The 989,356-nt window shown below is 37.6% G+C and overlaps 26 protein-coding genes and 3 long non-coding RNA genes across 92 annotated transcripts; 13 read left to right on the top strand and 16 right to left on the bottom strand.

The window, feature by feature from the left end:
* The first annotated feature begins 77,820 nt into the window (after positions 1–77,820).
* On the top strand, positions 77,821–79,741 carry LOC147873043 (uncharacterized). The gene is made up of 2 exons (XM_087353489.1): positions 77,821–77,973; positions 79,423–79,741. The coding sequence occupies exons 1-2, from the start codon at positions 77,962–77,964 to the stop codon at positions 79,630–79,632; spliced, it is 222 nt and encodes a 73-aa protein (XP_087209615.1). The 5' UTR covers positions 77,821–77,961; the 3' UTR covers positions 79,633–79,741.
* A 48,266-nt stretch (positions 79,742–128,007) lies between these two features.
* LOC110834289 (uncharacterized) lies at positions 128,008–161,863 on the bottom strand. Its single transcript, XR_002544549.2, has 2 exons — positions 161,654–161,863; positions 128,008–128,686 (listed from the first exon to the last, which is right to left on the bottom strand). It is a non-coding gene; the product is annotated as an uncharacterized LOC110834289 (long non-coding RNA).
* A 2,835-nt stretch (positions 161,864–164,698) lies between these two features.
* Positions 164,699–356,382, bottom strand: LOC110834283 (protein O-mannosyl-transferase TMTC1-like). 7 transcript variants are annotated; one of them, XM_087354164.1, is made up of 17 exons: positions 327,594–327,741; positions 300,824–300,913; positions 295,869–296,256; positions 263,406–263,583; positions 230,856–230,929; positions 224,397–224,540; positions 222,466–222,538; positions 217,043–217,146; positions 210,019–210,208; positions 204,246–204,367; positions 203,833–203,997; positions 203,612–203,725; positions 185,023–185,166; positions 173,957–174,171; positions 173,217–173,352; positions 169,948–170,340; positions 164,699–164,929 (listed from the first exon to the last, which is right to left on the bottom strand). In XM_087354164.1, the coding sequence occupies exons 2-16, from the start codon at positions 300,858–300,860 to the stop codon at positions 169,974–169,976; spliced, it is 2,451 nt and encodes an 816-aa protein (XP_087210290.1). In that variant the 5' UTR covers positions 300,861–300,913; positions 327,594–327,741; the 3' UTR covers positions 164,699–164,929; positions 169,948–169,973. The 7 variants fall into 7 exon arrangements, with proteins under 7 accessions (XP_087210290.1, XP_087210288.1, XP_087210289.1 ...); XM_087354162.1 differs by lacking the exon at positions 164,699–164,929 and adding an exon at positions 165,051–168,983; XM_087354163.1 differs by lacking the exon at positions 164,699–164,929 and adding an exon at positions 165,051–168,892.
* A 739-nt stretch (positions 356,383–357,121) lies between these two features.
* LOC110834268 (beta-1,4-glucuronyltransferase 1) lies at positions 357,122–389,472 on the bottom strand. The gene is made up of 4 exons (XM_087354176.1): positions 389,138–389,472; positions 366,957–367,957; positions 365,429–365,585; positions 357,122–361,227 (listed from the first exon to the last, which is right to left on the bottom strand). The coding sequence occupies exons 1-4, from the start codon at positions 389,144–389,146 to the stop codon at positions 361,006–361,008; spliced, it is 1,389 nt and encodes a 462-aa protein (XP_087210302.1). The 5' UTR covers positions 389,147–389,472; the 3' UTR covers positions 357,122–361,005.
* An 8,620-nt stretch (positions 389,473–398,092) lies between these two features.
* LOC110834269 (uncharacterized) lies at positions 398,093–404,538 on the top strand. 6 transcript variants are annotated; one of them, XM_022073233.2, is made up of 6 exons: positions 398,803–399,023; positions 399,211–399,399; positions 399,661–400,406; positions 401,219–401,380; positions 402,178–402,414; positions 402,667–404,538. In XM_022073233.2, exons 3-6 carry the CDS (start codon positions 399,760–399,762, stop codon positions 402,881–402,883), a joined length of 1,263 nt encoding a protein of 420 aa, XP_021928925.1. In that variant the 5' UTR covers positions 398,803–399,023; positions 399,211–399,399; positions 399,661–399,759; the 3' UTR covers positions 402,884–404,538. The 6 variants fall into 6 exon arrangements, with proteins under 6 accessions (XP_087210299.1, XP_021928925.1, XP_021928923.1 ...); XM_087354173.1 differs by lacking the exons at positions 398,803–399,023; positions 399,211–399,399 and adding an exon at positions 398,093–398,374; XM_022073231.2 differs by lacking the exon at positions 399,211–399,399.
* LOC110834267 (mediator of RNA polymerase II transcription subunit 25) lies at positions 404,176–436,916 on the bottom strand. Of its 5 annotated transcripts, XM_087354148.1 has the most exons (18): positions 436,782–436,916; positions 434,481–434,636; positions 419,029–419,170; positions 418,359–418,404; positions 416,339–416,463; positions 416,034–416,253; positions 415,783–415,928; positions 414,991–415,210; positions 413,996–414,278; positions 412,220–412,500; positions 411,626–411,789; positions 411,002–411,164; positions 409,656–409,853; positions 408,666–409,106; positions 408,029–408,250; positions 407,482–407,568; positions 406,613–406,795; positions 404,176–405,731 (listed from the first exon to the last, which is right to left on the bottom strand). In XM_087354148.1, exons 3-18 carry the CDS (start codon positions 419,148–419,150, stop codon positions 405,600–405,602), a joined length of 3,033 nt encoding a protein of 1,010 aa, XP_087210274.1. In that variant the 5' UTR covers positions 419,151–419,170; positions 434,481–434,636; positions 436,782–436,916; the 3' UTR covers positions 404,176–405,599. The 5 variants fall into 5 exon arrangements, with proteins under 5 accessions (XP_087210274.1, XP_087210275.1, XP_087210273.1 ...); XM_087354149.1 differs by lacking the exons at positions 434,481–434,636; positions 436,782–436,916 and adding an exon at positions 426,001–426,236; XM_087354147.1 differs by lacking the exons at positions 434,481–434,636; positions 436,782–436,916 and adding an exon at positions 419,601–419,770.
* Positions 417,238–426,516, top strand: LOC110834271 (beta-1,4-glucuronyltransferase 1). Of its 9 annotated transcripts, none has more exons than XM_022073241.2 (7): positions 417,238–417,381; positions 419,962–420,214; positions 421,152–421,452; positions 421,897–422,119; positions 423,532–423,688; positions 424,292–424,468; positions 426,267–426,516. In XM_022073241.2, the coding sequence occupies exons 2-7, from the start codon at positions 420,206–420,208 to the stop codon at positions 426,375–426,377; spliced, it is 978 nt and encodes a 325-aa protein (XP_021928933.1). In that variant the 5' UTR covers positions 417,238–417,381; positions 419,962–420,205; the 3' UTR covers positions 426,378–426,516. The 9 variants fall into 9 exon arrangements, with proteins under 9 accessions (XP_021928933.1, XP_021928932.1, XP_021928931.1 ...); XM_022073240.2 differs by having other exon boundaries at positions 421,768–422,119; XM_022073239.2 differs by having other exon boundaries at positions 421,152–421,587.
* On the top strand, positions 426,540–435,547 carry LOC110834274 (beta-1,3-galactosyltransferase 1). Of its 3 annotated transcripts, none has more exons than XM_022073247.2 (3): positions 426,540–427,100; positions 432,462–432,814; positions 433,221–435,547. In XM_022073247.2, exons 1-3 carry the CDS (start codon positions 427,025–427,027, stop codon positions 433,908–433,910), a joined length of 1,119 nt encoding a protein of 372 aa, XP_021928939.1. In that variant the 5' UTR covers positions 426,540–427,024; the 3' UTR covers positions 433,911–435,547. The 3 variants fall into 3 exon arrangements, with proteins under 3 accessions (XP_021928939.1, XP_021928940.1, XP_087210305.1); XM_022073248.2 differs by lacking the exon at positions 426,540–427,100 and adding an exon at positions 428,513–428,735; XM_087354179.1 differs by lacking the exon at positions 426,540–427,100 and adding an exon at positions 429,781–430,176.
* A 1,005-nt stretch (positions 436,917–437,921) lies between the features above and the next one.
* LOC147873042 (uncharacterized) lies at positions 437,922–446,452 on the top strand. Its single transcript, XR_015536611.1, has 2 exons — positions 437,922–438,052; positions 442,185–446,452. It is a non-coding gene; the product is annotated as an uncharacterized LOC147873042 (long non-coding RNA).
* Positions 438,010–510,530, bottom strand: Gyc88E (Guanylyl cyclase at 88E). Of its 9 annotated transcripts, none has more exons than XM_087354154.1 (15): positions 510,356–510,530; positions 474,825–474,972; positions 455,287–455,462; positions 452,706–452,832; positions 451,952–452,106; positions 450,680–450,885; positions 449,847–449,970; positions 449,206–449,350; positions 448,431–448,557; positions 447,377–447,581; positions 446,569–446,715; positions 445,002–445,182; positions 444,008–444,235; positions 443,186–443,410; positions 438,010–442,612 (listed from the first exon to the last, which is right to left on the bottom strand). In XM_087354154.1, the coding sequence occupies exons 3-15, from the start codon at positions 455,452–455,454 to the stop codon at positions 441,912–441,914; spliced, it is 2,739 nt and encodes a 912-aa protein (XP_087210280.1). In that variant the 5' UTR covers positions 455,455–455,462; positions 474,825–474,972; positions 510,356–510,530; the 3' UTR covers positions 438,010–441,911. The 9 variants fall into 9 exon arrangements, with proteins under 9 accessions (XP_087210280.1, XP_087210278.1, XP_087210284.1 ...); XM_087354152.1 differs by lacking the exon at positions 510,356–510,530 and adding an exon at positions 501,758–502,755; XM_087354158.1 differs by lacking the exon at positions 510,356–510,530 and adding an exon at positions 501,758–502,755 and having other exon boundaries at positions 445,002–445,134.
* A 1,639-nt stretch (positions 510,531–512,169) lies between these two features.
* Positions 512,170–525,807, bottom strand: LOC110834275 (putative divalent cation/proton antiporter TMEM165). 3 transcript variants are annotated; one of them, XR_015536610.1, is made up of 8 exons: positions 525,707–525,807; positions 524,684–524,739; positions 523,489–523,714; positions 522,463–522,638; positions 522,190–522,378; positions 521,167–521,272; positions 516,665–519,769; positions 512,170–516,353 (listed from the first exon to the last, which is right to left on the bottom strand). XR_015536610.1 is itself a non-coding variant. In XM_022073249.2 (6 exons), exons 1-6 carry the CDS (start codon positions 524,834–524,836, stop codon positions 519,696–519,698), a joined length of 924 nt encoding a protein of 307 aa, XP_021928941.1. In that variant the 5' UTR covers positions 524,837–525,187; the 3' UTR covers positions 512,170–519,695. The 3 variants fall into 3 exon arrangements, 1 of the variants encoding a protein (XP_021928941.1); XR_015536609.1 differs by lacking the exon at positions 525,707–525,807 and having other exon boundaries at positions 524,684–525,187; XM_022073249.2 differs by lacking the exon at positions 525,707–525,807 and having other exon boundaries at positions 512,170–519,769; positions 524,684–525,187.
* A 458-nt stretch (positions 525,808–526,265) lies between these two features.
* Positions 526,266–580,372, top strand: LOC110834272 (uncharacterized). Of its 3 annotated transcripts, XM_087354178.1 has the most exons (8): positions 526,266–526,792; positions 528,208–528,559; positions 529,183–529,342; positions 530,587–530,758; positions 530,903–531,080; positions 531,332–531,460; positions 531,909–531,995; positions 580,335–580,372. In XM_087354178.1, exons 1-7 carry the CDS (start codon positions 526,628–526,630, stop codon positions 531,950–531,952), a joined length of 1,200 nt encoding a protein of 399 aa, XP_087210304.1. In that variant the 5' UTR covers positions 526,266–526,627; the 3' UTR covers positions 531,953–531,995; positions 580,335–580,372. The 3 variants fall into 3 exon arrangements, with proteins under 3 accessions (XP_087210304.1, XP_021928935.1, XP_087210303.1); XM_022073243.2 differs by lacking the exons at positions 531,909–531,995; positions 580,335–580,372 and adding an exon at positions 532,209–533,244; XM_087354177.1 differs by lacking the exon at positions 580,335–580,372 and having other exon boundaries at positions 531,909–532,349.
* gol (ring finger protein goliath) lies at positions 533,677–570,765 on the bottom strand. Of its 2 annotated transcripts, XM_022073245.2 has the most exons (10): positions 569,427–570,764; positions 550,256–550,388; positions 544,169–544,286; positions 542,735–542,806; positions 542,014–542,096; positions 540,663–540,759; positions 539,031–539,078; positions 538,272–538,403; positions 537,637–537,808; positions 533,677–537,421 (listed from the first exon to the last, which is right to left on the bottom strand). In XM_022073245.2, the coding sequence occupies exons 1-10, from the start codon at positions 569,923–569,925 to the stop codon at positions 537,231–537,233; spliced, it is 1,545 nt and encodes a 514-aa protein (XP_021928937.2). In that variant the 5' UTR covers positions 569,926–570,764; the 3' UTR covers positions 533,677–537,230. The 2 variants fall into 2 exon arrangements, with proteins under 2 accessions (XP_021928937.2, XP_021928938.2); XM_022073246.2 differs by lacking the exon at positions 539,031–539,078 and having other exon boundaries at positions 569,427–570,765.
* On the top strand, positions 574,032–575,355 carry MED7 (mediator complex subunit 7). Its single transcript, XM_022073256.2, has 3 exons — positions 574,032–574,444; positions 574,705–574,995; positions 575,140–575,355. The coding sequence occupies exons 1-3, from the start codon at positions 574,253–574,255 to the stop codon at positions 575,317–575,319; spliced, it is 663 nt and encodes a 220-aa protein (XP_021928948.1). The 5' UTR covers positions 574,032–574,252; the 3' UTR covers positions 575,320–575,355.
* Positions 575,962–587,052, bottom strand: cass (apoptosis inhibitor cassowary). Its single transcript, XM_022073255.2, has 10 exons — positions 586,823–587,052; positions 585,278–585,439; positions 584,555–584,720; positions 583,808–583,968; positions 582,836–583,039; positions 582,027–582,221; positions 581,016–581,185; positions 579,847–580,069; positions 579,248–579,398; positions 575,962–579,079 (listed from the first exon to the last, which is right to left on the bottom strand). The coding sequence occupies exons 1-10, from the start codon at positions 586,892–586,894 to the stop codon at positions 579,000–579,002; spliced, it is 1,584 nt and encodes a 527-aa protein (XP_021928947.2). The 5' UTR covers positions 586,895–587,052; the 3' UTR covers positions 575,962–578,999.
* Positions 587,053–587,253: 201 nt separating this feature from the next.
* Positions 587,254–605,097, top strand: Nup58 (nuclear pore complex protein Nup58). 4 transcript variants are annotated; one of them, XM_022073252.2, is made up of 9 exons: positions 587,254–587,768; positions 588,681–589,630; positions 590,265–590,349; positions 591,020–591,194; positions 591,758–591,956; positions 596,096–596,326; positions 597,500–597,583; positions 602,205–602,366; positions 604,044–605,097. In XM_022073252.2, exons 1-9 carry the CDS (start codon positions 587,698–587,700, stop codon positions 604,064–604,066), a joined length of 1,980 nt encoding a protein of 659 aa, XP_021928944.1. In that variant the 5' UTR covers positions 587,254–587,697; the 3' UTR covers positions 604,067–605,097. The 4 variants fall into 4 exon arrangements, with proteins under 4 accessions (XP_021928944.1, XP_021928945.1, XP_087210294.1 ...); XM_022073253.2 differs by having other exon boundaries at positions 587,255–587,768; positions 602,205–602,386; XM_087354168.1 differs by lacking the exon at positions 604,044–605,097 and having other exon boundaries at positions 587,255–587,768; positions 602,205–602,677.
* Positions 605,098–608,009: 2,912 nt separating this feature from the next.
* On the bottom strand, positions 608,010–661,591 carry kibra (WW and C2 domain containing protein kibra). Of its 2 annotated transcripts, none has more exons than XM_022073275.2 (19): positions 661,309–661,591; positions 647,510–647,619; positions 640,647–640,741; positions 623,450–623,558; positions 623,027–623,186; positions 622,118–622,376; positions 621,884–622,032; positions 621,357–621,521; positions 620,451–621,276; positions 619,628–619,824; positions 619,125–619,211; positions 618,028–618,220; positions 616,962–617,292; positions 616,094–616,266; positions 615,210–615,398; positions 614,412–614,572; positions 613,921–614,128; positions 613,546–613,679; positions 608,010–612,995 (listed from the first exon to the last, which is right to left on the bottom strand). In XM_022073275.2, exons 1-19 carry the CDS (start codon positions 661,434–661,436, stop codon positions 612,617–612,619), a joined length of 4,053 nt encoding a protein of 1,350 aa, XP_021928967.1. In that variant the 5' UTR covers positions 661,437–661,591; the 3' UTR covers positions 608,010–612,616. The 2 variants fall into 2 exon arrangements, with proteins under 2 accessions (XP_021928967.1, XP_021928968.1); XM_022073276.2 differs by having other exon boundaries at positions 616,094–616,260; positions 661,309–661,590.
* A 1,413-nt stretch (positions 661,592–663,004) lies between these two features.
* Positions 663,005–679,968, bottom strand: LOC110834295 (gamma-tubulin complex component 2). 2 transcript variants are annotated; one of them, XM_022073277.2, is made up of 16 exons: positions 679,715–679,968; positions 678,977–679,141; positions 678,342–678,546; positions 678,033–678,234; positions 677,804–677,947; positions 676,394–676,677; positions 675,956–676,132; positions 674,347–674,521; positions 673,110–673,260; positions 671,367–671,620; positions 670,645–670,816; positions 669,184–669,358; positions 668,168–668,311; positions 666,450–666,539; positions 665,031–665,209; positions 663,005–664,004 (listed from the first exon to the last, which is right to left on the bottom strand). In XM_022073277.2, the coding sequence occupies exons 1-16, from the start codon at positions 679,765–679,767 to the stop codon at positions 663,911–663,913; spliced, it is 2,664 nt and encodes an 887-aa protein (XP_021928969.1). In that variant the 5' UTR covers positions 679,768–679,968; the 3' UTR covers positions 663,005–663,910. The 2 variants fall into 2 exon arrangements, with proteins under 2 accessions (XP_021928969.1, XP_021928970.1); XM_022073278.2 differs by lacking the exon at positions 666,450–666,539.
* An 88-nt stretch (positions 679,969–680,056) lies between these two features.
* Positions 680,057–682,905, top strand: mtSSB (mitochondrial single stranded DNA-binding protein). Its single transcript, XM_022073286.2, has 4 exons — positions 680,057–680,191; positions 681,142–681,241; positions 681,397–681,516; positions 682,282–682,905. The coding sequence occupies exons 1-4, from the start codon at positions 680,177–680,179 to the stop codon at positions 682,488–682,490; spliced, it is 444 nt and encodes a 147-aa protein (XP_021928978.1). The 5' UTR covers positions 680,057–680,176; the 3' UTR covers positions 682,491–682,905.
* aop (ETS variant transcription factor anterior open) lies at positions 682,869–825,432 on the bottom strand. 6 transcript variants are annotated; one of them, XM_022073283.2, is made up of 8 exons: positions 825,291–825,432; positions 750,424–750,457; positions 690,132–690,375; positions 689,024–689,131; positions 687,680–688,018; positions 687,177–687,530; positions 686,296–686,545; positions 682,869–685,287 (listed from the first exon to the last, which is right to left on the bottom strand). In XM_022073283.2, exons 3-8 carry the CDS (start codon positions 690,310–690,312, stop codon positions 684,921–684,923), a joined length of 1,599 nt encoding a protein of 532 aa, XP_021928975.1. In that variant the 5' UTR covers positions 690,313–690,375; positions 750,424–750,457; positions 825,291–825,432; the 3' UTR covers positions 682,869–684,920. The 6 variants fall into 6 exon arrangements, with proteins under 6 accessions (XP_021928975.1, XP_021928974.1, XP_021928972.1 ...); XM_022073282.2 differs by lacking the exon at positions 825,291–825,432 and adding an exon at positions 804,122–804,238; XM_022073280.2 differs by lacking the exons at positions 750,424–750,457; positions 825,291–825,432 and adding an exon at positions 741,908–742,518.
* A 794-nt stretch (positions 825,433–826,226) lies between these two features.
* On the bottom strand, positions 826,227–831,408 carry LOC110834291 (uncharacterized). Its single transcript, XM_022073272.2, has 4 exons — positions 830,066–831,408; positions 828,125–828,224; positions 827,660–827,740; positions 826,227–827,018 (listed from the first exon to the last, which is right to left on the bottom strand). Exons 1-4 carry the CDS (start codon positions 830,716–830,718, stop codon positions 826,947–826,949), a joined length of 906 nt encoding a protein of 301 aa, XP_021928964.1. The 5' UTR covers positions 830,719–831,408; the 3' UTR covers positions 826,227–826,946.
* Positions 831,409–835,521: 4,113 nt separating this feature from the next.
* Positions 835,522–849,266, bottom strand: LOC110834287 (T-complex protein 11-like protein 1). Of its 6 annotated transcripts, none has more exons than XM_087353223.1 (12): positions 849,116–849,266; positions 847,625–847,814; positions 845,629–845,802; positions 844,320–844,440; positions 843,494–843,607; positions 843,041–843,160; positions 841,894–842,017; positions 841,379–841,548; positions 840,383–840,564; positions 838,852–839,018; positions 838,458–838,717; positions 835,522–837,891 (listed from the first exon to the last, which is right to left on the bottom strand). In XM_087353223.1, exons 2-11 carry the CDS (start codon positions 847,810–847,812, stop codon positions 838,491–838,493), a joined length of 1,587 nt encoding a protein of 528 aa, XP_087209349.1. In that variant the 5' UTR covers positions 847,813–847,814; positions 849,116–849,266; the 3' UTR covers positions 835,522–837,891; positions 838,458–838,490. The 6 variants fall into 6 exon arrangements, with proteins under 6 accessions (XP_087209349.1, XP_087209348.1, XP_087209351.1 ...); XM_087353222.1 differs by having other exon boundaries at positions 847,625–847,828; positions 849,116–849,255; XM_087353225.1 differs by lacking the exon at positions 849,116–849,266 and adding an exon at positions 848,658–849,091 and having other exon boundaries at positions 847,625–847,828.
* Positions 849,267–851,025: 1,759 nt separating this feature from the next.
* LOC110834288 (uncharacterized) lies at positions 851,026–854,515 on the bottom strand. Its single transcript, XM_022073270.2, has 4 exons — positions 854,390–854,515; positions 853,059–853,208; positions 852,267–852,416; positions 851,026–851,805 (listed from the first exon to the last, which is right to left on the bottom strand). Exons 1-4 carry the CDS (start codon positions 854,486–854,488, stop codon positions 851,647–851,649), a joined length of 558 nt encoding a protein of 185 aa, XP_021928962.2. The 5' UTR covers positions 854,489–854,515; the 3' UTR covers positions 851,026–851,646.
* A 2,283-nt stretch (positions 854,516–856,798) lies between these two features.
* On the bottom strand, positions 856,799–860,758 carry LOC110834292 (uncharacterized). Its single transcript, XM_022073273.2, has 4 exons — positions 860,607–860,758; positions 858,880–859,023; positions 858,221–858,370; positions 856,799–857,274 (listed from the first exon to the last, which is right to left on the bottom strand). The coding sequence occupies exons 1-4, from the start codon at positions 860,703–860,705 to the stop codon at positions 857,116–857,118; spliced, it is 552 nt and encodes a 183-aa protein (XP_021928965.1). The 5' UTR covers positions 860,706–860,758; the 3' UTR covers positions 856,799–857,115.
* Positions 860,759–884,655: 23,897 nt separating this feature from the next.
* On the top strand, positions 884,656–923,461 carry LOC110834298 (vascular endothelial growth factor receptor 2). The gene is given in 28 exon segments (XM_022073289.2): positions 884,656–884,792; positions 896,247–896,401; positions 897,102–897,294; positions 897,799–897,929; positions 899,681–899,828; positions 902,848–902,996; positions 903,669–903,852; positions 904,416–904,724; positions 905,487–905,656; positions 905,795–905,933; positions 906,436–906,606; positions 907,433–907,585; positions 909,041–909,165; positions 910,008–910,167; positions 910,553–910,653; positions 911,266–911,416; positions 912,425–912,649; positions 913,096–913,264; positions 914,066–914,229; positions 914,801–914,964; positions 915,743–915,865; positions 916,102–916,231; positions 916,952–917,033; positions 917,254–917,359; positions 918,269–918,420; positions 918,960–919,228; positions 920,417–920,821; positions 920,824–923,461. Coding segments are annotated over 28 exon segments (4,653 nt in total). The 5' UTR covers positions 884,656–884,731; the 3' UTR covers positions 920,988–923,461.
* A 649-nt stretch (positions 923,462–924,110) lies between these two features.
* Pomp (proteasome maturation protein) lies at positions 924,111–927,472 on the top strand. The gene is made up of 4 exons (XM_022073306.2): positions 924,111–924,298; positions 925,804–925,901; positions 926,946–927,006; positions 927,133–927,472. Exons 1-4 carry the CDS (start codon positions 924,296–924,298, stop codon positions 927,394–927,396), a joined length of 426 nt encoding a protein of 141 aa, XP_021928998.1. The 5' UTR covers positions 924,111–924,295; the 3' UTR covers positions 927,397–927,472.
* A 251-nt stretch (positions 927,473–927,723) lies between these two features.
* Positions 927,724–932,411, bottom strand: LOC110834303 (uncharacterized). Its single transcript, XR_002544551.2, has 2 exons — positions 931,749–932,411; positions 927,724–929,024 (listed from the first exon to the last, which is right to left on the bottom strand). It is a non-coding gene; the product is annotated as an uncharacterized LOC110834303 (long non-coding RNA).
* Positions 932,412–933,988: 1,577 nt separating this feature from the next.
* On the top strand, positions 933,989–936,771 carry LOC110834301 (uncharacterized). Of its 4 annotated transcripts, none has more exons than XM_022073302.2 (4): positions 933,989–934,436; positions 934,946–935,173; positions 935,710–935,837; positions 936,442–936,771. In XM_022073302.2, the coding sequence occupies exons 1-3, from the start codon at positions 934,275–934,277 to the stop codon at positions 935,833–935,835; spliced, it is 516 nt and encodes a 171-aa protein (XP_021928994.1). In that variant the 5' UTR covers positions 933,989–934,274; the 3' UTR covers positions 935,836–935,837; positions 936,442–936,771. The 4 variants fall into 4 exon arrangements, with proteins under 4 accessions (XP_021928994.1, XP_021928997.1, XP_021928996.1 ...); XM_022073305.2 differs by having other exon boundaries at positions 933,990–934,436; positions 936,497–936,771; XM_022073304.2 differs by having other exon boundaries at positions 933,990–934,436; positions 936,489–936,771.
* A 10,313-nt stretch (positions 936,772–947,084) lies between these two features.
* Positions 947,085–987,681, top strand: LOC110834299 (ETS homologous factor). 8 transcript variants are annotated; one of them, XM_022073297.2, is made up of 9 exons: positions 947,085–947,255; positions 955,639–955,749; positions 978,686–978,762; positions 980,351–980,483; positions 982,026–982,301; positions 983,040–983,144; positions 984,023–984,121; positions 984,736–984,931; positions 986,147–987,681. In XM_022073297.2, exons 1-9 carry the CDS (start codon positions 947,207–947,209, stop codon positions 986,256–986,258), a joined length of 1,158 nt encoding a protein of 385 aa, XP_021928989.1. In that variant the 5' UTR covers positions 947,085–947,206; the 3' UTR covers positions 986,259–987,681. The 8 variants fall into 8 exon arrangements, with proteins under 8 accessions (XP_021928989.1, XP_087209765.1, XP_087209766.1 ...); XM_087353639.1 differs by having other exon boundaries at positions 947,086–947,255; positions 955,639–955,745; XM_087353640.1 differs by lacking the exon at positions 947,085–947,255 and adding an exon at positions 954,493–954,580 and having other exon boundaries at positions 955,639–955,745.
* The last annotated feature ends 1,675 nt before the right edge of the window (positions 987,682–989,356 follow it).

Raw genomic sequence — 989,356 nt, 5'->3', positions numbered from 1 at the left:
AATTAATAAAATAGTGTGCCTTACAGACCGATCATTTCTGCTTTTGGCATTATCCCCATATAGAGAAAGATTTCTTAACACTACAACTATAATGTGTCTTCTTACAAGCAGTACTTATAAGCTCATTAAATCACATATACTCAACAATATTTACCGTAGGTTAATTATATAAAATGTGGTAAAAGTAAACCAATACAATGGTTAAGACATTTGTTCGAGGAATATCCACCTCTCATTCCAAAAACGTAGTTTACGTGTCGAGAATTTTCTCGTTGTGCAAACGAGTTTGAAGAAAAACATTAACGTTTGATTGTAACGGCTTAAAACTTTCATACAATAAACGATTAATTTCCTCATAAGTTCTAGTAAATTACGACCACGCAGCGTTATATCAGATGACACAAACTTCTGAGGTGACGCAGGAGTTTTCATATTTGTTTCACGTCACCGCCATTAACAGACCAAGGCAATTCAAACTCAGACTTTCGAGACAGGTTTTCGAGCACATATCCTTTAGTAAGTGTAGTCGAAATGGGACTATATGTTTCGTATTGTCAGGTTGGTATGACAGATGAAAGACTATAAACTCTTCATGGAAATAAATAATCAATAAATGACTTCTCAAAAAAAAATTCACTGTTTCTACAAACACCAGCTCCCGAGATTAAAACAGTGTGCGTCACGTTGTAACTCTTTAAGAACCTATTTTTGCTCGATTTCTTGTACATAAACCTTCCTGTTCTCCATTTCCACATATGTTGCCAAAAAACCTTCAAAAGGCACTCAATAACCTAGTTACCTTGTGCAGAGATCCGCGGTGTGTGAAACTGGTCCTTAATCCTGAAACAACAGAAAAAATGTTTTAATTTAAAAGAAGGTACTGGCATCAATATCACCACATAAACAAAGGCAAACAAGGTTGTGAATATGTAAGGTAAATCCACTCTCGCGTAACAAAACCCACCCTGCTCCAAACTTGCAATTCCTTCATACAAATACTTTTACAAAAGATGTTGAATAAAATTTAAAAGTCGGCTGTGATCATATGGACTTCGACGTTTCAGAGACAAGTATTAGATTCACTACATTTCTCGTCCCTGAAGATGGAGGCGTTAATTGTCTTGGAAACAACGGTAACCCCCTAATGCTGTTTAAGGAAATAATCGCTATTTGTTATACGAATCACACAAAACACATTCACTCTGTGGATAAAATACGTGATTGTTGAATCAGGTGGTCTACACAGCGAACACTATGCTCAAAAGAGTTACCTCAGCTGTGGTAAAGAGGCGAGCGTGTTGTGTGAGTCCTGTTAGCAGGTAGCTGTTCCTTCTTTTACATACGACGTATTCCTTACTGTGAGTGGGGTCCTGATACAGCTGTTTTATCTTTTCCTTCAACTTTTCGCCCTTAACGGCCTGTTGACCTATCGTTCCCGAATTTTTATTACCTTCCTGCCACAAATTGTTCCTTTCACTCCTTGTTCCTTGAGTGAAAGGAAAAGAACTTCGCTTACAAAGAACACGGCATATAAAATAACTCTGCAGCTTCGAAAAAACACTTTCAGCTCAATTTCCTGTCCTAAGAAGAGCGTTTCAAAACTTTTTTCTTCATCCCCAAACTCACGCCTCATCGTGTTCAGAATCTCACAAAACCTTCCGGATAAAAGTGCAAACAAAGTAGGTCTGTAATTTGCATGATGCAACAGTAATGATTAAAGTCGATTTGATCCAGTTGCTAAACATGCTCTTCCTTTGTTCCTGTGCAATGAGTGCCATTATGAAGATTTCTGTCTTCTGGGTTGTTGCGCCGTGTTGTCTAGTAGATGCCCACCAACGTTTCAGAGGTCCATGCTGCCTCCATCATCAGGGCGATAAATTCATCGATTCACCGATTCACTATCCTATAAAATTAATACCATGGACCCTGCTTCGACGGTAGTGAAGCGGCCAGAGCTTAAAAGTGGTCATCAACTTCGTGTGACCCACGTCACAAAGCATATCAGATCCTTAATAAATATATGGGAATCACTTGCTACCAGACATTCTTTAAACTGATTTCTAACGACCAGTGGTTTCTCTTTGATTGTACGCACAACAAAATTGTAGTGGAATTTGTTACTCTGACAGAATAAATCTATATATTTCATTATGACAGTTTAGTCGTTTATTTAGAATGGTCGATACCATAATATTTCGGTGCGCTATACATGTAATGATAACGTATAATTGCTGATATTTTGTTTTCTCTCGTACATTTCCTATAACTGAGAGCATGTTCAGTGTATCTGCAGTGAATGAAAAGAGAAACTGCTATTTACGTTACCCTGAGGCAACTTGTGTTCTGCCACAACAGCTGATACTGTCTCCAACAGACAGGCTGATTTCAACCAATTACATTTCAAACTCCAGCAAATAAATCTTTACGATGTTTACTTTATTTCATTGTAAGTGATCAAATTAGAATTCACACAACGTAAAAAGTTTCTCATCTGACTTAAAACAATTAACCCTAATAGTTCCTTGAAACCAGTGAACTTACTGGAATTGAGATGTTAATTTACATACGTAATAACTTATCGTATGTATTGCTGAATGTAACTATATAAATGTGAATAATTATTAAATATGCGGCCAGAAATTAAGAAATAAACAATTAGAAGATTATTAATCTATACTCTGCACCAAATGTTATTTATAATATTAATAACACATCAGTATCCTAACGTTAAATAAATTTTTCAAAAAGAATCTATATAACCTTTGAATACGACAAGATGAAAAAGTATTTAAAGACCGAAGTCGTTGTCTTTGGAAAGTAACGTATGATATGCCTATTACTTAGATACTATAACAAACTCTGAAAACGTCTCTCACAGAACCATTAGTAGGCCTCTAAGATTTTAGTCCCAAAGCGTTTCCTTGTTATTTAACACAATTCACTCCCAGTCCTATGTCTTGTGTGTGTTCGTACACGAGCTACGATCTCATCCTTGCTACTGGCTTTAGATGGAACTTCCCATTCTCTTTGGGACAGGACTATGTGATAAAGTTTTCCTCCTACTGTCATAACAATGTGTTTTCAGCTGTTGCACTGAAACATAAGCATATTACAGATATTCTCGAAACACATGTTATCAACTCGTCACAAATATCAAAGTTTGCGTCTAAATTCAAATATAAATACACTACGTTCATGCCTAATTTGTTCTCCTCGGTTTCGTCAGATAGATCTGATCCTCTACCTACTGACAAAATTGGGACGGACTTCCTTGGTGTAGCGTACCAGGCTTAATTGGAAGCGAGTATGAAGTTAAATGTCTTGTGGGATGTTGTGCCGTGTAGTATCGTAGAAATTGATTGACGTTCTAGGGGCAATTATTGCCTACATTATCATGGCGATGCACCTCTCTACTATCTGTTTATATGTAATCTGTCCAATCCGGTATCGTTGTATGAAAACAGCTCAATGCAAAAACCACCTCTATGTGGCGCCACAGGGGTAAATAATGGTAAATTAGTTACTAGGCATTCCCCGTATACCCATATCCATCGTAAGTGATATAATTTAATTTAATTTGCTTATGTTACAAACAAAAACACAGGACTTAAGAACTATTTTCGTATCATTATTTTAAATTTCAACCACCCCTCCATATCAGCTGCCCCTTAAGTAACCTACAGTACGTCTAATCACAGACTCGCAAGGTAACACGTTTACAGTCAAAGTAGGACCTTTCAAATCTGCACCACTCGCCTTGAATCCTTCCGGTATTGAATCTTTACTTTTGGTCTTCAATAGAAAAGAAAGGAAAACCCAATTCTCTGTTCTGGGTTGGCAGTTTCGTCATGGGGAGCAAAGGGATCCAAGGTTTGGTATAAAGATACGTTATTGCCTCTAGAGAGAAAACAGTCCCCCATTTTCTGCATCCTAACCTACTTTTCCTCTTTTCCAACCCTAAGTCCATTGTGACGATTCATTCTGTAAAGGGTTACAAGAATCCAAGTAAAATGTTGTAGTTGAGGAGGAGGCATCTCTCTTGACCCAACGACGGCTGTCTGCTTTCCAACCTCGAAAATCCTATATTCCATCCACTTTCCGTCCTCTAGATTGGTCTCTCTTTTCTCCTTAGTGAATTTGGCTTCCGTCCACCAGATCTTTTATCTACTTCTACCCCTTAGATTGCTATATAGTGAAAGGAATGCAGTAAAGCAGCCTACATTGAACATTGAAGAATAGAAAGGCTAGAAGATCGTCTTCTCCTTTAATATTTATTTCGGTTGTATGACACTTAAGAAGGGAATTGTAATAAACTGTATAGCATCATTATTGGCTTCATGCATTATTTCTTGTTTGACGACAATCGAACCTCGTGGTCATGTTAAGACTAGTGCATCGTATCGTTGTGTTCACGACGTCTCTGGTTCTGTTCTACGACTGGCAGACGGCTAGTATGAACTTACATTTACATTAAATTAGGTCCACTTATTCTCCGGCGCATCAACCACACTAATTGTCCAGTTCAGAAACTGTGGGGGTTTTTGGCTTTGCTAACACGTGGTTTTACACAAATAAATATAATATTTGTTGCCTAATGAAATCATACCGTTCGGATGCGCGCTTCTCTGCAGAGGGCATATCATTCTGAAACATCTGCCACAGAAATAGTCCTATTTCCACCAGTAGTCTAAAGGTATTATTTTATATTTCTCTTATTTCATTTTAAACGTGGCCGCACAGAAAGTACACTAATCCTTATTAGCGAGTCAGACATTAAAATTGGAGTGCGGACAGATGTTCTCGTTCAGTACGTGTTCGTTGCTGATAAAACAACGCTTCTCCTACTTTCTACACGCACGTTTATTCTCTCTTCTACTCATTTTCTGTTTACCGTCCTTTCTCATACTATATTCCATGTTTTACTAATTTCCGTTTAGTTAATTAGTTAATCAGATTATATGAATATGTATTCTTTAAATTCATTAAATATTTTAAATTATATTAAATTACACAGGCTTCTATGAATCTATCAGTCCAGGTTTAAATCTTGAAATCATCCCAAAGGTTTAGTTAACTTTACGCTATCGAGCGCAAGATCTATCGCAAGTGGGACGTGCAGGTTTACATGAACTATAAAATGGTGAAGAATCCTTCATGCTTCTATTTCTCATCCCAAATTCAATTAACTCATTTCATCTTTCACAATTCTTGAATCAACAGTTTCTTCTCATAATATTCACCACGTAATTTACTATCAATCCCTTCACATTCATTTATAAATTGTAATTCTGAAACTTGGCATTCCCTTCGAAATTTCTCTTCTCGCATAGACGCACTCATAAATTCTCTTTCATTTGCTATGGAAACGGTCCATGTTCGTGTGCTATACACAGGAGACAGGACTTCATCTCTCTCCCGCCCTCCAATATTACAACAGCACTAATCTCATTCTTCTGTCTGATGACAGCCTCCCCGTAGTGGATTACAGTACCCATCGCTTTTGATTCAGTACGGATTCCACGTCCATGGAATTGTAACACAAATGCTGCTCCCGATGATAACGGCACAACTGCTATTTTCCTACTCCCAACCGTCGTCATTTATAAGGCTCCAGAATCCTTCACTTACTTCAACCGCACCTCCTCCTGTACCTTCCCTCGACAATTTACAGGTTTCTGTACGGAGAGATGATCCGGTCCCTTCCATTCATCCTGAATACAAAGTCGTTACGCACGCTAACTGAATGCGTTTCGTTCTCCCTTCTGTGTACCGCTCATGTACTGATATTGACATTTCATTTCGTCTATTCATTCCACATAATTCGGTAGTCTGCGTATTCACAGAATCTTTAATAATGAAAGCTGTTCTGTTGCGTGAAACATTTCAAGTAACATGGCAGGTTTAAACTTATTACAACATTGTTAATAACGAACGTTTTTAATATACATTTGTTAAATCTCTGGCCCATTAGCAAGAATTACCTTGAAAATGTCCTACCATTTTGACAGAATAACTGCAAAATGTAGAATGCTTTTAGGTTTATTACGTTGAAAGATGTAAAGCTAAAAACGTAATCCCAGTGGGAATCGATGGTATGGCCATTTATGCAGGAGCCCAGAACACAAATTCATATGAGCTATGATGAATTTCATTTTTAGGTTACATACATACATACTAGTATCGACATGTAAATGTAACATCAGACCCGGATGACTCAAAATCTGCGCAAAGCTTTCATGCCCTCACTCTACTCACTTTTTACAAGGTATGGATAAAAATATATCTGTGCATAACAACAATATCATCGTTAAGGTTTTACGAATTCTTAACCTCGGCATAGGGTAACAATTTTACAAAGTGCTGCTTCCATTGGGAAGGTTGTAGAAATACTTATCAAGGAGAAAGACGTGTGAAATTCAATAAAGTATCGAAATGTCTTACTGCAATGTAGCTGTAGTGGCTTCAATAAACTTCATACTCAAAATTTCGGAAAGTAACTATCGTTAAGGAAGAATGTAAAATTATTATTATTTTTCTATCTTCACCTGTCAAGGTTTGGTCCCAGTGGCCTGATCCGTCTTAGAATTAATCCTGAAACATTAATCCTTCAGACCCCTTAGACGTAGGATAGACCTTTTCCAAGGCAATTAACGACACAAAACAGCTCAACACATTAAACTTTCTGGCTGACTTCATACAGCATAGTCCTCACTGAAAAGCTGATACTGGTCGAGTTAGTTCGAGAAGTGTTGTCTCATTTATAAACCGGAAAAAAAACCCTTATCGGTCTCTAACCTCAATACGGGAAAAAAGGATTATTTCTCCGTGTTCAGAGCGCGATTCGAACCCACGATCACAATGTTTAAAAAAATCACAAATATGCGCACTTAAAACTATTGACAACTGTTTCAGCGCTATTGCAATTTAAAATCAATTTTCACATAACTCGTAAACTTTTATTGAGTTTGCTTCTGTACAAAACCGACAAAGGTTCAACTTTGAAGCTGTATATATGCAATTTAAATCCACATGCTGCTGACTTTTATAAATGTTCGAATACACTGCACGGGTTTTTAGTTCTAAAAATAACATTCCATATTTGTTTTCATTCTCGTACGTCATCTGCACAAAAATTATGTAAGCCTAATCATGTTTACATTACTCTCTCGACTGTTAATTTTATTTTTTAAAAATGCATTCCCATTAATATGCGACAGAAGTGTTCACTGATGACAAAATGAATCGAAAATGAAATAACTGTAATTTAATTGCAACATGGCCGATAATTTTTGCAATTCATACATTGAGTACATAATAAACCACAGGAAGTTTTTCAGTGGACAGCTTATCCCAGACAGTAGCAATACTATAAAGACTGGTATGGACGGTATGACAACAGTTTATAAGCTTAAAATGGAGTCGCATTAAACTATCACAAAATGCAGACACTGCCCTACATATTTCATCAGAATTTTTTAAATGTCTGAATTTCACAGCTTTACAAACGAGATGTTACGGAGTTCGATAATTTATATTCATTTAATTTTCAGAATTCAGAAACAACCACGTTCTGCTGCAATTCATTACATGTGCCCAATAACTGTAAAGCACGTATTGGCAAGCAAAGTAATATTTTTGATGCCAGGTCTGAATTTTGACCGAAATATAAATCAGACTCAATATATTCAACCGCAATGACCATTTAATGAAAAGCACCTTTTTCATTTTTGCTGTAAAAATCCAATTAATTTCCTGTATAATTCTGCATATCAAACGACTTACCTAAAATTTTGTTAAATGTTCTGACAGCAAATAAACTTCTTTTTTTAAGTTCTTACCTATAGATCACTGTTAAGACCACACGCACATAGTCAAACACAAAATATTCTAATATTTGTTTATCTTTCAAGAAAGAACTTCGTTGTTTTTAGTAATTTTCTCCATATCTCCTTTTATAAGCACATACGTTTTACTATTATTTCATAAATATTGCTATGTATAAATATTATTTACTACAACTAATTTTAAGGCTCTGTTTGAGAAATTAATAGGCCAAGCAGCCAACCCACTAAAACCTGAAGCGGATAACTTTCAATCACACAGGATCGAGGGTAAAAATTTCTGGTAACTGGATGACTTCTATACACATTTGTTGCATGGTTGTTGCGCGCAAGCAGGATGTCATATTTTTGTACTTCGCACAGTGGGCGTAAATTGAACACACGATTGAAAAGATGTGTCGGCCAGTCTGTACGTTCAATTATCGAAACTACTGAAAGAATATAGACGAAATCGGACACTATTTGACCTACATTAAAAGCTGCAAGCAAAGATAATCCTGGCTAGTATCAACAAAACACAAAACCTTATTTTAAACACACCAAAATAGGATGGGAAGAATACCATAAGTGAGCAGTTAAAATCTAACAATTTGGAAGGAGACAGTATGGATTTTTTCAAAATAATCGGCTGATATTGGCCTGGTGGAATTATAAAAAATTCATAAAATATTTAATATAATTAAATACCTGGTAACCGGCCGAGATCTGAAGTACGTGCCTCCCAAACCTGGGTCTGCTGCCTGGTTAGAGTTAGGAAGATACGCGTCTCGAAACATATTATTAGCTCCAGTGGACAGATACACATCTTCTCCCCAAACTTGCAATGGACCGTGTAAAGTTCACTTATGCTGAACGAAAAGTATTAAATAGTGACTTTTATAAAACCTCACGAGTATAAAGTTTGTAGCGGGATATGAAAATTACATTTTCCGGGCCAATGTTTCGTTACACTTTTACTAAGTCGTGTTAAATTCCTATTCTGTTTATTTTAGTATTAACACCAAAATACGTTTGCTTGAAAACAGGAACACACCAAAAGAACACATTCCAGGCATTTATACACTACCTTTTATTTATTTATGGTTTATTTAGCTCTGCTGAATGTAGCCTGGATACTGGATCAAAAAGGAAGTGTAAGGAATCGCTAGTGACTTTATTTAAGCTGCTCTCTCGGAATATGCCTGGAGCAACTGAGGAAAACTATCAAAATCCTTAGTAAGGATATCCGGTCTTCGGGCATTGTAACTTTTTGAAATTCCCTTAAGTATTCCAAGATGCTTTATAGCCTACTCTATGATGGTAAACATCAGCTTTCTTTTCAGACTCTTCACATAACCTGTCCATATTCCTCTACTTTTTCTCTACTGCTCCCTTGATTATGTATTCGAAAATTGCTAATAATTTTCGATATTTCATTCCACGTTCCTTTTTCTACGTAATCAACTCACATGGTTCAGAGTGTTTAACTGTTTGTATAAGAGAGGCATTACAATCAATTAAACAGATCTTATGTTATTTTTTGATACATTATTGACTAACAAACATCATGAAGCAGAATCAGAAGGTTCAATACCTCACTTTCACAACTGACCTTTTGGAAAACAACTTTTCCAGTATTTAAGGTAATACTAGAATCAACAGTTGTCCCACACGACATCTACTTTCATCAAAATCCAATATAATTGTCCTGATTTTTACTTTCATAAAATCCTGTAAAATGATCTGTATTTGCGTGTAAAATCATTATTCCTATGAAAAGGGCGGAATTATTTCGACAGGCCTTGTGACGTGCAGACTAAATTTCAACCAATAACATCTTCCTAGTAATCCAGTAACGTAGGCAATACTGCGTGTATTGGTAATTTCGGCTCCTGTTACCAGGGTAACTGACACCGTAGATTGGAAATCGAAGAGGTAGAAGGTTTGTAGTGGTTAAGCCTAAACAAAACCGCCAGTAATTCCATGGGCCAATCTCTGTTGTTAATGGCGTGGACGGCAAATTCTGTTTAACGTATAAAAGTTCTTACATCAAATGCACCACTAAAATTCAAAGTATTATCTCAACATATTCGTATGTTTTAGAAAATAGATCTAGTTCGTACGCACTTGCATAAATACAGCGAGAAAATTCCTTCTAGCCTCTAAGATTAAAATACGCCATCAGATTAAGAATTGTACGTTGTTGTTCAACAAGCAGTAGACAAATCTCTGTCTGTGGGTGTAACAAGTAGCTTGCTCCGTTTAAGTCTTGTTGCTTTCACAAAGCGACAGCTTTTCTGCTAATACCAAAACACCAGCGCACACAAAGGAATTTAATTTCACTATCTGCTTAAAGGGGAAACGTAAAATAACTGTCCCTCCTTCTTACCGCTGATCCCATGAGAAATAAATAACATTGGCTTTTACGTACGGTATTAAAATGAAGATGGGTTAGATGGATAAAGGTGGGCAAAATGATACCAAGAACAAATAATAACAAGGCAATAATTTAACGTACAGACAATCGTGAGGTATAATTGGCGAAATTTAGAAGAAAATACATCTTCTTTACGCAATATTTTATTTACAAATCAGCGTTTTAATTGCTTATTAGTGTGCAGAAATTTCAAAGTTACTATCCGGTACAATGAGTCTGCGTTCTAAAGACAAAATTTTGCCAGGACATCTTAGAGAAAATTTTTAATTCGTCGATTACATGTATTATGCGCAATAGTTAGATGATGAGGGAGGATTTTATTAATCCGATTGGTTAGGATGGGTTACGTCATATTCGGTTAAATTAGGCTAGAGTAAGTTAGGTTAGTTAAGGGTATGCTTATTGATTACATGATAACAGGTGAATATTATAATCAAGTTGGGTTATGTTATGTTAAATTACGCTGTGTTAGGTTCGTGATGTGCATTATTTAAAGAGATATAATCAATTCAGAAATTTGTCTTGTATACGACTGTACAAAGCGATTCCATGTACTGTCCACATGAAATTACCTTCCTTAATAATAGAATACTACATCCCCGATTTTAGAATACCTGCACGAAACGGAAATGAGGTAGCTGTAATCTAAACAGGTAGGTCGGAAATGGGGAAAATTGATTCATGTTCGAGTTTCCACTGTAAATTTTTTATTTGTTCTATGAGGAGACATTTTATAACTGCTAGTTCAATAATAGATTCCTGTAATTGGAATCAGTACAAAGTTTCACATGGCACAGCATAAAATGTATGGAAACGGCTGGTAAAATTACGTACCTAATTTATTTAGTGTTGTGAGAAGTAATTCTAATTAATAAATGGAAGTTTCCTACACTCTAACATTCTATGGGTTAATAACATCTTATTAAAATATAAATTACTTTTTATGGCTATCTACTGGGTTGTTGCATCGAATACGATTATCACGTTTACCATACTCCACGGCACAACAACCCAGAAGATAACCAACCAACTTCATACTAGCGGCCGCGAGAATCTAAAAATCTCACTGAAATAATCAAAATTGCCCAAAAATTAAAATAAACAACGTTAGTGGAAACAGTAAAATGCATGTTCGGAAAGAAGCCTCCTTTCTCATACCTTATTCGAATGAAAACTCCATTAACTTTTACTCTTCTCCAGATATTAGTATCATCAGATCGCGAAAACACTACATGGGTGGTGCATGTAACGAGCATTAGAAAGTGAGAAATACGTACACAATTTTGTTTGGAACGCTTAATATTAGGAGAGTACTCGGAAGACCTAGGAGTATATAAGAGGATAATATTAAAATTGATAGTAAGATGGGAGTGTAACCTGGATCTATCTTTCTCGGGATAAGGGCGGACGGGATGGTGTTTTGAAGACGGTAATGTATTTTCTGTATCTATATAAGGCAGGGAATTTCTTGATTAGTTAAATATAGACTACTACAATCTTCTAGCACGTCATGAAAACTCTGCTCAATAAATTTGTTACATGGCAGACTGAGAATTCCTGTTTGTAATTGTAGAAGGTGCATATGGAGTAAATAAAATATTTGTTTAATGCATTCACCTGCCGGTGACATTCAATTTCAAGCATACAGTTTGATAGTTTCAAGAACATATACCGGAAATGAAATGCTCGTAATAGTTCATGTATTTCGTTCCTCGTTAGAACCGTGATTTAATGTATACGTGTGGTTAATTAAAATGAGGAGAAAACGTATAGATTAAATTGTGTGGACAAAATTGGACGAAACAACAAACACGTTTTTGAGAGAGGATTAAATGTCCTGAGTGCCAAGACTAAGTTCTCTTCTGCCAGAATGTTGCATTAAAAATTTGTGTTTATTTCTATTAATATAAAATTAAATTGGCGAATTTTAAAAGTTCATAAAAATTGGGGTTCACATAATATTTAAAATTCACACACAAGAATCCTTCAGGAGAAGCAAAATTTTGCTCAGATAGTAAAACACACCAGGTTTACCAATTAGCAATACAATTCGAAGCCCGAACCAAGAAGTCAGTTCAAACTTTGGTATCTATTAATCTGCAGCTTTGCTGAATTTGACTCGTTGAACATGAGGCGAATTAATTACATTTAACTACTTGCAAAACTCCTATCAAGCTCATGGTCTATAGGAGAGTTCTCGAGGGACAAAGGGGTTTCTGAAATAAGTGCATTATTTCTAGGAGTGGCGGTGACAGACTACGTCAGCAACTATTTAACAAACCACTGTACGAAAATATTTCTTTAAGGTGATATCATCATCATCTCTGGATCTACAACCCAGTGTGGGTCTTGGACGCCTCTTCTGGAGGTTACTTAATCTAGGATTTGAGACTTTCGCGGCGAGTACAATCAATAAAATCTTCTCGGGCCATCAGCCGCGTCAACTAGTTACCGTAGTACACCGACGTTTCGGGAACCAACTTCCGAGGTATCCAGTCATATCGTAACCCTGATAATGGGGACAGAGTTGGTTCCCGAAACGTCGGTTTACTACGGTAACCAGTTGACGCGGCTGATTGCCCGAGAATATTTTATTGGTTACTTAATCTATTTTGACATTTTGGTAGGATGACTCCTTGGACGAGTGACAGGCCAGTCGCAAGACTTTAAGGAGATATGCCCATTTAATTTTCCAATGACCCGAAATAATAAACGCGTGGATTAAAAAATGGTTTCTATATCTATCTTCAAGGAAATCACAGTGCTATTCTAAGCACGGATGCATGCACAAGACTGACGTAAACACAAATTTTCCAATACTCATACATACGAAAAATGTAACGAATATCATCCTATCGTATCATGCACACGACAACACAGTACCTATGAGTTATCAACAGTGGCTGATGGATTTGTTCATGTAGTCAGCCCTACGGGTAGACCACGGAAAAGGTTTCTACTTTCTTCCTTATAGATGGCATTAAATATAATGAAATTATTTAATTAACGCTCATCATCACACCCCTTGTTGTAAACATTATACAATCAGATACTTTTGATTCAGTGACAAAGAATAAAGCACGTAATTTACCTCAGACTTTCAGGTTTTGTGAAACGTTCCCATGACAATCTGTGAAAGTACATATTTAAGAAACACCCTGCATACTGAAGGTAAACACGTGGTTCCACTTGCTAACTGTACATTCATTTCTGCTTCTATTACCTCCCAGAGGCAACATAAAGGTGCTATGATTAGATGATGACAGCGGTACATTAAACAGACCTACGCATAGGCACCTCAGAGCTATGAGCTGTAAAGTTATGTAGTGTAATAATTTCAAATAGTCATGTAATTAAAACAAGCATACACCAAGAATACACGAATAACTATGGCCTTTAATCAACAATTTCTTCTCAGGCGGTTTAATTAGTGTAACTATTTTAAAACTTACATTAAATAATTATTCTAGAGTGAGTCTATCAACGGAGACATGACCTATAAATTCTTCTTATGAGTTTTTTTTAAAGGTGTAATTATTTTAGAAACTATGAGCCTTATGAATTTACGGAATCCTCAATTTTAAACCAAAATTCATTAAAATATTATTTCAAATTTAGTTATTTCCTGAGATGATAAAGTTGCGTCATATTGTGATAAATATATATTTGTTTAAATCTTGTCAGTCTAATCACAATAAAATTCCTATTAAATATTAAAATATTACAATAATTAACATTTAAATATTAGTTATTTCCGTAAGAAAGCTATACTTCTCCATTACAAAGCTCGGTGTTCGATGGTGTCTAAGGGAAATCGCTGTTTGTTCTGAGAATCATGAAACAAACATAAATACACTCTGTACGCAAAATACAAGTAGTTATAACTGTTCAAGCACGTGACATAAAGTTTCCATCTGTCTGTCTGTCTGTCTGTCTGTCTGTCTTCCTGTAATAATTCGACAACATTCGAAAGCATTTTGAGGAACATTTTTGTTGGGATACCTTATTAAAATCTGTCGACAGATTCCAAGTTCAATTAAAATGTAAAAATTGTAATTGGAATCCGCAAACCAGAAGGTTCCTATCGGAAATCTCCCGTGAAACCTCCGTGAGTAAATCTTCATCCAGTCAGCAGGCAACCATGTGGGGAATCAACTCAGACCCCACTTGTTCCACTTTCAAATGTCAAAGTGCCACAATTGTTACGCGATGCTTACACTTCCTAAATTGTTCTCATCTCCAAGACTTAGAAAATGGCTCAGAGGCTCATCGAGTTCTTTCCCAACTACTTGGGGTTGGAGATAAATTTACCTACGACCACATTTAGGTCTTCATGGCTAAGGTAATTTTTTTACAAAGCTAAATACGTACATGAACACAAAAGACAGCAATTATAACGTTTCATCCCTCGCTGTCAGTTCACCATTAAGCATAACTCAGATATCTGTCGAACGATCAACACACAACCGTGTCACGTACAATAGATCAGCACTTCAATACGCTCATATTGATTTCTATGTGCTGTTTCAACAAGCATTCATGCGACTCCTTTATCTGTTCTAACATGAAACAGAAAGACAATACAGACAAGCATTGATTTTGAAATCATGAAAAGGTCACCACGTGTAACATTAAAGTTTCCTACTTCATTTGTTAAAAGCAGAGGCTTGGTAAGTTCCGAACTTGTATTTAATTTTATGTTTGAAAAATGTACAGGACTGACGTACAGACAAATTAGCAGAGCGAAATAATTTCTGTTTGTTGAATCGACGTCTGGATTAATGTTTCCTAAAAATGGGCACTGACCTGCTGTTACAATGACCAAATACCATTCTCCAAATTTTAGAATTATATAACCACCACAGTTGAGAACCTGCGTTTACAATTCCTTGCTATGTGGTTACGTTCTTGCGTCTACATTATAAGGTAAAGATAATTCCGTCTCTCAGAATAAAGTGTATGTGTAAACAAATTAGCCTAATCACACGGCTTCAGAATGTTATGACATAAAAGTAGACAAATTCGGCATTTTGTTTTTACATTAGTGTTTTAACGAAAGATAATTGAACTACTCTTTCTTAATGCACTCAGCAAAAGAAACTTCATTTTCTGTTATAAAATCTGTTTTAATAGCTAAATAATGCCACCTGCAACATTTTACGTATTTAAGCAACCTCCTTGATTTTATTTGTCTGACGACAATATAGAAATATAAAAATAACAAAGTTCCTCTTAACATAATGCCATCCATTTTGTAGTCAAGTAATTTCTTAGAATCCTTCGTAAACTGCTAAAACATTTTTCATTTCATGCAATTTCTTAACAAATGTAAGGTAAAAAAATGTTTACTGATTTATTCATGGTGTGTTTAACGTCTTCTGCAAATGAATACGTTATGCCACTTGTTTCCTCTAATGGTAGACGTATTACGAATCGGAAACAATATGGATGGAAATATGAGTGGAATATTTTCCTGTGGGGACTAGGGAATATTTACAGTGATTATAGGCCTATACTCAATTACAGGAAATGTTTATGCATGGTTTCCTTTCAATAAGTAATTTCAGTAGGTGAGTAAGCCTATACAAGTTGATAGAGCATTATTTATATTAAAAACTTCAACTTCAATAAAAATTTCAGCTTAAATCGATATTTTAATATTATTAAAATACAAATGTTTTTCGTATAAATCAATAATATTGGCATACACTAGCACAACCATACCTACGTAATTATAAGAACGTACATACATACATATTAATTTGTGTTCCTGTTACTTGTGACATTAATTTCAGTTTTGTTATTCGCGTTTCTCCCCTATACATACGCACATACGCACATACGCAGTACATTATTTCCAGTGTCATGTTGTTTAACGAACACCATAACATAATTTACCTGCTGGAATAAAAAGGAAAGCAATGTTTTCCTGTCTGCTCCAGCCCATTCTATGAGTCACACATAAAGATATATGATTCACTATACTCAACGTACGAAGCGAGTTAACTGACTCCCCAACGCATCACGAAAACTCAAAAAATAAACAAGGGATTCCTTAATTTCTGCATTAATATACCGAAAAACACGATCCATGACTTTAAGGTTTTAACGTTCAAAATTTAACGTAATGTGAATCTAAGCCAGTAGATATTATTCGCATGCCTAAGTATATAATTGATTTTATTACTAACAAATTTTAATTAATTTAAGATAATATAATGAATATAAAGTACATTGCACTTTTTACAAAGTACTGTTTAAGTGCTTGGGTCAATTAGTTATATATACTTCTTTATTTGATGTACACAGTTTATGCGAACTGGTTTAATGCTGTAGACCATATGGTCTTAAATTTTCAGTATTGTTTCTTTCGTTATGAAGGTAAACCTCGTAAGATTTGAGGTTTTCACAGCGGTGAGTATGAAGATTTCTGTCTTCTGGGTTGTTGGGCTTTGTAGTCTGGTAGATATTTATCAACGTTTCAGAGGTCATACTGCCTCCGTCATCAGGGCGATTCATGACCTCTGAAACGTTGGTAAACATCGACCAGACTACACAGCGCAACAACCCAGAAGACAGAAATCTTCAAGGTAAACCTCGTACATCAACACTAAGCTGATCCAACAATATTTCGCTTAACCTTGTGAAGAATTAATTCTAAATTATATTTAAACGTTCAGTCTCTACCTCGATTAAATCATAACCCTTTCCCGATACAAACATAATTTGCTTAATACTGTTTAGGGAGATAATCACTGTTTATTCCGAGAATCTTATGAAAAATAAATACACCCTGTGGACTGAGTGGTACAGCAGGTGGTCCATACAGTTATCACCGTGATTTAGAGGGTTAAATAAATTTTTCCAGTGCTCTGGGGTTGCGCTATTACGTGACATTCTCCACGTATGATACAAAGCCTTACAAAGTTTCCATGAACTTTGCAGTGCACAACCATCTATACACTTTGTATCATTAACTATGCGACGTAATTACATTTCGTCAGTCTTGTAGACTCGTCTCTTTAATTTTCTTTTTCAGAAATACATATTTCATGATCGCGAAAACACAAACGTGACAGATTTTAAATTCTGGAAACACTCGTTTGAGAATGCATGTCCGCACACAGAACAGAATGTGTCGGTGTGTGTGTGAATATTATATGAAGGGTGGAGATGTGAAAAACGTTATGTACAGAAGAGTAGTTAAAGAGAGGAGAAAGCTCGTATTGTAGTTGATTTAAATGAGTTCTGGAAATTTTCTATTGTCCCAAGTGCCTTTACTCTCTTAACCAGGCCTTTTTACATGAAGGCTGTTATAGGTGGAATGTGTTTGGGGGACTAATCCCAGCCAATTTACACGTTCACTCTTGCGTACCTAACTCCTTTCGTGAAACCCACAAAGGCATGGTCAAGCTTTCCATGTACGCGTGTGTTTTTATGCCCGTATGGTATGTCGCCTTAAAGGAAGCAGATTAAAGCGTTGTGACCCTAAAAAAGGGAGGAGTCCCTCATGAAGAAGAAAGTAGTGTGGAATTTTCAACTATGAATGAGAAATTAAGCATATCCAGAGCAATGACTTAAATCTCAGACAAACATCACAATGAGGTTTATGTACACTGATTTACCCAAAATTTGTAGTTTATTTATTTAAAGACGTTTTTCTGTAGCCCAGACCATATAGCGTCGAATAAGAGGGTGATAGTGAATTGGAAAGGATGTGGAAGGAAGCGTTCGTCGCCTAATTTGAGGTACTATCCAGGCATTTGCCTGGAAGGACTGAGAAAAACCACGAAAAAATCCAGGCAGGATCGCCGGTCACCGGGCCGGATTTATTACGAAAAAAAACTATTTTTATTATAAAAGTTCGAATAATAAAGTATAATATCCCTTACTAAATTTATATAGAAGAAAAATTTAAAAAGCTATTACTCAAATTCTATCAATAGAAGAAGATATGTTTTGTGAAAGTTTTGTTACGTTCACTAAGTAAAAATAACATGAAATTTCGTACATCAATAAAGAACTTGATAAGGAAGAGGATACAAACAAGGTGTTTTAGACTCCTGTATTTACTAAGCTAATCCGGCTCTCATATTAGGGTCCAGGGTAGATCTCACGGCATACATATCATAAACTCCCCGAAGCCTTCAATCCTGTAAACCCATTCAATAGCTATGGATCCCGGCAATGTTCACGACCAGACCACGTAGCCACTGATTCAATCCATCTTACATATAATGCAGCTCTGTGCTTTGCCAGAACCAGAAATAGACGAGAATTCATTTTAAATCACAAAGCTATACTCAACTGAGATACAGCAGGACAGGACACTCCATAACACGTGTTTCATATAAAATAACAAGTCACTATGATGAAATAATAAGTCTGTCAAAGACACGTGTATAATTGCAATAAAGTCAACGAGCACTTTAATCGCATTGACTGTACTGAAATAGTAGACATAATTTAAAATTTTCAGTGCTATACTCGTTTCAGTCACAACTGCCATGAGCGCTTAATAATTATTTTATTATTTATTTAGTGTTCTGTCTGACGACAGGTCCATATGAACAGGATCCTTCCATCCTTTTCTCGGACTGGGACCTGTTCATATACGTTCTTGGCAGATGATCCAGAAGTGGTTTGCCATTGCCTTCTTCTGTGTAATTGTTGGGATGCCACGGAGAAACCGGGGAAACCCCCGGGAGGAAAACTTCATGTTCCCTAGACCACGGCCTTCCCCAACATAAGTTATAAATTCGGGCACCGCCGGGAATCGAACCCGAGACCCCAGGATTACAAGGCCAGCGCAATCACTAGTTACAGAAATAAATTTTGACTTATTGCTGAAATGTGTACAATTGAAATGCTCCGAAGATGGCTCAAAACACGACGAAGACGCTGAAATTTAGAATCATCACAGACTAATCTCAATCATAAAAATTCTTACTAGTTTCAAACATCGTGTTCTTTCATTCCACGTAACCTATTTATAGAATGAAGTGTGATGCAAATGTAATTATGTAAATGAACTGACAATCAAATATGCTGGCTGTATATTCATACCAAAACCAGAATTTCAGAAAATCAGAACATAGACTACAGCTTTATTCTATGGAAACCGTAAAATAGACAGCAACTCTTGCTGGAAGTTTAATAATCCCCTGCCTTCGTCTGGATTCTCTGAGGATCTTGTCTAGGGATTTTGATACACTTTGTCAAAGCCGCGTCCCCTCGTAACTTCAAATCCTGGCAACATTCTGATCCTTCACGACTACGCACGAAGTAATATGAAGCAAAGTTAAGAGTAAGGGATTAAGTCAAAGTTTGGTGAAGGTATTCAAAAGTCTCAGTCTGTTCATTAACGTCAGTCGTACTTCCCGTTTCCAGTAATCTTCTGTCAGTAACGCACGCAGCTGATTTTAAATTACGTTTTTGTAATATTACAAAGTTCGTATTTCTTAATGTTTCATGCGCTTGGTGGTCGTGACTTTGACTTGTCTCTTTTCAAACAGAAGCCTTTCAAAAAATGAAAAATTATGTACAATTAAAGGACATGCTACCTTCATCTGTCAAGGCTTTTAACCTGTGCAATTGTTGATGAATCTTTTCAAATTTAGTATGGAAATTTATTTTCCATATCAGGCAATCAAGCACGTGTCTGTTTATCGTATTACATACACACGCATGCATAAACCTACAGAAATATAGGAATTCTTACAGTTATGTTCAAGAAGAACTTTCAAAATATCGAGTTCACGTTATTTTATTAAAAATAAATGTTTAATTTACGTGTAAAATGATGCTGTCTTCTGGGTTGTAGCTCAGTGTAATGTGGCAGAAGTAGACCAAAGATTTGGAGGTCCTTAATGACTCATTGCCTTTTTTTTAGTGTTCTGTCTGACGACAGGTCCATATGAACAGGATCCTTCAATCCTTTTCTCGGACTGGGACCTGTTCATATACGTTCTTGGCAGATGATCCAGAAGTGGTTTGCCATTGCCTTCTTCTGTGTGTGAATGGGATGCCACGGAGAAACCGGGGAAGCCCCCGGAGGAAAACTCCGTGTTGCCTAGACCACGGCCTTGCCCAACACAAGTTATAAATTCGGGCACCGCCGGGAATCGAACCCGAGACCCCAGGATTACAAGGCCAGCGTTCTAACCGCTAGACCACCGTGGCGTCTTCATTGCCCTGCTAGTTTAAAAATATTTTTATTGCAAAAAAAAAAAAAAACAGACGCTGGCCGCACAAAATATATTGGCAGGCTTTGGGCTTAGAATCCCAGACTAAGACAACAACCTAAGAATTTCAGAATAATTTTGTATCGCTAACGATATTTTAAGCAACTATACACGTAACTCGGTGTTTCACTTTGTTTTATTCAAAGTTGTTGCAAGAAAGTGTTTCGCTGTACCTGATACGCTGGTAGTCGTTGTGATCGCACAGGTTTACAGCCAATTTGTAAAACGCTCTTGCGTCAAAGTGGCCAAACGCTGGAAAGTGGAGGCAGTTCAAACGGGAAATTAGCATGTGTGCAAGTTAACTTCGTAATTACATTTGCCGCGGGCTTCCCCGCAAATCTAACCGTGTCAACCAATGCATCGACCAAAATCCACTGCCATTCCATTGTATCAGTAATATTTAGCATCTTTCAGCTTTAATTATCCTTTCCTCTAAATATATACTATTATTCTACGACGTTATATCTTCGACAGATAATTATGTCGTTTACATATGAAAATTACAGTTTATAATTTCACATGTACTTTTTCAGCGTGTTATTTCATTCATCTTCATAAAGAAATATCCTCGAATGCCTCTCCTCTGCATAACTACGTATATTAGGATAGGGTGGAGCGTGATTATAGTCGTGCACAAATCTGTATATTACATATCATAAATGCATTGCACCAGTAATAGTTACTAGAGTACGTGAAGTTTAATAGCCTGCGAAATTAAAGACTGCAGTTGAAACTAATTCCACCCAAACTCTTTCACTGCATATATTTTCCATTACCCCTTCGCTCAAAACTACGCAGGTAGTTAAATATATTTACTCCTAATCCCTGGAAATATGCCTAACAAATTTATATAAAACGTCTTCACCATCCAAAATAGTGTCGTTAATTAACCTAAGAGTTGATCTGTGAAATAAATTTCTTTCAATAGTTTATAACAATTTAACAGATACATTCCCCGACATATTTATGAAATCCCATATTTTAACCTTATTTAAAGCTAGCTTAATCATATCATTAAATCAATTTGTCTTATTTTCTAAAAATATCTGTTATATACGCAAAAGTCTCTCAACGTCTTATTTCTGCTAGGGTTTCTAACCTTGAACTTTCGTCGCAAGGGAATAATGCCTCGTTCATCTCATTATTCTCGATTTAACTAACTGCAAGTTTTTTTAAAGTAATTTTTATTTTAAAGTGAATATCTCGAAAACATTTATCTTCAGAAATATCACGTATGTATAAATTTAACCAAGAAAATAAATAGCGAAATCCACAACAATGTCCGTTTAAGATTTGAAATGTAGCCTTCAGCATACACAACAGCTTACAAGTTCAAATGAACTTCAGTAGTTTCAGAATTATGTTTACAGCAATTGCATTACAAGTGTCTGTGTTGTCACATCCATGTAGAAGTCGAAAATTACCCGCACATCGAAAGTTCAACAAACAGAGAACAGTGATACACCCATAAACCCAGAAGTTATATATAAATAATGTTAGTTTGTACACGTAATTATTCACGCACAGTGTTCAACAGTATCCACACAATATAGTTATGAAGCTTCATAAATATTAACTCAAAATCCGCAAAAAAAAACTCAGTTGTTACAGACACGCTAGGATATGAAGGTACAAGCGCGTAAGTTTTTGGTAGTCTGAAGAGAGAAAAAATTACGTTACCATCATGTAAACGAGAATATCAGAACGGATTGCAAAATAACATATCCTAGTTATGACGTACGCTGAGGAAAATAATTGTTTATTACACATTATTTCTGGTGTAACAGAACTAGTTTTGTTTTAGAACACGCGTTTCTGTTCTGACACCACGTAGAAGTTGGCTTACTGAACATCCAGGTTAGAAAATAACCCTGGCATATTACAAACTCACGTTCAAAATCAGGCTCAGCGTTAACAGTAAATCACGCAAAAGATTAAAATCAATATCCACTTTTACTCACCATAATGTGAAGAAACGAACGCCAGTTTTGTATTCCTTCTCATAAACGTTCTTTTTATACTGTTTTCACATTACTACGCTTACACACGAAACACTAAAACACAATTAACGCACTCAAACTTGATTAAATAAATCATCACTTACAATTTGTCACTTCCTAGCTTGCCGCCACCGAAATAAAAACGATACAGATTCTATTAAAATATCCGATTTGGCGCATTGGATTATCGGCCTCATTTACGCGGGAGACAAACAAAGACTACTCGCTTCGTGCTCGTCTTGCAACTAGCAACTGGAGCATCGATGTGACCTTGGCGATGCAGGTGGACAGTCCAACGCACGTGATTAAGCAACAAGCTCTTTCTTTATAAGCCTGGAAGACTGCAAACGTGTTACGGACCCGCCAGGCGTAACCAGTGTTCCTAATTCAGTTGTTTTAATGAAGGGGCTACTAGCCCTTCGCACGACACCAAATTTTGAGGACCTGCGTTTGTTTTCTTGTTCTTTTAATATATATATATATATATATATATATATATACTTGTGCATATAGCGTCGAAATCACGACAAATGTTCCAATCTAGACCTTTCCCTGGTATAACTGCGCCAGTGCTTACCTCCTGTGCATCATTATCTGTCATCTATACCAGTGGTATTCAACCTGGGGTACGCGTACAACCAGGGGTACGTGAAATTTTAAAAAAATATATATTATTTTATGATAAACACTGAATAATCAGTAACTTAATTTATTTTAGATGTAGATTATATACTATGTAGAACTTGAATTATACACCAACAACTTTGAGGGTACGAAATTGAAGAGAAATTATATCTGGGGGTACGCGAACAAAAAAGGTTTAATTCCACTGATCTAGACGAGTTTATTTTGAGATGGATTCATCCATTAAAGCACAGTAGTACCTATATTGACCCAAGTTCTAACATTCAACAATATACAAGCTTAAGTTAGGAAATTGTAACATTTTGGGTTCTCATGGCTGTCTGCTGGGTTGTCACGACGTGTAGTCTTGTAGGAGCGCGCCGACGTTTCAGAAGTGCTTCTTGCCTCCATTATCGCCCGAATGATGAAGGCAGGAGCACCTCTGAAACGTCGTTAAACTTCTACCATACTTCAGTACAATATATTAATTATACTTCAGCAATAGACTTCAGTACCTGGATTGCCCCTGGAAAATGAGTATGTTACAACACAGATTTCACTGGTAAAATAACAAAAAATTATTCTTAAATGTTAAGATCTAGTATTCAAAAGAATAGATTCTACCAATGCAACATTACGGCATAACACTCAAGTCAATTGAAGTGATTATAAGTAGGATTGTACCAATGGAGCACATCGGACGTCCGTGCGGAGACGAATTTCGTATTCAGGTCTCGTTGCGATGGACCTGCATGCATAATATTGTTTTCCTAACGAACTAGTAGGTAGGCCCGTGCAAGGAGGCCGACATACTGCTTCTCCGTGTTATCCTGCCAGGTTACCTACGTGCAAACCTAATGAAAGTAAAAGTGAATTAAGCCTGTGATGAGAAATGCATACAATATTATACTCGGAACACCTAAAGGGAAGGGACCATATGAGACATTTAGGCGTAGATATGAGTTTAATATTAAAATAAATCTTAAATATATAATTTTAACGTGTGCAATGAGATTATGATTTACGACAGGGTCCAGATATCGTAAGAAATCGGAAATGAGAGATGACTGTTCTGGGATGCTGTACCGTTTAGTCTGGTAGGAACTGACAGACAATTCAGAGAAGTTTCAAGATTTCTATCTTCTGGGTTGTTGCGCTCTGTAGTCTGGTCGATGTTAACCAACGTTTCAGAGGTCATACTGCCTCCGTCATCAGGGCGATTCTTTCTAAGTATTCTACGCTATGAAGATTTCAGTCTTCTGGGTTGTTGCGCTGTGTAGTCTGGTCGATGTTAACCAACGTTTCAGAGGTCATACTGACTCCGTCATCAGGGCGATGAGTATGAAGATTTCTGTCTTCTGGGTTGTTGCGCTGTGTAGTCTGGTCGATGTTTACCAACGTTTCAGAGGTCATACTGCCTCCGTCATCAGGGCGGTGAGTATGAAGATTTCTGTCATCTGGGTTGTTGCGCTGTGTAGACTGGTCGATGTTTACCAACGTTTCAGAGGTCATACTGCCTCCATCATCAGGGCAATGAGTATGAAGATTTCTGTCTTCTGGGTTGTTGCGCTGTGTAGACTGGTAGATGTTAACCAACGTTTCAGAGGTCATACTGCCTCCGTCATCAGAGTATGAAGATTTCTGTCTTCTGGGTTGTTGCGCTGTGTAGTCTGGTCGATGTTTGCCAACGTTTCAGAGGTCATACTGCCTCCGTCATCAGAGTATGAATATTTCTGTCTTCTGGGTTGTTGCACTGTGTAGTCTGATCGATGTTAACCAACGTTTCAGAGATCATACTGCCTACGTCATCAGAGTATGAAGATTTCTGACTTCTGAGTTATTGCGCTGTGTAGTCTGGTCGATGTTAACCAACGTTTCAGAGGTCATACTGCCTCTGTCATCAGGGCGATGAAACGTTGGTTAACATCGACCAGACTACACAGCGCAACAACCCAGAAGACAGAAATCTTCATACTCACCGCTGTGAAAACCTCAAATCTTACAGAGAAGCTTACTTCCTCCATCACCAGGGCGATGATTGAGGCAGTGCGTTCCTCTGAAACACTGGTCAATATCTACCAGGCTACACGACGTAACATACAAAAAGACAACCATATTCATACTCGTCGCATTCAGAACTTAAAATCTAACTTGGTAATGAATGTTCGGATTACATAACAGACGGGGAACCCTTGAATATCTGAGCGACTATTAGCTTATCAAAAAGAATTATGTTCCGTGGAGTTAGTAAGCTACTTTCGTAATGAGGTAACACATTATTTTAGACGATGTGGTCAAGAACAAATATTTGAGCTCGTTCCTAGCTCTAATATTTTTCTTCCTCTCTCCCTCTCTCAGTTTCCTCCAGAGGGCTCTGATTTAAAGCGATCTTCCTACGCCTAAATATCACTGTCGCGGTCCGCCTTCAAGATTTTGCTTATTAATCACACAGAATGAAGACAAATAGATAACTGGTACAAAATGACACGAAGAGATTCTAGAAACGCGAAGAAAATGAATGGGACCAACTGAATTTGGAGTGAGTTTAGAAGACGCAAATACGACTGAGCACGCAGACCTCACTATGTTCTACTAATCACTACACATTAGCCTATGTAGTAAAGAAATTAAACTATATTTTCTAAATACACAGTAAGAAGAGTGAGTAATTTATTATCAGTGGAATTTTACGAAGTTAAGTGCAATTATAATATACATTTTATTAATTTATACGGACATCTGCAAGACGGAGGGAATAATTAATTATAATAGAGGAATGTGCTTTTCCAAATGTCGTATTATGAGAAACTAATATCAACTAGTCTCTCGTAGAGGACGAAATTTAATTCTCATCTGAATTACATTGTCCATTCTGAAATGCTAAATCACACATGTGCCCTTAGCTTTGATTTATTTGTCCTTACCAGTACGTCCGTAGAGACTGTAATTGGGAGGTTGTGGTAGTGGAAACATTTTGGTGAATTATTTTGCATGAAAAGACCGTGCAGTTTTTGTATACACTAATACTGGAAGCACTTTTGCACCATAAATACGTTTGATATTTACCTTTATCTGGTATATAATTGATATTCACGTACACCTCAGGAAATATATTATATCCAACATAATTGTGATCACAAGAGACCGTTACTGGACCTTAACCCAAGCCAAATCAATCCAGTCTGCATTCTCTAACCCCATTTCTTTACAATTTATTTATATATTATTATTCTGTCTGTGCCTGATATTCCAAAGTGTATCACCCCTAGAGATTTAGTAACTAAAACTGTGTGTACATTAGTCATTTTCTCTTGCATCTCATGAAAGATCTAAAATTTTCGCTTTAAACATTTTTCGGTGCGGTGAATAAACAAGATACATTTTTCATTTTCTTGCATTTGTGAACTAAAGTTTACTATATTTTACGAATTTTATAGCTAGTTTCTTCTTCTCTCAGTTGCTTGTTTGAATAAATTCCATTAAAGTGACAGTGTTCCTCGTATTGGGACAATGTGCCGGGGGGTTCTTGGTACACTTGTCAACGAAGTATGGTTCTCGGCATCACAGCAGAACCCGCGTCATATCCGATTTCTCTACCGAAAATGTTCCCCCGAGGTCATTCAACTTCCATCCCAAATCAGTTTAATTTGTATTTCAGCTCTCATGTTTTTCTATAACACAAGTAGTCATGTCTGTTGAACCACTACAGCATCTGAAGTAACATATAAGGTACGTTTTGATTCGTTAGTGATTGGAGTTTATTTGAAATGTAGATGTAGGAAGGCCACGGGAGTGCAAGTATTTCCTAAATTAAATCTTCTCAGTTGTACATGCTTTATTAATGTGTTCATGCATGCGCTACAAATAAAAATATTTTTTTTCAAAAATGATGAGACTTCAGACAACACTGTATATAAACCAAACACATTCCGTTTTACAAATATGTTTCCAAATTAAAGTCTGAGCTTTGAAATATGTCATATAAAATTGTTTATAAAATAGGTAGCTTTAAAAAATGTATAGTTAAATTTATTCTTCTTAGAAGCATGTATTAGAGAGATATGCACCGAAATCAATTTTTTCTTGACAATATTTAGTTTGTAACACAAATATAAAATTACACTGAAAACAATTTCAAAGTACAATGACCCCCTTGAACTGAATCCTTGATTAACTTGTATCTAGCATATACCATTATATTCTGTCTATTTAAGTTGTATTTTAACATAGTTATTTTGCCCAATTTTAGACTTAAGTTGTATATTCCCTTCAGATTCTCCCGAATAAAATTTCGTATACAGTTCATACTTCATTCATCCGTTCCAACAAGATTATTAATCCAGTCCTTAATTGTCTATTGCGAACAAGCGAAAGGAACAGGAAAGAATTAATATCCGTTGGGTGCAGTGCAATTTCTATTTGCATCTCTTGAAAGCCCGGCGGTACCTCCATGTACCACCTGCTCCAACTCTCAATAACTCAACATTTTGTGTTTAAGTAATTTCGGCATAAGATTATTTCCTTAACAGGATTAACAAGCTGAGCTTTGTAGTGGAGAAGTGTTGTGTTTTCTTTGAGGTAAGGGTTGTATGTTTATTATTTGATGAGCTTCGGCTTTAAAGGATTAAAATTCCTATGCCTTATCTCTTTTGGTCTTCAAATCAGTCTTCATTTGCTTTTATTCAAAGATGGCTGATTAGTAATTAGTGTTGAAAAGCGGCCTATATCGAGCCGGATCTTCGGGTCTTCCTACAAATTACGTCTGAAAGCTTCTGTGGTAAAACCAGTAATAACAACTCTTCACTGCCTACTGAATACATACCACAAATTATATTTTGCATGTTCAAAAGCGGAAAAGTCTATTGAAAACTATAAGCCTGTGTTTAAAATGGCTGGTTCCTACATGATTTAATAACTCTAACGGCGACAGAAACTGTTCAACGTCGGAAAAAAAGCAGACTGCTGAATTTCAGATACGTTCAGTGACTTATTTGCTGGGCCTATAGGAGCAAGAGAAAACGTATTTTTCACTTGACGCTTTTAAGAAATAAAGAGTTAAAATACAATCATCTATTCGTCAAATTTTATTAAATCCACAGTAATAGAGAAGCGGAGATAAATACGAATTATACAAAAATTACGTTAACTTTTTGAATACCTCTGACAGGTATGAAAAAAACTTTACGTTCATAACAGAATAAGAAATTTAACAATTATTACAGCGTTTATTTCTGTAATTTACAGCAATCACACAAAAACAAGGAAATTTAATTTGAAACAGGCAAATTTCACACGACTTATTTCTGTTTCATTTATATACATCGCGAAATAGTTTAATTATAATACATACAATCCGATAAGAAAAAAAAAGATCACACTGAGTTACAAACACATAATTTAATAGAAAAAACACATTTAATGTCTGTCAGTAATTTTTTCTGACATTGATAAATCCCTTTTAAGTCATTTTTATAGGTCGTAGGCTTCGGTTTGTTCACAAAAAAGGGGAGCCTGGGGCTGGCTATAAGTTTGTTTTGACTCAGCTTTCAACCGAAATAGAATACAGGACTTAAGCATAACTTTTCAACACGGATGTGCAGATTAATATGATCACAAGAGATTATCGGATATGAATAAATTCCCACCTTTATCTATAGCTCGTTCAGCTTTTCATTACATGTAAAAAGACCGCATCAAAGTATCTGTTAGGCATATACAAATTTATAAACAAATTACCAATCCTAAAAGTTCAAACACTAATAAAATAATCATGTAATGGATCGATGGATTAATTACGTGGATAATCGACTACATTTTTGAAGGGATAAAACCTTTGTATTCAAAATTAATACTACAGCATTTACCACAACAAATACAAAAGCATAGGCAGATCTTAACATGTGGCTTTCATGTAAACTTGGTGAATAATTAACAAACTACTCATAACATCCTCACGTGTCAAATAGAATTGCTGTAGAAAGTTATGTTTTCAATTAATAAAACAGCAAATTATTCACAGTAACAAAATAAATTGGTAATGCAACTGAGTTGTAATTAAGCAAGAAGCCATGTCTGCATGGCTAGTATACCCTCTGTAATTAATTTGCTGTAACCGTACAATGCTTGATTTTGAACATGCCATTTTTCTCCCAGAGGCCCTTTAGTTTCGGTCGTTGTGTATATTATGTGACAATGTCCAAAACAGAATTGCACTGGGGATCTGGGAGCGAAATTATGTCATAAATGGCCACAGAGTGCAGTTATTAAAGTGCTGATGATATTAAAACGCGAAACTTAAAAATGGACTTACTCTGACATTATTGTTTTCAGGATTTGTATTTCAGAAGAAATTTTACTCATGTACGTTATGTCCACAGACAGAATAAAACTAGTTTCGAAAGGTGTTTTCTATAAGTACATAAAATTTCCAAATATAATCTTTATGCCACACAATCTTTATCTCCAGCACAAACATAAAAACAGCTCAACCTTCAATTTGCTACGTTTACAATTTTAATGTACTCACATACTTGTCGCATTTATGTTTTAGGAGTGGTAAGTCTGCAGACTCGGTTCACATTGGAAGAGGGACTGAATATGATACAGATTGCCCGCTGAGAATCAAACCCAAGTCTTCCAACTCATAAACAGTTCCTTTACCAACTGAGCTATGAATATTGTGATATATTGTGCACCTTGCAATTATTATACTGACGAAGACACTACGTAGAATTGATTAGCATTTCATGGCACGAAATTTGCCACGAGGGAGTTGTAACTAGGAGGTAAAGTGTTGTAGGAGGTACTGACGAGAAGTTTATGCTTCTGTTGAACTATGATGAAGTTTAGCTTTGAGGAAGAAATGCATTTCCATGCTTATAACTTCCCTGTATGATGTACCTATTATATCAATTTAGATACACATATTAGAATAGTCTACATCACAGAGGTGACGCCATGAAGCAAAATACTTCTTGATAGGTTAGTCTTTCAAGAAATTTCCCTCCATTAATGTTTCAATACTGTTTTCACAGACGCACGATAATATAGTCCACATCCTTACACCCTATTCCTTTAATGAAGTAATTTCCACAAATCACTTAAAAAGGATGATATTTCACCTGAAGCAGGTAAATGTCATGAATTTCGTCAGATCCCCCAGAAATGTTTTTGGATATTACCGCTTCCTTCCTTGTAATTTCCAATTCACTATTTATTAACTATTCTATCATCGATGATGTGTAGTCTGAGTCGCTGATAACGTCGTTAAATAATCTAGAAATAAATCGACGAATCACGGAATATTTAAATCGAGAGACCTTGATACTGAATAAGAGGTTTAGAAATTCCCAAGGCGACGCAACGTCACTGTATAAACACAAAAATACCGATGTTCTTAATTCATGTATACTTTTGCAGTGGCGTTCTAACTTATTCAGTTGACTAAAACGAAGTAATTACCTAATTAAGTCGCTCACAGGAATTGCTGACTTCACAGATTATCTTGAAAATCACTCCACGCTTTACAACAGTAGCATTTTAGTCGTCTACTAAACTTGTGATTATTATGAGAGTGTAGAAGTCCTGTTACTACCGACGTTGTAATACTTTATTTGTGATTAAATCCTTAGTTCAGAAATATTCCTAAACTCCCATAACAACAATTTTTTAGATAGGCGATAAGCCCTATAAATATCCTACATAAAAGTAACACACATGTTGAACACCTTCTCCGAGACAAATTTGTTTTAAACTTGCCTTGTTTTAATAATATATTCTGTGTAAATTGGTATTTTATATCAGTGGAGCAATGTATGTATCTGCGAAGTTGAAAACATTATAAAATCATTTTCATAATGTAATAGCTAAAGCACCCGTTATTTTGAAGCAAAGGACTTGTTTATTACATTACATATATTTAGCAAACTCTTGTTAAATTTCTGTAAAAGGACGTGTACTTTACCTATGGAGTAAATATATCTCTTTCTTGTTTTGGTAAATCTGAAGTGGAAAACCAGTTCCAATCCACGCTGAAGCACTACACACAGAGTCATCTACTGTTCTCACAGCACATAACTTATGAACACAATAGAGGTTGTATTTTTTCTATATAAGGCCTAGACATTTATATAAACTGCCGTCAGAAACACAAGCGACTGAGTTTGTTGATGGTTATATACTGAACCCATTCCCACACTTTCCATGTTATTATAATCTATTTTGAGAGGATTCTTTCTTTAAGTTCCACACACACTCACCCCTTCATTATAACAGCCCTTGTGAATATTGGCGGAGAGCGATAAAATATGTGAATAACTCTGCAAACACAGATACAGAGTATGAAGAGTTGCTTCGTAGTCCAGGGTGTTTAAAGTTTCCTGGAAACGGAGCCAAATTCACACACGCTTCAGAACAATATCTTGTCTTCCATTGCAATGATTAATTCTTTAAATCCTAGTCCGAGTTACAAGCGGACCAGCTACTTTAACAGTTAGAAACTGTGCATTTTATATTTATGGGTTTCGTATAATCGATTCTCGCTGTAAGCAGGGATTATTTCCTTAAACAGCACTAATCAGCTTATATTTGTTATGGAGGAAAAGTGTAGCGTTTCCTTTGAGGTACGGACTGAATTCTTGAATATTTTTCTTATAACCTTTGGCTTCAGAAGGTTAATATTCTATTTACAAAGTTCCCTTCCTGTGCTTCGAGATGTTTTCTACGGCTTAACTAAAATCTGTTTACTTTCTCGGGATCGTGAATGCGAGATGGAACAAGAGTGCTCTGAACGCTCAGTGGTCCAGTAAATCGTCACGTTTTTATCTGTGCTACGTTTAATCGAAAATCATTCACACATTTTAAGTGTTTTAAATTAACACGAAAATATAAACATGAAAGCGCTACCACAGAAATTTTAAGTGACTCAGACACTCCAACAGTCACTTCTGTTTTACAATTGGAGTCTCTTAGCTACAGCAGTCCCATTTTGTTCCGGAAATATTCGGTTCAAATCTCGAACATGGAACCGCCCATTATGACATTATTTATTTCCGTTTTGTCGGCTGTATACGCGAATAAGAGAATGTTATTTTCAGGTTTTCCATACTCTGAAACGCATTTTAATTATCACCTTCTACTTTATTTATATTTCTGTGTTTTATATATATATAATTCGTAACAATATCGATAAATACTCATCTGTCACAATTAACATAACACTGTTAAGCTTCAAATAAACACAATATTTATTAAATACATAATAAAAACTCGTTTTAATTTAATTGATATGTCTCATTCAACCCATTTCATTTATGGAGTCGCGTGTTACCTCCACAATGTACTTATATATTCACATGCATAATACATAAAACAACAAACATTCACAGAGCGATCTGCTAAGAAAACACCTCTGTTTTATTAGCTTATTGGTAAAGAAACACAACGGTAGGTCTATTTTGTTCTACCTGATGCGTCTGTGTTACGTTTCTAGCACCCATAAAGGAACACCGATGATTGCGGTGTTCGTGATATTTGCCATTCAACTTAATTTCTGTAAAAGTAACGTTACCTCATGCTCTGACCATTTCATGCCAAGTTCTTATCACTTCAAAATTATATATAAACTTTGTGATGAAGGCATTGCTAATGATTGGCATAAGACGAAAACAATTCCTCACCACATTTAAACTTTTAAACAAACTTTTGAAACGCGTTAACCTGTGCTTAAATACGACCCCCAGCACCGTAATCACATAATACAATCCACGTTTACGTACAATCGATAGTCTTAAATCAAAGTATAGTTAATACCAGGGTAATGTATTTACCTCACAATTCCCTCAACCAATTAATTGGCATACAAATTTCTGTAGTTCTTCATCGTAATTACTATGTATTTTCTAAATCCAACACTTTTGTCCGTAGTGGTTTCCGTATAAGCTCAGAGCGATTATGATTAATCGTATTTACTCACAGAGGTAGCTCAGTTGATACAATCACTAGACTGCACTACCTGGATTCGATTTCTGTGGGCGCCAATAGATTGTTATTAGCTGTAGCGTACAGACAGGTTCTAAGGCTCACCCATCCAATGTACACTGTGGCTGTCTCTATTAGGAAGGGGATAAGCGGACGGAGAATTAAGATGACGTCTCACCTTGTGCCGCCATCATCAACGCCCTGATGATGGAGGCAGCAAGTATCTCCGAAACGTTGGTAAACTGCTACCAGACTTCACGGCGATACATCACAGAAGACAACCATCTTCGAACTCACGGCCCTGAAGACCTCATATCAAACTTAATATTAACATCGATCACAGGAAAATAATGTGAGAAATTGTGAGCTGAATTCAACTAACTTTAAATAAAGTCAGGGGCGGATTACTTTGAACACGGTAATGACTCTTGGGGTTTCATAAAACACAGTAAATTCTTAAACAGATAAGCGACTGTTAGCTTCTTAATTGGGAATTTATTCATTGGAATTCGTTACGAAAAATTGTGAAGTAAAAAACTTTAGGGCTGGCACATCTGTAGCCAATATTATTTCGCTGTTTGAAGGACACCTTGATGAAAGGAGACAGAGAAAAATTGTCACGAAATAAAATGGAAAATTGATATGTGCCGTTATAATTATATCACTGCTTCTTGAATTACGCTCAATTGAAAGTAGACAGGACAGTGGAAAGGGGGGGTGTCTCATCAGGGATTCACAATCTCATATTTCCAAGAATTTTTATAATAAAAATTGAAAGAAAAATTGATTTAGATGAACATCAAACACAGTACGTTATACAGAAGATTTATAATTACATTTTAAATAACACAGGCTTTCAGTTATGACAGTAAAATGATTGAATGCTCACTTTATGTGAAATTGAATTATGTTAGAAGAAATGTCGTAGCTGGTATATTAAAGAGAACAAAGAGAATTTTGAAGAGACAGGTAACCATATTTTACACTGAGTGCCTAGTGAAAATATGTATTCTTTTCTGAAAATACCAGCAGCATTTCTCTTTCAATAACAATAAACTTTGATTTAAATAAAGGGATAAGAGAGATGATGCTATTCAGTGAAGCATAGTTCAAGAACAAAGTTCGACTGATAACTTGCCACGAATGAGATCGATATTTGCAATTCCACACTGAGCATACTTTTGAAATATGCATGAAACGAAAGCATGGCGGTACTCGAAATACACCACGCTGTTATACAAAGAAGCGTTTTATGAATAAAGGACATGACGTTGGACTAATTAAATTTAATATATTTAATCTTCCGATTTCCAGGTATCAAAATGTTGGAATATTATTTCATCTGAACGTACCTACAACTTTTACATAACAATTTCACCTATATATTGTATTTTGCATGACGTCAGGTAATATTTGCTTACTCTTGTCGCGTTAGTCAATAAACTGAACACCTCTGCTTAGCGCAAGTATCTAGGTTTGTGATCGGAATGTACAGCGTTCAAATTTTAACAAGATCACTAAGGATTTACGTATCGACTTTCTCTTCACGCGAAAACAAAAATATCACATTCAAGTATGCCAGTACTGTCTGCTTTCAAATGTTTCCCAATACACCATTCCTAGTACTTTTCTGTTCAATTCTACGTTACAAAAGCATAGCTTCGATAGTTCGAACAGCAGCAAACATTTCTCCTGTAATCGAACTGACTGATAAATGGATGTAACGGTTGACGGAAACTCCTTCCCCGTCCGTATGGCAGCCGAAAATTACGACAAACCATTTCCATTAAATGCATAATTTAACAATTTGTATCCACTTCATCAATATACCCTAGGGGTGTGGCACTTGGGCAGTAAGACATATTTGTCAAACTGTATGCATATTTATTTCTCTAGAATAACTAGTACACTCTATTATTTACTCGTGAGTAATATATAATTCCTGCAACAAGCTTCAGATCTCAACCTATCCTCACGGTTATTTAACCTTGCATGAAGACGAAGAATGTATTTATTTGGAAAATGTTAAGTTCCAGTTGCCGTCTCTTGTAAACAGAGTAATGAGGGCTCCATAAAAGCCGTGGTGAGCTGAGCGTACTGTTAGCTTCTCAAGAACTCTGCTCCACGGAGTTAGTTCAGTTGCCACTACAATTAAACGCTACGAATACACCTCATGACAGCCCAAAGTGCTTCCCCACGTCAAGCGTCCGTCCAGAGGCAGAGCGGTACAGCCTGACACGCCAGGATTACCGCACTTCAGGGACAGTGATGGATGAGTACGGAGAATTAGTAATTGTCTCCGCAAAACCGAAGATCGTCCGACTGTCACACTGCACACCACAAGTCCCAAAACGCATCGTCCTCACCAGTAAATCTACCTCAAATAATATTTTTCCAGATGGTTCATTTACGTTACGTTACTGGCTGTGATTTACTTTGTCACGCTATTACGTATCCTAGGACAGAACCTTGACATAAAACACGACTATCTCCTTCCAAATCCTTACCTAGTCACCAGTCGTTTTTACACTTCCATCACATTCGGTGCTTGGTCTATTCTTTAATTGGAACAACAACTTTAAATAATAAAAATCAGATTGCGGGCCTACTAGTCGCCAAATATTGTTATAGCGATGAAATCAAAGATAATGAGGTGGGCGGGGAATGTAACATGCGTGAGGGAATGTGATAAACGCATGTGACTTTTTGGAACATAAAAATTCAACATCATGTTTACAGAAACAGGTAATTGCTTCAGCTCAGTCACGTACATGTCTCATACTCTTATAAGACTTCATTTTGGTCTGATTGTGATGTGTAGATGATTACCAACGTTTCGAAGGATCTTATCGCCCCCATCTTCAGAAGTGGAAGGCTACAGGGTATCATTACAAACAAAATCACAATGAACCTCAAAGCCGTGAGAATATCAGACTTTCTGAGTTGTATTTAATTTATTGTTTTATGTCCATGCTATTTAGTTTAAAATAAAATAAATCTTAATTCAAAATACTGCACTGTGTACGATATTAAGGAATGATTGTTTATAGACTAGCTGTGCACTGCATATGATAATCGCTCAACTCTCATGAGCGGTAAAATTCGGTTATAGACTTACTTACTCCCTTGAAACGACGTTGTCCAAGTTAACTTAAATCTTTATTAATGTAAAGAAAACCTCTGGCACATTTGCACATGTATTTCTGGGCTGAGAACTTTAGCTGCAAGAGATTTCTCTCGTAACCAAATCAGGTTTCACAAATACTGAGAAGGGAAACCCTTCTGATGGCCACACGAAGCGGGCGGAAGGTTGCAAGGATTTGTTCCTGTGTGAACATTTGACTCAGTCGTGAGTTGCATGTTCTCTCATAAGACATTCCGTATTGTGTTAAAACCTGACTTGAATAAGAAAGAATATATTCTAAGTGTTCCTTGTTAAGGGAGGGTAAATGAGGCTGTATTTTCATACATACCAGACACACAAACTTCTTTGCTTCCCTTTTTGTGGAAAGCAAAAACGAGGATTTTCGTCTGTTTTATCTTATTCTGAATAAACCTTTTTGAAGTAGACGTGTCTCTTATTTGCTCTTTGCATAAAAATCATAAAATAATGCGTAATAAGAAGGTAATATTTATCTGTCCGTAAATCTAATTTTACATACTTCTAACTTCTTTTGAATTGTATTTGGCATTCGAAACTTGCACTTAAAGCTGTTCGTTTTTGTCAATATCTTTTAGATGTAAATCGACTTTTGAAGACAAATTGAATTTATCGATTTATAAAAAATGCTCATCGTTTGTGAACTGTTACAGCATTATATAAAACTCTGACTTAGTAAAATATTATAAATGTTATTTGGCAACATTTTTCTGTATGCTGAATATTTAATGAAATTAAAAAAAGTTTGACTTTATCGTCAAGGCGATAAAATATTCACAAGCGGTTTTCAATAGTTTTGCGCCTGTAATAAATGATTATCAAGCCCCTCACGAGCCAGAACTCTGTAACCCGTAGATTTAGTGCTTTCAATAGTGAACTGCTTATATCGAAGTGATTCGATGGCTCGGGTCACTGAACACGTTAATTTCTTGACTCGACTAAGCTGAATCATTCTGTATGTTTTGAGGTTTTCACAGCGATGAGTATGAAGATTTCTGTCTTCTGTGTTGTTGCGCTGTGTAGTCTGGTCGATGTCAACCAACGTTTCAGAGGTCATACTGCCTCCATCATCAGGGCGATGAGTATGAAGATTTCTGTATTCTGTGTTGTTGCGCTGTGTAGTCTGGTAGATATTTACCAAAGTTTCAGAGGTCATACTGCCTCCGTCATCAGGGCGATTCTTTCTAAGTTATCTACGCTATGAATATTTCTGTCTTCTGGGTTGTTGCGCTGTGTAGTCTGGTCGATGTTTACCAACGTTTCAGAGGTCATACTGCCTCCGTCATCAGGGCGATTCTTTCTAAGTTATCTACGCTATGAATATTTCTGTCTTCTGGGTTGTTGCGCTGTGTAGTCTGGTCGATGTTTACCAACGTTTCAGAGGTCATACTGCCTCCGTCATCAGGGCGATTCATCTACCAGACTACACTGCGCAACAACCCAGAAGGCAGAAATCTGAATCATTCTGTCCATGTAATTTTAACGTTGAAATGAACCACAGTGTTCAGCATCTTGTAACCGAAATGCAAACGAGGAACAATTGTAGAGTGTTGCCGCTATGGTAACCTACCCGGCTTCCTGCTACTCCACCTCATCCAAACCTCTTAACAACCCTTTTCTTAACTGATTCCAACATGGCGATAATTAAATGGAGTAAAGAAAACAATACTCAGGCCATTTAGTATTACTCTCTAATTAATTTAATCCTGAAAGCAATTTATGTCCTAACGAACTGCCCTTTCAGCCGTTCTTCTAGTCAAAGAAATTATCTCACTTTTATGGAACCCGAAAATTCATTACACAAGAACTCTGCAGCAGTCCCCACCCTGAGCCAGATAACTCCAAACCACTACTTCCCACTCTATTTCCAGAAGATAAATTGTCATATAATCTTACCATCTACTTCTAGATCTTCCAAATGATCTTTTCACGTCAGGCTTCCTACCCAAAATCATGTACCTATTACTCAACACCCGTGCTTTTAATAAGGTAATCATAATTCAGAAATATCAATGAGCAGATAATAAAAAGTCTAACAATACCTTGAATTTAAATGAACGACCTACGGCTGTGCCCCAGTTTAAAGTGTGTGCGTCTCATATCTTACTGGGCTAGTAATGTATCACATGGAACTGATTGCATGACTAGTCAGGACCGAATGCTAAAGATACCAACACACTCACCAGTTACGTCAGGTTTGTATTGCATGCGAAATCTAGTTTAGTAGGTTATTTTGTAGGTGCAGGTCATATATATATAACGTCTGATATATTCAGTAACTGATTTACAACAGGTTGTAAAATTGTATGTGCCTAATCTCTGCCGTCTCCTTATCAAAATTATTATAACATAAAAAAAGTACAAACAAATTTGACTAATTTATGGCGATCTTGGTTGATTCCCTTAACCCATTACGTGCAGAAAATTGAAGAAACTTGTTATTTCGTAACTTTAGCTAAGGCTTCTATTGCACTCAAATAGTCACTGATCTCAATCATAAATGTAGGCTCCTCTGTGCAAAGTTAAGTATAACCATGGCAAACCAGATATATGAACTATTTAACACACTGCCGCGTAACATAAGTTACGTTTTACAATTATTACAACTCAATGTATTTAATAGATTACCTGAAAATCTGTTAGCTGCTCAGCCAATAAAGAAATTATTTTAATTTTATGGAATTCTAAGATTCATAACCGTGTTCTCTAGAATCAACAACTGGTCCCTATCGTGAACGAAATTAATCCAATCCACGTCCAACTTTTGTTTTGTTTAAGACAAATTTAATAGAATTTGCTTATACAAGCCTTGGTCTCGTGATTGATGTCGTCCCTACAGCATTTTCGACATTTATAGGCAGTTTTGTCATTGCGTGCTACATACCACACCCATGGCTTAGTCCTTGATATAATTACCCTAATAATATTAAGACTATTTTAATAATAATTGGATTATGAGTTGTTTTCAAACTATAATTAATTATTTTGTAAGAAACGAAGAAATACGTAGAACGTAGACTAACGTGTTGATCTAATGTACGTGGATCGAATCTCGACCAGACTACCAGCTGTACTGACTGAGTTTTCTCGTGGTTCTTCTTACTCTCTCCAGGTAAATCTTAAGTGAATCAAAACCGTTGTGTTCCATATTCTTAATGACAGTATTCATGAGAATATTTACATGTCATTTAACATTGCATTGCAGCTTCAGTTGAAACTAAATCTTGAAATAATCATAATAAAAATTAACTACAACTTTGTCCATGGTAGAATATAACACTATTAGCTGGACAGACTGGATTTCAGCGTTTTCGGATTCATTAATTCAATGATTACTTAAAAGCGTAATCCATAATTTCTTCAGATTGAATAGAAATAGATTTTAATCTCCTTTTTACTTCTTTGAAAACGTCCTTTAGATTTGTAACTGTCGTTTTCAGTTTCTTTTCAGCAATGAAACATTTTGAAATACTTCATTGCCTGTCTTTTGTATTATGATTTTTTTCCTGCGTTCTGGTGACGAGACATGAACGTGAGTTTATTTTATTTGCGTTCGTGACCCCAGAACATAAATGAAACGTAGCATGTCGTAAATAATGTGTAGAATTTCATGTCCATTTCATTGAATCCGTTCCACCTAAAAATCTTGTTATTCTATCTCTCACCCTCACGCAACGACACATTTGTGCTCTTACCTTAATCCTTACCGTGCCGTATCAAAGTTTTTCATAACCGGGTAAAATCTTACGCATATCTGTATATGTAACATCAGGAAATACTTAGCCATAATAACTGTTGGAATAAATAAACTTTATTTAAGCGAGAACGACATTAAACTGTTTTATAAATGCCCATAAAATTACTCTACGCATTATAAATAGAGAATTTTATGGAAAAAATACACACTTCAATAAACAAACAATATTAGAAATATGTACTGCAGTTTTGTCGCATATAATTAATTTGTAAATGATTTCTTTGATGCTTGCAACATATCATTTGCATATTTTATTCTTTTATATAAGTTACAATTATACATTTCATTTAATTGCGACTAGACCGATTTTCCCCTATTTTCTGCTTTTCTTTAAGAGAACTGAAAATAATCAACCTGATTTTCACATAAGTAGAGACTATATTTAAGGACAATTACATTTTTCTCTACAAATATGAGACCAAGTGGTGGTCCGAAAAACCAAATTTAAGAAAAATCCGTCAGGATTCAGTCATGTATACGGACAAGCATAATCTGCTCATCTCGTTTCAATTTGCGTGATTTGTTCAATTGACGCGTAGAAAGAATTTAGTAATTCACGTATTTACTATAGGCACATTTGATACGAAAAGGCAATAGCGCGTGTCACGCGATTACATATTTCATGTACTATCGTGTAAATGCAAGCAACACTACAGCCGATCCGTCCTGAACTACCTTCTGTGAATCGAAGTCACAGAGCTGTCACCGTGAAATTTGTGATGGATTCTTGGAAATTTATTGAGACTCTGTTGGACAAAATGAGAATCTCTCTCTATACCTTACTTTGCACATACTAAGTTCTGTCATTTATACTACAATTTTAAAATAAATTTAGTGGTTTGAAGAAGATTAAAGCAAGCCATCTTAGAAATCGGAGATGCTTAACAACTAATTTATCTGAATTACTAAAGTACGAGTATTTCTAATGCAATAAAGTGTATGTACGTTTTTAAACTCACTGTATATTTATTCCACTATTCATCTACCACTGGATCCACTCCAGATTCTGAATAATTCATTGCTGTGATGTTCAAGAATTTGACTTTTCTCTTAAATGACCTTCTTTCTTCTTCATTCATTAACATTCACGAAACTTACAGAATTTCACAGAGCTGTCGACATTAAAGGCAAACCTTTGTGGTATTAAATGTCCTAAGCCATTTATTGTGCACACAAATTGTCTTCTACGAATAGTTCCAGTTCGTATGTATACCGACATAAAAATTCTTCGTATAATAGTTCCAGTTCCAATCTGAATGTATTGTAATGTATTATTATAGATATAAGACACTGCCCCTGTCTGGTATTTCCAGCTTATGTTGCTACGAAAAGTGTCGTTGAAAAACAAATACGTAACCTTACAGAGATATTCACTACGTCTAGTTCAAGCAGTCAAAATCCATCATTAATAGTTATGCTTCCGCCGATAATCTTATATAAAAATGCGGTTTTATTAAAACATGGCGTTTTTTCTTATTTTTTTTTACTATTACAGCATCTGATTCTCATTTACACTTTGTTACAATGCAGATTATCCAACATAAACCCATGTGACAATACGTCATTCATTCACATTTAATCGCATTTCATTTTCTGTTGAACTGTGCCAAAAGTTTTTGATTACACTGTATCATCCTGTTATTCCCTCTCATTTAGCTATTCATTTGGATTCTATTTCCATAACTTTCATTCTGCTATTCATTTTGTGTCGATTACTCACCATGATTTGAGCAAGTATTTTCATCAGCTGTTCAATTGTCCACTCTGATTGCACAATATCCTATTTACTTTCAATCAACTGCTGATACCTGAGTACCTAATGAACCAACTCCATGCCTCACCGAATAACTAAATAAATTGTCAGCTAACTCGCAATCTGAAAGAAGCGCTGAATTGAAACGCCAACCTTTGTAACACGGGCCTCTATCATTCGGTATCTGAACGCATTCAATACAAAAACATAAAATTTCACAAAAGTAATTTTATTATTGTGTTACAATCTTGATCTTCAGAGTTTTCTCTGACCAACAAACACGGTCCTTTGGGTTATGTAGGATTAGTCTGAAGATGACTGTCCCCTGGGTTGTTGCACCGTGTAGTCTGTTAGATGTTTACCGACGTTTCAGAGGTCCTTGCTGCCTCTGAAACGTCGGTAAACCTCTACCAGACTACACGGCGCAACAACCCAGAAGACAGCCATCTTCGTCCTCTGGGTTGTTCTGCTACATAGCACCGTGGCTGTCGGTCTGTATCATTTCCCATGGGAGACCATGGCTCTTATTGGCCAGCTTCTCTTAGGAACGTATATCCACCATCTTCATGGTGAAAACAGGACATAGAACACAAAAAGGAGAAAGTGAACCAACATAACATCAAAATATATTATAACTTACAGTACTAGAAGAAAGAGTAATTTAAGAAAATGTGTAAGAAATGGAACTGCAAAATGATGAGCTTAAAAATCTGTACTCCTCCCCCAATATTGTCAGGGTGATTACGTCGAGAAGAATGAGATGGGCTGGGCATGTAGCGCGCATTGATGGGACAAGAGGTGTGCACCGGGTACTGGTTGGGAAACCTGAAGGGAAGAGATCGCTGGGGAGACCTAGACGGAGATGGGAGAATATTCTCAGGCGGGATCTATGGGAGATAGGAGTTGAAGGAAACTGGATTTTGTTGGCCCAGGACAGGGTCCGGTGGAGGGCTTTGGTTAATTCGATGAAGAACCTTCGGGTTCGGTAAGCCATCTAGTTAGTTAGTTTAAGAAATGACATAAAACCGTAGCAGGTGACATGAATCAATACATGACAGGATTAATAATAATTATTAAATCTATAGTTTATCAGTTAGGTTACGTTAGGTTAGGTTAGGTTAGTCTGACGCATCTTGTAACAGAAGCACATGGCAGCGCGCATTGCCTTCATGAAACACGTTTTCTAGAAAGCATTCGTGTTACAGAACTGGTATTCATTCTCGCTTTACTTTAATTTCTAGTTCGGATCGACATTTGCATGTGTCCTTTTGCGTTATTTGGAGCCATATTGCTTGTCTATCTGGCCACGAAGGAACACAAACCTCACCCTCCGATTGGCGTGTGTGCCGGATGGCCTGACACCATGTACAAGTAACAACTCTACACGGTACCATGCAACAGCTGTTCCTGTCGTCATCTCCATGCCCGACCCTAAAATATCCTTCCCCTCCTAGGCTACCCGATTAACATATAAATCAAATTGACGTTGCACCATTTTCTCCAAATATCTTTTTTGTTATTTCAGGAATTGTTAAAAATGTCTGTTCCTTTAACTGCTACCGTTAAGTTTCAACAGGCGTATGCATTATGTATTTCTCTAATATCGGGTGTCCCACTTGTTCTGTCAAAATTTGTGTTGTTAAAGTACGCTACATTGCAGAGACGTTCTTATCGATGCTTATACCTCCGAAATATCGGTCTCCGTGTGAATAGTCATACACCTTAACGCCAGTACAAAAATGTTTAATTAAAACTACATCATTGTATTTATTTTATTTATTTAGTGTTCTGTCTGACGACAGGTCCATATGAACAAGATCCTTCCATCCTTTTCTCGGACTGGGACCTGTTCATATACGTTCTTGGCAGATGATCCAGAAGTGGTTTGCCATTGCCTTCTTCTGTGTGTAGGATGCCACGGAGAAACCGGGGAAGCCCCCGGAGGAAAACTCCGTGTTGCCTAGACCACGGCCTTGCCCAACATAAGTTATAAATTCGGGCACCGCTGGGAATCGAACCCGAGACCCCAGGATTACAAGGTCAGCGTTCTAACCGCTAGACCACCTCATCTTATTATTTATTTTGTGTTCTGTCTGACGACAGGTCCATATGAACAGGATCCTTCCATCCTTTTCTCGGACTGGGACCTGTTCATATACGTTCTTGGCAGATGATCCAGAAGTGGTTTGCCATTGCCTTCTTCTGTGTGTGTGAATGGAGTAATTGTTGGGATGCCACGGAGAAACCGGGGAATCCCCCGGAGGAAAACTCCGTGTTGCCTAGACCACGGCCTTGCCCAACACAAGTTATAAATCCGGGCACCGCCGGGAATCGAACCCGAGACCCCAGGATTACAAGGCCAGCGTTCTAACCGCTAGACCACCCTGGCTACAAATCATTGTATTCGAAAACATAAATCATCAAAAGCGTATAGTGACAACAAATTCCTCAAGCGTTGTTAATGTTATTTTGGGGCACTTCTTTGAACATTTAACCGAGGAGGAAATAATTGTATATCTAGTTACCGAATCTAAAAGTAAGTTGATCGATCAACCAGACAGTAAAGAAATACCTTATATATGATTAAACATGAGACAGAAACTAACAGGAAATAGTTATCCAGATACTCGTTAAGCAGAATATTTATATTAATCGGCCAGACACCTCCTTCACCCCACTTTAACATCCATAAAGACAGCTTAATTTACTCTCATCGGTGTCACGCTCAGAATATTTTTTTTAAATCGGCCAGGAACCGCTAGACCTTCCGGAGTGGAGATTTGAGTGTGACCAGCAATTACTCTAAAAGCACTGGAGTGCTGATGGATAACGGCGGGTCCGTCACCACGCAGTCTGCAGCAAACTGATTAACCCGGCGGAAGCAGTTTGGCTATGTCAGACGTGTAATTCTGTCAACAAGATACTAAGCTACAACATTTTCACTGGTAGCTTTTATTGACGTGAGCTTGCGTTACAAATTGCTCTTGTGTTCTTCAGCAGTACCGGATGTGTATAAATGAAAAAAACACGCGTCAACTAGATTCATCATGAAGATTGCTGTCTTCTGGGCTACTGCGCCGTGTAGTCTGGTAGATTTCCAACATTTCAGAGGTCGTACTGCCTCCGCCATCAGGGCGATGAAACACTGTATGCCTAAGGTAATTTCCATTTGAAGCAGAAAATGTTTTTTTGTGTGTTTATGCTCGGTACAATAGAAACAAGTTGTTGCATGGTAAGTTCCGGATGTTGTATGACGTCACGCTTTTACTGTGCTGGTTGTTTGTTCTGAGGGATGGGCGTCACGTGTCATCAGAGGAAATTAGAAAAGTCAGAAGCAAAAGACTTGCTTGCTCTAAGGCTACTGCACACTAAAAACTGTACTGCAGCAGATAAAGGCGTGCGTGTGTTTGTCGGTGGAAGAAGGCGTGGTTTCATATTGCATATCAGCTGTTGAAAACAGTTAATCTAAGTGCTGGAATTACTGAGACCTACATTCTTGCGATAATTTTGCAGGCGTCTCACATTAATGTACAACTTACGCTTTCAATGAAAAGCGGCTTCAACGATTCAGCATATACTAAAGTTTCCATCTTCAGGGTGAATTTGGAAAAGGTCATGGGTCTTGGTACGTTGAGAGTGGACGAACAAGTGAGCGGGGTTCTGCACAAAAGAAAGCGACCGCGTGACTGAGTATAATAGATGATGAATAAACTGTATTTACTTTTTATAAAACCGGCTTCAGTATTTTAGTACTTATAACCGTCAACCTGAAAACAATATTTAAATGCGTCTTGTCGTATTGTGGTGTTCTGTGTTAAGAGATTTTTTGCAATGGTTCGACCCCCCCCCCCCCCCTCCAAAGAGTACTATCATATCCCTATAAAAGAATAGTTAATTTTAAAACACAATAGGCCAGAAGACCTAAATCATAAAAGCCAAAGAATAAGTTTCATACAGGGCCAATGAGACTGGTCGGTAGCTTCCATATTGTAGAATTATTTCTTCCTGGAAAGTTCGAATATCACCCTGGCATTAGGGATTATAAACAATGAATAATAGTCATAATTACGATAATGGAAATGCACGGATGTTTGTGACGGTGATCAGATTAAAATATGTAACCTAAGTAGCAGAAATCAAATGCAACTTTTTGTAACAGCCGGTCAGTTTATTGCTGTTTAAGCCTACAATATTCAAAGTATTTTAAAATATAAAATTAATATTATCCAAACACATTCTTATTTTATAGGCTTATTTCTTTAGTCTCAATTAAATTTAATGTAGATAAAGATTGTTATTGCAAAGGTAATTTAAATGAAGGTACAACAGATCAAGCAGGCATGAAATGTTTCCTTATTTTCTTATGTTACACATTCACCGTAGCAAAATATGTTTGAATCATATTTTACATCATGTATTAACACTTGGTACGATAAGACGCCACTGAATATATCGTCAATTCCTATTTGTGTGAAACTGGTGCTACATTGAGCTGATACAAAATGCAATAAAACTTATCTAACTTTCAGTGTAGGCCACAAAATTACAAAATTTCATCAAAATTCTTCCCATAGTTTCGGACATCGTGTTCCTTGCATACGCTTACTTCGCGTACTCATACAATGACAGCATAATAAGTGAACGACAGGCCTATACTATACATTTACCCAAGAAAACATTAGATTTCACCCGACAAGGAAAAACGTGATTTGCTGTAACAGTGAGCTCACTCTGCACCCAGAGAACCATTCCTCCACTATAACATCTGAGGCCTTATTTCTCCGACATTTCTTAAGAAGGATGATAGGAGAGTCACGTGACGAGCACAATTATTGGATCAGGGTACAAAAAGCTCCGTGACCGACTCTGATATCACGTGTAACTGAGACACGCCCCCTCTGACAACTTTTTCAAACAAATTACAGCTGAGTGTAAGGGGTACGACGGATATTTGGCGCAAGTAAAGCATTTATTTTATTAGATGCCCAGTTAATAAAAGGAAGACTCAGAAAATAGAGATTTGCATTTGAGATCCAAATATCTTATACCTAGATTTCACAATCGGTGTAACAAAACATTTTGAATCCAAGTGTGTACAACATTGGGAAGCAAAGCTGTCCGTGAGAGGCTAACAGTCGCTTAGCCAGATAAGGAATTCCCATCCTTCTATGGGATCCAAATGCTTATTACCGTGTTCGAAAGAACCAGCCACTTGTCTCTGTTCTGAGCCAGATCAATTCAGTCATCACCCACTCGATTTCTTATAATCGAAGTTAGTTTTCTCTTCCCACCGACACTTACGCCGTCAAAAAGTCTCTTCCTTTGCGTTTTCCAGCCAAGCCTTTCGATGATTCATTCAGTTGTCTCTCTCGTGTGTGAATAATGTTGATAACAGCAAGATACTTTACAACCAACACTTTTACGTCTATTTTGTCTGCGCTGTTATTTCTTTGTTAACTTTGCAGCGTAAATTTCTATATTATTTTTTAACATTTTAGTAACTATTGTGTGTATAATAGCCACTTACAATCTCAATATTTTTGCCTGTGATTACACACATTGATTGTTCGTTCCTAAAACTTTGTTAACCTGTGAATATATTACGAAAAGTTGCTCATACTAAACAAAACGAATTAAACGAAAAGTTCTTGTAGATTGTGACACTACGCAGACTCGTAGGTAGATATCAATGTTTTGAAGTAACATTTCTCCATCTTTTTTGGCTAAAGATGAACAGCCCTGAAGATGGAGACAATTTCGTCATGTTTACCGCACTGAGACACTCAAACATAGCTTATGGAGAACATCGTTTTTGCACAGAAACGCGATGATTGAAAATATACTTCAAAAGCCGAGGTTTAAAAATTGAAGAAGTATGTTATAAATATGTTTGGTTAAATTCGACCGGAAATATGGAAATTTTTGATACGGCAACTAAATTTGTGCCCCATGAAATAAAGGGCAGATATTATGTACTCTTAGCCAGTCCACAATGCGAACACCTGAAAATGTAATTCTACAGACTGTACAATCTCAGAGTTATCTATAATTTAAATTGCACGTACTTTTGTATGCTTCATTATGAAAAGCCCCGCTGTGTTAAAACGCAATAAATCCACGTCTTTTGCCAATCAAAAAGGGGATACCGAATTCCACTCAGTGTCAATTCCTGAAAAGGGCTCGGCACATTTAATTTACATTGCAGCTATCTGAACCATGGAACGCAAAATTTTCAAACGACGTCTCTGCGCTTTTAGTCGTTATATGATCGATTAAAATGGAGACACGTGACACATCGACAGCATACGCATCAACTTCCTAGTGACGTAACTGTCATGTCAGTCGCTATTCATTTGTTCGAAGACTACTTCTGGCGTCAGTTCGGCGAGCCACTCATTATCAGATATTTAAAACCGCTGAAGCAGTTCATTTTAGGGCTTCGATGAATCATAATTTATAATAAAATTCTTATTCTATGTTACAGAATTTACGCAGAAAAATTTGTTGTTACATAAATAAGTAACCAAACTGTATACATTAAATTATTAGTTGCCATCATTAAATAAACAAATGCTACTTGTACAACACAGATTATTATTCAACATAAGACTTACTAACTTAACTGCCTGTCTTCTTGTTAAGAAAGCAGGAGAACAAATTAAAATCTAATGTACGACGTACTTTCCATAATTCTCACTGAAATACATGAACATGTTTCAAGCGTTCTTTTCTCTCTTTTCTACCGACTGAATTGTTTACCGGGAACTAACCGTTGAGATGAAAACATGGACTCAGAGGACAAACAGTTCGTACTCTGAGGAAATGTGGATCTTCTCAAGACAGAAAGGGGTCCATTCATAATCCTCTTTAACTACTAATAAAAATTTTAAATTTTATGCTACTTTTATATCTGAATATTGATATCGTATTAATAGAATATTTTTACTGCTAACTTTATCCATGACTGTTTAAATATAACTTAAACCTTACAGCGTGGAATATAGGTCTAGTGGAAAATTAGATTTTAAGACTTAAATCTGTCTGCGAGAGTTTATACGGTAGTACTCATAATTAATTCGAGAACACGTCTCGGGCCTGTATTAAATTGAATTTCATAGAACTAAATTTTGTTTGTTTAGAGATTTCTATGCACTGGAGAGGGATTCTGCATGGATTTAGATGGAAAATGAGCTTCCAAACCAAACAAAAGCTGGCGCCATGACTGCTGGCTTGTTGCGATTTTTTCCCATAGAAAAAAGGGACATTTTAAATTATTTTTAAAATTGGAAACAGGATAAAAGAACAAATACCAAACACCGTGTTAAAATAAATGATTTAATACTATTCGCTGCCCGTTGTTTTTCTGATTATATACACAAAGCAAAAGCTATTTTTAAACCCTGAAATAAATAATATGAGGACATGCATTTTACGTTTTATTATTTTTATATTTCAATTTGTAAAACAGAACGGGAATAAAAATGAATTAAAATTAATTCCCTAAATACAAAAAGAATAGAAAGTATACATTTCAAAACAAATAATGTGCAATCCTTTGTAAAAAGCAAGAAAAATTCAGATTGGCTGGAAATAATTTTTAGGTGGAAAACCTGAAGACACTACATGTTAAACCTATAGATGGGAGAGCAATTTTGAAATGAGTCATAGAGAAATACTATGACAGAATTTGGGCTGGATTTATTTGACTCAGAATATGTTTCAGTGCCGGGAACTAGTCAACACGAAAGTTAATGTCGGTGGTTCAACATAAGGCAGGTAAATTCCTGACCTAGTCGGCGACTACCAGCTTCTCAACAAGGAATTATTGTGCTCCATTGAGTTAGCTATTTCCTACAGAAACTAGATTGTACTCATTCACAGACTCATTTCATCACAGTCATTATCTATTCTAGCTGCCCTGCACAGTGGCAGTACACTAGTTATTAATATCTGATTAATCTGAAATGGCATGTACGCGCGTATTTCGTGTATGAAATAGGTTCATACTAAGCCATTAGATTAAACAGTGTGCACATAATCACTGTCACACAAAAGTAATCATTCGAATTAACATTGTAAATTGCTCTCGGATGAAAACACTGTCTGATATTCAACAGCAGCTAATATACTTACAACTTGGAATTTTTACTACACAAATCACAAATGCTCAAATATTTTTTCGGACAACTATTTACAGTTTTAACGACAGTTCTCGGTTACAATTCAATGCCAAATTCTCATAGACTCCCTGAGGAATTATAAGGCAATATTTCGAAAGGTAAATATTTATCATTCGCTGGGCAGGTCGTTGTAGTAGCAGCACTCTCATATTGTATTCGAAAGGCAACCGATTGAATCCCTGCGAGGTTGTCGGCTATAGTGACTGAGAATTTTCGTATTTTCCTATGTCTCCCTAGTAGATTGCACGAAAGTTATTCCATCACAAAACTTATCATTCAAAATCCTTAAATAATTTTCATTCAAGATTTCATCTCATTCGACTGTAACTTCCTATGTTAAAAAGTTGTAAAACATTTAAGCACCAAATAAGAATTATTTACTAACTTCACAGGTGCTTATATTAAATTATACTCAAGTATCTTTGCTGGATCGTAGTTAAAGCCCACACTAGTTTATTTATGTACTTTTAATTCTACATTTACTAATTCCATGCAGCAGGGTCCTTTCTTGGGAACTATTAGTCGCTTAGCTAGTCAAATTCCACATTTTATATAACCCTGACAATTTTTTATCTCTTTAACAAGAAGCCGCCACAAGTCCATATTGTAATTAAGAATAATGCAGTCCACATCCTAAAATCCTTTTTTCATTTAAAATACATTTTAATATCTTGCTACCATCAACGCTTAGGTCTAGAAAGTAGATTATTTGTTTCATGATTCTTAACCGCAGTTTTGTTGAATATCAACTTCCTCCCCATGCCTTCTATAAGTCGCGCCAATCAAATGTTCCTTCATTTCATTACTCTAAGAGGGATTGACCTCACTTATACTGTGATTTAATTAGTGACGTTATCGGAATTAGTGTTATCTTGGCACCAACATCTCACGATGATAAGATTTAACGAGCCAGTCAAAGGATTATATTATCCAAAAGCAGCCATCGAATTATACACGTTAGGACGTCTAAAGTAATTACTGATCGACTTTCACTTAAAGGCATTTTGAATGCAATTAAACTTCTTGGTAATAGTATAATAAACTAACTTGCCACCTGGAAACAATACAATTATGTAATGCGCTGAGTTAAATTACGCAAGAAAGCATTCTCTTTGGGGTTTCTATGATAATTGTCATTCATAGGTGTAATGTAACCTCTAAAGTGCTTAAAGTGTTTGTAATAAGATATAAAATTAAACCAGTGCTTGCTACACAAACTTGCACTTTGGGAATTGTTAGAAGCGCTGTGAGTGAACTTCCTAACTTGTAACAGAGGGTCTAGGAGAAGGGACATACAGAGTGTACGTAGGGGTCTAAATTGTAGACGCATGAAACTTTAAAACAACAAAGTATAATTTACTTCTCCATGCGGAATCACAAAGGCCATGACACACACACAACTTTTTCTACTTTTCTTGGTCTGAGAGACACATCTCACTTTAGATTCACGTGAAAAAAATTAATCTGATAAAATCATTTCATAACTATGACGCTTATTTTGAATAGATGCAAATTCATCTTTAAAGACCTAAAAAATTAAAAACAGTCAATAAACTAAAAGAAATCACACTTAGACGTAATTCATGATAAAAAAAGAGATAAAGCTGTCCCTGGCGCTTACCCAAGCTCTAAATGTCGTCGTCTCAGTTCCTATGTCGTTAAAGCCTTTGGTGTTCGTGGTATATGCATTTGTATTCATTCATATCAGACGTTAGTGACGTAGGCAAAGATTACGTTTTGTCCTAGCCAGCATAACTTGATAACGGTTCACTTGCCTTATAGTGTCTTCATGCGAATTAATTTTGCGAGGATTTTTATTATGCAAGATCACTTTATAAATTTTTTGAGTCCTGTTTCCCTATATATTTAAAATGGGAAGATTTCTTTCTTTCTGCGTATATATTCTTATTTGTACGAAGTATGATATTTTTAAACTATTTCATTCTTTTAATTGTATTACAGGCACATCAACATTAATAAGATTTTTACAATAACGTTAAATTACAAATTTGGCGGAGTTTTGTACTCTACTCCCCAGTAATTACCATCAAAGGAGAGTCTGGCTAGATTTAAACCAGTGTTCACAAAGGACTAACAGTGAGATTAATATCTTCTTCACTTTTCTAGTGGGTCCACTGCTACCACTACAAGTCGATGCAGGTCATTTCCTGAACATTTGTAATCCTCTCAGTATGAAGAGGGGAAAAATGTAAGAGATGGAAAAATGTATATAAAAGATATCGACCATACAATCCGGATAAGCCAGCCTTGTCACATCAAAATGAATTCTCAAGTAGAGCTGGGCATAGAAGCACAGGGAATTTCATACGTCAATTTTGTAAGCACTGTAAGTTGAACTTAGGAAATTAGGATTTAGAATAAGAACTGGATTCAGGGGACTCGTGTCCAATGACTGGCGCTTATGAGTACAGAAAATGAAGTGTGGCTTCCAAAGGCAGATTATTGGTAGAGTTATTTAGGAACTGCGTGGATAACAACTCTTCTTCGAAATCGCCTTTCTTCGCCGTCTACTGTGGAATTAGCTTCTCTGCCGTTTTGACAAGTATGTCACCTCCCTATTTTAAAATAGATAAACGCAGTCACATCTACACCCATTATTTCTTTAAAATCTATTTCAGTTATCTTCCCATCAAAGCTGAGATAACCCAAGAGGCCTTCTCAAATTTTCAAATTAAAATTTTGTGCACAATTTCAATTTTACATATACGATGTGTAATATCACATACTTCTGTGTAGTACCAATTATACAGGCGCGGATACTTTTCTATAATAATAGCTTTGACTTTTTACTTAGAAATTAAATACTGATAAACAGTATGAACGCATGAAACAATTTCAGTATGTTATTAAATTGTGTAATTCACAGTGTGGTATAAATTATGACGACATGAGCTGTAGTGGGGTTTATGTTTAAAATTATTAAATTGCAGAATAACAGTTAAATATAACCTACAAGATATATGTCAGTTAAGTAATTGAAGTACTTTATTATTTTAACAATGTTTGTGAAGCTTATGTAAAATTTGTATTAATATTTTTGATAAATATTCCCCGTTCCTCTAAATTCTTACATTTAGCACTAAACTTCTGTGGAAATCGTTTAATCTGTTACAGACTAAAACGTATGATTGATGCCAATAAAGGTAATTAGAAGAATAGAATGTAAGCACATTTCCCGAAATACGCCTAAAAACAAAAATATGTTTCAAATAAATTATGTAAATATTAATGAGACTTATGTTATAATGGTACCTCTTTTTTCGCTCAATCTGTTTTCCATCATACAGCGCGATGATACAAGAAATAATTACAACTCACGTGATAATTTCAGAAATGAAAATGTATATTTACTGTTTGCCGTAAATAGAAAACAACAATTTCTGGCTTGTTTTCTGCGTACTAATCTCAGAGTTCACTTCAGTGTTAATTGCAATGGCTTTGTGTTCTACTCCAATACGCTACAAATGAAAATGGGCAACAATTAAATGGATTGTAGTAATTATAAATCTCTCATGTTTTGGAAATTCAGTCAATTAGTAACAACAGTTTATTACTTGGAAACAAAATATCATTTTTGTTATGTACGCTTGAGTGTTACCACACAATGTATCCACAATTCACCACCGCCCCCTCTCTTAACCACTGCATGCTTTGTGTGGTAAATTACCATTTTAATAAATAGTAGTAAAAGATTTAAAAGTGATCCACACTAGAAAATCAGGTACATATTTGTTTTGATTACATACGCATTCAATTTGTATGAACATACATTTTCACTGATTACAAGTGGCATCATTGGTTTTGTACCGACCCACGAGGGGAGAAAACACTGCTTTGAGTGATCAGTTTTTGATCGCGGGTAATGAAATACTGAAGCAATGAGTGTTATCTGAAAAAAATTGCCAACAATTTTAAAAACTGTCAACATAAGAGCTATAACTCGCTCTTTACGTGAACATTTAAAATGTGTTGAGATATGTATAATCTAGCGTGATTCGATTACATACAGGTCAAATTATCTCATAGATCTAATGTGAAGCTACAAAGTAAAAGTTTGAGTGCATCCTGAAGATGAATATGTATGGTATAAACATGTTGCTATATTGCTTATATTAACTATAATATAAATGCATCGTTATTCATTTGCTTCAATTTGTTGCGGTTGACGGAAAAATTGTCCTGGAAAAGTAAATAGTTTTTTAATAATATACTCTATCAAAATGTTGATACTGATGTTCATCTATGAACAACACGCTCGGAAAGTATATTACCATACCGGAATATACGTAGTTTCTTTATACGTTCTTTGCAACGTGCAGTTAGAGATATAATTTCGCATCGTTCGATAGTTCCCACATTGACCACCAGATCATAACACCTCAATGACTACCTTTCGAATTTACTCATCTGTCATTTTGTTATCACCGCTCGTAGGATATTTAAAGTATGATTTTTAGGTCGTGCAGAATAACACAACCTCCACATCAAATTTCATTCAAATCCGTTCAGTGATTCTCTAGTTGAATCCACTAGACAAACGGTGGGACGGACAGATACGGTTAGCCCATAATGCGTTCTCGCTATGCACTTCATGCAAAGAACGCATAATAATTCAGTCCGTTCTTCAAATAAAGTCCGTCACAATGTAGAAGCGATTAACGCCGTTTAAGGATAAAGTCTCTGTTTACAGCGAGAATCATATGAATCCGATAAATACAAAATACAGTTGGTAATTATATGTATCACTGAGTTATAAAGAATTAAAAGTATAATTAAACTGACGAAAGCCACGGAATCAGAAAATACATTTCAAAATAATTTTTTTCATAACATAATTTTATTCTTCGGCGTATCTCACCATTAAATTATATTTACATTACAAAACTAATTTTAAGTACTAGGGACCTGACCGGGACAATTTAAAATTCCATACCGACCCTAGATTTTGAAATCCTTAGATGCACCTCTGAACATGTTATAAAAAATCATGTAAGTGAAAATTAGTAAAAAAAAAAAGAGAGAAAATCGTGATTAATTATAAATTAAATGTCGTATTCTAAGTAAAAAGCAGAATAAAACTATTGCATTGACCCAAGAGACGAAGGAACAAATGTGGCACCTTACGCACATAAAATCAGCCCAAAACCGAATAAGGATAATATTTTGGAAAGGCAGATTTTATACCAGCAACGAAAAGTTGATCAGTTCTACCAGACCCACTCGAATTTAACGGGAAAAAAAAGTGTACATTAACTCGGTGTAAGCTTGCTACTGTTTCGCCGTAACCATTGGAAAAATCCGGTGTTTATATACTCTACTCACTGCCCATAAAGTGTCGTTTATGGACTCTGAAAACAATTACATCAGCCCTTTGGAATATTCAACAACTCATTCGAAGTCCGGCTTTCGTGATAATGTTTGGAGTTGAATCCTACAGATTATTGATTACTCTAGCATTTACAGTTTCCGGTAAGCCGTTTCCTGAATAATGAGGATGTTTACTTATTAGGTTTAGTTCCACTACATATTCTGTCAATTCCTTGTTCTCTTAAAGCTGCAATTACACAGCTGTGTCCTCTTATAACTTCCGGCTCATTGAGTCTACAGGATAACAAATACATTCCAAAACTCACACAGAAACTATGAATGATTTATAAGGGTACATTATGCGAGATCCCAAGATCGGGAAGACCATTAGTAGGGAAGGCCATTAGATACTTTCTTAAGATATTTAAACACAAACGCAGACAAGAACAAAATACTAATTCTGTGTAAACTTTGAACAAATTAAAGAGAGATTCAAATGTGATGATTAATATGGCACACGGAACAATAAAACAGAACCACGGTAAGAACAGAGAGAAGATAAAACATTATGACGACGGCTAAAATGCAAGATCGTGATAGGTTTAGACATTTTAGAGGTTTAAACCTTCACACTGCATACTCCGTCATCTTTAATACAGGTATTATTTTCTTCAAGCAGTGACATTTTCTCATCCGTAATGTTTTAGGCAACTGAAATTCGATTCCACGCAGGAGCGAAGGATATTTCTCTCACCTTCCGCTCCCAGACTTGGTCTGTGGCCCTCTCTGCCTCCTGTCCAAAGGGTACCGGGGGGACTTTTCCCTGGGAGTAAAGCGGCCGGACCGCAAAGCTGACAATTCACTTTTATCTAATACCAAGCTCAAGAAAGACAGACTTTACATCTCCAGTACCACATGCTTCATAGCGCGCTGCTTAAGGAGTAGGAGACGTGTCTTCCCTTCAGATTCTCTGATAGATATTTTGTATGTATTTCTAACCTCTCCCATTCATAAGGTATTGTAGATGCGTCATATTGTGAATTAATAGTATTAAAATATTTAAAATAACCGTCAATCACAATAAAATTAAAAGATTAATTCAGTGAAAAGTTTATATATAAAACACCAGATGATGGCTATATATAGCCGAAACATGTTGTGTAAGTTCCATATGTAAATCGAGTACTCGATAGGGAACATAATATGATATTTTAATCTTTTACTCTTTTAATTTTATTGTGATTGACGGTTATTTTAAATATTTTAATAATCTCCCATTCAAGTTATGTATCCCATTCATGTCAGTCTATTTGCTGTGAACATACTAAAAATAGTCTGTTGGGAAGTAAAAACAATCATTCTTCTCATTTAGAAATTTCCTCAAACCTCTTATTATTCCATTCCGCTTAGGACGAAATATTTTCTTTACGTTCTATTTTTCAAAAATCTTTAATCTACGTACTCAAGTGTAAGAGCTGAGGTTTCATACTCGTACAAAACTACAACAAAACTGACAATTTTACAGATTTTAATATTTACGTTCCAATTACCATAAACAATACTATGTTATATATGGATCTTGATATTTAGCCAAATGCACGGTATAAAAATTCACTGTCTTATGGAGATATTTACGTACCATAAATGAAAAGGATAGGAACTCGTGTTGCAAACCTGGCTGTAAATCTCGAAGATGCTCCTGGGAAATTTCGAATGTAGTCATCATAGTTATAGGTCACGTGTCACAGTCCAAAACTAATTAAGTGTACTTTGAATGGGTAATAACTTGGCAGGAATAAGATTTTGATGACCACAGAGACCTTGGTGGGCAAAGACTGATTTATGAAGATGATGAGAGACGAAGTGTGGATGCGTCCGGACCACAAGCAGAAGTAATACGGATGGATCAGAAATCTGTCCTTTTATGTGTTAGAAAATTATGACTTTGATATTAATACGTAGGCTGAAATTAACATGGACAGTACGCTGCTCTTTATGCTGTTTTTCCCGAAATGATAAAATGTATGTATTATATGGAGATTATGGTCCTACCCCTCCATTAACATATTTTATTTTCCAAAACTATCTCCATCGTCAAGAGTGATGAGTCAACAGCCTGATGATGGAGGCAGCAAGGACTTCTGAAAAGTTGGTAAAGTTATATCATAACCTAACCAAACAACGCAATGCAACCTAACCTAACATAACCCTTGATCATGCGAGACTATACGCTCCTCAAGAAGGACTCTGCTTCATGCCGTTAGTTACAATAATATGGTACGCAAACAAAGGCAGGCTTGAGAGTTAAGAATTAGCGATCTTACGGTGCTTAAGTCACGAGTAAGCACAGGTGTGCATCGTGCATAAAGGTGAAACAAAAGATAAATTAAATATTTGTTAATAAACCTCACGAAAACGATTGGAAAAGGAGATATAGCAGAAATACGGTTTGAGAAAACGAATTTTAAAAAAAGTAAATGAATAAATGATATAAAGTTAAAATGTTTGAGAGTATTGTCCAGTTATTATAAAAAATTCAATTTGTTGTCAAAATCAAATGGGGTGGGGAAATTTTTTTATGAGCTGAATAACAGCAGTTAATTACTCCACAAAGAATCTGAACTTGGTGTCAGTCAGTCATTTACTTAAGTAGTACCTACTACATCATCATCTCGCTTTGAATACCAAAACTTGAGAGTGAGTCCTTTAAAAAAAATAGTCCTGAAATCATGTCTTCGTTTCGGGATACATAAAAATGTATTATCATATTTAATACTACTAGTATTTTGTATCGTCTTCCATGAGTTTGGAATAACTTATTATAAAAACAAAATGTTGTGTTAACACTGCTTTATTTTTTTATGTTTTTAAATATTTGAACTCTGTCCTAATGTTGTTTTTCAAAAACGAATTTTCATTACTACGAAAATAAAAATTTATAGCGATACATTAATAAATAAACAAAAAACTATTAACGAGTTTTATCATTAGGAAGACCGTAGTCATTGCAACCCATCCCCCAGTGCTCGTGTAGAAACATGGTTTTATTTTATGACTGAACCACATGGCCATAGAGATAATGGCCAACACTCTCACATTTACCATCATAATACCACGCTGCGTGTTGCTAATCCCTTACTAGAGGTAGCGTGGGTTTTGAAACAAATATGTTACGAATACTGAACCACAGGAACCAATAATAGGCTGAGACCAATGTTTTCTGGATTTTCTCAGGCATAAAACTACATCGTTAAAAGAAACATTAATGCACATGTAGAAGACACATGAGAGCTATTGTAGAGTAATTAACAACTTCGTTCTCCAATATAATTTAATTATAATACAACGCACGCATAATATTGTTCATGCAACCCATAAATAATGTTGTTTCTTTCCGTAGTGATGGTTATTTCTAGTAACTTTCCTTACGTTCAGATAAGATTAAGCAACTTGTATTTTACACAAAGCAAATTCTATATATAAATCTCAATTATGGCCTCTGAAGCAAACGGTGTTCTAACAACATTCAGACTATGTACTTTATGGATTCTGAGAAACCGGATATAAGGTTTAAGAATCATAAATTGTTACAACATTATGAAATACACAACGAACCTGAGAACATGAAAAACATTTTGATGTTCTGTAAAAATGCTTCTCTTTTCCAGTCTTCAAGTTGACCGGTATCACAAAATATGTATGTATTAAACAAGAGGTTGTTTCGTTTTGGTAGTATGGCTTGTCATCAACAATAGACCCATGGCTCACTGCACATGTCGGCTGACGTCATGTCGTACTTCGCCGCACAAAACGAGAAAGCAATGTTGGATTTTGACATTGAGATTTTTCTTTCGAGTCCTATATTTTTTCCTCTCTTTCCATTTATTTATATTGGATTTCTTTTCCTCAACAGTTGTCCACAGTGTAAGGAAATTCAAAACAGAGAAACAGCTGCAAAGTCACCTTTGTTTTCGAAGAATAAAAATGTGTGATAATTTTTAGACCGGTTAAAGGAGGAAAGGAGTTACGTTTAATTTCTAAAAGAGTTTCTCCTATTTATGTCGCCTTTTTTAAACGTCCCATACACAAGTTTTACAATGTAAAAGTTTGCTTTGACTTGTTTGAAATTTATTGGTAAACTAATTTGGTGCATGTCATTAAATACATAAAGGTACAAATATTCAGCAAGAAAATATGAATAAAAGATACCACATGGAGGACCAACTTATGGATGTGTGGACAATATTAAAACAGATGTAAAAATCGGTTTTGATGATGTAAATTTGATTCATGTGGCTCAGGATATTGACCAATGACAAGCTGTTACGACATCAATAGAAGTTGGGCTTCTAAAAAGGAGGGAAAATTCATATGTAGCTGAGCGACCATTATCATTTCAATAAAGAGACTGTTAAATACAGTTGTTTACTTAGTTATATAGATATGTATAAAATTGGGAATAAATAAATACATTACCGACCATAATTCTAGTATAACCAACAAACCTATGAACTAACGTTCACCAAATACTGTGCCCTTTCACATTCGTAATTCATATAATTTTTTTGTCATCTCCCTTCTCTCCGAGCAACGCGTGCGTATTTGTTAAGAGAACAGGACAGACACAGAATTCATGTTTGAGGAAAGCAAAACCCCGTCAACAATTATAAACTGTTAAATGTACAGTGTTACCAGCTCTCGAAAATTGATTCCAATAAATCCATTTCATCACGTACGCATATATCACCTCTTCAGCCCTCTCTTTCCAATTTTATATGCACCCCTCACTCTCATCATAGTGTGTGTGAATCTGGGCACAAAGTATGATCAAACACACACAAAATATTCACATTCATTTTAATATTAATGAAGGTAAACTAATGTCCTAATACAGTTTTTATTTTTGGGTTATTAAATGTAGCCGGCAGCAGCTATTTCAATAAAATGTTGAATGATAATGATGATGATTAATGATTAACAATTGAAAATATGGAAGGTGGGTACCTTAACCTAATAAAAGATAGTACAGAGCATTTTCCTGGAGGGACTGAATAAAATCACTTGAAATCTCTGTCAGAAAAACTGGTTTTTGTACCGAGACTTGAACCCATGGGATCCGGAATATGAAGAACTAAGCTTTCGGTCTAAAAGTTCGGCACTTGTATTTGGGAAACCTGTGTCTTAATCTTCTTGCTGGAGTTACAGTACCAATAATAGATGAAGAAACATTATGAATCTCCTAATTATGCATCTCTTCGTCAGCACTTCTAGGTTCACAAACTTCCTCATAATGTATCCTTCATACAGAAAGCGTTTAAAACTAAAAAATAATAAGTAAAATCATAATTTAAGTGTTTAAGGCACTGGAAGACAAAATATACTGAAATAACTTGCATTCCATGAATTTGACGCAAAAAATGAAAATGTCCTCTAAAGACAGAAAGAGACCCGAGTTCTAGAATAATGCTCAATACATCAATAATAAATTAATTATATTACTTTATTAATTTCAATAACCTTATTAGATAAAATGCGTCGAGCTATTAAGACCTGCGTTCACTCACGCATACGTTTTCATGGCGCAGAGCTTAAAAGCCAGTAAAAAAATGTATTTTTTCCTGTTTGAATTCTTGAAGGATTATGACTAATGTATGTTTATACGAATTATGAGTGTTTTATTTAAAAAGCTTCTTGTCAAATAGACGTAGTTCGTGCTCTACCTCTGTTTATCTCTCTCGGAAGTTCGTGACTTCTCGTACCACAGGACCAATTCCAGGTCTTCTGTAAAAGTTGGCTGCAAGTGCTTTCATTTACATAAGAATAAGCCCAAATCTCATTTTAGAATAATGGAAGAAACATAAATTGAAGTTCCATATACTAGTCGTAAGAGCTGTAATAATATACAGAGTGTTGCAGTTCTTCCCAAAGTAGACATCGCGTGACAATTCTTTGTAATTATAATATTCGACTCTTTCTTGTTGTATTTACTTATTTATTATTAACTGCAAATGGGTTTTTACCCGGTGGCAGTGGTCTTACAATAAGACACAACAAAACCAATAAGACACAACAAAACAATAACACACAACAGAACAATGTGACACAACAAAACAATGGGACAGAACAAAACAATAAGACACAAATAAACATAAGACACAACAAAACAATAACACACAACAGAACAATGTGACACAACAAAACAATGGGACAGAACAAAACAATAAGACAAAGAAACATAAGACACAACAAAAACAATAAGACACAACAAAACAATGGGACAGAACAAAACAATAAGACACAAAGAAACATAAGACACAACAAAACAATAAGACACAACAAAACAATGAGATACACTCATGCAATAAGATATTCTCTCTACAGTTATACAGTTGTTTAGACCACGGAATAATATTGAAACCGAATATGAGTTAATTCATAGGCTGACACATAAATCGTTTTACGAAACTCTGTCTTACTTACTGTGTGTTTCCAACCTTCCTCTGATCCAATCCCATGTCCCTAGAATTCTCATACGTTTAAATGTTGCCGATTTTCTGATTTAGATTTTTAACAACCGCGAGACTTTAATGTCTGACATGTCAGTCAATACAGTAGCTAGGTCACTGACTGGAAGATCAGGGTTTAATTCTCGATAATGATATACGTTCTCCTCTTTGCTACCGAGTCCAGATCGGTTCTGGGGCTCACTCACCTACCCAATGGCTATCGGGTTCGCTTTCCCGGGAGTAAACCGACCGAAACACGAAACTGTCCCATCACATACAGCTAGTGCCAAATTTAAGACCGTGTGGAACTATACCTCCACTGCTATGAACATTTTTATGACATTGTGTCTCATTAAGCACAGGGATTTTACCTATATTTCATTTCGTATAATTGAATTAAGACGATAGTAAATTACTTTATTTAATAAAGTACTTGGCAAGTTACATTTTTCGTGCAATGGTAACATTAAGATCAGATTTTAATTTGACGAGAGTGTGCTAATTCTGTAAGCAAATTCGTATTTTACTGCTCAGGAATAAGGGAGAAAGCTTCTTCTAGGTGTAGAACATTGATCACGTGGGTGGATTATTTATCTGCTGTCGTGTGGTACAACGCTTTATCACTTTCTGAAAGCTTCTGCTACACTGTACGAACACAATTACCTCCTTGATACACAGCGCCTGATATCAAAACGCAGGGAGGAGTAAGTGTTCTGGCAAAGGAAGGAAACTCTTGGTTACGTAATTTTGCTATTCAAATACAGAATGCTCAATAAAAGTCATTTATATAACAATCCCTTAGATATTTCGCATATTTCTAATAATAACTTAAAATCCTCAGAACACAGGAAAAATTATGATATAAAGGTAGGTAACTAAACCTTTAAAATTTTAGTCTTTCGCCCTGATGACGGAGGCAGTATGACCTCCGAAACGTTGGTAAACATCGACCAGACTACACAGCGCAACAACCCAGAAGACAGAAATCTTCATACTCATCGCCCTGATGACGGAGGCAGTATGACCTCTGAAACGTTGGTTAACATCGACCAGACTACACAGCGCAATAACCCAGAAGACAGAAATCTTCATACTCACAGCTGTGAAAACCTTAAATTATATATAATCCTTTAAAATTTTCGACCATTTAATTTATTTGGAAACCAAAATAACAAATGAGAATTTCATTCAAAAATTTATTCACAAATTAAATTCAGAGAATGCATGACGTCATTCAGTTTAGGATCTTCTTGTCTTCCTTACTGTTAGTGAAAACGTAAATATAATAATGATCGTCAACTAAGACATAAAAATCTTACGTGAATTTATTTCAGATATGTATCATAACAGAACCACATCATGAGAATACTCTCCGAACTGAAAATGAACCGAATATTTATTTCAAACGATTCAAAGCCCTCGTTCATTTCTGCATTTACTTCTAGTGAAACGTTCTTACCAGCATCTAACAATCTTCCTTGTTTTTCCTTCATATACGAACCACTAGAAACCTAAACGTAGATAAGTCTGCTTTTGGATAGTGAGCGAGCAGACTGGTGTGGTCTAAGTTGACTTCGCAGTCCGTAGTCGCTGCTAATGCATTTTCGAAGGGGACGTCTGTGCATTGTGGTGCAGTTGTCGAGACCAACCTGTGCCTTCCACGTCTGTTATAAGAAAAAGACGAGTGGATCATAGGATTTGAGAAGGATACCAGACAGGACAGCAAAAACTGTCCATTCTTTAAACTTCACTTCCCAGGGGCAGTACTTTGTTGTACTTTGTCTCAGTTCCTATGTTGGTAATATATTTAGTTTACATAGTACATGCGTTTGTTTTCCTTCTACACACAAGCTAGTGACGTAGGCGAAGTGCATACTTTGGTTCCGGATACTGTAATATAATATTTTTTCCATATATTTCTCTAGAGAGATTAAACGAAAACAATAGAAGTCTTCAATCAAGAGTGATGGAGAAAATAGCGATTCTACGCTTTTATACCATTAACACTGTAGAGAGAATTCCCAATTGAAAATAAAATACACGTGTTAGGAATCCATAAACAACCAGACTACCATTAAATATTGAAGGTTTGCTCTCATCAGTCGACAAATATGGAACTCCTATTTTTATATTAACGCGTATTTCCTTCTCAATGCAGGAGTAATGAAAGCAATAAAATACTGACAATTCTCTATACAATGCAGCGAATAGGATGAAGATTGTCATCTGGGGTTTTGTCTTATAGACGTTTACCGACGTTTCAGTGGTGTGCTTACTCCCTCGCTTTGTTTATGAAGGCAATAAGCACATGTGTCACGTCAGTAAACTTTTTAACCGGACTTCTAGGAACACAATTCCAGAAGACGGTAATCATAAAATATAGTGGCACTGGTAGTACCATTCTTTTGTTTCTTAGTAGCCTATATTTAAAGACGATTTCAGATTATCTTATTTTATATAGCTTCGAAAGTAAACACAATTTTGAATCATGAGTTTAAAAAAACTAAAAAGCAATCATGGTTTATGTTAGGACATTGTTCCAATATTTCTCCAGAGCAGCCTTTCTCCGCCTATGGTAAGCGTACCACTGGTGGTACGAGAGCCAATGTTCAGTAGTACACAAACTAAGTGAGAAAATCAAAATATAATATTAAAATAAATGAGTTTTCACTGAACGCATTTGGTTAGTGGTACATTTAATGTGCTAAATTAGAATTTGTGGTACGCCAACAAAAAATGTCGAGACCCCTGCTCTAGTGAGAACAAAACCAAGACAGCCAGCAATCAAGTCATTAATCGAACTAGTAACCTATCAAATATGAAGCTATACGAAACCTGAAAATATGATTCTAGGGTATTATTCGGTTATCATCCTTGTTACATCTACTATCTTAATTCAAATATTATCCTCAGTAGCCTGTTCTCAGACATAATCAATTCATCTGCTTCCTGTAGAGCCAGAAACCAAATTTCGCACCCTTACAAAACCACTGAAAGCGTTATAATGTTACATATTTTAGACTTCAGACTTCTAGATATCACCCGGTACGATGATAATTTCTGAACAGAGCGCTAATAAGCACGTTTATAAGTAGTAGTCTAACCTTAAATATACACTAACCAAATTACGGTAGAACATTTCCTCTAAACGGCGTGGAATTCCGGTCTCTACAGACGTAACGTCTGCATCGGCACGTCTCGGTAGCTAGAATCACATCTGTAGAAACGGGGTGACCCAAATTGAGGTAAGGAAATCATTGCCGTCACCAGTAATGCGGAAAGAACTTACATATCAGCGACGTTCACAGACTGAGCTATTTTGGGCATTCTGAGGCACATCGTTATCAAAAGCAGATGACACTAAGGAGACCAGAACATGCGAGAGGTTGCTAAACCCAGACTGCCTGAAGATGTGTACGTGATTCAATTACAGATAAGTTTAATGTAAGAGGGCACGTGTGTCAAGACTCGGGATATTTATGGCGTAAAATTATGATAATTCAAGATATGATACGCCAAGACACTGACCAAATCTTTTTCTTTCCTTTGTTAATCTGAGACAATTTACTAAACACATATCGTGTCTCCCAGATATTCAATTCGCCATTCTTTTAACGTGCTTAGCTTCCGAGGTACGGATAACGCCCTCAGCTGGAATCGAAATCAAGACACTTTCTCTGGAGTTCTGACACTCATGTTATCTCTCTCCCTAGTCTCAATACATAAGAATACATTGTTTGGTGCAAATCGGTACATCCGTTCTCGATTTATAAGGGAATAAACACAATTCTGAGTTAATATGTAAGGTTGTATAGGAGAGCTTCGGCTTTAAAACATTGACATAATCGCTGTTCACCCCCAGAATCACATTGAACATAAAAAATTGCATATTTAAGGACTGCCAAGAAGGTGGGACAGATATGCACTACTAGGCTTTGAAGGGTTAATATAAATATAAATAATATGGGCTTGAATATAGGGATCTGTGGCGGACTCTTGTGAACATTTTAATGAACTTTCGGGTTCCATTAAAAGCGGGAAATTTCTTAATTTCTTCTTCCATTTGTAGTCAAAATCGGGCAATATTAACGGAGAAATTGTCGTCAATCATGAGTTTTCTGTCGTAATAAAATATAACATCTTAAAAATATGCCTGTTAAATAAACGTATTTGTTGTTATTATATAATGTTTAAGCTTAATTTAAAAAGAAATCTGCATTAAAATCAAATGGAATTCAGACAATACTTTTTATCAAGTGCTGTTTATCGCAGCTCCCGTAGAATTCAACGGATTGAGGCAGTGATATATTGGCACTTCACTCTGCACAAAAGACGGAAGATATGGAGTTTGATTCTTCTCTGACGCAGACGGGGTCTCATTTTGAAGTTTTCGTGGCTAATATCGGCAAAGGGATGCACTCTGTGGCGAGTGTTAACACTCCAAGGCGGGATTGGAAAGGATGAGGAATGAGAACTGTTTGTAAACCGTTCTTGCTTCTCGCCTGTGTTCACTAGCTGGCATCATTCATAATCGCTACATACCGCACTGCTTTTGCATTTTTCATTCATACTTCTACCTACAACCTCCCCTCTCCCACCCCGACACTCAAGAATACAGAAAAAATAAGGTATCAGATCCAAGGGCGAGAATAAAGAACATGACACTGTAGGGATGTAAGCAGTTGTGGCCAAGCTAATAAACGCGGTTTTTCAATTTTTCGTTGCCAACAAACCAGAAACTGTAGTTTATTTATTTACAGTCTATTTAACGACGTTTTCCAGTAGCTCAGACTATATAGCGTCGAATGATTAGATGACGGTGAATAATGAATTAGAAAGAATATTGAAGGAAGCGGTAGTGGCCTAATTTAAGGCCATTTCTGGCATTTGACTTGAGGGATTGAGAAAATCCACAAAAAATTTACTGATGTCATATGCAGATCTAATAATTTCTGCCACATAAAACGCTATATTCTATCGACTATGACACTAGTAGAATATAAAGTTAAGAGGTTAATATAATAAAATAACATAATGTTTATGCGCTAATTGAAATACAAATATCACATTATATCCAATTAATTTTACTTTTATATTGAGGCTAAAGCTGCTTATTCAACCTCAGTAAGCCTCAAAGAGTTCATTGTAGAAACGTCTGGATTCAAAATCGACAGAATTCATCCCAGTATTATGAGCAATACGGCAGTTAACTTCGAACGCAATGCGCTTTCGAAAGTAATGTCTCCTGCAGGTGACTTCATTGTTATTATTTTTTTTATTATTATTATGTAGGCTCTACTGACAATTTCATTCATTCATCCATTGCTTAAGTCTGAGACTAAGGAAAGGTTTAAAAGACGAATCTACAACTTTGCAGTAGTTAGAAACAGCATGGATTCTAACCGAGCAAGTATATCTATTCTGAAAGGAGTTAAAACTCTTACTTTAAGATGTAAGCGAAAACAGAAGGGGCATCTTCCTTCGAAGTGTAATTGTGACACGTGGTTAAGTGTAATTTAACCCTTTTTGTTATAATTTTTATTCAATAGACTGCTCTCCTTCTGTAAATAGTGTCCGTTCTATGTACTTTATGTACGTCATCCAAGTGTTTAAAACCACGACGTTTTCGAAATTGGTTCTACTTCCATATTCAAGTGGGGAAAATAACTCTACTGTCTTCTCCCTGGGCGAAATGGTCTCAACCTTGGACAATGACAACATTATAAATACTCATTTCCTGGATTGAGACTTGCTAGACAATGGGGCTCAACAGAGACAGCAGGGCCTTGTCCTTCCGCTGATCATCTGAAGACGTCGAAAGCAGAAAAACTTTTGAAACGCTGGAGCCTCAATTACAAACACTTAACTGATAGATAATTATTAGCAGAATAACTCTATATATATATATATATATATATATATATATATATATATATATACAGATTTTGATGTGTCCGTGATTTTTAAATCCGGTGTAAGAAAATGTACCCTCATTTTAACTAGAGTATATGCAACACCTCTCCCAATGCAAGAAACTTTCCTTAAAAGGCTGTTTCAGTACTTATAATTACATCATTTAATATTTATTAAAATATTCTCAGAAGCACGGAGTTATATTTAAAACGTATTCTAGTAGTCTTAAATAATGTCCTCTGAGACTGCATTAATCTAGTCAAAATTATAATTCGATTTATCTTTAAATTACATGCAGATTATTTGTAGCTACTAAGAGAAAAAACTTTATACGAGTTTATGGCAAATGTATTTTAAGAAGTAATGCTCCTTAATCCAAATTTGTAAAGACATTTGACATAATTTCAGGATATTAAATTATTCAAAACATCGGCCAAACGAAACGATATTACAGCATGGTAAACATTATTTTATAAAGTTCAGTGTATACAGAATATATGCAAAATATTTTTATTACTACAAATATTAGATACACGGCTTCCACTGCTCACTGCTGCTTTTCTGAAGTATAGGGCAACTATAGTCCATTTTCTCTTATAAAGCCAGTCCCAAAACAGCGAATTACACGCCAACTTTTATGATACACTGAATGATATGGCGCCTGTAGCCTATTATTTGGGTTCACGCATTCTTGGGTTTATTACCCGGAATTCATTTCTTTCCACCTCCCTCCTTTCTAAATCTTCTAGTAGAACTGGAAGCCTCTCAAGCCATTTCAGATAGAGGCGGATCTCTGAGGCAATTGTGTATTACAGCCCAAACTTAAACCGCAAGTTCCTGTTCTTCCCTCCACCCGAAAAGTGATTTATTGTAATTTCACTATTTTATGCGGTGTACAAACTCGTGTCTATAGAAGAAGAATAAAGACAATGTTAAAATCTTTATTTAAAACGCCATTTCAATAAAACGGCATATAATTTTGGTGAGGTTATTGCTTATTAAAACTTATTTGAATTATTTAAGTCCTATTGCTGTGGTTTATTTTATTATTCTATTGGTTATAAATGTTAGATAGTAAATATTAGTGCAGTGTGAACAAGTGTTTAAACATTCTTTCCACATTAGTAATCAAATTCTGAAGTAAGCTTCTGTTTAAGCAACATTTAAAAATATTTTACCTTTCAATAAGTATTGATTTAACGAGTTCAAAGTCAACATTTGCAAGTATTAAATAATAACCCAAATACGCGATGTATAACACAAATACGTGTCAAAATCCATGAAGATTGCATGGTATAAATCATTGGTATTCAACCTTTCTTGTTCGCGTACCCCCAGATATAATTTCTCTTCAACTTTGTACCCCCAAAGTTGTTGGTGTATAATTCGAGTTATACATAGTATATAATCTACATCTAAAATAAATTAAATAAATTACATTACTGATTATTCAGTGTTTATCATAAAATAATATGTATATATATATATATATATATGTTTTTAAATTTCACGTACCCCCGGGGGTACGCGTACCCCAGGTTGAATACCACTGGTATAAATTATATGTTATGATGTGACCAGACATAATTCCCATACACACAAACATGCTTAGGTTTGTTTTATTGACCTGATAAGGTTAATAACAATATAAATTATTCGCAGAAAAGAATAGAATAGAAAAGAAAGATAAGAAGCAGGATTGCCCCAAATGGTAGTGACGTAGACCCTATCTCCTGTTATTCTACCTCTTAGCATATCACTTTACTGGAACATGAGAATATATTACAATTCTACACTGAACTATTATCATTTTTGCATAGTAAAAAGTAAAGAAAAAACCCTCAGACAACGAAGAGGTGTAAAGTCGAAACAGAGGAACACGATTACATGGAGAACGAGAAACTCTTCGACATCCTTTCATCTGTCTTTCTCTTACTCTCAACTACATTTCTTCCATCTCAAGACGCCACTTGAACACACACCCAGACGTGGGATAATAAAATAAAACTTCTCTTCCCTACTTTCCTTCTAGCTGCAGAAGAGGAGAAACCAAATTTACCGTCTTCCCCTGTTGAGTAAATTTCAATCAAATTTTCTATGGCTGCTGCTACTACAACTTAGGAACGGTGTCGAATACGTTTAAAACTTTACCTTCCTCTTAGTGTTGCCGTTTTCTTGGTGCCTAGGATTGCTTATGGCATCTGTCTCCCTAACATTACCATGGACATTAAACACTTAGTATGTTCTACACACAACAATTGCAAGTTTCCTCTTTCGTATTTACACTCCTATCCTACTAAATTTCATCCACAAACACCAAATATTGCATACTTCGTGAATTTATAATTTAAATAAATTCTAACAGTTATTATTTAATATATCGTAAAATTATACATCCCACGTTGCATATTGTATATTTTATATATATATTTGTCTTCCCCTACATAAATACGTACACTTTTTATATAATATTTAGTGTTAGCTTCAGAAGTACCAAAAAATTTAAACAAAGATTCGATATTTAATGTATTGATAGTCTTGCATGGTAGATGCTTGGATATTACCTCAAACTGGGTCGAGATCTATCCCGTTCATAAGCCTACATTTTCGTGTTCGTTGTCCATTATTTATCCTATCATTCGAGCTGTCAGAAGCTCTGACCATAGTCGTATAAACTAAAAATAAATAAAAAGTCCATAAATTTAAGAACACCTTGAAAATATATGTAGTCTACACTCCACAACGATATTATCAAGTACAGGCATCCATCTTGTTTTCTAAATTAGCATTATTATGATACTTCAGTATGTGATTCTATGTATGAGAGGCTTTTGCACTACGGTCGAACTCGGAAAGTTTCACATTTCGATAGTGGTCTGTTTGCATTGCCATTATAGTTATATTTAATCTCTTTTTAATTACTGTAACTCACCACATTTTGTGTCGAACATAATATTATAAAATTAAAGGAAATGCATTTATGTAAATTCGCAGAATGGATTCTGTTCATATTGAAATCACCACAGATTTTAACTATTTGGAAACCACACGTTGGACAATGCTTTCTGTAAACTGTATTACAAAACATTCGACCATGCATTCAGTCTTTAATAGTTACTTCAGAACGTGAGAGAAGAGATGTACTACAATGGATATTGTCCAAATACATTCATTGCGATTTTGAATTTTACATCTGGCATAGAGTTCATTTAATACAAATATAAACAGGCTATTACTGCATAAATAACAATTCTATTCAACCTATACTGAACAGACTCAAAACATTTGTTTAACTTGAATTCAGTCAAATATTCAATTTTTTTAAATATGAGTTTTATATATTTTACTTCGTAACAATGTTTTATGCAATAAAACCTGTGTACAAAACTGATGAAAAGTCTGATTTGAAGTTCATGTAACTCTGGATTCATAAAGGCTAACTTCAGGGATAAAAGTAGTTCCTGGGAAGACGAAGTTAATTATTACGCAAACATATAAATGTTACGTTTATTTTCATTGAATAAATTATGATAATAAATTAGAAATAATTACAAAATAATATGTTCACGTGAACTACAGCCCTATTCTTCCATTTAAAATCGCACGTTTTGAACAATTGTAAATTTTAAACAGAGTAAATGTTATTCCTGTCCTACGTACTGAGCTTATGTCGATGCAATTCTAGAAAGCTTTCCTACTAAATGCATAGATTAAGAAACATTCCATCTCTTAAATTGATCATGAGAATCCTAATTGAGATCTAAATATAATTTCTCGGTGGAATCTGATAGCCAATTTCCCGTCGCTAACGTAAAACCAAGTTCTGTCCTCGAAACAAACAGCGTCCCGTGTATCGGATCGTACTATTACGCTGGGAAATTACTAAAGAGATGGTTGGCGTGGTGTTGGATTAGAACAGAATTAGACCATTTAAGTTTAAATACCACTTACACCTCCAGTAGTTTTACTCGAGAAATGCAACGTCACAATCTCGTAATGTAACATCCTGTTATGTTAACCATACAACAGTTATTCAAAACCGTCGCTTCTTGCTTGCACAACAACATCAGTGTCTATTTGATCATTACGAACTGTATCACTGCAGTGTGTCAATGATGTCACTTCAAAACGCCAAAGAGGTGCATCACTACTCTACGTACTACAAGACAGAGTATTCATTGTCCATGTAATATCTCATAAAGCCCATCATCACCGTTCCATAACGAATGTTTAGGTGATATTAATATCGAAATATGACGCACAGCAGATGGATGGCTTTAAACGTACAACCAATATCACACTGCATAGTTTCATATCGGATGCACACACAGTCCTTTTCAATGAAGTTGCTTTTGATGAAGTACTGATGAGAAAATGGTATATTTTTCTTTATGGTGTGTGGGTGGAGAGTCTGGATTGGATTATTAACTTCACAAGAATTCTTGTCCGTGATATTAACATAAATGAAGAACTTTACTGGGTTATAATTTTACTTTATTTAATGACTACCTTTATTCTTCATATATTATGCATGGTATTAGTAGAATTGTTGTAAATAATGAACAAGAAAGGATGTTGGGGGAAGCGGTCGTGATGTATTTTTAAAGTGCAGTATTTATTAAGCAGTTTCCTGGAGGGAGTGAGGTTAATCAGTGAAATGTGAATGATCTGTCTCTGACCCGAGCCTGGGACTTGCCAAATACGGAATACAAGTGATATCCGCTGAATATATTGCGACATTTCCTGTGATTTATACTTTAAAAATAGTGGTAGCCATTAGTAACTGTATAACATTGCATCTAAAGAATGACTGTGCAGTGGAATAACATATGAAACTAACCAATAGGTGCGTATTTTCGTATTGTAGCTATTAAGTTGAGTGAAACCTGAAGTGTTCTGCTTATATAGACGTTTCATTGCCCTAAAGTAAATCCTTCATGAACTGTTCACGGTGAAATCGTACTGCATTACAACAAATTAAGTGGAACGTTTGTTTTAATGTGCAATCCAAACGACCGCAAATATACGAGTCGATTATACGTTTCTCTCTCCTATTTGCTACACATTTTGCGATTCTGATAGGTTTAGAGCGTTATAACACCTGGGTTTACGTTACTGATGATCGACATTAATTTATTTGTGTATTATTATTATTATTATTATTATTATTATTATTATTGTTATTATTAAATAAATGAATTGAATTATTTGCTTTCAGAAATTAAGCATCATTTTTGTATGACTGGAAAATATATAAAAGGAAAAATGGATCGTTGTGGTGGTAATATAAATTATATTCATGAGGTTTCCTAAATACTCACTGGGTGATTAATTAAGACGAGATATGGATCATCTTCGCAATAGGGACTCAGCTCCACGGATTTATTCAGTGAAAATAGACAAATAATGGTAACAAATGTAAAGAATATTTCACGTACAAATTGGCGTAATGAGACAGTACGGGTCTATTATGAAGAACGTATTTTGTAGTCAGTGCTTGATATAGCTCAATACACCCACTGAGTCCTGATAACGATTCAGCTAGAAGAGAGGAAAATAAATTTCCCTCCAGCTATTGGACTCACTCTGAGAATACAGAGTAGTGGGTCTTCAAGAATCAGAGCTCGCATCCTACACCGACTTCCCTTTCCTACACCTTTGGAAAATTGCAACAGTTTCTTGAAGGATGAACGGAAAAATGAACGCTTCGTGAAGTGTTCCACCGAGTACATTCAGCTTCCGCCAGAGCCTAAAGGGAGGCCAATCGATCCTTTAGGGACAGAAAGGAAAAGAAAAGCTAATACGGTTGAAAGAATGGCATCTGTTTAGGCTGATTCATCGCTAGGGAAGCATTTTTGGAAGCAGGAGGCTGGGAAAAAAAAGAGAGAGAGAGAAAGAAAGAAGGAAAAGAAATGACAAATAGCACGTTGATTGGAGGACTAGGTCAGAGTCACAGAATGAGGATAATAACGGCTCGGATGGTAATTTCTCCATCACGCAGTCCCTCTGTTAAACGGGGATGCACAAGTTTAAAACTGGGAGAGAATTTGTGCCATCGGCTGGTTTAGAGCGAGCTGACTTAAGAAAGGAGGAGTGGGACACTGACATCTATCTGGTCGCTCTCCACCAGCGAAAGAGGATCTTCATCTGGTATAATTAAAGTAGAACTTCAAGACGTTTGGGAAAGATTCGTGTCAAGTTTCGTTAGTCTGAATAATTGTCTTAAAACGACTAAACAGGTTTTCTAATGACAGTAACTAACCAACTTAGTACCTACGAGTAGTTCTGCGTTGTTGCATGAGGATTTGAAGGTTCGACGCCGCTAATATTACATCTCGTCGATGGACACAATTTTTAGCCACTTTCATCCACACAATCTTAATAATTAGAAGACTTAAATTTGAAATCCTCTTTATGCTAGTTATCCTCGAATCCCTTTCGGGGTTTTGCAACTGGCTATTTTCCAAGTAATTCTATATGCATCGCATGCCGCCTTCATCCTAGCATCCTGGGTGTCCTGCCTGTGTGCCTTATGTAGACTAATGTCCTCCACTGTTCACTTCGTCGACCTTAGGTCAAATAGAGCAACCCATGTTATTTCCGTGGTTAAAATAACATAGCATATTCTTAAACTTTCAAATATATTGAAAACATATAAATAGACCTACCGTAATCTTGAGATTAATAATTATGTCAGTGTATATATAATTACTTATATAAAATGAGATTTCAGCTTCTCTATTCGACGAGTGTGAAACTGGCTGTCGTGTGGTATTTTGCACGCACAGAATGATCATCACCCTTATGACGACAATAGTAAGATCTGCTAGACTACTCGATGCAACACGCTTAAAGACATTCATCGACATACTTATACAAAGCCCAATCATAACAATAAAATACCGTGAAACCACAGTGACAGTGTCAATAATAATGATAAATAACATCTACGAAAGTTCTAAACTAATTCGTGATTACTGACATAGGTACATGCCGGCTGTATTTTCCAGAAGCTATTCACATTCACGCCTTTTATTTATTGACATAACACGTGATGGAGACTACAGGGATATTACAGGACTCCATCACGACGATAAAGCTGTCAGAAACTTCAGCGAATGTGAACAAAGACTAGCTAGTAAATGGCTCTGTGCCGACGAAACGTTAGCCGTTCTGAGAAACACGCAGTAACAGTGTCTTATTTGAGTTTCTGTCATTAATAACTTATTGGTAGTAGAACACAAGTAGCACATATTTTATTTATTAATTATAGTACATTGGGACAAGTGTGTGAATTAAGAACAAATATATGTCTCGTAGGTAGACGATAAGTCCACATTGTATAACGTAGCTTCTATTAAATATGGCGGCATACTCGAAAGCCTACGATTAGTCACCGAAATCCACAAACTTACTTTATTTGACAGAAAGGAAGTCACAAAATGTTTAATCTTTCACTGAGGTTGTCTAAAAAGTAGTTGCTAAAGGCAATAAGACTTTATACTTATATGAAGTTTATTAAATAAGCGTATAAGAATAATATATTATAATGCAGTCGCATTGCTAAAGTGAGATTTTTAAAAATTTAAAATGTAATGTTCACGTTCCGTTTTAGATCTTTCCAAAAAAAAAAGACCGTCAAATTCCGAGGTCCCATGTAACACAGCATGCTGAATTTTATGGGGCAGTGTTCTTATTCCCCCCCCACCCAAAGTCCAAGATGTAGAACGATCCCTTATCGGCTGTCCGCGACTCTTTATTCAGTATTAATGTACGCGATAAAATACTAGCAATTGGAACTTACTGTGTAGAAATAAACTATAGATGCCTGGAATGATTTCAATTCAATCTAAAAATTTACTCGTTTTATATAAATTCACGTGTTTCCACTTTACACTGGACAGAAGCAAGTACAATGTTGCTTCACACCAGCTCTTTGTGAACCAGAGTACGTAGGCAAACCGTGCTCCTAGAAACAACAAAATAAAACTAATTTACGACGTATTTCGCTTTTACAAAGGGCTTGTGTAAACTAAATAGGTGTTCTGACACTGTGTACCTACTTTAATGTTCTTTGTACAACAGTCTGATTAATAAATATCGTTACAAAAATGCTGAAACCGAATGATATTATTTTAATATAAATGTAACAACATTATAGTTACGTGACAGGAATACATTATCAACAGACGGTGCTTTTGTTCACTTTCGCTGTCAGATTAAAGTTGCACAATAGCTTGTATACAGTGCTCAATTATTTATGTTACTAAATTAGCAAATATGAGAAGAAAATTCTGCAACTGTAATGGGTGTCGCAATTAGAACAGCTGTGATTAAATTTTTACGTAATCTCTGTCTGCAATTCAAAGAAATTTGCATCCCTAATGCTACACGCAGACAAAAAATGTAGGCTTGAGTGTTGCCTGTATGCGACTAAACACTTAAAAATTCGTGTATAGCCAAATTTAATTCAGTTTTGTAATTTTTATTGCTTAAATACTGGTCACGGCTATCAGAGAAGCACTATGGAGCGGGCCTGCATTCATGCATAAGAATAATGAGCCAAGAAGGCTGGAGCAGAAGACACACGATGAAAGCGAATAGAATAATGTTCTGTTCATTACGCAAGATGGCCTTTGTTTCCTGCACAAATAAGGCAGTGTGTGTGTGTGAAAGGAAAGTGAATAATTGTGTTCTGTGCCAGTCAGCAAATACGAGCGTTAATTTAAGGCGATGAATAAATCTGATGTAGAACTCAGCCAAAATATATGTACTTATCCTAGTAAGGTTAAGACATTCATCCTAAAACATATACAAAACTACGAGTACATGCAGACTAAAATACTAAATTATATTTTCTATAAGACCAGCCATGTAAAGCCTCTAACTGTGAACCGAGGTGGGTGTGATAATGTGCTGCTTGGACAGAGCTATCGCGCACCTCCTGGGGCCGTGATATATGAGTAAGAGGAAATGGTCATTAACACGGGGAAACCTTGGAACTCAGAGAGAAGCCTGATTCAGTATTACTTTGTCCACCACGCATCTCGCTGGTTTTAAATAGACTAAAAGCCGAACATTTTTAGATGTGCTTTTATAGCCAATGATTCGAACTCCGAGATTATGCAACGCGAAATGAAGAAACAATGATTGTGTGTAACGAATTTTAAACGACACGAAAGGAAGCCGCTGTAAAATTATATTAGTTGTTGTCGGTGTATGAATTGTACATAAATCGTCACATAAAACATAAAGTTTATTATTACATCTTAGTTCGTTTCCGTGTACTTTTATTCTGTTAATTTTAGTAATTTTCTTATCATTCTCCGGACGATTACGTTGGACTACATTCTATAGTTTAAGCGACAGTTTTCTTCCAAATCATTAACTACTCACCATCTATGACCACGTCTCCGTCTTATTCAACGCTCTATAACCGAGGTACGTGGGAGTTCAATATGAAACATCCATCGGTGTTTGTTACAGAAGTATATATTGCAGTATCTATTATGAGGTCTTCAGTTGTTTTACCGCGCATTGTTCTGGCTATATAACGATTCAGAAGAATATACTGCTTCCATCTTCAAAGTAGCCTATCCAAAACACATCACTCAAAACTCACTAGCGACCTGTATCCTGGTATATATAAGGCCTCCTATCCCCCAAATATACATTTACACTGATGATGGCAACTCCAACATTTGCTGAAACGGAGAACATTCAGAATTCTACGTGGTTGATCCCCAAAAGCAAATATTACGCATCTGAAAGAGATGTACAAAAGATGGTTTCACAGCCAGTATACATGTGTATTACTTTTAGTACAAGTATTATTATTAGTATTAATATTATTATTAAATTTGTAAGTTTGTTTGAATCATTGTTTTAATGGAATTAACAAACTTTCTCCACGCTCATATCAAATGGCAACAAACTTGCGTATCCAGACCACGAACTTTGGCAGGTGTACAATTTATTATGCGTATTGCATTCATAAATAATGCAATATGTTCCTCCTCCACTAATCCGTGTCAGAAGACGGAATTTTGGCACGGGTGTAGAGAATGTGATGACACCATCACTGTGAGTGAAGGAGAGAGTGTAGGAATAAGCTACCGGTTGGCTGCTGTGTGGATATGATTTGGACACCACAGTGTAGCCACCAGAAACAGGGGCCGGCCCCCACATTCACTGGGTATATAAGCGCCTGTCGATTGACTAGAAAACATTGTGCATCCATCAGGAAACATAAGATATCATCATGTTCAAGCTGGTAAGTGAGACAATGCTTTGTAAACTGTTAAAAACTACAGGTATCAGTTCGTAGAAGCAAGAGAGAAGAAAATAATTTTTTTTTTTTCAATTTCAGTCAAGCTCAAACACAGTATTAACAGTTAGTATAACGTTATAAAATTGTTAATCATTCATAAAGTGTGCAAGAAAGTAATATACGTCTTTGAAACCAAATAAATGCGTCCTCTAAATCGAAACACGAATACACATAAACATGAAAAAATTATACTATAAATATTGAACATATTTATTCGACTTTAATTGATCATTCTATGAAAAAGACAAAGGAGTAGAAAGTGTACTGCTAATATATTACTAATTTTAAAATTATGAGAAAAAGAGACACACACTCACATATCGTGAAATTTGTACTGAAAATGATTACGAGACCTCAGTCACTCACAATTTTGACAAGGGTAGAAAACAAGTAAAGATATTAGGCTGGTAAGGGATATTAGCATGGCAAAGAAAGTGAGATTTTTGTTCCGTAATCAGTTTATGGTAATACTGATAATTTGGAAAGACGAGTTATTTGTTGATCCCTTTAGCAACGTGGTAAATTTTATGAATTTTAATAAAAACCGTTATATGGGAAGTATGCAGGAGCAAATTCCATGTAAACTATATCAAATTATGTTCGTACATCAGAGCAAATAAAATGTGCTTCTGTTAAGATGATCAGTTACTTAATGTTGTTGAAGGAAATAATTTCATTTATTCTGAGAATAATACGAAACCCATAAATATCCTCCGCGGGCAATATATATATTTAATTAATATTAAAAATGGTGTAACACATAGCTAAAAAATTCAGTGTCGAACTTCTTAAGCTGGATTGAAATAAAGACATTATTAAACTCGTAGATACACAACCAACATTTTCAATTCCGGAGAATCTACTTCGAATATTCTTATTATACGGGGCAAGGCGTACTTTATATTGAAGGTCTCAGGTCGAGACAGTCCGGCTCAAGGCCCATGTACACGTTTCTGCGTATTCTTTGGTCCTACCTTAAGTATGTCATATTCATATACTTAATTTGATGTTTACCAGTAGTAAATGCGAATATCATCATACGAAAAAATTCTAGGCTCGTCTCTGCCAAGTGGCTTAAGCGGGCAATGCGCTGTATTCCGCTCAGACAATCTTTACTTTCGAATCGATCGGTTCCAGTGCGAGTCCTTCCTCAGACCCAGTGTTTGTTAGTTGTCCGCCAATACCCCTTGTCATCTGTCCGCTATTACTAATTTAACAAATATTCAGCTATTCTCCATACGTGAAGGCCATGTCCTCCACCCACAACCCGAATACGGAGCGACGCCATATTGACAAAGCGCACTACTTCATAACCCTATGAGCTATGTAACTTTTCCTATGGTTGTTGACACTGTGTTTATGCTTCAAATTATTTATTTTATTTTCCTTCAGGTTGTCTTTCTCGCCATCTTGGCTGTAGCCCTGGCTGCCCCTGGACTTGTGGGAGCTCCTTTGGCCGCTCCATTTACTGCTCCATTTGCCGCCCCTTACGCTTATGCAGCCCATCCTGCATATTCTGCACCACTGGCTGCATACACCGCAGGAATAGGCTACCCTGCTGCTTACAGCGCACCTCTCGTCAATGCTGCTTACTTCGGCTAATTCCAACAAATCACATGACAGTTATTTCTTATCCTCGTTGCGTTACTGTTGACCCTTGTTTCTTTAGAATTAAATAAACAGATTGAAATAAATTCTCTATAACCGCATATTTCTGTGTGACATTCTTACTGACTCCCTTTCATCCTAATCATACACAAAACAAAGGTAAGGTCCCTCCAGTATTATTTATTGTTACGATGAGGTACAAATATGTCCCTGTGGAGATGGGCCTTAAAGGGCTCACTGCCCAGTGCAGCAGTGGAATAATATTGGCAAAGAAAATCCAAATAACTCGTAGAAAAAATCCAGTAGCATTACCATCCCAGTACCACTTTATTCACCACCGTGAATCGCACATTTACTGCTATGACTGCTAACCCAGTGCTCCGTGGGCGACTAGCCGCCTGAGATATACATCCTTCAGTCCCGTCTCACTTCAATTCTTCAATCTGCGTGGTGGAGCGTGTAACTAAATTCCACAATTCTTAAACAGTGGCTCTTCATGAATGTGAGTTATGAAGATGAAAAATACCTTCAAATTTATTATTTATTTATTATAACACTTGGAAAGACTGAATAAATCGGCGAAAATATGTTCGCATAATCAGCAGGAATGACAATTTTAAATAACAATATGCGAATTTCAAACTCCCCATTTAAAAAAATAAACATTCCTATTCTATAAATTACATCTGACTTCGAAAGATACGCCATTATTCTTAAAATAAGAAGTAGTAGTATACCTGCATACTCGTCTGATTATTCCAACAGGATTCATAACGTCAAAAATAATTACGAACTGGGAAAGGCTTTTAGTTCTAATTCGTAAAATGTGCCACATAAGGACAAATCTGTCAGTATAATGATAATAAGCAAACTCCTGCAAACTTATATGTAACAAATTCCAAACACTTTACACAATTTCAAACACAGTATAATGAATCACTCACTGTCCAAACCTTTTAAAGCGTCATTAAAAATATGTTTTCAATAAATCTGAAGCAGTTTCTATTTTGAGAACAAAATTATTATGATTAAAATACACGGTATCAGCTCTTGACTTTCGACCGGCGAAAGGTCCCGTTAATTAATTTAGACCGTGAACTAATTATCAAGCTGTAGGCTAATTACATAGCGCATTTAACATCAGCAACAACTGAACTAACACAGGAATTTCCGATCGCAAAGCAGCAAGTGACGCTGACAGTAGGTCTGCACTTTCCTGTTGACAACGCAGAGGCCAGAGTGATTGATACATTATACCCTCTGGTAAAAATAACAGTGCGGCACGTCCTTCCACCAGTGACCATGAAATTAAACATGCATTAGACATGACATTGAGTAATGAGACAGGTAGTTACAAGGCAGATTGTAGTTATGACAATTTTCACTAGCTGTTCCCTTGTTTGTTTCTGATTCCGGTTGTAATTAAAACACCGTGGCGTGAGGCTGTTTGTAAGTATTGCAATGTCTCATATTGTGTTTGATTTCCATACCTAATTTAATAGAAAAGACGTGGAGAAGTAGTTTTTAATAAACTGAACGGGGTTCAGAAAGAAATAATAGTTATTGGTTAAACCACCATTTCTTCAGCGTAACAGTGGAGTTAATGGCACCACAAGAACAAAGTCTGAATTTCTCTTCAGAGGACATGGGTTATAGAGAAACACATAAACATATACAGGTGTCGGGGCCAAACTGTGTTTTTCGCCTACGTCACTAGCTTACGGGTATAAGAAACAAACGCATGTATTATGTAAACCAAAGACATTACCGACGTAAGAAATGAGACAGCGAGATACAAAGTACCGCCGCTGGGATATTATGTTTTTGTGTAGACGGTACACACTTTATTATCTGCTACCACTCCCATCCTTCTGATTACCTTGCCTTTTAATTTTAATGAAGCTAGAACGAACAGATTCGTTACGATCACTGTACTAGTAACGCGATGAACTTCTTAGAATTTTAATTATCATTTTTACCGAAAACAGGTTTAGGCTGTAGTTTCGTTCTTCAGAAAAGGACAAATTTAAAGTAAAACATAAATCGAAGATGTTTCCTCAACATACTTTATGTTAAACCTAATAATTGCGTTCCTAACCATATATTCTTCAATGTAAACATTGCCACTGTGATAAATGTTTCACGAAAAAAAAACCCACAGGAAAATCATTTAACATGAAAGCACTTCATTAAAAAGTAATGCAACAAAATAAATATAGGTCTTCCGCGTAGTAGATCTAACGTTGTGTGATGTCGTAAACAATCAGAGTTTCGGAGGAAAATGTTGCCTCCATCTGCACCGACATTTTCTCCGGAGATAAGTCCCGTCGGTTTATAAAAAATTCAAGTTTCCGACACTGTTTTCATTTCCACCGCCAGGGACTTCACAAAATGTCGTGTGTTTCGTTCCGTGTCTACTTCATTGCTTGTACTCATCAGGAAGATTTAGGCCTACTTAAGATGTTATTTTAAAATATTAGAATACGAATTTATATTTATCAAAAGAGTTTCTGAAAATCATTTGGTAAACGCAAATTAAGAAAGTTTGATTCGATGCAAAAGAACATATTGAGGATTATTTATTGATACAGCGTGTATCCACCTTAAAACGTAAACACCTTGTAACTCTGCTAACTGCTATAGACATATTTAAAATACTATTCGAATTGCAAAAAAGAACGTCATATTAGAAGCAAATAATATTTCTAAATCGTCAGTATTCATGGTCTACCGAATGTTGACAGATGATGAAATGAAATTCTTAGCGTTGGAGGAATAAGTGGCAAAAACTGTATTTCTCCACGCGAAGATCCATTTATTATGACGCCATATACGTATAGGTGTGTGTGTGTTCCAAGTCACATTTCCGATCACGCTTTCACTTCATGATCATCATCAGAACTCGATGACTCGTGAAACATTTTAGAGGCCGCAATAAAAGTGACGTTACCGCACAAGGATTTCACATTTCCAAAACTGAACTGCATTTACTGGTTGGTGGGTGTTTGGTGGTTGTAGGAGGGGATTGAAGCCGACCCCAGTAGTGTTCATCACCCAACCCAATATTCCTCTCTGCTCTCTTTCACCCCCACACCCACGTCCCCTTTTCACAACTTGAGTTCCGTTACTAAGTTCTTCAAGTCTGTATATTTTTCTCCGCCCTTTTGTTAAAGACAAACTCAAGGGAAATAACAGAAAATGATTGGGACCGCTACTGCTACATACCCTAAAGACAAGGTTTTTTTATAAAGAATATTCGACAAAGTTTCGTGATAAAGAAGTTGTGGTTGAGTGGTGATGTCACAATTGACGCTGCTTCTGAAACAATGCAGAGGAACATCTCATTCTAGAAAACCTTCTTACTTTAAAAATATAAATTCTCTGAAGGAAGGCGGAGGTAAATAATAATTGGTAACCATTTTACGGATCTCTTTAAAGAATTTACGTTCGATTATTATCGACATGAACAACGAATCTAGAGCTGTGTTACAGAGTTGCATGTTTAGTTAATGGAAAATTCTCATCAATAAAGTTAAAAAATCAGTACGATGTTTTAGGGCGATGCATTAGCTGGAGCATATTGTAAATTCTCGTAAATACGGAAGGAAGTTTAAAAAGTTTATAATTGCGTTTTAATCTTCATTAATACTTAATCTTGAAAATTCAATGTAGCAATAAGCTAGATTTAATAAATTATAGGATATTAGTAATTCACTATTTTATACAAATAGTATAATCAACAGAATGTTGCTGTTAAAATTTTACCACTAAAATTTTGCTTACATTTTTAAGTAGTTAATTAACAACTTTGTTTGATTGACAAAGCATTACGCAAAGTATATCGGTCGTTTTGTGTTAAAATTTTCACTTCACTCAATTTCATAAGTGTAGCTGTCCTTATTATTTAAATAGTTTATGTTTGTACCAAAAAAAATTCCGAACGTTAACACCTTGTCTAAACAGCTAACGTACTGCAGGTAGCAGAGTACTCTTTAAGAAGAAAATACTCCCTCACATTACCGAATAACATTTTCTTAAGATTCATCAAATTACCTTAAGATATTCACATCTATGTTTCGGTTTTCCAAGAGTTCGTTTTCTCCTAAGATCGTTAATTGTATTAATGTAATTGTTACTTCCACCAGAATTATAATGTCAGCATTCAGTAACTTGCCCAACAGTGCTGGTACAGGAGTATAATCATCACCTTGTTCTCTTTCAGTCCTGGTCTCGACAACCGAATATTTCCCTTCGTTTCAAATTAAAGTACTTTCCATTTGATAAGAAACGATGTCTCACAGCCATACTAAACAGTTGGCAAAATAATCTTTTGTGTGTCTTAATTTATCGTGTCTTTAAAACAATTTCTGAACTCAATGATAAAAACAAATATTTCTATATTTAAACTAAGTAGCAATATACATGCTAAAATTACGTGTCACACACCAGGTAACTAAAAACTTATAACATCTTACCTTCAGGAACGGCGTCTCTTAGGAGAGTATACTTCTCGAAATGTCACGACCAATTTTCCTTTTGATATTAAAATGTATTTTCTGTTATCCCTGCGAGCTCTACTTTCGGAGCTCATATTCGTCCTATGTAATCACCCAATCATATGCATAGAGTAAACAATTTAAAATTGTACTGTATAGTTACTAATAAGTTTCGGCAATACATACTTTACTAGACAAGCAATGGTTCAGTTGTATTCTATGCGCATCTAAACAATTTCAGTTCCTTAAACTTGACAGTTTCTACTTGCAAACCTTTAAAACAGTTGGTATAACAAATTTAGCTAGTCAAACGTCTATTTGAAATGGAACTGTGAAGTACGTGTATTACTGATGAAATTCTGTTACACTACCTCGAATTACGACGTGTAAGCAAAAGATACTAATATGTTCATTTTAAAACTACCAGGGCACTGTGACCGATAAGAATTACAGAAGAAGAATTTTCGTTTGTAGAGGATTTTTCCAGTACCAGGTGTGCCAATAAACCATGGTCACCTTGCAGGGATTTCCAGCGTAAACTAAACTAACCTAACTTGACCTGACCCAGTCTTAGTCTAACCAAGTGATTCCCTTGTGTACATCCAATATAACTTCAGTTCTATGTCGGTGCCATGAGATAGAAAGAAGGAAGCAAGCAGATCCTGAGGGAATTGACCCAAAGTTGCAGCTCCGCTGACTGAGTTTATCGAGAGAACAGAGAAATAACAGGAAAACTCTGGAAGAAGAAATTTCCTAGGGCAACAAATACTGTAAAGTACACTCTCATTGATGTTACTGACATCCACCTTTATTTCTCGGTTATAATTAGTGATTTCCGACGAAGATTTTACTCGTAAGTCCATTTTATAATGGAGGAGATTTCAAATGAACCCAAGATAATTTTAAAATTCACATATAAAGTTTTATGACAGTCAGTGGTTCAAACATTCATCATGGTAAGCAAAGCAGACAGTACACATTTTATTTAATATAAGTTTCATCAAGTAAAATATACAAAAAAACACGTTAGGTACAGAATTACAATTCTGGTGCTCTGGGTGTTTATCGACTCTTCACTTCATGAATGCCCTCTTGTAACTAGATAAGTGCTTCCAGGAAGCTAATTTTTCCAATAAAGTATGACCTTTCCCTTTAAAGAATGCCGCCAATGACATCAGAGTTGTTTGGAATCAATGACCTTTGCTGGTGCCCAACTTAGGGTCCCCATTTCGTACTTCAGCAAGCAGAAAGGCATCCACGTTCATGCAAAGTGTCCTTCGTTATTATTTGAGTTCAACCAAAATTCCCACTATCAAATTTCATTAAAATCCCTGTAGCGGTTCACGAGATGTTACACGCGAACTGATCCTGGAACAAACAGATATGACGATACTAACCGGCGCAATATTCAACGTTTAGATGCAAATGCATCTAAAAATCATTCGGACTTTCGTGGTATTTTCTTAAGAAATTTATTATACGTGTTCGACTATGTAAATACATCTAAGAACCAATGTGGAGTTTGAAACACGAAGGAGGGCTTGTACGAATGTACTGAACATTCAGGTTCTAATAACAGAGAAATGATGAGTGTGATGCCTATTCGACTGAAGCTCAAATGTTAAACAAATCAAAACTTCGTAACTTATTTCAAAACACAACTAAAATAAATTTTAGGTGTGGTATTTTAGGACAACAGAGTAGTAGAGCCTGGTATTTATATCACAATGCACATTGTCATTCCCCATTCGAAAATAGGTAGGCCTGTCATCACGTTTAAACTGCAACATGATGATGACAGGATATTACTGCATAAAATAATAATTTTGCCAGTTCTGTATGGATGGTACATGTGTACTCTTACGCTGAATGAAGAACATATACGTATACATGCTTAGAGGAAATATTTATTTATTTGTTGGTGTTTAGGCAGTTTTTCAGTGTGTTGCTGGCATTCTGCATTTCCTAACTCCAACAGAAAAGCAGCTTGCAAGGGAATTCCCTTGACCAGAGTTACATTTGACCCTCTCTGCAGCCCTCCCGCTGGACGTGTAAACAGGAGTACTGGTAACCCTAATGGAATCTCAATTCTTTTTTCTTCTTTTTTCACACGGGAATGCGCGATTCCGATCCACACATGCACCTGGGCAAGGTTTGTGGTAACATGAGCAGTTTTTATACTGTTTTTCGAACGGACAACGGCATACTAGAATTTTTGTATTCAAACGTGAATTCAGTTCAAAGAATATCATTATAACATAGCGAAATTACAAATCGAAGTGTCTTTCAGAGCTTTAGTTAAAGTATAATAAATGTATAAGATTTTAAGTTTTTACGGTGGTGAAGATGTGAATGTTGATGTGGACTCGTAAGTAGATAACAATGATTTGGAGGAACATACTACCTCTATATTCGGAGCGCTAAAATCCAGAAAAATAATTCAATTCAATTCAATTCTTTATTATTTGTGTGCTGTATCAACAGCCTGATGGTCAATTACAGATACAGCACAGAGATAAACTCACAAACACAATAAAACATAAAACAAGAAATATATAAAATACATTGATACGGAGAATGTAAATACACAAGAAAATTGCTACTAAATATATTAGAATATTTGTAAAAATAATTTGAATCAATTAAGTAAATTATACTATTATATAATGTGAAGAAGTGTGACAATTTTCGTCTCGAATATGTCCAAATCCCTGCAGACGACATTAGCAGCTGATGCGCATCTAGCAGAAGGACTGTTTTTGATCAAAGGGCTAAAACTGAACATAGAAAAATCTCTCAGATTCCGAGCAGGGATGCGGAGACCGACAGCTTCCAGAAGGGAAGGACAGTGTTTAAAACCGCGGTAAACCTGTGCAAGGAACAGTGCATCACTAGAATGCCTTCTCTTACGCAGAGTCTGGAGTTTTAAATACTCTAAAGCATCAGCGTAGCTGTAATGCACTTCGGGGAGGAAACGATAGTAGCAAAGAGCTGCAAACTTCTGCTGGATACGTTCCAGTTTGTTGGCATCAGTAGTCGTAATAGAATTCCAAACGACCGAGGCGTACTCGAGCTTGGATCTAACTAACGTTACATATAACATATACAGGCAATCGAGAGAAGAGAGCGAAAAGGTTAATGTGCGAACAAGACCCAGCAACTTAATACAATGTGAAAATATGTGGTCAACATGGTTGTGAAATCGGAGCTTGGAGTCGATAAATATTCCCAGGTCTTTAATGGTATCGGTACGTGTTATGGAGGACTGAAAAAGTTTGTAATCAAAGATCAAAGTAATGGTTTTCCTGGAGAAGGAAATTACTGTAGTTTTACTAATATTGAGTTTTACGAAGTTAGCAGTGCACCAACCTTGTACCGAGTCAATGTCAGTTTGAAGTTCATTGCAGTCGTTGGGAGATTTAATGGCACGAAAAATTTTGATGTCATCAGCGAAAAGAAGGCATTTAGAATGATTAATTACTTGACATATGTCATCAATAAACAAGTTGAAAAGTAGAGGACCCAAAACAGATCCCTATGGAACTCCAGAGAGGACTACAAAAGCAGACGAAATAGTTCCAGAAACACAAACGTGGGATTGTCTGTTGGTTAAGTAACTACGAAACCAGTGTACATAACCATCAGTTAAACATAAGATACTATGACCAGAGGACCAGACGCTATCGTAAAATTCGAGTTGCTTGGTTCTGAGACCTCTGACGTTTTGGTAATAAATGTCTAAAGAATTTAAATTCTGTTTTCTAGTAAACATGGAAAAAACACCCGTGTTGACATCACCGGTGCGAGGCATTTAACTGAGTGAAGTAGCCTCGTTCTCCAGAAGTTCCTCAGAAATGGCATTTGCACCTAATTGATCTGAAGTTGCGACCCCTAAGGCTGAAACCTCTGCACCAGGGGAGGACGGACGAGATGAAAGAGTCGGGGGGGAGGGGGATAAATTTGGTCAGGATTAAGACGACCAAAATACGGAGCAATTAAACACCCACTAGGCCAAACACCGGTATTTACATAATTATAACAAAGATGTATATTAATCAGATACTATAAAACAGACTAACAGAATAATAAAGAATAAATACAATTATATAACATAGAAAGTGTCCACATTTGAAATATGCGACTTAGAAAACACTCCTGTCCATTTCAGTCTTCCATACTGTACAAACTCGTGTATCACGTATGTTCAACACGTATATATATTTTACGGAAATTCATAGAAAGAATCATTTGGCCTTTCAACGTATAGGCTTGTTCGTGAATTATTCCTACGCGAAGTCTGTGTTATTGTTAGTGCGGTTATATAATTCAATTTTCTCTCCCGAATATATTCCCTCGTTTATATTCTGACTTCTCTCGCGACATTTATATATAGTAGCTGCCAGAATGGGAGGTAAGAAAATATGACCAGAATGTTACTGAACGTCTCGAGTAGAATTTGGCTTTCATATTCATCACCAACAATCGACACATAACAATTCTTTGGCCTGATGTCACTTCACTTCAGCTTGGGACCTAGAATTCTCAAGCAAGCTATCTTGATAACATAAACACATTCCTGTCTTGCATTATATTCAGAGAGCCTAACCTCTATAGGAAAGTTACATGGCTGAAGCATTGAGTTATCTGAATAGCTCTAAGTAATTCCAGAATAAAGGATATCAAAAGTATGAGGTTTTCTTCAGTCTTTACTCAGAAATTTTTGGATAGCACATTATAATAACGCCCCCTTCTGTCAAGATTAGACATTAGTAATGCCAAACACATAAAGGTAAATTTACAAAATGCTTACTACAATTAATTTCCTTTCTTTTTCTTCTAGTCTGAAAATTTTTAAATATTAAAACTATTATAAAGACGAAAAATCTAAGAGGGTTTGAAGATAGAAATATGTAACACGACTCAGAGATGAAAAATATATACAGAATTTTATATAAAAAAACTACAGAAAATATACTATGCGGCAGACCTAGACGAAGACGGAATATAATATAAAAATATATCTTAATATATAATATATAAAATATATCTTAAAGAAATATTATGTAATAATGCGGACTGGATTAACCTGGCTCAGAAGTGTTAAGATGCTTATTTTTATAAGTACGGCAATGGACCTTCGGGTTACATAAAAGGTAAGGTATTTCTTTACTATCTAAACGACTGTTAGTTATTCAAGAAAGGCTTCTGCTCCATGGAGCTACTTAGTTTTCATTTGGTCTCTTTTGTCATTCTTTCGGCACTGTTTCTGCTCTGGATGGTGATATCTTCATTACTACTGCATCACATTTCTCGATTCATTTGCAATTCCTTTGTTCTTACAAATTAAATTTTTAAGGCTCTTTATTTGCCTTCCCTTTCATCTTTCTCTGCCTTGTTATCGTCTCTCTCCTGTTGCGTTGTCTTTTGAACCCCTTGGTAAATCCGTCGAGACGCTGCAAATAAATTCGTGGGTTGGGATCTCCTTGTCTTCGCCGCTGTTATGAATCTGAATGATTTATGTAGACAAGTGCAAGCAGGATGTTGTCTGAAGTAATATTTTTATGGCGCACTGCTTTACTGTACTTCATCGCAAGTTGTTACAATATCCCTTCATAACTTATTATTTTACAGAAATTTTACACTTTTTATCGTTAAATTAACTTTACTCGCAGTATGTAAAATTAAAATAACTTGTAATAGTTAGACAACAGTTAACTTAAGCAATTTATCAACGATATCAGTTAACGTTTTGTTATTTTAAATTTAAAAAAAATTGTTCTTTAACCTACGGGATATTTAGATGTTGCTTGGAGCGGGTGGTCATAAGTGGAGTACTGTGGTTTACATGGGTGAGCGCTGATGATAGTCTGTAATTCTTTACCATCATCTTTGACTTGCAATGTTGCGGTTCTAAGCTATTATTTCAACAGTAAAATAAACCAGAAGTTAAGCCATACTGTTTTGTAACTGGACCACAAGGAAAATACAATCCATAAAGGGGTAAGTTTCAAGTGCAGTTACAATGAACGTAAAATGAGATGTGAAACAAAATGAGATGGATACGGAAGGAAGCGTATGTGACGTACTTAAAGTCTTTATCCCGAATTAGGCGATTAGGAAAAGATAAACAGCAGAAATCGTCAGCTGGTAAGTATTCAGTTTGAGAACCGAACCACGCACATCCATGAGCCATTTACAAAACATTATCACAGAGATTAGAGAGATAAGAATGCCATAGGCACGACACGTTATTATTGAATAAGTAATAAATCAGCACAAAATGGTCGTAAGAAAGAGTAAAATAATGGAGTGGATAATTCAGGGTAATGTGTGAAATAGTTCAGGGCAGGTTCGAAAGGGAAGCTTTTGTAAACTCTATTATGAACAGGTCCTTTACAACACATTCAGTTAACTCACCAGTATTATGCAGACGTGACACCAGTAAGTCACCTGTCAATCGATATAAAGTTATGTATCGATATCTGAAATGTTTGCTTTATATTGAACTGGATATTTTTATCCTTACGTAGCTAAGTAATTAAATCCAGTTTTAAAAACTTGCATTGCCTTTATCTGTGTTCCAAATTGTCGTATTTCAATATAAATGTGGCTTCCTGCTACAAGTTGCACGTTTAATTTAGCGTTTTGAAACTACAAACGCTGGCCTGAGATCGCAAAACGCCACTGGGCTCAAGAGATAGAAAGCTGATGGTGAGGGCTAATTTTAAAATTCTTTTGTTAATATGACCGAATCCTAATGTTAATTATTTATTTCATTAAAATTACACAAACAACACGATTATTCGTATATTTCTTTCTTTCTTTCTTATAACCAACTGGAACTCGTTAAATATTTTAGATAAGGGCAGAAGTTCGTTTTTCTGTATTTCCTAACAAATAAAAGTCTTTTTGTGCAACAAATCTGTGCCTCTTATATATACGCTGCATATCTGTTATTGAACACGACTCCCAATATGATAACTTATCGATTTATCGAATACAACCCTGACCTGTTTTGTTCTGTAACTTGTAAATCGTGTTGAGTAGTCTTCGACTGTTCGGTCGTGTGATTCGACACTCAGACTAGCCGGCTTCATGCTTTAGCTTCCTTCCAAACGAATTAAAGTGGGATGAGATGTTACAAACGCCAATGTACCAGGACCACGTTCTAGGTAGATTTATTGCCGTGAGGAATGACTTCGCTTCTGAATCGGACACGGGAGGAGAGAGGCGGACAAATTAGAAGTTGGAACCAAAGAGGCTGCCCATCTACTAAAATCTTCGCTCTCTTTCAAATTTCCCGATGCCCTGTTTCTCTCACGTTTATCTGTTGCTTTCCCTTCACTTTCGCTCATGTTCGTCACGTATTTACCTTGCCATATCCTTTTCCTTTCCTCGTAATGTGGCGACTTGAAACTTCTTGGAACTGCAGAAGGAGAAATTTCTGCCGTGGTTTATGTTGACTGATCTGGGATGTTCTCCCTAATTCCTGTTCGGCTTCAGCCACTTTGAGGGATGATTGGAATCAAACCAGGGGCCTTCTGAATAGAAAGCCACTGTGCCAACAATAAACTACACGGACGATGAAATTGGCCTTTCTGTACTTTCATTTGTTCCCACTGTTTGGGTCATATGTTAAACAACGCTTTAAGATCGCTATTTAATGGGAGAACGCTGTTATGGGACCATTGCATAAGAGCGTAAGTTAGTCAGCACAGAGCTACGTTACAGTGGCAATGGGAATTATCCGTAATGTATCCCAGAGACACAATTCGGCGATTACGAATCAGGGTCGTGTGTGGCGGTCAGAATCCGCAACGCAATGTCACACCATTAAGGATTTAGTTACGTGACAACAGAGGACGCTAGTTGACGTTATTAGCCATACTGAGATGGAAAATTGGGACTGCATTATTTATAGCGTACGCTGTAATGAATATGGTCGGTGATAAGGCTAAAAGCCTCGTACAAAACATCAGACACAGGGATCAAGCACTTCGCATTCTCGGTCAGTTCTGACTGAAGTATTTCTCTGATTTTCCCTCAGTTCCCCCATAAAAATACTGTGATAGTGTCTCAAAAATAGATTTTGACTGATTCCTTCTGCATCCTTGAACATTCATCACTCACAAAACATATTAATAGTCGACGGTGCATAATCTGTGTAAATGACAAAGGCGTCGTTAAATAAACCATCAATCAGTCAGCCTCGTACTAAGCAGCATATACTTTTGAATCTATTTTTAGTAGAACCCTAACAATTTTTGGGCTCCTCATCACATTATTTTACCGAATTCCCCTTCTATAGCTTGCAACACGTTTCGCTGCTTACAAGCCGCCACTGCACCTTCAACTCTCTCTCTCTCTCCTTTGGAAAGAAGAAGAAAAAATTTAACGTACAAGCACACGAACGAAAAGGGATTTCTAGACGCACAGATTTTGCCGCGTCGAAGTATCTGTTCATCCTTCTCTTAACATCACCGTTTTCCTACTACTCCTTAGACCATGTCTTCCAAAATCGTTACCATGATAGTGGTTTCAGAAAGGGGATTGCATTGTGCAGTGGACATGCGGGAACAGTCAGCAGTATTGAAACAAAGACACCTACAGAGAATTCGGTTTCCTTAACAGCGTGCAAGAGTGTGAGAATCACCTCTTTAATTTGCCCATCCACACTTCAATAGAACGCTACGTTCTTAGCACCAACCCGACCGGTTTGATTTATTACACAGAAGGGGTGAAACTCAGGAACTAAAATACGTTAATTTCAGATGGGAGAACAGAATATTAGGGGCATGTCCGGATGTGTCTATAGCAAAGTTTACATTGGAAAGGGTGCTCTAAAATTTTCAACCCAAACATGTTTATTTAATCAAATCAGACATTCTAGCCATCTTCCTTTACTTGTATTAATAAACTTAGTTCTAAAATTTGACGAGATAAATACAAATGAATGTGGGATACTGAAAACGATATGTTGGAAGATATTTTCTATAAATGTCAAGCAATATTCTGTTGTAAATACAACAAAGTGAATATGCAACTCTAAAATTTTAAATCTGTAGAATAAAATAAAATACTATAATATTTATCAAAACACACATAGAACTTCTGTCAAAACTGGGCTCTCCTCATTTTAGTACGAATCATCCAATTTGTAGTCTGCCTCTGAAAAGGACAGGCAGGATGAAAGAGAGATTATTATCTTGCGAAGGAAATATTAGAAACATTAAATTATAGTTAAAAATAGAAGGTCAGAACCCATACAGTTTACATCTTCAGACTCACCGCCGTGAAAACCTCAAATCCTACTTAAAATATACTTTAATATATTCAAGTACATATTTTATTTTATTTACTACATAGGCCTATATGAGCCGGGATAGCTCAGTCAGTATAGTGACTAGCTACGGGCTGGACGACCGGGGTTCTATCCCCGACGGGGGGGGCAGAGGATTTTTTCCTCTAGTCTCTGCGTCCAGACCGGCTCTGGGGCCCACCCACCCTCCTCTACAATGGGTACCGGGGTCCTTTCCCGGGGGTAAAGCCGGCCGGGGCGTGATGCTGACCACTCACCCCCATCTAGTGCCGAGGTCAAGGAAGAGAGGAGCTATACCTCCACTCACCCCAAACGCCTACATGGCGTATAGTGGGACAAACTTTACTTTTACATAGGCCTATATCAAGCTTATCGGTATTATTATAGAATGGTCATGGCATAAGATACAATAATGTAGCTTGAAAGTAATTACTTCTGAATATGATATATTCTTTAAATTTATATATATTTTATGACTTCCTTTCTTTGACAGACACGAAACAATCAACCTCGCAAAAAGGTCACTATTTTTGCCCTACAACGTTCTTGGTTGCAGATGTCAATAAAAAAGGAGCTAATAGGGAACATATATCAAAGTAGAAAGACGGTTGGGGGTGGAACAATAAAAAATAAAACAGATTAAAGTGGTTAGTTTCGGACAAGAAGAAACCATCAAACCGAGATGCCAGTCCGTGTAGCACTAACATAAGCGCAGGAATTGGAGGAAATGAAGTTCGATTTCCGTAGATCAAGAAACGACCAGTATCTGATGACCAGTGCCTGTTACTTCTGAATTTTTCTTCCTGACATTAAAAGGGACTTTGAGGACAAGTTTCTTGTGCTCAGAGTTTCAGTGAAACAGACAGGTTCGGCGTCGATCCGGAAGCTCGTATTTAATTTTTACCAGAAGAAACTGAACAATGACAATTCAAACGAGTACGTTTGTTTAGCGAGAGACAACTACAAACTCCTCTTTTTCAGAAATTCAGAACACGGCATTTTCTTATGCTTTATTTGTACTTTTCTCTGGAATGTATAGGTCTAAAGCAGTGGTATTCAACCGTTTTTGTTCGCGTACCCCCAAATATAATCTCTCTTCAACTTTGTACCCCCAAAGTTGTTGGTGTATAATTCAAGTTATACATTGTATATAATCTACATCAAAAATAAATTAAGTAAATTACATTACTGATTATTCAGTGTTTATCATAAAATAATATTTTTTTAAATTTCATTACCTCCTAAGATGTCTTTGCGTACCCCCAGGGGTACGCGTACCCCAGGTTGAATATTACTGGTCTAAAGGACGCTAGTATCCTTCTTCTGTCTGTCACAAAGTACAAATACAAGCACAGGACCTTGCAACTATTCTCGCGGGGTTTAAGTAAATAGTAAGTGTCATAAATCAAAGACTTAAAATAAGCTCGGTGATAAAAGCAGAATTAAGTTTAGTGTTTAAGCAAGATGTTTATTCTTTTTTTACTAAAAGTAAAATAACACAGAATAACATAAAAATGTTCTTCAGTCTTGAGTTGTCATAAGTATCCATTTCTTGTATTAACGTGAAAAAATCTGGAAAGGTAATTAAAATCTTACTATATGGAAAATAATAATTGTCTAGGATCCAACTCACTCATTTTTTTAAGGAATTTTAGTCGGTGTCTGCAGTGGAATATTTGGATGGCGTCTTAAAATAAACAGTGAGTTTTTCCCCCCCAAAGCCTAGTCTACTGAAACCCATATTTGCATTCATTCATCTGACGCTATATGCATTAAGTAACTGAAAAAAACATCGCAAATAATTTAAGAACTAGTCCAATAAAAGTTTCAAAAGCGTACCCTATTACCAACAAGTCCATTCACTAGACTGTGATTTGTGTTGTCATGCCTACATTAATAAGGATAAATCTTAACATAGAGAAAAAATAAACAATATATTCGATTATAAATTTTCTACATTTCAATTTTATTCCAATGGGACTTAATCCATTATATTCTATAACAAATTACCTCCATCATAGTATAGCGTGCTAAGCATATCTGTAGTTAACATATTAACACAAACGGAATTATGAAAATTCAGCGCTTTTTATGCTAGGGGGCTTAAAAATAACTACTGCACAAGCATTAGTGGCAGTAATGCATTTGGCACATTCATACATACATAGGCATACAGACAGATCCTCTACGTTCTGCGTTCCCGTTCACCCACAATGCCCACATAAAATTACTAAAATACTACTGATATAGGCCTACATAGGATCTTTTCCATTTCTCCAATCCATTCAGCCAACCCACTATCGTGTATTCACACCACATTAATTCCTCGCATATCATGTGATGATTTTATAAATGGTTTCATGCATTTGCAAAGTGCACTGAACCATTAGAGGGCAAGGATTCTAGATCCTTCCACAAACACCCACACACAATCAGACCCATTTCATTTTTGAAATTTTACAGTAGACTCGTCCATACCATTGCTCTTATAATAAACATGTTATATTTAATTAATTCGCTAAAGTACAAAAAATATATATCCTATTTTAGTGTAAGAATATTTGGATAGGCAAATAATAATTTAAAATGCATACTCTTCAAACATATAGGCCTATTTCTTTTATCTCGTTTTCCTACTTTATTCATTTAAATGGTCAAAAGTGGAATTATGAAGTCAGACAGGGCTAATGAATGGGAAGGGGATAAGAAATGTTTAATAAATTCTACTCGGGCTACCAGCCGTGTAAGGTGACTTAATGAAGAAAACACCGACGTTTCGAGAACCATCTAAGTCCTCGTTCTGTAGTTGATAAGAAATGGTCTTTACATTTCTTGGTTTTTCTTCACAACACCTACACACACTCTGTTCACATCAAATGTTTTCTCTCAGCCATTACAAATACTGATCACTAGTAAAGAATCCCACCAACTGAAAGCCTGCGACATAAACTCACGCTTCTATGTCTTCACCTATTTTCAATTACTAAAACACAAAATAATGCTTCCTTCAGAATTCGTAGTATTATTTATTGTCTGCATACAGAATTTTATATTCGTCGTTGCAAGGTTTCGTTGCCACCGTCAACCAAACGAAGAAAGAAAGCAGCCAACAAGATATTTTACTTTTAATGATATTTTTATAACAGAAATTGCATGTTATTCTATCTTACAAAATACACGAAAATTCCACGAAACTGCTATAATAGAAGTATCACTAAGGAGTTGCCTGTCTTTTTGGTGGTTGCACCGTTTATTCCGGTTAAAGTTCACCGAAGTTTCTCAGGTATTTGCTGCCTCAGTAAACTGGGTGATCGCCAGAATACGAGATTCATCACCCAGAAGACAGTCATCATTATACTCGCGGCCGGAATAACCTCAGATATCGCCACGTGTCACTTTCTGAAATGTTAACATGAACGTCGTGATCATAAGAAACGTGTCGCCCATTTTAAATTTTACTAAATTCTATCAAATTACACAAGCTTGTTTAGAAACTAACATAAACAAAGCATAAGAATAAAAAAGCCTACTTCTTTATTTCAAGGTTAACTTGGTTAAAAATTACATACTGGATTACCTCAGAAGGACACCTTCGTTCCGACGTGTGATAAATTGGAGGACAAAAACAAATAAAAAGTATCTGATTCAAAGCAGTTACCTTCAGTAAGCCAGCCTTAAAATTGTTTTATGACCTTCAGTTATGGCACGAAATTATTCAGCTGTTCTTCCTGTAGCCCTAGTACCTTCCAAAATAGTAAATATTACATTATTTTCCTTTGCTCGTCACTGAAGCTCCTATCAACACAATTAATTCAATAAACGCGAATACAGACGACTGGACAATCGAAATTGATTTCTTCGTGACGAGGAACATGGAACTCACAGCCAGAGCACAACATCAATTAAATATGTATTACCTTACCAGTTCTACTTATGTATGTGACCTTTCGAAGGTAATTGTTCCCTTCACAATAAACAGTAATACATAATGAAGAATAGTTCAGTCAGGAAAGTAACTAAGCTAGGGTTGGACCAATCCAGGAAGGGGCATGAATTTCTCGCTTCACCACAACTCTTAACGGGCTCTAAGGCCCGAAACCCTTTTAGCTACGCACGTACAAGTCCATACTTGAGTTACCATGCAGAAGACCTACATCGACACGTTCAATACAGTGACAACCTCAATCCAGAAGACAGCCATCCTCGGACACACCGCCGCCAGAACCTCTAATCCTACATCTCTCTCTCTCTCTCTCTTCTTTATTCTTGTCGACTGAAATTATTATTTAACTAACTCCGTAAAGAATAGTTCTTCTTCAGGAGCAAATTGTTCAGCCAATGTCTTGTGGAATCCTTCCAAACCTTCATTACGGATTTCGCAACCACTTGCGTTCCACCCCGGTCCCTTTCTGGGCCACGTGATTCCATTTCACATCCTATTTCGCTAAGATCTGTTTTAATAATATTCTCACATATGCACCTATGTCTTCAGCATGCTGTCTCCCTGTCAGGATATCAATCAAAACTTTTGTACGATAATTTTATCTTTCCTCATGCACACTAAATATCCCGCCTCCTTATGCTCAATTTATGTTTAAATTTCCAAAATATAAATGTATCATGACATCAGAATAAAACGACCTATTAACACATTAGAATGTTTGCATTTGATATAAATATTACCGCCGCGTTATACCGATTTAGGCTTTGAGTTTGCACACGCAGTAATCTGGGAGGAGAAATCAGGCAATGTCCCGTTATATTTGTAGATTATTCCTCCTTGTGTATCCCTCCAGCCACCCCAAGATGCTGCTGGCTGGGTAGAGGTATGTATGATCCTCCGAATATCCTTTATCCTAGAAGCATTTTTCTTCGTTCTACGTTTCTTGCTGCCGGCTGCAGTGTGGCCCAGTTTCCGTTTCGGTGGCCTGTAGCACCGCCATATTTCACCACTAGAGGAGCGCCCACCCGCTCGTATCTTATTAATGTTGAACTGTGTAACGCCGAAGAATATCTATACGCTCAATTCGACGAGGTAATCAAGAAACTTAAAATGTCCAATACGTGTAAAATAAATCGAAATTTAATTAGTAATTCTGAAACCTGAGAATAAAGAGCTGATTATAAAGCTACATAAAACAATTGTTCGGACACCTTTCACCCTATGTACGTAACGAAATGTGTTTGAGATTAGAATGTTGAGGAAAATACTCTGAATTATAAAAGAGTGTGAAGAAAATTGCATTATGAAGATCTCAGTATTCTGTGTTCGTCAACAAATTTTATACCGATGATCAAATGAAGGATTATATGATAATCGGGGCATTTATAATTCAAGAATAAGATGAAATGCATAAAGAATTTCAGTCAGAAAACCCAAACGGAAGCAACTACTTTAAGACCTAGGCGTAGTTTGAAAGATAATATTAAATATACAGGGAGGATCAGTGTGGACTAGCTTTATGTAGCTCAGGTTAGAAACCAGTGAAGGTCTTTTGTGAAAACAATAATGAACATTTTGGGTGTCACAAATCCCGGTTAGTTTCCTGACTACCTCAGGTACAATTACGTAGCTCCACGTTAAAGACTCCATTCTGTAAAATTAGATACTTTAAGGCATGAAGGCGTTGAATCAGACTGGCAAAATTATCTAATCTGTTGACTAAACTGTGTTCGTCGAATCCCGGATGTTACATTTATCGATTAAATGCATATAGGTACACAGTTGAAATAATAAATGCGTTTTATTTTCATTTCATGTTAAGCTTACAATCCCAATTTAAATTGTAACGTGTCTGGTATAAACGTTTAGAAATCTATCAAGAACTGTAGGAGAATTTCAATCCATCATGCTCGGTTGCTACAAATGAAGACTCGGATGTCGGTAATCAAATCTAGATTGAAACCTGTAGAATGACACAGAGGGCCAGAACTTCAGCAGAATACCAAATATCATATAACGATGAGGACAATTAACATTCTTCTAGTCGATTAATGTATTTTTAGTGTAAATGCTTAATTTTTCTGTTACTTTACAAAAGCTCTTTGAAGTGACGAGATTATATGACACAGAGTGAGTTAAAATTCCCATATATTATGAACACGACAGAATATTGGTGAAAGCGGTGAAGGACCATTTCTAAATAATATCCCGATATTTGATGGCAGAAACTTGGGCTAACCAACAAAAGCTTCATTTATGACAATCGGCGGAGATTCCAATAGGTAACCTCCTGAATGCAAGGCTTGGGCCTTACTACTGTACAAACCTGTTATGTGTATAATGAACAAAAATCTTACTAAAGGCTTGGAGTAGATTGAAATTCCAAATACGTTCTTCGTGCGTGGGTGTTGAAGGCGGCATACAGCTTTGTTGATAACCACTGCTCAAGGGAATTCTGACTCGAATAAAACAATAAATGCAACAAAGGCACTATGGTGTCGAAATTTATTGCTGAGATAATGTTATCTGAGGAAACTGTTGTTGTCCAACAAAGATATCGTCTCACATTGTTGCTACAATGTGTTCCTGCATTGACAACGATTCATCCGGGATGCCTGGTTACTAAGGAAAATACAGCCAGACATACATGAATAATGTATAAGGTAAAGCTTTCGCGTAAAATGTCCTTCGCTAACGCTAGAACATGAAGAACATTCAACAAATTAGATCTAGGGAATTTCAAGGGCGAGTAATAATAGATTTTCTCTCTTCCGATGTGTAATTTATTCTACCCTCTGTACTCGCTATGATGTTCTTTGTATTTATAAGTAGCTACCAAACTACGTTCTGAGCACAGCCAAATCCGTAAATGATTCATGCAATGTAACGTTCCACAAATTCGTGTCACTACAGAAAAATACAGTCGAGATATTTTTCGAAACCATTAGTGGCATTGTTCCTAAAATTTCACTCTTTTGCAAACACTATCGTCCTGATTAATACAGAATACGACAAATATTTTTAAAAAGTACTTACAGGCAATGTCCAGGTGTTCTTCCTTTCCTGACAAATAAGGCAGCACTTTATCTGTGCATCTTTGTTTATAATCCGGCTTGTAAAATTCAAGATCACGAATCAATTTTCTCTGGAATCAAGTCGAATTAAACATCACGATCCACAGTTTTAAAATAATAACTGTTCAATCAAGATCTCATTGCATGAAATTTTAACCTTCCTCATTGTACTATTCTGCACTATAAGATTGTCAGCGGAGGGCACCCAGTATCCGCCATCAGTCTTCATCCGCCGGGCTCGTCTTCACTGGAGCGGACACAGATTCCGCGCGCCTATTGTTTGCTGCTGCTGGATCTCTGAGAATTCTTCCTCTACTCTCATATTCTTTTGCGTCTTTCTTCTTCTGCTTTTATTTGTGAAGATACTAAACCTCACTTGACCTGCACCTTCCTTCACGATTCCAAGGTCAAAAGTTTCCGTTCAACATTGATTGGCGGGATAGGAAATTACAAGCTCTGCAACACAGCTGCAGTCCTCCAATCCAATGCCGACGTCTTACAATGACTTTTCATTGTGGATTTCCCATACGACTTACGTGTACTCCACTCGTCCTCCATCCAGGACTCCAAGATCCTGGAAATACGTTTGATCTCCTTTTCCTTTTTTAGTTATTACCTAATGAATTACCTATTTTAGCCCTACATTTCCTCCCATTCTTTCTACAAGTACACACACACACATTATATATATATATATATATACTCTCAAAAATGTTCGTTCATCGTCCCAATATTCTATTTCACAAAAAAATTCACGTATGAATTCAGATAACCAATCAATCACTAACGAAATAACCCTGTGCAACAGAGACCTGCTTTTCAAGACAGTAGTCGCTCAGCTAGCCAAGAAATGCCCTGCTATTCTCGAAGCCCGAATACCGTGGTCAAAAGAGCCTCCTGTTGATCAATATCTTAAGACGCATTAATCCAGTCTACGCCCTCCCACCTCATTTTCCTGTAGTCCCGTAGGCATCCCAAACATAATCTCGCACCATCCCAAAAACAGAGAAGAACCAAAGGAGATATATATATGTTTCTTACGGGTGCTACTGTGGACCACAGACTTTCCTATTATTTAAACACAGACATTTTAGGAGAGAAATATTTAAATGCCATTATATTATAGAAATTTTAAAGGAAGCCAGCGACATGTTACAGTTCCGAGAAAAGCTAAGACTACACGCAGAAATTAGCTTCATTCACTGCATTATAAAGCTCTGCGTCAGTGGGAGGAATACACAAAGGTCTCAAGATTAAGATAATTACGGGCACAAACCACACTAAATAACCTATTTTACAGCCGCACGAACTTCAAATTTCGTATTAATACAATTATCTTCCATGTTATTTTGCGAACGCTTTACTCCAGCACTGAGAGAACAATATAAAATTTCAAGTAATTTACTGGAAAACAAAGAGCCTAGAATATAAATTAGATAAAAGATAATTAAAAAAGTTTAATGTAGGGGAAACTGAAGCTATGAAGGTGATGACCTTCCGAATTATTGGATGTACACCTGAGAAATGTCCTTTTATTCTAATTTCTTTCAAGTTGCTTTCATCTTTGACTTCTAGTTTTTATCTTTCGTTGTCCTGAACCAGGTGGTAGCTATTTTACACTCCTTGGTTTGACCATTCTAGTAATATTTTGTAGATGAAAGAAACGAATATCCTCATTATTAAATTTTCCCCCCCATCTATTTTTACTTCTTACGTTTTTGGTTTAAATATTTTTCTTCAGCACACTGTTCTCAAACGTGCGCCATCATGATCCATCTCTCAAGCTAATAGGCCAAGTCATACACCCATACAAAACTGTTGGATAATTTTAGTTTTTTTATTGGAATCTTTACGCTTTTCCGTAGCAGACTTGAAGGTTAAGGACTCTGAACAGGGTGGTAGAAACCATTTCCCTAATTTAATCTCTTCTTAATTTCATTTTGTGTGTTATTTCAGAATAAAAGTAGGGAAAATTTAGGCATTTATCTCGCTTTCCAAAGTACGGTGAAGAGGTAATGTATTTCGGAACCTTCATTACAGATACATATCTTTCGAAAACCGTTCCCAGTGACGTCTGTACTGTTTGACAGACACGTTACTCAGCAGACGACCTACTTCTGTTACGCGGAAAAGAAACTTGTGATTCGAAAGATGCGCATATTCCAATGGAAATACGAAAGAGAAATATAAAGCAACGAATACAGAACATTAAAAGGAAGGGACCTAAAAAATGAAGACAAGATGGTTGAGATATGTCTGATGAGAAGACAGAGATGACAGAAGGACACGAAAATAGGGCGAAGTCAATTTTGGGCGCTGAAGGCAGCTCATCTTCGCCAGTAGGAGAGGAGATGCACTTGGAGCAGGTGGTGCTCCGGAATAGAGGCAAGATTAAGTTTCGTAATGGAAGATTCCTTCTCGGCAACATAATCTTGAAGACGGTTGCATGGATGATTCATTGCCCGTCAAATACTCGTCACACAAAGACCCCTTGCTAGCTTGGTGGCACACAGACGCCTTCCTATCGTATTATATTGTTTGGAGATGGCTACTAGACAAACTCATTTTTCCGTCGAACATTACACAGTTACAAGAGATATTGACAAGCCAACTGACGAATTATTGAGTGTTCTGAAATGAAACAAAAGTGAGTGTATATACCCGACCTCGTTTCTGGAAGCAATAAAATTAAGACAGCCATTTTTTATTCCCCTGTACCAATATGTAACGTTCTGAAATATCGAGAGTGTAATGCGGTAACTGCACTTGTGGAGGAGACTGAGACAACTTCAATGCCTGTATCAAGTTTCATGTTTAAGTTTCATTAAAAAGATCTATCAACTGACCACGTCATACAATGTCTACTGGCAGACATGTTTGAGGCGCTTAGTAGGCTATTTTCTTAGGCGAGCAGAGAGAATACGACATATCGCCTCTGTAAAGACGGTTGGATTACACCGACAATCGAAGTACACATTCCGTAATACGAAGCAGGAATGCCAACCATTCAAATGCGGTGTTTTGAGCTTGATTTCGTGAGGACTTGAACGTGGATACCAGCGTTTCTGAAGTAAAATACCACTTCCATGTTCAGTGCTGATGGCGGAGGCGATATGTTCTTCCAGAATGTTAGTTAGTATCTACCTACAAATCCACGCGGTGTTAAAACAATGTAAACCAACACCGACATGTATTTGTTTATGCGTTGTAAAATGTAAATTATTGAAACTGTTTCTCTAACACCAAATTACAGTGAATGTGTCCTATTCTGTGATGTGTGAAATACATTAATATAAAGATTAAGAACGAGAAAGCCCTAATTTAATCAAATGTAGTTCAAAGAAGACGACATCGAAACATTTTCTAAGCATTTATTTTATCATTTACGTTACATGTTTCTATTTTATTCGTCTCCTTATAAACGACAAATACACCTATGACATTTGAAATACTTACTGCAATTATTCTAAGTAGTACATATAAGTAGCGGAACATAAAACTGTCATAAAAATAGATTCCCTAACCAATTTTCCCCAAAACGACTAACATCATATAACTAATTACCGTCATTAGCCTTATGACGGTTAAGTAATGAAACAATTATACCCACTGTATAACTATTGGTAAACACACTGATTGCCATTCCCTGGAAGAGATATATTCATTGTAACAGAGCTGTCTTGTAATTCGCTTTATCAGACATCCATGTAGTTTCACAGAATTAACCAATGAAAACTTTATAATGAAATAAGGTAAGAATGTCGAGATTAGTTAAAAGACATAACAGTTGAGATAGATAATTAACGTAAAAACAGACAGAGCTATTTGCCAAAGTAACAAACTTCCCACACAAAAAACTCGATTAGCTTCCATCTTGAGCTGACTTGCTAGTATTCCTCGTAACACTGTTTGCATAGAGTTACACCACAACAAACACAAACATAATAGCACAGTGTGAATAAAAAGAAACTTGTTTATTAACAAAGGTAGTCGCCATGTAACTGAATTTATTTTTAAAGCCTGAAAAAAGTAGGAGTTGAACTTGCTTCATTTATTAAGTAAAAGGAAATGGATGAAGGAAAGATTTTCTCTGAAATGTTTACAATCCACGTACAGAATTTCTCCCTCTACTGCGCTGAACTAATCATAATTATCTCGTTCTTCTCGTTGTGACTTAAATTACAACAGAGGGAAAAGTTTGCGCTTGAAATAAATTTGACCTTCCACCGAACCGAAACAACAATAAACTATGTCCATGCAATCTGTGTTGTAATGTTGCTTGCGAATTTGTGGTAAGAAAGTACTTCTCCCCATTTCACTTCACTCTGTTGATTCAAAGGAGACTTCATACAGCATTTACCCTGTTCGTCACTCATTTTACTCTTTGCGAAAAACAAACTACATTAAAAAATGGCTATATACCTAAATTTAGTTGTTCACAGCTGAAAAGAATTTAAGCAATGTAGTTAGTGATAAGACTATTTAAAAAGGCTAAATTAATTAACAATGCAAACAAAGAGATCTTTACATTCACAGAAAGGATAAACCATATAAAGTTGCATTATTTAAGCTGTAAATTTTATAACTCTCCTAATTGGATACACCAAGTAATAAAAATATCATATTTCTTGCTTACATCCATTAAAAAGTCAAAATAAAAATTAGAATTTACCTCCTACCACTGTTAAATTTGTCGACATTGGTCTTGGGGGTTGTAACGCACGTCGAGTGGTCTTGTACGTTGATAGCTACAAATAATCTTCATCGACTTCAACAATAGGAACCGATGCTATTGTTCTAACACAGTGTTAAGTGTTGATAAAAACGAGACGCTTGTACCTACAAAAGATCAATACCCCAGTTCATACCAGCAAAATATCGCCTACTGTTTCCCCCTTTTATGGGATTAACACATCAGTTGGAGCTGTGTTGAATATATTGTAAAAACAAGTTCCAATTCACAGCTACTTCCGCTTTGAAGCCAATATTGTCGGTATTCAAAGTGTGACATTTGGCTGTATTTCACGCGTTAATATGTGTGTAAGAAGAAATTAACCTCTTTAAAGACTGTGAAAATAATACCTAATACAGTTCATACCACATATAATAATTTTTGCTGATTAACGTAAAGTCGCAGGTGTTCCAGAAATGTGTTGCTACAAGACATTTGCGCATAGCCACATTAAATTATGCATAAAGTATGCTTTACAATCCACGTTACTTAATAGATTGAGATTAAATTCAGTACTGGTAAATCTGTACACTGAAAGCTACCAGAAGGATATACGAAATATTGGTTACTATCGGTCCAAGTGTAATTCCAGCTTGCATGAAAAACAAATCATTTCACAAGAAATACACTTAATTTATCATTCAGAGTTACCAACTTCTATTTCAAATATTCTTCGTTTTGTTTTAGCTCTTGACGAAGGACAAAAGAATAATTTTCGCTCAGTATATTTATCTTTGTTAAAAAACTTCAGTTAGGTCCAAAACACCGCAAAGAATGCATCTAGGATATGACTGAACAATAACACACTCTTGATGTCATGTAAGAATAATGCGTTCCGATGTCGCCTGCCACTAGAAGAATTCAGTGAAACACAATTTATATTCCGAGAATTGAGGCTTTCATTACAGTTAAAATGTGGTTTCTGGTCCTCTATATAGTGAAGGCATGAAGTCATGTACCTTGAAAATGGAGGTAGAACGTTCCTCCGAAGCATTGGTAAGAACCACAGCACAAAATGATTGGTTTTTGTGTACACGATAATAAGCCTCCGGTTACATAAAAGCTAGTCAATTCCTTGAATAACTGAGTGACTATAAGGTTCTTTGGAAGGACTATAAACCACGCAGTTAATTATGACATTCATTAGTACCTTAACTGAGATACAATTAATCACTGGCCTGCGTGACACTTTGGAACTTCTGTGACGTGTATTTCACACTATCGTTGCCTCGCCAGCTTCGGAGTTATTTGGCAGATATCAAGTGTTCCTTCGGCTACAATTCCTGCCCGGTTAAGAGACGCTGTGTTTTTTTTTTTATTTAGACAAAATAAATTTGTGTACTGGAACACGAAATGGTTTCGAGGGTACGAATTCTTTCCTTGTGTCACTTTTTCTTTACTGCGCCATCTGAATATTTTAACCACATAGCGATCTTGCAGGGCTATCAAGTGTCCACCCAATTCCCATGTCGAGCTTTTTCTGCTTTCCTCCAGAGCGGTAGCAGTAACTACGATCCACGTTTACTTCTGCACCAACTGCAAATATCACATATGTGACTCCAAAACCTATTTAATTCAGGAGATTTTTTTTTCTCGGTTACAAATATTGCGTTTAAGTTTTAAACGTGGTCAAAGTAGTGATGCTGTACTTTCAGCGATAACGGTAGTTACAAGTAGGCCTACCAAAGATTAAAAGTTTTTCTTAATACATTCTAAATTTTTCTAACTGTATTAGGTTTTTTGCAACTATATTATTATTTAAATTCTAGACTTTGTCCATAGCATCCTTCTCTAAAAGATAACTGCGTTTTGGAAATTTAATCTTTTCGGTCCTACGTTTAATTGAGCAAATAATTCCCACCCCTTCAACTAAAAACAAAACAAATCTTAGTCCCGAAAATTTATGCTATTTTAATAAAACTAGAAGAATAAAATGCCAACAAATAAATAGTAATAGTAATTCCTTTCAGTCCTTTAAAGCCCAAAACTCATCTAAATGATACTTAGATATTCTGTTCCTACCTCAAAGAGAACGCACCGTGTTTTCATTAAAAAATTCAGGTGATTAAAGCTATTTAGGGTAACAATAGCTGTTTTTATATGAAACCCATAAAATCCTCTGAGAACATATTTAAAGTTACTAAGTGCTAAAGTAGGTGGTACATATAGTTACCACTGCGCTTTAAAGTGTTAATTCAGTCAACGCTTAAATACGCCTCTGTCTTCTGATCTGCTACAAAACGATATACGATTCTGCACAGTAAATGCTTTAACCTACTTTTTCGTGTCTGCTGTAAGTACGACATAAAACAATAATACTTTCGTCACTCTGCCGTGGTAAACAAGAACTTTCCTCGTAGCTGTCAATCGGCCAGGTACGACTCAGATGTCGAACAAAGAGAGATCTATAGCCATCATTTCGTAACACATTCTGCCGCAATACTTCATTTCACTTATCATGGCTTATTTACCAATTTATTATCCGGTTATTTACCGACACTGTTTCAATTGCAATATGATTATGTTTATTCCTTATTTTATTTTAATAATATCTCTTAGTAAATATCACACGTAGCGTCAAAACCAGGGTTATTTTGAGTGATACATTTGGAAAGACGTGCGTGGAAGCATCCTTGGCATATTTGAAAGTTACGACCTAGTATTTTCCTGGAAGAAATTGAGGGTGTTCATGAAAAATTCAGTCCTAATATCCGTTCTCCAGACCAAAAATAGAACCCGGAACTCTCCAAATACTCATAAGATGTGCCAATGACCAATTCATAAAATTACGTAACGTGAGATAAGCCTATTGTGCAGAGTAAACATGAAATATTCAGTAGCATTTGAGGTTTCTATGGCGGTGAGTACGAAGATGGCTGTCTTCTGGGTTATAGCGCAGTGTAGTCTGGTAGAAGTTTACCAGCGTTTCATATGTCCTTGCTGTCTCCATCATCAGGGTGATGATAACCAAGGACCTCCGAAAAGTTGGTAAACTTTTACCAGACTACACTGCGCTACATACATATTTCCCTGTGAAATAATTAAACAAAAGTTTAATTTACATAATATTGGCCACAATCTAGGGGAAGGGTCGGAAACCGGAGGCTCGCGAGCAACATGTACCTCTTTAAGTGCATACACGTGACTTCTTACTAGCAGGCTAAACAAACGGACGAGTCTTTACACGTGTGTTGACCCATCAGACCAATGCTCGAGTACATATACTATTGAAATGTTTTTAATTAATTAATAAACACCTAATGCATATGTAATCAGCCGCATTAAATTCTTGCTTATTTATGATACGATTAACAATTATTTCTTCATTATGTTTAACACTTCACAGTTCAGCGCAATGTTTCTTGTCGTTAAATATTTTATTTACTGTTTATTTCAGTTGTTCTGTTTTTCATGCAAAACATAAATAAACAGAACTTTTTATTTTGACGTTATAACCCTCTTGCATTGTATTAAATTTTCTAAACTGTATAAAATAAGAATAAACACACCAATACAGATGAGCCTGATGAAAAATGTCTCTCAATTATCTAGTAAAAACAGATGAGTGTTTATAGGTATTTACAAGAGCACTCTTAAAATTTATTTTTAAAAGATATTACGAAAAAATGCATTGCTCCTTTACAAGCTTCCCGACCGTCGCTTCAAGATACTGAGGTTATTCTAAGTTATCTGTAACATAACTGTAACAACTATAATCATAGGAATGAAGTAGGTATTACACTTGGATCAGTGTCATGTATTGGACACTCAGGACAGAATCATTTAACTGGTATTTCTGCAACTTCATTCAAACATTTATTCTCGGCGTAAACTGTTAGAGAGGGGCCTGTACTTGTTGAAAATTTGAAAGGAAGTTGGACGTAAAGGATTGGTTGGCAAGGCATAGGTCTACCACCCTATCAATACTGTATTGAACCCCCTCCATCCATTACACTCCAGCAGTTTCTCCTAGTCATGAACATAAACGAAGTTCAAGGTTGGAAATGGTACAGTCAATACCAAAAGGAACCACACAGGATTACAGCAGGCCATGCACTTGGCTGAATGCACAGTTCTGCTGCACTTAAGACAAAATATAGGGCTGCTTCGAGTTACTTAAATACATCCGCGTATCTATCAAATGTCAGAATGAGATGGCTAATAAAGTTCAATCTAATATGGAAATCCATAATTTATTAGAAAAAAATCTTATTTATAAAGGGCTTACTGGTGGATTAAATTCGGGAAATGCTTGCTACTACCCATCTGAAGCATAAAGAATGAAATGTACAAGAAATTTATTGTCTTACGTGTTGTCTGGTAATGAGCGACAAACCTCTCCCCTCTTCCTAAGCGAAGATTACAAACTGAGGGTGAGACTGTTTGCTAAAGAGACTGATTGGACCTAGAAGTGACGAAGTAACAGAAGACTATAGATAAAACTGCAGAACGAGAAGCTTTACTAGTTGTTACTAAGACAATCGAATCAAAGGGATGAGACTGGCAGGACATATAGCACGCGTAGGCGACATTAGAAATATATTCAAAATTCCAGTAGAAATATGAATGGAAAATTCCACTTGAAAGGCCAAGGAGTAGACCTGAGCGTGGACCTACTATTATACTTGTCTTTATGGGAATAAGCTGAAAGAATGTGGACTGGATTAATCTGGCTCAAGATATAAACCAGGGAGTATATTTGAGCAAACGGTAATGAAACTTCGGGTTAAATAAAATCAGGGGAATTTCTTGATTAGCTTATCGACTATCAACTTTTCAAGGCCTGCTTCATGAGGTCAGTAATAATTATATTTTTACAGGGTGATTAAATTGATATGTATGATATGGGCGAAGCATGTAGCAAGTATGAACATTTTAGTCGAACAAAATCTCAAGGGAAAGTATCATTTGGAGATTTGCCTCTAAATGAAAGGATAATATTATAATGTATCTTGAATAAAAATAAATGTTTAGAACAGACTGAACTAACTTTTATGAATATTGTAATGAGTCGTCGGGTTCCATAAAACAGGGAAATTATTTGAACAGTTGAGCAAATATAAAGTTTTCAAGGAAGAAAGGCTTGTTTGTCAGTCAGTTAGTCCAATCCCAGTCCTCCAGTAGTTTGTTAGTTACTGGTGGAGTTATTCTACTTCTTTATATCGTTACTGAGACTGCTTTGAATCCAGTGACCGCATCCCCACTGATCCCAAATAAATGAACCAGACGATTGCATCTGTATTGAAATAACGTCAAACAACGCCCACACTTGCTGGCAGCTAGGGTGGTTACAAAATATCGCCAACGACAGAAATGTAAATAAATGCCAATATTCCGCGGAGAATCAAATGGGAAAAGCCTTTAGGTAACAACAAAGTCAATACTGCAATTTTTTTAACAAGCGAGGTTTATAAAAGAAAGAATTTAAAAAAGTGTTTAATTTCCGAGCTAACATGAAAATCTCGCAACTGTATATTCTATTCAGTATATTTCTTTCATACGTGGCGTATTTAGTGATACTATACCAAAGACGGAAGTACGTAAATTAAATGAAATACTGAGACAATTATGGGAGAACTGAGAGGGCTATGATTGGAAAATTCTTTAAAGGCACATACCTAAAATTTGACGGATATTCTTCAAGAAATATGTTGCTCAAATCAAGATTCGAACCGAGTACCTCTGGGACTTAAGTCGGATATTTTATTCCTTTGCTATAACTTCAAGGTCCTTTCCTGTGTCAATTTTAACGTTCGATCATCTAGTGGACGAGTGGGCACACAAAATCGCATAGCTATTTTTATTTGAAACTCAGGTACTCAAGAAATTTTCTAAATTTTATGGAATCCTAGGATTCCAGATGAATCTACAACTGAACCAAAGATAATCAGTCCACAGCTTTACACCCTATTTACTTAAAATCCATTTTAATATTATCCAGTCCCATAAGACATATTTCTTTTAGGCACTGCATTCAGAACGGCTCTGGGGGCCACACGACCTCATATTCAGTGGGCACCGATATTTTTTTCTAAGGGGATAAAACGACCGGGGCGTGAAGCTAACCACTCACCTCCTCTAATGTCGATGTCAAGAATGAGTGACCTCTAATCCGGAGAACATCTGTACGGTTTGGTACTTAATAAACACCAGGAAATTTACCATACGTTAATCAGTTTTTATAAATGTACGTAGTTCTGCGAGATATCCCATTTTGTTTTCAATAAAAGAGGCGCTTGATATTAAAGGCAGTAGGCACTATAGACTCAGAGATTAAAATGTATAACACTGAGGCTACATTCACGTGTGCTGCAGTGAAGAATAGAGCAGAAAGGGGATTAATGAATCACAAAAGCATATTTCGGACCCACGCTGTACTTAATTTTAGTGCAAAAAGTGTTAACTTCATACCCAAACTGTAATCGCAAGCTTTATGCTATAAGAAGATTAATAATAATGCGAAAAGATAAAATGTATAGAACGACAGGGAAAAACAAAACTACTGACGATGTAGTCAGTTACGAGCACAAAGAGAGAGAATGAAATAAAATACAAAGCTTGAGAACAAGTAACACTAGTAATGAGCTAGTTGGTAGTCGTATGCCTTTCGTGAAGAAGGAAAAAGATGCAGAAAGCAAATTTTATTGGTCTAAAACCTGGTCTTATTTTGAATATTTAAACACTAAAGTAAGTGCATGTGATATTTTAAAGTATTTCTTATTCCTAAGAAATCATATAAACATCTGATATCAAGAAGTTTACAGAATAACTTAAGTTTATTATGATAACTTTATTACACACACAAATTCACTCTGTTCGGGAAATATCGAGTTAAACTTGTAAACATTTAATATACAATTCTGTTAGTTTAACAGATACGCTGTCAGTTGCTAGTTAGTGATGATGTATATAGAATAACAGAGATTTTGACTTGCTAGTACATAAAAACCTTGCATTCCGAGTGAAACATATTTTTATTCCGATAATTAGTGCCGCTCTATCATCTGCTAAAATTTTGTAGCATAGAAAGAAGTCTAACAGCACAATTATGAATGATAAACTCGAAGGAATATAAGAATAATCTATATAGAACACTTTTAAGGCGGGCTTATCTTTTAGCAACCTGTTAAGAAGCAAAACAGAGCCCATTTGGAATTCGAACCGCGCACCTCCGGAATGTAAAACGTGCTACGGCCATGTAAATTACATTAGTAATAACGCAACATAGCTCATGGCGCAGCGCCTTCATTCATCAGCTAAAACTGACTGAACTATCAATATTAACAAATTTTATATTATTTTGGAGTTCATAAGTTCATTATTGTGCTCGCATTAGCCTGGCACTAAACTCAAATCTGAATGAATTTAATCGTTGGCCGATTCATATACCATAAAATAAGCTGTCATAACTGTGTCCCTTTATCAGTAAACTCTCATGAGAACTATTTCAGAGAAACTGATTGAATACTAAACAGAGACAGAATTGTTATTTTTCATTACAATTTCTGATAACCGAAAGTACCTAAAATCATGCCTATTGGTAAAATTTCAGTCGAACAAAACACTGCTTTTATTCCATGGGGTACTGGTGATGCGGATACTGAAGATTGCGAGGAAATTGGTTTTCTTCGTTCGTCGTCCGCGTGATAGGGTCTGTACGGTACATGTCGTCCCCTACTGAAACATCACACACATACGCCAGCTAGATGAAAAACTACCAAACACTTTGCATTCATTCCATTTCCATGTAATTTCCCCGCAGAGAATGTCGAAAAGTAGAAATGACTTTACAACAATGAATTATTTACCAACATGGCAGACCTATAATAAATGTCTAACAGATTGGGATAGCTAGAAAATTTCCTGTAAATACTTATTTATATTTAAATCTTTGTAATACGTTATGTAAATTGTATATAGGCATGTACCCACTAAATATATGTGATATGTTTAACAATTTTTTAAATAACATCAGCGGGAAAAAGAGTAGTTTCTGAAGCTTACATTTGATTTAGAACAAATCTATAAGGCGTAGCCATCTTTTGGTAGAAACTTAAAATATCGACGTCTCATTAAAATATCCCCATACAGTTTCTTGGATTATTGTCCATAACTTTCCAGTACCACAAAAATATAGGCATTCATAATAGTGTCGTAACTTGAAGCATTTCTAAGGTAAGATTAGCATAAAAATAAATATGTGAACAGAGTGTTTTTTCATCACCCCCTTAACGTTTTCAAAACACTAGAAACTAAACTATCAATATGCAGTATCATGTCAGTTGTCGATTTATAATAAAGTACTTTACTTTGCGGCAGGATCATATATATGCCTATGTTCTTAAACAAAAGTAATTGTCACTACCACGTACTAAGCTCCTCGAACGTTACGATTAACAACTTTCCTCCAACTTCTGCCCGTCGTATTACATGATATAGCAACTTCGTGGATTATATTTCTGTCGTTTTGTTCCATACTCTCTTTAACTGCCGTATTGATTCCTGTAGTTCTCTAATATCTTATGACGTATCCCACGTAACACAGAACTACCTAACTGTGTTAAGGTTCATACGAACGTCATTGTCTCACTGACGGACCCATACTGCTGTCTATATGGTCGAATTTTCTCACGTGTTAACCCTTTAAAACCCAATTCTACCCACGTGTACCACATGATATAACAATAATGATTCTTAGGCTAAGCAGCGACTATTTCTTTAAACAGCTTTAGCCAACAGATCTTCGTACCGGAGACGTTTTGTTTGAGGAAAGAACAGAGTTTTAAACATTACTTAAATGAGCTTCGGATTTCAAAGAAGTAAAAAATTTAGGTATCAATTTTGTACGAAGGTTTTTGTAGAAAGATACTGAATTAATGTCGAGGCCAGTGACTTGTAGAAAACAGATGAGAGATCGCATGACTTTAGATTTTCCACTCTATTTCAACTTGTAACACTAACCTTAGACAGAAAGTCATACGGACAGTTTAAGAGACACGAAACGAATTTTAATATTCTCGAGATAAAGATTAGTGTTTTATAAACGAGAACAAAATAAATTAAACCTCAAAAAGAAGGAAATTATTCCCAATTCTAGATGTTAATTTTTAGATGTATTTAATGTGCGTTGTGGTTTGGCAATGTTCTTAAATCTTTTCGTAAAATAAATTTTGCGTAACTTTCGAAATATCCGGCGTTAGGAAACGAGACGTAAGGGAACAGAGGAAAAAAGTTAATTGTGTGGCTAATGAATAAATTGCACTCAACTGTTAATACACACTTGAGACTTTCTTCAGCCAACAAGCAGACTACAGTTCGTTATACGAAACCGCCAATTAAAAACACAATAAACTTAAAACAAAGTTTCGGAACAGAAAAAAGAGTCTACTTAAACAATGAAAGTTCATAATTTAACTCCCGACCACTTTACTAATAAAAAACATTTATAGTTCAGTACCCGATTCTTTAATGCAAAGTTGCAAATATTCACGTTAAATTTCTTGAGGTGAAATTTTGTTCTAAGTTTAAATTCTGGTTCATATATGAGTAAAGCCAATATCAGACTTGTGCCAAGTGCATAAGAATACACAGGGAACAGCCATTAACACCGGAGCCCGAAGGGTGTAGTTTTCATCTTGAAATATATTTCCAATATTTCGCTAGACAACTGTCTTCAAACAACTGCACCAAGCACTACCCGATAAATTAATTAGGAGTGCTACGATTTGTGCTTTTGTAAAAAAAATTCCTAGAAAAATTCTACACTGAATCAAAGTACGTGTATCTATTTTACTAGAACAGAAAAGTTGCGTCATTACGAACTGGACAACCATTAAAAGTACCATTAGAATGGTACAATGTTGAGGCCCTAACAGTTCGATGTATTCTCTTAACTTCGTGACCAGAAAAAGACAACAAATTATTAAACTCCTCAGTATACACCGTAGATACCTCAAGGCCTGTACCAATTCAATTCATTTGTCTCAAACTTGCCTAGTCTACCATTCCGTAGACTTATTACCCTTCACATGTGTGTTGTCTTTGTCAATTTATTAAATTTCTCAAAACCAGTAGGAACTTGTGTAGTCTTGATAAATACGATAAATTATAAATTACAAAGCCTTCAAGTACAGACAATGCATGGACTTACAGTAATGTAATAGAGACAGAGATTAGTACAAACATGCAAGACAATTAAGAAACTAAGCATTACTGCAGGCGATAATTAATAACAATAATTTTCGAGTCCACTTCCTGCAACACCACAAACGTTCAAGCCCTAGACTACATAGTCATACTAACGGAGCAATTCTTGTTTCACACTAGTGCACATAGTGGGAGGATGATGGATTATATACACGCCGCACACGTGTGTGCGACGGTCCCGTCTATGGGGAATACCGCCATATATAGGCATGAAATTGGAAACGTTATACAAATATACAGTCAGATTCAAAACACAGGCTACAACACCTACACATATCTGCGTGTCCGTTACTAAATTTCATAAATCTATGAACCTTTTGTGGTTTATATCGAATTAAATTAGGACATTATATTGTTCTGATTAAACTTATAAATAATGGAATTTTATTTTTTTTGGCATGTTAACTATAAAGTATTTAAGGACGCACTTTAAATTCATGATGGCTAGTCACAAATCTTTAAACGTCTCAGCCGTAGTCACAGCTGTCCTATGTTCATCTCTAAATTTTGGATCATTATAATTAAATTTGGGAACAAATATATTTTATATCGTTCACAAATTTTCGGAATATACTATTTCCTTGCATATACTTTAAATTTACTTGTGATTGCGTAGTTCACATTCAGTTATTCATCTCAAAAATACATTTGCAGTGCTTCTATAGGACTTACCATTAAAAAAGCAAACAAAAAAGAATCAAGTCCGAGATACAAGAATGAAATCAGAAGCAGGTCCACTCCCGTGTAATCGACTCTCTCAATCACAGCTGTGGCCCCAGGAAGATTTTGCGACAGGAAACGTCTAGAATGGAGACCAAGGACGTAAAAAGGCCCACAAGTCGAAAACGGGGATTATGGGGTGAGGGGGTAAGTCTGTTTTGTTTCCATTGAGATAAAAAATAAAAAAAATTAACTTACGGCTATAGAGCAACTCAGTCAGACATCTCAGCATTTTACATCACTGTGACTTCGTGCAGGGCTGCAATATTGAAATATTCATGATAATTAATAGGTAAAGACATAATTTCAAATGCCAAAAGCCGCACCACAGGATATGCAGAAAGAGTGGAACAACGTCCAAATTGCGTCACTTTGAGGAAAAGGGCCACCGTACATATCAACTACGTAGGAGGTTAGGTGGGTGTTTTCATTCATTATTAAAAGTAAGATAAGCCAAAGCATGACAGATATTAAATTATTACTAAAGCCTTTCAGAGTAGAATATCATGTTTAATATTAATTCAATGCCTTCAGATCAACTTATAAAAGAAATAAGATTTTACACATTTATGAAAGAAACCATATTTTATTCTGCTTTCTAGCTTTGCTGTCCAAAGTGTAAACTGACGCAGACATTCGAGAGTTCTAAAATATTAAAATAGTCGGATTTTGCTATCAGGTCTTCCTCCTGTTTTGTGACATCCGCCATTCCATTCTACCGACACTAACAGCTTTAAATTATGTACGTTACTTGCACTTTCAGCTTCTGTATAAGAGATTCTATTAGTTATATTATATACTGTGGCAGTAAGAGAAGTGTATTTTTCCTTTAAAATAGATAATAGTTTTCACTATAAGCATAAATACATACTTCACACATACATACATACACACACACATTTACATACGTATGCATGCATACACAGAATATTGTTTCTAGCCCCCAATTTAGTCATGAAAACTGTCTACGAAAAAAATAAATTATATTGAAGTTATTACTTCATAATTACTCAAGATACCGATATGCAGAACAAATAAGTAAGACATCAGGTTCTCATTGAGACACGTAGAAAGATGGCTGTCTTATCAAAGGTGCTTACTGCCTCAATCATCAGGGCAAGGCTGATGATGGATGCAGTAAGCACCTCTGAAACGTCGGTCAATATCTTCAGGTCTGCAAAACTTAAGTTAGTCTTTCCCTACCCCAGTGACCAGCGCTGCCAGCCCCACCAAACAGAAATTATTTAAAGTACGAAATTCGTCAACATTGTATTTGAAAATTATGTTCCTACCTCAAGAGAGAAAACAACACGTGTCCATTAGAAAGAAAAGTTTTAATTACTCTTAGAGAAAATATCGCAGTTTATTGTGAGAATCATACTAAAAGGTCCAAAAATGCACTGCATGGGCACAATACAGAATAATCTAATCCTTGCATATTCACTGATCACAATCTCATTTCTTGATGATGATGATGTGTCAGTTGAACTAGTGCCCTTCGGACCCTGATCGCAGAGTTGTGCGTATTTGGGCACTGAAGAAGATGAGTAGAAAACGTAGGACAAGGACGAAAAGAAGCATAGTTATGCGGCCATGAGGCAGAATGCTTGAGTAGCTACTAGTCGCTCAGCTACTCAAAAAGTAGCAAAACGTTTATGAAACCCGAAGGTTCACCACAGTGTTTACAAAATCTCGCTAACGATCAATGTCCTCAACTAGTCTAATTCAACCCACACACAACTTCCCTGTAATCCCTTTCCACTTTAGAATGAATATTAATTTCTACACAACACCCGACGCAAAATAACCTATATAGTTGATACGTCAAGATACGACTTTACAAGACAACCATCTACACGGATGATCACAGATCCGTGGATCAGTTATAGCTTCCTAACTGAATAATTGCTGGTGGTAAGTTATGTTTCTGTTATTATCCAGTAGTTAGAAGAGTTATTAAGTCGGAATATCGCCTGTCGAGTGTTTTAATGCCTGCTCTTAATTTTCTTTATAGAATGTGACCTCCAAAACACTGAAGCTGTCCTGCAGATAAAAGGAAATTGCTCGCTTATGTTGTCACAGAGTATTACAAGGCTGAAATTACACCTCTTTGTAGAGCAGAGTCAAAGCGATCTTCGTGGCTTAGAAAGGACATCAAATATGTATTCATGAGTCAGTACAAAGGTTTTCGTTGATCACCTGATAGGATGTTATGGTCTTCTGTGAATGCTCAAAAGACCAATGACGTAAACGACATAGGATATTTGTCACTGATACTGACGTCTAATTTAGAAACATACAACATTATCCACATTTATATATATCAACCGACAAATAGGCTGTTTAATTTGTTAGATTTATAATATACAACGCTACATATTTTTCATAAACCCGAAAATGTATGTCTGCAAATATTAATTGTAATAAAGCAGACTGTATTTCGAAGTTTAAGATATAAAATACGTACAGATTTAATAAACGTTCAATTCATAAAACGTTAATTAACCCTGATGATGGAGGAAGCACGCGGCTCTGAAACGTTAATAAACTTCTAGTAGACTGCACGGCACTACGACACAGAAGGCAGCCATCTTTATTACGAAACGTTAGTTAATATGTCTATGTTATTTTTTAAGTTCTAATGCCGTGTACCAACATTTTGGACCGCCTACATATTCAGACACGAATTACGTCTCTTAATCTACTCAGACTCCAAACTTTTACAACTGATATTTTCCTCTCTGTAGAGATCTTCCTAAATCCAATCTCAATTTAGTTTGTTTCGTGTTGTTTTATGTAATATTTTTTATCTTCAGTTTATTGGTCATAATCCGTCTAGTCTTTTATGTTCTTATTCAGTTCAAAATACTTGGTTCCTCTTAGGAGCCTGTAACGTTCTTCCTATGGGGGTACACAACCTGCATGTCTGGAGTTAATTGTTGGATCACATTATTACTGCAACAATGTGTTCCATAAATTAACTCGGACAATGATGAAAGACTTACTTAAGGTGTAGAAATAACATCGGATCTCACCAGTGAATCAATGAACAATACATTTGGAATGTTACTTTACTCCAAACAGAACATTTTTCAAATCTCGTATAGTTTTCCTGTTGTTATATTTAAATTAGTTGTTCAACTACAATGGTGGGTTTGTACGAAGGGAGATGAAGCGTCATATTTATTACGTGTGCTTACTGCAATTTTCCTACAAGACTTTCTAACACACCCTGCTCTTCGCCAGATGACAAAGAAACTTTTGCGACTTCGTTATTTAGCGATGGTGTCTTGGGTTAACCCCTTACTGCGTAATTACACACAACTTCTGTGTTGATATTGTGTTTAATTTTTGAGCAAAAGTGTAACAGGCTACCACTTGAGAAGAATCGGGTTCTTTTCAGTAAATTTTAATTTGACTTAAGCCCTGCAAAAGTAATTTTGCTTCATCTCTCCTTTCATGTCACTGGAGACTAATATTTCCTTCGTATGCGTCATGGAATAAAGTTTCTGTTCTGTTTGTCCAATAATCTAAAATTTACTCTCAAAGAATTTCTGATGAGATACATCATTAATCACAATTTTTATCAGACTCTTACCAATAATTTAAATGTCGAAAGATAAGAAAGACAATGAATATTAAATGATCTTTGAAACACACTCATTGGCTTACTGAATGTCCTACAGACTGACCTACGTACTGAGAGGCTATCTGCACTGCGCGCCTATAACATGGTCCTAATTTTACATATATGAATATATAATGATGAAGAAGGAACATGTTCTGACAAAATATGTTAAGTCCATGGTTTTAAAAAATCCCAGCTTAACATGAAATTTTACAGATATTTATGATATTTAATAAGCACAGATGACGAGTTCTGGAACCAGTGGCAAAACACAATAGTGTCCCAGAACAATAAATATTTCTGTAAACGTAATTAATCAAGTGCTCATCTTAAGGGAGAAGCATTATGAGTTCCTTGAGGTAGGAACTGAATTTATAAAATATGTAGAAAGGTTCCTGCTTCATGAGGTTAATAAAACTATACGCGAGAAATTTAAGATCTGTAATACGACTGATGCTGGCCAAGAGAAGACTGAAAAGATTTTGAGGCTGTTAGAGACATTATTTTGTCCGAACCAAGAAGAAAGGAGACAGAAACAGAAGTTAAACATACGTACTGAGGCTAATATATAATTAACTTGGGTAACTCTTTAATGGTCATGCACGAATAATTGCAAAAATACAGTGAAAATGGGAACAGTATTAAACTCTAAAGTTAGCAAGCAAACTATACACGACATACTTCATGCAAAACTGTGATCGTCTCTTATGACACTATTGCTCCAACATTAGACCTTCTCGGTGACGCTGCGAGTGACAAAGACAGACGACCCTTGATGACTGCTCGCCCCACAAAACTAACAGCCACAAGAAACTTGACTACGTCAGTGATTTGCATCCAATTAGAAAACAGCATCACACGTCTTGACTGAGCATTATAGTACATCAGTGATGTGAATCCAGCACACACACGTCGTCTGTATCGGACATATTATTTTTCCTTCGTTTAGTCATCATAGGGCAGGTTGCATTGCACATCATGACGTCACTGAGCAACAAATCTTTTCTTCAACGTCCAAGATTTACGTTTTGAGTACCGTGTCAACATAAATTAAAAACTGGTCCTTAACTGAAAATAGATGAATTCAATTCACATAATTACGTCCTATCTTTCTAACATCCATTTTAATATTACACTATCCTCTACTATAAAACGTTTTTATGCATTTCTCATCACTCCCATGCGTGCTATATATATATATATCACATCCTCCTGGTTTGGTAATCTTAATAATATTTAGTGAGGAGAACAAATAATTAAGCCTCTCAATGTGTAATTTTCTCCAGTTTACCTTTACTTCCTTCCTCTCAGGCTCAAACATGTTCTGACATCACAAAGATATGAACACTTAGCAGTAACCTAATTATTCTGTGGTTAATAACTTTCTACTACAATAAATTCGTAATTTATTTTTCTTCTAAAGTTGAAAGTACTAATATTAGTACGAATATCTACAAACAGAAGAAGTCCCAACCCCTCTGAAGCTACTCGTGAAATATGGGGGTTTGTTCAACCCCCCGGTTGAGTTAGCAAAGTAATAAACCTGTGATTAAGTTTCCCCCATCTCATACATCGGTCGTTGGTTCTAATTTCACTAATTGATCACCCATTCACGAAACGATACTCTGTGTCATTTCTGGAAAGTGCTATAACCGATAAGTAATCAAAGAACAAATTTCCGTCGGGTTTCACTGTATTTTAATTAACAATATTGCTTCGCCCTGATTCAGAGTGGAATCACTCATGACTTGTAGCTTCACAAGTCAGTTTGGTGTAAGCATTTCGATCAGTGAAATTTGCTTACAATCATTACAGATTATGAATGGTTTATGCTAGACTGACTTCCGAGTTCTGTTGGCATGAGAGAACAAAAGAAAGTTAACGGTAACATCAGGATGTTGTCGTCTCGAAACTAAGTTCTGTTACGATAGCCCTTCTGCTGTAAGTTGAAGTGGACAGCACAGTCATGCAGAATATGTCTTCAGTCACACGTGTTGAACATTTACTGCAATAAAACAATCTACTCATTAATTATTTATACAGAATTTATTCTAGTCAGAGGAGTGGAGAAGGCCTTATGACGTACTCGTCACAAAATATTATTTGGGAGAGACAAAAATGAATACAGAATTTTAGTATACATTTTTTCGGTTTTACGATATCTTGGCATAGTTACATTCTACATTTGGCAGATTATGTAGATGTAGGCCTATTATCTGAGTAAAAATAAAAACCCTTATATTTAACATTTATTCAAAAGACCTAAGAACGACTGTAGTTTAGGATATGTTACATTAGCTTCCTTTTTGTGTATTAGGTGTAGTGAGTTTAAATAAAACACAAAATTTGCTACAAGTTCTATTCGAGATATCATGTAATGCGTGCTTAACAGGCTCAAGTATATACCGCAGTACCTCGAACAAGAAATCATGGACTTCCTGCACTGCTCTCTTCCGTTACAAAGCAGACTCTCGGAAGTTTTACGGGTCAATTTTCAAATGTGACTTCTATAAATTAATTAATTTACGACGACGAGATGACAACATGACAAAGAATGACTCATTTTGAGGTTTATGAATCTGAGCAGTTAATGAAACGCCACACTCTGGTTGTGAAATCAAGGAGGCAACGTTGAAGTGCTGGGGTGGGAAGAAAAAGCTGTTACTGATGCAACCTCTTGGAAAACGGTCAGTGTAAGATGAAGAAGAATAAGGGAAGACATTATTCAGGTATATTCTAGGAAGAAGGTTTTAAGGATGGGATATAAACAGATGTTCCTATTCAATTCTAAAGGATTTTGACGACGGTAGTTTACACTTAAAATTATTCGTTGTCAGGACTTTTCAATCGTCTGTTCTTTAAAATCACGACGTTTCGGAGGCTGGTTATGTCACTGGAGCGGTTCAGTGACAGAGACTAGCTCTATCTAAGGGACCCAACAGAGTAGGTACCTCTCATCTGAAGACGAAGACAGAACCAGCTTCCGAAACGTCGTGATTTTAAAGAACAGACGATGGAAAAAGTCTTGACAACGAATAATTTTAAGATGTTCCTATGTTCCTCAGTATCTCGTTAGATGTCGGGATTCGGTTTCTACCAGTTTCTTTTTTGCCGGCATTGGCAACTTTGGTCCACACACACACACACACACCGGTCTTGACATGAATCACTTTGCGGTTTCCAGGAAACTCATCTATCAAAATAACGCTTCATCCTAACATATGATTCCATGCACATTTTCTATGTAACAGAACACGCTGCTTTTAATATGTTCCTTCTCACCCCCTCCCCTTAGTTCTGTTGTTGATTAGCTGGTACTCACCCTCCAGCTCGTTCTATATCATCAATCCCTTTGTTATAATTTAAATCACGATATGTCAAAATTGCTTAAACATAGCAAACAAGAAGGGCAATTAGCTGCAGATTAATTACTATATAAATGGTTATATAAAGGTTTATGGAGAAACTATTAGATAGTGGGGGGCTGAGAGGAGAGGGGGGGGAACGAGTGTAGTGGATTCGCTACAATTGATTAAAAACAGTTGGGCAAAACGAAACATTGCAAACTTGGTTTTTTTTTTTTACTTTGTTGAACTTGCTGGATTTTATACTTAAAAGCTTCGCCTAATAAATGTTCGCCATATGTTTCTCTGTAAGTGAATATTTTTCAGAAACTTATCGACAATGATACGACGCACTTTAAAGTACCAGAAGGATCGGAACTTAAAAATTTCTTACTAATTACGTCTTACATTTCCCAAATTCGTTTGCCTTAGTTTTAAACCGTTCTGTATGTTCTTTTTCAACCAATATATGAAGTTTTAAATGTCAAATCATTGTTCAGGGCTTAATTCTTAATACATGCAATTAACTTAATTCGAAATCCGTTTACAATCTGCTGTCCATTAGGCTCTGATGTGTCATTATGATTTTAGTCTCATAACGCTGAACTAATTTGTTAATATCCGTACACCCGTACAACATATTTCACATTCAGACGTTACTGGAGAGCTGCCATGTGCACAGAACAACAAAAGACGCAGAAATATGTCATAATGTTTATTACTTCTGGTGTTACTAGTAATAACAGGTTAATTTTTAACCGTTGTCATGCCAGTATTGTGTCTACGTGACGCATAACACGAATTATTTCCGAAAATTTGTATCCAGTCTGTTTAATTATTTCTTAAATAGACTGTCCGTGTTTGCACGCACTAAGTGTGTATCATCAGTGCGTGAATATACTGGTGTAAAGTCTGTATGTCTCTACAAAGTTCGTTTTATTACTGCAAAGTTCTAGGAATTTAATGGCGTTCCTTATCCTGAAAGCAGGCACTGAATGTCACGCAAAAACCAAATTAAATTATATTCTATTTTTAAAAGTCATTAACTCGATGTAAAGAAAAGAAATGAAATAATGTTGTCGTTTCTATGACAATGAAAGTTAATAGTTTGTGTGAACCTACTTACTACAATACATACAGAATTTATATCGTGCATTCACAAAATGTGTCAGAATTCTTAGTTCAAAAGAAGCCGCAGGTGGATTTTTGACAGTAGCTTCACAGCCAAAACCTTGCGTGCTTTATGGTTCTTACATTCTGTGAAATTGTTTTCATAGTCCAGCCATTTGTAACAAATACTAGTCAGCCGTCATCTACAAATAAGTCACAAACTTAACGTGTAAGTTCGTAACTGAAAGCATGATTATTATTAAAATGTAAAGAGAATTTTTATTTAAGAGAATTAGGGTTAATATTCATTTTAACGTTCTTTTTGTGTCGATGCCATCTGCTAAAAAAAGAAATCTTGTATGGGATATAAGAATCAAAATTTAATAAAACTTTTTCACAGAAATCACTATCAGTTCTCCAAAAGGGACTTCAAATTGCATTGTTGGTCTCACAGCTTTCAGGTATAAAATCATCCAACCAAAGGCGAAGTGGTTCTGCTGGTGGTAATATCGGTCAATATGACATCCGAAAAATAAAACAACACTTATTGTAGACTAGTTCGGTTTGTTAGGCTGACTGAAGAAAGAATCTGCCCTCCAGAAATCTCACAAGTTGAATGGAAATTAAATTCTGCACTCAGTCTTCTCAAGGTAGAAAAGTCTCAAGTGTCCCCATATTATCCAATAAAGACAGCATTGAAAACGAAATAAAGGTGAAATTAGACAATAGATATTGTCACAAAGGAATTATTTGGACGATTCTTAAATCTGTCTGTAGCTTCTTGCTGAAAAGTAATACAATACATACTTATTAATATACACTCCATCGACCCAAAAGTTGGTCCGAATGACAATACTATGTGGAATAAATAATAGAATTCTTCCGCGGTTAAATTCAATGCAGTCTTCACAGGCATTAAGCCGCTTCAGGAGGTTGTAAAAAAACCGACGTTTCGAGAGTCGTCTCCGGCATTATCAGGAAACTGATCTTATTAGATTCCACTCAGAACGTTGGTTTTTACGACCACCGGACGCAGCTGACTTCCTTCGACGGTTTTTTTAATAAATAAGACAATTTCTGAAATTATAATTAAGTCAATTAAGTAGCAGCTTAGTTTCTTAATTAATTAGTATACATCTTAATCAATAATTCAGTTAGTCGGCTGCTGAGTTTGGAACAAAATGCAAAACGCAACACCGTTATCAAATCTGATTTTCTCAAGGTGATTAAGACATCGGTCAGGTCTGCTGGTTAGGTAACGACTGCTATAGGAATGTATGGAATCACAACCCAGAAGTCGACCATCGACACCTTTCACTGTGACAGTCTCAAATCTCAAGATCGTCCTCAGTTTTAAATTTATATTTTTTTTTGTAATCCCGTATCCGTTTGCAGTAGTGAGAGAACTTGTAGGAACCTTTTACGAGAATTGCAGATTGTCTACAAACAAAGGAGACGCTGGCTGAACTCGTAACACGAGCGGTTACCATAGTAATGAAATATGGTGAAGTGCACCATGTCTCTCGTTGCGACACGAGCAACGTCTCCCGAACAAGAAGCTTAACCAGGGTTTAATATCCAATTTCAGATAAGATCCCTATATAACTTTCGTATCCACGTTTCAGTCTATTCTCTCAATTGCTCTACCAACCCCTTCATTCCTCTGTTTCCGCCCCCTCTCACTTTCTATCAGTGTTACTCCTTCTCTCCCCCTTTGATAAATATCTCTCCCTGCATTTGACTTGGAATCTAATTTATACTAATCTCCCTTTTATCCTTCCATTCATTTCTAACGATACCTATATATTTTCTTTCTTTCATCCTTTTTGATAAATACACTTCTCCTCTCATATTCTTTGAATTTTAATTTTTATTAATCTATTCCATGCACAACCCTCGTCCCTTCAAGATCTATTTTCTTCGTCCTCCTCACATCCTGCATATTAGTTTTATTTCCGCTTTAAACTTCCTCTTTCCTTTACAACTGATATTATCCCTCTGTTCTTTCCCCCTCATTTATTATATATTGTCTTAGATTCTGATACTATAAGCGCTTCCGGTCATATCATGTTCCCCTTCCTTTATTATTATTCCGCTTTAATTAAAATCATCGTACTCTTTCTCTCTCATCTCTTTTAGCTAACATTTAAAGTGATTAACATTAGTGTTCTCTTTCCTTTGAGAGGTTGTTGTACTTACACCCCTTTCATGTTCAACATTTCTTATCCATAAGCCTGATATTTATGCTGTCAGCTAAATCCACCCCTGTTAGACATGCGGGGGAGTGGAAAATGATGGCAGGGATGACTTTCGTCCCCAAAGTTGAGAAACAAACTTCAAACACGCCACTGATATTTTTTTAGGTATCTCATAGCCAGCGTCTTACTTCACTGTCACCATTATCATACAGCGTTTATTCAAACCCTCGCCAGTAACAAGGTGCAGTTTCGGGTTTTCCGAAATGTTGATATTGGATTTAAATAGTGACAATAATTATAATAATCGCAACGTTTGTCATTGGACTACTTATTAATACCTAATCAAAGCGCGCTGTTAACAAACACTAAGAAACAATAAAATAAACAAATTAACAGGGTAGAGAGATAATGTTCAAGGAGATTCTTTCAAAGATCCTGCTAAACTCTGAAAAAACTCATGCACAGCATCGAAAAAATAGGCTCAATTTCGATTAAATTACATTCTCTCAGGCTCAATCTGTTAATAATCTAAGTACGTTGCATTTTAATTCTACAGTTAGCACTCATTCCTTTAAGATAATTCCGGATTCGCGTTTCTATAGTTCGAAAGAACACAGCTCATTTTTCAGTCTGAGATATATTTATTGGTTTAATTAAAGATACTCTTTTAATTGCATACATTATATATGGAGCGTAACTACAAAATAATGAAATGCGAATAATGTCGAGGTCTGTCTTAAGGTAGTGCTCCACTCTCTGCTCAAAGCAACTGAGGAAGAACACATGAAAAATATAGTCTGTCACCCAGTCGTGACCTGAATCACGGAGCCTCCCCCCTAAGTTAAGAATCATGTATGCAGGCGTCTGTACAGAAATATAAGTTAGCCGTTTGGATATAGTTCGATTTAATTTGCGAACTCATAAAGACTATTTATGTTCACACCCCAAAATTAATTCTTTAATTCTGTATTATACTAAATCCATGGAACAGGCTACCTCTTGAGAAACTCGTATTCGCTCAGCTGGTCACGAAATTCCCCTCATTTAATAGAATTTACAGGTATGTTTCCATTTTATATTCACATTTCGTTCTGGTGACGTGTGAATGAAGAATATCGACATTTATTCGGTAAATGAGCACGTGAGAAGAAACTCATCGCACTGTATGATACAGAACCTCCAAATGCATGTTCTGTCTAATGAGGTTAAGGGGCACAATCATATCAGGGCCCCTAACCGTCTAGGGCCTCCATTGTATTTCGAGAACACTTAGCAGCCGGATAAAGCTGTGGCTTGCTATTCAAGTGAATTCTGGAAACAACAAAAGCACGGCCTGAAAAGGGACCATCAGCTTATCAAGATGCGGTGTCAGTGCTGCTGTTGATTCTCTAATTAATTCCATTAACTGACCCTCTCAAGCACAGTATACAGCCGGCCTTTGATGCTTAACGGGTACAATTAACGTGATTAAACACCTCAAAAGTATTTCATGATGTATATTTAGGTAGAACAAAAGTATTTTGGAGGAAAGGAATGGTGTCGATATTCTACACATACCATATTGTACACCGTACAGTGGTACATATAAAATATATTTTATTCCTTGTAATTGTATAATTCACCTTCAAGATACAGGCTTAAGGTATATTCAGTCTTCTTGAAAACTGTTATATTATTATCACTAATTATTACATACAATACACAGGACATAGGATTCCTTAGACTAAACCATAAAATTAACAGTCTGCATTACTCAGTAGAACTAAAGTTTAGCAGGTCTATTAATAAGTTTTCAAAAAATATAAATAACTTAATTCATATCACAGCAATCAGCTTAAAATTAACATTCATAGATGAGACTTCAGTGTCACTTAACGTATACACGAGGTTCTTGAACATGTTTTCCTAGTATCGACACATGTGACATACATATACACCCCGCGGGGAATAATTTAGCCACTACATAATTATGTTTTCCCTTCTTCATTTTTACATCGATTTTTACTCTAATTTCTTGACATCTGAAGTTTCCATGTTTAGAGCAATGTTTCTCGTGACACTCCCCACAGCTGTACGTCAATATCTGTTCTGGGTCCCTGTTTTTATCACGATCAATATGCGGAACAGATGGGCAAGGACCCACGTGTGTGCTTTCTACCAAATCAGGGTATATGTTTTTCACCATCTTAGTGTTAAGGTGACATCCCACGGAGTTCCAAACGTACTTCAACATTTCCTCCACATTCGATAAACCATATTTATGCATATCAGAACTTTTCTGTAAATTTTAAACAAAAGAGAGTGATGAGTCAATGTGTATTTGACAATCACAACACAAGCATGTAAAAATTGTTCTTTTGCATTCTGTGCATCTAAACTATCGACTCTACGGGGCCAACTACCTGCTACCCAATAAGTACAAATGGGGACAGACAACTTTGTAATATTCTACGGTGAACGAAAAAATTACAAGCCCGTTTTCGATATTAATCGTAAGAAGTAATTTCTCCCTATCACAAATATGGCAATTCGTTACATCTCTGCCCCATCGCTTGGTCAGGCTTGTTCATCTAATCCCCTGACCTGAAGCTGGTTTGTGCATAAAAGGCAAACACACATTTGGAAGTAACAAAATACGCAGTTGGGTGCACTCAGTAATTCAATTCGCAATGCAGTTCGGTGAAGCTGCTTGAGGCGATTTTGAGATACTGGATCAGCCGATAAGAATCTTCCTACATATTTTATAGCACATTTTCTTTGTTAGTATACATAGTCAATACAATTGAAAATAACACGGATAATTTCTGATCAAGCTCCCTTGTAAACACAAGCTGTTTTATGGTTTGTTTGTATTTTATAATGATAAGCAAACTCTACCTGCGAAGTCAATATGCGTACACTTGTCCGTTACTGCATTTAATCAGAAAGATCAAGATTAGAACACAACTGCCCAGATAACGAGATGAATTCATTCACTGTTCTTATCTACACATTACGACCTTCAGTTCAACATAACCTTTAGCGGGTCTATTGTTTTGTTCCACTTAGAAGGGCTTATTATTCAAGTGTGCAAGATTAATCTATAGATATAAAACACGTTATTACATCCGGCTAACAAGTGTCAATGAAATAATAGTACAGAGATCGTTATGACATCCTGGCATTCAACAATAACAAGACACTTTCAAGAATATGACTGTCTTCTGTGCTGTAGCGCCGTGTAGTCTGGAAGAAGTTTTCCGACGTTTTAGAGGCCCAAGCTGCCTCCATCATCACCCCGATCAGTCAGCAAGAACCTCTGAAATTCTGGTATACTGCTAACAGACTATATGGCGCTACACCACTGAAGACAGCTATCTTCGTACTCGCCCCCATGAGAACTTCATATCCTACAAGACACCCGTTCGCAGGGTAATCAACTAACGAAAACAGGCTCTGCACAAAGTTCGGAGACATATGCTCTTCTCTCCTTGCCCATAAGGCGTATCAATATTACACCTAATTGAAGCATACAATATAAAATTTATGATATAAAACAAAAAATTCGTAAGAAGATGTCTGTCTTCTGCGTTGTTCCGCCGTGTAGTCTGGTAGAAGATTACCGACGTTTCAGAGGTCCTTACAGGTAGCAATTACCCCTGAAATGTCGGTAAACTTCTATCAGACTACACGGCGGAACAACTGAGAAGACAGCCATCTTCAAACTCACCTCCGTGAAAACCTCAAATACTACAAAAAAGCCATATTTAATATTTTCTTACCTTTATAACTCTAGCATCACACACTGTATATAAGAGTAATGATGCCAGAAAATATAATCCTATCTTTACAGAATCCATAAGTTATGCTTGCCGTATGCAGAGATTATAATATTACAGATACAGTAAACTATAAGCTGATAACTATGCTTATTGATTAGTGGCTACGACTGAAGTATCAGGTTAGCTGACGCTTTGTATTTATATGCATTCAGAAGGACGAATGTTTCCTTAATTCTTGAAGTATATTTCTTAAGAGGCTTATAGAATGCGCTTAAAGGATTAATACAAGAGGGAACACCGATCAATTCAGTTCAATGATCCTGATGTGTACATTATACGTCATCTGGCTTTTATCGACAGCAGAGATAAAAACTCCGCTCCGAGAGACGTATTGTAAGATAGTCAAGATGGTATTTTCTACGTAGTTTCATTGACAGTTGTGCAAAAACACCTTAATCTAGAGCCATTTCTTTTTTGTATAATTCATAAAAGCAGAAAATACATTCTGAATGTGTTTTGTAAGCAATGTCTTGCCAAAAGTAAAATATTTGTGTTATTACTTTAGCCCAAACGTATACAAAAGTTGTTGTTAGAAATAATAAAGTTGCCTCTTTTTAAGATATTTAGTTTAGTAGTCTTTTGCTGTTGCGCGGACGTAGAGGTCATTTTACCGACACTGCCAGTAGTCCAGGAGAACCTAAAGATTAAAATATGCAAAATAATTCTTCCTGTTGTTTTGTATGGGTTTGAAACATGGCCTCTCACTCTGAGGGAGGAACATAGATTGAGAAGACGATGAGGTGAGGAGAAAACTGCATAATGATGAGTTTGTTAAATAAGCAAGAATGACATAGAAATAGGGGCCTATTATAGATGATAAAACTTGTACATATCCACACCAGTTGTTTGATCTCATCTCATCACGTACAGAGGAGGCTGAAACTTGTGCGTGCACAAAGTGCGTATGCTTGCACTTTACAAAAACGTTTATCTGCCATGACTCTGGATATTAATTAAAAACGCGTAATTTGAGGAGGAAAAGCGTGCTCTATCCACGTGTTTGTATAATATACAGTTTTTTAACACAGTAAAATTAACTGCGTTTTAAAATACTCTTATAGCCTTGCCTGTACCTTTTAAAACAAATATGTATCTCAAATATTTGCCATATATGCAAAGTTTCTGCTTTAATGTCGTAAAGTTTTATTTTAGTTTGTGATTCATTAATTTAAACTCTAGACAATATTTCAGAAACTGTTAAACATAAGTTTTCGGAACATCCAGATACATGAAGCGCGGATCCTAATCCAGCAATAACTTAACGCGGATGAGAATAAAGAAGCAATGCTTTTTACAATAAGCGCATTTTGTCAATTTGTTCAAATCAAGGATATAAAAATGAGTTGGTTTTGAGCCGGAAACTGATGCTTTGACTACATGAGCGACTACTAGCTTCTTCAGAAACACCTGCTCCCCACACTTAACAATAATATGCAGTGCCTCTTTAACGTATTGTTATTATGAGTATCCGTTCGGAAACGTAACTCTCATTTTTAGCACTAATCGAGGTATGGTTTAAGAACTTCGATTTACGTGCTCTCGCGTTTCTATTGTCATCGATAAAATCTGAGAAAACCTCAAATACAAATTTTTACGATTCCATCATTTTACCTGTGAAAAAATAACGTGTCGCTAACATTTGACTGTCATGTTAGTTACTGTATGTACTAATTTTGGAAAGAACTAACTGATGTAAACTGATCTACCACCTTGGCTGGGTTACTGGATTGAACACGAAGCTGGGATTTGCATCAACATAGTATCACAGACCCCAAGCAACACCGTCTCAGCACTCATCCATTAACACGTACTAAGAAGATGAAATCACTACGAAACTGTTGCACGTACTGGGGCATTTGTTCCTTAAGATTAAGCACATTTTAATTAGTTTCAGTGTTCAAATGCAAATACATAACTTATAATGTAGTTTATGCTTTACTGTAATTGAGTGTGTGGGGATACAATTAGCCAACTAGAGGCAAGACAAGTTAGGAGACGTATGCAGAGGGTACAACATCGCTGTCGCTTTCGACAGAATTAAATACTTGCACTTCGTGAATGTTGCCAGTGACTATTAGCGTACAGAAGGAGAGTCCGATTTTAAAAGAATATTCACAGAATCGCAAACGCTCCCGAAATGACTGGCAAAAGTAGGATCTTCTTCAGTTCAGACCAACGTACCTTCTAAGTACGTTCTGACAACTCTTCACACCCCCAGGAACTTGATAAGTGAAGAGATAAAGTTCACTATTGATCACGCGACCCTCAGAATAATTCGATATGATAATACAGTCTCCAGCTGTCTGAATTCATTGAAGTCTAGTTTACTAAAATATGAACTGTTCAAGCCTTTGACTTTCCTCCTTTCACTTGATTGCAATTCCATTGATTCAAGTCGAGTGCGGGAATTTCCAACAGCTTGTCCAATGCAAGATTGATGACCTTATGAAGGAATATGATCTAACAGATAAATCTGCTTATCTGATAAGTTGGACCTATGATCCAAATAAATAGGAGGGGCGATGTGAAAGTGCAGAAGCTATATAACGGTCCAAGGGGTATACGATACCAACGTTTCAAAATTTGTTCACTTGCTGTGTTATGAACAGCACAACAGAATTCAAAGCTTCAATACCAACAGACCAGCTCGAACCTTAGAAACTTTAGTTTTATTTAATGCACTTCCAACATAGTTATTCTAAAGTGCATTTATCTATTATATTTAATACTACACATATATATGTTTAGTTAACTTGTTTGTGAAATATTTTTCATTATTATTTCATTATTATTGTATGTATTATCAGTGTTTGCTTGTTATTGGTTTCTTGCTATTGGCAAACACTTAAATAAATAAAATGAATTGAATTTTAAAAACATTACACAAATTTTCAGTTTTGTTCAAGAAATGCAAAGTTTTGTAACCGAAGTGTATTTAGCAGGATAATGATAAATGATTCGTGAAGAAATACTTTAAGAGCGTATGAAATGGATTAATTTATCTCAGGTTAAGAACAAGTAGTCGGTTCTTGTTAACACGGCAGCGAGCTTTAGGGCTACATATAAGAAGAAAATTTCTTCTTGACTAAATGTAGCAAAGGGGCCCTGTTTCTTGTGGTTGTCTTTCCAAACTCTATACGCGTTTGTTTCCCCACCCACAACTTAATAAGTGCGTACGAAGGATCAAAGAGAAAACGGCAATGAAACATTCATGTTTTGTTCGGGAATTTAACTGGGATAACTGATGAAAACAACAACCCCTTTATCACGACACTGTTTTTGGTCCGAAATTTAAAACGGGTGACTTCCGAATACATGTCACTTACATCTATTGCATATGGATCGATAAAACATCAATCATATTTCAGAATCGTATAAAACTTATATTTAGACTTGCTTAAAATCCTCGCTGATTGGTTACTACACCTTCATTTTTGTGACGTAGAGGCTCACTAAAGAATGAATGAATTATATTTGCTCAATATAAGGACACATGTCATCGTCAAATCTTATCAGCTCTTCTGAACTGGTTGACATGATATGTCGTACTGCGAGTAATGTATGTGCACGTCATATTAAATAAAGCCGCCGACGTATGTCAACATGTCAGTCTAACACGTTTCAATCTTTGTTTGGAGCAGAGCCATTTGCTCACAGGAAGTAACATGATGAAATACTCAATTCGTTCCTCACCAACGATTACTGACAAAGTAAAGGAGAGTATTCTTTTGAATTATTCATTCTGACTTAACATCCTGTCGGTACAAACTACTACTAGTTAAGTATCAAATTTTTCGCATAAAATCATGAATGTTAGTACAATATTCACAATACACTATTCTAGTTTGTTAATTCTCATATCACAGTACTTGCGGAGTCTAAAGTCGAGGAAATGGATGATAACATACGCCATGTACGGTAGAAAATAATTTCAGCTCCATAAATGTATTTTTCATGCCAATCCATGAGTCTAATCGTCTAAGAGCACTTTATTCAAAATATATAGCAATCATGAAGATGGCTGTCGTTTGAAGATGGAGGCAACAAGTACCTCTCAAACGTCGATAAAATTCTGTCAGATTACACGTCGCTATAAACCAGTATACTGCCATTTTCATAATCGTCGCTGTGAAGAACTGAAATTTTACATATAGAAATATTTCTTATTTGCAGAAAATAATAGTTATTTTAATATGTATACACCGTACTGAAACTTCAGTCGGAACGGAAAAATAATTAATACAAAACTAATATTTGTTCGGTGTTGTAATTATTGAAGTCTTGAAAATCTTTAAATATATTTTATTGCGATTATCCATACTAAAAATTCATAGATATTTTAAGATATTCTAAAACCTTAAAACGTAAACTCAGTTGGCATTGAGAACACAAGGAGCAAAAGTTTGTTTCGAATACATGACGAGGACAGATGCTCGGAATATTTATGGTTTGTTGTGAGAATAATACAGAAATTAATATTAGAGAAATATGGAAACTGTGGGGTGGAGTGGGGGTTTTATCGATTCGGTTATGTTACTCTAATTTAAGTTAGTTTATTTAAGGTTATTTCGATAGGTTACGTTCGGAGCATTTAGATTACAGTTCGATTCGCTTAGGTCCGTGCAAGCCATTATCAGGATTAATGATGTTATATAAGATTGCGTTCTGTTGGAAAAGATTCGGTTGTATCAGGAATGTTTCTTTTTTTCGGTTAGTTAGAATTTTAATTTATGTCTGATTATTCTGGAAGATATGTTGCGGCTCTATTTTGTCAAATGATGTTACATGTTATTATCAGTCTTTGCACAACAAAATATAACTTAATATCTTTGAATTCAGAAGATGACTGTCTACTGGGTTGTTTCGCTGTGTAGTCTGGTAGAAGGTTATCATCGTTTCAGAGGTCTTTGTTACCTCCATCATCAGGTCGATGAGTATTCATCTACCAGACTACACGGTGCAACAACCCAGAAGACAGCGATCTTCAGACTCATCGCCGTGAAAACCTCAAATCCAATATTTTTGATTCAGTGTAATACAGACATATTAAGAGACTGCATTATGGGAGGGTAATAACTGAGTGTTTATATATTGCATTTATGTTACGTTAGCTTATGTTAGGTTGTGTTGTTTGCTTTAGTTCTTTTCAGTTTCTCTTTGCTGTGAAAGCTTAAATTTTTTTCTATCGATGCGTAGTATCATAATAATATTATTTTACATTCAGAGTAAGAAAATTTAGGCCAGAATTTTCAACGGTCATAAAACTGTCCACGGTTGTCCTACACAATTTTGATGCCGTGTAGACTTGTGTATATATACGTGATGGTCTCCACATAAACGTCAAATGCTATAATGTGTAAACACTGGGGGCTAGTATTTGTAACGCAAACGTAATGTACTCATACCACATTCTACGGTTTATAAATTCTCAGAGAATAATATATGTGGACACCGTAAAACATGAGAACAGCCCTTCAGAAATAAGGTACCTACAACTTACAGTGGATGAAGTGGTCGATTATGAACAAACTTTACCGTACATTTTGTCAGTTCTTCTTTTCAATGTCAAAAACAATCTTAAAGAAACAAGGCAGTGTTCTTTTAACTACCTTCAAGTTATGTACCACAAATATTATAAATGAAAAAAACAAAATATTTAATAAGCTCGACAAAACGTCGGAATATAAATTATTATAAACCAAATATATGGCTTTAATATGTTCCTATTCATATGTAAAATTACTACAGTACCCTCTTTTATTAGCTATCACCTTCAAAATAAATATGGTACGTGCAAAAGATCTGTACGGAATATAATTCATAATTTAATGTAAACATCGGCACAATCCTACTCAATTATATATACTTCAGCCTACGTAGCGTTTAGATATCAGCAAGGAGGCATCTTACCATGACGATAACGTGGGACACTCCTTCATAACAAGCATTCTTAAAGCTGTTTGAGTAACGATATCATTTAATATGGCAGTACTTATCAGTGACATGTGTAGAATAACAAATTATATAATTGCCTGAGAAGGCCTGAAAACAGCGTAAATGAACATTTTATTTCCGTCTATTATGTACGTTTTTATCTGAAACAGGATGTCAAACGTCATCTGAACGGAAGTATCTTATGTAGGCTTGAAATGTCAAATAGTTGCAATACTTTGGGTTGCATAATTACCCAACGTTAAAATAAGAGATTTTAATATGTCGGGGACGGAAGGCAGCAATTGACTTTTGATAAAATCAAATTTATAAATGTTGCTTAAAAGGAATTAATACTTCGAGGACAATTTAATTATGAAATAATTACAAAACATCTATCTCTAAAAAATATAATTATGACAAGTTGAAAAGAGTATTATATTTTAATTTATCACGACTATGAGAATATGAATTGTGAACCTGTGGTTATGAATCATACAAAAGAGTCCAATGCCTCCATCTCAAGTAAGATATGTACAAGAATACACGGTGTCATAATCCAAATCAGAATTTAAAGAAATCACAACAACATAACCATATCCTTAACTAAATTTTACATTAACTGTTATTCATAGCATTATATTAATACACCTTGCTCTTCGCTATGACAATTCTTAGCCACCTTTTTACTGAAACGTTCACAACGTATACTCCCGCTACAATTATATTACTCCATCCCAATTGCAGCTCGGCCACACTATTTTCTGTGCCCGTAACGTTTTCTTACGAAAACTCACGTTTTTGTTGCTTTCCACCAATAAATTTAAACTTTGTCGAAAATAACTTGGGCACAACCCTAACTTACACAAGCCTAAAGTGAGTGTTTGTATGCAGTACTTATAAATACACTGCATATCTCGTAATACACTTTCACTGCGTTAAATATCTAAATCCTTTATTTCGTATTACGGTTTGAAATTGCAGTGTTCAATCCCACTTACAAATTTTTCCTATCAATTTCCGTCTTCTCAATAACAGAGGATCTTAAACATATTATTCACTGAACAAAAGAACAAGATAATGTCACGTGAATTCATTTATATTGTATATAATATTGGCATAATCTTAAACCAGAGATTTGCCGATATCAACTGAGCAATTCGTTATTTTCTTCACTTGTTCCGTGTAAATTCTAAAATATATTTTACCTTGAATAATTTGAGGTTTTCACAGCAGTGAGTATGAATATTTCTGTCTTCTGGGTTGTTGCATCGTGTAGTATGGTAGATGTTTACCAACGTTTCGGAGGTTATTCTGCCACCGTCATCAGGGCGTCATCGCCTTGGAGCAACATACCCAGAAGACAGAAATATTTATATTTGGCAATGTTAAAAGAGTTTAGAATGACGAAAACACAAACAAACTTTTATACAAAGAAATTCAAATGAAAATAGATTTTGGGAAACCTTTCTAACACACAGATCAGAAACTTTTGTCTTTTCTTCTCCTGTTTAAGAAACTGACATTTTGAATTTACATCTAAAATGTTTAGTTTTTATAAAATATAATTAGGATAACCAAATCAAGGAAGATGAAATTTCCGGCACTTCTGCTGCGCGTGGAAGTAATAAGAAATGCGTTCAAAATTTTGGTTGGAAAACTGAAGGGAAGAGACCACTCGGAAGATACAGACGGAGATGTGAAAATAATACAAAAATGGCCTTAAGAAATGCGAGTTATAGGGCGTGGATTGGTTTAGTCTGGCGGCTTCTTGTGACCACTACAATAAATCTTCAGGTTTCAAAAAGGACTACGATTTTTTTGAGTAGTTCATCAGCTGTGAACTTTTTAAGGAGGACTCTGTTTCAAGAGTTAGCTAACTTTACAGTTAATTATTTAAATGTATAAGTGAAGAGCAACATTTACGAATGTACACTTTAAATAATTTCTTCTTCTTTAGGTCTAAGTCTTCCCTTCTGCATTTCGTGCTCAGACACCCCAAATTATGACCCTCCCTCATGCATAGCAGACACCAGTATCATATTAGAAATAAAATTATAGTTCTGTAAATATATTTAGATGACTTTCTACAAAACTTTCACTACTCGATTACATATCTGAAGACCTTCACCTTGAAATGAGCGACGCGTAATCAGCACTGAACTGACATTTCCCAAGGAAATCGAGCTACAAATATGTGACGTCATACAAAATCACTGAACTAAATCAACAAAATATATCTCCTGGCGAGGCAGAAATCGATATGAACATTTCTCAAAATCGTAACCATATTAGAAGAATTGTCTTCCGTTCAGAAGCACTTAGGAGGTGTATGTAACTTCCTCCAATAAAACGGAAATCCCTTATCACTTCCTACACAGAGGATATAGGTATTTATTTCTGTATAAATACCTTCAGCCTATTATATGTTCATCATATATTTCCTTCGAGAAGACCATACAGAAGACTACATTGCCTTACGGAATCAAACGAAAAGAATTATGGCATTATTACCTACAAAAGTTCTAGTTGTATTAATAATTTTACTATCAGCGTTTTTAGACCAGACGTCAACTGAAGAGGTGAGTGAAGTTTAGCCATATAATCATACTTTATTTCTGTTAGTAATAATCTTTCATCTTACGGCAAAAACACGGGTTGAGGTGTTTGAGGACAGCATGTTGAAGGGATCATTTTGATCTAAGAGGGATGAAGTTAACAGGAGAGTGCAGACAATTAAACATTTAGCAATATTATACAAATTCTATTGTTTGTAAAATATTATTAAAATGATCGATTATTACCAATACCGACAAATATGGAAAGCATCCAGCAGAAGTTTGCATCACCTTGATTTGATTTCTTCCTAACCCAATATACAATACAGCTATGCAAACGCTTCACAGCATTTTAAAACTCAAAACCTTACGTAATAGGAGGTATTTCATTGATGCACTATTCCTGATCCACGTTTCCCGTGGTTGAAATTGCCCTCCCCTTCTGGAAGCTATCGGTGTTTGAATTCCTACTCGGTATCTGAGAGATATTTCTACGTTCAATTACATCCCTACAATTAAAACAGTACTTCTGCTAGATGCTCATCAGCTGCTAATGTTGTCTTCAGGGACTTCGATACATTTGACACAAATGTTTCCCTTAGCCATGTTCCATAATAATTTTGTTACTATTCATATATTAGATAATTACATTAAATATAAATAAATATTCATGCATATAATTTTTTTCCTTTCTCCTCTCCTAAACTTAACATCGATTAACTGTCACCTTTCTAATTATATAAATTCCCTGATTTATTACCTTGCATGTTTTGCATATTTTCTTATCCTTTTAAACTAATTAAATTAAAACAACTGAATTATTATTACAAAGACATTTACTTATTCAGAAGCAGTTTGCCTTTGTGTATTAACGTCCTCCACACTCTTTCAATTTTATGACGTCTTTGTTGTTGCCGTTCTATATTTATTATTGTGTTCTCGTATCCCTTTATTGTGCTATATCCGTAATTAGCCTTCTGGCTGTTGATGCAGCACACTAATTATAAATAACTAAACTAATTAAGGGCAATAAGACGGTGTGACATGCAGTATAAAAAGCCGAGATAAAAAACATTTATAATGCTGCAGCTGAAACCACTGAACGAGTACAAGCAGATAGCCTAACCTCCTAATTAAATCTACATTTAATTAAAATCATTCCTTTTCACTAATCATTAACATTATCGCAATTTTTTAGCTGATACTAATCGCTGTATAATATAAAACTGAATAAAGCGACCAGGTATGCGTTTCGAATGCCGGTAGAAGTAGGTATTTTCTCTCGGACACCACATAACACCGGCTGAGGGCCTTACCCGGCTTTCCTTTTAATGATTACAAGGGGGGGAAGGCCAGGATGCGAAGCGGAACCTCCTACTTCCACCTAATTCCGAGTTTAAGAATGTATGAGCTATTACCTCGCAATCGCTGGTCCTCATCACGTAGTGTTTCGGCAAAGTAACATTTTTTTCTTTATCTTATATGTGCATTTTTATGATTATTACCAGATCCGGATAACAGAAAACGCTGTTTCCTTGCTGAACAAGCTGTTGAACTCACACAACCTGTGTCCTGAGAACGTCATGCTCGTGAAAAGTATACACGATAAGAGACTGAAAAGTGAGAAAGTTGGTCTCTGTCCATTCGAACTGACTATTGATTACAACGCCGAAAGAAAACCTGCAGTGATTATTGAAGCGAAGTGCGCAAAATGTGAAAATATGTCGTGTTCAAAAACGCAGAATTCCAAATGTACGAACCTGAAAAAGCAGATTGGCGTCGAATACTTGAAGGAAAATAAGAGAGGGACAAAGTTCATATCTGTTGGCTGTTTCTGCGCATCACCGTCATCGAAAGAAGCAAAAGAACTGGCGAAACCATTTCCATATAGAAATAAGAGAACTTAGGATTTACGCTTCGGGAACGATTTCTATTTTTCGTTCAAAAAAATCTAGTCATCCTCTCACTAAGAGGCCCCAGACTTTCAGCAATAAAACCGCAATTTATGTACCAATAGATATCAAATGTTACAGGCACATACATCACTCCTTGCGAAACTGCACCCAGCCACGTAAGGTACTGATGGCCCATTCACAACTAGAAAAGATGCACCAAACTGGCAAAATCTCGTAACATGTATGCAGCAACAACTCATGTTCTCTGAAAAATATTTTTGTTGAAGTCATCAACTGTAACAGACTTGTTCGTGTAGACCTCTCCCCTTCGGGGGTGGGGGGTGGGGTAAATCGGGTTAAAAGTAAGAAACGTTTCAGCAAGTTTCACCGAGTTATGTATATACAACATTTGACTATTACCGGTGCATAAATAGTTGTTTTATTTCTGAAAGACCGGGGCATTTTAGTAAGAAGATCACACACACACATACAAAAGCGGATCTCATGGAAAAGTCAACAAATAAAAGTAACTGGAAAACATAGTTAAAATGATGTTATTAGAAAACAAGATAAATACGCCTATATACTTTGGCGAATATCAGCATCATCATAATATTCTTTGGAAGTATCCACAGCATCTGCTTATTTATGCATCATATTAAGAGATCCTTTCCGTTTATGGCAATGAGTGGAAATACTTAAGAAACTTGAATTCCCAAAATTCGATGAGCACATCTGATACCACACAGGATTGTAGCAAACTGGCTTTGCTATAGCATTACTTGAAAGAGCTAAATCTCGGTAAAACACGGATACTGACGTGAATCCGACTTCTTGATTATGAAGTTGTGTAGAAGAAGGCTATTTTCCCGACATTTCCGAGTGATCCCTGCCGATTATCTAACACAGATTTACGAGTCAATGGTTGCCCTTGATTCTTCGAATGACAGCCAATAAAATGTGATACAGAATACAGACCTTAAATGAGTCTATTTTATACAAGAAAGGGGTCAATTGATCTATTGTTATGTCTCACTGGCTATAAATCTACAAAAAACGGAGTACTTTATTATTCCGTCAAATTTTATAAAATGCCTAAGTATCGGAAGGAGTAATTGGGTAGTCACTTAGTACTGAAGACGACGACTGCAAGAATTTCCAAAACGTCGGCAAAGTAGCCTACTTCACTACGGTGCCATTATCCTAAAACAGGATCCACATCAGCATTAAACTGCAGTGAGAGCCTAAAGATTCTGTGTGGATATTTTCTGAAGCTGCTAACATTTCCAGATACGTACTGCAGATTAGACCAACCGCATTACGCTTAGACGTAGGCTACACGATTTCATGCTGTGCTTTGAGATTATTTTCATGTAGAGTTTGGAATTATGTACGAACATGATCCCATACCACTATCATATTGAACGAAATTTGTTTTTCGATGAGAGTCCTGCTTGAGAAACTGGTATTCACTAAGCTAATCAAAATATTTCCCGTCCTTCATAGAAACCTATGGTTAATTATAATACAGTTTATTGCATTGCATTACATTACGTTAAAAATATAATTTAAGATAAATTAGATTTTATACCTCATAATTTATTTAAGTAATTGACTTTAATTTTCTTTAGAATAATGTATTCAATCCCTGTTTTGTTTTGTATATAATATGTGTAATCAAGGTTATTAACGTTGGAGTTTTGTAAAATCTGTCATAGAGTTGTATAATTTACATGAACAAAAATAAATATCTACTCAGATTCACTTACATTTTCAATTCCTTATATTACTGCTTGATTAGAATAAATTGCATCAGACTGTATGAATATTCAAGTTACAGATCACTAACATGTCTTACTGATGTAAAAGGCCAGTTGAAATTCAACGGGGATTTCTACTTTCGCATCTATATATGTTACCCCTTCCTTAGTGTTTTTTAAAAGTCCCTTTTGTGCAATGAAATTCATGCCAACTGTAAGACGCTTAGAAATGAAAGAAAACATGACAATTAATTATGGAACTAATTATGAAATTATCAGACAATATTCACATTTTGTTCAGATTTAAATATTTAACCCTGACAAAATTTCCCTTTTATATTTCATAACAAGGGCAACAAAACAATTCATGTATGATCTGAGGTCTTCACGGCGGGATGTTACACTTCCAGATTGTAAAGCCGTGTAAACGTATTTCGGGAAACATAATGTCACCATCTTCAGGGCTTAGGTTATTAATGCACACACCTTAAAAGTTCAAACCAAGGAAATCTCTCACTATTCGTGTCTATATTCAACACAGACGTTTTACAATATTTGTTTTACACGCTTAATAAAAATTAATTTTTGTCGCCGTGACTTTATTATCTTCACCTATCAACTGATGCTGTCCAAGTTGGGGCTAAAAATGTCGAAGGGACGAATTCTTTTGCCAGCTGCAACTTTAAAGGTGTGTGAGGGAGTGTTTCCATGCATCTATACAACATTAGGCTTACACCTTAAGTCATTTTTTTTTTATCAGTACTAGATAAATGCAGTCGATACGAACAACCTTCATCCAGATATCATGTTATATCATGGTTACGTCACTACACATATGAGGGCTCACAAGATCACTGAACTTAAAACGACAATCTAGATATTGGCGTAATAGCAATCAGGTATTAGAAGAGATTAACTCACTAACATACGGCTGATTTTTGTCTACTCAAAATTACCACAAATCTCAGCTTGACAATATCTTTCACTGATATTTCGCAGCAGTCTTGCTGCCACCGTGTTAAACAGAACCAACATCTATTGACATTCCAAGTTCTAACTGTAAGCATTCAGTAGAACAGATGGAAACACTAGAGCCAAAAACAGACGACTGAAGCACTGGCCTTCCAACAGTATAAATCTAAAACCTACTCTTTTTCAAAGTTCCGTCTCAATGTTCTTGTACCGTCTGCTTCACAGTCATACAAATTTCCCTCTCCAATAGTATTCCTCACCAAAACTCTACACCAGTTTAATGTTTCACCCATTACAGGTACAATCCCAGTCCGTAGAAAACCCCAGTACAAACACAAAGTCTCCATTAAATTGTAAACATAAATTTACTTTCGCGATTCATTTTCAAAATGATTGTAAAACATTCCTTGTCTCAGACCAAGATGCAATGACTCACAGCCATGTAAAAGAAATATAAATATTACATAACGTCACGAGCTAAGTACGTCTTCATTGTCTGACAGTCAATCCTAGTCACGAAATTCCTTGCCTTACATGAGACCCGGCCACGTCGTATAGCTCCACAGTGTCACGGAAAGTAATTGCAATAACAATACTTTAACTTTATCATGATATTAATGTATGCATGTAAATGGGACAGGCACCTAACCGAATAATGAACTACAAATATTAAGTTTATACGACCCACATCAGTACACCAAACCAGTCTATGAACTGACATTCACCTGATCAGACCTGACCAGCCGAGGACACACGACACATCAAACTCCTGGTATGTTATTGTGTTTCTATGTTTATAGTGAATTTTTATAACAATATCCAAACTCATTTACATATAAATAATATTAATAATGTTAATTATATTGTTGATAATTTCACAGAAATAATGAACAAATAACATAATACGCCACATAATATGCAAAAGAATCAGAAGAAAAAAGGAACATCCACAACTACAACCTACAATCTACAATTACTGAAAAGCGTGCATTAAAAACATAGAATAGTTTTAAAAATAAAACCTGAAGATGATGCTGAGACATCGAAACATGTTGTAATATATAGCGCAAATTGTAACATCGAGGAAACGATGAATAGCGCGAAATATTTATATCAATTTTAATTTTTAACATCAATATTAATATAGTTTGTGTATAGACTTGAAGAATAAATATATGTATGAGTACAAATATTAAATAATGATGAAAAGTAACGAGTTTCTTAATTTATTTTTCTCATTACTTTATCATAGCTCTCAACAATACTTGTCATCCTTGTTTCACGAAATTTCTTTTTTACATATTTTCAAAGAGCTTTACATACAGTCATATTATGAATTGGTTGTAGAGAAAAAAATTATCCCTTTGGTCCATAAAAGAAGGAGCTTTTATGTAACTCAACTATAATGGGATAAGTTTTATTTTATTTGTAATCGAGAAAATAAATCTTACAAATCTACTTGTTTCTATTAATAACCAGAGTCCAGTAGCCTCACAGAGCAGATTCCTTATTGAAAAATTAATAGAGGCAAGAAGTACCGTACTTTTCATTGAAGATGAAGGGACATTAAAGTGTTCACAAAAAACGCCAGGGGCAGCTCAATACAGATCAATCTAGTCCACACACTCGTGATCCTGTTTTATTTCTTTACATTTTTACTACATCATTCAACTGGACCTATCTCTTCTAAGCGGTCTCCTCATTTCCGGTTAGCCTACAGAATTTCTTTTTGTACCTACGTATTATTCATTCTGTATGCCTTGCCAATATAACCCTCCAGCTCATCATCCCAATAATAATTAATATAAAATATAAATTATATATCTCCCGATTGTGCTATTTTCTCCAGCCTCCTTTCACTTCATACCTCTTTTATTCAGGTATTCTCCTAAGCATCCAGTTCCTAAACATCCTCATTCTGCGTCCTCCATGTTTTTTGAAGGGCCACGTTTCACTCCCATAACAAAAGAAGTACAATTACAATTTTGTATAGTTCAATATTTACGGTTTTAGATACCAGAAACATAGGCACATGATTCTGATGGTAGCAACGGCTCTCCGAATTTGTAATATCTTAGTAAATATGATTCTGATTTGCTGCAGTCGTTTCAAATACATAAAATTCTCCACATTTTCAAAGGATTTATTAGCTACCTTTAAATCATTCACGCTTTGTGGTCTGGTGTCGAGACATGAACGTATGAGTAACTTCTAGATTATCTCGCCTAATAGAATCTAAGACAGCGTCTATGCTTCTAATGATATTTACTTTCTTACCCAATAAACTAAAAGATTCAGCATAAATAAGACGCCGATGTGTCCCATTAAATTAAAACTTCTCTTTGTTTTCATAGTAATTCTTGATGACGTATTCGGCAACCAAACTTAAACGCAGTGATAATAAAACATATCCTTGTTTAAAACCATTCCAAGTAGGAAAACTTTACTATACGAATTTCAGGAATTTGTTTTAATACAATTTAATTAGATTTCCGTCTTCTGGGTTGTTGCGCTGTGTAGTCTGATCGATGTTAACCAACGTTTCGGAGGTCATACTGCCTCTGTCATCAGGACGATGAATATTCATAATAACAACGACCATACTACATAGCGCAACAACCCAGAAGACAGAAATCTTCATACTCATCGCCCTGATGACGGAGGCAGTATGACCTCTGAAACGTTGGTTAACATCGACCAGACTACACAGCGCAACAACCCAGAAGACAGAAATCTTCATACTCATCGCCCTGATGACGGAGTCAGTATGACCTCTGAAACTTTGGTTAACATCGACCGGACTGCACAGCGCAACAACCCAGAAGACGGAAATCTTCATACTCACCGCTGTGAGAACCTCAAGTCTTACACAACTTAATTAGCCTGACTAATTCCAAAAAAAACACCAAATTAAAATTACTATTCAGTTGCTTAAAATGTTCAGTAATTTTCTAGATATTATTTAGTGAGCAAGACAGCAATTGGTGATATGCTAGATGAACTTTGGTTTGGTGGACAAACGGAAGAAGAAATAACAGGAATATACAACTTTATTAAGATGTAGAAGGTACACGATTATCCAATCCACATTCTCCCATGATTACTTGATACTGGTAACACATTCCTTGCTTACACTGTCGCACAGTTACTTCTATGATGAATGATTTTTATAACAGGCCTATGTTTCGATATAGAAACAACTGGGCTTTAAAAAGTTAATAAAGGAACTAAGAAGAAAGAAAAATTGTTAATGCTTAATACTGAGCCGAGGCTTGTATTCTAAGAGAATCCAAATCAAATTTCAGCTTTTTTGTGGTTATCCTCAGTATCTGTAGACGAGAGCCAAGAGAGTAATTTGTAACAAATTACGGTAGGAATATTTCCTTATAAAACCTTGTCTTTTCACCAAATTTTATTTAACAGTATACATCCTATTCTGCTCAAACAGAGTCGTTAAATAACTAATGATCCAATCAACTATTAATTGCTACCGCTAACTTAGTCTTTAAATGTCACTGTTTTAATAATTATCTAAATGAGTGTTTCGTCTACAGAAATTATCACGGATTTCATCCATAAAAGTAAAGTGAAACTGTTCACTAACATTCACCTGTGCGTAAGAAGAGTAATTTAGGTTTTACTGTCTTGTCACCTAAACACCTTCATGACGTAGTTCTTTCGTTCAGGACATTACTACCTTTTTTATACTCTGTTAGATAATACGACATTGAAATCTGTGATGCATTATCACTCACAGATAAGTGAATTGGACGCGCGAAGCTAAATTCAGTTATCAGTCTACGTCATATACACAAAGAAGGAAATTACTGGAAAAGCGGAACTAACCTATCTGCACAGAAGCCGAAGAAGGACTGATAATAATAATTTATAATTAATTGACTACCAAATTCGCAGAAATCCCTAGCATTGAGGAAAACGTTTTTCAAATATTTTTGTATAAATAACTTAAGATTGGGATTCAAATGCCACTCTTTGTCTACAAGAGGAAGTGCACAGACTGACCATTCTTCCACAGAGGAAACAAGTGTCTGAATTATGGCTGTAGTGAAGATGTTGTCCATTCTGATACTCATTGTATCAGCGTCACTGCGCCCAAATTTGAATTACGAGGTAATTATATATATTTATATACATTCATTCATATTTGTTAATTAAGATATTGTTCACTACAAAGAATTAGCTTCAGAGTTTTTGCAGGATAAGTTAATATAAGGGGATAATCAAGCACGATTAAATTTGATAGGACGGAGGCTGTGAGTGGGCCTATTTTAAGGTTTAATTCCGAAATGCGCTTAGAGAAAATGAGGCAATTCTTTAACTTTCACCATGGATTTAAATACCGACATCCGTTTAGTAGTTTTTGAGTTATATATCAAGCATATAACAGGACGCAAATGATCCTCCGTGCGTTTTATATGAAGGCCGCATCTCGTACCCAGTCTTTTAACAAACATGTGTTTAGTTGTATTTCTTTATTGGTCGAAAACATAAGCTGGCCTTGACTTGTCTCCAACACAGAAATGTGCAAATTCACAGCATAATATAGGCTTACCTGAACTTCAGATTGTTAAAAAGGTTAAAACGTTATTTAAAACAGGTCATGGCAGACTACAGTAAATTAAATTGTATAGAATCTCCGTAAAAGTACAAAATGTCTGTTTTAAATGTATAGACTATAAAATCCTTATTTCATAAATTATATGGACTCATTGACTGCCTGGCTGTTTGGATGTTTTACTATTTGAGCGAGACGAACTGGATTATTGATTAGCTGTGTGACAGATTGATAACCGACTGTCTATCTGGTAGACTGAGTGATTGGCTAATTCGCTGTCTACCTGTCTACCTGTCTGTCTTTCTGTCAGACTGAAATTATCCAACGAATTATTTCACAGGCCTATGCTAAAAGATCTTCACGAATACGTAAGAGTTACTCAGCGGGTGGAAATACTTGCTGTTGTTACGGAAATTTTATTACTGATCTCGTAAAATATCGCCATTCTACGCTACCATAAAGTTAGTTCAAATCAGTTGACATGTTTGACTTCAATCTGTCTGATATTTATGTTAGATCTCTCGATAATTCACTATTTGTGTCTTCCTCTTATTTATTAAAGTCAGAGTATCGTTTCTAAACAGATTGCACTGTTATGTGATTCTTGTCGTTAGGTTGAAGCAGTGGATTCGGCAATCACTCTTATGGATAACTTGATGACGTTCATCAATAACTGCAGAGACAACGTGACTATTAAAAACAACAGAGCATTGAGTACTGCGGACAAGGGCAGAAGACATCTTGTCCTCAGCATCGGGAAAGACAGATGTCCTGCAGTGTTAATCGATACAGAATGGTCTTCAGGAGCGCTGCCTTCAACATGTACAGAAGGTGAAATATTAGTCGACCCTTCATGTCTGAACATGAAGAAGCAAGTGAAGGAGATATGCGTAAACTATCCTTGTACCAAGAAATCTAAACAAGGGAGACGAGTGCCACTTCCTTACGTAGATTAGAAATGAATTTAGTTAAGAAAGATATTCCGTCGAAATGTAGAAATGTTCTCACGGCTGTGAACACGTCTGTATTGGTGTTTGAAACTGTAATGCCGTGTTTAATTGCAGATAGATGCCACTTTCCTGGTATAAAATATGAACTACATCCTTAGGACTCCTGACAATGGAGGCAGAATGTTCCTCTGAAACGTGTAGTGGTTGTGATTTTTATTTTATAAACTGCTCATGCGCAAGCTCTCACATTCGTCACATAATTGTGAATCATTCGTGTATGTGTGTAGATATGTTGTATTTGGTTTAGTTGATTAATAAAAATGTTAACAGATATTTCGAGACATTTGGCAATAAATGTGATTTCAACGAAGTCTTGCATGAGCATGGTAGCATTTTACAATGTTACACAGACCGCCTCTGTCTCTTACATTACTGGATGGTCATATCAGAAGTAATCTCCAGCACACCGGAAAGTAATTCGACGCTCACACAGCTGATGGCCCGTGAAGAACTATTGCTTATAGTCGCCGATAAAGAATCAAGTCTCAGGGACGCGCTACTGTTTAAATTAAATTGAAAAACTTATGTTTACTTTACTCCTAAAATCGCCAGTCGCCAGTTTGTTTTTCATAGTGAATGTTTATCCATGCTCTTATGTGTGTTCCGTATTATTTATAACGGTATGTACAACGCGTGTGACAGTATAAATAGTCCTTAATATTATCAGTCCTAGAAACTGACGAACGCCCATGAGGCTAAAATCCCCCCCCCCCAAAAAAAATTAACTTAATCAGCAAGGTCCAACATTTGACTATTCTGTAGTCTCAAACCCTGCTTCATTAAGATAAGTTTTGGGAAGATCTATCTCGTACACCCAGGTCTCCGAAATAATCTCTTCCATTAAGGTTTATCTACAAAAATTACTCACGACTTCATCTTCTTGTTCGATTAGAATATTACACTGATTTACATCTACTTTATCGGATTTAAACAGGCTAAAATTGAATGGGCCGTCTTCCCAACTTTTCTTATAGCACATTCTTAGAATATTAAATTATTGCATTAGCATTAAAATCTCCAGTCGACGTATTAAAATCGTGTTAATTATAAGGTGGGTTGTAGTATTTAGTAACCAAAATATATACTTTAAAAATTTTAGAAAAAATGTCGTTATTATATTCCACAGTGTAATTTACACAATGTGTATTGTCAAAGTGATGCGTACTATTGATGCAACTGAAGTTCCTAACATGTCTCATGAACTGACTGCCCTTGTGAATTTTAGATTGCTTTTCAGTCTGATTTCATGCATGTAATCCTCGACATAAATGTCAACGTGTGCCCCCTCGGTCGCTAATTACAGCCTCCGTTGTCAACTGAGGCATTATTCCGGTACATTGCCTGCTTTGAATCCCATTTTGCATAATTAGCATTAAATTTAACGAACGGATTAAGAATATACAACACGCTTATCAAATCCTAGAATGCAATATTAGCACTTAACGAGAACTGATTCTAATGTTAGCTCCAGAAAAGCGCAAATATCTCGTTTTGCTTAGTACTAGGAACGTTCATCAGAAACCCACCCGAGAGCGACTACTGAAAACCTATTCGACCTAGTGGCAAAAATCCACCCTAAGCACTGAGAATGCATCTCTTTTAATCATCCACCACTAAATGCCCTTATAAGAAAATTGAGTACATTTTTGGTAAACCATTCTGTCAAAGACGCTTGTAACGTGTCTTCCAACTGCAATCTGGTTCAATGAATGCTTTTAATAAGGGTAAGAACATCCAAAGGTAACGCGATGAAACATCTCCTAACTCTAGCCACGACGTTTTTGTTCGCATGTGAACTGTGCCGTTTCTGGCCAGGATTGAGGCCGTTTACATCGCAGCGCGGCTTTACTCGTGCCCGGTTCACTATTTTGACTCAACTTTTCTCCACCGGCCATCAAATATGCTGTATTCATCGGGCTCTGACTCGCTGTAGTTGCAAGTTATATTATACCTCCGTCCATTAAATAGCGAAATTCACATACTATTAAAGTGTACGGAAACCGGGAGGTGGAGGGAACAGCTCCTGAGGAACAAGTGGTTCACCGTTTGTGAAGAGTTGGTCTTCAAGAAAATTTTAAGCACTACGAATGACACGGAGGTCAGGGATGTAGGGAAATTTCTGTACAAAGTAAGATGTAAAAGACAGGTCAAAATTATGAATTTAGAACTGCCACTGGGGTAGAAGGCACGAGAACAATACGAAAGAGTTATGTAAATAGTATTAGGGATTAAGGAATAGTCATGTAGAGTAGCATTAGTGAATAGTTGTAGTAAGCAGTAGTGCGAATAGTGCTACGTATGTAAGGACTGTGGCCGTGAAAACCTGGTGTTAGGCGGCCACAGATCTCTGTATATAGTTCTAAATCAAATATATTATTATTATTATTATTATTATTATTATTATTATTATTAATTGGATTGATATATACTGTAACCTACAGCAGTTATGTATGAAATAAAAATTTGATATACTTCGAAATAAATAGTCCATGTTTTACAACTAATCTAAAAAGGACTAATTGTAAACATTCACAAAAAGTTATGAAAAAATAAACATTTTAAAATAGGCCGGATACTAAATGAACAGATTTCAACATGTCATAATGTTCTTTTCGACATACTAATCAGAGAACAACACAGATAAAGAAATAACTGAAGAGAACAGCTTTAGATATTAAAGTGTACGTATAGGACTGGATTATATCACCATTAGTCATACTTTCTGTGTGCCATAATGTTTGGATAAATACCTTAAGCATCTATTCATTGAAAGGTTTGTGCCTGGAAGTGTAGCGGGGACAAGGTTCTGTATCAACACTTCAACACCAAAATCCTTAAGAAAGAAGGTGAGTGAAAGCATTATACCTCTTAGCTCCTTGTCAAGGCTTTGCATATGTAGTGCATATGAAGGGCTGAAAAGAATGAGTGAGAAGGAGTGGAAGGGAGTTTGGACGATGGAGGAAATCTGCAATAACGAGAGATGAAGCACCACTTAGCGAGACATAACTCAACGGATACCGTCAAACAGGGACGGAAACGCTCCATCGGCACGTAGTGGCCAGAGAGCGCTTCCCAGAATCTTAAATTAAAGAAGGCGGGTGCTTAGACACTCACTTGCTGAGAGTGTTGGACGTGAGACTAAAGAAAAGAGAACAGAAGAAAATGCAGGAATGAGAAACTTTGAGAGAATGTGCATGACCCCAATATTCTGATAATACCTGATAAAACCTTAAGTCTTCCTTTTTCTTACGCCTTTCCTGAATCGAAATTGTAGTGTTAAGCCACATTTTACTCAAACTTTAAAGATACGGGTTAATATAAATTGGTTATTAAGCCACTTCTCTTGGTACTACACACGTTCGTGTATAAGAATTAAAAATATCGCATTCTCTTCTAATATAAATTATAAGCCAATTTAACGCAAGTGCTTTCTGATTTACGCCACAGGCACGTCAAAATTAATCTTTTATATATCTGTGGTTTGTAAATAAAAGCCATATTTAATTTTAGTAAAATACATTTCAGTGGACTTGAAAAGAAACAAAAACATTGAAAGAGCTAATACTGTAAGAGCAAGGCATAGCACAGATATAATAAGTAAACTTTCATATTTAAAAGCTTCACTATTAATTCGTATCTTTAAATACTATTATTAGGATTATAGTATTAAGAGAATAGATAATAATTAAATGTAACAAGCATTCGGAAAATTAAAATTTTGTACTGAATTCTGGCTGGAAAACGTAATGAGAAGACACGAGTTAGTATATTCAAGCGTAGATGGGGAAATATAATTTGAACTGCTTTTAAAAAATTAGAGTGTGAGGGTGTGGTCTGGACTCTTCTGGGTCCGATTAAGTATCTCCATGAAGACAACAATCAGATAATATTAGTTCCAAGCCTTTTATGAAACCCGAACTTCCACTACCGTGTTTGTAAGTCTCGATAAATTACTTACTGATCGCCCTGATGATGGAGGCATTAAGTACCTCACACTTCGGTAAACTTCCACCAGTCTACACGGAGAGATATTGCAGAAGACATTTTCAGATAATCTTTATCCACACATTCACGTCGTATATCTTCAAGGACAGTCTTCCTTGCAGCAGAATGAAACGTTACTACTAACTTCAAATCAAATGCAGTAACACAGAAAACTGATCTATGTGACCCTTGTCCAACACTTCACTTACATGCTCTCTGTAGAAAAATACAGCGTTTATCTGGCCATAAAAACACTAAAATCATTATCTGAAGTTCACAGCATGTAATTTGAATACTACCAGAACACATACAGCATTACACAAACTGAATGTTGATTTTCTTGATCTGATGAATATTGTAATTCGTCTAAAAATATAAGCAAATGCTCAGAAGCTTTAGCCGATTTGTCTACATTCTGGTTAAGAACATGAAAAATTCAAGTAGGGCGCAACAATTATAAAGAGAAAGGGAAAGTTCCCGACGAGATTATCTAATAAACGAGCAAGATGACGCGTATAGTTGGGAAATTTGATGAGAAGCGGAGGGAATTATAAAGTTACTGCAATCGTGGATGAAGAAAAATGAATTGCCACTTACAGAGCATTATTATGAAAAAGGAAAAACTTCATCTGAAGTGACAGATTGGAGCATGAGTAATGAGAATTTCGAAAATCCGGGGTTAAAAGGGCTTACTTCCTGCATGTCACTTTCTGTCAGTATTAGTCAAATGGAATGGATTTACTCCCGTTACCTCCTGAAATGACTTTGTGGACCAAATGCTCTTGAGAGCGCCGATCGTATACCTACAGTTCTACATGCAAAGTTTTGAAACCAGTATCTGTATTCATTCTGCTGTTATTGTCCAGCACCAAGAAAGATACAGCACAAATCTAAGATTCGAAATTACTTTTAATAATTTCTGCACAGTTTCGAAAGAACAAAATGTTCGCTAAATTTCATCTAAAAGTACTCTAACGCGATAGAGCAGAGACTTTCTTGAGAATCTTCCGAATTTATAATGTAGACGTAGTGTTTTTTTTTTCTAATGTAAGAATTGAAATTTTGAAGTATTATTTAGATGAATTTCGGGCATCAAAGTATTTAGTCAGTCTATTTCAAGTATATAAATGGACTTCATATGATTCACATTTATATGGGTGATTGAACAATAATATTCGGTTATCCTTAACAGTAAATGCGATTCCAATAAGAACAAAAGAAACAGAGATGATCTCGGATTAGACGAGCAGAGAAGAGGAATGTATGTATTACCTAGAACCTTTGAAAGAAGCACCCATCAGAGTCCGTAAACACCGACTGTCCGATTATTAATGTAATTTGGTTAAATTTCCATATATAAATCGTTTCATACTGCAAACTGTACAAAATATCCGATAAAATCTATTTTATTTTAATTGCATATATTTTCTATTAAGAGTACAAGTATTAAAAAAAGTTTAGAATGCAACAAAAAACAAATATGCCAAAACAATTAATCAAATACTAAACAAAGGAAACCATTATCATTTTGCCATTCCAAATATGATTGATAGCAAAACAATCAGATTATAGCCATTGAATTACTTTCTGTATCTGCGTTGTATGTAAATCGATAATATCGTATAATTATATTACAAAAAGTTGTGGAATGTTAAAAAGAGTTACATATATTATTGTGAGCTTAGGGCATATATGATCCGTTAACATTATCAGTAGTAGAATTCCTTTGATATCAGACTGCTAAGATTAACTGGCAGTTTCTCAGAAGGGCAATCTATGCTACTATAGTCGCCTTGAAAGTAATGAAAGTCACAAAGGACGTTTACATATGCCTTTACTTTAGATGGGATGACAACACTAAAATGTATTTCAAATAAAGTTTCATAAAAGGCTGGAAATTTATTGACCATCTGAGCGGCTATCAATTTCTTAAAAACGACTATACTTCGTGGCATTTATTGTCTTATTCAGTTCTTTTTTAATAAAATAAAATCCACGCACGTTGTATAGTTATATGTGGATGGTATCCACGTGCTCGATATTTTACATAATTTTAGCATATTCCATAAAATTATGCTCTTGCGGGAATATAACCTGTAAATCTGCGCCTATTAACTCCGTCCGTCTGTATGCAACAATTCAATATAAAATGAACTGGTTTTCCCGAGAGCATAGGTAGACGAGTTTTGCTCAAATTTGTCGATACGTTCCAATTTTGGTTAAGATTGGGCAAACAATAACTGGCACTTTATATGAATATCTACATACGTATCTTCGCTTACAAGTGGTGAGGAATTCTAAGGCCATTCTCAAACGTGATGGGTCAAAAACTATGGCGAATACGTTATGCATGCATTTCCTAACTTGCTTTAGCTCTTTTAAATTTTATCCGACGCGAAGTACACGGGGGTGACAAAAGACAAACTGCAATTTACAGTACGTCTCCTTGACACGTTCGATAAGCTGCAGAGCTTTAAACAAATTGTTAATTTCTTTGTGTTCAAACTATTATAATCGCCATTAGACTAATTTTTAACAAGATGAATCCATAAGATAGTGTAATTGCGTCATATTGTGAATATTATAACAATTATTTATTTTAATCCGTCTTATCACAATATTTAAAATTTCTTATAATTAAGATAATAAAATATCATTGATGTTCCATATCGATTGATCGATTTACATTTTGGAACATTTACACAACATGTTTCAGTTTTTAAAAAACCATCATTAGGTGTAAAATATCTACGAACTTAAAACTCAAATATGATTCCATTTGGTGATGTTTTCATTGCGTTTGTTTTTCATTTTTGGGCGGAGATGTTGTTTTTTCTTAAATTTTTTGGATGTACATATCGGTCTGTAAGTTTGTTGTGTAAATGTTCCAAAATGTAAATCGATCAATCGATATGGAACATCAATGATATTTTATTATCTTAATTATAAGAAATTTTAAATATTGTGATAAGACGAATTAAAATAAATAATAATTAAGATGAATCCAGTTCGCAACCTCGTCACTTATTTCTTTTTGTTAGATTATTCTTATTCACATGTGTATTGTAATCTATCTTAAGTACAAATATCTAGGATTGCATTTTTAAAATATATTTACGTTTTATTTATTTATAATGAAAACGAGTAATAATCACACGCAACTGTTTTATAGTGATTTAAATTGGCCCATAACAAAACGTTTCAGAAATGTAAAGACCTTTGTAAAGAAGCGGTCCGTAATTTTAAATAGAATATTGTAGATATTCCATGAAATACATCATTTTCATACTTATTTTGCAACTAATTGCACTTGGGTGACAGGACATCCATTTCGTACTTTAATGAGCACCACTCATAACAAAATTGTAAAATTAATTGTGTTCTATAATTGGGTGTGCAATTTGTGTTTTAGAGGGCTAAAATTTATACCTTCTAAGAGCAGCTTCTAGTCATGATTCGTTGTTACATAATACTTGTCAACTTCAGTCCGCGTCTCCTCTTTATCTTATCTTTTCAGTTAAAAACATGTCCTATTATGTATAAAATTAATGGATGTATTAAATTTCATCCTGTGCCCAAAAATTCGTGGATCAGAAAGGCAAAAGTGCCTTCAGTTCACTGAATACTGAACTACAGCATGAAGTTTGCGCAATTTATAGGTACACTGTGTTATGCACCTAAAATGGTTGTGCAAGGAACTCATATCGTTGACAGAATTATAACTCGGTTTCATAAAATGCCTAGACACACTTATAACGTATTACTACGATTTAGGAGAACCCAATGCTTCAACACCGTTAATATCAATGAAATCTTCTCGGGCAATCAGCCGCGTTAACTGGTTACCGTAGTAAACCGACGTTTCGGGAATAAACTCTGTCCCCATCTCAGGGTTCTGATGTGACTGGATCCTCGGAAGTCGCCTCTGTAACTGCAGTTACACGAGAATATTTCATTGATTGTACTCGCCGCGAAAGTCTCAAGTCCTATACCGTTAATACCATAGCCCGCCGCTGAAAAAGATCCTGAGGTGGTTCTGTCCTCCTAAAACCCTCACAATCTAGCGAATTTTAACTCATCTCTTTCTCGGTCTTCCAAGTGGTTGTTTTCTAAGACAATTTTTCATCAAGTTATTCGGGCGTTACTTGTCTGTCCTGCTGTAAAAATAACCTCAAAATTCACAAGACAAACATTTTTACATGATTCTTTTAAAGTTTGAAGAAAGTAGTTGGTCCATTGTTCGAACATTATTATGTACTATTCTATTGTCTGGGATGTATTTGACATACAAATTGTTTTACGGTTTGGTTATTTAACATTCGTGAGAATTCTAAGGTAACTGATGTATAAATAAGGTACATGAGACTCCAGATAGCTTACTTTTATAAATGCGAGTATAAACACGAAAGTTTCTTGATTCAGGGAAATTCTTGAAAAAGTGATCTACGTTGCTATGTCTCAACATCTGCGTCCACACAAGACCAGCTTATAAGCATATTCTTTTATTTAATGACCTCGAGTGTAAATTTGTTCCTATTAAATTTTTCAATTATGTATTTATTTTTAGCCCAAGAAAATCACATGCCTGAGCCCATCATTTTAATACGCTTAATAATATTTACGTTGTTTTAGTTTAACTAAATTTTCAGAATACCTGCTACAACTACTCTTTCCAATAAAAGTAAATTACAATTTTTTGTAGACAGAAGAGCGTAGAGCTGTATATTATAGCGCGTATTTAATTTTTTAACAGACCAAATGTGACATTATTTTAATTCGTAAAGAAATTTCTAGCAAATTTATTTCTAAAAATATATATATATATATATATAATTTTAGATTAATTTTAAATGATCACTGCAAGAAAATACGATCAAACCGGAAATTATATATAATTATGTGTCGTACTATTTTCATATTCCCCTTTTTACCACCATCATCACGATCAAACCTTCAAGCCACACCTTCTGCCCCTCCCTCGCAAGTTCACCTCCATTACATTAGCCATTATCGGTCACGCAGGAGCCATCCATCCAGTAGTCATCGACCATGAACCAATATCGACACCCTGGGGCCAACTTCCGCTCTGATGGATGCTTTGCCCGTGCGCATCATTGTCTGGTCCCTCGGTTGTCCCACGCCTACATGTCGGTTATAACCACCAGCGCCAGCTACCGACGGACGGACGGACGCCTGTGCTGCTATGTTTGTCACGCGTTTGTAATGACACTGTAATTAGTTCTACTCATCATGTGTATAGGCTCAAAAACTTATTACTACATATTACTTTTTATATCTTAATTGCATCATGCTTGTGTTCCTCAATACAATACTTTTATTTCCGTCGTTACACATCGTGTGTAACGACGGAAATAAAAGTATTGTACATATTACTTGTTTACTCAAATGTGTTTAGGTCTTGTTCCCACCTAGTCAACATTTGGAAGCAGCAGCACGGCACGTTTCAAGCCAGTTTGAACAGAATTAAGCTTAATTTTATTAACATTTTGTCAGACTAACAGGTCACTTCTGAAAAGCTGAGATTCGATTTCTGGAGGAACCCATACAGAGTCACTTTGTCGGAGAAAAATTACAATTTGTATCATTGACTTCAATCGAGGGCGGAATTGAAGTTTAGGTCTATTTCTTCACGGTTGCATTTTCTGGAAAAAACTTCAATATTGTGTTTGTTTTCTTAATTAAAAATATTTTTATGATTGCTGTCTTCTGGGTTGTTGTGCCGTGTAGTATGGTAGAATTACACCTACGATAAGTCGCCCTGATGATGGATGCATCAAGGGCCTCTGAAACGTAGATATACTTCTACCAGACTACACAGCGCAACAACCCAGAATACAGCAATCTTCAGACTCACCAAATTGAAAACCTCAAATCCTATATATATTTTTACACAAGACTGATTTTGTTTAATTATTTTCAACCCTTTCTTAAAATTTCCGATAATTTTTAACTTCGAAATGAAATGATAAGCTTATATAAATTACAAAAGAACCATGTCGGTTTCCTCTGAAACATGGAAACAGCCGTGAATTATGTTTTGCGTATTAAAATGTGGTTGTTAAATAAACAATTTGTGATTACGTACAGAATAAGAAACAATAGCAAATTGATGTAATGCATTATCAGTAAAATGTACCGCTGTGGATACTTCAACTATCTGCATGTAGGTCATTTATCAATGTCGGCAGAACTGCAATTGTTCATTCATAAATGCGATTATACAGAATATAAAAAAATGTTTATTTAAATACAAGCAAGTTTCTGAGTATAAGATAAAAATAGTTGTGTCTATTATTTATGACATTTCCCTGTTTGTATGCATTAACACCTGCCCATTTGTCATTCTACTGTCATCGCACCAAACATGTATGTACGTGCGTGTGTACATTGGGGGTGGGGAAAGGATAAATCACATCCTCTTCTGGGAATCAAACCCCAGTCGTCGAGACCATTATTGTTATTGTTGTGATGGGGTGAGAATATGTCTCTGTGGCCTCTAACAAGCCCTTCTGCAACCCCCAGATTATACAGCGTGTTTCGCAAAAAGTCCATAGTTCAAGGGCGTGATTTTTGTGAGTCGGAAATACTCAACATACATATGTCAAAACGCAAATGGTTCGGATAATGCGAGAATTTTAAAAAAATCAAATTTTTGACGGCATAATTGTGCAAATAATTTACATTTTATTAATTTATTCAATTTAACTTTATTAAATTTACATTTAATACTTATAAAATCTAACTTAAACCTATAAATTACACAACAAATTTTTAGGAATCAGGTAATTACTCATGCTTGTGTCTGTGCTAGTGACCTCCGTAATTATATACGTAAATTACAGCTGTTTGTAAAAATGGAAGTAACAGACCTCGGAAGAGAGGACTGGTTGTTTCTTGTGCGGGGGGGGGGGGGGGGGGGGGGGGGAAAGCATCGAACACACCATTCAACAGCTCGATTCTAGTACTGGTCTTCATACGCCCCCAAAGAAGAGTTGGGTAAAATTACCTGTGTGGGTTAGCAACAGAACATGGCCCAATCTAACGCTCTTGAAAATGTTGACTGAGACATGCAGCTACCTGCCTCACAAAATGAGGGGGTGACATTACTGTTTCAAACAATAGATTCTGCGATTTCTTCAGCAGTCTTAAAATGTCAGCATCCTCTTGTCGACTGAATTTCGGAAACACGTTTTTTTTTGGGCAGCTTCGAATCGAAATGAACACCATAACACGTCCCTGAGCCACGGCCATCCCACTAAGTGACACTCGTCAAATGAGTAAATGTTGAACAGATGTGGAATGATAATGACGGGAACTCTGAGATGAGCCACAATTCCCACTCTGACTGACCTCGGAGCGGACATGGGTTTTCACGGTGAGAAGCCGGCGAGTAATCTCGAGTAATTTGAGATATGGCACAGTCCAGTTGAGACCGTAACCTTCGTTATAAAGCAGAAATTCCGGCTCATTGTTTTTCTAATCGAAGCAGCCGTGAATCGAATTTATGAGGGTCGGCCCGAATTGACGAGAATTCAGCCGAAAGAATTAATGTATAATATAGAATCAAACTTAGCTGGCTTAGGAAAACCGAAGGTTCATCACCGAATTAACCAAAGCCCTCCACCGGACCCTGTCCTGGGCCACCAACATCCAGTCTCCTTCAACTCCTACCTCACATAGATCTCGCCTTATATTATCCTCCCATCTACGTCTAGGTCTCCCCAGCGGTCTCTTCCCTTCAGGCTTCCCAACCAATACTCGGTGCATATCTCTTGCCCCATACATGCGCGCTACATGCCCCGCCCATCTCATTCTTCTTGACTTAATCACCCTGACAATATTAGGGGAAGAGTATAAAGTTTAAAGTTTTTCACCAGACCCCATCGTCTTTTCTCCTAGGCCCAAATATCCTCCTCAATACCCTATTTTCAAAATCCTGAAATCTATGTTCCTCCTCCAGAGTGAGAGACCATGTTTCACACCCATACAAAACAACAGGCAGAATTATTGTTTTGCACACTTTAATCTTCAGGTTCTTAGAAGTCAGACGCGACGACAAAATATTTTGAACTGAAAACTATCAAGTATTTAGAAAATTTAGTCCCCTCCTAACTTCCTCATGAATATCATTTTGGTTCGTTAATGTTGTTCCCAAATATTTTAACTTTGTCACACTTTCAAAGGATCTATTAGCCACCCTGATATTTTTTCCGCCTGTATGCTGACGAGATACTAACATGTATTTAGTTTTTCCTCAGTTTATTTCTAGGCCAATCTTTCTACTAGCTTCTAGTAAAGCTTCAGTGTTCCTCTTAATTGTATTTATATCGTCATCCAATACATTAACAGCTTCAACATATACCAAAAGCTGATGTATCCCATTCAGTTGCTAATCTCCTGCTTATCTTGGAATTTCCTGATATACTACAGTATCCCATTTCATACATATGAAAGACAGCAATGCATACTACTACCATTACTACTACTGCTGTTTCTACCACTCATAAGCACTACGCTATGAGCCTTGGATTTTTCTGGAAACATTTTCTGCCAGAATTTCGAAATGGGAGATCAGTTCGTCATGAGGCTTATACATATAAAGGGAAGATATCACAGAAACACACTCATATCACGAGTTAGAATAGAATCCACGACCCCAGTGCATGAGCGGTCAAGATCCATATTGCACAAAGAATGAAAGAAACGTTGTAACTCACCTCGATGAAAGCGTCCAGTTGCTACGTGCACTTTCACAACACACGTGTTCACTCTGCAAAGGGTTGCAGAAGACTAGCTGATTGGCCGACACGCTCATAAAAACGAACAAGTGAAGGTCGCCAATGCAGTGCAGCTGGGAAGGTAATGGAGTTCCAGGACACTTGAGAACGGAAAGACAAGGTTTAAATGAGGAAATTTTCCAATCTGTGTAAGTGCAATACCAGTAAGAATTATTTGGCTCTGTTTTAAGCTAAAAACATGTCGAAAGCTCTGGGATCAATCCCTCTCGGATAACAGATGTTTGTCCGCGTCTTAATTTGTCACACTGTATTTTAGCTAATTGGTACGTGCCTTGCGATCTGCTTATAATTTGATTATCAAATTTTGCGTTTCATTTTTCCTTTTGTTGTAACCATTACTATTCAATCAATTTGTCAGCATTGACCAATTACACATAAGACAAAATCTGGCACATGAGACTTTTTGGATCTAGTAGAGAAAGAAATACAATCAACTCAGTAACATTCTATGCAGCTCATCAAAAATTAAATAAATACTTTAATGTAATGCATGTCTAAGATGGCTGTCTTCTTGCGTTGTAGCGCCGTGTAGTCTGGTACAGGACATCATCGCCCTGATGATGGAGACAGGAACAACCTCTGAAACGTTCGTAAATTTTACCAGACTATATGGCTCTACAACCCACAAGATATTCATCTTCGTTCTCACCGTGAAATCCCTAGTTTAATAAATGGTAGTATGGGTTCGGAATTAGTTTCTCCCTACAAAAAATATGTTGTTCAGTTCACGTTTAAAGACAAATTCTTAAGTATTCCAATTCTAATTTCTTTAAAATCTCGCTCAGCTAAAAAAAAAATTCGTGGGCTTTTATGGAAACTAAGTCCTATTCAGGTAATATCTTTGTAGTCTGATATTTTCTGTCGTGAAAATATATTCTTTTAACATGTCCATCATCTGGAACTTCCGGAGTTCATTACATATCCGCCTTCTTGTGGGTAGATACCGTTAGATAAATATGGTATTTATAACCAAGTCTGGTGATGAACAGTTTTATGTAATCTTAAGACGTAGTACAGATAAAATTGGTCTTTATCACTGTGTCTAATGATAAAGCAGGTTTTATCTAACTGGTCCTACACATGAATAAACTTTACTTTTACCTGTAGCCGGTGACAGAATCTATATTTTACAGCGACAACGTCGAATGCTCAAAGAAAACATTCCCATAATGTATTAGGTTTCCCGTTAGTGCCTTCAAGTCCACGTGTAATTTCTCATTTGTACGTAACACACTAAATTTGTACTCTCAAATCACATTTATGAACAACGGCCATACGAAAAGTGCTTCTCCAACTCGCCCTACCTTGAAATTACATGGGCAATACTATAACCAAGACACATTGGCCGGTGTCAAAATCCACTACGGAGTTCCTCAGACCCCGTTGGCTTATACTTCACTCAGCCAGAGGAATTAATTACACATGATTAGTTCCTGCTTCCTTAAGACAGGCTTAAAGTTATCCTACCATCTAAACCACACTTCCCACCGTTCCTATTAAAAAGCTATTCGCATTTCAGCTCCATTACATAAACGAGAAATATTTAATAATATTTTGCAATGAAGTGTCTCGTGAACTCATATAAAACCATGGGACATTAAAATTGTACATATCAGCGTTTATGTACTACCAAGTAAGGAAATAACTACTGAAAACGAATATAGGAAAAGTTTTTTAACCTTTTCAAGCACGAAATTCACACCAGTGATATTTAAAAACTCAGTTCTTACCACAAAGTAAATACGTCTCCATTACAGAGATCAGTTGGTTAATAATGTTTTAAGTATGTATTTATTATTCCAGTCTATACACAAACGTTATTTTAAAATGTTGTTGTTAAAATAACTCTATAACATTTGTAATATAAATATCACAATAAGTTATATTAAGTTATAATTGTAATTATAGCGCGTTTCATCGTGTGTATAGACTGGAATAATAAATACATACTTAGTTCAACACAAACATGACGCATCTAAGCAACAAATTTAATAATGTTTTGTAAAATCGCTGGGTATTCTCAGAATCATTCGAAACCCATAAATACACTGTTTGGGCAAAATGTAGACTAATTTAAAGCCAAAGCATTCGATGTGCTCCAAAAGGTTAATGACGTAAGAAACTCATTATTATGTTTCAGATACTAGCTACTTGATATATCAAACTGCATATATCTGGCGAGTAAACGTATCTCTATGCAAAAAGCTCTTTTAGCTTGAAATGTATGTTCATGCTTAACATCATACAAGTAAAGCACTTAAACGTCATGAAAGAGAACTATTACAAATTTTTCTATCCCCTTTCACACCTAATGTTGTTTACCTGGGAAACTGTTCTCGTCGTCTTCATTCGCAATTTTCGCTTACGTAATTGTGCTTTCAAAAGGCACTGTCTGTGCTTTGTAATTTGCATTTACATGCAGAATGCATTAAACCCTGTGTTATATTGTATCGCGTAATATATGTCGACTTTCCCACAATGTTTTGAGTGTACAAATATTGTTCAAGGTGGTCGAATAAGTATGTAATCCTATTTAACTAGTCTGTCGTCGTCAAGAACGTCGCTCGGAGGATAAAAGAGATGTGTTGAGTATGGATGATGATTGTGAGTGGCACTTCCAGTCATGGGGATGTTTGTTTTGATATTAAACCTCTCACTCCGTTTCCTTATTAAGCCTAAAGAAAGTGAGGGTACAGTGCGAATTTTCAACGCCTCTCTGTTGTTATTAAACCAGAGATGACATTGTGTTTGACGCTAAATAAGATGACAGTGCATGAAGTACCATCTTGTTTGCATACACGTACATGCATTAAAGACGTTTACGTCAAAATACAAATGCCTCATCCAATTTGAGGTCTAATCTATCTGTTTGCTTCCTTCACAATCACTTTCAGCAAACCTCAATTTATGTTTTCTTCAACGTCATTGTCAGCCCTTAACAACGTGTGACCTATTTCTAAAACATAAAGTGTGCGAAATTTAATGTATGTCAAATCATGTCAATAACGTTTTCAGGGTATGAATACAATTTAATACACGAACCGAATAAAGGGGTTGATAAAGTGATGACGTGGCTGTCTGGTTTATATATTCTTGATGCAAATGGTTTAAATTCCCGCTTTTGAATGATTAAAATACGTTGTTTTCTTCGTTGTCTTCAGATCGAGATGAAGATCCAGTTACAGCTGTAACTACCTGTTGACATCCAACAAAAAGTTCGAAACAGTTTGTGATATGTAAAGCGATTAATTCATTCACGTAAATAATTATTACGAACGAAGCAAACATTAAGGATGGAAACAATTATATAGTAAAATACTGGAAAAGAATACATGTTTATTTATTTAAGGATCTTCGCATTAATACAACAGTGTTTGCGAAGTAAATTCAAACTGCAATTTGCTTCATATTACAGAAATTCTGTAACAATTACAGTGTACAACAATTACCAGGGGCTTTCTTTACACGGAAGCAGTGGTTTCAAAGGGCTAATTAACTTGATTGACTCGCTGACATATTTATTTTTGTTACATGTTTATATTCATTATTGTTCTTCTTGTGATCATTAATACGATTAATTTATATTACAAATTTACGATTCGTACTACTAATATGTTTCACACTATCCACTCTCTGCGGCATATTTTACATACACGACGTTTCGGGAGTTGTCTCTTCTCTCGTCTGCATATGATGATTGTCACTATACTGAGAGATATGTGTTAGAACTTGGATGGAATCCGGAACATGACCTTTAGTGATTACCGTACTACCATCTTTAAAGGTCCCGGATTGATCTACACCGTCGCTTTGTTATAAAAATTTAAAGAACTGTCAGTGCAATGACAGCCTACTATCTGCAGAGCGTAGGGTAAACTCCTGAAACTTCATGTATATCAAATACATGAGATCTGGGGTTCTCATGGCGGTGACGATGTTGATTTTGGTCATAGATATTAACACCATTTGGACTCGTAGGTAGATAACAACGATTCGGCGACTATACTGCCTCCATCTTTAGGAATGAAGATGGAGGCAGTATGTGCTTCCGAAAAGTTAGTATCTACCTACGGGTCCAAACGGCGTTACAACTCAAAACAGCAACATCAGCATTTTTCAAATATACCTCAGAAAATAGACAAAAGCAATATAATATTTATATAATTAATCATTGTGACAAAAACTTTAGAAAATCATTTGCAAATTGCAACAATTTCTGAGCTCCTTATTTAAAACTATGGTTACAAATATTTTTTATAATATGGTCCAAGAAAAAGTCATGTTGCCGAACATTCTAGAACACCCTGTAATATTGACCCATGCTATTACGTAAAGCATACTGTTATTCTACAGTAAATTTTATAAATACTGTATCAAATGACAGCCATAACAACAAGACCTTGATTTAGGAAGAATGTAGTATTTACGCTCTGTAGAGATTAAACTCCGTCTGTGCACGCATAGAAAGAATTCCTCCAAGTCCGAGGCCGTGTGTAACGTAGTTACAAGAATATCAGTCTTCTTAACAACTGTTCGTGTGCTACTTCATTGTCAGGTCTGCATTTTTATAAAAACAATGCAGAAACATATAATGACAGTACAAAAAATACAGAAAGAAATACGTAGTACATAACGAATTGTAGTTTATCACTGCGAAATTAGTTTAAATGGTTCGTATAGGAAACACATGTGAAGGAAACATTTCCTTACATCCATACCAGACAACCCATTAAAGTTTCTGCGACTTACACAACGAAGACTGCAGCCATTAAATAAAAGCAATAAATTGTCTCCAATTTTGGTGACTATATATCTTTTTTCTCTATTTTCCGTACACGATATAGTCAAAGACGTAAAATAGCACAATTCTACGTCAGAAAAGACAAACGACTAGCGCTGAGCCCTGTGTAACCTTCACCGGTTCTCATGCTTGAATAGGGAATTCTTATTATCATTCGAAGGAATTTTCTTTAATTTTGTGTAACGCAATTTCAAAGTTATAGGGAGTTCGTGACAACTCGTTTTCAATAATCATTTATAACACTACTAGCAGTAACTTATATTCCCCCATCCTTCCTTAAACAGTGATTACTATGGCTGGCATTACAGAAATCAGACATTAGCTATCTACTTTAAATGGGTCTTGAACATTTTATTAAAAGACTGCACACGTTTCTTAAAATCTGATTCAGCCAAGCTAAGAAATTTTACACACTTATGAGTATATACCATAATATTTAGACACCACACACTTATTAATGTTTGGTTCTTTAAGAAAAGGCCCCTTCTCGTTGTTCAGTCTTCAGATTGTGTGTAAGGCGGTTGGATCTGCATTCTAAAGTACTGCATATTCTAGAGAGGGAATTATAATAGGCCTATGGGCGCAGCTGTTAACTGATTCCGTCACTGTTTAATGTTGAAGAAGCATAAGCAAGATGGGAAATGCTAGGAGTATAATTTTATGGCCCTCGATACGTTGCATTACATGAGAAACATTATGGCGACAGCATGTTTGAATATGTGCCATCTACTGTAAAGTAATGTGTCGAGAAAACTTGTAGGGCCGGTGGGACCAAGTTCCGCTCTGTTTAACGCGGCACTTACAAAAGAGCCTCTGGTTTCAGTTGGCTAGAAACTGTGTGGGCCCAAAACAGGTCCAGTTGGAGGTGAAAATAAAAGTCCTTGCCTCTATCGGGAATAGAAGCCTGGCTATCCAGTCTTAGCCAGTCACTGTATCACTTAATCGTTATGAAAATGCGCAAGTTTTTTAAAACAGGAGTTTAAAATAAAAATGTAATTTAAAAAGTTCCCAATTAGGTTTAATTTATTATATCACTATTAATATTTTGTTTTTATAACTGTTGTTTTTGTATCATGTTACAGGGCATCTGTCCTTGAGTCAGGGTCAAACCTCATGACCTAGTATTTAAAAATTATACAAAATGAATTAAGTGCTATGTGGAAACCTAAAGATGTCTGTTGTTTCTGAGATGGACGTCTTTTGTAGCTCCATGCTGGAATATTTATGAGGAATGCCATCTAAATTCGTTTGAAATGATCGTAATAAGCTTCAGTTGTACCAATATTTGTCTATTGTACGTATCACCTTTGCCTTCACATTCCACTCGCGATGTATATCAACCAATAGGTATTCGTAGTTGTTGTTAATATTATTATCACCATCATCATTACTTCATTTATTATTTATTATAAAACTACCAACTTCAGTCCTGGAGATGAAAGCAGAATGTTCCTCCAAAACGTTGTACCCACCTACAAGCCTGCACAGTGTGACGACCCAGAAGAAACTCATCGACATTTTCACCGTGAGAACCTCAAATCTCATTTTCTCTGGAAACTTAGCCAATATTTTGCTTGTGGTTTGATTAACCTTACCTGTGACATAAGTAAAACTTTTCATAAATTTAAAAAACGTACGTCCATGTTACACCCAACAAGTGTTCGTCAGATTACTTCAGTTCCGTATATTTATTTCTTTTAGATCTTGCTGTCATTTCATTTAAAGTTTAAATTGGCTCGGTAAACAAACGCTGGATGGTTTCTCCATCTATAAATCATCAGACACGTCCGTAATAAACAGGAAATAGCTATGCCATTACGTGCATTTGTATGCAGATAACACAAAACCCCCTTTTGTTCCCTTCTCTCTGGACAGCACACAGTAATCACGATGGCATAATCCCCTTGAGAGCACGATTTAGAGAGAATGCTTAAATGCAAGAAAACAGAGATTTGACTTCATCTACAAAATACTGTGATGCAAGTTACTTTGAATAAATGACTCGAAGTTTCAAGGTGTTCAATATCCACTGTAGAATTCTTTGTACAATGCACGATGTCGACTGGTAAAAGGTATCGATAGGTATGGATATTCCATGCCATTCTATCAATCCGTTTACAGAAAGGTCTTCCAAATTGTCTCTTCCCTTCAGATTTTGCGACCATCTCATCTTTCCAAGCGTGCCACATGCTTAACCCATCTAGTCTTCCTTGATTTGACAATCCCAATATTATTTGATGAAGATTAAGTCTCTTGTCGCTTCATCCAAAACACGTATAATAGTGACGGGCGTATGGAAGATGATAGAGCCTCCATTTTCCGTTATAGACATAAACAAACATTTCTCTTTCGAATGCCTGAAACGTCGACATTAATTTAATAAAAATTAGATATACAAAAATAATCCAGTTTATTATACACTGATCCTCTCCCACGGGGGGCGAGCTCCTGAAAGCCAAAAAGAGAAAATACACCAGCAGCTAACGCGAGAACAATAAAAACAGTGCACATTTTACAACTTTTTTTCCAACAATTATGAAGCAAAATTTCATGTTACACGTCACCTTTTCAAAAAACGAAGTACTTCTGTTTTTATTCGGGTGCTGCTTGGTGAATTTGAGTGGATTCTATGACTTAAGTGAACCTTATTTTACACGCCATCTCGTTTATTCAGCCCAGCTCTCCACGTCATTAACAAGGTTAATCAACATTTTGTTATAATTGATTTTATGCCATAAAATATCTAGTACTGTATTATTAGTAAAATTATTTTCTTCTCCTTTTAATCTAATCAGCTTTACTTATTAGAATTATTATTACAAAGACATTAACGTATTCAGTAACAACTTTCCTTTTTGTATCAATGTCGTCTACACTTACGTAATGTTCCGATAATCTCCTTGTTGTTACGGTTCTAAATTTTTTATTGTGTTCCTCCTATGCTGTATCTGTAATTAGCCTTCTGGCACTTAATGCAGAACACTAATAATAAAGAATTGAACTAAATGACTATCTGTGGTTCTACATCCCTTAATTGGCCGTGGCCTCACCCCACATGGTAGGTCACTTGATCTGTTCTACACATTTCGTGGGTCTTCTTGGACGAGTGATCAGCCCGTCGGAAGGAAATTGTACTTTACTACACACAATTCATCCAATCGTTATCACAGATAATAATAATTTTACCTTCCACTTTTATCAACTAAAACAAAATTAAAAAGTACAAATTAAATTAGAAAATAAACCTATTAGAATAACGGAAATTTTTTATAATATTACACATGGACAGTGCGTTTTCATAAATCACGTAGTTTCACTCTCAGAAAGACAATTAGTATATTTAGTACAAATAAGAAACTTCTTAGCACAGTAATCACTCTGTACGATTATTGAGCGGAATCATTTAACTTACCGTTAAAGTTTCATTGACCACATTAGCTACTTCAGAGTCTCAAGCAGATTTTGAACTAGAAGAGGAGGAGGTCGAGGTTCTACTTTTATATTTCTTGTTGCGGTCTGAGATTTGGGACTCCTGGAGGAAGACCTTCGACCTCTGCTCCTGCTATTGTCAACAGTTCCTCCGCACCTTGTCTGACGAGACTTGTTCGAGTCCTGTTCCCTGTGACCAGCCATACTGGGCACCCCTGGACCACTGATTGACACTCCCCGTAACTCGTTCTTGTTCTGACACAAAAGCTTCTTCTGATGCTGTGACATCGGTTCCGACCCCAGGTTCAAACTGGCGTAGTAATTGCTTCCAATGTTTGTCATGATCCCGCCAAACGGAATATTTGCATAACGATTTCTGTAAGAAACAGCGAGAACATTATCAGGTGGACTAATAAGCGTTTATAGTAAGAGCTCCTTGTATACACGTCGTTTAACAGAGTTCTCAATATCCAAAAATTGTAATATTGCTAACTCGCCTATTAACTCGTTAATATCATATTAAAGAAATTTAAGTTCTTGTAATCAGAGTTGGAAATATTAAAATGTACACTATTTATATTTTGTAAACTTCTACCAGATGCCAACAGGTACACACTTCTTTGTACATTTCTGATTATCACTTTATATTATTTTTAATTAACTCTATACGTTCATTCAACTGTTACGAAATACGCAACCATCAAGTGTATGAAAGTAGTGGTTAGAACTAAGACCTCATTCTTGGCCTAGAAAATAAATAACATTTTAGATTTTTACGATTTATTCAGCACCTTTTTGGAAAATTCTGTAACAGTATATTAAAATAACTTAAGTCATCTTATTCCATTTCCTTTACAATGTATATAATATTCCCGTCTTTCGACGCCATTTGATGAATGCGGTTGTTAGAGAACATTTGGTTATGTAACAACTTTCTTTCGTGCCTATGTGCTGATATTAATAAAAACAGAAGAAGCCTCGACCTGCGTAGACTCAATACGGCAGAATTTCGAACCGAATTCTTACTGCATATAAGTCTACTGTATTACTGGTGTTGGGAGAATTGCTGGTGGTTTCGCTGTAAAATCACCTTCAGTGGACGTTTTTGTATTGTTTGTCATAAATCACCATGTACAGTACTTAATACAGCCCAATTCCTTAACTTAACTAAACCTTTAAAGTGCCAAGGCGACCGACAAACTGGTTTTTGACAAGAAGAAAGTGGTCCCGATGTGCGAGTTCACATTTAATCCATTTCAAGTACAAACAAGAACACTGACAATTGCACGGTGCGTGGGATGGTTTGCGGGGCGTCCGGCGTGACGTTCCGAGTTGCCAATTTAAACCAATTTTCCGAGCTTTAAAAACGATAGCACTACACGCTACGACCATTATATCTGCATCAATAATTGACAACATTTAGCAGTCCATCGAATGAGCTCGATGTCTGACCCTCTTCACTCAAAATACGATACGGTTTTTAACGAACAGCTGAATAAAAGAGAAAGCAGATGGGTTTTGTCACGAACAGTTGAAGAAAAGAGAAAGCAGATGGGTTTTTTCACGAACAAATCGTGATAACAGAAGGTCAGTCTTCGTTCACCGCTCATTATCAACGTTGTCCTAATACGCTTCGATTTTTAGTCTAAAGCGCTAATTTCAAATTACAAAAACAGCTACGCGTGAACAGGAATTACACGATATAGAGTTATCAGCCGGTTTCTGGGTAAAACATCTACTGGCATGACGTACCAAGAAAACGTAGCCCATTCCGGACAGCACCACAGCGAGACGTAACACCTGTCACCGTCGAATATTTGTGGCGCCGAAAAAGGTAAGCCCATTGCTGAATGTAACCTGCAGAGCAGTTAATGACGATCACGAACAGAGTCCAGCATACCTTCGTTCTAAACACTATGGCACGGCTACAATAAATGAAACGATGGGAATCAATCTTGGGATTCTCGTCTCGTTTAGCTTTCAGGATTGTGGCCTATAAAATGTTGCAGTTCAGCATTATTTGAGTCAAATTATTAACCTTCGTTGTCCTTAAATCTCGTCTTGCGCGCAATCCAGCTTGTAATGCGTCACACCAGCATATTGTTAGCAGTCACCCACGGACTGTGCTGAAGCGTCGTGTGAAAATTAACTGATATGTTACTGTTTCCGTCTTTATACACGAGGTTAACCGCGGAATTAAAATCCAACCAACGACCGGGTAGTACGGAGATTCAAATCGCCTTTTCCTGTACGACCCAGGTTAAAGTTTACAAAACCAAAAACTGAGTAACATTACATTTTAATGTTTTGTCTTAATCTTTTCAAAAACTTCCAATCAAGCTAAAAGGAACTCGGGCCAGTGAGGTAATTTTAATTAAATATACCTTTACTCTTAGGCAGAAGATCATGACATTTTTCTTACTTACTTATGGACGAGTAATTGTTATCATTCATAATTAAAACAAAAGAGCGAATGAAACAGGAAACATAATCAAAGTAATTAAATAAAGAGGAAATAATTCATGGGAGAACGACAGACAGACAGATAGGAGGGCTAGAGGAGAGCTATAAGAGAAATTTTAAGCTAAATTAACAAAAATTGCAAAGGAAATTTGATCAAAGATAAAAGAACATCTTAAGTATTGACTTATAATAAAATATGAACTGTAACAGGATAGAGCTTCTCATACTAACGACGTTTCATAAAGGTACTCTTTCATTACAGGCAGCCTGTGTGAATGCAGTTTGAGCAAACAGATGTTTCTCTCGACACCTGAACATATATAACATACCTCGCAGTACTGTGTAAATATTTCGGGTGCAACGAGGACATGCAATTTGATAAATGTCATGCGTCACATATCAAACACATTAAAATACGAGAAATATGCAACGCCGAATATTTCAATGCAAGCAATTCCTTTAAAATGCGATATTATTGTCATACAAACACGCGATTCTACAATACAATACAAGTCTTTTGTATCTTAATATCTTATCTAAAGTATCGTTTATATTATATTTACTCCAAAAGCAGCCAAGTGCCAGTTCAGAGATGGAGCCCCTGTCTTAGGACGGAGGGTATGATATTGTGCTGCTTCGTCAGGGCTATAGCACAGCTTGTGGAGCGGTTCATGGACGAGAATGTAAATCATTCTGCGACAAAGTATTTGTTATGTTTTTTATCCTGAAGGAAAGAAAACGAAGGACTATTGTCATCATAACGAATAATATGGGCTATAATTTTCCTACCTGGATATTAACTGGTGAATTCTAGTATATTGTCCCTTTGCTCGAAGGACTTTAGCAGCCCCAAGCAAGGATTCCGTATGAGTTGGGGTTATCCGCAGCGCTTTGTTATAATAGAATGATGCCTCCCATTTATTACCTGCAAAACAAACATTTATTTTTATACAAAATTCGCCAAAAGTTTCAGGTCTCAGAGATTAAATAACTCAGTACAAAATACGTCTCAAAACTTAAAAACAAGTTATCGTAAACATCTCAATATCCTATCATTGTATTTGGATTTCCTCCAGCCTGGAAGCAACGCCTTCTAGCGAGTCTAGGCCTAAGAAACACTCAGAGATGGCAGTGTGTTCACTAAATTACGACGATGGGATACCTGTCATTCAATTACATTTAAAAAGTAAAAACAGGCCTGATTAATTGTCCGTCCGTCAACTCTTCAATCAAAAGGAAAAACAGTTTTCCGAAAATGGCTGTCTGCTGGGACGTTGCGCCATGTAGTCTGGTAGAAATTTACCAGCATTTCAGAGGTCCTCACTGCTTCCTCAACGTCCTGATGATGGAGGCAGTAAGGACCTCTGAGACGCAGGGAAATTTCTATCAGAGTGCAGGGGTCAACATCCCAGAAGACAGAACCTGAAATCTCACAAAATAGTTTTCCACTCTCATTTCACTAAATACTAGTAGGAATTGCCTACACTTCTTTAGGTTATGTGGTGCCGAAGAGGTGTATCGGGGCTTACCTTGGCGGTGCAACCAGGCGGCTAGCTCAGCCAGGTGGTCCGGGCTGTTGGGTTGCAGGCGCGCCACGTGACGCAAGAGACGCCCCACGGCGGAGCCACGTCCCTCCTGACCCTGGTACAGCCGCGCTAACAGCAGGTAGGCCGGGACGTAAGCGGCGTCCAGACGCACACAGCGCTCCAGCATGCGGGCGGCATCCTCGGTGCGGTTCACTTTACTGTAGGACAAGACACTCGCGGTCACTCCTCGTACTTTGGACACTGGGGTAATCACGATACAGACGTTCAAATCTCGTCTTACTCTGCAGAGACGCTGTCACTTCTAAGTCATTTGAAGAGAATCACTTACCATGCACAATTCGTAACAACCATGCTCCACATAAGGAAGCAACTCGGCATTACTTAAGGACGGCCATACTCATTCTCGAGACACACAAACAGCCACGTAATAAGAACAACACTGGATTCAAAAAATCCTCATGCTGTAGACATTTGTGTCTTCTCCCTACGGTCACTCAGCCGTTTATCCTCATAAGTCCAGTGTCTATTCTGCTCGTGCAGGTATTTTTCTGTACTAGTCGCTCATCCAACTTATCGCGTCATAAAATTCTACTACATCATCGCGCTAATGGTAGAGGCAGAAAGGACCTCTGAAACGTCGGTAAGCTTCTACCAGAGTACACGGCTCAACATCCGAGAAGATAGCCATCTTCGTAATTCGTGTTCTTTCCTTGAACTGAGAGTGTTTTTGAGATGTTTTCTTTAAATTTAAAAAAAAAAAATACAATTTCAAGAACGGAACAGAATAAGCTGAAATATTTAAAACATGTGTCATGGCACGAAGTATTCCTATAACATTCTTTACGCTATATATTTTGTACCAATGCAATTAAAGTCAGTAGTTTTATAAATATATCACAAACCATGCGAAAGTAATTTTAAAAAAAGGGGTTAAATTGCGGTCTTCAAATTTATTTTTGTTTCAGTAAACAACACTGTATTTTTTCAATTCTAAAACATTACATCCTATTCATTGTCAGGAATTAAATTTGTTTTCGTACGCTTTCCTGTTAAGCACTAACATTTATTACCCTAATACTTTATCAGTTTTTGTATTCAAGAATATGTACGGAAAGCAAAAATCAAGTTAAACTGACTGCCGTTTTAGGCTTGCAAACAAAAACATTCAGTGCATCATCGTGAAACACTGCACGTTATACGTCAAATTATCACTGGCCTACTTTATACTTCAAATTATACACACCCATCAGTGAGAAAAGGGTTACTTCGGCTCATTTAGTGTTTACATCAAGTAGGTATTTGTTCAAAATTACGCTTTATTACCCCAAATGGTCGTTGGTTATTAACCGACCACTAGCGTCGGGGACTTCACACTAGGTGGTGCAGATATAAACAGTTTTTGCATTCCGTCTATTCAAATGGAATATTCTAGTATAGAGAATGAATGAATTAAGAGACGATTTAGTCACATAATAAAACATGGAAGATGATTGGCAGCACATACTAATATACCTATTCTTCCTACACCTATTTAGCGAAAGTTGTCAACGTAAAATATAATAAAAATTCTTCGCCTCTAACAGGCTACATCTCATTCTGCGTTATAAACTGACAGACGGACTCTAATCTCCATATAAGGCGTTCCGGTTTAGACGTAAGCCAATGACTATAATATTATTAGCTTTGTACTGCAACACGTTACAATTACAAAGGATTCTGTGTGTACGAAGCTCGTTATTTCCACTTGCTGCACTGAATACGCTAATTATTCAGAGTCCATTGTATGCAATGCAGGCCTACCAGTTAGCTGTAACACGCACAGGAAATACAAAGCATATCTATTGGTTATTTTACTATTCTAATTCATAACGTTAAGGACACTATTTATATAATCCGGTTTCATAATACAGGTCAGATGGCAATGTCACGTGACATGGTGTTTAGGTTCTTCACGCCAGCTTCGGCTTTAGAGGGTCTCTTGTATCACAAATTTTTCTTATAATTTCTGCCACAAAAGTTCAACATAAGATGAACAGACAAAACAAATAAAAGCATATATCTGTAACTAAAACAAATGAATGCAAGGACCATACAGACGATTGAAGATTCGAAAAGAACGCACACTATTTGATTTCACTCCTTTATTCCTTCATTGATAAAGCATTCTTGAGGCCCAAACATGAGGGAAATATTTGTATTTAATGACTGAAGAATATTAATTTAAAAACTTACAAACAACGGCATTTAGAATTATCTAGGTAAACATAATTTAACACAGACTGGCATTCTAATTACAACGTTGTCACATTGTCTAATCCGACACAAAGTGTTCACTCAATGTTTATTAATTTCAACAACAGCACAGATGATGTCAGAAGTACAGTCGTACTGTTTGTTGTTCACAGATTCTCAGCTGTTTTGTTAAGTGAAAGACTACTTCCTAAACTACTACCTTGCTAGTGCATGAATTATCGTAATATAATATATTGTGATGACGAGAGCTGGGCTCTGACAATGCGAAACATCGCCTTGGAAGTCAGCACAAGGCACATCTGAGCGGCTCTAAATGGGACAGTCAACCGTGGGCAATCCAAAGCTACACACAATATATCCCTCGGCAGTTTAGACGCAGCTGCGTACTGCCCGTTTTCCCTTTGTGTCACTACCAAGTTGTAAAGGCGTGTACCAAAGTCATTCTGCAGATCTGTGCAGCCACCGTCGATACGAGACTTTGCTCTGCCTTCCTGCTGACAGAAACGCAAACTGTCCGCGACTTAAAGTTATAGAAATAACTAATTCTTATTGACGGTTCTGGCGTAGGATATGTCTGCCCGCGTGTGTTGCGCTGTGCTGTGTTAGAAGCCTGACATTGATCGTGGTCTACGATATAATGTTGTTCAGCCCAACCCAAGGTTTCCGACAGAATTTTTCATGTTCGATTTGTGTATTATATGAAGTTAAAATGCGAAATAAAAATAAACGTTTTAGATTGTGTTCTAGGCTTCGACGCACTGCGATCTTGCAGGTGTTAACTAACGCTTCCGAGGAACATACCTCCTCCATCTTCAGGATTGTAAATGTAGGAAATGTGCACCTGACCGAAGAAATCGCAGGTGTCACAGTCCTGCCAATACTAGGTTACGTAATCAAATAATTATTTCGTCTCTGTGTCCTATCCTACTCACGTATATGCTTCGTTTTTTTATGACCAAAAATTTGCTAGACAACTTTGCTCAAAATCTTCAATGTAAGAACACCTGGTTCCAATTCTCATTCAACAGATATTTCATACAGCACAACTCTTCTCGAGAAGCTAATAATCGCTCAGCCAATTAAAAATTCACTACCTTCTATGAAACCCGCAGAATCATTGTCTGTCATGCTACAGTCCCCATCCATCTTACATATCTCTGATTTGTTCACATAGTAATACTTACTGGACAGTACATATTATGAATGTACTTGCCATGTAATTTTCTCTATCCTCATTTTACAGCCTTAACTTACGAGTAATTAATACAATTATTATTGACCAAAACTACGCATAACGACACATAAGCCATTTTTGCTCGAAATCTACGTGGTTCATAAAAAGTAAACTGAATTTCCATTTCATGACCGGCTGTAGTGGCATCCCGTTTCGTTACACAGTGTAATAAAACAGACCCCCTCCAACATTTCCCTGGGCCCTTGTATCAAAGCACCACCTCCTGTCCCCTAACCCCCAGTTCTTTTAATAACCAGCGTCCCGCTTTAGCCTGCCTGTGATGATAATGGTGGTGGTGAAAATCATCACTAGGCTGACAAAAGCGTTGATGTTAGGGATTGCTCTGTACTAAAACACTTCAAAATATTTGTGTGGATATTTATGAAAAATAATAAATCTTCACCCCGTCTCTATGTACTCAAACATTTTGCAAAGCAAATAAAAAAAACGCCCACTGCATTGTGCAGTCTGAAATACTTACAGAAGATACATTTTGATAAGAGTTTTTAACTGAGGAAAATAGGTGTTTCGTCGATGTAACGCGGGTATAATCGTGGCCTACACGAATTTCTGAAAGCATGTTTCAGTATCAGTAACATACACGACTATGTACCGACCTTCTTTTGTTTCATATTCCGAGCGATCAGAAGACATCCGAAAAAGGAATAAGAAGTAATCATAATCCACTGACAACTAACTCTTCCGCTTTAAATGTTTTCTCAACTGTTAGCTATTTCTGTGATTCTTTTATTCTAAAGAAACAACGTTCTATCTTCTGCTTGTGTAACAATTCTACAGAACAACCAAAAAGTATGTGAATTGTGACGAAAAACAAAGAGTTGTTATAAACGCTATCGTAAAAGATATAATTGGAATAAATCCGCCATATTCATAGACAAATCGCATCTTTCTTAAAAGGGCAGGTCATCGGAACAGTTCTCGATAGCCCACCGTAAATACACACGGATTATCCAACTCCAAGACACGGTATCTTTGTTGATAAATGAACAGTTACTTAACTGTTTAAGAAATGTCTCCACCCGAAGGTTCATAAAACCTCAGCACTGACCCTATCTTAGAACAGTTGAATCAGATCCACAATTTCAGGTACTATGTTTTTAGATCCATACTTACATATTTCGTCCTCTAAACCTAGGACACATAAATCACGAAGTTCGTCAATATGTAATTTACACAGTTCTTTGTGGCTTCATCCCTCTTAGTCAAAATTATCTTCACCAGGACATTGTTCTCACAAACCATTTAATATTATTTCCTTAGTGTGGTGGGAAAACTTTCAAAATATACAAAATCACAGATGCAAATTTAACTAGTATACGTTTTATGTAATTTCAATTTTTAGAAAGTTTTCAAGGATCACGGACCATAAAATAGACAAAACATGATGTTCTTTCTTGTTGGGAAATACATCTACTCTCTCGCTTAGTGGTAATGCTGCCTTTACATCTCTAAAGCAGGGACAATTACATTTATGTGCTTCTATCCCATTTCACCCCAAAATTCATGATGTGGTAACACTGCTGATTGTCACCGTGACGCCATTCCATCACAGAGTACGTGAACACAAAGCCGCAAAACGAGAATTTGATAGAGAATATTATTACAGGTATATCACGGTTTCGGAATGGCAAAGCAAGAATGAACCTCTGCATTGTGTGGATCGTTTCAGCTACTATGAACTTGGTAGATTGTGCAGCTGTGGCCGACGGCATTAAATGAGAGTTGGGATTCCCCCACCTACCCCCCTCCCCTTTCACACTTTCACCAACCTACCGCCGAGACGCCTACTCTCCTTGTAATGTTCGTGGCAAGGGAATAAATGTATAGTATCTGGAGTAATTAATGTAGAGATGTACCCAATAAACACAGGGTTTCCTTTCCTCTAGCACAGAATAAGGCACTTTCTCACGAAATTATTATCACTTGTTCAGGTGTTAATTTCACAACCGAACTGAATTTGTGCAGTGTCACTAAAACTCGATATTATCCAGTGGTGTAAGTTTGGAATCAAGATCAGGTGTTTCGGTAATATCTTCAACAGCAGAATATAAGTCCTCGTTGAAGGCACTACTTCACTGGTCACTGTATTTAGTTAATTAGTCAGTTAATTACGCTATTATTTACCCAACTACACGGTTGTATTGTTATTTACTTATTATAACTTATAACAGAGGTTATCAACCCGAGGTCCACCGATCTTTTTGTGTGGCCAACTTACACTTTTGTAATACTGCATCACACTATACAATAAAAATACTAGTGAGCCTTAAATGAAATATTTAATTTTATTTAATTCGTAACATAATAAATTAACTAATCTGTTAAAGAAAACTATTAGTGTGACCCAGCTATCAATAATAAATAGTTGAAGTAAATTTTTAATACACTGCCAAAAATTATTAACAAATTATTGTCATGGAAGTGGTCCTGGGTCTTCAAAAGGGTGACAGCAAATATCCTCCTACAAGGAACGTGTTTTAAATTATTCAGTACTCTTCAACAAAGCCATGACTCAATGATTCTTGACACCCGGTTCCATTTCTACAATCGGAAGAGATCCTCTCGACTACAAATTCAAAATAAATTTGAATAACACTCACTTGTTTCGTATGACTGTAAATTGTGTAGATCGTACGCCAGTCTACAATTCAATAACAATTACAGATGTCTCTCAAGCTTCCAATTACAAAATTAAATTGATGATCACTTCTGCTATTATCCCTTACACCCTCAATACGTCTAATTCGCAGATTGGTTAGTAAAGCATAATTCTACTGCATGAAGTTAATGGTCGGACCGCTCTTCTGTTGCGAACCCCTGGTTACGTTCTTGTGAGAAAGCAATTTGTTGTTTCTCTGGAGTCTACGAACCCAACGTGTGTGTGTTCGTGGACACGAAACAGAAAGAAATCCGAGGTTAGATTTCTGGAACTTGAGTAAGATGGAAAAGATATAAGATGGCTTAAATAAACACAGAAAGGCGCTGAACTGAATGGTTTGTATTTCTCAAACAATATAAACCTATTTGACAGATAGCAAATTGTGACGTATTTTCATATTCATTATTTTCCACCAGAGATAGAATTTATTATTTGCCCCACATTACTGTACAATTCAGTAATTATAATTAATTATGCATCGCAGATTTCTCCTTAAAAATAATCAACTTAGTCTCCGTAAAATTTTTAAAAGATATTAGCAACAGATACTGCAGAGATACATTACATTTTTAATAAAACCAATTAGAAAAGTCATTAATTAAAAATTCTCTTATTCTCTCAGATCAATGTACTGAATTGCTAACTAGCTTAGTTTAAAAATGTACATAACATCAGAAACTCCATTACAATTATAATTGAGGAACAGGTCTATGTACTAACAAGATAAAAACATACGAAAAGCTGATTCGTGCATTTGTGAATCTAATGCTTTCGCAGACATGAAATCTTTGTCACAAAATTTAACAGGTGATTTATAATCGTTGATATTCCGGCATGGCACAATCCAAACATATCCTTAATAAGCAACGACGTATTCTCGGAAGATCAGCGGCGTTTTAATCCAACGTTCGGAAGACCGTTTCTGCCTCTACCGTCAGGGCAGATATTAAGGCTTATCGCATTCATTCGGTGTGAAAGATTCGACTCTAAAGATATCCAGAGAATTATAGCAATGCTAAATTAATGGATCCATTGACTCATCACTTTTTTACCTATCGATTTAATCCAATAGTTATCCTCCCATATATTGACATCAACATATTCTGATGTTTATATCACATTCACGTCTAGAACAGCTGCACTACTAATTTAATTCTTAACTGATTCCATTTCGCGGAAAGTTGTTTTAGCATTATTCTCAGAAAATTCTGTGTTCCAGGTTTTCCACTGAATTCGGGTATTATTACAAAAGCCAGATTTTGTTACAGAATCGCCCACGCGTGTTACATTACCCCGCCCATCGCGTCTTCCTTGATTTTAACATCCTAACAATGTTCGATGAACATCTTTACCGTCGCACCACTTAAAATCATTCTGCAATCTAATCAAACTACGCGTTCTGTAACTTTCGCTTTGTGAAACAAACCACTGGACAATCCACGGCTCTCTGTGCACAGCTCAACGTTACAGACTCCAGTTTCTACCTCCCTTTCTCTAGCCATCCATCCAGCTAGCAATTTACGTCCACCTTTCTCTCCGAATGTCTGTCTGTCTCTCTCGGTGTTGTTTCCAGTATCGCTGTTCAGTGGACACATCAGTTGCGTTAATCACATCAGTGACCAGCTAATTTTGTAGCCAGTTCAGCTGTGAAACAAAACTATAGTAATTTGGGAAGTCCTTAATCAACCTGAGTATAGTCAGAACGTTTATCATTTATTTGTACTCTCAGGTTAAGTATTGGCAGTACAAATATATTGCTGCAAATTAACTGATTATATTTACGTATTTATTATAAATTCGAGTGTTAGTTAAACATATACAGGCCTAAATAAATATTTTTATAATGCTACATTTAATTCGTGGTTTATATTAATTTGTGTCATGCTCAGAGTATAAATTATTTTATTTATAATCGCATTTAAGTGAATGACTACGCTTTGAAACAAGCTTGGATATATTTACTTGGAGGTTAAAATAAAATATAAATACGTCTTTAGAAGATAATTTCTCCGTCTTCAAATTTAAGAAGACGTTCGGTTCATTGTAGGCGTTCGAGTAAATAAAACATTTATTCATATGTCTCAGGATAGTGACCAGCGGCGGGCCCTTGCGAACAGAATAATAAGCCTTCAGGTTCAATAGAAGAGACAATAGTCTTACTTTTTTCTTGTTCGTCCCTTCACACAGTTCACTGTCAATTCACTAGAACAGCATGTTTCGGTCCAGTGTGGCCATCATCAGGTTCAATTCCCTGACATTGCCATTGCACTGCTACACTACAGACTAGCAGCTGACCAGCTGAGCTACTGTTAACTTCTCAGAAAGGATTCTGCTCTATAGCGATAATAGCTAGAGATGGCATTGATTAGTTTGGAGAGAACACGTGACAGGACAATGATGACGCCACGCTAATGAAACACCAGGCAACTTCATGTTTAAAGGCAATTAAAAGACCTAATTAAGAATGAGATTCAGTTATACTCTACAACAGTACGATAGCTTGCGCAGGAAAACGAGGTGTCGTCAGTATAATAAACTGTCCAGTGCACAAACTAGCAATTTAACCAGCCAACCAGTAGGTATTCTTCACTGGTATCATTACTTCCGCTACCCATGCGATTAGTTTATGACTTTGCCTTTTCGTAGGCAACTGCTCGTGCTTCTAGCTGGTCATGCTGATGGCCAAAAGCGATGCTTTGTACTCCGCCTTCCACTTCACAATAACGAAGTGTGTGTAATCAAACTTTGCAGTTGTGCCTGCTACAGCGCTCGCTTTGATGTGGTAATGTATCAGCAGCCATGCGCAAGGCCAAGGAGCAAATAGCATATACACGTTACATATTTTTGTGTTTTTTTTTCATAGTCTCTGGACTAGAGGTGATATCCTTTGGTCAAAACAGGCTTTAGGAGGGGAGGGAACATCATTATGTGGAGTACAGACCTTTATGTGAATGTAACAGTCGTTACCGTGTTCACAAGAGTCCGCCACCAGTCTCTTACCTCTGCCAGAGCCAAGTCCAGACCCCCACTCTGTTAAAGATCCATATTAACATTACTCTCACATGTACGTTTAGTTTTTATTCGCGAATGGTCTCCTCCCATCAGGCTTTCAAATCACAATTTTCTTCTCATTTCTTATCTCCCCCATGCATACTAACGCACCGCTCAGCACATTCCTCTTGATTTGAATATCTTAATTATGAATAATTCACATGTAATTTTTTACCATAATGAATGTGTATCAATGATTTAAAATTTGGAGCAGAGAAATACAAAGTTGTAGATTGATAACGTGAAGGAGGTAGACCACTTGAGAGATAGAGTGGTTGAGGGAAGAATAATATTAAAATTAATATTAAAGGCGTAATGTGTAAGGGAGTGAACTCCCCCTAACTCAGGATATGGTCCATAGGCAGGAACTTATGAACACGAAAATAAAAATCAGGGATCCATAAAATTGTTAAAAACGTCAAGTGAACGATCCAGCTGTTCCTGCCTCACAATTGGTATATAATATCGACGATAAACACACACGGACTCGGCAATAGGATTTCGAAGATGGTCATCCAACCTTTAGAAAACATGTCATGCAGAAAGTGGGTTTTGCAATGGAACTTGCCTTCAAAATCAAAAATGCTTAAATAAATTATAGTCTGCATATTCATAAGAGCGCATGAGGGTTCTCAGCGAAAAGGTGTTGTCTATTGCTTTCACACTCCATGATTACAAATCACTTATGCTTAAAGTGGATTTATGTTTACAGATAGGGAGAAGAAATCCATTTATAATCAATTAAAACAGTAAATATCTTACATACAATATCATATAACTTCAGTAATGGCTTCCCATTTAATATTTTGTCTGTTAAATATAAATTTCATACGGAAAGTCTGTGCAGGCCTATTATTCATTCTTTGCTTATTGAAACAATTTGAAACGCCCTAGTTGTGTTACCAGGTACTTCTGAAACGACAAGTAACGTAAGAGGACTAATACTGATACAAGGTAATCATGCAGTGAAGATAGACCAATTAGCTATAGTTTCACTAATTGATAGATGAAACCTCAGCAAACTCGCGAGGGCCAGATATTAAACACGATACGACTTAAAGCCTCGCTTCAATTAGTGACCGGCAAGTTAGCTCAGCGTTATCCACAATTTGGAGGCACGTATAAGTGAATATGTAAGTCAATTGTTCTCAGTTGGGATTTTATATTATTCTAAAGACGGTGGCTTCATTACTCATAACTTATCGTCGTATGTCTAGAACACATACGAAAAAAAAACAGCTCAGTATGACAATAACACAGGAACCCGAGGTATGTTTACGGATCGGTCGAAACATTGAAACAATGACGACCGTGTGTTACTGATGATGCACGTTTTGTGTGGACATGGACTGTAACAATTGCTGAAGTTTTGGTGTAGACTAATAATCATATCCGGGATAACCAAAGAATCAGTTCTGATAAAACTGCATATAAAATAAAAATCACATATGGAAAGAAATGGTAAATACATGACTTACGGCGCAACCAAAAATTGTTTGTTCCTGTTAAATCAATAAACGTGTGCCGATAACGCAGAAGAATAAGATAGAGTCATGTCTAACTGATGTGGTTATTTTGTCAGAATTATAAAGTATAGTATATATATTATTTTTAATTACATTTTGAACTCCACCGTTTGAAATAGCTTAGTGAATACAGGCTCCTAAACTATTGTAATCATAACAGACTGTTGCCCAAACCTGCGCACACTGAAATACTACTAAGTTTAACCATTACACTGACGAAATTTAATATTAGCTACACACATCAATGGATATACTGTGTTAGGAAGTTGTACACAAACCCTTGAAGAATGAAACAGTCACTCACCGGTACACTTGCCCCAGGTTGTAGTGCGCGTTAACGTGGTTGGGGGAGTATCGGATGGCGGCCAGGAAGTGGCTCTCAGCCTCCTCAGTTCCCGTCATGAGTGTGCCCAGGTTGTTGTGGGCACTTGCGTAAGTTGGCCACAGTCTGCCGAATAATCACAAAGAACACATTTAACTATAAGATATTTTTGAGGTTCTCACGGAGGTGAAGATGTAGGTTGGTGGTGGTCTTCTTGGATTGTAACGAAATGCAGACTTATTGGTGGTTACCAACTTTCAGAGAATGGTTGTCTTCTGTATTGTAGTACCTCGTACTGTAAAAGAGGTTTACTAACGTTTCAGATGTCCTTCTTGCCTCCAACATCAGGACGATGACGTACTCATCGCCCTGATGATGGAGTCAGGAAGGACGTCTGAAACGTTGGTAAACGTTTACCAGATTACACGGCGCTACAACCCAGAAGAAAGCCATACTATTCGCACTCAACGCTGTGTAAACCCAAAATCCTACCAACTGCATACAAATTACACGAAGTCACAAAGCGGAACACCATGCACGACAAAACAATAGAGCGGGTTAAAAGTTTGGTTTAATATGTGTTATTTCATTACTCGGTTGTTAAACAACCGTGAATCAGCGTCTTACGACACTACACTTCTACCTTGGAAATTTCACAGAGTGAAGAATGACTTCACGTATCTGTCACAAACTTAAGGCAGGAACGAAAATAAGAACAGGAAAGGAAAAATAATATTAGAAGAAATATATTTTACGGCACGACAGGCTGTTAAAGTGAAGAGGTCGTGGCCTATTTCAAGGTATAACACTGATATGAGCCTGTGGGGACGGCTGAAGACATTCTCAGTCAGTTTGATCAGTAACAACTACAGTAGAAAACGGATCATTTGTTCTGATTTTCCGAAAAAGGTTCGTAAAAACTGGAACAATATGTAGAAGACTGCATTACATTGACGAACTACTAAACAATCTCCCACTGGACCAATTCAATAGACTAAACCACACTCTGTCGATGCCAAATTAAATATCCTATTATTCGGATTGGTTCATTTTTAAAAGTCCCTAAAGCAAATCGCTTTAGAACAATGCGGAGTTAAGTACTCCATTGTTTAAACTGTTTGATCTATTCGTCAGTAAATCCTCATGCATGAGAATACACGCAGCCTCCAATTGGACCTACAAAACGGGAGACTACTCCTGAAAAATGTGACCAAACCAAAGAGGAAGGGATAGCTGGCTTCTAAAATCCGCAGAGGAACACAGAAATGTACACATAGCTTTAGAAGGAAAACTACTAGGGAGAATTAGAATTAGATGGAAGGATTACAAAATAAAATCCACAGAACTGATAGCTTGTTTGGAAATTAATGATACGGTAGCTAGCCACTGGACCCTATCCTTAACCAAATAAATCCAATATACACACTGCAACCCTAATTAGAGATCCACTTTAATATTATCCAACAATCTACGCCTAAGTAGGATTTGAGATTTTTACGGCAGTGATTCCACGTGCGCGGATTCTTTATCGTCCTGAATTACATTTTTGTCAGATTAAATGCAATTTCTGTGTAGCCTGTAATTCTGGACTTTCGCATAGCGTGTCTTCTCGAACAATGATTGTCTGCTGTATTTAGCACTCGCTGTACTAAAATAGTGGTAAAGGCTACCCTGAGGAAGGGGAGGGGAAGTTACTAGCACGAGAAGAAAAGATTTGCACAGCTAGTTATATGGCGAATAATATCGCAGATCGACACGATACGGACAGTTTTCATGGAGCACTAATGATCTCTTGTGGGTGTTTAATTTCACTTCATTTTGTGCAGGACGAGCGACCGGTCAGAGAAAAATTGTCTGTGATAACTTCTATAGAATATAATGTACTTAAAACTGCAAATACGTATGAAAAAAATATAAGCCAGCTGATGCTAACTTAAGAAAATATGCGAACTATAAGTAAAGATTCCAATTACACCACTTCTTTGAGTTTAAATTTCTTCTTTTTTTGCTAAGCCTCGTGTCGCGGCCGCTTTGGTATTAGCGGACTCGAATCATCTGTTTTGCTAGTGGAGAGTTTATTAAAACATAGTAAAACACTAGTCTTTGTTAGTTCTTAAGGGTTAGATCCCTCAGTCTTTACTGTAACTATTGCCTAATACGAATACAAGTATTATTATTATTATTATTATTATTGACTGCAAATGGGTTTTCACCCGGTGGCAGTGGTCCTACAGTAAGACACAAAACAATAAGACACAACAGAACAATGAGACAGAACAAAATTGAAGTTCATGGTAATAAAGTTATGTAAATAGATATTTGTCGGAAAATTTGTGGTTTTCGCATTCACTTGTTTAAGAGATTCATTCCTGCAGCGCAATACATTCGAAATTTTCCCGCTCGCACGTGCTTTACAAACCATCTGGTAACTGTAGATGTCACTAGTTACAAACTGTCAGTGCTACCAATATAATCGGTAAAATGAATGTTCCATCGTGGAATACAAATATTCTTTGACCTCCAAGTTCACTTGTATCAAAATATCACAAAAATTCCTTTGTAACAAAGGCAAGATATGCATTTCAGAAAAGAGAACATTGCATTCTTTAATCTGAAAAAAATTGGCAGTGGAACCAAGTTTCCGGAGAATCTGAAGTAAATACGCAAACGCAGCAATAGCATGAAGTGCGATCCGCCTTTGTCCGTTAACTCAAACTTTGTTCAATTGTAACAGACCACGATGTCCACCCGCAATGACCAATTTAATCAAAACTAAAATGGAGAGAGTGGAGGGCAGTATCACAGATTTCTTAATAATTCTTATATAAGATAAGTAATTGTGATATTCTACAACGTTTTTAACAATATTATCTACTCTACGACGTACTTCTACAAGCGATTCACAGCTCAGCTCTTTCCGCAATAACGAAAGCGGATTGTTGACGGCAGTACGTGTTACCATACAAATATCACACATTACGTTCCTGAAATCAAAAATTTTCCAGTTTATTTTCCAGTTTACTAAAAACACGTGTTGCACACTGAATGATTCCAGTGTTGCTTCAAACTCAAAAGTTTATACGGACGCTATGTTAGTATTATTGATTGCAGGTAGTTATGAGTTGTTTAAATGGGAAAGTGTCCATTGCCACTATCTTTGAAATGGTTTCAAGAAAATCAAATCAGTTGTCTATGCATAATAGGATTCGGTTTATACGAAAGGGAGGTAGGTTGTTAGATGGTGAACAGGTTGGGGGGGACCACTCCATGGACGGCGACCTTGGCGTGGTTAAGAGGGCTTGCGTGTCTCTTTGATCCTAAGGGAAGCACAGACGATGGGCTTTACGATCAGAAGGGCCAGACTAATGGCAGTCCACTGAGAACTAAATCGCCTGTTTCACTGGACAGACGACTTTGGTCAGAATAACACACGATCAATACACATTTAAACGAACATGATATTCTGCTCCGAAAATAGACAGAGAATCTTGTTAAGTACATACTTATTTAAAAAGAGATTATATAAAACTATTTAAATTCATAAGTGGCGGAGACCTACATAGCAGAAGATTATTAGCTTCAATATCCAGTTGTAGATGAAAATGGGCGTTATTCGAAATGTTTTAAAGTGAATTTATGTGAAAACTGCTTCCGTTGCAAATGTAATCCAATATTAACCACACGTAATTAACTGTCGCCGAGAGGAACGTGCTTGGTCCTACAAATTTGTTTAGTATTGTGTGTTTGGAGTGCGGGATTAAGAAATGAATTAATTATACAAAATTATTTCGAAAACAAATTTATTTAGAGATCTGTATCGCGTTTCCGAGAAAAGTAAATAACATGTTATTTAAAGGAATCATTTACTTTATTGAATTCTGAATAGGAAGATGGAACAGAATATTTAGACTGTCTCGGACATTAAGAAGCTGATTAAATGTTGTACTGGAACAAAAAATAAAACTGCTGTCCAACAGATCCCAGCAAACATATGAACCCACGTACCGAAAGAGAAGATGTATTTAGTTTCAACATGATGTAGTCTCATTGCTGATTTTGTAGCAGACCTATTCTTACGGCACAAGTGATTTTGATATAAACGTACTCCATGTGTATTATTTACCTTCCGCAGAGCACATTCGACAATTCTAAAAACGTATTATTTCAATTCCGTCTTACGCCATATATTTGTTTAGACTAAATCCTTTCTGAGATGCAAAAACAATTGGATACATCTTTTTCAACTAAAAAAATAATATTGCAGAACTGAAACGGCAGTGTAGAGATACATAAAGCCGAGACTTGCACTGAGCCAAGAGAATTTGTAACCAAATCGGGCATTACCATTGCGTTCTGCTGAAGTTACTAACGCCATAAGCGATCTTCGGAGAAGTGCTTGTTTCGTACGCCAAACATCTGTACAGTCGGAGGTTACAATAAGACCTTGTTTCCACTGTGACAAAGCTCGTTTAAAATTCATGAGATAAAATTGCTGGAGTATAGGGACAGAATGGAAGAAACTGCAGAAAATGTGGGTTGGGGTGTAGTAAGTAAAAGAAATACAAAATGAAAGAAAAACAGAGAAATACGTATTTATATAAGCCACCAGAGAGTATGTTTCTGACGGAGACAAAAAAGGGCGAATAAAGACGAATACAGACTGGTACAAGTAGACTCGCGTGTGACCCCTATCTCAAAGAGGGGTAGAACTTTTCGATTGTTACTCATGCAACGGAACTGAACGTAGATGCATCACAATACTGTGAATTTTTTTATCCTATTTATTTAATCAAAAATACTTAAAAACATGATCATACAAACTAGATTTTATCGAAGAATTTTAAGAACAGTACTAGCTACTAAAATCCATTGAGCAGAGTTCTTCTGCAGAAGCTGACAGTCGCTCAGGTAGCCAAGAAATTGTCGGCTTCTTGTGAAATCCTAAATTCATTGCATGTTCTTTATCCTGAGGCAAACTAATCCAGTCCACACCCTCATACTACCCAAATTAAATATCCCTTTGTACGTTAGTGGTAACTATGTATACCATCTGAATGTAGGTTACAGCTATAATGTATATTTGGGCTAAAGAACAAACATTTTCCTAAAGTAATTAATGTACTTACATGAGTAACAGTTATGTGTTGTACATCCCTGGAGACAAGAACTACGTTTCTAAATTCAACGTGAGTATTATCTTTTAAGTTAAGTCAGCAGAGACATAACTAAAGTCTGTAATAAGAGAGATGTTAGTGGAATAAGTGTGTTGACAGACAGTCTCTGTGGACGACACAGAAGGAAGACGTAGCTATGTCGATAGTTATTACAGCTTAATGCTAATGCGAGTTTGAAGTAGGTCAGATATGTAGAGAAGTTGTAGGTTACAGATAAAAGTAAGATAGTGAGACAGAAACGTCTGGAAAGTCTAAGTTTATTATAGATTTTGGTGGTTCTAGTGTGCCAGACAGAATTGGGTCACCAGATTTTGTGCATTTTGTAGACGATCTAGATATCTATGTTCAACCAGCCACCAAAACACAAGGGTCATAAATACTGCTGACAAAAAGAGTCCTGCACAGAAGGTCTCAGATTATAAGACTGTTCGGGTGTTTTGAATAATGCGTATAGCTGAATAAAAATATAATAACTTCGTATCAGCATCCTGGAAAACACCTCAATGCCACATATGTACAAAAAAATGTAGCCTCAATCACAATCATTAAATACACTGTACAAAGGACAACACTGATTCGATATTATGGGAACAATTAAGCCTTCTAAATGATTTTACAAAAGCATTAATGCGCTTTATAATCTCTCCTTGTCGCTTAATGGCCAAGGTGTTGATATATCTAGGCGGATATGGGTGATATAAGTGATTTGTTATTAATTAAGTTGTTACCAAAATCGAATTACTTTAGTTATAACCACCCTCTGGAAACAATCCGTTTAACCACTCACAAAAAACACTATCACGAAATGTTTTAGAATATTTAACTGTAGCGTCAATCCACTATGTAAAATGATTACCTGTACCACAATTGAATTTAAGGATGGAATTTCGCCAACTTAATGTTTCTAGATTCCATAGTTAGCTATTTGTAATATGTGAGTGCTAAAGCTGTTTTATTTAATTAATCTTTTATGATCAGGGCCTTCACCGGGAGACGTGTAGTAAAATTATGCAAAGTATGTCTGTAGAAAGAAATATTATCTTTTTTAAAGTGCGGTGATAAGCTATAAAGTCACGTGGATAAATAAAAACGCCACCTAATAAAAGAATATGTCTGGAACTTCTATTCTTCAGGGAGTAGCGTACCAAACGGGAACACGACGAAGCAGTAATCCAGAATAGCGTACAGTCACCAGGTATATTGAACGTCATTACAAGCGAAACTTTAATATAGGGTCTGTGTAATATAATTTCTCTCTTCTTTAGGTTTAAGAGTTCTTTAATTGCAATTGCCAAGGCACTGTAAATATGTGACTGTTCTTTCACTACTAAAATCTTTACAGTGCTAGTAAAAACTGAATAATTATGTTTTGGAAAAAAGACTGATTGGGACTGGTATTTCATATTAAACAATACAATCATGTTTAAGTATGTTACGTAAGCTATTCACATACAAAACCTTTTAAGAAATGTTCACATAAAAGAGACAGATCATATATGTTTAACTACTTTCCTGATAGTATACGGATTTTTATATTAATTTAATTTATAGAAACTTCTTATGTCTACTTCGTTGTAATAATATGACAATTTTATGAATAATTCAAATACCTTTCTGGCAAGTGATCCTACAATTCATTTTCACAGAAACAAATCTACTGACATTACTCATTGCCTAGTAACTTTAACTGGATTACCATGAGTTTGTTTCGCGGAAACTCACCCTCTGATCCAAAATATAAGAAACCCATTAGGAAAATTGGATTGGTAATTCTGAAGAGCTGCCATAAAATCGATCGTTATCTTGTTTTAAACTTTGAAATTAACTGACATAAACTTTCAAGACTCTGGACACCAGATTCCTTTAAAAACAAACTCTGTAGAGTGTAATTTATAACCGATTAAATTCTTATCATTGGAATGTCTCTATTCATCTTCTCATTTGATCTTTATTTTATTAAATTTCGGGATATCATTTCGGTAGGAAACAAAGAGTGTTGTGACAAGAAAGTTCACAAACTTTATTTCTCTCATGGCACTGGAAGTCATTCGGTTCCAGTAAATTCAATTTATTGTTCTCTCACGACGTATTTCCTCAGCGCTAATGTTCCTATGACTTACTTAAAAAACTAAACTTTGGACCTCGTAAGCAATACGGTGTTCCTCGGTTTCGTGTACAGAAGTAATGACCAGGATATAACTTGAACGGCCTTTCAAACTAGTACTATTTATAGAGTTCCTCTTTCGAAAACAACATTAAATCTTTATCATGCATTGTTGATACAACCGAGGAATTAAAGAATGTCGTCCAGTTATTTATGGATAGGTTAAATTCGGTGAATAAAGTCACTTCTATTTATCATTGTGATTCACAGAAACGCGCGTTTAATACCTTGAAGGCACATGTCAACATTATTCTCTGCTTATCAACCGAAAAGTTTGAATCAGTCCACTGCTACGTACATTTAAGGGGCTAAATATTCCACAACACTGCATGTTAAGTCTAATATTATGTATGTATTTACAGATTTCCGTCTTCTGGGTTGTTGCGCTGTGTAGTCTGGTCGATGTTAACCAACGTTTCAGAGGTCATACTGCCTCCGTCATCAGGGCGATTCTTAGTACGAAGATTTCTGTCTTCTGGGTTGTTCTGAAACGTTGGTTGACATCTACCAGACTACACGGCGCAACAACCCAGAAGACAGAAATCTTCGTACTAAGAATCGCCCTGATGACGGAGGCAGTATGACCTCTGAAACGTTGGTTGACATCTACCAGACTACACAGCGCAACAACCCAGAAGACAGAAATCTTCATACTAAGAATCGCCCTGATGACGGAGGCAGTATGACCTCTGAAGCGTTGGTTAAAATCGACCAGACTACACAGCGCAACAACCCAGAAGACGGAAATCTTCATACTAAGAATCGCCCTGATGACGGAGGCAGTATGACCTCTGAAGCGTTGGTTAAAATCGACCAGACTACACAGCGCAACAACCCAGAAGACGGAAATCTTCATACTCACCGCTGTGAGAACCTCAAGTCTTACATATGTATTTACACTTAGGCGTAGTTTCATCAGAGTCAGTGAACTTAGAATTTTGGTCTCTGTAATAATTCAATACAAATTATTAGCTAAATTGATATCTTCAGACACGAAAATTGTCTGGAATAAACGATATCTTGTCTGCTGACATCGCCACTTCGTGTTCGGCGTGGTTTACTTAAATATTCATATATAAAACAGTCCTTTTTACTATGAAAATTTTTAAATAGGTGTAATAAAACTGTTTCTCATCCAATAAATTATTCAGTGTCAAATTTTCTCACGCATGTGTCATAAAATGTCCCTCTCGGAACTCAGATAAAGAACTGAACAAAACAAAAAATAAATCAGAACAAAATGAAATGCACTCCAATTGATCAATTTCGGATTACCAGTGGCGGATGCATCACGGCAATACAGTATTTCTAGTAGAACTTTAAGAGATTGGTTCTTACGAAAAGACAAGACTCCTGAAAGAAAGCGTGAAAAAAGTATCATCCGAAGTTCAACTGTAGAATAACTTTAAGAAAGGGCATTACGCCTACAGCAGGTAGGGTTTGGTTTGACTAGGAAGCAAGTTCGTTCGTTTGTTAGCATTTAAAATCTGCGAAACTTAACATACGCCGCATCAAATTAAGAACGTAACAGCCTGCGAGGATGGGTGCTATGTTTTCTTCAGGAAGTTCCTGTTACTGTTATATTGACGCCATCAAAGCTTACAAGTACTGTTGACGCTTGAGACCCGTTTCAAATGCAACACCCAGCATATTCACTGATTTTAGGGGGGGGGGGGGGGAAGAAAAAACCTCCGTAATGACACTTGACAATTTTAAATCTTGCTGTTAAATTTGTAAAGTAGCTCAAATTGAGCACAAAAATATATTGCAAGGATTCCATAGCATTAATTAGTTACGATCTACGAACGTCTTGTATTCATGCTTTTTTTTAAAGAATTCTCCCTTAGCATGTGCAATTATGTTATACAAGTTGGCACTTGTTTCATAACATATACAGAAAAGCATTCTGATACTAGCACTGATACGGCCCAACTGTGCCAACACGAACTACACTAGAAATGTAATACAAGTTGATTTCTCTCCCAGTTTGTCTCCCGTAATCTCTCTTGACCTTTGCCTCATTCTCTTACGTCTCGCTTTTTATTCCTTCTTCCCAAGAGTTCTTTTATGTTTTCTGTTGGATAAAATACATCTCTCCCCTTGGCCTTCCTCTAGCATTCGCGGTCCAGCGCCTTTGCCATCACCACGTTCGCACAGAAGCTCTAATGGAGTCGTATCTCTTCTCCCAGATCAGCACTTCACAGCGCGGCCGCGTTTCCCCAGACAACTGCCTAACACTTCACCATTCCGCTTCCGGAGGTCTAAATTAGGGGGGTTGTTTTAATTGACCTTGAATAGTTTCATTGAACACCAATAAACTAAAGCAGAATCATGAAATAATCTCAGATTTACGAGTATTAATCATTTGGAGTGCGAAGTTAATCGAAATAAGCAAACAATTAAAAACACAATTTAGACCTGAGAAATAATCCGTTTTATTACATTAATGAATCTATTAATCTTATTTAGGAAAATAAGGGCTGTTTATTCTGAAAATCATACGAATTCTACAAACACACTCAGTAGGCAAAACTGAATGCTAAAGCAGGCGGTACACACAGTTACCACCGTGTTTAGATTAAAACAAACTGTTTAACTACGTCTGTATATACTAAGGCACGAGTGATAATCGTTTGAAGCGGGAAATTAAAGTAAATAATATTTTAAATTGCAAATCTTACCTCAAAGAGAGCACAAAGAGTTTCCATTACGAAGATCAAATGGGCAATACTGTTTAGGGTGAACATCGCTGTTTATTTTCTGAATTTCACAAGACCCATGAATTCATTGTGTGGATAAAATACAGAGTGGATTGATGTTGAAGCTTTTGGTACAAGGTTACATAGTCATTACATCTAGTACCGAGTTTAAAAATTAGCGGAGCTTGAATCCAGCATTGCATACAAGTTCGTGACGTCAACTAGAAAGAAGGATCCATTATGCCATACATTGTGAAAGTATCTGTAACTGCCACATTTAAATGTAACAAATAAATTCGGACTTGCATAACTTTGCCTCAAACTATATATCTCGTTTCTAGCATCAGCATTCGTGTCCTCATTTTTAGATAGCATTTCTGCTGTTCTTTTGACGACCTCTTTGACTGACGAATGAAAGTCCCTTCCCGTATCTACCTGACACCAGTCATGACTTAACTTCCTCTCCTTCTGCATGTGTCATTAAAGAGAGTTTTAATTGTTAAGCCCCTGTAATCGACAGTCACTGCTTTGCCTTTCGTGATACTTCTGTGGACCATTATAACAGAAAACGGGAACATTTTCCAATCTTCTTCTTGCATTCTGCACATACTTTAACAAAAAAGAAAACTCCATCGTACACTGGCTTAAGCGTAGACACAGTCCTACAGCCAAGACGTTGAAAACAGAGCCAGTGCAGCGATGGCAAGACCTCGCCTGACATCGAAAGGAATCAAATGGACAGTATGGAAACATCGCGTCACAGCTGACACCAAATAAAATACGCTTACTTTCAGGTTCTTTCGATCAGGTGATAATAATAATTAAATGTAAGCAGTAATGAATTCCCTGCAGAAAAGTACTGCAAACATTTCCTTCGAATATCTGAAAGATAAATTAAGGATTTATCTCGAATTACGTTACTATACGATTAATTCTTTCCTTTTATATTTGTGTCCTCACTTTATATGTTTTCCGTTCTGGTTCTCCACATTTGTCAATTTCCCCACATCCCTAACTTCAAAAACTTTTTCTTCCTTGTATGGAATTATTCCATCATGTTCTTGGTCTCGTTCCAAAATTCAAGCCACGCCAATTTTCCTTATTTCGCATGCAGATATACACACAAGCTTTCATAACACCAACAAGTTTCCTTGCCCCTCTTAAAGTGTGAACAAATCGACTGATAATCATTGTATATCTCAGTACAGAATATTTTGTCTTCTGTACGCTTTTCTGAAAACGTAAAGCGAAAGAATACATATAGGAAACAACAATTTTGAATACTGTTGTGTGCAGGTTAAATACTTGGTCTCTCATAATAATGTAGGAACGTGGATAGAGGCTGTTTGAGATCATGAACCTAAGAGACAAGAAATAACATGAGACTAGAATAAACGCAAATCAGGAACTTCATAAAATATTCTCTTCACCAGATATAAGATAGGTGGATTTTATGTTTCGAGCACGTAGGATGCATGAAACAGATGAAAAATCAATACAAAATCTTAGTCTGAAGACCTGAAAGGAAGGGACCCTATAAGTGACCTAGTCGTAGATGGGAGGATAAAGATGAATCTTAAAGGTTTGGGCTACAGGATGGGGACTAGTGGCGAAATCATCCGGAGTTCGGGTTCCATAAAAAGGGGAAATATCTTGAGCAGTTTAATCAGTTTGAAGATTTCTGTCTTCTGAGTTGTTGCGCTGTGTAGATGAATCGCCCTGATGACGGAGGCAGTATGACCTCTGAAACGTTGGTTGACATCTACCAGACTACACGGCGCAACAACCCAGAAGACAGAAATCTTCATACTCTGATGACGGAGGCAGTATGACCTCTGAAACGTTGGTTGACATCTACCAGACTACACGGCGCAACAACCCAGAAGACAGAAATCTTCATACTCTGATGACGGAGGCAGTATGACCTCTGAAACGTTGGTTGACATCTACCAGACTACACGGCGCAACAACCCAGAAGACAGAAATCTTCATACTCTGATGACGGAGGCAGTATGACCTCTGAAACGTTGGTTGACATCTACCAGACTACACGGCGCAACAACCCAGAAGACAGAAATCTTCGTACTCTGATGACGGAGGCAGTATGACCTCTGAAACGTTGGTTAACATCGACCAGACTGCACAGCTCAACAACCCAGAAGACAGAAATCTTCGTACTCACCGCTGTGAAAACCTCAAATCTTACCGATTATCAGTTTCTTAAGAAGTAGTCTGCTACACGGAGTTAAACATCTGTTATTATTTACTACATACCACCACAATATTTTATTTCTACGCCATAAAAATTAAGTTTTAGTTATAGTAACAAGTGTAGTTGTATTTTTGATCAGAATTAGATTGGCCATATTTTGAGTGGTTAGTTACACGCTTCGGCAGCCTTATACACCCACAAAAATATCTCAGTTACCAGTAAATAAGAGGCCAAGTTGACCAGGGCTTTGCTGAACGTGAAGAACCTGACTTAGTGAGGAATCGAACCCCTGTTCTCTTTCCCGTAGCTAGTAACGTAACCCAACATCGTCTTCTATGCGTAATTACCTAATACCTCTCACGCCCAAGAATTTACCACACATAACAGTTTACTCATCCATGATCTGTCTACGTTAATGTTCTTTATGACGTGTAACATAGATAAATTGTTGTAGGTATAAGATAATATCCCTTGTTTTATTATTAATTCGAGGACAACGTAGGAAGTGTTTGCGAGAAAATACACAACAACAACAAAACACAGAACTTCATTCCATAAAGTAAAATAACAAATTATCCTGTAATTTATCAGGACATGTCTTCTTTCCTGTTTGCCTCTTTTTAGAGGGAACACGTCATCCGTATTTCTAACGGCTGGTGCCTGCGTATTTTAGGTGAGCTACACGTGTTCTCGGCGAGTCTGCACGGCTGTGCTCCCGAGAGCCATGTTAATTGAATGGGAGTGTTGTGCCTGTCAGAGACGGCCAGGAAGACACTGGCGGTACTCGAAATGAAAACCCACTTCAAACTAAATCTCCTCTGCGTTCTGCCCCCATATATACAGTGTTTAAAGATGAAACGTTGTTCGGTACCAGAAAGCATACCATTTAGAAATGTACACACAGTTAAATAACGTTAATTTTGGGGGGCAAACAAAATAAGTTTGTGAAGGTCAAAATATTTCAAATGTGAATAAACACAAATAATAAACCAATATGGGGTTACATCGTCCACTCACACGGTCTTATCAAAATATTTTCCTCGACGATCTAATGCAAGGTGCTTGCAAATTGTGATCTTTAGTTAAAATAAGAGACTGCACTCCATAAAGCAAAACCAAACTTGGTGGTTCGTGTGGTCACAGGAATAAGATAAAACCCAACTAAAATTCTATTGCCGACTCTCATACTTACATATATGATTATCATTAACTGTTACAAATGCAGACTTTCTTTGGAGGGATAATCGACAGAGTTACACGAAATTGTCGCACATTCGCAACAGTTATCGACTGTCTTGAAACCTTGCAGCGCGATAATCTTTAAATTACTTAATTTTTAAACAATATTAAAAAATACGCTATTTTACTAATCCTGCGTTATCAAGTTTCGTCTAAATTTTCTTCTTCCTTGTATATTATTATTGTGACTATACAAGACTAGAATAATAATAATAAAATGGATCTTACAGAAGTATAGTGCGATGAGGTCGAATCGATTTAAATGAATTTTGTTAACACTTAAAGAAAATCTTAATTGTATGGAAGCTTGGGATCTGTTGGCCAAATGTGTAACTAAAAAATTTCGAAACGTAACGTTGCAACAGGACTACAGTCAGTTTGTCGGTAACCCAGTTCGTCAGTTACTAGTCAGTATGACGTCGGATTGTAAGATGAGGTAAACACCAAATGAGACACAGAGGTAGACAGACGCTCCTTTGTGTTCATCTCATTTTATATTTAGTAACTATTTAAGTAAAATTCAATTCCTTCAAACTACTTCGTAAGTTTGTGTTTTATCTCTGATCTAAGAAATTGATTACAGACATGTTTTAAGCTTGGCAAGCAGAGACTTTACAACTGAGCGGAAATTAACTTTATTCCAATTTTGCTGCAAAATAAAGCCTTTTGTTTTCCTTACTTGATCCTGTGATTGATACCGAAACTCTAAGACGAAAGACTGAATGAGAGAAAGAAAGAGAGAGGGAGAGAAAGTAAGACAAAATTTACTGCCTGCGCTGGAAATCATGTTACCACCGGAGCTCCTCTCGCTCTGTATGAGGAATTCAGCAGTGCTACCTAGCTTACAACTCAGGACTCAGCGAATCCCTCACAAAGCACGTATATAACTTTGCCTTATAAGTTTATATTGCAACAGAAACATAGCGGGATTGAAGCTTTGCGGTATGAAATTAGTTACCTTAACAAGAAGAGACATTGTGTACAGAGTATCGGAGAACCATTCTTAATTTTGTAAAGAGAATTCTGCTTGTGGGCAGTACCATAAGACACCAATTTCTTTCATTACTGTATTATTCTTTGTAGGAAGAATATTCTGTTTCATTCATTTATTTATTCACGGTCTATTTAATGACGCTATTGATAACTGTAAATACGGAAGAAGTCGTGGCCGAATATAAGTAGCATCATACCACTTGTAAGTCCCCCAATAAAATCATAAAATTCACAACCATCAAACTATGACATAAAAAACTAACGAAAAACTCTACCGGTATTCGATCGTAAATAATCAGGAAAACGATGACAAACCTGTCAGGATTGCCGTTGTGAGGTCCGAAATTTGAACCCGGGACCTCCCGAATATGGATATGGACTTCTAAGCACTCGGAAGCGACTTTCGTTCGAAGCTATTCCAAACCAAGTAGTATGAAGCCTTGTAAATACCCTCAAAGTAGCTTCTCCTACCCGGACCTTGAGTTTGTGTCATGCCTTCATAACAAGGACAACTTAACGTACGCAATGGTATTCAAGAATAAGGTTATTAAACTGTATAGAACAAAATATTGTATTATTAACTAAACTAATCGCTAATATTTTAAACATTTTATAGGGGAATATAATGTAATCACTGAAGTGGGCTTTGTGGGCACCGTCGAATGGATATGACCTATAAGCAGCGACAAAAGATTTCCCAACTTCAGCGAGGCTCTTGCTAACTGAAGGAGAATACAGGCCTCTGCGTGCTATTGATGCAGTTCGTCAGTGAGCCTAAGTGGTCTCGCAACACAAGCTGGCAGAAGGCTTAGCAACACTATTAAAAATCAGTTCTTCAGCGCAAAGTGGAAATGGTTGTAGTTTGTATGCGCACAGCCATTTTATACGTCCTGAGATAGGTTCTTCGGAAACGTGTTATTATAATGCCTTCAGTACTTCCCTCACCAAGAAAATATATTTCTTATTCCTGCACATTTGCTTATGCTCTGTCTGCCTGGAGGTAAGAGACGATGGATATAGTATAGCCTAATGCATTAAGCAATCTATGTATTAATATATCTCATAATATTTCTGAAGTTTATTCTCACTGTCAGTGTTACTGATATTTATTGTGCGTGTGCATTTTAAAGTTTCATCCTTAGTGTCACAGCTAGGTTCCATTTTTCCAGCCTGGCATCTTTCAGAAACTTTTAGGACAGAGTCCTTAACTATTTTTTCTTGTTTTATTACTCAAGCTCACAATAAACATTTACAGTCTGCCAGGTAATGTATTTACACAATTTAATTTAATACGGGCCCAAACAACCCTAGACACTGACGTCTTTCTAAACCCACACACACGCTGTGTACTAGGAACATGTACTGCCAACAAAACGTGTTTCTGGTAGCAGGAATCTTTTTTTCTGTAAAGCAGAATGGCACAGTACTAGTAAAGATGTAAGTGGACCACAAGTTTCACACTCCCTGTGTAAAATGTCAATAAAGTTTTAAATCGAAACTCACTGATTCAGAAGGTAAGTGTAAGCACGGACAGGCAGACATGGCCTTCCATAAACTTCTTTATGCTCTACAGATATAAATAACAGTTTCCATGAAATACCTCCTCAGCGAACAATGGCTGCTATCGTGTCTATGATATTCGAAACAATGTCGAATTAATCTGTCGGACAACAACAACGATAGCAAAATATTTCATCACAATTTCTGTTAGATTAAAAATTACTTCATTATCTTTTTTATGGTATTTTAATTATGAATTTGTAATTATTCGGAGAATTTCTGTATACCGTTCTCAATTTCTTCTTTCACGTGAATATAATTACAACCTTTTCACTTGGATAATTTCCAATTCACATATTATTTTATGTAAATTAAAGTAAATATATTTTTAATTTTGTTTCAAACTGAAATACCGGTTAAATTTCTATAAAGCCCATATGTCATTAAGGAAAATTTGTATTTTGCATGGGGTAAAATGTTTTTGAAAACATCTAGTTGCTTGCATTCACAGAAACTCGTTAATTATGACCTGGAAAAGTGGTGTGAGAGCTTGCTTTACAACCAGACGCTCTTATACGTTTTCATTAAGAGGCTGGCCTTTGTATTTAAATACATAAATACTAGAAGTAAACGTTTAACGGAAACTAGCATTTAGAAATCGTGTTTTGGTTCAAGTAATGCTAATATTCGGAACATTGGTACAGGTGTCGAACTTTCACTTCCAAGGGCAACTCATGCTTTCTCGAAAACCAAAACGAATCATAATTAAAAACAACTTGAAAGTCAGTAAGAACTTGGATTAGCTATATGAACCGCAGGTAATTTCAACACCAGCGAAGTGCTAACCTATAATTGCGGAAGTTTGCAACACAAGTGTTAGAAAAAATTATAAGGCAATTATTTTCCCGAAGTTTGAGTTCATTTCCTAAAACTGATTTCTCTATTCACCGCAAACATTTATAAACCGCCCCACTTCGTAATTCTTCACACCAGAGTGGGCATTTGCTCCTAATAAGCAAGCCAGACAAGGGCTGAACTAAAGAGACAGCACACTCGGCACTCCCATGAGGAAAACTGCATACAATAGCGTACCAATTATCCGATCTAAACGGGACCGAAGGATGGTCGGATAATCGAAAATTCTGGATAATACGAAAGACCAATGAAAAAGGAGATTCTAAATATCAACTTAATTCATTAAATGAAATTGTAAAGAAAACACAATACAGCATCAGATAAAAGAATTCACAAACTAAAATAGCCTTAACCTCAATAAGGGCATTATTCTCGGAAACAATGATTCGACAATCATATGGCATTCGAAATTGATATCAATTATCCATAGATATAAATACAAAACCATCAAAACAAGGCCAATTTTTTTAAACTGCTAATTAAAGCTGTCAGTAAGAAGCACGCGTCCGATACTTGGCGGATCTCGGTCGCTTTATGTGTCCGGAAGCGTTGCTCATTTTATAAATGCGCGAGTAATTGACAATTTTAACAACTAATACGACAGATCTGCCATAAAATAAACCACAACCAAGGTATCTGATATTCTAATAACAAACATTTCCAGGCGTTAATTAGAGAAAATGTGTTTATTTAATTCAAATACAAGGTAATTAAATTCTATAATTATTAATAATTGCTGGTAATTACTTTTTTATAAATTCGACCTTTATATCAGCGATTCTGTTACAAAATTATGATAACAGCTAATTTTTTGCTGTTGTTTCTTTTCAATATTAACACGATGTTACATCGATTAACCACAAATAATTATTATCACTTGCGTAACGAAATTTTAAACTTGCCCTTTGACCTTGGTTTGACATTTACCTAAAACGCGGCGCATAATTTAATTACCCATATAACGTACAGCGTTACACCTGCAACAAACCATTTTATCCACAATTGTTCCTGAATGATCTAAGAAAATGTCTGCTTCAGGAGACTGTATCTATAACAAAAGTGTATTTTGCATATTACAATTATTTATCGCTCGGAGCATTGACGTATGTCTGAGTTTTTCTGTGTCCTGTATCAGAAGATACCTTACAAAGAGACGAATGTAAGACAATATTTCTCGAAGTCTGAACATGACCAGAAGTACACCTATTTGTAGTGCACCAACAGAAATTAAACTTTATGCTGTATCTGTCACTTAATTACAGCTCAACCAGAGCAGCGGAATGAAGATACGAACGAGTCTGCTAATTAAAGACGTAGTTGTAGATTCTGCTGAACAGACAAGGAAGTCGATACGATATTGAACTCTTGCAGCAAGTAATTCTAGAAGCAGATGGAACGTAAACTTAACTGTCTGAACACGTTATGCACAGCCCACAGGCTTAATCCGAATTTGCTGTGTAGAAAATTGAATAGATACAGAGACTTGGGAAAGAAGTAAGTTGTATAACGTGTACGAAATGACTAAGTCAAGATCACGAACTTCAGAAGAAGCAAGCTCCCATTAAGGTTCTTTCAACCGAGATTCAGGTGTTGCAGAATTTTAGTCCAGCTTGGATCCGATAAAATAGTCCAACTAGAAAGAAGTAGAAAGTTTCCTAGCGAAATTTGCACTCACCGAAGCGCCTCTCTGTAATGTTTAGTAGCCAGATCCAACTGTCCTGTGTCCCTCAGGAAGTTGGCGAAGTTGTAGTGGAGCTTGGCGTTGTGTGGTAGCGCATTCAGACCCGCCCTGGAACACACACACACACTGCAATCAGCTCACCACTGCTCGCCCTGTCCAAGTGCCGTGGAGATGAAACACCATTCTTTGACGAAATGCGATGAAGATGATCTCACCTGATGAGCGCCTGTCGGGATGCCCAGTCCTTGTTTCTGGCCACAGTTCGTCCGCAGAACACGACGAGCAGTACGACCCCCGCACACAGCAGCAGAGGTCTCTGGCGCAGAAACGCGCCCCAAAGCAACTGGGCGCCATACACAAGCAGCAGCACCATCCCGAGGCTGGGCAGAGAAACAACGCCTCTGAACTCATTTAAAGGCGAAACGTAATCCTTGTTTTCTGAATAAGTGAAAATTACGACAGTTTTACGTTCGTCCCAATCGAATGTTCCAAGGTAAATACAAACAAGCTTGGCACTCACGGGAAGGCACGAAAGTTTCTCGAGGAACCAGAAGCTCCACAGATAATTACGATACACCAAATAAATCTTTCACGAAAGCAACGAGCCGGCTGTGTAATGTGTATTCACCTGGGGATATAGAGCACTCTCTCCGCCACCACGAAGCCCACAGTGACCACGAGGTTGGCTGCTGGTAGAAAAGGCAGCACCAGGAACAGGCCTCCGAGCAGCAAGGGCGGATGCCTCTGTTGCTGCAAATAAGCCAAATTATGTAGGAAATTAAATTTTAGACGTTTCAGAGGAGGTGAATTGAACTAGCAAATTCCCTCTCTCATTATAGTTATGATGGTATGGGCAGATAGTCATTGACCCTTCGGTATTAGCACTGTTACTGAATGCCACAGAGACAGGCGGATTAGTATTACACAATAGCAGATAATTCTAGTCGTCAGTGAAGTTAACCCACAGAACCCAGGTCGCTAATACCCGGCATTGAAACTTCACTTTGGTACCAACTAGCTACTGCAGCCCTAGGAACGATAGCGTAATTTTGTAGCGTAATGCATTTGACGTCATCGCAGACAAGCACTAAAGACAGTTGGAGAGAGAGAGAGAGAGAGAGAGAGAGAGAGAGAGAGAGAGAGAGAAAGAAATAAACCCTAACATGTAATTAACTGTTCTACGTACTTTGTACTTCGCTTCAGAAATGATCCATTTCTTGTAAGCACATCACGCAGTAAAATGTACAGTCTGTATACGTGGGAGGTTCATTAAAAATTCACCCGATATAAAGATTCAATACCATCGGTTCGTGAGAAAATGTATGCCCTCCTGCATACATCGCGTCGAACGCTTGGGATGTTTTTGAAAATCATGCGTAAAACTTCACTCTCAGGACGCTAGTATTAAAATAAGAAAACTGTTGTTTTGTTTGAATGTTTAGGTTTTAGTCTACTTTATTTAATTAACAACAACAATCAGGCTTATTACATAACTATACTGATATTGTGAAAGCAGCAAACTTCGAAGCTTCACAACCTGACCGTGTTTCATCGTGCAGATTTTATACCACTGGAGACCGCCCGAAACTAGGTACTTTTTAAATTCATAGAATTATTAGACCTTACAACAACCTGGGTGACGCACGTGAAAGCGATATTAATGCCACTTAATTAATATTGGGACCTGAAATGACATATAATAATAGAACTTGGAATATGCAAATTTTATTACAGATATTTTTTAAATGTAAAAACAACATGCAACAGTGTTAAATCTTCATGTAGCTCGCAGTTTGACATCGACAGCTAATGAATATTAAATAATATCTGGCGACAGATTATAAACATTCCTACTGTATACTCGTATATAAATTATTGTTTACATGTCTACACCTCCAAATGTTGCTACTATTCAAAGTTTTGAGTTTATATTCGACAAATGTGACGTAACAAAATCTCTACTTCAGTAATAAGTTACATAAAAATAATAATAATAATCTGCAGCATTTTTATAATTAAATTATTCGATCCTACGACCATCTACATCATATAATCAGACTGGCACACGACAGATGTCGCATTATACTATTTGATTATTAACTTATATTAACTAAACATGAAATTGAGACCTTGTAGTACTGTTATGTATAGGCATGTTGGCTTGTAAGTTCTATTCTAGAACTCCTCTTCATTATTTTTAACACATTATTGATCCTAACATCGTTCATTCTGCATGCACTATATTATAGCTTATAATGGCTTAAGTGGGATAATGTGTGCTCGATTAGGAACGTAACCACCATTAATAAAATTCTGTGTATGGAAAATCGAGTTCCGAAAAAAAAACACTTGTGAACGAACTTTTGAAAAGCAGCTGGTTCGTAACGCGGAGTCGTCATGAAAAGTATGCACTATTCTTCAAAATCCTTTAGAGAATTCGTATCGAGTTCAGTCTTCGAACAATACACGAACATTCCACATACATAACTGATAGAGCTACGTAATTGCCATTATAAATTTCATTTCGGAAGAGACAAATCACCTATTCAACTGATAGGCTTGTATGTGCTACAGTAAATATTCAATAACGCTACAATAGATGGCTTGTTATATTGTCACTGGCATACCGAGAAGACCATAATGGGCACAGCGTGTTTTATTAAACAGCTGGGAAAATAATGTATATTGGAGGGCTGTTATGCTTTAAGCATGATCAATTATGCAACAAACTAATAACGTTGTTAAGGGATATACAAAACACACTTTTAGTGCCTAAATGCATATAGGGACAAACAGACACGAATTCGAGAAAAATAATTTTAGATTCTGTACCATTTAGGAAAACGATGGGGTTAAGAAATAATTAAAGATTTTCAATAAACTGAAATTAAACGCCATTTGTGAAGCTTCTCTTTAAGTCAAATCATATAACAGTAGGCTTCTCTTGTAAGTTTAATTATATCAGACGTCAGGATGGTATTATATTTAATTTCTACATTAACATTCACTCAGGGCAATTCAAAGCAACATTTTAAATAATATACAGTGATAGATTCAATGGAGGTTGTGGGGTTATTGGCTCGATCTTGTGAACACGGTAATAAATTTCGGGGTCCCATAATGCACGGGGATATGTTAACATCACAGCTGATATCACCTTAAGACTTTATCAAAAAGAATTAACTCTCATTTTCATCCTCGACCAAACCGGCCAATGAAATTCTATTGTTATCAGTTCCGTGAAATAAAACGTGATAGGTGTTCATGTACTCAATAAATTTAATCTACAGAGTGCCCCGTAAGTCTAAATCCATGAGCGGGAAAAGAGTTCGGAAACAATTGTCACAAAGTTTAAGTTTTGCAATTTCTCGATGACGCACGCACAATCACTTCCGTGAGTTCGTCTCTTCTCTATTTTACACCTAAAAAATGCGAAAGCGAGTACTATGCGAGATGCGTGTATGTAATCATGCAAAGTGTGCGAAATTTGTATCCGATTTTAAACAAATTGTAATTTTAAGAAAATGTTTAATGAAAGATTTGAGGTTTTCACAGCGGTGAGTATGAAGATTTCTGTCTTCTGGGTTGTTGCGCTGTGTAGTCTGGTCGATGTTAACCAACGTTTCAGAGGTCATACTGCCTCCGTCATCAGGGCGATGAGTATGAAGATTTCTGTCTTCTGGGTTGTTGCGCTGTGTAGTCTGGTCGATGTTTACCAACGTTTCAGAGGGCATACTGCCTCAATCATCAGGGCGATGACGCCCTGATGACGGAGACAGTATGACCTCAGAAACGTTGGCAAACATCGACCAGACTACACAGCGCAACACACCAGAAGATAGAAATCTTCATGTTCAATGAAATTCCTCAATATCAAATTTAATTAAATTTATGTCAACAGTTCTCTGTGTAAGAATTGTACAGTTCACTTAACGATTCTGTCCTACTTTCAATTATAGACATCGTTTTGAATGATAGAGTGATTAATGAATGACGTTTTGGAAAGTTTCTCACGTTGTCGCATTCCGATAAAGAGACAGATACAGAGAACAGACGAGGCTTTGCAACTTCGATGCTAACATGCCCAAAACGTTTACAAAGCGAACTGCGTTTCATCTAACTGTTCATTACGTTATTTATTTCAGTCACTGTTCAGACTGGTCAGTCCTGTCACGGGGCTAGAACACTTGAAGCGCGATATTCTCATACGCCGGGGTTCATAGGCATACCCGCACTACCAACAGAATGAGCGCATAATTCATGTCTAGAATATGTGCTATATACATACAGAATTTGCTAACGATCCTCTTAATCTGGCATCGTATATCATGTTATAATTTCATTCCACAGGTGCCTAATATTCAGCTTAATCCTGGTCCAATGTATCACCGAGTTGTGTTTACGTATAGAGGGCTGTGCAAGTTATGAAGAGGGATATTATCCTTGACAATTCACCGCCTGCTTTCTTTGAACATGACTAATGGTGGTAGATCCGAGAATCTTTAGGATTTTAGATAATTCTGGACTTGAATCTTATTCGCAGTTAACACGCGTGCAACATATAAATTAGTAGTAAGCCTAGACCTAGCACCTGCGGAATACAAAAAGTAGAGTAATTAAAGATGCTAGTCTCTTGGGATGTTTCGCCGAATAGTCTTGTACAACCTGACCGACGTTTCAAAGGTGCTTATTTCCTCCATCATCAGGGCAACGAAGAAGCCACGCGCGGAAAAATTTGTTTACATATCGGAAAAAATCTCTAACAAGACAGACACTTGGGTGGACCAATGACCCTTCCTTTATTAAACACATATTTTACGGGTGATACAATTAAATTATTTTATTCTAAAACTTTATCTTGGTTAATATTCATTAACAACTCAATAAAACTATTGAAATTACAAATAAATTCCAGCACTTTGCCACATTATTTAAAATCACTACGTTTCAAATCCTTATCAGTACTGTTAGCTTGAATTGCATTAGTTACTAGGCAAGCATATGATATCTCATTTTACTACGTTCACTCTAATACGTAATGTGTATCGGTGTTAAAAGTCGAAACATTCATGAAATCTATGATAATCGCAGTGTATACGCTTTCACCAGATATAATCTGGATTCTGATATTGAAGGTGTATAGATCCAGTGTTCATAATTAAATTCAATGCACATAGAATATTTCGCTACTAGCGTTAGTCGATATTTACTCAGAGCAGCGGCATGGAAACGGTTTCGAAAGTGGCTCAAAACAATTTATAACTTTATCACTTAGAAACAGGCACTGCTTTGGTTGTACCATTCAGGAAATTTACCGGCAATGCGACTTCATATTTGGTAAGAAGAGAAAGAACAATGACATTAAAGCAACATCTCCATAAAGAAACGGAATGTAACCACATCTAGAAGGGGATTAATATCATGTCTGATCCTAACATCGTTTATAAGCAATAGCATTGCTTTCCTGATTAACGGTACTTGATTAAATTATATAAAAAGGAAATGAAAAGCAATTTAAAAAGTTCAAAATTATTAGGCCCTTTTTCTAACTTTATCATAAAGATCAATAAGACATAAATGGGTGGAGCCTAATTTCTGGGATTTAATGGAACACGAACATTCATTGCCATGTTCACAAGAGACCACCAGAGAACCCTATCTAAAAAAAAAATCCGAAGACCACAAGGATGTGTTTTAATCGGTTTGGGTTCGTATTTCAGGACATTATTAAGCATTTCTCGTATGTCACACAAAGGCTTTACCATTAAACAGTTCATCCTCAGCCCTTTCTCTCTCTTGCGTCTATACATTCTCAGTTCAAAAACATCCTCGTATAAAGGTGTATATAATGTAATAGCTAGAGCACTCATTTTAGCTCGAAATTTTCTTAAGACAAGCAGTTATGAAGTAATTCAACTGCTTATTCATTGGGGAAATCTTATGTGCGTCTAAGAGTAGGCCTTCTATCCGTCGAACAACGTTCTAAAATTTACCACCGTGGCCCAGCGCTGTAACGTCTTAAAACACCAAACCGTTGCCAGGCAACAAAACAGCTATGGGAATAGAAAACATCATGTACTGTAGAAAACTGGTTATGACCCCACAGCAACCAAGCAGAAGCACAGGAGACCACTAAACGAATGATTCTAGTTGTGTCCCAGAAGTCCAAAAACACAGGTAATATTGGAGCGTTGAAACAGCTAATATGAAATGCGCTCAATATGTCAACTAAACTTAGCAACCCCTCAGTGACTGTAACTTCCAAACCCACAATTACTTCCACACGTTCTTTACTGAATTTCAATGCTCGCAACTGAGACAAAGAGAAGACGTAGATTATATTTCCTGCGGATTTAAACTCATAGGACACTCTGTATATAATAGACATGCGTTATCCTTACCTCGAAGTCGGCGATGCCCCTGTAAGCGACTAGGATGCAGCATCCGAAGAAGAGACAAGTGGCGATGTTCCTGGAGTCTGCGAGAGAGGTGACGAGCGACACGGAGCCCATCTGCCAGTCGTGACTGAGCGTGGCCGGGCACAACAGCAACCAGCAGTTGAACGCCGCAAGGTAGCAGAACGTCAGGAATCTGCAAGACCGACAGTGATACTGTGAGGATAAAGATCATTACGAGAAAAAGTGGGGGAATACACACAGACATTTGTCAGGATAATATTGCGAAGTATGAGTATTCTTGTCATTAGCTATTCTTGGCTGGAGTTCAGTGTATAACTTCGGGTCTCACGTGTTAAACGTGTCAAATATTATGAAGACCAACATAAAAGAAATTAATTGAAGTGTCACGCGCAAGACTTAAAGCACATTATTGCATACGAATGGTTTGGACACTCAGCCACTACGTTGTTCTGAAGCAACCATCTTCTCAATCACACAAAAAGTGACAACATACTTTAAACGTTAGAAAATTTTGAAAACACAAATATCTATAACGGATAACTTTTATTTAGATTATTAAATTAATAAGAGTATGAATGAGTCAGACAAAATATCTTTATAATAAGCTAATATTAAAAATCTTAATAAACTATCCTGAGAGTCTTTATACTTATCTAGTGTAATTCTTACAAACTGTAACATGTCTCTTTTGTTAGGAGTTGTACAATGCACAACCCTGTTTTTGAAACGACAATTATGTTCGTAATTGTCTATTTTATATAAAGTATTTGTTTATTCCGAAAAAAATTTCGATTATCTTTCATGGAATTATTATCAATACTGTGTTCTGAACACATCATTTTATGAGCCGTCATTCTAACAGCGGGGGCAACAGACTACAATCGAGCTATTGGAGGCTAAAAATTTCCGTTATTTTTCTGTTCATCAAAATAATATGTCGTTAAAATTCTCGCAGCCCTATAGAACATCAATTTTCACAACAGAACGAAACTCTGGTTAAGTGCCGACAACTATTGGAGTTTTATGACCAAACGTGACGAGAATATTGCCAAAAAAATGGGGGAAGAGAATGAGAACAATTCTATAAAAAATAGTTCCATACAAAAGCTTTGGATTATTATGAAATATTTCATTCGAAAAGCAGACAAGGAACGAAAATAAACGGAGAAAGACTGGCGTCAAAAAATACAATATAACTGGCATTCCTCCTATTGTTACATTATAGCACCATAAATCCTTCGGCGAATTGGGAAGTGGAGAAAGTGAAGGGGACAGAATATACGAAATAGTGGCAACCTTGTTTCAGAGTAAAAATATCCGAGTCACCGTCTGTTTGTTCTTGATAACGAGATTATATTCTTCCCTTCGCTTGTTCCAGTAGTTTGTATCCTACAAATATGCATCATTACGACACATTGCTATGATATATGCACTTACAGAGTAGCTAACAGAGTTCTGCAAGCATATACAATCCAACTTTTTATTACGTGGGCAGGTCGCAGACGTATGTGAACCGTTTTATTAAAAGAGAAAATCTGTCTTGACCTTTTAAAGTTCTGATATATTTCAGTATGCAACAAAATGACAAGAATAACGCGAGGAATAAGTAAATAATGAATTCAATTCATGGAAGAATTCATAAAGCCTTCTTCTCGTGCATATATTTCTCTTCATGCAAATCTTGTGATGCAATTGGTATATTTATTTATTAAGTTTATAATCTAATAATGGAATGTAATTGTAACTAATATGAACGTTCTCGGCTCGATCCCGGTTCACTGTACCCGCTTTGCTGTCTGCCCTATCAGCACTATGAGATAAACATGATCCGAAGTTCCAACTTTTGAAATTTCATTATCATTTTATTGCATATCGTTATAAGAAACAAATTTACCAATAATTGCTAATTTAAGAGCGCCTATATCTCTTCCTTAATTAACTAACCGATGTACTAACCTAACCTAACCTAACCTAACCTAACCTAACCTAACCTAATCTATAGTTTACTTTTGTTAGGTTAACCATAGACACACAATGAGCTATCACTAACAACATTGTTAAGTTACTAGCATAAGTGCACACACGCGTGCGCGTAAAAGCGTGCATGAGCTACGTCATAGTTACCAAAAAAACACGGAGACCACCAGGCTTATTTACTGTCATTTCCAGTTATTTCAAATGTCTAGTTTTAGCTTATATCCTTGAATAAGTATCACATTTTAAACCAGAATTTCAATTCACACGAAATTACATTTTATAAGCCACATCCACATTAACAAAAATCTTCCTGGCGGTTTTTTATCCAACTGTCCGCGTTGCCAACAGCAACACAAGCCAGAAACCACGCTAGAACACAACTGTTCGTTGCTGCCCGAGTCGTTCTGTGTTCCACTGTGAAATGGACAAGCAGAATTAACCTAGTTTGCAATTACTATAAAAATGTGGCAGTGGTGGACGTTATAGCCATGTGAGAATGCAGATATGATACAGGCCGAGGTAGGGGGACGCAATAATGTGCGTGTATAGTGTTGAAACAAGCGAAGTAAAACTGCGTTTGTTATATCGTAAAGGGCCGGATTCTGACAGTTCTGACGTTACACATAAATTCCTGGCACGTTCTGGAGTTAGGCAGAGCCACTACGGAAGCTGAGGTGTGTCTCACGATGGCTTCAAATCAACAGTGGCATATGTGTGTAAAACGGCTATTCCTTAATAATGACGTCTATATAATTAAAAACTGATTCTTTTATATCAGCGTTTACTTGTCTGAAGCAATCGAAAAACGCGAGGTTCGAAATCTAGCCAAGACCCGAAAACAATTGATGAAGACTGATTCCTGACAGTCACTCTTGGCAAGTAGTAGTGCATGAACATTAAGCCGAAACTTTTCTCCGGATTATTTTTTTTTATAATTACACTAACATATTTCATTCGATGCAATACAGTCTCCGCAGTTGATACAGTCTATATAATGAGCAACTATTGGTTCTTCTGCTTCAATGGACTTCGGAAAAGAATAGTTGTGTGACTGTATAACAATTATTTACATATTGACATTAATATTCTAATTTGAACGACTATTATATTGGCCTTCCACACAACTTTTGAAACATTCTAGAGCAGACTTCCTGAATCATACAAGTATACATTATTAAAAAATATTACGTATTTTAATACATAACAAATTTCATTACCAAACATAGAATGCAGTATAAGTGGATTCTCAGCTATAGGTCGAAGACATGAGTATCGTAAAACGAATATTTTAAATTTTTGTGTTCACGGATTTTATAATTCTTCTCGATTCTCTTAAAAATTTAAGATTCGGTCACATAAATGACCGAAAGTAAAGAACTAAGAAGCCAGTTACATTTATTAGCAAATTCTCTCAAAAGCGATTATGAAAATCGCATTGCTCGTTGTAATGTTCTGCTCATTTCGTAATAGCGAAGTTGCAAAACAGAAGAGCGCCGTGCTCTTGCGGCAACTTCTGCAGCACACGCGTGAGACACGTAATCTAACACACAGGCTCTATAACTTTCTGCAAATGCCTGGCTGACTTCTACTAACCTTTCCAGCGTGAACCTGAAGAAGTGATACATAATTATGTAAAAGCTTTATTTGACATGTTGTGAACATTTTTAATTTGTTTTTAATTTTAATTCTGCTAACATACTTGTTGGTATCTACCTGCAAGAGGACACTTGCATGCAGAAAATTAAAAAAAGGCAGTCACTTCTAAAAACGAGGACTGAGACTGACGCTGGAACGTTCTGTCTTGTTTGATCATAAATCTAGTCGATTTTTGGACTAAAATGATTAATGCAAATTATCCGTTGCAAACAATGAATAGTATTTTATATTCACCGTGACATATGCCCTTTGTGCACTATTTTGGGCAGTTCTGGATAGGGAAGCGGCAGGTGCTGTTGAAATGAAGACGCACAGGAGGATGCGAAAACGGGTGTTGATGGTCAGAACAGAGACAGAGCGAAACGGAAACACGTCATTGCAACAGCCCAGTTATACCGACTCTACCTTTCATTCACAAAACTAAGAGACATGAAAACTGATATTTTACTGCACACCCAAACTCCGAATACAATTTTGTTCTGCTGTTATCCTTCAGACATATCCAAATTCAAAGTAATGAAAGGGGATACGTTTTAGCTCTAAAGAGTATCATCTACAAGTTTTCTCTGTACGTCTTGCTATAAGGAGACAAGGGATAAAATGTGAACTCAAAACTCAAATTTAGAGTAGCAGTACGTAATATGAAAACGCGTCCTTTTTTGCATTTTTCTTTTCATCAATGCCCGTTAAATCAACTTGTTTCAGGTAAATTACAGGATGTTTCTGAAATAAACAACATCGCTTAAGGGGTCTCCTACCAATAAAACATGATTTGGGAATTAAAAGATAAAACTCTAGAAGGCGATGTATAAGTTGGTTCAGATCCGATGCCACTCCTGAGGGAAAGTAATCAAGATGTCCTTCGCATAGGACCTGGATGGGTTCCAGAGATGGTTTAGACGTGCTGATAGAAAGATAAATCCTGCCTCCATCGAGAATCGAGTTCCAGTCATCCAGTTCACGCTCAGTCACTTCCTTTAGTGAGTTATTCTGCTCATGCACGTCTGGATATAAGCAAGTAAAAACAGGCAACGTTTGAAATATCGCAGCAGTGTTAAAACATGCCACAGTTGTTGTTTTTTAAGAGAAGGACTTAGTTGCTTTATGCACTGTTAGGTTTTGTAACTTCAGAACACCGCAGGCATAGATCGATACGTAAAGACAAGATAAAGCACGGCCCTTCAGAGGAATTAATGAGGAAAAGAAACAGTCGAAGTTCCTTAAAACCTTCGTGTCAGTGGTTTTACCAGATCTGTAACCAGGTAAGGCAAGCTTATTGTAAGCCAGACTGGACAACTGAAATGACTATTATCATCATCATCATTATTATTACAGCGTTGTGAACATTTAATAACGTTTTACTTGAAATATAAGTTTTCAGTTTGCCAAATAACTGCATTAAATGAACCACAAACGATGTACTCAAATTCAAAAACAAAACATTTAAAAAAATGTGCTTAATCCAGTCCAAGGGTATTTTTTTATACTATTGCGTACTTCTTGATATTATCGGCAACCGGATTGATTCACTTAAGTAGGGTTGTGTTATTGCAATGATTTATAAATTTGAAAGGATAACAGAACAAAGTTCGTTCAACAGTATAGATTTTACGCAGAATTCAACGGCGGCATCTCTCACACATTTTCTGTTTAATTTTGCCATTCCATTGGGACGCACATTTTTTCCAAAAATCGCCAAGCGACGTCATTCCTCTCTCCTCCTAACCCCTCGATCCTATCATAACGTCTCCAATAATCTAATAGGTTCTGACTTCAGTTTCTAACACCAAACCGCACACAACTTCACCGTCCAACCTTCACCTCCAAACGAATAAAAAACTTTTCTGCCTTTCTTTTCTGTCTGAGGAAGAACACTGTCACATGATTTCAGATACAGAAATAGTTAACCACTGCCTCTCGCCCAGTACATGTACGAAGGGGCTAAACTTTCCTTCTGGCCAATCTGTTCTGAGAAATGTCCCAGCAGTTTGACTGGGCGGGTCATGTGTTCGCTCGAAAGAAACTCCAATTAGAGTCAGACTCCGTTCAGCAGACTCGTAGGTAGACACAGAAACAAGATTTATACTTTAGCCTCATGTGGGGGGTTTCATATAGCAGTATTCCCTCTGCAAGTGAAAATGTAAAAATAGATTTCATGCCATTAAGAGACTCTAAATAGAATCGCGTCTTCTACAAACGCCTTTCAAGTGTTAATCTTTAATTTCTTACCCAAGTTTTAGACCATATAAATAATCAGCTCTTTTGCATACGAAATTGGATATTCAACACAACTAATAACATAGCCAGGTTTTACGCAGTACTTTGAGCAAGTTCAGTCCATTTCCTGGGAGCGGTATCATATAATATTCGATGGGGTTATTTATTTATTGTATATTTGGAAAAGTTCCAGAGACTAACATCATATCACAGGAGCTAAATGGCACATTAACAGTGTGCATATGTGGCATACAATTTCAAAGTATACGTTTCATATTAATGTTCGTTACATCGAAACCATCCCGCATTTATTTAGCTTTATTTTTCTGTCAAACAGCTTTTAACTGAAAGCAGAAAGCTGCATTACCGAAAATTATGCGAACCTCCTAATTTAAAACACACATTATATCGTGCGACATACCAATTATCGTTAAAATTAATTACACGTACTATTTAAAATTTTGAAATTGCATTTGTCCAAAGCATTTATCACTTACGAACGTACACACAGAGTTAACACTTAAAGTTGCAAAACAGAGTTTGCGTAGACCTGTGTCTATCTGGCAGTAATTCCAACTCAATGTAAACGTTAATCATTACCTCCGTAGTAAACTACAGAGTTCAGTATCAGTTATAGTCGCAGGGCTTTAATTTAATACAGGGGTAATTGAATATAAAATAGTTACTGAATTTAAGAACGTAGAGGGGACAGAGATAAAAATCAATATTTGTGATCAGGAAATTTGGGACCGGAAAGAAATGGAAACAGCTGCAGATTTGACAACTGTTTCTCATTAGCAGGTGTACATAATTAACACCATGAAGCAGAGTTCTTCTTGAGAAGGCAACAACCACTCAGCTTGTGACGCAATTCCTCGCCTATTACGAAACCCGAAGGCCGGTTGCCGTGTTCACTAAACCCCGTCGCTGACCCTAAGTCAGATGAATCCAGTCTGCACATTCAAACTCCATTTCTTTACTACACACAGAACACTTCATTTAACATCGCTCGGTCTTACTTCCAGAAAGTTTTCTTAACTAATATATCTTCTTTGAGCGCATGTTTTGGTCGCTAAGAGAAGCATCGTGCATCGAAATGCGCAATTATTATTGCACAAACGGTTTTCAATATTGATTAAGAAGACAGGGTACTGACCTGACATGTCGGCAGGGGTGAAATGCCGCTGGGTTGTCCTGGTTCGAGAATTTGGGCATTGAACCCTGGTGTAGTGCAAGTCGTATCACGAGTAGGAAGCTCAGCTGAAAACAAAGAATTTCTTGTGGTATAATTCTGTTTGGTAATAGCGCGACTGACGTGAGCAGTGGTATATAAACAACGGTGACCTTGACTCGAGTTGTCACGGGGGAGATCGGGAGAAATTATCGTACGAGGATGGACCTGCTTCTGATTTAACTCTGTTTGTAGTACGTACAGTTCCATTCTTACTAATTCAACAGCTTCGAAAGGAGGGAAGTTAATGATGGAACGGAAGCGTTGGTGGTATATTCTAAGAATCTGTCATAACATACGCTTAGGGGGTCAAAAGAATCTTTCACAAACCTCAGTCACGATGCACGGCCTTCGAACTAGTAATCGAACTTTTGACCTCTTGAATACAAATTAGTATTATTAGCCAATAAAACGTCAAGTTCGGCGTGCACTATAAGACGAGTTTAACGAACTCCACACCTCCTGCGTGTTCTGACTGAGAAGTAATAATGTGATAATTAAGTTCCCCTTTTTCCTTACATCTTCCTTCCTCCTTTATTTGTTTCCTGCGTTTCTTTCCTTATTTCTTGACAAGCAGTACGACCTCCCGCGCAACACTTCGTAGAATCTCTCAGTCGTTACAAGAAAACACAGCAAACACCGACGAACATTCACGAGCCGACACAGATTGAAATCTAAAACACAAATGTGTTACCAAGCGCGCCACAAATTGAGTGGACACTAAATTATTAAAACACACCAATGTCATCTAAGGGTTATCTTGAAAATAAATATGGATCCTGTCAATGTTTTGTGTCTAAACACATGGTTCTGAATTAGTAACGTTGAATACATAATTACCGTATGTTTGAAAATCTACTGTGAACACGGGCCACAGACACGTGTTGATAGACCACACGCCACGTCTGTCTCTTTACATATGAGGCATGTCACTACGATGTGACGTCATTGACACCAATGACTGCACTTGTGGTAAGTTCGAACTTTCCATATCGTGAGAAAATGGTATAAATATTTCAGACAGACACGGGACTGGCTAACTAAGCCCTATCAATAGTCAAATTCATGCTCAGCATTCGGTATAAATGCACAGAATAATATATTTTTCATTTTAATCGTAGTCTCTTTCTGTCGTCTGTATCTCTACTGTGCTTTCCGTTCTGCAAGACAAACAAAATACGCGCTTATTCCTATCTGTAGTGAAACTATTTCACTTGCCTGTTAGTTACGTAGAGAAAAGTTTATTATGAAACAGCGGTAATACGAAATAACGCCTGAAAAGGCCAATAAAATTAATGTTTCATGTCGCTGGTGTCTGGCAAGCCTGAGTAAATGTTGCAGACAAATATTTTTGGCGCCGTTCTACATTAAGGTCTTCCTCAAGACGTAGGCCGTTCTCAGAATGGCGGTCCTGTGTAGTTCCACGCTAGTGTTTACCAGTGACGTCTTCTAAATGTGCTTGAAATGATCGTGGTAAGCTGTAATTTTCATCAATAATTATAAGTATACCTTTTTTCTTCACATTCCAAAGCGACGTCCTTATATTTTAATATTTTCTTGCTTCTTAATTATATTTCTATTGGTTTGTATATAAACATACATGTCCATTTCTATATAAAAATCATGAAGTCGCTTTCGTTACACGGTATGGTTCTATCTGTAATATTTTATTGGTTCCATGGCATAGTAATTTAGTTATATTCGTATTTCTAAGCTTTCTTTGGCATTACATTCTTATCACGAATTCATATTCTAATCGTAGTTGCGTACTCAACCTATAATGACGTTTCATAAATTCTTCCTTAGCTAGATCTTTCCATCACGCTAATAAGTGTTCTACCAACCCGTAAAATTGCTGACATATTCTACACCTACTGCCTTCTACAGTTTCAGTACCAACATCTTCGTCCCATGGGTATTCAGTTCTTAATCTTGCATAGCAATTATCTCCCTTCCAGGTCATTCTTTAAATTCCTACGAAAAATAATCATATTTCACATAATTATTATTTGTACTGATTGTAACTTTTTCTTGCAGGTGATCTGAGAGCATTTTAAAGTGCAGAACCGAATATTATGATTATAGAGAGAGAATGCTGATAATTTGTAAACCTTGACTTAGAAGATGGCAAGCGGTTTCTCTTTCCCTTACCAAACACAAGAAATTTTACGGAGTCGTACAACTATGTCCTATACAGTTCATTATTTAAGATCAAATGTCACTTTCCGCGGCTATGCAAATTACGCCACTTCAAAACTCCAGGCGTTGTAACAGAGTTTAATTAACACTTTTTTCAAAGAAAGAGCGTAAACTTGAAATTCCCTGAGCTAATTCACGCAAATTATATATTTATCAAAAGGTCACTCGAGAATTACTTACGAACATAAGTTTCTAAGCACAGCTTCGCCTTAATTAAAAAATATAGGGTTTACTTGTTACTTATAAAAGAAAATAATAGCGTTTTTAATTGCTATAACTTCTTATCAAGAAATAAACTTCATCCAGCACAATTCACTTTCTTATTCCCTTTTTTGTAGATTAACGGTATGGAGTTGTGAAATATTTTGATCGAAATAAAATGATACTTCTTCATAGCTGAGTTAATTTTTCGAAGCCATAGACTGCCTAAATACCATTAAATTCAGTTCCTAAATCAAAGAAGCCAAACACGTCTCGAAAACAATGAACAGTTGGTTTACGTTGTTTCGATTAATAATCTGTGCAGAGTTACTGATGGTTGAAACAGGCGGTACATATAGTTACCCTGATTCTTAAATGGTTAGATGTTCTAGAATTTCAGTGTCGTATCACACTGACATGACTTCAAATTAGGTTTACTGAGCGTGATAACGCAAAAGATACTTGGAATCCAGAATACTGATATTTCTCCCTTTGGGTCTAATTGATCAGATTTTGAACACTGTATTCAGATCGTATTCTGATTTACAATTTATCGCCGTCCTTAGTATAGAAGTTAAGCATAGAAGCGATAACTGAACCACGGCTCTTTACTCGTACGATCAGGAGAACGTATCTTACTACAGAAAGTCCTAAAACAGGATCTGTCAACACGAGTTAATTAACCTGTACACAGGACGCGCCTCAGGCTACGTTTTCATACAATACACCACGTCACAGAACGTACCTCCAGAGTGTCTCATACCACAGACGACGGCACAGAGACTAATCAGCACGAGCACAGTCTGTAATTATACGACGGTCGCGGTTTGAAATTGGGAATCACTGCTCGTCCTTTACCCCCTATCCCCCTGCTTTACTTGTTCTCCTAGTGCACAATTCCAAAACCTTAAATACCCGGCCATCTATAATTTTCTAGTAACAACTTTCTTCGATGTTCCTATATGTATGTTTAAAACAGTGTAAAATTGTATCCGGCAGATCACATAACCATACATTAGAAAACTAAATAAAATTAACGCGTTTGGTGCAACCGATAGATCTGTTTCTTATTAATGTTACCACCAACGTCTCAGGAAAAAAGTTGGCTTCCGTTACCCCACAACGAAGCCCGTACGGAGTTCGGAGATGTAGTTGCTTCTGTTAGTCTTTTCTTATTTCAGAGCGGTAAATTTCAAGGGTTAATAACCTTCTCTGGTAGCAGGCCCTCTCTCTCTCTCTAAAACGAATTTCACGGCTGGATTCTTCATTGATTTCCTCAGTTCTGCAGATGAATCTGATACAGAACCATAAAATACACTTCGAAGTCCTTTTTCTCCGTTCCTCCATTCCACTTTTCGCGTAATCCAGCAACAATTCTTCATTAAAGCGTTAATCGAATTTAATCCCTTTCTTATACTTTTATTTTCTTCATCAGCATAATCATCATCGTCTTATCTTCTCAAACCTTTGGTGCTAATTGGCACATTCATCGCCCTGATGACGGAGGCAGTATGACCTCTGAAACATTGGTTAACATCGACCAGACTACACAGCGCAACAACCCAGAAGACAGAAATCTTCATACTCATCGTCCTGATGACGGAGGCAGTATGACCTCTGAAACGTTGGTTAACATCGACCAGACTACACAGCGCAACAACCCAGAAGACAGAAATCTTCATACTCATCGCCCTGATGTCGGAGGCAGTATGACCTCTGAAACGTTGGCTAACATCGACCAGACTACACAGCGCAACAACCCAGAAGACAGAAATCTTCTTATGGGCATATTTTCAGAAGCCACGGGGACAAAGTTTCACTCCGGCTTATAAGCCGATGCCATGTAAAATTGTACAAATCAATTCAGTTCACTGATGATGATGATGACGACGACGATGAATAATAATAATAATAATAACTTAATAATGACAATAATGCCAACCAGGGAGCTGATGGCATTGCCGGCGATTATGGTAATGACGAAAATGACGATCATAAATGACATGTAATCTGTCTGGTTTCTACGTGCTACATGACGCGTTTTCCTTTATTCTGTCACTCGCAGAGTCCTGCACTGAAAAGCAGCAAGATTACACAGCGTCTAGTTTTGCTAGTTGGATATACTTAACCATGAATGTTACCATTCCTTATAAACTGTATGAAATGGACGTTTCTATTCATTGTACATGAGCTTCAGTATCGACAAGCTGCCTGTCATATCAGTGAATGGACTGATTGACTAATAATACAGGATATATGCGCTGTAAGAGGCATAAACGAGAAAGAGATATTTTTTTTCTGGAAACTGGAGAGGAAGCTTCAAGAAATCTTGCCACATAAAGAAGGTGTGATGTTGTGAAAGCCTCTTGCAGAAAGTAAAGTTTCTTTTCAGGATATTCTGACACTATGTGATGAGATACTTTAAACCATGAGAGATTCGTAACAGCCTGAGTGGCATATTCATAGATTAGTGGGAACTTTAAAAGTGTGTATACGAATTCATTTCTACTCGCTTTAAGGGGAAGATACAAATATTAAAAAATATGTTATAATAATCAATGTTCACTTCATAAAATTATAATGCGTTACTGAAGGTTCAGACCCATAAACTCAGTGCGTGAATACTGGCTGACTGGGTCACTGATTTAGTGACTAACTGACCGGCTATCTGGCAGTCTGACCGACCGACAAACTGCCTAAATGACACTGTAGTTGTAACACTGTTGTACAATGCTTTAATAGTAAAACCCGTTGAAAAGCAAATAACTGGAAGTGAGAAAAGGGCATTTTTGATAAATTTAGACAGATTTTAGAGGAACGTGTTTCGAGAATGAAGGACTTATGGAAATGGTTCTTTCACGGTCGAAGCCTACATTGGGGTTTGGTGTTACCGGAATTGATATTTTAGGTTTTACTATCAGTTTGCTGACAGTGCAATGAATACTCACCGACATTAGAACTTTTGCTGCCCGTCGGGAGAAGTGGACAGTCTCTTCATTCCATCTGACCTCAACTACAGTCCTGAAAGAAATGACGCTCATTAGTGACTTGTATGCTTAGCGCCTACTGCCCGCCAAACACTCGATATTTATGAGATACATTAGCCCTTACGAAAGTTCGACTGTGATCTTTTGGGCTGTGACGTCGTGCTGCCCGAGACGTTTGTAACCGCTCGTAACCACAAGACCAAGGTCGGAAAATTCATCGCCGTAAGAACCTCAGATCTCTCATCTTTTAACAGCATTTCTCCGGGATCTGACATTGAACTCAAAACAAGCTTCAACCTTTCTCTACATCTCTGTGCTTCTCGCCGTTTGAGCTCACATTTGAACCAAATCATGAAGAAAATAACAAACTCGGCGACAACTTTTCCATGTATGCATACATTTAGTACTGGTCTATTACACATTTCAGTCGATAAATATCCCCGTATTTTAAACATGCAACTGAATCATGCCGTGTGAAGCGCGTGGCAAGGCTTGTCCTCAGATTGAGGATGAAGGACAAATCCTCCAGGTATGGAGGGTAACCGCGAATAAGCAGTTGCGGGCAGCTTACAAGGGTAGTTCTCCAGCTTTGTGAGGTTGGGCGGGGGTATAACGTCCCCCACTGTAACTAAACAGTATGTTACGAAATACTACACAGGACCTCAGATTTGGGCAGGCTATTTGGAACGTCATAAACAACGGAAAAGGCTGAAATCATGAGCGTTTAACTTGTTAATTGTCAGTGAGGTAACATTACACATTACCACAACTTCTACTACTGTTTTATTAATTGACCACTGCAAAGTACCTGAGACTATAGACAAACCTTATTAAAATGAGTCACTTAATGACTATGAATAATAACAAATATAAACACAATATTGAAAAATCTGTCAAAACAAAGGCCTGCAGATTTGGGGGCGATTTCCGAAGGCACTGTATAAATTTAAACCGAATGTTGGACTATACCCGGGACGTTCGAAAAGAACACAATGAATAGTTTTAATCAGTGACGATGTTGATAAATCCTTAAGTTAGACACCTTACTTAAAACTAAATTAGAATCAATACTATTAAGCTATTTCAGCCATAATTACTAGTGGCATTAGAATTAACTTTTTTTATACCGTTTTTAATCGTATCAACACGATTTTTAAATTATCAAGCGCTAAGAAATACGCTATGATGAACACGTATAATGCATTAGTTTTACAGAGACTTTTATTTTGGAACTCAAACTTGACAACGAATGCGTGGACAAAACCCGTTAACTGCCGCTGAGATGAAATTCATGACAGTGTTGTACACTTAGATGAAGTATAAAAGAAACGAAATCTTATTAACAGAAGTAGAAACAAAATATAGTCCTTTACTGCAACATAAAACCAAATTTATTCAATGTGTTGACAGAATGACTTCCTGACCATTAGCAAATTGCAAACCACACTTACTAATAAACAGAGGACGACCTTCCAAAGCAACTAATAGAAAATTATTGCAAATTCTCCTAACGACATTAGAAAGCAGGTCCACACGTTCAAACAGAGGAGTAAATGGTAAGGGTGTGTGGTAAGAACTTTGGCTAGAAACAGTGGTGACTGTAATTAATAAAGGTTGGAGTGCGTTTGTGATGTGACTACGCGCTGTAAATACGCATTTGCTGTGTTGAAATGTGTGCATTAGTAAACGACATTCCTCCACCCAATAACAACGAAGAATTTCTCGAGCGGGACCACTTGTGCGCAACACTCGATTCAACTTAGCAACAGCGACCGAAGGAGAATTACGGGTTCAGAAGGGATGACAAAACCAAACAACAAATACATTCAGTTGAAAAGTTCTATCTTCTACATTAAATGCACACATGCGAAGAAATCTTAAAATATACTTGCCGCTTGATGAAATGCCAAGATCTATACAGATCGTAAGCGAGATTGACCAGCAATACGGTGATACCCGTCTCCTTCGCCAGCATGGATAGGCCGCCCAGCAGCGCACTCAGCCAGACAGATAAAGACCCGGGTCCTCCGTTGTTTCTGAAACAATCACCAATTAGAACACATTCAAATTTGTTTCAAGATACAGAAGAAAACACAAGCGAATTTTGTGTCTGCTACAACAGCAATTTATACATATATTGTTGGATATGGCATACAACGAAGAGCAGAATTCGTCTTGAATAGTTAGTAATTGCTCATCTCTTTAAGAAATTCCCGAAGGTTAATTAAAGTGATCTATAAAACCCGTCACTGGTCCACATCCCTAACCAGTTAACTCCTATGCACAGTTTCACGCCAGATTATTCAAGAAGAAGTTTGAATTTATCAGTTCAATGGCAAAGTACCAGCAGTGGTACTGCAGCGTAATTTCAAAATTTTCAGAATTTTCAATATTTTCAAAAATTCTAATAATTTGAATTTTTTAATTTTCGGTATTAGGTTACGTTATGTTAATTTAGATTATTCTAGGTTAATGAATAATTACTGCCAGAGAACTATAGTGCGTGCAGTGTGACCTAATATCTTCAGCTGATCCTCTATAATTCTTTTACTCGTTAGTGGAAGAAATTAAAGACAGTAATAATTACAGATATAAGACTCAGTATGCTATACTTGCATTCAGATATGTGTTCAATACGTAACACGTTTAGCTTACGACTTATTAAAACCGATGACTTCAGGCAATTTGTGATCTTCACGTCTTCAACCATGAAATCAATATACTTACTACATCCTTCAAGAAACAATCATTGCCACTTTATCTGATTATAATATTTCCTGGTGGCGTAAATAAATAACATTACTCATAATTATTCAATTAACTTCTTTACGAAACTCACATATATCATTTCTGATGATAATAAATCTGACAGAATGGAAGAAGTAACCCATCTGCAATGTTCTAATTCTAATTGCATATAAACGTATTTAACTCGCTAAACTGGAAAACTTTCTCACGTCAAGACCGAGGAATATCAGCAGAGTTATGTCTCGCCAGAATATGTAGAGCTCATCTTACGTGCAGTTAATCATGCTTGAATACTTCCCTCAGTTTATCCATTAGCCTTTGCATAATCGTATTAGAAACAAACTTTCAACTTTACCAGTCTCATTAGTCGTTAATCTTCGAAGTTTGACTTCATATTTTTCTCTTCGGAAGAAGTTCATAATGTAGCAAAAATGCCAATTATTTCAGTTATTCCTACTCGTAACATGACATCCAAAAATTCGACCCTTCACGGTCTATTTTACCAAAGAATTTAACAATTAGTAAAATCCCGTTTGTTTCAAACTGTAACCTAGTTACCCTTAGAACATTTTGCGTAACAGCAATAAGAAGCATAGTAAGGAAATGAGCACGTATCAGAAATGAACCCTGGTGCCTTTTCAAGCCATATTAAATTTCGTCTTTAACGAAGTTGCGAAACGTACACTTCAACGTATTTAATAGACAAGATGACAGCTTCTACGTCTGCATTGCCTTTTACTAACAGAGGGGTAATTTACCCTTAGATGCGCACGCCTACCGAGGAAATAAAAATTATACCTAAGGTCACTTCAGTGAATGCGATGCATTAATTTACAACGTCTGTGAGTGTATGTAAGTATGTGAATATAGTATTTATACACAATTAAAGCTCATTGATATTCATTAAGACTTCGTTAACTTAAGTTATTCTGACGTCATACCTAGTACCACAGTCAATTTACATCCCTCTAAGGGCTTTATAACAAGAGAGAAGCTGAAGGCCACGGGTCGTGTTTCATAGTGGAAGTTACCTAACCTGTAAAATTAAATTTAAATACAAGTAATTACTGGTACAGTGTTTCACATGGTTATCAGAAAATTGTGTGTAAATATTAAATAAAAGGGTTGAAGATAGGTTCCAGCTACAGTTACAGGCAGCGTATTGAGTGACGTCACAATATGATTCCACGTAAGAGCATCCAGCATCACACACAGCTACACATTTGGCCAGTAAACTGTCAGTCGAGTTTCATAATTTTAATTTTTTGTTAAAAATAGAAACAACGAATGAAATCTCGCATTTGTTTTAATTACGTTAAGATGTCAAAGTGTTGTACAGCGAAGTCTTTTTCTCTTTGTGAGTGCTGACTCAGATGTTAAGTGTCAAGACATTCCTTGCATCAAGACTTTATCCATAACGCGAAGTCAGCTTCATTTTTGCGCTCTCCAGAAAATTGTGTATATAGTGAGATGGCTGTCTCCTAATTAAACGTTCTATTCGAATTTTCCCTTAACAAACTGAGGAATTCTACGAGAAACCTTATCTTATATCTTGTATAACTTATTACATTGAAACAGCGTAGTCAGGTAACCTAAGAATCTTAAGATGGCTGTCTTCTGACTCACCGCCGTTAAAACCGCAAATCCTAACCTAAGAATCTATTAACACTAGTTATGACCTAGTTTCACTCAGATAATTTTCTAGTAACATTAGAATATGGAAGAAGAAGGGCATATTTCAGACACATTTGGATACTGATGCCTTTTTAAACCGTATCAAATTTGAAGATTTTTGTATTCTGGTTTGTTGAGCTGTGTAGTCTGGTCGATGTTTACCAACGTTTCAGGGATCATACTGTCTCCGTCATCAAGGCGGAATCGCTGTGAAAACCTCAAATCATACGTATCAAATTTCTTCTTCAATCAAGTTCTAAAAAAACTGCATTTAATTTCCTAAACAGAAAACACAAAGAAAATAAAAACAGCCCTGCATGAGTTTTCCACCACCCAACGTTGAAGTGCGTCATCAGTTGGCCAACCTTACGGAAAAGACGTTTGAATTTTCCGCCTGAACCCGAGCTCAATAAATGCTTAGACAGGAATAACGATTTCCAAGTTTATATCCGACCGACTGTAAAGAAAATGGTCGCAGTGACACACCAATAATGGAAGAATGTTTATGAATGAGGCACGGAGAAATAATCGCTAGTGACCTATTTTAATGGATTATCCCAGCATCTGGCTGTAGAGATAGACGAAAACTGCGATACATCTCAGTCACATAGTCAGTCCTAATCGGAATCAGAGAGCATACTTCCCGAATTACACACTCATTGCCGTTTTAACAACCCCCTTATGCACCAATTCGACGATACTTAGTGAAGATGTGCAACATAACCACAGATACTAATTTGCGAACGAAAACATCATTCTTCAAGAACAGTGTATTTGGACTCTGGCTACGTAATTATGTACTTATTCAGTCAGAGTCTCATTTAGGTGACAATTTGTTCCTTCAAACACCTGAAATTTACAGAATGATGCAGTAATTCTCTAAAAGACAGAAGTTAGTTATAAGGTAAAATTTACTTTACAGGTTTCCAGCTAATGGAACACGTTCTTTGCAGTCTTAGAACTTCCCCCCACTTCCTAGAGAGCCTCATTCTAAGATTAAATCTCCATTGGAACACTGGCGGAGGTATATATGTTCTGTACTTAATTCAATTTTATCGTGGTCTCCAGGTGGAGGAACGTGTCCTATTCTATTACCAGAATTGGAAGAACTAACAGAAGTAAAACCAATCGTCCCCTGATGGTGATTGATAACATCTTACAGCGACCCCTCTTTCTCTTTGGAGGAATTAGGTTAAAAAGACATTTGATCGAGAGCAATAATAATATTCATTTCAAAGATCGATTTCATTCGCAACACGTGAGTGACAAAATTTTAACTTATGCTTTCGCGTACGCCCACACATTAATGCAGATTAAAAGTTGTAAAACACTCCTCTCTTAATTTCTTGGTTAACGATAAAACCATCTAGAAGCTTTCTAGGGTACGCGTTCGCACTTGTGAAGATGTATTCTAGGCTGAGACACCATGCAATCTTGCGGGTGCTTAACATTTGTTCGGAAGCACTTACTGTCTACATCTGTATGGTAGATATAACTAAGTTAAGATAGAGAAAGACTCGTTTATAATAATAATAACAATAATAATAATAATTTATTACATTCCATGGATCCATAAGATAGTCAGATGACAATAGGATGTGGAAAAAGTTACGTAGGCAGGACGAGACAACCCCAATCAACGATATTTAGATTCTTCACCATAGGTTTTTAGTGTATCATGTTGAACACGACGATAAATAGTATTTGAGGTTTTCACGGTGGTGAGTCCAAAGATGAGTAAGCTGACTTACTCATCGCCCTAATGATGGAGTCAGCGATGATCTCTGAAACGTTGCGAAACTTCTACCAGACTATACGTCGCTACAACCCAGAAGACAGCCATCTTAAACAAGAAATGAAGGTGACGGCCTTCTGGGTTATCATGTAGTCTCGTAGAATTTCACCGATGTTTCAGCGGTGCATACTGTCTCCATCATCAGGGCGATAAGTGCAGTAGGCGCCTCGGCAGCGTCAGTGGACAACGAGAATACATAGTACGATAACCCAGAAGGCTATCACGTTCATACTCTCCTCCCTGAGAACCTGAAATCTCACTAAGACGAAAAGTGCTAGGTCCATAATTCAAATTGTGGGTGCATACGGCACAGCGGTCCAAACAATCGAGAAGCAAGAAGCTGGAAACATAAATTCCTGTCGGCGTTGTAAGTCCTGATGAACGTTTAAATCCAGCACGGAATTCACATGTTTGCAGGGGATGATAATCTAAGCTTTAATGCTGATGTGCTTGCGGGGGAAAGGGGTGATGTTAGTTTGGTGTTCAAGTTCCGGGGATTTACCCCCGTGAAATATTGCTGACTATGGCGGTATGGTGTAGTGAGAAACACTGTAGTAGAAGTATGAGCTGGTGGAAGTAAAGATGGTGGCGGTAGTCATATATGAACTGCATAGACCACAGTCAGGTCAGGTTGTTTATTTACGAGTGAGGGTGTGAGGGGGGGGAACATTGGGGATGCGTTTAGAATGCATAACCTCCCACCGTCCCCAAGTACATACTACAGCATTCTCATGGAATAACAGGGTGGTTGTTCATGGCTACAGCACTGAATGATTAAGTATAACTGCGTGGTAAAAGTTATTAAAAGCTTCTACGTCAGCCACTTCCCTACCTCAAATAAACTTCTCTCTACCTCTTCTTTCTATAATCTTGCTTTCTCTCTCGGGTAGGCAGTGTTCTCGTTTTCAAACAGAAAAATTATCTTCGTGGTTACGCAAACTTTCATTCATAAACCACGTGACCATACCTGCAAATGAAAATACCACTCTTACTCCCGCGTTTGAGGCATTGTAACTCGGTTCCTGTTTTACCTTCCGGAATTACACACAAGATTTCTGTTTTTCAATAAATGTTAAGAAATGCGATATCACCGAAATAGACGCCACAAGTGCCTCTTAAAATAAATATTTTCTCTCGTATTTCTCCCCAATGACGACTTCTACTAGCGTAAAACGTTTAAGAAGAAAGGTAAAATGAATTTTAACCGCATCTATCAAAATAATATTATGGTATAAACTGAATTTGTGTAATATAATCTCGTAAAAACAACAAGGAAACTTGTTCGGTAATGTATTGTTTCTAAAATTATTCGTATCTGACATCACGTTTACCGCAGCACGATTAAATAACTTTAAATTACAGAGGGTTACAGTATATTAAAAGAAACAAACTATACCTTGTCGTTCATTTCATTACTGCGATGTACAAAGTAGTCACAATTCAGCACACTTGCTTTGTTAGTAATCAACACTACGAAAAACCACATTCTTCACTGTGGGTAAAGAGTATACCAATGAAAGTAATAAATATCGTTCTTGCACCATATCCAAGAAGGTTCATACTCATAGGCCTAACGCCTAAACCAACTATTACGCCTGATCGGGAGTCAGTCCTATGCACCTCCGACGAACAATCATCGATCTATAACTCGATCTTTTAAACAAGCTGAAGATATCACTGGTCCTTATTACGCACAGCGCCATGAAGACATATCGGGAGTCGAGGCAGAGCTCCAATCATTTGTTACCTCGGCACTGGATGGAGGGGATGATCATCGACAAAAGAACAGGTAATCTTTGGATAGGAGACTGGAAGGATGAGTAGTGGGGGGGGGGGGGGGGGGGTCCACACAACCTGGTTGCACGCGGTAGCTGACCGAAATTGATAGGTATATTACAGATCTGAAGCATAAAACCGCCATTTTGCGTCTCAGTAACATATTAGGTTCTCACTGCAGGGATTGTGATGACAACCTTCTGGGATTCTAAACACTTAGAACCGGCGCTATTCATAATTGCAAATAGTAAGTAGTAAGTGTAATTAAATATTCAAATAAATAACATCTCATATTGCAAAAGAAGAAGAAAATGTCAATATTGCCTTTGGTCTGTTAGTATAAACAATATTAACTCACCCGTGATACACCAGGAAAGATAGAAGAAACAGCACACAAGCCAAAACGTCGGCCCTGCCTACAATCCCGGTAACCTGGAACAAAGCAAGTTGACATTTTAATTTGCATAGAACACTTTAACTGCTAGGACTTCTTTGTTTGTGTGAAAATATTTTAACAATTGTGCAGGTTATATGGTATCCCATGACGGGATTCTTGTCAATAACACGCGTGGAACAACGTGACAGAACTGCGTAGTGGCATTATTATTAATACCGCCTTTCGTCTTAAAACTGATAACATTACTAAATCAAGGCTGCGTCTTAAAATCTAGGAAATAGTTGCGAGAATGTGGAGAGGATGCTGAGGTGAACACTTCTACCTATGAGGTAATATCATAACTGTTTCTTAAAGAAATGGGTTGTGAGAGTGATGGACTAATCTGGCTCAAGATATCAAATGAGTTGCGGACTCTTGTGAAAAGTCATAAACCTTCGAGATCCATAAGAAGCGGGTGTTTGTCTGTCCACTTTTCTCCACGCAGTTACAGAGCTTGTTGAAGGAAATTATAAAATATAACTTTTGACAACGCTGTTTCAACTGCAGAGATTAGTTAGAAAGTGACGAATGAGATTAAGAACGTAAACAATGATCAGGAGGCCGTTGTCTGTCTGAAGATTTTATTCCGAAAAATTTCCCTTGCCTACTGTCCCGTAAACTTCTTTCGAGCGCGACACGCCTTCATTTATCAGAGACATTTGACTGCTCACCACAAAAATTTCGCATCACGAATTGGGGATAAGAAACTATATTTGACCAAAAAGTGTTTCTACATATAAATCCTTGCCCTATAATTGTAGGCATCTGAAAACAAAGCATAACACATTGTGAACTGTGTCCCGCGCGGTCTGAGGCATCATGCTTCGGACCGGCGATACGGAATGCGCGCTGGTTCGAGTCTCGGGGAAAGAAATTTCTCATGAGATTTTCACCGAGCATCGTGAGGAAATTGGGGAGCTAGAATGGGTAGTGTAATCCGGTCATGAAAACTAGCAATGGCTGGGGGTTCGTCGTGCTGACCACACGTCACTCTATATCTGGTAGGATGATCGTTCACCTCTGTTTAGGCATGTGAACGTGAGGCCAGCAGCCAGCTAGTCGGCTTTGGCTCCCAGAGGGCTCTTACGCCACGGATTATTATTAATTACAAAAGATAAGGTGCTACTTTTTCTCAGTACAGTGTGCAAACGTACAATTTCTTATAAAAATTCGCGGTACAGCAGCGTGCAGTGGCACACGGACAGCTTGGGCATGAAGAACGATAACCCTGCCCAAAAAAAGAGGATGCCCAAACTACAAAGTAAAGTACTCAAAATCCACACATAAATCCGTACAGCTGTTATCTGTTTCTGAAATAATATTCCGAATAACTTTAAAGAGATTTAATACATTTCTTATGTGAAATTTCATTATATCTTATGGCCCTTTCGAAGTCAACCATAAATCTACTTAGGAACAACGGTGATAGTTCCACGTGTATACAATTAATATCCCAACTTCCAGGACTCCACTCCACTCGGCAGCGCTTACTTTGCGTTACAATTAAAACAGTATGCGGTTTCTAGTCTCGGCCATAATTGCTCAGTTCTCTCTGACCATGCCCACTTTCCAATACAGCGAAGTGCGAATAAAGGAGATCCTCTGCCCCCCCCCCCCCCCCACAAAAGCGGAAGCAGCAGGATTGTTCCTTCCCTTTCAATAACTGAATTCACTAAAGCAGAGATCCCATCTGCTGTTCAACAGTACACTCCGTGCTGCGAAGAATGAGACACTGCAAGCTGAGCGCAATTCGTTTATAAGTCGGATACACGACACAATGATTCTCTAAATATCTGCGACAATAGTTGGTCCTTTTAAAAACAAATTACTTTAGACATTATTCGTTGTCTAATGGATCTTAAAGAAATGGTAGGGTAGGATGGTGTAGAGTAGATTCATCTGGCTTAGGTTAGAGTAGTGGTACGAGTACCCCCGGGGGTACGCGAAGATATCTTAGGGGGTACGTGAAATTTAAAAAAAATATATATTATTTTATGATAAACATTGAATAATCAGTGATGTAATTTATTTAATTTATTTTAGATGTAGATTGTATACTATGTATAACTTGAATTATACACCAACAACTTTGGGGGTATAAAGTTGAAGAGAAATTATATCTGGGGGTACGCGAACAAAAAAGGTTGAATACCACTGGGTTAGAGAATGCTAGTAGTGATTTCTTGTGAACACTATAACGAACTTTTGGTTTCTATAAAAGGCGAGGAATACTTTTGCTCTGCGAACCTCCGCGTTTCTCGAGACGGGTTCTGCTTCTCGGGGGGTCATGGTCTGAGATGTATTCAGGGTGCACATGTCCAAAATAGGGCGTGTTAGAGGAAAAATAACAGTGACTCACTAAACGTCGCTTCTACACGACAACGCTTTGCTTTGTGTCCATGGCATGAATCTTTCTATGTTCATTCCCAAATAATTGAAGGTTAAGTTCAAGTGAATTTACATGTTAATTGAAATATATACATAATATTGAAATTAATTTATTTTTAAAACAATACATAAGATTAGGTGATTATATCAAGAATAAAAATACTTTAGAAAATTAAAAATCAATCAAATACTGTACTCGTATATAAGTGATTGTATAAGCTTGATTACTCATGACATGACATGGTTTATTACATAGATCTGTTTCGTGGTTATTTATTTACGTAGCCACTCAATTAATTTATTTTAGTTGAACATTAGTCTGTTTGTAAGTTAGTGAGTTTAGTAATTTACCGAGTAAGGCAGTCAGTCTGTTTAGTTATTTACGACTCAAATAATTAAATGATTATTTATCCAGGCAATGACAGCGTTCATACTTCCCTCCTCGCAAACTTTGTCTTCCGACCGTGATGTACTTCAGGTTCATTTCTCTGCTGTAAAGAGACCTGAACTGGCCCACACACAACTTCCAACGCGCATATTGTCCAAAGGTTTGTTCGCCACGCTCTATATACGAATTCATTTCATAGAGGAAACATTAGCCTACCGTAACCTTTGCAGTGGCTTGATTATAAGTAACGGTAGAGCAGAATGCCCATTAGCTGTACGACGGGTTCCTGGAATTTGTTGTCACAGGGCTGAAGGTTGGCTTGCGTCTTTAATATAACAATTATGGACAGTCAATCAGTTCCATTTAGCAGCCCAGAGACTCCACCTAACATTCAAGAATCGCCTACTCATGTAACATCTGATACCACAGGAAGTAAATCTCCATTCTCAAGAATTCTAAAAAATGTATGTGCTGTAGGCGAAATAGCATGAAACGTCTAATTGAAGTTGCTGTCTCATAAAAAAAATGTTGAGAGATTGTCAAGAGCTTGTAACTGGCATAAGTGGCATACCCTTGCAGCTAGAAAGGAAGTTCCTACGCGTTATCAGGTTAGCCGACACACGAAAACAGTGACACTTGCAGTAGAGCCTACAAAACCATACAAGTACTTCAGCTACGAGGTAAAATACTTCACATAAAATTAAAAAAGTTATTCTGTAAACATATGATCAATGGACCGATTTTCACCAAATCGTACGGTTTCTTCTCATGAAGTGTCCAAAATGAACGCGTTTTGAAATTATTTTTTTTCTCAATTTTCATGTTCCTTCTCCAAAAATACTTGGCGGGTTAGACGACTGGGATTCGATTCCCGACAGAGCCAGAGATTCCGTCTTCAGCGTAGCGCCTGTATCTCCTCCGGGGCCTTCCCATCCAGTGGAAACAGAACACGCCTGGGCGTAACCTCAGTATCCTCGTACGTCTTTCAGACGTGGTACTTAATTAAGCACAGAGACAATTGTACATTCAGCCTGGTACTTCGGGGTCTGAGCTAAAAGTAGAGAGGTAAATTTAATTTAGGGTTTGTACTGATTGAATATACACCGTGACATAGCTTAGGTAGTTATCTGCTGCCTTTCCATCGTGGAGACCCGGGTTCAGTGCCAAATAATTTTAAGTGAGACTCAATGTGAAAAGGAGACACTGGGGAAGGTTTTCCTCCGAGTTCTTCTCGTTTCCCATGCTAAATCATTATTCCACCATTGTTCTATTATCATCCATAACCACCCCATGAGGTGTTCTAAGTTGATATTTCAGGTTCTCGCGGAGGCGAATATGAAGATGTCTTCTTGGTTATTGCGCCGCAGAGACTGGTACAAGTTTACCGACGTTTCAGACATGCTTGCTACCTCCATCATCGCATTCAGATGGAGGATGAAAACTCCTCTAAAACGTATGTAAACTTGTATGATTTGAGGTTCTCACAACGGTGAATATAAAGATTTCTGTCTTCTGGGTTGTTGCGCTGTGTAGTCTGGTCGATGTTAACCAACGTTTCAGAGGTCATACTGCCTCCGTCATCAGGGCGATGAATCGCCCTGAAGACTGCACATACCTCACAGCGCAACAAGCCAGAAGACAGAAATCTTCGTCTGTAAACTTCTACCAGATTAGACGACGCGACATACAAGACGACATTTATCTTCAGTCCTAAGTTTGAGGTTCCATCTTTCGGTACTCTTCAGGTCTTGGAATGAAGGTAGTTTACGCAGTTGATCAATCCAGTGTAATCTGCACATTAAGTGAAGATCATACTAAGTTTTACTGATTTTCCCAAAGACAGTTTGTAGTAAAAAAAAAAGTTTGATACAACTTTTATAACAGGTTTAAGCACTTTTTTCTGCACTAAAAACTTATCGAAATACAAGGAAGAAAATTTGTGCCCTTTTGCGTATGATCGACATTCCTATTATGCTTTGTGAAATATGATCAACCCAAATACAGCAAGAGAGTCTGACATTTTGTGGTTCTCGTCTTCCTGAATGAATGTAATTTTGCAATATATCACTGTGCTGTAACAAGTTCCTGCAGTTAATAATCCATATCACATCCCAACTTTCGAATAGGAACAATATTACAATATTTCTTTATTGGAATCACGGAAGCAATTCTTTTGTGTCATTCTTCCCTCAGATACTCAACAGACCATATAAATTATACGTTACAGAGAGTGGACAATGATATAGATTCCCAATTTGTGAAATGAAACAAAAGTTTTCATTTTCAGAATGCATGATGGTCCTGATCGATTACACAGAAAAATAACCCATTCATTCTGACAGGCATATCTTATAGACAAGTGCATGAATTCGCTTTGAATTAGATGTTAAAATTAATACTAAGACTCCTTATGCGTTTTTTGCACAAATTGTATGAAATAAACGCATATAGGGCTGATCCTATCTGTCCGTTCATCTATCCGCACGATTCAGAGTGAGAACCGCTTGACGGATTTGGATGAAATCTGGTATGGACGTTATGCCACTGGGATCCATTCTAAAATCGTACTCGTCACATTCACAAGTGGGACGAACCTTCTTCGTATGCAGTTTTTAAGTGTTTTTTTTTTTTTACAATCTGTCTCACGTTCTGCTTTTCCGATGGCCACCATATAACGGACGGAAATATAAATTTAGGAAAACGACGCGTGTTATAAAATTATCGCCCTTGAAATCGTTCCTCAGTTAAGCCAGCAATCGTCACGAATTCGACGTTAGTAATGTTGAACAAGAATCTTTCTTTGTGTCTGAAGAAGAAAACATAATCACTCCATTTCTAACAAGATAAAACAGTGGATCCCTGAAAGAACTCAATTTATGTCTTTGGTCTAACACGACCTTGCACTCCGATCCCTTCCCCCTCCACCACCATTGTGTCATTCTTCTCCTTCTACCTTCTTTCTTTAATAGCCCATGGCCTCCTGCTATCACACGCAAGCATGGAACAAATCACCTAACGTATATTCCCCTTTCCTGTGCCCTCTCTCAAGGCGAACGAGAGAAAGAGACTGGTGGCAGTGATGGAGCGGTTGGCAGGCGTGGCAAGCTTTTCAACACACGTCTTGCATTGTGAGGGACACGTCGAGGGGAATCCCCCATCGACTGTAATCCGATATCATGTGGTGGCAGAAACGTTCGACCACGAGCTTGTACAAGCTTACAGGTATTTATAGACTCATAGCACAAACTAACGCGCGTAATCAGAAAACACTGTTTCCACTCCTTTTGTCATCGTGTGAAACAATACACAATCTGTTGTATTGTTCTGTTCTGGTTTTAGCTTCGCGGCCCCGTTAAAGTCCAAATACGAGGAGAAAAGTGCACAAGTTAAACAGCCCCTCGCACATCAGTGAATGTGATGATCAATTTTGTTCAAAATATACACTTGTCGGTTCGGGATGTGTAATTTGTGCTTTGTTTCACTCGAATTATTTCTTATTCAGCTCACGTAATAACCAATGACATTCATAAAAATATCACAGATAGTGAAGAGTTAATGGAGCAAGCACTTAAAAACGGTTGATTGATTTCTAAATTCCGACTCCAAAGCATACTAGACAAAAAATATTTAATTTAAAAGTATGACAAGAGATCAGAAGTTGAAAACAATAAATTTAAACATTTAGAGACATATTACTGATTATCGAGTACGCTATTTTATCACAGTGGATCAAGAATTAAAAATGAACAGAGAAATGTATTTTATAAACAATTAAAAAGCCACTTTAATCCTTTAAAACGTATTGGACTATAATTACCACCTGCTTTAACAATCAATAAATAATTCTGAAATCTTGTATTTATGGGTTTCACATAATTCTCAGAGTAACAGGAAATTTAAACTTTGTCATGGCGAAGAGCTAAGTTTAATTTGCGGTGTGGACTGAATTCTTCAAGATTATGTAGGACCTTCGGCATCAAAGGGTAGACAAATATTTCCTTTTTTCAGAAAGTTGTCGAAAATTAAACTAATGTTTTGCTGTGTTCAAATAAGTAACATCAGAGCGTGCGTTATACTCCTATTTATTAATTCCACATGCAAATTCCTCGAGATTTTTAAACATTACTGACAATAAATTTAGTTTATTGCAAATATTACAATCATAGATTCGCCATATTAAAATAATTCATACCTTAGGAGCTTCTGAGTGAGTCTCATACTGAAAATGTAACTGATAAGAGAACTTTGTTTTGCCGTCAGTCTACGTCAAGAAATTGTGGTAACTTTATCTTGCCTTAACCTCACTTTGTGACATAAACAAGAAAGCATAGCACCGTACGCATTGTTCCACAGAATGAGTTCATCCGAACTCCATATACCTCTGTTATGTTACGTACATTTGGAGTTTTGAGTGCCTGAGGAACATACGCTTCCATTCTCACGTTTCTGCTGCTTTTGTGGAATTGTATAGAAACATCTTCAAACTTTGAAGAATATACCTAGGTTGTAATGCGAAGGTTGTATGACTAAGGAATATTCGACGGCACGGAATTTTCATTCAGAAGACACTCAACTGAGAAATAAATTTGCTGCTTTATGAAACCACTAGATTTATTGTCGTATTCAAAGGCAACTATGAAGTCCCGTTCAATCCTGTGTTTATTTTCATATCCTGTTACCATGATATCTTATTTAGTATTATCTTCTGATATACGCCTAAATCTATGTCTAGTGGTCAGTGTCTTTCAAGTTTTCAAATCAAAATGTCGCCTAGGTCTATGCATTTCTTCCAAACTATATGTCTCCTGGTACAAAAACAGTCACAATATCATGGTGAAGAACACTTGTTATGAAACTACTCATTAAAACTTTCATATCAACTTATTGCCTTACCTTAACCCTAGAGACAGGGGTTTAGGAACTTTTGAAGCATAAGCCTCATTTAAAATTCATTTCTTACCTCAAAGAAAACAAGACGAGTCTCGATTCTAAAGGCCAATTGTTTAATGCTGGTTTACGGAAATAATTAGTTTCTTCTGAGATTCAAACAAAAAACCATAAATATATTATGCGAGCAGAATGGAGAGCTAATAAATATTAAAGCAAATGGTACACGTGGTTACTATTGTACTTCAAAGAGTAAAGTCTGAGTATTTACTTCACACGTTGTAAACATCCCCAGTCTTTGTTCTGCTTAAAGTGTGGAACTAAGTTCCACACCCACAAAAAAAACATGACAATCAATCAATTAAATAAAATATAAAATAAAGAGAAATCCACTTGAGAATATAGTAGTTTCTCAGCTTCTATATAACACATCGTCTTTTCGTGGACCCCAAACGTTTATTACCGTGTTCACAATATCCCGCCACTGGAACCTAACCTAGGCTACATTAATCCACTCCACACTTTCACATTGTTATTTCAAGATTAAATCGTAGGTAGATTTTAAGTAAAGTTTAAAAATGCGCCCATCAAATCAGCCATGTCTGCCTGTCTGCCTGTCCGTCATCATAAAAAAATACAGACCCGCTGGACAAATTTTCATTAAATGTGATATTTGGGATAATTGTCGACACATCCCAGTTTTGGTTAAAATCGAGCAACACTGACAGACATTTTACACGCGCTTCTGCGGACATCTACAGAACATCCCGCTAAATAGGAATATTTATCCGGGTAAAAAATATATCCAGCAAAAGCTATACAGAAATATGACACATATTTTATGTACCACACGATTTATTTTACAAATTGAATGGTTTTCGACATAATTAAACCAAAAGGATTTTCGTACTTCCATAATTCCAGAACCTTTGGACTGATTTTGGTCAAATTACACATCAGATGTACTTTCTCATTCGTCTGCTATCTATAAAATGACATCGACCTTAGTATTCACAAACTAAAAATCTACAGGCAGTAACACAGCGAAAGTGTCATACGTATTACTTAACGTATACACTTTATAGCTTTTTAATATCGTCCTTCCAGCTACGCCCAGCTCTCCTCCAAAAAATTGACATCAATTTAAGTTTTCCCAACTATAATTTTGTACGCATTTCTTATTTCTCTCATGCGTGCTATGTATCCCATTCAACTCATCCTCCATCACGTAATTCAATCAAACGAAGTCTATACACAGCAACCACTACACTCCGGGAAAGTTGCTGGAACTTCCTGTGCCGGAATGGGATAGATAATATCTCGTGGTGTTAAACTCTCGACTCAACCAACGTTTAATCGATTCCAGGCAAGCAAAATTCTATCACAACGGAGAGAAACAGCTCCACACGAATTTATGTTGCGGGTCTCCAACGACGTTATATATAAGTGTTTATTTTGTGGAATTTATTCAACATTTCAAAATTTAAACAACGCAATAATCTAAAATAAACACATTTATGCGTACGTAGAAAGAACTATCGAGGATGAGACCGGGTGATCGACCACTCGACACTAACCAACAAAGTTCAAATATGAAGATGCATTTTCTTCGAAACGTTGATAACAGGCAGAAGACCACACAAAACCTCAGTGAAAACATCAAATCATGCATAATTATTACTACGTATTTCAATTCACAAATATATTAAATACACCACGTTTTCGATGGGTTTATTAGCTACTGCTATATTAAGATTTTGCCCTGCATTCTACTAAAGCGATATGAACGTCTCCCTTTAATTCTACACAAACCACCTTACGAGCATCTAAATCAATTTCTGTCCCCTGGGTTTGAAAATTTTATTAACACGTTATTTTCAAACGTACGTAAAATCCACAGTAATAAAACCTCATACTTTAATAGCCGCACTGTACAACTGTACTCTTATCCTTATTAACAGAAGGGGCGGCTTATTTCAAATTATAGTCCCATACTTTAATCTGTGAAACGTTTAGGAGGATTATAAACAGAGTTACGAATGAAACACGCATAAATAAAGAATTTAATCTCATTAACTCCACCAGAATCATATAAAATCAGCATGCATAACACAAAGCATGTATGGAATACATTCACACTATATGGTTCGTACTGGGAGACAAAAAATACATATATTTAATAAATGTGCAACTTTCATTTATTGAATTGTCAATATTCTGGTCATGACAGGATTTCGGAGAACTTAAATGGAAACGAATAACAAGCCGACCAAAATATCCGGGTATTTTTTACAAGTCACATTGGTAGCTACATCTGGAGTGAATAGACTTCTTGGAAGACCTAGACTTAGACTTGAAGATAATATTAAACTGGATCCTAAACAGAGACAAATGATGTGGAATGAAGTCACTTGGGTTAGAAGTGGGGAAACTGGAAGGTCCTTCTGAACACGGCAGCGAATCTTCGCATTCAATTTCCTGGGTGGTTAATCGATTATCGGCTTCTCCACAAAGACTGTGTTCCATTAAAGTAATTAGTGTATGAATAAACGAGCGAGTAACTTCTGCTTACGTATTTAATTTCTTATGGAAAGGAAACAACCCAACCCGTGAGGGCTGGGATTAATATTTTATTCGTAGTTTGCTGCTAAATACATATCCGTAATAATATGTGTCCCTCTGCTAATTTTAATTTATGATTCTTGGACATTTGTGTTTACAGTCTCCACTTCCAGCATTACTACGCTGTTGACACATGATATTTCATACTGAAGCAACCTCACCACCACCAAATGCAAGATAATGAATAAAAATTTTCTTGGATATTATCCATCGTCTAGTAAATATAAAACGTAAAACGACGTTTCGGAGATGGGACTCTATCTCCGTCTTCAGGTTCCTACTCAGTTGGGCCCACTAGATAGAGCTAGTCCGGAGATAGGGATTAGCTCTATCTAGTGGGCCCAACTGTGTAGGAACCTGAAGACGGAGATAGAGTCCCATCTCCGAAACGTATTTTTACGTTTTATATTTACTAGACGATGGATAATATCCAAGAAAATTTTTATTCAATTGACTCTTCACCATCGTCAAGAAGTTTTAGATTTGATATGCAAGATAATGAGTTTAAAGCTGACCAATCACCTGCATATAAAGCCGAGTTTAATAATGTGTGGAGCTGTACTTTCACTCCCCCATACGTCTGCATGGCGTGGATGCTTAATTAAACACAAGACACAGCTTTACTTATCCTTACCAAATCTGAGATCACAACAAATCAGGCAAAAGTGAAATGACTACAGTTCAGCAGTCGATAGTGTATCAAACTCTAAGCCACCGTAAGGTAAGAGTGAGACAGTCTCGCCTACCTCTTACCTGGTTTCCTTCAATCCAGTTAAAGAAGTAACCATCGGTTCTAAAACTGTCTAAAGGAAGCAGCAGTGAGGGAGAACTCGTTACCTACAGCCATACTTAACCCATGAGAGTGACGTATAAAAAATTCAGCATTGCACTTTCCTTGTAATACTCTTGCTGTCTTTACTTTTGTCAGGGAATATTCTAAGGAAAGATCTCGTAACTCAGATATTCCTACGGCTGCTTCAGAAGAGAAATATATGTGAACATCAAAAGGAAACATCTGGCGCCAGATATGATATTCTAAGTGAATGATGAGTTAGTGTTACCATTTCCTACGCATTAGAGCTCTTTAACTGAATAATCCACATTCATAATCATTCTCTGAAACGGCAGCCAACAGTACGTTTATGAATGATACAGCGTTCTGAATAAAGCTTATTTTAGGCAGGGTATACATAATTTAGAACTGAGCTTTCATGTGCTTCTGAGTGTATACGTATATGTATAAAGCACGCAATAAAATTCTGAAATTCACATTAGAGACTACAAAAGATTTTTCTTTTAAATTACAAAAACTGTTTGCGACCCTGAAGTGGCCTACAAGTTTTACACACGTAGAAAATTAATATGGAAAACTATGAACTTGAATATGCGGCACATTTAAATAATGGGAATAACAGAGACAAATACCAGTAATTAAACGTTGTATCACATTTCTTACTCTACGTTTTACAGAAGCTTTTATTCGATATTTCGAATACCATATCCGCATGAAGTTTATTTATTGAGTCATTCATTTTTCCATCACCACAAAGTCAAGTCTCTGACCCAGATGTGCTTCTGCTACTAACATAATCTGTAGGAGCCGAGACATTTTCAACAAATATTGTATTTTCCTCTCTCTCATTTGTCACTCTTAATAGTTGATTAGTTTTAAGTTTATTTTACGATGTGTTTTTAGCTTCATTCTTCACGTTTATATATTGTTCTTGTAACAGCCTATCTGTAGTTTGTACTACATGTATTGATTTAATATTTGTAAATTTTCATATATATTATGTGGTATCTAGCAGCTTCTCTTAGATTCCTTTTCAGTGTTCGACATTTGTTATTTTTATTGCTATAGTTAAGCACTTCAATAAATGTATTGTTTCCCCATTATTATTTAATTTATATTAATTTTACGGAAGGTATCAGGAACATCCGACAAACAGAAGGAACATTTTAAATGCTGCAGGATTTGACGTTGTCGTGGCGAAATTCTGGGATGTTACACGTTTCGGAGGGGTATGTTACCTCTATCTTCAGAATACCGCAATATAAAGTTTTATCCTTGGCACCAGACCAGATCTGGAGCTCGATCCATATTGTTGGTTGTGATTGTTGTAATTAGACAAACATGGCTAGAGGGAATATTGTTCCTGCAGATTTGGTTTCAATGAGATCAGGACTGGTTTAATTTCAAACACTTAAATTGTTTTTAAATGTAAAACTTTTGAGAACCCGCAATAATAAAACATTTCTGTATCGCGGCTCTCGTAAGTCCAAATGAAGTGTCACTTGAATATGCTGACATCTCCTTGCGGAACACAAATGTCATCGGTGTCCTCCGTATAATGCAATATCTCCTGAATGAAACTACAGTTTCTCATTCTCTCGCTGCGTTGACGTGAGGAAGCAGCAAACGTAGCTTTGCACCGGCCACTACGAACATCAACTTTACCATTGTGGTTCTGGGAATTGCTTTATTATGCGCCACCCACACACACAGCATTTACACGATGAGAAGGACGAACACCAAGCCACGTCGCCGTCAATTCCCAACTCTGCCGTCTGCGATGGCGACAATAGCTAGGCAACCAGCCTTAAAGGCGCTCCTACACCCTGTCAGTGGCACTGAAGCAGTGCTAGACACCTTGTAAATTATTTCGAACTCGCAGCTCGTCAGAACATAGCATTAGTCCAAGAATCGATACCCCGGTGACGAAGCATGCTACTCGCTCCTGCTCCCCAAGGAGGTCCAGATGGTGTTTGGATCGAAAATACTTGTACTACACAAAATGACACTCATTCTGACCTTCTCGTTTATAGTTATGTAAGATCTTACACCGAGTTTTACGGGCCGGCTTAAAGATGGTGCCAAAAGTCAGCACAGAGGCACTTCAACTCCTGTACGTATTCGCGCCTAAAGTTCATGTGCCTTGGGCTTACATCTGACAGCGATAACTGCATACCTGCATCATGCACAGTATTCAAGATATTTAACACGTCCGACTTGTTTAAGAAATTTTCCGTCTTTTATGGAATCCGAACTACGTAGAACAGGGTCCTCCTAGCGAAGGTGATATTCCATCAGCGTGTCAAGAAAGTTCTTGCCATTTATGGATCCCGGGGTCTGATAACCATATTCACAACAGACCCCCCTCAAACGGTTCCTGTCCTAAGCCAAATCAATCCATTCCACCCCCCCAGCTGATCTTCTTTAGATCCATTTTAATAATGTGTTTCCATTTTCGTCCAGATCATTCCAGAGCACTCTTCACGTATTTTCATCTCCCCATGCGTGTTACATGTTCTGCCCATCTCATTCTCCTTGATTTGATCTTTCTAATAATGTACTGCAGAGAGCTTCCTTCCGTCTCCTGCTACTTCATCCCTCTTAGGTTGAAATATCTTCTCAACACCCTCCATGATGGGATCCGAAGCGACCATCAACTTACCAAGATTCCTGCTCTATGAAATTATGTACAGAGCTACGCAGTTATAAATTTTGCTTTCAGACACAGAGAAAACTTGAGTTTCCCCTTTGCATTTCTCCAAAGTGTGTTGCTACGTTACTCTTCGACTTGCATTGGAATTGAGTGTCCTTGAATTACGTCTGGTAATAACATATTCCAAGCAGTCAAGACACACGAAATCCTTGAAGAGAGGAATTTCAGTACGGCACAGCCCCTATTTCCAGGGACACAACTGCTTTAGTACGCGGTTTGTGTCGGTTGTTTGGGGTTCGAGTTATGGCACAAGAGTCCCGCCTCAGTAACAAAACCCACACAAGCTTACCCATCTCATCGGTGTTATAAGTCGCTCTCCTGAACTACGTAGTCAGAGGTGCAGCGCCTGCCTAAAATGAAACTACCCTAAACAAAACAGTGTTCCCGGAGAACACAAGTAATAAACTAATGTAAGTGAAGCTATAATGATAAATAGAAGACGTTTCTGTTCATATAATTTTGAGAAGGAACGTTCCTATCACAAATGGAAAAGAATTAATCTTGGACATCAACACAATATGTTCAAAATGTTTTGATAAATTACTGTAAAGATCAAGACAGAAAGAAAGAAAGAAGGAAAGAAAAGAAAGGAAAAAACCCCTTTAAGTTGTAGTGCAATACAGAAGCATGAACTTCTGACTTGCAGTTTCAATCAACTCTGCTCCAAAGATTAACATTGCAATGAATTTTAACTCGTAACAATTTATTTACTTTATTTTACAGCATTGTAACAATTATTAAAGGTATTCCAAAAGTAGTTTAAGGAAACAAAATAGTATTTCGTTTGCATCCATTAATAGATTCTTGCTACGTCAGCTTGCATATAGATTTAATGAAAATTATTTTATGAATATTTTAAAGATTTTCTTTAAATGGAAGTCTAAGAGATGTCAATGAAAACCACTTCTTATTGAAAACTAAACATGTGTTACTGCTATCACAAAACATTAACACGCACGACATCTTGAAACTAGGCATCTATTAACATCAAAAACGTAGGCTAAACACGCAATTAATATAGGCGATCACTAACTCACTTCAATTTCAAGTTAAGTATGTTACCAAAATACCTAAATGTCGTATTATGGATAAAACAATAGACTACATATTTATCAATGTTAATGTTCAGTTTGTGTTACATGTCACAGTAGTTGCACAAATCGATTCCCGCAGCAAGATGTAAACGCCACTGGAGCGGATGAAATCCAATATTTGTAAGTGCTTAGATGAACATTGTACCAGGCGGTTTCAAAATTCTGTTCTAACTTTCTGAAAGACCACTGTTATACTCGGTAATTGGAAAACGATAATAAGCCAGCTGCTGCTGTCATGCCACGCTAAAGTATTTGAAAATTGCCTCTCTTCATGCCTTTTTAACGTTCTTCAAGCAATTAATTGGAATCAATGAACAGATGAGGATGAACAGTAGGTTCAATGATGCATGCTTCAATTGTCTCTCGTTTGATAATTAAAAATATATAACGAAACCAGAGCCCTGAAATTGTATAAGAAATTCCGTGTGACGGAAAAGAGAGAGAAAGTATGCCATTCACTGTTACAAAGGGAGTTTACTGCTTTAATTGAATGTGTGAATTTTCCATCCAAACCAAGAAGGAAGATGTCTTGAGATGGCTTATTTCACAGATGTCGTTTTGTGCAACTAACTCTAAGAAGTAGATAAACCAATAGTCGCTCAAATTATTAAAAACTTCCTTCTTTTATATAACGCAGAGGTAAGTTACTGTGTTTACAAAAACATGTCACTGATTTCTATACAAAATCAAATAATTTATACCTAGCCAGTATACAGACTCCTGTTTTTGTAAAATGATTCGACCTTCTACATTTAGGTCTTCCAGGGGGCACTTCCCTTCATGTATTCAGACTAAAATTCCGTATGTGTTACTCCTCCTTTAGGTCCGAATACCTCCCTCGGCACTTTATTCTCAATCAGTTTCAATGTAGATCGTGGTCTTATGGGTTATAACGCCGTGCAACCACATTAAGGGTTACAAACGTTCTGGAGGAACTCACGACTGACCTCCAACTTCAGTGACCCGCCCACATCCCAACTTGGCTCACTAACACCGACAGGCCGACCGACTGATTGAAGTTTTAGTAAAGTTACGCGCAACATAAAGTCACCACAACAAAGCACAAGGCAACAGCCAACACAGGTGATATTTTTTATGATTGTCAACATTATAGGAAGTTCCTTCGAAAATTTCTTGTCGCATATCAAGATTAAACGGCTCTAAGATCACAATCCGCATTTTCACCGCCATACAAACCTCACACCATCCTCAGTCTATATTCTTACCCCAGGATGAGAAGACAGATTTCACACCAATACAAAACACATGTAAAATCAGTCTTTTGTGTTCTTTTTTAAACTTCGCGATTTAGACAGGAAACGGGAACAGAAATATTTCGAACTACTTTGCAAGACACTGAAAAACGCCTATCATAGACACTTTAAGTTGGTCTATCTACAGTTAGCCGTTCCCCTTTAAAGACGTCAAGTCTTCAGCCGTTGAAAATCTCATTAGCACGTGACACATATAACAAGAATGTGACGCTAAGATAATTAGAGTTCTGTGTAGATTCTATGTGGGACCACTCAACCGAATTATGGCGACATTGCGGCCTATTTCGGTGAGGCGGTGCTAGAAATTATACGATATCATACATAGCGTAATGTTCTCATTCTTCTCCGTGTCTTGTTGTTTTCCAATTGATTTGTTCGGGTAACGGTAAGCCACTGCCAATGTTGTGTGCTCCAAATCTATGCAATACACACATCACATTCCCTTCAAGAATTAGAAAATTAAATAATATTCGTTTCTTGTATATAAAGGTCACTACCCTTTAACTTCCATACCCAAGTACTGTCAAGTGATAAATCCTTCGACTAACACTAGCTGAGCTTATCAAGAATCTCTCGACCTCTTGTCAAACTCAGAAGATCAATATTATTTTCACAAAAGCCTGCCATTACTCCATATCCAGAATCATACAAATCCATTTCAACAATCTCATTCCGAACCTTTTAAGTTTCATTTTACTATTACATATATGGAAATTTGTATATCTAAAAAATACGAGGCGCGTCCACAAAGTAAGTTTCCCACTCGTCCCACAGCTAGCAAACCTTATATTGCGCGAAGCGACTGTGCGTACGTGATAGAGCAATGACGTAGCATGACGCATGCACTAACGGTACTTCCCGCGTTCTCACAGTAGCATCGTTGCAGCCGTTGAAGATGGAGGTTCTTATTCCAGCTCCCGCCGACTGTGAAGTGCGGTCAGTGATAACGCTAGGCCGCACACGGCTCGACGGACAGCAAGTCTCCTGCAGGAGTTCAGCTGGGAGGTGTTTAATCATTCACCCTACAGCCCGGACCTCGCTCCCAGTGATTTCCGTCTTTTCCTACACCTCAAGAAATTCCTGTCCGGTCAGCGTCAGCGTTTTGAGAATGACAGAGAGGCGGAGATGGTTGTCACACAGTGGTTCCAATCCCAGGCGGCAGACTTCTATGACACAGGTATTCAAAAGTTGGTCCCACGGTATGACAAATGTCTCAATTCCGGTGGCGAATATGTTGAAAAATAGCTGGACACTTGCTGTATCTGTTGCAATAAATATTTCCATGAAATTGTGTTTTGTTTCTGTAAACGGCCCCAGGGAAACTTACTTTATGGACGAGCCTCGTACATGTGTCAGGATTTCTCTGCATTCACGAAGTGTCGGGATTTATACGTAGTTGACAAACAGGTATTAATCATTTATTCACTTAAAAACGTATTTATTTATTACATTTTATTCAATGACGTTGCCTTTCCAATGGACGATGAACGGGGTAAGACAGTCGAAACAGCGTATAAAACTAACTAATGTTACGCCAAGGTCTATTTGAGAACAAAGGAATATCCGGCATGCATTCGCCACCGTTTCTTCATTTTAAACTATGAACGACTGAGCCAAAAAGTTTTCCGGTTCAGTTAACGTTCGTTTCCAAGTCGTTTAGAGTGAAACTGCGCAAAAGCATTAGCACCGAATCAATAATTCATTTATAGGTAAATTAAAGGCAGTGTTTAATTAAAGCGTTGCTTAGCCTGATCCAATTCTGTTATATCTATCCGGCATAAATCAGAAATATTTTTATATATTGCTTGTTTAATTACTCTGTCACCAATGTCAAATTATAGGATGAATAATAATTAGGAAAGAATGTGAAATGAAGAGGTCGTGGCTAATTTTATGGCACGAACCACTGATGGAACATCGGCCACCTTCAATACTTTCCGGTTTTTCTCAGTTTACCTATTTCGAATCCTACTGCATACACTGCCAGAAGCGTGTAAACGTCGGTAAGAGTAGTCAGTAACTCGACCGACATACAAACCGCTATATTAACCTGTCCAATGCCTCAGAAGTAAAAATATGTGAATTACGGTAATGCTATTAAAATTTATGTAAAAAATATTTTGAGCCTAATATTGTGACTAAAATATGTTTCTTCTTCAAAACAAAAATTAACTACAACGCATTATCCGTCCGTCCGTACATTTTTCCTCACACAGACTCAATCACAAACGTGATTATTTCATGCAGCAATTAACAGATTCTTATAGAACCCGGTATGATCATCATACAAATAAAGACGTGACCGTCTTTTAGAAGGTGATAAAATATTTTAATTAGGCTTAAATCAATAACACAAGCTTGTAATACGAGATTAAATCTAATGTACAAATTATGTAAATATTTAAGCCACAGCGTGAAGGGTGTGGTGAAACGTAGCGATTTCATTAGCACATAAAAAATAACAGCACACCTGATAATGACAGCAATCAGTCAAGCAAACTCGCTAGACTGCAATTTTACAAAACTGTAAAACATGCAAAACTGGGTTTACACCGCTTAAAATTTCTACACACTTAAAACAGGTGTGTAGAGTCACGATTACTTTTAAGACGAAGTTCCATAAGACGTTTAGACCAATAATGTTATAATCAGTATATAGCAACAACTGAACAATCGCTTGCATTGAAAATCAATATATCACTTCGTCTTAAGAGTAAACAGAATGGTAACTTTACCCAGGATTATGATTATAGCTCTGGTAGATGGGTGGCGTTAAAAATGCTATGAAATATTCAATTCGACAGTTCCCTCCAAATAATGTATGGAAGATATTAAATAAAGAATACGAGGTTAAGAAATGAAGACACAAACGAAACCAAACCCGATGATTTTCAACGGGCCTCCTCCTCTAGTGTCTATAAATACATAAATAAATAAATAAATAAGTGTGTAGTAAGTGTATACACTTGCAACTGAATCCATTACATTCAGTAGGGACGAAGTTCCATGCTATTTTCAGGTTTATAAAATAGTTTTAAAAATACCCCTAATAAAATTTCTTGATTAGTAAAATTACAGTAAAAGTAGCGATGTGGTTTGCAAACACGTTTCCGATGAGTGGGTCGTTGATCTGAAAAGTGTCAGAAAAGTGCCCCTTAAATTTGTTAATGTACAAAACCACATAGGAATTTTAAGGTGTGACACATACCTTAAAATACAGGTGTAAAAATATAATAAAGAATAACTATGACCCTAGTGCTTAGCTAAGCACGACGACATGAAGACGTATAGGGGTTAGAGGTGTAGCTCAATGCGGAACTGATAAATTTTGTTCTTATTATTATTAATGTTTTTTTTCATTAAGAGTGAACGCAATTTTAAATCGTTTCGAACAAAGACGTAGAACTGAAATAAGGAAACTTTACTATCTTTGAAACAACTACAAATTTGCAATTTTGCTAAAATGTGATAATATTGTCATTTTAATATATTCCTGATAAAAATTTCTCTTTATCTCCATATCGACCAATCAGAGATTCAAATTAGAAAATAATTTATCTCCTGTAAGATCTCTGGCGTTGTACGGGGAGATGAAATCAGGGTGGGGTAGACAGGGCTACATTGGTTGCTGTACGAGGGAGGAGAGGCATGGTTCAGAGCGGGTATTTGGAAGCTGAGAGGGATGAGGGGGGGCATGGATGGGAAAATATGCTCTTTATGTGGGGCGACAGAAAGCGAGATTCACATACTATTAAAGTGTACGGAAACCGGGAGGTGGAGGGAACAGCTCCTGAGGAACAAGTGGTTCACCGTTGGCGAAGAGTTGGCCTTCAAGAAAATTTTAAGCACTACGAATGACACGGAGGTCAGGGATGTAGGGAAATTTCTGTACAAAGTAAGATGTAAAAGACAGGTCAAAATTAGGAATTTAGAACTGCCACTGGGGTAGAAGGCACGAGAACAATACGGAAGAGTTATGTAAATAGTATTAGGGATTAAGGAATAGTCATGTAGAGTAGCATTAGGGAATAGTTGTAGTAAGCAGTAGTGCTAATAGTGCTACGTATGTAAGGACTGTGGCCGTGAAAACCTGGTGTTAGGCGGCCACAGATCTCTGTATATAGTCTAAACCAAATATATTATATTATTATTATTATTATTATTATTATCTCCTGTACGAAGTATGAAAATTGGCATATCGTATATTCTGAAATATATCACTATGAACGGTTAGAGTGTAAATATATGTTTTATATATTCATAGAATTTCAATCACAATGTCTACGTGTTTAAAAGTTAAAATATTCTATGAATATGTATAAACACATCTGTTTACTCTTTAACACATTTGTCGTGCTATAGTTCAAAATATTCGATTACTCGCTTTGTGTGCTCATACGCGTGTATGGAATATATTTTCAGAGTCATTTCAAGCAATATGGACCTGAATTCAAACAAAAACGTAATTGTGTATTCGATTTTGGGTGTGGACATAAAATAACAAGATAACTGCTTTAACCTTCGAATTCAATGCAAAGGTCATTCCACTAATAAACAACTTACGTATTTAACAATACAGGTAGAAACAAGCTCCCTATCTTCACCCTGATTTATATCAACAACGTATGGTCCTCTATCATTGAAAATTGTCAGTTATAGTAGAAATAAAATTTAACACTTATTATTTCCAACTAAAGAATCGCTCGTTGAAGTCAACTTGTTATGCAAAGTATCGATATTGTTTAATTGTTCAATACAGTTTAATCATAATACTAGACAAATAAGTACAAAGGAAAAACCACAATAAAACACTCACACCTAAAGCGGAAAAAATAGGCCTTCAAATTTTTTAGCATTTACGCTGGTTAAGCCAACCAGACAAACTTACGTTAGGTTTGACAAATAAACGAAATCTTTTCAACACATGACTGCATCAGAGCATTTCCTTATTTGCAGTGATTAAGTAAATAAATCGATTATGCACTGTGCAAACATTAGCATGCCACTTATAAGATTTAACATTTTTTTAAATTTATTATAGATGCCTATGATGTGGGGTTATAAACAACACCTTCGGAATTTCAGTGTACACCAAAGAGCACACATTTCCGACAACTCTTGTTATTAAAGTAATAAAATACACCTTCAATTTTTGCCAGGACTGAAATGCAATAAACGAAAATATTTACTGGTGCATGAATTTATATTTCACTGCTCCAAACTTTTACAATATTACAGGAGTTTGTTAAGACTTTAAGTACAGTCATGTATAAAACACATGTTCATGCCCATACAGCAAATCACCGTACACTTATGTTCAAGTAAAAAGAAAGGATCAGAAACCAATACTGAAGTTGTCGAATCCAATCAACTATTACAGATATTACTACAGGATGAAAGTAGCTCGAAATGGTGGCAGTAGTTGGAGTGTCTAAACCAGGATATCAAAGTAGAGTTGATGGAGTAGTGAGGTTGGGAGAAATGTAAGGAAGAAAGTAATGTCGGAAAGGAATTACGCTAGAGGGAAGAAGAAAGTTAGACACAGAGAAAAGGCACAAGATTGAAATGGATTCGTGTCTCAAGAAGTTTATCAAATAGAAGGGAATTGGAGAACTCCTCCACAGAATGGCACGAAGTGAAATTACGACGTCCCTCAAGATTGTCGTACAACAGAAGAGGTTTGTTAGGGGATACGAAAGCACAGACGGGAAAAGTGTCAGAGAGTGAGCGTGTGTGTGAAAATATGATAGAAATTCTAGGGGCCAAGGTAATAATTAAAAATTCAAACATCGCCTTTGAGTTGTTAGCTTTTCTGCTTTAAATTTTGGACAGGAGACGGGCTTCCTGAAAAAAAAAGCTTTCTGTGTTGAACGTCTAAACAGGAAGTTAAATTTGGCCACAACCGCTTCCTTTAATATCCTTTCCAATTCATTCACATTAATATTGTCATTCGACGCTATAGTCTAGTTAACTTCCAATGCCATTATACAAACATCGAACAAAGAAGCTACGAAAAATTATAAAAATATAAAAAAAAACTGGGTGCTCTGTTTGTACTTGCAAAAGTCAGGGTGTGCATGTTTGTTTGTTTGTTAAGCTCAATTGCCCATGCCTTAATTGTGAGTTTTAGAAGTGGATTCATTTACCTCAGAAATTGCATTCCTTGTACAAAAAGAATCATATTTCAGCAGAAAACTAAATTTAATATTGGCACAACCTGTATATTTTACCTCTAAAATCTCCATGATGATAAAGCATAGAAATATTTTCAATAGTGTTACTTTGGACGTGTTATAAATATGCAAAATACCGCAAAAGCAAATACAGGTAACCCTCGATTTGCGCAGGTTCAATTTGCGCCGCTTTTGAAACCAGCAAGTCAAACAGTGAAAAAAATTTACTATTATTTATAATGTTTTACAATGTTTCTCGTCTACTAAATCGTAATTCTTACATTGCTGATTTTGAATAAAAATTATAAATACAATCACCTCTGCAATTACGTATGTTTAACGCGAATTTGCTCCGATGAGGTCGATGAAACGGTGAAAGCTGTTTGTGAAATGCAAACTTTTGCATATGCGAGTTTGCTCTTATGCAATTTAATTCCTGGCGTTTTAAACTTTCAAAGGACTAATTTAATATCTGCGGAGGCACCGGGATTATTTTTACTTCGCGATTTTCTATAGGTCAGCGTCTTACATGAATGAAACTATCGCATAACAGCAGAGATGACTGTACACATCAATCACATGAAAGAATCGCAGTCAATCGCGGGGACCAACAAATTGCCGATTGTAAGTGTATAAAATATATTTTCTTAAATTCCCTTTATTTTATTTACGTTATTTCAGAGCTTTAAATGTAATGCCATTATATTACTCGTCAAGGTTTGTGTGCCGGGAACGCATGTCATTGACTTACCATTGATTTATATTATAGAAGAGTTTCAATTTACGCCGGTTCCGTTTACGCCGGTTCGTCCAGGAACGCATCCCCGGCGTAAATCGAGGGTTACCTGTAGTTGCATATCTAGCTGGTTGACAGAGTAATGAACACCTGTGTAGAAGTACGTTAATCAATGAAGAATCTAAACGTTTTTGGAAATGTTTGAAATTAAGTTATATATAGTAGCTATAGGTCCGACACATACTGCATGCAATTTATAAAAAATGCTCGCAACATTCATGAATAACAAACGCTATAATGATTACCAATCAACAAAATTAACGTTAAAAGTAATAGTTTTGTATGGGAAGAAAGAGTGCATGGGTGTGAAACGTGGGGTCTCGTGCTAAGGGAAGACCACAGATTAAAGGTGTTTCAGAAAAGGGTGCTGAAGAGAAATTTTCAACCCAAAAGGGACTCAGTAAAAGATGGTGGAGACAACTTCATAATGAAGAGCTCTATAATTTGCACTCATCACAAAAAATATTATTGTAGTAATCAAATCAAGAAGAATGATATTGGCGGGGCATGCAGAACACACGGAGGAGATGAAAAATGTGTACAAAATTTTGGTTGGAAACTCTGAATGAAAAAGAGCGGTTGGAAGAACTAGAGGCAAGATAATACTAACATGGATCTTAGGAAAATAGGGTTGGATGGGTTGGACTCGAGTCATCTAAATCATTATAGGGCTCAGAAGAGAGGACTGTGCTATAAGGAGCAGTTATTAATTATCAGTAAGTGCCTTTCATGCAGCCGTCGCTGCTGGAACATCATGACGATCTTATATAAACAGACGTACATGCACGCCCACGTTTTAACCACCAAGTATAAACACAGCATCATAGTAAAATGGTACAAACTGCAGACGCAGTCTCTCAAAGAAAGTGAATTTCTTGGTGGAGGATATCCACGAATTTGTGCACAGAGAACTTTGCACGGGAGTGAGAGGAAACGACAGACAAAGATGGAGGATAAGAAAGACGAGAGGAGATCAAAGAGGAGCGAATTTGTATGTGAAGAAGTTTTAAAAGTGAAACAAGAAGAAAAACTTTATAAAGTACGAAAGAAAATAAAGAGTGATAAGAAGATAAAGGAACTGCAAAATGCGAAGTTTTCGGATTGTGGCGGTTCGTATCTAACAATTAAGTCTTGATCTCCGACACTCGCTACTAGAAAGCTGATGAAATGAGTCAAGATTTTACGACGGAGGATAGAAGAATTGACGAGAAGAAGAACTGAACTTAAGATTCTTCAGGAATGCAGTTTGGAATGTCATATCCAAGGGGAGAAAAGAGCAAAAAGTTTATATCAAAAGTAGGTTCTAGGTATAACTCCACAAAGCCTAGTGGTTAACGATACACACCATCTGCTACATCAGTCAGTTACTCTGCATTCTGTCCAAACTGTATGAATGTATTTTGTATGATTCTCAGAATAAGTAGCGATGCTTCCCTTGAACAGAATTTTTAATCAATTTATCTTTGTATTGAAGACCTGTGTTTCCTTTGAGTTAAGAAATTAACTAAAGACTCAGACTGTAGCGGTCAGTCCTATGACTCAAAAACTTGTTAAGAGATCCAAAAGGGGCCCGACGCCAAGAAACGCTGTCTGACTTAAACCCGGACTTCGACGTCAAAGATTTACGAGCTCTGTCCTTCCAGTCGCTCCAACGCAATGTACATACGCTATATTAAACCCAGAGGAACGCAACAAAAATAGATGACAAAATTCGGACGATAGTCTGTGTCTCCCCCCCCCCCCTTGATGACAATAACTCCCCCTCCCCCACACCCGTGGTACTGTTGAAGGTCTGAAGGCGATGTTCCTACAGTCAAGTCACGCTTCACTCTTGGTACCCGAGCATCAGCCCATCCATTCTTCTCCTACGGCCGAGAATTTCTCTGTTTCTCAAGTTTTATTTCATCCAGGCAACGTCTTACCATGTTGAAGCTTGCGTGCCCTCGTGTCTCTTCTTCATTCTATCTACACATTCCGCTTTCTACATTCGTCTTGTATCCTGTGGCACTGTCACTTTTTAAGAGTAAATGGAGAAAGAAAGGGAGGAAAGAATTTCCTACCCCACTCGTCGAGAGATAAAAAAATAAAAACAAAAAAGCTTTTCTTGCACATGCAGCGGAATACAAGATAAGATTTTTTCTGCAGAAATAAATTTCGCTTCTTCGATACAGAACTGTCTGTTATTCGCGTGTACGTCATTTTCATTTTTTTGTAATTTACGAGTACATTTCGTGAAACAAAAAATACCCGGGAAAGCTAGGCATTCGGTGTGGAGAATCCTAATTCAAATTCCATCACTATTCAGGAATTTTTGCTGTTCTGCTTTACGAAATGAAACGCCAGACAGGAAGTGACTTCTAATCCAAGTCTTACTAATATATCCTGTTAAGATTTCTGTCCTGTTTCCTGCAAAAAAAAGAAGCCCTTAAAACATTCGTTTTTCCGCTTTTTGCAAAATAAAAAAGCCGGGCAAGGATCAGCGCAATTCTGATTAGAACAGCGAACAACAGACTCCTTAATAGTCAGTCGCGGACAGGTAACAATGAATGGTCCCATGGCTTTGGGTCGGGCTGGAGGTGAGACCTCTTCACCGTTAGGAAAGCTAACTAACTAGATGGCTTACCGAACCCGAAGGTTCATCACCGAATTAACCAAAGCCCTCCACCGGACCCTGTCCTGGGCCAGCAAAATCCATTCTTCTTCAACTCCTATCTCCCATAGATCCCGCCTGAGATTATCCTCCCATCTACGTCTAGGTCTCCCCAGCGTTAGGAAAGCGTGTCACAAAATGGTACAGAGGACGAGGAGATCTTAAGGAAATGCAATATACTGACTGGAGTCAGGTGGCTCAGGATAGCGATCGGTGGAGGTTTCTTCTGAACGCGGCAATGAGCTTCTGGGTTCCATAAAAACCGGGGGTTTCTTGACTGTTTAAGCGACTATCGGCTTCTCAAGAAATATTCTATCGGAGTCATGCAGTTACATAACAAGAACAGAAGAGCCCGTGTACTCTAAAGGGGATATATTAAAGTTCCTGCTTACACATCATCCTTCACATCTCATTTACTTCTGCTTTTCGGTATACACGTTGCTAAATCTTGAAGTATCACTGCCAGCAAAATAAGAAACAAGGTTTCCTCGTTAGGCTGACAGTGCAGCTCCTTACACCGACACGTGACAATGTACATTCATCTATATAGTGTTTAGTATGTCAAGACTTTAGATACAGGAGTCTCGCCCAATTATTAGCAGGCAAATGTAGTGGGCACATAGTACTCCAGTCTGACTACAATAAACCTCCTCACCATAGACCGTTATTCACACAAAATGCTTTCATAGCTCATTGTAAAATCTGCTGACTACAGCGTTATGTTATAACAGCGTGTTTATTTTGTGTGCATTGCTTTATTATCTCCTGTTAGATATGGTTTAATCCAGTAGGAGAAATTGTATAAATTGGTTTCGCACTTTTAATGTTATGGACTTGAATAGAATTAGTCATTACTTACGCCTTACTCTGTCGAACACGGACAGGAACAAAGAATATAAATTTTTGTTTTATTCGGGAAAATCCGACAGTTGTAGTGCCAATGCGCTTATTGTGAAATAATATTTTGAGTTACTGTTGTGTTTCGCTTATAATTTTAACGCTAAAAACAGATCTGGCCACTTCACAAAATTCGACTCAACTCCCGAACTGAGTTAATTTCAGTGCGGTGTGCAAAGAACATATTTCGAAGATATGTGAGCTTACTGAAGTTATATTAAGGATAATTCTCTCTGTCTGTTTAAAATTCCCGCATCTGCAAAAAAAAACATTTCCTCCCTGGGTACTTACATATTACTAATATCTATTCAGCGCATAAGTCACATAATTCAAGTGATCTACTTCTTTTATAGCTATAAACTTCGCACAGGCAGCAAAAGAGAGAGACTGCTTTTAAAAATGTGCCTGAAGAACATCTAAGTTCCTATTCACCATTTCCCATTTAGAAATACTTTATGAAATATTTATCCCCTGCATACTTTACTGTAGGAGCGTTTTCATTATATGCCCTATTAACCTTCTCATCGTGTTAGAGGTTCCTTTGTGGTGGAGGAAGATTACAAAGCGCTTAGAAGCTTATGAATCTAAATTATTTCTTCCGTCGGAGAAGAACTCGCAAACATTTCTTTATCTCGCGCTCCCGTACGATCTTAAAAAAATTTATCTTCCGTCCATTTGCTTATTTTGTTAGTTCGCTTGCCATTGAAAACGCCTGGGACAAAAACGTCTATATACTCAAAAACATTCCATTCCACTCAACGACATGGCATGGCATACGGAGTCGAGAAATCGTTGATAATAAAATAAGAAATAGGCTGAAGATTTCTGTCTTCTGGGATGTTGCGCTCTGTAGTCTGGTCGATGTTAACCAACGTTTCGAAGGTCATACTGCCTCTGTCATCAGGGCGATGAAGATTTCTGTCTTCTGGGTTGTTGCGCTGTGTAGTCTGGTCGATGTTAACCAACGTTTCGGAGGTCATACTGCCTCTGTCATCAGGCCGATGAAGATTTCTGTCTTCTGAGTTGTTGCGCTGTGTAGTCTGGTCGATGTTTACCAACGTTTCAGAGGTCATACTGCCTCCGTTATCAGGGCGATGAGTATGAAGATTTCTGTCTTCTGGGTTCTTGCGCTGTGTAGTCTGGTCGATGTTAACCAACGTTTCGGAGGTCATACTGCCTCTGTCATCAGCGCGATGAAGATTTCTGTCTTCTGAGTTGTTGCGCTGTGTAGTCTGGTCGATGTTAACCAACGTTTCTGAGGCCACACTGCCTCCGTCATCAGGGCGAAACCTCAAATCATAAAAGAAATCGGTTACTGAGGTCTTCTGGTGGTGATGATGGAGTAACCTTGTAGGTCATTACTAACATTTTGAAGGAACGTATCGTATAGTTTCTATCTTCACGGTAGACGAGTGAAGAGACGCCGATAGGATGATAAAGGGGCGAAGGTGAACTGGAGGTCATGAGAGAGGCAATATATTTGCAATTATTTCTCTAAATAGCATTAACAATCTGATCTTCGTAATGGAAGTGATATCTTCTTTGTGGTAAAACTGGATTTTAAATGTTATTTGGAAGAACATCACGCTTCAAGTCAGTGACCTCCACAGCAGTGAGTGGGGGGGAGGGGGAATTTTGATTAATTTAAATCGGGAATACTGATTGAGAAGCATGCAGCAGCAACTTGGAACCTGGGAACCACCTCATCATTTGCTTTAAGACGGAGGAAAACCACAAAAATCCTGTGATAAGATGCCCGGTCGTAGGACCTTCCTTAGTCAGCATTCCAGCAAACTAAAAATGTAATTTCCAAATGATCATCTCAAAATTCACAAAAAATTAAAATCCCGCCGTCTCTGTCTGAAACTTCACTACTTACGACCATAACGTCTTCACTCTCATTACCAGAAGGACGAGAGGACATCGTCCGTGGACCTCTTAATAACAAGATGCTATTTTTGCCCCAAGGGTTAGTTCGTAGTTGTTTTCACTATAAATGACAGTACCATCTTAGTAGTGTCACTCGTATGCAATCGTATAAGTGTCGAAATAACATAGGCCGATGAGGACCACTTTTAAAATTCATTATTTCGTGTAGAGAATGAAAAGATACTGAACTGCATACAGTTAATTGGTTGGAATGTAATGAGCAGAGCCAAGTACAGATAGGATTTCCCTCTTCATTCAGTTGCTCCAATTAGCTTTTTAACTTTTTTTAAATGTTCTGTCTGACGACAGGTCCATATGAACAGGATCCTTCCATCCTTTTCTCGGACTGGGACCTGTTCATATACTTTCTTGGCAGATGATCTAGAAGTGGTTTGCCATTGCCTTCTTCTGTGTGTGAATGGAGTAATTGTTGGGATGCCACGGAGAAATCGGGGAAGACCCCGGAGGAAAACTCCGTGTTGCCTAGGCCACGGCCTTGCCCAACACAAGTTATAAATTCGGGTACCGTCGGGAATCGAACCCGAGAAAATCACGGTACACTCAAAGGAAACTGTAAGATGTAAGGTAACGCTGGTGTGCAACTTCTTCAAACGCCAATAACTCGAGACCTATGTAAGATAGAGAATATAAACCTAAATGTAAATTAAAGAGTAAATAAAGGGTTTTTTCTACATGATGTTTGCTTTATTCTATAATGCATATTGAAATAATTACCCAAAACATGTAATACCTATACCCTCGTTCCTTAACTTCAACCGCTTGCCACGTCTAAAGCGTAAGAGTTAGATCGGGACATATTGTAAGTGAAATACGTAAATAAACACGATCTTTTCAAATTTGCAAACAGATTTCAGCTAACTCTTACGGTTTAGGAGTTTTGGCCATTTATTTGGTAACAGAGAACGGTTCTAGAGTGAGTGTGTTGAGTACATGACGCAACACATAGATAAGCTGTCCGTGGATGACGTCACGTATAGATAAGATGTAAAGGTATACATTAATGTGTAAATAAAATTTTATTTCTGTACAAATATACTTCTACAGTTAAACGTTATTCAACGTTAATTAGGGAACCGTGGTTCCACTGTCAATTTTTATTATTATTATGAGAAAGAGCGAGAAATGGGAGTAACAGATGATAATGTAGACGTGAGGCATGTAAAAATGATAAATTAGTAAGTGGGTGGATTTAGGTTGACGCAGGCCTGCCTTGATGAGAAAAAAATAGCAGCTACATTCGGGGTTGGATTTGATGCATTGCACACGTATCTGTACTCCAGCTACGGTCTTCGTCATGCACACTGCGCACTTGCGTGAAACAAGGCCCCATCTACAATTATATACCCAAAATCGAGAGTTAACGACAGAAGGAAACAGAAATGATGGCAGTCGGAGCGAGTTCAGTCCACTATATACAGATCACAATTAGCGGGGTTTATCTTCAGTCACTACTGACTGAAGCCCAGGACACACACACATAGACATAAATTTAAATTATTTACTGGGCTGTAAATGTACAAATGCAACGAAATAATAATATAGATAAATAATTATATATTTTTTCTACACAAAATGTTGGCCGTCAAACTTGAAATAAAGCGACAAGGTATATACATCCCAGAGCGGCGTCCATGCTTCCTTAAAAATTTTCATTTATACTCTAATTTGAACACAGCCTGATGAAGAATTTAACAGCTTACTAACAAGTAACAAAAAAATTGAGTACCAGATAAAAGTATTTATTAATATTAACGATAGATATGCTATAATGGCATAATGTGTATGCATAAGAAAATACAAACAACACTAGGGCAACAAAAATTTAATAAATAAATGTAAATTTAAGTATATAAGATAGCGAACAGTGTTGAAAAAAGTGTCACGTTGAAATTTCCACATTTGTGCATTAATTGTATCTTTCAACGTGCAAAATCTGTTTTATTTCATGAGTCTATTCTAACCACAAGTTCCGACGTACCTAAAAATACACCATGGGACTCGACAATAGTAAAAAAATTATGAAATGGAAACCGGAAGAGCTCAGTTAGTATAATGAGTAGGTTAATGGCCGAACGCCCGGAATTCTATTCCCGGCAGGGCATGGGTTCATGTCTTCGACAGCGCGTCCAACCCGGACCAACTCAACCTCGTATCGAATGATTATACGTACAGCTAGACCTCCACAAGCCCTTACATCCTCATGGTCTGGTGATTTAATAGCCAAAGGGACGACTTTGCCTTTTTTACCTTCCAGAAAACACTTCAGTCACTGCCTTACTGCACCAGAATTTATATTGTGGTCTTCAGTGTTGAAAATGGAGACAGCATATTCTTCACAGCGTAATAACCCAGAAGAATACAACATAAACTCTTATCGCCGTGAAAAAATCTAATACGTACTGGTAGCATCATTCAATTATCATTTTCTTTGCCACTGAGCGTGTAAACACTTTGCAAGTATTTGATATATCTGTCCCAATTGCAGGATAAGTTTAGATAGGGGGGAGAGTTCCACAGTACATAAGTAAAGCTTGTAATTGGGAATGTGATTGGTTTTCTATGTGTTTACTCAGTGGCTCTACTCTTCTCTCGGTTGTGTGTTTGTATAGTTGAGACCAGAGATTTGCCAACAAATAGTCTAACGCAGGGACGCTATACATAAATTCATTCCTCCATCACCATCAGTCTACTGTGATGTGGTGACATCTTCAGTAAGAAGGGCCTAAGTGAATATATTATAAAAAAAACCGCTCAGAGACACTGTATATGAAGTAAATAAATCCGTCAGCCAATCTAAACGTTTCACCAGACAATTAACTGCACAACGACAAATTTATTTAATGATACTTACGTCCTTCTTCAATTCAAAAACTGTTCCCCTTTACTAGAAACTATTTACATTAAACCAAAAACACAGATAACAGAATTCTAAATAAACGTTCCTAGGACCTAAATATTTATACTTCTTCAGCCTAAAAACATAAATATTGATAAAATAAATATTAACACTCCCTTCCCTAATTCAACTATTTTTGACTGTGTGATGCAATTCTTTCAGTACATTTCATAGACGGCTTATATTATACAGCTCTGAGATCTAAAGCCTCTGACAACAAGGCTTATTTGTTTGTTTGTTCCAGTCACAGAGATTGGTGCTAGTGGAATGTGGAATGCAAAGCACGCACAATAATATTACATTATCACTTTGATCAATACGAACATTCTAATAGAATTCCACGAGAAACAGTATTAAAAAACACCATTTAGATGTCAAATTTGTAAATTACAACAGGCACAAAATAAGAACAGTAATGCGTAGCCCAAAATGGATAGTTACGGTTCATCATTCGAATTTGCATGCGAAACTTAATATCTCACTCTGAAAAACGTACAGGAGGTTTAGGGCGACTGAGAACAAGGTACTGACCCAAGGGGGGACAAAGTGAAAGGATACTGGAGACAACTGTATCAATACGAGCTCCATAACTGTTATTTTTCCCAAGAATTGTTGGGATGTGAAATCAATGAGGAGAATGTGCTGGGTGGAAGAGACGAGAGAACGAACATTTAATCACTGAGTCCATGGTCCCAATATGTGAGATACAAACACTAGTAAAGTTTCGGAAAAATTATCTCTTTTATAACGTAGTAAATCAATTAAAACAAAATTTCACTAAATTTTGTGTATATTCGTGTGTTTTGTTAATTTTTATTCATCAATTTCAGAGCAGGATGAGGGTAAATGACACACAATAGCTAAACCACCTGATCCTAAATGATGCCACGGTAGAAGATCGGACCTGTCACACTCTCCAGTAGTAACAATAAAGTGTTCTAGTGTACTCACCGCCTCAGTATGTATGGGGTGCGCAGCGAAGAGGACTCCCGCAGCCCCGGCGAAGTTTGGCTGAAGTCCGGCGACAGCAAGGGTCACGCGTGTGAACAGCAAAGAGGCAGCAGCGTGCAGGAATACGTTGCACACGTGAAACCAAAGAGGCTGCAGCCCCGACACCTGGTAGTTGACTCTGCAAACGACAAAGTGTCCACCTTTAACTTTTAAGAATGTCGCTCTTTTATTTACATAAAGTTTAGTGTTCGGTCATGAGACATGTGTATAATTTCTTTCTGTAAGGACTTCGTTTTTAAAAATACTCCGAAACCTCGAAAACACATCTAATTCGTCTTTCATGTTCTGTATATGTCAGTTTATGTTGTTTTTTTGGTATTTTATATAACGACGTTTTGTCATCTTCGTAGGCATTCTATCTAAGAAAGTAAATAATTAAGTAAATGTATCTGCTGTTTCACATTTGTGTGTAAGTAGGTCTGTCACCCTTGCGAAAGGATAAAGTTGTAGGACATTTAGAAAGAAAATGGCGAAAAGAATATTTGCAACGTATAAAAATCTGGCATCATTTTAATAATATATCAGTACAATGACAACCAGTCATCTTCAGGCGGTAATAGCAGCCGACTACATACAATGGGTAACATGCAAAATTATTTCAGTGTAAGAATGTATACGGTTCATTATTCATGGGAACTTTAAGTTAAACCTTCTCTTAGTTACGGCCATAATTCCCTAAGTCTCTGACTTTCTAACTTGATATTACCACGGGACGGATCTGAATGGAGTCGTGTGGCTTCTTAACCTCTTCCTCATCAATATTCCCATTGCTCTTCCCTTGTGGCGCCCCATCAAGAGAGTCGAGTGAGTTCGTTGGCGTGACGTGGCGAGGGACGAGGGTTCAGAAAGTGGGGGTGGGATTAGCGCCACACAATTCCGCTCTCCCTCCAGATGTAGGTCAACTAACAGACAGTATTAATTAGGATTTCAGATGGGAAATGTACATACACACAAATGGAATTGTGGATTGTAGCATTCAGCCTTCCCTGCAGAGTCATGTCCGTTGAATGCTTCTGGGAGATTCAGGGCATCACTCCAGAAATTAGGTGGCATCTTATTCAGCTGTAATGTTTATACTGTATAGGCACTTAAACAAAGGGACGATTATTCTAAACTAAATAACCTTAACGTGCTGTCTTGAAAGTCAATTATCAGAATACGGGCCATATCATTTGACGTAATATTAAGAGCCTGCATTCGTCACATTCCTCAGATACTTTTTTATTTCTCAAAAAAGTCTGTCCATCGCGAAATTATAGGTTGTGAAGCCATGTAGTGTTGTTGCCGTTGTTTCGGAGGATTTTTTCACTTCCATCTTCAGAGTATCTGCCATCCGAGACATGGAAGTGGTACGCTACACGGCGTCACAAACCACAGACAAAAATCTTAATCTTTATCACCTTGAAAACCTGAAACTTCAGATCGCAGAACCCTACTTACGTGGAAAGTCGTCCAATTTATGTTATGTAGGACGAAACCACACAAACGTGGGATGATAACGACGAAGCAATACTAATTTTGACAGAATTCGCAACAAATGGCGCTAAAATTGAATGTCTCATTGTTTCTTGAATTTCAACTATCCGATTTACCCGTCTAATAACGTTTTGAGGAAACGTTCTTTCTTAATCCCAAAAATGGAAATATCAAAAGCCAAACACTCGAGATACTCTTTTACAATTACGATGGCCTTTGGTAGAACTAAAACGACCATGTACTTTAAGTACGATGAGACACTGTACGGTCCCCATCATTTCTCAAAAAAGATTATGAGATTGGCGAGCTGAAACTAAAATGTTTGCTGCTGAAGATTAATTTTGCTCAGATGAACCGGCTTTTAGTATTTCTACTCAACTTATCAAGTAATTCCTTTGCATGCAACTCAAACGTTCATGAAAGTGAAAACAAAATGCCGGCACAGAAGCTGTGAACAGCCGCTACATTCCAACCCACATTTTCATTTGTTTCTTTAAGACACGTCTTGTCTGTACCTGCGTCTTCCAACTTAAACATTCCATGAGGTTTCCAAACCAAAATTCTACGTGAATTTCATGTTTCTTCCGTGTGTTACATGCTTGCCAATTTCATCGTTACTGATTCAGTCGATATAGTGTGCACAGTTTAAAGAAGTAAATTAATCCTTTAAAACAATAAATTAATTTAAATAACAGAATATAAAAATGTAGTCCTACGTCAATAAAGAAAACATAACACATCACCATTACAAATATAAATTAATCCGTACTGTTTCGATAAATAATCGCTGTTTATTCTGAGAACAGACCCATAAGAACAATCTGTGTGGAAAATGGCAAAGGAAAGACTGTTTAAGCAGGTGGCACTTAGTCTGTAGACACCGCTAGGCTTTAAAGGGTTAAGTAACTTCCTCTTTACACTGTGATTTCTCTCTCCTGAGCGCTTTGTCCACGAACGAGAGTAAAACAACAGAAAGATAAGAACGAAACTAATCTGTGAAGTGATATCTTTAGTTCCTTTTGGGAAATAGGATTAGGCTAAAATTAGAAAAGTGGATAAACCACTAACGCGTGCTCATTAAGTCAATCATTCTACTTTGCGTGAGCGGCAGTCAGGTAATGTCAGGTGGGGATCCCTCACAGTCATTAGGTGGTAAGCAGGTTAACATCAAAAAAGCAGCATTTGCTGGTTAAAGACCATATTGTAATGTCATCCAAATTACTTAGAAACAGTAACCGAGTGATGTTAAAATGCAATTTTTTTTTAAAAAAAATCCGCTATCTTGGCGTTAAGGGAAGCACCGCGGATGCTACACAGGCTCTCAAGATACGCACATCAGCCGTGAATAAAACATGAGCATCACACACTAACTTGTCAGGAAACAAAAGAGTTATGGTAAGAACTTATGACACCTAAATCCACGGAGCAAAGTCCTTCTTGAAATGTACAGTAGCTCAGCTAGTCAAGAAATTTCTCGTATTATAAGGAGCCAAAATGTTTGTTATCGTGTCCAGAAGAGACCACCACGTGTTCCTCGCTTCAGTCAGATGAATGAAGTCTGACACCCCTCCCCCTAACACACACAAACTGTATTTCTTCAATATGTGTTTGAGGCTACAAAGCAACCTATCTTGAAGTAACAATTGCATAATTTTAATTTTTGTTTATAGGCCTAATTGTTCACAGTAAGTTACAGATTACGAAAACTTTACAATTTCCAGGTATGACTAACCTGTTTAAAATTGTTAAAGTGTGAAAACCAATAAACCTTTCTCTGAGCGATTTCAGTGCAGACCGCACACAAACAAAGTTATAAATTTCCTCCTTAACTATGTAAATTGTAATTAGGCAATAAATATTAATATTACGTTGTGCTTCTGGCAGACTACTATTTTCTATCAAAGCATTAAACTCTTTCCTTGGCCATTTCAGTCCATGCCACATAAAATCCATCCATTGAGTCTTTCCACAGCAACTTCAATCGAAACAACACAACAGGCAAGCACAGGACCATTCTCTAGCCACTTCAGTTCATACCACACACAAGTCAGCTACTTCACCTTTTCCTCAACCTGTTCAAACCAGACCACCACACCCACATTGTCTCACCCCATTTTCCTAGATTTCATTTTAATACCATCACCACCTTTAAGTCTAGATATCACTAGTGGTGTTTATTCTGAATTGTTTGCATGTATTTTTCGTTTCCCCAATCGCGTTACATGCACAGCCAATCACATTATCTTTAAATCACAGTAACATCGTCGTATTAAAACATTATATTTTCATCAATTTGCACAAGGTTAATGACAGCATGCAGAGTGTCTCAGGCAAAGCGATTAACAGTGTCAACATTAGTCACGGCCCGTACCACAAAATTGCCTTGGTGGAGTGCGTATCCTTAGAATTAACAACAACCGGGCATCATCGACTTTCGTACTAGCCGGTCTGTCTTCTAGACCCAAATCGCCCTGACACCGCCGTCATTATATTGGTCTACCGAGGCTACATCTGGAGGGATGGGTAATGACATGGAAGTGGTCACAACTAGAAGCGGTGATGAGTACGGGTAGAAGGCCACGGAACCGTTAACGAGAGGACATAAAGCGACTCGCTGTGGTTCGCAGAGTCGCTTTTTCTTCCCACATACATCTTCACAGAACAGAAATCCTGCAATAAGACACTTCTTCAGAGCGTTAGTCGAGTTGATTACGTCAAAAAACCACAAGTAACGAGCCTCGGCTTAGATGACGCTCCAGTCGCTTGTGTGTGTAGGACAACGCTCCCTGTAGGTTTAGAGACATGGCCTGATGGTTAGGTTAAGATTAGGTGGCAGAATCTTATGACTACATGGAATATAACTGGTATAGTTAGGTTTGCATCTTATACGTAACTGTTGTAATGTTGGAATTTTTTGAGTTTTGTGTTTATATAGTCTTAACCAAATATTATTAAGAGGTGCTGATTGGCAGGTTTCGTCAATACTTTGATTTATTTCTGATATCAATACATTCTTTGGGTGCAGGAAATAGTAATATTTCTTACCGGACGTGTTGTTAACATTGTCTGAACATCGCCAAGGCCTTAATTTGTTTCTTTCTCGGCCCCAGTCTATAATTTCCCCATTTCGTAAATGGTCTGATTCTCACCGCGGAGACCGGAGTTCAGTCCTAGAAGAGGTTTTGTTTACTGTGTAATCAACTGCGGTACTATTACAGGCTTTACTTACAATTCCTAATTTCACCATTTCTCCATACTCGTTTTTGTCACAGCACCTGAGATTTGGGACAGCCCTGATCAATCAGCATTACATCACGCTCCGAAGTGGTTCTTATTACATACCACTGGGTCGAGTGCGTGTTACTTTCAGTCTAAGTATGTTCAAAATTCACTTCAGTTTAATTCTAAGATGACGAAGACCACCGGGAATTATTGGAGACAGACGACACATTAATAAGAAATATTAAATTTCATAACGTCCCACTCAGTTATCATCTTTGTCTTACAAAGAATAATAATTCTAGAATTTAAAATTGTCATGAACCTGATATTAAATTCCTCCTGCACTTTCGTCACCCAAAACTGATGAAAGTTTTATCACCATACACCCGTCCAAATTCTTTCCTGAACCGTGACGAAATAAAACTTACGCATTAAGCCCTAGTACCATTCGTAATATACCAAAGCGTTTATGAATTATTAGTGTGCAATATCAAACGTACAAAATCTATAGTAATGAGTTTCTTAACGATTAAACAACTTTCGTGCTATCGTAAATGACCTTCGTCATTTTACTCAGTATCTTTGGGCGAATATAGAGACAGTATCTTAAACTTCCTCCCACACGTTTAGTATTTATTATCATATGCAAATCTCATTCGACACTACATAATTTTTCCAAACGAAACAGCGTCGTCAAATGACCTTAGAATCAATCAACAGGAGCCGAAAGTTTAGTACTGCTAATATCAAAGTCCGCCATTGTAAAGAATCAAGAATGCTGATGCTGATTCCGACGTTTCAGAGGACCATTTTTATCTTGAATCAGGGCTGAAGCCAGAACCCAAAAAGCGGAATCAAGGTCAATATTTAACATTACATAGACTTCCAACATATCGACATGTTGGAAAGATGGAAAATAAAAATTTTATCTGGGCGAGAAAACAAGAGTATAGAGGAATATCTGAGGACCAACTAGGAAGACGGATTAGCCCGAGGAGATTTTGATGGGGATAAAACAGCTCATTTGGCCAAATTCTTAACGTTGTAGTTTATGATGATGACGACTGTGATGTACTGGCTGTCAACATATCAGGAAATTACGAACGAAATTTATGGGACTACTTAAATAAGTGCAACACATAAAGACACCCTTATTGGAGGGAGGAAATCGGCGAAGCGTGGGTATCCTGGAAGCAAGAAGAGCCCTTATGTAACGAGCGATTGTAAGACGATAGGCCCTATCCTCAGACTACGCGGCACATAGTTCGCGTTACAGCAAGCCTGTAGTGTGAGACGACAAATCTTCATTTATTACAACGTGAAGGCAGGAGAAAGTGGAACTGATCACGTCATCAGCACAAACATGGCAAATGAAGCTTTGGGGACAAGGAAAACATAAAATAACAAGGAGTCCAGCCATAAATATCTTGTCAACGAGTTAAGACAGGTGGAATAAATTCAGTTCTAAAGGGTTCTGGCGATGGTGGATTACACTTGAAATTATTCTAGCTGGAATAAAGTTTAAAAAAGTTTAGAACAAGAAATGCTAAGTTACGTTCTAGAGGATGAACACGCCATCCATGAAACTACAGTTTATTACGTCATGAGATGGAAAATTTGGGATAAAGCAAAAATAATGTTCTCTGCTTGGCCTTCTCCCCCGCACTTCACTCTCATTCGTATCTCCTCTTCACTCGCCACCTAACCCACTTTGACACACGGAGGTTGGGGGCCCACACTTGCAGCTCTCTAAGGATAATACTACGTTCTGCAGGTGCTGTGGAGCGAGGGTGTGCAACCACTACATGACCCTACATCCGGATTATCAGAGGGATGTGGGAGGATTGAATCAAGGGAAGCACTAGAGATAAACTGCGCAAGCCATAGGCTATGGGTCTGATGACGTAACGCAAACACTCTGGGTGTGGTTAAGAAGAGCTTAAGTTTTATCATACAATCTTCCCTGTCGTTTTGAAAAGCACACTGTCTACTTTCTGTTCCTTAACTTGTGTGTGGGGGGGGGGGGGGGAGGTAGACAGAATTCCAAGACCTAATGCCACTCTATGGCGTTCCTGCATCCTTTCAATAGTCAGTTTCTTGTGACATTAATAAACGACTTCTTTTGTCTGTTATATTTTCACGGTAACTCACTTTTACAAAATGTGACACAAAACAATGACAACGTTGAAGCTCTTAAGTAGTAGAATAACTTACTACTGCAGATGCACTAGTAAGTTATTTAGTCGCTAGAGGTCTTTCTACGTAAGTGTGCACCATCTGAAATGTAAGGGCAATAAAGTCATGTTGCCTGTCCCACGTGACAATGACTACAGATTTTATAAAAAATAATTCTTGGAACTTATACACCAGAATAACTGAACTGATGTGAACTGCAGCTCTGCAAAGAGTAATTAAACGGAATATAACAAACACAATTATTACAGATACAATAAAATCACTATAAAAATCAACAAATTTAAGGTAGATGCTGATATGAAGGAGAATTTTTATTATTTTACCATTCTAGATGGAAGATATCTTTGTGTAGAAAGGACCACATTGATTAGTGGCAAAAATCCAAATGGCCATTGAAGTTCTCCAATCACGTGACAGCTCAGAGCGAAAAGTTGGCAAGAAAGCAAGTAGACTACTGAAATGTGCCAACGACTGCAGCAGGTTTGAATTACATCACATGGGCCGCGGGCCGCGGGCGTATTGTAAGTGTCCATAAGGTTATGGGGGCCAGTATAACCGGTAGGCGCTCAGGCTCGAATAAGGCGGCTTAGCTGTTTTATAATTCAAGGTGATATAGCGATCAAGGAGCAGGGGGAAAAGGAGACAAATATGAGAAGAAAAACTGAGAGGTTTGAGGACAAGCACAACAGAGGGATAGACAAAAATGAAAGGAGAGGGTGCAGAATACAAATAATGTGATAAGGGAAGAAAGGTTGTCAGAGAGGAACATGAGATAAATAAAGTGTCTCAAGACCGAAATTTGTTTTTTCACTGCATAATAATTCAGAAGCATGTCATATTATTTTCATTTCAAACATTATTGAAAATCTTCTCAAGCACGTCACTTCAGGCTTGCTTTCTCTTTCCACCTCATACTGCGCGCAATGCGAAAGATGTGTACAAAATACCTGCTGCAGTACATAACAAAGTACGATGGTAGCCAAACTCGAAGGTTCGGGATCTCTAAGCGAGTTTTGTCCACTTGCTACGTTCACAATCTTTCTACGAATAAAAAATATAATACAAGTGTTCTTCTTTTCAGTATTACAGGTGGGAGTCATGCCCACTGCAGACATTAGTCGTCTGCTCCTTTCATGTACCATGCCCAGACAGTTGTAGGCCCCCCCCCCCCAAATTTTATAATCCTAACAATCTTCCATTAACTATAACATTAACCAAATAGCCTATGTTTTCTGAACTGTAAATAACTATTTATTTGCATAGTATTAATCAGTTAGTAAAGCAGAAGTAATTCGAATATTTCTGTCTTCTGGGTTGTTGCGCTGTGTAGTCTGGTCGAAGTTTACCAACGTTTCAGAGGTCGTACTGCCTCCATCATTAGGGCGATTCTTAGTATGAAGATTTCTGTCTTCTGGGTTGTTGCGCTGTGTAGTGTGGTAGATGTTTACCAACGGAGGCAGTATGACCTCTGAAACGTTGGTAAACATCAACCAAACTACACAGCGCAACAAACCAGAAGACAGAAATCTTCATACTCATCGCCCTGATGATGGAGGCAGTATGACCTCTGAAACGTTGGTTAACATCAACCAGACTACACACCGCAACAACCCAGAAGACAGAAATCTTCATACTCATCGCCCTGATGATGGAGGCAGTATGACCTCTGAAACGTTGGCTAACATCGACCAGACTACACAGCGCAACAAACCAGAAGACAGAAATCTTCATACTAAGAATCGCCCTGATGACGGAGGCAGTATGACCTCTGAAACGTTGGTAAACATCGACCAGACTACACGGAGCAACAACCCAGAAGACAGAAATCTTCATACTCACCGCTGTGAAAACCTCAAATCTTACAGAAGTAATTCGTCAGAGTATGTGGTGTGAAAGACACGTAAGCAATAAATCCTGATAGATCTGCTGAAACGTCTGTTAAGATTTAACAAATAATAAAACTAAATTAATGAAGTGAGAGTCAAACTTAACTGCGTTCCATGCTTTAACGACAGTGTTCATTGCCAACGTCACCGGCGCATCTACTTAATGCTCGTTAGTGGCCACTGCCTTCCCTCAGAATGCATTCAAAACGTCGTTAACCCTGCAAAGCACGAAGCTCATCTAAATGACATTTAGAACGCTGCACCGACTTTCCCGTTGCCTTCTCTACCCCCGCACTAACAACGTTCATCCACACACATAATCATTCTTTCATTGTCTTGTTTCTCTTTCGTAAAAAGGCACTCTTAAAAATATTTATTTCTGCCCGTACCGGCTACATTGTGGCCCTATTTCCATGTAATACAGACGCCCTGGTAACAAAAATGTCTCGTTCATTAATTTCCGTCTCTCTTGTATGACCTCTCTCCCGTTCATAAAAAAACATTTTCTTGTCCTGTTGCTCAATCTGTTCCGGTAATCAACACTTCCCAAAGCAGCTCTTCAGTATCCTTTCCGGAAACTGATTTATTTTCATTCGCGTCCTCAAAGGTTTAATCTAATACAGCAGCCAAAGAGTTGATATACAATTACCACGAACAAACAAGAGAGCTGTAACAATAAAATTAATTTACAGCGCCATCATACAAGCATGCCCATAGAAAAACACAGTCATGCGTGCACAAAACCCGGGTTTAAAAATTAAAAAAAGTTGTTTAAAATAATGTAATGATACTGTTTCTTCCAAAGAGAAATTCACTGCATAGAGACGTTGTAAATTCCATCGTTACATTTACTTTTAATGTGAATCACAGATTTGTAATATACACTGAAGCATTTATTTCAAGTGTCAAAGAAAGATACGTAATAAATAACTGTCAGTATACGTGATTGTAACAGCTCTTCAGCTAAGTAAAAACACGTTTCATGTGTTATAAATACGTCTGTTTAAAACAACTCACTTATAAATATAAAATTTAAAGATATAAGAAGTGGTAATTTTCTAAATTTAATGTCAGAATCGGTCTCAATAATATAAAAAATGCATTTCGTACCTAAAAGAATACATAATGAGCCTCCATTAGAAGGATCAGTTGATTAACACTGTTACAAAGACTTTGACAGTTCTATTTCCACACGCATATCTGTAATTAAAGCTGAAAGCAGAAATTACGAAGTTTATGACATACAGCGGACAGTCATCTGCATATCAGCCTCCGCGAATACATGAAAAAACACCCTAACAGCAGACAATCTGTTCATAAATATATAATAACGATAAAAGAAAATGAATTATGACATTTATACTACCCCAAAGGTCAGTACTATGTTCAAAAGAGCCCGCTACCAGACCCTATCCTGAGGAGTCATCATACTGTCATTGTAATTACTAACACCAGTCTCCCAAGCCTTTTCTCTCCATTCGGAACTGATACATTTTCCACCCATATTCTCATATCGTATTATCTCTCGTTCGTCCAATCATGCATATCCAGCTAGGAGTCTCTAAGTCCCAAGAGCTACAATCCGAAAAGCTTTTGACCACTAGTGTTCCGAAAGCATCGTTTGCTGTTATGTGGGTAGGAAGATACGCTAGTGGATAGAGGCGTCTCGCTTGTACGTCATCTACTCCTCTGTAATCCTTGTAATGTAGTCGTTGTGATACTTAGATGAAGCAATTCACATTGAATACTTGTATGCTTATTATGAGCAAACCAAATACCAAGCATAGCTCACGTAACACTGTTTCCTTGTGAAATTAGCGAGCCAGAAATCTCAGCAGTGCAATGCGTCACACAAAGAGGACGACACATCCTGGTGGCAGACAACTTGTCACGCGAAATTAATTTCGTCGGGATCGACCGTGAATAACTTGCAAGTTTCCTTGTTTGTTCGCATAATTAAACAAAATCCCAGGAAACAAGACTTGGTGTAACTACTCACAGTCCTCACTTTGATTCTCGTGAATTGCATTATCTTGTGACAAATGCTTCTTATTTAACTCCCTGTCGATCTCTATAATCGACTATTCACACGTAACAGATCAATATTTTCTTATGTAGACTACATATTTAATAACATTTTACATGCGTTCTCCTTCTTCCTTTCGCAAAAATGGATAGGCTATAAACGTGTTCCGCACACTTGGTCTTTTACACACTCAACACCGATCCAGAGAACTTTCGTGTTCTGTTATTAAATCAATTTATATTTTGATAAAGGTATCTCCTATTACAGACGTCACTATTTTAGAACGTTTGCAGCAAGTGGCTTTTAAGACCATTGTTTTTGTAAGCTAAATTATTTTCAAGACCGTTCACGTTGCTGTGGAACTCCTACTAAAATACTAGAGAACAGCTAAATGAATTTAATAAATTTAAGAAAAACTGTAGAATTATTTCAATTTTTTTCGAAATCGACCAATAATAACGAGCATTGTTCACAAGGTCGAGATCAAATACCGACAAACTGGTCATACTGCCACGCTATGCGCACATTTACTAACTTGTTTAACATAAGGATACTTATTTAATTGGTAAAATAATTAATGTCTTGGCACTCCAGTAAACCCTGGAAATTTTAAATGCATTCGGAATGATTGTCAGTATATATAAAGTGAAGACATCACTTGGAAAACCCAAGCGTTCATGGCAGCGAGGGTGTGGACTGGATTTGTCCAGATCAGAATAGGAATCACTGGCAGGAAAATGTGAACACGGTACTAAATGTTTTGTTTCCATAAAAGCTGGTAAATTTCCTGGCCAGCTGAGCGACTAAAAGTTTTTTAAAAATAAATCTGTTCTATGGAGTGATATTAATAAAGGCTGAGATCACCCTGACGACCTCTGAAACGCCAGTCTATTTTTAAAAGACTCACCAGAGCAACATCCCAGAAGACAGTCATCCTCATACTCCCCGCCATGAGAACCTAAAATCTCATAAAATCAATTACGTTGCGTAGAAACAACTTTAGGTCTATACCTACGATATGAAATTTCACGAAACTCCTCTAATTAGTTTCGGAGATAAAACCTTTAGACAGATTGACACTACTCCCATTCTGCGTTCATTTTATATAATTTGTGCGAAGAAGGCATACATTTTAAACAGGGCCATTTATTATTTAAACTGATACCCCCTTGTAATAATCTGACTTCACGGAAAAATATCTGGTTACCTTGTGACAACTCAATAGAGTCTGAAGTTTCACAACTAACGAACCAAGACAAAAGACGATTCATTTAAAAGAAGAATAAAACTGCAGCCACTTTCCAAAGTATATAACGATGAGAAATTTTTGCCAACTTCGGAAGACGTCACATTAACTTGGCAATAATCTGAAAGTGAAATGTGAAGAGCGTTGTAGCCGGAACTAAGTTTAGAAGAAATTAGGTGAGAATGAGGTTCCCACAGCCGGGCGGAAGTCTAATATGCTAATTTCATTAAGGCTCTCCCTGTGGACAACGGAGGTAGTATAATTCGATAACTGAAGAATATCAGAAGACTATAAAAAAAGGGGAGGATAAATAGCTTCGAAGTTACAGAAAAGATAGGCAACGAATAAAAATCTTACTGAAATAAAATCAATCTCAGATTTTGTCCATTGGTAAAGATTTTAGCGCCCTAGATTTTTATCCAATCTGTATGCTTTACTGGAATTTAAAATTTTCTTTGAAGTTCTGTTCTTCAGAGTCGCCAAAGACATAACGTGTCATTCAAATATACATAAAATATTTTGTTGTCATGGTATATGAGGTTGAATGTGTCTGAAAGAGGATGCTGAGAAAAACATCCGAACCTAAGAAAGCTATAAAAATCTGCATAATGATAAATTCATTAATGTTTATTCTTCACCAAATATTATTAGGGTAATTAAATTAGCGATTCTGAGATGGGAAGGACATGTAGCCTGCATTTAAGATGTCACAGATGCATATAAATATTAGGTGGAAAATATAAATGGGAAAGATCACTTTGCAGACCTAGACGCCGATGAGATAATAATATTAAAATGGATCTTAAAAATAATAGGGGTTTGGACTGAATTTGCGTAATTCAGGACAGAGACTAATAAACACGATAACGAGCTATCGGATTCAACAAAATGCTATGAATTTCCTGACAAGGTTAGCGACTATTAGCTTCTCAAGAAAGACTCTAATTCATCGAGTTACTACCGTGTTTGTAGGGCACAGACATGAACACAATGAAACCTTTGGCGTATTTCGAAATTCTTTTCGAAACGCACCAAAAATTCGATATTAAAAGTAAATATTCAATGTGGTTTCTAAAGTGTTAGATTAAGTCTAAATATTTGCGATTTCACCTGGTGACTGTAGCTTGAAGTACAATAGGGTATTAAAAATTGCAGTCAGGACTACACTGCCGAAAACAGACGTTGCATTAACGGGTTTACCGTTTTCGCGTCAGTCGAGTCTGAAGTTAGTTCGGATAAAGCTAGACAAAAGAAGAGCGCATAGCGGCAGAAGACTAAGAAAATTACTTAGTGTCTTTTCCTGTGATGTTTTCCCGTCTTTCCCGCCTGTTAGATCCAGTATCAACCCTCTTCAACTAAGATTCTCTGAGCGAAGTTTCGTGTTCTGACGTCACTCTTACATCAGAGAGCTCGATGCTGTTCTACATGTACCCTGAAGTTGAGTAAACACCAGGCCTTTGCCAATTAGTTTTTAAAGCTGAAGTTTAAATTAGACATTTAACAGGCGGAAGAAATCAAATAAGCTACAGAGTGTGATGAAGAGAAATAATTGGCTATCTAACAGGATACGAAGGTGTAGCTTTTTACAACAATCTGTTCGCTACTTCGTGACGATGGATATCAATGTGATTTTCCAACTCCAAGGAACATAGTTCTTGTTGGGAAGTGAACAGTTTCTCAGCTAGTCAAGATGTTTCTCGCCTTAAGACACACGAAACTTGAACATTGCATTCACAACAGATGATCATTGGTCCCTATCCTGAGCCACATTAATCCAGTCATAATTTTCAAAGCCAATTTCTCTAATATCCACGTACAGGGTATTTTTCCATCAGGCCCTAGGATTTTCTCCATTACTATATTATTTCCTACCTATGTGTCCTTCCCTTATTTCTCCCTCATTCCTCTCATTTTATCTAAATTTCTCTTCAGCTTTCTTCTTTCATTCTTTCTTTATTGATTTATTTCTTTGCTGTACAATTTCGTACTCTCTCCACCTTCCATCCTTTCTTTCTTATTTATTTTCTGTGTTTAAATATGACACGAACACACGTATTTAAGCATACTTCGTTCAAATCAACATAAATCTAAAAAAGTTTTAGGTAAAAAGTCGCTAAGAGCACATAGTTACAAGAATAGAGCCACGAGAAATATCAGCCGTGATTACGTGCCACATAATTCCGTTTTCCCCGAAGTCGGAGCCCATTTAGACCTAAATACCCCGGCAAACGATCATTGAACTAGCTTCTATAATATAACACAGATAATGTACCACTACGTTTTTCTTTCTGTATTTCAAACTCTTTGTGTGTAATAGATTTAAGCAGGAAGTGACATTACCTTGTCTCAAAACTCCTATTAATTCCGGCCACCCGAAATATCAGGGCCAGTAATGAAAATTTCTCGTTTTGGGAACGCACGGCTTCACATGGCGCTGTTTTGAACAGCGAATACCTCCACTCCTCTCGCGCTCTTGCGTCCATGTTAGCAAGTGCTCATCCAGTTTCCGAGCGATCGGACATAGCAATTTACTCTATAATCTGTGCTCGAGAGGAAACTAAGTGTTTAAACATCAGTTTGTTCTGTACATAGCATACAAAATCCTCTGCACATCTAGCACACAGACAGCCTGATCAAGAAACAAGTCAACTAACTCCATGGGATAGTCACTATTGAGAAGCTAATAGCTGTTCAGCTAGCCAAGAAATTATTTGTCCATATCCTGAGATATAATCCAACCCACATCCTCAAATCCTATTTCTATAATAAATATTAATAATTTTATTTCTTCACATCAAAGCGCAGAAGAAATCAACCGTTTCTACGTCCAAATTAAACAATTTCAATTCCACATTCGGTATTTTACATTAAATATGTCCAAACCACTTTACAGAATGTTTATGTCCCAGATGGTTTGAAAAATGTAAAGCACGAATAGCTTTAAGAATCAGTCCGTACCTCAAAGAAAACAACAGGTCTGCATTACAAACATCAGCAGGTTGATGCTGTTTAGAAAAATAATATTTTTTTTTACCCCGAGTCATTCAAAACCATACAGTTGGCAAAACGGGAAGTTATTGAGTGTTAAAGCGAATGGTACATAGTTATATATAGTTGCTACTGTGCTTTAAAGAGTCTTGCTGTGATGTACATTTTCTGTATCTCTGTGCAGAAGGTTCGCCTATAAATTGATCACGCATACAATACTCATACTTTCTGTCACATTCCCTATTCGCTTTGTTTCACACTATATACAATATATTTCGATGAAAAGGAATTTCCATGCATGTGCGTTTGGAATCCTTTAATTGGATTTGAATTGGAGTCAGGATGAGCGAGGAATGAGGTAGCTGTGTTAATAGAGGGGTGATTTCACGAGAGTACAAACACACTGGATTGTGATGGAACACACGTGCATGACAGATTCCATGGTTCAAACATACGACGGGGCAGAGTACTGCCCTCTTCACAAGTCAATTAATTCTACTTAAGTCTGTAGTGACTCGGTAAGGCGCTCAACGTTTGGTTTGCGTACCAAATACGAATTGATTTACGTGAGTTAATTATTTAAGCTAGCACATCGGTTTGAGAGCGCCAGTCAACCGATTATCTAAAACGTAATGTCTTGAGAAACAAAAATGGAACAGGTAACAAATTAAATAAGCCCGTACAAACAGTATACATGAGTTTCAAATGCGCTACCTAAAATACGTAAAATCTTGTACGAAATCGTACAGAGAAGTAACAGAAATCATAAAACGGAAGACACAAAACAAAATTATACAGTGATCTGTATCCTTTAACGTTATTTTCTGAACTATATAGTTTCTCATGGGAGAGATATTGTGAATAATGAATCTTTAAGGGTGCGAAAATAATTGCCCATAGCGTGTTTAAATGTACTTATTCACCATTTGTCAGTAAAGACTTAGAAAATCCACTATGATCAACCGGAACAGTACAGTTTGAGGGAAAAACCAGTGTCATCCAGTGACTGATTCTTGATTTAAAAGAAAATCTGGCAGCCCTGACGTTTGATGTTTTACTGAAATGTGACTTTATTAGTAGGTAAGATCTGCACACATAAAGGTTCATATAATTGCCACAGTCATTGTGCAGTAAAAAGAAGAATGTAAGAAGCAGTACTCGACTAGACAAAACCAGCAAACGTTGAAGACAAAAAGAATAACATTGCGAGCAATCTGTAAAGCGACTGGAAGAATTTGAAAGTGGCGAAGTGGAACGATCGACATTTATGGAATGTGTGAACAAGAAAAGAGGAATAATAAGCATTCTTACTCGCTGTGTGACAACAGAATGTGGCGGACCACGATTTTTCCAGAGATGATCTCACAGTTGAACATAACTGGTTCATATTTCGGGCAAGCTAAATTAAATGCAAATTTTCGTAATGCAAGTATCTGTTTTGTACACTGGAGCAGACTGTGCAGCAAAGAAAACATCTGACTCAAAACAAATTAATTGCATGTGCTTCGGTATATAAATTACAGTGATGTAAAAATTGGTAGGATGCGTGTGATAAGAAAATCTGTTCATAAGGTAGTATATTTGCGTCATATTGTGAATTAGGTTAATATTTTAATGTTTTCCGTCAAATCACAATTTTAATAAGATAATAAAATATAAAATATTTAAAATATCATTTCACGTTCCGCATCGAATGATCGATTTACAAATTGGAACGTCTCTTACGACATGTTTCGACCCGACATAGTAATACTTCTAGATGTCTTCCGCTATACACGTCATGTCTCTATCAACTCATCACCGGTATGTTTTATTAAATTCATTTTAATTTCATTTTACTTGTACACTCTACTATTTATTTACTTCCATCATTTTGTTTTCTATATTACTCCATATTTATTAATGTTTTATTTAAATCATTGTTTTACAGACTAATATTGAACATCAGATAAACCACGCCATATAAAAAAACAATACTTTCGTTCTAATATATAAGCGTAATCTGATAAGAACATTTCAATAAACTGCATAACATTGTAAATGATTGTAATTCGAGTTTTAAATTTACCAATCTAATTTATACCTGAGGACGGTTAAATATAACCGAAACATGTCGTAAGAGACGTTCCAATTTGTAAATCGATCATTCGATGCGGAACGTGAAATGATATTTTGAATATTTTATATTTTATTATCTTATTAAAATTGTGATTTGACGGAAAACATTAAAATATTAAAAAAATCTGTGTAGCTTTGGACAGAAACGTACTACCAGGAAGAAGGCTCTCGTGAACACGACAATAAACCTTCGAGTTCTACACCGGACGGCAAATTTATGTAATGGTGATCTATCAGATTCTCAAGAATTACTCTTGTCTGTGTAGATATTTAGTGCAATTCGTTGTGCGCAGAATTTGGTTTAGTCTACGAAATTGACATCATCAGCGTAGACGAGTAGGTGATGGATTAATAAATTAATTAATTCAATATTATTTAGGCCTATACGCCAATGCAAAAACAAATTAATTTATATAATTCAACACATAAGTAAGTTGCACGCTGCAGTTCACTGCAAGCAAGAAGAATGGTATATGAATCTGGTTCCGCCCTATCTGCAAGCAGAATTACCGAAGATTCGGTTTTTCAACTTTTGGGTTTGTCTTTACTAAAATATGCGTACTCCTGTCCATTTGAGGAAAAATAAAATAGCAACAACCCCTTTGTTGAAGAAACAATACGCGGTACGAATATACGAATATGTTTTCAGAAGGATTCTGACAGTACTCCCCCAAGGTTTTATAATCTTCAATGGATGAGCGAGAGGTCCGGTAAGCGTCCATACCTGTTCCAGTATAATCCAGTACACACACACACACAAATTCATCCAGACTGAGCACGAAATCCCAGATACAAAACCACGCTTATTTTGTAATCCCCCACGAGTAAGAAGAATTAAAATACCTTGTGCATTGTGCACGAGCCAGATGTTCGGGCGGGGGGGGGGGGCACATGGCACTGGGATTCTGTCATGTCCACATAAATCAGAAATGTCCACTGCGATCTTTAACTGAATGCGCAGTGAAAAACGAGCTACACGACGATCCGTGTTATTCTTCAACAGTTAACAGCTGAAAAATGTATTGCTTTTTTAACTCGAAGCTTCATGATCATGTCCACAACAGTCTGCCTTTATAGCCCGTGTTTAAATCATTAATTCACGCCCCGTTTCTCTAACTATAAGTCAAAAAATATCTTCTGACATACAATGGCCTACAACGTGGTTTCTACCGTTGACTTTTCCCTGAAAGAAAATTATACCTGCATTTGTTACTTCGCACATACCTACAGCGTGTTCCACTCATCCCATTTCTTATGTTTCAGCCCTAAAAGTATAAAGATCGGTGTCTTCTGGGTTGTAGCGCCGTGCAGCCTGGTACAAGATTACCAACGTTTCAGAGTCATCAGTGCAATAACTCATCGTTCTGACGATGGAGGCAGCAAGGACCTCTGAAAAGTTGGTAAACTATCAGAATACATGGCATTACAACCCAGAAGACAGCCACCATTTTAGTATAATCTTTATCCACCAGTTTCCAGGGCACAGGTAGAACTGATGGACATCCCCTTATCCGGAAAACTGATTAAAAAGAAGGGATGTATGGCTTACTTAAGACTTCTTTTGCAGTAGGCCTGAACAGTGTTCCCATCATCTTTGGTTAGGTAGAGGCACGTGAGTGCAGTTGCACTATGAGAGGCGCAAGGGTGGATTTGACTAGCTTAGCTGTGGCTTCCAGAACTTGTTACAGGGGTATTCAGACATCAATCGAGCTGTTCCGACAGTTACAGAATAGGAAGTAGATTGGACACAGCCCGTCTTAGAATTCAATATCAAATTCTGATCATTCAAGTCGCTTCTAGAACGACTTCCGGCCGGACAATCTCGGGTTTTCAATTTCTGATTCTCAACCAGAATTTCCTTTTCGATGTGACGCTCGCGTCGAAATTAAGAGAGAAATATCTTAATAAAAAAGAATTTTTCTTCGAATAGGTTTCAGGCTGTATTTTCTGTCGTTAGTGTTGTTGGACTTCGGTCATCGCCTAGCATTGATCTTCTTTTATGAATACAACGTATCGAAACAGTTGCAGTTTACGAAAAATGTCTTTTCAGAATCGCAGCCGACAGACAATGTTCAGGTATTCAATAACAGTAGCTGTAAAGTACCAACGTCAGGAACGTTTATAGTGACCTCTATATTGTAGTGCGTTAAATATCTAATAGAACAAAGGAATGGAAAGGTGTACTCGAGGTTCGAGTGCAAATATTTCACAAATTTCTCATTTTAGATGCATACATAATGTTACAAAACTGACTGACAACACAGTGCATAACCACATTATTTTTGTTTGTATTTAGTTAAATACGATTGGCTTATGGCCGAATATTGTTGGATGATATGGGTTGGGCATGTAGTACGTAAGCAAGAATAAGTACTGTGTATACAATTTTAGTCGTAAACCTAAAGGGAAGAGTCTATTTGGAAGAGAAATGCAAAAAAAGAAGGGTAATATTAAAATACATATTTTTATGAAACAGGACAAGGCTCAGCGGCGGGATCTATTGAACATGGTAATGAGTACTGGTATTACATTAAAGGTGGGAAATTTATTGACCAGCTGAACAATTACTAGCTTCTAAAAGTAACTCAAGTCAGCTCCATGGTTGGTTGGTCGGTCGGATAGGCATGGACTTCCATACTTGTATTCATCAGACACAATATCCTGTTACATGACTTCAACATGATGGATTGTCATTTTGCTAATGGGTTTATATAACTTAGTATGATATGTTTTCTTATGACCAAGCTAGTTAATTCGGTCAAGAGGTTAAACGTTGTTCCAGGATGTTTATAGACACAAGAAAACCGACACAGCTCTGTGGTTCCAGAACGCTTATATCAACATTGAATCCCTTCGCCATGAAGCAGTCCATAGGCTTCATTGCGATGTTATTATTCAACGCCGTATCATATGAAGCGACGCAATAAACCTTTAGGGTAATTACACTGGAAATAAAAGATTCTTTATTACATCACGTCATATTTTTTTATATTGATTCGGGGCATCGTGAATTTCAACGGCGAGATGCCAACAATTCAAGTCAGGAAGGGATTTCGGTTTGAATTCATTCGGCACGAACCGGAACTGCTTGGTTAGGTTAAGTCGAATGGGGCTGTGGTGATGTTGGTGGCATAGGGATTCGTGTAAAGGGTGGGTTCTTGGGGAGGCTTGAAGGGGGGGGGGGAGAAAGGAGCCTGCTGGAAGTGGGAAGACTCGAGCATAAACGGTCCTGTGTGTGTGACAGAGAGAATTGTGGTGAGTAACGACAAAGTTGTTAAAAAGTTTCTGGACTAAAGCCACGAAATTTGCTGACCATGACTGGAGGAATTTCTGTACCGCGGTCTGTTCCTTTCTCTTGGCCGTCGCCTACAAACTCCATCCTATTCTCCCGTCTTATCTTCCTTCCTTTCAACAATTCCTTCCCTTCTCACAACAACTATTGCAATAAGGGCCTTGGATTCCATTGTAGCCCATTATATACACTGGTAGAGTAGGAGATGTTTTGAACGTTTTCCATATGTAGACAAACTACATCTTCATTCTTGAGATAGAACAATGGAAGACAAAGAAATCTTGTTCTTGGGTACAATTCATCTGGATTTAAAAATACGCGAAACAGCTTCAATTTAACTTGAAGCAGAAATAGTTTTGACATTGTTTCCTGCTCTTTAAAAATTATTTTTCGGATGAATTGCTGTACTATTCCTTCCCTCCAGATTCCTTCTAAGTCACCGGTTTTTAAGCCCAAATCTTAACCGCTTGTCTGTAATTTCTCACTGAGGATTTTGACATGCACGTTATAATATTTCTGGGAGAAAACTTCTTCACAAATAAATTCATGTCACACTTCTTAAAAATTCTTCCCCCCTTCTCATTTTGTTGCTTCAGTTGATGTGAATAATCGGGGGGGGGGAAGGGGGGAGGTTCGAAAATGCAAAACTTGACTGATTATATTCTTCCTCATCCCCATCAAAAATGAAAAAGTTCCGGACGAAGTGAAGGGAGACAGAAGGAGTAGGAGTAGGGTGAAAATTTTTAAGTTTCCGCCTTTTAATTAAGATCAGAGCTGCTGGTACAAGATGTTTGCTGGCAAGAGTACACTTTTACCCCCTGTTGATTTCCCATCTCCAAACCCATCGCCTACTATAACCACGTCCGTCTCTCACCCAGATGAGCTCTGCTATAAGAATGGATCCACTCTACTTCTTCTCCTTACTCTCGCTTCAAGTCAATTAATTAATTGAAGAGGGTGGGTTAATTAGGTGGAAGACGGCTGTGGCGGTTTGCTCCTGTCGCCGCGCTTTGCATGGACTTCTGAGAAATGGAATTACTCCGGAGCCCGCAGTTTCATATCATCATAAAAGAGAATTACGGCTTCGAAACGAAGACTATTAGAAAACTGTACGGTCGATATTCCATTGATATATTCAGTGTTTTTCCTTAAACCTTTGAAGCCCGTGAAATCGTGCTGTTATCATGGCGATGTTAAGTTGCGTTCTAGTTATTAATCTCTTATGCTGACGTCAGTTGTGTGTATCGATGTGAACACTTTTCAATTTTAGAATCGATACATCTACTAGCCTGCGTGATATTAAAAAGTAAATAATGTTATGTAAATGAGTTGGTAGTTTTATTTACATAAAAGCGAAAGAGTAATTTGATAGACAAGTCGTTGGAAAAAAAAGAAAAGGAAAAGGAGAGGAAATTGGAGACTTTAAATGTCATCACGCCATTACGTTCTTTTTCCGCCCAATTCTGTAAACATTTCCAAGTAAAAATTTGTTACAAAACAACATTTAATTATACCTATAAGTACCTTCAGAAGGAAAGAAATGCAAAGTAATTTTCGATTGTGTTCACAGTGTCAAAAGCTTTCGTAATAGCGTTGCTTTATATTTGACACAAGACGTTTGCTTTGAAATAAGTTCACAAACTTCCCTCTCGTAAGAGATGTTAAGATTTATAAGAGAGGGCAAATGGAAAAATTAAAAAAGTAACAAATGTAAAGTATAAATACATAATAAAAATAAATATGTGAATGACCCAAATACGAGTTCTATAACATACACTTAGTTACTGGGGTTTTTAGAAGCAAATATGTGATGATTTATACTACGAAGTCAAAGTGAAAACAATTATATGTACTCACGTATTATAAGAACGTCTTCATATATAGTTTAAGTTAAGATTAGATGTTCGGATGTAATAACAATTTCCTTGCATAAAATACAAAAGTCTTCCATTCCATCACCAATAAAAAACTAATCTTAAAAACTGTAAAAATTGTAACAGATATATATGAAATCGGAATATTTTCAGATTTGCGTTTATTAGAAACACGATCCCTTGCTAACGCTGTTATTAATTATCCATAAGATTAATCTTAATTAATCAAAATTTGTTTATCCAGTTGGATCACTTGCCCAAAGTGTCAAATGATCACCGCTGGTTTGTTGCTTGGCAACCACTTAACGTGTCAAGGGACCAAAATGTGGCGTAACGAAGATATGTATAACAACAACATCATCATCACCATCATCATGTAGCTCTCAAGAGGTTGGCGGCTTGTTGGCTGGTTCCTGCCTCATGTATGAAAATACGTGCGTACATATTTAAGCATGCATGCCTAGCTCTTGATCTATCCACAGATAGATCTTTATCTACAATTGTTTTTTTTACTAATTCATTTCTCCTGCTGAGATAACATTCCCTGCCCTTAAACATATACCGAAACCTAACCATACAGCCAGTGGCTATTCAATTTACCGATTGAGATCTCCCACGAAACCAAAATTCCTATTATTATTTTCTTTAATTCACAATAAAAAACATATAATTGAGGAGATAAGCTCAGTGACCAAAGCGTTGACTTGGTCCACGTATTGTCCAGCAGCTGCCTTTAGGAGAAAATTCAGGGTAGAGAGATTTATTTACAAGACCCTGGAAATTGTGAACCCAATATTTTCATCACCTCTATCGACCGACACCAAACAACGGATGCTGTCATATCAATTTGGCTCTAGGATGTGGATTTATATCGGCACTCTAGTGAATTTTGCAACATTGTGAGAAAGCGCGAGAGAGAAGTCTCGTGTGTGAGTAAAGTCTCACTCACAGAGAGATCCGGAAATATGGAAGGCCATGTCAGATCTATTTCAGCTCTGGGGTTCAATAACTCGAGTTGACACAATTCTTGGAGCGGAAATGACAACCGAAAACGAAATGGGTAAGGCCATACAGGGAGCTGTTATTTCGATACAGTCTGGATGCTATAACGCCATCTTCTGACGAGATTTATTGAGTAGGTCTAAAGATACATTAAACTTTCGAATCTTAAGGTTTTCTATTCTGTAGAAATCTATAAAATTGTACACATTCTGGTTGAAGACTTCTTATAAAGACTGAATCTTTAGAATCGACGAACTTATGATCCTATCATCGAGGCACACATGAAAGTTGTCATAGACAGATACAGTTCAAACTTCGAAAATCTGTAGAGAAGAGTTCCTCTTTAAAAGCTGATAGCCATATTAGGATTTTAGGTTTTCACGGCGGAGAGTCCAAAGATTTTTATAAACGTAGTTTTTCGAAACACCCTATCAAACAGAACAAATATGGTACTGGAGTTTGCTGCGTTCATACAGACAACAAAGCCTACCGGCTAGAACGTTTGCCGTATTTAGAAAGCCGAATTAACCGTCGTTTTTATTCCACTACACCAATATCATGAAGGAAACGTCCACTGCCTGAGTTGTACTTCACATGCACGACGTTTCGGGAGAAGTGTCTTGTTTTTATTTTGGATAATGCTCATTATCTGACGTAAATTTGTGTCAACGTCCGTGCAATAAATCAGCCTTTAAGAAAATCACGACTTACCTCATGGGCGAACAAAGGACGTGTATGTGATCTACGGACAAATATAAGCAGTTTCATTTTATTGAATATACGAGATCGTTTTGGTACAATATGGCCTTAAACAACTTTATGGCGTATTTTTAGGAAGATGTCACATAGGGGAGTTTGTGTCCGTGGTCTCTATAGCTGATTATGGCCAAATGTCTCACTTTGTGGACGACTTTATGTACTTTATATTGCAAAAGAAAACTGATACCGGCCGTTTTGTTCCTGATCCGCTTAAGTTAAGCAATGAAACACAATCCAGCAGATTTACGAGGCAAATAATCATAATATTATGAAGCATAAATCTGAACTAAGCTCGGTTAAACACTAATACTATTTGGCTACTTACGTTTTACAACATTACATCTACTACAAACTTCTACCGACCAGTCCACACGACCCCCGAACCCAGAAGAACATCTTAATCAACTACTCATTTCGTTTCTTCATTAACACCAATTTAACAGCTACAAAGGTTCTGTGACTGTAAATGATAATTGGGTAAGACGCGGGAGGAATCCGTGGTAACTAAATGTACCACCCGCTTTAACTTTCAATAATCCTGCATTTCGGTAAGTATTTGATCATAAATCATGTAAACCGTTTTAAAATAGATCGTATACCAAGTCGTGAATCGTTCAGTGCTTTCTGAAACAGAGTGTAATAAACAGATGTTAAGTTTCTCCAGTCAACAATGTCCGTATTGTGACAAACAAAATTAAATACTTAACACTGAGACAGTTAATCTAAATTTGATTCAACGCTCATTTTTTTTTCTTTTTGTAGTAACTTTACAACATTTGAACTGGTCTTTCGACCTCGCCATTTCGAAACAATGGGACCAACGAATGTTATTCACCCACACCACCGACAAGCGGATTTGCCCCACATTTTTTGGCAGTGGCGCCTGAATCAATAACAGACACAGACCAACTCCAATGCTCGGTATCACATTGTACTCTGTACGTCCTCCCAGTACTTGGAATGGGTAGACAGAACATTCGATCACCTATGATTTTTTTTTATTTCTGATTTACAACCCGGGAAACAGCATGACTGTCTGCAAACCATGGGCTGGATTAATAACAAATTACGAGACAGACGGTGAATTATAGACTTTTTCCAAAATTCCTAATCAAATTTCGGATGTATTTTATAGAGTCGGCATAAGTATTTCGCTTGATTATTATTTTCACTTAAAACACCTTAAGGGCCTTATGAGAATTATAATCTACAACATAAAAATGGCTATTGTAATTCAACAGAAAATGGTTTCTTTCTTCCTTTCCTTTATCCGTTTCGTGACTCTATCTCCTTTAACAATTATGCTAAACGCTGCCTAAAGATGACAGCACTTTTAAAAATACATTTTTGCCAAGTAGCGTCCTTACTGATAATACAGCCAGTAATCCATTAGACACACACACGTAGTCAATCACAAACCATACCCGTAACACAGATACATTACACGTGTTACTTTTTTAGGTTAAGGAAGGCTGGATCATGAACCTGGGCATTCAACACAACACAAAAATCGACGGCAATCAGACTCCATTCACTTGTAGGTTTTCATGGAGTGGTGATTATGGATTATCACTTTCATAAATGTATCCAACTATAATTACGTAATGTAATTATTTCCAACCGTTCATACAAAAACTTTCCTAACAAATAATTATTAGCAGATTAATTTCCGGGAAACACTTGCTAGCACTCATTTCAGAATTCTGACTCCCCATCCAACGTCTAAGACATAAATAACTGCATTTTACCTGTTGTTTTGTTATCTCTCATGATAAGAGAGGGACACAGGTATAATGAGAGTTTTACAAAGCAGGGAACAGATAATATTTGGACTTGAAGACAAATGAAGGAACAGGAGGCTGGAGAAAACTATACGATGTGAAGTTTCTTAATTTGCACTCCATTTTCTTTCTCCGGTCGCCAATAACAGAATTCAAAATAATGTTAATTTACGCGGTATATTACCTAACCTCATTAAGCATGAAGCTCATATAAATATTATGTAAGATTTCAGTTCTTACCTCAAAGAAAACACAATGCTTCTCCATTACAAATATTGATTGGATAACGATATTCAGGGAAGCAATTGCTATTTAATCTGAGAATCATTCGAAGCCCATAAACTTACTCTACGGGTAAAAATGCAGAGATAACTTAAAGCTAGTGGGAAACCTACGTACAGATGCCACTGTGCTTTCAACAGCTGAGAACATGTTAATTTTTAGTGTTAGAATTCATAATCCCGAGGATCTTAATTAATATAACTTTACTTATGCCACTTTTATTCGCATGTTTTGTGTCAATACGAGGTTATGAAGTTGGATGGAGTAAATTTGCTATATATCACCAGGTGACAGAGTCGTGATACGGACAGGCGACCTTTTAACCTATTGTTACACGTGTCACACTTAGTTGTAGCACCACATGCTGATACTTAGAGTTTAAATTAACCTGTCGCATCTATTTATACACGTATAAACAGTACTCAAAAGAGTGACATATGTAGCTACAAGGGCACAGTAGTTTACACTTTCTTTAGAATTTGTTACTTTACGAATAAGATAAAATCTCTTGCAGTGTGTAAAACTCGAATATCCTTCCGACTACCTACTCTTTACTGAATACAGATATATCATACTGTCAAGATACTGTACTTATGTAATGTTACAACTAATAACCGGATACATTCCACATAGTAATCCTTTGTAAGTATTCGGTGAGTGCATTTCTTGGGTAATAATCCTTTGTGTTCAGAGACACGACGCTATGACGCAAAGCCCGCTTGTCCGGGTAAAGATTTGGGCGTTTATAACTCCGTCATAAACATTAATAATTGTTAAAGCAGTTTAACTACCCGCCACTATAATTTTGGAATAACAAATTCATTAAGTATAATTCTTTTAATATAAAAAAATTAGATCAGTTGAAAATCCCCGATGGTTAGACATCAGTTTGGGGCCTTACGCGTTTATGGCAATTAAATATAATATCAGTTTTAAATAAATTATATATTAAGGTATATAATGGATTAATTTGCCTCAAGATATGTACTACTGGCGGGTCGTTATGAACCTTCACGTTTCAGAAAAGGCAGCGAATTCTTGACTACTCAAGATGTTAATAGATTCTCAAAAATAAACATGTTCCTAGAAGTTACATGTGAAGAAACTTGAATTGAAAATAGAATTATCTCACTTTCTCCTTGAAAACGCATAGAATATCCATTCTATCCTTTTAGAAAGCAAACACGCCATCAGCTTTCCTAATCGATTGTGATACGACAACACAAGAAGTTATGAGTGGTTACTGGTTGCGCGTGTAATGTTTAAATATAAAATAATACTTCATATACAATTTTCAGGTATATTTATAATCTGTCTCTATACAGTATTTCACTTGCCTAAATCCAACGGTTCTTTAGTCATTTCAACAATCAAAAATAAATGTAGCTGCACAGTTTGAGCAGTCAGCACCTAGTTATTCTACATAAAATGGAGAAAATAAAGAAAAAATTTAATCTATATTATCCAACATCTACTACCGCGTAACTTCGCAGAATTTTATACTTAAATGGTGCTTCCAACACTTTGCACGACTTACAAGGCTGTTTCAGTGTGAATCAGTTTTATGAGAATCCATCACCTACTTTTAACGGTTTTCGCCAGAAGCCCTCAGCTTATCTGTCTTTATATATTTAGAAAGAAAGGATAAATTGGCAGAATGCTTCAGTAACCAACCGATTCTTCGCTAGTACCACTTGACATTCTATAAAGTGGGCAACTGTTAGACAAACTATACACAATGTAGAAATCAATCACTTCTACCATTAATGTTGATTAGATTGGAAATGGTAATGTTGATGAATTCAGTTATGTTGGCAGCCTTGATAGATGTTGTGATTCTATACACAAACAGAATTTCCAATCACATAATAATACAATACATAAAACATCAGAGGAGAATTGCATAAACACTGTTATTGTAGTTCTGTTCTACATACATACTGTTCAGTCCAAATAAATGACTACAAGGTAAAGTGAATTGTCCACATAAAATAAAAATGTCATTGAAGAAATATATTTGGAGAGCGACCGATTACGGACACAAAAGAAATGTTGAGTCTGAGATATAAATTTGTACCATCGCTTTTCTTGTCAGGGTTCGACACAGTTGCCGGATTGGGATTCGAGTTTGTTTTCGGGTTAGAGGTATGGCTGAGAAAAGTAATTCTGAGAAGTGATTTCATTAACAGAAATCATACTGTGATTATCACAATACTGACAGCCACAATTTATTCTCCTTACACACATTTCATTCTACCTCCGTGGAACAAGTTACGAAAAGCCGATTTTTGAAACAATTTCCAATCTTTTATGAAAATCTAATGTTCGCTTTCATGCTTAGAAGTGCCAGCTATTTGACACTACTCTGAGCCAATTTGTAACCTAGTCAATACCCTTACATTTCATTTCTTTTAATCTTTTACAATATTATCCTCTCATTTACGCTTACATCTCCTAATCGGCCTCTTAACGTCAGGTTTTCCCATCTGTATATATTCATTCCACAGTATTTCACTTCAATTAATGTGACAGACGCCTCTTATTCAAATTCAGCTTTAATCTCTTACTCATCTAACTGTCTGCTTTCATTCCGCTCCTCAATGGACATTGAGATCAGTTCCAAAATTCAACACTGGTCATTTACGAATTTGCAGTAAGTAGTAATAAGCACACGTAAAACGTCTTGACCGTTTGAAGCCCGACGTTCATTTAAATACCGTTTTAAAATTCAGCTCTCTCTCCTCAAAAACACAATGCATCTCCATCATAAGATCCAATTAGTAACTGCTGTTTAAGGAGACAGCCTAACGCTATTTATCTTAGGAATTGTATGAATCCCCCGTGTGTGGGAAAACGCAGGGCTACTGTTTGTTAAAGTTTGTGGTACATTTAAGTACAACTGTCCTTTAAGCAGTTAAGAGACTTTCCTGCCCAATTCATCGAAGAATATTGAAAACTATATAGCCCTATTATGTCCCCACACAACTTTAAAATAACACATCTTAATAAGGGATGTGAGCTGCAGAAGGACTACCTTGTTTAAAAACTTCGAAACTTCGATTTTTAACTTTTATTAATACCAGCTTGAATACAGAGGCATCAACCAATGCATGTGTTCTCATAAGATATGAGATTTATTATTGCTTGTTTGGCGGAATTTAAAATTCCGCAACAGATGTGCCACTATAAGTTTTAGCGTCTTGTATATGTACACACATATACCATAAATTTTATAAAAATCAACATTTGTAAATATATTAATACGTAATGTGGACTAAACTCTTGTCTCAGCGCTTTTTTAATATGCCTTCCTAATAACGTATTTAAAGCTGTTCAAACATCGAAACACATTCCGCCTCATAAAAATCAGATACAATTCAAGAAATGATTTTCAGAACAACAAAAAAACGCTACTGAGGACAAACTGAAAATGGGTGCATACATTAACAACGAAAAGCTAAAAAAAAACATTTAATCACAGTTTCCTATACCATATTAGCAAACACAGTAACAAAACTTCGGTTTTCAAATACAGCAGAGATTTTCCGACGTAGAAGAGAAATTATTCAATTCCCAAGAACATACGCTCTATGAAATTCTTACGTGTGAGATTTAAGTTCTCACGGAAATAAAATGTCAATGTTGGTCTTTCTGGGTTACAACATCGTGTAAACTTGTAGGCAGAGATTTCAAAGTTTCCGGAGTTAACAAAATCCCCCCATCTTCAGGGCTGAAGATAAGAGAACATAGGCAGATAGGACGTTTCGGGGGAGCATACTGCTTCATCTTCAGCCCCAAATATGGAGGGAGTTTACGTTTATATCCAAATGTACGTCAACAAGGAGTCAGAATTCAGAATAATTAATTTATTTCCATTGTTTTGTATTATAAAGGACACAGCTACGCCAATTACAAGAGAATGCAAACGGATTTCTTTTATTTTTAATGCTAAATTACTCAAATGGAAATTAAGCCAGTCGGCGCCTTCCTGTTTCTGCACGACTGAGAAAAATGTTAGTTAAGGTTTCCGTACCCATTTGTTTGAAACGGACTTCGCGGCTTCCTGTCGTGAGAAACTCAATTACACACACCTCTTGACACCGTGACATACTTTGTTTTTAGTGCAAAACCTAGTTTCGGTGTGGAGAGAAGTGAAGTCCAGCTCCAACTTGATTGATTACTGAGAGAAAGAGGGCCAATAGGGCCACCCTCGCCCTTTTGTGCTCAAACCTGGCGGTTACAAAGACACGTGATCTAGGATGGGACTGACAGCAAGAACATCAAGTTTTAAAACCCTTTACCCTTTAGAAAGAAAAAATATTACCATCACGTCTAAGAGCTGATGGATGGTAGTTCAATATCTGTCGGTTATCCCCGTGCCATGAAACTCCACAGTACAGATTTGTCAATGTTTCATTTCCGCTTTGATAACTACTGAAACGCTGATGTAGAAAATACTTTGGTCTATAAGTCAACAGCCACGTCCTTTTTTAAAACTGAATGTTTACTGCCGTGTTCAGAAGAGTATATTACTGGTTCATATCTTTAGCCAGATTAATATATACAAAACCTCTTAACCTATTTCTTCCATGTCAATTTTAATAAAAAAAAATACTCAAATTTTCTCCTGCGTGTCACAAGGTGTCTCTTTTATTCGGGTTTTAGGACCACACTTTTTTTTACGTGCTTCTAATCTTATGCGTGCTACACGACCCGCCTTGATATAAATCTTAAACTCAATGCTTCTGTAAAGCAAAAAGTTGCGTATTAAAAATTACATATAGTCGTTTTATCTTCATGTTATCTCTAAAAGTCCTCTTAAAATCTCTCAAAATCCTTTTAACACATCCTCCTTCATCTTCCTCTTATATTTCGCACTGTACATCTCCCCATGGTTTTCTGAAAGGAACACACTTCAAATATATTAACTCCATGGAGCAGACGCTGTCCAAATCAACTTTCCTTATTTTGTGAATTCTAAGTTTATTTGGCGTGTTCACACGACCCAGCTATTGGATACCACACTGAGTCAGATGAATACACCTTATTAAAATATATTTATACCCTCTCATTTGCTTCTACGAATTCCGTTAGGTTTTCCGACAAAAATCTTCTACACATTTCTCAGCCTACGCCATGCGTACTTCATCTTCCGCCGATCTCATCCTCCTAGACTTCGTTTTCCTATTTTTCCTTAGGCTCACCTTCCCTCTAACTTCTCCCTTAAAGATGAGAGACCATGCTGTATACAACTTTACGCAGGATGTCAATGCCAGTCGTTCTAAAACAGACACCAATTCTTCATAAACCCTAAATTGCGTTCTGCCAGCAACGACTAAGCTTACTTCTAACATTTCCGGTCGTGGCTTAATCTGATATCCCGGCTTTTGGCTCAGGAGACTGAGGTAAACCACGCGGGCAACAATCAGGATATCCGTTTTCCAGGTCAAAATTTGAACCCGGTATGTCATAAATACGAAGCAGAATTGCTAATTACTCGACGACCAACGTCGATCACGATGCTATATAACTCAAAACATCTCAAATAGTCACCTAGAATAACATTATTAATGAAATAATTATCACGATTAATAGATTAATACGCCTTATCACGGCTCATTCTTTAAATACGCTACATTCAGTTTTCATTTGAGAAGTTGTTTCTAATTGTAAACTATACGAATAATGGATCAATTAGTATTACGAATAGACAGCAATGCGCGTCAATGTTACATTCGCCACTATAAATACCAAATACACTGATCAAGAATTGAAAGCCTGTTCGTATTTATAGCCGATTCACAACCAATGGGTTTTCTGAACTTAGATCTTGACACAGTGTCTCCTAAATCACCATCCAGTATTTTCATTACCCACCCTAAAGGCAACAAAATAGTACCAGTTTTTAGTTACTAATTGCAAAAAATCAATCAAACTACAGTTATTTAATCTACAGCAATTCCGGTAGATCACATGAAAAGCTGAATTCCAAAGATTTTGATACATGTTGTTTTGCATGTGTATTAAACGTGATTTACAATTTTGAGTGCTGCAATTATTAAATGTCTATATGACTAACTAACTACACCGAGTAGAGTTCTTGAGGAATTGATAGTCGACAGTAGACGAAATTTTTCGTCTTTTATGGAACAAGAATTTTCATTACTTTGCTTACAAAATCAGGAATGCAACAGGGTTATCCATACACACTTCCAACAAGACTGTAACTGTGTGCCTGTACACAGAAGTTCGTACCTGAAGGTGAGAGTGGTGAGTGGCCTGTAGGACTTGTGGCTGTTAACGTCGCTCATCGCAGTGCCCCAGAAGTCATTGCGGAACACGTGGCTCAGGGGGCTGAGTCCCAGCACGTCCTTGTTCTGCGTGACCGCGGGAATGTCATCGTGGACGAAGTCCCCGGTCAGGCCGTTGAGGTAGCAACTGAGCGCCACGACGCCCACGACGCCGTATACCCTCCCATTACTACTGTTGCTGCTGGTCTTAGAATCTCGGGGCCGCGCCGCCCGGGCGAGGGGAGCCCTTGAGGGCCCACGTGGTGACCGACTATAGCGGGAGCTACCAGGTGAAGATACTGACTCCCCGGCGAGCCTCATGGTGACAACACAAGGCGCTGCTGGACTGAATCCTCATCAGCACACACGCGATAGCGAATAAAACCCACAATTCATCAGTCTTTAAAATTAATGTAAAAGGTCTCGCGAGAGACGGAAATATGTGTTCTCTGTATGGAAGACAATACAAGTTTTCTGGGCACAACTAAAAGCAAATGCACGTAAAATGACAGAAGCTTTTTAAATGACTTTTACTTTAAAGAAGCCTGTGCAAGATTTACGTTTTGCTTCAGATGAAGAACTTCTTAACCTCTAATAAAGTTTCGCTCTGCTTGAATAACGAAACGCAAAGATTAGGCACGGAAAATTACAAACAGTGACATTTCTACCCTACCTATTTTACCGCTTCTACTATTAACGTTCGCAGATATCCAACCTTAATCGCCTTATTTCTGAAATAAGCTATTTCCTTAGCGTCCATACAATGATGTAACTATTTTGAATTACGTTACTTATATCATACATCCCGTACTTTAAACTCTATTATGTCTATACTGTAGTGATGCGAAATATACTATTTGTAAACAAATATTAAAAAGTAGGTTTGGTCTGATCATGTTTACCTTCACTAATTACGATTTAAAGTACAATTACGATACAAACAATAAATAACATGAACACACCCACTCAGTCAGCGATAATAATGACAATAACGAGACAAGGTCGTTTTAGCATAGCTCAGCGGCACTTCACTGACATACCAGTATCATCACCTAAAACAACACAGTGACGTCTACCACTTGAAATTGCCCAGGTAATGCGCCCCTATGGGCAGCCCGGTTCTCACTGGTTTGCAGATGAATACTGGCGCTTGGCTTATAGAGTGTCGTAGAGCCAGGTCGCGCAAGCGTAGAGCGCGGAGATGCCCTCTAGTATCAGAAAGAGAACAACAGAGCGTCCAGCGGGGTGGTGTTCAAATACAGAGCCACTTAGGGGTGGTCAGCTTGCGCGAGTCACTTGTTCTGAAACGCCACAGTGAAAAAACACACGAGAATGTAATCTGTTCAAAAACTGAGAATTTGTGACGTGTTTTTTAAGCATTAAAATGCTGTTCGGAACACGTTAAAATAAATAATTTACTTTTCCCTTCGATGCTAATTTCTAAAGTATGAGGTATGAAGTCATCAATGCGGTGAAAATGTCGATGTTTGTCTTCCTGGCAGCAACGTTGTGTAGACTTTTATTTCATACCAAAGTTTCGCCCGTGAAAATGAGAGCAGTATGTTCCTACAAAATGTTGGTATCTAACTACAAGTCCGAATAGCGTTAATATCCAGAAGACAAACATCGTCTTAATTTTTACAACTTCCATTCGGTTAACAAATTTATTCTTATTTGTCCCCTTTTTCTGACTGGTTTCTTAAACGTTATTCAGTCTAACATGACAAAAATTAAATTAATTTCAGACAAACAGTGTGTCTGTGTCTGTGCAGACTTACGGGACAGCTCCAATTATAAGTGTGATTTTGTATCTGTGTGCATAGTTCTCACAACATAAGCTCCAAATTAATTAATCGGTATGAAATTTGTGCCAATTCCAGATCAAACGCTAACCTAAGTCAATCAAATAATGTGCATACAAGTACTGTGATACAAGAGGAGAGACAGTGCCACAAACAATCCTGACATGTTATGGCAAATAATTTACAAAAACACTCGTATTACTGTCAAAATGGCCGCAGTGAAATCAGGTGACAAGAAACCAAAGATGGATTTCAGTCTCGCTGTGTACCTTTGGCACTTCGTACACGGGAAACGTTACAGCTTCTGTTCTTGTATTACACCTCTTCAATTCGCTCTCAGATTTGCCTGGCATTATTCTAATAACTGTTGAAATTCTAACATCTATCGACACTACTTGCATACAGCGTTTAATTTCGCAAAATATAACTGCCTATCTAGAAAAATTATCTCATTCAGTCGCTAAGCAACTGAGCTACAAACTGTAGTTCCACAAGTGCCGTACCAACAACATGCAGATGTGTTCCCCTTTCCAGATTATACACGTGTTTTAACAGGACGATGCCATCTGAACAAAAATTATACAGCTTGAATGTGTATTAAATAAGAGAATATTAATTCAACAGACATGACGAAATCTCTCAACAGTCGAATATAAAATACTGTTAAATTACGTAAAATCAGTATCTTTCGCGGCGACTAAATTCAACGCGTCAGGTAGTCGCAAAATACCGACGTTTCGAAAACGTTTAAATCCTGTTAAATTAATTTCACTGCAACGATTAACAAAATTAACTATGAAATTCATACAATTTTATAACAATTTTAAGTTTTATAATCTAAGGTAGCTTACGAACCTTTGAAAATAATTTAGGTGCTTTAAAGAACTCGTGTTATTAAAAATAAATAATCTATGATGTATTGGGTGGTTCCTTCATATAGATAAATTTAACTGACAAAAAATATGTTACATAAATCCTCATTAGTGTTCGACACGAATATAATTTATCATGCGCCACTTATTGCAGAGTGCGTGTTTGTCATTTTAAAACTCAACCGCCACCAAGCACAAATATTCAGTTTTCAATACGTTATTACATTCCATCAGACAGAAGTGTTTAGTTTTGAAATTACTGACTTGTCAATCAGTTCACATATTAATCACCATGCATTTCTCCTGCCATTCAATAAAAACTTTAAATAAACTCACATACGTCACTCAGTCATACCTTAAAATATCATTCGCCACTGACAACAGAGTTCTATATAGCAAGCCACGATTAAAATACCCTAGCTGAGTACGATACGTTCCCTATAACACAATCAAAACGTGCTTTAAAATTACTGAAATTTATCTACCTCAGCTAATTCTGCTCATCTTTAAAATGACAATACATTTAGGATCACTTGGATCTTCTTATGACCGAATTTAATTTTTACTGAAAACCGAATAACATAACCATTCGGTTCTATAAAGACTGGAGAATGTCTTCACCATATGAAATACTATGAGAAATATCTAGCTTCTCGAAGAAGACTTTTCTCCTTGGACGTAGTTTAGTAAGATATCAGCCATTTAATGTTCTCATGGCGGGAGATATATTGATGTAAACTTTTAGGCTGTGACGCCTTACGACCGTTGGCAATCACCCACAAGATCAGGGCTGTGGAGTCGATACTAAAATCTCCGACTCCTTCATAAAAGCTCAATATGCATTAATAATGGTAAACCTACTAAAATGGTAAATGGCACCATAAGAGATTTCATCATCACCACGTGAATCATCAGCCCACTTTTTAGACTTATAACCTATATTTAAATATACGTACGTGTAATGGTTATTGCAGAAATCGGTTGATTTGTATATAGTCTGTATTCTTAAAGTAACGGAGCCAAAGTTACAAAGCATTTTTCCCACACCGTGTGGCTCAACGCGTCGTTGAATCTCCCTAATCGTGAGGCCGCCGGCAGCTCACACGGTATAGAAATTGTTCTTAAATTTTTATATCGGGGTCAGAGTCGGATTCGGTATATTTTTACCGACTTCGACTCCACAGCCATGCACAGGACTACAAGTCAACCCAGAAGACCATAATCTAAAACGTCATTAGTTACTAAACACGAAATAAGTTGTAATTTCAGTTTCGTACGCCTTAATATAATGTGTTAATGCTACACTCTTGCAAGTATATTTTCGATGTCGGTAAAATTTGCTGTGAACCCCGTTATGATAACCAACTATCGAAAAAACTTGTAAAAACATGCCTTCTACACCTGTATTTGCATTCCTAATAGTTACCTTGAAGAACATTATAATTATTGCTGTTTTATTCATACAAATATTTATACTATAACCTTTCTCTGTTTTGAGCCATGCATTTTTCCGATGATATCATGCCATCTACCACATATAATAATAAATTACACCCCATTTTGAACAACCTCTATTATCTTAACAGCTGATTTTCAGCTTCAATTATGTACAACAAAAAGAAGTCCCCAAGTGACGATTAGCATTACTTTTCCACAGTAAAAACAAAATTATAATTTCACCGCCACCTAACCTCGTGTTCTGGCACTTTCAACTCTCTTGCTATCAATTTCAACACGCCTTGTTTTTATACTGTTCTGGTATTACGAGTCCCACGCTAATAAACAGACGCGCATCTAGTCACGAATTTCACCACCTTTTATGAGACCCTAAATTTCATTACTGTTTTCACAATAACCCGCCAACAATTCTTATAAGCAGGTAAACTAATTCAAGCCACATCCTTTTGCCGTACTTTCGGAAGTTCGATTTTTTCCACCATCTACATCTAGGTATTCCAAGTACTCTTTTACCTTCAAACTTCCAATGAAAATGTTGTATACATTTATCATCTCACTCATACGTGCTAGTTCGAAAGAAATTGATGTGTTTCATTGATATATCCTGGCAGTTTATGAAACTGATATGGTCTCGGAAAATGTAGATACTAATTTGTCAGACATACCTTTTATTATTTATTTATCTGACTCTCGAATACGAAGCAGGGGTGCTAACCACTCGACCAGGACAATGGGTGTCAGACACGATACCTCTATGTTAATAACAATTATTACGATCATGTACTTACCTGCGGGCACGTTCTTTGGTGGTCTGTGACGAATCATTTAAACGTTGGTCGCCTGGCTAGTGTATTCGATCATCGAGAAACGACGATCAGCTGAAATGAAACCACCAAATTTATACGCCTTGCATGTTTAGGCTAATCTATAAGCCCCTGTATATTATTTAGTTATAAAGGACTTGTACGGATTATTAAATAAATTTGTCTCTTTATTCAGACCAAGGCCAGGTGTGATCTACGACTGTGAGCGACGATGTTATTGGATAATATTTAAAAAGTTTTAAAATAGCAACCGTAAAATACGAAAAGTTAAATACAATTAGAGCATGGTGCAAGTCACTTTTCATATCATGGCAATTTTTTTTCTCCCTTTAACCTATGAAGCATCCAGTGTTAAGAAAATACTACACATCTTATGGGCAGCTCCTTTTAATATTATCAATTGCTGAATTCAGAAACATCCAGTGATAAGACCTGTTTTGCCTTCTCCTACACACAAACTCGAAGCAACCAGACATGCTACGGTTCAACCAATACTTGTATTTTTCTTCTTTCCTTCCTCCATCTTTATTTATCAATCTTTCTGTATCTCACTGTACCACACAAACCGCTGTAAGCAGCAATCGTCCTGAAGTCCCATAAAACACGGTGAAATGGAATGGAACGATGCCCGGGGTTCAAACCAATGGCTTTAGACTACAACTCCGCTCGCGTTATCTCCCAGTTTCCACGTACGTAACCGCAGAACATAACTTTTTTCTTGTGAAATTTTACGTGAGTGTGCAGTTGTGAGGGGACTTTGAGGGCAGAAGCAGCCCCAGTCACGCGAAGATTTGCAAGAACGTGAAGTCCACTGGCACGCGGACATTCCCTTAGAAAGCAGGACACAAAATAAATCAAAGTAAATATTTCTTCCCGTAAATATTCTATGGTTTATAGGTCCTTATTTCGTGAAGTAGCGCAACTTTCAAGTCTATTATAAAACAGACTATAAATAGAGGAATATATCATTCTTGTCTCAGTTTATTAAATAACTGGCACTAAAAATTTCACAAATAACTGCATTCTGGTTTATTTTGTTGTTATTACTATTTTCGCACCATATTACAGGGCATGCCCATGAGCCACGAGTCAAACCTTGACCCCTAGGCTAATTACATACAGATTTTCCTCGAGATGTCTGCTGCTCCCAGAATGTCACACTTTCGTAGTTCCACGCTAGAGTCAAAAATATCATCTAAATCGTTTTTAAGTCATCGGGATAAGCTTTCAGCTATGTTAGTTACTATCAGCATCGCTTTCACTTCTACATTCCACAAGCGATGTATTTATTAATCAGTTGCAAGGTTTAAACCTTTTCACCAGTTCCAATCTCCAAGTTAGTCGAATTGATCCTTCCAACTGTACAATGGTCGACCTTCTTCCATTAGGGTGGTAGTCAGGTTCCGAGGAAAAATATTAATATTATCACACGGCCTATTATTGTTGTAATTATTAAAAGTTTATAGATTTCTTGCAATACACGACACCACAACGCAGAAGTCGCAAAGTTTTAGTTTTATACATTGAATTTGTAATCTAAACAGAAATGTGATTATTTATATGTAATAAATTATTCTGAATCACAAAATTCAAGAGTCCAGTCCATTACAACTGAAGATGAATAAGACTTATAAATAATGGGTCTGTCGCAGTGGATCCAACTGTGATTTGAAAAACATTTTTACCTCTAAAATACGCATTTTCTATGTTGCAAAGTAACATGATCGATCCTGTACAGTCCACAGTACATCAACTGTTCGTAACTGACCGCTCAGTCAAACTCTGTTTAATTAAAGCGCGCTGTACAGACAAAATACACTGTGAAAACGTGTGTAAAGTTGTTACATACTTCAATTCATACAGAACAACACAGTTCCCTGAACATAAAGAGAATAACAGGACGGTCTTTCAAGAAATTTAATTTAAAGCGCCATACTTATTGCATTCATACAGAGAATGGTTTTGTTATTTCTATTTGTTACGTCAGTGGAAATATTAGTTCGCCTCACCGTCACCACTGGTGATGACATAATTTCCCATTTTCCTCTCTCTCGCGTCAGACAGACGTGGGAATCCCAAGACTGCATTTTCTCGTATGAAATACGAAGCGAACTGGTTCAGGTTTGTTACATTGTTATATTAAAATTGGGGCTTTTGTTATTTGAGGAGACGAAAGAACATAGAACGGGGGTTGTTCCTATTTGCAAGAAGGCACAAGGGAAACTATACGTGATGACAAAAGGGAACAGACAAGATGATGGAAATAAAAGAAGTGGAAGTGTATGTCCACTGCAGCATTTTACAGAATGAAATCTTCTGCTGTAAATTGTTCTCGTTTATACAGCTTAAATACTGTTTCGACCTCATTTTAAACGCAAGACAGCGAAACACATCTCGGGCAGGGTTACAAAAGTTCGTTGCATAACTCAATAAGGGCGAGTTAATGGAGGCCGGTGGGAAGAGTACAAATAGCCCGTTTGTACCAATCATACTGCGACATTTGAGAGCAAATTCTGCTATAGAACCAGTAGACATGAGCAGCACTGAACAGATATATCGATTAACGCGCTAGGTGCAATCCTGAAGAAAAAACCGCGTAAACTGAAATCTCATAAATCGTAACCTTATTCAGTTTGCAAAATGCGGGTGGATATTTCATTGCTAAATTATGACAGTAATTTTTTGGGGTTCTTAAATCGAAATAATATTGTAAAGCGTGACACGTCTCTGAACTTGTATGATACCAAATAAGTTTTCATTAAGATATTTCTTTGCTGCAACACTTGTTATAGAACATACACTGCAGATCTAATTGCAGTGATCAATTATTATAAGAACTGGGTGTTAACGATTCCTTAATAATGATATTAACAAGTTATTAGGAAGCGCCCATTGATAAAGACGCTGGTCGTCCTTAACTGCACATCTGAGAATTACGTATTTCCCAGATGCGTTCTCCACACATTCTTAAGTCTGAGAGTCTATTTATTTATAATATAGAACTTTAATTATTTTGACGACAAAAGTCAACATGGCAGTCGTGGATTTATTGTTCTATCCCCCTCGGGGCCCTTGTCTTTCTGGGGTTTTACTTCTCCTGCACTAGAATCGCAGAACACGTCAATCTAGAAATATGCAGGCTACATGGGCTTGCAGCTGAAATGGCAGCAGATAAATTTAGTTATTCTGCATTATAAAACGGACAGTTTAGTTGCCTCAGAGTTGTCCTTCGTTGGAAAATAAATTTCCACATGAGCGGAGTGGAGAGGAACATTATTAAAGCTACATTTCCTATTCCTTCCTATTCTTTCGAATATAATTCTAGTCCCTATGTTACGCTCACTGTTCCTTTCTTTACGGTATTATTTTATAGTGCAGTGGTAAAACTCGCTTCCGAACTCTCACAGTCCTTATCATTCAGAAGTGGATTTATGTTCTGGAAAACGACTGGGTTGCTTATTTAAAATTTCATTCCAAATAAGACCCTGAATTAGGCCTATATATTACTATTATACTTCTTGAAAGTATAATTTCTACAATTGATGACCTCGTGCAAAGACAGAAACTCAGAATAGAAAAAGTTATCAGATATGAATGGAATATAAAAACAGATGTGATATTTTTTTCATCATACAAGAAAATAAAAATCACCAAAAATAGATTTATAATGCTTGGCCTTTCCAAGAGGACACTTATTAAAAATAAATAACACCATATAGCTTAGAACAGAAAAAAAACCTTTCACAAAAATAACACATTCATCTCCCTTAAATTTTTCATTATAAATACAATCAAGATATTTCGGAGAGACACAAAAGGAGAATATCATATGACTTAAACTGCACTAGCCATAAGAAGTAGGTGTATAGTTAACACAGGAAAAGATAGTTAGATTTACACGACGACGTTAAGCAGGATCTTAAACCAAATTATTGCTAGAAGGAGATGAGAAATAAGGACGACAGTCTAGCATGATGCGTGATTTTTAATGACTGAAATCAGTGATAAATTCTGTGTGAAGTATTCTGTGTGGCACATATAAAGATGTACCAAAAATATGTACACAAAATGCTACGTATGTAATGGATGTGTGCATGCATCTCCTTCGTGGCAAACTGTGAGTTTAATCTTGTTTCTTACTGATATTACGAATGAGTTCAAGACCTTAGTGAAGACGAGAGCATTAGTGATTTACGTGGAATAACACAGATGAATAAGACTGGTAAAAACATAATGACAATAATTAAAGAAACCGAACCGATATTATTGTTCTACATAAAGTAACTTAACGTGCAGCGGTTACTTCCTCAACCATAGGCAGAAACTGACAGTTTTACAGCCCGCCGTAAAAATAATCATAAAACCTGACACTCACCTAACTCTGGAAACGATGCCACACATTCACTAAAAATTACGACTGCCAACATAAACAGATATTGGCTCGTATTTCGTCAAACGCGCTTCGTGTATTTCACAAGTGTCGTTACAAAACCAAAACAGCAGCTTCTGAAAACCGGAGAACAGATCACTCTCTACAGCTTTCCATGTGACAGTCCAAACTCCGTAAGGAAAGTTTAAAACACACGTGTATAACTGTTCAGAAGTTATTTCCTAACCTCAGAGGCTACGTTGCTGAAAAGGCAAACGCGGAAAATTGAGGGTAACGGAAAACACAGCTACTATCACTCATAAAAGAATGAATTCCCTGTTCACTCACAAGAATAAGAAACACGTAATTGCACGTATGTAAGATTTGAGGTTTTCACAGCGGTGAGTATGAAGATTTCTGTCTTCTGGGTTGTTACCCGGATGACGGAGGCAGTATGACCTCATAAACGTTGGTTAACATCGACCATACTACACAGCGCAACAACCCCGAAGACAGAAATCTTCATACTCATCGCCCTGATGATGGAGACAGTATGACCTCTGAAACGTTGGTTAACATCGACCAGACTACACAGCGCAACAACCCAGAAGACAGAAATCTTCATACTCATCGCCCTGATGATGGAGGCAGTATGACCTCTGAAACGTTGGTTAACATCGACCAGACTACACAGCGCAACAACCCAGAAGACAGAAATCTTCATACTCATCGCCCTGATGACGGAGGCAGTATGACCTCTGAAACGTTGGCAAACATCTACCAGACTACACAGCGCAACAACCCAGAAGACAGAAATCTTCATACTCATCGCCCTGATGATGGAGACAGTATGACCTCTGAAACGTTGGTTAACATCGACCAGACTACACAGCGCAACAACCCAGAAGACAGAAATCTTCATACTCATCGCCCTGATGATGGAGGCAGTATGACCTCTGAAACGTTGGTTAACATCGACCAGACTACACAGCGCAACAACCCAGAAGACAGAAATCTTCATACTCATCGCCCTGATGACGGAGGCAGTATGACCTCTGAAACGTTGGCAAACATCTACCAGACTACACAGCGCAACAACCCAGAAGACAGAAATCTTCATACTCATCGCCCTGATGATGGAGGCAGTATGACCTCTGAAACGTTGGTTAACATCGACCAGACTACACAGCGCAACAACCCAGAAGACAGAAATCTTCATACTCATCGCCCTGATGACGGAGGCAGTATGACCTCTGAAACGTTGGTTAACATCGACCAGACTACACAGCGCAACAACCCCGACGACAGAAATCTTCGCGTAATTACACGTTTAAAATTGATTAGATACATGAAAGTCGCTACACACTGATAATTTTTGAGTTAGAAAACTGTGTGAGTGTGGCATTACAGTTCACTGATATTCTTGTGTGGAAGCCACCGATATTTACCGCGTGTACACAGACTAAAGGAACCGGGTACATAGGATCAAAAGTCCTGGTAGTAAAAAGTGGATACAAATTGCACTGCTGATACTGAAATCCGCTGTTGTCAAGAAACAGCGTTGTTGGATCCTATCTCAGTGACTCGTCGCCTTCTGCGAAGTTGCCTAAACTGTGCGAAAACACTAAAAGGAAAATTTTAATTTAAACCCTTTAAAGTTTAGTTTAAACACTTCAGGTCTAACAGAACATAAACCAGATGTTATTAAATAATACCGACAAGGCAGTCGTCCGAATCCAGAGATGCAAACGACACTAGAGCGATTCAAAAAAAAAAAGACTCCAGATATTTTGTGTGCTCATACGTCTTAATTTAAAACATACAAAATGATAATTACACGAAAACTGTACTCAGATTTCTGCTTATTTACGATAAGTAATTGCAGGAATTTGTATATTAAAATGTTTACAAAGTCAAAATCTGCATTCAAGGAAGCTGAATGCGTAAGCAAATCACTATATCTTGTAAAAGTTTATGTTCTTCATTTCGCCTTACAAAGATAAACTGAAGCAAATGAATGGCAATAGTAACTATAGGTTCTTCATTAAATTTTAATAACATGAAATTAATTTTGACTCCCAAAATAATTCGTCAAAGAAGATGTTGATGATCTCCCTCGTAATTTTCAAACTGTCCTGATGTTACCTTATACTGTAATTTTTACGTCAGCGTGCTTACAATAGACAAACTCACTAGTTATAAATAAAGCCTTTCTTTTCCGAGTACTGTTATCTGGTAACTGTGGTTTATTTGAAACTCCGGCCTTTGTGTCTGTTCATTAATTACCCCTCCAACAGTCAGTCTTACTACAGTTTCTCGTGTAGTCACGTGACATGTACAACACGACAGCAGTCAACCTTAAGGTCCTAGTTTGACACTAGCAGGTCTTATCGCAAATTGCACAAGGCAATGCTCAAGTACTGTGCTAACAGGTAGCGTGCTCAAAAGCTTATTGTTAGCTATAAAGCATTGTGAGTTCATAAATGCACGTATGTTTCAGGATCAGAAATGGGGAGTAACAGATTATTTGCTCCAAGTTCTTGATGCAGTAATGGCATATGTACTGCTCCTCCGAGTCATCTTCTATTTTTCCAATATGCCTTCCGTATAACCCATTCATGGAACAGTCTTCTTGAGAAGCCAATAGTATTCTCATCTATTCAAGAAATTCTCCACATTCTATGAACCTCGAAGGTTCATTACTGTGTTCACAAAAGCCCGTAAACTGTCATTATTCTCAGGCAGATAAATCCAATCCACACCTTCCACCGCTATGTCCCCAGCATAAATTCTAATATTATTTAACATCTATCTATTTTTCACCTCCTAAATGCGCGCTACGTGCCCAACCCATCTCATCCTCCTGGACTTGGCAACCTAATAATATTTGGTGAAGAGTAAAAATTATGGAGATCCTCATAGTACAGTTTCCTCTAGCCTCCTGTCACTTCATTCCTCTTTGGCCCGAATATTCTCCTCACTACCCTGCTCTCAAACACCCTCATTCGATGTTCTTCCCTTAATGTGAAAGACCACATTTCAAATGCATATAAAACACAGTCAAAATTATAGCTCCATATATTCTGATCTTTACATTTTTAGATAGCAGACAGAAGACAACAGATTTCAGAAATACGCTGTAGCAAAGTATTCTCAGAATTTCATCTGTCCGGTTTGTTATCGTCATTCCAAGGATTTGTTGACCACATTGCTTCAGCACTCGTCTGACATCTCCCCGAAACACGTGTCTTTAAGACCGTATATCCAACTGGTTTATTCATGATGACAGTTATTTCATTTGATCCTTCAAACACTCTCATGAGGAACACACATTCAGAATGAGAAAGCCCTAGTACAAGATGAGCTTGTTTATAGAGAGATTCCTGGAAGTCTTGTGTTCGCATTCCAATATTCCTCTAGTGACATATGCACTACCCTTCTTCATTCTTTGTCATGCAGAACACACAATTTTCCCATTTCAACGCCAATAATGGACAGACAAAATGTAGGGGCCTCTTTCAGAATCGATAATTTACTTCACGAGTTGTATATTGACATTCAAACGGGTGTCTCGCTTCACAGTTCCGTTTAAAGTTTTCGGCTAACCCTTTAAAACAGTCGTAACTATGAAAGTTACTGCATCAAGTACAGCTCCGTGTCTGACCCCATGGTCACAGTCCTTCAGCTGGATAAAAACATCCTCGCTATTTATAGAGACTAAAGTCCATTACTGAGTTCGTGAGAGCCAGCCACTATACTCCATCCTGAGCCATTACACACCTTGTAAAGCTCATGTAACCAGAATATTCAGAGCCTCAATAGCGTTTGGTATGACAGACTCATAGACGGCATCAGATATGAAGCCCCATTAATGAAAATTGTATGAGGGTTAAGTCAGGCGACACTGGAGGCCATGCGATTTCATCCCTACGACTAATCCATTTTTCTGATACACGTTTGTAAAAGTATTTTGATTACTAACCCATCGTTTTGAAAAGCATCAAACGCAAGAAGTGCTTAATGCATGTAACAACAGTTTTTTGCGTTCATAATTTTAATAAACGCTACGTAAGAGTAGTTGGATGCGATAGGTAAGTTCACAGTTGTCATGTTTTGCACATTCCGGTCTTCAGCGCTGGGCACCTGAACGGCATTCCTTGGAAATCGAATTCTTCCAGATCCTGCTCCTCACCCGTCACTGTCTCTCCCTTCAGTTGTCCTTTCTATGTCTTCCCGCAGAAAATTGTTTTTCATTTGTTTCCTTCCCCAGTGCAAGCGCCTCCTCTGACGCTGTTTTCCAGCGCGCGTTGTCTCTTGAGTAACTGTTCTTAGTTTTCTGTTTACATCGATTTTATATCGCCTTTAACACACAACATTTGTTCACTCTTCTCCGTGATATTCATGATATTTAATAACTCCCCACACTAGTTGACTACTCAGCTAATTCAGGTGGGGGAGGGCAGCTGACACATCACATTTTACTGGTGTCCTATCACCAGCTGCAGAGCGGGCGACCCTCTCACGTGGTGTTTGCATTGTGTTCTCATGAAAGGCGAACAGAAGAGCCATCTGCACCTAACAACGAGCCTCCATGAAACAGGAGAGGAATACCCGATTTCAGCAAAATGTGGCAATAAAGCCTGTGTTAATCACGATTATACTAAATGCGAGGGCTGCTCCTTTGTGCATTATTTCCGTCCTCGTTAATTCCAAAATTCCTTCCAGTGGCGGCTTGTAATTTCACTTGCAAAACCTGGGCATAGATGGTAGATAACACTAAAAGTATCGTTCTCCGTGTTCCAGGGTCAGTGAGCCCGTCAATGTCTGTCTGTCTATCTATCGCAGTTTTCCTACGAGGCACGCAACCCAAATAACCAGATTCATTGTTGTGTAACAACTGTGGCCATGGGTTCCTTGCCGGAACACACGGTTACCCGACAATTGGAACCGAGGCCTTTATTGAAACACATTTTTGGGCAACAATGTCCTCGGATGACGGCAATGCAACAGTGACATAAGCGATGTGGCGTTAAGAAGACCTTTATAAAGCCAGTGTACTCCAAAGCGTGCACCTTCCTAACCCTGTCTTAAAAAGGCTGAGTCTACGATTATCTGTTATTTCCGTCATTCCTAATTCTGTTCACAACATTTTAAGCAAAAGTGCATTCGCACCTTACGGGTTTTCCCTGTTATTTAAGTAAGCACCACGCTATGCAGACGAATGGGCGAATGGAGATAGAGACCCACGCATTCTTAACCTTGCCACTACATACAGGTGAGTGTTAATCCTGTATCCACTGTTAAATGGGCCCCAGAGGAGTCTGGGCACAGTGGCAAAGAGGATATGAAGGAACACGAGTCCACCAGCTGATCACTTTGGTCTACACACGGCCGCCACATAGAAACATGCTGATGCAAACCCGCGTATGTAAGACGCAGGGCAAGCAATGCATTGCCCAGCTAGTAGAAACGTGTACTGACAGTGACTACTATCTTCAGCACACAAAATAATGGCTTATGAAACCATCTACTCCATGCACTTCAATTTTATTTTGATAGCATCAGAGAATTGAATGGAAGATCCAATTTCCATTTCGGACGTTCATTTTGCTACTCCTGTGTTATACACGTGCCTGTGATGGAAATGAATGTTGATATTGGTCTCAGTATTGCATCGTTCCACGAGACTGTGAAATCTGTTATCTCAGAATTCGCTTACAGGTAATTTTATAACCTCTTGAGTAGGGTGAGTAACTCACTCTCCTATGTGGATAAATTCAAATAAAAGACCCATCACCGACTCTTCCATATTCACCCTTCCGTATTTAATGACGATGCGGGTGACTGGTTCCTGTCACCGAGTCTTCGTCAGCGCATGCAGTAACAGCCGCTCAACTGCTACAGAAATTCACCGACTTCATGGAATCCGAAGGTCCACTGCCGTTTGCACGAGGACCTGTCACTAGTCCCTAAACTGAACCGGGTGAATCCAACACGCAATCCTACCATCTACTTCTAGGTCGTCAGAGCGGTGTCTTCCTGAAGTTTGTATGCATTCCTCCTATGCGTGCTACATACCCCTCATGTCGTTCTGTAGACGTCCAGAAGGTCCCTAGCTGTCTAGCCCTTGTCGACTGTCCGCGTCCTAGTTATTCCACAACCTGAGAAAGCATCGCTCCATGGCGACATGACAAGCGAAAGCAATGAATACGAAACCAGTTAATTAAATTAATCTCTGTTTATTCTGAAGAATCAAACGGAGCATAAACACTGTCGAAAATATTCCCGGCAAGTAACTCGTCTACTCATAGTGCCCACTGTTCTATAAAGTTAAACATCCTGGTTTATCTACTGATAGGTAAGCAAATATCAGCTTCTCAACGAGGAGTTCCGTTTGAGCTGGCAATGGAGGAGTACTAGTGGTAGAGTTATTTTGGTAGCACAGAAATTGTTTAAAATGTTTTGTTTAGAAGTGTTTCTAATTTATGTTCTCACGGTATCTGAAAAACTGAATTGTGGTTAAGAATATGTATTTTTTCTTGAATCGGTTTTATTGATAACTTGTTCGTAAACATATATACGTCACTGCCATGTGTCTCGACAATCGAGCACAACTGTGTGGAACATCACGCATGATACAGTGTAGGGAGATTTGTTTCCGTGTTACGAACCCAGGACCGTAACATGGAGTTGCGGCTGATAAACCGAACCAGCTTAACATTCTAAAGCTCTTCAGTGTGATTTTTTACACTCTGGACGATACTGTTATTATTACTAGGTGTAATGTAGCAAATAGTTTTAGTGCAATTAGAGACCGTAACACAGGCATTAGCATGCAGTTAGCAAACAAGCGGTTTCTGGCTCAACAGGGCGTCCAAACCAAACATGGTGTGCAGATTATCATTCAATCAGCAAACAATAATTGTAACTGATCAGAAAATAGTCACACAAGCGTATTAATTATTGCTACCATTCTGTTCAGAATCAGTACTCCCCATCTCCCACATATAAAGGTAAGGATTAAATGTACAGAACAATTTGTTGCTTCTTGTTTTGAATGGGTGTCTCGCCCCAAGGAATAAAATATCGATTGCGGATTCTTTGTATTAAATTCAGGTTGTATGAGAACAGATTCTAGGGACAAACACTTTCAGTACCTGGATGTGAGGGTGACAACTCACAAGACCTGAGGTACGTAACTACATCTCATGGCCTTCGATGCACAAATAATGGTTTTGTTGCTGAAAGTCTGGGGTCCCTAGAAAGAGGACCACTCTACATACATTCATTCTGAAACACCACCATGAACAAGTTGGGATTTAAGGTTCTCACGGCGAAGAATATGAATATGGCTGTCTTCTGGTAAACTGAGTCTTGTAGCCTGGGTAGATATTAGCCGACATTTAAAAGGAGTTTATACAAGCCTTCAACTATCTCACTAAAGATAAATCCAGTAGGCACCTTTGAAAGTCGGTCAATATCTATCAGATTACAGAATATCCCAGATAATTCCTGTCTTCACCGTAGACAACTTGAATAGACGTAATATTATCAAGCATGAATTTATACATTTGCCCCCGTTTAGTAATGTAACAAACTCTGTGAATTTCAGACTCCAAATAAAGGGATAAACTATAACGAAGGCAGAAAACCAAATACACATTGCGTTAGAACGTTTTAAAATATATCGATAGTGACAAGTCACTTCAATTTGCCCCATCAGCCTAACACAGATCAGCACTTCAGTCTAAAGCCACATCACAGTTGTATTCCGGGTTACTACCGATAAAACATATGTATTTTTTTGTGGATGTGAATAAATTTTACCCCCTTCGTGGAATTTAGCACTGCTAACATCAACGTGAGCTACACTTGATGCAATTTTATTGGCTTCATAACTGTCACAAGGCAACATTTTCTCGTTTAAATAATGGGACACATATTCAGTGACAGATTACGTACATTGGTACACGGAGTTGCTTATGCCTGACGCGGTGCAGCGCTGTATTTTGGCCAGTGTTTGTATTTACGTGCCCCAATCATTAATCTAATAATGACAGATACATTGAGCTGGAGTGTGGTCTGCCTTTGCCACCTAGCAGCCACTGAACGCCGCAGTCGAGTATCAGACCCTTCTACTTCGTATTCGAGAGATCCCGGGTTCAAAACTCGGTCCTAAACTTCGGGATTTTATTTAGAAACACGCCAATCCTTTAAAACCTAAGAACTTAAAAATAATATTTTTTTAGAAAAATTTAGTTACGTACTTAAAAGAAACACAACGTCTCCGTTAGAAAAATTAATTGGTTAACTCTGTTTAAGGAAATAATCGCTGTTTATTCTGAGAATTACGCGAAACCCATAATGCAATGTGTGTGCAAAATGTGGAATTGCTGATAAAGCAGGTGCTCTGAAGAGTTAAGTTGTGACATACTGCACAGAGAGAAATTTCATTTATCAGTGACAAGGAAATAGCGACACTGCATAGGGCAGAGTTGAGGAGCGTAATACAGGACACAATTTGTTAACTCAAGACAGCAATTCAATGTCCATCGAGCTGTTAATTCAGACAAATTGACGTTTATGAACTTTATTATGTTACAACTCTCCCCCTTCGTATAATCTCCGTGTACGAAACAGATGCACTCCTAAACCATCATCGGTAGCTCTATAGAATGGTTACTCAAAGAACTCGCTTGTGGCTTAATACTCAACCCATAGACAAATACTGCAAGTGTGAAAATTTCTACCAAGGAAAGAGATTTAGTCTGCTGTATTGTCGATTATACCCATTATTATCCCGGATTTCTCTTCATCCTTTGAAACCGGAACTTCTCTAAATAATATTTTAAAAATTCACTCCGTACCGCAAAGAAAACACAACACTTTACCATTACGAAGATCAACTTGTTAACGTTGTTTAAGGAAATAATTCCTGTCTACACTGAAAATCATACGAAACACATAAGTACAAAGTTCAGAGGTAATGATTGTTAAAGTGTGTGGGTCATATAGTTACCACGGATTTAAATTGTTAAAGTGTTCCGAAATATTAGTATTCTTATGTACTGCATGTAAATACCGGTTATCCATTAATCTTCTACATACAGCTTTACTCTCATAAGCTGTACAAACAATAACAGATACTTTTTTACCAATTAAGTGAAATGTTAATGTTAGTGCACTAAATAACTAATATCACAAATCATGGTCCTTCTTGGAAATCTTATATACGCTCATCTAGTGAAGAAATGTAAATGAGTTTAAGGGTTAACACAACATCGGATATGCATCGGCCATTGACAGTAAGATATAAAACAAGGTTCTCGATTTTCTTTGTTCATGCTGAAATATATTCTGTTGAAACCGGATGAAAGAAACAAGAGATACACAGATATGTTTCCTCCCCAGTTTGACTTCTGTCTGCATCTTCATTCCATACATTACCCACAATACTTTAGTTCCTCTTTTCTCTTTCAAATTCGCCCTAGCTTCAGGCTATATTGTATGCAGTTATGTAAGCAATACGTGGAAGAATGGCATAAGGGTAAAACTACAGACTACGCAAACGCTAGGTTCAAAAACATTGTCGTAGGACAACCGAAGAATCGAGATTTGAAGTTCACGCTGCTGTGAAGATATAGATGACAGTCTTCTGGGTTATGGCGCCATCTGTACTTGTAGGTAGATACCAACATTTCGGAGGACCATACCACCTCTATTTTCAGAGCTAAAAATTAAGGCAGTTAGTTCATTCGCAACGCTGGTACTAACCTAGAAGTTCATACGGCGTCACAACTCTGACGACCATCGACAAGTTAATAATAATTTATAAACATTTTTAACAAGTAAGGATGCGTGTTCCAGACCTGGAACTGTAAATCGAGGTATAGCCTATTTAACATGAAGTATAACTCGGCGAAAACACTGTATTATATCCTTTTTGCATTGAGCACTGTTACTGTGAAATTCTTTGTATACATGACTGAACCTTGCCGCTGGATCTGAAGTGAAACAAAAAGATTCTTTCGTCTCTTTGTATGTTTCTACCATTCCGGTATTTCTTTTTTCGAAACACTGCGAATGGGGTTGTTACTAACATGAATCGTCTCTTGAGGACAGCCAGAAGTGGGTTTCATGTAAAGCATCGAAAAGAACTTGTCACACCTACATCCCTTATTCTACTTCGACAAGGACAGTACATAAATAATTAGTCTAACTTGACAACTAATGTTATTAAAATTTGCTGGTACACCTAAACAATTTAGTGATCCATTACTGCACATAACATGCACGATACTAAGCCCAACTAGTTGTTCACAAGACCCCGCCACTGACCATATCCTGCGCATTTTCATATTGTAATTCTATCTACGGCTACATCTCCGAAATGGTTTCTTCCTTCAGGGCACTCAACTGCATTTCGTATTTAAATATCACCCACATCATACGAGCTACATATCACATCCACTTTATCTTCATTGATTTTATTATACTAATAGTATTGTAAAAGTACAAATCAGGAAGTTCATTAATAATTTTCTCCAACCTACTATCACATTCTCTCTCTCTCTCTTAGGTTCAAATATCCTCCTTAACACAACGTTCTCAAACACCTTTAGTCAAATTTCGCGCTCATATAAAACATGTAAAATTATAAATATAATATATTTAGTTCTTTAGATATCAGACGGGTAGATAAATTATTCTTAAGTTTCCGAATTACATGTTTTTAAATTAAATTAAATCTGTTATTTTAATATATGTATATCTAACACACGTACTGAATATAATGCGAAGTTTCAGGCTGATGTATTGTTGTGTTTTGTGCTGTTAAGTCGTGAAGAAGTTACGTTGTTAAGAAGTGTCTGATGTCATTGAAGTTCTTTCCTTCTTCAAAAGGCAATTAGCTCAGCTAATCAAGGTATTCCCTGCCTTTTAAGGAAACCTCTTTTCGTCCCTTTCCTGAGCCAGATCAGTCCAAACCACGTACTACATTCCCATTTCCTTAAGGTCACATGTCCAACAGATAGCGGAGCGGTAGATCTCTGGTCCTGTGATCAATAGGAAACTGGTTTGAACCTCGGCTAGACCAATTTATATCGCATTTATATTTTTTCCGTGGATCTCGTCAAACTTCCCAAACAAATCCAGTAATAGCACCCTTGAATTTTAAACGTTTTAAAACAAAGAATGTTCTGGGCCGAACCAAACTTATCACTGCACACACAAACCTGACCAGTCACCTCCATGCAGAATGAGGTTTAAGAATAAAGGGAGATTTGCCTCCACTCATTCACAGGTCCCCAAGGCGTCTTGCTTAGGACAATTTTAAAATCGCGTGCCATAGCCCCATTCTAAAAATCAGTTTGACCTGGCTAGAATTCCAACATCAAACAATTAAGTGGTTTGCATCAGTTTCGCCGCGAAACTGCAGACAGAGAAGGGAATTATGAGATTCTCAAAGGATCCATCTGCAAATATGCCAAAGTCCTCGAATTTCCTGCACTTTCAAGTCCACCTTTTCTTTCCGTACCGTATTTCTGCACTTTGTTTTAATCGTTTGCTTAATGCATGTTATTCCTTGACGTTTTTTATAAACTTATTCCCTTATTCAAGAAGAAAGTTACTATAGAACTTCGCCAGATGTCCTCTTGGTCTTTGTTCTAATGAAATGCGGGCCCATCGTTCACAATACTTTCTCCACACCCTGCCCCCTTGCACCATCAGCAAACTTCAATTCCGCTTTCTTTTGAACATCTCTTTTCTATTTATTTTCTCTTCTCTCACTTGGTTTACACATCGTGTTTTACCTTTTAGATGAATGTTTAGAATCGGTTCCAAAATTGCGTTCAAACGAAGTAGAAGGAAACAGATAAACAGAGAAGAAAGACATATAAAAGGAATCTGTGGCGAAGTAGGAGAAACAGAAACCGGGAAAAAATGGAAATGTCTTTTCTGTTTTCTGAACCACTCGAATTTTCTTTCTTCCTCTCGTCAGCGTATCTATCCCATTATTCCTACCTTTACATCTCCATGTTTATTTTTCCGCATGAATTACTTTCCAGAAGGAAAAGTAGAGTTTCGCTTGCGGTATAATTTCTGTATTGATGTTAACATATACCCACATAGTATTATTTCTATTCGAGTACGTATTGTCGCCAGCCTGATAAAGAATGCATTTCTTCGCCTACTACTACTATTTTCTCTATCAAACTCCATACCCAAAACTTCAAACAAGACAAACCATGTTCGAGACATTCACATGCAAAAGTCTTATGTGTCTTAAACAAAATCTGTATCTGATGACAAATTTTGGATCCAGCAATTTTTGTATTATCCATGGAGTGGAGTTCTTTTTCAGAACCTAAGAGTTACTCAGCCTCATCTTAAGGTTCATTACCATGTTCAAAAAAGCTTGTCATTTCTCTTTGCTTTGAAACAAATTCAGTCCACATCCTCACACTGTATTTTTAAGCAACCATTTTAATAATATCCCCAAAACTACCAAATTCTATAACATGTTGGTATAAGGACAACTAAGATGAGAATTAGTTTGATACCTGATTTCCAAGTCATTCTTAAACTATAAAGTACAGAATAACAAATCTAATGACACTTGTCTAGTATTCAGTCATGTTACGAAATATTTCTTTTCGACCTTGATTAATATCACAGTCCATATAAATGAAAATGGTCTAAATAAAAAGGAAACAAGGGAATTTCTTGTCAATAAAAATAATGGTATAATTCTCTTTCATATTAATATTATACTGGTTTATTTCGTATCTGAACACATAAAATTGCTTTAGTGCTAACTCTAACGGATTCAGAATCTTCAGAAAGTCAAATCAACCCCTAACATAAAAGGACGGAACGGCATAACAAAAACAAAAAGGAAGTGATGAGAAAACAAAAACAAAATATGACTGACAACAACACAATAACGTTTACACAAAATATGTTTATCAAACACTCTGGGAATTTCACGGGTCGCTTACTGTTACACGCCACTTTATACATCTCGGTGACAGAGTTTCTTTCGTTCCAGGAATACAGGAAACGTCTCATTAAAATGTCATCATTTAAAGCATTAAATAAACTAATAAATTACAGTCAAGCTTACAGTTGTCCAACACCCGATTAAACACGTTAAGAATGTTTAATCAAGCGAAACGCATACTGACTTAGTACTGTGAAATTATTCTTGCAGACATATTTCAAGCAACATTGACTGTTTCTTAAATAATTGCCGAAGAGTCTGTGGTAACAGCGTTGCGTCTCTATTATGATAGATACTTCTCATTTTCTGAATTTTATTCCATGCGAAGGGCATTTCGCCATTTTTTTACACTGCCTTTAAGGAACTTCCCTTTTCTTCAGGATGGTCAAGCTTAGTGTTCGAAGATTCCCGGGGTCAATAAATCGCTACCACTGATATCAAAAATAAAGGACAATTTATAATCTATAAATGATAAAGTAGAAGCGAATAATCCAGTTGTTATGAATAATAACCAAAGCATACGCCGGATTTATAAGTAATAGCCAGTTATTAACTGCCAGGGCGGTAATTAAACATATTCGCTGGTAACTACTCGTAATTACAAAATAGTCGTTATTACTTTAACAAAGCGCGAAGTGTGATTGTTCGTGTCACGCTGTCCTTGAAGCTTAAAAGCTATAATTAACTATGGTAAAGAAAAAATTCTTCTACTCTGTGAGCGCTACTACCATTAGGCAGCCTTTAGAAGTATTTCTGATATACGAGGGTCGCTCATTAAGTAATGCCCCACATTTTTTTTCTCAGCCAATAATGAAGATAGAAAAGTGCACTTTTACATGCTTGAGATTTGATGTTTCCCGCGTTCGTGTACGGAGTTTCAAATGATTCCAACCGATAGCGGAGCTGTAGTGAACTGTTAAAATGGCGTCTGTGAACGACTCTCGTTACAAACAACGAGCTGTAATTGAATTCTTTGTTGCTGAAAAAGAAACGGTGGTGAACATTCATAAACGTTTGTGTGCTGTGTATGGAAGCTGTGCAGTCGATAGGAGCACCGTTGGTCGCTGGGCTAAGAGAGTTAAAGCTTCAGGAAGTGAAGAAACCGAGCTCCGTGATCTGCTGCGCTCTGGGCGTCCTGCCACAGCCACCACTCCAGACATGTTGAACCGCGCGGATGCCATTATTCGTGAGGATCGGCGCATCACAACTCGACAATTGGCCCAACAGCTTTCAGTCAGCAATGGAAGTGTAATTGCAATTATCCGGGCTCTTGCATATTCGAAGGTGTGCGCAAGATGGGTTCCACGAAGTCTCACAGCAGACCACAGGATTCAAAGGAAAACGATTTCTTCTGAATTGTTGGAGCGTTTTGATGCTGAGGGAGAGATCTTTCTGTCCCGGATCATTACAGGTGACGAAACCTGGATACACCACTTTGAGCCGGAGACAAAAAGGCAGTCAATGGAGTGGCATCATCCTCTATCACCGAGAAAGAAGAAATTCAAGTCAACTCCCTCCGCCGGAAAAGTCATGATGACTGTCTTTTGGGACAGTGATGGGGGTCATTCTTGTGGATGTGATGCCAAGATGTGCGACCATCAATTCAGACGCGTACATTATGACCCTGGAAACCCTCAAGAAGCCTCACAAGCATCCAGCAGAAATTTTGCTCCTGCATGACAATGCACGCCCTCACACAAGTCCGAGAACCCGGGAAGAAATCACGAAATTTGGTTGAACGGTGCTGCCCCATCCACCCTCCGACTCCATCTCTTTGGGCCACTTAAAGATACTATCCGCGGAACAAGGTTTGAAGATGACGAGAGCGTTATTCAAGCAGTGAGGACATGGCTACGTGCACAGGACAAGAGCTGGTACCGGCAAGGCATGCATACACTTGTTCCACGCTGGCGTAAAACCGTGCAAGTTGATGGGGACTATGTGGAAAAATAGTATGTTTAAAGGAAACATTGATTTATATTGTCACTAAATTTGAGCCATCTTGAATAAATATGTTCTGAGGAAAAAAATGTGGGGCATTACTTAATGAGCGACCCTCGTAGATGATACGAACGGCGAAATAACATGGATGGGAAAGGAATACGGAAAAAACACGGGATAAAACGGAAGTAACAGAGATTCAGGAAATGAATAACGAACGAAAACAGCGTTCACATTAGCCCGCCACTAGCTAAAGAAGAAGTCAGCTGAATTTAGTCCATATACTCACAAAATTCATTTAATACATATTTTAATATTATCCTCCAAATACATCTAGGTCTCATCCTTTCCGGGTTTTTAAATAAAACTGTTAATGCATTACTTATCTCCTCAACGTTCCGTAACCCCCCCCCCCCCCTCAAACCCAATCTCCTCGAAATGTCTCCTCTTAAACTAATAATGAATTCGTAATTCTTAGTTGCGAATGTAATCTTATTTTCGAACAATCTGCAGTCGCGTCTAACAGAATGAAGACGTTGGGAAAGCAAACTTCTATTTGCGTGTGTAGCGTTGCCCAGAGACAGTGTTCTGGCAGAGAACACCAGAAGCCCGATACATACCCACCCTGACTTGCAAGCCTGGAATAACATCGGAGTACAAAGGGACCTCAAAGACACGAGGGTACAACCTGTATTCTCGACTTGAACCTACGCGTAAAAGATTGGGAACCTTAAGGCGTTGAAGCCAGATACCAGAACTGCGAAGAATGTAAAGTGCGTTGAAGGATTTATGTATCCTTAAGGACCCTTTAGAATGAGCAGTATGAAGAAACAAAAAGAGATAACAATAGGTCAACACTTGAAGACATAAAACACAATTTCAATAACAGATTCTAAAACTTTAGAAAGTATCAAGATATTTAATATTTAAATAATTGATTGACTGACTGATCATGGAGAAAAGTCCTCTTAGGAAAGCTTATAATCTTTCAGATAGTCAAGATATTTTACAAAGATATCTCGGCACTTGCATGAAGAGACTGAACAAAACCACGAAAGCCCTACCGGTAACCGATCTTCAGCAACCATTCAAACTCTTCACAAATACGAATCAGGAGTGAAAAGAACGTAGTTGTTCCTGCAGTCTACCTAAGCACCACCTCACGAAACTGGCGGTGGTAAATGTCGACGTTATCTGTGCCACGAGGTAGTGTGGTCAACTTCACGTCCAGGCTTCCATACTCTGCAAATGCCATGGGACTTGGACAATATATTTATTACTTTGATTTCCCATAAACACGCCTTTTGGCCTGCCCGTAGGTGCAATAGTTTCCCTACATCTTATTCAGCCATCATGTGATTACTGTCCATTTATCTCTCCAAAGTAGCAGACAAGAAAAATTTGAAATCTCTGAACGTGAGAAATGGTATCTTTAGAGACTCCGTGTGTTTCTGATGCTGAGTCTGCCCAATCGATTCCTTAACTTACAGCAGTCATGATCCTGGATTTCCTGCCTATTTATTTCCTTCCCTATATACCCCCACGGATAAGGAAGAGGGAAAAACTGCTGTCTTCTTGTCCTTTATTCCTTTCTCACGTTGCATATCAACGACGACACCCTTCCCCTCCTATTCCTTCAGTTCTCCCTCGCGCTCTCTCTGTTTCCATCCCTTAGAATTACCTTTTCTCTGTCGATACATCACCAAAGTAATCTACATGTGTTTCCTCTCGGTTGAACCGAATTTCGCAGCGTCGTACTGGCGGGGTTAAGCTTAAATTAAGTTTCTATTACTGTAACCACAACCACTAATAGCACATTCTTACAGAAAACCTCCGTGATAAGCCGCTTTAACACGTGGTAATCCGTGTGGTAACTATATGTACCACCTCTTTTAATAATGAACAACTTTGCATTTTGTGCACAGACTGTATTAATAGGTTTAGTATAATTTTATCGGAGTAAATAGCTATTATTTCCTTAAACAGAGTTGAGCAACTAGTCTTTGTAATGGACAAGCGTTGTGTTTTTATCTTGGACAAATTATCATATTTTCATATTTTATTCAAAGTAAAGTGCATGTTCTATCTTTAGAACATGCATTTACTTTTAAAAACCCGAATGGGTAACACAGAACACAGTGCACTACAAAATAGAGACCATTTTAGCGCCGAAGTTGAGGCAGTATTTTCCTCCGGATCGACCATTGGACTGTCCACAAATCCACATGACATTACAGCCCAGAAACCAACATCCAAGTCTTCTCCAATCAGGAAACACATGGATCTCAACCCTTAATGAAGGCGCCACAGTGTAATTTTCAGGTTCTACAAATTTTAATATGATCTCCGAATTTGCTCCGGGTTCGATTCCCGGCGGTGCCCGAATTTATAACTTGTGTTGGGCAAGGCCGTGGTCTAGGCAACACGGAGTTTTCCTCCGGGGGCTTCCCCGGTTTCTCCGTGGCATCCCAACAATTACTCCATTCACACACAGAAGAAGACAATGGCAAACCACTTCTGGATCATCTGCCAAGAACGTATATGAACAGGTCCCAGTCCGAGAAAAGGATGGAAGGATCCTGTTCATATGGACCTGTCGTCAGACAGAACACTAAATAAAAAAATAAAATCTAATTCAATCACTTCACGATGGAAAATCTACCTTTACCTTCTACAGCAAGTGTTTTAATACAAGGCTCTTCTTCAGAACCCGGTGAACACAGCCAGTCGGAAACTGGCCAGAAAGAAATTCCTTGCAATATATCTACATTCTGACACATGCACAAGTTTTATGACACTAGAAGGCCTCGCTTTTAGCTCTACTTTGTGTTACTGCACCGCCTGCTGGCGTCATTTCATATGCCACGGAGCGACAGTTGCTGCAGTCCCAAGTCGTGTTCATTCTGCCTTACACACCCGATTAACATATAAATCAAATCGACAATGTACCGATCTTCCCAGTTTGGTAACCATCTACCGTCTAGACTAACACTCAGAAGTCTCGCTACCTTCCTTCCGGTATCAGCACCACCGCCACAGGCGTCACGACGTTATCCTGCCACCAAGACATTCTGTGGAACGTTTCACGATAAGCATGAGGGCATGTGTTTCATAGTAAGTGCTGCAAGTTCTGCACAGTAACTTCACCACAACAAAACTAATTAATCTGACATTATCTATTTTAGTATTTTGTTAAAAATGTTAATGAGTAAGACGAGAACCATTTATAACCCGACGGCCAAGATTCAGATTAAACAGCATGAAATCTATCCCAGGTCTTAGCATGTTGAGAATAGCTGCATTAAAGAAATAAAATCCTGAATGTCACTTTAGAAGAGCAGCTAAATATACATAAATTGTTTCTGTCTAGATTTATAACAGAATGCACAAAACTATAACGTATGGATGTGAAACCTGGTCTCTTTCTTTGAAGGAAAAATTTAAATTAGAAATTTAAAGAAACAAACAAAGGTCAACCGAACGCGGAATTCGGTTTGTTGGCGCTCACGTTTAGTTTTTGGAGGTCCTGGCTAGAAACATCGGCCTGGAAACAAGATAACTTGATATTTTCGTAGTTTTTCCTTCAGAAAATGGGTGGATAGTAGTTCAAATTAAGTCACTATCGATTCCCTTCACATAGCTTTCAATTCATTATTTACTGACAGACACTATTAATTATAAATAAATAATATAAAGTCTTCAGTAGAATATCTGGACCTAAGAAGGGCGAAATAATGAACAACTTGGGACACTACACAGTGAGGAACTTGGATTATAAATGCATAATGTTGCTAGAATACTGAATTCCAGGACACTTAGCGTGCGACTAAGATGTTACAGAAAAAACTGTATAAAAGATTTTGGTGGAAAGACCAGTTGGTAAATGTACACTTGATACACCGAAACGGAGATTAGAAACTTAGATTAGTGTGGATATTATCAAGACAAACTATGCGGATATGCGAATCAGGGGTAGATTAAACTGGCTCAGGATTATGTCCTATGACGAGTTCCTGTATTATCGGCGTTGATCTCGCGGGTTCGTCAACTGTACTGTGAAAACTACGGAAATTCAGTGGAAAATTGCACAGTTTAGCATCTCACGTGCAACTTTGTGAAACTGAGCTGTCTCCAACTGATGGAAGTACGTTAATCACGGCTGTATGGGAAAACAGTTTGGAAACTTTAAATTGCTACCAATTTACCAACATCACATCATGAGTATAATTAACTGAACTGCATAAGTAGCAACACCGCATTCAACAATCTATGAAATAAAATTTGGTACAAAGTTAAGGTATTTCATTTCTACAGCAGTAATTAAATCACTTCGTTAACAAAGCATACAATTAGGATTAAAATTTAAACCATTTCAGACAACGACAGGCTAGAACGCAATAAGCAATTAGCAAAAGAGGGTATGCCATATTGAAATACTTGCCCATAACTTTTATTTGCAAGCTGAAAATCACGCCTCGTAGGTAAAAAGTGCAATATTAAATAAGTGTATACTGAGAATCACATAGCCTACACGACTTGCATAGTTTATTAATTCACTCACGATGACTAGCCAGCTGCTTAGGTTACCTGACTTAAAATAGGTCGGCGATGACCCAAATATTTGGACAAAAGACGTCGCAGCTTACTTTAAACGACTATCCTGGTATTTACGATACACCGTGAAGAAACCGAACAGTCACGAATGCTGACGTACTGTCGTAAAATAGAAGCCACGACCTCCTGACCACAAATCATGAGTTCTGAACAGTACACAGCTGTAATGGTGACATATTTTTATGACAAACTATAATCTAAATGAAAAATAAATTGCCCTCTTTTATGAGTGAGTACAATACGTATGGTAAATACGTACACAGCAATCTAGCCTCTAAAATTATGCAGTTCAAGTAAGTGGACATTCGGTCCCTTTTCCTGATAAGGGTTAAATAATTGTGAGATTAGTATTTATAGTAGAAGTAGAATTGCTAGCAGAGCTCCAGTATAAATACGAGGCTTCCAGGAAACATTTTAACCACCGCTATCTTAGTGGCTGTTTGCCCTAAAGACCCACTGGAATAATATGGCTGGCTTTAAAGCGCCCTCACAGATAACGACTTTTGAATCATTTTTTAACTTCGTTGTCTTGTTTTTAGAAATAGGCTTTAATCGATAGTACGCTTGCAGTAATATAAAACGTCTTGCATGCAGAGTTGGTGGTTGGAATCTACTATCAGCTGTGAGTTCATTTAATGTTTCCTCTCTGCTGATGTTGTCTGCCACAGCAATCTTGTTTAGTATGTTTCTTAAGTGCCAAATGGTGAAGCATGAAGATGACAAATGAGACTGCAGAATGAATGAAACATGCAACTGGGCACAGAATACTGTGTTATTCAACTGACAGTAAATTATGATAAGGCATAAAATACCTGCTTAACGATAACCTTTATAATCTAAAATGATTATGACATACGACTGAACATACAGGAGCAAAGGTTGATTTTTAAAACCGCTAGTAAGTTAAAAGTTAATTTTAATACTCCGCTACTTCAGCGTTCTTTTGTCAAGTTGGGGTCAACACATGTTTTAAAAAACAAATACCAAGTTTTCTGTTACATTTATATTCCGAGTCATCGCACACTCCCCGTCGATTTTCCGTTGGTTTGACAGCATCATGCCATATCGCTTCGCGAGATTTTTCTTGGCTTGGCATTGATATTTTGCATCGGCAACGTGTCGATACGCGTCGCGACCTAATCGTCGGTCCTAGGCTCATCTACGCGAAAGACGTCATCTTGTGTCGACGCCATAACGCCTACCGTCGGATCTTTGGTCGTAGGTTCAAATGAGTCATGTATGTCATCCCGAGGCAGTTCTGTATCATTAAATACTTTAGAAAAATTATTCCTAACCCCAAAATCTTCACCGATATTCGAACCCAGGGCAGTTTTCGGGTGTGTAATTTTAGTTCCAGCAATATCCTCTCATAAACAAACAAATTCCGCCTTGGCGACGTTCTTCTCTTGTGCTTAGTTTTGGAGCTACATAAAACTTCCTTGCCAGGACTCGAACCCAGGACAGAACTCGTTGTTGTGGTGCCTGTTTCTTTAACTCTTCTTCAAATCAAACAACTTTGGTCTTTGCGCCGTTCTTCTGTCGTGCATAGTAACCGAGTCACAGCTAAAATCTTCACTGGGAATCGAACCTAGGAAAATTGTTCGGAATTCTGGTGTGTGTTTCTATAATCTTCTCTTCGAAACAAATAACTTTGGTCTTAACGTTATTCCTCTATCGTGTTTAGTTTCCGAGCTAAAGGAATAAACATCAGCGGAAATCAACTCAAGACAACTTTTCCGGAGTTTTTATGTCTCCGTGATCTCTTTCTAGTATAAAAAAATAAGAATGTAAATTTTGGTGCAAATCGGTATATTCCTTCCCGAGCTATAAGCAAACAAACACATAAACACAAAATTTTAAGATATATGCGAGGTTGTTTGGCGAGCTTCGGGCTTAAAAGAGTTAATGACCACGTGTTTAAAAAGGGTAATAAAACTCAGTAAAGATTAATGAGCCAAAGAAAACAAATAAAACATGAGTGCACCCATACATTAAGAGAATGAATGATAAAATGATGATGTGTCATGTCTCCAGGTATGTGTAGTCCTTGACCATACTTTGACGGCTACATGAACCATAACTCATTTTTGATGTATTTTCATAGTTACTGCCGATTATTCGACTTCATTGTAACGACCCTTTTATAATAAACTGAAGATAATTTAGCTGTTCATGAATTACGGTGTTGATACTGAAACTGAATATTCATCACGGTGATGAAAATACCTGTGATTGTACCATACACAAAGCAGCAGAGTTGGAGTTCACAATTCAGTAACCTGTTTCTCCAAGGTATGGACTAGTTTCATCTGGCTCAAAATGAACAGCAGTGACAGGCTTTTTTGGATACGGTAATGAACACCATGGTTCCACAAAAGGTGCGGAATTTGACTAATGATCTGTGCACTCCAGTAACACAATCTTCCTTGCTTATAACGAAAAGCTCACAGAGCGAAAATTATAATTAATGGACGAATGGTGGAACAAATCATTACATGTAATCATTAGGGCTGCAATACGTTATAATTCATCCAATGATGTCGAAATTAAATTCTACAAATGCGTACACATCACCCTTCCCTTCATTCGAACCTACATAACCTGCGTGGCTGACGTGGCATCCCTAAATTAACCAATCACCAGCTACACATTTATCACAGTCCACAACAAATTCATTTGTTACTTTCGCTGAAGTCGTAACCTGTGATTAAATGTTAAAACTTTCGAGAATTTTATTCTCAAATAAACATGCGAATGAAACAATTCAACTGTAATACAAGTCAGAAACTATGATGTTAAACAATTACCTTAGTTTAAGTACTGATGGGTGTGCGTAGCTCCAATGTCAGCATTCACGTTGCTAGAACAGAGCAGTACCTCTACACACCCGTCATTGAAGCACACGAAAGCAATCACGTGAAGCACATCAGCTGATGACGCAATGCCATCAAACCTGGCAGGTGCTCCGTGTAGCATAGCCTCAGTCTAATGCCTCAACCGCGTCAGAGCAAGAATCAGTTGTCAAGATATTTGTTACGCTTCACGCCATGAATTAAGTTAATTATTCAACCTTCGTAGCCAATATTCAGTAATCACAACATAGACATAGGACAATTTTCGAAAATTTTAACGTCAAATATTTTTATACGTGTTTTAAAAATATGAAATCTTTTTTTTTTCAACGGTCTCACATTATAAGAGAACTGTTATCAAACATCTTTACTTTTATTGAAATAAAAGGACGTCTTATGATATAGTAAATCTCCCCTAAATAATTCTTGAGCAAACTGATTTGTAATCTGTGTTGTACTTAACCAAATGACGTATTTTAAATAAACTCGGTAAAACATTATGTCACCAAAAACAGCTCCAAGTACAACATTAACGATGGCTTTGCTCGCTTTGACAAATCAGCTGGTTAAGAAATTTCTTTGATTTAATGAGATCCATACATTGATTACCTTACTCAAAATATCCTACAATCTGACTTTTATCCTTAGCCAAAATAATCCACCCTATAGATTAATATCCTATTTATCTAACACAAGTATCATGTAACAGTAATATTATCCTATTACATACGCCTAGAAGTCTAATGTGGCTTCTTTTCCGGAGGATTACCGATCAAAATATTGTACACATTTTACTTTTCCCCCATGCGTGCTACATGCCCAAAAGATATATTTATTTTTCTTGACGTCGTCGAATAACGATTGTCAGGGCATAGTCCATGGAGGTTTCCAAGTGATATATGACTCTACTGTCTATGAAAATAAAGTTTTAAGATTAATTCTCAACATAATAATAAAGTCATATCGACGGAAAAAATGTTACGAGTTTTGCACCCACACAGATACATAATATTACATTGTATGCAAGCACTCTTAAAAACAAAACTTAATTTCAAAGCCCTAACAGACCGTAAAAGACATAACAGCATTTGTAACAAATTACAATGCGGTTATTTGAAGAAAGTTACCTCACTTTATAAACTACTTTAATTGTCTTGTATAATTGTCGAACTAAACTTTCAGTTCTCATTTCCTTCCATGAAATAAATGGAGTCAGAAATGTTAAACGTGTAACCATAATTAAATCAGTCTTTTGCTTTTATCCAAAGTAAAATTAACCTTTAATTTTATCCCTTGCCATTAGCTGTGTATTTCAATGGAATCAAAAACTTTTTCTTCATCCAACCTCTCCTGCCTTTCTCTTTTCCGACATAAACTTTTCTATAATACAACGCAACATTCATTAGTAAAACTGTAATCAAAGAAAATGTTAACTACAAACTAACTAGTTAAAACGTGTAATAAACAAGCATAACGAGATTGAAATTCGAATTTTAGGCTTTGTGACGGAGGTAGGACTCGGTTTAATACGGCTTTATTCCTAAAAAAAGAAAGCGTACACGCAAAGTGGAAGACGTATTACAAATGGGATTGGTTGTACGGAAATGCAAAGTACAAGCCGATAATGGTGATGTTAGAGTGAAGATAACAGGGTCGATTGTGGAACAATTTTCTCTCTTTTCCTTTCTTTTAATTTCACCCTCCATTTGATACGTTCATTACTTTGCGCAAAGCTGGGTGTTGAAGATAAAACAGCGTTGTTTTCTGGCAATCGCTCGATCTAGCTACGTGCATTTTAAAGTTTCGGCCCATTTGCTTCATGCAAGGCCACACTGGTGTTTCTCGTCACAGTGATCGGACCTTCAGCACAGAATTACACACTGGACTTCCGAATCGATTATTTCCAAATGTGTTTTGGTTCGTGTCTTCGGTTACTTAATGGTCATGGAGAAAATGTTGAACTGGCCTGGTCAGTCTTCAGAATGCGTGTAGAAGAGACGTCCACCAGACATGTTGAATAAGCGTCAGCAAATAGCTGACAGTGATCATCCGGTTTGGAACCTCCACATGGATAACAGCCCCCCGTAAAAGCGTAGTGAGTTACGAATTATCAACAAGGAACTAATCCTGGACACATCTGACTGGAGCCAAGCAAAACACATAAACATGCGCGAAATTTGAACTATGAGTCCACTTCACTGGAATGAGCTGAAATAATTTACATTATAAATTGCAGTTCAACGTATCTTTACAAACACTGTTGCTGTTGTTGTTGGTAACTTACGACTGCGTATCATGCAGTGACGAAATGGGAGTAAGGAGATACATCTCCGGCAGTAGATGGAAATGAGTAGTCAGTTTCACGCTCTGGGCGAATCAAACACGACAAAATTGTCCCTGATTTCCGTTGGATAGGATGTTCATATGATGACATTATTGACATTGTAGACATTACAGTCTCGGAGTGACTGTCACTTCTGGTAATCGAACAGAGGCCCTTAAACCCCAAACCACTTGACGATATTAAAACCATGAAGCACTCACACGCGAGAAGAAACAATCTCGCAGCTTGTCAATAAATTCCAACCGAAATGCAGAGGATCAAACCCATCACCGCTTAAGGACTTCCAAATAACCTTCCAAGACTTCTCCAGGATTTCTCCAGCAATACACCATGACAAAATATTACGTTTAACGTTTCAGGATTTCTCCGACACTACACTAGGGCTCTTCCAGGATTTCTCCACGAATTTTTCTGGAATTCTACCAGGATTCTCCAGCACTTCTCCAGGACATCCCTACGACCACACGACGAACACGACAGAAAAACTCCAGGAAAAAACAAACCAATATAAAACATTTTAACCCACCCTTATCTTACCACACTTAACTAAACCGAACCTAACCTAACTTAACCTAACCTAACCTAAATTAAGCTAATACAACCTAACCAAAGTAACTTATACCAATCAACCTTAAACGAATTTAAAATAGCCGACCCGCATCGGATCAAACCCACCACCGCTTAAGGATTTCCAAATAACCTTCCAGGACTTCTCCAGGATTTCTACTGGAATTCTCCAGGATTTCTCCAGCAATATTCCATGACAAAAAAATTCCGAATTACGTCTCCAGGACTTGTCCAAAATTCCTCTAGGACTTTTCCAGGATTTATCCAGAAATCTCCCTATAATTCTCCACCATTCTCCAGCACTTCTCCAGGACATTCCCACGACCACCCGATGAACACGATTCATGTTCTCCAGGACAACACAACAAATCCTAATCCTAAGTAACTTATACCAATCAAACTTAAATGAATTCAAAATAGCCGACCCGCATAGCATCAAACCCACCACCGCTTAAGAATTTCCAAATAACCTTCCAGGATTTCTCCTGGAATTCTCCAGGATTTCTCCAGCAATGCTCCATGACAAAATATTTCCGAATTACGTCTCCAGGACTTGTCCAACACTACACCAGGACTTTTCCAGGATTTCTCCAGAAGTGATCCTGGAATTCTCCAGCACTTCTCCAGGACATTCTCACGACCACCCATTGAACACGATTCATGTTTTCCAGGACAACACAACCCATCGTAAAACAACATTATATAACCTACCCTTAACTAAACCGAACCTAACCTAACCTAACCCAACCTAACCTAACCTAACTCAACCTAACACAAAACGCAAATTAACCAAAGCACCTTATACCAATCAAACTTAAATGAATTCAAAATAGCCGACCCGCATAGCATCAAACCCACCACCGCTTAAGAATATACAAATAACCTTCCAGGACGTCTCCAGGATAACTCCAGGAATTCTCCAGCAATACTCCATGACAAAAATTTCCGAATTACGTATCCAGGACTTCCCCAACACTTCTCTAGGACTTTTCCAGGATTTCAAAAAAAAAATCCTGGAATTCTCCATGATTCTCCAGCACTTCTCTAGGACATTCCCACGACCACCCGATGAACTCGATTCAAATTCTCCAGGACAACACAACAAATCCTAAAACAACATTATATAACCTAGCCTTACCTAAACCGAACCGAACCTAACCTAACCTAAGCTAACCCAACCTAACACAAAACTCAATCTATCCAAAGTAACTTATACCAATCAAACTTAAATGAATTCAAAATAGCCGACCCGCATAGGATCAAACCCACCACCGCTTAAGGATTTCCAAATAACCTTCCAGGACTTCTCCAGGATTTCTCTAGTACTTCTCCCCCCCCCCCCCCCGGGTTAAACATAGTCCCCCACTGCTCTTCCTTACGTTTCTTTGACAACATTATTTAACAAGTTCATGCACACGCGGAAACAAGAACTGACGTAAAATCATTGAAATAATATTTCTTAAATCACAATTAGTCATAACTAATTCCCTGCAGTTTATTCTGTTGGCATGAATCCACATGTGGAGAAGAACGAAGGACGAACAAACGAGCTTGTATCACGATGGATTTCTCTAATTTTATTCGCCTTCGTAATCTACGCGCAGAGAATGCAGCGCCTCTTGCAAGAAAGTGTATATCGACAGTCTCCCTTCTGCATATTCACGCTTCATTTCCGTTTTTGTGATGCCCTGCCTGCCTCTGGGATCCGAATTCACCGACTATTGTAGCAGGTGACACGATTCCCACACGATGTAACCGGAAGACCACTGCACACGATTAGAAATTAACAAGCCCGTACGATCAAGACGTTCCTTTAAATTTTGCCGGAAAGTACACTTGTTTCATTTATTATGTATCTTACTGATCTATCTTCGAACGTGGGATATGCTGCGTAATGTTAAAACGTGTATATCGAAGGCTTTTTTTTTAATTCAGTGTCACAAATAGGGGTAGTTTTCAGCGGTAAACCTACTGGCTGCCGCATTTATTTCATTTAAAAGTGAAAATTAATCATAGAGAAAGGGATTTAAACACAAAATTACTTACACAATTAATTATTGAATTTAATTTTGATTTACTATATAGGTGCTAAACAAAATTTTGTCTGAAGAATACTTAGCGGAACGGGCTTATATTAAGGAGGTCAGAGATTTATTGCTATTCGTTGGAGAGTCTGTAGAAGTAGGGCCATAAACATATACGTAATTACTCTAATTCCCAGCCAACAACTGTCAACGTTTGAAGGTGAAGTGCCGTTTCACATCACCAGAACGAATGCAACTCCGTACAAGACCAGAAGCCACGAGTGACATTTAGTCTCTCATTCTTGATTATCTTCCGGCGAAGGCGCACATATGAAAACGATGCTTGCAAACAGGTGCACCTACAGGCAACATAAGTGTACCCGGAAGAGAAAAGTTCTGCCACAGCAGTAACTCATACCTCACAAGTATACTAATCGCGTTTAGAGGCTCCGCGGTGTAGCATATGGAATCTTTTCACCGCATCATCACACTTCAGGCCATGGTACAATCTCTCAGCGGTTTACACAGAATTGAAGGAGGGTGTGTGGTAGTTTTGCCCATTCTACAAGAAGCTCCATCCTTTTCCAGTCAAAACAAACGACTTATAGAGACACTCACCCCACCCACTCACCACCAGCCACCACCGTTGCGTCATAACAGTGGATTAACACACCAGTGCACATTGCTTTGGAAATTTCGCTTCCATTGTACATCTCCTAGATTCCACTATTATTCACAGGAGTTCCCTTCTTGCAGAATGATTAGTTATTATAGGATTCAAATAGCAAAAATTGCTGAAGCTGCACTGATATAACTTCCTTTCAGTAATGAAGTAAAAGTAGGTTTAAATTTAAAGTTGTCTCTGGCTCTTGTTAAGCACTATATCACAACGACATGGAAGTGAGTGGTTAATTTCACATCCAAGAGCTGGTGTTGACGTGGTGTCGAAGAGAAATGCCATCTGCCCTTGCCTGGAATCGAACCCGGGTCATACAGCCTGTAACTTACGCCTATGAGAAAACTGTCAGGCTGCTTTAGTCTAGTACTCTGGAAAATATGCGTTTATTTATATGAATGAATTTGTTGTACGCTTCTTAGCGTCATATCAAACGTCGCTGTTAACACACGCATTTCGATTTGTGGTCTTCAGTTCGACTCTCAATCCAGAGAAAGGATAAATGGGGTATAAATGTATGAAATAAATTATATTCAACTGACGGGCTTTTGTGGACAAAAACATTAATCTCCCGATTTCATAAAAGCGAGGAAATTTCTTGAACACTATAGTTATCATACTTTTAATGAACATCCAGTACCATGGAGTCAATCGACTACTTAGTGAGCAAAACACATTTCATTCTACTGAACCGTCAAAGAAAAGCAGTTTTTCAGGCTTAAGACGGGGATATTCTGTCATTTCGCAGTTTGTTCTCTACTTAATTTCGAGCCATCTCCCACTGCAGCTGAAAATTCCTCCACTCCACTCAGTACAAATGTCGTGTTTCCGATTTTTTCGGTTATGAAAGTACTAAGTTCAGAGTCTCAAGTTGTCTAATGACTCTCCATTGAAAAAGTGCGGGAAGTGGAAAGAAGGTTGGCATTCTGAAAAGATGATGTTGAAAAATAACGTTTTTATTACGATGACTTTCATATGCTGAAAGGAAAAGAAGTCCTAATGATTTGTCTTCTTCCTGTGCGTGTCTGTATGTCTGTCCTGCCCTGTTAACTCCTGAATCCCAAAGAGAGTTCCGTAATACACTTACGAAAGATGTTCAGCCGGCGAAATCCCAGAGCCACAATTTTAAAATCTTTCATCTCAGTTGTTCCTAGTGGTAAGTATACGTACCAAGTGTTCTAAAAATCAGTACCTTTGCCTGTTACCCGTAGGGTGTACTTAGGTTTTTCGTAAGGAACTCAAGAAACACATATCTTCAGTTGCCTGAAGACGAAGGTAGTTCTCGGAACCCTGGTGTTTTCGCCTTTCAGCCCCTTGACATATCTGGTAGCCCGAGAAAAAATCATTATAAATCTCCTTCGTTAACCAATTTCTGCAATGGTGTTTACAAATCTTGCTATTTTACACCTTCATACATTATTGCCTTAAGATAATAATAATAATCCGTGGCGTAAGAGCCCTCTGAGAGCCAAAGCCGACTAGCTGGCTGCTGGCCTCACGTTCACATGCCTAAACAGAGGTGAACGATCATCCAACCAGATATAGAGTGACGTGTGGTCAGCACGACGAACCCCCAGCCATTGCTAGTTTTCATGACCGGATTACACTACCCATTCTAGCTCCCCAATTTCCTCACGATGCTGGGTTGGAACCGGTCCCATACACCAGTCGAAAATCTCATGAGAAATTTCTTTCCCCGAGACTCGAACCAGCGCGCATTCCGTATCACCGGCGTTCCGAGAACTATCTTCGTCCCATCCACGCCTAAGTGTTTCTCATTTTTGGTATCCAACCAGAAATTTGCATGGATTTCCCACAGGTGTGCTACATTCATCGCCCATCATATGCCTGTGGATCCCAAGGGAATCCTCGAGCAGGTATACCGGTTACTCAAAATTAATTGATTGTGATCAGTGACAAATGTAGGATTTCGTAGGGCAGACATCATATGGCAGAGTAACTAGAAACTGCTTTAAGACATTGTTAGAAGTCTTAGGATACTTGGTAATTAGAGAAAGTATTTCAATTCCAGGTCGTATATTCATTACATTCGGTTCTTAGCATGTGTCTGAGGGATCGAAAAATCTAACAAGAACTGAGTGGTCGGCCCAGCTTATAACATGTACTAATTCTCAAAGTTTCAATGTTCGAAATCTCAGTATACAAACAAAAGTACCAGGGAAATTAACTTTCCAAAACCTAGCAATAATTCTCCTGTGCTCATTTCAAAGTTGTAAACCGCACGGAGTACTTTATTTATTACCCATCTCTAAATGTAGGACCCATAAGCCAACTGTCCCATACATTAACTAAATTATTAAAGGTGATAACCCTGTAATCTCTTTCCTCGTTTGTTCAACTTCTGTTGATATACTGGCCCCAATACGTCAAACAAGTGTATACAGGAGTGTCCGCCATTACTGCAGCTTGTTGCTACAACTTTACAACTGAGGATCAATTTATAATCTTCCTAGAGGTTAAAACTTCATCTTCGTATTCGGGAGGTCCCGAGAAAATACTGGACCGGAGTCTGGCTATCCCAAGATTCGAGATTCTCTAGGCAATGACGACGACGAAGATAGTATTCTGAGTAGTAACGCCCTGTGAACTTCTACATATTTTCAAACGTTTTGGAGAAACATAACGCGTCCATCTTCAGGACTGGAGACCGAAGATGAAGTTAGTCCTCCGAAACGTCGGTATCTATCTAAGAGTCTACACTGCAACACATCTCAGGAGACCAACCTTAATTAGAAAAGGCCACAAACTTCAACTAAATTTCATATATCTAAAATACCAAGAGCAACGTGAGTGATTAACAACTTAACAAACTTAAATTGATCTTACTATCACCTAGTAACTTCAGTGTTGTACGTGTGTGTGTGAATAAATAGTAGCGATTTCTTCTAAATCAATCAAGTATTAATCATTAGCTGCTACGAACAGACCGTTTACACCACTTGTGATCCGGAGTCCATTTACTGGCTAGCTAGGTCCTAACAACCCATTTACCCTGTGATACCCAACCTCAATCACCTGCTCCCAAATTAAAACATTATCCGTGAAACAAACACCCACATCGCCCCGGGAGCAGAGGCAACTCAACGTCCACCCGGAGACGGCTACAGCTCCGCGGTGAAGAACCAATGGCACTCTGGGAAGCTACGCAGTGGACGGTTACACAAGATACTGCCATATTTTGAAATCTTTAAAAAACGATGTGAATTTTTAAGATGGCTGTCTTATGGGTTGTAACGCCGTGTAGTTGCCCTGATGATGGAGACAGCAAGTACCCCTGTAATTTTGATAATACCGTACCAGAATACAGGGCGCTACAACCCAGAAGATAGCCATCTTTATACATGCCGTCGTGAGAACTTTTGAATTTTATAGCCTCTGACAAAATAATACAGTCATGTATGCACTTCAGTCTTTGTTCCTACGTCTCATACAGTTGGCCTCTAGACCCACAGAAAATGTGTCGAGGTCTCACGCTCCTGTCACAGAATCGGTCAATGGGCGCTGTACTCTCCTTCCTACAGCATCAGCTGCGTTGCATAGCTTTAGTATTTCTGTGGCCATCACAGACAAATCGCATTCATGACAGCGGTTTCAATTCCTGCGATGTTAGCTGCAATTTGTGGTGATACCTGTCATTCCATCACCATAATATCATTGTCATGAAGACGGAATTTTCACAATGATCGTCATGACGTTACGCTTTGTGGCATTCTCCGTCGTAGTCAGCATACCAAGGCTGGGTCCCATATCGATCACAGTGAATGAGAAGCTTTTGTGGTCTTCCTTTGTAGCTCCTGGGAATTCTAAGAATTTTAGCTCAAACAAAGGAAGGCTGAGTCCGTCCCATTACGTTGTAATTCAAAAACTAAAACAGTGATATGCAACCCGGAGTTCGCGACATGCAAATTACTCGCGTACGAACTAATTTCAAGAACAGGAATTGTAAGGAAGGCGGAACAATTATAACGCGTTTACCAGGATTTCGCCTTTCACCCTTGTAAATGCCGTCAGTGACGTCACAGATTTCTGAAGGCAATGACCATTTCCTGGGCAGTGTGTCCGGTACCAGTACGGTCCTCAATAATTTCCCAGTTTTACACCCGTATAAAACACAACCAGCCGAATTTTAGTAAACCTGTGTTAAATTAACAGCGTCCGCATAAACTGAATGTCGCGGTCGGCACTCCTGTCTGATGTTTTTTTGAGACTCTCGTTATTCCTTGCAAGAAAATTTCTATACAATACCTTAAATGAGCCAACAACCACATCCTAGCGCAACCTTTCCGATTAATTATTCACTTACCGTCTTATTATTCGAGACTAAACAATTTAATCTATTCGAGGCTTCATTTAAAAGCCACAAATAAATCAAATTAAATTAATCCGGATAGTGAAAGAAGTATTTCCTGTTGTGTGAAAATACAAATGTGTCTCCTTTGTTACTCAACAAACCACACAGAGCTTGAACTGTTTTGCTTTGTCTGTATTCCGCACCATGTCTCGCTCCATGCGCAGTCTCTAAGTCTTTCCTTTGTTTCTTCGGCGGTAGATATCGGATTCTGCACAGAGTAATCTTTAGAGTTGATTAAGAGCCAAGACTTGCATCTTAACAACACTCAAATTTGGTTCGTTCATGTTCACAGTCGGAACGACGAATTCTTGGTAAATCTAGGAATCTGATTTACGTAGTTAGAAAGAAAGGACGAGACGAAGGTTGGCTGAAAGGGTGAAAGGATAACGCGTGCTAATGGTGGACTGTGCGGAGGTGTTTGCATGTGCCCCTGCTGCCAAATTCAAATTACGGCCCTAACTTCTTAATGCTTGTACAGATTTCATATTCATAAGAGCATTAAAGTTTATAAGCTGCTGGGACGAGGGATTTAGTCGGAGAAACAGAAACATAAGCGCGACTTCTTTAGCTGACTGGCTGCCTTTGTGACTGACTAACAGGTTGACTGAAAGACAGACAAACAAACTCACTCACTCACTCACATTGTTTGTTTTTTTCCAGAAATTAAGACTGGCATCCAATATCGTCTTAGGAAAAAGTCGTGTTACTTCGTATTCGGGATGTCCTAGGTTCAAATCTCTAGCCGGAGACCGACCATACTGACTGAGATTTTTCGTTTTCCTCATTCGCTCCAGACAAATCAATTCACGATCACTTCCTTCTGTATCCTTTCCAATTCCTTATTCACTGATCGTCTTACAATTCCACGCTACATTGCATGAACTACTAACAACGCCGACAAATAAACCCGAAATAAATCAAAATAACTAAGACTCTTCTAACAGTGTAGAAAGTGCCTTAATTTAGCTCCTTAACCGTATAATAATAGCATCATTGCTGACATGAAATTGTGGGCAGTCCTGTGCCATAGGACACAGCACAAGTTTGAGTACTTAGCAGCCAATCAAAATGTTATACAATCAAATTCAATTCGAAAGTAAATCTGTACAGCGGATACGCACAGGTGTTCAGCAAATATCAATCAGTTTCCCAGCTTGGAAAATATTGGAAACAGTGATTGATAAACTTGATACATGTCTGATTTATTGACAAAATAACAATGCGTGCAGATTCTAGTTGGCTTGTTCTGCTTTCTAAATTATTGATTGGCTTAATGATTGACCGACGGCCAATCAATAATTAAAATCTCCTGAATTTCAGGGAACAGAGTAACACGGCTCTAGTTTTGGCTGACTGACGGGGAACAGAACCTCATTTCTGCATTTCAAAAGTGGGTTACTGTGCGTGCGTGTACGAGTCAGCGGGTAGCTAAGTCTGTGATTAAATAGCTTGGTGGGTCAGAGGGTGATATTGTAAACGATAATGGGTGGGTTTGTTTTGAATGTAAGTGAATGAATGGATGGACGGGTGATTGATCCTATGAGGGTGGTTAGAATCGTACATGATCCCTGTACTACTCACAATGATGAAGTCGAAGTTTGTCTTTGCATTGCAACGCCATTTGTACTTACAGGTATTCATTTATATGGGAATTTTAACATTATTCTCCCATCTGAGCCTAGGTTTCCAAAGTTGTCTCTTCGATTCAGATATTCCGCCTAAAACTTTGTATGTATTTCAAGTACTTCCCATATGTGCTCTATATGTCCTGTGTCGATCATCATCCTTTATTCGATCACCGTTATAATATTTGGTGAAGAGTTTAAATGATTAAAATCCTCGTTACGTGATTTTCTTCAGCCGCTCGTTATTTCCTCCCTTTTAGAACCAAATATTCTTCTCAGCGCTTTGTAAAATATATTTCAATTCGAAACTTAAAATAAAATCGCTATGTTTCTTGAAATAAATATACCTATACTAAGATAATGGTTAGTTGGTGTTGGCTGGGAGGGGGTATAACTTTACAGGAGGGCAACAATTCAGACGCGTGAGGCTCCAACGGAATTATGAAGTTTGAAAGTCTTGCCACACATAACAAAACAGAGGAGTTCGGTGCACTAGGATTAAGAATCAGGGAGTACCTTGTTGGCAGAGAAGTGAAGTAAGCTGTAACAAGCTTGCAGTACGTGTAGAGAGAGACGTGTCTGCAGGCTTACGCTCAAGCTAAAGTGTCAAGACGCTAATAGGCTTGTGTGTTATGAAGACCATTATTCAAGTAAATCTTAGTGCAGCTCCTTGTATTCAGTGATACCGAAATAGGCTGTGTAAAAATATTCGTTTTCAAAATAAACCAAATAATTGGTGACAATTACTTTGAGGTCGAAACAGCAAACGTAGATCTACGCCTCTTTTTAAAATAACTGTCAATTTGTTAACCAAACTGTCCCCGAGACATATTATTGGGCTGTGTTTTCACACAGGAGCACAGTACTACAGCTGGAAACCCGAAGGGAAGGCATAACCTCAAAGACCTATGGACTGCATATAAAAGGATCACGGTAAGGAATAATCCTATTATTATTTTAGAAGTATTTTTAATGTTTTCTTCTTGGAGGTTAACCAATCAAAGATAATTATTGAATCACTTATTCCACAAATTAATACTTTATTTAACTAATTAGGTGACAAAAATAATAAAAATATAACACAAACCTTTAAAATAAATTTTGTAGATAAGATAATATTAAAATGTGTCATAAGAAAATATGGTGGAATCTTTGGAACTAGATTTGTGGTTCATGATAGGATCCAATAGCGAGCTCTTATTACACTTATACATTTCCATGTCTCTCTTGTAAAACCTATTTATGTTCTTAAATTTGTAATCTGCATACTGTATTTTAGTCGAAGGAAAGAAACATTGCAGAGAGCGAGAAGAATATATCCAGGTCATATTCGCAAACCTACAGCACACAAAAGTTCGGTAGAGGGATTCAGAATGCAATTCGGTTCAATCAATATCCCTTCGGCGTTCATATTCGAGTCCCACTGTAAATATTGAATATTTTCATTACGGGGAGCCCAGTCAGCGTAGGCTACGGAGATGACGTCACATTCCATTAGTTACTGCTGCCCTGCAATTCAATATGACGAAGTGTTTCTTGCGCCAACGAGTTTGTCATTATTAGAAGAAAGGAACTGGTCACGGAAGTGTTGTTCAGTTTTCAAGAGTTCATATGTTTCACGCAGCGTTCCTTTTACTAAACCCGACATTATTAGTAGGGTCGAGAAAGGGAGACCGCACACCATAAAACAGCGAGTGTCCGCTTTATAGAGCGTCTGTCGATTATAACACATACCACTTCTGCTGTACGAACATGTTTAAGTAGCACCTTAGTCGTGACTTTACCAAAGTCTGTCACAAATGTTAAATACTCGTATGCTTATAAAATAAACAAATAATGTCAACAGTAATATCTCAAAGGAATGGATTTCTTATCGAGAAGCTAATAGTCAGTCACTCGACTGGTTAAGAAATTCTCTCCTTTCGTTGAATACGAATGTCAATTACCGTCTAACTTGTCCACCCCGAGTCCCTGTACTGAGATGATACTCTGAATCAAGGCTGAGACTAGCCTAGACTAGGATGTCATGCACAGTAGGGTCGCCTGAAGACGGAAACAGAACTAAAATCCGAAACACTTAAACGATGAGCGAAGTCCAACGGATTAAGTGTACACATTGTGTCATACAGTCTAAAGAAAAATGTAATCTTTGCTAGCAGTCAAGAATTGAAAAATTAAGAGACATGAACTCCAGAATAATTACACCGTCTAAATTTCCTAATTTTTTGCAATCCAAGTTCTATCTAGATCTCCTATATACAAATATGAATGAAGTAATTATATTAATCCAATAAAATCTTATCGGGCGATCATTCGCCTCAAATGGTTACACGAATAAACCAACTTTTCTGGAACCATGTCTGTCGCCATCATCAGGATTCTGATCACATATCATTATATTAATGTTTACTGTTTCATTTCCTGCGTTTTCATTTACTTCTATATTAATTCAACCGTTTTAAACGCAATTATTTGTACCGTATTTATTTAATATATCTGCTAAATTTTTCTTCATATTTATTGCTACATAACAATGTAAATAAATGTCTGTTACAAATTGAGAGAGCAGAAGAGCGCCATAATGTATCTTTCAGCTGCAGCCAGCCTACAAACATGACAAAGTATCCACTTACCAAACACCACATTGCATAACCTTCATTTCAAATCAGTAAATCAAAACTTTCAAAAAGAAGCTTCGAGTTATATTTGTTTACTTCTCTACATCAGGCTACATAATTTATCTTGTCTGTACCCGTGTGTATTTGTAGTCACTTGTCACCGTTCTATAATCCTCTCCCATAACCACTCTTCTCATCACTCTTTTCGTTTCTGCTGTTTCCGTCTGATTCCTATATTATCTTCTCTTTTTATCATTTTTCCCCCTTAAACGTTTCAGTTTTATATAAGGACGAGGGGAGAAGGCTGTAATAAATTAAGACAACAGCACTTGTCCGGTTTTTGCCTTTTCTTACAAAAATAATATTTCATATGAACAATAGAAATGTTATATTCCAACCAGCTTCATGGTTATAGTGTCTCTTTCATTTCGGTAAATAAACTCCAGATCGCAGGTCAAAATTCATACCGGCTTCTTAGATACAGTTGATTCCGGTTAATTGGGCCATCATTTAATCGGGGCAGCCCTTTATTTGGGACAAATCTTAAAGAACAAACCTTTTTAACTCTTGGCGTGGAACTTCGCATAATCGTGGCAGCTACTTCATTAGGCCAAAGTGTTCTAGTCCCAATGCATCCCAATTAACCGGAATCCACTGTATTGATAACTCAATCCTTTAGTAACTGCCTCATATACGTCGATGTCTTCTTCTGGTTTGTGACGCAGTGTGGACTCCCAGGAAGATACCAATGTTTCTGTGGAACATGCTGCCTCCATGAAGTCCACACGGCGTCACCACGTATACGACCAGCATACATGAGATGCATGAGATACACCCCTGTTTATTGATTACAACAAACGGTTACATTTTACTATTTTTTAAAATAATTTTATTCTGAGTTATATCCTTTTTTACTTTTAAAATAAAACGTTTCTTTATCTGGAATTACTCACAAATATGTAATTTCACGTTGATTTCAATACGTCGTTTCACAGTAAATATTTACTACAAAATCGCATAATAAGTTTGAAAACGCATAGAAACCATGTAGGTCGATAACAAATAGAATAAAGATTCATTCCTAAGTCAGGAGTCGAAATGTTCAAACTTTTATGACTGAGAACTGTTTACATTTTTATATGGTCAACAAATGTGTTCTTAAGATCGCTTACGTTCCCTGGAGCCATTAGAACCCTCTAATGCAAGAAGGTTTCCAGAACTAAGACACTTTAACATTTACGACACAGATAAATCAGGGTATAAAGAACCGCTTGGAGTACGTATTACACTGTTGTGTGTATAAACATTTCTTTCTTGTTTGTTGAGAGGAATATTAGATACATAAGTTCCATTCTCTTTCCACTGCGTGGGGAGAAACTCGTAAGACACACGTTAAAGCTCTAATTTATGGTATCTTCCACAGCGTATTTATAACACTGGAAGTACCTTTTCAATGTCCAATATTTCAGATTGTTTTTCTCTCTTAATGGAACCATTAGCGGCGCTACATAAATGTTTTACGGCAGCGAGATTTCTTTCCGTGTTTCGACGCGATTGTCGTGTGTTTGTACTTCTTTTCGCTGGTTTTATACCCATCTGGCAGATGGCGATATACCTGTTGTCCATTAGCTGATGGATTTAAACAAGAGGGTGGAGATGGAAGGCAGAAAGACGTAAAGTAAAGTTTGTCCCACTATACGCCATGTAGGCGCTTGGGGTGAGTGGCGGTATAGCTCCTCTCCTCCTTGACCTCGGCACTAGATGGGGGTGAGTGGTCAGCATCACGCCCCGGCCGGCTTTACCCCCGGGAAAGGACCCCGGTACCCATTGTAGAGGAGGCTGGGTGGGCCCCAGAGCCGGTCTGGACGCAGAGGCTAGAGGAAAAATCCTCTGCCCCCGTCGGGGATCTAACCCCGGTCGTCCAGCCCGTAGCTAGTCACTATACTGACTGAGCTATCCCGGCTCATGGCAGAAAGACGTAATAAAAGAAAACAGTGTCAAAAATTCCTAGAAAGTTCCATGTCGGAAATAAGGGAAATAAATAGCTTCCTCACACTTTGTCACAAAATGACGTCACTTTCAAATAAATGTTCGGAATCTGACGTAGCCCATTACTGCAGAGCAAATGGCTTCGTCGTTAGGGACTATCCTCTCTTTCCCCTGCACGAGACATTCACATAAGTTACACTTCCCTCGATAGTTATCGATTCTTTGAGCAACACACCTTTCAGAAGAGCAGTGCTATAAAACGAGATTGAAATAACGAAATTATTTTTCCTTCTGCTGATACTCTCCCTGCAATTTGCATCAGGCACGCCATGGATATAACACAAACTTCGTATGACTTTGACATTCAAGGACCGAACTTCATGTCGTAATGGATATCACTGCTACTCTGTATTCGAGAGATCCAAGCTTCGAATCTCACCCCGAAGACCGACTATCATCACTGATATTGCGGACTATATTCCTCCAAGCAAAACCAGGGATATTATGTACAAACAGACCGTTGTAATTCCTTCCCAATTAATCTTCAATTCGGATAATCGACCAACATACCTGGCAAGAGCGAAGTGGAAATTGGCCAAACTCATAATAGATTTGAAGCTATAAATAGTACCAGAACATGTGAAAATGTTTCAAAATTTAATAATCTGAATAATACTAAGAAATAAAAAATAGATGCATGGAAATAAAGAAAATGTCAATTTGTGTATATTCTATTCTTCCCAAAATTTGATTCACTTTCAGTGACATTCCAGGTTCTCGTGACGACAAATGCGAAAATGAGCGTCTTCTAGAATTCGTGTCTTGTAGTCTCGCAGGCCGATCGCCCCGATGATGGAGGCAGCAGGCACCTCTGAAACGCTGGTCACTTTCTACGAGACTACACGACACAAAATTTCAGAAGACAGTCAGCTCACCTTGTTTCCGTTTGTTGTTCCCAGATACTTACATTTTGAAATATTTTAAAATAACTTATTAGACCCACACGTAATTATATTACCACTTTTCTGCTTATTTCGTTTGTGCTTTGTCCATATACAGTGGATTCCGGTTAATTGGGTCACATCGGATCTAGAACACTCTGGCCCAATTAAGCGGTTGCCCCGATTACATGATAGTCCAATTAACCGGAGTCTACTGTGTATAGTTTTATACGCATTTAATTCTAGCTTAGTCATATTAATAAGGCATATCTTCTTCTGGGTCAACTGTGACTGTACTTTTATAGCTAATAGCTGCTCGGTCAATTAGTCATGATCCATCACGTCGTCATAGCTCATGCAGACGCTTCAAATCTGATTAAATGCACATTAATTTAACTTGCAAGACACGTATGTGATTTGTATATCTTACTTCCGAAAAAAAAATTCTTCTACCAACTGCTTACGGTAAATTTAAAAAATTGAGGTAATTTTTCTGCATATGACGAACGCTTTATACAATGACGCATTTTGAAAGAAAAAAAAAGTAACCGTCATTTAGCGTGTAAGGTGAACATTAAAGAAATCAGATTTCTAAAGGTTAATAAATCTGTGGCTAGCACGAAATAAACAATCAACGTAATGTTTTTATGAGTCTCCTTATATTCATTATAAACGCTTTTGAGAAATAGTGTGGCTCCTACTTGACATCTCATAGTCGTAAAACGGGAATAATCTTTGCAGTGAATTAATATTTTGAAGTTAATCTTGTTGTTTACTTCAAAAATTATAATAATAATTTACTACAGATTCTGCCATAATGTAAATGTATGTTTACTTTTTATACAACAAAAAAGAATTCTGTTTCCTACTTGCTTTTCAGTGTTGCTTCTTTTCCTTCTAGTTATAATGCAAATGAGAATCTGAATATAGGATTATATTTCACTTCCGAGTCCTCTTGTTATATTTATATTACTTGCAATGAAATATTTTTGTTAGAAGAAAGTAAACGCAACTGAATTCTTGTACAGCAAAACTCCCAACATTTTCTAGCCACCAGACATGTACTTTTAAGCACTGCTGTTCGATTCTTAGCTGGCTTAAGCAATTTGCATCCGAATTATCTAATCCAGGAGTGGGGAACCTTTTCATGTTGGAAGGCCGCACTAATTTAGCTGTAATCAAATAAGGCCGCATTCAAGTGACTTCAATTAGATATACTTAAAAATGTACATTATTTTGTAAAAATCTAACTACTATGTACTAAATAATTTCAAAAAATGAAAACTATTTGTTAATTTTAAAGTTGACTGATCTTTTAATGACTTTGTTGTGTCTGCTTTTTGTTGGAAAGCATTTGAATATTTGGTTGCTGCATGGAGGTCAGCAGTTTCAGTTGATCCTCTAAATGGGTATCCGTCATTTGTGACTTTAAGGGCGTCTTGAAAAATGTAGTAATAAATATAAAATCATTTGTTATGTAAAATTTGGATTCAGTCAAAAGGCCGCACTTAAGGACCTAGAAGGCCACATGTGGCCTTAAGGCCGCAGGTTCCCCACCCCTGATCTAATCGATACTCTCATTATCCCGCTCAACTGTGTAACTACACAAAAACAAATATATTTATATGGGTAACATAACAATCTAAATTTAACACACTAACATTTAACTTTAATCTGTTTTCATAAAAGACAGTGTTTTTCCTGACTAGATGAGCGACTATTAGTTTCACGAGGACTGTGCAACACAGAGTTGGTTAGGTGTTTGAACGCAAAAGTGGTTTAAATACAGGAAACAAGGCCAGCGTAATGTTACATAAACCTAATTCATAGTCAAGTTCGGAATAATGAAAGTTCCTGAAATGAGATACATCAATAAAACAGCTCCGTCGCTTGTAATGCTAACCCTTATGAGCTGGACTGTGTGTCCGCGGGGTTCTCGCTCAGTTACGCCAACGAACATCGGTTAACCACTCACTGCTTCACCACCTGCAATACGTGACTTCTGTTGCAATTCATGGAACATTAACAACCTGAATTCATAGATTCGGAGACTACTTCGTTACATGATTGGACCTAGCTTTGACATGCAAATCTGTTGAAAGTTGGAACTTTGCTACCAAATAATTTTTGTTAAAATATATTATCATCGGAAAGACAGCTGGCTACGTTAATTTAAAGACACATTCTCAATTTGATCTGTTATGCAGCATCAACTGAAATGATAACTGTCATAAATTGGAAAGTGAGATGAAGATGTGGCCGTGGTCTATTCTAAAATGTTATCCCAGCTTAGAGTGACCAAATATAACCACGAACTGAGTGTCCTAGAACTTAAATGAGAGAAGCAACACACATTAATCACTTAGTTATGACCATCGGTGATTACTTTTTTCGCGTAAAGTTTTCGAATATTGAATATACTTTTTACCATTTTCGTTCACAACAGTTTAATATCACTCGAAGATCAATCCCGTACGACACTTCAGTATCGCACCCACCTCACATTTTCGCACTTCGCCGTACTGTCATCATTGATAGTAGGAAATTGACAGCTTTAAAGACGGCATTGCGTTCCGTCCAAGTGCGTGAAACCTCACCAAGTTGTTGGAGAAGCATTTGTAAGTTATTTATCAAATGCTTAAAATAATAAAGATATAACCAGACTTCAGTGCCTCGTTTCCGAAGACCGAAGCTAAAAGTGTCCAGAAACACAGTATACTTTTGTGGGCAAGTGTAAAACTATTTCCTAGATTCCACTTTATGTTAAGGAAAGAGCACAGTTCCCCATAAGTTCTGCTATATTCTCATTTGATATGTTATAGGGGCCCCAAGTTAAGCAGTGTAAATGAGCCGAAAAGTTTTGTTCAGTTATTCAGTATGACTTAACGTGTTATACAGGGAAAATTTACTGGCTCATAAATTCTTATATGTTCGTACGATCTAGTAGGAAGTTCTGGCCATGACATAGCAATTTCCTTTTATCATTTAGAGACAAAGGATCTCCCTCACTATGCTGTCCGTTGCCTGTCATCAACTTAAAAAATCATTCATTCACCTTCTCCTCATACACTTTTTTTTTACTTGATTCTATCCTTTCATCGTGCGTGCGTGTGCATTGTCAAACCCACACGGACAGATGGCTTATATTACGGCTTAAAATTATAATGTAATTCCACTGCTGCCAACCTTATTTTAATCACAAAATTTTCAATTCATTTGATACGTTACATTTATATGCATTTTCAATCCCTACCACGCGTGCTACATGCCTCGCCCATCCCGTCCTAATTACTTCAGTCATGATAAAATTTCGTACAAAAAAGTACAATGAAACATTGGAAATGGCAAGACCGGAACAAAGTGAATTTTAGAGAAACATTTGCCATAACTTGAATTAAACAAACGAATCCATTAATAAGCAAATAAGAGGACGGAATAACTAATTAATTACCATTCAACATAACAATATCAGAAATTAAATCATCTCGTGAAAATTTAAAAATATTTTGATTCTATTACGTATAAAGTAATGTAGGCTGCAGAACACAAAGGCGTAACTTTTCTTTACATGCAGCAGTTCATCTTAATGACGGTTCAGATTCTGTGGCCAAGGCCTATTAAGCATCGTTGTAATTCTCTGTGCGTAGAATTGACAGCTTAAAGGCCGTAGCGAGGAAGTTAACTGGGCGGAAACTTGCGTTGTCTTCTTCCTCTTTTTCGTTTAAACTTTAAACCAAACGTGAATTTCTCTCGCTGGCTGTTCTCCCCCCCCCCCCCCCCCGGCCCAAAGCCACACCCTCACAAACGGTTGGCAGAAATTGTGTCATTCCTCCCTCGGATGAGAATAAAAAATGAAATTTTTTATCCTTTAAATTTTTTTTAAAGCGAACTAAGAAAAGTTCCGTAAAAGTAATTTTAGTAATACTTTCGGAATCAGAATATCGTATGTATACAGTAAAGTTTTTCTTTGCACGTTTGGAAAAGCTTCATCAAGTGCCAGTCTCTAAAGGAATAAACAGCCCAGGTATGACTTAGGTCATCGGATTTCCTGGTCCTTCGGAAATAAAATCTGTCCATATTTACCATTTGCGATTCCACTAGAAAGGATAAACCTACAAAAATTAATTGATTTTTTCGAGGATTAAAGAATGAGAAAAACTGTCATTCCGTAATGTGCCTATTATCTTGCCTACTATACATACATCCATTCACACCCACCTGATCTGACTACGACAATCGCAGGAGTATATCGTGCCCTTTCATATGTATATTTTGAACTTTCTTCAATATAATGTGTTTGCCCAAAAAACATTAGTTTCCATGACTTTTGAAGTAACCCTCGTAGCTGCTATAAAAAACATGCGAAGTATGCATAAGGCTGACAAAATTCTGTGTCCTTGCTTTTTAAAATATTCATTACGATTAAATCAAACACTGCACTTTACGACGAAACAAAATACAGCACTGTTAAGTAGACGGAACAAACACCACATATAAGCATAATATGAAGTGGGATAGAAGTCACATATTAGATAAATAAGCGTGGATATCAGCATAATATTAATAACGATAATATTACAGAACTAGAGCTCGGAATGTTGACTGCATTCAAGTGGCTCAGGAGAGGTTCCAATGTCAGATATTTGCGAACACCAGGGTGAACTTTAAAGGTCCATAAATAGAGGACTTTTCTTAAGTAGCTGAATGGATATCAAACTGCTGAGTATCATGGAATAGATGTCTCAGGTGCTTAATTACGCACAGCGCCACGCCAAGACATACGCGAACAGGGAATGAAGGTTTATCTCCACGCATTATTAACCTCGGCATTAGATGGTGGTAAAGTACACAGCTATTCTGCGTTACTAACTTCCGAGTCGTTCATGTATTCAACGCAATAAAATTTCATAACCCCGCAACCGTCTTAACAATGTCAATAAGGGTGATCGTTTGTATGTATACATAAAGCACAAATGGTAATGAAAATGTAATATGCCATAAAGCTGTTGATGGTATATCTGTGTAATAATGGTTATCGATTATACTAAAGAGTACCATTTCTCTTATCCTTCACCAATACACCTAATACGTCCTTAATTTCATTTCATAACAAAACACAAAATCGGCCTCCATTTACATTTCAAAACTGATGCCTTGGGATATGCGCTTTCCTACAGTAAAAATACATTTCCAAAATTTAGTATAAATAATGTAGTAAGCAAAGCTGAAACATCTTTTAAGTTCTATCAGATTAAACGACATTGCAGAAGGTAGTCATCCTCAGACTGTTTTAATCTTAGAACCCCTTTAAATTTAATTCTCAAAACTTAAAAAATATATTGATAACTACTTCATTGTAAACATTCATGCAGACATCTAAAGTGAGTTTCTGTTTGCCAGCGAGGACTCAAATGGACACTGTAAAGTCGGGCCGACCCATGACACGACAGTGAGATTTAGTAAACTCACCGCTTCGTGTCAACTGTGTCTAAGTACAAAACGATATACTCAGTTCGGAGTTTCATTCAAATCCCCCAAGCCTTTAATTTTTACCGGTCTTTTTAAAAAGGCAGTTCCTTTGAGCCACTTTCGCTTAAATCGTGAATATATCACAAGTAGATCGACAGATACTCCGAGAGAAGATTAATGCGATAACTATTATCTTTGTAATTATAATAGTGTTTTAGCTATTTTATATGTAACTGTTTATTATCTGCGTCTTCTGTCTTCTACGGCTAAGGTTCTTAAAAATTTGCATTACAATCATTGACCACTTGGCACAGAAAATTTACCTTTGACTGTAGGGCGTCACAGTATTGTCATAGACCCGATAACATAAAGGGTCTAATTAGGAAACTAAGCCCACATAGGATACGCAGGTATTGAACTAGCACAGAGAGAATTTGGCTCTGAAAATCGTACACATAGTCCCTAACACAATTAATGGAAAATTAATAATGAAGGACACAAAACAAACGGGAAATTGCATAGTACTTTTATGTGTTATTGTTGGCTGCATCTGTTATATAAATATTTAATCTATTTTCTATCTGAAATGAGAACATGCAATTGGCTTTCATTAATACCTGCAGCTCACAGGAAAAGTTTTTTTAAACAATAAATTAAATTGAATAGGTCTGGAATTTAATTTTCCTATTCAATTAACATTCGGCACCTAAACAGAAGCTTATCATATCTATGTTTAGTTAATGCCATGAAAATACGAACTGCTCAAAGAACCGGATCCACGGACACGAAATAAATGACAGGAACTGTGGATAACAAATACCGAGGGCTGTAACCTATCACGCCGTCAAAAAGAATATTAAATAAGACAGGGACACCGGATCTCAAAACCGGGTGGAGCAAAATATGTATTTCGATCAGTAAAACCTACACAAAATTAAAAATTAAATTTTAAAAACAAGTATCAGTATTAAAATATATAATATACTTCAGGTCTATACACAAACTTTATTTACAGATGTTAAAATTTAAAATTTAAAATTTGCGCTATTCATCGTTACTACGAACATCTGTAAATAAAGTTTGTGTATAGACCTGAAGTATATTATATATTTTAATTATAAAACACAAACATGACGCATTTAAACTTTAAATTTAAGTATCAGTATCTCCTCTCGTGAGATCAGATGTACGTTGAACGAATCCTTATTCAGATTTAGCAGAATTACTTTAACGCGGAATCGGGACTTAACTCGGCCCAAAAATAAATCTACAGCCGTGTGGTATTTGTACCCACGATGCAAGTTTTCGAGCTGTCTGAAAATTACGACATTAATTTTTTTTCAAAAAATAAAAATACCCTGGGTCTACTCCCATTCTATGCCCAGGTTTCCATAGTGGTCTCTTCCCATCACGTTTCTTATCTTCCCATGAGTGTCTCATTCTCCTTCATTTAATTATCCTAACATTAAGTGATGAAGAATATAATGCGTGAAAATCATCCTCTTGCCATTTTTTTTGTTCCAAATGTTCCATTACATATGTATTAAATAAATACATGATAAGGAACTCAAGAACGATATATCTTCCCCACAGATTTTAGCAGCGAAAACCCAATTAAACAGTCTGGAGTCGACATTAACAGTCATTACGTTAAACTAATGTAAAAGCTAGTAAAAATTAAACTTCTTTAATGTATTCATTCTTCACTGTGCCGTTCCATCCTTTATCCGTTTCGTACCTTTATCACTTTCCGTCAAAAACGCGCTGTTATAAAAGAACGGCAATAAAGAATAAGCCCTGCTACGTATTACGTCATTTGAAAATTTTCCTCCATCTCCCGTCACGAAGAGCACAAACAAGCATGAAAGTACGGAACTGGGTTTTATATAATTCAGGTGGTTACGTGTCCCTTGAAGAAACAAAATAAATTTGCTATGAGGTATCGATACTAATCGAAGTTGAAATTCGGTGTGCCACTAGCATTCCCTGCACGGATCGTATGCCTGAACTGTAATATTCATTGGAATTTGTCCGTGTCCAGTTGAATTTTTAAACTTGTACCGTCATCTCGGAGTTTCGGTAACGCTGTATCTTGTCCCCAATTGTCATATTATCCAGCAATGTTTTAAAACTACCAGGGTCAGTTAATTGCTTTTCCCCGCACCCCCTCCAACCTCAGTTGTATGGTCCCTCACCGATTCCCTTTAGCTCTTCGAACGAGCAGGGCGGAATTTTCAATACCGGTTTAATTAAGGGAGATAATTAAATTTTGTACTAGTAGACAATGAGAAAAAACAACAATGCGAAAAATCGTTTAAAATTAAACGTGGTAACGGTTTCCCCCTCATTATGCTGTATACAATTTGTTAAAATGCTTCACTGTTCCGTCAAAATACCCACCGTTTGATTCAATGCTTGTAAATCATACGAATGTTTCCTGACCATGTAAATTTTTGTTGAAAAACGTCTGTCTCCGTATAGAAATTCGGATTAACATCCTTATCAACGTTCCAGGGTTTTAAGTTTTCAAAACAAAAGCTATTTCGGGATAAGGAAATAAATAAATTCAAAAGTAATTAACTCATACACGGAAAATTAATAAAAGCAATAAACACCCCGAGAAGCTGTTCGATTGTCATTAATTGTTACTATATTATGCACTCACATAATGCAATACTAATTTTTAAATTCAATGGAGAATGATTCCTCCCGTATCGTCACGTCTCACTTTCCTTTATTCCTTCCGTGTCTTTATATCCTTTCCTCATTCATCCACAATTGCGTTCCCATTTAATTCATACGCCTACCCACTGCTACCTTTCCATTAACTCGTTTCGTCTAAAACACGTCACTACAGAAGAATAATGTTAAAAAAATAAACCGCGTCGCTTTCTTTAAAGTTATTTTAACGTTGTACGCGACGTCCGCGCCCAAGCAGGCATGAAAGCATGAAACAGTTTTTTTACAGGCTTATAGTAATTCAGTGCACAAAAGCGTTTCTCAACACCTGAGCTAACCTGCTCGGCGGTTATTGTCAGAAATTTTACAAATTTAACAAACAGCACCAACACTTTTAAACTTTCCTTCCTTTCTAATTTCATATTAACAATTATTTGTGAAGCAAAACTTCTCAAGTTTATACGAATAATGAAAGCAACCCAAAGTTTCTCTTTGAAACGTTATCGTTATAAATTAAAAGTCCTTACAAGATCCTTCTTGTCTGTTATACAAGATGATATGCGGAGTACAAATGGAATGGGAAATGAATAGAGGAAAAGAGAAAGCGAGAAGATATGCAATCAGAGCAGGAAAGTATTATAGACGCATTACGAAATGGGTGCGCACACGCCATGTCAAGTCATGTGTTCCGGGGACGCCGTGTGCTTCTGACAGCTGCCTCGTCTTACTTCCAGTCCAGAGACGGAAGGAATTAGAAAAATGTGACAAGTGACACAGGAGCTCAGGGATAAAATGAGTTACAGGCACAAATTTACCGAAGAATAACCAGAGATAACCTCAGTCCATAATGTGGCTGGATATAGGCTGGATGTGTAGGGTTCGATTTCCTTCAGAAGAAGAGACCACAATCAGACCGGACGCACGATCCATCCAACCTCTAATCCACTGGATACCCGAGGTCATTTCCCCGTCTAGTTCCCAAGACCTAGAATACGCAAAGCGATACCACTACGCCCCTTACACAGCTGCAAGAGGTGATGCAAAGCACAAGGGAAAATTTACTTCTTAACCTAAGCTTTAACCGAGTATCCAAATTGTATTAGTCTGAAACCTGGTCTCTCACGTGAAGGTAAGAACACAGTTTTAATGTAACTGAGAATATTTGGACCTAAGACAGATGAAATGACAGGATACTGAAGAAAACTGTACAATTAGGGTCTCCATAAGTTTTATTCTTTGCCAAATATAATTATGATGACCACGTCAAGGAGGATTAGATGGATTGTGCATCCAGAACATACGAGGAAATGATAAATACTCGTACGTATAAAATTTTGGTTGAAAATCCTGAGGAAGAAAACACTCGAAACGCCTGGGTATTGATGAGAGGGTAAGTTCAAAATTGATTTAAGGGAAAAAGAATTGCTAGTGTGGATTGGATTCATCTGGCACGGAGTAGGAACCGGTCGCGGGCTCATATTAACGCAGTAACGGACACTGAAGTTCTCGACAAGAAGTCTGCTCGATGGAAGTAATTTTCCGAGTATCCGAAAGAAGAAATGCAGTTCTGATATGAAATACATTAATTGCCTTTAATTAATCATTCTTTAAGCTGCAGAGATCACAAACTTCACATTTGATATACGGTAATCAGTTTGTCAAATTTTGTCTTTTCTTACAGTGAATGTTTTTTTCTACAATTAGCTGCATTTTCAGAATTTTTTAAATAAATAAGTTAAATAACGAACGAATGAAAAAAAAGAAAAATAATAATAATTTGGCTTTATCATCCAATCACAGCATTAATGTTTATGATGAGGATTGCAGTTGGGCAGAAAATGAAATTCTAACTTGTTCATTTTTCACTTATTTTCCTTCACGTCATCTTCCTTTATTTCTCTTATTTTTTCATATTTTCCTTCCCCGTGGTTTTCTCCTTAGTTCACAATTTTAAGATGCAAAACTAAAAATTCTCTCAGATTCTCCTTCTGTCACTCAATACTGCAAGCTTTCAGCGACTTATTCTGAAGAAATACTTTGTTATTCCATACCGCCAACCTTCCATTGTACGAGAATTTTTATATACACAAAGATTGTTACTTTTTTGAAAATTACAAAAGTTCTCTCTGTATACGGAAGAAGGAATAAAAGTGTAAAAACCTGTAAGTACGTTCTACATTGATACATAGCCTTCTTTTATACGCACACCACAAGGTAACGCGGGGATTTATATCGCACACGCTCTACAACTCGATTCCAGGCAGGCATTTGCAGGCGTCGACAACGGTGGAACGGTCTGAAGCGCTAACAAAGGTTCACGGGCTACATTAAAAGACTGCTTAGACCCAAATACGGTTGCAGTCTGTAAGCAGTCTTACCCAGTTTATCATAAAAATGTAAACTAACGAATACATATTCTTGAAACACTTCTTCGTCTATTACTTTAAAAAATACACAACGTTTCGGAATCTGAAACCGCGTAAAGTAATCGAGTAATTTCCAAGGATCAAACTGATTACGTTTCACAGTTTTACACGATGACACAGCCAGTTTCCGAAACGTTGTTTAATAACACACCTACGACAAAGACCATTAGGAAAATCAGTAACTGTTCCCGGCTCCTAAATTTTCATTCGTCATTCAATGTGCGTAGTCTCTGAACTCATTCTGAGAAAACGAATATATAAGCATTCTGTTCATATTCTTGAATGAGAGATTCACTCAACGCAAGTTTTCAATTGCCTCATAATACAGTGTGGTGAAGGTAACCTACCCCCTCAGCGCCGAAGATATTCAACTGGCCAATACATGTCCTGCTTTTATAAACCCGAAGATGTATCGACACATTAAAAATGACACTGTAAAAATTGTTACTTTTAACACATCTACACTGATATCTTAAAGGCTGGAGAACAGATGCAAAACATGGACAAAACGAAATTATGTCTAATTAATACGATGGTCACCTGTGCCAATAATATTCTACTCTGCCTCTATAAATCACTTAGTTCATGGCGAAGATGACATGCTAAGGAAAAGCTAAAATTGTTCTTAAGCGTATGAACTAGGCTATACTGGAAATTCATTTCAAATAATAATGGCACAGGTTATCGCCCGAAAATACATCGCTGTACCCGGCGTATTACTGGAACTTCCAACTTTAGAATGAAATTTGGCAGGTGTCTGTTCATATTTTGTTAGAATTAAAAGACCTTCATATCCGAAACAGTGCAGAGACTTAGCTAAGAACATTTCAGCAAAATGATATGATTGTGAACTGCAAGGGAATGGTTAATTTCAAATGAACTTACCTTGAAAGTATCATAAATCCTGTTCCGGTAACACGCAGTTTCTTAGGGTTGAATTAAGATCCTATAGTCCTCTTCCAATAACAACATGCAAAAACGTTGTTTCTTCCTATATCTGCCTCTAACATTCTCCATTTCTCCTGAACTGCGCGTCTGATAAAAAAACGTGAAAGGTAAAAAAATATTAATCTGGCGCGAAACATTCACAAAATAAGAAAAAATAAGTCTCTCATCCAAATGGGGAGATGGTCGGGTAGATCACGTCTGAAAGAAAATTAACAGTAACAACAAAAATTCCTTACTTAGCAAGAACAGTGTCCGAAAATACACATGAAATAGTCAGCGGAAAGAAACGTTTTGCGACAAATTGTCACCTAAATAATGACAGATAACAATGCAGCCGTGATACGGTTATAAAACATTCGACTTAAATTCTGTAAATGAAATAATTACAGAAAGAACAAAGGAAACAAAACATATTATACTAATAAACCACAAATATACCAGGCTTCATGCAAGTGTCTGCATAATATTGTATCGAGCAACTGATTGATGTAATTTTTAATGTGATCATAAGCGGGCCTGTGCAAATTTAATACGCATTTTGGAGTCACTTCCAAAATTAGAAGCCTGAATATATAGGTGGTGTGTTCATGTTGGTAAACTTCGTATACATACCAAGTTTACCAGCGTTTCAGAGGTCCTTGCTGCAGCCATCATCAGGACGATGAGTCGCACTGATAATGGAGGCAGCAAGGGCCTGTTAAACGCTAATAAACGTCTACCAGACTACACGGAACAACATCCCAGAAGACAGCCGTGAAAATCTACAATCGAATTTAGATACATGAATGTGAATAATAAACACAGATTGACAATTATTAATTTATTAGAATCACATAAAATACACGTATAAAACAATTATATGGCAACTACAGACATACTTCTCTTAACCTCGAACCCATATACTTGTATAAAAGTAAAGTAAAGTTTTTCCCACTATACGCCATGTAGGCGTTTGGGGTGAGTGGAGGTATAGCTCCTCTCTTCCTTGACCTCGGCACTAGATGGGGGTGAGTGGTCAGCATCACGTCCTGGCCGGCTTTACTCCCGGGAAAGGACCCCGGTACCCATTGTAGAGGAGGCTGGGTGGGCCCCAGAGCCGGTCTGGACGCAGAGGCTAGAGGAAAAATCCTCTGCCCCCGTCGGGGATCTAACCCCGGTCGTCCAGCCCGTAGCTAGTCACTATACTGACTGAGCTATCCCGGGTCATCATATACTTGTATACAGATCATAATAGTGACAAAATTTGGTAATCTAAATCGCCACACGCCCTACAACTATAAAAATGAAATTTAAATTCACCTCTGTGTCGTATTTACTTAATAAATTCAAAACAGGAAATACAAGGCCTCCTGTCCATTTAGAGTTTTCTTTATGTTGAAAATAGGGTCGTCTTGTAAGATTTCAAGATTTAAATCCATCTGTCACGTAACTTTGATAATAAAACACGAGACATAATTACGTAATGCCCGCACGCAGAACCGCTTGTGGTGGCAGTTAACATTAGTATGTTGCCACCTTGAGTACTGTCCGGCCCTTGTAGGGTCCCTTTGTGTTGTTCCTCCATTCGTTTCCAATATTCTTTTCGTTGCTTACACGTTAGAATATAGGCCACAAATTATAAATAATCTTCATTCGTGACAATGAGTTATTATATAAAAAATTTAATGTTTCGGTCAGTATTCAAATATTTTGCCAATATTAACCTGAATGTTTTACGTTGCGAAACTAATATATATATATATATATATATATATATATATATACATACATATATCCTACATTGTACAACGTGTGTTCTATTGTGTTTAGACAGGAAGTTCCATCGCAATCTCATTTCGAATTCTTGAAGGTTTTCTCTTTTTAACAACACTAACATGACGGAAGACTTTTCCTCGTAAAAATTAAACAATAAATCCTATAACATGTAGTTGATTTCATTATGTTCCATGATATGACTGCCACGCGTAAAACTGCATTGAACACAGATATGCTGTCTGACGTTTCGGAATAACGATACATCAAATTCACAAGATAACTGATATCATTACGTCGATTATATTAAACAGATACCGAGACAATATTACAGGGAGAGGTGAGGCCTTTTTCGTGCTGCTTTTAGTCACACAGATTGATAATCTTTTTTTTTTCAAATCGCCCTGATGATGTAGGCAGCAATAACCTCTAAAACTTCGGTAGACTTCTGCCTGACTACAAAGCGCAACATCCTGGAATAGAGCAGTCTTCATATTCGCCGAAGTGATAACCTCAAATCTCAACTCTAGTATTTCTTGATTGATTCATTGAAATTACTGTTGTATTATCTTGCTATATCACAATGTCAGACGTATTTTATTCCGTAAAATGGTTTCTACAAATAACGTAAAAGTATGTAATAAATCATAGTAAATTAAGTATTTTACGCTGGTTATCTAAGTGAGAAAAACTAGAAGCACAGGCCTAGTAAAAATCTGATGGCACAGAAGCAGTTTTAAAGTTCTGACTGACAATCTTGCAAGCATACAATTAAAAATTGAGGTCATAAAATTATGTACAAAATTTTCACAGTAATGATTCTTAGAAAGTTAATTAAAAATATGCATGAGAAAACTTTTTAGTGTCTTTCCCATAGGGATAATGACGAAAGTAAGCCAGAAAAAGATCTTAAGAACACGCAATGTTACATCGTTGTCACGACAGAATTGGCGGGAAAGACATCGTGTGTGCTGCGTCTAAACAGAACTAAATACGTCCCTTGAGTCTTCAGGACCAACAATCTCATGAAACCGGTTTCCAGGTTATGAGACAATCTGATGACACGTTCACTGAAACCATATTAGCTTTATCATTAGGGGAACAAAGCTAACCAATAAATGTAATGTCTTGTTTTTACGCGATGTTAGGTCAAACTTATCGCTGCCATCAATATGAATAAAATTAGTGTTTTTCTATTAAAAATTAACTTGGTTTGTTGCAGGTTCTTTCATCGTTATGACTTCATCGAATTTTGTTAATTTAGTTTCATATATAGGTCACACGAAATTTCACGTTCTACTAACAGAAAGTAGACGTTCCTGTTCTCTGCGTGTTACCTATTAACTTGCTGTCAGCAACACCCAAGGATTAACAGCGCTGAAATTGAAACCCTCCATTTCCCACTACTTTTGGTCACTTCCTTCAACCTTCCATCCTATGGCAAGAAACTGCTAAAATAATTTCATGCAATAAAGTGTCAAACAGTATAACTGTTCGCTTATTCTCAATATTTTAATAATGACAAATCACCTCGAACTACCGTTTCCCGCAGGTACTCTTCAGTACACTTTATCCTTTCTTCTAGAAATAAAGGAAACACTGCTCCCTCTGAAGACAGTAGGCCTAATTAAAGAACTTTCGTAAAATATCTGTAACAATATTCGATGCATTTATTAAATGAGCAAAATGTATAATTACCCCTCTGAATAAGCGTAAAGTATTATCAACCTAAGTACTAGATGGAAGTCACTGATTAGTTATGCTTTCCGTCTGTCTTTGCCCCTTGCGGTGTCCCTAGCAACCACTGGACAGATGGGTTCGCAGTTTCAAAGATGTTATGAACATGCTGAAAATTAATTATACGCAAAACCTGTAACTGAGACCAGTGCTTGCGTCCGTATTCCGTTATTTTTAATGTTATCGTGTTTTTGTTTTAACTGAGCAGTGGACTGAAAATAAACAGACCAATGGACCTTTAAATTACTAATTAATAATATGTCACATACAATTACTGGCGTAGATGGAGTGTGATATTAAATACGATAATAGAGGACCAGGATGTGGAGGTATGAGCGGGATTCAACTGGCTTTACATATGATCCAATGCGAGTTTTTGTAAGCGGTCCATGAATTTGGGAATTTCTTGAGAAGTTCAATATTTATCAGATGTTTACGGAACATCCTAGGAAGTTTGGTCCATTTTTCAATTAGTTATACACATTTGCAGGAAAGGAGAAATAACATTAAATGTCATAAACCATCATATACTTATGACATGAATAAAATATGCCACAAGTAAATAAAAATATTTCTAGTTTCTGAACTTGTTTGTAAGTCAGAATTAGAATACAAATCTCAACGTCTGAATTACATTTAATCACCACGAAATAAACACGTGCTTTAAAGAAATTATTTTTAAAATTTTATGTTTCGTTACGTAATATCACAACACTTCTGAAATGAGCACGTTAATTTATGAACACAGCAGACACCTGGGTAACGTTTTCCTTTGTTATTCGAGGTCCTTGTGTTATTCAACAACGTTACTTGAGTGAAATGGAACAGAAGAAATTATTGTGAAAGCGGGATGATTTGGAAGGAAACGGTAATGGCCTAGGTTTTATTTTGAAACTCGCCTGGAAAATATCAGGTCACATCTAGAAAGTTCAGTCGGAATTAAAAGTGTCTTACACCTTACGGTTACTTACTTAGGATACTTAGACGACCCGTTCTTCAGTGCCTTTGAGCAGAACCTTACGGTTACGCGCATCAATTGCGTTATGGCTATTCTAACCTTCTCTGTCCCTGTCGCCAGTCATAAACAATATTACGCATACTGGTACATAATATTACCAGTCAAATTCACGTGTCTTGAGAGTCGAAAAACATTTTCTTAACCTCATTAATATTCATTAATCGCAACAAACTATGATATTATTACCGTTTCTGTCCTGTTTTCTTAGAACCCAACATCTTCAAAGGATCTTTGCGGTAACGTGCAAACACTTCGCTCTTGAAAGTTTCGAAATGGCGACGATTCATACTGTTTTGTCTTTCCCTCCAGGAAGGGCGTCCCTTCTTGTTCTGAAGCCCCCAGTGACAGGTGAAGATCGGAGACAACACTTGGAACTGATATCCAGCAACAAACATCTCGTACACCTGTAAACAGACAGAGTTTGTTTGGCTACTCGATCCCTCTTCAACTTCTAGAAAAATTACGATTGGTAAAAACACAGCTTTTGCTAATAGGTCTCCTCATCAAAGCCCAAAATTGTGTGGATCTTACATCATTAGACGTAAAATAATAAAGTGTCACACCCCAGTAATTTGAAAGTTACGATGCCATTACAACAAACGTCTAACAAATGGTGGGAATGTCACTGATATGTTTCGGTGCATAGACAAATAAAACCTTGAATTCATAAAACTAATTTAATCAGTAGCTTGTCGATAATATGGAGCGCTGAATTCCCACAGACACGTGGATGTGCGATAATGTGTCGATAGGATCCGTTGAGAAGCTGTGGGGAGGTGAATCAATATTACCGGAGGGTTGGATGTAAAATTAGAGGGAGCCTAGCATCACAGAGTGTCGGTGGTATTTAATGACCAGTATGCTACGCTACTACAAGGGGTGTCTATTAGTAATATCATAGCTGCCCGCCCTCAGGCTTTCCCTTTGTCTGGCCAATCCTTCACTTATACAGTAAAGCCCACTGCAAGAAGGGTCTAAAGCATTTCTAGATGCACATCTGAAGGATCCGCATTAAGTTGTAATGTTAACCGTAACAATTAAGAGAAGATTAAATTTTGGGAATGTCTGCTACCATGCAGATTAGAATCTTTTACTTCCTGCTAAAGATTGAAATGTACAAAACTATAGTTTTACCTGCTGTTTTTTTATGGGTGATACTCGGTCATCTCACATTAAGGGAGAAAACATAAACGGAAGGTGTCTGATAACTGGGTACTCAGGATAATTTCTGGCCCAGAAGACGGAGTTTCATACTTTATATTCGTCATCAAATACTACGATTGTATTGGACCGATAACGGCCAAAATTAAACTAATTACATTACAAAATCGAACACCAAATCTTATCTAAATTCGTTAATTTGTTATGAAGATTAAATATTTATATGAAACAAAGAGCAGACATGTATTTCATAGTTATGTTTCTTTGTGTTTTTACGGTTAAAGTGAACATTAGAGCAAATACAGGGGCGTGAAGGTAGGACTCCAGTTACTATTGGTTTCTACGTCATATTAAACACACTGGTGAGTCATGTTCCGGCCGCTTTGATCCGTATGCAAGAATATTCGGTATATACTGGATAAGACGGTAGAAATAAAACAGGGAAATTATTAAGTTGTCATCGAGAGAAAATCTTGTGTTGACTGGAATTGAGCTCACACACGTGTAGTGACACTTATTAATTACGATCATGTTACGGTCGACCTGACATAAATTAAGTAATTTCATGGTCTATTCCTTGTTTCACGTAACATTTAACAGGTAAATATAATAAGTTTAATTATAAAAGGAGCTTTGTGGGCTACTATATCGAAATTTCTGATTATTTTCGATCTCTATGAAACTCCGTCGCCCTCGACACAGCCAGTACAGCAATTTCTTAATGTAAATTTGTTCTCTGTGGTCTTTGCCACAACTTGAACCAGAACAGTCCAAAATAAAAACGTAACCATAATGTGTGGAGTGCAGAATTAAGAAGGGATGTGAGATAGATCTAGAAGACTGTGTGATGGCAGCACGGCTATCTAATTTCTAGTTCGCTCGTTTGTGATACATTCGAACAGGCAAGTGTGCATAGAACGGGCCGTTCCTGATCCTATATCCATGCAACCTACAGTGGGTTTTCGTGACTGACGCTGTGTGAAATTGGACGATAATGTTCAACTTCTCTGCCCTCTGTGTGGTTTCCTATAAAAAAAAATCTTTACGTAGTCTTCCCACTCCACGACACTCATGATGGAATATTTTATAAAAACCTCTCAGTTTCACTTAACCCCAGAACAAGTTTTGAATGACGAAATACGTAGTCCTATTGGTACTTAACTTCAATAATTAAACCTGCTTATGCCCACATTGCGCTTTCTAAGTTTAATGCCTTTGAAACACTTGTAAGTTATAATTATATTAACAACTTTAATATTTCAAACAGCTGACGCTTCTTGTGGAAGTATGAGAATTTCATGAAAACACACAACGGTCTTGGCAATATGATGCAAATGAATACTTAGAAAGCGCTGCTTCACATGGCGTAAAGGTTTTATTTCAAAGGAATATCAGAGTCGTAACAATCTTCAACATATGCTTTCCAGCTTAGTATCTCGTCATAGGTAGGCTATTAAATGAATATTAACTTCATACAAAAGTTTGTTCGGAAACTCCCAACGGAAGGGAGCACCTCTAAGACTTGGGCGTAAACAGGAGAATAAAATTAAAAGGCGATTCAGTGAAACACTATGAGGATGTCGACTGGATTAAATTCAAGTTTTTTTGGTCTTCTGGCTTCTCAGGCCGTGTTAACTCGCAAGAAGGCACCAACTTTTCGGAGAAACATACTGCCTCCATCTTCAGGGCTGAAGTTCAAAACACAGAACAACAACATCGACATCTTCACCGCTGCAAGAACATCAAATTTTACATCGATTAAACTGGTTTAGATTTCAGGTACAACAGCGGTATTTTGTTAACGGGGAATTGAATCTTCGGATTCCGTAAAAGACGATGAATTTTTTTAGAAATCAGTATCTTATACTCTTCATGCGTAACGATTTTCGCAATTTAAATTTATTAAGTTACTATAACGTGACAACACTCAGCATAGCGGAATATACACGGTACTGTGCCCCACATAAATTCATACTGCCGGATCCAACATAATAGGTGTCACGTTCTTTAACCTGAAGACGGAAGAAGATTCATACTTCGAAACGTAGAGATTTTTAAGGCCTTTTAAAAAAAGAGATTGATAAAGTGCGAAACAAAGAAAGTAGTAAAGGTTGTATTACATGATATAAGTTGATGGAACTATGTTTCTTAAATAAATACGTCATTTTGGCCTTCAGCACAAAACCCTTCTTTTATGAGATACTTAATAAAAATGACACTTGATTTATATATATCTGAATATATTCGACGAGACTGAAATATTTTAATTTCTAAAAAAGTGCACAATTACTAACCTAATCTGAATATTCAAAACCAGATTGTTGGAAATACAAACATGAGATAGCAATCCCTTCAGAAATTACTGACTTTGGAATGGGAAACCAACACACAAAACCGTGTGATTTATGATCTTTAATTATAAACGTTGCTGCAGTTTGCGTGCTGACGCGGGCGATAGTAGGATTTGCGACATGCTGTTGTCTGAACACTGAAACATCGTGTTTAGTGGGTCAACTATACATTGTGTATCAACGAGATAAGAAGCTTAATCTTTCTAGTCATTCGTTACTAATTGTGCTGCAAAGCCAACAGAACCGGTCTAAGGTGCTGTCAGGAAGGGAAAGACAAACCCAAAGTCGCAGTTTGAAATCCAGTCTGTGTTATATCAGGGATTAATTTATAAAAGCAGTGGATGTGTTGACAACAAAAACTTTGTGACAGTATCACCTATCCTCCGTATTTAATTGTCAGTTAATCCACATCATTTGCGATAAAATGATGTGCAGAACAAATAATAAGTTATTGCATGTCCGTGTAGAATATATACAAATTTAAATAAAATTTAACTTTGGTTCCGGCTATAAAAAATAATTCATCGGGGCAGAAACCGTTCGAGAAGCCGAAAGTCCCACACCTAATCAATACATTCCCGCCTTTTATGTAAACCCTCATCCAAATTTTAGAGCGTTATTTAAAACCTTCATACATACAAAAAAAATAGTTAATTTCAAAAGTGTATCCATATTTCTGGATCGTTTCACATTCTTCGTATTCTAAGAACTTCATCACTCTGCTTTCCACGCAACTACTTCTTTGTTTTCTCAGGTAGTTGCAGCACCGAGCTCAAAACTTTTCTCTCCCAGAAATCTTCTTTCATTTTTCCACCTGTCCGTTGCATTTCACAGTTTCTCCAACTCCCATCAATTCCCAAACGCTTGTTTCTTGGGCTTCAGTGCACCAGCTGATGAACGCTTTCATAAACACGCGTCTTCCGTGGCGCCCTAAGAGAAATCTTTAATTCTTGGCTTATTTAACGACGGGTTTCAGCTGTACAGTACAGATTAAGATTGTAGAGTGACTGTGAATGAATGAATAATTTGAATAACTGTTACCATTTACAGAAGGACTCTGGTCCATTGGAACTCGTTAGGCGAAGAGCCTTACCTGTGTGTTTCTCGTGTATCCATAGCCGATGAAGCGCTCATCGTGGGCTGGAACTGTGTCGGGCGCAACATAGAATGGCTCATACAAGAACTCGAAGTTGGTCACGTTATGATTCACGTGAACGGCCTCCCCTTCTCTACCTGCAGTCGCCTGCCACCTGAGATGCAGATCACAGTATAGAGTCGCATTACAAGGACGACGTTTTGAACCAAGCCGACACAGGATACAGTAAAACAGGCTTAAGATCCTTTGTCCCGTGTACACACCAACGAGCCTCCGAAAACATTTAGGGTTTAAATACACAGACGTTGCGGGAATTTCGTTCCAATGGCGTCACTCACATGAATCAAGATTTCAGGTGGGCGGGGTAAGGAAAATAGAAGCCTATATCGGACAATATACTTGTTCCATACTGTAGCTGTGTTAAAACTTGGTTTACTTCGTTTCATTATATTTCATACTGCATGCTGGATAAATATAAATTATTGTTTGCCATCCCTTGGCATCTTATATATCTAATTTAATTTTCATAGCTCAAGTTTGAAGCTTGTCAGTGCTGTGATATTTCTGTGCAAAAAACAAAAAAACAAATATAATTAAACTGTGTAAGATTTGAGGTTTTGACAGCGGTGAGTATGAATATTTCTGTCTTCTGGGTTGTTGCACCCTGATGACGGAGGCAGTATGACCTCTGAAACGTTGGTTAACATCGACCAGACTACACAGCGCAACAACCCAGAAGACAGAAATCTTCATAATTAAACTGTATTCGCATTTAGTTTCCTCTGGAGACAACGCTACGCCTGGCAACTCCGATTCACGTATGGCTTCCGTTCCTGTCGTTCGTTTGTGACGCCCGTCGACTGCTGATGCGTCACCCTTGTTGTCAAGGCTACGTAGAGCCATAGTAGCATGCCACATAACCGCAATCACTGGCTTTATCTCGATTAACGTGGCCTGACCCGCAACAGGTCATGATAATTTGAATTTTATTTAATATTTCAAAACAGAAAACAAACCATTAATGAAATTATATATATATATATATATATATATATATAAAATCCACTCAAATGGAAAATAAAATGTATAGTAATTTAATCATATTTTTCATTGCAGTCTTTTTCAGTTTCCATTGGATGGATTTGTATTTAACGCTTTATAGATCAAATGGAAAATAATGTCGCATCACGTCAAAAGAAATATGCACTCTGTATAAAAGTGCATTCCAAACAGAAATTTGATGTAAATATACGCTTCATATCCTACACATGTTAAAATTTTTAAATTAAAAAGTGTTCTATTGCTGAAACAGAATTTTCTTATGGCGTCAGTTAAAGAATGACTGTGCGGCTTTTCGTTTCAAGAAAGCGCGTTTTTCGAACGGCTAATTAATCTGTATCGTACTGAACTGCAATGACTTGCACAGCATTACACAGTTTAATTACATTAAAGTGTATCGTATCAGATTATATTCATTTTACACAGCAGATCACACATTGTCTCTATAAAGGATTTTCACACATGCCTAGAGAAATTGGTCGCAAATTGATTGTAGATGAACACCCTGTGGTGGAAAGGTCTGGCCAGCCCTTTCCTTGCCAGACGGATGAGATCAGTTTTATTGCGAGGAAACAACACCCTCTCGTCCAGCTCGTACGTCGGAATGACGTAGGCGCACAAACTTTTACACTTCGCATTCTTAAGAAACACGTCAAGTCCATCGGTCAGTTTTGCACTCGGAATTATATCAACGTCAGTGAGGAAGACATACGAACTCTGACAATTTCGTCGAGCTAGATTCCGCAAATGATTTTGCGGATAAGCAGCCTTTATTCTCCACTTTACCGTTTCCGGTTTTCGAAGTCGTACTAGTCCTGATAAGGCGGCTTCAGGTCTACGACAGTCCAATTTAGGTCTCGATGGGAAATCTGGACGAATCTGTGAAGGTGGACGATCTTTGGGATATGCCAAATGGAAGCTAACTCGATCACGCACCACAGGATAACAACGTCTCAAGAAAGCAACGTACAGCTGTACCAGAGAGTACTCGTCACCCGCGGCGAACACCGCTGCAGATATGGGGCCTGTCCAATGATGAGCCACTTGCACCAAAGACTGGAGCTTCTCTAAAGAACTCTGAGTTGCAAGGCACACCGAATACTTCTCCGACAATTCGGCATACCGATCTCCAGGAAGTGCAAAGTCATAAAGTTTGTAGAGATGTCTTGAGTCCCAGCGTCCTAGGCGCAGGTCAACACGGAAGACAGTGCCGTTTGTGACAGTGGCTGTTGGTCCAGTGGTCGAGTTCGCTACTTTGCAGTGTGGTGGTGTCGGCGACGACTCGTGGCTCTGCCCTGGAGTTCGACTGTCTTTGAACTGCTGCTGCTGCAGACGCAATGGTTCGGACGGAGGAGCCTCTTGCCGAGAACAATCCGTCGAGTGTAACAGTCGCACAGTCAGGAGGATGTTTGAGAACGTCAGGATGAGCACGCTCACAATGCTCAAGTTCCACAGTCTGCACCCGATCTGGAAACAGAACATCCTCATTATCTACGACAACGGCTTCCAACGACAGCGAAAAGCTGTAATCACAAATCAAATATGACACTCTTTAAAGCTCGGAGTTTACAAGCTCCATTAAGCAGAGACATTCTTGAAGATCTAATGGCCGCTCATTAGTCAAGAAATTCCCTTTATTATGTAAAATATGAAGATTCATTACCATGATTGAAAGATCCCGCCACTGGTACGTTTCTTCAACCACATGCATACAATTCACAAACTCCCACCCCATTGCCTCAAAATCAATTGTAATATTTTCCTACCATCTATGCTTAGATCTTCTGAGTGGTCTCTTCCCTTCAGACTTCTGAACCAAAATGTTGTATTCATTCAACATCGATACCATGAGTACTACATGCTCTACCCACCCCTCAGATTTCATTATCCTAATAATGTTAGGTGAAAAGTACAAGTGTGCAGTTCCTCATACTTATTTCTCCATCCTTCTGTTAATTTCTATCTCTTAAGTAACATTACTGTCCTCAGCACCCTGTTCTCAAACACTCTCGACTTGGGATTTCCTCGAAATAAGAGAGATCATGTTTGACGCGCAAAAAACAACTTACAGGAAAGAAAATTCACATTAGGCCTATAATATTTCATTTTAAATTACTCCGAAATATTAAAGATTCAGATATTTATTTTGTCATCAAGCCACATACATTCTTATACTGCTTATTTGGTCCGCTTTCATACTTTTGCACAGTGGAGTCAGCCACGTGCTGGCCCATAACCACTGCAAGCAAGCCCTTTTTCTCAACATTCTCTCCTCTTCAGTAAACACGCCAATTTGTAGCTCCTCATATTCAAACTTAGAAATTATCTCTTTAAGTACACAGAAGGGAATATTATTCTGTGTGAACGAAGTTTCGTGGATCATTCCAGTCAAATTTGATGGACTCAAAAGCTAAGATCTTAATAGCACACAGAGAAGAGAGTAGGTCATCGTTTGAAATACAGCGCAATAGGAACTTTCCAGACATAAGAGTATGCAGACAGAATGGGTTACCTCCTGGTTTAGCTTTAATCTACTTGAACTTTTAATAATGTATGTTCTTGTAACTTGGGTTTATTTTGAGATTGCACGACGATAACCTCAAAACACACTAGATCCGTGTGACAACTCGTTACTCCACGACTGCATGTATAACACAGGAAACCTTAAGCAAGTAAAAGGAAACCAAGGGACCATACGAAATCCTACGTCCCCGACGGCTTCCTTGTATAAACTACGGAAAGTGTTCATGCGACATTAAACATACCGCTGTGCATTACATGCACAGTAATCTCTTAAGTGTTAGCATTATCTATTCTGAAATTAATTAAACTCCTTATTCTAGCTGCTAGAACCTTAATGCTCATATTTTTCCTACCCTAATCTTCTCCTTCCATATTACTGAAGTATTAGCGTTTCCAACAGCAGCACTATTCACTTAGCAACAAAGTACATCTGCAATCAAAGACTGCAACGGTCTATAAATAAATTTTTGAAACGCGTTCGTTTCTATTTTGAATACATCATTTCCCTCGGTGTTAAGTTACTACAGGTAAAATCCATTAATGTGTAGCTAATCACAAAATATATCATATTGTACAGAGAAGGAGCCTTCCCCCAAGCCCAACCATATCGATTGTAATGTTTCTTCTATTCGTCACAATGCGTCGATTTGGAATCTACCCAATCCTGTCTAAAAGTTACTGGGGGTTATTTACCTGCACGTAAAGTGGTCAGGGTGTGAAGATGGCCATTCATCTTCATCTAGTGCCCAGGTTAAGAATGCGTGGAGCTGTACCTCCGTTTTCATGGTACATTACTTTCGAGCAGTAGGGCTGATACTAAATACGTATAACAAAGTTGTCTCCACAGTTCTCGTCATAACCCATCCCCTCCCGCCAACTTCGTCCAGAATGTGGACCACATGGCGTCACAAACCATAAGACCACAATCCACATTTCAACGCCACGAAAGCTTCCTACATGACAAGCGGACTTGATCAAATGTCCGAAACGGGCCAAAGGCCCAACCCTTGAAGTTGAAGCTTCCTAAAATCACATGTAATCCTATCATAAATTTAGGAGATAAAACGTGGATGAACGATCTTTGCACTACGCTTTTATAGTATGCATTTTGTATACATAACGCATAAAACATGATTTTAAAGCAGCCTTCGGTATTCTGGCTTGCTTCACATATTCGTCACAGTCACACACAAGCCGTCAGCTAATTGGTTGTACTTCAAATTGTAAACACATTACGCATCTCATATGCAGTCCAACACAGCTAACACGCTGATTATGTTTGCTTAGTACACTGATGGCGTTTATACATAAACACAAGCGATTCATTGAGTGCAACAATGTTTTAACGACAAATGTTTTTGTTGTAATATATAGTGTGGTAGCGTAATGCAAAGTTACATCACCGCTAACACCGAGGTTCGCGATTCGATATGATCACACGCCACACACAAAATCTATCTCTTACAATAGCTATCTTAGTCTCAACTGCCATCTCTTCGGTCTTCCAAATGTGTTTTTCTAAACAAATTTACCCACACATTCTGCACTTATTTGTTGTGCCCCCATAATAGACAATATGCCAAGTCTACAGAAGTTTCATACACTTTATTACATTAGTAGCAGGCTTGCTGTATAATGTGTAGACTATTTATGGTACAAAAATTTATCTGTTGATTGTCATCTAACGTATCTTCAAGACATCTTATTGAATTTTGGAAATTATTACATTAAAAATTAAGGTTTAAAGCCTCAAAAATAAAGGGTAATATTAGGAATTAAATTTGGCGCTCCTACCCACCTGCTTTGAAAAGTGACAAGTTTCGCAAGGAACTTACAATTACGTTAAAGGATCTGAAGATCAGGACATTTGGTAGTATAAATGTTTAGGAAATTTATATTGTGGCATGTTACAAAGACATGTACGCCCTGCACATTTTTAAGAATATTAAAAAATTCAGTACCTGGTCCTTCAGAAATCCCGAAATTCATGCCACTGATACAGAGTGAATCCTAATTTGGTTCGTACTGATGGCGTTGAGGCATAACGTCACAGTTTTTGTCAAAATCGTTTACTGCACAAAATATTAATATACACACAGGGCATGACATCGAAAACTCATTCTGCCAGACGAACAGAATTTATAGGCTTGTAATGGAATGACAGTATGTTCCACCTTTTACAAATGCATTTTCCATTTATCTCTATATTGTGTTTTTTTAAATAAAGAGAAAATATCCAACTCTCTTCGTATGTCCTCATTTCTTAACTGATCTGTCCTAATGCAATCTTTGACAGTTCTTAGGTACGTCATTTCCGCTGCTTGAATTATAAGGACAGTAGGATTAGCTTTGAAACAACATACACTGATGTGCCGTAAATTAACACAGATTACAATTTGATATGATATAATTTAGAAAATACTAGCAAAGACCTTGGTCTTCTCCAAGTCTTTTCATAAAATATACTGTAGTAAAATAATATAATTATAAATATTATAAATCTTATGAATAGACTAGACTATATGTTCGCTTACTCCAATTCCTATTATGTTCATTTTTCACCGTATGCCGCGTAGTAGCCGCTTTATGAATTAAACAGTTGCCATGCAACGAAACACTATTACTTTCACGTATAAGAAACTCGTCCTATGAAGCATTATATTCAAGAATACGTATGTAAAATTATATTTACACAAGCACATGTCTATTATAACCCCATACTTAGCGGTCTTGTAACAACACAGCAATAACAAGCATAGAGCTGGCCATTATGGAAGAAATTTAATGGTAATGGCAACCTTAAAATTCTTTTCTAGTTAGCTATAAAAAATATAACTGAGCGCAACTGTTATTTTTAATGTTTTCCTTAGTTTTAAAAAGCACCTTGGAAAATGACTATTACAGGATAATACCACACATGATCTCATTCGGTGCTCGTATTTAGTATGACATCCATTTAACTGAGGACAAGCGTAAAGAAAACTCCCAAAAGTCGTGTATGTAGGTACACGTAAAACAATGGAGAATCCATCAACGTAACTACAGTGCACGGCATGGAATACATTTAAAAGAACCTTTACTCCGAGACCAGCCACGTGCAGCGTCAGAGACAAAGCCCTCAACTTACGACCGAGAGTGTGATAATGAGCTGCTTGGTCAGGGCTACGTACACCTCATGGAGCGGTGACAGATGAGTGGGGGATCATAATGACTGTCAAGGGGAAAGCAAAGAATTCGGAGAAAATCCTGCTCCAGCGAGACTTCTTCCCAACTAATCCCACTTGCATTCACCCGGTACTAAAGCCAGGTCTCGGCGGTGAGAAGCCAGCATCTAGCTGTCTCAGGTAGAGCACAACAGAATAAAATTCAAATTCCAGTAAAACTCAGTTCTCCCGTACCACATGTGAAAGCCTCAAAGTTCTTGTTTAAATGTTACAATACCAAGCGTGCAATTCTTGGCTTTAAAGTAAAGTAAGTAAAGTTAGTCCCACTATACGCCATGTAGGCGTTTGGGGTGAGAGGAGGTATAGCTCCTCTCTTCCTTGACCTCGGCACTAGATGGGGGTGAGTGGTCAGCATCACGCCCCGGCCGGCTTTACCCCCGGGAAAGGACCCCGGTACCCATTGTAGAGGAGGCTGGGTGGGCCCCAGAGCCGGTCTGGACGCAGAGGCTAGAGGAAAAATCCTCTGCCCTCGTCGGGGATCGAACCCCGGTCGTCCAGCCCGTAGCTAGACACTATACTGACTGAGCTATCCCGGCTCATATTCTTGGCTTTATGAAATCTCATTCTTGGTACGAAGAAATTGGAAGCGTTGCAGTGTGGATTCCTTGATGCACGTGAAAGGTTCTTATATGTCTTCTTGTAATAGCAAGACTTTTCTATTAATATTTAATTGAAGCAGTATTCCACATAAAGATGCAAATATTATTAGTCAGACAAAAGAGTACAAGAAAGTGCAGCACGTAATAAAGGACTAAAACCCATTTTTGATATAACGAAACGGTGTTTTTCTACAGAACAGAGCCGTTCACAAATGTATATAGGCCTTATTATAATTCATATTATACTATGCCTTTTCATTAATATTTAAGATGAAACAGTTTTCCAAATAGAGATGAAAATAATATTATTGTCAGTCAAGTGCCCTGTAGATGAAGACAGTATGTTCCTCCGAAACGGTGATCAATAGGCCTACCAACTTTCTAACACGATAATCGATTGGACTACTACCACTACTACTACTACTGGTGATGATAGGCCATTACAAGCGCGCTTACTGCCAGACAATTACATGTTCAGAGTAACGAGGGACTCATTTCAGACTGTCTATCTGGTATTACGGCAGCCCACACCGATTTAACTCAGTCCTCTTGAGTTCTGGCTCAAGTCTAATCCGCTTATTGGTTGTGAGGGCCCTACATCTGATCTCATCGCGGGTACAACAAAGAGCTTTATTGGTCGCGTTCTAATGAAGTCCTGTTCCCCAGAATTTAACGTTTCTTAAAGTCATGAGTGCGTTAATATCTAAAGGAATCAGTTCTTTTATAACAGATAAATGACTGCAAGAATATAGTTGAGGTGATGGTACTATCATTCGTATGTTATAACTGTCTATAACTATCTGTGGCTGCAACAAACGAGGCTGTCTTCTGGGTTGTTCCGCCGTGAAGTCTGATGAAAGTTAGCCGACGTTTCAGAGCGATCACAGCGATCGCCCTGGTTCTTCTGTTCCTTTAAATTATTCTTTCAGATTTCATCCTGAATAGCCCTCATGTGAATGAAGCCGAGGGATGTTTCACAGTTTTATTTCGGCACAGTTTAAATTATGGATTTACGAAATATGGCGGCTAGATTATCGATAAAAAGACATGAATATACAACAATCTTCGTTAACTGATATAAGCCAACAGCCTCAAAATTACTTAAAAAAGAACAGAGAACTGCTGTTACTGCGTCTACACCTCTGAAACGTCGGTCAACTTTTATGTAATTATACGTCATCTCAATTACCAAGCTGTTTTTTCAACTATATTTGTTAATACTGCACTGTGACCACCACAGAGTTCGGTTCAGTAACATCAGATCACGCGCAACATAGCACGAAACTTCGTTCAACTAGAAGCTGGATCATCATTAACCATAAGACAGACTATATTTAGATTCCACGGCTCAATAGGAAAGCATGGTATATGTGCCTTTTGTACGTAAGTACATTAAATGCAGTCTCTCTCTGTTTCCAGTCCGTCTGAATAATTAACCGGGGTTCGCATCCTTTAATGTGACGCTTATAGCATGTTGCCGTTCCTATCGATTAGGTTTCAGAGCGCACGGATAATCCTGAATGATACATAAGGGACACTGCTAGCAGCACACGCCAATTCACTACGAACGACCACAGAAGTCACAGATTGTGAAATTCTGTGTTGTGACTCCGTATAGTCTTGTAGGTCGTTAACCAGCATTTCTGGGGGGAAAAACGTATGCGATAAGGCTTCACAAACCGGAAGACCACACTCGACATTTTCAACGCCGTGATAACCTTCAATTTCAAACAAAATGATAAGTTTTCAGTGGAATTCCACGACGCTTGAATGGTTGTGATCATTTACGAGGCTTGTGCAAAGGTAAAAGACCTTCGGGTTCAAAAGACAGTCAGACAGTCAGGATTCAACACTCAGGCACGCATACGAGGTACGATCGGAAAGTTTCAAGACTGTGTCAATAGAGGGCGAACCGGATGTAGTACGAGCTTCTGCCTTTAGGGCGTGCGGCCTACATTCATAATGAATCAGTGTGCCAGCCGGCATCATCGAATTAGCATTTGTTTCTTAGTTACGGGTGTTTTGGTAGTGCATTACACCGACCCTCCTGCGATTTCGGAATGGCGTGTGCATCAAATTTTGCCAAAGACTCGCCAAAACGGCTACGGAAACCTATGAAATGCTAAAGCAAGCATTTGGGGAGTCCGCAATGGGTCGTGCACAAACTTTTGTGTGGCATTCACGTTTTAAAAATGGCCGAACCTCTGTCGATGATGACGAGCGTTCTGGACGACCATCTTCGAGCACAACGCCCGAAAATGTTACGAAGATTCGGCACGCCATTCACGAAGATCGACGTCGTACCATCAACGACTTGTGCGACATTGTTGGGATAGGCTAAGGGACCTGTCAGCTGATTCTAAAGGAAGAACTCCACATGCGACGCATCGCAGCCAAGTTTGTGCCAAGGCTCCTGTCTGAGGACCAGAAGCAGAATCGACTTCTCGTTTGTCAGGAGCTCAAAGATCTTGCCGGATCGCCTGATTTAGCTCCGCGTGACTTCTTCCTCTTCCCAAAGATGAAAATTCAGCTAAAGGGAAGGAGATTTGAGACGATAGAAGAGATTCAGGCAGAATCGCAGATGGTGCTTGACAGGCTGACAAAGAAAGATTTCCAGGGATGCTTCCAGGCTTGGCAGCGGCGCTGGGATCGTTGTGTTCACTCCCAGGGGCACTACTTCGAGGGTGATGGATGAATTTAATACCTGAGATAAGTGTACGGGTTTTTTTAAATTATAGGCGCAGTCTGGAAACTTTCCGATCGCACCTCGTATGCCTATTCAGAGTGGGCCCCTTGTCACAATAGTATGCAGGGTCCACAATTTTCGGATGGAAGATACGGATGACATCTGAGAATAATCTAAATAAACAGTAGCGGGCAGCCGACGAGAGGTGATTCTAAAACTTCTTTAGCCCAGTAGCGGTCCGTTCTAAACACGGTATTAAACCTACGAGCTTCATAGCGTGTGAGAACTTCCATAATTAGCTGAGCAACTATTAGCATGTAAATAATAAATATTTCACAGCTTTAGTTCATCCTATAAGACAATGATACCTGTTAATGTAACATTCATATTATAAATGCGCTCTTTGTGATATAATATATTTCACTTAATATTATATAAGTTTATTGCATTTACAAATAGGTCGCTGCAAAGGCCAGAGAACAGCATATTAGTCTACCTTTTAATTAGTTATAAATATAAAAAACCGAGGTGAAATGGCTTCAATAAAGATTCCAGAAGAGAATTATAAAAAAATGTTGGCGGTATTACTCTAGAAGTATTCTGCCGATACTGATTAAAATCAGAAGAAATTTAAGCGTAAGTGGTAACCCGACCTGAATTCAAATCTGTATACTGGTTGGTTATATTTGATTAAGTGTAAATCATGCCTTATAAATTAACCGCTTAAAGTCATCTCTTCAGTATATTGAGTTACCGCAGTATTATTTTCTACTGGCGAATGAAACGCAAAGTTATTTGATATCGCCAGATAAGCAACTGCACAAGAATGCGTCATATTATTACTTTAACGAATTACTACTCCCATGAACACTCGCAGATCAGACTGCATCAGACACACTGTGCTTTTCAGTAACTCAGACAAGGAAAATCGAAGAGATCGTAATCTTTCAGAAGCTTGTTTCTGTTTTCGATCTGGAACTACTTGTGGCTAGTCGATATATCCCCCGTCGTTTATCGGACGGTGTCCATTAACAACCAATCATTCGGTCCTAGCATGATAATCAGAATAATGTCCATGTTCCCACAATTTCTACAGAAAAAATAAAGAAATTTTGTTTGTAAAAACAGGAAAGAATTCAGTCTTTATCCTTAATGTATTGATGATCGTATCAGTTATGTATATTGAAACTATTTTATATACGAATACAGCGACAGATTCATAAACATAAATTTTGCTCATGACAGAGCCTCGCCATTTTTAAAATAGTTGCTTTAATTAAACTCTGGTATAGAACCTTAGATATTTTCTTGCGAATTGCATTGCATTGTCAAAAGCGGCTGAATTTCGTATCTGTTTCAGTTTGCGAGACATTAATGAAGGGAATTAAGAGACACGCCTTATTCTGCAAATGTTGAACTACAAGACAGCATCTCCCTTGTAAGCCGATTTTGATTATCCGATTAAAACATACTTGTGACGCAAAAAATATGTACGTTGGCGTTGTAAAGACTAAGGAGACAATTCCTTGGAATTATATCTTGGAGATTACCATGTTCCCAGTATTAATTTACCCTGCCCTTTTCGCTTTGATGTTGGTAGATTTACTTCTTCAGCAGATGTTCTGTGATATCGCATTTGCATTGCTAATTTCAGCCACTAAAATGTGATAACTTTAATTAAATGTCTGTTTAGAGTTGTCATATTTTTCGGGAAAAATAAAACGTAAAGTGACAATAACAATAACAATATTATGCTGCTAACTGACCCTGAGGAAGAACAAATTTCTTAATTCAGGAAATCACTCAAATAAATACATCATCCCCCCCCCACTAATTAGTGCTCATTCAATAGCATGCAGAGGGACATGAGAAATACATTCAATGTTTTGGCGGAAAAATTGAATATGGGGACCATTTTAAAGACCTACACATGGACGTGAGGATAATATAAAACTATCTCAAAGAAATTAAATGAGTGCGCGTGAGCTTGACACATCTGATTCAAGATTGCGACCAGTGTCAATTGTTTACACGGTAATGAACCTTCTGGTTCCACAGAAGACAAGACATTTATCTATATGCGCAACTATCAGATTCTCAGGAGGACACTGGCCAATGTACTTAGTTATGTTCTCAATGACACAAGCACCCATCCAGACCCTCCTAGAGACGAAGGGACGAATACATACCCTGGCCGTCTGGCCCGCGGCCAATCACTTTACTAACGAGAGAGGAGGTTAAAGAAATATCATTCCACCAACTAGCAATTCAGTTTCAAACCCAGTATCTCCGAGTTACAAAAATTATAATTACTTGGTTCAGGAAATTAATAAGACATAATATCCTCTCGGTTTCAGTTTATATAAATAATAAACAAAATAATAAGAAGGCTCATCTCATGACTGCACAATTATAGTCGGAATAATACCAAATTCGGGATCTAAGATCAGGTGAGGAATGTATGTACCTAACCATGTAGACCAAGGAAGGAAACGAGATAACATATATTCTCGGCAGGTAGACACGCATCCAGTTAGGAATGAGGATGGATTTCAGCGGGTGGGAAATCGGAAACAAATGGGTAGACAAGGTAAAGTAAACATTAAAGCTAAGCTTGAGTAGCGTTTGTCTACATACTAACTCGGCGCGAAACCAGACTAGTAATATATGTAGAGAGGGAGAGGAGCTAGCTAGATCTGGATCTTGATCCATATGCATTAATAATTTTCCAAAACGTCGTTATTAATGTTCGCCGGATCTCGTAGCAATTTCCGGGAGTGTGAGTTATGCAAGCTCTTTAGTCCCAAGGCAGACCGGAAGTTCGTTAGTGGCTCTCTTGGAGTGCAGAAGCAGGCGCTAAGCACATGGGCCGTATTCAGCAGGGGGTTGTTTCGTGGAACTCCAACGCCACTCTGCGAATTCTTAGTGAATTTCCCACCTGATTAGTCTCAACGTCAATCACCAAATCCCCCCGCCTCCACACTCAGCTGTTCAATGCTTGCAGCTAATGTTCATACAGCTGTAAACTATAAAATACAAGCATACTGTCATGCTATAAGACGTGTTTCTCTGTCCACCTTCATATTTAGTTGTGTTTCTTCTAGAATATTTGTATCCTGACAGTGGGTGGTCCTTCGCCTTAAAAGCCTTGCTTGTTTTCGAACATTATACATCGTACTGGCACGGAAAACAACATACAGGTTCCCTAAAATATAGCGAATTTATTGACTAGCTAAGCGACTATTAGCTTACAAAAAGGAGTTTTCTGTATGGAATACGTGAATAAATAGTCAACGTACAAGGAATACCGTGCATGAATGTCCGGGTTTCGACTATCGATAGGAGCACTTAATCTTTGGTAATACTTCCAGTAGGTTCTTCACACGAGGATAAAGCGGCCGGAGCGTGATTTGACTACACAGGCCTAAGGTTAAAAATGTGCTTTATACCTACTCCGTGTTCACGTCTTTACGATGTTTTGCTGGGGCACAGATGCTACCTGCCCTTTTAACGCAGTTACCAAGTTCATGGATGTAACACGCACGGCAGCATCGACGTGCCCTTTAGCACAAGTTCATATCGAGATTCTTGCGTCGAAGGGGGGGGGGGGCGTTTATGACTGAAGAACAGGCTAATGCAGGTCTCACGAGTGTCGAAGTCGTTTGAAAAGAAAACTCCCGATCCTGCAAAACAGGTACTTTATATTAAAGGATTTACGGTTTTCGGGACTCTGAACGTTTAGACTGTGGTCTTCTAGGGTGATGAGGCGTTGTCCTATTGGTTCTTACAAACACTTCGGAGGAATCTGTTGCCTCCATCACCAGGATACAAATGTTCGTAACCACATATAAGACTGTGAAAGAACAGTGTTTATGAGATCGATCACAGCAAAGATTTATGTTTGTGGATATCTTAAAAATAACCTCAATACAACCTTAAGATAGTGTAATTGCGTCATATTGTGAATATTATATCAATTATTTATTTTAATCCGTCTGATCACAATATAATTTTATTTAAAATTTCTTATAATTAAGATAATAAAATATCATTCATGTTCCATATCGATTGATTGATTTACATTTCGGAACATTTACACAACATGTTTCGGTTTTTATAAAACCATCATCAGGTGTAAAATATATCTAAGAACTTAAAACTCAATTATGATTTCTGTAGTTTTTTGGTGATGTTTCATTACGTTTGTTTTTCCATTTTTGGGCGAAGGTGTTGTTTTTCTTAAATTTAAAAACAAACGTAATGAAACATCACCAAAAAACTACAGAAATCATAATTGAGTTTTAAGTTCTTAGATATATTTTACACCTGATGATGGTTTTATAAAAACCGAAACATGTTGTGTAAATGTTCCGAAATGTAAATCGATCAATCGATATGGAGCATGAATGATATTTTATTATCTTAATTATAAGAAATTTTATATAAAATTATATTGTGATCAGACGGAATAAAATAAATAATTGACAACCTTAAGACTTAGTATTGAGGTTATTTTTAAGATATCCACAAACATAAATCTTTGCTGTGATCAATTCCATAAACACTGTTCCTTCCTATGGGTACATAAATTACTAACATTTAAATTTTAACATATTAATGACACGCTAATTTCACTTGCGTTCTTATTCCCACGCGTCATACATCGGATCTCAAAATATTTCCTCATGGCCGACCGATTCCTTAGACGCCATACTATATAAACCATATTCAGGTTGCTTACTAAGCCTTCGTGCAGAACCCAATCGTTTTCGCTTATCGGTATCGGAGAATGGTAATGTTAAAGCCTTGCTTTCAGCTCGACAACTGAAACAGTGCAATTAATTCCAATAAGCATTAAGAGGATACAGCCTACCTCGTAATCCTAACACTGCCATTATTACCTCCATTCACACAGCAGTGGTTGTAAGGTTCATTAACCGTACCAACACGTTCTCTGATGAGATAAATTCGGATACCACTGTGTGTGCGCGAGAACGTTGACAAGGGTTCGGGTTCTCCTACTGATATTCGTAGCGAATATTAAGTTAAAATTTAAGTGGATTTATTAACAGACAACTACACGGAGCAGAGTCCTTCTTAGAAAGCCAATGTCACTCAGATGTTCAGGAAATTCCTCTCCTTGTTGCAACCCAAATTTTAAATTTGTTATCTGAGTAGTAACGCTGTGTGAACTTGAAGATACATCCCAATGTTTCATATGAATATACTGCGTCCAACTTAAGGCTTTGTTACATTAACAATATATTTCATTTAAATGGGCATATTCAGCTACTACTATTCTAGTCCGTTATTTCATCAAAAGAGACTAACAATTTCTGTTTTACTATTTCAAGTAACGAGTAAATAAAATTAGCTCGAAACATTTTTTACTGAAATGATTTGTCAAGATTCTTCTGGACTAAATTTAATTCAAATCCTACATGAGTTGAGTCATAAGACACTACTTGAGTTAATAATAATAAATTTTACGTAATTCTACAAAACAAAACAATAAACGTAAACGAATTTGTAAACTAATAATTTGAAAAGACAGCCATATTTCGTTTCTGATATACATGCAACTCATAAAGATTCAAGAGTCTCTTAATTACTGTATTGCACGTGCAATGCAATGGATCACCACTCGAAATCATATTTCATATAGAGCGAGGAAATAATGACCACCCGTCAATTATCATGGACCTATCAACGAGATTAGCATTCAGAATAGCAATTCTGAACGGAAACTTCTCTTATGAATGCAAATTAGGTTCGTCCAACAGTTGATCAAACTGGGACGTGTTATGAGAGAGGAACGTGTTCATGCTGTCGTAATCAGATTTAAATTCGCGGACATTGTCACTTTGTCACGTGCAGCAGGCTATACGTTACTTATGGTTTATTTAACGACACAGTCAATGTCTCAGAATACACAGTGTCTAATAACGTGATAATTAATGGATAATGAATTGGGAAAGGCATAGCTGTCGTGGCCTAATTTAAGGTATTGTCCGGTATTTTCATGAAGGAATTGAGGGAAACTACAAACCATCTCAATCAAAATAGCCGATCAACGGGTCTAACTCTGAACCAGGGACCTCCAGAATAAGAAGCAGTAACTTCTAGGCCGCAAAGTTCTGTAAAATAATTTATCAGACTTAACCAAGGCATGCTAAGCTTTCACTACGTTAATTTTTGTCCTTATCTTCTACAGAAAGCGAACCTGTAGGAGATAAGATTCTCTAAAACTTTGGTTGAACGCCTACAAGGCGTCAGGACACCACAATCGACAGCTGAGCCACCGAAAATAAACTCAATTTTCAATCGAAAACTTTGTTATTTATTTCAGTGAAATCGTTTTTATGGTTACTTTCTAAAATTTAATTGCACTAAATCATTTATTATACGTTACGTTATCTTAAAACCCCAAACACGTGTTACAGAATTCTTTCCGGAAGCTAACATTTTGATTATTTGTTCATTGTGACGGTCTAACAAAGTGTTAATAAGAGGTATTGTCAGACTGGAACGGTAAACACAGCTTGTTGCTCAATTGAACTGCCCATCTGTAGATCTGACGTTTCTCTAAACGTTTATGACACTCGATGATTCATTACATCCCGATTTACGTTCGATAGTGAGCACTAAATTCATTTAATATACATGTAGATTCGGACGTTCTTGTGTTCTGACGCACGGTCGTCAACTGTAAATGCATATTTTCTCTTCCTTAGATGTTTGTCTGAACCCGAAAGAGTCCTATGTTAATAACATAGAAAGTGTTTTAGAAGCAGATGGAACATCATCAAGTGTAGGAAAATTCCCTTCAGCACACAATTTTGTTTGATTTAAATTCAAATGTAAATAATTACTAAAAATTAATGATAGGCTGAAATAAATTAGGCTGTTCTTTGCAGTTTAGTTACCAATATTTCGTAATATAATTCTGCGATCTACCCTAAGAATAGCGTACACGGACCGCTACAATGCATGTAATAAAGTGCCGTGTAATAAAGCTTTTATGGCCTTATGCTAATGTAATAACACGTCACGGAATGTAAACAGTAAGGAAATTTTATTTCCACCTTCAGGGCAGAACATTAATCTGTGCCCCTTGGTACAATTTTAAATGTAGGTGTAAAATCAGTAATTCAAATGTGAGAAAACATAAGCCGAGTGGGTATATTATTCACTTCGTCCAGAAGAGTCCTACTTGAGAAAACATAAAAAAAACAGGCGCTCGGCTCCGATGTTTTATGGAAATATAAAGTATTCTATTGTGCTTACAGAAGCTAGTCATCAGTCCCAATTCTAAGACAGAATAATCCACTCTGCAACGTCCTGTAAACATTCAAGATTATCCTTCCATGTGCCCTCATCCGTTCGTGTTTCCGACTCAAATTCTGCATGCATGTCGCTCTCTCTCTCATACGTACTACATGCTCCGTCCATCTCAACATCACTGATTTCATCATCCTAGTAACACCTGGTGAACAGTACAAATTATAAATCTCCTCATTTTGCAGTTTTCCCCAGACTCCTATTACTTTCTCTTGGGTCCAAATGTTCTCATGACCTTGTTCTTAAACCTTATACCTCGTAGTGCTGGGGAAAACTGTGACGATCATTAATTTAAATAAACCGTAGAACAGTAACCATGTAATATTTAAATCGGCCTAGCGTTTGCCAACTTCGAGCATATACAACAAGCCTTGTATATGCGTTATTAATCGGATAATTAAAATTCCACGGATAAGGAAGCAGCGATTACGAAGAATAGAATCCTTTGTTAAGCTCGTAGTTGGCTGCGGGGAAATAACATGATTGAGCACCAAAGTTTTTTTTAAAATAAGCACAAAAATTTAGTCAATTTTAATAACAATTTATTAAATATGCATATTTTGTAGACACAAATAAGAACAGAATTAAATTCATCAAAAATATTAAACATTTTAATAACTGTATTAAAGAAACTTACAACGCGGAAACTGAGGGCTGTGAATCATCCGTCTTATTTAAACACGAATTATATTTCTGTTTATCGGCTGCAATTCTTCTCACTCTTTTCGGTGGTATTCCCAGTTCGCGCCCAAATGACCTCGTTTTTCGCTTAAAAATCACCAAAAAATTTAAATTTCACTTCCAAAGTTATGATCATTCTTTGCCTGTTGGCTTTCTTGACTGACTACGCAGAAATGGCCACTGATTTTATAGTAAAAATAAATCAATTTGGGGGGAAATCATCAGTATATTGTACTATTGGACTGCCAAAGAAATAGTGGTATTAAAAAAACGACTGATTCAGAGCCGATAGTTGACAAGGCTTACTGTATTCGAAATGTTACTTAGTTGCATAAAGCACGCGAAGTGGAAGCTAATCACATAGGGAAAAACACACCCATCCTAACGTTCATCAGCACGGTGTATAACTGCGAAAAATTCTAAACGGGTTCCAATTAAATCTATTATTGGCTGCCTACACTCGACACCAACAGACTCTAATATTTGTACAATTATAAACGCTACTTTACACGATGGTATGAGACAGTGACCACGGCAAACTAAATCAAAAATACTGGGGACCAAGTGTTCTTGGCATGTTGAAAGACATTATATCCTTCGTGGGCTAAAGTCATTAAAATACTTCACTCAGGATGCTGGCAGACATTTCAACCGGGCATGGCTTAAGCCAGTTTGTGCATGCATGTATGTAGGTGTGTAGAAATATTTTAAATGCGAAGTGAGTTCATATAATAAGTCACTCGTACAAGCTGTAATTTATGTAAACGTACGAAAGAAATGAACCCTAACCACGCTTTATTTCCTATGCGCATTCTACAAGTGAAAATCATAAATACACCGTATAACTTCAGCAGATATTTCGTTACGATTCTCCAACGTCGGTGACCTTAACCCGGAGGCACAGTTAGTATTCCCAGGCACACAAATTCATTATTTCAGAAGTCTCTAGCTCGCACGCTACAAATTACAGACGTTATAGTAATTTTATTGGTTTATTACAAAAGCATTAAGCACACTCTTATTTCTTTTTATATATTCTTGGATAAATTACCAAATCAAAATTCTAAAGATTTGTTAGGTATATTAACCTATAAACCACAGTCAGTAGAATCTGACTGGCTATGAGCTTGGCCAACTGAGTTCGAATCCCGTAACAGTAAAGAATGTTACATTTGTCACCAAATCCAGGTCGGCTCTGGGTTCCAGCACCGTGAGCCCTTTCCCAGTGAGTTAAATGGCTAGAGGATTTGTAACGTACATGAGGATTTAAACAAACTGATAGCAGTTAATTGCGTTGTAGTATAAACTGTTACGTGGTTAGAGCAAATCATACGGTGTCGGTCTTTGTTGACGGCACTCTCCGATTTCACGATCATTATGAAACCTTTCTCATCTTCGTGTACATGTTGTGAAAAACGTATTTTGGGTACCACAGGTACTTCATTTCACTGACATTTAACTGAATTTTAAAAATATAAACCAATTGTCAAGTAATACAGAGGCAAGCAATAATCTCAGTTTCAAAGATGTTTATTCCAAGCAACAGACGAAAAATATGTGATGCGTTTCACTGTTACAAAATAAAAAAAATTCATCTCGATATTCATCATTTCAATGTATAACAGTGAAAGCGTGACAGTCAAAGTAGGAAACATCTCAGCACCATAACCCAATAGCATCACTCTATTTGTGACAAACCGTCACTCATTATCATGACGAGTACTGTGATAATCAATGGAAGATGCCAAATATATTTGCAGTGGAGTGGACAAATTTGATTTATTATTAAAATGCAAATGAACATAACTCCGCTAGAGTTCATGAATAAATTAATGTTTAGGAACGCCTGTCGTAAACCAATTCAAGTAAATACGGCCTGATTCCGAAGTTCTAACACATAAGTTACAAGATTAACGTCAATTGCAGGGCTTAATTCAAAACTTCTTACACGGGATAACACAAAATGGCTTTTTATGGATTTGTGTTCTGTAATTGTGCCATTTAATATTTATCCTATTTCCTTTTGCTACACTTTATTTAACCCTTTGAAAAGCTGAAGCTCCTCTAAATAATATTTAAGAATTTAGTCCGTACCGCAAAGAAAACAACACTTCACCATGACAAAAATCAATTTGTTAACGCTGTTCAAGAAAACAATCCAAGTTTACGCTAAGAACTTTACAAACCCCATAAACACAAAATTAATAGTTGCCAGTTGTTAAAAACAGCTGGCTGGTACATATAGTTACCATTCAACTTTAAAGGAATAATAGCGTCCATGACAAAAAACCTTCAGTATCAGAAAGCTCGTTTCACTAAACATTATTAACCATTCGATGTTAGTGACAGGAATGCGGTGTAATTTCTTAAAAGCACCTAATATTTAAACACTATTTAAATTAATAATATCACTACCAACAATAGATTGTCATTTCGATAATCCCATCTAGATAACGAAACAAAATAAAATTTATTTTTGACTGTCAATCAACGCAGATCCCCTTTCCATCAAAACAATAAATTGAACCTTTTTCTAGTTCACTCCAAACAGATCTATTAATTCAAAAAGTGGACTCCTGTAAAGCGATTTTAGAGCTTCGATATTGGTCTTCTGGATTTTTCAGCCGTGCAGACTTGTAGATAGATCAACGTTTCAAAGGAAATGCTGCCTCTTCAGCTCTGTAGATGAAGCAATATGTTCCTCCGAAATATTGGTATTTACCTCAAAGTCCACAAAGAGTTACAACGTATAAAACCATCGACATCATCACCCCCTTGAGAACCTCAAATCTCATACAATTTTAAAGTACATACATAAAGGAGTCAACAGTTCCCGTTGAGTAATTAAAAACATTCCATTCAAAATTAGAAGCTAATGGGCCATGACAAAGAACTTCTGAAAGTTATTAAATTCTATGGTTAAGTCGTGCGACAATTCCAATCCGGAAATGAGGAAGGAAAACGCCTTTTTATTCACAATATCAAACAATCATCCTTTTCAGAAGTTAAAATTAAAACACATCTGACAAAACATTTCTAATATACAGCAGGAGACAAAGTTCGTCTGTGTCAACATCGCCATTTTATGTGCATTTCATATAACAATAACTCGAACTTCATATCTCTTTCTATTGCAGAATAAGTGGTTTTCATGATAATGTATTATTTTGTTAATTCCTGGAATAGAGATGGGAAATTGGGTCAATCCTACACACTGACAGAGTTTCAAAATGGTTTAAGTGATTCACAGAGTTTGGATGGAATCTAAGCCCTGCTCCATGAGTAATTACTATGAATCGAAATTTATTAACAAGAGTTTTCACTTCCAAACTGGCCAATGGTACAGCACTGGACAGAGCATCTTTAACTATTCACACTGAAGTTTCCGCAACCCTAAGACCGGTGTAACCGTTCTGGGATCACGATGTGTTATCAGTTTTTCCTCAGTCATGTCAGGAATGCCTCATACTGGGTTGGCTTTTTTATCTATCTAAGGTTTAATGACCCTGTAAGTATCTCAGACTACATAGCCTCTCGAATGATACGATGATTAATGATTTGGAAAGTATATAAAAGGAAGCGGTCGTGGCCTAATTACTGCCCCAGCACGTACCTGGAATGACAGAGTAAAACCATTAAGTCTGCTTCCAAATTCTTCCCTAATCATCGTTTGCAATTCTCTTCTAATTTGAATCGATAAAACGTTTGCAGTCAAATATCATAAAAATTGAACAACAGTATTCTAGCGTCGTCCTGGAAATGTATGCCGTTGTTTCTGTTTACTAACAACTTCGTAATTTTGGTCTAACACGCCTATGTATCCACCTGACTAAGCGGTGCTACATCCATCTTCATACTCGTCGCCATGACAACATCAAATCTCAACAACAGAATATTTATTCGAAAATATCAAGAAACAAGTTTTTAAATGTTATTTTAAACCGACCCATTGTATTTATAGGCGCTATTTCTGAATAAAAATATAAAGTAATCACGACCCCATTTAACATAGATCGTAAACGACCATACTGCTGTTTCAATTCGACAGTCACAGTCATACTGTGCTGTTCGGTAAGGTCTTAAGCAGTACAAATTACGAATTTTACTACGCACAACAAGAACAGACATGATATATTTTAATATAAAATGTTTCGTTTAAAATGCAATCCTCCTACAACAGCATTCCTAAGCTTTGGTGTCAACAAACTAGTTGTATTTTAGTTTGCATTTCTTAGGATAACTCACAGAACAGATTTGCAGCAGATGCTGAAAATTCCCTTCACCTTCTAGAAGCAGAGCATCCTTCCTTTTCAGTGATACTTCGTAAAGTGTTTGGCTACAGTGCGTTTAATATTATGTTTCACATCTTCCAAGTTTCGTGGGTTGTTCGACCAAATTCTTTCTTTGAAAAACACCCCACAAAACAAGTGTTCGCATTTGCAAATGGAGTGAGCAGCGGCCTATAATCCCGACTGACCGTGACTCACGTGTCAAGGGAGAGTCCATTACACGAGGGTGGACCTGCTTCTGATTAAATTTGTGTATTGCAATACGCGATTCGTGCAGCGTTGCATTTGAAATGGAACACGCTGTACTGTAAATTCATATGAAGATAAGTTTTTCAATTCGTTCTGTCCCCACAGCATCCAGGTGCGTTCTTTGCTTAAATAAATACGAGACACACCCAGCGCTGATAAAAAAGACTGACAATCCTAATCTACAAATAAATAGATTTCCGTCTTCTGGGTTGTTGAGCTGTGTAGTCTGGTCGATGTTAACCAACGTTTCAGAGGTCATACTGTCTCCGTCATCAGGGCGATGAATATGCAATGATACTATAACACTATAATTAAAAACTCAAAACAATCAGTTGCCAGTGGCAACACGTTTCGATACGAAAATGTCATTTTTAAGCGAACTTCATCTGTAATGAGCTAACTACAACTTTAAATCTATTAAATTAGAGTTTAATTTAATATTAAATCAAATGGGGATATTTATACGGCAAATAGGCAAATCGTTGCATACATTTCCTTTTACAATGTGGTAGTCTTAGGTACAGTATTTATTTAGTGCTGACTACCTATGCTGTAATATTTGAACAAATTCTGTAAAACGTTTAGGTGGACTGTGTGTGGGTACTTCATTTGAGGCTGTCTGAAGATAAAGTGTAAAATATTTTGGTGGTCTAAGACACTTTGGGCCACAGAAGGTTGTATCTGTAATTACAGTCTAAATTATGAGGGTGTTCGTTTTAATGTAACTGGGGGGAAGCTAAAACAGTGAATTAAGCTCTTATATATGAGTGTGGTCTAACAGTTTAAAAAGTTGTAAACCTTCAAACAGGGCAAGGACCCTAGAAGATACAGGTCTAAGTACTTTGAAGAAGAAACGGCTTAAAACTTCCTTCCTTCAAATCTGTTACACTTCTTTAAGCATTCATAGTTAAGCAGACATGTTTTAAAAACAGTAGAAGTTTGTGTAGTTTTTTCAGACTTGCTCCGAAAACCTTTTTTTTTTACAACACATAGTCTAATATGCGGTCATACTGTTTACACACTCATGCGTCTATATATAATGCACATAGCTATACCTGAATCATTGACGTTCGTTGTGTTTTTCTTCTTACGTCAGAGTATCCTCACTGCCCTCGTTGAAACGAATTAACAACATAAGTTGGTGCACAAGTGTGTATGATATTGGTCTCATCCCAGTTCATGGTTCTATCAGACACCGATGCGATTCGATGAAAAACAATTCTTTAGTTGCCACAGTAACTCTACGTTACAACATGACTGCCACTGTTTCCTTCAGAAATTACCAATCACTTTACAATAGCAAAAACGAACATTGTCAAAACACCATGGGATATTAAAAAGTGATCATACTTTCAGCTGTTTTCTTACACCGCTGTTTCGCTTAGATATCGCAACGAGTCGCTAGTGTGCTGCTTGGCAATCGATAAGTGGGGCGACTCCGTTCCGCGCCTGCGTAGAGTCAGGGATGGATCTGAATGTGATATTAAATAGGTTACCCTCATCTCAACAGCCCAGCCTGCTTCGTCTTGAACAGATGGATGGCATGGAATGAATTACGCTGAAACTAATGTATCCAGAGAATCTGATTTCCTACAGTCCCATGTGTCTCTTATTAACAGACAGAATGTTCAAACATACTCTGCACACAGATACGTAATTGCAAAGTCTACAACTTTCCTTGGTTGATACCGTGATATTAAAGTTGGTAGCAATGTATGACAGTCGTTTACTGTTGAGAAGTGTTTACTAGAAAGACTATATTATTCACAGTAATGGACCTGTCGTAAGACAGAACACTTAACAATAATAATAATAATTATGTAAGTATGTTTTGTTCTCAAATGTTCGGTAACTCTTTGAATATTCTGCACACACCAATGTTACAAGCGTTAGTTACTTGTTGTCTTCAAGTTCTTACAGTAATTTATAGAGATGACAAAAAAATTTTGACCCTAAAATACCAAATTGTAACTATATGTGCCACATTCTTGAACAAAATATAACTCTTAATTTTGCCCACAGAGTGTTTGTGGGCCTTGTATGATTCTCAGATAAAACAACTATTATTTCCTTAAACTCCACTAACCACACAGCAAACAATGCCTCTTGTTTCTTGATCTGTAAATGCCTGTGGTGCCATACCGTTGCACAAACCAAACCAAAATCACTAATACAGAGTTCCGACCGCCAAGTAACCTGACGCGGACAATGCCCACTGCTACAGAACTGAATTATATTCGTTTGTGCGTCTTCATGTCCAACAATTCTACTGCTAAGTTCTCCATTGCTTTAATGTTACGTAACTTGTGCGTGAAATTAGTACTTCCGACCACTTCTCAGGCGTCTTACGTTTTGCTCTGTGATACTTCTCAGTTTGCTGCAAACAGCACCACAGCGTCAACTTAAAATTACTGAATATTCAAAGTTCTTAACCAACTACATCATTAATGGTCTTCACAGACCACTTCATTGTTATTCAATGATGTTCACTGAAATTCCCTTATCCCAAACTAGTTCAATCCAATTAACGCTTACATCCTGTTCCTCTAAGATCCATTTTAATGTTAATTTTCAATAGTGGTATAAACGTAACGAATTCATTACACTGTCTTTTAAATATTCTAGTTATTTGAGAGTTTGCAAACAAACGAACTGTAACAAAAAGTTCGATTGTGAACATCTCTATGAGTAACGGCGTTAAGACACAAGCAATGCCAATCGGACAACCACAGACTTTGTCGTTTGCAAAATAATAAAGTCATGCACTTAAGCTACTGTCTGTTCTGCTGTGTAAAATACCATAGGACAAATGTGTGTACTACTGAAATGAATGATGATAACGCGGAACAGAACATTCAGTCCAGAACTTAGGATATAAAATGCCTTTCGGCTCCTTTCCAATAACCACTCCCACACGCAACACTCACATCGTAACATTATCTAAAATAAGTTAATGCCAATTAATCTAAACTTACAAAAACATAAAACTTAATGTAATTTCACAAGTAATTCATACGTTTAATTAGTGGGACAATCATACTTTCATTAAAAATCAAACTTCTTAACAGACAATTTGTTGTAAACGTTAAGAAATTCATTGCAAAAATGTTAGCTCGCGAACACTTCTTTATTAAAACCAATAAACTGGTGAAATCCAAAGAGTAAGACAAACATTTTACAAGTGCGTTCTTTACAATTGGTCTCTAAATTAATCTACTTTAGACAAAAGTCTGTTGTTACAAATCCAAATAACATTACAGACTCTAGCCTTGTATTTTGTAAAAAAAATTAACGACACTTCTGTGTGTCGAGGCATTTTGATTGAATCGGTAAAGATTGTTTTCGCGTTAACCGAATTAAATTTGCCTCTCAAAACATGCATCACCAAGTTTAATCGATATCCATTCGGTACCTTGCAAGACCAAGCATGCAGACGAACGAATCTCCTCATTGTGTGCGCATATAAACGCAAAGAGCGCATAATCGTGCCACTAATCGATCGGCATGCGAGATAATTCACGGAATCTGACACAATGTCACTGCAAGTTATTCGTCCTAATAAAGCCATTCTGTGACCGAGTTTCAGAATGTTGTCTGTAGTCGGAAACACGATACTCAATATAAAATATGGTGGGGAAGTAAACATCAATCAGCCGGAATTGCGCAAACATGTCTGATAAGACCGAGGTATAAATAAGAAATTACCATACACGAAATCTCAATCAACGAACGTAATAAATCAGGACGCAAGTGGGCAGGAAGATCATACATTACGTCACCCGCACGTATTCAGTTAAGTTCAAGAATGGTTTACAGTACATTTCAACCCATGTCAATGTCCAGTGAATCGAGTTGCATATAGTTTAGGGCGGTATCGCACTAGGATGCCAACGGGAGGCCATGGCGCAGCTGCCAGCATCTCGGCCAAACTCAATGCATTAATTTCGTAGTCATACGTATATCGCACCTGGCATCCGTCTGGCAGCGCTTCCAACTTGGCATCGCTGCCAACCAAGATGCCAAGTTCAAATGCTACTGGCATCGCTGCCACGGTCAAGGCCAAATCAACATCACATGACAGTCTGGCCAGTCCATTGACGTCCATGCGTGAATGTGCTTGTGTGTATTTCTGTTTCTTCCAAACATGGATAATTTCGACACCGAAAGATTGATAATTTAAATTCAGTCCCGACTATGGGATTCATCTGCTATTGAATACGCAAACCGGGACTTGAAAAAAAGAAACTGGGTAGAACTTGTGGAAATATTTGGAGGAGATTTATTTACAGTAGAAAAGAAAGAATTAGCTAAGAAGTGTTTCTATGGCTTTATTTGTGGGGCCGCTTTCCAATATGGCAACTTGATTTATAAGTTTTTTTGTTTAGCAATCTATATATCACAAATAATGTGAATTAAGAAGAAACCTGCTTTTATAATGTTTTATTAAATAAAGTTTGTTCATGTAATATTACATGTGATTTGAAATAACTGAAATATTTCAAATTCAATAATGGTATGGACGTGCAAAGTGTGTGTATGAAGAATTTTTCTTACTTATTTCTTTGTTACAGAATTGAAATTCACTCCAGGTATGTAGTTTTGATAAAGGTAAATCTCAATTTATCAAAAGTGATAAAAGTGGACATTTCTCCTTGCTAATAGCCCTTCATTTCGTGATCTCATAACGTTGATCCATCTGTTCGCTCGACTGGCGTCGAAAGCTGGCAGCTTGTCTGGCGTCTTTTTGTGGCAGCTGGACGCCATGGCATCGCTGTTGGTGTCGCTGCCATGGCATCCTAGTGCGATACCGCCCTTAGTGTACAGAATCTGCAGCCAGTGTTCGAGACATCCAAGAATATAATCCCAACATGAATCAGCTACGCTAATAGGTTGTCGTTTTTTGTAACAGTTTAAACACTAAAATGCGAAATGTCTGTACAAACAAATACTTTGAGCGTAAACTCATGTCATAATTAAACTTTTTTAACATATTAACTTGGCTCGGCTCATGGAGGATGATGTAACGACACCTGAGTAAACACGAAACATTACATAGTCACTCAAGGAAATGTTGTTAACTATGCATTTAATTAAACCGCCACAAAATCCACTTCACATCATCCCATCTCTTCCAGTTCTCAAAAATAATTTCCTCCTTTTAGATTTTCTCGCCTAAAATGGAACACGCATTTTTCGTACTTCCTATGCTAGTTACTTGGCCCACTCATCTCATCTTCCTTGATTTGATCACTTTGTTAATATTTTGTGAAGAATACAAATTATGAATATCAAATCTAAAACTTCTTGACTAATCCCTATCTCCGGAGATAGGGATTAGCTCTATCTAGTGGGCCCAACTGAGTAGGAACCTGAAGACGGAGATAGAGCCCCATCTCCGAAACGTCGTTTTACGTTTTATATTTTATTTACTAGACGATGGATAATATCCAAGAAATTTTTTATTCAAATGACAAATTATGAAGCTCCTCGTTATGCAATTTTATCCGCCCTCCTGCTACATACTCCTCTTAGGTTCACCCTTTTCTCAAACACCACACGTCAGTTTTATTGGCTTAGGATGACAGATCAAGTGCCAAAATCAATTGGCCAAACTGTAGACTTATTTTACTTTTTATAATAGACTGAAAGACAAAAGATTCTTATGCAAATCGCAGCAAGCACTCTCCGAATTTAATGTGCACTTAATTTCTTCCTGAATGTAGTTTTGATAGATTAATATCGTTAGAAATGTTTCAGCTTTGTCACAACTTCGTAAGATTTGTTACCTATATTTAGTCCTATATTATGATTCTGCCCTGTATTCTGATGACGAGGCACGAACATACAGGCACCTAAATCATTGCAAAGAATTTTCATACTCAATTCGGAACTAATTCCGACTTAATTTTTATCTGTGTATACAAACAGCACATGCAGACTTCGCCACTTCAATCTCTATCTGATGCCGTAGGAGTGATCTTTCTGCACCAAAGCAGCTTCCTGTTTCCTGTCTATTCGGTCCCTTTTTGTACCGTCCCCTGCGGAGCCATGTTCCTTCTTTCTGTGCTTCTCTTGTTTTATTTGAGATTTCCGACAGAGTTCAGTGATTCCTTTACCTTCTTCTTCCTAGGCGGTCACTGTTCTCTCAGAGACAACCGCCCATGGCTTTTGAACTGTCGTTAGCAAATTGTTTCCGTTACTATCAAAAATGGGATTTTCACGAACAAACAGGAGAATAATATTTAAGAATTACAGGAAATGGGGTGTGGATTCAACCGGCTCTGGGTGGGCAATGAACTTCCGGGTTCTATAAACGGCGGGTAATTATATACCAGTGAGCGACTATCGCCAAATCAAGAACTCTGCTCCACGGAGTGAGTCAGTTACTCGGAAAATCTTCAAGATTTGCAACAGATATAATTTCTAACTGGTATCGTAGCGTTATAAAGCTCACCAGTCAATTTAAAGAGTAACTGATTACACTCCAACGTTTCGAAGGCTATTTCTGCCTCAGTCATCAGAGTATCTATGATGAGTGACACGTTGGACTGTATCTCCATATTAACACAGCTGATGGCTCTGGAATATTTCACTACATTTAGTCATCGTGAAAGCTTAAAATCTTATTTGACACTTATGGGTTATTTATGAGAGTCAGTAACCTTTTTCACCTTATCAAGAGATTTCTTGAGAAAACAGATGTATGACTGTATACATTATTTGTAGTAGTGTATTCATACTTGCACAAAATAAAACGCAGAAACCATAAAACTGTAACAGCTGCGTGATATTGGAGGTAGTTGAATTTAAATCGGGCGATGGAGGAACGGGTTCTGCTCGACTGGAAGCCAATGCTCCTTGACATCCGAATGTGAAGACTCACGCATGGATGTGCAAAGACCGTGATATCTTCATACGACAGACAGCTCAATACCGTCCCCGATTTGCCGCCATTTCTTCGCCAAGTTAAGACGGAAAAGTGAAGACGAGATGGCGAGTCGTAACAGTTCTGCTCTTTCCAGCAGTCACTTCTTCACTTTCACTTCAATTGCATTTAAAACAGCTATTATCTTTCTCTCATTTCAGGACTTTGACTGATTGATCCATTGATTTATTATAAAACACATTGTCAAATCAACAATTACGAACATGTCATTATTTGAAAAATTTAACGTATACGGAAAACATATGCATAAATACAATCTTCCGTAAAAACATAATAATATTTAACACATTTGCAGCCACAAACTTTACAATTTCTGATTCGAGTAACAACGAATAGTACGACCATCTATACACAGACCCAACATGCTAACCTGTGTACTTATCTGTTGGATTATAATTTAAATTATGCCTAGCAAATTATTGTAACACTGACATAAATTTTGGAAAAATGGAATCCAGTGTAATATAAAGTACGCGTTATTATTATTATTGTTGTTGTTGTTGCTGTCGGAACTCTTGACTTCTCACACAAAACGCAGTAAATAACTGGCGGACATATTTGTCTCAGTCCGCAACAGACGGGTTACCAGGAATGTCATTTAATTTCTAAGTACGGAAACCCTAACTGAATTCTAGATAACCGCACGCATAATCCACGGTTAAAGCAAACTTTAGCCCGCCAGACGAGAGGAAGATCAGGACTGCATCTCCAGCAAGTCTGTTCATAGTACAGATGGAGATGATGGGGCTCTTTGTGCGTGTAATTGGATTTACCCCTGGTCAGTCACTATGCTGAATCTGTGTAGCCTACTGCTAGGGGATTTCTGCGTTTCTATTCATGGCTGGAAAAGAGGATTGACTCCACAGCAATAGGAAGAGGGAAGGGTGTATCTGACGTGCGCCAAATGACGTCTTGCTCTGGCTTCTTAAACCATAATCAGTCAGTACTTCGTTCTGATTGCAGTTAAGCCCAGGCTATAGTCACAGTTCAGAAGAACGAACAGGTACAAGTAATCTTAGGTAGTCATTCTTTCGTCGTCGTTTTTTTTTGTTATTAATGTTGTTATTATTATTATTATTATCATCATCTTTTTTCTTTGTGTATAAATTTGTTTCTTTTTTGGGCTTCCCTGTAATTGGCTGTTATATTTAATACTGTATAAATTTAATTAATCTCTTTTTGTAATATTTTTCTTTATTATCTCATTATAATTGTATATTTATCAGTGTTTGCCTGTTATTGGCTTCTTGCTGTTGGCAAACACGTAAATAAATTAATTGAATTGAATTGAATTGAATCATCACCATCACCATTATCTTCAACTCCCAATGGTCCCTATTCTAAGCCGGTTAAATCTACTCAACACCCTTAGAATCTATTTATTTAAGAGCCATTTCAATATTTTCTTTCCATCTCCATCTTGTATGGCACGTAATATTTATTCGAAGAGCGCTGTGGAGTGACAGGGAGGGAATTAATTACGTTGACACGAAGCAGTAATTTCAAGGTGGACGAGTCCTTCCTGCAACCATGTAAATCACATCAAGGTAAGCGTCTTGAAACATGCAAGAGGCCTTCGTGCGATAAAAGGCAAAACTTTATGTCTTCTGGTTTGCGGAAACTACCTTCAAACAACGCTGAAGTGTCATAACTTTTCGGCAAGGAGATATAATTGAAACTTGTTTAATTAATGTTCAAAATGTTATATACCTTTCAAGATGAGAGTGTGCCGGGCAAACATTCGCCAAGAGTTTCGTTAAGGCAACAAGCTTTGCGATAAGCATTAAGGTAGCTCGAGTCAGAGTTAAATAATTTGCCAAAGTCAGACCATTAGTTTTCCTTCGAACCTACTAAGTTTTCACTGAGTCTTCTGGTTTGTATTACCGTGTAGTGTGGTAGAAGTTCATCAGTTTCAGAGGTCCTTGCTGCCCTGATAATAGAGGCAGCAAGGACATCTAAACTGCTGATAAACTTCTACCAGACTACAGGGCAGAAGACGCCATCTTCGAAAGATATCTCAGCCCACTTTCCTTGTTTATATGAAAGTAGGCCTTAAGGTATAAACACGCCCCTACACGCCCCTGGGTATGTGTGTCTCCTCTAGTATGTTTTTAACCAACTTTGAGCGTCATAGTAGTCCCTCATTTTCAACAACACCAATGCAGCGAAATTCCGAATTTCTGCGATGGGAGCAAAATTTAATTTAATATAGGCCACGACCTTGACATTTTGGGCGACAATGGATCTTGCAAAAATATACAGATCCACACTTTTTATAAAGGTAACAGCAGATAAACGACTAGATTTTTATTCTCTTATGGTCATAAACAACAAATTTATTTTCATATTTTGTACGAAACATTGTATATTAAGACTTAACGTATTTATATGGACACTGCATAAATCGTTGCAGTTACGTCCGACATCTTTCTGGCAATGGGAGTCTATAACATAAATTATGAACGAAAACAGTGCTGTAATGTGCTCAAATTATAACACCACCGATGCTATGAAAGACTTTACAAATTTAAACTAAACGAAAGAAGTGCTCCTGTCAATGTCGTTTGTAAACAGACTGAAATATAAACTTTTCGTAGACTGGTTCTTGAATTCTTCTTGGCGATCACGTCTCAACTGCACAGCGTTGGCAAAGATGGAATGATCATGATTATAAACGGCGTGATGGCAGCAGACAAGAATTTGGAAGAAATGATTATATTAACTCAGAATTTGCTTGAAGAGACACAGGACCCTCCGAAATTATATTAAAATGAAGTACTTAGAGACTCACCTTTGAAACGTCTTGCACACCGCACCGCTAGCAGAGTTGCTGTAGAGGACAGTCTGCTGTATGTTCAATAAATTCACTTTTACGCATGTAGTTTGCAATCGTTTCCACGTAGTGACCACAACAATAATAATCACCATGACCATGTGCAGTAGCACAGAGTATTATCAAGGTCGCTGTTATTCAGACAAAGGGCAGTGTCGTTATAGAACGCAGAACACGATGAACCTATTGGAAATGCTGGCCGGTTTAGCCTGAACATGGACCTAATCTTCTTGTAGAGCATTCTGTCTGACTCATAGTCTTCAACAAACCACGGAGATTTCCATTCGACTTCAACTTGATAACCTCTATTCTTTGTGGAATCCAGTGCCTATTTGCTTGTATTAACCTACGACGTAGGAAGCATTCTCCCCCTTACCATCTGACTTCGTTGGAGGTTACCTTCTTTGGAGGTAATCTTTACAAGTCATTCAGTTTGCTTTGTCGTTCGATCCAACTTATTCCTTGTTCCTTCGGCTTTACTGTCGTTTTGTCGGAGACTGAATATGAGCTAAGGTTAGTTCTTTATAAAAAGGAATTGTGGTTATTATGACATTCCTTGAGTGAGTCTTCTTTCCTCTTTCCCCTCCTCTACACTTCATCTTATGACATGTTTCTCTGGTGTTAACGATCTTCCTTCTTGGTCTTCATTTTCATTCTTTATTCCAAAAAATCCACAGAAAAACTCCCTTCCAAGAAATCATACAACTATGATTTGAACGGTGCGTTTGGCTGTTTATTAAAGTCTAAAAAACTTAGGTAACACAACCTTAATATATCAGTTCGTAAAAATACATAACAATTTTCAATTAATACAATCACCAAAAATGTCAAATTTGCATAGGTATTTTCTTGAAAGAAAAAGTTCATAAAAACATTGCCGTTAGACTTTCACACACAAACACAAATATTCCACTACAAACATATATGAAGATACACAATTACTGTATACGGTGCTTCCCTCTAGTGGTTCGGTCAATGGTGGTAACAGGTATCGATCGAACTGTGTCGATATATGTTGGCATAGTCTGTGATCGATAGTAACACAACAGTAACTTCGTGTTGTATATGAAACAAGTGTTTTAAGTGTATTGTTATGTTCCAAACTCCGAAGTGGGATTTTGATGCTTTTTCCGAAAATTTGCATTCACATTTGTTCAAAACTGTACGTTGACATAATATGTCCAATACACAGTTTACAATTGTGGTGTGTTTACTTTAAATGTTAGGTTAGGGTTGGCTTTATCCGCATTAACAAACACTGATAACCTAAAGGCATATTTCCATTAGGTTTAGATTAAAAATTTTCCAGAATTGTTACACTATGCACGGATTTTTTAACTTGTTTCCAGGAACTTCAATTTAATATTCAAGTAACGTAGGCATTAATTTAACAATATGGACAATGGAATGAACCTGACCCTTTCATTTCCCACGTTGTAGTAGTTGGTAAATGTTTTCATTCTGTTCAGTAAAAATATTAAAATATTAACACTCGGTGCCTTTCCAAGGTTGTAAGAAATAAGTTTCCTTTACAGACAGTAAGCTATTTGTCATTACTTTTAAGTTATGATTTGTGCTTTACTTTGTACACTTATTTGTATTTGACTTTATAATATCCTTGCTTATTGCCTTTATATTCACAATGTCAGTGGCCTTTAGTCAAAACATGCTACATCTGAAATAAAACAAAAATAAATACTTTTGCCTTTGCACAATAAATCTATTAACTAATAAGTACTTGACAGTATATAGTTTCTTATTATAGGCTGTCTTCTAAAACGATTCTGTTATTATTGCAGCACTCTTCAAATGTAAAAAAGATACAAAAGAAAAGCAGGAAAAATGTTAAAACTAAAATAAAATACAGAGAGTTCTTTCCAACAAAAATTAATCAGGATATGCACATGCCTGTTCTCAAGGCTGCAAGAAGCAAAACAAAAGATGTTAAAACAAACTGTATGCCCTTACCAAATTCTGCAAACAATATGCAAAACTTCAAAAGGAAAAAGATTAAGAATAAAGGAAGGGATATGAAAAATTTGTCATATGGCAAATGCAAGTATCATTCCTTTGATAATGAAACAAGGACATGTAATTCTGAACTTTCCGAGGCAAATCTGACATCGAAGCAGAAAAGAAAACGGTCGCTTTCATTTGACACTGAGCCAGTACACTGTAGAAATAAAAGAAAGAAGGTGAACACGACTTGTTCTCAGGATGACCCATTGTCACTTGTAAGTAACATTTCAGACAAGCCTACAGAATCTGAAAAGAAAGAACTCACAAAAATAAATGGGAAAAAACAAAGTAAGAAGAAACAAAAAAATGTTATTAATAGTAGAATGGAAAATGTATCAGAAAATTTTGAAAAACTTGGGTCAGCAAGTAAATCACCATACAGTATAAACAAACTAAAACAAATTCTTGCAGCTTCAAATGCTAACAAAGAATTGAGCAAGGAAAGTATTTCTGAGAAGAAACAGGTTAAGGAAACTGGATCATTACGTGAAAGAATGATGAAGAGACTGCAAGCATCTCGTTTTAGGTAAATAAGGTTCTATGAGAAACTGAGTAAAAACTAAGTTTCAGCTTTCTAAAAGATATAAGTTCATGACAGGTTTCATCATGAACAGATTCACGTCTGTGTAATTTGTTGCCTCTCTATCTGTACCAGACAGCCACTTTTTCAAAATCATATATTACAGTGTATATTCTTTAAATTAATGTAATATGTATATAGAAGGTAATCACAAAACAACAATCTCTTGTTATGGTTGGTTTTAAAACTTAAACATTAGGTACAGACCTTACAAGTTCTAACTTTTCTTTTCACTTTGTACTGCATTTCTGTATCAGAAAGGAGACCTGTCGTAATCGCTAATATGAAATGACATATAAGTTTACTGCTGGTAAAACTAATAAAATATGTAGGGTTGAATTAATTTCCCCCTTTATTTCTTTAATCTTTATCAGCCATGCATCACAGCTTATGTAGGGTCCATGTGGCCATATGTCGCAGTAGTGTACTGTTAAACCATTAAATCCTGGACTCCAGTTAGTGGCACCATAGTATGGAGATTTAAATCTCCTATTCCCATATGAGAAAGGTTAAACATTTCCAAACTGAGACATGAGAAATATTTATAAGAGAAAATCTAGTTTGTAATTTATAAATGACAAAAGTATTTAAATGTCTTACCTTTCTTCCACACTGTGCGCTTCATTTGTGGTTGAAATGTTCACTAATACCTGCTACAAACACTAGACACACTCAGTGACTTAACATTTATCTTACTAGACATTTTCAACCATAATTGTCACGACGGTGTTTCTGTCATTACCGAGTATGTGTTTCAGGTATCTCAATGAACAGCTGTACACATCAAATGGCAAGAATGCAAAGAAGTACTTTGAAGCTGAACCAGAAGCATTTGAGGCCTACCACAAAGGTTACCAACAGCAAGTGCAACAGTGGCCCATCAACCCACTTGATATCATTATAACAGCTCTGAAAAAGAAGTAAATCAGCCAATTACTACCACCAGTATTACAAAATGTTGTTTATTCATGTTTCATTATTTTCTCCCCAGTAGTTATGAGTCCACCCATACTCCTTTTTGAAGAATGTTGCATAATGATAATGGAATAATTCACAGGCTTTCTCATTATATAATTTTTTCCATTTTGCATCTATATTTTTGTCTTAAGCAGCCCATCCACGTATGAGTCTGGCTCGGCGAGCTTGACTCGTGAGCCGGGCTCGGATATATTTCACCACACATAGCAGACTCGGCTCATGACACCCCACCCACAAACGAGTTTGGCTCAATGGAACCCGAGCCGAGCCGGACTCATACATGGATGGGCTGCTTTAGTATGTTTACTGGAACTACAAAATGCTCAATGAAATGAGCAGTATTACAGGTAAAAATTACAGAATTTAATGAGATGAGTACATATTTTGTATTATACATGCTTTTTGATAAGACAGAAATTGTAAGAAATTTCTTTATATATATCAGTTTACGGAACAGTCCCAGTTACCATGGTTGTATGAAAAATAATAGAACAGTCCATGTTGCCAGATAATCACTTACACAAGCATTTTAATTCAAGTTATATAAAATCACATTAGAGTAATTTGCAGTGTACCGTACATTTCTAATACTGTATCTAGTATTTGATTTTACATTAAAGAATACAGATATAATTTGTCTTTCTGCCCTTTTGCACATAACCAAGAACCCATAAGATCACAGTGTGAGTTCTTGTGCCATCACATATAAGAATGATATATTATGTCAAATATCGTGCAGGTCATCAAAGCTACTGGTTGCAGACTTTGGATGTGGTGATGCACACTTGGCTCATTCTATACCAAACAAGGTGTATTCATTTGACCTTGTGGCTACTGCGAAGGAAGTGACAGCTTGCAACATGGCTCGCACACCCCTCTCTACTGCCAGTGTGGATGTTGTTGTCTTCTGCCTTTCACTCATGGGTACTGACCTGAGTGCCTATCTTACTGAAGCAAATCGAGTACTTAAAGAAGGGTGTGTATTCATGTTAATGAAACATTTATGAGATTTCTTACTATAACACTAAAATTTATACAAAATTCCAGCATTGTCTTTATAATGATATGTCCAATTTAATTTAAATGGTAACATGTCACCTTCAGTTAAGCTTTCTTTAAGTTTCTTCAATCATACAAGTTCATGGAATCTTCATTGTTATGACAATTAAATTGCACTGACTGTGATATTGAGATATGTGTATTAAATGTGTTGCATTCTTCACTACAGGGGTCTGCTGAAGATAGCAGAAGTGGAAAGTCGTTTTGAAGATGTTCAAACATTTATCCAAAAGTTGAAGAAATTTGGATTTGTAAACACTTGGAAAGACTTGTCTCATAACCTGTTTTATTTCATGGATTTCAAGAAGGAAAAGTGCATCAGCAAGAAAATGAAAAAGAAGCTGCCAGAATTAATATTGAAGCCATGTTTATACAAGAAAAGATAAAAAAGAAAGTAACTTAAAATATTAATCCCAGATACTATGTTTTTAATGTTTCTATGGAAGGGCTAGAAGCATTAATGTGTCCTAGTGGAAACAAAGTACATCTTATGATGACGCATCTGCAACACTCCAGCTGGCCAACACAAATCTGACCAAGTATGCTTGATGCGAATTACAGAATCCAATGAATTATTGAAGCTGATGATAAACCTGGTCATGGTATCCATTTATCTATCAAGTACTGGTCTGAAAGTTGAACCATTGAAGGTCAGCTTCTGTAACTTCTCCAACAAATAATTATATATTTGTTTCTCCCATGCATGCTGCATGCCCAGCCCTTCAGTCTCCTTGATGACATTATCAGAACTATTTAAGCGTGAATTAAATGGCCACACAAAACTGTGAAGTTCCTTTACAAGCTGCTGCTTTAACTTTTTCTGTCATATTTCCCCACTTTCATTTACAGTGACCAGGTCTGTATGGTTAAAGAAGTTTCCTTGCCTACCTCTAGGTCATTCTGATTGGGTACTGTATCTCGTTACCACTTTACCTTGTGGGTACTGTAGTCTTCAGTGACCAGACATGTCAAGGTATTTACAGATATGTGTCTGAAGTTTCCTTCATGTAAGATTCGAGGTTTTTACAGCGGTGAGTATGAAGATTTCTGTCTTCTGAGTTGTTGCGCTGTGTAGTCTGGTCGATGTTAACCAACGTTTCAGAGGTCATACTGCCTCTGTCATCAGGGCGACATCTCAAACGTTGGTAAACATCGACCAGACTACACAGCGCAACAACCCAGAAGACAGAAATCTTCAAGTTTCCTTCAGCTGGTAGAGAGTGAATGCTGATCAGGACATGTCTGTCATTTGTCTTTCAAACAAACAGCCCTCACATTTTGGCATGTGATAGTATATTATGCTTCATCTTTAAGGAATTTCTCACAAAACAGGATAGCACATTCTTCCTATTATGGAAGACTAAACCTCAACATTTTGAATGTGATGAGAGGGAGGCACAGCAGTAATCCTTTTCTAAGTCTCTTGACAAAGCATACTGTAAATGTATATTCAGTTAAAGACATCAGGATATAAAGCTAAAATAAAAGTTGATCAATATGTAACTTTCATTAATCCCTACTTATGCTTATATTTTTTAAATCTTTTGTTTCATTTCTAAGACATGAAGGTGCTGGTATAGGTTCTGTTGTATACAACCATGAAAAGGATGCCGCTATTGGATATACCTCAATGTTCGTCATGCTTACAGTACAGTGCAAAGATGAGCAAGCAAGAAAATTATGATATATGAATTTTAATATTACTGTATTACAAGTTTGGTTTGATCTCAGTAGGATTCAGCAGAACTGTCAATATGTAACATAATAAATACCATATTGTTTCTAAAATACCAGAATGAACTGCAGATGGAACTACACATCCAATAATCCAACTGCCCACACCTAATTAACATATACTGTAATGTATACTTTAAGATTAACCTTTTCTCCCAATCTGCAATGTAAGTAATGATTAAGTGATCATGTACCATTCAGATGTATGTACTTTCAAATGACAGTTGATCCAGGTACACACAAAAATCTGTATGAAGAAATTAATGGATATAATTACATAACAATATTAAATAAGGTTTTCTACAAATTCAGCATATACTGATTTCCAACCGTGATTATAATATAAAACATTACACTGATATAAAATTTCATATTTTCATCAAATAAGATAGTCCCCTTGAGTATATGGAAAAAATATTCCATACACTTTATTAAATAACAGATTCTGAACAACAAAAATATCAACATTTCCAATTGTTCACATTAATTTAATTTGAATCTTGTATAAGAAACCTGGTAAATTAAAAACAGAAAGCTGTGAACAATAGCTCTGTTCATTCTTATTCTTTTAAAGACAATAAATTAAAAATCTGACACAAAAAGAATAAATTCAGTGTTAATCCAAAAGTTTGATTTGCTACCTAATTTTTAAATAAATAATACAGAAAAATTATTCATGGAATAAAACATTCATAAAATTATAATATTACTATTTAGCTATGATAAGCATTAAAAATCTCTTAACTACTGAGTAGGTTCATATTTACTATCCAAAAACATGATTATGGTTCCTTAAACCGTCATTAAATGGAAAAAAGTTTAAATTATTCTCAGACTAATTTTTCAAGCCTTGCAACAATTTTATTATCCTAAAACAAATCCATTATGTTTTGATTTTCAATCAGAAGTCAAAGTGCATCTTCTTTACTGGAAATAATTTATAGTAGGTGAAAGACTCTCGGGCAACAAGCCGCGCCAGTTGGCTAAACGGTGACTGAACCATTTCTTCCGCAATAATAGTGTAAAAATCTCAGGACAGCACCTCTCAAGAACATGAAGAAAAAACTAAATTCTACAAGATACGAGGATCATTGGACTGCACTGCTCACATTTTCTCCAATTTAAATATGGTATTAATTTTTGCTGAAGGAATTTTCATTAAAGAATGCAACAGAAGCATTTGATCATCAGTGAAGATTACAAGTAATACATGTATCTGAGCAACAAGTGTTCACAGATTTTAAGTTACAATCTTTTCTAACGGAACCCAATATGGAAATTAGTATAACCTTACTTCACTGCTGCCAATGTATTATATGTACATGAAGCTTTGCTACTCAGATTGTTGAAATTAATTTCATTCATACCCTAGTTGAGGAAGTCAAATGTGGCAACTTCATCAAATTGTTGCTGTTGAGGCTGTCCACCAGGGTTTTGCTGCTGCCCTCGGAGACCTCCCAGCTGCTGCATGTTCAGTACCTGTTGGCGATACTGCGGCTGCTGCTAGACGAAACATTCTCATAAGTTTTTAGTAGAAAGTACCAAAATATTCAACATAGACATTTCTGGGGAAATACAAAGATCAGTTCTCACCATGAAAGAAATTTCTTTTTCATGTTTAGGTGTTCTTCAAACTCTCACGAGCAAATAACACCTTAGGGGCATGTCCATTTCTTGGCCTAGGAAATTGGTAACCCCCGGCGCTACCCATGGTATGAGGCAGACACAGGAGGTTGCAGTTCCCCCTCTCCTGAATTCCACCCTAGGTTCTGCCACAGCAGGCTTTCTCATCCCCCCTGCATCTTATGCCATTGTCCCCTTGAACTTGCCTCAATCTCAGGAGGGGGGGAAACACCAAAGCCCCAGGAAGGAAGATGAGAGCCCTTGGTCTGCAACCCCCTATGTCTGCACTGAGAGCTGCCTAGTTCCCAGGCTTAAGAACGTGACTGACAGACATGGACAGGTGTATAAGGTGTTCTTCACTCAAACGGCTCAAGATAGTGCCCTGTTATGGACTACTGTGAACAAAGTAATGAGCTCCTGGTTTCCACAGCTGAATGATCATCACCCATCTCGATGGCATACCCAGGTCCCTATCTAAAGCGGACTTGACATGCAGGCGGGATAGGAGATGTTGGGTGTTGGAAAGGCCAACGAACAATGGGTCCCTTACAAGCAGAGGAATGCAAAATGACTGGATCAGATTATGACCATCTTATATAGAGAACTGTAGGGCTGAAATCTACTCTCACTTTCTCCAAAACAGCTCTCCCAAGGAAAACTCAATTAATTAGTACTTAGTATTAAATAAATCTCATTTTGGTGTGCAAATTTTCACTGTGTTTGGTGTACAGACATAATTATGTACGTGAAACTTTTACCTGCTGAAGGAGATGTCTGAGCCCAGGATTGTTGGCCAGCACCGGTCTTACCATCCTCTGCTGCTGGTTTGGCTGCTGTGCCTGGGACTGCTGCATACCTTGAGGAGCCATCTGGCGCTGCTGTTGTTGCTGCTGTTGTGTCAGCTGCTGCAGCTGTACACGCAGCTGTTTCTGTTGCTCTTGCTAGAAATCATACCAACTATATATATCCCTTCTACACCAATGTTGACATAAAATCATGGTAGAAACGATTACGAGTTCGGAAATTAAGTAATGACAAAGTGTAAAACCTTACATACACAAAAGCAACTGATTTACATAAGTGTACTTTAGGTTTAACTTTTGGCACTTCATGGCTTAAAACATAAACCCTAGGGATGATAAATTACAGAGGCCATGGTGTAATCCTGGCTGCTACATGTGATTTGTGACGGCATTAATTAAGTACTTCATTAACGCTGAGGAAATATTGGTCTGTACTCACAGGTTATCCCATAATTGGACTTGTTCCCATGATTGAAAAATGCAAATAGAATGATACGACTTACACATCCATCATGTACCGAATTCTGTGTCATATACAGAGCAAGTAATAACTGCCCGCACACAGACATACAGAGTTCTAAAATGCTGTAGAAAGTGCTTTCTTTCTTTTACAGTGAAAGCACCAATACTAAAATATGAAACAGTGAAAGTGTCTTTGCCAGATAAAAAACATTTGAAATACTGAATAAATGGTAGAAAAAACTGAGTATAATCAATAAAGAACACTGCTTTGAACAACTCTGTGTATTTTATGAAAAGCAGTACCTGCGCAATATCCCGTTATGTACCAAAAGAAAGAAAGAAAGCTCTGGTTGTAGCCTTACCTCCATCTGAGCCTTGAACTGTATTTCCTGCTGCTGAGCCATTTCCAAATTCTGCTGAAGCTGCTGAATCTTGATGTGACTGATAATCTGCATAACGAAACAATTATGATAATAAGTGGTTGAAGTGGGTGGGCAAAATTCCGGAAGTACCTTATAATAGTGTTTAGGCTGTACAAATACCAAATACAGTGAAAGCCGTATCTACTGGAAAATGTCTCTCATATGAAGACCAGAAAATGTAACACGTAAAAACATGTTTAACACACACATGGAGAAAAAATAAAAGGATTTAAAAGAAAATAAAAGGAATACACTTACAAGGTCAGAGTTAAATCATCTGAACATTTTGTAAAAACAGAATATGGTCTACTATCACTAAATTTTAGTGAATGTGATCATACATGTATTCGATGTCTTTGCCATGCCTGGAAAAATTTCTGAATCTCATCATTAACGTTACCAGACAGGTTATGTATTAAATATTAACTGTGACCAATGAAAGACACAGACTGTTTATTAACTGAAAGTATGAACTTCTTTGGCTTACTTCAAGTTGTGACTTGTATTGAAGCTCCTGTTGCTGGGCTGCTTCAAGAGTCTGCCTCAAATGCTGGATCTTTGCCAGGTTCTGCTGACGTGCAGCTTCAATGTTATCGAAAGGTGGGCGCTGAGGGGCCCCTGCCATCATCCCCTGACCACCTCTTATGGGCCCTCCTGCACCAGGCTGTTGTTGGTTGCCACCTGGACCTCCCAAGTGTCTCTCTGCATTCTGAGAAAGTGAATCAAACATAAGACACGCTTTGTTGATAATGTTTTACTAATATTTCCTGAAAGATAAAGTTGGGTTGCGCTGTATAGTCCTACAGCTCTATACCAACATTTTGGAGGAATACAATACCGAATTCTCAGGCAGCCAAAATATTACATGACACAACAAACCGTAAGACCACCATCTACACTCAAAATTACTATAAAAACCTAAAATTCTGCTTCTTGAAAGTTACGTAACACAAAGAGTACACAACCGTATCAAAAAAATACCTCTGTGTCCAATGGGAATAGCATGCATATTACCATTTTTAAAGAGGATCTGCGATCAAAATTCTGTTATCTTTGGCTGTAGTAGCTTGAAAGGCTTGACAAGTAAACTGCTAAGAACATATCAGACAACCGATGGCATTTACCTGCAGAGCCGACAACTGTGCAGGAGAAGCTTGATTATTTCCAGCACCTGGACCACCTGCCCCTTGTTGTCCCAAAGAAACAACCTGCTGTTGCATCTGCTGGGCTGCTGATGTCACTACATTCTGAGTGATCTGGCCACCGCCCATGGTCATTGGGTTAGTTTGAGACATCATGATTCCCCCCTGTGGGCCTTGCTGCGAGTTAGTTTGCTGTTGACCTGGTTGTGGCCCACCTCCCGGAGCCCCCATAGATCCAGACAGCTGCTGCTGCTGTTGTTGCTGCTGTTGTTGTTGTTGTTGCTGCTGTTGTTGTTGCTGCTGCTGCTGCTGCTGTTGCTGCTGCTGCTGTTGCTGCTGCTGCTGTTGCTGCTGCTGCTGTTGCTGCTGCTGTTGAGTCATGCTCACCCCAGCTGTTGGAGCTTGAAGGGCTCCAGCATTGGCCTGAGCAAACACATTCGACAAACATCTACATTTCACATTTTTACTGTTAACTGGATCATTAAACACTTGTTTAAACCATAAACATACTATCATACAATTTATGTTAGTAATCTAACATCACAAACGTACAAAAAATTGTATTTCATACCCAATGTCAAAAGAGAAGGAAACCCACCTAAACCTGTTAAGCTGGTCCACGGACAAATTTAACTTTAAATTGGGAACCTTAAATATAAAAGACAGGTACAAATTGTCTGATGAAGAAATATATGTGGTGGTCTCGCAGACTAATGACTTCTTGCCAGGTGATATGTTGCCTTCTTGTCTCCCTTTGACAGCCAAAATATCAATGAGAACAAACACAATCTAGGAAATGTGTTTTGCCTGGTCACACAGACGACATGTTTCTGCTGCCAAGTTAATGTACTCAATATAAAATTACTTCAAAACTCAACACAGTATGCATAAATCTTCTAGCAAATGAATTGACTTTAAAACTATGAAGGAAAGAATGGAAAGTTTGCCCCTAAGAAACTCATGTATAATAACCTGGCCGCCTTGTTGCCTGATTAGGGCCTGGGTAGTCTTCTGATGCTGGATCACCTTACGAAGTCTATCAACAAATGCTGCTTGATCATTGGGAATGAACCCAAGAAATGCACGTTTCTCTGATGTGTACAGAAGTATCAAAACTTTGATGTCACATGTTTGCGGTGAAGGAACACTTGTGAAGTGAACACACCCAGCCTGTAACAAATGTTTTATAATTACAGATACTTCCACATTAATGGACAACATGTACGTACAAATATGGATACGTGTACTCCAAAAACTATGCATATTTTCCAGCTGTGTTTTTTGTGATGTATCTTCACTGGCCTTGTGTCCTTGTTTCAAAAGTACAATGCATAGAGTCAGAAATTATTTTCCTGTCTCATTAAATACTCACCATATCCAAAAATGTTACAAATACAAACAGTAGATCGTTATCTAATAAGACATAAATTCTGTCATATACCAGTTATTTTCAATGATGAAGTTTTTGAGAAAATTTAAAAATCCAATTTCAGCTTTGTATAATGTATGAATAATACAAACCAAAATTAAATTCACCTAACATATCCAAGATTCAGTACTTTGCTAAAATCTATTCAGGAGTTTTGGAACAAAAGCATGCAGACAAACAAATGAACAGATAAAAATAACCTCCCACCACGTACTTTGCACAACGAATATATGAAAAGGAAAAGAAAACATGATTTTGATAGCATACTAAAGACACTACAGTTTAAAAAAATGTTACTATGTTTATGACCTTTTTGAACTTCCCAACTCAGCCCCCATGCAAATGAGAAATATACTTCTGAAGTGTGAGTGCCCATAAGTAAAAATACCACATACTTAATGATGATGGGATGAATAAAAATAAATAAATAAATAAATCCATGGCATAACAGCTCCAGAGAGCCAAAGCCGACTAGCTTGACTTCTGGCCTCACGTTCACATGCCTAAGCAGAGGTGAACGATCATCCAACCAGATATAGGGTGACATGTGGTCAGCACGACAAACCCCCAGCCATTGCTAGCTTTCCTGACCATATTACGCTACTCATTGTAGCTCCCCAATTTCCTCACGATGCTGGGTTGGCACCAGTCCCATAAACTGGTCGAAAGCTCATGAGAAAATTTCTTTTCCCCCCCCCCCAAGACTCGAACCAGCGTGCATTCCGTATCGCCAGTCCGAAGCATGATGCCTCAGACCACACAGCTACGGCGCAGGACTAAGATGGGATGAATATCATAACCAAAAACCACCAAGTAACCCCATATGCAAACATATTATATCACTTTTGCAATATATTAAGTGGAATACTGTAAACAGGTAGAGACTTACAAAACCTGAACTCATAACTTTGGTGAGAGACTCGAGTGCTTCACAATTTTGAGGATGGAACAGAACAGACTTAGAGTTCTTCAAATATGCACCACCAATGTTCCCAATCAGTTGCTTTGGCATCAGTTGCATTATAAGCTTCTGAGGCCATGAGTCAGCTTTCCTGAAAATATGCAACAAATGTTACTCAATATCAATCATACCTCATAGCGCACTTCAAGACAGATGTTATTTTCAGTAATACTAGATCAGAATCCATAAACTGCTGTGCTTTTACATAAAATCTAGAGATAAACTTAACTTTCACCTTTACTTAGAGTGAAGTGGGATTTGGACTATGACAGTTATATAAATGAAACAAAGAACTTCATATGTCAAAATTAGAAATATTTTTTTGGAAAATTCCTTATAGTTTCAAATCACTCGAAGTCATACTCATGCCACACAATAAAATTTTGAATTAATTAAGTCCTATAAATCATCCTTTTCAATCTTTAATGTTGTAACAGTAAAAAACAGCAAAGATTTTGAACTGAAAAGTGTAAGAAATGTAAGGAAAATTTCTGAATCTATTCAACCCCTAATTCTGATAAACTTTCTGTACACCTGGATGTGAATACTTACAGGTCTGGTTCACCGTCTCTTGGGTTAGCAGATACTTGACAGGGAACATGCCGTGTAAGTTTCTGAGTATCATTGGGGTTCTTGGCTTTTTCAATCCATTCCAAAACACCCTGCCATATTGTCTGCCGCTGTTGGTTTCCACCTGCAGTCTGTTGCCCTGGTTGCTGTCATAAATAATATCAACAACACCCAGTTAGGTATTAAGCCATATGACCTGTTACATTTCATGTCACCTCTTCCATGGTTTTCCTACCTCTTTGTACAGGACAAAATGTAAGAAAAATGGAAAACAACCCACTGCTACGATAAAATCAAATCTAAGTTAATATCTTACATTATGTAGCATAGTTTTAAGGGATGTATCCTATTGTGTGTTGTTCATTAGGTTGGCAGTCCATCTAATTAAGGTCAAACCATGTAGTGGATCTTAATAAACACTTGAGACTATAATCAAAAACTGTGTAGACAGACTGCCAACTTAACTGTGTAGCATGCTGAATGGTTATACATGTCTTCGCCACTTGGAATCTTGCAATTATTAAAGTCATAACCTCATTAAACAAACTGTAACATTCATTCTTCATGCTCACATACTTGTTGTGCTGATGGCTGCCCAGGACCACCTGGAGGTGTACCCTGTTGCGGAGCTGCAACAGTCTGTTGTTGGCCTATAGTTTGTGGTTGCTGACCTGAAGGGGTGCCAGACTGGTTCGATTGTGGCGGCGGTGGTGCCGACTGCCCTGGACCTGGTTGCTGCCCTGGTCCAGGACCAACCATAGATGGTAAGTTCATTGAACCACCTTGTCCAGGTTGCTGAGGTACCCTTGACATATTGTGCATCTGCTGCTGCTGGCTCATCACTGGCGTAGGATTGTCTGGAACAAAAACAATAAATTTAAAATTAACATGTTTGCTCTTGCAAGTGTGCGGTCATTTACCAGTGCTTTGTACAAACTACAACACATACATGGATTTAAGGACAGAATGACACACACACACACACACACACACACACACATCCACTTATTGGCTTAGTGCAGAAGCTCCTTTTTTACAGTCTGCTTTTCATTTGTTTACATTGTAGCCTCTCTGATAAAATTACTACCAATAATAATCTAAACATTCATATAATGTAAGTTTTTATTGTATGTTAAGCATTCAGAACAAGCACAATTAAAAATCAAAAATCAATTGTTTGTAACTTTTATTCTACAATGAACCTTACTATTATTTTTTTAATGGGTAATTTAATTAGTGTTTTGTCTGACGACAGGTCCATATGAACAGGATCCTTCCATCCTTTTCTCGGACTGGGACCTGTTCATATACGTTCTTGGCAGATGATCCAGAAGTGGTTTGCCATTGCCTTCTTCTGTGTGTGAATGGAGTAATTGTTGGGATGCCACGGAGGAAAACTCCGTGTTTCCTAGACCACGGCCTTGCCCAACACAACACTCCTCAGTCCATTCACTTGCACTCACAGTACGTTCAGTCACATTCCTGCTGCTCTGATTCAGTCTCTGTACACTGCGGTCCACTTAGCAGCTGATAACAGGCACATTGTCTGTCCCCCAAATGAACATAAAGCAGCAGTGGAATGATAATGAAAGGGGAAAACCAAAGGACTTGAACCAAGACCTGTCCCAGGGCCAATATGTCCACCACAAATCCCACATAAACTGCCCCAGGAGCATCCACAGTGAGAAGTTGGCCACTAACTGGTACAGCATAGTTCCAGTTCAAATATAAGAAAAGAATTAAGAAGTGATCAGTTACGTATATTTTAGCACAGGGCAGCAAGGTTACACTGAAATGCAGTACCTCAAACCACACCTCTAATATCCGTTCAGATAACATCATATCACACAGGTTTGTTGACAATGTGGTGATCAGCCCTAACGATGGAGGTAGAAAGCACCTCTGAAATATTGGTAAATTTCTACCAGACTGTGCCCCGCACTGTAGCCGCGCGGCCTGAGGCATCATGCTTCGGGCCGGCGATACAGAATGCGTGTTGGTTTGAGTCTCGGGGAAAGAAATTTTTCATGAGTTTTCGACCAGTGTGTGGGACTGGTGCCAACCCAGCATCGTGAGGAAATTGGGGAGCTACAATGAGTAGCGTAATCCGGTCAGGAAAGCTAGCAATGGCTGGGGGTTCGTCGTGCTGACCACACGTCACCCTATATCTGGTTGGATGATCGTTCACCTCTGCTTAGGCATGTGAACGTGAGGCCAGCAGCCAGCTAGTCGGCTTTGGCTCTCAGAGGGCTGTTACACCACGGATTTGATTTCTACCAGACTGCACGGTAGTATATCCCAGAAGACAGTCATCTTCAGAAAGGAGATAATTCAGAAAATGTAAACACTTACTTTGATTGAATTGCCCAGTCACGGCCAAGGCTGTAGGATTTACTGCAGTACCCATTGTTGGTTGTGTCAGCTGGGCAATGAGGGCACTTTGGTTTGGAAACTGGCGTGACTGCTGCTGAGGTTGCATCATGGGCAGAGGCCACCTTGGGGGACGATTCTGCACCATTATACCTTGGGAAGAATAGGACTGTGGAGGTTGTTGGGGAAATAATATGGTGTTTCTGGGGTTTGGATGCATGACACCCTGTGGCGGGTGCTGCTGTTGAGGAGGCATCACTAGTCCCTGTAATGAGAAACAGAAAAACACATATATCACATTGGAAACAAAATATGTATCAATCATATTATATAACCAAACAACCAAATAACAGCATCCAAAACAGTTCTCCTCATGAAGCTAGTAGTTGCTCCACTCAAAAAAATTAACATATTTTATGAAACCTGAAAGTTCATTACTCAGGCACAAATAACAGGACCAACATTTTAAAATATTTAAAAATTATTTTACACACACAGCAAACTGCCTAATCTTACAAATCCTTTGATAATGAAGAACTCTCACCATGAAAAACTTCAACAGTTCAAACGTATTCTGAGTGAATAAAACATTAATAACCAGTAACTAAGATAGAATGTATATGAATTTTTGGAAGAGTCATGATGTATGAGGCTGTACTGGTGCTGTAAACTTCAAATATCTGTAAGCATGAACCTCATTAAAATAGTCATCACCATATAATGGAAAATGGATCTTAAAGACACATGTGGATGTGGACTGGATTCATTTAGGACAGGATAGGAACACTGATGGCCTCTAGTGAACATTGTCAATGAAGAATCTTCAGGTTCTATTAAGGATGATGAATTTCTTGGCCAGCTAAGTAGTTACTAGCTTCTCAACACAAACTCTCCTCCATGTATTTAGTTAATGTTACAGTCATAAAAACCAACAAAGCAAACAAACTTAACAAGTTTAATTTTTATGTAAAACGTACCTGTGTCTGAGTGGGTCTGAACACGGTAGGCTGCACCCCTTGTGAATTCATCATTGGAGTCTGCTGTTGTGGCATACCTGTTGCTCCACCAGGGCAGGGTGCCAAGGTACCCATGGGACTTCCATTGTTTTGATTCGGGCTAGATGACGGCATCGAAGAAATATTTCCTGTGGGGTGACCAATGGGTCCTGGTGTGGGGCTGATAGGTCGCTCCTTTAAACTATAACATGTACAGTTCAACTGTGTTAACTCACTCTCATTTTACTGAGCAGGTTCACACAGCAATAAAGTGTAAAGGACATCAAATCGAATGTGACAGCCTAACTCTGGAAGATTCCAAACGAAGCCTTCTGCCGGTGCTTCCAGCAATGGTAGGATCGATGGAGCAAGTGTGTGTACGCAAGGGTCCTACTTTGAAGGTGATTAGGTAAGCGTTGCCATATGTCCTACCATAACAGTGCTATACCACAATTCCGGGAACTTTTTGACTGCCCCTCGTATTTGATTGCTTTGTTACTCTTTGGTAGAAAATTATGAATTATGTAATTTTTTACAGGCCCCTCTCAATTCCCCCCTTTAAAGTGCAAATATACTGGGTTTCTTTCATTACTCTAAGTACACTGAAACAGGAGCAATTACAGCGACTTAAAAATTATAGAAGAATCCTGCATTTATTCTTAGCAATTTAAATAGTAGCCAGAGTCCAAATTGTAGGTGGGTACTTGCAGAGAAACTGCAACGAGCAGACCAGTAAACGTCCAAACACCAATGAGAGGATTATTAAGATATTACCTGTATCCTTTAAGTAGAACTAGGTGGCGAGGATCCTTCGCGTAGTTCTTTGTCTGTGACGTCTGCAAATCACCTCCAGCTTTCTCATACAACTTGAAAAGTGCCGGTATCTTACGAGGCGATAGGACCGATAAATGGATACCCCTCTGTTAAAACGCGATAAAATCATGTGTCACAAATGCTAAATAAAGATGCACGTTTCAGTATGAAACTGACTACGCTACACAGTTACTGCCATTCAATTGCGTCACCTCTTGTAGAAGAACTGCTAACTGCTCCACGGTGTGTCCGGCAAAGGTGGGAGACTCCATAACAGGCAAAAGATAAGGAGGAGAGTTGCAAACCAGTATACAGTGCTTCTGCGGTAATATGTTTGGCTCCCTCCTCTGTTGCAGATCTTCGAAGCACTGCAATGCTGTAGCAAGTCCTTCGGCAATATTGGCATGTGATTCTCCCTTGCCACCCACCAACCTAGATGAAGAAAGCGTCAGAGTATAATAAATTAGTATTTTCTCTTATTCTACAAAACTTCTCTTTTTATGCAGTTTTTACTCACTCAATCTTATCAAGGATGTTCAGCAACTTCTGTGGGTTAGAATAAGGCCCAAAGCAATCGCTACTGGGGTTAGGAAGACAGTCAGCTGCTTGATAAATGACCAGACCATACTGAGTACTTGTGCTCTGCAAGATAAAACAAGTAAACAGATCAGCTGCCTACCCTAAAATGTGACAACAAAAGTACAATTATAAAATATAACCTTAACTTCATGATACTCAGTTTGCTTTGAAAGTTTGTCGCGCAGAAAGACGGGAAATACCGTGCTCTCAAGAAACTGAAATTCACAAACGCCTGCCTCTTGACCCTATCCTAAGCCATTTAATCATTCCACTATTCACACTGTTTTCTTTACAATCCATTTCAATATGATCCACCACCCACACTCAAACCTCTTCATTTGAGATTTACAGACGTAAATTTTACATATTTTCTCGTTATCTCCATGTATCCTACATGTCCTACATTAAACTGGCGGTGGACGAATCTCAATCAAAATTTTGTCTAATGGCAAGCTTAAGTACCAATAATATTGAACCCTTAAGTTTAGTTACACATATTTTGACGTAAATACGTCTATACGAAAGGGTCATTCGGCAAAAAAGTGTAATGAAAAAGTGACAGGAAAATGTGTAATGAAAAAGTGTAAGATCCGTATCAACAAATCGACAACAATAGTTAGCTTGCATGCATTGTTATGTTACCTAGGAAACGTCATCTGTTTACTCGGCATTGTTGTGTTATATTACTGTCTACTATAAAAATTTCTGATTCCCCGTCGTCGTAGTCAAAAAATGACATCATCAACAATGTGAACAGATATTTGTTTACTCTGCATTATTGTGTTGGTATAACAACACAACAATGCCGAGTAAACATAATAAATAAACAACTACCAAGCCAGTCACATTATTACTGCTCCAGAAGCAGCACATTGCCTCCAAACAGTGACAAAACTATTTAAGAAAACGAAGAAAAGTGAAAGAAGACATTATCAAGTATTTGAAACGTTATCAACTATCTGACGTACCAACTCCAACAAGGTAAACTGATACTCATTCGATATATTACGATTACGAAAACTATTATGAAACCTGACTTTATGATAGATTTTAAGATGAAGATTTGCAAGGGTGGGGCCGGACGTAAAAAGTTGACTGAACAAGAACTGTTGGCGTTTCAAACACTTGGTTGGTCAAGTGTTTTAACCCCCATTCGGGGGGGGGGGGGAGTTTAGTTTCTTACTCAAGGGTTAAAACACTTGAATGAGACACTAAACTAACCCCCTCGAAGAGGGGGTTAGTTTTTTGTGGTACTTAAGATTTTATAACGCAACCAACCCCACAGACCCGAAGGGGGTTTGGTCAGGTGTTTTAATCCAAATTTGGGGGGTAGTTTAGTTTCTTACTCAAGGTTTAAACTAAACTAACCCTCCTGAAGGGGGGGTTAGTTTAGTGTCTTACTCAAGAATTTAAAATGCAACCAATTGGTTGGTCAATTATTTTAAGCCTCCATTCAGGGGGCGCTCCGAAAGGAGCGTTCTGCTCTAGTGTAACAAAAATGTGTAATGAATATGTCATCTGTTTACTCAGCATTGTTGTTACCTAGGAAACGTTACATTACATTACTTTACGTTACATTACATTATATTACTTTACATTACATTCATCTACCACAGACCCATCTTCAGCGTAACTAATTCAAGTTAAATAAGCAATGTCTTAATCAAACTTTACGCAAGTGTAAAGCATGTATAAAGGAAATATTTAGAATAAAGCCAATATATAAACTTCCTTTCTGTATAGACGTATTTACGTCAAATTCTCTGGAACCGTGGTTCCACCGTCACTTTTTAGTTTCTCTTAAAGACTTTATATCATATAATATTTTTGCCACTTGAATTTTAAGTTTTCACAGTGGTGAAAATGAGGATTGTTATCCTTTGTGATAAGTATAGTGTTGTAAGAATACATTCCTGAAAATAAGATAAAATGTATCAAATATTAAATACAAGACATACCTCAGCTACATAATCTCGTTCTTCAATGGTCCCCTGACTAAAGTACCTGTAAATTAATAAGTACATGTTAATGTATTTAGTACTCTTGCTTTATAAACATAAAGTTCCAGGTTGTATGTTGGCCAAATGAACAATATTTCTGACACAGATTTTGTATTATTATTACTATCTTTATGAAAATGCTGTAATATCTCAAAACAAACCACAACAATTTCCTTTTAATTTATAATCTTCTTGACATATCTTATTTAATGCCATAAGCCCTCTTCTGCTGAAACAGAACTGTTAAATATTCTATAAAAGAGAATTATATAGAAATTTTGTGTTTGAGTTCTCAAAATACAAGACTAAATGTTGAACAAAGTAACAATACTCTTATCAACTGCCTTACAATTAACTAGAAAACACAGAAGAGCAAACAACTTGCAAACTTCTGGGAGTATTAGTAAGCAAACCCACCTTTAAAGTGGGCAGTTTCATTATAATTGAATCTCTAACAGTATAATAAAGACAAATCTCTTCTTGCAAATATATATAGCTTTTAATATATAAATAAATAAATATAAACATAAATCATGAAAAAATAATTTCGCTTCAGACATATAAAAGATAAAATTCATCCATCCTTCAACAAGTTCCCTGAGAGTCATAGAGTTACTGTTATACTTACTCCAGTGTTGGTACAACATAATGTGATTTGAGATCATTTAAATAAGCTCCATTAATTGCTGTTCCTTCAATGACAAAAATAATGTCTGCCTGGAGTCCATGGTCACCTGGTCCCACCACCATGACTCAAATTCACATAAAACCTGTTCAAATGTACAAAGCAAGTCTAAATTAAACCAACTTACAAACTACTATGTTATAAATTATTACTCAATTCAAACACCTATGTCTTCTACCTTCAGATGCTAATGTGTATCAGTAGCTTCTAAATTTTATGTGCAGGATGCCTTATTCAAGCAGAATTATGAGTCAAGAAAAATGCTTTTGAACTTGTCATAATGTTATGTCACAGCCATTAATTATAAACTGTAATCAATATAATGTACACATATCTTGTACTTGATCAATCACATACATCTGGTGAGCCAAAACCATCTCTGAGGTTAGATAACGTACAGCAGATTTGCCGTCCCTGAAGAACTTACGTTCAATTGATTTCGTCCAAAAGAATTGAGAACAAAAGTGGTTAGCAATCACCTTATACACTATAACAAAGGAACTTCCATCACTCACCTATTACACAATCCCAATTATTATACAAACACATCTGACACAGGCTTTTCTTTCTTCTTCACATTTTCTTATGTTTCAATCTAATACAATTGCACATTAATCGATGTAGAACCTTGTCTTGACCACATAGAACATTGACCAACATCAACACAGTGTTTTTCCCTGCACAGATACCAACATCAGTTGTACCTCTTCTGCCACCTATGTATCTCAATAATAAAACTTTTAAAGTTCTACGTCCGGTGTCAATAGCTCAGTCAATAATAGATGCGTCACGACCATTGGTCTTTATCGTCAAACGAAGATAAGATTTCGTATCTCAAGTTGTGGTCATTGTCTGCTATTCTTATTAAATTTGCAGAGACCTAAGGGAGATAATTTCGAAAGCAAAGTGCAGGAGATAAGTTACGTACAGATCGTGTGAAGTCATCGGTTCGTCTGCCAAGAATACAAAAAATCTCCTCTATCCATGGTTATAATATAGTTACTTTCGAGAGTCAGTTTCTACGTATGTATGTGATTTCTTGTCAGTAAAGCAACGGACAAAACAGGTCAACAAATCAAGATTACGAGAAATTGTAGCCACAACTTTGCAAACACCAATAATGTTGAAGGTAAAGCTCGAAAGTCTATTTATTCATAAACATGTATCAAAAACAAACACACATGCACGCAAACATTTAAACATATATAAAAGCACAAACGCACACTCACAACACGTGAGTGCGTGCACGCAAACATTTAAACAAAAGCTCACACTTAAAAATATTTGGAGCCTACGATATGATTCTTTTTTTACGATAAGCTTTCCCTTTCCTCTTTTTTTTTTATTATATACAATGAATACATTCCAATCTGCGCTTCATACGAAGTAGAATAGGCATGACATTACGAACAACAAAAAATCTCGACAAACGTCACTGTGTATAGACCATATTCAATACCAACTTTCATCGAGGTCTGTTTAGTAGTTTCGAAGTCCAAACATGCGGATCAACTAATATGACAACCACAATAAGGGTTAATTTTATATTTTGTTGAAAGAAAGTCATGAAATAATATATGGATTTTCAAATATCAGTGTGATGATGATGTGCAGAATGATAACTTCACTTGAATACATTCTACTGAATATACTGACCTAGAAAGGAACGTTATCAGCAAATCGTCTTCTGCTCACAATATCCTCTCAAGTTTACTTATCTACTGTGTAATGCTGAAATCGATCGCTATAGATAAGCGATATACGGCAGATATACGTATTTCCTCCGAACTGCAATGACTTGAATGTTACATTTTCTCAGATGGTAATGAGTGTCTGCCTATGGCTGACCCGGGTTTTACACTGATTTAGGTTCCTTTTAATCACCATGTCTATAATGGTTTTGGATGCCGTAATATTTATCTTTAACTCTCCGTTTATTTTCTTCCTTCTTATCTTCTGCAAGTGGCCACTTGACATTAATCTTGCACTTCCGTAAGTGTTACATACAAGTATAAAAGTACTTGAATAAGAAAAATTATGCTACATAAATCTTGTTTAATTTTCAGAAGAAATGCAAACTAGGCCGTTACAGATTTGGATACATGTCAATACTGGTGATCTTGAGCACTGTAACTATGATTTACCAAATGAACAAGTTCGAACTAGTAACGTCACTGATCAGCCAGCTAAACTACAAAACTGAACTACAAGACATCCAGAGAAAGGAATTCTCCTCACATGCATTAAATCCTGTGAAGACAGCAGGCAGACAACTGAAAAATAAACCCAATATATTCAATGCCAACTTGACGCTGAGTCAGTGGGATTCTAGACATTTGTTCAAATTCTTGGATTCTGTTTTGTCAGGTGATAAATTTGTGGAACTCTCAAATAAGTACGATGTGTGCTTAGCTACTCAAGGCTCATTAGAGAAACTACATTCTCTCGTGTCGGTGACAGAAAACTGGAGTGGTCCGGTATCGGTTTCCGTTTTCACAGCAGGTGAAGAATTTATATTAACTGAACTGTACATAGCTTACATGAGGCAATGTTTTCCTCAGATACGAGATCGCATCAGCTTTCATTTAGCATATTCACCAGATTATCCACCGATTAAGGATCATCATAACCTTACATTTAATTATGAACAAAGTTGCAATAATCCTGAGGCTGTACTTTCAGATCTTTTGGAACATCGGAATCCAAAAACGGTAGAATTGATAAGTAATAAGCTGTTGTATCCACAAAACCATCTTCGAAATCACGCTCGAAGAAACTGTCAGACAAAATATGTTTACCTCACCGACATAGATATAATCCCGAGTACTGGAATGGCTGACAATTTACAAGAATTCCTAAGACAATCGCGGTGTGAGAAATTGTGTGCTTACGTCATACCAGTTTATGAAATCGACAAGAACGTCAGCTTCCCGCAGAACAAATATCAAATTACAAACTTCGCAAAGGAAGGCCTGGCAAGACCATTTCATCAGATGATATATGTCAACGGTCATTATTCAACAAATTACAAAATGTGAGTGAGTTAATAACACGCAGTTACTCAACGTTACTTTACAATGTAAAAATTCTTGTGCTCATCGCAGACAAGCAGAGTGTTCTATTAAACGATAACTCAATGTACCTTGATGCCAAAAACCAAAGTAGTTCTGATTCCCCCCCCCCCCCCCCCCCCCGTAAAAATATGCACATCTGTAAGGTTGTGAGAGAAATCAGATTTCAAAGAGAACATGGGTTGTAGCGCCGTCTAATGTCGTAAACGTTTATCGAAGTTTCAGAGGTCCTTGCTGCCTCCATCATTACTCATCGCCCTGATGATGGAGGCAGCAGGGATCTCTTCTACCAGAATACAGGATACTACAACCCAAAAGACAACCACCTTCGTACTCACTGCCATGAGAACCTCAAATCCCACTTAGTTTATAATATTTATATTTAAGAACAGTTAAGAGCATACTGCTTACCTACAAAAGGGCATTACGTATATTAAGCACTACTATATTTGAACATTTTAATAAATTCGATATTTTTACTGAACTCAGAGATAAATCACTGCTAGTGAGGAAACGGCCGAATTCTTGGCCTTTCCATTCACCCGAACACTTTCGATTACGTCCCACTATACGCCATGTAGGCGCTTGGGGGGAATGGCTGAGCTACCTCGTTTATCATTACATTATAAAATGTATTTACCAAGTGACGTCGCTACAGCTGCATTTACCCAAAATAAATTGGAGCACACATGGCAACGACTGGGTGATAGGTTTGATGTGCAGAGACCTGTAAATCGATCTCATATGGAAACAATACCCACAAAAGAATATTTATACTGCCACGTGTAAGTTACAATTCGCATCGTTGTGAACTTCACAAATCTGCTCCTCTCTACACACGTCATCTTATAAGAATAGTTTTTCACAGGCACATAAATATCATCCTAAGGCTTGGGATGAAACTAAGAAATATATTTTGGACAAAACTATACTTAATTTCCATTTACGCCCTCACAATCACTTCAGGGCATAGGGAATCTTCCTAACTAGCTTTAGTTCCTGGCATTTCTTTTGCAGTCGATACTTTCTTTACTTTTGGTGCATAATGAAAGGTGTGCTTACAACAACACAATAATAATTGAATTCTTTATTATTAGTGTGTTGTATCAAAAGTCAGGCCAATTACAGATACAGCATAAGAGATGAGCACACAAACACAGTAATAAACATAGAAGGTAATAACAAACATAATATAAAATACATTAGTACAGAGGATGATAATACAAAAAAAATGCTACTAAATACATTAGTATATTTGTAATAATAATCCTCATCGATATATATATAATGTGGTAAGTTATAATCCATATTTTAACAAATTAGTGGATTTAAGAACACGATGTTGATAAAATTATTTATGTATGTTCGTTTACAGGTGGGAGGATAATACACGAGACGTACAAGATGCGGTCCATGTGAACCACAATGTGACTAAATGCGCAGGGTGGTATGAACCATTTTATGTGGCACATGCTGCTACGCCTGATTTTGACGAACGTTTTATTGGCTACGGTTTCACTCGCAACACTCAGGTAGGCCTGTTGTAACATGGTGTCAGAAAATCATGAGGCAACGTGAATGCCAAATTTCGCGAAAATCTGTTAAAAGATTCAAAAGTTGAAAGATATATTGGTGATATCATGCGCCAACTCTTTCCCCTCAACCCTTTATAATGTAATGGTAACTATGTGTACCACCTGCTTTAACGTTCAGCAGATTTAAATTTGTTCTCAGAATAATTATCAAGATCATTACAAAAACTACATTTTGTAAGAGCAATGTGCTGTGCTTTCGTGCAGGTATGAATCGCATTATTAAACATTATTTAGACGATAATTGTCACCTGAAGGTAAGTATACCGAAAAACGTTTATGTATAAACCCCAAATAACAATGCGGTATGAATAATGACATAATAATTATCTACAGAAACAAACTAGGATAAGTTTCCTTCGATAACTATAATTAATTGATAACTCTTTCGTAAACCTCTTTAAACCGATCGATACTGATAATGAAGAAGTGATAAGCTCACTCACATGTATGAACCGAAATACTGAATATTATAAAACACTTCACCAAGAAATAGTTTCGTTTATTGAAGAATATATTAAATAACAATTCTCTGTATTTCAGGTATATGAAATGATTGCTGCTGGTTACCAGTTCCAAGTTCTATCGCCTATATTTTCCTGTCACTGGGGTCTTCAGAATATTACAGAAGTCTATAACCCATGGCGGAAGAAGCAAGTTTTCATGAACTCTAGACTGATTACGACATTTAAATCCGAGATAGATGCCCGACATCGTAATGTAAAGAGAACTTGTTAAGGATAGATATATTTATTGCATATAAACTGAGACGTAGACACAAGAGAAATTGTTACTAACCTGCTTCATAAAACAGTTTGTCTTATACCAGAGTCGAGTCGTTCATATTTATTTATTGTGGTTTATTTAACTACACTTTTTCAGTAGCTCAGACTATATATAGAATGAGAGGAAAATAGTGAATAATTAATTGGAATTGATGTAGAAGGAATCGGTCGTGGCCTAGTTTAAGGTACTATCCTGGCATTTTCCTGGAAGAACCGAGGAAAACCACGAAAAAAACCCAGTCAGGATAACCGGTCTCCGGGCAGAGATGAGAGTCGTTCAGACACGATTAGGACTCGCCTGGTATAAAGGCTTAGAGACTATGACAGTCACACAATCGCACTTCAGCACTCCCCACTGAGATCAACTCATAGCTGCCATCTTTCTGGTGACTTCCTAATGGATGCAGCGAATCAGTCTTCCGGGATCAATAGCAACGACACGTGGACACCGCTCTGCGTAGTTCTACAATTGTTGGGCAGCCCAGCGCTTAATTATCGGAAACAGAAATATCAACGTAAATTCTGAAGTGTTCCTTTCATTTCCTGACAGACTTCGCAAGTGAAACATTCAAAACTGCGTTACGTCGCACATAGTATGTCCAATCAATGTTACAGTTCAGTGTAACTCCTTCATAAATAGAAGGACCCCACCCTCCTGAGAACGCAGATAATTGGCATATTGCGTGCTGTCGGATATCATGTTCAGCCCAGTGCATATGGGGAACACGAAAATAAGCGTTGTTCATTTCTATTCATTTATTTCTGGTGTTATTCTACCGTCAATAAGGGATAAAATATACCAGGTTGACTCATTACTATTTTCCTTCGATTCGCAACCAAAAGCTGCCTAAACCGTTCAATAACAGTATTTCATTGATCAACTAACTTTCTGCCAGTTGGTACAGTAGGTACACAATATCTGTAAACACGGGTGATGACACAGTGAGATGCTGCCTGTAGCATACTTATGGGCGCAGCTAAAAATATTTACCACTTGCCTAAAGCCCCTTTCATAATACGACGGAGTACGAATAACCAAATCGCGAAGCACTTCCAACAAATATGAATCCACATAAAACAAGAACATACTATTTACAGAATTTCAACTGATAATACATCAGAGCTTTGAATAGTTCAAAACTATCACAGAAAATTAAATGTAATTACTCTCCTGTTACGTCTGTCAGAAAGACATAATCTTTTGTGTTGTCATCACTAGCTCAAGTTTAATTAATATTATCCCTGCCAAACCCCACAAGTATTCGAAATATTAGATTGTGCTTAATTTTAGGGAAATTAGGTTACCACTGAAAACTAATGACAACATAATTATCAGTATTCTTCCTGGTATTAATTTTAAACAAAATATAATCTCATAAAAAGAATTCGTATTTTACCAGTATCATCTATTTGATCGAATTTTATGTTTCGGGCCATAATTAGAATGCAAAATAATAAGTCGGGTACCTTGTCACCACAGGTTGTTGACGTATCTTGATGTTCCGGATGGGGTTAGGAGAAGTGCGGGGAATAGCACCACCTAATGTAATGCCGCCACATGGCAAAATTACCCCGTATATTGCGGAGGAAGTCCGCCAAATGTGCTTTGCAAAACTTTGTCACAAAATCACACGTAGAGCAGAAATAAATACAAAAGTGTACGCGTGTTATCTTCATGATAAATTACTCTCTGAGATTCAGTTTTTGAGAAGAAATTTTAACTTTCCTTTAAGGTGGCGCAATTCCCCGCACTTCCCCTACATGCTGACAGCCGTCAAACGAGGTCGGACTGGAGGACACAAATACCTGCTACACAGACCCTCGAACTTGGACGCATTCCTTGACAAATAAACGGTAACACAAAGTTGAAAAACGAGAAATTACGCCGCCTTGTGTATGCGGCAACCACTCTGCCACACCTGTGTGGCGGACCAACCTCCACAAGAGACTGGTGTCCGGTACTCTAGAACCCGCAGATACGAGCCCAACCTTTTCACACTGTACGCACAATGGTCGAGATCGGCACAGACGCTCTCGATTTACTAGCGCTCGGGCGCATACAGAACAAATACTCCAACGTGAGATTCATCTAAAACCAATGGATTATGATAAGACGATCCACCTGATGTTTGGTTCTGCTATCTGGAGGCGAAGTCAGTTTATGTAATGGGTGATAACAGCAACCGACTGATAGAGGCTATTTCGCCACCTATTATAGACAGCAGAAGAAGCGATTGTGGCGAGCTAAAAGACAATCAGTGAGGTTACAGCTCTTAAACTGACCAGAGTGCTACAGTAAAGGAGAAAAGAGCTGAAAGGCGAAATAATTACAAACTATAACGCCAAAGTGACATACGTGATCGAATTAACCTACATACAAACCAACAATTTCATTAATATTCATAATGTTCTTCGGGTAATAATCGTAACATGCAGAATATGAAGATAACTGACCGGTTTATTTGATGCACTGGCAAAATATTTTCAATCCATGCAATCGACAAGGAATCTAAACTACTTCTGCTGTAGAGTGAGAAATATTCGTCAGTCTTCAGTCACCAAGCACGGTAAGAACTTTTCTTTGAATAGAATTGAAAGAAGCTGCTTTGTTGGTGGTGTGGTGTATTGTTATCAATTAAAATGTTACTGACGTCAATTCCTCTTCGTATTATAGCTTAGAGACAATTATTTTTGTAACTAGTGTGGCTATGAATGTCATCTTTAACAGAACTAGTATCTATCTAAGATGCCTAAAGATTCTGTCTACTTGTAACAACCACAGAGTCTGAAAACAACGATAGACTTCACGAAATTCTATAATTTTATTTTATACTCGCACAATTTCTTCCACATAGTAATTAAATACAATTTTAATCAAGATATTTATTTCGCATTACATCACTGTCAAACACACGTCTGTATTATCAGTTTTTTAATCTTCTCACCGAAAGTCGCGGCCTTTGATGATTCTTGGTACACCTATGTTTAATGAAGCATTTTCAAATTAATTCGTTATTTACTCTGAATGTTATGACTGTGAATTATAACTTCGAAAACTACGCGTGCTTTGACCTATTTAAGATATTTCGCCTGATTTTTTCTTGGTGAAAATAAGAAAACCCACGAAAAACCTGTAAGTCTCAGCGCCGAGATACGAACTCTGGACCTCCCAAATACGAAGCAAAAGTAATAAACATTCGATCTTTTATCTTCTACTTTTGCACGAGCCAGTGAGCTCTTGGCTCTCAAGCAAAAATATGCACACATTTCTGGCAGTGTTTAGCCTGCTTGCTATTCTGCGCAACAGTTGAACTTAATTACATAGACAATAACGCATACACACACAATTGCCAATGTCAGATGCAGAATTATAATCCGAGGCCTATGTTGCCAAACATCCCAGAGGAACGGCTTGTTGAAATATCCGGCCGATTTCCGACAAGGCTGTCCTCAAGCCTTGATATCTTAATTGTTCCTGATATAACTGAAGAATTAACCACAAGATTTAATTTCAGCTACACGGTCTACATATTGTTGGTAAACTTAAAACTTTTATCAAGCATTAATTTAAAATAGAATTCCAAGACATTTTCTTTTTCGAAAACTATACCAAAAGTGAATACTGACCTTCTGAATCCGAAGAAGAGCTAGGAAAAACAACAGTTGTAAAACAGAAGAGAAGATATGGAGCAGAAGCGAGACAATTTTCTTCTGAAAGACAGAAAAAGCATCTGATTGTTAAAAAGTCCCCATGCAATGCCCGTTCGTCCTTGTGATAAGGACAGAGTGATAGTGAAGACTTTAGGGTGATAAGTAGTAAAAGTTTGAGACAGAGAGAGAGGAATTTTAATTTTATTTCAACTGAATAATATTTAAAGAATGTATGTTTTGAGGTTTTCACAGCGGTGAGTATGAAGATTTCTGTCTTGTGGGTTGTTGCGTTGTAAACTTCTACCAGACTACACAGCGCAACAACCCAGAAGACAGAAATCTTAATATATAAAGAGTTAGAGAAAATGTATTCCCACACATCTTAAACAAATGTCACCAAATGTTAAAGTGATTCCAGTGAGAACAAAAAATAAATTGTCGATATATTATACCGCATGATTGGGCATGCGCGTAGGTACTCCGTTGGCATTGTATCGAGCACCGTAGCACAACCATCGCACACGGCTCGGACATGAAGACTATAAAACACGGTAAGTTTAACTAATTTTACTAAAGAGCACAATGCATCAAACATATTACAATGAGTTCCATGCTGCACAAACCTGTGCTACAGAACTTGTGTTATTACAATTGCACTGACGTAAATTAATTTTATAATCTAGCAATCAAATGGGATGAAGCTATGAGTTTGTGTTATGTGCTCGTGCGCAGACGGCCACACGATCGAATTACATTCAGGTCACTATTTATTTATTACTACTTGCAACGTTAAATATATACAGAATATTATCACTATTAATATTAATAATTCTTATATTTGTGAGAATTATTAGGCAACACGGAGTTTTCCTCCGGGGGCTTCCCCTGTTTCTCCGTGGCATCCCAACAATTACTCCATTCACACACAGAAGAAGGCAATGGCAAACCACTTCTGGATCATCTGCCAAGAACGTATATGAACAGGTCCCAGTCCGAGAAAAGGATGGAAGGATCCTGTTCATATGGACCTGTCGTCAGACAGAACACTAAATAAATAAAAAATTGTTTATGGCAGATCATAATAATCCTGTGGCTATATACAGTCGCCTGTTATTATTCATAATTGTCAATTAATCACACGGGTCTTGTGTTAAATTTGTCGTATATAACCTAACAGTTTCGCGTGGTTATTAACACTCAAATAGTATTTCACGAGCAATATTGTATGCTCATGATCTATTTTGATATTACATTTCACAGGCCTACCTCTAACAGGTAATTATTTATCGTTGTCGAAATGTTCAAACGTTAAAAAATAAGTTTGAAACAGTTGCCATGTTGTAATTTTTGCGTTCTAGAAATAAGTTACACTAACAAAAGTTGCATCGGCGTATTTTGACGTAAATACGTCTATACGGAAGGGTCATTCGGCAAAAACAGCGTTAGGAAAATGATTTTATATGAACTCTTACGTGCATAACAATGCTTTACTCCTTTACCTAAGAAACTAATTGTTATGTCATCTGTTTACTCGGCATTGTTGTGTTTCATTACTGCCGTCAACAATCCGCTTTCGTTATTGCGGAAACAGCTCTGCTGTGAATCGCTTGTAGAAGAAGTGCGTCGTAGAGTAGATAATATTGTGCTGTTAAAAACGTTTTATAATATCACAATTACTTATCTTATATAAGAATTATTAAGAAATCTGTGATACAGCCCTCCACTCTCTCCATTTTAATTTTGATTAAATTGGGCATTGCGGATGGACATCGTGGTCTCTTACAATTGAACAAAGATTCCTATTTATTATTATTGTTCATCACATTTAATTTTTTCATCTGCATTTGTGAACTCGTGAAAGAGAATTAGGCTTGTCTTATTTTGGCGTAAATACGTCTATACGGAAGGGTCATTCGGCAAACACAGCGTTAGTTACGAAGATGTGTAAGATCCAGCGCCTAGTCACCTTTAAACGTTCATTCTTCAGGATTGGTAAGAGTAAGGGTAATGTAACCTATATGTAAAATTATAAGGACCTTTAAGAATCTGTAATGTATTTTATTGTAATTATAATGAACCAATGTGTACAATTTTCAATGCATCTGGCGCGTTAAGCGCCCGCCTCTCGAAAGCCGTAAGAGATGGATCTGGACATATTGCGTACGAAATACGTATTACGTCTTGAGCTTTCCATATAAGATTTTACATATCACAAATGGTTTGGGTTCTACAAACATTTATTTATACAAATAACTTAAGTTGGGTAATGCAGCCTAGAAATTACGTTCAACACAATTTGAAGAAAAAAAGCCAACGGTTCTCAAGATAGGAAAAAATGCATGTGCATAAACTGTCTGTCTGTTATATTCTCTACAAGCTTTGTCCGGAACACCTTTCCCTTACACAAATATGTATATGGGGGCGTGTGTGTGTGTTCGCGCGAGTTACGCTCTCAAGATGGAGGCAAAAACGCGCCTGGACTTCATGCAATCTCTTATTGCTGTCCGATTTTAACCAAAATTGGTATGTGTCAACAAAATAAATTACATCAAATTTAAATAAAGAAACAGTCAAAGGTTACAGCTGTTTCATGCGTTGAGACGGGCGGACATAACCTAACAAAGTTTTCCAACTTGCACAATAAAGACTGCTCGGCATGGTCTAACAAATTCAAGTGTTTCCTGCTTTCCCTCGGGCTTTACTTAACGACCGCAGACTTAAAAATCTTTTTTCGGTGCTCAACTAATGAAGTGTGAAGGATCTTAAAAAATTATGTCCTTGGTTTTTTTTTTTATTTTACGAATCGTGTTCTGTAAGAGTGTCTGCTTGAAATCGTATGAACTAAGTATTCATCGCACAACCAGCCAAGCAATTGAGACTAACCTTGAGATCATGGCAGTTTATAGTCTAGGAGATAATAACTAGCAGTCCTCTTGATTGTAGTAAATTGGCCAGTAACATTATAATCCACGAACCGTGATGACTGCGGATAGATTTAGAGCTCTCTGTATTGTGGAGAGGGTTTAAACTTACCATGCGTTGTTTTAAAGCTGTGGAAGAAAAATGCATCATGGAGATGTCATGTTTGTTAGTTTTAAAGTTTCGACTCCTAACAGATTTGACGAGGTTTTGTTTCATTTTGCTAGGAGGGGGCTTACACTAATTTATCGGGCAATTTTATTTCACATCATGCTGGGCAAATAAAAAAGGTATAAAGTAAAGTTGTATCTGGTTCTTAAATATGTACCAGCCATGCACACGCATGGGGGAGTGGAGATATAGCTCCACGGATTAGCCTCGGCACTAGATGGAGGTGAGTGGTGAAGTTCACGCAACGACTGTTAATACGAATTAAGTCCAAATAGAAATTGATCGAAGTTATCACAGCCCAACCATTTCTAATGATATTAAAATAAAAAAGTATAAGCAGGCTGGGGCAGTGGTGACATTCTGCTTACTAACGGAAAGCGATTAGCGTCTTATAGCCTCACTGTCCCCTGCCAACTTTGTTTGGCAATGTCAGTACTGTTTCTGCTTTCTGAAGAATCGACAACACAGTAGAATGTTTTGAATGACCAACTGATTAGCCAGCTGAGTTTTTGTCATCTTATCTGTCGCCAGATCAGTTTAAGGTCAGAGTCGAGAAATAGTTAGGGCTAACGTATGGAGAAGCAGACAAACGGGAGAGAAGAAACTGAAATAAATGCGCGTATTCTATTTGACTGCGCTCAAGAAGTAGCCAGTCGAATTGAAGCATACGAAGACGAGACTTATATCCACAATAATCGTATCAACCTCGTAAAATAACTGGACTGACGAAAGTTGTTCATGATCAGACAAGGAAAGAAAGATGAATGTGTGGCATGTGGAAACAGATGAAAACACAAACTATAAAAAATAGTGCATGACTGAACAAACATAGAACGAAAAAGTGATGACCACTCTTATAGCATTACATTGTTACGCCTATTGCATTGCAAATGGTTACCAACGTTTCGGAGGGACATATTACCTCCATCTTCAAGACAGAAAAGGGCTTAGGAACATGTAATTAGGCATAATCATGAATATAGTCGTCTTCTGGGTCATTGCACAATGTAGTTTTCTGGCCTTATACAAATGCCTTGGAGGGAGGGGAAAACTATTTCCACCTTCAGGGCTGAAGCGATATCACCTAAAACCTACATGGAGCATCAACAATTGACAAGACCAGCATCTATACTCACACCGCCATAAATTCTCTAATCTCACAAGATGATGACTGTTTTAAATTTCAGGAATTGGAGTCTGCATTATCGCTCTGTGTCTTTGTCTGAGCCTCCAGCTACGGTGGACTGTTAGCAGAGCACCAGACACTGGACAACCTCAAGTGGACGAAAAATTTGAATGGCTACAAGAAAATCGAGATGTGAGACAGTATGTACTGCCTGATGTTGGAACAACGCTCCTGGGTCCAGAAATATCATGCAGTGACAGACTGCGCCTTCTGATTCTTGTGACCTCAGCTCCAGGCAACAGAGAACAAAGACAGGCTGTCAGGGATACGTGGGGCTATGTTGCACCTGTACCTGACACCAGATTGCTCTTCTTTCTCGGGCACGATGGTGATGGGTGGCCTCCACAAACAATGGTGAGAGACCACACTGTGTCAATAAACCAACTTTTCTTATGACTCTCAGAATAGGCAATTACTATTTCCCTAAACACCATTAACCAAATATATTTTGTAGAGGAGACACGTCAAGTTTTCTCTGAGGCAGGAACTGAATTTTTAAATATTATTTAGACACTTGTCATATACTTTCCCCATATTTGCACCTACTCTGCTACTATCCTTTCTAATTCTCTCTCTGACAAAGGATTAAAAATTTCATATGCCTGTTTGTCTTTGAAGAACTCTCAGAAATAACCACCAATTCTGTCACTACGTATTTTCGAAATTATAAAACAGAAGTAATAAAGCAGAGACTTCATAACCCCCAACATAATTATTTATATTAATCTAAAATGCAGTAATCCTAAATATTTTGTTACAGAAATTAGTGTTGTCAGAAGTTGAAAAATATGGTGACATCGTTGTGGAGGATTTCATCGACAGTTATCACAACCTGACACTCAAGAGCGTATTCATGTTGAAGTGGGCTATGAACCACTGCAGATCAGTGCCATTTGTGTTGAAGACAGATGATGATATGCTCATAAACATCCAGGCACTTCTACACGAGTTAAAAGACGACAGGTACAAGCCTTACGAGCCACTAATCATAGGAAGAATACAAGAAGGGTCCATACCATATCGAGACAGATCATCTAAATGGTATATACCATACTGGTTATATGAAGCAACAAGTTTCCCTACCTTTGCCTCTGGTACAGGATATGTTATGACACAGAAAGCTGTGTCAGAAGTATATTATAAAGCTTTAGACACCCCTCTTCTACCATTAGAAGATGTTTTCCTCACAGGTTTAGTTGCTACTAAAAGCCTTGGAATTCCTCTGATAAATATACCGAGATTCCATAATGATCGACCCCGATTTGTCGAACATCCATGTCTGTATCACCATCTCATCACAGTCCATGAACTGACACCAACACAGCTCAAGAGACTATGGACAGCTCTATCAACACTTAAACCAGCAAAATGCAATTCACTTTATGCAAGATTCCTGGCATATTTTTTTGGTACTGGTCATTATGAAGTAATTTCTGATGTAGTCTGGTAAATTAGGGAAAATACAGAATCGATAGTTAATATAAATTGGAATACTTCTTATTTGACATGAGCTTTCTTTGAAAATCTGCATGCCTTGTTGGTCTTGATTTGTTCCAAATATAAACATGTCGGTGCAAAGACAATCACACTACAAATTATCGCAGCATAAAATAAAAAATTTTATTCGTCATATTCTATTAAATACTTACCAGACTGAAACATGTTTAAATAAAAGTTGCCTGCCTTAATAACATCTATTTTGTATGGCATTTAGGAATACCAATATATTTTTAATGCAAATAACTTTTGAGAAAAATTATAAAGTGCATCTTCAAAGTAGGACTTATGCTAGACCAATATGAACTGAAAAGTAAATTCATCTGACAACCAAACTTAATCAAAAATTTTTTCAGGAATTTCTGAGATAAAATGTGTAGACAGATAAACTTCCCATTATTAATTTATTTTATACAACTTGTGCAAGTAATACATAATAAACATTTATGGTTGCCTTTTGAGCTGTAATAATGTGCGGACAAGTAGGAAGGTACCCACATTCCTCCAAAATTCTGATTCCTACCTAGAAATCCATATGGTGTCAGAAACCAGACAATCGCCATCAACATCTTCACTGCTGTGAGAACCTCAACTCCCCAACAACATAAATTGTTGTGCTGATGTGGATCTCGGCTTATATGGGTAAACACTGATGATGCCACAAGGCAGGGAAAGGCTTCTGTATAAATAAAAGTAAATACTGTGATAAGTGCAGTTTTTTTATTATTGTGATAACATAAACTTCACAAAGTGCCAGTTTGTAACTTCACATTTCACTCATTAACTTCAATATTACTTTGCAATCAGTGTTATTTAATACAGTCTCAAATTAAAAGCTTTATTTGAAAGTTTAAACTATAAGATGCAACTGGAATTTTACTTTATAAAAATGTTACAAAGTAAAAGCATTTCAGAATCACTAATAAAGTAAATGAACATATATATATATATATATATATATATATATATATATATATATATATGCTACATCATTCTTGTGCAATTATTTCTGCAGTAATTCTGTAGTTAGGATTTGAGGTTTTCACGATTGTTAGTCTGAAGACGGCTGTCTTCTAGGTTGTTGTGCCATGTAGTCTGATAGAAGTTTACAGACGTTTCAGAGGTCCTGCTGCCTCAATCATCAGGCACTAACTGCTGTTGGTAAACTTCTACCAGACTGCATGGCACAACAACCCAGAAGACAGCCATCTTAGTACTGTAGCTGCCTGTAATCATAACTATGTAATTTATATTTGTGTTAAAAATTAGTATTATATTTGTGCTATGACATGTTCTACATCATTGGCTTAGGCCTATGAATGATCTATGGAGTGTAAATAAATTCTATTTTAATCTATCCATCTCTATACAACATGTCCTGGCCAGACATGCATAAACAGGTCCATTCATGCACAAATTTACAAGACCTGCTGCTGTGTAGAGATAATTATTTAATTATATATCCTACTCAATTGTATCTATTTATATTATTCCTGCCTTAACCCCTTTGATGCTACGTAATATGTAACTGAAGAAAATGTACATGTACATATTTATTTTTAATAAAAGTTGTGCTTTATATAAGACACATTTATTTATATTCTTAATATACTAGTTCCTATCAATGTTCACCCAACATATGCTGGACTACTTCCAAAATCAGAGTAACACTTCACTTTACAATAGTATACCACTACCCTATATATATATATATATATATATATATATATAAATACATACACATGCGTGCGCGCGCATAGCATACATCCTTTTGTAATCAAAAACAGTACGTGAGTGAGGTTACTGAATAACAAAGCAAAATAAACAAATAAAATGTCTTATACAGTAAATAAAGTATCCAAGTCTACATATGATTTTGGGACCTACCCACAGTCCTCTTCAGTTGATACCAAGGGTACACTCAGTATAAATTGCTGCTAATGGGAATTAAAGTATTTAATTCAGACTACTGCTCCTTTCTTTGAAGCAAGAACATCTATGTGATTTTCATTTCCTTCTTAGATAGATTACAGAGTGGCAGCAACATATACCAGTTCAACCATTCCTGATGTGATGAAGAATTTTGGTAGGATGTCTCTGGCCACTGTGACTTGGGGGAAATCACTTCAGTAGAAAGGCCTCCATGGCTGGTGAGGGTGAGCCTTGCCCCTTTTGAATTATACCATGGCATTTGCCTTACAACTGAGGAAAATCATGTAAGCTCAGTCAGGGTACATGAAACAAGTTCTGGAAGCTTTTTATAGGGCAAGCCATACGTAGCGAGTTAGAGTTGATGGTGCTGATTGGTGGAACACAGGAATGGGCCACTATCCAATGGGAGATGAGTAAGTGAGAAATTCTTTTATGAATATGGTATTGAAAAGAGGTGTTCATAAAAGAAATTTCCACATGGTCCTTGCTCATTGAATAGCAGACCACTCCTCCACTCCACCAACCAAAACCATTAAATCTTACACACCACCTATGGCCTGCCCTATATAAAGCTTCCAGAACTTGCCCACCTACACATCCACCTTGAAGATGGCAACTGCAATGTTTGCGAAACATTAATACTCAACATTGACGCCCAAAGCCGAAGTTACACACTGAACTCCAGCCGCAAAAACCTTCAGATAACAACGATTTCCTGTTCGTAATTAAAATCTCTCAATCACACCCGCTGGCAATGATATAATTTTCTTCTGTTGATAACTTTTACAATACGGTGACCACTTATCCGTCATTTGCTGGTAGATGTTCTGACACCATTGCTGCAGTTTCATTAGGGAACTCAAAACAAATATTTTATTTATATTTACCTTACCTGTTGTGGAAAGATTCTATTTCTTCTACTCTATCAGTAGCACTTAAGACGCCCGTATTAGTCTTGCATCCATCCCGTCTTGGTCACTGCATCAGTTCCATTCGTAATTCACGAACATCGTCCAAAGAATATTTCAATTAATTCTGAAAGCACCTTCTTCTCGCAAGACCGACGACAAAATTACCTTCTGTGTTCAAGAGAAAAGCGAAAAATATACCAGTAGCTGGCACAAGAAATTAATTTGTGGTTATTTGTTTCTTAGGTTATGTAGGCCTATTGATCTTATACTTGGTATTGTGTCGTTTTGCTCCTTGTGTAGGAATGTTTGAAACCAACAAACCACCTTACCTGCCAAGTCTCATGGAGCTCAGATTAAAGCTAAAGTGAAAACAGCTGCCTGATATTATGCCAAATATTATATCCCCATCACCCCACTGTCTTACAGATAGGAACTGCAACACAAAGTAGTAAACACAAATTCTCTTCAACATTTTTCTTTTTCTGGACTAAATCCATATTTTGTATATTAAAATGAAGCCGCAATGTTTCAGAGGCTACTCTGCCCCCATATTCAGGTGATAAAACCTACTCTGTTGGGTCTGCTAGGAGATACCCAATAGAGTAGGCATACTAAACAATGAATTTTTCCAGGAAAACAATATTTAATATGCCACACCACCATTAGAATATTTTAGAGTTATAAATTCTCTGTTCCATGGCACATTCATGTGCAACGTCCGATTCTATAATCCACAATTATGGCAGTAAACTTTTCAGGAGGAAAGGCTTAGGTACTTTATGCATTAACTGCTGTATTAAAAATTAAAGGTGTTAGGAATCATGTTCTGGTTGGGATCTCAGGTTCTCAGAGTGGTGAATATTAAGACAGCTGCCTCGTAGGTTGTTGCACTGTATAGTCTACCTAATTACATGGCATGCAACAACACTGAAGACAGCCATACTCATGTACTGGTTCTTGTTCTTTTCATCCATTTTATGGATATTCTTATATGTCAATGTTTACATTGCAGTTGCAGTTTGGAAAATAATCTAGGCTACATAGCAAACTTTCAGAATTCTAAAGTCCTGTGTTCCCATTACCTAGAAATCACGCCTTTATCTTCAGATGCAGACTGGCAGGAAATTGCTTATAAACATTCTGGCTATCTGAAACAGAAGCAGTAAAATCAACCATAAAAGGAACAGAAAAGGATATAAACAACCTATGGACAGTATAGATAACTTTATGCTCAATAACAACACTACAGAATGTGAGTATTTGAAAATAGAATTATTGGCCATTATCTAACCACTAACGTAGATACTACACAGTTGTAAGGTGTACAACACAGTCAAGAATATCATGTCACTGGTAATAAAATAAATACCTAACAACATTTATAGCATATTGTCTCTGTACAAATAATCAAAATACTGAACATTTAAAACATAATATATAAAATTCCACATGAAACATATACACATGTGAACTGTCCAAATAACTAGAACTAGATAGTACTCTATTAATCCTACATGCTGGTTTGTCATGTTGAGATGTGTGTACCACCTTAATAGAGATTTATTTCTTCCATTTGAATGTCATAAAACTGAAGTTCAAATTTACTCCAGAATATATTTTTATACCATATCTGCACCAGGGGTAGGGCAGAGTAAACATTATTCCCCACAATCATTTTTATAATAGCCACCAAAAACTGTTCTGATGCTGGGAGAAATTCTTAGATTTTTATGTATTTTTGTGGATTAACTAATAATAATAACATTACAAAATGTAGACTAATATGTAATAATACAACATGAAAAACTATATAAGATTTTAAGTTTCCATTGTGAATGAACACAATGAAGCTTCTCTTGTGACCAGTAATGTGAGAATAGAATTAATATCCAGTACACCAGAGGGTCTCTTTAGTTACTTTATGTATCTTTACTAATACTTTATCAATTTTACATCTTTATAGTTCCTTACATTTCAAAGCTATAAATAAATTAAAACATTAGAAAATGTTAATATCAAAGGTCATACACACATTCTCTATGTAGAACAACATCATGCATGTATAAATGTGCATAACTTAAAGGGATTAAATATACCTATTGCTAAATGTGTGCATTTTTTATAAAAATTAGAACATTCTTTAGCAGCAATCGTGGTCAGTATTTCTAAATCAATGCAAATGCCAGCATTACATACCCTAATTTTGGAGAGAAAAAAAGAATTAGTACAAAAATTTGATTTGAAGATATGTGATATCCTTCTTTTGACAGGGCAGATCTCAGTTTTGTTAATGAGTGAATCACTGTGTGTTCCATGTGGAATTTAACATTCACAATTCAATACACCATTTAAAGTATTGCCAGCAATACTTCTGCATTGAATTAATGATTAAAGCGTACAAGGCAATATATTATACACTAGGAAAATGTTTCTTATTGAAATATTCTGAAGAAGAAATATACTGATAGGAGCCTTAAGATACCATTCAATTTTGGAATGCTACTAATTTTGTATTATAATTTTATCAAAATTAAACTGTATTTTGTCTAGTGTATCATATTTTAAAATGTTTCACCATATGCTTTTACATTTTTAAAATGGATACAGATATTTACTTATTTTTGGAGTGTTTTCTTTTGGATTATGACATATTACAGGTGTAAAAAACATCCATTAAGTACAGTACCATTCAAATAGCCAACTTGAAAGTTGTATTTAAATCAGTGCTAAAGACAGACATTTCCAGAGTTTATGAGTTTCAGAATATTGCACAATAACTGTTCTCTTAAAAATAATTAGCAACAAAGAGTGATATAATGAGTGATCCTAAAGATCATGTCAGTAATGAAATGTTTCTGAAGACACTCTTAGTTGCATTTATATTACTTGTTTCATAGTACACTGATGAGACATGCCGGCAAGATAATATCACCATGACAATTTTCTCACTATACACCAAAACCAATATGAAAGGCAAACATGTATTAAAGTACTAGTAGGCCTAATGCTTCCATAGTTTTATAGTTCCAAGATGTAATCTTTTAGTTCTGTATTATATAAGATAACTTAATTTCATGAAATAAATTACAGGAAAAAATTAAAGTATGGGAAGATTATTTTCTCTATATAGTAAGCCCTTGTTTTCTGTCAACCCTGAATTTATTGCTTCTCATATTGCCTGGTTACTCTTTAACATCATTGTTTCCATAGCTGTCACCAGTGTCAACTTTTTAATCATCTAGCATTCATTAGTTGCACTGCAGACATCGGTCTAGCAACAGGACCTTCATATTTTGCAAATGCTAATGATTTTTTCCTCATTTGTTTATTTTACAATATAATCAGTGCCCATATCTGTGCAATCAATTAAGAAAGCCAAGAGGCCATCAATATTTACAACTTTGGAAATAAAAAATTATTGCTGATTTTGAAGCTGGAAAATAAGCAGTCATCAGAATTGTGGTAGCTGATCTTCATTGCTACAAGGACATCTTCCCTGAAATGAAGAAGGCTGGAATCAAACTAACACTAGAATCCTATTTCAGGATGATGAGTAATTCACATCCATCAACTTCTGCACTTTAAGTTTCTTCAATAAATTTATTAAATAGTAATTATTTTCTTAAAATTTAATTTCATGCATATTGGAATATATAAAATATGCAATTAATAAATTATTAAACTATTCCAAATTTGTGTGCTTATTTACCCATAATATTAGTCTGATGGTCAATTATTTGATTTCCCCAGGAACAAATTATCATTTCAACACACGATTCAATACTTCTGAAATTTACATTTCCTTATTCAACTAATTTATAAGGGACTAATTACTGACAGATACAGAGGACTTACTGTAACAGATTAGAACATCATGCGACATTCAATTCATTTGACTCAGTGTATGACCTCAAATTTAAAACAACAGCTTTTTTCAATATAACCATAGTTTCCAATTTTACGAAACCAATTTCATGAAAATAGTTTCCTCTGAGTACAACCCTCTTAAGAGTCATAAAACCATAAATGAATCTGTTCATACTAGTGGGTGACTGTGAACTCAATATCTTACAGAACTTATTAACAATTTCCTTACATGAAATCACCAAAACCACAGATATATTTAAAATGTTATTTTAACAGAAGCAACACCAAAATTTTTAACTGAAATAACACAAAAATTTTGAACATACACCCCAAAATCAACATAATATAAAATATTTAAAATGTGAATTTCCTTTATGAAACACTGAAGAGCCAGACATAAATAATGTGAACATTTCTAATAGTATCCATAAAATTAAATAAGTCTTCTTGAAAATTACGTGTAACTTGAGAACAAGGTTTTGGATTGCTTAACATTATGTAATTAAATTTCAAATGTGTTTCAATGTAATTCAAATAAAACAAATGGGAAACATATACACATGAGCCCATTATAACATTCACAGAAATAACACCAGATATTTCAGCCATATTATGAAGAGATTTAAAGATGGAAGACAGGCAAAAGTCTTTGTAAGATGGTTTATGGGCACTAGATCTCTGTTCCTCAATTGTTCCATTCACATCCTTCAAGAATATTATTGCATGATATTTTAAAATTATTATTCTCCTGCATAAAATAGACTGAGATGTCATCCTAATTCTTTTCCAGATAATTTAAAAATATTCATACTACTTTTCAAATGCACAATATTCAGCCCACCATATTACAACTCCACTACAACTTCACTGAAACAAGATCTGGCATACAAATAACTGCAGTGATACAAATGCAGCCCAGATTAACAACGAACAAAATTGTTTAGCTGTCTTGTTAGTAACAGAATTTTCCAATTGAACCTACAGAAGAATATCTGTTACCAACAGCACACCCACAAATTATTACAGAAGTTGAATATAATTGAATGCCTTTGTCAATTACAAGTATAGTAGAAGGAAAATGCTATATAAAAGCTCAACAAATTATTTCATTAAGTTTCATTGGTACATTATTGCATTTTGAACATTATATTCTGGAAAGGGTTACTTTGGAAACTGCCTTCTTGTCATGGAAATAAATCCAATTTTGGTTAAGTTATGAATGTATGGTGAATGCTTGCACATGTTCACACTAGAACACAAGAGTTGCTGTGTAGACGATGTTTGCTACTGCCACTGTCACCACTTCCAAACCTTGCACAACAGTGCTGTTGCTGTTGTCCATGGTAACTGTGATTATGACGATGGTGATGGTGGTGACGATGTTGACTGTGATCCTGCTGCTGCTGCTGTTGTTCCTCATCTAAAAGGACTACTCGTCTTGCCCGCACACAAAGATTCCCATCTGACTGTGATGTGGATGGTAGCCCCACTGACCCCCTTGGTATATTTGTTCCTAGAACTTCATCTTCATCACTCCCCTCAGCAACATTCCTAGGCAATGGATTCATCTCACTGTCTGCCAGGCTGCCTCTCTGACTGGAAAGTTGCATTGACACTTCTGTCGTGGTGTCAGTGACTGAGACAGGAGCAGGAGTTGGAGTTGTTGGAAAGATGGGGATGGATGGTGGAGAGGGACAGGGTATTGGGGGTAAGGGTAATATTAATGGTTCATTTGGATTATTAAGTGAAGAAGGAGATTTGCATAATAATGTTCCTGTTCTTGAAGAAGTAGCAGTAACAGTAGTTGTAGTTCTTATGAGAGAGGGTGCTGTCAAAGTCCTAGAACGAGGCGCTTTGAGAGAGACTTGGTCATTGGTTTCATGTTCACTGATGACAGAATGGCCACACGTCATGAACACTGCACCCATAGAATTCGATCGGGACTCTGTAGAAAGTAAGGTGGCAAATATGTTTATGGAAAGAATATGAAATCATAAGTAAGAAGTGTTTCCACCAATTCATGCGAATTCTGTAAGTGAATTACTATTTAATTTCAATTAACATCTACAATTAAGACTTTAAAGTTGTGACAAACCATGTATCCAAATTATCTTTTATTAACCTTAAATTTAAAATTAGGCACAATACATAAAGTAGCTGGTATAAGGGTAAAAGGATAAGCCCAAAAACTTAAACGAACATATGACTGCTGTCAAACGGTCAAAATGGCCTGTAATTTAGAAAAATTAGCACTTCAGCCTTAAATTCATTTATATTATATATTTTTTAAAAAAAAATTGATACACCTGATTTGCAAGGACTTATTCTTTGATTCCTTAACTTTTAGGGCTCATATTTACAAGTTTACTTATGTCTTAAAACATTTCAGCATTCTAAAACTAGATGATAATATTCTTGAAATGAGAGTGCAGTTTGTTGCTTTCTTGAATACTAAAGATATTGAATATTATATAATTCAAAACATTTTCACATCAAGTGCTGTAGCCAGATAACCTACCTCTTTGTTTGTTTATCTTGACTGGAGAGTTTGCAATGGACCGCCTCGCTATATCCTGGAAGGTAACAGGAGAATAAACTCGACGCTCTTCACCAATGCTTGTCAGCCCTAACATAGATCCTTTTTCAGGTTTTTCATATTCTGATTTTGTACCGACAGATGATGGTCGCCGAGCTAGTGGCATACGAAATTCACGGCGATCAAGCCAGTATGTCTTCATACTACCTGAAATTAAATAGTTACAAGTATATCATGAGATACATTTTACGTTACAGTTTTGAAATGCTTCTGTAAATAAATATTTAAATAATCTGTATATGGATGGATATTTTCACAGATACGCAACACTGTGTCTCAGTAAATTTACATTAAAACTTTATTCTCTACTAACCATTTGAATCCAGTGCTAATTAAAATAATATTTAGATTAAGTTTTTATCTGTGGCTGTGGTTCAAAGGTAAACAAGGTGAGTGGCTGCTACAGATGATCAAGGAAGATGGAAAAAAATATTATATGGCAATGATATGATCAGAAAGACAGGGTGGAATGGGAATTAGAAATGAAGAACCAGTTATAAAGTGAAAAGCTGTAACAAGGGTATGTACCACTGACATAAAAATAGGTAATTTTATGGAGCATCTATTTATAAATAAATAAAACAAAAATACAATATTTACAACTACCATCAACAAAACAAAAGAGTGTTTAAAAGGATTTTAAGAAAACGTTTATTATAATTGCTTGTCAGATTTTGGTCATATCTACCTTTCATCTTGCTTTTATTACCATTACACCTCCTCATTATGCTTTTTTTTACATACCTTTCCCTTTAACTTGAATCTCTCCACGTTCAGTGACCATGTATATTGGAGACAGCAAATCACGGGTTGACTGAGAGATATGAATCTTCATTGCCTCACTTGTCGACTCCATGCGTGAGGCTGTATTGACAGAATCGCCAAACAGACAATAACGAGGCATCTTGAGTCCTACTATGCCAGCTACTACTGCACCAGAATGCACACCCACTCGGATCTGCAGATGAGAACCTATAGAGGAAGACACTAATCAGACCATAATATGATTCCAATAACTTTATAATAAGGAAAAACCTACCATTGTCATCCACACCATCCTGATTTATCATTCAGATATCTAAACTCAGACCTTTTTGTATACTCAGCTGAAATATTTAAGGTGCAATTAATTCCAAAGATTTACATTTAGATGGTTTGACATATACAACTTTGATTATTTCCAATGAGATGTCTTAGATTACCATCTAAGGCTGGGGCCACACGACCGTACAAAGTATGTCCGTTGTAACGCACATCGTGACGTCCATCATAGAATTATGAAGGGGCATATAGGGTACAACACACGAAGCCTAAACCCTTATCAGCTATGCATCACGGCTTATGTACAGTCCAGCTAAAAATGTGGTTAAAGCAGCATATCACTAAACCATTAACCTGTACAAAGTGCGGCTGACAGCTCAGTTGTATAGGCATTTAAAACCCATATCCCTTATGTTTTATCTCTTCAAAAGTACAGTGTGATGAATTAAATTGTGTGGTCAAGCAAGAAAACTTAATCCAATGTCACCAGCACCTACCTTTTTTTCAGGTATGCATTTCCATTCTCAACTTTAATTTTAATATCACTTATTTTCAGATCTACTGCTTTCCTCATTAACATAGTTAATATACTTACCTTACAAGATATCTTTCTTGAATAATATATACATGTAAAACTACTCTGCAATTGTGAGAGAACCGTAAGCTACATATTAGTTTTACTGGAATTTGATACTACCTGTAGAAGGATCCTTTAGATCAGTGATGGCTTCCACCATATCAAGGGCCATGTCACACACCTTCTCAGCATGACTGATTTCCTTTTCTGGTGCACCTGATACTACCATGTATGCATCACCTATTGTCTCCACCTGGCGGCGACATAAAATACCCTGTTGAGGCCTACGATGCGCGAATGCCTAATGTGCCATCAGGAGAGTCAGGAAGATGAAAGTAAGGACAACATACAAGTACAGAAAGAAGAGAGAAAAAGGAGAAAAAGAAAGGAAAAAAACTGTTACTAATCTGGGAATGCAAATTAAAATAATATAATTACATTACTGAATCTTAGAGTAGTGTATCCAAAAGAAACTTAGTATTAAACATTTATATATAACCAAGCTACAGTTTGGCCTTTAGAAATTTGAAGAGTTATCAATCATAGTGCAGTCAATGATCACTCTACAGTATCAATAAAGAAATAAGAGTTAAATAATTCCAGTGAATACAGAAACATATGACAGAAAATAAATTTAACACAAAAAAGTAATAGCAGGCGTGCAGAAGCTGGGAATAATGAAATTGTGATATGTATACAATGTGCCAAAAACATATTCAGGATTTCAAAATTGTTCTCTTTTTAAATAACAACAACTTATTACACATATTCACAAACAGACTATGCTACTGGTGTAGACAATGTCCTTTTATCACAAATTATTTCATTTAAAATTAACTTTTGACACACAAAAAGCATTCTTCTTATATTGTTACCCATATTTTGAGCATGGTGTGAACCAATAAATTGTATGTAGTGCAGAAAATTGTTTCAGAAAATGTTAGAAACTTTATATTACAACAAGAATTTACCAAAATGAAAACTGGTGCAAATTTTATAAATTTTCTGTCATTATACTATCACATACAACAAACTAAATGATCCAGAAGTTACTGAATTAAAAAAACATCTGAGACATGAATTATAAAAATAAATGTATTAATTCCTTCAAAGTGTCTTCTTCTAAATCAGTATCCCTTTGTCAATGGTGTGTAGTAACTGAAAAGAATATGTGAAATTTACCTTTTATATCCCTCTATTGTGACCAATGTATTCAATTTAATGTTTTCAACTAACTCAAATTGGAGTTATGCCAAGAAAATAAAGAAGTTGATCCAGTTTGATGTGTAAATTTGGTAGTACATGACTCTACTGATTGAAAACTGTCCATAAGTATACTTTTTTATAAATAATCTGCAAATAAAAATGTGTTTCAGATGTAACTTATAGTCAGTACTGAGAAGAGAATTCTGTGTTGTGTGTACAATTTATATGTACTGTTTTAAATAACACTACCCTGTTCAAATACTAAATTGATCTTCAGGAATATAAGTATATGAATTGGACTTACATATGGTGTACTGTAAAATCTTCTTCAGAATAAATGGCAAAAAATAAAACTTTGAAAACATTATGACTAGTTTTCTTTATGATTTGTTACAAGTAACTTCAATATCGTTACCAGTCTCTAATTAAATCTTTAACGGGTTATAAATAATCAGTAAGACAGAAATAAATTATGGCATACCTTGTAGACACCATTTCGTTCAGTAAGCGTGTCAAATATGGAATACATCGCATTGAGCATTGAGACAACTTCCATAGGTGTGATACGGCTGCATATTTCTGTGAATGTCACCACATCAGAGAACAGGATAGATACACTGTCAAACATCTGCCACAATAGAAACAAAGGTTGCCATATAGTCACTGTCAATATGCATTTTGTTTTACAAATTATTAATAGGTACTACTGCAACAAATATATAACATTCTCAAACACCCTCTAGCCTAATCCTCTCAATAAGCACATTTTATGTTTGGACAATATAAATCTATATTCATCAGAGTTACATCATATTTCCTTTGAGTGTCAGTAAAATACCTCTCAGTAATTCAATATTTTTCTCTGACTTCAGAAGTAATTACCTCTAAATTACAATAGTTTTATTAAGATTGTTTATAAGCCAATCTAGTTTTGTATATACGTTGTAAATTTACTTTTATATTTATTCTATACTAAATTTTCCCCAACCTCCTTTCTTTATTTCTATGTTATTAATATTACTCTATTTAATGATTTCTACTTTGAATGGTGTGTATTTGGATACGAAATAAATAAATAAATAAATAAGTCAATCACAGCTTCATAATTCCAGAAGAAAAAGAGCAAAACATCGAACTACTGAAATGAAAAAACAGCATTATATTGTAGAATATCATGGATATTTCAGTCTCAAAGCAATTAAATCCACACAACTGCAACATATTTCAGAACTTACAGAAAACCTATGGTATGTAGTGCTGTAACTGCTACAATTAATTCTTATTCATACCTCACATGTATCAATGGGGTTTTCGCCAGTGCGAAGTCGGTCTGCCACCTGTTTTGGGATCATCTGATACAGTAACTCATCAGTTCGCCGCATTTCCTCATCAAGTTTCCTCATTGACTCTTCCAACTTCTTTGATTTCTGCTGTTCTTGATCCAAAGCTAGTTTCAGTTCCACTGACTGCTGGGTTCCAGCCAACATCAGATCCCTACCAATAAGAATTTTTATGATACAGATACATTTATGGGAAAGGCTTAGGGGACTCCAATTGACATTTCCTTCATCTCTCTGAACACATGCCACATACTGTTCTGTAACATTAATAACTCAGTAAGAAAACTAACTAACTAACTAGACGGCTTACCGAACCCAAAGGTCCATCACCGAATTAACCAAAGCCCTCCACCGGACCTTGTCCTGGGTGAACAAAATTAAGTCTCCTTCAACTCCTATCTCCCATAGATCCCACCTGACATTATCCTCCCATCTACGTCTAGGTCTCCCCAGTGGTCTCTTCCCCTCAGGCTTCCCAACCAATACCCGGTGCACACCTCTTGTCTCATCCGTGCGCGCTACATGCCCAAGAAAACTAACAGTGGCTCTATATCCTTGATTAACAGAAAGTACCTGTTATTCGTTACAGATATAAGAAAACTAAGTTCATTGTGTGGTCTTGTTTTATATTGAAATGAAATGTAGCAAATATTTTAACCTGCTCCTCAGCATCCTGTTACCAAAAAGTCTAAATCTATGTTCTTCCCTGAATGTGAGAGACCAAATTTCACAACAATATGAAACAGAGGTAAAATTATAATTTTATAGTTCTGTCAATTTGCAAAATATTAACCCCTTCTGTCCTGACGATGGCTGTCTTCTGGGTTGTTGCACTATGTAGTCTCGTTGAAGTTTACCGACATTTCAGAGGTCCTTGCTGCCTCCACCATCGCTCTGATGATGGAGGCAGCACTAATATACTATAATAACTAATATACTATTTTTTGAGATATCAGATTTTGAAGTCAAAAAGGCATCTTAATACAAAGAAACTACCACTTACCTGCTGAAATCATGCATGGAGAGATCATTGATGTATAGACCTGTGGTGATAAGTGAATTGAGGTCTGGCATTACAGGAGTTCCTAAATACATCATCATCCTCCAGTTGTCCATGTATATCATTTGTCCTGATGACAAGAAAAGATCTTATGATTCTCTAAATAATTGAGGCACTATCATAATAGGATGTGGGCATAAATGAAGACAGAATGTTTTAAACATGAAAGCAAAAGTAAAATTCACAAAAAAAAGAAGACTAAGATTGAGATGGAAACATGTTAGGAAACATGTCACACAGAAAGAAGGAAGAATGTGGGAAGACAGAGAGAGATGGAGAGACATGTTTATCAGGCAGTCCACATGAAGTGGAAACATCTTAGGAAGAAGAAGAGATGTTTCAAGTGTTGGCTTTTCTTCTGTCTTTGGTTGACTGGTTGTCATCATACTAATAAAACTTTTTATTTTCACTTACAGTTTTCAAAACAGTAGCCTGGTTGAGTTTTGATAACAAATCTCAAATTTAACCACTAGATCATGCATGTGTGAAATGGATTCTGAGTAAGCATGGTAATGTAAAGAAGTGGTGCAAGAATGGCTTAATACCCAACCAAAAATATTTTATTCTGATGGAATCAAGGATACCTTTGGGCCACTGCACTCAATACACTGAAAAGCATAAGATGAATATGTAGAAAAATACAATATAACTATGTATTCTATGATTACTTTGTTGAAAGACTCCTGAAATTTCACCTGTTCACATTTGTGTGGTATACCTTTAAGCCTGAGCTTCTTGTCGTCTGGTAGACTATCAGACTCATCACTAAGAAGGACAATGTCCCTCTTTCGGTCAGAAGGACGTTCAGTTAGAACAGGTTCAACTGTCACCAGCTCAAAGATGTTGTTGGTTCGATACAGAATCTGGATCAAGAAAACCAAATAGTAAAGTAAACTTTCCTAATTTAAAACTCTTTTATTGACGTGGACTTTACATCAACTTTCAGCTAATAATAGTAGGCCCAATAGCAGACTGTACCATTTCCCTCCACTGCACAACTCACATACATAAAAAAACTCACTCATTTACACAACAGTAATAAAACATATATTTAAGTCAATTTTATAATAGGTTGAAATACAGAAATAAAAGCTTGCATATTGCATATATCAAGCAAGCACTTCCTACATTCACTTCCTGCACCATACATAAAGAACACTTGAATGCACATCCAAAAGTAAGATGAAAGTATTTATATCACTGACAAATTAATGCTTCTGGCAGTCAAATGTGGGCAGATAAACAGATTTTAAAACAACTGGACTTATCTTATTTTAATAAAGTTATAATAAAAAACCTTTACACAATTTTATGATATTATTTTCTCAATTAATGCATAACCCAATAACATTTTCTTACCGACTGAAACTTGAAAGCAATCAGTGGACGTACAAGATCAAACCAATTCGTGATTTTCTTCCCAATGAGATCAGGTAATATTACCATGAGTGAATTTCCTATACTGCGTACCACCATATCAGATCTGAAACAAGTGATTAAGTATGATTTAAATAACACTGATTGTTCATTTATTCTTTTGTTACCAATTCAATAAAATACACTGCATTATGCTTTATTAAAGTCAAAATCCTTCAGGTTCAGTACACCACTATAAAGAAAATGGCATTCATAGAATTAACTGTTCTGTTTTCAAAATATTTAAATTCCTAAACATAAATTTGTAGTAATACAGTATCATACAAAAGTACTGCACTTCATATAGGTCGAGGGGGAGAGGTCAGCCTAAGACAAGTACCCTGGTCCTCCAGGTTGGGGGTTGGTCGCAAGGCACCTTGCACCGTAAAAAGGAAGATGTCTCGAAACCTCGATCATAGCCTCGGATAGACGGACCTAACAGAGGACCGAATGGAAGAGGAGAACTGAGGAGACCATGGACAGAATACAGACCAGAGAGCCATAGAAAAAAATAAAATAAAATAAAAAATAAAATATTTCTGAAGCATTATTTAAAAATGTATTTCATCATAACAAATTCTGGATAAGACCTCAAAAATATTGTAAACAATTTGGGTTTTGCATTAAACTGGTACCATATCAGCAGACCAATATGATTATAATTATGGATAACTAACCAATTCCATGGAGCACAGTCCTTTTTGAGTCACTGAGTCATTCAGCTATTCAAAAGACCCAAGTTTCACAAGACGCCACTTGAAAATTGTTATGCTCACCCAAACACAACGCTGAATGGAAATATCTCAAACAACATAGAAGCACTAATGGGCAAATGTTTCTCTTCTCGAGTCATGGTAAGCGACGCTAATGTGAATGCTCGGTTGTCAAATGTCAGCTGGAAGGTAACATGAACGGTGTCAAACAACAGCTCCTCTCTCACCAGCTCAATTAGCATCTCCTTATGGTAGAAATGTCTTGCTACCTGAGTTCAGAAAACATATCATATTAAAGATGTTTGTTCAAACAAATTAACTACCCGAAGATTTATTTTCAAATGGATGTGCACAACAGCCAATATGATGTTAGTAATTTCCTGCTAGTTGTGTCTGCCAACTCAGTCAAACCAAAATATGAATATCACAAATATTTGGTACATTGTCAGACATAGAACAACTTGTTATTAATTAATGTACATTGCATGGATAATTAATTCAAAGGAATTTTTTTTTCTGTATCCAGTACACACCATTCAGCATGGTGTGCATTGGTGGTTAGCAGGATTCGCGACCCAATAGTACATGAGTTCGATCGGGACCGCGACATTTAACGCTCCTGCTGTGACCCCCTATTCAAAGGAATGCCATTCAGTCACTTTAATAAAATGTTTAATAAGCGATTATAACTACGCCAAACCTAAAATCTGTCTCTTTAGAAAATTACCTCAAAAAAGAAACATTTACATGTGCACAACAACTGAAGGGTCTAGTAAGAAACAGTGTGCATTAAGTTTTGGCCAAAAATTAGTTTGCATTTTTCATATATGAAAAAAGCTTCTCAATGTATCAGTCAAAGAATGGCATGTTACACTGTTAGTGAAAATGGAGCAATTGTACTGTAGTTTTTAGCAAGAATTAGCTGTCTCATTTTTGCAGGACATAATTCAACCTGAACACCAGCATTTTCAGAAATTGCACTATATGTAATGTAATCATATATATAAGAATTAAGTAAACAGATCTGAAAAAAACATGTTACCTTAACTGACAGCATATGTAATTGTCATAGTGTTATAAAAAGCATCTTCAAAACATGAAAATGCTAGGGGTGTAATTTCTTATTCCTACGTAATAAAAACTCTTTGACATTTCCAGAAAATGCTGATATTAAATTGTATCGCAAGCCTAGTGGAGAATGATATGATGCACTGTGATGAAAAGTCCATACAAGTGCAGGCCTAGATGACTTATTTAATACCATAACCTCAAAAACAAAGACTGCCAAAACACAGTTCACAAATAATCTTAAATATCAGACTCGCATCTTGTTACCTCTCTTATTTGGCCCATGGTATAGTAAACAAAGCCTCGTCGTTTACTCCTATAATGAAGTGTAAGACCTTCACGCGTTTCATTTTCACAGATGAAAGATGGTGCTCGCATGCGGGGATATGAAAATTTGAGGTATTCGTGTAGGTTGTCCAATCCTAACAGAAAAAAAACAAGGATATTAGTGCAAGTGCAATGAAATACAAAACGCAATACAAGAATTGTTGACTTCATTACAAAAATCGTAACTTTATTTGAGCAGTTATGGAATGTGAATGTGTGACAATTAGGAAGAAAATTATTCACATGTAAGTTTATAATAATTTGACATGTGATTTTCTTAAGGTACTGATTCACAGATTATATTACATGAGTTCTGCAGATTTCATTTGAATGATTAATCTGAGAGCATATTTTGGTTGTGACATGAAAATGCTCTGTTGCACCTCCTGATAGAACTTTGATAAGGTCGAACAGAATAACTACACACACTGTGTCACAACGCCATAGGAAACATTTAAACTTCGTTTTCTTTAAGTTTATCTATACTTGGAGCTGATTCCGTTTTGTTTTCCTGTGATGTAATATACCACAGTCAAAGGAATACGGGGAAATCTCATACAAGGAGAAACAAGAAATCATTTCTACAAGATTTAAAGAATGAAATAATCAATACGTCTGAATACCTGAAACAAAAATTATAACAAAATGTACTGAAACGATGGTATATCAATCATTTCCAGAGCACCATACCCACCATTGAGGAAATCCCTCATGTGCCGTCCCAGCACGGATAGAACGCGATCATAACCATATTGGCTCACAAAGCCCACAAAGTGAACTCCCATTTGGTCAAAGAATTCCCTTTCAGTAACTCCCAGCACCTAGAAACAGCAACATTAAATTTTGTTAATATTACCTTTCTCCTTGGTAGGAATACTGCCATTTCTTTCGTCATTTCGTCATTTGCAGCATGCAGTGCAGTCCGGTTTAATTCACAGCAAATCAGCATCAAATAAACAAATTAACATCAATGACAATGAGTGCAAAACAGAAATAAAAACAGCGTCTAGAAAAGATTTGAGTTCTTCACAAAAAGGAAGTCTCTTAGGCATGATGACCGAACTCTGTTTCTGATTTCATGCTTCGAAGCATTTTGGTAATTGACGACTTCAAACACACTACTGATGTAACCAATTTTCTCTATTCCATTTAGTTTCCCCCCACTGTTTCTAGTCAGTGTAGTAAATGTAGTAGCTCCCGCGACTTTTATAGCCCACATGAATCACCTCAGAATGTACGAGAAAGAATAACCTTTGGGGAGTTCACTGTCAGTGAATTCATCTCCGAAGTCACATAAAACCTTTGCTCCATTTGTTTATTTATTTTTATTTCTTTCGGAAGGAGAAGGCAGGAAGCTGCCATGTGATTAGCTTTAGTATTCGTGAGGTCTCGGGTTCAAATCTCGACCCGCAGACCGGCTAACCTTACTGAGGTTTCTCGCTGCGTTCTTAGTCCCTTGAGGAAAATGTCGTACCTTAATTTGGACCTCGATCGCTCCATTCCACATCCTTAACAATTCAATGTTCTTTAGCCGCCCTATCATTCGTCGCTATACGAGGTGCGATCGAAAGGTTTCCAGACTGCGCGTATAAAAACCCGTACACTTACCTCAGGTATTAAATTCATCCATCCGTCGGTTCTTGCAAGATCTTTGAGCTCCTGACAAACGAGAAGTCGATTCTGCTTCTGGTCCTCAGACAGGAGCCTTGGCACAAACTTGGCTGCGATGCGTCGCATGTGGAGTTCTTCCTTTAGAATCAGCTGACAGGTCCCATAGCCTATCCCAACAATGTCGCACAAGTCGTTGATGGTAGGACGTCGATCTTCGTGAATGGCCTGCCGAATCTTCGTAACATTTTCGGGCGTTGTGCTCGAAGATGGTCGTCCAAAACGCTCGTCATCATCGACAGAAGTTCGGCCATTTTTAAAACGTGAATGCCACACAAAAGTTTGTGCACGACCCATTGCGGACTCCCCAAATGCTTGCTTTAGCATTTCATAGGTTTCCGTAGCCGTTTTGGCGAGTCTTTGGCAAAATTTGATGCACACGCCATTCCGAAATCGCAGGAGGGTCGGTGTAATGCACTACCAAAACACCCGTAACTAAGAAACAAATGCTAATTCGATAATGCCGGCTGGCACACTGATTCACTATGAATGTAGGCCGCACCCCCTAGCGACAGAAGCTCGTACTACATCCGGTTCGCCCTCTATTGACACAGTCTGAAAACTTTCCGATCGCACCTCGTATAATCTCAGCTAACAGCATCGTTAAATATATGAACGTAATTCAACTGAATTCCCCAGATCTATGTCATTACACTCAAAAATTTACTTCGCTGCAATATGAGATGTGCTGTGTTATTACGCATTTGACATTCTTTCAGCGTTAGCTAAAGCCGTTCAATGATTCACGAAATAAAGTTTCCACGAAATTGAATTTCGGTACGTAAAGTTTAATATTGATGAATGACGGTAGCATTGAATTAAACGTTCTCTTTATAATGTGGTCTTTCATTTTGTATCGTGCCAGCTACGTCATTTAATGCGTAACTGTTTATAATTTTATAACATTGACAACTTTATATAAATTATTCGTGGGAACTGCATTTACAGAAAACGCCTGCCTCCAAGCCAAATTAAATTTTGCCTTTTCAAAAGCGTAATGGCTTACATTTGAAGTAATCCCAACAAAAACAGCACCTCCCTATTCTTATCCTTATTATGTAAATGAAATGCGTGAATACGGGTCTTTCTGACAAACTAAATGTTCTCATTCGGAAGGTTATAAACGAAATGACAGAAACATGATGAAAATCGCATGGAATGACTGAAAGTCGGAACAATTAAACTCTGATGCGGAAGACTCCAAGAAGCAGAATCCTTTCTCATACGCTGACATCGCCAATATGATCAACAAAATCTCCATCTTTACGAAACCCAAAGGTTCGTTATCGTGTTCACAAAAACCAGCAACTGAGCCACGCTCTCTTCTATTATGGCTTATTTTCATACTACCCGCCCATCTACGCTTACGTCTTCCAAATGTCCTTTATCCTTCAGACCAAGACTTGGAATACATTTCGTTTTTCTTAACATGTCTACGTTCAACTTCAAGGCGATTGGTTCAGTCCACAGCAGCACCTATATTCGCTGTGGCTCCAAACTACAGTTACTGTCGTCTCTTCGCAGACTTCCAAATCACTGACAGGTAAATGCATGAGATACATCATTTTTATGTCAACCTGTTGAACTACCGAAGATTGTCAACTGACCTGGATGGCCTTCTTAGCTAGCCGTGGTATGAGGTTCTCTGGGTACACCTGGTGTACGCTAAAACTGGGCTGTTCGACGGCTGCCTGGCGTCGGATTTCCTCCCACTTGTCCTCGCCATACACCTGCTTGATGTACTCCGCCATGTTTTCCAGTAGCAACCCATACATCGTGCCGCCTGCAAACACAAGTCATCAGCTGTTCAAATTAACTCCACAGAGCAAATGCCTACTTGGAAAGCTGACCGCCGGTCAACAAATTCTCAGCATCTTTTCAGACCCGAAGATTCACTGTCTTGTTTACTACAGCCGCCTCTGGACCCTATACCGAGACAGTTAACGCCAGTCCATCATTAATCCCAATTGTTTTACATTAACTTCAATGTTATCTTCCTATCTACGCCTATGTATCCCCAATGGTCTCTTACTTTCAGAATTTCAGCACTACACTACAGCACACTCAAAATACGAGAGTCGAAACGCAATTTTCATGATGCCGCTGCTACACGTGACTTGAATGTTATAGGCTGTATATTTTACCCTTGCAGCCTCGTTGCAACTCATGAACAACAAAAAAATGCCCACGCTTTTAGGAAGCTCCTTTTTCCTCTATCGTTTGCTCAGAATTTTTTAGGGGGGTGAGGCACTTTTATCTCTTTCTTTTCGCGGAAAATGAATGCCCAGTCTTATGATAAGAGTGATTTATTACTCAAAATATTCATGACGTAAGCAAGATTCAATGTTTATGTGTCAGAGGTTTAAAAACATAATCCCCTTATACAGCCTTATAATAATAATAATATGATTTTCAGATGACACATCAAAATAGTAAAGTAAAAAATAATTTTTCATAAACAAGTATAGGAATAGTTGTTATAAGCCAATAAAACTAATGATATATGAATGTGAATTGAATAACTATTCTCTCTTCAGAACAGTGAGTAGTGAGTTGGGCTCCATAACAGTCTGGGGATTTCTTAATTGCCTAAGCGACTACCAGGTTCTCAATGACCATGGTACTTTTAATTGGTTGCTTAAACACATTTGTATTTTCTTGTCACTTCTTATTGTGAAAAATATACAGCAACTAGGTTCTGATATTTTCCGCTGAAAAGGCCCCTAATCCTGCAGGTCAGAATTTTGGTGATTTTTTTTCTTCTTCTGAAAGCAAGAGAAATGCGAAGCTGGCTCTATTACCATACCGTTCAGTTGAAAATAACTGCTCGCCGTAATATATTTTCACTTCGTCTGGGTACGAAATCCCCTCGTTATCGGCGGCTACCATACCCTCTGTGGCAGCGAGCACGAGAGCTATGAATCATGACATCCACTAACGAGACGCCTTTGGAAGATGATCCAGCTAGCGTCATCATACGGTTTCCTATCTGAAGATCTCCAATTCAACCCATTTATTCTGAGCACGATTTCCCGAAATATATAGAATACAGATCGTGCTATATCATAAATTAGTGACAAATGCATCACTAATTTTTTTTCGGATTTGCATCAAAAGGAGTATCTCATTAACATCGATTAATAAACACACATGTATAATGACAACAAATGCCATGAAGACGGGAACACTGCGCTCCATGTCCAACCCATGGCAATATTTTTGTTTTTATAATCCTAATATTATTTTGTAAAGTGCTAACAAAACGTGACGTATGAAAATAGGCCGAAAGTGAGAACAAAATCAGATAATTCTGAAGATTGGGTTAAATTACTCTGAATTCTCACATCCGCTCTGCGTCCACCCTTTAGGTAAAAACAAAAACACGATCATCACAGAAACAGCTGTGCTGCTGACGAGGTTGCATTTATTCATGGGCATCTAATACATTCTCGTGTTTCTTTTTGACGTAAATACGTCTATATTTTAGGGTCAGTGTCATTCCGCAAAAAAGTGTGACGAAAAAGTGTGACGAAAATGTGTAAGATGGTTACCTAATAAACTTCATCTGTTTATCAACAAATCGACAATAATGGTTACCTAAGAAACATCTATTTACTCGGCATTTTTGTTACCTAGGAAACGTCATCTGTTTACTCGGCATTGTTGTTACCTATAAAACATTTCATTACATTACATTACTTTAAATTACATTCACCTACCACAGACCCATCTTAAGCGTAACTAATTCAGGTTAAATAAGCACTGTCTTAATCAAACTTTAAGCAATTGTAAAGCATGTATAAAGGAAATATTTAGAATAAAGCCAATATATAAACTTTCTTTCCGTATAGACGTATTTACGTCAAATTCTCCGGAACCGTGGTTCCACTGACAACTTTTTTCTTCTTCTTCTTTTTCTTATTGAAGAGGACGAATGTGGCTGCGTTGATATTCACTGTCTTCTAACATCCCATTTTATATGACTGCCGCTTTTATCTCTCTCCTGTCGCATGATGCATGGATCCGTCTGACTGACAGGTTCCATATCTCCCATGAAGAAACCGTCGATGAATAAAAACATGGACTGAGCTACAAATATTTTCCATGTTCATTTCGGATTCTAACACCGTCGGCTTCCGTAGTCCAACTCAGTAAATTATTATGATATTTCATTTGCTATGCATTTTATACTACACGCGTTTCCTTTATCATGTTTTCAGTTTTCCTGTATCTTCGCAAAATGTGGGAAAGGCGATAAAATTAAGTAGGAGATGGGCGTAGAGCGTCAAACAAACGCAAATGGGAGGATAATATTAAAACAGATATTAAAGAGGCAGGGTGTGAGCATATGGTTTGGATTCACCTGGCTCAATACAGGAGCCAATGGCGGGTCGTTGCTGACAATGTATGAATCTCCGAATTCCATAAAAGTCAGAGAATACAATATATCACATTAGGAATAATTTGTTTCAATTTAGTATTAATTAGTTTCACAGGAACTCTGCTTAATGGAGTTCATTTTTATTCAGTTAAAAATTATTCTCTGTCTACTGGCTAACCAACATCAGACGGTTAGACAACGGCTTCCCACACACAATACTCGGATTCGATAGAAAGGGAATCCGTGTGGAATGGTACAGCGAGGATCTTTGACTTTTTCATGCTAATCATCATTGCACCTGTGCCCCACTGTCATCTATCACCGTCTCCGATACACGTGACACTGTGACAAGCCGACACATTATCATTCGCTCCTTAATTAAGACTTAATTTCCGTTCCATCTCTTGGTTGAAGACCAGGGTTACCACGTACTGAGCTCCTGAACTATCACGATGTACTATTCTTGGGCTACCAGTCGTGTTAGGTGCTTGAATGCAGAATGAGAGCTTCGGATCACACATCCTAAACTATCAGTTTTTCAATTACTCTGCTCAAGTGAGTTCAGAAATAGACCAATATACATTTATGTTCCTTTATAAGTAACACGATTTATTTACAAATTAAAATAGTCCGTATTCCGTGCCGATCTTGTGTAACAAATAGTCTTGTGCAAATGTGCCTCAAACCGTCCACGAGTACATAACATAAGTATTTAATGACACAGTCAATAGTTCAGATTGTGTAGCTCCGAATTATCATTAATAATGAATTAGAAGGTATGTGAATGGAAGGGGTGGAATTGATCGTGGGCTAATTTAAAATAGACTAGTTTCCAGGTCTTACCCTGGAAGGAGAGAGGAAGCCCACAAAAATCCTGTCAAGATAGCCCATCATCGGTCCGGGTTTTCAACTCGGAACCTACTGAATAAGAAGCAGACTGATAAACACTCGAGTGTGACGTTCGGTAAAAAGCTAGCAGTTCCTTAAAAGATGCATTTCGCCGGCAGTCTGTCTTTGCAAGCTTATAAATAACACAAGTTGGTTTTTATATTCTCTAATTGTGGTCGCTTAGCAACCTTTAGGCTGAGAAATGTCTATCGATCGTGGACAAATAATTACCATCCTCTACAGATCACGTCCACCGGACAAAAAACAGAGAACTTTTTACAGTAGCCTATCTGCTCATATTTGTATCATAAAATAGGACGGTGACAAGTGAAATTTAAACTTCATTGTTTTCCAAGTTATACCAGTTTCTGGTCAAAACATCTGATTTTTCTGTTATGTTGTCACAGTGTCTTCAAGGTAATTAATAACATGTCATTGTCCTCATATGTTTTTACTGCCTAGCCTTCGTAACTCCTCGCAACAACATGAGGACAGTGAATATTTCTGACGTAAAAGAAACATTTTAAACAATTAGTTGTAGGGTCATGACATTTTTCATTGTGACGGATCCCCCAAAAATATTCCACTAAAATCTTTATTAAGGTAATTGTATAAGAAATTACAAACAACAACATATCGACCAATAGGAAATATTTGTGTGTTTTGGCCATAAATTGACTCGGCTTAATTTTAAACACGCACTGCGGAATGTTACACAGTACAGTAACCAGTAGGTTTATGAATAATATATTAGAATTGATTTGGAAGGAAGAGGTCGTGGCTGATTTCAGTTAATCTTACGCCATTTGCCTGGAAGGACTGAAAAACACCAGGATAAACGTCAGTGAAGATAGCCGGTCTCCGGGGTAAGAATTGAACTCCGGATCCCCCAAATAGAAGACAGGAATATCAACCACTGGACCGTGCCTTTCGGTAAATTATTGTTGCCAGGCAGCAGATTCGTAACAGAGAAGTGTAAGTAACAATAAAATAAAGTAACTAACAAACAAATCTTTGAAAAATATAAATTGATAGATGTCAAGGCGAATGGTTTTTGCAAAATTACTCAAATAGTCCTAAATATTCTATTGCAATACATCATTCTACCCTCACTGTGAGCTACTATTACTCTCAGATACAAAACTTTTAAAACATTTTTAAGTTTTAATTGCCTATACTTGGTTATAACATTATTTTACAACAACGAAAAGCAAAATTAATTTGTAACATTTTTGTTGTAAATTCCAACTCAATAATTAAGTTTCTAAGATGCCTGTCTTCAGCGAAGTAGTTCCGTGTTGTCTGGCAGAAGTTTATCAACGTTTCAAAGGTATTTGCTGCCTCCATCATCAAGGCGATGAGTCGTACTCATTGTCTGAGAACCTCAAATTCTAATTTAATTACTAGTCCATTATCTGCATAAGGGTTTCATTTATGCCCGGGAGACATAGAACACTCCGTTGTACACGGTTCAGTTCACATTAACACATACAGTAGACTGTCACCTCGTGCGAAGGAATGCTATTAATACGTTATTAACAGAGCTTCTAATAAGCGCAGAGGAAAAGGCATGATCCTACGACTCAGTTTAGAGAAAGCCCTAGAATTGGATGTATTAAACTCTCTTAGAAACACTGACATTTACGCTATGACATCAGCTGTTTCTGAGATAGCAGGCAGAAATACATTCCGCGGTGATTTTTCACTTTTAAACTTGCCATTTTCGGGGTCATACCTTTGTCTAACACGGCTCAGTTTTACCTCTACGGCCTTCGCATCGGAGTACTTTGTATTCTATTTTAAATGAGAAACCTCGTCAGAGAAATTTCACTTTAATCTAGAAATACCAGACACTCCGGTACTTAGAGACTCATATTTTAACTCCCACACAAATTCTTAATTCTCTTTAGATTCATTCACAGACGAAAAAGGGTGGAGATGTGATTACGAAATCACTGTTTGTTAATCAGGAGAAGACCTCTGATCTTGGGAATGCGGACTTAGGCCGAAGTCCGACGACGGTGGTATGTCCAAGTTGAAAAAACGTTATGAAGAATTAAAGCCTTATATTCCTGGCACGACTTATGCCCGCACTGACAAAATTAAAACGTTTCTTCAAAATTACAGGCAGTAGTATGCCCTACACATTTTCCCAAATCCGCTCTTTGCCATTTTCATATGTCGTTGGTCAGGATGTTCGTATATTGCTAATGAAACCCCACCATTGCAAAGCTAGTCGCACTATATGTAGACATTTTACAATAATCAAACATATTTTCCCATGTATTTCATTAAGTAATAACCACATCAGAGAACGTCGTTTCAAATAAAAGATCTTGGTGACAACATATTCTACGTTCGTATGAATGCTTGCATAGAGAGTTATTTCTTGAGAGAAAAAAATCCATTTTATTTAAACTTAGCGTAAAGTGCATATTATAAAGACCCATTACGGACGAAAATAAAATTACACTGACCAACTGCAGTGTGAACACTAAAACACATAATTTCATCGGAACTCGTCGATAATTTCGTACACCAAACAAGAATTGACACGAACATTCTCCAAAAAAAAAACATATTAACACGAGAGAATAATCACCAATTTAACTCTTTTTTGTAACTTGCTTCAGAAACACGTGGTTCCTGTTGCAAGAGGCCAGTAATGGATCATGTACGTACGTGTGCTGTCTTTCAAGTGTTCCATCATGACTTCTCTCTGTCGTAACGTTAGCCCAGTTCGAACAATTAGTAGCCAAATAGAACATGGAAATGTGATTAGTTACACTAAACCAACAAACCGCATGACTATCATTCTCCCTACTAGGAATTATTAACAAGCGTAATTTTGATTGATTGATTGATTGATTCCACGTCATTTATCGGCGGTATTTTAAATGTAAAGTGTTGGTCCGATAAGAATATGAGAAAAGGCGTCTGTTGCTTATTTAAAGTTGCTATACGTGAAGAGACTAAGAATAAACACGGAACACTTCAGCATGACCGTGTTCGTATTAAATATAATTTTAAAATTTCATCGCTAAACAAATGGATATGCCCACTGATGGGCTCTTGCAAACACAGAAATGACCTCCGGGTTCCATAAAAAGCAGACAATCTGAACAGCTGAACAATTATGAGCTTGAGGAAAACTACCCCATTCAGCTATTTCGTTAGTGAAATTATTATCTCCCCAGTATGGCCAAAGGCCATACTGGGTAGTTTGGTGAACCACAAACAGAGAGTCTGCTAACCACTGTACTATACCACACTGTAAATTATGCAGTTCAGTACTGTACAAACTGAAAATAGGCAGTGAAATTCAATATCCGTTTGCACCAACCCACATTTCAACAAGTGAAATCCCTGCCGATTCTGTGCGTACTGAACATCGTGTGTCGGTCTGGAATTAACAAAGAACTAAACACGAGATTGAAAGCTTAATGTCACTTGAGCACTGACGACTCAATAACAGCGAACACTATCAGCCCTTTTAAGTCGGAAGATTGGGTAATCATGCTTTAAAGTTCCACATATGTCACTGTATGTAAATACACTCGTGTGTTATGTAAGTTATGCATCATAATATATAAGTAAGCGTTATACCAACTTAGAATGAACTGTCTACTTTAATTTATAGGCCATTATTAATAGGATATGCCGCGAATAATTAATTACACTTACGGAAGACCTACTAATAAAATTAATTTATTATACAACTACTAAGTAGAAAAGATCACAAGTTCTAGAAGAATGTATTGGGACTAATTATGAATAAGTGATGAATCGAAGACCATGCATTTTAGAAGAACTAAATAAGAACACTTATGAAGACCAGCAGGACAGATAATATCATAAATTAATGACATAAATGAAGATTTCACCCTGATGACGGAGGCAGTATGACCTCTGAAACGTTGGTTAACATCTACCAGACTACACAGCGCAACAATCCAGAAGACAGAAATCTTCATATTCATCGCCCTGATGAAGGAGGCAGTATGACCTCTGAAACGTTGGTAAACATCGACCAGACTACACAGCGCAACAACCCAGAAGACAGAAATCTTCATATTCACCGCTGCGAAAACCTCAAATCTTACGACATAAATGAAGTTTCGGTTAGTAAATCTACGATCATGACAGACTAACGTCCGAAAGCAGCAGTTGAGTGATCAGCACTCCTCTTTCACATCCATGAAGTACTGGGTTCAAATCTCGGTCGGGAGACTGGCCATCCCGATTGAACGTACTCCTTAAATGAGGCCAAGACCGCTTCCTTTCCTCAAACTTTCCGATTCACTACTCACTAACCAACCTATCACTCGGCGCTAAATATATTACTTACGCTAAGCAACTGACAGCGTCGTTAGAGAGAACCAAGGATCGATCTAAACAAAAAAGGAATTTAAGAACTGAGGATCTGAAGATCAACAACATGTTCGTTTAAATTTTCCATTATCACAAAAAGGATTTATTTCCATGGTCCTTGAAATTGAGTTCCTAAATAGACATGAGTTACATTTTCATCCACAGGATATTAGCATTTTATGTACGTAACATTCTTTCGACAAGCAGCATTTTATTTACATTTCTAAACTGAAGTATTCCATTTGTATAAATTTTGTTCCTTATATTTATCGAGATTCTTTCTGTGGCACGGACGGTAACAAGATTATGCAGAGACAACGAAATCCAATTGAACTCCTGAGGAAAAATGTTTATGCCAGTAATACATTTCGTCAATTGGTTCTACTACAGTATTCAGGTGACTGGTTGTCATTATAGCCTAGTGCCCAATTTGTATTACATTAATTTTTGTATTACTGACGATCGTTGGGATTGAAATAATTATAGGTAACACAAAAAATGTTAATGTTTGCCTACCTCAGACAATGTTCAATACAGTATTAAAATAATGAGGTATGAATGATCAGTTGAGTGATTTTTAGTTTCCCATCAAGGATTAAGGACTGTAAGATTTGAGGTTTTCACAGAGGTGAGTATGAAGATTCCTGGAATGTTCGATTAAGGACTGTGTTATGTGGAGTCGGTAAAATAGCAATGTGTCGGCCACGCGAAACCTATTCGAAACAGAGGAAGTGCAAATGTTTTATTTGAGCGTTATTTAAAATGGAATAAACTGGAATTTTTAATTTAATTTTATTTTAAACCAAATTCAATCTGAATCCGTTGGGTATTTTCAGAAACTAAACTAATGGATGGACAGACAGATACGATCTCATCATTAGGTTTTAAATTTTATATTCTCAATTAACAAGAGTAATGATAATAAGTCAGTTAATAATATTATTTTTAAAAATGTGAAGTAGCTCCACTAGCCAATTGCAAATGGACTTGTAAGTTACTGAGATGTTGCGTTCATTTTCATAATGGCCAGCAAAATAGCATGCCAAGTTACTTCAGAGCCTAGCATGAGAATCATATTCATCCTGTTCATGAACGTATTATCAAAGTTCACAGAACTTCCGCTTGCTACACGATTTAATTTCCAGAATGACCATATGCTTCTCTTTAAACCCTTGAGCCGTTATTAAACAGTCTATATTACATGCACTTAGTGTTTATATTTCTATCCCCAGGGACTTCACTTCAAGCGGTCTACTTGCGCAGAAACTCATTCCATCCACTAATGAGAAGAGGTTTAATTTAATCACGAAACGGAATTCATCAGAACTTCAGATAGTACTATTATGGACATCGTCGTCAAAATGTTAAGAGTGAGGGCTGAGCTACATTCGTTGATTGTTTTTCTTTATTTAACGACGCTTTTACACTACCTATGCTCATGCAGCAGTGAATTGTAGGGTAGAATGGAAAGGTTCTGGACGAAAAACAGTAGTGGCCTATTTTAAAGTATCCAGGAATGTACATGGAGGGACTAAGAAAAACCATGAAACTATGTTAGGCTTTTAGGGTGCACCGTTTCGATTCCGACCAGGACAAAGTAACGCGTCCCGAAATTTCTGTATCACTTTCCTATTTTATGGCCGTTACCTCATTAGCCAAAAGACTGTAGAAAACAATGAAAGAAATTAGCAGACCTGTTACACTGTTCATTACTGTCTTCGTCAATTAGCTACGCCGATGAAACGAAACGAAAAGCGAATTTCCAACACCCTCGACGTTTTCACGGCGATGAGGAAGTTGGTTATCTTCTTTTGGGTTATCACGCTGTATAGTCTTGTAGGTATTACTAACGTTTCGGAGAAATATTTCGATTCCATCTTCAGGGTAGGAATAAAATGGAGGCTATACGTTCTTTCAAAACCTACGGGGCGCCGTAACCCATAATACTGTAGCCCACAACTTCAACCTCATTGTCTAGTAAGCGAGTTGGCAGCCCATCCCTTTTTCCTTCCATTTTTCAATAATTTCTTGGGAATTACCGACAATCTCTGGGGAAATACCTTCCAGCTCCCTCGTTATATATTTAAGCCGTTTTCTCTTACGTTCGACGCGTCTGTCGTATTTCTCTATTTCCCGTCGCCTTCAGCTTCACATTGCTTTATTTTTATCGCATTCTTCTCCTCTGATCTTACCCACACAAACTGCCTCATACTTTGGCATCTTTCTGACGCACAGCTGTTCTCACTGGCTTTCATCAGGTAGCGCTCTGCTCCCTAATCTGAAGTAGCCCACTTGCTTAGAATCTCGGTTGGAAGACAGGCTGTATTTCTTTCTGAACCTCCGAGAAAACTCCAGGTTAGTGCGTTGAAGTGTGCAGGTCACGGTCACATCAAATTGTTTCTAACTAGATGGTCATTTCACTTTTCACCTTACGCTACATTACACTAAAATTCACAGTATATTACGTTTAAACTTCTCATAATCAAAGCAAAATAAGACGCAAAGATAAGTTATTTCGTGGCACACCTAGTTTATATTGCGGAAAGGACAATAATGAATTTGGTGGACTGGTTACAGATATGTCGGGTTTCGAACAGAAGACCACCTATTGACACGACTGTGCAAAGCTAGTATAAATCAGGCTCTTAGCATTCATTACTGACAGCGTAAATAGAAATCGAAAATTATAAATGACGAATAAAGTAAAGCGAACATTCTGAGAACTTGTGCAGGCCTTTAAGAATTATACACTATAAATAGAAGATGAAGTTCCAAGAATTAAAACGAGAAGCTGAGAATAGGGAAAACTGGAGAGCTCTGTTTGGGTAGAGCAATGGAAATGTCGTAAGACAGAACACTGAATAATATATTATTTGTATTTGTAGTGTTCTGTCTGCCGACAGGTCCATATGAACATGATCCTTCCATCCTTCTCTCGGACTGGGACCTGTTAATATACGTTCTTGGCAGATGATCCAGAAGTGGTTTGCCATTGCCTTCTTCTGTGTGTGAATGGAGTAATTGTTGGGATGCCACGGAGGAAAACTCCGTGATGCCTAGACCACGGCCTTGCCCAACACAAGTTATAAATTCGGGCACCGCCGGGAATCGAACCCGAGACCCCAGGATTAAAAGGCCAGCCTTCTAACCGCTAGACCACCGTGGCACATTTGAATAATATAATAACACTATAAATCGACAGAAGTAAAGGAAATGCAACATTCTGTCCAAGTGGAAAATTGTTAACATATTTATAAGCTGAAAGATAGAAGTAATTTACGGTGAGAATCTTAAAAACGTTACCGAAGAAAAGAAAAACTAAGTTTTCTAATCAGAACTGTGCTGCAAGTCTTTAAAAATGTCAAGCGCTGATACAAGAGACTTGAACCAACTTCCTAATACCGACCTACTGCAATATCATCTCCATGGTTACAGTCTGCAGTTCGGTCTGCATTGAAAACTTCCGTTTGCATTCTTAAAAGTGTCAGGCTTCGAACATTCACACATCGTAAAATATACCATTGTTTCTGACAGAAGTAAAAATACTGTAAAGGTGTCCCTGTACTTGAGGCTGTAAAGGCATGTGGGGAAATGGGAGTAAAGGTCCACGCACCATTAACCTTGGTTCTCGATGGATGATACGTTCCAGCTGCTGTCTTCTGGGCTTAACGCAGCACGCACTGCAGGAGAGAAAATCTCAACTCCCTTCATGGCAAAGGGCTGAAGTACAGAATCAACTTTACACCGTCTTGTTTCACGACACAACAGGAGTCAGAGGGCAACTGGTCCTTTTCCAAAGTTTCTTAAACACTCTGTACCCACAAATGCGATATCAGGTAATCTGGTCAGAAGATGGCTGACCCACCAGCGAAATGTGGAGAAGGATAGAGAAGCCAAACCACCATAGTAATGAATCATAATCAGCGAAGTAAAGGGGGAAACGAGACAAAGGACTGTCGGTTAGGTCGGATTCACAGGGGATTAAGTTATCAGCTAGGGGCTGCAGCAGAGAACAACCACCTGTCGAAATGAGACGATCACTACAGATTGCCTGGGTTGAAATCACCAAGTGGAGGAAAGTGAATCCAATACACAAACATATACAGAATGTCCATATAGGAGTGCCGATATTTCAAATATAAACCCTAACCGAATGCAGCAAAACAGGAAATGAATTCTGACTTAGAAATAACAGCATGTTTCATTTTGTTTATGTTATTTAATATGAGCTCCCTTTTCAGCTCGGGCACACACATGCAACCTATCATCAAGCTGGTGATAAGTGCGCTGTGTCTTTCGTAATTGTAGCCGTAGCTTCCGATGGTCTTCTCTCGAAATGAAAAATATAATGGACTTACGCTGGGTAAGCTGGAAGGCCAAGAAATCGCCCCACGTGATAAGACAGTGGTTGGGAAATGTGACAACTGCAATGCTAAATAACCATGCAAATGAAGATTTCTGTCTTCAGAAATCTTCATACTCACAGCTGTGAAAACCTCAAATCATACAACCATGCAAATGTTTAACCGGAGTGTTCTGAAAATTCTTCCGAAAATAAGCATTCCGTACGGCAGACTTTTATACATGGTTGTTTGCACATGGGACATAGTGAAAAAAGCAGCAGCATACTCCTGCTAAGGTCACCGAGCAGTGGGTAAAACCCATCAAATCGTCCGTGAAGTGTATATATAACATCTCAACAAAACCAACCCTGAAAAACGGTAATGAGGTCTGGGAATTTAACAAAATGGGCACCAGAAGCCCGGAATAACAGTCCTTCCCGACCTCTGATTGGCTGTAAGTATCCGAAACATGAAGGAGGAACACTATGTAACAAATATATTTTATAGTTCTAACACTCTGAATATTGAACATGTAATAGAGTGATAACAAGTGTTAATGTTAACATGTTTCTTACTTTGCATTGCATTCTAGCCATTTTGAAAACACTTTCATACAATTGGGCCTCTGTTGCCCGAACTTTATCCACACAGTGACCAGAAGAGCCCCTTAACAGGGATCCGAACTTCGTTCAACACGGACGAGATAGCATTCGTTATGACCTAATTTCTGAGAACATTATCTACATTCTGTTAAAGAAACTGCCCAAGCAGTGCCACTGTTTGGAGACTCACTTCAAGGCAGTGGCATTTACTGTCTACGAAGCCAATTAAAACCTTCGTTTCTCAAAGATGAGATCAGCTGGCGTCTTGACATCTCAGCCTCATGAGCCCTCAGGGGCATCGGAAACAGATGTTCGAACGAATCAATAAATCAATATCCTAAAGTGATACTGAACATGTAAGAACATTACAAGGTGTATAACTCACATAATTTAGGTTGCAAAAGTTTGTAATTATGCGGATTATCCATCAAGTAATGAAACACTTGAACAGTTGGAATGGCGGAAATGGCTGTTAGTATTACCGAATTTACTTAAGATTACATCCAGTAATGGATCTGTTTGCTCAAAGTGTTGATCCTCCGAATTATAACATCAGAAATTCATTTATTTATTTATGTATTAACGTAAGTAACTCAATACAGCACAGTTCCCCTCTATTATTTTTATTTAGTGTTCTGTCTGACGACAGGTCCATATGAACAGGATCCTTCCATCCTTTTCTCGGACTGGGACCTGTTCATATACGTTCTTGGCAGATGATCCAGAAGTGGTTTGCCATTGCCTTCTTCTGTGTGTGAATGGGATGCCACGGAGAAACCGGGGAAGCCCCCGGAGGAAAACTCCGTGTTGTTGCCTAGACCACGGCCTTGCCCAACACAAGTTATAAATTCGGGCACCGCCGGGAATCGAACCCGAGACCCCAGGATTACAAGGCCAGCGTTCTAACCGCTAGACCACCGTGGCTAATCAGTTCCCCTCTAGAGGAAGTAAAATCACTCAGCTGTTCACTTCCTAAATTTTATGGAATCCAAAGTTTCTTTACCGTTTTCACAACATTCTGCCACTGGTTGAGTCAAATAAAATAATCCACACCCTCACATACTATTTACTTCAGACCTATTTTAATATTATACCCCGTCTATGCTTAGGTCTCCGAAGCGGCCTTTTCCCTTCAGTTTTTTCAACTAAAATTGTGTACGGATTTCTGGTCTCTGCCATGCATTCTACACGTTCTACAGTTTATCATCAGCTGCCTTTAACCAAATTTCTGACTAGAAATAATAATGTGCCCAAGACTACTGACAATATATCACCCAGTATTTTGGTACACACACGTGTGTTGTTGAGGAAAGGAAGATTAAAATTGGTGAAAATTATGTACGAACTTCGCAAAATTCTCCTTTTCTAAAGGACCAAGAAAAAATGTATCGTTATAAAACACAATACTTTCCGTTCAGCGCAAAATGTGAGTTAAGTACATTAACACACACAGACATCTAAGTCATTCATTTTTCTTCTGAATAGTGATCTTTACAATTATTACAGAGATTTAACCCTCTTTTAATCTACAGATATTAACTCCTAAATTCTTCCCTTTGGAATACTCTTCGTGTGCAATTCTGGTCCAGTTAGTTACATGTTACGTGGTATCTGACCAAGCACTGATATGTGCAGTGATCTGCCGGCTTTATATCACGTCAAGAGGCATTCTACCGTCCCTAGAAACCCCAGAGTATAAATTCAATACACTGCAGTGACCACACTGTGCGCACTATCAACCCCTACTCATCCACACAGTCTAACCTTGTTTAGTTGATCATTGATCAACGGAGGGAATCAGCAAACCGCTGGTAAACTCGCTTCCTAACTTCAGCAAGTTTCTGTTCAGGAACTGCAAAGTACAGCGAACGTGAGATAATTTCTTGTAATGAACATGAAACTTCTTAATCATTCAATTCACTTTACTTGCCAACTCCAATACCAGTAAGTTTCTATTATGTCATTAAATCTAGCAAATGGGTCTCTGACGAAATTTAAAAACAAATGTAACCTTGATAAACACGCCTTTCGTCTCTGAACTCTTCAACAACACGTGGTGAAAATTACAATTCGGCGTAGTTAAATTGGTTCAGACATACGAGTAGTCTAATTATTTGGCATTAGGCATTATAAAGCTTAAATCATGATTTATTGCCGATAAGGCAAAAGCTTCTTGTATGCCCTATCCGGAGTCATCGTAATCCAATTTACAATTTTAAAAATTATTTCAAATTGTAACCAAACATAGGGGGTTCTGATTGTGATACGTGTGTAATGTATTTATAAGACCGGCACAAAAAACTGAGTAAAGAATTACACGAAACAGGAGTGGGATGTATGTGGGAAGATATAAAGGAGAACAGCAACATGGTAACATGTAACATGATTTTAAAATGCAGTAACATAGAAAGACAGCATTTGTTTGGAATTATCAGAGAAAATTCCATCAATATTTTATTGGGGTACGAGATTGGAGTGGGTTAGGGAGGAATACGCAGTTTTCTCTATAAGAAACTAAAGAAGTTGGTTAACTAGCTAACTAACTGACTAGATGGCTTACCGAACCGGAAGGTTCATCACCGAATTAACCAAAGCCCTCCACCAGACCCTGCCCTTGGCCAACAAAATCCAGTCTCCTTCGACTCCTCTCTCCCATAGATCCCGCCTGACATTATCCTCCCATCTAAGTCTAGGTCTCCCCAGCGGTCTCTTCCCAGCCAGTATCCGGTGCACACCTCTTGTCCCATCCATGCGCGCTATATGCCCAGCCCATCTCATTCTTCTCCACTTAATCACCCTGACAATACTGGGGGAGGAGTACAGATTTTTAAGTTCGTCATTAAAGAAGTGTGTTAGAATGGTTTAAGATTAGTACCTGGAAACTGGAAGGATCAAACAATGATTTTAAAAAGGACGATGCCCTCTATGTAGGAAGGAAGAAGACGCTGTACATATATTATTAAAATGTTCTGAAACCAGGAACTGGAGGGGAAAACTTCCGAGTAGAAAATTTCTTGTTTTTAATGACGATGTATCTTACAAAAGTATAAGAAATTGTATTAATGTTGCAGAATTAAGAAATGTTTGTATTGAAAAATATTTGTATAAAATTACGTGTAAATGAAGATTATGAAGGGAAACCGAATTATAGGAAAGAAAAAGTGTTATATAATAAAAAGAACAGCGCTATTAGAAACAGTTATATGAGAGTTGTGGACTGCGAACATTCGGTGTTCGGCAGACACAGCCTTCTGTGTAGAAAACTCAATAATAAATAAATGACTGGTTGATAAGTATGAATTGTAGTGTCTTCAGATTTTGAAGTTACACTGCACTGACAGTAAAGTATTATTCTAAATTTTAACCAATGAAAATTCCATCATCATGTTCAGCTGGAGGAATTGAGGCAAACCAGGACCACCTCCCATCATGCACGAAGACCTAGTTTCTCAGCAGAAATTCTATCCAAGCAGGTCTTTAATGGGTCTTGAGTACAATATGCCACGCTACAGCTGTATGTTACACTCCGTGCGTATATGAAAAGTAAAATTCATCAAAGAAAGAACAAGAACATGGTAGCAACAAAGTTTAGTTATGTTGGCTTCAACATATAAGAAAACTTTGAACAAAAGTTCAGACTTTCTTACAACATCCATATGACTTTTATTGCACTTTGTATTGAACGCCGAACAAATAATTGCATTTTCTTTCTCCTCAAACAACACACAGTGCCGGACGTTGGACCCAGCTCGACTTTATGAACGGATAAATCTTTCTTACGCAGTACAAACAACGAACACCTAGAAAAAAGCCTATGTCACATCCAGTTTATCCTCGGTGTAACTTCATTAAACGAAGAACAAGCTTAACGGCTATGTCTGCATAATTTCTGTCTAATACAGTACAACTTACATCGAAACTATTCCGTTTTATAATGCTTTTGCAGTAGTTTGGGCAAAATATGGCATTTTTATACACTCTGTAGGTAGCTATAAAATACCGAGTTGACGGCTAATAAAGTACATTCAGAATGGTCTTGTCTTGAGTGTAAAAACATTGAATTTATATAGATTTATATACTACAGTACTATGACTATTTTACGGTTGTACTACGAAATTTACGAATCATAAGAATAAAGAGGGGTTTCTTCCTCTGTAGAAAGTCTCTCTCTCTCTCTCTCTCGAGTAATTTTAGACAGAAATAAATTTCAGAATAGCTTCAAACCCTAGAAACGTTATAATCGCAAACGTTTATGTAAAAAAGCAGGCGCTGATAAAATAGAATGAAAAGTCTGGCATCAAATACGTAATATTTACAAGGACAATTTAAAGTAACCTTGGATTCAAAAACACGTTATTTAATATTTTAGAAACTTAACATAACGTTACAGCTGAACTGTTAGTGCCAGAACCTAGCTCAGATGAAGTTAAACTAGCCATTGGGAAGTTGAAAAGTTATAAATTTCCAGGTATTGATCAGATTCCAGCCGAATTAATTAAAGCAGGTGGCAAAGAGTTGCATATGAGGATCCATAAGCTTATTCAGTTAATTTGGGATAAGGAAGAGATGCCACAACAATGGAAGGAATCCATAATTATTCATATTCATAAGAAGGGGGACAAGACTGAGTGTGGTAATTACCTAGGAATTTCTCTGCTATCAACCTCATACAAAATTCTATCAAACATTCTTTTGGCAAGATTAACCCCATATGCGAACGAAATTATTGGGAATCATCAGTGTTGGTTCAGACGAAACAGATCAACGATTGATCAGATCTTTTGCATTTGTCAGATACTAGAGAAAAAATGGGAGTTCAGTGGGACCGTACATCAATTATTTATAGATTTCAAAAAAGCCTATGACTGTGTGAAGAGAAAAGTGCTATATAATATTCTTATTGAATTTGGTATACCAAAGAAGCTAGTGAGTCTAATCAAAATGTGCTTAAATGAAACCTGTAGCAAAATTGGAGTAGGTAAATATGTATCTGAGACATTCTTCATCAAGAACGGTCTAAAACAAGGAGATGCTTTGTCTCCCTTGCTCTTTAACTTTGCGCTAGAATATGCTATCAGGAAAGTCCAAGATAGGCAGGAGGGTTTGCAATTGAATGGGAGAAGAATGAGATGGGCTGGGCATGTAGCGCGCATGGATGGAACAAGAGGTGTGCACCGGGTACTGGTTGGGAAACCTGAGGGGAAGAGACCGCTGGGGAGACCTAGACGTAAATGGGAGGATAATGTCAGGCGGGATCTATGGGAGATAGGAGTTGAAGGAGACTGGATTTTGTTGGCCCAGGACAGGGTCCGGTGGAGGGCTTTCGTTAATTCGGATTCGGTAACCCATCTAGTTAGTTAGTTAACATAACGTTATTATTAAAAGAAAATATAAAAAATTAAAGTGTGGTATTTGAGGTTCTCACGGCGGTGAGTACGAAGATGGCTGTCGTCTGGGTTGTAGCTCTCTGAGCGACTCATCGCCCTGATGATGGAGGCAGCAAGTACCTCTGAAACGTTGGTAAAATTCTACCAGACTATGCGGCGCTACAACCCAGAAGACGGTCATTTTATAAGTAAAAGTGCGTTCGAGTCCCTTCTAGAGCACTAATACCTAATATAAAAATAATTTATTTGATTACACATTTTCATCTGCAGAAATTAAGGTAGTCAACAGAGAAACGATGCGACTACGGATTTGGAAACATACGTCGTAGCGCATTTGATAAAGCACTGTCCCTACATTCCCCTGGGAAGGCTAAAGGAAACCGCGAAACTTCGGTCCGGATAACCAGTAACTAGGTCGAAATTGAAACGAATAGAAGTCTAGAGGGTTACTGCCGCACATAACAGCCCAGTGATAGTGCAAACTTGTAGATGTTTTGGTGTTTTAAAAACACTTCAAATTCAATTCGGTCACTAACTGGTTAAATGGTCTAAACAGAAAGCTCAGTGTATAAAAAGCGCCTGATATACTAGGTCGCTTAATTTAAACTCATTTAAAATGAATACGGGAACATTAGTTTTCTCGTTATTTTGGCAGTACATTAAGTAACAACATAAATTAATCTCACTATAAAGTGACTGCATTGTTAACACGCCTTTCGCGTTATACCACCAGCGTTTATGATTACACTTGGTTGCCCTGATTTTCCGCTCTTTATTCGAAAAGCGATTCTGATTCTGATTTATCTATAGCGATTTTGGCCAATATTTCTACATTCACACCACACCATTTCATCCCCAACCAAATTTGGCCACGTTAGATTGAAGTACATCAAATTTTATGATAAATATTTGAAAGCAGGCTTCAATAATTTTGTGTAGTAAAAGTTCCTTATGGCGAAATCGTATATTTCAAAATATATTATTGTGCATGTACAGATTTATGGTCACAAATTCACGCAAAGTACGGTCGCTCCAGAATTACTGAGCAATGCACTGTTTCAGCTTTCTTTCTCTTTTACCATATAAATGGGCATCAGTGTGAACGTATGGACTCGCAGACGGCAATTTTCGTTATGAGTTTGGGACATTAATCCTTATAAGATTAAACTAACCTGTCAGATTACTGTGTTGCGTCGGATAGATCGATTATAAATGGTGCTTCCCGTCTGTCCTTCCACTGTCGGAGCACATGGCAGTTAAACAATCTGTCCAGTTTGATTCTTTCCAAACGTGGCCAAAGGTACAAGCAAAACCAGCAATCTAAAATGAAAAACAACACATACATTTTGCATTAAGGAATCAGAAAACAGAACTGCGCGTTTCATAGCACAGATTTAATATAGTACGTAATTTTTTTTAAATTAGTGACCATTCCGGTTTTAATATACATTATATAAATTAATTTAATTAATTTATTATCATTATAAATTTAAAGTTTACTGTCTTGGGAATTTCGGTAATATAAATCATACATTACCATATAAATATTACAATAAAACGTTTTAAAATACGAAATCGGTGTGGAAACGTTTAAACACAGCTTCACTACAATGTGAAATTCGTTTTAGCTTAAAGCCATCTAAACGGAATAAGGCCTAAGATAATACAGTCGTAATACTCGAGATATGCAGTCTGAGAGAAACCGATGCGAATCTCAGAAGGGTTGCCCACTATCTTCACGGACATATTCGAGTGGTTTATCTCGTCATCTTCACGCGAATTACAGGACAACAATCTGAAACAGTCCACGACTGTTTCGTTCCAATTAGAAATTCAGCAACATTCATCACCTTATTCGGCACTATATAAACAGTTGTTAACGTGAGAATGAATCTAGATTTAAGTAAATCATAACATTCACGACAGTATTGATCATGCGCACAATTTTTCATACTTTCCTCTCGGCTCCCCTTCTTTAAAATAAAATAAAATGACACGGAGAAATATCAACGCAGGAACGAGTGCCTGCAGCAGACAGCTTAGACTGACCCGTCTATCAAATGTGCCAGAGAAGTGGTCGAAGAACACGGCGATGCACCATTCTTCTCTCCTTTCTTTAAGACATACAAAAAGTAACTGCCGTAATTCTGTCAACTGTCACAATTTTCTGCAGTATTCTGAATAAACAGTCAGCGTTTTCGATTTATTATTCAGTCTTTCAAACACAGAGGTTATTATGTAGTGTTAACTAAAATTGGAAGATGCTCATGAACAGTAAATAAATATGTTTCAAGATGCTATCATAATACCAATGTGAAAATACTAAGAAAAACAAAAAAAATCCTCAAGATTGGTACTGACGCAACTAAAATTCGAACGTGGTATAGCCCAAACGACACAGCATCGTTTAATAAACTGTAATGAATCAAGTTCCCTGTTTTGTGTTAAATATGATGAGAATGAAGATTTCTGTCTTCTGGGACGTTTCGCCGTGAAAAATTGACCGACGTTTTATAGGAGCTTGCTGCCTCCATCATCGCCCTGATTACATAGTCATAAGCTCTTCTGAAACGTCGGTTATTATCTACCAAACTACGCGATTAAACATCCCAGAAGACAGCCATCTTTAACCGTTTTAAACCATGCACAAACGATGAGTCATTTCTGAGAAAATCAGTACTTCGACTTGAGCTTCATGTAAAATAGGAATTTTACTGTACCATTAGGAGACACAAATTAACCCCACACTTTGACGTGTATACGCTGCATACCAAGTTTTGTCGAAATCCTGCTATTACTTTTGGAGTTAAGTCACACAGATTTATAGGCGTATTTACTTCCTGCACTATGTGGAAGAAACAAGCAACACATAATTGATTTTCATTATTTTTATTTAAATTTCGAATTAGAAACGATGAATTGTGAAGTATCTGAGAAAAATCGGTCGTGATATAAAACAAAGTACCTTCACATCACTTGACTTGAGGACTGCAGAAAACAGTAAATAACCTCGGTTAGTACAGTCAGTTTGTGAGAAAACTTGAAACTCTGCACCAAATAAATACGAAGTACGTTCGTTCACACTCTATGAAATATTTCCGCCTTCTTCATGCTAACTCCAAAAACTAAGACGCAATCCAAAACACAAACTAACTACTCGTGAGCTACGTTCGGGCTTTGGGCCGTATTTTTAGCAACACTGCCTAGGAACAGGAATAAATAAGAAGACAATATTGACTTTATCGTGTGGCGGCCAGTTTCGAAATTAAGTTTTGAAGCTAATTGATATGGACATGAATGCGTGGCTTGAAGTGCCAGCATTATTGTTCTCTTGATCCGTGTTGGGGTTGCAGTACATACCAGTACTCCTGCATGTCAAACTGTGACGTCAGGTAACTTATTATAAATACGGTCACGTGTGTGTCTCTCTATCTCGCACTACGCTATATGTGAGGACTGAGAACCACGTGCACAATTATCACAATTTGCTTCGAAGGAAAGGAAGTTCTTCTCAAACACCACATGCAGAGATCATTTGCCTGTCATAGTGTCTCGCTATTTATACGTTGATACAGGAAGATTATATAAAAGTTTACTTTCTAGCTAGTACACAACTGATACATTCGTATAGACATCACAATAACACGTCAAAAATAAATATAATATATATTCTTCAAATTTATTTATTTATTGCAAGTCGCTATTTGTTGTTGTTTCGGCCTATAGAGTTAATTTAAATATTTCAATTTGTAAAACGGGCATTCTTTTATGGGAACCCTGTAAATGCCTAGTTGTGGAATGTTGTCAATGAAACAATAAGGCAATAGACCACATGTAACGTAACATTACAGCTATAAAACGAAAGGGGAGAAACAGCTTTATGAAATTCGGCCTTTCTGTAACGCTTCTGAGAATATCCTGAACAAAGAAACAGAATTCACTTAGATGTCTAAACATCGTACGGCAGCGCACACAGATTTCTTTCAATCTCTGTGCTTGAAAGTTTGGTCTGAACATTTATGAGCCTACAGAAAACATACCAGTTCTCAGAAAGGTACTGGTATATTATTTAACATCAGTTCCCATAAGCGTGTAATAAAGCTTATTATCCATAACGTCACGTAAATATTACGGTAATTTTAAAATGGACCGATTCATAATAATCCCTACCTTACAAACGCAAGTTTCTTTCTAATACACGATTACCACCATAGCTTTGAAACCCAATGAGGAATTATGCTCCCTTAAATAACAAGTCGTGCTCTAATATAAGACGGGAAGTTTGCGAAAATATATGTGATCATTTCGTAATCCGAAATATAGTACTTTTAATCTGTGATCACCATCAACACATTAAATTTTAAGTAAGTGGAAGTACGTTAAATGGAACCTTACTTCCAGGTCTCCTAATGTTCACCCGCCACCACTTCACAGTGAACACTGATCAGACAAACAGACTTCAATTTGCCACATGCACTTATCCCCTTGGTGCAATGTGTTTTAACTAACCTGGACATCAAGCACTTTGCTTACGGCAACGAGCTCTATCGTGAATATGTCGTTGAGTGAATGTAGTGGTGCGTGAATCACGTGAAAGAAATCATAATGAGGTCTTTTGATTCTTGAATGAATTCGAGATTACATCTTTATATTCAGCACCGACTGAAGCCGACACTTCAGTTCACAAGAGCAAGTAGCTTATAAGTAAGTAGACAGATTAACCCTTAAATTAGATTTATGACTCCAAGGAGCAGAGCTATCCTTTGAGCAGATAATATTCATTCAACCAATAAAGAAACTGCCCGCCTCTTCTGTAACAGGAAGGTTCAATATTTTACTAGATATGAGGTTTTAACGGAGGTGAAATATGGTTTGTGTGGTCCCGAGTTATTTCCGTGTAGTCTTGTAGGTGGTTACTAACATTTCGGAGAACATCCACCCTTCCACGCTGAAGATGGAAGATATACTTTCCTCCGACAAGTTGATAACCTCCTACAAGACCGCACGGCGGCACAACCCACATGACCACGATCCACGTTCATTACCGTGTTCACAGCAGCCCGTCACTGGTCCCTAATCCTAGAAAAAACTAAATGAGTCCTCAACTTTGTATACAATTTCTTTATTAATAACCCTAATATTTTCCTCCTAAGTCTAGGTCTCCCAAATGATACCATCCTGTCAGGTTTCCGACGAATTTTACCTGCTGTTTGTATGGGTTTTACACTCAAGTTTCTTCATTCTAACAGAATAATGCAGATTTAGAGTTGAAATTTCAGGTTCTCAAGGAAGCGACTATGGATATGACTGTTTCCTGACCTTTCACTGTGTAGTTTAGTAGAATTTTGCCGACGTTTCAGAGGTCCATCATCAGGGCGATAGCTCTAATATGATTTTGTAAAAAGTATAACCTACAGAGCTCCTAATTATGCAACTTCCTTCAGCTTCCAGTTACTTAGCCCCTCTTACGTCCAAAATATTCTCAGAAATTTTTATTCAAACGCTCTCAATTATTCTTTTGTACAGGCGCCATTTCATCCCTTAAGAGAACTTCAGTCGGATAAGACGGCAGTGGCTATTTGCACGACTCGCAGAATAAAAAAATACCAATATGGGGAAAAACATCTTTTCGCGATAGAGTTGATGAATTTATTTTGACGGGGATGAAAAGAAGTAAAGTTATAAGCATGGTCTACACCATAGAACGTTTACGCTTTGACTAGACTAAACAACCCACGGTCCAAAAGTAAATCAGCATTTGGACAAACGGCACGTGACCAATGGATCCGCAGAGGAAGAGCAGTCATATGCCCTCGTCTCCACGTCCGATAATTTGGCGTTTCATGGGGCGACGTTACAGAGTTTGCTCAGACGAGATTCAAGGCTGTGAAGAAAACAGACATCATACAGGCCTATGATAAGTGATAGTCAGAATCATTGAAGACACGCGGCACATAAAAGAACTTGGCAGAAACAGAAATGGCTAAAGAATTCTATGCGAGGTGAGCTTTACATTAAAGATAATGTCATCGGGTTCGCAGGGGATGGAGAGAAATTACGTCCCCATTAAGGATCATCTCCCTCCCCAACTTATAAGCATGAGCGTCCGTCGACGTAGGTATTAACAACTGTATGTAATTTAAAATATGGCATTGTAGTATCTTCCAATGGCATAACGTGTATGCCAAATTTAATTAAAATCTCTTCAGCAGTTCTCGAATCGTTGTATGCGTACAGACAAACAAAACGAACTTCAAAGGCCAGCATCCTGTAATACTACCTAAAATTCAGTTCCTACCCCAAAGTAAGCACAGTGTTTCCTCCGTTACAAAAATCAATAGGTTTATGCTGTTTAGGAAATAGTAGCTGTTTATTCTGAGAATAGTAGGAGACCCACAAATACTCTATGTGGACAAAATTCTAAATGTTAAAGCAGGTAGTATATACAGTGTCCACTGTTAACAAACACGCGTGTCCTCGACACAAAAAACCTCCTACCATCAATTTGCAAGGACGATAGAAATATTTGAAGTTCTGTTAATTCATCACATAATGTAATGATATTTAAATCCAGATTAATTAAAATGACACAAAACCCGTAACAATTCAAATAACTTACAAAAGCACAATTTATTCCATAAATTAAAATATTGAACAAGTAATTCTGTTGTTTGTAACTGATCTTTCAACGGTCCCCTTCAAGCACATACAAATGTTGAGGGAGATGAGAATGTTTAAAGTAACAACAAGATGAATAAAGACACATAATACGGAGAATCATAGTTTATACTTTTCACTAGGTATTATGATAATGAAATCAAAGTGGATGATATGGGAAGGGCATGAAGAACGGTGTAAATCAATGATGCATACAAAACTGTAGCTAGAAACCTGAAGTAAAGAGACCACTTGGAAGACATAGGCTTAGATGGGTTAACAATATGTAAATGGATCTTAAAGGAATAGGATATGAGGGTATGGACTGGATTTATGCAGCTCGGGACACTGTGCACTGGCGGAGCTTTGTGAACACGGTAATGAACTTACGAGTTCCATAAAATGCGGTATTTTTTTGACAAGCGTTTCTAAATAAGGACGCTGCTCCACGGAATTACTTATGAGCTTCAGACATCACTTCTGGTTAACGAACCCAGACGATGAGGTGAACGATACAAGTGTAGACGAGGTTGTAGATTATTTCGCTGTATTTCTGATTTTTGATCCATAAGACTGAAAAAACTCACGATAAATGCCAGACAATGTAGGCAGTAACCCTCCCCCCCCCCCCCCCCCTTCGAGAACTAAACTGGGGACTTCCCGAATATAAATCAGGTGTCTCATTGTCTGCACCAGCGCGTCTATTCGTAACTGCACTATCTCAACTTTCCAGCCATAAAATCTTCCCTTGTCACTCATCATTCTCATGAAGTTGGTCAGACCAACGACATCTTGGTATTTATTTAACCTTTACCAAGTTATTCTCAAATACATCGTTCTTCTAGGCAGTCTTTGTTGTTTCATTTCATGAATCTGTTTCCAGCATATTTCCAGCTATTATTCCTATTCAATTTAACCTACCGTTGATATCTATCTCATAATTCCCATTTCTACGTCTCCTTGAGTTTTCCTCCATGCAAGATAAAATCAAATCAAAAATATGAAATCTAAGTTAATCAAGTCTGAGTATTTCCTGTTGATTCACCATCCTTCTGCATCATAACATTGGCAGACGGAAGAAATATGTACGCGCGATAAATATAGAATGCACCATCAACAAAATCTAACAGTCACAGCAAAAATATAAAATATCGTAACTTTGATGTCAGGATTTCACAGCCAGACTCATCGGTGTTTATACAGGCTTTAAATGTTTGGCTTCGTCATACTGATTACACTTTTAAAGCCTCGGCGAAATTCGTGGTAAAATTAAGAGCAGGGTAGGTAGACTTCTGAAAACCAGACTATCATAGGCTTCCATAGTACACTGTAACTGATGTTAAAAATCCAGAACAAAACCGCAATTGAGCCTTTAGATCCTAAGATCTGCGTTTTTCACATGTTCTCATTTACCACAGACCTTTTTTCTTGGACTCTGAGTATGTTTCTGCTTTGAAATTCTGTTTCAATTCCAAAAACATGCCTTACAGCCGCTACAATAAATTTAAATTGGTTATTCCTTTACTTTTCGTTACATCTTTCACCTGATTCCAAATAATAAGCATTAATGTTATTAATTGTATTTAGTACTGATTTGTACGCCTAAAAAAACTTAAATGAGGCACTACAAATACGTATCAATAATTGTACAATTCCTAGCCGGAAAATTTCCTTGACGACTGAAGTTCTCCCCCGAAAAGTTTGTCGTTTTTAAAAGAGAAGTATAAGAACAAATGTTTCAGACATCTGGAACCAAAATGTACCAGTGGCCACTACCCCCATTTCTTCTGATCCTAACCTCTTCGCCGCCATCCCAGTTGGTGTGACTTAAATAAATTCTCAAAATTCATACGCCATAAAGAAAGTTACCTATCTACATGCATACCGTATCAATGCTATGAACAAAAGGAATTTGCAGATTTAACATGCAACTGATGCATCTGAGGGCAATGTAAAAGTCAACAGTAATTCACATGTTGAAGTCATTGTCCTTTATATTATGTTCCTTTAGCATGAATTAATATTCACACCTGACGTTGGTGAATTCTGACCACGGAGCTTTACCAGTGAAATATGCGATGCCCATAACTAATAAAGTCAATGGACACATAGCGTTGCGACCCACATAGCAAATTGTTCAGGACGCCTTGTATGTTTCGACATAACGTATTGTTGAATTCATACATTTTTACCAACTTTTATTACCTTAACATTCATTTATTTTGTAATACTTCAATCAACCCGTTACAATTTAGACACGAATTCGATTACTTTCATTCCTTTAATAGCCTAAGTTCTATCACTGTTATTGACGAACTGAAGACAAGAACGAATATATGCATAACGTTGCAAGACCTGAATGGACTCGATCTGTCTCACTCTAAAAGAATAAAAATTAGAATTTCAAAATAAAGCACACAAATATTAGGGCACAGAGTATAAGGAAATTATATCATGAGAAAAACTTGTATTCTAACTCATTAAATGATGGGCTGAAGTAAGCTACGTTTGTAAGGTATATCAAGGATACAAGAAATTTAAAAAGTGATGGAAATTCTTTAATTAAATTACCAAAACTGAGGAATGAGTGTTAAAATAATCGTCATATTATCTGTTATGGTGATAGTCTACATTTTCCGGAATAATGTAGAAAGATAATGCACAGAACAAAATAGTACTTTTCTTTTCTTAAGATAATTAATGAACAGGCTGTACTTCAACACATCAACACCTGGAAGATTTAGTTTTGTGGTCAAAACGTCACTGACCGCCATGTTTAAGCAGAGAAATAAAAATAATAAATATTAAAATTTAAATCTTGTGTACAACGTCCTTACAATTTTTACCAGTTTTATAGATATAATGTTAGCAAAACAACTGCAGGTTAGCTCACAGAAAGTTACAAAATCACAATTACAAAAACAGAAACCCTAAAACCGACATCGGTTTAAGAAAACTTTAACTAGTCTCTCTCGGCTCATAACATCAAAATTGTTTAGGTTCGTCTGATTTTGTAATATTAATGCAAACTGGATTCGATATAACATTCAATGACTTACTTTCATTGTTGTAATAACGAGCCTTCACGTTCCAGAAATCAAAGAGCTAATTGATAAGCATCTGACTTTATAATGAATGGAAAGCTCTACTAAAACTGGACCGTAACACGTGCAAAATATCAAAGCCAAATTTGCACGAGCCTTCCAATATTCAAGAGCGTAATGTGATTCATGCGGCCTTCCTCCCTAAGCCGGCGTCAAGCACGGTCGTTGTGCGTCTCCTCTGGAAACTCAAACTGCAGGTGCCACAAAGCCGCCATCAAGCAGCCAGCAATGTTTTATTGTCATGTACACTGCTCCATCACAAGGAACCTAACTAGCTGCTATAGATTTGATCAAGTTTAGACAACGAAGTTCTCAACGCGCCATCAGAATTAAAATTAGTACTCCCTCATCGCAGCGCGTAAAACGCTAAGAGAAGTTATTTCATTATCTTTGCTTAATTTATTAATACTCCCTCAATACTATATACCAACTCCCCTATTGTCACTGCCGAATCATTAGTACTCCAGATTTGTAATCAAAAGTCCGGGGTTCAAATCTCGTCCCTGAGACGGGTTATTCCGACTGGGATTTTGTGGGTTTTTTCATTTCCTAGGGGTAAATACCAGTATAGAACAATGTCACGACTGTTTCATTACACACACATTCCAATTCATCATTGATAATCATCCTACAGAATCTGAGCTACTACCAGCATCGTTAAATAAATCATAATGAAATAAATACTATATAATATATTACAGTGGGACTGAAATGTTCATCCTTATCACATCGTATGAAATTAGTCGTTAACACATGTAAAATGTAAAATGTTTTGCAATCACAACATTTTTGAAAATATTAAATTATACCAACACGTTCCTGACAAGAAGCACATAATTCCGTCACAGAACGCTACGAACACAAGAAAGAGGGCAAGTGACGTCTGTCTTCCTACAGCTGCATGTAGAACTGTTCTGTACACACCGCTATACTTACTTTTAAGCATCCCAGGCTTCTCCCGTGGAAGAACTGACCTTTCCCTCAATGTCGCGGTCGGCTATTGATCGATATGTATCAGCTGGAAGGAAGTGGGTCTACTATATGAACTTCTACTTACTTTAATTTCGTTTGCCATAATTACATGCCAAAAATTCTTATTTCTCTTTATAACGATCTTGCCTACTAAGTTTCACTGTTTTACAGATAGATCAGAGCACAAAATGCATCATATTAGCACACAATTGGGGAGACTGGGATTGTCTCCGAAATTACCCTAGGGAATTTTATGAAAATCTTGTCGATCGAATTTAAGTTTGCTTCATATGTATTCAGTATTGCCCCTGCTTCAAATAAAGCTCAAAATGAACTTGGTTTTTCGATGTTTTTTTAAAGACGACTCGAAGACCACCAAAACTGGAAAGTCCTACTCTTTGTAATACAATGACTTTTCAAAGGTGTTCTTCACACCACATCACGTAGGTCATTTTTGCACAATTTATCCGAAGTCATCCTTGTCCCTTAGGTTATTCTTGCACTGTGATCCGAGATCATTTGGTCATTCATTCATCCCAATAAACCAGTTTTTACTTAATTCGTTTAGCTACAATCAGCAAAACTGCATCTAATTTAGTTACAAGCTGATATCTGAAACTCTCTCGTGTGAAGGAAAGGCCCTTTGCAATAAAAGCACGCTATAAATTAAGACAACACGCCTGGGTGCCACTTCTTCACTGGCTCTCGCCGAAGACTTTTTTGTACTATATTGATTGTGTGCTTAGAATATTTACAGGTTCACTCGGGCAAATCCCTTAACCACGTTAATAATACGAAGACCCCGTACCCCAAAAACTTTAGGTCTACTCTTTATTTACCATGGACATACTCGGTTAAACTAGAGTTGACCCTCACTGTCCCAACTACATCTATTTCTTCCAAGTGTTCTTTCCCTTCAGCGTTGCGACCAAAAACGTGTTTCTTATTTCTCACTACTCTATCACTTTATTAATCAATTTCACGAACGTGGGTAATTTACAAAGGTCGCTTTCTGCGTAACGTTTGCAGTGAAACACTTTACAGCACAAGACAGACGACTGTAGATTTCACGGTCCTCTTTTAAAACGAGGAAACGTCTCCCTCCTATTAGAACTAACAGAAATTCGTGTTGTGCTTATTTTATTACGACCACGGATAGCGAGAACTCTTCTCGAATTGAAAATACTAATACTCTTCCTTTCATAGCGGAGTAAAATTTAGTATGGTTGGGCTATAAAACTTCCTGCACATTTCAGTTACGTCCGGCATTCTCTTTACAAACGGCAGTCTCCTAAACTCACTTGTTTGTATATAACACTTAAATGTAAAGATTACAATAACAATCCAGGGAAATAATTCCAGTATCTGAATATTCGACAGTGTAGCTTGACTTTTCAGACACTGCTGACTGCGAAATATACAGTTCAAAGAACGCGGGTTATAGTTGTCTGTTGACAGGACTGAGTTCATATCTTGAATGATAAAATCTGTGTGCACTCAAAGAAAAGATACCACACAGGAAGTGAGCTGAACGATAGAAATTGTGCAGTACAGCTGACCTGGAAATAATTCAGAGTAAGTTACATATCCATATAAGCATCCGTGTGTTTACCCCCTCAGTAACTGGATCAATTTTATGACACTTTGCATAAACATCATCTCAGTATAGGTCGCTCTACTAATATATATAAAAACCTGCGACAAATAGTACTGAAATTATGGTCGTGAGAACTTTAAAGGTAGAAGCAACACTCATTCACTAGCGTAGATTTCTGATGTTTTGTGCAGTAATGGCATTGTCTTCAAAAATTATTATAAGCTTTGAAAATAAAAGTTATTTTGTGGAATACAATACAACACGAGAGTCGACCAAAATTATCGTTTAGCTGTCGGCCTGACGGCAATAACTAATGAAATACTAAGGAAGGCATAGATATTTTGGAGTGTAGGTGTATCAAGAGTACACCTAAACATTCTTTACGAATTACTATTTACATGGGAAGACAATAAACACGGCGCCAATATGAATCTAAAGAGGTTAGGCCTACATAAGGTAATCAAATACCTTTACTCAGAGACCCGCGAAGTGCGGGGGTAAGGGTTGATAACGTGGTGCTTGGCAAAGGCTGTGTCGCACACCTCGAGGGGACGTAAGAAATTGGTATGGAGTGGTGGTGGGACAATGACTAGTGGAGCAAAACCTCTCCAATGTCAATTCCCCCAGACGCCGGGTCTCCGAGGTGAGAAGCCATTGTATAAGTCACATTATACCTAACAAATGCAATGTAGTCTGAATCAGGAGCAACTCATTTTACCTGTAAACACCATTTCACCTATTCGAACTCAGTATCCAGCGTTAAAAGAATGCTTTGTGGGTCGTTCCTTTCATTGAGAAAACCCATATGAAATAATAACTACAGCAGGAAGAATAAAGAATGCAGTGTACCTTACCGGACAACATACATGGGTAACGAATAATATACACACAAATGGATTACTATACTGGATATTATAGCATCCTCTTAATATTCATCAATATTTGACAAAGCTTAAAGTTTAAGGAACGAACAAAGCTCTATATTTTATTCATGTATTCGTGGAATAACAAAAGCTGGCTTTGGAAACAAAGCGTCAATTAGCATAGTTGATTCGGTTACAGATGCAAATAAACTGACAAAACTCCAGATAATGTCGATCGCTGATACAGAATTGGAAATCAACTGTTCTACTCTTCTGTAATAATTCCACATTCAGGTTGACAAAACACAAAGTGCTGGGTAGCAACTCGACGGGAGATGCTCGATTTATTTTAAAGTGGCTGAGTCAACGTATTTTGAACAAATGCAAAGATAAATAGATATTTTCAAATTGCGATTTTGTACAGGTTAGACACAACATGAAAAATTTGTTCAGAAATAGTTATAGAAGTTAATTTTAACCGGCAATACTATGTGATTAATCCTAATGCGTCGTGAGCGTAGAATGAAAGAAAATTTTACACGAATAATGTGCGAGTGTAAGAACTGGATTCATTTGGCTCAGGGTAGGTCCAGTGAGAAGATTCACTGGACACAGTTGCGAATCCTGGGGTTCCATAGAAGACAGAAAATTTCTTCCTTGGACTTAGAAGTGGCTCTTAAGATATGTGAAATATTTAATGGTTAAATACCATCAACTTCAGTTACTTAAACGCTTTGGATATCCGCCATTTTAAAATAAACGTATGAAGAACTAGGATCAACATACATGAAACTGTAATCACGATTTTAAATATGGAGTCTATTCAAAGAGACATACAAGTTAATACTCTTTCCGTAACAAACTAAATCAGATTCTGTATTTTATCTGAAGATGCAGAGTAACTTCATAAATTGAATTACCTCATTCGCGTCTTCGCTACACCGAACACGGTATAAGCAATTACAAGGGCGAATGACGTATACGAAAGGCAGTGAATAAAATGGAAGAATGATAATAAAAGTAGACTAGACACACCATGTACATGTCATTGCACCTAATTTCTCCATACTAGTAATACCCATTATAAATTGTTAAAAAATTACGATTTATAAAATTCCCTTAGCATTTCATAATCACGAACCCGTCTCGGTGGATTTGTATTGCCTTCTGCGGTACATGAGCATGCAAGATACAGAGTATATCGTTTTTTTGCTATGCAAGTAAGCAAAGGCTTTCCCATCAAAATGCTCACAATCTTGTAAGCGGGAGGACTTGGTCCGAAGGGAATCAGCGAAAAACACGAATATGTCGAAACCTGTCAGACTTCTGGCAAAGGCAGCCGAGGGGTTGGAGAAGCATCGATTGTAAGAAAGGCACGCCACGTATTTAGCTGAAGTGAAGGACGAGAAATATCATAAACCTTCAGTATAATGTCAGCATAAAATAATATTGCTATCTCAAAGTCACAGACGTCTATCTGGAATTACCAAAGATATCCGTTTAAAACTTTTCGATACTAACATCTAATTTATTCAGTAATTTTCCAACTGCGCGTTATAATTCCAATTGTTTACTGCAATGAAACTTTTATGTTGTAATCATAATTATTTGAAACTTTAAGCGTCATTATTGCTACAATGAACACCGACTAAGTTACGCGAAACTAGACGAGTTCGCAGGAGACGAACCTATTATAAAGGTCACACAGACTTGTCTAATAATGAATAATGTTATAAAGTCAATCCTCTTTCCCCTTCCATTCGATTCACTGGTAAATTCAAGGATTTTAAGCTAAAAGGGCATCTCTCCAGTTTTATTAATTTGTGGGAATCAAATACTTAATTTATTAAATCGTATCTTATAATCAGGTTCGTAGACATTTTGAAAGAAGAAATATTTTTTTAAAGAATATCTGGATGCCTTTGCTAAATAAAATTCTAAGACAATATTTTCGAGTCTATCCTTGATTTACTTTCATATTCTGGGCTAGTTCTGCTGCGTGTATAAGGATTTCTTATTTAGAATTAATCGTTAACGTATTTTTCTTCTTGTTTTCTTGTGAAAACAAAAACAAAAATACGCGTTTATTTTATGGGCGGTATAGGAAGTTGGGGTTCGGAAGAAATGAGAACACTTTCAGAATGTGTGTCCCATGTGCAATGGATGTGACGAGAATTGTGCATGGTGGTCGGTCGGTGTTGATCGGAACATACTGAATGGGGACCTGTGGGGCAACAGAAATCCCTGTTCCTGAGGGCTTTAAAATATTGAGTTGCCCATAGATACGTTTAGAAGCCTTTCGGGGAATTCCGTAGGTAGACCCTAGCATCGACACTGGGTACTTTATTGGCTCAAAAGTTTCTGCGTAAATACGCATACAATAGGGCCACTCTAAACAATCTCTTGTAGTGTAGGATTCGAGGTTTTCACGGCGGTGAGTACCAGACCACCCGGTGCAGAAACCCATAAGACAACCATCTTCATCTCCTGTAGTGGTTGGTAGAATTCAAACAAGACATACCGAATACCAAATCAAAAAAATAAAACAAGAGCTCCTATATACTAAGTCCAAGAGAAAATAACAGGTTGATGAACCTAAACCCCTGGAAGCAGATGGTGTACTAGAGAGACTCTACAACTGTTTCTTATGACTGCTGTCAATGGCGATATGTAATGTCACATGTTTGCAGTTTCTATTCTCCATTTATCGTTACACGATTTTTAAAACGGTCGCCGTGTTAGCTCAGTCACTGAAGAGACTGTCCATGGTCTGAACGACCGTGTTTTGACTCCCGGCAAGGGCAATTTGTTTTTCTTCGCTATCACCCTTCCGTTGGGAACCGGAATTTCTCCTTGTGCAGGTAAAACTGACCACTCACCTCCATCCAGCGGCTGTTTAAAGAATAAGTGAAATTTTACCTCATATCTTCATTTAAAATATCAAATCGAGGGAAGGATGCCTTCTTCCACCCATGTTTCATCCTAATGGATGCGGCTGGAATACTATATCCTATTTAACTTCCCGCATGCTTATAAAGCCTACGATGGATCTGTGCGACAGTTAATTGAAGTCAATTAAGTGAGGTTATTTCGAGAACAAGCTTTCAAACACGCGTGTACGTACTTGCTGGCTAAGTCTAGAATATGTTTATTCAGGGAAATAAATGGACATATTATTCAGAGAAGTTAATTAACGGTCTCATTAAGCTAACAGGCGATGTTCTGCATTCTTGTGGGCAATCGTTGACAGACCCCAGTCGCCTCGGTTGTATCAACTACTGAGAAGCTAATATCTCTCAGCTCGAACTTCCTCGTCTTTATAGAACGTGAATGCTCATTGCAGTTGTCGCTCTCGTGAGCCAGATTAATCCAGTTAACATCCTCAAAATCCCTCTTAACATTATCCTCCTCTTCATCTCGATGTCCAAAATGGGCTTTTATTTTCAGATTCTCAGACAAAATTTGTGAATCCGATTCATATCTATCCTATGCTGGACGTCTGTATATAGATAAATTTTAGCAAATAAATTAATTTATAGTTATCCGTGTCCAGCCTACCTGTATGATACCTCCCCTTTCTATGTTAAGTTGCGCAGTGCTCTATAAACTACTGATTCCTAGGTAATGTAATAAAACTGCCTGGTTGAAGCTTAGAAATCAACCCTTTGAGGCCGAGGATCATATAAATAGCATTTATTAATTCAGTCTGTACCTCAAAGAAAGCATTTCATCATTACAGAAATGAATTATATAATGATGTTTGAGGAAATAATAGCTGTTTATTTAAGAACCATAAGAAACCACAAAAAACTTAAGAGTTACTGATTGTTAAAGCAGGTGGTACACACATTTACCGCCGGATTATAAAGGGTTAATAAAACACTATGAGATGACAATTGTTAATAAACAGGACAAGAAATTGTTGATAGTGACATTCAGAAATAACTATCCCATTAATTATCAGGGCGGACTGAAGAAATGTATGACAATCTCATTCTAGACAGCTAGTTCTGTGACAGAGATTCAAATCTAGTATCTGCCGAATACAAGTGAATCGCGTTATCAGAGTGTAAATCTGTTTGACGTGACAAGCAGTGCAGTGCGTAGACACATCTGTCACGTATACGGATTAGTTTATGCCAACCACAGATAAGTGCAATGTTCAATGCCTGTCCTCTAAAGCGAGTCCCAGCGTCGCGGGCCTACCAATGCGACGTCGACTAAATCTGTTAGGGTGATTAAGTCAAGAAGACCAAAAGGAGAGGAAAATTATCAAGCATGATGTCTAGTCTGAACTTGCAGGGGCAACCCGGTGAGGGCAAGGGCACTGGATAATAACAATATAATAATAATCTTCCGCTTTCTTATTTTCGTCAAAAGAGCGTTTGCCATAACAAATGGCAGCACGTTCTCTAATTGAGGAGAATAGACGGTGAAGAGACAAGAGTACACGAAGCACTTATATGTTCTGTGTTTTCCATTAAAAATGGTTCTTTCCATTTAGTTAGTTAGTTAGTTAGTTACCTGTACCTACATTAATTACACAAGTGAACTAATAGTTATTAAACTCGTTATTTAATCAAGTCGTATTGCATGACTACAAATGACAGACAATTAAGCGAGTTTCTCATCTATCTCAATTATAACGTGCAGTTTTAATTTTCATACTCATTACACTATACAGTGTAAAAAAAACTGTATCAAATGCAATTAATTTAGCCTTATGATACCATGGGTAGTCACACAGATAAGACTCGTATATTTTGGAGTGATCCATTGAATTTTCTATATGAACAGAACGACACTATACGACTAGAAATCGGCCCGTTCTACACAGTCCGATGAAGACGAACCTAACCGTAAAATTCTGTCTCTCGTCTGTTAAGTTAGCGCCTTCTAACATTTCACTGTTTCGCCCGCTTTAAATTTGTTACCTTGCTGCATCTGTTTCCAGCCCTGAAGAAATATTCCGTGAAGAACAAACAAATTATGAAGATCCCTATTCTACAACTTCTCTCTGTCTCTCTCAGGTCTAAATATCCACCCCAGGGATTTGTTCTCAAACACGAACCAGGTTTCATTTCCTTAAGCTGAGAGGCACAACCATAACCACTTTTTGTTCAATACCAAACAAAAACATGTCAGATCGCCATGCGATATAAGGCATTGCCGGTCTTCCAGATCCGAACACTGGGTTTGTTAATTCGATTTCCGCTCAAGTAGTCGATGTGTGTCCTCGATTTACTTTCTTATCTTGCAGGGACCGGCTGCAATGGGTCGATTACCCATGCAAGGAATCTTACCGAACGTCTGATACAAGATAGCTGTTTTATGAGTTGCTGTGACGTGTAATCTGGCAGACGTTTCAGAGATGCCTGCTCGCCCCAAAGAATGGCGGAAGCAAGCACCTCTGTAACTTCGGTGAACTTCGACCAGACTACACGGCGCAACAAACCACAAGACAGCCATTTCCATACTCGCCGCCGTGAGAATCTAAATCTCACGAATGACTTTAAATTAAAGACATTACTTTAAATCGTTAATTATATATAACGTAAGACGAGACAATATTAATTAAAAAGTACAAGGAATTTATTTGAGCCTGACATAAACGTGTCTGAAAAATCGGGCAGCATTAACAACATTTTCTCCACTCATCCCATCTCTCTGAGGTTCTCTCTTTGATACAGATCGTCGTAAAGGGTGAGGAAGTTGGTTCAAGTTCTCTCTGCCTTAAGGGTCAAAGGAAACTGCAAGAAACCTGAGGAAAAAAATTAAACCACTTTTGCGCTTCGCTTCTTTGTAGTCTGAATATGTGACGTCTATTTCTATGATAGTAAAATCAGCTACACATAAGAAGCGTAAGGTTTCTTGTACAGAATTACCTAACTAGAAACTCCTTCGTAATAGTCTTCCTGAATACTTCATCAATAAAGCACCACTACCACGTAACCCTAAACCCGGTACGATCGCAATCCTATTTAGTTGGTACCAGCGATGAAGAACATTATTTTAGAGCAGAGGAATTTGTGTCAACTTGTACAGTACGTATTTTCGTTCAGTCTGTATTGTTTCCATAAATGTGATTTACTTCTTATATAACTACAAAATAATTTTTATTACGCAAGTAATTTAGTATTACACAGAAAAAAAATATTTTGTCAGAGGTAACGGACCGAATCAGCATTCCGTGTGGTAAACCTGGTCACGCAATCCTGTCAATATTTAAAGTTTTCATTACCCAAATGAATTTTTCGACCAACTAAATTTGGCAATGGACATTTATGTAAGAAGATGAATGATCTAGGAACTGGCTTTCGACTTCCGCTCTCTCGGTTTGGGCGAAGTTGCGACGTAATTGAGCCACCTGTACCGCAGACTATGCACATATTTAGAGCCTATTAATGTATGACTTTCATTACAATATAATTAAATATAATTTTTAATAAAAATTAAAAATTTTAAGCTAATAGTTGCTTAGTTCGGCATGAAACTCCCAGGCTTTTACATAACCCATATGTTCATAACCGTGTTCGGAAAAGCCACAACTAGTCCTTGTCATAAGACAGGTAATTCAGTCTATAATCTCATATCGTATTTCATTTAGATTAATTTTAATATTACCTCCCATCTACTCCGATCACTTGATTTCATAATGCTGATAATACTTTCTAAAGAGTACAAACTGTTTCGTTGTCAGTGAACAATTTAATATTTATAATTTGTCTACGTCCGTGCTCCTTCTCTGGCTTTTTCTTTTTGGCAATCGTTAAGTGATTCAAGAGATCATTATGCAGGCCACAGCAGTAAATACGCATAAGACTGATAAATGGGGAATGCATAGCCTATTGGCAAACAGTTTGATTATTTCAGTAGAACTAACATTTTATTTTAAAAAGGGCGAAAAACTGGAGATTTATCCAACTTTTTATAGACAATAAAATCCCCTTTTTGGAAAACAAAAGTCCGTTGTACAATCACCGTGATTCAGCTAAAATGAAAAGGAATAAAGGTGTCTGTAAATATCTCCTGCAGAGGGCAGAAGGGAGACGTAGACTATTCATTTCCACAGGCCACATTATCTTGTCCCGCACGCAGGACGCTAATGTGGTAATAATTACCAAGATCCAAATGTGGATATCTGATGACGTCTAGAGTCCATTTATGTATGCAAATTTTTGCTTTTATGAATTAAGTTGTCTACAATTATACTATACGTCTCCCAGGGATCGTAGGATGAAACAACGAAACGTGCAATGTTGCAACTTTCACCAAAGAATCATTTGATACTACATGAGCCAAAAAATATGTTTGCATTCATGAATAACTCCAGACAACAGAGTCATTTTTAAGAAAACCATAAGTCACTTATCTGGACAAGAAATTCCCAGGCTTGTACAGTAAAAATGTTTACTGTGGTGCTCACAAGAGCCAGCCACTGGACCTCACCTACTGTATATACAAATATTGCACCTAAATTAACTCCTAGCTTCCCGATAAAATAAATAGGTTTCGTCGGCTATGACATTTGAAAATTATTTCATTTCAGCACTGACACATGAAGGTGAACATCCTTTCGGTTCGACATCTGTGACGCATGGGATCAAAATAATATTTAGAGCATATAAAGTTACACAATTACAGAACTTTGTAAAAACATATCCATATAATCATTACCCAGGTCAACACACTGAATAAAATGGATAAACTTTTAATGACAATCCCGTTCACCAAACTCTGTACCAATTGGACATCTTACGGCCATTAATTAATTTTAACACCACGGATCAGAGTCGTCCCTGAGAAACAGTCCCTCAGCTACTAAAAAAATCATTATAAAGTTCACATAGAACATGTTCCAGCCTTAGATATATGAACGAGTTATGTAACACAATTACTGTATAATAAATTCTTCTCGGGCTACCAACCATCTTCATCCTCGTCCTCGGGGTAAGTTGAGGACAAGGACAAAGATTGTTATCAAAACGGTGTTTTCTTCATTCAACCACGTAACACGGCTGGTAGCCCGAGAAGAATTCATTATACTTAGTCGCCGTGAAAGCTTACGATCATACACAATTATTGTAGTTCTTACAGACGTCAGCCCTGAAAGATCACGTGGCGCTTGGACACAGACTCTAAATCACATTCAGCCACCTTTAAACATCCTTGTACCCACTGTCTGGGCCGTATTACACCGGTTTGTTATTAATTCTACATAATGTTATTCGATATTTACAGATTATGATACTTACAAATCTACTTTGTGCTCACAAGTGCCTTGGTTTTCTGCTCTATAATGTTGTACAACCGAGCTACAAGCGCATTTCATTTTAAATTTAAATTAACTATCTTACAAACAAAATGGCATTAACCGCCCAGATTTTAACCCAATCACAAGCCCGTCAAATGAAGTTCAAATCCTTACAACCGATTTCATATTTTTCTCTCAAAAGGCCTCTTTCCGCGTAAATGTAAAACAGAACTACGTAGGCATGACGCCGTTCGCATGACGTCATTTACATTTGGAAGACTGAGCGGCGACGATAGGCGTCGCGTCGATTTTCTAACTTTGTGTCCAGTGGCACACTGGGGCCCTCCTAATACAAACACGGCGTCTTTGGTAGCGTCACGATTGGCATAGCAGCATTTTTCGTTGGTTTTCAAGGTCGTGTCAAAGACTTTCCGACGCATACCTGCGCCAAATATAACGTATTTCGTCGTCTCGACGCTTGACGTCGGTTTTCCGACCCCGTGTTCATAGGAATCTCGAGTCTAATCTATACCAAGTATGATGTTTCTTGGCGACGAAGCGACGCAAAGAGTCGGTATTCAAAATTATAGCTCAATGACACCCCTGAAACACGTGTGGTAAAAATGGCGTGTTTTATGTCGTCGCGACGGTCGGTGTAGGTGTTCCAGTGGTGTCCTATGTCTTTCCTAGGATCATTTGCGCTTTAAATGGCGTCTTTTGGAGGCATCGCGACGATCTGCGTCCTTACCCTCGGCGTCAGTTCGTCACAGTCGTTTCACATCGCGTCTTGAGGCTTCTGTTGGCCTCATTTACGTTTCGGAGTCGGTGTCGCAACAACAGACATCGCGACGCGTGGGTTCTGTTTTCCAAGTCCTTATCAAATTGAATCCCGTCTCTTTGCGGTGTCGCAACAGTTGGCATCGCGACGCCCTGGTGTCGGTTTGTGAGCATCGTGCCCAATGACATCCCGAGGCCTTTCCGATTCGGACTCAAAATTCTAGCGTCGTGTCTTTTGGCTTCTTAGATGGCATCTTCAGTCGACGTCACGTCTGTCTCCATCATCAGAGACACATTCCCTGATTACGGAGACAGAGAATGTCTCTGAAGCGTTGGACTAAGATTCCATTTTGACGCGGTTTGTCGCCCGAGAACATTTTATTGCATTTAGTCGCTGCGAAAGCCTCAAGTCTTATAGAAAAGAGTCTTATTAATTCTGTCAAAGATTTACACCGGATATTCTTGTTGGATGTTAATCAATAAAAACGGAAAGCACGATTTAAAACTCTTATCGTATTAAAGGACATCTGATAAAACTGAGCTCAGTATTTGGCACTCTACAGACATGTTCACTTTACAGTCCTAGCTTTAATTAAAACCATTTCTGGTACTGTGCTGTGAAAGTAATCAATGAGCTACAGTGCTCTAACAAATAATCGCATCCAGTGTTTCAGAGTTTAATTTAAAGGTTTAGTTTTGTATCCACATAATTCTGTGGCTAGTAACGTAATCAAAAGAGAACTTAATCTGCTGCATTCTGTATTAAATGGTTTAATGTCTGCTGGGTAGACAAAAAGATATTCTTTGTACAATGCGACCATGTGAAGTCTGTATAGTGAGCATGGTTGCGGTCTGTGTGTTTTCATCTTTAAAAAACGAGATATCCAAAAATAAATACGTATATCATTGCAGTGGGGTTCATCATTTCATACAATGATGTGTTTGAAAGCGACGCTTCAAGAACACAACCCTGTCACAGGATATGCACTGCACAGCAAAAGTTATTTTTCAGTGTGTCAAATTACCATATAGGCCTAATATAATATATAATACATTTGGCACTTCAAATAACATTTTTTTTAAGAAACCTCAGCCACACAGATTCTTTTTAACTTGTGTTAACCATACAAAGCAGAATTCAGATGTCTAATAAACAATTTTGTTTCTACATCGCTGACTGCAGACGTAGGCTATAAAATGTCAATTAGACTATACTGTAATAGATTTACCGTTACCTATCACTTTATAAATTATTCCATTCAATGTTGTGAATTATGAATAAAATTAATAAATATTTGTCTTTGGAGTTCAATTAAGATGATTTATGAACATATCTGACAAATACGAGGGTACAATCTTTTACCAAATTCTGCTTATACATAACAAGTTCCAGTTTTGAAGATTATCCGCTGATAGTGTCATTATGAATGACAATTCCGTGTACCTTTACACTTTCACTTCTCGTTTGAAGTCTCAGCGTCTCATAGAATTGATTCGTAATTTCCACTTTGTACGTCAAAATCTTACGTTGATAAACATTTAATACTATATTCCGTTAAAACTTATTTACAAAATCTAACTCACCACATAAAATAAGTTGAATTGTGAAAGATAAACATAGTGATGTAAAGAAAGAATCTTACATTGCTAACATCTCCCTCCGCGATATAAATAAACACTAAACAATTACCACTATAAAAATATATACTTAGTGTGTCTGTATGTTTGGATTAAACTATTAGTGATAACTCTTATGATTTCACAGCTTTACTTTTCTCTCGAAAGCATTGGCTTAAATGCCAATTTGATTTCTTTTGTACGTCAGAATCTTACATAGCAACACATTTAATGCTAAATTTCATTAAGATGAAATTACAAAATCCAGTTAACTAACCTGTACCAAAAACAAAGTGTATAAAAAAGGGGAAACTCGCCACTTGTGTAGGCCCCGCCTGGAGCAGGTCGTACACACGCGGTCCTACGGTCCGCACCTCACATCCCAGGCAGAACGAGTATATACGACACACTGTCTCGCTCGCCTAGCACAGACAAAGTCACATCGCCACTAACACGAATTGGCCACAAAACAGTTTCACACTCCTTTACGGTGCGCAGGCGCACAAGTTTTCCCCCACCACCACTCGCTTCAGAAGCAGATGTAAAAAAAAAAAAGCTCCCAGTTACCCCCTCGACATTGATGTGCTTTTGTTAACGCTTTCCATTTGGGCAGCGTCAGATTTAATCCGCAGTTTTATAGGAAAAAGTATGCCGTGGCCACATTTCAGCTTTTTATTTGATTTTCGTGTTTCAAACGACAAAATCTAAAGGTAAAGTCATCCATGACGGTGTATAAGAAAAGTGGAGGTAAAGCTTGACATATTCTTAACCTAGGCATTAAAAAAAGTAAAGCAGTTCCGCTACACGCACTCTAGGCCGCTTGGGGGGAGAGGAGGTAAAGCTCCAACCTCGGCAATTTTATATTTCGGCATCTAAGTTATGTCTACGATATATCTAGAATTAAATTTTAGTGGAATACACAGTCATCACAAGTTTTTATTATTGTTTTCCTATTTAGCGACATGTTTCAATGAGCATTCTTCATAAAAAATCTAATTTTACATACGTGAATCTCGATTTACTTCAATCGATGACTTTATGTTCAGTTATTATGGCACAAATAACATAAACTGAAGTAGTCACCACAGTTCAGGACATCTTAAAACAACTCAGTAAAAAGATATTCATCGGAGTAATTCGATAAACATAGAAAGCAAAGGATCTCAAGAAGTTGCTCACCTTTTATGAAATCCGAAGGCTCATTACCGTGTTCACAAGAGCCCGATATTGGACCCTATACCGAGTCATACGAATAAGATCAGTTTCAATATTATATTCTCATCTACGCGGAGGTCATTATGTAGCGGTCTCAGATATTCTGTTGCTTTCCCTTTCTGGAGTCTGGATGTTCTCAGCGTCTTGTTTCCAAACACTCCAAATCTGTATTCTTCCCTTAACGCGAGGGATCAAATTTCACACCCATACAAAACAACAGGCAGTATCTTACAGCAAAATTTGTTTAAAAGACGCATAAACCACAAAGCATCTGGAGAGGACTGTGCTGGCTTGTTGACCGGCAGGCAGGAACTGAATTGAGGCTGTAAAGGCCGCTGCTGCCTGCATTTTATTGACTTTTGCTTCAAAGCCCTCAACTGAAGAGTTGGGTATTTTTGCAACCACTCAGGCCTTATTCGCTTCATAAAATCCTCCGAAGAGGTAACACGCTTGTAGGCTAATTCACAGACGTCAAGCCCCAATGACTTTCATCAATATACAACAAATTATGAATCTCCTGATTAAAATATTTCTCATACATCCTTAATCTATTTTCTTACTTTGATACGAAAACCCATACAAAGGGAAATTGTAGTCTTGTACATTTCAATATTTACGTTCTAAGACATCAGGTGGGGAATATCTCACTGTCGTTCATTAATGTTTCGGTCCCCAAATTAATTTCGTAGATTAATGGAACATGCTTTCCCTTTCCTGGACACGTAGTTTCCACATATGCGTAACTGGCAATAAGCAGTATTAGCAGCAGACAATTTTCTAAGTGTAAAGCTGACATTTACGACATTAAATACAGCCTCGGCAACAGCAAAGCTCATTTACAAGTTCCGGTCTGTAACGTGCCGTTTCCAATTTGCGAATAGCTTCTTGCACAGATGTCGGCTCGAAGCTACAAGTCCGCTATCATGGAAGGAGTTTTCCAAATTTTTCTGATCAGAGGACCAAAGACATTATCACAAAAGTTACTAAAATCAACGAATGAGATTCGTCTATCTTGACAGGCGTTAGGAGACTTTTCAGATCGGAGGATCGAAGAGAAAACGAAATTTACCAAAAACCGCGCACAGAAACTAGCCATTAAATGGTGTTCATTATTAGCCCACTGTTCTCAAATTATTTGGCTATATTTTGTTTTAAAACTCTTCTTAATATTCAAATTGTTGTAAAATCAATGTTTAAAATAACAGCGAATGCATGGAAAAGACAGTACACCATAAAAACCAGGGCATCTGTCGTATACTGAGTTGTAGGCCTATTTGTAAATTAAATCAGCTCAAATAATATTAATTAATCTAAATATAAAATCAAATTACATTCTATGCTTTGGTTCCAGCCAAGAACCAGGTCAGAAATGAAGCCGTAGCTAAAGATAGGTCATGAAAATATCTAACGCACCAGCAGGTTGCGTGACGGATGAGTAAGGAGAATTTATTAGATTACATCTGACAGGTCAAAACGGAAGTAATCGGGAAAATACATACTCCAGTGCAACTGCACAATATAAATCTCCACATGAATTGCATTAGGATTAAACCCACGCCTTCACGGTTGGAAGGCAGTGTCTAATCGCCTGAGGTACTGAACAGCACCAAAATAATAAAGCTATTCGTAGAAATATTTTCACTTTGTCACTTCCTATGGTAGCCTGAAAACACGACAAATAAAATCTGTCGTAGTACGATTATAGATTTCTTTACTGCGCTGTTAAAAATTTCGGTGTTAATTTCAAAATTTGAACACATTAAACGAAACGTCATGGCCGAGTGATCAGCATTCCTGTTTCTACAACTAGATCTCCCAGTTAAAGCAGGTGGTATATACCAGTGGTATTCAACCTTTTTTGTTCGCGTACCCCCAAATAAAATTTCTCTTCAACTTTGTACCCCCAAAGTTGTTGGTGTATAATTCAAGTTATACATAGCATATAATCTACATCTAAAATAAATTAAATAAATTACATTACTGATTATTCAGTGTTTATCATAAAAAAAAATTAAATTTCACGTACCCCTTAAGATGTCTTCGCGTACCCCCGGGGGTACGCGTACCCCAGGTTTAATACCACTGGGCGTTAAAAGGTTAACTGAAATCTCGTTCATTTTATATTCTTCGTACAACGAACGTATAAAGTTTAGTAACAGCTTCGCCTGAAATCACCAAATATCGCTAATGTAAATATGTATATTTCAATGTAACCGAGAATTATAAATTATGAGTATAATACACGTATGTATCATGCAACTTTTTTTTCAATTTGCTAGAAAGTTTAGAAAGCTTCTATGACTAACACTGGTCTAAAACTCAGCAAAGTTTCAAACTTTGTAACTTCAAAACTGAACTTCAGCTGATATAATCTCGTTCCAAGCGTACGAATAAAGAAAGGAAACCACAATTTAGAACGGCAGACAACAAATGTGACAGCTTCAGTGGACAGCGTTTGTCCGAAGTTGGTATCTGGATAAGCTGAATCTCTTGAGAATAGAGCGCGCTCAGCAGAAACTAGAAAGGAGATTACAGGGTGATTCAACCGTATTGAGTGTGCTTCACGAGATCTACGGCAATAAATAAAATAATAACTTTAAATTGCGCCTACCATAACCACGTGGGCTCGGTCACCTCTGAATTTTCCTTGCCTTCCGTTTAACTTTTAAACCATTTCCCCATAACACTTTTAATCGGCATTTGGGCCTAAATATTTTTATTGTTTATATTTGTCCATTAACGCTTCCTGCCTCTGTATTTTGATACGTAGTAAAACCAGTTTAGTCAAATTTGTTTTTGCTACGGAGATTCAGCTCAAGTAGAAAATCCGGTAACTCCACTGAGGTTCGAATCGGGAACATACAAGTACACTCGGTAGCGAGTGTTATATTTGTAAAAGTTTTAAGTACGCTTCGCCTTTGTTGTGTAATTACCTGTTCATGTCCCTGTAGTTATAACAAAACAGCAATTTATAGGAAGCCTCTTGTAAACTGTTGAGCTATGATAATATTAATCCGTATTATAACGTAAAATTTTAGTTCAGACTAACCGTTTCAACAGTTTATCCCACGGAATTAGTGCTATAGTTGAACTCTGCGAACATCACTTGCAGCCAAAGATTCGGCAGGTACAGGACACCCTGATTCACAATTCACTTCCCTTATCAAAAGAATTACTCCACCTTTCTACTTTATCCTAATAACACCATAATAATTTATAATGCGAAATGGTATTCAAGTTTACCTCACAAGTTTCCCGTTCTCCTATTTTATGACGGAAGAGAGGTTATGGCATTAAGCCCATGTAATGTCACATCGCTCCCAGCAATAACGTTTGAACGAACTAATGGATTTTCATTAAACTTTGTATAAATATTATATAGCCATGAACCGCCCCAACTTTTTATATCTAAATTTCGTAATATAATAATACGGAAGCTGTACGAACTTCTGAGATGAAAGCGACATTAGCTCCGTAAAGTCTGTGGTAAAAAACCTCTAAAATACTCAGCGCCCCTCAAGAAATTTTCTGCGTAATTTAAATAAACAACATGACAGCCGTGCGAAACATATATTTAGCTTTAGGAATATAGCGATACCAAATTAAATCTTGGCGCTGGGCATAGGAAATGCATGGAGAGACAGATACTCCTACAAACATGAAATGAGACTTCTTCCATACGTTAACAATTACAAATATAGCAACGATGTGACATTTCGATACACGCATGTGTATATTTGTCCTGATTCAGTTAACAACCTCCCACCTAGTTATTGTATTATGGTCTTATCTCAACCGCTTCTAAAGTTCAGTCTTTAAACATGTTCCCCACCAAATTTTGTAGGCATTTCTTGTCTCCCACGTCCGATTCCAGCTCACTGTAGCCTCACTGTCACTGTCACTGTCCTAATACAAACGACGTTCAACAAAATTCAGTATTCACAGTGTTTCTCTTCCTTGTCTTGAAGCAGAAGTGTGTATTAGCAAACCACTGACTTATTGTGCTGTACCTAGTACAAGCGCTCAGGTATTAATATGTGTCTAGAAATAAACAATATTCTAACGCCTGCGTTCTGAAACTGAAAGTCATATAGACTGTCGGCGCCGCCCCGAGTCCCAGTTCAGACCCACAAATATCTGCTGTTGACTTCAAAATAGAACACTTACTCGTTTATTATATAAGCATGACAAGAGCCACTGTATGCATACACTTTACATAAGCATACAATCATGTGGTTTATAATTCCCGCAGATATTTTCGACACATAAAATCCTATTACGATTCATTTGTAACTTCTAGACCTCTTCATTCATTTCTGCTCCGTCGACACTCTATTCTATCGGATACAGCGTCAATCTCTCTCCACATGACCAGTGCCACATGTGTGTGTCAGCCGTGTTTCTCATAAATACATTTTAATCAAGTTTCATAAAAAAAATATTACAGAAATTAAATTCTAAAGGTGTACTGTGTAAAGTCACGTCATTTGGAGAAGTGTGCCAAATGTTTAAATAGACCTACTTCATTGTATAATTATGTTTGTTGCTACTCTGCGAGAAGCATACGTCTTCCACAATGTGTCACTAACAGAGAACATTCTAGGGCCAACGTTTTCAAATATTTTTCTATATTTTTTAATCTCATCTGTTCTGTTTTAAAACCATTTATCTTCATAAATACGTACACATATGCATACTTCACAAAACCCTGTAAATGGTTTCCTGATAAATACTTTCGCCTCTCATATTTACTTTGTGCATTTAATAATGGTGATTCAATAATATAACACGTGTTCCTTAAATACTCCATACGACAGGCCTACATACTGCATAACAGAAGAATACTAAGTTGTTATAAATTATTGCCTGGTATACAAAATTCATTTTCGCTAGAAAACCTGCCGAAATGAGACCACTTGGAAGACTAGCCACAGTTGGAAAGAAGATGTTAAAATTAATCTTAATGGAAAAGTGTGGACTAGATTCAGGCGACTCAGAATAGAGATAGGTGACGGGCCCTTGTTAACACGGTAATCGGGTTTCATAAAAAATTATTCTCTTGACTAGCTACACTACTATTAGCTTTCAAGAAGGATTCTGTTCCATGGAGTTAGTTTAGTTAGTAATGATAAAATTAACATTTTTCTCGTTATAAACTATTGGGTAATGTTCCACTTTCTCTTTGAGACATAATTTGCATCTACTGAATTGTCTTTAGTGAAAACATCTCCACATATGATACCGACTGTTACCACAGATTTATATTTTACCTATTACTTTAGCAGGTTTTACAAAATCACTTCTTTTAGCCAGTAGACTACATAACTAAGAAATTCCGTCATATGTAAAGGGATACTATGAAATTGTACACATGGAATTTTAAGTAGCTTTTATAAGTCTTTCACTTCAACATATGGCATATATTTCCCCCTTAGAGCGAGAGACAAGATCAAGGTACACACACATAAGAAATGTGTAAAATTATAGTTCGTTTTAATACATTTCTTTAAGATTTTAATATTGTCCTTCCATCAACGCCCAGGTGTCCCAAGGAGTATTTTCCCTAAGAGTCTAATTATGTCATAAAACAACCCGCATCTGCAGAACCTCTGCTATTACTAAGAGTCCAGATTGTTCTGCATGTAATTCATTCAAGTCAGATAATCACAAATAGCAAAATAGCACGTGCTTAGAGCCTCATTAACAACGCCGCTTAACTTCTTTTCTGGTATTTACGAGTTTATTAGTCAGGCATCTAACAGCAGGTACAGGATTACCGAAGACAAATCTATAGAACCTGCACTGGACCTCGAAGTTTGAAAACTGGCACGTGGCCTCCGACAGCGGTAAATCTCTCATGTACGCGAAGTCTGCTGGCGCAACAGTTGGACATCAGATCAAAGTGACTCAGAGCCGAGAAGGAAACTTGGCAAAAAAAGAGGGACAGACACACAGTCTTCATGAAAGTATTATATGGATCTGCATGTTATCAGCTCCATGTTGACTTTACGAGACCAAAGGAAAGCTTCTGTGTCAATATTTACGGTAGGTTAAAGCGTGGAAAGAAGGATCAATTACTCAGTTCTCGTTCCATTAATTTCGTACGTTGCTTTTTATACCCGATGGTTCATTCAAATTGCAGTTAATACATAATATTTATAGAAACCGGTGCATTAGCTCAAATGTGACCACGGAAAGAGACAGTTGAAATGTATCTGTATTTTGAAGGTATCAGATTCGAATTTCGGATAAGTTTACGGGTATCTTGAGTATTTAATGAATTATACGAAAGCCTAGGCGCAGATGGTAGGATAATATTAAAATGTAACTCCAAGAAACACAGTTTGAGAGTGTGGATTAGGTTCAATTGGCACAGACAAGGTCCAGTGGCGGGATCTTGTGAACATGGCAATAAACCATGGGGTTTCAAAGCTGACTAGCTGAGCAACTACCAGCTACTCAGCGCCTACATGGCGTATAGTGGGACAAACTTTACTTTACTATATACATGTGCATCATTCAGTTCAATAATACATAATTAATCATAAAGTAAAGTAAAGTTTGTCCCACTATACGCCATGTAGGCGCTTGGGGAGAGTGGAGGTATAGCTCCTCTCTTTCTTGACCTTGGGGGTGAGTGGTCAGAATCACGCCCCGGCCGGCTTTACCCCCGGGAAAGGACCCCGGTACCCATTGTAGAGGAGGCTGGGTGGGCCCCAGAGCCGGTCTGGTCGCAGAGGCTAGAGGAAAAATCCTCTGCCCCCGCCGGGGATCGAACCCCGGTCGTCCTGCCCGTTGAACATCATTGTAGCGAAAATTCATTACATATATCGAGAAAGGGGCATTAATGTTTTTCAAATACATTAAATCAAATGCTAATCAATTGTACGATCATAAAGTAGGGCTTACGGTACTTAAAATGTTCTAAACTGCTAAGTACAAAACTGAAAACAGATAAACCACTTAGAACATTCACCCTTAAAGAGCTTCCGTCACACACAACTCGTTTCACGGAGCAGAAATCTTGGCTCAAGCTAAGAATAGACGCGCCGAATGTCGCATATATTTAGAAGTACCTATTGTTCTTCAGCTCAAATGCTTTAGGCACGCATATTTTATTTTTATAGCGAATTAAAATGCACAACATGCTTACAATACATATGTGTTAAAAAGACCCCGCAAACCCCGAATTTGGATAAGTAAGCGGTGTCACAACGCGAAGGATAGCTGAGTCCTTCATTGTGCATTGTTTGTTCAACCAGCCATTGCATGCCCAAAACTGTTTCCTTCGTCAAGGTGACATGTGAACATTAAGATCTGAGATTCTCAGGTCGCTGAAGATATCAATGTCGGGATCTTCATTGGTTCTGATGCCCTGTGGTAGATACTGACGTTTCGGAAGCAGGAGGTTACGTTCCTCCAAAACGCCGGTATCTACGAGTACCTACTAGCCCACAGGGCATTACAACTCAGAAGACCAACATCGATTTCTGTAAGCACTGGCTTTGAAGTGTATGTTTTTTGCGTTTGTTTTATGAAAGGACATAATGAGCCGTAATTTATATATAGACTCATGTAGAACCATTTTCGTGTGTGGGTGTATCTCCGGCATTCTTAAACAACTGACGGCTCTTTATCAAACTTGGTGTAGGCCTGACTCAGTGCAAACTCCTATGGAAGTTCCTTATATATCCATTCCCTACTCTGCATCCCTATAACAATGCTGTGATAACATTTCTTGTAAACGATCGGATGTCATTTAAGAAACTTACTTCTTTTTCGCTGTGCTACACAAACACTTTCAACTTTTCCTCCCATGTCCTGTTCTGTTTAGTGCAACATGCAGTTGGCAATATGGAAACACCAATTTCGCGGTCCTTGCAACTTGTTTATTGAAATTGCAAACGTCAATATTACTAGAAATTGCCTTCGTTGTAACGCAAACTGTAAACTTGTCTTGCTTGGTGTGGAGTCTACACTACATATAAGCACTTTATCTCATCCATTGCTAAAGATCAGAGACAAAAATCCTAACTTAGGTCTGTCTGTTAAAATTCAACAATCTTTTTAACTGGTTAATTTCCTTTTTGGCAGCATGACGTTCCAGTTTTAAAATCTGTGAATGAACTGGCACCACTTTACTCGCGAACTCCACAGAAGAGTTTCTGAGAAGCTGATAGTCGCTCACCTGGTCAATAAATTCCACTCATTTTACGGATTTCGGTGGTTCATTACCTATCTCAGAAGACCAGCAACATTAATCTCATGAGTTCGAAAATGAGAAAATTCACGATAGTGGCATCTGTCTTATTCGAACAAAGCACACCCCATTTTCTAGAACAGATACAGCCAATATTTCATTCCTCAATAAAAATGACATATCAGCACTGTACAAGGCAGTTCGCTCGAGTGTAAATGACCATCTTAAAGCGTTTTACAAGTTTAGAAATCCCATTTGTTGGAAATTTCCTATTGAAACAGATCAGGCAGTTTTTAAGAAATGCATGCAACTACGAATCTTGATAACAACGAGATACGCGAACACGTAAAAGGTCTTCTCCTTAATTTAACGACTGTTTATCAACTGAATATATTTACAACGTCGAATGTGATAATGATTAAGAAAGATGTGAAGGAAAGCAGTCGTGTGCTAATTTTAAGGTACTATCCCAGCATCTGCGTGGAGATTTTGAGGAAAACCACAAAATCACCATCATCCATATATTCGATCTCCGGACTAAGAATCGAAACCGAAACTTCTAGAGTAACAGTCACAAGACTTTCGGTACCACAGCTTTCAGAAGTAGAGTGAGATGATGATGATGACGACGAATCTGTAATAAGTTATTGATCTTATTTAAGATCTGCGTCTCATTCACGAATTCAATCTCAAGTGTATCTAACTGAACAGGAAACGCTAGCCTCGCTCTGACGTCACAAAGTAAGTAATGGCATCTCGATCGGGTTGAGCATTTCCATAAGTAGGAGCGTGAGACATTAATAGTTGTCCCTGATTAGAATACGCAATGCGTTCCTTGCAAACATATAGCTACGAGATCTTCGCAAGAACCAGATTAACAGGAGGTGTTCCGTGAAAACACCACCACCTAATTAAGTTACCATAGTACGTACGTATCTCCATTTCTTACGAAGAAGCCAAGATGGATTTCCTCCGTCGAATATAAAAACGTGAGCGCTTCTACTAATTCCATCTGAGCGTTACACACATTAATGGCTTTTTAAAGTCCGCTATATTGGAAAATCTTAGGCCTGCCCCAGAAAGACGGGCAAACGTCTGGAATATTAAAATATTTTCTGCCACGAAAATTGTGTCCGTTGTCAGTGACTCGCATTCGGCAAAACTTGGGATGTAAAATGTTTATGACATTTCTGTCTTCCGGTTATATTTCCTTACAGGTTGTACACAACTAAAAATATAAACTCCGGTTACATAAACCATTTATATCAACATTATGTTGTTGTTTTTTTCCTTAGTTGACTCATAAAGTAAACGTGTAATGGGGAAACCGAATCTGTCTGTCCGTAACACTCATCACTAAAACTAATAATCTGATTTCAATTAACTATGGCTTCAGTATTCTACATTAAAAGTTGTCGGACAAACTTAATTTTCGCCCAAATCGTCCCAATATACTCCCTATTTCACAAGAAACAAAAATCTTACTATTTGACATTAAACATTATTCGTGGTGGTATATATTTAGCGAAGCACAAGGACAGATAATTTATAAAGTGAGTTTTTAGTGTGATTAGATTTGCTACAAAAGATCTATATCTGCAATAAATTCATATCAAGACAAACGCAGAATCAAAAGCAAAGAAAGCATTTAAAAAAAGTGTACTCGTAACTGGAACAGACTACGAATTTCATTAACGAAAGTTAAATGTGTGAAGTCTAAAATTTGATTAGTCTATTAATTACACACAGGAATTTCGTAATATTTCTCTGATGGGGGATCAGCCGCTCTTGTTTTCCGGTAACGGCTTGCCCTGGGGGGGGGGGGGGGGAGATACAGCAATCGGGAAGGAATAAAGAGTTATGAAGAAAGGAGAGAGTACGAAAGGAATAAAGAAAAGGAAGAATGGAGAGATGAATGACGACAAGGGCAAATAAGAGGAATATGGGAGAAATGAAAAACGATAAAGTGATATAAAATAGAAGAAAGCATTAAAGGTTAGATTATGGCGAACGCGTCAGAATTGTTAAAATATTTTCGTACATTTCCTAGGTTGTTGTTTGTTTTTCGCCATGTAGAATCCGTGGTCAAAACCTCAATGTATATAAAATGTAATTATTTGTAATTTTATTCAAGTATGTCCGTCTGTCGCTCATAATATAGGCCTATACTTCAATTATTTATTCGTGTTTTCTTGATGTTTAGAATTGTTCTCATGTACTCGTATACCATGCTCATGTCATGACATTTCCACTTCCTAGTCTGTACACGTCACATTTCAGTAACCAAAATATAAAGACAATTCCATGACGCAAATTCTACCCACATGTAGCTTCAAATGTTATGAGGTATCCAGATGAGATGCATACGAGCATGATAGTCAACCGATGTCACATCCGTAGGTCACCTTTACTAACGTTTGAACCAACCGAATTCTCATGAAACAGAGCATGAAGATTGTATCATTACAGACAAACTCAAGTTTAACCGCTCACCTTTCAATTACTTACCAACAAAAATACCAAAATAGTGACCATATGTATGAAGCGACGCTAAGGCCACTCAATCGATTTGTTTTAATCTGCAGATTATTTAACAACTCTGTCAACACTTAATAAAACCGACAGCTTCGCGGGCTAATATAAGATGGTATACCGGCATTTTCTTGGAGGGACTGAGAAAAACCACTAAAACCATCAGTCAGGATAGCCGGTTTCCTGGACAATATTTGAATAGGGATTTCCTGACGAAGGAGTGATAACCACTCGACCGTGACATTCGACGGGCCTTCGAGAAATATGTAACATTTGTTCACGCAAATTCTCCTTCTAAAATAAGGAAACATTCTGCAAAGTAGTAACGTATCGTAAGGTTGGCAGCAGAACTGTAGAAACAACAGGGGCATACCCGAAGGTTGGTTACTACAGGTGGACAATGAACGACACTATCACACGCTGTATACTAAACTCTTTAACAACAGCAGAAGAATTAATTGATGTATGCAAGCAGTTAATGTCAGCCTTGCTTGTAGGACCATGCCCAAAACCGAAATGTCATCAGAGATATGCCCTCTTGCAACCATAACACGAGTATAGCTTTAAAATAAAGCAGCAATTAGGTAACGTCAACTGAAAATGGCAATGGATGTGTACGAAGTGTCCTTACCGTACAAAAAAAATTAATTTAAATTAATATCCTCAAACAAATCGGGGATAAAAAGCGAACATCTTAAAACAGAGACCTTGTGTAAGATGTTTGATTCTTTATCCTCAAACCCACTGTCGAACCATATTTATCTTTGTGTGCACATAAAAACTGCCGCTCAAAAACATACATTTACATTAGCTCTTATAATCAGAAACATATCGGCCACACGATCAGGAAACATGATTCAACAAATTTCTACGGAAATTAATTCTTAATATAATTATTTTTTCTGTAGTTCTCACCTGACAGGCTGCTTCCACTGGGTCTTGTTCGAAATTCGCCTTCCGCCATACTTCTGTATGCGTAAGCAGTCAGCGTGGTTACATTATTTCGTTATGTTGGTCTACGAAATTGTTGTACTGGACAACTTACTTCTTTTCTTTTCGGAATTGGCACAAGTGAGGAATGTCTGAATAGCGGTTCTTGGTATTCGAACCGCGGATGGCCTGCAAGCGAAACAGACACATTAAATTCTGAACGTGTTTGTGTTAATAAGGTTGCCTGATTCTAATCGGATTTTCCAGAACAGCACCACCACCGCATTAAATTGCCTTCCAGCACCGGACCATACCAGAAAATAAAAGTAGAAACACGCAAAATGATTTGGGTACACGTATTTTCCAAGTACCTTCTTTGTAATTTCGTACAATTATCCTACTACCCTTCATGTTTATTTAGGACCGATGCACATACAAATATACTGTTGCTAAGCTGTTCGTGCTACAATTCAGTATAACACCGTGCAGTCATAAATACATATTACAGGAATTTCGTTAAGCATTCGCCATGTCGAAAAATGTTATAAATAACATTTTATCTACCAAGATCTATGTTTTCTCATGTATAAAATGTTCATATCAAGAACCATTTCTGAGAAAAATTAAGATCGATCAGAGCTATATAAAAAGAATGGGTTACTTTGAACAGATACGGGCCGAACTAAATTCAGTCTGAAGTTTCTTGAAAATCTGCTGGGTAGTTTCAGGGATAAAACGCGCGAACAAGAAGTAACAGAATAATTATGTTAAGCAGCAAGAAGCTTCTTTGTGGTCTCTTCCCTTCAGATATTCTGAAAAAAATTGTCAGAGCATTCTAATTTTCCCCAAACGTTAAGTGCCGTCGTCCATCTCAAATAATATCATCATCTTATTTCAAAAACACCCTCAATCCATGTTTATTCTCCGTCGTAGACAGCATGAACCATTCTTTATTTTCATACGTTTTCCGTATAAAAGTTTAAGATTGTTGCAATAGAATAAAATGTTCCGTGTTTGAGCACCGCGACATGGAGACTATTTCTTAATATTGGAACCAGAGACGTCTCTTCCGCCATAGGGAAAATCCCAGACACTCACTGCATAGGCAACACCTGACTCAAACCCAAATCGTCTACCTCGAGATACTACACCAAAATCCATTTTAGACAAAACAATTTGGCCTTGTAGGGGTTAAATAATTACTTGTCCATTTCCTGTTGTACATAATCAATTCGCAGTCCATTCAGCTCTTGGTGTAGTCACATGCCGAACAGATACGCAGTTTTGATAAACCGGAAGCTACCACACCAAGATAATCTTGCCTCAAAATCAGGAGAGGCGATGACTATCAGTGGGCGGGAAACACGTGCCACTTTACCGGACAGGCTACGCACTGCAACTAGACAGAATTTCAAAAAGTTTTTATCACCTTTAAACACAAACTTAAAATATCTGAGAACGGTGGGAACAAATCTAAATTGCATTCAAGACGAAATTAAGATTACAATAATTCGGTAAATGTTTCCTACCAGCCACTTAAGAATAGTTTGACTTCCTGTCTACTTTTAAAATATACAACACTATTATCTCACCCTAACGGAAATATTCAGATTGAGAGTGTTTCAGAATTAAGTGCTGAGGGGAACATCTGGACCCAAGACAGATGGAGTAACGAGAGGATGGGAAAAACTGCATTATGTTCATGATTTGTACTCTTCACAAAATAAAAATTAGGGGTGATAAAATCAAGGAGGATAAGATATGCAGGACATATATCATATATATAGAGAAAAGGCCACTTGAGATTCATCTGCAGATGTTACTACAGTATTTTATAATTTCTAGACATTCCAGCAATTCCTGTACAACTATAGACATTATTCACTGAAATATATTTAAATAATGTTTGTATTTTGATCAGTATATAACAACTGTTGTCACCAGTAATATTTGTGTGGACGACATTACACATATTCTCATAATGAAACAGGTAATAAAATGAAAATAATATTTTCAGAATATAAATAGGTTCTGAAATGCAAATATTTTGACGTAAATACGTCTATATGGAAGGGTCAGTGTCATCCAACGAAAAAATGTTACGAAAAAGTGACAGGAAAATGTGTAAGATCCGATATGGAACGTCGTGTTTACTCGGCATTCTTGTTACCTAGGAAACGTGATCTGTTTAATCGGCATTATTGTTATGTAGGAAACGTCATGTTTACTCGGCATTACAGAGACGTCAACTTTTATATGGACTCCTGCGTGCATTGTTATGTTACCTAAGAAACCAATTGTTTCATCATCTGTTTACTTGGAATTGTTGTGTTACATTACTTTCTTTATTGCGGCAAGAGCAGAGCTGTGATTCGTTTGTAGAAGAAGTGCGTCGTAGACTAGATAATTTTGTGCTGGTAAAAACGTTTTACAATATCACAAGTACTTATCTTATATAAGAATTATTACGTAATCTGTTGTTGCGTTAGTTTGTTGCGTCATACTATGTACAAGATGGATGACATTGAAGCTAAAAGACTCCATAAAGCAGAATATATGAGACAGTACAGAAAACGTAAAAAAATAGAAGTATTAAATAATGAACGTAAAGTTCCCAAAAGAAATACCAAAAACTAGTGCCGATACCGATATCCTGGCGCTCACCGAAACGTGGATGCACAACACTGAAACTGTATATTTGGAAGGTTAAAAATGCATCACGCAATTTATGCGTGAGGAACAAAGAGCAGGAGGAGTGGCTATGTACGAGAAACATGGAGCAACTACCACGGCTATCTGTTGATGAAGCTACCTAAGGAGGATGGAGCAGATTACAGAATAACTGCAGCTGAAAAGAGAGGTGATATCTGTGCGGCAGAGTGTATGGTCAATGGTGAAAAAGTTTTAATTGTAATCATGTATATTTGTAAGCACACACCTATTGATGATTGTAAGAGATTTATTTTGAGTCATTTGAGAAATTATACAAAGATGTTTTCAGTTATGGCCACAGAAGATCCTAATACAATGCCGATAATATTGACAGATTTTAACATTGATTTAAAGAAGGAGGAAAATCAAAGCTTTGTCACATTTATGGAGGAAACGTTTGGCTTAATGTTGATGTCAAATCCTCAATGTAGTACTACTAGATCAAAATCCTGTATAGATATGGTGTTTACACGAAATGTTGATACTCTAAAGTGCACAAATTTTATAACATATTTCAGCTACCACAGACCCATCTTAAGCGTAACTAATTCAAGTTAAATAAGCAATGTCTTAATCAAAATTTACTCAATTGTAAAGCATGTATAAAGGAAATATTTAGAATAAAGCCAATACATAAACTTCCTTTCCGTATAGACGTATTTACGTCAAATTCTCCAGAACCGTGGTTCAACTGACACTTTTTAGTAAATTTAAATGGTATTTACCATTTAAGAATCAGTAAAATAGCATGCAGTTGGTTAATCTATTGTTTTATTATGTATAATACCTGAAAGCCAAATGAACTTAAGGCGTTCAATTACAGAACAAGAACATATCTCTAACAGCAATAACATATATGTAAGATTTGAGGTTTTCACAGCGATGAGTATGAAGATTTCTGTCTTCTGGGTTGTTGCGCTGTGTAGTATGACCTCTGAAACGTTGGTTAACATCTATCAGACTACACAGCGCAACAACCCAGAAGACAGAAATCTTCAGTAATAACATACAGAGTGATTCAAAAAGGACTTTACAACTTTGAAAGTGTATAGAAATTTATTCAGAAGGCTTACAGAATCGGTTGAGGTGTCATTTTGTAGCAAAACAAATCATGTTTTACCTCAAACAGTCATTTTGGTTCGATGTGATTGCCATTGGTGATACTACAGACATCCAACCTGAAATCAATTTCTTGCCAAACACGATCCAGCATATCCGGTGTCATTTCTGCAACTGCGGCGGTGATTCGAGCTTTGAGCTCAGTGAGATTGGCAGGTAAGGGTGGAACAAACACACGATCTTTAATGAACCCCCATAAGAAAGAATCGAGAGGTGTCAAATCTGGAGAACGAGGTGGCCATGCTATCGACCCTGTTCGACCAATCCACCGACCTGGGAAACGGTTATTGAGGAAATCCCGGACTTCTGTGAGGTAGTGAGGTGGTGCGCCGTCTTGCTGGAAGTGAATGCGTCCTTTTTGGTCATCTTCGTCTAACTGTGGTATGAGAAAATGTTCGAGCATATCCAGATACACGATACCGTTGATGGTTCTCTCATGGAAAAAGAACGGGCCGTACACTTTAACTTTGCTAATGGCACAAAACACATTCACCTTTGGGCTGTCACGAACGTGTTCCACAACAGCACTAGAAACACGCGGGCGACCTGGAGATTTGTCATGGCGAACAGAACAACCAGTCTCAACAAAATTCTTGTGCCAAGAGTAAATTGTAGGTCTACTGGGAGGATCCTTTGCCATACTGGGTGCGAAAATTTCGTTGTACCATTGTCGCAGATTTCGTTTCTTCAAACCACAGCACACAGCGAGCACGCTCCGCACCTGTGAAAGTGGCCATTTCTCGGTGACGGAATTCGGTACTACAGCACAACGTGAGTCAAACTTGATTTGTGTTGCTACAAAATGACACCTCAACCGATTCTGTAAGCTTTCTGATTAAATTTCTATACACTTTCAAAGTTGTAAAGTCCTTTTTGAATCACCTAGTATATTATTTCACATTTATACATGCCCAACCTCTGTGACCATCAGAAAGAGATTTGAGGTTCACAAGGCAGGAAGAAGATTGCTGTGTACAAGATTACACAGAGTCAGAACGCAGAAGACCACGAACATAGCATTATGACCCAGAAAACCTAGTCAGTCGAACAACATACATATAATAAAACATTGATTACATATAGGGCATAATTTCATTGGTTGTAACACAGATTTTTCAATTCTAACACAAACAAAAATTAACTTAAAATAAATAAAATAAAAAATAAAACAATGGTAGATTTTACCCACGACCTCTTAAATACGAAGGAAGCCAACCTCTTGGCCGTTATGTTTGATAGACATGTTTCTTACTTAAATTTTTCCTTCCTTAATACATACGGGCAGATAATCCACATAAAGTTGAAACAGGTTTAAAAGAAGACAAATACACATTACATATTTCTTATCTTAAATATGCCTAAAATATTTTAGAACAATTGAATACAAAAATGTGTTGCTAGTTTCCACTTATCTTGAAGACAGCAAAATTATAAACGATGATGTAATGGTCATTTTCATTACAACCACGATAATGATAATTATCTTATAAATTAACAAATTAAACAACAGATTTTTGTAATTAGAGGGATGGGTATATTTTTTGGTTCATAGTGTCACATACTGTAGAAATTGTTTTAGAACACAGCTAATACACATCAAATATATAAACTAACATTTCCACGACGTTTGTGTTTTACCAGGGAACAGAAGTCTCAGCTTATACAAAACAACAAGCAAGTAATAAGGAAATCAAAATTAAGAAGTCAGTAGAATATTATTCAGTCACTTACTTCAGAGTATCCTAGAATACACTCTGAAATTAATATGCTCCAGGTAGGAAAAATAATTTACTTATATTTTGCTTGGATGAAGAGGTTTATGATTTCTTGCATTAAGCACAATGAAAAAAATATTGTCTCAAATTCTGCTGAACAAGGAGACGTCCATTAGATGCAAACAGCCAAGATCTTCGAAAAATTGGCAAACCAGTCCACCACAAAACAATAACATAACTCAGGACCATAAACAACTTTAGCTACAAACTTTCACAAACACCCATGAATGTTACATTATTTAAGTTTTTTTAACGTTGAATAACGTTTAAAAAATCACAGTACACTCAACGGAAACTGTACGATGTAAGGTAACGCTGGTGTGCAACTTTTTCAAACGCCAATAACTCGAGACCTATGTAAGATAGAGAATATAAACCTACATGTAAAGTAAAGTAAAGTTTGTCCCACTATACGCCATGTAGGCGTTTGGGGTGAGTGGAGGTATAGCTCCTCTCTTCCTTGACCCCGGCACTAGATTGGGGTGAGTGGTCAGCATCACGCCCCGGCCGGCTTTACCCCCGGGAAAGGACCCCGGTACCCATTGTATAGGAGGCTGGGTGGGCCCCAGAGCCAGTCCGGACGCAAAGGCTGGAGGAAAAATCCTCTGCCCCCATCGGGGATCGAACCCCGGTGGTCCAGCCCATAGCTAGTCACTATACTGACTGAGCTATCCCGGCTCATATAAACCTACATGTAAATTAAAGAGTAAATAAAGGGTTTTTTCTACATGATGTTTGCTTTATTCTATAATGCATATTGAAATAATTACCCAAAACATGTAATAACTATAACCTCGTTCCTTAACTTCAACCGCTTGCCACGTCTAAAGCGTAAGAGTTAGATCTGGACATATTGCAAGTGAAATACGTAAATAAACACGAGTTTTTCAAATTTGCAAACATATTTCAGCTAACTCTTACGGTTTAGGAGTTTTGGCCATTTATTTGGTAACAGAGAAGGGTTCTAGAGTGAGTGTGTTGAGTACATGACGCAACACATAGATAAGCCGTCCGTGGATGACGTCACGTATAGATAAGATGTAAATGTATACATTAATGTGTAAATAAAATTTTATTTCTGTACAAATATACTTCTACAGTTAAACGTTATTCAACATTAACTAGGGAACTGTGGTTCCACTGTCAATTTTTATTTATTTATTATAAAGTTTCAACCTCTATTGAAGACTAAATGTTTCTGTTCCAGTCCTTCTAGTTATGGTCTACTGATCTTCCTGCCCTCTACCCTCATCTAATAAGGGTAAAGGAACCTACTTCTGAGATGAGTAAGGATTCTATTATTATGATCTGAAGCTTTCACAACGACTAAGTATAATGAATTCTTCTCAGGCTACCAGCCATGTCAGGTGGTTTAATGGAGGAAACATCAACATTTCAAGAACCAGCTTTGTTTTCAACCTCAGTGTCCTGAAGATCAGTACCCTGAGGACAAGAACATAGATGGTTCCATTAAACCACCTTACACAGTTGGTAGCCCAAGAAGGATTCTATTTATTCTTGATAAAACTATGAAGAAGGAAATGGCACACCTGCAACTTAAATCTGAGCTGTAGCAGGGACCAGATATTCCCCATGTTCACAAAGTTTCATCTCTTTCAGATATGTCAGAAGAAATATGCATGAGTTCAAATCCCCACTGGAGTTGCCTGGTGTAAATGCAAGACTTCTGGCAGAGGAGCGCAACACCTTAACCCTAGATCGATTCCATCAGCATCATCAAAATGATTACACACACCATTACCTGACAATGACCAATACATAACTGGCTAATACTAAAATAAATAACTTTCTGACTGCACTTTTTACATGCAGTAACATTTTCACCGAAATATAGACCTGGCTAATTGATGCTTACTTTTTAACAAATAAATGTGTGTTTCTAACACTACTGAAATTCAATATATCTCAACATTAAAAATATGTAAACATGAGCGTGTCTAAAAAGGTTAACAAAAGTGGTTAAGGTATTAATAAACACTTTGGCACATTTTAATTTTATGCAAAAAAGACTGACATCCAACTATAGAAAGCTCACCTACTTCCTCATTTATAGGATTAGATTCTAATGAAAAATACAGAAGAAATATTATGCCTCATGTGAAACAAAACATTAAAATGTAGTCCTACAGTATGAGCATGCCATACCGCAGCAAAATGATCAAAATTACACGTGTGTATAACTTGTTCACTGTTTGTTCACTATGAAATGAAATTGTAGGATTTGAGGTTCTCATGGTGGAAGTATGAAGACGGCTGTCTTGCTGCCTCCATCAGTCCTGATGATGGAAGCAGATCTCTGAAACACTGGTAAACTTCTAAAAAACTACATGGTGCTTCAAGCCAGAAGACAGCCATCTTCATGAAATTAAATGGTTTGCTCACTTCTCAACAAAAAACAAGTGATGTGAAGTGATGTAACTGCTTCCACACATGCGGCTTATTCTTCACCCTGATGATGGAGACAGCACAGACCTCTGAAACGTCAGTAAACTTCTACCAGACTACACAGCGCAACAACCCAGGGGCCAGCCATCTTCAGACTCACCGCAGTGAAAATCTCAAATCCTACTTAAAAGATTTATTGTAAGTGAAACAAATGAGAGAGGATATTCATTATGGTGATGGTATGTGCACAGGGTCTTTTGAAAGAAAAGAAAGAAATTGCTGGAAGCAGGGGAGAGAGGGATGTCATGTGATGCACTGTGGCTGGTATTTCCAGGTTAGCGAGGGATTTTCCTTTTATGGGATGCTACTAAAACATGTTTTACATAACAATTACAATCACTTTCTTTTATGTTTGAATGTGGTCTTTGGAGGACATGAGTCCATTCATCAACAAGAAGCATCTATTTGTAAGTTTGCTGGCTCATGAAAATGATTGAAGTGGCCAAAGATACATCAAAATAAGAGTGAACTTTGCCTTGCACTTTAATAAAGAACTTCCAAGGCTTTGATCACCCATATTCTGACAATGGTTCACTTGCTCTGACTGTCTTCACCTCAATCCTTCTCCCCCTTACCTACTGGTCAAGCCTGCTCCTATTCTACCACCTGCTTCTCCACATGCAGCTTATTCATCACTCTGATGATGAAAGCAGTAAGGCTGGGGCCACACGACCATACGAAGTACGTCCGTTGCAACAGACGTACTTTTGTACGGACGTAGGTGAGGACACCACACGAGCGCCAATAACCGTGGCAGCTTGAAAGGATTTAGAAAAAAAAATAATAGTATTGTATTTACTTACAAATCATAATTCTATGACGGACGTCACGATGTGCATTACAACGGACATACTTTGTACGGTCGTGTGGCCCCAGCCTTAACACCTCTGAAACCCTAACCAACTTCAAGAGACTACATGCAATATCCCAGAAGTCTGCCATCTCCATAACATGTAAATTGATATCAGTGTCATGCTCCCTTATAAATAAAATGTTCATGTGTTCGGCCACCTATATCATCTGATCATAACTTGAGGCCATCCATGTATAATTTATAATATAATAACTTAATACCTTATATATTCATCCATCATAAAGGGAGTAAATCTGGGCTTCTTGCACAGACTGTGAAAATCATTACAAATCGATCACAATTAGTTGTGAATAATCAAACTGCCCATTAAGCAAATTTGTAACTATACTGCTGGGCTGAGTTTCATGCTTTATGTGACAGGTGCTGCTAGAAGTACTCTTTATTCTGCATTTGGATCAAAAAATAATGCTGTAAGAGCAAATAACAGGAACACTAGTCCACCAATTAAGGTCACTGAAAAAGAAAAAGAAAAAATAGAATTAATATTAAACCTAGACAAGAAGATTAAACAGCACACTTAAAAACAGGGTGCTGAGGGGAATATGTTTACCTAAAAGAAAGGAAGTAACAGCATAATACAGAAAATTACATAATGAGCAAATAGGTGGAACATGTAGCATGTATAAAAGGGACATGAAATATATGCAAAATTCAAGTCTGAAAAATTAAATGGAAGAGACCACTTTGTAAATAAGCCTAGACTGGAGGATAAAAATAAAAATAATCTCTAGAAAATAAAGTCTGAAGACGGATTTAATTCATCTGGCTCAGAATAGTATCCAGTGCCGGGCTCTTATGGACACGGTGATGAACCATTTGGTTTCATAAAATGTGGGAAATTTCTTGGCATGCAGAGTGACCATTAGCTTCTCAAGAAGGACTTTGCTCTACAGAGTCAGTTAACATATTGCTGCAGTCTAGAGGTTAGTATTCCTGTTTTTCTTTTCAAACATGCTAAGTTTGAACCTCAGAACGAATGCCAGATACCTTGATATGTTTCTTAGGCCCGTCACATAAATGCTGGGATATCTCTAGAAATCATGTCACAAACACTTCCATCCTTAACCTTTGCAGTTCATTCCATTTCCTCTCATTTAACACTATATAATCTATACAGTTAATAAAGTATCAACACACCAACAAATTCACAAAAACAAAAATTAATCTCATAGAACTCAGAAATCCCTACAAATGACACTAGCATCGTTCCTACATTAGAATTTACACGGCCACCATCTCTGTATCTCTGCCAATAGATATGAGTTTAAAAGCAGAAATCATCTGTCTCATTCAAGAGATACTTAGATTGAATTCCAGTTATGGACAGATATCCTGACAGGTTTCCTTCAGTGTCTCTAGACGAAAGCTGAATCAGTACCCTAAATAGACAAGCCCACTCTCTCCTCCATCCCTCACAATTCACTAATCACAATGTTCACATAAATTTTTCAAAAATAAAAGACTAGTTCAAAAGTTATTTAGGGGCATAGATACACATACACACACACAAATTTGATGATACAGTTGTATCAACATTTATGTACAGACTAATTTCTTAAAACTGTACAATAGTAAATTTAATGTCCATAAAATGTAATTAAGTTCCTACATAACAAGGAAATTATGCTAAAAGTAAGTTATATATAACAAACAAAACTAATTAACTTACAGGACAAATATATGTACACAATCACTTATTTACTTTTTCTGTGAAAATACTGATTGAGTGGGAGAAAGATGCGTCATTTAGTGCTAATGATAGCTATTAATAGCAACATTCAATAAACCATATATAAAGAAAATATGCAAATGTTTACTGACTGAAGAGAAGAACCAAAGATATGCCTTACCCGTTCTGACTGATATCTTCTGAGCTATCATTCGACCTCCCATAACTGCCAGCCCTGTACAAAGGGCATGGCCAAGAATTCCTCCAATTGTGACGCCTACCACATCCTACAATAAAAAGACAACCTGAAACATTATGCCACACCAGGGACTTTACAACTACCAGCAAAATGACAGTGTAACGGGCAAAATCAAAAGATTAAAATGGCAAATGGGTGAACACAGATGATATAGGATTATGCACAAATATCCAGTGATTGTCTATGCTCTGTGCAACTACAAAAAACAAGAATAATCCCTAAGATACACAGTAAAACTCTGTTAATGTTGTTGTGCAGAACTGGCAGGATAACATAATATGTACCAATGTTCATATGCTACAACTAAATATATTGTATAATTGTGTAGGTTGCTCTGTGTTACTGCATATGACTTATAGCTAAGGGCTACAATGTCTTTCTGTATTTTTAAGCATGTTCATGGTCCATCATCTGCAATTAAACAATGGTTGCAACGATCTACAGCAGTAGTTGTACATGTTTATTAGTGCAGCACTTCATTTGCCAAACACATTAGTTATAAATCTTGCAAATAATAAATCAACATTAAATTCTTGATGAAAATTGAAGTAATGCCATTGAAATTTAAAAAAAATTTACATCAAATCTATCAACAAAAAGAAATAGTAGAATACATTTCTTTTGTGTTTGTGTGTGTGTGTGTGGCGGGGGGGGGGGGGGGGGGGGGGGGGGGGAAGGAGTAAAACCCATACTTATGTCTTTGACTACTCAAATAAAGGGATAACAACTGCTTTTAAATCTCATTCAGGGTAGATATGGATGTATGTTTCTGTGTTGTCCTGTCCTGTATGTGTATGGGGCTGCACTGAACCAAACCTAACCAGCAGTCCCATCAGATATCAGAAAAGTCACAATTTCAACATTAATTCTGAATGGAACATGTCAGGGCCTAATCTGTGAAAGATGAAGTTGTTATTTTACCATAAACAGATAATCACAACTTACCTCTCTGGCTGCAAGAATAATTGTAGTTAACTGTGAACGATCACCCCACTCAGCTAAAAATGTAAGTGTGAAGGCTTGAATAAAGATTCTAGATATTAAGGATAATATAGTTTTTCCAGGTTTTACAGATTTTCTAATAATCCCAGACTCTGAATCTTGAATCAAGGATGAAGATGCTTCCTTCTCATACTGTAAATAAAAAAAACATTATTTGTCAGTTTTAAGACAAATATTAGCATCCAGCAGTGGGTGTTACATGAAGCAAATTAATACCTCATCCTCTCTCTTCCGCAAATCCAACTGAACCTCTTCAAACTCCTCTTGTGCTTCATTTGGAGACATATAATAGCCTTCTTTTAACATCTTTAGCCCAAAAATGGCAAAAAGGGCAGTGGATATATAATAAGTGTAGGCATGAGGAATTATAGTTGCTGCCCATCCAAACACAACTGTAAAGGGGAACATATAACAGTTACAAATAAACACAAAGGGAACCATCTACAAGACTACAATGTCAACCCAGAATATAATCACCTCATTACTTCTGAGCACCTCAAATCTCATAACCCTTTTGGTAGCTGCACAGCAAATTCATAATCAGCAAGCAAAGCCATAAATATTCTGATAAACTAAGGGCCACTTCATTCAACAACAATACAGCTTTCAGCTTCAGAAACAGAATCCTGGATTAACCCTCAGCCACACCTAACAAAGTGTAATGCCCTCACCATGTTCAAAATATAAAACATAATGCAGAAAGGGAAAACTTTTATACAAATGTAACAGCTGTCACCAGATTGCATGCTTCAAGGCCAAATTATTTTTACCCTTTTTACCCTCCAAAAAAACTCTGCTGCTCTAAGTCAATAGACCAGTGCTGCTAGCTTTGCTATGCTGCAAGTTAAGCTGTCTTCACTCACATGAGCTTTAATGTTCATGTTGCACCATTGTATGATTTAGTTATGAACTTGAAGCATACAATATGGTGATGAAGATTGCTGTCTTCTTGGTTATTGCACCATGCAGTCTGGTAGATTTCCACCACTGTTTCAGAGGTCATACTGCCTCTGTCATCAGGGTGATAACATTCATCGCCCTGACACGCAATAACCCAGAAGACAGCAATCTTCAGACTCACCGCTATGAAAACCTCAAATACTACAATTTGGTGATGGCTAATACAGCAAAAACCAACACAATAAATGTAGATTTGGGAACTTCTTGGCAACTTATAAACAGTGTGGATATCTTTACAATATTCTTAATAAACACACCTAACAATGTCATATAGAAACTTACCTGAGAGAATCGTCATAAGCCCCAAGGCAAAAATAGCTCCTAGAAATACAGTAAGACGGGGATGTCGCATTGCCATAATGGCTGCAATGAAAAAGGTTTTATCTCCCAACTCTGACACAATAATAACTGATATAGATGCAATAAATGCATGAATGAAGCCAACGTTGCTTTTACTTCCATTTTCATTCTCACTATTTACATCAGCAGCTTCTGAAATATGTCCTTTCTGTAAAAGGACAAACAATGCTCGTTATTGTAAGCTGACAACATGAAACAAATTTTTAACAGTAACAAATTAAACTTCCTATCCTAGTAGCAAGCCTCAGGCCTCAAACTGTGCGCATTTTCAATTGCTGACAAAAATCTGAATCAGTAGGCCTACCTAGTTATATATGTACACAGACGCAAGAACAACACTGGTGCCATAACACCCGAGTTAAAAGCAAATGGTCACTTATTATTAATACTCAAGTATAACACATTAAATGCAAATGAGTAGCAACATGTACATAGCACACTGACACATAGTTTTTATTGAGAGGCTTAACTTATTGGTAATATGTCTGATGTTTATTCCTTATATACAAGAAATTTACAATATCTGTCAAATAACTTTTGCTAACTTAACAAATGAACTGAAGTAAAGTATTATTTGAGGAACCGGGTTCAGCTGCACATTATCAAATTAAAATGTGTTATACGCACTCAATGAAAAGAATATGGATATATGGAATATACAATATTGTACAAGTGCAAATTTTCTGCCATGTAGAATTATTCTTTATTTACTATCAAGAAAGGTATGTTTAGGTGCAGACCTGATCACAGAATATGCATGAACAGAGGACAAGAATGTGATCGTTATTCTACTGTGTAATGTTGTCATAACAACCACCTTCTTGAATTATTTTGTCCTTCACATAATAGAAGTCTAACAGAAAAAGTAAATTCTTAATAATTCTTACAACAGGGTTATGTTACAATACTGTGGTATAGTTAAAGTTAAAAAAGCCTTACATGTGGGTAAAGTGGGGCAAAATACTACACTCAATTCCAGAATTCTATACTACTACAGAATATACTACATTCTATTCTAGAATTCTATAGATTACTACTGCAGAATACTATATTCCATCCTCACTGAATTAAAGCTACACAATACAATAGCATATGGTACTTGTAAAAATATACATACTACTGAAGGCGGATTATCTGATTTTGGACCATCGACTTCAACTGGTTCCTTCTCAGCTTGAACAAACGAAGAAGATAATACAAGCACCACAAATAAAAGAATATGTCTCTTAGGAATGTATCTCCACTGTATTCCCAATATATTCACTGTCATCTTATTATTCTATCACAAAGACGCATGGATAATAAAAACACCTCAGAACTATAAAACGCAGTATATGCAAAAATGAGGAGCAGATTATTAAGAACAGCTACGAAAAATATAATTCCAAAATATTTGCTCAGATGATAATACGTCTCACTAATTTGCAACCAGCCTTGCCTTAACTTGAATTATAAAAACTGGCAACAATTATTCCAATTTGATGGCATGCTGATTAAAAATTAAACAATCTTGCCATCGTAACTTAATCCCTATCTAATTCTTTTCATTTCATGACTGTATGACAATACGCATGTCAACGCGTCGTTGTAAACATTGTACCGTTGGCATTTATGTTGTAGCGACAGTGGTACCAATACAATACAAGGCACTAGAATTTAGCTTACTAGAGACTATATGCGGGGCTATTGCTGGACATTTAGTACTTACAAAGCACAGAACTGTTATTTTTGACGTAAATACGTCTATATGGAAGGGTCATTTCGCAAAAAAGTGACAGAAAAATGTGTAAGATCCGTATCAACAAATCGACAACAATGTGTAAATATGGACCGACAACAATGGTCAGCTTGCGTGCATTGTTTTGTTACCTAGAAAACGTCATCTGTTTACTCGGCATTGTTGTGTTACATTACTGCCGTTAACAATCCGCTTTCGTAACAAGATGGATGACATTGAAGATAACATTACATTACATTACTTTACTTTACATTACATTACAGAGACGTAAATATAATTTAAATACAGAGACGTATTTACGTCAAATTCTCCGGAACCGTGCTTCCACTGTAACTTTTTAACTTAAAATCGCATATCATAATTTATTAAATAAAGTTACGCAGTTATAGTTTTGCATCTTACACAGTGGCACTGATTTCCTCAATAAAATGGTACCCAAACTATTCATGATCCATGATTGGCAAGCCTGATAAGTTGCGATGTCAATAAATTCCAGTGTCAACAATCACAGATAACTAGCACACACTCTTTTGACAATTGGAACTGTAATCTATTGCATCACACTTCCGAACTTTGTAACCTTTTAACGAATGGGTCTGCTAACGAGGTCGGGTCAATAAATCAATGTAAACCGGAATAGCTGAATAAACTGAATGCGGATTGAGTTCAGTTCGACCAGAAGGAGATATTTAGCTCTACGCATCACAAGTCCTGAAGTTAATAATGCATGTCCCCTGTAAACCTTCAAGGCCCAGTAGCTTGAAACGTCGTCAGTTTTATAATTATTTTTAATTTATAATATTTTTTACACAATGTATGAGAGGACTAGGTCTTTTGTAATTCGCAAAAATGAATACCATTTTTTTTAGGAAATGTTGACAAGCCATTACATCACAATAATGGTGACAGGTAGTTGGTTATAAAATTGTACCCATTGCCAACCAAGGTAAATGCCTCCTTGTAAATAAGGTTTTCTCCCTATATTGGATATAAAATAGCATTCGGTTTCGTGATATTCATATGTCAGAATGAGACACAAGTGTTTTAATTCTGATAAGATAATAGACAAATGGGCCATCAGCTGTGCAAAGTCTGTGAAACAGACGAGCACATCAGACACATTGTAATACTTATAATCTTGCTCTTTTCGAAAGCATCATGTATATAATTACCTTGAAAACTCGCATATTCGACGAGTAATGTCACAATAGCAGTATAAAAATTAATACGAGTTGGATTCTGGCACGTTCCGTTTACAGTCTGATGTCTGACTGGGGCCGTGACACTGGTTGTTAGTGGTGGTTGTTGGAGTGTTGTGCAGAAATGTATGCAGGGCAGGAACAAAGAAAGAACATGAATGACAAGATGATTCCATATCTAAATACACAGGTTACGGAAGTAATTCTTTCATATGTAGACGGAAAATGTCTTGCACGCTGTGAACAAGTGTGCAAGTTGTGGAAGGACTTGGTGCGAAGTTTGTCGCAGGTACAGTAATCATTAAGTTAAAATCCTGTCTAAAAGAAAAGTGTAAATTATCACATGGGCATTATGTATCACAGTGACTTGTATTTATAATGAGAGATGGACGATGAATGGTAGTAACTTTATCTAATTCTGTGAGTCTAGGTTAGAGAACAATATTGTGAGGTTAAGTCAGGAAGCCTACATTTTTACTTTGAATTTGTAGCAATAACAGTTTTCTGATGCTTTATTTACGTTTTTTTAAACATTGTTTTCTAAATGAAAATGCAAGTTTTGAGTGCTGCTATTATGTTAACTCACAAGAGTTTACAAATTATAAACTTGAAGGTGGGTGCCTACTGGGTTGTAGCATCCTGCAGTCTGGCAGAAGTTTACCGAAGTTTCAGAGGTACCTGCTACCTCCATCATCAGAGTGATTACTTATCATCCTAATGATGGAGGCAGCAAGGACCTCTGAAACATTGATAACATTTTACCAGAATACACAGTGTTACAACTTAGAAGACATTCGACTTTGTGCTTACTGCCATAAGAACCTCAAATCCTACTCTGATTAATTTCTTGTGTTGGACATGATGGTGAAGAGAAAAATTCCCAGTACCTCTATCAGGAATTTATTTCCAGCTGTCTGGCCCCACAGCCAATGATTTTGTTTTTCTGAGCTACCAGAACTGTATAATATTACTAGAAATTATTTATAAAATATATTTTTTATTTAGTGCTGAGATCTAGCCATGTCTGCCCATCCCCTATTTAGCTTCATGATATAATGCTTAGAATACAGGAATAATTGGCCATTATGAAATATACTTGCTGTTTTGGTTTGATTAGACACCCAGACAAAAGCAGCAGGCTGAGCTTCAGCTTATAGTTTGATACTAGTGCAGAAATTATAAATGATGGCCAGGTCTCAGATTGTAGCAAAACAACACTGGACATTTAAATGCAAGTGATGAACATGTTAGTAACTGTTTATCCTATGGTTCTCATGATATCATTACTTCACAGGATAGGATACTTTTTAATAATTTATCATAACTTTAATTGGAACAGAAGTTTCCAGTTAGTAAACATTTCCAAATTCAAGCATTATGTTATAGTTCTGCAAAGGTTTAATTAAATATTGTAGCCTAAATAGCATAGACTCCAATTATACTTCGAAACTAATTAATAAATTATATACAAGTGGTTGCCTGGCTAATGCTATGTACACATTTATAGTTTTACTTGGTTTAGAGATTTGTGAAAATCTTTGAATTAAAGTTTAAGAAGCACTGCTCCATACTGTAGAAAAATTACAAAATATTGTTATGTCATACTGTTGTATTCTGCCATTTACATGTGTATGAATAATGTGTTATAAATCTTCATGATCTTTGATTAAAAGTCAATTAATAATTTGTAATTTTCTTTATTAGCGAACTCATATATGGAAAACCTGCTGTGTGAAGGAGATTAGTAGAGATGTAAGAATAGACCTGTTGAACAACTGTTATCCAGGGTGGCATGATTTGTCTCTCAGAGATTCTGAATGGAAAATAGTCTACAAAACATGGTGCCAGTGGCATCATGTTGGAAAATGGGCATTTATCACAAAAACTTTGTTTGAAGACACCAGCTTAAGGCCAGTGACATGTATGAAGACTTCAGGAACATGTGTTACAACAGGTCATAATAATGGTGATGTTCTTTTGTGGTGTTACAGCAATTATGTTAAGGTAACATCACATAAGAAATGTGTTACAGATCTTGGTGTTATGGTTTATGGTGGTGAGTAGAGTTCACTATTGACTTATGCATTTTTGCAGTTTACCCATAGGTTTAATGTTTTAAAATATTAAAGCATGTTGATTAAATTTTGTGTTAGGAAAATATATACTGCAAGTTACTGTATGAAATTAATTTTGGTACATGTCAGTCCATTATCAGTTTTATTTTACATGAAGATCCATCAGAAACTTTATAGATTTCCTCAAAAACAGCTCATTACAAAAAGAAATAAACTTGTGAAGATGAAGTTGGCCCTTGTGTTTAACTAAGCATAACACCATGCAGACATACAGGGGATTGGCGTATCACTCCACAAATTCTTAATGTCAGCACGAGGAGGAGGCAAGCATTCAGCTTTGTGCCTCAGCCACTTTACCCTCAAGGAATCAAACCCTGGTCATCCAGCCCATAGCCTGTTCACTGTACTATCTGAACTGTCCTGACTTCTGAAAAGAAACAGGGACACAACATGAAATATCAGTCTGATTAAGATCTACAGCCTTTTTATTGAAACATTTTCAGTGTGGTAGATACTGCTAGTAGAATTAGTTTTGTGGCATGATAAGGATAAAATTCTTGTTTATTTTTGTACACAAAATGTACTACTGCTTCTCTGTTGACAGGAGAATGTAAAAATTATTCCGATCAACTGAAACATAACCTAGTAGTGTCTACATCAGAAGACCACACTGTGCATATAAACCCATTAATGTTTCAAAATGAGAAGCCATATGGCTTTCCTGTTGTTATTCGAGAGCACTTTTTGTGTGTGGCAATGGTCAGGTATGAACTTGTAGCTACAATCATGTTAATTGTTAGTGGTTTTATAAGTATGTAATTTTTAGACATTAATATTTGAGGATTTAAGACAAGACAATTATAAAATGGTTTAGGTCAGTGAATGTGTTTTGACTGAATTAACTTATAATGAATAATAGATGATTTCAGGCTTTAACAGCAGTTAAGTGCTGATGCTAATTGTGATCCTGTTTTTAGGTGATGGCATCATGTAGACATGAGCTGTGCTGTCAGCATTTCAGAGATCTTGCTGTCTCTCTCTTCAGAAGTAATAAATTTTAGCTTGTGGAAAATTTCTTTAGTTGTGGTCTTGCTAACCTTACTGGTCCCCGTCTGTCGGGCAGTATGAAATCTGGAATTATTCTGTGCTTCCAAAGCATATTTAGCAGAGGAAAAAGCTGTGATCTATATGCAGAAATATCTGAAAGGGATAATACTGAGTACCATGAGGTCCCACACTTGTTTTTACATCATAATACCTATCAGTGTTTTTACACCACACAGGTTTAGATATATTTGTAATTTACTGTTCCAGTTTTCAATACAGTTTATCAGTACTTGTTATGAAATTGATAAACGTATTTAGTTTGTAACCCATATAATTTCTTTTCATTTAATTTGCAGAAATTTCCTTGAAACACTGTATTTATAAAATCTCTCATCAAACAAACTTTAGGGAGTTTCTCCCTGTCAGAAGTTCAAGTTGTGATACTGTTCAAGGCAGAGTTTGTAAATGTGTGACAAAGTAATTTTCTGACAGTAAAATTTTGTGTTTGTATCAAGGATGAGAATAAAAGAAATATTTCATACAACTGAAACTTCAATTACATTGATGTATTTTGCATTAACTTTATATTTTATATCGAAAAAGGAAGAGAAAATATTGAAATCCAGAAATTGGAGATCCTGCATGGATGGATTACAGATGAAATCATAAAGCAAATTTATATTGTCACAGAACTGTAGATTTTAAAAAGTGAAAATAGATATGAAGTGGATTGTGAATTTATATAAATAATAAATCTTGCTGTGAGTTTGGTTTTGGGCTATAACATTATGATATTTTTATTTTGTGTTTGTATGTTTTACGTGGTAGTAAACTGTAACTTTGGTTGCTGTATGCAGCACATTGAAGTTTATCTTCATTGATCTTTAAATCTGAGTGACAGGCACCAATATTTAATTGGTTATCAACACTCTTGTTTCAAATTGAAATTATTATATTTCAGAACTTTTGGGAGCATGTTTGCTGTTCTTTCTCATGATGGGAGAATTTCAATATGGCAATTGAATACTCCTACTTACAACAAGAAGGTTCCTGAAGTAATAAAATTGCATACACTCCGAATTAGTAGTGATCTTTTCCGAGCCGTCAGCATTTGGGGCAGCAAAGATATACAGGTAATAAACATTACCTAGTGTTCTGGTGAAACTGTGTATGAATTTTACTCTTTGCAGCTAATTTTTTATGTATTCTTATTCTCTTTTCTCTAATTTAATTTATCATCACCCATGTCGCTGTTATTAATCTCCTTTTTATTTCAGGTGTCTGCAATGACATCTAATGGACTGTGCATTCCTATTTTTCGTGGAGGTCATTCTTGCCCCTACAAACTTCTTCAAGAAGAAGCACATTTCTTACCATCAAATATGTGGGAAGAAATACATGGTAGAATTTTGAAAATCTTTCTTTGGAGATATGGGATCAGCATTGTGCTGACTGGTATGGTACATGGTTCTAATCTTAATAAAATTACTGATTGATGTAGGAATAGTAAATACCCCAGAAATAAACTGGTACTTTTTCATCATATCTAATGATGTCTTCTCACTTAACCAACTGGCATTTATATTTTGCCCATTTCCCTTGGAGAACTGTTTTAAAATGCACTTTTTTAATATTTCATTCTTTGTTGTCTTATATGGGCAATTCCTCATAAAAATGAATGAATTTTACATTGTTCTGTATTGCAGATCACCACTACATGCATATCAGTGTAAATGGTTGTAAACAGAGACAATACAATACTATGCCATATTTTAATTCACATCCTGTCACAATTCTACTGTATGGAGAAATACTATTACTGGGTATGGAATCAGGTGAGCTGTAGGATCTGTTAATTATGTATGCCTTGCCTGTATTTTGTTCTTGACGTGTAAAATATTGTGTTTTGGTTTCTGTAGCAGCATTATTTTATAAATCATTTCAATAGGACACTGGTTGGTGTAGCAGAGTACAGTAGACCAATATCAGTCTATATATTAAGTACATAAAAGGAATTCTCATAATGAGAGCTTATAATGTTTTTCATTCCCCCTTGTTTGTTTACAACCTTACATTTTATTTTCATGAAGACATGAGAGAAACATGTTCACAGTCATTTTTAAAACCACATCATCTCTTAGTCATTTCTGTACTGCATTTAGCCCGAAAGTACATACTACTACTATTCCCAAATAATGTCTTTTTAAGCTACTGGTAGGGCCTCCCTAGCCAGATTGGTCGAGGGGGAGAGGTCAGACTAAGACAGGTACCCTGGTCCTCCAGGTTGGGGGTTGGTCGCAAGGCTAACAACCTTGCACCGTAAATAGGAAGATGTTTCGAAACCTCAATCAAAGCCTCGGACAGACGGACCTAACAGAGGACCGAATGGAAGAGGAGAATTGAGGAGGCCATGGACCGAATACAGACCGGAGAGCCATAGAAGAAGTTTTATATGGGTTGATAGCTGAAAACATATTACGTGTAGAATTTTGTGGTGAAGTAATCAGAAGACTCTTGATTATAAAATCTCAGAAGTAAAATGATATATGTATTATTGATAAAACAGAATATATTATGTTCCAGGAACGTTGTACATGTACCTACTGTCTCAAATAACAGACCTGTTAACCTTGGATCTGGGAGCAGTGTACTGGCAGCACTCTCTGTGTTCAGACCCAGTTATAGCTCTCGACATAGCTGAAACGAGTAATGGTCCTGTCATAGCTGCTGCAACAAACAACAAAGTCTTTTGCATACCTTTCATCTTACCACAATTGCGCTAAGTAAACTTATTTTAATAATAATATGCTATCCTGCATTAGGGGTTTCTGAGTGTAATATTCAAACAGATAAAAGATTTAATTTACAAACCTATATAATAAAACTTAATTTTATGTTATATTGTACTATCAGAGGCTTGCAGTAGTTACACTACCTCCTTGTCTCATGAAAATTAAATTACATTTCTGTTACTGTAAAACACAAAAAGCAATATGTATGTTTTCAGTCCTGCCTACCATCCTACCAGCTCTCATACAGCTAGTCACCATTTGTACCACTTTATTTGTTGCTTGCTGTGCTGAAAGAATTACACTTTTTCCCCCTCTCTCAAAATATGGCCTCTTTCATCCTTAATAGTGCAACTTTACCATCATCATTCCTTCACAATATATCTTCCAAACCTTAATTACTATTCATTATAATAAATAAGTAAATATGTATATCATACATTTATCTTGATTTGTCTTATATATATAAAACAGTAATTCAATTTTAGTATAGTAGGAACTTTAAAGAAAAAGAACACACAACAATGGAAGAGTGAGTAGTCATATCCATAGAATACTTTAGTACTCCATGCACTGTCCAGTTCCTATAAACCTAGCCCCCCCCCCCCCTTTCCATCCAATTGACACATTCATCACCCTGATGATGGAAGCAGTATGACCTCTGAAACGTTGGTAAACATCGACCAGACTACACAGCGCAACAACCCAGAAGACAGAAATCTTCTCTCTGCACTTGTTTTCATCAAGCAAGTGAACAAAATTCTAGTGCTAAAACTTTTTCTGTCAGTGTATCTATTTTCCCAGCATTATAAATTTTGTATTTAAACTTACCATGATATCTTTGCCTCTTCTTTTGTGGACGTTTTCTATGAACATGCATAAGAAATTGATTTCTTTCCATATGATAACTGCTCTGGATGAATGGTATTTCAAGTACTTACTATAAATTTATCAACAAATTTAAGTTGGTCAAAATGGGACAATTCCCCACTTTAAATTAAAGTCTTGATATAACTGTAGGTATATTTTAGTGCTTTCTAGTGCCAACAATGGCTTGCTGGCCCTTGCTTGTCTCTTCCCTAACACATGTGACTTAATAGAAACAAACTCTTCACAGATGTTTCAAGAAATCAAAATGTAGATAATATACACATATTTGAAAGAAGTGTTTGTTTCCGAATTTAAGTCGCTTGTGTTAGTCAGACTGCAGATACTTTGACCATAGTTTTAAACTATCATTCAAGTATCCATGAGTGAGTATGTTAAGACAGCACATACAGGTTTTAATGTTCATCATTGCAAATCAAAGCCAAAATGTTTCACTTTTTTTTTTCAAATCGTACAAAACTTGATCAGTTCAGACACTTTATAATGTATTAAACTTGCATGTTTTGATTTCAATGCCATTTACATTAAAGTATTTACTACTGTACATGTGTAGCAGGAAAGCTGTCACACCAAAAGACTTGGGCAGAGTTAATACAAACATTGGTTTGGAGATGACTGTCTTCTGAGATGTTGCACAATTATTGTTGTACCAGACTATATGGTGCAACATCCCAGAAGACATATGTACTGCCGTGAGAACCTGAAACCTCACCATAACATTGATTTAGTGAATTAATAATTGTTTTGTTGTCTCTACATGTCAGAAACAAAATATGTTAGACACATTCCATTTGTCTTCACAAGTAAACAGTGCTTTTACTTTTTCATACACATTAAAAATGCATTATAAAATGTAGTATATCCATGTAGACAAGGACTAAATTCTGTTATGGAACATTACTTTCCATGCATATATCAAGCAATAACAACATGGAACATATGTAAAGATAGACTGTATTCAATATGTAGCCACCACAAAAGCATGAAGAATGTTTGGGTATTGCTTCTTTACCCATGGGCACTGGTCCATCAATAATAACTAGCCTACATCACATTTAAAACATTTCAGAAAGTATCACAGCCTTACATGTTGGTACCAGCTTGAGTTTTCAGTATGCTCCAGTCCTTTCATTAATCACATAATACATTTCCCTGTACATTGCCCATAACATCACTTGCGATGCAATTTTAAGTTCATACTTGATTTATACATTGTGTAAAATGTAATTAGAGCAAAAGTGACCTTGGTTTAATATTACAAAAATAATAAATGAAATTTTAACCAAGATAAGATTATGATACATTACTTCACTCATGCATTTTATTTTAAAGGATACAGAAGTCACTACATCACCTGATGCAGCCAAATTATGAAAATCTCTCATGTTGTTAACTATTAGGTAGAAATTATGTCAGAGAATTTGGTGATTTTACAACAAACTACATACAATGTATTTTTTGGGCTGTGGAGCCCAGAAGATGGAGTAGGTTCCTCTGAAGTATCAGATGCTGCTAATACTACACAGTTTTATAACTGAGGAGACGCTACACTGGAAATTAAAATATTTCAAGAATTTTCCAAAGTGGGTTGTAATAGGTAACAGTGTAAAAACATTTTTGATCTATGGTTTTCAGTTGCTAGATGTATTGAAAAATTACTTCAAATTAAAGTTTGTTAGGACTAGCCTGTCAATGATGATGTGAGATTGTTACTCTTTCAACAATTTCATTTAGATTTAATCACTTCTTAGTAATTCCAAAATATATATCTAAACAGTTAAGCAACTTTTATACGTACAGCTACACGGTTAAATCCATATAAAGAAAAGAACTATATAAAAGCCCTTAGTATGCTATTCTTTCCTTCTTTATTACTTCCTTGCATACTAACTAGTTTTTGTCTTGAGAGTGGATTATAAACAAATTTATCTGTGTTTTTACTGCACATTTTACAATATGTGATGCTGCTACAAACGTCACTTATGTGACATGGAAGTAAAAGAAGATTCTGACATGCACTAAACCTGTATATTTCCACACATAGTTTCTTCTAAATGAAGTATAGTACTGAATTTTATAAATATTCTCATTAAATAAATCTTTAGAAGCAAAAAGAAAACTCATTACTTTTAAGTAAGCTGAATAACTGATTATTAAACAGTATTTTTGTTTCACAAACACTAGATGCTTGCACTTTCTATTGTCAAAATATCTTCAGTTTTGTGTTGTAATGCCAAATTCCTCATCAGTGGCCATGTGATGAATGTCACAAAGTCATAATAAATAACATGTTACTCATTGTTTATAAAAAAAAGATACTACCCAAGGTTTGAATACCAGTTTCACCTATCTTGGTTGTACTACAGAAACATATTACGTATTCCTCGGTTCATTAAACTATGCTGCTAGTGGAAAAACCGAAATAATTTTAATATGTATCTCCTTTTGCAGTTCCAGCAATATATATGAACATCATTAATGATGAAGGAGCAAGATGAATAAGAATGTCATCATCATGGCACTGTGTCAGAACTTCATAAATCATCATTTTATAACATTAACCTATATCATATGAGAATAGGGAGGTTTGAAACCACGTGCTATGAAATTTAACCAAAGAAGTAGCAATTTAGTGGTTTGCCATGTGTGAGCCATGAGGCCCAGCTGATAAAGGGTGTTCTGCACTGCAGAGGAACACGTGCATATAATACAATTATAATAGTTGTAAATTAATATTGGTGAATTCTTGCAGAATCAGAAAAATCCTGGGATCTTGTCATCATTGAATCTGGACATAAAAGAGCATGATCTGCATTTTTGCCAGAAATCAAAATACATTTGAATCCTTATTTATATCACGCACATTGCAATCTAGTGTAATAGTCTGCTGTTATGTCTGTCACAGAAGATGGCACTGTCATCTTGACACCAATGTCAGTCGTTTCACACAGTAATAGATTTAACAATAATAAAGTTGCAGACATTACTAACAAATGTTTCTGTCAGTCTTGTTCTGAATAATGTGATATATCACAGGTTAACAGGTTCCTTTATCCTTATACATCTAAAATACTGGAAAGAGACTAATCCTTTGTAGTTAAAAAGTGTCATAACAAATATCAACTGCAGTATGCCCTGAAACTTACCCACACAGATCAGCATTGTCAAGATTATTAATTTCTTAACCTTATATGGGAATAAGGGATTTAAAACCTCATATTATGTGGCTGCCAGCCAGAATTTACCAGTTTAGAAATTCACTACTGAAATGCAGGCCAGCTGGACTATGCATGTTTTTTTTTCTCTCTCTCAGCATGGTGAGCATTGGTGGTTAGCAGGATTCACGACCCACCAGTAAATGGGTTCGATCGGGACAGTGACATTTAACGCTCCTGCTGTGACCCCCTTTTCGCGAAATGATGAAAGTGGAGTAACTGTTGGGATGCCACAGAGAAACCGGGGAAACCCCGGAGGAAAACTCCGTGATGCCTGGACCACGGCCTTGCCCAACACAAGTTGTAAATCTGAGCACTGACAGGAATCGAACCTGGAACCCCAGTATTACAAGCCCAGCGTTCTGACCGCTGGTGGTGCATATGCTGTGAAACATGACCAACAAACATTAAGTAATTCTGTTAAATAGCTGTTCTTTCTTTGTAACAATTTAACCTATGATATTTCCTGTGGATGACAAGTAGCGTAGTTATAGAAAACTCCTTCCTGCAACATGCTGCAGTATAATATTACATTAAGTATGCTTGTTGCATCCATTAAGACTAGGATAAAAGTAAAATATTTGTGTCCAGATCTTAGAGCGGTCAAGCACGTAGATATATGTAGAGGATAACTTTCGACACAGCAATGCACGATCAACATTACATTGCTGCTGCTGCTAACTGAAGAAATTCAGTTTCTGCACAACCGTCCTTTATTCTCCTGTACCTGCCTTGCTGACCTGTTCTGTTTTCTTGTGAGATGAGCTAGTGCTGATACTTGTGCTTGAGCTCTGACTACTTTCCTCTTCTTCATCGCATTCACATTTATGGGCAGTACGACAGCTGTTATTGGCAGTAGTCTCCATGAACTTCTTGCTGCACATCTCTGGTTTGTGGTGAGCACCTGAGATGTGTATGGATATAAAAGTTCAGTTCACTTGTATTAATGACATTCCTAAACAAGTTAAAGCTCATGTAGAAAATGAATAAAAATTTGAGCATTCTGAGGATGAAATTTCACAATGCAGAGGAGAAACCAAATGTGACTTTATATTATTCTATGCCAATTTATTTTAGGATAAATACTTTTGAACATTTAAGACTTATAATTCCAAATACCTGCAGTTGCTGTACTGTAGTTTGTTGATGTGTCCATCGTGCCAGGAGATTCTACTGGCTGAGGTATAACACCCACATAACACTGATCTGAACATAAAGTTGGTGTGAGTTCATCAGGAGTTGACGCGCGGCTGCTTCGGCTCTGAACCTCAGGGGAAGCAGAGCCAGATATCTTGCACAACAGAATTATAAATGAGATTTTACGAAAGTACACTAATGTACATGACTAAATGTTGAATTTATAAGCTTCCTTTCCAAACCATAAAAATATAAGCACAAGTATTTCAACGCAGCTCATATTACCAAAGGTATTTACTTCATCAACAGTAAAGCAATTTACTGCTGTCACTACTTCACATTTAATACTGGCTCCTTACTTTCTATAAAAGGAAAGACACTGCTTTTACCATAAACAAACAAGCAAAATATAAGATTTGAGGTTTTCACAGTGATACGTATAAAGATTTCTGTCTTCTGGGTTGTTGTCGACCAGACTGCACAGCGCAAGAACCCAGAATACAGAAATCTTCAAATATGCAATACTATGGAAGTATACACTAAAAATAACAGTCTTAACTGTGTACATGAGCACCTAGCCACAGATTATGTCAGTCCAAATTTCTGTAGTGGCATACCTGGTGTTCCACGGGTCGAATCTGTGATACAGTCCTGAGATTTCTCCGCTGCAGTCTGTCAGTATCATTATTTATACCAGATCCTACATCCTCAATGTCCATGTGCAAAATGCTTTCTTGGCTACCAGTAAACTGCAACCAAAGGAACATAATAAGCTTTAATTCCACTACAGTTAAGATGTCGCTTTCATCAGATATCATAACAGTTGATTGTATGAAAAGGGTAAGGTCCACCCCTTCACTGTTAATAAAAAATTATCAGAGATATGTACATCAGTGAGTATACTTGCCTAGTCTTCATGTGTCAGCCAGCAATGTAATATTTCATTCATGCATAAATGTTTGTTTTACAAATGTGGCAGATGGGCAGATTCATAACGTGGGGTGAATTCATGTGCATCTTAGCAGAAACCAGTGCGGAGCTCTGCTAAACATGACAATGAACCCTGGCATACATGAGATACATGCTGTCTCACAAACCTTAAGGTTTACATGCACGAGATATTTACAAGGTGGTGAAATCCAAATGGGCAACTGGACATAACGTTCAGAGATCTTAACTCCATGTTCTTTCCTTTGCCTGAGAACTGACAACCTGACAAAATGAAATAGCCCTGCAAGTTACAATAATTGCACATGGAAAAAGGTAAACAACTTCTCGTGCTTTATAGTGCCCTTTTAGGCATATGTTCTCTAGTTTCCTGTCTTCCGGTCACAAAACACCCCATTCTGTAACTCTATGAATACAAGCATACATACCACTCTAGCAGCTGTTGCAGACAGTCTGGATCGTGGCAGCAATGTGGCCTGTAAACATCATGTTCTCATGTAGGGGATAGTTAATAATTTTGGATAATATTTTGAAAAACTTTAATAGCTCTAGAAATATTGTTCACCAATTAAATTTAAAATCAGGTAGGGGTACGAGAGAACACTGTTCCAGTAAATAAGCGTAACAAATATTTAACTTTGGCATTGGATGGAGATGGTCATCAGTGTCACACTCTATTTTAGTGGTCCCCAACTTTTTTGTGCCTATGGGCACATTTGAGAGTTTATGAAATCGTGGCGGGCACCAACCAATTAACAAAGGCAAATTTTCTTTTCTCTGGACAAATAAGATATGGACACCAAATAACACACAAAACAACACGACGTTTAATGATACAAGAAACCATGCAATCAAAAACACGTACTTTTATAAGTACAATTATTATTACTCAAGTGGGAAGTTAGTGTGATGTTTGGCACTGCATTTCATCGGCCAGTTTTTCAAATTTGGGAGTGTAGGATGATGTTGCTGCTCTCAAACAATCGTGAAGATGGGCGTCAGCAAGTCGAGGTCTGTGCTTTGATTTTATGATGTTCATGGTTGTATGGCCTTCATTATTCAGCATAATCTCTATCAGTAACAATGTGGGCATCCAAAAAAAGGCTTGTCGGGCGCCATGGCGCCCACGGGCACCGCGTTGGGGACCACTGCTCTAGTGACTTACTCCTGAGCAAGTGCCCAGTACCCACGAAACAGGAGGCTGGGTGAGCCTCAGAGATGGTCTGGATATGAAGGCAAAGAGAAATATTCCACCTCCAGAATGAAATGAACTCTGGTAATGCGGAACGCAGTCACTTTACTGGCAATCATAGTTTACCAAATTTAAAACCAGCATAAACAAGACAATTCATTTAGATAAAGGAATGTACTATAGTACAGAGCTATAGCATAAACATAATTTTATAATGTTAATGTCCCAAAAAAGTATTAGTTTGTCAACCATTATTCTAGATTCATGCTATCATTTCAGCTGTCTTCCCCTAGGCTCGAATATTATGATGTTTTGTTATTTTTGTTGTTTTCCATTTCTACATATTGTTTCCAGTCATGTTGGTAATTCTGTATAAATCTAATTGACTGAAATTTTTAATTGTGTTGGTATAATCATTCCCAAAAGGACGAGGGAAATAACATTTAAAAACCTATCTGCAGGCTAACTAAAAATAGCATCTCCACCACTAGATTCGTCATTTCTTGTCTAGAAATCAGCAGGACAAGATATTCCTTTGCATTTCACAAAAATCCAGGCAGATGCAGTAAGCAGCAGGAAAGCTGAGATCAGAAGAAAATTTAGTGTCCTATTAAGTCAGTTAATGCGAATTTATCATTCCGCTGCCATTTTGTTTCACCATCTTGTATGTTAGTGCAGGAAAAGCAATAAGAAAAATTCTGCATGCATATAGAAATGCTATGAATTGCATGCACATTACTGAAAACGAATCTATAATATTTAAGCACAGGAACGTAAGCATACAAAATAATAACAGGAAATAATTATAACAATAGGGAAAAGATGCACCATAAGTAAAACAACTACAAATTTCATGTACATTACTTACAACAAATCCATAATGTCTAAGTATATCCATTTTACACATTGGGCAAGTTCTATGTTCCAACAGCCATGGATCAATACAGAATTTGTGAAATTCATGTCTGAAAATAAACAAACAAGTTTTATCTAAATGTGTTGAAGATTTATTTGAAGACGATTAGTCTACAGGACACTTTAGGTTTAACAATTAACTGCTATTCCCATATTTATATTTCAGTCTTATGTTTTCAACTTTATATAGTCTGACAGGATATGATGTAAAAGTGATTTTACACTGGTGAAAAATATTAATGTGTATATATGCTGGGTGTTGAAATATTGCTTTTTTATTACATTTGAACTGCATTATGTGATTACAGGTGCCATTTGGCCTTGAAATTTAAACATGTACGCTTCCTGTTTCATATTCACCATATAAAATTTTCTTTTCAGGAAGTCCTATGACTCTTTGATTCTTATGTTACTTGGATGAATGTTAGTTATGTAAGTTATCTAATGATGCTTCATCAACTGCAGTGGTTATTTAGCATCAAATAGTACAGAGCAGTTCATAAATAGGAAAGAGGTAGGAATTTGAAAGGAGGCAGTTGTAGCCAATTTTAAAGCAATATTCCAGAATTCAATCGGAGAGACTGCAAAAATCAGGATAACCAATAACCTGATTAAGAGTCAGACTACCTCTCAAACATAATTCAATTCTTTATTATTAGTGCACTGTATCAAGAGCCATAAAGCTACAACATTAACGTTACGCCAGCGTCCTCAATTTTAAGAAAGTATGCATTGCTATATTAATTAATAGTACAGAATACATCCTTATTTTATAATAACACAAGCCTTTTATTATGACTCGACAGTACTCTAAAGGCTTTCGTGATATTTTTGAAGAATTTTTTGCCTCAATCTTCAGGGTAGCAATCAAGATAACTAGGATAAACAGTATGAATAAATAAATATAAATTGTGTTGTTAAGTATTAACTTCTTTCAAAATGAAGATTTCTGTCTTCTGGGTTATTGCGCTGTGTAGTCTGGTCGATGTTAACCAACGTTTCAGAGGTCATACTGCCTCCGTCATCAGGGCGATGAATATTCATCGCCCTGATGACGGAGGCAGTATGACCTCTGAAACGTTGGTTAACATCGACCAGACTACACAGCGCAATAACCCAGAAGACAGAAATCTTCATATTCACCGCTGTGAGAACCTCAAGTTCTTTCAAAATGTTAAAATTTTGATCCAAACTAACATATCTTCTGTATTTTAATTTTCAGTCTTGCATATTATGTTTTTTATATCAATTAAAAAACAAACAAGAAAATGGATCACGACCAATTTTAAGTCTCGTGTTTTTACCTGCACGGCAAGATGCGAAGAACATCGGAGATCTTATACGGTTCAATGCATACAGCACAACATTCACCATCCCCTTGTATTTCCTGTAAATAAAGCTAAAGAATCTTAAACAATTTAAATATTAGTGTTTTCACTTTATAAGAAAACTCTTGAAAATGTAAGTAAAAAAAGTTATCCTACATGCAGAAGTATACAACGGAATATTATTTAAAGATTCGTTATGTCCACTTTCTGTTTATGCCTCCACCTTACAAAGAAGACATCAGGGTTAAAATTCTCTCCCTCGATGATAAATATTTCAAAATAATTTTGTTTTCTGAACAGACTATTGGTATTTCAAATCATCATCTCATGAACTTAATGACATGATTTCTTTTGCAATGTTCGTAATTTTTAGTATGAAGAAAATTTAACGAAATTGTTATAGATATGTTTAAAACTTGTGGCCCTACCAAACTGCATGTTTATCAACAAAGTTTAGTTTCGCAAAATGAGTTTTATACAAATAAATTATCAAAAAATTATTGGTTCTTGTACAAGCATATGCAAATATGTATGAGACTTACACTGAAATAACTGAAGAAATGTTAATAAAGAAACCACAGATCTTCTTTTGCTAAAATGCGGAACAAATGTTCAGAGATGAAGAAAATAACAAAATTTAAACTAAGAAATGATAATGTCTTTTGTAATATTACTTGTGTAACATCTTTCAACACACCTTGTCTTCAGACTTTATATTCTTTGTTGGAATTTTTGACAATGCCTTTTTAGCAGCACTGCATAACCGTCTCTGCAAGGAAAATAAAACACTTTTGTCAGTAAAATTTAAACTGGACATTTACCTTTACCAACTTACCAGATAATGACAAGAACAATCATGATTCTGCAATGCTGTTTGTCTGGACTTGAATACAATGCACAGTTTCACCTGAATACGTAGTGGCTTCGTTTTTAATACAACGAACGATGGATCAAATCCACAGAAACAACAATACATAATGAACGCACCATCTTTAAAACCATTTAGAGTTATATAAACAATGATGACGTCATATTGCATCGAATGGAAGGGAAATATCGCGTTGAATGACCAGGAGTGATGAGTTTGAAAGTAATGGTCGTAAGTTATTTAAATGTATTATCTGAGCATTTTACCGCAAACACGATTAGAGCTAATCTTTTGTCCCCTTGCCCCTTTCTCGTCAGTTCAGCCTTTTATGCATCTTATAGCTTCACAACAGAAGCTGGTGTGTTGTGCACTGCCCCCTATATCCACAGGAGACAGCTGTAAATAGTCCGTTATAATCTGCGTGTCTAAAATGCCAAAAATCTATTTTAAGCCACTCTATTGGGAATCCTGCCATTGAATTGCGTTAGTGACTCAAGGTAAAATAAAAAAAGAATTGCTAAAACATTTCTGTAGATTTTGTGTGACAGCCGTCAATTGGAAGCTGAAAGTGATACTGAAAGAATAAACTTGAATCATCAGAACTTTGGACGAAGGCGTCGCGGTAAATTTACTGACTTTATTTTTATTCTTTAGACAGAATGTTTGTCTTAAAATCGCAAAGCCTTGGACTGAGTATTCTGCGCAACTAATGCGTCTCACGTTAAAGTTTACATTCAGAAGTAAGGACTTTCGGCCTTGGTATCAGATGAAGCATTACAATAAGGTCAGAAAAGGCACGGGGTTTAACTTAATACTATAAATGACAGACAACATTACATGACAAGGCTTGTCTGAACTTTAAAATCACTTTGCTACAGAGCCTATACACCTTTGTTAAACTAGTTTTATTTTTAGGCGGTTTCTTAAACTTTAAACAAAGTATTCTAAGACATGAGAAAATTTTTCTACTTTCTTAACACATTGACTAGATAAATAAATGTTTTTATGGGATCTGAGAAGCTCAGGGCGGTAAAGATGTCGATGTTGGTCTTCAGGGTTGTTATGCCGTGTGGATTTGTAGAACGTTACGTATGTACTGTATCCATATTCAGGTATCACGATGGAGGAAGTAGGCTATGACCCTCTGAAACGTCAGTGTGAGTCTACACACCCACCCGGTATTACAAGTCAGAAGGCCAACATCGGCAGATGAATGTTTATATATGAATCCGCTGCAGATGAGTGGTAATCACGTTTACTTACCGAAAGTCTGTCCTTTGCGTGGACATAACGAAACCTTTGGACGTAATAGAAAGCTAGCCAGGCCAGAGATATGATCATCAACACAATAAACGAGAAGGAGACGAACAAAACTGAGGTCCTGCAAACAAAGAAAAAGCAGACGGAATTTCTTGAATGATATTCTATTTAAAGACTCTGTAGGTAGTAGTTAAGTAACAACTCTAAATGGTGCCGAGGGAATGGTTCATCGCATTCCAAGACTTATAACTTGCTAATTTGAACACTTGTACTATAGTATTCAAAGACGAACGTGGGTTAGTGACGTAATGCATCTACGTTCCGAGAGGAAAAAGACATCAGGAAACACTAGGAGTAGATGGAAACACCAATTTAACATCTAAACGTTTGAACGAGTTTCAAGCACATATTCGTCACTAGTCGTCACTGCTGGTGTTTGGTCACAATGAAAATGTGACCATCATCGCATTTCGAATGTAGAACGTACCAACCTAATTACAAGACATTCTGTCATAACCACAATTTTGGACTTGGTTTCTCGCCTACCTCACCAGTACTTGGACACTTAGAAGACATGCTTGAACAGGTGCCTGTCCATCTCTCGGCCTGGAACATTAAACATAAAATCCGCTGTTTCGCGGGGGGGGGGGGGGGGGGGGGTAAGCTTCTGATTCATTGCGCTCACCTTGGTTTTAGTTATGGTCATTAGTATTCAATCCAAGGTTACCAAATACGACTAATCGCATCAACAGAAACGGCACTTTGCACTGAATTTATTTGCCTACAGATATTATTAACGCGTTTCTTACGAAAGCATAATTAATAAACACCGCTTATTTAGTACGATACTAAAAAGTGGTACTTCAAAACAGGTTATTACAAAGATTGGATTACAAAAAAAAAACATTTGCAAACTAAGAGAAATTTGTTATATTTACACTTAAGTAGCATTAACTTATGAAATGATTGCATGTAATTAAGAGCGTCTGATGACGCTCTAGAATGAGGTTGGGTTTCTCTTCAGTCACTGAGTCACTGTAGCTGCTCAATGCAGGATGTTTCTTCATCTGTTGCTTGCTTACACACTTTTCGAGACATTCCTTGCTTTTACAGAACCCAAATGTTAATCATCGTGGCCAATGAAGCCTGCTAATGGGCCTCATCCAAAGCCAGTTGAATCCAGTATACACCTTCACGTCTATTTATCCAAGATCAATTTTATAGGGCCTACTATATTCCCGATCTACGCTCATTTTTTCATTGAAGAAACCCGAAACTGTACACACTGTACCAGGTGATTCAAAAAGGACTTTACAACTTTGAAAGTGTATAGAAATTTATTCAGAAGGCTTGCAGAATCGGCTGAGGTGTCATTTTGTAGCAAAACAAATCAAGTTTGACTCACGTTGTGCTGTAGTACCAAATTCCGTCACCGCGAGCGCAAGCGGCAGTGCATTTGAAAATGGCTCGAAAATTTTCTTATACCACAGTTAGATGAAGATGACCAAAAAGGACGCATTCACTTCCAGCAAGACGGCGTACCACCTCACTACCTCACAGAAGTCCGGGATTTCCCCAATAACCGTTTCCCAGGTCGGTGGATTGGTTGAACAGGGTCGATATCATGGCCACCTCGTTCTCCAGATTTGACACCTCTCGATTTTTTCTTATGGGGGTTCATTAAAGATCGTGTGTATGTTCCACTCTTACCTGCCAATCTCACTGAGCTCAAAGCTCGAATCACCACCGCAGTTGCAGAAGTGACACCTGATATGCTGGATCGTGTTTGACAAGAAATTGATTTCAGGTGGGATGTCTGCAGTATCACCAATGGCAATCACATCGAACCAAAATGACTGTTTGAGGTAAGACCTGATTTATTTTGCTACAAAATGACACCTCAACCGATTCTGTAAGCCTTCTGAATAAATTTCTATACACTTTCAAAGTTGTAAAGTCCTTTTTGAATCATCCTGTATATATAGACCTATAAATTATATACTGCCTGTTCTTTAGAATTTTACACAATTCAATATGTAGTTTACACATCCGTTTCTGGGCAGTTTTAAATATGTTCATTTGTAGGTCGGAAATATAAATAACACGGGGGAAAGACGAGAATTTCAACAGTCGCAACTGAGTAGGTTGGTCTAGCAGAAAGAACAAAAAGAACTGAGTGCATGTTGATACCCTGCAGCCATAATGCAAGTATAGAATCAAAATGTAAAGACAGATGATGATGATGATGATGATAATGACGACAACAACAAACATTTCGGAAAGACGGCAACAAATCACAATTAAGATGGCGATCTTCTGGGTTGTTGCGGCGTATAGTCTGGTATTTTCCGACGTTTCAGAAGTGCTTGCTGCCTCCATCATCAGGGCAATGATGATGCAGCACCTCTGAAACACCGGTAAACTAATATAAGAGAAAACATCAGACATCTTTGGTTAAGTCGTCAGAGTCATTTATGTAAGTTACATGAGATTACAGACTGCAGGTTAGTGGCCAAAACGTAGTAATGATCTCATTACAGTGATTCCAAGTACTTCCGCGAAACAACGGTACATATTTTGCGGTTATTACAGGAACATGATGCAATTCCCCAAACAACAGACAGATTAAGCTACATAAGTCATGCAACAGCTTCTAGACGATTTGCTGCTATTGTTTCGTCAGTGGCAGGGACTTTGTTTTGTAAAGTTCTGTGCTCGTAAAAACATACACTTACACTTTTTTTTATAAATAAAAATAATAAGATTGGCTTATTTTATGTTGTAGATTTTATTTTAATTTCTAACGTTAAACCAATATTTTTATTAAAATAATCAGTAAAATTCTTGTATTTATAACGCAGAATAATAGTTTTAAACTTTTGAGAGAACGAGCCCAGCGTATAGAAACACCGTGTTCGCAAAAGCCCGCCATTGGTCTCTGTTCTGAGCCAGATGAATGCAATCCATATCACCACATCCTATTTATCTAAAAACCCATTTTAATATTAACCTCCCATTTACGTCTAAGTCTTCCTAGTGGTATGTTTCCTTCTAGTTTGCACACCACAACTCTATATACATGCCTCTTCTCTCCCATACGGGTTACCTGCCCTTCCCATCTCCTCGACTTGATCATTCTAATATTTGGCAAGGTGTGCAACTTGCCAAACTCTTCATTACGCAACTTTCTCTAGCCTCCAAGTACTTCGTTCCAAATATTATTCTATATGTTTTCCCTTGTTAATCACGTAACCTATTTCTTTCAGTCGTATTCTTCTGAACTTGCAATCTTTCATTTATATATTCATCCCTTTTGTGACCCAATTTCCTAAATCCTAGCAGCAGCTTTAAAACGTCATCTGTACTACTCATAAGTTGATGATTTTCTTCCACTTTCGTTTATATAGCATAGCCAGCGTCAGTGGGTTTCGCACCTATAAAAAGCAATACAAATAACAGCCGCGCGCGACAACACTCGACACGCCGCACGCGGCTAGTCGCGCCAGTGGGTCCCTAGCTACTGGACAATATGGCGCACTGCAGCGGCGGGACAATTGATCGCTTTAGGTGTTACAGCAGACAGAACAGCGCAACACGCGCATGCGCGCTCGAAGAATGAATTATGGGTGTTTTTTTGTTGTTGTAATCCACTGTGACAGGCCGAGACCAGGAAATTGTGATCGATACTCAGAGTCGAAAGGAGTATTCCAATGCAACACTCTTTTTTGTTTTTCAGATGCCTTCTTTCTTTTGTTTATCTCGTTAGCCTTGTTATTTATTTTGGTCAGTTTATTTTGTTTTCCTGGAGAAAGGTGGTATTCACCGTTAGCGACCCCTGTCCTCGTAGATAATATCATCACCCTTATACTTCCTGTTCACCTTCATTTTTCATACATCGAAGCACCAGGAAGCACGAAAAATTTGTATTCACACAGTATGCAAAGTGTCTTTGAACTTGTTTAAGAGAGAGAATGCTTCGCGACACAATAGATCAGTTTAGGCTGCGGAAACAGAGCCCTGAACTACTGAGAGGAATCAACAAAGTATGGATGTAGGAAGTGAGTCGAAGGAACGGCGTTGTGACGTAATTAAGCAGTAACCGCTTTCGTAAGGCTGCTCTGCGCATCCGTTACTTTATTTCCCTGTGGCGTAAAGCTGTGTTCAGTATCAGGATCTATAGAACGTCTTATGTGGGTCACAAAGTTAAAGCAAATCATTAATTTGAGTGTGCTGCATTTTGTAAAATTAGCTTCCTAAAAAATCACGTCTGTTTAGGGCAAAAATCGATGACTGTTTCAGTTGCATTTTGCTTGTTGTAAAAGCAGAAGACAAACTTGGTAGTTAAACACGGCTTCCATAAATGTTGGGAATTTCTTGAGTGACTGTTGGCTTCTTATGAAGCGTAGAGTAAGTAGAGAAATAGGTTACCGAAGTTGGTAATTTATGGAATATTCCTAACATTGTGTTATCGTTTAAAAAATCACATTATATTATTAGCGTGGTGAAGTTAAGACAGATAAGAAAGACATGGCATACTAACACTTGTTAAGTAATGAGTAATTCATACATTTTATAGACAATTTGGAAAATTCTCGAAAAATTGTAATATATAGAGATATTTGCGAATTTTTGAAATATACGAAACCCGGCACCCAATGGTTTAAATCTTACCTAAATAATGGAAGGCAGAAAGTAGAAATTAAGTCCCCCCCATAACACCTATTCAGAGTATGATGAAAAGGAAAGAGTGTGGAAGGAAGATGTTGTCGGTGTTGAACCTGGGGGTTCTGCTATCAGGGAGTTATTTATAACACCTATTCAGAATGGCGCACTGTAAATCATGGAGTGCCAAAAAGTTTGGTACTTGGCACCTTCCTTTTCCTCATATATCAATGATTTGCCTGCAACTATAAACAATCAATCCAAACCTATTATTTTGCTGATGATATAAGTATCATTACAGCACATCCAGAATTGGTCTATCTTCAAATTATAGTGAATGATATCTTTCCCAACCTAAATAAATTGTTTAAAGTTAGCAAACTGGCAATAAATTTTGATAAAAACAAACTACATAAAATTTGTCCTTCTTGAAATATAGGTTTTGACAGTAAATTAAATCAGAAAAATAACACATTGCATATAATATTCCAGAACTAAGCTCTGCATCCAAAATAAAATAATTAGAATAATGGCAGGTGTTAAAAGCAGAGTCGTAGAAAATTATTTCGGAAATTTATTATGCTTCCACTTACAAGTAAATTCATATTCTGTCTACAATCATTTGCGGTGGAAAACTTGGGAAAATTTCGAGGAAATATAGATGTACACAATTTAAAAACAAGACATAAATATGACCTTAATATGTCAAATACTAACCTCATTAGTTATCACAAAGGATTATACCGGGTCTACAATTTATGAGGTTACGGTCGTGCTTACATTGCGGTATCGGCCGGTGCTGTTGACGTAGGCGGGACTTGTACGCGTGAGTCACGGGCGAATCAGTTTCGGTGCTGTTAGTAACAGCGAACTACATTCATACATGTTATTACATTAATTGTTCTTCCCTTAAATCACAAAAGATGTTCAAAGTGACTTCCTTGTGCTTGCAAGCAGTTTCACATCTCGTTAACATGTTTCGAAATACTCGACGAAGCTCTTCTTGGGAAATTGTCGAATATTTTCTTTTTGTGATTTAAGGTAAAAACAATTAATGTAATAACATGTATTAGTGACGAGAAATATTCGTAGTTCGCTGTTACTAACAGCACCGAAACTGACTCGCCCGTGACTCACGCGTACAAGTCCCGCCTTCGTCAACAGCACCGGCCGATAACGCAATGTAAGCTCATAAACTGTAGACCCGGTACTATACGGATATCAAGTTATTCAATAATTTTCCACCCACAATTGAAAGTTTAAATCATTATGTAAGTATTCAAGTTTGCATGAAAAGATTACGTTAAATCACTCCTACTCTGTAGATTATTTTGCCTCTGTTGAAAGTTCTTAAGCTTCATGCATATTTGAAACAAGTTTTGTACTTGTACTGAAAATTGTTAAGTTTAGAGCTGGCACCTCACTCACCTGTTGATATTGGAGCTTTCCTTGGGACAGGGGTTGCCCACTGTGATGTATGTCATTACCCTAACGTCTCCATCCACAAGACTAGCCAAACCTTCGCCTTTCCTCTTATACGTTAACACGGCACTAATATTTCCTGTGGATACAAGAAAAAACTTACATTAGCATCCAAAGTAAGTAAATGTTCTCCAATGCAGTGTTTCTCAACTGGACCTCTGTCGGCCTGACAATTTATGCAGGTTCACACAGCGTTTTTATTACAGCTGGAAACACTGCCGTATATTAAAACCTAACACACTTATTTTCCTTTTAGCTGCCTGGACAGTCATCTACGTGCTTTTCCGTTGGGCGCATCCACCTGAAACAATAACAGCCACTAATACCATCAGCTGTAGATTTTCCCTAAAGCGTTTATCTTCGCCCCCCTTTGTAGGCGCGGGATTTAACTTTACCTTCAGGCATCACCTGAATTCGTGTGTAGGCTAACGCAATCAATGGACAGAAGCAATTTGACATTTACTGCTAATTTGTTTATGACACATAACGGCACACTAAAAGATTTTGCCTCACGAAATGGGGATACAAAATTTAAGTCCGGCCATAAACATGTACGTATTTACATGCACATCCTTGCACTATACGAATGCAGGCATATTAAACAAAAAATAACGCATGTTAAATAAAAATATCGGTGATGAAAGAATTATAATTACTGCCTTTTTCTATCTATAACGCAGAAATATAACATCTCTTATAAAATTCGCGACACACTGGTTGTGGACCTCTGGTCTAAATGACGGGTGAATTTGAAATAGTATGAGGATAAATGGTCGTGGCATATTTTAACGGAAACTCTCAGTTTTCCGTCGAGATTCTGAGGAAATATAAATATCAGTAGTGACCTCAATTGTCCGTTAAGTCGCCAAAACAATTTAACACATGTGATTTACAGTCATTGATAATTTCCAAACAGTTATCACCAAAATCTTCCCATTTTGAGCAAATTCATAATTCCTACAAAGAAGCCCTTAATCAGTTTACCAGCTCTTTAAATGCAGTCAGTGCACAGGTTTTAAGAATAATGAATGGAACTACGTTTAGATTTACGCAAGGATTTATCAGTCCATTGAACCTTTAAAATTGTGATTATGTCTAGCGCTTGACATTAACCAATGCTTGGAGAGCGGAGTGTTGCAAGCACCAACTTAAACGTTCGAAATGGACTCTGGCAATGCCAGGAATAAAATTTCAGATAATCAGATAACGTGAAGGCGAGACCACTGTTCCAACAAGAAGATTCGAAATGCTTTATCATGTTACGCTTCACTTATAACAGGGCTAGACAACCTTTCCTGCATCTTAAAAAACTAAAAATTCTATGAGGGCTGCAAAGTTAAAACACAGTATGATTACCAAATTTGTGTTGCTTTTAGTCAATGACAAAAAATAATAGCATTTATATAATAAATATTTAGTAATCTTAAAAAAAATAATTCGCTCATATAAAACTGAACGGAAGACAACTTTATGAGATGTACGCGTAAATGAGAAGGTAATATTAAAACTGATCTTAATAAATAAGTTGTATCTGGACAGAATGAAACTGGCACAAGATAGTGTCCAATAGCGGACTATAGTACACATGGTATGTTTATTTCCATCGGCTCGCAATGAATGACAGCTTAATTGAAAGAGTTAACACTCATACGTTTATCCTGTTAAATAAAGGTTTTCCAAAGCTGGAAATCTTTACATAAACATTACAGATAAAACAACTCATTTGTTGTTACGCAGATATTTTCTATACTATGACCCACTTTCTAGACTTTAATTAGAATACAATCTCATATCAAACAACTCGTATGGACACTTTGCTGTTTTAGCAGTCTCCCGTCCAAATTTCAGAGGAATCTCGCACACTGGCCTACACAGAGTCATTCGAAAATTAGACTCCAACTGTACGTCTGAGAACTGAAAGACGGTCAACTTGAATTTATTGCAAGGAATAGATTACTCTGGAACTCTTCAAATATCCCACACATTCTATCGATTGTACCATTTACATTTAAACAAAGCTAAAGTGCAATTTCCTGCACGACTCTTTTTCCGATGGTACTTTTCCGTTTAGGTCTACGTGAGTGAATATGTCACACACAAATTTTGTTTCCTGGAAATTATATTTACACCCACTTAAGTGTTGTGCAAACATTTGTAGTAATTTCGTACTGACGCCAGGTAAATCCAATGCACAATTTTTTCTCTCTCTAAGATCCGTTCTGATATCACCTCATCTGCGTCTAGATCCCTCCTAAGTGGTCTTCTTCTACCTCCATGATTTCCGATTAAAATCTTGTGTGAATTTTTTGTCTTACACTTCTGTGATACCTGTCAGCTGGTAACGTTACATATGATAATAAGTGTTTATGTTTGTTTCTTCTTCAAATACAACATGGTTATCAGCAGATAATGGAAGCCAAGAGCTAGTCACCGTGTAGGTACTCAATGACTCATGGAGCGACCCACATTAAAGTCACATTTCGCTTGCTACGTGAGGTGCAATGAATTGTGGCGAAAATTAATCGACACTGATACATCAAAATTATGTTTATGAGGAAATCGAGAGAGCGTTAAATTCGAGAAATGCTTACTGCCACTCATTTACTCAGTTCGGAATATTTTGTTTTCCCATCTTCAATCCAAAAGCGTAAACAATTAAATACAAAAAGTATCTCACATTTTGTGCGGGTGTATATGGAAGGGACTTAATTTTTAGATCCTAGAAACATATACAAAATATTAATCGAAAAACTAGAAGCTAAGGTAGCACTAGGCAAGCATAGACGTAGGTAAGAGGCAAATATTAAAATGGATCGGTGTATGAGGATGGGAACTGGATTCATCTGGCTGAGGAGGCGTGCTCTTGTGAACACGGAAATGAATCTTATGCTCCTATGAAAGGTGGGTAAGTTCTTGGCCGACTGTACTACAATAAACATTTCATGGAGTTAATTCTGTGTTCTCCATGAGAATCATTACAGTGAGATATCAACGTCACCTATAACAATTCTTCTATTGATGCTAATGTCCCACAAAGGCATACGCTGTGCATATGAACAAGCACGGCATTCAAGTGGAAAGACGCCAGCCGCTACACATTAAAAATAGCAACACTTTGCATGCATTGTATAGCAGAGTACAGGGTTTCTCCACCGGCGGTTCGCGGGCCACTAATTAGTATTACACACTACGTAATTTATTAAAAAATGGAAAGTACTACTATTTTACAACCAGTTACCGGTTTTATCTTTTCATTAGAGATGAAATAATGTTTTGAACAAAACTAGGTATATTTTTCGCAGTCTCATATGTAAGTCAGTTATTATTACTCTTTTTTTTACATAACGACACTACGTAGCGCTTATGTTCTTTTCGTAATTTTACTATTCTTTATCAACTGCAGAGTCTCTGTCTGCAACGTCAAATTAAATTAGGGATTTTATGGGTGATGTATCTGGAACGATGTAGAAAAAATGAATTTTGGCTTACATTAACCTTTCGAAGAGCGAAGCGTGTGTAAATAAAAATCAAACACAACGCCTCTCCATTATAAAGATCATTTGGTTAATATTGTTTAGGAAAATAATTGCTGTTTATTCCATGAATCGTAAATACACTATGTGGGTAAAATACGGAGTTACTGAATGTTACAGTTGGCAGTACAAAAAGTTACCACTGGGCTTTAAATGGTTAAGGCAAAGTCCCCGTATTGTCCTAACGGGGCAGTGGAACCACCAAACAGTCTTATTCAGGATTCTAACAACATATTTATGATATAGGATTTGAGACTTTCGCGGCGAGTACAATCAATAAAATCTTCTCGGGCAATCAGCCGCGTTAACTGGTTACCGTAGTAAACCGACGTTTCGGGAACAAACTCTGTCCCCATCTTCAGGGTTCTGATGTGACCGGATCCTCGGAAGGCGACTGGTTGCCGGAGAAGATTTTATTGGACATATTTATGAGACGGAGTGTGCTGCAATGCAAACCGACTGGGCCGTGTGGTAGAACAGCACATGAGTGTGTAAACTGGAATTGACCGAGCTATGAAGTACGAAAGTTTGCACGTAATTAAAACCAAGGATGTCTGCATAACTAAGTTTCTTTCGTACATCAATAATCTCAACGGCCAATGTTGTACTTGGTGATCATTAACTCACGACTCAGAGCCTTTAATAAGCATCGACACAACAGCACCGCTGAGGGCTAAGAACCCAATACGGAAATATAACAGCAAGTCCTTTCCCCAGTGAAGCACGGAACATGTTTTTTCAACATGCGTTCATTATGATTTTCCACACCTCGTTAGCCTTAGCGTTAATTTACTGCACATACAAGTCTACTGTTGCAAGGCTAATTGGGACGCGCCTAGGAGTCGGAAATTAATTTTCCTCGTATCTTGTTAAATATTCAAGGTATTGGAGTATGTTCCAAATGAAAAATGAAGTCTTTAAAAAGATCTACATTTCACATCGCTTACCAGCTTATTTCTTTTTACTGGTAAAGTTTCATTTGCGTTTCGTGTAGGCTACAGAAGGCCTCAAACAAGAATGTTACGGACCACAAGTAATTCTTCGAAGTAGAAGCTCGTCTAAGTAACACACAACATTCAGTTCTTACAGCAAATAAAACACAGCGAGTTTCCATCATAAGATAAATAAATTGATGTTGCTTAAAGTAATAATTGCCGTTTATTATGAGAACCATACGAGTTATTGAACGTTAAAGCTGGCGGTACATATACGTACCACGGGTTTCAAGGCCCAAAACTCTGAACGTAAATCAACTCTGAACGTTCATTAAGTGGGACTAATTAAAATATGGCGCATACAGGATCCGGGAGAAAGCAATTTTGTTCCTCGAAGTGAATGCTTTCTTCACAGTGCCCACCAATTCATATTACATTACCAAGAACAATGCACCGCAAGAATTTTCCAGGGGTTTGTGAGAGCATATTATTCAAATAATCCACTATTAACGTCGGGTTAAAGAAAACAGTTTATATTGCGTGTCTACAACTACGCTGTAATCTATTTTTATCGCAAGTATTGCTGTAATGCCTTGAGTGACCTAAATGTGTGCTGTAGATCTACAGGATCTGAAGTAGTTAAAAAGCCGAAATCCGTATTAACATCCAAACTCCGTAAAATGACTACCGATGTTCGACAGATTTGCAGTAAGAACAAGATTGGGAAGGTGTTCTTTACGCCACGTGACGTAGGTCACTGTTGTACTAATGCCATACGTGGCCTCTTTTTTTTTTTTTTTTTTTTTTTTGGGGGGGGGGAACCTTGGGTCATTCTGTAATCTGAATTCATTATTGCTGCTGCAGCAATTCTTGCACAAATGTGACGCCAGACGACTGATGCACAACAATTTCGACAGACAGACATAGACGGGTCCATAAAGTCTCCTTCGATCCCGACTTTGAATTATCAGTACTACAACGAAGCATTCGTGTTATGTTTTCATGTAACAGCTAGCATCATACAACTCTGTATTTGATCTGATTACTTTGTTTCATGCGTCCGATACCATTCTCTTAATTAACACCTTCAATAATTCCCTTTTTAAACACTAATTTCTCTTCGCCAGAAAGAAACCAGAAAGCCTGACAATGGACGAAGATTTTCGAACAAGAGGAACTTCGATTATATATTCGTGAACATACATTTTTATCCAAACAGGAATACAAAGACTTATAAATGATTTGGGCAAACCCAAGCATAAACGTCTAGATTATGTCAAAGTGGTTTACGTAGCGGAAAACCTGATTATGTAGAAGGCACTAACAAACACTGAATGGACAACAGATTAAGGTCCTGGTTGGGAAGATTGTTAGAAATACTTAGTCAAATAGCAAAGTGGAATTTACCGTTGTAACAACAAAGAAAGAATAAGGTGTGGTTTGATGAAGACTGGACGTCTAAAACATGAAAGAGGGCCAAAGGACACTGACGTGGAATGATTTTTATTAATCCGGTTTATATTTTGGAATACATTTTTACTTATCACTGTGTACTATAAGCTACTCTCCACCAGTCGAATGAACGACAGAGCAAAACGGAAAGGAAACTGGATGCATAAAGGAGATAAATAAGATGGCTGTCTTCTGGGATGTTGCGTCATGTAGTTTCGTGGATATTTCCCGACGTTTCAGCAAAGCTGGGTGATGAGTACGATCCTCTAAAACGCCAGTCAATATCTACCAGACTCCACAGCGCAAAGGCCCAGAAGACAGCTGTCTTCGTACTGTTGTCATGAGGATCTGAAATCTCACAAAGAAAAGAAAAACAAAATAGGAATAAGAAAGCATAATGACAGAAAGAAAAAAACATAACAGGAGAAAAGCATAAATACATAGGAACTCTCAGAGCGTAGAATATCCAGGGAAAGAAAGACTGTAAAACAGCCAATCATGGAGGCAGAGATAGAAAACTTTGCGACCGGAGTCTGAAGAATGCCACGTAGTATACAGGACGAAGAACTATAAAGCAGTTTAAAATATGTTCGTCCTATCAGGACGTTCAGCACACTGAAGTTGGTGACCTCCTAATGTTATAAAGAACATCAGCAGCACATTAATGTAAACAGATTCACTGTCGCTATTCTTAATCATGAAAACATACTCAAATACTCATACTTCCAGGAATAAAGGACATTCTTAAGGCCAACTAAATAAGTCTTTCCGCTTTAACGGGAAACGCACTCTGAGGCAAAGCTCATCCAAGCAGTATTAAAAGATCAGGTCCTATCGCAAAAGAAATTGATACAGCATTGTTAAATAACCCACGAACCAATCAAGCTAATGAGAATGGCAACTCTACTAGAAAACTATGTCATTTATTATAAGTGTTAGTCTGAACGACTGTCCCACGAGAACTAAGTAGCTACTTAATTATGTTAAGTTTCTGAGAGGTGCTTATGGGAGAACTTCAAGAGGAGATTCATAATGCGTAGTCTATTTCTACTGCTCGTAGGTTACCAAGAAGCCATCCAGTAAGTTGCGAATTATATTGATGAACGAGAATTCACCGCAGAGTAAATAAGGCAATGAACGGGCTGATGCACGGACTTGAACAAGGCAATTATCACCCCCACACAACGAACTGCTGGCTTACGCTGCCCATATAACAAGATACTCACGAGTACTTCAGTGCGTCATGTGCACTCAGGCATTATTAACTGCACGAATACCATTTGGGTTTACGAGGTAAAGCTGAAAAGGTAAAACGACCCTAGCGTTGAAGTAAAATGTTCTCAAACTTGAGATACGAAAAAAGAGTTTACATTAACACAGCTGTAAGACACTTATGATGAACATTGCAAATAACCAGGAAAATAAATCGTTGACGAAATTACGAGATTTTTTTAAATGCGACGAGAAAAGAATGAGGGCAACAAATACGCTTCAAAAGTAATAATTAATTAATTAATTAACGCAGATTCTGTAATGCATATAAGTGATTAATATATGATTACAATGTACACTCAGTGTATTTTGGTTGCTAACACCAGGGGTCGAAATTAGCGGCCATTTTTATACATCAAACAACGAGCAAGTGTATCATAGGCCTATCAGTTCAAGACTTCCGCCAAGACGTTTCATAGCAGACATCAGTTCCCCCCATCCTGCCGGTGGCTGGGATTGATCATACCATAGTCAGGAAAGACAAAATGAATTTGTATTGGGAAGTTTCAAGAAAATATCTGTGGCCTATTTTAAGACGATATCCAACCATTTGTCCAGTGGGGGGAGAGATAAACACAAGGAGAATCAAATGGTCAAATGGGCTGAGCGTGTAACATATTGGGGGGGGGGGGGGTCATGGGACATACACACACACCTTTTGCGGCAAAACCTAGAAGGAAGAGACCAGATCATGTGAGAGATGGCCTATACGGAAGGATATTAATATGGATCGTAAATAAACAGCATATGACGGTGTGAACCGGATTCCTCTGGCACACGATAAAGACGTGAAAACGTAATAAGCCTTCGGGTACAATAAGAGACTTAAAACTTCTCTACTAGATGAAATACTTTTTATCTTCATAGAAATGACTATTCCACGGAGTTGGTTTAAATTTTATTGAGTAACCAAGGCGTTGTTCGTAGGACACTTACTACAATTGTTCTCAAAGGAGGAATAATACTGACTAACGTTACGCAGTATTATGTTGAGAAAGAGTGCTTTTGTCATTGCGATAAGCTGTTACAGCCAAATTTCACATCAGTGATTACAAAGCCTGCAACACTTTCTTAAATCGTGAGAACGTAAGAAAAAAAACGAGAAGTATGCGTCTGTGTACCAACCAGCTCAAGCAGAATTCAATAAATATTTGAACTAGAAAGCGTGAGACTCCATGCAAGCAACAGCATTGCACTGTGATGAATTCTTCATTTACTTGCCAACGACTCTGAAATTAAACTATTTAGAATGTAAAATGGCAAGAAGTGGAACGAAGAGGTCAAATCCTATTAAAGTTACTGTCCTAGAGATAATGAGGAAAACCACGAAAATCATCAACCAGGACAGTTGGTTTCGAAAACAGGGTCTCCGGAATACGAAGCATGAGTGCTAATCCCTCGACCGTGACGTCCGGTAGTGTGCTATATATACTTTCTTACGACATAAAACGATTCAGAACACGTTGTAAACAACGGGAAGGAACGAACAAACGAAACACGTGTGAAATTCCAGAGATTACAAGGAGTACATGTAGGGCACAATAAATCGGGGGTCTGGGTCTTTTACAATTTTTATATTGGCTCAGACCTGAACAGTTCCACCATTTTTACATTCTTTGGCACAGACTCAAGTCTGAAAATTTGTATTGACTGTATCGAGATACACAGCCAATTATGTGTATATATTTTTATGGCTTATTTAATAACTCAGATTATATATGATTAACACATAAAGAATTCAAACGGATGTGGAAGGAAGCGGTCGTGGTCTATTGAACGATACTATCTCAGCATTTGCCTAGAGCGACTAAAGAATACTTGGAAAAATCTCAGTCAGGACAGCCTGTCTCCGGACCGAGATTTTAACCCAGGACTTCCAGTGCTAATCAATTTGTCCACGACATTCGATAACCAATTACCTAAGTTCTTGTTCATTTATACCAATTCCATACATTACAGAACATGAAGAGTAAAACTGGGAAGTATCCGTTCTCTATGGAAAGGGGCAACTGACTACAATTTTTCAATTCACTTCCCAGATTTCATACAACAACTGTCAATATTCTTAAATTTACATTACACGAGGTCACACATGCCGTTTGGCTCGTAACAACATCCAGAATTGCCAGCCTGTTTGAACCAGTTTTTACTGTTCTTCGCACGAACTTCACACATAACGGAGGTCATTACTTCAAGGCTAACATGAGGTTACAGTACGGATGTCCGAAACGTCGTCAAAGCATCTCACACATACTCACTACCTTCACCTAAAGCATAGACCAATATTAGTACACTCCACTGTTACTGAGCAGCGCAAATTTTAAAATTTCTTCCTTTTTCTAAGCAGAACGTCTACATTTGTAACATCCTGCAAATTTGTTGTCGACGAAAGACCTAAATATTGTGCACTTCGTAAAATAAACAGTATTTCTGATATAAGGCACAACTTTGATTTAAGATAAAGACAAAACAATAAATGTTCAATCAAACCATTCTCCTTTAATCACTTGTTCCCTTACTACAAGTAATTTACATCACTTTTAACCTGTATTTTCGATGTACAGAACTGTTCCAATAAAGGCGTTTCTGTTTAATTCAGATTCCGTTTCAAAATAATTTTCTTTATTTTGTTTATTTTCTAATTTGTAGTCGATCCTCTTCCACCATTTTAGTTAGCAACGTGAAGATTTCTGCTTCATTAAACCTGTTCTACATTCGACAGAACTCCTTGTAGTCTGCAGTGGGTCAGACCGTCTCTGTGCATCTACTTACGAGTACAGGACAACACACGTCTATGACTGGAGAGTTGGATTGACCTAAACTGCTATGAAACTATGACGGAGCACATTTTATATTCAAAAAGTATCCACACATATTTCATTATAGCACAATAATTACATTACCTATTACATTTTGTTTCGCTATATAGGCACAAATAATTACAGCCATAAATAATGAGGCTCGTATAAACACGAAATTGCATCCAATAAGAAACGTTGTTTTGAACTGATAACATCGAAAAGCATATCAGATTTTTTAACAGGTGCCAGACAGTAATGGCAAGCAGGAAGAGAGAATTGAAGCCACGCGATAACATACTTCAATTCTCGCATGCCTCTAAAAGTTCCATTCGCAATAGAGTAGCCTATCGGGACGACAATAAGTATTACATGAAAACAAAGCTTGATTACGCATCAAAGCATGTATCAGTTTTGTATTCAAGTCAGTAGGCCGAGTGAAATGAAAAAAATACAACAATGCATAGTCTCTCTTCGTGTACGTTCTGCCATGTAACATGCGCAACAAAGTTTCATACAGATCTATAAACATTTATCTACCTACATTTGCTCGATTACTGCCAACAGGAGTACATACAAATTTAATTTTATAAAATGGTACAAATAAATGAAATTCCCAACATTTTATGGAACCCAAAGGTTCATTACCGTGTTAACAAGAGCCCGCCACTGGTCCCTGTCCTCAGTCAGAACAATCCAGTTCGTGACACCCCAACCTGTTTCTCCCAGATTCATTTTAATTTAATCCGCCTATCTACTTTTAGGTTTTCCTAGAGGTTTCTTTCCTTCTGGCTTGCCCACCAAAACCCTGTACGCATTCTTCTCTTCTCCCACGCGAGCTATATGCCCTACCGATCTCATCCTCCTTTATTTGATCAGTCTAATTATATTTGGCGAGGAGAACAACTTATAAAGCTCCTCATTACGCAGATTTCTCCAGCCTCCTAGTAATTCATCTCTCTTAGGTCCAAATATTCTCCTCAGCACCCTGTGCTCAGACAACCTGAGTATACGTTCTTCCCTAAATGTCAGAGATCAAGTTTCACTTCCACACAAAACTACACGCAGAATTATACTTTTGTCTATTTCAGTCTTTGTGTTTTCAGACAGCAGACGAGAATACAAAAGAAAAGATTCCGGACTTTTCAGCATTTTCAAAGAATCCATTAGCTGTCCTTATGTTATTATTTTGCCCTGCATTCTGGTGACGAGACATCAACGTAACGTTAACATCGACCAGACTACACAGCGCAACAACCCAGAAGACAGAAATCTTCATACTCATCCCCCTGATGAAGGAGGCAGTACGACCTCTGAAACGTTGGTTAACATCGACCAGTCTACACAGCGCAACAACCCAGAAGACAGAAATCTTCATACTCATCGCCCTTATGACGGAAGCATTATGACCTCTGAAACGTTGGTAAACATCGACCAGACTACACAGCGCAACAACCCAGAAGACAGAAATCTTCATACTCATCGCCCTGATGATGGAGGCAGTATGACCTCTGAAACGTTGGTTAACATCGACCATACTACACAGCGCAACAACCCAGAAGGCAGAAATCTTCATACTCATCGCCCTGATGACGGAGGCAGCATGACCTCATAAACGTTGGTTAACATCGACCAGACTACACAGCGCAACAACCCAGAAGACAGAAATCTTCATCGCCCTGATGATGGAGGTAGTATGACCTCTGAAACGTCGGTAAACATCGACCAGACTACACAGCGCAACAACCCAGAAGACAGAAATCTTCATACTCATCGCCCTGATGACGGAGGCAGTATGACCTCTGAAACGTTGGTAAACATCGACCAGACTACACAGCGCAACAACCCAGAAGACAGAAATCTTCATCGCCCTGATGATGGAGGTAGGATGACCTCTGAAACGTCGGTAAACATCGACCAGACTACACAGCGCAACAACCCAGAAGACAGAAATCTTCATACTCATCGCCCTGATGACGGAGGCAGTATGACCTCTGAAACGTTGGTAAACATCGACCAGACTACACAGCGCAACAACCCAGAAGACAGAAATCTTCATTGCCCTGATGATGGAGGTAGTATGACCTCTGAAACGTCGGTAAACATCGACCAGACTACACAGCTCAACAACCCAGAAGACAGAAATCTTCATACTCACCGCTGTGAAAACCTCAAATTATACAACGTATACTTAGTTTCCTTTGTGTTTACTTTTAGACCGACCTTCTTACTAGTATCAAATAGAGCTTCTGTGTTTTTCTTTATGGTATTTATGTTATCCTCCAGTAGATTTACATCATCAGCATAGACCAAAAGCTGATGTGTCCCATTCAATTTCAGTCCCACTTGGTTTTCATGGACTTCCCAATTGCGTATTCTAAGTCATACGATTATTTACCCTGATGCTAATTATATCTTAAGATAAGACAGGCAGTGAAGCGCAAACAGAACTTCTAAAATACATTAGGCTGTTGTCAGTCAGTTCCTTTAAGTGTTTGATAAGAAACATAAGTGTTAATTACGCGTTCTTCTACAAAAATGTCCTTAGTTCTGTAAGGATAATAAAGGACGACCGGTAAACATTACCGTAGGAGAATCGCTTTGACCATACTGAAGTTACTAAGCCACTTTTTAGGTATTAGTTCCTTCATGCAACATCCAACGGTTTTGTAGAGATGTTTCTTTGGATCCACCTTATATTTTGTATTAAATATACAGAACGTTAAAAAAGATGTATACACACAAGGTTAATATTCTGTATTATATGTATACATCTTTTTGAAATATCCTTTACATCACACAATAAGTAACTTCCTGTACCATATTTAAGTTTCTGAGTAACCAGACACTTGATCAAATACAGATGTTATAAAGCGACCAGCAACTTGTAGCTGGATTATGATATTTTAGTTGAGAACGATGAGGGCCGTGGCCAACATTACTATTCTGGTCTCTAACATGGGATATTGATTTGTCACGCGTAACGTCTGTCAAGATACGCTGTGAATTGAATGGAGAACCTCCTGACTATGACGCAGCAGTACCATAGTTTGATCTGCATAATACTGAGTTGTTCCAATATCTCGTAATATTTTTCTCATATCATCAGTTATTCATGAACGCTAATCAAACAATTCGATTAGATATTTTGGTATAATTCAAATAAGAAATTAGGACAACCTTGTAGTGCGGAGAGACACTGGATCTACCCGACTAGCCACGTAATGGATCAATACATACAGAGGCATCTCAATGGCATTCAGACTTGTCCAACACTTCCTTATTTTGTAACTTTACGGTTCGTTAGTATTACGGTAAAAGATTCATGTCAATTTGTACTCAATTAAGTTCATTTTTAATTTGGAACGAAAGACCGAGATTCGAATACGTTCAAAACAATGGGTGGAACTTCAGATTTGTCGTTATCTGTAAACAACGTAATAAAATTAAAACTGCATTATAAAAAAAGCTCGTCGTAATTTATTCCTAATTAAAGATTATAATTTGATGAATTTTGTCCTACTTATATACAATTATTTTGTGTTGGGCAAGACCGTGGTCTAGGAAAGTGGTATTCAACCTTTCTTGTCGCGTACCCCCAGATATAATTTCTCTTCAACTTTGTACCCCCAAAGTTGTTGGTGTATAATTCAAGTTATATATAGTATATAATCTACATCTAAAATAAATTAAATAAATTACATTACTGATTATTCAGTGTTTATCATAAAATAATATATATTTTTTTAAATTTCACGTACCCCCTAAGATGTCTTCGCGTACCCCAGGTTGCATACCACTGTTCTAGGCAACACGGAGTTTTCCTCCGGGGCTTCCCCGGTTTCTCCGTGGCATCCCAACAATTACTCCATTCACACACAGAAGAAGGCAATGGCAAACCACTTCTGGATCATCTGCCAAGAACGTATATGAACAGGTCCCAGTCCGAGAAAAGGATGGAAGGATCCTGTTCATAATATGTCGCCAACCTCCTCTAAAGGAGACAGCGTAATAAAGAAAAAGAGATATACAATTCTACACGTTTTCAAAACGCACAAAACGTTGCCATCGAGTGATTGATACTACGGGATCGAAATTCAGCCCGGAGATTAACTATCCTGACAGTTTTGGTGCTGTTCCCAACTTTCTCCCGACAAATACTGGGATATTAACTTAAAACAGCAGCAAACTCGCCTATTTCCACATCTCTCCCAATTTACTGCTACTCCTATTCAAATATATATAAAAATCATCGTTAAATAGACATCAGAAGATACATAATCAGTTGATATAGGTGAATTAACAGTCAGGTTTGACAAGTGAGCATAATCGTATACTTATTATGGACCCCACGGCACATCACAAAGGCCACACACTAATACACTTCCGTAAACAAATAGCGAAGGCATTTCAAGGTTATGTATGATAAGTTTTTATCCTGTGTACGAGACATCCACGCTAAGAATGTGTTCAAAGTAGTACAGACGTTTCTCCCATCACTAAAATGACAATCAGAGCGATGTTGATGAAAGAAGCAAGCGGAAACCAAAGGTAGTTCAACTTCACGGACATGCAATTTATAAAATAACGTAAAAACTCCATTTTTCAATTGAACATGAACGCATACCATCTGCGGAGGCAGCTACAGGTGGAGTATTTATATATAAAATTACAGTTTTCACAAAAATAAATTAATATAACTGCACACAGAAATTGATCAGCTAGTCAAGAAAATAAATTTTAAACGGAAAAAGTTACAAGGAAGTCTATTCAGAGATCTAGGCGTAGATGAGAAGAATAAATAATCGAAATGGAACTAAAATAATAGCAGGGAGGGTTTAGACTGGATTCATATGGCTCAGAATATGGCCCATTGGAGGGCTCTTGTGAACGCGGTAATAAACCTTAGTGTTCCATAGAAAACTGGGAATGTCTTAGCGAAATTGAGTAGCTAAACGACCATTGTCTTCTCGAAAACGTCTCTGCTCCTCAGAGTTAGATGGTCAACACGTGTTCGGATATTTACGCCAACACGTTCAGTTTACTCTTTTCCAACTGGCCTCCGTTGGAGACAAACCGTCAACATTATTTGTCCTGCTATACTGGCTTTCTGCATTGACCTCCGCTGTTCCTATTTTTTATTTGCGAAAACCACAGTGGCGGTTGCATATCATAAACACCTGTACCTGAGCCAACTACAAGCAAGACCGAGAAGATGTAAGTTAAAAAAACAAAAAGGAAATACAATGTACTTGTGGCAATGACCGTGTTGTTGCCTGCAGCAACACTCGGGAAACGAAAGGAAAATCTTGCTGGCTGTGAGGTGATGGTCAAGACGGGTCGCTTCAGTTCACAGCAGCTATTTCAAAACGGGGGTCTGGACACACCGAAGACCATGGAGAGCAGGCTGAATTATTAGACTGTAGAATCTCACTTAGAGTCCCCCGGCTCTCATTAGACAACAGGCAGGGAGGGCTCCATATCCCAGAATGGGTCACAGTGGCAAAGAGAAGAAGCCCTGTCTTTGCAGGGAGTAGAACCCTGGTTATTCAGCCCGTAGTCCATTCGCGATATTGACTTTGCTAACCGGCTTCTCGTTATCGAATAAAGAAGCGAAATTTTTCTGTAGGTATCCTTGAGCTTTCTATCGTGGTTTTATGAAACTACGTTAAAGTGTTATCACACCAAACAGTCTGCATATTTACCACACAGGCGTGTGACATTTGCATTGTCCATAAAAGCAAAGAAGACGCATAGCAGTAGGTTTGTCCTCTAGGGCAATGGTATTCAACCTGGGGTACGAGTACCCCCGGGGGTACGCGAAGACATCTTAGGGGGTACGTGAAATTTAAAAAATATATATTATTTTATGACAAACACTGAATAATCAGTATTGTAATTTATTTAATTTATTTCAGATGTAGATTATATACTATGTATAACTTGAATTATACACCAACAACTTTGGGGGTACAAAGTTGAAGAGAAATTATATCTGGGGGTACGCGAACAAGAAAGGTTGAATATCACTGGTATAGGGTGTCCTCCATTCTGTAAGCAGATAGGAAATCGCCGACAAATATGTCTCAATTTCGGTTCTTGAGCCCCTCTAAAACAGAATATTTGGAAGTGAAACTTTCTTGCTTCTGTCGGGAATGGAATTCTGTTTGTCCAAATCGTATCCAGTCCTCTACAGCGATACCTCTGCCTCCTTGAAGTCAAGATGTTTATTAACGGGATTCTTTCCCCAGCTGAACTGAACGAGTCGAACGCACATACTCGCTCTATTACTGGTTCCAAATTCGTGTACGTTGTTTCTTATGTTTAACGACTATCAGCTACAGAGGTCATGTGCCAAACAGATATGCGAGAATAATTATAATTTACACTGGAATTCTAATCCAAATGTCTTGGGTTCGATCCCCACAAGGGTGGAAGGGAGATGTCGTGGACAACTATTGTCCCAACATTCGCTAAGACAGGCCGGGAGAGAGAAAAAAACCTTCAGTCACGATATCTGTGTCCCAGAAGTTAGCGCCCGAACTTCCAAGGCCTGCTTGATAACGTCATAGTTCCAGACATGATGTATCAGTCAGTGCATATCCAAAATTATCTCTACTGATGCGCCCTTCGCTTGGCCTTGGATAACAAATAGCGAAAGTTTACTTGTCCAGCATTGACGAACAGCCACTAAGCAACCAAACAAATTCAACAGTCCCTACATACAGGAACGTAAGTGAAGAGAACACCATAAAAATTGTGTCTGACATTAATTATCATTAAATTATTTATCTGGGTCATCACGTTATATTCTCTTTTGGATAAATTCGGTTTCAACAAAGTTGTATCAGTTAAACATATCTCCTGTCACACAATTCTTAATAACGTAGCTTAAAAACCGATTGATTGAGCGAAATCTCAGGTTACTTAACGACTCTTTTTGACGCCATAACTTACAGAGTTTGGAATGGTATTGAAATTTTTTAAGAATGGTGAGCGGGTAAGGATTTAGAAGGAAGCGATCGTGATCTGTTTCAGAGCAATACACCGAAATTCTAATAGAGATAGTAAGAAAAACTATGACAGAATCTCTGTCAAGACAGTCAGCATTACGAAATTCAAGGAGACTACTTCCAGACATCACGTTGTTTGGTGCCAAATAGAAAAACGAGCTGTTGGCTTTCTTCTTTTTTTCTTTCATGGCCGTCTATAAACAGCGTGTTGAGGAAATACAGTTTGCTTAACATTCCTAAAGTTGCCTATTTACGGTCGATAATGTAGAAAAGCTGAAAAATAAATTAGAGATATTTGGGGCCATAAAAGAAGAAGAATCATTGGGGAAAGTGTTATTCAAAGTGACTTTGTCCATGAAAACCGAAGTAAAGTAACGGGTCATGGCTCAAGATCAGTGAAATAAAGCGTATGTACTCAGTTCAGAAATAAAAACTCCCGAGACACTTTTATACCACAACACACGGAAGTTGTTTCTGGAGAAGTTTTGTTTTCCTTTGCGAGGCACATTATGGCACTGCCCTTTGCGTTTTCGATACGTCAGACCTTCAAGCTCGGTCGTCAATAAGGCTAGCTCTGAGCATAATAGCAATCAGAGACCTTAGGTGTACAGCGGTTAGCATTTTAGCCTTGAGGTCGGTTCCCTTAGTTCCTCCATGAAAACGTTGGGACAAAGCTTGTAACTTTCTGAGTGAGAGAGAGAGAGAGAGAGGAAATTGGTGGGGGGAGAAGTGAGAGACACTTCGATATCTGGGGGGGAGAAAGAGCATCTTATAGCTAGAAGGTCCCCAGGCAATGCCCGCTCGTCCTTCTGTTAAGGATAAAGTAAGAGTGAAGACGTTAGTGTGATAGTTGGCATAAAAGACGGAATTTTGAAATTTTGTATCAGAAAGCTGAGGCTATTAATTTGGAACTTTAGTACATAATTTAGAAGTTCCTACTGAGAGGGGTTGGGGGTAAATTTTGAAGGCGTTAAGGGGTGGTAAATTTTGATTAATTTAAATCGGGAGGGCTACACGAGAAGCATGCAGTAGCAACTTGGAACTTGGGAACCATCTCAGCATTTGCTTGAAGACAGAGGAAAACCAAGGAAAACCTGTGCCGAGATGGCAGTAACTTTCTGAAACACAATGTTGACCTAAAAAACATTCAGTCCGAACCGCAAAGAAAACAACTCGTGCCCATTAAAACATCGATCGTCTAATGCTGCTTAGAGACATGATCGCTGTTTATTCTGACAATCATACGAAACACTTGCACACACTCTGTGGTTACTACTCCGCTCTTAAATGGTCAAATTGGGCACAACGACTTCCTTGGATATCCTAACTCGCCATTTTTGTTTTAATTCTAGACACTTCTCCAGCTGCATGGGTCAGAGAGCCTAAAGACAGGGCAGCGGTCGTGACTTATGTTAAGGTATTACAGCATTTACCCAGAGGAACTAAGGAAAACCTGGAAATGTAGGCATGGTAACATTTCTGGCATTTTATCAAGAATAGCATCAGGGACATCAGAATTTTGGGGTTAGTTATCTGTGCGTTTCTGGTGCCTGTATGGCTGGGTGACGAAGTCATCGTGGAGGCTTCCCCACGTGGGAATTCCTCAAGCGCAAATTCCGTAACTTTGGATTCCTTACCCAGTCACAGCCGCGTACAGAACCGCTTGTAGGTCCTTATGTAAAGGGCTCGTTATTGTTTTCAGACTTGAACAAAACCTTGAATGTGTATATAAATTTTATCAAAACCCTCTAGTATCATACTAAATTAAAATTCGTTCAGCGGTCATCGAGTTCTAACATTCGGACAGATTGACATGGAGAAACTGATGATCGCATTTTTGCAACTTTTTAATTTGCGAAAAGCGTGTAAAAACCTGTCTCACATGCTGATAACGTAAACCGGGAAACCCAGACAAACAGAAGTGTTTAACCACTCTACATCGACGCCTGACTGATTCCATGTAACGTATGCAACATGCATAAACTTAATCAAAGAAGATTTCAGAGTTTATTCTGTTTCGATCTCGGAAATAGTTTAGCAGAAACTCCTGCTTGTTCTGAAGTGTTCAAATTAATGCATAGAGAAGCAAGTTCCTTTCAAATTCGGATACTCACCGAGTTCAGGTGGAATTCTCATTTTGTCAAGGACGTGCGTTTCTTTGTCGTTGTACACAAGGACAGCTGATGCGTTGTTACGTAGAGCGTTCATCACTTTCACAGCAAACTCACACTGCCCCCTCTTGATGAGGGCAATCCATGGCTCAGATACCGGTAGTCTACCGTCTGGAGTACTATAGGTCATAAGGGGCAGAGTGCATGCCGTTGGTTCAGCAGTGCCAGCAGATCTAACATGGATTAACACTCCGTACGCTGCCCCCACGTAACTTTCGCCGTATTTACCGGACTCCATATTATCAGAATGAAGCATCCCATTACTCATATTATAAGTTGTATTGATGTATGCGTACATGCAGGAGCCGATTCCCATATTATGTTCTTCTAAAGGGGATGGCACAGGAAGATCTCCTGTAGGAGACAATGCCAGAGATGTGGACGACGTGAGAACTAAACTGAGAAATACAACAGCACAAGCGATGCCAGTAAACCGATGCATCGTGGAAACTGAAAACAGAAATTCTTTAAAGCCGGGTTGCGATTTCTGATAATTTATATCTGCCTCTAATGCGAAGTTCTTGTTCACACTCTAAAATACTACGCTTTCTTGTACAAACAGTTTATAACACACAATAACATAAATCTTTTAAAATGATGATTCACAAGTAAACGTTGCAAGACTGGAATAAACCCTAGCTCGCAAATTGCATAGCAGTCATTTCACAGAAATTTGCGAATAGTTATAAGTCAGTTAGCATTAGGAATAACATCTCGCACATTCTTCGGAGCACTTTCGTAGTTCAGACACTGGCCTCACTTTGTAATCTTCTTCCGTCGCAAGGCAATATCTTACATCCACTGCACTGTACATTTTCTGTGAGGGTAGAAAGTCTACAACATCAATTTCATAACGAGGACATATTTTCGTTGCAGTTACAAGGTATTCTCAACAACGACGACGACCTCCGTTTATAGTAAAGGCCTTCTAGCCGGCGCCTAGAAGTCAAATAACGCAAACACCCTACCTCCAAGATGACGAGAAATGGTATGACCCGTGGCCACAAAATCGAGGAAGAATTGCAACTGTTGTGCATCACCACTGAAGGGAACAACGTTAACAATAAAAATGTCGCAGTGTCTCTATTCAACTCCTTAAAAATCAGTTTAAAAAGAAGGAACACAAAGGAGCTTGCACAAATTTCATTTCATCCTTTCACGTACCATCTCATACACCCGGATAACCCTACGTGCCAATGCCTGAACTAGACTGCGTTGGTCGCAAACGGCAGCTCCGCACGTAACTCGTACTGTACTGTACTCCTGCGATCAATTCTCCCCCACTCCACAAACGCTACTACCGGGAATATAGATAACTACCTGCGATGTGACGTCACGACACGCCTTCAGAAACAGGAACACAGCAGTCAGCTGTTTCCTTTGAATCTAAAATAATGAGATGATAACTACACGCGGATGTCAATGCAGATAGGCAAACAAAATAAATTTGTTGTTCCATTTGTCGCAACAAAAGGCCTATTATTTCATTTCATTCAGTTCAATGAATAGGCTGGACGACCAGGATTAGATTTCCGGAGGAGCAGGATTTTTCTCTTTGTCACACCGTCCAGATCAGCTCTGCGGCCCACCCAGCCTCCGATCCAATGGGTACGAGTGCTTCTTTCAACTGAGGTAAAGCGGTCGGGACGTGAAGCTAACCATTCACCGCCATCTAATGCTGAAGTTAATAATGTGTGGAGGTATATAATCCACTTCCCCATACATCTGCATGGCACGGGGGACAATCTCCACATCCCACATCTCAGCTATTTTATTTTTTGGGTATTCAAGACGCTGCAACACGTGTACACGTAGGCAGTGTTGAATGGAGTTAAGTGTACACCGTAAATTATAAAGAATGGGGAATGAAAGCCGTGGCCTGTTTTTTGTTCATGTGTTAACCTTTATGAACGGCGCTGTATCAGCTGATTGTGTGGTAGCGATCAGTTTAAAGTACCATTCCGGTTTCTGTCTGCACCGAATGAGGAAAACTACGAGGGTGGAAGTGGTCTCCAATGGCATAGCATTCGTACTAAATTTAGTGAAAATCGATCGACCGGTTCAAAAAAATTTAAAGAAGGCTTTCAGAGCGTAATACTAAACCTCTATCTATCCTTAAAGAAAAGGAATGGGCCTAAATGTATTTACATAGTCTTGTTCCTCCGTATTTTTCCTATAATGTCTCAATTATTAAAATATAGTGCCGTTAACGGCCCTATTCATTACGCTTAAAGCAATAAGTGGGCAAAATATGGCCAGCTTTTAATATTCATCCTATTAATAATACGGTCTTTCAGCGCTAATTCTGAACAAATAATAATCATCGAGATTTTGCCAAAGTTGGAGGTTTTGGAACAAACCAGTATTGTGACGTCACAAATATTTTTACGCTATTTTATTTATTTATTTAGTGTTCTGTCTGACGACAGGTCCATATGAACAGGATCCTTCCATCCTTTTCTCGGACTGGGACCTGTTCATATACGTTCTTGGCAGATGATCCAGAAGTGGTTTGCCATTGCCTTCTTCTGTGTGTGAATGGAGTAATTGTTGGGATGCCACGGAGAAACCGGGGAAGCCCCCGGAGGAAAACTCCGTGTCGCCTAGACCACGGCCTTGCCCAACACAAGTTATAAATTCAGGCACCGCCGGGAATCGGAATCGAACCCGAGACCCCAGGATTACAAGGCCAGCGTTCTAACCGCTAAGCCACCGCTACATTTCCAAAAATAAACTCAAGCTTGTGTTAACAAGGGGCACGTTATTGTGAGTGGCAATGGTGTCGCGCTTGCATAAACCAATGCACTGTGACGTAATGCCAGTAAATTGTATTACAACAGTGCTTTAATGCCTTCAGGAAGCCTTACAGCGTTCGACAGATAAAATGTAAATGAGATTGACTTAAGAATTTCGAAACGTCTCTCACTCTTACAACTTCCGTGCTGAAAAAAGAATCCAAAATTAAATCCGCGGGACACTTCGTTTCTTGAAACCGATTGTATGAACGAGAGTGATGTCTAAATCGTGTTATCAGATTTACATTGACAGATTATATGAGAACAGATCATTTTAACACTCAGTAAATTCAGGACAGCTGAAAATTCCGCAATCTGCCCACAAGACGGTCTTCGCTTAAGCTAAAGCTTAAGAACACATAACAGCCACTAACAACCGCGCAAGCTTAAAGAAGACTGCGAAATTCTAAATACAATTGTATGTATACTCCTACACAACATTTGATATGCTGTGCGCTCCGCAAGCATTGTTCATGATTTAAAAGACGGACTTACTATCTACAGAAAATTCTGAACATTAAATTCCTTGACCAAGTATTATTAAGTGTTCAGATTCCAAATTGAATTTTACAAATGTAAATTAATTAAAATACTACAGTATTTTCAAAAGTATACAAATTATTTAAATATAGCAGAAGGTTTCTTTACTGTCTTTAACACACGTGCTTTGGAGAACTTTTCCAACAAATGGCATACTTTTCGAAAAATATGTATATGATTGGTGCGATGTTTATAGTCATAAGACAAAATATATTTCAAGATAGATACACTTATATAGGAAAACCCGTTGAAAGTAGATTCCTAAGAGAAGCTAAAATTATTATTATTATTATTATTATTATTATTGACTGCAAATGGGTTTTCACCCGGTGGCAGTGGTCCTACAGTAAGACACAAAACAATAAGACACAACAGAACAATGAGACAGAACAAAATTGAAGTTCATGGTAATAAAGTTATGTGAATAGATATTTGTCGGAAAATTTGTGGTTTTCGCATTCACTTGTTTAAGAGATTCATTCCTGCAGCGCAATACATTCGAAATTTTCCCGCTCGCACGTGCTTTACAAACCATCTGGTAACTGTAGATGTCACTAGTTACAAACTGTCAGTGCTACCAATATAATCGGTAAAATGAATGTTCCATCGTGGAATACAAATATTCTTTGACCTCCAAGTTCACTTGTATCAAAATATCACAAAAATTCCTTTGTAACAAAGGCAAGATATGCATTTCAGAAAAGAGAACATTGCATTCTTTAATCTGAAAAAAATTGGCAGTGGAACCAAGTTTCCGGAGAATCTGAAGTAAATACGCAAACGCAGCAATAGCATGAAGTGCGATCCGCCTTTGTCCGTTAACTCAAACTTTGTTCAATTGTAACAGACCACGATGTCCACCCGCAATGACCAATTTAATCAAAACTAAAATGGAGAGAGTGGAGGGCAGTATCACAGATTTCTTAATAATTCTTATATAAGATAAGTAATTGTGATATTCTACAACGTTTTTAACAATATTATCTACTCTACGACGTACTTCTACAAGCGATTCACAGCTCAGCTCTTTCCGCAATAACGAAAGCGGATTGTTGACGGCAGTAATGAAACACAACAATGCCGAATAAAGAGATGACATAACAATTAGTTTCTTAGGTAAAGGAGTAAAGCATTGTTATGTAGACTATAACATGTGATAATAATTCATGACCAACTTCAGAACAAAAATCACCAATCGGAACACATAGTCAATAGTTGGTATTTCTGTCATGTAAGCACGATAGTAATTTGTAGAGTCTGTGGTTCTTGTCAGTCTCCGTGTTTGTCACTATATAATGTTACATTATTGGACGTGTGGTTATTTCGGAATGAATGTTCTTTGCTCTTGAAATGACAATGATTTCACACTGACAGCGTACACAGTGGATATTTAAAAATAGTAAACACTTTGCATTTATAAAGGACGCTATAAAGATGGCATCATCAGAAACGGCCCAAGTCAGTTCTTTGCCACTGCCTCCAGTGCAGTATATTAACCACTACACCGACGAGAATATTAGAAGAGGTCGGGCGCCAAGACCTCCACCAGTAATTCATGATACATATAATATGTTCGGAAATACATTTAATGCTGATGACACAATAATAAGGCCACTTGAAAGCCAGGTATGATAACTAAAGTACTAAATCAAGGCTACTCTGTGATATGTTAGGAATAATTTTAACATTAGCAAGGAAAATATTTAGAATATTTATACAAGGTAAACCCTGAACTGTATTCTAAGCGCATTAAGACAATGGGGAGATGGTAAAAAGTAAAAATTCAATGAATACTATAATGCTAACATTATTTTGTGATTGCACAAATCATGAGCATATGAGTAATACAGTTTTAACGTTCTCCTCTTATTATGTTTAACTTTCAGGGCATAAAGCGCTTGTATCCACAGCATTTTGATCGTCGTCGTGAGCTCCGAAAGTTGAATCACTCTTTGCTCATCAACTTTCTTGATTTGCTAGACTTACTTGTTAGGAGTCCTGACACTGCTTGTCGTGCTGAGAAGGTTGAGGACCTCAGTCTCTTGTTCATTCACATTCATCATCTTCTCAATGAATTTCGACCACACCAAGCCAGGGAAACTCTAAGAGTTATGATGGAACTTCAGCGTAGACAAAGGATGGAAACAGCTCAGCGTTTCCAGAAGCATTTGGACAAGGTGAGGGTAATCTTCGGTATGTTATTCTGATCCTAGCATATACACAGTTCATATTCAGTGTTAATTATATAAATATATGAAATGAAAAACTTAGTGGTAGCAACACCTTATGAAATCAAAAATAATTAAGGTATTTTTTTTCAGGTAATGGAGATTTTACAGCAAGCTTTACAAATGCTGCCAGATCCTTGTGAAACTGATTCAAAACTCCTGATTCCAACAGAGCTATTTGACTGCATGGACACTGCTAACCAAGATGAATCGGCTAGTGAATCTTGTAATGCTCTGGATCGGCTAATGTGTGAAATAGTAGATGCATTGTAATATGAAGTTCTGAAATAAATGTTCATTTTTGGTTAATGATTGTAACCTAACTCCATGGAGCATAGTTCTTGAGAATTGCATGCTCATTTAATCAAGACTCTCCCCATTTTTTATGGATTGTATAGCTGAAATGGAAGCACATTTAAAAGAAATTCCAGATATACAGGCTGTGCTAGAACTGATTCGTAGTTCCCTTTGTGCCATAGAACCGACCTTGGCCAGAATAACATTTTATTAAAATAAGAGTTAGCTTCCTTTTATCCCTTTTAGATTGCACCAAAATGAATCTGAAAACAATAACAACATTTACCAGCTGAGAATTAAATTTTGCACAGATACATTAATAAATACCTGATTTGGAAATAACATTTTGTAAAGCAGGTTATACATTTCATTAGTGCCACATTGTTGCTTTTTTAGTGTATAACAAGATTGAACTCTTAATCCAGTCTACATATTTTATTATATTCTACTATCAAACTACAACAAATAAACAGCACTTCAGTAGCATCCAAACTGAAACCATCTTTCAGCCTGGTCAATTTACCATAGAAACCATGTCTCCCCAGCTACCTCCTTAAAAGATGCAAGGTGTTATTACAGGATTGTGTAGAAGGAATGACAGACATTACAAGCAGCAACTAAAGTTACTTTCATCTGTAGAATGAATTCTTTTATTTAATACTTTGAAACACAAATGTCACAATGTTTAACATACATCAACTTCCATTTTACATACGTGTTGTTTCCTGGGCAATGAAAACTGCAGGAGAGGACAGGAAAATGGGGGTAACCAACATCAACTCACCTTAAAAATAAGCAGTTCTGCTGCAAATCATGCAACTGCATGATCGATCTAGAAATTCAGATTTAATTTGTATGGAAAGAATAGTTTAGTGCAGCTGTCACCTCTGTTGATATGGTATTATGGCCTGAAATAAACGTGTATATAAGTATTATGAAGTATCTGATGTAATTCAACACCTGGAAACTTGATGTCCTGAAATTAAAAATAAAATTACATATTCTTCCAAAACACAGTAAGGCAAGAAGTCCCACTAAAGGTCAGTACATATCGATGCACATCACCTACCATCCAAGCAATTCTGAAAAGTAATACAGAGAACACCCATTCAGCAGTCAACTGCGTCATCCTGGAAACAGAAGGAAGACTATTAATCCAAATGTAGAACATTCAGGTAAAATTACAGATCACAAAAAAGACAAGATTCCTCTCACAATATAAGCACAGACATTACACAAACAAAACAAATTTCTACAAACATGATGCACTGAAACTTTCTGTGTGTATGACTCTTGTATAAACCATCAACACAACTGTTGCACCCTATATTAATGTTTTTAAAGAAAATGAACTGTATGCATGTGCACAATGTGGTTTTAAATGTTGTAACTTTTAATAATTTAAAGAAATGCAAGAAAGAGCAGCTAATCAATCAAACTACATATTTGTATTTAAAGTCATTTTATACAGTGTCTCTTTGTGATCTTGGTGCAACACAACCATAACCAGTTTTCAGTGAAAAATTTTGTGCCCACTGTTGTTTCATTGCTTGCCAACCACTTAATTCATGCAGAAATTGTGTAGTGTCAGGGTGGAACATAGAACAAAACAACATGAATGTATATTCTTTACAAGGGTTATAACAAATAAGCAATTTCAGTAATTTTTAAAGAAAAATATGACTGAAGAATGTGATTTAATTCCAAAACATGCAATGACCATAAATTAATGTGTGTATTGATGATTTATATAGGATTACATAACTCCGTACACCACAGAATGACCATCTGCAAATATCAAAATTCTACCAACACTGCATTCACGCTTCCAACTATATGCACCTTGTATACTTGAGACATCTCTGAAATGGCCAGAAAAATATTTAAATCCCACAAAAATTTGTTTTTTAACGCATCTTGAATAATATCAGTATTCTTATACTTCTCCACTTGAAAGCCTTCATAAGTTTGGTCAGTTAGTTTCAATAATTTTTAATATAATATTTCCATGATTTTATAAAAACCTAATGCTGATCTGTAATAAAAGATAGTTATTACTGATTTAAACTTTCTAAATGACTTACAATAAATACTCCAAGTAGGGTGGCCATTGTGAAAATATGATAACAGGACACTATAAGAGACTGTCATGATATACTGTATGTCTTAGGCCTATATCATAGCAAACTGTAATGTCTTTCACTAACGGAGACCCATTTATCTAGAGTTTTAAATTATGAAGAAAGTCATCAAAATCTTGGACTCTCTATAACTTAACCCAATTTGTAGAAGAGAAATTACTTTGACATTTTAGGTGCAGCCACTACTACATAATTCTAAAGCATCATATGTTCCATTCTCTACAACAAAAAATAATATTTTAGTCACTGAACTAACATTACAGCCAGATGAAGTTATTCATATGAAATTGCCATTCAAAGCCATTAATAAACACTGAATATGGTCACATGCTGAGATAATGCACTGTATAGTCTGCTAGAAACTGACTAACATTTCAGAAGATCTTACCGTCTCCATAAACAGGGCATAATGATGGAGGCAGTAAACTCCTCTGGAATGCTGGTCAGTATCTATCAGACTACAGGGTTCAACATCCGTAAGGACAACCATCTTCATCCCAGTTGCCAAGAGAACCTGAAATCTCACATAATAAACACATCATTTCAAAACATAAAGCCAAACCAGCAGTCCTCCAAATCATAGATAAATATAGTCTTGCAAAAGCCCAGATACTTTGGGCTACAAGATAAATGGTCATCAGAGAGAAATCATCTGCTAAAATAAAATAAAAAATCCCACCACAACATATTGCACAGTTAATGCAGTAATATGCAAATCACTTTCAATTGTGAAGCATGAAACCAGGACTCATGACGCCAATTATAAAAAAAAAGTTTATCTGAAAGAAAATACATTTCTGTACGTAATGACCGATATTATTGTAGTGTCGAATTCATGTAAGGAAAGATGTATAAATGATGAAAAGGATTGTTGGAACAGGTCTATGCTCACACAAAGACACACACACACACACACACTCAAATGAAATCACACGGTGGTTAGTTCAATAAAGATATCTTCAGAAGTCACTTCTGATGCAAAACTCTTGTCCATTTTGCTGGGCACGAAACATCATCTCTGTGTGTAATTTTCTTCATGGAGCTTCAGGTGATAAATTTCTTGTAGTACAATTTATAAGTGTAAGATATTCTTAGTAGAAAACACAACCAGGACTCATCTGATGCAAGGTCTTTTCCGCTAAACAAACCACTACGTTGGAGACTTATGACATCATTTTGGTACGATACGAAGCACATCGATATAAAAATATCAGCAGATTAGGAATGAAGAATAATTTTTAATATATTGAATGTCAGAAACCAGTACTTCATCTGTTTATGGGTTTAATTTGTTGAGTTCATACGACTATTAAAGCTGTTATTGAATCTTGTGTATCTGCACATACTATTATAATGAAGTTCCATGCAACAGAAAAATGACTATATATAAAGTTGCTTCTATTTCCAGGAAATGCAGAGCAAGTAATAATTCTAATTAAATACCATTATGATACTGAAGCACTTAAAAAAGAAGTAACTCTCTGAGGATGTTGTGTATAAGACAGGAATATGTATTCAGTAATTACGTCTCCAGCCTCTCACACCTCGAAAACTTCTTCCTCTTCCTCGACCTCTTCCACGCTGCTGCGGTGGAACTGTTAAAGGAGAAAATGCATAAAACAACATTTGCAATCACTCATTTGTTTCGCTGACAAATTTTAGTAAACTACCCAATACCAATCTTGAGTTGTTACAAACACAGCAAAACCAACAGGGAACAGGGACATTTTTGAAATTTTGTTGTGAACATGCCTAAAACTTACCATAACTGGAGACTTTGTTGCTGTATTTGCCACTAGGAGGTTGATAGATCTCTCTTTGTGATTTGTCAGTTTTAGGATGTTTGTTAGCGGCTGAATCTGAGCTGTACGTAATGGGCGTGTGTCGCTTATGTCCAGCAGATGGGCCATCCTTCTACAAATTAAAATTAAAAAAAATCAAACAAAGATCACAATATTCATGAAAAGATCATTCTTTTATGTTCCATACCTATATAAATGAAGAAACTGCTGATGAAAGAATCCTAATACCCAATGAATAGGAAGCTGATTGGCCTGAAACCTGCAGGAAATTGAATGAACTGATGTCCAGTCCACAGTCGTCCCTATTCATACTGAGCAATACCAGCTTGAGTGCAAAAATTGACATTAAGAATATCTTATTTGATATTCATTGCAGTTCAAAATGATTATGGCATTCTGTGTTAATACGCAATTTTATATGCTCAATGGATAAGCAGAACATCATAAATCTGGGTCCACTAAGGCAAATAAGCATAACTTGAAAACCAGACATCCACATGGCTATAAAACGCTTTCTTGTTAAGGTAGTATACCAGGTGGATGAGATACATTTTACTTACAGCACTTCCAGCCGTTGGTTTCCAAGATAAACTTATGATGCTCTTATAGCTTGGTGGACTGTGAAACAGATCTTTGATCAAAGTGTTGATATTAGATGTTGTTTTAAGAGCAACAACTTTTATCTTGTTCTCTTCAGTCTTCAGTTCATCCGCAGTCTTCCCTTGCAGAGCTTCTCTCAGCTTTTTGATGTAACCTTGGATGCCACGTGCAAAGTACTGCAACCTAGAAATGAAGCAAAACTTCTAAATAATAAAGTATTATGATCCACCATCGTGGTGGTGGGGCTTGAGTACCTCAGTGATCCCAAGCATAGCTACTGGTAGGGCCTCCCTAGCCAGATAGGTCGAGGGGGAGAGGTCAGACTAAGACAGGTACCCTGGTCCTCCAGGTTGGGGGTTGGTCGCAAGGCCAACAACCTTGCACCGTAAAAAGGAAGATGTTTCGAAACCTCAATCAAAGCCTCGGACAGACAGACCTAACAGAGGACCGAATGGAAGAGGAGAATTGAGGAGGCCATGGACCGAATACGGACCGGAGAGCCATAGAAGAAGAAGAAGATATCTCACTGGACCTGGAGTCCATTTACTGCAGATACAAAACTATTATTTAATCATACTACAGGTACTTTTCATTAATACTTATCGTGTCTAAAAATGTTTGAAGATTAAGTTGCAGATCTTGAAATCTATGTTATATATGCACTGCCAAAAAAATTTTGTGCACAGGTTTGAGTTCCAACTGACTAGTGGTTGAAAGAGTTCGTCTATATACCCATAATGTCCCTATTATTATATAAATCAAAGTAATAAAATAAACATAAATCCCAAACAAAATGGGATAGTTGCACAAGACCATATGGTAACATTCTCATGAATTCAATGAAGTCTCCTCTAGCAATCAACTGTGTCAGGTGGTTGCAAAAAACCAACACTTTGAGAACAACCTCAGTCATCATCAGTGAACTGACGTCTGCAGAGACGAGAATGTCCTGTATACACACCCTGCCTGAACTGGTTACCGACAATGGTAGATGATATTCTGGGCTCCACAGATATCAGCTCCCTGATTATAAGGATCAATACGCTTCTCGGTTTTCTGTGACCACTTGACGTGGCTAATTGCCCAAGAAGACTTTACGGAATCTTTATCATATATGTTTTCAACTGACCTGAATCGGAAATCCTTCATTCTGTCTGCATCTTTTGTTAAGAAATCAGGACACTGCCTTCCCAGTCGATGGAATGCATACATCAGGCATTCTACATATGAAAACTCAAGTCGAGGTTCATCTTGATTAGTTTTCTCTGAATCACTATCAGGTGGCAGAGGCATGTACTCCTTCAAAAATGAATGCAAAATAAATAACAAATGTTAACGAATAATCATCCAATGGAGTGACTCAAACAATAATACATCCTCAGAACTGTACAATAATCATATTCTTTTTCCTATAGCATTGTTTGTTTTACACAGATGGATGAAAAGTCTCCAGTATCTTTGATTTTCTCTTCAATTTATTGCCAGCTCTTCCCCCTCTTCTTGATATCTTCTAGTACATGGCCAAACCATCTTCTTCTGGATCATCCAATTCTAATTCAATTGTAATTCTAATGCTCGTTTTATCTATTCTCTTTATATGATTAAACCACTTCTCCTCTAATTCTACTCATAAGGTCCCAATATCTGACCCCAATGTCAAAGCTACAGGAAGAGGTAAATAGAGAACTGCTTGTTGGAGTGATGCTGAGAAGGCCCAACAAGCATCATAAAAACAATGGCTAATGGTTGTCCCCTCACTTAATGGTACCTGCCCCTTGTCATGGTGGTGGGGCTTGAGTACCTCAGTGATCCCAAGAGCTATGCTGGTGGTAGCATAGCTACTGGTAGAGTCTCCCTAGCCAGATTGGTTGAGGGGGAGAGGTCAGACTAAGACAGGTACCCTGGTCCTCCAGGTTGGGGGCTGGTCACAAGGCTAACAACCTTGCACCGTAAAAAGGAAGAGATTTCGAGACCTCGATCAAAGCCTCGGACAGACAGACCTAACAGAGGACCAAATGGAAGAGGAGAATTGAGGAGGCCGTGGACTGAATACGGACCGGACAGCCATAGAAGAAGAAGAAGAATCACAAAGTGTTAATTGTATAAGACCTCTGCCTATCAAAAATACAACTTGACTTACAATTAGCCTGTCAAAAACCTTCTCTACTTTGGACTCGGCATTCTCCAGACTGCCGCAATGAGTGCACAATTCAGCAAACAACTTCAATATCTCAAGCTGAGGATCAGCTCCATCTTCATTAGAAGAGATTTCATCAAACTGTGGCAGCACCTGCTCACACATGTATGCCACAAAACGTGCCGAGTCAACTTGTGACTGAAAATTAAATTGGGAAATGAATACTCTTATTAATAGCACATAAGTTTGGAAAATAATGAAGAAATATGCTTAAAATTCTGATTGAAAAATCACACAGGACGATATCAATTATGATTTCATTTTTACACTCAGGTTCTTGTACATGTTATTACATATATTCAAAATGAATAACTAAAAGAACATGAAGCATGAAATAATCATAATTAGTATGCAAATATTTCAATTTATGTGTAAATAAATGTGCTCATTTGTCAAGTCCTGAATATAGTAAATTGAAAATTTACTAGCAAGACTACACAGAATAATACATTTTGATACGCTCAGGCCCTGCAAAATATATAAACTATAATCCTACATATAACAGCAACATTTCAAGTTACAATGCTACATAACCTCTGCAGTTAAAATAGCACTGTTAAATAACATATGAATCATAATTTTCATGGAAATAGAACAGAACTCTGCTTCTTATGAAAATTAATCCTATGCAACATATTTACATTTTCAGTTTAAAAGCATCTTCAGTATATTTTTCAAAGCATTCCAAAATGCACACATCTTTCTATTACTTTACGTCCCTTAAAATAAATACAAAAAGGATATATAATTACCGAAAAATACGGCAATGCATGTTTGACACACTGAATTAATCTGTCCACATTATCGTTTTCAACATCTTTTGGATCAAAATTCTGGTTAATCTCAGCTTGCTCTGCTACGATATCAACCAGTTCCTGCTGCCCAGTAACAGAATGACCAAGTCTGGTCCAACCCAGCAACTCCATTATATTATGAAATTCATCAGCAGTTACATCCTGCAAGGAGTAAAAGAAATAATGCACATGCCTACCAAAATATTTCAGTGCTCTATATTTACAACGCAGTGAGCACAACATTTTACAAAATCATCCATGCTAAAAGAATAAATAAAGGAGTTCCAAGTACTGGTAGGGCCTCCCTAGCCAGATTGGTCGAGGGGGAGAGTTCAGACTAAGACAGGTACCCTGGTCCTCCAGGTTGGGGGTTGGTCGCAAGGCTAACAACCTTGCACCGTAAAAAGGAAGATGTTTCAACCTCAACCTTGGACAGGCGGACCTAACAAAGAGGACTGAATGGAAGAGGAGAACTGAGGAGGCCATGGACCGAATACGGACTGGAGAGCCATAGAAAAAAAATGTATGATCTTAATGGATGCCACTAACAATAAAAATATAAGAATTTAAGCCTCCATGATAACTGCATGCGATGAAGTCTTCTCAGGCAATCAGGTGAGTAAGAATGGAATTAGTTTCAACATTCTGAAAACTGTCTTTGCTTCCATCATCAAGGATTGATATTCAAATAATTTCATACGCTGAAGCTTGAATGCATGACAATAATGAATCACCAGTAGATGGGAAATTACTGAAATGTATGTTAATGCATGTCAAACAATGGTCAACCCCCATAACCTTGAACATAAAACATTCAGAATTAAAATAGCCACGTATGTTAAACTGAAATCCTTGCTATGGTTTAGACTTGCAAAAGTAATGCATACATACAGACACTTGTACTTATTTATAGAAACAAAAGTAATTTACCTGTAAAACTTTTTTGCATTCACTAATTAGGTGTTCTTCAGCATCTTTCGTAATTACATCATGCCCAAGAGCTTTGATTTTAACTGTGAGGAATTTAATGCACCTTTCTCTAATCAAGTCATCTCCACTCAAAATTTGTGAGAAAATACCACCAAGAGTGCCTGAAAAGAGAGAAATACCATTCATACATCCAAACAACAAAAGTTTAGGAAGCTGGACAGCCCAGTCAGTACACACTGGATAACAACGGTTCAATTCCCAGCAGAAGCAGGGACTGCACACAATGGGTACTGGAGAGGGGGGAAGGCTCTTTTGACAGGGGTAAAGCACCACAGGCATGAAGCTGATCACTCAACCTCCTTCTAGTGCCAAGATTAAAAAACATGGAGCTATATATATATATACCACAACTCTCCAATGTGGTGCTTAATTTAGAAAGATCATTTCTATGTGATATGGAGCTTATATAAGCAAAGGCACAATTTATCTTTAAGTAACAAGAATGTTGCTGTACTGAGCATAAAAAATATGGCAAGATAACCAAACACACAAGTTTTAAAAAAGTGCAATAAGAATGTCTTTGTATAAAATTCTGGGATTGAGCGTCTATATTAATGAAAGCCAAAAATTTATTTTTCTCCCATTCTTCCAGTTAAAGGATAGAATAATCCCCTTAAAGGATGAGTAGGTAAACACTTTTCTGATATCACTGTATGAGACAATACCAATGTACTTCATATAACCTACCTTTAGCATCACTCTTGAAGAGAGTCATCAGGGAATTATGAACAACACTTAACTCAGCATTATCTTCAGCTTGTAACAGTTGTGCCAGAATATCTGCAATCTTCTGTGTGTGTTCCTTATTGTCCTTACATAAACTTGGCAGGTCTTTAATGGCCTGCTTTCTAATCTGTTAACAAAAATTTGTGGTTCAAATTAACATGTGCATTTTCATCATTAACATTTCATTCTTTTTATATAATATAATAACCCCTTCAGTGTTACAGTTGAAACAATTGTGAAATGCACTAAATCCACATCATGATATGAACAAAATTATCTTTTTCAGAGCAGTACCAATTCTGGGATAAAGGAAGAGAAAAGATAATGCAGTCTCTAGAAGTACAAACCTGGCAGGTCCACTTAAAACTTTGCATACCATGTAGTATATTAGAATTTAAAAATAAGCATATTGTATTGCTGTATGTAGCAACTAAAGCTTAATGTATCTGTATATATTACAATGCTGTATATCACAACATTCAATTTTTTATATGCCTTGAAAGTTGTAAAGCTACAATATCACTCTGCACAGCTATGAAAAAAATTACCAGCCACCATATGTTAAATTTATTCCTTAGAAAATAATACAATTCTTAATATATATTAATAATGGTTTAAGTTAGCAGAATGTAATCTTCAACTCAAACAGAATAAAAAAAATGTTCACATGAACAACAAACTTACAGCAACATCTTCATCCTCACAGAGATCCAGCTGTGCCTCAATGGCTTGATCTGCTAGTGTTGGAAAATGCTTAAAGAAACGTGCTATAAACTGTGATGCTAATCTCTTTTCTTTTGATGACCCCTTTACTGCTGTGAGAATTTCTAAGTACTCTGCCTCATGCTAAAAAATACAATAGAAAATGCTTTTCAAATTATGAGGAATGATAGTAAAGTAACTGGAGCATTAAAGTGACAGTCACCTCCATCTCGTGCTGAGGAAAGTAGTTTATGGAACTTTACATTCACTCCTCCACACATCCTCACAGCACTTAAGTACAAGGACAACTTTACCATCTACATTTGTCTTTACTATTTGTAAAAAAATGTACAATGTGGTAATTGTGCACTATCCTTTACTGACAAACAAATCACAACAATAGCCATAGGGGCAAAACATAAATGAAGGATGACAAATTGTAGACTGAAAATGATGTGAAATAACACATCATTCACACAAAATATAATTTTCTGTACATATTTACTGCTAGTTTATCCAAAAACATTTCAACTAAACCATCCAAAACTAATACTTACTGATAAATGTGTGAAATAAAACATAACAACTTGACAATATTAACCAGGATTAGAGGTTTTCATGGTGGTAAGTTTGAAGATGGCTGTCTTCTAGGTTGTTGCACCATGTAGTATGGTAGAAGTTTACCAATGTTTCAGAGGTCCTTGCTGCCTCCATCATCAGGGACTTATCACCCTGATGATGGAGGCAACAAGGACCTCTGAAACGTCACTAAACATCAAGCAGACTACATGTTGAAACAACCCAGGAGACAGCCATCTTCACAATATTATTTAACTCATGTTACCAGAAGTTCAATGCCATTAATATTAAACCCTGTAAATGAGAACTATCCTTGTCCCAATGTCCAGTGAGGGGTTCCATAAGTATGGTTTTGTGAAGCACATACCTTTTATGCTCTGTAGAAAACCATAATCTTTTTTTATTTGTATCATATGAATTAATTTGTTTTTGCCATTGGCATTAGTGTCCTTCAAAGTGTAAACAGTTTTGTTTGTATGCGTGATTTATATTAACTTTTAATGGTTAAGTATTTTTGCTGTCTATTGTATTTCTCATCTGATTATTCCATAAGACATATTGGAGTTGAAATAAAGTAAACTAATTCTACAGTACCTATATTCATAAGCGATTTTCTAGATTTTACATATTTTAAAATACAAAATACACTGATGATTCTTACAGTTACGTGTAACCGGCTTTAATGTCTGGCATCAATATGACTTAATATCTAAATCCGCACGTCGTGCAAATTTAATTCAGGTTAGTAATGATACAAACCAAAGGACGCTTATCGTAATTCAAAATTTCTCGCATTTGACTAGTAATCCAGAACCGACGAAGCAAAAGTCACTAATCTGAATGTTGTACACAATGATTTTTTCTCTCCATACGATAGGCTTTACAATTAGCAGCAATTATTTTCGCGAGACCTGAATATGTGGCTATTAAAGTAACATGGAGACTCACCTCGCTTTTATCTTTAGAATCGGCCAAAATTCCAAAATTCTTATACAATTTCTCTATTCTGTCTGTGCTCATAATGCTTAATCGGATTCGAAAAATGTAGTATATAATGTTTCTGCACTTAAATAGCCTTGTAAAATATGTTTAATTCAAAAACCACAAACACTTTACTTCTCTCACACCTACAACTTCAGTTTCTCTACTAGATGTGCTAGCGCCAAGTATCACAGAACATGAAATATCACACGTTCGACCCATATATACATTACACTAATTACCACAAGTGACCACCAGGCGTAACAAAAAGCAAATGGCATAAAAATGCATAATAGAAGGCTAACAAATTCGCAAGTCATGGGTATATAGAAAGAAAGGGTTATTAAATCTCATGAGAACATTAACTTACAATTGTCGAGGTTTGGAAAACATTTGTGAACACAGTAGTAACTATAACAAGTTTTATACTCAGTAGAAGACGGTCTGAGGGTTTGATTTATAGACATTGAGAATAAATTTCGAGATATCTTTTACTGTTTGATAACTTATATGTTGAAGTATAGCATGTTTTTATTATTTAATTAAACAAGTTCTAGTGTTATACACCAGCACCATCTAGCAACTTAACGTGAGGAAAGCTATGGATACAAAATGCGGTTTACATCTTGGGCCCTGTATGCACTGATCGTACATTATTGATAATCTATGCTGTGTCACAGTGCATAACCTCTTGGCGTGGTGTTTGTGTTTCAGGCTAGTACGGTTACTATATGTATTAAACTTGGGTAACTCCGGTAGTGGCCATCACTTTTATCCGGTTACATTAAAATCTGGCTATGATTTAATTACATCTGTTCCAGTATTTAGTACACACAGTTACTATGTCTGGATTTGGTTTCGGAAGTACTGGTTCCACAACTCCGGGTACTGCATTCAACCTTGGATCCAACAAGTATGGGCAAAATTACTGTTTTTACTTATAATAGTGGAGTAGTATATATCTCAAGTTCTTTTTATTTATAAGACCTATTCGACAGTTACTTGTGATTAGTTGGCATGATATTCAGACTTATACATTTTCTCCGTTGTATTATTTTCTGACTTGGTTTAAACCCTGAAGATGACTGTTTTGTGGGTTGTTGCGCCATTTAGTCTGGTGAAGTTTACCGATGTTACAGAGGTGCATGCTGCTTCGTGATGATAGAGGTAGCAAGCATCACAAAAATGGCTTATCTTGTACCAGACTATACAGTGCAACAATCTTCATAGTTGGGGTCACGAGAACTGAAATGTGACTGTTGTAAGCCCTACTTCCTTCCATTTTATTGCTGTGTCTACATGTATCTGAACTGTTGACTTTTTGGTCGATGGTGTGCTGTAAGTACACATCAGTACACCCCATGATTATTCGGTTGCAACCTGCCTGTGCTATAAGTAGAATCCAAATGTAGTTGTAATAGCCAATGACATTCATGTATTTATTACAAATGAATTATGAACAGTGCTCATTAAATACAAACCACTGAAATAAAAGTCATCAAAACAAGTACAAAAATGGAACCTATAACAATATATGGATTAGAGAAGGCTTTGCAACTTGCCTTGGTAATACTGGCACTTCTTTGCTGGAGAAAGGTGAGAGAGAGATTCCCAAAGCTGCATAAATTAATACAGAGCTCTTACCTCTACCACTGGTGTTGGGTTTTTTTGTTCTGTAGTACCTTTATGTATCTTCTAGCAAATAGAGCTTTAACATTTGTATAGTGTTTTAACAGGACAGCTGTGTAGTGAGATGGCAGTTTTGACATCACAGTGCCAGAGATGTATATTTTGTAGAATAGTTACTCAGTTTTGTCTATTCCAGAACCACCACATCTGGATTTACACTTGGTACAACTACAGCACCATTATCTTCAGGAAGTTTATTTGGTACTACATCTACATTTGGAACACCCACAACATTATCTTCTGGTTTGTCATTTGGAGCTGCTGCCACTTCACAACCAGCTACTGGGTTGTTTGGAAGCCCTGCTGGCCAGACCACTGGCTTGTCATTTGGAATATCTGTTCCTTCAGCAGCCCCTACAGGACTGACTTTCAGTAATATATCCACTCCAACTGGACTTTCATTTGGAACACCTACCGTGGGACAGACAGGAGGTATTTCATTTGGTAATGCTGCAACCCCTGCAGGACAGACAGGTCTGTCATTTGGACCTCCAGCTACAACTGCAACAGGATTAACCTTTGGAACCCCAGCTACAACTATTGCACAGTCTGGGCTGTCATTTGGCACATCTACTGGACTGGCATTTGGAACCCCTACTACTTCTGTGGCGCCATCAACAGGGCTAATATTTGGAACTCCAAATGTCACGACAACACAAACAGGCTTGACATTTGCAGCTCCAGCTACAACTTTAGGAATCTCTGGGTCACTTTCTTTTGGCAATCCTGCTCCTACAAGTGCTGCTCCTTTGAGTTTTCCAGGATTATCAACTGCAGTTACCACAGCAGCTAAACCTCTTGGAGGTTTGCCATTTGGTACATCAACTGCTGTCACATCAGCTACTGGTTTCAGTCTTCCTACACCAGCAACGACAAGTCAGGGTACAGGATTTACCTTGGGTGGCACCACTACATCAATATCTGGGGGTGGATTATTTGGGTTAGGGTCAACAAAGCCTCTGTTATTTTCACCATCAACTAGTACAACCACTTCTGTAGGCCATGCTGGAACTTCAGTACCTATGACCACCACATTAGTAGGACTTGGAGGTGTTGATGCTTCACAGGCTAAATCAGGACTTACAGGTGAGAAATTTTGTTAAATTTTTAACAGCTCCAGTGACCGCTATATATTATTAGTATATTATGTGACAAATAAATGGTATACACTTTGAACAGTTCATTTCAAACACATGGTTTTCTAATAATAGAATCACTGGGTGGAAGGAGGAAGTCCTTCCAGTTTTTTATAGTATTAAAGTGAAATACTATTTTCCTATAGGTAATCCTTGTATTTTAATCAGAAGGGAATAATTCCAGCATTTAATATAATTTAAACTGAATTTTCAATTGCTTAGCTGAGTGGAATAAAGGAATTAATAGTTCCTGGGTGTGATAAATGCGGAGGCCAAGGCCTTACAAAAGGGTTATAGTACCACGGTGTAGTAGTAGGATGTGATAAATATTTCTCTATAAAAGGTCACATTTACTTGCCTTGCAACATGGTGCATTGAAATGATCACCAGTGCAGATAAAATTTGAATTTGAAAATTTGAAAAAGGCAAGAGCTGTAAACATTTTTTTGTTATTTTATTAAAGTAGGGGAATTCAGAATTATTTTCTTTGCAATCATTAATTCAAATAAGTGTTCAGAATTTTATAGACTGTTATTAAGTTATAAGTTGTGTCAGCCAAATTAGAAGCTGAGTTCTTATTTCAGGAACAAGCCCAAGACGATCAGATGTTAAAGCTGTTAAAGAAAACCAGATACCAAATGAAATACTTCAAACAATTGAAACTTTCAAGTAAGTCATTATAATACAGATGAGCATGCACACATATTCATTTACCAGTGTATGATAGCCCATTTTAATGCTGTATTGTATCATGGCTGACTTCTTCAAAAGAAAAAGCTATACTTGCTGTGGTCTTTTTCTGTCTCACATTCAGAGATAATGCTGCAGGGAAAAAAATTAAAAAGTGGTAAAATTATCTCTACAGATTTGAATGAAACTCATATTAGTTGTATAGGACATGCCTCTTAAGGGTGTGTACAGAAGTATTTATTCAGTTCAGTCGATTCATTGCATAGAAAAATATTTTCCATTTTTAAAATTAAAAATAGGATCCCATTTTCCTGGATTATGGCTTGAACCTGTCTCCTCCATTGGTCAGTAGCTGCTCGAGTTATTGCAGCAAAGAATTGAAAATGGAATCATAAAACTGCTTAATCATGTAGTTATTTGATTCAATACATTACCAACTTACCAGCACTGGAAGTTTCAACACAAAAACATAGGTTGCTCATTTGTCAGACCTCACAGAAAATTAACAGGAAAAACAACCAAAAGTAAATGGAAAATCTTTTAAGACATAAACTACTATTACAAATACAGCCAGATTTAGCCAATTTTCTTCCAATTGCGTGGTAATGAAACTAGTAACTTTTTTGGTGTTCTTCTTTTGACTTTCTAGAAATATTGTTAAAACCCAGAAAGGCCTGAGTTCAGACATAGCAAGAGGTTCAGTAAAGCCTCTCCATAAAGTCCAGGAAGACACTGAATCTTTAAAGCAGATGTTGGCAGGGCTGACCAGTGGATTGCAAAGGAATGGGGCATTGGCAGACAAACTCAAAGCAGATACAGCAAAGGTAATGAGAGGTTTTGCATTGTTATGCACATGGGAGAAATTTGGGTGGCTCTACGTATTACTTCCTGCATTGTATTTATGTATGTGACATTTTAAATTTTTGCTGTGTTCTCTCCACATTATTCTAATTGCATCTAGCTCATTGTTGCAAAACATTCTAGTTTATCACTTATTTGGTTCCTCATATCTATATTTGTACTTTAATGATTCCATTTTGTATTTATTATGACAATTGTAAATACAAATTCCCATTGAACTGTGTTGTATTATTTACCACCACGGCACTACATAGCTATCACTTGATATAGAACTAGTTGCATTAGCCAAGCAAGATGGAGAAACAACATTGTTTAAGAGGATCTGATATACAAGGTGAAATTTGCTTGATAAAATACAGTCTTTGCTTATTGTTAGTTGCTTGTAAATAATGAGTGACTTTATAGTTGCCTCTGTTACTGAGATTGTTTATGATATTTACAAATCCCATATTCATTATTTGTCTGAGGTCTTTGTTCTGGCTTTTCCATTAACATCTCATGTACTTGGTTGAATACTATGTTATAGTGTTTGCATCAAGCTGAGATGGCACAGCGGACACACGAAACTCCTCCCGGCCTACAGTATGATAATGTGGCTCCTATAGAATATTTTACAGAACTAGTTGCTGGTTTTGAACGTGATATGCAAGTGTTCAGGCAAGAAATTGAGAATACAGAAAAACATATTCTGTCATTAAGTCATCCAATGGCTCTTACTCCTCAAGGTAAGCCATGTTGTTAATGATCTTTTGCCCTACATGTTATATCCTGTACTAAACAGAACAGTTATCTCCTTATAAAAATTTGTGATTAGTCGTTGTCGTCAATAAATTACGTCATCAACAATGTCAACTATAAACAAACTCGGCATTGTTGTGGAACACAACAATGCCGAGTACAACACAACAATGCCGAGTAAACAAATAACGCTTCACTACCGAGCCAGTCGCATTATCACTGTTCCAGAAGAAGCACGTGGAATCGCATTATTGATAATTTTCTGATAGTTGTCCTAAAACATCAGGAAAGTGAAAGAAGACGTTATCAAGTATTTGAAGTACCTACTCCAACAAGGTAAACTGATACTCATTCGATATATTATGATTATGATCGATTTTGAGACGAAGATTTGCAAGGGTGGGGCTGGACGTAAAAAGTTGACTGAACAAGAACAGTTGGCCTCTGAACTGCGACGTAAAGAACTAAAACATCAGACCTATTTAAGAAATAAAGAAGAGCGAAGTAAAACTTACATTGATAGACAAGATCATATTAACGACACACGTAGAAAGACTTATTCGGTAAGAACAGAGGAGAAAATAAAACAAGACGCTGAAAAGAAAATTATTAGATATCAAAGTAAATTAGTAATGAAGAACCGAGGAAGACTGCTAATAGCAGCACATTTTATGAACGACGAACATCAACAACATTATCTCGGACCTATGAACTATGAATGTATTCATTGCAAAGCGCTTCACTGGCTCGATGAATCGACTCAGCGTTCCAGTAAATCGTTTTATGATTGTTGTGCACATGGAAAGGTTGTGCTTGATTCGTTGCCTGAATATCCTGATGAACTTAGAAAACTCTTTTCTCTTTGACATTTTCGCAACAAATGTCGTGTTTACAACAACATGCTTGCATTCGCATCATTTCAAGCGAATCTCATGGACTTCGGAATTAATCGACCAGGGCCATATTGTTTTAAATTGCATGGCCAAATTTATTATAACATGAATGCGGCATCTTTTCCGAAAGATAATGAGAATGCAACTTTTGGTCAACTGTTTATGATCGACGAAGAAGAAGCCGTCAAACAAAGAATCGAAAATGCACGTCAGAATTCGAAAGGCGACACCAAAGATGACATCAAAGAAGAAATTGTCACGAAATTAACTAATATAATTTCGCGCATTAACGTCCACGCAGAATCCTATCGCATGATGAACTACCAATACAAGCTTGAAAAAGAAAACGCTGAGCGTAACAACGAGTCTGAACCGGAGCTAAACTTGGTTATGTCGATGCTTCCTGGAGACGACAAAAACAGGTACAATCCGAAATGGAGCAATGACGTCGCTGTTGTGTGTCCTAAAACCGACGACGGTGACATTCCTGGTTCGTATGTTGTTGTTTACAGTACCAAGGAGCAAAGACTCAGACGTCTTTCGACAATGAATCCATTCGTTGAACCCTTCGTCTATCCCCTTCTGTTTCCTTACCGCACAATGCAATGGCATAAAGACCTGAAACTGAAAGATGCTAAAGTTCGTGATCGTCTAACACGAGGAATGTTCGCTCGCTATAGAATCGCTACTCGCGAAAAGGAATCTTCTCCTCTCCTTATAAAAATTTGTGATTAGTCGTTGTCGTCAATAAATTACGTCATCAACAATGTCAACTATAAACAAACTCGGCATTGTTGTGGAACACAACAATGCCGAGTAAACAAATAACGCTTCACAACAAAGAAATCAAAAACTATCAAGCCAGTCGCATTATCACTGCTCCAGAAGCAGCACATCGCCTCCGAACAGCGACATAAAACTATTTAAGAAATGAAGGAAAGTGAAAGAAGACGTTGCCAACACCAAAAAGGTAATCTGATTCTAATAATAATATTCAACCAAAAAGAAACTAAACTAACCCCCCGAAGGGGGTTACTTTAGTGCCTTACTCAAGATTTTAAAACGCAACCAACCCTCCCCAAAACGTGGGTTGTTCAAGTGTTTAACCCGCATTCGGGGGACTTAGTTTAGAGTCTTACTCAAGATTTTAAAACGTCTGACTGACCTAGAAAAGTTGTCCTCTGTACTACGACGTAAAAACTAAACCATCAGACATATTTAAGAAATAAAGAGAAGCGAAGGAAGTCTTACATTGATAAATGTAGAAAAAACGTATTCAATAAGAACAGAGGGGGAAAAAAGCAGACGAAGATTTGTAAGGGTGGGGTTGGACGTAGAAAGTTGAGTGACCAAGATCAATTGGCCTCTGAACAGCGACGTAAAGAACTACAACATCTGACATATTTAAGAAATAAAGAAAAGTGAAGGAAGTCTTAAATTGATAAACGTAGAAAAACGTATTCAATAAGAACAGAAGGGGAAAAAAGCAGACGAAGATTTGTAAGGGTGGGGTTGGACGTAGAAAGTTGAGTGACCAAGAACAGTTGGCCTCTGAACAGCGACGTAAAGAACTACAACATCTCACATATTTAAGAAATAAAGAAAAGTGAAGGAAGTCTTACATTGATAAACGTAGAAAAACGTATTCAATAAGAACAGAAGGGAAAAAAGCAGAAGAAGATTTGTAAGGGTGTGGTTGGACGTAGAAAGTTGAGTGACCAAGAACAATTGGCCTCTGAACAGCGACGTAAAGAACTACAACATCTGACATATTTAAGAAATAAAGAAAAGTGAAGGAAGTCTTACATCGATAAACGTAGAAAAACGTATTCAATAAGAACAGAGGGGGAAAAAGGCAGACAAAGATTTGTAAGGGTGGGGTTGGACGTAGAAAGTTGAGTGACCAAGAACAGTTGGCCTCTGAACAGCGACGTAAAGAACTACAACATCTGATATATTTAAGAAATAAAGAAAAGCGAAAGAAGAATTACATCGATAAACGAGACCATATTAACGACATATGTAGAAAAACAGACGAAGATTTGCAAGGGTGGGGTTGGACGTAGAAAGTTGAGTGACTTGGTTGCGTTTTACAAACTTGACCAACCCCCCCTAGGAGCTCCGAAAGGAGCGCCCTGCTCTAGTTTATAAAAATACTTCAAGAGTTGCCAGAAAACATTCCTAATAACAGCGACAGTAATAGTAACCCTTTGGCTCATCTGAATAATAATTAAGAATTCCATCTGTACCACAAAGAAAACAAAGCTTTTCCATTATGAAGATCATTGGTTAATGCTGCTTAAGTAAATAATCCCTGTTTAGAGTGAGAATTGTATGAAATCCATAAATACAAAATCAGTGGTACCAGTTACAGATGTGCAGTTACTGGTCTTTGATACTAAATAGAAGTACAGTTACCAGACCTCATCCAGGAAGGTTGAAACAACTGAACACTCAGAAGGACAGCCTAAAACTGCAGAGGGCAAAGTGCCCAGCCATCTAACTGTTCAGTAATTGCCACGGTGGTCTAGCGGTTAGAACGCTGGGTTTGTAATACTGGGGTCCCGGGTTCGATTCCCGGCGGTGCTCAGATTTACAACTTGTCTTGGGCAAGGCCGTGGTCCAGGCATCTCAGAGTTTTCCTCCGGGGTTTCCCCAGTTTCTCTGTGACATTCCAACAATTACTCCACTTTCATCATCATCTTGCAAAAAGGGGGTCACAGCAGGAGCATTAAATGTCGCAGTCCCTATCGAACCCATGTACTGATGGGTCGTGAATCCTGCTAACCACCAATGCACACCATGCTGAATGGTGTGTACTGGATACGAAAAAAATACTGTTCAGTCATTGCTGCCAACTTGTTTAAAAAATAGATTTCTGGTCCTCCCAAATGTATGGCATGAGGTAAGAGGTTCAGTACCTATAGTAATAGAATGAATGATGGTGAACTAGGTGATGAATTTGAATCCTGGCAGGGGTATGATTTTTCTCTGTGCACCACATTCAGGCTGTATCTGGGGCCCGCCCAGTCTGTCTGTGGGTACCCTGGTTACTACCAATAGGTAAAGCAGTCAGACTGTGAACCTGACATTGCTCATCACCATCTAGGTTTGAGGTTAAAAATTTACAGAGATTTACCAGCATATTGTGTTTGGGACAGAGACAACTTTTTACTATTAAATACATTTAAATTGTTTTTACTGTAATTCAACACTACTGTATTCTGTTTCAGAACTGGCATTAGCAATGAGGAGGCTTCATGACAGCTTTGTTGCGTTAGCTGGACGACTACAGACTGTTCATAATTCAGTTGAAATGCAAAAGGAGCAATATTTGAACCTTCGGAAATACTTCTTGAAAGATTCCACTAATGTGTTTGAGGAACAGGCCAAGAAATCAGCTGCTGGTGGCATTAAGCCTAGCAATGGTGTAAAAATTTCCCCTGGTCCAACACCTTTTTCAGGTAACTACATTCTCTGTATTGATGTGCAATGTAGTGTAAGTTGTGTCAAGTTCATTGTAATCACTTCTATATTTTCTGATGGTAAAATAGTTAAGATCCAGGCACCTCACCCTTAAGACAAAATGCACGCTATACAAGACACTTCTACGACCTGTGTTGCTCTATGGGAGTGAAAGCTGGGCCCTGACGAAGGGACATGAGAACAAATTAAGAGTATTCGAAAGGAAAATATATGGTCCAAAGAATGAAGATGGAAATTGGCGAATCAGATATAATGATGAATTATACCATTTATGCCGTCTCAGTGGCCGCGCAGTCTAAGGCGTGGGCCTTGTGCCGCTCGGTCGCTGGGATCGTGGGTTCGAATCCCACTCGAGGCATATATGTTTGTCCGCGTTTTTCTGTGTTATGCTGTCCTGTGTACAGGTAGAGGCCTTGCGACGGGCCAATCCCCCGTCCAAGGAGTCCTACCAAATGTCTATAAATCAAAGTAAAGTAAGTATACCATTTATATAATGGGCCTGATGTAATTAAAGTAATAAAGACAGGAAGATGATAGCTGGGACATCTGTATAGAGCCAGTGAAGCACACCCAAGCAAGAAAGTAACATTTACCAATATAGAAGGAACAAGAGAGGGAGACTCCCCATTAGGTCTGCGGAAGATATGTAGCGAATGTCGTTATTGGCACACACTTTGCTGACTGCCGTGGTGACTTATTCCTTCTTGATACAGTAAACCACTTCTCTATCGCTGTAATTTTCGATAACGCCATGAAACGTTTGTGATGTTACAAGACCATATTGTGCGACAATCTAAGAAGATTTTCATTTGAGACCTTGAAAATGCACATCATTATATATTATAATGCTGCCAAGAAAGGAGAATAAAGAAAGGTACTTCATAGTTTGAATTTTGTTTATTTATTTATTTGTAGAATTTGAAGTGCATGAAAGGCTCTTTTTTAAAATTTAATTTATTTTATAGGAGCATGTATTCTCAACATCTGATGCTGATCCAAAACAAGGCATTTACAACTTAAAGCGACAGTTTTTTCATTAAAATTGCTAGGAAATCAAGAAATGTAATAGTTGTACATGCATATGTAAATAAATAGCATTATTGAAATACATATTATTCAACAGACATTTACATGTGTATTATTATTTTCAGTGTTAGGCAACCAGCATGGATTTGGATTGCTGCCAGCAAATTCCGCAGAACCAAAACATTCTTTTCCACCAGGGAACCCACTAGGTAAATAGTGGTAAGACTAAAGTTTGATATCCCTTCAACTAAAAGACACTAAAAGGTAGTATTTAACGATGACCTTCCTGACTAATAGCACTAAACATTAATACACACAAAGACTTGATAATTTTGAAATGGTTTGTATTAACTAGTTGACTTCTTTTCCAAGGTCTTACATGGACTTGAATGAAATGTTACATAACTTTACAAGAGGTCTGTAATTACACATTTCTTTTCTATAAGCATAATGAAGGGAAGTGATGGTGTTTTATAGTGGCTTTGTTGATTTGTTAGAGCATAAGCATATGATAAACTCCAGATTACAATTATTTTTTCTTCATGTTGTTTCATTATTTTCTTCTCTTTTAACTTCTGCTTTCAGCTCTAAACTTAACGTGATACAGAAGGGTGCAGATGATTAAATTTCAGATCTTGGCTGAATTTCAGATAATGAACTGAACTTGTATTTATACTGTCTTACATGTTTATAATGGCATTATATTTTTACTAAGCACTGTGAATAAAAGCTTATTAAAATAGTAATTTTGGATTTGAATTGTGTGTTTCATCTTGTGAGTTCCCATTAGAGATGAGAAATTTCATTCACATTTATTTAGTATAAAATTTATCCCTGGTCTTACATGATGCTTGACATTTATGGGATCAGCAGTGATGTTAAAATTGTTGCTGAAGAAAGTGATAATTGCTGATGGTTAAATATTACACCGTATAAATGGAATTTGTTAATACTTTGCAAAATCCAGTAGTGTTTATTAGCTTCAGAGAATTCATTTGATAAACACTTCTGAAAAAAGTTTTACAGAATTCTGTAAAAATTTACGACCAAATTCAGTTTTGATAGCCATTGGACCTTTGTGTATAGTATTCACTTAAAGATGGAAGGTAATTACATCTTATGGAAATGAGTTGTGTGAGAAGTGTGTTCAGTAGTAGTCTTTCATTATTGAGTTCACAGGTTAGCTCAGTAAGTGGATAACCGGGGTTCAATCCCCAACAGGGGCAGAGGATTTTTCTCTAGCCTCTGTGTCCAGGGGCCCACTCAGCCTCCTATCGAATGAGTTCAGGGTCCATATCTCGGGTAAAGCACGGCCGGGGGCATGATGCTAACCACTCTCCCCCATCTATAGCCGACGGTACAAATGAGTAGGAGCTATACACCTCTCCCCCCCCCCCCCCCCCCAAAGCACCTGCATGGCGTATAGTGACAACTTTACTTCTTTTACTTTTATTTACAAATATATTAATTTAATATTTTAATTTCTTAGTAAAGTCTATGCCAAAATGTGTATGTTTGGACCATGTTGGTCACTCAGGTGTGACAATTTAACAAACTCCAAAGTCAGTTGTAGGAATAGCCCCATTTTACAATCATCAGACCAGAAAGTCCTTTTAAAATATATAGAATTGTACAAATATTGAGTGTTCCTACCTGGTTTGTTTATAGTCAAATTTTGTGCCAAAGTAGAATTGTATTATCTGTATTTCTGCAGTATAATTGACTACATTACAGCCAGGGTACAGTGAGCTGTTACAGCGAACATGCCTTTTACACCTGAATTGTGAACTATATTTAGAGTTGTGCTTGGTGACTATATCACACTGATCAACTTATTGGAATCATGTGATTAAAATATTTGCTCCATTGTTTTGTATATGATTACATATATATAAATAAATACACTGAATTTTGTGGTATACAGGTAAACCTCGATTTTCGCCGATTCAGAATAACGCCACTTTTGAAACCAGCAAGTCAAAAAGTGAAAAAAATATATTTTACTATTATTTATAACGTTTTACAATGTTTCTCGTACTGATTCTTATACTAAATTGTAATTCTTACATCTCTGATTTTGAATAAAAATTACAAATACAGTCACCTCTGCACTCATTGCTAAGTAGTTGCGAGATAATCTCCTAAAAATCTGCCAACATTGCTCAACAGTCACGTGAGCATTGGTCACTCTTCACGGTGAGTCATTTGCGTTCAGCCTGATAAGGGAGTAAGGAAAAATGCACTCAGCTCGATTCTTGTTGACACATTGAATGTGCTGTGTGCTAAACGTGTTTGTGGTGTTGTTCGACCACTATTCTGCAGTAGCAACTGTTTTATATTTATAAATTGTAAAAGAGCCACCATGTCTGGTAAGAGAAGTGAATGTGTTGCTAAAAAGTTGCGTAGGTCTATTGCGTTAGAAGATAAGATGGACGTAATTCATAGAAAGAAGGTGGTGATACCCGTCGTAATGTGTGCAGAAGTATGAAGTTGCCTCCTTCCACTGTGACTACCATAATGAAAAATTCATATAAAATAAAACAGTCAATGCAACAGGTTAAGAGAGTAAGTGCAACGCAAGTGAGTTATAGCAGAAGTAAACTTTTAGAAAGAATGAAAAAATTACTGTTGCAATGGGTGGATGACATGAATCGAAAAAACATTCCCTTGACTGAAATTGCTATCACGGATAAGGTGAAGTCAATTTTTGAGGAACTTAAGTCGTCATTGTTTGGGTGCCGGGAACGCATGTCATTGACTTCCCATTGATTTATATTATAAAAGGAGTTTCAATTTACGCCAATTCCATTTATGCCGGTTCGTCCAGGAACGCATCCCCGGCATAAATCGAGGTTTACCTGTATTTTATTAGCAGTGAATGTTGGCATTCCTTTTTGTATTCATTGTTGTTTTTTCTCTCTGTCTGACTTTTGTGTTATAAGTGAATGATTAATTTTGTTTATTGAGCAAGATTAGGATGGTAGATTGCAAGCATGTTTGGGTTTGTAGTGAACGTCCTGTACTTCCCTGATTATGTTACAGCATCTTACTCTTATGCACAGACTTGTTTATTTGAATCCAGTTTTTAATGTTTTTGAAATTCTCAAATGATAATGAAATTATGTCTTTTGCAAATCTTGAGTAAAATTAACCAAATGGCATTTTAAATTGAAATTTTAGCTCACAACCCCAAATATGTTTTCTTTGCGTAACTGTACATGTAACATTTTATGTCTTACTTAATGTGTTGATAATAGAATAAAATTTTCCTTTTGCTAACTGCTAGTATGCATTGTAATTTGCTAATTCAGCATAGAACAGCAAAAGGAGTGTAGTACATGTTTATGTGTGTTTCATTGATTTCATAACAGGAAACCAATATTTAATTAAATTAAGTACAAAAATGTTTATATACATTTCTTTACTCGTCCAATATTTGACACAAATTTCTTGGCATCTTGGGGATCAAGTGAAGTATGAAGTTTAATGACAATAACATTGGCATCAATGAAGATACACTAATAAATCACAGATGTAGATGGAATTAATTTTTATATATCACTTTAATCCAAATCCATGTGTATAGTGACTATGTTAGTATCGTTAGTGCAGTAATGCCTTAATTAAACTGCTTTTCGTGGTTGCTTACCGCAACAGATGTTCTTTTCAGCAGTGGATATTAGTATGAAATACTACATATGCTCATTTCACTTTATGCCTAGGTTGTTTCTTAGTCTTTGTTCAGCACACATTATTTTACCTGTCTTCCATTTTCACTCACTTTTTAGCAAAAACTGCAAGAGTTTTATTGCCATGCCCATAAACTCTGTTTTAAAAAATTAAATGAAGAGCATATCAGTATTGTTTTCAAATCCTGTAATCAACTTAATTTCAAGACACATAACCTTACACTGCTTATCCCAACAGACTTGACTAGCCAGAGATTTTGGGGGCTGAAAGCTACTAATGACCTCCATAATTTTCAGATTTGGGAGGAGGTGAGTAAAGGCTGTGGTTTCGAGCATTTACGAAGTAGTTGAAACAAAGATCAAATGAAAAAGTTAACCAACCATCTGCTAATAGTAATGATGTTTGGGCTGACAAAATAGTAGAAGATAATCCACCGTCTGGCAGCTGAACTATATTTTCTCTTAAGCTAAATTTTACATTTTAAAATTTAAAAATGAATGATGTAAGCCCCAAGATTAATACATTAATTGCCTGAGTAATTACAATTGTGCAAGGCCACCACCATATGAATGAAAAAAACACTTGTAGGCAGAGACAAAAGAAGTAAGGTTCTATCTCACTGAGATCTGCCAACTGAAATAAGTTGATGCATGTGAAAATGGGTATAAAAATATATGGTAAATGAAAAATTAATGGTATTACTGATAATGTAATGCAATATGGCATAGTATGTTTTTTGATATTTTTTTTAAATTATGCTAATGGTATTCACCTGGATGCAGTCAATAATTAAAATACACTGAAACAGAAAAAATATAGAAACATTAAAAGCGTTTACTTTGTTCTTTTTGGACCTATTGTACAGTTTTTATCATTCCCTGCTGAGTAGTTTGCCCCCTGTATTGATATGTAAATTCAAATAATATCCATCATTGTCATATTTCATGATGTATAAATAATTTACCATAATTATAGAAAGCAATTTGAGAAACAATACTGTTAAAAACTATTTATCTGAAAGAAACTTGTTTTAAAATTAAACTGGAACAACAGAATAGGTATCTGTTGGAGGACCAGAGAGTACTCCAAAGAACTCTTGATTCAAAATCACCATTAATGTGGTGAATATTTTTATTTCAGGATGGTGTGGAGGGCAGCAACCATCCCAGCTTCCAGCAAATCTGTGCGGGAATTTATTTTCATCTGGAGGCTTATCGAGCAGTCTGAATACACTTCCTACACCTCAGCCTGTTGATAATCAGAGCTTCCAACTTCAGAAACCCCCTCCAGGAAGCAAAAGAGGCAAGCGATAAAATCGCACTGTAGGTAGTCCCATTAGTGGGTTCACGTGCATTGTATTGACCTTGTCCAGAATGCTGCATCCTAGCTCTTGAATTTTGAGATTATGTAACAGGAATCTTGTGTGAATCATCAGACATCCTCTTAAATGATGGTATAATTATTAATACGTTTGGAGTGAAGTGTGTTGTATAATTTTGCTGTACATGTTTGGAAACTGTGGAGGACTGTATGAATCAGTGAAGTTTGTGTCTCAGTAACTGTTTTGTGAATGAATATGTCAGATAATAAATTAATTTTTGCATTTTACATAATTTATTTCATGTGCCCGCTCACATGTTTTCATGTTCAGATTTAGAATAGTTTCATAAAGCTATATGAAAATGTAACCTGCATAAAAATGCCTTCAATAGAAACTAAAATAATACAGCAATGCAGTGCAATTAATCATGATATCTCACATCCCCATATAATGGTCTTGAGCAATACCAGAAACAAGATAGAAACAGTAACTTATCTGCTTATTCAAGAGATAACCATAATTTTGCATGTAAGTCTTGTCCTTACTTTATCCCCCTGCATCCACCTGTTCAGTATATTCAATTATGTGCAGGCTGCATCCTTTTCTTGTGGCCATTTCATTATATTATGTGTGTCACTAAATATTAGGATGATAAATCATTGAATATGGGCAGGGCATGTAGCACGTGTGGGAGGTGAGAAATATGTCCAAAATTTTGTTAGAAAACCTTGGGAAGGCTTAGGCAAAAATGGGAGGGTAATACGAACATGGATCTTTAGGAAACAGGGTGGGAGGGTGTGGACTGAATTCATCCAGTTCACCATGGATTGCTGGTAGGATCCTGTGAACATAGTAACAAAATTTTAGGTTTAAAATGATGGGGAATTTCTCGACTAGCCGAGTGACTTTTTGCCTCTCAATTATTCTGCTCCATGGAATTGGCAGAATAGTTATATGAATTTGCTGTTCGTAATTTCAAATTATGTATAAATTATAAGAAAATACGCTGCTTGTTAATGGCAAAAGTATAGTATGATGAAGTCTGGGAATTCAATATCTTTTCATCCTTGGATGGGATGGCTTTACAGCTTTTGAGTTCATGTTGTTGTTGAGGGGGTGCTATCACCAATATCAACCAAAAGTTCCTGTGAACATCAATAGGGAAACTGCCCTGATGATGAAGGTAGCAAATGACCTCTGAAATGTCAGTGTGCTTTAATCATACTACAAGGTGCAACACCTTAGAAGCTAGTCATTTTTATATTCACTGCTGTGAGCATGGGGAATCTCACCTTCACAAAATTAACCATTTTATTCACGCTTATTAAATCCAAAAGAAACCTAACCCAACATGAATTTTGAATTTCAGCTTGTAGAAATATAAAATACATCAAACACAAGCAAAAATATTTTAAAAGTTTTAACTTCACTTCCATTTGTATATACTGTAATGTCTAAAACCATAACCTAACTTTTCATCATTTATAATGATACAGCCATAATTTTCAGTCGTTCCAATACAAGGACCGTTATATGTGGCCAGATTTAGACACCCTGGGGCCCTAAGTTATGTTATACTTCAGAGGCCAATATAATGTTGCATCTAGTACCCACTGTGACCTCTGTAAGATTACAATAGTTGGTTTCCATTGTTACAGGCCGGGAAAGATGGTCACCATGAAGAAAATGCAGTAGCCATGTGACCTTTCAACTAGCAATCAGGTAAAGGGCTCTCTCTCATCTTGCTCACTTGTGGCTTAAGGGTCAAAGCCTTATTTTCTTTTATTCTTAGAATGCAATATTTCCAGACTTCATATAGCTAGATCTCCCACATTAAATAAAATAATTATCATTGCCATTCTCCACTATTCATATTTGACTATTTATGAGAACAGAGTTATAAAATCATATTCCTGATAACATGATATAAAATTATATTAGTGATATAATAATATCTTTAATGATGTTACCTCCATAACAGTAAGAAAGAAAATGTTCATTCTCACAAGCCAAAATATTATAAGTAGAAACCAGATATTAGAAAATTCCTACATATTAAGTTTGGTAAGTTTAAGAAGATGAAAATCCGTGATGTTATCAACAGACCGAGTTTGTATACATTCAGATTTATTAGGAGTTTATAGATGGTCGTCTTCTGTGTTGTGCCGTGTGGTCTGGTAGAAGTTGACCAATGTTTCATAGGTCCTTGCTGCCTCCATCATCAGGACGATGACCTCTGAAACTTCTACCAGACCGCATGGCACAACAACCCAGAAGATGACCACCTTTAGACTCATTGCCATGAGAACGTTCGTAAGCAGATTTTTAACGCTTTAAAGTTCAGTGGTAACTATTTGTAACACTTGCTTAAACATTCAGTAACTGCATTTTGCCCACAGAGTGAGTGTACTTATAGGTTTCACATGATTCTTAGAAAAAAATAGTACTAACCAGTTTATCATCATGCAGACACATTGTGTTTTCTTTGAGGTAGGGACTAATATGCTTATGTAATTATATTTGTGATAATACTGTACTCGACTGTAAATTACTGTCATAACTATAATAATTTATATATGTGTTAGAAATAGGTATTGTAGTTGTGCTATGACATGTTCTGCATCCTTGGCTTGGGCCTGTGAAGGATCTACGGAATGTAAATAAATTATATTCTACCCTATTGATAAGATTAAAAATCCATGTTTACAACAATTTTATTCATTCATTATGTTTCATGTATTTGAGAGTCTGCCTGTTGTATTGTTATGTTAGAGCAACTGAAACAAAACTAGTACATGCAGCAGAAGAGTTCCTTAAATTAGGTCATGACCATTTCCCTCCACATCCCAATTTATTAATCATCAAATCATTTCCATTATATAGTTAGATCTACTAACAGCATTGTTAAACAAACCACAAATAAATAAATAGTCATACTGTATTGAAATAGCCTTTTATAGCATTTCAGTGTTGTCACTACAGACCTGAAGACACTTATTGAAGCCTGGTTAGAGTGGGTGTAGTTTCAGCTTCAGTTGTCCTGCAACTGTTAGTCTTTGGTTCACTTACTGACAACGTCCTTCAATTTATATGCTTCAACATTATCATACAGGAATAGGAAACTTAAAACACCTGTAATCTTGTAATTCAACAGAGGTTAATGATGAAAACAACAATCAATGGGTTGTAGCGCTGTGTAGCCTAGTAAAAGTTTACCAGTGTTTTAGAGGCTGCAGGCAGCAAGTGCCTGTGAAATGTTTGTAAACTTCTACCACGCTAAAAACTATTTAAATTCAACATACAGTGCTGGAAGTCATAGGGCAGCTTTAATGCCGGTTTAAAATTTCAAATGAATTTATAGACTTTGTTAATTAGAAATCATGATGCATGTTCTGAAATTAATAAAATGTTAACTAGCATTATTTCGAGAGAGAAAAAATATAGTACTTACGGCCCTGATTCTATCCCACGGTGAGTTGGCTTAGATGTTTACGTTTGTAAAAGTAGAACCATTGAAGATGCACTTCCTGTCTTCGTAGGCTGTTTATAACACTGGCATTCCGAAGCACAGTTTCATTTTCGGCGAGGACACTCGACTCTGCTGCAAAGCGCCTCAATTGACGTTGCGTTATACCGTGCACAAAGACTACTTTCGAACTTCCTTCCCAGTCACCGATTTTGAAGAAACTCACTACTTGCTCACTTACAGTTCTTAGCTACAACGCTGCTACAAACACAACCTAATGTTGGCCAATTCTTCTATGTATGGAGTATTTTTTTATTAATTAATTTTCAGTCACACATTGCACATTTGCCACAGAAATAGTGGGTTTCCTAGACGTTGCGTACCTGGTTAACTGTTAGTTTAAAAATTTGCATCACATAAAGGTTGGGTTACAACCGGTGGCCCTCGCATTTTTAGGAAATGCCCTGCTTCGAAAGTATGAAATACAGTATGTCGGTTTGCACGGGTTGACGTGGGGACCACATATGCCCTTTCATATTGACTCGCGGTCGCTGGCTTATAAATGAGGGCAATTTATTGAAAAACACGGCAGTTTCTTACTATCGCAAACACGTTCGCGTTAACAAATGTCTTCGTAAGTTCGTTTACTACTTACTTAAAATAAAAGTAATTTTTTATATCGAATTGTGATACAAAATGTTATTGTGGCGTTTTTTTTATCCAATTCGCTAACAGTTTTCTATGTGTAAGCGTGGTATGAGTCAATTTACGGTCACTAACGTTACCTAAAATAATAATCACTAAATACTGCCTATCCTACGTGAAACCCACATGACTTGATACATGTTCTACAGTATACTGTACGCGATTATACATGCGCAATACTTCGATGTTCCACACGAGTCGTGACAGCGTCCGCAAAGGTTAACCGCCCCTCCACTACTATCAAGCAACTACAGGACAGAGTACTTCGATACTTCCACGTCCATTGAGTATAAAACATTTCCGAAGCCAATATTCCTCTTCAGATAGCATTCTCTTTGGTTGAGGACACAAAAATAGTAAACAAATACACACCCCTTCAACTCGCGGCCGCCCATGTGTTCTATGCTGCCTGCTTGCATTTTTTTATAAGGTCTGACACTGCATGGTGAAAATTACTTTGTACCAGAAAATACGTTTTGTTAAAGTTGCCTGAATTTGGCAACATCTGCCTCTATGAACTGTTTAGCTTCGTCCACTGGTTGAGCTGAAGTTCATTTCATTATAGTTTTATCAAGATATAAACATGAACACATTACAACGAATGTACCCTTCCACCCAGGCCATTATTAGATACACTCAATTAAGATGACTGCAAACATTTGGTGTAACTTGCACGTGCTTGTACCTCCGCGACTGTCTACTGCTACAGACATAGAAGCAACTTCTGGAATTCCATAATTTTATAACACCTAGAGCAGAGGTCCCCAACGCGGTGCCCGCGTTGTTACGGAAAGAGGTTATACTGAATAATGAAGGCCGTTCAACCACGAAAGCGCATATCTCGACGCCCATCTTGACGATCGTGTGCGTGCAGCAACATCATCCTACACTCCCAAATTTGAAAAACTGGCCGATGAAATGCAACGCCAATCTTCACACTAACTTCCCACTCGAGTAATAATAATTGTACTTATAAAACTACGTATTTTTGATCGCATGGTTTCTTGTATCATTAAACGTCGTGTTGTTTTGTGTATTATTTGGTGTCCATATCTTATTTGACCAGAGAAAAGAAAATTTGCCTTTGTTAATTGGTTGGTGCCAACCACAATCTCATAAACTCTCAAATGTGCCTGCAGGCACAAAAAGATTGGGGACCACTGACCTAGACAGCAAAGTTCAAGAACAAATTAACACACAGATAAAATAATTCTAAAAAAAAACACAGACATGTTTTACCATACAGTATAAAACCGAGACCCGGAATGCACTTGTACGAACACTGGCCACAGTTTGCTTACATAATGTTCTTGATATAAAGCTTGTCAGCAACCTGTTTAAGAGTACTTAGTAAAATTTGTACGCAATTTCAGCTAAAAAGTATTATGCAAGAAAACTGCCATCAACATTGAGACAGGAGTTAAACTTCATTCCTTACATTAACAAGTCTTGATACCATAAATAAGAATGTCTTCATTTACTTCAGCAATTATACTTACAGAGCTGGATCAACATGTAATCAGTTTTCTTACACAGAAACATTATTTTCATTATAGCTATAATAAGCATATTAACAAGTGTTTTTTAAAAAATGCATAAAGAAACCTGTACATATATTACAAAGCGAAGACAATTTCACAGCGCCTTCTATGTGATATAAGTGACAATTATTGCTTAGTATACCCATACTGCCACCACACTTAATGGCAATGCTCCATACAAGAGGTTAACCAAAATAAAACAATTTTCATTCTTCTTTGTATTAGTATGATCCTCTGATCTTTTAAAAATATAAAGTCTGTACACTGAACAAATAAAAGTCCATTAGAAGCCATTCCCAGAGCACTGCACTAGAATTTAACACGCTACAGCAATTTTACTTACGTACAAATTCAAAGTCTTTCACTGACCAACTGGAACATGAACAAAACAAATATTAAATATGATTACAGCCTTCATTACTGGAGATTTGTATACCGGCGATTAACTCAGTTTCAAACCAATGCATAAAGTACTCAGAACACACCCACTGGCCAAATCTACGCTCCCACCCCAACGCAAAACAATTGTACTTCCAATTCAAATATAATTCTAATACACTGAAGAAATTATTCAGATACAAAAACAATTTACTGTGTAATGACCTATCTATTCATATCAGATAAGAATAGGATATTAAAACATATTGAGCAACTTAAAACCTTTATCGATAAGGCGTCTTCGAGTAGATTATATTACTGTTATAATGAAAATAAACATAAATACATACACTCATATTAACATTTGGCAGATGAACCATCTCAAAGATGTGTAGCATTACATAATATATACATATGATACAGGGCAATTAATCATTGGCCATCAGATCTGTTGGTACGGAGAATTCATGCGTGGAATGGGAGTTTACTTACACTTGCTTAGGATTTATCTAACCACCAGCCAACAATATTAGGCTGACATTCAGAATGGCTTGCAAAAAATGCTTTAAAGAGTTTAAAGATAAAAAAAATACATACATATATAACAAATATGAAGAAATAACAAGGCATTAGTCCCCACTTAATGGTACCTGCACCTTGTCGTGGTGGTGGGGCTTGAATACCTCAGTGACCCCAAGAGTTATGCTGGCGGTAGCATAGCTACTGGTGGGGCCTCCCTAGCCAGATTGGTCGAGGGGAGAGGTCAGACTAAGACAGGTACCCTGGTCCTCCAGGTTGGGGGTTGGTCGCAAGGCTAACGACCTTGCACTGTAAAAAGGAAGATGTTTCAAAACCTCAATCAAAGCCTCGGACAGACGGACCTAACAGAGGACTGAATGGAAGAGGAGAATTGAGGAGGCCATGGACCGGAGAGCCATAGAAGAAGAAGAAGAAGAAGGCATTAATAACCTGCTTACTGTCTTTCATTTTAACAAGAAAATACAGAATGTAAGTCTGCTCAAAACATGGAGACCTGGTGGTCTGAAGACACGTCACTCACTCAGAGGTCTATGGGTTCAATCCCGTCAGATCTGTGTGCCGACTTTTCCTACTCACAGACGTAAGTCTTCATCTCTGCCAAATATAAAATTCTGAGAAAGTGTAGTACAGCAGCTCCCCCCACAGTTCTTAGTCCACAATAAACTGTAGTCCCTCTGTGCAGACCATTATCTTCATAAACTCTCTATCACTGGGGGTACCAGAATCTTCCCTGTGTGTGCCCCCACCTCAGTCAGATATGTAATCTATGATCCCTGCCGGCATTACACACCAGCCAGCCGATCAGTTGACCCAATACATGAATTTGCCATATTGTGTCCTTTCATAAACAATACTTGGAAGTGTAAAATCACCTCTTTAATTGTTACAAAGACTAATCAAGGCACTACTAAGACTTGCATCAGCATCACCACATTAGAAAATATTTTCCCATATTTTCAGATAAGTAAAAATTCATGGCAGCAAATCAGATACGTGGAAAACATTCAATCATAACACCCCATCAATAATCTGCATAAATTTTAAGGCCCTGGTTTGTTTGAGCACTTTCAATAACCAACGCCCACATTTCTGTCTTCTATTTTCATTATGATCATTTCTGCACTTTACCACCTGGAACATTTAATAATATTTCTTTGGTTATATGTACAAAAATTACTGTATTTACCCAAATCTAAGATATTCTTCACTATTTATTAACAAAGAGTGGAAAGGTATACTCTGGAGAGTACACAGAATTTCCAAAGGCATTCTTTTCTTCACATCTGATGGGAGTAACTGGAAATGGACAGTTAACAGTGTTGTTGTTGTTGTTGTTATGATGATGATGATGATATTGTTCAATCCCAAGCATTGCACAAAGTTATAAACAAGGCAGGGAATGATCTTTCTGTATGTGGGAGAGTATGATAAATGTGGCTGGGTGATAATTTCACAAAGGAAAAGTGTGATGGCTGGACAGGACATGCCCACAAAATGTTCTTTGCTTATGCTAAAATGTAAGGAGTGTATAAAAACCAAGGCCCATCTTCAACTTAGTGTACTGTCAATTCTTTTTAATAAGAATAACAACAATTTGTACATTCTGCCAAACAGTATTATGGTGAGATATATGGGGCATATATCACATACGGGAAAGATAAGAAATGCATACAAAATTTTGGTCAGAAAACTTGAAAGAAAGAGATTACTTGGGAGACTTAGGAGTATGCAGGTGGATAATATTGAAATGGACCTTCAAGAAACGGTGTGAGGATGTGGATTGAATTCATCTGGCTCAGGATAGGGTCCAGTGGTGGGTTACTGTGAACGCTATAGTGAGTTTCATAAAAGGTGGGGTGGCAAAGAGTAGTCTGTCCGAAGACGTGGTCAGAATATTCAGACTTGGTTCATATGATATTGTTTGAAGTATAAATGTTTATAATGGTAGTCAAGGAAGATTATGACCTCTCTTAACATTTTAAGTCCTGTTAATATTATCGGTTTTCAAGTTTTATTATGATGATTATAACTTTTTAAATAGGCAATTTTTCTGTAATTTTCTTTTTCTCATTTTCAATTTTAGTATGTCATCTTTGACTCAGGTAAATGCAGTCCAAACCCGCACAAAGTTTGTTATGGTATTCTATACAAATATTTTAACTGCATACTGCTGTATCACTTTAGCTAAATAGAACAATTCCATTTTTAAAAATATCAACAATATAAGATAGGATTATCTTATGTGGTAAGGCCGCTTCTTTTTCCTCATGAATTATCATGTAATATAATATCATTTTCCCAATTAATGCGGAAAGAACAACAAGGCACTAGAATCAATCCTATGGTAACAGAAGAGTTTACAGTAGATTACATTCCAACACTCAAAAACATTTCCCACATTTTCATGAAAATACCTTTATCTATAATTACTTACCTATAAGAAACCTTTCAATAACACTCTATACACTTTTCCCATTGGAGGACAGAAATGCTCAAGCAACTTGCAGTAATTTACAATGTGATACTGCATAAAAATACATGCACACAAGAACATGGCCTCTAATATGGGGAAAGAACAATGCATTAATGGAATTTGTTTCATCCTATATATCTACCACACGTTACTTCGAAATTACATCACATGTAATAAAATCTGTATTCACACTACACATGTATTTTTATATAGTATTACAAACTGAATGTCACCTACATCTTTGTTTCATAAAAAGGTGGGAACCTTCAAAAGAGTGACATAATCCTCAAATTTTAGGGCTACCCTTAAATGATTTCCATTTATATAAGATGAGGCACTAAAATTCCTGCACCAGTTTTAGTAACCAATTCAGTTTCATTTCTTAAATTTCTCTCAAGGATTTAAAAAGATCCATGTCATCTGGATTACTTCACGATACTGAGTACCTTGAATCCGAGCGCTGGATGGAAGAAATATTTGAAGACAACATTTAAGGATTAGCTTTAATGGTTTATCACACGTAAAATAATTCCCAAAATTCCACAAACAAAGAACGTGCTCTGCCGATTCTCGTACATGAAAAATCAGTGCAGGTCAGCTGCTTTTAAGTGAAACATTCGGTGGGGTTTAATTTCTCTCCAAACTAGCACCTTCCCTTCCATTTTTCGTACATCATTTTCTCAAAACAATTCAGAAAGCCAGTGCCAAACACTTCTTTGATACCCAGTTCAATGCAGCCCTTCCAGAATAATATTAACACACTATTAAAACCTGCACCATTCATGGCACATAAACACTAAACTAAAATGACAAGAACATCTCTGCCACATTGATATATGAGTTCTTCCTCCACCTAAAATTTGCTCATGCTGCAACAAATTCTGAGCAACAGATACAAATAAACCACCCCATTAACCAGAGGATGGATTTCTGGCAAAGACTAAAGTCCTTTGCCATCAAAATTAACAATATCATTCCCGACACGCATCATGCACATTCCTGCACGCGCACACACGTGTCTATACATACATACATACACACACACACACATATATATAAAACACTTCCTTTGCTGCTACACACAACTGCGTAGTATCCTACCAATGCAGTAGAGTACTTCCTTCTACCTCACACTTCAACTCCTAGTACCCTATCTATGACGTAGTGGTACCTCTGCGTTGCTTCACTGTTCCTGTCAATGCAATCCCGTCCCTCTACCTCTCTACTGTCCGATCCCGTGTTTTCTTGTTTGTCTGCCACATCTCTATTTACCCTGACGACACTGCAGCACTCTCCAGTGTCTGTAGCAACCGAGAGGTACGATGCTTGACAAGGGGTAAGCCCCTCATCATCTTTATTCTCTTCCACATCCTCCTCGTCATCACAATGCAGACTCTCACCGCGTTTCAATGTACTGCACTCTGAACTCGCTCCATCCTCTATCGCCGGAGTTGATGGTAAAACTGGCACCATTATGTTCACTCGAGTGAAGAAAGCCATTTTCTCTCTAAAGTAAGCACATGCATATATAAAATATTTTGTTGGTTGATTAAAAACTTATGCACATTCAGAATTGAACTTGTGTTTGCCCCTTAAGGCAATGTCCTACGTAAGCGATAACAAGCGAGCTACCCGAGCTGCATAAGCAGCATGGGGTGTCATATGAAGCGGGGAATCGCTTGTTGTGTCCTACGCGAGAGACCACAATAGAAGCACACAGCCTTCTTGCGCATGCACCTTCCCTGTACTGCACAGTCAGAGCTTTCTTGCGCATGCGCCTTACTGGCCAGCGCAGCGACTCGCACGAAAATATCAAAATATTTGATCTTGGACTTTGGCCGCTTCCCTCTCCTGACGGCTTCACTAGAACCTAGGACAGCGCCACACAGACAGCCAGTTTGATATTTCCGCTTCACTCACGCAACTCGCACCGCTCGCATTTAATCGCTCACGTAGGACAGCGGGTAAGACAATACAACCAAGTACCCAAACTCAATTTACACAACAATGTCTTTATGAAAGTAAAGGAAATATTGAATGATAAACTAAAAACTTACTTAAATGATATAATATCTGGCTTTCCTTTCCCAGCTTTGCTCTTGCGCAATTTATAAATTTCTTTTGATGTTTTCTTTAGCATTTTCTCTACCTTCCGGTCATCAGGACTCTTCCCATTCCTTCCATTTTCAGCCTGGTAATGAAGGAGACAAATGAAACTGATCAAGCAAAGATATCTGTAAGATTAGTAGACCAGAAAAAACAAGGTCACAAAAATAAAGATTGGTACAAAATATCGTTCACCTTAATCTGTGTGGACCCACATGCCTCCGAATTATTTGACATTAGACTGAATGACAGACGATGACACCATCACCATCACAAGGCTGGTTTGAATGTGGTGATGATTTCTGTGATCTAGATTCAAGACTCACCTGGGCAACAAGATTCTGGAATTGCTGGTCTTCAAGTACCCAGGCTGCTAGCTCTTGATCACCCTGGGCTCGTGCAGTTTCCAATCGAGATTTCAACTCTCGAAGCCTAGCTAGTTCATCCTGGAGTGTCTGAAGGCGTGTGTGCTGTGCTCGCAAATCCAACTCCAGATCCAATGATGTTCGAGCTGTACAACTTGTGTGATGATGACTGAAATAAGAGTACTTCAATATGTCCTCTGCATACGAACAGAAAAATGAACAGCATGTGTGAAATTCTTCTTCTTAATTCTCAACAAAAGTTGAAACACCCCTTTTCAGTCCTATCAGCAAATTTAATACAAGGATTCAATAATAATCATGATCAACAGATGTGTACTGAGTGTGTATGTGGGTAAAACAAGGGTCACTACCATCATTTCATACAAGTGTAAATGAATTATGCAACAAAATTGCACTACTTGTTATCAGTACTGTTGACAGTGGGAGCTCACCTGCATGCTGCTCCACTGCTTGCACTACGATGATGTTTTGTTATCAGAACTGTACCAGGAGGACGTCGCCATCTCAGGGACCTCCGTTCGACAGAGTTCCGCTGAAATGGCCCACCACGTCGATACAAGGGCATGGAGCTGTCACTGTCACTCCGGTTTAACTGAAAACAGATGTTCATACAATGTTTATAATTGGGATATGGTGGTCATTTTTCATGCAGCAAGCAGGTAATTGGGTGTTTATAAACTTTGTCCACTAACACAGTGCATTTATTATTATTATCCCATCTATTCACCACTTTATGGGGTATGTACTTCCATGTACCCGAGACAGACCTTGTCCCTAAGGTACATAGGGCAGCAGCTATTTCCGGGATACATATTGTTTTTAGCAAGTGCCACATGTATTATATAATTTTATTTTATGCCAGCGTCTTTCGGATGATGTATGAAGATCCCAAAATGGCGGTCTTCTGCAGTTGCCTGATGTCGTGTTCGCCCGGGATGTTATGATGATGATTATTATTATTATTATTATTATTATTAAACATGCATTGCAGCTTATGTTAAAGTCTGGCCACCAAACCTGTAATATGGCGATTTTAAATCCCCTATTCTAGTATGATGACGGATAATAACCATTTCTCTAACTAGGAAAATAAATGAGACAGACTGTGCTAAGCCTGCAGGGATCAAGTCTTGCTCATTGTAACTAAACAGTGATTACCTCAAAGATTAAAGTGATTTATAAGAGGTTGCAGTCATTTAACAGTATCATAACACATGGTGATAACTTACCCTGCAGATGTACTGATTCTTGCTAACAGCAGCACTGGGACTGAATGTCTGAGAGCGTTTAATGACAATGCCACTGCCACGCTTCCTTGCACCTTTCTCTGGAATGAACACACACTCTGTGTTTGTCTCCTTATCCAGAGTATCCACTGGGAAATCTACCAGGGAGTCAATCATCACAGCAGTGTCCTCCTGTAAGATAAAATTAAACTTATTGACATGTTAAACATTCTTTGCACAACATGAAATAATTCACTTCTAAAGGGTTCTGATGATGGTCATTTATACTTAAAATTATTCATTGTCAGGACTTTTTTCCAAAGTCTTTTCTTTAAAGACCCACGACGTTTCAGAGGCTGGTTCTGTCTTCATCTTCAGGTGAGAGGTACCTACTCTGGTGGGTCCCTTAGAGCTAGTCTCTACCACAACATGAAATGTTTGAGAACAAGCCCTAAAAATGTGCAAGACAAAATACATTGAACATTTATCTCATTGGGCGACATACATGTCTGAAATGGTATTCAATCAGGTCAAACTGAATTAAATTCCTTCAAAAATTAATTTTAATCATGGAGTCTATGAGTGTCAATTAATTTAATTTAAATCTGTATGAAAATATATGGTACATAAAACATAATTTTAGATACTGAATTTCTGGCAGAGTGGTAGTCACAATTGCTCAGTTTGGATCAGAATTCAATTTTTCAGAAACTTTTTAATACAGATGGCTACCACCTGTTGCGCCACAGCAAAGAACGTGTGACACTGACATATTAATTCAGACTACATTTACACGTTCCCAAATCTAAATTCTACATTCTACTGAAGTTAATAAGGTAGCACAGAAGTGCATTCCAATCTTAACAGCTATCAAACTGTTTACTTACAGCATGCTCCAAGACTTCTTCCAGAATATCCTCTTGGCAAAATTCGACAATGATTCCTTCTTCATCCTCATCCTCCTCATCCTCATCTTCTTCTTCTACTTCCTCCTCATCTTCCTCTTCCTGGCTGTCCAATTCCTCCAATCGCACTGTGACAGTTGACTGTAGACCTAAAACTGAAATATGTCAGTTACACATTTCCACACATTCCTGTAACAAAATGCTGAACCTACCTTTAAAACTCTCATTTGTCAGTGAAAACGGAGTGATAATAATTTTTAATTTTTTTAATGAACCATACCAGACAGTTTGGTATAAAAATAACGTTAATTCAGCCACTCACAGCATTTTTAATGGCTCCTGCTGTAAATTACCCATATCCCAATCTTTACCCACTTTCCCAGATGCAGTGTTACAGTCCTTCAAAAAACATTCTTAACCTCTAATAAGACTACACAGCATCACAACTGACATTTTTGATGCCATGAAAACCTTAAATCTTACTACTTACGAACAAATTTGAATAATAGTTCTTTTTTACACAATTTTGTAAAAATACACTACCCTTCTTGTATCAATCTTTCAGTTCTAACAACACATTCCAATACTACACAAACACAGCCAAACCTCTGCATATGTATGACTGGTTGAAATAAATTTTCAATTTAATCTGAGCACAAAGCCATGGATGGAGGCCTATTCCCACACATTCACAAAGTTTTGTCCTTGCTACAGGTAAAGAACCTAGAAGATATGACAAAAAGTGTCACTAGAATTTGGCAGTCTCAATCTCATGGCCTTTGGCACAGATTTCTCATAAACAAAGTTAAAACTAGACAGGAAGACTTAACAGGAACCTCATATTTCCTACCTTGGTTGCACGTAAGAGTCGATGTCTGAGATGAGATGATGGTCGAGTCATCTGAACTTTCTTCCTTAACAGATGCCACTTGCTTGATAAAGACAGATATCTCACTCTCCTGCTTGTCCTGACTTTCTCCCTCATCTCGACTGTTCACTGCGGGATAGGGTTCTTTTGCTGCGTCAGTGTTGCCATTTGACAACTGTGTGAGTGGTGGTGCAACTGAGTTTGTACTTGTTATGTCAGAAGATGGCTGCATGAACCGGAAGCTCAAAATATTATACCACTTGACAGATACATTCTCAGGTATAAAGTCTGCTAAACTTACTTGAGCACAACCCTGAAAAAAACAAAACAAACCTAAATGAATATTAATATTTTCATTATATATCACCTGACTGAACTTTTTTGGGGAGTAAGTTTCAGACATACAAAAACTTCAAAATGTGCAATCCACAGTGCTAGACAAGCCATTAGATGCTGGGATGGAACATGTAATCTCTGATCACATGGCTGCAATAAACCCAATATAGTGTTCGCTTCCAGTTCTAATTATTCTGACACACTGACTAATTCGATCTTCATTAAATGGTGTTGATATACCTTGTCTTTCTGATCAAATCAGTTAACCAAAAAACTAGGACTTGGGAAGGGGTGTTAAGTTATATTAAACTTCTTAATTTGTGTAACAAGCATACTTCCCTGCTGTTAGTTTATAAAAATAGGTGAAAAGATTAAAGTCCAAGTTAAAACAATTTGGGAGTTTGCACATCCATTCATCTCTCTTACTGATGTCACAAGACAGAGAAAACAGAAATTTACTATTCCATATCCATTCTGGACAATTTTGGTGTTTCAAAGCCATTAGTATTGGAGCCTAAAATTCACTCTTCTACCAATTAATATATCCCACGCAAACTTTGCAGCTTCCTTAGAAACAGAATAAAATATTTACAACAACTGGTGCAAAATAAATACCAAATGTAAAAATCAGATCAGGTCATCATGAAAGGATAACACAATGAGACACTTGATGTTCAGCCTGCAAGTTTTGACAATTGATGCTATAGCTCACCACACAATCTTCCCGCTGGCTTGTATCAATACACCAAACATTGACTTGTAGAGTTTTGGTGTACAATTTGCTAAGGGGGACAGCTAGAGGGAAGTTTTCACCAAACGTTGGCTTTCGGAGGTCCTCGACAGGTTTGGTACAGCATGCCATGTTGATAGGTGGAAGACTGGGCAACAAAGCTGTCTTGATATACCTAAATACAGTATGAATCACAATCAGTCTATTATACTCATTCAGGGAACACTGGAAATGATGACAAAGTATTCAATTATACATGCTCTCCTAGGCAGGATCAAACACACAACCCCAGTACAAGTAGCCCTCGATTTGCGCCAGTTTAGAATAACGCTGATTTTGAAAGCAGCAAGTCAAAATGTGAAAAAATTACTATTATTTATAACGTTTTACAACGTATCTCGTACTGCTTCTTATACTAAATCGTAATTCTTACATCACTGATTTCGAATAAAAGTTATAAATACAGTCATCTCTGCAATTATGTATGTTTCGTTAACGCAAATTTGCTCCAATGAGATCGATTAATCGGTAAAAGCTGTTTGTGAAATGCAAACTTTTGCATATGCAATATCATTCCTGCCACTTTAAACTTTCAAAGGACTAATTTAATCTCTGCGGAGGTACTACGCGATTTTCTATAGGTAAGCGTCTTACATGAATGAAACTATCACATAACAGCAGAGATGACTGTACACTTTACGCCGGTTCGTCCAGGAACACATCTCGAGGGCTACCTGTATTTGTTCAGTTCATAACCATGCACATTTTAAATCATGCAGCCACATCTGCATTCCCTATTTTATGGAAAAATTATTTCACCATAAAATGTTTTTGTTTTGCTATTTTTAAATAAATCATAAATGATGATAGTGGATCTTCCATTATTACAAACATTGTTCAGGAACAATGTAAGATGACCTGAGGAATTTAACAGATGAAGTATTTTAAATAAATGTTTTATACATGCAAACATTACAAACACTATTAACACTGAGAAACCCAAATTTAGTTTATAGAAGTGAACAGAAAAATCACTTAATACACACTATTCTACAAGGCAGGTTATAACCCATACTCACACTTTGCAATTGTCTGGGATGAATAATGCTCCCAGGTTACGTGCTCTTTCAATCCCAATATGAAGCAGACTGTCACTAACAGAGTACCTGCAATAACAAACATATAGTTATCAAATATAATGAATTTCCTTCCAACTACAACTCTACACAGCAGAACAACTGATAATCAAATGCTACATCGATTGGGGGCAACTCATACCTGTTTTATAACCATACAACCACAGCGCAAAGCCTCAAAACAAAATCTCAAGTTCCAGAATATACATTAATTTAAAAGTTTAATGTGTTCATATAAATCTCATTAAATTAATTGTTCTGCAAATTGAAGTCTCTTGTAATCCTCCATTCTCATAAAAGGGTTAATTTATTTCCTTCGATCAATAATGCATACTAATAGAGAGACAGCTGTAAATGGTTAATAGTAACACAAAATATACATAATGTGAAGAGTTTCAGGCTCTAACGTGCACTTATACAACACAGCAACACAAACAGGAGCATACCTTAGCTTGATCTGAACTTGTGCTGTTTCCAGATTCATTTCCTCAAGTTCAGCCGCATTATCACTTGCTAGTGATGACCGCTTTTTATTGGACGCCTCAAACACTCCAGAATCTCCGGCCACTGATTCATCACTTACAGCTGCAGACACTGATCTTGTATTTGTTCCTGATGATGATGGTGTGGATAATGCTGCTACCTGTAATAATTACTTCCCTTTCAACACCTACCATTTCACATTTTAATGAAGTGAGCATTTTTGGGCTAGAAAAAGCAGTAGTGCAGACTGTTTCCCTGTGACTGCTCAGTTTTAGTAATTTCAAGGTAAATGCTGTATCAGGCATAAAACGTAGTCAGAGAGACAGCGTGAATGAAATATCATTGAGTTTGGCCTTTTTAGTGACATGTATTGTTTCATGAAATTAGTGAACATGTTAATGTCACAAGAAAACGTTCTGTTCAGAACACGGGATACACACAATTGTGCTTAAAACATTAATTAAAGAATGAAAAGTGTAAACCTTTTATAATGCCTCAGTGTTTATACTGCAAATAGGATAGCATATTACGCATTACATGGCAATCAAACATAGGATTAACAAACAGTTTGTGCATTGGTATGTAAAACCAACTAATCGTAAGGTCTCTCACACACAGAATACTTAATGCAACATGAGTTCATAAAGATTTAGAAATGGCTGCAGCTGACAATTATTATCAGTGCATTTGCCTGAAAGAAACGAGAAAAACCACAGAAAACCTTGGCTAAGATAGTTTGTTAACAGGACCAAAATCTGAACTTACAGTACATCTCATCAGACCAACCTGAAGAAGTTCTACTGTATCATCCAGAACTGGAGGCGGGGTTTCCGAAATAGGAGAGAGAGGAGGATCTCCTGCTGTTGGCCTGCCAAGACCTGATCCTTGTGACATGTTGCCTCCTCTCGTGAGCTCCAAGTAATCAGCCAGTGCTCGCTGACTTCTCAAGCTGCCCACTGCACTAACACCTCCTGACACTATATAGTCATGCTGCTGTAACTGAGCAGCAATGTGTTGCTGATTTAACCTCAATTCAGCCAATCGGTCCTCTAACTGTATCCTGTCTAAGCACTGCTGGTGTGTCGTATTTGAAACTACTGAAGCTACTAAATGCTGTTGTCTTCTCTGTCTTTCAACTTGTTCATACGCAGGTGGTGGTCCAGCTATTCCTGAGGATGTTGCCAACAATGCTGGGTCATACAAGGGAGATACTGGGGGTGAAACGGAAGACAGTGATGACCGAGGGGAAAGCGATGGCAGGGAACGACCAGAGGATGGAGAGGGAAGAAGATTCGAAGATTCACTACTGCCAGCTCGTAGCAAGCGTTCAACGCGGCGATGCAGATCCACCATATCGACAGGTTTCTCTGCGGTGACGGAGATATTGCTAAGCCCAAGACACTGTGGTCCGCCGTAGATGTCGGTGAAACTTAGCCCTGAGCTAAGTGATCCTTTGCTGCTTGCAGTAGACAAAGACCCCAAGCTTGAACTTGAGCTCACTGACAGCGTACTTGCTGATAAAGTCTTCAGTTGAGACTCCAACTGTGTCATCGAGCGGAGAGCATCACGCAACTGCTGAAGTAACAACTGCTTCTCTTCATGAAGCCGTAGTCTGCAAGACATAAATACACGATTGGTATCCCTAATTGTCATATTTTTCTTTGCAATTATCAAAACAAAAACTGAACTCACCTATCAGTGATAGCTCGGTTAGACATTTCAAGAGCATTGTTGAGATCTTGTTCCAACCTTCTGATCTCCTGTTGAATGTCTTGCATTTCCTGTTGACTGCGCGTTCTTGGAGTGATACTACGAAGCTCTCGCAATAACTGTTCCTTTTCTTGGAACAGCAGGAGCCTGGATATACAGAGGCAAGATACACATATAGCCGCAGAATAACAAGTTTTTGTAAATACTATGACACTGAAGATCTGGATACTATGTGGAGTATCATAATTTCCAATATACATAATTTATTTTACAGTAAATTAGCTATCTCTGCTTAACAATGTAAGAATTTTATTTCTGCTGATACACACTGAATCTTATGGGGGAAAAACATATTTTGCGTGCCTTCCAAAATTGTAAATTGTATTCTGCACATATCAACTTACCTTTTCCGATATGTTCAGAAGAGACTGCATCTATTATAAGAGTGAGAGCATTGTATCATCCTACATTATCCTGACTTTACACACCAACAATAAACATCAACTTGCCTGTCTTTATCCGACTCAGCTTGTCCAGGCGTAACTTTTTCTTCTAAGTCTGCCAACTGCTGTTGGATCATCTGAATTCGTTTCCTTGCTTCGTCATACTGAAGCCTCATCCGAGCCATTTCTGCTAGTCGTGTGCCAATTGGAACCAGCTAAACAAAATATTTTAGTTGATATTCAGTAAAGAAAACTGTAAGCTTTCAAACAGCAGATATCTACCTGATAACAAAAGCATACCTCTCCTGAAAGATCAGTCTGTGATGCTGTGCTCAGCTTCTCCTGCGGAAGACTAAGTGTGGAGACATCAGGTGAGCTCTCACACAGCTGCAACCTCGTTAGGTCATCTTTGAGTTTCGCTAGGGACTGCATTAGTTCTGCCTTTTCCTTTTCTCCAGACGACAGGGACTTCTGAATGTTACGAAGCTCGGTCATGATTGCCTGGGCTTCTGTGATGTTGTAGCACCCACCCTGGTGTGTGCTCAACTTCTGTTCCACTCTGTATACAGTTTGTGATATTAAAAGTTGTACACAGGAATTATATGAGAAAGAATAAACATTTTTTCACTCTTACTGTTTTACGTTGCCTAAGATCCCCACTTAATGGTACCTACACCTTGTCATGGTGGTGGGGCTTGAGTACCTCAGTGACCCCAAGAGCTATGCTGGCGGTAGCATAGCTACTGGTAGGGCCTCCCTAGCCAGATTGGTCGAGGGGGAGAGGTCAGACTAAGACAGGTACCCTGGTCCTCCAGGTTGGTTGTTGGTCGCAAGGCTAACAACCTTGCACAGTAAAAAGGAAGATGTTTCGAAACCTCAATCAAAGCCTTGGACAGACGGACCTAACGGAGGACCGAATGGAAGAGGAAAATTGAGGAGGCCATGGACCGAATACGGACCGGAGAGCCATAGAAGAAGAAGAAGAGTCCAATTCCCCCCCTCCCCTAGCAAACACATAACAACCATGTCCCCACAGACAAAATAAATGACTTACGTGAGTTCCAGTGCAACTTAACTATCTGAATCTAGAGCTCACACCATGTAGTAGCATAACATGAACAGCTGAGCACTCAAACTTTGTCCCCTCATAGGAAACTGCATAAACTTCGCATAAATAAAATAAATATTAAAAAGCCCAACAATACTTACGAAGTTAGCGTATCGACACCACGTTGCGTGCAGCTCATCTCGGCCCGAATCTGCTCCAGCTCTCGTTTAAGCCGAGACACCCGATTCCGAGCCAGAGCCACGTCTGACTTGAGCAGATCTGGATCATACTTGGTGCTCACACTGCTTGAGCTCGAACACACTGAAATGCATAAGAAACCAAATTTAATTTCTTACTAAAAAATCATAAACATACATTTAACTAGCTCATTCTTACAAAGCCATTTTCATTTCCAGACCTAATGAGCAAGAAATACAGTTAAATAAATTGAATGTGACTAACAATCGACACTAGGAAATCATATTGGGCGTATTTTACAAAATTCCATTTTCATATTGTGGAAACCGATTCAAAATGTTATCCATTTCCGTGAAGATTTCAGATTTCACTTATGATGAACTTACAACTTGTTCTAGAAGTGTTGAGTGTGGTTAGTACATTGTGGAGATGATTGTATTCATCCTGGGCCAAGTACAGTCTCTGCTGCTTAACATCATATATTTCTTTCTTTGCCTGTAACAAAGAAAATATTTTACTGCAACCGGAGAAAATCAATTATATACAATGTATACTGCAGTTATATGATGAAAACAATTTTGGTTGAAGAGTTGCTGCGGAGATCCGAAACGCAGTGCTCTCACATTGAGACACTCGGCTCACCTGAAAGTTCATTAATTTCTTCGCAAGGGCCTGCCACTCAACCTTATCTTAAGTCACAAGAATCCAGTCAATAAACCTCCACCTTACCGCCATAAGATGTTTTAACATTATCCTCTCACATATGATGTATTCCCTTCAGGTCTTCCGACAAAAATGTTGTAGGCATGTACCATGTTCCCATACGTGGTACATGCCATGCCCGTCTCATTTTCCTTCATTTGATCACCCTAATATTATTAAGTGAAGAGTATAAATTATGAAACCCCTTAATATGCAGTATTCTAGAGCAGTGGTATTCAACCTTTTTTGTTCGCGTGCCCCAGATATAATCTCTCTTCAACTTTGTACCCCCAAAGTTGTTGGTGTATAATTCAAGTTATACATAGTATATAATCTACATCTAAAATAAATTAAATAATTACATTACTGATTATTCAGTGTTTATTTATTTATTTAGTGTTCTGTCTGACGACAGGTCCATATGAACAGGATTCTTCCATCCTTTTCTCGGACTGGGACCTGCTCATATACGTTCTTGGCAGATGATCCAGAAGTGGTTTGCCATTGCCTTCTTCTGTGTGTGAATGGAGTAATTGTTGGGATGCCACGGAGAAACCGGGGAAGCCCCCGGAGGAAAACTCCATGTTGCCTAGACCACGGCCTTGTCTAACACAAGTTATAAATTCGGGCACCGCCGGGAATCAAACCCGAGACCCCAGGATTACAAGGCCAGCGTTCTAACCGCTAGACCACCGTGGCGTCATTCAGTGTTTATCACAAAATAATTGTTTTTAGTTTTCACGTACCCCCTAATATGTCTTCGCGTACCCCAGGTTGAATACCACTGTTCTAGAGCATCTTTGTACTCGCTGCCGTGAGAATCTCAAATCCTACTGCGTGGTAGCAAAACTTACCCGAATTTAATATGTTCTCATATATACATATTACCACACTGAAATAGTTACTAATATAATTATATACAGCACACCTCAAAGACTAAGAAACCTCCAAAAGGAGGCAGCCAAGACTCACAGCTGAAATACTGACATCACAGAAATCAAGAACGTAATCTACAATCCCATCATTAAATAATTAGACTTAAAGCATTTCATTATGCTACATGATACAATATAATTAAATAAACGTCATCAATACACCTCTAAAGAATAAGATGTCTGATGCACATACCACGTCAACAATAAGCTGCCATTATTAAGCTGTACAATTTTCTTTTCCACTCAACAAAAGATACGAATGCATAAAATATCAAAACATTAAAATTACTGTTATATACATATTATCTTGCGCTCTAATGTCACAAGAATTATTCAGTTGTGTTGATGCCATACGATTGATAATTATATTATTTAAGGAACCTACTGCTACTCATCAAAAATAACACATATTACAGTGCAGACAAATTAAACAGTGCTGTTGATATAGACTGAGATTTTAAGAGAATGCCTCATGCAGTTAACTGGTGATCACATGGTTACATAATATACTGTTTATTTGAAATTATTTAAAAATACGTAATATCTAAAAATATTATATATGTGGATCTCATATGATACAACAGCCGAACCGGTGTTTACTGTCCAAAATTTCAGGCATTAGGATTTGATCTATAAATGAGCTATCACATTCAAGAAGTAAATAAACTTCTTGAGAAGCTAATGTCACTCAGCTAGTCAAGAAATTACCTGCCATTTATGGAACCGGAAGGATTACCGTCTTCACAAGAGGCCGCCTGGTGGCAGACCAGTGTCCCTAACCTGAGCCAGATGGCTCCAATCCACAACTATCCATTTTAATATACCCTCCCAGCTTTGCCCTACCTTATATTATTTCCTCCCTTCACGCTTTCTGACTAAAATGTTGTAAAGTTATAATGTATGCTACATATCGCATAAATGACAAAACTGGTAAGGATTCTTGCAGTTACCGACAGTGCTTTCAATTAAATTTGGAGGGAAAAAACAACAAAAAAGGAGCTCACAATTTCAAGATTCAACAACAGTTCACTGCTGTGACATGTTCTCGTTCCAAACTGCCAATGTTCCGACGAGGAAGACCCAAAGCCGGGCGAAGACAACACGGTTCTGTCGGCGTTGTCTTCTGGCTGGTAACCACGTTGCGGATACGTAGAGTAATACACAGAATGACATGGCGACTGAATTTCGTATGTAGGGATGCCATGGAAATACTTGGACAGTCGTCCAGGAGAAATGCCGCGTACGGCAGGATCCATCTCCACCGGTCCTGACACTACATCGCTCGCGTCTCTCACCAGTCAGCTACAGTCTCAAACTGTATGCAGGCTGCTTGCTTCGCTTGCTGGATCTTCGGTCCCCCTTCGGGGGGTTGGACCTACGTAATGGGTTGCCGCCTCTGGTTCCTCACTGAAGTTGGATGGAATTTGGAAGGTACACACTGGCCGAAGAGATTGGAGGGGGGCCGCTGTTCATAATACTATATCGTACTATATCGGCCTTGCTAGAGGAGGGACCAGGAATTTCATGGGGGGGGGGGGGGCATGAGGAAGGGAAGAAAGGACCAAACTATATAATTTCAGGAATTTCAGAAGAGAATAAAGGTACAGACAATATGGATGTCTGAAGAAACGGTGCTGCCCTATCCAATTTACAGAGTACAAAGAAAAGGTAGAAATTTGGATACAAGCAGCGTTGATTTAAAAGGTTCCACTAACATAGCCTGGCATAAAAGTTCAGGCCCCGCTGATTTCTTTAATTCCTTTTCACGAATTCGAAGTTATATCTGCACGCAAAACTGCCAGAAGCTGGCTGCCTTCTGGGTTGTTGCGCCATGTAAACTGGAAGAAGTTTACCAGCATTCTAGAGATGCTTACTGCCTCCATCATCAGGGCTACAGGTTTAATTTCATTCTCATCAGCCATCTACATCTTTGTAATGGAAATGCGCTCTCTTTCAGATAGGAACTGAATCTTTAATGAACACTCTTCAGATTAACTACGTAATTCAAACGGTTAATGCAACTAACGACGACCATCATTACTTCATATTCAAGAATACAAATGGCCTAAACCGAAGCACACCATTATGGAGCAGACTATAGGCGAGCGTGAAGATTATAGCATTCCCGACCTGAGCTCCAGACAGCCATATCTTCACGCTCCGGCCACTATAAACCGAGCGGAAAGTCTGCCTGTACCACTTGACAAATATGTATAGATGTAACAATGAAGAACAATTTCCAACGCCACCGTCGGGAACAGAATCATGGCCGTATCGTCCGTAGGCGCTGTAAAAGATCAGCTAATTACATTTCCCATGGGCAAATAGCCTGCTTCTGTCACAGCATTCAATTATTATTTCTTCGAACAAAGTGAAAGCACATAGGGTCCATTGCCATGGTCCATAGTTCATACTTTCGTATTGTTCCCATCTTTTATACGTTAACGTGTCATGTGACCGAAATCGATTAAATTTCGTACTGGGGTGTACACTGAAAGTTGACAACCAATGTAACTCTAATTTTAATAAACTGTATGAATTTAATTTTGGTCCATACCGATCCAACCTAACCGAACTTAAAAAAATACTTTATTCGCAGATACATCAAACTTCATTAATTGTCTCAAACAAGGCTTATTGTAAAAGAAGTAGGAATATTACTTAATATACAGATCTCACCAAGATCTATAATTTTCATTGTAAACATTTTTCTATATGTACTCTATCCTTGACCACTTGTATCCATTCCACACCCTCCTTTAAGATAAATTTTAATATTATCCTCCCAACTATGCTCGGATCTTCCAAAATGGCTTCTCTCTCATATTTTCAGGTTACATTTTTGCTCGCATTTCTAATGTTCTTCATACATCCTTCATGTCCCACTCGTCTCATCTTCCTTGATTTCATCACACTAATACTATATTCCGAAAGAAGCCAGTGGTCACCTGAATGAGAGTACTCATGTCAGTATCAGGATAATAAGCTGAATGGCCAGTTCCAATTTCTCGCCACATAACCGTTCGTCTCAGTTAGGACACACTAAAAACTCCTAGGCTAAAGAAATAATTGGCATTGTTCACATCTAACAATGATCCAAAATCCAATTACGGCATTCATCGGTGTACTCCGTGATAACAATGACGTTTATACGAAACTGGACTCATTTTCCACAAATGAAGAACGTTGAGGTGGTCTGACCGAACTGGAGTCAGCTAGGACCACAACCCAAACTAGCACCAAATTCCTGCAAGGTCGTTCTCTCAAGGTCGACTGACCCAGAGTCCAGTGTTGCTGCAACAGCCAACCATCAGTTCAAATGCCTGCAGTCCGTGTACACATTAAAACCTGCTATTATTCACCGAGACCGACAAAAATATGGAATTCTCTGCGAGGCCCCACAAAGCTTTTGGTACACTTGGCTTTAGACCCATGTTACGACCTCAACCGAAATTACTGACTACGTCTTCGTTCGGCAACTTTCATTTCTCGATGTAACTGTGTGGTTCTTGTTCCTTTTAACTGTGGCAGAACCCCGGATTTAAGTAAGACATACATCAGGAGTATGACAGATTTCACAGGTTGCAGCAGACAAATTTACTAACTCTATGTAAGTGTTTTTGACAAATTTATAGTCAGTCAACAAATTCCCCGCGGCCCGGGCCCTATCCTGAGCCAAACGAATCCAATCCACGCCTCCAAACCCTACTCCCTTAAGATCCATTTTAACAGTATCCTTCCATCTATGCCGAAGTGGCCTGTGTAACATTTCATTAACAAGGTGGGTTTTAATCTTGAAGCTGGATGACCACCCCTTGTCGGTTATCCGCTACTGCTTATTCAAACAACTGCAGCTTCCGTCCATACCGCTATCAGCAGCAACCTAAGGACGCATCATGCCGTGGTTATAAGGGACCCACTCGGTACTTTTAATATCACAATTATGCTGGGAAGTAATAATAAAAGTACAGCGTTATGCTTTCTCACACTCCAAACACAATCTCAAAAGTAACACCAATATTACTGCATCAAATGAATGCCTAAGGCTTAAATATAATTCGCATGCGTGATGCTGACAAGCATTTTAAGGTTGCAAGACTCAATAAAACTGCCAACAAATATATGCAGTTTCAAACACTTTTTATTCATATAATTACGTCCGTTGACGTCTGACATTGTCGAACGCAAAAAGAGAAATAGGCAACATTTAACTTCTGGGCACTTTCATTAAGAATTCTGCATACGTAACGTCTTCTCCCATTTATATTACTAGAAACCTGTTATTAATAATTTTCCCTCTGTCTGACAGAAATTACCAAGGCGTTGCGTTTCATTGTAGTCCTGGGGCAAATAAAATTTTCCCAACATCACGTTATCTAATGTCAGGATGAAAATAACCCTACCCATTAAACCCTGCCCACTGAATAACCAATGGATCGAGAGGTCGGGTAAAGATTTGTTGGATACCAAGTGCCATGAATATACGATGTTTGCCTTCCCAAAACACTCTGTATCACTTTTCACCAAATGTAGGAGCCGATACAGCCCTGTGCCTCAGTCTCCACCGGCTGTAGCAATCAGACAACTGCTCGCCGATCCTTTCCGAGGTTAAGAACGAGCGGAGGTGTCCTTCTTGAGACGCTTCAGATGATCAAGTAAGTTAGATTCTGTTACTGAGAAGCGATTTTCACAACTGGTTTCGTATGTTTCTTATCTTGGGGTGGGACACATTTCCATAGGTCAAACAGACACGTGTACACCCTCGGCATCGGATTTCAATGGAAATGTACTCCACCTACAGAAGATGACAGCGGGGAGAAGGGGACAAGCAGAAAGAGAAAAGATGCTACAACAGCATCACGAAATATCTGAATGTGTTTTTTATACCGACTGGAAGCGTTGTTTCTTCCATCCTCCATTCTACGACAACGCGAATCAGATGCTTCTACAACGCCAGAGAGCGCCGTAGGGCAACTAAGAGAAGGGGAAGTTCTCTCAAAAACGGGAGCAACCAGCTGTCCAAACCCGACCTATTATTGATTGCACTATCATTACAGCACTACCGTGAAGACCTCCACAGGAAAGAAGGAAAACTGATGGGACTGAGCTTGGTAACGTGTGGTTTCTTATGTTAACACTTTGAAGCCAAAAGGATCTTCTGAGTAGTATCAAGAAACACAGACCATACCCCACATCTCACCACAAAGATCAATTTGTTAATGCCGCCTAAGGAAATAATCGATGTCTGAGAACCATAAGAAACACATAAATATAATCTGTGGTCAAAATTTAATTATACATTATTAATGCTTATGGTGCATAGTTACCACTGCACTTTTTCAAGGAACTGAGGAAACAACATAAATTACAAGTGTTTGAAAGTACGGGCTCACAAGAATATTTGGACCTAACTCCATGGTGCATAGTCCTTAAAAATCACACATTTACTCAGTCAAGAAATTCGCCTTTTACGAAACCCGCCTTTAATGTCACAGCTTTCACAACAGCCCGCCACAGGTCTATATCCTGAGCCAGATTAATCCAGTCCACGCCCTCACATGAGGAATTTAAGATATTGCAAGACAGTGACATTAAGGAAGCTTAAACAAGCTGGGCACGTGGTAAGGATGGGGTAGACAATGAATGCATAGCTACAGAATTTTGATGAAGAAACCTCTTTGAAAAGATCCTGTTGTAAGATCCAGAATGACATGGAAGAACAAAATTAGGGCTGCTGTTAAGCAGGTGGGTTGCAAAACCTTACATGGCTTAGGTTGCAAACAAAACAAAAAAAAACACGAAGAGTTCTTACATGCATTGAACACGTGGAACTACAGTAAATATAATACTAGTAACTGTTGTAATTTGAGTGGTTTCCGCTTTATTAAACTAATTTTTCTGTCCAGTGGTCAGCCGTAGTATAAATAAAATGGGCACTCGTATCACTCATCACATCAACCCTCATGATGGAGGCAGGGAATAACTCTGAAATATTGGATTCCAACTCCATATTTGCACGGCTGACAGCCTGAAGAGACTTCAATGCATGTGACGACAAACATAAATGAACAGAAGCGGCAAAAATGAAGTTTAAGACCCTCGGCTTGAAATAGACTACGCAATTACAAACAAAGATAACATGCCTGCTAAAACACGTTAAAAACTTAATATTGATAATACACTCCATCAGATATGAAGAGATGGGAAAGTCGCGTAGATAGAATGGGACCAGGATAGCACAGATTTATAATCCCAAAGGACAAAATGTAGAAGGCCATAAAGACGCTGGAAAGAAAATTCTGAGGATGGTAGAGACAGTTACCTAAATATTAAACGTAAGAAGAAGGCGGTTTGCTAATCTAAAGTGCCAATACCCATGTCAGCAGAATGAGTACAGACCTCATGAAATGAAGTTTTCGTTAAGTGAATATCAAAAACCTTATTCTCCGAATACAATGTTGAACAACTACTTAACTAACTAACTAGCTGTTTCGTCTCTCTGGGACGAAGATCGAATGAACAAGATGGGGTCAAAGTAAGACACGCGTGTGTATTGTTTATGTATAAGAATGCAGCACCAGAGTTATCATCAATGCTTCTTGCTGATTGTACTTCCGTTCTCACGCGGTCACCTAACGCCAAACTAGGCCTACTGTATACTGTATGTATCTCACTGCAAGCCGCTCTAACAACACCGAGTGCTTTGCACATCTTCACACATGTCAGCATGAAGCTCCTACAGCAACGCGCACATAGAACTGGGGTCCAGTACCTGTAGACCATTGTTTACACACTTTTAATGAAAATTAAAGACATGGGGATCACAAGATCATATGTACATTGCCCATGGCCCACAACAGCCACGAAGCGACCCTGACTGTATGGCATTACGAGCAACGAGTTTTAAGTTTCTGGAAATTTCTAGGACTACGTAGCATCCACGTGCTAAGTGTTCGGGAAGGCCACAGTTCCAGACAGCAATCCTGATTGTGTAGTTTTCATCTGCTTTCGCAGTCCTTCAAGACGACACCGTACAACAGTTCACACAATCCTACCATTTCACCGAACATCGCGGTCAACTGGCCAGTATTCAGGAGGTCCGAATACCGGCTATTCTGATTAAGGAGTTCGTGGCTATCCTCGACCCCTCCGGGCAAATACTAGGACAGTACCTTAATCATTCGACGTTATGCTGTTCATAAAATGTCGTAAAACCAACCCTGCAATCGGTAAACAGCATAAGCTGAGTAGAGCACCAGCCTCGGACTGAAAAGTAACCGGATCCAAACCGACCCATGCCTACTAACTTCACCTGTTGTTGGAAAAACGCCAACTCCCGAAACGTCGTGCATAATAAATACACTCAGACCACTGGGCAATGCTCAGCACAACTGAGGGTCACTTGTCTTTTGTCAAAGAGTGAAACGGAAGGAAAACACTGCTACCTGGGTGATGACATTTTCCTTCACTTGGTGATGGCAATGTTGGGTCATCTATCCTCTACATTTATCTTCATATATTCGGAAGTATTCGGACATTTCCGTGTGTTCGCTATGTTGTGTCGCCAGGTTCGCGTAACACAGGTAGCGGAGCTGTGTTATGGGTTCACACAGAGCGCGAAAGAGACGGAAAGCCCATGGCACGAGGATAAACCGATGCTATGCCGGAGCTACGCAGCGTCGTTGCCACATTCAAAAACTTGTTACTACAACCGACATTCGAGGGACAATAAAAATGAAACCCATCGATCCATGTACATCTGAACTAATGTTTCTTCTGCGCCACCAGTGCGGTTGCTCTCTACAACGGTCTTTTCGTCGTCTCTTGTAATGACGTCGCCGGCAAGATGGCTGTCAACAGGATTGCAGCGACGTGTAGTCTGGTAGAAGTTTACCAACGTCTTAGAGGTCCAAGCTGCCTGCATCATCATCGCCCTGATGATGGAGGCAGCAAGCGCTACAACCCATCACCAACGCTCCTGGATTCTACTATACCTCTTTTTAATACACTTTAATAATATCCCCTCACTTACGCCAAAATCTCCAAAGTGGTCACATTCTACGACTGAAGTTTTGTAAGCATTCCACCCATCTTATCTCAATTTGATCGCCCTAATAACTACATTTAGTTGGCTATAACTCCTCGTCTTTTACAGAAAAAGAAGTTTCCTTTCTCTGCTCACAATAACCCCTGAGCTAGACGAATCTACTCACAATCCACATCTTCACGGTCGATTTCGTTAACACCCATTTTAATATTATCCTCCCGTCTACGCATGTATCCCAAATGGTCTCTTCGAGTTTCGCAACTAAAACTGCATAAATTTCGTATCTCTTCCATGCGTGCTACATATTCCGTTCATTTTATCCCCCTTCATTTGCTTTCCCTATTTGTTCAGAGAACTGGCATTCTACAGCACGCACCATTTAAAAGGCAACAAAACAACCATCACATACTACGGTCCACTCGAGTCAAGGTCGCCATGTTCGCTAGACCGCTGTTCACGCCAGTTGCGCAAAGACCTATGGAATGGCAAACATGGCGCATTCACAAGCAAAACGTGTGTTCACTCTCGAACATTACATCACTCTGATATCGTTTAATGCTGTTCGTGAAACATTTAGAAATGCTTATCCCGACAAGGAAGTACCGACTGGTAACAATTTCAGGCCAGCAGCAAGTATTTGTACAGTGGTTAGGACTGCGTTTTAATTGGAACACTGTGTATTATGTATTTTGCCATAAACTATACAGCACTATCCTTTGGAGCCTTACCCACTAATTAACGTGTAATAATTTTGGCATACTGCTCTGGGGCGGTCACGCATGCACGAGTCCCACAAACAACTCCGCAGCTGAATATTGGAGATGACATTAGCCGCTGCCCCTCTGTGCAGACGTCTTTATTTTTACGGTTAATTTAACGACGATGTCAGGATCTCGGACTACATATCGTCGAATGATCATCAACTACTACAAGGATTGGGCCTATTGACCTGTTCAGCGACAGTTTCTCAAAAGCAACTTGACCTTATTAGTCCTATAGGGTGCATTTGAGTAGGGACTGGAAAGGATGTGGAAGGAAGCGGCCGTAGCAATAATTTAAATTTCTATTTCCGCATTTACTGAGGGAAACTAAAAAAACCCTCAGGGTATATGGTTTCATAGTCTGAGCTTAATCCCGGCACCTCCCGAATACCAAGCAGGTGTGCAAACTACAGGGACGCAAAGTTCGGTCTAATTCATGTATGTTTCAGCACTGTATCCCAAATCCGGTGCCGTGGCTCGGTCAGACAAAGGAAAGAATTGTCTGATATAATACTGAAATTTATTACGTCATACTTCTTACTCGTATATAGCTTAAATTTAAAACAAATGCTTCTAGTTTAGAATGCTGAAGTCTTGGGTTCGATATTAAAAATAGAAAATACAAAGTATGTTATGATACTGATAATCAATCACTTAAAATCTCGTCGGTATATTAAAATATATCTCAGAGTACACACTGCATAATATTGATCTGTCGGCTACTTGTCCTGGGCAAACTAAAATACAAATTACAATTCTCGACTCTACAGACCGCAGCAGTATAATACTAACACAATGGAAATCATTTTGTAACGGGTTACAGGAGGCTTGGTGAAGTTAAATTTAAATTTCGTAGCAGGCTGCTATACCGTCCCGCATCACACACCTGTCGGAGAAGTTGCCGATACAGCATGGCGAAGTAAGAGTGATTTCTCAGCGACTTGTTAAATGTGAAGTTATTTTGGATTATGACCAGGATGTCAATTAAATCAGCGTGAATACCAGAACGCAAACGGTGATACGGCAATTCTTGTCAACAAAAATATAATGAAATTCATAATGCAGCAATCATTTATACACATCCCACTTCATTAAAAAGAAAAAGGGTGCAAGATCAACGTAACACTGAACCTGCACTTCATATGATCTACACAAATGCAGAGAGTAATCTGACAGACGAAGATACGAAACTCCCCTAAACTGCGCCAACAGATCAGATATATTCCCATGAATGAATGAATCATGCATTTACAACGACACTCTCACCAGCTGACAACAGGTGAAATGTCATTAACTTTGAACCAGGAAAGTTTCGTTTGTTTATTTACTGGTTACAAGAGTCAAGAAAGTGGCACTTAAGGTAATGTGACACAACAGCAACTATGAATACAACGAACAGGTTAGCATAGTGGTATCTTAATTTGGAAAGTACGAGGGCCAAAATTCGTTCCCAACGGTTTGCATGCTTTCTTTTTGTGGCTAAAGGAAATGTCGTGACAGTAATCTGCCTTCGATGTACAACGTTAACCATTCTCCCATAACCATAAATACGGGTTCGAATCCCGACTCAGCCACCCTGAGGTAGGTCGTTTGTGTTTTTCCTTAGTCCTTCCACGCAAATATTAAGATTCTACTTTAAAACAGCCAGTGACTATGCCTTCCACATAGTTTGTAAATGATTATCCACAATCCTTTTATGAAACGTTTGGCGGTTCAAAAGCTTGTGAGAATATGCCAGGAACATTGGTATTTTTCCTGTCTGCGGAGTGTTATGTATTACTAGAACAGCTTATGCCAATGAAGGTTACCAAGAAACATTTTTTTTATTAGTGTTCTGTCTGACGACAGGTCCATATGAACAGGATCCTTCCATCCTTTTCTCGGACTGGGACCTGTTCATATACGTTCTTGGCAGATGATCCAGAAGTGGTTTGCCATAGCCTTCTTCTGTGTGTGAATGGAGTAATTGTTGGGATGCCACGGAGAAACCGGAGAAGCCCCCGGAGGAAAACTCCGTGTTGCCTAGACCACGGCCTTGCCCAACACAAGTTATAAATTCGGGCACCGCCGGGAATCGAACTCGGGACCCCAGGATTACAAGGCCAGCGTTCTAACCGCTAGACCACCGTGGCAAGGAACATTACTGACAAGAAATTTCAGGTTCCCACGGCGGTAAATATGTCGATGTTGGTCTACAGCCCCGAATATGGATTTAGTAAATGACTTCGTAACGTTCGTATCTATGTATCTGCAAATCCAACAATGCGTTACAATCCAAAAGACCAACATAGATTTAATGTTTCATAAAATAATTGTTGCGTTCACCTTTGTTGTTAATTTCAAAAGGCCAAATTTACGAAAACCTTTTGTTTCTTTGTAACAAGCGTAATGAATTTCACACACCGATTTCTCAAGTCCATATACCGTTAAATATACCAGCTCGTAAACACGAAACTTACATAAGTTTATAAATCGGACAACAAACCTCATCCGCAACTTCAAATCACAAATTCTTATGAAGTGTGCAAATATAGCCTTAAGAAGAGATGTCGAGCCAGAATGCGAACAGATAATGGAAACAAGAGAAGATGAAAACCCGCTGATGTCACCTGCTCACGGCATCTGCTGAGGCTTGATAATTACCTAAGCAACTGCAATGTGTCGAGTGGTTTCGAAGACGCAACCAGACAACGATGAGCAACATTCGAGGCTGGGGGTTCATTTTGTACGCTGCATTCAGCTTTCAGAGAAAGTAGCCGATTTCTGACTAAACAACGGGGAGATAAATTTAAATACGACATAAATCACACTTAGTTCATTTTAAAAGGTCCTTTTCACCAGGTTTGCATGGAAAAACGCGTTTTTCGCTTCTTTAAGGAAGAAGCCCCCTAGAATGATCAAGGTTTTCGCAAAAACGTAATCGCTAAAATCCTTCCATTCGGTCCTCTCCTAACCACGTGGTTGATATAGCTTTTTCGACGCCTCTTTTTTTAACCATGTGATCGCTCGCTATTGGATATATCTTCTCTGTATGTAAAATCACTTCCTAATTCTTGCAACGACATTCACTCTGATGATGGCAACTGCAATTTTTGCCAAAATGGACAAACAACTTTCGACACGGCTTATCCCCAAAAGCCGAAGTCATACACATGCAAATATTGCGAATATTCGAAAAATGTCAATACAGATTGTGTACATTTGTGTCGCTATTTCCACTCTTCGCCTTCCACGGAGTGTGCGCTAATTTCAGCTTTGCCAGCAGTGACAATTCTCTATTTCAATGAAGAGTGTCAATCTCTATTTCCAATAGTGCAGAGAGTGTACAGTTTTAAAGGCTCCGCTGTGGTTTAGCCTTCAACATTCCTAAGCGCGCGGAGCTGACGGCAACATCGCAATGGAGGCACATTCCCGAGCGAGTTTCTCTCCCTGGGACTATCACACTCTGGCCCGGCCCACGTCTGTGCTCTTACGAGACTTCTGCCCGCATGCATGGACCGACGCATGGTTTGTTTTCCGACGCATTTGCATTAAATACCGCACAATACATATTCTGTTGACGGCAGACAGACATCTGCGTTGTGACCCTGTGTGACATGTAGTTTGGTGCCAACAACCCGATGCCTCCAACTTCGGACCTGAAGATGTAGGCAGTGTGTTCCACAGAACCGTTGGCCCTCACCGCTCCACCGTCGACGAATCTCATAATATTAATACGTACGCGTGGATGACCAGGGTAAATGCGGGTTTGATTCCTAGTAGGGGTAGCGATTATTTTCATCACCACGTCCAGACCGGGTCTAGGGCCGACCCATGCTACAGCGATCTTTCCCTGAGGCTAAAGTGGCCGAATTTCCATCTCTTGCCGACATAAATCTGTAACTTCGTAACTCCAATTCAGACCCTTTTCTAGTAATTGTTATCCTTGCGTCTCAGAATGAAATGTGCACGTGGTTCAACGTAATAAAACCTGTCAACGAAGTCAGAAACTTCGTTACATGCCTTCAGGTATAAAGTGATATGAAATGAAGGTCGGTCTAATTATGCAAACGTAGGAAATTCCTATCTACGGTTGTTTACCCCTGGGATAAGTTATGATGCATACCTAAAGCGACCGTGAAGAGTCACAGGAAACCTTAGTCAGCACGACCAAGATCCGAACAGGGTACCTTCCAAATACGGGGAATGAAACACATAACAAAGCATATACGCATGATTAGCCGGTAATAACTGGACTTCTACGAAGAGGAAATAATGAAACCCCGGAAAAATCTCAAGTTGGCATGCCTGGTCCCTGTCCTGGATTCATACCCAGGATCTCCCGAATCCCAGCCATATGCGTTTGAATTTCACCGACTTGTTAGTTCCCACAACACGTAACTGTAAAGGACTGATTCTTGGTTTCCGTTGTTGGCACAATCGAGCGTCGAAATCAACTTGGTTAGCATAACTGTTTCGTATTCGGAAAGTCCCGGATTCAAATCCTGGCTTCTTTCGAGATTTTACACTGTCCCTCCAAGCAAGTAACGGGCCAGTCCCTTGAAATAGGCCACGACAACTTATTAACCGTCTGGTCTTTGTAATGGAAAATTTGTTTTCTTTGATGCAGGAACTGCAAAATGATTTTTACGGAAATCGATTCCAGTACTCTGAATCGCATTAATTGGTTACGTATCGGCTGAAGTGTTCACGTTGCTGAAGGCATCCACATTCTAATTACGAGCAGCTATGTTTCCAATTTACTTACGCACCCAAAACTTATCAACTGGATTACATTGCCTCTAACGGCAGCTGCGTGTCTTTCAACCGCCCTACCATAATCGGTATGTGTGATGAATACGTAGCAGTCTGGCGAAATAACGAAACCACCGCACGCACTATCGCGACAACTTCTTGCAAAACTTCGTATAAATATTCTCCGCGTATACGTCAGCTCTTGAGTGAAGAAGAAATGACCTAGAAAGACTCGTGGTTACTAGCACGAGCAATTGGCCAGGTCATACAGGAATCTTGAATGTAATGTGCTCTTAGCGGGGAAAGCGTTTTCTTGCCTTTCCCACGGTGATCACCCCCACCACCACCCTGCTAACCTCATACAGCTTCCGGTTTCAGAACGGCAGAGCGGACTAGTGCTTGGCAACCACAACGCTCGTATGCAAATCTGAAGAAGATACACAGAAATTTGCAACAGGCACTTCAGGGTTCAAGAATTTGCCCAACTTTCTTAGGAACAATCTTGTGTGGTGTGTGAGTCAATTCGTCCGTCACCTAATTAAAATGCAACACAGAAGGAAACTACAAGCCAGCAGTCTAAGACACAAATTTGGTTGAGTAACACCATTACCACCACCGAGTACATCCCTTGTTCGGCATAATAAAACTATATCGTGAGGGAGTTCTTCTTGGGAAGCTAACAGTCGCTCAGATAGTTTAAAATTTCAGCTCTTTAAATGCCGCTGGAATGTTAATTACCGTGTTCAAATTAACCCGCCACTCGTCTCCACTTCCGCCTAGATCTTTCAAGTTGTCTCTTCCCTTCAGGTTTTCCAATTAAAATTCTGTACGGATTTTTTATCTCCCCAATATATGCTACATGCTCCGCCCTTCTCATCCTCCTACAACTTTTGTTTGGTTCAGCTCATCTAAATAAAATCGATTTTTATTTCGGTACGTTTTAGAAAAATGGAAAATAAACTTTTTAAACAAGTGTCTCGGTTATCTAATCTACTCGTTGGTGTACGCAAAATAAGAAAACCCCTTGAATGTTTAGTCGGTTCCCTTCAGAGTGTATATAAACCGCAAAAGCTCCACAAGAAAATCAAACAAATTCATTTCACCAGTGACGGGGTGGGGGAGGGGGGAACGACATGCACAGAAATTACAACCACCATCTTCTTCGCCACATGTTCACAGATACAAGCGTCTGTACAAGCAAACAATCTGTTACTTTCTAGCTGACAACTAACGTAAATTGCAAATAATATACATGGCCTATGCATGCAGAAGTGCAAGGACTAAGGCGACTGATGAACCACAAAAATGCACTTATAGTCGGCGCAGTAGTTTTTGGCCGGTGGAGAAGCTGGCGGACGGGCCTACTCCGTGTACCAGAGGTGGCACGGTCAGTGTATTTCTTTTGTTTGGGCGTTCAGTCCGATAATCTCCTCGGTGCAGTCAGCATTATACCATCGCACAAATGACTCGCTCCTAGCCTTCCCCTTCAATATTCCACCGGCCATAAACTACTGCGCCGACTATACTAAGTGAATGAATAACGTTGCTTTTCGTACCTACGCAAATTGCTTAATCTACGTGCAGTATCCATCCAAGTATCATTCCTGACTACACAAAGCCTTTGTGGAATTTGTAATTTAAACTTTTAAATTAGGTACATCAAGAGACAAATAGCAAGAGCTTCCGTACAGTACACTCCCATCAGCAACAGAGAAACGAAAATCGATGCAATCTGAATTCCATTCAGTCACGAACTGCACCAATCACGCCAATAATCTGGTAAATTTCTCACGTTTCCCTGCCGTTTATCAGGCCTTCAATTGGCCATGTTAGGTGTACGAACACTATAACACTCTGATGGCTACTGTGGTCCTGCATTTAATTACCCAGTCAGACAGCTTGCCAGTTCATTGCAACCAGCTAGCTCCCTGGCTTGGTCTCGCTAACAGAAGTTGTTCTTCCGTCCACAACGCAAACCCAAATATAACAAATAACTCACAAGAAGTCTCAGCTGGTCACGGTATTCCCCGCTTTAATGGAACACAAAGGCAATTCACTGTGTTCCTCAAAAGTCCGCCATCGGACCCGATCTTGAGCTCGCATGAAGTATTCAGTTCTTCATGCCGTTTCCTAGTGTCGGAGGGCATCTCATCTACGCATAAAGGTACGTCCAGACTACTCGGGCACGTCTGCCTCCGTGAATGTGAACGCTTTCACGAGCCCGAACCCAATCAGAACGATCAACCGGAATAATGGGCTCTAGAAGTTCGCTGTAGTGTCCGATACAGCCATCTGTACACACCGGCCCGAGCACAAGCGAGCCCAAACATGAGTAATCTGGACGTACCATTCGTCTAATATGATAATTCTCCCCGCATGATCAAAAGCCAATGATCGTACTCACCTCCAAAACGTCTTGAGCAGTCTGCAAGTACTCCCGCAACATTGCTTCTTGGATTGCCCGCCATTCCAGACGAGGGTCCTCCAACTGAGTACACTCTGCGGAAGTAAATGGGGCGAATTACATCTAACAATAACATTTACAGTAAAATTGAGAAGGAAGAATAACAAAGAGGAACTTCACATGTATCGTAAGTAAGAACACAATTCCACTGGCTACAACAGAGGTTTTCAACCCGTGGCCCGCCGATGTTTTGTGTGGCCGGCGTGACTTTTTGTAACACTGAATCAATCTGTATGATGAAACAGCTGCTGAATACGTAACGAACAAATTTATCAAGGGGAAATTACTAATAATATGCTAATCTGTTCGTGACATTAAGTTACTGGCATTAAACTGATAAGTTTCAATAAATTGACGATTTGAATATAACTGTGCGGCCCGCAAGTCGGCAAGAGATGAAAAACTAACATAATCTGCGCACAAGTAACAAGGAATTAGAAAACTAGAATGTACTTTGCCGTTGAAAACATGGTAAACACGAATGATTATGACATTATCTACATAATCCAAACATAAACCACTGTACTGTATAGGTCTAGGGGGCACAACTTCAGTCGCCACAGACAAAATGACAATTGCTGGGTCCACTGTGCGCCCCTGGTCTTGTTATGGTCCCTCAAAAAGCCCTGGTCACACTGCTAGAGCCAGAAGTGACCCTAAGACTGCTTTCAAACGTGGCTCACGCGAGCTGAAGCGACTGCTGAGGACAGACATCCCAGCAAAATGCATTGGACCCTTTCACACGAGGCTCAGTGGGCTGCAGATCAAGCCAGTCTAGCCAACGCCTTTATACGCGAGAGGCACATTGTGGAGGAAAAACTCCAGTAAGCTGTTTGTAATAGGTACTATTTATTAATAATTTATAATATTTACGCTATAAAATTTTCCCGGGGGTAAAGCCGGCCGGGGCGTGATGCTGACCACTCACCCCCATCTAGTGCCGAGGTCAAGGAAGAGAGGAGCTATACCTCCACTCACCCCAAACGCCTATATGGCGTATAGTGGGACAAACTTTACTTTATCTTACGCTATAAAATATTACTGTTACTGCTTCAAGTTCTAACATAATTTGTTGAACGCTGCTAATACACTGAAAATGTGGTGCTGGAGGGACTGAGTGAAGTTGGTAACTCTAACGGAGGGTCACGAGAGCCGAACTCTGAATTGCTTATCGCCTCCGTATGAGCTGCATACCGGCTCAGCGAGCCCCTCAGGTGAGCGGCTCACGGGCTCACGTGTGAAAGCAGTCCAATATTTATCGGCTCTAGCCACGCACAGGCAATAATCTCTAATCTGTATCTTGTCAGCACTGTGCTTTGACACAGTTTCTGGTAGATGATCCCCCTCCTGTCAGCATTTCCTGCACTTGTCCACTTGTCGCTGTCTGACATGCCCATGATTAACACAGCCATACAAGGCTAATGTCCAAAACAAGGATAATTACTAGTAAACCCATGAATTTAAAGGTTCGCTGAGGACAGGATAGTTTAGAGAGGAAATTGCGCACATTGTCCTACTGGTTGACGTCAAAATTAGTCAAAGGACACGTTTTTACTGACATAAACCACACTACTTGGGTTACTGTCCGGCCAATCTCAGAATGTCGGAATTCGGCGTTCAGACTTAATATCACGCAGATGTTTAATCATCTAACAGCCTCTCTGGACAATAATAGGCATGTCATTTTGATAATTCATCCAAGGATAAAATTGTTTCCACTTACATGAACAGTTGTTCTAGGTTTGCACTCGGTAAGTAAAAGAATGCGTCATTTCCTAATAACATAGGAGTGTCCATTTTTCAGTAAGTTCTACAGCAATGTCTTGTAGGACTTCCACATTTTAAACGTTTATCTCAAGGCACAGAAAACTACCAAATTTGGCAAACACGTGTTAAACTAGCAGAAATAAATCTGGATGATGATGTTACGTCTATGTCTACATGGATTTTAAACAAGTACAGCCTATGAGCGTATAGTCCATCACATTAGTGCACTTTGCATGAAAGAACTGAAACTATTCTTAAGTTCTGTGTGATCGCACATTTCCTTGAAAGAAAAAAAATAATTCACGTAGCAGGTGATTACTGGGTACAGTGGTCTTATGCCACGTCTAATATTATATCACATTTCGTAAAAAAATCCCAATGTCTTACTGCATATTTATGACTTCGCCATTGCAGTTAATGAAAAGTTTTGTTGTGACGCTGTCTTTACAGGCTCTCTGTGATTCATCACTCAACAACGTCAAGGTAATCGTCACACACTGTAACAAAATTCCGCGTAACACACGAACACTACGAGCTGCCACCTTCTGTTTGCGTTGTCCTTATGCAAATATAATCTCCTGCGCCAAACGAATTAAAAACACACTTAGGGTAGCTGTCTTCTGGGTCGTAGTGTCGTGTAGTCTGGTAGAAGTTTACCGACGTTTGAGAGGTCCTTGCTGTCTTCATCATCAGGGCGGTGATAAACGTCTGCCAGACTACACGGCGCTACAACCCAGAAGACAGCCAGCCATCTTGGTACTCACCGCGGTTGAGAACCTCAAATACAACTTAAGAACATAATTGTTACCATTAACTAACTGTAGGTGTGTATGCAAATATGATACGAAACAGCATGCTAACTGCCAGTAGCTATTTTCCGTTTACTATGCGTGCTACATGTTAATCTCGCCCCTCTCAATTTGATGACTAATAGTATTTCAACATGCAAGTTTATCCTTTCTCCTGTCATTTTCTTCCTCTTAAATCCAAAGATTCTCTTCAACAATTTTATACCGTGTGAATTATAAACAGTCTGCAACACTGAAATTGGACAGCAAGTAGCTATATGCATACAGCCACGACAAGCAAGCAGTGTTGTGATATAAAAGCATTCTTTCACGTTCTATCAGCAGCCTGGTATGGTTGGAATGTTACAATTTGCTTACAGACAACCGCACTCGGTGTATGCATGTAATCTATCACCGTACCCTTCCCCTTCTCGCTACAACTACTACTACTACTGCTGATGTATCCTTGGGCAAATTCCCCATCCAACACCCAGTGTTAGATGATTCGAGGACTGTCAACTGCACACATATCTGACGCAGAAGCCCACAATGTGTTCATAACCATTTCCTTACCAACATAAAGACTATTCCATGTTTTCAGAACTGCGCGGTCCCTTATTTGCCTCACACCTAGAGACTAGGTAATACCGACATAAGCCATTCATGTTTCAAACTGCAGATATCAAGAAAGGAAACGATATTATTAAGTCATCAAATTCTTTGTCCCGTGTTTCACTTCTACCATAACGTTGCAGCCCTCGTACACACACGGCAGATATGATTTTCTGCAATCATACACGAAAATGTTTAACTGAATTCACACAGGCATAATTCTCTAGTAGAAGGTGATGATCACGTAAGATAAGCATGTTCCAATGAGTCATATTAGCACGTTGAAATAAACGACCAAATCACACCAGTCGCTCAAAGATGGTGACAGAATGATCAGAACTCATTTAGCAAACCGTCTGTTTTTATTGACATCGAACACATCCAAATGAAATAACAGCGGCCAGCAATGAAGGGGTTACAGAGAACATGCCCCCGTCTTCTTCACACTGTATCTGTATGTACAGTCCACACCAGGCGGCGTACGAACATTTGTATCTTTGATACAAATCGGCCTGGAACTTTACATGACCGTTAAAACACAAAACGGCTGTTTAGATGCCATCATAAATAACAATGAACACATTACAATTTCGTAAAGTAACTGCAAGACGACCAGGAATTCCATCTATATACAAATTTAATCGAAACCGTTCATCCAGAGACCAACGCGGACTGCCTATGGCCACACTGACAAAGCACAGGAAGTTAAGACTCAAAACCGCAAAAGAAAACAGACATAATTCCGTGTGGTTAATCATCCAGTTGACGTATTCAGATTCAACAAGTCTGGAAATGCACGCATAGCGTAACAGTTCTTGAGGCTTGGCTGTTTTTGCTTACAGAGATTCAATTCCTCAATGGAAATATTTGATTCCGTCTTACACAAGTAGCGTAAAACGGGGAGTCAAGCAGACAGACCCAAGTACTGAAGGGCAAACATTCTCCTTTATTTAAGACAGGTGGTACAATCAATTATTACAAAAACCCGGGAGATTACGGGGCGTAAAACGTGTTTCATTTGTCTCTGCAACTTCTTCGAAACAATTTTCGCTCCGATAAATACTTTGAGAGTTACGCTAGAAATGCACAAAAAACCGACGTAATCATGTAAATTGTCTCGTTACTTTCATTTTGTTAGCCAAAACTGTAATGTTGACACATGTAAGTGTAACTCTTCAATCTGTTCAGCGGTTCTGTTATTACATGCAGACAGACAGGCATGGCAAAGCCAATAGGCACACTTTTGTAAGTTCTCCGCGAACGCCTAGAAACCCCAAAGAAAGCAGAAATACAATCCGCCTGGGAAATCGTTCATCTGTCCCTACATGCGGTTTGAAAATGCTGAAGAAAACAGAAATACATACTGAGAAATCATTCATCTGATCCCTTCACAGAATCAAAACCGCTGAAGGAAATTAGACATGCATTCCATCCGCAAAATCATCCAGCTAACCCCGAAGTTAGTCATGCAGCAATGGCAGCCGCCTAGTAGTTAGGTGATTGTACAAGCACTGAGGAATGCACTGTGAATACTATACGACGGAAAGTAAGCAAGAACGAGAGGGGGAAAAACACGTGACATTACTGATAACTGATTGACAATAATAACAGCATTTAGGAGAGTGAAATACTCTCTTTATCTGAAGTATGTCTGCTACTCTTGAAAGGCCGGCCCGCATTCCTTAGATACAACAGACAGTTTCAACGGTTGCGACCCGCGTACGAGCGGTTTTCTACCGCAGCGGTAAAACTACCGCACGTGCACTCACTTCCTAGTGAAACAGTGCGTTCCATCAATGCCGCAGGAAAACCGCTCGTGCTATATTCTTCAAGAGAAGTTCAAATAATTAACCAAGAATTTCAGTTCGGTTTCCTTTGTACGTCCTATACGTAATAACTTGAAATCACTTGAAATATCTCTATAGTGGGTAACTGTTACGCCTATGTGGGCAATGCGTAACGTTTGTCTATGAATATGGGATTACGACAGTCATCTGGTCTTAGACGACGTTAGATTCGCAGAAAGATACCAAAGTTTCGATGGCACGTACTGTCTCCTTCTGCAGAGCGAGCAATGATACCTTCGCCACAGGAACCTCAATCCTCACAACCACGTGTTTCCTTTCAACTCAATCCTAAGGGATTTATAACATTTTATACGTTATTTATCGAATTGGAAACGTAAACTGTCGACAACACTTATCAGATTCTCTCAGCTTAATTAAACGTCTAACCAAGTTTCGAATACCTCGTCCATACCTGGTCTGAGGGTAAACAAGGTTTTTTAGGACAAGTTTTTATTTACAGTCTGAATAAAGATTTGACTAATTTGTTGAAAGGTGACACAAACATGCCAATGTCTAAGCACGTGTGGCAACACAACCGAGTGTTTGTTAATTTTAATCCAAAACCGCTTGCTAAATCATATTTTAAGCCTATTTCATGTACTGGAACCGTTCATAAACCATGTAACTGGATAAAAACGTTAAAAGGGGTATAAATCGTTCCACTTTCCACTGAAGTTCAAGTTTTCCTACTACAGTGTCGCTGATATATGTAATCCACTTTATTGCACTTTGTAATACAGAGTAAATAGTTTTACTCCTATCATTACTCCCACTGCTAATCTCAAGGCTACGTTCAGACCTTCGCATGGCTAAAAGATCTGTCTGCAATCTTAGCGACTATGCACTCGTTCCATATCGCGTTCTTAAACTGTGGGTCAACCCGAGACAAAAATGTGAAACAATAATTCAGAAAAATTACGTACATATGCAAGTTTCTCTACTCTGACGCTATTACGTCTACTATTATGTACTCCTTTCGGAGCGCTTTCTCTAATCTGATATTTTAATTCTTTACGTCGCTGTTCAGAGGCCAACTGTTCTTGGTCAGTCAACTTTCTACGTCCAACCCCTGCAAATCTTCGTATGCTTTTTTCTTTCCTTTCTGTTCTTGTTGAATAAGTTTTTCTGTGTTTACCAATGTAAGTCTTACTTCGCTTTCATTCATTTGTTAAACAGTTCTGATGTTTTAGTTCTTTACCTCGCTGTTCAGAGGCCAACTGTTCTTGGTCAGCCAACTTTCTACGTCCAACCAGCCACTATTATTGTTATATTAACTTCGTAGCACTAAACCTTGTCCAGCTGATTCCACTAACATCCATTCAGAATAAAAAAAATGGAGGAAATGTAGTTCTACTAAAAAAAACTAGACTATAAATTATACTACACGTACTGATTCACCCAACTGTCGCACATAATACGCGGGGGTGGTGCTAACTTAACAAGAAACTCTCCATGAAGATAACACCTATTCGTGGACGCCACGGTACGGCAATTAATATTAGACGTGCGAACCATTGGCTGGCTTCTTTCTTGTCCCTTCTAACACGGAGTCTAAAAAGTGAGAATAAGATTAATCTTACTCAGGACAGAGGCCAGTGAACTAGGTAATGAAACTTTGGGTACCATAAAAGGCGGGTAATTTATTGACAAGCTGCTAGACTATCTTCTGCATCTAAGCTCTGAGTCAGGAAATCGCTCATTACATTGAAACTAATGGTCTGCATTTAAAATGGAATAGATTTAATGCAATACTAACGTGAATTGACCAACAAGGTTACAGCGTACTCACGGTTGACATGGTTGATGTAGTAAGAGCCTATCTGAGGGTCGTATGCCTCTTCCCAGCCCAGGGGAAGTTCGTTTCCGATGCAGTCTGCAAACGTCTGTGGTTTCGTAAACCTGCAAACCACAAATACACATTTATAAAATAAACCCAATAAAGTTCTATAAAACATGAAAACGATGGGAATCATATACATAGACAAACACACCAATAAATTACTCTCAGCATGGCTGTAAAAATACCAAGTGCTCCCACAAATCTGTCGTTTTACGATGCGCTTCGAAGACCACTACACTACAGCTGTGATATTCTTTGTGTAACAAACAAATGAGTACACTACAGCCAGCACAATGAACACTTGCCAAAAGCACACAAAAACGTTCGTATAACCATTTTAAGTTAACCTCAACAAATTCGCCTTCGGAACCCATTCACCAAAATTAATTTATCTTGCTTACCTATAAATATTTAATGTTATCAGCACTCACTAGACACAATAATCTATTATTTGACATGTTTATTTCAGTGGACGCCATCCGTTATGATCCTATTTAACGATTGCAGAGATGTACTTCCAGTTCGGAGGCTAGGAACCCGTGGAGCGTTTCAACCACTACACAATACGATTAAATGGCGCGATGCTAAGCACAAATACAACTTTTCATGTGTCTGTCAGTCATAAAATGGCCAAATTTATCAACTGCATAATAACACACAATTTGCATATGTTTTGTGAAGGAATAAGGCACCACGCTATGGTGACGGAAGGAGGAATGGTGGAATAGCTACTCGTATGCTTAACCTCGACAGCAGGCAAAGGTGAGTGGTCACCACCTTCCGTGTAGAAGGAACGACTCTCCACTGTCCGGCGATCCGTGAATTTAAGGAAGGGAGCTGCCAAATTGTGTGCCCATGGTCAATCAAGCTCCCACGTATTCTTGTGTATTTTCCCGCTTCCTTGATGATAATAAATTCGTGTAGTTTCGCTTTGTACAATCCACTTTTAAAATCGACAGTCACAGAAACTAACGCTGTTGTAGCACGACCCAAAAATTTAACATCGTTGATACCATCGCCATTTCCATCCAATTATAATTTTCGTAAAAGTCACTCCCACAATTAAAAATTACTTTCACTGGAAAAAATTTCAAAAACACAACACACATTTTCCGCATGCTGCTAACTGCACGACCTTAAAATGGCTTTTAAAGAGTGTCGGCTGGTTTCAGCTGGATCAGGGCAGGGTCCATTTGCGACATCGTATGAACACGGCGGTGAACGTTGGGGTTTTATAAAAAACGGGGATTTCTTGACCATCTGACGACTGTCAGTTTGTCAAGGAGGACTCTTTCATGGAGTTAGAGGCAGAGAATGTAATTCTTTAAATTCTTTCTTTAAAAACCTGGGACCATCGTCAAGAGTTGTACTACAGTTACAGTCTTTTGTGTTTTGTTTTGTAATGTTAAATAGCTTAGTTTGTGAAATAAGTCCATTTCAAGACGAACATTCTTTTGATTATGTGTAGCCTCAGATGTGTTGTACCTCAAAGGGTACAAGGCTTTGCCGGCTTTTGGAGCAGTCGGCGTGGCTGCCAGGTAGGCGGGGGAGGCTGAGGAATGCTGGCAATGTGTCCCTACAGCTTCCGCCCCTCACATTTGTACGCCTGCTGGCAGGCCCCCGGAAGGATGAGACAAAAGCGAGGGGCGGCTGTCTAACCACCCCACCACATTCCATTCCTCCCCTCCCCATTCCTCATTCAGCAATCTTGCATACGTGGGTCTGTGGATCTCTTGTGGTATGTAGCTCTCTGCAGTAATATATGCCTCAAAATAAAAATATTCCGTCATGTGTTCCGTGTGGACAGTGGACGGTCGTGCCACATCTCTTGCTTGTAGATGCAGCATCACAACATGAAGAATCGGGTTCAATCCCGGGTGACTTCATCTGAGATTATTGGTGGACGAAGTAGCACTGGGGCAGGTTTTTTTCCCGACTTATTCAACTTTCCCTCATAATTTCATTTAGTTAATCCACCGCCCCACAAGGTGTGCTATAGCCCTGACGAAGCAACACAATATCATACCCTCGGTCCTAAGACACTTGGCTGGTCTCAGAATAAAGGTAGTTAGGTTTTGGTTCTGTGGATGACGGAGATGAGCAGCTGTGTTTTATATCTTTGCGTGGTTCTGCACATGGTGTGTATTTTGATTACAATGTAATACACATTTTTTGTTACCAGACCCAAAAGTTCAACACAAGATCCCTCCACGGAACATAGTACACTCGTTGGATGACATTCATGTCCGTGAGATCCGGGGTTCTAATCTTTCCTGTCTCCTTCAGTTCATAATGTATAACCACCATCCCATCACATCATCGGGGAGGAGGATTCTACCGAAATTTTAAATCGTCACTTTCGCTGAGAACAAGGTGACAAATACAGAATGTGGCGCCTTTTATGAACCTGAATGCTCATTACCACGTTTAAAAAAGCCGCCAACATTCCAAGCCCAGAACAAGAAGAATCCAGTCCATACCCTCATAGATTAATATCCATTTTCATTTTGTAACAGTTCTTTAAAGCTGTCCATTTCCTTCAGGTTTTCTGACCAAAAATGTTGCGCTCATTTGATTGAGTTGACGTTGTCTGACTTGCATGCTACATTCCCCACCCGTCTCATTGATTTTATTTTCCTATTAATATTTGAAACTCCTTATTTTTCAGTTTTCTCCTGCCTTCAGTTACTTATTCCTTTTTGGGTCCTAATATTCTCCTACGCGCTCTGTTCTCAAACACCCTTAATATGTGCTTTTCCCTTAATGTGAGAGACCGTTCTTTCACATCAGAGCAGATGCCGGTAAGTCTGTGTTTTGCTTTTCTAGATGGAAGGCGGGAAGACAACTCTGAACTGTGTGGTTAACCGTATTTGATGTGCTTCATTTCTTCATTTCTTGATCCAGAGTGTGGTATATCCCATTCAGTTTCAATTCACTGAACGTCACTATTATATAAACGCGCGCGCGACTTACTCATTGCCCTGACGATGGAAGCGCCTCTGAAACGTCGGTAAACTTCTAACATTCTGCACTACATAACATCCAAGAGGATAGTCATCTTTGTGGTAAATTGCTATTTTCTTCTTGGTGAAGTGGGTTTTCATTCAGTGAACAGTCGAACACACATCCGTGGACTCAGTGTTCATTTCATATGCAGGAAGGTTTTTAAGAACCAGTAGGTATGACAAACTAATGGTCAAGAGGGAGTACTATTCTTATGATGCAAAGAATGTGGCGTAGTTTAGAATGTTTTCTTCCTTTTTTTTCCCTTCTGTTTCAAATGCGGATGTCTGCAGAATTCGAGGAATGCTAAGCGAATAGAATTCCTTTTCTTTCAGCCTCCCGTCTTTGGTTTGCTGGAACCCGAACTTCCCGCGGGCGCAATAAGTAAGTCGGCGAGGGGAACTTGCAGACACAAACCATTTCGCGCAGTGGCAGCTGTTTACATTGCTTGCTGATCCAGCAACATTTCTTTTTGCGAGAAATAGGTTACCAGTGATTGGAAATAAATTCACTCCAGGCTTGCGTTCCTAGGAGTTATGTCTCCCGTTTCTGATGTCTAATTTAAACACCTGCCTCACATTTGTGTGGAAACGAAACTTTCGCCAACGATAGTCGTTTTAGCCCGTGGGATTATGTTAAGCAGTGTTGTTTTCCAGCAACTATTCTTTGTATTCAGGCCTATTCCGTGTCAAATTCCAAGACTATTTGTTGCCGAATGAGATGGTAGGTTCATTACGTATGATGGATTGGAAACTGTTTGGAAGGCAACGGTCATAGCGTAGAGCAAGGTGCTCTGCAGGCTCTAGAATGACTGCGGAAAACCACGAAATACCATTTAGCGTGCCCGGTGTTCCTGGAACCGGATATGTGCCGAATGCAAGCCACTTGTTACCGATACACCATTCTAGCCTTGTTTTCCTTTTTTCAGAATGAGCTGTCACCATTATCACTTTCTGTCCGAGATAACATTGTTCAGCGGCCAGAAAGTATTAATACTACCTTCCCATCTACTCCTAAGTCTCCCACGTAATCGCTTGCCTTCTGGGGTTCCGATTAAAAATGTGTATGCATTTTCCACCCTACTACGATCTACATGTCCTGCCAATTTCATCTGCCTTAATTTGATCTTCCCAATATGTGGAGATGAGTAATTGTCTCCATCCTCCTATACTACGAAATACAGGACTATCTAGCATATATATGTAAAGACAATCCACATACACATACTTCTAATTGGGTGTAATAATGATTAGTCTTGAAAAGCAGTGAATGATGCAACTGCTTTAGATAAAAACCAAAAAGGCTTTGAAATAAACTGTTAAAGAAAAGCACATAATGCAACTTTTAAATCTTAACATCGCCAATAAAACTAAAAAAGGTCGGAATCGACCAACGGTTCACTGCACAGTCCGATGTCCGAGGACTGAACTTCGGACATTGGAACTGGACCTTAAAATCAAACTCCTTGCAGGAGTTCGTGTTAGATCAGTATTACAATTAACTGCAGGTGTTTTAACACAAGGTACATACGATTAATTTGTATGCGACAGTGGATGATCAATGGAAACTTGACGGAAATAAGTTGTAAGGATATTATCTGAACCTTGACAAAACTGATTCAAAACAGGATCCAACAGTGAGGTCCAGAGACTACAGCGATGCATCTTAGGTTCCACACAGTGAATATGGGACTGCTACACTATCGTGAAATCGCAGATACTGCTTAATTCCTTTTTCAGAAAATTTGTGCACACAGACGCATACAAATTTTTGGTTGGAAAATCTGAACTGAAGAGACTTTAGGCACCGATGGGAAAATAGTATTAAAATTGACTCGTCTAGCTCAGGATAGAGTCCGGTGGCAGGGGCTTCTGAACAAGAAAATGAACCAAGGAGTGTTACAAATGACGTGGAATTGCTTGACTAACTGGTCGACTACTAGCTTCTCAAGGAGTTAGTCAGTTACGGCTTTGGGATGAAATCCAGTGGCATGGCCCTCATGAAGTCTTGTTAATCACACAGCAAACAGTAGCAATTCGTATCATCATTCATACTGTCACGCTATAAATAAACAGGCAGTAGCAGTTTTGTTTTGATAATTTCGTAACATCCTCTGTATTAAGACTGATAATAAGTGCGATTGGTTTTATATGCAAATATATAGTCTTGAGGTTGAGAGGTCGTGTGCGTAGCTGAATATCATTCCATATTAATGCAACTTATCACATTTCATGACGCACGTGTTAGGAAATGACGTGCGGTATTACCAAGTCACGTAAGATAACCCCATTCTGTAATTATTCATGCTATCAGTTCATTGGCTGACATTTCTCTCTCAGGGAATTCAAGCCGTACCTACGTTTACCGCATGCAACAAATATTGAAGATATCTCATTCACATCCTTAGTCGGGATTAGTGCTTCCAAGTCACGATCGGTAAAGTATACAGATGACATCGCCGATGTATCCGTAGCCAACAAGCACATGCAAAATTCAGTCTGTCTAACGAAATCTCCAGCAACAAGGGTTAAGAAATAAGGGATTTGCCTATGTATCAACTGCTTTTTCGATTGTGGTCTACTTGTTGTTATGCCGTGTGGTCTTGTCGGTAAAGTAAAGCAAAGTTTGTCCCACTATACGCCATGTAGGCGTTTGGGGTGAGTGGAGGTATAGCTCCTCTCTTCCTTGACCTCGGCACTAGATGGGGGTGAGTGGTCAGCATCACGCCCCGGCCGGCTTTACCCCCGGGAAAGGACCCCGGTACCCATTGTAGAGGAGGCTGGGTGGGCCCCAGAGCCGGTCTGGACGCAGGGGCTAGATGAATCGGGGATCGAACCCCGGTCGTCCAGCCCGTAGCTAGTCACTATACTGACTGAGCTATCCCGGCTCATGTGGTCTTGTCGGTGGTCACCAAAATTAAGAGGAAAGTGCTGCCTCCACATAACCTGAATTGTTGAGAAGACAACAATCGACATCTTCACCGTCTCGCCTTAATGACACTCTCACCTTTGCGCGGTTCATCTACTTTTCTGAAGACGGGTCACGGGAGAAACAAGAAATGTAGCTGTTGTGATGTTGAAAACCATAAGTCGCTTGTGCCTTCACAGCACCCTGTCATGCGGTGAGCGGGCTTTCAAGTATGACTTATTAACAAGACGGCACCACAGCTAAACGAGGAAATATTTCACTTCCACGTCAAGTACAAATCAGAGAACGATATACGATTTTACCACCCTCGAAGCCAGGACGGCTCAAAAGAGTTATATTATTTGTGCTGACGATGCGCAGAAGCCCAGACGGTCGCTCCACTGTGGACAGCTCTGGCGATGCAGTGGGGTGTCAACCCCAATTTCCACCCCTTCGGTTACACCACTGTCAGAAATTGTAATTTTTCCAGGAAGTACCCTGAAAAATGAAACAATCGCAGTTTTCCCCTTCCCTTCCCTTCCAAATCAATCGATAACTGCAGGCGACACAGCGTCGTTAAAGAACCTACAAGCCTACTTCCACAGTCATCTCCTGCTGGTGACTGCCATATTCTGTGAGAGGCAGGGCAATTTGCTATGTGCATTATAAATATACGGTGTACAACGTGTAGTCCAAGCAGGTGATCTTTATGCTTAGCTTTGCATTGTGGGTCAAGGCAGTGACCGGCCTTGTCAAGAGTCACTCATCAAGAGACGCAATCTTAAGCTGTTGTGTTGGATGTGTGACCTCCATCAACTGCTTTCTGCCTTGGGTTGGATCTCTAACAAGGAACAAGCGAAGGTTTGGTGCATTACATTCTTCAGAGGATCCTTTTGAAAGTTTAATAGTCGGTAAACACTTCACAGCGTACCACAACAGTGAAAACACTGTATATTCAAAATTGATTGAGCACTGAAAGATTTGGAAAATGCTGCTACACAAGGAACACATTTTTTCCGGGATCCAATTTTGTTGCGACGGGAATACAAGGGTACGTTACAGCGATCAAATCAAAGAATCGGAACGTATAGCACACACAGGAGAGATCACGAACTTGAGTCACAAAACGGAAGGTAGGAGACTTAGGCAAAGACTACATTCTGATTCCATACGCCAAGGGTTCTCAACCCGCCTTCGATCTTAATGTTAGCAGCAGCATTTTAATAAATTATGATTATGTTACAATAATTTGTCATTTATAACCCAGCTGCTTGCCAAAGGGTAACAAACGTTGACTATGGACCCAAATTTTAAAATATTGAGAAATAACCCGTCAAATGTCTAAAGGCTGGGAATTTATTGACCGCCTGAGCGAACATCGAGGGACAGTCTGCTGTGTAGTAAGACGCATAGCACCAGTTCAGAACATACTGGCCACTAGTAAGTATGCTTGTGTAGTACCACTGTAGAGTAAATAGTAAATGTTTTTGCTTAGGTAATAGTTACTGATCTTTCTTCCCTTCCAACTTCCTGCATACCTTGCAAGTGTCAAAATTACAGTCGCAAACTGTAATTAGTTATTTATCTACATATTTTATATGAGTAAAATACACAATGAAATACAGTCAAAATAATTCTGAATTAAACATTTGTTCTGGTACACATTTAACGAAATGAAACGAAAATGTAGTATGCTCTAGTAGGTAAACCCGAACCAAAATTAAATTCTAACCACAACTCTCATTTCTCGTGTGCAACATCAATCCTACTTCTCAAAACACACAGCATTCTCACGGCCAGACGTCAATATATACAGAATGCGACATCCAGAGCAGAATTTCCCCAGACTTTGTTCTATTCGTAATGAAAGGTGTCAGAGTATGTTCTTCATGCACGTTGTACGACATAATACACTGTCACATTCCATTTAGAATGCTAACCTATCATTAAGCTAATTTAGACTGGCAATGTGACTTAGAAGTCTACACCGGTCTTCGGCGTAATCATGAATTCCTACGCATTCCATGCCATTTCCCGTTACGAACTACACAAGGCTAAGTAACTTGTAACGACTCGACACTACTGTAGTACCAACATGAAAGCTCACTCAATGAGGCAGTCTTTCTTGCGAATCTAATAGTACCCTCAGCTAGCCAAGAAATTTTCCAGCTTTTATGGAATCCCACCGTAATAGCTGGCTGATGGACCCTTTTCTGATTGACTGGCCCAGTCGATACCTCACATCCTACGTTTTTAACGTCACTTTTAAATATTATCCTTTAATCAACGTCTTGGTCTCCCAAGTTCGGAAATTGCTGCCAAATTGTTACCAGAGGTCTTAAGGCAGAAAGCTGTATTTTATTTTTCGCTTTTAATCTTTAAGTACCCAGACAGATAATTCACCAAGAAAATAAAATGTAAGCGTGGGACATATATTCATCCCGGCTCAAATTTTTAGAAATGAGACCTAAAATTGGCTTTCTTCCAACTGATCTCTCTACCCACGAATAGTGAAAATGTTTCCTTCACCATACCCTCCAACGTGTCCTTGCCGAAAGGGGTGATGTAGCCGAAGCGGGAACCTAACAATCCACTTACCAAGCAGATTTTCTCGTTGACGCCTCCTATGAAGATAACTTCTTGCGCACGCTGAAGGCACAGGGATTATTTATCTGTCTTTAGAAAGGGGCTGATAATATCAAAAAACAGTTTTCAATTCACTGAACAACAGCCAACAACAAACCTCATAAAAATAAGTATTTACTACGCGTGTCTTGATATCAAACATCAGACACATGAATAAAAATGGTAAAACACTGCCCAAGGCCGGGTGCGGTCTTCGGAAAGAACTTGACCGACCCACGAGGAAATTTTGTGTGGCAAGAAACTGTGATGTAAAGTCCACTTAGGGCGCATGTTAGCTTCTTGCTACTGTAAACCGAATAATAAAAAGAGACTCGCGAAAAATGCAAACCCACCCCGAGTTTATTCAAACATTGCTATGGTAATACACGATTCTGCTATTATAAGCAACATAAAAGTGACTCGTGACAAACGCCAACTCGTTCCGAGTTCATTCAAAACAATACAGTAACAATAGGCCCACAGGAATCAGCTTACAAAATCGATTATAACTTGTAAGCCGGTGTGTGACTGAAGGAAACTTTAGAGTGGCATCTCTTGAGATCGGTGTCGGCTTCTTTCAGACCAATCAATAAAGTACAAATGTAATTTATCTTTAATATAAGAATGTTCATCATCATTTTTTACGGTCAGGCCCTCTAACCAGTTCCAAATCCCAGTGTTCAAGCAGCTGAACACCGTGCACAATTCAATACGAGCGGCCACTGCGTGTGTCCTTGATAAACTAACAGTCGCTCAGCTAGTCAGATTCCCCGCCTTTAGTTTAACAGGAAAAGTTAATTGCCGTGTACACCCGAGGCCCTGCGTACAATTTCATAACATGCTGGTGTCTGACGGTGAGGAGTTGTTAGCTCCCGCCCAAACCTCGAGTTGTGGGATCACCCCTTGTCAGCTGTCCACGACTACTTATTTAGTATATTCGCGGCTACCATCCATATCCGGAGACCGTCTATCCCAAACCTATGGTCGCGTCATGTCCTGGTGACAACGGACACACTTAACACGGCTAATAGTATATGTAGCAGCAAATTTCCACTGCAATTACTGGGTGCAGGCCTGTTCATAAAAAGTGAATCACGTATGTTTTGACAATGATGAAATCTATCCAAAGAAGCCTACAATTTTTCCTTACTGCAGTTGAAATATCCCTCACTCGGGGTACGCTCTTCGCTGAACAGAATTCCTCCCGTGCATTATAGTTCCTGTTGTCCCAATGTTCATAACCGCTGCCACATAAGTAACCACCTTAACCTATCCCGTGTCAGTTCAGGCTTGCACAATGTATTCTATCAAAACAAGTTCAATGTTGAGATCTGCGGTTTACTCGGCGGTGAAAATATGGACTATGCTCGGGTTTATGAAGCCGTGTAGCCTTGTAGGTGGTTACCAACCTTTCGGAACACATCGCCTACATCTCCTGAGTAGAAAAGGGGTTCTCTAAAGCTGGAGGCGATGAACGACAGTTCATAAGTTTAATGTTATCCACCCATGCCGAAGTATCCCAACCGCAATGCAAGAAGTTTCTCGTATCTATTTCTTCTACTCCATGCATGCTACATACCCAGCCCACGCCTTGACTCTAGACTTAATCGCGCCAGAACTCTAAACGATGAGCACAATTTTCTCATGGCTCTTCAAGGTCCGAATGATCTCCTAAGCACCTTGATCTCAGGTCAATCCTCAATCTCATCTCTCCCCAACCTGTGGCCCTACGAGGAGTTCGGACATTGAAGCAGCCACGTGGTAACCCCGCTCGCCCACACCGCAACAGCCCAGGCCTGCCCACGTAACTTGGGTAGCTTCGGACAATCGCCGAACACCTCCGGGCTTGTGGACTGGTGGAGTGAGTGTCTGTATGTATCTATTATGGGCCGACACGACTTTATCTCCCTGATCAGTGTTAAAACACGCACGCAGCAAAATTCGATATAATTTATTCGTTTGTTTAACGACACTGTCAGTAACTCACACTATGAGATGGGAAGAAATGTTATAATAAACAATGAATTGGGAAGGACGTGCAAGAAAATAGTCGTGGCCTAATTTAGGATACTATGACGGCATTTTCCTGGAGGGACTGAGGAAAACCACAAAAATATTGTCAGGACAACCTCTCTCAGCACGGGGATTTGAAGCCGGGGCCTTCCGAATAAGAAGCAGGCGTGCCAGAAGCATCGTCCGGGGTCCACAGTAATTACGTCAATCTGACTTGTTCTTGTCAATCACTTCAGGCTTCTTTCCGTCTATAAGAAAGTTCTATTTACCTAAAATCTTGTGTATGTAACACCGGACGAGTAGTTATTCGCGGTATCATCCACAGCACAGATCTGTGGTGTCAACGCACCAATCACAACATTTTAGGAAAGAAAACAACTGTCAGCAAGGAACTACACTTGCTTACGTCACTGAACGGAAATCACTGTCCTTTAGAGTGACATAATTCGGTTGTAATATTATCCTCTTAATGTGGACAATTTCGGAATGCACTTTTTGATCAATTAAAGACTAAACCCTCTTTTCAAACACTAAAGACATGGATTATTATCATTGTCACTTCAAATGCCCTACAGTATGACGAGGTATTCATTCAATTCGTGACCTGCCAACGTGTTATGTCCGCCCCGCGTGCGTTTTTAATTACGTATCAACCTGCGTCACAAAAAAAAAGCTGCCACCTAAATTAAATTTCTGAGCGAATACAAACAACTATTCATTACATTTGAGAACATACTGAGCAATACACGAACCTGCTTGCGATAATAACATTTTCATTAACTGCCAAGAAGTTACAAAAAAAATGTCGACATTTGTAATTCAGCGGCTCGCGATTCATTACTAATTATTAAAAACACTAGTCCTAAAAATAAACATGGTTTCTCACTCAGAGAGGGAGGAACACAGATTGCAGGTGTTTGAGAACAGGGTGTTGAGGAGGATATTTGGGCCTAAGAGGGAAGACGATGGGGCGTGGAGAAAACTGCACAATGATGAGCTTAAAAATCTGTTCTCCTCCCCCAATATTGTCAGGGTAATTAAGTCGAGAAGATGAGATGGGCGGGACATGTAGCGCGCATGGATGGGACAAGAGATGTGCACCGGGTATTGGTTGGTAAACCTGAGTGGAAGAGACCGCTGGGGAAACCTAGACGTAGATGGGAGGATAATGTCAGGCGGGATCTATGGGAGGTAGGAGTTGAAGGAGACTGGATGTTGGTGGCCCAGGACAGGGTCCGGTGGAGGGCTTTGGTTAAGTCGGTGATAAACCTTCGGGTTCGGTAAGCCATCTAGTTAGTTAGTTAGTTAGTCCTAAAAATATGTTGTTACTAAACTTTAAAAAAAAGCTTACATGCCTAGGGTAACAAATTCTCCAGGTCAATTGAGTGCGGCATTAACAATTAATAGATTTCGCTCGTAATGTTAACAAATTATAAAAGATACATTAGAGCCAGCTGACATCAGCTGAGCCACAATCAAGTTGCGAAAGACATTTTTCTGCAGTACAGTAAAAGGAGGTTGTACCATACAACTAATTACATTACACGTTATGCTAACATACGCCGAATGGCGCATACCATAAATGAGTTCAAGGCGGATATTAAAGCATTCGTAAGGGAATGGGTAAATTATTTATACTGTTGTCACTACGAAATACCATGTTGCCAAGCATCAGAGTGAAAGTCAACAAACGTTTGCCGTATGGCTGGAAAACATGAATGGATGATGCAGGTAACTTCCATGTTAGCGGCTAGTCCTTCCATTGCGGAATTCCACGGACAACACAAGGCCAAAAGTACCGCATGAAAGGGGTAGAACTGTTTGTTTTAAAGAATCGTCTTCATATCGGTTGCTGCCGATCTGTAAAGTTATAGATGAACGACTATTTATTTTCCACAATAAACAATTTGTACGGGCACGTACAGGTTTTGGACTTCGGGCAGTCTTGCTGTTCCTACGAAATGAATTATATATACAGCGAATCGACATGCGCAACACGTGCGTTCATACATCGCTGCCAACTTCAGTAAATAAGGAACCATGTTCCGAAAATAACATTTCTGGAAACTCAGAAGACGCCAAGCTGTCTCAGACACCTTCAGACACAGCTCAAGCGACAAAATACTACAGAATGGAGAAATGATACAATAAAAACAAACACTGTAAAAACATTACGAACGTTCAACCACACAATTTCACTCGTTTGTAAATATTACAGTCTTATTCAATGGTTTACTTGTACGTACCAGTCTTTCAAAGTATTTCTGGGAAACAACTTATCAGATCTACAATTTAATGCCATCCTACGTCAAATTTACGTTAATCTGCAGCATAAATATTAATACCATCAGCAATAACAAAACACCAAAGTTATAACAATAATAATGACAGCTCTTCAAAACGTCTCCCGGACTTACAAGGGTACGACAATCGGTCGACTTTCAATAACCTTGCAATAGAATCAAGAGTGCCGAGGTGGCTGGAAAATCATAACTTCTCAACCAATTTTATTGTTTATAGTCTAAGCAGTTTATTAAGAATGCCAGCAATGCATATTTCATAATTCTGCGCCATCCCACATTTGTATTTAAGTTGTCCTGCAATGAAGTACTTTCGTTAATCATATCAACGAAATAGTAATCATGCACCATGTCATAAATCCTAACACACAATAAAATACTTCACAATATGCCGCCAGACCAACATCTTTGCTGTTAACCTTAAATATCCTAAATTTAATCCGATAAACCAAAACATAATATTCATACAGTACTAGAAGTGATCTGTTAAGCGTACCGTTTTGAAATAACATACACAGCATGAGATTCTACCATCTAACATATTACCGAATTCTTTCCCAAAAATGTTTACACTAAACTGCCACGAAATATCACTTAAACGCCTCGCACGTACTGTACAATACTCATGTAATAATCTGCAACTAAATCTCGCGTTTTTTCAGGGAGATGGCAGCACACGCATTCACCGTCCAAACCAAAATTAATGCAATTTTATAATAAAATACACAACCTGGGAGATATTGTACGCAATGTGTACATTGAACCTTTTAAACTAGTCACTAACAAGACATTCATAACACTTCTCACGCTGTTAGAAACGAATTTTACAACATCAATTCAAGAAACATCTCAGGAATTTAGGGTTTTGACGTGGGGCCCCGCAGGGTGAAGTCTCCTTACCTGTCCCGTGGGTCAATCCACGTTGTTTTCTTGCTATTGTGATCGATGAAATATATTTTCCCGTCGTAATCCCTTGCAAAATCCCATCCGTCGGGTAGAGGTATCTCTCCATTTCGTCTCCTTGGCATATTTCACCACTTAAATCCATGCAAAAGTATAGCAACTGGCAACACAACTTTAGCTACTCGCCATATTGAATTCCTCATAATGTGTGTATGTGTGTGTATCTGTGTGAGACATCTGACGTCACCTTTACTAGCCAATCGGCAACCAGATGCCTTGAGAAAGGAATGCGCGTATTAACATAACCATGAAGTAACTTGAATGACTTCTATTTGGTCCTCAAGCCCTTGCATGGCACACTGTGAGAGAGAAAGATAATATTCGAGTTTTACATTGCGTCGGAAACGAAAGCCATTGCGAGATTTGGCCGGAATGAAATGCCGCGGTTCTATCCAGTTTTTTACCAAACAGGAAGAAAATGTATTTACTGCATGACGTGATTTTTATTGAAAACATTAAACAATCTACGAGTCAAATGCAGCTATAATAAAACTAATATATCAACCCCTCATCCTAAGCAAACGTATATCACTTGCTTAGCAACGCAATATTACAGCTTATCTCCAAGTAAAACAGCGGGAACGAATTTTTTTTCGTTATGTACACAAAGTTTTGCATGAGGCTGAGACCTTGAGGTCATAGCCGCAAAGTTGGTCAAGAAATTCCTTTTATGGAAGCCGAAGGTTCATTACCGCGATGACAGCCCACCACTCGACCACTTCCTGTCAATTTCATCCAGTTCACACCATATTAGTTTTCTTTCCATGTTTTAATCTATACGTCTCACGTGGCAGACGAGAAGCCTATTAGCTGTGGTCTTCAAGTAATGGGTTATCTCCAAAGTATTCGATAAATTTAAGTTTTATACATATTTGTATTAAATGATGTACACAGTTACGACCATAACGTAAGTGGTCCCCACACGTGGCACTTCTTCTCACATGAAACGATTTTTTAATTAAGATTTGAAAGACTCCATTCTTGGGCCCAAAACTTCATCAAAACATCAACCACAAATCTTTATTATAAAAGAAAATATTAAACACTGACTTAGATATGGCATAACAAAAACCTAAATCTCAAATAATTTAGGTATACAAATACTTTCTAGGTCACATAGGGGTTGGGGGTAACTTGTGGCATATTTCAAACTACTTTATGCTCCCAGATTCCAAATGGATGTATTGACAAAAATCAGACAGCATGATGAGCTATATCCCACACAAATTAAAGAATGTTCCTTCAGTTACAACTCTGTACCACTTTAAAATAAAATATTGAATATATGCATGTTACACACTAATGTACCTTTGACTTTTGACACGTAAACAAGGAAAAGACATGTCACAGGCAGTGACTCAAATCAGGCCTTCAATACAGTACCCAGGAATTCTACGCAATGCTAAAAATATAAGGCCAAGATTTGAATCTGGAACCTCCTAAAAATGAAAATAAACAGCACATTTGGCCACAACATTCAATGTCAATCTATAATCTCTGTAGAATGCCAAGGTACTGTTTATATAATAAATAATGGAAAACAACCATCTTCACCAACTTACCTTGACCCATTTGTCAGGAAGCAGAGGCAAAAGTGGTTTGATATTATTTGAAAAATGTATATTAGTATCAGTAGTTTTGCAAGCCCACGTTTTATAGCTCCTAAATACCACACTACAGACATGAAATTCATAGATGAGACAAAGATGTGTATAAAATCATGTAGAATCATTAAAAAATATACAATTATCAGGTTTTATAGCTCACACTGAATTTCAGGTATAAGTGGTGCCATGAGACATTTATGATATTGTCTTCTCAAACTTGATTAATGTGAAAAATGTATAGAAATTGGAGTTTAACATAGACACAATTTTATTTTTTTAAAATTGTGTTATATCATGTATTGTTCAATATGCCTCCAGCACATTCGTTTCTCATTATATTTTTATACTGTCATACCTGGATAGCTTGATGCCTCCCTGTCTGCACTAGTTGGTAAAGTTGGTCACTCTGTGTGGTCCAAACTGCAATGCATGTATTACACTCCATGCAACCTACTTCAAAATTTTTTTGTTCATCTTGTGAACATGTAAAAATACCAAAATGCAGAATATTGTGGAACAATGTCCGCCAATTTAAATGCCCTTTCTGTTTACCTTACTTAACTTACTCCACTTCAGAATTTATATAAGGTACCACAAAAAATAAATATGAAAAACCTGGTTCAAAAAGTAGTTTATAGTAAATTTATCATTAGTATTAATCATGACTGAAACTTGAAACAACCCTTTTGAAGTAATGCATCTGGAAAATATTAAAATCTTACTGACTGATGAAATGTGGTATTTGATGCACATAAATAATTTATGACAAACATTCTAACAGGAGATTTGACTGTCTCATATAACATTACAAACACAACTTCTGCCATATATTTACTACAAATTTTCACTAGTAGCTCCATATATAGCCTTTTATACATTCTTAAGGTCAGCCAATAATTTTCATTACATAAGCAATTTATTACTTTCTGCACTTAACCTGACGTCTCTTCCTTTCCGCCACCCACCATAGATCTGTCATCACACAATCTTTCCAGTTGCTCTGTGTAAAACGTATTGAAATCCAATCTAGAAACAAGAAATGGTACATGAAATAAAATAAATTCCAAACTCAAAAGACATACGAGATCTGGTCTTCTGGGTTGTGATGCTGGTGGGCTTGTAGACAGATACCAACATTTCAGGCAGACATATTTCCTCCGTCTCCAAGTCTCATTATGGAGACTGGTACTTACCTACATGTACACGTGGCACCACAACTCTGAAGACCAAACCGACATCAAAGAAGACATATATTTTCACACTGAAGTTAAGTTCTTATCACAGGCCTCAATATTTTCTGACCCTCTTGTGTACCCTCCTCCTTCTTCTTCTTCTTCTATGGCTCTCCTGTCCGTATTGGTCCATGGCCTCCTCAATTCTCCTCTTCCATTCGGTCCTCTGTTAGGTCCATCTGTCCGAGGCTTTGATCGAGGTTTCGAAACATCTTCCTTTTTACGGTGCAAGGTTGTTAGCCTTGATACCAACCCCCAACCTGGAGGACCAGGGTACCTGTCTTAGTCTGAACTCTCCCCCTCGACCAATCTGGCTAGGGAGGCCCTACCAGTAGCTATGCTACCGCCAGCATAACTCTTGGGATCACTGAAGTACTCAAGTCCCACCACCACGACAAGGTGCAGGTACCATTAAGTGGTGCCTCTTGTGTACCAATCAGATCCAAAAATATCTATCACCACATGAAGTGCCACAGTCTTTTATTACTTAAAGTGTTGTTACTCTCACCTTGAAAGTCTGCACAGCCACCATGGTAGTCTTAAAGACAACAATAGATTAAACAGAAACACAGGTGGATGGCCTTCAATGGCATACTGGTTCATACCAAGTTTCAAAAACTCTGTCCAATGGTTCATATGTTATTAGTGAGGATATAAACACATGACATGTTACAATAAGCTTACTGTTCCTCGTAAACTAAGGAAAATAGCTGAAAGTGCATTAATTATTCATCATCACACTTTGCATACTTAACAGAAATCTTCCCCGATGACGGGAGTTACGAGCGTATTACACGCCCATTTCAGAAAATGTCCTTACCTGTATAAAATATTGAGAACTTTCTCGTTGTTGTTTTCACGGCCAAGTTCTGAGATTTTGTCCAGAAGGCCAACAAGAACTGCAGTAAATTGCAAGTTAAACTTGGAAATGCTTTGTTCAAAGCTATCACTCTCGCCAGCCACGTTGCCCATAAGTTCTGGCGATGGGGGCGGTGTTTCCTTCAAAAATAATACTACTGTTAATAATACAAATCACAACACATCCAGCACATCCATGAAAACACCACAACACAAAAAGTGGAAAAAATAATGATGATGTGGTCTTAAAAGTCACATAAGCTAAAGTAACTCATCATGTATGACTTTAAAATCTTGGAGCTGCAATACCACCAGATAAAATCTCCTGAGCCAGTTCTTTTCAAAACTGGGGCATACACACACTGCACATGTCTTATTCCACACTAATGAGCTAATACGAGTATGTAGACTTATTACTGGGAAACAAATAATATGGAATAAATTACATGAATGAGGCAAAGAAAGTACAGTATTTAATCTTTAGCCAGAGCATGAACCCAACATTTCTAAAGAAATATACCATGGTCCTCCCAGCTTCTGTGCAGTCAAATATTCTCATATAAGACAGACTAATATTCTACGAGGGACAACAAAACACCAAATTACATTAACCAAAACACCTATTTAGCTACTCATACATGAAAAATATGCAATGATGATGAAAGAATCTGAGAAGTTCAATGCCAGCAATCTGATACACGTAAGATTTGAGGTGTTCACAGCGGTGAGTATGAAGATTTCTGTCTTCTGGGTTGTTGCGCTGTGTAGTCTGATCGATGTTAACCAACGTTTCAGAGGTCATACTGCCTCCGTCGTCCTGATGACAGAGGCAGTATGACCTCTGAAACGTTGGTTAACATTGATCAGACTACACAGCGCATCAACCCAGAAGACAGAAATCTTCAATCTGATAACACAGGGTAATTATAAATAAAAATAAATACTCTTTTAAGTTTAGATAGTAAAACTGTTCTGAGACACTGTTAAAGCAGATGTGGATGATAACGAGACAGGATCAACAGATGACATTTAACACTGCTGATATTCACAAATACAGAAGAGAAACGGAAGAGCTTTAAGAAAATAGCAGGATCTACAATGCAGGACAAAACCGTAACAAGTTTTCTATACTAAGATCGCAAAATTCTTTCTTCAACATGTTCACTGCATAATTGAGAAACAGGCTGAAACTGAAAAATTTAGTAATGACAAAGACTACTAAAAAGGGCACTAATAAAAAATCAGCATTCTAACAAAACATAAGATCATAAAACTCATAAATGTATCAATACTACTCAACATTAATAAAAGAATTGCTAGCATATTTTTTAACCCTGCTTCCATGCTCAATTTCTGAGAATAAAGCGTGAATGACTGATACCTCAGCATAAGCATCAGAGCCTTCATAGCCCTCATAAGTTGGTCCTAGCATGGACGTAAGTTCAGCGTCCAAATAGTACCTCCTCATATGCTGAATGAAAATGCAGCGTTAACAGACAACATCAAGTGAATATACAATTGGCTAAATCTTTCACTGAACGTTAGAGAGGAACCTGCTTTCATCTAATATTGATAAAAGAACAACTAATAGCATAATTTAACACAAATTTGCAGTACTGAGTATCAGTAAAGAAGAAATCAGAATGGTTTCAGGCACTACACTGCTTAACACTCACCAGTCCAACATCAAGGTGGTCATAATAACACATTTTATTCCACTACGTGCAAAGTCAAAGTCAGTATAGTGACTGGCTATGGACTGGGCGACCAGGGTTCGATCCCCGACGAGGGCAGAGGATTTTTCCTCTAGCCTCTGCGTCCAGACCGGCCCTTGGGCCCACCCAGCCACCTATCCAATGGGTACCAGGGTCCTTCCCTGGGGGTAAAGCACGGCCAGGACGTGATGCTGACCACTCACCCCCATCTAGTGCCGAGGTCAAGAATGAGTAGGAGCTATACTTCCACTCCCCCCAAGCACCTGCATGGCATATAGTGGGACAAACTTTGCTTTACTTTACGTGCAAAGCGGAGGTAAACTCAATTTTTGCTTTTACACGAATATTCCTGCATTTATCACTTGCAATATGATTTTATGTTTGCTATTGAAGAACTGGCATTCATCAATGGAAATCACTGTGGTTTCCTATCAGAAATTGCCTCCAAATGAAACAACTGCATGTCAGTATTCAATCAACAGCATCGCCAGCTAGCAGTCTGATCCTTCTCGTGTACAGCATTTGCAAGCCAATGCAATTGTCATATTGAAATAGGCTAAGTGTGGCCGACTGATATCAAGTAAAACAAAGGTACTAGGATCACACAAACCTTAGATATATATCAGTTATATTCATTGAATTAATATAATAATGATGAGGATATAGCTATGTTAACAATGTGTTGTGTTAAACATGAAGTACACACACACCCCAAATTCATCTACTTTCCAAAATGTTTAATCAGAAGACAAAACATCTTCTTCTTTTTCCGGTTTAACAATCTTTATACATTTTCCGGTATCCTTTTACGGGTCCCCAACTTTTTAGTTGGCTTGATCTATGGACATTCGGTAGGACTCCTTGGACGAGGGATCGGCCCGTCGCAAGGCCTCTACCTGCACACAGGAGAGCACAACACAGAAAAACATCCATGGCTTGAGTGGGATTCGAACCGATGGTCCCCGCAACCAAGCGGCCCAAGGCCCACACCTCAGACCACGCGGCCAATGCGGACTCCCAAAAGACAAACATGAAAACAGATTTCTCATTAATGTTAACTGCATGCAAAGTTAGAATTAGGGATCACATGTAAGATATGGAAGAAGCACACACACACAGTATTAACCTATTAAAAGTAAAGTGAACGTATCTTCTGTGAAAAGGCACGCTACTGATATCAGATCATAAGCAAACTAACAGTGATCATTTTAATTATTTCTTAGCCATATTTTACTATAATCTGAATATTTTTCTTTTTGGTTTTATGCAAATATAACTGTATTAACAAAAATTAATAGCTATACATATAAGAATGTCTTTAAGATCCCTGTAAGATGACCAAGTAAATCAGTAAGAAAATTCTTGGTTAAATATTGTGTATTACCTGTATGAAGTGGCAGAAGTGAACGCAGATGGCCATGAGTTTGTTCACGGTACGCAGTAAAGAAGGATTCGTAAGCATGCAGTCCTTAAGGCAATTGTCCAGGAAGTCTGAATGGCACACAAGTACATCATCCACATTGTTCACCTAAATACAGTATAATTCAGAAACATAAGCTTCATTTAATATGGTACTCCATTCTACACAGAACTATAGTACATTTATTAGCAAATTGTAACTCTCAGAAGTGTAGGTCTACGAACATTACAACTGACCATAAGAACAGCCCAATGTTAGATTCCAATAGATTCAGAGGATTCTGTCTTGAGTAAGTCATTCAAATGATTTTAAAGTCATACTGGTGTTAATTATGAGCCGGGATAGCTCAGTCAGTACAGTGACTAGCTACGGGCTGGACGACTGGGGTTCGATCCCCGACGAGGGCAGAGGATGTTACCTCTAGTCTCTGTGTCCAGACCAGCTCTGGGGCCCACCCAGCCTCCTCTACAATGGGTACCGGGGTCCTTTCCCGGGGGTAAAGCTGTCCGGGGCGTGATGCAGACCACTCACCCCCATCTAGTGCTGAGGTCAAGAAAGAGAGGAGCTATACCTCTACTCATCCCAAGCGCCTTTACAGCACATAGCTGGACAAACTTTTTACTGGTGTTAATTAAAATGTGCACAGAACAATAAAATTTAGTATTAAAAGGGGTATATGGTTAGACACACAACTGATCTGAACAGGTCTGTCTCATCACAAATTGTTAGTAGTCTAATAATTAAATCATAAACTGAAATGGGCAATGGATGTGTAAATTTTGGTTGGAGAACGTAGTGATAAGAGACCATCTGTAATACTGCTATCCCAACAACAGAATATTAGTAATACCATGGAAACAACAGTTCATGAGGAATCAAATTGATAGTTTGTGGTCTGGCATAGGACAGTTAAATTCCCCCCCCCCCCCCCCCCCCCCCCCCCCCCCCCGGTTTTGAAGAAAGAGTGCTACATGGTTTACCTTGTTGATGCTGGCAAGAAATGTAACCCAGTTGGGTTCAATTACTTCCACCATCATGTAATACTCAAGATTTTGCACACAGTTGAGCATACGTTGACGGAGGGCAAACGCCGATGCGTACGTCTTTGCAGCTCGAAGGGCAAATGACTTGGCCACCTTGTTACATATCCATACCCTAAAATTATCCAAAATCAAAGAGGAATATAAATAAATCAAAATAATTACACAGTGCTTAAGTAATAATCTCTTTCTGTAACAAAGGAATGCCATTCATAATGTAATTTCTTAATTCAGGCATATATTTAATTAAATTAATCAATTTACATGTATTGAAAACATATTAGGATAATAACCTTCACATGATATTTCACTTCAATTAAAAAATTCACAAGTAATTTCAGTGATGTCCAAGATAATTTCATAACATATTCACAGTATATGGAATATGGTAATAGGGGTATCTCATTAGACCACTGTAGCATATGGCAATCATTACCTTGTAAATAACGTATTAGTTAAAATAAGTAACAAAATACTCATCTTTTTACAGGCTACAGATACTACCCTGAAAACTATTTAATCTACTCAGTATTTTTCCAAATATATCTAAAACTGTATTTAGACCTCAAGTTCAGTGTAAAACATTATTCAATTTGGACCAGTTACATTTGAGATTTAGTTACAACGGTGGCAAAAGTTCAGACTGTCGTCTTTTGGGTTGTAACACTGTATAGTCTTGTCCATGGTAACCAACATTCCACAGGAAAATATTTCCTCCACCTCTACCCTGAAAACTGCAACTGCAATGTTTGCCTAAATTTTGGATAATTGAAGAAAACAGAAATCTTCATCGCCCTGATGACGGAGGAAGTATGACCTCTGAAACGTTGGTTAACATCAACCAGACTACACAGCGCAACAACCCAGAAGACAGAAATCTTCATACTCACCGCTGTGAAAACCTCAAATCTTACTATTGGATAATTGTTAACATTCAACATGACTCGCCCCCAAAAGCTGAAGTTACACAACATATATATTCAGTTTGCAGAAATTATGTTGTAAAAATGTTTATTCATTGCTTAGTAATTTACCTGCATTAATTGCTAAGCATTCCAATGAAGGGTTAAAGTGAAGGTTTATGTATTGAGATTATAATTTTTCCGCTTCTTGCAATTTACACTTTCCCACAATTCACATCATTTCTCATCAATGCCAAGAAAAGCGTAAATAAGGAGTTCCACTGTATTACGCAATACAGGTTCATTGGGCAGTCTCTATTCAGGCTGAAGTGCAATGGGTTAAGAACTAATATCAATTAAATTAAATTCAGTTTAATAAGGTGCATCAATTATTCATGCTTAAGTATATTGCTCCATATCTGTACTTTGAGATAAGACAACAAGTTTTGCAAAAAAATTTGTAACAATCACAATTTAGTAGTGATAAAATTCTTGTTACCTGCATAAAAGACGTTCTACATGTTTACAGTAGAAAAGATGTCTGAAGATCATCTGATAACAAGCTATAGCTCTACGGTTCAGAACAAGTGAAACTGGCCACTTTACTTCATAACCAAAACAGAATGATTCCAAACCAAGCAGATGTAGTTTGTCTGATGGTAAACGATATTCTGAAAACCAAACCAATGCAGAAGTCTCATTACAAAGTCAGGAAGTATGAAAAGGGCACAAACTGTGCGAGTAAATACGGCATTTGACTTTTTACCATTTGGCAAGTCTTCTGTATCTGCAATTAATTTCATTAACACTTTTTATGAAACTAAGAATCATAATTGTGTTAACAAAGAAAGTCAGCAAACAAAATTGTACAAATTCATAACTGTTTCCCAAAATAAGACAAGAAAAGTATGCACCAATGAAGTTCCAATAGAAACATTGCTTTTGCAACCATTAATTTTATTTCCTTGAATAAGCAGTAGCAGCGAGCTAACAAGGGGTAGTCTTCCAACTTGGAGGTTTGATGGTGGACAAACAACTCGTCACAAAACATTAGCATGGTTCAAAATAATAGGCAGGACCTCAGACATTGCAAGCTGCTATAAACATGGAAATGAATCTTCACATTTCATAAAAGGCAGGTAATTTCTTTACTAGCTCATTGACTTCTCAATAAACACTTTGCTCCACCGAGTCACATAATAGACATTAGTATACACTAACCTTTCTCTTCATGAGTTTCTATGCTAAGAATTTTGAACATCTGGAACAGGAGATCATATGGAAGAAGTTCTGTCCGCATGTCATCTTTATAAGGATCTCCATTTGCTGCTGATGTTCGAAGTGCCAACTCCAACAGAGATTCAAGGCGTGTCGGAACAATATCATCGATGTTCTTGCTCAATTCTGCCTCACAAGAATCCATGAACTGAACTATAAAATCCCCTTGGTCCAGCAAGAAGTAATGCTTAACTGACCTAAAACAATTAATTAATAAATTTTCACTTCCTGAAAAGTCCATCTTATGTAACAGGAACTAATTCATATGTCTAAGCACATGAAACATAAAGTACTGTAGCATTTATCTCATCAATTAAACAAGACAAAATCTGCTTCAATATACTTCTTTCTAAACATGCACAGTCCAATGGAGGCCACACATGCTCCGGCTTGCCGGAAGGCCAGCCTTCCAAGTTAAAGCCGGAAGGTAAGCCTCAAACCTCTGAGAGTCCACATACATACAGACTTTGTGGCAGGTTTGTGATCAGTCTTTTTATTCTTCAGTCGATGCTACAACATGTTCAGTGAAGACGACGCAATTTTAATCGGTCTTGCTGTTACTTTAATATTGAAAAAGAAAAGAAAGTTGAAACGTTCTAAGTGCGTCAGAAGTTGGATAGATGGGTCAAAATATTCTCACATAAATTTGTTGAATGAAATTCGATTAGAGCCGACAGACTGGCAAAACTACCTGCGAATGGATGAGGACACATATTTTGAACTGTTAAACTTAGTTTAACTTAGTTAAACTACAAGGATTTGAAGTTCTCGGCGGCTGGTTGAGATGACTAAATGCTACAAGCCTTGCCTTTACCCTCGTCTCTGCCCATACACGTTACGACTTGTAAACATTCAGTAAGCCTCGAAGCAAGAAATCAAGCAAATGCAGATTTATCGGAGGCTCGGTTTCCGGCCAAATTCACCACACACGCTCCAGTTTGCCTTCAGGGATGTAAGCCTTCCGGCAAGCCGGAGCATGTGGGGCCACTCTAATACACCAACTTTCCACATCCCTCTTGCACAACTTTAAAAAGAGTTGTGAAATGCTCAGTATCTCCTCACTAGATTTTATGATAGATACTGCCTTAAGATTATTTTAACACCCAGCATTTAACATTTCAGATAACAGAATGTAATTCAAGCTTGAATGTTTCACATGCAAGAACAAGAAGAGACCATTATCTCATAATTATGGCAAATCCAGTCCACAGAAAATCACTTTACTAACTGATCTGTATTTGAAGGCTTGCAATTTGGAAGTGAAAGTATAAAGAAAATTCAATGTTGACATTACAATAATTTATGGGTAGGAATAATACTGTAATTACTATCTACCACCTGTATCTTCAAAATAAGAAAATGACAATTGGCCTCCTTTAAATAGTTTTCTGTTCTCCTACCACTACAAACAACTTGGAAAAATTCCTCACTCCAGGTTCTTAATAGTCGAATGACGACTTTCTGAGATTTGAGACTCTCACAACCGTGAAGAAGTCGATGGTCTTCTGGGTTGTGACATCATGTGTCTTGCAGATGGTCACCACATGGTGTCACTACCCATAAGATCACATATGACTAACGATGCCTCTGACGGCATATGTTCATCAGAAAGCAAATCTGCAAAAATACTTGAATATAATTCTTATTATGTTTTAAACATACTGAGCCATATACTGCATTACATACCGCAATCGGCCCATCAGATCATTCTCTTGCATTAAAAGCTCTAGAAGAGTTTTGCTTGCAAAGCGGTAAGCTTTTTCAATTGCTTCCACATATTGTCGTTCCTTAATTGTGTACACAATTTCCTCTGCCTGTGGTGATTTTACATTCTTGCCTGTGAACAAAAATGTTAAAAGAACAATGATGAAAGTTCAAGTTATGTATTTCAATTATGGTGAATTCTGATGAACTGCACATCATAAAGAGGCATTCTGCACTAGTGACATTAACAGTGAATCCAAGTATATAAGTGACTCTACATGAAGTGAATGTGAAACAACTGCTGAAAAGTATCAATACCTGGTAGCCACCCTAGAACTTATTAACACAGTTGTGAAACACTGATATGCTGATATAAGCCTTCAAGAAGAAGACTTGTGAAGATTTGAGGCTTTCACAGCAGTGAGTATGAAGATATCTGTCTTCTGGGTTGTTGCGCTGTGTAGTCTGGTCGATGTTTGCCAACGTTTCTGAGGTCATACTGCCTCCGTCATCAGGCCCTGATGACGGAGGCAGTATGACCTCTGAAACATTGGTTAACATCGACCAGACTACACAGCGCAACAACCCAGAAGACAGAAACCTTCAAGATTTGTGAAGGTGCCTAAAACAAGAGTCATGACAAGTAAACAAATACAATTACAACTGAATTCCAGTTACTCAGACCAAAGTTATTACAAAGATTCAAAGAAGCCTTCCCAGTCACCATTAACATATCCAATTTTTAGGTTACTGAAAAAATTAATATCTGATTAAAGTCATGTTTAAACACTGAGTAAAATTAATGGAAATTTAATAATGTGATGTAGCTTCAACAATATACAGTTGGTCTGGAATGTATATAATACATTTGCACATCATTAAACTGAGACAGTGCAATATTCAGCAATATTTCCAATTAACTCTGACCACTTAGTCTCCATATAAACACAAGTTTGTAAAATACCAATCACATAAATCTTTTCCATTCTGAAAGAACTGAGCCTACTCAGTCATAAAACAGAAGTGACAAAAGAAATCCTCCCTCCCTTAGAAACTTCTATTTATGTTTAAGAAATATAAAACAATCTAATTTCTCTTTACTACCATATACTATCTATTATCAATGGTGAAAAATCGACTTGTGGTCCACAGTCTTTTCCAATTATGTGTGACAATAAACAGATAATTATTAAAATATCTGTCTGACATGTCAACTTACCACACTGACGTATGACATTCAGATATTTTCCTGTGAGTAAAATTACGTCAGCCACTCTCTCCAGGAAAACAGGAATCTTCTCACGTCTGATAACGTAACGCTTCTCCCAGTAATCAGATGAATAGTCAAAAGGCAATTCCTCCTTCTCAATTACTTCATTATCTTCAACCAAAAACTGTACAAAGCAAATGTTAAAAGCAGATTATTTTATGGAAATATTTAAAATGTCCCATAAGAATAGAAGATGATTATGTACAGTGGGGGTCCGCAGTGGCTGCACGGTCTGAGGCATGGGCCTTGTGCTGCTTGGTCGATGGGACCGTGGGTTCGAATCCCACTCAAACCATGGATGTTTGTCTGCGTTTTTCTGCGTCGTGCTGTCCTGTGTACAGGTAGAGGCCTTGCGACGGGCTGATCCCTCATCCAAGGAGTCCTACCGAATGTCGATAGATCAAGCAAACAAAACGTTGGGACCAGCAGTGCTTAGGCACTTGAAGAACGGGTTGTTCCAAGTATCCCAGTATGTATAATGGACATGATGGTCTAGGTAAGAGTTTTATCCCATCACTCTTTCAAAGAACAGCACAAAGAAAAAACTGTCCCACTACACACCATGTATGTATGCGTTTAAGAGAGGAGGTATAACTCTTACTCATTCTTAACTCTGGCACTAGATGGGGATCAGTGGTCAGGGCCATACCCCAGGCATGGTTTAAGAAGTGAGGATAATCACAAACATTACTCATGTTAAATCTGTGGTTAAACAAACAAGAAAATTATTTTCTTTATGCAAAATGAGTGGAGGTGGTTTACTTTGCGGGAAAGAAAATTGTAATTTTTTCTTCTCCTGCTTTCCACAGATTATACACAATCTTGTCTGAAGTTTGCAGGTATAAATAAAATAAAATAAAAGATAATATTAACAGTAATATGGTGGAAGATGGTGAGGTTGATGCTAAAGTAATACAGAAGTCTTCCATTATAGCTTTTTTTGTTGAAGGACACACTATCAACTGTATTCAAATATAATACAGCACATCTGGAAACTTTCTAGATTAATACCTATTCTTCCCACATAATATATCCACACTGCTTGTTTCATCTACAACTAAGAGATAAAATAAAAACAAGTAAGATTTGAGGTTTTCACAGCGGTGAGTATGAAGATTTCTGTCTTCTGAGTTATTGCGTTGTGTAGTCTGGTCGATGTTAACCAACGTTTCAGAGGTCATACTGCCTCCGTCATCAGGGGGATGAATCACCCCAGTGAGTATGAATATTTGTCTTCTGGGTTGTTGCGCTGTGTAGTCTGGTCGATGTTAACCAACATTTCAGAGGTGATACTGCCTCCGTCATCAGGGCAATGAATATTCATTCTGAAACGTTGGTTAACATTGACCAGACTACACAGCGCAACAACCCAGAAGACAGAAATCTTCAAAATAAAATCATATAAAACCAATGGTATACAATTTTACTTACTGAACAAACACATATTAAATGTTTAGGTGGCTCTAACAGAGACAGAAAGAACGCTGCTTGAAAAATAAAAACAGACACTATTACTATGTATTGTCATATCAACTTCAGCGATGGAATTGCAACTCACCTCTTCATATGGATCAGAGATTACTCCTTTGTACACCCACTTTTCTAATATTTCCATGTAAGGTACACATGCATTTTGTGTTAGATACAAACACAGTTCTTGACCTGCAGGATCTCCAATATAGTTTGAGGTCCGTTCATGTAGCAGGCTTAACACTTTACCACCTTTGGCTCCAGACTAGAAAAATGTATAAATGTCAGCTTAACATATTTATTGCTTTTGCTTTCATATTATTTATCCATAATAATATCATGGTACAGTCTTCCTTGAGTGATGATCAGTTAATACTTACAGTACACTGTATTTTTATTGTTCGAAGCCAAAAACATAAGAACCTGAATTTTCTTCTATAGGACTGGTAAGGAGGCTGAAATATTTACTTTAAATACATGATAGTTTGTTCCAGAAATAAGGTACAGTTTCCTGGAGATTACTCACTTTGCTAATAGTACTTGCTATATTTGCCAGAATTTCCATTGTGTGAAGGGTAGGCTGAATAAAGAACCAGAGTTTGTGTATGGAAAAATTGCCTTTGCGATTTGCAGTCTCCAACTGAGCCACCAGCACCATATAATCCTTAATAAGGGTATTCATGGCAGCTGTGAGCGCATGATTCACTTGTCCACACTCAAACTGGCTCTTCTCTTGGATGAATCGCATCACCATAGAATAATGTGATGCAAGGGGTAAAATCTGTTTCACCATCTCATGCAGGGAAGGATCTGAAATAAAAAACTTAAAGACATGTCTGAAATACATTAACATTTATTGTATCTTTATTTTTAAATATTACCAGAAAGAACAGAGATACAGTTTACGTACAACATTCAGATTAGGGAGAAAAAGATCACTTTCTTTTTTATATCAACTGTATGGTGTATTAAGCTTTCTGTCTTGGGTAGCAAATATTTACTGATGTTATAGTCACTTAATTTAGGACTCTTGTTGGAACAGAGTGATAAATGTTAGGGCATAAGTTAAAGTAATTCAGTGGTAAGACATCTTCAGATGACTGCTAAATACTGGTGTAGACCAGTGGTCCCCAACCTTTTTGTGCCTACGGGCACATTTGAGAGTTTATGAGATCATGGCGGGCACCAACCAATTAACAAAGCCAAATTTTCTTTTCTCTGGACAAATAAGATATGGACACCAAATAATACACAAAACAACACAATGTTTAATGATACAAGAAACCATGCAATCAAAAATACGTAGTTTATAAGTACAATTATTATTACTCAAGTGGGAAGTTATTGTGATGTCTGGCGCTGCATTTCAACGGCCAGTTTTTTAAATTTAGGAGTGTAGGATGATGTTGCTGCTCACAAACAATCATCAAGATGGGCGTCGGTAAGTCGAGATCTGCGCTTTGATTTTAAAATGTTCATGGCTGAATGGCCTTCATTATTCAGTATAACCTCTTTCTGTAACAACGCGGGCACCCTAAAAGCGGGGGACCACTGATGTAGAGTGCCTCTGTAATATTTGTAACTGTCATCAACAACTTCACCACCATGAAATATCATATCAAAAACTGTTCTGAATTCAGTGTAATAAAGGTATGTAGTAGAGTACTACTTATCCCAAAAAAAGAAGCTCATAGTCACATAAAACATAAAAAAGTATGATTCAACATAATGAAAAAACATGACAGATTGCTTCTTTACTCAGAGCTTTGTATGTGTCATCTAACCAAAATCTTTGTCACATAAACCTCAATGAACAATATAAACAATAAGTTCACAATGTCAAGGCTTAACAACACTGAAGGGATTAGGGTTAATATGCCTCATTACAGAATCAGACAGATATATATGATTATTCTGGAATTCATTTTACACTTACCAATACTTTCACTAATGCTGAATACTCTTGTTTCATACAGACCCCGAAGAGGATTTGGAACAATATAATCACTTTCAGCTCCTTCAAGACAAAACAGTATTTCTTCTATCACCATACTTTCTTGAGAACATACTGGAATTGCTCCTACAAGATTCAAAATAAAGTTATTTCACACACACCAAAAATCACACACCCAAAAATCTCTAAATTCAGGCCTGGCTTCTCTTACCTAAAGGAGCAGCAAATGGTACTGGTCCACTATGATGTGTGACAAAATCCAGATTCATGTTAGGTCTCACAGAATTCCAGTTTGGCATCACTGGTGACTGGTAATTGGGATGCCGTGCCTTTTCTTGTGTCTCTACTTTATTTAAAGGTAAACTTCTTTTTTCTTCAGCTATTTCCACTTCCTTGTGCAGGCGACTACGAATCTGAGTTTGGCAAACACGAACAAACATAATTATTACAAAATCTTATGTATCATCTACAAAGATGACAATCTTAACATTGGTTTGCAATTTTGTTTCTAGAAACTTACCACAGGCAGATCCTCTGTAGTTACCTTCTCTACAATTTCAGAATCTCTTAAAGGATCACTAATGCTCCCTACTGATGCTTGAGAGGTCTGAGAATTCTGTAAATTTGTGGATGCAGTCTTGGCATTTTTCTCCAGATATTCTTTCAATTTCCTGTCTTCTGAGATTACTGATAGTAACTGAATAAAAGGGCGAAGACAATCAGTGCTGTAATTGAAAATTCAATTATTAACAATTTCTTTAAAACATGACATTCACATTAGTGCATTAAATAATACAAGTAAATCTGTTATATTAAATTGGTGTAAAATATTATATACATGCCATAGTAAAGATCAACAACCAGTTAACATCAATGTTAAAGACCTGGTGACATTCTCTTCCTTAGATGGCAAACAAAGAAAAGAAGACACAAAATAGTGTATATAATGTTTACTCCTTCTGGACCAACTTCACAGTACAGTGACCATATATACCTGTCACTGAATTTAGGTGTTACTAGTCTTAACTATTAAACTAATCTAACATTAACTGACACAAGTGGTCACAATAATATTAAGATATATAATCCCTTTCATATATTCATCATAAATGTCCCACAAACTAATTTTAATAAAATCTGTAGAGTACATCTTACTTTTTAGCTTTTAATTCTTCATACTTCTCAATGAAGCTCTCACGATTTGGGCTATTTTGTGCAAGTTGCCTAACACAGTTTTGTGTTGCATGGTTGTATGAAGACACTGTGGTTGTACCAGCTCTTTGAAGGTTCTCAACATATGATTCAGGTGAAGCATTTGAGCTGGAATTATAATTTGTTTAGATTTCACAAATCCATCATAGTACAAGCCAATGATGTAGAACATGTCATATTACATTAAACATACAAATACACTTAATTTCAAATAATCTGACATATCCAAGACCAATAATATTGTAAATGAAGCACTTGTTCACATCTAGCAAATATGTATACTAATGAAACTTACAAACAGTGAAATGACAAGCATCAGATTTTAAAAATATATATGAAAAAAGTATTCTTAAACAAACAAGAAGGTTCCCTACTGAATACTACACAATGCTAACACTGAATGTCACAGCCCATCATACTACAAAAAATTTGGAAAACTTAGTTGAGGGCAGCAACCTAATTACAGAGGTCAACCCCCCAAAAGTCCCAGGGAATACATTAATTAATTAGTTTCAGATTTATACTCAGAGTTAAAAATTCGACGCTTCATATGGAGCACTGAAATACACTAGAACTAAAGAATGATACACAAAAGTGAACCTGCAATTGGCATGAAAAGCTATTAGTATGACATATCAGATAAAATTACAGATCAAAATAAAAAAGGTTTACTTTAGTTACCCTAAATGTTCTATTAACTCTGTCACCAGGTGATGAACTTTAAATTCACTCATTGCTACGTTGAATAACTATAATAAAATTACAGAAATAACCGCCTAAGGAATATTATCATCCATGTTATTTAGAGCACCAACGCATTGCGCACGGCTTAAAATCAGGGAGCCCAACGTATAAAATCTCAATGATACCTATGGGGAATATAATAAACTCAAATTATCAATGTTAATTTACAAAACTGTTTAAAAAATATTTCATGAGTAATGTCAACAACGAATTTGTGACAACACTGTACGTTTCACTATTGAAATTTGAAGAAAGTCCATAATATGGTAGCATTGATAATGCCTGTCTCGTGTGACGCCTGCGCAGTACGCTTACTAGATGGAAATAATGGCGCCTTAGTTGTTTGGTTAGTGTTGTTAGTTTATGTAAAGTTCTGTATGCTGTTTGCATTGATTCAACATGATAAGGCCATCGGTAAGAAGTTAATAATTACAAGCATGTGCCCATACTTTTCTAGCTTAAACAGATGCATTAAATTTTGAAAAAACAAATTTCATTTAATTTTGTACTGCCAAGAAAAATTGTGTTGATCTAGGTACAGAGTACTTGGTTGGTGCTTGAACGTGGGGAGGTGGCATAGCTCCTACTCATTCTTAACCTCTGCACTAGGTGGGGGTCACTGGTTAGCGTCACACTCCGGCCGCGCTTTACCCCCGGAAAAGGATCCCGGTACTCATTACGTAGTAGGCTGAGTGGGCCCAGAGCCGGTCTGGGCGCAGAGGCTAGAGGAAAAATCCTGTTCCCCCGTCGGGGATCGAACCCCGGTCGTCCAGTCTGTAGTCAGCCATTATACTGACAGCTACCCCTGCACCCTTAAGGTGTAGAGTATGAGGATAAAACAATTGAAAAATTGGAAACAATTTAATTTTTTGGCCTACAAATTCATACTACCTTTAATTGGAAAACACATATTGAATATATTGTTCCTAAGCTGTGCTCAGCATACTTTGTTATGAAGACTGTCATCACTCATGGAAACAAACTTTAAAATTAATCTACTTTACTTACTTCCATTTGATCATGTTTTATGGAGTTCTTTTCTGTGGAAACTCAAAAGACAGAAAGAAAGTATACTAATTCTTAGAATAATGACAGGCACTAAAAGGAGAGCCTTGTGTAGGGAATTGTTAAATATTCTTCCACTAGCCAGCAAATTCTTGCCCCTATTATTATTGTTTGTAGCAGACAACGTAGAAATATTTCAAACAAACTCAGATATCCACGATATAAGTACAAGATACAGATATAACCTTAATATGCCAAACACAACACAACAAAATGTGATATACGCTACATCTCATGAAGCACGTTCTATATGCTGAATGCTAAAATTTAAAGTAAATTGTTCATATATGGTGTTGCAGCTACTGAAACTCATTACTAAAACCCCACTGACTGGAAGTGTCACAGGTCAAGCAGCGAGATTCGCCACACAGCAAGTTGAACCTTCAAGAATGGAGAAAAGTATGTGGTGATATGAGAGTGTAAAAATCTGTATATAAGTAGTGATTTAATTACATCACTACTTATATACAGATTTTAAAGGAACAGTTGTATTACATTTTGTTTTTTATGCAGTTCATAATACTCTTGTTTATGAATAATTAAAATTATTTCAGCATTAAATGAAGTCAAACTGTTGGGTCGTGTTGGTGGGGAACCTCAGAAACGGGGAACAGAAGAGCATCCTGTTGTTATTTTCTCTCTTGCAACACATACAAATTACAAATATGACACAGGTAAGGAATTCTGTGATAAATTATTTTTCTCTGATGTTCTGCATGCTCCTTCCTAGGATGTATGGGTTGCATCTATATCTGTCTGCAAGATACTCACCTTATATGAAAACAGACATTTGGTAGTGTATATTTACATCTAGAAATAATGCAACTGATTTAATTTCTTATGTGTTAGCAATACTCATGAAGTTCTGTGTTCCTGCCACCTCTTATAAGCAATTTAAGGCACATTGACTTTTCACCTAAAACAGGGTGGATCTTCCTTGTATATGATATTTAAACTGAGTTACACATGTATATTGTCTAGATCATCTGTCCGAGTAACAACATTGAACACTAGTGAACTTGTACACAGAAGTGATGAATTGAGATTGAATGGAATAGGTGGGATGGGGATTAATTGTATTGTAGGCAGGATATGGAAAAGTTCATAAAATTTTTCATGTCATAATGACCATACTTGGGGCCAGGGCTCCAGAAATACAATGAAAATCTGCTAACCATTCAACAAACTCCAATCAGCCGTATTTTACGGTATGCTTCATGGCTGTGCAGTAGCTCAGGTGGTTAGTAACCAGGTTTTTCTCCAAGCCTTTCAGTTTTCCCATCAGTATCGTTACACTATTGCTAGGGTTATGTTTATGTAGGAGGAAAAATGTATTCAGTCTTCAGGGATTGAGAATAGAATTAACTACCTTAGCATGCGCAGATAGTTGTTGGCTAAGGATCGGGTTGGTTCACGGGTTTGTGTGTGTCGTGTTTCAGGTGAGTTTGTTCAAAGGACAGATTGGCATCGGATATGCGTATTCAAGCCTTCGCTTCGTGACACAGTTTACACTTACCTCAAGAAGGGACAGAGAATTTATGTCTCAGGAAGGCTTACATATGGTGAAATTAAGGATGAAGAGGGTAATCCCCGTACCACCACATCAATTGTAGCAGATGATGTTATATTCTTCCAGACAAGTGATTAACTCACATTAAAATAATTATGGGAGTTCTAAGTTGCTGCATCTGAAAAAAATATATACAATAAGGATTTCTTTCATTTGAACATGTAAATTGAAGTACATAATTCATAGAGTTACATGATCTAAAATTTGATTTGTTACTGAATTAAAATGAAGGCATACATGTAATTATCTGGAATTGGAGTTTGAAGTGGCATTAGGTAAGGCATTTGGGCATTTGTTGACTTTGGTTTGATATGATGGACAGGTTAATATCTCTTTACTGCAAAGAGTGGAATCGTTCATTAGTCTAATTCCAGTGTTATTATATCCATATTCTTGTATTGCATTTGTATGTGGATATTTGTAAGGGTTAAAATGTATTAAAACATTTTATATCACTCATAATAAAGTACTCTTTACTCTTGTTTTTACCATACCAAGCTGTTTGTCGTATTTACAGCCTTTACAGGAAAATAATGATTTTAAGTTTCTATAATTTGTACAATTTTTTATTTTTTCTGTTCACAAGTATGAGATCTTTCTTCATTGCCCTGTTCTGCAGTAACCAAGATATGTTTTAATCTGGTTTCCCATATTATGATCAAATTCACCCTAAACCCAGCTGCCTGATTATCCCAACTATTCCCCCAATGTCATGGGTAATTCTTTTAAGGATTGCAAAGCAGATGCATCGCCTATCTACAGTTTCCATTCCATTTTCTAGCAAGCTGCAAAGCATCCCAGCATTTGATACACTGTATTCATATATATTCACACCCACATTCATTAGACAGCCTTCTTTAATATTTATAAAAAATTTGAGTTCAAAAGGTGAAATGAACCCTCAAACTTTTAACTGTACAATACAATGCTATATAACCTTTCAGTAAAACTTCTTTTAAACTTTAATATTAAGGCAAACTTGTATTATTAATACAAGGCTTGCTAAATAGCATATATTTAATCATTTTTAAGCTATCTTATATGTACAAAGCTCTACATCACCTGTGAGAATTTGCAGGCAGTTTTTTAAATTATATACAACAAAACAATATTAAAAATAACTCATATTGCAGCAGATAATAATACAGCAAGAGATCACATCACAGAGTGAAAAAATACAATTAAATAAAATTTTAAATTTTTCAAAACACTAGAGTAATCATATTTATATAATGCCAGTTTCAAACATGAGCAAAATTATTTGTGTAATGTAATAATTTAAAAAAAGATTCCCATTAACACCCAATGCACCAAGAGTCAATTAAAACAATTCCCCCACTTTCAAACCCAAAACCATGATTCAGTAAAAATAATTGAAGAAACTGTTACCACAATCATAACAGATACTATTTTCTGTTGGTGGAATGTTTCTGTTGTTGTTTCATACGTATTTATATCCTACCAATTTACCAACACTTCAAATTTTCTTTTTTCACATTACAGATTTGAGCATCCTACTAGGACGAATAACACTTGATCCATATTATTTTAGCTGCCCCTTTAATGTTTTTCAATTAGATTAAATCAAACTTGAGACAACACTGACAAGTCCCCTCTGTAGTAACATTGACGACGATTCATATTAGTTTTTACCTTCTCGGGCAGTAGCAGAATGACTCATTTATCTCTAACACGATATATTTTATGCTATATCAGAACAGGAAACAGCTTTGTTTCTAGTAGTGGTAAACCACAACTGGTTTGAAGGGAAAGTATTTGGTGGTTCTACTCACCAACTTTCCTGTGGATCTTGCATTAATAATCTTGGCACTATTTTACAGCTGTCTTTCTAATAAAACAACCGTTCTTTTAACAGCAACAATTCTGCATTGCTGTCAACCTACACATAACGACCCAATGAACAAGGAGTACATAACAAGACTGCAGCCGCACTACACAACGTACGCTATATATAGTACATCCAGTACAGTAAAAGTGTGCAGATGATCGTAGCTGTAGCTAAATTTCCAGACATCTTACGCATTTCACTCAGTAATTACTTACATTAATATTCTGTAATTCGGCAACAATTTTAAAAATAGACGCATTTCAAGTTACACCTTATTTTCTTCAGAAGATATTTCCTGAGGAAGTTAAATGAAACTCCCTTAGGAAGTTAATATTTCTTGTATAACATTCTACGGACACTGCTTGTTGCAATCGAGCAAACTTTCTGGCACACAAAAAGATTTCACACCGTAACCATATTATTTCAATACACTTTTATAAATATTCATGGTCCAATGTGGCAGTTCCTTTTCTTATATACAACAGAAGTCATCCATCAAAGCTTCTTCAGTGTGGATCTTCCTTCATAATATTTTACACAGAATAGTTAGTGTTACGGAACATCCACATTTCATATCTTGGACTACATTCATATTCAGATTTTAGTTCACTCGCAAATCCCTGATTACTTCCACAAGAACAGTGGAAACTCGCAGATAATCACTTGTTCTCGTCTGTACTCTCAGAATCTGATTTGATCTTGATGCCATTGAACTGAGTAGACGAGTCTCTGCTCGCGGAAATATTGACCTCCGACTGACAGTGTATGACCCGATGTTCAGACGTGTGACGACTCGGGCTAAGGTCTGTGGGGTGCTCCATACTCAGGTCTGTTGGGAGCAAGTCCTCGTCTATCGGAGAATCGCCTTCCTCTAGGTCAGGTTCAACTTTGATACTGACTGCCACAGGGGGCATCACCTGATGCTGATGCTGTTGCAGGGAAGCTGGTGGTCTGGTAGGGCTCATCTGCTGACGAAGAAGTGACATATTCTTGATACTCTTCAATTCACTTGGGTTACGAAGGAATCTGCAACAAAACAACATAATGAAGCATAATTTTAAAAGGGTATAATCATCGCAACAACAAATTAATATTCCTGGCATATGCGTTGCTATTAGGAGAAAAAAGAAAATGTTTTAGAAGCTAACTTTGCCTTCAACAAGAATAACAAATGCAAAGGACTGGTTGCTAACCAACTAGATGGCTCGAGGAACCTGAAACTTCATCACCGAATTAACCAAAGCCCTCCACCGGACCCTGTCCCGGGCCAACAAAATCCAGGATCCTTCGACTCCTATCTCCCACAGATCCCGCCTGAGATTATCCTTCCGTCTAGGTCTCCCAAGTAGTCTCTTCCCCTCAGGTTTCCCAACCAATACCCGGTGCACGCTACATGTCCCGCCCATCTCATTCTTCTCGACTTAATCACCCTGACAATACTGGGGGAGGAGTACAGATTTTTAAGTTTGTCATTATGCAGTTTTCTCCATGCCCCATTATCTTCTCTCCTAGGCCCAAATATCCTCCTCAACTCCCTATTCTCAAAAACCTGCAATCTATGTTCCTCCCTCTGAGTGAGAGACCATGTTCCGCACCCATATAAAAACAACAGGCAAAATTATTGTTTTGTATATTTTAATCTTCAGGTTCTTAGAAGTCAGACGGGAAGACAAAATATTTTGAACTGAGAAGTAGCAAGCACTTCCGGAATTTAGTCTCCTCCTAACCTCCTCATGAGTATAAGGACTGGTTGCTACAAAAAGAAATGCAAGAGAAACTAACTATACGAGCACAATGTAAAAGAAGCGCAAGTATATTTTAATGATGTAATTCACATAAGTTCTGAGTTTAAGTAAAGTTATTACTTTTTTCCCAAGTTTCTGTTCCTGTACCCCTGAAACATGCCATTTCTTTAACATGTGTTTACTCATGGCTCATTACAGATTATGTACCAACCCATCCCTCACTTATCACACACCAAGTCATGAAATGAAAATTCTTTAAGCAGAGAACAGTAAAAACAAAGTAACTCACTGATAACAGTGCCGTTCCCCTTGCACTTTGCGCAGGATGTTAACCCGGTAGTAATAACGGAGAGCTCTTGACATTTTATCGTAATTCATAGAAAGGTGATTCTTTTGAATGCCCCACAATTTGGCCAGTCCTGCCGGATCTACGATCTTGAACACTCCGGTATCACGGTTCTTCCACGCTATGTAGTTGGTGTAACGCTGAGTGGGATCATTCAGCAGCTGCTGGAGGAAATCCCACAGTAATCTTCCATCTGTAAAAGAACCACAGTGCTTTTCTTTAGCTGTATTGATAAGTAGAGTATTAAAACCATTCCCCATTTAATGGTACCTGCACCTTGTCGTGGTGGTGGGGCTTGAGTGCCTCAGTGACCCCAAGAGTTATGCTGGCGGTAGCATAGCTACTGGTAGGGCCTCCCTAGCCAGATTGGTCGAGGGGGAGAGGTCAGACTAAGACAGGTACCCTGGTCCTCCAGGGTGGGGTTGGTTGCAAGGCTAACAACCTTGCACAGTAAAAAGGAAGATGTTTCGAAACCTCAATCAAAGCCTCGGACAGACGGACCTAACAGAGGACCGAATGGAAGAGGAGAATTGAGGAGGCCATGGACCGAGTACGGACCGGAGAGCCATAGAAGAAGAAGAAGATTAAAACCATTTCTCTTCAACTTAACAAGCACCTGATATATTTATTAAAAGAACCTCCCCATTATGTAAATGAATTCCATGGTATATAATGAATGAAACTGAAAATGCGCCGTTAAATAACACAGTTTTCATACAATTAAATATTTTGTTTGGGTCAGTAAAGTGGTAAATCCAGATACATCTGTTTCTGTTAGAAGACTGTATTCCAAATATAAATATTTGTGCAATGTTGTGACATACTTGTGTTGGGTTCTGGTGTCTCTGTGGGGAAGAACTCCCTTGTTACAGCTCTGAAGCCACCTCCATTTAAATTAGCACCAGGACTCGTTTGCTCCTTGGCGGGCGAATGTGGCGACTGATGAGGAATTGATGGAACTGCGGCATTAATTCCAGGTGTTGATGGGGGACTGTTACTGCTGCTACTGCCACCTGGGTGTAACCCATGCTGTGTTCCGCCTCCACCATTTGCTAGTGGCAAGCTACCGCTGTTGCTATCCTGGTAACTATCTTCATCTGAATCAGATGATTGATTGCTTCCATTGCTACCTCCATGATATGAAGACGCTGCATTGTGGTCTGCGTGCTGTGGGCTCCCTGCTCAAAAAACAAATATTATTTAATTTAACGGTGCTCTTTATTAGCATAGAATATAAATATAACAATTTAAAATTGTGATTAATCAAAATTATCTTACATAAGCAACATTATGATGCTCTATACTACAAATTAATTTTCATGAATACCTGACTGGCTGTCAACAGATGGCGCAGGGCTGAGTGTGACAGAGTTTCCCTGATGAACGAGATGAGCAAGGCTCGGGGTCTGGAAGTCCGACGCTGCCACAGCTGTTGACGTCAGCAAGTTGTTCCAGGTTGGGGTGGAGGGATGTGATGTCGTTCCTGTTATGTGGTGCGGCGAGAGCATGTAATGACGTGACGTGGGTGTCACAGGACTACTGGGCAGACAGCGCTGCAATGTCTGCGCATCTCTCATTAGGAGTTGCAGAACATTGTGCAGAACATCGCCTGACCCTGGAGAACGCTCTGCTAAGTCACTTTTTGTGAGAAGGCATATTGCCTTACCTGCACAAAATAAAATAAGTTGTTGTTGTTATCATCCTTCATTACAAATAGGTTCGACTGGACACTGGATGCAATAAGCACATCACAACTGCTTAGTCATCATCACCCCCACCCCCCAGAACCATGTTTCACAGCATTTGTCCATAAGCCAGGGTAAAACCTTGTCCCTCAGGCTCATTATATAGTACTGGGATATTGGGATCGACCAGTTCTTCAAGTGCCTGAGCACTGTGGGTCCCAACTTTTCGTTGTTTCGATCTATAGACATTCTGTAGGACTCTTTGGACGAGGGATCGGCCGTCGCAAGGCCTCTACCTGTACACAGGACAGCACAACACAGAAAAACGCGGACAAACATGCATGGCTAGAGTGGGATTCGAACCCACGGTCCCAGCGACCGAAAGGCCCACGCCTCAGACCTCGCGGCAACTGCTTCTGGTAGTAGCTTCTGGAAAATGTATTTGAAATCAATGATGTTCTACATTAAGATCTTCCATGAAACATGTGCCCTTCCCACATTGGCCATCATTTTTAGTTGCAAAAATCAGTGTTTACCAGGAATTGCAAATGCTTTTGAAACAATAAGCTTCCAGTCGCACCAATAATTATGAAGATACTGCCTTTCACTTACCATAATTCCCATAACTGGCTCAGATAATTCTTGTATACTGTGTCTAGTTTTTACTATGAGTATAGAAAGACCCTGATCATGGCCGGTGAAGGGCTTTCATGTTGGTTGGACCTGCAGGTTCTGCTACCAGGGAGTTAGTTTATAGAAAGGCCATGACAACGTGACATGTACCAGTCATTACAGATTTTAGTTTAATATTATCAATATTTTTAAATGTTCTCTGACTGGGTACATATAATTTTGGTGGTTTATAAAATAACCGGTGGTCTAAATTTTGTTGTCTTTTATCAGGGAAGAAAACCCACCTAATTACATTGCTGATTATTAGAAAATATGAGTTACCAGAACAAAATTACACTGCAATCTATTATTACCATTCATCTGGAACATCTCCATGTCAAAATGAGGCAAGTCAAATTCCCTCTCACACCACCTGAGGAATGTGGCCACATCCTCACGTGACCAGACTCTTGGATCAGATGCTGTAACAGAAGACAGCAAACATTCACTGTTAACATCCTGCCACCATTATCGACACAGACAGATTACAACTCCATATGCCATAGGGGCAGTAGAGAAGTGAAAAATAACCAAATACAAGCTGAATTTCAGATATAACTTTCTGTGTGAATTATGACATAGCATCTGAATGACTAGTATCCTGCAACTCCAGGGGAAAAATAAATTCATAAAAGATTTACCAACATTAAAACTTTCCAAGTGTGGAAAATAAAACTTTCCTTTCCCAACTTTAAATAAGAGGAGTTAATGTTGTGTCTTTACCTTTTGATGCAGTAAAACATGCAACTGAAATTGATGTTTTGAAAGAATAGTTACAGGTTCCAAGATTTTAAGAAACATGATCTTTTCACATATTTTTGGCTCCCTTCACAGTAGATGTAGCACAGTGTTCAAGAGATACCGTATGGATTTCATGGAATTACACAGCATATGACGAAAATAAGAAAAATAAAAACACTTTTTACGTGACGCAAAGGCGTATTAATTACACAGATTGTATATTGATAGGTTTGGCCTTGGATTCAGTCTCCTCCCATTCTTCCTGTTTTTCCAAGGATAACAAGGACAAAGAATAATCTCACAAGTCTCGGAAGTGACGTCACATCAACTTTTCATTAATTTTATCTAGTGTCTGAAAATATTGTTGTAATTAGAGACAATATCTCAAAACAATTTTATTTAAGCGTACAGTTAGTTATAAGTCACGCTGGCTATGTAACAAAGTCTGAGAAGGCCTGGTTTAAAACTGAAATATCCCGAGACTTGTTGCTTTGTCCCGCAAAATGGTAAGAAGAACACTGCTTCTTTTTTCTTTTTCACAGTTGCACGACTGAAGCGCATTCCTTTTATTCATAATGTTTTCATGTATCAAAGTCCGATATATCGCAAGAATCACAAGTGAGGCACGAAACAGCGTCACGTTTACAGCACTGAAAACCCGTCAAAGAGGAAATGGCCTACCTAAACTAGTTGGAAGGTGTGTCTTGAAGTCTAGGAGCGGAGACATTGGAGGCGGCTGACTGGTGGCTGCAGGGAATCCCAAGGGATATCTCCACAGCAAATCCGTAGGGCTGAAGGGCAGCGACAGCGGCAGACGATCCATCGCCGTGACGGGGGGCAGAGAAAGGGGCAGCAGTTTCATAATACAATCTGCCGGATGACACGGTCACTTTGTGTTGTTCGGCACGGATCTCGACCACTCAACCTGTAAGATACGAACGAACATGGTCTTCATTATCGTACGTCTGGAAAATAATGATATAAGCGTGAATAATTAAATATTTCTATGTATATTCAAATCAAATAGTTGGATATTTTTCAACAATCGGCTCATCCCCGAAAGCCGAAAGTACACAGTCCGTTGTAACAATTCCTTATCTTCATGTTGTCATTAAATTTTCATTCTTTATTGCATTACATTTGGAAAACGAATATTTCACGACTGTCACGAACGAACGTTGTTGAATATACCTAACCTATATGTCTAAATGAAATATTACACATATGGGAAATGAAGGAAACAAACAACAGAAATATCAAGAAATAAAAGTTTAAACACACTCCTCTTTGTAGACGACCGAGCGATAATGTCAAATTCAGTTGGTGAATTCAATCAATCATCAATTACTGCGTTCTCTTTCAGTAGAGTGCGTTCACCTGACACCGGGTTTTCTGAGGATAAATTACACATATCAGTTCATAATCGGAATAAATTAATATGTAAATATGGGATGACAATTTCAACAGAAAAATAAAAGAACAGTGGTATTACGTGTGCGAGAATCCACAGAAAGGAGAATAGTAACAAAGAACAAAATAATAAAAGTCAATACTTTCAGTTGCCTCGAATACTCAATGTCATATGAAGGGTAAAAAAAGTTTCAGAAGATACATAATTATACAGACAACGTTCCGTAAAGTATTAACCTTCCATAAAAATATGGAATTCCCTACTTACATGACGAAACTACACAACTCTGTAAACGCAGTAAGTCAGTACGAACACTTCCGGACCTTCCAGCAATGACATTTGCAATCATTTAGGTAAGTGACTGTAACTTCCTTCGCGTGTCACTCAAGGCCCCTCCATAAAACTTCCTGCACACAGAGCATAACTACCAGTCCTTGCAACTGCAGAAAAAGAACGTTTCTGAGTCTAGAGCAAGTTGTTACGCGTACGTAGCTAAACACCATGGAGCCTAGCTGTTTGTCGCACGAGATGGGAGAGAACCAAGGATTGTCTCCTAAGACAGTCCGACCGACGACTGAAAGTACTGTTTACCCGAAGGGTTTTAAAGAGGGCGCGATCCCTAAACAGTAAATTCGTACAAGCTATAAATTTCTTGAGTGATCCAGAAAACAAATTTCGTTTTGCTTTCACAGGCATTTATGATTTTCGGATGCCAAGAATCCAACGAAGGAAGAAATCGATACAGGCGTTCTGACAAGAGTACTAACATTACATTATAACGTGTTAACATTACATGTTAAATATCTTTATTTTGAAGGGCCCCTCTTTAATAGTTACGTGTAAATCTTCAGAATATGATAGCATACATCTTAAACCAGCGCTTTAAGAAATATTACTCTGGTCCTGAGATTTCATGCCAGTGGCGGGCTCTTGTTAACTCGGCAATGAACCACAAAAGACGGGGCATTTGTCGACTACTTGTGCAACTACTAGCTTCAAGAAACATGTAAAAACGCCGTTCGCATTGAGCCAACTCAGCACAGCGTCCAGAACCAAACTTATATACACCTTGAAATAGGCTACGACCTTCAGATTCCAGCAATATCATCCAGTTAGTATTATATTACACACGCATAAACAGCGCACACGTATGCTGTGTGGGATACGTGATGTGTTACAACTGAAACTTGCTCAGATTTTCATTAGTCATCGATTTCAGTGCAAGCGGACAAGTGACGTCTGGACATTCAAAGATAAATGCAAGATAAATTTGTATTTTACAGTGCGGCGTCCAAAACATGTGAGGAACAATGAGTGAGTGTCTTCAACAAATCCGATCTCACACTTTTATCATTTGCATTGATAGTTACATTACAACTTCTTAAAAACAAGGAAATGGCGACGCAGTATGTCCGGGTCAGATGGCCACACACGGCAGTCACCGGCATTTCAGTACAGGGGCTGGCTGGCTTCAGGGTGGAAGGCCGCGGGCGATTCCCGGCAGAGCAGAGTTTCTTCGCCACCGGATGTCGAGCTCATCCATTTCCTATCCAGTGGGTAGGGGGGGATAAAGATGCTGGAGCTTCAATTCTACTCGCAGACGAGCTTAAGAATGCCCCACTGAAGACCTCTCACCTCTGTGTTTCACGTTAGACCGATCCCCTGTACATCTGTCCATCAAAACCCGAGACGCTTAGCCCAGACGATAACGTGCGATCCTTATCCAGATACACTCGGTTCGTATCTCTCTCTGTTCGGGCATCTGCATCGTGCCTGACATGCCCCTTCTCTCCACGCGAATGCCAGGCCAGTGCCTTGAAACAGGACATGCTTGCCACCCTACAACATAATAATTATCTCACTCCTTTCAAACATAAATAACGCCTAGGCTTCAGATTGCATCGCTAAGTAACGCAATAATTAGGTATTAAACCAAAATTTTGAAATATTAATTACACCATCACCCTTTTTTACATATTTACTACCACTGTATGTTGCAATTGTATTTCTGCACTCTTCAACTTCGGTCACCTTTGTACATTTTTCGACTATCACCTGGTTAACTTAAGATTGGCTTCACATCGTTTCGCCTATTTACGCCGTTGCATTATCTTGTGGTGGATTTACAACAGGAAACACACGATACATACATTAATACCTGTTAAAATATTCACAGATATTTACCTCCGTTGTTATTCTTCCTGGCTGCCATGTGGTCTGACTGTTTATCGTGTCTTGTTCTGGCCTGTCCTCGTGTCTTTTTTTATTATGTTGTTGGTTTTGAATTTTGGTTAGATGATTCTACAGGGTATGTTCAAAGCAACAGGATGCTACAATAAACGATTTTAAAATGTTATCTTTCACTAAGCAGTTTAGATCTGATGCGGAAAAAAAATTGCGCAGATAATTTTTGTGAAGAAATTTTGAAAACTGCCATCCGAAGGCCGGGATGGGGAAAACAATACTAAAATGTATCTCAGAGAAACAGGATGCAAACTTGGCTTACGTGCGTTACACAAGAGCATGTACAATAGCGGGCTTTGGTACAAAAACGTCAAGTTCCTAGTGGGACCCGCAGGTAAACACCGCGAGTGTCTGTATGATTCCGTTTTTCCCCTGAACAAGAACTTCCACGTATGCCAATAATAACCATCAAGAAACACACACACAATGAAATACAGTGGGTCATGACAACTGAAAGACAGACGTAGGACGCAGTGGTGTAACGGTCAACAATTCAAATCATAAGGCTGCCAATTCACTAACATGACAACAGTTACAGTTATAATATATGCATAACAGACATATGATCACATAAACATCCCACAAGCCCGAAAATTCCTTAACAGCGTTGCCACGACAACAATTACAATAATTTGTACATAAAAGATGCAAACAGTCATACATATTCTTCTATTAAAATAATATTACCGAAGAGTTACTTTAGCTTCACTGTTCCGCAGACGGTTGTGAATATTTGTGCAGAACTTGCAAGACAAGAGAGCGGAAACATGAGCCAACAATAGTTTCATTGTTGTTCCCCGAGACACGAGACAGTTACGAGGTGTTGGGTACCACCCGGACAGTGAAGCATAGCCACTAGGTTGCTGTGTCACCGCGGACACAGCAGCAAGGCAGCGCGACGGACTTATACCGCTAGAAGACCCGAACCGGCCTCAGGAAGCGTGGCCACGCGCTGATTTTTGTATGAAACTAACAGCAGTTTGTCGTGATGACAACGGAATAGGCAGGCTCGACTTCCAGCCATCCCGTTTTAACGGGAAAGCAATTTTTTTTATGTCCCGATGTTCTGATATATTATGTTTCAAAGGAAAACACCGATCTGCAACAGGCGATCCAGCAAGTCTACACACTACCTTACAAAACATGGGTTTCTGAAATTAACTTCTTAAAACACAGTGTTTACTATGTATACCACCTCTTAATATTCAGTAACTCTGCATTGTGTCTTTAAGAGTGTATTTATAGATGTCCAAAGATTCACAGCAATTATTATCACAGAATAGCATTTACCAATTACTGATCTTTGTAACAGAGACCCTCTTTGTCTCTGAGTACCTGCTAAGTTCTGCCCTTCCACAATGTTCGCTCAACAACCAACAGTTTATCTCTTCCACAAGAGTCCTGTACTCACAGTTGTGTTCTATTTTGTACATTGGAGAGGAGATGAATTACTATTATTGCTATTGTCGCGCAGTCCTTCAGAAGCTGAGAGTACGCTCACCTTTTACAGTCAAGATATTCTCCGCTTTTCACAGAACCGGAAGGTTAGTCACCGCGTTCACAACGGCCCCGCTACAGGTCCCTACCCTGAGCCAAAAAAATCCAATCCACACTCTCCCACCCTGTTAACCAAAGACCCAGTTTAATATTAACATCCGATCTACGCCTACATCTTCTGAGTTGCCGCATTTCTTCGGGCTTTCCAACAATAATTTTGTACGCACCTCTTATCTCCCAACGCGTGCTACATGTCCATCCTTGGTTTTGTCATCCTTAAAATATTTGGTGAAGAGTACAAAATGTGAATCTCCTCCTGCCACTTTATCCCTCTTGTCTAAACAGTCTCCTCAGCCACCCTTTTCTCCAACAACTGCAGTCTTTGTTCCCGTTATGTGAAAAGCGAAATTTCTCTCTCATGAACAACGTAACGCCATTTTAATTTTATAACTTCAGACATTCCTTTCAGTTTTAATTTATGTGATAACATTTTTATAACCAACAATAAATCAGTAACACTAAAACATACTGCTGAGTCAACTAACGAAGTTCGATTTTTTATTATAGATAAACCTTTACTTCCCTTTGTTCCTTGGTCTATTTCTTTTATTCAGCTATGAAAATTCAGCATCGGAAAAAAACAAACCACATTATAATCACGATAATACTTAAAATACCACATGAACCACAAACACTACAGCAAAACGGGTAAAGTCAGAATAAATAAGCAAGCCCCTGCAAGGCACCATTAATTTGAAACGTGTGAAATGCTAACCACTTGTTTGCTTCAAGTCCGATGATTTCCTCGGGCAGGGTATGAAGTGGCGACACGTCGGATCTCCTACCTGGTTCTCAGACCTAACCGTGCAGATGCGCTGCGAACAGCTGAGCTTATGGACTATTGTGTGTTAGTCACGTTCCGAACTCATTACCGTTTTCGCAATGATGAAGAAGCAGGAAAGGAATTTTGCTGACCATACGGCTTCCGCGTTAGAAACCTATTTTAGCAACGTAGGGTGTTTGAAGGGATGACAACTTCATGTAAAATTTACCATAAATTTAGTTCCGGGTTTACCGATCGTCACCTAACCACTTTATAATATGCATTCCTTGTACCCATTCCACAGTACAAATCCATCTTGAGAAGATAATATCAGATGAAATGGACGATAAACTCCGATCATATCGTTAATGTATTCACAAAAGCCCGCCAGATGGATCAAATCCACACATTCACACCCCGTTTCTGCAATTTTAGTATTAGCCTCTTCGGTTTCCCAAATGGCCTCGTCCCTTCCGATTTTCCGACAAAGTTTTCGTATTAATTTCTTATATCTTGTTAACGATAAATGCATAACCAGTTTTCTAACTCCCTTTCTTGTTCGTATACTCTCAGTTCTGTTAAACCAGTGTTCCGCAACGTTCTTTTGCCCGCGGTACACCCTGATTTGTCAGACACAAGATGTCACACCACAAAATGTTGTCTCACGAAAAGGGTGTACGAAATTATATACATGGCCATAATATAATGCAGGCATATGAAACTAAGACATTGAATCTATCGACGATGAAAGATAAGATCTTCTTCCTATGCCGTGCGAATGTGAAATTTCTTATAGAAATTTGCGTTACACCTGAAAACTTGTGACGGCACACCAGTTAGACAACCAACGCGAAGGCAGAGTCCAAAAACTTTGACGAATACGATCGTCTCATATAGAACTATGTAGTGGGCGAGCAGCCACTCCTTGCATTGCAGAGATACACATGCCTGAGTGTCGGATCAGGAAATGGCAGTGCCTAGTTTGAAACCTGCCCGGAATATTTTGTTCTACCTGCATCAACACACAAAGAACTCGTGATCGACCTGGGAATAAAGAAGAAATGTCTCCTATAGTAGATTAATGTTTCAACTGGCGGAGCAAGGCAAAAAGAATTAGATGTTCAATACACAAATGTTATTAGTTTGGATGTACAACTACCGAACAGCACTTTCATTCGGAAGAGATTCAGTTCGATTCTAGACCCAGTTACCAGATGTACTGAGGTTCTCGTAATTTCTCTCAACCTCCGCACACCCTCTATTGTTTCAACCTCGTCATTGAATGGCCCAATCACCTGAGAGAACGTTCATTGGATGATCCGCGTCATACAGTGTCCCAAAAAGATGTATACATGCATTCAATTAATGAAATAAAGACATCTGAATAAACTATACCATCACATACGTCAGCAATGCCACTAAATTGTGCTGTGTGTTCATCTTTTTAGGACATTCTGCAGTTCTCAAATCTGGCTACTTATTCAGTTATTGGGTTTCCCATATGAGATTTTCCTGTGGCTCTGTGAAACAATGAAATTACATGATCCAGTCTGGTTTAAACAGGGCTTAATCGTAGTACAAATCAACGCTGAATCACTAACAGTTTATTACCGTCGATACTATGATGCAAGATATCGCGGTTCCATCATCAAATCAAAAGATACACAAGAGCTCTTAAAACAGAATGTCGGAAATAAATGTTAAAACTGAGATTTCTGGTTCTCACGGCTGAAAAGATGTCCATGGTGGTCTTCTGGTCTATGACGCCGCGTGGACAGCAACGTTTCTGATGAACATACAGCCTCCATCTTCAGGGTTGAAATATGGGGCCAGGTAGAGGCTTTGCATTAAGACATTTTCTTTATTCACACTGTACTTCGGTAATTGCAGACTTGTAATAGGCCCTAGTAGTAGTGGTAGCAGTAATAGTTGTTGTGAATCTCACATCATAGTAATGGTGTAGGCTGGTGATAAATTTCCACAATGGGAGTCATGATTTGTGAAGAGCAACGCACGCCCAATCCGGGCCAAGACATGTAACCCATGTGGAATATTTCAAAATGCAAGAGCGGTATATGTATGTCGGAACGTTACTTCCCCAATTTACGAATATTTCAAACAGCAAAGAACATCATGGGATCGGTGCACTGTAAAAGAGGTCCTTGGCTCGTTGCTTCTTGTTCTTGATGCCAAACACGTGCCAGAAATTCTTTTCCCCGGCTGCCTCTAACTATGATGTAGGTATCGTGTAGGTAGGTGCTTCTTTTCTGTATCTGGTCGCTTGGCCGAGTATTCTGAGATTTGTTTAGCGTTATGCCTTGTAGTTACGACCGGCCTTCGCCTACACAAACAAGTCTTTACAACAAGTAAGAAAATTTGTTTACAATCAGAGCCACGACGTTAATGAGTTCGAAACCTGGACTTCCACAGTGACAACCGCCAGAAAACTAAGTGATCAGTTGCGATTTCAGATTCCAGTACGACGGTAACCGTTGTGTGGTTTAGTACTTTAAAAAGTACAAAAGTGAAGAAGTGGAGGTATAGCTCCATGCATTCTTAACATTGGGTACCCATAGGACATGCATATACGTATATCCCCCAAATTCATAATTTTAAGACTCCAAGCCTCAAACTATGAGAGAGAGGGGGGAGTACGGAGTGAGAAAGAGAGGAACCTAGTGGAAGTTGTGATTTTAACAAAATGGGTGTGCGAGAATGCAGCATAACTCCAATAAAACATTTTGCAATTCAAAATCCCTGCCAAGGTCTCAGTGTGAAAAGAACCTGTAGCAGCTCCTTAAGAGCATTTCTCGTAAGCCAAAAAATGTTCGCTACGCCACTGTAAGCTGGATATTAACCCCGCTCCGCTGCTGATGAGACAAAATTACCCTTAGCTCTTGTTTTGCTTATTTTGAGCTAAAAATTCTGAAACACTGTTTCACTTACCTACGATGGTACCATGGCATTTCAAAGTGAGGGGTGTCTAGTGCTTAGAATACGAGCCCAGAATCCATATAAAATATGCCGATTTAGATCCTAACCGTCGTCACTAACCTTAAAAATCTATTAATATAATGCCAACCAATAGTCTAATAGCAGCTGTAGAACGCCCACAGCCAAAATGGTTTATATCAGACACTGCAAAGTGCCCAATAAGATATTGGTATGAAGACACCACAAATGTCAGAAAAGAATATTAAAGACCACAATGCGAAATGAACTTCATTCTCTGATGCTCACGGCTTACTGCTAGGCCACGCACATACCAGACACTCGCACAAAATAACAACTACAAATACAACAATCTAAACGTGACGTAATGACTTAAAGAAGGGGGGTCAATCACCTCAACAAGGTCATCTGCAAGAGACCTTCTATACTCAAGTAGCATTCAATCTGTACCACACCCTCTGCACCACGAACATGTTTCAACGACTGCAAACCAACAAAGGAAATCAATGAATATTTAACAAACTCGTGCGTAACAAACAATGGTTAATTCGTCTAACAGTCAACGTGTATTTTTTAAATCCCTTTCACTTTAAACCAGCGTCCAAAGCGTGATATACTAGTGTTGTTTTATGGACAAGAATTCCATGGAGCAGAGACGTGCTTGGGAATTTAAGAGTTGCTCTGATCATCGAAAAATGTTCTGCTTTTATGGAACCCAAAGTTAATAAAAGTTTGCCACTGTACCTTACCCTGAGCCAGTGAGTCTTATTTCTTTAACATCCATTTGAACTGCTGTTTATCCCGTCTCCAAAGTGCTCTTGCATACTCGGGCATTACCATTAAAACTCTCATGCGTGGTCTCTGTCCCTCCCCCCACATTTTTTCCTCCGTCATTTGATAACCCTAACAATATCTGTCGAAGAGTACAAATTATGAATATTGTCACAATGAAGGTTTCTCCAGCCTCGTCACTTCCTCGTTTGGTCCAAACATCAAGCATTCCCCTCATCACCCTGTTTTCAAACGTCCACTTAACAAATCATATAAAAATGAAGCAATATGACAAGTAGATAAAATGTGTGTTTGATATTGCAGAATACATCAAGTAACGAAGTGGCGAACGATGATAGCTTTGATGATAAGAGCAAGTGAACTTCCTCACGAACCAGACTGACGTTGAGACGGAAATGCTAAAACGTTGGTGCCACAACTTCACTTCAAATCCTCAGATACCACTATCTGCCAACGTACGTCATTCTCCTTGCATTACACGTGCCGAGCCACACAAACACGCGGATTTTTAAAATGTGATCAAGTGTTACCGAGGTCCAGAACAGAATCGAAATGAATTACGTTTGCTTCATGAACGGAATAAATTCCTTTGATGCCAATGACCTCAGTAATATAAAGCTAGATGGGAATTGCATTGTGCGGAACACACAAGATGTTACATCCGCGTTTACTTTAAATAATGAGGAAAAGCAAGACACATCACAATAACTTCTAACCACTCTGCTAGACAATCTCAAACACATACACAGCTGTTGCTCTGTAACAAATCGCTCTACAGACACAGTTTATTGTATTGTACAGTTTCCTTGTATTTTGTTAAATTTAAGCCCTATCAAAGAACATTTCATACAAAATTTATAGATTTCAAAGATACACAGGTCTACACTTTATACAATGTGCCAGTTCTTAGTACGACGAAGCGCCTTTTGAGAAACATGATGAAGCTTAGTTGACGTTTGTCAATCTAACGTATGAGTTATACCGACTGAGGCAAACAACAATGAAATTCGCTCAACAACATTTAGCGTGGAATTTCAGTGCCAAATTTAATCGAAATCCATTTAATATTCTCGGATGCAGATGTACAGCATTGCCCATTACGAATTAACTTTAATTTCTACACTCAAAGTACACATAAAACACATGGCATAACATATTTTTATGAATTCTTTATGGAATCTTTCGCTTGGAACACTTCTTGATTCGAAAAACAATAAATGAGTAAGACGGACGAGCAGATCTGATTTTTGTCGAACAGTAATGGACGTATTTTGGCAGAGTCATGACTATTGGCGTGACGACGCTCTGCGTCCATGTCACAATTGTTGCACAAGGTGTTCTGAGGCTTATATTGGCTTCATTTTCGTTTCGGAGTCGGCGTCGCAACGCTCGGCGTCTGTTTTTTGCGGCTTCGTGTCAAATGTCATCCAGAGGTTCTTTTGTGCTGCTTCGCACCTTTCTGCGGCGTCGTGCCGCTTGCGTCGGTTTTCCGTCGCAGTGTCGGAACGCATCACTAGGTTAGGCTATGTTAAGTATGGTGTCTAATGTTGGCGTCGGGACAATTAGTGACATGACGCTGCTCGTCAGTTTACCAACGTCGTGTCATCGCTTCCAGAGGCGTTTCTTGGTTAGTTTGGTGTTCAGCGTCGTGTATTGTGCCTTTTCCTGGGCTCATGTTTGCAAAAATGGAATCTTGAGTCAGCGTCTCGTCCATACAAGTTGCGACAATGCGTCGGTTTGCCAGTGTCATGTCTTGTGCCTCCACTAAGCTCATGCACGTTCACTGTGAAATATTCTGTCGACGTCTCGACGCTCTGTGTTGATTTGTATGTATCCTCTCGTGTGGCGTCTCGATGCTTCTGTTGGCTGGATTTGGAATTGAAATAGGCGTTGCGACGCGAAGTGTCGGTTCGACGATGTCGTGTCTTAGGGCATCCAGAGGCTCATCTGCTATACACACTTTAATTCACACAAGAAATGTCCAGTCACAGGCAAACATTCCGCATTCGCTTAAATCTGAAACACGCCCGGCGGAATGAGCTGAAATACCATGTAAAAAACAGTAATTTCTACAGAATTCTACATCTGCCAGTTAACTACTGGATTCACACTCTTCGTAATGCGCACGGCCAGAACATATCTCTGCTTGTGGGAATGGGTAAAAATCATTAGACCTACTTTTAGCGACCAGTCTTCAGTACGAATAATTTTATTAGTAATTTGTGATAAGGTTTCAGATTCAAAGACAGAAGAAGAAAAAACTCTTCATTATGGATCTATGAGATCGTTTTAGGCTCTAAGACTTTTATGCATTTCCTACCCGTCTAAATCACGAGGGTAGCTCACTCACTACCTACATCTTGGGTCCAAATGTCGTCCTGAACATTTAGATTTCATACATTTGCAAATAATGGTCTTGAACATAACAATATCTTCCAAAAGTTGTTCTTATTTGTATGCTTACAAGTTGACACATTATCAAATGATTTAATATATGTTGTTAGTTTCTGACTTTGTTTCAAATCTTTTTTTTCGTGTCGTGTTCACATATTTATTTACCTCTGAACACTGACGTACTTAACAGCGACATTCCAGTAACACATACAACTAAGTTTCACCTGATTTATCCAGCGAACATTTATGACACATTATCCTAGAACAGTTTCTTCTCCAAATATGAGGCTTCCTGAACAGTTAAGATATTTTACTTATTTATTTTTGTACTGCAAGATGACATCTCAACCCTTCCTTCTGAGTAATTTGACAACCTTCACGGCGTATGACATCATCAAACATACTCTTTCCCTGTACAACCCGTACACTTCATTTATGAACGTTTACCAACCCTGAGAGCACTTCAGCACCCACACGGCCACAGATCAGACACGAGTGCATTCTGCAACAAAGTTAACGTTGATGGCTCTGCGACGAAGAAGAAAAGACCTGCGATGAAGGAGGAGCTACATCTTGCCCAGCAACCAACACGACGAACCATGAACCCAACACTCCCTCTTGGATATTATTTTCTCTTTTTTCGTCATTCTTCTTACAGTTGCGTGGTGCAACATATACTCCAAAGAAGGAAATGCCAGGCATACAACCAGGAGAAAGGTGGAGATAAATGTGCAAGTTTCCAGCAACACAGAGTCATCACTGGAAGCGCGATGGAAGATGGGGTGTATCGAGTATCTTGAAGATGTTTCCAACTTCCTTTAAATATTTTTTATTTCATTTTCTTGTACTGCCTGTCCTTTTTTGTCTTCATCTCTCTCTTTCTTCTGTTTAAGTTCTTTTCTGTATATGTCGACGAATAAGAAAAAATGGAAATCTGCTTGGATTCTCCTCAGTGTTCCTCCTCTCAGCAGCATTAACAACAGCGGAAGACAAGACACGCTGGAGGCTGTACAGAGGCACTCGTGGAGGTAGCAGAAGAACCGGTCCTGATGCTGACAGCAACAGCAGCTCAGAACACTTCTTCACAAGTTCGCTGGGCGATACCGCGTACCGACGGACGGACGGATGCACACAGCTAACCGAAGACAATAAACTCTCTCTGGGCTTACAAACAAATGCAAGGGGAGTTTTAGTAACGCCCCACGTACTCTTAAAATCGGCAACCAATGTGGACGCGCTTTGCAGGAAACCGAACCCCGGTCGTATAGCCCTGACTTTCAAAATGTTCCTCGCTCGGTCAGTTGTGAGTACAGAAGAGATTTTGAAGATTTATATTCATCGCCCTGATGACGGAGGCAGTATGACCTCTGAAACGTTGGTTAGCATCGTCCATACTACACAGCGCAACAACCCAGAAGACAGAAATCTTCATACTCATCGCCCTGATGACGGAGGCAGTATGACCTCTGAAACGTTGGTTAACATCGACCATACTACACAGCGCAACAACCCAGAAGACAGAAATCTTCATACTCACCACTGTGAAAACCTCAAATATTACACAGAAGATATTTTGCTCATTTCTTACTTTGTTTAAAGATACTGTATCAACTGTGATATATTTTCTAACATGAAACGAGAAACAACGATATAATTATAAACTACGCCATTGAGTTGAACGTGAGACTATTGTGATGTATCTTAAGCATTTGCCTGTACGGATAAACGCACAGATCATTAGGAAAACATCCCTAACACAGACCTAGGTCTCAATTGGGGATTTTCTGAACACGGGCCAGGCGTGGCAGTCACTGTACAAAGGCCAATGTAGTACAAAGAGCGATATTAAGGAGGCATTCTGTCACTACACAACTATTCACTTCTTCCATTTGATGGTTGTTACTGTTATTCGTTTAATTTATCAGATATTAACGCATTTTTCTCCATAAATATGGACAACACCACAAGTAGAGTTACAACACAACCTAAACTCACATTGTGTTTAAAAAGACCTGCACATTTTCCTGTTGTACTTGGTTTAACTGGATTAACGACTAGACCTGTGTATCTATCTGTTACAGGCATCATCGTGGGACAAAACAGTTTGGGGGGGGGGGGGGGGGGCGCTGTTACTCAAAACGCATAAAGAAAAAGAAAATCCTAACAAGGACTTAACGTAAACCTATCTTCATCTGAAAAAATCTCCGGCCCTGTGAATACAGGAAGAAAACCAACGCAAAACTATCTTTATAAATCGGAAAACGGTTAAAGACGAAATGGAGAAGAAACTCACCTAGTTTGACGTAGTTCACAGGACACAGAGACTTTCCGCTTGAAGATTAACCATAAAATTATAAAGCAACCAGCAATATATAAATTTCAACGAAAGAAAGAACCATCAAGACAACCGTCTGACGACAACGTATTCAACACTACTCTCATGATGGATGGTACACTAAAAATAGAATATTTACATTCTGGATTCCCCATGCAAAAGCAACGAAGTCTGACATTTTCTTTGCAAGGCACGAGTATTCAGATATCGTTGACCAAAGTTTGACCTAAGTTATTAATAAAAATTCGTCACATAAAAAATACGGACATTGCTAGCATCCTGTAATAGGTTTATGACTTTCCTGTTCAAACAGGCATCCTGTTGAAATAACTCAAAGAAAAGCCGCAGACAGAACAGAAAATCATTACAACATCCGGTGGAAGGAATTCTTGTTTTTTATCTCTTCATAAACACAAACGGGTCCAAGGATGCTGATGGTTAAAACAACAGCGTTTTAAAGACGGACGACTGACCATACTAATTAATTTTGAGGGTTGGATTGGCCAGCCTTGAACAAGCAGTTTTATTTTTATTTTGTATCTAGTAAGAAGTTGCGGACTAATTCTGCATAAAAAGATCATACCATGAAACTCGCGTGTGTTACTTGAAAGAGTGCTGTTAAATAATGCGTGTAAAGCCAGCACGTAAAAGTCGCTTTTTCGAATAACATTCTGACTCCTAGCTAACGGACTTTGCTGAGCGTTGTTTCTGCAATGCAACTGATCTTGCTCTAAAATTGCGTAAACGTTCCCAACACGATATCTAGCTCCGAACGAGGTGAAGGGAGCGTGCTATGTTTCGTTACGTAACACGAACGAGACATATTACAAACTAATACACGGCGCTATTCAAACCGTGAACCGCAAGACAATATCGGAATATTATATTTCACTCTGCCTTAATTATAGGTGTAACTCCTTAACTGTGATCCACAAGGCATATTTTACGTATCCTAAAATAGAATTTCCCCAGCAATTTTCCAGAATATATATATATATACACATCCACAAGATCAACATAATAGGAATTCTCCAGGAAACTACTGAACTAATTCTAAAACCACAAATTTAACGAAACTAATCTAACACAACCTGGCCTAACCTAACCCAAAACAACAAACCAAATCCAATGTAACATAAACCATTCCAACATAACCGAAACATATCAGAACCGCATTCGATCAAACCCATCAACGATTAAGGACTTGCATAAAACCTTTCCAGGACTTCTCCAGCCATTCTCCAGCAGTTCTCCAGGATTTCTCTAACTCTTCTCAAGGACTTGTACAGAACATCTACATGACTTTCAATATATTTCTCTAGGATTTCCCCAGGACTTCTCCAGAACGGCTCAAGGACTTCTAAAGAAATTCTGCATACCTTTCCAACACCTATCTAGGATTTCTCCAGTTTTCCAGCACTTCTACGCGATTTCTCAAATTCTTCTCAAGGACTTTTACAGAACATCTACAAGAATTTTAATATATTTCTCTAGGATTTCTCCAGGACTTCTCCAGAATTTCTCCAGCAAATTTCCAGGATACCCACACGTCCACCAGATCAACACGATAGGAATTCTCCATGAAACTACTGAACCAATTCTAAATCCACAACTTTAACTAACCTAACGTAACACAACCTGAGCTAACCTAACACAATATAACCTAACCTAACTAAACTTAACTTAACCTAACCCAAAACAACGCAAACTAAACTAATGTAACCTAAACCATTCCAACATAACCGAAAATAACATATAAAAATACGATTAAAGACGTACAAGTCATGAGAATTTACAAGTGCGTAAGAGTGGTTCCATGACACGGAAAATGTTTTGATACAGGGGTTGAGATTGATGAATCCATTTGTGTTATGCATAATTTAATGTAGATTTAATCGATTTTGACACTACGAGTGTTAACAAGTTGAAGTCCAAACATAATACAAATGATGATAAACATTTCCGAGATGAGTTATCGTCGTTTCTCTACAGCATGATAAAAGTTCACGATGTCTTTGCGAAGGACTGCAAAACCGCGACCATAGTATCTTACACTGATCTTGCATTGAACAGCTTGATGAGATGAGTGACAATGACGTCACTGAGGCAGAGACCAGCAAACCGGACATGCCAAGTGACTCAAGAATGCTGCTGCTGCTGCTGGAGCCGATTACGACACAAGCCAAAGTCTTTTTCCTTGTCGCCATCCGAATGGCCGGTCCCATTAAACTCTGCACAAGTGAAGTCTGTAACTGAGCTTGGAGAGGCACTAAAAATCATCCTGTCATACTACATTAGCCGACGAAATTATCATCACATCCTGTTGATGGAGGCAGCAAGTTCTTCTGGAACGTTGGTCTACCAGAGAACACTGCAACATCCCAGAGGGCAGTCATGTTCATACTCAGGCGTAAAAATCCGAAATCTCACCGAACAGTCAAGAAATTTCCCGCATTTTATACAATCCGTTGGTTCATTGCTGTATTTGGCTCTACCCCGCAAGATGAACCCACTCCGCACCCTCCAACCGCTTCCCAAAGATTCATTTTAATATAATCCACCCATCTACGCATAGGTCTTCCGAAGAATCTCGCCACTTCAGGTTTCCAACAAAAATTCTGTGTAAATTTCTTATCTCCCTCACGAGAGCTACATGCCCCGCCCATGACATCCACGATTTGATCATCCTAATATCTGGCGGAGAGTACAAATGATGGCGCTCCTCATTAAGCAAATTTCTCCACCCTCTTGTCACTTCATCCCTCTTAAATCCAAACAGAGAAACATAACAAGAAGTACGAAGAGACAATACCGACTCCGGACATTTTTATTAACGTCACACACTCTCGCACTGCAGACTGGAAAGCAGAACACCATGAACAAGACGGCAGTGTCCAAAATTTTCAAACAATTTCAACTTGTACGCTTGATGTATGAGCCATCTACATCCAAAAAACGAATTCAATACGTGGAAACTACAGAATAAATAGAGCCCAAAACATTCAGGGAATTCGTTCCATAAGCTGAATGCTGCTTTGATCAAAATTCAGTTAATATATTCTACAGTCAGCTCGAATGGAATGTAAATTCAGGCCCTAGCGACACTTGATTTCATATTACCATGTTATTCATATTCCAACCGCGTCCATGGAACCTTGCCTGAGAAAAATCAAACACAATATGGTATGAAGTAAATTAAAGATTGTGTATGCTTTAAATAAATAACTTGCAGTAGTGAAACTTTTTGGCAATGACAAGAATAAATCACTTGCCCTTTCTTTTCAATACTGTTGGTATTACGTTTTAAATGCAGCTGTAAAAAATATGTACATTTCTAATTATTTTGCGTTCTTCACGCTCTAGGGTGAGATAAGAACACCATCCATATTTGTGTATCGCGATTTTTGCAACCCATTTTCCGAAACAATTGTTGCGCAACAATGGGATCCAAGGGTTCCTGCGATTACATTTATGCGAGAATTATATATATTTCCGGTTTAACAATGTTTATACATTTTTCCGGTACCAAAGGTTATCTTTTTAATCTCTTGGGTTTTTTTTTGGCCCATTGCATCAACCTGGAAGACGGGGTAATTTTTTTTCAAGGTTTTCTTCCTTTGGCCTTTGATAATCCAATATCTCACTACAAGGCAGTAGTTGCTACTTTTGGTCCGCCCCGGGTAATTTATTTCCCCGGTACTCACCATATCTGGTGAGCGTTCCCCTATCCGCTATCTGGGGAGGCGCCCGATGGGAAAGTAGCAACTCCACACTCCAATTGTTGGTCGACATTAAAAGCAACAATGACCTCGGATCACATCAGCGCAACAACGATCTACGTGATATGCCGTTACAATCTCCGTGTACTCCAAGGAGTACAATCTTGTTCTTTTTATTTTCTTTCTTGTATGGCATCCATTACATCCATTCTGGTCACATGATAGGCTATAGCCCCAGAAACATTCTTCAACCTGCAACTGTTCACAGTTTTTATTAATTGTATAGACTAATGTCAGCAAGTTCGGACGAATCTGTGCGTTCACGTCCGTTGGCAGTAAAAGTCAAGAGGATCAGAGGAACTAGAAGGCGTAGCAGATAAGAACGCATACACTTTCCATTCTATAAACATCATTTGCCAGCGGCAGTTCTTCGTCGGAATGTTTACAATAGTATACGCATAACGTTCCTTCTACTCACAAGCTAGTGACGTAGGTTGAACGCACAGTCTCGTCCCGGGTACTGGACCCAAGCGTATTCAAGTGGTCGAAGACTTCAACCGCTGTTAACAGCAGAAACGAGTGTCCTTTGGAAGAACTAATTACAGAATCATGTCGGAAGTATTGACAAATCGCGTACTTCCCCCACTCCTCCATCTATTGCCATATTAAATTCTAGCAGTTGTTCACGGACAACAAGAATGACCACGCGGAAGACCTTCGTCTCCGTGTGTCTGTCTAAACTGTTTTCCTTTCAGCGTTTCAAGGAGTTAACCCCGTCGCGCGGCGATGGTGGGGAGGTGTTACGAAACTCATTCCTACTGATAACGTTTCACAGTCCTGTCTTCAGTCTGATTTACACAGCAGCGGACTTCCCCTTGCAGTCACTCAAAAGCTTCCCGTTGGTCATTTTTTTTTAGCGGATACGTCGTTTCAATATTAACAGTTCTCACACACATCCTGTTTGTGTCTATGTTGGAAACGTCCTGTTGAAATCATTTGTTTATTATGCGGACTTCGGTGCTGCAGGGAATGAACCTTGTTTTGCGTTGAACAGTGAAACCATTTACTGCAGGGCCATCTTTGCAGAACGCAATGAAAGTATAAAATTTGCCAAATGTCTTCATAAACTAAATTCAACAGGAAAACAACTTCACGGCGGCTGAAGCCAGATTCCTGCCAAACGCACCTTAAAAAACCGACTGTCTGACTCCGCTACAGCCTCGTTTGCATTTCTTGCTACCAGAGTCGGCACCGTTAGAACTAATTCTAATTTTTTCCGTATCGCACAGTCAAGTGTGACGGACAGTGGCGACTGCATTAGGAGTAGATTCTACAATCTCCGATCGTTATTTTGGCCATTTCGAGGACGAGGGCCTCAAACAAAGGATGAACAGAAGAAACTGTTTTCTAACAACTCTGTTCCTGCACATAAAATCCCCTACGTTTCTGGCCTTAAATCAGAAAACATTTTAAGTTTTACATAAAATACAGCACGAATTCAAGAGTTTATCAAATATGCACCGATATCAAAAGGGAGATTGAGTAATGGATATGACTTACATGGTTTGACGGCAGTGTTCAATGTGTCATTTTTGCTTTCAAGGACCTTTGGAATCTACACATCGGAAAAGGCATGGCGGCATGTGTTTCCATAACATTTCTTTCTGCTATTCCTTGCCTTGCCACTCCCTCCCGGATCTTCCTGGTTGATGACGTATATGAATGTGTGGACTATCTTAATGCATTATGTACACTCACATCTCCGTCACGAGCTGCTTGAGGAAAGACAGAATTCAAACGCATGTCTCAGAACCGCGGTGTATTTTCCGTTTCACCACTGCCAGCAGCTCAAAATCTTTTCTCATCTTTCGCCATGAAGCAAAGTTCTTCAGAAGTGAATATCAGCTCAGCCACCAAAAAAATTACCCGCCTTATACGGGACCCGAGAGTTAGTTACCATGTTCACAAGATTCCGCGTATTAGTCCCTATCCTGAGCCAGATGAATCCAGTCTACATATCCACATTTTAAATGTCTCATCAGGTCAATACCATCTACGCCTAGGGTCGAATTTTGATTTAATGGCAATAAAACAGTGGCTGGTTTTTCGAGGACCAATACTCGACATGTCTGTCTTTTTACAGTTCATGTACTAAGCCTTGTTTAATTCTTACTAGCACGTTTAAATAGGCTATACATAAAATATATACATTTACATGGTATTAAAATCAAAGCAGCGCCAGTAACTGCTCACACCGAAAGTTCTCAACAGAAATTGTCCCACAGGCTCATATGAAAGAATTTAATTTGTTAGAATATCCCATTCTGTCAGGTCGTTGCATAACGGAAAGAAAATGAGCGAAATTGATTTTCCTAGCGAAACCACAAGGCAAGGAAATAAAGACAGAACGCAGTAACAATTAAAAAAAACTACTCAGTCACTAAACAGAAACGAAAAATGTCACAAATTGTAATCTTTACAGTAGGAATAAAATGTACGGGCAATACATGGTGGCCACTGGTAGCCACCAATGGACAACCGATTGGAAAACACTGTGGACAGAGTAGCCACGTCACAGACATTTATCTTAACCACCAATCAGAAGAAATATTGTTCACAACCCCTCTACAACTTTACGTTGTGTAATTGGCCTAAATTACGTTGCTTGCTGACCATTGTTATCGCCATGGCCACAGGAAGTGATAGGACTCCCCGCGGCAAAAGCGTTCGAGTTCGAAGTTAATTATTACAATTTAATAATGTTACTGACGTTGCTATGGTAACACAGAGTAAACAAACGAACTCGTGACAGTTTGTGGTTTTGGCCATTCATAATTATATATTATGCGTAGGTCCAAACTTTATAATCCGGAGTTTCACAAACATTTTCGAGCCATTTTAGTTTTTGGCCAAGCTTTTTCCCCTAAACATGTAATTACGAACCGATCGCAATGACTTCAAAGTTTTGTATTACTCAAACACTAGTAGTATCAGAGGTTCGATACTAGTTCCTTCATGAATGGATGTTCGAAATTTTTGTACTTCCACGTTTAAGGAACATACCAGTTGCCTCACCAAGAGTCATACCCTATGCCCAACATAAACATAAAAAAACCTTGGATTCTTGACTGAAGACTGCAGAAGAGAGAATTTTAACAAGGGTAACAAGAAGTAAATAGTGAAATGCACTCCCTACATTCTAAAGAACAAATCTTCGTCAGGGGAAACAAACTTTAGCTGATTTTATCACGTTCATATAGAACTCAACATAACTGTCCTACTGCAGTCCAAGCTGACGCCCAGTTTAATAATTACGCAAGATACAAACTTCTATTAAAAAAGTTTCAGATTTTTAATTTATTACATAAAAGCATATGCTTAATATAAATCCCGAACAGCTGTATAATCAGTTACAAGTTCGTTTAACGACATAACAGATACCAATTATCTTCGAAACTATACGAATTAGTGGCTCTCCGATCTAAAGAGCGTGCGATCGTTGACTGCGGGTTCAAATCCCGCTAAAGGCATCGACATTATGTCCACGCGCGTGTCGAGAAACCTTACCTACGAAATATGTTGTTTCTGAATCAGAACAAGCTAGAGAGTTTAATCTATTACGGATTGAGACATTCTTAAGTAATATCCTGCCGTGTGTTCAAGAAAGTAATGGCTAGTTTATTACGTAACTAATAACTGTTTCCTATACGTTACCGATGTAAAACTCCTGTATGACCAACGTTCTATTCCGATAACAGGTTGAAAAAATGTCACACGAATGATTAATAGAATATAATTAATGACGCAATATACATGGCACAAACTTTCTCACATACGTTTCAAGGGTTATAAAACGTTCCAAGACACCAAACACAATCTAAGACATACATACTATATAAAATTATTTCTATGAACATTTATTATAAGTGGGTGATGTTTGTTACAAGATATTGGAACCCACCTCTAAAAAAATTGCCGTATTGTGTTTAAACTTTCACGTAACGTTTTTAGGTGAATACATTCGTGCGAATAAGAAGCCGTGTAGGATGCAAACACTAACGAAAGGAACCTAAAATACAGTTATCCGCACTCATCATTAAGAATAATTAAAATATGTTTAAATAGGTCACAATAAAACCCTGGCTCTAAAACACGTACGGCCAGTTCTACTGCAGTTTTTTTTTTAATTTCCACACCGAAAACAAGAAAGGGGCAAGGCAATTACATCACAACAGCAATGAGAGAAATTTATGTAACAGAACCAGAATCAACGGAGAATAAATTCATCGCGTTACTGGGTTAATACGTTCTGTGTGAATATGTAGAACACGTGTGGTACAATTCTTAAAGCGAAGGCCTTACATTGAAACTCACAAAATAAAATTTAATTAGGTTTAAATATAAATATTATAACTAAAAGCAGAAGATCCTTTAATAAAATGCTAGTAATGAGGTTGGTCTGTAAACACACTCAGAGGCAATTAAAATACATGATTATATCCCGTCACCAGAATGAAGACAAAATCACAGTATTAAAGTAGCTAATAAATTCTTCGAAAATTCGGCGAAGTAAAAATTGTTCACAACGACAGTAACAAATCATGTGGGCCAATATAAAATTTTACAAAAAAGCTATAATTTAATGTAAACCCATTCATGTTACCCCATGTTTTCTCGTGAATACTAAAAACACAGTAATCTGGTACACGAAGAGTTCCTTATCACTTACACTGTTTTGTTTAAATATTAACACGGGACATGCCTGGAGTCATGATTGCGTTATTTAATTACGTTTGTACTGAAATATTTACTGTAGAACACGACATATAGGATGACGACACAAAATGGATATTACACAAACAGGGTGGAAAGTGTGGACTTGATTCAGCTGGCTCAAGATACGGACTGGTGACAAGTTCTTGTGGACATCATGGGTATGATACCTTTCGGTTCCATTAGAGGAGATCTTTCCTGTACAGCTGAACGATAATTATCACAATAAGAACTCTGTCCCATGAAGCTATACATAGAACACGCATTGGCTGAGAGGCATTTGGATTCTTTGTAAATAAATATCCATGATGAACATACAAGAAAGAATTCGCAATGGTCCCAGAGGCGGGTTCATATGTCTGCGGCTGGTTTATTTTCGATTTGGTGTTGAGACAGTAACCTAACATTCGCCCCAGTGCCAGAAATCATCAAAGATTTCGTGTTGCGGGAGAAGAGATAAGGTGTGACAAGGTTCGCTCGCCAATACACTCATGACAGACTGTCCGTAAATCAGCTCTATTCCTTTAACAGTACGAAGCTGAAACTCGTCAAAGTAATATTTACAAATTCAGTCCTTACCTACAAATAAATAAATCACCATTACAAAGATCAAATGGCTGATGCTATTTGAGGAAATAATCCCGGCTTACATTGAGAGAAAGACAAAACCCATAAATACAAAATGCTAAATTACTCACTGTTAAAACGGGTAGTACATTTTGTTACCGCTGGGCTTAAAGGAGTTAAACCACGATCTCTCAACCATTTCCAAGTGGTGACAAACTAAAACATAATTAAATATCTGGCATAATACCAGAACACGCATTACTGTACAGTTGTGTCCGTGTTTAGTATCCATAAACTGCAAACTATTCACACCATTCTTCATATTATGTTATGCTTCTTCGTTGCGCTGGTCAGAGGGACCGGGCGATTTAAGGCGGCTACGGTATTGGACAGTTTGAGCTCTGATGTCACGAGTTTAAATTTCGCGTTCTTCCGTGTTGTGTGGGTAGAGACCTTGCGGTTGGCCGACCCGCCGTAATCCCACCAAATACCAAAGGGTTCCTTATTTCGGAATTGATTATAAAGAATTTTAGAAAGGAGTACCAAAAGCGGCAGGAAAATGAAATATTAAGATTAAGGACGAGATGTTCTGCAATGTTGTTCCTTGGCTCTACAACGCAGTTGTGGGTCCTCGCCGCCTCCTTCTTCGGAGGTTTCCTAGTCTTTGAAGTGTGCATCTGTGAGTAGTGAGTGACCAGCCCACTGTCTCTACACAATTTCTACTCAATCCCGATTTGACTGCCAGAGCCATCTAGCAGTGAATAAGGAGAGACTTAGGTGAGAAATGGACGCTGAATTTTGCTTACGAAACATCTCGTATCATGCTCGTAAGGTTCTTTTACGTGCAGCAAATCTACGACAAGGGACCGCCGGCTTTACCCCCCTCCCGCTCCCCCCAGAAGGAAGTTGTGCTACGGATTTTTATCACCCTTAAAAATCCATCGACCTCGGCCGCGAAAGTATGGAATTAATATGTTAACGCAATCTGCAAACTGTAAGAACCCAAACGCTTACTTAAGAGATGTTTCTGATGGACCAAAACGAAAATAAAGGTTGTCACACATCCGTGGTATAAATATTAACATCAAAACATTATTAAACACAGCAGCAACAGTTAGGGAAGGAAATAGCACAACAGACCGAAAAGATGACAAAACAGATCAGAACAAGATGTCAATAATGTTATTTGAATTCAAAAGCAGATGCATAACTCCATTTGAAACCCCAGGCCTACAGAATTTTACGCTCGTTCCAAACCACACGGGAGTTCAACATACAGCATGTAATTATTTTACACAGTGTACTCTGAAAATATCGCGATAAATGGTACTTGTTTATAAACCTTTCACAAGGGCAGACACAAAATTTCTATTTGTATTCTTTTCGCGGGGTATTTGGTTCACACTGACTGACGAAAAAAAAAGGCTGGTTACTTTTCAGTTTTGAACTTCGGAAGTGTAAAGCTGTGAGGTTGGCAACGTAGAACGCAGCAAAAATAACGTGTTTCGAAAATTTCAAACCCTTTGCTTTTGTACCTTGCATAGGCTTGCCTTATCGCCTTGCTGGAATTTCCATGTATTCTTCTGAGAATAAATTTTAAAAGAAATTTCCGGTCCACTTCCAAGCAACTGTCTTGTGAGAAGCAATCTGTATTTTCGTGTATGATATAATCCAAAACTATTAAAATAATACTCATGCACTTCCTGCTAGGCGTTGTCATACTTACACACCAATAAACTGCGCACTTCCTTTTATAGGGAATCATGAATCATCACAAGCGGATATGCTTAACACAAACAAGAGCAAAGACTTGTAAAAACACCTTACGAAACAAATCTTTACTTACAATAAGAGTAATTGGTCATGAAGTATCATCATCATACCAATGTGCGTGAGTGTTTGCTCCTATACCTGAGCCGCTATTTAATGAGTCATAGCCCCACCGGCATATAACGTAGGAAGTCCCAGTCCAGGCGTAAGAATGTTAGCCCTTCATTTGAACTGCAAACGTCGACGCATGTAGGCACAAGCTGCGATTAGAGCACACACGACTGTTTCCAATTGTGGTGTCTTGGGCAGGTGTTTTGCCCGCAAACTGACAACGCGCCTGGAAAACACGTAGGCCTCTGTTGTTTAGAGGTGGACAGCGAGAACCGCTGTTACGAAACACAATTAAATCGCACCGAGATCATAATATTTTGAAGCAAATAATCGATATTCTCATAAAACGCAGAACGAACAACGTGACACTGACGTTGGCCCTTAGAGTTCTCTATCATGAACTTCGTGGCAGTTCCAGTTTCTGAAATGGAAGCTACACTAGCGCCACAATTTAGGGTTCTCAAATGCCTACAATGTTAAATAACAACATGATCGCGAGAAATGTATATTTACTCTACAGTTTAGGAGTGATAACTGCGGATCAACGTGGATGGGAATGTGGAACTTGTAGATCTATTTTTAAGTTTATTTCACTTATAGGAAACAAAGACCTTCGTGGAGTGCTACTTTCAAAGCACCAGGTATTACGTAGGTTTGTAAGTCCTACTTCCACGATAACATGAGATGTTGAGACATTTTCAGCTGATGATGTGGGTGGAGGGAGACGAGACGGTACGGGTCAGGAATCAAAGTGAAGTAAGTCGACGGGATTTAACAAAACAACTTTCACTTTTTCTTCCCAGTTAATTATCCTTCCGCTTGCACATCATGGCAAACCAACCGACCAACCGCTGGTCGTGGATTACAAAACGAAAATGATTATATTCGATTACGTGAGCCTCACTCTTTCTTGCAACTCTGGTGGGGACGGTTTGTGCAATACCGACCGTAAGAAGGGTCCAAAGGCAGGCGGAAGCTGACCCAAAACATTTGACTCTCGCGCACATAAAACAGGGTGTTACTTAACACTTGTGTCTGGGAACACATTGCAGTCTCCCCTCCCCTCCCCGAACAGACACGATGATGCAGCAACACCCGATTCCAGACACCGTTGAAATGTTGCCCATGTGGAAAGAATGCGAGCTATAGGAACGCCTGTCTTTTAACATAATAGTCGGCACAAGTACGATGCTGTAATCCTGCTATTGCAAACTTGTTCATGCACGAACTGATATATGCGTTACCATCAATGGATATCAAGAAAATCCTATGAATCAGACGGTCTCAACGCTGAATCTTATACACTCGTAGAAACTAAAAAAAAAATGCGCCAAGTCCACTGTCAAAAGTTTAATTTGATTTGCTTAACAACTTATCATCTACAAAGTTTATAGGCCTAATCGTCGGTGTGAGGATAATTTGGGAATGATGAACTGGAAATGACATGGGCGCAAGTGGTACTAGTCCGCTCAAGGAATTATTCCGTCATTCACCTGGTGTGTCTGAGGAAAACAATAAAGACCTTCGAATGACCTGAATCCTAACCGAGATTCAAATTCACATGACGTCAAATCACACGCGCCAGGTGCAGGAACTGAAATCCACTCCAAGATACCCAAAGTGGAAGCTAGGATTAAATCGACTGGGTCCTACTGATCGTTAAACTACAGCGTTAAAGCTATACTGTATCTAATGAAATGAGATGAGATCAGATGAAACTATGAAGAAGCGTATGTACAGAGAAACAGAAAACAATGACGAACGAAGAGGTGACACATTCCAAGAAAATCCAGGGCAGGTTTTGCCGCGGAATCTAAGCGAAAAATTATTGTAGCCACCGTCTACACCCGCGGTTTGAGTCGTCTCTTCCCTTTAAACCTTCCGCCTAACAGTTTACTTAACCAGGAAAACAGTTGACTCGTTTTATTTATTTAGTATAGTCACCGCACGTTATCCATAAGAACCTTACCAGGTAAACCAGTGTTGATAAAAGGAATGGCCAAAGGAAAAGACAGCAATAAATTATCAGAGCATGCAGGAAGTTTCGAACTTGAAGGTCAGGCCTTCACCACTAATACTCCTCGTGGGATTTCATAACTGGATATTCTTGGTTCCAGTGGAAGTGCAGCATGTATTATAGACAATCATATGTTGACATGAATGATACAGGAATTCCCCACCTCTTTTCTTTGACATCCACTGCAAAACGGAGAAAACTTGAACTGCTAATGGCTGGTTTCACGTCGACATGCTGAATGTCTTGCAGTTCAGCAGATATCAAAGGGTAGATACTGTCAGCCGGAGAGAGGCACTGTTAAGTCACGTGGGAGAATGGGATAAACTACTAGAGAAATCCTTTAATGGCATGGATTAACCTCGCCACACAATTTCTTTTACACGAAGCTAAACCACCTAGGATTACGTATGAAGAGTTTATACGGTATGGTAGCTTTTCCGTGCTCTGGGATGAACATAAAAAAGCTACATTTTCCATTACGGTCAGTAGATGTCAAATTACTTAATGCCACTAAGTAATTACTGCTGTATCAGTCCGTGTTGATGATGATATGTGAAGAGCCTCGGTGGGATGATAATCAGCAGATAAAACTGAAGAACTCGAAAGAAACTGTTTCAGTGCCACTCTTTCACTAGATATTCGTCACGGGAGCGAACCGGGGCCTCCAAATGAAAAAGCAGATTACTATATATAGCACGGCCTGCCCTACGAAGTAACTATTTTACGTGGTCACTGGTACACGGCCCTTCTTATTTACACGGAACACACACACACAAACGTTTATCACCGTCATTAAAAGTCCCGCCTTCTGGTCCTCGCTGTGCATTTTCAGTGCCTGCCACAAATCACAATTTACTTCTCTGATTATCGTATTCCTACTTAAAGGCCTGGGAGACCACTTCTGCCTCTGCGCCAAAATTCTGTATGTACGTCTTGGTTCCTGTATGTACAGCACTTTTTTGTCTGTAAAATTTAGCGTGCTAACAGACATTTTTTTTCCTTTAAACTACAAACACAGGAACAACGACATTCTGAGGTCATGACCGACAACTCCCAGCCACTGGTAATCAGTGGAAAACATAAAATTCATTACTCAATAGGAACTGTTAATTTCGTACTCTCTGTCCAGATGGTAATATTTACAAGATAACAGACGTCATATCTTCCCGGAACTTCATCGTGTGCAAGTTCAAAGAGTAATTCGCAATACTTGCATGCCTTATCGTCTCTTCTCTTCTCTTCTCTTCTCTTCTCTTCTCTTCTCTTCTCTTCTCTTCTCTTCTCTTCTCTTAGTAATAACTGCGGTCTTGTCGTTAATCTCCCTCAGACAGCCTTTCATCCACATCGTGGCGTACTTTGCACGCACGCACGCACGCAATAATAATAAGCGATAATACCACCATTTTATATGGGCCTATTGTCAGTATACGTGTTATCAGCTGTTTCAGCCCGGATGTCCTCTTGAACCAGAAGCGTGTGCTATGTACACAGGGTTATCAACATCTCCCACAGTAAAAGTTACAGGCTGGCTATCATCACACGCTGCGAGAGAACATGCACGCGCTTGGAATGTTACAGCTTCATGCAAAACGAAAACAGTTCCTCTTCCGTGTGGTGACTCGGTTCCATTTTCCACGAATCACGACAGCTGTAAAATTCCATCAGCTGTTTTCATATAACTTACTGCATAGCTCTGTTTCCAGTCCTACCATGTGTGATAACGCTGATAGGAAAACTGGAAGGGACGCACATGGAATTAAAACTGTTTTCAGTATTGAATTCCGTGAATACGTCATTCAGGTTACTTCCTGTTTCCTACTGCAACTGCAGGACCCAATTTTCAAGTGGATTTCATTGTTTTAATCCGCTTTTAGTTTATGTGGGGATAAATTAAGCGTACCATTTCATTAGTATATCAGGGATGCTTGGACTTAAAATCCACCCACCTCTTCCATACATTCTTTAACATGCAGATAATCAGTAAGAAAACAGCCCTTCTCATCCAGCCGAAGTTGTTCACTTCTTATCACACATGTGAATTATGTTTCTGCATCTGACGAGGAGATGCTGTAAGACGTCATTTAGAAACCTAAAAGATCGTTAACATCTGTAGATGTTCGCATTGACACTCTAACGTTGCTACTTTTACAAATGGGATGTTCATTAGTTTGAATGTGTGAATCTGAGAGAGTGCAGAGAATTATCAAGTAGGCCTGCAGAATGTTTACATAACTTTCCAAACATGGTGGTGTAACAAGTAAAATGTAAGGCCCCTGCATTAACATATTTAAATTATCACTTAATACACATACCATATGGCCAAATAACGATTAGTCGGTCCTTTTGAAATCGGTGGAATAAATTATGTTTTGAAAGTTTACGTATTCACCGAACACCTACTGAGACATTTTGCACTTCCTCGCTGCAGATTAATTCCCCACCTCCAGAGCTACCTGTCTGTACCAGTCCACTGGCTTGTATCACTAAAAGATACGAGCACCTGTTGAACAAGACACAGTATAATAAAGCATAACACTTTTGTAGCCACCTCCATAGAGCAGTTATATTCGTATCTCCATCGCTCCTGTATACATTTCGGCATGAAGACAAAACACTACACGACGCAACCCAGAAGACGGTCATTTCCTTACTCCATACGCCTTCATGATGTCGTGCATAGGCACACAGACAATTGATTTTTACAAGTTTTCATTATTTTTGTTTTATCTTGATACTGGATGAAGCCCGAGTCTGTTCTGAGCAGCAAACTGGACAATACTCTCGTGCATTAACATAATTAGCATCCGGCAGTAAATAAGTCTCATTAAAAATTAACAGAATACTGTACATTTTGAAACCTTTAAAGAGTTGGCTCTACAGCTCTGAATGCACTTCTGTACAAGCCACAGCGGTTTCATACCTCAGGTCGCACCCCGAGAAGGATCGTACAAATGTTATTTAAAACTGAAATATGCAACAAGTTACAGGCTGTATAACTGGGGTTCGATTCCCGACAAGGTCCGGATTTATTCTCTTCGCCGCCGTTTCCCAGGGTGAAGAAGCCGGGGGAGGGGGTTGATCTGACCACGCACCTTCGCGTAGTTCCGAGGTTAAGAATGCGTAGAGCTATACGTCTACTTCCCCGTACGTCTCCATGGCGTGGTCATTAATTAAGAGACACTGGTTAAAATACACAAAATGTGGAACACGAAGGTCAAGGAACCGTCGATGGTTATTTTTGGGTCACAGCAGAAAAATGTTGGGACTTAATCACGGGAGAGTCGCCTTGATGTCATTTGTGGATCGCTATCTTAACGTAAATAAATGACCTGCCTGGAGGGAAAATCAATGTGTTTAGAATAAAAATAAAACAGCTGTTTGCACTATATTTTTCTGAAGCATAGCAGAAGGAAAGCGTTTAATTTTAAATAGGGCTGGCATTCGTATTCAGCTCTGTCTGCTGTAGCTGCTTCAGGCTACATACAGTCTTTCGTAAAAATGGATCGTATACTCGAAGGTTAAAAATCCGGATCTATATAAGTGAATAACAAATGGCAGAGAGAACGTGGGACCTTCCAGGTCGTAATCATTTTAATTTTTGTTAATTTTAACTGCCATTTCACTAAAATACATAGGCTAGATTAAATTTTACGGGGGTTGGTTCGAGTGGCCTCCACGCGGTGCCCCTTAGAAACAGTCTTACTGGCTAAACAACTCGAGTTTTCGCCGGATGCAAAAAATTAATGGCCGAAAGGCAACTTAAAACCGGCGTCGTCGTATAAACAATGATTAAATTTTACGTTAGGGTTCAAAATACTTCTGTTATACGATGAGTTTAATTCATTTCAATTTGTTCTAAGGCCCATATTACTTAAGAACCTAAATACAGTTTTGGTCGAATCTCGCTACACATTATTCTAAGAAGAGAATGTTTTGACGACAAGTTTATAGGATCCGTAACTTACAGTCTTACGTTTTCCTATAGTATTTCCAAACACATTGCTAACTTAGAGAAAAGTCATTGGTGTAACTACTTGACATATTAATAATGATGTGCTACTGAAATCGCTCTCCGACCTTGTAATCGTACTATCACGTGATCTCATGTGCGCTCCATTTACAACGCAATGCATACTTAAAACACCAGACAGGTCTGGTGCGTAAACTCAAAACACCTTTTTAATGCTTCCCGAAGTGTTCATTTGCCAGTTATGTTTCAGAGACACGAGCAACGAACTGTTTTGCCCTCTTCACAGAATCTCCTTCTCCGACTAACTAGCCTAAGCTCAGAGATGTCACAGCACCTATATATTTCAGAGCAGTGTATTACTGTATGCAACAGGCGTTATTTTTTGTAAATCTTGTGTTTTTCACCACCGACTGATGTTTTCTGAATATACACACGTTCTTCCCGCACTTGTTCAGCTACAGTCCACTAGGTAGTAAGAGTTTATTACCCTTCGGGCACACTGCCAGCGAAAACCTCATGGCTTCAGGATTTTTACTATGAAAACCTCAAGAAAACAATATTTCAGGCCTTCGAATATTGTTTCTGATCTAATTTCACTGTCCAGTAACATTTCGATTACGCGAATACAATCACAAAAAAGAACATATCTTCAGTTTTCCAATTTATTTTCACAAAGTAGGCTAAGAGGTTATCACAGCGGTAAGAAGATTGCTGTCTTCTGGGTTGTAGTGTTGTGTAGTTTGCCAAATTTCCAGAGGTCCTTACTGCCTTCCATCATCAGCGTTGGTAAACTTCCACCAGACTACAAGGCGCTATAACCCAGAAGACGGCCATATTCTTATTTTCACTATTCTTGTGTATTAGGGTAACAATTTGAGATTAAAACCAACTGATGTAGATGATGTAAGACTTGAAGCTTTCACGGGGAATGGTCGTTAATGATGATGAGAACCAAAGATGGAGGCGGAAGTGGTCACCGAAACGTTAGTTTGGCTTTTGTCCACAACTAACACGACTTGTTGCCCGAGAAGATATATCGGATTCATTTAGATAATATTTAAATCCCGGCTGTTCCACGCAATCATTCAGTACAATAACATGTCTCCAAAAATGTTAAGGAACTTGGGTCGCGATTAATCTGATCGACTATAGGCCTACTACATATTCTAGTTTCATCGCAATTCATTGTCACACACATTTAAATCGGTCCGTAAAGGATCAGCACTTGTAGCCCAGTTGAAAAACGTTATATTTTATTTTAAATTGACCTGACTTCGAAGTTTAAATTTATTGAAAAAGTTGTTTGTACAGGGTTCTTTAATTGAGTTGATCATTATCTTAACAGATTCACCCTAATGCAGAGCCTTTCGTCTGATCGGGAGTATGTACAGCCTGATGAGACGTCAAGCTTAAAAAGACAGAAACAAATCTCAAAAGATACCCTGCACATTAATGCTTATAAAGAGAAGCAAGGTCTTGATTTCGGTGACTACAGCTGAAAATATTAAAGCAGTGGAGGCAAGAAATCGGACTAATTTTTTTTTTAAGTCGAAAACCTGTCGAGAGCGTCCGTTTTCAGCGGTAGTTAACACTAAAGTGAAATAAGGGAGGAAAGATACAAAAGTCGTTGGTTTACAGTTGTGTCGAGACGTTTCAGGAAGAGGAAATGCCATGGAAGTTATTCGCAGGCAGCCAACAGTCAGCCATCTTCGTCCTGTCTGTCGGCCGGCTAGCATAGAGCACGATTATCTCTCTCTGCACTAAAACACGTGACACGAGGCGAAGAAATCTGTTATTTTTAGATTAGATAGAATTGTTTTCATTTCCTCATATTTGTCGCCTGTCTTTAATGCGGAAGAGCTTAAGAATTTACATCTCAAGAAGTTAGATTAACGGAAGGATGCTCATTTTTGTACTTAAATTGCGGGATGTTACTTATATTGTAGTAGCCGAGGTTGCTTAAATTGAAGATGTCAATTCCTAAAGTGATATCGGTTATTACAGACATCGAAACTGTCATAAAAACACAAGTCGCGTTTGATTCTTCAAAGTAAACACCAAATAACAAAATGTCTTAACGGTCATTGGATCGAGGCACGATCCTTTGTTAACGACTCACTTTCAGTTGTAAATGTTACGTCGTATAATTTGAGTTATGGGAGGCAAACTATTTAGAATTTAACTTGAGTCCTTTAAACGGCAATAAAATACAAAAAAAAAACACAATTACTGTGTCCCGAGTCATTATTTTTTACCCGTAAATCCAACACAAACACTTAATTTGCGTTCACAACATCTCAAATATCTGGAATGCGGCGTGATTCAAACACACGTCTTACAAGGTCCGATACCGCGTGTAACATTTCATTGTTCTTCCCTCAATATGAGAAACAGCCTGTCTAAAGCTTCACACCACCTACAGGCCTACAAAATTAGGCCTTATCCAACCCTCCGACCATGTATGTCACACAACACAGTCTCTATTAACTCATAGCAAAACAGTTTAATTACCGTTTCCAGGAATATTTTGTTTCAAGTTTCCATATTGTTCGCTACTGTTATTCACAGAACAAATGGCATATAAACACTACTAAAGCCATCGCACAGCTCCAGTATACGTCATATCACAAGAGCCGTGTGTTAAAAACGAAGAAGGTACAGATTACTAGGAAAAGAGGAAAAGAAAATCTGGCAGGTAGAAAGAACAAGCCCGGAGATAGGCTACGTAATGTACAGATGATTAGAGTTAGCGGTCAAACGAGCTGCAAGGCGCAAGCAGACCTCAGAGCAAGCATCAGGAAGTATCGGCAATACGAGGAAGCTGACCGAGCGACCAGGAGATGGAGGATGGATCCGTTATCTCACCTGTCGTGTCCTCACAGAAGAATAAGAAGAAGACGACAACACGCTGAGCCGGGCGGGCGAACCGTGTCTTGTAGCCCGGGGTGGGTTGCTTGCCACTTCCTCCCACCTTCCCGGGTCGATGGGTAACGATACCGCTATTTCATTATTCAACCGCAATTGACAACTCGTAAAATGGGTTATACAATACTACACTTTTTACAATTTGTTTCATAATGTGTGAAACTTGTTCACACGAGAACATAACAGAACATAGGTGAGGGTAACTGACAAAACAAACGCTAAGAAGACTTAAGTTACAGGAAGATGAAAATTACATAGCGAAGAGCTTTATAATTTGTACTCTCACAGATTATGTTGGGGCGGTCGAATTAAGTAGCATAATATTCACGGAACAAGTACGTTAATCGCATGGGACGATAAATTAACACAGTAGTTTCGTCGAAAAGCCGGAAAGGGAAAAATACCCCTTGGAAAGCTTAAATGTAGATTTTAAGATAGAAAAATACATCTTAAAGGAAACAGATCCAAGAATGTAGACTGGATCGCGTCCGATGACGGGATTTTGTGAAAACGGCAATGAAACTCTGGGTCCAATAAGAGACGGTAAGTAACCACAGCTGAATGAAGAACCATTAAATTAATAAATAATTTTAATTTACTTACACAGAGAGTATTTTATTCGGTATAATTACCTGCAGGTGATTATTAATACTGTACATTCTGCAAACTTTCTCACCTATAGCAGATTTCGGAAGTAATTTCTCGAACATGTTCGAATTATTTGTTCAGTAAGAGTTCTATATTCACATAATTCAGTAGTATTCTTTGATAAAAAAAATCCACATAAATTCATTTATCATATTAAACAGTTTCATTTCACGAATTCGCCATAAATTATAGAATATCCCATGAAGCAAAATTATCGCAGACAACTGCAAAGAAATACGGACCAAATGCCATCCATAATCCTGCACGTCATAGCCAAACACTTGCAAGAGGGGGGGGGGGGGGGGGGGGTTGTTTCTGGCACCCGACTGACGATAAATCGGGAGGAAACTGGGACGTGGTATGTGACCATACGCCAGATGTATAGAGACTACATACTACGGCAGCAATGTCACCCACCCCGGTGAGTGGACACAAGCACTGTCCCAGCAGAAGCTTCCGTAAACACATACGGTGTATGCCCTCGCTAAATTTAAGTGCCACGAACCTCCTCACTCCTGTTGCTTCTGGGTCTACTGCCTCCCCTCCTCTCGTCCCGTCGACGTATCGTTCTGGAACCTCTAATACTCTCTACACCGAAAACTATTTCTAGCTTCTAGGATTGGCCTATATTTTCACGTTCAAACCCGGTAAAAATTCCTCGCGTTCGCCTTCTTTTTGCGTCTTTGCGCTGTCCCCAAACCTAACTGCTGTGATGAGTAAAGCGCTTAATAAAACCCATCCTGTCACCACGTCATGGCTCATCCTCACGTCACGGATAAGGCGGCGGCCTCGATACGTTGAGGGTAGCTGCAAATATAATAAGTAAACAGTCGCGGACAGCCGACAAAGGGTAGTCCTGTTTGGTTGTCGAGTGGGAGACTGATACGAAGACATCTTGGTGAGGCCTTTCATGTGTGCCTACCGCTACAACCCAGACGACAGCTTCAAAAGAACAAGCCATACTATTATAAAAGCTCCAAATAATTGCCCACAGGCCAAATAATTCTGTGTTTTTCTTGAACCTGTAGATCACGTAGTTTGGTTACAAAAACGGAAGCCGTCTAGATAAGTACCCGTACAATAATATAACCTCCCGCTTCGTATTCGGGATGTCCTGGGTTCAAATCTCGGCCCGGAGACCGGCTTTTCTGACTGACGGTTCTGTGGTTTTCCTCGGTCCCTCCCGGCAAATGCTGAGATAGCACATTAAATTAGGCCACGACCGCTTTCTTCCATATCCTTTCCAATTAATTATTAACTATAAACCTCTAATTCGAGCTATATGGTCTAAGCTACTGAAAGCGTCATTGAATAAATACATACTGTAACAGTAGGTGATAATTATTTTAGAGACTATAAGACCCGCTGAGAGGTAGTGCGAAGGGGTTAGCATTCATGCTTCAAACACAGGAAGTGGGTCTGCTCTAGACTGGAATCTACACCGGCCATTTTTTCTGAAGATACCCCTAATTTTCCTCAGTACTTCAGAAAAATGATTGTATAAAGCGCTTCCTTTCTCACTCTTCCGTGTTCCATTATTCATAATTATCACATCATTTTATGTCTTGCTGCCAATACAGTTAATAAATAATCGTTAAAAAACAGAATTCAAGCAGGAACAGACGTGCTTATTACTAAGGTGTCCTTCCAATTTCGCGTGCTGGACTACCTTGCAGGAGACAATGTGTTTCGCTTCCGGATATTTACTTCATTACAAGGATATCTGTGTCTACTTTTCTCTACTACTGCATACCAAAATGGCCTTCACCACCAGACATTCTCCAGAGCTGCCGATACTTTCCTCAGATGGCAAAGGAAATTTACAAAACTAAACTCGTATCATTTTACGACAATCACTGTAATTACCACCCTCCAACTTCAACTGGTCCCTCGGAACCAAAGCCCTGTTACGAACCTGGGTTTCTCCCCGATTCAACTGCACACATCAACAGACAGTGAGACAAATTTCCATATGAAGAGGAACGCACACATTTCCATCAAAGCACTCCCTATCTTTTACTGCACGATGATTTTTCTAAGCAGCGCGGCCTTCATGAGAACTTACACGTCGGCCCAACTTGTCGAGAGGAGTCAAGATATTTTCACTGCGACATATTTGAAAAATATGATATTTTATTAGGGTGCTCATCTTTTTGAGTAAATTAAAAGTAACGTCAAGACGATCGAGCTAAGAGTTTGTTACAGTTATGATAACTAAAGAAATATTGTAACCTGGAGTGTTATAATACATTCATTAATCCTTCAGAAGTCTAAAGCACGCCAAGTCAACTAAAAGTGTTTTAAGAACATGTTACTATATAAATTACTTTTAATTCCTTAATAATTGTGAGGCATACAAGTTCGTATTCTTTACGATGATTAATTTTGCGGAAATACACTGTAACACTGGATGACAAGTTGGGTACAAATATGGTGATCCCCTTTTGTTTTCTAGACCCTCTGATCTGATAAATTCACGGGTTATTGTTTCTGAGAAAATCTCACATTTACATACTCATCATTATTCATACGCTATGAAGTGATTCTGATAAATAATTGATTAAGCACCCGATACTTTAAAATTCAACACTGTAATTCAAACCCTGGGATGTTAGTCTCCTGGGATTTATCATTTTTGGTTCGAAAACAATACAATAAAATGAGCTACAGAATTACTCATTCTCAGACCTCGGAAACTAACGGACACCGATGTGACATAGGAGAGATAGAAAACTGATGCAAAATTTTAAGTCGGAAAACCTGAGATCCAAACGTAGATAGGAGGATACTAAACTGGAACAAAATAGTCTGAAGATATAGACTGGATTTGTCTGGCTCAGCATTGGGTCTAGCGGCATGCTTATGTCCTATAAAAGGTAGAGAATTTCATGACCACCTGAACGACTATTAGCTTCTCAAGAAGGACTCTCATCCATGTAATCAGTTCACACTCAGCCCGTTTTCAACGGCTAAGAAAGAACAGATGCATCTGAGAACAGTTGCGACGTGCCAATGAAGATAAATTCTGAATACCTCTGATGAGAATCGAAACACTGATGTCCAATTGCTCGAATATGTGCTGCTGCAAGGAATAGGGTAAAATCGCTTTTGTGATAATGCGCTGTGATCACCCGCAGGGGTATCGTGATGAAAGAACGGCGACCTCCCTGAATATATTCCTTCTTTGGACGGGGAGAAAGTTTACGTGGTCTTCGCACAATGTACACCAGTCCCTGAAAGGTCGTAGTTCTTATGCACACATTAATTGCTATGAAGTAATACAACACAAGTACCGACGACAATGTAGTTGCTTTGCAGAACGTAAATATGCTTCGACGATCCCGGATGCTGACAAATCGTGTTCTGTGCATCAATGCACTTCTTTTAAGTTTAAAAGCCAATTACTTTGACTTCTTGTCATTGTTTGTTGGTACAAAAGCTGTAATTGTATAAAATATTTTTCGTGTCGTTCTTTTCTTTGAGTCTCTTATTTGTTACGCATAGGATAATAGTAACAGTAGTATTATTATATAGACAAAATTTAGTTACAAAAGGCAGCTTTGGTAACGGACACACATTTAAGTATAAAGTCATGTTGTTGCATTTCCCTAATTTCGCAAAAAGGCTACATTATTTATTAAATTATACGTCAAAATAACCACCTCACCCAATAATGTCTTAACTTCCACGTTTTTGATTCATAAATATACTTGAATTATCTATACACTGCCTCCAGCAAAACGTACTTCATATTAACATCCATCTTGGCAAATAGCTTACATTCCCGCAATCTGCACTTCGAAATTAGAAAATATTGCTCAACAGCGAGTTACGTAACTGTGACAGAGAAACAGATGAACGAACTGTTGGTGTAACACGGATATTAAACTGCAATAATGAAATTCTTAATTGTCCAAACACAACAAAATGCAAGAAGAAACCGTCCTTGGAAGCGGACTTGAAGGTAGACATCAACGTTTCGGAGGAACATACTGCCTTCATTTTCCGACCCTGGTTCCTTCAAATATGTAGGCCCTTAAGTGGCCCGTAATTCCTATGTTGTGCACGTCCAACACAGGATATTAAATACTACATTTACTCACTGACCACGATACTTACTCATCATGGGCGCGTTTTTAGGAACCAGGCAGCCCGCATGACCTGTGGTCATTGTTAGAACACATTTCTGCGACAATATGAACCGAGATCATTGTGATAATACATAGTTGCAACAATGGAAACCGAGGTAATTACTGGAGAACACTCCAATGGTAAACAAGGCCACTGTTGACTCACAAGAATGATTTTGGGTCATATTTTTGCAACAATTATCGAGGAAACCACTGTTAACTTTGTTATCAATTCCGAGTAACAGTGAGACCATGTTCCTTTGTTCCGTGGATGTCAACAATGGAACGTGCTGGCATCAGCCCGTCACGTGGCGTGAAGGACAACTTTGGAATTTCCGTGTACTCCATAGAGTACGCTTTTACTCCGACATTTAATGTTCTTCGAGGGACAGAGTTTGAACCCAGAGTCTTCCGGGAGACACCTCGACTCTTTTTATGGATTATTTATTTATAACATTCCTTTTACTTCAAATGGATGAAAAACAGTGTTGCGAAACATACATCTGTTTTTGTAAGCTGTTTTTTAACACTCGATATCCATCGATATCCACGTGTCCATTTGGCAACCGTGTGCAGATCACGGTCTTCCTGAAATGAACGGACCAATGAGAAGCTCGCCGTCGCTATTTCCTGGTTCTCTCTCTTCCTCCTCATCAAACCCCACCCCCGCCCCCCCTTCTGAAAGTCGTGCCATTAGCACAAACACCCACTTGACGTTCCGACATTTAACAGCGGCATATGAGACTAAAATCAAATGGAATCAGATGGAACCGAACGTAAACTCAAGTCTGCTACGACCATCGCCAGTGAAGACAGACCACATCCAACTGGAGTGGATATTCTCTCAAATATCTCTTTGCACAACAGACTATCCGTCTACACTACAACACAAAGCATCCCACTAATCAACATTGGTGTACGGTCTTCTTGAAAAGTTTATAGTCCCTCAGCTGGGCAAGAAATTTCCTAAATTTCTTAACCGCTCTCAAAAAGTCCCATTAATGTTACACGGCCCAAAAAAAATTTATGCATTTCTAACTCACTTGTCAATAGATAAAAAAACATCACATTATGGCAGGAGAAATTTGAACAGCTGAACAATAGCCTACAGACTACGTCTAGTGTCCAAACAGCGAGCAATTCAGGAAATTATACAGACACTAGTTCGCAGTAGACAGTGACGTAACAAGAAGGGGAAATTAAATGGTTTCGTAACGTTTTATGCCCACAAGCAAGCGAACAATAGTTTGTAACTAGTCGCGTTAACCAGACCTAACCCTCTGACGTATTCATGCATTTTACGTTTGAGGAATTTCAAAGAAATTGTAATCATATCTCCTACTACCCTGACATCAAATGACTACACCTATTTCTTTGTCTGTTTAACAACATTATATCAGCTGGCGAAACTGTGGTGCAGAACAAGAGGACGATTAATCAGAAGGTAAAGTCTGTGCCCCGGAGACAGGGCCCCAAACAAAATTCAATATTTTTTCCTCCGGAATACATGATGCAACCGAAGGGTTGCCGAATATTGTCAGTGAATCGAAAAGTTGCAATGCAATCTGAACCACTTCATCAAACATGGTTCATTATTTAAATAAATGTATACGGAACATGAAATATTTAATATACCAAGGTCAACATATTGCCGAGGCATTGTTTCTCAATGTGGTAAATATTCAACATCACATTAAAAAACGTTATCAGGCGCTTCCGGAAAGCAGTGATCGTAATTACCTAATTATGTAAGAACATCGTTTCAGACTCAGATTTTCAAATGTTACAAAGACACTTCATTTCCGTAGTAAAATTCTGGCCAGGGTAAAGTGTAGTGACAAGTTCTCAGCATCTTAATATTTGATCATTCTGAAAACTTCACGTTTGCGTGTGAAGACTTGTAGCATGTCGAGAAAATTTCAATGGCGACAGACAAAGGAAGACATACACTGCTATAGACATATCGTTCTCCATACCTCTGCGAAACAGGGTTATGCCCTACACCGTCTCCAAAGAACATTGATTGGTTTGATGTTTGGTTTCGTGTCTCATTACAGGATTCTAGCTTCGTAATTTGTATGATTAGGGTGATCAAATCAAAGAGAATTGGATAACGGGGCATATAGCACACATGGGACAGATGAGACATGTATGGAAAGTGTTAATCCGACATCCTGAAGAAAGGGACCAATTTGAAGACGAAGAGGAGGCTATGATGATGATATGAAACCGAATTTTAAAAGAAATTAGATGTGAGCTTGTGGTCCAGGTAGTTCAGATAGAGACCAGTTTCGTGTTATTGTGAACATGGTAATAAAATCTGGAGTTTCATACACGGCGGGAAATTTTCTGGCACGCTGTGCTACTGTCAACTACTCAATAAGGCCTCTGCTCCATTGAGTCCGTTCAAGGCTTGTGAAACACGAATGTATAAAATCATAATCAATAATATGAGGAATATTTTAATTCAGTACGTCCGAATTAACAAAAAGCTGCAGAACTATATATTGAAATTAATTACTACAATATATTTTGAAAGGACAGTAAACCTAAGCTTGTAGAATCTGAGGTGTCCACGGCGGTGAGTCTGAAGACAGCCATCTTCAAAATTAAGTTTGTTTCATTAGTACTCAATACCACTGGTAAGATCATCAAGCGACGAAGACTGGATTGGTTTATATTTTAACAGCGGTTGTGTTTAAATATGGATCCTTGCTCGTGCAGACTCATTCTAGTTGATGTCCTGAGAGACATAAAGTTGGGGATGATATTTATGTATGTGCCATTGTTTGCAGTCAAGAATTCTATTAGAAGGCTGGAGTGTGTGTTATTTGTGACAACGGCAATTTTCGTATTTACAAGAACTACATGGTTCTTGTTGCGTAATGCTATAATATTGGTCTACTATCAATAGAACACACACGTGATGATGTACTTTTGTTACTTCTGATCTCAGCCACATAGAGCTGCTGGCGGTGGTAGTGTCTGGAGCGAGCTGCATGCGTAATTTCCCAACAGGTACGTAGGTTCTCAGAATTTCCCCGAGTGGCAGAAACAGTGACGTGTTATTTACGTTCCACGTACCGCGTAACGCAAGGAACACAGGAAGAATGAGATGAAGTTGAGAAAAAAAGCATAACAGAAGGGAAAAGAAGAAAATGAAGGAATGGTGGGAGAATGAAGGAATGAAAAGGAACGAACGGAGAAGGAAAAAACAAAAGAAAAAGGAAAGAAAGAAAAAAGGTGGAGAGGAATAACGGATAAGAGACAAAAGGCAGAAGGGAAGGGCGAAACGAAAGAACGAAAAGGAAAAGAAATGGAAGAAGGGAATACCAAAAGAATAGGATGTGGTCTTCTCGGTTGTGACTCCGTCATTCTACCCTGAAGATGGATGCGATACGTTCCTCCAAAACGATAGCATCTGGCTACAAGACGACATCACAGCCCATATGATCACAATTCACATTTTCACTTCAAATCCCAGAAAACAAAGAAAACACATGTTAATTATATCAAGATTGAAACGGCCCTTGTTAGAGTGATGAGGGGATATGCGTATTGGAATCAGCTATATCATATCAGAATTAAAGCTGCAATGCACTGCTTCTGTTAATAAAGCGACTTCAGTAGCGACATTCCATTCAGTTAAATTTTAAAAATGTCCGTTACCTTGAAACATTCAATACCGTCTTTAGTGGGCTGCAACCTGAAGGCCTGAACACGTAGCCATGTTCAAATACATCTTGTCCGTGTATAATCCGTGATGGACCAGACAGGTCTGAATCATTTTACCTCCTTCATTGTTCGCCTCTATCTGGCTCCCAGCTGTAAAGACGCCGTCCAAGAACTGGACGATGACATCACTGCTAAGGCGAAGTAGCTTTGTGAGACGATCTTCGAAGTTGGAAGATGTGCTTCGGTACACATCGGCTCGATGTCAGGAAAGGTCTGAACGCTGATCAAATATTTAGAAATGGGCACTAAAACTCCCCAGATTGCAAAACACTTTATTCGAGTGACTGATTACGGCGGTACATTCTTTGATAAAAGTATAAACCATGACGAAGGTTGGTTCTACTGTCCAAATACAAGAATTTTAAGCAAAGTAAAAAATAAATGTCTTAAAGTACTCCTACGCCACAATAACAAGGTGTGTGGAAGTAAGCTACCTGAACCACGTAAGCAACTGCTCCACACAGTCGTATATTACATTTATTATTTGTCGCAAAACAGAGTTACGGCAAAGAACAGACTTCCAAACCAACTACCTATTTCGTCTTCACGTAATGCCAACGTAAACCACTTTTGCTTCCAGCATGCTATTAAATCCTGTCTGCTGACCGGCCAGCCGCGCGAGGACAATCAGCTTGTCACCACAATGGACCATCCCCATATTCATTACTCATAACCATTACCCACAGTGCTTGTCATTGGAACAGTTTTCAGTACTCCACAAGTGATTCTGGCACTTTGCATGTGTTCATTCGAACGACGTCAAACGTCGATGTATCAAACGTAAAAGTTTCCATTGCGTCGAGTGTAGAGGCAGAATGTCCTGCAGTGAGCATGAGCCAATATTTGTATCCTCGAGCTATAAGGTTCAATTTGTAGAGTGGGGAGCCTACAAATTACTGACTTCAGTTCTTGTGCCTTTTCTCAGTCATTCAACATTCATTTAGAGATAACGCCCTTCACCCATCCCTTTCACAAGCGTCTCAATAGCCTCGACTCGACGTTACAAACCTCGGTATGTGACAAAGCGTCTTAAGTCCAAGAAAGTTTATTTAGCTGAGTCCTGAAGATATAGCGTGGAGTAAAACTACTCTGAAAATGCGTTTGAACTGAACGTTTCCTCTCCGATTCATCACTGTAGTCTACTCCAGAATATTATTTTTTATTAGTAGTAAAACCAGTTACATTTAATCTAACCTACTCCAACATCTGCTATTTCAGACTTCTCCACATTTCACTGCTTTCTTCCAGGGTTCTCTGTCGTCGTCTTTCTTAACATATTTAACAACGCTTTCTCGTCTGCACAGGTTATTGACAGACTGCACAATAAATTAGGAAGAACAGAGGAAAATCGATTGTGGCCTATTTTAACGTCTTATTAAATAAGCAACTGTCAGGAAAGACTGAGTCAAAACCACAAAATTTCACACTTTCTTCCGAATAGTCGATCTCAAGATCTCTCGAGAACAAAACACTAGCGCGCGCGCAGTCCGCCTGTCCTATTTACTTTCATGTCTTCCCCGTCCTGAAGAAGTAGCCCCCAACAGTCACTGTCGGTCTTGATTTGAATAGTTGTTCGCTCATTATACGAAGCTGTTTCAAATGCGAGGTTATGCAGCGTCCAATGGGATATTATTATTATTATATCCCATCTCTTCACCACTTTATGGGGTTTTTACTCCCATGTACCCGAGACAGACCTTGTCCCTAAGGTGCATAGGGCAGCAGCTATTTCCGGGATCCATGTTGTTTTTAGCAACTGCCACATGTATTATAAAATGTTTTACAATACATGTGACACCAAACTACTTCCTTCATTTCTTCTCTTGTCCAAGCCAATCTTGTTTTTCTTGATTGATTTTCTTGTGAGTCTTGGGCTTGTTGGCTGTGCGTGTCCATGGTTGGCCTGCGTTGAGTTGCCTCGTTGCCGTAACCAACCTCAGCCCTTGGAGTACCTAGGCGACATGTACTCTAGATCTTTGTCTTTCCATTCTTCGGTAGTAGCTGCACGGTTGTCCACACTTTGAACTAAGGGATTATTTATCGAGGTTTACTCCTCTAGATCCGCCGTGTTCTGTTATATAACAGGGTCACCTCTAGTCGGATGTGGCTCTTCACCACGCACGGACGGTCTTGAGCAAGGAGAGGCTCTTGGATGCCTAGCATCTGTATTGCGCTTCACTTACTCCTGGGTGGGTGAGGGCCAATGTCCAGCATAGTCAGGCACATACTTCTTCCTTGACATCGAGAACTCTCTCTGAAATTATTCTCATAACTCCGATGGCATCTCTGGTTCCTCTTCCTCTCCTGAATCCAAATTGGTCATCTCCCATCACTTCCTCTATCTTCTTTTCTAGTCTTTTAGTCAGTATTCTAGTCATTATCTTCGCCGCATGTGAGATTAGGCTGATGGTCCTGTAATCGCCGCACTTCTTGGAATTCTTTTTCTTCTGTAATGCGATCATTGTTACTTCCAGAAAGTCCTTGGGCCACTCACCGGAGACGTATATCTTCTTAACGAGTCTAGTAAGAACCTTCACTCCTTTCTCTCCAAGTTCTTTCAATAAGTCCGATGGGATTTCATCATCTCCCGTAGCTTTTCTTCTTCTCATATTCTTTATGGCCCTCTCTACCTCGCTCTTCAGTATCTCTGGACCTTTGTCGACCTCCTCTACTTCTTCTTCCGGTTCCAATTCCATCTCCATCTCATCCGGTCGATTGGCCTTGTCATAGAGCTCTTCAATATAATTTTCCCATACAGTTTTAACTAAATTCTGGTCACTGACTATCTTTCCTGTTGGGTCTTCTATTTCCTGTGTTCGAATTCCGTTGTTCTCTTTCCATCCTTGTTGTTTCGCCTTTGCATACATCATATCGTATCTACCAATTCTCTGGAGTGGCATTATCTCATCACATACTCCGTTGATGTAATCTTCTCTTGCCTTGTCTGTTTCTCTTCTCAGTTCGTTGTTCAATCTTCGATATTTCTGTCTTCCCTCTTCACTGTTGATATTCTTCCATCTCCTCCTCTCATCCATCTTATCGAGCATAGCCTGTGTAATCCATGTCTTCCTTGGTATCCTTTTCACGCTACCAACCTTTTCTTCTAGTGCCACTGTTAGGCACTTCTTGATATTCGTCCATTCCTCTTCAACACTTTCGCCTTCACTTTCACTTAATTTTCCTTCCAATAATGGGAAGGATACAAATCTGGTCATGGCCTACTTAAACGTACTATCCAGCAAGTCTCCTGGAGGACTGAAAATACCTACCAATAAAACCCAGTCAGTATTCACATCCAGGATTCAAACCGCGAATCTCCACGATCAATGTCTGAATCATAACCATTACGCCAGCCCGCTGGGTTATAGAGTCTTTACATGTCTTTTTTCGATCAACAGGTCCACTACCACAATCCCCCCCCCCCCAACCTCCTGCAACCCCAGGTGGAAGCTAACAATATTATTAATGGCTTCCGTGGTCCAGTTGGGAAATATCACGGGTCCCATGTTTAGGTAAATTTACATCGACAGTGTGACTCCAGATGCCTTCAGCGTTCAAGCACTTAGCTCTTTTGGATTAGACTTACAAGATGACAAGAAGAATCAGCTTTTAAATACAGTTTAAAAAAGGGGCGCTGACACCAGTTGGTCACGTTTCAGTGAGCGGAGTTGATGGTCAAAGAGCTACACATCCAAATGAAATTATGCTCTTCGAAACGCCACATCTCTGCCCGATAAGAAAGAACTTCCAACACCGTAAAAAATCAGGAAGTAAAAATGGGATATAAATTCACAAAGAACATTACTAAAGTTCAAAATGCTCCGTACTTTATAGACCTCGAAGTAAACTCAACTTCTCTCTCCAGTTAAAAGTTGCAGAACTAAGTACTCTTCACCACATATTATTAGGAAGATCAAGTCAAGGACGATGAGACGGGCGCACGCATGGGGAGAAAGAAATGTGTATAATATTTTGGGTGAGAAGTCTGAATGGAAGACATAATTCGATGACCTTGGCGTAGAGGGGAGGAAAATGTTAACATTTTTTTTTCGGGAATAAGGCTGGAGGGTAAGGACTGAATTCATCTGATTCCGGATAAGAAACAGTAGCGGGCTCTTCTGGACATGGCAACGAACTTTCGGGTTCCACAAATGAATAAGAATTTATTGACTAGCTGATCGTACTTTTAGCTTCTCAAGAAAGCCTCTGCTCCATGGGGTCAGTTAGAACATTGCATATGAAATTAAAAAAATATATATAACCAAAGCAAGCGTAGGCGAAAACCGGTGCTTAATTACACGTATAAAGTTGTGGAGGTACAGTCTCTCGCATTTACCTCGCCACTGTTCTTTCAAATGCTATGTGCAGCCTACATCACACGTACTTTTGGTCGAAAACTACGAAATAACATCGTCCTACTGAAATTCATTCTGAGCTGGAAGGAATACGAAACATTTCGGCTTTCACGGATTAAGACCTCTGGTCTGCTGCAATTCATAAATTAATTCTGAAGCTATAATATGACTACGGAACATTTAGTAGGTCTCCTGTGCGAGTATAACGAATCGCAAGGCCTCTGCACACACATAACAGCCCAACACAGAATGCAGACATCCCATCAATGCTCTGGCAAGGATTCAAACCCATGACAGGTCCTAAACCAAACGGGCTTCAGTCCCCGTGACCACATAAATTAAATAACTGAAGCAAATGGTATATAATCATCCACCCTCCACTACTAGGTCCAGGCCTGTTACATCATAGTTAACTACTTAATAGTCTTCCTACACTGAGTTCAATCTAGCTGTGCAGGTGGATGACGTCATATGTTCGGAGAAGTTAACAGAATGGGTAAGATGCTATGTAAAGTAGCATCTTTCTAAGCTTTATGTACTGTATCGGGAAAATGCTGTGTTACACACATTGACGAACTAACGACACCGTTTTAAAGTTGCAACGAAATTAAATTCATCGTTAGGCCATTAAGAATGCACATGGCGGTTTGTTTATAAACTTGCAACAGTCGCAAGACGCACAACTAGTGTGAGACGGGTGTACGACTCTCTCAAATTGTGAGAGTCTGTTATCGATTCTCTTACGGTGAGTTAATCGATCTTTCCTTTGTAAATTCTTCCATTTACAAACAAATATTTGATGCCTTCCGTGTTTCTTAATTTTACAATCGGTAAAATGGTTGGATACTGCTGGAGCTCAGGCGTTCGATTCCTTGCATAGACAGTTGCCTCCACGTTCAAAACCCCTTGAGTACCACCCAGTTTCCTAACCAGTGGGTAACGAGAGGGTCCTTACCAGCTGGGGAGAGAAGTTGACTACTCCCATACGTCTTAACGGTATGATATTTAAGCATAGGGATGGAAAATTTTACCTTATATTCTTATTAAAACACAAGTTCTGCAGACTGTGATATGACATACAGTTTGCTAATTGCCCCGACTTAAATCACAAATAATAAATACGTAACACGGAGAAGAGAACCTAAAAGTCAGAATTCCCATGAATGCGGAACAGCGCCATCAATACAGACACGCAGTGCAATGATCATCTTACGTAACTCTTGGTGCAGCAGTAACTGGAGCCTGAACCCAGGACTCCGGAACGCAATATCACTTCGCTCTCCCACGCTACAAAAAAAAAGGTCTCATAGATACAAGAAAAGTTGCTGGAAAGAGAGAACATTATGAGCAGCTTCGTAATTTGTACTCTGCACAAAACAGTTTAGGGTGCTCAAACATAGAATGAGATGGGTGGGGTACGTGAACGCATTGGACAACTACATATGAAGAAATGGACTACCGTATTTCTCTTCACCGCGTACACCGAGCATGAAGACCTGGTCCACACAGCCTCCTTCCTAACCAGTGGGCTTTTCCTATCGACAGTCAAAGCAGTCGGAGAGTACGCTGACCCATTCACCATCATATACTACAGAGGTCAAGAATGAGTGGAGCCTTTCTCCTCCCCTCCGTTTTAAAGTCGTGATGCCTTGGTTACGGTGGTAATTCTGTATTTTATAATGATGAAACAACAGCAAATCAAATACGAACTTGTGCGTGGGATTCATTATAAGCTCATTCACCCTTCATAACCCACTGGTAACTATATGTACCACCTGGTATAACAAACAGTAACTCTTAATTAAGTATTCACGGGTTCCGTATTACTCTAAATGTAAACAGGAATTATTTCCTTAAATAACACTGACCTCTTAATCTTTCTAATGGAGACGCGCCGAATTTTCTTAGAGGTGCGGGCTGCATTCATAATTAAACGATTTTCACAACTCCAAGAATGTCGAGTCTCTACGCCTGTCAATCTTTGAAACTACATGTTAATTTATTTCCTCATTTATTTTACTGCAACAGGAAGTGATACAAGTCTTGTTCAACTTTTAAAAGACAGAAGTTTCTTACCCTATGTATCCGCAGAACTGGGAATATGATATAACTTTCCCATTGCACCAACGATTAGGTCTTCTCCAGTGGTATTCGACCTTTTTTGTTCGCGTACCCCCAGATATAATTTCTCTTCAACTTTGTACCCCCAAAGTTGTTGGTGTATAATTCAAGTTATACATAGTATATAATCTACATCTAAAATAAATTAAATTAATTACATCACTGATTATTCAGTGTTTATCATATAAAAAAATTAAATTTCACGTACCCCTTAAGATGTCTTCGCGTACCCCCGGGGGTTCGCGTACCCCAGGTTGAATACCACTGTTCTAGACGGTTTGAGGAAAATCAAGAAAATCCTGAGTCATGATAGCCGGTCTCCAAGCCGAGATTCGAAGGCGGAACCCGTCGAGTACAGAGCAGGCGTGCTAACCGCTGAATCGCGAAGTGCGAACGAAATCTAAAATAGAAGCAGGCTGTGTGAACCGGAGTGACGCAAGATCGGATCCCTGACGGGGTTTAACTTCCGGGTTCTACCAGCACAGAGTTATTTTGTTAAATAAATAACTTTATATATGAAGCATGACATGTTTTCTCGCACAGAGTCGAACGACAGGTGGCAGGAAGGTACAGCATTCTGGACGAGAATGTTTCTTCCCTTTCCTTTCTACCTGCTTCAAAGAGATTCTTTTCCTGCGACTGATAAGTAATAGGGTCTATAGCATTCAAAGGAAGACGGGGAATACCACAAAGGAACAGATCAGACCAAAGGTACTTATCGAAATGTCAGAAAGTTTACCTATAGTTGTATACGGGTGTGAAACTTGGTCTCTTCAATAAAGAGAATGTACACATTCAGGATCTGACAGAACAAAGAAATGAGAATATGGAGATATGCGACAGGGTGGTTGAAGAAAAGAGCACAATGATGAGCTTTGTAATTTCAACTCTTCACCAACATTATAACGATGATCAATGCTAGGAGAGCAACACGAATACGGCATAAGTGAAAAGCAATTTTAACCAAGGAACCAAACGGAGTGCGTAGATGGGATGGTAGCCAAACACGAAAATGGATAAAAAGGAAATGGAATATAAATGCGTGGACTCAACTGGCTACGTGATAGCCCCTTGGTAGACACAGAGTATGCCACCTGTAGACCTACGTATATGGAACATATACTCCCGCGCCTTAACACTTCGGCAATATGTGCAGCATTCATACAAAGCTGTTAACTCGACACACAAGAACGTGTTTCTTGTTGGAAATTCTTCGTGGGCTCCTGAGAAGGGGTTTCACAGCTTCGGTCAACAGATCGGCTGCAGTAGGATATCCATGCGAGGGGTTACTATATCATAACATCCTCTACCTGACAGCACAGTATTTTCGGGGGTTGTTACATCGGGGTCAAGGTAATTGGTTATCATCGCCCACTCTAGCCGGGCGTCTCGCGAACATTGCAAGTTTATAAAGAAATGCACCTAGGTGAAAACACTCGTGCCGATGTAAAAACTAAAAAGCATAAAGCAATTAAATTATTCGTTGCAGAATTCAAAGCATGTTGTTCGTTCCTGTTAGCATGCTGCAATGTTTTTACACGGTACGCACATCACGGAAATAAAGTACTTAAGTGATACGTGGCAAAATACATTTCTGATTATGATCCACAACTTTCATTTAAAGCATTTTTAAAGTAATTTGCACACAATGAAATACATTGAAAAATAAGTTTTTGTTCGTGCGTGTATTCATTCGATTTGTCAAAAACAAAATTAATGACTCCATGCCTATGCAATGTATAGCTAGGGTAAATAAAGGCTGTGCAGCCAGAACGTCTTCACCGTTTTTTGTCATAAACATTATCTTTTAAACAACAGATTCATACCAACATTAAATTAATATCACGCCCCATAAGGCATGCAAACTGATTTGGAACTGCGTGTACTCTATTAAAATATGAGGAACATCTTTCCAAGTCGTCTTTATCAACGACGTATTCATATTATCGATTCACGAAATGGGGAATCCCACAGCCCAGTCGCGTCAACACGAGTCGTGACCAACGTTGTTGATAAAACAAACAAAACTGAGATTAAGTGAATTCGTGTCAAGAGAAACACGCGTTAATGTGACTGGGTGCACGCACAAACTGCATACAAGAGCCTCGTGCTAGTTATATATTGCCTGAAAAACGCCACTCAGCAAGTGTAATACAACATGACAATGTCAACTGCATTGTCCTGTTACTTTTGTCAGGATGTGCTTGAAAGACCACAGCTTCTCACGGTAACAAGAATAAAGTCGGGCCCTGATGACTGAGGCAGCAAGTACCTCTCAGTCGCTCAATGTCTAGCTGACTACATAGCTCAACATCCCAGAAATCAACAGTGTACTTTGATCATCGGCAATAAACACGTCTCAATACAGGTTCTGTACGTGCTTCATAAAGACGCAACGCGTGAGAATAATTTCATGGTGCAATTTAAATTCATACCACTGACCGGCAGCGTCTTACAGCACATTACTTTCAAGACACGTAGGCCTTGTGGAAAAAGTTTGGACATCCCTGACAATTCCATCGATGCAAAGCTGATGTGCATGTTTTGTGTATGTAATATTCAGACAAACTAGTTTCTTCTCATTTTTACGAACACGTGTCGCGTTTGACATTATCCTCCAAGTGCGAAGCGGTCGGTGGATGCAAGTTCCTTAATGCTTACGTCACCGGAATATACGTTTGTTGCTGGTTACGTTAAGAAACGAATGAGAAACCTTTGAATCTCCTAACCCTTTTAAACACAGTGTAAATATATGTACCACCTGCTTTTGGAATGAACAATCTGCATGTTTATGTTGTCTGTATTTCTTTTGAAGTTTTCGATAATTTTTAATCAGTTACGGTAATTTAACTAGAAGTCCTAAAACAGTGTTTTCCTGAATTCGATTACTCCCGCAAATTTAAGCGCTCCGCTTGTTCTGATTGCCAAGCCATGTCAGGTTCAGCCCACACAAATTATAAAATTACCAGAAATGTACTTTCAATACTTATATCAACTTTAGAACAATCCCCTGCTCGGGCTTTATTACCCTTAATGACTATGTTGCAATTAAAACTGTCCAGCAACGGTAACAGCTGCAAACAGTTTGTGCAAATCAATACACGATTCGTATAAATGTAACCAATGTACATCACACTAACAAAAAATACACTGACGTATGACTCTTACCTTTACAAGACTATGTTATCCAATTGAAGACAATTTTTAACTTTCAGAAACCAGAAATTATCCATGGAATATTGTCACGTTGAAATGTGCAATCACCGGTAAACAAAAAATCACTTTCAAGTTTCAATTTGAATACGAAAGTTTACTTCCAAAGGCTTGTTCTCAAAAACCACCTGGCACTTCATCGATGAATACAATGTATCCACACACTGCACTACTATAATACCCGTGTAGCAAGTTCAGTGAAACTGAAAATCCAACTGCAGGTGATTGTCACAATTCAATAACTTATGATTCGCAGATGCTAGAATATTTTCGTATATCATGCACGGATATCTGGCTCGATCCCTCACACCGACCCTCTGTATCGTGGCCCGCGTAATAATGGCAGGTAATCACCATACCAACATAACCGCATGTGCGACTCTAGGTAACAGCAGAAAAAGCGTAACAAACCAGAAACGTCCTGCAACACAACCACATAAACACACACACCTTCTCACACACCGCTAATATCCGACGCCTGTTATACAGCACTCGCATCTACCGAACATTCGGTACGAATGTGCGAAGGAAATGTTGTGTGATAACACAAACAGCTGAGACAGCACAAAGTTACCGATAGTTCACAAATCCGCCGCTACACAGTGGCACCTTGCTAACATTCGGCGCTAGTATAGTTATCTCCTACAACCGTAGCGGCAGCTTCCCCCCCCCTCCCTGTCTGCTGCCCCTCTTTCCCCACCACCCTCATCACGACTTTTTATTCCACTCCCCTCCCCACCTCTCTCTCTTTCCACCTCATCCCGCTTTTTGACGGATATCCGTCTCCCCTCTCGCCCCTCAGCCATCACCATTCCAAACCCCCCGCGGCCGCTTCCAAGCAGGAAGCTACGCTCCTACATAATAGCACCGTACAGTCCTTGACAAAACTAATTAACCTCACTGTTGTCAATATCACGATCAATACGTCAGAAGAGAAGGGATTTAGTGTTGCATAGTGAATGTCCACATGCTCCTCGCTTACACACCCCCGACAGCAGAAGGTGCTCGTTGAACACGTAATTTCTGAACCAGGAGGTAAACTTAATCGCAAAAGGACGTTTCTGCCCCGACTTTGGAACTTTGGTTGTGAGCGGGGCAAAAAATTTGTTACAATTCAGAATTCCTACAGAGCTTCCCTGAGGCCTGTACAGGCGTTTGGATCCAAGATCCGTAAATACCAGTGGAAGAAGAATACGAAGAAGCTGTCATTCTTTATCCACCCCCACCCTGGGGATGGCTGAGATGGTAGGGAAACGTTTTTAAACAAGACTCAGTAATAAAAGAAAAATTAGCACTCAAGAAGGGCAACATTTGTTGTCAGCATCATCAGTATAGAAAGGCTGGCCTACTTTCATTTTCGTACTAAATTAATTTTTATTATAAATTGTTATGATATCCTCCTCACAGTGAAACGAAATCTTAGATACAACACTGCTCTTAAAGTAAAGTTTCTAAATCTTTTTCAATGTATTCCTAGATCTCAGAGTTACACTTCATGCAGGTACACCCTTTCAATGGGGTCTTATTCATCTCAAATTACGCGTAATCTTTTGTTGCATAAACGACAAAATAGACTTACAAAGTTTAACACCACCAGCAACAAATTCATACTTCTGAAACGTCGGTAAACTTCTGCCAGCACGGTGCTACTCGTCGCTGTGAGAAACTCAAATCTTGGAAAGTCTTTTACTGCTCTTGATCTTAAATCAGTTCAATATTAACTGACCCCAGTTAAAAATATTAAAGTCCGTCTCCATCCTGATCTTGCAAGTGGCTAATTACCAAAAGGGGTGCAATACAAAATAAACTTGGTAAACTAAAATGTAAAAAAAAAAGTTTGTGTTCAAAATTACGTAAAAGTGACAGTGGAACCACGGTTCCGGAGAATTTGACGTAAATACGTCTATACGGAAAGGAAGTTTATATATTGGCTTTATTCTAAATATTTCCTTTATACCCGCTTTACAATTGAGATAAATTTGTTTAAGACTTTGCTTTTTTAACTTGAATTAATTACGCTTAAGATGGGTCTGTGGTAGCTGAATGTAATGTAATGTAAGGTAAGGTTATGTAAGGTAATGTAGTGTATTATTATTATTAATGTTTAGTGTTCTGTCTGACGACAGGTCCATATGAACAGGATCCTTCCATCCTTTTCTCGGACTGGGACCTGTTCATATACGTTCTTGGCAGATGATCCAGAAGTGGTTTGCCATTGCCTTCTTCTGTGTGTGAATGGAGTAATTGTTGGGATGCCACGGAGAAACCGGGGAAGCCCCCGGAGGAAAACTCGGTAATGCCTATACCACGGCCTTGCCCAACATAAGTTATAAATTCGGGCACCGCCGGGAATCGAACCCGAGACCCCAGGATTACAAGGCCAGCGTTCTAACCGCTAGACCACCGTGGCGGTAAGGTAAGGTAAGGTAAGGTAAGGTAAGGTAAGGTAAGGTAAGGTAAGGTAAGGTAATGAAATGTTTTATAGGTAACAACAATGCCGAGTAAACAGATGACGTTTCCAAGGTAACATAACAATGCAGTTACACTTTCTGCCGAATGACACTGACCCTAAAATATAGACGTATTTACGTCAAAACATTAAAAGCAGAGTGATGCAAGAGTCCGTATACACTCACACGCCCTAAATGTGACGTAGGTGACTTGTGCGTGTGATGTGACTTATCGTCTTGGCCTTACTGCCTTACCTGAAGTAGTTGTGCCGTATCCCTAAACATGTTCACCAACGGAAATATATTTGAGTTCTTACATGTGCACAGGGCGTTTCAACCACCCCCTTCCTTATTTATAGTTCATGCCATAAAGCGTATTTTATTTCTCGCAGACAACGCAACATCCTAACGAAAGACAGTGCTAGTCACCTTTCAATATAAAATACTGTTCTGAATTTCTGTTCGCCACCAATCAAGCTCTTCTCTCCTCACGTAAGCAGGTGACCGCATCCTCCAAGACGTTATATTTTAATCAAGCTGCCAACTAGGTACATCTATTACCGCAAGCGTTAAGATCAGTTATTTGACTGTGTTCAAGTATGCAGCTGACTCGTACTTTTTTTTTCAATATTCCTATCTGTGCAGAGGCTATATTAGCATGGAATTGAACGGTGAGTCCGGAGGATCTGGAAGGAAACCGTTATGACCTATTCAAAGGGACTATCTGCGTAGGTCTATCTAGATTCCTCGTTTTATACTTTCCTTATTTTCCTATCGCCGTAAAATGTTTTTTCAAATAGAAACACAGATAAGAAAAAGAATTAAGAAATTTCAAGGCAATTTTCCTCCTTACAGAGCACTGCGGCCTTTTAAATCGTAATGTCTGCCGCTTCTTACGTAGCTCAGTATTTTCATAGCAATATACAAAATTCTCTTATACGATCTATTCATAACCTATTAATTCTCCCTACCTAGTGCAGGACATACTCATTAGATAGGCCTACTATAAATATTTAGGCCACCGATATTCCTTACCCGACGCCTCGCTTTTCTGTCCTTTTCATTTTTTCGTACCAGTAAGAAAATATAGAAATCTCATGTTGACACCTTGCAATCTCTGCGCGCTTATCTTTTGTTATCTTAATCCACGTCTGGCTACCAAATTCCACGTCAATTCGGTATTATTGTTTGTGTTTTATAAAATTGCACTGTGCCACTTGCATATTTAATTTTTTTTCCAACTAAATGCTCTATCCTCTGGAAATTACGCACGCCAACTAGATAATTACCAACACCGTAACAATAAGAACACGCCCATGTGACCAAGATATTTCGCTCCGGCAGTTCTAAGACATAAATAATTACATTTTGTTACACATTTCAATTCAGCTTCACAAGGGCTCTGTTCAATGAAATTAGTTACCCAGTTTGATTAGTTTGGTATTAAGATTAAAATTTCATTGCATGAGGAAGTACAATGTGGATTTAGAGAATGTATGGCTTTCATAAATCCGTGAAATGAGATAAAGTACAGTTCGAAAACAGTTGCTTCTAATCCGTTAACTACACGGTAAAACATACAGTCCATAAGTAGCAAATCACATGGCGCTTAGTTCTGAGAAGCTGCAGAGAACGTAGAGGAATTGCTTACGAACGCCACTATTTGCATGTCGAGCGTTAATTTTAATTGCATGTGTAATATTGGAGTTGCTGCACCAGAATGCAAGGTGCCTAAGAAGCGAGAAAAGCTTTGTGTCATTGTAATTTGTCTCACGATCCAAAGCTCACACCAAGATAAAAGGCAACTACTACTACCATGTTACTCAGACGTTTCGGAAGGCGGACACTTAGGAGACTAAGTAGAAAATGGATGGATAATTTGTTATAATAACAATGTCTCAGAGCAGACCCCTTCAAAAGTTAATATTTGCGCAGATGGGGTATTACAGTGTTCACTGCAGCCTGACACTAAATGAATCCATTCGACATTTATACGTTCGATTTCTTTACGATCAAATTTTAATATCATCCTTCCCTCTATAAGCTTACCTAGACATACGTCTCCCAATTTGTGTCTTCCCTTCAACTGTTCCGACTAGAATTCTGTGCCGGTAATTTTTCAATTTACTATGTCCTCAAATATGCTACAAGGCCCACCCATCTCATATCAGTTGATTTTTTCGCTCAAATATTATGCGGTAAAGAGTATAAATTATGAATTTTCTCATTTGCAATTTCTTCCATTCTACTTTTACTTCCAATCAGGTACAATTAATTAGGGCCTTTCCTCAAAACCCTGTTCTAAAACATTTTATATTTATGTTGTTCCCTTGTAGTGAGAGCTTACGTTTCACATCTATACAGAACAATTATTTTTTATATTTTAGTATCTGGAATGTGAAATGAAAGCAGGAATACTGAACTTAATGTTAGGCCTAGTAAGCATTTCCCGAATTTAACCTGATCTTACTCTTTTCTTTAACGTAATTATAATATTAACTTATAATTACAATATTCATTTCTTTACCTTTTCATTCTATTATAGTACAGTAAGCTCAGTTAGTCAAGAAATGCACGCCTTTTACGGAAACCGAAAGTTTATTACCATGTTCACAAAAGGAACGACAAAAAATATGAGTAGGGATTTTTCGTTAGTTCTCTTTCTCACATCAAAATGTTTCAGATTTATTTTCATCTTTACATGCTAAAAGAATGTCTCCTCCCTCTTGGTTTAAACTGAGAGTGTGTTTTGGAATATGTGTCCCGAAATCTGTCCGGTGTCCAATCAATCGTTTCTTGCAGTTCGACGTTTTTAACTGAAAATATCTGTAATTCGTTTCCAATGTATTCATGAATTATCTTGTCAAGATTGGAACAAAGACGTAGTACGTCATGAAACAGAATCACATCACTTTTCTATCCCAAAAAGTGGAAGGGGGGCTTCTCGTCCGCTAGCAAGACAATATTTTTAGACTTATACCCTTTCTTTCATCCACAAAATATTGGAAGTTCTTAAATAATGGTTCTGTCTTCTACGAACAACTTTCGGCCCACGTTAAGGAACTGTAATTCCCGGGTCGCTGGCCGCTGTTGCTGGTAAGAAAGGTGATAACTGTCATCAAGACCAGGGATTTATGCTCGAGGTACTTGGTAACTGAGAATACGATATTACTGCAAAGTTTCTTGTGAGGAAGTCAATACGATGGACTGTCGCTTGCTGCTGGGAAACTTGCATTATCTTGTGTGTACTGTACCAGCATTACCTCCGCCATCATCACATCGGAAGTGAGCAGTGAGCTATTTATGAAGATGACGCACAGCATATCAAAAGAAAAAGAAGAGGAAGAGGTGGGGAAATATGCGAGGAGAGAGAGAGGAAGCGAATATCCTATTATTACATTTCGTACAAGTGAAGAAAACAAGCTGAAACCCATTTCACAGAAACAACCGGATACTTTAGTCAGCATCTGGAAATTTTGCTTTAGTTTGTCAGAGATCAAAGGAGAAAAAACGCTGTATGACATTTCTAACGGACGAATCGACGTATCCATACCAACAACATCGACAACAACAACATCAATAATAATAATAATAATAATAACAATAACGGGCGAACACGACATCAGGGAACTGCAGAAGACCGCCATTTTGGGATCTTCATACATCATCCGAAAGACGCTGGCATAAAATAAAATTATATAATAAATGTGGCACTTGCTAAAAACAATATGGATCCCGGAAATAGCTGCTGCCCTATGTACCTTAGGGACAAGGTCTGTCTCGGGTACATGGGAGTACGTACCCCATAAAATGGTGAATAGATGGGATATAATAATAGTTCATATGGGTAGTGAAGATAGAAATTTTTGGAGGGATCGCATATTTTATACATCAATGCCCATAACATCCCAACGAATTAGCTGTCTCTATGGACGAGAACGACGGCTCATCACCGTATTCTCGAAAAGTCCAACAAGTCTTATGTCCTGTTTAATTTTACGGCGAGAGCTTATTAGCCCAAGTCCTTGCAGCGTGCCTACGACTGCTTGCTTATTCGATATATTCACAGCTACCCTCCAAATACCCCTGCATTCGCATACAACCTGGGAACTCGCCATGGGCCATGCAATGGTAAAGCATTGAAACCTTAGCAAACAATTAACTTAGCTTGAATTTGTGATAATGCATCAGGAACAGCAGCATCAACGGTCTAAATTCAACTAGCAATAACCCGAGCTATCCTGACTCAATTTCGAACTTTTTCTCCCAAATCTAATCTGAAAGTTTTTTTACCATCAGCATCTTTTTCTTCTGTCTGTGCACCGCGTATGACGAACTAATAAGAAGGCGATTGTCTTATGCATTGTGACGCCGTGCACTGTTGTAGGTGGTTATCAACGTTCCGGAGGAAATGAATTGCTTTATATTGCGATCTTTGAAGATTAACAAAGAAAATTATATCTATCAATACTTTTGGGACTGTAGATTCCAAACACAAACAATTCTTCCGCAGAAGAAAACTCTCATTTACATATATTACAAGTGGCTACTGTCTTTAAGATTCAATTGTTGTTGTCCCTGAAGCCCGGAGGATAACGGAAATATAATTATTGAAAACAGCGAAATAAAAATGTTCTTCCTTCAATAACATTATTATATTTAATATATTATAAATATATTAAAAGTTTAAACACAACAAAGAATAAAGAGTGGAAAGTACCCTACATAAGAAATCAAAAACAAAAAAGACAACAAAACATAAAAAATGTCTCAGCAAACTTCATCCGAAACGTTGATATCTACCCAGAAGTCCATACGGCGGTTCAACCCAAAAGACCAACATCAACGTCTTCATTCTTATTGACCTCTATACTAGATACAGGTGAATGGTCAGCTTCGCCCTGTATGCACTGTGTAGGAAGCCGGGTTCCCCTTCTCTAGTGGCTCTGGGCTTGGTGGTAAGTAAAACGTTCGAACATTTGTATCTGGAATCGAACCCCCGTCGTCTAGTTGGTCTAGTCAACAGACCATTATTTACTAATCTTCTATTCGGGAACCATAAAAATAAAAATTTGACGCAAGAATATCTCAATGAAAAACCATTCAGCTAACGAATACTTGTTGAAGATTAGTTATACACATATCTTTTATCCCCCTGTTACCTGCTTTATGAAACTTTCAAAAGAGAGTTAAGGCATTGGAAACAAAAGCAGCTCAAGACGGAGTAGTTTTAAAAGAAGAACTTGCAGTTTAACTAGCTCACGACACTGCATTAATAATTTACACACAAAATCTAGCAGGTTTCGTCTTGAGGGTAAGAAAACTCTCTCCAGTTTTAGTAACGTCATATCGTCTATTATGATCTTAAACACGAGGTGCAGTCCAAATAGACTTCAAGAACATCTTTATCATAAGACGACAGATAAGACAACAGATAAGTTAGTTACTTTGCTTTGCAAATGATGAAATGCCGCAAAACAGAGAGATAAGGATAAGCAGTGGTGACAAAGTCAGTACAGTCAGACCTAACGGACCGGAAGCCTGCAATTCGATTCCCGGAACGGGTGTGGATTTCTCTTTCTACCACTTCCAGAAGGGCTCTGAGGACCACTCAGCTATCAGGAGAGTGACGTGAATGAGTCGTTGTACTTACATGCTGAAATATTTCCTGCATTGTATGGAGGATAGGATTTCTCATTTTCTAGGAACAAATTGTTTTATTATTTCAGTCCCAATGGAGTAAGAATGTACAACTCCGTTACACATGTTCATAGTTACTTTGGATACAGTAAATCAGAGTCAGTATAATCCTTAAATTAAGTCTGCATATAACAGGTATAATATAAGCCGTGTATGAGTCTGTGCCTGTGATCAAACTGAACTGATTTATATCAATTTTAGCACCAACAACAACTATGTTTCTTTCTCGAATATAAGAAACATGAAGAAGTACACAAATATGAAACGTGCTTAGTCTTACGTAATAAATAAAGTTGATGTTATGACGTGGTTTCAACTCACCAAAGGTTTTACCAATTCCTCTCATCGACAAGACCTGAAACAAAACACAAATTAAATGAAACTTCGAGGAACATTTCGAGTCTGAAATATACATACATGCATGCATGTACACAGTATTATTATTATTATTATTATTATTATTATTATTATTTATTATTTAGTGTTCTGTCTGACGACAGGTCCATATGAACAGGATCCTTCCATCCTTTCCTCGGACTGGACCTGTTCATATACGTTCTTGGCAGATGATCCAGAAGTGGTTTGCCATTGCCTTCTTCTGTGTGTGAATGGGATGCCACGGAGAAACCGGGGAAGCCCCCGGAGGAAAACTCCGTGTTGCCTAGACCACGGCCTTGCCCAACACAAGTTATAAATTCGGGCACCGCTAGACCACCGTGGCTCTATGTACACATTAAGAATCATAAACAAACAATGTTCGCGATACATTTGCAGTAATTATAAACACGTGCTCAAATACACTATACTGCCTGATAGAACCTTATAAATAATTTTAAGTTTTAAGTTCCACTATCACGTTCATGCTGGCAGGATTTCATTTCCTGACAACACACATTAGCTTGTTATACGCGCTTCGTGTGTCTGTATGTCGATTTTTATAAGTGAGGTGTGAGGATGTGAATCAAATTCAACTCGTTCGGAACAGGGCTCAGCGGCGGATTCTTTGTAAACACAGGCTTCTGGGTTCCATGAAATGTTGAGCAACCATAAGCTTTTCAAAGTTTCTATTACACCGACTTACTGATAGTAGAACAGGCATGTTTCCATGTGCAACACGGAATGACTTAATCAACATCTCAATTTCAAAATAAGTTGACTGTTTTGTTTACCGACGTTCAATTTTATAATGTGTTTTGCCCTATCGGAAATCGAACCTCAATCGCCCAGCCAGCAGCTTAGTTCTGCGGTTTTAAAACATCCGCATATTACGTATAATAAAAAATTGGTTGATCTTCGGTTTACGAACTTCAGTTTACTCTCTGTATTGATATAAATAGTTTTATAATATCGCTGCTTTGTTTAGGCAGTGAACCTCTAGGAACTGAAAGCGTTAACAATGATGCAACAGTGTAATTATAAATTTCGGGAAGTTACTTTAACCTCACATTCAGCTAGGAGTTCATATTTACAGGCATTCAAACGATATTTTTGATGGCGACAATTGGAACGATTTTTGAACAATTAGTCTTTCTTTTCAGCAGGATTCAATCAACATATTGAACTTTCTAAATGTGGTGGCGAGGCCTGGGTATTAATCAAAAGAGACAATGACAGTCTGGACGCAGCACAAATGAGGTTTCTTCGAAAATTACTTGGTGTCGCAACACTAGATCAGAAACTAAATACAAATGAAACATCAGACAAATATTTCAAATATTATCCACGAAACTGAAGACTGTCAAAATATCAGCTACAACACGTCCTACAGAATGAAGGAGGCAATGGAATGTAAAACACTGGGACGAGGAGATTCGCGAAGCAGGAAGAAAGGCTGGGGAGGACGACTACACCATGAATATTTAAGTACAGACAACAATTAAGCCTAATCCTACTCAGATGATGTCACGCGGGAATCTGTTGCATGAAGTAATAGGCTGGAAAATGCTTTAAAATAGGAAGTCCAAAGAAACGAACGTCAACAGTACCCTCAAGTCTTCAGTTGATCCCAAATAAACCAATGTGGGGGGGGGGGGGAGAGAGAGAGAAGAGACCTCTTTTTTAGGTAGGTTGCAAGTGGAGAAGGGTGCATCGAAGCAAGCCAGGGTGGGTGGAAAAGAATCAGGTTCCAGCCCCCCTTCCAACTCTGGTACAGCAGAGACTGGATGGCTGCTCCCAACCTTGGCCTCGCTCGGGGTCACATGAGGGGATAACACACATGGTTGCCATATCAACAGTCATGACAGCCACCTTACTTCGGAATAAGAGCAGAAAAGTTGTCTTGCATATCATCTACTGAGAGTTCTTGGGGAACTTTCGATATTCCAGTATTCTGATGTGTAGCGACATGTGGTCTGATTGAGGTTTGCCTCCATTATCAGACCCTGGTATTGGTAAACTTATGTTCTGATGATGGTGGCAGTAACGACCTCTGAAAAGTTGGTAAACTTCGATCAGACTACACGGCGCTGCAACCCAGAAGACATCTTCGCACACATTGTCGTGACAACCTCAAATCGTACATGTCAATCGATGTTTTCATCTGGGTTGTACCGCCGTGCGAACTGAATTTGAGGATTGTATTCCAATATCAAATATAATACATAAAATATGTAGCAGCACAATTTAAACTTTTAAAGCCCACTGGTAACCACATGCATCAACACGTTTAATAATATTTACTATGGATTTTGTATGTTTCTGAGAGTAAACCGCGATCATTTCATTAAACAGCACTAAGAAACTCATCTTTGTAATGGAAAGGCGTTGAAATTAATCTTTAAACATTACTTAAATAAGCTTCGTCTTCAAAAGGTCCATCAGCATATGATAGTACAACGCAGAACTAACTATCTGCGTGTCTCTGTACCACGAAAAGTCTACCCGATCTCCACAGGATATACGGAGTTCGACTACATGTGCCACCTTCTTAGCATTCCAGGAACGGATGTTAAAACATCCTTGCTTGTTCGGGTCCGAAATATTAAGCGGACTTGAAACATGATTGGGCCTAATAAAAGTGACTTAAGTGAGATGCTTTCTTTGAATTATTCATAAACGTAAGCTTAGTTTCTTTTAATTCTTTATTTGACACTGCGATTAGTCACCGTTTTTATTAGAACTTTTAATATCACTCCAGCCCTCGGAAAGGAACGATTCATTGCTTAGTGACGTAACATCTGAATCATATTTGATGAGCTGCTTTGAGTGGAGACCCTCTGTTGTCATTTTCAGTTCAGCGGTTTGGCCTGTCAGGCATAAATTGATCCAGTTCGTCCAGTTACTTCAAAACGAATCAAACAAACATATCCTCATGCTACTGCTTCTGCTAGACCAGACGCCTTTCGAAACAGAGAAAGTTTCCTCAATTCTATATGTAGATTTTTAGAACTTCATGAACAGCCTACAAATTGTTTTTATTTACATTACTTTCATAAACTAATGTTTTCAGATACATTTAGCTCTACCACAATAAGGACGGGTCAAAATCAAGACAGATGGTAACATTTCTGTACTGGGCGTTTCACATGTCTGACATCACGTCGACCTGAGGTTCATAAAGAAACGAGACACTAAACAGTATTATGACGTCAGTCAGTTAATTATTTAAAATGGTCCAGAAATATGGAATAACTTACAGTGCTGCATATGTAGGATGAACATAAAACCAATTGAAGATTTTCTTTAATTTCTCATTCTTTTATCCAAATGAACTGTAACAAAGTTGAGAAACAACCTGCGTATGTATCTAAAAGCCATTGATATCAATGGTCTGAAACCTGATCTTTTAAAGGTCTTCGGAAAATAACATTTACTCTCGTAGGCTTAACGCGGCCCGACAGCCACAGTTCTCCCATCTATGGTCTGAAGCAGCGGTTCTCAATTTGTGGTACCGGTACCCCTTTTGGTACCAGAGATGCTAAAAAAGGAATGTTCGTTTTATCCCTGTCTATTGCATTAAATATTGTGTCGTCAGGGAAATTAGCTGAAAATTTAACTGGCAACAAGTTTTTCGAAGCTCATTCCGTACCCCATGACCAAAGCCATCGTTTTTGGCTGGTGACGCAACTTTTGTCGATGGTGGTCAGGGATTTCCTTGTAGTGTAGTTATTTCAATTTTTTTTCAATATCATCTTGTTTATTATTGTAGACTACGTGTAGATTATTCATGTTTAAATTGTGGGATCTGGTTTGTATCGTATGACCTGAAGCTGCAAAAATGACTGTAACGATGCGAGGATATTTGTCAGCTGTGCCGCTAGGGTTAGAAAACGCGACAACCAATTCAGTAATCCCATACAGAGAAAAAGCCTTGTCACGTCGCCTGCGTAGCTGCCAAATATCCTCACTGTAATTATGCGGATATTGAAGTCCATGGCTCCGTAAACTAAGATGCAGAATTAAACGTAAATTTGTGTTGAACTAAACATAAAATGGGAGTCGCTTAATAGTCGCACAAACTGTACTAACGTTTGTCAGAAATTCGTATATAACATATACAGATATATCTGTAAACAAAAATCAAAAATCAAAAATGTGCTAGGGAAGAACCTTCAACAAAGTGAACTTCCATCCGTTTCTAAAACCCAAAGAAGTCCTCTTTAAGAACTTGAATTATTGTAATATGGAGAATGCAGTTTCTGTAACATAACACAATTTCCAGAAAATTCAGTTATACCGCTCTTAAAATACGGTGAGATGATTTGGCATCTGTGACGGAGACGCAGGGATGAAAATTACGAGATGATGAGTGCAGTGGGTGGGAAGGAAGGGGCCATGTGTGTAACTCAACACTTGCTCCACTCATCACACCAGACTTGCAGTCCATAAAGAAGCAACCGGTTGAGGAACAAGAATGCGAGAGAAAAAGCCCCAGGCCATTAGGGGGGACAGTTCTCGCCTGGGGCCGGATGACAAGAGCAAAGATACCCTTCCTCTGCACATGACCCAATCCGAGAAGCAGTGGAAGTTCCTTTCCTGCACTAACATAACATAACATAACAACTACATGTTGCTGCTATTAGCTTGTAAGCCGCCACGTGAAGGCAATGCACCGAAATACTACAGACTACTCGATGACCAGATGTCCCGCAGCAACAAATGTCAGAAATGTATTTCTTATTTTCAAGAATGGATTAAGTTGTCTGAAACGTCTATATTTGTCTTTAAGTTGAAACAGACTCATGTATAACCTGTCTGCTTCTTGTCATTTGCAAAATCTCCCTTAACACTGAATAGATACGAGATTTTGAAAAGTGTGAAAAATTTTACCCTCAGGCAGATCATAACAGCACTGATTTACAGTTTATTCAATATTTTTTTCCAACTAATTAACTCCTTTTAGCAGAGTCATTGCTCGACGAATTTTTAACTTTTTATTGAACCATAGTTTCATTATCGTGTTTTCAAGAGCCCACCAATTGTTCCTAATCTTGAATCAGACTAATCTAATCCACATTCTCATATACTACTTCTTCAGGATCCATTTTAATATTATTTTCCCATCGAAGCCTAGATATCGTTAGTGGTCTCCCGACTGAAACGCTAAAAGCATTCCTCATCTCTGCCATACGTGCTTCATGTCCCACCCATCTCACCTCCAATAATTTTAATTGAAGCTTCTCGTTATGCAATTATCACCATTCCGCTTTTCACTTGATCTCTCTCAGGTCCAGTGCCTTCCTTGTAGTGAGAGACAAAATTCGATCACACTCACACAATTCAGGGGGAAAAAAACCCCTGCTGATATGGTTCCGTATGTAGAATCTTCTTCGTTATCTGTTTACGCCTTTCCACCTCCGGATTTCGATATGAAACACACAAATTGATTGTTTTTCGCAAAACTTTGTTGAACAGTAGGACAAACTATTACGGTCCCTGCCATCAGGGACATCAACATACAGGCATTGCGATACTGTTAATTGGGGACACTGTTCAGTACCCGATCCATTTACGTGGGGTCTTGAAGTTATGTAAGATGACATCTTTAGAAAAAAAATGTGATTAATATCCTTTTCCACGAAGTTGAGAAATGACAACGTAGCAACAGCTGGAAATATTTTGTTCTGTTGACTGTAGCTGATGAATCGCGGCTCCGGTAACCTGACATGTTAAATTATTTGGTGACAAGTTACAAACACGCATTACCAGTAGCACAAACAATATTAGGACCTACGAGGTCTAATCCACTGGGATCCCAAAATGCATGACACCAACGATGAGCACTGTTGATACGTATAATACACTATATGTACAACGTAAAATAAACACACACATACATGTATAATTCAAACCATAAACGCAATACGGCCTACATAAATCATATATGAAAAAAACGTTATTTCGACAAAAGCAAATACACCAATTCACCCTGCACCCCTTCACACTATGACACCCTTCAATCATGAACCTTTTTTCTTTCAGTACTTTGGGTAGACAGCAATGATGAGAAAACCGGGAGTGAGAGAGCATAAGGGATGCATCCCTGAGACCCTGTGGGAGTCGAGACAGGTCTGCGAGTGTGCACGTGGTGCTAGAGGGAATGGAGAAAGGCTTCTACACTTGTGTGTGTTTTCTGTGCTCTCTTTTAAGTTCGTATTAGTGTAGTAACAAAAAGTATTTCCTTGGGGATCTTAGAGCAAATAACGATACTTATGACAATAAACATGTCATTACTAAATACTGAAGAAAACGATATGTTGCCATCTGAGAGGGGAGAACATGTATTAGGATTATATGAGAATAAGGCGCTGATGAAAGAATTTGAACTTACAACAGAGGAAGTAAATGAAAAATGAAAGACAAATAATATGTTCTTAGCAGGACAGTTTGAGCGTTCATTACATCAAAACGACCAAACAGCCACCTTCTGAGAGTAGTGAAGACTCTATAGGTTCATACGGCCATGAACATGAAGTTGAGTTGAGTACTCTCACCTAGCACCGACATTATAGCGTTATAATTAAGCATTGGAACAAATTTACCTTTGTAACCAGTGTGGGTAACTCAAGAACCTCCAGTCTGACACCAAATACTAGGAACTGTAAATGCGGGGGCCTATCTTACCACAGACACCCGTACTTTCAATAATAGCAATGTGGTCATCCCCAGATTTGATCTCGGAACGTAACTGAAGAGTCATCTGCATAATGCCGAAGAAGGTAATGCAGAACTGATGTCTGTTCTACAAGTCCTCTTTCCCCTGTATCCACTTTTAACAATATGAGATACAGAGAGGCGGCATCCTCTATGATCCATATCGTTAAATCTTCAGTCATGGCATTAAAGGAAAACAAAATGAATTATTTATATGCACTGTTACATCACAAGAAGATATAGTTTCCCAAGTATTCTGACACCTACGTGGTTAAAGAACGTATCTAAATCAATTCTAAAGAGTTCTGACGGTGGTAGATTAGTGAATAATTTTAAACGTATCTAATCTTCAGACTGAAACAAGATAAAGGAACCAACGCGCAACGCCTGTATTTTGTATTTGTCCGGTTCGAATCTCGGCCGGTACAGACTATTCTGAGGCTTTACATGCTTTTCCTCAGTGTTTTAAAGAGAATTCCGGGATAGTACGCTGAAATCAACCAGCGACAGCTTCCTTCTCAATCGCTGTAAGTTCGCCTGTCATTCGTAGTTAAATAACCACTTTAGTAGATATTATGTCGTTAAATGACATATGATCGAACTGTTCAAGACAAAGAATTGGCTAAATTCGGAAGCACTATTTAGGCTCACCTCCGAAACGTTGACACACAGCCAAAAATTCTATAGGCGGAATAACCCAGAAGACCACCTGATATAGTGACACCGCCCTGAAAACCTCAAATTCTATTGCTCATGACTGTAGGGACTGAGAACAACGTTAGACAGGACAACTTAGCTAACCACGACATTCGGAAGTAAATTTAAATTATCGAAAATCCCATGAATGGGTTTTGAAAGGCACTGCAATAAGTATTTAGATTATGGGACTCCAGAATTTACAGACACATAGTGGTCCATCAGAAATATAGCCTACTGTAATGGCGATCCACCTGTTGAACCTGAAACGCCTTATCAGAGATACAAGAGGCACGTGATGAAAACTTTTGATGCTGATAAGATTTTGCAAGAAAGGAAACAGCCATGGTCATCATCCTCTCTACGGCCAACACGTAATTCGCAATGTAGGTTTATCTGGTGATAATTAAGTGAGCATTTGCAAAGAATGATCTTTCGAGTGTTCAAAGAAAACTTACGACGGGAAGAGAATGTTAATCTGGCGACTGACTGTGTGAGACAGGCGCATTAAAAGAACACGTCGGCGTTATATAAGGCAAGGCTTCAAGTGTTGACTACTACGCTATTCTGTACCTGCAATTTGGCTGATAACACTAATTCGCATTGATAAGTGTAATTGTACACAAAGACAAACGTGCAGTCAAGGTTGAATAGTTTTACAATTTCGGTCCTGAAGAAAATGAAAAAAGTAACTTAAGAGTGTTTGAAAAAAATACCTGTTTGTATGCGCATCAAAGGTACATTTTCTTGCATGTAAGTGACAAGCCCCGAGGATGTATGGCTACTAAATGCTAGTGAGTCGCCAGTCTCTCACTCAGGCAGATTTGACCCTGGGGAAAAGACCACGTTAACCGCTTGTCAGACGGCTTGGAGGGCCACACAGCCTTCCGGACACGGTGGCGTCAGCGGTACGAACAGTACCTATATGATAGACACCCTTCACCTGACCTAAGGGTTCGAGCTAGTTGGGTTGCCGATAAAAGTACGATTGCAAAATGAGTAACACTGGATGGCTCATTGCACTGATGAGAATAATCCCCACCTCCGCTCGCTAAGGATCTGAGCCCGGTTGCCGTCTTTGTACCCCGTGAACTACACTCTCTTTCCACTCTCGCACTTCCGCGTATTTCGAAACCAAAACGTTTTACTTAGACGATGCAACCTCCAACTTGAACCAGTTCTGTTATATAACAAGCTCATGAGCAAGTAAGTAAAAAGGGTTTTTTATTCAAGTGGAGAAGTCCTGTTATTATGAAGGCATCGGTTGAGATACAGGGCTTAATTTCTCGTTAAAAGGACACTCACTAGTCACGGCAAGAGAAGATGCACTAAAACCTGATAAGAGACATCACGTCATCACGGCAAGTTAGCTCAGCGGTAACGCGCATTGGTTAAATGACTAAGGCACCCTTCGGACAAGGAAACAACTGTTCTCAGTTTTCGTGATTTTCTTCATCCTCTCCACGCGAATCCCTCAAGATCGCTTCCTCGTTATTTTTTCAGTTCATCGCACTTATTAAACCTCTAAAAAATGTTAAGTTGATATGAAATCGGTAAACAACACAAAACAAACCATGAAAATGTGTTGGGAGTACGGAGGTAAGAAACCACGAATCCTCGAAATTGGCACTGAATTCGAGTAAGTGGTCTGGATTTCAATTAAATAGAGCGTCAAGGTGTGGGAAGAATTTGTCTGGCTCAGTTTAGGGTCCAGAGGTTGGTTCCGAACAAGGCAATTAATCGCGAAGAACTCTGCACCATGGAATTAGGATGCCACGCCACTTTCACAGTGCCTCTTCTATATTTGATTAATGACCAAAATCTCAAAGACAGTCTGGATAAGAACATGGGAAGATATCGGCCATCGTTCATGATAGGAAGCTGACAGGGTGAAATGTGTGTAGTCACGGAGACATGTAATGCTGACTATCATTTTACACGTCAAAAGACAATAACAGAAATTACTCGAATGACGTCATCACGCAGTGGATTACCGTAACCATGGATCATACTCCAATAAGGCTTACGCCTTACATAAATAAATTACACAACGCAGAAACCCAAAAATGATAAAGCTATGCAAAAAAACTATTACCACTTACTACTGCCTACGTCGTTTCTGGTCAACCAGAAACAAAAGTGCCTGTTCGGTTTGTCATGACTGTCCGTCCGTCCGTAACAAAACTCCAGAACCGTTGAAAGCATCTCCAAACAAGTTCAGTACTAGGGATAAAATTCACCACAAATTTCAATTTTCATTAAAATCGGACAACAAGAAAAAAAATTTTAAACGAAAATCTAAGCGCGTTTCTGAACGTATCGATAGTAACTAGCTAAATACTATTTATGGAGGCGAAAACTGTTTCGATCAAAACGTGCAGAGGAAAATAAAACGCATTAAGTTGTACCATCACACTTTCTCCGTAATTCTTAGGGTTTTCTATTTAATTAAGCAAAAGAAATTTTATGCTGTGTCATCTCAACGCCAAAATCATTAGACTGATTTTAATCAAATGCTGTATTGGAGTACCTTGTACATATCTGTCGAGCATTCTAGCATTCCCTAATTAAATATATGGAGGCAATGTGACAGCAAAATTTATGATTACATTTCCTAACTTGTTAATAATTGTAAGAGCAATGTTTGTAACCCGAAACAACGGTTATTGATAACTGTTCAGAGTAAATTACCTATTTTTATGGCTGAGATATTTGCGGCTTGATTATTGGCATTTGTTTCAAGATGTTTTCCTGAAGATATTTCGTCTAATTTAATTTACATATTTCTCTCATGTGTTCAAATCGAGTATGAGTGCAAAAGTACGAAGGAAGGTGTTTTATGTTACGTTAGGCAAGAAACACAAGGATGTAAGTGGTTACAAATTATGAACAGGTAGTTCTATACCTTTCAATTTTCTCTCCGTATCACACAGACTGTACACGTATCAGCAGAGTTCCATGGCAGATACGGCCCAATATTTTCTGTGGCCTCGAAGATGTTACGAGAGAACGCCACTGGTGAGGTTGTCGGAAATGCAATTAACGATACGGTTATGGGTTTTTACATCGAACACTGCCCTAATTAAGCTGAGCTCTTAGTAAGAAAATACGTGAATACATTTTTTGTCAACTTTAGAAAGCTCCATGGTCGTCGGATGATTACAAGCAACCTGGAAGTCACGAATCGTTCTTCAACATGTCAAAGGATACTTTCTGGTACTAACATCTTTCTGCATCGGAATGTTTTTGTCATTGCTAACAAGAAAAAAAACTGAGATATAAAAGTGCTAAAGACATTATTGAATAAAATTATATATGTAAAACATATACACATCAGTTAAGTTGTGTTGGAATCCGTTGCGTGTGGTCGAGCTTTGATAAGCTTGGTTGGGCTCAGTTCGGTTGTGTTAATAATTTCCATAATTGTTAGTTTATAATTTCTGCCTGCCGAAGTAGGGTGGAAGGGTCTGAGCTGGTCTGTTTCAGCGACTGTCAGCTTTTAAAGAAAGACTTTACTCCACGGGGTTAGTCAATTTCTGCCAGTTTCTATAACACATTGAAGCGCTACTATATTCTTGCCAAGACTTTTTGTTTAGTAAGTGGGAAGCAGGAAATACAAGGTTACCTCACACACACAAAAAAAAACAGCAGTGTCTCCGTTCAGACAGGTATAGGCTGATGTTCTCGTGGACGATGACACAGCTGAACATTACTGCGTCTATCCTGGTATCGTTTCAGGTCGCTTCGAGGACCAGCGGGCCGTGAAACATGAGGCGAACAGATAGCAGCTGAAGTTTGTCGAAAGGTCTCCAAAGGAATTTTGGTGTCTTTTGACGTCTGGAAAACACGTCTAAATCCTCATTACTCATGCATAACTTTGGCTTTCGTGGAAAGTAGCGTCGATTTTCTGAAAATCTTCCACCATTTCGGTAAAAACTGCAGTTTCCATCTTCAGGGTGAATGTTTGGGGGTGGGGAGATTGAAAAGCGCTTGTAGAGATCTGGCAGTGGAAGTTGAGTGGGAGATGACTGATGTGATTGGGCGAACAGAAGAACATAGAATCTCATTACATACATATATGTATATATGCACATAAATACGTACGTTGGAAATGGTTCCGAAAATAAATATCCGATTTAAGAACTCGTCATATACCTAAACACAACTGCAAACAAAACCTATAACCATATTTCTCTGCTAACAGGAAGTAGGATTATGATGGGCTGGGAATGTAGCTCGAATGAGTACAGAATTGTGGTATGAAGAGTTCTGTAAAGCTAACACTTGAATATGAGACAGAGAGGTCAAATTAAAATGTAAGTTAAACTATGCTCAATTAAGTACTACGCAAAAAAACACGTATGGGGAGTGAAGGTGTAACTACACATACTCAATCTTTGCGTTAGACTAAGATGGGTGATCAGAGTGAGAATATAAAATTTCACGAGATTATGTAAATCCCTAAATGCTTGAATTCTGGAACATACCCAATTTCAGAATATGATGAGTTCTTTGTTCGTTTCGATTACATTACACAGCTATTTGGTCTGAGGCTGGACAATAATCATCAGGCACAAAAATGTTTTCCAAAAGTCCTACTTAGTTTGTCATGCAAACAACATTGTATTTTGAGTTGTAAAAGTACAAAATTTGAAGATAAGAAGGTCTACATCACATACATCGTGTGTAGCTGAGTACAGGAGAAGACTCTTGAATGCAGGTAATTATATGGGATGCTGTGAGTCGGGACGAACGTGGGCGGAGTACGGATTTTTTTGTGTGTGTGTGTGAAAAAGAGAGATGGTCCTACACGGCTGGAGGGAGGCATCTTATTGTATTCCTGAAGAAGGTGGCTGACTATGAGTAAGGTTAAGACGAGGAACCTGACCAAAAGACGCCAAGAAAACGAGAAAAGATGCCTCAGTTGAATAGGCACCACACAATGGAGGTGGAACAAGCAGCAACGGTTTAGGAGGCCCAAGAAAATAGAACATGTAAGACGAGTCGGTAAAGTGGGAGGAAACATTTAAGAAAAGGGGGGAAAAACTTGCCAAAGTAAGTAACGCGTAACGGACTGTTGGCCTGGAGGGAGGGCGCTTGTGAAGAAAAGAATTTTTAAGCTGTAGAAAGAGAAAGAGCCATATGAAAAGAAATACATACAAGAAAACCGATCTCGCGCGCATTTCAAAGAAAGTATTACAGAAAGGTCGAAGGTACGTTCGAAAAAAATCTATAAGAGCAGTCAAGACGTCTTCCTCAACAGCTGTGATAGGAACAGACCTAATTCAGATTCATCTGCCGGTGTTAACATTCTCTGCAGTAAGGTTGTTCAGGAACACCTCAAGGACGGCATGCAAGCATTACTTGAGTCTACCTACACGTATCGGACAGTTTACAGAACATACAGCCTTAAATTTAACATAATGGATCGCGTCTAACGCATTCGATTCCGACTTGGATATGGGAATTTATTTATTTATTTATTTATTAATGACGCTGTACCACAGACGACGTTTTGTTTTATGCAAGAAATAACCACTCCAAGAGCTATAAAATACTGTCGCTAATTGATTACTGCCCTAAATGTGTTGTTCCAAAACATTTTTTGAATACAGTTTTTGTTACAATAAAGTATACGAGACAATTGAAACAGCAATAACAACAAAAATGTAAAAGGTTAATAAATATGTAAAATTAGAGTAAGCAATTAAAGTTATTTTGAGTTTAGAAGACGTTATAGAAAGTCAACTGTGATAACAGCAAACAAGAATAAACCAAAGTTTATTTGCACAGCATATTTAAGAAATACAATTCGAAGAAAGTGCTTCCTATCAGACAGGTCTAGAAATCTGTACTGCAGGATTCACAAAATGGTTTTATCTAGCAAGTAATCTAACAGTCAACCAATGTTCTAGCCAGAGTTACTACATATATATATATATATAAACACAGGCACACACATACGACAATTCAGCGTAAAACCGATGACGGTTATAGAACTGGCATTTGCGGACGTTGGTGACAATACGAAGCAAATACACTAAACAGATTCAACAGCGTCGAAATTTAAGCGTCGAACATTTATCGTTCTAGTTCTGCACCATCACGTGTAAGATCATGAATGCCATGGTCTATAAATCATTTGAATCAGGGTGCGGGCAGTCTACAGAGTCAGCAAAAGAGAAAAACGATAGGACAAATTCCTCTTTCACTTCCGTCCTTCAACCGGTTCAAATCCTGCAAGAAGATCCGCGAGGTTCATTTCAACTGGCAGCAAGGGACTGGAAGAACCACTTGCCATTTCTCCATTCAAGTGGAAAATCTAGCAACAGCGAGGCAGTAAATGTAGAAGATCCATCGAATCATGCAACAAACTGCTGCTCCTAGAATGATGTACAATACCTCGTTTTACTAACATCAAATTAGGATACACAAATTTTTGAGTTAATACATTTAACAGTTAATATACACCTTTTTCGCTGCCTTGAAAGCATGTCAAGCCGATCCCAAACCACGAACTTCTAGCAGTAACAAAATGGTCATGCTCACTCCATCCTGAGCAAGTCGAATCCATTTCATGTACTCACACAACATTTCTGTAAGTTCCATTTTTGTACAATCCAACTTGTACAGGAAAATCTTCCGGTGCAAAGCGGAGGGAACGCGAGGTCTCGACAACTCACCTGCATCGAGTGACAAACAAGTACGAACGCGTGGAGCTTTACCTCCACTCCATTTATACTTTTCCATGGTGCTACTCTCAAGCAGACTGGTGGCGTCTTCAGTTTTAAAAGCGTTAATTTGTCAGGCGCTGAGGCGTGGCTAACAGTCGCGTTTCCAGGTTACAATCTTGGTTATGTTCTCACTTTGTTCACTTACAGGATTTATCCTGCATGAAAATTCCTGCAAAATGAAACTGCACTTTCTGCTTTATACACGCAATTCGAACGCATTTTCCAGGGTCAAACGAGCCGTGAGACATGCTCCAGTTGCCATTGTCGCATGCGACGATCTGGCTCAGCCGACTCCGCAAGAGTGTCCACAGGCCCACAGTAACAATTGCCGTTCTAGACTTTTTTGTTGCTTAACAATCATCTTCACTGCACGTGTCTCGGAGTGGAAAATGAATGTTAATGGCTTCTATTATACACAGACACTGATCGACAAACAGGCTACAACAGACAGTTTAGGAGCATTCTCGAGAGTTAAAAAAACTAGGCCTGTCAGCTTCGCCATGTATGTCTTTCCTCATGTAAAATCTCGAGAAACTCTAAACGGACTTTCACGAAATGTTATACTGGGGAGTTTTACTAAAATTTGAGGATATGTTCCAATTTTGGATAACACCGGACAATGTACACGTTATGTAGACGTACACGCACGCGAAGTGACCTCTTTGCCGGCCTCTAACAATTTTGTTCTATTAGTTATAAACATTCTTGGTCTTGTAAAAACATTTTGATGTTTAGAGTTCTAGAGGAACACTTTCTGTTTCAGACCCCATTATCGAGCAACGGGCTTTTGTTCGTATATCAACAAATTCAGTTATCACCAATACTTGTAAGATAAGCACCGGTCTGTTATGTATTTGGGAGGTATTCAGTTCGAAATTTGGTCGTGAATGATTTTTCTCAGCCCTTGCAAATGTCAAGGTAAAGCCGCGCAAATCCAGATCCTTCCCTGTTCTCCATTTGTAATCAACAATCCCTCTCACAAGTTGCTACATAACATCAGAATTTAAAACAGCGTCGTCAATGTGTTCTTCGTCAGAGACGCGTGTTCCATATGGAACTCCGAGAATGCACTGCGAGTGACACAGAACTACAAGGGTGGATAACCTAGATAAATGTCTTTGTTTTGGCTGTGCGCAAGTTTCCGGGGTCTCTTTGTCTCCAGTTCTCCTATTCTCCCTCTCTCTCCCCCGATTTCTGGCAACAGGTGGAATGGACCTTCGATTCGGATGTTTTAGGAATCCTTCCATAAAGGGTTGAAGCATGAAGCTAATCTAAATATTCTTCTACTTCACTTCATAAATGCATGACTTTTTCACTGAGCCCGTCACACGAAGTCGGTATTAGAAATGGTGGTTATATTAATGAATGGACAGTTATCGGTGGAAAAGTTAAAGATCCTAATATATTTCTGTTATTCAAAAGTTGAGTATAATTAATAATACGAAAAAATACATTGCGTGAAGAACTAAATGTTGAGTTACAAAACAAAAATTCATTTATTACAATATCCATATTCTGAAGACCAATTAACAGGCTTAAATGAAGAAAGCTAGAGGCATATGGAGGTTAATTGGAGGAAATTCACAAATAGTGTCATCAACAGACGTTTCCTCTTATTCTTGGTTAAAAACTGCAATTTCTGAGGTTGATGCTGTTTTTTTTAAATATAACTTACTAGCTTGTTTCTCTTCAGCGTTCCAATGAGTGAATAGCGTATTGGTGAACGCGGTGAAGTTAACAGAGAACGTTTCTGAGAACGAAAGCCATACATACATGAAAATGAGCAAACCGAAGACGCGGGAATACACCCGTACAGAGTTTCGAAAATGACTACGACAAAAATTCCACACAAAAGGAAAAGGCAAAAAGTCGATCCTGAGCTTCAGCACAGCGCCACGAAGACGTATGGGGAAATGGAGGTACAGCTTGAGGCATTCTGTAGCTCGGCAGTAAACGAAGATGAGTGGACATCTTCACACCCGGGGAAGGAGTCGGTAGCAATGTGTACCCAGGAGAAGGTGAATACGATAATAAACCATCCGGTTCTATAAAAGGCGAGGCATTCTTTTGCTGGTTGAACGACTGCTTGCTTCTCAAAAAAGACTTCTTGTCCACGGAGATAGTTTATTGATTATCAGATACGTTAATTCTCGGTTTACATTTCCCGTCTTTGCTGTGGAAGTACACTCAAGCAAGCTACTGGTACTTAAAACCACTTTCTTTCAGCAAGAATAAATGTGATGTTTCGCTTCGGTCGCTTGTCACTACTGAAACAAAATACACGCCTTCGGCTTCAAATAAGACACAGAACAGCAATACTGGATTCTACACCATTCGGAGGAAATTTGCAGGTAAAAATTACGATTTCTTACAACTGACAAGAGATGCTTATGAAAATATAGAGTGGCAAGTAGACTTGTGTATTATTTTAGATTTCCACTGAGAACACTTTACAGCACAGTGGTAACTATATGTAACACATACTTTAACGTTCAGTAACGATTCATTCTGTCTTCACAGTGTTTTATAGGTTTCCAATGACGCTCCGAATTAACAGAGTTTAATTCCCCAGACTGCATTAACCAACCGACTTTTGTAATGGAGACGATATATGTACATTTCCCAACTTGTTACAAAACATAACCACTCACCTTAAATTTAATTAACATATAACTTCTGTTTTCTTCGTCTTCCTTTAGTGAGCCATTTTAGTTTTTAATTATGTGTTTTATTAAAAGTAGACAGTACGATCTGCTCAATTTGTGGTGTGAAATAAATATAGACGTCCTCAATTTATTTACCAACAACGCCATCAGTGCCTGGAAACGAATTTCTCTTGACTCTGCTCATATAAAAGTTAAAATACCGAATAAAGGAAGAGAAGAACGTTTCCTCGAAGGCACATCCGTTGAGGTGAATTCAGGCGTTCTTAAAAACCGGCGATAAAGCGTAAAACAGCACCAACAAAATACGTACTAAGGACGTCACGGTTTAATGACTTTTAGCTTTTGAGGCCCGAAGCTTATCTAAATTACATTTAAACACACGAAACCAACAGATAGACACACTCTGTGGGTAAAATACAGTGTTGTCGAATAATAAAATAGGTGGTAAATAATCTTACCACTAGGATTTAAGGGGTTTTAGATGTACGTCGCACGCAGAAAACATAGGTCTACGAGCACAGAAATATGAAGGGTGTGCCTCATGTTTCAATGAGTGAGTTGTGGTAGCAGGACCACAGTCGAAATCGACATGGTTTAATGCTGTGAGACGTGAGCATTCTATAGAAATATTCAAGCCAAAATTAGAACCAGCTTATATGTATATTATTTTGGATGGTTGGATAACTATCCGATAGAGAAGTGAAACAAGAATTACATTTTCCACTCTCCCTCCTGTGAAGGTGAATGTCAACTTTCTTCATTTCGCAGCCGGCCTGGTCATGCCACCTCACACTTCAAATGGAAACAAGACAGAATGTGTTACGGTAGCACTCGGTACGCAGTCACTAGTGCAAATGGTCCTCACCGGAGACTGGAATGTTGACGACGACAGTAACTAGAGCACAAACATAACTGTCATGGCCATATATGGGGATCAGCACAAATACGTAGTACAGGAAAGGAGCTTTTTAGTATACAAGAAGATGAAACGTAGTATTTCATCTGCTCCATGAAGCATCGCACAGAAAGACGTGTTTTCTTCTTAATACCGGTATGAAAATCTTACTTCGTCAGAAGACCGTTTTTTCTGCATGATGACCAACGCAGAATGTCTAATAAGTGCATATATGGGGCGGAACAGAAAGTACTCGTACGATACCGTTCCATTGTAGTCATAGTAATGACAATACGGTATGAGCCGTCAACATGCATTGTTAATCTTCCGTTTCAACCGTGTTTGAAGAAAATGGAAATAACGTTAAATATACAGCTGATCGTCATAACGGAAATTGGTGTTATTTCAGTCATTTACGACAAAGAAAACTGGTCAATTTTGCTATGAATATTGAAGAATAAACGGTCTACATGTTCAGGAGAATGTCATGGTTAAGCCGACAGCCACATTAAGGTATTTACTAGCCATAGTCATGCCCTGTAGGCAATACCAATGGTCGTGCGTTATATGAAATGGGATCGCGGACTGAAGTCCTTGTGTCCTGTGATAGCAAGAACCTTGAGGTGTTCTCGTCCAAGCAAAGTACTCATATAATGGATCCAGAAAATATGAGCCAAACACAAATTTGTATCTAAATTCTGAACACATTTCCCAGTGCCTACTGCATATCGGGCACTATAAATAATAATCGACTCCAGAAAACAATGGGCAGAGAATTAATCAATTATATATGACAGTTATGACATTTTACGTTCTTCTGCACTTTTTCATATTTGAGTTCGAAATTTTTATAAAAAACATTTTATAATGTGCCTGAATAAAATATCGCCTATTAATGAAAATTCTGAAAAGTGAATAGTAAGAATTAACGGCTTTGATAAAATTATGTGGTTGATATTAAGATAGGCTAGGCTGACACACAACTAGGATGGTAGACACAAGAAATACATACAGAAATTTGGAGAGGACATTACTCAGTTTATAATCAACATAGCTGAAACAAACCTTAGAGAAATGGGCGTAAGAAAGTGATGTAGATCGTTGTTTTATTTCTTCGTATTCCTTAATATCGGTCCTTTTGACATGCACATACTTTGTAGGCCAAATGTCGTTACAGTGGAACTTCGAATTCTTGATTAAAATTACCTTAACGATTGAGCACTTGGGTACAGTAAAGTGCACTGACGAAACGTGTCTTGATTGGTAACACACTACGCTTTTCCGAGTTTGTGATGATGATGATGACTCTGTCCCCCTTTACCGAATGTCCCTTCAACACTGTGTAATAATATATTAAGTACTGGCACCGCCAATTTGTGTCAACTGGCCGGTTACAAAACGTATAAAAGGAAGCCCAATAGGAAATAACGCTCCTCGTTCGTTTGCTTACTTAACGATAACGGTCACATGTCAGAAGTTTCTTGAAGCATTGTAGAATTTCCGGTTTCAGCTGTGCATTTTCCAGGGTCAGAACCAAAAGCAGATACAAATCTTAACTGTATTTAGCCTGTGTAATACAGGCGCCTATAATTACGTGAAATGCATTAAGATGTAAGAATTTACAATACGGACTATAAATAAAGAAAATGAAAAGTAAGGAAACATGCGGGTACTCGTAGACCGAAAGGCTTTCCAACAAATACGTATTTGATATAATACATTTCTCGTCGGCTATTATTATTAGGATGATCAAACAAAGGAAGTTGTGATGTGTGGGACAAATAGCACGCATGGAAGATATGAGCTATGCATAAAAAGTTTTGGATGAAAATCATGAACGAAAGAGACCTCTCGGAAGATCTAGCCACACATGCGGGAGGAACGATCTCACCCAGCCCCCAACACAACCCTGCCCAATGTGTCAGGTACAGAGCATTCCATAGTATACCGCAGGAGGTAAGTTACTGAAAATTCGCCGAGCCTAGCAAGACCAAGGCTTTGAGGGAAATAATGGATTAAGGGAACAGCGGACGCTGTTATTACTTCTAAAATCTAATTAAGTCGCATATTACTTCACTGAACACAATTAAATACGAAACAAGGTACAAAAAGTAACACGTATGGATAACAGTGTAAAAGTACCACAAAAAGACGCAACATAATTATAACCTGGAAGCTAGAAAACGTTATGGATGCCGTTAGAGTCTGGTCCATCAAAAGAGGATATCGTGGCGCGAAGCCATCGATGTTTATATAAAATAAAGTCCGCGGTATTTAAAACGTACGCACATGGAAATAAACGTCCGTGGCACAGGAAAATGTGAGCACAGTCATCGTCATTAATACCACGATCACCATCACTGATTAAAACTGTCAGAAGGGGATAAAATATAATTTCTTGTGAGCAATAAATAAAACTGATTAATTCACAGTTTTACTTAATACCGGTGCATCACATATGGATACAACATTGTTCTTAAACATGGTATTACGTTTATTTTGTGTTTAGTGAACGGACAGGTTGACTAAGCTTAGGCGTTAGCTGCGTGTCCCCTAACCCTCTATCTTCCATTAGGCCTTCGTCTTGCTAACCACGGTACATGTTTTTAGGGCACGTTAAAATCCGCGGTTGGCGAGTAGTTTATTTGTGGTTTAGTCGCTAAGTTAGTTACGAAATTCCTCGCCGAAACCCAAGGCTCATTTCCTTGTTCACAAGAATTCGCCACTGGTCCTCATCCTGAACCAGACGGATCCAGTCCACACCCTCCTCCCGCCTTACTTCCCCAGGATCAATGTTGCCGTTATTTCTTTAATCTACGCCTAGATCGTGTAAGAGGTCTCTTTTGTTCAGGTTTTTCCAGTAACAACGGTACACCAAATTAGCTTGCGTAAACGGAGAAACTGAAATAAAACTGTGCTTTATAAATTTTATAACAATAATATAATATTGTCTAAAGATGGCTGTCTTCTGGATTGTTGCACCGTGTAGTCTGGTAGAAGTTTACCGACGTTTCAGAGGTCCTTGCTGCCTCCATCATCAGGTTGCCCTGATGATGGAGGAAAAATCATATTAGGGTGGCTAATAAATCCTTTGAAAGTGAGACAAAGTTAAAATATTTGGGAACAACAATAACAAATCCAAATGACACTCACGAGGAAGTTAGGAGAAGACTAAATGCCGGAAATGTTTGCTTCTTCTCAGTTCAAAATATCTTGAATTCCCGTCTGACTTCTAAGAATCTGAAGATTAAGTATACAAAACAATAATTTGCCTGTTGTTTTGTATGGGTGTGAAACATGGTCTCTCACTCTGAGGGAGGAACATAGATTTCAGATTTTTGAAAATAGGGTATTGAGGAGGATATTTGGGCCTAGGAGAAAAGACGATGGGGTCTGGAGAAAACTGCATAATGATGAGCTTAAAAAGTTGTACTCCTCCCCTAATATTGTCAGGGTGATTAAGTCAAGAAGAATGAGATGGGCGGGACATGTAGCGCGCATGGATGGGGCAAGAGATGTGCACCGGGTATTGGTTGGGAAGCCTGAGGATAATATCAGGCGAGATCTATGTGAGGTAGGAGTTGAAGCAGACTGGATTTTTCTGGTCCAGGACAGACACCGGTGGAGGGCTTTGGTTAGTTCGGTGATGAACTTTCAGGTTCCTCGAGCCATCTTAGTTAGCCAGTTAAGGGACAGGCGAAGAATGGCGAAAAAATATACAAGATATTGTGAAGTCACATTAAAGCACTGCTGAACATGAGATATCGGACTCAGGACAGTCAAGTTCAAAGCGCAATATCGCAACATCGCAACCTAGTATTCTGTCTCGGTGCAACAGTAGCTCATCTGCCGTTATATTTGAATTCTAGTTTTCCATTGGACGGTTATTCTCAACAGTGTACAAAACTGGGATACTTGGTTACGCCATTTCAGTCAAATCCCATTTATTCATTTACTTGTTGGACATCACTGAACACGGGCCAATCCAAAACCAATGTGTTCCGGGAGGAGAATGACATGGCAGGTCATTCGAAGAAGACGAGGAAGGAGTTTGAAACCGGTCTTGTGTGGAAGGTTGCGTTGCAGCGTCTCTCACTCACTGCCTGTCTCGTCGATTATTACACCATTTAGGAAGAATAATTATTTGGTACACAGAGGAATGCATGCTGTTCCTGTCACGACAAAGCAAATGTGAAATCTCCTCGGATGATACGCCACGTAGCCTGGTGGTTATTGACCGACATTTCAGATACGGTCCTCCGAAACGTCGGACAATATCTTCCAGACTGCATGGTGCAACATCCCGGAAGACATTCATCTTGATACTCATCTCCGTGAGAACTTGAAGTCTCACAATGGTAATGGTAATGTCTTTCGTGTCGTCTATCGTTGATTCACAATTTTCCTAGCAAACAAACATTATATCATCACTTGCGTCCAGTGTGTTTGTGAGTATTTATAATGCAAATGTGAGGTATATTGGATTATGAAACGTGCTTATTCCTCCAGTGGGGGAGTCAAACAGACACACTTATTTCAAGTCAAAAGGAAACCACTTCCATGCAGAAACAGCCGTCTTAGTCTTAACAAGATTTCGCCAGAACAATGAGCACTGTTCTAAAAGAATATTATCAATAGGAGTAGTGAAAACGTGATGAATTTACACTGTAGAATAGAGCTATGCAGACAGGCTACCTGCAAAACGTGTAACAAATTCAAGGTTTCAGAAACACTGAAGAAAAATCTTCTATAGAAAGAAACAGACTGGAAAAGAGTGAGAAACTGTGTAAAGCAAATTGCAAAGAGTGACACAAATAATATCTAGTTCTGCTCGAAAAAGGAATATTATGTTATATAACTGTGGATGTCTAATTTAAATAAAAATTAAGTTTAAGATCCAAGTTCTGACTTCCACTTTTTTGTGATTGCGTCTTGATTTTTCTAAGCGTTATGTTTCTGTCTACCTATGTGTCGTATGCATTGTTCTTTTTTTATAAGCGCTGCAGAACTAATCAAGACACACTGTAAGTTTTGAGCACGTTTTGTTTTGATTCACTCCCTAGGCCGTATTGAAACTTACCCAGGAAAGTAAGTTATTTGTGACATATTCAGAATCTTTGAATCACTTCAATTTAAATACTTATCCCCACCACACCTAGCCAAGCCTATATAGCCTATTGTGTTGAGTACTTGCAGTATGTTCGTATAAATGTTTGGTTTATGCCATTAAAACAATTTTATTAACCTCTTGTTGTTGAAATGGCCATTTTTACGCTGTGAACTGTTTTACGATGTTATGTCACTGTGTAAGACTTTTATTGGATGTTGTTTTTGTGTGCTACTAAATTTATTTAAAAGCTCTTATTGTGATGAATAAAAGGGACCTATTATTTACAAGTTACTCCATACGGTTAAAGTTTTTTGTTCGATATACTGACTAGAAACGTAGGCCCACGTGAGACCGGTCAATTACTGTGCGTGATGTGGTTCAGGGCATGAATACAGGTAAACCTATGTGCCTAGTATACTTGTCATTTTAGAAAACATGTACCAATATTTTGGGCTCTTTCACTAGTAACAATTCAAAATACGCAGCCTGGTATCCAAAAGTATTTCACCTCCATATTCGATGCGAGATTGATTGGGCCCTGGGCTCATTGTGGACCTTTGCGGGGAAGGGAAAAATCTCTTCTCCTGCCGAGAATCGAACCTCGAGCGTATAGCACGTAGCCACTCATCTCATTGACAGGACTATTAGGACCTGAGGAGCTAAAAAAAATCTTAATTATTTTAGAACAGTGTTCAGCACGCATTAAATTTAATCGGCATTTTTGTTTTTACCGCCATTAAGACAAATACGCATTAGTTAAAATATACAAATTGTTTTCCTTAAATGATGACTACATTTACTTGTGTTTATTTCCCTTTTGAATATAATTTTTTAGTTGAATGTGTCGTAAGCTTTGTCACAACTGTAAATTTTCCAAAAGCGACGCAAAACTTGAGAAGCTTTACAGCCTCGAGCTCTGGTTGGTTGGCATAATTTCCGCCTTGTATTGATTGGGCGGGCGTGCTCTGACGTCAGCACCAGCAGCAGCACAGCCGGAACCGGAAGTGCTCGGGGCCGGAGCTGGAGGAGGAAGCGATGGGGAAAGGCAACTCTATTTCCGGGAGGAAGAACGGAAAAGCGAGCGCCTGGCGCCTAGCTCGTATCTGCAGCCCACGTAGCACAACGTACTAGGCCAGGAGAGGACAGAACATACCAAAATGTTCTACAACCAAGTACTCCATAACACTACACCACATGAAGGGTTTGCCTTCATCATCAGGACAGCAAGAACCTCTGAAATGCTGGGAAACTTCTATCAGACTACACGGCGCAACAACCCAGAAGACAGCCGTCTTCAAACCTTAAAGAAGTCACAAACTAAAGTTCCTTAAATTTGTACTGTAGCGGTCAAAAACTTTAGATTGAAGTGTGTTCAGAAGCACGGAGTCCTTGGAGGTTGGACATATAAACGTTTTTAAAAGACCTAAGCAATGGGAAATGGGCATTAGATTTATATAAAACTTGAAATATCAGAAGTATCCGTAGCTCATGCTCACTGACAGATATTATCTTTTAGAAATAATACATGATGGTGTAAAATGAATTTGTGTGTCTCAGGATGGATGGCGGGCTTATTGTAAACTTGTTAATAAACGTTCAGGGTTTTCTTGATCAGCTAAGCGACGATTAGCTTCGTAAAAACGATTTTTCTTAATGCATATTACATAGCATTGAATGATGAGATTACAGATGATAAATTAGGAAGGTGGAAGAAGGAAGCGATGCAACCCATTCTAAAGTACTATCCTAGCATTTGACCGATGGAACTGAGGAAAACAATGAAAGTAGAAATCTAGTGACTTAACAGAACTTCATGATTGTCAGTAAAGACGAAATCGCTAATTTCAGTAACTTAAATCGTATCCACTACAATAAATTATTATAACATTTTTTATACTTTTACTCAGATGACGTTCATGAGACATAATGCTGAGTTATTGCTAACATATTCTTACATAATTAATCACGCTCTTGTAATAGTATGCACATAAAATGTGACGTTTTTAGGCGGCAATGAATCGTGTGAAGGAAGGCTATACGTATGGGAGCGAGTTCCAACTGGCATGACTTATTTTTCACTTCCTCACCGAGTGTTTTAAAATACACGATAACAGATTTGAATGCTAAATTACAACGTCTCTCCCATAACATTAGGTTTACTTATTTTTGCTGTCGGTGAATATTCATCATATTCCCGCGTGTGTGAACGGAAGGTGTATCAAACACCGGAAAACGATGTTATAAAATAATAGAAAAGGAAGAATTGAATGAGAAATGGTGAGAGAGAAAGATGGCGGAAGTTGCGACATAAGCAACAGCGGAAGCCGGTCAAGAAGGAAAAGGTGACCCGGCCTTTCATTGTGTATTACGATGTGCATCCTTCTTTCAGCCAATTCCTCTTGGTAGTCGGCCTTGGTCATTTCCGGAATTACGCCTTGCGCGCTGATCACCCAACCCGATGGATACACGGGTCACAACAATACGCGTACAGTGCTTCATCTGTAATTCTCACACTTTGCTGCAGATATTAATACTATCCTCCCACCTGCGACTTTGAGCCCCAAGTGGTCTCGTCACTTCAAGTTTTCGAAATAATATTTCGTACGCAATTTTCATCATTCCCACACACTCTACATGCCCCCCGGCCGAATTATAAACCTCTGATACAACAGATGTTTGAGAACAACGTGAACGGAATATTTGGATGACAGATTAAATTAAATCTGAAGCGTATCTTTCCCCTTTGTAATCCCATACCACCACCCACTACTGTCATTTATTTACCTGATACGGTTAGCGGATTTTTCATGCAGCTCTGACGCTAAAGGTTGAAGACCAGAAAATATTCAATGTTTTTAAGGAAGTCACATTGTAAATATCTGGTGTTCAACTGCATAAAATTCACCCCTCTAAGAACATTTTAATCCTACCCAGAGTTAGAAGAAATAGCTGAAGTGGAAGGCGGAAATTTCCAAATAAATTCATAATTCGCACTGGAAAAGTCCGACACGAACGTAACGTCTACTTTCCTTTCAGTCCCACTGCTGTGACAGCATGGGGATGGCCTAATGTAGAGCGTGCTGACAGAAGATAACGAAAGATAAGTGGTAACGTGATACACTTTCAGTCGGCTATGGAGGACTTCGCCTGCATACCAACGTTTAGTCAGCACGCACAACACATGCGGTGCTGTCCAACTGTCTATTCGTGTACAAACACAAACTAATTGTGGATGCCACGGTTAAAAGTTAACGTCTAAATCATATAATAATATATTTTAAGTGTTATTGAAAAATCGAATAAACTCCATTCGTGAAAAAATTTTGAAAATTATTTTTCGTTTTTCGGAAATTTGCCTTTTGGGATTTATCCCCCTTCGCTCTAGCGCCGGAGAACTGCTGTAAAAGTTAATAGATGTAATAATAATAATAATAACAACAATAACCGAGACAGCCTTCATATAAATGTTCATTTTATTTAATAACAGAATTCTATTGTTCTATTATTTTTTGAAACATGTCTTATTTTTGGAGCCAGATCTCATTATTCCAATCAGATCTGTCTTTGAAAGCTCAAAATACCACGTTCTTCGTAATAATTCTATTGTATCATTATCTTTAGGTGTATACATTTTATAATTGTCCCCGATATGTTCTGTTTTTAAGCTGCCAGTCTAATACCAACATTAGAATTCTATGAAAGGATCTTCATTAATGTTCAGAACTAGGTAAGAAAAACACTGGACTAAGAGAGGTAGCTTGTGTAATCCTTCAAACACCAGTGGTAAATATTTTTCTTCCTAGTCACAGAGTGTACTTATGGGTTTCGTATGATTCTCAGAATAAACTTGGATTATTTCTTTAAACAGCATTAATCATCTGATCCTTGTAATGAAGACGTACTGTAGTATCTTTGCGGTACGGACGGAATTCTTATTTCTGTTCCAGATGGTATGTGCAGTCAAACGAGAAACTCAAGCACAAAACATTCTAAAACATTAACTGCAAAGCTCTTAGCAAAGAGATAGACTCGGTAATAACTTACATCAGAAGCACTGACAAGATTATCTAATTTATAATGTGTTTTATTCATATTGGAGATGTATCCACAGATGGCTTATACCTCTTACAGTTTTTCATAACTTTTTCTTATTCCCTGCAGCTAAGAAGTTAAGACAGAAATAAACTTCCATCCGAAGTTTTATTTCAGATAATTAAGCAGACTTCACTAACATTACGGCAAGTGGTGAAATAGGAAGAATTTTTTCAGTTATTGTCAGATTATGCATTTCTTTAGTTGCAACTTGCATCTAACCTTCGTATTTATTGTATTCAATAACGGCTAAGACGGCAATGCATTGAGAATGTCATTAAGCGAACATCTGCGTGCATGCGCTTGAGAACTTCGTAGTTACTAAAACTGTCAAGACTGCTGTGAAACAGCAGTCCACTGCGCACACAATGATTCCACCGAGGAACCAGTCTGGCAGTATCTTTACCAAATGATGTAGATTCTCGCTTTCGTGAATGCTGAGGGAACACTGAGTATAGCCTTTACATTGCAAGAAAGTTCTGACCTTTGACATATTTGCAGCCTCACGATATTGGTTTGTTTATTTATGTGTACAAGGGATAATTTCATGAACTGTGTGCATTCGATCGACCGTTTGTATGAAAAAATGCAACAAATGTCAAAGGACGTCCTCTAACAGTCATTTGGTAACCTAAGGCTTATTGTTTGGCGGCACTTATTAATTACGATAATTCTTATTTACTAGATGTCTGTTAGATTGTTGCTTGTAATTATTTAAATTATATTCACATGAACAAGATTGGAAAGGACATCTTTAGAATTGTAGAGCATTCTAAAGGGTACACTACAATTCCAAAGGTGTTCTAAAAGCCACATCACGAACGATGACGTGGAAATGGCAACCAAGAAGAAATATCAGATACAACAATAGCATAAAATCGACAATGACACCTAAGGACATTGTTGTAACAATGTGATGAAGGGTCTATATAGCGTTCATCACTTACACCAAATTGTAAAGAACGCCTAATAATCGCACAGATAACAAATTTTACTTTTTCAACAGCAGTTATAATTTAGCTTAGTGAATTGGTTGGTACATTTGAATAATTTCCGTTGAAAACTCAATTCTAAAGGGTTCTGACGATGGTGGATTACATTTAAAATTATTTTCTATCCGGACTTCATCCATCGTATTACTGTTAAACAAAGACGATGCGGAAAGTCCGGATAGAAAATAATTTCTGTTGAAAACGCTGAATAAAAAAACCTTATCTTTAGTTTAAACAGTTGTTTCCTAATTCGGTGAATTTTCGACGAAAATCTATATTCACAGAACAACCGATCCATATTTTATAAACACTATTTATGGAATATCGGTATTTCATAAACGACACATGAATGAACAGATTTACCGACAAGTATCATTAATTCGCAGGAGCAATAAACAATAAATACCCTGTGGCTGTTGTGACTACATAAATGCCATAAGAGAAGACATGGACACCTTTTGCACTTAACGTCCAGCGACTCCCTAAGCATACTTCCGGGAACACTAAGTATGTGAACTCCTAGACAATAAAAAAAGTGCAATACACGTAGGTTACGCGGCGCTGTGCGCCCGGGGCGACGCGGGAGGCTGCCATACACGGACAGACTATTGTCCGAAGGTATTTGTGAGTACACAGTATACATCGAAAGATGATTTTTCTCTTGTTCAGAGCTCTTCTTTCCTATCTTGACATTTAGCAGTCACGCCATTGAACTAATAGAACCGAACGTCTGGCCGAATTGTTTGCTGCTTCGTATTTGGAAGGTACCAAGTTGAATCTCGGCCGAGAGATCAACCATCCTGTCACTCGCGGTTTTCCTTGATCTCTCCGAAAATAAGGTCAGATATAAACTATAGGAAACTGGGTCGGAGTAATGTACTGAACACGTGCTCAAAAGTAGCTTCAGAAATGTGTCAGTGACAGTGTCCTTCCGACAAAGGTCAGTGGTTATGTGAGGTCGCCACACAACGGATATAAGACTTTTCTTCGTGTATGGCCTACCTCAGACGGTGGCCGGTCGCATGGCATTGAAATCTGAATGACGTATGCCAGAAACTTTTCACCCATATCACTGTTCGTCCAACTTCCTTATTTAAACAGTCTTTCCGCGGTTTACTTAAGGCGTTTTAAAAAACTCGATAATGCCAACTTAGAGCATATACAGACATTTCTTTTGCCAATAGGTGAACAGAAGTATCTTTATTTCAAACCTGCAGACAAAATATGTATTGTATTATGACACACCTGTTCTCAGATTATGTAAAGTACCCCACAAGCACAGCGTACACGGAATTAAAAGTTAAAATGGCCTCTGCACCTGGCTACTGTAGCTCACACATCCACTGCCTGGTGTGTTATATTTAAATTGGACAAGTTTATTGAATCATTCAATTATTAATTACCCTGTGTCGAAATCATGTAGTAGCAAATGAGATATACCGTTCACAAATCGGCCATGCGGCCCTGTAAGTAATTTGAGCTACGCAATGCTTTGCATAATAACACGCCCACTCTCTATAGGCAGTTAGTTATGCATATTGATAAAAATACAGAAAGGGACCGTCTGAACAGCACGCATCTGAACGCAGATCCGAGCTCGGGACCTTAAGGAAACTAAGGGGTGCAAACCAGTGCCAGTAATTTCAAAAGGCTTCAGATAATTCGAGAAGCAGCAGCTGAAAGGAAAAACTCAGCAATCACATATTAATTCCACTCCACTTATATGTATATGAAGCCTTGGTGTTGCAGAATTTATGTAGATCTGCAGACCTGAACTATATGTACAGAAATGTGACTCGTGTTTGTTTGACTCAGTTACTACAAAACAATCATGCACCGACTTTTAACTGAGAGTTAAAAAAACAACAAAGGAACACGAACCGTGTATCTCATTTGTGGAATCACAGTGAACAACCAAAAGACCGATTCACTACGGACATTGTAGCAACCATAGTCACCGTTTTTGTGGAAGGTTCCAAGGATATGGCCGACCGGAAAACTCGCTAGTTGGTTCCGATTGAATAGTCTTGTCTTCATCTCGGTTCGGTAGCCATTGAGGTCAACCAACGACACTCGACAACGCCACTTAGCACCCACCCAGCCAGCGGTCGGTCATTACTTGCCGAGTGACCCGTCACTACGGTCATCAGTCGATACAAAGACTTAATCTCAGGACTGAACGATCAACAGATCAGGGCATAATTTCTGTGAGGAGGTAAACTGGATTAATCTGGCTCAGGACAGGTCCAGTGGCAGATTGTAGGTCGGTTGCCTGGAAAATCCACGCGTGATGGAATTTCTAGTCATCCATGCTTCCACGTGGGGAATCCTCCGTGATTACGTCATTGTCCTGCCACATATCCTACACATGTAAAAATTATCGACACGAGACAACACTGACCTTACTGGCGCCATTAGCAAAAGTCAAATGTTAAAAATCTGTTGAACGGGCGAGAATTGTTACGCCGTGCGTCGCACGTTTCCTTATTTGTTCTCCCGTCAACTTGTTGGATCCTCCTCCACTCATTAGCAATACCACAAGCAATCAAGTGTCCACTTGGACTTGTAATGCTGTCTGGTATGTTGTGGGGTTGTGTTGTTCTGCCTTTGTGCTACTGGCGCTGATTGTAAACCCGTCAGAGTGATGCTGTTTGCTTGCCGTGGGTGGGTGGGAACTGCTACTTGTCGGGTGTTACAGCTGCAGAAGAAACGAAAGAACGGTCGGTCGTGAGCTGTTGGCTAATGCAATAATGCAGCAGCCACACACACCCGCGAGGCATCAGTGTCTGGGAGGATGCTTCCGAATGATCATTATTGTTGCCGGTCCACTGATTCACAGGCAACAGGTGGTTGGTCGGAATTTCCTTTCTTTAGCCTACTTTCCTTTCTGGAAAAAGAGTACGCTCATGAGTTCACCATGATGTCTCTGTGTGTGCCCCTCCTTTCTAGTCTATTTCGGATGACCTGTTGTCACGAAATTTGATATGAACCTTACGAGATCAGAGTCACAACACAACCTCAACCTTTTTAATTTATAGACTCAAAACAAGTATCCCGGTACCCATTGAACGGGAGGCTGGGTGAGCTCCAGAGCCGGTCTGGACGCAGAGGGTAGAGGAAAAATCCTCTGCCCCTGTCGGGGATCGAGCCCCGGTCTAGTCTGCAGTCAGTCTCTAAACTGATACAGACTTTTAATCAGTAATAACAAGATCGTGAACGCACAAACATTTGTGGTGGAAACGCAACATGGCGGGTGCACAAAAACTTCCCGGTTCGATGGCTATAACCAATGAAGAGATGATAGATCACATGAAGTTGATCATAATCATGTTTACAAATACTGAATAAAATAGGCCATTCTTTACTGCTGAAATTAAAACCAAGGCAGCTGCCCGAAACGTTGGGGATATGCTCGAGAAATTTAACGTAGATTAAGTCTGTAACCAAAAATGCACGGTAAATATATTTTTTTGAGCTTCACAACAAAGTATAATTAACAAAACAGTTTCTTTCAGGGGTGTCACAAAAGTAACACCGAAAGTTAAGGCACATGGTGCTTAGCTTTCCTGCTTTATATTCGAGAGGTCCTCAGTCCAAATCTCGGCTCACAGAACAGCCATCTTGACTAAGATTTTAGTGGTTTCGCTGAGCCCCTCCATGCAAATGCTAGGATAGTGCCTCAAATGAGACAGCGACCGCTTCCTTACATATTCTACAAACTCATTATTAATTAACCATACTATGATTTGAAGGTAGCTTATATTGTGTGAGCTAGTGTTAGTATTATTAAACAAATCATAAATAAAAATAAAATCCCAAATATAACTATTTGTTTCCAACATTTGTATAATGTCCAGAAATCCAAGAGATTTATAACAATTTCAAAAACTGATCTGAGACATAACCTACAAAATGGCAGGTGTGATCAATGGCTATCACTTCCCTTTTCTTGAAACAGTCTCTGGGTAAGAAGGGAGGAAGTCCTCACCGGTAATTATGGTTATGTTTGCTTTTAACAATTTTAAACCCAGTGCTAACTATGGGTTTCCTACGATTCTCAGTGTAAACAGCGATAATTTTCGTAAACACCATTGACCAACTGGTTTTGTAATGAAGATGTGTTTTGTTTTCTTTGACGTACGGACTGAATTTTTAAAAGACAATCTTCTGCTTCAAAAGGTTAAAGATGGAAATAATCCACAGTTGCAGTTAGATTCTGATGATGAACAGTGATAAAACTGACAACCCAACCCCTAACATCAAAACCTTCTTCACTCTCTCCGCTCCCTCCATACGCCTCGATGGCGATTAGAAGTAGCTTAGCATTTACTCAAATTGAGCTCCATCACTTCTTTCAGTCATACGAATTGTTTCTGAAGTGTACCTTATATACACACTTGTTGGACACAATCTATTCATATGCTCTGCTTTATACCTCATTATTCTTGGTAATCCGAACGAAGCACAGCTGGCACAAGGTTTGTGAACTGATACGGACAATGAGTGATTTAAAAAGCTTTTATTACTCAGCACATGATTCCCACACGCTTTATTCCTTTTGTTACAGTTAAAACTGGTGTTCTGTAAAGCAGGCCTGACTGATGTACTGCGTAATGACATGTTCCTATCTTTATTTATCGAAATTGATAGTAACTGGTTCCACAGTGCACAGACATTCATAATTCAGTAGTCGCTACGCTGGTCAAGAAATTTACAACAGCCTGTCACCGATCACTATCTTGAGCCAGATAAATCCAATCAACTTCCTCCTGCGTCTTCCGAGTGGTCGCGTCCATCCAGGTTTCCCAACCAACATTTTGTACGTATTTCTCATCTCACCATGCGCGGTCTCCCATCTACGCATGTCTCCTACTTCGTGCTATTGCTGGTAACTTACTTTCGAGAACCACTTACAGCCGTGACTGTACGGGCGTTTCTCCAACATCCATCGTTGTAAGACGTAGCTCTTAATCTCTTTTGTGGATGAGATGAACGAGGAATGTAGCATGTGTGAAGGAAATGAGAAATGGATTTTAAATTTTTATCGCGAAACTTGCAGGGAAGATACACTTGAGAGAATGGGAGGACAATATGAAGAAATATGGACTGGATTCATCTGAATCACTGACGGGATCTTGTGAATCCAGTAATAAGCCTGCAGACTCAACAAATGGCGGGAAACGTCTTGATCCGCTGGGCGATTTTCGTAAGGACTCAGCTACATTGAATTAGAATGCTTAAGTGCAAAGACGGGAAAATCCTGACTGCATTATGTCGGGTTTCGAATCCCAGGTCTTTGACATGGGATGCCAGTGCGATGTCTGTAGACACCAGTAAACACATTCTTGTGGCCGGGAATTCTCATTGAAAAACAGATCATAATGACTTCCCATCACCTCATTAGTCATAAACCACCGCCTAGCTGCAACAACCAAGTGGGTTGTTAATTTATGCAAAGTTTAGGTTCCGGGGCATTGACACTTCTTTCGGGAACATGTAGCGTTCCAACGAAACAGTGAATATCCGAATGTAGCACTTGGATGTACCTATGCAAGTCTTATAATAAGTTGTAGCATTGGAACTCAGCCTAAAACAAGCTTAGGACCAGCCAGCCGTCCGTCGTGCAAGCTTTCGAACTGGACCCACGGTCTCAGTACATTGTCCTCTGCTGCCGAGTGAGCAGGAGATGTTTGAAGGAAGACTGCAGTCGGAGGAGGAGAAATAACATAGGGGAGCGGCATTCCTCAGTAACTCCACGACCACCACGTTTCTTGCTGCTGCTGAAACGACTGTGTGGAGTTGGATGGGCGGACGAACAGACAGGAACAAAACGCGTGGGACCAGTGAGGGAGAGAGACAGCGACGAAAGAATCAACTGGTAGAGAGAAACAAGACGCATCTTATGGACACACGAAGCTAAATTGAAACACGTGTGTGCATGAGAGAGCTTTGTGCATATCACTGGGTTAAAAACAGTCAAATATGAAACAAAAATTACAAGAGACTGTGCAAAAAAATATTATTTTTTTACTGAATTGTCGGAAAACGAAGATGGAAAGAATTGGGGTTCTTGTCAACTGCAAACATGGACTGGAAAGACTTGGTGACAGTAACTGAAGAATACAAAACAGGAAAAACGACATAGTAAGACGGTTTGGAAACTAGTATCTCCTCCGCCTGTGTCGAATCTAATGCCGATATCAGGTTCTGATACGCGGAATACCCGAATTCCAGGGGCGGCGAAAAAAAAAGAGTAGAATGTTCGAGGTATGATTCCAGGGAGCAAAGTCCTTTTCGAGAAGCTACCATTGTCTCAGCTTGTCAATAAATTACCTGTCTTTATGAAACCCAATGGTTCACTGTGCTTACGGGAGACTTGATTGCTGTTCTGAGCCAGATAAGTCCATTTTCTCCCACACCATCTCTTTTAGACTGGTCTTAATATTTTCCTCCCATCTACGTCTAGGCCTTCCAAGTGGCGTCTTTGCGTAGGAGTTTCAAATCAGAATTATTAATTTTAATTCTTCCTAAGCGTATTAATGCACCTTCCGTCTCTTTCTCGATCTGAATTATCCTGTAACTGTTTGGCGAAGGGTAGATAGTAAGAAGATCCCCAGGGAGCACTTTCCTCCAGCTTCCTGTCGCAGAATCTGCCTCATTGTCGCCAATCCACTCTGTCAAATATTTCACATGTGATTGCACTGGGATTAAACCTGATCTTGCACGACGAAAAGCAACCTCGACTCTGGCACAGGTAGAAAGTGCAGATCGATTCAGTATGTAGCATAAAGGCCAAAGCAAAATCTCATACGACGACTGACAAGACGAACAACACGAATGCTGAAATGAAATCTGCAACTTTGTTGATCTGAATTCCTTATTAGGCCAATTTCAGGGTTGAAGTTTTCACGGGATATGATGTTGGGATGCAACTCCGTATGAACCTATAAGGACATACCAACGTTTCGGAGGAATATAATGCCTCCATTTTCAGGACTGACATTCTAGAGATGGAAAAAGTATGCTCCTGCAAAACGCCGGTATCAATCAAGTCTACATGGCGACATAACCTCGAAACGTGTTATGTTCTGAATAATACAATATAGAAAGCAACAAGCCAAAAATATACGTATTATGAAAAGAAACTGAATGTACACTGCAGACCACAGACAGATAAAGAAGACTCATACAAACAGGAGGAACAGCGCAGAGTAAATGTGACATAGAGAGAAGACATCTCAAGTGACCGCATATTGCCGCGAGAGAGACAGATGAACACTAGGTGATTATCTCGTTTCCTGGCAAGGTCAGCGACTGATCGCCTGCTCTTGGTGGCGAGCGTGGACTCTTCGGGGTTTCTTCCTTCCTTCCTCTCAGACAAGTGCGAGGTCCAGCCAGCCACACGGTTTACCTGTCAGTCCATGATGCTGCGAGGTTGCCTTTCCAACAGCAACATTCCACAATAAGAATGCTCTTTTTTTATCAGATCAAGAATGGAGCAACGCTCGATTTCAAGCGAGGTACAAGGCTACTGGGGAAATTCATCCACAATGACTTAGGATATTCCAGTTTTCCATGTTGTGTAAAGAGGGTTATCATTTTAAACTTGTGAACACTTACTTACTTGCACCCACACAGTGGCACTAACACAAAACCTTACGCCTCGATGGGTGGCTTCCGGGTTGTAGCGCCGTTTAACCTGGTAGAAGTTTACCGACGTTTCAGAGGTCTCTGTTGCCTCATCGCCCTGATGATGGAGGCAGCAAAGGCTTCTAAAATGTCGGTAAACTTCTATTAGACTACAACCTCAAATCCAACCTAACGCCTAGCACCTTAACAACTTCCTAAACCGGATCCTGGTTTAAACAAAAAGTCTACATTTATCGGAACTCTTGTCATGTCAATGTAAACACGAGCAATAAACTATAAGAGTTCAACATGAAAACAATTTAAAAACGACTTCTTAATTCTTAGCATTCTTCGTAAAGGTTTATGTTGCGTCACGAGAGTATCCTTCGCCACGTTCGGCGTCGGTTTGTCAGCGTCGGGTCTTGTAGAATTCATAGGCTCATTTGAACTAAAGACTACATCTTGTGTCAGCGTCGCAACGCCTGTCGTCAGGGCTCTCATCAGAATTCGAACAACCTAGGATATATTTCGGTTTTATGGCGGAAATTTCTATAATCTCTTTTTCGAAACAAACAACTTTGGTCTTGGCGCCGTTATTCTATCGTGCTTAGTTTAAAAACTACAGGAAACGCCCTTAACGGGAATCGAACTCAGGACATATTTTCCTGAGTTCTCACCCTCTTATAATCTCTTCACAGTCTCAATAAATAAGTATGCCAAGTTTAGTGCAAACCCATACTTCCGTTACCAAGCTATAAGCGAAGAAATCGATGAACATACAATTTCTACTTTATATGTAAGGTTTTATAGGAGAGCTTCTGTTCTAAGGTTAAAGTATGGAAATGGTAAGAAATTAAATGTGAAAAAAATCTAAGACATTCACAGGGCGTTTAGTTTATTTGCTGCAGGAGGCCACAGATTTTTCGGTACGAGCCTGCTGAAAAGGCATAACATTTCGAGCAATACGATATGAAGAAACAACGCGTGGGCACGCAGAACTTTCTTGGAGAAAGGGAAGTGGGAGCCCACGTGTATAAAATGTAGATTACCTGGACAGACTCCTGTAATTTTGAATGATGTAACATGACACACTGTCTCCAACCAATAGATCGCAATCTGTTTCTTACTCTCGCAGGTTTCGAAAGTCGATCGAAACTTTTTGCTCACGTTTCATTTCCTTATGTACAGCTCTGAATATCAAACTTCAATTATAGGTACAATTTTCTGCAAGTGGTCACGAGAGAAGAAACAATACACCACATAAATATTTCTTACGTGGAATGAAAATAGTTACATAAATTTGGAATACAATAATTTTTCAGGTACAAAAAGGAATTCTTGATGCTACTGCAAAGATAAGAACTTCAGTTCAGTTTTAAAATAGTTATTTGTTGTATATACGATGAAACAATGTTTTACTACGTTTTAAGAATTTGCTGTAAGACTAGGGCTACAGACGTATAATTGCAACATCTCAGACATTTTCGTAGTACGAAGGCTAACGTAATTCTTTTACACTACAAAATATAAAGTGTATTTTTTTATTATTTTCTTTCATTTTTGGGGCTTAGTTATGACCCATTTTGAGAGGACGCAGATAAATTACGAAGTGCCAAATAAATATCCGTGATTTTTTTCGGGTTTTCTCCAAACGCATACGGGCAATCACCAAACAACGCTCCACATATATAAAATTGCTGCTTTCTGAATGTTCAACCTGTGAAACCAAAAAAGGGTTACTTGAGAAAGGGTGCAATTTACTCTTTTAAACTTCTGCTCCTTACAGAATGGAAAAAGAAAACTGAAGGAGAGCTTCTGTGGATGTTTTGCAGTAGTTTCCAACCTTGAGAATAATATTCCAAATTCATAGCCCGGAACAGTTTTGCTTGCTTCGTCCCTCAATGCAACTCTAGCAACAGACCTGTAAGTCTGTCATCCTGTAACTTAGGTCTCTTAATATAGACTGCAGTAATGTTTATGATGGCAATGCTTATACGTCTAATTGAAACTCACAGAATTGGCAGCTTGAAACAAACATTCTTTTTCTTTTCCAATTCCTTTTCCAACTAGCTACTGAGATGATGGGTGAGTAATATCAAAATAACAGTCCCGGGATTCGAACCCATACCACATTTCTGAGGCAGCGAATTTTTTTCTGGACAATAGCTAATGATCTTGTACCCTCAAATAGTTTCATGGTGTGGCATACATTTACTGATTATTAGAGTGGCGAAAACTCACGAGCGCTGGCACACATACACATGGAACGAATCATTTCAGTCAATCAAAATGTCTTGCTTGTTGTCGCAGGTAGCATAACCCAATTTGGATCCATTAAAGGACGCATAAAAATGGAACAAGCAAAAACCGGCAGACGCAGGGAGAAAGAAAAGGAGTATCTAGTATTTACGGTTTCAAGACACACGAAACAATTATCTGCAGAATGTCTGACATGACACACATTTTCCAAATAATATATAATTAAACAATTTTCTACCCTATTTATGACTGCATAATATTAGAGAAAAATTTGTCGATCAAGAGAACATTAATAAAGATAATGATAAAAATAATGTGCAAACAATATATAATAACCGCCAAACAGAGTCGTACAATCACAGATACAAATATTTCCTGAACTGTGATTTATTGAGCGGCAGAACTGAATACTAAGCCCTACTACTATTCAATATACGAGGTTTACACTAATACACTAATAAAAAGTGATAGTGGAACCACGGTTCCGGAGAATTTGACGTAAATACGTCTATACGGAAAGGAAGTTTATATATTGGCTTTATTCTAAATATTTACTTTATACATGCTTTAAAATTGAGTAAATTTTGATTAAGACATTGCTTATTTAACCTGAATTAGTTACGCTTAAGATGGGTCTGTGGTAGCTGAAATATGTTATAAAATTTGTGCAATTTAGAGTATCAACATTTCGTGTAAACACCATTTCTATACAGGATTTTGATCTAGTAGTACTACATTGAGGATTTGACATCAACATTAAGCCAAACGTTTCCTCCATAAATGTGACAAAGCTTTGATTTTCCTCCTTCTTTAAATCAATATTAAAATCTCCTGTCAATATTATCGGCATTGTATCAGGATCTTCTGTGGCCATAACTGAAAACATCTTTGTATAATTTCTCAAATGACTCAAAATAAATCTCTTACAATCATCAATAGGTGTGTGCTTACAAATATACATGATTACAATTAAAACTTTTTCACCATTGACCATACACTCTGCCGCACAGATATCACCTCTGTTTTCAGCTGCAGTTATTCTGCAATCTGCTCCATCCTCCTTAGGTAGCTTTATCAACAGATGTGGGGTAGCCATGGTAGTTGCTCCATGTTTCTCGTACATAGCCACTCCGCCTGCTCTTTGTTCCTCACGCATAAATTGCTTATGAAAATATTCTGTTGCATTGTCATACCTTGGTTGTGCGATTCTTGTAGGAACGCTTGTACTTGCTAATGATGTGGAAGCATTAACTTGCACTAATTGCTTATTGCGATTTCTATATTCCCTTATACGTTCAGCATTAGTTTTTGGTATTTCTTTTGGGAACTTTAGGTTCATTATTTGATAATAATTGCTTCTTGCAATTTTTGTATTCCCTTATACGTTCAACATTAGTTTTTGGTATTTCTTTTGGGAACTTTAGGTTCATTATTTAATACTTCTATTTTTTTACGTTTTCTATACTGTCTCATATATTCTGCGTTATGGAGTCTTATAGCTTCAATGTCATCCATCTTGTACAATAGTATGACGCAACAAACTAATGCAACAACAGATTACTTAATAATTCTTATATAAGATAAATACTTGTGATATTGTAAAACGTTTTTACCAGCACAAAATTATCTACTCCACGACGCACTTCTTCTACAAGCGAATCACAGCTCAGCTCTTGCCCGCAATAACGAAAGTAATGTAACACAACAATTCCAAGTAAACTGATGACGTATCTTAGGTAACAATAATGTTGAGTAAACAGATGACGTTTCGTAGGTAACAATAATGCCGAGTAAACAGACGATGTTCCCTAGGTAACCATTGTTATCGGATCTTTTTCGTTACACTTTTTCGTTTCCCTTTTTCATTACACTTTTTTGCCGAATGACCCTTCCTTATAGACGTATTTACGTCAAAACATTTGTGCTAAGTCTGGTGCGTCGGTGTTTCCGTTCTTGAGTTATAAGCGAACAAACACAGACAAAATTTTAACACCATATATATGATAATGTTTTGGCGTCGGTTTATCACCTTCGTGTCGTGGCGTCCTGTTCAGTAAATTCAGATTTATGTGCCGGCGTCGAGGCAATGGGCGTCGAGTCTGATTTATGGGGGCCATTTTTGGGACACAAACACACAGGATATTTGACGACTGTGCCGCTACGAGTAGGAAATGCGGCAACCAATGCAATGATCACATAGCGGAAAAGCCGAACCATGTGCACAGCCGCCAAATATCTTCACTATAACTCAAGAGTCTCAGCACGTCTAAATGTGGCCCTGAGGCGCACAAAAGTGTTTTTGTGGTAATCTTCCTTCTATGACAGGTTGAAAGTCGATATCTTTGTTGGTGTTATCTCCATTATATTTCCTTCGCCTTAAGAAGAACATTTTCTTACTTCTTTCTTCATTAGGTATTCTCTTTCCCCGTTGCTGCCAGAGCAAGGAACTGACTAGCCTCCGACCTTCGCAAGAAAGACATACATCAACAGTGGTCCATGTCTCTTTTACAACTCCGAGTAACGCAGATGTGCTACAACAGGGGTTCTCAACATGTGGCACGCCGATGTGCTACATCGCTGTGATACAACACTGACTCTTACCGTTTCTGACATTCGCGAATCAAAGCTTTAGGCACAACACAGTTCTCTGGACTGTCGTCGGCACAGACAACTCATGAAGGTACCAGGCCATCTCAGCGCCTAGTAGCCTATTTGCCTGTGCTTTTTTAAAACTGTCACTGCTGTTTCTGTTATGATAATTAAAATTATAGACATATAATACTACGCTTCAACTGCTTTTATACCGACGTACTACATTAATGCAAGGTCATATTCATTCGTACAAACTTTGCATGTTAGACTAGTCTATGAAAGGGATAATTTTTTTACAAGACACGCTATAAGTGGTATCAGAAGTCTTTCCCTGCCCACAGGATTAAAACATGCTGAATATTAATCGGATATGCAGAACAGTCGATTAGATTTGCCTTGTTAATACTGGAATATATAATGATCGGATGAAAATCATGGAACTTGCAGAGCTACAAGTTATTAAATTAACAAAGTAAGAAACATGATATATAATGTTAATGCAAAATGATGTAACAAACTCCACAGAGCAGCTTCCATCTTAAGAAGTCATTGAACTGGTCCAGAAGTTGCCCGCCCTTCATAGAACCCGAAGGTTCAATGCCGTGTTCACAAGAGCCCACCACTGGTCTCTATCCAGATGAATCCAGTCCACACTCATATATCCTGTTTTAAAAGCCATTATAATATTGCAGTTCCATCTTCGTCAAGGTCTTCCAACTGGTTCGTCCCTTAAAGTTCTAATATTAAAATTTTGAACCAGGCATATTTTATATCTCCCATGCGTACTATATGTCAAACCCGCACCATTCTTCTTGAAGACTTATGTCCTAAGAAGAGCAGTTTTCTTTTGTTTGAAACATTCTTTCAATTAAAACATTAGTAATACATTAATTAAGATTTTAAATTTATGTAATTGGATGAACAAAACATAGTGTGTCGTACAGAAAATAATATAACGTCAATGTAGAGACGGTCTAATAAACAGCACAACTCATTTTACCTTTAATTTATCATTCACATGTCACTCAATATCACCCAAACCTATTAGCTTATAAGCTTCCATTAATAACTCAGTCGTAACAAATATGAAAAGATTGAAACCAACAGAATACCCGGAAAGGATGTTGATGTAATATAGGGAAAGTTCTATGAAAGTTTCATGGAAGATTGTGTCATTACTACTGTAATGACAGTTCGTGTAGCTCTCTCTTATAATAGCCTATATGTAACACAAGGTCAGGGTTACTAAGACGACTAGACTGAGCAATGAGCAAAGTTTAATAACAGAATTCCTTTCAGTCTTAGCAAATCATTGTTTCGTCAATGCAAGATAAAATTTCTATCTGAAAATTTTATTGTATGCGATTTATTGCTATCCAGACCTTAAAGCGAAACAACTGTGAATGGAATTCTTATAAATATTTTTATGTACAATACTCAGGACTCAATTTTCTTCGAACTATTTTTTAAGCGTTCATTACGCGAAGCGGAAGAAGAAACTCTTTCGGTTCCTGAAATCTTTGTTAGAACTTCTATTATTTTTGCGTAGAAGGTTTATATTTATAATTTATCATCCAGGGATAAATTTACTGTACTCGAATTGAAAACCAATATAATTATATATTAATTATTCAAATCAGCACATACCTCAGATGAAATGTTACAGATCTCATAAAGACAAAGAGGCTTAATTTTCACGGGAAATAGGAAGGGAAGATAAGAGACTCACAACGTTAATTGCTTCAAGCAAACCCCTAAGTTCGTAAATGGTTTTAATTTCCTCCATAATGCAGACATAATTTCTTACATTGTCGTTCCCACATATTCCAACTTCGCAACATTTTTGAAGGATTAATTTCTATGACGTTGATTATAAATCTTTTATTACAAATGTAACACATAAGTTTGTTATAAAACTTTTGCTAGAACCGGTCTAGCTTCCTGTATGTAGTGTAAGTTTGTAAGCATGTGGCATGTGAAGGAAGGTGTCACGCATTAAGGTCGGACCCGGAACAAAAGCATATCAAGTTCATATGACAAGCCCCATAAGTCACTTTCTTTTGCGGGAGATTCGATTGTACTTTAAAATACAACCGCATTCCATTCTGTTCCAACAGGGATCAGAGGACAATGCGATTCTAGAAGCCGAGTCACAAACACTGTTTATATCTTGGAGAAAGATCTGTTTTAAATCTCTACCTACGAAACTTCGCCACTCCCTATGACTTTAATTACAAGGTGCCCGGAGCTCAGCTGGAATTATAAAGTGCAAGAAAAGAAAGCAAACCGTTTACTTGCACTCACAGAAGAACAAAGCAGGGCGTGAAAATTGAAACTGTTCCTTCACGGCTCTGCAAGAACTTCTTATTCACTAAACCACTAAAGCACTTTCTTTGCACACAATACCTCTCCCCTTTCCATTAAATTATCGTTGTTATAATTAATTTCACAGTTAAGGCACGAATAAAATTAAATGCTCTGTAATTATGACGAGAAGGACGTCTGATGAAATGCATTCCACACGAGCTTGGATCGCCTAATGAGTCGTTTGCTCAAGGCAGACAGCTTGCAGGTAGCATGCACATCAAGATGAAAGAGATAAAGCGAAGAGGAACAGTAGTTAACTGTTACAAAGAGACTTAAGGGTGCTTTGACACGTGTGTAGAAACAGTATTCATTTCATTTCCTTTTATTTCAATTTCACAATATCGTCGCGGGTTTGTGCCTGACCAGCAACTGCTCATACGTTGTATCTTACGTTACAAATTTTGACCATATAAGAACGCCACACCTGGGTCAGGTGAGCGAGTGCCAGCTTATCAAGAAGAACTCTGCTCCACGGAGTTTGTTAGTGGCTACAATTTTTCACGCCGAGGTGTCTGACGGTCTTGGAACGTACGTGTTAAACGAACTATGGCTCCTGATAGTACGCACGCCTGTACAACTGTATTCTGGACAGAGTAGGCTTGTCTGTTCCACGTGAATGCGTGATAAGTTGCCTAACAGTCTCGGCAAAGTGCCAACACGTTTGAGAAAAGTACGTTGTTTTGAACCGAATCATTGATTAGAACTAGGCCAATAGTCAGTGCATAGACCCACATAACAAGCACCAGCTGTACATTTATTTATTATATAATTATTTACCGTAACAACAGTCATGACGACCTCGTATCTATCGAATGTTAAATACTGCAGTAGGGTCGACATAACATCTAATTTGCCACGTGGTATAAGTTGTCTCGGAAGGTCTTATTACCGTATCATTGAAGGTTGTTACGGTCCAAAAACTAACAATAAAGTAATTATTTATAATGCTGCCAAGATATATATACGGTATAACATAAAGCTGGCTTTAATTTAAACTTTCAGTTTTACTCTTCCACACGTTACTAAAATTTTTAGACCTACTTGGGAGAATGATAGTGTACACTGACTTCAAGAACCAGTTAAGGGCCATTTTAAGTACAAATTACTTGCATCTTCTTATAAATAATACAAAATTTCCCACTTATGAGCACCAGTGGAAAAGACAAGTTGAAACTTAGTAGAAAATATTTCACATCTTCACCGCTCACCAATTTCTTCCCCTTATTCAAATATTCCGTACCATTATCTACACCAGAAGTATTTCTATAAGATGCCTAATAGTAGAAACACTTGTGAAGTATAACATTCTGCCAGCTAGCGGCAATATTAAGAATGTGGTCAGTTGTACATAACACACACATAGTCATAAATAGTATCCTATTATTTGTGCACATATATACTTGTATACAGATAATAAGATAGTATTATAAAGCAATGACTAAACAGCCTAGTTTAAATATCTGCGCCGTAAGACCAAATATAAAACCTTTTCTATAAAACTTGATACGAATATTAATTTCCTCCCTGTCGAAGAATTAACAAAGATTCAACGTGTATGTAAATAGTTTGTTAGTTTTTAATAAAAATTATTACATTCATCCCTGTCGTTTTGTCTGTAAAGTGAAAGAATTTCTGGACACAAGCTCCGCCTGTCTCATCCAGAGTTCAGATAATGAACCTCCTCTCCATATAATTTTCTCCAGCCATATGTCACTTTTTGATCAAAATATTCTCCTCACCACGTTTCTTTTACACACTCTTGGCCTATGTTATTCCTTTAATGTCATGTCCCCAGGCATAGAACTACTGAATTCAGTCTTTGTAATTATTGAACAGTGCAGTGTTCCGCAGCCGCTGTGCCGCGAATTTTTATAAGAAATTGCATGTACATTCCCACGTTTTAGTTAGAAAAAGGGCAATTCCTAATTTTTCGTAGTCAGAATAAACACACATATTCAATGTGGTTCATCATCGATGGTTTTATCCGACATGTGCCATGTTTTGTTTTCATGTGGTGTGCCATCATGTATCAGAAAAAATAGGACGTACTGTGGGTGAAAATAGGTTGAGGAATACTGGTATAGTGGAACGTTAACGCTATCAGATTAATGAGAATTTCATGCTGTATACGACATATTAATAGCGACGTGTCGCACCTGTTGAAAACTAAAGTGAAATTACAGATTAGGGCCCCACGTACAATGTGTTCAATCTAACTGTGCCATTGCAAGTTTATAAACAAACTGCCCGTGTGCCATTATACTCGTGCACACGAAGAGTCGAGTGTCGCAGCATAAAAGACGAATCCATGAAACACAGACAAATAACCTATTACAATATTTCATTTTCCCTTATATGTGACGTCACTCACCGGCACAGCTAGATTGAACGCATTGTAGAGGAAAATGTAGAAAAATGTATGAGATAAAACGCACAGCGTTTTTTCTAACTACAAAATGAGTAACTATCCAAACCGAATTATCATGGTACTTTAATGACGTAAATGAAATAATCTCACACAGACTAAAAGGCACATTCTCTCTCTACTCTTCATTTTCAAGGACGGTGCCAATATCCCGAGTTTAACTTTCCAGTAGGCTATTCTGGAACTCCCTATTATCTATATCAACTGCGATGTTTTACAGCTCCATCAATCAACCCACTCAACACGTGCGATAGTTACCATGGTATCACACGTTACATCTTCTCCACCGGTGTTCGTAACGTGAGCTATTCTTTAACGTGTTTGTTTAATCAATTGTTATATCCTAACTAAGATGCACGGCTATGCGACCTCGTCATTCTTCTGTTTACTAGCCAAAAATTTCAGAGCTCTGACGGTCTGGACAACCACTGGCCTTTGCCGGAATACAGGAGGATCAACGGCGAACAACCATTATAACCCTTAGATTTAAATTTAATTCACGGACTTACAAGATACATTACAATACATTACTTTATTAATTGAATTTCCGCATTTACTGATTTTAATAGTATTCACCAAGATCTCCCAACAAAATTATCTAAATACTACAAGTTACAGGCATCATTAATCAAATGTTTAGACCCTCTAAAACCCCAACACAAACTAGATTGAAAACACATAAAACCTTGACCATATCTACACTTCTTTATGGATGTGAAACATGGATAATGAAACAAATCAAGAATTGCAGCAGCAGAGATGGAGTTTTTAAGAAAAACAGCCAAATGCACATGGAGAGATCATAAAAGAAATGACGTCATCCACAAAGAACTACAAACAGAGCCAATATTGGAAAAAATCCACAGATACAGAAGTAACTGGATCCAACATATACGAAGAATGGACAAGAACAGATTGCCACAGCAAATTTTGAAACATAAACCAATAGGAAGAAGAAACAAAGGACTTCCTTTAAAAAGATTCCTGGATGACTGTGGCCAGAACGGGTCACAAGGCCCAAAATCCTTAACAGCTAGATGGTGATGACCAATCTCTGTTTCAGTCCATTAATTGTTTCTATATAATTTCACATGATTCTTTCCAGCGACACATTTTAATATTAACGTTTCATGCATATAGCCTATGATAATTTTCCTGGTTAAGTATTGTCACTGTAGATACAAAATTCTCGTTAACTGGACTTTTCCCAAGTTACAAATATTCCCATCGGCACTTTACTTCAAAGTAAATCTCTAATTGTATTTCACCTTCACCTTCAACGGCCATATTTGATAAAGAAAACAACTAAGCGTATTGCTGAAAGACAATAATAGACTTAACAGCTCATGTGTGCGCCTTGGACAATGCCGATTGGTTTCACACACGCGCGAATTCTTCACACGTTACAAATTCCATTGTTACATTAAAATCACACACACAGTATTACATTTGTATTAATTTACAGTCCACGTATAGAATAACGGTGGGGAACGAAACAAGTGAGTTAATATAGCCGAACATGTGCCACAGAGCTTCTCCAAGTGAGAACCGTCAGTATTCAAGGTCAACTTTTGACAGGAAAATCTGCAACAAAGTTAACTGGCTGAGTGTTACATGAAGCAAAGTTCCCGAGAAGCCAATATTCTTTCGGCCAGTCAAGAAACTTAACATTTTTTTTAAAAAATTGAAGGTATTATATTCACAAGAAATACACACTAGATTCTATTCTGAGCCAGCTGTACTCTGTCCACACGCTCATATTCTATTACTTTAATACAAATTTTAATATATTGGTCCTATCTATGTTCAGGTCTCCCATATAGTCTCTTTCCTACAGATTTTCCGACTAAAATTGTAAATACATTTATCATCTTCCCCATGCTCTGCTATACCCCTGCCCAACTCATTCTCCTCAATTTAATCTCTGAAGTTCATTCAACCTTTTAAGCCAATGGTAACTTCAACAGTCAATTACATAATTTTTTACTCCTGGGTTTTGTATGATTATCACTTTAAACACGGAAAATTTCCTTAAAGAGCACTGATTTTTATAATGATGTAATTGGCTTTGTAATTTGTATTCAATGCTGAAGTATTGTTTTCTTTTAGGTGCGGACCAAAAGCTTCGTCTTCGAAGGGTTCGTGTAAACAGCGCAGTTCTATCGGACCAGAGATTTGTATTCGCGTAAGGAATATGATCATCCATACAAACAAATAATGATTCTATGATCCGAACAGCTGTCTTCATGCGGGTATAGGTTACATCGATCCCCAGAACCTTACAATTGAAAGATCCTTGACCCTTGCAGTCTGCCAGTTGTAAGGTTCCCCAGTACTCTCAGTGGATATAGCTACTGAGGTTTGTTTATTTTCATTCAGAATATCATGTGCCAAGTTTACGTAATGTGGAATGGAATATGATCACACTATTGCAGCGAATCTCTAGTCCAAGTGGTAGCTTTACAACAGATTTCGAATTTAAAAATTCTACATGCATGAAACTTCCTTCTTTCGTCTAAGAACACGTAGCCAAAAAGTATATGGATCTGAGTGACCAGCTTCACGCTCCGATCGCCTTACACCGAAGAAGAAGCCCATGGTAACCATTACACAGACGCTGGAAGCCCCCAGAGCCTATCTGGGCCTGGTGCTCAAGAGAAAAATCCCTACTCCTGAAATCGATCACCGGCCGTTCATATCACAGCCAATCACTAAATTTCGGTGAGTAACCTCTTCTGACTCACGGTGAAAATAATTATGACGACAGTTTTAATTATAATTATGTGTAACTCTGGTTTCTGGGAATACGCGGCGTAAAACTTTAAAGGTTTTCCGACGTTTCGGCAAACACTGCAGTTGCCATCTTCAGGATTAACATCTTCGGCGGAATTCGGAAGCCCTGAAGGTTCCGCTTCTATGTTCGTCCAAGTACGACTTCACCTCCCACTTACTGCCCATTGTAGAATCCCCCCCAGATATATTCACCCTGATAATAGCAACTACGTTTGACAAAACCTTGGAAAACATTCAACATTTTTCTCGGGTTTTCCTAGAAAGCCAAAGACGTACATTTAATTCCAGCCGTGAAATCAATCACGGAATCTGTATAATGCATGTAACACATTAAAGAACAAACTGTATTTCAGAAATAGCTGCTTTTCTCAGGTACATAGAAGTAAATACCCTGTGAAATGGTGAATAAATGGAATACAAATAATATTGTAGGTAAAACTAGCATTATTAATAAGCTTTTATAGTCTAATTGGTTTGCATTACTTGTAGCTTACGTGATATTTTGCAAGTTTTTACCGTATGTACATTTTCTCGTCCATCTACGTCCGAGATAAGTAGAAGACTGATAAGTCAAGAACCATGATAATGTTAACTGAGGGATTAATGTCCGTGTTACTGTTATTGATGACGTTATTAATGCCTCTGATCACACTGTAGGCTCAAGTCAACTAATTGTCAGTATGATATATTAGTTAAGGCAGAATGAAATTACTTGGGAGTACACACCATTAGAAAGAAACAGAACAAAACTGACAGAAACAAAATCAATATACGTTTTAGAAGTTTGTATTTTGATGATGGTGTTTACAGTAATTTGTTGGTGAATGTACTCTTGGTGGTTTGCCAAGAGTCTTTTCTGCTTATAATCACGTTGACTCTTCCTGATTGGCTGAGTTATTCAAGACTCTTGTTGGGTTTAATCACGAGGTTTTTCCTGTTTCGTTAGATTAATAAAGATAATACAAATGACATCAACCAGTTGGCTGTCTTAACGTCTGAAATTATGGTTCGCAGAACATGTCGAGAGTCATCTCAGTACAGAGTGTGGAAAATACATTAAACCCAGCAAAGATACTTCTCATGACAGAAGACTGTGTACATTTCTGGTCTATTTTAACATTTTATACAGGTCAGCCAGGAGAACGGCTGACACAACCACTTCCTTCCCAGCACAAACAAATTAATTGTCTATATTCACCAACCAGGACAAAAATCAATTGCTTCCACACATTTATGGTAATGTGCATCCATTGTCAAGATTTTTACTGCCCGCCATGATTTTCTTATGCTTACGATGATATCTGTGAATCAGCTCAACCGCTAATTCCAAACAATACACGAATTATCAACGAACCGCCCACAGACACAAACAGAGGCCATATGACTTTAATTCCTTCAACAAGCAACACATAGATGGCGACTGTAGAAAATAATCAGGATAAAGTAATGTACACGCCACTTAATGTACTGAAACTGGTACCGGTATCAATTCTTCGTAAAATATGACTTTTGTTAGAAAGCAAAAGACCAACATGGCTGCCGCGCAAAATATTTTTTTAGGTTTCAGTTTTACAGCAATAACTGATAAACCGTTGTAGATGGACAAGTTGAGTTCTGTATGGAGACAGAAGGAATCATATCTTTTGTATATCAGGAAATATAAATGTCGATTATGCAAATATTTCTATAAGAGGACAAGGCGTAAATGGGAAAATAATATTAAAGAGGATTTTGAAAAAAATAGGTTATGAGTGTGTGGACTGGATTCAACTGACTCAGTATAGCGTCCAACGGTAAGTTATTGTATACACGGTAATGAACGTTCAAATTCAATAAAAGGCTGGTAATTTCTCGATTAGCTGGGTGACTATTAGTTTTTCAAGTTGAACTCGGTTCTAATTATTTATTTCACATAGCAACATCTTTTACACGAGGCTTGTTTGAGAAAATCGGTAAGTTTGGTTTGAATTTCACGTAAAAAGTACGGGGGGGCTCTGAGTTGCACATTGGCACTTTCTTAAATCTTATTAATGATCTGAATGTGTACAAGGTAAGACTTCCGCAACAGTTGCCACTACTTCTTGTAGCTTTCCTTGACGGCAACCTCATTTCGTGCATTTATTTCTAATTTAATTCTCAATTCCTTAAATTTTATTATGTAGTTACATGTAATATAAATACAAAAAGTAAATATTAAGCAGACCAAATAGTTACTTCGTAACTGATCCAAAGATAATCCCAGCTGCTGCACGATTTAAAGTGCGCACATTCGGCTCGTACAGCTTAAGGCATGGGCGTTTGACCTCATTTTCTGTATTGTGTAACGGAAGAGATCCTGCTGAGGGTTGACTTCCCTTCCAGGGAGTCCTACCGCGACTCATGTACAGAATGGTCGAAAATTAACCTACGATGTAAACATGCTTTATTTCACCCGAACAATGAAGCATAAAAATCTAATTTAAATACCATTAAGACCAGCATCTCAAGCAGTTTCTATTACGATGTCTTCTATGTGTTTGTCCTCGAACGTTTTTAATATTGGATTCAGCCCTTTGTGTTGAAGGCTTGGGCTTTAAGAGTAATAGTCCAAAACTGATCCCGTATAGCGAAATTTCTTGACAAGGTTTGAAATTGAGCGCCTGCCCGGTTCAACTTTGATGTCGAACTTTACCTGGAACGCTCTTTTGACCTTTCCTGGGTCTTCAGATAATCGAATGTACTGCTGCTCCGTGCTGTACAAGATGGAACGAAAACAAATGATAAATAAATTACTTGAAAACTACAGTACGTCAGCAAAGTTTCTTAAAATTATAAGCACTCGTTGCGGAGAAAATTTAGTATGAACTTGGGAGCAGAGCCTCGCCGCCTTATGGGTGCAACGGTTGTATCGCACCCGGGCGTCAGCGTATGGGGGGCGGCAACTTGCATTGGGGGCACAGAATTTTAAAGTACCGCATTTGAGTGCCGAAAATCAGGGGTGGCGCCAGAGGGTAGCAAAATATGCAATTGCCTATGGGTGCCATGGATGAAGGGGCGCTAAGAAGAACTGAAATCCATTCATCTAAACTAAAAATATAAAAATTTAGTACTTATACATAGAGGCGGCAGATATGTTCGGCGCGGGCCTGCTTGGGATGTATATTTTGGACCACTTTGTAGATTATCTCAGGGTAGTTCTGAATTGAAACATGACAGAATGCCTAATACATGATAAATGTAGTATTGTAAAATGAGAATGAGAATTTGGGGGGGGGGGGGGGAGTTGAAGAAGAAGAAAGAAAGAACACTCATCTAGCAACAGAAAGCAGGAAAAGATACTAGTCGAATACTGAACTTCAAAGAGAACACTTGATTTGCAGACATGTATTTTGTTAAGTTATCTCTGAATCTTGGAAATATTTTGTGCTCTTAGTGTGTTAATTTAGCGATCTTATCCACGCTTCTATTTATGTAAATCAGTATACTCTACGTCATTTCGCATCAAAATAAATGATGTATTAAACTCCGAAGTTCGACGACTAAGGCTCAAGAACAATCAGCAATGACAATGCATTACAAGACTTTGAAGTTAATCATCTCTGCATGATAACTGATTGGACTTGCAGATTGTCTTTGTCGGAAACTCATTACGTATCACTTTTGTTATCATGTTGCTATAGAACAAGGCAGTTTATTTCACTTATTATTTGCCAAGTTTTTGAACAAGTACCAACTTTCAAATCTCAGATTTTTCGTCGGCCACCAAGTAACACCAAATATTCCTTTGACACTTCAAAGCACGAAGTTCATCTAAATAAAGCTTAAATTTCAGTTTCTACTCCAAAGAAAACACAAAGCATCTCCATTACAAAGATTCAGGTAATAATCGCTGTTAACTATGAGAATCGTATGAAACCCATAAATACACTCCGTGTGCAAAATGCAGTCACTGAATGTTAAATCAGGCGGTACATGCAGTAACGTCTATGCTTTAACGCAACGGTTCTCAGCCTCTTTCACACCCGAGGCCACATCAACTGTTACTTGTCGACTCGCGGCCCGCAAGGTTCTAAATGAGGGCAATTTGTTGAAGAGCCACGGCAAATTATCAAACATGATACTAAATCAGGCTTAGTGCTGCAATAACATTCAATTTACTCGATAATTTTATTTAACAAATTCAGTCATACGTGAATTATATATTATATATATTAAATTAAATTAAATCCGTGGCGTAACAGCTACAGAGAGCCAAAGCCGACTAGCTGGCTGCTGGCCTCATGTTCACATGCCTAAGCAGAGGTGAACGATCATCCAACCAGATATAGAGTGACGTGTGGTCAGCACGACGAACCCCCAGCCATTGCTAGCTTTCCTGACCGGATTACGCTACCCATTGTAGCTCCCCAATTTCCTCACGATGCTGGGTTGGCACCGGTCCCTTACACTGGTCGAAAGCTCATGAGAAAATTTCTTTCCCCTAGACTCGAACCAGCGCGCATTCCGTATCGCCGGTCCGAAGCATGATGCCTCAGACCGCGCGGCTACGGCGCAGGACATATTATTTATATTTACATATATATGTGTATATATATGTATATATATATAAACATAGTCTTAAAACGTGCGTGTACAGAAGAAGAAACATCTACTTGAATGTGCATTTACCTATCTCTTAGACACAACGCCATTCTGAATTTAACGTTAGGTCAAAAACAAACAACTTTAAAAAATCCGTGCTACCAACATAGACAAGAATAACAATGTTGCCAATCTCTGTATGTTGTACGCTTGCGCAACTATGTATCTACTGTACGGAAACTTTCTGAACAACCTGTTTATATTATATATGACACTGCTTTTGCTTCAGTAAAATTACGCTATCAGGTTTAAATTATGTTATTCCGATTCGCATGCACCAGCTCTACTTCTTGATTTGAGAGTTTCTTCCAAATACTGACGACACTTTTTAAAGTGTGTTTACTGGCGTCAATTGACTAATTTTCATAATTCAAGTGACAAAATATTACAAAAAATGTATGACATCTGAACAAAACACAGAGCTTAGAGGTAAAAGAAACCAAATCGAAAATGTTTAAATTAAGAAAAACATTACAGCCTACCTTGCAATCTGAACGACTCATAACGAATACCAGACACATAACTTAATAATTATATTTCAATAATTAATTACATTATTTATTGCATTCAATTTATACTTATGGGGATATATTTTGCGGGCGCTCGATTTCGAGATGTCGATATTTATATTACAAAAAGGCAATACGAAAACTGAAGCAATTTCTGTACACATTTTTAAATGGCTACCAGTTCCATAAAACATGGCCCTCATCTACAATAAGAAATTCTACGGCCCCTGTCAGTTTCCATCCTGCCGCTTTGTCTAGTCTGGTTATTAAGATCCTGTGTCGGGACAAACTCGTAATACAAACAGTTCATTGCTGAAGTACAGAAAAGATTTCCCACCCCCGACAAACACTGCAGTAAATAAGGGCACAATTTTAAACAAAAAAATAAAAGGAACGAAGGTCAATACCGAACTAATTCATGCAATAGTTTAGCAAAAGAAGCCTGTTAATAAGCACTGTTCGTACGACAAAGTTAAATTAACCTACCTTAAATTTGTAGAAATCTGAAAAGGAAATATAATCCAAAGTTCCTGAATTGGCAACGTTACCTCAAAACTATCACGTGGACATTCCTTTAAAAATCTTCCATTGACACTTATGGAGCAGCGCCATCGCAGAGAAAACAAACACAAAATGAAAAACAATAGAGTGAAAATCAAATAACTGCTCACTGGGATGTGGTAAAGACAGACAGCTCTGTTTCTTGTTGTTCTCCGCCTGCAACTGTTCTAAATGTGCCCCTACTACAGCAAGACCCCTCTTCTTCAAAGGGGCCAAGACAACTAGATTGCCCGTCCACTCTGACACTTTCACTACTGCAACATTAGCTACAGCTCTACGTACACGGTGTTCTGATCGCTCCAAAACTTTATGTCGCAGGCTTTGTTTTCAAGCTTTCATTTCTTAAATTTACTAACTCCATGGAGCAGAGCCCTTCTTCGGAAACTAATAGTTTGTCAGCAAGTCAAGAGAATCTTACCCTATTATGGAACCAGAAAGTTAATTAATTGTAATGTTCTCAAACACGCTCTTAGTCACTAGCCAGCTGAATCCAGTCCACACCCTAACACTCTACGCCTGTATCTTCAAGATTAACGTTAATACTATCTTCCTACCTATACCTAGGTCTGCTACGTGTCTCTTCCCTTCAGGTTTTCCGTCTAAAGTTTTGTATGAATTTCTCATTTCTATCATGTGTGCTACATGCCCTACCAACACCATTCTCCTTAATTTGATCGCCCTAATAATATTTGGTCAAGAGAACATATTACGAATAATTCATAATAATAACCGTCATTACGAACAGTTATAAATATCTATTTAAATAGGGTACAACGTTTCGCCATTTAGGCTACAGTATCACCACAGGGTTTTCTTTTTAAATTTTCACTTCTGTTATTGGATGAAGTTTACAACAATTATGCGTTATTAAACAGTTCCATTTTTACAAATGTACTTTCAAACATTAACTATTATTAATATTTGCTTCGCATTTAAAATTCTAAAATTGCCATCGACGAAATACAATTCATCTCTATTCGTACCAATACTGAAGAAGGTACTGAGTAAGGCAAAGTAGTTTTGGACATGACATAAAATATATCAGTGTTCCTGTCGGTGTTAGGTCCCCGAATATCTTATTTATCCAAAGCTAGAAAAAATACGTAAATCGTGAAGAAGTTCCCCCACACAGAACAACTTCGACCTAGATCATGTTAGAGTAATACATTTTAACAATAATTCTGTTTATAAAATATTCTCCAAATCCTTTTACCGACAGTGGTGTTAAACACGGACGGAGACTTCAAAGATAATATACGTCAAATCATTATTGCAAAACGCGCTTAAAATCATCTCACCCGATAGAGACCCCCATGATAACGGAATATCTTTGGCGTCCACAAAAGAGTTTTTAATATTCCCTCTGGACGAGCCTCGTGTTCTTTACAAAGTATTTTTAAGCTTCTGTCGGAAAATAAATAAGATAATATAAACTGTGGGTCTGTAAGAACTTAGAAAGAAACAACTATGGCTCTAACCAACCGATCCCTGGTTGAATTTGAACCAGGTACCTTCAGATTACTATTCACCCACGTTACGGCTGAGTTAACCTGTTCCGTTACCATTGGATTAGTTTAATTAAACACGCAAAAACAGTCATGATGTGTAGGTCTAGGCTTAATCACTGCAGTCATTTTGCAATGTCGTCTCAAGTAAACGGTACCTAACAGTTGAAAGTTACAGCACTGAGCAACGCGGTTTGCAGTTTGCTGGCAGGCAGGTACGTTCGGCTGTGTCATCTTCATACGTAACCTACATTTGTTATGCAAGCAGCAGACTGAATCGCCCGAGGAAGTGACATTCACTTCTTCCTTAATTCATTAGTGGTGGTTTGAGGCGAAAAAGTAATTAGCCTCTTCACACGAAAGTAAGTCTTATCTTTATTATTTCTATCACTACTTTTGTACCAAACCTAACTTCAGCAGAGACCTTGAAATATTTCACAGTCTATCCACAGTTTTCCTCCATGTTCTCATTTGAAATAAAAAAAATTCTGGAAAGCAAATAGACCAGATTCAAAACCGAATATATGGATATATGGACATCATTCTGAATAAGTAGTCAATTTATTAACACAAAATAAAACTTATTGAGACTCTCAAAATTTTAATTTAAAGTCTACGGTTGGATTTGCAACCAACTTCACAGAGCAGGCATAAATAAAATTTTGTAGGAACTTTATGCCATGTTCAAAACGCAACAAGTAAAACTTAAATTTCTTAAAAGAAATATTTTTGCAAATGTTAACTGCTTTGAACATTGCAATATTTTAATACACAAAAATGTAAATATTTTGGACTTTATCGTATTCATCAAAATTTCAATTTTTGAAAAAAAATTTTGGAACTGCAAAACGAAGAAAGCTATAAATCATGAGTTTGCATTTGTTGTATATTTTTCACAACGTCCATTCCAAATTTCATTAATGTCCGTCTAACCATTTTATGATTACGAAATGCATGGAAACCAACATCACCTGTGAAGCCGTTAGCCTACTCTAGGTTTCGCTAAGTTTGTGCAGATGATAATAGTCAGTAGCGCCATAATCATTCCACCTCACAACTTAAATTACTGTTTTGTTCGTTAGCTTACGTTATATTGGATGCGCAGACAATCATACGTAATAGCACCACAATTTCAAACTCCTGTCTTGTTGGTATTACAGAACGCAAAAGTGAAAAGCTTTAAACATTTTTTCGATATTTTAAAAACAATTTTAATTTTTTTTTAAATGCTTCGTAATTTCAAACTCTTTCAGAAATTTTAAAAACTTTAAAACTGTTCTGATTTTTTAAAATGTTCAAAGCGTTAAAAAAATGTTCAAATTTTTCGAAAAATTTCTGCATTTTTAAAAAATTTAAGAATTTCCAAAAATGTTAAAAGTGTTCAATATTTAAAAAAAAATCAAAATTTTCAAAAACTTAAAAATTTAAAATTTTAAAAAAATGTTGATTTAATTATTTTTAAAACTGTCGAAATTTTCAATGTCTTAAAAATTTAAGAAGTTCGAATCTAAATTAAAATTTTAAGACATACGGTATTTTAAAAAAATTCAAAATTTTAAGAACCTGGCATTTGGATTTTTGCGTGTGGTATAATGTCCGTTCCATATTTCATTAAGTTCGACCCGGACATTTTTCCATGCGTTCAAATAAGCATCACGTGTGAAGGGATTGTATTCAGCGTGGTCAATTTACGTTATGTCAGGTTACTCATGTGCATGCATAGAAGATCATGCAAGAAAAGCAAGCGCGTAGTATAAAAACCACCTTGAGTCCAGTCGATGTTCTAAGAACGAAGTTATTTACGGGTATGACAAGCGACAAGCAGTAAGCCTCGTTCGTATCCCAAGCATTTCCGTACCGGAAGGTGGAATTCGTTAGCGTGACTCCCATTGGTCGAAGGACAAGAATATATAATTGGCTTGGTCACAGCAACAAAGTGGGCAAGTAAGACCAGGAAAGAAGACAGAACACCAAAACAGCAAAGCGGAATCTTATCTTTTTTTGAACACAATTTCTTGCCAGTACTGAATCAATTGTGGTTCACAGCTTGAACGCGCGCCAGTACTGGAAAAAACACGAGATCGAGTGTACAATTGACCTTGAAATATGAACAAATGATAAATTATTTGTATTAGATTTGAGGCTTACGTGGTGGTGAAAATGTGACTGTCGTGTTCTGGGCTGTAGCAGTCTGTATGAGCCACCTGCTTTAACAGTAACTTCCTCCACATTTTTCCGTAAACATTGTATTTATATTTCTTACGCAGACAGTGATCAATTACTTAAACAGCATTAACCAGTTGATTTTAAACTTCAAACCTCAAACGGACATAAATATGGTCACTCAGATTCCTACAGATCGGCAGAAATATGCGTTTGAATAAAAATGACTCCAACTAATATTCCTTCCGACTCCGACTCCACGGCCCTGCATACAACAATTACCTTGACTCCCATTGTAGCGGATCGATGCGCTCCAACATTGTAACCATGGTTGCTTACCATCTAGTAATTTTTATTTAGTGTTCTGTCTGACGACAGGTCCATATGAACAGGATCCTTCCATCCTTTTCTCGGACTGGGACCTGTTCATATCGTTCTTGGCAGATGATCCAGAAGTGGTTTGCCATTGCCTTCTTCTGTGTGTGAATGGAGTAATTGTTGGGATGCCACGGAGAAACCGGGGAAGAAGCCCCCGGAGGAAAACTCCGTGTTGCCTAGACCACGGCCTTGCCCAACACAAGTTATAAATTCGGGCACCGCCGGGAATCGAACCCGAGACCCCAGGATTACAAGGCCAGCGTTCTAACCGCTAGATCACCGTGGCTATTACCATCTAGTAAGAACGCGTACAAACAGATATAAAGGGGGCCATAAGGTTTTCTTCTTTCTAACTATAAAAGCTTGAAAAACAAGGAAGAAAGTATGCCTTACATTTAGAAATTGATAAACAACAACTTCAAAAGCAGCACAAATCGATAAGGGCAAGGGAACAGGCAAATAATGCTGCTGCATTATGTGTTTGTTCTTCGTTAATCAGTTTCAAACATGATTAGCCATAGTGCATCCGTTTTCAAATTTCAACTATATCTTATCAGCATTTCCTTACTTATTTAGCCTCGAAAGAACACTCGATGTTCAAATATGAACCGACTTTTAAAGGCTATCAAATGCGATATGATTGATAGTATATTTTTAGACAAGGAGATAAGCAGCACGCGTTGTCAGCTGCCTGCACTAATCATCTACAGGAGCAAATAAGTGTGTGGGGTATCGTTGCGGCCTTAATCTACTTCTTTCGTTTTCACTTTAATGTAAACATGCAAAATATAGGCTGCCGGTATTTAAAGTTTGATAACAAGTTACGCAACAGAGGAATTGCACAATATTTCACACTAGGATTAGTAGGGGATTGGAAAAAAGGGACATGCCCCCTATGCAGGCTCATCCAAGATGTTAAGCACATTTTAGTCAGCTGCCCACAAACATAAAACAATGGAGGCTTGTTACACGTAAATGACGAGCTAGAGTACAAGAAAACAACAAACTGTTCAAATAAAGATCATATAATTAATTAGGAATTATAAAATAAGTGGGAAATTTAGAATATTACGTCACGAGGAACTGTGTGAATTGCACAAGTCACCTAGCATAGTGAAGATAGTGAACTATGATAAGCTCCGATTGGCTGGACATGTAGTACGCATGGGGTTGTTAGGCAAGGTTTGCATTCAGAATTTTGTTGGGAAATCCTTCCGGAAAACAACCACTGGTGAGACCAAGGAGATGGGAGAATAATATCAAGATGGTCCTTAGGGAGGTGGGCTGTGAGGATGGAAAATGGAGTTTGCACAGGATCGTTTCCGGTGGCGGGCTTTGGTGTTCTTGTTGTTGGACCTGTGGGTTCTGCTGCCAGGGAGTTAGATAATTCATTCAGAATATTTGGACAAAATTAAACATAACATTTTGATAGTAGGCATTAGACAGTCCGTCAATGGTACCTATCCTCAACCAGTTAAACCCAGTCCATTCATTTGCACCATATTTCTTTATTATCTATTTTAATATCATTCTCCCATCTACGCTTAGGTCTTCCGAGTGGTCTCTTCCGTGCAGGGTTTCCGACCAAAATATACTCGCATTACTCACGTACTCCAGTCCTTAACAGTCTCACCCTCCGTCATTTAATCAACCTAAAAATATTTGGCAAAAGTAAAATTCATTAAGCTCATTACACAGTTCTGCTCGTACTGCACTTTACTTCCTCTCACAGAGGTCATTAATATGTCACTGTGATGTAAAACTGGAGTGGATTAAGGTAGCATGTACAGATTACTGTACAAGGAATGAGATAAATGAGTTAGCAAGGTTTAAGACGGATATTTGGAAACAGAGATAATTTTAGAAAGGAAGATATCTTCTACATAGAGAGGAAGAAGATGTTATACATATATTATTAAAATGTTCTGAAACCAGAAGTGGAGGAAACAATTTTCGAGTAGAAAATGACTATTGTTAACGAAGATGTAGCTTAGAAGAGGATAATAAATTGTACTAATGCTGTAGAATTAAGAAATATAAGAAAATACTTATACGAAATTATATGTAAGTTGGATAATAAAATTGCTAATATGTAATTATAAATGGGTGTAAGGGAGTGGAATTATAGTAAGCGAACAGAGGACAGTTATCGGCCATAGGCCATAAAACCCATGTGCTAGGCAGACACAGTTCTTTGTAGAGAGAACTCGAGTTAAAAAACGATTGATTGACTTCGTTTGTCTTTGGTCCTAATATTTTCCTCAGCACTTTGCTTCCTTGGGGTCAGAGATCAAGCTTCATATCCATATAAATATATATATACAGTTTTACAAGCGTATACTAGTTTCTAACTACGAGACGGTTAGATAAAATATCCTGAACTATTCAGAAACAAACCTTCCCGGATTTAAATAACACAATTTCAGTAGAGCATAATATTGTACTAAATTATTCTCGATATTTAACTGGAGAGAAGACAATTCGTTGATGATTCTTTTTTAGGAATGTGGCTATCAAATTCACAGTACGAGCACACATGACAGAGATTCGCCATCTCTAATTTTGGTTATCAGCTTATTCAATTAGGGGTATAGTCCCATTTATCAGCAAGAAATTAAAAAGGTTCAAAAAATCTCACACTAAAACCAGGACCATTGGTTTATTCTAATTTTTTTTAGACTTCAAACGTGGACTGTGAGATGGGAAATATACAGAACTGGCTCAGGATCGAAACAAATGTGTGAAATTCAGTGTTACAGGTGTTCAACCTTAGAATTCTTTTACCAGTACATGAGTGAGATAACTGATAGACAAGTCAGTCGGTTAGTTATGAATGCAGTTAGTTAGCTTTTTTGTTTCTGCACTAACTTCGAGATAGTCTAGCACAGAGATGTGACTGAGACCCTAGGAGTCAAATCTATACTGTTTCTTCATGTGTGATCATCTCGAAATAACAATCCCTAGGCAAGGCATCTGAGCTGTTTTTCCTACTTAATGGGACCGTCAACATGTTTACTAAAGTGACATCACAAAGATAACTTTTTTAAATGAAAATCGAACGTCTTCCTGTTGATAGCAATTGCAGATTTCCTGTGTGTTCAGCCCGTTTCCTGACGTCGGGAGAACAGCAATTCTTCTGACTTCCATGGCTAACTCCACGGATAAGAGTCCATAAGAATATGAATTTTCCTTATCTGGTCAAGAATCCTCCCCTATTTAATGGAACCCAAAATTCTCAACTCGAGCTCTGATCCATCTGTTGCTACCACAACGAATTCAAGACTGTAATTAAAGCGTGGCATGATTAAACATGAACATTTATGCCATTCCGTATCTTAGTCTGTAGGTTAAGCAAAACGGTAAACGACGATGAGATTTCAGGATCTCGCTACGGCGAGAGTGAAAATGATGTTGCACCATGTAGTCCAGTAGAAGTTTGCTTGAGTACACATCGCCCTGATCATGGAGGCAGGAAGTATCCCTGAAATGTGAGTAAACTTCTACCAGACTACACGGAGTAACATCCCAGGAGACAGTCATCTTCAAATTTTAAATTTCTAGCTGTCTTAACAGCTGCATTCCAACTAAAAATTCAGTTCCTACCTCAGATAAAAAGAAATGTCTTCATTACAAAGGTCAATTTGTTAATGCTGCTTAGTGAAATAATGGCTGATTGCTCTGAGAATCACACGAAATCCATAAATACATTTTTGGGCAAAATTCAGAGTTAAAGAACATTAAAGAATATGGTACACATAGTTATGGTAGATATTGTTGTGCAACAGAACAACGAAATATATAAAACAGGATTATTACAATGCAGAGATGACGTTCTTATGAGCAGAGAATAGATTAAAATAAAAAAGAATAATTATAAAATAATTAAAAAGTAATACGATAGATAAAAACAGGTGAACACAATGAAAAGTGGAACAATGCTTCGAAAAGAATGAAACAAAGGGACTGCCGAAAGAAGCCCTGAATCATCAACAGAAGGAAAGCAGCGACCAAGACAGAACAGGCGATAGCCTAATCCTTGACAGAAGGTGATGAGACGCACAACGTCGCAACAACGCTAGCTCTTTCGTGCTTTCTTCAAAACGCAGGCCTAGTCTTCTAGCCAAGTTACCCAATGTGATGCTTAAGCCATTTATGCTTGTAACATTGAAGCTAATGTATGACTGGGCAGGTAGGAATGGGAGTTCCAAAGTATTGTTAGATGAACCGGTATTTCGTGAGATGAAGTTTCTAGTGATGTAATAGCTAAGTTAGGCCAGAGCCCGGTTACTTTTCAGCAAAACATCGACTTGAAGACCTTTTCCACATTTCTGCGGACGGTTACCACTTCCTGATGCCACAAATCGCATATAAAACAAGCATGCCGGAACATCAACGTCATTGTATTCGATCAACTCACCAGATATCACAAAAATAGACTACATCCCTGAAAACACAGAGAAGGCCTAAAATAAGTTTACTCAAAAGACATCAAAAGGACGGAAAATCATTCTGAAATAAATGACCCTCTATTAAAAAAAATGCTTTCCATTTCCTAATACGCAGGTACAGACTATAGCAGTGTCATAGGTCGCTCTTGTTTGCAGAATGTATGGCAGGGATAAACAACAACAAAGAGACTGGTATTTGGGTACCTTTGCTAGAATGGTTTCGAAAAATGGCTTTGAAAATGGGTAAGATAGGAGAAAAAAAGATTTATTTGAAGTTATTCATCCGTAAAAAGGGTGTAAGGTGCGACGATAAGGAGGGAGGAATCTACGCAACTATTTGCCGTACTCAGAGGAGTCAAGGTGCAAACAGGTTGGCAGAAACTTTCAGAGGCTACACTTATGCTATACCTGGATGGCTACCACCTCGGCAGGGGCTTGAATACCGCATTCTGAGGGGTTAAAAGCAACGGAGCTTAAATAAAATTGAGACTCAGACCTATGTAAGCAATGAGAATTCGTAAATACTTGCAGATCCCCCCTAGGTTAATGCCTAATAGAGATATATTATACGGATGAATGAAAAGCAAGACCTTCTCCTCTCTAGACTGGATACACGGCATCCCATTCCAGAATCGAATCCCAATACGAAGAAGGAATGCAAGCTAACCACCACAACGCAACGTTCGTTGTAGGAGCCATATGCAATATATACAAGATTCCACATACTGACTCGATAGGATGTTTCTGCATAGGTTATAACGTGTGCTTTGAAATATCCGAGGACTGACGGACTGTCAACACGCAACAGGATGAATTCCTTAAAATACATAAAAATATTTTTGCGTTCCATACTCCGGCTGGCAACGCTGTCTAACGCGCCAGCTCTTCTTCCTTACTGACTAATTATTTCGTTTATAATGGATGAACAATATACAAAGTGCAAAAACTGCAGACTCTGGCAAGTCACTTCGTGTCTACCCACTCGATGCCCAGAAACTAGCAATTGTCTCCATGGCTCCTCTATTCAAAGCCAATGCACCGGAACGATTCGAATTTAAACGATGGCGGCAGATACGAACAAAAAATACAAATGGCCGGAAGTAGCTTTAATTAGGAGTAGGATTTCGGTACAAGAAGAAAAAGAAGACGAAAAAGAGAGAGACGGAACTAGACATAGGCAAGACTGGCGAAGCGAGACCCCAATCGCAAAGCCATTTCTCCGGTCTTTGAACACGTGTCCAACATCCACTTGTTGCATCGTCGGACTCGCAGTTCGAAACACTTGGCGCGCAACCAGAAACAAGTTTTGTTCTTGCACGAAGTGCATAAAACGAAAGCATAATGGACGGTCGTATGAAAACTGTGTTTTAGCTTTAGTTTGACAGCGGTAGCCAATAAGACAAAGGACCTATGATGTTATTTCTTAATTTATTTGTTGTTCATTTAACAACGCTGCCGTCAGTAGCTTAAAATAGCTAGGCGTAAAGCGTGTGTGATGTAATGATTATGAATGATGTAAAGTATGTGAAAGGAACCGGTTGTGGCGTAACTGAAGTTACTGTCCAAGTCTGGAAGAATTGAGGAAGACCACGGAAGATACCAATCAGGATAGCCGGTCTCCGAAAACGAAGCAGGAGTACTAACCACTCAGATGCGACGTTAGGTTTGACGATAGATTATTAATATTGCTACAAATAATGTATGAAATACTGGTGATTATTTAACAATTATGACCGACGTTCAACTGGAGACAGCAGCAGCCAAGATTCCCTTCACCACCACACCCTGACTAGTTATAGGACCCACGAAGCAACGGACGACATGAAAAGTGGTGATGCGTCACAATCATGTCTTCCTAGTGCAGAGTTCTAAAATGTCTTACGACGTGCTGCTTGGAGACAGAGGGCATTTAACATTGTGATAAAGCACCTGTAATTTAAATTCACTAAAATTATTTGTTGCTCCACGTGGCCGCTTGGTCAAAAATGTTCTCGGTCTCAGGTCGTCTAAGCATTGATCCCGAGGGAAGACGTTACAGGAGACACAATGAGAGGCTTCATAATTTGTACTCTTCACCACACAGTATTATGTTATTAAAGCGGTCAAATTAAGACGGATAGGCATGTACCACACATGGATAATTTGGAAAATGTATGGTCTATAAAATTTCGTTCTGAAAATCTGGAACGATGTATATAACCAGAAAACGTGTGACGATAAAATATACTTGAAAAGTGCATAATGTTTTCCTTATTTTTTTGGTTTTTGTTTGTCGTTATACCTTATTGATTACTGCTCTTTTAACGGCTACCTGTAGGTCAGTCGGTGACAATATGAACGGGAACAATGCAGAGGGGCGTGATGGGAACTATGATCAATGAAGCAAGTCATATGACAGAAGTTACCTAGCTCCCGGAAGACCTATACCAGAGACAAGAAGTGAGAAATAAATATGAATCCTGGCCACTTGCCGTCCCCGCCACCGCAGCATAAGACATTTCCACTTTCCCTTTCTTTTACGTAATGTTACGTCACCCGAACAACCTACTTCAGTCTACTATATACACATATTACATAATGAACCACATGGGCTGGCGGTAAAGCCGGGTTTCCTGCGAGGCAATGCTACACGAGGTACGTATTTATTTTGTCAGTACACAATCTTACAAAAATTTACGTTACATGACTGTATAACTCATTCATTCTTTGCCCAGGACACAAAATAAATTTGGCTGTAACGCAACTTGAAAAATATCGGTAATAAATCATCGAGGATTCCGGTACGTGTTAACAATAATTTTTTTGTATATGAATGAACTTTCTTGATCATTTTCTCTGATACTTGCTGAAGAGTACTCATTCTTCCTTACTCAGCACTTTGTTGTAAAACATATTCAATCTATGTTTAACGTCTAGAAAGACGAATTTTGCGATCATAAAATACAGCAGGTAAAGTTAGTTTTATATTTAAATCGTTACACTTTTACAATGCAATGAATATTGCAATAACACTATGCTCACACTTGAATGACAACTGGAATTTTTATCCAGACATTAGTTAGTTTAGTTCCTGTAACTCCTAAGTGGAGCATAGGGCCTCCTTTCGGAGGTTTCATAGCCTTCAAAGCGTGCAATTAAGAGTAGTGAGTGACTATCCAGACATTGACCAATTTAAAAAGTTTTCCATCTTATTGCGCCTATCTGGCGACATAAGTTGTAGTTTTACCTTGCGTATTCATTCTTCATTTAAAGATAAGACCAGATATGAAGAAATGCAACCTCATGCGTAGGCCTAATGTTTCTGCAGTTACTTAAAAAGCTCTTGAAGCCGTACTTCAGTGTCTTAGCAACATTTCCGAAGGCCCTTAAACTGTCCTAGGACTCTCATCACAGACTTGTAAGTGTCACTCGCGCGTTCTTGCACGAAGTGCGTTAACACAAACGCACAGAGGCCAGTCGTGTCTGTCCGCATGTTTAATCTCGGACTGTATTTGACGGACTTGGACGAAATTTATTTTTGTGGTCTAATTTGAGGAGTTTCCGAGCGACTTTTATATTGCTTTTGACGCAGTTTAGACTGAAGACCAAACGGACATTTTTATTGTTATCATTATAAAAAGTAGTAATTGATAAAAAGAATGAACATAATAAAGAATTTTCACTCTGGCAGAAAAACTCGAAGGAAAGATACCACTCGAGAGACCTGGGTGTAGATGATCGGATAACATTAAACGGAATCTTAAATAACATGAAGTAAAAGTGTGGACTGGATTTATCTGGCTCAGGCTATAATCCAGTGGTCGGCTTTTGTGAACACCGTTATCAAACCTGGGTTATACAAAATACGGGAAACTTCTTCATCAGATGAGTGACTATCAGCTTCTCAAAAAGGACGTCGCTCCATGGAGTTCGTAGGTTATTTCTGGAGTGTTTTTTAAATACAGAATTTGCCTATATACACAAAAAAGTTGTTAAAAGATGAAGAAGACTCTCTTCTGGGATGTTACGTCGTGTAGTCTGGTCGGGCAATGAGTGATCGTCCGAATGATGTTTGTAGTAAGCACGTCTGAAACGTCGCTGAAATTCTACCAGACTACACAGCGCAACATCCCAAAAGACAATCATACCCGCCACCGTGTGAACCTAAAATCGCACACTGTTCAAAGATGTGTGTGCAGTCCCTCCAAACAGCAGTGCACTGTCCTGCGAAGAGTGAAAGTTACATCGAGTAACTTGGACGTTTAATATATGGCGCGGGTGTGAGTTTGTCCGGAAAACCCACTTTACTTTTCTATAAATTGAGTCTGGGATATTTCTAAACAGATGTGTTATACAAACAGCCAAATGTTGTTCGTAAGCCTTCAACGCATACGCATGTAATATGATTACGTTACTCTGTCGCACACTAGGAAATGTATATATGTGTGTGTGTGCGTGCGTGTTTTATAACTGACCGGGCAGAAAAATGGTAAAGTTCACTTAGCAGCCATTGCAGATGATGCAAAAAAGTAAGTCTCCATATAAGAGCAGGCAGAAGATTGCAACAAACGAAGTTTCGTGAGTGATCGGTGAAGCGGTAGCCCTGAAATTTCTAGCTTTCCTACAGGTCCCCTCCCACTTACCTGGATTCGAACATCTCGGTATCATACCTATTATACTACACTTCAGTTTCTGTTGTGTAAAGGTGACGAAACATTTATGTACATTTTAGTTTCGTCCCATCTGTCACGTTTCCTTTCAATGAGACTCCATACTATTCCACCCGAGGCTGACAAACGAAAGGTTTTCGCCATTTCCACAGTTCTTAATGGTGCAGCTAGGGGTTTATACTATGACCTCACATTTCCCACTACTCGCAATTTTGAGCTTCAATATCACCAAATGATACAGTGGAGTGCTTCTTAACTGCGTGGGGCCAGTGGACCCAGTACCAGATGGGTGAATACTGATTCCGGTGTAAATATATTATATATAAATTTATGGACAACGTTTTTCCGTCCATCTTGATACCAGCGGGATAAAACAATATTTTTGTGCATCGTCTACTTGAAAAGTTCCAATATGCAAACAACCTGCTGCAAATAACGGGACATTACATTTCGATACTGATATTGGTCCAATGCAATTTACGTCTCATTACAAAGAAAATCACCAATTCCTCGAAATCGGATAAATGTAACTCGGCATCATACAGTCCAGGGGTTTTGCGGCCTGCTAATTTTTTGTGCGGCACACGCGATTCTGTGATATATCACCCTGTTACGATGTAATAATTCACATTTGTTGGAGAAAATAAATGAGAAACATGTAAACCCGTTTGCGTAACATCTTTAATAAATTCTCATGAACATTAAAATAAAAGATCATTCGCGCGTCCAAAGCCTAATGTGACATATACTTGTATACAACGCTGGAAAACAGAGTTTTACGTGCTGATACTCAAAATGGTAACCACAAACAGAGTAATTTTGTAGTTTTCATAAGCCTGATCGGAACAACTTTATTCTTCCTGATATCCATTTGCTCAAAATTTCTATTTATTTAAACATTTCTATATAGAGATTATGATATTAAGTCCCCAAGGATTTCTGTTTTGTCATAAATAATTATTCCATTACGTATTAGCGCCTATTAATGATAGATCCACATGAGTCCCATGTCATGCGAATTCTATTACAATTCGTCCTCGGGTCTCCTACAGTAAAAGGCATGCAAAACTACAGTTACCACTCTAGTATCAGAACCCGAAGTTTCAACATGACTGACAGGAAAACCCTCTACTCTTGTGGACACGGTACTTTCGGATTCGGGTTCGTTTAAAAAGCCTGAGTTTTATCGATAAGATGAGCGACTATTAGTTTCTGAAGGAGGACTCTGTTCCATGCAGTTCGTTACTTGTGTCGTGGTGTGCTAAAAATATCGACAACGTACTATACTCGAGTACTTCAAATCCATATCGACTGATATCTGAAGGCTCCACATTATACATGTTTGCTGACTTTCCAGCTGAACTAGGAACGACTTCAGGCTTTTGCTTTTCCAGGTATTCTAACCCTAAGTTACCCAATCTCAAGAAAATTTGGCCTAGATTCAGTGCCACCTCTTCATCGCCAATACTATCTGCTTCCTTTGAAGATGGTGGGTAATTGTATCCTTGTTACTTCACGAGTCAGAGTAAGTGGGGGAAGTTGGAGGCGACTACATCACATTACGAACACTCCTTACAGGGGCGGCCAACAACAGCTTTAATCGTCATAATGGAAGCAAGAACAGCCAACAGGTAATGCGACAATTGTTTAAGGAAATGAATTCGGATGAGTGACTGGTTGATGACTGATCGATTATTTAGTGACCCACTTAGTCAGTAAAACGGCAGGCCACGGACTCAAAGACAGCGTTCGATTCTTGTCAGGAACGTTACCAACGTTACAACCACATGCAAAATGACTCTGGGGATCACCTACCAGCCTTACAATGCCTATTGGGACCTTATTCGATTTAATGCCACAAAAGATGATGCTATAACGAAATGTGACCTTTACACGAAGTCAAAATTTTACATCAAAGAATGCCTTATAAAGGCACTGCGTGTAAGTTAGACGGATGAAACAACTTAACTTGTGGATTTTGAAAATGTCTCTGACCATAAGACGTACAATTTGGCCAGAAAGCGTTAATGATTGTTTCTGAAGCTGGTGCCTGTACCCGATGTCGACATGGTAAGCAAGAATGAAAATTTTGGTAACTGTGGTCATGGTAACCAGAAACGATTATGCGCAGCAGTGGCGAAAACGCGTCACTACAGGTCAGGTGACAGAAAGTGAAGACACGCTATCTTGAAGAGTTGGAAGGTGAAATCATGGATTTCCAAATTTATTTTCTATTGTGTTATTAGTAGAAGTACATAACAGGTTACTTAGAAATATTAAAATAACAATAAAATATGATTATCATAGTAAAATAGCAACACAGTCTATGAGATGCAGATGAGTCCTTCTTGAGAAGCTAACAGTCGTTCAACTAGTCATGAGATTTCGTACATCCACACAGCCTATTATTATTTAAGATTCGTTTTAATATTGCCCTCACATCTACTGTTCGGTCTCTCAACGAAGTGGTGTTCAGTTGCTGAACAGTCCTCATTTTAATAAAGTTTTAACTAAACAGTGTTGCTGACACCCCTGATATTAACACATGTATTTGGGGTAGCTCCTCGCTTTCACTAATACGCAAGACCTTAATTGACTAGTCATCTGCAGGAACACAGAGCTGCCGACTGACACACTTCCAGCCGTCGATTGAGTCTGTTCCCTCCTGCACTGTCCCTCTCTCATGCTCGTTCACACAATAATCACGTTACATAAATCATACTACCCCTTTGCGGTTCATCTGACGACACTGCCACTAGCTCAGAGAGGGATAAATAATGTATTTGAAAGGATAATGAAGGAAGCGGTCGTGGCCTAATTTAAGACAGGTCCATGAAATTTGTCTGGAGGAAATGAGGAAAACTCAGTCAGGACAGCCGATCCCCGGACTGAGATTTAAATCCGGGAACTCCCAAATACGAAGCAGGAGTGCTAACAACTTGGCAGCGACGTTTGGTCTCTTTCTGTCATTCATGAGGTATTCTACAGTTACACATTGCACTAACTGCTGCCATAATTAAAACAAGTAGGCCTACTGTTCATCATTAAGCATCACATCATGAAGACGTATGGAGAAGTGGAATTATAGCTCCACATATTCTTAACCTCAGAACCAGATAAAGGTGCATTAAAATTCCTCGCGCATATAATTCTGAAGCGTACACAGATCGTTACGTAACAGCACATCTAAAAGTCTCATGAGTGAAACAAGCGGCTCTGGCTGGATCGCGATTAACCACGGGCATTAAACGATCTCTTCTCCTTAATTACTTGTAATCACCGTGTCGTTTCAAACGCAAATACTTTTCATTTAATCTTATCTAAAGTAGTGCGTTTGTTAATAAAGAACTTCACGATAAGATTGGTATCAAAAATGTCAATTTTTTTACACAGACTTACTAACAACTTAATTATTTGAAGATGGCTGTCTTCTGGGTTGTTGTGCCGTGTAGTCTGGTAGAAGTTTACCGACATCGAACTGATGGTGGAGGCACCATGGAATGTGAAAAGTCGGTAAAGTTCTACCAGACTACACGGCACAACAACCCAGAAGACAGCCATCTTGAAACTCACAGCCGTGAAAACCCCAAATCCTGCAACATAATTATTTAACATTCCACGTCAAGCAACTGAAACATTTGCGGCAACCCACAATGGAGAAAAAATGAGTCCAAGTGCGCAAATACTTAACCTCAGAGCCACAAAATGGCAATATTTTAGATATTATAATGATTTGTTCTGTGAGTATAACTCTCAAGACAACATAGTCCTAAACTGTTATGTTATTTATATTTGTAAGGAGCAGGTCTGTTCATTACATCGTGTATTTGTGTGCGTGTGTCTCTTCATAATGTTTTAACGAACTGACAGATTTTGATTAAACTTGGCGTGAAAGTCAAACCACTGGAAGAGACCCCACATTTGTAGTTTCTTATTCCCCATCATTGTACCCAAGTTTATAGATTCAAAATAACACCATCATGGCTGCATGTAAACTTCTCAGTTGTGAGTTGGGATTACCAGTTGATACAGAGTCATAGCATTCTGTTTTGTAAATGATTTCGAGTGGGTCCACAGATACATGCATCCTCTGTTCAAGATCCCTTCTTAGAGCGTATAGTAAGAACATGACGGCGCCTGAAGCCATGGACTGATTTTAACTGTTGCTTCACTGATTCGGTGGCTACAGTATAATTGGGTTGGAATGTAGGTGTGTGGTATGGATTCGTGCATTGGAATCTCATTGGTACTCAAATGTTTCTCAGTGATATTTCGTCTTACGATGGTAGATAAAACCAGCTAACTAGATGGCTTACCGAACCCGAAGGTTCATCAACGAATTAACTAAAGCCCTCCACCGGACCCTGTCCTGGGCCAACAAATTAACTAAGACAAAACGAGCGTGTCTGAAGAATTCAGTATTTTAATCCAGAGCCCGAAGAGATCGAAAGGTCAAATGTTCAAAATAAGAAAAATATTCACTTTTTAAATGCCCCCGTATAACAATGCAAATCTTGCTATCAGAGTACCAACAAAGTACATGTATTATAAAACAGTAATGTTATTTTTTTCGTATTATTATTTGTGGTCTGCGTGTTGTTTTCAGTGTCGATATGAGTAGGGGAAGTGGGTAACTTCGTTCTGAAATCATTTTCCGGTATGTTACTTTAGGACACATTCTTCACATTACGGAATCAGTTTGATGTTATTGAAGGCAAAAAATGAGAGGGTCATCTGGCATACATGGGAGATGTACGTACAAAATTGTGTTCGGAAAACTTGCTGGAAAGCGACCACGCAGAAAAAAAGGTGTAGATAGGAGGATAATATTAACATTAATATTAAAGAAAATGGCCTGTAATGTGAGGATACGGATTGGATGTAATTGGCTCAGTGCAGGTTCCTGTAATGGGCTTTAATGAATATGGTAAAGAATTTTGTTGTTCCATAATAGAAGGTTAATTTTTTTTTGAAGGTATGGCCGTTGGAAATCCCACTACAGAAGTTCTGGGGATTTATCGGCTATGGCCACCTTGACTGTTTTGTCCTCTGGCAAATTTGTAAATCTTAATATTATCAGGATTATGTAATGAGATAATGAACAGCAGACGTGGCATTTCGTATTTAAAGAGAATTCTTGTATTTAAGTGAGATCAGAGGTTCCGACGGGATGAACATGTCGATGTTTGTCTTGTGAGCAGTAATGCCATATACACCTGTCAGTAGGTGGTTACCAGCGTTTCGGAGGAACGTACCACCCCAATTTTCACACTGCAACGCTGGTAACCACCAATCACACGTCATCTCAACCTATAAGACCATGATCGATAAAATGAAAAAAGTTTCAAAAAGCTGGATTTTCACAGTTAAAAGGAAACTTCATCAAATATATCTGGAAACTCACAACTTCCAGTTCTTGACTTTTTCCATCTCTGTCTACCGGTGTTTGAAGCTGTTTTTGTTATCGGAGGATGTGAACTGACTTGTAATAAAAATGGATGTTCCTCTTCCGTCTAAACTCATGTTTTTTTAATTAATTGATTTTTAGAGCTTGTATTTGAGACTCACGATGCTGAAAGGAAATTATTATCCAAGCTAACAAGTGTAACCAAGATCGCTACCGGACGACTGCTATTATTTTTAAAGAAAGCTAAACAACGATAGGTAAATGAATAAAAAGTGTAAGGAAGTTACGTTAGAGATGAAGTATGACGTACTGAAGTATAAGAAGCAAGTTTTTTACAGCTAAAAGCCCGAGGGCCATATATTAGTCGTGAGATTCTTTCCAACAACGAACATACAAGACAGAAATTCACGTCGAGACAACGATGTGCGTTGAAGTAGCACAGCGATAATATTACTTTATAACTCCTCACACAGCAATAAATCTTAAATCCTTTCATTGATGCTTTAATTACTGCACTTAATGGTTGCTTATCTGAATATTTCACAGAGGGAAGGTCTAGAATCTTGGTGGGGAGAAGATTTTGGCCGAAGAGAGAGAAAATAAGCTACATAACTTGTACTCTTCAAATCAAGGAAGATGAGAACGACCCAGAATGTAACTCGCATGAGGAGATGTGACAATGCCGTCATGACAACAAAACACGTTTACTTCGATATATCTGGATTTTCTTTTGTTGAACTAAGGATTGCACTGTTTCGACCTCGTGTAACATATTCTATAAATTTCAAAATTACTTTATGTGAATTAACTGAAGTTGGTATTTCAAAGTACTCGTATGATTCGAAGTTTGTGTTCGATGTCACTCATGCAGACATACGTAGTTTTTCATTTAACTACAATTCATCAACTGCAAAGCATAAGTTTGGCTGGCAGGAGGATGGGTTGTGATTGATGGTAGAATGAATGAGAGACAGAATGGGTTTAGGGGTCAGTGGTTGAGTGGATGGGAAAATTAGTGAATAAATGGGGGTGGATAGGTGGATGAGTGAGTAGATGGGTGGACAGAATCTCAATTTCGTAAATAAGCTAAGATCGTCTTTATCCAACAAGGATTATGATCTCGTGCAGTCATGATTTTAGTTAAAAGAAGTATACGTCTGAAGAAACTGAAGAAAACCAAGACGTGGGTACCATCTTAAGGAGCCCAATTCATTTCCGTGACGGACACACTAGCTCGCTCACTCAATATCGCAGTGATGGATGGCGAGCAACCAACTGATGTAATTCCTACAGTCGATACTTCGTGCTCAGACCAAATTCTGCATCACGAAAGTATACGTGCAGCCTATTTCCTACTTTCACGAGGTTCCGACACCAATGACCGATTTTACGAATAATCACGATCAGAATTCTATACATGGTATTATGTAAAATATGATATAATATGTAAAAACTATTTCACGCTTCTTAATTAACCGTGCAGTGGGTATAGTATCCACACCAAATTTTAAAATATGATTTTAAAGAGATTTGCCATTATAGGCAACACTAAACTCTTGTTTTTTAAGTCTATAATCGGTAGTAACAACATGGCGGATGAGAAAACTTGTGAGATGCGAGCTGCATTAACGCCACTTAGCACAGGGTCCTGAAAACATGCATGGCAAGAGCTTTTCGAATAATATGCAACCTTCATTAAGACATATATGGTGGGTAGTTGCGTTTTGTAGCACTTTGGTTGCATGCCATCTTAAGTTCCCTTTAGGTTTAGGACTAAAATTCATTTTTCCCTTGATTTGATCACCATAACACATGGTAAACTTTTTTTTCTTCTCCAGAGCGGGATACAAAGATTCACATCAATACAAATCAAGAAGTTCCTATATACTTTTGTTTATACTCTGACCCTGCTTTAATTCCTCCCTTGTGTGGCGAGAGCTTGAATCCATGTACATAATGTAACAGACGTGCAAAAATGAAAGGAAGAGCTGACATTGAAACATGAACATACAGAATGAAAACTGATAAAAATGTATGGGAAAAAATAATAAAAACCTGGAGTCAACGACACAACGAGCGTAAAGTACATCGAGTTTCCTTTATGTACTGTCAGGAACAGAACGTATATATAAACGAACACGATTTCCCCCACATCCTTACCAATCCAGCATTCCTAAACACACGATAAGAGTTCACACATCCGTTATCAATAATGAAAATTGCAAAAACTTTAGATAACCTTGTGGTCACCTTATTACAGTTTTTACCCTTCTGTTATTTTACAAGCGTTTATCTTTATGACAGAGATTACGTCATGTTGACAAATTTTATCACATTTCCTTAAATATGGATTGTTTGAAGGCAGAAGGAAACCATTTGGTTCTGCAAGTTCAAGTTATCGACAGATTTTAAAAGCGGGGGAAGAACGAAGACTCACTACTTCGCCATTCTAAACACTTCCCTTTGAAGAATGTAATGTAAACTACTGCTTCTACACTCAAGTGCAACAGAAGAAACTAAACGAGAAATAACTAAAGAATGTGACAAGAAAGGTTATGTTATCTCAAAACGTAACGAAACCACGTGGCTGATGTTGGTAAACTTACGTTTTTTACTTGAAATGCTTGTATCACCACTGCTACACCAACGGATGCACTTTTATTAATAATGTCAGAACGAAGAGATCACAGGCATAAAGGAAAACTTCGCAGAAATATAAAAATTTTGATAAACAAGACACCAATCACGAACTGACACTCGAAACAACAGACAAGAGTCATCTAGGAGAAGGAATTGTGGGAAAGTAGAGACATGAACGACATCTGATAAGTAGAATTGAAATTACGTTCTAAACATGGCGTTTCATACCTACATGCAGAACAGGCGTAAGATTCAGTCTCCTGTTCTGAATGTAGTGTGTTAAAAATAGATTGTAAACAAAATGATGACGTGAAAATAACAACTTTAACGCAATTACAATGTGAGAAATTATATGGCTAATACTGCTCTGAGGTAAACTGTACGAGCCATGCTAATTTCGAATGACTGCCTTGACACAAGCATTTAAAGAAATCGTATACAAGGGCACTGAACGCTCAATAAAATGAACCTAAACATAAATCAATTACATATATTCCACACAAAAACAATTAAATGTGAATTCGTTTTCCAAGAGGACTTGTTATTCAGTAATTCAGTTCCAGAACGTGTACTCTCCTCCATGCGATCTACACTCTCAATCAATCTTAACAGAGTTGCGTAAGAAGTCATCATCTTATAATTATCCCACTGCTGTTACTTTGCCGCTAACGTAAAAACATTCTCATTAGAAATAAGTTTGCACCACAATGACACATAAGTTCATATGACCTGAGGCAGGAATATAGCTTATCAAAACGGTGCTAAGTCATGGGGACTGGCCAATAGGCCTAGACCTATTATATTATTTTTTTTAGCAGGTGCACTGAATATACGTATGCAATCCACTTCGCAGAAAAATCATTCTTTTATTTGTATTTCTTTATGCATCATTCCTTATTTATTTGTGTATTATATATTCATTTACTCACCTGTTTATTTACTTATTTCTTCATTGACTCATTTGTTCAGTAATTTACTTATTTAGTAAATTACTTGCGTATTTATTGATTTATTAATTCGTTTTCCTTCCCGGAAAAATTCTAGGTTGCTGACCTTGTGTGCGGCATAACTATCTTACTATTCAAGACTGGTGCCTTTCCCCGTGACATTTGGTCAGGGTGCCCTCATTGCTGACAGCACTTTGTGATTACGAGCTCAGGGCTTGCCTTATCAGCCATGTTCTTATGGAAGCTTCGTTAGGCAAATACGATGTAACTTCATTCACAACGGAAGCAATAAGCTGCAGATGCAAAGCGTTCGTGTAGGCCTATACATCCGAAAAAAAGGCTATCCCAATCATAAAATTAATTATTTTTTATTTATTTTTAGATTCATCTGCTATAAAGTGTTCTTTGTGAACAGGGCTCTGAATAAAACATTTTGGCCTAAGTGACAGAGTGACAGATTGATGTCATGTCAAAGTTTAGCTTCTTGTACTAAGAAAATGGTGTTATTCTTATAGTTGCACTTCGCAATGGAACGTAATTATGTACTGTAACAACGAATATAAGTGGAACAATACAGTTATAAGTTATATTACATGTAGCGCTACATAACTGACTAGATTTCTTTTTTAGTATAGTCTGTTGAATGAATAAATCCCTACTTAAGTGGAGGAATTACTAGATGTCATCTTCAAAATCTTCTAGAAAATCCTCCAAGGTATCATCGTGGCTTCCTCCAGTCCTAAAACCCTGAAAACATAAAGTGACAACGTTTATGTGGTGTTCGCTCTTTCATTACGAGTACTATTGAAATACATAAATATACCTAAAGATTTGGTTATGAACTCCATGATTTCTCATTAGAGATATTCATTGTCATTTCAATGAAATATGTTTAACTGCAGTGTTTCGTTTTTAGAAGAATCCACTTTCGGAAAACTACCTCAATAGACTTGTAAAATTCGTTGAATTTATTTATGTATTTGTGGTTATTTAACGACACTGTCAGTAATTGAAATTATATAGCACTGAATGATACGATGACTAATAAATAATGAATTTGAAAGGATGCGGAAGGAAGCGGTCACAACATTATTAAAGTTACTATTCCGGAATTTGCCTACAGATACTGAGAAAAATCAGGAAAATCCTCAGCCTGGATAGTCGGCCTCCTAGCCGAGATTTAAACCCGAAACCTCCTGAAACAAATGTCAACATTTTCCACCTTTAATTTTCACACCTTTATTTATCTATTTATTTTCTGATATGTGAAGAATTTATTTCTTAAAATTTCAACGTGGCGATTGTATTTATGTACAGGAATGGGATCTCTTAAATATTGATAATATAAGTTTATAATTACGTTTAAACATGATTAGAATTATACTAACTGAGTCGAATGTGTTACCATGACGCCAACGGTTGTTTGATTGCCCTGCATTCTCCTTGTTCGGATCCTTACTGTTTGGCATCTGCGTATAGAATAATTAATTAATTAGTTAATTAATATTGTTTCTTTCTTCCCATAACCCTACAAAGTAATTAAATATTCATATTAGTATTGGTATTCTACAGAGAGTCTTATGTCCACACTGTCTAGATATACAAGGGTGAGTATGTAAGAGAGGCAGATTAAATTTGTTCTGGTGATGATAAAAGCATACACAATTTATCTATCCCACCAACTAAAGCACAGACTAATGATGTTTTAATAAGAAATGTTGCATAGCGTATCTACGTGTTCACACGTGTGATATTTTTCTATAACATACTACATTCCGAAACATGTTTTGAAACCACTATTACCCCCATCCCACCTCAGAAATCGAAGGATCGACTGTAGTAGCACAGCTTACCAGCGTCTGCGTCGGATCACATTGGATCAGAAGATCCTGCAAATGGTTGATGTACTCAATGGCTTTGTGCAAAGTCTTCACTTTGCTTACACGCTTCCCTCTGTAACAAAACAACGTGAAATAGAAACAAATGTTAAAAACATAAATTACGAGATGCCGAATATCGACAGTATGGTTAATTAAGCCTCTAGACTGCTGAAACAGTTATAATTAAATCTTATGTTGTGATATTTCACGTTCTCGCTGAGATACGTATGATGATGACAGTGTTCTGAGATGTTGCGACATTTAGTCTGGCAGAAACTTATTCAGCGCCTTGATGAGGGAAGTAGAACACCCATCTGACATGTCTGTCAATTTCTATCAAACTACACGGCGCAACATAGAATCTTATTTGTCCCAAGTCCTAAAGATGCAAGCACATGCTTCTGTGAAAACACATCTCTCTGTCAGATGACTCTGATATTCGTTATTGTTGTATTTATCAGTGTACTTCACTTGAATGTTTCTCCTGTCAGTAGCTCAGACTATGCAGCATTGAACGATAGCTCTCCGGGACGAGATTCGAGCCTAGGACCTCCCGAATACTCAGCAGGATTGCTAAGTTCTTCGCTGCGATGTTCAATGATTTCCTTACAGTAGCCTCATAGTACATATAAGCTAACTGTTTCATCATTTAGAATACTTTTCTTATTTACGTAAATTCAATATAGTTTCAACGTCAGTAGAAATCAAAGTCTAAAAACTCAGCGACGCCTTTCGAACTACGCTATTCGGCCAACTTCAGGTATTGTCATCGCTTAATCCGTCACACGGTGTGCAGTGCTTCAGATAAAATTATCTTCGTAATACCAACTGGACATTTTAATGTTTTTCTTTGACCGATTACATAGAGCAGAGTATTTCAGAAACTAGTAGTCGCTTAGACGGTCAAAAGCTTCATTTTAATTTTACCCTGTAATCTACGCATCGGTATCTTAAGTGTTATTTTCCCTCCAGGTTTTCCGACTAAAATTCTTTACTTATTCATCATTTCGTTACAGTCACTGTTATTATTTAACTTCTTGAAAATGTAAAACCACTTTATTTGTGTTAAAATTCGTTCTTAAGTTGTTGAAGCTACGACTTTCGTGAACTTGCTGAAACGGTAGGCCGTGGTTTTTGTTCTATATTCAATCATGCAAACGAGTAAAAGTTCGGATAAACTTGGTGCGCATTCCTATTTACCGCCTGTTTGTGTAGATTCACACCCACACACCATGGGCAGAAGCCAGGAACATGTATTAATGACCTCCGACAGTGCAGCCCGCATTGCCTGGATGTTCAGGGGTATCCTGCCTTTTAATTCAGCATAGATGCAAAGAAAAGCGGGTGTTTTAATATTTAGGTTACACATTTCAGCGGGAGATGCTGACCGGAGCTGAGACATTATACACACATTCACTGAGATATTTTGCCGCGAACATTGTCATATAGAACCTCCCATGTGTCAACGATACAGATTACGTGGAAGAACCTACGGGCTAACATAAGACTTGTTACCAAGACGTTGGGCTTCATACTTTGTACTCTCTGCCTTTTTTTAAGTTAATAAAGGATGTGATTGGTGGGGAATGTAACACACATGAGGACAATTAGAAATGCGCACATAATTTTGGCTAGAAAACCTCTGGGAAGTTGATTTCTTGGGAGAACTAGGTGTAGATCGACATTTGCTATCTTGGAGGGAAAGGTTGATAAGGTGTGGATTGGATCAGGTGTTTCATCAGTATTGGGAATTAGCCCATGGAAACAATCCTAATTAGCGGGGTATAACAATGAAAACGATAATTGGAATTTAAGTTTCCTTCCTGCAAACATTCAAGTACTGGTCGAATCCGCTGGGATCGGTTACTGCCCTAGTCGTTAAAGATACTTTGTAGAACAGTCGTGGAAAAGTACCTGTTGTTCTCGATGGGCACGACTTTACGCAGACGACTGAAAGCAGAGTTGACAGCTTGTACTCGGCGCCGCTCGCGAGCGTTTCGACGTGCTACCAGCTGCGGGGGCTTGTCGCGGTGCGGTACGTGCTTGTACGTGGCCGTAGAGACCTTCGTCGTCTTCGCCCGAGATGTGCTCCTCCTTTCTGGACATGTGCCCCTGCTGTCGTCCGGGTGTGCAAACAAAACATCGCTCCACTGGCTCGACTCCTCTACACTCACATCTGTTGTGTCTTCATCGTCCAGTAACAAGTCACTGTTCCAACAAGTTATATTCGTTTCTCCAGATATTTTTGAGATATTTTCACCGCAACAGTTAGTAGTAATGTCATCAGCCACTGATTCTCTTTCGTGAAAATTTGAAGACTTCCAAAAGTACTTTTCTGTTGTTGAAGCGTGTAATGGTGGTGGTTCACTTGTTGATACTGAAGGACTCGACCATGCCACAATGTCAGTTTTGATATTCGAGGTCGTCTTACCATTATGGCACCAGGTACAAGATGCAGGCGCTTCTTGGGAGTGCCTGATATCAACAGAACTGTTTTCATTCGCGAACATACATGGAGACAGCAGTGCCAAGTTATGGTCAAGATTTGTCATAGTTCCTAGAAGCATTAGTAGTCAACACAAAATATCAAGTCTTCTGTAAGTAACAGTACATGCATTTTAATACCACATATTAATTAAAACACGTGTATTTTACCACTGGTTCTTTAACATAACATGATCTGATCATAACCGCACATTCACAAAATATTTCTTCAATACACCATAGTACTACAGTTGTCCTTATGCACCACACGATGAAGACTTTTAAGAATGTGGAGGTACAGCTCTATGCATTCTTAATCTATACACCAGATAGAAGTGAAAACAGCTTCGCGCTTCGGCCTCTTTACCACAAGTAAAACTTCTCACACTTTCCGTTGAAGACGAGGCTGGTTTGGTGTAGAGCCGGTCTGGATGTGGTAGCAAAGAGAAGAATTTCTGCCTCTGTCGGGAATAGAAATCTAATCGTCCAGTCATTAGCCATTTACCTTTCGGGCTCTCAGCAGCACACTAAAATCCCCTGAACTGGTTAAGAATTGACAAAAGTACAAGATATTAAAGCAGTTCGTAATTTCCCTTGAAGACACAACATCACAAATACGCCTCTATGAGCTTTTGTACATCCGTTCATTTGGTACAAACCTGGGCTTAAAGGTAACCCCATAAATAGAGACGCCCTTAAAAACACGTCCGTCTGAAGTCAACGTGAGGATAGCAATGAGTTTTGAACTTGGTGCACGATGATATAGTTCACTGTTTTCGTACGTATTATGACAGACAGCTCGTGAGGCCAATTGTATCATCACGACCTCAAATTTAATCATATTGTAGGCCCGCATGCGTTTCCAACACCTGGCCAGGTGAGGAGAGAGGGTGTGAGGGGACAGAACACTTCGCTTACGTTAACCAATAATTTACAATAATCAGCTGTTCCCTAGCAGAATAGTCTCGAACTAGCGAGTGTGGTAAGTAGATGAATGAAAGGGAAATTTAGTGTTTGCTGTAGGACAGATTCATTTAAGAAGTTCGGATCTTAGCCCTATTACCAGCAAGCTTTAAACTTGCGTGTTGAAGCCAAAGTTCGTCTAAATAATTAAAAATTCAGTTCCTACTTCAGAGAAAACACTACACCACAACACATTCTCCATGATAACAATCAACTGGTTAATACTGTTTAAGGAATTATAGTTTTTTATTATGAGATTAATATAAAACCCATAAACACCCTCTTGTGTGCAAAATGCAATTACTGAATGTTGAATCAGGTGGTACATATATCAACCACTACGCTTTAGAGTTACGCGATAATTCATAATTAGATCTGGCGTCTATTCTTACAATTCCTTACGTGGGAAGGGGTGCAGAGGAGATAGGTTACTTGAGTATCACCTAAATTTCTTGATAATCTCCTAAATTTCTTGTTGAACTTTACAACAGATGTGAGTTAACATGGCACGCGACAAGCCTTCTCATAATAATGATCTGAGCTCGCTTGTTTTTAACATTCACTAGCCTTACTTTACATCTGAAATGAGATTAAAATCCAGCTGCAACCTTGAATTGCATCTGTTTTTCTCTGATGCCAGCCGCTTCATAATTTTCGTTTCTACCCCCTTGATCCATTATGTTTGAAGTTTCAATTTTTAATATCATTTGGCATTTAACTTATAATGGGCGTAAGGCTCCTTAAAACAACAAACAAAATGCAAACTATTTTTAAAAAGAGGAAAAAACGTGAATTAAATTCGTATATGACGATGATACTATTGTTGAAGTACACAACCACGTTACACATCTCTGTGTAAATAATTCAATTTATTTCTGCCAGTTAAGCGTATGTGGTTTAATGCCATTAGCGTACTAATACACATAATGCAAGACAAGGCTTGCATTCATAAATGCTGGAAGTATCCCACCACAGAACGAATGTCATAACAGTTAGATAATTGTGAATAAAAATGGTGTGCATTTTCATACAGTAATTCATTCAGTTTAATATTTGATGGCAAATACCTCGAAAACTATACGTAAAAAAATATAGGACATTTATAAACTTAGATGTTAACCGTACACAGGTTACAAACTGTATCAGCTGCATATGACCCATAATGTAAAGCTGATTATGAACAACGGATTGGAAATAAAACAGTTATGATTTATTTTGGAACTATCAGTGAAAAAGTCAGTCTGGATTATAGCCTATTTGGAAAATTATACTTGCACTTATACCCATAATGTTCGTAATAACTCAAGGTGTTATTGGATGTTCATTGTAACAGCTGGTCCAGACTGTGATTGGGGTGAATACAGCCCAGCAGGGTGTCGGCTGGACACGTGTTTCAATCTGAAGAAGGTTTGATCTTATGGCGCCGGCCAAAAAGTTAAATGCAATGCCAAACTACTACAGGCAGGCTATGCTGCAGTTTACGTGATATTTGTGTTCCCGAAAACTCCGCGTAATGCGTAAAGAGAACGTGTTTTCCACAGAAACAATGTTAAAAATTGATTAGATTTCTGAACTGATTTTAATTGTCAATTTCTTGTAACCTTCTCTGGCAATTTAAAAGTTAAATTTTAGTGCAATAATATATAAAAATCATTTACACATATACGGGTAACTCGAACAAGTTCACATCAAAATATTTTAATTTATTAAAAACATTTTCCTACTGAAGCGCGCATACGCGGAAACGTCCGCGTAGAAGATGAAAACGTTCGACTTCCGTAACGTCAGTGGATAGTCCAACTACATTCTGCAGCCCTTATTTAAAAGCTAATGGTCTCTCAGCTACTCACGAAATTGCCTATCTTTTATGGAACCGGAAATTTCATTGCAGTCACTGGACCCTGTCACAAACCACATGGTTCCAGAGCACACCACATTAAGATAATTTAAGATCCGATGTTATGTCGATTGTGGTCTTCCGGGTTATGACGCCGTGTAATCTTGTAGGTGGCTGGTTACTAACATTACGAAGCAACATATTGCTTTCATTTTTATTTCTGTCATTCGTTCTTCCGAAATGTTGCTACTACCTACAAGACTGCTTGGTGTCACAAGCCAGAACACCACAGTCAAAATCTACACCAGCGTGAAAACCTAATCTCTCGGGCATTTTAATAATATCCTACCATCTTCACCCTGGTCATCCAAGTGGTCTTTTATTTTCATGTTTTTCGACCAAAGGATTGTATGCAGGTATCAGACTACTTAATCTTAATTATACCACGGCAATTAAAAAAATCAAACCACGCATCGTATTGTACCGAGTGTTTCTGTTTCCATAAATATTTTGTTAAATACGTTGGTCCTATTCCAGTTGTTTACGAGTAAATATTTTATTCGTGACAATATATTTATTAACTCAGAATTTTTAAGTTCTCAGTAAATGCTACAATTTGGACCAGTCAACTTTCTTTCTTCAGACGTTTCGGTACATTTGTACACTTCTCCACGACTTAATGATTCTTAGGTTATTCAACGACACTTCACCAATCGCAGAAGTTGCATAGAACAGAATGAGACGGCAAGATAAATGCTAAGTAGATAAAACATTAGTAAGAGGTGATGGTGGTTTATTTTAAGATGCATTTCAACATTCCCCTGGGGAGATTTCGGGAAATCATGGAAAAAGCTTCACTTAGGACAGGCTGATTATAATCTGGTCGAGAGCCGAACTAGGTATCTACCAAATACAATTCTAGAGCAATAAAGTGACACAAACCTGTTAACGCAATTTCCTGAAAAGGCGTAACTCGAGTTGAGACAGCAATTCCAGATTTTTAATGACATCATTGTGCCTAGAAATTTACTTCTCACGTGTATATATAAATGTTATCTTTTAATTAATCTGTTCATAAAATATTAACGTTTAAAAGCGAACAGTAGAACAACATTCGTTATATTTCTGCTTTCGTGAAATACGACTTGATAAACGGAAGTCTTGCACTGGTAGCTTATGATGTGTACAGATAACTGAGACACGTATATTAACGAAGTAACGAATACATTAATTTAGTGGAATGTTTGTTGTAGTTCACTTCAAAATCGTTTGTCTTCCAGCCACGTATTTAAACATGCAAACATTTGAATAAGTTACTTTACAAAACTACAATTTATCGCAGCGTCACCACCAAGACTGTTAAAAATTTCATCATTCACATAGACAGGAAAATTATTTTGTTGGATTAAAACTGCTTTATTAATGTAATGTACAGAATAAATTACAAACGAACTCTCTTCAGACATTTCCTTAATTAGTGAGGAAATTTCCGTAAGTTATTCTGGATATCGGTGATCACCTGAATTTATAAAATTTAAATCAATCTTTGTAATAAATATCTACAGTTTATTTATCTAAATAACATCATTCTGAGCTATATTCAAATCTTTTGCATATAAAGTTATTTATCTGGAATTTGATACAAGCACTGCTACTGACAAACATGAAACACAATTCCCTTTATTTAAATAATAATGTGACGGACAGTTATTCGAGTCCCATTCCAGTTAATAAGAAGACAAATAAATCCCCACTTAATGGTACCTGCACCTTGTCGTGGTGGTGGGGCTTGAGTACCTCAGTGACCCCAAGAGCTATGCTGGCGGTAGCATAGCTACTGGTAGGGCCTCCCTAGCCAGATTGGTTGAGGGGGAGAGGTCAGACTAAGACAGGTACCCTGGTCCTCCAGGTTGGGGGTTGGTCGCAAGGCTAACGACCTTGCACTGTAAAAAGGAAGATGTTTCGAAACCTCAATCAAAGCCTCGGACAGACGGACCTAACGGAGGACCGAATGGAAGAGGAGAATTGAGGAGGCCATGGACCGAATACGGACCGGAGAGCCATAGAAGAAGAAGAAAAACACAAATTATATGTGCAAGTACAACTGCTTTATTGTTACTAAAACAAAAGAATAAGAAAACCTTTCAATAAAAATTAAATTAGTTTAATCTTTATAAAGATTATGAAGAGTTCTGTAACACAACTGATCCACAGCATGTTCATAAACACTTTAAAAATATACTTCACAGCTTTTTTAAAAATATCTCATTGATTTAAGCAAGGTGGTATATCAGTTTTTATAGTATAAAAACTCAACAGGGTTATGTTTAAAAGAAGAATTTACAAGTTTCAAAATTTCCATGTACAATCTTCTGATACGCAGTTTGCCAGAAGGACTTTGTCCACGAACACCCTATTGCTGACTTTTCACATATTCACCTACATTTCATAACAAATATCACATTTAAGAAACTATCTTTCATGTACAATATTAGATTTAAATTATATAAACATATATTATTAAATTAATATTTAGTGATGGAAGAGAAGAAAATATTCCCTGCTTCCATCAGTCGTAATCATTTCAAAAATAGCTCATATTTTCATAAGCAATGGGGAAACAAAATTTATCCACGTGCAACTTAACTGAGACAAAATATGAAAAATAAAGACTTTCTTCTGCCTGCCTCATTTTACTTTTCTTTCTTGAATTATTATTTGTTCCGCACTGAATTAACTGTATAAAAATGTATAAACTCATTCAGTAAACAGGAAACGGGACGATAACATCCGTGGTCGCAAAATCTCCATTACATACGTTTAAATGTCACGTTCGTTTTTCTTCGAGGATATTCAGCCAGGATTCTCATTCTACATATAAAAACACAACGAATCAAATGTTTGAGATGTTCTAGAAGAAACCTGAATATACAAACATAAAAATTATTTATTTCATTGTATACTTTAATTTTTATAAAAACTTAAAAAAAATGTTTTGGTTCAAGTGACTTAAACGGTTTTACATAATTCTCTGACGCGAACCACTCATTATTTTTGCAGGAGCATTTTCTCTGCCCATTTGGTATCCCCCCTCAATCTACGGCTTTTCTAGCAAACTAAATGCAAGTTAAAGAATAGAATTACTTTTACTCTGTATAATAAAAATAATATGACACAGACGCTGCGAAGACCTTATTTGCCAAACACATAACAAATTCTGGCTGTATTAGAAGCACAGTAACAATTACCTAACAGATTATAAGAGAAGCTAACTTTCAGTGTACGTGGATACATTACAATACGTTATGTATGTTCTGTTACAATGGTTTAATTAATGCTTCTTGTTAGAAGAAATTATCACATTTATTTTTCTATCCAAGAGTTTATGTTGTTTCATTTTTACAAGTAGTGCATAATTAAAGTTTTTATTTCATACGAGGGGTGTATACAAATGATTTAGACTAACATGAATTATGTGATCCTTGATGGTGGTGGCTCCCAGGTTACACTTCGGCCTGTTCCACATATTCTCCCTGGAGGTCGAAGCACCATTGCCATCTCTCTGGCAATTTCCGTATTGCCTCATTAAACCATTGTTTGGGGGTGTCTCGTACCCACTCCCTGACAGCATCATGTAAGGCGTCACTATCGGGGAATCGGTGACCACGCAGGGGATTCTTCATCTTACGGAAGAGGGCAGGTCGGGGGAATAGGGCGGGTGTGGGAACAGGGTGAACCCCAGTGACTGCACATGCAACTGTTTTCAATTGGGTGACAGGCTTCACATGTGACGATGAAACAGTGGAAAAGTGATCCAGCAGTGGTCTTCCAAGAACATTAAGAACTCCGCAAATGATTCAAAGAGTGTCGGAACTGATCCCCTGCATGGTCACAGATTCCCCGATAGTGACGCCTTACATGATGCTGACAGGGAGTGGGTACGAGACACGCCCAAACAATGGTTTTGTGACATCAACCTCCAGGGAGAATATGTGGAACGGGCCGAAGTGTAATCTGGGAGCCACCACCATCAAGGATCACATAATTCAGGTTAGTCTAAATCATTTGTATACGCCCCTCGTAATTTATATTTATTAATCATATTACTTCACACCATCTGACAAAATGGCTTTGATGAATAATGATGACAATTCGTCTCAAGATCAGAACTGTTCATGAGAATGGATAATATCCAAGTCATTTATGCTACATAAGTAAGATATTTAAATTAGGGCCAATTCTAAGACATGAACCAATCACAAGGACTCATTGATAGGTTATTACTGATTCCTTTCATTACTTCTGACTCTTCTATAAGCATGTGTTGTTTGTACACGAGGATTTTAAGTGACAGTCATCCTAAAACAGGATTATCCCAATGCAGCTTTATCCTGCAGATCTGCCTGCCATCTTCATAACACTGCTTGCTGAAGAACTGCTATGCCTGCAGGAGAATCTACAATGCAAAAATTGTAACATACACAATTCAATATTATACAATATGGCAGCAGCACCCAAATATACAACACCACTAACACCAACTGGACACAATCTTAAGCCACTTTCATCCACCTCCAATCCTCATAATTTATCTCCTCCAGATCCATATTAATGTTATCCTCCTGTTTCTTGTTCAGTCTTCCAAGCAAATATTTTCCAAGATGTTTCCCCACCATAACTGCCTCTGCTACCTTAGTATTAAGCCTGACCCACTGTAGTCTATTAGATTTCACAATTTTCATAATACTACATCCATCCATCTGGATCACAAAGTTGGTAATATCCTAAACTACTCACTTCATATTTGTTCGATCCGAATTTTCTCCAGATCATTCTATTTCCAAACACCTATAATTTATGTTCTTCCTTCAAAGGAAGCAATCATGTTTAAAATTATTTTACAGAGTACCCATATTACTGTATAGACAGCTGTAATAACACAGGAGATAAAACAACAACAATAATTTAATCAATTTAATTACCCATTTAGGAAAATGCAAATTTTCCTTTCACATTTCTTACCTTACATTAAACTCGACAGTCAGCAATTACTATTCATTCATTTACAGATGCTGATGCTGATGCTGATGCCGAGACACCATTTGCAATAATGTCAGCGTAATATTCACCAAACACAGCACGGTTGTGGGAGACAAGGCGAAGAAACTGCCCTGAAACAGCTGCCAACTCTGTCTGAAGTGACGACAGTCCAGGTGGAACGCGCAAGGGGACTGCTCTTGATAATGAGATAGTCTGCTGAATAAATTCTCGTACTCTCACACCTACGCAAGTAAATTTCAGATTTGGGAGGGGAGGGAGAGAAAGAGATAGAGTGAGAGATATAATCACTGAAAGCAAATAAAAGTGTACTATAGCAGCCAGCAAGAGGAAGAAAATTTCAATCAAGTTAACTTACGAACAAGCTCTCTTATCTTATGATCATCCTTGACAATTTCCACAATTTGCCCCTTGAGCAGCTTTTCTGATGTAGAATCAAGTGGCTTGAATCCATACGTCTCCAAACCTTCAGCTACCTCCATGATAACTTGTTCAGCAATGTTGGGCATTATTTTTTCTAGGTCCCTGAAAGTACAACAGATAACTAACTCCACAAGCAGAGTTTTTCTTAAAGAAGCTAGCAGTTACTTGGCTAGTCCAGAAATTCCCAGCCTTTCATAGAACCCAAAGGTGCATTATTGTGCTCAGAAGAGTCTGTCACCATTTCCTATCCTGAGTTATACATGAATCTACTCGACACCCTCACCTTCTGTTCCTTTAAGACCAATTTAACTCACAGGAAAGAAATATGTCTGCAACTGGTTTACATTCTTCTTCCTCATCCACCTCCTCCTAAGACTCTTCATCTGTGTTATCCCACAGCTGCTGCTGCTGCACAATTTATTCTTCCTCCATGAGACATCTTTACTAACACAATGTTCCCATCTTGATCTTGGTCTCCCACTTGGGTATTTTCCTTTTACTTTACTGTTACAAACCTTCTTCTAATACATTCTTTGTTCATCCATACTATCTTACTGCTGTCACTTATTAACCTGCCTTCCAAGGCACTTATATAATTTTTTCATTTCTTATTGTGTTTCAGATTTTCCTCTCTGCTCCTTAAAAATCTCACCTCTGCTGCCATTAATCTGCTAGTCTGCCTTGGTCCATGTCCAAGTTCCTGCTCTATGTATTAATACTGACATGCAGCACCCTCCAAATAGGCATATTTTACACTTCTTTGGGCATTTACAGAGTATGTCTCTCACTACCTGATAAAATTTTGTCTGCATTCTTTAATCTTTCTGTAATTTATTCTATAACACTTCTGCAAGCCACTATATGACTACCTAAGTACTTAAAGCTATCAACTTACATACCAGAGGATACTTCTGTGCAACAAAGGAACGATAAAATATGTATGCAGAACCTTGTTCTGACATGTCTCCTTAATTTTCCTTTGATATTCTTTAAATTGAATATTATAATAATCTCTAGAGGTCTCGCCATATTTACAGCAGATAACACTGGTATTTATGTCAGCAGACTATTTCTTGCACAGTAAATATTATTTAACCGCACTTAATGGTACCTGCACCTTGTCGTGGTGGTGGGGCTTGAGTGCCTCAGTGACCCCAAGAGCTATGCTGGCGGTAGCATAGCTACTGGTAGGGCCTCCCTAGCCAGATTGGTCGAGGAGGAGAGGTCAGACTAAGACAGGTACCCTGGTCCTCCAGGTTGGGGTTGGTCGCAGGGCTAACAACCTTGCACCGTAAAAAGGAAGATGTTTCGAAACCTCAACCTCAGACAGACGGACCTAACGGAGGACCGAATGGAAGAGGAGAATTGTGGAGGCCATGGACCGAATACGGACTGGAGAGCCATAGAAGAAGAAGAAATATTATGTAAAGGGAAAAAACATTCCAGTAATGTGTAATGTTACTCACTTGTTTGTATAAATGTTCTCCAATAGTACAGTTATATGTTGTTTGAGTTTATTTTTGAAAGCAGCAACTCCTTGGAGAGACTGTGCTGTACCAGCAGTAACCAGCAGGACTGATCCTATGACAACCAAATGATAAAACCTGTTCCCTAAGTCAGTGAAACGGGCCTGATCCATCATAAGAGTCTGGAAAGAATTATTTATTGCACATAAACATACAAAATTCAAACTTGGACTAAAAATAATTTATGCAATAAAATCTCTTGCCTTATGTATCAGATGGGTGAGACATGTAACATACTTATGGAAAGTGAAAAATGCATACACAATTTTGGTCAAGAAACCTCAAAAGAAGAAACCACTTAGGAGAAGACCTAGGTATATATGGAAGAATAATACTGAAGGTCTCAGAGAAACAGGGTTAGGTGGGAAAGGACCAAACTGGTTCAATATAGGATCCAGTGACAAAACTTTGTAAACACAATAAAGAACCTATCGATTCCTTAAAAGAAGCTAATTTCTTGACCTTATAAACCTCAACACAACAAGGGTGCCAGAGCATACTCATGTTTATGTAGTTTACTAACCCAGATGATTCTGGATGAAGATGGAATGAAGAATGTTATAACAATGAAACTTCTACAACTGTATGGCCATGTAAAATAATGGATAGAATAAGGGAGAATAAGGGTACTGGAAAGTGCATTAGGATTAAGATTTAAAGGAAGGAAACCCATGGGATGACCCTGAACAAGATGGTTCAGCCAAACACTAAAAGATATCAAGAACAGAAAGAAACAGCTGGTAAGAAACAGAAAAGAAGAGAAGATTACAGACTTTCATTCATCAACCTGTATAAAATTAAAACAATGCTCAAATAAGAAGATACATGATATTGCCAATTATATTTCTCATTTTGTAGTTTTGTGTCTTCTTCAGTCCAAATATTACACTCTGCAGAAACTGACAAATATTCTAAAGTCAATGCTACTTGTGGTACCTCAGGATATGGATTCAAGTCATCCCATTCTAGCAGTTCCAGATAAGCTTCTTCCAATATACATGCTGTGAGATTATGAATTGCAATCTTGTCCTCACTGACTATTACATCATAATTTCTTGCATTCATCAGATGCTGCAGTAACCACTTTCGAGTATACTGCAAACCATCTACAAACATAAATATTAACTAATTATAAAAACCTAAATATAATTTCAGATTTTTTGTATCCCCAGAAAGAATTCACATTTTATATATATGGATATGCGAAAACTAACATTTTTAAGCATATCATTTAATTTTATTCATGAAACCCCAAGAAAATGTACTTACATTACAAGAACAAATCAGGAGTTTTATATTACTGCAAACAGAAGACTCAAGAAAGGTGTTTTCAATAACGGAACTTTTCCCATAAATGCTAAAAAGTGCAGAATAAACATTTTAAAAATTTCATAAATTCTCATTGTTCTCTATTAACAATTATGCCAGAGTCTGAGAAAAGCAAAACTGACCTGTCTGAATTTTAAGAAACTCTGCAAATTTATTCTTCTCATAATCCACACTTATCGCTATGATGTCTGGCCGAAGCACGTTGATGGTGAAATTTGCCATATCCAACTTCATAATATCCAATGTCTATGAGGAACGGAAAAGATTTTTGTTCAGTATAAACAAATTACAAAAACGCTGAAACAGATTAATACAGTATACCAATTTAGCTAAATCTGAAATTACATATCAAAAGTACAAAACAGTAATTGTATGAATTCCAATTACAAACTGCACACAGACAGTATCAGTTCAGTGATGTGGCACCACTAACCTGTGGGACTCGACTAACATTCAAGTGGCAAGTGTCTCATCTGTGCAGTAGTGAATGCTTACAGTACTGACCTTTGTGGATTGTGGTCTTCTGAGTTGTGACACTGTGTTGTCATGCAGGTGGTTATCAGTGATATATTCTACTGAAACACCGGTAACCACCTACAAGGCTATATGGCACCACAATCCACATTTCTGGTGCCATGAAAATGTTCAACTCTTGTATACACAAACCCCTTGCCTCACTATATCAATTTACTGCAACCTAATGCTATCAGACCTGTTGATATAAATGTTCCAAATACAACTGTATGATATAAATTCATAAATTTTAATTTTATAAAGAAACAAGTACATAGCATTGACAACAAGCTTCATAGGACTCGGAGATTTCTGTCTTCTGAGTTGTTGCGCTGTGTAGTCTGGTTAACATCGACCAGACTACACAGCGCAACCCATAAAACAGAAATCTTCATACTCACCGCTGTGAAAACCTCAAATCTTACATTCATAAGACTTATTTTACCAGGAGGCATCCAGCACCTGTTGGCTAAATGAGGTCATGCCTCAAACATTGCGTTACTTTACATGATTTGAAGTTTTCACATTGATTGAATGCAATGACGTCTTCTTGGGTGATCAGTCATGTGTGAATGGAATTCATTTACAATGTTTTGGAGATATTCTCATGCGGCTGATCACCTGATAAAATGTCAGTGCTTGTGTTAATTTGTGTGACTGGGTCAAATACATATCCTTGGGCTGATTTCTACTGAAGTTCCTCTGTGTGTACTTATATATCAAGTTTTTCATGAGTTTCTTTTGCATGTAACTTACTTCCAGTATTCCTTTAAACATTGGCACAACTCCTTGAATCTGAGTGAGTTCGCTGACTTTCTCATCTCTAATTGGAGCACACAACTTCCCCATTAAAGATATCACATACTGAGCATAGTGCTGGAATCAAATAAAATGTAGAGGTAGCTTGCACACAGAACATCTTTACATACCGGCACCAAAACAAAACAAGTGATGTGCGAACAGGGTTTTTTAAGGCGACTCAAGTTCGAACCAAACAATATTAAAATTCTCGAGTTGAGTTTAAGTAAAAAAAATCACCTATTTTGTTAGACACCAAACAATAAACTTCACTAAATACACACTATTTAGCAATGAAAATCAACAAAACTTTATAAAAATAAGCACATGACATGACAAGAGATAAATATCACAGAAAATGGATGGGTAGCAGTTTCAGATAAATAATAATAACCAAGTCTCATCACATACCTGGAAGTCAAGAATCCCCTTTTCAGCTTGCTGTCTGATAAGATCTGCATCCAGTATCTCCAAAATATGTTCTTTTAATTTTGTCTGGTAGGGCAAAAGCAGTAACATGAAGTTCTGGAAACAAATAAGTATATGATGTATAAAGTGAAGATTTCGCGGCAACAGAAGTTTATGAAAGACTCCTTGGTTACAAGTCGTATCAGATGGCTAAATGGTGAATAAACCGTATCTTCTGCCAATGTTTCGAGAACAATATCTGCTCTTATTAGCAGGGATGCCTGGTAACTAGTCTGATCCTTTGTTCCGCGCTCGCTGCTGGGAATAAGTATATGGTAAGACTAACAGCAGCAGAGATGAGATTTTTAAGTGTTGCTGGGAAAATCAACAGAGAGATAATAAGAAATGAACAAATAGAGGTATAAACACCTTGGAAGGCAAATTAACAGAAAATGGAACAAGATAGCACTGGCACATTTTAAGAATAACCGAAGACAGAATCCCCAAAGAAGGTATTGAACACAAAAATAAAAGAAAATGCCCCAGAGGATGACAAAGATCGAGATGGGAACAACAGGTTAAGAGATATCACATGGAAGGAATATCATTGAAAGCAACTGAGATGGTGAAAAAGTTATGGGAAGAGACAGAGGCATGGTTGTCAGACAGCCCACATAAAGCAGTTTTGTAACTCTTTATGTTATTCCTCTGCTTAGTAAGTACTTCACCAAACACTGCAAACTAATAGAATAACTGAACCAATGCAGTGTAAAAGGGGATAAAAAGATATGAATACCAAATTTACATAAACATTTTGGACAAACATTACCTCTTTTACATCTTCCAATAAAACCATTGCTTGTGTAAAATTTGGAGGCACTTCCTTCAGTTCTGCATCCAGTTTCTCCCAAAAAGCTCTATGCAATGTCTCCTTAACCAGTTTGTGAATGCTGTTGAGCAAAATTACATTAATAAAATTACTTGAGAGATTCTTCTTTGTTGACTCAATTACAGTTTCAATATTTGTACCATAAGTATGGTTTACTGGGCAGTACCCTGAAACACATCCCACCAAATATCAACAAACCTAAGACTAAATACAGTGACACATTTTCCACAGTGTTTTCACGGGGACCAAGACTTCTGAATATTAGAGGGAAAACAATTCAGCATATATCATTGTCTGAAATTACAAAATATATTTGTCCTTAGGTTCTAATAGCTAGAGCAGTGGTCTCCAACGCAGTGCCCGCGGTGCCATGGCGCCCAACAAGGCTTTTTTTGGGTGCCCGCGTTGTTACGGAAAGAGGTTATACTGAATAATGAAGGCCGTTCAACCACGAACATTATAAAATCAAAGCACAGATCTTGACGATTGTTTGCGAGCAGCAACATCATCCTACACTCCCAAATTTGAAAAACTGGCCAATGAAATGCAGCGCCAAGCATCACACTAACTTCCCACTTGAGTAATAATAATTATAGTTATAAAACTACGTATTTTTGATCGCATGGTTTCTTGTATCATTAAACGTCGTGTTGTTTTGCATATTATTTGGTGTCCATATCTTATTTGTCCAGAGAAAAGAAAATTTGCCTTTGTTAATTGGTTGGTGCCTGCCACGATCTCATAAACTCTCAAATGTGCCCGTAGGCACAAAAAGGTTGGGGACCACTGGGCTAGAGTTTAATGTGTAACTTTAATTTTCATGGACAATCTGCATCAAGTATTAAAAAAGTTCCAACATTTCAAAAAAACACTGCAGATGCCATCTTCAGGACAAACATCTGTGAAACTTCAGTGGGAGGTGAGTGATGTGATTGACTAAATAGGTGATTGCAGCGCTATCCAGTTTCTTATTGGGTGCACTGGGGCTCCAGAATAAAAACAAAATTCAGAATAGAACTGAATTCTTTTAGAATGAATCCTTGACATGATGATACAAAATTCAAGTCTGTATGACAGTATATCCAGAAAAGTTTAATAATAGACCAAGTCTTTGTGTATTCTTCTGAATTTTATTATTATCAAACATAGATTCACACTTAAATTAATATACAAAAATAATGTATAAATCATAAATGATTTATAAATAAGACCCATACAAATCCCATCCCCTTACAGAATTATACCATACCTGTTATCTGGAGGATCAACTTTCTGTAATTTGAAATCCTTCTCAACAGCAATCTCATGAGCAAGTGCCATGTTATTCATACCATTGGCTGCTGTCATAATTTCTTCCAAAGTCACAAACTTTGGTGGTGAAGCTGCTATGCCTGGGATAACAAACCCTTGTGCAGTTTTCTGTCTACAGGATATAAAGAAAGACACAGTAGAGGTTTCTCTGCATTATCTTGGCAGACATCCACTGCATTCAGCTTTCTTAGCTCTTATTTCTGCAGTAATAAACTCCAACTAAACTAACAAACAAACTCCAAGGAGCAGAGTCAATTTTGCAGAACTAATAATGACTTATGAAGATTTTTGTCTTCTGGGTTGTTGCGCTGTGTAGTCTGGTCGATGTTAACCAACGTTTCAGAGGTCACACTGCCTCTGTCATCGCCCTGATGAAACGTTGGTTAACATCGACCAGACTACACAGCGCAACAACCCAGAAGACAATAATCTTCATACTCACCACTGTAAAAACCTTAAATCTTACATAATAATGACTTAGTTATCCAAGAAAGTCCAACCTTTTATGGGAAACAAAGGTTCATTACCATGTTAAATAGCCTGCTACTGGTCCCTGTCCTGGGTCAGATGAATCTAGTCCACACTCTCACCTTATTTCATTGATACATGTTAATACTGTTCTCCCATCTATATCTATGTCTTCTACATGGTATTTTCTAAATTGAAAGTAAATATAAATAATAAAGTGTGGCATACCCATCAGACTAATTTTAAACTGTAAACTGCCACCTGTGTACAAAACATGGAAGAGTAACATAATTTCGTTTTTGATCAGATTCAGTTCTTCGAACGTGTTTTGTTTCATCAATATCAATGAGGCAACTGAATTTAAAACTTAAACAGACACTTGAAATGTATCTAGATTACAAATCTTTTGTAGTTATAATGATTATCCAAGAATTAAATTTTTTCCTTCAATTTTTAACTCTTCTTATTGTTTTTCTTCATTCTCTTCATATCCATTCATTTTCTTCTTCAACAAATAAAAATGTCTGTAAATTCCATCCATAACCTCCCCCTCTTTACACCTTAATGCCACCACTTTCATCATTCTTTGAAATCTGGTAATTAAACACATCAGAAATACAGCAGCCCTTCACACCAACACCAGGGCTAAGGCCAGTGGGAAAATGGGGAGGGTGTGGGGAGCAGTTCTTCAGAGATATACATAAAGTTCCATGATGTAGATTTCCAGGTGAAAAATAAGTATGATGTATGAAGATGGCTGTATTCTGCACTGTGCAGTCTAGTAGATATTGATGTTTCAGAGGAATTGCCATGATGGAGGTCATAACCTCCTCTGAAACATAAGTAAATATCTACTAGACTACAGGGTGCAACATCCCAGAAAACAGTCACCTTGATATTCATCTCCATGAGAATCTGGAATATCACCTAGTATGTTGTACTTTTATTGTATAAAAATGCAAAGAACTATACATGAATAATATATTGGTGGATGAGTGAAAATGACAATAGTGGAGTCTCAGGTTGTACTGCAGATGACTTAAATGACGTAAACAGAGATCTATGGCAGAATTAGGTGAAAACCGTTATGAAAGCACTGAATATTCATGATTAGATACTCCTGTTCGTTTAACAGTATACATATTATTAATGATGAACACTCAAATTATGGCTGTCAAGGAATTACTGTTTTATCTTCTTCCCTTGTCTCATCTGACTTTTGACTTCAGGCTCACTGCTGTGAAAACCTCAAATCCTACTGACTTCCCACAGTTTATGCTGAAAATACCATCTGGTGTGTTTCACCACTTGCCAGAAAATTTTCACTGTTGCTCTCAGTGCACCAAAATACAATCTTCAGATCGGGATTCAAATTAACTGAACTGACACTATCATAATACAATGTATTTACTAATATTTCCAAGGTCCACACCATAACCATTATTAATGAACAAAGGTAACTATACCTCTTTCCCTGGTCAGATTTTTCTTCATTGCTGGCTGCATCCTCACTATCATAGCGTTGTCTTGAGCCACCTCCACCTGCTGCACCACCCCTAACATCCATGGCATATTCAAAACCCTTTGGTGTTATGCCAGGGGTTGGAGATTTATCTTTTGATGAGTCCCCTTCACCTTTCCCTTTTCTGTCCATACCTGATGTTTGAGGACTATAATGTGATTTTAATAACATAAAATGAAACTCATTAAATGTACATGAAAAAAAGTGTCAAACACTGAACTGCAGAATCAATATATGCATCAGTTATTTCTTAGGCCATCACAGGTTCATGCACAGCAGAAAGGATGTGCCCCAGTGTAGCAGCTAAAAAAGTTATTATGTTAGTACAATAGCTTTAAGAGATTCCTTAGCAATTCACATACAAACCAAACCCTAACAGTACAATTGGGGAAGAAGAAGAAGAAAAAGTTGACAGTGGAACCACGGTTCCGGAGAATATGACGTAAATACGTCTCTAATGAAATGTAATGTAATAATTCTTATATAAGAAAAGTACTTGTGATATTCTAAAACGTTTTTACCAGCACAAAATTATATAGTCTACGAGGCACTTCTTCTACAAGCGATTCACAGCTCAGCTCTTTCAGGAATAACGAAAGCGGATTGTTGACGGCAGTAATGCAACACAACACTGCCGAGTAAACAGATGACGTTTCTTAGATAACAACAATGCACGCAAGCTGACCATTGTTGTCGGTCAATATTTACACATTCTTGATATGGATCTTACACGGGTTCGTTTCACGTTTTTGCCGAATGGCCCTTCCGTATAGACGTATTTACGTCAAAAAAAATCCAAATTCAGTGACAACAAGGGACTGTGCAAATCAATAGAGTTTATGTTACTTAACTGTAATTAAACCTTATAAATGATAAGCTACTTGTAAAGTTGTTTTGTGTGTATTCAGTACTTATGTAACTAACAGTCAGTTATAATTTACAATCAGCGTGACTCTAAGGCTTGATATTTTACTTACAGTAAGGAATTTACATACAGTATGTATGACTACGTAACAAGCAGTTCTTTAATAGATCTTACTGATCTGGCACTGTTATAAATTCAATAACTGGTTCAACACACACACAATAATGTTGCACTTTTAGAACACTGTAGCAGTGACACAATGCCCTATGCGAGTCTTGCTGATACTGACGGTAACTAAATGCTGAATAAACTGCAGTGAAACTACTGGATTGCCATGAGAATAAGGTCGAGCTGGCTGCTTCTAAAATAAAACTTCGTTAAGTATGAGGAACTACAATACACACTTCCTAGCCAGTGGCCTCAAGTAAGGGGAAAGTTTCACCAATAAAGTTGCTTGGAAAACAATAAAGGCATTAAACCCCGGTGTCCAAATTCACACATATAACCTTCTAACTACGGTCAATACTTTCCTCTTTTCATTATTATAAGCACAAAAGCAATCATGCTTACCACAACGAACTAATTTTCAAACTCTTCTCGTTTGTTGTTCACAACCCAACTTGCACCACAACACAATGGATCAGCTGTGTTCTAGGATGCTTATGTGAATGACGCCATCGTTTGGCGGCCTTCCAAATTAGAACTCATGGCCAGCGCACTTTCAGAGAAATGTCCCACGTTCAGGGACAATACAACAAAAATCATTACCACCACGGTACGTATTTTTTGAGCAGATGTTCGTCATTCAACCCTTCTAGTAGTCACCGTGCTCAGACAAGCCCGCCAATCGCTTTGGTCAATGCCGTATATATGATATGACAAATGCTACTGCTGTCCATGTATTTTTGCTATTTAGTAGCCATTATGAACTGAAATCAATTAGTAGATGCAATAAATTTTGTAAAACAGTGACATATATGACTGGTGCTTGCATGTGTCTTGGAGAATTTGATTTTATGTGTTCATAGGATTGCGACGTTTCTGTATCAATTACGAGTTTGCGCTTTTGAATGTTTGTCTGAAATGGTATAGGACTGTTAACTACCAATCAAATGCATTGAGAACGCTTTCCATTTGTGCTGAAGAATAGATGCAAAGCTGAAAACCACAGAGTAAATAAGTGATAAGTGCAATTTAGGATTTCACAGGAATATGCCACTCTTGCCATCTGGTGTAGCTAGGAGACACTTGTTTGTGCAGGTGTTCTAAAAGGATAAAAACACAGCAGCAGTTCACCACTGCCATCTGCCATCATTTTGAACACCTACACCAGATTCGCAAATTTGCCAAGTGCCAATGCTGATTGATGCAATTAAATGTCTTTATTTCCTTCATAAAAAATGTGTATATATATTTTTTTGGGATATTGTTTATATACCACTGGTATATTATGCCCTTTGTAGTTTTTAGGTGTTCGGTTAAGGTTTTGCATAGACCAAGAATAACTTATGGGCTGTTTGACATTTTATGTCGTTTTGTAATCCAAGTGGTCGTCCTGACAAATTCTCATGGCCTTATTAATTGCAGTTTCGAGAACGGATGGATTGATTTTCATGTAATTTAACATGGAGCATATGATATTAGAGCCTTGTCCATAACAGTACTTTAAATTTCCTACGGCTGATAACGCCAGTGTGGTGGATGCTCAAAGATGTTTATGCATAAAATGTGACGCAAAGAATGTTTTTTTTAATTACTGTGTGCTCCAAAGATGACATTTCCAGTCTTGCTTTAAAAGTTCTCAAATGTGGTGTTCAGTGCGCAGAACCGATTCTCGGGAGTTGCTAAGTCCAGCCCGTTGACAGACTTTTCAAAACCTTGGCTGTACTGTTGTCACTGTAACCGATATTAACAAAATCCTGTACATTTCAAGTTGTTTTTGTTGGATAATACCTGAACAAAGCAGTAAACTTTAGCCACGTTATAGTATGCGAAGGATGGAGATTTATTTCACTCAAAACTCAACACTCAACATGGGCTATTACGTAGTCTTTTGAATGGCGTTTCCTCTAGATTGAGATCTATAAATCAGTGATAAAACATACCATGCAACGGATGTGCAATTATACTTTACATATTTATTTTACTTCTATTATTATTTGAAGAAGAACAGGAAATACATTGTGCCAAAATGTCGCCAAATTTCTTTATAGGTATTGTTAGTTACTTTTTCCAATCTGATATCAGTTTTATGACAAGGGCATTGTCAGTTATGTGACAGTGTCCTTCCGGCAAACAATAGACACGATTTTTGTAATGGCCGTAATCTGTGCACGTAAAAAAGTGAATAAATAGACTTGAATGGTGGTGAAAAAGATGTCTTCACTTCATGGTCTCACAATTGTTTGAAGTATCGTTTTGTGAGGTGCACGTTCTTTTGAGATCTACCTGTACTCTCGTGTTAACATCACTGATATTCGTTATGCTGAAATATAGTCCTTTATTCCTTTTTATTTTTGATACGTGTAGTAGATTCATGAATACAATATTTGTATACTCCGGTGGTGTAGTTATTGGTTATCAGTGGTACAGATGATTCATTTTCCACCGGATATGAAATTAACACTTGTTAAAATTCAGTTCCTACCTCAAAGAAAACAACATGTCTCAATTACAAAAGATCAGTTGGTTAATGCTGTTTATGGAAATAATCGCTACTTATTTTGAGAACCTCATGATCCCTATAATTACATTCTGTGGTCAAAACTCAGTGTTATTGAATGTTAAATAAGTTAACACATATAATTCCCAAAGAGATTATAAGTATTAAATACTCGATTATTATTAAGGTAATGCAACAAAAGTAAACTTTATTGTAAATATATATTTGAAGTTAATCTTAGGAATGGATATACAGATGATCAAGATTTTTCCTTTACGTTGTGTTGCGTTATACGCAATGCATACAGAGTATACAAAATGGGGGGGGGGGGGTTCTTGTTTTTCAGAATAGTTTTTGACTTCTTCAGTAATTATCTGACCATAGGAAGAAGAGAGTTTCTGATGTAGGGCGATCGAAGTATATATATATATATATTTTTTTATTTTCCACGTTTGAATTCCACGTTGAAACTGTAGCAGCTTTTGCCCGAATTGCAATCCATTGTGACTGTTCCTGTGTACTGTCCAGCAGCCAATCGGAATTTGCTCTTGTGACTACTCACATCTATCTTCTGACCCTGAGGAGCACAGATTTTGTTCTGCAACAAAGACAAAATATTGTAGAAATTGAGTGTAGTAACGCGCAGTCTGGTAGAAGTTTACCAACGTTTCTGGGTCCTTACTGCCACCATCATCAGGACGATGAGTTAACTTCTACCAGACTATACGGCACTGAAGCCAGAAGACAGCCACGACCTTAAGACAAAACACAATGGGACTACACCACACATAATGCCAATAATAAAGCAGGATTCTCAATGTTGGTACCACACATCATCATTTTTCATAGAAATGGAACCAACAGAAAGTCAGTTAGTCGTTTGATATTTGTATCGCTTTGGTATTGACATAGGAAAAATAAAATAATTGACGGAATACGTCAATAAAAGAAGATTGAAGCTGGTAAAGATGAATGTTGTGTTGTATGCACTTTAACTAACTCTTGTACACTTCATTACTTTGTCCTAATCCCCACTTACTCCCACACATTTCCACTTACTTCCTTAACTGGACAGGTTGGGCCAACGTTGTACTTTTTCAAATTGGTTGCTACGGTTGGATCTTTGGATGCTTTTGATAATTCTTGACAAATATCCTTTTCTCCTTTAAATGGTACCATCATTCCCCTCTTTTTGACGTCATATATCAACTGAAAATAAACAAATATACTAAATAAATAAATAAAGGCAAAATTGTCCTTATACTTTATTATGTCTCACTTTCTTTAACAATCAATAGAAATCTTAATGCTTTTCTTGTAATCTCAATGCAAACAAGGATTATTTCCAAAAGAATCTTCGTAATATTAAAGTGCAGTGTCTTCTTTGAGGTACGGAATGAAATATTAAATAATATATCAGCCAGCTTTCGATTTAAAGGGCTAAACTATAGCAGGGATATGAATCCAGGCATGATTACATTCAGTACCAGATAGAAATGGGGTATCAGATTCACTTTCCGAACGAGATAGAATTCCTGACACCTTCTAGAGTGGAGGTTGCATTGAAACGTAAACCAGTTGCACAGAATCCGGAAACAATTTATAGTGATACTTTCCAAGAGTGATTACCTCAATAAATTTACTCCAAATTATCAGTCTCCTACAGCGACATGTCGGTGCTCGTCTGTAAAGACGTACAACCTTGCAATTTTCACTAAATATCGGTGAAAGTGCACACCGATGTAGATAGTTTTATCGGATCGGGGCCTGTGAAAGGTATCAGTTCAGTGTGTCAATATTGGCAACAATAATATCGGACAGTGTAAAAAAAATAGCATTCTTGGAACATACCTTGCAGCTTGAAAATTCTTTTGTAACTTCCACGCATCCGTCTGTAGAAATAAAACAATCTTTCGTCAGCTCGATTTTTGGGTTCATAAGCTTGATTGGACCAGGACTGTCGCAAGGTTGCAGCTTATTTACTTTTATCGTGTAGCCATCCTGAAAGTGAGATTAGTACTATATATACATTTTACATTCAGATTTATAGGAGTCCGCTAACTCTCATCCCGCTATTGGGTGAAACGAAATAAGCGAGGCTTCTTAATTTATATTTCTGGGTACACAATCGAAACCCTTTAAAGTACCGTGTAAGGTTGTTTTTGATACTCATTTTAAACCCTAACAAGTTTTAACGTCTCATTTATCCGAAATGCCTCTTGCTGTATTATTCTTTATACATCTGTATTTTAATTTATTAGCAAGTTTAACAACGACTTGGGAATAAAATTAATGCTACTTATAAATAACTGTGTATTAATTATTAATTACGATTTAATACAAATGATAGTTTATATATGTATTCTAGGCCTTTACAAATATTCGTGTAAAAAATTGTTTTTTTTCACGTTCGACAATTCTATCTGTTTCTCTCTATATGAAATGCAAACATTTAGCATTTTTTATGTAATAAATACTAATTTAATTAATTTTTCGAATTTGGTCTGTCTGTCTTAAATTCTAAATTACGTGCTAGCAACATCTGTAGTTTATATATTTTGATATTAAGATCGTTTATATTTTATGTTGCTTAACAGTCGTTGAATGATCTTTGAATTTAAAATAAGTATTTTAATTTTCAAACCATTGCAGAATCAGGGAGACAAGACAACCGTATTTTAACAAATCTACACTGTGGGTGAAAGTCTTCTTTCCACAGGACACCATCCTGAGCCACGTGAGACGGACAATAAAGTAATTCTTAACGCTGTGGCGGGCTGTTAAGAACACAGTAATGCACCACTGGGAATTTATTGGCTAGCTCAGCGACAATCAGTCGTTAATTAGTTGAACAAAGAGTATTTTTTATTTGTTGGGAACAGTAGAAACGGATAATACGGTTTAAAGACAACGAAGAAACGGTCTAAAGACTCCATCAAGGTTGGGCTGTTAGTAAGAACGAAATGGTCCTTGAGTGAGTAGGTGTTTTACATAATTTGCTAAGAGCAAATATATGACATAGTCTGAAAGTTGGAAAGGAAATGTTGGGACAAAATAATTTAGGCTTAATAAATGCCACCTTCTTGCATTTCAAAATAATTTTCCTGAAAGTGCGAAAATAATGTTTTGTAGCTGTGTTGTACTTAGCAGCGCTATCGGCTCTAAAAAGATGAAATACTCACACAAGCTTCTGCTGCGGTGAAAAGCACACCAAATGCATATAATGCGATACAAATCGACTCCAGAAATGTAACAGAACGCATATTGGAGGACCTCACCATAGAGCTAAGATGTTTTCAGTCACGACTTGAATCTGCACTTACAACAATACAGTGACAGTCTTATTATATACTCGAATGAATGAATGGATGGATGAATGACGCTAGATAAAAGAATAAATTTTATTCACTGTGGCTGTGATGTGGTAGTGTAGATCGCGTATGATAGCAGTGCATTCTTAAAAAAAGATCCACACCCTTACTACTTAATATCGACATTTTTTCGATTAAACTTATACAAAATTTACATCCGATCAGCTGAAGTGATTCACGGCATATCTCATGTTCATCTGTTTGTAACAATACCATCACGCTATTTTATGAATGTGCCGGAATACAATCGCTTACAAAACTCCAGCTCACTTAGCTTATCGCCGAATAGAAACTGCCTATTATATAGAATTGCTAAGGCAGTTTCAATGCTACCAGAGATGTTTTGTTTGTAGCTACATCACGCTATTTTATGAATGTGTTGGAATACAATTGCTTACAAAACTCAACTCACATCAATTTGATGCTGATTGGGATCTGCCTACCGAGATTATTGTTCTGGGTTGTGACGCCGTGTGGATTCGTAGGTAGTTACCAACATTTCGGAGAACCATACTGTCTTCGTTTTCAGGGCTGCAGATAGAGTCAGTATCGAACATTACATAGTACTGTTTAGGATTTCTTTTTCAAATACCCATTGACTGCAAATGGATGGTTTTTAGACACAGTAAACGCTGTGTTACGCGCCTAAGAATCTCGCTATAAAGGGAAACAACTTGGAGGTAAAGATCTCTTTGTTTGTAAACTTTGACACTTAGCTGACTTAAATTCTAACTGCACTTTTTAATGTGTTTTTTCTTATTTTTTTTAGGGAAGTGAGAGTTAAGGCATGATTAAGTCCGCTTTGTAACTGATCGCGTGAAACTTCGTACTAACGTCATGTTCCTGTCATCCAGGCCTAATTTATTGGTTGGGAGGATGAGTTCGTCATTTCTTATTTAATTACTGTAGCAGCTCTGTGAACTTCTGCTATAGGGATCGCCAATATTTTCTGGGTAACAGGCAAGTAAGAAGAACTTATAAGGTTATTATATTAATATACCAACATGAAATATGCGAATTAAAGTAATTAGATTACAATTGTATTCTGGAGTCTGCTTCCCCAATTGGCCCAAGACGAAATATCGTGACAGTTCGACAATCGCGCAGTTTTTGATTCTCTGAAGGGACAGGAATTTTTGTCTTCTTTAGCACGTCCAAACCGACTCTGGGGTCAATCCACCTCCTATCCAATGAATACCAGGGGATGAAGCAACCGGAGCGTGAAGCTAATCACGTCTAGTTTCGGGGTTAAGAACGCGTGGGTCTTTACAGCCACTGCGTCACACGTCTTAATGGCGTTGTGCTTACGGCTAAAAAGCTTAGGTTTGTGGGGTAATCACACTGCTTGTACTCCGTGTTTTCTACTCACTTTCAACTTTTTAATCATCTGACCGATTATCACGAAATTTTTAGGAACGTTGTGCCACTGGACACCATCCCAGACTCGTAGGTTTTGAATTCTTACAACTAATAATAACAAATGGTGGATGCAGGAACGTGTGAGAAATAAAAGGAATCTGAATGGAACAGGATTCTGTCCTGCAGTCATCTACGCAAGAAATCAGTGAGCTAATTCTTGGTCTAAATTGAATTTTATTACAAGATTGCATATTTACATTACCTAATAACATGAACACAGAATTTCTAGGACTAGAGGCTTTTAAGAGGAAAGCAGGTTTTGTGCGTCCTATCAGAAACCCCCTATTTTATATGCGTGCTTTTTTGTCAAAAGCTTACTGTCGGAACTCACTGCGGTATAATGTTGATAACTCGCCAGCTCATGTTTTAAGCTATTAGTAATTATTACGTGTGTGTGTTAAATGAGAATTTGTTCAGTTTTTCAAATAAAATCCTGAATGAAGTAATTAAACATAGTTGCATTGTTAATCAAGAGAACCTACTTCACAACCCACAGACAGTTCAAGGATTTCCTGGATCAAATCGAGAGTGAGACACTAATGATCATTTTATTTGTTAGGATATAAGGATATAATGGAATGGAATTAAATATGACGTATCTTATATTGGGCATAATAGGACAAATAACGGTGACTAAATTTAAATTTCACAGTTTTATTTTCAGAAATCGTGAAATGAGGACGTAGGATTTTTAACTTGTGTGTTGTAATCTGATTTATTTTTAAGAACGACTCAGTAATTTGTAATATGCATTTATGAAATAATCATATTAAAATGCAAATATCCTCAAAGAAACAGTAATAAATGTCGTAGAAGATATATTTAATCTTACTTTTTTACAGTAAATTAATACATTTTGTATGTAATATAACACATTTAACAATAAATCAAATTTTGGATAAAGGAGATCTTTTTCATGCGACAATTTTTTCTGAAGTTTCGTTCGAAGAAATAGCTTTGTCTCTGTATTGTGAGCAAACGTTTCTGGAGATTCGTGCACAAAATTCTAGCTACAACAGGCAGTCTATAGCATTCAATTGCTTTAACTAAAACTAACAATTGCATGTTAAAAAAGAGACGATGTTTTGTGGAGGAGACTGTTTCATTAGACTACTGGTCTATTTGCCACGTTTAAATTCCACGTCGAACTTGAAGCAGCTCTTACCGCTGTCACAGTCAAATCCGATGGTGCCCGTGTACTGACCGGCAGCAAGCCGAAACTTGTCCTTATAAGGGCTTAAATCCAGCGACTCACCTTCTTTAGAACATGCATTGACCTGAAAGAAAGACACGATATAATACAGAAGATGACACCTAAGAATAAAATCCATATATGAATAGACAGATATTTGGATGGTGCGCCTTTCCTACTCGGGATGGACCCAAAAAACAGATGCTTTGTCGCCATTGCTTTACAACTTTTACGCCATCAGAAGGGTGCAAGAAAATCAGGAAGCATTTCGGATATAAAAGCATAGCTTAAAAATTCTGACGTGTTCGCAATGTTGTTGCCTGTACATTTTTAATCCGTTGATGCTGAGTTTTGAAGTTTTCTTGCATAATAACATGAAGTAGACAGGTCAGATCAACAATATAAAGTGTGACCAAAATTAATTATAAAATCAAATATTTCTCGAGTTACGAGACAACATAGCACAAAATAATTTTTGTTTAATTGTATCGAAAACAGCTAAGACTTATGGAAAAAATGTTTTTGACAGAAGAAAGCGTGTTTTATTTTATCTTCAGCATTTGTTCGAAACATTTTTTGCTCTGATAAATATTTAACAAATTACATGCGAGTTGGGATAGCACTCGAAATGCGCGCATGTAGATTTTTACGCAGTGTTTATTATTTTTATTCGATCTTGATCAAAATTTTAATATATGTTATCAGAATTCCCTAATATAAAATTCCATAAAAATCCATTCAGCGAGTTACGAGTAACACGCGAACGGAGAGACGGGGGTGCATTTTTGCAACTTTTAATTGCAAACGCAACAAAACACACGAAAACGTTGTTAGACTATAGTAAGTAGGTTTACAAGACCTGCCACAAGAAATAATCCAGAGATCCAGGTAACTGTCATATCTCAGTAAGTGAAGTAACATCAATAAAACTACTAATGCGACATGTCCCACATCTTACTACGAAAACCTGTTCTTGCAGCTTTCTATAATTACTGTCCAATTGGTATGAAGTATTTGGCAAACATTCTTACACTCTTAATTGGACAATTTGGAGAAATATTGTACTTCTTCAACCTTGAAGCTGTATCTGATTCTTTGGTTGCTTTTGCAATTTCTTCGCAAGCATCTTTTTCGCCTTTAAATGGGACCATCATTCCTTTCTTCTTAATGTCATATGTAACCTGAAAACAATTATAAATTATGAGTTATAAGCATAATAAGTGAATATCAACCATTGAAAGCAACATACCGTAAGTTGAGAATTGAGGTGTTCACGGAAGTGAGATTTTGGTCTTCTGGGTCAAATACGCTGTGCATTCGTGTAGTTGGTTATCTAAACAATTCCTACACACCCATTTCTTAAGATATAAGACTGTATCACATAAGAAAATAATAGAAAAATACTCGAATTTAAACAGTAGTAAATCTAATAATCCCTGATGATGATAACGATTTGGAAAATAAATGGCACACATTATGCACAAGGAATAATTGTCAGATATTTTAGGTGCTTTAAAATTATATAAAAATCTTAGCTAAACATATAACAAGTGCGGTAGTAGGACACGGAAATGTGTAATATTGATAAAAGAAGAGAAGTGACAGAAAGGAAAATTTATAATATAATTACTTTATATGACTTCTTATAGGATGAGAGGAATGAATTAGCATTATACATATTTTGACGTACCTTGCAGCTTGAAAACCCTTTCACATCCATGCACCCAGTTATAACGGCGCGGCAGGCTTTCGTTAGATCGACTTTTGGGTTTGTAAGCTTAAATATATTACCAGCGCAAGGTTCCAATTTGTTAATTTTTATTTTGTATCCATCCTGAAAAAAAAAGATCACATAGCGGCAAATATCCATTTTACATTAAACTTCTAAACACTGCATTACACGTTATTTGAATACAGAACTGATTTATTTATCTATCTGGGATCAGAATCCAGAGTTCTTACACTGCCAAAATAACTCTCACCAACAGGTTAGTGCAACGGTCACTACACATCTGTGTACGAGGAGTATACTATTTGAATATATCGTTTCTCCAGTTTCTATGGGCTATTTTTACGTTAAAATGGGGTCTTTAGGACATAGCTCGTGAGGATGTTGCCTGGATTTATGTGGCCACTGGATCACGACAAGAAAACTTCGTGTTTCATAAAAGGCATAGTATTTTTTGATCAACTGTGTGACTTTTAGCTCCTGAAGAAAGACTCTGCTCAGTGAAGTTAAGGTACAACTTCTATGAGTCACAAAATTACCACGTTTGTCATTTTAAATTTCAAATTACGTGGATGTGTTCATGACCAGTCTCCAGACCGAATTTCACAAACCCATCTGCAATCATTCTTTAGTTATCGCTGTAAAACAGAAGGATAAAAACTATTGAAATATTGATACACTTATGTGCGTGTAGTTGGTTAGACTGTTTAATGATGCTATTTCACTAAAGAGTTTATATATTTTCAGATGAGATGATAATGTGCTTATAACCTGTAAATTTTAAAGGATTTGAAAGAAGTGATCAAGGCCTGTTTAAATATAAAGTATAATAAACATCACACGTTTCTTTTGCCCTTTAAATTTTGTATGCTATGTACATCTGCTATATATATAGTAACTTATTTTAATTGTAAGTAAAGTAGCTACAGAAGACAAGCGGTCTATCATTTGTCAGTGGCAACAATAGTATGAGGTTTGATTAAAAAGGCCTTGCATATAGCAGGTTAATGTAGCTGTATCACTTATATTCGCAGGTTAACCGATTCAAATGTCGGTCGTGTTACCGGCCATAGTGAGTAATGTTTTTCTATGATTTTCCTTAGTTACTTCTGGTGAAATCCGTGTTAATATCTTGTCATAGAAACCAACGCCTCCTTCCAAACCCTTGTCGACTATGTAATAATCATAATCCACCCTCAGTTGACTTTATGTTTAACCTCTGAAGATGAAACAGGTAATTAAATAACCAACGTGTGAATGATGTAAATGTAAAGCTAAATTAAAGTTGTTTTGTCCTTTGACGAAGCACCACGCCATTAGGATAAATGAGGAGTGAAGCTTTAGTGTCACACATTACTACACTTGGCACTAGAAGGTATGTGGTTAGTTTCACACTCCAGCCGTTTTAACCCCAAGGAAAGAGCCCCAGTATCAATTGGACAAGAGGCTGGATGGGCACTGTCTGGACGAGGTGACGAAGAGAAAAGCAGGAGTCCAAAACGGGAATCGAACTACAGTTATATAGCCCGTAGTCAGTCACTAATTTATCCCGGGTTGTGGTCGTTTTAGTGTAGTGGCAAATTAGATTAGCATTACAACTGATAATAAAATAATTGAACGAGAATATTCGGTCGTAACTATTTTGCACTTGAAAATTTCCAGTAACTGTGAAGAGATAAAATACTCACACAAGCTTCCGTTGAAGTGAATAGCACACCATACGTGTACAATAAAACGAATACTGTTTTAATAATTATTAGAGGACGAATACTTGAGGATCTCGCCATAGCGCTAAGATATTTCAACCACAACTTGATTGCCACTTTAACGAAATTAAGTGGCAACGTGCTTATATACCTGCAAGTTTGAATATCATTAATGCCCTATTGTGAGTAGGCCTATGGGGCAATGATGTAGATCGCATACGATAAGCAAATTCATAGCCTGTGACGACTGTTGTCAGTATGGTATATCCTCCGCTCTGGGATGCTTTGAAATAGTCAAAGGTTGTATTATATTGAAGTTTATCTGACGTCATATTCTGTAGTGCATGGGCCGGAAATAATATGTAAGACTGTAGTTAATAGAATGTGTTTGTGTTCTGTTTCATGTTTTATTTTGATTGGGAGATGATAAAATGTGTAAATATTCTATTATAAAGGGCAGGAAATGAAATTTAGGCATATAATTAATGAGAATGATATTAAAACAGATGTTTCAGAAATAACTTGTAAGGATTTAAACTGACTTCTGTTGACAGAGGACAGATGGGGGTTTCAGAATGCGATGGGTTTAATTACGACAGGGACTTTCTTGAATAGTCGGTAACTAGAAACGGCTCAAGCTAAAAGTCGTACCACTGTGATATTTAATTAAAATGTGAAGAGGAACTTCATTATGCAGCCTTTGAATGGTACCTAAATATATTCTCAAAATACTTATGCTTATGTCTAGAGAATAAACTTTCAGAATTTTAATAAGGCTCTTTAGGTGTATAACTAAAGATTTTCGAAATTTTCGAAAAAAAATTTGAATTCAGAATTTTTCAAAATTTTTTGGTTTTGTGAGCTTTTTGGACGATTTCCCACGTTTTTCGATTTTTCGAAAATTTTCGAAAAAATTGAAATTTTAAAAAATTGTCGAAATTTTCAAAAAATTAAAAGTGGCTGCAAATGGCATGAAACAAGAAGAAAACTAAAGATTTTCGAAATTTTCGAAAAAAGTTTTGAATTCAGAATTTTTAAAAATTTTTGGTTTTGTGCGCTTTTTGGACGATTTCCAACGTTTTTCGATTTTTCGAAAATTTTCGAAAAAATTGAAATTTAAAAAAATTCACCTAACCTAACCTAACCTAACCTAACCTAGCCTAAACTAACCTAACCTAACCTAAAATAACCTAACCTAACCTAACCTAACCTAACCTAACTTAACCTAACCTAACCTAACCTAACCTAACCTAACTTAACCTAACCTAACCTAACCTAACTTAACCTAACTTAACCTAACCTAACCTAACTTTTTGGACGATTTCCCACGTTTTTCGATTTTTCGAAAATTTTCGAAAAATTGAAATTTTCAAAAATTGTCGAAATTTTCAAAAAATTAAAAGTGGCTGCAAATGGCATGAAACAAGAAGAAAACTAAAGATTTTCGAAATTTTCGAAAAAAAATTTGAATTCAGAATTTTTAAAAAAATTTTGGTTTTGTGCGCTTTTTGGACGATTTCCCACGTTTTTCGATTTTTCGAAAATTTTCGAAAAAAATGAAATTTTCAAAAATTGTCGAAATTTTCAAAAAATTCAAAGTGGCTGCAAATGGCATGAAACGCGAAGAAAACAAGATTTTCGAAATTTTCGAAAAAAAATTTGAAATCAGAATTTTTCAAATTTTTTTGGTTTTCTGCACTTTTTGGACCATTTCCCAAGTTTTTCGATTTTCCGAAAATTTTCGAAAAAATTGAAATTTAAAAAAAATAACCTAACCTAACCTAACCTAGCCTAGCCTAACCTAACCTAACCTAACCTAACCTAACCTAACCTAACCTAACCTAACCTAACCTAACCTAACCTAACCCAACTTAACCTAACCTAACCTAACCTAACCTAACCTAACTTAACCTAACAAAACTTAACCTAACCTAACCTAACCAAACCTAACCTAACCTAACCTAACTTTTTGGACGAATTCCCACGTTTTTCGATTTTTCGAAAATTTTCGAAAAATTTAAATTTTCAAAAATTGTCGAAATTTTCAAAAAATTAAAAGTGGCTGCAAATGGCATGAAACGCGAAGAAAACTAAAGATTTTCGAAATTTTCGAAAAAATTTTGAATTCAGAATTTTTCCAAAAATTTTGGTTTTGTGCGCTTTTTGGACGATTTCCCACGTTTTTCGATTTTTCTCAAATTTTCGAAAAAATTGAAATTTTTAAAAATTGTCGAAATTTTCAAAAGATTAAGTGGCTGCAAATGGCATGAAACGCGAAGAAAACTAAAGATTTTCGAAATTTTCGAAAAAAATTTGAATTCAGAATTTTTCAAAAATTTTTGGTTTTGTGCGCTTTTTGGACGATTTCCCACGTTTTTCGATTTTTAGAAAATTTTCGAAAAAATTGAAATTTTCAAAAATTGTCGAAATTTTCAAAAAATTAAAGGTGGCTGCAAATGGCATGAAACGCGAAGAAAACTAAAGATTTTCGAAATTTTCGAAAAAAAATTTGAAATCAGAATTTTTCAAAAATTTTTGGTTTTCTGCGCTTTTTGGACCATTTCCCACGTTTTTCGATTTTTCGAAAATTTTCGAAAAAAATGAAATTTAAAAAAAAATTAAACTAAAAAAACCTAACCTAACCTAACCTAGCCTAACCTAACCTAACCTAACGTAACCTAACCTAACCTAACCTAACTTAAATTAACCTAACTTAACCTAACCTAACCTAACATAACCTAACTTTTTGGACGATTTCCAACGTTTTTCGATTTTTCGAAAATTTTCGAAAAAATTGAAATTTTCAAAAATTGTCAAAATTTTCAAAAAATTAAAAGTGGCTGCAAATGGCATGAAACGCGAAGAAAACAGAAGATTTTTGAAATTTTCGAAAAAAATTTGAATTCAGAATTTTTCAAAATTTTAGGGTTTTGTGCGCTTTTTGGACCATTTCCCACGTTTTTCGATTTTTCGAAAATTTTCGAAAAAATTGAAATTTAAAAAAAAATTAACCTAACCTAACCTAACCTAACCTAACCTAACCTAAACTAACCTAACCTAACCTAACCTAACCTAACCTAACCTAACCTAACCTAACCTAACCTAACCTAACGTAACCTAACCTAACCTAACCTAACTTTTTGGACGATTTCCCACGTTTTTCGATTTTTCGAAAATTTTCGAAAAATTGAAATTTTCAAAAATTGTCGAAATTTTCAAAAAATTAAAAGTGGCTGCAAATGGCATGAAACGCGAAGAAAACTGAAGATTTTCGAAATTTTCGAAAAAAAATTTGAAATCAGAATTTTTCAAAAAATTTTGGTGTTCTGCGCTTTTTGGACCATTTCCCACGTTTTTCGATTTTTCGAAAATTTTCGAAAAAATTGAAATTAAAAAAAAAATAACCTAACCTAACCTAACCTAACCTAGACTAACCTAACCTAACCTAACATAACCTAGACTAACCTAACCTAACCTAACCTAACCTAACCTAACCAAACCTAACTTAACCTAACCTAACCTAACCTAACCTAACCTAACCTAAGCTAACCTAACCTAACCTAACCTAACCTAACCTAACCTAACCTAACCAAACCTAACTTAACCTAACCTAACCTAACCTAACCTAAGCTAACCTAACTTAACCTAACCTAACCTAACCTAACCTAACCTAACTTTTTGGACGATTTCCCACGTTTTTCGATTTTTCGAAAATCTTCGAAAAATTGAAGTTTTCAAAAATTGTCGTAATTTTCAAAAAATTAAAAGTGGCTGCAAATGGCATGAAACGCGAAGAAAACTGAAGAGTTTTAAAATTTTCGAAAAAAATTTGAATTCAGAATTTTTCAAAAAATTTTGTTTTTGTGCGCTTTTTAGACCATTTCCCACGTTTTTCGATTTTTCGAAAATTTTCGAAAAAATTGAAATTTAAAAAATAATTAACCTAACCTAACCTAACCTAACCTAACCTAACCTAGACTAACCTAACCTAACCTAACCTAACCTAACCTAACCTAACCTAACCTAACCTAACTTAACCTAACCTAACTTAACCTAACCTAACCTAACCTAACCTAACTTTTTGGACCATTTCCCACGTTTTTCGATTTTTCGAAAATTTTCGAAAAAATTGAAATTTAAAAAAAATTAACCTAACCTAACCTAACCTAACCTAACCTAACCTAACCAAACCTAACTTAACCTAACTTAACCTAACCTAACCTAACCTAACCTAACCTAACCTAACCTAACCAAACCTAACTTAACCTAACCTAACCTAACCTAACCTAACCTAACCTAACCTAACTTAACCTAAAATAACCTAACTTTTTGGACGATTTCCCACGTTTTTCGATTTTTCGAAAATCTTCGAAAAATTGAAATTTTCAAAAATTGTCGTAATTTTCAAAAAATTAAAAGTGGCTGCAAATGGCATGAAACGCGAAGAAAACTGAAGATTTTTGAAATTTTCGAAAAAAATTTGAATTCACAATTTTTCAAAATTTTTTGGTTTTGTGCGCTTTTTGGACGATTTCCCACGTTTTTCGATTTTTCGAAAATTTTCGAAAAAATTGAAATTTTCAAAAATTGTCGAAATTTTCAAAAAATTAAAAGTGGCTGCAAATGGCATGAAACGCGAAGAAAACAGGATTTTCGAAATTTTCGAAAAGAAATTTGAAATCAGAATTTTTCAAAATTTTTTGGTTTTCTGCGCTTTTTGGACCATTTCCCAAGTTTTTCGATTTTCCGAAAATTTTCGAAGAAATTGAAATTTAAAAAAAAATAACCTAACCTAACCTAACCTAGCCTAGCCTAACCTAACCTAACCTAACCTAACCTAACCTAACCTAACCTAACCTAACCCAACTTAACCTAACCTAACCTAACCTAACCTAACCTAACCTAACTTAACCTAACCTAACTTAACCTAACCTAACCTAACCAAACCAAACCTAACCTAACCTAACTTTTTGGACGAATTCCCACGTTTTTCGATTTTTCGAAAATTTTCGAAAAATTGAAATTTTCAAAAATTGTCGAAATTTTCAAAAAATTAAAAGTGGCTGCAAATGGCATGAAACGCGAAGAAAACTAAAGATTTTCGAAATTTTCGAAAAAAAATTTGAATTCAGAATTTTTGAAAAAATTTTGGTTTTGTTCGCTTTTTGGAACATTTCAAACGTTTTTCGATTTTTCGAAAATTTTCGAAAAAATTAAAATTTTCAAAAATTGTCGAAATTTTCAAAAAATTAAAGGTGGCTGCAAATGGCATGAAACGCAAAGAAAACTAAAGATTTTCGAAATTTTCGAAAAAAAATTTGAAATCAGAATTTTTCAAAAAATTTTGGTTTTCAGCGCTTTTTGTACCATTTCCCACGTTTTTCGATTTTTCGAAAATTTTCGAAAAAATTGAAATTTTAAAAAAAATAACCTAACCTAACCTAACCTAACCTAACCTAACCTAGCCTAACCTAACCTAACCTAACGTAACCTAACCTAACCTAACCTAACTTAACCTACCCTAACCTAACCTAACCTAACCTAACCTAACCTAACCTAACCTAACCTAACCTAGACTAACCTAACGTAACCTAACCTAACCTAACCTAACGTAACCTAACCTAACCTAACCTAACCTAACTTTTTGGACGATTTCCCACGTTTTTCGATTTTTCGAAAATTTTCGAAAAAATTGAAATTTAAAAAAAATTAACCTAACCTAACCTAACTTAACCTAGACTAACCTAACCTAACCTAACCTAACCTAGACTAACCTAACCTAACCTAACCTAACCTAACCTAACCATACCTAACTTAACCTAACCTAACCTAACCTAACCTAACCTAACCTAACCTAACCTAACCTAACCTAACCTAACCTAGACTAACCTAACCTAACCTAACCTAACCTAACCTAACCTAACCTAACGTAACCTAACCTAACCTAACCTAACTTTTTGGACGATTTCCCACGTTTTTCGATTTTTCGAAAATTTTCGAAAAATTGAAATTTTCAAAAATTGTCGAAATTTTCAAAAAATTAAAAGTGGCTGCAAATGGCATGAAACGCGAAGAAAACTGAAGATTTTCGAAATTTTCGAAAAAAAATTTGAAATCAGAATTTTTCAAAAAATTTTGGTGTTCTGCGCTTTTTGGACCATTTCCCACGTTTTTCGATTTTTCGAAAATTTTCGAAAAAATTGAAATTAAAAAAAAAATAACCTAACCTAACCTAACCTAACCTAACCTAGACTAACCTAACCTAACCTAACATAACCTAGACTAACCTAACCTAACCTAACCTAACCTAACCTAACCTAACCAAACCTAACTTAACCTAACCTAACCTAACCTAACCTAACCTAACCTAAGCTAACCTAACCTAACCTAACCTAACCTAACCTAACCTAACCTAACCTAACCAAACCTAACTTAACCTAACCTAACCTAACCTAACCTAAGCTAACCTAACTTAACCTAACCTAACCTAACCTAACCTAACCTAACTTTTTGGACGATTTCCCACGTTTTTCGATTTTTCGAAAATCTTCGAAAAATTGAAGTTTTCAAAAATTGTCGTAATTTTCAAAAAATTAAAAGTGGCTGCAAATGGCATGAAACGCGAAGAAAACTGAAGAGTTTTAAAATTTTCGAAAAAAATTTGAATTCAGAATTTTTCAAAAAATTTTGTTTTTGTGCGCTTTTTAGACCATTTCCCACGTTTTTCGATTTTTGAAAATTTTCGAAAAAATTGAAATTTTCAAAAATTGTCAAAATTTTCAAAAAATTAAAAGTGGCTGCAAATGGCATGAAACGCGAAGAAAACTAAAGATTTTCGAAATTTTCGAAAAAAAATTTGAAATCAGAATTTTTCAAAAATTTTTGGTTTTGTGCGCTTTTTGGACCATTTCCCACGTTTTTCGAAAATTTTCGAAAAAATTGAAATTTAAAAAAAATTAACCTAACCTAACCTAACCTAACCTAACCTAACCTAACCTAACCTAACCTAACCTAACCTAACTTAACCTAACCTAACTTAACCTAACCTAACCTAACCTAACCTAACTTTTTGGACCATTTCCCACGTTTTTCGATTTTTCGAAAATTTTCGAAAAAATTGAAATTTAAAAAAAATTAACCTAACCTAACCTAACCTAACCTAACCTAACCTAACCAAACCTAACTTAACCTAACTTAACCTAACCTAACCTAACCTAACCTAACCTAACCTAACCTAACCAAACCTAACTTAACCTAACCTAACCTAACCTAACCTAACCTAACCTAACCTAACTTAACCTAAAATAACCTAACTTTTTGGACGATTTCCCACGTTTTTCGATTTTTCGAAAATCTTCGAAAAATTGAAATTTTCAAAAATTGTCGTAATTTTCAAAAAATTAAAAGTGGCTGCAAATGGCATGAAACGCGAAGAAAACTGAAGATTTTTGAAATTTTCGAAAAAAATTTGACTTCAGAATTTTTCAAAATTTTTTGGTTTTATGCGCTTTTTGGACAATTTCCCACGTTTTTCGATTTTTCGATAATTTTCGAAAAAATTGAAATTTAAAAAAAAAATTAACCTAACCTAACCTAACCTAACCTAACCTAACCTAGACTAACCTAACCTAACCTAACCTAACCTAACCTAACCTAACCTAACCTAACCAAACCTAACTTAATCTAACCTAACCTAACCTAACCTAACCTAACCAAACCTAACCTAACCTAACCCAACCTAACCTAACCTAACCTAACCTAACCTAACCTAACCTAACTTTTTGGACGATTTCCCACGTTTTTCGATTTTTCGAAAATCTTCGAAAAATTGAAATTTTCAAAAATTGTCGTAATTTTCTAAAAATTAAAAGTGGCTGCAAATGGCATGAAACGCGAGGAAAACTGAAGATTTTTGAAATTTTCGAAAAAAATTTGAATTCACAATTTTTCAAAATTTTTTGGTTTTGTGCGCTTTTTGGACGATTTCCCACGTTTTTCGATTTTTCGAAAATTTTCGAAAAAATTGAAATTTTCAAAAATTGTCGAAATTTTCAAAAAATTAAAAGTGGCTGCAAATGGCATGAAACGCGAAGAAAACAGGATTTTCGAAATTTTCGAAAAAAAATTTGAAATCAGAATTTTTCAAAATTTTTTGGTTTTCTGCGCTTTTTGGACAATTTCCCAAGTTTTTCGATTTTCCGAAAATTTTCGAAAAAATCGAAATTTAAAAAAAAATAACCTAACCTAACCTAACCTAGCCTAGCCTAACCTAACCTAACCTAACCTAACCTAACCTAACCTAACCTAACCTAACCCAACTTAACCTAACCTAACCTAACCTAACCTAACCTAACCTAACCTAACTTAACCTAACCTAACTTAACCTAACCTAACCTAACCAAACCAAACCTAACCTAACCTAACTTTTTGGACGAATTCCCACGTTTTTCGATTTTTCGAAAATTTTCGAAAAATTGAAATTTTCAAAAATTGTCGAAATTTTCAAAAATTAAAAGTGGCTGCAAATGGCATGAAACGCGAAGAAAACTAAAGATTTTCGAAATTTTCGAAAAAAAATTTGAATTCAGAATTTTTGAAAAAATTTTGGTTTTGTTCGCTTTTTGGAACATTTCAAACGTTTTTCGATTTTTCGAAAATTTTCGAAAAAATTAAAATTTTCAAAAATTGTCGAAATTTTCAAAAAATTAAAGGTGGCTGCAAATGGCATGAAACGCGAAGAAAACTAAAGATTTTCGAAATTTTCGAAAAAAATTTGAAATCAGAATTTTTCAAAAAATTTTGGTTTTCAGCGCTTTTTGTACCATTTCCCACGTTTTTCGATTTTTCGAAAATTTTCGAAAAAATTGAAATTTTAAAAAAAATAACCTAACCTAACCTAACCTAACCTAACCTAACCTAGCCTAACCTAACCTAACCTAACGTAACCTAACCTAACCTAACCTAACCTAACTTAACCTAACCTAACCTAACCTAACCTAACCTAACCTAACCTAACCTAACCTAACCTAACCTAACCTAGACTAACCTAACGTAACCTAACCTAACCTAACCTAACCTAACGTAACCTAACCTAACCTAACCTAACCTAACTTTTTGGACGATTTCCCACGTTTTTCGATTTTTCGAAAATTTTTGAAAAAATTGAAATTTTCAAAAATTGTCGAAATTTTCAAAAAATTAAAAGTGGCTGCAAATGGCATGAAACAAGAAGAAAACAGAAGATTTTCGAAATATTCGAAAAAAAATTTGAATTCAGAATTTTTCAAAAATTTTAGGTTTTGTGCGCTTTTTGGACGAATTCCCACTTTTTTCGATTTTTCGAAAATTTTCGAAAAAATTGAAATTTTCAAAAATTGTCGAAATTTTCAAAAAATTAAAAGTGGCTGCAAATGGCATGAAACGCGAAGAAAACTAAAGATTTTCAAAATTTTCGAAAAAAAATTTGAAATCAGAATTTTTCAAAAAATTTTGGTTTTGTGCGCTTTTTGGACCATTTCCCACGTTTTTCGATTTTTCGAAAATTGTCGAAAAAATCGAAATTTAAAAAAAATTAACCTAACCTAACCTAACCTAACCTAACCTAACCTAACCAAACCTAACTTAACCTAACCTAACCTAACCTAACCTAACCTAAAGTAACCTAAACTAACCTAACCAAACCTAACTTAACCTAACCTAACCTAACCTAACCTAACCTAACCTAACCTAACCTAACCTAACTTAACCTAACCTAATCTAACCTAACTTTTTGGACGATTTCCCACGTTTTTCGATTTTTCGAAAATCTTCGAAAAATTGAAATTTTCAAAAATTGTCGTAATTTTCAAAAAATTAAAAGTGGCTGCAAATGGCATGAAACGCGAAGAAAACTGAAGATCTTTGAAATTTTCGAAAAAAATTTGACTTCAGAATTTTTCAAATTTTTTTTGGTTTTATGCGCTTTTTGGAACATTTCCCACGTTTTTCGATTTTTCGAAAATTTTCGAAAAAATTGAAATTTAAAAAAAAATTAACCTAACCTAACCTAACCTAACCTAACCTAGACTAACCTAACCTAACCTAACCTAACCTAACCTAACCTGACCTAACCAAACCTAACTTAATCTAACCTAACTTAACCTAACCTAACCTAACCAAACCTAACTAACCTAACCTAACCTAACCTAACCTAACCTAACCTAACCTAACCTAACCTAGACTAACCTAACCTAACCTAACCTAACCTAACCTAACCTAACCTAACCTAACCTAACCTAACCTAACCTAACTTTTTGGACGATTTCCCACGTTTTTCGATTTTTGAAAATTTTCGAAAAAATTGAAATTTTCAAAAATTGTCAAAATTTTCAAAAAATTAAAAGTGGCTGCAAATGGCATGAAACGCGAAGAAAACTAAAGATTTTCGAAATTTTCGAAAAAAAATTTGAAATCAGAATTTTTCAAAAATTTTTGGTTTTGTGCGCTTTTTGGACCATTTCCCACGTTTTTCGAAAATTTTCGAAAAAATTGAAATTTAAAAAAAATTAACCTAACCTAACCTAACCTAACCTAACCTAACCTAACCTAACCTAACCTAACCAAACCTAACTTAACCTAACCTAACCTAACCTAACCTAACCTAACCTAACTTAACCTAAAATAACCTAACTTTTTGGACGATTTCCCACGTTTTTCGATTTTTCGAAAATCTTCGAAAAATTGAAATTTTCAAAAATTGTCGTAATTTTCAAAAAATTAAAAGTGGCTGCAAATGGCATGAAACGCGAAGAAAACTGAAGATTTTTGAAATTTTCGAAAAAAATTTGACTTCAGAATTTTTCAAAATTTTTTGGTTTTATGCGCTTTTTGGACAATTTCCCACGTTTTTCGAAAATTTTCGAAAAAATTGAAATTTAAAAAAAAAATTAACCTAACCTAACCTAACCTAACCTAACCTAACCTAGACTAACCTAACCTAACCTAACCTAACCTAACCTAACCTAACCTAACCTAACCAAACCTAACTTAATCTAACCTAACCTAACCTAACCTAACCTAACCAAACCTAACCTAACCTAACCCAACCTAACCTAACCTAACCTAACCTAACCTAACCTAACCTAACCTAACTTTTTGGACGATTTCCCACGTTTTTCGATTTTTCGAAAATCTTCGAAAAATTGAAATTTTCAAAAATTGTCGTAATTTTCTAAAAATTAAAAGTGGCTGCAAATGGCATGAAACGCGAAGAAAACTGAAGATTTTTGAAATTTTCGAAAAAAATTTGAATTCACAATTTTTCAAAATTTTTTGGTTTTGTGCGCTTTTTGGACGATTTCCCACGTTTTTCGATTTTTCGAAAATTTTCGAAAAAATTGAAATTTTCAAAAATTGTCGAAATTTTCAAAAAATTAAAAGTGGCTGCAAATGGCATGAAACGCGAAGAAAACAGGATTTTCGAAATTTTCAAAAAAAATTTGAAATCAGAATTTTTCAAAATTTTTTGGTTTTCTGCGCTTTTTGGACCATTTCCCAAGTTTTTCGATTTTCCGAAAATTTTCGAAGAAATTGAAATTTAAAAAAAAATAACCTAACCTAACCTAACCTAGCCTAGCCTAACCTAACCTAACCTAACCTAACCTAACCTAACCTAACCTAACCTAACCCAACTTAACCTAACCTAACCTAACCTAACCTAACCTAACCTAACCTAACCTAACCTAACTTAACCTAACCTAACTTAACCTAACCTAACCTAACCAAACCAAACCTAACCTAACCTAACTTTTTGGACGAATTCCCACGTTTTTCGATTTTTCGAAAATTTTCGAAAAATTGAAATTTTCAAAAATTGTCGAAATTTTCAAAAAATTAAAAGTGGCTGCAAATGGCATGAAACGCGAAGAAAACTAAAGATTTTCGAAATTTTCGAAAAAAAATTTGAATTCAGAATTTTTGAAAAATTTTTGGTTTTGTTCGCTTTTTGGAACATTTCAAACGTTTTTCGATTTTTCGAAAATTTTCGAAAAAATTAAAATTTTCAAAAATTGTCGAAATTTTCAAAAAATTAAAGGTGGCTGCAAATGGCATGAAACGCGAAGAAAACTAAAGATTTTCGAAATTTTCGAAAAAAAATTTGAAATCAGAATTTTTCAAAAAATTTTGGTTTTCAGCGCTTTTTGTACCATTTCCCACGTTTTTCGATTTTTCGAAAATTTTCGAAAAAATTGAAATTTTAAAAAAAATAACCTAACCTAACCTAACCTAACCTAACCTAACCTAGCCTAACCTAACCTAACCTAACGTAACCTAACCTAACCTAACCTAACTTAATCTAACCTAACCTAACCTAACCTAACCTAACCTAACCTAACCTAACCTAACCTAACCTAGACTAACCTAACGTAACCTAACCTAACCTAACCTAACCTAACGTAACCTAACCTAACCTAACCTAACCTAACTTTTTGGACGATTTCCCACGTTTTTCGATTTTTCGAAAATTTTCGAAAAAATTGAAATTTTCAAAAATTGTCGAAATTTTCAAAAAATTAAAAGTGGCTGCAAATGGCATGAAACAAGAAGAAAACAGAAGATTTTCGAAATTTTCGAAAAAAAATTTGAATTCAGAATTTTTCAAAAATTTTAGGTTTTGTGCGCTTTTTGGACGAATTCCCACTTTTTTCGATTTTTCGAAAATTTTCGAAAAAATTGAAATTTTCAAAAATTGTCGAAATTTTCAAAAAATTAAAAGTGGCTGCAAATGGCATGAAACGCGAAGAAAACTAAAGATTTTCAAAATTTTCGAAAAAAAATTTGAAATCAGAATTTTTCAAAAAATTTTAGTTTTGTGCGCTTTTTGGACCATTTCCCACGTTTTTCGATTTTTCGAAAATTGTCGAAAAAATCGAAATTTAAAAAAAATTAACCTAACCTAACCTAACCTAACCTAACCTAACCTAACCTAACCAAACCTAACTTAACCTAACCTAACCTAACCTAACCTAACCTAACCTAAAGTAACCTAAACTAACCTAACCAAACCTAACTTAACCTAACCTAACCTAACCTAACCTAACCTAACCTAACCTAACCTAACTTAACCTAACCTAATCTAACCTAACTTTTTGGACGATTTCCCACGTTTTTCGATTTTTCGAAAATCTTCGAAAAATTGAAATTTTCAAAAATTGTCGTAATTTTCAAAAAATTAAAAGTGGCTGCAAATGGCATGAAACGCGAAGAAAACTGAAGATCTTTGAAATTTTCGAAAAAAATTTGACTTCAGAATTTTTCAAAATTTTTTTGGTTTTATGCGCTTTTTGGACCATTTCCCACGTTTTTCGATTTTTCGAAAATTTTCGAAAAAATTGAAATTTAAAAAAAAATTAACCTAACCTAACCTAACCTAACCTAACCTAGACTAACCTAACCTAACCTAACCTAACCTAACCTAACCTGACCTAACCAAACCTAACTTAATCTAACCTAACTTAACCTAACCTAACCTAACCAAACCTAACTAACCTAACCTAACCTAACCTAACCTAACCTAACCTAACCTAACCTAACCTAGACTAACCTAACCTAACCTAACCTAACCTAACCTAACCAAACCTAACTTAATCTAACCTAACCTAACCTAACCTAACCTAACCTAACCTAACCAAACCTATCTTAACCTAACCTAACCTAACCTAACCTAACCTAACCTAACCTAACTTAACCTAACCTAACCTAACCTAACCTAACCTAACTTTTTGGACGATTTCCCACGTTTTTCGATTTTTGAAAATTTTCGAAAAAATTGAAATTTTCAAAAATTGTCAAAATTTTCAAAAAATTAAAAGTGGCTGCAAATGGCATGAAACGCGAAGAAAACTAAAGATTTTCGAAATTTTCGAAAAAAAATTTGAAATCAGAATTTTTCAAAAATTTTTGGTTTTGTGCGCTTTTTGGACCATTTCCCACGTTTTTCGAAAATTTTCGAAAAAATTGAAATTTAAAAAAAATTAACCTAACCTAACCTAACCTAACCTAACCTAACCTAACCTAACCTAACCTAACCAAACCTAACTTAACCTAACCTAACCTAACCTAACCTAACCTAACCTAACCTAACTTAACCTAAAATAACCTAACTTTTTGGACGATTTCCCACGTTTTTCGATTTTTCGAAAATCTTCGAAAAATTGAAATTTTCAAAAATTGTCGTAATTTTCAAAAAATTAAAAGTGGCTGCAAATGGCATGAAACGCGAAGAAAACTGAAGATTTTTGAAATTTTCGAAAAAAATTTGACTTCAGAATTTTTCAAAATTTTTTGGTTTTATGCGCTTTTTGGACAATTTCCCACGTTTTTCGAAAATTTTCGAAAAAATTGAAATTTAAAAAAAAAATTAACCTAACCTAACCTAACCTAACCTAACCTAACCTAGACTAACCTAACCTAACCAAACCTAACTTAATCTAACCTAACCTAACCTAACCTAACCTAACCAAACCTAACCTAACCTAACCCAACCTAACCTAACCTAACCTAACCTAACCTAACCTAACCTAACTTTTTGGACGATTTCCCACGTTTTTCGATTTTTCGAAAATCTTCGAAAAATTGAAATTTTCAAAAATTGTCGTAATTTTCTAAAAATTAAAAGTGGCTGCAAATGGCATGAAACGCGAAGAAAACTGAAGATTTTTGAAATTTTCGAAAAAAATTTGAATTCACAATTTTTCAAAATTTTTTGGTTTTGTGCGCTTTTTGGACGATTTCCCACGTTTTTCGATTTTTCGAAAATTTTCGAAAAAATTGAAATTTTCAAAAATTGTCGAAATTTTCAAAAAATTAAAAGTGGCTGCAAATGGCATGAAACGCGAAGAAAACAGGATTTTCGAAATTTTCGAAAAAAATTTGAAATCAGAATTTTTCAAAATTTTTTGGTTTTCTGCGCTTTTTGGACCATTTCCCAAGTTTTTCGATTTTCCGAAAATTTTCGAAGAAATTGAAATTTAAAAAAAAATAACCTAACCTAACCTAACCTAGCCTAGCCTAACCTAACCTAACCTAACCTAACCTAACCTAACCTAACCTAACCTAACCCAACTTAACCTAACCTAACCTAACCTAACCTAACCTAACCTAACCTAACCTAACCTAACTTAACCTAACCTAACTTAACCTAACCTAACCTAACCAAACCAAACCTAACCTAACCTAACTTTTTGGACGAATTCCCACGTTTTTCGATTTTTCGAAAATTTTCGAAAAATTGAAATTTTCAAAAATTGTCGAAATTTTCAAAAAATTAAAAGTGGCTGCAAATGGCATGAAACGCGAAGAAAACTAAAGATTTTCGAAATTTTCGAAAAAAAATTTGAATTCAGAATTTTTGAAAAATTTTTGGTTTTGTTCGCTTTTTGGAACATTTCAAACGTTTTTCGATTTTTCGAAAATTTTCGAAAAAATTAAAATTTTCAAAAATTGTCGAAATTTTCAAAAAATTAAAGGTGGCTGCAAATGGCATGAAACGCGAAGAAAACTAAAGATTTTCGAAATTTTCGAAAAAAAATTTGAAATCAGAATTTTTCAAAAAATTTTGGTTTTCAGCGCTTTTTGTACCATTTCCCACGTTTTTCGATTTTTCGAAAATTTTCGAAAAAATTGAAATTTTAAAAAAAATAACCTAACCTAACCTAACCTAACCTAACCTAACCTAGCCTAACCTAACCTAACCTAACGTAACCTAACCTAACCTAACCTAACTTAACCTAACCTAACCTAACCTAACCTAACCTAACCTAACCTAACCTAACCTAACCTAACCTAGACTAACCTAACGTAACCTAACCTAACCTAACCTAACCTAACGTAACCTAACCTAACCTAACCTAGCCTAACTTTTTGGACGATTTCCCACGTTTTTCGATTTTTCGAAAATTTTCGAAAAAATTGAAATTTTCAAAAATTGTCGAAATTTTCAAAAAATTAAAAGTGGCTGCAAATGGCATGAAACAAGAAGAAAACAGAAGATTTTCGAAATTTTCGAAAAAAAATTTGAATTCAGAATTTTTCAAAAATTTTAGGTTTTGTGCGCTTTTTGGACGAATTCCCACTTTTTTCGATTTTTCGAAAATTTTCGAAAAAATTGAAATTTTCAAAAATTGTCGAAATTTTCAAAAAATTAAAAGTGGCTGCAAATGGCATGAAACGCGAAGAAAACTAAAGATTTTCAAAATTTTCGAAAGAAAATTTGAAATCAGAATTTTTCAAAAAATTTTGGTTTTGTGCGCTTTTTGGACCATTTCCCACGTTTTTCGATTTTTCGAAAATTGTCGAAAAAATCGAAATTTAAAAAAAATTAACCTAACCTAACCTAACCTAACCTAACCTAACCTAACCAAACCTAACTTAACCTAACCTAACCTAACCTAACCTAACCTAACCTAAAGTAACCTAAACTAACCTAACCAAACCTAACTTAACCTAACCTAACCTAACCTAACCTAACCTAACCTAACCTAACTTAACCTAACCTAATCTAACCTAACTTTTTGGACGATTTCCCACGTTTTTCGATTTTTCGAAAATCTTCGAAAAATTGAAATTTTCAAAAATTGTCGTAATTTTCAAAAAATTAAAAGTGGCTGCAAATGGCATGAAACGCGAAGAAAACTGAAGATCTTTGAAATTTTCGAAAAAAATTTGACTTCAGAATTTTTCAAAATTTTTTTGGTTTTATGCGCTTTTTGGACCATTTCCCACGTTTTTCGATTTTTCGAAAATTTTCGAAAAAATTGAAATTTAAAAAAAAATTAACCTAACCTAACCTAACCTAACCTAACCTAGACTAACCTAACCTAACCTAACCTAACCTAACCTAACCTGACCTAACCAAACCTAACTTAATCTAACCTAACTTAACCTAACCTAACCTAACCAAACCTAACTAACCTAACCTAACCTAACCTAACCTAACCTAACCTAACCTAACCTAACCTAGACTAACCTAACCTAACCTAACCTAACCTAACCTAACCAAACCTAACTTAATCTAACCTAACCTAACCTAACCTAACCTAACCTAACCTAACCAAACCTATCTTAACCTAACCTAACCTAACCTAACCTAACCTAACCTAACCTAACTTAACCTAACCTAACCTAACCTAACCTAACCTAACTTTTTGGACGATTTCCCACGTTTTTCGATTTTTCGAAAATCTTCGTAAAATTGAAATTTTTAAAAATTGTCGTAATTTTCAAAAAATTAAAAGTGGCTGCAAATGGCATGAAACGCGAAGAAAACTGAAGATTTTTGAAATTTTCGAAAAAAAATTGAATTCAGAATTTTTCAAAAATTTTTGGTTTTGTGCGCTTTTTGGACCATTTCCCACGTTTTTCGATTTTTCGAAAATTTTCGAAAAAATTGAAATTTAAAAAAAATTAACCTAACCTAACCTAACCTAACCTAACCAAACCTAACTTAACCTAACCTAACCTAACCTAACATAACCTAACCTAACCTAACCAAACCTAACTTAACCTAACCTAACCTAACCTAACCTAACGTAACTTAACCTAACCTAACCTAACCTAACCTAACTTTTTGGACGATTTCCCACGTTTTTCGATTTTTTGAAAATCTTCGAAAAATTGAAATTTTTAAAAATTGTCGTATTTTTCAAAAAATTAAAAGTGGCTGCAAATGGCATGAAACGCGAAGAAAACTGAAGATTTTTGAAATTTTCGAAAAAAATTTGATTTCAGAATTTTTCAAAATTTTTTGGTTTTGTGCGCTTTTTGGACCTTTTCCCACGTTTTTCGATTTTTCGAAAATTTTCGAAAAATTGAAATTTAAAAAAAATTAACCTAACCTAACCTAACCTAGATTAACCTAACCTAACCTAACCTAACCTAACCTAACCTAACCAAACCTAACTTAATCTAACCTAACCTAACCTAACCTAACCAAACCTAACTTAACCTAACCTAACCAAACCTAACCTAACCTAACTTAACCTAACTTAACCTAACCTAACCTAACCTAACCCAACTTTTTGTACGATTTCCTACGTTTTTCGATTTTTCGAAAATCTTCGAAAAATTGAAATTTTCAAAAATTGTCGTAATTTGAAAAAAATTAAAAGTGGCTGCAAATGGCATGAAACGCGAAGAAAACTGAAGATTTTTGAAATTTTCGAAAAAAATTTGATTTTTAGAATTTTTCAAAATTTTTTGGTTTTGTGCGCTTTTTGGACCATTTCCCACGTTTTTAGATTTTTCGAAAATTTTCGAAAAAATTGAAATTTAAAAAAAAATTAACCCAACCTAACCTAACCTAACCTAGACTAACCTAACCTAACCTAACCTAACCTAACCTAACCTAACCTAACCTAACTTTTTGGACGATTTCCCACGTTTTTCGATTTTTCGAAAATTTTCAAAAAATTAAAATCTACAAAAATTGTCGAAATTTTCAAAAAATTAAAAGTGGCTGCAAATGGCATGAAACAAGAAGAAAACTGAAGATTTTCGAAATTGTCGAAAAAAAAATTGAATTCAGAATTTTTCAAAATTTTTTGGTTTTGTGCGCTTTTTGGACGATTTCCCACGTTTTTCGATTTTTCGAAAATTTTCGAAAATTTTCGAAAAAATTGAAATTTTCAAAAATTGTCGAAATTTTCAAAAAATTAAAAGTGGCTGCAAATGGCATGAAACGCGAAGAAAACTAAAGATTTTCGAAATTTTCGAAAAAAAATTGAAATCAGAATTTTTCAAAAATTTTTGGTTTTCTGCGCTTTTTGGACAATTTCCCACGTTTTTCGATTTTTCGAAAATTTTCGAGAAAATTTAAATTTAAAAAAAATAACCTAACCTAACCTAACCTAACCTAGCCTAACCTAACCTAACCTAACCTAACCTAACCTAACCTAACCTAAACTAAAACTAACTAGATGGCTTACCGAACCCGAAGGTTCATCACCGAATTAACCAAAGCCCTCCACCGGACCCTGTCCTGGGCCAACAAAATCCAGTTTCCTTCAACTCCTATCTCCCATAGATCCCGCCTGAGATTATCCTCCCATCTACGTCTAGGTCTCCCCAGCGGTCTCTTCCCTTCAGGTTTCCCAACCAGTACCCGGTGCACACCTCTTGTCCCATCCATGCGCGCTACATGTCCCGCCCATCTCACTCTTCTCGACTTAATCACCCTCACAATACTGGGGGAGCAGTACAGATTTTTAAGCTCGTCATTGTGCAGTTTTCTCCACGCCCCATCGTCTTCCCTCTTAGGCCCAAATATCCTCCTCAACACCCGATTCTCAAACACCTGCAATCTGTGTTCCTCCCTCTGAGTGAGAGACCATGTTTCGCACCCATACAAAACAACAGGCAAGATTATTGTTTTGTATACTTTAATTTTCAGGTTCTTAGAAATCAGACGGGAAGACAAAATATTTTGGACTGAGAAGTAGCAAGCATTTCCGGAATTTAGTCTCCTCCTAACTTCCTCACAAGTATCATTTTGATTTGTTATTGTTGTTCCCAAATATTTGAACTTTGTAACCCTTTCAAAGGATTTATTAGCTACCCTAAGATAATTTTGCCCGCCTGTCTTCTGATGACGAGATACTAACATGTACTTAGTTTTTTCTGAATTTACTTCCAGCCCCACTTGTCTACCAGCCTCTAGTAAAACTTCTGCGTTCCTCTTTATTGTATTTATATCGTCCCCCAATAAATTAACATCATCAGCATATGCCAATAGCTGATGTGTCCCGTTCAATTGCAAACCCTCCTGCCTACCTTGGACCTTCCTGATGGCGTATTCTAGCGCAAAGTTAAAGAGCAAGGGAGACAAAGCATCTCCTTGTTTTAGACCGTTCTTGATGAGGAATGTCTCAGATACATATTTACCTACTCGAATTTTGCTGCAGGTTTCATTTAAGCACATTTTTATTAGACCCACTAGCTTCTTTGGTATACCAAATTCAATAAGAATATTATATAGCACTTCTCTCTTCACAGAGTCATAGGCTTTTTTGAAATCTATAAATAACTGATGTACAGTCCCACCGAACTCCCATTTTTTCTCTAGTATCTGACGAATGCAAAAGATCTGATCAATCGTTGATCTGTTTCGTCTGAACCCACACTGATGATCCCCAATAGTTTCATTCGCATATGGGGTTAATCTTGCCAAAAGAATGTTGGATAGAATTTTGTATGAGGTTGATAGCAGCGATATTCCTCGGTAATTACCACACTCAGTCTTGTCCCCCTTCTTATAAATAGGAATAATTATGGATTCCTTCCATTGATGTGGCATCTCTTCCTTATCCCAAATTAACTGAATAAGCTTATGGATCCTCATATGCAACCCTTTGCCACCTGCTTTAATTAATTCGGCCGGAATCTGATCAATTCCTGGAGATTTATAACTTTTCAACTTCCCAATGGCTAGTTCCACTTCATCTAAGCTAGGTTCTGGCACCAACAGTTCAGCTGTATGCATTTTAATCTGTCTAATATCACCAGTATTATGAACATTTAAGAGCTCGCTAAAGAAATTTTTCCACCTATTCACAATTTTTATTGGATCTGCAAGCAAATTGCCACTATCATCCTTTACCAAATTAGTCTGGGGTTGATATCCTTTCTTAAAGTTATTAATGCCTCTGTACAGGTCTCTGATGTTTTTTTCCTTATTATTTGTCTCAAGTTCAGCAATTTTGCCCTTCAGGTATTCCCTTTTCTTAGTCCTAAAGGTTCTACTAGCCTCACGTCTCACGTTACATAGATTATCCGCATTTGTTTTGTTTGGGTTCTGCAACCATTGAAATTTTGTTTGCTTCCTTCGATCTATTAATTTTGAACATTCTTCATCAAACCACGGTTTATTTTGCTTTCTCCTGTAGTATCCTAGTTTCTCTTTTGCTGAAATTTTGATGCAGTTTCTGACATTTTCCCACTCCCTGTTGATGTCCACACTTTCATTATCCTCATTTGTCTCTAAAATTTGAAACCTATTCGAAATTTCAACTTGATATTTTTCCTTTGCCTCTCCCTCACTTAATTTTTTCAAATCAAATCTTTCTGTGTCAAAATTTTGTTTAGTTCGTCTACTTACTGAAAGCCGCTCCCTCACTTTTGCTACCACCAGATAATGATCAGTGTCGCAATCTGCTCCTCTGAATGATCTCACATCAATTACATTTGTCTGCCTTCTCTTATCTACTAAAACATGATCTATTTGATTGTGTGTTCTGCCATCTGGGGAAGTCCAAGTGTATTTATGAACATCACGGTGTGGAAATTTTGTACTTTTTACAATTAAATCTTTTGACGTAGCGAAGGTCACTGCTCTGACGCCATTATCATTACTAAGTGCATGGAGACTCTCGCTGCCTATTGTGGGTTTGAAGACATCCTCCCTCCCAATTTTTGCATTGAAATCTCCTAGCAGAATTTTCATGTGATACTTGCCAAATGTATCAAATACTGATTCCAATTCTTCATAAAAGCTATCCTTGATATCATCGCTTTTGTCTTCAGTTGGGGCATGAACATTAAGGACAATGATGTCGCACCAACGTCCTTCCAAAATTACGTAAGACAACCTGTCACTAACAAATTCTACTCTCTTAACTGCTGCCCTAATTCTGCTATGAACAAAAAAACCCGTCCCTAGCTGATGATTGTCATTCCCCTTTCCATAGAAAAATGTAAAATTGTCCACTGGGATCGTGCCCTCCCCCTCCCATCGCACTTCCTGCACTGCCACTAAGTCTAACTTATAATTCCCTAATTCCCTACACACTGATTTCAGTGCCCCAGCCCTATAGAGGCTCCTAATGTTCCAGGTACCACTTAACCTAACCTAACCTTACCTAACTTAACCTAACCTAACCTAACTTAACCTAACCTAACTTAACCTAACCTAACCTAACCTAACCTAACTTTTTGGACGATTTCCCACGTTTTTCGATTTTTCGAAAAATTGAAATTTTCAAAAATTGTCTAAATTTTCAAAAATTTAAAAGTTGCTGCAAATGGCATGAAACGCGAAGAAAACTGAAGATTTTTTAAATTTTCGAAATTAAATTTGAACTAGGAGTAACGTGAAAAAATAATAGTAATATATGTATATATATATATATATATTTCATAATTTGATCTCCCGATCTTGATTGGGTCGGGTGCAAAAACTTACGAGCCTTTAATATATATTAATATTTCTCACGATTTATATAATTACATCGCATTTTATTATTGACACCACTGGATAGACGGACAGCAGACAATCTTTTGAGGATTCACAGTAGAGTGAATCTGCAAAACAGTTCTGTGTATGAAAAAGGATGGTCTCATTATCAATAAAATCATTTAAAAGTAGTCTATGTACTGCAGTTGGGTAAATCTCTTGCTGTCTATAAGGTTGAGTTTGTTTAGACATCCGGGCAAAATCCACCGATAATAGGGATAATATTCCGCTGGTTTTACGTGTTATCGGCATTTCCCTAAATGGTATGTTACGTCACAAATGGGGGCAGGTGATGGGAGAGAATTTGGTTTTAATACTGAAGAAACTGAGAGTTAATAAATGCTCGCAGTTCACGCAATTTCGTGCAGACCGGACGATCTGATAAAGTAAATAGTACAGTACTAATTAAAGCTAATGCACTACATCAGTATCATATGTGTTTATAAAACCCCACAACAACATTATTTTTTAATAAAATTATAGTGCATGTTAGCGTGGACTAGATGAGACAACCTACTGAGGAAATAGAAATAAGAAATGGGTACAAAATTTTTGTTGTAAACTCTGAAGGGAAGAGACCACTCAGAACACCTAGGAGTAGATTATATTTAAATGGATCTTTAGGAAATAGGATGATAGAAAATTGACTGGGTTTTTCTGGCTGATACAGGGGCGGTTTCAAGCTCTTGTGAACACGGTAATGAACCTTCGGATATTATCACAGATGAGGATTTTCTTGTCTAGCTGAACGTATTATCAGTTTTTCGAGGACTCTGATCCACAGAGTTAGTTATAGAGAAACGAAGTCAAGAAACACTGCAGAAATGACAATCATGTTTACTTCATCTTTTAATATAGGCCCAAAATTTATGGTAGGCATACTGAAATTTATTACGCACTCTTTATTCGCGACTGAAATAAACCGATGAATAAGGAATTACCATGCCCAGCTCTAAGCACAGTAAATTCTTCGATGAGGTAAAGATGGTTGTCTCTTGGGTTGTAACACTGTATATTCTGGCAAAAGTTTACAAACATTTCAGAGGTATTTGCTGCCTCCATCATCAGGGCGTCGTTGCAAACTAGAAGACAGCCATATTTGTACTCGCCGCTGTGAGAACCTAAAATTCTACGATGAGACGTCTTTCCGTTAAATATCTGTCATCTGGCAGAATTTCTAACCAACGAATTTATGGTTTTCTTCTGTCCCTCCACCAAATACCGCGTCCACTTCCGTCCGAGTCTTTTATTCACTAAAATCCAAGAATAAATAAAATGTGCCATTTCCCACAGCTTTGGTTCAATTTAAAAAAAATCAGTCTGGAATCTGAGGTAAAAAATTTGTTCTTTCCAAAATATTTCGGTTTCCTTCTGCCATTGTTTGATCCTTCAGCAACTTCTGGTTGCGTGATGTATCGGACCAGCTGGATAGGTACCTCCGAAGCGACACATGGCAGGAGCCAATGGAGAAATTGGTGTATCGGTAACGAAGAGGTTTAGAATAGGTATTGCAAACAGTTATGTTACCGACTCAGTAGAAGCTAGTGATACATGCTTCTCCTGGGCTACTGCAACATGCCAAACTAATTCCTGAATTATGATAATCGTAAGGGCAAAGGCTTGGATGAAGCGAAGGAGAAACAGATATTTAATAACGAGAAGGCGTTCATAAAGAGGTTAGCAATGAGGTTATTAAACTGGTTAGCTATTAGGAGTAGTAGTGGAAGGGGGGGGTGTATGCTGTAGGTTGAGCGCTTCGCGTGAAAGCGTCAGTTGACTTGAAGAGTCCGTCAGAAGAAGGTGCGTGATGCTCTAAGGCTTTGTGCAGATGTGGTGAACTACAATGACCGCCATGCTCCATGTGATTCTATTAATGTTTTTCGTGTTTTCGACACTGAGAACAGGTAAATGCTTGTTTTGCTTTATATTTATATTAGAATATATATATGTACTTTTATTTGTCTCGGTTGCGCATGTTAGAAGCTCCTGGCCTTCGAGTGATGGAAGCCCCGCCTCTTTTAAGAAAATAAATGTGAGTCAACAAGTATGGTAGTATGCGGAAACTAGGAGCGGCGAGATGTGACGTGATGTCATTTTAAACGTACAGGACATTTAATTTGTATTCGTATGTTATTATGAAGGTTCAAAATTTTAGGAACAACTGGAATTGATTGAAATGCTCATGGACGCTGCTCTGTGGAGTTACGTATTATTTTAGAAAGTATATTATTATTATTATTATTATTAATTTAATTTAATTATTATCCCATCTATTCACCACTTTATGGGGTATGTACTTCTATGTACCAGAGATAAACCTTGCCTCTGAGGTACATAGTGCAGCAGCTATTTCCGAAATACATTTTGTTTTTAATGTGTTTTTCATATATTATATAGTTTTATTGTGAGTGATGACTATATATTTTACAACAGCGTTTTTCGAATGATGTATGAAGATCATAAAATGACAGTTTTCTGCAGTTCCCTGATGTAGTGTTCGCCCGGGATGTTGGCCAAATATTTTCTGAGTCACCTGGAGACAGTTCCTGTTGCCCCTATAATTATTGGGATTACTTTTGCGTTCACTTTCCACATTCGCTGTATTTCAAGATCTTCTCCGCTTCCTTCTTAATTACATCTCTGTCAGTTGGTATTGCTATATCAATTAAGAGGCAAGTTCCATCAACATTTTTTGTCCGTATCTGTTTTTAATATTCAGATAAAGTGCATCGTTAGCCAGCCTCAGCCAGAAAGAATATCGCGGCGAGCTTAAGCCATAATTAGTTGGCTAACAGCGCCTGGCTGACGGGATCTGGCTAATGCTGCAATAAATATATCTGATGGGTTCTCCTGTGTTCCAGTGTGTGGAATGCCACTGACCACGAAATTAAGACAGAAGACTTTTTATTCTTCGTTTTTCAAAGTGTCAACCCGGCCAACACGGTTAACATGAACGCTCTGCACCTGCGATTTGTACAATACTTATCTTACAGTTTGTTCTAATCGCATTTGTTTGTTCTCCGCGTCAGAATGACATGCGATTCCCAGTGGATTTTCCGTTTCGCAGTTACAGTGCTAAGGATGCTAGACCTTGTATTTATTTTCACAAGAGGCTGTGAATGTAATTATTATAAGAGCAAATCATTTTAAAGCTTGTCATACCCGATTCGTTGCCAAACTTAAGGACTATTAAGAATCCAAGTTTTCCTGGTTCATCACTTTTTCTCTCAGAGTGTATTTCTCTAGTTCCAACTTTCTGATAAATGAAAAGTTTTATCTGCAGCCAAGTAGCACTCCATGAGACTAAATTAGGCAAGTGAAGGCTCGGCTCCAAGAAATTTTAACCTCGGAATATCATTCAGACTACACGGCGCTACAACACAGAAGACAGTCTTCTTCGTACTCACCGCCGTGAACACCTCAAGTCCTACACATTTCTTTTTGTTCAGCCCCTTCCTTGTTGGACAACTGTTATGTACTATAATCGCTCTTTAAGGTGAAGTACAGCTTCTTAATTATTCAGTAGTTTATCAGCAGACTTATAAGAAGACCGGTTTGATCATTGGCTTGTGTTGCGTTCCTCTAGTTGACAAACCGTGAGTGGTTCGTCACATTCACACTTCAGGTATGCGACTTACTTCACCTATGAATCTTACGTGGTATGACTACAAGGAAGGAGGGGGGACTTCTGTTCTCAGTACAGAAACATCAAGGAAGACTTTCATAGTCCTGCTGAGTCATACATCGGCACACTTTACTTTTTAATCTGACAATGAAATACCGTGAACAAGGCTGAAATTTATACGTTAGACTTAAAAAGTAACAAGTGATTCAGTTCTGTGCACTGATCTGTCACCAATAATTAGGTCCTTTGTTACCTGCGTCTTCTGGTTGGGGATAGAAATGACGATTCCAGGTAGCCCGTAAGGGAGTTGATTTCCAGCTTTGGGGCTGGGAAGGCGGTAATGACGTTTCGCAGTAAAGAAGCAGCGTGATGCGAAATGTTGGGACTACGTCGTTCCTTCCTCAACTTAACCAGAGTGAATCTTCCTTGTAGCGAATGGTACATTTCATTGGTTAGTTCCAGCGCAAGCAGGAAGATAACACCGTTGTTTCTTCAAATGAACATCGAAGTACGCAAACTGAAACCCTTCATAGCAGCCAGTAGCAAACAAAAAGGCAATCATCTAATTTTGACAACAACAAAAATTGATGGTCCCTACAGTGCCGATGGAAAGTGAGAGCGATGATTTTAAAAATTGACCTGTTGACCGATAAAATTATTCACGTAAATGTGATAGTTCGACCTTGTTTTTGTTCTCTGCAGATGCGACTGAATTGTTTTCTACAGCACCAAGTCGACAACGGCTACACACGCAGTCTCTTGTTTACCAGATATTGTCTATTTTCCCCCGGGGTTAAAGTCAGTCGCATTATGAAAAGACCTCTCACTATTTGTAGGGTGGAAATCCTTTGGGTTTTGTCTCTACGTCTCTTACACACGTCCACTGATGTCGTTTTATGGTTATCTTAGCTTCATACGTTATTTGCAATTAAAAAGTATATCCCGGTCAAGGCGAATGGTTGTATGGCGAGAAATGGAACTTTTCATTGAACAAAAGTTACTGTTGTACGATCTTACCATTCTGTTTATTAGTAGGACACTTTAGCGTCCTTACTGGCTAGATAACAGAATGTTACTCTAAAAGCCCAAGGTAAGAGCCACTTGTGAGATTAAGCTCAGGTTGGAGAATAATATTAAAATGAATAGGATTTGAGTTTCTCACGACGAGGAGTACGGTGTTGGCCGTCTTCCGGATTGTAGCGCCGTGTAGTCTGGTAAAAGGTTTATTAACGTTTCAGAGTTCCTTACTGCCTCCATTATCAGGACGACGCCTGTATGACAGAACTCAGACGACAGCTATCATCTTAACATGAAAATGGAATTAGGATGTGAAGGTATGGACGGTATTCACCTGGGTTGGAATGCGATTCACTGGCGGGCTCTTGTGAACATGTAATGGTCTAGTCTAGTCTAATAGAGATATTTCTTAGCCAGGTGAACAACCGTCATCTAATTCGTACTTACTGCTTGTACTGGGTTCTGATTGCGGTGGTAGATACGAGAGTTTGTAAGAACTGATGTGGAGCTTCGTTAGTGTGGTTAGAGTATTCGTGCCTGAGCGATGTGATCTAGGAGGTAATGCACAGTGTTATTTCATAGTAAGAACTTTTGTATTCTTCTACTTTTGTTAGAATGATTAAACTAAGGAATTTGAAAAGGATTGGACACGTAGTGCAAGAAGAGAGAAATCCAAGCGTGAGGCTTGAAGAAAAGTGTTGATGAGACGAAAATATGTTAAGAGAATGTGAATTCGGGATTTCCATTTCCGTCTTTGACATCTAGCGAGCTTTTACAAACGCGCTGGTTCTTTCGGATGCTGGAATCTAGGGTTGGGGATGTCCCAATAGGTGACATTGTATGAGGGTGTTGAATTCAGTTCATTATAACCATTGATACCCGCATCTTCGTAATGAACTAAGCAATGATATTTTGATTCTGAGGTAGTGTAGTGAATGCTGGTAGAATTTCAGCACAGTTGCGCCTACTGCAATACATCTTATATCCTCGAGTTTAGTTTACAAGATATAAATATTATGTAATATCAGCGGAATATACCTTGGCAAACACCGACGATTCATGAAGACGGTATTTGTAAATATCGTATAAGCTACAGAGATGCGTTATCTCATTTCAAGAACGCGTTTTCAGAGAGACAGCATTCAACTTGTTTGTCTTTAGCAACGGAGTCTTATGTGGATCGCATCTAAGCGTTGATGATGAGAACTGAACTAAGTCTGAAGATGATTTACACGTGCATCCTCTATCTTGGTTTTTATTCTATATTCTTGTATGAGAAATAAATATCTGCATTTATATCGCCCTACCGAGCGTCGATGTCTAGTGGACTCGGGTTAAATTATCTGCCTCTAGGTCCTAAGGAGTTATTTTGTGTCTTTCGTTATTCCTTCCCGAAGAATTCCAGGTAATCTCTTAAATTTACTATAAACAATTTCCTTCCAGATGTTTTCCAATTTGTTATTCGCACTCATTCTACCAATCGATGCTAATAATTTATATAGTTGGGAAAACGCCATGGAGTAAAGTAGGAAACATACAGCATGTGGATTTAAACTACATGAGAATAATTGTTAATCATGCCTAATGACTTATGTAATTGCTGTAGCAGCCGTCTTTGAAATAAATGTTTCATTAATTTAATAATAAAATTAAATCATATAGGCCAGTGGTTTACCGTTGAGCATTACGGTACTTCACGCTATTTGTAAATTTGTTAAGCATTTTATAAAATAAATAGTAGATTCAATAAGAAGGCTTAAAATGGCATAGAGTGATCAAATCAAGGAGGATGAGCTTGACCAGGTATGTAGTGCAGGGGAGGACAATATTAAAAAGGATGTTAAATACAATTTGAGGACGTGGGTTCAGGATTGAGACCAGTCGCGGTAAAAAGCTTTCTGGCTCCTTAAAAGGCCAAGAAATTCTTGACTAGCTGAATGGCTATTCATTTCTAAAGAAGGGTTCTGCTTTATTCAATTAATTAGCTTTTCAAAACAGCACGCAGTAGCAATTTGTGCTTCTCAGTCACTTGAAGGAAGGCGTTACTAAAGAATTAAGGAAGTGTAACTTTCAAGATATTGTTTTTTCTGGTGGCATTTATATGCAAAATTAAAGACTGCCATAAATATTTTTGTGAAAAGCTTAAAAATGCATGCAAATGTCGGCTCATTTATAAAATAAATAAAAAATAGAAAAGTCGTGTGCTTCCAGGATATGAGTTGTTTGTTTAGATTCATCGCAGCTAAGTTTTTAAATTACTTCTTAATATTATGTTCTTCTTGTGGAAGGAGATGCCAGCGTCGTAACCTCGTACTCGTTTCCTCAAATACGGGATATGGTGATAGACTTGTGCCATGTCTGCGACCCTACAGAGAACGGCCTCTTGTCCGGATCTCATCTCCCTGGTCCCGGTCAACTTCCTGTCTTCTAATCAGTCCAGGCTCGTTAGAAATGAACACTACAGAAACGGTTTATAGTTCACAGGCAACATTCAGCAAACCAATAGAATAATTAGAGGGAAGTGAGGCAGAAAAGTGAGAATGTCGAAAGAAATCAATTAAAGTAGATTATAAAGAAGTAGGATGTAAAGTTGTAGATTGAATCCATCTGGCTGAAGGCAGCGTTCAGTGGCGGGCTCTTGTGAACACGGCGAAGAACCTTCTGGTTCTGTAAAAGGCGACAAATTTGACAAACTAGTACGATCTTTTGAAGTTTGAAATTAGATTCCTCTGGATCCCCCTTTGGACCGTCTTACCTTAGACTGCTTAACTCAGAATTCAGTCCTATCATACATAACATATAAAATATGTAAAATACTTAGTTTTTATTGTTTACTTATTGCGATTATCATCTGCTGAAGTTGGATGATTATGATATATGCTGCTTTAATCCTTTAGAGCACACTTATAACTATTAAAATTAGCATTTAACAGCCTTAACATTCGGTAACTCTACCTAAACCTTTGAGCATTTATTTACTCAACAACATAATCAAGAAAATTCCAAACAAGTTCACCAAAATAACTAACGTAAAATTAAACCAATTAACTGAGATTAAAACTATCATAAACTGATTTGTTGTAATCATTTTCTCTGCATTGGTATAGAGCATCTAGTTGTTTCGAACCAAATTTAAAAAAATAAAAATAAATCGAAGTCTTAAATTAATTGTCGCATATAATTACTGTTAGAAGACAAAGATTGCGTACGTTTCTCCGTCTTTACCAATTCAGAATGATTTCTACTGTTACTACCACACCGCCAATTAGTATTACAGAATGCAAACACGATAAGCTACTATGGAAAAATGTAGATATGAGATTGCCACTGTCGTGCTTTGCTAAGAGGAAGGTCGGGAACAGACAAAAGCAAAGGGTTGTCTGTCCTCTTGTTATGAACCCAGTGAACCCCAGTTTCTGTCAAAAGCCGTTATCAGCCGCATTTTAGAGCAGGAAGGATGCAGGGAAGGGCCTGGTTAGGTTCCGGTTATTTGTAGTATTATCAACAAGAAATACAACACAGTGTTTCTAATATAGACTACAATTTGCTTTCTAGCCATTGACTACCTGAATAATTTCTTCGGGAATAAAGCGGCCGGGGCATGAAGCTGATCATTTACCTTCATCTAGTTACGAGGTCAAGCATGCGTGGTGCTATACCTCCAGTTCGTTTATGTTTTCATGGTTTGATATTTAATTAAGCTCAGAGATTTCCCTCATATGTGCTACAAGCCCTGAGCGTCTCAGTACGCATGTCACTTATTTTAACATTGAGTGTTCTGAATTTTATCCACAGATTACATTGATGGGTTTTGTGTGATTTTCAGAATGAACAGCAATTATTTCCTAAACATTATCAACCAACTGAAACACTGTGTATACATTTCCAATACAATTAAGCCTGTGAAGCCGACGGTCGTCTAGATATTTTTAAGCATTCAGAACTTACCTCAAACAAAAATCAACAGCATTACAACATTACCCAACGTTTTAGAGATAAGTTGTTTGATGATATTTAGGGAAATAATCACTGTTTATTCTGAAAATCTTACGAAACCCATAAATACGCAATGTGGAAAAATGCTGTTATTAATTGTTAATAATGCAGGTGGTACATGTAGTTACGACTGAACTTCAAAGGGCTAAGTAGAGGAAGTGCTTAAATTCGAACCGCTTACTCTGTGAATAAAATAGCAGATTATCAGATTTTCAAAATCTTGTAAATTCGGACTGCTATAGTTTACCATGCTGTGAATCTAAAACAAGGGCGTGTATGATTTCAAATGAATTAAATTATGTAAACAGTTCCTATTAAAACGTGCCCTGTCTTGACTTGTCAACAAAATACAGTATCTTCTATCCTTTCTGCTGTTATTTAAATAATAATTTGGTTTGAAGTAGATGAGAAATACTTTCGTGTTATCTATTCGTGGAACACTGTAGAGTTCCCTATCAAGCCGGATGCTTAATTTGTGTAGCTCGTCTGAAAATAGCAAACCAATCTGGTTTGAATTAATTACAGATGCCTTTCATCTATGATGCTGATGGAAATAAGTACAGAAATGAGACCTTGCAGAATTCTTGGACAAAGGGATAGGTATTCCGCACAGGAAGCCTTCTCCAACACAGTTATGTGTAGTACGTATCTCGTGTGGTCTCATACGAAGTATTGCGGAACAATTATTGCACTCCTTCTTAATATTCATGAGGTCCACAGTCGAATCTAGGGCACGAGACCGCCTATCCTCATTGAAGAATGTTTTAAGGACTGAGGTGTCTGGCTGAAATTCGAACCGGGTAGCGTTTTGGTTTCAACCATGCTGTCTGAACCTTCTTAAGCCCAGCGGTAATTTTTAGCTACCTCGATACCACCCATTGGGGGTACACGGTGACGTCATAGCCCGACAGTCATGACCCGTCTGTATCGCTTTGCATTCCTCAGTAAACCAGTCAGTCAACAAGGTTCCTGTAACGAGATGACGTCATTTCGTTCTTCATTGCCAAGTGTTTCATGGCAATTGTCATGGGGGTCCCAGAACGTAATTTGAATGGTACATGCATTAATGGAATGCATACAGAAACGATTAGGTGGAGAATCCGAACGGAAAACACCACTTGGAAGATCTAGGCGTTGACGAGAAGATAATATTAGAGTGGATGTTCAAATCGTATGGCGTGAGGATGTGGCTTGCAGTCAGGTGGCTTTGTACAGGGTCCAGTTGGGGTCTTTTGTGAACACGATATTGAACCTTTGGTTTCCATGAAAGGCGGGGGGGGGGGGGGAATCTTTTGACCAGCTTCTCAAGAAGCAATCTGCTTCGTGAAGTTAAGTGCAGACGTTATGAGCCTGTCGAATTGGTAAGGACTTGGAAGCAACCAGTTTCAAGGTACCGGCATTCACCTCCTGAGACTGAAAAAGAAATAACGAAAATATCCAGTTGGTAACTCGGTATCTCCGGAATAAAGTCTAGAACGTTACCACATCTCCAGAGTGCTCGATAAACCGCTCTTCGTATCCGTGTGGATTCTGGTTTTTATTTGAGGTCGACACTCTTTAGAGCTCCATCCACCCCCCCCCCCCCAAAAAAAAAGTTTTGTAATACATTTTAGGATAAATACTTCTTGAGTACTTGCACATACATTATGAATGCCCACTGCCTGCCTGCGGTGAAATTGATACTGAAGTCAGCTACAAAACGACCCGGCCATCATCAACATTTGGGAACGTGACAGTTACCGTTGTAGAGGGAGCTTCACGTTCTAACCGCTTTATTACCGTGAAAAAAATCCTTAAGAGGCAATGTATAAAAGAATTTTCTCTGCTCCATGCCGTGATGATGTGTGGAATGGAGGTAAATTTTTCTCGTATTCTTAGCCTCACCACTAAGAGAAAGTGAATGGTTAGCTTCAGGCTCCAGTCGCTTGAAAGCCATTGAAATTCTCCGTGCACATTTGATGGCCGCCAGAGCCAGTCTGGTTGTGGAGGCGAAGAGAAATATCCCTGTCCCTGCCCGGAATCGAACCCCAGTCGTTCAGCCCGTAGGTATTGAGTACAGCAAATAATAATTATTGACGGATTTTTAAATTTATATCCGATTGAAGCGAAGGAATATGGTGACAGTAACAGTAAGTAAACACTTCTAGGAAGAAGCATACTGCGTTTTGAAGATTGTCAAAGCCGGAAATAAGTCAGTATCTAGTTTATTTACGTCAGTATAGGCCTGCCACATACTTCCTTCCGACTGTGGAGTTGTTTACTCTTTATCTTTTTAGGAATGGTGGTGCGAAAAATTTCATGCTGTAAAATATTTTGATTCTCCAGCATACGATTGATTGGCGAATCAAAACGTAACAGCAGGAGTAGTGACGTTCATTCGGTAGCAAACGTCACGACGTAGGGCCACTGTTTCTGCTTTGTAATTGGGAGGTCCCGGGTTCGAATGTTGATCCGAAAACTTCAGCTGTTCTTCAAAATCGATTATGACTGCTTGTTTAGAATCATCCTATTATTCAATGCTGTATAGCCAATGCAGTTGATAAAGCACTTCTTTCGTTCTTGTTATGTTGAACATGGATACAAACTTTTGTCATATTCTGTACCTCTCTTTGATGTATCTTGCAGCAATGTATCTACAGTATGAATGAAAATGAAATTGTTTCAAGGAGTAATGAAAATAAATGTCCTCTGAACATTCTCTACGATATATGACCAATCCAATTGCTGTGGCTTATAATTTTTATTGTCACGGTATATGCCAATGTAATATTGGACCGAGAAATAGAGAATTTCATCGAGTTAGAGTTGATGATGAGAAAATTTACTCTGAAGAGCCAGAGACCCACTGTAGAGATGTCAAAAGGAAAGAAATCATTTAATTTACCACTTATTGCAGTTGCATTATTTGTTCATCTTGTTGAACATATTAGTTTATGTACATTTATACATACAAACACATATAGGGTGATTCAAGAATAGTATATTGACAAAGTGTACAGTTCTTGACCTGAATTGATAGATGTGTCCATGTCTATCCTTTGATAGACGTTTGAAGGCCAGGCTAGTTCAGACTAAATTAAAATATGTTAAGATTTCTGTCTTCGAGGTTGTTGTGCTGTGTAGCCTGGTTGATGTTAACCAACATTTCGCCCTGATGATGGAGGCAGTATGACCTCTGAAACGTTGGTTAACATCGACCAGACCACACAGCACAACAAACTCGAAGACAGAAATCTTCATACTCACTGCTGTGAAAACCTCAAATCTTACGAAAATATATTGGTTTAATTGTAAGGCTGTGAAATATGACAAAAAGACAAGACAGAAATCAAAAGCTGAAAAGTAATGAAAGGTGCATTACTGGGTATGACTGGTGCTGTGTTTTTGAATTTGGTATATTGTATGAAGAGGTTAGCATTCATACTTAATATTCAGGAGGTCCTGGGTTTAATTCTCAACCTGATGGCCATTTATCATGACTCAGGTTTTTTGTGGTGCTCTTCTGCCTTGGGGCAAATGCTAAAATAGACCATGGCTGCTTCCTTTCACATAATCCATATTCAGCATTCACAGTTGTTCAGATGATACATTACTTTCAAATAAAGGCAGAAATTTGTAGGTGTAACTGGTCCAAAGAGAGCAGAAAGAAATACCTACTAGTTTATGGCATGTTCTTATCTTCTGAGATTATTTAACAATGAGGTAGATACTGTGGAATAATCATGAATCTTGAATCAGGAGGGATGTGGCATGAAGCATTTTTAATATATTTTAAAGTACTATACCAGCACTTTCCTGAAAGAAAACCATAAGAAGTCTCAGTCAAGGTAGCTGGATACTGGCCAAGATTCACACTGGTTTTCGCCAAAGTTTGAGCCAGATGCGTACGTCCAGTGTCAGCTTGTCCGGTGCCAACTCTCAACTGTTCCAACCATGCAAATTCACATCTCTTGTCCACAACATAACATTATTATTGCAGATAATTCTTCATAAAATATTATTAGTATGTTCAAATCAAGAAGGATGAGATGAGCAAGGCATGTAGTGTGCATGGGGAGAGGAGATATGCATACATCTTGGTTGGAAATCTGGAACGGAAGAGACCACTTGGAATACCTGGACATAGATGGGAGGATAATATTAAAATTAATCTTAGGGAAATGGGCTGGGAGGGTGGTGAATTTCTTGACTAGATAAGCACAATTTTAAAAGAAAAGCAGAATATTGTCTATTGTTATGAGTCTTATTGGTCATGTATGACTGTCATTTTACTTCAAGGATAAAAGGAACCGCTGTATAAACACTTTCATCTGTAATATCTCTTATACAGAAAATATGAAAAACATTACAGTTTAAAAAATAATAAGACCTCCATTTTATTAGTACAGACAACCATTTTGGATATATATTAGTCATGTGCAATTTACAAGCATCTACTGTGAACTTCGCTGGCGCAGTGGCCATGTGGTCTGAGGCTTGGTTCTCATGTGCCTGGCCGCTGCGACCGTGGGTTTGAGTCCCACTCAAGGCATGACTGTTTGTCCTCATCTCCTCTTCCAGTCTGGTGGGTAAAGACTGGCCACGGAAGGCAAGGCAAAACCACCATGGTACTTTCGCAAGAAAACCCCGACGGATCACAATGGTCAAGCTGACCATAGATGATAAAAAAAACTATGAACTTCACAAACGTAATTAATTAATTACTCTTATATGTTCACAGGTTTTCAGTCTGTGGTTGAAATCAAGCCACCCCGGTTGATTTCAGAATTCTCAGGCTCCAAAGAAGTCAATTCTGGTAAAGATTTTGAGTTGGTTTGTGAATGTGATAAACCTGTGCATTGGTTTTATCCTCAGCTTACCATGGATACTGAAGAGGTATAGTGTGAATTGCTAAGTTAGATACTTCTGCAATTACAAACATAGAACTTGCATTGCAATGCAATATTTTCAAATTTGGTATCTACATATTTGTTTGAGGAGAAAGGTGTACATGTTTATAAAATGGGTCCTTTGTAAACATTTATTCTTTTATTGTCTTTAAGTTAATTTAGTGCAGATACAAATCATGGCATTCTTATTTCATATCATATTACTCTTGTGGCAAAGATGAGTGTTCATAACCTAAAGTAACCTACAAATTTTTTGGTAATCAAATACAGATGGAGACACTGTGTTCTTTATATTACACTAAACATTGTAGGCCCAAGGAAGGAAGAAGTAAATATGTTTGAAGCAATGGTTTTGCAAATTTTAAAGTTTTTCAGGTAAGAGCTGTAGATTTCAGTTAAATTTATATTTTATATTATACACAAATTCTTTGTATTGTAAACCTTGATGGAAGTTTGATTTAATCTTAGTGTAATGTAAGGTTACATTAAGCCAGTGTGAATGAACCCAAATTCATCAGAGAAATCTTTTCATTTAATCTCAGTATTTTATTTGTTTGAAATCTTTTCAGTAGCTAGATATGTGCATGACTGATAGACATAACCTCCCTGTTAAGACACATTCGAAATATACAAGGTAGGTACTATTAACATCTTGACAATAACTTGAAATTATTTTTTGTTTGTAGGATGAATCTTATGGCCTCATGTCAATGATCAACATTACCAACACCATAACAAATACTGGAGAATACCGCTCTGTGTTGAAAGTGACAAATTCCTATTTCTTAGATACTGGATACTACTACTGTATTGTAAATGGAACCACAGACTTCCATAATGCTCTGGAAAATGTAACACGTGTATATGTATATATCAAAGGTAAGCAAAGATTAACATTTCACATTTTTCCCAATTATGGGTAGAAAAATGTTAGAAAGTGTTATGTTTTATGATCTGCAATAACCATTTACTGTTTAATAATATTCATGGTGATAAAAGCGATACTACAGTATAGACTATTCAAATCAGTATACTGTTTTATCACACTTACATTTGTATATCTTATACTGTAACAGTTATATAGATAGGCCTAGATAGTGCTTTTACTCCCAAGGATTGTTGGATTGGGTTACTTGTCAAAATCTGTTCATTATACATTTTAGCATGTATCACAATATACAACATACACGGCAGAGATTGGTGGACAAAACGTTACCTGCCTCGAATATAAGATGGTAAAATCTAAATTTCTTGTATGATTTTACAGTGAGGTTTTACTTGAAAGGAAAGTAACAATATGATTACATCAATGATTGTAACAGAATGTGTTGTTTTAGCCATCAGGCTTAGAGACAGCTGTAAATTTATGTTGCTATTTTTCAGATTTGATAAATTTGTTGGTGAGAAATGAGAGTTTCATAATACAGGCTGTTCAGCAACACCAACCGGCAGTTATCCCATGCCGACCCACATCCTTAGATGTAAATGTCACCTTGTGGAAGGACAATACTCAGGTTTGTTTATGCGCATCACAGTAAATTCAGAATACATTGTAGTGGTTAACACTCCTGCTTCTTATTCAGGAGATTCTGTGTTACATTCTTGACACAGGGAATTGGCTGTTATGACTGAAGTTTCTTGTGGCTTTTCTTTATCCCTTCAGGCAAAGGTGAGGTAATACATTAAAACAGACCACTGCTGTTTCCACATCTTTACAAATTCATCATCCTGTCATTTGGAATTTGCATACAGTTGACACAGAGTAGTTAAAATGACACACACATGGTATGAATGTCACTTATATTTAACTTTACCCACGTGTAAAATTGGCTTTATTGTGAAAATTCATCAGCACCAGGATAAAGGAATACAAGTTCAAAAATTATAACTGAAATATGATAGTTACTTTAAGGCCTATATTTCATATTACTCACAATTTAGCAAAACTACAGTTCAACCTAAAGTTCATGTCTAAATTATATAATCATACTTATATAAATCTTTTAAAAAATCAGTAATTCTGCAGATGGATCTCTACTGGGTTCTTGCGTCACGTTGTCTGGTAGAAGTTTATGGCGCAACAACCTTAGAAGACAGCCATTTTCAGACTCAATGCTGCGAAAACCTCAAATCCAACTTAATCAATAATCCTGATTTGTGAGGACTCTGAAAATTTATTTGAAGACTTCTTTGGTTTTGGGATGATGACATCACTGCACTTAGTGTCAGTCTGCCACTGTCATAGTATGTGGCATAAGTTAAGTCTGGTTGTTTTAGATTCAGGTTCTTGTGTCAGCATTGGAGCAGTAGTCATGGCTATGACAAGTGTCAGGTACTGACATCATGTTGAATCGTGTCCTGAGTCTTAAGTTCACTTGATATGGAATCATGTGTTGATGTGAGGATGATTGGCCTTTGATACTCAGTGCCATGTCAGTTTGCCAGCATCATGTCATGTATGGCATCCTGATGCTTGTCTTTGCTTTCTTCAGTATAATGTATCGTATGTCACTATATAGAATAAAAATCAGAAATAAAAACTGGGTTCAAATATTATTATAATTTGTTATGTTGATGGTTTATTAATGTTAATTTGTTTGACATGGCTGTGTTAGGTTAGTGGGGGCTATGGCATGCAGGAACTTGCTCCATACACAAAATTTGCAGGGATATTAAAAATATTGTCTCATAAAACTTGCTGGAGTCCAAAACAATATGATTCAGAAGTATTTTATGATTAGTGTATATGTGTGTATGTGTGTTTTCTTATGAAGAAAGGTTAATTATGCATGTCCATATCTCAAGATTCATTTAGGTATCCATGAAGAAGGTGTTATGAATGTGACATATGATCCTACTGTTGGTTTCACTCTGGACCCGATCAACATCATGCACATTGGTATCTATGAGTGTAGAGGCAAACTGTGGGAGGAACATCAGGAACTACATTGTCACTTAGATATTTTGAGTATGTATAATTATGTTTAATAGAATGAAGGCTTGCAATTTAGATTTGGCATTTGGTCTTGAGAAGGATTATTTGTCCTTTGTTCAAGAATTTGGTAAAGTCACATATGCAGTGTTTTGAAGAAAAATTCATTTCTAAACACTAGTATACATTTTCAAACATATTTACTTATACTGGTAACAAACAAATTTTGCCATAAATACCTTTCCATTTAACTTAATGCCAAATTTAAATTGAGGATAAATAGTGTAATTAGATTCTTAAAATAATGCATGTGACTATGTGTTGTTATTTCAGATCACAGAAGTGAATCATGATGTTAATTTTGATCCCAGTGTTGGTTTCACTATTACTCTGCATAAAATAACTGATAGTGGTGATTTTATTTGCAAAGCTGTTCAAGGTACCATAGAACAGGAGGTGATTTATTATATCATCGTAAATCGTAAGTCTAAGACTCGTCAAGAGTGTAAATTTTCTGCTCAGCAGTAACTTGGTGGCTTGGATCATCTGTTTTGTGCAGCTGGCTCTGGGGTGGTTGAAATATTCATAAGACTTTCCAGCAAAATATAACATACCAGAGGCAATTCAGAAGACAAAGGAAAAGAAAACATTTCAAAATTAAATTAGCACACATGTTCCAACATATGTTATGGCAATACACTGATCTCTTCATTGTTAAATCTAAATACTACATAATGTGATAACATTGTGACTACATCACCGTCAGTTGGTTAAATCTGATAACATATTATATGAGTTTACTGACTTGAAGATGCTTATTTATATACTGTATTTTTATGCTTCTGATGTGAAGTTTCTGCTTCTTTTGATACAGGAGCAGATTTTTTTTGCTTTTATAATATCCTGGCTAAAAAATAATTCATCTTAAATTGGACCATTTTGCTACAGAGCCTACTTCTTTGAATATCCATTCATGTGTATCATTCATTAATGGCAAATACATTTTATTTAAAGTTTCTTATAGCATTTTTGTTCACAAATTAGGAAATACAAAATAATAACTCACTTTAATATTCTGTACACCAGCATTTAACTTGTTCATAAATGAGATGTTTGGTATAATAATCATGATTCTTAAACAGTTGCCAATTGAAGACTTTGGTACAAGAAAGGGATGGTGTTTTATATCATTGTTTCAAGCAGGATAAAGATGTTTTAAATGTTTGGTATTGTGTGTGTTATTAATTTATTTTTATTACTTTAACAGACATGTATAGACATTTTAAAGAACAGCACTTTAAATTAATTTTATTTATTTATCCAAGAAAAAGAGCATTAATGGAGATAGCCCCTTTTTTCTCTAAATTTACAAGATGCATCTTTCTCTTTCTTTTGGGGTTCACAAGTTGGATGCTTTGATCTAGTACTTGCTGGCAGGTCTATTGTAATATAATTGCTTGGGTTCCTTTTTCTCTAATACTACCCATCTGTGGTAATGGTGAATGGATTAATACAACTTATCTAACTTTAGCCATAATTTTTAACTGAATGGTTTGTAAAACATTGCTGTATCTGTGAAATGTGCATCTTGTTCTTAAATTAATTTTAATATAAGCCTATAATAATATGAGTTGTAGGTCTGATATGTTTATAAATGAAATAATCTGAAAAGTGCTCTATTTCTTACCTGATCACGCCTGAAGTTATGACATGAATGCATTAATACATGTGAGTATTAAGAATGATCTGTACATTTGGAGTTTTGTGTGCATATATGTATACAACTGTTCATACTTACATGTAAGCAGACAGACTTCTAGAGTCTTCAGAATAAACCTATTCAGAGACTTTAGGCATTGCATATAACTTTAAAAATGTAGTAGCTGTCTATAACATAAAATATTTATGTGGCATATTAAGTACGAACAGTACAATCATCAACCCGACTTGTGTAGTGTATCACACATGACAAACTCAGTATTTATATCACATGTGATAAAACCACAAACGCTGTTTGTTTTGATGTTTTACTGTGTAATGAAACTATACTAAAATGTCAAATCTAACATTAAATGCAGTATTTTGATTGTAAAGGTGTTGATCCATACTTATAATTTGTAGGCAGTCATTAAAACAGTAAAAATATAGGCTTAGCTCAATTCGGATAAAATCAATAAAAGTAAACATAATTAGAGAATGAAATTAAAGTAGGCAGTAAAATGTGTATGGGTTTTGATCCAGATTCTGTGTTAAACCTCATGGCAAATTGTTACAGGCCAGTCATGTATCCATTGAAAATAAATCCATGGGAAGTACTCTTGTTTAGTGTTGTTACAGTATGAAGCTGTGCGGGTCTGTGATGTGAATTCCATCTAGTGGTACTGGAACAAGTATCAGAATAGTATTTAAATATAAGGATATAAGTGGGGAGGGATTTTTGTTAATAGTTACTTACTCATATATTGTAGCCTTATGCTTAGTTGACTGTTGCTGTGCATTTAAATTTGGACGTGGAATGAAACAGTGCATTATTGTTTTTTACAAATATCTGTGTAAAATATTGGATGAGTTGGTTGGTGGGTGTGTGTATTTGTTTGGTGGTTCAGATATGCAGAAGAATGTGGCCTAAACAGTCTGTGCAAAATATATGGTGATAAAGAACTATTCTCTGCAGCTTTTGAAAAAATCATTAGTGTAGTAACAATACCTATTAGATTTATCCCATCAAAACTTATCAGACTGCTTGTACTGCATATGCTTAGAGAGCAGACAGACATTGTATGTAAATAAAGTACACCTTTTAAGGTCTCCCATAAGACAGTACTTGCCTCTTCTTATTCATTCTTACTCTTTGCATTGAATTTTAAATTAAACAAAGGAAGAATTGAAGATTTCTGTCTTCTGGGTTGTTGCGCTGTGTAGTCTGGTCAATGTTAACCAATGTTTCAGAGGTCATACTGCCTCCGTCATCAGTGTGATGAATATCCCTGATGACGGAGGCAGTATGGTTAACATCGACCAGACTACACAGTGCAACAACCCAGAAGACAGAAACCTTCATACTCACCACTGTGAAAACCTCAAATCTTACAAAGGAAGAATTATTTATATTAATATAAAAGTTCTTGTAGTGAAACTGTACCATATTATTACTATTGATTGACATCAATAATTGTGATTACTTTGTGCTAGCCCTCAGATCTACTTCCTATCATAGTGTGGGGATACACTGATGAAGTCATACTTAACCATGTTTTTTAATTATATTCAAGTATTGTATGGGAATTACGAGTTAAGATTTTTTGAAAAGTATTTTGTCCTGAATGTTATTTCTGTTTAGTTTTATGTTCATAGTTTTTGTCCCTTTAGTACATGAGATTCTTATAATATTTTATTTTAATTGCCCTCATCTCATTACTGCTATTCAGTTTCTCTTCCCCATAATCAGTAAGGCAAATAATAACAGCTGAGCTCACAAATGAATTTCTTCTCTATTGCAGAAGGTTCTAGCTTTATCCCAAAGCCTTCAATTAATGAGACATACTTGAACCCTGTTGTTGTTGGTGGAAAACTTTACCTTGAATGTGTAGCTCGAGCAACTCACGGCATTAAATTCACCATTCAGTGGCATCTACCAGAAACTGTAAAGGTTAGTTAATTGATTTTAGTTTTGTATGGTACTTTTCTCTCTCATATAAAATTTCATCTAACAAATCTGTAAACTCAGTCCTAAACCTGTAATGATTGATTTCACACTAGAATATCTCATTCATTCACATACAATGCACATAACAGTGACATTAGATGTTATTTGTCTGATAGGAAATATCATTACTCTGCAGATGCATCTTCAGTAGAAATGTTTCTGTATGCATGTATTAACTAATTAACTAATTTGATGTTTGTCACCTCTAATACTAAAACCCACCATTGAACACAATTCTGAGCCAATTTTATCCACCTCACACCCTTACAACCTATTTCTCTAAGATCCATTTGCATGGTTGCCATCCACCTCCTCCCAGAATTTTCCCACTTGACCACTTTCCATGCAATATACCCTCCATATGACTTACATGTGCAGCCCATTGTAACCTCTTAAATTTTACATCCAAAATAATACTTTCTCATCTGTGTAAGTCATGACATTTATTTTTATGTAATCTTCAACATTTCACACTCCATCCTGCTTAGGTTAAAATATTTTTTTTCTGAACTCAATTGCAGGAAAGGGGGTTAGGTTACACAACTATATAAAACTTATTAATATTATAGATTTGTTAATTTTCCTATACTTTATTTGTGTTTTTGTTCATTTTAGAGTGAACGTGCAGTTTACAATGGATCTGTTTCCTACGACTGTGGACAAGATGCAACCTATCACTGTTCAGTATATTCTCTTACAATTGAGAATGTGACACTCCATGATAGAGGAAATTATACATGCCAGGTGACTGACCATAATATGGTGACTAATAAGGAAACAAGATTTATAAAAATTCATGGTAAGTAATTACTTTATTTTTTTCAGTAATATTTCTGTTTTCACAAAACGTTAGATATAATACAGCCCTATGAGAGATTCTGAAAGTTAATATGAGGTACTGTCCAAATATGGGTATTTAATACCTGCTATGTTTTATTATACTGATTTAACTCCCACACACTTATTTATAGAATAGTTACACAATGCAGGAAAGTATACAGAGTACTGTAACAGCAATATTTTTGTTGACATTGGTCTTCTAGGTTGTAACACTGTTGAATTGTAGGTTGATAACCAACATTTTCAAGGAACATATTGTTATCTTTAAGACCGAAGTCCTACAACACCAACAATGACATTTTAACCACCCTTACAACCTTGTATCTCACACAGTGATATTTTTGTGTTGTCAGAATTCACATGTTCTGGTACAGAATATTGCTTTGATGCCAAAGTTCTCGCAGTTGTATGAATATTGGCTGATGCAATTATTTTCTAACTGTAAAACATTTAATATATTAAATTTATATATACAGTTTTAAGAAAAATGTTTATTTATGTATACAACTTTACATTTTTCAGAGGCTGGTCAGAGTTACATTAATTTGTCAATTGATGCACTGACTGTCAGAGTTAAAGCTGGCACGGAACATGTTCAATGGGTTGTAAATGTGGATGCATCACCGATGCCTAGTTACATATGGTTTGACAAATCACATGAAGAAATTAAGCCTCAAAATAGTGTAAAGTACAAAATTGAGGAACGTAAAGGAAGGACACAGATCACATTAATAATAAAGAAGATACAAATTTATGATGCAGGAACTTACGAATTCCGAGTTTATAATGACAAAGTAGAAAAGATGTTGAATCTTACACTCATTGTTACAGGTGAGTATAAAATTATATTCTTAGCTTGATTTTCATTCTTCAAGGAAAACTTAGGCTTAGAAGATCTGCATGCTGTCTGTGTGTTTATTTTTGTGCCTGTGTGTATCCCCCTTTCCAACTTTTGAGTCAAAGGACTGGTTTTAAAAAACACTTGGATGAATGTTATGCCCTTGGAGGCCACCCAATACTTGTACTTTCTAATTTCATACAAATTCCTGCACCATGTAGTCTCATAGAATTTTATGTCAGTCAATTTATGTGTGGCTACAAGGCACAGCAACGCAGAAGACAGTCATCTTCATACTCACCACCATAACCACCTGAAATCTCAAATTCCTGGAAATCGGACTTAAATTGTCCAGCCAATAGCCAATCACTGTACTGATTAAGCTGCTTTGGCTTATGCTATGGAACAGATACATTATTACAAACCATTTTCTTTTTGTGCTAGATTACAAGCTTTAATGTAACTGTTCCCATGTTAAATGCATATGATTGAAAACTATGAGGTATGTTTTGTCTTTGCAATGTTTTTGGACATTTGTTGCATGGTTTTCATTAGATGCCAATGAAGTCCAGTTTAGACAGCACTTGAAAAGATCTGTCTAAAATCATTACATTTCAAGGTATGATTATATTAAAACATATGGCTGCATATACTTGACTTGTGTAAATGGCAATGCTGCAAGGCGAGTTTGATGAACTTCCAGTCAGGCCTAAATATTGTAAATGCCTGTAGAAGCTGGCTTATGTTTATTTCAGATAAGCCTGCTGTTTCGTTGGAGAATAGTCAGTCATACCTGTATCAGTTGGGTATGACCTACAAGTTGAAGTGTAAAATTGTTGGTTTTCCACAGCCAGAAGTTAAGTGGTTTTTCAGTGAATGCGACTTAATAAATGACTGTGAAGAATTGACATTCAAAGAAATTCAGGTATGACATGCACTACAGATTTTTAAATTTTTTAACTGTTATACACAATAAACATAAAATCAAGAATACTGTTATGTCTTGCATTCTTCATCTGATATTTGACACCAGTCTCTTATTTCATTATTCATACATTTTCAGGTGACTCCCAACCCCGAGATAAGTGACCATACTTACAGTGATACATTGGAGTGGGCAGTTGACAGGCCAGGTCTCATCAAATGCTTTGCAAATAACTCAGAAGGTAACAGCAGTGAAACTCTGAGTTTATTTGTGACAGGTAAGTTGTATCTTTTTACAAAAATCTCAGTAATGTGAAATATTCTTCTTTTGGGTTTTGTCTATCATCTTATATTATAAAATTACACAATGTTTCAATGAACTGGATCTATCCCTGTCTTCAGGTGTGATGAAGGGGAAGGGCACCTACTCTGTGGGGTTAATTAGAATAAGCTAATCTCAATCACTGGACAACCTAAGTCAGAACAACAAGTGTATAAGCATCCAAGATCAGGTTATGTCAGTGGGAGATAATGATAAGATTAACAATAAAGATTTTAAGAAGGCGTATGAATTCAGCCCTCAAAATGTTGTGTGATTTTATGACAGAGTCCAGAAACCCAACAATGCAGACAAGTTAGTGAAACACACAGTAGTCACATATTAATACACATAGATGTATTCTATGTAGCCAGCTTCCTATTCCAGGATCTTTGATGTGTTTATCTTTGTCGTAACTTTGTAATGATGGTATTAATTTTTTCATCGCATTTTACTTGCAGATATCCCTGATGAAAAAGTTTTCAGCATATGGGGTAAACCTGAAAAAGTAGTTGTTGGAGATAATTTCACCCTCCACTGTGGGGCAAGTAAATATAATTTTACTGAACCCATTGTATGGTATGAGGAAAGAGATGGTTATGCTAGTGAACAGCCAGTTCGGAACAATTCAGGTAATTTATTATAAGAGTTAAAAATCTGTAAACCCTTTTGAGAGGGCAGTGCTTGAGGGCATGAGAAAAATAAGTGGAATAGTATTTGCATAATCTTTGATTTGCCAACATATTTCAGACAAAATTAAGTGTTGAGGGAGTGAAAGAAGGGATACTGAGGCACTGAAATATAAGTAGGAAAGGCTTTGTTCAAATGTGATCTGTAATGATATTCTTAAAATATACTTTGTAGGATGTATGCACAAGTTTTCTATACAAAGCAGCTGTCTTAATACCGGTATGCATGTTTTTCATTGCCATGTAAATGTTGTCAGTTAGTGATGGGTACTGTGAGAAAGAGTTGTTTTCGTTGGTGTAAAATTGACCGGTGACTGTGGACCCATGTTCAAGAAAGTTGTAGATGAAATCCTGAAAGTCCAGAAGATTGTCATCATATTTTCTGCAGGGACTTGTTTATCGTGGTATTTAAAATGCAACATTTCTGAAAACATTGCAATTCCCATTTTCAGGGCAAATGTCTGTAGGAGGGTAAAGGAGCTCTTATAAGGATATGGGTAGCAGCCTGTTCTTCTTCTCGTTCATTCTCATCACTCACTTCTGACTGCCCACTGCCAGATGTTTACAAGGGTTTCTCTACTATTATACAGATATTTACCCTGAAGATGGCAACTCTGCATTGTTTACCAAAACTTTGTAATACCTTCAACAGTTGACTTGGCTTGTCCCTGAAAGTCAAAAATATACAAGGTGGACATTACCCAGTCATCATCATGGAATACATTACCCTAAAGTAGTATTCCCATTTACAAATTTGTAATTGTTTCAGGATGTTCTGTGACCAGGAATAATACTGAATATTCATACAGGGTAAGCATGACCTGGAAAGATATTCCTGCGAAGAGTGATGCAAACTATATATGTTATGCAGCTAGGAAAGATGATATTAAGGATTCACTTATGGAATATATTCGTGTTTATGGCAAGTAGAATGTTGTAAAATCACATTCCTGGATGTATTTGCATGGAACATCACAGTCACATGTTTAATTTAACATGGAAGTCCCATTTTCAATATTCTGGTAGACATCATTGTGCACATAGCAAATGTAAAAGATATCCCATATTAGTAGACTTTTGTAATTTGTCGTATTTTAAAATATTATGCCTCTGCATGTCAGCTCATGAATTAACAGTTATTAAATGAAGAAGGTTGTAGTAAGATGGAGTTGGGTACACCACATGGGTTACATGAGAAATAAATACAAGATTTTACTGCAGAGACCTTTTTTTGGAGATGTTATTGAGGAAGACTGATGTTAATAACGATTGTCACTTAAATAACCTGCATTGATCTGGATTAAAGTGTGATTAGATGGCAAGCTTATTAGGAAGCAGTGGTGAAACCATTTGTGGCCTGCCCCTGAATGAAAGATGTTAAAGTTTAGATTTCAGTTTCATGTTAATACACTAGAGTTGGAATCCCTTAAATTCAAACCGCATGAGGAAGAGATCTTTTGTTGTGCAGATATCTGCTATTAATGTTTTGAAATATTGCTGCTGTACAAATGTTCACCAGTGTCACTCAGGTTGTGCTCCTAAGTATGGATGATCCAAAATCAATTGACATTTTGCCACACAGTTAAAAAAAAGTGGTTTGAAAAGTAAGCTGACATTAGTATTCAGGAGATATAAGTGATAGAATGGCGGTGGGATAAGACAGCTTATTGTAGCCAAAAAGTTCAAAATGCATCAGTGAATGATGCTTTAGATTGATTGAGATAAGTGAAAATTCTGAAGGGGCCTTAAGATGACTGAGTATTCGAAACATGTCATTTGAGTAAAATGTAAATTGTAGTGTTGCTTACTGAAATATAAATATTGTTATTGAGTTGTAGATAAAACATTTGATAATTTAGTCACCCTAATAGAAAGAAGTTACTGAACAAGAGGTCAGATGGATTTTACTACCAGAGAGTTAATTTAAATACTGGATAAGTGGCAGCTGCTTGGCAGACTGAGAAAGAGGAAGACATCAATATTAGAAGAAAGAAATATGTTGTACTGGTGTAGTCTTAATGGTAGGCTTTAGACTTAGTAGTGTCATGTTAAAATTTTGTATGATCTGTTTGTGATAAAATCCATATAGTTTAATTTGAGCTTCATGTAAATTTGGCTTATATTGGATCTTTATGAGTGAAAAGTAAATTAATTTGGTGAGTTATAATGCAAAGCATCATTACCAGATTTAATGAAAATTCATTCATTAGTTTTGGCACTGTAATATGCAGACAGAGAGATGAATGCAGCCCCTTCTATATACACCGCTTTGTGCAAAAAAACTCTGTAACATTGTTCATTATATTATACTTATGTATAGTTAGCCTATATTTTCTGTACAAAAACAGTGTGATCTAACATGCTAATCATATTACAGATCCAGTACCTATAAGCATAATATCGAACATGAATTCTTCTGAATTGTTGATGGAAAGTGGAAGCAGTCTAGAATTGAAATGCATAGCAAATGGACTGCCAGTCCCAACAGTGAAGTGGTACAAGGTCTGTAAATAATGAAGTTCTGTATTTTTGTTGTCTACTACAGTGTGTTCACTGATAAACCAGTACATAACTGTTACTTTCTAGCTCCCAGCAGAATTGTGTGACTCACTGCCAAATGACACAAGATTTTCCCAATATGAGTCAAGTATCACTCCATGAAAATGAAATGATCTTTTATTATAAGTGGTGCCGAAAATGATGTCCTTGTGATAGTTGTGTTCCAGTTTATCAGTGAGCACTCTGCACTTTTTGAAATTGCCTGGTTGAATTTCTCTATTAATGCTGCTCTGTGGATATTATTTCCATTCATTCACTTAAAGCTTAGAATTGCTTCAATCATAAATAAATTACTCGGTATCTCTGTACATAAAATGTTAATATATATTTACCTGGACTGTCTCTATAGTCTGTCCTCATCCCTTGGTGCTTGTTGGCCATTCTCCCTGGCCTGATCTTTTTTCTAATCAGCCACTTCCTAACAGCCTAATTTTAGCCCTGAAGATGGGGGCAGTATGTTCCTCCAAGAAGGTTGGTATCTACCTAGAAGTCCACACAGTTGTATAGGTATAGTCAAAACTGATTTTTCAAAAAAATAGTTTTAAAAGTTCATCTCATGATTATTTTGTTTTAAATAAATTTTTGTTAGTATGAAGCACTGACTCCTCATTGTGTGATATTGTTGGACATCTGGAATGTACAACATCTTGCTGCAAAGTTTTGCCCTTGTTAAAAGGTGCAAACCATCCATATGGCATTATAGAGCTTATTTATCCCAGAACTTTGTCATATTTTTTGTGCCAGATTTACCTGTATAAAATAAGTTTCTTGAATTCTTCCTGTAGGATGGAATTCTTATTGGAAGTGACCCGCGTATAGAATTGAGAGATAGAAACGAAACGTTATATATTCAGTTTGCTAAACTGGAAGATGAAGGAATGTATACATGTGTGGTTTCAAATCGCCTTGAAGAACTCAGCAAATTTATAACACTTCAGTTTAAAGGTAACATACCAAATATAGTCTGATTTGTTTGTATCTCTTTGATGAATTCATATAATTCATGGATTTCCATTATTTTCAAATCCTTTAAATTATTGAAATGAAAGACAGTTAAATAGGAGACAAAATAAAAATAGAAATTTCCACATTTTGATGTCTTACCAACATACTGATATTTCCATAAAATTCATCAGGGACACGCACATATTTTTTTTCTTTTACATGTTGAATTTTTATACATGTCAGTGCTTTTTTAAGTTGAATTATGAAATTGTTCCAAGGGTCTTGGCATTTTATGTTAAATTCTGTGGTTTTAAATATGGTCCATTATTTATGTACACAACTGTATACAAATTTGAATTTTATCAGGTATATTATGATGTTTCAGATAAACCTGAAGTCAATATTCTGATACATTGCATAATAGGATTTGCTGCAGTAGTAGCAGTGCTGGCAGTTTGTCTCTGTTTTAAGGTGTACAGAGAAAGGGTATGTAGCAAAGTCTTGCTTTAGTTTCCTTGTCAAACATCTTTTATACACTGATTTATACTCTTATTATTTTCTACAACCACACACCACTCTTCAAGTTTATATTCATCAGCTATCTGCTTATTCAACTTCAAATCCTCTTATTTCCAATTGGCACATTTTCCACACAATTATGTAACAAAATTGATTAGTCTCTACTTATATATATCATGTTTCATTGTTGATTTATTATTTAATTTAGTTATCTCTGATAATCATTAATGTAAAAATAACTGACAGTGCCATTAGTTAAAAGGTATTCAGTGTAGATTGTACTTCATAGTTATGGCCTTTACCCATGAATATGAGACTGCTTGGTTGACAAAGATTACTCTGATACAATTTGCATATAGTTAATGTTATGTTTTTACATTTTAAACATGGATATATAATCGTTTGTATTCTGTCTCAGAGAATAAGGAACACTGAATACAGGGAACCAGATGATGCCATCTAAAACTTTAAAGCTTATTCTTTCTTTAGTTGCTTTTGCTTTAATGTAACTGTGTTGTAATTATACTACTTCCTGGCAGTTTTTTTGTTTTAATACAGTTTTACATTTCTTCATTATAGAAGTTACGCAAGGAGTTGGACATAGTAGGACTAGCTAACTTTGAGAAAGGTGCTTTGGAGAATATAAATCCGGAATTGCCTGTGGATGATCAAGCTGAATTACTACCATATGACAAGAAGTGGGAGTTTCCTAGGGATAAACTGAAGTTAGGTGAGTGCCTGTATTTTACACCAGTGTTAAGGATTTACCAGGAACTAAGAGAGAAAATTTGTGTGCGTGTTCATATTCATTCCAGTATGTGTGCTATGTAGTATTGTTCAGTAAGTACAGGGAGCTCTCTTCCTCTCATGAACAATTAGAGTACTAAATGAATGGGTTTCTTTGAAATCATATGTCAGTTTCAGATAACACGAAATATGACTTAAAATAATTTTATTTTGAAACTTACTTTCACATAACAGTTGGACTGTCATTCACTGTTAGTAAGTTGTACATTGTAAAACTAATATATTATCAAATGTTTTCAATTTAATTAATTTTTAAATAGTGTTTTCTATTCACTATTTAGCCATAATTCACAAATGGGCAACCAGCTATTTTCATTTGTAACACTAATGTTCTGTTGCAGTCTTGGAATTACTGTTTCTGTATATGCAAAATAGACTTGGTACCTAATTACTTTTCTAAAGCAAAATTGGAATACCTCAACCAGTATAGTTAGTAACTAGGCTACAGACTAAATGATTGGTGTTCGGTTTACAACAGGGTTTTTCTCTTCATCTTAAAGTCCATATCAGATATGGACCTGACTCCTATCCAAGGAGTACCAGGTGTGTGAAGCTAACCATTTACCTCCATCTGGTGCAGAGGACAAGAATTTGGAAGCCATATTGACAGTCCCTATACATCTGCATGGTGTGACGCTTACTTAAATAAGCACCAGGGACAAATTTAACTTTCATCTTAATTATTAAAGCTCTTTATATGTTTTGCCATACCAAAATATATATATATATATATATATATATATATATATATATATATGTAAACACACACACACTGCTTGAAACTGAATGTTGTCTCAACAAAGTGTTCATTAATAACTGTAATGATGGTAAAGTTTAGCTTGACAACTGCTGCTTTAAACCATGACTTGATAAAAGAGAATGATGTCTTGAGAACAGAGACTAACCCTGGGTTATATATGTTGTTCATCAGGCAAGCAGTTAGGTGCTGGAGCATTTGGTGTTGTATTGAAAGCTGAAGCCTGGGGAATAATAGAAGGAGAAATGAAAACAGTGGTTGCTGTCAAGATGGTCAAAAGAAATACAGATCACACATACATCAAAGCACTTGTATCAGAGCTCAAGATCATGGTCCATCTTGGTAAACATCTGAATGTGGTCAACTTACTGGGGGCCAGTACCAAAAATTTGGCCAAGAGTGAGTAAAATTAAAACTATTTTTGTGTACCTTTTTGTAACTTTATCACAAGAATTTTACTTTTCTCATATGCTAATAAGTAACTAATTTTTCCTGCTTATGATACTCCACAATCTGGTGAAACTTTTATAGTAAACTAATTTTTCATTAATATTGTTTATAATGAAACTCCATAACTAACATATCCCATGAACCACCACTTGTGGAAGACGGAATCCAGTTAGTTAAAAAATGAGAATAAACAGTCTCAGTATTAATCCAGTGTTGTTACAGATACAAATAAGAAAAACATTATGCAGTACTTAATTTGAGATTAGATTGTGGTCTTCTAGATTTTTACAATGTATAGCCTTGTGGTTGTATGCTAGCATTTTAGAGGAACATACTGCATACATTAATCTGAGATGTTGACTATTGTATATATATATATATATTGATTGTTTCAGTGGAACTGTTAGTCATTGTTGAATACTGCCGCTTTGGTAACTTACATAATTATCTGCTACGCCATCGTGAGGATTTTGTTGATCAAATAGACCCTAAAACTGGGCATATAGATCCAGCAATAGGAGTGGATCTTCTTTCAAGAAATGAATCGATTAAAAGCAAATCCAAGTAAGGGGATGTCTTACTTATATCTGCATGTATGAGCAAAGTTTAGTGCAAACAGACTGCTGCACGTACTGTTCTGTCTCATTAAATATTGGATGTAGAACTTTTTTTTGTCTTTTAATGGTCTAAAGTGTAAACTGATGCATTGTAAGTTGTATGAGAAAACACTGTGAACATCTTGTCACTGGTGAAATTGTTTGGAACCTGAAGGTAATATGATTTATTAACTGATTTCCTTTGTGAATAATGATGAATTCTTCTTTATTTCTGTAAACATTCTGGTGGCGTGAGATTCGTCATTCACTTATGATCACGAATGAATTCAGAATGTTTCAGTATCATTTAATATTGCTGTAGTGATGATTGCCACTGATTTAGGTTTGGTTCCCAAAGCATATAGAGTCTGCATGTTATATCACAGTAGTATACAGTAAGTCATTCTTCACAAGCAATTTAAATATTCTTATTAACACAAAAAATACTAATATCCTGACATTTCACATTGAACAGGATTGCTACATGTCACTTTATCATCTTATCACTGACTTCATCATACTCTTTGCACTCAAAAATGTATTAAAAAAGGCAACAAAGTGAAGCATATTTTGGCCTTCTGTAATACTCTGGAATAGGATAGTTTGCTGGAGTACTGTATTATAGATACTTAAGAAAAATAATTATAACTGTGTTCATATCAGAATGGATAATAGTCTGATGACTTGTTGGTGACTGGTTCTACTTCTCTAGCTTTATTAACACACTTCAGTTTACATTTTCCTGACACACTAACTGGCATATTTGTAGGGTAAAATATGCAGCAATATCCTTCTCCAGCAGCAGTGGGGATGGAAGTCACTCTGGTGAAAGTGCTGTGGATTACCGAGCTGCCTGTGTCTGTCCAAGTGTTCGATCTTTAGGTCCAACAGGGACTGATATCGAAATGAATCTGATCTCCATGACTCCTTCAGGTATGTTTTAAAATTATATTTTTATCATCTTCACAATAGATGTAACATTTTTACAGTGATAAAACTTACCATTATTTCCAAAATATTGGGAAAAATGTATAAGAGTACTTATTTTTAGAAACAGTAGAAGGAATTTCAAAGTTCTGAAAGTTAATATGATGAAGGCATCCATTTCTGAAGTGGGCTCCTCTATCCTGTGATGACTAAATTATGATACAGGCAGAGATGATGTACAGCTTAATATGGTCTTTGAACCAAGGTGTGGGCCTCTTATATCTCAAATTCACAAATTTTTTACTTTGTTAGACATGAAGAGTACATTGGATCCAGCTGGTATGAAATTTAAGCCTCTGGCACTGAAGTCCAGCACCATGCCACTATACTGGCAGCTCATTTCAATGCCTAATGGTGTTATCATAACAGCATCTCCTTTTTATGTTTTATATCTGTTATAGGAAGTGATTAATCAAACATTTTGAGTCCTTGGATATAATAGAATTCAGTGTAAGAAGTGTAACTTAAAATTGGGTGGTTAGCAATATAATTTCCTACATTTTTTGTTTCACCAAAGGTGAGCAGGATGAATACATGCTAAGTAACAACAGCATCCAACCAGAATGGAGATCAAATTACAAAGGTGACTATAAAGGCACCACTAGTCCTGTTTGCACTCGTGATCTACTGTGTTGGGCATTTCAAGTAGCAAGGGGCATGGACTATCTGGCCTCCAGGAAGGTAAGAATGCCTTCATATCATGTCTGTTTCAAGAAAATAAGTGTTATGTTAAAGTGGTTTTGTAACAGTGTACACAGTGACACACTTGTTAGGCCACCAGTTGTAGCAGTATTCTACCAATAAATAAACATAACCAAAAATAATATTTTATATTTCTGTATATAATATTCAGGCCTAAATTTAAAACATGTTTGATAGGAACATTTAAATGTGACTTGGACCACAGCATCAGGGATGTAGAAAGGAAAGTTTCATTGCAGTGCAGTACAGTAACATTATAGACCAGTCTATTATATGATATAGTTTATAGTTTTATTTTTCACATGTCACATTTATGTAAATTACTTGTTATTATTTAAAAAAATTATCTTAACAGATTTATATAATTTTTGTCAGCCCTTTCTTGTGAATATGCACTTAAAATACACCACATTCATTTTACCCTCAATCACTTCCATCTCATATTAATAATCAACCTGATTATCTTGAGTATTAACTACATAGAGGGTTTCATTCATGAAATAATTTAAGGACAGGCACAAACGAATTGTTTGTCTGCTGTGGTATATACAACTCAAATTTTTTGTAAACGTTCTAGTTGTGTAAGTGAGACTGTGTGCATATGAAGAATAGGGGATTTCAGTACTCAAAATGTGTATGAAACATTATTGTGTTGTGAATTATTGCAGATAATCCACATTATTTGTCTTAAACTATTGTAATCCTTAAAAATCTTCAATGTTTGAAAGATCAAAATGTATTTTTTTTTCAATTGAAGGTTATGCATGGAGACCTAGCAGCAAGAAATATTCTCCTGGCTGATGACAACGTTGTGAAAATCTGTGACTTTGGCTTGGCCAAGAGTATGTACAAATCAGATAATTATCGCAAAAAAGGAGATGTAAGTGAAAGTCCACTTTTGTGTTGATAACAGACAATTTTTTTATCATTACAGTACCTCCATGTTTATAGTAATATTGTACAAATATTCAATATATGCACATTTCAAGTTGTAGAAGATGGTGGAATACATTATTAGATAACAATTTAATTAAACTATGCAAATTTTTCTGCATTTAAACGTAAACAATGTAATGTTAAGTTGTGAAATCTACATTCCATTAATCTTGCATGCAGGGTCCACTTCCGGTGAAATGGATGGCAGTAGAATCCATCAGGGACCGTATTTTCTCAACTCAGTCAGATGTGTGGTCATATGGCATTGTACTTTGGGAATTCTTTTCACTTGCAAGAACACCATACCCAGGTAATTAATTCCTAAATATAATGTTTTATTTGTCCCAGATCAAAGACAAACCCAAAATTACACTGTTTTTTCAATATCACAGAGTGTGGCATAGAGCAAATCATTTCTGTATGTGTGTATTTGTCTCTTAATCTCATTACATCTTATTCACCATTCTTCTCTGTCCATCCACTGTCCTTTTATTCCTGTCTGTGCCATTACATCCTGCAAATTATTACTACAAAGTCTATTCACACATAAGATCATTGCTCCAAATTATTACTGCAAATCATTACTGTGTTGATTTTATTTTGCAGTCAGTGGTCACTCATTTGTGTTCTTATTTCCACACATTACAAGTATTAATGTTGTTGGCATTTATAAACAATTTATCAAATGTTATGAGATACCAAATAATTCACTTCAGCTTTATTTAATAATTTTATTTCTTAGAGCAATATATTTAGCATGAAAAATACAATTGTGTTAAGTACTTTCAGAAGGCCGTGTTCAACTTTAAGGGCATTTAACTTTGAATTTATAAGTTAATGCAATTAATCTGTGAACTGTGATATTAATGCAGAATGTAGGTAATGGGATACTTGTTGGAAAAATTTATGTTTAATGAGTAGTTCACTGTCTAGTTTATGTAAATGTACTTGAATATATGCATATTTGTTGTTATTTATTAGCATCTTCCTTAAGTACTCTAATTAATTAATTAATTAACTTCGTTTGTAGGCATGGAAGCAGATGAGAAATTGTATAATAAATTGGTGGATGGCTACAGAATGGAACAACCTCAGTATGCCCCAAAAGAAATGTGAGTAGACTATTTGGAAATAGTGATTGAATGTAATGCTTGTGCTTAATACAGAAATGGTCACAGTTAGAATCATCATCATCATTCATTCAGCAAGTCTTGTAAAGAGCAGTGGTGGGATGGTCAAATATATTTTTATTGAACTGTCACTGTTTCAAACGTACGTATGTCTTAATTTAAAAATAATAATCTTTAGTGTTTGTTGTTAATGTGCTTCCAGTTATGATATAATGATGAAGTGTTGGCAGACTCGTCCAAGCCAAAGGCCAAGTTTTGGTGACCTTGCAGAGGAACTGGGAAATATGCTGGAAGAGAGTGTAAAAAGGGTAAGGTATTTCAACTTCAGTTGCAGTGATGATTTAAATTTCTTGGTAATAAGGACTCATATGTTCTTAAGATTATTAATCGGCTGTCTTTCTGATGTCATTTGCAATTGAAATGGCTATTAGCTTATTCATGAATATCATTTTGATTTTTGATTTCTTTTTCACATATATTTGTCTTAATGACAGATGCAAGTGATTGCTGTTTATTTGGATTGATACTCTGTACAGAACGTAATGTATTTTGAAAGAAGAAGAAGTTCTATAAAAGTAAAGGATATGTGAAGATTGTAAGAATACTGGTAGAAAGTTAATGCTGTGAAATTAATCTGTTATGAGATGATAGGTTGAGGGCAGAAGGCTCTCTAAAACGGTGACTGGCAGAATGCAGGTGTCTTTTTCATGACTGTTGATTCACAGAATGTCTATAGTAGTTACTAATAATTCTTGTTAGTGCTTATCTCCTGTCTTTTCTGTGTTTATCACTACTTATGAAAATGCTGTAGTTAATCTGAAAGCCTATGGTTGATAGTCAAAATTGGGTGTTGACCATTAAAAACAGTAAAGTAGTTTTAATAATGAAAATACTTTACTGGTTTTGTTTGTTACTGGTAGAATGTTTCACTGGTAGTGAAAATAAATTCCATTTTGCTGCGCATTGACTGTCATTCATCCTTTTATCAGCATTTGGAGATCCCTGCATGTAAAAATATTTTTCATAACCTTTGAAACTCATAATTTTCTTCTTAATTTTACTAGGGTGAGAGATAGATAGAATTTGCCGAATATTATGTCCAGTGATGGGCTTAGGTATTAATAGTATTGAAACTTCAGGCTCTATTACTAATTAGATTTGTGATAGATATATTATATTATGATCATATCTAAATATGATACTCTTTCTGATTTTAGCATTATATTGATCTTAATGACCCATATATGGATATGAATGCTCAATGGATGCAGGGCATTCAGAATGATTATCTCAGCATGATGAATTCCCCATCATATGGCAACATGGTGTCTCCAACATTTGATGATGGTGACCATGAGTATGTTAACAGGTGAGGAAACATGAACATTTTCCAGTCAGCATTTTAAATGTGAGAAACAGGACACATGTTATTTAACTACATGAGTATAAAAAAAAAACAATTTAATTTTATTAATCATCATATACAACATATTTTCTACAGTGTGCATAATTTTAAAAATTGCAGTTGATAGTTCTTTGCAGATCATGCATGAACAATTCATGGATCCCATACAGAATGAAAGGAAATAGTGTTTTTGATTAAATATTTCAATTATGTAATTTCTTTGTAAATCACATTTTTAGTGAAAATATTTGTCTGTAACTTTCTTTGTTCTTGGTCTCTTTCAGTTAAGTATAGTGTCAGTTTGTAATACAAAATCAAGGCTCTCTGAATTTGTCAGTTGTCAACAATCAGTTTCTGATAAACAATTGAATAGTAATTTTTAAAAGAAGTGATCACCAACCAACCATCATTTTTCTATTATATATAAATCATCTCTTGCATGGTTCTGTACAACTATGGTATGATTCTAGAAGTGGAAACTGAAGTATTTTTTAAATTTTTAGCCCACATACCAAAGAAGCAACATTACTGGGTGGTGGAGAATGTTCTGGATACCTTTGCATGAAGAGTCCTGTACCTGAAAGTATTTTCAGCCCTAGACGAAAGGAAGACAATGTTTTCAGCTTTTCACCACATCTGCAGCAACAACGGCGACAACATAACTCTGAGACTAAAAATGCTCAGGGTATGGAAGGAAAGCCAATGCTCAGCACAAGCAGAAACAGCAGTGAGTCTGATGCAGAGTTGGATCACCTCAGTGACTTAGGCAAAGGTTTGCTATTCTCTCCCTATTTGTATTAATTTTGGTCCTGGACCCTTAACTGGACATTAATTTCAAAGGAGTCTGTAGAAACTGGATGTGGATGAATAAAATATTTTGATAAAATGCTAGTGTGCTTAAACTGTGCTGCAAAAGACAGCAGATGCTACATAAAAGTTTTACTATGTGTATGGTTTGTACTGTCTGTAGGGAGCAATTTAAATTACATTTTACCAGTGTGTGCTTCATAAAACAAGTATATAACTAATTTTTGGAGCACTAAAGCTTTAGACCATTTCATATTAGTGCTTTATGTGCAATCAATGTTAGTACTGTGCTATGCTTTATTAGATGGATGAAACAACTGAAGTGGGACATATATTCACTTATATTACTTTTTTACAATTCTTGGATCAATATCTGTGAAGTATGATTCCAGGAGGATTCCTGGGGGCTAAAATCATTTTTATAAAAAATTAATTGAAAAATTTAAAATTTCATTGGCAGGTGTCCCAGTATTGTTACAGGCATGTTCCAAAAATATAAAGAACAGATTAGAATTCTGTAAATATATTAACACAGTCTCTCTGAGCTCATGTACTGAGGAAAGTTGACACATCAAATTATATAATATAGAAAATTTGTTGCTGTATTCCAGGCATTCTAACATACGTGCTCAGACTCTGCTTATTGTTCACCACAATTTCAGTGGATGTGTTAGTGTTGTTGAATTCTGTACATAGTTTCACTATCATGTGGGGTTTTCATGGCAGTGAGAATGTTGATAGGTTTTAGCGCCATGTAGACTCAAGGCAGAAGATGGAAACAATATTTTCTTCAAAATGTTGGTTTCTACCTATGAGTCTACACAGTGCCAAAACACAGAAGATCAACATTTATTTATCGTGTTCATGTTACAGACACCAAATCTTGAGAAGGATGAGCAAGGTAAGGAACTTTTAGTTTTCAAGAAAGCAGGATATATCTGGACCAGCTGAGTAACTGTTAACTTTTCAAGGAAGTCCCTGCTATGTGAAGTTTGTTAGTTATGTAGTTAGGCATGCAAAGTAGTCTTTGAGCTTGTTTTCAGTCCTCTAATGTGAGATCTAGCACCAGGCACCGACTTTGCAATTTAACATTGTGACAATCAGGTGTTTTTATTATTTCAATTTATTAAGTGGCTCTACATGTTTTTCACAGGTTTAGGGTTCCTGAATCAAAAGCAAGAAGATGAACTGAATGACAGAGGACAGAATGACAATAACATTTCTATACTACCAAGCTTTTCAAATCCAAGCTATCAGTCAGTAATGCCAATTACATCATCTGCAGACAATTATGTAAATATGCCACAGCAGAAAAAATTGAAGAATGACATGAAGAGTAATCCTGATGAATCTCAGAATGAAAACAAAGAAGTAAACATTTCAGACCCAAATTGTGTGTCAACAAAAGAACTTGAAGAAGGGTTAAACCACAGAACTTCACCCCATTCAGAAAAGTGGGAAAATGAACTGAATTGTAAGGACCCACTGAATGGAATGAAGTATCAGAATTCTTTCTTAAATCCTAATTACCAATTAGAAATCAAAACAAATAATGTCACATAAATATTCCAAGTTATGATTGTAAGATCTCTGATGCTTCCAGTCATTTTTATTCTGATGCTGGTGATTGTCATGTGAAGAAAGAACTACGAAAAATTATTAATGCCTTACCTTATAGGGGCTGGTTGGACATGTATGTAACTTACTTGTGGAGTGTCTTATAAATATGCCAGCTATTGTTACCATACAGTGTTCTATCCTTGATTAGAGGTAGTAATCTCCAGCAGTACACTATATACATGATCTCTGTTCTAAAACACACATTTTGAATTTTCACTCTCTTATGCCCTAGAAACAGCAAGGGTGATGTGTTTGCAGTATGTGAAACATTTGTATTGAAGAATGAAATTGAGATTTTGGAAAATTTGTGTCTTTTTATACACTATTTTTTAAGTATTCTTCATAGAGACAATATTCCAGTTTTGCAAATGCTCAGATGCTGTGGAGGAATAGTTTTTGCACAAGTGGTCTTTTGTAGCTAAAATAGTTGGTGGTTAATCAGAAGAAATAATGGGTAAAAACTAATGATTTCAAGAAATTTATCCACAAACAAAGTACAGGTGCCAGGGAATATACTAGTTATCAGAAATTAAAGTAATATGGCATGTTATTTATAAGCATAAAAACATTAGTCGATAAGGAACCATTAAAATATGTCAAAATAACTATACAATATCTGTTGTAATAAAATCTGATAGCTACATATTTTCAAATTATTTATAAGTTCTTTGACAAAGCTGAAATGCATCATACTTAGAAATAATCCAGGAAGAAGTGTTACCATACTGTCCAGCAAATTTTTGTCAATAAGAGCCAAAGAGTGTTTTATTTTAGTGTTCCTTCAATCTTACATTATACAGACTTTGTAGTTACAACTTTTGCAAGTAATTTTATTTTATTTTGTTGATTAGTATATGTGCTATTGTAGGTTTAAACTTGTACATTTTGTAGTTATATTTTGTGCTGAATAATTGTATTATTTTTAGTGTATTGATTTTGATGTTAATTTGTAATAGTGTTACTTTATGATGTATGCATGCAATGTTAAGGTTAAGAATTTAATTCATTATCAACTTCATTATTCAGGAATCCATTGCCAACTGCATGGATTACATTATTTAAATATCCGAGCCATTTATATTCTTGTAAGTACTAAAATTAACCATCAGAAATTTTTACCTATTTAGAATGCAGTATATGAATTTTGTCTCTGTGTGGGTCTACTTTGGGTTGTTTTTGACAGCAATCAGTTTGTCAGCTTCAAGTACAGATGGGTGCTTAATAGAAACTGGGCATTTCAGGTCTAGAGCAGAAGTAATGGGATGGCACCTTATGCCATTTAAAATTACTTATAGCTTCAAACAACTTTCCATGACTGCTTTCTTTGTTTCAGACTTTAATTTTAAGGCTTCTCAAAAAGCATTCACCAGAGAATGGATGAAGTCCAAAACAAAGAAAGCAGTAATATAATATGTGTACAATTTGAGGTTTTCATGGTGGTGAGTCTGAAGTTGGCTGTCTTTTGAGTTGTTGTGCCATGTAATACCATCACTAATGACATCAGAGAAGTTTGCTTTGGCCCATAGACTCAGATATTTTGCTTGGAATACAAGAAGAGATACTTGATTTCAGACATAATTAATTGATTTTATTTGTCATGTATCTATGCATAAATTATAATGTTACAGGCTAATTTTATAGTTTAACAGATGGGTTATTTAACAAAGTACATTTGAATTTTTAATTTATTGAAGACTATCCTAGTAATTGCAATGAATGTCATGGATTATATTTGTTACTGAGTGAACCAAATTGCAGTAGTCTAAGTTATATTTACATTTGGATTGTAGTTATGTAGTTCTAGTTAATAGGAGTATGATTACAGGCCTCTTAAAATGGCTGAATTAAATCCTAAAATGTATTACGATGAAATTAATTCTGCATCGGTTTTAGTTATATTTTTAAAGTAGACCTGTGCAACATGTGATGCCATAATTGATTCTTGATACTGAGTTTGGTCCTTCCTGTTTACCATTTAATTAGTCAGATTCAGAAAATTATTACCCATTCAATATGGAATAATTTTAAATTTAAGATTTACTTTAAATCAGACTTTCTTTCAATATTGTTTCTGTTTCTTGTCACAGTGAATGTAGCAGAAAGTTGTAACATGCAGTGCTATATATGAATATGTTAGGATTAAGAATATAGTTTTGCTTTATTCATATATAACTATGTTTTTAATTGGCTAAGAAATTGTATTTCTTGCTTTTCATGTTGCCATATTTTACCTATATATATTGCATATATGAATAGAAAATGTACCTGCTTTTGTTGTTAGATAAATTTTCAGATGTGTCATAATTGAACTTATTTGAATTCTGAGCTGAGCTCATTGTATTCTGTACAAAAAAGTGATGTCATCATGTGACGCCATCATCCTTATAGTTTGCCATGTAGTTACTCATGCATTCCAATCATAAATATGTTGTCTTTATGTTAATTTGTAAATTAAAATGTACTTAATACCTGGGTAAGGAAAAACAAAGATTAATGTTATCACCTTTTCTGTATATTTGTGTATCATCAGCAATTCTTTTATCAGAATGGCTAATTTTCATTAAACCATGAATACAAATTGTTTATTTTTCACCGATCCATACTTGCATTGTTTTAATCCATTGACAATACTAAAATTGGGAAAGTAAACTTTTACCAGACTACACGGTGCAACAACCTAGCAGACATTCATTTTGGGTATATAGGATTTTTTTTTTTTTTTGCTTTTGCTAAAACAAAGAACATCAAAAAAGGTTAAGAATGAAATAAGATGGAATTATCTGATCCAGAATAGGAGCCATTGGTGAGTTGTTGCAAACACAGTAATTAAGCTTTTGGTTCCACATAAGAAAGTGAAGGGTAGCTCAATCAGTTTTGTGACAATTCGATCCCCTACGGGGACAGAGGATTTTTCCTTTAGCCTCTGCGTCCAGACCGGCTCTGGGGCCCACTCAGTCTCATCCAATGGTTAGAGGGGTCCTTTCCCGGGGGTGAAGCGCGGCCGGAACGTGACGCTAGTGCCGAGGTTAAGAGTGGATAGGAGCTATATGTCCCTCCCTCCAAGCGCCTACTTGGTGTATAGTGGGACAGCTTTATAAGAAAGCGAAATTTCTAACGTGCTAAGCGACGATTAGTTTCCTGAAAAGAACGCAGTTACAATCACAACCTATAGATGGTAGCAGTTGTCCAATCTATCAATTACGGACGACTGGGTTATTTCATCAGACCATCGACAATCGCACCACGGCAAGGTGTAACTCCTTGGTGAGGGTCGATAAGTTTTATGATCGATTATTCTTGTATTTGTCGTCGAGGGTAGGAGAACTATTAACGTTTAGTAATATTTCGTCGTTTGTAGTTTGTTTTCATTAATTTAAGAAGTCATAACTGTGCTCTGAAGGCCGTAATCAAAATGGTAGGTAATTTAGTTGAATTTCATTGTTATAATATCACAGTTAAGTCACAAAACAAATTGAAAAGAAAATGCTTCAATGGGGCTGTAGTGACTTGCAAAATATGCCCTAAATGAGGCTGATTTTTTCAGCTTGTTTGTGATAGATACTAGGTGTTCCATGTTTGTACATATTCTATAAAGCCACACGTAAACTTCAATATATGTTAAACAAGCTATAAAATTGTGGCATTGACATATAAATTTTGAAACATCATGTTATCACAGATTTCATTGCCACTTGATGTTAGATTGTGTTATAATTTATCTCAACAGAAAATATCATTGGATGCTTTCTTCTGTATCCCTCCGTACACCACATAGGATAGAATTTATATTCCATAGATCATAGGCCTAAGCAAACATGTTGCAGCATAAATACAATACTTGAAGATTTCTGTCTTCTGGGTTATTGCGCTGTGTAGTCTGGTCGATGTTAACCAACGTTTCAGAGGTCATACTGCCTCCGTCATCAGGGCGATGAATATTCATCGCCCTGATGACGGAGGCAGTATGACCTCTGAAACGTTGGTTAACATCGACCAGACTACACAGCGCAATAACCCAGAAGACAGAAATCTTCATATTCACCGCTGTGAGAACCTCAAGTCTTACAATACAATACTTGTTTCACTTCTCACCACATTCTTTTAGAATCATGGGGGTGATGTTTGTTTTCTATGTCATTCAGTAATATGTCAGTTGGTAAAACTGTAATTTGTTGTGCATGTGAAAATAGAATGCTGAGAAAAGGGATGTGGAATGAGGTAGAGTATGGGAGGTGGACGGGATAAGGAACTGGACCCAGTCCTTCAGTTTTCCCTAAGGTGTTTAACATGATATCTGCCACGGAGGACACTGGTGCCTGCTTATACATTTTTTATTATATCTTTACTTCATTACTGCATATGCACCAACCAAGCAAATTTTTTCTTGCTTGTTTGACTCCTATACACTATAGTTGCAGGTTAAATTACTGCTCTTGGCATGAGTATATGTTTATGGGCTCAAAATGTGCTGCCATATTTAATTTTTCACGTGTCTAGGCAATTACTATGGCTGCACAGTCAAGGGTACACATAGTCTTGAACCTCAAAGATTAGCATTCATGTTACATCCTACTCTTGGAGTGGGTGTGTGTGTGGTCTTGTATGTTCTGTAGATAGGAGTCTTTGCAGTGGACTAGTTTACTATTCATGGGGCCATGTAGAATGTCCAACATATTGAATTACAGTAGATTCCGGTTAATTGGGCCATCAGTTAATCTGGACAGCTGTTTATTTGGGACAAATCTTAAAGAACAGAAACAAATTGAAAAAATAACCGGAATTTGCTCCACTTATTTGGGACACCGTGCCGTTGTTTTCTATCTAAGGTATAGCATTCTGTTCTTTGGATTTTATTTCAGATATAGAAACTTAATTTTTGTCTTCTTTTTTCTTTTCTTTTTTTCTTCTTCATACACTCAGAGTTTTGGATTGTCATCATTGAAAGTCAAGCCCACTGGCACAGAGAGAATTGAACTGAGTGAGGGCACATATGGTGTTCCTGATGTTATGACATGTGGGTAAGTAAGAACATTTTTCTTTTCTAATTTAAGAATTGTAATTGCAGCTGCTTATTGGAAATTGGCTGTAGATTAGTTCATTATAATATGTTTAAGACTAAGTAGTATTTGGAAATTATAGATCTGTTATTTATCATCATCATTATCCTCCTACCCTGTGTGATGAGTATTTATACCAGACTGATCAAATCTTAGCTTAGTTGAATGCTCACATACAAGTACAACACTTCTTTCATGAAATACATCACACCGGGCAAAACAGTGTGAATTAAGAAGAGTAAGGGAATGTGGTAATACAATTGGCATGCAAATTTATACATACTGAAAATGTATGTGCATAGTGTATTTACTCTTCTGATTTCTCCTAATAAGTAAAGTAAAGTTTGTCCCACTCTACGCCATGTAGGCGTTTGGGGTGAGTGGAGGTATAGCTCCTCTCTTTCTTGACCTCGGCACTAGATGGGGGTGAGTGGTCAGCATCACGCCCCGGCCGGCTTTACCCCCGGGAAAGGACCCTGGTACCCATTGTAGAGGAGGCTGGGTGGGCCCCAGAGCCGATCTGGACACAGAGGCTAGAGGAAAAATCCTCTGCCCCCATCGGGGATCGAACCCCGGTCGTCCAGCCCGTAGCTAGTCACTATACTGATTGAGCTATCCCGGCTCATTTTGAGGATATAAATGGAATACTGATGCATAAACCAGCATTGATAATGGATTGATATATTACTGACTAGGTTCTTGTATATTTTACAACAAAAAACTGAAAAAATGTATGTATCATGAAATATTTTTCTGTTGTCAACATTTCAGGGTTAAAAATGTGTCTTACTGAGAAATTGTAAAATTGGGGTTTCATTGTACAAAGTAAAATAATGGTGGTAGAAATGTGTACACTATTATACATGCAAATGTAAATTTACATTAAGCCATCATAGATACAAGTATGTATTTTCAGTTCAAAAAAATAAATGTCATGATTTGCACATGCCAAATAAAGTCACTTTTTCAGTCACTCATGTGTCTATAATTGACTTTGTTATTTAGGCTTGAAGGAACAAAATCAAAGTTGGCACCAGCCCATCCTCTGCAGATGTCAGAAATGAAGGTAAAAAAACCCAACACTTTGACTTTATGTATGCACACTTCTATTCTGAAGAAATATTATCCCAGTGTTGTAGATACATGTAGATTGTGTTTTCTTCATATAGTAGTACTTGTTTGTGTTTGTCAGTTTGCAGAAAATAAAGAACGGATGAACATGGCGATGCTGCGTAACATTCAGGGTCTTCATGCACCATTACAACTCACCATGGAGCTCCAGGCAGCAAATAAAATTGGACGATTACCATTCTTGCCAAGCTCAGGATTTATGAGTGATATACTGATGGGTCGTGATGAAGAGATGGGGTTTGAGGACTTCCTGAATACAGTAGAATTCCGTGAACAGATGGCACAGCCACATGCTGTTCTTGAAAAACAATTGGGTTTTCTTTAAGTGTAAGGCTTGATTTATTTATTTGTTGTATTTCAATCCAGTAATAAAATTACAGTTAAGGGTTGGGGAATTTTAATCCTTTGTGTCCTTTGCACGTTTTATTTTGCATGGCCTGGCATTTATATCTTAATTAATGGTCATACTGTTAATATGACCTGATGGAGTAACTGGATTGTGTTGCATTGCATCATATCAGATTCAGCATGGGAAACAGTGGGTTAATATTCAAATGAGATTTTTGAGTCTGTTGGTAACTGTTACCATAAGTGGTTGAGGAATTCTGTGCGTGCATAGTGGCATCTTCTTTCTTGTATATGAAGTACTACACATTATCACAGTATTTATATTCACCTTTCATGTTTCTTTGGTGTGATACAGCCTTTCATATGGTTGCAATGTCACACTGTAGCATGTGAATGTAACAGATGGTGATTCCCATCATATGCTCATGCAATTGCTTGTTCATCATGCTTCAGCTTTTTTACCTCCCTTCTGACATGCTTTTCAGACATGATTTTGAGTTATTTATGCTAATTTCACAAGAGTTTATGCCCCTTTTCCATGGTTGGCCAGGTATATACCTGGATCATACTGTAGTCTTGTGTGTATTTAGGTAAGTTTTATGCTGAAGTGATAATGAAAGATACATAACTTAATTGTTATGATATTTTGGAAATATGTTCATGTCGGTTGAAAAACATTCATGAAAGAGAAGTTAACATGTAAATTATATCAGTATTTGTGAGTATGAGAGGAAAAATGAAGCTATACACTCCATCTTCTACTGTGTATATTACATTATTTACTTGTAGCATTAGTTTACACATTATAGCACTACTTTTTTGTTATTTCAAAAGCTGATGCTTATGAAAAATATTTGGGTTATTTCACAGTAAATGATCATAGCTGACAACCTGTTATGTATGTGTGACATTCCTTAAGTTTGTGGATGATTAAAAATGTTAGCATCCTTTGTCTTCCAGTAAATTCAACAGCAGTGCTTAAAAATTGCAGTGGCATTTTTATACATGGCTATGAGACTCCGTTTTTGGATGTTTGAAAGCTAATGAAGTTATGTTTCTAATAGTGTATCACAGTTTGTGTCTGTTTTATTTTCAAGGCTGTTATATTTAACCCTTGACTTTGATATATACTTTTTTTTAAAGCCAGGTTAGAAATTGTGTCTTGGGTCTTGGTATGTTTATATATTGTCCCCAGTGCACTAATGTCTCATTGCAGATTTTAAACTTAGTTTGCATATGTGACTTGTTAAGATGTGTATGTTCTCAGCACACTTTGATATCTGTAATATTTAAGTGGAGACAAACAGGTAATCCATGGATCTTGAAACTTCCCAAGTGATCTGTTTGTTATTCCTAAAGAAACTGGGGTGCATAACATTTAAAATGTGGGATGATAATTTTACAGATATATATAATACATATAAAATAGATTACTGATTCCATATTATAGTGAAACTCAGTGTTTTTTGAAGATTTGCATTCTGATGAAGAAAAAACAAGCCAACCCTGCACTCTGCTGTTCTTTAGAAGAATCTCTTGTAAGTTTCCCTTCATCAGCTAAGTGCCCAGCCAAGTCAGGGTGAAGTCTCAACACTTCCTCATCACCTGCAGAAATCATTAACTTGTGTGCAGTTCATCCACAGTAATAACAAAAATGTAATAAATTGTGAAACTTTCCTAATGTATATGAAGAAACTACTATGGTAAGTCTAGTTTTTCTTTCAGTTTGGTTAGGGATTGTGGTACTTCTTGTGATTGAAAATACTTTTATTTTGTTTCTACTATCATAGGATAGCTCAGTCGGTATAGTGACATAATTATGGGTTGGTTGACTGATATTCTATCCCCAGAAGGGCAGAATTTTTCTCTTTGGTGCAGACCAGTCCAGCTCTGGGACCCAACCAGCCTTCTATGCAGTGGGTATGAGGCTCTTTCCTTTGGGGTAAAGTGATCAGGGTGTGAAACCTAACCACTGACCTCCATTTAGAGCAGATGTTAAGAATGCATGGAGCTTTACATCCACCAAGGAGAACTACCATTACCTTTACCTTCGCTATCATGTTTGGGGTCTTTCTTCAATGTAACAGTAACCTCTTCCATTGATTAATGTTTGGTTATTTAACAATTTTGTTTTGATTGCATAAGTTACTTAGTGTCATGAGATGGGGAGATCTTGGATGGTGAATAGGTAAGGATATCAGAAGAGGTGGATTGTCTTGTTCCAACAACTACAGAGTCTGAGGGAAAGCACAGAAATGTCAGTCATGAAAGCAGCTAGTACAGCAATGATTTGTAATGGGTACCTCCCAAATACATGCCTGTGGAATTGCAGCTACATCAACCTTAAGCTATGTCTACACTCGTGCGCTTTTACGTTCGTCAATGGCATGCGTTATAGCGCACGTAACGCATGCGTCTACGCATGTCTGAAGAGAGTTGAACGGCAGCAGTTTTAGCAGCGCATGCCTCATTGCATGTGTTCCCAGCCTGAGTGGGTTTTGGTTCAACACGCCGTGCGTCTCATTCTCAAGATGGCGTCTTCTGAAGAAGAGACTTTGTTGTTTATCGACATTTACAGGTCGTTTCAACTGTTATGGGACCACAACCATCGAGACTACACTAATAAAACAAAACGTAGCGATGCTTTGACTGAGATGAGCAGCAAGTTAAACATCGACGTGAAGAGTGTGAAAAACAAAATAAAATATTTGCGTTCATATTTTTCTAAGGAACGCCAAAAAGTATTTAAAAGAAAAAGTGGTTCGGGCGCTGAAGATAACTACTCCTCCACGTGGTTTGCCTATAAGTCTCTGCTGTTCATTACAGAGTCGATAACACCTAAGGAAAGTAACGAAGCATTGCTGAAACGAATTGCTTGGAAACTTTAAATAAATACATTAAGGACGCAAACGAATCACCGGTAGCTATAAATCTCAGCGTTATAGCTAACTTGATCGCAACAGGTATCACTTCTCTGAAGTGAGTGTTCTTTTTTGCGATTTTCGGCGCCACTATTTCCAAAAGCGTGTTGAAGTTTGCTCTGGACATTCGTGTAAAGTTTCTAAATAGAACCTCTTCATCGACTTCCAAATCCTTCAGAATTCCAAAATTCCGTTTCTTTAAATAATCCTTCATCCATATGTGTCGCCGCCGTTGCTCTTTTCTTTTTCCTGCGATAACTAAATATGCTGCACTTATGCCCATAAGTAAAGTTGCGTCTGCCATGTTCCTCTCTCCTGTTCAGAAGAATTGCCTGACAAATGGCAGCATAGTGTGGACAGCTAGGGGCATGCCTTTGACACATTCAACAAAGGCATGCCCTAAACGAAAGTTGAATTGAAAGTTGAAAATGAAAGCGCACGAGTGTAGACATACCCTTAGGCTAGGTAAATGTAAAAATACCATTTTTGTTTAAGATCTGATTTTATCACAGGTAAAGATGTTAGTAGTGGTCTTCTGAGTTGTGATTCCATGTGGATTTTAGTTGGTTATCAGTGCATCAGAGGAACATTTCACCATAGACAACTACCAGGAACACCATTCTTCTTACTTGTTTGGATATTATTTTGCAATGCTGTGACCAATGGGGTTTATATAGCATAAAATTTAGCCTATATTATTGATTTTATCATCATCCTTTATCAATATAAAGAAATGTTCAGAGAATACTGTAGTGCCTGATATTGTTAGGTATCAATCATAGCATCAATCCATGAAAGTACTGTTCAGGTAGTTGCATTTATTAAACATTTCAAGCTGTAAATCACTTTACAACAGATTTTAGCATTCTTTTTGCCATATGAGACCAGAGACAGGTGCTTATTGTGGGAAACAGAGATAGGGTTTGAATTATGACATTTCTGGTGACAAAACTGCTCTGCGGAAGATTTCATTGTATTTATCCACATCCCAGTTTCTCCAGATTGCATATCACCTTGTTCATTCTAGATACAATGTACCATGAGTTTTTATAAATTGTAAGAAAAATACAAACAAGAAATGCATACAGCATTTTAGTTGGTAGACTCCTAGGATAGAGGCCACTTGGGAGATGTGCGTAAATTAGAGGTAAAGTTTTGCTTTGCCTAAATACTATTCCATGAAGGTGTGTAGTAGGAATGAGGTAAAGAGCCACACATTCTTAGCCTCAGCACTCAGTGAAGGTGAGTCAGCTTTTAAGGTTAAGTGGACTATATAACCAGTCTGGATGTGGTATCAAACTAGAGAAATAGTTTTGTCGATGTGAACTAGCTTCTTGTAATTAAATAACTCAACATAACAGATTTTATTCATAAAACAATCATTAACCATTACTGAATATTTACTTACATTATCTTGAATTAATGATTCCAGTGTTGTGGGAATGTGTAACAGCAGTGTTGAGAGATTATGCATATCGGTAATGTTATCTAAAACTTTGCTATACAGAGCAAAGGTCAGATGTGATAGTAGTGTTATATTTGTAGAGATAAACAGCACTCCTTGAAAGCACTCCATGTGAAGATCACAGTTATAGGTTACTTAGCTTCCATCTAAAATTACAAAATGTATGCCACAACATGGCACATTTTGAAAAATTCCTTTTATTTAATGGTATTTAACAATAAAATTGTGTTTCACCACATTAAAATCTGATTTTAACAGCATAATTTTATGTTTTGTACTTTGATATTCTTGTGTAAATCAAAATTCTTATGCAACTACTCATTCCAGAGATATACAATCAACAAAAATGATATTTTATTTGGTTAATAAATAGAATGTTTCTAATAATACTTTTAATGTAGATTTGTATATATGTGGTGCAAAAAAATTACATATAAAGTTTAAAATCTGTATTCAGTTATGTCTTCATTATATATTTAGTGATGGGGCAGAGAATATGTATTGACAGAAAAATAGTATGTAAATTGCAAGAACTCTGTATTTCTATCAAAGTTTGTAAAAAAGTTACTCATTCTAAGGAATTTAAACCAACCTTTCATTCTTACTGCTAAGGTGCCTTGAAGAGGTTATTCAGAATTTAAAAAGGTTGTTTAATAAAGTTAAGTCCAGTATGGCCATCATGAGTATGGGTTTTAAACATTGATTTTGAATTCAAATGTCACAAGAATTGTTTGCAAACATTTTTTTAGGAAGAGTTTTATTGACTTTCTGGGGGAAAACATACTGATGTTCTGCTGTTTCATGAATAATTATCTCATGGATGAAAGATATTAGGGGTCCTTTAAGGAATATATATTTAGGTACTTCAGTGTGGTATATCTTATTCCTTAATGCAGTGGTGCTCAACCCATGGTCCATCATGTTAATGCCCTAAATTTTAAACAATAATTAGAAATATACTTGTGAGCAACTTCAGCTTTATAAAGAAAATCAAATCAAGAACTGGGATGAGTCTAACTGATGAACACTTTGAGGAATTCACTCACATTGAACAACAGAAATTAAACCTGGTACTGAATGATTACTCTAGTAAAAGCAGTTGTCAGATATCTCACAAATTAATGATTTTGTTAAAATTATTTTGTGAGCCTATTTACAATATTACACCTAATTTAGTGGTATTTAATGAACTGCCATAGCATTTCAATAAATTTCCCACATTTATAATCTTCCAGCCTGTGAGTCGATTGGGAAGGGTGGATGTGGCCCTAGAAAACATTAATTTCTCCCTGCCTTAATGGAATGTTGTGACTGCAGTGATTTGAAGTTGGAAAGCCCTGATGAAATAGGAATAGTGTAGCCACACCTGTTGTCACCAAATCAGACTAAAATTGAATTTTTATTTTTGTGGCATTTGGTTAATGAATATTATAAGACAGAGTTTTGTCAGCACTAATATAATTCCATTCAGTCATATCTATTGTATAATGTCTAGGCTTGATTGTACCATTTCCATAAAGCACAATTGACACTAATGAACCATAAAGTTTTGGGTGTTTTAATTTGATTATTTTGCACTCTGTAATTAGACTATTACAGAAAAGAGACTGTGCAAATTTTAAGTCTGCGAAACAATTTAAACACAAAGGAATAAATAGGATTTGAGGTTCTTAACAGTGACTAGTATAAACATGGCTGTCTTCTAGGTTATAGCAAGATATAATCTGATAGAAGTTTACTGATTTTTCAGAGGTTCTTGCTGCCTTCATCATCAGGGCAAGGAGTAAGCTGTGCATGAGAAATAGGTTTGAGATACATAAAGCAGTCAGTCAAGGCAGTACCTTGGTCAGACCAGTGGGGAAAAAGGTTCCTAGGCCTGGCCAAAAAGGGGAAAAGACATGCAAGAAAGAGACAGGATAAATAAAGGGTCCAGCAGGAAGATAACCAGACATGAGGAAATTTTAGCTAAGATGTTAAGAAAAGGAAATATACAGCAGATAAAATGGGCTAAACAGAGTTTGGAAAGAAGAAATAAGGAATTGGTAGGGGCTGTGTTAGTGTTCTGAAAAGGACATTGTGCTGGCTTAGTGGCCAGATTGGGACAGGGCTGTTGTATTGGGGGTTTTATAAGTTTTTTGAAAGAGTGGACGAGGGGTTTCCATGACTGGCTCAAGGGAAAGCCATCCTCCCTGTTCATATTGTTGGGGTGTAGCTCAATCTCAGTGCCTTCACTCAAAAAGTGGTCCATGTATCTGGACTTTGCGGAGAGGATGGTGGTTTTCTGAAGTTGAGAACGGTGGCCCAGGTTAATGCTGTGTTCGGCCACGGCCGTTCTTTTTCTGGATGCTTCAGACAGATGGAGCAATGTATATATGTTATCTGTGGCAACAGTACTCCTTGACACTGATCAAACTTAACCACACCAGGTCGTCATGCTGTCTTTAGGAATAGTGTAATATTGTGACAAACATGTTACGAAATGTTGAAATTAAGGCTAAGGTTAGAGATTTAGGTGACACTGTGAGTAAAGCTAAGAAATTAAGCAACTCTGAAGGAACGTGGATTAAACAAGATGATATTTTCTTCAGGATACCTCAGGGACGCGGACGGTTGAAACTTCGGACGTTCGAGGTTAGTTGTGTACAGATTCAGTCCTTTTTAATTTTTTTTCATGTACTCCTCTTGATACGATAATGCTTTGCCGAACATGGTGTTGTGTTCCTGGAAGATAACGCGATGGACAAAACCACTTTTGGCTAATATATTTAGTATAATTTGAGGTTATGTGGTTTTAAATTATTGTACGAAACATTTTTGTGTGGTTGTAGTACCAGTAAGGCATCTGTGAAGATTAAAATTAGCGGAAGTTTATCCTCGAGGTTTCAGAACACCACAAAACGCCACAATTGTGATAGTCAGTCTCCAATCCAGGGTTTGAACTGGGGAATCCCAAATACAAAGTAAGGTTTCTAACCAATACACTGTGATGGAACACCAATAAAACCATTACTGGAGGCATTCATTACAGACTATTTCAAGTTTTTAATTTATGGTCTAATAAATCGGGCCCATTATCTTTTGATATGTTCTTTTCCATTTCGAGTAAATGGATCTGATTACATCTTTTGTCTGCTTTACAGGATAGAAGTGCAGAGCTTATATTTTATGACCGGCCTGATAGTGATGGCCCCAAGTTGAGTAAATATGACAAATGCAGTGTTCCAAATGGTTCTCAGATGTCATCAGTACTCAGCTTTGCACTAGGCGTCGAGGGCAGTGTAAAAAAGAAACGACAGCTATTCATGGTTGGACAGACAAGAGTGCATATTGATTATGTTGAAAAGTTGGGAAATTTTATGGAACTTGAAGTTAGTACATATTGTTCAAAATGATAAATCTTATTTTAAGTTTTATATGAAAGATGATTAGCAAGGGGGTTACAGTTATGGCTCATTTGTACTGATGGTATTATAAACACAAAAGTATATTACTGTTTTTAGATTAAATTTATGGACCCAACAGTTTGATATGACATCTACACTTGGTTTTCAATATGTTTTTCATGTACAAATCATCCCTGTAATGTTACTCTTCAAATAAACTTGTAGAACATACTAAAGGAAACTCATGGTTTTTGTATCGGACTACATCACAGCTGTCATTTATTGTTTTACCATTTCTTTCTCTTGTTGGAAAATTACTGCTCCCCTCCTGTTCTTAAGTAGAATCTTGTTTGAAATGTCTTTCTTTGATATTCCACCTTCGAGAAGTGAGAAAATTTCTGTTTTCCAAATTCTCTAAATTACTGCACAGTTGAAGTTTAAACTGGTGCCAAAACTGATAAAAGAGTAAAAAGGAGTTCCTTAGAATGGCTGAATGTTTAACATAATTTTTGTTTTTATAGGTAGTTCTCTCTGAAGATCAGACGTTAGACGAAGGGAAATTAATAGCTCAGTCACTGATGGCTGATTTGGGCGTGAGGAAGGAAGATTTGGTGTCAGGAACATACATGGATCTTCTTTTAAAATAAAGGTTAGGATAAAGTACTCTTTATAAAAAATATATGAATAAGTAGTGTTATTGTTTGTGTATAATGTGGCAAATTGGAAGTGTGAAGTTTTTTGAAATCTCGAGTGAGGAAAAAAATTGCAATTTCTACCATGAAGGCGATGGAAAGTTAAGTATTAAGCATGTTTGAACAATTCCAGTTCCACACTATTCAGATACTTTTTGTGTGTGTGTTTGCTGTGACTGTTGTCATTGATTATCTGTTCCTAAAATAAAATAAACAATATTCTAATGCTGGTAGAGACTTTAAAACAGGCTGCTGGGGTTAACAGTTGAGAAGCCATGCTAGTGCATTGCACACCCAGCTGTACTGCATGTAAGCTGTAGTTTATGGATAATAATGCTTGAATGATTCACAAACCAAACTTTGCTACCTTTCTAAAAATGCAGTAAAGTAAATAAATGAGGTTTAGACCCTAAATAACATTAGCATAGCTGGCATAATATTGCAGTAATTACTAGAAGTAATAGGTTATGATCAGTTGATTAATTCAGTTATAGCAGAATGTTTGAAATATAAAACAGGATCAGAAAAGAAGTCTTAATGTGAGATTTGAGGTTTTTACAGTAGTGGATGTGTCGGTTATGATCTTCTGGATTGTGATGCCCTTATAGTCCTGTAGGTGGTTACCAATATTTTGGAAGAAAAATCACCTCGATCTTCAGGGTTGAAGACAATATGTAATCTTCTTAGTTAGCAACATTCCTTCAAAATGTCAACCATCTACAAGACTACGTGACATGACTTGTAGGCCTTTAAGACTGGATCGACGAATCTGATTTTTCATGTTTGTGGAAAAGATGGATTGATGGGTGAACCTGATACACAGTATGTTTATTTTACTGAAGATGCATAATGTTTTGTTTGTGATATAAAATAAATGTGGGAAAATGGAAACATGTTTCTATTGGCATCATTCTTATCTTGTTCCTAAGATGCGAGTTGTCGGACCAGGCCTCGCATCTGGCCGTTTCTTTCCACGTCTCCTCCTCAGTTTCATTCCATGTTGTTCCTTTCTCATTGTGAAACATTTCCTAATCTTTTGTTTCTCTCTGCCTTCGATGTTTTCCTTTTGTGCTCATATTCAAAACCTTATTTGCAATTCTGCCTTTGAAGATGGCCGTCTTTTGCAATGTTACACCATGCAGTCTGGTAGAAGTTCACCAACGTTTTATAGGTGCTTGCTGCCTTGATCTTCACTCTATATATTTTCATTGCCCCCATCTTGGACTTATTTTCATAATCACACATTTACCTAAATTGAAATTTTTTCCAAAATCTTTACACACTTTGTTCTCTTTGAAATTTCTTCTCGAAGTGCTTTTATTCAGTTTGTTATTATCTGTTCTTCATTTTGATTGGTTCATAAGCTTTGTATCTGTACATATAACTTTGAGTTAACACAAAAAAGTAAAGTTTTTTATGTTGTGTCTGCAGATCATCCTAAATACAAAATATTCTGAATTTTTCATTCCCAAATTCCCCAAAGCTAGAATTTTTCTTGGGAAGCTGATACTCAGTTTGTCAAGATTTCTCCACCTTTTATGGAAACTATCTGTGTTGACTTGAGCCTGCCTTCGGACCCTATTCAGTCGGTTGTATTTACTCTGCACCATTTTAATGTTATCCTCATATTTACACCTAGGTCTCCCAAGCTGTATCTTCTCTAAAAGCTTTCAGTTCCAAATTTTTTTTGCAAGTTTCCCATCTTACTTCCATCTTTTTGACTCCCTCTTTGACTTGTGCTGTTTGTCATATGCTAACAGAGTATCAAATTTGTGCATTAAAACCACTTTTAGGAATTTAGGAACAGATAAAATTAAAATTTCTATTACATTTCAAACTGTTTTCTTAACATAATAAAATAACTTTTGAATTTTTGTTTAATGCACAAATGGATTACAATTCTTGGAATATTTCAGTTAATGTGGACTGTATGTTCCTATGAGCTTCCTGGGTGGATAGCGTTAAAGTGATATGCATTAAGCAAATGGTGGTTGTGTGATGTTCAAGTATCACATGGCTTGAGTGAATAGATATTAGGATGTCCGCAGGTCTGTTCTGGCTATTGTAGTGTAGTCAGGGCTTTTTGTAGGGACCCATAGTGGACCAGTAATGGTCTCAGTGCCTGGGGCGACTGGAGTTGTCCCCCTAGATCAGTACCAGTACCAATAATAAACTATCGCGGACTCAAATGTGTTAATAAATAGAGGTTACATAAGATCAATTGTAATCCTAATTTCAGAAAGCTTATCATTTTCATTCTGAAACGAATATAAATGTTCATTTTACAGCAAATGACGACTTCGTGGATTCTGTATGCGTGCGTCTTCCATTCTCGTTCTCTTCTGCCTCATTGTTTAGTTGTGTGTGGCTGTAATGTTCTAGGGCTTGTATTCGGGAGGCATTCTCCTTAAATCTCGACCGAGTATCGGCTATCCAGATTGAAATTGTTCGTGGTTACCCTCAGACATAATTTATAATTGAGTGGGAGAGTGTAGCTTATTCTAATTTCAATTGCAACAATCAATCTCCAATTGCAATGTTCTGTTTCTGTCCAGTTTTGCCTACCGGCGGTATCAGGTTTCATGTGTCCGCGGCTTTTAATCGTGTAAGCACACAAACAAAACTTTCGGTGGCTTCCACACTGAGAGATCCACATCTGCAAATTTCTGTGTTGCGTTGCGTCTTTCTGTGACACTTTTTATGTTATAACCCACTTTTGTACGCATTTATTGTGTCTGGCGAAGGAACATGCAACATAGGCTCTGATGAGTGTTAGTATACTGCGTTCCAGCGTTTTTGGCCGCTGAACTTTCGTGAATTGGAACCTTGGAGCGAGACAGTTACCAGACGTTTGCTGGAAGGGATGACAGCAGGCCTCGTACAGTACACTCCAAATAAAATATCACCACTTTATATAACACAGGAAAGTCGATTTCACTACACTGTACATCACTAGAAAATTAACACTGCAGAGAGTATTCGATAATTTTACCTTTTTCACAACTCTTCGGTCCTCTTACAATTCTTCCACTCCTCGCAGACCATCGCTTTCTGGCATCACTCGATTCATCACTGCCGCTGCTGCTGTTCACTCCATTATCTTCAATTATAATACGTTCAATAGCGTCTTCGATTATGCCTTCTTGCTCGTAATAAATTTGTTCTAGTTTTCCCACATGCTGACATACATTATCCCATTCCTCTTGGCCAATTTCTTCGAATCTCTGGCTACATACCTGGTCGACGTCCTTAATTTTTAGATATTTTTCTTGCTTGCAACACTTTATTTTACATCTGCCGAAATAAATTGAATGGGGTTTAAATCGGGATCGTACGGCGGAAGTCTCATCACAGTACATTCTTTGTCTGCTAAAATCTGATCAATCACATAATATTTGTGCTTTGACTTGTTTAATTTGATTAAATCGTACAGTCGAGCTTACAACACGTTGTCACAAAATGGGATATTTCTTTCCAATAGCCAGGCTTTCATTTCGTCGTCCTTTGATTAAGACGTCGGTAGTTTGTCTGAGTGCTGTGATAAGTGGCGTTATGAATGGCCAGAAAGGAGATTGAAACGAACAGGTGGCATGTTTTTAAGACAGCACAGTCACAAGACAACAATATCAGGCTTCCACACAGCTGCACTGACACAGACTGTACTGACCGACGGAAACTCGTTCCTTCCTTCATTGAGTGGTCCGCATATTGGGCTCTCCCTACAAGTTCAGTCGCCATAATCGGTGAATCCAGTTCTAGTGCCCGCAGTTCCCTTAACCACATTTCCCATACGGCCTCTGGTCTTGCCAACCGCGATGATTTTCACGAATGCAACTTCCGCTGTTGTCGAGGGATTGCTGAACACACATTTTTCAAACGAGTTATATGTATGGTTTTGTGTAACTCATTGGTCTTGTTATTTGTTGCGGCTGAGTGTCTGATATTGAAAGCTGCCACATTACAGGTACCTCAGACCGACTGCACAGTCATGCATTATTCGCCCCTTATACGCGTTTAAATGTATTGAAAAACGTTTGAAATCAGAGTGTAGATTTTAGTAAGATTTTTTCCTATGTTACATGTCATGTTGGCCCTGCATACCAATATTTTGTTCGATAAGCCGTTAATGTTGTGACCTTCGCATCCTTCATCAGGGCCGAAATGAGTTCCGTTCGATTTGATATTTGTGTTAGGCAGGGTTGCATTAAACCACTTGGTCTCAGTCCAGGGGCACATGCGGCCTGCTGGTATGTTGTGTGTTTGTGTTTACTAAAAAAAGTTACCTGATGTCAGAAAGCACATTTTGTTATTGTTGTAAGCATTTGGAAGTATTGTGGCACTTTTTACTCATGATAATTATGAAGGGATACTGGATACTGGGAACGACCCGTTCTTCAAGTGCCTGAGCACTGCGGGGCCCAACCTTTCGTTGCCTTGATCTATAGACATTCGATAGGACTCTTTGGATGAGGGATCGGCCGTCGCAAGGCCTATACCTGTACACAGGACAGCACAACACAGAAAAAAGCGGAAAAACATCCATGGCTTGAGTGGGATTCGAACCCACGGTCCCAGCGACCAAGCGGTACAAGGCCCACGCCTCAGACCGCACGGCCGCCCTAATTATGAAGGGATGAGTGAGAATCAGTAGAAATCAAACGAGATATTAAACGATTGTTCAAGAAGATGTGTCTCTCTATCTCATTACTAGCTTCGTACGACGGTATCATTGAAGGACAAGATCGTAATTTAACAAGGCTTATGAATAATTACTCTGTATTACGTGTTGGTTGGTTGTACTTTGTATCTTGCTAGCGTGTCGCTGTTCCTCCTTTCTTTTGATTTACTTCAGTTGCTTTAAATGTAACTGGATTTCCTTAACACTGATGGAAATACATGAGTTATTATTTTTCGGAAAATGTTTAAGAATTAGGCTTATGTAACATTTAATAATTTATCTTCACGTAATTTAATGTTGCGATGCCGGAATATAACAAAAGGAAAACGCTGTACAATATATTTCATCTTATTCATATCAGGATTCCAATTCTGTTTTATATTTTTCGTAGTTAAAACAAGCAATTAACTAATTCTCTGGCAGAATCTAAAAACTGCAGTGTTCGAGAAACGCTGCAATGCATCTCAGCTTATTTTTTACTAATTTCGTATCTTGATCATATTATTTAGATTCGTACTTCTACGATCTGATCATATTATAGTGAATTTTTCGTTAATTCTTCATTTTAAAGTGAACCGATATTCATGCAAAATAAATTCCTATTTATTTTCACGTTTACAATTTATTTCCTTGATTAAATTAAACAGTAGGCTCTATCGATTATTTCGGCTCCTTGTACTCAAGAGTTTAGGAACCGGGGTAGCTCATGCAGTGTGACTGACTGCGGGCTGGACGACCGAGGTTAGATCTCCGACAGGATATTTCCTCTAACCTCTGCGTCCAGACCGGCTCTGGGGCTTACCTTGTGTACAGGGGTCCTTTCCCAGGGGTAAAGCGCGGTTGGGGCGTGACGCTGACCACTCACCCCTATCTAGTGCCGAGGTTAAGAATGAGTAGAAGGTGTATCACCTCTTCCCCAAATGCCTACATGGTGTATAGTGGGACAGCTTTAGTTTTTTTCTACTCAGAGTTCATTGCCTTACACATGTTCCACCAACTTCTGCGAAAATACACGTTTTCTGTACGTTTTCCTCGAAGAAACTGCAGCTGTTTAGAATACAACTTATCATACAAGGAAATAAGTTTGCAATATAGGTTCTCTGCAATGCTGAGTGCCCTTCAGTTATATCCTGAGCATGTACTTTTCTACAATATTCTGTCTTCTGCAGTCGCCCAGGAAACAAACGCCACGCAACAGCCCTTGTTAAGAAGCTCGGCCGGTCAAGATATTCCTCGTCTGTTATTGAACCGCAAGGTTTGTTACTGTGTTAATAAAATCCCGCTACCGGTCCATGTCTCGAGCCAAATTAATCCAATCCACTCTCTCCAACCGTGTTTTCCTAAGATACATTTTAATATTATCATCCCATCTACGTCTAACAAAATGTTGAACATGTTTCTTATCTCCCCATACGCCCTACATGTCCCGCCATATTATACATTTTCTAGCATGATGATTGTTTTCGGCGGGTGGCTCCCCACTCAACCCCTAAACTGGAGGACGACCCCTTGTTGGCTGTCCGAGACTGTTTATTCAGTGTTTTTGTAGCTGATTTCCAACTCCATTTGCAAACCTAACGGACCCACTAAAAATGACTGACCCAGTGGCCGATTTTTCAGAATAGTGATAAAGTTTCTGGTTGCATAAAAAAATGCAATTTCTTAAATACCGACTCGGGGGATATTGTTAGTACTTGTCATACAACTGTTTTATGAGTACTTATAGAAAATTGATCACTGACTGATAATTTAATAATGTTTAATCCTGGATATTATAGGCTTAGTGGTAGACTTATCGTGACCACTTTTTGCTTTCTATTTTACTTCGACCATAGGAATCTGACTTTTAGTGACTCACTACTAGAAAAACAAGGATCGTGTTCCATCTTCACAGTCACTTTTAGAATGGGTGAGTGATTGATTTTTATGCATTCTGTGCGCAAAGTTTATAAATGGAAGGAATCATGGATTTTCCATCCCGATACCTCGTCTTCCCATCTGAATCGCCCCCCAGTCCCACACACATTGGCCTGTCCATGTCTGTATGCATGTATGTTGTATGTTTCTTTTCCTTTGAAGAGTGGGGCCATTGTTGGAACACATTGTTGTGCGACAGTGACTTCGGATCGGAAAAGTTTAAAAATGATCAAAGTCCGAACAATGACTTCGAATCATCACCATATTTCTGATCAACAATTCAGACATGAGAGCGGTTGGGTAAGACGAAAATAAGTTGAAATTTACTTGTATACCTTAAACCTATAATATTGTGATTTTGTATGTGTCGTTGTTGAAGAAAACTGCAAATGAAATAACTGAAATTAGAATATTTTCGTATTTGAGCATTTTACGGCTGTCAAAATGCCTCCTGCTTGGTCCTCGCGGAGTATAGTGTGAGTAGTTGCCGACATAACGGAGTAATATCGCATCCACCTAAAGGGGGGAAGACCACAATCCACATATAGATGGCTGTATTCTTTGTTGTTGCACCACGTAGTCTGGTATATTACCGACGTTTCAGAGGTTGTTGCTGCCTCCATCATCAGGGCGGTTGTATCTCTTGTCCTGATGGTGGAGGCAGCAAGGACCTCTGAAACGACGGTAATGTTCTACCAGACTACATGGCGCAACAACCCAGAAGACGGACATCTTCGAATTCACCGCCGTGAAAACCTCAAATCCTGCAAAATCCACATAATCAGACTTTGCTTATTCTTGTGTATCGTTTTAAGAGAACAAAAAGTAACTTAACTCCGTGGTTGTGAAGGTGAATAGTTAAATCATGAGGCGGATTTTGTCTAGGAGTACAGAATGTGCAAAATGTGTATTTGTAGAGATTTTCGATACATATATGAAAGTTTGCAAAAAAAAATGCAAAAGATGCCCGCGATTGTGTTGTTCCACAAAGACAAAAATGTGTACATAGCTGTGCAAACGTTATAACGGAACGGAACCGAAAACTCTACGGGGTCAATTTGAAGGTAAGTAGTTATCAGTTGGAGACATTTCCATTTAACGCAGTGCATCTTAACCTCTGGATATGGGTTGTGACCCTATTAGCAGTCATGTTACCACCTCGCAGTCCCTTCTTTTCGTTGCTATAGCATCACAGTTTAGAAACTGCAGTTCTTTGTATGTTGGGTCAAATATACTGGGACAAGGTATTGGCTGTAGTAGCATTGCCCGCAGGTTTAACGCTGCTAATACCCAAGCTAGCCATTGTACATGGCACTCGGTCAGTCCCATCTTCACAACCCATCTCCACGTGATCCACCTTAATATTATCCTCGTGTCTCATTTTCTCGGATTTGAAGCTGACGTTTTCTAAAAGTTGTCCCCTGCCCAGCAGCATTGTGCACGGGAAAACATTTTTTCCGCCACATTAGTCACAAAATCAACTTATCGTGGCCTCCTTTATTTTACTGGTCTATAATACTGTGTCACTTGTATAAATCGCGTTGTATAATTTCCTCAATTTCCGATTTACTTAGTCCGTCTTAAGACCAAAGATTTTTCTGAGCGCTTAGTTTTCGCACGCTTGTATGTTCTCTTCGCCGAGAAACAGCAATTCTGTTGGCGCACATGTGCAGTTTTATAATCAGGCTATCCTGTTATAAACTTCCTTGTTAGTGTATGAAGTTTCAGTATTAAAAAACGTTTTACGTTACGAAGGAAATATTACAATTATATTCGTTATTCATCCTCGTCTTCATTGCCTTAAATGTGTCAGTTCAAATAATTAGCATTACTTGTAGCTTCGCCACTAACAACTGCATATTTAAAGCTGTACTATCCCTAAAAGAATAATTCCAGTGATTCCAATTCCAAACAGGCATTTCTTTCTGTTATTGGGCGAATTAATTAATTTCGGCCCATATGCTACTGATTAAGTTCTCAATTATGATGTCTGTCTAAGCATCTCATGGCACTTACTCTGGGTTTAATTCCAGTAGGTATACGTACTTCCCATCTACGAAGAACGCGTTATTGCAAGGCTAACCTCCTCCGAATACTTAACATTAAATGTATATTTTTAGTGCGTTCTAGTTTATTTTGTGATTCTGATAGAACTATTACTTCAGTACCTCATCTACTTAATCATCTGTCCATATTATTCTTTGTTATGTCGTGGTTTACAATTACTGCTGTTGCGTTTTGAAGAAAACTAAGACAGTGCAAATCGCACTTGTGATTATATGGTCTATATGCAAATTCTTTGTAAATAGAATGAAAGCGTTGTGTTCTTCCAAACAATTGTAACCACTTACAAGAATAAATGATTAGTCACAGCCATTAGGATCGCAATCCACATCCTTACCGCCGTCAGGACCTCAAATCTCAGATGCATGGAACATATTTCATGTCAACTAATTAACTATGTGTTGCCTTTCTTTCTTATTAGGCCTTCTGGCCTCTTCCAGGTCATATTGAGACTATGAATCTGTTTAGGTACGCGACATGATCGTTGGTTGAGATCAGTCGATCGCACGGTCTGCGATCAAACTTCCATTCCTCGTGTAGGCGGTCATTTCCAGTGTGATCCTCACACCTAGCGCGCGGTATTACCCTAAAATTACTGATTTGCCGTTATTAATGCCCTCTTATTTCACTAATAAAAACTAGTTAGATTTATTGGTCTAAGGTCAGTTCCCTGGTACAGGACTTTCATTCAGCAGTCTCGACGGGTCGAGACTAAGTCCTTTGATTGTCTCAAATGGATCTATTGTACCAGTCACTAATGGCTGGGGTCGGTTATACATGTGATGGAGAGTCGGTGGAATGTTTGCTGGTGGGTAGAACCAAAAACCTGCCCCACTATCAGATTTTCCAACATTTAAAATGAATTACTTTCACTGCAGACCTGCTCTTCAACTTCCACAATTGAATCCACTCCTGACTGTGGTAAATCCCATATATCTGAGGTCCATATCATTATGTTGTGATGTATATTTGTGTTTCCAAGTCAGTATCTTCCATAAGGTTTGCGAATCAGCTTCCTGATTTTGCCACTTCGTCAGTTTGTAATGAAATGAGAATGAATCTCGAAATATGCTTTTATGCATGACCAGGGCCGGCCCTAGGATACCACGAATCGTGGTGGTGACCACCGGCCCCGCGTCGAGCAGCGCCCCAAAGTAAATGTATATTAGTGCGGTGTAGATATTACGTATTTAAGAATATTTCTACAAAAATATCTGAAAAACACTAACGTAAGAGACAAGAGTCCCTTTTTGTGTCAAAGGAAGGTGGTTTAGTTTTTTCTGTCTGTATATCTTAACATTAAGATTTTCATTAGCTTTACGTTCATAATGAGATTTATAATTTCTGGACAACTCAACAGTATACATAACGTATATGTGTCCACATTTTATGCTACAGCGTAAACCACCATTATAATACCTTTCATGGTTTCAGCGTAACGATTTTAGGCTCAGTGGATGCTAATTATACCACCTGTATCAGTAACTGTTTACTTTTTCCACAGAGTATTTACGGATTTCGTATGATTCTCAGAAAAAAGCGATTATTTCCCTAAACAACATTATTTGGTCTTTGTAATGGATGCGTGCTTATTCTGCACAAATGGTCAACAGTTTTTGTACCCTTCATGTATTTTGTAAATCATAGTGATAAATTGATTTTTTTTGCTAATTATCATTCCAAATTACTATATGTCTGCGTGGTTATAATCGGTCACGAGTTATTCACATATGTGAGGTGCGGGTTTCGAAACGTGCGTGATTCATAATTTCTATTCTTTTTATATTGGCCTGTGTTACCATGAAACAGTAGGAGCTCTAGACTTCCTGATCGTCTGATCCTATATTCAAAGTATCCTCCTGCTATCTCGAAATTATGTTTTTGTCGTGCACTCGTTTTCAGATATTTGGAATTTACCATATTTTTTTAAGAATATGTTAGCTATATTTCACCCATGCATTATCAGGACGAGCCAATATTTTTTTAATATTGAGGCTGTACCTCAGGATTTGATTGGTGCTCCACAACAAGGGTGTAATCTTAAGTTATCATACAGCGGCCGAAATTATATCATTATCTCAGACAAAATGGCGGTTAAGTTCGTGTTTGTTTGCCTCTCAGTAAAGGTGAAAACATCTATGAACTGTTTTCTATACCAAAAATAAAACTGCAAAGACTGTGCTAAGTGGGATTATATTTTAAGCATTTTAAGCGATTGCATATAATCTATCAACTGCGGCATCGTATTCAGTTAGTTACTCATTTGCTAATTATGATGTTACGGAGAGGAGATAGGCCAAATTTGATCATGACAAGTACAAATAATCTGTCCAGAGAATATGATACTTTTTCCTCCTACCTCGTGCATCCTGATTGGTGGAGTCGTTATCTTTTAACCACTTATCCGTCTCTTTCCTTCGTGTCTGTCTTCGTCTACGTATGTCGTATTTGAATAAACGATGGGTAATCCTATTATATTACTTTTTGCTTTTCCACGCCCTGTAACATACCCCCTCCCCCTTACCATAATACTTGTTCCTTATTCAGTACGAAATGAAGCTTGGAGTTTCAGCATAACCCTTCCAGTGTTCATTGGTTAACAAGTAATTACATTTCGAAGTTTGTCCAGCCTTCTGTTGAATTTCGACATTTGTTTTCACATACAATATGCAGCAAGTTTCCAGCGGTTATCTTTGGCATGGAGACGTAGGAAGAGGTTAGTTTTAGTTTAATTAATTATCTAGCTTCTTGTACTCTTTCTCTACAAGAAATAGTTGCTTTGAAATTCGTTCTATAGTGGAACAGAATTCTGACCGAGTAGCTGTATTCTTAATGTGTGACGTAATTTACATTTAGAGTGTGTTTACAACAGAATCACATATAGGTCTCTGAGAAATCAATTCTATACTTATATTGTTTATGTAATTATATTACATATCAGAAATACGGCCTGTATGAAAAGTACAATTATTACTGTTGATTTTCTAAAGAAATTCAACCATCTACTCGCTCAGTTTGTTAACTCGAAGGCTCGTCATGGCCGATAATTAACTACAACTAGAGTAACGCTCTGTCCTGCCAAGACGCCTGTTTCACGTTCTGAGGGTATCATGAACACAATTAATAATGCAGCTAGGTATTTGTGCTTCGTATACAGTCCGGGATAAAATGAGGTCTAAAATAATATTGTCTTCCGTTACTCGTTATGTAATAGCGTACTGACCTACATTGCCTTTTGTACTATTTGATTACTGGTATTTTAATTGACAGCTGTGTAGGTAATGCAGGATTGAAAGGGAGAGTGATTATGAATGACGAATTCGGAATGATGTGAAAGCCATCGTGGAATAGAAAATGTTCTGTATAACCATTTGATTGGGAAGGACTGAGGAAAACCACAAATCTCAGGATACTTATGTAGACCAAGAAATTTAGGTCATTAAAGCTATGATTTATCGACAGCAGATTTTATATAGCATAGGCTGTGTCAACTGAAAACACGCACAGAGTTGATATGCAGCATATATATACCTTCATATGTAACTAACTGTCTGGAGAAGAAACCTTCTTGAGAAACTGATAAATAAATTCTTCGCCTTTTGTGGATCCCAAAGGTTCATTACCGTGTTTACATTGGTCTCTGTCCTCAGCCAGTTGAATCCAATACAACCCCGCACAGCCTGCTTTATTTAAGTCCATGTTCATATTGTCCTCCCATCTGTCTGTGCTTCGCCGAAGCAGACTCTTCCCTTCAGGTCTTTTGACTAAAGTTTTGTCCGAATTTATTTTTCCTCAATGCGTGTTACATCCCATTCCATCTTCCTGCATTTGGTTACCCTAATACAGTAAAACCCCTCTAGTTGGACACCCCTATATCCTGGACACCCCTCTATATTGGAAACTTTTAATTGGAACCGGCGAATATCCTATAATTTTACATATCCACAATAGCCTATATCTTGGACACCCCTTTATCCTGGAACTTGGTCACCCCTTTTGTTGTAAGTTGGACAGGTGCATGCATTCACTTAGCTTCAAGGCTTTTATGGGAAACGTTTACAGTTAGTATTTTGTTGTTTTGAATTTCTGACTGATGAATGCCTTCTACCTGAGGATTAGCTTATGGTTGAGGGTGTGAGACATTGAACACATCATTGGAATCCAGTGAAAGTGTATAGTTATTCTTTTGTTGAACCCCTCACTGGAGTTTTAACTTTGTCAGTACAGTGCTTGCAACTGAGTTAAACAGTGTTAATAGAAATTGGAAAGGTATGCTTTCCCTCATAGTCAACCAGGAATGGTTTAAACTTTATTCCGATTGCTACGAAAATTAGAAAGGGAATGGACAAATTCCAAGATAAAAGCAAAAGGCAGTGTCTTGTGACGAAATTTTTACAAGAAATAAGTGACATCATATGTTGAGCTAATGCCGTAAGTACAATTAAAAAAATACATTCTGAACATTGCAACCATGAGAGTGGGTTTCAAAAGATTATTATTATTGTCATTAATTCTTAATTTGAGCAAGCCTACAGTAGTTAGATTATGTAAGTAACTAGATTACATTGTCGATAAACGTAAAGTATTGGTGCCCTTCCCTTTGAACTTATCCAGGCAAGTTTAATTTAGTGAAAACAAAATTTGTAAAAATTTAATTTACCCTTTTGATTTTTGTTATCAGTAATTCCCTTTTTGGGGGGGGGGAAGGGCTCCATAATACTCTACAATTACCACATTGTCATTACACCACAATTTGAAAAGATGCTTTTCCCCTTTCCCTCTATCCTGGACACCTCTGTAAGTTGGACACATTATCGTGGAACGGCAAGTGTCCAAGTTAGAGAGGTTTTACTGTAATATCTGCTGAAGAGTACAACAAATGAATATTCTCATTATGCACATTTCTCCATCCTCCTCTTGGGTTCTGAAACCATTTGGGAGAACTGGTCGACCATGGGAAGATTATCTTAATTCGCAACTCAGATAGATAAGTTGTGGTGTTCACAGTTGTCACAATGTGGACATTGTTCTGCTTGGTCATAACGCCAGCTGCTCCGTCAAAGTTATGATGATTAAAATGGCTCACGATGAGATCCACTAGCGGGCTTTTGTGAACATGCTGATGAACCTTTGTATTCCGTAAAAGTACGACATTTATTGACCGGCAGAAGACATACATGCTGGACAATGTACAATGTTGTTTGTTACTTAATATTCACAGAATAGGTTCACTACTGTATTTGTGTTATCGACACTGATTTCAATTGAGATTTGTAATGGTAGGCAATAACAAAGTTAACCAAGCAAATAAGACTAAATATTTTTATACCAGTCTTACAATTATGATACCACAATCTTTATTTATTGCAAATAAATAACCTTCTTCCCGTTTACTCCGTGTCACAGAGCCTCAAAAGGGGGGGGGGAATAAAATGGGGTATGAAAATATGTAGAATATGGGTAACGCTTTTTACACTGTTGTTTCAGTCACCAAGGTCTTTGGTTCCGACTTTTCACTCCAGAGGTCCAGATTCAATGCCAAGGTCCGGTGGATACTTCGGTTGTCAACTGTCATTCAATTTCATCAACACTTACCTTCATATATCACCGCCGTTGATGATGCGATAGGTCGAAACAAGCAGCACATTACCCCAACTCCATCTTTATTTAGTAGGATTTGAGGGTCTCATGGGGGCGAGATGACTGTCTTACGGGTTTTGACGCCGTGTGGTCTAGTAGAAGTTTACCGACGTTTTATAGGTCTTTGCTACTTCTATCTTCGCCCTGATGATGGAGGCCCTGAGTATGGAGGCAACAAGGACCTCTGAAATGTTGGAAAAACTTCTACCAGACTACACGGCGCTACAACCGAGAAGACAACCATCTTCGTCTTCATTGTGAACAAAATTCCTGTATTGACATATCTTAAACTAATATTTTATAGGACATCGCTCAAATCTTGCCCGGAGAACGGCTGTTCGGACTGAAGGTTTCTGTAGTTTTCTTCAGTCCCTCCAGGATTGTACTTTAAATTAGGCCGTTACCGTCACTTCCGTATTCTTTTGAATTCATTAATCGTGCTATCGCCAGACACTTTACATTCCGAGGTACTGACAGTGACGTGAAATATACCACCAACAGAACTTCATAAGAATGAATGTTTTAACTTAACATTGATTCTTTGTGGACTGGATTCATCTGAGTCAGTACAAGGTCCACAGGTGGACTCTTTTGAGTATTGTAATGAATCTCCGGGTTCCATAAAAGCTGGAAATTTCTTGAGAAGTCGAGTGACTTCTCCAAAAAGACTGATCAGCTGGGAAATTTATAAGTGGTAATTGCGGATTTAAATTCTGTCCAGTTTAATTATGTGTCTGGGCATGCTTTCGAAAAAAGAGGCATTGGTCATTGAGTAAAAGTTACAAATTGTGTCTTAGTTCATTTTCATTGCCATCAATATGCTCCTCTCCGTAAGTCAGACAATTCTTGTAATGGGCAAATTTACAAATTTTAGTATTTAAATTTCCAGTAATTATAAAGTTATCTATTTTTGTTTGTAATTACCTCTGCTTATAGCGATCATGAAATTTTACAATCTCTTTAAAACTACATCAGGTATATGGCATATTGCCATTATCAATTAATAACGACCGGTTTACTTTAATAATACATGTGTGTAGGCCTACATAATGTGTATGACAAACGACAGTAAAGCATTTTAGAATGTAGAGCAACTACACAAACAAGTACCAGTATGGTAATAACTTATACCACTGTCAACAATATATGAGAAATTATTTTCATACTTCATCAACTTTCCATGTAAAGGTTTAGAACGGACGGACGAACGAACGAAGATGTCCTGTTTATCCCATAATTGAACGTATTGATTAATCATTGTGTATTGCAAGGCTTTACTACTTATATAGCTATATACGAATTTTAAAAATATGTACAGAAAAATAGACGTCGATGCGAATATTTCCTAGCGGCTGGGGACGGAGTACGTGCCCGCCTCACGAACTAATGCAAATGCGCTCCTCAGAACAACACGGACGCTGCTTTATCACGCATCACGGGAAAGGAGAATAATGAACGCGTGATTTTTGTCACATGACAGTGTGTTGAAACTGAACCTCCTTAAGAGTCATGTGATTTTCGATTTACGTAATGGTCGATTGTGGTTTTCTGAGTTGTGACGCTTTTGAGTCATTTAGGTAGTTTACAACGTTTCGGAAGAATGTTTGGGCTTTGTACCACCTACAAGATGACATGAAATTTTAAATAAATTATACAACTTTCAACAAAAAAGTATAAAATCAAGTGATAACAGTAAGGGTCGTCATACAGTGGTCTGTACATTGTATCTACAATGATCCAACCCATCCAGCAATTAAAAATTTGTATCAACTAATACTTTTGTATTACCTAAATACCAACAGAGTTCAGGGGGCGGACGTAGTGGAAAACATTGAAATGGAACAGCTGATACCGTCATTATTGTTCTCCTGAAATGAAGCGTTTTATGAAATATTTTTTATTTTATGTTATATTCGTTTCTAATTACGTACATGTGTTTGTGCCACATCTGTAAATATATATTTGTAGCCTATTTATAATGTGATCTAATGTGTGAGCTAAAAATGGAGGGACACTTGCAAGGAAGGGTGAGAAGGGCCGAAGACACTGAGGTACGGAAGGGATGACAAAGATATACCGGAGAAGGAAGGAGATAAAATAAATGAAGAAAGAGTGTGATGGATAAAAGTATGAAATAAGCCAATCTCCGTTGAATTGTAACGAGGTAATATTTGTTGAAGAGTACAAATTATGGGGTTACTCGTTGTTATATCCTCTCCGACTTCCTGCCACTTTGTCCCTCTTAAGTCCAAATATTTGTCTCATCGCCCTGTTTTCAAATATCCTTGTTACGTTAAAGTACTTGGAGTTCCCCTCTGTCTGCAACTTAAGGACACGCCATGCCGTGGCGATGACAAAGACCCACCTAAAATAGACAGCCTTGGTTTTTTTAAGGAAAATATATTTTAATAACTATTTTATGGAAACGGTTTGCGATTTTAAGAAAGAACACGGAAACCGGCTAGAACTTGCCCATCTGTTTGTTCGTTGAAAGTGACTGAACTGATTACGCATGCATATTTACAATTGATTGCAGCTCTGGTTTCTGGAAATCCTGCAGGAAAATAGAACACATTTTATTTGCCAGGGATATTTTTGTCTTATTTGAGACTATATCTGCACATGTGTCAGTGCTACTGCTGAATTAATTAATGCTGAAGGAACAGGTTTAATTTGCCTTGTTTTTGATCGTCTCGTGTCGACCACATTTTCTCTTTCACCAAACCATTGTCTTTAAATATTTTTTATGCAAGGTTTAAGGTAAAATGAAAAATTGTGGTCCCTTCTAGTGAGATATAAAATATTAATTCAAAACATCTGTGATGGAATAATGAAACATCCCTGAGAACAAACCACCTGCAGAGAAATCTTCTCGGGCGACAAGTCGCGTCTGTATGGAGTGAATTTTCAACGTTTTGGACATTGTCCCTGTCGCCGTCATATTCAGTCCCTGATGATAGAGGCACAGACATTCTCCGAAACGTTTCAAATTGTTTCACACTGGCATGACTGATCGCCCGAGAAGACATTATTGCATTCAGTCGTCGAGAAGGCTTCAAATCAAGATATTTCAGGAATAGTTTGAGTGTGTATCGACTAGTTAAGGGAAACTTGGTACCAGATGTTACTAATTAGTTGTTATCCCTTTTCACTTGCAGGTATTCTGGAATTAATTACTTTATTAGATCTGTTATTCTGTAACTCCGCACTCCCCCCTCCCCTTCATCACCATTTATGTAAGGAACTTTAGAGAGAACGCTGATGTAAAACAATACGCAAAGATTATCAAAGGCGGACAACTGTATTGGACTATCTGGACGACCTGCGAATGAAGCCAGAGGTCTAATTGTATATTCCTACCACTTTAATGGAATGTCATACAATTTCATATCTTTCATTACACAAACTGGTGGAGGGAGAGCAAGTCTTTTAGCAGAAGTGGTTAGTTCGCTTCTTGTTGAGTGCATTGTAACGACAACTACAGTGGTCTGGCGTTCCCCTTTGCGTCATTTCGATGGCCAAGAGGTCACGACCGAAGACTGATTCACCATGCTAATCTCTATAAATGTGCGGGCTTGTGTGGAGGGTATCACATTGTATAGTACCTTCCCATCGCTAGTTCGACGTCAGTTTTTACTGTTCTTAGGCATGAAATGTGTTTGTAGCCAGAATGTCTGTTGAGGTTGTGATTGACAAAAGATCCACAACGTGTTATAAAATAGCTTCTTTATTTTATTTATTTACATGCTTCACTCATTTTATTTGGAATTGCTTAAATCACCCATCTTCAATTAAGTTATAATATTGGTGAAAATCGATGACGCCGATGTTTAAAGTACTACACCCGCATTTAGCTGCAAGAACTGAGGAAAGTTGCAGGAACAAGTTAGGAAATGGACGTGTAGGACAGCAGTTTTGGAGCGTTCGCTAGAATTTGACCTTCGCGAATGATGCCAGTGACAACAGAGGTTTCTGGGTGCCTGGGGATTTCCCAGGTAACCATGGTAGCCTTGGGATTCCCCACCTAGCCAATACCTCGCGCTAAACTACATATAAATATTTATGCAAAGTGCCTGTCATTGTTGCCCGATATTAATCACAACTGACATGTGTAGAAACATTTTATTAGAAGTTCCCAGTATCAAATTTAATGAAAATCCCTTCAGCGCTTCTCCGTTTCTTACAGGCAGGTCGAAGTTAATAGGCGCATTTTGCAACTGCTTCCCACCCCCCGATCTCCGGACTGAGTAGCATTTCCGGCATCTCCAGGTGCTAGCCACTCAAACGCGATGTTCCGTACTGGAATGGTCGACTCTTGTTCAACATTTCTGTATTAAGTTCAAAAGTTATTTAACGTCAATGGCGAGACATAATGGTGGACACTATAGTGTGCATTACTTAGTAAGTGTATTTCATTCCGGTAACCCGGTGTTCGCCTGGCGGGTCACAGCGTGTGTCGGTTGTTGATAGTGCGATTATGAACAGGTTAAAAACCGGGGTGACGAGCTATCATTTCCTTCTGTCGGTGCAGGTAGCCCTGTACCTTGGTGGCAGTTCCAACTGTTGTGGAGGAAACACGCTCTGGAAATCTTCTTTTGTTTCTTAACTGGCTAATGACCACGGCGTACAGATCGATTCTGGGGCACTTTCTGTTCTTATTCAACGGGTGTCAGTGGTACAGAGACCGAAACGCGAAGCTGACCACTCATCGCAATATCGCGTAGCGCTCATAAACAATGATAATTTCTTTCTCAAGATATTTCTTCACATTGTAACAACTCTGTCTGAGTCTGGGTGTTGTTTGTATTACTATGTTCCTCGTGGTATTTATTCATTTAGTTTTTCAACAATTTAACTTGTTCTTGGAAAATCTTCTGCTTATTCGGAGTCAAGAGGGATTTTAATTGATAGAAAGTGGCAGTGGAGTGTGTTCTTCCGCACATTGTTCTCAAATCGACCCACTGTGCCAGTCCCTGAAGATGATGAGTGAATTGTTGCTAGTGGAATGATGATTGGCAATTTAAAATCGAAGTAGCTACTTGGAAAAGAATTTATCTACCACATGAATTGTCCTTGAATTGAATCCTGGCCTCCGCGCCAAGAGCATGGCCTGTAGTTTCATTTTTTCTAAACTTTTCTCTGGGTTGGATCCAAAAAGGGTTGACAGACGGACAGAAACACAATGCATCCATGTAAAGCATTATAGGTTTTTCTTAAGAAACTCATAGCAGTTTTATTTCGTGGTTCTAAAATGTGGTGACAGTAGTGTGTTAAGTATTCTAAAGAATATTTTTACGCATTATAATTTTTTATGTTTTAAAACGTAAAACACATAATAAATAATGTCCAAAGGAGATGGTCCATGACTTCAGTTCGACACAACATAGTTGAATTTGTGTTTTCTATGCTGAGTGATGTTTTCTTTTGGCTGAACCTTTAATGCCAGTTACTTGTTTCAGAAATACCCGGACGATGGGGTACAGTAGAACTTGCACACTTTCACCTGTCGAACGGGAATACAGAGCCCTACACGGTAATACCACCATCATCTTCACGAGGAAGAGAAGTAGGTAAGTTCAATTCTATGCTGTCATTTGCTGCGAATCCCAACGATACAAGATACAAATACTCTCTTCCAGTTTTCATACCACGACATTTCTCATCTCTCCCAGGTTTATTACAGTCCCCGCCCGACTTAGTCTGCTTGATTACATAAAACTTTGTTTCGTTCGCCTTAGTCTACTGACTTTCATGACAACATGCTGATATATTCTCATCCGTTATGCAAATCTCGCGCACGATGTCATGTGGCTTCAACGTGCTATCGCTGCCATTACTCAACGTAAGGACTCCGTGTCCACAGCCAACAACTGCCATGTGACGCAACGGGGAATTCACATTCACTGTTTTATCAAAACAAACTGTCCGAGTGGCGTGATCTGCATTTGGAATGCCCCTTATTCGAACCCTAGTGTCTGCTGTTGGTTTTTCATAGTTTCCTATTATCAACCGAATGTGTGTGTACGTCGTGAATGTACATCTCGTAAATATCTAAATTTATCGAAATGTGGTCAACAGTTCCGGAAGGTAGGACGGGCAGACACACCCCAACCAAGCCCGAAGAATCGCTCGCTCGAAATAACAATCGTTAGACAGAGATTTCAACCGAAAACATTCTGGACAAGAAGCAGTAATTGTTACGAACTGCATCGCGATGTACGGTGATCGGAAGGGATGAGTACTATTTTGATGTGTCAGATTGCACAGCAATGTAGAAGAACTGAAAGTGGAATAATGTTAAGTTGTGTCGGATTTGGGGATCTGACAGCGAACTTCAGCCCTGAAGATGGAGGCAAGAGTTTCTCAGAAACGCTGGTATCTATCTACAAGTTCACACGACGTTACACCCAGAAGACCAGTACTGGAATCGTGCTGTAATGTTAAATCGAAGGATTTTCGCACATCTATGGTTAAAAAAAGAATATGTAGCAGAATGTTGTCACAAAGGCAAAATAGAACACGCGAATTGAACTTCGTTACCAACTACCGTCTGGAAAAATAATTAAATACGTGACAGCAATAAAAGCAAATGATTGTAAAAAAATATATCATATTGGAGCTGGCTGCCACGCTCGCTAAACTAGCTCATCCGAAGTCCGAGTCCTTTCCATCACGACGTTACTAAATTATCCTCATACTTCATCACAAGTAAGCTAAATGTTACAAAAAAAAATTTTTGTTTGTTGTGGTGATGTTAACTGTTTTCGAAGTCATGATGGAGGATGCACTATTGTGGGTACAAAATCACAAAAATGTCGTCAAATTCGATGTGATAGGCAGATTATGAAAACTGAATTGGTAGGGATTAATAAGTAACCCACCGAAGACGGGAATAGGACAACTCACAAATGGAGGCGTGAGTGTCACTTTTTTTTCGATGGTAGTTTCCGAAGTACTTCTGTGTTAATGAACAGCATATTGACGTCATAAAACTTCTTTTCCTTATAGAAGGAGGAAACTCGACTAAAAATTCGTCGTCTTCTCATCCTCCCACTCAGGCCAGAGTCCTGTTATGATTTGTCATCTAATTTCTAAGAGTCCTTCTTTAGAAACCAATATTCACTTATCTGCTCAGTGAATTCACTGTCCTTTATTAATCTCGAAATTTCGTTACAGTGTTTGCCAGAATCCGCCTCATTCAAATGAAACTATTCCGCTCCCTTCGTCTGATTTGTTCAAGATCCATTTTAATATTATCCTATCATCTATGCTTTTGTATTTTGAGTGATTCTTTCCTTCAGATTTTCCCACTAACAAATCGTGTGCAGTTCTCACATCTTCCACACGCGCTACATGCACCGCCCAGTTCATCTCACACACAGATCCAAAACATATTTACGTGTGAGCTGTTGTACATTTTCCGTGTTATTCGTGTATTTTGGGTTCGTTTACTGAACGACGCATTTTTAGCAACAGAGGCCTAGAGTTTTACAGACACAGAATGACAAAATTGGATCGGTGTGGATATATACCTGTTGCAGCATGTAATATAGGCATGTGAATGGAGAAAATATGAGAACCACTGGAGTTTAAGTTGGCGGTCTTCTGAGTTATTGCGTCGTGTCGTCTGGTAGAAGTTTGCCGACGTTTCAGAGGTCCTTGCTGCTTCCATCATCAGGGCAATGGTGGAGGCAGCAAGTACCTCTTCTACCAGACTACACGGTTCAGCAACCCAGAAGACATCTATCTTCAGACTCACCGCCATGGAAACCTCAAATCCTACCACTGGTACTGCTCTCCCAGCTGACATTATACAACAGATAGCCTCCGTAATTGTAAGAGTTCTGAGCAACTCGACAGTCGTTGTTACTTTTTTTTTAAATATTATAAGCCTTCAAAAATAAAGCAGTATCATTTACGTCAATTTTATCCTGTTATATGGAGTGAGTGGATCTGGTAAAGTAAAGTAAAGCTGTCTCACTATACGCCATGTAGGCGTTTGGGGTGAGTGGAGGTGTAGCTCCTCTCTTCCTTGACCCCGGCACTAGATGGGGGTGAGTGGTCAGCATCACGCCCCGGCCGGATTTACCCCCGGTAAAGGACCCCGGTACCCATTGGATAGGAGGCTGGGTGGGCCCCAGAGCCGGTCTGGACGCAGAGGCTAGAGGAAAAATCCTCTGCCCCCGTTGGGGATCGAACCCCGGCCGTCCAGCCCGTAGCTAGTCACTATACTGACTGAGCTATCCCGGCTCATGAGTGGATCCGGTAAAGTTGCAAAATAAATAAAAATATGACTGTACATGACTCTACGGAGTTTATATTTAAACTGGAACTCCCCAGAATACTCCCTAAAATTCTTTCATAATCTATTATCTCTTCTGTTGACTTTAATATTTTGATATAATACCCTAAAGAGTGTATTTGTATATGAGTAGTATGTTTCCAACACACTAGACGTGGGTTACTTATTTAGCTTAGATACATAATGTTCGTTAGACTACCTTATCTGCACTTCTTTCTCCAACCGTGGCTAAGTACAGCATTAATGTCGCTTTTGGTGTTGATACTGTTGCTTATCGTGTTTGTAAACATATGTCCTGTGGAATAAAGGATCCAGACAGGAGTCTTATTTTTAAGCCACTAAGTGAAATTAAAGGCATAAATTAAATTCGTGTACCGTGGAAATTGTACAAATTTTGTGTCAAAAATATTTCAGTACTCAGTGTCCTGTATAAATCTGTCAACATTTGATTTGAACAGATATTTTGTCTCTTCTTATATCGTTAAATATACAGTAAATCGAAATACGTAAGTGAAATATAATACTTGTCCTTGTTTTGAATTAAGCATCACAACGTAAAGACTTACGGAAATGGAGAAATAGCTCCACGCATTTTTAATCTTGGCACTAGAGAAGGTGAGTGTTTGGATACAAACACTAGCCGGTTTACCACCCAGGAAAGATCTCCCAATGTCTATCAGATAAAAAAATTTATCTTACAAAAAATGTTTGTGCCGTAAATATGGAAGATCAACATTTAAAATTGACGTTTCTGTCTGAAGCGCATTTAGATTTAGTATACGCTTGTATCTGACGAGATTAATTAGTTTTTCAATTAAAGTGCTGATACAATTTGTCGATAACGCTGTACAATGTTCGCAAAGAGGCTTACTCCATCTTCGACCAGGCAAACTGATGGATTGGTTTTGCGAAAAGCCAAGGCAGCAGTGATTGTTCTATCAACTGCAGAGGTTATTTAGTGCCATTATTTTGGTAAAAAACAGTGAAAAGTGGGGAAAGTGTTGGGCGAATGTTTGCTCTGTCTTTGTCTAACACAAACGTACGTGTAACGTCCGGGTATTGAACCCAGTTGTCTATGATGTGTGTGTCTCTGTCATGACAAACTACGCAACCCAACTTCATGTCACTTCAGCATTCAACCTTCCTTTGACTGATAAGGTTCTCCGATAAGTTAGTTCCGGCCATTTCCGCTGAAACACTTGAATTGCACTCTTCATTTAAAGTTCATGAAAAGTTCAGAATTCCGTTGTTAATACTATTGTTTGTTAACCCCTCCCCCCGATTACATCTCTCGTATAATTTTCAATTCAAGCCTTCGTGAAACTGTTAAGTCCTATCATATTCGAAAAGCGCAGATGTTGCAGAAGCAACAAGCGTTTGTTTGTTAACGTGACTGATTGTTTTATTGGTTACCTGGCCGTCGGACTGTTAACTGGACTAACGGAAAGAGTCATAAATACCTATCTTATAAAGTAACTTACCTGTGCCATCTATATTGTTAATAGCAGTATGAACCACGTTTCTCTGCAAGTTTTCTGCGAGGCGTTGGAAAGCATTTATCGTAGAAACAAATTGGTTTCAGCGTTTTGTATATTGGGCGGCTTTTAAAAAATATTCTTACGTTTACAAGATTTGGGGTCTGAGACATTTCAAAATTTACTCATTCCTTGTCTTCCTGTTAATACAATTCAAGATCTACACATTATGATGATCACACTTGCTTCCTTAATTAAAAATCAACATGTAATAACGCAACAAATTCCAGTATGAAAACTTCTAAGAGAGGCCCAGGCGTAGATGGGAGGATAATATTAAAATAGAGCTCGCAGAAACAGAGTGCAAGTGTTTAGACTGGGTTACTTGAGCTAAGAATTCACTATGAATACGGCAATGACCATTATTTTCTGGGCTGGCTTATCGACTATTAGCTGCTCAAAAAGGACATTTCTCCTAGGAATAATCAGTTAATTTACAGACCGATGCAAGATTTCACACCTTTTAAATTGAGTTGGATGTAGCAATCAGGAAGAAATATGTTTTGGTTTTGAAGAAATTAACATAACGATTAATGTCAGTTTTGTTCCCGATACACTATGGTTTATCAAGAGTTCTAGTCACGAAAGCACCGAATTTCGGGATAAATAATCTCTATCGTAAATTGTCTGTTCTCGCATAGAGAGGCTGTTCGCTTGTCGCCGGGTGCAATTGTTCAGGTGGCTTTCGAAATGTGTTGTCTTTTTCGAACATTAGACAAAAAAGTCTGAGAAGAAGCCAGAAATGTACCGTGTTTTCGATGTCGTCTTAATCTTCGAGTCGCAGAGTGGTGTTAGTAGGTACATAATGTCCAGTGTGATAGGGTAGCAACGTGCATCACGTTGCTGCAAGTTGGGTTGCCAGCTTTGTCAGACGCGAAAATGGTGCTAACCAATGACCCTACAAACTGGGAACCGTGATTACGGGGGCAATTTCGTGCGCGTGATGATAGCCTTGGTGATATGTGCAGGCCTTATTAATCGCTTCGGAACAGGAAGCAGTTTGGTTCTTAACATTGCATAAGCTTTGACGTGGCAGGACTGGAATATGTTGACTAGCGGACCGGTCCCATGAGAACCTGTCACTCATCTAGTCAAGAAATTACCGGCCTTTTTGTAGCCCGGAAGTTCGGTACGGTGTTTACATGACCCCGCCACTGGAATCTATCTAGGCCAGTTGAATGCAGTTCGCATCTTCACACTGTGTTTCTTCCACGTTTATTTAACGACCTGGAAATGTTTTAAACTGGAGTTTGAGCTCCGAAGTTTGAAAATTGATAATTTTTCAAATGTATTTGTTCCGGTAGAACGCGTGTGGGTGGACACATTGCCTTGCCAGTTTGTAGTTTAGGCTTTGGCATATTTTGTACAGACAACGAAAGTTATTTGCGTTGTCTTTTTAATTCGTACAGTTTCAGGAGTTTCACATATATCAGCAATTACTAACAGCACTGTATTACCTGTCTGTCAACACATGTGTATTATGCCAAGACACTCAACTGCAAACAACCTACCGGGTTAAAGACTTGTCGCACAACCTTCCATAAATTACCTTATCTGACCACCTTTCAGCAAAGCTTCTCGCTGGCTACCATTTCCTTTCATTTTATTATTAGACACTCTGACAATGGAGTTAAACAGAGACAGCCTGTTGTGGTATATACGTATTAAATATGGGGCACTAGACACAAATTGATGACGTCAGAGAACAGCGTTTGTTCTGAACATTTCCTCTTTTGCGGTGTGTCACGTAATATAGTGATGTTTAAGCTATTTAGTGTAAAAAGTCTGTTTAATCTATGATCAGAATGTGTTACCATAACTGGCGTAAAATCAGTTGAAATTTTGCCGGGAATGTTTTTCTTTCTTCCTTTGCTTTAGCCCCTTCGTTTTTTATCTCCTTTTAACCTTTGTCCCCATATTCTTTCACATGTCCTTATAATTAGCAGAGGGAAATGAAACAAATAAGTGTAATGCATTTTGAAAGTATTCGTACAAATTTCAGTGGAATTCATACCACTGGAAGAGATCGCCTTTAGATTTTGTTACAAAATATTGTTTAACGATGACAAGAGATTAACTACCGTTAGGTTGGAAACTGAATCTGTGTGGTATTGCACTATAAAGACATGTTCCACTGTCTTTAGGAGCAAACCCAAATGACTACTTGTCAATCACTCAAAGATAGTTACTCCTCTGATGATTCGAGCGACTTTTTGGAGTAGTTTTACAAGTGCATGCTACCGTTTAAGGATACGGAAATCTTTATTGTCGGATGCATGGGTCACTGTTGAGATGCCATCCCTGAAAGATTGGGTTATCATCGGAAAGAGATTGTCCTGACCATCAATATATGGTACATGGAATCGGTTCTATGTATTCATATACAATGGCAGTGTTCGCCGCCCCTGTCTGCGCTTTCGTTTATGACTAGAATATGAATCGTTAGATGGTACGGTGATGAAACAGGATGAAAAATCAACACCAAATTCATATACTGCATGAACTCTAATCTAGTCTCAGAGACGGAAGACCTTGGTCGACCAGGGTCAACTTGTTCAGTTTTTTATTTGCGCACTATGTTTCTTCGAAGGCTAAGAGGAGTAATTAAATACAGAAATAGAGTCTGCTTGGTGGTGATGTTGGTACTTTGATAAATTACCTTAGTGGTCCCAGACAATTTTGGATGGGGCGTTCAGATGTTCGTCCGTGTACCATGCGGCTGCGACATTGACGAAAAAGCTATATAATTTTAACGTGAAGCTGAATATGAAAAGTAAATTCTTGGAGTCAGAGACATTCAGGCATGTCGCATAACTTCGGCTTTCTGAGACAAGTCGAAGTTTTTGCTCTGGCCGTGAAAACCTGTCCTGTAGCAGAGATTAAGAGTTTTGGCGTGTTTGGGGTTATGGATTACGTATAGGCCGCATTTCTCAAGTACGTTCTTTGTTATATTGTGTACTTTACTGGTATTAATATTTATTTATTTTAGATACACTGCAAAGAGATATAGATCGTTGAATTTCACCACATCGAAAAAGAAAATGCCAGAAGTTGTAGATTTTATAGTGATGACAATATTTTGCGTCGTATTCAAACTTGTATTTGTACGACGAACCTTTGCAACTATATGTAAAGCGGTGTTTATTGCGCTCATACGACCACATATCAAACTTAAATACAGACGCTAGGGAACTTGCTTGAGGCCTTAAGTATGAGAGTGTTGCACAATAATTCTCTCCTGAGTCATAGGATCTTCTCCGGAGGGGCTATTGTTAGTAAGTCATAATCAGACGCGTCCTTCATATATGATGTTTCATGTGTTTGCTTTGAGTCAAGAACGCCTAAAAGCAGAGGGGAAGAGGGTGTCGTCGTGATGTCGGTCCGAATACAGAATTTGTGGATCTATTTGGGAAAGTAATTTTCCAAACGAGAATAATAGTGTGTGTGTATTTGACATATCGCACATGATTAGAGAGAAAAACACTATAGTCATTGTAACTAATAGGGACAAGCAAATGCAGGTACCGTAACGGTAAGAAGGTTGTAAGCACTGCGAGAACAGTGTTCAATTAGCTATATCACATTTTATGAGCGGTCATATAATTTTATTTTAGCATGTACGTATTATAATCTGCTGACAAAACCTGTACTCAGGTGGATATGTTGAGATAGTTGGACTATACATATTGTCCAGTGACAGAGACTAGCTTTATCTAAGGGACCCAACAGAGTAGGTACCTCTCACCTGAAGAAGGAGACAGAACCAGCCACCGAAACGTCGTGGGTTTTAAAAAATAGACGATGGAAAAAAGTCATAACAACGAATAATTTTAAGTGTAATCTACCGACGTCAAAACCTTTAGAATTGAATAAGGTATATTAAATTTACACCATTTTGTGCATGGACTTCATTTGTCAACAGTCACTTCAAAAATTTTCTTAGCATCTGAGGACGTAAAATACAGACAAGTTAGCAAGGTTTGCATTGGAACAAAAATACAGTAAGGTAAATATACACAGGATCTGACTGAGCAGAGAAGGATACAAATTTTCATTCTGGGCAAGGATATAGGACTTTGAGGATTAAGAACCAAATCTTCCGAAAGTTCGTCTTGTCTCAGCAGGGGAGGAAATTTGCTTTGGAATTTATCAACATTTTGTATGCCTTATTTGACCCAAGTATTTGCACATGAAATAACCACATATTGGGGAGGTTATGCCCAGCTGACCGTATTATCAGTCAATCACATTATTGAAAGCATTTTAATGACATTCGTTGGCCTCTTGGAGGATCTAGACCAAACGTTGTTAAACTTGTGTAATTTGGTTCCTCTCGGTCCAATATAAGTAATACTTTAAACGAAGCTGAATTCAAACCTTATCACACCTTATCACGTTTATAAAAATCACCCACTAATAAAAAATCAGAACATCATGTAAGATATACACCTTCCTAATGTATAAAACTTTTGTTTTTAAACGTTTTATATGGTGTGTATATTTGAAGATAAATGAGCAAATTCGTATCAACATATTCCTCTCTTCGTAATTATCTTTGAAGCTTATTTCTGCCACAAAGTTTAAGCTTACGATCAGTAAGACGAAAGAAAGAAAGAAATTGACTTGTATCTGTGATAAATTAACATCAAGACCAAAGATGAATTCAAGTTCGCAAAGGAAGTATTTGGGAAATGAAAATTACATCCTTACGCATCTGTACTTCACAATTAAATTTCAGGCTTTAGAAAGTAATATTGGACCTGGAATTTGAGTTTGTCACGGCTGTTAAGATTTTGATTGTGATGCCGTGCGGACTTGTACTTAGTCACCAACGGGTGTATCATTGGTAACCATGGCGTCTCGACCTAGAAGACACAGTCGACACTATATCGGACCTACTACACATTATTAATTTTTGTTTCTTGAAAGTAGAAACGATAGTTGCGTTAAAATATTTGTCGTGCTGAACAGAATATATTTACATGCTCTGAACGTTTGAACGTTGCTTCTGTTGGTTAGAGTAGCGCCAGAAGATTTTAGCGAAGGATGCTGGCAGCTTCAATGAAAAAGAATGGTAATTGGGGGGGGGGGGGGCATCGAGAGCTGAACTGTTTATTTTTTTCGGGGACTGTCCAGTATATTGAAAGTAGGATCAGGAGTTCGAGACTGGAAGAAAGTAGGCAACTTTTGAACGTTGCGTGATTTAGAAACCGTTAAGAACTCTCATTTATAACGAAACAAGCTCATTGTTCTCGACACAAAACTGCTACGTTCTCAATAACATCATTGGTGACTTTATTTCGTTAGGTGTATGTGCATTTTCAGCGTATACTCGTTTCTTCATATAATCTCAAGGTGATCGAGGTGACCATAAACAGTTATTCATTTTTGTTCGTCTTATAAGTTCACTATCATCTGTATATATCACATGGCCTTGAGTGACAGGATAACTATGAATGATGGATTGGGAAACACAAATAAAGACGTCGTAGTCGTCACCTCTCGCAAGTTTTTGCTGTAGAAATATAAGAAAACTACGAAAATCCTCAGTCAGTGGTACGTGACTCTAATCTGTGATTTTAACCTGGACTTCCAGAATACGATTAAGTGATGAATGTGTATGAGAACAGTTTGCTGAGAAGAGTAGTTGGACCTGAGAGAGGAATAACAGAGTGATGAAGAGAAGTACATGGTGAAGATCTTCATAGTTTTTACTGTTCACCAAATACCATCTATTATGGTCGTCATATTAATGAGAACAGGATACAGAAGTTTAGTCGGAAGGGAAGAGACCGCTTGGAAAAAGTAGTGCCAGATCAGATTCTTTCTGAGGTTCACTGAACTTGAGGGTCTAAATGTGTTTTGTGCTGTTCTTTGTGCCAATGTACTGAATAAATTTTAAAGATTGTCTTATGTTAAACTACAGAAAGCTCAGTGTGTTCGATACATCACCTAAGAATGATGACGACTGTACATATAAAGTGTGCAACATCGAGAACGTTGAAGATTTCTGTCTTCTGGGTTGTTGCGCTGTGTAGTCTGGTCGATGTTAACCAACGTTTCAGAGGTCATACTGCCTCCGTCATCAGGGCGATCATCGCCCTGATGACGGAGGCAGTATGACCTCTGAAACGTTGGTGGAAATTTACCAGGCTGCACGGCGCAACAACCCAGAAGACAGAAATCTTCATACTCACCGCTGTGAAAACCTCAAATCTTACATCGAGAATGTTGTACGAACTCCTGTACTTCAAACCTGTGAAGGCGAAGATCGTCTTGTAGGATTTGAGGTTTTTAGGGCGGTGAATCCGAAGATGGCTGTCTTCTGGGTCGTAATCTGGTAGAAGTCTACCAACGGCTCAGAGGTCCTTGTTGCCTTCATCATCGCCCGGATGATGGAGGCAGCAAGGACTTCTGAAACGTCTGTAAACTTCTACCAGACTACACGGCGCAAAAATCCAGAAGACAGTCATCTTCAGAGTTATTTATCATCAGAGAAAGTAGTCCGAAAAGGATTGATCACGATTTACACTAACCTGATGAAGACTTGGGAGGGATCCATTAAGTCACGTATAATCATTACCATAGCCATGTGTAGAAGAGTGGAAGTGTAGGCCTATACTTGAAACTGCAATTTAGAGAACATTTTCCAGACACGTTCCTTACGGCGTAACATTTTTACCTCGTCAGGCTTGATCATTTATTTCAGATACAACTGAATTTCTGTAAGCCACTATTTCGAAGAATGTTTACAAACAAAATTCGTAGATTTAAAACATCTTCGTGTAAAATAGGAGTTATTTGAACCGATATGAAATTCAATAAAAATGTGTGCAACAGTCTTATTATAGACTTTATAATTTCATATTTATTCAAAATCAGAGTACTTTCGGAAATGAAACCTACGGCCAAACATGACTTCCATGTCGTGCGCTCATATTATGCATTTACTTCAAAGAACGCACAGAAAGCAAATGGTGTACTGTCTGGACAAACTAGAGATTTGATTTTCTCCGCAGAACATAGAATTGCTAGCGTTCTTAAAGGATCACACTCATTCGTAAACGAAATGCGTCTTTTCGACCTCTCGCCGACTGGTGGTGCATGAATACCATTGCACCGTGCGCAACTTCGCACACAGTTCCCAGACGACGTCTGCTTATTGGGAGATTTATTTTTAGGTTATTTAACAACGCTTTTCCAGTAGCTCAGACCATATAGCGTCGATTTTAGGAGATGGAGATGACATTCGGGGCACGCGTGTTGGGTAGGCGAGATTTTCAGCTTTATCCTACTTCCTGTTATTTCCGTTTAGATTCAAATTCTCTCTTCAGCACTCCAAATCTCTCAAACAGCATGAATGACCAAGTTTCAAACCCAAACAAAACATCGGGCATATTTCAATTTTCATTTTTTAGGTATAAATGGGAAGACAAAATGTTCTGAACTGCTTTGTAACGAGTATTCTCCGAATTCGTGAATATAATTTCGATTTGTTACCACTGTTCCAGAATCTTCCAGCATGGTACGTTATTATCAATACTTGTTTCTCAGTCTCGCTTTCTGATCTTCGCTTGCCATTTTTATAGACCTCATGTATCCTCAAGGTTAATCACAGTTCATATCCAGTTTCTTCTCTCATTTGCCAAAATTTTCTATTGATTTGATAAATTACAATTCTCATGCCATCCACTTCCGTGGCTGGTCGTATTACACTACTGTTTTGCCGTAGTTTCTGTTTCATTTTCCGTTATACGCAGTAGATCGGATGTCTGTATTCAAGCGGTACTTCAGGAGCGAAAAAGGAGGATGACCTGCGCTCTGAGACAATTCTGTTTACAGTAGTCGGATTCAGCCCATAGTATTGTGTAATGTCTGAAGATAACTCACTCCCATTGTTCTTACGCTAGCCTCTCTCTTGGCTGTCCTGCTGGGTGTGGAGCAGCTGACCTCGATGTTGAGGTCAAAGCACGTCAGCCATGTTCACTCCAGAGTCGTCACATTCGCTGGTGCATACACGCAAGAGACAGTTAAATGAGTGGGTGAATGATTTTGAGTTTTATATTTTGATTGTGGTCTTGTGGGTCTCCCATATAACATCATTTACAGTCTTGAGATCCTGCGATTATTAAACCTGAAATTTAATTTACTGTTCATATAAAACGTCCACAATCGGACCTCATCGTAAGCCAGCTAAATTCAGTCAAAAGACCTTGCCCCCCTCTAAAATACATTTAAAAGAGATCTCTTCCCGTGAAGTTTTACAGAGCAAAGCTGGTGTAATTCTGAGCTTTCCCATTTGTGCTACACACTTTTCCCATCTCATGATGTAATCGACTTGTTAACACCGAAATGTGTTGAATTTAAATTATAATACTCTCGCTGTGTCCGTCCTGGTATCTCCTCTTCATTTTCTTCGCCACTTCGTTCTCAAACATCTCATTTTGTAGTCGTCCTTCAGACTGAGTCACTCGCAACTGAATATATACGTCTAAAGCCCGGTCTACACGCAACGTCTTATCGTACGTTTTGTTTCATCAGTTAAGATGGTCAGGTAAAACTGACCAAAATCCCATGTCCACACTATTTACGTTTTAGCTACCGTTTTCTGCTCAGTTTCAGTATTCAGATGAAGTATTACTTGTAGCGATTATTGGATTGTGTCTCGTGAAATTGAAAAGAAAGGAAGTTGTACGTCGCTCACGGTGATCTAGAGCAGTGGTCTTCAACCTTTTAACACCCGCGGCCCGGCGAAAATAGGAGAAATATTTCGCGGACCGGCGTCAGCCAGAAATAACAACCAATGTAGATAGAATTTTATTTATTAAATTTAATGTTATAAAATTACAATTGTTGGTTAGTGCGACATCTGCTGCTGCTTCTTTGTAAGCAAATTTGATATACGTGGTTGCAGCGTTGTTTCTGAGAGACGAAGCGCTGGATTAACATCAGTTCGATTTCTCTGTTTGGTTTTTATTACTGACATAGCTAAAAAGTCTTTTCACACAAATAGGAAGTCGAAAAAACGACCAACAATTTGATAGCTTTATAACTCAGAGATGGATATACTTTATCGAGGGATATCCAAAATTGAGGCAATGATTGCATTTTATGTCTGGACACCAGAGTGACATCAGAAGACAACTCGATCAGTTTTTCTTTCTCACGAGGATCAAGTGCGCATGATTTTATATCTTCCAAAAAGGGATTATTAATCCAGAGGTTACCTTTACGTGGATCTTCATTTTCAGGGAAATAATTATTAAAGTTTTCAGCTAACGCTCTTAAATGTTGGCTTATTATGTTGAATATGACTTTCTGGTTGATATCAGCAGCATTCAAAAATTCTCCCAAAAGTGGAAACATTTCTATATCTTCCTCTTGTACGCGACTATCCCAAAGAGCCAGCTTCTTTTTGAACGCATCTATTTTATTTCTTAGTGTAAAAATATTCGTACAAGACCCCTGAACGGAAATATTAAGTTCGTTCATAAGGTTAAATATGTCCGCCATATACGCAAGCTTAGCCATCCATTCCTTATTCAATAAAGGCTCTACTAGGTCAGATTTTCGCTCTCGCAGAAACTGCTTTACTTCTTCCCTCAGTTCGAACGGGCGTGCAAGAACTCTTCCTCTCGATAACCATCTCACTTCTGCATGGAGTAGGAGATGTTGGTGATGTGAGTCCATACTCTCACACAGTGTCGTGAACAGCCTCGAGTTCGTAGCTCGACTATGAATTTCGTTAATGATCTTCACAGCGTCATTCACCACAGTGTTTAGTTCAGTAGAAAGCTTCTTTGCAGCTAGATGCTGCCGGTGGATCATACAGTGAGTGAACAAAACTTCTGGGTGCGCGACTTCCTTTATTTTCGCAACTACTCCTGAGCGACGACCAGTCATGCTCGCAGCACCGTCCGTACACACACCAACACATTTGCTCCAGTCTAAGCCCTGTGCTTGAAAATACTCATCAATAGTATTAAATATCTCTGAACTAGTGGCCCGTCCAGGTAAATCAAGGCAACAAAGAAGTTCTTCCCTTAAGTCTTGATCTTCACTATACCTCACGAAGCAAAGTAGGATAGCATGGTTACTCACGTCAGTTGATTCATCAAGTTGGATCGCGAAACATCTCGATTTCTTTATCCCCTCTACAACTTGCTTTTCAATATCGATGGCCATGTCAACAATTCTCCTCTGAATAGTGGTGTCCGAAAGCGGTATAGCCTCTACTTTTTTAGTGGCTTGAGGACCCAAAATTTCTTGTACGACATCTAAGATGCAAGGCTGTACTAACTCCTCACCAATAGTAAACGGTTTTTTCGTTTTAGCTATTCGAAGAGCAACTAAGTAAGACGCTTTAAGCAGCGACATGTCACTAGTCGTCATCGTTTTCATTTGACTTTTCTGAAGTTTCATCTGGTCACGTAATCTTTTAAAAAAGTCCAGTGGCTTATCAGTGAAATCTCTATGCTTCGAATACAAATGAGGAGCCAGTTTGGACGGTTTCATAGCGTCATTTGAAAGAACTTCGGAACATATTACACACAAAGGCCGTGGCGATAGTTCACTGCCAGGGGCTACAATAAAACCAAGCTTTAAATATTCGTTATCGTAATGCCTAACAAAGTTTCCTGTTCTCTTTTTGGTTTGTATTGCACATTCCGAAGTATCAGGATATTTCTTTTTCTTTGTTTCTTCTAAACTTGAAGCACTTGTCATACTTTCGGCACCATCACTAATTTTCTTCTGAATATTGCCCTTGCCTCTACTAAAGGAGGTTAATAGGTTTTGTTTTTTGACGTTTTGTTTATCCATCTTGCAAGGTTTCAAATTTTACGAAAGAAATAATTTATTTTCCGAAATTCCACAACACAATATTAAAAAAACAATACGCACGAGCGCGATAAAATAAGAATTCTTGCAACGTGTTATAACCGTTCTTGGTTAGTTGTTTGCTCCAGCTAGCTCGGGTGCTCAGGGTCGTTCACGGGGATCGGATGTGTAACGGAGAGATAATGATTTACTGTTAATCTAATTATACCTTTATTATGTATTTATTTCAAAACACTAGCTTATAAACGTCTTAACCTTATACAGTCAAGAAACTTTCCACGACTGTCCACGACACACTTCCCGACTGCCGCTGCTGGCTCACTCCTCCAAAAGACCACATGTGAGTCCTCCCCCTACTTTCTCACTTAACACAGACGACCCTTTGTTTTTAAAGAATTTCGGCCAGCTCGCCCTTGCAGCTTTACTCCACAGGACTCTAATGTCTGGACGGTTACAGTGTCGTCGACAGGCGAGCTGACGCAATATTCTCATTTGGCGGCCGCACTTCGTCTATACTCATCGCGTGCAGCGCCCCGCTCGCCGCTCGCCCCGCAACATTGGGAATTCCCCGAATCGTGTAGCAGTATAGTCGGGTGAAAGCAAGGTGAAAGCTTTCGCGGACCGGCAAAAAATTCTTGCGGACCGGCGCCGGTCCGCGTACCACCGGTTGAAGACCACTGATCTAGAGGATGGTTGCTAAAGAGGGGCAGATTCTCTCATGTGAATTTGCTTCGGGAATTACGTCATGAACCTGGAGATTGGCGTAATTATTTACGAATGGATACGGACACTTATTTGAAATTACTGTCGTTAGTAACTTCAGAAATACAAAAAAAGGACACTACCATGAGAAGGGCTATCACACCCCATGAGAGACTGACTGCTACTCTAAGATTTCTAGCGACAGGTGGAAGCTACAAAGACTGACGTTTTACCGGAAAACAATGCTCTAACCGATCCGTTTTGTGAGAGACGTCCGTCTTCATTCAGTTCAGACAAAACGTCCGTTTCTCTGTCCATACGTAACATTTTAACTGATACGTCTTAACTGATCAAAGAAAACGTACGATAAGACGTTACGTGTAGACCGGGCTTAAGACTAAGGTCACCAATGTCACTCCCGCAACTCGTGCCAGTGCAAACCCCCCCCCCCCCCCCCCCAACACTGTGGGGCTTTTGAGAGAGGGAATTCCCTTTATCGAAACGTATTCCGCCTGCCTACTCGATAATGAAAGTGACACGAATCAACGATGGCGCAGCTGCTAATCGAGAGCTCACTGAGTATCCACATGCGTTCTTTGCAGTTTTTAATTGAGATTGCGCATATCAGATTTTAAAAGAATACCTCACGTACTTTGCAAGTTTTACCGCAGATATCATCCGCATAAGCGTATCAATAAATCGCAGGCAATGTAAAAATGTAAGCGTATCTCATTATTCAAAGAACACGTCATAATGGAAATTTGGACAAATGTTATCAAGATTTGTGGCTTTGTAGGTACACAAGTTTTCTGTATATATTGACGCATTAGGAAATTACGATGAAATCGTTGGCTGTTTAACATTGCTGTATCGTTTGTTCTGTTTAATTTTACTCTGTTCTGTTTCCTTCCAGTCCAGTCTACTCGGTTCTGTTCCCTCTTGTTCTAGTCTAGCGGTCTAGTCAAGCATTCAGAATGTCCTGATTTGGATTCCACCTGTCGTCACTAATACGAACAAAAATAAAAATCTAAATGAAAAATAAAATAGAGCAAATTCCTGAAACAGAGTTTGTTCCAAATATACCACAGACAATGGACAGTGTATAACAGATTGTTGATATGTCCTGACAAAAGCCAGTGGTTGTCTAGCCTGTGATGGCGTTCAAGTCTCTGGCTAATAAACACACTGATGAGGTACCATAGCAACGCGTTCTGTTGAGTGAAGAGTTCTGTGTCTCGCGACATTGCCATGCTCCTTGGTTGGGATGTACGAAATATACCAATTATCACAGAGATGTAGGGAATCGAGCGTCAAGTTGGAAAGGAAGTGGTAATGATGTATACTTGAGTCTACTGCTGTTTTCACTGTTATCTCACTGTTTGTAAGCACCGAGTAGAGCTGCAAGTACGATGATAAGTGATGTGCGAAATATGGATATAAATTTCACAAGATAAACAGTTGCAGACAGCCGACAAGGGGACGTCCTCAGGCTTGAAGGAGTGGTGTGAGGCTAAAGGGGAAGGTAGGCAACCCCACACCATAAGACGACCATCCTGTCACGAAATATCACAAAAGGCCTCAGAAAGGGTTCTTTGGAACATCCTATGCAAAGGAAGAAAGGAAGGATGTGTTCAGTGATGATGGGCTTTTGTGAATCCGTTAATGAACATTCGAGTATCATAAAAGGAAGGGCATTATTAATCAGGTGAGCGTAAAAGCTTCTCAAGAAGGACTTCCATTTCGCATATTTAGTGAAAACTTAAATACTACAAACAAAAACATGGTCTCTGTAATAGACGATGGCAAGAAGCTTGGTCCCAAAGTAAACTCGCATAGACGTTTTTGTCACGTCCCCAGAACGAAGGGCAGATTCATAAAACACTGCATAGCAAGACAGCTAAATAATGGTTCCTTCGAAAATGTGGATACGTTCAAATATTTCGGAACGACTTTAACAAATGAACGTAGCATTCATGAAGAAATAAAGAGCAGATTACGGCTAAATTCAGAACCTTGTCATCCGATCTATCTGAAAACACAATGAATAAAACATAGGAAACTCTAACTTACTTATACTGAATTCTTCTCGGGCTGCCAGCCGTCTCAGGTGGTTTAATGGAGAAAAAACCATTGTTTCGAGAACCATCTTCGTCCTCTTCCTCAGGATACTCACTTCTCGAAACGTTGGTGTTTTCTCCATGCAAGTAAGCCTACAGTAGTTAGTTTATGTAAGTAAATAGATTACATGTCATAGAACCACAATATGAAAGGGTGATTTTTCCCTTTCCCTCTTTCCTGGACACCTCTGTAAGTTGGACACATTTTCGTGGAACCGCTGTAATTCAAGATAATTTTGATCACCAGTCTGCCCATAGAAATCGATACGCCAATAATAACGAATCATTCAAAGGGCCTACGAAACAGAAGCACCTATGGTCTGACATAACGTGTTTTAGTTAACTCTTTAAAACATGGTGGAAACTTCTGTAGCACGTATGGGTTTCGTATGATTCTCATTGTCAGACTGTACAGCAATCATTTCGATACTACATTGAATCTTGAGGGGGCGGTCGCTGAATCCTTCACATACAGACACACCAACCACATCCTCGTAAGACAGAAAATTATTTTCTTGTGGCTTTGTGCGTAATTTGTAATTTATAATGTCAAGTATGGATGACTTGTGACTTTATACATCAATATTTCAGTAGAACATAAAACATTAATTTGTATATCTTAAATGGACTCATATAGACTTCTAGTAATAATTAAATTATACTTATAGACTACTATTTTTACTGACAGGAAACTCTGAGAATCAGTGATGTATTTCGCCCTAGATAAATGAACTTCCATGATTTAGAACTGCAATTTTTATTGCGTCCATATTGTCACTTGTGTGGTCTCGCTCCCCGGGTTGAAACCAGGTCAGGAGTGGCTGGCAAGTGTCAGACGAGGAACAAGGAAAAACCGAGTAATATTCATGGGAAGGCGGGGACCTGCGTCAAACGTTAGCTTGTGTTTGATTTTGCAGCGGTGTTGATGGTCATGTGGCAAAATCTTGTCGTAGTAGAGATAAGAAGTTGCGCGAACTTTGGAGTTCACACTTGTCACTATGTCGATGTCTTTCGAATCATAGCAAGGCAGCTAATGTAAACATCAGTAGTTTCTTCTACCAATAATATGAAAATAGCTATGATTATGAAATAATATATTAGCGTCTACAATAACAACAGTGCTTGACAGTATAAATGATGCCAATTACAAGCACTGGACACGTGACGCTAATCATATAATAATAATAATAATAAATCGTATTTCATTAGCTTTTTATTCTTGGTTTTTTGTGATGTATAAGTAATCGGCCATTTGGCTGTTGATGCATAATAAATAATCGAATAATTTTAATATTAAAAGTTGCAAAATACCACCGCCAAGGGAGAGGCACTTATTATTTACGTTGCATGACCGACAATCAAATCACTGTACTGATACTCTAGGATAAACAAATTTTTATAACCACAATTTTAACTGTAATATTCTGCAAATGCTGTTTTCCTAGTGTGCATAGTTAAATATGGGATCCATCGTTCTTTTACACGGCCTGACTGGAAAGAGGTTTTGCTTAGCCATTGGACAAATAACACTCCACATTGTAATTTTGGTACACAGTTTTCTTCACCTGTTCAGTACAGATGCTTTCATCATTTCAGACACAAGTTCTATGTTTTTGCTACATTGATAAAGTGTCCGACATTTAACCATATCCATGCGACGCACGAAATATTTTGAATATTTATTTGGTCGTTGTGATCATTGAAAGAAATTATCTCTTGTCTTCAGAGTTTCCAATATGCATCTGTTATATCTCCCATGCGTGCTACATGTCCTGCACATCTCATCCTCGAGTTGATTACCTTAAGTAAAAGTGTGAGAAATTTACTGGTGCATCAAATCTTGAACACTGCACACCTCATCCTCGAACACACACGCACAATTTCAGAAAAGGTGGGCAAGGAAGTGCCAGAACAAGGTTATATTCCGCTCATTGCGGAGTTTGGGGGGGGGATACCATCTTCCTGTTCAGTGATTTGGAATGGGCCACTTACTATTTAGAAGTTTTTGATTTTATGAATCCTTGGACAATAAAAAGACTCCTTGGTTGGGGGAATGGCCCTGAATAGGACAACGCAAGATAAAATTTGAAGCTTTTATGGAGACTGTATGCATTGGTCAGCCTTGGTAAGCATGTAGTTACAATCCAATGTTTCGTAAATTGTCTCTGTCATCGGGGCTGAGATGGTGATGGCATCAAAGGCAGTGTCTCCGAAATGATGTATTGTAATTCCATGTTTACGCGGCTTATCGTCAGAGAGGACTGTTGCAGGACAGCACAACGCAGAATAATGAACACAGCCATGCCTCAGGATTCGAACCATCGATTAAAGTTCTAGCTGTCCTTGTTATCGTAAGCGCATGACTGCTATGGACGATCATTCACGTTGGATGAGATTTGAAGAAGCAGGGACGATTTCGAGGTTTGGTCTTCTGAGTTTTGACACTGTGAAGATGAGGCGATATGGTGCTCCGAAACGGTGGTATCTGCCTACAAGTCCACACGGTGAAACGACCCGGAAGACCAATATCTATTATTCTTAATTACATGTAGTGTGGTCGATTTTTCCAAATTAATATGGGCTATTTGACTTTGGCCTGTATTAGATTGTTTCATGGTAGAGGTGCTCTTCTCACGAGCGCAAGATATTCAAAATGAGGTTTTTCAATGCATGTAAAGATAACTTTTAAATGTACATAAACCACTTAGGACACCTAGTTGCCGCTGAAGTGTTCCTGGAAATTAGCCTTGCCCGATGATCCACGTGACCCCGCCAAATCAACCAATAGGAGAGTTTTCTGTGCCGTTTTCCTTATTCTCCCTCTCTTTTCTTCCCAAGGTCACGCTAGCAAAAATAAAGCCAGCCGATAACAGCACGCAAACCTTGTCGCGTTGACGTCATCTCGTTGTCATAGTAATAGAAAATGCATGATTGTGGTTGGTTCAGCTTGTGAGCGGGGAAGCCCCGCTACCAAATGTGAATTCTGGTAAAGCTCGAAAGACCAGGGATTGACTATTAAGTTTGAGTCACCGTCAGTCTGTTTATGGTGGGGTTACAAGAGTTGGAAGTATGGAGGCACGAGTGGTTTCTCCCAAGTTCTAATGTATGCTATTTCGTGCGTGTAATGGTTGTCCTCAACAGTGCATTATTACTGACGTTGAAACAGCTTACTTTTCTTATTTCGTGCGTGTGAAATTATCTCTTTTTCTGTTTGATGGTTGCTACCGTCAAAAAGAGTACATTCACATTGTTCGGCAGCATCAATTTATTTCTTGTACAATTCACGTTCAGCATCATCTACCGAAATCTGGTAAGAATTTGGAGCAATTCACAAATTGTTTCCGTTAACTACATTTTTTTTGTCCCAATAGTAGTTTCTAAGGGACGAATAAAAATTGGTGGTGGTTTGGTGTGTGTGTGTGTGTGTGGCGACATACATATGACGTACGTAATGCTGAATGAAATGTTTGTCGATACCAGTGTTTCCGATAATGATTGTAAACTGGAGACCGACCATGTGGTATCGCATTCGATGTATGTTGAGGAGGGGGTCGATTCAGTTTATGCGTATTCCCCTGCTTTTCCCCCATGGGCGTGTTAGCTGTGTTCATATTGATGTTGCGTCTGTCAGTTCTATGTAGAAATTAGTAAAGTAATATACTGAAGAATGTTACTGTAGATTTTAACATCCAAATAAAATGTAACTGTTAACTGCCAGTAGTACGTAAAATACCTTTCACAAGGGAAATATATTTTGGGAACCCCCTGTTCACAGCGATGACCACGTGCAGTGCAACAGTTGGTACTGTGTTTGTACTTACAAGACAATATAACCTGTCACTGAAGTAGAGTTTTGCTTATTAGTACTAGCCCAAAGTGATCTAGGATTGCTGTCAGTGAAGTGACGTCATGGATTGGACAACCGAGTTTCGGGTTCTATTCCATGCAGGAGGGCCTTTTTTACCACCATATCCACTCCCACCCTGCCTCCTATCTAGTGAGTCTTTTGTGGTAAAGTGGCTGGAGCATGAAGCTGACCACCTGCCTCCATCTAGATCAGGCTAAAAGATTCATGGATATTTACCTCCACTCCCCTCCACGTAACTTCTTGGCATGGTGCATAAGCTTGGAAACAGCTAGCCCAAGCTGTAACCATTCTCATCATTAAGAAGACAAACAAGGAATACAATATGCCATGATGTATAGTTATGAAAAGAACATCAAAATTCTTGTTTTGGGAGTATCAGCAATGCTCATTGTTAACTCAGTGGAACAAATGGAAGTCACTTAGTATTCAGAAAATTTGGGTACTCCATATTCATATCAACAGTTCATGTAAATAAACTTCTGTTTACACGAGTTTCAAGTAAAGTAAGTTATGATTGCAGTATATTTTGGGTGATCAGCTGTGTGTGAAGAATTGACCCTGATTATGGAGGTATAGACAGTCTTCAAATGTTGGATCAGTTGTGTTCTCACACAGCTGGTTGAGAAAACTTAATTGCATTTACTTGCTTTAAAAGTCCCAGTGTTACAAGTGAAGGTTCTACTTGGAAATAAAATTGGAACTTATAAAGAAATCTGTTTAATTCAAATGCATATGCTACTTAGGAGCTACAGTGTATCGATCAGTGTAGTGTCTAATTTTGGATTGGATGATGGGTTCAGTCTTTCTGTCAGGGGCAAAGAACATTTTGTCTATTCTCTGCATCCAGTCTGGCTCTGGGACCAACCCAGCCTCCCATCCAATGGGTACAGGAAGTCCCATTTTCCAAGGGTAAAGTGTGGCTAGGACCTGACACTGACCACTCACCTCTGTCTAGTGCCGAGGTCAAGAATGAGTAGACACTATACCCCTTCTCCCATGAAGCAGCTCTGTGGCATGTAGCAAGACAGCTTTGCCTCTGCCTTTACCTGTGCTACTAGAAATATAAACTTTCCCCTGCTCCATTATCTTTTAAGTTACTGTGAAGTAGGACAAAAATAGACCTGATATTTTTTTTATTTTCAGACACTATGCCTTTTGGAAATGTTCTAATGCAGTTTCCTTTGCAACAGAGTGCAAATGAACTGGATGAAACTTATGAGGTAAGTATATAGAGTTCAGAATTGCCACCTTTTTGGAGTCTCTGGAAACAGACTTTTATTCCTGAACTATAGATTTGGTCAAAATTTTAATTTTCTCTTTGTTGATCTTAGTGCATCATTGATTAATCCAAATAATTTGAGGTGTTACATATATTGCAGTGAAATGTTTGTATTATTATATAATATAAATTGACTTCATTATATCTACATTCTGCCTAAACATGATAGATGCAACTGTCCATCACAGATCAACATTATGTACTGTACTTATAGAATTTTCTGGCTCAAAGGTGTGTTTTTATTTGAAAAATACATTACAGAGATTAGCTCATAAATCCAATAAAACAATTAAGATGAGGGAACATTTGTCTTTGGATGGTAGTCCAAGATTTTGTTACTACTTTTTACAGTATATTATTAAACAAACAAATTTGTCAGTTTACTGGTGTACTTTGTATGATTTATAATTTATTATGAAAACTAGTTGCTAAAAATTGTCCATATTAAAAGGTATGAATGAATTTATTAGTAGTTCATTGACAAATCCAGTTACTGAGATTGTTCAGCATCAAATGATATGATTATTAGTGAATAATGAATTGGAAGGATTGTGGGGAGGATTTGGTCATGGTTTTATTTAAAATAGAATCCCAGAATTTTAATGGGGAGACTGAAAAAATTATGAAAACCTCAGCTAGGAGCCTGTTCAGGCCAAGAGTTGAGATTTGAATATGATTTTCCTTCCATTGGTAGATGGTTGTAAACTATATGATGCGTGTGTAGAGTTTCCAGTTGTCGACAAAACAGTCACACTTATGATAAAGTATGACTTTTTTTCCAGGGGACATAAATTCAGTTCCATAAGTCAGATTCATATTACTGCTTTATTGCCTTAAATTTATATTACAGGATTCAAAGTGCAAGGTTGATTATAGTAATGGTAGAATTGAATTGTATTTGGTTTTTTAACTAGAAGCTACACGAGAGCTGACACATATTTATAAATATGCCATTAATTAGTCATTTTTTGGGGGGAAAAGTATTTGGAAGAAAGTCATGTTAATTCCAGTCAAGGCCAGTTGGTTTTGTACTTGTTGTAGGAATTCTATTATTTATAAACCTAAAGACCATCTAGAACCTAGCAGTACTAATTCTTGTACTCTTGTTGTGGCTGTATTTTTCTTAAACAGAACACCAGTTTTTAAAGTGCTGTGACTTACACATTTTGCAGTAGTGATGCATTTGATTTTTGTTTGGTTGATATGTGTGTTGAAACAAATCTGAACAGGGATGGGTTATCCTGAGGTTTCATGTAGTTTTCAGGCAAATACTGGCGCAGTTTAATACTTTCGGCACAAACGTTGCTTCCTAGATTCCTCAATCATCATTCATGACCATCACACCATGTTTTGTTAACTGCTCCTTCACCTCAACAAGTGACACAACTCTCCGACATTAACAAACCAAGCGAGCGCCAAGGCTAATTGTGGTAGTTCGCTTATGCTAAGTGTAATTGTTGTAGAAGACTAATCTTCAGACTCACTGCTGTGAAAACCTCAAATCCTACATGTAATTGTTATTCTTTCAGCCTAGATGGGAAGACCCTAATAATTACCTGGCATCTATTTGGACAAGAGATGAAACAAATTCCTGGGAAAATAGTGAGAGTTCTGAATACTTTGTACATTCCACAGCTGTGAACAAGCAGTTAGCCTTCCCAAGTAAGTATAACTGTTCAGACTTGAGTTCAGTACTAACCATAAATATTTAAATAGTTATCTGTGCTGCATTATTCACTTCCTGTGTTGTGTTGGTGCTTATGCTCAGTTGACTACAGACCATCTAGATGAATTGAATGCATACTAATAAAAATCATTTAATTATAAGATGTTGACTATTTAGAATAGCTAGTTATGTTTCTGATAGAGAACCAAATTACACTGGTTACCTTCCTAGTTGTTCAGAGCATTAAAAATATCCAGAAAAGTATCTGAATAAGCATTCAAGGGTCTTTGAAGCGTTTAAAAGCTGAAGGGAGAAGCACACACACTGTCCAGACTTCCAGGATAAGATCACTTTTTTTCTGTTTGGGTATTATAAAGAATAAAGATTAATATTTATATGTAATCAATCATGTATTATGTCTCATTTGACTGGTTGAAGCCTGTCTTCATTTTTCTTATGTTCAAAGAAATGAACATTTGCCATATTTATAGGTTGAATCCCTATAATTTTTCCAAAAACAGTGAAACAGTTTCATTTTTAAGTTGGAAAATTACATCAATGTAAGAAACGTTATTCCATTTCACTGATGTTAAGTCTCGTACATTTATATCAATTTCATTTCTCTCCACTGAATTAACCTTATGTTCTTTGTATAAAAGTGTGTCTTTTGACAGTGGTACTCAACTGCACGTGTGTGATTCGCAACTGGTTTATGTTAAGGAGAACCATACAACATTTTGATATGAATCAAATAAACGTAGGGCAGTCAGAAAGTTCCCAGAATTGTGGTATAGCACTGTAATGGTAGGACATATGGCAACACTTACCTAATCATCTTCAAAGTAGGACCCTTGCGCACAGTTCAGTCGTCTCATTCGACACATCGCTGGTTGTGGATCAATTCTTCACCGAGAAAAGCATTCCCGTCATCACCCAACCACCATACTCTCCGGATGTTCCTCCGAGTGACTTCTGGCTGTTCCCTACTCTGAAAATGGGCCTCAAGGGGACGCGGTTCACAACCATGGAGGACATCAAATCGAATGTGACAGCTGAACTCTGGAAGATTCCAAACGAAGCCTTCTGCCGGTGCTTCCAGCAATGGTAGGATCGATGGAGCAAGTGTGTGTGCGCAAGGGTTCTACTTTGAAGGTGATTAGGTAAGCATTGCCATATGTCCTACCATTACAGTGCTATACCACAATTCCGGGAACTTTTTGACTGCCCCTCGTATATAAGGTTTAGTATGCCTGAAACGATCCAAATATGGTGAATGTTGGGCAGTTTCAACATATAAACTATTAAACATAAGGATTGTAGTATTCTGGGTTGTGACACTAAATTTGTAGGTGGTTACAACATTTTGGAGAAAGATGTTTCAGCCTAAAAGACTGCACAGCATTGGAACCCATACTATTACAGTCCCTATTTTCACTGCGATAGAAACCTGTAATTTCATATTGAATTGTAGTTTTTGCTGTAGATATGTGGATTTTTCAGTTGTGTGTTGCGCTTTAAGGATGCTGTTTGTGTTTCAGATGATTGTGTAAACACAGACTGGAAAACGAAGTCTGTGAAACAGTGGGAGTCTAATGACATAATGTGCTGGATAATTTCAGTCGCTAATAAGAATGACCTGAACTCTGAAGAAATAGGTATTTCGCAGTTTAATGATATAGATGGAGCAACACTGTACAGTATGTCTGAAGCAGATTTTGTATCCAGAGAATCACAGCATGGGAAATTTCTTTTCAGTACTTTGCAGCAACTGAAGCAAGAGCAAGAGCATCAGCAGGTGGATAATATAAACAAATGTGAGTGGATTAGCAGTATGGTGCTGTGATGCATAACCACACACAAGCTTAGACACCTGGCCAATAAATGTTTAAACACAGGTTTTATTAAGTAAGGTGTCAGATTTATAAAATATGATGTCATAGTATAAATAAATGTGCAACATTAAATGTAGAGCTTAAGACAAAGTTTTCTTTGAAAGATTTTTTGATTCAGTGAATATTTATTGCTATGCTGTCAAAATCTAATGATGAGCTTAAAAATTTATACTCCTCCCCAAGTAATATCAGAGTCATTAATTAAGTCAAGAAGAATGAGATGGGTGGGGCATGTGGTGCTCATGGAGGGGGCAAGAGGTGTGCACCAGGTATTGGTTGGGAAGCCTGAGGGGAAGAGACTGCTGGGGAGACCTAGATGTAGATGGGAGGATAATGTCAGGTGGGATCTATGGGAGATAGGAGTTGAAGGAGACTGCATTTTGTTGGCCCAGGATGTGGTCTGGTGGAGGACTTTCGTTAGTTTGGTGATGAATCTTCGGGTTCCGTAAGCCATGTAGTTAGTTGGTTGATTCGTTGGTTGGTTAGTTAGTTAGTTAGTTAGTTATGCTGTTAAAAGCAGTGTATTCCTCTGAACAGCCATGAAAGCTTAAAACCCTACATTGTGTATTGTGTTTGATGGCACCTGTTAAAGTGATGGCCATGTGACATAAGCCTCATATAAATGTATTGAAGTAATATTTTTTTATTGTATATCCCTAGTGCCTCCAGTATCCACAATTAAGCCTGATGAGAGGGATTATTACCCATTACTTATGAATCTTAACTCAGCAAGCACTTCCAGAATTGAAGGCCACCAATCCTCAGGTATACCTTTGTTATAATTATAATACAGAATTTGGTACTGATTTGTTTAGGACTAATCTTTGGTAGTATTACCTGAAGATTCAACACTGCCAATAATAAACAAACTCCCAAGACATCCATCTTCCTTCTATCCTTATTATTCATCTTTATCTTCACATTACCTTCTCAGTCCCCTCAAGTGGCTGCCTTCTAACAGGTTTCACTTCTAAAATGATATATACATTTCTTCCATAACGTTGTAACATTGTAAATTTCATCACCTAAAAAACACTAGATGACCTGTATGATGACTGCAATTTATGTCCTAATTATCTGTTTTATGTGTCTCGATTTCATACTTTTCTGAGTTTTCCTTTCAGACACTTCTTGTATATGTGTACTTTTGATTTCGATCATTTTGGAATGTCTATGGGGTACTACATTTTGTACCGTGTAGTAATATACAGACCATATTTTTCTCCTAATTTCCTTATGAACGTGTATTCTTTTAACATTTTGAAATTGTATATCATGTACACAGTACTTATGATATTGTGAATGATATTTATCTCTTTTTTTATAAAATATATTTTGAACTTTTCAGATTTATCTGTTACATGATTGTGTATGTATTACTGAAGTAATTTTTTATGTATCAACGTGTGGGTCAGTACAAGTAGATAACCATTCCTGGCCTATATCAGATGTTGACCTGTATCCCTTCTTAAATACATGTGTATATAAAAATATTATATGTTTGTCTTTACTGCATCTTTCAACTAACCAACACACCGTGTTTTATACATTCCCTCTCTTTACTACCATTGCTAATTTTGCATTTTAGGTTGACTGCTAGATGAGACACTATATTTTTAAAAATGGAAATGTTATACTTTCAGATGAATCTGAAGGTGGAATACATGGCATTCCACCAAGTGTAACAGGCAAGAGACGACCAGGGCGGCCTCGTATACCTGGACGTAGGAGTAAGAAACCAGGTAATATCAATTTTAAAGGATAGTGTTTGGTGTGTGTTATATTTCAGCAATGAAAAATGACTTTGTGTCTGCACTTCTGTAGTGATTTATGATGTAGAAAACAAATTTGTATGTTAACCATAATAATTGAGATTATTGTGTATCTGTTTGCAAAATAAATTTTAAATAAGCTAACATTTATGTAAATAATACAGTGAAACCTCAATGTATCGTTTTTGATGGGGGAGGGAAATAAAAACAGTGAATATGGGAAAACGATAGTTGCAAGAAAGCATTAAAAAATAAAATAGTGCATTTTTCTCTTTGGAATATGCAAAACAATACAAAAACCCTGCAAGAAAGCATTAAAAAATAAAATAGTGCATTTTTCTCTTTGGCATATGCAAAACAATACAAAAACCCTGTAGTTTGTGATGTACATCTTACATAAAAAGTAAGTTGCTTGTGAAGAATGTGTGTATAGTGTGAACCTGCCTGAACCATTCAGTAGAAATATCTTTAAATTCTAATGTTTTATCATTCCTTATTTTATGTAGCAAAGAAGTTTGGAAGGTTATGGGGATTTATTAGAGATTTGCTGTCTAAATTTTTGTTATGTTCTTTGTTTCAAATAGAAAAGAAGACTGGAAGGTTGTGGGAGTTCATTAGAGATCTACTGCTGAATAGAGAATACTGTCCAAGCTTAATCTGCTGGGAAAACCATGATGAAGGTGTTTTCAGATTTGTTCGTAGCGAGAAGGTTGCGAAACTATGGGGATCACTTAAAGAGAACCCTAAAATGACGTACGAAAAATTGAGCCGTGCCATGAGGTAAGTCACTTTATTTTGTAATTGGTGTTCCACATGTTCTTGTTGGTCTTCGATTATGTTGATAGTGGTTGCTATATTTAACCCGAAAGCAGTGTGATTTTATTTATGTAGTGGTTGATCTTTTGTAAAATTTTGTAAATGTAGATTTAAGGTTTTACCTGTTTCATGTTGTATGTAGTAAAGTTTGTCCCACTATACGTCATGTAGGCGTTTGGGGGGAGTGGAGGTATAGCTCCTCTCTTCCTTGACCTCGGCACTAGATGGGGGTGAGTGGTCAGCATCACGCCCCGGCCGGCTTTACCCCCGAGAAAGGACCCCGGTACCCATTGTAGAGGAGGCTGGGTGGACCCCAGAGCCGGTCTGGACGCAGAGGCTAGAGGAAAAATCCTCTGCCCCCATCGGGGATCGAACCCCGGCCGTCCAGCCCGTAGCTAGTCACTATACTGACTGAGCTATCATGTAGTATTAAATATTCCTCTTCTTACATTTGAGTATCGTAGCACTTGTATTGTTTTTTTGTGGTATGTATGTTACTGGTTACTGAAGAGGATGAGGAGTAAATTTGGAGACTTTCTTTTACTATTTGTACTGGGACAACACTTTTGTATAGTTTGTAAAATATCGGTAGACTTGCACATCTACATGTGTGCATTCATAAAAAGTAAGCCAACAATAAAAGATTGTCGAGTACTTTCTAAGAGTTTTTTCATAATATACAGAGGTGAATTTTTTTCAAGGTTCTCGAGACACATTTTATTTTTAAGATTCATATTGTAAACAGTGTGTAGTGCTGCTTTGTTTGTGATTTGACTAAATTTTATGTATCTCCACTCATTTGTCTCTTTGCATAGTTTTGTTTGTTATAGGTAATATACCTGATTCACCTATCTTCCATATTGATGGATAGTTGGTGAGAGTTGAAACATCATCTTGATAAACTTTGTATGAACACACAGGCATGTGCTTATGTTAATGTTAGAAAAATTACTTCTTAGCTTTGTCAACTTTTGAAACATAACAGTCCTATTGTCAGGAAATTTTAACGAGGGCTACCATTAGTTATGTAAATCCACACAGCTAGAGTGGAGACTCGTGTGTATAGCAGACCAATGGCAGTCCAATTTTTTTTTAAATTTGAAGTCTAACTGAACACAAAAGTTCATAAGGTAAGAATTTTACTTAATCTCATTAATAGTAGATTTTTTTTATGTGCAGGTACTACTATAGGAGCAAAGTGTTGCAGCCTGTTTTGGGCCGGAGGTTGGTGTACAAATTTGGACCTACTGCAACAGGCTGGCAGACACCAAATCCAAACTTCAGGGTATAAGTGTCTGAGAACAATTTAGTTGTATGCTCATTTCATCATGGGCAGCACTGAAAAATTATCTGTGATTTGAAATTTGCGCGAATACGAAGTTTATTTTGGGGAGGGGGTTGCAGGTGGAAATTGTGTTGGCCAAACAAGTGTTTGTGACTGAATTACCAGAAGTCATAAAGGGAGAATTTGTACTGTACTGTTTAAGGCTGTTATGACCCAGTTTAAGGCCAAATGTAACATATTCTCTCGTGTATATGAACGAAATGACATTCTCAAATTGTAGTATGCTTCAGGCAGCATACTGACAGCATTTTGAGTGATTGAATGAGTCCAGGCAAATTGGAAACAGCATTCTCATATTGTATTCTACGGATACACTATTGATAGTATTTCAGTTGATAGTCTGAATGAATCCCAGTGAAATGGATTTGTGTGAAATATTCTCAGGTCGTTGATTAGTGATAATTATTGAACAGTTTTCAAACATCCTGGTCAAAAGCAACATAAGACACCAGTCAGTAAAAATGTAAAGAGGTCATATCTTTAGTCATAAATATGAAACTTGTGCTGACAGTTTGTTCGTTACAACTGGAAATGGGTGGATGGAATTAACTCCCATTAAAAGAACATTCCTGTTGCAACACTGACTTCTGCTCAATGAAGGATATGACATTTTGTATCCAACAAACATTTAATCAAAACCATTTTATGTCACAAATATTCCTAGTATATTAAGCTTTCATAATAATATATAACCAACTTTTTATCATCTGCATTAAATTTGTGAATTTATGTGAGAAATGTGGAAAGAAGTTTGTCTTTCATCCAGTGTCAACATAAAAGTTATGATGCCACGAGTTGGAGAATTATTTCTTTTGTCCCAGCAATTTTTGATGTTGATAGTACTGAATGTTTTTTTTGAAAAACATTTTCATGTGAGTTGTGGCTTATGTTTAACATGTTTAAAATGTATTGCACAAAAATTAAAGTTCAGTGGTAAATATTTATTATACACATTAAAAATATGTACAGATTAAATGTTACAAAATGCAAAATTATGCATTCATGTACACAGATGAGTGTTTGTTGGAATACACACACACAAACAAAATCTACATACATGTATATACATGCACATATATACTTTTTTATAATTTTATGCTTTAAATCAAACATGATTTTATTTTATAAATGTACTGTGTTTATTTTTTTAAGTTGATTTGCATACCTGATCGAGTTTCAGTATTTTCAGAAAGATATGGTTTGACCATAGTAAATGTCACTAGTATATTACCAGAATCATTTGATGTGCTGTCATGGTGTACTTCAGTGTTTGCATGCCTATCTTTGACATACTGGTGGTAAGGCTTGTATGCTGTATAAATAAAATAAAACTGATGACTGTTCCTAATAAACATGGCATTTACTAGTATGATGTTGCTTTTGTTTGTTAGGTAGTCGTAGGTCTACGATCATTGCTTAAACTGGATGTACATGAAGATGTAAATATGTGCCAAGATTTTTATCTTCATTGAAAGCCCGTGGTGAACTAGTGGTTAGTGTTCACCACTGAACCCAAGGTTTTCGGGTTGAAACTTGGCTGAGGTTAATGGATTTTTAAGGATGATAAAAATCCGTAGCACAATTTCCTTCGGAGGGGAAGTAAAGCCGGCGGTCCCAGCTCATAGATTTATGGCATGTAAAAGAACCTTACGAGCATGAACAAGATGTTTCGTAATCAAAATTCAGTGGCCATTTCTCACCCAATTCTCTCCTGATTATCTACTAGATGGCTCTAACAGATGATTCAGGATTGAGTAGAAATTGTGCAGAGGCAGTGGGCTTGTCACTCACTATCAAATGCACTATACAAGACTAATAAGGACAATTGCCCATTCCTTGTAGTGGACATGAATGAATGAAATATATGTTGGCCTTTTAATATAATTATGTATTATTTAGCCAGTTTGTAGGCTTCTGCTCTTGTATAAATTGTTGGTTGTATTTTGACTTTCCAAGTGGCCTGATATGGTTGTTCATGTCACCATTCCTACTAAGAAGGGTTTGGTTGGTTTGAAATAATTTTACAGACTGAGTTGACATCAGTCCTTTTTGTTGTAACATTGTTTGGGATTGATTACTGTCATGTTCTTGTACTGATGTGTGTTAAGTACAGAAAAATGGATGATCCACACAATTTAGGTTGTACCAACAACATGCCATTATCAGTGTTGCCTGTTGTTCATAGGAGCACAAATTGCTGCCAGTGGACCCTATTCTTGGCAACAAAAATTTTAACTTCATACCATGTGTAGTTTTCTTCAGTAGATTTTCCCTCAGTTATTCTCTTTAAGTGATATTTATGCATTTGGGACTTTCAGTCCGGCATGCTCTTGGTGCACCTTTTCCCTTTTTGTATGCCCAGTCAATTTTCATTAAATTTTGATTTCAAGTATAACCTTACTGGCCTGTTTTGCAAGCAACAATTTAAAAATTTTTGTTTCTTGTCACGTCTTCCATATTCACAGTTCTGTAAAAGGATTGCTTCCATTCATTTGTTTTGTATTCACCTGGTCTCTGCAGAACTGATTGGCCAAAAACCTGTTCTTTTCTAATCATACAAGCATGTCAGCCCATAAAAAATCACTAGATGTTAGCAAAAGTGGTAGTTTGAATTCTATAAAAAAGGCTAAATGTCATTGGAAATTTCCCAACCCTATTGAAAAAATATACAATTTGTATAGTGGACATCAGTTAAAAAAATCTGATGCAACTGTTAAATTGTGCCTTACCTGATGTAAGAACTTATAATTATAGATAATACAGCTATTTAGCAGATTTTTAGCAATTATACTGTTGCACAGGTGTATAGAAAGCTCAAAAAATGCAGAAGGGTGTACTGGATGGGACAGCAGTCATTTGCATTGTAGCTTCCAGAGATGTCAGACTGATGAGAGGTTGTGCATGTTGGAAGTAGAATTTGGCAGTCTGAACAAGAAAAATATAGACTATGGCAGATGACAAAGTAAAGTAAAAAGTAAAGTTTGTCCCACTATATGCCATGGCGTATAGTGGGACAAACTTTTTTTTTAAACTAAACTTCTACT

The sequence above is a fragment of the Zootermopsis nevadensis genome, unplaced genomic scaffold, assembly GCF_977971745.1.
Source record: "Zootermopsis nevadensis isolate Lab colony 2312 unplaced genomic scaffold, Znev_1.0 Znev_ptg000022l, whole genome shotgun sequence".
NCBI classification, from domain to species: Eukaryota; Metazoa; Arthropoda; class Insecta; order Blattodea; family Termopsidae; genus Zootermopsis; species Zootermopsis nevadensis.
The sequence above is the reverse complement of the archived record's forward strand: the minus strand, read 5'-3'. Positions and strand labels throughout refer to the sequence as shown.

Coding starts and splice junctions, on each gene's coding strand:
- LOC110834283 (XM_087354165.1), bottom strand. CDS start 300,860: ATGATTCGTCACAGACCACCAAAGAACGTGCCCGCAG. Junction 230,930..263,405: donor ACCCCATACATACTGAGGCG/GTGAGTACACTA, acceptor GCTTTGTTCCAG/GTTACCGGGATTGTAGGCAG. Junction 173,353..173,956: donor CGCCTGGTTGCACCGCCAAG/GTAAGCCCCGAT, acceptor TTTGTTTTGCAG/GTAATAAATGGGAGGCATCA.
- LOC110834268 (XM_087354176.1), bottom strand. Junction 365,586..366,956: donor TTTGCGACCAATTTCTCTAG/GCATGTGTGAAA, acceptor TCTGCATCTCAG/GTGGCAGGCGACTGCAGGTA. Junction 361,228..365,428: donor GATACACGAGAAACACACAG/GTAAGGCTCTTC, acceptor GTCTGTTTACAG/GTGTACGAGATGTTTGTTGC.
- LOC110834269 (XM_022073231.2), top strand. CDS start 398,955: ATGTTCCAAACTCCGAAGTGGGATTTTGATGCTTTTTCCGAAAATTTG. Junction 401,381..402,177: donor ATAACAGCTCTGAAAAAGAA/GTAAATCAGCCA, acceptor AATATCGTGCAG/GTCATCAAAGCTACTGGTTG. Junction 402,415..402,666: donor AATCGAGTACTTAAAGAAGG/GTGTGTATTCAT, acceptor TCTTCACTACAG/GGGTCTGCTGAAGATAGCAG.
- LOC110834267 (XM_087354148.1), bottom strand. CDS start 419,150: ATGGTGGTGGGACCAGGTGACCATGGACTCCAGGCAGACATTATTTTT. Junction 411,790..412,219: donor GGCAGCCATCAGCACAACAA/GTATGTGAGCAT, acceptor TATTTATGACAG/CAACCAGGGCAACAGACTGC. Junction 409,854..411,001: donor AAGTTATGAGTTCAGGTTTT/GTAAGTCTCTAC, acceptor CATTTGTTACAG/GCTGGGTGTGTTCACTTCAC.
- LOC110834271 (XM_022073234.2), top strand. Junction 422,120..423,531: donor TATTCAACAAATTACAAAAT/GTGAGTGAGTTA, acceptor GTTCGTTTACAG/GTGGGAGGATAATACACGAG. Junction 424,469..426,266: donor TAGATGCCCGACATCGTAAT/GTAAAGAGAACT, acceptor CTTTCCTTTAAG/GTGGCGCAATTCCCCGCACT.
- LOC110834274 (XM_022073247.2), top strand. CDS start 427,025: ATGCAATCGACAAGGAATCTAAACTACTTCTGCTGTAGAGTGAGAAAT. Junction 427,101..432,461: donor GTCTTCAGTCACCAAGCACG/GTAAGAACTTTT, acceptor TTTAAATTTCAG/GAATTGGAGTCTGCATTATC. Junction 432,815..433,220: donor GGTGGCCTCCACAAACAATG/GTGAGAGACCAC, acceptor ATTTTGTTACAG/AAATTAGTGTTGTCAGAAGT.
- Gyc88E (XM_087354154.1), bottom strand. CDS start 455,454: ATGTATGGGTTGCTACTGGAAAACATGGCGGAGTACATCAAGCAGGTG. Junction 447,582..448,430: donor TCCATGCATGATTTCAGCAG/GTAAGTGGTAGT, acceptor TCTTATTGGTAG/GGATCTGATGTTGGCTGGAA. Junction 443,411..444,007: donor GATTCAAGTTAAAGGGAAAG/GTATGTAAAAAA, acceptor ATTTAATTTCAG/GTAGTATGAAGACATACTGG.
- LOC110834275 (XM_022073249.2), bottom strand. CDS start 524,836: ATGACAGTGAATATATTGGGAATACAGTGGAGATACATTCCTAAGAGA. Junction 523,715..524,683: donor CAGATAATCCGCCTTCAGTA/GTATGTATATTT, acceptor GTCCTTTTACAG/AAAGGACATATTTCAGAAGC. Junction 522,639..523,488: donor GCTTATGACGATTCTCTCAG/GTAAGTTTCTAT, acceptor TCCCCTTTACAG/TTGTGTTTGGATGGGCAGCA.
- LOC110834272 (XM_022073243.2), top strand. CDS start 526,628: ATGTATGCAGGGCAGGAACAAAGAAAGAACATGAATGACAAGATGATT. Junction 526,793..528,207: donor TGGTGCGAAGTTTGTCGCAG/GTACAGTAATCA, acceptor TTTCTTTATTAG/CGAACTCATATATGGAAAAC. Junction 529,343..530,586: donor TTGTGTGTGGCAATGGTCAG/GTATGAACTTGT, acceptor ATTATATTTCAG/AACTTTTGGGAGCATGTTTG.
- gol (XM_022073245.2), bottom strand. CDS start 569,925: ATGCATCGGTTTACTGGCATCGCTTGTGCTGTTGTATTTCTCAGTTTA. Junction 542,097..542,734: donor ATATAAAGTCTGAAGACAAG/GTGTGTTGAAAG, acceptor CTTTATTTACAG/GAAATACAAGGGGATGGTGA. Junction 537,422..537,636: donor CTACAGTACAGCAACTGCAG/GTATTTGGAATT, acceptor TACACATCTCAG/GTGCTCACCACAAACCAGAG.
- MED7 (XM_022073256.2), top strand. CDS start 574,253: ATGGCATCATCAGAAACGGCCCAAGTCAGTTCTTTGCCACTGCCTCCA. Junction 574,445..574,704: donor TAAGGCCACTTGAAAGCCAG/GTATGATAACTA, acceptor TTTAACTTTCAG/GGCATAAAGCGCTTGTATCC. Junction 574,996..575,139: donor TCCAGAAGCATTTGGACAAG/GTGAGGGTAATC, acceptor ATTTTTTTTCAG/GTAATGGAGATTTTACAGCA.
- cass (XM_022073255.2), bottom strand. CDS start 586,894: ATGAGCACAGACAGAATAGAGAAATTGTATAAGAATTTTGGAATTTTG. Junction 583,969..584,554: donor CTTCAAGAGTGATGCTAAAG/GTAGGTTATATG, acceptor CTCTCTTTTCAG/GCACTCTTGGTGGTATTTTC. Junction 579,399..579,846: donor AACCAACGGCTGGAAGTGCT/GTAAGTAAAATG, acceptor TTTAATTTGTAG/AAGGATGGCCCATCTGCTGG.
- Nup58 (XM_022073252.2), top strand. CDS start 587,698: ATGTCTGGATTTGGTTTCGGAAGTACTGGTTCCACAACTCCGGGTACT. Junction 587,769..588,680: donor TTCAACCTTGGATCCAACAA/GTATGGGCAAAA, acceptor TGTCTATTCCAG/AACCACCACATCTGGATTTA. Junction 591,957..596,095: donor AATGGCTCTTACTCCTCAAG/GTAAGCCATGTT, acceptor ATTCTGTTTCAG/AACTGGCATTAGCAATGAGG.
- kibra (XM_022073275.2), bottom strand. CDS start 661,436: ATGCCAAGGAGACGAAATGGAGAGATACCTCTACCCGACGGATGGGAT. Junction 647,620..661,308: donor TGGATTGACCCACGGGACAG/GTAAGGAGACTT, acceptor TGTGGTTTGCAG/GTTTACGAAACCACAGACGT. Junction 612,996..613,545: donor CCAGATATTATATCATTTAA/GTAAGTTTTTAG, acceptor TGCTTACTTTAG/AGAGAAAATGGCTTTCTTCA.
- LOC110834295 (XM_022073277.2), bottom strand. CDS start 679,767: ATGAGTGAATTTAAAGTTCATCACCTGGTGACAGAGTTAATAGAACAT. Junction 673,261..674,346: donor GAATGTCATACGTCAGTGTG/GTAAGTTGACAT, acceptor TTTTGTTCACAG/GCAAGAATGTAAAATCACCA. Junction 669,359..670,644: donor GTAGAACGTCTTTTATGCAG/GTAACAAGAATT, acceptor GGATAATTTTAG/GGTATGGATATGTAACAAGG.
- mtSSB (XM_022073286.2), top strand. Junction 681,242..681,396: donor ACCTTCAAGAATGGAGAAAA/GTATGTGGTGAT, acceptor AAATTATTTCAG/CATTAAATGAAGTCAAACTG. Junction 681,517..682,281: donor AAATTACAAATATGACACAG/GTAAGGAATTCT, acceptor GTCGTGTTTCAG/GTGAGTTTGTTCAAAGGACA.
- aop (XM_022073283.2), bottom strand. CDS start 690,312: ATGAAACTGCTGCCCCTTTCTCTGCCCCCCGTCACGGCGATGGATCGT. Junction 688,019..689,023: donor GGAGATGTTCCAGATGAATG/GTAATAATAGAT, acceptor TATTTTGTGCAG/GTAAGGCAATATGCCTTCTC. Junction 687,531..687,679: donor ATCTGTTGACAGCCAGTCAG/GTATTCATGAAA, acceptor TTTTTTGAGCAG/GGAGCCCACAGCACGCAGAC.
- LOC110834291 (XM_022073272.2), bottom strand. CDS start 830,718: ATGCTTCTAGGAACTATGACAAATCTTGACCATAACTTGGCACTGCTG. Junction 828,225..830,065: donor GTGCCCATCGAGAACAACAG/GTACTTTTCCAC, acceptor GTTTTGTTACAG/AGGGAAGCGTGTAAGCAAAG. Junction 827,741..828,124: donor GTGATCCGACGCAGACGCTG/GTAAGCTGTGCT, acceptor TTCTATACGCAG/ATGCCAAACAGTAAGGATCC.
- LOC110834287 (XM_087353223.1), bottom strand. CDS start 847,812: ATGGACAGAAAAGGGAAAGGTGAAGGGGACTCATCAAAAGATAAATCT. Junction 845,803..847,624: donor AAATCTGACCAGGGAAAGAG/GTATAGTTACCT, acceptor TATATCCTGTAG/ACAGAAAACTGCACAAGGGT. Junction 839,019..840,382: donor GAGAACATTTATACAAACAA/GTGAGTAACATT, acceptor TTGTACTTTCAG/GGACCTAGAAAAAATAATGC.
- LOC110834288 (XM_022073270.2), bottom strand. CDS start 854,488: ATGGTGAGGTCCTCCAATATGCGTTCTGTTACATTTCTGGAGTCGATT. Junction 853,209..854,389: donor TCACCGCAGCAGAAGCTTGT/GTGAGTATTTCA, acceptor TCTCACTTTCAG/GATGGCTACACGATAAAAGT. Junction 852,417..853,058: donor AAGAATTTTCAAGCTGCAAG/GTATGTTCCAAG, acceptor GTTTATTTTCAG/TTGATATATGACGTCAAAAA.
- LOC110834292 (XM_022073273.2), bottom strand. CDS start 860,705: ATGGCGAGATCCTCAAGTATTCGTCCTCTAATAATTATTAAAACAGTA. Junction 858,371..858,879: donor AAGGGTTTTCAAGCTGCAAG/GTACGTCAAAAT, acceptor AATTGTTTTCAG/GTTACATATGACATTAAGAA. Junction 857,275..858,220: donor CAAATTGTCCAATTAAGAGT/GTAAGAATGTTT, acceptor TCTTTCTTTCAG/GTCAATGCATGTTCTAAAGA.
- Pomp (XM_022073306.2), top strand. Junction 925,902..926,945: donor CCTGATGTTATGACATGTGG/GTAAGTAAGAAC, acceptor TTTGTTATTTAG/GCTTGAAGGAACAAAATCAA. Junction 927,007..927,132: donor TGCAGATGTCAGAAATGAAG/GTAAAAAAACCC, acceptor TGTGTTTGTCAG/TTTGCAGAAAATAAAGAACG.
- LOC110834301 (XM_022073302.2), top strand. CDS start 934,275: ATGTTACGAAATGTTGAAATTAAGGCTAAGGTTAGAGATTTAGGTGAC. Junction 934,437..934,945: donor TGAAACTTCGGACGTTCGAG/GTTAGTTGTGTA, acceptor TCTGCTTTACAG/GATAGAAGTGCAGAGCTTAT. Junction 935,174..935,709: donor GAAATTTTATGGAACTTGAA/GTTAGTACATAT, acceptor TTGTTTTTATAG/GTAGTTCTCTCTGAAGATCA.
- LOC110834299 (XM_022073296.2), top strand. CDS start 976,780: ATGCTATTTCGTGCGTGTAATGGTTGTCCTCAACAGTGCATTATTACT. Junction 982,302..983,039: donor GGTGGATAATATAAACAAAT/GTGAGTGGATTA, acceptor GTATATCCCTAG/TGCCTCCAGTATCCACAATT. Junction 983,145..984,022: donor TGAAGGCCACCAATCCTCAG/GTATACCTTTGT, acceptor TTATACTTTCAG/ATGAATCTGAAGGTGGAATA.